Source organism: Schistocerca cancellata, chromosome 4 (assembly GCF_023864275.1).
Source record: "Schistocerca cancellata isolate TAMUIC-IGC-003103 chromosome 4, iqSchCanc2.1, whole genome shotgun sequence".
NCBI lineage: Eukaryota > Metazoa > Arthropoda > Insecta > Orthoptera > Acrididae > Schistocerca > Schistocerca cancellata.
The window spans coordinates 817,024,194-818,177,626 of NC_064629.1; the positions used below are offsets into that span (position 1 = coordinate 817,024,194).

A 1,153,433-nucleotide genomic window follows, 5' to 3' on the forward strand; every position below is an offset into this window, starting at 1 on the left:
GAGGCTATGCCGACGTGCAAAGTATCGGCGCACTACAGAGTTCTTTGGGCTATGCAATGAGCGAGGCCAACATGTGCGAATGTGTTTTAGCAAAATGTTCAAATCTGGGTCAGCTTCCGTGGCCTGTGCAATTTTCCTGTAGTTGAGAGGAAAAGATCGAAGTAATGCAGAATCCTGAGCATCATCTGTATCATGGCCAATCGGAAGACGTGAATGGGCGTACGCATTACCATGTTGAGCTGTCGGACGATACACAATCTCGTACTGGTATTGAGACAGCAACAAAGCCCATCTTTGCAATTTTTGGGCATTTCGGCTTCATCGGATCAAACAAGGACTGCAATGGCTTGTGACCTATTACTAAGAAGAATTTTCTTTCAATACGAATAGTGGTGCAATTTGGTGACACCATACTCAATAGCCAATGCATCTTTCTCAATTTTTGAATACTTACACTGAGCTTTCGACAACACTTTTGATGCGAAAGCAATAGGCCTGTCTTTATCACCAATTCCGTGCGAAAGCACGGCAGTGATTCCTCAAGAGGAAGCGTCAGCTTGCAACACATCCGGTTCGTCGGGATTAAAGTGAACCAAGCACCTATCACTGAGCAATGCATCTTTAAGTTTTTGAAAAGCTCCTTGCCACTCAACTGACCAAACACTCAACTGCGACGCAAGCGATGCAGTGGGGCTGCGATTTGTGCAGCATTCCTATGAACCGAATATAATAGTTCATTTTCCCTAAGACTGACTGCACTTCAGTGGCATTACGAGGAACTGGCGGTTCACGGATGGCTAACAAATGTGAGTTAAGAGGATGTGCACCTTGACTGTTTATGACATGATCAAGATACTGCAACTCAGGTTTCAAAAACTCACACTTGTCCAGTCTACACTTCAGTCCTGCATCAGATAACACACGACACAAAGCGATGTGTTCTTCAGGTGTACGACCTGCTACGACAATATCGTCCAAATAGTTTTAACAGTTTGGTATTTGAGCAGTCATCTGTTCCAAATACCGTTGTAAAATGGCGGGTGCGGAAGCGCTGCCAAAAGGCAAATGCAAATATTTAAACAAGCCCATATGAGTGTTCATTACACACACATTTGAGATTCTTCATCGAGCGGTATTTGAAGATATGCATCGCGCAATTCAATTTTTGAAAAGTAGCGACCAGCGCCTAATCTGTCCATGAGATCCCCTGGGCGTGGCAATGGATAAGTATCAACCACAGTTTGTGGGTTTACTGTAGACTTGAAGTCAACACAGAGATGAATGCGACCTGAAGGTTTAGGGGGCAAAACCAGTGGACTTGCCCACTAACTGGCTTGCATGGGCGCAACATCTCCGCTATCTTGTAATTCTTGAAGTTCAGTGGCCGCTTTGTCCCGTAATGGGAACAGTTCTGGCAAGCAAAATTTCGGCTGAGCATTGTTTCATAGTAAAATGTGCAACAAAATTGTTAGCCTCGCCTAAACCTTCAGAAAAAGAGTTCAGGGAATTCTTTCAGCTACACTGTCTTTGGCACTGAATGCAGTCACTGACAATACATTGTCCTGAATTTGAAAGCCAAACAGTTCAAATGAATCAAGGCCGAATATGTTCTCACAGTCACGTGATTGTAGCACAGTGAAACTCACAATTCGTGTATGCGAGCGATATATGGCAAGCAAAGTACAATTTCTGCGAACGGGAATGTTTTGTCCATTATAAGCCGTCAGGTGTGTACTAGTTTTATACAGTCGTGAGGAGCCAAACAGTTCATATGTGTTACAGTTAAGCAATGTAACAGAAGCACACATATCCAGCCACACGTTTTCCACTTATATGCAAATGAACAAAACGTTTGTTGGACTGGCGTAGCACTGAAGAAACTGTCTGCCTGCTAGATTTGCTAATGCCTGCAGTAGGCTTTGAATACACTGCATTGATTACATGGGTCTTGTAACGAGATTTTTGTGAGTGGGCAGAATTCTTATGTTTGTTCCATTGCAAACATATGGATTGTATGTGACCTTCCTTGACTTAAGCTTAACACTGTGCTTGTCTGGACGGGCAATCTTGGCGTTTGTGGGATGAATAGCACCGAGGGCATGACTTAATTCTGTTCGATTGTTTAGAAAACTTTTTACAAGGCATGAAGAACTGTTTACATGGAGTGGCAAGTGCGTGTTGTTGCTGCCTACTGGGCAGGTCGCGAGCAAATAACGACTCCACCCGACAAATTGGTGGCTGCTCAAATTTATCGGCCGCTACGATACCTGAATCATACTGATCTAGAATTTACACTACGAGCTGGAATGAGGGATCTGACGTTTCAAAATCTGTTCTCTATGTCTGACATCAGTTACATTGTACATAACTGTATCATGCGACATAACATCTGAATATAAAGCACAACAAGCACATTTGAATTTGCATTTCCTCATCATGCTCTGAAAATCTGTTACCCAATCGCGATAAATTTGTGCTGACCTTTTCTTGCAACGACAGGATTGGCACCTAGCAGCCATCACATTCACTTGTTGGTCATAACAGTTAATTAGCGAATCTGCAACCTGATCATAGGAAAGTTCATTCGGAGTGACGTTCGGGAACAATTTCTGAATGAGGCGAAAAACCGCACTTCCTACCATTGACAAAAAGTAATATAATTTCACAGTACCTGATACTTTGTGAGTAATGATGTGGGCTCCATACTGTTGCAACCACTTGAGCCATTCCTCTTCTTTTTCGTTAAATTGGTGAAAAAGCAGTATGGCACTTAGAGCTACAGCTGTTGCTTGTAGCGCTGCACTAGTGGCTTGGTTCGCCAGGAGCGGCTGCACAGTGTTTAGTAGTGTGGCTATCTGCTGCGTCTGAAAACCAAAAATCTGTGTTAGCTGCATTGCTCTATCGCTTGCAGCTGAGGCGACTAAGCAGGGCCTGTGAGAGGTGGGTTTCTCATTTTGGAATAGACAAATGAAATAAACAGACAAAGCAAAGGAGAAAAATAAGCACACAAACAAAGAAAATTTCTGCAACGCCCACCTGAAAAACTCTCAATAGCAAAAAACACTATAAAAGATACTGTTAAAACACGTAAACACGCCCCTGCAAAGAAAATACAAGGTAGAATTAAAGCTCCAGCAAAACACAAAAGCCCACAACAAAACAAAATTGTGGCAGCTAGGCTCTGGGTTTTAAACGCGGGCAGGTTGTCGACTTGGTTCTTCTTACACCTCGTCGCCAAATATGTGGTGTCTAGGAAGCTTTCATACTTGGTTTGCTAGACAAACATTCAGTCAGGCAGCAGTAGCCGGCCGCGACATTCGCAGCAACAGATAAGTAATCCGCTTTTGTGACATTTACGAGTTCCTAACCAGCAGCGAATTTATTATATCTGTGTGCTTTAATAGTTTAGTTTATGGCGTTTCTGCGTGTAAATTTAAAATCTAATAGCCACAGTTCTCACGTTTTCATTTGCGTCAGAAAGTAAACCGATTTTGTGACATATTACAAGTTCCATATCAGGGGCAAATTATTTTGTTTCACCTGAGTGCTTCGGTAGTTAGGTTTTTGAATCTCTGCGTATTACTAGACACAGCTCGTGCGTTTTCGTCAGGCTCTACGGTAGATTTCCGTATCGAGAGTCGATAGTCCGTTTATCTGCATAGTTTAGTTTTCCACGGGTTTTAGTATGGACAGGGACTGCGATTGTTGTGTGCGGATGCGAGCTGAGTTGGTGATACTTCGCTCTCAGCTTCAGGCTGTGATGGCTTCGGTTACATACCTTGAGGCTGCAGTGGATGGGCACCACTGTTGTGGGCCGGCCGTGGGGATCCAACGGACGTCCAGCACGTCAGAGTCCTCCGATCGGTCCTCACCAGTGGCCAGCCCAGTTACTGCTGGCACTGAGGCTGACCCCTCACCTGTGGGAAAGTGGGAGGTTGCCCCAGGGCGAAGCAGGCGGCGAAAGACTACCGAGGCGGCCGCACGTAAGGCCTCCCCTGTTTGTCTGACAAACAGGTTGCAGGTGCTCTCTGTGGCTGACACTGTCGCTGAGCCAGATGCTGTTGCCTGTCCTGCTTCAGACGAAACCACTCAGCCTGCAAGATCTGGGCAATCGCAGAGGGTGGGATTATTGGTAGTTGGGAGTTCCAACGTTAGGCGCGTTATGGGGCACCTTAGGGACTTGACTGACAAGAAGGGTAAGAAAACCAATGTGCACTCCGTGTGCGTACCGGGTGGAATCATTCCAGATGTGAAAAGGGTCCTCCTGGATGCCATGAAGAGCACAGGGTGCAGCCAACTGCAGGTGGTGGCTCATGTCGGTACGAATGATGTGTGTCACTTTGGATCAGAAGAGATTCTATCTGGTTTCGAGCGGCTAACAGAAGTGGTAAAGGCTGCCAGTCTTCCTTGCAAGATGAAAGCAGAGCTGTCCATTTGCAGCATAGTCGACAGGACCGATTGCGGACCTCTGGTACAGAGCCGGGCAGAGGGTCTGAATCAGAGGCTCAGACGGTTCTGCGACCGTGAAGGCTGCAGATTGCTCGACTTGCGCCAAAGGGTGGTTGGGTTTCGGGTTCCGCTGAATAGGTCAGGTGTCCACTATACGCAGGAGGCGGCTACACGGATAGCAGGGGCTGTGTGGCGTGGACTGGGCGGTTTTTTAGGTTAGAGGGTCTCGGGAAAACACGAGAAGGGCTTCAGTCACAAAGGGAGCAGGAAGAACATAGATAAAGGAACCATTGTTATAACAGTTGTAAATTGTCATAGCTGTGTTGGGAAAGTACCAGAGCTCCAAGCGCTAGTAGAAAGCACTGATGCTCAAATCGTTATAGGCACTGAAAGCTGGCTAAAGCGGGGACATAAGCTCAGCAGAAACTTTTGCGAAGAACCTAACGGTGTTCCGAAAGGATAGGCTAAACACGGTTGCCGGGGTGTGTTTGTTGCTGTCAGAAGTAGTTTAACTTGTCGCGAAATTGAAGTAGATACTTCATGTGAGTTAGTATGGGCAGAGGTCATTTTTGGCAACCGGAATAAAATATTAAGTGGGTACTTTTACCGGCCTCCAAATTCAGATGATACAGTTGCTGAAAGGTTCAAAGAAAACTTAAGTTTGATTTCAAACACGTATCCGACTCATACGATAATAGTTAGTTGGTGGTGACTTTAATTTACCCTCGATATGTTGGCGGAAATACACGTTTAATTCCGGAGGTACGCATAAAATATCATCCGAAATTGTGCTAAACGCATTCTCTGAAAACTATTTCGAGCAGTTACTTCATGAGCCCACGCAAATAGTAAACGGTTGTGAAACCACACTTGACCTCTTAGCAACAAATAATCCTGAGTTAGTAACGAGCATCAAAACCGATTCAGGGATTAGTGAACACAGGGTTGTCGTAGCGAGATTGAACACTGTTATCCCCAAATCCTCGAAAAATAAGCGAAAAGTATACGTATTCAAAAAAGCAGATAAAAATTCACTTGACGCCTTCCTGAGAGACAATCTCCCCTCATTCCAAATTAATAATATAAGTGTAGACCAGATGTGGCTTAAATTCAAAGAAATAGTATCGGCAGCAATTGAGAGATTTATACCAAATAAATTAACATACGACGAAGCTGATCCTCTTTGGTACACAAAACAGGTTAGAACACTGTTGCAGAAACAACGAAACAAACATGCCAAATTTTAACAGACGCAAAATCCCCAAGATTGGCGATCTTTCACAGAAGCTTAGCGTAGACTTCAATGCGAGATGCCTATAACATGTTTCCACAATGAAACGTTGTCTCGAAACCTGGCAGAAAATACAAAGAGATTCTGGTCGTATGTGAAGTATGTTAGCTGCAAAAAAAAAAAAAAAAATCAATGCCATCTCTGCACGATAGCAATGGAGATACTATCAAAGACAGTGCTGCAAAGGCAGAGTTACTAAACACAGTCTTCCGAAATGCCTTCACAAAAGAAGACGAAGTAAATACTCCAGAATTCGAATCAAGAACAGCTGCCAACATGAGTAACGTAGAAGTAAATATCCTCGGAGTAGAGAAGAATCTTAAATCACTTAATGAAAGCAAGTCTTCTGGTTCTAACTGTATACCAATTAGGGTCCTTTCGGAGTATGATGATGCATTAGTTCTATACTTAACAATCTTATACAACCGATCGCTCGACGAAAGATCCGTACCCAAAGACTGGAAAGTTGCACAGGTCACACCAATATTCAAGAAAGGTAGTAGGAGTAATCCACTAAATAACACACCTATATCGTTAAATGTGCTGGTACTGCGAACGGCTGAAAGCAAGGGGAAACTACAGCCGTAATTTTTCCCGAGGGTATGGAGCTTTACTCTATGGTTAAAAGATGATGGCGTCCTCTTGGGTAAAATATTCCGGAGGTAAAATAGTCCCCCATTCGGATCTCCGGGCGGGGACTACTCAAGAGGACGTCGTTATCAGGAGAAAGAAAACCGGTGTTCTACGGATCGGAGCGTGGAATGTCAGATCCCTTAATCGGGCAGCTAGGTTAGAAAACTTAAAAAGGGAAATGGATAGGTTAAAGTTACGTATGTTGGGAATTAGTGAAGTTCGGCGGCAGGAGGAACAAGACTTTTGGTCAGGTGAATACAGAGTTATAAATACAAAATCAAATAGGGGTAATGCAGGAGTAGGCTTAATAATGAATAAAAAAATAGGAGTGCTGGTAAGCTATTACAAACACACAGTGAACGCATTATTGTGGCCAAGATAGACACGAAGCCCACACCTACAACAGTAGTACAAGTTTATATGCCAACTAGCTCTGCAGATGATGAAGAAATTGAAGAAATGTATGATGAGATAAAAGAAATTATTCAGGTAGTGAAGGGAGGCGAAAATTTAATAGTCATGGGTGACTGCAATTCGAGAGTAGGAAAAGGGAGAGAAGGAAACATAGTAGGTGAATATGGATTGGGGCTAAGAAATGAAAGAGGAAGCCGCCTGGTAGAATTTTGCGCAGAGCATAACTTAATCATAGCTAACACTTGGTTCAACAATAATGAAAGAAGGTTGTATACATGGAAGAAACCCGGAGATACTAAAAGGTATCAGATAAATTATATAATGGTAAGACAGAGATGTGGGAACCAGGTTTTAAGTTGCAAGACATTTCCAGGGGCAGATGTGGACTCTGACCGCAATCTGAACTGTAGATTAAAACTGAAGAAACTGCAAAAAGGTGGGAATTTAAGGCGATGGGACCTGGACAAACTGATTAAACCAGAGGTTGTACAGAGTTTCAGGAAGAGCATAAGGGAACAATTGTCACAAATGGGGGAAAGAAATACAGTAGAAGAAGAATGGATAGCTCTGAGGGATGAAGTAGTGAAGGCAGCAGAGGATCAAGTAGGTAAAAAGACGAGGGCAAGTAGAAATCCTTGGGTAACAGAAGAAGTATTGAATTTAATTGATGAAAGGAGAAAATATAAATATGCAGTAAATGAAGCAGGCAAAAAGGAATACAAACGTCTCAAAAATGAGATCGACAGGAAGTGCAAAATGGCTAAGCATGGATGGCTAAAGGACAAATGTAAGGATGTAGAGGCTTATCTCACTAGGGGTAAGTTAGATACTGCCTACAGGAAATTTAAAGAGACCTTTGGAGAAAAGAGAACCACTTGTATGCATATCAAGAGCTCAGATGGAAACCCAGTTCTAAGCAAAGAAGGGAAAGCACAAAGGTGGAAGGAGTATATATAGGGTCTATACAAGGGCGACGTACTTGAGGACAATATTCTGGAAATGGAAGAGGATGTAGATGAAGACTAAATGGGAGATACAATACTGCGTGAAGAGTCTGACAGAGCACTGAAAGACCTGAGTCGAAACAAGGCCCCCGGAGTAGACAACATTCCATTAGAACTACTGACGGCCTTGGGAGAACCAGTCCTGACAAAACTCTACCATCTGGTGAGCAAGATGTATGAGACAGCCGAAATACCCTCAGACTTCAAGAAGAATATAATAATTCCAATCCCAAAAAAAGCAGGTGTTGGCAGATGTGAAAATTACCGAACTATCAGTTTAATGAGCCACAGCTGCAAAATACTAACCCGAATTCTTTACAGACGAATGGAAAAACTAGTAGAAGCCGACCTTGGGGAAGATCAGTTTGGATTCCGTAGAAATATTGGAACACGTGAGGCAATACTGACCTTACGACTTATCTTAGAAGAAAGATTAAGGAAAGTCAAACCTACGTTTCTAGCATTTGTAGACTTAGAGAAAGCTTTTGACAATGTTGACTGGAATACTCTCTTTCAAATTCTAAAGGTGGAAGGGGTAAAATACAGGGAGCGAAAGGCTGTTTACAATTTGTACAGAAACCAGATGGCAGTTATAAAAGTCGAGGGACATGAGAGGGAAGCAGTGGTTGGGAAGGGAGTGAGACAGGTTTGTAGCCTCTCCCCGATGTTATTCAATCTGTATATTGAGCAAGCAGTAAAGGAAACAAAAGAAAAATTCGGAGTAGGTATTAAAATCCATGGAGAAGAAATAAAAACTTTGAGGTTCACCGATGACATTGTAATTCTGTCAGAGACAGCAAAGGACTTGAAAGAGCAGTTGAATGGAATGGATTGTGTCTTGAAAGGAGGATATAAGATGAACATGAACAAAAGCAAAACGAGGATAATGGAATGTAGTCGAATTAAGTCGGGTGATGCTGAGGGTGTTAGATTAGGAAATGAGACACTTAAAATAGTAAAGGAGTTTTGCTATTTGGGGAGCAAAATAACTGATGATGGTCGAAGTAGCGTGGATATAAAATGTAGACTGGCAATGGCAAGGAAAGTGTTTCTGAAGAAGAGAAATTTGTTAACATCGAGTATAGATTTAAGTGTCAGGAAGTCGTTTCTGAAAGTGTTTGTATGGAGTGTAGCCATTTATGGAAGTGAAACATAAATAGTTTGGACAAGAAGAGAATAGAAGCTTTCGAAATGTGGTGTTACAGAAGAATGCTGAAGATTAGATGGGTACTTCACATAACTAATGTGGAGGTATTTAATAGAATTGGGGAGAAAAGGAGTTTGTGGCACAACTTGACAAGAAGAAGGGACCGGTTGGTAGGACATGTTCTGAGGCATCAAGGGGTCACAAATTTAGCATTGGAGGGCAACGTGGAGGGTAAAAATCGTAGAGGAAGACCAAGAGATGAATAGACTAAGCAGGTTCAGAAGCACGTAGTTTGCAGTAAGTACTGGGAGATGAAGAAGCTTGCACAGGATAAAGTAGCATGGAGAGCTGCATCAAACCAGTCTCAGGACTGAAGACCACAACAACAACAACATATCGTTAACGTCGATATGTAGCAGGATTTTGGAACATATATTGCGTTCGAACATCATGAATTACCTCGAAGAAAACTGTCTATTGACACACTGTCAACATGGGTTTAGAAAACACATTCCTGTGAAACACAGCTAACTCTTTATTCTCATGAAATGTTGAGTGCTATTGACAAGGGATTTCAGATCGATTCCGTACTTCTGGATTCCCGGAAGGCTTTTGACACTGTACCACACAAGCAGCTCGTATTGAAATTGCGTGCTTATGGAATAGTGTCTCAGTTACGTGACTGGATTTGTGATTTCCTGTCAGGGAGGTCACAGTTCGTAGCAATTGACGGAAAGTCATCGTTTAAAACAGAAGTGATGTCCGGCGTTCCCCTTATGGCCGAGGGGTTCTATGCGCTTTAGTCCGGAACCGCGGGACTCCTACGGTCGCAGGTTCGAATCCTGCCTCGGTAATGGATGTGTGTGATGTCCTTAGGTTAGTTAGGTTTAATTAGTTCTAAGCGATAGGGGACTGATGACCTCAGATGCTAAGTCCCATAGTGCTCAGAGCCATTTGAACCATTTGAACCAAGGTAGTGTTATAGGCCCTTTGCTGTTCCTTATCTATATAAACGATTTGGGAGACAATCTGAACAGCCGTCTTCGTTTGTTTGCAGATGACGCTGTCGTTTATCGACTAATAAAGTCATCAGAAAATCAAAACAAATTGCAAAACGATTTTGAAAAAATATCTGAATGTTGCGAAAAGTGGCAGTTGACCCTGAATAACGAAAAGTGTGAGGCCATCCACATGAGTGCCTAAAGGAACCCATTAAACTTTGGTTAGACGATAAATCAGTCTAATGTAAAAGCCGTAAATTCAACTAAATACCTAGGTATTACAAATACGAACAACTTAAATTGGAAGAAACACATAGAAAATGATATGGGGAAGGCTACCAAAGACTGCGTTTTATTGGCAGAACACTTAGAAAATGTAAGAGACCTACTAAAGAGACTGCCTACACTACGCTTGTCCGTCCTCTTTTAGAATACTGCTGCGCGGTGTGGGATCCTTACCAGATAGGACTGATGGAGTACATCGAAAAAGTACAAAGAAAGGCAGCACGTTTTATATTATCGCGAAATATGGGAGAGAGTCACAGAAATGATACAGGATTTGGGCTGGAAATCGTTAAAAGAAAGGCGTTTTTCTTTGCGACGGAATCATCTAACGAAATTCCAATTACCAACTTTCTCCTCCGAATGCGAAAATATCTTGTTGACACCGACCTACGTAGGGAGGAACGATCACCACGATAAAAAAAAGGGGGAAATAAGAGCTCTTACAGAAAGATATAGGTGTTCATTGTTTCCGCGCGCTATACGAGATTGGAATAACAGAGAACTGTGAGGGTGGTTCGATGAACCCTCTGCCAGGCACTTAAATGTGATTTGCAGAGTATCCATGTAGATGTAGATGTAGAAATCGTATTAATGAGTTTTATTACAATAATAAAATTACAGTACTTACCTTTTGCAATTACAGAGATGTGTCACAAGCCAAGGACGACATGCAAAATAAGAAATCTTCTTCAGTATATACAGTTCCTAGAGCGTACAAGCGAAGTAACTGGAGTTGGTGCTGCTATAGAACTGGCTAATCTTGAAGTTTCTATTCAACTGGGTCGTCACCAGTCGGTCGCAGCGCTTATGTCCTCTTCACATAGGGGCCGCTACTGTCGCGTTGTCGTCCTGGAGAGGTGTCGGTCAGCGCGCGATTGGCTGACGTCTTCTCAGCCATTTCTTCTCTATCGTTCCCGACTGGCGTGCCGGCGTTTGGCTTTACGCCGTAACAAGGGGAGGGAGAGGATGCTCTGATAAGTTGGATTGGGTGGGGTGGACCTATAGGTAGTAGGAGGGGCAAATGTTGGGGCGGAGCTCATGATCTGGGAGGGAGAGATGGTTGGCTCAAATGGCTCTGAGCACTATGGGGCTCAACTGCTGTGGTCATAAGTCCCCTAGAACTTAGAACTACTTAAACCTAACTAACCTAAGGACAGCACACAACACCCAGCCATCACGAGGCAGAGAAAATCCCTGACCCCGCCGGGAATCGAACCCGGGAACCCGGGCGTGGGAAGCGAGAACGCTACCGCACGACCACGAGATGCGGGCGAGATGGTTGAATGTTGTTTGGGAGAGCATGTGTAGGGTCTGGAAGTGGAGGTTGGTGGAATGTGTTGGTAAAAGTGCGGCAGCATACGCGGCTTGGAGAGTATACGGGAAACGATAGGGTTGTTGGGGTCAAGTTCACAGATGGTGAATATTGTTCCGAGGTGTTCTATGTGAATGAGGAGACGGAGGAATGTGATGAGTTGGTAAAGAAGGTATAGGGATGTGGAAAGCGAGGTGCGGTGCATGGCATTCGAGGATCAGGAGGGACTTATAGAACTTAGGAGGGCAGATATCCAAGCAACATTTGCATAGCAAAGGATGGTGTGGATTAGGGATTTGTATGTGAAAAAGGACAGTCGAGGAGTGTAGTTCTCACGTTCGACCAGTTAGTTGTTTTAGTAGTCTGCCATAGCTGGCACAGTTTTCCACTTATATAGGCACGATTTGCAGCCTCTGGCACCAATCAGAGAGGGCCGAAACGACGCTTGCGTGGAAGGTGAGTTGGGCAGGTCAAAGCAGCTCGTGCCCGCCGTGGGACCAAGGCCCATGAGAAACACAGGCCATGGGGCATACGTCACAGCACATGACACTGCAAGTCTTACGAGTACTAGCAGCCGTCTCCGGTGGGGAGTGAGTAACTATTTCAGATGAGTTTAATACACTACTGGCCATTAAAATTGCTACACCAAGCAGAAATGCACAGATGATAAACGGGTATTCATTCGACAAATATATTATATTAGAACTGGCATGTGATTACATTTTCACGCAATTTGGGTGCATAGATCCTGAGAAATTAGTACCCAGAACAACCACCTCTGGCCGTAATAACGGCCTTGATACGCCTGGGCAATGAGTCAAACAGAGCTTGGATGGCGTGTACAGATACAGCTGCCCATGCAGCTTCAACACGATACCACAGTTCATCAAGAGTAGTGACTGGCCTATTGTGACGAGCCAGTTGCTCGGCCACCATTGACCAGACGTTTTCAGTTGGTGAGAGATCTGGAGAATGTGCTGCCCAGGGTAGCAGTCGAACATTTTCTGTATCCAGTAAGTCCCGTACAGGACCTGCAACATGAGGTCGTGCGTTATCCTGCTGAAATGTAGGGTAACACGTCTGAAATGTAACGTCCACTGTTCAAAGTGCCGTCAATGCGAACAAGAGGTGACCGAGACGTGTAACCAGTGGCACCCCATATCATCACGCCGGGTGATACGCCAGTATGGCGATGACGAATACACGCTTCCAACGTGCGTTCACCGCGATGTTGCCAAACACGGATGCGACCATCATGTTGCTGTAAACAGAACCTGGATTCATCCGAAAAAATGACGTTTTGCCATTAGTGCACCCAGGTTCGTCGTTGATTACACCGTCGCAGGCGCTCCTGTCTGTGATGCAGCGTCAAGGGTAACCGCAGCCATGGTCTCCGAGTTGATAGTCCATGCTGCTGCAAACGTCGTCGAACTGTTCGTGCAGATGGTTGTCCTCATCTGTTGACTCAGGGATCGAGACGTGATTGCACGATCCGTGACAGCCATGCGGATAAGACGCCGGTCATCGCGACTGCTAGTGATACGAGGTCGTTGGGATCCAGCATGGCGTCCATATTACCCTCCTGAACCCACCGATTCCATATTCTGCTAACAGTCATTGGATCTCGACCAACGCGAGCAGCAATGTCGCGATACGATAAACCGCAATCGCGATAGGCTACAATCCGACCTTTATTAAAGTCGGAAACGTGATGGTACGCATTTCTCCTCCTTACACGAGGCATCACAACAACGTTTCACCAGGCAACGCCGGTCAACTGCTGTTTGTGTATGAGAAATCAGTGGTAACTTTCTTCATGTCAGCACGTTGTAGGTGTCGCCACCGGCGCCAACCTTGTGTGAATGCTCTGAAAAGCTAATCATTTGCATATCACAGCATCTTCTTCCTGTCGGTTAAATTTCGAGTCTGTAGCACGTCACCTTCGTGGTGTAGCAATTTTAATGGCCACTAGTGTAATTCTTGACTGTGTGTTTAAACGCTTGCAAGATATCGACACCACATGACATAATTAAAACCTTTAGTGGGTACCGTTTCAAATAAATATTGATTTCCCGTGGGCCCTGCACAACGCCGAGCGTTTGCGAAGTGTAGGGGGCAAACCGACTTGTATGACGTCCGTTGCAGGGCCCGTATATACCGTTGGCCCCTTGCGGGACCGAGTGATGTCAGTTGGCAAGAGGGGCCGGTACCATGTGTGAAACTGCCGCTCCCGCCTCCCTAAAAGCGTCAAGCATCCATCTTTTCTTCCTTGTTGTTTGAAGAAAATAAAAACTATGGTAGATAAAAAATCAGACACATTACTTTTCTCTCACTCCTCGTAATACGTACAGTGTATACAGGGTGCCACAAAAAGGTACGGCCAAACTTTCAGGAAACATTCCTCACACACAAAGAAAGAAAAGATGTTATGTGGACATGTGTCCCGAAACGCTTAATTTCCATGTTAGAGCTCATTTTAGTTTCGTCAGTATGTTCTTCCACCTACGCTCAATGGAGCACGTTATCATGATTTAATACGGGATACTCTACCTGTGCTGCTAGAACATGTGCCTTTACAAGTACGACACAACATGTGGTTCATGCACGATGGAGCTCCTGCACATTTCAGTGGAAGTGTTCGTACGCTTCTCAACAACAGATTCGGTGACCGATGGATTGGTAGAGGCGGACCAATTCCACGGCCTCCACGCTCTCCTGACCTCAACCCTCTTTACTTTCATTTATGGGGGCATTTGAAAGCTCTTGTCTACGCAACCCCGGTACCAAATGTAGAGACTCTTCGTGCTCGTATTGTGGACGGCTGTGATACAATACGCCATTCTCCAGGGCTGCATCAGCGCATCAGGGATTCCATGCGACGGAGGGTATATGCATGTATCCTCGCTGACGGAGGACATTTTGAACATTTCCTGTAACAAAGTGTTTGAAGTCACGTTGGTACGTTCTGTTGCTGTGTGTTTCCATTCCATGACTAATGTGATTTGAAGAGAAGTAATAAAATGAGCTCTAACATGGAAAGTAATCGTTTCCGGACGCATGTCCACTTAACATATTTTCTTTCTTTGTGTGTGAGGAATGTTTCCTGAAAGTTTGGCCGTACCTTTTTGTAACACCCTGTATATGGAGTATGCTTAGCGACGACATGTACATGCAGTTTTCTGCGTTACATGATTGACACCTGTTGAAGGGTGATTTAGTAAGTAACGCTCCATGTAGCAGTATTCTGCCTGTTCGATCACGTTAGACCACGGCTTAATAGCTCATTGATTTTGAGCGTGAGCTTTCGCGCCTGCTCACGCTCTTGCTCATGAGCATAGCAGTAGCGGCGTGGTGGAGAGTATACCAAATTTTGCGCGCATTAAGTGGTCGCGACAACAGGGGGAGCGATAGCTGCGAAATAGAGGAAGATCGGTTTTGACAGAGATGCCATCTACTAGCAGCAATGGCGAGTCGGCTTTCTGTAACACGGAACATGTCTTCGCACCTCGATCTGCAGCGCGAAGAATGTTCACATTCTCCATGGAGAGATGGGCTCGCTGAGTACTTCCAGGAAGATGAATTTACTTGTCTCGCGACGTTCGACAATAGGGAAACAGAAAATGTGAAGGACCTGTGAGAGTATAAGAGGTTTTGAAACCTAAAAGAAAGCTCTCTAAACAGGAAGAGGAAGTAAAATGAAGTGAGCCTGCATTTGAATGAGCTAAAAAATGCACTACCGTAAACAAAGGGCTTGTGTTCTTTCACGGATGATAATTTTGTAAAAGAGTGCTTGGTAGTTACAGCAGAATATTTATGTCCACTACATGTAGAATAATTTCGCTTGGCGCAGCTATCAAACATAACAGTCTTGTGTCTCATACGGGTTATGGCAGACTATGTTCAAAGTCAGATTGAAAAGTCTTGGTAAAGAGTCTGTCGCATATTGTTTAGCGCTCTACGAAAGTCGGGATATCGTAGGCACACAGTTTTATGTGACATTCTTAGCAGTGTTGAAAAAAATAAGTTTTTCACAGAATTTATGAGTGTTTGTGTCTACAGACGACGTGCCAGCCGTGTTAAAAAAATTATTCTTAGTGCAATTTGATGGGAAAATGAAAAAAAAAGCTCCCAGGACCCAATTTTCGCTGATTTAGATCTTGAAGTAATTGACCTGTGAATCCGTAAGGAATATGAAGACAGCCTAGATTTCCCTCAGTATCAGTTTCCTTGTTCACACAAGTCTTCACACATGTCTCCTCACCGTATTCTAGTAGTAGATTAAAGGGCTATCTACTCCAATTTTGATATCAAATTGATATGCTACTCAATTAAAATTATCAATTAAACTGCTCTCTCCCCCTCCCCTTAACCTATTGCTCTACCAAAGGGGGTAACTGTTGTTATGGTAATTGATTTATGACCCCCTGGTGATAATCAGTCCTTCTGTGAAACACCCCACCACATCGCCCTCCCAAGCCTCCTGCCCCCTCTGGGAAAAGGGACATTTGTTCAGTTCTGCATCAGTTTTCCCCCTGATGGGAAATCTCCCAACCTTCCCCTCCCTTCCCCCACTTCACCTGACCCCTCCCCAATCTGGACATTGGTGGGAAATGACTCAATCTGTACTGGAGAGGAAGGATCTTACGACATAAAATACAAATCAGTGTCAATAATATATTGCTGCATATCCTTTATTTAATCAGTTTGCAGGAGACAAGGCTCATCCCTGGTGGGAAATAACTCATTTGCAGACCTCCACTCTGATGACATCACCTCATCTCGTACTGGTGGAGACTGGTGCAGTTAGGTCAAAATCCTTACACCATTGATCACATAACCTATTGGTTCCCTGGGCAGGGAACATTAATGTACTTTCAATTGATCGCTACAGCTCATTTGCATATTTGGTGCCAAGTATCTCATCAAAATGACTGACTGTGAGGAATATTGTAATTTGAGGGAAAATCACTTGTCATATATCCTAGGTCTTGTATGCACCCTCCTCCACCACCACAACCCATAACCAGCGAAAATCCGTGATCGCACCTTCACACTGACAGCAGGACAGATATGCTGGGAACCGCACCTGCGCCATCTGCCTCATGTATCCCCACACACACTGGTCTGGAGAGAGTCCTAAACACAGGGCTGGCTAGTGTGGCCCACAGATCGGAAGTTGCGCTAATCCCCAAACAAAGCGTCAGATGACAGCAACCCTCTGTGTTGTTCTGCCGATAGGTGAGACTTGGTAGAAAACCCTAGCTTTCCACTGCCACAAACATCAGACGTGATGTCCTGCTCTGATTACAGTGCTACAGTTTGGTGCTGGCAATAACATATCACAAAACATCAGCGTTAATAAAGACCTACACATTCCACAAAGATCGCCAAATACCGTGCCTATCTCATGTACCGTAAGTAGACTCTGTAAAACACACACATGGTAAAGGCTCCAAGTAGATGCAAGCTTCTAGAAAAATAATTCACTTCCTACAATTTGCTGGCACCATCGTGACAGCGCATCTGATTGCCATACTGTCTGCAAGCCTTCTACCCAGGCGTGCGGAAAACTAGCGAGTGATCCCAGAGCCCCAAGCGACATCGGTGATCACATTTCAAAGAGTGACGTGGTTCATCCCCACATGTATAGACAGACTAAGACAAATCAAGTATTTTAATTTAACACTCACCATATATCAGGGTTCTTGTATACAGAGACATCTGAGAACACAAGCGTCCTCCTCCATGTGTTGCTTGTAACCCACATAATCACAAAGGCAGCAAAACGCATACTGAGCAGTTATTCACTATTCATCCACACAGAGGGCGCCTCGAGAGTCGACACCTGGAGAGTTCAGTGATGACATAGCAGAAGTCAAAGTCATTTGATATTTGTTACTAGGGAAACCACACCCACTCTTTTTCAGATGGCTACTAAGCTGCAGCTTTCAGCTTGGATGTTTAGTGGCAACTGCAGTTTCACCCCTGACGTAGACTCTGCCCAGTTCAAAAAATCCAATTTACCCTATCCAAGACAGGGATGTTGTTGTGCATATACCTGAAACATCTCATGTGAAATACAGATTCCTCCCTTTCATGTGAATCATTTTTGAAGACAACGGAAATTGGGGTGTACACGCATTTTCTCAATGCTAAAGCATCGTTACTTGCTGTGAAAATCCTGTACAACAGTATGGCATAGGGTATATATCCTCTTAAGTATTCTTTCATCAGCTAAAAATAATATCTGTTCTCACCAGCTTAATATCTGTTACATTCCCCATCACAGGACCACAACATTAAACTCATTTTTGGATCATGACGTAGTATTAAGAGCATGCTCTACCTCTGTCACAGGATGCCCTTTGTTTTGGAACTTTCTTAAAGCAACCAAGTGTTTCGTCATGTATGAAGTCTATTAAGCCATAAGCACAGATGAGTTGTAAATATTAGGTTTATTCTACGTATCACTTTATAAATTCGTTAAAGTAGCTGATTTTACTACGATGTTAATCTCTCCCTGTGTAAGTAGGAGATTGAAATTTCGTTAAAAGATACCGCCACAACGAAAAAAACACTTGATTACCACTCCAACTCCAAAATCATATCAGTGATACTCTCGTCCTCGCTTCCAACCACTTGGCGGCATATCATTAATATAAAATTGTTTGACTAATTAATTAATTTGTGCGTGAGAGTCACTTTGAATGGTGAAATTTTTTTTCTGCAGTCAGATTACACTCGCCAGGTAGCTCAAATCGGAATTTGTGGAGGGATGATGATTTTCTTTTTCAGGAAAACTGCTGATAACTGACATTTGAAGTTGACTGCAGATGGTTTCTACTGCCACCTATATTCATTTTGCATAAGGACCACAGGATACAAGAAATCAGTGCTCATATAAAGGCATGTAGATAGCCTTTTTCCCTCGGTCTGTTTGGAAGTGGAGTAGGAAAGGAAATGAGTAGTAATGGTACAGGGTACCCTGAGCCACACTTTGTAGGAAGGCTTGCAAAGAAACCATATAGATGTAATGTAAATTTAGTCTACCTATTAAAGTGTCACTCCATCCACTTATAGGCACACCAAACTTGCAGGCTAATGTTATCTCACATTTATCGATAAAACAAAAGATGTAACTTCTGCTGCTGATTGTCTCTCGCTGAAAAACTTCATATTAGCTCCTAATTTTCTCATTGCAGTCACTTTGCGAGACATATGTGACAGGTTGTAATATATTTGCCCACAATACTTAGAAGAAGCGGTATAGAGCTCACCTCTCAACTCCCCTTTCAGTAGAGTATTGCTTACCTGCCATATTCTCACGAATATTCCAGTATTCGACGTATAGCATTTTAATCCATCTGATTTCGACAAGTAAGTGATGCCTCTGTCAAGCCACACTAATTCTCACGAATTCCCATCATGTTCCGACAGCACCATTCCGTTAGTCAGAATGCTCTTAGTCCTCCACCCACCACTGACTAGGTAGAGAACCAACACAACGAGAAAAATAGAGCGCTAATTACAGGAGGAAATTCACAACCATACGGAGTATATGTTGGCTGCACAGTCTCTTTTATCGTACTCCTGTAATTGCTCCACTAGAAAAATGACAGTGTAATGGAGACAGAGTATTTCCTAACAGCACAGTGTCTCCCTCCCTCTCTCACTCACTCACTCTCTCTCTTTAATCCTTATTTTTATAGCATCCAATGGAGTAAAACTATGAACTATAAAAACTTCAATAAAGTAACATGGTCGAGGATGGGATAACATTTTACATCCATCTCTTCAATATATAGAAAACAAATACCGTCTGCATGTTGACATAGAGCATATGTGGTGATCCCTTTAAATATACATGTATTGGACCAGTGGAGCAAGTGGCCAGTGATCGAAGTAGCTTATATAGAACTGTGTAAAGTTTTCTCGCCTATACTGTAGGAAAACCATATCACTCAGACTATCAATCACAAGAGCGGGTTCCTATGTTGGTCTTTTGTAAGCACTCTGATACATTCTTTTTTTTCCTGTAACACATCCAAGCAGTGTATAACTACAACTTTGTACATGCCATGCATTCTTTTTCTACAATGACTTCGAGGTATGTGTCAGGTGCTAAACTGACATTAACATCCAGAAATTTTACATTAACATGTGTCGATCCGTCGACTCTCACAGAAGGATAGACATTGCATGGTATAAGGTAAGCTACTCCCACAGCATGCATGATGGTTGAAATAAAAACAGAGGCAGTGTTTTTTATTCACAAAAATGTGGAAGACGTCACAACATATGGAACCTGGAAGAGCATGCAGAATTGAGGAGCGTTTCCAAACCAGTCTTCGAAGGTGAAGACCTCAGCATTTAAACTCATGTTCCACAGTGATGCAGTAGCAGATGACTCAGTGTTCCATTTTCCAAGAGACCAAGAGCATTGATTCCTCATATTGGCAGCGAATATTGCACCCCAGTATACGATCACTGCTTTGGTGTCTTAGGTGGTGTCATGACTTTCTAATCTTAGGACACTGTGTCTTTCATTTTTAAGGCTTACAATGCACAACTGTATGCAAAACAAGAGCGTATTGTATAGGACTGAAACAAACAGAGCATGGATAGTATGCACATCAGTTTTCAACTGCTCCAGTGGAGGAATGTACACCCAGGCAAGCATGTAAGAACCCTCTTTCGTTCACAGTTTTGTCATATTTACCTCAGTTACGCATTTTACATGAATTTTCGTAATTTCACCAGGTTTCCCAAAATCCAAATGTACACTCCTGGAAATGGAAAAAAGAACACATTGACACCGGTGTGTCAGACCCACCATACTTGCTCCGGACACTGCGAGAGGGCTGTACAAGCAATGATCACACGCACGGCACAGCGGACACACCAGGAACCGCGGTGTTGGCCGTCGAATGGCGATAGCTGCGCAGCATTTGTGCACCGCCGCCGTCAGTGTCAGCCAGTTTGCCGTGGCATACGGAGCTCCATCGCAGTCTTTAACACTGGTAGCATGCCGCGACAGCGTGGACGTGAACCGTATGTGCAGTTGACGGACTTTGAGCGAGGGCGTATAGTGGGCATGCGGGAGGCCGGGTGGACGTACCGCCGAATTGCTCAACACGTGGGGCGTGAGGTCTCCACAGTACATCGATGTTGTCGCCAGTGGTCGGCGGAAGGTGCACGTGCCCGTCGACCTGGGACCGGACCGCAGCGACGCACGGATGCACGCCAAGACCGTAGGATCCTACGCAGTGCCGTAGGGGACCGCACCGCCACTTCCCAGCAAATTAGGGACACTGTTGCTCCTGGGGTATCGGCGAGGACCATTCGCAACCGTCTCCATGAAGCTGGGCTACGGTCCCGCACACCGTTAGGCCGTCTTCCGCTCACGCCCCAACATCGTGCAGCCCGCCTCCAGTGGTGTCGCGACAGGCGTGAATGGAGGGACGAATGGAGACGTGTCGTCTTCAGCGATGAGAGTCGCTTCTGCCTTGGTGCCAATGATGGTCGTATGCGTGTTTGGCGCCGTGCAGGTGAGCGCCACAATCAGGACTGCATACGACCGAGGCACACAGGGCCAACACCCGGCATCATGGTGTGGGGAGCGATCTCCTACACTGGCCGTACACCACTGGTGATCGTCGAGGGGACACTGAATAGTGCACGGTACATCCAAACCGTCATCGAACCCATCGTTCTACCATTCCTAGACCGGCAAGGGAACTTGCTGTTCCAACAGGACAATGCACGTCCGCATGTATCCCGTGCCACCCAACGTGCTCTAGAAGGTGTAAGTCAACTACCCTGGCCAGCAAGATCTCCGGATCTGTCCCCCATTGAGCATGTTTGGGACTGGATGAAGCGTCGTCTCACACGGTCTGCACGTCCAGCACGAACGCTGGTCCAACTGAGGCGCCAGGTGGAAATGGCATGGCAAGCCGTTCCACAGGACTACATCCAGCATCTCTACGATCGTCTCCATGGGAGAATAGCAGCCTGCATTGCTGCGAAAGGTGGATATACATTGTACTAGTGCCCACATTGTGCATGCTCTGTTGCCTGTGTCTATGTGCCTGTGGTTCTGTCAGTGTGATCATGTGATGTATCTGACCCCAGGAATGTGTCAATAAAGTTTCCCCTTCCTGGGACAATGAATTCACGGTGTTCTTATTTCAATTTCCAGGAGTGTATTTAACCCAATTACTCGAGTTCCAAACCACCACTCTCGATGATTTGTCACGTCAGCAAAATGGCTCATTGCGTCGATCTAGTGACGCTGTCAGCCGGTGACATTGCAGCATGATTTGCAAGTTATGTGTCATTGCTGAACCATCCCTATCAAAAATGGTTCAAATGGTTCTGAGCACTATGCGACTTAAATTCTGAGGTCATCAGTCCCCTAGAACTTAGAACTACTTAAACCTAACTAACCTAAGGTCATCACACACACCCATGCCCGAGGCAGGATTCGAACCTGCGACCATAGCGGTCGCGCGGTTCCAGACTGTAGCGCCTAGAACCGCTCGGCATCTGTACACATCTTGTAACATTTCTTCTATCTTTACCCAAATTTCCCTACAACATTGTCTCTGATTTAATTTGGAACTGACCAGAAGTGGGACCGGACTATACATTTTACATTCGACGTCCTGTGAAGGAACAGAACAAGCCGAGTTCCACGTAATCAATACACTTGGATATCTTGCTTTCTGGAAGACCGTAACAGATGTTTCAAACTGGCACAACCGACTGGCGCTAGTGATATAGGCCGGTTATTCTCATTCCAATACTGTAACTGCCGTTCTGCGAAGACTGTTCTGTTCCAATCTTACACACGTCGCCCATCCAGTTACGGAAAACGTCTGTGGATGCATGTATGCAAGTGATGAATTACCTCAGAAAATTATTCCGTAATACATTATTGAGTGGAAATACGCAAAATACGTCAGGAAGTTGATACATTTGATTCCAAAAAAAGTGGTTCAAATGGCTCTGAGCACTGTGGGACTTAACATCTGAGGTCATCAGTCCCCTAGAACTTAGAACTACTTAAACCTAACTAACCTAAGGACATCACACACATCCATGCCCGAGGCAGGATTCGAACCTGCGACCGTAGCGGTCACGCGGTTCCACACTGAAGCGCGTAGAACCGCACGGCCACACCGGCCGGCCGTTTGATTCAAAGATTAGCAATTATACGAAGAGGAAAGGTAACTTAACTTAATTGTTTGAGAAGCTCAGTAACATGCTTCTTCCAGTTCAAGTTTTCATCAATACGTACATTCAAAAATTTTGAGCAATCGATCCCATTTGCTGATTCAAGAATATGTGCTAGATCAGTCTTTGGTACGACTCTCTTTGTTGTACAGAACTGAATTTAGCATGAATTTTCAAAATTTAGGGAGAGTCAATTTTCAGAAAATTGCTTAATAATTCTTAATAAAATATCATTTACCAACACATGTGTTACTTTCTCTCCAATGGGATTTGTTATAACAGTAATATCAACTGCAAAAAGTTCCAATTTTGCGTGTTCAATGTTAAGTTGAAGGTCATTCACATAAGTAAGGAACACGAGTGGACTCCCTTTGTGATTTTTTTCCCAGTTACTAATATTTTCTATCTTTTTGACAATGTCTGAATTTTTCAGCGCAACCTTTTGCGATCTGTTTGTTAAGTGTGCTTATATGCTAAGTATGATGCAGTACAGTATGTTTCTGATACAGTATTGGGATGCCATTGAGAAGAATAGGTGGCAACTGTTTGCGGAATTCTGAAATGATTAATTTCCTAATGGGATACTAAAATAACTCGGAACTTTCTTGCATTTACACTACTGGGCATTAATATTGCTACACCAAGAAGAAATGCAGAGGATAAACGGGTATTCATTGGACGACTACATTATACTAGAACAGACATGTGATTACATTTTCACGCAATTTGGGTGCATAGATCCTGAGAAATGAGTACCCAGAACAACCACCTCTGGCCATAATAACGGCCTTGATACGCCTGGGCATTGAGTCAAACAGAGCTTGGATGGCGTGTACAGGTACAGCTGCCCATGCAGCTTCAACACGATACCACACTTCATCAAGTGAAGTGACTGGCGTATTGTAACGAGCTAGTTGCTTGGTCACCATTGACCAGACGTTTTCAATTGGTGAGAGATCTGGAGAATGTGTTGGCAAGTGATACGCCAGTATGGCGATGACGAATATACGCTTCCAGTGTGCGTTCACCACGATGTCGCCAAAAACGGATGCGATCAGCATGATGCTGTAGACAGAACCTGGATTCATCCGAAAAAATGACGTTTTGTCATTCGTGCACCCCGGTTTGTCGTTGAGTACACCATCGCAGGCGCTCCTGTCTGTGGTGCAGCGTCAAGGATAACCGCAGCCACGGTCTCCAAGCTGATAGTGCATGGTGCTGAAAACGTCATCGAACTGTTTGTGCAGATGGTTGTTATCCTGCAAACGTCCTCATCTGTTGAATCAGGGATCGAGACGTGGCTGCACGATCAGTTACACCCATGCGGATAAAATACCTGTCATCTCGACTGCTAGTGATACGAGGCCATTGGGATCCAACACGACGTTCCGTATTACCCTCCTGAACCCACCGATTCCATATTCTGCTAACAGTCATTGGATCTCGACCAACGCGATCAGCAATGTCGCGATACGATAAACCGCAATCGCGATTGGCTACACTCATACCTTTATCAAAGTCGGAAACGTGATGGTACGCATTTCTCCTCCTTACACGAGGCAACACAACGTTTCACCAGGCAACGGCGGTCAACTGCTGTTTGTGTATGAGAAATCGGTTGGAAACTTTCCTCATGTCAGCACGTTGTAGATGTCGCCACCGGCGCCAACCTTGTGTAAATGCTCTGAAAAGCTAATCATTTGCATATCACAGCATCTTCTTCCTGTCGGTTAAATTTCGCGTCTGTAGCACGTCGTCTTCGTGGTGTAGCAATTTTAATGGCCAGTAGTGTAGTTTAAGACTCAGATTTTGGTTTCATCTAAACACTGATGACAGATCAAGGCCGGCTCACACTTGATGGAACAAAACGGGAAAGTCGAAATAGCCCACAGCGCATTTCAAATGGTTCACACACGTCGTCAACGGAACGGGATGGGACGCGACAGAGCGTTGCATCGTCACGTTGCTGGGGGGGGGGGGGGGGGGGGGTTGACGTTGTCGTCTGCTAACATGGGAATGTTTATTGCGCTCACTCACAGCTGCGGATTTCATGCAACTGCGTCTTCCTAGCCTTTGCTTTATCATTTTATCACAAACTATTTAATATTCGAACAACCGAAGCTGTTCAAAGGCATGATGTTAGGAAGAACTCCGCTTACAGCTGGTAAAATTGTTGTTTGTTAAAAATACGACCGGTTTCACGGCTTCAAGCCCCATCATCAGATGAACTTACATGGTAAAAAGCAAAGTATAGTGCAGCCCCTTTTTGTGGATATTAAAATTAACAAAGGAATGTCTAAAATATACTCACAACGTTAAACGAGCATACCATCGCTCCTGGTTAAAATTACTATTCAGAGAATATCGTCGATACTATGGCGAGCGAAAGGTAACGAAGGCGTCCTGCATTCTTTAAAATTTGCCTGCATCTAAAAAGGAAAAAAAAATATAGTGAGAGGACGCTAAAATTTTTGAAAAAAAAGAGGGTGGATTGTCGATAAAGAATTGTCCCTGCTAACATGATTAGTCGCGGCACATGCAAATTACTATGTGGAAAGTATCAGTTTCTTACCAGTGTGACAGCAGGGCAGCTCTGTGGAGGGCAAGGCAAAAGCGCGGCCCGTACGAAAGAAAAAGAGAGACCTCCTGGCTGGCGGAACGGAAGCTACACATGTGGACAGTGTGACGTCAGATACTCATGACTAGGAGCGCTGGGTTGCTACCTTTACAAGCGAGAATAATACAGAATTTTACTCTCGCTTCTAAAGCTAGCGACCCAGCGCTCCTAGTCATGAGTGCATGACGTCATACTGTCCACATGGGTAGCTTCCGTTCCGCCATCCAGCTAGTCTCTCATTATCGTCCGTGCTGGCTGCTTTTGCGTTGCCCTGCACTGAGCTGCTCTGCTGTCACACTGGTGAGACACTGATACTTTCTACATAGTAGTTTGCATGTACTGCGACTAATCATGTAAGCAGTAACAATTCTTTATCGATAACGCGGCCTCTTTTTTCAAAAAAAAGTTATCGTCCGTTCACTATAAAATATTTCCTTTTTTTCTTTTAAGATGCAGACAAATTTTAAAGAATGGAGCACGTATTCTTAACTTTCGCTCGCCATAATATTTAAGATACTCTCTGAATAGTAAATTTTGACTAGGAGCGATGAGCATACCTAAAATCTTTTAATGTTGTGAGTGTATTTTAGAAATTCTTTTATTAATCTTAATATCCACAATATACGATGACACTGTACTTTGCCTTTTACTATGCAGGTTCACCTGTTGATGCGACTTGGTTCAAATGGTTCAAATGGCTTTGAGCACTATGGGACTTAACTACTGTGGTCATCAGTCCCCTAGAACTTCGAACTACTTAAACCTAACTAACCTAAGGACATCACACACATCCATGCCCGAGGCAGGATTCGAACCTGCGACCGTAGCGGTCGCTCGGTTCCAGACTGTAGCGCCCAGAACCGCACGGCCACTCCGGCCGGCGATGCGACTTGAAGTCGCGAAACCGGTTGTGCTTTAATAAACAACAATTTTCCCAGCTGTAAGCGAAGTTCTTCCTAACATCATGTTTTATCATTTTGTTTTGTTTACGTGACATATTGCAAAAGTTCTAGGACGACTTGTATACTTCTTCCATTGAGTGTTCTTCTACAAGAAATGGCCGGCCGCGGTGGCCGTGCGGTTCTAGGCGCTCCAGTCCGGAGCCCCGCTGCTGCTACGGTCGCAGGTTCGAATCCTGCCTCGGGCATGGGTGTGTGTGATGTCCTTAGGTTAGTTAGGTTTAAGTAGTTCTAAGTTCTAGGGGACTGATGACCACAGCAGTTGAGTCCCATAGTGCTCAGAGCCTTTTGAACCATCTACAAGCAATGGCAGATATGTCCAAGCAAAAAATAATTTAGGTTTCACAATAAACGTTCAGAGAAAAAGTCTATACTTTGAGTAAATAATAACGTGAATTGATGACGAAAATTTCATCAAGTAACCTTTTTTTAACACTGAAAAAGTCACCTTCGCTGAAGGACAAAAATACAGTTTTTTTACGTTATTTAGTATTTCGAAAAAAAACGCAATGGCTCAAGTAAACAGCCTCTATGCATTGCCTTATAAATATTAGTTGATGTGTTTTATGTATATATATTCGATAAGAAATAAATGTTAATGTTTCTAAATATTTGTAAGACACTTTTCCTGTCGTTTCACTTCTAGGCAGTTTGCTATACACGTTTTATCAAGAAGATCGTTTATGAAGTTTTCTTTTGCTCTTAAACAGCTATATTATAGCCAGTTCGTTTATTCTAGTTCTATATTCTGACTTTTTCCATCACTGATAGTATCTCAGTACCTCACTTTCACCGTTTGGTATTAGGCTAACTCAAGCGACATTGTGGATATCTTTTATGTTTGGCACTTCACAGCTTTTAAGTGTTTTTTAAGACGTCTTGCTGTTCACTATTAACTTCACGTAAAATATTTAGTTACCAACCCTTAGTGGCCATTGAGCCAATCTTCAGTGACAGCTGGGGCACATTTTCGATAAGATAAGTCGTTTGTTTTTGAAAACTTGACTGAAAATTGGTTTCAGGACACAGGAGACTGCAGGATCACGCATTATACATAACTTGGATAACAGTCAGGCATTTGATATGTGAGGAATATACAAAATAAAATAACTTGTAGTGACTGTATGTGATTAGGCACATCGGGAGAAACTTCAAAACGAGGTTTAGAGTACATGTTACTCTTAATGAGTCCAATGCCGCATCAGTTTGTGTTTGCTTAAGAGAGTGCATGCATACTGTTAATGACGTCACTAAAAATCACTATTATTCAGAAGGCTGGAAAAAGTATATTATTGAACTTCCTGGAGAAATTGGAGATATACACTCACATAACGAAACACGCTGACAGTATCTTCAATATATCGCGTTTCATATGTCTTTGCCTTTATGTTGGAAGAGCAGGTTAGCTTCTATGTGATTTTACTGTAATTTCATAATCTGCAAAGTATTAAATACAGTATGTACCGGAGTGGCCGAGCGGTTCTAGGCGCTACAGCCTGGAGCCGTGCGACCGCTACGGTCGCAGGTTCGAATCCTGCCTCGGGCATGGATGTGAGTGATGTCCTTAGGTTAGTTAGGTTTAAGTAGTTCTAATTTCTAGGGGACTGATGACCATAGATGTTAAGTCCCATAGTGCTCAGAGCCATTTGAACCATTTGATCACAACTTGACCACTTTCACGTTCTAAATAAAGTAACAATAATCTCCATTACATAATAAACGTTAAATTCTTTTACATAAATGGCTCTGAGTACTATGGGACTTAACTTCTGAGGTCATCAGTCCCCTATAACTTAGAACTACTTAAACCTAACTAACCTAAGGACAGCACACACATCCATGCCCGAGGCAGGATTCGAACCTGCGACCGTAGCGGTCGCGCGGTTCCAGACTGTAGCGCCTAGAACCGCTCGGCCACCCAGGCCGGCTCTTTTACATAAAACCAATACAATTTCCTTCTTAACTTTGAATGTCACGGCCAGTAGCCTTGCTCCAATGTGCTTTCTGATAAATAAATAAAGAACAAATGTAACTGTTATGCACTAAACTATACAACAAATATTCTACTACCTAATGATTCAATAAGGTGTCATGCTGCCATCGTTCAACGTGTTTCGTGTGGAGGAAATGATGATCAGATGCTTAACTGAAAATACAGATAATTTAAATTTACTATATCTTTCAAACAAATAAAGTTACAGAGTTGATATTTACAACGTTTGTCATTTTTATAATGCACTTCTGTATGAAATGTCGATCCCTAAGATAGACCAAAGCGTTCAGATTCTAGCATTCAGGTCTTTGTTACAAAACTTGTTAATTTCACTTTAACAGTAACTCCTAAACTATTATAGATATGATCAGTATTCAAGTTTTATTGGGATCACCATGAAAATTTATGAAGGGTGACAGATTAAAATTGCTGTGACTTGATTCCCTGCATTACTACAGAATTAAAGTTTTCATATATGTTTCCCTTTATGGCCGATCATAGGTCCGCCATACTCAACACTGCTACGTCTCCTCGGCCACAAACGGATTCTGCTGTGTTTCCCTATGACGTAGGTTCTCGTCTGTCTCACTCGCACACTACAGCGCTTAGTCCTCAATAGACAATAGACGCCTGTGAATTTCCCCATCTCGTGGTGAATCTGCACCCTTTGTGGCACACGGTCCTCGACGACAGGGTTCGTTTCACAATTCCTGTAGGCTGACTCTTTCGGCCATATATTTAAATGAGAGCGCAATGCTCGTTAACTCACATGTTGCAGATATCAGTTGTAAGCCTTTTCTTGTCTGTCCTCTGTATCAGATGCCACTGAAGATGGGCCCTGTTTTCAAATACCAGACTGTAAACTAAATTTTTGAGATGCAGTTAGTGTTGGATAGCGAGGTGTCTTTTAACAAAGTGGGGCTGTACTGATGTTTCATCTAATGGGAACGCACCACCATCTGTAGGTGACATTTCCTGCCGTCATGTTGATGTCTAGTGTGAATTGGCCTTCATTCATTTGGATGAAGGTAGTACTGATATCTACGGGTCTCGCACATAAATAGAGGCCGTCGACAAAGAAGTGATGTTTACTCGATGAAACGAATGAGATGTCACTGACATGCAACGAACAACAACGGAATCGCGACTGATACCTTTGGCACTCCTGACTGAGAGAACATGCTGCCATAACTACTTTGCAGAGGCCATGGCTGGGGCAGAATTTTTGACTTTTCAGTAGTCTCTGACGCGCAACTATAGCTCCAGGCACCCAAATCTAGGACAGGATGAGCCGAAACTGTAAGACACAGCAAACGAAAACACTCATTGCTTAGTGGCTTGATGTGTGAAGTCTTGCAGTGTAAACAGTCTCTTTCGTATGTATCGAGTAAGCTGTTGTCGATGACGTCCCATGAATTTTTTGCAGTGTGGTTAACGTGCAAGGGTATTCTGGTTTTTGAATCAAAACTGAGACCGTATCATCAGCAACACGACGAATAAAGGTAAAAAATACACATTTTCGTGGTACGGAAAAATCTACGATCAACACAAGAATTTTTGAAAAACCTATTACAGGCACAACAAGGAAAGTTAAACGTATCGCTCGACAATGAAGGTTGCAAAATCTGTGTATTTTATGTGGGAAGGTGCTTAACCGGGATCGTAATTTAATGTGCCGCGAAAGAATCGTACTGGCGTCAGAGAAGGGATGTAGTGAAAAAGTTGAATACTCACTGGGCAATCTTCCAGACGTTTCAAAGAAAAAACTGTTTACATCAGTCCGCCGCTCGTGGTCTCGCGGTAGCGTTCTCGCTTCCCGAGCACGGGGTCCCGGGTTCGATTCCCGGCGGGGTCAGGGATTTTCACCTGCCTCGAGATGACTGGGTGTTTGTGTTGTCCTCATCATTTCATCATCATCCAGGAAAGTGGCGAAATTGGACTGAGCAAAGATTGGGTAATTGTACGGGCGCTGATAACCACGCAGTTGAGCGCCCCACAAACCAAACATCATCATCATCATCATCATCATGTTTACATCACTGAAACTTGATGTGTCGACCGTGTCAGAAGAGATGAATTCGAATTATTCTTTAAAATCAGTGACGTGATGCAACAGACTAAAAGAGACATTTTGTTACGTAATGTGAAAATGCGTGGATCGTGTCATCCTTTAGGTAAAGTCACGTGGTAGTTCTTTCTACGTCGGACACTAAGTATTTGAAAGCAGGGGCATACCTGCACCACATGAAAACACAAGGCAGTAACAAAATACAAGATTTCTGGCCTGCTAGCACTCAAGTAACCAAGACTAGGGATGGTAGGTACAAAATCAAACTTGTGTGGGTCATCAGAATGTTATAAGTCATTTCGGCTTGATAGAAACATGATGAAACATCCTAGCTATTGGCATTGCCAACAGAATTCAGTTCCATGCAATACTTAACAAAATAAGGGACAGTTTATCTGAAGCTCGAGCGAATCAATACGGTGATAAAATCATTCAGGGCACATTGAACAATACAGTAAGTCACTTACATGTGTGACGAGACACACAGACGATGGTCCGGTGTAGAAGCGCGAGTTAAATAAATCAACGCCAGCCATAACCTCCGTGTGTCAAGTAACGAGATATAAGCAGCCTACATCTACATGGATATTCTGCAAATCACATTTAAGTGCCTGGCAGAGGGTTCATTGAACCACGTTCAGAATCCTCTATTATTCCAATCTCGTATAGCGCGCGGAAGCAATGAACACCTATATCTTTCCGTACGAGCTCTGATTTCCCGTATTTTATCTTGGTGATCGTTCCTCTCTATGTAGGTCGGTGCCAACAAAATATTTTCGCATTCGGAGGAGAAAGTTGGCAATCGGAATTTCGTGAGAACGTTCCGTCGCAACGAAAAACGCCTTTGTTTTAATGATGTCCAGCCTAAATCCTGTATCATTTCTGTGACACGCTCTCCCATATTTCGCGATAATACAAAACGTGTTGCCATTCTTTGAACTTTTTCGATGTACTCCGTCAGTCCTATCTCGTAAGGATCCCACACCGCGCAGCAGTATTCTAAAAGAGGACGGACAAGCGTAGTGTAGGCAGTCTCTTTAGTAGGTCTCTCACATTTTCTAAGTGTCCTGCCAATAAAACGCAGTCTTTGGTTAGCCTTCCCCACAACATTTTCTATGTGTTCCTTCCAATTTAAGTTGCTCGTAATTGTAATACTTAGGTATTTAGTTGAATTTACGGCTTTTAGATTAGACTGATTATCGTGTATCCGAAGTTTAACGAGTTACTTTTAGCACTCATGTGGATGGCCGCACACTTTTCGTTATTTAGGGTCAACTACCAATTTCCATACTATTCTGATATTTTTTCTAAATCGTTTTGCAGTTTGTTTTGGTCTTCTGATGACTTAATTAGTCGATAAACGACAGCGTCATCTGCAAACAACCGAAGACGGCTGCTCAGATTGTCTCCAAAACCGTTAATATAGATAAGGAACAGCAAAGGGCCTATAATACTACCTTGGGGAACTCCAGAATTCACTTCTGTTTTACTCGATGACTTTCCGTCAATTACTACGAACTGTGACCTCCCTGACAGGAAATCACAACAACAAAAATGGTTCAAATGGCTCTGAACACTATGGGACTTAACACCTGAGGTCATCAGTCCCCTAGAACTTAGAACTACTTAAACCTAACTAACCTAAGGACATCACACACCTCCATGCCCGAGGCAGGATTCGAACCTGCCACCGTAGCGGTCACGCGGTTCCAAACTGAAGCGCATAGAACCGCACAGCCACTACGGCCGGCCAGGAAATCACAAATCCAGTCACATACCTGAGACAATATTCCATAAGCACGCAAGTTCTCTACGAGCCGCTTGTGTGGTACAGTGTCAAAAGCCTTCTGGAAATCCAGAAATACGGAATCGATCTGAAATCCCTTGTCAATAACACTCAACACTTGATGTGAATAAAGAGCTAGTTGTGTTTCACAGGAACGATGTTTTCTAAACCGATGTTGACTGTGTGTCAATAGACCGTTTTCTTCGAGGTAATTCATAATGTTCGAACATAATATATGTTCTAAAATCCTGCTGAATGTCGACGTTAACGATATGGGACTGTAATTTAGTGGATTACTCCTACTACCTTTCTTGAATATTGGTGTGACCTGTGCAACTTTCCAGTCTTTGGGTACGGATCCTTCGTCGAGCGAACGGTTGTATGTGATTGTTAAGTATGGAGCTAATGCATCAGCATACTCCGAAAGGAACCTAATTGGTATAGAGTCTGGACCAGAAGACTTGCTTTTATTAAGTGATTTAAGTTGCCTCACTACTCCGAGGCTATTTACTTCTACGTTACTCATGTTGGCAGCTGTTCTCGATTTTAATTCTGGAATATTTACTTCGTCTTCTTTTGTGAAGGCATTTCGGAAGCTGTGTTTAGTAACTCTGCTTTGGCAGCACTGTCTTCCATAGTATCTCCATTGCTATGGTGCAGAGAAGGCATTGATTGTTTCTCGCCGCTAACATACTTCACATACAACCAGAATCTCTTTGGATTATCTGCCAGATTTCGAGACAAAGTTTCGTTGTGGAAACTGTTGTGTCCGCGCTAGATTTCAAGCTTCTGTAAAAGATCGCCTATCTTCGGGATTTTGCGTCTGTTAAAGTTTGGCATGTTTGTTTCGTTGTTTCTGCAACAGTGTTCTAACCCGTTTTGTGTACCAAGGAGGATTAGCTCCATCGTTTGTCAATTTATTTGGTATAAATCTCTCAATTGCTACCGATACTAATTTCTTTGAATTTAAGCCACATCTGGTCTACACTTATATTATTAATTTGGAATGAGGGGAGATTGTCTCTCAGGAAGGCATCAAGTGAATTTTTATCTGCTTTTTTGAATAGGTATATTTTCGCTTATTTTTCGAGGATTTGGTGATTACAGTATTCAATCTCGCTACGACAACCCTGTGTTCACTAATCCCTGAATCGATTTTGATGCTCGTTATTAACTCAGGATTATTTGTTGCGAAGAGGTCAAGTGTGTTTTAACAACCGTTTACTATTTGCGTGGGCTCATGAACTAACTGCTCGAAATAATTTTGAGAGAATGCGTTTAGCACAATTTCGGATGATATTTTACGCGTACCTCCGGAATTAAACATGTATTTTCGCCAACCTATCGAGGGTAAATTAAAGTCACCACCAACTATTATTGTATGAGTCGGGTACGTGTTTGAAATCAAACTTAAGTTTTCTTTGAACCTCTCAGTAACTGTATCATCTGATTTGGGAGGTCGGTAAAAGGATCCAACTATTATTTTATTCCGGTTGCCAACAGTGACCTCTACCCATACTAACACACAGGAAGTATCTACTTCAATTTCGCGACAAGTTAAACTACTTCTGGCAGCAACAGACACGCCACCGACAACCGTGTTTAGCCTATCCTTTCGGAACACCGTTAGGTTCTTCGCAAAAATTTCGGCTGAGCTTATATCCGGCTTTAGCCAACTTTCATTGCCTATAACGATTTGAGCATCAGTGCTTTCTATTAGCGCTTGGAGCTCTGGTACTTTCCCAACGCAACTACATCAGTTTACAACTGTTATACCAGTGGTTCCTGTATCTACGTTTTTCCTGTGTTCTGCCTGCACCCTTTGTGACTGAAGCCCTTCTTGTGTTTTCCCGAGACCCTCTAACCTAAAAAACCGCCCAGTCCACACCACACAGTCCCTGCTACCCGTGTAGCCGCCTCCTGCGTATAGTGGACACCTGACCTATTTAGCGGAACCCGAAACCCAACCACCTTTTGGCGCAAGTCGAGGAATCTGCAGCCTACACGGTCGCTGAACCGTCTGAGCCTCTGATTCAGACCCTCCACTCGGCTCTGTACTATGTGTCACTTTGGATCAGAAGAGATTCTCTCTGGTTTCGAGCGGCTAACAGAAGTGGTAAAGGCTGCCAGTCTTGCTTGCAAGATGAAACCAGAGCTGTCCATTTGCAGCATAGTCGACAGGACCGATTGCGGACCTCTGTACTGTACACCACCAGCTACAAACAAGAGGATTTCCATGCTCCACCGCCTCAAGCAGATATTCATGGTATGAAGATGATCTGATAAAAAGATCGAAACCGGTCACCATTAAAAAAGTTAAGCGATCAAGACTGCTTTCACTTTATTTACACCTGGCACTGCTAAGAGTATCCAACAACTTCCACATCGCTGGCAACGGATTATACACAGTACTGGTGACTAATTTGAAGGCCAGTAACGCTTTGAAACATGTATCTATTTTGTACGAGCTGTAAATAAATAGTTGCCACTATTAAAGTTCCAACCCTTGTATTTGTATCGATGGGACAAATAGTTGTAGTTTTGAATTAATTGCGGTTATTGTGCTTGACGATACGAGACACTGTTTTCCTTATGTTTTCCTTAGTTCAAACAGATCAGGTGAAGAAGTACCATCTGTGGTGTTACCGCCAGACACCACACTTGCAAGGTGGTAGCCTTTAAATCGGCCGCGGTCCGTTAGTATACACCGGACCCGCGTGTCGCCACTATCAGTGATTGCGGCCTAAGCGCCGCCACACGGCAGGTCTAGAGTGACTTCCTAGCACTCGCCCAGTTGTACAACCGACTTTGCTAGCGATGGTTCACTGACAAAATACGCTCTCATTTGCCGAGACGATAGTTAGCATAGCCTTCAGCTACGTCATCTGCTACGACCTAGCAAGGTGCCATTACCAGTTACTATTGATACTGAGTCATGTACAGTCAAGAGCGACGCTCATCATTAATGGATTAAAGTTAAGTATTCCACCAGCTACGTCCGTTTTTCTAAAGTCTAATTTCCTTGTCCTGTTCCAGACCTCACGCCAGCCTGCGTGAGCTAAAGCGCGTGCCTTTCGGCTTCCTCTAGTATACCGGTGTTGGATCTCCTGCCAACCGACAACACTATCATTGTTTTTTTAATGAAATAAGGACAGAAGAAGGTAAACTACAACCGCAGATGTATAAGTCAGATATAGCTTAATCATTTTACAAAACGTGGCTTTCACAGACAGAATAATGAGTGAAAAGACTATTCTTCATAGTATGGCGACAAGGCATTGAGAAAGAACTTATGCACGAAAGTGAAATCGAAGGAAAAAGAAGTTGAAGTGTACACTGAGATGACAAACGTCATGGGATAGCGATATGCACATATATAGGTGGCGGTAGTATCGAATACACAATGTGTAAAAGGACAGTGCATTGGCAAAGCTGTCATTTTTATTCACGTGATTTATGGGGAAAAATGTACGCAGTGCTTATGCCGCACGACGTAAATTAACAGACTTTGAACGAGAGATGGTGGTTGGAGCTAGAAGCATGGGGCATTTCATTTTGGAAATCATTAGGGAATTAATATTCCGAGATCCACAGCGTCAAAAATGTGCCGAGGATACAAAATTTCAGGCCTCATTTCTCACCATGGACGACGCAGTGGCTGACGGCCTTCATATAACGACCGAGAGCAGCAGCGTTTTCGTACTGTTGTCAGTGTTAATAGACAATCAACAATAACCGCAGAATTCAATGTGGGACGTATGACAAAAGTAACTCTTAGGACAGATTCGAGGGCCTTTGCTAACAGCACGACATTGCTTGCAGCGTCTCCTCTGGGCTCGTGACCAGATCAATTGGGCACTAGACGAGAGGAAAACTATGGCCTGGGCCCTATTTCAGTTGGTAAGAGATATTGGCAGGGTTCGAGTGTGGCGCAGATCCCACGATGCTATGGATCCAAACGGTTAACAAGGCTCTGTGAAAGCTGTTGGTGGAACCATAATGGTGTGTGCTGTGCTTACATAGAATGGACTGGGTCTTCTGGTTATGTTCATCTACTTGGAGGCCATTTGCAGCCATTCATGGACTTCGTGTTCCCAAACAACGATGGAATTTTTATGGATGTCAATGCACCATGTCACTGGGCCAAACTGATTGGTGTGAAGAACATTCTCGAGAATTCGAGCGAATGATTTGGCCACCCAGATCGCCCGACATGAATCCCATCCAACATGCCAGGGACATAATGGACAAATCAGTTCATGCAGAAAATCGTGCACCTGTAACACTTTCGCAATTATGGAGGGCCATACAGGCAACGTGGCTCAATATTTCTGAAGAGGACTTTGAACAACTTGTTGAATCCATGCTACATAGAGTGGCTGCGGTAGGCCAGGCAATTGGAGGTCCGACACATTATGAGGTTCCCATGACTTTTGTCAGCTCAGTGTATAAGACAGTCGAAGTCTGATTAAAGAGTGACAAGTATTTTCAGGCGTAACTGCGGTTTGCTTGCGGCCAACATGCCCCACTAGATCATCAGTTACGCTGCCTGTTCGTTGAAATTTTGCGAAGAGCGTACGAATGGTTTTCGCATCGGGACTTTTGGAACATTAAATCGTGCTTGAAAACTTCGCCTTGTTGCCGTAGGACTCTCTTCTAACCTGTGGTACTCTAGCACAAGAAAAACGCGTTGTTCAATGGAATACATGGTTTTAATCTCTTCCTTCGGTACGCTAACCTTCTTTCACGTTTCAATAGTGGAACTGATCGCTCTGGGCTTCGGATCACTATTTATACTAGGCATTACGTATGGCGATTACAGTGCCATCTGTTAGCAGCTTTTGTAACTATTATTTCAAACTGCTGTGTACACTTCTTACAGCTTTCACGATAAACATACCGTTTACTGCATTCCTCTATCGATCTTTGTTTTCGAGATATTTAATTTTGAAATCAGGTAGTCCTTTTCTGGACACCCTGTATGTCCAGTACGTATTTTGTCGCGACAGCGGGACACTTATGCTAAATAAGGGACGGTCCCGTAAAATACGTGACGTCTGGTTCCCCTATCGTACGTTTCAACGCAGTGCGGCAGTGACGAGACTGTTCTCTGTGACGTCAGAGCTCACAGCCCGCCTCTGCGTGACCCCTACCGGGTATTGTAGGAGCTGTGATCTCTACTGATCTCAGTGTGGACGGGACATCAAACAGTAACCTTCCTTACCGCCTCAGGCTGTCTTCTGTTGCGCGACACGCTAAAAATTCTTATTTCTTCGCTAAGCTCCGCTCGCTACGTAAGACCGGAGCCGTAGTTGCCAGTCAGCGGCTAGGCGCAGGTCAATTTTTGTTTCGTTGCCAGTGCCGGAAGCGTGGGGTGGCGAGCGGCAGACGAGATATGTTTTCGGTGGGGGGGGGGGGGGGGCGGAGGGGAGCGGGGCCCCCACCACTGCCCCCGCCCAGCTGTTTGTGCCACGCACGTTCCAGTATGGCCGCTGCAACGGCGCGGGAGCGCAGTGCCAGAACCATGAGCAGCAGCCGTCTTCTCGCCATCCTGCTCATTCACTTAATCGGTAGCGCAGGGGAGAGTGACGAACAGAAAACGTGTGATCAGTACTTCAAGGCCGGCGTCGAAGCTTACCTGGAGGAGAGGTGGTACGATTGCGTCACGAATCTGGAAAAGGCGTTGTCAGAGTACCGAAATTACAGGCAGACAATCGTAAACTGCCGGACGAGTTGCGACGAGAAGGCCCGTTCTTCTCCGCATATATTCGAGACCGATGTCGAAGATCTGCACTTCTACGAGGAAAAAATAAAGAAAACTCTGTGCCTTATGAAATGTAAGCCGAATTATTTCAGGGATAGATCTTATTTGTCCAAGGAAATTGAAGAAGAGTTTGAAAATCTCAAACCGTACGAATATTTACAGCTGTGTTATTACCAGGTAAGGAATGGCCTGGAATGTCTAGCATGCAGCTTCTGTAGCAACCTGGCTAACAAATTAACACCCCGTACTTGCGAATGCTGTAAAAATATTAACATCTAACGCGAACTCGATTGTAAGTTTTCTGCTTGTTGTTCCTCTGGGAAGTGCATTTTCCTCCAGCAAAAACGACCTTAACGTAAGATAAAATGTTACTTCCGCGTGGCCCGTTCACAAAGGCTGCCTCTCCTTTAACGATAATGTCGACTACAGAAACATTTACGGACATTTGTGATTACATCAGTCTCTTTATTTTCCTCACTCCTCAAAGCACGCCGCTGCAAACCGAAACAAGATAAACCATCTAAAAGAACTTTCTGTGGAAGAATCTTGAGATCGTAGCAATGAAAGTGGCATTGAATTACAGTGAAATTACCTTATCCTTCAGTCGTTTATCTGAAGACTGTATACACGTTTTCCTGTTGTAGAGACACATTCAGTCGACCGTTGCCTTTGATAAAATACTTCGTTTTCTGCATGACCACAGTATTGAGGGCGAAACAATATAGCCTACGTACAAATGTGTAATTTTTTTGATACCGATGTAAGAGGCACGAAGCTACAGAAACCTTTCATGAGTCCTGTACACAATACACCGCCACCAACTTCACTTAATCACTGTATATGATTTATCTGTTTAAAGACACGGCAAATCGCCTCTAAAAATTGGCAATGTACAGCATCCGTATTTGTCTTTACTTCTTTCGACAGATCTTCCATTACAAGCTGTAGTAATTGTTCGACGGAACTGCCAGTTTCATTATTATTGGGAGGCATGACTCATCATCATCATCATTTAAGACTGATTATGCCTTTCAGCGTTCAGTCTGGAGCATAGTCCCCTTATAAAATTTCCTCATGACTGTATAATATAATGAATACTATGTCTTTCCATTTACAGTCACGTCCTTAATGGAAAAAGGAATTTGTAACACAGAATGCTGGTTGTGCAAAACACCGTTTATGAATTGAATCGTACAAATACGGATGTTTGAAAGCATGCTCGCCTGGGAGGCGCAACGTATCAGTGTGAATTTGTAAATTTCCGGGCATTGCATTGACAATATCGAGCAGACAGATATCTACACTAAATACCATTTGTTTGAAACTGGTTGAGAATAAAGGGGTAAACGAATATCGGCGTATAAAATGCTTCATGATGTTGGGTTTACATAAATATGGATTGGATTTATCTAAAAACAGAGTATTATTTTCGCAGTTTCAGTTCACGTAGTTAATTTGCTCTAAAATTTGAAAAGTTTTCCTAAAAACTTTCAATTTAATTTCATAGCAATCCTCTCCTTGAAAGTGAACGCTATTATGCTCTGAATATACGTGACAGCTTTGTAAACTGTTTCATTATAATTATAAACTGCGTCTCACCTAAGAAGTATAGCACAGAAAACTTGTTATCCAGGCATTTTCTTCCGTTTACATCACGCAATTCACTCATCAGGGTTTCCGCCAAGTGATTACATTTCTTGCTTTATCCCGCTACTGTATGGCTGGCATCCGGCACGTCGTTGTTCATATTGGATCTAAGGGAACAGTATAGAGTACATCATCTTTCTGCTTAGCGTATGAAGTCTGTTGCGTGTGGTTGGAAGTTAACTGGCTGTGCGTTGTCTTTCTGAGACGTAGGCAGGAAACCAGCCCGATATTCCTTTCAACGCGTATCGTACACCCCCTGGACACTGCAGCAAGATTGAACTTATTAACTTTTAACGCAGCACATGAATTCGATTTTCGTCTGTGAAGTTAGTTCCCCACATTTTACGTCACACGAACACGTAGCTTTGTTTCTCATACTTCACGCATTATTGGATAAAACTGTTGAGTGTGAGGCTCTGAACTTGTATGGGCGCCTTTAGGTGTCGTACTATGTTCCGTATCCAGTGTAACTGACTAGTGATACGACTGTGACGAATTCATGTTTACTGTGCGTCCATGTGTGTCTGTTAATGATAATAAATATGGAACTGGCAACTAACAGGTTGAACGTTTCCACATGACGGTCGCATAACCAGCAGCTGCAAATATTCTGTGCCCTCGTTCCGTAACACACGGTGGGAAGATTGATAATCTAGACCCTGTCTTCAACTTATGCTACCGGCAGCAAACAGATCGGCACAAGCATCTTGCTAAATGCTGACATGAGTTTTGACAGAATGTTTTTCGCTTTCCAAAGAATGAAGCTGTCAACGAGGCGATTTCTGCTGTTTGTACTTTTCTTTGTATTGTGAACTGATGTTTGAGTTCAGGACTACGAGGTAGCTTTTGAGATTTACTAGATAAACAGTGTTGCGCGAATGCCGATACTGATATGTAATGAAAGAAGACAGTGAGAGGATTTTTTAGCGAAAGATTCAATTGAACAAATACACCCTTTCCTTCGCAACGCGCGAAGTATTCTAATGCCAGCTAACATTGATTTTGTGACCATGTAGTAAACTCCGTGGCGGTATGGTCTTTTTGTAGGACATTGGCCTGCCGGTGGTTGATTGCGTCATCCTCTTCTGCAGTGTCACTGCGCGGCGGCGTTGGAGGGACTGTGATCAACACGTGGCCTCTACATCTGCATCTACATCTGCATCTACATACATAGTCCGGAAGTATCGTACGGTGCGTGGCGGAGGGTACTCTGTAAGACCGCTAGTCATTTCCTTTCCTGTTTCCGTAAATTGAGCGAGGGAAATGCGACTGTCTATACGCCTCTGTATGAGCCCTAATTTCTCGTATTTTAACTTCGTGCCCCTTACGCGTAATGTATGTTGGTGGCAGTAAAATGGTTCTGCAGTCAGCTTCTAATTCCGGCTCTCTAAATTTCCTAAATGGTGTTCCTCGAAAATAATGGCATCTTCCCTTCAGGGATTTCCATTTGAATTCCCAAAGCATCTCAGTAACACTTTTGTGTTGTTGGAGCATACCGGTAACAAATGCAGCAGCCCCCCTTTGAATTGCTTCGATATCTTCGTTTAATCTGACCTGGTTGAACACTTGCCGTTGAGGACAATATAGTGGTCTCTATTTCTTAAGAAGTCCTCGAGCCACTCATAGAAGCTATTCCATATGTTCGTAGCTTCTTTAATAGTCTGCAGTGAGGCACCGTATCAAATGCTTTCCGGAAATCTAGAAATATGGAACCTGACTGTTGCCCGTCATCCATAGTTTGAAGCATATAATGTGAGAAAAGGGTAAGCTGAGTTTCGCACGAGCATTGCTTTCTAAAACTGTCCTGATTCGTGGACGTAAGCTTCTCCGTCTCAAGATATTTTTTTACATTCGAACTGAGAATGTGTTCAAGGATTCTGCAGCAACCCGATGTTACAGATATTGGTGTGAAATTTTGCAGCTCAGTTCTTTTATTCTCCTTATGTAAAGGAGTCACCTGTGCTTGTTTCGTTGCGCGGGATTAGCCGAGCGGTCTAAGATGCTACAGTCATGGACTGTGCGGCTGGTCCCGGTGGAGGTTCGAGTCCTCCCTCGGGCATGGGTGTATGTGTTTGTCCTTAGGATAATTTAGGTTACTTAGTGTATAAGCTTAGGGACTGATGGGCTTAGCAGTTAAGTCCCATAAGATTTCACACACATTTGAACATTTGTGCTTGATTCCAATCGCTAGGGATTTCCGCTGGCCGAGAGATTCGCGATAAATATAAGCTAAGTGAGGTTCCAATGCCGTAAAGTACTCTTCGTAAACCCGAAATGGGACTCCATCCGGACCTGGCGTCTTGTTTGCTTTCAACTCTTTCAGTTGTTTCTTTACGTTAGGGATGCTTATTACTACCTCGTCCATTCGGGATTCTGTTCGATGGTGAAACAACGGTGCGTTTGTATTGTTTCCTACGTGAACGATTTCTTAAACGCGAGAGTTAAAACTTCGGCTTTCGCTTAGCTATCTTCATTAGTTACATCAGTCTGGTCAACGAGTGACTCGCTGGAAGCCTTCTATCCGCTTAGCGGTTGTACGTAGGATCAGAATTCTCTCGGGTTTTCGGAAAGATCTTTTGCCACGGTATGACTTCGGTAGTTGTACGCTTCGCTTATCGATCTTATTACACATGCACGAATTTATACAACTTTTGCCTGACGTCATTTGCGATCGCGATCTTTTTTGTATTGAGAGTGCAGCAGTCTCTGCTTCCTAAGCATTTTCAGAATTTTGTTATTAAACTACGGTGGGTCTTTTCCGACCGTAATCCGCTTACCAGGCATGTTCTTCTCCAGAGCACGATTTACGATCTGTTTAATCTTTGCCCATAATTCCCCTAAGTCTTTTTGTCCTTTTTACTGGAACTAAGTGATTTAAACACATTGTCTAAGTGAGATGCTAAGAACTGCTTATCTTCTTTCTAGCACAAACCACTCTCCTAGACTTCTTGAATGATTTATTATATTTGGTAACCATAGTTGCTATAGTGACATCATGATCACTAATTTCCGTCTCTATACTGACGCTTTCGATAAGTTCTGGCCTGTTTGTAGCTACAAGGTCTAAGGTATATCCACAGAGGGTTGGCTGCTGGACTAGCTGCTCAAGACAGTTTTCAGAAAACTGTTTAAAAGTATTTCGCAAGACTGCCTGTCTTTACCACCTTCCCTGCTCCATCCCTCCTTCGTGAATCCATAGACGTCCCAGTCTATACTCGGGTATGTTAAAGGCCCCTACAACTGGTACTGCATCATCTGGGTATTCACGCGCTACTTTTATATGCAACCGGATAACTTCTCGGTCACATTCAACTTCGACCTCTATTGAGACAATATTTTTGTCAACTGCAACGAACACTCCCCCTCCTAATCTGTCTTTCCGATATACGTTACATGACTCGCTAAATATCTGAGAACTTTCTACTTCAGATTCAGCCAGTTCTCGGTCCCAAGAATATTTGAGCGCGAGAACTTTCATGAAGTGGAGTAAGATCGGGAACATTGTTACGAATACTTCGACAATTTATTGATAAAATTTTGACAGTCGAAGTGTCTTCTCTGAACGCGCTCTGACTTCCCTTTCTGCGGAATGGTATATATACGAGAGGATGCGAGATTTCAAAAGCGCTCTCAACTGTCACATTCTGTTCTCTATTAATCGTAGTTATTCAGTGTATTTGAATGTGACGAGCTCATGTTTACAGTGAATTCTCGCCTCTGCACTATTGACAGCAGAAATGGCACTGATCAAACGCCTTGCAAAGAACGCCAAAGGAATCACCAGGTTGAACGGTCTCAGTAGCTGCAAATGTCTTGTGCCCACTCTCCATAGCACACGGTTTGGAAGCTAGTAATTTAACCTACGTCTTTGCATTTATGCTAGCTGGTGGCAAGTACGAATATTTCGGTACCCCAACAACTGCTGTACCATTCTCATCGAAACTATTACTTTCCTCTCTCTGGAACCAGAGCTGAGAACTTAATGGATTTCCACTGACTGTTATGCATGTTATACATTTGGGACCGTCATCTTCATCACCCTCTTCTTCTTAATAAAATCGATAAGAAGTTTCCACTAATAAGCCGCTCTCGCGTAATTTACAAAATGGTTCAAATGGCTCTGAGCACTATGGGACTCAACTGCTGAGGTCATCAGTCCCCTAGAACTTAGAACTACTTAAACCTAACTAACCTAAGGACATCACACACATCCATGCCCGAGGCAGGATGCCAACCTGAGACCGTAGTGGTCGCTCGGTTCCAGACTGTAGCGCCTAAAACCGCACGGCCACTCCAGCCGGCCGTATTTTACAGTTCCTGATCATATTAAAATAAGAAAAGAAAAGAAGGAAGGAAGATTAGGTTTTAATGTCCAGCTACACAGCGAGACCATCGATGTGGAAACTCAGATAGGTGAAGGGAAGGAAAGGAAGTTGGCTTGGATTTGAACCATGGACCTCCCAAAATATGAATCCAGTGTTTTTTTTTTTTTTTCATTACACCGCCCCACTTTGTTGTCTCTTGCTATTTTGAATATCATAATATACAGCGAATTCTCTTCCATTCGTCATCTATAGACAGCAGTGGTTAAAACATCTTCTGATACATCGACACTTCTGTGAACAAAAAACTAGAACTTAGAACTACTTAAACCTAACTAACCTAAGGACATCACACACATCCATGCCCGAGGCAGGATTCGAACCTGCGACTGTAGCGGTCACGCGGTTCCAGACTGAAGCGCTGTGAACAAAGATTCTGTATTCGTGCAAGAAGTGACTTGCTCTATCGGAGGGCATCGATCCGTCCCTATCCACTCTATCGATGCGGAATGTTGTTCCTCTAATTAGAGTAGAAATGAGCCACATGAAGTGAACAAAACTCTTTATGAAAAGTACGCAACAAGTGCCGGAATTAAAGGTATATCCTCTATGTAAAGAATTAAAAAACTACTGATTTACACCGTTAACAAACAGTAGGCTACGGTATTCCAGAGACTAGGAATTAACGCCACGAAAACGACGAGGTCAACCAGAAGACCATGTTCAGTCCACGGTTCATTCAAGAATATGTGTATTCGACATTGTAGATTCTGTAAAGTTGCATTGGTGAAAATCTGTGGCGGTACCGACAGCCTAGAACAGTGCTAAGGAAGGTATAACTGTTTCGGAGCAAACCATCCATCGAACTCAGCTGCAAATTAGGGCTCCGCAGCTCTCGGTCCCTCCGTATACAATTGTTAACATATTCATGTCGACAGTTAATTAGTTTTGGCTGCACTAGGTACTGAAACATCTTGATTTATCACGAACTAAAGGGAATGAGTTCTCCCGTCAAATTAATTGGTTGATCAGACAGTGTATAAAAGAGCAGGAAATGATTTTTAAAGAGAATGGGTAAAAACGTCTGAAAAGAGCAGCAGATGCATCTAAGGAGAGAAAATAAAAAGCAATATATACATAAGAATTCCATTTCACGGTGTGGTGTTTTTCAAAGATGTTCATCCATTAAAATAGCAATATGTTTGGTAACTTAATACTGAGGAGACAGGGTATACAAGTTATCCTTAAATACTCATCTCATAATGCTATAAAGTAGGGTTGGGATTTTGCTCACTCGAGAATCTCAAGAAAAATTGTTAAATTCTCGAGAATATCGGAAAGCATCTCGAAAAATGTTGAAAGCCGGCCGCTGTAGCCGAGCGGTTCTAGGCGCTTCAGTCCGGAACAGCGCTTCTGCTACACTCGCAGGTTCGAATCCTGCCTCGGGCATGGATGCGTGTGATGTCCTTAGGTTAGTTAGGTTTAAGTAGTTCTAAGTCTAGGGGACTGATGATCTCAGATGTTAAGTCTCATAGTGCTCAGACCCATTTGAACCATTTGTAATGTTGAACTATACTTGACCGGAAGTACAAATCAGTCTTCGTTTAGTTTAAGAACAATAACCTATAAGTCTGGTTATCCAATTGAGCGTAAACCCCTGTATACAGAGCTTTATAGACAGCGTATCGAGAAGTCGCCGCCGTCGTGGTTCCAATTGCGATAGCTACGCGAGCAAGATGAACACTCACTTGCGGCAGTTGAGTCGGTTCGCGGCTTTAAACGACCGCAGTTTTAGTTGATCTGCGGAACATCTGTTTTAAGTTAACAAGGAGTTAACATTTTATTTAAAATAGTCACTCACAAAGCACTAAGCGGTATTTCGATAGTATTACGAAACAAAGGAATTTTATTGCGTACCATTCAATATAGTTGTAATCTCTCTTCCACAGGGTGTTTATAAATGAATATCGGGGTTTTAAAGCTTTATAATACGCTCCTGGAAATTGAAATAAGAACACCGTGAATTCATTGTCCCAGGAAGGGGAAACTTTATTGACACATTCCTGGGGTCAGATACATCACATGATCACACTGACAGAATCACAGGCACATAGACACAGGCAACAGAGCATGCACAATGTCGGCACTAGTACAGTGTATATCCACCTTTCGCAGCAATGCAGGCTGCTATTCTCCCATGGAGACGATCGTAGAGATGCTGGATGTAGTCCTGTGGAACGGCTTGCCATGCCATTTCCACCTGGCGCCTCAGTTGGACCAGCGTTCGTGCTGGACGTGCAGACCGCGTGAGACGACGCTTCATCCAGTCCCAAACATGCTCAATGGGGGACAGATCCGGAGATCTTGCTGGCCAGGGTAGTTGACTTACACCTTCTAGAGCACGTTGGGTGGCACGGGATACATGCGGACGTGCATTGTCCTGTTGGAACAGCAAGTTCCCTTGCCGGTCTAGGAATGGTAGAACGATGGGTTCGATGACGGTTTGGATGTACCGTGCACTATTCAGTGTCCCCTCGACGATCACCAGTGGTGTACGGCCAGTGTAGGAGATCGCTCCCCACACCATGATGCCGGGTGTTGGCCCTGTGTGCCTCGGTCGTATGCAGTCCTGATTGTGGCGCTCACCTGCACGGCGCCAAACACGCATACGACCATCATTGGCACCAAGGCAGAAGCGACTCTCATCGCTGAAGACGACACGTCTCCATTCGTCCCTCCATTCACGCCTGTCGCGACACCACTGGAGGCGGGCTGCACGATGTTGGGGCGTGAGCGGAAGACGGCCTAACGGTGTGCGGGACCGTAGCCCAGCTTCATGGAGACGGTTGCGAATGGTCCTCGCCGATACCCCAGGAGCAACAGTATCCCTAATTTGCTGGGAAGTGGCGGTGCGGTCCCCTACGGCATTGCGTAGGATCCTACGGTCTTGGCGTGCATCCGTGCGTCGCTGCGGTCCGGTCCCAGGTCGACGGGCACGTGCACCTTCCGCCGACCACTGGCGACAACATCGATGTACTGTGGAGACCTCACGCCCCACGTGTTGAGCAATTCGGCGGTACGTCCACCCGGCCTCCCGCATGCCCACTATACGCCCTCGCTCAAAGTCCGTCAAATGCACATACGGTTCACGTCCACGCTGTCGCGGCATGCTACCAGTGTTAAAGACTGCGATGGAGCTCCGTATGCCACGGCAAACTGGCTGACACTGACGGCGGCGGTGCACAAATGCTGCGCAGCTAGCGCCATTCGACGGCCAACACCGCGGTTGCTGGTGTGTCCGCTGTGCCGTGCGTGTGATCATTGCTTGTACAGCCCTCTCGCAGTGTCCGGAGCAAGTATGGTGGGTCTGACACACCGGTGTCAATGTGTTCTTTTTTCCATTTCCAGGAGTGTATTTATTACATTAAACTTACAATTATAAATGATATGTCAAATGAAAGAGCAACTCAAACAGTTTTACCAAGAACCTTATAAATGTTCAATGTGACCACGGCACGCATCAAGAGTTTTTTGTGCCGTATCCCGGTGGAAAATTTATGGGCCTTTCTTTTTTGGTAAACCTACTGTAATTGGCACTTCTTACCTCGATACACTCGAGCAATGGCTCTTCCCTCAGTTGAAAGAAGCCAGAGAACTTCATTTTCCTGCAAGATGGTGCGCCACCTCACCGGCATAGCGAAGTACGCGATTGGTTTAACTTTCCTATACCCAAGCGCCGCAAGGGGCCCAATGACAGGGCTTGCTTTGCGTGGCCTCCACGTTCACGCGACCTAACGCCATGTGATTTTTTCCTTTGGGGCTTCATCAAGGATCGTGTGTATGTGCCTCCGCTACCAGCAGACCTCCCTGAATTAAGAAACCGGACTGAAGCAGCTGTTGCTACAATCACTGAAGACGCACTTATCAACGTTTGGGAAGAACTCGGCTATAGACTTGATGTCTGCCGTGTCACAAATGGTGCTCACATTGAACATTTGTCAAGGTTCTTGGTAAAACTGTTTGAGTTGCTCTTTCATTTGACATATCATTTATAACTGTAAGTTTAATATAATAAATATTACAAAGCGTTAAAACCTCGATATTCATTTATAACACCCTGTATTCTGCAAGGCACCGTACTGGGCATGGTGGAAAGTTGCCCGTACCACTACTAGCCATCTCCTTTCCTTTTTCACGTTTGAACAGGGCCAGGGAAAAACCACTATCTATACGCTTCCGTACCAGTGCTAATTTCTCGTAACTTATATTCGTGGTCCTCGCTCGAAATGTACGTCGGCGGCAGTAGAATTGTTTTGCACACAGTGTCAAATGCCAGTCATTTAAATTTTCTCCGTCGTCTTCCCCCCAGGGATTCCCATTTGTGTTCATGAAGCATCTGTGTGATATTCACGTGTTGATCTAACGTACTGGTAACATATCTAGTAGCACGTCTCGGAATTGCTTCGATGTCTTCCTTTAATCTGACCTGGTGGAGATCCCAAAGAATGGATGGCACTAGTGTTCTATATGCACCTACACTTTGCTAAAACTAAACCAGACTCTGCTATCAGCCTTCCTTACTAGAGTCCTTACGTGCTCGTTCCATTTCGTATCGCTCTGCAACGTTACGCCTAGACATTTAATCTAAGTGACTGTGTCAATCAGCACATTACTAATACTGTATTCGAACTTTATACATTGTTCTACATTTGGAGGAAGCTGCCATTCATCACACCATCTAGAAATTTCGTCTAAATCACTTTGTTCCTTCCTACGCTCACTCAACAACACCTTCCCGTACACCAGAACATAAGCAGGAAACAGCCATAAACTGCTACTCACCCTGTCTGGCAGATCATTCATGTTTGTAAAGAATGAGAGCTGTCCTGTCACACGTCCCTGAGGCACTCCTGACGATACCCTTGTCTCGCTGTAGAGGACAACCAACTGGTCTGTCACCTAAGAAATCTTCGAGCCACTCACATATCTAGGACCATTCAGTATGCCCGTAACTTTATTAACAGTCTGCAGTGAAGTACCGAATCAAACGCTTTTCGGAAATCTAGGAATATGCAGCTTGTTGCCATTCATTCATGGTTCGCAAGATATCATGTAAGAAAACAGCAAGCTGAGTTTCACATGAGCGACGCTTTCTAAATCCGTAACGATTTGCGGACAGCTTTTCCGTCTCAGGGAAATTTATTATATACGAACTGAGAATATGCTCAAGAATGCTGCAGCAAACCTACGTTAAGGATATTTTTCTGTAATTTTGGGAGTCCTTTCATTTGACCTTCCTGTATACGGCAGTCACATGTGCTTTCTTCCAGTCGTTTGGGTTCAAAATGGCTCTGAGCACTATGGGACTTAACATCTGTGGTCATCAGTCTCCTAGAACTTAGAACTACTTAAACCTAACTAACCTAAGGACATCACACACATCCATGCCCGAGGCAGGATTCGAACCTGCGACCGTAGCGGTCGCACGGTTCCAGACTGTAGCGCCTAGAACCGCTCGGCCACCCCGACCGGCGGGGATCAGAAGTTTCTCGGGTTCTCCGTAAGATCTTTTGCCAAGGGATGACCGCAGTAGTTGTACACTTCGCGCATCTTTTTACAGACACATGGATTTCTACTAACTTTTCCCTGTCGTCATTTGCGAGTGCGGTCTTTTTTTAAACAGAGAGTGAAACAGTCTCTACTTCCACAGCATTTTCAGGATTTTGTTATTAAAGCACGATGGGTCTATTCCTTAATCCACTTACTCGGCAGGTTCTTCTCCACACCACGATTTACAGTCTGTTTAATCTCCGCCCATAATGCCTCTATGTGCATCACATTGGAACTAAGTAATGTCCATTCACTGTCCAAGTGGAATGCTCTATTTAATAGAAATACAGTCACTAATCCCTGTCTCTCTACTGATATCATCGATGAGGTCAGGCCTGTTTGTAGCTACAAGGCCTAAAATATTTTCATTGAGTATGTGTTGTCGAAAGAGCTGCTCGAAACAATTTTCGGAAAATGCGTTCATCGGTACTTCATATGACTTGCTGTCCATACCACCCGCAATGAATCCATAGACTTCGCAGCATATGTTTGGGAGTTTAAAGTAGCCTCCAACTAATTTTGCAAGATTTGGGTATTTCCGCGCTACTGGCGTAGACTTTCTTCGCTCTCTCTTTGTTCTAAACTTTACATTCCAGATCATAAGTGCTAAGTCATAAAAACCCTACGAAGATGAACAGAACAGTTTCTGTCACGTGACCAGTAAGAGAGACTATAAGAAGTTTGTTCAGAGGTTAACTGTCGTAATGTATTTTTTCTTTATTAGAGACATTATTTAGTTCGCAGATTTCCTTTGTTTTTGTAATGTCATAATTTGCACATTCAGAGCTACAACTCGAATATGCATAATATTTCAGCAATGAAGTAGAGGGATGCGTCAGTGCTTGCTTGGGGGCTCGTGATAGGTTGCAGGAATCGGATATTTGTATTTGATTGAAGGAATAATGGTCAGCAAGGCGTATTGATATACTGAGTGTAAACATGCGCGAATTCAGAAGATCTAGTTTTCGACTGGAAACAGTAGTTCCAGAAATACCCTCCGAGACATATCGTGTGGTAGCTAACCGAATATCGCAGTAGACGAAAAACATGTTATCTTCGAACAGGACAGTGATATTAAGCACACTGCCACAGATACTATAATGTGCAACACTCCAAAATAGTTGACGACACTCCAGTCTCCTGATTTCCATACGCTGAAAATTTGTGGAATATCCTGGAATTCTACACTAAGAGCAGTCATATTGCAAGTAAAAACAATATGATGAAGCCACATCTATAAGCCTGGGGCAAAATCTCGGCAGTGGAGATATCCAAATAATAAATGTTCCCAAAAAGCACTTGCACAGGAGAAAGAAGGCATCTGTTTGCAATGACGCTTAGGATGCTATAACGTACGCTATGCCCATTTTTTAGTTTTCTGTGCCCAATTTATGTAAATTTAAAATTTTGTATTTTCAGCCTTCTCAATAAGTGAAACCGCCCCAGTAATTCATCCTAACCAAACTATCACCGTCAATTGCCTTCGCACCAGAACACTTTTTTTAAGTTTTCAAATACAGTCAATAAATGTTGGCACAAGAATTTTATCACAGGAATTACAAAAAAAGTCCTAAGTATCCGAATAAAGTCACACTTCTAAAACGGACGGCTGCGTAAATTTTATTTTTGTTCGATGCAATAGTTATCGTCACAAGTAAAATAAACACTACAGTATTTACAGTCTGCGGCGCAAGCTCTTGTAACATAATGACTTCTCTGCTAAGCATGTTCTCAAGCCGAAATATTAAGATGTCCGAAAATAAATTTCACGCAGTGTACGTTACGATAGAACAGACGTACGGAAGTAACGAAGTAATTACATAAGATTACTGCAGAGAAACCCGATTTAACAAACAGTTGCCACATTCGTGGCGAAACCATTGAAACATTTCATCCCTAACGTATATATAAAAATCTTTCACCCCCATAAAATGGGTAAGGTACTGTCGTTACTAGTTATCTCTGCATTAGTAACCTAAAAAGAAGCGAGAGTAGTTAGATTCTTCACTGTCTTTAAAAATTTCCGGTTTCTTCAAACAGCGACTCATGTCCGCTGTATTTTGGCTTTAGAAACCATTATATTTAGTTCAAATACGACGTTGGATTTTATTTTTTGGAACATTCATGAAATATTCTAAAGCCCATTCTCTTAGCTGGCATCAATACGCACTAGAAGTATTGAGTGTGTAGAGCTCTCTTCTGCTCACGGAAACGAATGATGAAGCTCAAATAAAATGTCTAAATTTTCCTCGTGTTTTGTTTGGAGTCGCAGGCCCTCCAAACTGCACATATGCTGTTCCCTTTGAAGAGGTGACACCTCCCTTTACGACTCAGCATATTGGCTCTTTCCGCAAGAGGGCGAGCCTGCTGCTGTTCTCAGATTCTCAGAGTTCACGGAATCGTGGCGTCAGAAGCGTGTTTACATTTATGAGGGTCTTATTATTACACTTTACGAGAAAGGCATCTGAAGTTCTCGAGTGCCTCGAGACATGCGTTCTCATTCCCCAACCCTGTCACAAAGGTCTATGTGTACGTCTTGTGGCACGGCTAATTATGACGAGGAGATTACCTTCAGCTGTTATGTCGGCAACTGAAGTACCAGCTCAGCACAAGCATAGGAAGAACATCCTTGGGAAAGATTAACGACAATGTGCTAGACATCATAAAGGTCCTGTGACGGAAATGGAAAGTACGGGATGTATGGCAATGTTTTGCGAGCTTCCGTTCCGTGCGCCCTGAACTGTCTGCGAGAAGACGCGTGTGTCTCGCACAGCTCCCTGCTTACGCTGTGGCAAAATTGATGTGCAGCAGCTGAGAGCATCCACAAAGAATGTTATCAGTGGTTGTTCACTTTCATCTTGCTCGTTTTCATGGGCATGTATGATTTCACACTGCTTGGATGCAAAAAGCAATATGCCTATATGAAGTTCGTGAGAAAGAAAATGGGTTTTTAAATTCCCGAGGCCATTGTTGGGTCGATCGTTGCCCAAGTTTACATTTTTTCCCTCTTCTTCCGTTTCTTTTAGTCTTTCAATTTACTTTTCTTTCACCTGTAGTGATAAAATGTTAATGTGAAAAATGGTAATTTTTACTGTGGCTTAGAGTTCACGCTTAACAGTAGAACGAAACAGTAGTGAAGCAGTGTGGACTTGAAACCAATCTTTGAGGAAAATTTTACTATTTTTCCTCTCCACCTGAAGAAAACAGGCGGACCAAAATATCCCGCTGTAGGAACTGAAGTACGTGAGAGGAAATAATCTGGTCTAGTAGAAAAACTTAAATTGGCAATCGCTTTAAGCAGTTTAAGGGCGTCATAGAAATTTTCTGTCAGTATACTGAGACTAGAGCTTTAACGCAGCTATTTTGTAACCCAGGTCCGCTGTCTTAAGAGCTGTCAAGCCATCTTGCTAGTATGTGGAGTTTATTGGTTGCTTTACGACCATAATCGTGTTTGGCTCAGTCACTAAGTGGATTACAACTCGCTGCTCCGTATGTATCGAATATCCGTACATATGCTACAAAGGGAAGAAAATCAAGAAACTAGTTTAGTGAAACAGTGAATGTAGTGTTTATCAACAGATCATTTACCTGTCTCTCAGTTGTTTGTTTCGCAATACCTCTCACTAAAAAAGGCCAATTCACGCATGTCTGTAATAATAATTAGTCCTTCCGTAATCTCTAAATATATATCCCGTGCTACTAAATGGGACTGTCGAAGAAAATTTCAGGTTTAACGTCCAGTCCACGCTATCAACGACGAGGTGATTAGGGACGGAGCACAATTTCAGATTCTACAAGGCTGGCTGAAGAAATCGGCCTTGGTCTGTTTAAACCAACCACCAGACCCAATTTCAGGTTCACTGGGTGCGGGGGAACTATCGACAGAATTTTGAACCTGTGCGAACAAATAAATTTTCAGAGAAATATTGAAGAAGTCATGGATCAATTAAACTGAATTTTTCGGTCAAAGTTAAATGTGCTGTGTTAGGTCATGCTGTAAATTTAAATCGGGAGACATACGTGGCCGAATGAAATGAATTTGTCTCGTTGCCTTCTGATGACCTTGTGGCGACAAGTACACAGGTAACTTGTTATAGAGTAAATCACCCAGTTAACGTATCAAACACACCCCGCCAAAGCACATTTCACTCGGGGATGCGGATACCAGTGATTATAGAAATCTTTGTCTTAGGAGTTTTGCCTCAAAGTGGATTTTTATTATTTCTCAGAATGAATTCAAATCTGAGAGGTCGCTCTCTCAGGACCGTGGACAACATCAAGGAACTCGTGGCAGTCCAGCGAAGAACGATTCCATCTCAACGGTTCCATTAATGACAGCATTAATGACAGCGTCTAGCAAATCCATTAGTAAAGGAGTACTAGTTGCAACCTTAGAGGCTACAGGATGAGAGAGGAATTATCCTGGTCTGGCAGAAGAACCTGTCTTGCCATTCACGATCTGTGATTCAGAGTAATCACACAAACAAATAAATAAGGCTATTTAGACGGGAGATATAACCGGCCTCCTTACGAACGCTAGTCCACTTTCTTGGTCACCACACGATCGCGTTTAGTCTCTGATGATTATCTATAGCCTACTGATATTGCATCGTGTTCGGCTCAGTTGTTAAATTCATCACATCTTACGTACGTTTGCGGGCTGCGATCACAGTGTTACTGTAATTGTCAGAGCTGACAATGATTCTTAGATTGCCGGCCGCTGTGGCCGAGCGATTCTAAGCGCTTCAGTCCGGAACCGCGCTGCTGCTACGGTCGCAGGACATTGATGTGTGTTATGTCCTTAGGTTAGTTAGATTTAACTAGTTCCACGTCTAGGGGACTGATGACCTCAGGTGTTAAGTCCCATAGTGCTTTTTGTTTTTTTAATCTCATTTTGTTCGTTTTCGTTCGTTGTATCTGCTCGGGGCGGACGTCGCAAGACACCCGTTTCACTTCGTCGTCGACCCATTAACTCAGACTTTTTTATTAAAGAGAGCAGCTAACCCTCTGACTGAACACGTTGAGTTACCGTGCCGGCGTGCTTAGAGCCATTTGAACCATTCCTAGATTGCCAATAAACCAACTATTACAAAAAAACTATTTCATTATCCACGTCAGATTACATGGAGTTTTGTCCATTTTCGCTATCATCCATCATACAATTTCCTCTATGACAGAAGTAAAGTAGTCAGAGACACATACAGATTGTTACTGACCAACATTGAATAAGAGAGTCGTTAGTTGTATTATGGTCTGTGTATTCGCATTTATAAAACGAAATACATCGCTGCCAACGGTAGTAGGTAATTGACTGACGGTGGCGGTTTTCCGAAAGTAGAAGGACTCAGGGTGTCATGTGAACCTGCATCCCAACGGAGATGAAGCGGTCCATCAATGAGCTGCCAGCAATCAGATTCACGCATGTCGTGCGTTTTGCCCATCTGAACCTCTACTGTCAGGCTGATCTCCTGTAGGTACTATAACGATATTCTAGTCCATTCGTCGAGTGGACAGTGTACCTAAGGCGTTCAGCACGACCGGGTTGCCTCCAAACACGTCTCCGACGATTGTCTGGTTGAAGGCATATGTGACACTCGTCGGTGAAGATAACGTGATGCCAATCCTGAGCGGTCGATTCGGCATGTTGTTGGGCCCATATGTACCGCGCTGCATGGTGTTGTGGTTGCAAGAGTGAAGTTGCGCATCGTGCAGCTTATTGCTCATAGTTTGAGTTGTAACACGACGTCCTGTGGCTGCACGAAAAGCATTATTCAACATGGTGGCGTTGCTGTCAAGGTTCCTCCGAGCCATAATCCATAGGTAGTGGTCATCCACTGCAGTAGTAGTCCTTGGGCGGCCTGAGCGAGGCATGTCATCGAAAGTTCCTGTCTCTCTGTATCTCCTCCATGTCCGAGCAACATCGCTTTGATTCACTCCGAGACGCCTGGACACTTCCCTTGCTGAGAGCCCTTCCTGGTACAAAGTAACAATGTGGACGCGTTGGAACCACGGTATTGACCGTCTAGGTATGGTTGAACTGCAGACAGCACGAGCCGTGTACCTGGTGGACTGACAGGAACTGAACGGGCTGTCGGACCCCTACGCCTAATAGGCACTTCTCATGCATGGTTGTTTACATCTTTGGGCGGGATATATATATATATATATATCCCGCCCAAAGATGTAAACAACCATGCATGAGAAGTGCCTATATATATATATATATATATATATATATATATATATATATATATATTTCAGTTCAATGTATTTAAGAATTATTTCAGTCCTATACAGTGTGCAGTTCAGAACTAGATGAACCGAGCGCTCATGCCACACTCACACAAGCCAATAACTCGAGTATGAAAATAGATATCACTTTACAGTAAACTCTAAATAAAACTTGGATATGTTAGCTATATTCCAAAGCCAATACCGTATGACCTAAAGTAAACAAAAAGTAAACTAGTAGCGACATGAAAAAGTCACTGTAAGTACATCCAGTGGGTTACTTTATTTCAAAGCTGAACAATAAACGTAACAAATTATGAAAAGATGGTCAGTTCATTATCAAGCTAATATATATTGGACTATGAGATGATTAAAGTTTCAATTTTTTATACTGAATAGCTTTCTTGAAGTCAGATGAGAAGAATTTCTGAGAGGCCGTCACTTTTGTTCTTGAGAAGTTCCTACTGTAAAAATATCAGATAGTGAAAAGTTTTTACTGTAGTGTTTCTGTAAATATATTTGAATGAATGCGCACTTTTTGTTTCAATATACACCCTAATCGCTGGTCTGTGGCCTCATTGTCTCCACAGAGAGATCCGCGCAAATGCCCTGTGGCGGGCTGCCGCCCTGGCAGCGGCTATTAAAACAAGAGCGTGTGATGCAGCCCTATGTCTGCTTTACGGAGTGAAAAAAGTTAATCGTCGAAAGGCATCAGTACCAGATGAGGCACCTACAAGATTCTAAATACATTACGCGAAAAAACTTGATCCTCTTCTAGCAGCCGTTTATCGTAGATCGCTGGAGCAACGAAGGTTACTGGAAAATCGACTTTGAAGATTTCCGTAGAACTTGAATTCCGTAAAGATAGGGCGGGTTTCACAACTGCCCACGTGACTCAAACTGAAGCGTTGGAGAATAATACGTGGGTAATCAGTGAATCGTTGGTTCAAATTTTACTGTGGTCTTTGTCTTAGTTTTATTTTTCCTTCCACTTCGAATTCCTAGGTCATTTAAATAAAAAATTAATCAAATTTATACTAATTAATAAAATCAAATATTCAATTTCTATAAAATGCACGTGTTCTTGTTTATAATTACATGCCACTTGAACTGCAAAATAAAAGAAATGGTTCAAAGTGCTCTGAGCACTATGGGACTTAACTGCGGCGGTCATCAGTCCCCTAGAACTTACAACTACCTAAACCTAACTAACCTAAGGACATCACACAGGCCGCGCGGGATTAGCCGAGCGGTCTGAGGCGCTGCAGTCACGGGCTGTGCGGCTGGTCCCGGCGGAGGTTCGAGTCCTCCCTCGGGCATGGGTGTGTGTGTTTGTCCTTAGGATAATTTAGGTTAAGTAGTGTGTAAGCTTACGGACTGATGACCTTAGCAGTTAAGTCCCACAAAATTTCACACACATTTGAACATTTTTTGTCATCACACACATCCATGACCGAGGCAGGATTCGAACCTGCGGCCGTAGTGGTCACGCGGTTCCATACTGTAGCGCCTAGAACCGCTCGGGCACCCCGGCCAGCTGCAAATAAAAATTCTTAGTTATTTACATTCTATAAGAAATCGTTAATAAAAGTTGTTTAAATTAAAAAAACAGTACAACTTTATTAACTTTCTTCTTTAAAATATCAATAATTAAGAATTTATATTTACAATGACATGTGGAATTTTGCGTGTGGTACGTAATTAGAAACAAGAAGACGTGCATTTTTTTTATAAAGAATGATGTTTAGATGTGTGTTACTTAGCATATATTTGATGTCTTTTATATTTAAATGATTTAGATATTCAAACTGAACGAAAAAATGAAACGAAAAAAACGAAGACCATAGCAATTATTTAATTACCACTCTACAACTCTTCTGAGTTGACCACAAGGTCAAGAGTGAAAAAAAGCGTCTTAATTGTTGAAGTTAAACGTCTAAGAAAATCTTCAAAGTCGATTTTCTAGAGAGTTTGAGAGTTACATCGAATTGCTTTAGGTTATTGATATTTGAATTCTGAACTTCACGTACCATAAATATAAAAAATTGAAAATATCCGACTGCCGGGTGGTCGTCTTGTGAGTGAAAGCAAGAATTTGTGTCTTTTTAATTAGAACCTAAAAAATGTAAAAAGGTGTAAAAATAAAAAACTACGAAATTGCAGGAAACATTTAAAACTTAAATATGAAATAAAATCACGTTTACCGCTTTACAAGTGTGTCGAGTTCTGCAATTCATTCGTGATCTGAACCAGTGGTAAGATGAATGCAGTTTGCACCGCTGCCTGATAGAGATTTCAGCGTCGAAGCTGCCGTTGGGCAGGGGTCTTCTCCCTGGATTAACCGAGTGCTGCAGCCGCGAAACTTGAGCGACACTGTTTGCTTTGCTGTGCGACACCGGCATCTGGCGAGAGTTTGATCAGGTATTGCGCGTGCCGGGGTAACCGCCCCAGGCATCAGCGGACGCGCGCCCTTGTTCGTGGCAGGAGTTTCTCCTACGTAGGCATTTCTGCAGCGCGGCTCGTCCGCTCTCTAGGCGCTGCTGCTGCACTAATAACACACAAACGTCTCCGTCTCGGGGTGACAGTAACATCTCCATCCCATTGTGTTAAAACACACTCTGAAACCAATACGCAGGTGGCTCTGTTCACAGTATTCACATTGATTCCCCGTCAGCAACAGCTTCTAATGTCCTTTCTAGTTTTATGTACACTACTGGCCATTAAATTTGTTACACCAAGAAGAAATGCAGATGATAAACGGGTATTCATTGGACAAATACACTATACTAGAACTGACATGTGATTTCATTTTCACGCGATTTAGGTGTATAGATCCTGAGAAATCAGTACCCAGAACAACCACCTCTGGCCGTAATAATGGCTTTGATACACCTGGGCATTGAGTCAAACAGAGCTTGGATGGCGTGTACAGGTACAGCTGCCCATGCAGCTTCAATACGATACCACAGTTCATCAAGAGTAGTGACTGGCGTATTGTGACGAGCCAGTTGCTCGGCCACCATTGACCAGACGTTTTCAATTGGTGAGAGATCTGGAGAATGTGCTGGCCAGGGCAGCAGTCGAACATTTTCTGTATCCAGAAAGGCCCGTACAGGACCTGCAACATGCGGTCGTGTATTATCCTGCTGTATGTAGGGTTTCGCAGGGTTCGAATGATGGGTAGAGCCACGGGTCGTAACACATCTAAAATGTAACGTCCACTGCTCAAAGTGCCGTCAATGCGAACAAGAGGTGACCGAGACGTGTAACCAATGTCACCCCATACCATCACGCCGGGTGATACGCCAGTATGGCGATGACGAATACACGCTTCCAATGTGCGTTCACTGCGATGTCGCCAAACACGGATGTGACCATCACGATGTTGTAAACAGAACCTGAATTCATCCCAAAAAATGACGTTTTGCCATTCGTGCACCCAGGTTCGTCTTTGAGTACACCATCGCAGGTGCTCTTGCCTGTGATGCAGCGTCAAGGGTAACCGCAGCCATGGTCTCCGAGCTGATTGTCCATGATGCTGCAAACGTCGTCGAAGTGTTCGTGCAGATGGTTGTTGTCTTGCAAACGACCCCATCTGTTGTCTCAGGGATCGAGACGTGGCTGCACGATCCGTTACAGCCATGCGGATAAGATGCCTGTCATCTCGACTGCTAGTGATACGAGGCCGTTGGGATCCAACTCGGCGTTCCGTGTTACACTCTTGAACCCACCGATTCCATATTCTGCGAACAGTCATTGGATCTCGACCAACGTGAGCAGCAATGTCGCGATACGATAAACCGTAATCGAGATAGGCAACAATCCGAGCTTTATCAAAGGCGGAAACGTGATTTTACGCATTTCTCCTCCTTACACGAGGCATCACAACAACGTTTTACCAGGCAACGCCGGTCAACTGCTGTTTGTGTATGAGAAATCGGTTGGAAACTTCCCTCATGTCAGCACGTTGTACGTGTCGCCACCGGCGCCAACCTTGTGTGAATGCTCTTAAAAGCTAATCATTTGCATATCACAGTATCTTCTTCCTGTCGGTTAAATTTCGCGTCTGTAGCAGGTCATCTTCGTGGAGTAGCAAATTTTAATGGCCAGTAGTGTATATATGTTATGTATAAGGCACCTTATAATGGGTAGCGTATTAGCCAATAACAGCGACAACTGGTAGCAGCAAAGGCTCGGGAATCACTCCGAAACTGGAATATCGCTCAAGTTCAAATGGCTCTGAGCACTATGGGACTTAACATCTGTGGTCATCAGTCCCCTAGAACTTAGAACTACTTAAACCTTACTAACCTAAGGACATCACACACATCCTTGCCCGAGGCAGGATTCGAACCTGCGACTGTAGCAGTCCCGCGGTTCCGGACTGAGCGCCTAGAACCGCTAGACCACCGCGGCCGGTATCGCTCAAGTGTATGGGGATTTTAAATGTACCATGACGTGCTGAAAAGTAATGCCTCCGAGTTTTGTACGTGATAACTTTAAAAGATCTTTAAATAAAAACAGTCGGATTTGATATTCTGCATCCTTATTCTTCATTTCTACATATTCATTGCCCGGCATAGTTACTATGACGACGAACACGTTTGTAACGAGAGATCATTTTGTTGATATCGTCACTGTAGAATGTTTGCCTTCGTTGGCGGAGCCACAACCTCGCCTCAGCTTACACCGCTTCATCACTATCAAAGTAGAGTCCTCTAAGATGTTCTTTAAGTTTTGGAGACAGATGAAAATCAGGTGGGACCAAGTCGTGACGGTATGGAAAATAATCGATGACAGTGCACCCAAAGCGTCGGTTTTTTGTTAATGCCGCAGCGCGATTGTATGATCTGGCATTGTCATGCTGAAGCAGCGGGTGCTACATGTGTGGACGACCTAGCTACGTCACCTACCGCCATGCTACACGCTACAATTCGGACCCGTCAAGTCGCAGAGGGCTGCAAGTACGTAAATATGAAGAATAAAGATGTAGAATGTTAATGTGTGTTTTATTTTAAATGCTTCAACAGTTTTAAATTCGCAATCATTTATTTTCAGCATGCTTTCGTAAATCATCCCTTTAGAAACGACACTATGTGATCAAAAGTATCCGAACACCTGACTGAAAATGACTTACAAGTTCGTGCTGCCCTTCATCGGTATTTCTGGAATTGAATATGGTGTTCGCCCACCATTAGCCTTGATGTCAGCTTCCACTCTCGCAGGCATACGTTCAATCAGGTGCTGGAAAGTTTATTGGGGAATGGCAGCCCATTCTTCACGGAGTGCTGCACTGAGGAGAGGTATCGATGTCGGTCGGTTAGGCTTGGCTCGAAGTCGGCGTTCCAAAACATCCCAGAGGTGTTCTATAGGATTCAGGTCAGGACTCTGTGCAGGCTAGTGTAACCACTCCGCCACAGGCCGTGCATTACGAACAGGTGCTCGAACGTGTTGAAAGATGCAATCGCCATCCCCGAATTGCTCTTCAACAGTGAGAATCAAGAAGGTGCTCAAAAAATCAGAGTAGGTCTGTGCTGTGACAGTGTCACGCAAAACAACAAGGGGTGTAAGCCCTTTTCGTGAAAAACACGACCACACCGTAACACCACCGCCTCCGAATTTTACTGTTGGCACTACACACGCTGGCAGATAACGTTCAGCCGGCCGCGGTGGCCGAGCGGTTCTAGGCGCTTCATTCCGGAACCACGCGGCTGCTACGGTCGCAGGTTCGAATCCTGCCTCGGGCATGGATGTGTGTGATGTCCTTAGGTTCGTTAGGTTTACGTAGTTCTAAGTCTAGGGGACTGATAACCTCAGATGTTAAGTCCCATAGTACTTAGAGGCATTTGAACCATTTAGATGACGTTCACCGGGCATTCGCCATACCCACAGCCTGCTGTCGGATCGCCACATTGCGTACCATGATTCGTCACTCCACACAACGTTTTTCCACTGTTCAATCGACCAGTGTTAACGCTTCTTACATCAAGCGAGGCGTCGTTCGGCATTTAATGGCGTGATGTGTGGCTTACGAGCAGCCGCTCAACCATGAAATCCAAGTTTACCTCACCTACCACCTAACTGTCATAGTACTTGCGGTGGATCCTGATGGAGTTTGGAATTCTTGTGTGATGGTCTGAATAGATGTCTGCCTATTATACATTACGACCCTCTCCAACCATCGGCGGTCTCTGTCAGTTCAAAATGGTTCAAATGGCTCTGAGCACTATGCGACTCAACTTCTGAGGTTATCAGTTCAAAAAATGGTTCAAATGGCTCTGAGCACTATGGCACTTAACATCTATGGTCATCAGTCCCCTATAACTTAGAACTACTTAAACCTAACTAACCTAAGGACAGCACACAACAACCAGTCATCACGAGGCAGAGAAAATCCCTGACCGCGCCGGGAATCGAACCCGGGAACCCGGGCGTGGGAAGCGAGAACGCTACCGCACGACCACGAGCTGCGGACAGGTCATCAGTCGCCTAGCACTTGGAACTAATTAAACCTAACTAACCTAAGGACATCACACACATCCATACCCGAGGCAGGATTCGAACCTGCGACCGTAGCGGTCGCTCGGCTCCAGACTGTAGCCCCTAGAACCGTACGGCCACTCCGGCCGGCGTCTCTGTCAGTCAAGAGACGAAGTCGGCCTGTACACGTTTGTGCTGTACATGTCTCTTCACGTTTCCACTTCACTGTCACATCGGAAACAGTGGACCTATGGATGTTTAGAGTGTGGAAATCTCGCGTGCAGACGTAAGACACAAGTGACACCCAATCACCTGACCACGTTCGAAGTCCGTGAGTTCCACGGAACGCCCCATTCTGCTCTCCCACGATGTGTAATGACGGCTGAGGTTGCTGATATGAAGTACGTAGCAATAGGTGGCAGCACAATACACCTAACATGAAAAACGTATGTTTTTGGGGGTGTCCGTATACTTTTGATCACATAGCGTATTTACTTCAATATCCTAGTGGATAAAAAAGTTAAAATCTTATCTGAAATGTATAACAATGGTGGGCACTCTTCAACTTGTTCACATGTACTGAACAATCAGTGGAACACGCGTGTCTAAATCATGCGTAACAACTTTTTAAAAAATAGTTTTCATTTTGTAGGTATTTCTGGCCTATTGTTGAGTCAATGTCACTGGTGTCCATAATTAAAACAACAAACCGCTATATCCGCGTCCTGTGTCTAAGCGACGATATAATCATACCAGCTGGCAACAAATGTCCCGTGCCGTCGTGCTCTGCACGGAAGATGGCGTTCCGACCAAAGGACAACTACACCAGCGGTGGTATCAGGGCACCCATCAGATGGCATAATATTTGTCGGGTAGTCCCACATCCACAGTTGCTGTGTACACAGTCACAGACGGTGCAGTATGGCACAGAGAAGACGCCTGCCAGGCTCTCTGCAGTGGAGAGCCGTAAGAAGAATGGAAGCAGGACAGTCGCAAACTGATGTGGCCCGATGGTTTAATGTGAATCGTTCTCTTGTTTGTCGGATGTGGCGACAGATTGTAGAGCCCGAAACTGTACCCCAAAGACCAGGTAGGGCCAGCCAAGTGTGACATCAGAAAGAAAGGACCATTATTTGGCTGTAAGAGCACGACGGTCCCGCATTAGTACTGCACTGCAACTGGCATCTGATCTCGCAGCATCCACTGGACGTGTTGTATTGAGATAAACGATGTAGAGAAGGCTTCGACAAAGTGGCTTTTACTGTTGAAGACTTTCTGTAAGTGTACCTCTGACGTATCTTCTCAGAAGGGAACGTCCAGAGTGGAGTCGTCAACATGCACCTGTATGGTCGATCATTGGGCCAATGTTGTTTTCAGGGATGAGTCCCGTTGTGGTCTGGAGAGTGATTCTCAACGGATTCGCATCTGGAGGGAACGTGGAGCACGATTTCGGGACCCAGACTTTGTGGAAAGACACTGATATCGAGGAAGATGCATCGTGGTGTGGGCAGAGATTATGCTCACCAACCGAACAACTCTTAATGAAATTGTACGGGTGAATCGGTAATGTACAACTGCTGTCAGGCATCGTGACGAGATATTGGAACTTCATCTGTGTTTGTTGTGAGGTGCTGTAGACCTAGACTTTGTGTTGATGGACAATAATGCTCAACCCCACAGAGCACCGTTGGTTGATGTTTTGTTGGAAACGGAAGAAACTGCACGCGTGGCGTGGCTTGCTTGCGCTTACGATTTGAATCCCATAGAGCATGTCTGAGGTGTACTGCGGAGACGGATTTCTTCACGTCAGCATCCACCAACCACTCCCCAAGACTTGCGATCAACTCCGCAGGGAGAATAGGCGTTATTACCTCAACATGATATTGATGACATCATTCATTACATGTCCTGTCGTCGTCAGGCCTGTGTTGCTGCCAGAGGTCGTCACACCCCATACTGAGCACATTAATTAGTTGTCGGAATCTATGTGCAAATAGGTTAAGTTGGAAGAAACGAAGAGCATTTTTGGTCTACTGTTATGCATGTTGTAGTTGTTACGACCTGTACTGTTTAAATGGTTCCTACCTTACTATCACCTGTTTGTACTGTTTTGTGGAAAAATAAACGCAACCTTGCAAAATTTCCGTTTGTTGCTTAAATTCTGGACACCAGTGGGTGTAATGGTAATGGGGAATTGGGAGTTACATTTGGGAATGTTTGGAAATGGATTCCCAGTTCCAATATTTGCTTTCAACCAATGGAAATCTCCCAAAAATCTTGCTTCGAAACAAAAAGACGGGTAGGGGAGGGAGGACATGATAACTGTTTTCAATTTAATTCTGGGAGAATATATCCAGACAAAAAAATAAAAAAGGGCTAGTGTAAGCTAGAATGTATTTATTTGTGTTCATACAAAGCGTAGAGAGACATGGAAATACCGAACAATCTCAACTGGCAGACGCTTTAAGATAGATGTAAATTATTCCCTGAATATCTTAGAAGTAATTGAAACTTTCAATCTTTTAAAAATTCAACCATATACACTTATCATTGATCAAACAAATCTGCAAAACCGAAATTTTCCTGGTAACTTCATCATATTCTACTAACGACCATTCAAACAAGTCTGTACAAAAAATGAAATTTAAAATTTTCTCTTACCTCACTGCCTATTTCAATAGTTTTTATTCTTTATTTCTGTCCTATTATTTTTATTTCTTGCCATTTATTAACTTTCCTCAAATTCACAGATAAACATAATGTCAAAGTTATTTGAAATTATTAGTCCATGCTTAGCTTTACCCCGTATTTAATTTGTTATCTTTGCAAATTTCTCGCATTATTAAAATTTCAATCTATCAAACCAACAAGACAGCATATGCGTTAGCGAAAACTCATAAAACACTTAAAAACGCTGCATTTTAATGCATATGACACCCTTTTCTCCTGCAAGTAACTTTCTTTCTAATAAATTACATTCATTTCATTGCTTTTGTGTTCGTGAAGGTAATGTAATGTGTTCTCTTTTATAGAGAAAATCACTTGAAAGCGCCCGAGAAGGCAAAAATCAGTCATCTACTAATAAAATAAAACAGTAAAATTGGAAAAATACCAGCTTCTTTTATCCCGTGAAAGACTACAAAGTTTCGGTTACCAGTAGGAAGGAATCTAGGAATATACTATAGTCTTCTACGTATCCCTAGCGTACGGCTGAGAAGACCAGGTAAGACTAATTACACGACACGCAGAAACCTTTATGCAGTCATATACCGTGCTCGGTATGAGAAGAAACCCTAATATCAGGTTCAATGGGAAGTCATACACTTCTCTCTGGGTTGCGGAATATGGATATCGATGTAAAAATTTTATCCGAACTGACAACCATCTGTTAGGACAATTAGCCAAAATATGAACGAAATGTCTGCTTTACCAACGTACTTATGTTCTCATTATGACCTATAGGGTACTGGAATGTACGGTGCGTGCTAGTAACAAGCCCTTCTTTTCGCTGTGCGTGACCCATTCTCCGTCACTTAAATGTGCCGTACTTAACAGTTTTAAGGCATTATTATATGGATTAGATGTGGTTGAATACCATAAATCCCTGACTGAAGGGAAAGTACCCAAGCTGTCCCTCTCTACCTGCCGGCCACTGTGGCCGAGCGGTTCTAGGCGCTTCCACTTCAGTCCGGAACCGCACTGCTGCTACGGCCGCAGGTTCGGATCCTGCCTCGGGCATGGATGTGTATCATGTCCTAGGTTAGGTAGGTTTAAGTAGTTGTAAGTCTAGGGAACTGATGACCTCAGATGTTAAGTCCCATAGTGCTTAGACCCATTTCAGCCATCTCTGCCGCTGTATCATGTTCCCCATTCTTTCGGATTCATGCCGAATCTTGTGGTGTAGGTTATCTGAAATTCATAAAATTCGTGGCAGGGATTATATACTTAAAGGAATACTGCACTAAAGAAGCTGCTGTTATATACGTGACCACCTGTTCAAAGCCTGAATAACTATCTTCTGCATCACGGGCCGCTGCAAGACGTACAGGAAGAAAGTCAGTGAGGTTCTGGCAAGTATCGACATGGATTTGGGGCCATGTCAACCCCAGTGCAGTAACCAGCTGTGCTAGGTTCCTCGGGTGAGGGTCCATGGTGTAAACAGTCCAGTCGAGGTGGTCCCGAAGATTCTCGATTGTGTTTGAGCCCAAGGAGTTTGGTGGCCAGGGGAGTATGGAAAACGCATCCTGGTGCTCTCCGAACCACGCAAGTACCTTACACTGCGAGCCGTGTGGCACGTTGCACTGTCCTGCTGGAAGATGCCATCGTGCCGAGGAACACAAACTGCTTGTAGGGCTGTACAGATCCATACTTGTGTTGATCCAGTGTTCCTTCCAGAATGACTAGATCACCCAGGGAATGCCCTCCAGCCTGGACTCTTGCTGTAGCCTATTTGCCTACAGACGTTTCACGCCGTACTCGCCAACGTCTATCTATCCAGTGGAGCATGAAAGAGGTTCACCTGAGAAGACCAGCTTTTGCCACTCAGTGGACATCCAGTTGCGGTACAGGCGTGCAAATTCCAGCCGATGAACAGCAGTCATCGTGGGTGCTTGAGCTGCGTGAACCATACGCCTGCTGCATAGACACATACGCAATAACGTTCGTTGAGGAGACACAAAAACACTTGGTTCACCTGCTCAACAGTTTCGCGTCTATTCACCGGCATACGTTATCCCTGTCATCTACGGCCCGTGGAGTACCATAGTTGCCATGGCGCCGGTGTTGGACAGCGCCATTTTGCCATGCACGATATACTTTAACCACGGAGGCACGCAAGCAGGTTACGAAGTTACCTGTTACGGAAATGCTTCCATCCTTGGCCCGAAAGCCAGTGATATCCTTTTTGATGTCAGATAAATTTCTCTATTTCCGCATTGCGACAACGACTGCACTATGTTCCGCGTGCCCCCGACACACTTTACATACCTTCCACTGCCAGAGCTGCCATCTACCGCCAGTGAGGGGTTATTGAACGTTGACGTCGATCGCAGGCGGTAATCATACTAATGTGACTGGACTGTCTAGATGCCGCAATCCAAGCCCTTCACAGACCATCTTACAGTGACTATCTAGATCCTACAATGAGTACTGTGAAACAGCGCCAGGTAGTAGCCTACTTAAACACAAAAACGAGCAAAATTTATGAGAAAAGGTTTTTGTACAGCGCTTAAAATTAATTATTCCCTCCAAAAATTCGACTTTCAAACGAATCCTATTCTTTCAAAGAGTCGCACTTGCCACGTGGTATTTTCAGTTCATGCTGCAGAACCAACTGCTGATTAAGATCACATTAAAAATTATTTGAAGAAAAAGTGACAAACAAGTGTGGCGATCTAAGAATGAAGAGTCTTGTGGCGGTAACACCGAATAAGAAGTTCTTGGGTATCAAGCCGCGTCAAGCACTCCTTGGCCATTGTCAAGTGGTATGACTACCAGTGGGCTGCTGGTGTGCCTTTATATAAACGTCCGCAGCTCGTGGTCTCGTGGTCGCGTTCTCGCTTCCCGAGCACGGGGTCCCGGGTTCGATTCCCGGCGGGTCAGGGTTTTTCACCTGCCTCGAGATGACTGGGTGTTTGTGCTGTCCTCATCATTTCATCATCAATCATCAAAGTGGCGAGATTGGACTGTGCAAAGGTTGGGAATTTGTACAGGCGCTGATAACCGCGCAGTTGAGCGCCCGGCAAACCAAACGTCACCATCATCATCATCATTTATGTACACTGCCTCCTGGTTGTTGCGTCATTGGTGTTCACGGCCTCGCCGTCCGCCCCCGGTAGCTGAGTGGTCAGCGCGACAGAATGCCAATCCTAAGGGCCCGGTTAAAAAAAATGGTTCAAATGGCTCTGAGCACTATGGGACTTAACTTCTGAGGTCATCAGTCCCCTAGAACTTAGAACTACTTAAACCTAACTAACCTAAGGACATCACATACATCCATGCCCGAGGCAGGATTCGAACCTGCGACCGTAGCGGTCGCGCGGTTCCAGACTGTAGCGCCTAGAACCGCTCGGCCACACCGGCCGGCTAAACTTTGCAGCCATATTTACAAACACACTACGGACGTCAAATAGCTGTAGAGACGCCAGCGTTCCAAGCAGTTACATTTCACATTGCAGTGAACAGAAGACGAACGACTTTTATGATTAAACCTACGGCGAGGCGCTAGATTTGATCATATTTCTTTGATAAAAGGTAAGATTTGACAAAGTTCCCTATTACGCTGTCAAATTTCTTTGACATAAATATTTTACATATCAGCTTTGACGAAGAAGTATGATAGTGTAATACCGGCCTAACCACGATCGTAGGGCGTATCAGACAAGTTTTGTGACTGGTCCCAGCTTTTATTTATAGGGAGGACGTATCATATTAAACTGCTCTACAAAACTTAAGGACTCTATAGAGGAAGTAACATAACATATTAACAACTCGGTGAAAGGAATGAAAGTGAGACTGGATGCTGTCAGAGGCCTCCCAATTGCGCACAGAAAGCTGGACGCCTAATGGCATGAGGTCAACGTCACTAAAGCGCCAAATGGGGCCGGCCTCACAACACGTGGCAGTTGAAGGAACAGGAAAAGACAGTATCCGTGAATAAGCGGACAGTTATGGTGCACTGTAGTGGGTTCTTCATTACAAAATGGCTCGGAGATAACATCTGGATGACTTCACACGCAGAAGGACCATCGGGATACTGGAAAAAAGACGAAATGTGATGAGCGTAGCGCAGGAATTTGGTTTGGCCCACAGCTTTGTTTCACGTGCATTGGGACCATTCCGAACCACAGGCACTGCTGCCTGAACGAGGTTCGAATCCTGCCTCGGGCATGGATGTGTGTGATGTCCTTAGGTTAGCTAGGTTTAAGTAGTTCTAAGTTTAGGGTACTGACGACCTCAGATCTTAAGTCCCATTGTGCTTAGAGCCATTTGAACCATTTGATCATTTTGGTGCCATTTGAACCATTTGATCATTTTGGTGGTCCAGGTGTTATGGTATGACGAGGCAGAATGATCCATGGGTATAGTGACTTCCTAATTTTTTGAACATGATGCATCAGGGGTGAACGTTATAGTGACACTATACACCTTTACCGTCAGGGGTACAGTCGGCCCTGACTTCATTGTTGTGGATGGGAATATGCGACTGCATCGACCAGCACAAGTGGACGATCTCTTGGAATGACAGGATATTCGGTGAACAGACTGGCCTGCCCGTTTCCATGGACTTAAATCCCATCGAGCACGTGTGGGCTGCGTTGGGGGGATGCACTGCAGCACGTCCTCATGCACCAAGGATGTCCAACAGCTGTCAACTGCGCATGGTGGAGGAATGGATCGATCTAACACAACAACTCTTGTCGCCAACATGGGATGACGTTGCAGAGCATGCAGTGCCGTCCGTGGTCATTACACAGCCTATTAAGAACCATATACTATCTTTTGTGAAGTCCAGGGGACCATCACAAATCACGGTATCTTCAATGTAACTATTGTAACACTTTGAATCAAAGTGTCATTTCTGCTCGTCTCATTGCGCATATCTTTCAGGTATCTTCCACACTATACAATACTATACTATAGTATACTTTACTACACTGTAGCATTTCTCTCTATGTATAGTCCAAGTTTCATCGACGTATGTTAGTTGATAGTGACACATCGTACGAACGTTACCTTTGTCCTTAAGTTTTCCACACCAGTGAATCTTGAATGACAGTCATCGATGGACGTAGAAACAAAGAAGTAAGTTCAGGATTGCCGTAGGAAAGGGTTTTGAATCTTTGCTGTCCAGTCAGACATTATTAACAGGAACTTCACACTTTTTGTAGATGATGCAGTTATTTATAATGAAGTACTGTATGAGAATGGCTGCACCAGATCTTGATGTTGCAAGGATTTGGCAACTTGCTTTAAACGATCATATGTGTAAAATTCTGCACCGAAAAATTGTAGTATAGTATGACTGTAATATCAGTGAATCATAAATGGAATCACAAACTCGTACAAATACCTGCATGTAACAGCTCTAATGGATATGAAATGGAATAGACTCCGTCATAAGTAAAACAGGTGACAGACGTCGCTTTTTTGATTAGGTACGGGCAGATGCAGCAAGTCTACAAAGGAGATAACTTACAGAATAGTCGTTCCACCCATCCTAGAGTACTGCTCAACAGCGTTGGTATCGTGCTAAACAGGAATGACAAAAAAAAAAAAAGAAAACAGTCAGTGGGAAGTATCCGCTGTCATGTGCTTCACCGTGGCTGACAGATTACAGATGTAGATAACCTGATATACTGTAATCACTACCTCGATTCTGCGTGGCATCTGGTCTACCAAATGCTGGTGACCTTTCTGTCTGATCACTCGGAACTATGAACTGACGGTGGCCTCTACCAGCTTCACCTTGTTCACCCGACGTCAAACCATAATTTTCAGCATTGACCACTACCTCTCAGTTGTGTTGAGATTAGGATTGTTGCCGGGCCAAGTCAGCACACTAAGGCTATGGTCGGCGAACAATTTCTTATCGATCCTAGTGCTGTGACATGCTGCACTGTGGTGCTGAAAGATTTACAGATCGTTGTTACCTTGAAACAAATCACGGATGGAGGGCAGCAGTTTCAACACTGTTGTTGTTATGGTCTTCAGTCATGAGACTGGTTTGATGCAGCTCTCCATGCTACTCTATCCTGTGCAAGCTTCTTCATCTCCCAGTTCCTACTGCAACCTACATCCTTCTGAATCTGCTTAGTGTATTCATCTCTGGGTCTCCCCCTACGATTATTACCCTCCACGCTGCCCTCCAATACTAAATTGGTGATCCCTTGATGCCTCAGAACATGTCCTACCAACCGATCCCTTCTTCTGGTCAAGTTGTGCCACAAACTTCTCTTCTCCCCAATCCTATTCAATACTTCCTCATTAGTTATGTGATCTACCCATCTAATCTTCAGCATTCTTCTGTAGCACCACATTTCGAAAGCTTCTATTCTCTTCTTGTCCAAACTATTTACCGTCCATGTTTCACTTCCATACATGGCTACACTCCATACAAATACTTTCAGAAATGACTTCCTGACACTTAAATCTATACTCGATGTTAACAAATTTCTCTTCTTGAGAAACGCTTTCCTTGCCATTGCCAGTCTACATTTTATATCCTCTCTACTTCGACCATCATCAGTTATTTTGCTCACCAAATAGCAAAACTCCTTTACTACTTTAAGTGTCTCATTTCCTAATCTAATACCCTCAACATCACCCGACTTAATTCGACTACATTCCATTATTCTCGTTTTGTTTTTGTTGATGTTCATCTTATATCCTCCCTTCAAGACACCATCCATTCCGTTCAACTGCTCTTCCAAGTCCTTTGCTGTCTCTGACAGAATTACAATGTCATCGGCGAACCTCAAAGTTTTTATTTCTTCTCCATGGATTTTAATACCTACCCCAAATTTTTCTTTTGTTTCCTTTACTGCTTGCTCAATATACAGATTTAATAACATCGGGGAGAGGCTACAACCCTGTCTCACTCCATTCCCAACCTCTGCTTCCCTTTCACGCCCCTCGACTCTTATAACTGCCATCTGGTTTCTGTACAAATTGTAAATAGCCTTTCGCTCCCTGTATTTTACCCCTGCCACCTTTAGAATTTGAAAGAGAGTATTCCAGTCAACATTGTCAAAAGCTTTCTCTAAGTCTACAAATGCTAGAAACGTAGGTTTGCGTTTCCTTAATCTTTCTTCTAAGATAAGTCGTAAGGTCAGTATTGCCTCACGTGTTCCAGTATTTCTACGGAATCCAAACTGATCTTCCCCGAGGTCGGCTTCTACTAGTTTTTCCATTCGCCTGTAAAGAATTCGTGTTAGTATTTTGCAGCTGTGGCTTATTAAACTGATTGTTCGGTAATTTTCACATCTGTCAACACCTGCTTTCTTTGGGATTGGAATTATTATATTCTTCTTGAAGTCTGAGGGTATTTCGCCTGTTTCATACATCTTGCTCACCAGATGGTAGAGTTTTGTCAGGACTGGCTCTCCCAAGGCCGTCAGTAGTTCCAATGGAATGTTGTCTACTCCGGGGGCCTTGTTTCGACTCAGGGCTTTCAGTGCTCTGTCAAACTCTTCACGCAGTATCGTATCTCCCATTTCATCTTCATCTACATCCTCTTCCATTTCCATAATATTGTCCTCAAGTGCATCGCCCTTGTATAGACCCTCTATATACTCCTTCCACCTTTCTGCTTTCCCTGCTTTCAACACTATGGCTTCTTTTTGGTACTTCTTGGCGTTAATGTTGCCTGTAACACTTGCAGACGCCCCATACCACGTCTTGCCATATAGCTCAACACCATGACACCATGACACTGACGGGATGCTTCATAGTGGTTGTGGTCCACTCAGGCAGCAAGTCTTCACGTGGTCGACGACGAAGCTTACATAGATGCTGATCTTAGTCCCGTCACTCAAAATGACTCTAGCCCAAGCTCCCTATATCCACCATCTGTGTTCTTAAGCCCAGTGCATACTTTCTGCCTTTACATTTTGTTCAGATTAAGCCTCATACTTCGAGTCCTCACTCGAAATCCATTTTTGCACAGTTTTTCTCTGACCGTTCGATCAGAAACTTCAACTCCTGGCGTCTTCAAGATACCATTTACATCTTTTGCTATACCCCGATGATCTTGCAGGGAAAAACGGTAGATTCTGCGGCTGTCTTTATACGCCAATACTGATTTTCTGCCGTTTCTTGGAGAAGTTTTGCTGTGTCGTTTCCTTCATACTGCTTTCAGACTTCCTTCACACTCGACTTTGTAGCGCGTCCATCCACAATTTTCTATTCCTGCTTAAGTATAACTTTCTTCACGGAATGTTATTGCACTACTCCTTTTACTAGGTGACCAATCGGCACGTTTAGTTACAGAAGATATTTTTTTCAATATTATTAGCCAGACGGGGTGGTCGAGCGGTTCTAGGCGCTATAGTCTGCAGCCGCGAGACCGCTACGGTCGCAGGTTCGAATCCTGCCTCGGGCATGGATGTGTGTGATATCCTTAGGTTAGTTAGGTTTAAGTAGCTCTAAGTTCTAGGGGACTGATGACCTCAGAAGTTAAGTCCCATAGTGCTCAGAGTCATTTGCACCATTTTTCAATATTATTCTCCATCTCATCTTAGCTCACTTTCAAGAAATCTTACACTTCAACAACAATAGCCACGCGGGGTAGCCGCACGGTCTGAGGCGTCTTGTCACGGTCCGTGCGGTTCCCTCCGTCGGAGGTTCGATTCCTCCCTCGGGCATGGGTGTGTGAGTTGTCCTTAGCGTAAGTTAGTTTAAGTTAGATTAAGTTATTCTTAAGCTTAGGGCCTGGTGACCTCAGCAGTTTGGTCCCATAAGACCTTACCACAAATTTCCAAAAAACAACAATAATTTATTGGTGACTACAGTGATCAAAGGCTTTTTCTCACAGGAGAAAGCAATAATATACCCATTTATTGTTTGATTTGAAGTTATAGAACAAGTGAGAAACTTTCTTCGCAGCTGCACAAACTATTAAAAGAGTGAAGTATTTAAATCGTTGTTATTTAAGTCTGTTTATTTATTTTTAATAAAAAATATAACATACCCATTTTTCAAAAAATAATAATTACTTAGCTTACATATTGTAACAAAAAGTATAAGGGTGATTCATTGATTTAGTATACCACAAATTACATACATCTCGTGATTTAAAATGAATGAACATTTCAATAAACTGTCCAGAATTACTGCAACTACTTGCCCGAAAGTTGCCTAGACTTACGAGCCCTGTGAACAACCAGTCAGTATTATAACAACGAAGGTATGAGACACTTCTTTAATCGTACGAAATAACTAACTTTATTATCTGTGTTCCCTCCACCGGAATATCAGTTACATGAGTCCGTTAAGTATCAAATGCAGCGAACTACGCAATGTACGTTGTAAAGAAAATGTAGCGGTTACCTTTTTCAAATACTATTGTGTATACAGACGCATTGACGTTTCCGACTGCTTTTCAAGCATTTAGTTTGTTATCAAGAATGTAGCTGTTGTTCTTAAAACCAAGTGAGACTGACGTAATAGTTAACGTAGGAGTGATAGAAGAGAGAGAGAGAGAGAGAGAGAGAAAATTCGACGAAGAGCGGCGCATTTCTTCACGGGATCATTACGTTGGCGCGGGAACGTTACAGAGATTCTCAGCAAACTGCAATCGCAGACGCTACAAGAGAGACGTTGTGCTGCACAGAGATGTTTACTATTTACATTTTGAGATAGTGCTTTCCGGGAACAGTCGGACAACATATCACTTCCTCCCACATACATCTCGCGAAATAACCACGACGAGAAAATTCGAGAAATTAGAGCTAAAACAGAGGTTTACGGACAATCATTCTTCTCACGCGCCATTCGCGACTGGAACAGGGAAGGGGGATCAGATTATGGTACCAGGAGTACAATCCGCCACACACCGTCAGGTGAAATGTACTGTTTATAAAGTTTATAAGGAAGTTTCAGATCTCATCCATATGGATAAAATTAAGCACAATTTTTTAAACTGGTGGTTCGATAATACGCTGATCGTCATAAAAAGAGTTGCATGCAAAAGGGTCTGACCGATCAATTGCAAATTAGGTGGGTATGTTGCACACCATCAACTTTGCCAATGATTACTTCTGCAGAGTTAGACACACACTCGGGTAGCGTGGGTACAGTCGTTACGTCGTGCTCATTGATCGGAGTAACAGGACCCGTAACACCCATGCTGACCAGTACGACAGTGGGTAGCGTCATTAGAGCATCGCCTGAGTGTGCGCTGCGTCCAGGTGACACGTTCAACAGCAGGTTGCCAGGCTAGACCAGTTCTGGAGGACTGGCATCGTAGGGCTGCAGGAGGATGGGTGGCCATATTGTCGTACTGTGCGCCACGCCGGTTGTACGAACACCACCATTGCCCGTTGTTGGCGGCAGTGGATACAGGAAGACAAGCATGCTGTTCTTAATCGACACAGTATTCTTCCATTTTGTTGATGTTCCTTCTGCCTGACAAAGCTGGATCGAACTGAACAATAATCAGGAATTAATGTTGTTGTGTGAAACACCAATTTATTTTTATTGCTGGTTCTTTCGGCAAGTGCTTTCCTACAGTTTATGTTCTTTTCTTTCTGCAGAAAACTCTCGCATATTATCACTGACAGTGATACCCTACCGAGCGAGGTGGCGCAGTGGTTAGCACACTGGATTCGCATTCGGGAGGACGACGGTTCAATCCCGTCTCCGGCCATCCTCATTTAGGTTTTCCGTGATTTCCCTAAATCGTTTCAGGCAAATGCCGAGATGGGTCCTTTGAAAGGGCACGGCCGATTTCCTTCCACATCCTTCCATAACCCGAGCTCGCGCTCCGTCTCTAATGACCTCGTTGTCGACGGGACGTTAAACACTAATCACCACCACCAGAGATACCCTACGTTGTTATTCTCCCTTCAGGTCTCTCAGAAGCAAAGCACCGTTTGTATTTATCGACTTTTGGTTTAACTGGCTAAGAGCAAATATTTTGTAAAAATGTGTAGTTTCCTGTGCCCCATAACACCAGCAAATATCGGCTTTTGGCAAAACCGTTTCAACAGGTCCTGCACAGCAACAAGCTCGATTTGTAACTAAATAAATGTTAATTTTGATCAACTGGGCGTTTATTGGCTTTTGATAAAGAAACTCCTTAGTTCTAATCCACTCAATGAGATTCTAAGCCGAAAAGGTATCTGGAGACGCCCCGGACAGTGGTGGTAAAACGACCTGACCATTATTGTTGTTGACTTCTCAATTTCTGAAGCTCTTTCCCTTGAATAAATCGTTTTTGAGTGTATGATACATCTGAAACCTGACAGTGCCTTCAAGCTTATAACACAACATTTTTCATTATTATAAAAGAAAATGTTTGTTATTTTCCTTGTTGCCTTCTTCCCGTCTCTCTAGTGGGTTGTCATTGTTATAAATGTGTTCTGGTGGTGTTAGTGGAAACTGGTGGCTGAATGACCTTCCTCATGCCACCACTCCCCCCAGGATGGAATCTACGTACCCAGACTGTCTGCACCTAGTGGGGGTTTCTCGTCAAGTGTCAGACCCTTTCCTAAGTGGTTCAGTGGTGTGTATCTGAGACTGGACGTGGGTACCAGTCCGGAATTCAACTGGCTGGATGAGGGAAACCGTCTAAAAACCACATTCGGGTTGGCCGGCTCACCAGCTCTCGTCGTTAATCCGCGAGGCGAATTCTATCCAGGGCCGGCTCGCTTCCTCGTGTCCCGCAAGCGTAAGCTTGAGCGCTCTCGGCTATGCTAGACAGCTCTTAAAGAAAATGTTTACAATTTTTATATTGTATTCAGTCCAACGCTCTACCAGAAGACTTCCTCTTTGATTTCTTTTGACCAGTTCATGTTCTGTTACTATTTTTCCATTCTTCGTTTTGCTGCTTTCGAATCCAAATTTCCCATCAAGATGGAATTTTCGTCTCCCATAACATATTTAATGATTTATTTTATCTCATTATAGGTACTTTTCAGTCTCTCTTCCCAAATTATGTTGTGGGCTCAAACAACGGAAAGAATATGTTGGGCGTATTTGCCTCACAAACAAGATAGTAGCGCACGTTCTCTAAGGAAGCAAACAGAGTATTGTTCAACAGTGGCAAACACTGAACTATGAGAAGTGAGGGACTCAATGTCTCACACAGCCGTACCGGCACAGGTTTTCCTAAAATAATTCCAGATGAATACAGAGACGATTTCTTCAATGTGGCCGATGTCGATTTTATTAACGGATGCCGTCTTAACACACTTGTTTTCACCACGCTACAGTTATGGCAACGATTTCACAATGTTTGAGAAGTAAGTTACCGTAAATTTTGAATCGTTAATTCTTCTTCTCATAATGCTAATGCCATAAGGTTTGATTGACCGAATTGGTATAATGGTTAACGCACGGGACTCATATTCGGTAAGAGTTGGTTCATACCCTCTTTGAATATCCGGACTTAAGTTTTCCGTTGTATCCCAATACCACATAAGACTAACACTGGATTTGCTCGTATGAAACGGCTGCGACCAATTTCCCCACTCATGTTTGTCCTTCCTGAACTTGCAATTCGCCACTAATGTTTTCGTCGTAGACGGGAAATCAAACTCCTCTTCTTCCTTAAATCCTTACAATAAAGTCACATGGGCCAATGACGAAGAGGTACCGAAAATTCTGTCTGAACCTACGATGATCCGCCAATTATCCTAGAGTGCACTATTCCGTTGTCAGTATTATCAGGATATATTACTAGTCTACAGCCCCTGTTGGAGCCAAGTTAACTAAATCACCAGCTAGCGACTGCCAAAACACTATTACCAGAACAGCGTGTGACACAGCTCATAGACGGTGACAAATTCTCCCATACTCATATCCAAAGACTCACAGCAACACCATCATATCATGAAAAAGCAACACCCAATCTGCAACAGATGTGCTTGACAACGTTTAAAATAACTACTACAGTAGGAAATCATAGTTTACACCTCCGTAACGGAAACGTAAGCCGTAGTTACTACTTGGTAGTTTGATTTGCAAGGTGTGTAAAGCCAATCGCTTTGTAGCATATATCGTGTCACAGAATAATAGTTACAACCGCAGGTCACTGGATACGCCACAAGAAAGTTGCTACTTTTTCTATGAGTGAATCTATTCCAATAGAAACCGTTGTTTTTTGTGGTGGTTTATCTTTGGTGTAGCAATTATTTTGGACGTTTTTGAATGAAGCACATATAACAACTGGTGGCTGCACAAAATAATATGAACGTTACTTAAAACGGTGTGGACTACCTTAGGTATTGTCACAAGCTTGAATTCTTCTCTGGGTCGATGCAAACGTATTCGAGTATTCGATCGACAGGATTTCGTACCATTCCTCGCTAGGAAACTTTTACTATATTTGAAGTATGTTGCTGTCACTTAAGTTTTTCTCTAATACTCACCACAGTGACTCGACGTAGATTTAACCTGATTATCTTACAGGAGGACAAATAATTTCAATTTTATGCTCGTCGTATCAATCTTGGACGTTTCCAACGGGGTGCGGTGCGGAATTATCACTGTGTATGACTCAAAGTCCTGCTGTGGTCGATCGTTGCACCAGCGCAAGAGCATCGTAATCTAAAATGATTTCATAGCATTTGCTATTATCTTAGCTTTATGTGTTAGTTTAAATCTTACCGAAAACCTCGGCATACTCGTCCAAAACAGCATCTTCACGTTGATTCAAAGTTGGAAGTTGACAGACTGGACTGTACATTTCCTTTGGTTTTCTCCTTGCACAAATAGTCCTGATATAGGAATCAGTGTCTTACCACATAACATGTTTCTAGGTTTTATACTATTTGCGCAGTAGAAAACTACCCCTGTGCCTTCACGCAGCTTTTAGTGGTTTGTGCAGGAGTACCTCTGTAGATACTATTCTGTGTACACCATTTCCGGCGCACTTTTTTCGGCAACCTCTGTTCTCTAGACGCTTTGAAACTTATCTGTTATATACGGTGCATGATATTGTCATCACAGGTAACAACGTGTTTAATACCCCTCGCAGCATTATTGATGCACAACCCAAGCAGACATCGACGATTTCCTCTCGTTGTAAGTCTGTATGGTTGACCTACATAAGCATATATCAACACATCACCACAACAGTCATAGATGTATTGGCGGCTGAGAACCTCTCTAGATATATTGGCGTACAAGTGGAAAGAAAGATAACATCAGTGTGTAACAGGCGAGACAGAAAACGTGTCAATTACCCCAGACTCTTCGAATGATTTTTTCCATCTCCCGTACATGAAGTTATCGTACCGTTTTATGCGTATTCCAGATATTGCCATCTATTGGGTATAAATACACTCCTGGAAATGGAAAAAAGAACACATTGACACCGGTGTGTCAGACCCACCATACTTGCTCCGGACACTGCGAGAGGGCTGTACAAGCAATGATCACACGCACGGCACAGCGGACACACCAGGAACCGCGGTGTTGGCCGTCGAATGGCGCTAGCTGCGCAGCATTTGTGCACCGCCGCCGTCAGTGTCAGCCAGTTTGCCGTGGCATACGGAGCTCCATCGCAGTCTTTAACACTGGTAGCATGCCGCGACAGCGTGGACGTGAACCGTATGTGCAGTTGACGGACTTTGAGCGAGGGCGTATAGTGGGCATGCGGGAGGCCGGGTGGACGTACCGCCGAATTGCTCAACACGTGGGGCGTGAGGTCTCCACAGTACATCGATGTTGTCGCCAGTGGTCGGCGGAAGGTGCACGTGCCCGTCGACCTGGGACCGGACCGCAGCGACGCACGGATGCACGCCAAGACCGTAGGATCCTACGCAGTGCCGTAGGGGACCGCACCGCCACTTCCCAGCAAATTAGGGACACTGTTGCTCCTGGGGTATCGGCGAGGACCATTCGCAACCGTCTCCATGAAGCTGGGCTACGGTCCCGCACACCGTTAGGCCGTCTTCCGCTCACGCCCCAACATCGTGCAGCCCGCCTCCAGTGGTGTCGCGACAGGCGTGAATGGAGGGACGAATGGAGACGTGTCGTCTCCAGCGATAAGAGTCGCTTCTGCCTTGGTGCCAATGATGGTCGTATGCGTGTTTGGCGCCGTGCAGGTGAGCGCCACAATCAGGACTGCATACGACCGAGGCACACAGGGCCAACACCCGGCATCATGGTGTGGGGAGCGATCTCCTACACTGGCCGTACACCACTGGTGATCGTCGAGGGGACACTGAATAGTGCACGGTACATCCAAACCGTCATCGAACCCATCGTTCTACCATTCCTAGACCGGCAAGGGAACTTGCTGTTCCAACAGGACAATGCACGTCCGCATGTATCCTGTGCCACCCAACGTGCTCTAGAAGGTGTAAGTCAACTACCCTGGCCAGCAAGATCTCCGGATCTGTCCCCCATTGAGCATGTTTGGGACTGGATGAAGCGTCGTCTCACGCGGTCTGCACGTCCAGCACGAACGCTGGTCCAACTGAGGCGCCAGGTTGAAATGGCATGGCAAGCCGTTCCACAGGACTACATCCAGCATCTCTACGATCGTCTCCATGGGAGAATAGCAGCCTGCATTGCTGCGAAAGGTGGGTATACACTGTACTAGTGCCGACATTGTGCATGCTCTGTTGCCTGTGTCTATGTGCCTGTGGTTTTGTCAGTGTGATCATGTGATGTATCTGACCCCAGGAATGTGTCAATAAAGTTTCCCCTTCCTGGGACAATGAATTCACGGTGTTTTTTATTTCAATTTCCAGGAGTGTACTTATTTGACGAAGGCCACATATTAATTTTAGAACCTAATAGCTCTTGAAATCGACATGTGAAGGCCAAAGAGAACTAAAGTACTAGTGAAAGCATAAATTTAACACAAATGGATTGGTTGCTGATATTCGTCATGTTTCCACATCTCTCTACTGCGCAGCTCAGACCAAAATACGACAGAAGCGTTTTGTGGAGTGATATTTAGCGAAAGAGTTCACTCTGTAATGACCCCGTTATCGAGAAGACATTTAATACGAAAAAAGAGTCTAGGAAGTAGGCAGATAGGCAGACCAGCCCGACCGTAGCGCTGATAATGGACCGGCGCCCTGCTTTTCTCACTTGTCTCCGGAAAATATAGGCCCGTCGCCTCTACGTCTACAGCGACAGGCGGCGATGAACCGATAAGCGATTTTTTCGTTGTCCACAATATCAACTGCAAGTGTGCTACAAATGTCAGTCGTGCTGACCGTTCGATATTGCAGCACTCACGAAAATTTCGTTTCGAGTTTTCAAACCGATATTCTCATAACTTTTTCTTTGTCTTTCTTTTAAGTCACTCTGATACCAACTGTAATTTTTCACTAACATTGGCCAGCCTCAACTTCACAAAGAGATAAATAGAAAAATTTAGAAAAGGGAATCCTGGGAGCAGATGACTTTAGCTTTAAAGGAAAGTTATAACGTAATACCGGTACATCGTCTTCAACACGGTGATTAGAGGTGGGGCACTATGTCAGCACAGTAACGACGCAGAATGGAATCGTTCCTGGTCTGGTCCAAGGAACCATCCCGGCATTCAACATGCATGGTTTAGCAAAACCGTAATAAACATAAATCATGAAAGCCAGCAGTGTTTTGAATCCCTCTCACCTGGAATGACAGTGCAGTGCTTTAACTACTGCGCCACTTATATTGGTAAAAAGCCAAGAGAAGTTTTTGGCAGCCCATTTCAACATTCCAGGCCAGTATAGGAAATTTATCTTTTAAATTCGACGACTGTTTCTGATAATAACAAGGGCTTCGAGCAAGGTGGAAACACCGTAACGAGCTGGAGCTACTGAGATATATGGCCGTTTAAAAATCCTCTTTGAGTAAAATTTTCTGTGTATTGTCATAACTCTACATTAATTACCAAACAAAGCTCTAATAATATGGGAACTGACCGTACATTTAGCAGTACATGACAGTAAAACACAAAGGATGAAGCTAAAAACAGGTGCTCGTAAAGCAGAAAGTAAAACAAATACTTCCCAATTTTCCAGGATAATCGAAGGTTTATAATTCATGTGGACTTCATGGAAGGAAATACAATTACTTAAGGAACACTTGAGAAGCTCTCCTCATTTATTTACCGCGTTGTCAATGCTTTCTGTATCACAAGAAAGAAATATCAGTGTAATGTGATAACAAAAACTCATTTTATTCGTATTACTACGCTAATATCATACATTGATGAGAATCAGACTCAAACTGTCGCTGCGTTTATTTCCCACGGTCTGTTGAAGACTCAAGGAATGAGGTTGAAAGACAAACGATAAACAGAGCCACAAAGAGCGTATTAGGCACCGAGGTCGCAAACGGGAAATGACGTACGTCACTTCACGATAAGCCATTCAGACAAACGATATTTGATCCTAAGTCATCTAGGGACGGAACCAGAATTATTCGCCAGTGAGCAGTATATGCGGCAACGAGACATTGTCGGTAGGTGAAATTCAACCGTACACCACGTGGTTAGATTGTTACTAGATTAAAAAATAGCTGCAGTCTCAAGACAAGAGAAGTATTACTCCTTCAATGACAGTTTCCAAACCTGACATTTCCTCATAAAAGAACCTGGACAATATTTTTGAGCGAAAATACTTTCTATCAAGGCTAGTCAAGGTTGATGTACGATTTCATATACACTGTGTGAGCAAACGTCTCCGGGCAGTACTGCAGTTTACAGCAAATAGAACCGCCATAGTAATCAATAGCAATCCCTTTCCTACTACTACATCGTTTGATCTCAGGGGAAAGGTATTCACTAAGTTCTAGTGCACAGAGGCTACAAATTTCTCCATATTTTATTAACCGTGATGAATAGATGTTGGTGGGTGTTCGGACAAAAGAATCTGTCACACAACGATCCCTCCATTTCACACTGATGCTTCATTTAGTTCAGGTTGGATTTTTTAGCACTCCAGTCCAAAAATTTCGTCTTATTATCTTCGAATTACGATCTGTGCAGAGGAGTATTACTATGCTGATGTATCAAAGTTCCCGTTGCCTCTATTATGAAACCATCCGATTACCTACACTTTTTTCTCATAAGCACTTACAACTTTTCCATTGATTGAAACCCAGAGTAGAGAAAACAGCCCCAGTGATCATATCCACCTAATTTCATTATCGCCACCTCATACTCAAATAAATACCGTTCATCAGGCATTCGCCAAACAGTTGAATGTCAAATCAAGCATTGTGACTTCCATTTCTTTTCTATCGTCAGTCTTCAAGTGATACAAGATCCAATTGCTGGACAGCTTTCCGTCACAACTTTCTGTCGAGCGAATCCTCGGGTTTATGGCCTGTAGCTTCCATATCCTTCTTGACCTCTACAGTCATGGGGCCAATTTCCTCCTAGAATGTAACCTTGGGTGGTTTTTGCTATAGAGTTGCCGTCGATTCTGGTGATGTATTCATCCCATCTGAAACATGTTTCTCTTAATTTTTTCGTGATTGTTGTCACTCAAATCCGATCCCACACACATTTGTTTTCCGTATGGTACATCCTTGTGACACCCACAGCCGGCCGGACTGGCCGAGCGGTTCTAGGCGCTACAGTTGCAGGTTCGAATCCTACCTCGGGCATGGATGTGTGTGATGTCCTTAGGTTAGTTATGTTTAAGTAGTTCTAAGTTCTAGGGGACTGATGACCTCAGAAGTCAAGTCCTATAGTGCTCAGAGCCATTTGAACCATTTTTTGTGACACCCACAAACAAAATCAATATTTTCCTTTCCATTCTCCGAACACTTGTTCTTGTTTTATTGTTTTGCTGACCAATATTCTGAGAGGTACAGAGCCACTGGAAGATGACTGGTTTTTAAACTTTTCCCTTAAGATGGTTGGGTACTTTCTTGTCACATAACACTCCAGTGCTCTGGCACCCTGTCAGCCATAGAGTATTAACTCAGTCTCAGACATCTGGTATCAGATATTATTATAGAGACGAAATATGTGAACGGTGTGCCGGCCAGTGTGGCCACGCGGTTAAAGGCGCTACAGTCTGGAACCGCGCGACCGCTACGGTCGCAGGTTCGAATCCTGCCTCGGGCATGGATGTGTGTGATGTCCTTAGGTTAGTTAGGTTTAAGTAGTTCTAAGTTCTAGGGGACTGATGACCTCAGATGTTAAGTTCCATAGTGCTCAGAGCCATTTGAACCTTTTTTTTTTTGTGAACGGTGTGTTTTTACCTATCGGTTGATTTTCATTGTATATGGTGGTGCTAGACTGAGAGTCACATTCCAGCTAATCAGTTTCCTTGATTTGTTACCTCAGGCCGTTATTGGTTGAACAGTTCCTTTAGCTCGAGGTTAGGTTTTCGATATCTTGGAGGGTCTAGTCAGCGACAAAAACAACATTAACGTACAAAATCGTTCAGTTATTTGTTATCTGAACATCTGCTCAGTGTGTGGAGACACAGACCATTGGTACATATCAAATTTCACTGAAAAGAAGACGAAATTCTAGCTGAGCGTCAAACAGAAATCGTAACGTTAGAATAGGGCAGTGATCGTCAAACTACGGCCCGCCGACCGAATCAAACACACTGAGGTGATAAAAGTCATTGGATACCTCCTAATATCATCTCGGACCTCCTTTGGCCCTGGGTAATGCAGCAATTCGACATGGACATAGACTGAGCAAGTCGCTGGATGTCTCCTGTAGAAATATTAAGCCATGCTGCCACCAAAGCCGACCATAACTGCTGAGATGTTGCCAGTGCAAGATATTGTACACGAATTGATCCATTAATGTTCGATGGAATTCATGTCGGGCGATGTGCGTGCCCAAAGCATTCACTCGAACAGTCCAGAATGTCCTTCAAATAAATCGCTAACAACTGTGGCCCGGTGACAGAGCGCATCCATAAAAATTCCATAGTGGTTTAAGAAAATGAAGTCCATGAATGGCTGCAAATGATCTCCAAGTAGCCGAACATAACCATTTCCAAACAATGATCGGTTCAGTTGGACCAGAGGACCCAGTCCATTCCACGTGAAAACAGCCCACACCATTCTGGAGCCACCACCAGCTTGCACAGAGCCTTGTTGACAACTTGGGGTCATCAATTCAGGGGGTCTGCGCTACACTCGAACCCTACCATCAGTTCTGATCAACTAAAATCGGGAATCACGTGACCAGGCCACGGTTTTCCAGCAGTCTAGGATCCAACCCATATGATCGCGACCCCAGAAGAGGCGCTGCACACGATGTCGTGGTGTTAGCAACGGTAGTCGCGTCGGTCATCTGTTGCCATAACCCATTAACGCCAGATTTCGCCCAACTGTCCAAACGGATATGTTCATCATACTCCCACAACGACTTCTGCGCTTATTTCACACAATGTAGTTTGTGTGACAGCACTGGCAAATCTACGCAAACGCGACTACTCTCGATCGTTAAGTGAAGGCCATCGGGCACTGCGTTGTATGTTGTGAGAGGTAGTGGCTGAAATTTGGTTCTCTCTGCACACTCGTGTGTGTGTTAATATGTGTGTGAATTCCTAAGGGACCAAACTACTGAGGTCATTGGTCCCTAGTCTTACACACTACTTAAACTAACTTATGCTAAGAACAACACACACACCAATGCCCGAGGAAGGATTCGAATCTCCGGCGAGAGGGGCCGCGAAGTCCGTGACATGGCGCCTCAAACCGCGCTTCACCCTCTTGACACTATGGTTAGCGGAATATTGAATTCCCTAACCATTTCCGAAATGGTATGTCCCATGCGTCTAGCTGTAACTACCATTCCGAGTTCAAAGTCTGTTAATTCCCGTCGTGCGGCCATAATCACGCCGGAAAACTATTCACATGAATAATCTGAGTGCAAATGACAGTTCCGCCAATGCACTGCCGTTTTATACCTTGCGTACACGGCACTACCGCAGTCTGTGTATGTGCTTATCGCTTTTCTCACATCAGTGTATTTTTGCGGCCGCGGTCCTAAGCCCTATTGCATAATAATATTAATTTAGCATCTAACACTCGAATCCGAAAACGTCAAACAACGTTAAGGGCTTCTTAAGAGTGTAGTTTCTTGCTCAGTAACAAACAAAAATACACTACTGGCCATTAAAATTGCTACACCAAAAAGAAATGCAGATGATAAACGGGTATTCATTGGACAAATATATTATACTAGAACTGACATGTGATTACATTCTCACGCAATTTGGGTGCATAGATCCTGAGAAATCAGTACCCAGAAAAACCACCTCTGGCCGTAAAAACGGCCTTCATACGCCTGGGCATTGAGTCAAACAGAGCTTCGATGGCGTGTACTGGTACAGGTGCACATGCAGCTTCAACACGATACCACAGTTCATCAAGAGTAGTGACTGGCGTATTGTGACGAGTCAGTTGCTCGGCCACCGTTGACCAGACGTTTTCAGTTGGTGAGAGATCTCGAAAATGTGCTGGCCAGGGCAGCAGGCGAACATTTTCTGTATCCAGAAAGGCCCGCACAGGACCTGCAACATGAGGTCGTGCATTATCCTGCTGAAATGTAGGGTTTCGCAGGGATCGAATGAAGGGTAGAGCCACGGGTCGTAACTCATCTGAAATGTAACGTCCACTGTTCAAAGTGCCGTCAGTGGGAAAAGAGGTGACCGAGACGTGTAACCAATGGCACCCCATATCATCACGCCGGGTGATACGCCAGTATGGCGATGAAGAATACACGCTTCCAATGTGCGTTCACCGCGATGTCGATAAACACGGATGTGACCATCATGATGCTGTAAACAGAACCTGGGTTTGTCCGAAAAAAATGACGTTTTGCCATTCGTGCACCCAGGTTCGGCGTTGAGTACATCATCGCAGGCACTCCTGTCTGTGATATAGCGTCAAGGGTAACCGCAGCCATGGTCTCCGAGCTGATAGTCCATGCTGCTGCAACCGTCGTCGAACTGTTCGTGCAGATGGTTGTATTGCAAACGTCCCCATCTGTTGACTCAGGGATCGAGACGTGCGAATAAGATGCCTGTCATCTCGACTGCTAGCGATACGAGGCCCTTGAGATCCAGCACGGCGTTCCGTATTACCCTTCTGAACTCACCGATTCCATATTCTGCTAACAGTCTTTGAATCTCAACCAACGCGAGCAGCAATGTCGGGATACGATAAACCACAATCGCGATAGGTTACAATCCGACGTTTATGAAAGTCGGAAACGTGATGGTACGCATTTCTCCTCCTTACACGAGGCATCAAAACAACGTTTGACCAGGCAACGCCGGTCAACTGCTGTTTGTGTATGAGAAATCGGTTGGAAACTTTCCTCATGTCAGCACGTTTTAGGTGTCGCCAGCGGCGCCAACCTTGTGTGAATGCTCTGAAAAGCTAATCATTTGCATATCACAGCATCTTCTTTAAATTTCGCGTCTGTAGCAGGTCATCTTCGTGGTGTAACGATTTTAATGACCAGTAGTGTACTTAGAGAGGAAGTAATATCTTAAGACATACTTTATTTTAATTGACGTTGTTGAATTCGGCCGTGAACTAAGTAAAGTTAGTCGCTTATCTCAGGGACAGAGACGTGCGTAGAGCACACACTTCGGAGTTAAAGGATTGAGATTGGGGATGTTTTACTGTTTGTCTTCCAGTACTGACAATTCACGGGCGTGCGCGACTCGATCCGATCAGCTGCATAAATTTTGACACGTACCATAGATTCGTGAACGCGCGTTACAGAAACAGTCATCTTCAAATGCGGTACTTATTTGTAGCAAGGGATATGATATTATATTAAGGCTGTTGTAGTATAAGACAAAGTGTCCCAAAAACACATCGTCAGGTAATTACAAACTGTGGAGTTGCTGAGGGTGGCAGCAATCTGAAACAGTGAACAGTCGACACGAATGTCGCCGACTTTCAACAATTAGAACCTGGTTGTCGTCGGCCAACTAATCGCGCCCTGGTCTACCGGGGGCTCGGAAAATAATTGTTTATGTAGCGTAACAATTAATAATAAGATCGCTATATATGCGGCCCAAGATGCCGTCCCACAGGATCAATATTGGCTCTTGAACAAAAAAGTGTGACGACTACTACAACAGACGGTCTGGATAAATCGCACTGTACTACAATATCAACTGTACCGCAGACGACAGACAGTCACATAAATAACAGTATGTGTTATTAGGAGAACGAAATGAACCCACTGCTCATGTAGAAACTTCACAGGAACATCTTGAGGTAAAAAAGAAGAAAATCGTGTTTGGTCTAGGCAGAATCCTTTTCGAAAACGTATTTATTTGAAACAAAACACGGACGCGAAAAGTTAGCTCTAAGGTCAAGATGAAGTGGTTTCTGGATCTTCATGGTCATGAAGAGCTTTCCAGGTGAGCTCGTAAGGCATCCTGTCATGACCTATCTCGAGGTCTATAAATGCTATGAGTGATGGATGTTGGTTTTGTATCAGCAGGTGGGCTGCATGAACTGTGGCTGTGGGCTCTGGCATACACTGTGACTCGTCACTCTATAAAACATTCTTTGTTATTCTCCACAAGTCAATAGTGCCAATGTTTGTGTCATTTTAAGTGTACATTCTCGTAATCATTGGCTTCCGGGCGACGACCTTAGCCCAATATTCAGCTATTGCCATCTGTATCTGGGCTGCAGAGGAAGCTCTCCGCAGTGAGGTACGAATGGTTCGTTAAGTACGTTTCGGAATTCAGCGGCTTCTGTCAACCGGTTTCTTAGACTAACAGTACGTTGATTGGAGTTCGTGCTTGCCTCGGGTTTCCATTTCAAAACAGCACCGCTAAAAGTGGTCTTATGGTACTTTTAGAAGTGAAGAACATAGAATGTTATTTAATATCTCATTGGTGGCTAGGTCATTAAGACGGAGTTCTTGGGTTGGACAGACACGGGCAGGATAGCGGTTGGGGCCTTTCGAATAAACCACCCCGGACTTCAAATTAAATGAGTGACTCGTTGTTCACTACAAAAATCACTACGATGCACTTGCATCACACAAAGAGAATATATTAGTGTGTACGTATACTTTTGGCTACATTGAGCGTTTTAGTCCGCGGTCACACTGCAGACGAACAATGCAAAGACAACTGAAATGCGATGATGGCCTAAAACATATACAGTATCATATGGAGAATAGAAAATTAGTGTATCACATAATTGATGAGGGTAAAAGTATATCACTGAAGTTTCATCATAAAACGAAGAAATCTCCGCGATAAAATTAACACTTTGTGAAACTACAAGGAGGATGAGATACGCTGCTAGGTCACGATATGGCATCAAACGGGGGCTCCACCTTCAGTTCATGAACGAATTATTGCCAGACTGTTTTGACATGAATCGTTACCTCAATAGTTGACTGTATTCTCGCTTGATTTCTTAATTTTCTGCCCTATTTTTGCTCGTATATTTAGGCAGTCGAGGAAAGCGGGATTGGGGGGTAGGGGCGAAGGGGTTCTACCCTCCCGGTGCAGACTGGTGGGCAGTTGAAAAGAGACCGGACAGCCTAAAAGGGGCCTAACTGACACATTTATTAAACATCCTTGTAACAAGGGCGTTCTGAAAAGAGGCAGGTTTAATTTGTAGAAATTTCAGTTTATGACGATGGTATTACAATCTTCTCTACTCGAAAGTAGTGAGAAAGCGTAATATCCGAACATGGCGCGCAGGTTTCCTTAGTTTGTCAGTCGTTCTCCCTTCCATATTATTGACCTCGCGCTGCTGCATCGCGGAACAAAAGAATTCAGAAGAAAGCCGTTCTTTTGTGTCGCGTCATCTTCCTTTATTGGCTTCTTCGACATATTGTTGTCAAGGTCGCTAGGAGGCGTAGTGAAGTCAAAGGATCCGACGAGATGTGGCCCATTGTCCACCCTGGCATGTATAGTTTCAGGCAGAAGTCGAAGTTTCAGATTCTGTGCAGCAAATGTAGTGTGCCACAGACTCCATTTTAATGTCAGATTGATTATGCGTACTTCTGATGGTAAGGTTCGAGTGTGTCGCAGACACCATGAGTCCATGGGCCAAAGTTGTCAACGAGGCACTGTGCAAGCTGATGGTGGCTCCACAATGGTGAGGGATGTGTTTACATGGAGTTTAGTTGGTCCTCTGGTCCAACTGAACTGATCATTGACTGTAAATGGTAATGTTCGGCTACTTGAGACCGTTTGCAGCTATTCATGGACTTCGTGTTCCCGAACAACGATGGGATTTTTATGGATGACAACGCGTCTTTGTCGCATGGGCGACAATTGCTCATGAATGGTCTGAAGAACATTCTGGACAATCCGAGCGAACGGTTTGGCGGCTCGGATCGCCCGACATAGCTCCCATCGAACATTTATGAGACATCATCCAGGGGTCAGATCGTGTATAAAATCCTGCACCGGCAACATCTTCAAAATTATGGAGCCAGCTAGGCTAAATATTTCTGCAGGGGACTTCCAACGACTGGTTGAGTCCACGTCAAACTGAATTACTGCACTACTCCGGACAAAAGAAGTTCCTAGATGATATTAGGAAGTATCCTATGACTTTTTCACCTCAATGTATTTCTTCACAACAATTCAGAGACCAACTTTAGCCTTTTTCTGTTAGCTGCTAGCAATTTCAATCGCAATTTCTTTATGTCTTTATTTTTCCAACTTACATCAGTAATCGCGACTCACTCTCTCAGACTGAATCAACGATGGAACTTCTATACCACGCCGTAACGTCTGATATCTATTGGAAGATAATAATACGTTATAGTTGTAATTACCCGACACTTTCTTTGTTGCAGGAGGCGATCTTTAAACACAGTTTTGTAGTCACCTGACATTCGTTTGTGTTACAGTCTGTTTTTGGAAAACTTTTTATTTGCTAAGAGCGCAAGGAAGGATACAACGATTACTATTTTCGTCCAGTTAAATAGCCATCTTCAGATCACAGAACAGAAAGCACTTTCTACAGTGGTTATTAAAGAGAGACGCTTCTTCACTTCTGCTTAAATACATACATGCCCATGGAAAGCCAGGCAGGACAATGAAGCATATCTCATCGGGTCCCTTTGACCCGAGTACACCTCCTGGCAACCTTGACACCACTTGTGGTTTGGAATTGTAAACATAATTGTGACAAAGCGTCTCACTTTAAGAACCGATGTAGACACTGCTTTTTGTTATGTGATCCGAAGATGGACATTTAACTGGTCGAAATTAGTAATCGTTGAATGCTTTCTTGCGATGTTGGCAAATAAAAAGTTTTCGAAAAGATGGCCACAACTCCATATTACAACACAGATTATCAGATGAGGATGGCCAGTTAAACTACACATTTAAGTTACATCCTTTTGGCACACCCTTACCGACCTTTGCCGAATACTATAAACAACATATATGTATTCAGCTACGGTATCTTTCCTGTAATGAGAAGGTCAAACAAGAAGAAAATCCCACGAATGAAGAGAGATGCTGGCTCTGGAGCCTTGTTCTAGTCCATCCCCATACATGTAGGTTGACGAACACGGGACCGAACGGGGTAGTGTAGTGCTAACCCCCTGAACCCACAGTCGGGAGAGCGGCTGTTCTAGTCCCCGTCTGACTATCCAGAATTACATTTCCTGTGGTTTTCCTAAATCGTTTAAAGCAAATGTTGAAATGGTTCGCTTGAAAAATGGCATGGCCAGTTTCATTCTTCTTGCAAATGCCGAGATGGTTCCTTTCGAAAGAGCACGGTCGATTTCCTTCCGCATCAGTTCGTAACCCGAGCTTGCGCTCCGTCTGTAAAGATCGAGCTCTGTTCGGGACGTTAAACTCTTATCTTCTTTCCTTTCTCTCTTCATCCTGCTCCCAATCCGAGCTCGCGCTCTAATTATCTCGTAGTCGGCAGAAGGCTAAGCTCTAATCTTCCTTCTTGTCCTTCGGAAACGTGCACTTACGCTGCTAGTCCTCCGAAATTTGTTGGGGACACACCTGGCTCGGGCACAACAGAGCGCTTCTTGAATCTTATCCTACACAGCCTGAGAACCTGCAGTAAGCTGAGATTAAGCAGCTTGTCTTAGATGGGGTAATTCATTCGTTCTAGTTTCTAGGTTCGGCTACCGAGTAGTGCTTGAATGAGATCAAACACAGTTTCCCGTCACGAGAAGTTCGGTAACGGGGGTACAAGAGGAACAAGAGGTCGCCGGGAAATAAATCTTTATTTATTTAACCGGACTGGTTTTCCCTCTGGAATCACCTTGATGTTCACAGGATTTCCAATTCCAACCTTTCAGGAAAATGACGGAAAATCTTCCCCGTTTCATCGCCAATCTACATGATAGCATGCGTTGGCAACGAATGGAAATATTCTGTTTTCCAGAGACGACTGACGTTTGATATCTACAGTAACAAGAACGACTGTCACATGTGAGTCAAAGCTAGGTTTTCTGGGCAGTTTTATTCTATACATATATACTAAACTAAATCTCCACTCCACGTAATCACGAAAGTGGTCTCGGGCACCTGATATATCTACAATGGAATGATATTTCACACTTATTAAGAGAATATTAGACGTTAAAATTCTGCACAATATGTTGGTTACTGGAGTTCCCGTGTGGCCCGTTTCCGGTGGCAAGCGTTACTGACTTCATTATGACGACTCGCGCGACGTTACAGTGAGAATGAGACTAAGGGGGAAAGTGAAACATTTGGCTGATAAATGATTTATTCATTCCAAATAGCACCGACGGGGGCCACCGAAATTAATGCTTCCATCAGAAGTACGGCTAATAATCAAAACTTTCACTTGCCTCGCTTCAAGTGACACTGCAGACGCCTCACATAAAAGTAAATGTAAAATAAATTATATGAAAATGCAATTATGAACTCTCCTGGTACTTACCTGTTATTTACCATGTAGACTCATTGCGTGGAGGAAAACTGAAATGTGAGAACAATTACGCTTCGCTACCGCTGCGACGTATCAGATAAAGCTGGGAACATGTGATTCTGGGTTGATTAGTTCACGTAAAGAAACAACTAAGAAGAAATTTCTTTTGTCTTTGCTTCAATTTGATCACGTACATTATCAAAGTCGCAGACATGCTCTCATATGCATTACTAAATCAGTTTGACTTCGAAACCTTTGACCGCAGTAATATTCCGATAATTGTGCCTCTTTAAATGGCGGCTAATTAATTATGTCGGAACGGCGGAGGTTCAAGTCCTCCCTCGGGCATGGGTATGTGTGTGTTTGTCCATAGGATAATTTAGGTTAAGTAATGTGTAAGCTTAGGGACTGATGACCTTAGCAGTTAAGTCCCATAAGGTTTCACACACATTTGAATATTTTTTGAATTATGTCGCAGCTCATCAGGAAAACATAATTCAATGAACCGCTAGATGGGAACTGATCTCTCTGGCATTGTCTTCGTCTTCATACAGAGAAACACAACTGAATGCCCAAAGAGTAAAAAAAATCATTGTCTTGCGACAGATCGCAGAGGACGACATCTCTAAATTATATGTATGTATGTATGTATGTACTTATGTATGTAGTAAACTTACTATTCTGGAGGCGTAATAATGAAACTGAGATTCGATATACGTTAGGAGCTTTACTCATGTTATTGGTGCCTAGTTTGCTGATCAGGATCTGGCGGCCCCCATCATTTCTCACCTTATAGTACACATGCTCGAGAATGGATCTGTTTTCCAATGCCAGGATTCAAACGGGCTACTTTGGAATCAAGCGCCACTGTTCAATCACATATTAGGCCGTGTCCAAGGTGAGCGACAGAAGTGAGCGACAGCGCGCGACAACTTCAGGCGACAAAACACAACCGTGTCCTACGTGAGCGACATCTGTGTCACTGCCTGTCTCCCGCTGCAACTGGCGACGTTTGAATTCAAGCGTGTTTGGAACATGTCGCTGCAGCACGCGTGACACAGAGCGACAGCCACATGTCTTCTTGGCAAAGCAGTGGAGTGGATGCGATGACACCTATGAATTACGTAACATCCGGTTTTAAGAACACAATTCGGTGAAATAATTTGATTCATCCGCTACCTATAGCTTGATATCCTTAAATGATAAAGATCAGAATTTATTTTCGTTATTCGTCATAGTTGCTGTGCTGCACGAAATTTTTAAGAATTTGAGGAGGTAAAATCACATTGTGTAGACTTTCCGTATAGTTCAATTAAGGCCATATATTATTGCGTATGAAAAGTAACCGATATAATCTAAATTGCATTTAAAGTTGAGACCGGAATGATATCTCTTTTCATTCTTGAGATATTGGTTGTTATGTCCGCGGACGGGTCGCTCGCGGCGCGTCCGAACCTTTTCTGCGCTTCGGGAATCAAGTAGTCATAAAAATCGTCGTATCTCATAAAAGGTTCAAGATATCGAAAAGACGAATTTTGGAAATGACAGCACGCAATAAGGTCTATTTTATCATATGATTAATACTCGATACGTTTTTGTAAACGCGTGAGCAGAGCGAAAATAAGACTCCCTATAACTTACACCATGAGGTTTTTTCCAAATTTTCATATCCAAACAAAGGGAGAGAAATAGGTAAACGGGGTATCAAAGTGACCAGCGTGAGGTCTAGTCTGGCATGAAAATATTTAACTGCTTGAAAGTAATCAGGGTAATGAACGAAAACTTAATTAATAAGGTGACAAAAAATTGAAATACTTCACGAAAAGCTGCTGTAAATGAAATGTCAAAAATGTCATCTGTTCAAGACCTAACTATTTTGCACTTAAAAATATACATTGGTGCGGTATTTAAATGTCAAAAAGGCTTCCTTCGAATCAAGTACGTTAGGAAGGCAAACGAGGAGTCAGTAAGATCATGCTTTCTGAATAAAACTTGAAATTCAAAAATGGAAGAAATTAGTCAAATATTTTATGAAATGATTTGTGTAAAAGAAATAAGTAGATCAGAGAAACGTCCTACGTGCCTTTGAATGATGCTCGAAATCATGAACAGAAAATGAGGTGCACCAAACGTTTCCCTAATATTTTTTATTTCATACTTTTAGACAAATCATTACACAAAAGGTTTGACTTTCTTTTCAAAAATGTTGTAAGCTTTACTTTCACAGACTATTTAGAGCAATTAAAACGCTTGGCCTGAAAACTGACTGCTGATGAATTACGTTCGCAACATCAAATATCTGTAAAATTTCACGGTTCATTGTAATTTATTAGGAATTAAATGTGAGTGATATACTGGGATAGGTTTGAAGATCAAGTTCCTTGGTAAGACCTTAAAAATATACTTAGAGATGCAGTGTAAACAGTATACATAAAACTGAGTATATAGAATTGTAACTGAGTCAGTAAAAATATAAGAACAGGAATCGAAGCCAGTACATTTTCGTAACTCGTATTTATTAACTGCATACGCAACCCCTATACCACCGCTAACTATTGTTCATTGGTATGAATCTGTGCCGTTATGTTGGTATTTAGCGTAGTTAGTCATGTAATACTCATTCGTCCGCATTTATTGGCTGTTAAAAGTTCTTGATCATGTAAAAAAACATTTCTATTTAATTTATTGATGAGATAGTCGAATGCTCCTCAGCTCATTCACGTGTATTCGAAGAACTTGTCTGATGATCTTCTTAGTTGACGATATTTATGAAATTCTCCATGGAGATTCCTCCCATTGTAAATTTCATGCACAGCATTACTTTTCACTTTATTTTCTTAAATAAACCTAATTCTGTAGCCTTACTCTCCAGCTACAGTATTCTACAGGTTAAGGACTCCGTTTTATAGAAACAGCTGGTTGGCTCTAAGCAGCCATCTTTTAGCGCGACATGGTCGCTCGCGTGCAAGACACCCCAAGTTTTCGCCCAGTGTTGCTGCTTGTCGCTGGAGTGTCGCGTATCCTGAAGTCACTCGCTGTCGCTCGCTTCTGTCGCTCACGTAGGACATGGCCTTTAGCCGCATCTGAGGCGGGAAATGTGCTGTTGTAACTGCTATTTATTTTTTAACTGGTGACCATGCTGATTCCAGCAGATCAATGGTTGTAGTATCGTGATTCAGTTTCTATCTGCTCATCGCTGGTCTCAGCAATACGTGTTTAATCTGTGCTACTGTCGGGCACTTGCTGACCGTCTCCAATAAAACTAGTACTTCCACACATTTCATTATTTGCTACATACAGGGCCTACTGTAATCGGATGGAGAAACCTCTGGTTGTATGTAGAATCGCTAAGCGAGTCTAAGGCTTCTATCCAGTTCCGTCTGGTGTGGCAGTTGAAGATAGCAAAACAAAAACCGAAGTTTTAAATTTCACATTCAAGAAATCGTTCACACAGGAGAATCGTACAAACATTGGACAGACTCTCGTATGGACGAAATAGTAATCAGCATTCCTGGCGTAGAGAAGCATCTGAAAGATTTGAAGGCAAATAAATCACGAGCTCCAGATGGAATTCCAGTTCAGTTTTACAAAGAGTACTCTAAGGCATTGGCCCCTTACCTAGCTTGCATTTATCATGAATCTCTCGCCCAGCACAAATTCCCAAGCGACTAGAAAAAAGCGCAGGTGACTTCCGTGTGTAAGGAAGGTAAAAGAACGGACCCTCAAAATTACAGGCCAATATCCCTAACTTCTTCCTGCAGAATTCTTGAACATTTTCCCAGTCCGAATATAATAAGCTTCCTTGAGACATAAGCTTATGTCCACGAATCAGCATGGTTTTAGAAAGCGTCGCTCGTCTGAAATTCAGCTTGCCCTTTTCTCACATGATATACTGAGAACTATGGATGAAGGGCAACAAGCAGACTCCATATTTCTAGATTACCGGAACGCATTTGACACAGTACCCCTCTGCAGGCCGTTAACGAGGGTACGAGTATATGGAATAAGTTCACAGATATGTGAGTGGCTCGAAGACTTCTTAAATAATAGAACCCAGTATGTTGTCCTCGACGGCGAGTGTTCATCAGAGACAAGGGTATCGTCAGGAGTGCCCCATGGAAGTATGATAGGACCGCTGTTGTTCTTTATATACATAAATGATTTGGCGGACAGAGTGGGCAGCAATCTGCGATTGTTTGCTGATGATGCCGTGGTGGACGGTAACGTGTCGAAGTTGAGTGACTGTAGGAAGATACAAGACGACTTAGACAAAATTGCCAGTTGGTGTGATGAATGGCAGTTAACCCTAAATTTGGAAAAATGTGAGTTAGTGCGGATGGATAGGTCGATCAAACCTGTAATGTTCGGATACAGAATTACTAGTATCCTGTTTGACACAGTTACGTCGTTTAAATATCTGGGCGTGACCTTGCAGAGCGATATGAGATGGAACGAGCATGTGAGAACTGTGGTAGGGAGGGCAAGCGGTCGGCTTCGGTTTACTGGGAGGATTGAAGGAAAAAGTGTTTCACCTGTAAAGGAGGCCGCATGTAGGAAGCTGGTGCGACCTATTCTTGAGTACTGCTAGAGTGTCTGGGATCCGTACCAGGTCCGATTGAAGGAAGACATCGAAGCAATTCAGAGGCGGGCTGCACATTTCGAACAACACGTAAGTATTAAGGAGATACTTCAGGAACTCAAACGTGACTCCCTGGAAGAAAGGCGACGTACTATCGAGAAACACTATCGAGAAAAGTTAGAGAACCGGCATTTGAAGCTGACTGCCGAACGATTCTACTGCCGCCAACATACACTAAGCGTAAGGATCACGAAGATAAGTTAATACAAGAAATTGGGGCTCATACGGAGGCGTACGGACAGTCTTTTTTCCCTAACTCTATTTGTGACTGGAACAGGAGGGAAAATGACAAGTGCGCCGGATTAGCCGAGCGGTCTGAGGCGCTGCAGTCATGGGCTAAGCGGCTGGTCCCGGCGGAGGTTCGAGTCCTCCCTCGGGCATGGGTGTCTGTATTTGTCCTTAGGATAATTTAGGTTAAGTAGTGTGTAAGCTTAGGGACTGATGACCTTAGCAGTTAAGTCCCATAAGATTTCACACACATTTGAGCTGTTTTTTTTTTTAAATGACAAGTAATGGTACAGGGTACCCTCTGCCACGCACCGCATTGTGGCTTCCGGACTATCTATGTAGTTGCAGATCTAGAGAATAAAATCGTAAATTGTAAAGTAATTTCACTTATGTCACGCTATTTAACTGCAACGGAAAAGGCTACCACAGTTGTTGTTACCCTGCGTGTAGTTAGTGCATGCAGAATTTCCGTCTGCTCTCAAGAACTGTCGTGAGTTGCTGAACTAATGGCGATTCATTAAACAATAACTCTGCATGTGATCTACCAACTCAGTGTATCAGATATTCTATCGAGTTCGTATAATTCTGTTTCATTCACGTTGTTAATCACGTATACGATAAGATAGGTTGTAACATCAGCCAATTAATACATAAGGAGGATCGTTCACCAGCCGTTTCCGTACATCCCCTTTTTACACTCGAGCGTCGGAAGAACTCCAGATGTCACAGTGTGGTAGTGCATTTCGGTTGACGTTAATCAGTCGTAAGTGCAGGGTGTTGTCCCCTCATACTTTGTAGTTCGTTTGGTGCTGAATCGGCAACGGTAAACTAAAATTGTTCCATGAGCTGAATTTTTTTGATTTTACAAACTTGTCAGTAATTTTAACTTATTTACATTTTCCAATTCTCGGTCTGCACACGATCGATAACAAGCATTATTATTTTTTTTAAGTGCCCTGTTGCTTTTTCTATGAGCTTCAGCTGTCAATTCCAACTTGCGAGAGCAGGCTGAAAGGTAATGCTTCCGAAATTTTTATGTGACAACTCTTAAAGCTTTTTAAATAAAACTAACATTATTAACATTTTATATCCTTATTCTTTTTGTCTACATATTTGTAACCCTCTGCCGTTAGAGGGCTCCAAATTGTAGCGTGCAACATGGTGGGGTGTAACGTAACTATGTCGGTGGGTGAAATACAGCGCGCTGTAATTGAGTTTCGAATTCGAAGAGTTCTTCCACACATGAAGGACCCTCTCTTTCAGCATAACAATTTTCGTCTATTTCCAAAACTTGAAGAACACCTTCGAGGACTTCACTTTGGTGGCTATGAAGCGGTGCAAGCAAAGGTGACGTTGTGGCCCCGTCAACAAAATGAAACATTCTACAGTGACGTTATCAACAAACTGGTCTCTCGTTGGGAGAAATGTTATCATCACCAGGGTGACTATATTGAGAACTAAATAAGTCGACATGAAGAATAAATATGTACAATGTTAACCGTATAACTACCATTGTGTGTGCTTTTTATTATCTTCTCTATTAGTAGCTAAATATTTTATCTTACTGCACTTTTAGGAATTTTCGTAATTTGTCTTATTAGTCATAATTTTAAAAAAACAATTATAAGACTTTACCTATGGCTTTCGTTAAAGTGTTGGTTTACGTTTCCTCCCCTACGGGCCTATAATGTCCATGCGGTTAGAAGCATGTTTTAAACAACTAGTTGTCTATCTGCGTAGTGTCTGTTACGTTATTTGCTATAGTTGACATGCGTTGTTATTCTTTCAGTGTTCAGCAGTCCTCCTCGTGGTAAGCACATGTCTATTTTGGTGCACTATTTCATAACATTAGTCTGTTCTACAGTTTGAAAATGGTGCGGAGAAGAGTACTATCAGATAAGGAGATAAAGAAATTCTTGGAACAGTGATCTGATTCGAAAAAACCACCTAGTGAATTTTAATTCTCCCTTGATGCTGATAATGAGATAGAAATCGCTAAAAACTCATAAAAACACGAAGAACGTGATGACAATAAAGACGCCCTTTGCGAAAAAGGAGAAGAATAATTTAGTGCAAATTATGTTGAGTGTGACTTATTGTTTTATCGTAATGGGAATGATATATGGGCTATAGCCTCTCAGGCTAGAATTGCTGGTAGACGAAGCAAAAATGATGTATTGAAAGATGAGCAGGAACCTACAAGGCATTCGATGAGGAAGTATGGTAATGAAGAGTCTAGAAGTGGCCGTGCGGTTAAAGGCGCTGCAGTCTGGAACCGCAAGACCGCTACGGTCGCAGGTTCGAATCCTGCCTCGGGCATGGATGTTTGTGATGTCCTTAGGTTGGTTAGGTTTAACTAGTTCTAAGTTCTAGGGGACTAATGACCTCAGAAGTTGAGTCCCATAGTGCTCAGAGCCATTTGAATCATTTTGAAGAGTCTAGTTGATGTTGTTCTTTCGTGTACCCCTCAATGAGGAAGTAAGTTTGTGGGCCAAAAGGGGCTGGGTGGAAATAGATATGTATGAAATGAGAAGGTTTGTTGGTGTTTTGGTCCTGACTGGTGTTTACAAATAGAGGAAATAATATATTGGTCAGTTTTGGAAATTGGAAGTTTGTGGTAGGGACTATGGAACCAAAATTCTGAGGTCATCAGTCCCTAGACTTACACACTAATTAAACTAACTTAACCTAGCTTACGCTAAGAACAACACATACACCCATGCCCGAGGGAGGACTCGAACCTCCGACGGGGGGAGCTGCCCGAACCGTGAGAAGACGCCCTAGACCGCGCGGCTACCCCTTGCGGCGGTCAGTTTTGGAGTGTTAAGAATGACCGACCACTGTTCAATGAAATTACGTCTCGCAATTCGAGCGTGTTGCGCTTTGACAATGCACCAGCCCGACGTGAACATAGGTCAGGTGACAAACTGGAATCAATCAGAACAGTTTTTGAGATGTGGAAACAACTCGGAGAGCTGCTCCATCCAGGATGGGTTTTGACCGTGGATCAACAGTTGGTCACATTTCGAAGTTGTTGTCAATTCCAACAACACATGCCATCAAAACCTGGTAGAAACGAAATAAAGTTCTTGGCTGTTTGTGACAGTGAATCAAGCTACTGCTGGGAGATGAAAGTGTATTTGGGGAAGGACGAAGAAACCAGAGACGTACGAGTTGGAGAGAACGTCGTGAAAGTCCTGGTGATTTGAACTTGAAAAGTCTGGACGTAATATCACCTGTGATATTTTTTCCATCTCTAGATTTAGATATGTACACATAGGATGCGGCTACACGGATAGCGTGAGCTATGTGGAGGGAACTGGGCAGTATTTTTATGTTAGAGGGCTCGGGAAACTACAGACCTATATCTCTGACGTCGATCTGTTGTCGAATTTTAGAACATGTTTTTTGCTCGCGCATCATGTCGTTTATGGAAATACAGAATCTACTCTGTAGGAATCAACATGGGTTCAGGAAACAGCGATCGTGTGACACCCAACTCGCTTTATTTGTTCATGAGACCTAGTAGGTAGTGCCGGAAGTTCCATGCGGCTTTTCTCGGATGATGCTGTAGTATACAGAGAAGTTGCAGCATTAGAAAATTGTAGCGAAAAGCAGGAAGATCTGCAGCGGATAGGCACTTGGTGCAAGGAGTGGCAGCTGACCCTGAACATAGACAAATGTGATGTATTGCGAATACATAGAAAGAAGGATCCTTTATTGTATGTTTATATGATAGCGGAACAAACACTGGTAGCAGTTACTTCTGTAAAATATCTGGGAGCATGAGTGCGGAACGATTTGAAGTAGAATGATCATATAAAATTAATTGTTGGTAAGGCGGGTACCAGGTTGAGATTCATTGGGAGAGTCCTCAGAAAGTGTAGTCCATCAACAAAGGAGGTGGCTTACAAAACACTCGTTCGACCTATACTTGAGTATTGCTCATCAATGTGGGATGCGTACCAGATCGGGTTGACGGAGGAGATAGAGAAGATCCAAAGAAGAGCGGCGCGTTCTTCACAGGGTTATTTGGTAAGCTTGATAGCGTTACGGAGATGTTTAGCAAACTCAAGTGGCAGACTGTGTAAGAGAGGCGCTCTGCATCGCGGTTTAGCTTGCTGTCCAGGTTTCGAGAGGGTGCGTTTCTGGATGAGGTATCGAATATATTGCTTCCCCCTACTTATACCTCCCGGGGAGGTCACGAATGTAAAATTAGAGAGATTTCGAGCGCGCACGGAGGCTTTCCGACAGTCGTTCCTCCCGCGAACCATACGCGACTGGAACAGAAAAGGGGGGGTAATGACAGTGGCACTTAAAGTGCCCTCCGCCACACACCGTTGGGTGGTTTGCGGAGTATAAATGTAGATGTAGATGTAGATGTAGATGTAGAAAGGACGTCAGTCTAAAAGGTTGCAGGACAACCACCGGAACGTAAACATAGAAAGAATCGAGATTGTAATTGTAAACTGTCGTGGCTGTGTTGGAAAAGAACCAGAGATCCAACCACTAATAGAGAGCACTGAAGTCCAAATCGTTATAAATACAGAAAGCTGGCTAAAGACGGAAATAAGTTCAGCCGAAATTTTTACAAAGGACCTAAGGGTGTAGAGAAAGGATAGATTAAATACAGTAGTTAGTGGTGGAGTGCTTATTGCTGTCAGAAGTGGTTTACCTTGTAGTGAAATTGAAGTAAATAATTCCTGTGAGATGGTATGGGTAGAGATTATACTTGACAATCGGGATAAATTAATAATTAGTTTCTTTTACCGACCCCTGACTCAGATGATACACTTGCTGAACAGTTCAAGCAAACTTGAGTCTCATTTCAAATAGGTAACCCACTCATACAGTTATAGTGGGTGGTGGCTTCAACCTACCCTCGATATTTTGGCGAAAATACATGTCTGAAGTTGCAGGTAGGCAGATAAAGTCGTCCGAAATCGTTCTGAATGCGTTCTCAGAAAATTATTTTGAACGATTATATCAGGAGCCCACTCGAAGGGTAAATGGTTGCGAAAATATACTTGACCTCTTAGCAACCAATAATCCTGATCAAATAGGGAGCATCATGACACATACAGGTATTAGTGACAACAAGGCAGTTGAAGCGAGACTGAGTACCTTGACACCCAAACCCACCAAAATAAAGTCAAAATACATCTATTTAAAAAAACACATGAAAATTTGCTTGAGGCCTTCCTAAGAGACAATCTCCACTCCTTCCAATTTGAACATGTAAGCGCAGACGAGATATGGTTTAAATTCAAAGAAACAGCATCGACGGCTATTGTAGAGACATATACCAAAGAACTCAATAAGAAATGCCACTGATCCCCATGGTACACCAAGCACGTCAGTATAGTGATGCAGAAGCATCGAAACAAGAATACCAAATTTAAAACAACGCAAAACCCTGAAGATTGGCGAAGTTTTACAAAAAGAAACTCGAAATGTAGCACGAACTTCAACGCGAGATGCTTGTAATGATTTCTACAACTGAATTCTACCTCGAAATGTGGCAGAAAATAAAAAGAGAGTCTGGTCGTACGTAAAGTACACCAGAGGAAAGACGCAATCAATACCTTAACTGCGTGATACCAATGGTGATTTAATTGATGCCAGTGCCACTAAAGGACAGTTGCTAAATATGGTTTTCCGAAATTCCTTCACCAAACAAGATGCAGCAAATATCCCAGAACTCGAACGAAGAACAATTGCCACACGAGTAACTTAGAACTACATATCCTCGGAGCAGCAAAGTAGTTTAAATCACGTAATAAAGGCAAGGCCTCAGGTCCTGATTGTATACCTGTCAGGTTTCTCTCAGAGTGTGCTGATAGAAAAGCTCCATATTTAGCGATCGTATACAACCGATCGCTCGTTGAAAGATCCATACCTAAAGACTGAAAACTTGCAGAAGTCGCACCATTTCCCAAGAAACGCAATAGGAGTAATCCGCTAAATAACATACAGATATCGCTAGCGTCGATTTGCAGTCACTTTGGAACATATACAGTGTTCGAACATTATGAGTTACCTCGAAGAAAACGATTTATTGACAAACAGAAAACACAGATTCAGGTCAAACTTATTCCATATTTTTAGATTTTCAGAAGGGTTTTGATACCGTACCTCACAAGCGACTTCTATTCAAATTGCGTGACTGTGGACAATCGTCTCAGTTGTGCAACGGGATTCTTGATTTCCTGTCAGGAAGATCACAATCTGTGGTAACTGATGGAAAGTCACGGAGTAAAATAGAAGTAATATCTGGCGTTCCCCAATTAAGTGCTATAGACCCTCTGCTGTTTCTTATATAAATTATTTAGAAGAAATATCTGAGTAGCACACTTAGAGCGTTTGCAGATGCTATTATTTATCATCTTCTAAAGTAGTCAGATGATCGAAACAGATTTCGAAACTATGTAGACAAGATATCTGTATGTGCTAAAAGTGGTAATCGACTCTAAATAATGAAACGTGTGAAGTCATCCAAATGAGTATCAAAAGGAATTCGCTAATTTCGGTTACACGATAAATCACACAAATCTAAGGGTTACAAAGCCAACTAAATACTTAGGGATTACAATTACGAATAACTTAATTTGGAACGATCACATAGATAATGTTGTGGGTTAATCAAACCAAAGACTACGATTCATTGGCAGAACATTGCAAAAATGCAACAGATCTGCTAAAGAGACTGCCTACACTGCGCTTGTACGTCCTCTTCTCGAGTATTGCTGTGCGGTGTGGGATCCGCATCAGATAGGATACACGGAGGACATCGAAATAGATCAAAGAAGGGCAATTCGTTTTGTACTATCGTGAAATATCTAAGAGAGCGTCATAGATATGATACGTCAATTGGGGTAGCAATCATTAAAAGAAAGGCGTTTTTCGCTGCGGCAGGATCTTCTCATATAATCACCAGCCTTCTCCTCAGAGTGTGAAAATATTTTTTGTCGCCCAACCGGATAGAGAGGAATGATCGTCTTAGTAAAATAAAAGAAATCAGATCTCGCATAGAGAGATTTAAGTGTTCGTTTTACCCACGCGCTGTTCGAGAGTGTAACGGTAGAGAAATAGCTCGAAGGTGGTTCGATGAACCTTCCACCAGGCACTTAACTGTGAATTGCAGAGTTATCATGTAGACGTAGATGTAGATTACTTGTCAGAATATCTGACACTAGTCGGTTCTATCTGGAAAAACAAGGGTGGACTGCTTGCCGATTTTATTTCACCTAATAGACGTGAAGTAAATTCTACATCACTTGCTTTTCAATCTGATGTGATGACAGCCTCTTATGTTCCTAAGAAGAACAAATTTATTACTGTCTCTTCATGACCAGCCAACGGTATCACCATCTGAGGTAAAGAATCCTGATATTATAATGACATACAGTGCGACAAAAGGGTGCGCTCACACCACGCACCAGAAGACGCGATGCTATAGTGTGAAGAGGAAAACAAGACGCTGCCAATTTGTGATTTTCTTCAAGTGTGATGAATGCTTACACAATTTGGACGATGCTGGCTACCAATAAAAACGAGACTTTAGACTTTCATCATCAATCTGGGGAGGCAATTAGCAGGGGTAAAGAATTCAATAAATTCAATAGTAGCGCCGGATCCTGGAAGGGCAGTGTAACCTCCAGTTAAGAAAAGGAGATGATGTGCATATTGTGTAGACGATAAAAATAGAAACAGTCGAATTACATGTTACAAGTGCACCTGATCAGTATGCTCGGAATATTCTGCAGTTGTGCGTAGACCCTACGCAAGTTTATGGTAGTAAATAGATAATAAAAACACTTGGTGTAGAATAATAATAAACTACACTGAAGAGCCAGAGAAACTGGTACACCTGCCTAATATGGAGTAGGGCTCCCACGAGCGCGCAGAAGTGCCCCAACACGATGTGGCATGGACTCGACTAATATATGGAGTAGTGCTGGAGGGACCTGACACCATGAACCATGAATGCCGCAGGGCTGTCCATAAATCTGTAAGAGTACGATGGGGTGGAGATCTCTTCTGAACAGCACGTTGCAAGGCATTCCCGGTATGATAAATAATATTCATGTCTGGGGAATTTGGTGGTCAGATGAAGTGATTAAATTCAGAAAAGTATTCCTGGAGCCATTCTGTGGCAATTATGGACGTGTGGGGTGTCGCATCGTCCTGCTGGAGTTGCCCAAGTCCGTCGGAATGCACAATGGACATGAATGGATGCAGGTGATCAGAATGGATGTTTACGTACATGTCACCTGTCAGAGTCGTATCTAGACGCATCAGGGGTCCCATATCACTCCAACTGCCCTGTTACCTCCTGGAGTTCGCTTTCGTCGCCTGCTTCAGCAACTTGATTTTACCCTCCCTACGACTTTTCGAGTGGGTGAGAGCCCGACGCCACCTTGGCTCCAGGCTCAGGTTTGCGTTCACCTTGAACTCAGCTCGCTCCCAAAGGAGAGGACCGCGGATTCGATATACCGCTCGGGGTTTGTCGAACTTCGTTCGAGACTAGCTAACAACGTCTTTATTTACACAGATGGCTCCAAGACTACTGCTGGCGTCGGATGTGGATTTGTCGTTGGGGATGATACCTTTCAATACCGGCTCCTTGACCAGCGTTCAAGCTTTACAGCTGAGCTTTTTGCTCTCTATCAGGCTGTTCAGTATATCCGCCGCCATCGCCATTCTCCCTATGCCATCTGCTCTGATTCTTTGAGCGCCCTTCAGAGTCTCCGTGACCCATATTCGGACCACCCACTCGTGCAACGAATTCAACGGTCCCTTCAGTCGCTAGCTGATACCGGCGCTCGTGTCCTTTTTTTGTGGATTCCTGGCCACTTTGGTGTGCCTGACAGCTTCCTTTTGTGTCCCATCAACTGTTGTTAGTGAGGTTCTTTGTCGGCGCGTTTCATCATTGTGGCATGAGGCTTGGTCCTCTCTCCATGAAAATAAGCTTAGGGCCATCAAACCGATCCCGACGGCTTGGACGACCTCCTCACGCCCTTCCCGGCGAGAGGAGGTCATTTTGGCCAGGTTGCGGATTGGGCATTGCCGATTTAGCCACCGCTACCTGTTGTCCCGTGACCCCACCGCACAGTGCCCCTGTGGTCATCAATTGACGGTGCGCCATGTTTTATTGTTCTGTCCCCGTTTTATTCACTCTCGTATTGTCCTATGTCTGCCGTCTACCTTACAGGAACTTCTAGCTGATGACGCTCGAGCAGCCGCTCGTGTCCTTCGTTTTATTACACTGACGGACCTGTCCACAAAGATCTAACTCTTTCATTTTGTTTCTCTGCATCTTTGTAAGTACTTTCTGATGTTGCCCCCTTGCGTTTTTCTAAGCTATTAGTGCACTAACGTTTGTGACTGGGCGCTAATGACCTTAGCAGTTGAGCTCCCTAAACAAAACAACAACAAAAAATCGTCCGACCACGCATCATGTTTCCTGTCATCAACAGCCCAATGTCAGCGTTGACAGGCCCAGGCGAGGCGTAAAGCTTTGTATATATGAAGCTAATATCTGTTCTTTCGGACATGTCCGAAAGAACAAATACCATTTTCATATATACAGTATATATAGTAAGGCTCACCGGCCGTTTGACAATCTTCTTCTGTGCAGATGCACAAACAGTGTCCGAACTTTTAACGGGAATCGGCAGTAAGGCCGCGAGTAATGAGTATATTGGGCAGGGGCACTATGAATATAGTGCGGGATAATAAGTTGCAAATGTGGGTCTCACAAGAGGCGTGCTGCAGTCGCACTATCGTCTGTGTCCTCGGTGGCTCAGAAGGATAGAGTGTCTGCCACGTAAGCAGTAGATTCAGGGTTCGAGTCCTGGTCGGGGCACACATTTTCAACTGTCCCCGTTGACTTATATCAACGCCTGTATGCAGCTAAGGGTATTCGTTTCATTGTAAAGCTTTGTGTCATACAGTCATATCATGGGTACACGAGTTTCGTTGAATGGCTCGCACGCTGACACTTGTTGATGGCCCAGTAATTTGCGAAATTGTTGCACTTCTGTCACGTTGAACGATTCCCTTAAGTCGTCGTTAGTCCCGTTTTTGCAGAATCTTTTTCCGGCCGTAGCGATGTCGGAGATTTGATGTTTTACCGGAGGCCGGCCGGTGTGGCCGAGCGGTAATAGGCGCTTAAGTCTGGAACCGCTCGACCGCTACCGTCGCATGTTCGAATCCTGCCTCGGGCATGGATGTGTGTGATGTCTTTAGGTTAGTTAGCTTTAAGTAGTTCTAAGTTCTAGGGGACTGATGACCTCCGATGTTAAGTCCCATAGTGCTCAGAGCCATTTGAACCATTCCTTTTACCGGATTCCTGATATTCACGGTAAACTCGTGGAATGGTCGTACGGGAAAATCCCCACCTCATCACTAGCTCGGATAGCCTGTGTCCCATCGCTCGTGCGCCGACTATATCGCCACGTTCAGACTCACTTAAATATTGATAACCTGCCATCGCATCAGTAGTAACCGATCTAGCAACTGTGTGAGACACTTGTTGTCTTATATACGCGTTACCGGCCGCAGCGCCGTATTCTGACTGTTTCCATATCTCTGTATTTAGATACGCACGCCTATACCAGTTCCTTTGTCTATATCTACATCCATACTCCGCAAGCCACCTGACGGTGTGTGGCGGAGGGTACCTTGAGTACCTTTGTCGGTTCTCCCTTCTGTTCCAGTCTCGTATTGTTCGTGGGAAGAAAGATTGTCGGTAAGCCTCTGTGTGGGCTCTAATCTCTCATGGTCTCTTCGCGAGACTGGATACTGCTTGACTCATCGGTGAAGGTATGTTCTCGAAACTTCAACGAAAGCCCGTACCGAGCTACTGAGCGTCTCACTTGCAGAGTCTTCCACTGCAGTTTATTTATCATCTCCGTAACGCTTTCGCGATTACTATATGATCCTGTAACGAAGAGCGCTGCTCTCAGTTGAATCTTTATCTATTCTATCAACCCTATCTGGTACGGATCGCACACAGGTGAGCAGTATTCAAGCAGTGGGGGAACAAGTGTACTGTAACCTACTTCCTTTGTTTTTTGACTGCATTTCCTTAGGATTCTTCCAATGAATCTGTCTGGCATCTGTTTTACCGACGATTAATTTTATATGGTTATTCCATTTTAAATCACTCCTAATGCCTATTCCCAGATAATTTATGGAATTAACTGCTTCCAGTTGCTGACCTGCTATATTGTAGCAAAATGATAAAGGATCTTTCTTTCTATGTATTCGGAGCACATTACACTTGTCTACATTGAGATTCAATTGCCATTCCCTGCACCATGCGTCAATTCGTTGCAGATCCTCCTGTATTTCAGTACAATTTTCCATTGGTACAACCTCTCGATATACTATAGCGTCATCCGCTAAAAGCCTCAGTGAACTTCCGATGTCATCCACAAGGTCGTCTATATATACTGTGAATAGCAACGGTCCTACGACACTCCCCTGTGGCACACCTAAAATCACTCTTACTTCGGAAGACTTCTCTCCATTGAGAATGACATGCTGCGTTCTGTTATCTAGGAACTCTTCAATCCAATTACACAACTGGTCAGATAGTCCACATGCTCTTACTTTCTTCATTAAACGACTGTGGGGAACTGTATCGAACGCCTTGCCGAAGTCAAGAAACACGGTATCTACCTGGGAACCCGTGTCTATGGCCCCTTGAGTCTCGCGGACGAGTAGCGCCAGCTGGGTTCACATGATCGTCTTTTTCGAAACCCATGCTGATTCCTACAGAGTAGATTTCTAGTCTCCAGAAAAGTCATTATACTCGAACATAATACGTGCTCCAAAATTCCACAACTGATCGACGTTAGAGATATACGTCTATAGTTCTGCTCATCTGTTCGACGTCCTTTCTTGAAAACGGGGATGATCTGTGCCCTTTTCCAATCTTTTGGAACGCTTCGCTCTTCTAGAGACCTACCGTAAACCGCTGCAAGGAGGGGAGCAAGTTCCTTCGCGTACTCTGTGTAAAATCGAACTGGTATCCCATCAGGTCCAGCGGCCTTTCCTCTTTTGAGCGATTTTAATTGTTTTCCTATCGCTCTGTCATTTGTTTCGATATCTACCATTTTGTCATCTGTGCGACAGTCTAGAGAAGGAACTACTGTGCAGTCTTCCTCTGTGAAACAGCTTTGGAAAAAGACATTTAGTATTTCGGCCTTTAGTCTGTCATCATCTGTTTCAGTACCATTTTGGTCACAGAATGTCTGGACATTTTGTTTTTATCCACCTACCGCGTTGACATAAGACCAAAATTTCCCACTTCAGTGAATATATCCTTAAAAAGTTACCAGCAAATATTTGAAAATTGTGTTTTCTAGAACGTCAACTTCAGTTAAATAAAATTATTTTAAAAGTATTTTTATCTCAAAGGTGGTTCACGTCATAAGTAGTCAAAATAGTGTCAATTTGTGCCAGTTTAAACAACACCGGTCTGAGAGGAGCGACTGCTAGGTAACGTTATACAGATTTTCTTGCAAGCGAAACGTTAATGACGTTTATTTCATTTATAAAGCTTAAAGTGTTATCACATAAAAAATTCGGAAGTATTGCTTTTCAGCACGCCCTCGTAAATTGTCCTCACGGTACAGGAATCTTCGGTGAGTTAAACGCCTGAAGATGCTCATCAAGAATAGCACTCCAGCTTATAGCATGACGCCCTCGCTCCCATCTCTCAATTGGCTCGGTCTTGAATCACACTCATCCATGAGTAGAAGCGAACAGCACGCGGTGTACTGAAATCAGGTTGTGCCTGTTGCGCTGAATGCTAGTTAGTTAGTAGTAACTGGGTTACCGGAGGGCGCCGTCTGCTCCATCCCTTGCCTTGCGCCTTGCCTTGTAATGGTTGCCTGCCGCGACACGTCTTCTCTGAGATTACAGTCCATTTTTTTAATTCTACACTGGCGTCTTTTGTCAGTAAGTCCAACGTTGTGGTCTGTAGAGCCTAGTTTAACTCATTATGTACGAGCTTCTGTTCAATTTCAGTGTAACATTATTCACGCATTAGAGAATACCCTCCCATTTCTGGCGACTACTATTAACAGCTTTATACCGTGGCTACTGAAGTATAGATGAAGATGCACAATAAACGTGACTTACATATACATGTAGCTCTTTTTTAATTTTTGCCCACAAAACAATCAGTATTTTCATTTATATATATACTGAAAATAAACAATGGTGGTTGCCGACAACCGAAGATCGATAATCGTAATCTTAATAGTGAAACAATTTCACATCTAGAGCTATCTAATGGTGAAGCACTTGAACTGTTCTCAAATATTAATTAGCTTACGCATATATTTGAATATAAGTTTACTAACTAATGTTTCCAATACAAAATAAGTCTTCCTTTACTCTTTGAAACAGGTACTATCCACGTGACTATGAAAGTTCCTTCTCCTTCTGTACAGATTATAACCGACATAGGTCGATAGGAGTTTTGTAATACACCCAACAATGCTGTGAGCAATTCAGGCTCCACAGTCAGTATCGAGATACGGTAAAATTGAATGAAGTGATTAAAAATTCCATGAAATACCATGCATGTGTAGTAGGACGAAGATATAATTAATTTATGAGCCAGTGAATTTGTACGATGACTCAGTTGTCTTCTTGAAAGATACCATTACCGTTTGGCATAGATGTAACAGTGTCTGACTTTCGCTGTCCTTAGCGATACCTTGATACTACAAACCAACCGTGCTTTCGTGAGATGTCGCAATGATTAACACACTTGAACCGTACAAGGAAAGAGTTCAAGCCGCTTCATCTCGATTCTTTCTATGTTTACGTTCCGGTGGTTGTCCTGCAATCTTTTAGACTGACGTCCTTTCTATATCTACATCTACATCTACATTTATACTCCGCAAGCCACACAACGGAGTGTGACGGGGGACACTTTACGTGCCACTGTCATTCCCTCCCTTTCCTGTTCCAGTCGCGTACGGTTCGCGGGAAGAACGACTGCCGGAAAGTCACCGTGCGCGCTCGAAATCTCTCTAATTTTACATTCGTTATCTCCTCAGGAGGTATAAGTAGGGGGAAGCAATATATTCGATACCTCATCCAGAAACGAAACCTCTCGAAACCTGGACAGCAAGCTAAACCGCGATGCAGAGCGCCTCTCTTGCAGAGTCTGCCACTTGAGTTTCCTAAACATCTCCGTAACGCTATCACGCTTACCAAATAACCCTGTGATGAAACGCGCCGCTCTTCTTTGGATCTTCTCTATCTCCTCCGTCAACCCGATATGGTACGGATCCCACACTGATGAGCAATACTCAAGTATAGGTCGAACGAGTGTTTTGTAAGCCACCTCCTTTGTTGATGGACTACATTTTCTAAGGACTCTCCTAGTGAATCTCAATCTGGCACCCGCCTTACCAACAATTAATTTTATATGGTCATTCTACACTCCTGGAAATGGAAAAAAGAACACATTGACACCGGTGTGTCAGACCCACCATACTTGCTCCGGACACTGCGAGAGGGCTGTACAAGCAATGATCACACGCACGGCACAGCGGACACACCAGGAACCGCGGTGTTGGCCGTCGAATGGCGCTAGCTGCGCAGCATTTGTGCACCGCCGCCGTCAGTGTCAGCCAGTTTGCCGTGGCATACGGAGCTCCATCGCAGTCTTTAACACTGGTAGCATGCCGCGACAGCGTGGACGTGAACTGTATGTGCAGTTGACGGACTTTGAGCGAGGGCGTATAGTGGGCATGCGGGAGGCCGGGTGGACGTACCGCCGAATTGCTCAACACGTGGGGCGTGAGGTCTCCACAGTACATCGATGTTGTCGCCAGTGGTCGGCGGAAGGTGCACGTGCCCGTCGACCTGGGACCGGACCGCAGCGACGCACGGATGCACGCCAAGACCGTAGGATCCTACGCAGTGCCGTAGGGGACCGCACCGCCACTTCCCAGCAAATTAGGGACACTGTTGCTCCTGGGGTATCGGCGAGGACCATTCGCAACCGTCTCCATGAAGCTGGGCTACGGTCCCGCACACCGTTAGGCCGTCTTCCGCTCACGCCCCAACATCGTGCAGCCCGCCTCCAGTGGTGTCGCGACAGGCGTGAATGGAGGGACGAATGGAGACGTGTCGTCTTCAGCGATGAGAGTCGCTTCTGGCTTGGTGCCAATGATGGTCGTATGCGTGTTTGGCGCCGTGCAGGTGAGCGCCACAATCAGGGCTGCATACGACCGAGGCACACAGGGCCAACACCCGGCATCATGGTGTGGGGAGCGATCTCCTACACTGGCCGTACACCACTCGTGATCGTCGAGGGGACATTGAATAGTGCACGGTACATCCAAACCGTCATCGAACCCATCGTTCTACCATTCCTAGACCGGCAAGGGAACTTGCTGTTCCAACAGGACAATGTACGTCCGCATGTATCCCGTGCCACCCAACGTACTCTAGAAGGTGTAAGTCAACTACCCTGGCCAGCAAGATCTCCGGATCTGTCCCCCATTGAGCATGTTTGGGACTGGATGAAGCGTCGTCTCACGCGGTCTGCACGTCCAGCACGAACGCTGGTCCAACTGAGGCGCCAGGTGGAAATGGCATGGCAAGCCGTTCCACAGGACTACATCCAGCATCTCTATGATCGTCTCCATGGGAGAATAGCAGCCTGCATTGCTGCGAAAGGTGGATATACACTGTACTAGTGCCGACATTGCGCATGCTCTGTTGCCTGTGTCTATGTGCCTGTGGTTCTGTCAGTGTGATCATGTGATGTATCTGACCCCAGGAATGTGTCAATAAAGTTTCCCCTTCCTGGGACAATGAATTCACGGTGTTCTTATTTCAATTTCCAGGAGTGTACTTCAAATCGTTCCGTACGCATGCTCCCAGATATTTTACAGAAGTAACTGCTACCAGAGTTTGTTCCACTATCATATAATAATACAATAAACGATCCTTCTTTCTATGTATTTGCAATACATCACATTTGTCTATGTTAAGGGTCAGTTGCCACTCTCTGCACCAAGTGCTTATACGCTGCAGATCTTCCTGCATTTCGCTGCAATTTTCTAATGCTGCAACTTCTCTGTATACTGCAGCATCATCCGCGAAAAGCCGCATGGAACTTCCGACACTATCTACTAGGTGATTTATATATATTGTGAAAAGCAATGGTCCCATAACACCCACCTGTGGCACGCCAGAGGTTACTTTAACGTGTGTAGACGTCTACCCATTGAGAACAACATGCTTTGTTCTGTTTGCTGAAAAACTCTTCAATCCAGACACACAGCCGGTCTGATATTCCGTAGGCTCTTACTTTGTTTATCAGGCGACAGTGCGGAACTGTATCGAACGCCTTCCGGAAGTCAAGGAAAATGGCATGTACATGGGAGCCTGTATCTAATATTTTCTGGGTCTCATGAACAAATAAGGCGAGTTGGGTCATACACGATCGCTGTTTCCGGAATCCAACTTGATTCCTACAGAGTAGATTCTGGGTTTCCAGAAATGACATGATACGCGAGCAAAAAACATGTTCTAAAATTCTACAACAGATCGATGTCAGAGATATAGGCCTATAGTTTTGCGCATCTGCTCGACGACCCTTCTTGAAAACTGGAACTACCTATGCTCTTTTCCTATCATTTGGAACCTTCCGTTCCTCTAGAAGCTTGCGGTACACGGCTGTTAGAAGGGGGGCAAGTTCTTTCGCGTACTCTGTGTAGAATCGAATTGGTATCCCGTCAGGTCCAGTGGACTTTCCTCTGTTGAGTGATTTCAGTTGCTTTTCTATTCCTCGGACACTTTTTTCGATGTCAGCTATTTTTTCGTTCGTCCGAGGATTTCCTCTGTGAAACAGCTTTGGATTCAAATGGCTCAAATGGCTCTGAGCGCTATGGGACTAAACTTCTGAGGTCATCAGTCCCCTAGAACTTAGAACTACTTAAATCTAACTAACCAAAGTACATTACACACATCCAAGCCCTAGGCAGGATTCGAACCTGCGACCGTAGCGGTCGCGCGGTTCCAGACTGTAGCGCCTATAACCGCTCGGCTACTCCGTCCGGCAAACAGCTTTGGAAAAAGGTGTTTAGTATTTCAGCTTTACGCATGTCATCCTCTGTTTCAATGCCATTATCATGCCAGAGTGTCTGGATATGCTGTTTCGATCCACTTACTGATGTAACGTAAGACCAGAACTTCCTAGGATTTTCTGTCAAGCCAGTACATAGAATTTTACTTTCGAATTCACTGAAAGCTTCACGCATAGCCCTCCTTACGCTAACTTTGACATCGTTTAGCTTCTGTTTGTCTGAGAGATTTTGGCAGCGTTTAAATTTGCAGTGAAGCTCTCTTTGCTTTCGCAGTAGTTTCCTAACTTTGTTGTTGAACCACGGTGGGTTTTCCCGTCCCTCACAGTTTTACTCGGCACATACCTGTCTAAAACGCGTTTTACTATTGTCTTGAACTTTTTCCATAAACACTCAACATTGTCAGTGTCGGAACAGAAATTTTCGTTATGCTAAACAGATAAACCTTCCTCCCTTTTTTTATATCCTATTTACTTCCATATTCAGGGATGCTGCAACGGCCTTATGATCACTGATTCCCTGTTCTGCGCTTACAGAGTCGAAAAGTTGGGGTCTGTTTGTTATCAGTAGGTCAAAGATGTTATCTCCACGAGTCGGTTCTCTGTTTAATTACTCGAGGTAATTTTCGGATAGTGCATCCAGTATAATGTCACTCGATGCTCTGTCTCTACCACCCGTCCTCGCCAACTATATTTAGAAAGGTTCCACAGGCATGATTTCTAGACACAGATCCACAGATGCTGTTCAGAGAAGGCATGTTTGGCGGCTCATATAGCCTATGATTAGATTTTTCGTACGAATCTATAAGGTTATATAGGCGGTCCGCACACTTTACGTCACATACAGTCTGTTAAGTAAGAACGTGGTCAGGTTAATTAGTAGAAAAATGTATTCGTCCATAAACTTAAACATAAATATTTATCGTTTAGGAACAAAAGAAAAATTCATTTACAATTACTAATACGTTCAGTCACCCGCGGCGTCGATAATTGCATGGCTTCTACGAAGCTTGCTTGAAACCAAGTTTTCCTGGTACTTATGCGGAAGAGACCTATAAATGCTTCGAATATACGTTGACAGCTGTTTCAAAGTCTTCTTTTTTCCTTGCAACTTCTTTTTGATGTAAGACTATACATTTTCAGCAGGTTTAGTGTCAGGCGACAGCGAGGCCCAATCCAAAATGTTCAAATGTGTGTGAAATCTTATGGGACTTAACTGCTAAGGCCCTCAGTCCCTAAGCTTACACACTACTTAACCTAAATTATCCTAAGGACACACCCATGCCCGAGGGAGGACTCGAACCTCCGCCGGGATCAGCCGCACAGTCCATGACTGCAGCGGCTTAGACCGCTCGGCTAGAGGCCTAATCCAGTACCTGCTCACCTTTCTCGTGTTTCCAGTCACTGCAAGGCCTGCTGCTCTGCTTCGGATCATTGTCCCCCTGCAGTATCCAGTCTTCATTTTTGTCGCTGAACTAACGTTTGACAGTCGGTATCAAACATCTTTGACAAACGAGACGCGGAAATTTCACTCATGTTTCTTCTTGCGTATCTCATTCAAAATTCAAAGTAAACTAATGCTTTACAGACATTGCACGAAGGACAAAGGTTCTTTCTGTTGTAATGTGAAAGAACCAAGGCGATATCTTTCACCATCTGTGTGTAGTTCCGAGCTTACTTAACAGACTGCAGTTTTTTCACGAATATGAAAACATTTCGTACGAACTTACACGTTTCTCAAAAAAAAAAAAAAAGGAGAGGTTTTTTTCCAGTCCGACATCAATGACCTCTTTGGCGCCATTACCTTACACACTCAGCAAAATAATTAAATATAAAATTTAAGATTCTAGATGATAATAAGAAGAGTATTCATACAACTGTAAGTCTCATTGCGAGCAAGCTATGTTTCAGACCTATCGCGATTTGTTTCTTTAGTAAAGGATACAAAGTAAACACACAGAACTTCTTCACTGTTAACAGAGAGGCTCAGTATGCTGTTTCGCGTTAGACGTTCAAGCAATATTTTCACAAATTCTTCTGTCATTCTGGTATAACTGCAACGTTCGCAAATCTTCTGTAATAAAATGCACATTGAAACTTTAGCTTCCAGAATAATTAATTCGTATAAGTATTACCTTATGCCAAAGGGTTCAGTTGGTTCAATTAAAACATGGTAAAATGTGCATACCATCCTGAAAGAGTTGATGTTAAAAATGTGATACGGAAATATGGGACATCAGACAATGAAATGTAGGTCAGTACATACATTGAACCATTGTAAATAGGCGTAAACTACGCCACAAAATCTTTACAATCGAATGAATGAGAAAAACAAGTATTTCCGACTGCACATATACTGACGGGCCATAACGTTGTGACCAAATGGTTAATAGTGTGTTGGTCCACATCTGGAACATCTGACCTTGGCAGTTTCCAAAGTACGCGAGCATCAGATATCTACGCATAAGTCAGGCATTTTGCGTAAATTACAGACCGAAGGTCTGTGGGCGCGTGGTTAGAGCTGATACGTTTTCCATGATGTTCAAATCAGGTGCTTTGGAGACCTACAATCAACGTAAGTTCACCATATTGCTCCTCAAATCATTGGAGCACGATTCTAGCCTTGTGAATTGGACAGATGGTCTGATGGAAGATGCCATCACCGTAGGGGAGGCATCAAGCGTTAAGAATGCAGGTGGTCTGCAATAATGTTCACTTAGTCCACTGCTGTCACAGTGCCTTCGATTACCAAATGTCCCATGGAACTCCAGGAGAATATCTGCGGTAGCATGATACTGTCCCCACCGGGTTTCGTCCGTGACACGGCGCATATTTCGAGCAACGGTTCGCCTGGATTCAGCGTGTCCGGACACGAGCAGCGATCTAGTGTAACAATAAACGTGAGTAATCCGACCACACGACACATTTCCACTGATCCACTGTCCAGTCTCAATGATCCCGTGCCCACTGCAGTCGTCTGTTGTGGACCCCCATATTAAACAATATGCTCTGAACAGTGTGCTGCGAAACAATTGTGCCTGCATTATTACCCTACTCTGTCATCAAAACTGCCACAGATCATCATAAATCCTGCTTTAAAGAACGAGCAAGCCTCCGTCCTCCACGTTTTATGATGAGGTATGGACGTCCAACACCTTGTTGTCCAACTGCAATTTCTCTGTCCTTCAGTCACTTTCCGTAGATGCTCACGACAGTTGAATGCCAAACAATGATTCCTCAGTCGTGTATGCTGCGCTTATATACTTTTCTTTTCCGCAACGCTATCAGGCCGCATTCAGTTTCTCGACAGGTAGCGGTCATGTTGTGACTCATCAGAGTAGGATAAGATTTTCCCAGGGCGTTTTGCCTACATAACACTACACATACACTCCTGGAAATGGAAAAAAGAACACATTGACACCGGTGTGTCAGACCCACCATACTTGCTCCGGACACTGCGAGAGGGCTGTACAAGCAATGATCACACGCACGGCACAGCGGACACACCAGGAACCGCGGTGTTGGCCGTCGAATGGCGCTAGCTGCGCAGCATTTGTGCACCGCCGCCGTCAGTGTCAGCCAGTTTGCCGTGGCATACGGAGCTCCATCGCAGTCTTTAGCACTGGTAGCATGCCGCGACAGCGTGGACGTGAACCGTATGTGCAGTTGACGGACTTTGAGCGAGGGCGTATAGTGGGCATGTGGGAGGCCGGGTGGACGTACCGCCGAATTGCTCAACACGTGGGGCGTGAGGTCTCCACAGTACATCGATGTTGTCGCCAGTGGTCGGCGGAAGGTGCACGTGCCCGTCGACCTGGGACCGGACCGCAGCGACGCACGGATGCACGCCAAGACCGTAGGATCCTACGCAGTGCCGTAGGGGACCGCACCGCCACTTCCCAGCAAATTAGGGACACTGTTGCTCCTGGGGTATCGGCGAGGACCATTCGCAACCGTCTCCATGAAGCTGGGCTACGGTCCCGCACACCGTTAGGCCGTCTTCCGCTCACGCCCCAACATCGTGCAGCCCGCCTCCAGTGGTGTCGCGACAGGCGTGAATGGAGGGACGAATGGAGACGTGTCGTCTTCAGCGATGAGAGTCGCTTCTGCCTTGGTGCCAATGATGGTCGTATGCGTGTTTGGCGCCGTGCAGGTGAGCGCCACAATCAGGACTGCATACGACCGAGGCACACAGGGCCAACACCCGGCATCATGGTGTGGGGAGCGATCTCCTACACTGGCCGTACACCACTGGTGATCGTCGAGGGGACACTGAATAGTGCACGGTACATCCAAACCGTCATCGAACCCATCGTTCTACCATTCCTAGACCGGCAAGGGAACTTGCTGTTCCAACAGGACAATGCACGTCCGCATGTATCCCGTGCCACCCAACGTGCTCTAGAAGGTGTAAGTCAACTACCCTGGCCAGCAAGATCTCCGGATCTGTCCCCCATTGAGCATGTTTGGGACTGGATGAAGCGTCGTCTCACGCGGTCTGCACGTCCAGCACGAACGCTGGTCCAACTGAGGCGCCAGGTGGAAATGGCATGGCAAGCCGTTCCACAGGACTACATCCAGCATCTCTACGATCGTCTCCATGGGAGAATAGCAGCCTGCACTGCTGCGAAAGGTGGATATACACTGTACTAGTGCCGACATTGTGCATGCTCTGTTGCCTGTGTCTATGTGCCTGTGGTTCTGTCAGTGTGATCATGTGATGTATCTGACCCCAGGAACGTGTCAATAAAGTTTCCCGTTCCTGGGGCAATGAATTCACGGTGTTCTTATTTCAATTTCCAGGAGTATATATGTTATACGGGATTTTAAATTCTCGTCTTTAGTGGGACGAGACTTAAGAAAAATATGACGATTACTGCCTTCCGAAACAGACGATGGCACGCCGAGCAAAGAGGTTAGAGGATCAGTCTTACGCGGCCGTATCATCACGGTGAACTGGATGGCGGCTATTCTTCGCGTCTTTGGCCACATGCGAATTTTGGACCATCTTGCTGACCCACGACTCCGCCAGTAGCATAGAGCGAACAGGCCGGTAATGGCAGACATTGGCCAAGGTAGCACGTCAAAGCAACAGCCGCTAGTGAGGCGTCATGACTCCTTCAGGACTCAAACAGAAAGCACAACAGAACTGTTTCCCAGCATTCTTCCCCAAGTTTCCAACTGTACGACACTATCGCTAAGTGATCTCCTGTCTTTGCCTTTCGTTTATTGTGGATTAATCTCATTTTACGTTCTTCAGTTGGGTGTGTTGTTTCGAACTCCGTGGCTCGGTCTAAATCTTCTTCTTGCCACTTTTTTCACGCTCCAAACAAATTCCCACAGAAACACGTTGCGGTCGTGTTTGGTTGCCATGAGTTTCAGGCCATGGGAAAGTTCTTTCTACGACGGCCAGTTTCCCATCGATTCGCAACTGTCTGGCGGCGTCTTTGGTGTAATTGTGCTGCTCTGCCGCAATCGTTCTCCAGTTACTGAAGTTTTCTGATTTCCAGTGGACAGCCAAGGGCCTACAGAGGTACGCCAAGCAATATTCTGACAAATCTTTAGCGAAGTTTCCAGGAAAGCTTGCTCTTGTAGCCGCGATATACCTTCCTTTTCCATGTACGGCCGTTGTGGAACTGAATTGTATGCAGTACGCTCTACAGTAATTGGAATCAACCCACACATAAATAGAATCACTCGCATTTTTTGTTTATTTCATGGCCTACATTGGACCACTTTAGTCAGTATTATGAACTAGTTCCTTCTGTTTTTTGTTGGGCCAATACTTTTCCATTCTTTCAGATTGTGCCCTTCTCTCCTCATCCGAAATCGCCCTTTCCATTCTCCGTTTGTTAATTTTAATTGATAGTGTGATATGTTTGTCCTGAAGTATCTTGAGTACGTCTGTCTTGCTTTCAAATCCTCCAGCGTAATCTGTAATTTGATCATGTCCTCCTTGATCTCTACGATCCATCTAGTGCTGTTCTTACTATTCCATAACTTCTCAATTATTCTCACGCTAATTCTGTTTTCTGTTGTTCTCGTCAAATGTATAGGAAAGAGATCCGTTTCTTTTTCATTGTACGTGTCAGTGGTTCTATTTCTTTATAAACTGTTTCATTTAAAGCTTTTCCCCAAACTCTGTCTTTTTGGTAATTTTTATTTGCACACGTTCTGGTTATCCTCCTTCCTAGTTTGAGTAATCTGTCTACTGCTACAGTGTTGGTTGTTTTATATATAGTTTCGCTAGCATATGTTATTTGCGGCTGTGTAACTATTTTGTAATGTTTCAGTTTTGTGGCTATTGAGAGGTAATTTTTGTCATACGTGTTCTTCGTAACATTATGTGTTTTAATCTATTTGTTTATTCTACTCTGCCATGATGGTTTCTCATTCAGGCTGTGTTATTATTTCTCCCAAGAATTTAAACTTTTCAGCAATTTTTGTGTCGTGTTCTCCAATTCTAATTTTGTTTGCCAATGGCGGTTCCGCTAGCATTATTTCTGTTTTTTCTAAATATATCTTAAGGCCAATACTCTAGGCTATTTCCTGTAATGATTGCATTTGTTGTTTGGTTTCTTGAGTGTTGTTGGCGAGAAGAGCGAGGTCATTAGCAAATCCTAAACAGTTCAACTTTATGTCGTCTTTTTGTGTTCCAATCTTAATGTTCTTTGGATTGTACTTGTACCATTCTCTCATTGTGTATTCAGTGCCACAATTAAAAAGAAGTGGTGATAGGCTATCTCCTTGCCTCAAACCTGTTTTTACCAAGAATGATTCAGAAAGATCCCCTCTGGACTTAATTTTCGAACTTGTATTTCTTAAGGTAAGCTCTATCAGTTTAATTTTGGGTGGAGTCCGAAATGTCTCAAAGTTTTTAACAGTGAGGGTCTATGGACAGAACCATATGCTTTCTTAAAATGTATATCACTTCACACCTACGTTTATCACAACATAAACATGTTTGTGTCGACGAAGCATGGAATTGCTACAGAACTTACACACTTTCAGTTTTTGTAATAGTCTCGGAAGGGCAGAACGTTCACCCATCACATCTCGGTAACACAAGTAATAATCCAAAAGGAAACCATTAATTTCCTTTCTTTCTAACCAGAAATACTTTTATTTTGGGCTCAGAAGAAAACAGCGTGTTACAACTAGAACCAACATGTGTCCCAAATATAAACCAGTCTATCTACTTTCAAACGAATGTTGAGCATACACTAACCCTGAATCGTATCTCTCTCGACACAAACGTGAATGAATTCAAGTACTAACCACAACCACGATTGATCTCTGTGTATTTTTTGGTTAATATCGACCATTCATTTTCAAGGTGAATGGAAAAAGGACTTCCAAGTGCAACTAAACAATTTTAGCGAACTTGTTGCTGTCATCCTGAGAGCAGGTATGGCTCAGTTTTGTACCGATAGTAGCCCAGAGTTCATACATTTTTATCACGATTACAAAACGATTTACAGTAAGTAATGTACTCCATACTGCAAAAAAGTGACCACATGACAAAATGATATACAGCACGGAAAATCAGAGGAAAACCTTCTGGGTGCCTATAAAATAGGAGCCACAGAAAAAAGTAAGTACAAACATAATAACTTAGAGATAAAGGATAGGGACAAATTAATACATCACCCACAGTAAAGGTCAAATTTTGTTAGTATGTCTTTTTCCACTATTATGCAGGGGTTACGACAAGAATTATCAAAAACATATACAGAGTCTGTATATGATAATGCAGTAAGTGCAGTGATGTTTCCCACCGCATGGTTTGGAGCCAGGAAAAACTGACAAGAACAAAAAAGATGTCGGTTAGTAAAGATGCTTCATTGTCACCATAACAGGTCACTTCAGTAATGTAATAATTACGATTTCAGCTCAGGCAACGTTCCAGACTATTTAAACCAAGTAAGAGCCATACTGCTACTTAATGAAGATAAACGAAAGACATAGAAAATTACGAGTCTCTCTTCTTATTTCCATAATTCTAAAAGAAAATCAATTATGAAAGGTATACTAACGAATTATGTGAATTAATATCACTTCTTGAGTTAAGAACACTGTGATTTTGTACTTAATCGGCACAGCGAAATTATAAAACTTGCGTTCAATGCACTATACAGAAAACTACGACTCTGTCTGGCATACTTTCAGATCTATCCAAGGCTTTTGAAAGAGCTGACTATATAATTCGACTAAAGGAGCTATGATCATTTCCAGTAATAGGAGCCAGTAGCTGTCTTCAATCTTGTGTTGCACAAAAAAATGAGTGATAGGCCTCAGATGCAGTGAAATTTTTAGTGATAAATGTATCAGATCCAAATTACAATCATATAGGAGTTCCTTACAATAGTATCTTAGGGTCAATATTGTTCTTGACATACATGATGAGTTTTCAGTCAGCATTAGATGTAGTAAAAAATTCCTTATGATGATGATACCAAACTGTAATTCCAATACTTCTACAGATCCAACAGACATATTAAGTTAAACGTTAGTGATTATTGTATCATCAGTTGTATCCACGATTATGGAACACGAGTGAGACTTAAAGTTACTTTTATGTAAAAAATGTTTCAAACGACATTATAACATAACATTACAATGAGGTTAAAGTGATACATATCTTAAAAGGCATTTAACACGTACCTCTTCGATGATATATGCTATACATTCAAAGTTTATTTTGCTAACACAGAGAAGAGGTTGGCAGATATCTAAAATGAATTAATAACAGACCTGTCTGTATCATTCCGGAATACACGTTCAGTGTATAAGACATCTTACACATAAGATCTGTACCGCGTAACACTGAGCTCCTTTCATCTTAGTGAGCTAAGTACCTTGTTCATTACGGTTGAGTGCTGATGTAAGCAGCAACCTCTGCATAATCAGTGGTATTCATCGGGCACGGATCCCACAAACACACAATTACACCTCGTCAGCCGCAAAGGCTCCTGCTGTGGTAACTACATAGTGGTGTAGTGGGGTGAGAGATTCTCCACACCACCCTAGGATAGTAGTGAGCTCGTCCGCTAGTTATGACTCTAGCGCTCCATTGGGAAATATTTGTAACAAAATAAAAATTTCAGAAAACCCACGTCAGTAGGTGCAAGGCAATTAATTATTTTCAGAACGAAACAAAATTGACGAATGTATGTTCAGATAACCATGAAAAGGAGTTAATGAAACAGAAAGCATTTCTGCAACCTGTTATCTTATGCTACGTGTCTCAGAGCCCATGTTTTATCTTTAGGTGACGTGCAGGATAGGATTTTACAGTTACATATTCCAAGCAATAGAACATGACTAATAATGGCGTCATTTTTCGTGTCTGAAAATAGATGGATAGCTTCTTTACCGTCAGTCATTTGTTTATTGTTGCCATGTATATAGCTAAAAGGACTGCTTGATTAGAAACATTTTCTGCCGTACTTACATTATTTACATGCAATTCTCAAATTGGACGCGTCAGGTACACTGATTACAACAAACGTCTTAAATTGTTTCTGCAAATGGATGAAAAACAAACGGCTGAGCAATCGGTTTCCAATAAATGATTGCTATCAATCTGTCTAGACAGCCTAGAACGTGGTTCAGTCCAAGATAAGGCACTGGACGTACAAAGGAAGATTAGGATTTAACATCTTGTCGCCGCTAGATCCTTAGAGACAGAGCACAAGTTCGGGCTGTGTCAAGCATAGTGTAGGGAAGCAGCCTACTCACGCTGTAGTAAATTCACATCAGTTTCCATTGTGTGCCAGCCAGTCTGCTGTAACTAGCTCTGACGTCATAAATGTTGCGCAATACCTTAAAATTCAAGCAAATGATCTGAAACTTTTCCAGCATGTAAGGAATAATACTAAATTAATGTGTATTAAATATCAGTTCGATAACTTCAGCCATTTTTGTAATTTGGACGTTTTTCTAAAAAAATAATTGGCGCAACAGAAAGGAGCTAGAGACTTCAAAATTTATATTTAGACTCATCTTTCATAATGATTTAATAAAAACAGTACTTTGGATTTCACAGGTTAAGACTTTAGTGGAAATTCATGATTTTCTGGTTTTCATCTCAAAACTGAAGGAAGCAAGATAGATTAAGTAGGCTAATGAATAAGACTAGGATGTTTAGATTTAAATAGGTTGGAGGTCCGCTATGACTATGAAGATGTGAAAAGTTTCTTTTGAATACCTATAAAATTATAGCGATAGCGGATCTCAAAAGGACCAGTTCAGATCTTCATAGTCATAGCGGACCTCCAACCTATTTAAATCTAAACATCCTAGTCTTATTCATTAGCCTACTTAATCTATCTTGCTTCCTTCAGTTTTGAGATGAAAACCAGAAAATCATGAATTTCCACTAAAGTCTTAACCTGTGAAATCCAAAGTACTGTTTTTATTAAATCATTATGAAAGATGAGTCTAAATATAAATTTTGAAGTCTCTAGCTCCTTTCTGTTGCGCCAATTATTTTTTTAGAAAAACGTCCAAATTACAAAAATGGCTGAAGTTATCGAACTGATATTTAATACACATTAATTTAGTATTATTCCTTACATGCTGGAAAAGTTTCAGATCATTTGCTTGAATTTTAAGGTATTGCGCAACATTTATGACGTCAGAGCTAGTTACAGCAGACTGGCTGGCACACAATGGAAACTGATGTGAATTTACTACAGCGTGAGTAGGCTGCTTCCCTACAATGGGGAAGGAAATTGGCCGCGTTCTTTCAAAGGGATCGTTCCGTCATTTGCCTGGAACGATTTAGATAAATAACGGAAAACTTTCGTCTGTATGGCTGGAGGAGGATTACGGAAAACCTTAATCTGTATGGCTGGACGCGAATTACGCCATTAGAAGCATGCATTACGGCAAGCAACAAACAAAACTACATGTGGTGGTGTAATGCTGATCCAAGAAGAAATGTAAAGCCCAATTTTGAATGTACTATAAATGTTTCAGAACTAAAGATGATGAGATCCATGAAAGATAGAACAGTCATAAAAGAAATAAAAATATTTTGTGGCTTACAAATGACAGATGTACAAAATTCAAAATCAGTTCTGAAACACAGATATAAATACTAGTAACAATAGTTATTAAAATGTTATCTACAAAATTTTGAACGTGTTATGAGTTTTGGACAATTTGTATTCATAGGTAACGCAACGAGACCTCATTTCTTTTTTAACTCACTCAATCCCACCTGCGACTGCCAAGACTTTTTATTATTTCCTATACTATACCACTATATCGTAGCCCACACATCCAGTACGATTCTATGTTTTAGTAATACATTTCATGTTATCTTTGTGACATGCTGACATACTAATGATGCTAACTGTGCAGTTTTAATTACGCACGTGCTACCTGCACTCAGAAGTAAAACACAGTGCATTCAAGATACCAGCGTGACAACATTTGCCATCACAGATGTTGATCATCATACTGTCAACAAATGAATTTAACTTCTTGAAAATAGCCTATGACCAAAAGTAGTACATCTATTTAGCATCTGGCTGACTTTGCACTTAAATCACCTTCAAAAGTGCAAGTGGAGTAGAAGCTGCATAGCAGTACCTTTGATGCAAAAAAATCAAGATGACCGACAGCGGAAATTGAAAAATGCAGGCTGGCGCTTGTGGTAAACTTAAAAATACAAAACGCAAGATGGCAGGAAATTTTAAAAAATCATATTTTTAAAAAATTCAAAAAATTCAAGATGGCATGAGTAGCCCATTTGTAATTTGTACCCCCCCCCCTTCTAATTCCCCCTCCACTTCCAACCAAACTCTGCATAGTAAAAGGAGGCAGCCAAACGCTTGAACTGCACAAAACTGGTTTCATGTTAGTACATGTATAGGGTGTCTCTACTAAGAGTCGCCAGGAGCACTTTTTATGGTGTTTCGGCAGATATTTTCAATTTAGTTTTTGAAATTTGTAGCTGGAGTCAGCCCAAATAAATATTAATCACATAGCCTTTCATGCGACACCCAGTATCGACAGAAAGCGTCAGTCTGTTTCCTGTTACAAACGAAGTGATATTTAAAGCGGAATGTTGTGTGCCCAGTCAATAGAGTGGTCCCAAATTAGTCTAGTGCGATTGCCAGGGCAATGCGCGTGACGCTGCTAGAGTACTAGTTCCTCTTGATGATTAAATGTCCCTGCTAATGCATATCGATAAAACGAATACCGCACTAGACTGATTTGTGACCACTCTATCGACTGGGCATACTCAATTCATTGTGCTTTAAAAATCATTTTACCTCTAATGGGACAAAGTAGACACTTTCTCTTGACAATGATTGTTGTATGGAAGACTTCATGTGTAGTATTTGCTTGGGCTGGCTCTAGCTACTCATTACTACACATTACAAAAACACACATACACACGCATACACTCATACGCTGGCGGGCCGGAGTGGCCGAGCGCTTCTAGGCGCTACAGTCTGGGAGCGTGCGACCGCTACGGTCCCAAGTTCGAATCCTGCTTCGGGCATGGCTGTGTGTGATGTCCTTAGGTTGGTTAGGTTTAAGTAGTTCTAAGTTCTAGGGGACTGATGACCTCAGAAGTTAAGTCCCATAGTGCTCAGAGCCATTTGAACTATTTTTGAACACTCACACGCTGGGAGAGACAGACCTTGTGGAGGCCAGAGTGGGATGAAAAGATAGCTGTTCACATCTCAGCAGACAGAGGTGTCTGATACAACAACCGAACTGGCATGCTAAGAGACATGACACATGCCAAGTCGCTAATGTTCTATCTACCTCTCTTGCATGAAGCACTAACAATACATTACTCATGGAATGTGAGGAAAAAGGACTAAAACAAAAATATTTCAGACATAAAATTTGTTATTGAAAAAATTTTTCATGCCACGTTTTTACCCTCAATGATTTTAATTTTCATACAGTATTTCTACATACAATGTTTCTACGTTCAATATTTTTACATTTCGTATTACCTTTTACAAACACTCTAGCTACAACAGGGGATATGCAGAGCGTTGCCCTATGTGAGCAATTATGATGGGCAATTTTTGGTTACAAACAATAAAGTTTCCGTCAAAAAGTATAAATATTTTTCGTTAAGTTTAATCTAGTCAATCAGAAAGGAGTATTTTCGTATGAGTATGTTAATCTACATTTGTTACAAAGGCGGTGGCGGTAGTGACCTCAAGTTACAATCTACAATTACAATTTGCAATTTACATTTTTCATGCGCACACACACACACACACACACACACACACACATATATATATATATATATATATATATATATATATATATATATATATATATATATATATATATAAAATCATTTTTCAGGTATTTAATAATTTGTATTATTAAGATATATTTAAGGTATTTACATTTTTCAAATATTTATAGTAAAATTAAGCACCATCATTTTCCATGCAGTAATTGTCCCAAGCCAATGTACTTACCATATCCAGAAGTCTCAAACATTTATCGGTCTGTGTAGATAAACCCAAGTTTGTGTTGTCTAATAGTAGAAATAACATGCTATTGCGACTCATTTAAATACTTCCGAGTTGGTTTTACTTCTGAATCCAACACACATTGCCTGTAATCACTGATGGTTAACCAATTAACAGAAAACTTATTTATATCCTTTGCTTTGTGCATTATGCATCCATACTCTGACTCCAGGTCATACATTTTTGCCCGTAGGCCGATAAATTCTAAATTAGGTTCACCATTCAATTTGTCTTTCGTTAATTCAACCACTTTTTTATTTGCCAGCGAAATATTGGATGTGTTGTTTACAGGGATACCTGAAGAACCGATTTTTTTTACAGACGTCGTTACTGACATCCTTTTAAATATTTGGAGTTTTAATGTGATAAATTGAGCCAACTGTGTCTGTGTAACACAGCTTACATGATTTGGTGGTAATATATTTAATATGCATCCATAATCAAAGTCGATAAAAAGGACTTTAGAAATATCCAAATTTATCATTCCTACTGCAATGGGTTTATCAAAGACTACATTAGGCCTGCTCAGTTCACTGGCAACAAAATTTTCGTTAAAAATAACATTCCTTTGACAATTTGGTTTAGTAATTAGTAGAGTTGCTTATAGCTGCTTTTCCAGGACGTCACTAGTCTTACGTCGTGCACCTGTTGAACATCCTTTGCTTGGTTTTTCCAAACACAATATTATCCATCAGTTTGAAAATTTTTTTCTAGATATCACTGCTTGCACTCACGCGTTCTTATGCGTTAATCTCAGTGTGTGGCGTCATCCAGGAAATTTGCCTAAGTGATAATATTCGATTAATCTTTTTTAAAATGTTTATATTTTAAACATTGTTTCGAATTACTGTAATAATTAACGTCTGCTTTCTTATCAAATAAGATCGAAAATAATTCCTTTGGTTTCTTGCTGTCAGATGCTGGTGATAATTTTTTCTTCTATGCGTATAGGGAAATCCACACGAAACCTGTGAATACTCTCAGGATATTCGAGATCCACTCATAAAATGTACCCTATGTTGGAATCGTCTGGTATGTTTCCAACCACAAGAATTTCAGCACTCTCTGGAGAAAGCCATACAAAATTAGACACTGTGAAATACTGCGACGTCGCCCAACTGAGTAGGCTAGTCATGTCAAGATATACCATGAAAGATTCGTCAATTTCATTATTATTATGTATCTCTTGGTGGCAACTGCATGTCTGCAAGAAGAGTGGACAATACCGCATCTAATGCCTCTTTCAACTAACTGGAGCATTTCAATGTCGGTAATAAGCTGCTGTTCCATTTAAGTAATTTTCGGCAGGGCATCCCACTCCAAGTCTCGTGAAGGAATGTAATGTACAGAATCCCAGTTCATTTCTTACGGCTAAGATTTATTAAAGGACAAAATGGAAAGACGACAAACTGAAACTGGTTACTGGGTAACTACTGCACTTAGTCGTCCAGTATGATATCGCAATGTCTGAGAAGGTATTCAGTGCTTCGAGCAACTCAGGTGGCAAACAGAAACTGACAAGCACAAAGCTAGGAAACAACGGGAACTCCTGAAAATAAGCAAGGCTACGCAGCCAGCCCCCACCGGAACAAACGTGTGACAACGTTGTTGAAAAATGTGCAACTCCAGCATTGGCTTCTATCGTTACTTAGGATTCCATAGAAACTAAATCTCGAAGAAGACAATCAGACTCGTCAGCAAGTGATAGCCGATCAAGGCAAAGACCGTAAAAGTTATTGAACATGTCAGCAAGGAGTAGCACATCAATTTTTAAGCATAAATGGAGACAGTCTCCAAGTGTTTTACACTTGAATACATTACATACAATGCAAACTCTGCGACACACACCTTCTGTTATCGTTTTACTTGATAATAAACTTTTAAAGATTCATTTGAGGATAAGTGATCTTCCAGAAAAAAATGGATCATCGCTCACATACCAATAATATGAAAAATTCTCGCCAGATGAACAATCTTAAACCCCCTGACGATGGAAAATTTTTTCTCACTATCTTGAGTTCGCCTAATTTCAGATATGATGTACACTTCACGAGTGAGAATTTCAAAAAAATTTGTGAATTTATAAATTGTCAGTTTATATTACTGTACCACCCTTTTTGCAATACTACAATTCTTTTCGTAAAAGATTTGTATTTTCCATATTAGATGGTGAAAGACAAATGCTATCTGGATTCAGTTTAACTTCTTCATCAATATCAGACATCTTTTGTTTGCATATTTTCGTTATCAACAAATGCTCATCGTAATTGCTCAGATGGTTCACCATTATTGCTAAACCAATAACATTAGTAGGTTAGTCTGAAAGTCGGTGACGATGACAAAGTTCAGCTTACCTCGAGATTTAGTACTTCTTCTCCTCCTTCTTATTTGAGTGCTACAGATTCTTCGCTGCTCGATTTTGGGGGAAGAGGGGTGGGGTTGCTAGACCGCAGATGCGGTGACCTTGAACATAACGCTATTGTACGGAAATACCTCTAAACATGAGAACAATTCAAGTGAAGCTTGGGTAATATTTCCGGAAATGTAGCGTGTCTTCGAACGTGGCGCCACATTTACGCAGGTAAGGTGACTGCCTCATTTTTATACTACACTGAGACTGACTAGCGAGGGGGAGGGTTTTTGGCTCATCATGTGGTGGTGAAGATGAGGATGGTGGTGGTGGTGGTGGTGGTGGTGGTGATTTTGACGTCATTAATAAGAGGATCCAGGGCTTGTCACGTGACGGATAAGGGGCAAGGCTTGTGACATCAGTGGTGGGGGGCGTGTGATGGGCATGTGATAATCTACATGACCTGCAGCAGTCGTTTGAAGGTCAAAGTGAGTCAGGTAGTACGTAGATACACAGGGAGTAAATTTCAAGCTGACAAACCAGAATAACTCGAAAAATAAGCTTCACACGCAAAAATGTGTAGAATCCAAAGTAGATTATTTTCAAGGGAGACATTTGCTGGTGCTAAAATTAGCCCCCAACCCCAGCCCCCTGGGGGTTGGGTGGGAGGCAACTTTAAACTTTCAAACGGGAACCCCCATTTTTTATTACAGAATCAGATTCTACATAAAAACTACGTACATTTTGTCTTAAAAATTTGTTTTGATTCTTGGTAGTTGGCGCTGTAATTCAAGAAAATCCATGTTCTCATTTTTGCGTGGAAAATGGTTACGGATAAATAAAAATACTTATTTACTTCCTAAATTTTAATTCGCTAAAACTAAAACTCTCCCTCTCTCCCCATAGGGTGGGGTTTGAGAGAGAGGAATTAGAGTTTTACAAAATTTTGACCCAAATTTTAATTTTTTCGGCAGATTCGGATAAGTTTTGTTTTTTTCGTGGTCATGAGACCACCCAACTTTTAATTATCAAACAAATCATCTGACTAGGTCACTAACTAACCGAACATCCTACTTACTAACAAGTGAACTCATTAACTAACAGAGCAAACAAAATAAAAGACTAACTGAGGAAAAGACCTACCAACTCGCTAACTAAAGATGAACGTAATCCCGTTTAAGATTTGGTAGTCCTGAAGAGGAACCATTGGTTTCGTTCTATTGTCGATTATTTGCAAATATTTGCAAGTAAATGAATTTCGGGGTGCTTGTTTCCTGTGAGTCCCCTCGCGTCTCACTTTCGGCCTGCTTGTTGTCCGTAAATCCCTTGCATCTCACCGTTTTATGAAATCAAATTTTCAAAGTGATGAGCTCCAACTCGTGCTGTAAATCGCTGCACACATCTTGATAGCATGTCTGGTGTAATTGCAGCGCAAGCATCTCTTATTTTTTGCATCATGTTTTCACGAGTGGTAGGCGTTCCCTGATAAACGATATCTTTCAGATAACCCCATAAGAAAAAATCTGGCGAGGTAAGGTCAGGCGATCTGGCTGGCCAATTCACAGGACCTGCCCTGCCAATCCAGCGACCATGGTTAAGTCGATCTAGTACATCGCGCACTACTAATGAATAATGCGCTGGACAACCATCACGTTGAAACCACATGTTTTGTCGAAGTTCGATGCTCAGATCTTCAAGTAGATCTGGCAATTCATTTTCAAGTAGGTTTCAATATTTGTTGCCATTCAAATTACGTCGACAAAATATGTACCGATCAGTTTATCGCCAATTATACCACACCAAACAATAACTGACCAAGGTCGCTGATGGTTGACTTCGAGAATCCAGTGTGGGTTTTGTTCACTCCAGTAAAACATCTTATGGCGATTAACTTCGCCGTGGTTTGTGAATGTTGCCTCATCGGAGAAAAGTACTCTGGCAAAAAAGTTTTGATTTGTTTGCATCCGCTTAACTGTCCAGTGACAAAACGTTAGAGGGTTTTGGAAGTCATCGCCATGTAGTTCCTGACGCATGGCTACGTGGTATGGATGAAATGTGTGAAGCTTCAGGATTTTCCAGACACTCATGTGTGAAATTCCTGACTGCCTTGATATTTCTCTTGTGCTCGCATGTGGATTATGATCCACGGCAGCTAGGACTGCCACTTTATTGTTTTCTCCACAAACAGTAGCTGCACGATTTCCTGTTTTCTGGTTCACACTACCTTCTGCAGTAAACTGTTTAATAACTCGAACAAAAGAGGACCGTGACCGTACTTGGCCAGGAAAACGCTGCACATAAGGCGCGACTGCATCATCAAAATTTCTCCCACTTTCTCCATAAATGTACACCATCTCAATTTTTTCTTCCACTGAAAGATAATTCATAATGACATATGCTACCTATTAATCTCAAGAGGGGAAAGATAAGGGGCGTCGAGAGAGGCAAGGCTAGAATTTCTATGAGCGAGAAGCGGCTCGCTCGGCCTAATTCCGCCTAGCAATACTAACTCCGCGTAAAACGCGACTGGTAGCGAGCAAAAGCCGCGAATGCAGTCACACAAGGTAATCAAACATACGTCGCCCAAAAGACAATCGTTATAAACGATGTATTGCTGTCTGAATGCTCAGAAGTGTAAAAGATACAGTGCGTTTATTACATTAATACTTATAATTTCTAAAGCCCAGTCTTATTACGAGGAAGGGCGAATTTCTCGTCCCTGCGCTACCTATCGGCGGCATTCCAAAACATTACGCTGCTCATCAGCAAGGGCTGGATAAGAGCATCGATTATCGATCAGGGCTAAGTGGGACATCGATTATCGTATATAATTCTAAAAATGTAAATGACGTAACAGCCGTTATATTCCGAAGTAAAACAAAGGTGTGAACAACGTGATTTAAGTTAATAAATTTATGAATGTCGTTTTCTACGTTTTTCCACACGAAACTAAAAGACTCAAATTAAGCAAGCATCCCAGTAGTGTGACTTCTCGAGAAAGGAGAGTGATTACTCCGAATCTAATAAAAAATTAGGTTAGTGAGTCAGTCAGTTTTTTAGCTAATGAGTTCACTCGTTAGTAAGTAGGATGTTTGGTTAGTTAGTTAGCTAGTCAGTTGATTTGTTTGATAATTAACAGTTGTGTGGCCTCATGACCACGAAACAAATAAAACTTATACGAATCTGCGGAAGAAATTAATATTTAGGTCAACATTTGTAAAACTCTAATTCCTCTCTCTCAAACCCCACCCTATGGGGAGAGAGGGAGAGTTTTAGTTTTAGTGAATCAAAATTTACGAAGAAAATAAGTATTTTTTATTTATCCGTAACCATTTTCCACGCAAAAATGAGAACATATATTTTCTTGAATTAAATCGCCAACTACCAAGAATCAAAACAAATGATTGAGACAAAATGTACATAGTTTTTTTTGTAGAATCTGATTCTGCAGTTAAGAAATGGGGGTTCCCATTTGAAATTTTAAAGTTGCTTCCCGCCCCACTCCCAGGAGATGGGGTGGCGGACTAATTTTAGCACCAGTAGATGTCCCCCTCGAAAATAATCAACTTTGGATTCCTCACACTTTTTCGTGTGAAGTTTATTTTTCGAGTTATTCTGGTTTGTCAACTTAATATTTACACCCTGTACAACTGCCGAAATTATAAGACAATACAGAAAATAAATCAAAAACTGACATTTTCTTCTCCTTCTTCTTCTTGTTTTTCCATGTCAAGGACTGAGTTTTGGCCCAATGTGAAACAAAGGAATTTAACAAAACTGTTGTCACCATATCTTCAATGGCCGTCCTATATCATGTCTTCCAGTTTGGCTGAAATGTAATGCTTGACATGGCAGGTTCTGAGATAGTATGCTTTTGATGTGGTCTTCTTCCATTGTTGTTTTCAGGTCTAGCTGCCGTGTGAGCTTTGACTCGCTCTATGTCTCTTAATGTTATTCTAATTAGTGAACTCAAAAAAAAAAAAAAAAAGTTCAAGTGTGTGTGAAATCTTATGGGACTTAACTGCTAAGGTCATCAGTCCCTAAGCTTACACACTACTTAACCTAAATTATCCTAAGGACAAACACACACACACACCCACGCCCGAGGGAGGACTCGAACCTCCGCCGGGACCAGCCGCACAGTCCATTACTGCAGCGCCTCAGACCGCTCGGCTAATCCCGCGCGGCTAAGTGACCTCAGGAAGTTCATCTCAGTTTCTGCAGTTCTTCGTTCATTTCGTTTTCATAGACTCCAGTCGTCATATACATATGAACAGGCTTAGCCACCACGTAGTATGGTCTTAAGGTTATCTGTTTCCTCATAGTTCTGGCAAGATATACAACCACTTATAGCATTTTTCTATATTTTCAACCGCATCTGAATTAGTTCTGTTTATTAATATGTCCCGACCCATTTAAACGTATTTAACTGTTCTAGTAAGTTATTGTTTATCACTATATTTGCTCACCTTCGGTTTTCCGTTCCATTTCCGTTACTTTATTTTATTTATAGATATAACCGTTTTATAAGTTTGTAAAACGTTGTTCAGTTCAAACACACATTCTTGTAAGGAACTTCCATTGTCTGCTAGAAGAACCAAGTCGTCAGTAAATAAAACAGCGTTGGTAAATTTGTTTCTTCCAGAGCCATCTTCTCGCGGTTGTGGGGTTTCTTCGTCTAGACAGCCGTCCAACATCTTCAGGTGGTGGTAGTTGCTGTTGTCACTGCTACGTGGCGAGACATGATACTCGCTATGTGGCGTTGAAATTTAAGCCAGGGACAGGCAATGAGCGTGCGCGGGAAGACGCTCGCAGTTGGAAGAGACATCGAAAGGTCTTCGCTCCTGAGCAGCGGGTAATGACTTTGCTGCCAGAAGCTCCTGTTGTTAAAAGCTGAATTAAATCTCAGCAGTGCACTGTGTAGAGTCGTGAATCGGAAGTTCTTGTTTCTTCTGTTTTCATTTAATGGCAGGGAATGTTGCATTCCAGGCGGTGCTTAACTGAAAACCCTCATTCCTGTTGATAATATTGTCCGCCGTACGAATATGTAAAGTCACCTTAAAAACACAGAAAACGCAGTCCCAGAGAGATGACACTGAGGATAAAACGTCGATCTTCTCGTAAGCATGCGATTCCCTGTCCAGGCAATGCTCTCCTATTGCTGATTTAACTGGTTGGTCCAGGCGTGTATAACTATTGTGTTCAATACAACATCCTTGGGTACGTCTGCCCAATATAATTCTCGCATTGGCATGGGATTTTATTAACGTCAAGTTTCCTACAGCAAAAATCGTCTTTGACCAAGCACAACAAATTCCCCTCAATTTTTTTGGTGCCCGAAAAGTACACCTGATGTCGTGTCTCTTGACGATTCTTTCTATTCTTGGAGACATGACGCTAAAATACGGCATGAACTGACGTTGAAATGGATACCTCCGCATCTTCTTTTACGTCCCTGCTTTGAACTTGCTGGGAACGGAATGCACGGTGTATCTGTCTATCAGAGTTGCCGTTCTCTTTGAACACCGTTCTTGGGTGTTGTAGCTTACCAGGCAGACTGTCGGTATCTGAGGCCACATGTGCTCTGTGTACCAAAGAACGTAAGACACTACCGCCTCGTGCAGGATGCTAGCAGCCTGTAGCCTGCAAATATAACACCGCGTGAGATGTGGGGACACCACAAACATATAGTCTGCATATCCCCAGAAGCAAGAAGGTTGGAGACTTGCGACTGCAGTGCTTTTTCCTCACGTCTACCATAAAACAGTTGGCAAAAGTCTTGCCATGGCGACACCGTCCACTGGTTCAAAATACTGATTATTGAATGAGAAGTAATTTGACGTAAGCATATGTTTGAATAATGCCAAAATGTCTTTCTTAAACTTGCATCTGATAAGCTCTAATGAGTCCTTTCGTGAATAAAGATACAACGTCAAAACTGAGGAAAAGAACCGATGGTAGTAGCTTAAGCGTCTTCAGTCGTTCTATGAAGTCCTTCGAATTCTAGGTTTATATTATATATCTGTTGAGCAGAAACGACTGCTCTGTAGGACTTGAAAGTAGATAAAGGCCTCGTTACTTTACCTACTGGTAAGGGGTACGCCACCGTCCTTCTCTCGCGAGCTGAATGCAACAAAAGCAAGATAGAGGCGCTGCCCGACGATCCTGCTTATCGCAAGTTAGGAGATGATCTTCTCAAAAAAAGTTCTATTCCAGCTAATATCATTAGGGGCGTGCACCAAAAGGCTGCAGTTCCCTCAAGACTGTACGGTCTACCGAGGACACGCAAGGGTGGACCCCAGCTTCGCCCAATAGAGAACAATGTTAGAGTTCTTATCTATTTCCTCACAAAACATGTTACTTCGCTGTTGGGACCTCTCGTAGGCAAATTTGACGATCATATCCGAAATTCAGAGGAGTTAACAGGACGACTGCAGACGCTTAAGCTACAACTGTCGGATCTTTTGGTTAGCCCCCATGAACCATGGACCTTGCCGCTGGTGGGGAGGCTTGCGTGCCTCAGCGATACAGTTAGCCGCACCGTAGGTGCAACCACAACGGAGGGGTATCTGTTGAGATGCCAGACAAGCGTGTGGTTCCTGATAATGGGCAGCAACCTTTTCAGTAGTTGCAGGGGCAACAGTCTGGATGACTGACTGATTTGGCCTTGTAACACTAACCAAAACGGCCTTGCTGTGCTGGTACTGCGAACGGCTGAAAGCAAGGGGAAACTACAGCCGTAATTTTTCCCGAGGGCATGCAGCTTTACTGTATGGTTAAATGATGATGGCGTCCTCTTGGGTAAAATATTCCGGAGGTAAAATAGTCCCCCATTCGGGTCTCCGGGCGGGAACTACTCAAGAGGACGTCGTTATAAGGAGAAAGAAAACTGGCGATCTACGGATCCGAGCGTGGAATGTCAGATCTCTTAATTGGGCAGGTAGATTAGAAAATTTAAAAAGGGAAATGGATAGGTTAAAGCTAGATATAGAGGGAATTAGTGAAGTTCAGTTTCAGGAGGAACAAGACTTTTGGTCAGGTGAATACAAGGTCATAAATACCAAATCAAATAGGGGTAATGCAGGAGTAGTTTTAATAATGAATAAAAAAATAGGAGTGCGGATAAGCTACTGCAAACAACATAGTGAACGCATTATTGTGGCCAAGATAGATACGAAGCCCATGCCTACTAAAGTAGTACAAGTTTATATGCCAACTAGCTCTGCAGATGATGAAGAAATTGATGAAATGTATGATGAGATAAAAGAAATTATTCAGGTAGTGAAGGGAGACGAAAAGTTAATAGTCATGGGTGACTGGAATTCTAGAGTAGGAAAAGGGAGAGAAGGAAACACAGTAGGTGTATATGGATTGGGGGTAAGAAATGAAAGAGGAAGCCGTCTGGTAGAATTTTGCACAGAGTATAACTTAATCATAGCTAACACTTGGTTCAAGAATCATAAAAGAAGGCTGTATACATGGAAGAATCCTGGAGATACTAGAAGGTATCAGATAGATTATATAATGGTAAGACAGAGATTTAGGAACCAGGTTTTAAATTGTAACACATTTCCAGGGGCAGATGTGGATTCTGACCACAATCTATTGGTTATGAACTCTAGATTAAAACTGAAGAAACTGCAAAAAGGTGGGAATTTAAGCAAATGGGACGTGGATAAACTGAAAGAACCAGAGGTTGTACAGAGTTTCAGCGAGAGCATAAGGGAACAATTGACAGGAATGTGGGAAAGAAATATAGTAGAAGAAGAATGGGTAGCTCTGAGGGATGAAGTAGTGAAGGCAGCAGAGGAACAAGTAGGTAAAAAGACGAGGGCTAGAAGAAATACTTGGGTAACAGAAGAAATATTGAATTTAATTGATGAAAGGAGAAAATATAAAAATGCAGTAAATGAAGCAGACAAAAAGGAATACAAACGTCTCAAAAATGAGGTCGACAGGAAGTGCAAAATGGCTAAGCAGGGATGGCTAGAGGACAAATGTAAGGATGTAGACGCTTATCTCACTAGGGGTAAGATAGATACTGCCTACAGGAAAATTAAAGAGACCTTTGGAGAAAGGAGGACCACTTGTATGAATATCAAGAGCTCAGATGGAAACCCAGTTCTAAGCAAATAAGGGAAAGCAGAAAGGTGGAAGGAGTATATAGAGGGTCTATACAAGGGCGATGTACTTGAGGACAATATTATGGAAATGGAAGAGGGTGTGGATGAAGATGAAATGGGAGATACGATGCTGCGTGAATAGTTTGACAGAGCACTGAAAGACCTGAGTCGAAACAAGGCCCCGGAAGTAGACAACATTCCATTAGAACTACTGACGGCCTTGGCTGAGCCAGCCCTGACGAAACTCGACCATCTGGTGAGCAAGATGTATGAGACAGGCGAAACACCCTCCGACTTCAAGAAGAATATAATAATTCCAATCCCAAAGAAAGCAGGTGTTGACAGATGTGAAAATTACCGAACTATCAGTTTAATAAGTCACAGCTGCAAAATACTAACGCGAATTCTTTACAGACAAATGGAAAAACTGGTAGAAGCCGACCTCGGGGAAGATCAGTCTGGATTCCGTAGTAATGTTGGAACACGTGAGGCAATACTGACCTTACGACTTATCTTGGAAGAAAGATTAAGGAAAGGCAAACCTACGTTTCTAGCATTTGTAGACTTAGAGAAAGCATTTGACAATGTTGACTGGAATACTCTCTTTCAAATTCTAAAGGTGGCAGGGGTAACAGGGAGCGAAAGGCTACTTAAAATTTGTACAGAAACCAGATGGCACTTATAAGAGTCGAGGGACATGAAAGGGGAGCGGTGGTTGGGAAGGGTGTGAGAAAGGGTTGTAGCCTCTCCCCGATGTTATTCAATCTGTATATTGAGCAAGCAGTAAAGGAGACAAAAGAAAAATTCGGAGTTGGTATTAAAATCCATGGAGAAAATATAAAAAGTTTGAGGTTCGCCGATGACATTGTAATTCTGTCAGAGACAGCAAAGTACTTGGAACAGCAGCAGTTACGCGGAATGGACAGTGTCTTGAAAGGAGGATATAAGACGAACATTAGCAAAAGCAAAACGAGGATAATGGAATGTAGTCGATTTAAGTCGGGTGATGCTGAGGGAATTAGATTAGGAAATGAGACACTTAAAGTAGTAAAGGAGTTTTGCTATTTGGGGAGCAAAATATCTGATGATGGTCGTAGTAGAGAGGATATAAAATGTTGACTGGCAGTGGCAAGGAAAGCGTTTCTGAGGAAGAGAAATCTGTTAACATCGAGTATAGATTTAAGTGTCAGGAAGTCGTTTCTGAAAGTATTTGTTTGGAGTGTAGCCATGTATGGAAGTGAAACATGGACGATAAATAGTTTGGACAAGAAGAAAATAGAAGCTTTCGAAATGTGGTGCTACAGAAGAATGGTGAAGATTAGATGGGTATATCACATAACTAATGGGGAGGTATTGAACAGAATTGGGGAGAAGCGGAGTTTGTGGCACAACTTGACAAGAAGAAGGGACCGGTTGGTAGGACATGTTCTGAGGCATCAGGGGATCACAAATTTAGCAGTTGAGAGCAGCGTGGAGGGTAAAAATCGTAGAGGGAGACCAAGAGATGAATACACTAAGCAGATTCAGAGGGATATAGGTTGCAGGAAGTACTGGGAGATGAAGAAGCTTGCACAGGATAGAGTAGCATGGAGAGCTGCATCAAACCAGTCCCGGGACTGAAGACCACAACAACAACTACAACGTTGTATCTTTATTCACGTATATACCTCTTCAGGGCTTATTAGAACTTATAAAAACAAGTTTGAGAAAGATATCTTGGCATTATTCGAACACGTGCTTACCTGAACTTATTTCTTACCCAGTAACCAGTATTTTGGACAAGTGAACGGTGTTACCATGGCAAGACCTCTGTCTGCCATGGTGGCCAAGTATTCTATGGAAGACTTCAAAGAAAAAACACTGCAGTAACAAGTCTCCAATTTTCCTGCTTCTGGCGGTATGTAGACGATATATATCTGATGTGGCCACCAGCTCGCACAGAATTGTATTTGCAGGCTACAAGTTGTCATCCTGCACAACGCGGTAGTGTCTTACGCTCTTTGGTACATAGAACACATGTGACCTCGGATACCGACAGGCTGCCTGGTGAGCTACAACACCTCAGAACTGTGTTCAAAGAGGAAGGCTGTTTTGTTAGACAGATACACCATGATATCCGTTTTAAGCAAGTTCAAAGCAGGGACTTAAACGAAGATGCGCAGGCACCCGTTGCGACGGCTGTTTTTGTCGTATTTAGCGATGTGTCTTCAAGAATAGAACGAATCCTCAAGAGATACGGCATCAAGTGCGTTTTTCGGGCATCAACAAAATTGAGGGGAATTTATTGTGCTCGGTGAAAGACGATATTGGCGTTAGGAAACGTGGCGTATATAAAATGCCATGACAGTGTGGGAAATCTTATACTGGGCAGACATACTGAACGGTGTAAGAACGTTGTTTTGAACACCGTTGTCATACACGCCAGAGCCAACATTATAAATCAGCGGCAGCAGAATATTGTTTGGACATGGGTTATCGCATGTTTTACGAGAAGACGGACGTTTTATACTCGGCGTCATCTTTCTGGGAGTGTGTTTTTAAGAAGCACATAGATATCCGTACGGCGGACAATATTATCAACAGGAATGCAGGATTTAATTTAAGCGCCGCTTCGAATCCAACACTCGCCGCCATTAAATCAAAACAGAAGAAACAAGAACTTCCAATTCATGACTCGACGCAGCCCACTGGTGAGATTTAATTCGGCTTTTAATCACAAGACCGTCTGGCAGTGAAGTCACTGCGTACGGCGCCTTCCCACGGTACCCAGCAGGGGGCAGTATGAGCCCCACTATCTCCAACTGCAAGCGTCTTCCCACCCACGCTTATTGCTTGCTACTCGCCTGACAAATTTCCGACGCCGAGAGCCTATCATCAGTCGCGTCTTGTAGCAGTGACAACAGCAGTTACCACAACCTGAAGATGTCGAACAGTTGTATCGACGGAATATTGTGGGATTTCACAATGCGATCCGACGGCAAACCTGATTTTAGTATTATCGTGCAGTGAATTAGTGGCATTTTGTAGAATTCATAACAGTCTTTGATCGCAGTTTTTTTTTCTTGTTTCCATTACTCTCTCTCTCTCTCTCTCTCTCTCTCTCTCTTCTCTCTCTCGCTATATATATATATATATATATATATATATATATATATATATATATATATATATGGACCATTGCAGTTCATAATGGGAAATAACTCGGTATAGAGGTGATATGCAGCAAAATGTTTCGGATAAAGGTTGTAGGTAGCAAAGAGGGCTACACATTACGACTAATGGCCGTGACTCTGAACGTGATCTTCAATGTGAAAGTGATTTTTTAAAATGGGAACTCTAATATTTGATTTGAGATTTGGTAAGAGCGGAGAATTTTACGTATGAAATTATACATTATTCAAAGTCATGACAAGGTTTAATGAAGGTCAAACAACCAAATGTGTTATTAGTTCTAATACGGACTAACTCGGAACAGAGGAGGGATACAACTATATACAATGTTAGATACAAATTGGTATGTTTTATTCATATAATGGTACTAAAAGAACAGAGTATTCATCACAAGCTACGTAACAAAAGAAAAATATTCAGGTGACAAACCATAAAGATTTTTCATATTAGGACAGAGTATGCATGGCTTTGTTGCCGATGATAGTGCCACTAATGAGGAGTTGCTAATAAAAATGGTTCAAATGGCTCTGAGCACTATGGGACTTAACATCTATGGTCATCAGTCCCCTAGAACTTAGAACTACTTAAACCTAACTAACCTAAGGACATCACACAACACCCAGTCATCACGAGGCAGAGAAAATCTATGACCCCGCCGGGAATCGAACCCGGAGGAGTTACTAAATACGGTTTTTCGACATTCCTTCGCCAAAGAAGAGGAAGTAAATACTCCAGAATTTTGATTAAGATCTGTTGCCGACATGAGTAACTTATAAGTAGATATCCTCTGTGTAACGAAACAAATCACTTAATAAAGGAAAGTCTTCCGGTCGAGACAGTATACCAGTTGGGTGCCTTTCAGAGTATCCTGATGTAATAGCTCTATATTTAGTGATCATATACCACCGATCGCTCGTCGAAAGATCCGTACCAAAAATTACGAAAGTTGCACAGGTCACACCAATAGTCTAGGAAGAGAATAGAAGTGATCCGCTGAATTACCGACCTCTGTCGCGTACGTCGATTTGCAGTACGATTTTGGAACATTAAGAATTATCTCCAACGAATCGTACCATTTCCATGTATACAGACCAGATTCAGTATAATCTTCCTCGTGAGACACAACTAGCTCATGAAGTAATGAGTGCTATAGACAGGGCTCTCAAATTAATTCCATATTTCAGGATTTCTAAAAGGCTCCTCTGCCGTTCCTAATCTATATAAACGATTTAGGAGACAATCTGAGCAGTCTTCGTAGATTGTTTATAGATAGTGCTGTCATTTATGGTCCAGTAAACTCACCAGAATACCAAAACCAATTGCAAAATGATTGAGTCGAAATGTCGGTAAGGTGTGACGATGATGTTTGGTTTTGTGGGGCGCTCAACTGCGTGGTTATCAGCGCCCGTACAATTTCCCAACCTTTGCTCAGTCCAATTTCGCCACTTTCCTGGATGATGATGAAATGATGAGGACAACACAAACACCCAGTCATCTCGAGGCAGGTGAAAATCCCTGACCCCGCCGGGAATCGAACCCGGGACCCCGTGCTCGGGAAGCGAGAACGCTACCGCGAGACCACGAGCGGCGGACAGTCGGTAAGGTGTGAATTGACTCTAAATAAAGAGAAGTGTGAGGTCATGCACATGAGTACCAAATGGCATCGGTTAAATTTCGGTAATATGATAAATCACACAAATCCAAAGGTTGTCAATTCAACTAAGTATCTAGGCGTCAGAGTTACAAGCAATTTTAATTGGAACGATCACATAGATGATGTTGCGAGGAAGGTAAACCAAAGACTACCCTTTATTGGGAGAAGAGGTCTACTAAAGAGACTTCATACACTACGGTTGTTCGTCCTCTGATAGAGTATTACCGTGCGATATGGGTTCCATACCATATAGGATTGACAGAGGACATCGAAAATGTCCAAAGAAGGGAAGCTCTTTCTGTATTATCGCGAAATAGGGGTGCGAGTGTCACGGATATGATACTCGAGTTGGGATGGCAATTATGGCGTTCTTCGTTGCGGCGAGATCTTTTCACATAATTTCGATATTTTCCACCCGATTGCGAAAATGTTTTGTTGGCACCCGCCTACATAGGGAGAAATGACCATCGTAAAAAAAAAAGAGCTCGCCCTCTATGGAAAGAATTAGATGTGCGTCTTTCCCGAGCGCTGTTCAAGGGCGGATAGGCAGAGAAATAGTGTGAAGGTGGTTCGATGAACCCTCTGCCAGGTACTTAAGTGCGAACTGCAGAGCGATCATGTAGATGTAGATATGCAGCATGAAAGAGGGAAAAATAAGTAGAAACGGTGTCATACGCATAACGTAGAGTGTTGTTTAGAGAATTGGTGGCGTTCTTGCTCTTCTTCCGTCAGTAGTATATTTTTGATCATTTGCATGGTGGCGTCGACGCGGCTTGGTCAGTGCCGCAGCATCCCACTGCGGCCCGAGGGACCAGTCGAGCGAGGACTTGCTGAGGAGGTAGGCTGTGACTTAGTGAGCAGGTAGTTTCCAGGTAAATTGGGTGCAAATTTCACAGACTTCTGATTGGCTGCAAATTTCAAATATCGCTATGTGCAGTTTTCATATAGCCGACTCAGGTATACAGCAGCAGGCGACGCTGTCGCTGCGTTCCGTGCGCCTCGCATTGGAAGCAATGGGAAAGAATGATATCGTCTGCCGCCGGTCGGTACAGTTTGCGATTGTGTTCGGAATCACACCTTGAAGCAGCGGTATCGTGGTATTTCATGGGCCCTTCCTGACATTGCGAGGTCCAGCCGGCTGGAGGTTGTACCAAAGCGAATAGTGTTAGTACGCTGCATTGACAGCTTCTCATGTACGAATGGTTACAGCTTGGTTGAAGATCGTTTTTCCACTGCCGTATTTCATTTCGAGAACTACCATCACCAGACTTGATTCCTCATCAGAAGTACTGTGCCAAGTTGCTTCAAACATGTATACGTGTCCGAAAGAACTTTGTGTCGTACTTCTTGTGGTGTCACCGCCAGACACCACACTTGCTAGGTGGTAACTTTAAATCGGCCGCGGTCCATTAGTACATGTCGGACCTGCGTGTCGCCACTGTCAGTCATTGCAGACCGAGCGCCACCACACGGCAGGTCTAGAGAGACGTACGAGCACTCGCCCAGTTGTACGACGACTTTGCTAGCGACTACACTGACGAAGCCTTTCTCTCATTTGCCGAGAGACAGTTAGAATAGCCTTCAGCTAAGTCCATGGCTACGACTTAGCAAGGCGCCATTAGCCTAACAGTGCTTGTAATTAAAGAGTCTCAATTGTATCGTCAAGAGCGATGTACCACAATGATGGAATAAAGTTAAATATTCGAGGAGCTACGTACTTTTCTTTATAGCATTCATTACGTATCCTGTTCCAGACCTCACGCCAGCCGGCGTGTGTGTACGCGTGCCTTTCGGTTACCCGTCACTGTGGACTGGCTGTCTTGTCAGTCCACAACACTTCTGATTAACACAGGTGCTACAGTATCGTATTTATTCGCCGGTACCGGGCAAGCGACTTTCAGTTAAAATGTCTCCCCTGTACGGAATATACATAATCAATGTACGAGTGAAGGTTGTAGATACATGGTTGATGACATGTGGAAGTTTGTGTCTGTCCCTGAGTCATGCTCGGACACCCTTAAGTCGACCGCAAGCGATGAGCAGGAAATCCGTCATTCCATCACACAGCTGATGGTTGTCCACATATTTCATAACGGCTGCAGTCACTGTAGTCACTTGTATGTCCGAAGAAACCTTTCATCGTACTTGTGAACAACACAGGCACTGCAATGTCGTATCGCTTTCGCAATTATGGACGGCTATAGCGGCAGCATGGCTCAATATTTCTGCAGTGGCTTTCAACGACATGTTAAGTCCATGTCACGTCGAGCTGCTGGACAACACCGGGAAAAAGGAGGCCCGACACGACGTTAGGAGATATCCCATGACTTTTGCTACATTCCAAGATGCTACTCCTGGCAGGTAAAATGAATGTGCGCAACGGAAAATAATAAACTCTAAAATGAAGATTTGGCCCTGTCTGACTACCCCCTGAAGCAGGATCTCTTAATGGACTTTAACATATAAATTACAACCTAAACATAAATGAATGATTAAGGCAACTAGTACTACTAAATGATAAACGCTGTTCCTGCTTATATATTTATTGTGGATTAAAAAAACCTTTATATTACAAAGTTTACAGTTCCTAAGTAAAATTACTAATCAATTGCCCAACTCTGCCCCTTATTATGACTGCGCGATCTAATATCAGTAACGCGAAATGACTGACATCATCTACGTACCAAACACTAGAAGACACTACTTTCAAAGATGATCTACGGTGGTGTCGAACCTCAGTGGAAATAAACTAACGCGACCACAGCTGTTTAGCTTTTATGGCACTAATAAGCCGAAGCAATTTGCAACATCACCGTATGTACTGCGTCTGGCGCGTCGAAGTGATGGTTCTCGTACTCGTCTGCGATGATGGAACAACTCCAGCCACAAATAAACTCTTCCAAACACTAGGACGGCAGAAGGCGGTCCTCTGACTAATATACTCTAATACTGTCTTCTCCTCCCTATGTTCTACAGGCGAGAAACGCGAACACCCAGCCACAAGGACGGACTTCAGATAACGTCTCAATGTACGTATAGGCAGAGGAAGTGCTCTCAATTACTGAACGCTGCGTCCTCGACGACGACTTGCAACCCGGAGGTGAAGTCCAGAATAGTATAGGTTCTCAACAGTACAGTGCCTAACTGTTCTAACTATAAACTCTCCTGAGAGAAAAGACAGCAAGTCCGTCCGTACCAAAAAAGCTGATATCGAGCGACCGTCACACACGGGCGCTCACAACGGAAGACCTCGTCTCTCCATCGCTGGCCTCCCAGCAAGGCTCAGCTCCCCACCATCGTAATTCCGAAAACGAACCATATTCCCGAAACCACGCAATATTCTCCCTCTCTACAGATTCTCCCGAACACCGAACAACCATATTTTAGTCTTTTGTCGTCCAGGGCGGAAAGTTTGCGAGGAAATACCTATACTCATACAATGGTACGCTTCTGAGTAAAAATACTTTGAAACAACCCAGCCTGCGTGGCTTCCGAGGTGCCGCTTCTTCGTTCCTCTCACCTGCGTCCAAGATTGGCAAGGTTCGCAAGTATTATCCGGTTATCCTTCCGGTCCTGTGTGAGCCTTCCACCCAGGGCTTGAGTTCCGCCTCCCGTTTCATTTCCACTGTCGTTACAACCTCTACTAATATAGGCAATCATGCATTACGCCATATTTATAATGAAGACACTCCGTCATATTTCATGCAATAAGCGTTAACAATTATTTACAAGACGTACGTGACAATGTCAGTCTCCTTTATATATTCACATATAGGATGTACAACGTATCACATGATACCTAATTGTGTTTGTAGGTCACGGCAAAGTATGTGGATGAGTTCTTGTAAGTTGCGAAATTATAGTCACCTTATAACCTCACTGTATTATTCTTTGGAATGAGATGTGGAAGTGACAGGTTCTCTTTCTAGCTACCTCTGCTACATATTATTTTGAATCAGTTGACTAAATACCATCCATGCTGTACGTCAGTTAGGACAGAGTGCTTTTTCCCTGCACGCTGTTTCAGGTATTCGGCGAATTTTGTTTCATCTCTTCTTTATCCAGAAAATGTTTCTTTTTCAGGTCCGATCTGCTTAATAAGGTTTATGCGCAACATTTTAGTTTTGTTTTTGGTGAAAAACTACCTGACGTTCAATCCCGCGTGAAATGGGAGCGCTGTTGTGGTAGATGTGCTAATTATTTGGTCGCCAAGCACCGGTCGTTATTTTCTTTATTTTCTGTAGTCTCTCTCATAATCGTTAAAGTTTTTAGAGGAAGTAATGCTGCTTAACTGCGATACCTTGTGGAACTAATCTATATGTCGAAAAAAACCAACCAATTTATTTTCACGTTGACTCTCAACTATCTTTCTTCCGGCATGGTGACGAAATTTTTTTCCTCTGGACAAGTTACTGTTCGTTTTCTGGATCATACCGATAGCAGCACTTGAAGTAATTTTTCTCTAATAGCCGACCGCTGTGGCCAAGCGGTTATAGGCGCTTCAGTCCGGAAACGCGCGCGAGTCCTGCCTCGGGCATAGACGTGTGTGATATCCTTAGGTTAGTTAGGTTTAAGTAGTTCTAAGTCTAGGGGACTGATGACCTCAGATGTTAAGTCCAATAGTGCTTAGAACCATTTGATTTTTCTCTAATACTTGCTGTTGTCACACTCGCAACTGTAAAAATCATCCAACACTGTTCACGAAAACCAGCACTTCGCGTTCTAACAGACTATTCCAACGGGTGAGGATTGGACAACTGGTTCTAAACTGCGCGTAAAACGGGCACCTAGCATAACACTTCACTAACGCCCCTCTGCCTATATGAAAGGAGTTAGCTACTTTTGGAACACAGTACATCAAACAGGCACAGGTTTTGAAAAGTGAAAGATGCGTTAGTAAAACTGAGTCAGTACAACTGCCGAGTTTTACTTTCTTGCGATTAATAGTGTACACCAGTACAGTTCTGTTACTGTAAAATAGGAAACCTCCATGCTGAATTTTATAGCAACTCCGGCGCAGTGACGTATTGCCTAAGACGAAAGAAATGGCATATCAATTACAGATTAGTACGGGCCAGAAGTCTTAGTGCGCCTGAAAATAAGATTAAGAATTGACTCGCTAAAGCTCCTTTGTGACAAGGACGATGTGCGTCAGAGCGCCGTTGCGTCGAAGACACGCAGGGACCACCTGGTTTGCCAGCGAGTTATTCACTTCTGATAGCAATGTTCTCGCAACTCGTCGTCAGATATGACGTCTTTCTACTCGTTAGCAAAGTATACAGAGCACTACAGATCTGTGACAAGTGAAAACTGTTTGCCCGACAACGTCGGGAGGGCGTGCTGCCAATTGTGCTATCCATTTATTCGTCAGACTCGAATAGGGAAAATCTCCTTTTGAATACTATGTTCACACCAACTACTCTATTTTTATGTTATTTTAGTTTTTCGCCTTTTATTAGTCAAGCCTTGTACCCGCAATAACGGCTTTCCTCGGCACTAGTCGAAACTAAAGTTAGATAGTTCTCCGAAAGTTTTCTCATTGATTGGTGACGCTGGTGTCATCCCTGGAGCAAGAACAGAAGTAACTCTGTGAAAATAAAGTCTTCTAAGAAGACAAACGGTAATGCCATCTAATACGAGGTGCATTCAAGTTCTAAGGCCTCCGATTTTTTTTCTAATTAACTACTCACCCGGCGTTACTTCTCGACGTTATCGCCCTGCAGAGGTACACATTTTTCACAACGCTGACGCCATGATTCCATGGCAACGGCGAAGGCTTCTTTAGGAGTCTGTTTTGACCACTGCAAAATCGCTGAGGCAATAACAGCACGGCTGGTGAATGTGCGGCCACGGAGAGTGTCTTTCATTGTTGGAAAAAGCCAAAAGTCACTAGGAGCCAGGTCAGGTGAGTAGGGAACATCAGGAATCACATCAAAGTTGTTATCACGAAGAAACTATTGCGTAACGTTAGCTCGACGTGCCGGTGCGTTGTCTTGGTGAAACAGCACACGCGCAGCCCTTCCCCGGACGTTTTTGTTGCAGTGCAGGAAGGAATTTGTTCTTCAAAACATTTTCGTAGGATGCACCTGTTACCGTAGTGCCCTTTGGAACGCAATCTCAGAACATGGACACCATCATCTTTGCAACACTGGCGGTTACCCGAAATTTTTTTGGTTGCGGTGAATCTGTGTGCTTCCATTGAGCTGACTGGCGCTTTGTTTCTGGATTGAAAAATGGCATCCACGTCTCATCCATTGTCACAACCGACGAAAAGAAAGTCCCATTCATGCTGTCGTTGCGCTTCAACATTGCTCGGCAACATGCCACACGGGCAGCCGTGTGGTCGTCCGCCAGCATTTGTGGCACCCACCTGTATGACACTTTTCGCATTTTCAGGTCGTCATGCAGGATTGTGTGCACAGAACCCACAGAAATGCCAACTCTGGAGGCGATCTGTTCAACAGTCATTCGGCGATCCCCCAAAACAATTCTCTCCACTTTCTCGATCGTGTCGTCAGACCGGCTTGTGCGAGCCCGAGGTTGTTTTGGTTTGTTGTCACACGATGTTCTGCCTTCATTAAACTGTCACACCCACGAACGCACTTTCGACACATCCATAACTCCATCACCACATGTCTCCTTCAACTGTCGATGAATTTCAATTGGTTTCACACCACGCAAATTCAGAAAGCGAATGATTGCACGCTGTTCAAGTAAGGAAAACGTCGCCATTTTAAGTATTTAAAACAGTTCTCATTCTCGCCGCTGGCGGTAAAATTCCATCTGCCGTACGGTGCTGCCATCTCTGGGACGTATTGACAATGAACGCGGCCTCCTTTTAAAACAATGCGCATGTTTCTATCTCTTTCCAGTCCGGAGAAAAAAAATCGGAGGCCTTAGAACTTGAACGCACCTCGTAATATGACACAGAAAATGTTGATATGAAATGCATTAGACGTGGTGAAAATAAATGGACGAGCAGCATATATAACAAAGTTTAATAGAACACCCCTTCCCGTTAACACACAATAAAATCCATACATATAATGTATGTATGTGTCTGAGTATAATCCACATCGCCTCCAAACCCACTGTACCTATTGCTATCAAACTTGGTACACATACCCCTTGCTGTCAGGCAGCAATCGCTGTAGGGGTAAGAACCGACTGTGTATCGTAGTTCGGAAGATACAACGTCATAAATAATGATATCCATGGAAAAATGCAGCGTCATGCATGACGTTTTAATTTTTTACTTCTGTGCTACTAATTCTATTTGCAATAAATTTCGCTGACAGTATCCACATATGCCGCTAAATGCATCTAGAAAATCATGGTACCACACATAGTTCAGGAAATATGTCGTCATAAACACAGAGATGAGTGAAAAACTGCCGTATCATGCATTAGGTTTTAATACATTTATTCTTTACTACTAAGAACAACCCTACAGTCGAGTCAACTTAAGGAAATCCCTGACATATAGCAGTCATTTTTACAGCTTTCAACTGCGAAGAGCAAACGGCTGTAGGCGAAAACAAACTACGAAGAGGTCTTGCCATAGAGACGTTTAAAAAAAGAGCGTTGTTGACACGCGAAGTGCCGCGCTCAGCGAACAGAAATGTCCGGCATCATCACACACAGAGTCTACTGTGGGACTGCAAATAAAGTTTCATTTGTAACAGATAATTAGCAAAATCCATAACCAGGAGATGCCGGGTTTGTCAGCTAGTAAAGAAATAAAAGAAATTAACCTCTTGCTTGCCTTTGTTTATAACACATATAATCTCTCGGAGTGAAGCTCACGTAATCATTCTTTTTCCAAACTGCCCCACCATATGGCTGAACCACTTATAGCAGGATTCCGTAACCGCCCTTCATTGAAAGTGAAAGTCCAATTTCTCGTCAGGTGGCTTCACTGCTTATGTGAAGTTTCTGTGGTTATCGTCCTATTTTTATTAGTTTATTAGTCTTGAGAGTGTCATTTCTGTGGCGCCAGCTGACGACTGCCTAAGACTGAGTAATTTTCTATTGGCCTTACGTGGTTCTAATGCCAAATGCTGCCGAATTCCCCGTCATTGTTCCGGCATAATGTCATTGTTATGAGCTGCATTTACATAATAATGAAAATGTCATTCGTCGTTGCTTCTGCTTCGCTTCGTTAGGTTCCAATGGTATAGACGCTAATATCCAAGGTATTCCTATACTTTTGTCCTCCTGAATATCAAAATGCGCCCGCCTGCCAAACTTAAGCCTTATGCCTGGCTCTGAGTAAAAGTGTCCAATCTCACAGCAAGATGCAAACGGAAACGACGCACCGCGAATGAAGTGTTTGAATGGGACGGAAATCCGTAGATGTGATGTATATGCGCATACAAACAAATGATTACAATTTCAGAAAAATTGGATGATTTATTTAAAAGAAACCGATTCACAGATTGAGCAGGCTAATAATGGGGTGGTACACCTATGACCCATAGGCAAACAGTTATTCGGCTTGGCGTACATTGATAGAGCTGCTCGACGTCTTCCTGAGGGATATCACGCTAAATTCTGTCCCACTGACGCATCGGATCGTCAAAATCCCGAGATAGTTGGAGGGCCCTGCCAATAATTCTACAACGGTTCTCAACTGGGGAGAGATCAGGCGACCTTGCTGGTCAAGGCAAGCACGAAGAAAAGCAATAGAAGCTCACGCTGCGTTCGGGCAGACATTCTCTTTTTGAAACGTAAACCCAGGATGGCTTGCCACGGAGGGCAACAAAAGAGGGGTAGAATACCGAAGACGTACCGTTGTGCTGTAAGACCGACGCGTATTACAATCAAAGGTGTCCTATTGTTGTAAGGTGCAATATTTTTGGTTTACTTATTCTAGGATTGAAGACAACTGTGTAAGTTGAAATGACATTTTTAATGTCGCAATATTAGCACAAAAATACACGCTTTTACACCGCTTTCAATGTGACAACAACAAAAAAAAGCAGTTGTCGGGATAATACATCTCGTCAGAATCAAAAAGTGAAATAATCCTAAACACAATAATATTAAATATTAACTCTCAGAAGGTTACATTATCCTAAACACGACAATATTAAATTTTAACTAGAAGTTTCTTTACAAAATTGTTCCTACACTGCCGGCCGGAGTGGCCGAGCGGTTCTAGGCGCTACAGTCTGGAACGGCACGACTGCTACGGTCGCAGGTTCGAATCCTGCCTCGGGCATGGATGTGTGTGATGTCCTTAGGTTGGTTAGGTTTAAGTAGTTCTAAGTTCTAGCGGACTGATGACCTCAGAAGTTAAGTCCCATAGTGCTCGGAGCCATTTGAACCATTTTGTTCCTACACTTACGTTATGATGTTGGTCAGTACCACGAAAATCGTCCGATTCCAGTTCAAAGTTCGGTACTATTTTTAGGATGAGAATCAAGTCTACGGTGGATGGTTAGTTATGTGACAAATTGAGCAAAAGATTACCCAAGGTCACTCGAGTTTACAGTGACACAAGCTGGTGGAGCAAAAAGTTTACGCCTCTGCACGCGGTATTTACCTTAAGCTGTGATGAGCTGTCGTCTGCTAGGCCGCTCTCTTCCGCTGAAATTCCTATAAAACTAATTACACCTTTGAAACTTCCTGGCAGATTAAAACTGTGTGCCTGACCGAGACTCGAACTCGGGACCTTTGCCTTTCGCGGGCAAGTGCTCTACCATCTGAGCTACCGAAGCACGACTCACGCCCGGTACTCACAGCTTTACTTCTGCCAGTACCTCGTCTCGAGTCTCGGTCGGGCACACAGTTTTAATCTGCCAGGAAGTTTCATATCAGCGCACACTCCGCTGCAGAGTGAAAATCTCATTCTAATTACACCTTTGCTGAATTTTCCAGCAGAAACTTTCCCTTTGTTTCTCGTTAGGCGAGAGAAAATGTACTCATCCCTAGTCTTAGAATGTGGCGATATACACGCGCATGGTTGGAGCAGCGTGCGTATTATAATGCCCTCTCAGTTGTCGCAAGAACAGTTAACTAATTGGCTGTTTCATTTCTCCTCAGTCGGGGCTAAACGATGCTACAGATAATTTCTAGCTGGATATCAGCCGCTGTGAACGCAGTGTCCACACAAATTACTCCTCTACGTCGTGCAGAGCGTTATGCGCTCCTTTCTGCATTTGACGCCAGTTCAGAGAACAGTCCCCGAAAATTTCCGACTTGTCTTACTCATAGTTGAACTGGGTTCTTTCGTTCTTCACGTCATGGCTTTTTCCGACCAATACGAGAGTTCCTCATATTTTGTGGAAACTTTCTCTACCAATCGCAAGGTCCCTACCATTAAATTGCGTCGAAACTTTGGCTCTTTTCTCCTTCCTAGCGCGTTTACGCCCAACTCGCAACCCAGAAAATATTAGATACAGGCTCCCAGGTAGATGCTATTTTTCTGGACTTCCGGAAGGCGTTCGATACAGTTCCGCACTGTCGCCTGATAAACAAAGTAAGAGCCTACGGAATATCAGACCAGCTGTGTGACTGGATTGAAGAGTTTTTAGCAAACAGAACACAGCATGTTGTTATCAATGGAGAGACGTCTACAGACGTTAAAGTAACCTCTGGCGTGCCACAGGGGAGTGTTATTGGACCATTGCTTTTCACAATATATATGAATGACCTAGTAGATAGTGTCGGAAGTTCCATGCGGCTTTTCGCGGATGATGCTGTAGTATACAGAGAAGTTGCAGCATTAGAAAATTGTAGCGAAATGCAGGAAGATCTGCAGCGGATAGGCACTTGGTGCAGGGAGTGGCAACTGACCCTTAACATAGACAAAAGTAATGTATTGCGAATACATAGAAAGAAGGATCCTTTATTGTATGATTATATGATAGCGGAACAAACACTGGTAGCAGTTACTTCTGTAAAATATCTGGGAGTATGCGTGCGGAACGATTTGAAGTGGAATGATCGTATAAAATTAATTGTTGGTAAGGCGGGTACCAGGTTGAGATTCATTGGGAGAGTCCTTAGAAAATGTAGTCCATCAACAAAGGAGGTGGCTTACAAAACACTCGTTCGACCTATACTTGAGTATTGCTCATCAGTGTGGGATCCGTACCAGATCGGGTTGACGGAGGAGATAGAGAAGATCCAAAGAAGAGCGGCGCGTTTCGTCACAGGGTTATTTGGTAACCGTGATAGCGTTACGGAGATGTTTAACAAACTCAAGTGGCAGACTGTGCAAGACAGGCGCTCTGCATCGCGGTTTAGCTTGCTGTCCAGGTTTCGAGAGGGTGCGTTTCTGGATGAGGTATCGAATATATTGCTTCCCCCTACTTATACCTCCCGAGGAGATCACGAATGTAAAATTAGAGAGATTTCGAGCGCGCACGGAGGCTTTCCGGCAGTCGTTCTTCCCACGAACCGTACGCGACTGGAACAGGAAAGGGAGGTAATGACAGTGGCACCTAAAGTGTCCCCCGCCACACACCGTTGAGTGGCTTGCGGAGTATAAATGTAGATGTAGATGTAGAATCGGACGTTTTGTCCCATTCCAGACACCTAAATGCGTACATTGACTCTCTCACGTGTGTACCACTCACTGGACACATGATCGAAAATACGTCAAAGCTCTTGTTTTGTACCCATTTGGAGTTCCGAAACGCAGTTTTCTAAAAGCTGTCTTTTCTGTCCTCCCTCAGATGGGCCAATATACTCGCTCTCCCCATCTGAGTCACCTGGTCGGTCGTTGACTTTCCACCTGGGACACCCCGTTAAGTGGTTTCCGTGGTACTCCTTGTAGCGCAGCCTTGCATCTGCGTCGTCCCTCTGAATTCCAAACCAAAATGCCTCTCACTACTTGTTTCACCTTCCACTCAAACATTCATTATAGGAACGGTGTGTTAATTACTGTCGATTGAATGTCATCCCTTTTTGCATTACATACTGCTAGGCAAATTCGCTCATTACCGCCGAATTAAGTTAGGTACCATATTCACCTTCCCGTTGCGATGTATAAAGCTCTCATGTAAGGTGCGAATCTGACCTTCATTTATTCTGCTACCTTACACTGTGAAAAGAAATGGCACCCTAAAACATCACTCCCGGTTGCCAGGCCGTATGGTGCCCGATAGTCTCGTTGGTATCTTACCTCAGTAAGGGGTGTCTCCCGGCACGTCTTCGCTGGTCATTGGAGTTCCATTCGAAGTGGGACACATCAATGAAGGCAATTCTACTTCAGTCAACGAGATGCCAGGCCGAAGAAGACGTGTCTGGAGATGCCCTGAACAGTGATGGGATACAAATCTGACTGTAGTCTGCCATATGGCATGACAACCAGAAGTGAAAGTCTGGGATGCCATTTCATGTCACAGCAGAACCTCTTTGGTTGTTATCCGTGGCACCCTCACAACACGGCGGTACGTCGATAATATTCTATGCCTCATTTTGTTGCCCTGCATGGAAAGCCATCCTGGGCTTACATTTCAGCAGGATAGCGTCCGCCCGCACACGACGTGAATATCTATTACTTGTCTTCGGGCTTGTCGAAGCCTATCTTGGCCTTCAAGGTCGCCGGATCTCTCCCCACCTGAGAACGTTTGGAACATTATGGGTAGGCCACTCCAACCATCACAGGATTTTGCAGATCTAATGCGCCAGTTTGACAGAATTTGGCACGATATCCCTCAGGAGGGCATCCAACAAATCTATCAAATAGTGCCAAGCCGAATAACTACCTACATAAGGACAAGAGTTGTACCAACGCGTTGCTGACATGCTCAGTTTGTGAAGCTCTTTCTCTTGAATAAGTCACCCAATTCTTCTGAAATTGTAATCATTTGTTTTTCTGTACATGTAGATCACAACTATAGATTTTCGCTCCATTCGAATAATTGGATAATTCCTCCATGGCACGTCGATTTTATTTGGTGTGTATTTTTAATTGCACTTTGGTTGCCTGTCATATAGAGACAGTCATCTGAACTAAAACGGTCAATAGGTTGTGCACAAATTTATGGAATATTCCTCTACGTTCTTCTTGATGCTGAATGTGGCGTGTTGCTTACCGCCATCTAACTGACGGTACTCCATTAAGCGTTTACGTTCTACTCCCTGGTGTTGTACGTGGTGGTGTGGAAGGATAGTTTATTGCCATGAGCTTGTGTTATCCGTCTCTCTAATTCTGAATAAGCTGGACTTTTCTGATTTTACTAATAAATTCGCCTTTAGCCCGCCGTATGTGCGCTATGCTGCCCGCTAATCAGCAGATTCGTTGAATATTGACGTAATGCTAAGAAAAAACTCTTGCGATTACCGTTACCAAGTTGCTTCTTTCCTCGCCTATAGTCGTATCCAGAGCTTGAACAAAAATATGGAAACACAGCGAGAAATGCATCCTTGAACATAAATACAGATGCTAACCAAGACCACAGATTAAGCTGTTGTATCTGACCATGAACGCCAACTGTGCAATGTGCTCAGTACGTTGCAAATGTCAGTAGTGATCAGAACTAAGTGAATTCGAACGTGGACAAATTATTGATGCTCGTGTGGTGAATGTTTCCGTAACCATGGTAGCAGAAGTGTTTGGTGTTTTGAGGGACTCAAAATGGTTCAAAATGGCTCTGAGCACTATGGGACTCAACATCTGTGGTCATCAGTCCCCTAGAACTTAGAACTACTTAAACCTAACTAACCTAAGGACATCACACATATCCATGCCCGAGGCAGGATTCGAACCTGCGACCGTAGCGATCACGAGGTTCCAGACTGAAGCGCCTAGAACCGCACGGCCACACCGGCCGGCTCATCTGCACAGGTTAGTCTTGTTTCACACTGTTTCCAAAGTCTGGTCAAATTTACGGCCCAAGAGTGAAACATGGCCGGGGTTCGGTAATGATTTGGGCAGGCGTATCGTGGTATTCCATGAACCCTCCCCCCCCCCCCCCCCCTTGGGTACTCTTCAAGTTCGAATTATTTGCCGTGCGGTTCTAGGCGCTTCAGTCTGGAACTGCGTAACCGCTACGTTCGCGGGTTCGAATTCTGCCTCGGTCATGGATGTGTGTGATGTCCTTAGGTTAGTTAGGTTTAAGTAGTTCTAAGTCCTAGGGGACTGATGATCTCAGATGTTAAGTCCCATAGTGCTCAGAGCCATTTGAACCATTTTTTAATTATTTGCTAGTATTATATGTCCATTCTGGATGATCAAGTCCATCTCATGTTACAATGTTTGTTCCGTAATGGCGATACCGTGTTCCAAGACAACAGCGCTCTATTCGCACACCTCGCATCGTCCAGGACTGATTTGTGAACACGAAGGTGAATTATCACGTTTCATCTGGCCACCATAGTCAGCAGCTCTCAATAATACTGAGCTTTTGTGATCTACTTTGGAGAGAAGGGAGCGTCATCGCTATCCACCCGCATCGTCGTTACCTGACGTTGCCATTATCCCGCAGGAGAATGATGTCGGATTTCCGTGACATCCATAAAGGACCTGAATTTACCCATTTAGAGACGACGAGAAGCTGCGCTGAATGCCAACGGTTTTCGTACGCCATATTAGGCACAGTAAAGTACTGTGTTTCTGGTGTTTCCATAATTTTGTCCATCCCCTGAACATTCTATCAAATCTGGCTAGACTCATTTGATCCATTATAGTAAAATCGAGGTGTATTGTGTGTGCACCATCATCTAGCCTGTGTCATGTCAGCGCTATCTACGATGTCTACTCTATATCTTACAACATATTCCAGTTAAGTGTTTACACTACTTTTCCGTAAAACCTCCTTGTAGAATATCTTCTAAACTTACGTGATACGCCGATGAGTCAGTAAAAGCGGTCGGCCTGAACTCCAATGTGTACACATGGTCAGTTACGAATTGTGAGACATAAACCCTTTCGATAATTGTTGTATTTGTCACAAATGTATTCGTCATCACCTCGAGTATCCTCACTTAAAATGTGCCGTCGCAAAGGTTTAGGGCATTTCATTTCATCTCTGTCACTATCTGGTTTGCTGTTAACCGTACTGAATTTTCCGGTGCGTGGTAATTCACGTTCACATTCTTCATCTGCCGTGGCCCTCACTGTTTCAGTTAATACTTAGGTCTGAGTTCTCTTGGGTCATTGTCATCTTATGAAGATGACAGATTTTCGTGAGTGAGAGGCACTTTTTAGACAGACAAGCGAGATGAAGTTCTTACTGTCGTATCTCCACAATCTTTAGATTCAGGAACCAAAATTTCGGGTGCTTCGCATGGAGTTTCTTCCACTAGTCAGTTCGTCATATCATAGTTATGAACATCGAAGAGGGTGTCCAGCACGAACCTTATAGAAGTCAATCGGAAGGAGTCGTTTTCTGTCATTAGGCTGCCGCGAAACTCGAGGACAAATGTAATGATTTTTCATTGTTAATCCGCCGAATAAAATATGTTTTGTGAAAGAAAACAGTGATCTTCCGTAAGTAATGTATGACTTGTACTGTATGTAGTTTGTAGTAATTAGCTTTTCTGTTTATGCCGTAGTAACTATTTATTGTTTGTTGTGTCATAGCTTTCAGTTGTATAATCTGAATAATGGAGGATGCACACCCTTCGATCAGCTCTGAAATATGTAGTTGCGAGCGCGTCACATACGACGGCAAGCAGGAAGTTACCGACGCTGTGTTTAGGTTTGTAAAAGTGTTGCAAGACCTATGTATTATCAGCACACTACCGGAAGCAGGTAGTTCTGTTTCTAGGTGTTCCAGCTAATAGGGGCGGCTATCATCGAGCGATTTTTGGAGCTGACGAACCAAATGTTGATTCTGAAGAACTATACCATGAAGGCAAAGCAGAAGGTGATTCAGTGGTAGATATCACGACTAGTGAATCGCAAAATGGTCATACCACTTTGGAAATGTCCGCGTCGCAGGCAATCTGTGCTTCAGCTTCATCTGTTCCCTTTGAGTATTACGAACTTGTAACTAAAAGATTGAACTACGGTACGGTACTATATCCCTTGATGTAAAGTAAAGGCGGTAGCGCTAGCCAGGAATCATCCAAACTGGAACCTAAAAACACTGTAAAATAATGGAGCAACAACAGCCCTGAAAAGGAAGAAGGGCCTAAAATTGGGGGAAAATGATACCGTTAAAGGAGGGACAAGACACGACAAATATCAGGCGATAAATAAGTGGATATACGACCGATTTGTGGAATCTTGTCGTCGTAACGAGGACGCAACAACGAGAATACTCCAGGAGTGGACAGCAGGTGCAGTGCTTCAATATACGACCATCAAGGATTTTTTCGATTGCTCCATCATTATCTTCGGCAAGGAATTTCAAATCGTAATATAAAATTCGTCAACGGTACGTAACTAAATACGTCTCCAAAAAGGAGATAGAAAATATAGAAGATATACAGAAAGTGGCGGCTCTTTTCAGCACGCAAACGGCGTCCTTACGACCGGTTTTAATTGTGATTACGTGATCAACACCGATCAAGTAGGATGCGAGTATCGGGTTAACATTCGACGCACGTTATCGCATAAGGGGTAAAAAAGAACCCTTGTCGCAGATGGTAGTAAAAAAACTAACACATTCGTACACGGCGCAATATGCCATCACAGCCCCCGGAAAAGTGTTTCCTAAGGTTCTCCTGTGTTTACAAGAAACGAATGTTACATGTGGTCCTCGGGTTATATAAGAGGTCAATCGCTTAACCGACACATTGAAAAATGTTGACATTACTTGCTCCAAATCCGGGAAATTGACAAATGCGATTTACAGAACATTTCTTGAGAATCTTTTAAAACCATACGTTTCTTATAACAAGTTTTGTCTAATATTGGATTTCTCGGGAGGACAAACTAATACTCTAATGTATGACACCATGTTTATAGATGACGAGGGTCAACCGATGTGCGCGGTAAAAGTAATACCTCCATACTGCACACCTGAATGACAGCCGTGTGATGTTCATTTCTATCGCCAGGTTAAAAACTTTATTTCGAGGCTTCAGAATTGCAGTAGGCTTCTGGAAACCCAGCGGGAATTGCACAACCGCATGAATGCAATGAGCATTCACAGCGTAATTCATAAGAAACTTTCCGCACCGATTTTTCGGGCAATTATATCGTATGCGTGGTACGCATCAAAATTAATTCCCGAAAAAGACATATTTCTAAATGTCAACCAAATTTGTTTTCCGCCGACCCTTCGAAAGGAACAGTGTAGCTGTCGAAAGATTGCATTCATTAGATGTTCTTCGTACCGCGAGTATATTTGTTTCCAATGTTTATATGACAAGTATCATCCATCTAGTTGTTCGAAGAAAGGTGATGACACGTAATAGTGACCGGTTCAAATGGCTCTGAACACTATGGGACTTAACATCTGAGGTCATCGGTCCCCTAGAACTTAGAACTACTTAAACCTAACTAACCTAAGGACATCACACACATCCATGCCCGAGGCAGGATTCGAACCTGCGACCGTAGCGGTAGCGCGGTTCCAGACTGTAGCGCCTAGAACCGCTTGGCCACACCGGCCGGTAATAGTGACTGGATGAGCCATTGTACAATGACCAGGAGTAACATTTTAGTTGTTTACTATCCCAAGAGGTTTGAGAAATTTATTTGTCTACCTTTTTTATCATTGCTTATTGCTTTACTTACCTTATTAACTCTCCTATCCCTCTGAATTGAGATATGGAAAAATACAAACGAGATAAATAACATCAGCTACGTTTCCACGAGATTTGAACCCAGGTTCTCCGCTTCCCAGTTAGCTACCTTGTCCATTGCGCTATCGGCGCGTTTACGATGTGGATACATAAGCGGCATTTCTCGATTTCTCGATTTCTGGAAAAGTAAGCGTTTGCGGACCCCATGCCTGATGATGAAAACTGCTCTATTTACAATTATCTATCGGTCCCGCCAATTTTGAGTCGATTGCTCATCATAACCTTTAGGGATAATTTTCACAAAACGGGACGGTGGAGGGGTGGTGTTGAGCCAAGATATCTTCGTTTTAGGTTTTACACAAGCGCCCTGCCAAATTTGAACCGAATCGGTTGGCCGGGTCTGAGGCCCTCCCCTTGTTAAGACCGTTTTATTCGTGCAAGACTAGTAATGTTCTTCTTGGTCTGATCAAATCTCCAAGCTGTTCCGAATATTTTAAGTGAGATCTCTCACGACGTGGCTACTTTTGTTTCATGCACGGAGTACGTGCTTTTCATTTGTGTAGATATTCAAACGAACTGAAACAGGCCCCGTTGGGTTAGATCAGGGGTAGTCAATCTTATTTACTTACCTTCCACTTCTCTATTGGCGCTAATAGTAAAAACTTTTGAAACTACACACCAGTTCCACGTTAACGGTGATTTATAAAGTACGTAAGTAATTTTGTTATGAATGAGAACATACACAACACTGGTGTAATATTCTACAATATTTATTATATATTTTACAAACCGGTTTTCGGCCGTTACTCTATCATCAGGTTTGTAAATTACACCAGTTCTGTGTATGTTTGAATACATGACATATAAAATATTCTGCCAAGAACAGACTGAACAGCCAATTAGTGCAATTAAATGTATCAACACAGCACAATCATCCGTCATTTACTAACCTGACGATGGGGTAACAGCCGAACACCGGTTTGTGACATAAATACTGAATATTGTAGAATTTTACACGAGTGTTGTGTGTATTTTCATTCATAATGTATAAAATATTCTACCAAGAACCGACGGAAGAGTCAATCAAAGCAAGTAATTTTACATTATAAAATTTATAAAGCAGAGTTATAGCAGTTTAAAAATATAGTAATAATTACTTACGAAATACTTCATGTAAAAATTTTATGAAAACCCAATGAAATTTTTTTAAAACCCCTACTGCCTACGTTAACTTGAAAGCTGGAACGCCCAGTAGTGGGCGCTAGGGACCAGGTTAACTACCACTGAGTTAGACTGCTTTTCTGCATCATTCGTCAACTAAGTTTGCCCCCTTAATCTACGATTCTGAAGAGGAGAAGAAATTATCCTGGTTGATCCACTGTTCTTTCTTAAATTGTGGTTGAAACTATCATGCGCCGCTGACACATCGACAGAGGTAACGACTGCAAACTCTACGTGCTGTGTTAGGTTCACCTGCTGTCATGTGCAAATTTTACCAGGACGAAACCAAGCTCTCTGTTGTATACGTAATGAGTTAATCAGAGGTAGAATTCAGTTCAGAATGAGTCCTTCCAAAATCTTGTGGAGTTGGCGCAAAAGTAATATAACTTGAAATCTTTTGAGTCATTGCCATCTTTTCCAGTATTCAATAGACCAGTATCTCTATCATCTTCGGGATTGGACACCTATTCAGTTACTGAAAAGGTTTAGGATCCATTCTTTGCTCTTTAGTATAGATTCTTAATTTGCTCGTACTGGATGTTTTCCAGGACTCAAATGGCTCTGAGCACTATGGAACTTAACTTCTGAGGTCATCAGTCCCCTAGAACGTAGAACTACTTAAACCTAACTAACCTAAGGACATCACACACATCCATGCCCGAGGCAGGATTCGAACCTTGCGAACCGCTCGGCCGCTTTGGCAGACTTTTCCAGGACTGATGAATACCTTATTGTGGATCCTTAGACGACTTTATCGAAGTAAAACATACTGAAGGATATTGTGCGATTATTTCCTTCTTGGTTGTTTGTTGCTTTGGGCAATCTGCCATCACGGATTTCCTTTCCATTCAAGAGTAAATGATACACCATCTGGTTTTTGCCAGTATTATACTCCAAAGTGATATTTTTGGATCACCGATGAGATGCTTTACTAGTCTCCATTCTTTGTGATAACATCTTTTCATGTCTACACTTTCTGTTGTCCTGATCCAGAGATTTCTTTTGCATAACTTAGGGGTAAGATGAGAAGATTACCAGCTTCCACGTCCTTTTTGCCGTACATGTTGTCATCAAATAGGGCTCCATGTTCCATAAACAGGGCAGCTAGAACGGATGTGACACCTGACATGTATGACGACAGACAGCTACACGGAATAGACATTCTAGAGCATTTTTTCACAGCTGCATTGATGGTATCATACGAGTTTTGTTTTGAGTCTACTACTACTGCAACACACAACACCTTGAAGAACTTGGGCTAGTAACCTTTCTTGAAATTATACATAAATACACGAAAAGATCAAAATATAAAACGCTAACATTCCCAAATAAATTCACGTATTGAATACGATACACACCACTCCCATCTATATGCACTAATGTGTGAGAAGGTTTGTTCGTTTGACTTTCAGGCGCCCCATGTCGAGAATATTAGCGGCAAAATAGTGGAATATATAAAGTTTCTCTCTGTATGTAGACCTAACAGACCTACAGATGAGTAGTGCACATGTATATTAAACGCTGCCCAGCGAAAATATAAAGAGCTATAGAGGACGTTTAATACTGTGTGTCATTGTCTCCCAATGGTAAACGTTACATGACTAGTCGACGACAAAGTTTCGAAGGACCAGCATACGAAAACCTAGTGCGAAGCAAAAGTTCAATAATTTTGTAACAATGGCTTTCGTACAGTCAAAACATATTTTTTATCCCGTTTTAATCTAAAATGACTGGAAACGAAAGTTAGACAAGGCTAGATTATGGAATTTTATGTAGCCGTGATGAAAGCAACAGTCTGGTGTTCCTCTAAGGTTCTTCAGGAAAACTAAGAGAAAAATAAATCAAGATTCCTACAGTTACAACCACGTCGTTATTCTTCCTGGGTTCTAAAGGAAATGTTTGATATCAGAAATTCTCTTTTTCATTGAGAATGTTGTTGGTGGTTCTACGCTCAGGATGGTCGTTGTGAAGCTTCATTCTGTAAGGAAAATACTCTTAGTAAAGCATTGCTCAAACATCTTACAGATTATCGCTCTTCAGAAATGAATAATCGCTTTAAGTAATCTTCCTGTGTACACTGAACACGGCACGATCAAACTGTAAACAGCGCCATACAAACTGACGATTCGTTTTATTGAGAAACAGAATGTGTGATTATGACAGCGATACTTTTATTGTTTCTTTCCCATGTCTTATACCAAATCCTTCTGATAATTTATGAGAGCTGTAACTTTTTTCCTCTGTTCGATAATCAATGTTTGTCTCTTGTAATCCATTGACAAACAGTGACTTTCACATGCTGCCATTATCTCTGTTGTACTTCTGTAGATAATTTCGCTTGACAAAAACGAATCTGATTAGAAAGATTAACTTGTAGAACAGGGATACTTGCAACTGATACTATTTTTGAAGTAAATAATTAGATCAATAAAGAAGACAAACCATTTTTAGAGCAATATTTTTTGTAGGTTTGTGTAGCAGTGCGTCTTAGCGCTGTTGTAATTTTTTCACAGTTTATTCGAAAAATTATATTTCCGTAGAATTTTTTGTATTCCGCTGTGAAACATGGATAATCAGTTAATATTTCGCTGGAATTTTCCCCAAAACATCTATCCACATTTAACTTACAGCTGTTCCAGATATTTCTGGTGTGGTGACTAAAAGCTGAGGAATATCTATAGAAGACAGTGTTTCAAAATTGACAGTTCTTTCACTGTCAGTGAAGTTCTCCAGCACAACCGTTTCCAGTTCTACATTAACTTTTGTGAGTAGCTGCATGACATCAATGAAACAAATCAGATTCATAACAGAAACTATTTAGAAAGTTTATGTCGTCCCCCGGACTACTGTTCAGCACTGCAGTATACGTGGAATGTAGAGTTCCGTCCCATTTTTAAGGCATTTCTAGGTTCTACATCAGTCTATCAGACGTTGAAGTTATGACACGAGCTCTAGGGCTTCGAGCCTTGATTCTCGAATATATTCTCAGTTCGAATATAATGAATTTCCTTGAGACAGAGAAGTTGCTGTCCATGCATCAGCACGGCTTTAGAATGCATCGCTCCTGCGAAACGCAACTCGCCCTCTTTTCACATGATATCTTGCAAACCATGGATGAAGGGTATCAGACGAATGCCATATTCCTTGACCTCCGGAAAGCGTTTGACTCAGTGCTCCACTGCAGACTCCTAACTAAGGTACGAGCATACGGGATTGGTTCCCAAATATGTGAGTGGCTCGAAGACTTCTTAAGTAATAGAATCCAGTACGTTGTCCTCGATGGGGAGTGTTCATCGAAGGTGAGGGTATCATCTGGAGTGCCTCAGGGAAGAGTGGTAGGTCCGCTGTTGTTTTCTATCTACATATATGATCTTTTGGCTAGGGTGGATAGCAATGTGCGGCTGATGATGCTGTGGTGTACGGGAAGGTGTCGTCGTTGAGTCACTGTAGGAGGATACAAGATGACTTGGACAGGGTTTGTGATTGGTTAAAGAATGGCAGCTAACTCTAAATATAGATAAATGTAAATTAATGCAGATGAATAGGAAAAAGAATCCCGTAATGTTTGAACACTCCATTATTAGTGTAGCGCTTGACGCAGTCACGTCGATTAAATATTTGGGCGTAACATTGCAGAGCGATATGAAGTGGGACAAGCATGTAATGGCAGTTGTGGGGAAGGCGTATAGTCGCCTTCCGTTCATTGATAGAATTTTGGGAAGATGTGGTTCATCTGTAAAGGAGACCACTTATAAAACACTAATACGTCCTATTCTTGAGTACTGCTCGAGCGTTTGGGATCCCTATCAGGTCTGATTGAGGGAGGACATAGAAGCAATTCAGAGGCGGGCTGCTAGATTTGTTACTGGTCGGTTCTATCATCACGCGAGTGTTACGGAAATGCTTCAGGAACTCGGGTGGGAGTCTTTGGAGGAAAGGAGGCGTTCTTTTCGTGAATCGCTACTGAGGAAATTTAGAGAACCAGCATTTGAGGCTGACTGCAGTACAATTTTACTGCCGCCAACTTATATTTCGTGGAAAGACCACAAAGATAAGAGGGATTAGGGCTCGTACAGAGGCATACAGGCAGTCATTTTTTCCCTCGTTCTGTTTGGGAGTGCAACAGGGAGAGAAGATGCTAGTTGTGGTACGACGTACCCTCCGCCACGAACCGTATGATGGATTGCGGAGTATGTATGTAGATGTAGCTGTAGATGTAGAGCTCTAGGGTTCAAGAAACTTCAGTTGTTTATGTCAAACTAATCGCAAACAATCGGCTCCGGTCAGAGAGCAAGCCGTTTACTTTACGAAAACTACAGCAAAATCTCTGAAGGATCAGTTTTGCAATCATTATTTAAAAGGTTTATCGCATTCGGTTAGTAAATTAGTTACATGTTCCATAGATCATTTGCGCGGTTTCTATCCAAATTAAGTGGAACGAGTCAGTCTGTTTGTGTGTGTGTGCGGCTGCACACTACCCATTTTCAGGATATTAGAGAGCACAATAGCTTAAATTTAATAAAAATTAACTGATCAGTTTATGTCAGTATGCATGTCACATGGGAAACATAGCTTTAACAAGAAAGTAAACATATATTCCTATCAATGTTACCAATTTCCAATTAAATATTCGTTGCTGGAGCAGAAAAGATTATTCATGAGGAATTATATCAGATTTGATTTAAAAATTGCTTTCAGTAATTTTTATTATTGGTGTAATTATCAAAGTGTTTTATGGCTGCATACTGAACTCTTTTCCTGAGATGTTGATAGCTTTAGTGTAGAGTAACGAGGTTCATTTCTTTTCTTTTAGTGTTACTTTTCTTTTCTATGTTTTAAAAACTGTTATAAAATGAAACGATAGTAGTGGCATGCAGTCCAATCAAATCAGGCGATGGAGTTAGTTAACGGAATGAGACACCAAAGTAGCTGACTAGTTTTGTTGTTCGGGCAGCAAAGTAACTGACGATGGTGAAAGTAGACAGTATATAAAATGCAGGCTGGCGATAGCAAGAAAAGTATTTATGAAAGAAGGACATTTGTTAACATCGAACCATGGACCTTGCCGGTGGTGGGGAGGCTTGCGTACCTCAGCGATACAAATAGCCGCACTGTAGGTGCAACTACAGCGGAGGGGTATCTGTTGAGAGGCCAAACTAACGTGTCGTCCCTGAAGAGGCGCAGCAGCCTTTTCAGTAGTTTCAAGGGCAACTGTCTGGATGATTGACTGATGTGGCCCTGTAACATCAACCAAAACGGTTTTGCTGTGCTGGTACTGCGAACAGCTGAAAGTAAACGGAAACTACAACCGTAATTTTTACCGAGGACGTGCAGCTTTACTGTATGGTTAAATGATGATGGTGTCCTCTTGGGTAAAAAATTCCGGAAGTAAAATAGTCCCCCATTCGGATCTCCGGGCAGAGGCTACTCAGAGGGACGTCGTTGTCAGTGGAAACAAAACCGGACGTTCCACAGATCAGAGCGTGCAATGTCAGATCCCTTAATCGGGCAGGTAGGTTAGAAAATTTAAAAAGGGAAATGGACAGATTAAAGTTAGATATAGCGGATGTTAATGAAGGCATTATTGAAGCCAAGATAGACACGAAGCCCATGCCTACCGCAGTAGTACAAGCTTATATGCCAACTATCTCCGAAGATGATGAAGAGATTGAAGAAATGTATGATGCAATAAAAGAAATTATTCAAATAGTTAAGGGAGACGAAAATGTAATAGTCATGGGCGACTGGAATTCGATAGTAGGAAAAGGAAAATTAGTGGGTGAATATGGACTGGGGGTAAGGAAAGAAAGAGGAAGCCGCATGGTAGACTTTTGCCCAGAGCAGAACTACATCACAGCTAACACTTGGTTTAAGAATCATGAAGAAGGTTGTATACGTGGAAGAGGACTGGAGACACTGGAAGATTTCAGATAGATTATATAATGGTAAAACTGAGATTTAGGAACCAGGTTTTAAATTGTTAGACATTTCCAGGGGCAGATGTCGACTTTGGCCACAATTTATTGGTTATGAACTGTAGACTAAAACTGAAGAAACTGCAAAAAGATAGGAATTGAAATAGGTGGGACCTGGATAAACTGAAAGAACCAGAGGCTGTAGAGAGCTTCAGAGAGAGCATTAGGGAACGATTGAAAAGAACAGGGGAAAGGAACACAGTTCAAGAAGAATGGGTACCTTTTAGAGATGAAATAATGAGGGCAGCAGAGGATCACGTAGGTAAAAAGACAAGAGCGAGTAGAAATCCTTGTGAAACACAAGAGATAGTGAATTTAATCGATGAAAGGAGAAAAGATAAAAGTGTAATAAATGAAACAGGCGAAAGGGAATACAAACGTCTAAAAATGAGATCGACAGGAAGTGTAAAATGGCAAGCAGAAAACTGGAAGAAATATATAGAGGGTCTATACAAGGGAGATGTACTTGAGGGCAGTATTATTGAAATGAAAGGGGACGTAGAAGAAGATGAAATGGGAGAGAAGATACCGCGTGAAGAATTTGACAGATCACTGAAAGACAGTCGAAACAAGGTCACGGGAGTACACAACACACCATTAGATATGCTGATAGCCATGACAAAACTCTTCCGTCTGATGAGCAAGATGTATCAGACAGGCTTAATACCCTCAGACTTCAAGAAGGATATAATAATTCCAATCCCAAGGAAAGCAGGTGTTGGCAAGTGTGAAAATTACCGAACTATCAGTTTAATAGGTCACGGTTGCAAAATACTAATACGAATTCTTTACAGACGAATGGAAAATCTGGTAGAAGCCGACCTCGAGAAAGATCAGTTTGGATTCCGTAGAAGTGTTGGACCCTACAACTTATCTTAGAAGATAGATTAAGGAAAGGCAAACATGCGTTTCTAGCATTTGTGGACTTAGAGGAAGCTTTTGACTATTTTGACTGGAATACTCTCTTTCAAATTCTGAAGGTGGCAGGGGTTAAATACTTGGAGCGAAAGGCTATTTACAATTTGTACAGAAACCAGATGGCAGTTATAAGAGTCGAGGGGCACGGGAGGGAAGCAGTGGTGGACAAGGGAGTGAGACAGGGTTGTACCCTATCTCCGATGTTATTCAATCTATGTAATGAGGATGCAGTAAAGGAAACAATAGAAAAATTTGGAGTAGGAATAAAATCCATGGAGAAGAAATAAAAACTTTGAGGTTTGCCGACGACATTGTAATTCTGTCAGAGACAGCAAAGGACCTGAAAGAGCAGCTTAATGGATTGAACAATGTCCTGAAAGGGGGTTATAATATGAACGTCAACAAAAGCAAGACAAGGATAATAGAATGTTGGCGAATGAAATCGGGTGTCGCTGAGGGAATTAGATTAGGAAATGAGACACTTAATGTAGTAGATGAGTTTTGGTATTTGGGAAGCAAAATAACTGATGATTGTCGAAGTAGGGGGGATATAAAATGTAGACTGGCTATGGCGAAGAAAACGTTCCTGAAGAAGAGAAATTTGCTAACATCGAGTATATATTTATGGGTCAGGAAGTCGTTTCTGAAAGTATTTGTATGGTGTGTAGTCATGCATGGAAGTGAAACATGGACGATAGCTGGTCTAGAAAGGACAGAATAGCAGCTTTTGAAATGTGTTGCTACAGAAGAATGCTGAAGATTAGATCGGTAGATCACGTAACTAATGAGGAGGTACTGAACAGAACTGGGGAGAAGAGGAATTTGTGGCACAACTTGACTACAAGAAGGGACCGGTTCGAGGCATCAAGGGATCACCAGTTTAGTATGGGAGGGAAGCGTATAGGGTGAAAATCGTATAGGGACACCAAGATATGAACACATTGAGAAGATTCAGTGGATTGCACTAGTTATTCGGAGATGAAGAGGCTTCATAGGATAGAATAGCTTGGAGAGCTGCATTAAACCAGTCTCTGGACTGACGACCACAACAACAACACAAATGTAAGTGTTAGGAAGTTTTTTCGAAAGGTTTCTGTCTGGTTTATAACCTAGTACGCAAATGAAACATAAACGATAAACCGTTCATGTGAGAAGAGAACCTTTTCAAATGCGGTGCTACAGGATGAATACTGAAGATCTGAGGTGAGGTACTGAATCGAATTGGAGCAACCAAGAACTATGTGACACAACTTGACCAAAAGGAGGTATCGGTCGATAAGACAGATGCTGAGGCATCAACGAATCGTTAATTTGGTAATGAAAGGAAGTTTGTGGCGGTAAAAATTATAGACGGAAACCAAAGGTGAATAGATGAATACAGTAAGGGGATTTCAAATGAATGAAGGCTGCAGTTGTGATGTAGAGATGAAGATGCTTGCAGAGAATCGACTAATATGCAGAGCTGTATCAAAGCAGACTTCCAAATGAGGGCCACCACAACAACCAGAAGAACAACATTATTTTCAAATTACGATCGGTTATTTGTGAAGCATTTCGTTACCTAACATATACACATTGTGAAGGTGCAGTTAGATTCTCTAATTCTCTAAAAAGACACCTAAAATGTAAGTGAATAAGCGCAAAATACAATACTCACGGGCCGCTTTATCTTCCTAGGTAATGAATCACACCAGAAAATCGCACCATAAGACATTAATGAGTGGAAATTACGAAATATGTTTATACATATACACTGTAAGACAAAAGAAACACGCCTCGTGATGACTGGGTGTTGTGTGATGTCCTTAGGATAGTTAGGTTTAAGTACTTCTAAGTTCTAGGGGACTGATGGCCATAGATGTTAAGTCCCATAGTGCTCAGAGCCATTTGAACCATCTGAACAAAAAACCACACACCACGAAGGAATTATCTATATGGGGCAGAAATCGGTAGATGTGATGTACTTGTACAGGCAAACAGATGATTACAGTTTCCGAAATATTGGATGATTTATTCAGCATAAAGAGCTTCACAAACTGAGCAAGTCAATAACGCGTTAGACCACCTCTGACCCTTATGCAAACAGTTATTCGACTTGGCACTGCTTGATAGAGTTACTGGATGTCCTCCTTAGAGATGTCGTGCGAAATTCTGTCCAATTTGCGCGTTACGTTTTCATAATCCCGATATAGTTGAAGGGCCCTGCGCATAATGCTCCAAACGTTCTCAATGGAGGAGAAATGCGGCGATCTTGCGGGCCAAGGTAGGGTTTGGCAACCAAGGACACAAGCAGTAGAAATTCTCGCCGTGTGCGGATGGGCATTATCTTGTAGAAAGGTAACCCTAGGATGGCTGACCATGAAGAGCAGCTATACCGGGCATAGACTACCGTCGACGTACCTCTGTGTTGTAAAGGTGCTGCGAATGAGAAGCAAAGAGGTAGTGCTGAGAAATAAAATGGCACACCAGGCCATCACTCCAAGCTGTCGGACGATATTGTGGACGAGAGTCAGGTTGGAATCCTACCACTGTCTGGGACTTCTCCAGACACGTCTTCATCGGGGCTCACTTCGAAGCGGGACTCATTGCTGAAGACAATTCTGCTGTAGTCAGTGATACTCCCAGCCATCCTGGGCTTACATTTCAGCAAGATAATGCCCACACGCACACCACGAGTGGTTTTACTGTTTGCCATTGTGCTTGCCAAACACTACCTTGGCCAGCAAAGTCGACGGATATCTCCCCAATTCAGAAAGTTTGGAGCATTATGCGTAGGGTTCTCCAACCAGCTCGGGATCTTGATGATCTAACGCGTCAGTTGGACAGAGTTTGGCATGATATCGACCAGGAGGACGTCCAACAACTTCGTCAATCAATGTCAAGCAGAATAATTGCTTACATCAGGGCCAGAGGAGGACCAACGCATTATTTTCTCAATTGGTGAAGCTCTTTCTCGTCAGTAAATCATCCAACTTTTCTGGAACTGTTATCATTTGTTTGGCTGTACATGTACTTCACATCTACCGATTTCCGTTCCATTGGGATAATTCCTTCGTGGTGGGACTTTCTTTTTTTCTTGTGTGTGTGAGTGTCTGTTTTCTCAAACAGCATATCCAAGGTTTATGAACTTGTTTGTTTGACAAGTTCGACAGTACATTTCTCCCATCTCAACCTCTCATTAGTACGTGCACCCAAAAGTTTGACTCCTGTCGCCCTATCTACATCTACATCGATACTCCGCAAGCCATCGTACGGTGCATGGAGGAGGGTACTCTATACCACTAGTCATTTCCTTTCCGGTTCCACTCGCAAATAGAGCGAGGGAAAAGCGACTCTCTGTGTGCCTCCGAATGAGCCCTAATTTCCCGAATCTTATCTTTGTGATACTTACGCGCATTGTATGTTGGCGGCAGTAGAGTCGTTCGGTAGTCAGCTTCAAATGTCGGTTCTTTACATTTTCTCAATAGTGTTTCTGGAAAAGAACGTCGGCTTCCCTCCAGGGATTCCTATTTGGGTTCCCATAGCATCTCCGCAACTCTTACGTTTTGTTCGAACCTACCGGTAACAAATCTAGCAGCCCGCTTCTGAATTGCTTCGATGTCTTCCTTCAAGCAGACCTTGTACAGATCCCACACACTCGAGCAGTACTCAAGAATAGGTGGCACCAGCGTCCTACGTATATTCGGTCTCCCTTACACGTGAACCACTCTTACCTAAAATTCATCCAATAAAGCCAAGCCGATCATTCGCCTTGCCTACTACAGGGCTTACATGCTCGTTCCTCCTCATATCGCATTGCAACGTTACGCCCAGATATTTAAACGACTTGGCTGTGTCAAGCTGGACTCTAGTAGTGCTATATCCGAACATTACAGGTTTGATCTCATCCGCATTAACTTACATTTTTTTCTCATTTAGGCAAACTGCCATTCAACACACCAACTGGAAATTTTGTCAAGTCATCTTGTATCTTCCTACAGTCACTCAACTTCGACACCTTACCGTACATCACGGCATCACCAGCCAACAACTGCAGATAGCTGCCCATCCTGTCCGTCAAACCATTTATGTACATAGAGAACAACAGCGGTCCTATCACAGTTTCCTGGGGCACTCCTTACTATACCTTCGTCTCTGATTCCTGCTATTGTAGTGTATCAGTTGTTTGTATTATTTCGTTAATTGTACATAACTGAATAAAGTGAGTTATTATGAAACTGAATGAGAGCGCGTTTGCTGAGAACCATTTATTAGTACTTTGTAAAACATTATTAACATAGTCTACTTTTACTTGCACTATCTCCCAGACCGAATTAATTATAACACTTGTAATATTTGCAAAAGTACCAACTATGCTTGATATATTTAAGTGGAAAGTCTTTCACGTATGTAGAGGACAGGTGTAGCCTGAAAGGGGAACTTTGCTACCTGGTACACTCTATTCGTGATTTCTCATTAGTCACTGAGTATTCTTCTCCTTCCAGAATTATTCGACATCGCTCTTTGCATTCTTTTTCTTAATTATTATTCAAATTGGCTGTTTTTTATACCATTAGTTCGATAAAACTCGTGCTTATCTAAAAGAGAGTCGTACTCTACGCATTCAAATGCCTTGTAAAGGTTTCAAAATATGCGAACTGTTGATATTTTGTTATTTACGGATTGAAATATCTGATGAGTAAATGTATAAATGGCATTATATATTGAGCAACCCTTCTCGATCTCGAAATGTGATGTTCTAAGTTTTTTTTTCCTATTTAAGCTTCACACTAGTTTTGAATACATTGTTTTCTATTTCAGAAAAAGACACGGGAAACGAAACTGCGATAATTATCTGAATTTTTTTCCTATTACCTTTGTCGTCTAGAAGTTTAACAATGACGTACTTTAATTAATCTGTAAAAATAATGGGCTACCCATTGTAACTGAGAGTATAATTTACTGAGCTAGAAAATCTCTTCAGAATTTTGTTTGAAATTCCATAAACACCATGAAAACTTTCCTCTTTTCGAACCTTCGTAATTCTGTTAAATTCAGAAAAGGATGTTGTTTCCAATTCAGGTTATCTTAAACGTTTGCGGAAAGGCAATTTCAATGAATTCCTTTGCTTCTTCAACTGAACTATTTTATTTCACTTTTGTTGCTACGTTTAGGAACTGATTATTAAAAATATTTGCAAGGCAAGAACTGTCAATTACAAATAATAAATCAGTTTCGTGATACACGCTTGTGCACTGGCTGGTTGTCCAGGCTATCGTTTCCCAATATCCCACACGGTTTACGTGTATTGTCACTGACGTTGGAATAAACTTTTATTGACGGACTGAAGATTCGGACTGAAATTTCATACTGCGTCTTTGATAAGGCCATGATCGGTTATTACCCTCATCCATCCCCAAATAATGTACTATTTCGTCTTTAGCCTTTCTTTTGTTTAAGTTATGAGCCTTGAACCTGATTTCCATTTTATACCTCTTCTTGATGTCATGTTTCTAGGCTTTAGAACTGGTTGAGACCGGTGCGACCATCGAATGCGAACTTTATGTTCTTTCAGAATCCTTAAGTAAATCTATCCGATGCTGGAGATGAACATACATACACATACTAGAGGCTAATGCATTGTCCACGCATCACTCTCTTCCGTCATTGGCTGTTCGTTTCAGTTCCATGTAACTGTCGCATACTGTCCTCTTCTCGATGTCTTCCGAATACTTTTTCCTAGGCCTCTCTCCTCCTTTCTTTCCCAGCGTTTTTCCTTAAAGAATGTTAGTGATGATGGTGGTGTGTCTGATGACATATCCACTAAATTTTATTTTTCTCTTTTCCATTTCCTTTAATAATGTTCTCTCTTCATTCACTTCCCTTAAAACTTATAGGCTGGATTTTCTTTCTTCTCAACTCGTTCTTGTCATTTTCCGCCATACCCACATTTCAGCAGCTTCAAGTCGATTCCTTTCCATTGTATTCAGAGTCCAACTTTCACTTCCAGAAAGCAGTGTATTCCAAACAAATGATTTTGCCAAGGATTTCCGAAATGCGTAGTCGGAAGAGCAATAAGGTAGTATGGTTTCAGTTATTTGTACATTTCGATTGATATTCATAAGTCACATTCAAATCGAATTAGAAATTCTCGCATTTAAAGCAGTTACAAATTTGTCCGTTTCGAATATGTGAGGGAACCATAACTGTAGTTGCATGAAATAAGCAAAGGACAGTTCCAGTAACAAAGGTTATCGTATTAAACTTCTGATCGAGACACATTTCACACTATTGCAATCAGAGCTACACTTTTCTTCTAGAAAGACATGTCACTGAACAAATGTTGTAAAGTAAATCCACGATATAATGGTCTTTTATGTAACACAAGAGGGTGGCCTTTCACTAACGTCCCTTTCTGTGGCATGGGAACAGTCAACAGAAAGAGCTAAAGTTAAAACTGGCACAATAAAAAACTAAAGGGTAACGATACGGGAACTCGCTTTCTCACACACCTCTCACAAATAATTTAGTTACTGTGTGGGTGTTACACGTGACGTAGCCATTGCTTTTAACGTTTCAGCTGCTTGAAGTCAGCAGGCCATGTGATTCGTTCGACGGTTGCTTTTGTCAGTTCACAACTTTCAATCCAACTTAAAACAGTGGACTTGACGCTGTCTGATCGCAGGTCGCATGTAAGAAATGATCAAATGTGTGTGAAATCTTATGGGACTTAACTGCTAAGGTCATCAGTACCTAAGCTTACACACTACTCAACCTAAATTATCCTAAGGACAAACACACACACCCATGCCCTCCGCATATAAGACCTTAAACCTAAACATCATCAGTATATAATCAGATTTTTAATATTGTGCCTGGGACTTTTATAAATAATGACATTTGTTGTTTATTTCATTTGCTTTACTTTCTCCACAGCATCTTCAAAATTTACGACACGTAGTCCTTACCTGTATATTAAAAATGTATTATTCGACTTTGTTCCGTTCTACAACAGTAACTGAATTTCCGAGTTTTATATCTTTTTTATGGGGTGCAAATTTTCCTTGTTTGCACATTAGTAGTTCTTCGCATTGTCACTACTAAATACGATATTCTTTCGTAATTGGAAACAAATGTTTCAGCAACGTACCAGTTGGGTAGTATAAAACGTCATACAGTTTTTTGTTGACATAATTCCGATCTTTAGCTTTTTCAGTTCCAGTACGGTCACTACCACTATGTACTACTGAGAAAAAGAAGTATGTTCTCCTCAGTTTTAATTTTTTCCCTTTGCTTTAATGTTTGAACTCCAATAATACTCCTATGTACTCAATTGCAGGTAAAGATATTTTTTTAATAAGCGTAACATAATATATTGGAGATATCGTTACCGTGTAACTCTTCTCGATTTCCTTGCAGCACATTCACAGAATTTACAGCCTATATTCAATGTTGCTTCAATTCAATTCGGAGGTAATTTACCTATACCGAATAAGTTGTTTCATAATTACTCAATATTAGTATGCATTCCTTAAAACAGTCTTTTAATCTCATATTTAATAGCCGTGCAATATTAATACTTAAATATTTCGTTACCTGTGTGCCTGGCATCGCCTTGTTGTCAGACGGAAAAAGACGCACGCAAAATATGGCGTTTCCACTCTGTCCAAAAGTGCTTTCTTTATTGCCAAATACGAATAACAAGAGTATTTAGACTGTAGCATGCATCTACATCGACCTACAAGAGATGAAGAATTTCATGACATTTTTTATTTCTTTTCGGCAGTAGTGATTTAGGGAAACTTCGTAATATCTAAATGAATTCATTATATACATACTGAATAACGAACTAGAAATGTGTTTGAATTGGCGGTTTATGTAGTTGTAATATGCATCCAGTAGCTTTTTTTTAAAATTTGATACGGTTTATTGTATCATTAACTAATTTACAAGTCACTGCAGGCTCATCATCAAAAATGGTTCAAATGGCTCTGAGCACTATGGGACTCAACTGCTGTGGTCATAAGTCCCCTAGAACTTAGAACTACTTAAACCTAACTAACCTAAGGACAGCACACAACACCCAGCCATCACGAGGCAGAGAAAATCCCTGACCCCGCGGGGAATCGAACCCGGGAACCCGGGCGTGCTCATCATCAGATGGAAGTGTTACACGAACATTTTATTCCGGACCAAGTCTAGCTACACACTAGAATCGCGGACATTTAGCAAACGAAATGTTTTAGGATATTAAAATTGAACTAAATTTTGATATTCATTATGAAATAACTAAATCTATGAGATACAAGTATTTATATGCTTGTGATCTGGTACCAAGTTGGATACTGAAGCTTTTTGCACCCAACATTAACAGTGTACTTAATTACGCTGAAGAGCCAAAAACACTGGTACACCTGCCTAATATCGTGTAGGGCCCCCGCGAGCACGCAGAAGTGCCGGAACACGTGGCAGACCTGCAGGTCTGTCCATAAGTACGTAAGAGTACGAGAGTGTGGAGATCCCTTCTGAACAGCACATTGCAAAGCGTCCCAGATATGCTCAATAATATTCATATCTGGGGCGTTTGGTGCCCAGCAGAAGTGATTATACACAGAAGGGTGTTCCTGGAGCCATTCTGTAGCAATTCTGTACGTGTGGGGTATTGCATTGTCCTGTTGGAATTGCCCAAGTCCGTCGGAATCCACAATGGACATGAATGGATGCAGGTGATCCGACAGGATGCTTATGTACGTGTCACCTGTCAGAGTCGTATCTAGACGTATCAGTGGTCTCATGTCACTCCAACTGCACACTCCCCGCACCATTACAGAGCCTGCACCAGCTTGAACATTTCTCTGCTGACATGCAGCGTCTATGGATTCAAGAGGTTGTCTCCATTCCTGTACACATTCATCCGCTCGATACAATCCGAAACGAGACTCGTGCGACCAGCCAACATGTTTCCAGGCAACAGTCCTATGTTAGTGTTGACGGGCCCAGGCGAGGCGTAATGCTTTGTGTCGTGCAGTCATCAAGGATACACGAGTGAGCCATCGCTTCCGAAAGCCCTTATCGATGATGATCTGTTGAGTGGTTCGCACGCTGACACTTGTTGATGGCGCAGCACCGAAATCTGCAGCAATCTGCGCCATAGTTGCACTTCTGTCACATTGAACGATTCTCATCAGTCGTTGTTGGTCCCGTTCTTGCAGGATCTTTTTCCGGCCGCAGCGATGTCGAAGATTTTATATTTAACCAGATTCCTCATATTAACGGTACAATCGTGAAATGGTCGTACGGGAAAATCCCCACCTCATCGCTACCTCGGAGATTGTTCAAATTGCTCTGAGCACTATGGGACTTAGCTTCTAAGGTCATCAGTCCCCTGGAACTTAGAACAACTTAAACCTAACTAACCTAAGGACATCACACACATCCATGCCCGAGGCAGGATTCGAACCTGGGACCGCAGCGGTCGCACTGTTCCAGACTGTAGCTCCTAGAACCGCTCGGCCACCCCGGCCGGCTACCTCGGAGATGCTGTAGCCAATCGCTCGTGCGTTGACTATAACACGACGTTCGAACCCACTTAAATCTTGATAACCTGCCATTGTAGCAGCAGTAACCGATCTAAGAACTGTGCCAGACACTTGTTGTCTTTACAGGGTGAGTCACTAACTATTGCCACCTAGAATAACTCTACAAATATGATAGTAGCTGAAAAGTTTTGGGACAAATGTTTCATGGGACAACGGGAGCCATAATATGACATTGGCTTTTTGTTGCTAGAAAGCGTCGCGTCAGAGGTATGAAGGTCAACTTCGTTTTTTTAAATGGGATGCTATAGTGTGGTACATATTTTCTGATAGCGGCTATCGAGACGAATGCAATGACGTGTAACGGCAAGATCTTTGAAGTTCAACGAAGGTCCAAAGGTGGCACGAACGTTCATTTACAGGTGTTCGAGGTGATGACCATTCGTATCAATGCAGTGCTGCAATCTACTTATCGTGGACTGAGTTGTATTCCTTATCATTTCGGCACTTACCGAAGCACATGCTCTGACAATTCTATCTCGTATATCGTGCAAATAGTAAATATTCGCCGAATACGGCAAACCATATAACTTGCCATGGACATGTAAACACCATTCGACGGTTTCGCAATACAACATAATAGGAACGGTAAGACTTGTATCGTCGAATCAAGCGAATGTGAATTATGTGTTCCTTCCAAGAACAAGTCTATACGCTTCTCATTTACTGAGAACGCAACGAAATTCAGTGAGAGCTAGAGAGTTATACCCTGAAAGATATCCTCAACGTACTCACCATACACGTCGTACATTTAAACGTGTGTATGATAAACTGAGAATAAGTGGATCTTTAACGCATCGGATACACATTCGGCAAAGGAAAGTTACCAACGAGGAAACGGAAACTTGTACTCTTGCCACTGTGGTTCGAGATACTTGTGTTAGTTCGCGTCAGATCGCAAGGGAATCTGGCATGAGCCAGAGTAGTGTTGTTCGTGCTCTGCATCGCCATAAATATCATCCTTACCATCTCAGTCTCCACCAAAAATTAACTGGTACGGATTGTATGCGACGCATTGAATTCTGCCGATGGGCTCAACTTCAGATCCAGAAGGATGACACATTTATTAATTTGATTTTGTTTACTGAGGAGGCTACATTCACGAATGATGGAAATGTTAATTTGCATAATATGCATTATTGGGCAACTGAAAATCCATGTTACCTGAGACAAGTTGCACACCAAAAGCCGTGGTTGGTGAATGTATGGTGTGGAATTCTGAGGGACAGAGTTATAGGCCCCCATTTCATCGAAGAAAATCTTAATACACTCCTGGAAATTGGAATAAGAACACCGTGAATTCATTGTCCCAGGAAGGGGAAACTTTATTGACACATTCCTGGGGTCAGATACATCACATGATCACACTGACAGAACCACAGGCACATAGACACAGGCAACAGAGCATGCACAATGTCGGCACTAGTACAGTGTATATCCACCTTTCGCAGCAATGCAGGCTGCTATTCTCCCATGGAGACGATCGTAGAGATGCTGGATGTAGTCCTGTGGAACGGCTTGCCATGCCATTTCCACCTGGCGCCTCAGTTGGACCAGCGTTCGTGCTGGACGTGCAGACCGCGTGAGACGACGCTTCATCCAGTCCCAAACATGCTCAATGGGGGACAGATCCGGAGATCTTGCTGGCCAGGGTAGTTGACTTACACCTTCTAGAGCACGTTGGGTGGCACGGGATACATGCGGACGTGCATTGTCCTGTTGGAACAGCAAGTTCCCTTGCCGGTCTAGGAATGGTAGAACGATGGGTTCGATGACGGTTTGGATGTACCGTGCACTATTCAGTGTCCCCTCGACGATCACCAGTGGTGTACGGCCAGTGTAGGAGATCGCTCCCCACACCATGATGCCGGGTGTTGGCCCTGTGTTCCTCGGTCGTATGCAGTCCTGATTGTGGCGCTCACCTGCACGGCGCCAAACACGCATACGACCATCAATGGCACCAAGGCAGAAGCGACTCTCATCGCTGAAGACGACACGTCTCCATTCGTCCCTCCATTCACGCCTGTCGCGACACCACTGGAGGCGGGCTGCACGATGTTGGGGCGTGAGCGGAAGACGACCTAACGGTGTGCGGGACCGTAGCCCAGCTTCATGGAGACGGTTGCGAATGGTCCTCGCCGATACCCCAGGAGCAACAGTGTCCCTAATTTGCTGGGAAGTGGCGGTGCGGTCCCCTACGGCACTGCGTAGGATCCTACGGTCTTGGCGTGCATCCGTGCGTCGCTGCGGTCCGGTCCCAGGTCGACGGGCACGTGCACCTTCCGCCGACCACTGGCGACAACATCGATGTACTGTGGAGACCTCACGCCCCACGTGTTGAGCAATTCGGCGGTACGTCCACCCGGCCTCCCGCATGCCCACTATACGCCCTCGCTCAAAGTCCGTCAACTGCACATACGGTTCACGTCCACGCTGTCGCGGCATGCTACCAGTGTTAAAGACTGCGATGGAGCTCCGTATGCCACGGCAAACTGGCTGACACTGACGGCGACGGTGCACAAATGCTGCGCAGCTAGCGCCATTCGACGGCCAACACCGCGGTTCCTGGTGTGTCCGCTGTGCTGTGCGTGTGATCATTGCTTGTACAGCCCTCTCGCAGTGTCCGGAGCAAGTATGGTGGGTCTGACACACCGGTGTCAATGTGTTCTTTTTTCCATCTCCAGGAGTGTAGTAGGAAGTACATTATATTCCTGCAAGAAACATTAGGTCTGTTATTGGAATAAATACCTTTAGGAACAAGGAACAGAATGTGGTATCAACACGATGGGTTGGCACTTTGTTGCGAATAGCAGAGGAATCACATAGATGCAGAAGTAGATGGGTTGGCTCTGAGCACTATGGGACTTAACTGCTGAGGTCATCAGTCCCCTAGAACTTAGAACTACTTAAACCTAACTAACCTAAGGACATCACACACATCCATGCCTGAGGCAGGATTCGAACCTGCGACCGTAGCGGTCGCGCGGTTCCAGACTGTAGCGTCTAGAACCGCTCGGCCACTCCGGAGGGCAGAAGTAGATGGGGGTCTGGCACATTTTTCGCTGATGACTGGAAATGAGTTGCAGAGGCAATTCCCAAATAGTTGGATTGGACGCGGAGGAGATGTGTCGGGGCCGGCTCGTTCACCAGACTTGACGCCTCTGGATTATTTCTTTTGGGGATTCGTAAAAGACATTGTTTATAAAGACGTTCCAACTACACCTGAAGATATTCGAGAGAGCATTGTCAGAGCACGTGCTTCGATAAGTGCCGATGTGATAAGAAATACCATTCAATTCATGATAAGAATATTGCAGCATTCCACTGATACCAATGGTCATCACTTCGAACACGTGCTGTAAATGGACGTTTATGCCACCTTTGAGACCTTCATTGACTTTCAGATCTTGCTGTTACACAGCACTGTATTCGTCTCGATAGCCGCTACCAGAAAATGAGTACCGAACTGCGGTATCCCATTTAAAAAAAAAAACAAGTTGACTTTCATATCTTTGAAGCGACCCCACCTAGCAAGAAAAAGCCGACGTCATATGGCCCCCGTTGTCCCATACAACTTTTGTCCCACACACGTTTCAGCTCCTATCATACTTTCGGAGTTATTCTTGGTGGCAACAATTAGGGACTCACCCTGTATGCCGGCCGATGTGGCCGAGCGGTTGTAGGCGCTTCAGGCTGAAACCGCGCTACCGCTACGTTCGCAGGTTCGAATCCAGTCTCGGGCATGGGTGTGTGTGATGTCCTTAGGTTAGTTAGGTTTAAGTAGTTCTAAGTCTAGGGGACTGAAGACCTGAGATGTTAAGTCCCATAGTGCTCAGAGCCATTTGAGCCATTTTTCACCCTGTATAGTCGTTGCCGGCCACAGCGCTGTGTTCTGCCTGTTTACATATCTCTGTAATTGAATAAGCATGCCTATACCAGTTTCTCTGACGCTACAGTGTATTTGTGTAGCAACTTTTCAACTAGATATTTTCAAAACAATGGTTCAAATGGCTCTGACACTATGGGACTTAACGTCTGAGGTCATCAGTCCCCTAGACTTAGAACTATTTAAACCTAACTAACCTAAGTTTATTACACACATCCATGCTCGAGGCAGGATTCGAACCTGCGACCGTAGCGGTCACGCGGTTCCGGACTGAAGCGCCTAGACCACAGCGGCCGGCTAGATATTTTCACAAAATTAAGTAACCAGTGTTGAAGCTCTTACACAACGAAGGAGAAAAACATGATGTCGAGAACTCCAGGCTTACAGGAGCTGCATGAAGACATACAGAGAAATGCATGCTTGAACATAAACGCAGATGCCAGCCAAGCCTGTTGGTTGCGCTGTCGTATTTGATGACAGATGGCACCTAGGCAATGTCAGGCGTCAGATGTAGTCAGAACAGAGTTCTGTTTAGTTGGGAACGCATTATGTCGGAGCTAAGTGAATTCGAACGTAATCAAATCGTTGGTGCTCGTATGGTTGGCTCTTCCGTAATCAAAGGAGCAAAAATGTTTAGTGTTTGAAGAGGCACCGCATCGGAGATTTATACCGCATACAAAGAATGCGAGAAACATCATACGGTAAGTCACAACGCCGACAAAGGGGTGTGTTGAGTGATCGTGGCAGAAGGTCGTTGAAGAGGATTGCGACGGAAAGTAAGAGAACGACAACTGTAAAAATCGCTGCAGAACCGAATGTCGTAGTCGCTGACCCTGTCAGCGCCAAAACCACAAGAAGAGAACTCCATAAGCAGGGAACTGCCGGACGAACCACAGTTCCAAAACGACTCATCATTGATGCAAGTGCCAGTAACAGAAAATGTAGTGCCAGACCCGTAAAACCTGCACTATGGAGCAATGGAAGAAAGGAATTTGGTCGGATGAATCTTGTTGCACTCTATCTCAAACTTCTGGCCGAGTATACGTCCCAAGAGCGAAATATAGTGGAAGTTCGATGATAATTTGGGCAGCCATATCGAGGTACTTTGCAATGTCCCATTCCTGCCAAAGACTATGAGACCATTTTGGCTGACCATGTCCATTCCACGGTTCAGTGTTTGTCCCCCAGTGGTGATACTGTGTTCCAAGACGACTGTGCCCCTGCTCACATAGCTCATATCGGCCAGGACTGGATTTTTGAGAACAAGAATGTACTGTCCCAACTCCCCTGGGCACCACAGCCAACACCCCTCAGTATTACTCAGTCTTTGTCATCAATTTTGAAGAGAAGAATTCGTGATCGCTATCCATCTCGATCGTCGTTAACTCAACTAGCCACTATTTTGCAAGAAGAAAGGTACAAAATTTCCTTGAAAACCACACAGGACCTGTATTTACCATTCAGGTGCGACTGGAAGTTGTTATGAACGCCAACAGATTACCTACAGAGTATTGTAATTGGCAATGTATTGTGTTTTTGTTGTTACCATATTTTTGTCCACTCCCTGTACACGAGTATACGAAGTGCCCCTTATCTTGATCACATAAAATAAGTTTTCGTTCAGAAGCAAAATAAAAAACATATCAAGCAAATGCTGTTTAGCTACTAGGAGGAAATTAACCAGCATGACTATCTTTCTTGCAACTTAGTTCATTACGAAGATGTGAAGAGCAGTACGTCAGTTTTTAAATAGCGCCTCTGTTTTGTATTCGGTAATCCATTTCCTCTACTCATGACCTGTTCAAGACAGTATCAATGTGAAACGTATCACAATTTTACTAGGACGACATCTAGAGTGCATGTGATTGTTGTGCATCAAGTGGTTTTGTGAATCTGGATGATTGATTAACTTACTGGCACAAGTTTAGCGTACACGAAAACAAGAAGCATAAGGACACAGCAACTGTTGCAAATCCTAAAGCACCTGACAGACGGCGTTCAGTGCAGACGGGCTAGTGAATAGACAAAGGATAAAGGGGAGCTTCATGCATCATGTCCCTAGCTGCAGCAACACTCAGAGTGAATAGGTTGTGTTGTGTACACGAAAAGCGTCGTGGTACTCGAACGCAAGAGCTACCTGCACATCAAACCCTTCTTCTGTTCCTCCTCCTTTCTTTCTTTCTTTCTTTCTTTCTCTGTCTCTCTCTCTCTCTCTCTCTCTCTCTCTCTCTCTTTCTATCTATCTATCTCTCTAAAACACACACACACACACACATTCATTCACATACACACACAATCACAGACAGCTTCATAGCTATATCATATTCGGTATTTCGATATAACCAGGAACAGCTTGAAATCAGCGAGCGAAAGGAGGACTAGCAGACCGAATGAAGTACAGAAGAAAAGAAAGAAACTACGTGGAAATAGTGACAGAGTACGGAGAACCCGGGATATTTGATGAAGACCGGGAACAAAGCTAAGGTGGGAGGGGGAAGGAAAGCCATTAGGATAAAACTCTGTGGTTTTTCTATCATGATGATTAAGAGTTGATAGCGTAATTTTGCAACGAGTAAATGGACTTGTGTCTTTGTTGGGCAGGGAATTTTCAGCTGACAGCAGTTATTCGTTCTTTACTGTAGTCACGTTACCAATGATAGTTATTAAACGGCTGGTGGTAGTTTCGAGTTACAATTGCTTTTTATGCGCTCAAAATATTGCTATAATGGACAGAGCTCTCTGACACAAGGATTACTGAAATTTGATCCAGAGTAGGGAAGGGATAGAAGAGTATCAATAGAAGACTTGCTATGGGTGTACTGTACTCTGTAATATCGGTATTAACTTACGGTGATTTCTGGCGATAATAGTAGGAACTTCTGGAAAAAAAGATGAAAAAGCCTATCACTGGCTAGAATTTTTGTTGTTATTTGCACGGTTAGAAAATATTATTCTATATCTACATCTACATGGATACTTTGCAAATTGCACCTAAGTGCCTGGCAGAGGATTCATCGAACTACCTTCTCAATCATTCTCTATTATTCCAGTCTCGAACAGCGCTCGGAACAAACGAACACGTATATCTTTCCGTGCGAGCACAGTTTTCCCTTAGTTTATTATGATAATCGTTTCTTCCTATATAGGTCGGCGTCAACAAAATATTTTCGTATTCGGAGAAGAAAGATGGTGACTGAAATTTCGTGAGAAATTAACCCTTTGAGACTGAAGCCCTATCTGTATTTTCCCGAGATCCTGTAACATAAAAAAATAAAGAACTCAGTTCACACCATACAGCCCCTGCTACCAGTGTAGCCGCCTCCTGCGTGTAGGCGGCTATTAAGCAATATACGAGGGCTATCCACAAAGTACATTACGTTTTCGTTTGTGTCCGTTAGGGGCGGGGCTAGCGCGGCCATCTTCGTGTCATGGCATTACGATGCTCAGTCGGTATCCTGCCGTGCTAGTGAGAGGTTCGTGCTGTACTCCGTTGAGTTACTGTGACAGTTCGAAATGTCAGCGTTAATTGAAAATGCCGCGAAGTGTGAAGTGCGTGCTGTAATAAGGTTTCTGACTGCAAAAAACTGTACACCGATAGAAATCTATCGGCAGCTTTGTGAAGTGTATGGGGACAACATAATCACTGAAGGTGGAGTGCGTCAATGTGTCATAAAATTTAAAAATGGCCGAACTAACGTTCACGACGAAGAGCGAAGTGGAAGACCCAGCATAGTGACTGTCGAAAAAGTCGATGCCGCGGTCCGTGAAAACCGTAATTTCACAATAACGGAACTCACTGAGTTTTCCACAAATTTCACGAAGTTTGTTGCACGAAATCATTACCAATAAGCTTGGTTACCACAAGGTTTGTGCAAGATGGATACCAAAAATCTTGACAGAGATTAACAAAAATCAGCGAATGGCTGCAGCGTTAACGTTTTTGGACGCTTACGAGAAAGATGGCGACTCATTACTCGATCGCATCGTTACTGGTGAAGAAACATGGGTTAAGCATGTGAACTGCGAGACAAAATTGTAGTCAATGCAGTGGGGGCATACAAATTCACCCCAAAAACCCAAGAAATGCATGCAGACAATGTCGGCAAGGAAGGTGATGGCGACTGTCTTTTGGGACAGAAAAGGTGTGATTTTTGTGGATTTCCTGGAAAGAGGCACTACAATAAACTCTCAAAGGTATTGCCTAACTCTGCACAACCTCAGAAGAGCAATACAAAACAAGCGTAGGGGAAAGTTGGGCTCAAAGATCTTGCTGATTCACGACAACGCCCGGGCCCACACGGCAAATGCCACTCGTGAAGTTCTCGAATCTTTTAAGTGGGAATTGTTTCCTCATCCGCCGTACAGTCCCGACCTGGCACCGAGCGACTTCCACTTATTCCCAGCAATGAAGAAGTGGTTGGTTATGCAGCGTTTTGATGACGACGCACAGCTTCAAGAAGAGGTAACCACGTGGTTGAAGGCGCAGGCGGCCGAATTTTACGACGAAGGAATTTCCAAGCTCGTCCATCGCTACGATAAGTGCCTTAATTTAAATGGCAACTATGTAGAAAAGTAGTATTTAAGTGTGGCTTTCATCTGTATATAATAAAAAAGTTTTCCAATACTTTATTAATTTTTAATTCCAAAACGTAATGTACTTTGTGGATAGCCCTCGTACTTACATTTGTTTTGGGCAGATGTGGCAATGAGAAGAGGAGCACCTCATATTAACTTTGTTTCTAGAGGAATTTCTGTAGCTAAAGGCTAAGTTGGCAAAAAATTTCCTTTTTTTTCTTGTATCTCAGGTACAGCTGAGGAGAACGTCGTCATTGTCTTTACGATAAGCTTCAACATACATATACTCAGCACACCAGAGTACAATGCATGAACGAGGGAATTTTCTACCAATATTATTGAATACCTGAGAAGATTTTACCCACTGATTAAAGAGATACCTCTGTAATTGTTACAATGTTTTCTATTTCCATGTTTAAAGAATGGTGTGATTACTGCTTTCGTCCAGTCTGATGGAACTGTCCCGACTCCCACGCCATTTCAATTATCCTGTGTAGCCATTTAAGACCTGACATTCCACTGTATTTGATGAGTTCCGATTTAATTTCATCCACCCCCGCCGCTTTATTGCACTGCAATATATTGACCATTTTCTCCACTTCCTCAAATGTGATCCTATTTCCATCATCATTCCTATCCCACTGTACATCGAAATCTGAAACATTACTCATCGCATTTTCACCTACATTGAGCAACTCTTCAAAATGTTCCCTCCATCTGCCCAAGGCATCAACAGGATTCACCAGCAGTTTTCCTGACCTGTCCATAATACTTGTCATTTCCTTCTTACGTCCCTTTCGAAGACTGCTAATTACACTCCAGAGCGGTTTTCCAGCAGCTTGACCCAAAGTCTCCAACCTGTTTCCAAAGTCTTCCCAAGATTTCTTCTCGGATGCTGCAATTATCTGTTTGGCTTTGTTTCTTTCTTCAACATACCTTTGTCTACCTGAGTTCTAGTATGTAGCCATTTTTGATACGCCATCTTTTTCCTTTTGCAGGCTGCCTTGACTGTGTCATTCCACCAAGCTGTTTGCTTCATCCAACCTTTACACACTACTGTTCCAAGACATTCTTTAGCCACTTCTAGTACTGTGTCCCTGTACCTTGTCCATTTCTTTTCCAATGACTGTAATTGCCTACGTTCAACTAACTGGTACCTTTCTGAGATCACTGTTATGTACTTGTGCCTGATTTCCTTATCCTGAAGTTTCTCCATTCTTATCCTCCTACATACGGACCTGACCTGCTGCACTTTCGGCCTCACAATACCAATTTCACTGCAGATTAAATAATGATCAGTGTCATCAAAGAATCCCCTGAATACATGTGTGTCCCTCACAGCCTTCCTGAATTCCTGATCTGTTATTATATAGTCAGTGACAGATCTGGTTCCCCTGCCTCCCCAAGTATACCGGTGAATGTTCTTATGTTTGAAAAATGAGTTTGTGATTACTAAGCCCATACTGGCACAGAAGTCCAAGAGTTGTTTCCCGTTCCTGTTGGCCTCCATATCCCCTCCAAATTTACCCATAACCTTTACATACCCTTCTATTCGATTTCCAATCCTGGCATTAAAATCATCCATGAGCAGAACACTGTCCTTGTCCTTTACTCTAACAACTATGTCACTGAGTGCATCATAAAAACTATCCATCTTATCTTGACCTGTCCCTTCACAATGCGAATATACTGACACAATCCTAATTTTCTTGTTAGACACTGTCAAATCTATCCACATCAGTCGTTCGTTTACGTATCTTACTGCAACTACGCTGGATTCCATTTCTTCCCTGATGTAAAGCCCTACACCCCATTGTTCTATTCCTGCTTTGACTCCTGACAGGTAAACCTTGTATTCTCCCACTTCCTCTTCTTTCTCACCCCTTACCCGAATGTCACTAACAGCTAAAACGTCCAACCCCATCTTACTTGCAGCCTCTGCCAACTCTACCTTCTTCCCAGAGTAGCCCCCATTGATATTAATAGCTCCCCATCTCGTTACCATTCCTTTGCCGAGTCATATCTTAGGAGTCCCTGGTTTGTCAATTGGAGGTGGGGCTCCGTCACCTCCAAAGGTCCGAGGCATTTTGCTCTGATTGTTGCGAGCATCAGTTTCAGAGCTAGACCAGAAATGTAAGGACTATGGTATGAAGATTAACATCTCCAAACGAAAGTAATGGCAGTGGGAAAGAGATATAAACGGATTGAGTGTCAAATAGGAGGAACAAAGTTAGAACAGGTGGACGGTTTCAAGTACTTGGGATACATATTCTCACAGGATGGCAACATGGTGAAAGAACTGGGAGCGAGGTGTAGCAAAGCTAATGCAGTGAGCGCTCAGCTATGATCTACTCCCTTCTGCAAGAAGGAAGTCAGTACCAAGACTAAGTTATCTGTGCACTGTTCAATCTTTCGACCAACTTTGTTGAATGGGAGCGAAAGCTGGGTGGATTCAGGTTACCTTATTAATAAGGTTGAGGTTACGGATATGAAATTAGCTAGGATGATTGCAGGTACTAGTAGATGGGAACAATGGCAGGAGGGTGTCCACAATGAGGAAATCAAAGAAAAACTGGGAATGAACTCTATAGATGTAGCAGTCAAGGCGAACAGGCTTAGATGGTGGGGTCATGTTACACGCATGGGAGAAGCAAGGTTACTCAAGAGACTCATGGGTTCAGCAGTAGAGGGTAGGAGGAGTCGGGGTAGACCAAGGAGAAGGTACCTGGATTCGGTTAAGAATGATTTTGAAGTAATAGGCTTAACATCAGAAGAGGCATCAATGTTAGCACTGAATAAGGGGTCATGGAGGAATTTTATCAGGGGGACTATGCTCCAGACTGAACGCTGAAGGACATAATCAGTCTCAAATGATGATGATGATGATATTATTGAATTTTTCTCCTAGCCTGTTGTGATCTTCACTCCAGAGACTGATTTGATGCGGCTTTCCATGCTACTCTATCTTGTGCAGGCCTCTTCATCTTCGAGTAACTACTGCAACCTGCATTCCTCTGAGTCTGCTTACTGTGTTCATCTCTTGGCCTTCTTCTGCGGTTTTTACCCCCTCCCCCCCACGCTTCCCTTGAGTACTAAATTGGTGATCCCTTGATGCCTCAGAATGTGTCCTGCCAATCGATCCTTTCTTTTAGTCAGGTTGTGCCACAAACCTCTCTTCTCCCCAAGTCTATACAGTACCTCCTCATTAGTTTCGTAATCTACCCACCTAACTATCAGCATCCTTCTGTAGCACCACATTTCAAAATCTTCTATTCTCTTCTTGTCTAGACTGCTTATCGTCCATGATTTATTTTTAAATACGTAGCTACACCCTGTACAAATACTTTCAGGAAGTCTTTCTGACTCTAAAATCTATACTCGATGTTAACAAATTTCTCTTCTTCAGAAACGCTTTTCAAATGGCTCTGAGCCCTATGGGACTTAACTACTGAGGTCATCAGTTCCCTAGAACTTAGAACTACTTAAACCTAACTAACCTAAGGACATCACACACATCCATGCCCGAGGCAGGATTCGAACCTGCGACCGTAGCGGTCACGCGGTTCCAAACTGACGCGCTTAGAACCGCACGGCCACACCGGCCGGCAAACGCTTTTCTTTCCATTGCCAGTCTACATTTTATATCCTCAAAACTTCGACCATCATCAGTTATTTTGCTTCCCAAATAGCAAAACTCATTTACTACTTTAAGTGTCTCATTTTCTAATCTAATTCCCTCAGCATCACCTGATTTCATTCAACTAAATTCCATTATGCTCGTTTTGCTTTTGTTGATGTTCATCTTATATCCTCCTTTCAAGAGACTGTCCGTTGAGTTCAACTGTTCTTCCAAGTCTTTTGCTGTCTCTGACAGAATTGTAATGTCATCGGCAAACCCCAAAGTTTTTATTTCTTCTCCCTGGACTTAGATTCCTACTCCAAATTTTTCTTTTGTTTCCTTTACTCCTTCCTCAATATACAGATTGAATATCATCGGGGACTGGCTACATCCATGTCTCACTCCCATCTCAACCACTGCCTTTAGTGCCCCTCGACTTATAACTACCATCTGGTTTCTGTACAAATTGTAGATGGCCTGTCGCTCCCTGTATTTTACCCCTGCCACCTTCAGAATTTGAAAGAGATTATTCCAGTCAACATTGTCAAAAGCTTTCTCTAAGTCTACAAATGCTATACACCTAGGTTTGTCTTTCCTTAACCTATCTTCTACGGGAATTCGCAGGGACAGTATTGCCTCGCGTGTTTCTACATTTTTCCGGAATCCAGACTGATCTTTCCCGAGTTCGGCTTCTACCAGTTTTTCAATTCTGCTGCAAAGTATTCGTGGTAATATTTTGCAGCCATTACTTATTAAAACGATAGTCATCAATTTTGACGCCTGATAGCTCCTGCTTTCTTTGGAATTGGGATTTTTGTATTCTTCTTGAAGTCTGAGGCTATCTCGCCTCTCTCATACATCTTGCTCACCCAGATGGAAGAGTTTTGTAATGGCTAGCTCCCAAAAGGCTATCAGTGGCTCTAACGGAATGTTGTCTACTCCCGGGGCCTTGTTTCGACTTAATCCTTTTAGTGCTTCGTCAGCTCCTTGTCGCAGTATCATATCTCCCTTCCCACCTTCATCTACGTCCTCTTCCATTTCCATAATACTGCCCTCAATCACATCTCCCTTGTTTAGACCCTCCATATACTCCTTCCACCTTTCTGCTGTCCTTCTTTGCTTAGGACTGGTTCCCCATCTGAGCTCTTGATATTCATGCAGCTGGTTCTCTTTTCTCCAAAGGTCTCTTTAATTTTCCTGTAGGCAGTGTCTATCTTACCCCTAGTGAGATATGCTTCTACATCTTTGCATTTGTTCTCTAGCTATTCCTGCTTAGCTATTTTGCACTTCCTGTCGATCTCATTTTTAGACGATTGTATTTCCCTTTCACCTGATTCATTTATTACACTTTTACATTTTCTCCTTTCATCGATTAAATTCAATATCTCTTGAGTTACCCAAAGATTTCTACTAGCCCTAGTCTTTCTACCTAGTTGATGCTCTCCTGCCTTCACTATTTCATCTCTCAAAGCTACCCATTCTTCTTCTACTGTAATCCTTTCCCCTGTTCTTGACAACTGTTCCCTAACGGCCCCCCTGAAAGCTTCTACAACCTCTGGTTCTTTCGTTTTATCCAGGTCCCGTGTCCTTAAATTCCTGTCTTTTTGCAGTTTCCTCAGTTCTGTTCTGCAGTTCATAACCAATAAATTGTGGTCAGAGTCCACATCTGACCCCAGATATGTCTTACAATTTAAAACCTGGTTCCCAAATCTCTGTCTTACCATTATGTGATCTATCTGAAACCTTCCAATGTCTCCATGTCTCTTCCACGCATATAATCTTCTCTCATGATTCCTAAATTATTCTCTGTGCAAAATTCTACCAGACGGCTTCCTCTTTCAATACCTTTCCCCCAGTACATATTCACCTACCACTTTTCCTTAGCTTCCTTTACCTCCTATCGAATTCCACTACCACACGACTATTAAATTTTCGTCTCCCTTAATTATTTGAATATTTTCTATTATCTCATCATACATTTCCTCAATCTCCTCCTCATCTGCGCAGCTAGTTGGCATATAAACTTGCACTACTGTGGTGGATATTGGATTCGTGTCTTTCTGTCTTTCTTGGCTACAATAATGCGTTCACTATTCTGTTCATAATAGCTTACCCGCGGTCCTATTTTTTTACTCATTGTTAAACCTCTCCCTGCGTAACTTCTATTTGATTTCGTATTTATAAGCTTGTATTCATCTGACTAGAAGTCCTGTTCTTCCTGCCACCAAACTTCGCTAATTCCCGCTATATCCAACATTAACCTTCTTTTTTTGTTTCGGCCACCTTAGGACCACGTTAATTCGCTTCAGCTTCTTTTCTTCTGGTCTTTCTTCTTTCCTGATATTCTTTCAATTTCATACTTTGCAAACTCCTTCGTTCTTCTGCCCAAGATGATTTTGTTCTGGGTCTCTTTCTGTCCTCGAAAGCTTTAAATGCCTGAATTTTTTATTTAAAAATCACCCTGTTGCATATCTCTGGTTCCTGTATTCTCATTTCTTCTAGATCTCTTTGTATCTCTTGGATCCGTCGTACGTTTGTTTTCTTGTTCATCAGAAATTGTGTGATTCGCCGTGTTAACCTCCGCTGGTCCATTCTGAGGATGTTTCCGAAGAACATGCTCCTTCCTTTGCTGATGACGTCAGAATTTTATTCTATCTTGGTATACAGTTCCTGGTTGGCTGGGTTTCTATATTGACCATCTTCTGTTCTTAGAGGTCCTAATATTCTCCTGAGATTCTTTCGTTGTATAAGTTCTAGCCTCTTGATCACTCCAATTCTTGTTAAGTTGAGAGTTTCTGCTGTGTATAGAGCTTCAGGGCGGATTACTGTTTGGTAATATTTCAGTTTTGCATTTATCGAAATATTCTTCTTATTGTAGTTGCTGATAGTTAATTTATATGCTAAGGTCATTTCGTTTATTCGTGCTCCCATTGCTTCTTTTTCGGTCAGTCCAATGGCTATCTATTCTCCAAGGTATTTGAATCGCTCCACCTTCTAAATTTTCCCTCCTTCTACTGTCATCCATCTAGGAGCTGTCGTGATGTTTCTCATATATTGTATCTTCTCGACAAAGATTTGTAGGCCTGCTTTAGCTGCCCGTCTCTGCAGTTTTGAGGTTTGGTTTACTGCCTCTTCTAGTGATTCGGACAAGATCACAATGACATCTGCCAATGCTAGACAATCTACCCGTACTCCTTTATTCTTCCACCCAGTCCTTTCATTCCTTGTCGCCGCTCTCTGATTCTGATCACTTTATCGAGGATACAATTAAAGAGCAAACGGGAGAGTCCATCTCCCTGTCTCGCACCGGTTTTAATCTTAAAGGCCTCCGACAGCTTATTTCTGAACTTGACCTTGGATGTTGTGTTGCTTAGGGCTTGTTTAACCAGTTCACTGGATTTTCTATCCAAACTCATCTCCCCTAAAATTTGGTACAGTGTGTGTCTGTCTACACAATCATAGGCTTTCTTGAAGTCTATGAATGTAAGCACGAACTTCTTGCTCCTCTGTTTTTGATAGGCGATTATCAGTTTTATATTCAGGATCTGTTCTGCGCATGATCCCTCCTTTCTGAAGCCTTCTTGGTACTCATCAATATGTGCATTTAGTTGTTCTTCCACTCGATTTAGCAGTGCTTCTGAGAATACCTTATAGGTCACAGGTATTAAAGAAATTCCCCTGTAGTTCCCAGGTTCAGTCTTATCGCCTTTCTTGTGTATAAGATGTATTAGTGCCGATGTCCAACCTTCTGGAAGCTGATCTTTTTTCCAGATTTTTCGTATAATTTGTGTTAGTCCTATTGTCACCTCTTCTATAGTTGGTGGTTCCGAGTGGGGATTTGATTCTTTCTCATTGTAATTGAATTTTTGGGGTGGCGCTTCACAACTCAGGAGGTCTTTAAAGTATTTCGCCGAGATCTGACTGTTTTCCATGTCGCCATACACCGTCTTTCCTTTTTTATTCTTAAAGGTGAGGTTTGGAGGATCATATCTACTTAAGTAGGTCTTGAATATTCTATAGAAGTCTCGCTTGTTGCTCCTCCGGAAGTCTTCTTCTATTTGAGTTAAACGTTCTTGCAAATATTTCCTCGAGATTTCTGATAGTTTTAGCAGTGGTTTTCCTTACTTCTTGGGAGTTCTTTAGATTTTTGGTGTTTTATGAGAGCACCAATCACCGCACGCTTTTCGACGCTTTTCGATTGCTGTATCTCATTCTCCCGACCACCATGCATGTTTCTTCCTCCTCTGCAGGTGAACTGTTTCCATTGCGATGACCGAGCGGGGTGGCGCAGTGGTTAGACACTGGACTCGCATTCGGGAGGACGACGGTTCAATCCCGCGTCCGGCCATCCTGATTTAGGTTTTCCGTGATTTCCCTAAATCACTCCAGGCACATGCCGGGATGGTTCCTCTGAAAGGGCACGGCCGCCTTCCTTCCCAATCCTTCCCTAATCCGATGAGACCGATGACCACGCTGTCTGGTCTCCTTCCCCAAACCAACCAACCAACCACTCCATTGCGATGTCAATCAGTGCATCTTTCAACTGTTCCCAAACGTGATATTTCTTCTGATTCAAGCTCTCTGAATCATACTTCACAATATGGGTAGTGTTTTTAGTATTGTGGTCTCTTGGCAGAATTTTGGTTCTTATTTTGGACAGGAAGTGATCTGAGTCTAAATTTGCACCCCTGAGGACTCTGACATTTTGAATTTCCCTCTCTGCATGTCTTGATGTCGCTACATTGACACGTTGAAACTCTCCTAGTAATGGATAGGGAGATACCCATGTTTTCTGTTTCCTTGGAATGCGTTTAAACGCCGTTGATTTCATTATCATTCAAAGGTCTTACTAATTTCCACTAGTCGTTCGCCATTCCGATTAGTCCTATTGTGGCCTGGATAGTTCCCAATTATGTTTCTGAACTTTCTCTCTTTCCATAGTTGAGCATTTAAGTCTCCAAGTAGTTCGATAACATTCTTAGTTGGAATCTTGGATAGTATTTCCTCCAGGTCTTCCCAAAATTCTTCTACTTTCTCTGGGTCGGTTCTATTGGTCACATTTGTGGGAACATGTACATTGACCATGGCGTAAATCTTGTTTGCTTATCTAAAGGTAAATGTGGAAGGTCTACTGTTTTTGGAGCTGAAGTCATTGATGGCTCCCAGGCTTTGTTTATTGATTATGAAGCCTGTGCCCAGAAGAGGTTCGTTCTTCATTACTCTCTTGCCAGGTTTTCCCTTCAGAATGTGATATCCCTCCGATTCAAATGCTGCTTCATCTATATATCTTGTAATGCAGTTAAAATGATTTTTTGCTTGGCCAAAGTATCAGTAAGATGTTTCAGTTTTCCAGTTTTGAGGAGAGAGGCAACATTGAAGGTACCAAAATACGACACTTCCTTACTTTCCAGTCTCTTGCATGCTGGTGTGAGCTCCCCAGAATCTGGTGGCTCACTAACGTTGTCATTGACAACGGTGGATTGTTTACCACCTGAGGTAACTTTAACCTATTCATTTCCCTTTTTAAATTTTCTAACCTACCTGCCCGATTAAGAGATCTGACATTTCACGCTCCGATCCGTAGAACGACAGTTTTGTTTCTCCTGATAACGACGTCCTCCTGAGTATTCCTCTTCCGGAGATCCGAAGGGGCGGGGGGGGGGGGGGGCATTTTACCTCCGCAATATTACACCCATGGGAAAGTAATCATCATTTAAGCATACAGTAGATCTGCATGCCCTCTGGAATAACTACGGCTGTAGTTTCCGCTTGCTTTCTGCCGTACGCAGTACCAGCACAGCAAGGCCGTTTTGGTTGATGTTATAAATACAGATAATTCAATCATCCAGACCGTTGCCCCTGCAACTACCGAAAAGGCTGCTCCCCCACTTCAGGAACCACACGTTTGTCTGGCCTCTCAATATGTACCCCTCCGCTGTGGTTGCACCTATCTGTATCGCTGAGGTACACAAGCCTCCCTGCTAAAGGTCAGGTCCATGAGTCTATATCCTCTTATTTTATTCTCACGGTCTCTATGCGAGAAATACCTTGCTCATAGCAGACCTGTCGCAGAGTCTTTCTCAACTGCCTAGAGCAATGTCGTCTTTCTTCCAAACATTACCATTTAAGTTCCTCCAGCACCTCTGTTATACTTCTATATATGCTATATGGAATCCTACTAACAACAGTGCGTCTCTGGATATATTCGATGTCTGCTGTCATGTCTACGTCATACGGATTGAAAATGCTGAAACATTGTTCTATAATTGATCACACTATCGTCCTGTATGCGATTTCCTTTACATCTGCACTCCATGTTCCCAAAAGTCTTCCACAAATCTAAGTCTTCCACACACCTTTGCTAGTTCTGGTTTTGCGTGTTTGTTTCATTTCGCTTCTTAGTATTATCCCTAAATATTTAAATCTGTGATATGCTTTTTATACTCATGAAGTAATAAGTGCTATCGACAGGGGATGTCAAACTGATTCCATATTTTTAGACTTCCAGAAGGCTTTCGACACCTTTCCTCACAAGTGTCTTCTAACCAAACTGCGTGCCTACGGAGTATCGCCTCAGTTGTGCGACTGGATTCGTGATTTCCTGTCAGAAAGGTCGCAGTTCGTAGTAACAGACGGAAAGTCATCGAGTAAAACAGAAGTAGTATCCAGCGTTCCCCAAGGAAGTGTTATAGGCCCTCTATTGTTCCTGATCTATATTAACAACATAAGAGACAATCTGAGTAGCCTTCTCAGATTGTTTGCAGATGATAATGTCATTTACTGTCTTGTAAAGTCAACAGATGATCAAAACGACTTGCAACATGATTTAGATAAGATATCTGTATGGTAAAAAAGTGGCAATTTACCCTGAATAAAGAAGAGTGTGAAGTTATTCACATGAGTACTAAAAGAAATCAGCTAGATTTCGATTAAGCGATAAGTCACACAAATCTGAGAGCTGTAAATTCAACTAAATACTTAGGGATTACAATTACCAATACCCGCTTACACTACGCTTGTCCGCCCTATTCTGGGGTATTGCTGTGCGGTTTGGGATCCGCATGAGGTGGGACTGATGGATGGCATCGAAAATGTACGAAGAAGGGCAGCTCGTTTTGTATTATTGCGAAATAGGGGAGATAGTGTCACAGACATGATACGTGAATTGGAGTGGCAATCATTAAAACAAAGGCGTTTTTCGTTGCGACGGGATCTTCTCATGAAATTTCAATCACCAGTTTTCTCCTCCGATTGCGAAAACATTCTGTTGGCACCCACCTACATAGGGAGAAATGATTATCACGATAAAAATAAGAGAAATCAGGGCTCGCACAGAAAAATTTAAGTGCTCGTTTTTCCCGCGTGCCGTTCGAGAGTGGAACGGTAGAGAGACAACATGAAGGTGGTTCATTGAACCCTCTGCCAGGCACTTTATTGTGAATAGTAGAGTAATCACGTAGATGTAGATGTAGATGCTCCAGATGTTCGCAGCAGACCTTTTAATCGGACTTCTCTTTGTCTTAGGCATTGTCTTGAATTTAATGCATGGACTTCCATTATTTATTGATGCATCAACAGACGCTATTCACGAGCAAGGGATACGGGGGGCATTACGTACATCCATAAAACACACTAGGTTAATCCACCGGTAGTAACCTCCCTGTCAACGCGACGTTAAACGAAAGGCACCGCCAAACAAAAACTAAACAAAAATTCTCGCAAATGAGGGCAAGCAGTGTATGGAATGGTGTGCCTGTCGAAAGTGATAGTGATGGATCGCTTCCACCCCTTTCACAATGGACGGCAGCCGGCGACAGACGCGTCATGGCGAGGCTGAACGGATGCAAAGCTCGCCCGCATGCTAGCTCACATGCAACAACCCACCTGCGGTTTTACGCGTCTTCTTGCCGATACGGATAACGTTGAGCAGAAGTTGTATAGGACGTGGTTGTAAATTCAAACCTACAGCAGTACATTTGCCAATATAAAAAATAATAATCCCTCTCTTTTACGACCAAAGGAAGGAAAGGAAGAAACGAAATGAAACTCCACGTATTGAGAGGGTATTTAATGTTATTTCAGAGATTACAAAATAGAGTCAAATTTACAAAAAAACTTGGTAGTATGAACTCAGTATGACGTGCAACCCCTCTGGCCTGGGTGCATGCAGAAATTCGGTCAGGCAATCTGGCACACAGCCGTGGTAGTTGGCCGTTGATATCCTAGATATCAACACTGCTGTGGAGTTTACGTCCGAGCTGATCCCACAAACGTTCAACTGGGGACAGATCTGGGGCTCATGCTGGCTACGAGAATACCTCAATATCACGCAGACAGTTCATGGAGAGACGTGCTCTTCCCAGACACGGTACCACTCCAGACACAGCCGTTTGTGTTGTACGATTACCGGCAGCTTACGCATGGGATGGTAATTCCTTAATCCGGACACTGCTAGTCTCCGATGTCACAGAGTGTTACAGGGAGTCCTTTCTCGGATGGCAGTAGTAGATTTGAAGGGCTTACGATGTGCTTGATGCTCAATACAGCTATTCTCCCTTGTGGTGATCACACGTGGTCGACTGGAGCCTTGATGACGAGTATGCTTGCCCTAACGTTCCCATGCAGTCCGACATCGGGCCACTGTCACATCCGAATGCCCCACAAAGCAGGATATTGAAAAATTCGAGCAGCCGTCCAAATGAAGACCAACAATGACATTCTATTCTAATTCAGTCGCTTGCTGATAACGTTGTCTCACAGGAGTACAAGACATTTCTGTGTCCTTCGTAGTGATCAATGAACCTCTGACGCTCTTCACGCCCGTTATATACCTTACCAGGCCTGGTAACAACACTAGACGTGAACAGCCACTACTGCACTCTGGTGGCCATTCTACACTAAAGAGCCAAAGAAACTGGTTAGGCATTCGTATTCAAATACAGGGATATGTGAACAGGCAGACGCTGCGGTCGACAACGCTTATACACTCCTGGAAATGGAAAAAAGAACACATTGACACCGGTGTGTCAGACCCACCATACTTGCTCCGGACACTGTGAGAGGGCTGTACAAGCAATGATCACACGCACGGCACAGCGGACACACCAGGAACCACGGTGTTGGCCGTCGAATGGCGCTAGCTGCGCAGCATTTGTGCACCGCCGCCGTCAGTGTCAGCCAGTTTGCCGTGGCATACGGAGCTCCATCGCAGTCTTTAACACTGGTAGCATGCCGCGACAGCGTGGACGTGAACCGTATGTGCAGTTGACGGATTTTGAGCGAGAGCGTATAGTGGGCATGCGGGAGGCCGGGTGGACGTACCGCCGAATTGCTCAACACGTGGGGCGTGAGGTCTCCACAGTACATCGATGTTGTCGCCAGTGGTCGGCGGAAGGTGCACGTGCCCGTCGACCTGGGACCGGGCCGCAGCGACGCACGGATGCACGCCAAGACCGTAGGATCCTACGCAGTGCCGTAGGGGACCGCACCGCCACTTCCCAGCAGATTAGGGACACTGTTGCTCCTGGGGTATCGGCGAGGACCATTCGCAACCGTCTCCATGAAGCTGGGCTACGGTCCCGCACACCGTTAGGCCGTCTTCCGCTCACGCCCCAACATCGTGCAGCCCGCCTCCAGTGGTGTCGCGACAGGCGTGAATGGAGGGACGAATGGGGATGTGTCGTCTTCAGCGATGAGAGTCGCTTCTGCCTTGGTGCCAATGATGGTCGTATGCGTGTTTGGCGCCGTGCAGGTGAGCGCCACAATCAGGACTGCATACGACCGAGGCACACAGGGCCAACACCCGGCATCATGGTGTGGGGAGCGATCTCCTACACTGGCCGTACACCACTGGTGATCGTCGAGGGGACACTGAATAGTGCACGGTACATCCAAACCGTCATCGAACCCATCGTTCTACCATTCCTAGACCGGCAAGGGAACTTGCTGTTCCAACAGGACAATGCACGTCCGCATGTATTCCGTGCCACCCAACGTGCTCTAGAAGGTGTAAGTCAACTACCCTGGCCAGCAAGATCTCCGGATCTGTCCCCCATTGAGCATGTTTGGGACTGGATGAAGCGTCGTCTCACGCGGTCTGCACGTCCAGCACGAACGCTGGTCCAACTGAGGCGCCAGGTGGAAATGGCATGGCAAGCCATTCCACAGGACTACATCCAGCATCTATACGATCGTCTCCATGGGAGAATAGCAGCCTGCATTGCTGCGAAAGGTGGATATACACTGTACTAGTGCCGACATTGTTAATGCTGTGTTGCCTGTGTCTATGTGCCTGTGGCTCTGTCAGTGTGATCATGTGATGTATCTGACCCCAGGAATGTGTCAATAACGTTTCCCCTTCCTGGGACAATGAATTCACGGTGTTCTTATTTCAATTTCCAGGAGTGTATAAGACATGAAGTATCTGGCGCAGTTCTTAGATCGGTTAATGTTGCTACAATGGCAGGCTATCAACATTTAAGTGAGTTTGAACGTGGTGTTACAGTCGGCTTATGAGCAAAGCGACTCAGCGTCTCCGATGTTGCGATGAAGTAGGTATTTTCCCATACGACGATTTCACGAGTATACCGTGAGTATCAGGAATCCGGCAAAACATCAAATCTCCTACATGGCTGCGGCCCCAAAAAGATCCTGCAAGAACGGGACCAACGACGACTGAAGAGAATTGTTCAACGTGACAAAAGTGCAACCCTTCAAGAAATTGCTGCAGATTCCAATGCTGGGTCATCAACAAGTATCAGCGTGCATCTCATTCAACAAAACATCATCGGTATGGGCTTTCGGAGCCGAAGGCCCAGTCTTGTTCTCTTGATGACTGAACGACACAAAACTTTACGCCTCGTCTTAGTCCGCCAACACCGACATTGGACTGTTGATGAGTGGAAACGTGTTGCCTGGTCGGACGAGCGACGAGTCTTGTTTCAAATTGTATCGAACGGGTGAACGTGTAAGGATATGGAGACAACCTCATGAATCCATGGACCTTGCATGTCAGCAGGGGACTGTTGAGGCACGTGGAGGCTATGTAATGGTGTGGGACCTTTGCAGTTGGAGTGATATGGGACCCCTGGTATTTCTAGATACAAGTCTAACAAGTGAAACGTACATAAGCATTCTGTCTGATCATCTGCATTCATTCATGTCAGTTGTGCATTCCGACGGACTTGGGCAAGTCCAGCAGGACAATGCGACACCCCACACGTCCAGAACTGCTACAGGATGGCTCCAGGAACACTCTTCTGAGCTTAAACACTTTTTCTGTCCACCAAACTCCCCAGACATGAACATTATTGAGCATATCTGGGATGCCTTGTAACGTGCTGTTCAGAAGAGATCTCATCCCCCCCGTACTCTTACGGATTTATGTACAGCCCTGCAGGATTCATGGTGTTAATTCCCTCCAGCACCACTTCAGACATTATTCGAGTGCATGCCACGTCGTGTTGCGGCACTTCTGGACGCGGGGGCCCTGCACGATATCAGGCAGGTGTACCAATTTCTTTGGCCCTTCAGTCTACTTGTCATATAGACTTGCAGCTCTAATAATTTATATTCCAGGCGATGGTAAGAACGTGTACGAAGCTACGTTGACATTCGACCATATCTTCTGGTTGCTTTGCTTTATTGCCAGGCAGTGTAAAATTTTGACAACGACAGCTGTAATTCTTGGTATGACGTGTTTCATCTTTTGTAGATTATAGAGTGCGGCGCACTTGCGAAACATGCCATGTGAAGATTAGGCCGGATCTGGGAACACAGCAGACCTTTGAGCTTTTATCTCAGGTTCGTATAACGCTTTTTATCCAAGAGCTGATTATGCGAGTGGTGGTTTACTTTTACGGAATAACTAAAGAGCCTAGCACCCGACATTTTAGTGGAGATCTTATGATGCTAGTGGATACAGGATCATTCACCTAACAAGTGAGTATGACTAATTCATAAAAACAACCCAGCGAAGAGGAGAATTAGTAAGGCACTTGACTGGCATTCGCTCGGAAGAACCGTGGCTCAGTTCCCCGTCCGGACATTCAGATTTTGCTTTTACATATTTTCTCTAAATCACTTAAGGTGATTTCCGGGACGGTTCCTTTGATAAAGTGATAAAGAGCCAGTTTCCTTACCCATCCTTCGTAATTTCAAGCCTGTATTCCACATCGTCACAGATGGTACGTGTAACTCCAGCGTTTCCACCTTTCTCCATAAACACCGTGATTTTATTCAGAACTATTCTTTTTCAGCATCTGTAGCGTGCTATATATTTCAGAATAAATTTTAGTCATCAGTTCCACGGTTATTTTTACTTTGCTTCTCCAATTTCTACTGATTAATCTGTCGTCTTTAGAAGCCTACAGAACTGGGATAATATAAATCAATATAACTTGTCCGTACATTTATGTAAAGTATAAGAAGTATATTACAAAAAATTACTTAATATTGGTTTAGCACACGTCAGTATCTTCTTTACAAATGCATAATGCCATGACATATCTAAAAATGTGATGAAGCTATTGACAAGTTTTTGTAGTACACTTCTTATACTTTACATAAATGTATGGCCATGTTATTATGATTTATATTATTCCAAGCTTCGAAGGCTTCTTAAGGTGACAGATGAATCTGTCGAAACCGATAAACCAAAATGAAAATAACTATACAACTGATGACTGAATTTTATTGTGAAATATATATTTTATTGTATTAACGATTGCTGATCCTCGACATCTGGCCAGTTAAAAAAGTTAAGACTAATTTGCAGTATTGAAAATGTAACAAATAAAACAGAAATGCTAAACTTTTGTCATTCAAAAAGTGTAGCAAGACTGTAAAACCAAAACAAACGCAAATATTGCTGAGTCTGTTGTTGAGTCAATTTTCAGTCTGTAAAATTTTGTTTTCTAAACCGAAGACGATACTAAAATTGTCTACAATTTTAGTATACGTTATTGTTAGACTCCTGGAATAAGTGGAATGCATTATTGCAGATTATTGAAAGTCTGCTTTCCAAAACCTCGGCTAGTTATTAGTCTTGAGTTGTAACCTGAGAAAAGATTATGCTTATAAATACAGTTTTATGGCTCGCCAATGTCGCATAGCAGGCCGCTTACAGACGTTGTAATTGGGAGAATTCTCAATTATGTACCCTTCTTCAATTCAGGCGATGAAAGTGATGCTAAATGTAATGGCTTCCTCCACTTTGAACGTGAATTTGTGTCTGAAGAGCTCTCTGGACGACTTCTTCAAAGCACTGAAGATAAAATCAACATACAAGCAACGTTTGCTTTGGAAAAAAATTATTTTTGGGAATGGTCTAAAACTTATAAGCCACGTGGCCGAGAACATTATGATCATCCTGGAATGAAAGATTTCCAAGAATGTGTGAAATTCAGAAAGGTGGTTGGCGTTTAAATTGTATTATGTAGTTGAAAATTTGACGAGATATCTTGAAATAACAATTTTTCCCATCTAGGATCGCATTGTGTCTTACGTCTGTGCTATGATTGAGTGTAATTTCTCTCTTAAAGAGGTCTAAAACCTTAATTTTTATTTTTTTACATTTTAAGAGTTTAATCTCGGTTTGTCTTTTTTATGACAGAATCTGATGATGGCTGTCTGCGAAAAGTGTTATAACAGTAGACGTGCAAAAATTAAAGATCACTTAAATCTAGAAACATATCAGTGTGTCACTTACGGAAATAGTACCTGAAACATATTTAGATGGCCGTATCGTCAAACATGGACGATTATGAATCCACGACCGCTCTAGAGTGCAGTAATATCAGGCTTCAACACGGTCTTTTCTATAAAACAAACAAGCCTTATGAAATATGAACAGAAACTGACATAGCGCTACTTCGTTCCCTCAGTAATGTGATCTCTTGAAGTTCTTCCTTCCTTCGAACTAGATGAAGCTGAATAACAACACCAACTTCCACCCGTGAGCAGCGTGAGACTATCGATTTTCAGCAGTGTGTATGCTTCAGAGTTCCGGAGTTTAGCCTGGTGAAATGATCTCCACCCTCCTAAATTAGAAGATGAGACGTAATTGATCTCATTATGTAATCTACTGTTAAATCAAGCTACCTGGCATCTTCCCTTCAGAAGCCGCGTAGTAAGATATAGGTTATCGTTACTGGTAACAAAGTTATGGTGGAAACAAAGTAAAACGTTAGTGATGAACAGGAAAACAAAACTAATTACACGAAAAGGATAAAGCAGTTTACAGCTTGGAAGCTACAGGAACTGAAAATGTAGCTTTGAATCTAGATGCTGCATTACAAAGAGCCAGACGGGTAATTTCTTCATTGCAAATAACTTTTAACTCGGTAAAGACGTTTGTAATCGCGTATCACCTAGACGAATAGTGACTATTGGCTCATAAAACAAAAACCAACTCGGTTTCTGAACTTCATTAATCACCGAGATACAGACTTTAACTTTTTTTTAAATCGAATTACATCTTTTTTCATCGGGAATAAATCAGACAAGAAATTATGGAGTAAAATTACATTGAATATTGAGATTTTCGTGCTGCTGTTACGGCCTGAATTGCTCTCCGACCGGAAGTTTATCCCACTTTTCCGTCGAGAGTGACATAAACGTCACATATCGGTTGTCTCGGTGTTGCTAATTTCAGTGGAGATTGGCGCATACTTCCATTCAAATGGCCTCCGTGAAAGCATAAAGATCCCCATTTTTAATGTACTGTACTCCGTAATGCCTTTGCAGACCTACGAAAGAGATATATTACTAAATACATTTCATATAGAGCTGCTACAGTGTGGTAAGAACATATCATAATTCCATAAAAAAGATTTTGCTTGTACCTCGGTGTGAAAGAAGTAGCTAAAACACGGTGGTCCCACTTTCTTGAATCCATAATCACTACTCACGTAAGAGAAAAGAGTTATTTTAGGTACGCCAGCCTTTGTTATGTCTGACAAAGTAAACGCTAAAGTTTTACGACTGCGGTATAAAAATCCAAATTAAGAATACAGGGTGAACCTGGACTTAGCCGACGAAATTTCGGAGGTTTCTAAGGGATAAAATGGTTCAAATGGCTCTGAGCACTATGGGACTTAACATTTATGGTCATCAGTCCCCTAGAACTTAGAACTACTTAAACCTAACTAACCTAAGGACAGCACACAACACCCAGCCATCACGAGGCTCTAAGGGATATTTTTTGAGTATTTTTATATAACGGACACGTGATCTGCGAAGGATTTTTACACAACAGTTGCATTACGTTTGATTTCGCAACGTTCAAGACATTCGAGTTGGTTTACATTCCGCCTCTGCGCGAGGTATTAACCACACTGGGTACTGAAGATTGTAACTTGTGGTTTGTTCTTGATCACATTCACAATCCATGGCACTTTTGATGAAGCACCGTTTTCTCATGCTGTCCTTGGAGCTTCCCACTCTTGATCGTAACCTGTTCAGCTACTTGGTTACGAGTCGGCTTTCACTGTGTCGAGGCCTTAGTTAAGCGGCTGCTATCTATCGTCCACCCGCCGAGGTTAGGTAGTCTCCTTCCACATTTCCAACCTTACCTTCTCAGATAGTGCGGTAGCTTGTTAGATATTCGCACAATTTTTTTTTTCGGAATCTTAGCCGTTGTTTAGAAGAACCGCCAAGTCACTTTCGGGTTCGATTTGAAGGCTGTCCCGAACAGCAGCCGCTTCTCTACGTTGAAAGGGAGGTCTCCGTAATAGCCATGAAACGTGTCCGTTGTAGCAGGTTTATAGCAAACTACACTCCTGGAAATGGAAAATAGAACACATTGACACCGGTGTGTCAGACCCACCATACTTGCTCCGGACACTGCGAGAGGGCTGTACAAGCAATGATCACACGCACGGCACAGCGGACACACCAGGAACCGCGGTGTTGGCCGTCGAATGGCGCTAGCTGCGCAGCATTTGTGCACCGCCGCCGTCAGTGTCAGCCAGTTTGCCGTGGCATACGGAGCTCCATCGCAGTCTTTAACACTGGTAGCATGCCGCGACAGCGTGGACGTGAACCGTATGTGCAGTTGACGGACTTTGAGCGAGGGCGTATAGTGGGCATGCGGGAGGCCGGGTGGACGTACCGCCGAATTGCTCAACACGTGGGGCGTGAGGTCTCCACAGTACATCGATGTTGTCGCCAGTGGTCGGCGGAAGGTGCACGTGCCCGTCCACCTGGGACCGGACCGCAGCGACGCACGGATGCACGCCAAGACCGTAGGATCCTACGCAGTGCCGTAGGGGACCGCACCGCCACTTCCCAGCAAATTAGGGACACTGTTGCTCCTGGGGTATCGGCGAGGACCATTCGCAACCGTCTCCATGAAGCTGGGCTACGGTCCCGCACACCGTTAGGCCGTCTTCCGCTCACGCCCCAACATCGTGCAGCCCGCCTCCAGTGGTGTCGCGACAGGCGTGAATGGAGGGACGAATGGAGACGTGTCGTCTTCAGCGATGAGAGTCGCTTCTGCCTTGGTGCCAATGATGGTCGTATGCGTGTTTGGCGCCGTGCAGATGAGCGCCACAATCAGGACTGCATACGACCGAGGCACACAGGGCCAACACCCGGCATCATGGTGTGGGGAGCGATCTCCTACACTGGCCGTACACCACTGGTGATCGTCGAGGGGACACTGAATAGTGCACGGTACATCCAAACCGTCATCGAACCCAACGTTCTACCCTTCCTAGACCGGCAAGGGAACTTGCTGTTCCAACAGGACAATGCACGTCCGCATGTATCCCGTGCCACCCAACGTGCTCTAGAAGATGTAAGTCAACTACCCTGGCCAGCAAGATCGCCGGATCTGTCCCCTATTGAGCATGTTTGGGACTGGATGAAGCGTCGTCTCACGCGGTCTGCACGTCCAGCACGAACGCTGGTCCAACTGAGGCGCCAGGTGGAAATGGCATGGCAAGCCGTTCCACAGGACTACATCCAGCATCTCTACGATCGTCTCCATGGGAGAATAGCAGCCTGCATTGCTGCGAAAGGTGGATATACACTGTACTAGTGCCGACATTGTGCATGCTCTGTTGCCTGTGTCTATGTGCCTGTGGTTCTGTCAGTGTGATCATGTGATGTATCTGACCCCAGGAATGTGTCAATAAAGTTTCCCCTTCCTGGGACAATGAATTCACGGTGTTCTTATTTCAATTTCCAGGAGTGTATAATGAACTTGCTAATACGTTTTAGGTAATTGTTCTCATTGGTAACATGAAATTATCTGTACCAGACTGGAAAAGAATATTGAACAATAGTAAATCACTGTCTCATTGCTGAAGCATGGATGTGCACCTGTTACCCTCACTGTTGTTTTTGAACCGTAAGAGTCTAGTCTACCGTTAGTAGAGGGTCAGTTTGAGTAAAAGTAAACATCGTGTGGCGAGAGCCTCCCATCTGGTAGACCGTTCGCCGGGTGAAAGTCTTTCGATTTGACCCCATTTCGGCGACTTGCGCGTCGATGGGGATCAAATGATGAAGATTAGGACAACACAACATCCAGTCCCTGAGTGACCTATTACTCTGTTTTTACGCTGGGAGTGTTTCTCTACTGTATAAGAAAATATGTCTCGGTTTGGAATTAAATTCGACAAAAAAGTAAAGCTTCGTCACCATCAACAGAGTTTCAGCAAAAGGGAAAGATAGAATTGCATGTGTGGAAGATGTGGACAATACAATGGATGTTGAATTACCCACCAAAAAGGTCCTGAGTGGCTGCTTGCTGCCTACAAGCATGTCTCATACTTACTCATGGAAGTGAAACGTCACGCGACAGATGATTGCTCACGATTACTCACACCCACTGACTCTCGAATTGACTGGCTTGGATTATCATAGATCACAGTGTTCAGAAGGTATTTACCAAATCACAGTTGTCTTACGGCGCCTGGTGAATCGCTTATGTCGAAGTGACATTTTTTGAAACTACAGATACATTTTTCAACAAGCAGCCTTAGCTGACTCTAGGGAAAACAGAAACTTAGCGCGAGCTATAAATAAAGCAACCAGACGAGATAGACATAGTTCCAACCAGTGTGCCACAACAGCTACACAATCTCAGCTGAGATTTTTCACCATAGAGGTTTTCCCTCAGTTACAAAGAGAATGCCGGAGTTAAAAGAAAAACAGAAACGTAAGGACGTCATCCTATCCGAAAAAATGTAATAGACTAACACGAATAAAAATGTAAACACAGAACCTATCTGAAAAAAAATCGGAAATGTTCAGTACCTCTGTTCAGACTTTACCTCGTTTACACGCACGGAATTCAAAACGCTACTGCGACTATTATTGGCAGCGATAAATTTATACATCAATCCACTGCACGTATGTAGTAAAAAACAAATATCAGTAATTAGTATTTAATTCTGAATACTTACTTTTGCTGGGTAGGCGTTAATATTCACAAGAAAATCTGCATGTTTCATAAAAGTAGTTGGTTCGTTTTTTTCTTCCTCGCCATTAGCTAACTGCTAGTGTACAGTCTTGCAATCAGCAGCTACATGAGGCTGGTTGAATATGCTTAATGTAAATCACAGTTGTTTAAGCCAGAAAATTGTGGCTGTTTACCACAACAAATTATATTTTAAGCTTAATAGCAATCGGCTGGGGCCTAAAATATGTTGCGACTGTTTGAATGTGCATACAGCATCATGAAATGAGGAGACTGTGAGATAAAGTAACATCTGATTAGTTCTTCATTGCATAATTGTGCTCTTAAAATGTTGTTGTTGTGATCTTCAGCCGGAATACTGGTTTGATGGAGCTCTCCATGCTACTCTATCCTGTGCGCGCTTCCTCATCTCCGAGTAACTACTGCAACCTACATCCTTCTGAATCTGCTTACTGAACTCATCCTCTCTTGCTCTTCCTCCGCGATTTTTACCCTCCTCCCCCATGATTCCCTCCAGTACTAAACTGGTGATCACTTGATGCCTCAGAATGTGCCCTACCAACCGATCTTTTCTTTTAGTCAAGTTGCGCCACAAGTTTCTCTTCTTTCCAATTCCATTCTGTACCTCCTCATTAGTCAAGTGATTTACCAATCTAATCTTCAGCATTCTTCTGTGGCACCACATTTCAAAAGCTTCTATTCTCTTCTCGTCTAAACTATTAATCCTCTATGTTTTACTTCCATACATGGCTACACTCCCGACAAATACACTCAGAAAAGACTTCCTAACACTTAAATCTATATTCGATGTTAACAAATTTCTCTTCTTCAGAAACGCTTTTCTTTCCATTGTCATTCTACTTTTTATATTCTACTTCGGCTGTTATTTTGCTGCCCAAATAGCAAAACACATCTACTACTTCAAGTGTCTCATTTCCTAATCTAATTCCCTTAGCATTATCTGATCTAATTCAGCTACTTTACATTGTCCTTGTTTTGTTTTTGTTGATGTTCATCTTACATCCTCCTTTCAGGACAACGTCCATTCCGTTCAAGTGCTCTTCGAAGTCCTTTGCTGTCTGTGACAGAATTACAATGTAATATGCAAACCTCAAAGATTTTGTTTCTTTTCCATGAACTTTAATTCTTTCTCCAAATTTTTCTTTGGTTTCCTTTATTACTTGCTCGACATACAGACTGAATATCATCGGGGATAGGCTACAAACATGTCTCACGCCCTTCTCAGCCTGTGCTTTCCCTTCAAACCCCTCGACTCTTATAACTGCCGTCTGGTTTCTGTACAAGTTGTAAATAGCCTTTCGCCCCCTGTACTTTACCCCTGCTGCCTTCAGAATTTCAAAGGGAGTATTCCACTCAACATTGTCAAAAGCTTTCTCTAAGTCTATAAATTGTATGAAACTAGATTTGCGTTTCTTTAACCTATCTTCTAAGATAAGTCGTAGAGTCAGTATCGCCTCGCGTATTCCTACATTGCCCCGGAATTCAAACTGATCTTACCCGAGGTCGGATTCTTCAATTTTTTTCATTCTTCCGTAAAGAACTCATGTTAGTATTTTACAACCATGAATTACTGACAGTTCGCTAGTTATCACACCTGCCGGCAACTGATTTCTTTGGAATTGGAATCATTACATTCTTTTTAAAGTCTGAGGGTATTCCGCACGTCTCATGTACCTGAGACGCCAGATGGAAGAGTTTTGTCATGGTTGGCTCTCCCAAGCTAGTAGTAGTTCTGATGGAATATTGTCTACTTCCGGGGCCTTGTTTCGACTTAGATCTGTCAGAGCTGTGTCAGATTCTTCTCGTATTACCATATCTCCATCTCATCTTCGTCTACGTCCACTTCTCTTTTTATAATATTGTTTTCACGTTTATCTCCTTTGTATAGACCCTCCATATACTGCTTCCAACTTTCAGCTTTCCCTTCTTTGTTTAGGACTGGTTTTCCATCTGAGCTCTTGATATTCATATAGCTGCTTCTCTTTTCCCCAAAGGCCTCTTAATTTTCCTGTAGGCAGTATCTATCTTTCCTCTAGTGAAATATGCTTCTGAATCGTTACATTTGTCCTCTAGCCAGCCCTGCTTAGACACTTTGCACTTCGCGTCTGTCTCATTCTTTAAGCGTTTGTATTCCCTTTCGACTGCTTTACTTGCTGCATTTTTATATTTTCTTCTCAATTCAATATTTCTTATGTTTTTCAAACAATTCTACTAGACCTTTTCTTTTTACCTATTTCATCCTCTGCTGCCTTCACTATTTCATCTCTTAAATATGTCCATTCTTCTCCTGTATCCCTTTCTCCCCTTCTAGTTAACCGTTACCTAATGCCCTCTCTTAAAGTCTCAGGAACCTCTCGCTCTTTCAACTTATCCAGGTCCCATCTTCATAAGTTCCTACCCTTTTAACCTGCAGCACATAACCAGCAAATTGTGGTCAGAGTCCATATCCGCCCCTGGAAATGTCTTACAATTTAAATTCTGGTTTCAAAATCTCTGTCTTATCATTATATAATCATTCTGAAACCTTCCGGTGTCTCGAGGTCTCTCTCACACGTACAATCTTTTATTATGATTCTTAACCCAAGTGTTACCGATGGTCAGATTATAGTCTGTGCAAAATCCTACCAGACGGTTTCATTCATTCCTTTCCCCGAGTCCATATTACCCTACTATTTATCATTCTCTTCCTTTTCCTACTATCGAATTCCAGTCCTACATCACAATTAAACAGCCGGCCGCTGTGGCCGAGCGGTTCTAGCGCTTCAGTCCGGAACCGCACTGCTGCTACGGTCGCAGGTTCGAATCCTGACTCGGGCATGGATGTGTGTGATGTCCTTAGGTTAGTTAGGTTTAAATAGTTCTAAGTCTAGGGGACTGATGACCTCAGATTTTAAGTCCTATAGTGCTTAGATTCTGTGTGGCACGGATTCTACAGTTCGTTAGCAGGTTTCCGAAGGATTTTGGCGCCAAATGTCGACGCACAGGTCACACAACTCCCGTAAATTACGGGCCTGTGATTTGTGGGCGCAGAACTGGCGCCTGATATTGTCCCAGATATGTTCCAACAGGATCGGATCAGGCGAATTTGGTGGCCTGCGCATCAACGTGAATTCATTATCACACTGCTGAAGCGCTGTGACATGATTCTGGCCTTATGACACAGGTAGTTATCCTGTTGGAAGGCACCATCGCTGTCGGTGCAGACATAAAGCACGAAGGAATGCAGGTACCCGCAATAAAATTCAAAAAAGCTCGTGGTGCCTTCGATTATTACCACATGTAGTTGTTGTTTTTGAACTCCTGAACGGTCCATTATAATGCTCCGTAGTAGTTAAAAGATGGAGCTGAGGACGGGTACCGAGCGAGGTGGCGCAGTGGTTAGCACACTGGACTCGCATTCGGGAGGACGACGGTCCAATCCCGTCTCCGGCCATCCTGATTTAGGTTTTCCGTGATTTCCCTAAATCGCTTCAGGCAAATGCCGAGATGGTTCCTTTGAAAGGGCACGGCCGATTTCCTTCCCCATCCTTCCCTCACCCGAGCTTGCGCTCCGTCTCTAATGACCTCGTCGTCGACGGGACGTTAAACACTAATCTCCTCCTCCTCCTCCTCCTCTGAGGACGGGTGTAACTCTGACGTGCTTAGTTTCTCACACTTTTTACAAGTCCGCAATGCCATAACGAATAAGCAGACGCAAATAAGTAGCTATTCTGCGGGTTCATCTATCTGGCCCGGAGGGCCGAAAAATTTACGCACCATTTCACTTGCAGCCGTCTGGTTTCTGCGTTCATACATTTCAGTTCAGAGTGTACAGTGCGAGAAGACTCACTGCCATCGCCTTTTATCCATCCAAATAATAAAACATAAAGTAAGGTATTTGATATATACTTCACCTTTATTCTAACAAATGAAAAGCGTGTTCTGCTCACTGCGCACCTTGTCGGACTGAGACACGTGTCTACTCGCTGCGGCATCTCCAAGTTACCTACCATGTTCATTGGCAGTGAAAGCTGGAATCTGCTCGCTAGTACGGTGACTGGACGTCCGGTGAGTGTCGACAGTCGGCCTTTTCAGATGAATGACGTTTTATGTTCCATCGGACAGATGGCCGTTGGCGTGTACGGCCTGAAACGTCTAAAAAATTGGGGGTCCAGGCTGGAGGAGAGAGCGTTATGGCCTGGGGAATGTTTTCGTGGCATTTCCTGGATGATCTCGTATTTCTGGAAGGCATATACGATCAAGACAAGTGTGGGGTCCTGCCCACTCGTCTCGTATATGGTACCCAAAGAATGTTACGTTCTCGGAATGCTATGCGACAATTCAGGCAAATAACATTAGTAGTTTTATTTCAATAAAGCAGATTTGACAACACTTCACTTTGGGATTTACAAGGAGTAGTCGCAAACGGTGGGCAACATGCAAACAGTAATGTTCTTCGCTATAGACAATGTCCAAGTAAGCAATTGATACGGATCGCTACTAACTTCTATCGTAGCACTCTCTCCTAGGCCGTGCTAATACTCTGCGAATACTGTCCACTAATGTACGGACGAGTCTGGTAGGAGTGGCGCTTATATTCACTTCGGCAAGATGCCGCTCCTATCGTGGTGACGTCCTGGTCAGCGCACTATTGGCCGACGTCGTTTCGCCGTCTTCTCTTCTCTTGCGTTCTTCATCTTCTTTCCGGCGCTTGGGGTTACTCCAGAACAACAAGTATGCCTCTATCCTTGGGGATCGTGTTCACCCCTACACGCAGTTTGTTTATCCTTGGCACAATTGCATCTGCCAGCAGGACAATGCAACGCGTCACACAGCTCGCAGTACGTGCGTGGTTGGAGGAGCAGCGGGATGCGTTTACCGCACTCCCCTGGCCACCAAACTCACCGGATTTAAACCCAATCGAGATTCCACCTCCAAGGGCTGTTCGTGCCATGGATCCTCAAACGGGAGACCTAGCGCAGCTGGCGACGGCACAGGAGTCGGCATGGCTCCAAATCCCTGTCGGTAGCTTCCAGAACCTCAATGACTCTCTTCCTGCACGTCTCGCATTGGTCCGCGCTGCAACACTTGGTTATTCACGCCTTTGACTGGTGGTCACATTAATGAGACTCGACAGTATATGACAACCTCAAGCACATTACACGTTAGATGTTACGAGGGGCGTTCAATAAGTAATGCAACACATTTTTTTTGCCTCGTCCAGTTTTGGTGGAAAAATGCGAAATTTGTTGTGTAACATCCTGGAATATTCCCGCTTCAGCCCTTATAGGTTCATGGAGATCTGATAGGTGGTGGTGCTATACGCATCCTTTAAAACGTCGTCTGTAACGGAGTTGCATTCCAAACAGAGAACTGTCACTGCGTTTCTTTCGGCTGAAAACCAGAGCATCGCAGATATTCATAGCCATTTGAAGATTATGTACGGAGACCTGGCAGTGAACAAAAGCACGGTGAGTCGTTGGGCGAGGCGTCTGTCATCATCGGAGTAAGGTCGCACAAACCTGTCCGATCTCCCGCGTCCAGGCCAGCCACACAGCTGTGATTCCAGCAATGTTGGAACGTGCGGGTATTCTCGTTCAAGATAATGACAGATCAGAATCAGACACCTCGTTGCTCAACTGGACGTTTCTGTTGACAGTGCTGAGCTCGTCCACCAGATGGGGCACTCAAAGTTCTGTGCCAGCTGGATTCCTCGTCGCCTAACAGGAGAACATAAGGAACAACAAAGGACCATCTGTACGGAAATGCGTGCGCGTTACGAGCCTGATTGTGACAAATTTTTGTCGAACTTCATCGCAGGCGGTGAAGCATGGATTCATCACTTCGAACCGGGAACAAAAAGGCAGTCAATGTAGTGCGGCCACACCACTTCCCCTCCTCAGAAAAAGTCGGTTAAATCATGGCAACGATCTTTGGGACTCTGAAGGAGTTATTCTGTTTGATGTCCTCCCTCCGAATTACATCTACATCTACATCTACGTGATTACTCTGCTATTCACAATAAAGTGCCTGGCAGAGGTTTTCAATGAACCACCTTCATACTGTCTCTCTACCGTTCCACTTTCGAACGGCGCGCGGGAAAAACGAGCACTTACAGTTTTCTGTTCGAGCCCTGATTTCTCTTATTTTATCGTGATGATCGTTTCTCCCTACGTAGGTGGGTGCCAACAGAATTCACGTATCATGCCTGTGTCACTATCTCCCCTATTTCGCGATAATACAAAACGAGCTGCCCTTCTTTGTACATTTTCGATGTCATCCGTCAGTCCCACCTGATGCGGATCCCACACTGCACAGCAGTACTCCAGAATAGGGCGGACAAGCGTAGTGTAAGCAGTCTCTTTGATAGACCTGTTGCACCTTCTAAGGGTTCTGCCAATCAATCACAGTCTTTGGTTTGCTCTACCCACAATATTATCTATGTGATCGTTCCTATTTAGGTTATTTGTAACTGTAATCCCTAAGTATTTAGTTGAATTTACAGCCCTCAGATTTGTGTAACTTATCGCCTAATCTAAATTTAACTGTCTTGCTGCATCTGTTTGGCCCAATGAAGGAGACACTCTGTGGGGGTAAACCTAATCAACTGAACAATTACGATGAAATGAAGTTCATGATTTTCGATTTACAATTTAATCACGCCCATCACGTCGCAGAACAGATCTTCTCCTGCATATGTACTTCACTTCAATGTCAGCTTCAGAATCCAAAAAAAAGGACAACAGCGATGTTTATTATTAAACAGCTCTACGCTATTTCTTTAATGAAATACTTATTCGTTTCATTAATTTACACTGCATCTGTGAATTGCAACATAGAATTGTTCAAAAAACGGATCTCTCACACCACCTACGGATATCGTTATGCACTTGGATTCCATGAACAAAGCATGTTACCAGTGTTAAAATAGCATCTCACAAACCTCTTTACTGACTCCACTGTACAGTACTTCGCAATCTGGCATTAATCGGCTGCAGTGGGGCGGAGCGTCTGACAACCGATACGAGCACATGTTTGAAAGCTGTACATCCAGGTCAGAATTATGGCCCAAATTTTCGGACGGGATCTGTTGCTGGGGCTGACAACTTGCAGGTGTGCGTTTTTCTCCTTGAAATATGAGGTCAAGCTGGTCGTGTTTCTTTGAGGGTCCCTTTAAACCCTTTCCGCATAACACTAGATATGAAGTAGCACTGTGCTGTTAGCGTTACTCGTCACATTTCGCAATTGTTTTGCGACTAATTCGACTTCTGCAATTGAAGAGGCTCTGTCTTTCAGACAACTGATATCGTTACACAGAAAAAAGGCTCTCTTGCTTCACTACTACAGTAGATAAAAAGTTAGCAAATTTCAGTTGCACAACAAAATACTAGGCTCTTTATGAAACTTCCTGGCAGATTAAAACTGTGTGCCCGACCGAGACTCGAACTCGGGACCTTTGCCTTTCGCGGGCAAGTGCTCTACCATCTGAGCTACCGAAGCACGACTCACGCCCGGTCCTCACAGCTTTACTTCCGCCAGTATCTCGTCTCCTACCTTCCAAACTTTACAGAAGCTCTTCTGGGAACCTTGCAGAACTAGCACTCCTGAAAGAAAGGATACTGCGGAGACTTGGCTTAGCCACAGCCTGGGAGGGGGGGGGGGGGGGGGGAGCTCAGATGGTAGAGCAGTTGCCCGCGAAAGGCAAAGGTCCCGAGTTCGAGTCTCGGTCGGGCACACAGTTTCAATCTGCCAGGAAGTTTCATATCAGCGCACACTCCGCTGCAGAGTGAAAATCTCATTCTGGAAACATCCCCCAGTAAGTATTCGCGAAATAGTAAATCAACTGAAATCTCTCAATAGAGGAAAAACGGTTGAACATGATGTGGTAGTTGTATTATTCGGCATAGATTATGCGAAAGAACTTGTTACCCTTCAAGCAGCAGTTTATCGTAGGTCGTTGGAGGGATGTAGGATGCCAGGTGGTTGGAAAAATACGCAACTCATTCCTTCTGTTAAGAAGGATCACCGGCGATCCGTCAATCCGTTGTAGTATTAGAGAGCATGTTTTATGCTAGTATAATATGTCGTTTCTCGTAACCTAACATTGCCTGTGTGGTAATCAACGTGGATTCTGCAAACAGCGCTCTTGTGAAGCCCAACTCACTCCATCCGTCAGATCCAGACGGCAGCAGATAACGTCGCCTAGGTTAACGCCCTGTTTCTTGACTCCCAGAATACTTTCGAAATATTTCCAAAGTGCAGCCTAGTAAACTACACTACTGGCCATTAAAATTGCTACACCAAGGAGAAATGCACGTGATAACGGGTATTCATTGAACAAATGTATTATACTAGAACTGACATGTGATTACATTTTCACGCAATTTGGGTGCATAGATCCAGAGAAATCAGTACCCAGAACAACCATCTCTGGCCGTAATAACGGCCTTGATACGCCTGGGCATTGAGTCAAACAGAGCTTGGATGACGTGTACAGGTACAGCTGCCCGTGCAGCTTCAACACGATACCACAGTTCATCAAGAGTAGTGACTGGCGTATAGTGACGAGCCAGTTGCTCGGCCACCATTTGCCAGACGTTTTCAATTGGTGAGAGATCTGGAGAATGTGCTGGCCATGGCAGCAGTCGATCATTTTCTGTATCCAGAACGGCCCGTACAGGACCTGCAACATGCGGTCGTGCATTATCCTGCTGAAATGTAGGCTTTCGCAGGGATCGAATGAAGGGTAGAGCCACGGGTCGTAATACATCTGAAATGTAACGTCCACTGTTCAAAGTTCCGTCAATGCGAACACGAGGTGACCGAGACGTGTAACCAATGGCATCCCCATACCAGCACGCAGGGTGATACGCCAGTATGGCGATGACGAATACACGTTTCCAACGTGCGTTCGCTGCGATGTCGCCAAACACGGATGCGACCCTCATGAGGCTGTAAACAGAACCTGGATTCATCCGAAAAAATGACGTTAAGCCATTCGTGGACAAAGGTTCGTCGTTGAGTATACCATCGCAGGCGCTCCTGTCTGTGATGCAGCGTCAAGGGTAACCGCAGCCACGGTCTCCGAGTTGATAGTCCATGGTGCTGCAAACGTCGCCGAACTATTCGTGCAGATGGTTGTTGTCTTGCAAACGTCCCCATCTGTTGACTCAGGGATCGAGACGTGGCTGCACGATTCGTTACAGCCATGCGGATAAGATGCCTGTCATCTCGACTGCTAGTGATACGAGGCCGTTGGGATCCAGCACGCCGTTCCGTATTACTCTCCTGAACCCACCGATTCCATATTGTGCTAACAGTCATTGGATCTCGACCAAAGCGAGCAGCAATGTCGCGATACGATAAACCGCAATCGCGATAGGCTACAATCCGACCTTTATCAAAGTCGGAAACGTGATATTACGCATTTCTCCTCCTTACACGAGGCATCACAACAACGTTTCACCGGGCAACGCCAGTCAACTGCTGTTTGTGTATGAGAAACCGGTTGGAAACTTTCCTCATGTCAGCACGTTGTAGGTGTCGCCACCGGCGCCAACATTGTGTGATTGCTCTGAAAAGTTAATCATTTGCATATCACAGCATCTTCTTCCTGTCGGTTAAATTTCGCGCCTGTAGGACGCCATCTTCGTTGAGTAGCAATTTTAATGGCCAGTAGTGTAACTATGAGTTAACGGAATTTCGGACCAGTTTTACAATTGGATTGAAAGTTTTGTAGCTACAACAGCTCAGCGCGTCTACCTTAACGAGGAGAAATCGTTAGCTGAGAAAATATCTTTGGACGTAGGCTGGGGCACTTGTAAAATTGTTCACAATATACACCAATAAGCGCCGGCCGGGGTAGCCGAGCGGTTCTAGGCGCTACATGGTGGACCCGCGCGACTGCTACGGTCGCAGGTTCGAATCCTACCTCGGGCATGGATGTGTGTGCTGTCCTTAGGTTAGTTAGGTTGAAGTAGTTCTAAGTTCTGGGGGACTGATGATCTTAGAAGTTAAGTCCCATAGGGCTCAGAGCCATTTTGAACACCAATAAGCCAAAACATTATGACCACTGCCCGCCGCGACGTTGGATGCCGTTGCGGCCACGTGACGCGGTAACGAAAGTATGTAAGCGGAGCAGAGATGGACAAGGGATCACCCTAGCGAAGATATGGGTTGATGGGTAAATCCACTGAGGGTAGGATATTATTGTGCAGAGCTTGTGAACGAGTATCTCCAAAACGACGAAGCTGGTCGAATGTTCTCGTGCTACGATCGTGAGCATCTATGGAAAGAGGAAGAAGGTTCGTGGAACTACCACTAGGCGCTAAATAGTTGGACGTACGTAGATTGTTTGGTTCGGAGGCTCCTCTGCTCTGTAAAGTGGGATAGATGGTAATCTGTGGCATTTCTGCAGAAAGAGCAAAATGCTCGTGAACGCACAAGTGTTTCGGAGCACACCGTTCGTAGTGCATTGTTGAACAAGGAGATCCGCAGTAGACCACCCCTGCGTGTTCACATGTTGACCAAACGATATCGTCAGTTACGATTGTAGTGGGTGCGGTATCGTCGGGATTCGACCGTCGATCAATGGAAACGTGTCGGCTCTTCGGTTGAATCACATTTTTGATACATTAGGTCGATGGTCGTCTCCACAGACGCCGTCATCGGGGCCGCTCGAAACGTGCAGCGCGCCACGGACACAGGCTGGTGGGCACAGTATTTTGCTACGGATGACATTCTCCTGCCCTTACATAGGACCTATGGTAACAATCGAAGACACGCTGACAGCTGCGAACAACCTGCATCCCATCATGCTTGATGTCTGCGCCGACGGCGATTTCATCTTTCAGCAGTATAATTTTCCGTATCCTGGAGCCAAAAGCACGCTACAGTGGTTTGAAGAGCTTTGTAGTGAACTCACTTTGATGTCTCAGCGACCATATTCGCCTGATGTAAATCTTTTGGAGCCCATGAGGGTCCCTATCGGGCGCCATCAGCGCGTACGCAGATCAGTAACCCGTTATTTATGCGAATTACATGAACTGTGCGTAGACATCTAATACCACATACCTCCATAAACCTAGCAACAAACTGTCGAATCCCGGACACGCAGAGTCATTGATGTGTTTCGTTCCAGAGACGGACAAACAAGCTATTAAGCAGTTGGTCATAACAGTTTGGCTCGTCATTGCATATAAACGACCTGGTGAACAACGTTTGAAGTTGCATGCGGATATTTCTGGTGTACACAGGCAAGTCACAAGATTAGAAAATTGTAGCTAAATGTAGGAAAATCTGCAAAGAATGACTGGTTTTCAACGTAAACAGACAGGAAGACCAATTATTTAGTTACACGATCGAAGATTAGTCTTCAGAAACCACCATAGCCGTTGAATATCCGGAAGTATGCATCCCAGTCGATGTAAACTGGAACGACCACACAAAAATAATCATAGGAAAGGCAGATGGAAGACTGAGGTTCATTGGAAAACCTTAATGAAATATGGTTTACCTACGAAAATTTTATTATCTGTTCGAGTCAGAAACAAATATAACACATTTTAATTACCTTTAAAAGCAAATGAGAGAAAGAATTATCGAGTTACGCTACCGTTGACTAAAATCTTGCAACTTAAATTGCGATCGGAGTTGCAAGCAGAAAAATCTTCTGTGCGAGGTGACATGGTACAGCTGACACACAGTGAGTGTGCCGTGGTCTGAGCTTCTCCGCAGTTACGGTTGATGGTATCCACAGGGAAGTGACATTTCTGGAGATTACTCCTGGATTTTCCAACTCTAGAACGAAGGCGAATGAACGATCTACACAAGATCTATTTCTGTTCAAGCCCAGGTGACAGAATTTCCGAAAAGAGAGGCCAAGTAGTGCTACTTTCGAGACGCTTAATCCACAATTGTTTCCTTGCTGTAGCTGCTGTTTTTTGCAAGACTGCAAGGATCTTGAGGAAACTTATTCTGAACCTCAATTTTGGGGTGCCGAACGTGTCCATCTAATATATGGTTTCCCTGATGAGCCTAATTTGTTGACTCCGCGTTGTCAGCTAGTTCACAACGAAAATCTTGTGGCATGAGGACTGTGCGAGCTGGTGGAGTTTGACCAGTGGTGTGGATTTCAAACAACTTGTAACAAGCCTACGTCTAGTGCCTTGTCAACTATGTTTACATGGGTAGATTTGTACCGTACTGGACACCCATACTCTGCGACACTGTAAAATATTGCTAGTGCCGTGGTTCCCAGGGTTTGTGGTCGAGAACACCGGCTATACCATGGCTTCCGCGTTTATAGTCTTCTCGCAACACTCCTTGTACATCAGAATACGATAAAATAGCGCCGTTCGAACTATTTACATATATTTGCTCATCAGTCAGGAATACTTACAAGTTTGGATTAACAGAGGAAATACGTAAGATATAAAAAAAATATCTTACGTACGTATTTCCTCTGCGCGATGGTTCATGTAGTAAGACCGACAGCATTATGGAGATACAAGCAGGTGAGAGGTAACTAGGTGAGAGGTCATAACGATTAAGGCGCAGAATGAATTGTGACTGAAAGCTAGAAACTGGGTCGATACCAAGATACCATACGTGGTGTGAGGGACCAATTCAGTAGTGTTCTTCTCGATTCGAAATCGAGTGTAGTGGGATTCTAGTCCGCGTCCAGTCATCCAGACTGTGATTCATGCGATTTCCCTAAATCGATTACGGCGAATGCCAGTAAAGTTCCTTTCAAAAAGACACAGTACTCCCCCATCTTGTTACATCTGTGCTCCGTCGCTAATGAGCTCGTTGTCGACGGAACGTTAGACCCCAATTTTCCTTTTTCTTAACGATGTATTCATCCTACGCTCGTACCAGACGCTAAGAGAAAGGTGATATTCATCACGAAGAGGTTTTTCTGTTAAAATTCCGGGAATATACGTTCCCTAAAAGAGTCAAGTAAGATATTGCTTCCTCCAACATATATCTCGCGAAAAGACGATGATGGTAAAATCAGAGAAATGCGAGCTCTTACGGAGATTTCCGGCAGTCGTTCTCCTCGTGTATCATTCGTGGATGTAAGAGGAAAGGGTAGAAAAGATAGATGTGCACCAACAAGTTTCCACTTCAAGCAGTAAGATGCCTTACAGTGTATAGATGTAAATGTAGTTTCCGTGCTGCTCGTTAAATGTGTGTGCTCTTAAAATATAAAGAGCTACTGATATACGGTTGTGAACACAGCGGTAACTTCACAAACTCTCGACTGAAGCAACCCGGTAATACAGTCACCAAACGAACAAAGTGCACGATCAGCATTGCGGTCATCTGCATAATATGCGGTGGTTAGCAGCATAGGTAGCGGAGAGCCCGGCAAAAAGTCCACGCTAAGGTATTCATATTTTTCTAAGCCGAATAGTAATAGAAGGAAATCAGTGACTGTAATCTGCAACTACTGAAGTTTAATGTTGAATAGTTTCATTACCTTAGTACTACCTGTGTATTACCTATGTACCTATGTACTTTAACCAATGAAATTATTATAAATTAACCACTCATTTTTAAACTCAAAAATAAGGGCTAAAAAACTGCTTTAACAAACAGACAAGTAAATATATTTTATTGTGGAACATAATTCGAATTAAATTATTTACACTTTTCACATATGAAATTCAAACTGGGTTCCTCGAATCCTGTGCAGAGTTCGTGGGCCCAGAGGGAGCACAACAGGCACCATATCCACTGCTCTTCTGGTCGTCAATTTAAAAACTTTTCTTCGCAGTACATGCACTTTCTGTCTTCATAATTGTCGCCAAAGAGAGCTCTTCTAGGGCTGGGTTTCCTGCTCTTTGCACTCGTCTTTTTATTGCCTTCTCATTCGTTTTTTCTTCTTTTTATTTTCTTTTTCTTCTCTTTCTTTATTTTCCACTTCTGGGTCATCGTTATAAGGACTCGCTGTAAGTATCGCCTGGAGCCCATCTTCCGGCCGCTGCTTTAACGTTTTCCCCAACTCAAAGTGGCCAGAAGCCACCGCCAAAATGGCCACTTTGCCCGCATGGACACCTTTACACAAAAGCTGCATACCCTCTCGTAGTAATACAGAATTTTCAATGTCTAAAGTAGGATTATGGAGCCAACATATTACACTTTAAACACTGTTTCATTAAAAAGACGTAAGTCTCATATCATCATCACAATAAATGAATAAACTGACCACTTACGCCGGCCGCGGTGGTCTAGCGGTTCTAGGCGCTCAGTCCGGAACCGCGGGACTGCTACGGTCGCAGGTTCGAATCCGGCCTCGGGCATGGATGTGTGTGATGTCCTTAGGTTAGTTAGGTTTAAGTAGTTCTAAGTTCTAGGGGACTGATGACCACAGATGTTAAGTCCCATAGTGCTCAGAGCGATTTGAACCATTTTTTTGACCACTTACCTTACATCGTGATAACTGAAATCCACAAAAAATTATTATAACTCTGAGGAGCGGCACCGCAAACAGGTTGAACTTCGTGGGGTGACTGGGCCCTCCAGGGAGAATAAGTTGACGCTTATCCCACGTCACGCTAGCATCTCATAGCCCACAGAACCCTAATAGCCACTTTGCCCGCCATGGTCACTTTATACGGCTCTCCCTTGCACTGCACATGACAACCATGCCATCGACTACGCTCTGCATGAACACACTTCCGTTTACACGAGGCCTTTCTATTTTGAATTTGGTCATATTGTCCTACAATGAAATTGAAAATAGTTTTTATCAATAACTTAAGCGACTGCATTATAAAATTTATGAAATAATTCTTCAGTTTCAGTAACATTTTACTAATATTTATGAGCACGAGGCGTTTCGGCAAAATGTAACTATAAAGCACCTGATGATGGTAGCATGCCGCTGAAGCGTAAAAAAATGACTGAAGCAGGACAAATATTTTATAAATTTTATCATTAATATTACGGAATTAATTTGTTGTTAGCTTTCATAATAAGTCACTATTACTCACCGACAATGTTTACAGAACAAACATTTCGATCATTACTATCGAATATCTGAATATAAAACACATACGTTTAGAATTTCGTCAAGTCACTTGAATTACGTGGCTTCCCAGGAATATTTAACAGCCGTTGGGATTTTGAAACAAAGTGTGCTTCACAATTAAATTTCAGAGACTGTTTTGTACGCTGAAAATTTATGTATATTAGTTATTTTATGGTATTTATTTTTTTAACATGTTAGTCTGTTATACTGACTTCTGTCATCCTCCCTTTCAGAGACTCATGCTACAGGAAGCTGCTCAGGCTACGTTTACATTTCTGACAAGAAACCCAGACAATGAGGTTATGAAGGCCAATCTCAAATTCTATTCCACGCTTCCTGAGGTGGAAATGTCAGAAATAACAAATCTCGAAGCAGCGGTAAGTTGCTAAATTCATAAATAATTTTATTTATTTGTCCTGAGAATACAATAAGTAACTGATTAACAATTCTGTGAATACAGAAATCTATTATAGTATTATATTGAGTTGTTTTACGATAATATCCAATTAGCCAGCGAAGAAACGTTTCTTCCACATCAAAGAAGCTTCATATGTTAAAAGAAATTCTTGCAAGGACTATGTACTGTGGTTACGGATTTACTGGCTGTTTCTTTAGTAAATCGCATTGCCATTGGTTGTGCCCCCTCACCTGTTTAGTAGTGCCTCCTAGCAGAAACTCACGCTATCATTATTTATATACTTTCAAAAACGTTGCAAGTAGAATTGTGTAAAACCTATACAATCAAATCAGTTCAGAAACTATTAAAAGAGCTCATTTCTTCCCTTGTGAGCGGTTCCACGGCCGCAGTAAATGTTTTTAGGCTAAAACCATTCTGCCATTTTCAACTATTTAGTTTTTTACGAATTTTTCTTTATTTCATCATTTAGTTGAGCACCACCTGCTGCTTACGGCGTCTGAGCAATATTAAGTGCTACAAAAATCAGACTTCCATCCACACTTCACAGACATTGCATGAGAGTATGAAAATTCTCTATTCCAGTGGCTGTGAAGTGTAAATAGAGCTGTGTTTTTTGAACTGTGTGGTAATGGACACGCGCCGAAATCAGATGATAGTGCGCAATGGAATGCTGTAATAAAGAAATTTTCACTTTAAAAAAATTAAGTAGCTGAAGGTGGTAAAGTGGCTTTAACCTTCAAAAAACCATTTAAGAGTATTCTGTGTGTACTGCGAACCTGTCTCGAGTGCCAAATTATGTCCTGAGTAGTTTAAAACCGTCTCATGTACAAGAGGTATACCAGCAAAGGAGTGTATCCTTGTCTGCTTGCGTAGGCCTAGAGGAAGTATCTTGCACGAAAATCAACTGAACGCCTGCCGCTCGGCTCAGTTTTATACAGTGCAGATACCACTATTCTTCGTCTTCCTGTGGGACGGGAATATCAGCATACGAATAAGTTCAAATTATGGTGAATGTCTGAGTTCCAATAAATCGGTTGTGACATACTGTGACATACTGACTGGCATGGCGCTTGCTGCTACGACATACACGTATATGCAGCAGATAGATGAGAGCTGGACGCCGCGGCAAGCGTGTATTCACGTAATGTAACCACAACACAAAACCACCGCCAATTTATCCATCAGGCCACCTTCAGAGCTGAAACTGGGTGGTACTGTGAAGGAGATAATTTCGGTAACATTGAATATAGAATGCAATGCTGGGTTGTCTTTTCTGAAGATATTTGTCTCTAGCGAAGCCATGCATGGAAGTGAAATATGGACAATAAACAGCTGAGAGAAGGTGAGAATAGACGCTTTTGAAATGTGGTGCTACAGAAGAATGTTGAAGTTTAGCTGGGTAGATCGCGTTAGTAATGAGGAGGTAGCAAGTAAAACTGGAGAGGCATGAAATTTGTGGCACAACTTGACTCAAGGAAGAGATCTGTTAACTAGACATCTTTTGAGACTTCAAGGGATCACCAATTTACTACTGTAGGGAAGTGTGGGGGAGAGGGCGGCGGAGTAAAAATCGTTTAGGGAAACCAACAGATGAATACCGTAAGTAGATTGAGAAGGCTGTAGGTTATAGTAGTTATTCGGAGATGAAGAGGCTTACAGAGGATAGTGTAGCATGGAGAGTTGCATCGAACCAGTCGTGAGACTGAAGACAACACAACAACAACAGCAACAATAACAACAACAACTAACATGACAATCATCCTTAAAAGCAGAGTAATCCTTAATGCACAAGTAAACTTAGTAATGAACAATTATTTATTTTCTGCAATACTCCTACAGCTCAGTAAGAGTCAGTGTGAGAGATAAGGGCAGATTTAGAAATAAAAAGTTTGTTTAAACACGTACCTCAAATTAAAAAACGGAATGGGTGGATGTTATTACACTGCCAGAGAAAAAAGGTAAAGTACTTCGAAATCTACAAGGAAACGAAATGAAACTTTGTGAATTGAGAGGCTCTGTGATGTTGTTGCAGTGATCAGAAAATCAAGTCAAATTTACAGAGAATACTACAACGTTTCAACCCCTCTGGCCTGGATCCATGCTCTGATTCGGTTGGAAAGCGTCTCATAAAGTGCTGTTGTATCCATTCCTGAGGCAGGCTGCCCCACATACGTTGTAACTGGACTTCGATCTCATGGATAATGCCAATGGTATCGAGTTTACGTCCAAGACGGTCGTACACATGTCCTATCGGAGACAGATCTGGGAATCTTGCTGCCCATGGGAATACCCCAATACCATGCAGATAGTTCATGGAGATACGTGCTATATGTGGACTGACATTGTCCGGTTGCGAAATGGTATCACGAAAATGTGACGCCTGAGGACACACATGGGAACATTGTGCATCCGTGCCATACCACTGTACTGTCAAAGTTCCCTCAATCGCTCTCATCTGCGACCTAATGCAATAGGCGATGGCTTGTTACATAATAATCTACATCTACATCTACATCCATACTCCGCAAGCCACCTGACGGTGTGTGGCGGAGGGTACCTTCAGTACCTCCATCGGTTCTCCCTTCTATTCCAGTCTCGTATTGTTCGTGGAAAGAAGGATTGTCGGTATGCCTCTGTGTGGGCTCTAATCTCTCTGATTTTATCCTCATGGTCTCTTCGCGAGATATACGTAGGAGGGAGCAATATACTGCTTGACTCTTCGGTGAAGGTATGTTCTCGAAACTTTGACAAAAGCCCGTACCGAGCTACTGAGCGTCTCTCCTGCAGAGTCTTCCACTGGAGTTTATCTATCATCTCCGTAACGCTTTCGCGATTACTAAATGATCCTGTAACGAAGCGCGCTGCTCTCCGTTGGATCTTCTCTATGTCTTGTATCAACCCTATCTGGTACGGATCCCACACTGCTGAGCAGTATTCAAGCAGTGGGCGAACAAGCGCACTGTAACCTACTTCCTTTGTTTTCGGATTGCATTTCCTTAGGATTCTTCCAATGAATCTCAGTCTGGCATCTGCTTTACCGACAATCAACATTATATGACCATTCCATTTTAAATCACTCCTAATGCGTACTCCCAGATAATTTATGGTATTAACTGCTTCCAGTTGCTGACCTGCTATTTTGTAGCTAAATGATAAAGGATCTATCTTTCTGTGTATTCGCAGCACATTACACTTGTCTACATTGAGATTTAGTTGCCATTCCCTGCACCATGCGTCAATTCGCTGCAGATCCTCCTGCATTTAATGCTAGGAATGAAACGCTAGTCTCTCCAAAACATTGGAAGAATGGGATCTCTCGCCCAGGTCGCTGCCATACTCGCCGAACATGGTCATCCAGGGTAGTGCAGAACCGTGATTCACAGCTGAACACAGTGCGATACCATTCATTACAAGTCCGTGCTTCCAGGTCACGTCACCACTCCAAACGCAGCCATTTCTGTCGTGATGTTAACCCCAACCCATGCATGGGACGATAATTTCATCGTCTGGCTGCTGCTAATCTCTGAGAAATGGTGTGAGCTGACAGAGAGTGTTGCAGGGAGTCCATTACTCGTTCCCGAATGCCAGGCGCAGATGTGACGGGGCGCAACATGGCGATCCTATCTTATCGTGGTCAGACGTGGTCGATCGACCCCTAACGACGAGTATGCTGTCGTCACGTTCCCATGCAGTCATGTTTCTCAAAATGGCCCATAGATCTGGAAATTGCACGATTTGACCAGCCAGCCAAATGGAGACCCACAACCAGACCAGTTTCAAACTCTGGTATGTGCCGGGTACTTTATCTCACACGAGTTCGCAGCTTCTCCGTGTCATTCACAGTGATCACTTAACGTCTGATACTGTTCACGCACCTTATATTTCCCACCATTTTCAGTGTCCGTCCCCGATAGCTGAGTGGTCAGCGCGACAGAATGTCAATCCTAAGATCCCGGGTTCGATTCGCGGCTTGGTCGGAGATTTTCTCCGCTCAGGGACCGAGTGTTGCATTGTCCTGATCATCATCATTTCATCCCCATCGACGCGCAAGTCGCCGAAGTGGCGTCAAATCGAAAGACTTGCACCTGACGAATGGTCTACCCGACGGGAGGCCCTAGTCACAGGACATTTATTTGACCATGTTCAGTAACGACAGGAAACATGCATAACACTAGTGCACTGGGGTGGCTGTCCTACCTATCACAGAGAACTGCAGCTCTAATCATTTACTTACTAGCTAATGGCTGGTGTGCATATGTACGAAGATACATTGACATCTGACGATGTCTTTTGGTTGGTTCACTTTTTAGTCAGACAGTGTATTTTTCTAGAGGAGAAAATAGCTTCTTACTTATAAGTAAAAAATGGAAATGAAGATTTGTTTGAATAATTTGTATATACCTCTCCCAAACGAAACATTGTACATCTGAAACGAGACAGATCGCATAAGGCAAGAATGATGAATTCTATGTTATAACGACAGTAGTATAGCTGTGGAGAACCTGGTTGATTTCGCGCTCAAATGACCTTGAAAATTACTCTATCTTCAAGGTCAGAGACCAAGGATCTTTGACCTTGACCTCGACTTCAACACTTTACACAATTACGACCCTTGTCTCCTTGTTACCGTCTCCTGTCCAGACTGTAGCGCCTAGAACCGCTCGGCCACTACGGTCAACGCATCGACGCATCCTCTTTCCAACCACTCAGAGCGCAGTATTAAAATGAGGCGTAAAATGACACTAAAAAAAGCAGTAAAGAAGTCACGTAACCTCCACTTAAAAGTCAAAGATATTTATATACCTCAGACATAATATTAAAAAGATGCATAAAAAACTGGACAACTGCGAATACAACTTGCGGTCAGGGAGTCCCATACAAATTTAATTTTGTGCAGCGTGGTTAAGTTAAACTTTCGCTGTTTGAGAGTATAGATGGATAACTATGTGTACCCAATTTTATAGCAATGATGTTCTCACTGTTCACTGTAGGATTTGCGTTCTTAGCAGTGTTAGGGTCATGACTTGTCGTTAGGCACCAGTACTGGTACGGCGATTATGATTGTAACAAAAGCACCAGTGTGCATCACAGTTGCAGAGGAATACGGAGAGGTCGACTTCCTGTACTGGGGTAGAAGAACATGATTCGGAAATTCGAATTAACTGATGATTTAGGAGCCGGCCGCTATGACCGAGCGGTTCTAGGCGCTTCAGTCCGGATACGCGCTGCTGCTGTGGTCGCAGGTTCGAATCCTGCCTCAGGCATGGATGTGTGTGATATCCTTAGGTTAGTTAGGCTTAAGTAGTTCTAAGTTCTATGGGACTAATGACCTCAGATGTTAAGTCCCATAGTGCTTAGAGCCATTTGAACCAATTTGCTGATTTGGGAATTGCTCTTGCGGCAGACCGACGGCAAATTGCGCTACAAATTGTTGAAGAAATTGCTGTTGCCATGGCTAAAAATGGTAGACACAATGTGCGATCCATAAGATGAAGATAAGCATAGTGAGAGGGATATTTTGGGCTCTAGTGCGGCTCCAGGCTGTCGTGGACGTAGATGGTCATCACACTGAGCAACGTATGTAATCTGGAACGTAAACATGGTATTTAATTAAAATATGTTACCCTCTCATATGTAAATTAAAATGTGTTTCTTTCAATGGCTTATTCGTTATTTCTCATCCGCATGCCCTTACAAATGTTTCCGCAAAGTTTCATTGTCCTGCGATCACTCGTTTGTCATGGGAGCCCTCTCAAGTAGCGAAAGCTTAGTTATAACCACCCTGTATACAGATAATAATAATAACTTCGTGCAGTTCAGTGGAATGGTGCAAGTCTTTCTATTGGATTTCACTTCCGTGGCTAGCGTGTCCCTAACCTACTCCAGTTATCAAACTGGGGAAAGGGAACCTACAGCTTAAACTGGAATCAGAGCTGTTGTTTCTGGCGACTCGTCACACCGTTGGGAGGACAAGGCTAGGTTTAAACGAAGACTGACAATCTATGGTCTAACCGAAATTCCCTCCCGCGACCTCTCAGTTTCCCGCTAGACCACCAAGCACGACATCTACACAGAAAGTTCATCTGTCGGTTTTTATGAATGAGTTTGCGAGGAGCGAAATATGTGACATATGTGGCCGTATCTTTTGATTGCATTGACTTACAAGCTTAAATTACGTATTTACGCTGACAATAGACGGTAGGCCTAAGCACGTGACAAAAATTTCAACTTGACACCTCTACTCGTTTCTGAGAATTAAAAGGACCTTAGCAGACGGAGAGACAGACAGACAATAAATGGCAGTAAAATATTTTTTATGTGATAAAATTATAAATTAACGATTTTCGGATTTTTTCCTTTACTTATACTGTGAAACCTTGCTTATTGCCAAGTTTTATGATTCTATATCAATCGGAAGTACCCTACAGCTTTTGATGAGTGAGTTTGCGAGTATCAAAATTTGTTGCGTAAATGTCAGCATCTTCTGATTGCACCGACTTAGATGCTTAACATTTTTACACCACCTGTCATAAATTTCAGCTTGATACCTCTACCCGTTCTGAGAAAAAGAGATCTTATCGGTCGCACTGACAGACGGACAACGAAGTGATCCTAACTGGTTCCGTTTTTACAAATTGAGATACGGAATCCAAAAAACTGGCACAGAGTTGCAATATTTTCAACATAAATTTGTGTACAGTTACATATACTCCTCTGTAGTAATAAAATGATGCATAAAAAAGTTTGTCAACGTACATTATTTCCTTGAGAGTTAACGTAAACTTGTGTAAACACCCACTGTATAATGTACGAACTCCCTCCCCTCTCCTCCCCTCTAATAAGAGCCTAATATTTTTGTAGCCATTAAAATGAAATAGCCAGTCACAATGTAGCTTTTCTTGGCGGTGCTCAGAAGTATTCGAACGACCTGAAACATTTTTCAAAACAATTACATTTGTAGTAATTCCAAGTCTAAAATATCTGAATTACATAAAACGACACCAAATATATTATCAATTTGGCGTTCGTTACTGACTTCGAAGACTCGTTTATGGACTGGCTCACCAATCGCAATTGTAAATTACATTAGAAGCTATATATCATTCGCTACGAAATAACAGAACGAGTACAAAACGCACTCTCCATAAACAGTTAAAAACCTACATTTCCTTATACAACGTAATTAATGAATTAGTAATATGTACTTGTCGAATATATGTTTCACCTTAAATATTCTGCCAGATTTCAAAAAACGGACAGAAAATCAGCTGCAGGTTTGTGTCTTTGTTGCTTGACTTCGCCAACAGATGCCAGCGTTCAAAGTTCAATCAATGTCCCACACTTGGTGTCAAATACAACAGACGCTCAAATTAATTGTTTACCACATCTTCTCAAATGTCACAATATTAAAAAATGTCAGAGAAGTATGTCAGCAACACAAAGTGTAATTTTTACGATACAGAAGTATCAAAATATGTAAAGTGTGTTCACTCTGATTATGTGTACCTTATTTTTATCAATCACTTTAGGTGGGGGATGAAGATAATTTATTACCTCATCCTCAATTCAACACATGTGGGACGAGACTAGCACTCTTCAGAGATTGACTGTTAGCTGTTGCGCAGCATCCAGACAGATTCAATGAAGCTGGGTTCCTTTATACTGGAAACGATGATAAATATTTGTGTTCCCATTGTGGTGCAGGCTGGAAACGTTTCCAAGAAATGCACAATCCATGGGTTGAACATGCTCTGTGGTATCTCAATTGTTTGTTCGTCCATATGGTCAAAGGTGAAGATTTTGTAAACACTATATGTGAGGAAAAAGAGGTACTAATTACAGCAGAGGATGTAATTAACATTGAATTTCCTCCAGATCTTCAGGAAGCTGTAATGATTGTTAACCACAAAGCAGTAAGTGTTTCGTCATCTGAACAGCAAGTGACTGAAAGGGCTTTCGACAATGTTCGCCTGTGAAAAATTTGTTTCTGAGAAGAGACTGTAGTGCTTTCCTTCCCATGCACACACATCGCTGTTTGCATTAAATCTGCACCTTCCCTTACCTCGTGTGCTGTCTACCAGAATCTTGTTGTAGCTACAGTAAGAGTATATTTCTCGTAATAAATTCAGTGTCAACAAATAGTTTGACAACGCCTTCTATTCCGTAGAAGAATCTCTATTACTGTAATGTGTAAAATGTGGTGGGTAGGAATTACTAACTCACAATTGTATATGAAGAGCTTATTTCAATAGTGGTACAAGTCCATTACCTCCACTTTTCTGTCTGTAATTCTTCTGACACTAATGGCCCAAAAAGACAAAAAGAAAGGTTCATCTCTAGCAAGAAGCCATATGCCTGAATATTTCTGGTATCTCAGCTGCAGGTTTTTTAGCGCTCATTTAACTTTAGGACTCTGTATCTCGGAATGGACAAAAGTGGACTTGTACCACTATTGAAATAAGCCCTTCATATCTATCATTACGATCTGTTGTGCAAAATGATCCATGTAGCATGTAACTAACTAACTAGCATCAAAAATGTTTTGTTAATATACATATTTGCACATTGTTAACTGTATAAATTACTATCGTGAAAAATGACATTCTTTTCTTATACTACCAGGCTTAGTGTAACTTTTCCTCTTATTTTAGCTCGCCTGCTCCTTTTACCATGAATATATGCATTTTGTAAAGCGTCCACAGAAGAGGTCACAAAAATAGATGGTCTGCAATCAAACTTTCGTCGTTTACAAGAGCTGTTTAGGCTAACACTTTTTATCAGTAGAATCAGTACGGAAGCAGCGTGTGTTTTAACAGGAAATACAGACTATTTAGGTAAATAAGTATTTAATTTGAAATAATCTTGCTTGCGAAGAATGTGCTAGGAATATCGAACTTTCGGCGATTTTTAGACGTGAGACTAATATTTGAGCATTTTAAGACGTAAGTGCAATAGTGTTCATATGTATGTTCGTATGCATGTTCTTACAACTAATTTTTACGTATTTAGGTGAATTCATGCGTGGAACAAAGCTCAAAGTTTTTAGAATACTAACCTACAATTTATTTAAGTTGTGCCGGTAAGCTAGCTGCGTGTATTGTAATAAGTAATACAGACAATTTAGATGCAGAAATATTTAATTTGAAGCTCCATAGAGTTGACAAGTGTCCTAAATTTATCAAACTTTCGTCATGAACGTGTGCAGCTTAAACTAAAACTTTTTAGCAGTCGTCCCAATATGCTACCAGTTTGCATTGTAACAAATAATACAGACAGTTTAAATGTGGTAATACTTAATTTGAATCGTCGTTTTGGTTGCCAAATATGTGAAATCTTACATATAATACAATTTTATTTTGCTTGAATTGTCATAAGAGATCTGTAATTATACTTGCGTAAGTATGGTAAGCAGATTGCATGTGTGTGTGTGTTTTGTTCTTGATAACTGATAAATAACTTTGTTTACATTAGATATATCGACTCTGCAGTTCTCTTTGGTCTTCTCGTGAGTGTATAAACAAGGCATGCCGTCTGCAATTAAGTGATGTGTCGTAACAATCCAACCTCTTTCTTCTAAAATCGTGTTACAGTTTGAGTGATAAAAACACCTTCTTCCTTAAAATCGTGTTGTGTGTGTGTGTGTGTGTGTGTGTGTGTGTGTGTGTGTCTGTGTTATTTTAAATAGATGTTGGTGTTGTTGATTACAGTTTTAGAGACCCTTAGTTCTGCTTGCAGCAGTTTGTTCAACCACTTGTAATACTTGTCATTGATTATATTTTTTCTTGTGCTACGTTATCTTTTCCCTCCTCCTAAACTGAGGATGAAAAACATTACGTCAATACAGTACGGCTTACGTATTTGGATACCGTTGTAACGTAAACATAATACTTTTCGCGTTGCTGACGCACTTTTGCAGACATTTTAGGAACCTGTGGCATTTGAGAGGCATTATAGACGTGATACGTAATTAATTTGGGTCTCTCTGTTATGCCTTCCACTACGGTACAACGTTTTGTACTTAACGTCAACTAGACTCAATCACTCGCAATTTGCAGGTACAAAACGTAGGTGTGACAGTACATATCAACAGGCTGTACACACTTCATATATTTTGATACTGCTGTAACCAGTTGCTGACACATTTTTGCAGACTTTTCACAATAGTATGTCGTTTGACAAGCATCATAGATGTGGTCAATATTTATCTTGAGCGTCTGTTGTGTCTTACACTAAGAATATACATACATCAAGCTCTGAAAGACAAGCAACAAAGACATAAATCGGCAGTTGATTTTATTGTGCACTTTTTGAAGTTATGCAGAAATTTTAAAGTAAAACTCATGTTTGACAGTTAAATATTACTAATTCGTTAGTTATATTGCACAAGCAAATGCTGGTTTTTAAATATTTCTGGAGAGGATGTTTTGTACACGTCTATTATTCCACAATGAATGATATATAGCTTCCAATGAAATTCACAGAATGGACTGGCAAGTCAGTCCGTAAACGATTTTTTGTAGTCAGTAATGAAATCCTAGTTGACACAGGTGTCTTTTTAAGTAACTCAGGTATTTTATATGTGGAAATACTGTAAATGTAATCGTTTTGATAAACATTTCACGTCATTCAGATACTTTTAAGCACAGCCAAGGTGGGGTAACATTGTGATTGGCTGTTTAATTTTAATGGTTGCCAGAATACTAGGTCCTGCTTGGAGGAGGGAAGAGGTGAGGGAAGTCGTACATTATGCAGTGTGTGTTTACGCCATTTTACGTAAATATCACAGAAATAATGTAACATGGCACCATTTTTACGCATTAATTTAATGCTGTGGAGGAAGTATGTTCACATACACAAATTTCGTTTGGAAAGAGTACTACTCAGCGCCATATTTATGTATCATATTAACGTTATACCTTTGACTTTCAAGTGAAGGTTACGTAACTTTTCATTACTGCATTTTTGGCCTCATTTTTAAACCTCATTTTAGTACTATGCACGGACGGCTTGGAAAAGGAGGGGGTTTTAAATTTCGCACTAGCTCAATTAGGCTATTTTCACAATCTTAAATTTTTGATTGGCTGCAAATATGGAAGGGGAGGGAAGAGGAAAGGTTTTTCGTTTCCCATTAACACAACTGGGCTAGTTCACCAATAGATTTTTTGATTGGCTTTTTATTTTTAATACTATACTGTGATATGCTGGAAAGTGGGGAGGGGAAAGGGGAAACTAATGATTAAATTTTTGAAAAATGGTCCACAGTCTAAAAGTATCTACATCTACATCTAAATCTACACGATTACTCTGCAGTTCACAATTAAGTGCTTAGCCGAGGAATTATCAAACCACCTTCAGGCTATTTCTCCACCGTTCCATTCTCGAATAGCTGGCAGAAAAATGGACACTTAAATTTTTCCCTGTGACCTCTGATTTCTCTTCTTTCATTAGAATGATGATTTCTCCGGACGTACGTGTACGCGAGCAAAATACTTTCTCGCTCTCAGGAGAATGTTAGTGATTGAAATTTCACGAGAAAATCCTGCCGCAACGAAATAAGCCTTTGTCTTAAATGATTGCCACCCAAGTTCACGTACTGTATTATTATATACGTGCCACTCTCTACCCTATTTCGCGATGATACAAAACGAGCTATCCTTCTTTGAACTTTTTCCATGTCCTCCGTCGATCTTATCTGATGCGGATCCCATACCATGAAGCAGTACTCCAGAAGAAGGCGGACAAGCATAGTGTAAGCAGCCTCTTTAGTAGACCCGTTGCATTTTCTAGGTGTTCTGCCAATATATCGCAGTCTTTGGTTCGTTTTCCCCACAACATTATCTATGTGATCTTTCCAATGTAAGTTTTTTGCAATTGTAATCCCTAAATATTCAGTTGAATTTACAGCCTTTAGGTTCGTGTGATTAATTGTGTAACCCAAATTTAGCAAATTCCTTTTACTACTCATGTGTGGATGACCTCTCCCTCTCGCTGGAGGTTCGACTCCTCCCTCGGGCATGGATGTGTGTGTTGTCCTTAGCGTACGTTAGCTTAAGTTAGTTTCAGTAGTATGTGAAATCTAGTGACCGATGACCTCATCAGTTTGGGCACTTACGAATTCCCACACATTTGAACATTTTTGATTACCTCAGACTTAGAGTCAATTGCCACTTTTCGCACCATACAGATGCCCTGGCTCATCATTTTTTCAATTGGTTTTGAACATCTGTTAACTTTACAAGACAGTAAATTACAGCATCATCTGCTAACAGTCCAAGAGGACTGCAAAATTGTCTCCTAAATCGTTTATGTAGATCGAGAAGCACTTCCTTGGGGAACGCCAGGTATTACCTCTGTTTTACTCAATAACTTTCCGTCATTTACTGCTTACTGTGGCCTTTCTGACACAAAATCACGAATCCAGTTACACAACCAAGACGATACCTCATAGGCATGGAATTTGAATAGAAGTCGTTTCTGAGGAACGGTGTCAAAAGCCTTGGAAATCTAAACACGTGGAATCAATTTGCCATCCCCTGTCGACGGCACTCATTACTTCGTGAAAATAAAGAGCTATTTGTGTTTCGCAAAAACGATATTTCCAGAATCCGTGTTGGGTATTTGTCAATAAATCGATGTCTGACGCGCCTTGTCACAATCCATGCGCTCCCCCTGTCAGAGGTTCGAGTCCTCCCTCGGGCATGGGTGTGTGTGTTGTCCATAACTTAAGTTAAATTAAATAGTGTGTAGGCTTAGGGACCGATGACCTCAGCAGTTTGGTCCCGTAAGACCTTACCACAAATTTCCAATTCTGTTTTCGTTTTCTTCAAGGTAACTCATAATGTTCGAACACAGTATATGTTCCAAAATCTTACGGCAAATCTACGTTAGCGAAATGGGTCTGAAGTTCGGCAGATTACTGCTATTTCCTGTCTTGGGTACTGGTGTGACTTGTGCAACTTTCCAGTCTTAGGTACAGATATTTCGACGAACTAGTGGTTGTATATTATTGTTAAAATGGAGCTATTGTACGTATCAGCATACTCTGAAAGGTATGCAGTATGGACTGAGGCCTTGCTCTTAATTGGGTGATTTAAGCTACTTCGCTACAACCTAGTTATCTACTTCTAGGTTACTTGTGTTGGCAGTTGTTCTTGATTGGAATTCTGGAATATTTACTTCATTTTCTTTGGTGAAGGGATTTCTGAAAATCGTGTTCAGTAACTCCGGTTTAGTGGTACTGTCATCAAAACGTCGCCATCAGCATCATCTCTTACTGTATACAGAAAAAATTAGTTGAGTGCCAAAATAATTTAGTTTGCAGAGTCATGTCAAGTGGCCTACTCGATTTACTCCGCAAGGGAGGCAAGAAACTAAATATTGACACGCGGTATTCTGTTGCACCATCCGCACAGACCCTTCCTCAAGGGAAGACTAAGTCCGGCTGAAAATGTTTGCAGTGTCAGTCGTTGAAGTTTAGCATCCCACAGACTACAGTCTGCTGTCAGAAATAAGTAGAGTTGACTACAAAGTGAATACAATAACCCAGTTTTAGCTGCAACGCAGATGTGAGAAATTCTTATTCTTCTGTGTACTGACACACGAACTAGAACACTGAATATTAAACGCTAGCACGTAACATCCAGATTTTTTACTGTCGTATTTATTCAGCGTGCTAAGTAAGAACAAAACATTACCACTTTTCACAATCTGGAGCAAATGATCGTTGAGTCTCCCCTCAATGTCGAGGAATTGAATGATCGTTTATACAGCTTAACTTTTGTTTGGACATTCAAATGGCACTAACAACAGAATTGTTTATTTCATATATCTTACGAAACTGTGTTAACTGTCCATTAATTCTCTTTCATTCAACACGTCGCTACGACTCCAACATTTCATTCGTGTCTTCCTAAAGGTTGACGCAATATTCCAACATATCGCCGACAGTAAACGTTCTCTGAAATACGTATGGAAGCCCTTCACCGCGTCTTCTCTGAAAAAAACATAACACTTAATATAATCTTTCAGTTCAAAATTGTTCATTTGTTCCTGTAAACTTGAATAATAGGGTATGTACCAATACAACGATATGAATATGCAGGCAACTACGCTGGAAAGCACTAAGCTAAGAGCGTTCGATCGTGGACATTCCATTTCCGCATCAGTATTTTTAAGCCACAACCCCAAATTTCCTTACTTTGTAGACAGACAGAGACAACTGCGTTCTATCGCCGAGACAGGACTTGATTAATTTTTTGTTTTGTGACTCCTTTAAACATTCGTGCAGTTGATTTCATGTATCACTTCACGAATACTGTAGTACTTAATTCATCAACGAACATATTTTAGACGAGAACAAATCCAACATACATATGAAACGACAGTTTTCCAATACTTATGAACTAAGATGTGAAACATGTCAGAAGGAGTATTTTGAAAGAAGAATAGTTGACATGAGAGACCATTAGCAAGGTCTAACACTACCGAAATACGCTGTTTTAACAGTTAACACGAACGAGGTAACAGCAAATGATCATTAACAGGTGAAGATGACATGAAAACTCAGAAACTTATGAAAGATTTCAGAGAACACACTTTATCTAATAGCACAATGGCCCAAAAACTTGGATTGTTTGCCTTGACACAAAAAAGACTTGTGTCTAAAGATTAGTTCAACAGGTTGCAAGGAATGCTCCAAATTCTCTAACATTCCAATTCACAGACAGCATCGTTGTTTGAGCTAGTCATAGTTTCTATACTGTAAATCTGTACATTTCGTAAACATATATTACAGTAATCAGTACTATTCACAGTTTTTTGGTATCTTGATTAGATTTTTGCTAATATTACATGTTTCGAGGTGAAAAACCATACCATCAAGCAACATTAATCTCAGCTGACTGTACCATTTGGAACACTAAGTTAGTAATCGACGGCTATAATGGCTTCTGTTTTGTCACAAATTTTTTAAACATATTGGAGCGTAGTATTTTCGAGCTCAGAAGAACAGTTGCTGCGCTTGGAACTCTTAAACCGTGCCAGTCAGTAGAGTTTTAAACTGGAAAAATTTACACATTTCATATTCTGTAGGCTCCTTTTCAGACCCTGAAGACGACTATGGCTTAGCAATAAGGGAAGGCCCTTGAATTTCACGTGGTTCTAGTGAGATATGTATAATTCTTAAATATGTAGCCGTTTTATTCAGGTTGGTCGGTTAATCTCCAGACATTGAGTGAACCAATGCTTGCCAGAAAGATACTGATTGATCACCAGTATAAACTGTCACTGTTTCTCCGTATTAGCTGTTCACACAGCCCGTCCACTGTAATCACGTTCTGACACCTAACCCTGTGCGGTAACAAACCCAAAACTTACATTAGTTTTATATTACACTGGTGAATCTACACTATGTGATCAAAAGCATCCGGACACCCCCAAAAACATATGTTTTTCATATTAGGGGCATTGTGCTGCCACCAACTGCCAGGTACTCCATATCAGCGACCTCAGTAGTCATTAGACATCGTGAGAGAGCAGAATAGGGCGCTCCACGGAAATCACGGACTTCGAACGTGGTCAGGTGATTGGGTGTCACTTGTGTCATACGTCTGTATGCGAGATTTACACACTCCTAAACACCCCTAGGTCCACTCTTTCCGATGTGATAGTGAAATGGAAACGTGAAGGGACACGTACAGCGCAAAAGGTACAAGCCGGTCTCGTCTGTTGACTGACAGAGACCGACGACAGTTGAAGAGGGTCGTAATGTGTAATAGACAGACATCTATCCAGACGATCACACAGGAATTCCAAACTGCGTCAGGATCCACTGCAAGTACCATGACAGTTAGGCGGGAGGCGAGAAAACTTGGAGGCTGCTCTTAAGCCACACATCTCGCCGGTAAATGGCAAACGACGCCTCGCTTGGTGTAAGGAGCGTAAACATTGGACAACTGAACAGTGGAAAAACGTAGTGTGAAGTGACGAATCATGGTACGCAATGTGGCGATCCGATGGCAGGGTGTGAGTATGGCGAATGCCCCGTGAACGTCATCTGCCAGCGTGTGTAGTGCCAACAGTAAAATTCGGAGGCAGTGGTGTTATGGTGTGATCGTGTTTTCATGGAGGGGGCTTGCACCCCTTGTTGTTTTGCTTCACACTATCACAGCACAGAGCTACTCTGTTTTAAGCACTTTCTTGCTTACCACTGTTGAAGAGCAATTCGGGGATGGCGACTGCATCTTTCAACACTATCTAGCACTTGTTCATAATGCACGGCCTGTGGAGGGGTGGTTACACGACAATAACATCCCTGTAATGGACTGGCCTGCACAGAGTCCTGACCTGAATCCAAGAGCACATCTGGGATGTTTTGGAACGCCGACTTCGTGCCAGGCCTCACCGACCGACATCTATACCTCTCCTCAGTGCAGCACTCCGTGAAGAATGGGCTGCCATACCCCAAGAAACCTCCGAGCACCTGGTTGAATGAATGCCTGCGAGAGTGGAACCTGTCACCAAGGCTAAAGGTGGGCCAATACCATACTGAATTCCAGCATTACTAATAGAGGGTCCCACGAACTTGTAAGTCTTTTCGGATCGCTATAGGCTTTATAAAATACAGCGTTTGTCAGAATTTGACACAGGATAAGCTAAAAATCATCAAACTATGTTTGAAATACAATGCAAGACTTATGTCGTTCAGTATATGTCGTTAGATAATCGACGCTCGCAGTGACTTACACGTTACCTCGCATCTCGACAACCCTTAGTATACTAGTGGATAGAATTTATCATACAGTGTGTCCCTTTCAGAACCTCCAAATTTCATAGCCACAGTAGATGAGACAATGAATTTGTACCATATGCTGCAGCATCCCAAGTAATTTATATTCTCCTTCAGGCGTGCCAACAAGTGTCGCCAGAGTGCAACATGATCACATGAAGTGAATATGGCGACTCCAAAGATGGCGCAACCAGGCAGTAGTGTGGTCTGCAAAAACAAAATCGCCGATTACTATGCAATGTAATTATCGTAGGTTGTATGGACGTGACTCACCTGATGTGAAAACAAGTAATATCATCATAAGTTTCTGGCAAATGGAAGCTTTCTGAAACATTCTGGTGGTGCATGTCGTAGTGTATTGTAAGAGACGGTGGAGGACTTCAGTAAAGCGTTTCTCAGAAGACCAAGTAAGTCAATTCGGTAGTCATCTAGGCAGATTAATGTACCCCGAGCAACACTGAATTATTCATTTGCGTGCTTAAAAAGTGTAAATTCTGCAACATCTGATAGCCAACGAAAAACCATGCCGACGACAACTTCTACTGACATACATACCAGCTTCCTGGAAATACACGGAAGGAAAAAAGTCGCAACACCGAGAAGGAGTTGTGCGACATAAACGAAAATTGGTAGGCGTGTTTCTACATCTGAATAATTTCTATTCAAATTTCGCGCCATTCGCATAAGGGTGGCTCTAGTACCGCCACTACGATGATGTAAATCAGGTTTGCTTTAAATACAAGCTGTGGCGGTTGTGAGCCTTAGTACCTTTGAGATTGCACGTGGCGAGTTGGTTTGTCAAGAATGCCTTTAAGGCGACAAAGACGCCATTACCGACACCTCACTGAGTTTGAACGATGTCGTGTCTTATATTTCTATGAGAAGCTTGCTGTTCCTTTTGGGATATTGCAGAAAGACTTGGCAGGAATGTAGCCATTGTACATGACTGCTGGCAGCGACGGTCACGAGAATGTACAGTCGCAAGAAGACCTGGTTCCGTACGGCCACGTGGCACTACCGAGAGGGAAGACCGTCGTTTTCGGCGTATGGCTTATAACACTACCGTCTGCTACTGCTGTACCATAACCTCGAAACTGGAGGCAGTTTGCAAACAGAATTATTTTGTTAGAGTGATAATGGTATAAAGCAACAGAGCAGTGTTACCCTCAGAGAGGAATTTTGTTATGTTGACCGTGTTGTACCTAACGGAGGTGGCTTATCGGAAATGAAAGTCAGAATTGCGTAAATATTTGAACAGTAACAAACAAATTTTGCCTATCTGCACTGTTTAACGGATAAAGAAAACGGTCGCCAGCCTAACTAGGCAAGAGAATGATTAACACTCCCGTTCAAGAAAATAGTTATTAGTAATTTTAATGGATAAACACAACCTATACTTTGTCATACGCGAGTGCAGTGAACTCTTGCACATACATATGTTTACGGTAAGATTGAAACTAACAGAGCAGCACAAACTATTTGCAAAATTATAACAGATACCGAAACACACTATTACTTTCAGGGCTTACACAAAGTGAATGGTCTTTATAACATTACTATTAATATGCACTTACAATACACAAGAGAGACAAACACTTAGCAATCATGAACATATAATTTTCTGCTATTGCAGTTTCCCACTTTTACTACAGCGAAACACAATGTTGACAAAATTGCAAGAAACTGACTCACCTTTTAGAATTTACTACAGACAACAATGTGACCATTTACTTTATAAGCCTCAGTCAAGAACTTTTAGTTTTGAAGTTGGCAACAGCACTTTAATAAGCAGTTTTAATAGGAATATTTTCAGCAAACAACATTTACTTTAACTCACTCTCTTGCCACATTAACTTTAACTTTCTTTTTACTATGTTGAAGAGGCATTAATGAGCAAAATACTGGGCTTTAATGTTCTTTTAGTAAGGACACTCGGATATCACTTTAGCTCAAACGGAGAGGAACCTGAGAGGTGTTATGATGAGGAGAAAAATCAGGGTAGGTACATAAATTCAGATATAAATTACCTTATATTTGAGCACACTAACACATCCATTAAGCTGATCCTTCACTGTACATCTTTATAGTATTCCGATGTAATGATTGCGCAATGTGGTGGCAACTGCATGTTGTTAGGTGGAATTGCAGGTAGAATTGCTGGACACTGTCATTTCTTGGTGGCGATGATTGATACCAATCCCAGAATATTTCCAGCTATTTATCCATTCTTCCGAGGCATTGGAAAGCGGCAGGAAAAGCCTCTCTCGGAACCAGCACGATATGCATCTTTTACATGGCAGTGCACAGACTCGTAGCTTGTCCCCGACTCGTAGTTTGTCTCCGACTGACTATCAGTTCCACCTTTTCTACCTAGGCCAACCACAATTTGCGCGCGCTACACAGTTCCGTTCCCGAGGGGAACCACAACAACCATTACATACAGAATAACTAAGAACTCTAAGTGAGGATCAGCAATTTACATAGCAGCAAACAAATACATTAAATAAACAGACCATTTGCACATATTTACATTTCTACCAAAAATTATTCATACAAAATTACAATTATATAATGTAACTTTTGTTCCCTCCAAATGGGACAAAGAATTTAAATGACGGATATATTACATTGCATTGAACCAAACCATGACATCAAAGTTTGTACAAAGAAAGGAGTATACAATTCTGTGTTATCTACTCAATCAAACACATTTACAGGAGCTTAACGATGTAATATTAAATGAAACAAAAGCAAAATAAATCCGTACAGCATAAGAGCTCTGGTGTTACGGGCTCTGGCGCATCGTACTGTACTTGCAGCAGCAATCTGTGCAGCAGTTTGCACCACAGTGACACAACGAACTGTTACAAATTGATTACTTCAAGGACAGCTCCGAGCCAGAAGCCCTATAGCGTGCTTTCCACTGACCTATAACCACCACCATTTCGACTTCAGTGGTGTCAAGTAAGGGCTCATTTGAGGGCAGGTGGAGGTCTGTCGTGTTTTGTAACGAAATCTGGTTCTTCCTCGGTGCCAGTGATGGCCGTGTGTTAGTTAAAAAGAGATCAACTGAGGACCTGCAGCCATCCTGTCTACGTGCTAGACCAGGGGGTAGTGGCTAGACACATTGTCCCTACACCTGGAGGTATGGTCTGGGGTGCGCTTTCGTATGACAGCAGCAGTGCTCTCGTAGTTATCCCACGCACCCTGACTCTAAAATTGTACACCAATTTGGTGATTCGATCTGTTGTGCTGCCATTCATGAACAGTATTCAAAATGGTTCAAATGGCTCTGAGCACTATGGGACTTAACATCTTAGGTCATCAGTCCCCTAGAACTTAGAACTACTTAAACCTAACTAACCTAAGGACATCACACACATCCATGCCCGAGGCAGGATTCGAACCTGCGACCATAGCAGTCCCGCGGTTCCTGACTGCAGCGCCTAGAACCGCACGGCCACCGCGGCCGGCATGAACAGTATTCAAGGGTGTGTTTTCGATACAGGATAACGCTCGCCCACATACCACTGTTGAAACCCAACATGCTCTGCAGAATGTCGACAGGTTGCCTCGGCCTGCTCGATCACCATATCTGTCTCCAATCGTGCACAATAAGAGGCATTATCGGACGAGAAACAGCGATGACCGTCTCTGTATTGTCCGAACAAATGCAACAGGCATGGAATTCCGTTCGACAAACTGATATGCAACTCCTGTACGATACAATGCATGCACCTTCGCATGCTTGCATTCAACATTCTGGCGGTTACAACGGTTATTATTGTCAAACTGCCTATTGGCTTCTGTCTCGGGTTCTTCGGCCGACGTTCATCTAATGATTTTTCTGACGTTTCGCCAGCACGAGTGGCTGGCATTGTCCAGTTCACCACCGGCAATGGAGGGTGAAGCTTTGACAATGCCAGCCACTCGTGCTGGCGAAACGTCAGAAAAATCATTAGATGAACGTCGGCCGAAGAACCCGAGACAGAAGCCAATAGGCAGTTTGTCAACAAGTGACCACGAAAGCCTTAACAATTTGGTTATCATTGTACCAGCATTTCACATCTGCAATGGTTTGTCTCGCGCTCACATTGAACTGTGATCTTGCAGTGTTAATCACTTAAATATGTGAGCTAGACAAATGTATTCCCAGAATTTCGTTACTCAATATTAATTATTTTTTGATGTTGCGATTCTTTTCCGACAGTGAATATAAATTCTCGGATGAGGCAACCTTTCATCTATCGGGAACTATTAATCGGCGTAATGTTGGGATTTGGAATTCGCAACATCCGCACGCTATCACTGAACACTGGACGTGTTTACGATTGTCCTAAACTGAATGTCAGATGTGAGCTAATGCACGATAGTATTGTTGGACCGGTGAAGCAGTTTGTATGCTCTCGGGTACAAGACTTGCAACTCATCATCTTCCAACTAGATGAGCTCTGCTGCACTGACCAGCTGTTCACAAATTCCTGGATACGAGGACCCATTGTCTGGCCACACGTTTCTCCGACACTACCCCGCTGGAATTCTTCTTGTCGGTATTCGGGAAGGACCTCGAGTATGTGACCAAAGTGGATGACCATTCTATGTTAAGATATCGTTATCACAGATACGAAAGCAACAGTGATAGAGGACATGATATGAAGAACACTCCAAGAAACTGAATACAGACTAGATACTCTTCATGCTACAAATGCTTCATATGTAGAGGTGTACTGATGATTATTAAAAAAATTCTGGATTTAAATAAGTTGTCTGAGACGCTCTAGCATATGGTATGATTTCATTAACATAGAAGAAGACGAAGTAAATATTCCAGAATTCGAATCAAGAACAGCTGCCAACATGAGTAGCTTCCATGCAGGTATCCTCGGAGTAGTGAAGCAACTTCATGCAAGTAATAAAAGTAAGTGTTATGGTCCAGACTGTCTACCAATTGGGTTCCTGTCAGAGTATGTTCATGCAATAGCTCCGTGCTTACCAGTCATACACAACCGCTCGCTCGACGAAAGGTCCGAACCCAAAGACTGGAAATTTTCACAGGTCACACCAATATTCAAGAAAGATAGTAGGAGTAATCCACAAAAATACAGACCCATATCATTAACGTCGATCTGTAGAAGGATTTTAGAACATATGTTGTATTCGAACTTTATGAATTACCTCGAAGCGAACGGTCTATTGACATACACTCAACACGGAATCAGAAAACATCGTTCTTGTGAAATACAACTAGCTCTTTTCACACGCCAAGTGCTGAGTGCTATTGACAAGGGGTTTCAAATTGATTCCGTATTTCTAGATTTCCAGAAGGCTTTTGACACTGTACCACACTTGCGGTTGGTAGTGAAATTGAGTGTTTATGAAATATTGTCTGAGTTATGTGACTGGATTCGTTATTTCCTGTCAGAGTGGTCACGGTTCGTAGTAACTGACTGAAAGTCATCGAGTAAAACAGAAGTGATTTCTGCCTTTCCCCAAGGTAGTATTCCTTATCTACATGAACGATATACACTCCTGGAAATTGAAATAAGAACACCGTGAATTCATTGTCCCAGGAAGGGGAAACTTTATTGACACATTCCTGGGGTCAGATACATCACATGATCACACTGACAGAACCACAGGCACATAGACACAGGCAACAGAGCATGCACAATGTCGGCACTAGTACAGTGTATATCCACCTTTCGCAGCAATGCAGGCTGCTATTCTCCCATGGAGACGATCGTAGAGATGCTGGATGTAGTCCTGTGGAACGGCTTGCCATGCCATTTCCACCTGGCGCCTCAGTTGGACCAGCGTTCGTGCTGGACGTGCAGACCGCGTGAGACGACGCTTCATCCAGTCCCAAACATGCTCAATGGGGGACAGATCCGGAGATCTTGCTGGCCAGGGTAGTTGACTTACACCTTCTAGAGCACGTTGGGTGGCACGGGATACATGCGGACGTGCATTGTCCTGTTGGAACAGCAAGTTCCCTTGCCGGTCTAGGAATGGTAGAACGATGCGTTCGATGACGGTTTGGATGTACCGTGCACTATTCAGTGTCCCCTCGACGATCACCAGTGGTGTACGGCCAGTGTAGGAGATCGCTCCCCACACCATGATGCCGGGTGTTGGCCCTGTGTGCCTCGGTCGTATGCAGTCCTGATTGTGGCGCTCACCTGCACGGCGCCAAACACGCATACGACCATCATTGGCACCAAGGCAGAAGCGACTCTCATCGCTGAAGACGACACGTGTCCATTCGTCCCTCCATTCACGCCTGTCGCGACACCACTGGAGGCGGGCTGCACGATGTTGGGGCGTGAGCGGAAGACGGCCTAACGGTGTGCGGGACCGTAGCCCAGCGTCATGGAGACGGTTGCGAATGGTCCTCGCCGATACCCCAGGAGCAACAGTGTCCCTAATTTGCTGGGAAGTGGCGGTGCGGTCCCCTACGGCACTGCGTAGGATCCTACGGTCTTGGCGTGCATCCGTGCGTCGCTGCGGTCCGGTCCCAGGTCGGCGGGCACGTGCACCTTCCGCCGACCACTGGCGGCAACATCGATGTACTGTGGAGACCTCACGCCCCACGTGTTGAGCAATTCGGCGGTACGTCCACCCGGCCTCCCGCATGCACACTATACGCCCTCGCTCAAAGTCCGTCAACTGCACATACGGTTCACGTCCACGCTGTCGAGGCATGCTACCAGTGTTAAAGACTGCGATGGAGCTCCGTATGCCACGGCAAACTGGCTGACACTGACGGTAGCGGTGCACAAATGCTGCGCAGCTAGCGCCATTCGACGGTCAACACCGCGGTTCCTGGTGTGTCCGCTGTGCCGTGCGTGTGATCATTGCTTGTACAGTCCTCTCGCAGTGTCCGGAGCAAGTATGGTGGGTCTGACACACCAGTGTCAATGTGTTCTTTTTTCCATTTCCAGGAGTGTAGATGACAATGTGAGCAGCTGTCTTAGGTTGTTAGCAGATGATGCTGTCGTTTATCGTGTAGTAAAGTCATCAGAAGATCAAGACAAATTGTAAAACGATTTAGGAAAGATATCTGTATGGTGCGGAAATCATAAATAATGAAAAAGTGAGGGCATCCACGTGATTGCTAAAAGGAGTCCGTTAAACTTCGGTTACACGATAAATCAGTCAAAGCTGAAGGTCGTAAATTCAACCAAATACCTAGGAATTAAAATTACTGACAACTTAAATTGGAAAGAACACATACAAAACGTGTGGGGAAGGCAAACCAAAGACTGCGTTTTATTGGCAGAACACTTAGAAAATGTAACAGATCTACTAAACAAACTGCTGAACTACGCTTGTCCGTTCTCTTTTGGAATATTGCTGCGCGGTTTGGGATCCTTACCAAAAAGGATTAACAGAATACGTCGAGGAACTTCAAAGAAGAGGAACACGTTTTGTGTTATCGAGAAATAGAAAAGAGAGTGTCACTGACATTATACAGGATTTGGGGTGGACATCATTAAAAAAAGGCGTTTTTCGCTACGGTGGAATATTCTCATGAAATTTCAATCACCAATTTTCTCTTCCGAATACGAAAATATTTTATTGACGCCGACCTACGTAGGGAGAAACGACTATCATAATAAAATAAGGGGAATAAGAGCTCGCACGAAAAGATATAGGTTTTCGTTTCTTCTGCGTGCTCTTCAAGACTGTAATGGTAGAGAATTATTGTGCACGTGGTTCGATGAATCCTCTGCCAGACACTTTGGTGTGATCTGCAGAGTATCCACGCAGATAACTGCTGTAGGTTTATCTCCCAGCCTTTGAAATTTGGGGAGGTATTACACTGTATTACGCCGGCCATCCCGAATTAGAATGTCCGTAGGTGCCACAGAGGCCACGTCAGACAAATGGTGCGATAATTGCTTAAATAAGGTAAAGGTCGAAATCTAGCTCTTTAAATGTCCATCTAACGTGTCCGCCGCTAAGTCCGCGTACACTCCCAGCGACAAAGTCGCGGGACGCGAGTGGCGGACAAGTTTCAGGACTGTGTTGCCCCATTGTCGCGGAAAAAAGTCGTGAGTCTCAGGTTCAATATAGAAACGGGGAGCAAGCGACGATGTTGCACGACTTTAGCAGTCTGTACGTTTTCCGAGTCAGTTTCTACTTATCTGCCGTGGAGAAAACATTGGAAATACTCTCTAAGAATAAGAAGAAGAAGAAAAGACGGACCACGAAGGAGCTATGCAAATCGGTCACGAACTGATAATCCTACAGGTAATGACGGAAAGTGCAAAATCGTAAACTTTGGCGGCTGACAGATGAATGTGAGACGCTACAGGGCAATTTCACCTCACAGATGGCTGAAATAGAAAACAGGAGTCATGTCGATACTAGGGCATAAATTCTTTGCGAATTTATTTTCGTACACTCAGTTGGACAGTAACTTTACATCGCAGACAGGCGCGTGTATAATATATTCAGATGTCAGCATTTGAGAGATGACATGTAGTTGGGCTCAAAGAAGCCGGTTGGAGTATCGGCGAATCGCTCGAGATTTGAATAGACGCGGTGTCACTATTCGACGATGTTGGCAGGAATGGGGGAACCATGGGCGAACACAGCATCAAGAAGGAAACGGTGGACCTAGAGAGACGCCAGTACGTGAGGTGAGAACCGAGCAATCCTCAGAGAGGTACTCACAGCTCTGGATTCATCATTATCATCGATCCGATATGAAACTGGTGCTTCAGTGGCCACATGGACCATCAATAAGTGGCGCACAGAAAGGGGGCTGAGCACACGTAACCCCTTACGCCTACTATCATTGACCTCTCTACAATAAGAAGCCCGATTGCAGTGGTGTCGGTCACACTGGGACTGCTATCACATTGACTGGAACAGAACTGTCTTCAGTGATGAGTTCCGCTTCGAACTGAGCCACGATGACCAGGGAAGACGTTTCAGGAGATGTCCGGGATAGCAGGGGATACCAACCCGACTGTCGCGTACCATACTGCCCGACAACCAGGAATGGTGGTCTGGGGTAACATTACATTTCGTAGAAGGACCACTTTGGTTGTCATCCGTGGGACTCTTACAGCACAGCGGTAAGGCGGTGATATTTTACGCTCCGTTTTGTTGTTCTTCATGGCAAGCCATCTTGGGCTTAAATTTCAGTAAGATAATGTTCGCTCGCAAAATGCTTATCTTCGTGTTTGTCAAACCCTACCCTGGCCAGCACGGCCGCCGGATCTCTCCATATTCGAGAACGTTTGGAGCATTATGGGCAGCGCCCTCCAACCAACTCGGGAATTTGAGGATCTAACTCGCCAATTGGACAGAATTTGGCACGCTATTCCTCAGGAGTACATCCAACAACTCTGTCAATCAATGCCAAGTCGATTAACTGCTTGTATAATTGCCAGAAGTGAACCAACGCGTTATTGACTTGCTCGGTTTGTGAAGCTTTTTTTATCTTGAATAAATCATCCAATTTATATGAAATTGTAGTCATTTTTTGTCTGTACATGTGCGTAAGATCTATTGATTTCCGTCCCATTCGGATGATTTCTCCGTGGTGCGTCTTTTTTTCTTTTTTTAAGAGTGTAAATGACGATTTTCAGTCCTTCCCATGTCTCTGGGATGTGAGATTACAAGACTATAAAAACAGAAGCAAAAGAAGGGCTACTATGAAGAATTTGACCAAAAACTACGAAATGTCACAATACGGCATGGAAAAAAATGACGCTGTTTAAAATCACGATTCAGGAGAAAACACAAGAAGCTGTGCCACCCAAAAACAGTGTTTCTTCGATAATGTCAAACTGGATTGGTTACTACCCTTTACAAGTGTTACTACAAGACACTGAATCTAGGGGTACTCGACATACAGACTAAAATGAAGGCCATGACTATAGACAGAGTCTCAATGAAGTAAGTTCATTTTACTTTATTTCACAGTTTATATAGTACGGTACACTGACTTTTACCTGTGCCATAATGAGAAATATTAGTTATATATACGGAAGGGTTTCGATATCGCCAGAGCACATTCTTACAAAATTTCTGAAACCCACACTATCTCCTATTCTAATTTTTCGAGAATATTCATAGCACTAATAATTACTCTCTAAAGCAAGAGTTCCCCTCCAATAACATTAACGTTTACTTTTCTTTAATGCTATTAAATTAGTTAGGCACAAATTAAACGCACAAACAGCAATTTCTTGAGGCATCGCGTTCTGATATCTGTGGTGCAACTGACTCCGAAGATGTAGAGGCGCAACTTGGTATCGCGACTGTTGCAATCCAATGTATACAACGTCCCACGACTTTGTCGCCAGATGTGTGCGTGGCTTAATAACATTGGCACTTACTGTACCTTAAACTGTAGCCTCCACTTATCTTTCCTTTATTCAATCTGTCATGGTCTGTCGTGCTGTAGCGGCCGCGGTGACCGAGCGGTTCTAGGCGCTTAAGTCCGGAAACCGCGCGACTACTACGGTCGCAGGTTCGAATCCTGCCTTGGGCATGGATGTGTGTGATGTCCTTAGGTTAGTTAGGTTTAAGTAGTTCTTAGCTCTAGGGCACTGATGACCTCAGATGTTAAGCCCCATAGTGCTCAGAGTCATTTGAACCATTTTGTCATGCTGTGTCTGCCCTTTCCTGAAGTCCTGCTTCACAGTTTTTAGTAAATGATTGGAGTCTAATTTGTTGATCGACCATGCAATTTTATCTCGGTGCCTACAAAAGCTAGTGCAGGAGTTTATTAAACTCACTGGGAGTTAGTAGAACCAGTTTTGGCTACTTGTCCCCAAGGAAAACCGTTCTAAACAAGATTCAAGTGTCATCTTGTGGTATCGGATGTACTGCTTGTGGTCCGCGCCTTCACAACCGATATTTCGACGTCGTAATTCGGCGTCTTCATCAGATGTTTCCTCGAGACACAGTCTCAGAAAACATCTGAAAAGGACGGTGAGCTACGACGTCGAAATAACGTGTTGGGACGACGCGGATCACCGGCAGTACACCCGATTCTACGAGATGACAACGAATCGCTGGGAAAGTCTAAGTCATTATAAGATTTTCAATGCTTCTCGAAAACATTTTCAGAAAATTCCTTTCTCGTCCTTGAACATCCGATCTAGTGATCCAACTCTCCCTTCTTAATACCGTGTCGTCTCACACATGTGAGAATCACTCTGAGGCAAGCAGTGATCTGAGTAGGCAGGATGCTGACTAAACAACCTAATCATTTTGTAGGAACTACTCCAGAGACTATTTATCACTTACGTCTCCTAGTAGAGACGGTAAGAAAAAGCTTAAGTTAATTAATTACGACAGCTACGTAGACATATATGAGGCAAGTCTTTCAGTGATTAGTATACCACGTGTAGAAGTATGAAACCGGAATTTGATTGCAATAATAACACGTCTGTTCTTTGAAATTAATAAACAAATTTTATTCACAGTAATCTCCATTGCTATTTATACATTTCCCCACCTGCCCAGCAGGCTATGAATGCCACACACAAAAAAAGAAAAAAAAACAATTTTTCTTTTGAAGCGAACCAGTCAACGAGCCATTTTTGTACATTTTCATAAGAACTGAAGCGTCGTTGAACAGCAAACAGACGCCAGTCGGAAGGAGCCAAGTCTGTTGAATAAGCCGCATGCTCTAGTATTTCCCAATTGCACGCTTCGATCGTTTCCCTGACCCGTTTTGCTGTGTGTGATGGGGCGTTATCATGGAGCAATATGAGTTTGTGTTGCCTTTTTCCATATTACGGTCATTTTTCATCTAACGCTCGATTTAAATCGATCATATGCTGTTGGTAGCGATCAGTGTTAACGATTTAACCAGATTTTAGCAGCTCATAATAGATGACACCCTTCTGATCCCACCAAACAAAGAGCATTGTATTGCAGTGAAGATCGATGGATTCATCCATGATTTACGACGCTTAGGATTCTCAAAATATATCGATTTTTCATTACCTGTCACTATTCGATGTAGAAACGACTTTGTTTTGTATCTGGCGAGCAGCATTTCGCAAGCAGTCTTTCGAATTTCTTGCTGTCTTTCATTCAGTTCGTGCGGAACCCATTTTCCCACTTTCTGCACTTTTCCCGTAGCTTTCAACCGAAGAGAAACGGCTTCCTGAGTCACATTCAATTGTTCCATGAGTTCCTGCTGAGTTTGAGTATCATCTTTACCCAATAAGGCCTGCAGTTCGTGGCCTCGAACGTTCTCGGTGGTTTCCCGCCCTCGTCGTTTCTCACGTCAAAATCACCATTTTTAAATTTCTTGAACCACTCGAAAGACTGTGTTTTCCCAAGAACACGTTCGCCGAAAGCTTCGACAAGCATTCGATGCGATTCTGCAGCAGTTTTCTTCAAATGATAACAGAAAACCAGTGCTGTCCGCAGATCATAGTTCGTAGCCAAAAAACTCGACATGTTTATGGGTTTCAAACGGATGCTAATGTATCGAACTTGTTACTGTGTGTTGACATTCGTCGTCATCCGTTACAGGAAGCAGATAGCGCTGCAGACGCGGTCTCAAGGGCCCTACACTGACGGCTGGCACCATCTATAGGGAAATTCCGGTTTCATACTTCTACACCTGGTATTTGAAGACACCGTTAAGCACAAGATATTTTTAGCCATTACTTCATTCTGGTTTTGCAGAATGTAGCTGAACATGTAACTGTGGACTGATTTATCTGGCCTTTAATATCATATAACTTCAGAAGAACTACACAGTCCAGTCACATTAATGTGGCCATTGGTCAAAGGCCTAAATAACCATCTTTTGCAGTGTGGACCGCTGCGAGACGTGCAGAAAGGGAGTCATTGAGGTTCTGGAAGGTACTGACAGGGATATGGATCCCTGCTGACTCCAATGCCGTGGCTAGCTGCGGTATGTTTCTCGGGTGAGAATCAATGGCGTGAACAGGCCGATAGTGGTGGTCCAACAGGAGTCTCGATAGGGTTTTATATCCGTGGAGTTTAGCGAACAGGAGAGTACGGTAAATTCACGCTGTGGGATATTTTGCGTTGTCCTGCTGGTATATGCCATCGTGCCGAGGAAGAACAAATTGCGTGTTGGAGTGGACAGGGTCCCCAAGAATAGATGCATACTTGTGCTGACCTATTGTGCCTTGCAGAATTATGAGATCACCCAGGGAATGCCATGGAAACATTCCCCAGAACGTATCGCTCCCTCCCCCGACCTGGATCCTTTGGTTTCAGACGTTTCACTCCGTACACGCCAATGGCCATCTGTCCGATGAAGCATAAAACGTGATCCATCTGCAAAGGCCACCTGTCACCACTCGGCGGACGTACAGTTGCGATATTGGCGTGCAAATTCCAGCCTTCGGCAACGATGAACAGCGTTGAGGAGACACTATTGGCAGCCCTTTGGGTCATCTGGGGGATCAGTTGCTCAACAGTTGCACGTATACTCGTCCGTACACATTTCTGCAGCCGTCGTTTACACTTGTCATCTATGACCCGTGGGACACCACAGATGCATCGGCGTCGGTTTTGGATAGCGCCATTTTGACGCGCACGGTATACTTCAACAACGGTGGCACGCGGACAGTTAACAAACTTAGACGTTTAGATAATTCCGCCACCCTTTGACCAAAAACCAATGACCATGCCCTTTTGTATGTCGAATAAATTGCTCCGTTTCCGCATTACGCAATGACTGCAATGCTTCCCGCGTGTCCCTCCTCCCCCCTCACCATCCCCAATCATCATCATGCCTTATATACCGTCCACTTCTAGTTCTGCCAGCCTGCCATCTCCAGTCTGTAAGTGGTTATTGCACTTTGACGTCGAACATATGCAGTGGTCGCATTAATGTGAATGGACCGTTTACATTCGTGGGACTACACTGATAAAAGGTTCAAATGGCTCTGAGCATTATTGGACTTAACTACTGAGGTCATCAGTCCCCTAGAACTTAGAACTACTTAAACCTAACAAACCTAAGGGCATCACACACATCCATGCCCGAGGCAGGATTCAAACCTGTGACAGTAGCGGTTGCGCGGTTACAGACTTTAGCGCCTAGAACCGCTCGGCCACTTCGGCCGGCCTACACTGATAGTCATTAAAACTGCAATGTAGAAAAGATAACAGATAACCAAAGTTTACTTATTTTGCATATGCAGTGAAGTAGGAAGAATACGTGAGCAAATTTGTAGATGATTTTGGAGTATATAGGTTAAGAAATTTAGCGCACAGGGATGCTACCTCTGGCAACAACAATACCTCCAGCATGGCTTGGCATTGAGTTGAACTAAACCTGAATGGCAGATACAGGTACGTCATTGCATGCTGCTACAGTTCTGAACCAGAGTTCATTAATTGTAGTTGCTAGTGGTCTTTCGTTATCTTGCTGAATCCTCGTTGCCATGGAACCCTCGAACATAAGGCAAGCCATCCATCTTAACACGTCATAAATGTAATGTCTGTGTCCAAATTACTGGCTACGTGGACCAGAGGTGACCATGTTGTACCCAGTGGCACCAAAATCACCACATCACGTGCTAACCACTAGGCCCATGAGATAATGACGAACGCAATCTGGCAGTGTTCATTCTTTTGGAAACTCCACATATGGATGCATCTATCGTGATGCTGTATCGTAGAACTGGGGATCGTCTGAAGAGTGTACCTGTGTCAGTTGTTTGCAGTGGGCAACACGAGTGTCAGCGTACCTCTGTAATGCCGCGTCAACGAAAGCTTCAAAAGTGGTCGCTGTTGAACAGTCTGTTGAGCTCCAGAGGTCGTCGTGCTGCACTGTCCGCATGGACGTTTCGGTAAGAAAGCCCTTTCCCTGACTCAAGGTACATAATGTGCCTGCACTGTCCAGCACTGCCAAACAAACCATATGTCTGCCCTATCGAGCGCTAATAGCGTAGGGCGGTTAAAGTCCTGCACGTATGAATATGGCCCTCGTGGACCCATCGATTCCATATTCGACAGTCGTAGGATCCCGACGAACGTGAGTAACACGGGAGGGCAAACGTTGGCCCGTGGGCAGGATACAGACCGCGATTGTTTACAGTCCGGCCCTTGGAAGAAACTCGTGAAACAGTGAGGCGCTCAGATTGTACTCTGCCCAGGACGCATTTTCAGGTATTCCCGCCATCAGTCAGCGAAAGTATTTTTGGACAAATATTTTAAAAATCCTTGCTAATAGTGTTTGTGGATATTAACACGCTAGATTTCAAGCACCCGAACAACCTACCTGTGGCCAAAAATTGCTAAGTTACTCCTAATTACTTGTCGACTGGTTGCTTGGTTGGTTGATATGGGGTAGGGGACCCAACAGAGAGGTTATCGGTCACACCGGATTAGGGAAAACCTCGCATCTCATTGCCGTGTTTTATTTTCCTATTCTTTCTCGTATTACATTAGTTACTAATCCTTGTCCATTCCGGATGTATTAGAACATTGTAACCGTTGATACTGAAGGTAATTTATAATTAATTAACCCCAGCCAAATGTTTTTATAGGCTTTTATTTTCCCGTGATGACAGTTCAAGATGCCTGGCATCCCATCTCCTGGTTACTACATTTTTCAAGAATATTGTTTCTTTACTGACTGCGTTGCAGAAATTTGCAACGGAAGATTTTAAGACAGTTGCTGTAAAACAGCGCAAGTAAAAAAAAAGGAGTGAATGTAAAATCAATGTACTCTCAAAAACCAGCGTTTTGATGCATAATTTGCTGGCGTGCTGTGCCTGAAAAGGGATGCCATTCACATCGGTGCGTTACCTCATAAACGCTAACATCACCGCCACTATTGTCCTGCCTTTATGCACAAGGAACGCTGATATCGCGTCACGTGACGAGGCTACCCGCGAGCTTAAATAGCTATGTGAATCAGGGCCAAAAATCACCAAAGGTTGCCCATGTCTGCCTCAGAACATGATGAGCCAGAACCTGTTTAATGCCTAAAAATGGTATAACGAATAATGCATGAAATGTATTCGCTGTTGCAAACATGGACTACCATCAACTTCATAATGGACTGACGACAATGAAAATCTGTGCCGGATCGGGACTCAAACCCATAACACGACTCACGGCCAGACCCAAACTTCCATGCGTCGTCTACCATGTGTCTACATACAACTTGCATGCATACATGTCCAAAGGAACATTGCATCATATTTCAGAATAACACAGGCACTGCAATACCGTATTTACTTTCCAACACTGAGCAAGCGACTTTCAAGTAAAATGTCTAGCCTGTACGGGAATGTACATAATGGATGTACGAGTACAGGTTGTAGACATATGGTTGGCGACATACGGAAATTTGGGTCTAGCCATGAGTCGTGCTAGGATAGCCTAATTGCAATCCGCCTTTAGCCGCGGAGCACCTCGGACTTGTTTACGTCCCGGCTGCCGACGTTCGCGGAAGAAGCGGTGTTTACACCGTCGTCACTCGCGTGTGTTACTGTTTGAATCGAACGCAATGGCACACAATTTCCGAAAAACCACGATACAGTTCACATTCTGTAACGAGTACGCAAGACCGAAGGCTTTCGAAATCGAATGTTTCTTGAGGGACGAAGTCCATCTTAAATACACGGAGATTATTGGAATTCATTTATCAATCGTGAACAGCACTCTTTACGTAAAGATGATTGACGACGCAGCATGCGATACGATCATTGAAGCCGCCAAACAGGATTCCAGTTCAGACACTCTGATGGTCATATTGGCGAAGTTTTAGTCGCTCATTTGGGCCTGGGAGTGCGTACGATTCGAGTCTTCGAGCTGCCCTCCGAGGTACCCGAATCATTGGTCAATGAATCACTCCAGCCATATGGCAGAGTTATTAGTCATACGGCCGAACGTTGGGCAAGTTTTAGCACTTATCCAGTGCTCAATGGTGTCCGACAGGTGCGAATTGCCCTTTCGAAACATGTGCCATCATACATAAACATCGGAGGCTGTAGAGCTATTGTCATCTATGATGGACAGCCCCGGACATGCTCCGGGTGTGGTGGTGAAGGACATCTTCGATCTGCGTGTATGCAGAGGAGACTCGTGCAACTCCCCAATGGAGACTTCCCGAATCCGACTACACCAACATCACTGCCGATGACTTACGTGACGGCGCTTCGCGGGGAGTTGACGCCGAGGTCGGAACGCACTATCGAACCGACGCCGCAGTTGATTGAGGCGCCTTCGGACCCCACTGAAGAAGGAATGGCCAACCTCCAATCTCAGACACTACAGGCGGTGCAGAAAGAGGATGACAGCATCACAATAGGCATGGAAGCTGAAGTGGAACGGCCCCAGGGCGTTGTGGCGGCGGCGAGACAGCAGGAGATACAAGATTCGCCAACACCAGAGGCCGAGGTTAGGGCCCGCAAACAACGCTCGCCAAAGCGCCGCAAGAAGCGCCGACTAAACTCTGCGGAGACGCTCCCTTCTCTTCTTGGGAGCCCATATGAGTCTAACTCTATGGACCTGTCTGACTTGGAACCACAAGCTTCGGATGTCGCAGACCATATGAATTCGGACGGTGAAAAGATGTCATGTCGTTCAGACGACGCATCCGCTCAGAAGCCTGATTCCCCTTCTGCGGCGGAGTCTAATGCTGCGAGAGAACAACAGATGTCACACATCAATGCCGCACTGGAAAATTTGGAGCCCCCCAATAATATCAGCTGGCATGAGCAGGACGACGAAATCACCGATGCGGACCATTCTGTTGGTGGAGACTTGCATCAGTCCGCATCTCAAGACACCTAATGCCGCAGGGACACGTCCGTCGGGCGACCCTATGCGGATGTGCAAAGGGACTATCGATACGGTGAAACTATGCCATTTTAACATCATGTGGAGATGACAGCTACTCGACCCCAGGCATACAGAATAGGGACAGTGAATGTAAATACCATTAGATCGCCGGTGAAACAGCAGTTGTTTAGGGCCTTGATATACGCGTCGGATGTGGATATACTGATGGCGCAGGAAATTTACATTCCTGAGTTCCAGGAAGTACATGGATACATCTCCTACACCTCGCCGCACTCGAACAACGACAGTGGAACGGCGATATTGGTCCGGGACGAGATTCCGGTTCGCGACCTGGCTTATCTACCTTCGGCACGAGGACTGGCGATAACTGATAATGGAATTCGCATTCTCAATGTTTATGCCCCTTCCTGCACAGACAACAGACGGGCGCTCTGGCTCTGAGCACTATGCGACTTAACTTCTGAGGTCATCAGTCGCCTATAACTTAGAACTAATTAAACCTAACTAACCTAAGTACATCACACACATCCACGCCCGAGGCAGGATTCGAACCTGCGACCGTAGCGGTCGCTCGGCTCCAGACTGTAGCGCCTAGAACCGCACGGCCACTCCGGCCGGCAACAGACGGGCGCGTGTGAGATATTATTCGGAAGAGATTGTGCCCTTATTTACCGGCAGATTCGATCATTTCATTATATGTGGTGACTTCAATTGTGTTTTAGCCCAAAAAGACCAGACTCCACATTACAATACATGTCGTGAATTGCACGTGCTATGCCGGGATCTGGAGTTAAGCGACACCTGGGACATGATTCATAGGAACCGTGAGGGATATACTTTTTTACCAGTCACTCGGCGAACAGACTCGATCGAATATATGTTTCGTTTGCCTACAGGATAAGGTGGTCGACGCGGAACGATGGCCTGCGGCATTTACTGATCATCTGGCTTGCATTTGTACCATATCACTCCCTAGGCAAAGTGTGTGGAGAAGCCGCGGGACATGGAAGCTCAATTCGTCACTTTTGGCGGACCCCGAATGTCGTCAGAGAGTCGAGGCGGTATGGACCACATGTCAACGCCGTCTACCAACATATACCTCCGTGCATCAATGGTGGCTTGAGTGTACTAAGTCGGCAATAAGAAGAGGTCGGGATAATACGAGATGGCAAAGAGACACTCTTGATTATTATTACACCATACTTCGCGAACTGTCATTCCAGGTGCCGTCTGCAGAACATCATGCGGAAGTTCATCGTGTCAAGGCACAAATCCTATCGATCACGCGACGACGACTGGGTGGCATCCCAATACGGGCAAGATCTCTCGACACCATCACTGGGGAACGTACCTCGATGCACCATGTGTCGCGGGAACGTAAACGTTACCGCCGGGCATTGGTAACAGTGCTCCACGGTTTAGATGGCCGTCAACTGACAACACAACAGGACATTGCAAATGAATTTTTAGAGCATTTCCGCCACCTCTATGCCGGTACACCAACGGACCGTCGGGTGGGGGAAGAGATACTGCAACATCTGCAAACGACACTGACAGATACGGATAAGGCGGCGCTTATGGAGCCACTCACAGAAGACGATATAAAGGTGGTACTCACAAAAGGAGCGGCCCATAAATCACCAGGGCCAGGTGGAATTACGCTAGAGTTTTATCGATAATTAGTGGACATGATGATGCCACAGTTGGTGTCGATGTACAATGAGGCGATGCGTCCGGACATGCGCCTACCGTCGGATTTTGTGACGGGCTTTCTTCTTCCCATCCCGAAGATGGCGGGGAGTCGAAGTGTTAATCAATATCGACCTCTCACTATGCTAAAAACCGACTATAAAATCTTTGCACGACTACTAGCGTCTCGTCTCAAGCTGGCGATATCCAGGACAATATCCCCTGATCAGGCTTGCCTAGGGGTGCGAAGCAACATCTCCTCGGCGTTAAGTGAATACCGTGACGTTATCGCCCTTGCGGAAACGTGTAAAATGCGAGCAGCGATGATATCTGTGGACTTCGATCGTGCGTTCGACAGGATAAACCATGACTTCTTGTCGTCAGTCATGAGTCCACCTGTTTTCATCTCCATCGTTATGAGGCTAATACGAGGGGCTACATCGAAGGTGATTGTAAATGGTCGGGAAGCGGGCTCGATTCCTATTAACAGCTCAGTCCGACAAGGGTGCCCACTCTCCATGATGTGTGTTATGAGGCGCTCACTTACTGGGATAGTGCTTAATGAGAACTCTTTCGTTTGTCGCGCGTGTGCGGACGACCTGATCCTTCTTGTCAGATCAGGGCATGAAGTGCGTCAGGCTGTTGAACATCTAGACTCTTACGGGACGGCGGCTGGCAGTGTCGTTAACATGACGAAATCCAAAATTATGCACATTGGACGGGGCCTGGAAGACGTACCAGGACCGTTTCAGACGGTGGAATCGCTGAGATGTCTGGGGATCTCATTTACCCGTTCACTACGGCGTTCAGCGGCGGCGAGTTATCGGCGGCTTTAGCAGAATGTTCGTCTGGCGATACGCAACAACTCACTGAGAGCCTTTGACATGATCCAACGTGTGGCATACACTAACGTGCACATAGCGTCACGACTGCCCCATTTAGCGCAGATCCTACCAATACCGAGGGGTATTGCAGACCGCCTCATGGCTGCCTTTGGTTACTATGTTAGTACTGGGATGTTATTTAAGATCAAATATGACACGTTAACGCTACAGTTCCGGAACGGTGGCCTCAACCTCACAAACGTGCGAAACAAAGCTCTGGCGCTTTAAATGCGAGCGATGATACGAAGTTGGCAACAACGTAAGCATACCATAACGTCAGCTCTGATAGAAGTACTCGTTCCGCCTTCGTACGAACCCCCTATTGCGGTGAGCAATATTTCGCCTTCTCTTGCACAGATTGCCTCATTTCTTGTTGATTACAGTTATGTTCGTCTGAAAGTACCTTCGACGAGAATACCCACGACTCGGGAGATCTATAGGTGCTTGATGGATCAACATGGCCGCAACAAAATGGAATTAAAATATCCGCCGAGAACGTGGAACCACATTTGGTGTGCAGTGCATACTCCATTACTGTCAACAGCAGCGAGATCGATGTTGCATATTGTTATAAACCGTAAACTTGTGACCAGGAGTCGATTACATACAATTCATATGGTCGATTCTCCTCTTTGCACAAACTGTGGACTGTTAGCAACGGAAGAACATGGTTTAGTGCGAGGGACGTCTGGACGCTGACGCGTCGAATACTGGCCTTCCTTCGGCGCACTAACTACACAGAAATCACATCGGATGTACTTTTTCTACCGGACAAGACCTTTTTTCCCAAACAAAAGACGTATGCGGTCAATTGGATCGCTGGACATGCCACGAAATATTTGTATTCGTACGATATTAAGTCTGTGATGGATTATTGGATATATTTACAAGAACAACACGAGCTCATACGGAGTCATACGAAATACAGGACTTATTTTTCCAATTTTTTAGGAAGTGTTTTTCACAATCCGCCCGACAGCTGGAGTGTCCCAGAACTGAGAAGACCCCTGCAGCAGAACGACTAGAGACAGTACTGTGCGGTTGAATTATTTGGCACATGGCACACTGAGAAGAACACTGGCCCCTACCTCTTGGGGCCAGTTATAACTAGATTATGTTCACGATAAAAAAAAAGAAACACACACACACAACGACGGTAAACACCGAAACCGCGTCCGGTAATGATCCTTCGAATGGTCGACGCAGGAGTAATAAATGCCGCCCACAATGGTAGAAATGGTCAAGATTATATGGTTTTCTGCCAGATTTATGATGCGACACCGCGTGCTGCAGGGATTGTGATGCAGATGATAACTTCATTTTCACTCCCGCCCGTGACTAGGATTGTCATTTACTTTCTTCATGTTACAAAAAAACAAAAAAGAAAAGAAAAAAAAGAGGGCGGCCTTTACGTTGATATTCTGTTTTATGGTTTCCAAATTGTTTTTGCTGTCTCGATACTTTCCTTATCCCTAGGACAGCACAACTGTACCAAAAAAGATTGTTTGTTTACCCTGCCTCAAAAAAAAGTGGTACTCGTAAAAAAAAATTGTAAGGCGACCGCTCGCCATAAGTGGGATATCCGGATTCGAGTCCCGGTCCGGCAAAAATTTTCACTGACGTCATTCCATTAGACAGTTGATGGTAGTCCATATTCGCAACTTCGAATACATTTCATGTATTTCATAACAGCTTTCGAGTCCTCCCTCGAGCATGGGTCTGTGTGTTATACTTAGCGTAAGTTAGTTTAAGTTACACTACTGGCCATTAAAATTGCTACACCACGAAGATGACGTGCTACAGACGCGAAATTTAACCGACAGGAAGAAGATGCTGTGATATGCAAATGATTAGCTTTTCAGAGCATTCACACAAGTTTGGCGCAGGTGGCGACACCTACAACGTGTTGACATGAGGAAAGTTCCCAATCGATTTCTCATACACAAACTGCAGCTGACCGGCGTTGCCTGGTGAAACGTTGTTGTGATGCCTCGTGTAAGGAGGAGAAATGCGTAACATCACGTTTCCGACTTTGATAAAGGTCGGATTGTAGCCTATCGCGATTGCGGTTTATCGTATCGCAACATTGCTGCTCGCGTTGGTCGAGATCCAATGACTGTTAGCACAATATGGAATCGGTGGGTTCAGGAGGGTAATATGGAACGCCGTGCTGGATACCAACGGCCTCGTATCACTAGCAGTCGAGATGACAGGCATCTTATCCGCAGGGCTGTAACAGACCGTGCAGCCACGTCTCGATCCCTGAGTCAAGACAACAACCATCTGCACGAACAGTTTGACGACGTTTGCAGCAGCATGGACTATCAGCTCGGAGACCACGGCTGCGCTTACCCTTGACGCTGCATCACAGACAGGAGCACCTGCGATGGTGTACTCAACGACGAACCTGGGTGCACGAATGGCAAAACGTCATTTTTTCGCATGAATCCAGGTTCTGTTTACAGCATCATGATGATCGCATCCGTGTTTGGCGACATCGCGGTGAACGCACATTGGAAGCGTGTATTCGTCATCGCCATACTGGCGTATCACCCGGCGTGATGGTATGGGGTGCCATTGGTTACACGTCTCGGTCACCTCTTGTTCGCATTGATGGCACTTCGAACAGTGGACGTTACATTTCAGATGTGTTACGACCCGTGGCTCTACCCTTCATTCGATCCCTGCGAAACCTTACATTTCAGCAGGATAATACACGACCGCATGTTTCAGGTCCTGTATGGGCCTTTCTGGATACAGAAAATGTTCGACTACTGCCCTGGCCAGCACATTCTCCAGATCTCTCACCAATTCAAAACGTCTGGTCAATTTTGGCCGGGAAATTGGCTCGTCACAATACGCCAGTCACTACTCTTGATGAACTATGGTATCGTGTTGAAGCTGCATGAGCAGCTGTACCTGTACACGTCATCCAAGCTCTGTTTGACTCAATGCCCAGGCGTATCAATGCCGTTATTACGGCCAGAGGTGGTTCTTCTGGGTACTGATTTCTCAGGATTTATGCACCCAAATTGCGTGAAAATGTACTCACATGTCAGTTCTAGTATAATATATCTGTCCAATGAATACCCGTTTGCCATCTGCATTTCTTCTTGGTGTAGCAATTTTAATGGCCAATAGCGTAGATTAAGAAGTGCGTAAGCCTAGGGACGGATGACCTCAGCAGTTTGGCCCCATAGTCCTCACCACAAATTTCCAATTTCATAATAGCTGTTGTTGCTGCAGTGCCTCTTCCTTCCAGATGCGTGCATGTCCAAATGAACTTTGCATCGTAATTCGGAATAACACAGGCACTACAGTATCGTGCGTATCGTAACGAATAATGGTCTGCTATCTCCATTGAGGTTTTAAGTAAGCTTGCTTATCTGTTTAGCTAGTGCTCAGATAGTTGGTTCTTTTTTACTAAACGGTATATTACGCTGTAAGTGCGGCATTGTAGATGCGTAGAACAAAAGTACCGGCTTTGTATAGGTTCAAACGAGTCTTTGGCTACTCAGATAAGTAAAGGTATTCCCCGACTGCGGCTCACAAAGAGCTCACCGCGATACTACGAGCGAGCTACTGCTAAAGATGGAATGTGGAAACGGGCTGGTGAATGTGCTGCAAGCGCGAACACGGACGCCAGTAGCGAAAGGGAAGAAGAAAAGAATGCGGCAGGTGGGGGAGTCCCGCCGAGCAGCTGCGATTTCGCCAACGCCTCGTGGAAACCCCTTGCCAGCTGCCTGCCGTATCTTGTGACTGAAAGCGACTTCTGCACTCAAGAATTCATTACAGATAACGTGTATCGTTGCTCCTAATGATCAAAAAACTGTTCCGATTTGAGTTTTATGATTTCCCACAATGCAGTATTAAATCAGGAAAAAAGTGGTTCTTATTGCGTTCTTTATCGGCATTTACAATGACCAAAAGATTATCCGAACCTGTATCTCGGCTGTATCATGACATCTACACTCCCAAAAATATTTATGCCAATTAAATCTGATGTGACTGACATTCTTGAATTGCAATGAAAGAAAATGTATCTGGAGACTGGATTTGAGAACAAGAAAAATACAGGGTGGAGGAAAAGTAGTTGATGGTAAGATCAGAGCACGCTAATAGACATCGAATAGAATATAATTTCCCACATAATCATAGGTTTTAAACGTACCATTTAGGGTAGTGGTTCCCAACCTGGTAGTATATTTACTCCCGAGGCGTAAAAACCATAGGATTCGACTGTATTTCGGTCACGAAACTAAATTATTGTTAAAAAATCGTTTCTACTATATGACTGTTTGTCAAGATTGTAATACCGCTTTCATAAGTGATTAATAATTATATTACTTTTTTGAAATGCTAGCAGTAACACATGACACAATATGATATGGGTTAAGGGGCTCCGGAAAGGCTCAAAATCATGAAAAGTTCAATTTTTACTTTTTTGCGTTTTCTGAATCTGTAGACTATTACCTTTTAATAGATATATAATTTATTCATTTCCGAAGACTACAACTATTTTTAAATTTTTTTTGAAATGTGTTCTACATGGGCGTGACCCACTGTGGCGCTGTTAAACTGCTGTCAAATAGTGTTATTATTAACGTCCGTGTTCATCAGGTACATTTTAGTGATGTGAGATAAAGTATATGTTGTGGCTAACCTGTGATGGTTCAATATATATCGCTGTTGAAAAAGTGTATTCACGGAAAAACTCAAAACCCCAATGAAAGTGTAAGTAGTGTTATATGGTCGAGAATTACCCAAGACTGTATTTGTTGGAATAGAAACACTTCACTTTGGTGTGTATGATGCTGTTGCGACTTTCAATGATGGCAACATTGTAAGGTGCAAGGTATTTAGAAATATGGGAATGAAGATAGGTTCTAACATGGTACGAGCGATGTTTGCTTTAGACAAGGAACGCCTTCGGGCTGCAGACAGGGCTGTAAAGAGTCTGCAAATACAAGCAAGAGTAAACAGGAGGAGGAACAAGAGGAAGCTGGAGGAGGAGTTTGCAGAGGATGAAGATAATCCATCCTATGGACCTGGAATGCACTAAAAAGTTAATCCAATCTTTGTCGCTCGATTCCCAAAACTTTTATTTTCTCATACTAATTACATGTTTTCTAAGGATCTTCCAAACATATTTGTTTCAAACTTTCAGTAAATGTTACACAGTACCTTCTGCATAATTTAACACAGCCTTTTTCCAAAAAACTGTATATTTTTGAATATATAAATAAAAAATTGCAAAAAAAATGTTGTGGATTTTCATTACAATTGAAAAAAAAATCATCTTTAATAACTGAACTAAAATTTTGTAAAATCCCTGTGTTAAGTTGTAGCCCATATTCCAATAAATAATCTGTAAAAAGTTCAACTCCCTACCTCAAATACTTTGTGAGGAAAGATGTAATTTATAAGCGTTATTTTAACATTGCAAGTATAGGGCATTCCGGAGCCCCTTAAAGCTTGTGAAACATAGTCCACCCACTACACACATGCTTTTTACCTGGTACCGTGCATTTTGTGGTGTCTGATTTGTTTCCTGCGAGCGGATCAGGAAGAGGGAGCTAGTAGACACTACCCTGGCTGAGGCGGAGTGGGCTCGTCCAGCTCTTAGTTCTGGAGCAGAATCTGTAAAGCTCGAATAACTTTAAACCAGGGAACTCGGTGTGATAGTAAATAAGCTTCTAATGAGGAAGAGAGAGAATTGGAGTAAACATTTCTCAAGCTTACGAGGCACTGACGTATGAACTAAACTGTGGGAGGTGTTTACTACTCTGTGCAACTAAATGCCGCGAGACTCTAACTCCCGCCCTGAGGCAGAGTAGCGCAGTGACGACGTCGGAGGCAGAATACCATCGCAATCCCCGACAGGCTGTTAAGCTGCCGTTTATATAGTCTCCTGTGACGTTACTATGATGCTTGGGGAATCTTCCATCGCTCTGGCTGGCTGTCACGTAGCCGCTCTGAGTGGAAGTTTCCTGTTATCAGGCGCTGCGCCTTTGTGTACTAACCTTGTGTGGAGGCTTTCCATCTGTCGAAGCACGTTAATGCGTATAACAGCGGCTCCTACTGCTATGTCACAGGACCGTAACTTCACAGACAGCTTAACATACGCCTATTCGTAATTTATTCGCGACAATTTGTGATAGTAAAATTGAGACCTATCCATCACGTACGCTTAAATATCTCATGAAATTCGTTCTTCGAATTGAGGTAGTTACTTCAATGGACCGTAAATTGCTTTATTATTAATCAAAATATCCACGGGTGTGCTGCCGGTCTATAGTGTCCAACGGGCATAATATTTCGGCGATCATACATGTCGCCATCATCAGGTGAACTGACGGACTGAGCTCCTGTGAACGTGCCGGCACGGAGATCCGTACGCTATGGCTGCTCAGAGGGAACTGGGTTCGGTCGCGGCGGCGGCCGATTTAAATACCCTCCGCCCGCGGCGCGCTCCCTCCGCCGTCCGCGCCCCGCGCCTCGGTCGCGCGGTGGAACAGATTGCGACGGCGTCTGAGATGACGTCGGTGTGATGGCTCTGTCCGCCGTGGTCGTCACAACTATACGTTTGCTCGATTTGCTCTTGATTAACCCAATCGCTGGTTCCCAAGCCTTGCTAAGTTTATAGCCACAGTCACCGTTTATGAGGTCGTCATTGCTGCGAATTTCGATGGCCTCTCTAACAACGCTGTCCCAGTATCTCGACGTCTGTACCAGAATCCTCGTGCGGTCATACTCCATGGCGTGATTTTCCGACAAACAATGTTCAGCGACCGCCGACTTGCTCGGATACATCAGTCGAGTGTGCCTCTGGTGTTCACGGCATCGATCCTCGACGGTACGCATCGTCTGACCAATATACGACTTGCCACATTGACACGGAATCTGGTACACGCCGGCCTTCCTCAAACCGAGGTCATCTTTATTATTCACTTCGTAACAGGTAAACAAACTAATTGACGCCACAGCCCAACAGTAACTACATCATCAAAAAAAGTTTGCATCACCTCGGTTCCGAGAGTTCCGGAACCTGCACAGGAAATTGGAATAGAGATCAACAGAAACATCATTTCTGCCCTTTTTATTCCTCATGAAAACCACACATTGCATGTTGTACCACCATAAAGTGAGGCCTTCAGAGGTGGTGGTCCAGATTGCTGTACACACCGGTACCTCTAATGCCCAGTAGCACGTCCTCTTGCACTGATGCATGCCTTTATTCGTCGTGGCATACTATCCACAAGTTCATCAAGGCACTGTTGGTCCAGATTGTCCCACTCCTCGACGACGATTCGGCGTAGATCCCTCAGAGTGGTTGGTGAGTCACGTCGTCCATAAACAGCCCTTATCAATCTATCCCAGGAATGTTCGATGGGGTTCATGTCTGGAAAACATGCTGGCCAGTCTAGTCGAGCGATGTCGTTATCCTGAAGGAAGTCATTCACAAGATGTGCACGATGGGCCAGCCTCTGTGGCCAAGCGGTTCTAGGCGCTTCAGTCCGTAACCGCGCGACTGCTACGGTCGCAGGTTCGAATCCTGCCTCGGGCATAGATGTATGTGATGTCTTTAGGTTTAAGTAGTTCTAAGTCTAGGGGACTGATGACCTCAGATGTTAAGTCCCATAGTTCTTAGAGGCATTTGAACCATTTTGTGTGCGATGGGGGCGCGAATTGTCGTCCATGGAGACGAATGCCTCACCAATATGCTGCCGATGTGGTTGTACTACTGATCGGAGGATGGCATTCACGTATCGTACAGCCGTTACAGCGCCTTCCATGACCACCAGCGTCGTACGTCGGCCCCACATAAGGCCACCCCAAAACATCAAGGGACGTCCACCTTACTGCACTCGCTGGACAGTGTGTCTAAGGCGTTCAGCCTGACCGGGTTGCCTCCAAACATGTATCCGACGATTGTCTGGTTGAAGGCATATGCGACAATCATCGGCGAAGAGAACGTGATGCCAATCCTTAGCGGTCCATTCGGCACGTTGTTGGGCCCATCTGTACCGCACTGCATGGTGTCGTAGTTGCAAAGATGGACCTCGCCATGGACGTCGGAAGTGAAATTGCGCATCATGCAGTCTATTTCACGCAGTCTGAATCGTAACACGACGTCCTGTGGCTGCACGAACAGCATTTTTCAACATGGTGGCTTTGCTGCCAGGGTTCTTCCGAGCCATAATCCGTAGGTAGCGGTCATCAACTGCAGTACCCTTGGGCGGCCTGAGCGAGGCGTGTCATCGACAGTTCCTGTCTCTCTGTATCTCCTCCATGTCCGAACAACATCGCTTTGGTTCACTACGAGACGCCTGGACACTTCCTTTGTTGAGAGCCGTTCCTGGCACAAAGTAACAATGCTGACGCGATCGAACCACGGTATTGACCGTGTAGACATGACTGAACTACAGATAACATGAGCCGTGTACCTCCTTCCTGGTGGAATGATTGGAGCTGATCGGCTGTCGGACCCTCTCCGTCTAATAGGCGCTGCTCATGCTTGGTTGTTTACATCTGTGGGCGGATTTAGTAACGTCTCTGAACAGTCAAATGGACTGTGTCTGTGATACAATATCTACGGTCAACGTCTATCTTCAGAAGTTCTGGGAACTGTGGTAATGGAATTTTTTATGTGTATATGTAATGGCTAGCGCAGCGTCGCCTGGCGAGGAATGACTGCTATTCAGACACACCCATGATGTATATAGTATGAGTAATCATGCTGTTCTTGCTATAAATGAGGAAGACGCACTATCTATCTTTTGACCGAGAGTAGATTGTGATGGCCCGTGACCTCTACACGAGCATTCCGGAAACCGCACGATTTGTGTTCGAGGAGTGCTGTAGTGAGTGGCAAAACGAGGATGAAACCACATCCAGACGACGTGGTGTTGGGCGGCCACCCCTTATTACAGATGTCGGACGTCGCAGGCTGGGCAGACTGGTAAAACAGCACAGGCGGCGAGCTGTGGCAGGACTAACATCAGACTTTAATGCTGGGCAGAGTACAAGTGTGTCTAAACACATAGTGCACCGAAAACTCCGAAAGATGGGCCTCCGCAGCCGACGAGCCACGTGTGTGCCAATGTTAAGCCCACGACATCGGCAACTACAGCTGAAATGGGCACGTGACCATCGGCACTGGACGTTGGTGCAATGACTTCCGATACCTTCATTTCCATGCCGATGGGAGGGAGCGAATCCGTCGTCTTCGAGGGGAACAGTTCCTTGACACCTGTACGGAGGAAAGGACACAAGCTGGCGGTGACTCCATTATGCTATGGGGAGCTCGTGCTTGGCACCATGATGCCCAAGGAGTATCACAAACTCCTTGCAGACGCAGTATACCACTTATGACGATCATGTTTCTTGCCACCAATGGCATTTTTCAGCAAGATAATGCGCAATGTCGCGAAGCCGGGAGTGTGATGGTGTGATTCGAGGAACATAGTGGCGAGTTCCAATTGATGTGGTGCCCCCTCCCCCCCCCCACCTGCCCAACAATTCGACAGATCTGAAACTGATCGAACACATCTGGTATGTGATTTAACGTGGCGTCAGCGTTCATCGCCCCTCTCCCCGGAATTTTTGGGAATTGGGTGACTTGTGTGTGCAGATGTGCTGCCATCTCCCTCCAGTGACCTACCAAGGCCTCGTTGCCTTCATGTCATGACGCGTCGCAACTTTTATCCGTGCAGTTAGATAGATGGTCTTGATGTTCTGGCTGATCAGTGTATTTTCAGTGTAGTGTGCTGGTTACTGACCGAAAAAAAAATGCTGAAATTAGTTGTTCAATAAAAATGGCTGTACCAGGGAGAAAAGATACCCATGTTGTAACCCCCCTTTATTTATTATATTAATGTAAGTTCTGTCACTTTCTAGCAGCAGTCAGAGTGAAAGAGGTGACCTTTACACAGCATGCGTAGGCAGCTATTGAATACTACCGTGTGTCTAAAGCGACCTACGCGCGGCTTTTTATGCAGTACTAGAATGACAAAACTGAAATGATGAAAGTCGCTCAACTGTAACACAGTTTACTGAGCCTTGAAACAAGTGTTTGGTTACTAGTCACTCTCACATAGTCACACATCTCTCGTTCTGTCTAGCAACGAAAAAAGATTCACCATGTAATTTATGTCCAGGAAGATTTAATTGCCTGTCTAGCTTCCACGATAAGTTATATGATTTATTTCGGTATCCAGTTATGTCGACAGTCACCTTTACTGTATTCAAATTAACACGTACCAACAAGCGCTGCCACTAATATATTACTTTGTAATCCTGCTTTACTACTTTGTAGCACTGCTACCCTGCTTTTAGTGAGATTTGTAGGAATCTGTAAGGAAGCCGCCGCGAAATGCTGTAATATGTGACAAGCGCAGTGTGGCAACATGTGGATCAGAATAACATATACACAAAAGGATTGCGAGCCAGGCGAGCTGTGCTTGGCAAAACATGAACTACGCAGCAGTAATAGCCAGAGCAGGCAGGACGATGTCACCATGCTAGGGTGACCCCCATGTTCTGAGCTACGTGACCGGGAGCTTGGTAAAAGTACAACAAATGCGCCTCACTGCCGTATAAATATGTGTGAATCTTGAGGCAGATTCATTCGGAGTTCAGCAGCACCACCAGGAAGCCAGGTCCACGCTAGATGGCGGGACGACCAGGCACCGCCAGCTGCAGCAATGGATTCGAGAGTAGGTCGGGCCATGTGTCTCCTGCACTGGGTCTCCTTGTGGAACTTGGTGCCACAGCAGCATTGAACTGTCGTCCATGCCTGCCATCATCAGACGCCAAGGAGCAGTGTGCCACACTCTGCGCATGGCAGTCTTCACCTGCCTCCACTGTGGACGCAAATGGGGCCTGAATGATCAGCTTGCAGCCGTTCTGCATCGGAACGCCGTGGCAGCAGAAGTGGGACAGCGCCGCTCACGTCAAGGCCGTGTCAGGCTGCCAGCTGCTCGTGATCCCGATGTCAGCAATGCAGGGCACCTACGTATGGACCCCCTCACCAGGTCGGAAGTGAGCACCTGCAAGCTGACGCTGGTCAGGGTGACTGCAGCGGTGCGTGTCTGCCTCACATTGCCAACGAAATGATGTGTATTTAGAGTTGAATAAAACATTCCTCTCAACAACCAGATTGTCCATGGGCCTGCTGACCCATCACTCCGCCATCCTTTCACCTCCGGACTGCTCAGTGGTGTGAGAAGTGGGATCTTTGAGCCCTAGACAACGTCATTTTGTGACGATAAACAACGTCTACAACTGCCATCTGTGAGTGAAGAAGATGACTCGATTTCTGGATGGGTACAGCTTTGTCAACACATGGTGGGGTGAGTGCAGTCCTGTGAGTGTCATGGGAAGTCAGTGGATTTTGTAAGAGGTTGAGTTGTGCTTTTAAGAACAGTATGTGACAGGCGAGCACAGACTGTATTTTTGAGGAGGTGTAAATATGAGTATTAGTTTTCACGTGGTTGATACGGGCAATATGGGTGTCATCAGCAAGATGCGTGCCTCATCGTTCAGTAGTTTATATGCTGTTAACCATGAGTACTGATTCAGAATGTGAAGCTAAGTTAAGTCATTGTTTTGGTGTGTAGTGGTAGTGGTAGTTATGAACAGCCTCTCACACGAGAGTATTTAAGTTATAGTAAGAAGTGATTTGATGGTGTTACGGTTAACTGTTCTCGTAAGTTGATTTTGTTCTGTGTGGAGCAAAGAATATGGCTCGTTATTTAACCATGTTAATGTAGTGAGACGCGTTGGGGTGGGTGTTTCCTTTAATCTATGTTTGCATAACTGATAAGAGGTAATCAGGTCGTGGTCAGTACCACAGGGAGCAGATTTTTTGATACCGGATGGAGCTACCACAGAGGATGTGATGATGATGATGATTTTTGAGTGTGGCCCTGAATGGCGTGGTTATCAGCTGGTGTAGAAATTCCCAATCTTTACGCAGTTCGCTCTCGCCATTTTCCTAAATGATGATGAACTGATGAGGACAACACAAACACCCAGTACCTGGGCGGAGAAAATCCCATACACAGAGGGGAATCGAAGCCGGTACCCCGTGATCTAGAGATAGAAACGCTCACCACTAGACCGCTACAGAGAGTCTGTTGAGAATTTTAAGATAAGAACTAGTCAAGATGTGAGCAGAGAACGCAAAGTGGTGTAAGAGATAAGAAGCACTTGATGTTGAGGAGAAGGAAATAGCTTATCACAAATCTCCAGAGTATGGAGGGAAGTTGCAGAGAGAGCATGATGACTGGCAGATAGAAAACGGGCCTCGGGATGTGAGGAATATGTTGATTACGAGGGGAATGGAGAGGAGGGCAAGAGAGGAAGCAAAGAGAAGGGGGGAGGAGGAAGCTGAAAGTGACATGGACAAGCTTGTGGAAAGTTTACCTGCTCCTGCAGGACGTCCGACAGCCGTTAGTCTAGTAAAACATGTCGATTCAATTAAGGGTAGGCAAGAACATCATGGAGGGTTGGACGATATTTTGAGTGAGAACACTGAAGTAATTGTAGAGTCTGTCGTGATACGAATTTCTGGACAGTTATGTGAGGCACTGTGTAATGACGTCGTTGAAGTGATGTAGATGTACCGACTCTGATATCCAATGGAATTGTGGAGTCTGAGGTAGCAGGAATGAGTGTGAACTGTATCGAAGCGATTAAGTGTGGGGAAAGTAACTTGGGTAATTTAAGTGCAGTAGTATCTGCCCCATTGTGTGATAATGGGTATTGCGTTGAGGCCAGAGAGCTTGGTCAACATGCACAGGGAAGTGCATATGCCTGTGTGGATAGGAACTGCAGATGATGATGCTGTTTTAGATACTACAGGGAATGCAAAAGAAGTTGTTGATAGTTGTGTTGCAGATGTTTGGCAGAGCCGGTAGAGGCACATATATTGCCTCAGGAGCAGGGTGAATAGAAGAAGAGAAAGATAAGACAAAATCGTAAAATGGATCATGAAGTCGGCAGGGCTGAATCCGTTGAAGAGTGTGTACCAGGGATTCAGAATACAGCGTAAGCGCAAGTACTGGGTCACAGCCTTGCAGGACAAGCAACTGAAGTGCGCATTGAGCTGTTTACGGCACAGCCAAAGTCTAATGTATGCGACGAGTATGAAATGGGTCAAGGGTGCAATGTGGACCTGGAAATAAACGCTCTTACGGAACATAACGCCGCAATTGACCTTCAGCAACAGAAAGACGTCGTCAGTGTCCATCTGTCGCGAGGAGCACCTGTTGTACAAGGCAATCCAGTTACGACGCTATCAGTGACATTAAGGCGTAATTCACACTGTATAGTGCCAGTAAGCAGAAGGAAGCTGTTTTGAGTGAGCGGGAGTATCAGGAAACCAAACATTTAGAGGGTAATTCAGTCTGTAATGAGCGCTACAGTCGGAGGAATAAGTGAGACTACATGACGAATTATTGTGAATACTAGTAGTGTATGTGGTTTTCTCGTGACAATAGTTCTGATAGTTATTTTGCTGGGAAATGATACGGCGAACTGTTTTCGCAAAGGCTAGTTCCAAAAGTTGTTCCAAAACAAAGGATTAAAAACACGGATAGGCAGACGGGATGCCAGACACAAGAGTTAAACTGAACTATACCATGTATTGTTAAAAGTAAAGCCGTCCGGTGTGGCCGTGCGGTTCTAGGTGCTTCAGTCTGGAACCGCGTGACCGCTACGGTCGCAGGTTCGAATCCTGCCTCGGGCATGGATGTGTGTGATGTCCTTAGGTTAGTTAGGTTTAAGTAGTTCTACGTTCTAGGGGACTGATGACCACAGATGTTAAGTCCCATAGTGCTCAGAGCCATTTGAACCATTTGTTAAAAGTAATATGTGGAGGATAATTTGTTAAGAAAGGAAAAATGTCAGTTCAGTTCGTATGTGTGGAATGGAGAGTTAGAGGTTGTTGGTGCATTAGTATTGCATGAAGCCTAGCAGTGAAATACGTTTCGTAGCATTTGAGATAATGAGCAGGGCAGGGGACCCTTGATAAATGTTGAGAGAGTAAGCAATACAGTGAGAGATTCTGAGGTGGTATAGCCATACTAAGTGATGAGGAATATAGAAGTATAAATATCGGACGAAACTGAATTTGCTAAAGCATAAGAAAGATGGGAAGCAGTCGAAAAAGTTATTGTAGCAAATGACTAGTGTTAAAAACTGCCAGCCTGGTATAATCTTGGGAGTGTGTCACTTATTTTATAAATCGACTGTGGAAGAAGTCACGATGGAGAGTCGGCGCTGAGCAAGACACTAGGGGCCAGGTGTTCCTCATGGATGGAGGTCGTGTAGTATAACTACTCACTTTTACTGAAATTTGCAGGAATTTGCTGCCGCGAAGTGTTGCAGTAGCAACCGTGGACTGGTAAGTGCAGTGTAGCGACATGTGCTTCAGAATGAAAGGACAGAAGGACTGCGAGGCAGGCCAGCCATGTTTGGCGAAACCTGCAGAGTGGGCAAGACGAGGACAAGACCCATGTTGTGAGCTACACGACCGGAGGCTAGGTGATAGCGCAACAAATGCGCCTGACTCGTATAAATAAATGTGAATATTGAGGCAGATTCATTCGGAGTCCAAAAGCATCGCCACGACGCCAGGTCCATACTAGACAAAGAGACAACTGGCACCAGCGACTGCAGCCATGGCTTCGAGACGAGGTCGGGTCAGCTCTCTCCTGCACTGTGTCTCCTTGTAGACTTGGTGCCACAGCACTGCCGACTTGCCATCAGCGCGTACGATCGCCAGAATCCTGCCAGTGGGCAGCAGGTCACGTCCCATGCACTTTCGTCCACAATGGACGCGAGAGGGGCTATGTCGCCAGGCGCCGCCATTCTGCAGCGGAATGCCATCGTAGCAGAAGTAGGAAAGTGTCGCCGACGTCAAAGCTGTGGCCTACTGTCAGGCTGCTGGCCATCGCTCGGCTTGACATCAGCACTGCAGGGCACCTACGCGTGCATCTGGTCACCATGGTAAGATAACTGCCACCAGTAAGGTGATGCCATCCACCCTCCTAGAGTGGGACGTGTCTTCTTCACATTTCGGACAACGTAATGCGTAAATGAACAGAACATTTCTCTCGACTGCCAGTGTGCCACTGGGCCCACCAGCCCCTTACTCCTCCACCGACTCACCTACGGCCTCTTCAACTTATAGCTTTCGATGCTTGCTCTACAAATTCGGCCGGCCGAGGTGGCCGAGCTGTTCTAGGCGCTACAGTTTGGAACCGCGCGACCGCTACGGTCGCAGGTTCGAATCCTGCCTCGGGCACGGATGTGTGTTATGTCCTTAGGTTAGTTAGGTTTAAGTAGTTCTAAGTTCTAGGGGACTGATGACCTCAGAAGTTAAGTCCCACAGTGCTCAGAGCCATTTGAACCATTTTCTACAAATTCACAAAACTTCGTCCATGCGTACATAATCACATCTTCTTTTCACGAAGCTTCACATGATTTCAATCGAACTAATATTTTTTTTTCTCGCTCAGCGACTCATAACTCACTAAACTCCCTCTCTAGCATCTCACAAGCGCGCAATCTAATAGAAGACTTGCCGATCGCTGGCAAGAAACTTACCATCTGGAATGTTCTAGACAGTCAGTGATATAACAGTCACAGAATGTTGTTGGTTGTTAACGATTATTAGTAAAGGTATCTATAAGGGTACAGTTACAGTTGGTGAAACATAGTCTATTACAGATGTTAACATGAATCTATAGACTGCTATAATTCAAAACCCATGTATAAAATATGATCCTCTTCTGTGTAACCAATTAAGGTGCAGTTATTAAAACACTATATCTGTATTTGGAAGACGTTGGATTAAGATAGTCGTCCATTCTTACTATGGTCTCCTGTTGTTTCACCAACTCATTCGTCATGACTGCCAGAGTGATTTTTGTTCAAAAATGGCTCTAAGCACTATGGGACTTAACATCTGTGGTCATCAGTCCCCTAGAACTTAGAACTACTTAAACCTAACTAACCTAAGGACAACACACACATCCATGCCCAAGGCAGGATTCGAACCTGCGACCGTAGAGTGATTTTTGTAAAATGATTGTGGGACATTGCTTCCCAACCCTTGTCCAGTTGCTTCATCTCTTCGAGGAGAGACGCTAAATTATAAGTTTTTATTTTTCTTCAAATTTGTCATTTATGAATCGTTTTTCGTCTCTGTTCTGCTACTGAAAGTTTTTTTTTAGTGATCTAGCTACGCACAAAATAAAATATCAAACCATGTAGCGTTAGGTATTTGATTCATTCTCTTGAGTAAGCAATTTTTTAGGCTCTTGTGATTGCTTTAATTTTCGAAGGTAGGATAACGCGTAATACCTTGGTAGGAACTTGTTACCGAATTTATATGATACTGATAACAGCTGTACAGAGCAATTCTATACACTTACGTCGCAAGCTACCATACGATGTGTGTTGGAGTATCAACTGTCGGCAAGTCTTCGTTTATGACCTAAATTTGCCGTTATGGAAATTCTGCGAAGGTGTGTACAGAAGGAAGTGCCCTTGCAATGTTTTCTTTCATAATTTTAACAGTAAGCCTTTACAAACATATTTTTCGTACAATACCCCACTGCTCTTCGTTCTCTATATTTATGGTGCTCTCGCACTTACTAAACAAGTCTGACAAAAACAGCAACCCTTTCTGCATTTTACCTTTCCACTCCCTTAATTCCACTGGATAAAGATGAAATCCTTATAAGCAATAACCAAGAATCGCTTGGACTAAAGTTTCGTAATTGCCTTAAGTTGTGGAAGCATTGAATATTGTGTCCATAAAGGACGGTACTGTGCGTGCTGTGACTGTTAATAAATACATGTAAAACAGTTTCTTGCGCCAATCACTTATTTATTTCTACGCTTTTCAATGATTCACACTATTATCTTCAGGTGGAGAACTGTTTACTCATATAGCTTACCGAGCGAGGTGGCGCAGTGGTAGCACACTGGACTCGCATTCGGGAGGACGACGGTTCAATCCCGTCTCCAGCCATCCTGATTTAGGTTTTCCGTGATTTCCCTAAATCGTTTCAGGCAAATGCCGGGATGGTTCCTTTGAAAGGGCACGGCCGATTTCCTTCCCAATCCTTCCCTAACCCGAGTTTGCGCTCCGTCTCTAATGACCTCGTTGTCGACGGGACGTTAGACACTAACCTAACCTAATCATATAGCTTGTTTTAGTGAAGAGCACAGAAGCCTATTCACCGCAGCAGACCAAGCGCAATGTGTGTTATGTGGCGTCTTTTGCTCATGATTTTTTTTTTAGAAAAGGCACTTTCGAGGTTAATAAACAGAATTAGTGAAAAACATAATCACTTATGCTTCCTCCTGCCAAACCAGCATGTACAAATTAGCAGCATACCGTTCACTGATGCACAGAGCACTAAAACTCCAACAGAGTGATGAGAACTTCGAGAATTAAATAAAAATCCTAAAACAAAGAGCTGCAGGTAAAAACACACAGTAACAAACAATTTACTTAAAAACCAAAAAGAAAACACATGAACGCCTTCCGATAAAGAACACCACTCAAATCTGCAATAGACTCCCATAATAAATATACTGGACATCCATTCGACAGTGCAGAAAGCAACCTAACGATACTACACGAACTGAACAAAGGACACACTGCCTGTGTATGAAGAATTAAAAGTCTATATTCACAGAAAGAAACGAGGGAAAGATCTACTGCACGAAAATATGGAAACAGGCTAAACCAACGTTTTCAAAAGCTTTTACAAAGTTCTTAAAGCATTCTCACAATTTACAATTTCAATGAACAGCAGTTAATGTAACCACTGCCTTACATTTCGCAATAAGTTCAACCTGCAATATATATGTACAATCAGTTGTAATCTTTTTTAATAAGCATTTAATATAATAGTTAAATTGTGCACATTTCCGTATTCTGTTGCAACTCTTACATATTTTTAAAATACAAGAAAAACATTTATCTATATATAACTACCAAATATAATAAATGAACTGTGTACATGTCCATATCCTGGTGCAGCCCATTTATACTTTTAAAATAAAAGAAAACCACCTAATCTTTTATCTCTGTATCCAATGTAAGCAAGCATATCTTTAACATGTACAATATCTTAGAACTAACAGCGTAAACAGAATGTACAGTCGAGAGGACATACAAGAGGCAGTAGTATGCAGACTTTTTACGACTCTACTACCCCTGTAAGTACAATTTGCTGTAACTGATGTTTTTCCTCCTTAAAAGTGCCTAAAAATTTATCATTAGCAAAAGACGCAATATAACCTACAATGCCCTTGGTCTGCAGCTGAAAAGGCATATGTGCTCTTCACTAACACCAGCTATGTAACTAAACAGTACTCCATCCGAAGGTCATTATGTGAGCCATCGAAACGCATATTGGTAAAATAAATAAGTGACTGACGCAGAAAATTGTTTCATAAATATACAGTGTGTCCCAGGAGGAACGGTTAGTATTCAGTGATATTCCAGGAACGATCATTGGAATCAAAAATGTCTAGTAAACATGCGTTCTAAAATGCAAATCTTAAGAGCTATCAGCACTTCTTGATCTTCGACAGTGTGAAACAAATCTCTTCTGCTGCAAGCTCTTTGCTTCCCATATTTTGGGAGGAGGTAGTATGGACCAAAACAATAAAAAAGCCTAGGAAATATGAGCTCTAAAATCCATGTTCAATAGAAGAGATGTGTTTCACAGTAGCGAAGACGAACAAGTGTTTATAGCTCTTGAGGTATTCCCTAAGAGCCTACGATTACTGGACTTTTTGTTCTTGTGTTGATTCATACTACCACCTCTCAAAATATGGAAACCAAAGTGCTTGCAGTAAAAGTGATTTGTTTCACTGTATCGAAGGTGGAGTGCTCATTGCTCTTAAGGTACGCATTTTAGAACCATTTCTACTAGGCTTTTTACTTCAAATGATGGTTCCTGTCGTATTGAGAATATTGACTGTTCTTCCTGGGACACCCTGAATTAATGTCGGTATTTCACCTCAAAGGTACTCCTTAAAATTTGAGGGTTGTCTGATTAGCGATGATGCTATCGAACAGCAGTAGGTGCTTTCGTATATTTACACGTATTATTGCTTCTGTTGAGGCCATGTGCTCAGAGTTTCTACGTAGCGAGGTGGTGCAGTGGTTAGCACACTGGACTCACATTTGGGAGGACGACGCTTCAAATCACCGTGCAGCCACTCAGATGTAGGATTTCTGTGATTTCCCCAAATCGCTTAAGGTATACACCGGGATGGTTCCTTTACAAGCGCACAGCCAATGTCCTTCGTCTTCCTTCCATAGTTTGAGCTCGTGCTCCACCTCTAATGACCTTATTGTCGACGAAACGTTTCGCAAAAATTTTGTGATGATCCTAGCTCATTTACATCTGTGTAGACGACGTGTGAACATTTAGGTTTTGTGCCCTGCCTGTAATTCAAAATAGGCAATATGTGTATTTGTTTTGAAGCCAATGGCCAAGTTGTTCCAACCACGCGGCCATAGACTGCGTTTAACGACCTGCGGTCTAAGATTCTCATACTTCTAGCGTCTACCAATCACTACGCCTCAGAGGATACCGCCATCTATTGATGTCTCGTGTGCTACCGAGTCTCACCTGGTTCGGTCGCCTCGGTCTCCTGTCTGCCAAACCCTCGTCGGTTGTTTTACTATCACAACAGGACTCAAGCGCACAACTGAGGGTTCCGTACCTCGATAAAAACGGAATCCTCTGTCTGTTTGCCAGTCTGTTTGTCTGCCCGACTATAAAGACCCTCTTTTCTCACGAACGGTTAGAGATATTAAGTTGAAATGTATGTCACATACTAAGGTCTGCGGCCTATTGACGGTATAAAAAAACTTCTAAGCCAATGCAATAAAAAGATAAGTTATTTTCCATACTCGTAAACTCACTCATCAAAACCTATGGGGTACTTCCCTTTGAGGTAAAATCACGAAATTGTGCAAGAAGCAAGGTTTAACAGTATAAAAGTAAACGAGGAAATCCATCCATTGTTAATTTGTAATTGGTGATGATGTTTGGTTTGTGGGGCGCTCAACTGCGTGGTTATCAGCGCCCGTACAATTACCCAATCTTTGCTCAGTCCAATTGCGCCACTTTTCCTGGATGATGATGAAATGATGAGGACATCACAAACACCCAGTCATCTCGAGGCAGGTGAAAATCCCTGACCCCGCCGGGAATCGAACCCGGGACCCCGTGCTCGGGAAGCGAGAACGCTACCGCGAGACCACGAGCGGCGGACTAATTAATTTGTAATTGTATTACATAAAAATATTTTATTGTGATTGGAAACTTACATTTTATTTGTAAACCGTCAAAAACCTGATGAACTGCTGTAGGGATTTCGATTTGATTTTCAGGAATAGGTAGAGTGATTAACGAGGAAGTTTTGTGTGTATAATGAACTGATATTTCGTGGTGACTCGCTGAGCCACGATGAAGTGAAGTCCCCTGCCGCTGTAAAAACGCTGCCTTTGCCATCTAGCGAGAAGAGTCGTAAGGCCTGACTTCCGCGCCAGGCCGGCTCATTCTCCTTACAAACATTCCAAACATTCCGTGACAGTCTATGTGTATGACGCGTACAGTGTACGCAACTTTTCAAACTAAAGAAATACTCGTAACTGATGCAGCACTGCACTTCCAATTTTTGGGATGAGGTTTCAGTATCCCATAAAATATCCACTGCAGTGTTCAGCAGAGCAATTCGACGTTTGCGTAGCAACAGTAGCTCTTTGATCGGGGTAACGTTTTCCTGTCTGGACACTTTTGTCAAACCTTACCAGTTATCGCAAAAGCGAGCACAGGAAACTAAGTCAAAGCATCTGAAATTGTTAGTTAGCAAAGCATGTTAATATAACTCCGAAATTAATAATTAAATGAAAAATTGAAATAGCGAATGCGAAATCACACAAAAAATTTAGCTTAAAACGCAAAATTAATTCCTTCTAGAAAGTCTTGGAATTGCCAGTATTTATTCGATAACAGTGACAAATCGTCGAGATTCTTGATTCTGGTGATGGATGAACTGTCTGTAGACAGTGATAAGCCAAAACATTATGACCAATGTGGTGGTACTGCGGGCACGTGTCGTATAACAAAAGTATGTAAGCTAAGCAGACACGGACGGGGGTTCTCCATAGCGAAGATCTGGGCTGCAAATGGCAAAACCCATTGAGATAAGCGACTTTGACAAAGGGCAGATTATTATTACGCAGAGCCTGTGAACGAGTACCTCGAAAACGGCGAAGCTGGTCGAATGTTCACGTGCTACTGTCGTGAGCATCTATGGAAAGATGCAGAACAGTGAAATTACCATCAGGCGCTAAATGGCTGGACGTTCACGACTGTTCACATAACGTGGGGTGCGGAGGCTTCTCTGCTCTTTAAAGTAGTATAGATAGTGATGTGATGCATCTGTGCCGAAAGAGCACAATGCTCGTGTACACCGTTCATCACCCTACGTTTTCACATGTTGACCAAACGACATCGACAATTAAGATCGCAGTGAGTGTGGGACCATCGGGTTTCAACCGTCGATAAATGGAAACGTATGAGCTCTTCGGTAGAATCACTTCTTTGAAGCACTAGATCGATGGTAGTCTCCACAAACGCCGTCATCGAGGTGAACGGGGGCTCGAAACGTACAGCGCTCCACGGTGGGAGCAGTGTTATGCTATGGAAGACATTCTCCTGCGTTTGCATGGGACCTGTGGCAGTAGCCGAAGGCACGCTGACAGCTGAGAACCACCTGCATCCCTTCATGCTTCATGTCGTCCCCGCCGGCTGCGGTGGCCGAGCGGTTCTAGGCGCTTCAGTCCGGAACCGCGCGACTGCTGCGGTCGCAGGTTCGAATCCTGCCTCGGGCATTGATGTGTGTGATGGCCTTAGGTTAGTTAGGTTTAAGTAGTTCTAAGTTCTAGGGGACTGATTACCTCAGATGTTAAGTCCCATAGTGCTCAGAGCCATTTGAACATTTGATGTCGTCCACGACGGCGATGTCATCTTTCGGTAGTATAATTGTCCGTGTCTCGGGTCCAGAACTATGCTATAGTGGTTTGAGGAGCGTTATAGTGAACATACGTTGATGTCTCGGCGACAAAATTTGCCTGATGTAAATCCTATGTAACCCATTCGGATCGCTATCGGGCGCCATCACCGCGTACGCAAATCAGCGGCCAGTTATTTACGCAAATTACATCACCTGCGCGTGGACTTCTAACGCAGCATACCCAACAAACCTATCAACAGACTGTCGGATCCCTGATACGCAGAATCAGTAATGTATTTCGTTCCAAAGACTGACAAACAAGCTAATAAGTGGTCATAATGTTTTGGCCGATCAGGGTACGTAACTTTTTAAAGTTTCTCGCCACCGTCACCAGTACGTACCGTCTTATTGGTGACCAACTGTGATACTTCGTGAATACGTATATTGTCTTTAGTATTACGGAAGTCCACAAGCACACGAGAACGTTTAATTTGTTATGTTTCTCTTCCTTAGGCTTTCGTCCCTCTGTACATACACGGACTGGACGCCTACAACAGCGAGGACTACGCCATGGTGACCCGCTACATGGAAGAATCTCTCGAGGAATACCTGAGAGCGGACGCGGACTGCAGAGCGTACTGCGAGGGCCCCTTCAACCACGGCTGGTTCCCCGACTTCACCTCCGCCATCTCCAGTGAGTTGCCACGTCGCGCCCTTCGCTTAAACCATTGTTCGGCTTCCTGCTGAAGTTCACGCGGCCTCACGCGTCATATCGCAGATCAAGACACTGATGGATTTGCATGCATGTTCCATGTCCCTCTCGAGGCAAACTGATTTCATTACCGTAGTCGTAAAATTGCATAAATGACACCCACACCAATTGAAACTTACAGTTTATCGACAATTCAATCTCATTGAATGTAAGATACAGAGAACGAGCCAGATGTGCCTCATTTGTGACAGTTTCGTCTTTTTCAGATCATTACACTTACTGCCTAAAATGCAAAAGCAAGTGTACCGACAAAGTGAACACTGTCAATGGCGAAACGCATGACGATCTGCTGCAGAACCATTATCACTACCTCCAGTACGCATATTTCAAAGGTAAGATGAGACTTAACGGCAATGTGACTTAAGATTAGTATATCTTCTAGTATTTCTCTCTTGACTTCTGGTACTTACAAAGAGACCACACGGTAATTGGATTTTTGTAATTTTGTATATTTATGGTACGTGAAGTTCAGAATGAAAATATCAATTACTCAGAGAAGTTCGATGCAATACTCAAAAATCTTGAAAAAATCAACTTTGGCGTATTCCCAGCGTCTTTAATACCCCAAAGTGCAGTTGATTTTTCGACAGGCAGTGTGGCTTTGTTGTAAAATGATCACTTACCAAGAGGGTAGCGTAGATTGAAATCCTGGCGATGCAAAATTTTTAAGTAAAGATGCGTGTTCTGCCAGCAATTCACTGGAACATAAAATGCATAAGGATGGAAAAAAATAAGTAGCGGCCGAGATTAGTAATCGCTGGTTCGAGTATTGTTTCTGGACTTTTTTCGTTTTTTTTTCAGTTCAGTTTTTAATACCTACATGATTTAAATATAAAATTTATTAAATGTATGCTAATTAACACATACACTCCTGGAAATTGAAATAAGAACACCGTGAATTCATTGTCCCAGGAAGGGGAAACTTTATTGACACATTCCTGGGGTCAGATACATCACATGATCACACTGACAGAACCACAGGCACATAGACACAGGCAACAGAGCATGCACAATGTCGGCACTAGTACAGTGTATATCCACCTTTCGCAGCAATGCAGGCTGCTATTCTCCCATGGAGACGATCGTAGAGATGCTGGATGTAGTCCTGTGGAACGGCTTGCCATGCCATTTCCACCTGGCGCCTCAGTTGGACCAGCGTTCGTGCTGGACGTGCAGACCGCGTGAGACGACGCTTCATCCAGTCCCAAACAAGCTCAATGGGGGACAGATCCGGAGATCTTGCTGGCCAGGGTAGTTGACTTACACCTTCTAGAGCACGTTGGGTGGCACGGGATACATGCGGACGTGCATTGTCCTGTTGGAACAGCAAGTTCCCTTGCCGGTCTAGGAATGGTAGAACGATGGGTTCGATGACGGTTTGGATGTACCGTGCACTATACAGTGTCCCCTCGACGATCACCAGTGGTGTACGGCCAGTGTAGGAGATCGCTCCCCACACCATGATGCCGGGTGTTGGCCCTGTGTGCCTCGGTCGTATGCAGTCCTGGTTGTGGCGCTCACCTGCACGGCGCCAAACACGCATACGACCATCATTGGCACCAAGGCACAAGCGACTCTCATCGCTGAAGACGACACGTCTCCATTCGTCCCTCCATTCACGCCTGTCGCGACACCACTGGAGGCGGGCTGCACGATGTTGGGGCGTGAGCGGAAGACGGCCTAACGGTGTGCGGGACCGTAGCCCAGCTTCATGGAGACGGTTGCGAATGGTCCTCGCCGATACCCAAGGAGCAACAGTGTCCCTAATTTGCTGGGAAGTGGCGGTGCGGTCCCCTACGGCACTGCGTAGGATCCTACGGTCTTGGCGTGCATCCGTGCGTCGCTGCGGTCCGGTCCCAGGTCGACGGGCACGTGCACCTTCCGCCGACCACTGGCGACAACATCGATGTACTGTGGAGACCTCACGCCCCACGTGTTGAGCAATTCGGCGGTACGTCCACCCGGCCTCCCACATGCCCACTATACGCCCTCGCTCAAAGTCCGTCAACTGCACATACGGTTCACGTCCACGCTGTCGCGGCATGCTACCAGTGTTAAAGACTGTGATGGAGCTCCGTATGCCACGGCAAACTGGCTGACACTGACGGCGGCGGTGCACAAATGCTGCGCAGCTAGCGCCATTCGACGGCCAACACCGCGGTTCCTGGTGTGTCCGCTGTGCCGTGCGTGTGATCATTGCTTGTACAGCCCTCTCGTAGTGTCCGGAGCAAGTATGGTGTGTCTGACACACCGGTGTCAATGTGTTCTTTTTTCCATACATACAAATGTATGTATCTGAAAAATGCACGTCTTCTCATTTCTAAGGACATATCTCATACTAAATCCAGTTTTTATAGCAAATATAAATTCTTAATTACCGGTCTTTTATAAAAGATTGTTAATAAAAACATTTAAATTAAAAAAAACATTACAAATTGATTTTGTTTCGTTTTTATGTATTTTCCATGCACCTTTGTTTACAAATTGATCACGGTCAGGAATCGAAACTGGGCCACCCACATTTCAGGCAAGCACAGTACTACGTAACCACGCTGCCTATCGAAAAATCAGCCAAATAAGGTGGTAGTGATTGAAACACCGGATGTATATTCGAAAGAAGATGTACTCAGACAGTCTTCCGACCACTCTTACTAAGGTTCACCGCTGTTTCACCAACTCATTTCTCACGAATTCCCGAGTGATTTCTGTAAAAAGGTCGTGGCCGATTTAGGGTACTAAAGACGTTCGGAAAACTTCAAAGTCGATTTTCTCGACAATTTTTTTGAAATACATGGATCTGCTGAGTACGATTGATGTTCGAGCTCTGAACTCTACATACTATAAATACAAAGAATTACAAAAAACCGATTACCTTACGTCCCCTTGTTAATAAAAACAGGCTGTATAATAACTCCTGTGTAATGAATTCCCTGACACACCTCGATCAAGAAAATGAAATTCTTCTTCTCACTGATTTGACGTGGCCGGCCACGATTTACTCTCCTGTAGCAACCTCTTCATTTCAGATGACCTCTTCATTTCAAATAACTTCTCAGTTATTTGTTGAATACATTGAAATATCTGTCTTCCTTCACAGTATTTGCTCTCTGTGGTTCCTTCCAATTATTCCCTGATGTGTTAACATATGTCCTATAGTCCTGTTCCTTCCAATAGTTACCGTTTTTACCACACTATTTTCTCACAGATTCTGCGGAAAACCTCTTTATCTTATCAGCGCACAGCATTCTTCTATAAAAGCACATCTGAAGCACCTCGATACTGTATTTTTCCTATTTTCGCATAGTCTTTAGTTCAATGCTGTGCTGCAGACATACGTCCTCAGCAGTTCCGCGTTGTCTATACTTACTGATAGTAGACTTATTTTGTCAAAAAATGCTCTCTTTGTCTGTTTGCATCTGCTTTGCACGTTCTCTTCGCTTCGTTCGTAATGCATCCTTTTGCTTCCAAAGTTTCATAATTCTTTCACTTTGTTTCCTACGTGCTCCCTAATTTTGATGTTAAATTTGATGACAATGTAATTTCTGTGACTCCTACGTCTCTACCATTCTGCTGTCCGCCCCCGGTAGCTGAATGGCCAGCGCGATAGAATGCCAATCCTGAGGACACGGGTTCGATTCCCTCCTGGGTAGGAGATTTTCTCCGCTCAGGGACTGGGTGTTGCGTTGTCCTACTCATCATCATTTCATCCCCATCGACGCGCAAGTCGCCGAAGTGACGTCACATCGAAAGACTTGCACCCGACGAACGGTCTACCCGACGGGAGACCCTAGCCAAACGACATTTACATTTACCATTCTGCTCCCGAAGAGAGCATGGACTGAATGAACACCTTATTCTTTATTATTTCAGTGCGTTCTCTTGTTTCTTTTATTGTTATCGCAATGGTCATTCCTCTCTGTGCAAGGCGGAGGCAACAAAATATTTTGCCATTCAGAGTTGAAAGTTGTAGAGAGAAATTGAGTGGAAAGATTAATCTTCGCCGCATTGGAAATGACCTAGGGTTTAATGATTGCGATTCTAACTAGCTTACCATATTTGTGACACTCTCTCCCTTACTAAATGATAACACAAAATAAGACACCCGTATTAGAACTTTTTCAGTGTCTTCTAACAATCCTCTGTGGTAAGGTTCCCATACCGCATAGCAGTACTATGGAAGTGGATGGACTGGTGCAGTAGAAGTAGGTTTTTTTAGTGGATTTGTTGCTATTCCTACGAGTCCTGTTAATGAAAGGTAGTCTCTGAGTGTCCTTCCCTACAACATTTTTGATATGATTCTTCCTATTTAAATTGTTCATAACTGCAATCTGTAGATATTCAGTTGAAACAAGAACTTCTAAATTTGTATCTTTTAAATTCTAAATTCGTGTCTTTTATCGCACAGAAGGAAGTCAAAGGAGTCTCTTAATATTCACGTAGAGGATCTCTCATTTTTATTATTCAGGCTCAATTGCAACTTTTCAAACCATTCAGATATCTTGACTAAATCATTTTGTAATTCGTTTCGACTTTTGATAACTTTTCAAGGTGGTAAAAGGCGGGATAATCTTCAAATAATCAAAGAGAGATGCTCATATTCTCTCCTAAACAATTTATATAGATAAATGAGACCCAAATGCCTATCACACTTCTCTGGGGAACGCCAGAGATAACTTCGTTTTCATTACATACTGTGACCTTTACAACAGGAAATTGCTCTTAAATGTCAGTTACTGACACTCTGCTTGTTCACAAAATTGCGAGTCTGTACCTTCACCGTGTAGGTCTTTCTTTCGCCTTACACACGGCTGACATTCACCGCGACAGTGTTGTAATAAACAGCAGTCGCTGGTATCTCCGCTGTGATCAGTGAAGTCTCAGAACTGGTACGGGGAGCAAGTCTTCCGGATCCGTTGTAGTTAGCTCCAAGTTCCAACGATTATTGGTACTTTGTATCGTAATTATGTGAAACGACACAATTTACGGTTTATTAACTTACTTTTTATTTAAATACGGTTTCATACTGGTAATTTACAGATAGTGTCATATAACAGAAAATGATATTTGGTTTACTACTAAATGTAATGTTTAATATTTGTGGACTAAATAAACAACAGGTTTCTAAATAAAAACTCATTTATGGAACACAAGGAAGGAACTTTTTAATTCGCTATGGCATTTGGATTCTCAGGTACTTCCTTTCATGCGGTAAGGGAGCAAATATTTTGGTAGCAGCTTTTTTCGCCCCATTCTGAAATAAAGTCAGTTTAAATGAAGAGTGGTTATGGAGGTTTTTTGTTCTAGTATTGTAATTATTGTTGGCATTATTCCTGCCCAGTTGTAATACCGGATGTTCCAAAATGAATATAGAAGTTTTAAGGCTTTGTACCATTTATTACATTCAACTTACGGTTATAAGTGACACATAAAATGAAAGAGCAACCAAAACAGTTTTCTTACAAGTGTTCAATGCGAGCACCATTCGTCTCACGGCACACGTCGAGTCGGTAGGCGAGTTAATCCCAAAACTTGATCAGTGTGTCTGGAGTAATTGTTACAACAACAGCTTCAGTCCTGCTTCTTCAAATGGCTCTGAGAACTATAGGACTTAACATCTGAGGTCATCAGTCCCCTAGAACTTAGAACTACTTAAACCTAACTAACCTAAGGACATCACACAACACCCAGTCATCACGAGGTAGAGAAAATCCCTGACCCCGCCGGGAATCGAACCCGGGAACCCGGGCGTGGGAAGCGAGAACGCCACCGCACGACCACGATCTGCGGACGGATGTGATGGGGATATCCTGCTTTTACGTCTGAGGTGGGTGATCTATAGATCTCATATAATCAAATTTTCCTTGAGGTATATGAGTAAACTTTACCTACGACAGCTGAAGAAATGAATTAAAATCTTGTCACCCTGGGGACTTGAAGCCACGTCTCCTGGCTTACGAGGCCAGTGTGCCATACCAGTATGCAAAACACAACTGCACAGACCATCCTAGTCCAATCCCTGACATAAATTTCAATTCACATCTTCAGCTTATTTTCCCCTTTTTAAATCTGGTGCTATTCCAATGTTGGAGGGCCTCAACAATAGTGACGATTCTTAAATCTGGTGCTCTTCCAGTACCGGAGAGCCTTCACAATAGTGACGATTTAAGAAGGGGGAAATAAGCTGAAGTTGTGAACTGAAGCTTGGGTTAGGGAAGGATTCGACTAGGGCAGGCCGTGCAACGGTGTTCCGTATAATGGTACGGTGGTGTTACGAGTCATTTCTTCAACTTCTAACATTATTGCAGTTAGAGACTCATATGTCTGAGAAAATTTATTTATAGGAGAGTACAGAATAGACAAATTTACGAAGAACTTGCTAGTTTGAGCCCAATTATTTGTCTGATGTTTCACCCTCTTTGACCGGGATGCATTTGCAGATTCGGTTGCGAACTGTCATCAAGCCTTCGTACTCTCTACTGAGGGAAGCTGGTCCACAGCTGTTGTAACTGGTCTTTATAACCTCAATATTGGGACAGGGATGGAGTTACCGTCCGAGCTTGTCCCACACATCTTGTATTACGGACAGATCTGGGGATGTTGCTAGCCACAGGAGCATGCAGACAGTTTAGAGAGACATGTGACATCTAAGGACGAGTATTGTCATGTTGAAAAATGGTACCACGAAACTGTCGCAGGAGAGGTAACACATGATAATGCAGGATACCCCTGACGTACAGTCGTGCTCAAAAGTATCCGAACACCTGAATTGCATTTCGCCTGATTCGCATGCAAACCACATAACGCAGCTGTCTAGCAGGTCCTCAATCGCTCCTTGGTACAGTCGTTTGACTATTGAAAATGGTTCCAACAACTCACCACTAGAAAAAACTGCTCTGTATCGCAATAACTCAAGATGTAAAGTAATACTACGATACTACAAATATCAGGGAACACCTTATCACAGATAAGACTGTCCTTAAGGCTTGAAAGCTCACATTTATTACAATGAATGACATACCTGAAATGTTACCACTCTCATTATTACGCCAGATAGGTAATGCACGTAGTAAGTTCGTCGAATTCATGATTTCCTCTTCAAAGTAACATACCGTACTTATTATTTAACAGAAAATGACATTAAAAATTTAAGTTATTCACGAGCAGCTAGTTGAGAATATGTATGAACTTCAAATGACACGACGAACCGTCTCGTTCTGCATATGGATTCAAACCCAGGTCATGCATACTAAGCAAAGATTTCGTGACTGACGGAAACTAACAGTCACTCCTGATTAGGCATACAGAGAGTGATATACCTCGATTTTAGACAGTATGAATTAGCTTAATACCAACTTTAAATTACATAACGCAAACATTTTTAACGGACGTGAATTCCTACCCAGCACCTATTGTCCCTGTTAACGAACTACGAGAGATGTTAAATATTGCTTCTTAACAAGTAACTTACCTGAAATGCCGTGAGGTAAACCTTTGTGTTGGACTGGGATTCGAACCCAGTACCTAATAAAATAGATATCGAAGCACAATCAGCTGTGACATATCGCATTTTCTCGGCAGTAGCTACATGTTTTAACTGAAATGACGAGACGGAACATTAATTTTTTCCTTCCCAGGACTCCAACCCGGCACCTATCGCTTTTATATTCTAGAGAAAACGAACGTTAAATATGGTTTGTTGCACCAGCAGCAACATGTGAGCATGTTTGAACTAGAAATAATATGACGAATAGTTCAGTGCTGACTGGGAATAGAGCTCCACACATATCGTTGTTGACTACACACAACAAAGAGACGTCAGCTACCAAATTTTTCTCCACCAGCAGCTCGGAATAACATCTTGAACTTACAGTGATCTCGTAAATAGTTCTGTGTCTCATTGGGAGTCAAAAACGTAAAATATCGTTAGTGTTGACAACGAGTGAAGATACATTAAACATCGAAATTATTATCCACCAGCAGATAGGTGTTCTCATGCTAGATCTTGATAATACATAATGAAATCTTTAGTGCCGGGCCAGGATTCGAACCCATTCTCTATCATAACGCCATTGTACCACACTGGCTGAGAATTCTGACACACGGGCTCCCTGTATCAATTTGCAGCATGTTCAACAAATTCATTTACTTGGTTGACCGAACCACCATGAACTAGATGCCTCGGCTGCCCAGTGCATACATTCAACTTTATTTTGTAATCACCTAAATAAAATCACGTAACTATCACCTACACAGAACTGCCAACAGTGTAGGATGCAGAAATTTAAATGGAAAGTGTTCCTTTCCACTTGAGCTACTCTATTGCGCTATCTGTTTGTTGAAAATGTCGTGCAGTGCAAAAGAAAAGGTATAACTGTTTGTCTCTCATAAGTATTGACCTGGCCAGATGCATTACCCGACTGCCCTGTGGAATGCAGAAGTTATGGAGGAATTCTTTTTGACGTCTGGAGCTGTTATAGCTACGTGTCAGCTAGTAGCATAATACTAAGTATCGCACGCGGTACATAAGATGTCTTGGGTTCAAGTACATGCACTGCTATATGTTTTTAAAACGCAATTCTGCTGTCTGCTAAAGTTATCAGTCTAATGGAACTTGTAACATAATTCTCTTCACTTTTAACCCCCAAATAGTCGCATGTGGGAAAAGGGCTAACTTCTGCGACATTTTATTCTTTTCAGTTTTAACAGACAACCAGGCAGCAGACGCATCTCGAAACTTTTGTATTATGTATGGGGAAAGCGAATCGTGCCAAAATACGTCGGAAAAGTGTTTTTTACATTAGCTGTCGTGGGGTAGCGGCATTTCATTCTTCTTCAAATCTTGTTTGACAGCTTTAACTCAGAACAAGTTTCCTACACGCACGTAATCAATAAACTGCATGTGCATTTTCAGACTGTTATAGATAACACCAGAGAATTCGCATATATCCTTGATGATTAATTTCTCTCTCATGTTTACTATTGTTTTAACAACACTAAAGGAAACCTTACGAAAATTGTGAGCTGTATTATAAGAAATGTAATAAAACTACCCACAATAAACTTACGACGAAAGTCTGGTTTAATAAAACCGAGTATCTGTACACGAGCGTGCCTCTATCGACACGAATTGGTAAAATACTACTCACTTAGATTTTGATTGGGTCTGTGTTTGATTGGTTTGCTGTGTCATACTCAAGAGGTATGCAAATGTGGCATTTTATAAATAAAGTTATGTAATCCTAGAAACCCAAAATTTGCTTGTCAGCAGCGGAAAGAGGTATTACCTGTTGTGCAGCATTGTAAGTTTTTCACTATGAGCCGAAAGTATTTTCTTGAGATTTCCTTAGCGATGTTTGATCTGACTGCTTGTAGCTCTTTCACAGAAGGGATAAAAACGCTACACTCAGTGAGACTGGAACTGCGAACCACAGCAGACGCTTTTGCATAGGTCAGCACGTTACCCCAGAGCCGGTGGAGAGGTATGTGTTTTAGTTTCCTCTTACGAGACCAATAGGGGCTAGAACTCGTAAACCGCTATTTGAAGGACGAGATTAGTTGCGATTTCCACGTGCAACGACTTTCCTGGACTGAAAACCGTAAATTTACAATATTTTCTTACACCTCAAGCGATAAAAACTCAGATTATTCAATGGAAATTACAGGTAAAATCAAGTGAACTTTGAGGCTTAATTCCGTGCACAACAGGAAGTAACTCGTCGATCACAGAGTTGCCAAACATACATTGCCTTGTTGCCAAATCTCAGTTACAATACCAGCAGGAAGAATACGAACCGATGTGATCTTATAGCGGGCTGGGAAGTGACCATAGCTGGTGTCTTAAAGTCGTGGCTGTTACGGCCTGGAATACGTAATGCGTCTGATTCGCATTTTTGTAAGTAGGTTTAGGGACTGGAGCGTAGTTACTAATAATACTCAGGACTGACTGCAAACTAAGCATCATAAATCAGTAACTCTCATAGTTGTTCTTATATTTCTTTCGTAAGTGCACTCAAAACTAAGAAACTCATTCACAGACGTTTTCGTGATTCGCCGATAGTCGATCACAACAAACAAATAAAAATTGAAAAGAATGTGTGTGTCTGTGTGTGTGTGTGTGTGTGTGTGTGTGTGTGTACTATGGATACTTCGAACACTATAGTTAACGTTGCTCTCATAAACTACTTTTGTTTTTTAATTCTTCTGGGTCTTCAGCGTGCAATATGTGTTGTAGATACAGTCTTAGAACAAAAAATTGACCAGCGAGTCGTTCACGTAAGGTGGGCAATACAGTCGTGGTCCTCTCAGAATCCTATGTCCGTCAATATGCTCGATCTGGCAACATTGTAGACTGCGGCACTTCCCAGAGGAAGCCTTGACTTCAGTCTTGGTACTTTATTCTTGACTACGACTGTAGTCTTGAGGTAAAACGCGAGACTAGCTAATACAATGTGTGGTAACTAAAAGCACATGTCGACAAAGTTTTTATCACCCCTTTCCTGTCAGTGCTGAAGCTATGAGTGTAATTCAAGCTAATCTACAATAGATTTCGCTTTCTGTCACACTGGTAATTACAGTTTGGTCCAACAATGTTTCAGCGAAAGATTTCTTTGCCGACCATCTGCCTCTGAACACCGCATGCGCCTGAGTTCTCTGGGACCCATTTGCTGCCTACCGGCAGGGGCGAAGGCACTGCGCTCTCTCGCCTTCTGCCGACAACGTCTGCTCCACTCCGCACTCTCGAACATGTAAAATGCTGTAATGGTGTTGAGTGGGGACCCATAAAATCTGTCTACGATTTGTGTTTCACTCTTGATAGCAAAGGAGGCACAAAACCGTTTTTATTTGGTGATTATTTTATTACACTAGAATACAATACATCAATGTGGCACAGAATTGATTTCATTGTTTCTGATCCAGTGCACTATAATTAAAGTGTCACATTCTGTTCTTTTTCCTTTCACGGGAGGTTCCTCAAATAATTTATTTTTGTCATGGATTCATATGTGTTAGTCAAGGCACAGAGATTAAATGCAATGTAATGTGTTTGATTTCTTTCTTTGATTCTCTATGGTAAATCGATGCAAAAGATTGTGTCAATAGCTACCAGAACCTGCTCTATAGCAACTCAGGCAAATTGCTTGTTTTGAGGCCTATACCTTAATTAATGGACAAGTGAACGATGTTCACAAATGATATTTAAAATATTCAATTGGATTTAAGGCGACAAAATTGCCCATATTTGAAGCTACCCAGAGAAAATGTAAGTTGCTAGCGCCGCTGTTAGCAAATGTCTGCAAGGAGTTCATAATTGCTACTGTGGAAATTTAGCATAGAGGCCCTATAGTAATCAAGAGGTTCCTTTCCTTCATACTTATCACCCGGGTATGTGAGTCTTAAGTGAAGAACAATATTGAAATTCGTGTCGGTGATGGCCGACTCGAATTTCTTCAGAGGCGCTGGTATTGCGAAGCAGCTTGGCAGTCAGAAAGCCAAGATCTATGACCATTAACACAACTTACTGAGTCGAGCTACAAAGAGGATTTGATGTGTAAACGTCTTCTTCCGATTCCGATACAGAACTTTTTCTGGAAATTCGCAGCTCCATAAAATATATCAGAAAAAAAAGCTCGCATACGCTGGCCCCTACCATGGTTAGAACTGACGACTGATTGAGCCGTTCTGACCCAAGACACGGGTGGTACAACCTGGCTACGGACACACTGCTGCTGTGCACCACTCTCATCATGGTATTTCTCTCTCTGCCTCATAACGCATCGTGAAAGATAATAAAAGTTGTCACTTATGTGTAGAATAGCATTTCTTTAGGCAAAAAATTGAATTTTCTGTCTCAGTGTCTTAGTTTATATGAGGATTATATAGCACGAGTCATTCAAATGGAAAGGGAATATCAAGTGAATTCAGCGAGTCAGTTCAGTACCATATGCGGAAGTGATTGCACTGTCACAGTGTTGCCTAATGTTTGTGACGATGTTGCCAATTCTCAGCTGTGCTAGGAACAGCTCTGTATCGGTATACGAGGAGAATCCCGTGCTCGTGTCATTGGAGGATATGGAGAGGAGGCGCGGGGTTTGATTAATAAGGAGCGTTTTCTCCTACCAGTTGTGTCACACATTCAGGTGTATAATCTTCCATCACGATTCCAGTTTCCTACAAAATATATACGAATAAAACACTTACCTTGTTACTTTGTGACAAAAGATTATTTCAGTACAATAAAAAGTCTTTGGAAATCACTTATGCCCACCTGTCACAAAAGTAAGATAACAAACACTTTGCACCTCGAAATCGATTGCACCTATGTGCAATCTTGTGACGTTTAAATAAGTTGTCTTAACGGCACGAGATCGTGGTTTGTGAATCATCTACCGGCCGTACTCTGCTGCATTTCGCTGGTTGGAAGGCAAAAAGCTTACTGACAAATTTCACAGAAGACAGGGAAAGAACCTGTTCCTGGGAAACTACTTCTATAGTGAGCAAAAGGCATCCAATGATCTTCAAGTATAGTGTTCCAGCAGCGGTATGAAGAAAATGATAGTAATAATGACGGTAGTAATCGAATTATCCGGTATCTTCACACTTCCCAGTGAATTTTCTCGAACTAAGAAATTTGCTGAATATGTGAAAATTTCAAAATGGCTTCACATAGAGCCTATGATGCCTAGAAGAGTTTTTACATCCTGCTGACATGAGAGTAGCATAATCTCCGATTCAGAAGCTTGATTCTACTTAACCATTTAATAGACTAGCTTTTTTTTCGACCGTGACTAATTTTGTAAGCTAAGCACATCATCTGTTATAGCACACTCCTGGGGCTGGGAAATGTGGCCGCAATGGTCTGGCGGAACGAACTATCACAGGAGCAATGCGTAGGTTCAGGCATTGACTTTTAAGAGGCACAGGCAGATTTACTTTACCCTCGGTAACATCAAGAGAAAGACGTTATAATCCAGAATCCGCATTAAACATCACGTTCCTTCATTACCAACCGGGCAGAGCCGGTTTACGTTGGGAAAATACATAGCGGAAGTCATGGTAAACAGAAATACAGTCGCCAGTAAACTTACTTAAATAGAAAATTTTATTTTATTTGATGAACCGATAGCCATTTAAAGGAACAGGGCTCTTACTTTACTTGTAATTGATTGATCTAGAGACGTTGAAAAATTTGGTGCTGGACTGTGATACGAATTCGTATCTCCTCTTTCGAGGACCTGAATCTCTCGGAACAGTATAGTTCAATCATTTCGCTCCTTTTCTCAAGACTGCAATCTTCTCTAGGTCTCCTCCAAAGGTAAGTATGTGGGTCCGAATGCTGATCCAGTACAAAAATATTCATAATTTCATTTCTAGCCCTATCACGTGCACACCGGCCTGTTAGTGAAAATTAACGTACGTTTTTAATGTCTGTTCATGTGTTGCCAACAATCGAAATAGGTGTCGTTATTTCTGGTCAAACATGCACACATCTTACTATTGGTGAATAAGCAACTGATACTTAAGCTATATTCGTGGATGCACGGTAGGTGTGCAGTTCGATTGTCGCTTAGGCACAAAAGTTTGTATCCTTATCATAGATTCAAACACCTAGCAGCTGGTAAGAAAAACCGATACGGAACATTTGATTTTACTTAGTTAACAATCCGATTACGTGTTAGGTTAGTATCTCCGTCACAGAACTTCGCATCATGCACTTCATCTTTAACCGAATGCACACTTTGTTACTTCAGAATAGAGGTATATCAGACATCTTTCGTGGTCAGTTAACAAGGACGAAAGGGTCTTGATAGAAGTCCCGGTTTATTACAAAAACTGTCGTCTTTATTTTCAAGTTTAGATTTGGTTACTGGTATTAGCAAAAATTTCGGTAATTCATGACTCTTCATGGTTAGTCATCAATATGATATGATTAGATTAGATTACATTAGATTAATTCTTGTTTCATAGATCATGAACACGATATTTCGAAATGATGTGGAACGTGTCATTTTAATGAACGATTTCTTTACATACCATGATTCAATTTCTTTACAACTTTTTACTCTCTCTCTCTCTCTCTCTCTCTCTCTCTCTCTCTCTCTCTCCGCGCACACACACACACACACACACACACACACACACACATTCTTTTCAATTTTTATTTGTTTGTTGTGCTCGACTATCGGAGAGGCACGAAAACGTCTGTGAATGAGTTTCTTAGTTTTGAGTACACTTACGAAAGAAATATAAATACAACTATGAGAGTTACTGATTTATGATGCTTAGTTTGCAGTCTGTTCTGAGTATTATTAGTAACTACGCTCCAGTCCCTAAACCTACTTACAAAAATGCGAATCAGACGCATTACGTATTCCAGACCGTAACAGCCACGACTTTTGAGACACCAGCTATGGTCACTTCCCAGCCCGCTATAAGATCACATCGGTCCGTCTTCTTCCTGCTGGTACTGTAACTGAGATTTGGCAACAAGGCAATGTATGTATGGCAACTCTGTGATCGACGAGTTACTTCCTGGTGTGCACGGAATTAAGCCTCAAAGTTCACTTGATTTTTACCTGTAATTTCCATTGAATAATCTGAGCTATTATCGCTTGAGGTGTAAGAAAAGATTGTAAATTTACGGTTTTCAGCCCAGGAAAGTCGTTGCTTGTGGAAATCGCAACTAATGTCGTCCTTCAAATAGCAGTTTACGAGTTCTAGCCACTATTGGTCTCGTAAGAGGAAGCTAAGACACATACTTCTCCACCGACTCTGGGGTAACGTGCTGACCTAGGAAAAAGCGTCTGTTGTGGTTCGCAGATCCAGTCTCACTGAGTGTAGCGTTTTTATCCCTTCTGTGAAAGAGCTACAAGCAGTCAGATCAAACATCGCTAAGGAAATCTCAAGAAAATACTTTCGGCTCATGGTGAAAAACTTACAATGCTGCACAACAGGTAACACCTCTTTCCGCTGCTGACAAGCAAATTTTGGGTTTGTAGGAATACATAACTTTATTTATAAAATGCCACGTTTGCATAGCTCTTGAGCATGACACAGCAAACCAATCAAACACAGACCCAATCAAAATCTAAGTGAGTAGTATTTTACCAATTCGTGTCGACAGAGGCACGCTCGTGTACAGATACTCGGTTTTATTAAAACAGACTTTCGTCGTAAGTTTATTGTGGGTAGTTTTATTACATTTCTTATAATACAGCTCACAATTTTCGTAAGGTTTCCTTTAGTGTTGTTAAAACAATAGTAAACATGAGAGAGAAATTAATCATCAACGATATATGCGAATACTCTGATGTTATCAATAACAGTCTGAAAATGCACATGCAATTTATTGATTACGTGCGTGTAGGAAACTTGTTCTGAGTTAAAGCTGTCAAACAAGGTTTGAAGAAGAATAAAATGCCGCTACCTCACGACAGCTAATGTAAAAAATACTTTTCCGACGTATTTTGGCACGATTCGCTTTCCCCATACATAATACAAAAGTTTCGAGATGCGTCTGCTGCCTCGTTGTCTGCTATAACTGAAAAGAATAAAATGTCGCAGAAGTTAGCCCTTTTCCCACATGCGACTATTTGGGGGTGAGAAGTGAAGAGAATTATGTTACAAGTTCCATTAGACTGATAACTTTGGCAGACAGCAGAATTGCGTTTTAAAAACATATAGCAGCGCTTGTACTTGAACCCAAAACATCTTACGTACCGCGTGCGGTACTTAGCATTATGCTACTAGCTGACACATAGCTATAACAGCTCCAGACGTCAACAAGAATTCCTCCATAACTTCTGCATTCCACAGCGCAGTCGGGTAATGCATCTGGCCAGATCAATACTTATGAGAGATAAACAGTTATACCTTTTCTTTTGCACTGCACGACGTTTTCGACAAACAGATAGCGCAATAGAGTAGCTCAAGTGGAAAGAAACACTTTATATTTAAATTTCTGCATCCTACACTGTTGGCAGTTCTGTGTAGGTGGCAGTTACGTGATTTTATTTAGGTGATTACAAAATAAAGTTGAATGTATGCACTGGGCAGCCGAGGCATCTAGTTCATGGTGGTTCGGTCAACCAAGTAAATGAATTTACTGAACATGCTGCAAATTGATACAGGGAGCCCGTGTGTCAGAATTCTCAGCCAGTGTGGCACAACGGCGTTATGATAGAGAAATGAGCCAGTGAGAAGAGTATTTGGTGGTCTGTTGGGCTGATGATAGGTTCATATAACTTTGGTCTGGGTTCGATTCCAACTTCGGTCAGTGATTTTAGATAGGGACAGACAGATCCCATTCTCTTCTGGATACATCAGGTGAAGAAGATATAATGGCATTGTGGTCTGAAATTCACTTTAAAAATGATATTCCTTGTCTACCAAGTAGACGTTAGGTTGAGCCACAATAAAGTCTGGAGTGGCGACATGCAGAAACTCTATCACCAGTAACCTTTCTTATACTAGTTATTTATTTCTAGTGACGAAACAAACGCTATGTAGGCTCACAGACACTTATTCCATCTTTTATCTGAACTTCTGTATGTCGATAAAATTGGTTCTGAACTGGGAATGCAACTCAGACCGCCCTTAACACGAAATTTTTTCCGTTCGTGAAAATACAGCTCGGCTACAATTTGTCGTTTGTTCAAAACTGCAGATTCCTCAACATCTCCACATATTGCGCGTGAATGGGTTCGAATCCTGGCCCGGCACTAAAGATTTCATTATGTATTATCAAGATCTAGCATGAGAACACCTATCTGCTGGTGGATAATAATTTCGATGTTTAATGTATCTTCACCCGTTGTCAACACTAACGATATTTTACGTTTTTGACTCCCAATGAGACACAGAACTATTTACGAGATCACTGTAAGTTCAAGATGTTATTCCGAGCTGTTGGTGGAGAAAAATTTGGTAGCTGACGTCTCTTTGTTGCGTGTATTCAACAACGATATGTGTGGAGCTCTATTCCCAATCAGCACTAAACTCTTCGTCATATTATTTCTACTTCAAACATGCTCACATGTCGCTGCTGGTGCAACAAACCATATTTAACGTTCGTTTTCTCTAGAATATAACAGCGATAGGTGCCGGGTTGGAGTCCTGGGAAGGAAAAAATTAATGTTTCGTCTCGTCATTTCAGTTAAAACATGTAGCTACTGCTGCGAAAATGCGATATGTCACAGTTGATTGTGCTTCGATATCTATCTTATTAGGTTCTGCGTTCGAATCCCTGTCCGACACAAAGGTTTACCTCACGGCATTTCAAGTAAGTTACTTGTTAAGAAGCAATATTTAACATCTCTCGTAGTTCGTTAACTACGAACGAACGAAAGGAATTCACGTCCGTTAAAAATGTTTGCGTTATGTAATTTAAAGTTGGTATTTGCTAATTGATACTGTCTAAAATCGAGGTATATCACTCTCTGTATGCCTAATCAGGAATGACTGTTAGTTTCCGTCAGTCACGAAATCTTTGCTTAGTCTGCATGACCTGGGTTTGAATCCATATGCAGAACGAGACGGTTCGTCGTGTCATTTGAAGATCATACATATTCTCAACTAGCTGCTCGTGAATAACTTAAATTTTTAATGTCATTGTGTGTTAAATAATAAGTACGGTATGTTACTTTGAACAGGAAATCATGAATTCGACGAACTTACTACGTGCATTACCTATCTGGCGTAATAATGAGAGTGGTAACATTTCTGATATGTCATTCATTGTAATAAATGTGAGCTTACAAGCCTTAAGGACAGCCTTATCTGTGATAAGGTGTTCCCTGATATTTGTAGTATCGTAGTATTACTTTACATCTTGATTTATTGCGATACCGAGCAGTGTTTTCTAGTGGTGAGTTGCTGGAACCATTTTTAATAGTCAAACGACTGTACCAAGGAGCGATTAGAGGACCTGCTAGATAGCTGCGTTATGTGCGTTGCATGCGAATCAGGCGAAATGCAATTCAGGTCGTTCGGATACTTTTGAGCACGACTGTACATAGTGCAGTCAGAGTTCCCTCAATCACAACCAGCCCTGCCCTCAAGTCAGACCCGATGCCTCACCATACCTTGACGCCAGGAGTAACACCGACGTGCCTCTTCTAAACAACAGAAAAATGGGAAATCTCCCACTGTTGACGCCATACTCGCCTACGATATTCTTTCGGGGAAGTCCGGCTGCTGCTAGTGTTCGAAAAATGATGCAGCATAACATAGAATGTTGGATTACTTGTTCTCAGATGGTAGGAGCAGGTGTGAACACATTACGATGTGCTTGGCGTACAGGACGTCGATTCTCCCTTGTGGTGGTCATGCAGTTCAACATGGTGCATCTGTCACATGCGAATGCCTCACAAATTTGGATATTGCACAATCTGGCCAACCAGTCAAATTGGTGGAAAGAGAATAGAATGTATAAGACTTGCTGATGACATGGTATTAGTGGCAGAAAGTGAGCGGACAGTGAATAACATGCTGAAAGATCTGAATGAAGCTTGTGTGGAATATGGGATGCAAATAAACACAGCAAAAACAAAGAGCATGGTCATCAGTACAAGACGCAGACTGTCCAATATTAAAATAGGACAATCTGCCATTAACCAAGTAAGTGCATTTAAATATCTTGGAAGCACAATAACTGACGACGTGATATGTCACCAGGAGGTGAGAACTCGAATTGCCATAGCGAAGGAGGCATTCAACAGAAAGAGAAGACTCTTATGTGACAAATTAGATACAGAACTAAGGAAAAGGCTTGGCAAATGTTTTGCCTGGCATGTGGCACTACACGGGGCAGAAACATGGACGCTGAGACGAGGGGATGAAAAAAGGTTAGAAAGATGTGGATGTGGAGGAGAATGGAGAGAATAAGCTGGATGGAAAGAGTGAATAATATAAAAGTATTGGAAAGGGTTGGTGAGAGAAGATGTCTGCTGAGGGTTGTAAGAGAAACGATAAAGAACTCGTTGGGACATTCATTGAGAAGGGAGTGCTTGCTAGCAGATGCTTTGGAAGGATTGGTTTGTGGGAGAAGACTGAGACGAAGAAGGAGATACAAGATGATAGACAACATAAAGGGAAGAGGAAATTATGCAGACCTGAAGAGGATGGCAGAAGATCGGACAGCCTGGAGAACTACCATGTGAAAACCTGCCTTTTGGCAGAACACTGATGATGATGATGACTCAAATTGTGACCCACAATGAGGCACCTTCCAAACTCTGTGAGATGTTAACAGCGCTGTTTAGTGTGAGTACATGTCGTCTCCACGTCATTCACAGAGATCAATCAACATCGAAGTTGTTTACGGCCCTTATACACTCCTGGAAATTGAAATAAGAACACCGTGAATTCATTGTCCCAGGAAGGGGAAACTTCATTGACACATTCCTGGGGTCAGATACATCACATGATCACACTGACAGAACCACAGACACATAGACACAGGCAACAGAGCATGTACAATGTCGGCACTAGTACAGTGTATATCCACCTTTCGCAGCAATGCAGGCTGCTATTCTCCCATGGAGACGATCGTAAAGATGCTGGATGTAGTCCTGTGGAACGGCTTGCCATGCCATTTCCACCTGGCGCCTCAGTTGGACCAGCGTTCGTGCTGGACGTGCAGACCGCGTGAGACGACGCTTCATCCAGTCCCAAACATGCTCAATGGGGGACACATCCGGAGATCTTGCTGGCCAGGGTAGTTGACTTATACCTTCTAGAGCACGTTGGGTGGCACGGGATACATGCGGACGTGCATTGTCCTGTTGGAACAGCAAGTTCCCTTGCCGGTCTAGAAATGGTAGAACGATGGGTTCGATGACGGTTTGGATGTACCGTGCACTATTCAGTGTCCCCTTGACGATCACCAGTGGTGTACGGCCAGTGTAGGAGATCGCTCCCCACACCATGATGCCGGGTGTTGGCCCTGTGTGCCTCGGTCGTATGCAGTCCTGATTGTGGCGCTCACCTGCACGGCGCCAAACACGCATACGACCATCATTGGCACCAAGGCAGAAGCGACTCTCCTCGCTGAAGACGACACGTCTCCATTCGTCCCTCCATTCACGCCTGTCGCGACACCACTGGAGGCGGGCTGCACGATGTTGGGGCGTGAGCGGAAGACGGCCTAACGGTGTGCGGGACCGTAGCCCAGCTTCATGGAGACGGTTGCGAATGGTCCTCGCCGATACCCCAGGAGCAACAGTGTCCCTAATTTGCTGGGAAGTGGCGGTGCGGTCCCCTACGGCACTGCGTAGGATCCTACGGTCTTGGCGTGCATCCGTGCGTCGCTGCGGTCCGGTCCCAGGTCGACGGGCACCTGCACCTTCCGCCGACCACTGGCGACAACATCGATGTACTGTGGAGACCTCACGCCCCACGTGTTGAGCAATTCGGCGGTACGTCCACCCGGCCTCCCGCATGCCCACTATACGCCCTCGCTCAAAGTCCGTCAACTGCACATACGGTTCACGTCCACGCTGTCGCGGCATGCTACCAGTGTTAAAGACTGCGATGGAGCTCCGTATGCCACGGCAAACTGGCTGACACTGACGGCGGCGGTGCACAAATGCTGCGCAGCTAGCGCCATTCAACGGCCAACACCGCGGTTCCTGGTGTGTCCGCTGTGCCCTGCGTGTGATCATTGCTTGTACGGCCCTCTCGCAGTGTCCGGAGCAAGTATGGTGGGTCTGACACACCGGTGTCAATGTGTTCTTTTTTCCATTTCCAGGAGTGTATATCCTACCAGGCCTCGAACAACACTAAACACTGACAACAGTAATGCAGTGTAGTAGCCATTCTACGTGTGACAGCATACTGCATAATCATTTATTGCCGGCCGGTGTGGCCGAGCGGTTCTAGGCGCTTCAATCTGGAACCGCGCGACCACTACGGTCGTAGGTTTGAATCCTGCCTCGGGCATGGATGTGTGTGATGTCCTTAGGTTAGTTAGGTTTAAGTAGTTCTACGTTCTAGGGGACTGATGACCTCAGATGTAAAGCCCCATAGTGCACAGAGCCATTTGAACCCAATAATGATTTATATACCCGCCGATGGTGTGTATGTATACAAAGTTACATTGACGTCCAACCCTGTCTTGTGGGTGCTCCACTTTGTTTTGGTAGGCAATGTATTTAATTCTTTGAACAGTTATCTAAAAGACGATCTCACTGGGTACCAAACACTTCACTGTCAGGCCTCAGTGCAATGAAAACTTTGGTTCTTGCAGATGAATTTCGACAGATTATAAGTCCATATGCCACTATTGAATCAAAGAAAGCACGTTAACTCACTGATTTGCTTCTCTAAAAGGCTTATAATGACAAGAGGTGGAAAAACAGCTGATATTTACTGTTTAAGGGATTCCGTAATATGTTTTCTCCAACTTAAATGTTCAACAGTTTGAAAATTCTGTCTCACTTGCTGACTCTTGCCCATACCCTAAATCTGTCCATGGCGCTACACATTTTGATGTGCGTTATTGAATATCCTGCATTTTTTTTAATTAAAAAAGATGTCATTTGCAAAAATACAGTCAATAATTATTTCAAACGTTATTTACGATTTCCCCTATTCCCGGAAGCCCATTGTCGTTGATAATAATACTTTTCTCATCTAAAAAAGAGCTAACTCTACCTGATGTGTTTTATGTGGAAGGTTTTTACATACAGTGATGAGCCAAAACATTATGACCACAGCCCACCGAAAGACAGAATGCTGCCTGGTGCCTTTGCAGCACGTGGCGCGGTAAGCGGAGAAGATGCTTGCCTGATCGCGTACTGCTGTCGTGCGCATTTATGGAATGTGGTTGAAGGACGGTGAAATCAGTTGTGGGTGACAAGGTGTCGGGCGCCCACGCCTCATCACAGTACGTGGAGGTCGGAAGCTTGTCCTTTATGTAAAACTGGATATGTTGGAACGTTATATATCTGACGACAGAGTACATTTGGAGCTTATCGTTTGGGCTTCACTGTCTAACATTGGGCTTGGAAACAGTTAACCCCTACGTGTTCCCATTTTGACCCAACGACACAGTCAGTTACGATTGTAGTCTAGGAGATCATCGCAAATGGACCGGGGATCAATGGAAATTATAGTGTAGCCGGATGAGTCACGTTCTTGTTACAATAGACCGACTGGCGTGTCCGGATACGCCGTCATCCAGGCAAACGACTGCTCGAAACATGCACCGCACCATGGACACAGGCCGGTGAAGGGAGTATTATGCGATGGGGAACATGCACATGGGGTCCCACTGAAGTTGCACTATTAATTAAAGACACGATGATAGTTGTGGATTAGGTGAACATTACTGAGAATCACCTGCATCCCTTCATGTTTCATGTTTTCCCCACTGATGATAGTACACTACTGGCCATTAAAATTGCTACACAACGAAGATGACGTGCTACAGACGCGAAATTTAACCGACAGGAAGAAAATGCTGCGATGTGCAAATGATTAGCTTTTCAAAGTATTCACACAAGGTTGGTGCCGGTGGCAACACCTACGACGTGCTGACATGAGGAAAGTTTCCAACCGATTTCTCAGACACAAACAGCAGCTGACCGGTCTTATCTGGTGAAACGTTGTTGTGATGCCTCGTGTAAGGAGGTGAAATGCGTACCATCACGTTTCCGACTTTGATAAAGGTCGGATTATAGCCTATCGCGAATGCGGTTTATCGTATCGCGACATTGCTGCTCGCGTTGGTCGAGATCCAATGACTGTTAGCAGAATATGGAATCGGTGGGTTCAGGAGGGTAGAACGGAACGCTGTACTGGATCCCAACGGCCTCGAATCACTAGCAGTCGAGATGACAGGCATCTTATCCTCATGGCTGTAACGGATCGTGCAACCACGTCTCGATCCCTGAGTCAACAGATGGGGACGTTTGCAAGACAACAACCATCTGCACGAACAGTTCGATGACGTTTGCAGCAGCATGGACTATCAGCTCGGAGACCATGGCTGCGGTTACCCTTGACGCTGCATCACAGACAGGAGCGCCTGCGACGGTGTACTCAACGACGAACCTGGGTGCACTAATGGCAAAACGTCATTTTTTCGGATGAATCCAGTTTCTGTTTACAGCATCATGGTGGTCGCATCCGTGTTTGGCGACATCGAGGTGAACGCACATTGGAAGCGTGTATTCGTCATCGCCATCCTGGCGTATCACCCGGCGTGATGGTATGGGGTGCCATTGGTTACATGTCTCGGTCACCTCTTGTTCGCATTGACGGCACTTTGAACAGTGGACGTTACATTTCAGATGTGTTACGACCCGTGGCTCTACTCTTCATTCGATCCCTGCGAAACCCTACATTTCAGCAAGATAATGCACGACCGCATGTTGCAGGTCCTGTACGGCCCTTTGTGGGTACAGAAAATGTTCGACTGCTGCCCTGGCCAGCACATTCTCCAGATCTCTCACCAATTGAAAACGTCTGGTCAATGGTGGCCGAGGAACTGGCTCGTCACAATGCGCCAGTCACTACTCTTGATGAACTGTGGTATCGTGTTGAAGCTGCATGGGCAGCTGTACCTGTACACGCCATCCAAGCTCTGTTTGACTGAATACCCAGGCCTATCAAGGCTGTTATTACGGCCAGAGGTGGTTGTTCTGGGTACTGATTTCTCAGGATCTATGCACCCAAATTGCGTGAAAATGTAATCACATGTCAGTTCTAGTACAATATATTTGTCCAGTGAATACTCCTTTATCATATGCATTTCTTCTTGGTGTAGCAATTTTTATGGCCAGTAGTGTATCTTCTAGCAGGGTTTTTGTTTGTGTCAAAAGGCCAGCATCGTACTAAAGTGATTTTAGAAGCGCGATAGAGAGCTCATGTTGGCGTCTTCACTACTCAATTTGCGCGACTGGAATCTGACCTAACTCCTCTGGGCCGCAATCGGGATTCCAGCTCCATGTCCACAAACTATCGGCCTATAATTTACGGGAACTGCATGACCTGTACGTAGACATCTAGTGTCTCATACCTCCAGAAAAATATCAAGAAATTGTCGACTCCATGCCACCCACAATTACAGCTGAATTGCATACCAATGACGGATTAGCACGTTACTACGCAGGTGACCGTAATATTTTGGCTCATCAGTAACAACAGTGGACCTAATATCGCTACCCCAAGCGAGAAAAATACCCTCTGTATACACTTATTGGTTCAAATGGCTCTGAGCACTATGGGACTCAACTGCTGAGGTCATCAGTCCCCTAGAACTTAGAACTACTTAAACCTAACTAACCTAAGGACATCACACACATCCATGCCGGAGGCAGGATTCGAACCTGCGACTGTAGCGGTCTCGCGGTTCCAGACTGTAGCGCCTAGAACCGCATGGCCACTCCGGCCGGCTATACTTATTGGATGAGGTAAGACAACGTACTGCATTTTTTCAATTCGAATATCACTTTTACTAAAAGTACCTTTAATTCTATAAAACCTCAGTTTTTCTAACAAAATGCTGTGATTTACAAGCTCAAATGCTTTCGACAGATCACGGAAAATACCAACTGGTGCTGTTTTGTTATTAAATTCTGACATTGCCTTCTCCTACATATTAGTATATAATATTGCATAAGTACAGTGATCGGCCAAAACATTACACTGCCCACTGCGACGTTGGATGCCACCCCGTGGCGTTGCAGGCACGTGACGTGGTAACAAAAGTATATAAGCGAAGCAGACACGGATTGGGGATCACTCTTTCAACGATATGGGCTACAAATGGCGATATCCATTGAGATAAGTGACTTTTTACAAAGGGCAGATTATTATCAAGCAGAGCCCGTGAACGAGTATCTCTAAAACGGCGAAGCTGGTTGAGTGATAACGTGTTTTTACCGTGATCATCTACTGAAAGATGTAGAAGAAGCAGACAACCCCAACGTGTTCACATGTTGACCCACCAAAATCGTCAATTACGACTGCAATGGGCACCGGACCATCGGGATTCGGCCGTCGATCAATGAAAACGTGTCGGCCCTTCGGACGAATCACATTTCTGCTACACTAGGTCGGTGGTTATCTCCACAAACGCCGTCATCGAGGTGAACAGCGGCTCGAAACGTGCAGCGCGCCGTGGATGTAAGCTAGTGGGAGCAGTATTATGCTGTGGGAGACATTCTCCTGCGCTTGCATGAAACCCGTGGTAGTAATCGAAGACACGCTGACAGCTGCAAACCACCGGCATCACTTCATGCTTGGTGTCTTCCCACGGAGGTGTGTGTGTGAAATTTTATGGGACTTAACTGCTAAGGTCATCAGTCCCTAAGCTTGCACACTACCCTAAGGACCAACACACAACCGGCCGCGGTGGCCGTGCGGTTCTGGCGCTGCAGTCCGGAACCGCGAGGCTGCTACGGTCGCAGGTTCGAATCCTGCCTCGGGCATGGGTGTGTGTGATGTTCTTAGGTTAGTTAGGTTTAAGTAGTTCTAAGTTCTAGGGGACTTATGACCTAAGATGTTGAGTCCCATTGTGCTCAGAGCCATTTTTGACAAACACACACACCCAAGCCCGAGGGAGGACTCGAGCCTCCGCCGGGACCAGCCGCACAGTCCACGACTGCAGCGCCCTCGACCGCTCGGCTAATCCCGCGCGGCTTCCCACGGAGGTTCAAATGGTTCAAATGGCTCTGAGCACTATGGGACTTATCATCTGTGGTCATCAGTCCCCTAGAACTTAGAACTACTTAAACCTAACTAACCTAAGAACATCACACACATCCATGCCCGAGGCAGGATTCGAACCTGCGACCGTAGCAGTCGCGCGGTTCCGGACTGCGCGCCTAGAACCGCTAGACCACCGCGGCCGGCTCCCACGGAGGCGATGAGATCTTTCAGCAGTATAATTGTCCGCGCCTCGGAGCCAGAACCGTGCTAAAGTGGTTTGAGAAACATTATAGTGAACTCACTTTGAACTCTCGGCGACCCAATTCGCCTGACGTAAATCCTATAGAACCCATCTTGGTTGCTATCGGGCGCCATCACGGCGTACGCAAATCAACGGCCAGTTATTTACGCGAATTACTTAACCTGTGCGTAGACATCTAATACCATATACCTCCAAAAGCCTACCAACAAACTGCTGTATCCATGGTACGCAGAATCATTGACGTATTTCGTTCCAAAGACGGAAAAAAAGCTGTTAAGCAGGTGCTCATAATGTTTTGGCTTATCAGTGTATTTCTTTTCATCACACAGGGACTCTTCCCATGTGGTGGATTAATGTCTGTGCTGTTCATTTCCTAATTCCTAGAATGGCTTGTCGAACCAATATATGAACTTCTTCACCTGATTTTCTCGGGGAAGTCTCCGAGTTCAGCCACCCGAGCTCCCCTCATGGTCTGAATCCAAGCATCAACTTGTTATTGGCTAGATGCCATGTTTTGCAAACTACACACTGACATTCAACGATACCGAGGTGATAACTACGTCGGAAGTGTAGATATAGAGGGGAGTTTGACTCCATCATATCCTAAGAGCTAAAATTTTGTCTCTTATAGGAGTATATTATGAGCTGAAAAACGAAACAGTCACTTCGTGATGGATGATTTGATGTCCCACTGCACACTAAATGCTGAAGTAAAGTTCCCAGCCCCGATGCGGCACGCAATGACTAACTCGCGACAATCTCCGCCAGAAGCAAATGAATTTCATTCCGATTTCAGCCGTGTGGCTGAGTAAGACACTACATCCTCCTAGCGGTGCTAGTCTGCAGTGTGGTGGGAAACTTCTAAGGAGTTCAGTAAGAGCGGAGGTCGGCAGTTGAGAAGCGCTCACATGACAAGAACTCTATACGTGAAAGGCTGTCGATATGTTTCGAGTTCCAGTCAGTCACAGAGCTCTAATTTGCCAAGAAGTTTCAAAATATAACACACTGCGCAGAAATATGACAATTCAAATTGCTATTACAGATGTATTTTATTTTGCGCTCCTTAACACGCCATACTTCGTGTCTGTAGGTGAAAAGACTCTGCGTTTATCAAGTGCAGAAATACTTATTTTCATTTTGGATTTCCAGGGTCTCCTTACAAGTGATATACAGCAAGTCGCGCCCGTCATAACCCTGATGGGGTAGTAAAGAACTCACGGAACTCTCTCTCTCTCTTCGTCGCTAAATATGTCGTATTAGAATAGATATGTTTAGCACCATGGGAGGAAGGTTTTTCTGCAAGGCGCACACTCACTATATCGGTAAGGTTGAAGATATGGCCTTGTGGAGCATGGATTTATCTCTGTGAAAATTTGAAAATAAATAATCTGTGGTGTACTGACGGACAATATATGCAGAAACCGTCATTAGCGAAATTTATTTTAAAACAAAGGTAAAGTCGCATTCCGTCCGGAATAAGTTTCCATCTCGAATGATGACCATAAATGTCATAATTAATTTCACATATAGGTGAAATTGTATTTTTCACTAGATTCTAAAGGACTACCTAAAATTTCAGAAAGTGACGGGAAGACGAAAAGTATTTCACATTGGGTCCTCACTCACGAATACCCTCATATAATAAGCCTATCGATTATTCACTAATAAAAACTTTTCAAAGGTGTGGTTTAATCACCATAACCTACGAAACCTACTTAGTGTTCTAAAGTCGTCAGTTCGAGGTTGATTTAATCAACAACGTGTATCTAGATATATATTAACGGAGATGAATGTCATCAAAATAACATTGAATTAAAGGTAATCTGTGAAAGTCAGGGTTTATTCAGGCTGGCTCCCGAGCGCCTGAATACTGGAATGCTTTTACATTTCAAACGTTGCGGGGGCGAAACGGCTTCATCACTCTTCCGCGCAAATGCCATCCATTCCGTAGCTCCAAACTGACCTTACGCCTTTCCATTTCCTCTTCGCTGGCTCTCATCGCAGCTTGTCTTGTTTCTTGAAAATTTTCGGTGACTCTTGTAAGTGCAACCCTCTTTTGTATATTTGTACCTGCCGCATTTCGTTTTTTTTTTTTTTTTTTTTTTTTTTTTTTTTTTTTTTTTTTTTTTTTGCGAGATACATTTTAATTTTCCGTGTCTCGTAAAGTCCTCTCAGAAGCATGCTTCATCATATAATGCTAAGATTCTGGCTGTATATCGTACTATTGTAAATCATCATTTTACCTAAGTTTCAGACACTAAACTATCCGTATTACGAAAATAGCTTTTGTCCACGTTTCATGCATTGCAAACGTACCAGGAGAAGCACCCTCGTTCAGATTACACGATTTATCTTTATGTCATCTGTATTGTGTCAGATAAAACATTTTACCTGATTCGAATAAACAATAATAGACATGGCTTTTCTGAGTGAGTGATGAACTGAATCTGTAAGAGGCAGTCAAATGAAAACGAAACAGAGGGGAAAAAATTAAGTGAATTGTTTATTAATTCAAAAGTATTCGCCGTAACTTTAAAAACATTTACCCCACCGTAAGATAAGACAGTCCATGCCCTCATGGAAAAATTTTTGCAGCTGCCTACGCAACCATGATTGTGCCCAGGAGTGCAACTCCTTGTCCGAAGCAAATCGACATACACGAATGCCTCTCTTCAGTACCCCAAAAATATGAAAATCGTTTGAGGAGAGACAGAGATTGTGTGGAAGATGTGTAAGGACTTCTCAGCAAAAGTTATGCAGAATATTTCTTCAGTTTCAACGTTTTGTTAACAAGGAAGCAGCAACTTTATTAAAGTGTTTATTAACGATTCTGCAGCTGTTGACAGAATCGTAATGGATGGTTTGATGTCCCACAGCACACTAAATGCTGAAGTCAGGTTTCCAGCCCCGTTGCTGCAACTGTTGACAGAATCGTTAACAAATGCTTTAATGAATTCTGCAGAATAGTCGAAACAACCTTGACAACATGTGCGTGGGGGACAGAGTTAATGTTACCTCACTCGTTGGTAATTAATATTCGCTATGGATACCTTCTGACATTTTGCAAAAATTTCAGCGCGCCATCAGTGTCCAGGAATGTTGACAGGCCATTGTCATGCTGTTGCAGGATAACGCCCCCCACATGTTGCCAAGTTGTTTCGACTACGATGCAGAAGTTTCGGTCAGAAACCCTTACACATCCTCCATACATTCCCAGTTTCTCCCCATGCGACTTCCATATTTTTTGAGTGTTGAAGTAAGACGTCCGTGGCCATTGTTTTCTTCTGGCGAAGAGGTACACGCCTGGACATAATCATGTTTCCGTAGACAACCGTAAACGTTTTTCCGTGATGGCACTGACAGCCTTGTCGCACAGTGGGATAAATGTGTTAAGAGTTATGACGATTACTGTTGAAATAATAAACAGTTTACTTACTTCTTTTCTCTCTGTCTCGTTTTCATTTGGCTGCCCCTTGTAGATCATGGCTTGTCATCTAGAGTGTTTGCAAATTTGTGTCTTTCGTGCATTTGATTTCGGGAAGTACACGTTCAAAAAAGTGATATGCTTAGTTGGGGTGGTTGCCAAGTAAGTGCTCGAAAAACCAAGAATCGGATACAGTAAAACGACTACGCTACGTATCAAGAAAATCTCGAGAAAATTTTTTTCCGGGAGTAGTGACTTAACATGTTATGACTTTCCTCATATACAAGGATCATTCTGAAAGTAAAGAACGTTTCTTTTTCCAGACATTTTTATTCAAGATAATGGAAGAAAACTTATGTTAGAACATATTATGATATCTTAGCTATTCTTCTACGTGGATGTCGTTCAGATTTAAACATTGTTCGTAGCGCTCCAAAAGCTTTCCTATGCGTTGTGCATGCGTAGTTTCTGACAAGTTGTTGAAGCAGTCACTAAAGTCCTCTTTCAGGTTTTTATTATTTCCACACTGTTTTCGGCCACAAAATTCTTCACTTTAGGAAAAAGACGGTTATTACTCTAGGCCAAGTCCGGGCAATAGGTCGGATGTTCAGAATCTTCCCACTTAAACTGCTGAAGCGAATCCTTCACCTTACTTCTGAACTGTTACGGGAAATCCAGTTCTCGTCACCAGTTAGATGAGGTTAAAAACCTCCTCACCATCCATGTCGTAGCCGGCCGGAGTGGCCGAGCGGTTCCAGGCGCTACAGTCTGGAACCGCGCGACCGCTACGGTCGCAGGTTCGAATCCTGCCTCGGGCATGGATGTGTGTGATGTCCTTAGGTTAGTTAGGTTTAAGTAGTTCTAAGTTCTAGGGGACTGATGACCGCAGCAGTTAAGTCCCATAGTGCTCAGAGCCAACCATCCATGTCGTACCGAATAAGAAAAGTCAGTTCAGATCCTAGTCTTGTTTTTTGTATTCATCTGTCAAAAGCTGAGGAAACCACCTGACCACTAACCATAATTTGATAAACAGCTAGTCTTGAAATGTCAGGAAAGCAGAAGCTCATCCATTAATTTTGAAACGCCTATCCTGTTGAATTTTTTCCGCAACCCTTGATTTTGAGTTCGTCAGTCACAACTGAAGCACAGACTGATCGTTCTGCATCACGCTTTTAAACATTGTACATCATTTTCGAGCTGAAGATTTGTTCATCGCATTTCCATATACTTCAGTTATCTATCAGTAAATGACAGTATTACACCACGAGCCTTGTAGCGGTTCCTACCCACTGCCTAGCTGATGAAGATAAGATACGGAATGTTCTTGCCGTGACACATTACTGCGTTCTAACAGCGTTAGTTGTTCTTATCGAACTGTTGCACGTGAAGAGCTACGTTGAGTATTTCGCGAGAAAACACTCCAGAATTTTCTCCAGATCGCCTACTAGCGTGACTTGGGAGAAGTATGCTTGCCTCGTGTCTTCTGTAGCTGTCTCGTCGTTCCCACTGGCTTTTTCTCCGTCGGCCGCAGGTCCTAACATACATGCATTGAACGGAGAATCTTTCAAGTAACACGTGGAAATATTTCGACAATACGATAATGAAAGTTCAAAATTCTAGGATGTCACTGATCTTTTATTACTTAAATCTTAAATCAATAAATGATATGTTATAATGAAAATTTTCTAAGAGCCTGTATAGTATTAAGGTTTACATCTTAGATCGCGGAATCAAACGATCGCTTATCGACCACCATAATAAAATCTAGCAACTGTCATCACACGAGTTTGCTGACGCATGAAAACTGCACATAAATCTTCCCAAGGCAATAATTAACAAATCACTTTTGCTAAATAATATAACATCCTCCGCATACAAGTGTTGCCTCTTGGAAAGTTAATCGCAAACTTTTTAGTAAGCTAAACTGCCGTTTCACGTCTGTCGCTCAGGCGCACTCATGATTGGTCGGTTCAGCCCACCAATCGTATATAACATTAAGCGAAATCTTTAACTAAGCTTTGAGTGTGAAAGTAGAATTAGTAAAATCATAATTAGAAAGCTGTCAGTGTGAATAATGTCATCAGCATAGTTGTAATTGTGCACAAACTTTTAAACAGTAAATATAAATAATTAAAGCTATGAACTTGGCGCCAATGCTAACAAGTGATCTACAGATTTCTACGCTCACTTCAGACCGACTCAGCTTTGTTCCCACCCTCTCTGGGCACCGTTCTGTGGGTAGGGTATGCTACTATCTTACCTGTTCACTAACGTGCAGCAGCGTGAGCCTTCATACACTTGATAGTAAAATATGTTAAACATGGGCTGAAATGGGACCTAAATGCCACATGTCCACTACCAAAATGATTTTTAACATTTTCTGTTTTATGAAAAATGGAAAATTTATTAAATATAGAAAGCTCCAACCGTACTGGAACTTTATCCACATTGTTACAGTTTAGTATTCCTGCTATTTTGATTTATCACCTTTTCATAATTCCATTTTTGTTTTTATTCCAATGGTACGACTGTTGGATAGCATTAATATCTATTAAATACGATTAATTTAGTGATCTATCCTTCATATTTCATTCTACAGTTAAAAATAAATTTAATCACGATAGTAACACGTGAACATCGAAAATTGAAGTATCAGTTTTTGATACTAATTATACAGTGCGACCGTGAATCTAAAATAATTCGAAAGGTACTTTGCCGTAGATGTGCACAAAAAAAATCATGTGTACGTAGCTGTTAACAGACGTAAAAGGAAGCAGACTTACACACTTGAGAAGAGTTTCCCTCTGTCTTTCATGCTGCTACCAACATCTACCCCACGTCCCAATCAGCTGGTATGCTACCATGATACACGAAAGTAGCAATGTTTTTGACATTGAATTCCGGGGGAAGTTCGTCTTCAAATGTTGCAGATGGTTTATTTACAGTAACACACGTATACTGGGTGACTACAGTGCCGCAGCTGCTAGGTCGGTGGCGGCAGCAGTGGAAACAGAGCATCGTAGTAACGAAGCCTTCGGGGCAACACAGACAGTACTTCACGTTGTTTATTGGTGTCATTTTTCCACTTACTTTTCTCAAAGAGTAAACGGAATTAACTTAGTGTTCATTTGCCGCCGTTGCCATAAAATCTGAAGTAAGTTCCTAATTTTCAGTTTCTTCATTCTGAATAGCAGCGACTTATACGGAAACTATATTCGTTTCAGGCTATGGCTCGAAGGAGGTCAGTAATGGTCCGGTAGACAAAGTAACAAGAATAATGTGGGCGCTGAGATACTTACAAATGTGCATTGAACGTAATTCCAAAAAATCGTTTTTAGAATTATAGCTGCATTTTGATGCATTTACACCGTACATTTTGTAATGCAAAACATTTCGCGACTGACTGAGGTTACTTTACGCGAATAACGACATTCACATTGTATTGTCCTAGCGGAAAAGTTAATTTGCAACCATTAACACAAAATTTACTTTTCAACGCTCTATATCAAAGATTCACTTCAAATGATCAAACAATTAAAGAGAAATCTAAGAATTATTTCAATAATATTTGTAGATACTTGCTGTGGTCAGTTCTGAGGTTAAAATTTCTGACACAGTTTTACATGGAGTGTATCACTTTAAGATAGATGACGTTTTTCATCATACATCAAGTCCAATGATGTCAACGTACGGTTGTTGACCATGTTATGTGCAGTTATATTTTCATAATTGAATTTTGGTCACAGGTGATACTAGTAATCATAGTTTTACATACGTAATATGAGAAGTTTGCTTGGTTACAATCACAATGCAGCCACATCCACTGTTCATTTGCTTGTTGGTTGTTGTAATTGCGGAATGAGCTACCAGTCAACAGGTTGGCCATGGTGTTCAGGTTTTTTGTAGCATCCCGTTTCCAGCCATCACAACACCACAATACACGCAACATACATTAAACAATATACATTAGATGTAAGAACTAGTGTAATTTCCTGAAATCAAAATCACAGTAAAGCTATTCACATTAATATTCAATAGCATAGACAAAATAGCTATACTATAAATCACACATTATTCATTCCGATATTTGAAAAAAAAGCGAATAGTGGCTTGTTTTGACAAACGAAACAAGAACTCTTATGTCGCCTTGACGCATATCAGTAGGCAGTGAGTCATCTGTGCGAGTCATCTGTGCTAAACAGTCATGTGTTGCGTCATTGACCGCAGACCTACTGGCTCGCAGCCTCAACCGATCCATGTCATCAACCCGTCCGCCATACCATTGTCAGCTTCCAGCTGATCTGACAGACCTTGCACTGTGAATGCATCCTGCGTTCTCTTTTTTCTTAACCCTCATGTACAGCAAAACAACATTCGTAGCCATTGCCACACAACATTAGTGAGAAATAACATTACTTTACAACACACTACTACAAAATTTACGCATTTAGTCATTATCATCACCAATGTTCTGTCGTTGGGAAGATCTTCACATTTAATAATACAGACAAATACTGACTGCTATTACCTGCAGCTTCTTGCATGGCCAGAAGCCATCGTTTGAAAGGACTGCGATTCCGTATGTCAAACCAGCAAGCTTTTAGTCTTCCTCATAACATATACTTCAGAAAATATTTTCTGATGCATTCTCAAAAGTTTCACCAATGCTTTGTTTTCACAATAACCTAGTATCTGGCATGTTTTATCAGTAATTACATCATAAATATTTGCTTTTGACCCAATAAAGTTACACACTATTTGGCAGATCTTAAAGTCACTATTTTGGATTATCATGTCGCAAACAAGATCGCCTCATTAGCTGAGCGGTCAACATAAATGACTGTCACACGGAGGACCCGGTTTCGATTCCCAGTATTGCCAAAGATTTTTCCTTGGTGGGTAGAATGGTACTGGGTGCACTCAGCTTAGTGATGATGTCAACTGAGGAGCTGTCTGATTGAGAAGCAGCGGCTACTAGGTGTGGTAAGTCGCCAAGACGGCTGGGAGAATAGTGTGCTGGCCACATGCCTACCCCCTCCCCCCCCCCCCCCAAGGCCGAATGACAGAGGATGATGTGATGACTAGTCGACATCCCTTGGGTCATCAGTGTCTGGCCGATGAGCTAGTTTCTTATGTCAAAAACAGTATTATCTTTCCCACAAATCGGTTTACTTATTTACTCCTCATCTATGTTATCTGCACTTGTCAGACTCTTATTAGTACCCACACCTATACGACAATTAACTTCATCCTCCATCCTGAACATTACTCGGTCCCCCCCTTTACAACACATCTTCCACACATTCCACTTCTGTTTTTCATTTGCCTATTTTCATTTCCATACTGTCACTTATAGCATCTACATCTGACATTAATTCATAATTCAAATGGTTCAAGTAGCTCTGAGCACTATGGGACTTAACATCTGAGGTCATCAGTCCCCTAGAATTTAGAATTACTTAAACCTAACTAACCTAAGGACATCACACACATCCATGCCCGAGGCAGGATTCGAACCAGCGACCGTAGCGGTTGCGCGGTTCCAGACTGAAGCGCCCAGAACCGCTCGGCCACTCCGGCCGCAATTCATAATTCTGAAACATATTTTCCCATTTCGTCGTCGTATTATCGTAATCTGTTTGATTACTACTATCCCTCCTACCATATCATTTTCATTGTGTATTTTCAGTATCTGCATTCCTAGCAATTAACATAGTTTTCCATTCCATCAATTCAGAGTTCCAGCCATTTCAATTTTAATTTCCTTATATATGTCTTCAAAAAAGTTAATCAACAGGTCAAGTCGCTCAATAGTTGCATTGTTATTTTTTTTCAAAAATCCTCAATGGATTGATCAATGCTGTGATTAATTTGTTCAATTTTCGTTCCCAAATTGTCATTAATTTGTTCAATCTTACAAATTTTCCTCTGAAAACCTTTTGACGTATGTCTCATTTCAACTAATAAGTCCTTAAGACTAATATTTTCTTCTGTTCTAACTCTCATTAACCTCCTCTTCCCCATTACATCAACAGTATCGTCGCATGCTACATTACAAGATTCACTAGAAGGAAGCAAAGAGCCACTCTCATTGGAAAGTAGTTCAGTAATATTACCCTCATTATTGTCAACACTTTCTTGTGTGACAATATCGTCACCTGCAGTTTCATTAACACAACTAATCTTGCCTGTTGTACAATAGCAAATATTTACAATTCCCAAGTATTATAAATCCTAAAACTGCATGATGAATGTGTTCTGATATTACGAAAAAACAGTCTTTGTTCGGTAACATCGAATTTACAACTTACATTAATCACTGTGAAGTCAAGTGCTGCCTCCATGCTGTCGTGAAGTTGAATTTGAACATAAAACTGTTTAACCAGCCAGACCCCCGCCAGTTGCCGGTAATGTGCCCCTGCTGTTCGCTGTGCTCAAATTCATTTGCGCCATCAAGCAGCGCATGTCGTTACTGCCGCCGATTTGGAAGCGAAGTGCTCCAAAAAGCGTTGCCGGCTGGCCTCCAGTCATCGCACTAGTAGTTGTAAGGTACCCCTTAAGTTTGCAGATAAGAGAGCATTTTACTTTATTCCAGTTTTACTATTTCACAGACGTACGTGAAGTATCAGCGCTGCACTACCTACAGAGTAAGTAGCGAGCTGTGAAGTTCCCACGCTGGCTAGCAGAGGCGGTTGGCCATCTGGCGCTTTCAGAGCCAGAGGGATGAGGTGCCAATGCAGAAATAGCTCGTGACGTCAGCAAAGAGAGAACGTAGGGAAAGTACATTTATTCTGGCGTGAATCAAGTAATTGTTATTAATAAATATTTGCTAACGAAAGTTGCCTTGTGTGACTTAGACATTAGGAGGAGCCTATGGGACATAATAGCATATTTCAGTAATTTTACAATGCCAAGAAACGTTGATATTAATAAATAAATGAATAACTTTGCCATCACCCAAAAGGCCCGATCTTATACGAACTATACCGGTTGTGCGCTCAAGTGACAGACTGTGAGATAGTCGGCCGCTGTCGATGGGATGCCTTTCGATCTAGACATTCGGTGGAGTATGCTCTTGTACCATTAACAGTAAGCTTATAATCAGTGTTAACAAGTTCATTTTACGGTGTTTCGTAAATAAACGCACCATGATGGCATCCAATGGAAAAATTATTTGCACAAAAAAACTTCTTCCCCTTCGTTACGTAAAACATAGACAGTTGTATTGAACTTTTAGAATCCAACGTCACTGCTACGGCGCTGCAAGGGGACATAAAACTACGAGAGCATATCCACGTAACGGGTAGGAAGAATTCCTATGCGGCGTCTCATTGTCACATCAGCAGCGTGAGAATTAATGGCCACTCGCAGATCATCATAAGTTTTCATACATGCATTTAGCACCGGATCTTTTAGGTAATATTTCGACACTACGATGATGAAAGTTCAAAATACTGGAATTTCACCTAATTTTTTATAGCTGCAGTCACAAAATTATTTGCTATAATGGACATTTTCGAAGTGCCAGTCTAGTATCAAGGTTTGCATCACAAATCGCAGAACCTAATTATCTCATATCGAGAACCATAATAATTAGAACAAATGTCATCACACGAAGTTGTTGACATATACAGACTGCACATCAATGTTACCAATGCAATTACTAACAACTCCCTTTCACGGAAAATAACATAACACCCTCAGCACACTCGTATTGCCTCTCGGAAAACTAGTCGCAGACTTTGTAGTGAAGTAGCCTAGTTTCACGCCTGCCCACTCAGGTTGGTCGGTTCAGTCCATCAATCATATATAACATTAAATTAAATCTTAACTACTCTTCAAGTGTGAAATGAGAGTTATCGAAATCATAATCAGAAGCCATCCGTGGGAATAATGTCATCGCTATAGCTGGAACTCTGCAAAACTTTTAAAACAGTAAACATAAATCATCAAAGTTATGAGCTTGACGCCAGGTGAGTTGCAACTTCCTGCGCACACTTCTGCACGACTCAGCTTCTCTCTCTCTCTCTCTCTCTCTCTCTCTCTCTCTCTCTCTCTCTGGGCACTTTTCGCTGGTGAGGTAACACCACAAATACTCTCTCGTGTTCGCAAGGAAGGGGCCAAAGTGCGCGGAGGAGGAACTCCCTTTCCGACCAGGCGGCTGAACCCATCCTCTGGGATTTCCCAGCCAGCAACACCACACATTTAATTTAATTTGACGTTTGGGAAGGTCTATGATACGGCGGTGGAAGTGGCTGGCTCTGAGCACCATGGGACTTAACATCTGTGGTCATCAGTCCCCTAGAACTTAGAACTACTTAAACCTAACTAACCTAAGGACATCACACACATCCATGCCCGAGGCAGGATTCGAACCTGCGACCGTAGCAGTCGCGCGGTTCCGGACTGAGCGCCTAGAACCGCTAGAACACCGCGGCCGGCAAGGCGGTGGAAGTGGGACGGAGGTGAAACTGCGCGGCTCGCTTACTTGTAGACCGACCTTCGTATATCGCCTCGGGAATAATCATCATGATCAGTCATTTAATGCCTCCTCAAGACTCCTTCATGCATTCCGGTCTTCAGCCATACGCATCCATGGTGCTGCACGTTTTCTTTAATCCACCCAACTGCTATCGAGTCCTCGTCTCAGTATTTTATTACCTCCTGGAGTACTGTAAAGAATTCTCGACGTTCCTCTATAAACCAGTCACCCTGAGTGCGTGTCTCACCCTCTTCCAATTCATTTTCGCTTCAGTTATAATTACTTCTTCTTCTCGTGACCCATTTGTTCCTTTTCTTGTCTCTGCTCGTAATTTCTGAAATCCACCTCTCCCTTGCTCGCTGAACAATCCTTGGTTTTTGAATGGATTTGGCTTTTAAAGCACATGCCTCACTGCCATAAGTTAAGACTGGCGATACAGCTGTATCTACGTGGCCCTTTCGTGATGTATGGGTAAGAGGAAGCAATATGTTGTTTGACTTTTCTTGGAACTTACGCTCCCGGAGCTTTAACAAACCACCACACCGTGATACAGGACGGAGTTGGTTGAGCATTTCCGTGACGCTTTTGCGCTTACTAAATGCACCTCTGACGAAACGCGCTGCTCTTCTTTGTACCTTCCGTTCTTCCTTTATCAATTCCGTATAGAGCGGATCCCGGAGTGACGAGCAATATTCGTATGTTTGTCCAACGAGTATCGTGTGAGCTACCTCCTTTGTGGGTGTGCTATATTTCCTGAGGATTCTTCCAGTGCATCCCTCTTGCATCTGCTGTCGATCACTTTACATAAACACTCGCCAGTCGATACGCATATAGGGAAATCAGACAGCGTTCACAGTAAAGACACTTCGACTGTAAAAATTTTATCAGTAAATTGTTGAAGTTTCTTAATAAGGTTCCAGAATTTACTGCCCTCCAGGAAAGTTCTCAACTTCAAATTGTTCTTGGGACTGAGAGGCGGCTAAAACCCGAAGTAGAAAGGCCTAAGGTATATAGCGAGTTTTGGAATGTTTATCGGAAAGACAGATCTGATGCCGCAGGAGGGGGGGAGGGGGTGTTCGTTGCAGTCGACAAAAATATTGTCTCTACTGAGGTTGAATTTGAGTGGGATAGTGAAGTTATTTGGTCGCACGCAGAAGGTTCAGGTGAAATGAAGTTAGCTGTTGGATATTTTTATCGACCATCCGACTCCGCAGTGAGAGTTCTAGAGTCACTCAAATAAAATCTATGGTCAGTCGTGCATAAATACCCAGATCATGCAATGATAACTGGTGGTGACATTAACCTACCGAGTATAGGCTGGGACGTGTATGGATTCAATATAGGGGGTACAAACAGACAATCTTGTGAAGTACCTTTGAACACGTTTTGCGAGAACTGTCTTGAGTATCTAGTTCGGCAACCCACACGCAATGGAAGTATCATGGACGTTGTAGCACCGAACAGGCCGGACTTTACCGATGGCGTTAGTATAGAGATGTGGAGTAGCGATCATGATGTCATCATAACGGCCGGCCGGGGTGGCCGAGCGGTTTTAGGTGCTACAGTCAGGAACCGCGCGACCGCTATGGTCGCAGGTTCGAATCCTGCCTCGGGCATGGGTGTGTGTGATGTCCTTAGGTTAGTTAGGTTTAAGTAGTTCTAAGTTCTACGGGACTGATGACCTCAGAAGTTAAGTCCCATAGTGCTCAGAGCCATTTGAACCATTTGTCATCATAACGACTATGTTACGAAAGTTAATGAACCAGTCAAGAGGGCTAGGAGAGTGTTTCTGCTACAAAGAACAGATAAGCAGTTGTCAATATATCATTTAGACAATGAACTGCAATCATTCAGTTCCAGAATGATAGCCATAGTGGAATTATGGGCAAAGTTTAAACAGCTTGTAAAGAAATAACGGCCGGCCGCGGTGGTCTAGCGGTTCAGGCGCTCAGTCCGGAACCGCGCGACTGCTACGGTCGCAGGTTCGAATCCTGCCTCGGGCATGGATGTGTGTGATGTCCTTAGGTTAGTTAGGTTTAAGTAGTTCTAAGTTCTAAGGGACTGATGACCACAGAAGTTAAGTCCCATAGTGCTCAGAGCCATTTGAACCAAAGAAATAACGGCGGAAAAGACCCACCGTGGTTTAATAACGCAATTCGGAAAATTCTGAGGAAGGAAAGGCTGTTGCACTCTCGGTTCAAAAGAGGACGTGCAAATGACGACAGGCAAAGTGTTGTGGATTGCAAAGAGAGCCAACCCACTATCAGAGGAAGCCGAAAGGCACGCGTTTTAGCTCACGCAGGCTGGCGTGAGGTCTGGAACAGGACAAGGAAGTTAGACTTTAGCAAAAAAGGACGTAGCTGTTGGAATGGTTCAAATGGCTCTAAGCACTATGCGACTTAACTTCTGAGGTCATCAGTCGCCTAGAACTTAGAACTAGTTAAACCTAACTAACCTAAGGACATCACACACATCCATGCCCGAGGCAGGATTCGAACCTGCGACCGTAGCGGTCTCGCGGTTATAGACTGCAGCGCCTAGAACCGCACGGCCACTTCGGCCGGCTCCATTCAGTCATTCATTGACCAGTCTGGTTTGGAAATTGGAAATTTGTGGTAAGGTTTTATGGGACCAAACTGCTGAGGTCATCGGTCCCTAAGCCTACACATTACATAATCTAACTTAAACTAACTTACGCTATGGACAACACACCCACCCATACCCGAGGGAGGACTCGAACCTCCGATGGGGGTAGCCGCACGGACCCAGCCTGGTTTGTCAGTAGAGGACAGCAAAAGGAAGGCGAAAGCTTTAAATTCCACATTTAAAAAATCGTTCACGCAGTAGAATCGTACGAACGTACCGTCGTTTGACCATCGCACCGAGTCCCGTACGGATGACATAGCAATAATCATCCCTGGCGTAGAGAAACAACTGAAAGAGTTGAAAACAAATAAGTCGCCAGGTCCGGATGGAATCCCGATTCGATTTTACAAAGAGTACTCTACGTCCTTGTCCCCGTACTTCGTTTTCATTTACCGCGAATCTCTAGACCAGCGCCACGTTCAAAGCTACTGGAAAAAATCACAGGTGACTCCTGTGTATGAGAAGGGTAAAAGAACGGTCCCCCCAAAATTGCAGACTAATATCTTTAACATTGGTTTGCTGCAGAATTCTAGAGCATATCCTGAGTTCGAATACAATAAATTTCCTAGAGACCTAAAAGCTCACGTCCACGAGGCAACATGGCTTTAGAAAGTATCTCTCGTGCGAAACCCAGCTTGCTCTTTTCTCACATGATATACTGCGAACTATGGATGAAGGGCAACAGGCAGATTCCATATTTCCAGATTTACGAAAAGCATTCGACACGGTACCCCACTGCAGACTGTTAACGAAGGTACGAGCATACGGAATAAGCTCCCAGGCATGTGACTGGCTCGAAGGTTTGGTTCAAATGGCTCTGAGCACTATGGGACTTAACTTCTGAGGTCATCAGTCCCCTAGAACTTAGAACTACTTAAACCTAACTAACCTAAGGACATCACACACATCCATGCCCGAGGCAGGATTCGAACCTGCGACCGTAGCGGTCACGCTGTTCCAGACTGAAGCGTCTAGAACCGCACGGCCACACCGGCCGGCGGCTCGAAGGTTTCTTAAGTAATAAAATCCAGTGTGTTGTCCTCGACGGCGAGTGTTCATCGGAGACAAGGGGAATATCAGGAGTGCCCCAAGGTAGTGATAGGATCGTTGCTATTTTTATATACATAAACGATATGGCAGGCAGGGTGCGCAGGAATCTGCGGTTTTTCGTTGATGATGCTGCGGTTTACAGGAAGGTATCGAAGATAAGTGACTGTAGATTGATACAGGATAAGTTAGACAAAATTTCTAGTTGGTGTTATGAATGGCAGTTGTCTCTTAATGTAACAAAATTTACGCTAATGCGGATGAGTAGGAAAAGCAAACCCGTAATGTTCGGATACAGTTTTAGTACCGTTCTACTTGAGACACTCACGTCATTTAAATATCTGGGCGTAACGTTGAGAAGTGATATGAAATGGAACGAGCGTGTGAGGATTGCGGTAGGGAAGGCGAACGGTCGATTTCCGTTTATTGGGAGAATTTTAGGAAAGTGTAATTCATCTGTAAAGGAGAAAGCACATAGGACGCTAGTGCTACCTGTTCTTGAGTACTGCTCGAGTGTTTGGGATCCGTGCCAAGTCAGATTGAAAGAAGACATCGAAGCAATTCAGAGGCGAGCTGCTAGATTTGTTACTAGTAGTTTCGATCAGCATGTAAGAGTTACGGATATGCTTCGGAAGTTCAAGTGGGAATTCTTGGAGGGAAGATGGCTTTCATTTCGAAGAACACTACTGAGAAAGTTTAGAGAACCGGAATTTGAAGCTGACCGCAGAAAGATCCTACTGCCGTAGGATCACGGAGATAATATACGAGAAATTAGGGCTCATACGGAGGCATATAGAAAGTCGTTTTTCCATCGTTCTATCTGCGAGTGGAACAGAAAGGGAAACGACTAGCTATTGTGTGTAGGTATATGTAGACATCATCTGTAGGTACACTCCCGGAAATTGAAATAAGAACACCGCGAATTCATTGTCCCAGGAAGGGGAAACTTTATTGACACATTCCTGGGGTCAGATACATCACATGATCACACTGACAGAACCACAGGCACATAGACACAGGCAACAGAGCATGCACAATGTCGGCACTAGTACAGTGTATATCCACCTTTCGCAGCAATGCAGGCTGCTATTCTCCCATGGAGACGATCGTAGAGATGCTGGATGTAGTCCTGTGGAACGGCTTGCCATGCCATTTCCACCTGGCGCCTCAGTTGGACCAGCGTTCGTGCTGGACGTACAGACCGCGTGAGACGACGCTCCATCCAGTCCCAAACATGCTCAATGGGGGACAGATCCGGAGATCTTGCTGGCCAGGGTAGTTGACTTACACCTTCTAGAGCACGTTGGGTGGCACGGGATACATGCGGACGTGCATTGTCCTGTTGGAACAGCAAGTTCCCTTGCCGGTCTAGGAATGGTAGAACGATGGGTTCGATGACGGTTTTGATGTACCGTGCACTATTCAGTGTCCCCTCGACGATCACCAGTGGTGTACGGCCAGTGTAGGAGATCGCTCCCCACACCATGATGCCGGGTGTTGGCCCTGTGTGCCTCGGTCGCATGCAGTCCTGATTGTGGCGCTCACCTGCACGGCGCCAAACACGCATACGACCATCATTGGCACCAAGGCAGAAGCGACTCTCATCGCTGAAGACGACACGTCTCCATTCGTCCCTCCATTCACGCCTGTCGCGACACCACTGGAGGCGGGCTGCACGATGTTGGGGCGTGAGCGGAAGACGGCCTAACGGTGTGCGGGACCGTAGCCCAGCTTCATGGAGACGGTTGCGAATGGTCCTCGCCGATACCCCAGGAGCAACAGTGTCCCTAATTTGCTGGGAAGTGGCGGTGCGGTCCCCTACGGCACTGCGTAGGATCCTACGGTCTTGGCGTGCATCCGTGCGTCGCTGCGGTCCGGTCCCAGGTCGACGGGCACGTGCACCTTCCGCCGACCACTGGCGACAACATCGATGTACTGTGGAGACCTCACGCCCCACGTGTTGAGCAATTCGGCGGTACGTCCACCCGGCCTCCCGCATGCCCACTATACGCCCTCGCTCAAAGTCCGTCAACTGCACATACGGTTCACGTCCACGCTGTCGCGGCATGCTACCAGTGTTAAAGACTGCGATGGAGCTCCGTATGCCACGGCAAACTGGCTGACACTGACGGCGGCGGTGCACAAATGCTGCGCAGCTAGCGCCATTCGACGGCCAACACCGTGGTTCCTGGTGTGTCCGCTGTGCCGTGCGTGTGATCATTGCTTGTACAGCCCTCTCGCAGTGTCCGGAGCAAGTATGGTGGGTCTGACACACCGGTGTCAATGTGTTCCATTTCCAGGAGTGTATATGTAGACATTGTTCGATATTTTACGGATGCGACTGCTTCTAGTGATTGTTCTGAAAACATGTAACCATAGAATAACATGTCTTTCTGCCTATTTAGGCGCAGTACGTTACACTACGTGATCAAAAGTATCCGGACACCTCCAAAAACATACGTTTTACATATTAGGTGCATTGTGGTGCCACCTAAAGCCAGGTACCCCATACCAGCGACCTCAGTAGTCATTAGACATCGTGAGAGCGCAGAATGGGGCGCTCCGCGGAACTCACGGTCTTCGAACGTGGTCTGGTGATTAGGTGTCACTTGAATCATCCGTCTGTACGCGAGATTTCCACACTCCTTAACATCCCTAGACACACTGTTCCGATGTGATACTGAAGTGGAAACGTGAAGGGACACGTACAGCACAAAAGCGTACAGGCCGACCTCCTCTGTTGACTGACAGAGACCGCCGACAGTTGAAGAGGGTCGTAACGTGTAATAGGCAGACATCTATGCAGACCATCACACAGGAATTCCAGACTAAATCAGGATCCACTGCAAGTACCATGACAGTTAGGCGGGAGGTGAGAAAACTTGGATTTCATGGTCGAGCGGCTGCTCACAAGCCACACATCACGCCGGTAAATGCCAAACGACGCCTCGCTTGGTGTAATGGGCGTAAACATTGGACGATTGAACAGTAGAAAAACGTTGCGAGGAGTGACGAATCACGGTACACAATGTGGCGGTCCGATGGCGGGGTGTGGGTATGGCGAACACCCGGTGAACGTCATCTGCCAGCGTGTGTTGTGGTTCAAAATGGTTCAAATGGCTCTGAGCACTATGGGACTTAACATCTATGGTCATCAGTCCCCTAGAACTCAGAATTACTTAAACCTAACTAACCTAAGGACAGCACACAACACCCAGCCATCACGAGGCAGAGAAAATCCCTGACCCCGCCGGGAATCGAACCCGGGCGTGGGAAGCGGGAACGCTACCGCACGACCACGAGATGCGGGCGTGTGTTGTGCCAACAGTTAAATTCTGAGGCGGTGGTATTGTGATGTGGTCGTGTTTTTCATGGAGGGGGCTCGCACCCCTTGTTGTTTTGCATGGCACTATCGCAGCAGAGGCCTACATTGACGTTTTAAGCACCTTCTTGCTTCCCATTGTTGAAGAGCAATTTGGGGATGGCGGTTGTCTCTTTCCACACGCCTGAGCACCTGTTCATAATGCACGGCCTGTGGCGGAGTGGTTACACGACAATAACATCCCTGTAATGGACTGGCCTGTACACAGTCCTAACCTGAATTCTATAGAACACCTTTGGGATGTTTTGGATCGCCGACTTCGTGCCAGGCCTCACCGAACGACATCGATACCTCTCCTCAGTGCAGCACACCGTGAAGAATGGACTGCCATTCCCCAAGAAACCTTCTGGCACCTGATTGAACGTATCCTGCGAGATTGGAAGCTGTTATCAAGGCCAAGGGTGGGCCAGCACCATACTGAATTCTAACATTACCGATTGAGGGCGCCACGAACTTGTAAGTCATTTTCGGCCAGGTGTCCGGATACTTTTGATCAGGCAGTGTACTTGTTTTTATGCCAAAGGTCAATTGCCAATCCCTGCACCAAGCGTAAATCCTCTGCAAATCTTCCTACATTTCACTATAGTTTTCTAGAATTGATACTTCTCTGAATACGACAGAATCATCCGTGGAATTTATGACGTTATTCACTAGGTAGATCAATACACATGATGGAAAGTAATGGTCCCATAACAATCCCTTTGGGCCTCCCAAAGTTACTTTTACGTCTGAAGATTTGTCTCCATTGAGAAAGACTTGCTATATTTTGTTTCATAAATTTCTATCAGTGGGATATTGGCAACTGATATGTTCATAATTGAAATTTCTGCTACAGATGTACTGCTATACCGGAAGCTTCAGTGAAGAGCAATGTATTATTTTTGTTAGAAACTCTTCTATCCAGCCATACAGTTGATCTGACATTCCATACGCAGGTATTTTAACATGTTTTTGTTACATCGATTGCATATCTATCTGTTTGGTACAAATTTTGCAGTTTAGTATAATCTATTTTCCCAATAAGCCAGAGACTTTAAACATAGCTCAGAGCTCGATGACAATGCAATAGTATCTCGCATTCTTGACGGTCTGTTCGGTAGAGGTGGGTGGGTGGGATGAATAAGTTTGACATCTCGACTTTCCTGCAGGACAGTGTGTTGTGCTGACAGTATCAGAATCTTTTTCCAGGCAGTATGGGAGCAGATGGGCATGGCTGAGCAGAGAGGGGGGGACGGCGTTAGGGGATGTGGGGGGGGGGGGGGGGGGAGGAGATCACTCACAGAACGAAAGGACGAAGAGATGTGTGCTATATACAATAATGGAAAAAAATCGCAACACCGAAAATAATTAATTTAAACCATGAAATTTCGGGAATGCGTTTGTCTAGGTAACATATGTAAGTGATTAACATTGCAAGATAACAGATAAATGTAAATGTGAAGTTATCCAGTGAAGTATAAAATGCCGGTAGATTAATAACCATTGTAACTGCCAGTATGTTGAATGCAAGCATGCAAACGTGCGTGCATTGTGTTGTACAGGTGTTAGATATCAGTTTGTGGACTGGATTTCCATGCCTGTTGCAGTTGATCGGTAAATACAGGGACGGTTAATGCTTGTTGTGCATGACACTGGAGCTGTCGTCCAGTGATGTTCAAAATGTGTTCTGTTGGAGAGAGATATGGTGATCGACCAGGGCAACATGTCGACAATCTGTAGTGCATATTGGAATACAGCAGTGGTATGTGGTGAGCGTTATCCTGTTGGAAAACAAACCATGGACTACTGTCCCTGAATGGCAGCACAATAGGTCTAATCACCAGACTGACGAACAAATTTGTAGTCAGGGGCGTGGGGTAACTGCAATAGCGCTCCTGCTGTCATACAAAATCCCACCCCAAACCATAACTCTAGATGTACGTCCAGCGTGTCTAGCAGGCAGACAGATTGGGTGCAGGGCCTCGGCTGGTGTCTTTCTAACCAACACACGGGCATCACTGGCACCAAGGCAGAAACAGCTTTCATTAGAAAACAAAATGGTTCAAATGGTTCAAAATGGTTCAAATGGCTCTGAGCACTGTGGGACTTAACTTCTGAGGTTATCAGTCCCATAGAACTTAGAACTACTTAAACCTAACTAACCTAAGGACATCGTACACATCCATGCCCGAGGCAGGATTCGAACCTGCGACCGTAGCGGTCGCGCGGTTCCAGACTGTAGCGCCTAGAACCGCTCGGCGACTCCGGCCGGCCCATTAGAAAACACAACAGACCTCCACCCTGCCTTCCAATGAGCTCTCGCTTGACACCACTGAAGTCGCAAACGGTGATGGTTAGGCGTCAGTGGAATGCACGCTACAGGACATCTGGCTCGGAACTGCCCTTGAAGAAACCAATTTGTAACAGTTCGTTGTGTCACTGTGGTGCCAACTGCAGATGCAGTAAAATGGAGCAGAGCCATACGCCCAATACGATGGTCTTCCCTCTAAATAATGCCACGTGACCGTCCAGACGCCCGTCTTCTTGCGACCGTGCATTCCTGTGACCACCGCTGCTAGCCATCATGTACAGTGGCTACATTCATACCAAGTCTTCCTGCAATATAGCAGAAGGAACGTCCAACGTCTCGTAACCCTATTAACACAACCTCGTTCAAACTCAGTGAGGTGTTGGTAACGGCATCTTTGTCGCCTTAATGGCATTCTTTACTAACATCAACTCTCCACATCCAATCGATAAGGCCGGTATTACACTATCAAATTTCTTTGTCAAAAATTTGATCAAAGATGTGATCAAATATTCCGTCAAATATATTTGACAAAGATCTTTGACGTAGCGCTCGAAGGGTTATTACACTGTCATCAAATTTTTCGTCAGAGTTCAAGATGGCTTACAACAACATGTTATTAACCGAAGCAGTTGCACGTACCGCAATTGCATCGTGTGCACATGCGGAAAAGAAGTGGGGGAAAAAAGGAACCATACATACGAGGTTGACAGTCTTAAATTCCTGGGATTACAACTTGATAGTAAATTCAGTTCGGAGGAGCACACCACAGAACTGCAGAAACGCCTTAACAAATCTGTGTTTGCAATTCGAGTGTTAACAGACATAGGCAAAAAAATAAGGTTCAAATGGCTTTGAGCACCATGGGACTTAACAGCGGAGGTCATCAGTCCCCTAGAACTTAGAACTACTTAAACCTAACTAACCTAAGGACATCACACACATCCATGCCCGAGGCAGGATTCGAACCTGCGACCGCATAGGCAACATAAAAATGAAAAAGCTAACATACTTTGCCAACTTTCATTCTATAATGTCATATGGTATAATATTTTGGGGTAAATCTTCAAATCAAACAAAAGTTTTCAGAGTCCGAAAGCGTGTAATACGTATTATTTGTGGAGTAAATTCACGGACGTCCTGCAGAAACCTCTTCAAAGAACTGGGTATACTAATTACTGGCTCTCAGTATATTTACTCCTTAATGAAATTTGTCCTAAATAATATGTCTATTTTTCCAACAAACAACTCAGTTCGTACATACAATACCAGGAACAAAAATGATCTGCACAAGGACTTAAAAGCACTTACTTTAGTTCAAAAAGGGATACACTACTCAGGAACACTCATCTTCAATAATTTGCCAGCAAACATAAAAAAATTAGTTACAAATAATGATCAGTTTAAAATAAGCCTGAAAGACTTACTAGTGGCCAATTCCTTCTACTCCATTGACGAAATTTTTAATAGAAACAAATGATGTATTGTATTTATTCATACTATTAGTATTGTTATTTCAGCTTAAAAAAATTGACATGTTCCACATCCACCACAATCTCCTCAGCACGGATCCATGGAACGAAAAACTAATCTAATCTGGGTGAAGCCGTGAGTTTTACGACGACACGATAAAAGTATTCAACAAAACTTCTTACGTGAGCTTACAGTGGAAGACGTCAAGTCGTACATCAATTATTTAAGAATGGATGAGCATACATTTCTGTATGTGCTCAGTGAAGTGTATCCTCATATCACAAAGCACAGTATTCACTTAAGAACTGCTACATCTTCAGAAGACAGGCTCACGGTGACACTCCGATTCCTTGCTACAGGAGAGGGTTATGTTATGTTAGGTTAGGTTAGGTCAGGTCAGGTCAGGTCTCCAATCTTCATCTATTTTTGTATTCAGGGTGCCTCACGTTGTAAAGCGCCTCTTCAGCTTCATACATCTCTAATAAGTCTGTAGTTGTCGGCACACACCAATTGTATTTACCGGCAAAGTTTATATAAACACTACAGACGACAGAACGCTGCAGCGATGCTAGCGCTCCATGTGGTAACATGTCACATTGAAGTGAACAGAAGACAAGCGATTTCTTTGATCAGATCTACAGCGAGGCCCTAGATTTGATCAAATATTGGACGACATTTGACAAAGTTCCTATTACACCATCAAATATCTTTGACAAAGATTTTTGGCAAAGATATTTGACAAAGAAATTTGATAGTGTAATACCAGTCTAAGGTCCCTAGCGCTCACGACCGTTACAGAGTGTGTTTAAAGCAAACCTGGAAATTTTAATAGGCATCATCTTTCAGATTTACAAACACGCCTACTAATTTTTGTTTATGTCGCAAAACTCCTACATATATAATGTTATAGGAAGAAAGCTAATATATGGAGGGAGGCACATTTAACGTTTCAGCATAATATCTTTGGAACAACAATAGATATTGAAACACGACTTTCACTGCTATGAATGTAAGGCAGGGGCTAATGAAAATAAATATTATGGGACATTCTGAAACGTAAGCAAATATTAGTGTCAACAGAAACTTATGCTTTTTTTTAATGGACAATCATTATTTCTTGTGCAATCAGTAATATGAAAAATCACAAAAATAACTGGGTTGATTGCATCACAATACGTCAATTATATCCCGAAAAATTGGAAAACTAAGTTGGCGCTTGAAATACACCAAATCCACTGGTTTCGAACGTCCCCAATTGCAAGTGTGAACCTCACATTACTCGTAATCGCGATGTGATTGACGTACTACGATGCAATAAACGCTGTACTTATTGTTACTTACGCTGCTATGAAGTGGATTGTAAACAGTACAGATGTCCTGCCACACACAATAAAAAGTAAGGAAAATGTTTGCGCGTTCGTGCTTTATTCATATTTGCTACAATACTAGAATGGACATAATGGTAACGAAATACCGAATATCACCACCCAGGGTAAACATAATTAATGGCTGACCAAGGCTCTAATAGTGGCGCAAACACTAGTTGTACATCAATTACATAATGGTACATGACACGTACAGGACATGTCATTGAACATTTTTGATGACTACGCTACAAACTAACTTCTGAACTTGGTGAAATGACCACTTAAACGTACTACAATACCCGAAAACGAACATCTCCTCAGAAACACACAAAATGTACGCCGGTATGCAATCACATTTCTCAGAAACGCTACAACGTGTTTGATGACTGACATTCTTAGGGATGAATCTTTAGGAGTTTGGATGGGTAAGTGTTTCATCCTCCCCCTTTTTACGATTTTTACCTCTGTATATTTCCGAATGTCTCAAAATTCTCCTTATTTATGGCGCTCATTGAATACACCCATTTACTATGGTACTAAACAATTGTTTTAAAATATTTAGCATTTCGGCAGGAATACCGTCCGGATCTGGTGCTTTATTATTTTTCAATATGCTGTGGTTCTGCAGGACCTCTTGAATGTCAGCTAGATTAACCGCCAGATTATTCTCGTAGTCTTGAGTCACCTATTACCAGATCGTCTGACGACTGTCTGTTTCTTGCTTGTCACTTTCCAATAATACTCTCAACAGCAGTTCGGCTGTCCACTCCAACTGATAGTCTGCTGACCGTTACTACCAACGTCGAGAAAACCAATGATGACCTGGTTATATGGGTAGGCACCTTACAGATGTGCACCATGAATTGATCTGTAATTGCATACTCTCATCTAATTTTTCTTAATTTTTATAAATTTGATTCAAAATGTATACCTGAGTTCTCTAGAGTTGGTAATTAATATTGCAGTACTAACTGGAAAGAGATCTCTTTGCAAGGCTCTACGAATTCTTTGCTTCATCTGAGGGAACTGTGCGCTTTGTGCCTACAGCTATTATGAAAGTAACAAGTCTCACAGACTTGTCATTGTTAGGAGGGATAGACGTACTTGCAAAGGGCAAACGGAGAATCATTAACTGTGTGTCGGTATTTTTAAGAGAACTGCAAGAACAGTAAAGTTAAAAACTTGTTTCTCATCCCTATAGTCGTTTTTCCTCAGGCCAATAAAAATATTCTACGTTATCTAGTAGCTCTAATTTAGGTGTCTACAGTTTCCCTTAGACTAATTAATGCAGTTATGCATGAAATAAATAAGAAATCTTTGTGCATCAACAAAAATACTTATTCAATTTGTGGTATGTTTCTGTGGGACCAAACGTCACATTCCAAGGACATCCTGAAAGCACTCTGACGAAGGAAAATATGAAGCTTGTGGGACATTAATGACTGTAATAACGGAAGGACAGAACAACTGCTGTGCAAGTGACTGAAACCCCATTCTTAGCTCGGTAACTGTAACAGATTGCTGAAACACACATAATCCAAAAAGCCAACACGCGCTCTCTACACATGCAACTGTAAAGGTCATGGCTGAAAGTGGATCTGGTGTTTCCTGAAGTTTATTAACGCACTGTCCCACGTTACAGAAAATACCTTCAGGCATGAAATCCTGCTAGATTCGCAAATGTATAAAACAGCTGTTGACTAGCAGAACACATCAGATAACTCTAGATGGTGATTCATCAATTCAAACTTTAAATAATTTCGAGTTCGTCCCAGGATATTGTGACAGAAGCACTACTCTTCATTTCATACATTAATTTCTTGATAGATAGTATTAATCACATTATCCGTTATTTCGCAGAGGACGTGACAACCTATTAGAAAGTGAAACTGCACATATGTGTAGCTGGCTCTAGATAGGACTTCTACATCTACATCTACATTTATACTCCGCAAGCCACCCAGCGGTGTTTGGCGGAGGGCACTTTACGTGCCACTGTCATTACCTCCCTTTCCTGTTCCAGTCGCGTATGGTTCGCGGGAAGAACGACTGTCTGAAAGCCTCTGTGCGCGCTCTAATCTCTCTAATTTTACATTCGTGATCTCCTCGGGAGGTATAAGTAGGGGGAAGCAATATATTCGATACCTCATCCAGAAACGCACCCTCTCGAAACCTGGCGAGCAAGCTACACCGCGATGCAGAGCGCCTCTCTTGCAGAGTCTGCCAGTTGAGTTCGTTAAACATCTCCGTAACGCTATCACGGTTACCAAATAACCCTGTGACGAAACGCGCCGCTCTTCTTTGGATCTTCTCTATCTCCTCCGTCAACCCGATCTGGTACGGATCCCACACTGATGAGCAATACTCAAGTATAGGTCGAACGAGTGTTTTGTAAGCCACCTCCTTTGTTGACGGACCACATTTTCTAAGGACTCTCCCAATGAATCTCAACCTGGTACCCGCCTTACCAACAATTAATTTTATATGATCATTCCACTTCAAATCGTTCCGCACGCATACTCCCAGATATTTTAGAGAAGTAACTGCTACCAGTGTTTGTTCCGCTATCATATAATCATACAATAAAGGATCCTTCTTTCTATGTATTCGCAATACATTACATTTGTCTATGTTAAGGGTCAGTTGCCACTCCCTGCACCAAGTGCCTATCCGCTGCAGATCTTCCTGCATTTCGCTACAATTTTCTAATGCTGCAACTTCTCTGTATACTACAGCATCATCCGCGAAAAGCCGCATGGAACTTCCGACACTATCTACTAGGTCATTTATATATATTGTGAGGACTTGAGGCCGGCCGGGGTGGCCGAGCGGTTCTAGGCGCTACAGTCTGGAACCGCGCGATCGCTACGGTCGCAGGTTCGAATCCTACCTCGGGCATGGATGTATGTGATGTCCTTAGGTTAGTTAGGTTTAAGTAGTTCTAAGTTCTAGTGGACCCATGACCTCAGAAGTTAAGTCCCATAGTGCTCAGAGCCATTTGAACCATTTTTGATAAGACTTGAATATGATACAAAGCTTGCCAGGCGGCTCAAAGGAAATGAAAAGCTTCACTATTAACAGAAAAGCGCTAATAGCTCACATTTTGAGTTCCCCAAGCCCAGTAAGAAATCCATCTTCACACAAAATTATAATTAATGATACACAACTTAGGTTAATAATATCATACAACAGCTTGAAAGTATAGATACACAGGGATATAATGTGAAAGCCTGTCATAAGTTGAATAATGGGTTCACTAAATGGCAGCGTTTCAGTCTGCCACATACAGTACAATTAATTTCAGAGCACAAACATAGGTGCGCGCAGGCAGACTTAAGGGATGCCATCCCCTTGATAGTGGCTCTACTAACCATAACCAAATACGAAAAGGGAAGAATACCACACAGCACTGAAAATCAACCTGAAATTCTACATGTACGTTTGTAGCCCATGTGCCGTGTGGCGGAGAGAAAAAGATGTGGCATTTAATTCAGTTCCCACAGTTATAATACTAGCCATCGATGGACGACACGAACTGTTGCCTGTACGCATTTGTATTTGTTCTAAATCATATGATTTCATTGTATTAGCCAACATTGATAGGTTTCTGTATTTATGGTAGTTGAATCTGGGGGGACAGCAGAAGGATTTAAGCAGAAGAGTAAAATTGGTAAACAGAATAGAGTTTTCAAAACGAAGTTTCCATTGTCTCTGAAAAGGAAATTTTACAATAACTGTATACAAGTGAAGTCACTGGATCTAATAGGATGTCAGTACGTTTCTACATTGAGAATACGGAAGAACTTTTTCCTCTTATAAGAACAGCGTAGCGTAGGTCTCTGAAGGGGTGAAGAGTTCTTAATTATTGGAAAAAAGCGTAGCTAATTTCCTTGGTTGTCGAACAGAAGCTCAAAATTGCAGTCGTATATCTCTGAAGTCGCTGTTGTAGAATTTTTTATGACCGCGTATTATAACATTGCCGGAGACTCAGAATCTTCTGTTCGTTCACGGGAGGAAGAGAGCAGTAGATACTGAGGTCCAGGTTAATGCCGTGTTCCTTGATTTCCGGAAGGCCTTCGATACATTAGCGCACTGCGATCTAATGAACAAATTAGTTTGTAATACACCACGTATAAAATAATTTCTCCTAGCCCCATACAGTTTCCTAACCCAATGCAGAGAGTCCTGAAAATCTGTGTTCGTGCATTTTTAATAGCTATCACAGTACTTGCATGATTTATGATGAGATACGTGGGGCGCATGCAGTAAATAATTGATGCATGAATAGTTCACCTCCCAACTACTATGTGTTGCATGCGCCCGACATTTTTCGTTATAAATGGTACAAGTGTTGTCATAGGTGTTAAAAATTCACAGACGCAAATTTTGAGGACTATCTGCATGGGGTTAAGAAACTGTTTGGCATTTGGAGAGATGATTTTATATTTTTACTCCAATTTAAAAAGTGTTACCTTAAAAAATTTAAAATTTATTTTTATTGAAATCATTATTTCTGTTTTTAGACTTGTGCGCGAAATTTCTCGATGTATTTTTAATTTTAGATCAGATCTTTTTCTAAGTAATAATGTATACACAGGGTGGCCCACTGAAACGTTTCAGCTTAAATGTATCTAGAGCAACAACAGATATTGCAAAACGACGTTCACGCGTATGAATGTAAGGCAGGGGCTCATGAAGTACCGTATTGTTTCTTATGCAATCAGTAACATTAAAAATCACGTAAAAATAGCGTTGGTTGCATCGCAGTACATCAGTTACATTCCGAGAAATCGCAAAACGAAGTTGGCTCTTGAAATAAACCAAATGCGCTGCTGTTGCACGTCCCGAGAAGCGAGGGTGAATCCCAAGTCGCTCATAATCGCGATGTGATTGACGTCCGTAATCTTGTTTTCGCTCCTATCACGAGGGCCGAAAGGCCAAAAGTAATAATGGGCTTTCCTGCCACAAATAATGATATGTACGTAACGGTTTCCCTCTTGCCTGTTTTATTTATCTACGAGCACAATACAGAATAGTACCAGCTAACGTACGCCGAACCATTGCACTACTCGGTACAACCTCTCACATCTGCAGTCGTGTACTGGAACGGACCCCTTCGGCGCTATGTTTGGGAACAGCGCCTACGAAACAGGTTGATCTGTGTGTAGATACGCACAGGTAAATGGAAATGGTATCAGTGTTGTAAAAGTGATATTAATTTACCTGTCCATCCGTTCTAGGCATTCAACATGGTTTTCACGAATGAAGAAATGACTGATGTGTTATTATTTTAAAGAGAATGTCATAGAAATGGCACACGAGAGGCGCAACTGTATGCCCAGAGTTGCCCTGATAGACATCATCCGACCCTCTAACTTCAGGAATATTGTTAGAAGGCTTTGCGCGAAGGACGCATGTCTCCATGAACGCGGATCGGGAGCAAAAGAATTATACACGAAGCAGTAGAAGTAGCTGTTCTGACGGCGGTGCAATAAACCCTCATGCCATTTCTAGTGAAATGGAGAAACTGGTGGGAATTCCTCGAACAAACGTACTGCACATTCTGAACAGGCGTAAATATTACTTGTAGCACATGTTGCTACATCAAGGGCTTCATAGAAATGACTTTGAAATTCGTCTTGAATACTGTCAGTGGGTTCTGCGGCAAGCCTATGACTTCATGCGCAGGGTACTGTTTATCGATAAAGCCATGTTTACAATCCACTGGAACGACAACTTACACAGTACGCGCTACTGGTCACTGGAAAACCCACATCAACGCTGTGGAGTGTCAACGTATGGTGTTGTATTGTAGGACAACACATCATTGGCCCGTATTTCATTGATGGCACACTTAGCGGTGACAGTACGGGCGGTTCTTGAGATGTACCTTACCTGAACTGATGGAAGACCTACCTCTTCATTTGCATCATGTGATGTTGTATCTGCAGCACGGATGCCCTGCACATAATGCTATGGCAAGAAATGCGTTAAACCAAAAATTCCCAAATCGATGGACAGTACGGGGCAGACCTGTTCAGAAATTTCTAGCTCGGTCATCGGCTCCCATAACCATGGTCTTTTTTGTCATGGGAAATGTGAAAAATGTGGCGTATCAGGAGGCTACAAGAACAATGGACAACACGAAAGCCCGTATTGCTGTTGCAAGTGCTGCAATAGCAGCAGAAACACTGACACCTACGAGCTGATCGATAATGGAATATTGGATTTCTTATGACATGTCCGAAAGAACAGACACCATATCCATATAAGTATATAGTTCTGGCAATGCCGGGCGTGACCTTCTTCTTCTGGGCGGATGCACACACATTCCCCGGACTCTTTCGGGATTTGGAAAGAATATCTTCCACGAGTAATGAGTGTGTTGGGGTGGGACACTACGAATGTAGTATGTGGATGTACAAGGTGGGAATGTGAGTCTCACGGGAGGCGTGCGCAAGATAGTCGCTGCAGCTGCACTATCCTCTGTGCCCTCGGTGGTTCAGATGGATCGAGCGTTTGCCATGTAAGCAGGAGATCCCGGGTTCGAGTCCCGGTCGGGGCACAGATTTTCACCCGTCCCCGTTGATATATATCAACGCCCGTCAACAGCTGAAGGTAATAATATAATTCTAACAAACACTTTGGTCTGTGGATGTTACTGGAGAACCTGGACAATCTTCTTACTAACAATGGAAACATAAATTACACCGAAAATGGTCTGCTCCTTAGCAATAAGAAATTAAATGTGCTTAGGCCTATTACAGAACTGTTTAGCAAATTCATTACGGTAGTTAAAAATCTGTGTTCAAGTGGACTTTCTAAAACAATTATAGAAGGGACCGTCTGTACTGTTCAAGAAGGAACTATGTGGGCCATTTAACTATTATCTTCATAGTAAATTTCCCAACTTCGTCACTGCGAGACATGGTGTGAAGGCAAAGCTATCTTTTCTCCTGCATGCAAACGACAGTGTGACAGCAAGACTATTTCGAACAAATATATGAATACTATGCCTATACCATCTAAAGTGGAAGTAGCCGATGTTAAAATGTGTGTTCTAATGAACGAGCTGCCTGGAATATTGCAGCAGTTGTGTGTAGACGACTATTACCTTTTGGACTTAGAGATACGGCAAGATTGTGCTGGAATTTTTAATAAAGTGGACATGTGCGACTACATTATGTCAAACGACGACTTCTGCATGGAACGAGACCGCTACGAAAACAGCAATGTGATTGTGGACAATGCTATGACGTTATTTGAATGGGCACTGTCTGTTCCTTCGAAAGAACCGATACCACGCGATCAAAAATGGTTCAAATGGCTCTGAGCACTATGGGACTCAACTGCTGTGGTCATAAGTCCCCTAGAACTTAGAACTACTTAAACCTAAGTAACCTAAGGACATCACACACATCCATGCCCGAGGCAGGATTCGAACCTGCGACCGTAGCGGTCGTGCGGTTCCAGACTGTAGCGCCTTTAACCGCTCGGCCACTTCGGCCGGCCCACGCAGATCCAGCAGCTGTGAAACACTATATGTCAATTGAAGGGGAATCACTGCTATCAGCTGCAGCTGGACCTTAAGCGCAATCAGCGACGAACAACGAAAATGTGTACCGGACCGGGATTCGACCCGGGATCTCCTGCTTAGTAGGCAGGTGTGGTAACCACTGCGGCATCCGGACACAGCATTATCGCAACTGCACGGACTATCTCGGTACGCCTCACGACCGATCTACACTCCCGTCGAGCGCCACCTATCCACAGTACCTCAACAGGGAGGTTTACATGTGGCTTTAAACACAGTATATGGAGAAATCTGGCTACAGATGAGGAATACAAGATATTAGCATTTACTGGAAACGACAGTGGTAAGTGGCCATATGTTGGAGTCTTTGCTGAAAATGATGGATTGGAGCATGTGTAGTATGTTAAAGGTGATATGAAAGATCCGTTTATAAAACTCAATTCCCACATGGATCTGCTTAAAAGGGATGGTTACAATGTTGCATTACATATTTTGTACAAGAATACTTGTATTCGTATTTTCTACCCTGCCAAAAATCCTAAAGAAGTCTCCTTTCTACGATGATCAACATATATGGGAAGTGGATAGTTAGGAGACCTTGAAAAAGTAGTCGAAACTAGGCTGTTGACAGTTTAGTAACCCTCTTTTCTTACCTATATGATCAGTTTATCGATAACTGTAAATATATAGGTTTTGGTATAATGAATAATGTTATTATCACAGACCCTAAATACAGTGTTCAAAAATGGCTCTGAGCACTATGGGACTTAACATCTGAGGTCATCAGTCCCCTAGAACTTAGAACTACTTAAACCTAACTAACCTAAGGACGACACACACATCCATGCCCGAGGCAGGATTGGAACCTGCGACCGCAGTGGTCGCGCGGTTCCAGACTGAAGCACCTAGAAACGCTCGGCCACTCGGGTCGGCTAAATACAGTGTTCATTGTTATCCTAGCCGCGAGGGTATTTTCGAGAGGTTAAACCTTCTCACACGAAATTATACAATTCCATTGCTGCTCTAGGCAACCTGTGCTCGCAGTGAAGTGCTACGTCTGCATGCTTGCACCTCGTCAGAAGGCACAGCTGCGAAGAAGCGCGTCACTTAGCGCGAAGCAGCACACAGCTGTCACACGACTAGCAATAGCCTCTTTGTGTTGCCAAGACAAAGTAGCGAGCAATGAGCTCACATCGCGACCTATGTGCCATGTACGCATGTTGTAGTGGTGGTGTCTTTGCCAGTGTAAAATATTACCCAGCCAAACTTCCTGGCAGATTGAAACTGTGTGCCGGACCGAGACTCTAATTTGGGACCTTTGCCTTTGTTGGTAGAGCACTTGCCTGCGAAAGGCAAAGGTCCTGAGTTCGAGTCTCGATCCGACACACTGTTTTAATCTGCCAGGAAGTTTCATATTAGCGCACACTCCGCTGCAGAGTGAAAATCTCATTCTGGAATTATCCAGCCAGCATAAAATTTTACACTGGTGTAACGTCATTGTATATGTTGTGATTATTCCAAGTGTGTTTGTGTTGATAAGGTTGAAAATAAAACACAAACGGATGAAATTCTCACTTATAGGTATTTTCAGCACAGCTCACAACTAGTTCTTGAATAGTGCATGACTGGATATAAATTTTTAAAAAAGTATGCAATTCCAGCAAATGCAACACATTGTGTTGGCGGTCCCAATCAGGCAATGCACCGTATCCCATTCTGTTACATAGTCATTATTGTTGAGCAATGTTTCACCTGTCTACAGTTATATGCTCCTCCATTTCATGTCTTTCCATTCTTGATGCAGAAAGATGTCAGCACATTTCTCTGATACATCTTTACAAAAATTACAGTTGTTTGTTCAATGCTGGTGTCTCATTGGTTGAAGAGATCAGGCATAGATGGATATAAAGACAGCAGAGAAATGATAGCGCTTGTGCAACCCAACTATAAAAATTAAATTTGCTCGAAGGATGTGGGTCCGAGCTTCTACGCCATTGGTGCCCCAGGGCTCCTCCGCATAATGCCGGTGCCCATAGGGGGAAGGGGGAAGGGGGAAGGGGGAGAGAATTCTGGGAATAATGTGACTGCTGGAGGGCGAGATCCTGACATCACCAATTCCAGGAAATAAGTTGATGCTGATATCATTAATTCCAGGAATGCTGATGCTGACATCAGTGATCTAGCCCAGAACCCACAGTGCCCCTCTTACATTAATGATGTCTTATGAAGTCAACACACAGAGGCTCAACCCCCATCAGGACACCCTGATTAGATTATCCATGATTTACTTATATTAGTTAAGGCAAATGCTGTTCTTTCCTTACTCTCCCATTCTTTCCAACGTGGGATTCTGCTTTTTTTCTAATGATCTCACTGCGTACGGCCAATTAACTCTAATCTTCTTCCTTTCTTTCTTCCCAACATAGCCCACTGCATGCAAGTGTCGCAAGAAGGTTAAACAGTTGTAGTTCATCACATCTGCCAATAACTAGGAACTTTTATTATGGGTAACATTCGCTGCTGCAGCAGCACATCGAAACACACCGTTAAGTACTCTGTTTTGTTTGTAAGTTGCAGCAATGTCTCATAAGAAGCAACTTATTGTGAATTTCGTCTGCGTTCTTTAGTTTAACCTCCTAAATTTCGTATTTACCAGTCACAGTTCCGCATTTAGCAACTGCCTAGAGTATATTTCCGCCGTTTTTAGTATGGATAGGAACTGTGATTGCTATATTCAGATGCGACCCGAGTTGATCACCCTTTGCTTCCAGTTCCAGGCAATGGTGGGTTCAGTCACGCAGCTTGAGGTTGTTGCCAATTGATATCACGGTAAGGGACCACACATTGTGATCTGAGGAACATCTCACACATCCCATCTGTCCCCCAACTGGTCCGATATTATGGCTGTCCCGGGTACCGCCTGCACTGAGGTTGAGCCCTCACCTGTGGTCAAGTGGGAGGTCGTTCCAAGATACGGCAGACAGCAAAAGATTTTCTGGGGGCCGATCGGAGGGCCTCCCCAGTTCATCTAACGAACAGGTTACAGACGCTGGCTATGTCTGATAAACATCCTGAGGCAGATGCAATCAGTTGTCCTATTTCAGGGGAAGTGTCTCGGCCTGCGAGTCCTGCCCAGTCACAGATGGTGGGATTGCTGCTAGTTGGAAGATCCTACGTTAGGCGCGTAATCGGGCCCTTAGAGATATGGCTGCCAAGTTGGCATCCAACGTGCACCCCATGACTCCTAGAGGAGTCATTCCAGATATGAAACAGGTGCTTCTGGATTCCATCAAGAGCGAAGGGTCCAGCCAACTGTAGGTGGGGGCTTTGAATTGGAAGAGATTCTCTCTGGTTTCAAGTGGTTAGCTGAAGTGGTAAAGAGTGACAGTCTTGCTTGCGAGATGAAGGCTGAACTCACCATCTGTAGCACCAGCGACAGGTTCGAGTGTGGAACTTTGGTACAGAGCCGAGTGAAGGGTATGTATCAGAGGCTCAGATGGCTCTGCGAACGTATAGGCTGCAGATTTCTCGACTTGCGCCATATGGTTGTGGGTTTTTGGAACCCCGCTTAATAGATGAAGGATCGATTACACGCAGGCAGCAGCTACAGGGGAAAGCAGGGGCTGTAGGCAAGGGACTGTGTTTCCTTTTTAGGTTAGAGGGTATCGGGATACTACAGAAAGGTTGTCAGTCCAGAAGGGTGCAAGCCAATCACAGGACAAGTATATACCTAGCAACACTCGTTATTGTTGTTTTAAATTGTTGTAGATGTGTGGGGACAGAACCAGAACTCCAAACGCTAATAGAGAGACTGATCCTCCAATCGTTATAGGCACGTAAAGATGTCTAAAGCCACAGATACCTTGGAAATTTTTAGAGACGACCTAACTATTTTCAGAAATAACAGATTAAATACAGCTGGTGGTGTTTATTGCTATCAGAAGTAGCTAACCTTGTAGTGAAATTGTAGTAGATAGTTCCTACGAGTTAATATGGCTAGAGTTATACTTGATAACTGATGTATATTAATAATTGGTTCCTTTTACTGTCCCACCGACTATGATGGTACAATTGCTGAACAGTTCAAAGAAAATTTTAATCTCGTTACAAATAGATACCACACTCATACAATTACAGTTGGTGGTGACTTCCATCTACCCTCGATATTTCGGCGAAAATACATGTTTAAGGTCAGTGGTAGGTATGAAACGTCGTCCGAAATTATACTGAATGCTTCCTGAGAAAATTATTTTGAACAATTAGTTCAGGAGCCCGTTCGAAGTGTAAATGGTAGTGAAAACATACATGACCTTTTAGTACCAAGTAATCCTGAGCAAATAGAGAGCAGCATAATAGTTGAATTAGTGACACCAATGTCGTTGCAGTAAGACTGAATATTCTAAGATCCAAATTCACCAAAAATAAATGCAAAATATATCTATTTAAAAAAACTAATACAAATTCGCTTGACGCATTACCACCAAACAATCTCAACTCCTTCCAGTCTGACTATGTAAGCGCAGACCAAATATGGTTTAAATTCAAAGAAATAATATCGACTTCAGCTGAGAGGTATATACCAAATAAATTATAATAAGAGATGGATCTGATCCCCGAGGGCACACAAAACAGGTCAGAACACTGTGCAGAAGCAACGGAAAAAGCATGCCAAATTTAAAAGAACGCAAAATTCATAAGATTTACGAAGTTTTGGAGGAGCTCGAAATTTAGCACTGTCGTCAGTGCGAGATGTTTTACTAGTTTGCACGTCGAAACTCTGTCTCGAAATCTGGCAGAAAATCTAAAAAGATTCTGGACGTACGTAAAGTACAACAACAGCAAGACACGATCAATACCTTAACTGCGTGGTAGCAATGGTAATGTTCCCACTGAGTGTGCCGCTAAACCAGAGTTAGTAAACACGGTTTTCCGAAATTACTTCTCCAAAGAAGACGAAGTAAATATCCCAGAATCTGAATCAAGAACAGCTGCCAACATGAGTAACTTAGAGGCAGACATCCTCATTGTACCGACAGAGCTTAAACCATTTCATACACCAGATTTTACACCAGTTGGGATCCTGTCAGAGCATGCTGACTCAATAGCTCCATACTTCGCAATCATTTTCAACCGTTCGCTCGGAGAAAAATCCATATCTAAAGAAAGGCAGTACGAGTAATCAGCTGAATTACAGGCCCATATCTCTAATGTAGATTTGCTGTGGAACGTATTCTGTGTTGGAACTTTATGAATTACCTCGAAGAAACGATCTATGGACAATTAGCCAACTCAGATACAGACAATATCATTATTGTGAAACACAACTAGGTCTTTATTCACCAAAGCAATGAGTGCTATCGTTAGAAGATATTAAGCAGATTCGATATTTATAGATTTCCAGTAGGATTAGACACCGTTCCTCAAAAGCGACTTCTAAACACAGTGCGTGCCTGCTGACCATCGTCTCAGTTGTGCGACTGGGTTCAGGATATGTTGTCAGAAAGGTCACAGTTCGTAGTAACTGACGGAACGTCATCGAGTAAATCAGAAGTGATATATGGCGTTCCCCAACGAAGTGTTGTAGGCCTTTTGTTGTTCCTGATCTACATAAACGATTTAAGAGACAACCTGAGCAGCCCTCTTTGATTGTTTGCAATGATGCTGTCATTTACAGTTTTGTAAAGTTTTCATATGGTCAGAACTAATTGCAAAATTATTTAGAAAATATATCTGTATGGTCCGAAAAGTGGCAATTGACTCCAAATAATGAGAAGTGTGAGGTCATCTACATGAGTGCTAAACGGAGGCCACAAATCTAAAGGCTGTGAATTCAAATAAATACCGAAGGATTACAATTACGAATAACATAACTGGAACGATTACGTAGAGATATTGTGGGAAAAGCGAACCAAAGACGACGACTTGTAGGTAGAGCACTTAGAAAATACAACAGGTCCACTGAAGAGACTGCCTACACAACGCTTGTCCGTCCTCTTCAGGAGTATTGCTGTGCCGTATGGGATCCGCATGAGATAGGATTGACGCAGGATATCAAATAAGTTCAAAGAAGGGCAGCTGGTTTTGCGCTATGTCTCGATAGGAGAGAGAGGACCACGGAGATAAAAAGCCGAATTAGGGTGGCAATAATTGAAACAAAGGCATTTTTCGCTGCTGTAGGATCTTCTCATTAAATTTTAATCACCTCTTTTTTCCTCCGAATGCGAAAATATTTTGTTGGCGCCCACCTAAATGGGGAGAAATTATCGTCATAATAAAATAAGAGCTCGCACGGAAAGATTTAAGTGTTCGTTTTCCTTGCGCGCCGTTCGAGAGTGGATTTCTCATCTGTTACATCGCTAAGTTGGTTTTGTTTGCACATGATACAACCATTGCGAAAAGTAGCAAATCAAGTACAGATTTAGCAATAGCTGCTAATCAAATTTTCACTGACATTAGCCGGCCGTGGTGGCCAAGCGGTTAACGGCGCTACAGTCTGGAACCGCGCGGCCGCTACGGTCGCAGGTTCGAATCCTGCCTCGGGCATGGATGTGTGTGATGTCCTTAGGTTAGTTAGGTTTAAGTAGTTCTAAGTTCTAGGGGACTGATGACCTTAGAAGTTAAGTCCCATAGTGCTCAGAGCCATTTGAACCATTTTTGAACTGACATTAATAAGTGGTTTGCTGGCCGGTGTGGCCGAGCGGTTCTAGGCGCTTCAGTCTGGAACCGCGCGACCGCTACGGTCGCAGGTTCGAATCCTACCTCGGGCATGGATGTGTGTGATGTCCTTAGGTTAGTTAGGTTTAAGTAGTTCTAAGTTCTAGGGGACTGATGACCTTAGATGTTATGTCCCATAGTTCTCAGAGCCATTAATAAGTGGTTTAAAGCTAATTCACTGTCATTAAACTTTGAGAAGACTCTCTATATGCAGTTCAGAACCTGTAAGAGATTTCCTTCTAGCACGTGTATAACATATGAAGACATACAGAGCGAAGAGGTTGAGAGTGTTAAATTTCTGGGATTACAACTCGATAATAACCTCAGTTGGGAAGGGCATACCACAGAATTGCTTAAGCGCCTAACCAAGTCTGTATTTGCTGTGAAAATGATGACAGATGTAGGAGATATAAATATAAAAAAATTGCATACTTACCTTACTTTCATTCTGTTATGTTATATAGGATCATATTGTGGGCAACTCATCAAACCGAGCAAAAGTTTGCCGGGTGCAAAAGCGTGTAATAACAATCATTTGTGGTGTAAATTCAAGAACATCATGCAGAAACCTGTTCAAGGAACTTTGTAGTCTAACCACTGCTTCTCAGTATATTTATTCCTTAATGAAATTTGTTGCAAGTAATATATCTCTATTTCCAACCAATAGCTCAAACATAGTATTAATACGAGGAATAAGAACAATCTACATGAAGTCCTAAAATCACTTACATTGGTCCGAAAAGGGGTCCAATATACAGTAACACACATTTTCAATAAATTTCCAGCAACCATTAAAAACTTGGTTTCAGATAAAGCATGGTTTAAACAGTGTTTGGAAGACTTTGATAGGCAACTCCTTCTACTCTAAAGATGAATACCTTAGCAGAAACTGTTAAGCCAGCTTAAGCAAAAATATCTATTAAATTTCAGTTTTGACAGCACTTCGTCACAACATTCAAGATTAGGTATATTCTGTATGATAAATTTATTAATAGTGCTTAACAATGTTTCATTCTGACAGGGTGTTAATTCTGTAAATATTACCTGTTCCAGTTTACCACATTGTATTCACCTATTTCGACAATCTCATGACAATTGATCAGGATAGTAAGTATTATATTCAAATTTTTTATGTTTTTGTGTTATACTTTCTGACATGTTCCACACCCACGAGAATCATCTCATGTTTTGGGTCCTTGGAACGAAAACCAATCTAATCTAATCTAACGGCAGGGAAATAGCTGATACGTTGTACGGTGATCCCCATGACAGGTACATGATTATGAGTTGCAGATAAATCATATACATAGATTTATTTGTAGACCCTGACGTGGACCATAATGCTAAACCGTAAAGACTTTCTTCATCACCGCCCACTGTTCTTTCTGAATGTGGCACATAATTCACATCAAGACGATCCTATTTGAAATGAAAAAAAACTATTTATTGACGCTATTTCTTAGACATCAATCACCTCACACACGTCACAAATGTTCGAAGTGCCTGACTCCACTTTCTTTACCAACCTATGTAATTCAAAAAGAACAAAAGAACTCTACTCATAACCTTCAACGTTCAAGATGTCATTCTAAGAATAAATAAAAATGGCAGTTGTGCTCAAAAGTTTCCTAACAATCTGAATTATTTGTCAAAACATACATCTCACACATCATTCTCCTCTGTCCTCCAAACGTAGCCTAGTATGAAAATGAAAGATCCAACTACAATGTAGCCCCATCTGGACGGGGCCCGAAAGTATTTGAAGGACCTGAATTACTTATTAAAATGTTCACACGCCTTCCTCTTCTCCTATCTGAGCTTACTATTACTATTACAGCTATCCCCATGTGAGGTGTGCTCAAACGTATCAAATAATACATCAAAGTAACTGACTTGCGCAAAAATGACGAGCTATGTTTTCGTTTCTGACTCAAAAAATTGTTTATGTACTGGTTCACCAGTAACATTGAATCTATATATCATTTGCTATGGAATATTGGAACGAGTATATAATATAATCCCTACAAATAATTAAAAGGCAACATGTGCTTATAAAATATATAGATAATGAATTAGGAATATATTGTTGTAAAAAACGTATTTTTTACCTTACACACTATGTCATAAACCTCGCAAACGCGAAGTAAAATAAACTGCTGTTTTATATCCCAGTTACTTGTGTCACCAACAGATATCTCCACTGTTAAAAAGCATCAAATGTTCTATCTCTGTACCATGAGTTGCTTTCACTGTCTTTTCATCTCTGTAACACGAGTTGCTTACAGCCAGGTGTCTACACTGATAAAAACATTCAAAATTTGAGCTATGAACCACACTTTGTTTACATCACATCTATGATACTTTTCAAATGTCACAATATTCTAAAATGTCTGCAGGATACATTTTAAGTGCAGAAAATATGATGTTTATGTTGACTGTTTTCCACACACGTCCGTCTATAGAACGTGATTCTGAACTCTAATGTTTGAGTCAGGGGAAGGGAGAGAGAACATAATGTACCACTAGAAAAATATAATCGATAACAGTTACTGCAAACGTTGGGACCTAGTTGGGGTTACATACAGAACGCTGTAAGGCTCAAATTACATTATTTCATCTATGCTGTTTGTCAAATGCCACAACATCGTACAGGTAAAATTCGTCAGTAATGCAAGACAATGTAGTATTTACGTGGCAATGGTATCTAAATACTTGACGTGTTTTCTATCTGATAACGTGTACTATCATCACAGTCTTCTTTTTTTTAACGGCAATTTAGAAGGGGAGCAAATATAATGCATCACAAGAAAAAATACAATCGATTACAAGTATTACACAAACAGCTACCGCATTCGGTGGTATAACTTGCTAAAACCCTGCAGTCAACTACCCCAACATCTAATAAAAGTATCACCACACGCACAACACAATTTTTAGAAAAGGAAGGAACGTAGGAAGAACGTGTTCGAGTTTAGGAGGGAATAAGGTATTTGATTATGACATATCACTTAACTGCAAAACGATATGCATTGTTTGTACACACACTCACAAGAGTCGACGAAAAATGGTAACAGTGGGAGATGTAACATCTCCATTGACAACGACAGGGCTGACACCTCCAAAATAAATAACATTATTTATCATTTATGATATATGAGCGATTTCTTACACTTAACACCGCATCTAAATTGTCTGTATTACTTATTCAGATACTTGCAGCATGCGTATTGGCATTACTGACAAAAACCATAGATTAAGCAGCACTTGTAAGAGTCACACAAGTGTGTTATACCTACATCTGCTAGTACAAAAAAAAGATATTGTTCTTACAATAGTGATTTAATTTTTAGACTTAACAAAATTGTGTATTAACAATCGATTTTATATGTCCAAACTGTTTGTTGATACAGAATTTATTACGACAAATAGGCTCAAACTTTAGCTAAACTAGGAGTCTGCCACACTGTACGTGAGGAGAGGAAAAACACATGTTTAGTGCATATAGCAGTGTGTCTGCAGGGAAAGAGTAGCACTCCCATCTCTTATTGGAAACTAATCTTACACAGATGACTGTTGTCAAAAGCTCTCAACATTTTATGTTAAAAATTGCAATACTAATTGCGCTACCTGTTTATTCCGGTTGATATCGACTAATGATTTATTGGAAACTAGATGAGAAACCCGGCGTGGCCCGGGTATTTATTTGTAGGAAGATTGGATTTAAGTCCAGTCGCCATTGAGATCATTACAGTATTTATTTACAGCTGTGCTCTAGTTTTCGTACATGTGCAACTTATCTTTTTTACTTACAAAGCTTCTTTGTATACAATGTCTTAAGTAGTATGACTGGAGACAAGAACAAAGAGCTTATTTGCTTCACTAGCGCGGGAGTGATCCACGTAGAGATGGCTGTGCGAAAAGCAACTGACACTAAGGTCCACACCCGCAACACACACTGTCTGGCCTTGTGCTTTGTTTATGATCATGGCATTTCATAAACTTACTGGGAACAGTATACATTTAAAGGGAAATTGTAAACTGCTAGGAATAAGCGGGATTCAGGGTGTAAATTTTCACTCGCCTGAACCACTTACCTTCAAAATTTCTGCTTCTGTGATGTTACATTGGAGAGAACTAACTTCAATCCTCTGTGAGTGAAGAGTTCCGAGGAGGGAGATAATGCGCCACGCCTCGCTTGCAGATGGAGTTTATGAAGAGCGAGTCAAAGCCTCATGTTTTCAAGTAGCAGCAAGACTCGCCTCATGATCTTCATTGGATCCTTGAGACCACATAGTCCTCAGTCTTTTAGCCATACTGGTGCAGTCAGAAAGATTCTACAGTTTTCTAGGCATTTTTCTCGTAAATAAAACGAAATCAAAATGTAATGAGAAGCATCTAACCACAAACCAAACTTAATAAATTTGTTTTCCCTAGCAATGATTATAAATAAAACCTATCGAAAGAAGCAAAGCAATGTCGTTAAGTTATTAATACACAAAGCGAAATTAGTAAAACCATATAACCTAGCCAAGTAAGTTTTCTGTTAGTTTGCGTACATAAAGATAAGATCGTGACACTTAATACTGCTACTGATGTCACTGAGTAAAAAACTAATAGCGCCATCTACTGGTTCTCTGGTGTACTATGCCGCGATGATTAAACATTTTCACTACTAAACTGAACAGACATGTTTAGAGAAAACTTCAAATTACGATATCTTTTCCGCCATATTCCGATTTTGATGAAATAAGGGCGGTCTGTTGCCCCAACCTACACTTAAGTGGTCTGTGAGAAACCCACGTAAATTCGTCCAGTAGTTTTCGAGATTAGCGTGTTCAAACAAACACACAGACATTACGAGTTTAGGTGAAAATTAAATTACGACATCTTTTTTCTCAGTGATCCGGTTTTGATGAAATAAAACCTCTACCTTGCCCCAAGATTTTCTCAAGTTACCTGTGAAAACACCATGAAAATTGGCCATGTAGTCTTCGAGATTAGTGTGTTCAAAGAGACAGACACGACAGTTTTATTATTAGTATACATCGTCTTCCAGCCGCGAATTCCTCTTCTTCTTCTTCTTCTTTACCTCCTTCATTGTAATCATTATCATTTCCGTCCTTGTAATCACAATCATCGTCTTATTCTTCTGTAAGTTCTGCTTTCATAAATACAGTGTTTTCAGTGTCTTGGCCTTTCATCTTTTGGTATAGTTGTCCCAGTCTCTGAGAATCAGGGCTCATTGGAAGTGAAGTATGCTCTTCTTGAACCACATATTCATCTCTTCTGCCAAAATTTGACGCGATTTTTGATATCCAATACTGGGCAAGGATGGATAATGATCTAAAACACAGAATAATGTCTCATTAATATCTCTGTTAAGTAGCAATAAGAAACTATAATCATAAATATTGTTATTTTATATTTTTTCTCAATGAGTCGGATGGGAAATTGTTTCTTTAAACATACTGTAACGTCAGGTGTGTTACTATGGTGTGCACATTTCCTTCCTAATCTCGAGTCTGATTCATTTCCACTGCTTAATTTGATTCGCAATGTGCTACGAGGTATTTTAAAATTTTCAGCAGTATTTCTGTTCGATAAACCTTCAGCAACAGCGTGTTTTGCCATTTTCAAATCTGCTGCAATCCAGTTAACTTGTCTGTCTCATTTCTACACAAGGGGCCTCCAGAAAAAAAAACTTATTTATTCACGTTTTAAGTCTAATATTTAGTTTCATTTTTCAAAACACTGTTTAAATTCATCTTTACTGATGCTTGACAGTGTCTTCGTCGTTTTTTTTTCTCACCTCAGCAACATCAACAAACCGCTTTCCTTTCATGTCTCTTTTCGTTCCAGGAAACAAAAAAAAAGTCGCACAGGGCAAGATCGGACGATTATGGGGTGTGAGGAACGGGGATCATACCATTTCTGGTCAGAAATTGTCGTACAGACAGAGCTGTGTGAGCAGAGGTGTTGTTATGATGGAAAAACCAGTCACATGACTGCCACAAATCAGGCCGCTTCCGCCTCACACTGTTGCGCAATTTTTTCAAAGTTCCAAGCATAAAGCATGGTTAACTGTCTGCCTCCGGGGAACAATTCTGAATGGACTACTCTTCTCATATCGAAAAACCAAATCTGCATTGTTTTAATGTTTGACTTAAACTGACGAACTTTCTTGGGACGAGGCGAATTTGAAGTCTTCTACTGTCTTGGGTGTTGCTTTGATTCAGTATCGTAAGCATAACACCAAGGGTAGTAAGTAACCTCTGATAATATTCGAAAAAAGTTTGGATCATTTCGGGACTCTTCTTTCAAATCACAGCATGCTCCCATGTGACCTTGTTTTTGTTCAGCAGTCAGCAGTCGTGGGTCGAATTTGGCAGCCACCTTTTCATTCCCAAATCTTCTGTGATGATTCGCTGAAATGAACTCCATGTCACTCTCGGCACCTCCATAATTTCCGTTCTCGATCTTCGTCCATGATTTCAACTTTTTCATGTGTCAGGGCCATGGAAGGACGACCAGAACGAGGTTTGTCAGCAACTGACATTTCAGAATTTTTGAAACGGGAAAACCGTTTAAACACTTGAGCTTTCACGATAGCATCGTCCTAGTACACCGTTTTTAACATTTCAAGAGTTTCTGTTCCACTTCTTCACCACCGCACGCTGTTATGGAAAATCAGTCATTGCGAAAACCACAATCACAGAAAACAGTTGTGACTGTAAACTATGCCGAAAGTAGTCCTGGCCTTCTTTAGCAAAGTCATTCGGCTTGCCGGCCGCAGTGGCCGAGCGGTTCTAGGCGCTTCAGTCCGCAACCGCGCGACTGCCTCGGGCATGGATGTGTGTGATGTCCTTAGGTTAGTTAGGTTTAAGTAGTTCCAATTTCTATGGGACTGATGACCTCAGATGTTAAGTCCCATAGTGCTCAGAGCCATTTGAACCATTTGTCATTCGGCTTACTGACTGGAATGTTCGCGCTATGCGCTCCTAGCGTTAAAACGCGCTATTACAAAAGCACTGCCCACCAAAAAACTATTGTACTCTACCAGTCTCAAAGAAAACTGATCCTTTAAAGACAATGACGTCATTTTAGAGGGTGCTCACCATTCCCCTTTGTGTGGTCATCATTCCCCCACTATCCCCTACTAGGTGTCCCCATTACCCTAGATGGCGACCATTTCCTTTTGGTTGGCTACCCTCCCCCTAGGTGGTGGCCACCATTCCCATGGGTGGCCACCATTCCCCCTTCGTGTGGCTGCCACTCCCCTGCATACTAATGAGTAGATTAGTTTATAGGGTGACCGCTATTACTCTATATGTTTATAATCGTTCATAAACAACTGTGTGATACGAAATCGGACTTACTTTAACGCTGTGGAATCAATAACATGAGGCAATTGGTTGTGAACTGTTCTAACGCTGTTACTCACTTGACGTCCAAACAATTGACATGATGAAGCGATACTACACCTCTTAAAAACAGTAGATCGCTGCGCTCACCATCGTAAATAGCAGCAGTAGTGTACAGTGGCTACATTTCTGAGAAGTCTTCCTGCATTATAACAGAAACTACATCCAGCTTCTTGTAGCCCTATTACACGACATCCTTCAAACTCAGTGACTTTGTCGCCTTAAAGGCATTCTTGACTAACGTCAGCTCATCATGCCCAGTTTCAAAGGTCACTAACGCTCACGACCGTTACAGCGTGTATGTAAAGCAAATTTGATTTGCATCATTATAGCAGCGTCACTCTTATGCGACAGGCTCGAAGTTTGAATAGACATGATTTTCACATGTAGAAACGCGCCTGCCAACTTTCGTTTATGTCGCACAACTCGTCCTTGGTGTTCCGATTTTTTTCCCATTAATGTATGAGGCGAGACTACTGTCTTTCAGTGGTTCTTCATTAGATACTAAGCTGCTTCCAGACAAACTCAATGAAGCTGACTTCCGTTTATGTTGGTGGCCAAGATCAAACAGTGTTTTTCCATTGCTGTTGAAGGCTTGAAACGATGAGAAGAATCGGACGATCCATGGATTGAACGCGCTCAGTCGTTTCCCAAGTGTTTGCATGCATTTCTTGTAAAGTATAAAGATTTTGTAGGTACTGAATGTCAGAATAAGACGTGTTAATTACAATGAAGGATACACTGACCTTCCTGCAAATCCTCAAGAAGCTGTAACAGCTGATAACCCGAAAGCAACAAGTCCTTCGTCATCTGAACAACAGGTGATTGCAAGGGCGTTTGACAGACTCGTCTGTGTAAAGTTTGTTTCCAGGAAGAGATGGAAGAGCTACTCTTGCCGCGGACAGACTGCTGTTTGCCTTTAAGTGGACATCTATCCTTTTCCTCGTGTACAGTATGCCAGAATCCTGTTTTAGCTACTGTAAGAGCACATATGTCGTAATGGATTCAGTATCAATGAAAAGGTTCGACATGTAAAATCCACTGTTCATATACATTTTTTTAAATTCTTAACTCCGAAAAAAATCATTATTGTTAAAATAGAGTTGTTCTTTTTCTGTACTGGCAGAATTAGGTATACCAACACTTACGTATGTATTACGAGTGCTGCTTAGCCAAATAGTTTTCATCAGTATTGCCAATATGCGTGGTATAACTATTTTAATAAGTAATATAGACAGTTATAATGCAATGAAAAGTGTGAGAGAGCACATATATAGTACCATAAATGATAAATAATTTCATTTACTTTGGTGATACCAGATCAGTCATTGTCTTTAGAGATTTTACATCTCTCATAGTTACCATCTGAAACTCTCTCTCATGATGTGTGTATAAACAATGCATCAATGCACGTCGTTCTGCAGTTAAGTAATACGGCGTAATAAAACACCTTTTCCTTCCTAAAATCGAATACATTCTTCCTTCCTTACCCTAAAAATCATGTTGTGCGTGTCGTGGTGCGTCTACGTGATGCAGTTCCCTTCTACTATTCTAAATTTATGATGAAAAGAGCGTTAGGTGATGAGAGCACACGTCCTCAGATAGAATACACTTTATGCACTTAGATACTGTTGCAATGTAAACATTACATTTTCCTGCAGTACTGACGAATTTCAGAATATTGTGGCGTTTGACAAGCATCAGAGATGAGCTAAAGTAATTAATTTGAGCCTTACAACGTTTTGTGCTTAGCCTCAACTAGGTTCCAACATCTGCAACAAATTGTTATCGATCATATTTTTCTAGTGATACATTATCTTCACTTTCTCCTCCCCGTGACGCATACGTTAGAGTTCTCCATCGTGTTTTATAGACGGATGTGTGTGGAAAACAACTTGATGAAAACATAGAGATAATCAACATAAAAATTACACTTTTTGTATCAAGAATGCTGGCATTTTAGAATGGTGTGACATTTGACAAGTATCATACATATGGGAAACAATTAATTTGAATGTTCTTTGGTGATGTAAACCAAGTGTGCTCCATGGATCGAACTTCGAATGCTTTTACCAATGTTGACACCAGTTGGTGATAAGGAGAGCAATTCATGGTACAGTGATCCAACATTTGACGCTTTTTAACATTAAGAAACTGGGATACAAAACAGCAGTTGATTTTGTTTTGCATTTTTAGGATTTACAAGATGGTATTTAAGGAAAACTCATTTTTTGCAACTGTGTATTCCTAATTCATTATTTATATTTTATAAGCAGATGTTGTTATTTTAAATTATTTATGGATAATGTTTCATATACTCATTTCTATATTCCATGGTGAATGCTATAAAGCTTCAAATGAAATTTACCGATTTGAGTGGGAGCTAGCGCGTTCTCGCTTTCTTGGAAGTCAGAAATGAAAACATAGTTCGTCAGTTTTTATGCAATTCAGTTACTATGACATATTTTTGACAATTATTTCAGATAACAGTAATAGTAGACTCTGACTAGCGGAAAGGAAGGTATGTGACATACTTTTTAACATGTAATTCAGGATACTCTTCAGCACAGCTCATATCGGACTACGTTGTTATTGGATCTTTCATTTTTAATAGTAGGCTCTGATTGGAGGAGAGGGGAGACAGAGGTGTGGGATGTTTTTTTCATAAATAATTCAGATAATTCACATGGAGCTATATTATAACTGGCTCTATCATTTTGATACTAGCCTCTGATTTGGGAAGAGAAGAGGGAGGTGGAACACTATGCCGTTTTTGTGCACCTTTTTAAGTAAATAATACATATCTTTGATTTTGAAGTTGACGTTACATAATCTTTTCCTGCATAGCTGGCACCATTTTCCAAATCCACAATCTGATTGGTTGGAAAGAGCACTCTTGGTCTGTTTCCATCTTCTTGGATATTTTTGTTGGCTGGATATAAGAGGGCTGGAAGGAAGGGGCATACTTGATGCGTATGTCAGAAATAGTGTAATTTAACTCCATTTTAACCATCAGTTTAATATCACACTTTCACTCCTTGGGGTTTCAGATTCCACCATATTAGATTTTTAAAAATGCCTTGTAATAAGCTGCGGACGAGGAGTAGTGAAGTGGAAGTGTGTTTTCAATTCCCCGCTAAGAAAATAGGGTTAGTTCTACTGTCCTGGTATTTTTAATGCCGCCCTATTATTGGCTCTAGATAAGATGGGGGATGGGGCATGACTCGATGTGTACGTCGGAAATAATGTAATCTGATGCGATTTTTACGCGTCATTTTAATACATTTGACTGGTTGGACACAGAGAGGAAGGGGTAGAGTATGAGCCAGAGTTAATCATTTCCAACAACTTGGATTTTTAATACCGTGCTATGATTGACTGGAAATGGGGGCGGGGTGGGGAAGGGAAGAGGAAGTTTTAACTTCCCATTACCATAATTGAGCTATTTCTGCCATCTTGGATTTTTCATTTTTAATCCTGCGCAATGATTGGGTGGACATAAGGAGTGCCGCACCGTGATTCTATATCTACATCTACATCCACACTCTGCAAGCCACCTGACGGTGTGTGGCGGAGGGCACCTTGAGAATCTCTATCGGTTCTCCATTCTATTCCAGTCTCATATTGTTCGTAGAATGAAAGATTGTCCGTATTCCTCTGTGTGGGCTCTAATCTCTCTGATTTGATCCTCATGGTCTCTTCGCGAGATATACGTAGGAGGGAGCAATATACTACTTGACTCCTCAGTGAAGGTATGTTCTCGAAACTTCAACAAAAGCCCGTACCGAGCTACTGAGCGTCTCTCCTGCAGTCTTCCACTGGAGATCTATCATCTCCGTAACGCTTTCGCGATTACTAAATTATTCTGTAACGAAGCGCGCTGCTCTCCGTTGGATCTTCTCTATCTCTTCTATTGGAGATTGGAGGAGGAAGGAAAGAGGAACAGGAGGAGGAAGACATGGCTTTTAATTTGTCACTAACACAATTGGGCTTTTCCGGCTATCTTGGATGTTTCGTTGGTAGTTCCGTTATAATACTCTACTGTAACTGGCTGCAGATAATAAGAGAGGAGGGGAGGTAGGAGGGGAGTGGCTTACCATTGATAAGGGTGATATCACCAGTAAGAGCGATGACGTCACTGATAAGAGTGATGATTTCATTGGATTCCCATGATGCAGACGTAGACGACGAAAAATGGTCCAGAACATACATACTAACAGCATAAATTTTTATTTGTGGAACATTCACAACTGTTCTGCAACAATTCATGGAAAACAAGTCCGCCAAATTTGTAAAATTCTTTATTGACCGAAGTCTTGTACGACAGAAGTCGCTATACACTACCACGGTTTCGGAGTTTCAGCCCCATCGTCAGATAAATCTGAAATCTAGCATACATAGTAATCCTACTCAGACTGTCTGAATGCGAAAGGTTGCCCTACATCGTTGTATGTGGATGTTCATTTCATTATTTCCTACTCCTGCAAGTTATGGCTCTGTAGGAATGATTGTTTCATTTTACATCTTCACTGAAACCCTCCTTATCTGTGTAGGTCATCGATCTCGAGATGTTATATGTCTTTCTTCACGTTTTTGTCAGTGTAGATTTTGCAGAACGTTTATGGCATTATTTATGTTCTTTGTAACCTAGTGAATCCAACTTGACGTAGGTCCCCTGCAAGCGGTCTCTGTTTTAGAGAAATTTCGGTTTTTCGTTATCCTACCACTGAATAGTAACTGCCCTTTATCGTGTCTACAGTTGAGCCTATGTGATAGTAACTTGTAACAGACACGATGAAGAAACATTTACTGTATGTTTTCTACTGGGTCATTATTGACTCCTCTTTGTCACTGTTCGTATAAGGCCGGCCGTTGTGGCCGAACGGTTCTAGGCGCTTCAGTCTGGAACCGCGCGACCGCTACGGTCGCAGGTTCGAATCCTGCTTCGGGCATGGATGCGTGTGATGTCCTTAAGCTAGTTAGGTTTAAGTAGTTCTAAGTTCTAGGCAACTGATGACCTCAGATGTTAAGTCTCATAGTGCTCAGAGCCACTTGAACCATTTGCTCGTATAAAAGAGTTTAAATCGGCTTCGTATAATATTTAGGGAAAAATGCGCTCCGTTATCGGTGGGTTACTTACTGTTGTTAATACATTGTCTAAGAATAGCCATATGATATCCGATATTTAATTTTATCATCACTTTCAGTTTTTCCGCTACTGTCATTTGACTATATTGCTCATAGATTCAATCTTCTTGACCGATTTTTTTTATTCTGACCCAGTAAACCAACCTCTGGATTTTTTAATAAGTTTTCTTTTTATATTTTATTAGTTTTTATTGCCTGCAGCTACAACACGGTCGTTACTATTTTTAAATGTTATATGAAGTTATCGCTCCCTGTATTAACAGATTTAATCCATTTATGGTGCACTACATACATTGTACAAGTTATCTGTGGTTAGGTTATTAGGGAAACTATTTTAAGATACTAAAACACATTGAACACGAAATACGAGATGTGTTCAAAAAGCATCGAATTGTATTCTTTCCCTCGTAACTCATCGAAGCGTGGGAGACTTACCTCAATGGAGATACGTTGGGGAACATTCATGCGCAATCGTGAATTTTTTTCCCGCCAGCAGAAAGTGGCAGTCGCTTGCAACTGTTCTATATGTGAGGACGTGTGGCGAGCGCTCTTCGTATTCCAGTAAGTTGTAAAACGATGAAACAAATTGTGGAGCGATATCCAGGTGAAAACCATTCGCAAGACTCACCAGCCCTGCGGGGACGATGCTATGAGCAACTCACGGATAAAAATGGCCTCACATCAGTGGACAGCGAACCGCATTCAGTCAAACCCACAACTATCCAACATGACAGGGTCAACGTCTACATATACATAGACATCTACAACTACACTCCTGGAAATTGAAATAAGAACACCGTGAATTCATTGTCCCAGGAAGGGGAAACTTTATTGACACATTCCTGGGGTCAGATACATCACATGATCACACTGACAGAACCACAGGCACATAGACACAGGCAACAGAGCATGCACAATGTCGGCACTAGTACAGTGTATATCCACCTTTCGCAGCAATGCAGGCTGTTATTCTCCCATGGAGACGATCGTAGAGATGCTGGATGTAGTCCTGTGGAACGGCTTGCCATGCCATTTCCACCTGGCGCCTCAGTTGGACCAGCGTTCGTGCTGGACGTGCAGACCGCGTGAGACGACGCTTCATCCAGTCCCAAACATGCACAATGGGGGACAGATCCGGAGATCTTGCTGGCCAGGGTAGTTGACGTACACCTTCTAGAGCACGTTGGGTGGCACGGGATACATGCGGACGTGCATTGTCCTGTTGGAACAGCAAGTTTCCTTGCCGGTAGAACGATGGGTTCGATGACGGTTTGGATGTACCGTGCACTGTTCAGTGTCCCCTCGACGATCACCAGTGGTGTACGGCCAGTGTAGGAGATCGCTCCCCACACCATGATGCCGGGTGTTGGCCCTGTGTGCCTCGGTCGTATGCAGTCCTGATTGTGGCGCTCACCTGCACGGCGCCAAACACGCATACGACCATCATTGGCACCAAGGCAGAAGCGACTCTCATCGCTGAAGACGACACGTCTCCATTCGTCCCTCCATTCACGCCTGTCGCGACACCACTGGAGGCGGGCTGCACGATGTTGGGGCGTGAGCGGAAGACGGCCTAACGGTGTGCGGGACCGTAGCCCAGCTTCATGGAGACGGTTGCGAATGGTCCTCGCCGATACCCCAGGAGCAACAGTGTCCCTAATTTGCTGGGAAGTGGCGGTGCGGTCCCCTACGGCACTGCGTAGGATCCTACGGTCTTGGCGTGCATCCGTGCGTCGCTGCGGTCCGGTCCCAGGTCGACGGGCACGTGCACCTTCCGCCGACCACTGGCGACAACATCGGAGACCTCACGCCCCACGTGTTGAGCAATTCGGCGGTACGTCCACCCGGCCTCCCGCATGCCCACTATACGCCCTCGCTCAAAGTCCGTCAACTGCACATACGGTTCACGTCCACGCTGTCGCGGCATGCTACCAGTGTTAAAGACTGCGATGGAGCTCCGTATGCCACGGCAAACTGGCTGACACTGACGGCGGCGGTGCACAAATGCTGCGCAGCTAGCGCCATTCGCCGGCCAACACCGCGGTTCCTGGTGTGTCCGCTGTGCCGTGCGTGTGATCATTGCTTGTACAGCCCTCTCGCAGTGTCCGGAGCAAGTATGGTGGGTCTGACACGCCGGTGTCAATGTGTTCTTTTTTCCATTTCCAGGAGTGTACATCCACGTACATACTCCGCAAGTCACCGTATGGTGCATGTCTGAGGATATCTCGCACCACTACTAGTCCTTTCCTTTCTTATTCCACTCGCAAACAGAGCGAGGGCAACGGCCGTCCGTGTGCCTCAGCACGAGCCCTAATATCCCTAGACTTATATTCATGGATAATGGAATGTAGACGAATTAAATCGGATGATGCTGAGGAATTAGATTAGGAAATGAGACGCTTAAAGTGGTAAACGAGTTTTGCTGTTTGGGGAGCAAAATAACTAATGGTGGTTGAAGTAGAGAGGATATAAAATGTAGACTGGCAAATGGCAAAGAAAGCGTGTCTGAAGAAGAGAAATTTGTTAACATCGAGTATAGGCTTAAGTATCAGGAAGTCGTTTCTGAAAGTATTTGTATGGAGTGTAGCCATGTATGGAAGTGAAACGTGGACGATAAATAGTTTAGACAAAAGGAGAATAGAAGCTTTCGAAATGTGGTGCTGCAGAAGAATGCTGAAGATTAGATGGGTAGATCACAGAACTAATGAGGAGGTATTGAACAGAATTGGGGAGAAGAGACATTTGTGGCACAACTTGACAAGAAGAAGGGATCGCTTGGTAGGACATATTCTGAGGCATCAAGGGATCACCAATTTAGTATTGGAGGGCAGCGTGGAGGGTAAAAATCGTAGAGGGAGACCAAGAGATGAATACACTAAGCAGATTCAGAAGGATGTAGGTTGCAGTAGGTACTGGGAGATGAAGAAGCTTGCACAGGATAGAGTAGCATGGAAAGCTGCATCAAACCAGTCTCTGGACTGAAGACCACAACAACAACATATTCTTGGTCCTTACGCAAACATCGTATCACAATACAAGAACTTGCGAATGAGACAGTGATAAGTACTGGATCGGTACATTTGGATCTGTGGACAGCAGAAACTTGACATCTCCATCATGATAATGCATCCGCCCATAATCTATTTGCTTCAATATGGCTCATTTTGAACTCTATATTTGTGCATGAGATTTTAAGTTTTATTAGAAATGTTGCAAAACTGTGTTTCGTTACGATTTTTTAAATTTGCTGCTTAAACAAGGACAGATTTCTCTATTAACTCTGAACCACTTTAAGAACATGAATTTCACGCATAATTAAAAATGAAAATATACAAACGTTAAAAGTAACGTCACTTCTGTACTGAGTAAGAAGTTATGAGTCTCCCAAGTATCAGTTCAGAATTTCTCTTATTACATATTTTATAAGTAGTTTTATCTTCTTTCTTAAGCGTGAATTTTAATGTTTGATCTTGTTTCTAGTTGGTGATATGAAGAAAGCATGCGAGGCAGTTGCTACCTATCTGCTCTTCAGTCCCGCAGACGAGACTATGTTGCAAAATAAGAAATATTATCTCAGTCTGCCAAAAGTGGAAAAAGAATTTTTTAAACCACGGGAGGTAAGTTTTACATAATGTATCTATAGAATAATTTTCCACAAAAGAATTCAAATTTCTGTGCGATCCTCAAAAACTTTAAAATGTAGATTTTCAGATTTCCAAAACTTTATTGTGATTAATTTGCAATGCCGCTTAGGTGTAGAATGAATCATTTCAGATACTGATATACGCTGATAAGTCAAAACATTACGACCACAGCCTATTGGTGGCGTTGCGGGCACGTGCCGCGGTAACAGAAGTATGTAAACGGAGCAGACACGGACGAGGGATCACCCTAGCGACGATATGGGCTGCAAATGGCTAAATACGTGGAGATATTCGACTTTGACAAAGGATAGATTATTATTGCGCACAGTCTGTGAACGAGTATCTCGAAAACGGCGTAGATGGTCGAATGTTGACGTGCTACTGTTGTGAGCATCTACGGAAAGGTTTAGGAGGACGGCGAAACTACCACTATGCGCTAAATGGTTGGACATCCAAAACTCTGCACAGACGTCGGCTTCGGAGACTTGTCTGCTCTGGAAAGTAGCACAGATGGTGATCTGTGGTATCCCTGCCGAAAGAACACAAGAGTTTCGGAACACACCGTTCATCGTACATTGTTGAACATGGAGCTCCGCAGCACAACACCCCAACCTGTTCACATGTTGACCCGACGCTATCGCCATTTACGATTAGAGTGGGCGGGGGATCATCGGGATTCGACCGTCGATCAATGGAAACGTGTCTTCGGGTGAATGACATTTTTGCTACATTAGGCCGCTGGTCGTCTCCACAAACGCCGTTATCGAGGTGAACGACGGCTCGAAAGGTGCAGCCCGCCACGGACTCAGGCTAGTGGGAGCAGTATTATGCTATGGCAGACATTCTCCTGCACTTGCAGGGCACCTGTGGTAGTAATCAAAGACATGCTGACAGCTGCAAACCACCTGCATCCATTCAAGCTTGATGTCTTCCCCGAGCCGTCCGTGGTGGCCGAGCGATTCTAGGCCCTTTAGTCCGGAAGCACGCCCCTGCTAAGGTCGCAGGTTCGAATCCTGCCTCGGGCATGGATGTGTGTGATGTCCTTAGGTTAGTTAGTGAAACGTCCCCTTTGAACATTTATACACGACTGCGCTTAAACTGACACACAATGTTTTTAGCGCAACGCAATCTGACTATCGAAGATCCCTGCAAAAGAATGGCCCTGACTAACATTAAACTATACCTTTCAGAAATCACTTACCTCACAAAAATCTTCATTACTCGAACTACTGCAATACAGCGAGCGCCACTACTGCCAGCTAAATAAAAGATTCAAACTACTGAAGGCACTAACTACTGATAGGGATAGTTAGCAAATGAAATATTCTAATAGAGAACAAACACTGTATTTACCTTAATATCATCAAAAGTCGTAATATATGTAATTTCAAAACTCCGCAATTTCCTTCCACACATCCACCACTGCTGGCTGCTCACCTCTAACTGCGCAACGCTACGCGCTGTTCACATCCAGCTGCCGCTGCCCAGCACTACAATGGCAGACAACAATGCAAACTAGCCACAGACTGCACACAGCACAGCCAGTGGTTTTCGTACAGAGCGCTACGTACCGTTGCCAATATAAAAATCTAAACAGCCTACTTACATAGCCCCCATGCTCCCCACAAAAAATTTTACAAATTTTTTTGGCCAGTGGCCAATAATGATTTGATAAAATTTTTTATAATTACACTAACAAAGATATCCAATACACACACTTATTGATACAATGTTGGTCAAAAGCTAAAATTTTCTCACAGTCCATAAAGACAGTCCAGATTGTTCATCACAGTAAAATTTTAGTGTTTTTTTTTTCTAAGTCTGAGCAGTAAAAGACAATGCACACGGAAGTAGTGGATTTCCATGCAGTCGTGAAGAAGTAGTGTTGTCATTCCAACGGAAAGACAGTGCTGACTCTTGACATGCAGACAGGTAATGGGCCACAACAGAGCAAACCCACAGCAGAGTCATTCGACGTTTTGAAGAAGATTGGTAGGTAGGTCATCACAGAGTAGACCCACTGTAGTCCTGGTAGAGATTGCGGTATTGATGGGTCATCAGAGATGCAGACCCACTGTAGTCCTTGTAGAAATAATGGTCTTGGTGAGTCAGCAAAGGTGTAGACCCACTGTACTCCTTGTAGAAATAATGGTATTGGTGAGTCAGCAAAGGTGTAGACCCACTGCAGTCCTTGTAGAGATGGCCAGCAACCATTTGTTGTGACTGGGCGGGTGCACAATCACCATTGAAGAGTCTTGCAGTTCTATGTAAGTAGGATGTTTATGTTTTCTTTATGTAAGTAGGCTGTTTAGGTTCTTATATTGGTAACGCCGCCGCCATGTAGCGCTCTCTGTATGAAAATCACTGGCTGTGCTGTGTGCAGCCTGTGGCTAGTTTGCATTGTTGTCTGCCATTGTAGTGTTAGGCAGCGGCAGCTGGATGTGAACAGCGCGTAGCGTTGCGCAGTTGGAGGTGAGCCACCAGCAGTGGTGGATGTGGGGAGAGAGATGGCGGAGTTTTATAATTTGTCATGAACTGCTATATATATTATGACTATTAAGGTAAATACATTGTTTGTTCTCTATTAATATCTTTCATTTGCTAACTATCCCTATCAGTAGTTAGTGCCTTCCGTAGTTTGAATCTTTTATTTAGCTGGCAGTAGTGGCGCTCGCTGTATTGCAGTAGTTCGAGTAACGAAGATTTTTGTGAGGTAAGTGATTTCTGAAAGGTATAGTTTAATGTTACTCAGGGCCATTCTTTTGCAGGGATCTTTGATAGTCAGATTGCGTTGCGCTAAATAATATTGTGTGTCAGGTTAAGCACAGTCGTGTATAAATTTTTCTAAGGGGACGTTTCATATGGCGCCACAGACTGCACACAGCATAGCCAGTGATTTTCATACAGAGCGCTACGTACCGTTGCCAATATAAAAATCTAAACAGCCTACTTACATTAGGTTTAGGATGTTCTAAGTCTAGGGGACTGATTACCTCAGATGTTAAGTCCCATAGTACTCAGAGCCAACGATTTGTCTTCCCCGACAACGTCCAGCAGTATAATTGTCCACATATCGGAGCCAGAACCCTGCTACAATGGTTTGAGGAATACAGCAGGCGACCAAATTCGTTTGCTGCTTTCTTATGGAACCCATTTGGGTCGCTATCGGGCACCATCACCACGTACGCAGATCAGTGGCCCGTTATTTACGCGAATTACATGACCTAATGGTACATACCATCACAAACCTACCCACAAACTGCCGTATCCTCGATACGCAGAATCAGATATGTATTTCGTTCCAAAGACAGAGAAACAAGCAATTAAGGAGGTGGTCACAATGTTTTGGCTCACCAGTGTAATTTACACTCATCATTTTCAGTCGAAAAATAAGTATTTATTATAAAACAATGAAAAATTTCAGACGCTAGAAAGAATAGACAGATAGTCACGTTGACAAACACAAACAAATCGAGAGCTATAAAACAACACAGCAACATATTTTCACTCCATACAGATACTTGACAATTATGAGGACTGAGAACCATGGGCGGAAGACAGAATAAGTATTATCCGTAAGCGTTAGTTAACACACATTGTCCCTGAAGCTCAATATTGATCAAACAATTTTACAGAATCTCATACTTAAGTACCATAAGTTCTGTGACGGATAATCTCTTCCCATATTACACGTACGCACAGTTTATATATCAGTTAATTACTGGAATTATCACGTCCTTACATATCACAGCTTCTCCATCTTTACTGATCGGTGAGAACGATGTGGCCATTCACATGCCGCAAAACATATGTATTTCGTCGTATACGTGTTCTGGAAGTTTTTGGTGCGTGACTGCGTGTATATTTCACTATATAGTACTACGTGGGTCTCGCACTCCGTATTATAATGCTTCCCACAAGGTAGCGGCGAAAATTTTGAAGTCCATCAGTAAAATAAACCTTTGCTACGGGTCTGCACATTTAGATCTGCACATTTAGATCCACTTATCAATAAAAATCGTTAAATATTTCAGATGATTTTAATTTTATTCTTCATGTCTATGACATTAGTGTCATTGTTAAGGGTATGGAAAATACAGGGTGTTACAAAAAGGTACGGCCAAACTTTCAGGAAACATTCCTCACACACAAATAAAGAAAAGATGTTATGTGAACATGTGTCGGGAAATGCTTACTTTCCATGTTAGAGCTCATTTTAGTTTCGTCAGTATGTACTGTACTTCCTCGATTCACCGCCAGTTGGCCCAATTGAAGGAAGGTAATGTTGACTTCGGTGCTTGTGTTGACATGCGACTCATTGCTCTACAGTACTAGCATCAAGCACATCAGTACGTAGCATCAACAGGTTAGTGTTCATCACGAACGTGGTTTTGCCGTCAGTGCAATGTTTACAAATGCGGAGTTGGCAGATGCCCATTTGATGTATGGATTAGCACGGGGCAATAGCCGTGGCGCGGTACGTTTGTATCGAGACAGATTTCCAGAACGAAGGTTCCCCACAGGAAGACGTTCGAAGCAATTGATCGGCGTCTTAGGGAGCACGGAACATTCGAGCCAGACTCGCGACTGGGGAAGACCTAGAACGACGAGGACACCTGCAATAGACGAGACAATTCTTCGTGCAGTTGACGATAACCCTAATGTCAGCGTCAGAGAAGTTGCTGCTGTACAAGGTAACGTTGACCACGTCACTGTATGGAGAGTGCTACGGGAGAAACAGTTGTTTCCGTACCATGTACATCGTGTGCAGGCACTGTCAGCAGCTGATTGGCCTCCACGGGTACACTTCTGCGAATGGTTCATCCAACAATGTGTTAATCCTCAATCCTCATTTCAGTGCAGATGTTCTCTTTACGGATGAGGCTTCATTCCAACGTGATCAAATAGTAAATTTCCACAATCAACATGTGTGGGCTGACGAGAATCCGCACGCAATTGTGCAATCACGTCATCAACACAGATTTTCTGTGAACGTTTGGGCAGGCATTGTTGGTGATGTCTTGATTGGACCCCATGTTCTTCCACCTACTCTCAATGGAGCACGTTATCATGATTTCATACGGGATACTCTACCTGTGCTGCTAGAACATGTGCCTTTACAAGTAAGACACAACATGTGGTTCATGCACGATGGAGCTCCTGCACATTTCAGTCGAAGTGTTCGTACGCTTCTCAACAACAGATTCGGTGACCGATGGATTGGAAGAGGCGGACCAATTCCATGGCCTCCACGCTCTCCTGACCTCACCCCTCTTGACTTTCATTTATGGGGGCATTTGAAACCTCTTGTCTACGCAACCCCGGCACCAAATGTAGAGACTCTTCGTGCTCGTATTGTGGACGGCTGTGATACAATACGCCATTCTCCAGGGCTGCATCAGGGATTCCATGCGATGGATGGTGGATGCATGTATCCTCGCTAACGGGGGACATTTTGAACATTTCCTGTAACAAAGTGTTTGAAGTGACGCTGGTACGTTCTGTTGCTGTGTGTTTCCATTCCATGATTAATGTGATTTGAAGAGAAGTAATAAAATGGACTCTAACATGGAAAGTAAGCGTTTCCGGACACATGTCCACATAACATATTTTCTTTCTTTGTGTGTGAGGAATGTTTCCTGAAAGTTTGGCCGTACCTTTTTGTAACACCCTGTATAAATGACTTACCATCAGCTAGCTGCTGACAGGGAACAGAATTTCACTTTATTCCGGGTAAAAGACAGTGCAAACAGATTTTTAACAGATGCAATTAATTATGAACCCACTGTAATTTAGTAGACAGAAAAATGCAAAATTTTAAATACAATTAACAGACACTGATTAAGCAGCTACAGTTAGCCAAAATTCTCTGATCATATTTTTAGGAAAAGACCTATAAACAGCTACCATTAATTTTGAACTCGCGGTCATTCAGCAAACAGCCAAATAGAGAATTTACAAAAAGTTAACGGTCACTATCACGAAGCAGCTACAGTTAACCATAATTCACTGATCAGATTTTAAGCAAATGACGTTTGAACAACTGCTATTAATTATGAGTGTTGGGTCCATAAACCCCAGCGGTAGGGGAGAGTGAAGAGCGAGAGGTAAGGACATACACGGAAATTGCTTAACTTGGTCAGGATGGCCACCATCCTTCCAATCCTTAAGCCTGCAAGAGACCGGACAACCTTCACTAGCATCGAACTGGCCAAATAAACTCCAAGTCGCTGATGTGTTTTCCAAAATATCATGCCCACTCACGGAAAGCAGTTCGCAGGGCAGGCGATAACGGGCACTCAAAACTAGGCTCAGCGCCTTCGTAGGAGTCAATTCGTTCTCTCGTATACCATCCAGAACTCCAAACCTCTCGCGCCCCGGGCTAACTCACTCTCCACACCACAAATTCTCTCCCCAAAACCTTCCAGCTTCGCAGTTTTGTGCCCACTGACGGCTCCATCAGTTTACCTTCAAAGTTATCCAGACAAAGATCGTCAACGAGGGGCGAAATTCATAGAAGGCTGAGCCCACATGGCTCACCCTCTGCCACTGAAACTCAAAGACACCCCGCTGCAGTTTGGCACCAAGGTCAGAAGGTAAATGTGGGACCCTCCTTAACCTGACTAAAATGTGAAATTACAATGAAATCAGACCTTTAGCTGCTTACAGGCGTTGATAAATATCAACGGGGACAGTTGAAAAATGTGTGCACCGACAGAAAATAGTGCGCCTGCAGGGACTCACCTCTGGAACGCTCCCCGTGAGACCCACACTTTCCAGCTTTCTGTCCACACACTATATTTGTAGTACCCCTGCCCACCATCCCACCATACTCATTACTCGCGGCAGTCAACCTACCGATTCCCACAAGAGTTCGGCCAAATCTGAGTGCATCCGCACTGAAGAAGATCATTGTGCGGTAAGCCTTATCTATATAAAGCTGGTATCTGTACAGATACCATAGGTGATCTTGCTGTTCTCGAAGAATGAAATTACAATGAAATCAGACCTTTAGCTGCTTACGGGCGTTGAAATGGAAACGCCGTGTGGCTAGGGCCTCCCGTCAGGTAGACCGTTCGCCTGGTGCAATTCTTCCGGGTTGACACCACTTCGACGACTTGCGTGTCGATGGGGATGAAAGGATGATGATAAGGACAACACAACACCCAGTCCCTGGGTGGAGAAAATCGCCGACCCAGCCGGGAATCGAACCCGGGCCGTTAGGGATGACATTCCGTCGCGCTGACCACTCAGCTACCAGGGGCGGACCTTACAGGCGTTGATGAAGATCAGCGGGGAGTGTTCCAGAGATAAGTTCCTGCAGTCGCACTATTCTCTGTGTCCGCGGTGACTCAGTTGGATAGAGCGTCTGTCATGTAAGTAGGAGGGCCCGCGTTCGAGTCCCAGTCGGGGCACACATTTTTCAACTGTCCCCGTTGATATTTATCAACGCCTGTAAGCAGCTAAGCCTCTGATTTCACTGTAATTTCATTGTTCGAGAGCTACAAGATCACCAATGGTAACTGTGCAGATATCAGCTTCATATTCATGTATGACTAAAATGTGTATCTAGAGATCTTCCCGTCAATTCATTATGGATCAAGATATTAACTGGACTAGGGAATCTAAAAAATTTTCAGGGGCCTATAAAACGGTGTGCCAGATTATTAGAAAGGGTTGCTCAGGCCTTGGCTCCGACGTGAAACCTACGCACAAACACGCGGTCTCTGACCTTCCCTTGTACTCGCGCCTCCCACAATTGTATCTACGCGCCTGACGCCTATGCGTGAGCTGTATATTGCGCCTTGCTGTCTCTCAGGTATATAGGATAGTCTGGAAGGTGACACGCTGAACAATGGTCCAAAGATTACTCACGGAAAATTTAATCGGATAGGCCAGGATTAATGAGGCCGGAGTGACTTTGATGATCTCTTGCTGAGCAGTATTAAAAACAAGATTTAACCACTGGACAGAAAGTTCCCAGCATTTTTGGAACCTAGTATGAAATGCTGCACAGATGTGAAAATTACCGAACAATCAGTTTAATAAGCCACAGCTGCAAAATACTAACACGAATTCTTTACAGACGAATGGAAAAACTAGTAGAAGCCGACCTCGGGGAAGATCAGTTTGGATTCCGTAGAAATACTGGAACACGTGAGGCAATACTGACCTTACGACTTATCTTAGAAGAAAGATTAAGGAAAGGCTAACCTACGTTTCTAGCATTTGTAGACTTAGAGAAAGCTTTTGACAATGTTGACTAGAATACTCTCTTTCAAATTCTAAAGGTGGCAGGGGCAAAATACAGGGAGCGAAAGGCTATTTACAATTTGTACAGAAACTAGATGGCAGTTATAAGAGTCGAGGGACATGAGAAGGAAGCGGTGGTTGGGAAGGGAGTGAGACAGGGTTGTAGCCTCTCCCCGATGTTATTCAATCTGTATATTGAGCAAGCAGTAAAGGAAACAAAAGAAAAATTCGGAGTAGGTATTAAAATCCATGGAGAAGAAATAAAAACCTTGAGGTTTGCCGATGACATTGTAATTCTGTCAGAGACAGCAAAGGACCTGGAAGAGCAGTTGAACGGAATGGACAGTGTCTTGAAAGGAGGATATAAGATGAACATCAACAAAAGCAAAACGAGGATAATGGAATGTAGTCGAAGTAAGTCAGGTGATGCTGAGGGAATTAGATTAGGAAATAAGACACTTAAAGTAGTAAAGGAGTTTTGCTATTTGGGGAGCAAAATAACTGATAATGGTCGAAGTAGAGAGGATATAAAATGTAGACTGGCAATGGCAAGGAAAGCGTTTCTGAAGAAGAGAAATTTATTAACATCGAGTATAGATTTAAGTGACAGGAAGTCATTTCTGAAAGTATTTGTATGGAGTGTAGCCATGTATGGAAGTGAAACATGGACGGTAAATAGTTTGGACAAGAAGAGAATAGAAGCTTTCGAAATGTGGTGCTACAGAAGAATGCTGAAGATTAGATGGGTAGATCACATAACTAATGAGGAGGTATTGAATAGGATTGGGGAGAAGAGAAGTTTGTGGCACAACTGGACCAGAAGAAGGGATCGCTTGGTAGGACATGTTCTGAGGCATCAAGGGATCACCAATTTAATATTGGAGGGCAGCGTGGAGGGTAAAAATCGTAGGGGGAGACCAAGAGATGAATACACTAAGCAGATTCAGAAGGATGTAGGTTGCAGTAGGTACTGGGAGATGAAGAAGCTTGCACAGGATAGAGTAGCATGGAGAGCTGCATCAAACCAGTCTCAGGACTGAAGACCACAACAACAACAGTATGAAATATTATCGACGCAGTCATGCCTCATACCATGATCGACACAAATCCCAAGATGTCCATAGATGTAAATGCCGGAGCTTTATCACTTACCAGGGTGCTCAGTGGTCCAAAGACAGCAAAGATTTTGGTAAGATGTAGTGCAGATTGGCCACTAGTGACCCTATAACTAGGAATTAACCAGCTATAACGGGAAAACAGGACTACCACCAAAATATAACGGTCCGCTCCCCCCCCCCCCCCATGTTGTGTGGACCCCTGATACAATGAACTTTGAAACGAAACGCGGTAATGAGGACTGCCTAACAAGCAACCCTACCCGTTTTTCTGGGGTGGGCCGATACCCAAATCAACGCCTGATTATCAGTCTAGAGCACAAATTCCCCTATGCTCTAGGTAGAATTAAAATTCCTCCAAGACGAAGAGAACTGGTAAAGCATACCACTCATACACTGAATATTTTAATTCAGCTGGAGGTAAGCAGCTCGATGCGTAGGCGATGGGATGTCACTCCCACTGATGTAGTTGGAGGAGTACCGCCGCCACCCCAGAACGGGATGCATCGGTCTGGACCGTAAACGGCTTGCCGAAATCCGTGATAACTAACAAAGGAGGGTTGCTACAGGTGGCTTTAATTGCCTCAGAGGAATCCCCCAAAGGAAGGGCTCGCCTTTCTTGCGCAAGTTATTCAAGGGCGCCGACAACTGGGTGAAATTAGGAACAAACTTCCGAAAGAAATTTGCCATTTCAATAAATCTGGTCACTCCTTTTTGCTCTTAGGAAGGGGAGGGGGAGGAGTGGAGGAGTCACGCAAGGAACGTGTCCGCTCCTGATCAATGTTGACTCCTTGAGCCGAAACCAAGATATACAAGGGAGAGCCAAGGTAATTTTAGAAGGCTTGACCCTACCGTTGCCCGACCGCCTATGGAACGTCTCTTTTCCAGTCGTCCCAGGGCAACGAGGCCATTTGGGATTCGTGCCAAGCATTTGCTTGAGTCCCTTGGTGAGGAGCGTGTGGCCCCCCAACGACAAGGTTTTACTCGCCTGCCTCCCTGGTTGCTCCAGAGGCCCAGCGTCCTTTTAGACTTGTCGGAGTACCGGAGGAGTTGCACTCCTGCGTTTGTTTTTATCTCCTTATTTTATGATATTTTAAACCAGCATCCCGACCATGTACCAGTATTTACTGATGGCTCTAAAAAGGGGGACTCTGTTGGTTGTGCTGTTGTTTTCCCTGATCGAGTCGTCAAGTTACGGCTTCCTGCGGCGTTTACCATCTTTGATGCCGAATTGTTTGCGATCTTGCGTGCATTGGAGCAGATGAGGTGTGTTCCCAGTCTTAAGTTCCTCATCTGTTCTGACTCCCTGAGTGCCCTTCAGACCATGCAACACTTGTACCCAGCGGATACGGTCGTCCAGAACATCCATGATGCCCTCCTCCACCTGCAACGGCAGGGGAAGGAGGTGTCCTTCTGCTGGGTGCCGGGGCACGTGGGTATTAGGGGAAACGAACTGGCGGATGTGGTTGCCAAAGATGCATGTTCCCTCCCTCACGTTGTTGAATGTGCCGTCCCCCTCCATGCGGTTACCTCCCTCCTGCGTTTTCGTGTTATGCGTCAGTGGGAAGAGGAGTGGCTGGCAGTCGGTGAAAATAAGCTGCGTCTGGTCAAGGCTACCACGCGGCCATGGCGTACGTCCTACCAGTCATGCAGGCGGGATGAGGTTCTCCTCACTCGCCTCCGCATCGGGCACAGTCCCTTAACGCATGGTTTTTTACTCCGGCGGGAGGACCCCCCAATCTGCAGTTCTTGTAGCGTCCAGATTACTGTCCGCCACATTTTACTTGACTGTCTTTTATTCTCTGACCAGAGGGCGGTGGTATCCTTGCCACCGTATTTGCCCTCTATTTTACAAGATGACGCAACGACTGTAGTTAAGGTCTTACGGTTTTGTGTCCTGTCCAATTTGTTGCCTCGGATTTTAGGGAGAGGGTTTTAATGTGCTGCTGGGTGACTGGCTCACCCATGTTTTAGGTAAGAGGTCAGCCAGTCACGATTATCTCCTTGTTTCACTTCGGTTTCTGTTCTCTTTTCCTTGTGTTTCCTTTCCTTTTTAGTGTGTCCCTTCTCCTCTCGTTTTGCCTCTGTGTGTGAGGATTTGGCACTGCGTCAGGTCTGTGTGTTTTAGCTGTTCTCCTTGTTCGCTGTTTGTGTTAGTCCCTTTACTGCATGTGTTCCTGTTTTTATGCGTTTGGGCGCTGATGACCACGCTGTTTAGCGCCCGTAAACTTCAAACACACACACACACACACACACACACACACACACACACACACACACACACACACACGCTTGACAATCAGCCCGGCCTCCCTAGGACGTAATAAGTGAAAGTGGTCCAAATGTTCCCCAAACGTGACACTCTAAACCACCACATCATCAAGATAGTTACTCGTATAAACAGATTTGAACTTAAGATGTCCCAAAACATTGCCCAAATGACGAGACAACGCGGCTGTGCCCGTACAGAGTCCGAAGGAAACCCAGTTAAACACATAAAGGCTTCAATCAATACAAAAGGCAGTTACTGGTTTGGAATCTTCGGTCAATGGTACTGTACCTAATGAGGACCAGTACAGAGAACCAACGGGCACCCGTGAACCAGGTGACGCAATTGTGAAGGTCTGCGGAACTGATTCTAAGACGACTATCTGGATGAGAACTCTATAATCGACGATAGGCCGATAATAGCCACTCTGTGCTTGAAGAACAAGAAAAATTGGTGAAGCTTAGGGAGGAGTCGAAGGTCTAATGACACCATCCCGGAGCATGTTATTAATTAGCCTGCGCAAAATCTTAATCTTGAGTGTGGATAATATACAAGTCGCCTGACCAACAAGAATATCGTCATCCAAGCGAATCTTACATCGGATCCAATTAGTGACGCCTAATTTATTAGTGGCGACATCAGGAAATCGGGGTAACACGCTCAACAGTTGCCTAACCTCGCCACGTTCCAAATAATGAGTCTCAAACTCAGACGACCCCGACTGCACATTACTAATCCGTTGAGAACGGCGACACGAACACAGTGGTATCCATTTATTTGGTCACAATTTGAAATAAAAGGCACGAACTTGATAATCAAGAACCAGACGAGTACGCTCAATGAAATCACAGCCCAGTGTCAAGTTAAATGACAAATTCTTAGCAGCGACGAAGCTGACGGGCCATGTAAAATTCGATATGCCTAATTTGCCCCGAAACTCTCCTAGCAGAAGTAACTCTTGTCCATTAACCACACGACATATCGGTGATGGGGGGTACAGGGGAGGCATTCTACATAAATTACCAAATTAAAGGTACCAATTATAATCGAGTAGTGAAACAGAACTCCCAGAATCCAAAAAGAGAGCATACATGCTCATTGTTCAATTGGCACACACATTAGGCAACATCATATTTCGCACTGCTCTAATGTGAGAGCAGTTCTTAAAAATGAGACGGGTACCTTTCTCGCCGCTGCCTTATGACGTGAGATGTTCGGACGTGGGCCGTGCTTCACCGGACATGACAGCACCAAATGTCTACTATCACCGCACCTGAAACAGATCTGGTGTTTCTGGTGTTTAACCTTACCGAGCATAAAGCCCGCGGCCTCCTGCTGGTTCCCCTGAGATGGGGTAACTAGGCGACCGCGCGCCTCACGTTGCTCATCAACAAACCTTAACCCTTCCACCTCGGTAACCAAGGTATCTAATTCCACGAAGGTGGTACGTTTTCTAGAAAAAGCCACACTTAACCGGTGCTCAGGCTTCATGCCTTCTAATATGATCTTAATCACACATTCTACTACTTGCAGCCGGCCGCGGTGGCCAAGCGGTTCTAGGCGCTTCAGTCCGGAACCGCGCGACTGCTAAGGTCGCAGGTTCGAATCCTGCCTTGGGCATGGATGTGTGTGATGTCCTTAGGTTAGTTAGGCTTAAGTAGTTCTAAGTTCTAGGGGACTGATGACCTCAGATGTTAAATCCCATAGTGCCCAGAGCCATTTGAACCATTTTTTATACTACTTGCAACCCCAGAGCTAGCACAGCAGTACGGATCTCATCAGTGTATTTAGGCAAGATCCCGTGCTGGTATTGCACACGCCAAATATGCTTGTGTTGCAACTCATGCCTAACCCGGTGTGACAACTTCAGTTGAATAACGCGCTGTCTCAAATCACGGAGGAATCCTTCTCTCTGCGTAATTTCAGAGAAAATTTTGCTTAAAACTCTGCGGGATAACGGATAAGGAAGTTGAAGAACGATGACATATGAAATTCACAACTCATCAGCATGAAATTAAAAAAAAAATAATGTTGAGATGTGTGTGAAATCTTATGGGACTTAACTGCTAAGGTTATCAGTCCCTAAGCTTACACACTACTTAACCTAAATTATCCTAAGGGCAAACACACACACCCATGCCCGAGGGAGGACTCGAACCTCCACCGGGATCAGCCGCACAGTCCATGACTACAGCGCCTTAGAGCATGAAATTCAAACCGAACCGTTAACTACAACACAAATTCAACCTGCTCAACCTGCTCCATAGAAAGCTCGTTAATCCCTTGTAGTAGATGCAAAACGGGATTTGGCAACCTAGCGAAAGCATTAGAGAAGATTACATTTACTGGTCCCTCGGTTTCCTGTCCACTCTCCGCACGGCGAGGATTATCACCTACACCGTCCCTCTAGCTTACACTAGTTAAGTCATCTAACGCGACAAGACTCAGCTCTACCTGTAGCTCCCTAAGTTGAGTGATTAAGCTATCAAAGGCAGCGCATTCATCGGGCTTCATGGCTGCCTGCCTTAAGCTGCCAAGAAGATTCGCCCAGTGTGTGGTATGGGCTCGGGTCCCAAACGCTTGTTTGAGCGTAGGCTGACTATCTCATAAGAAGTTCACATTTTCCCGCAGTCCTGCCAACACTGCCGAACCATCACTGAGCACATTTCTCTCGTGTGCCATCCAGATGTCCAAACCTATCGCGTCCCCGGCCAACTCGCTCCGCACACCACACACTCCCTCCCCAAAACCTTCCAGCTTCGAGGCTTTTGTCCTCACCGTTGGCGCCACCGCTGTACCTACAAAGTTATCCAGACAAAGATCTTCAACTAGGGGCGAAATCAATAGAAGGCTGAACCCGCACGGCTCCCAGTGTTTACGTCTGTGTGGATCTCAACATCGACGATAGCAACAGATGTAGTTACCACACATAGCAGCTGCTCTCCAATAACTGTGATGATAGAGTCTGCTCAGACATTTTAGGCCATTACCTCGGCTCTTGAACCATACGTACAGCTGACGACGCTTTGCCTGAAATACAAGGCGTCCGCTCGATCGCTAGCAAAAATTTCATCTGTAAAGAAAAAAATATTCATAGAGGTGAGGTTTCTCTCTATATTATACGAGGGCTGTCCAGAAAGTAAGTTACGATTGATCACGAAATGAAAATCACAGTGAAAATCAGAAATGTTTCATTTGTAACGGTTAGCTACACCTTTCAGCTACTTCTCTACGTAGACGCCGTTCTGACTCAGACATTCGCCGTAGCGTTGTACCAACTCTCCAATACCCTCATCATAGAATGCAGCCGCCAGTGCTTATCGCCAATTCTCTACGCTGGCCTAAAGTTCGTTGTCTGTGCCAAAATGTTGTCTTCATAGCCGGCGGTTCGTTTGAGCAGAGATGAAACTCAGTGGGAGACAGTTACGGGCTGTATTGTGGGTAACCAAACATTTCCAATTGAAACGATGCAGGAACATCTCCATTGCCCCTGCAGAATGAGGCTGAGAATTGTCTTGAAGAAGAAACCGCACGACAGATATGAAATGTTGGTTGCATAGCTCCAGGGGAAAATTCTCACCAGGCCCTCGTACTTGGCGGGAGACACTATTTTCTATAACATCTTTACGCGCTCACTAAGACCTCAGGAATGAAAAGATCGACATAATTCTACCTAGAGTCATACTACAGACACTGCCCAACACATCTTTGCAAAGCTTTATCGGATTTTCATAGTCGTTTCCATTTCGCGACCGATCGTAACTTACTTTCTGGACAGCCCCCGTATAATGTGACGCAGCGAATCTGAACTAAAGTATAACATGACGTGGTGGAAAGGGTAGGTTACTAGAGAGTGGCGATGTTTTGAAGACTCAGATAAAAAATCCATAAACGACTAAAATGTCATCTGCAAACAAGACATGTGACCAGTATTCTGAATCAACTTCATTCAGTTGCAATTCATACATTATGTCTGCAAAGTGAAGACTGGAGGCTATGGGTTTCTTGTGCCAAAATATGCAGACGATATCCCTGATCAGTCCCAAGCTTCACAATGCAGCTGCGGCTGGCAAACAGTGCTTCGTTCATTCCGGCTATAAATGCCAACGACCCCTGTCCATTGCAACAGTTTGTTGTCAAATTAGATAACACGGGGACATTTTTCGCACTCCTTCAAATTAGCACCATCTAGCATCCAGTACGTCGGTAATATTCTTTTCGAAGAACACTACTGAGAAAATTTAGAGAACCAGCATTTGAAGCTGACTGCCGACCGATTCTACTGTCACCAACATACAATGCGTGTAAGGACCACGAAGATAAGGTACGAGAAATTAGGGCTCATACGGAGACATACAGGCAGTCGTTTTTCCCTCTCTCTATTTGCGGGTGGAACAGGAAAGGAAATGACTAGCAGTGGTAGAGGTATCCTCCGCCGCGCACTCTACGGTGACTTGCGGGATATCTGTGTAGGTATAGATGTACAACCTGCTTCCTTTGCGTGCGCACCCAGAATACGTTCGTCAACAGGAAAAACTGGAGATCAAATGGTTCAAATGGCTCTGAGCACTATGGGACTTAACTGCTGAGGTCATCAGTCCTCTAGAATTTAGAACTACTTAAACCTAATTAACCAAGGACATCACACTCATCCATGCCCGAGGCAGGATTCGAACCTGCGATCGTAGCGGTCGCGCGGTTCCAGACTGTAGCGCTTAGAACCGCTCGGCCACTCCGTCCGGCTCGACATTTAAGTAAATGTAAGTTAGTACGTATTAAAAGAAAGACTTCTAAATCCACTAAAGCTGCTGTTATGTTATAATAATAAATAAAATAAAATTTAAAAAGTAAAATAAACATTATTAGCAGCTTTGGTGGATTTCAGATATCTTTTTTGCACGATGTTGTTGGTCCATTACGCTTGAGGCTGAGAAGGACTAGTTGTATTTCTTTCTTTTCGCCATATCGTCGTTTGAGACACGCGTTACGCTGCAAATTCCGACGAGTCTAGTAATTTCCCAGTAGTTCAAATGGTTCAAATGGCTCTGAGCACTATGGGACTTAACATCTGAGGTCATCAGTCCCCTAGAACTTAGAACTACTTAAACCTAACTAACCTAAGGACATCACACACATCCATGCCCGAGGTAGGATTCGAACCTGCGACCGTAGCAGTCGCGCAGTTCCTGACTGAGCGCCTAGAACCGCTAGACCACCGCGGCCGGCATTTCCCAGTAGTCAGGTGATTGAAACGGAGCTATTATTCCTTAGGAAATATGACTTCCACATGCTTTAATCCGTTAGGCACACTAAGGGAAAAATGTCTCTAATTTTTCTTTGTTTCTCTTCGTGTTTACGATGTTAATAAATAACTTCAAAATGCTGCATTCATTTCTCTTAAACCCAAGAGAAACAGAGTTGCACTATCTGATCAAAAGCATCCGGACATCTATTAGTGGACACTAACGTACATCTACATACTCTGCAAGCCACGGTATGGTGCATGGCAAAGGATATCTTGTATCCCCACGACTTATTTCCTTCCTGTTTCACTCACAAATAGAGCAAGGGAAAAACGACAGTCTGTAGGCCTCCGTTCAAGCCCTAATTTTGCTGATCTTCCTGTTCTTACACGAAGTGTACGTTGTCAGCAGTAGAATCTTTCTGCTGCCATCTTCAAATACCAATTCTCTACGTTTACTCAACAGTGTTTCACGAAAAGAACGTGATTTTGCCTCAAGAGTGTGACGTTACCCAACGGCTATTATGCTAAGTAATAGTTTCTCTAACTAGTATTCCATGCGAGCAAACCAGTTGCGACTTTACGTGATGTTGCTCTCACCTTAACTAATTGGGCTGTGCACAGCTCCGTTTAAAAAGAATACCAGGATAATGCACGGTCGAGCAACACACATCTTTCATGCCCAACAGCTAACTCGCTGCAAATAGTAGCCTGTAGCTGCGATCCTGCAGTCAAATAGTGTGTGCATTGGCTTGAAGTGCGAATTAATGAAATAAACAGAAACATTAAATAAAAGAAATTGATGTTGAATAATGTTTATTCCCCCCCCCCCCCCCCCCCCCCCCCATGAACCATGGACCTTGCCGTTGGTGGGGAGGCTTGCGTGCCTCAGCGATACAGATGGCCGTACCGTAGGTGCAACCACAACGGAGGGGTATCTGTTGAGAGGCCAGACAAACATGTGGTTCCTGAAGAGGGGCAGCAGCCTTTCCAGTAGTTGCAGGGGCAACAGTCTGGATGATTGACTGATCTGGCCTTGTAACATTAACCAAAACGGCCTTGCTGTGCTGGTACTGCGAACGGCTGAAAGCAAGGGGAAACTACGGCCGTAATTTTTCCCGAGGGCATGCAGCTCTACTGTATGATTAAATGATGATGGCGTCCTCTTGGGTAAAATATTCCGGAGGTAAAATAGTCCCCCATTCGGATCTCCGGGCGGGGACTACTCAGGAGGACGTCGTTATCAGGAGAAAGAAAACTGGCGTTCTACGGATCGGAGCGTGGAATGTCAGATCCCTTAATCGGGCAGGTAGGTTAGAAAATTTAAAAAGGGAAATGGATAGGTTAAAGTTAGATATTGTGGGAATTAGTGAAGTTCGGTGGCAGGAGGAACAAGACTTTTGGTCAGGTGATTACAGGGTTATAAATACAAAATCAAATAGGGGTAATGCAGGAGTAGGTTTAATAATGAATAAAAAATAGGAGTGCGGGTTAGCTACTACAAACAGCATAGTGAACGCATTATTGTGGCCAAGATAGACACAAAGCCCATGCCTACTACAGTAGTACAAGTTTATATGCCAACTACCTCTGCAGATGATGAAGAAATAGATGAAATGTATGACGAGATAAAAGAAATTATTCAGGTAGTGAAGGGAGACGAAAATTTAATAGTCATGGGTGACTGGAATTCGTCAGTAGGAAAAGGGAGAGAAGGAAACATAGTAGGTGAATATGGATTGGGGGGAAGGAATGAAAGAGGAAGCCGCCTTGTAGAATTTTGCACAGAGCATAACTTAATCATAGCTAACACTTGGTTCAAGAATCATAAAAGAAGGTTGTATACCTGGAAGAATCCTGGAGATACTAAAAGGTATCAGATAGATTATATAATGGTAAGACAGAGATTTAGGAACCAGGTTTTAAATTGTAAGACATTTCCTGGGGCAGATGTGGATTCTGACCACAATCTATTGGTTATGAACTGCAGATTGAAGCTGAAGAAACTGCAAAAAGGTGGGAATTGAAGGAGATGGGACCTGGATAAACTGAAAGAACCAGACGTTGTAGAGAGTTTCAGGGAGAGCATAAGGGAAGGATTGACAGGAATGGGGGAAAGAAATACAGTAGAAGAAGAATGGGTAGCTCTGAGGGATGAAGTAGTGAAGGCAGCAGAGGATCAAGTAGGTAAAAAGACGAGGGCTAATAGAAATCCTTGGGTAACAGAAGAAATATTGAATTTAATTGATGAAAGGAGAAAATATAAAAATGCAGTAAATGAAGCAGGCAAAAAGGAATACAAACGTCTCAAAAATGATATCGACAGGAAGTGCAAAATGGCTAAGCAGGGATGGCTAGAGGACAAATGTAAGGATGTAGAGGATTGTCTCACTAGGGGTAAGATAGATACTGCCTACAGGAAAATTAAAGAGACCTTTGGAGAGAAGAGAACCACTTGTATGAATATCAAGAGCTCAGATGGCAACCCAGTTCTAAGCAAAGAAGGGAAGGCAGAAAGGTGGAAGGAGTATATAGAGGGTTTATACAAGGGCGATGTACTTGAGGACAATATTATGGAAATGGAAGAGGATGTAGATGAAGACGAAATGGGAGATAAGATACTGCGTGAAGAGTTTGACAGAGCACTGAAAGACCTGAGTCGAAACAAGGCCCCGGGAGTAGACAACATTCCATTTGAACTACTGATGGCCTCGGGAGAGCCAGTCATGAAAAAACTCTACCATCTGGTGAGCACGATGTATGAGACAGGCGAAATACCCTCAGACTTCAAGAAGAATATAATAATTCCAATCCCAAAGAAAGCAGGTGTTGACAGATGTGAAAATTACCGAACTATCAGTTTAATAAGTCACAGCTGCAAAATACTAACGCGAATACTTTACAGACGAATGGAAAAAGTGGTAGAAGCCGACCTCGGGGAAGATCAGTTTGGATTCCGTAGAAATGTTGGAACACGTGAGGCAATACTGACCTTACGACTTATCTTAGAAGAAAGATTAAGAAAAGGCAAACCTACGTTTCTAGCATTTGTAGACTTAGAGAAAGCTTTTGACTATGTTAACTGGAATACTCTCTTTCAAATTCTTAAGGTGGCAGGGGTAAAATACAGGGAGCGAAAGGCTATTTACAGTTTGTACAGAAACCAGATGGCAGTTATAAGAGTCGAGGGGCATGAAAGGGAAGCAGTGGTTGGGAAAGGAGTAAGACAGGGTTGTAGCCTATCCCCGATGTTATACAATCTGTATATTGAGCAAGCAGTAAAGGAAACAAAAGAAAAATTCGGAGTAGGTATTAAAATTCATGGAGAAGAAGTAAAAACTTTGAGGTTCGCCGATGACATTGTAATTCTGTCAGAGACAGCAAAGGACTTGGAAGAGCAGTTGAACGGAATGGACAGTGTCTCGAAAGGAGGATATAAGATGAACATCAACAAAAGCAAAACAAGGATAATGGAATGTAGTCAAATTAAGTCGGGTGATGCTGAGGGAATTAGATTAGGAAATGAGACACTTAAAGTAGTAAAGGAGTTTTGCTATTTAGGGAGTAAAATAACCGATGATGGTCGAAGTAGAGAGGATATAAAATGTAGACTGGCAATGGCAAGGAAAGTGTTTCTCAAGAAGAGGAATTTGTTAACATCGAGTATAGATTTAAGTGTCAGGAAGTCGTTTCTGAAAGTATTTGTATGGAGTGTAGCCATGTATGGAAGTGAAACATGGACGATAACTAGTTTGGACAAGAAGAGAATAGAAGCTTTCGAAATGTGGTGCTACAGAAGAATGCTGAAGATAAGGTGGGTAGATCACGTAACTAATGAGGAGGTATTGAATAGGATTGGGGAGAAGAGAAGTTTGTGGCACAACTTGACTAGAAGAAGGGATCGGTTGGTAGGACATGTTTTGAGGCATCAAGGGATCACAAATTTAGCATTGGAGGGCAGTGTGGAGGGTAAAAATCGTAGAGGGAGACCAAGAGATGAATACACTAAGCAGATTCAGAAGGATGTAGGTTGCAGTAGATACTGGGAGATGAAGAAGCTTGCACAGGATAGGGTGGCATGGAGAGCTGCATCAGACCAGTCTCACGACTGAAGACCACAACAACAACAACAACAACAATGTTTATTCAAGAAAATAAATCACGGATAAACAGAAAGTGGTCCTACGATAACCACTTATATCACAGGCAGATGCAATAAAATTGCATAGAGAGCGTTATGAGAATGGTAGCAGAATCCTCACGCTAAATAGTCATCCAAGTGCGAAAACTCAGTCCATTTCGTGATCAAAATACACGAAAAGAATCGTCAGCTCAAAATAATTCAGAGTTCAGCATGACAGTTTACCCATCAACACACGAGAGATTACGAGTAGGAAATCATATTCTGTCTACTCTCAATTCCGAAATGCAAGCGGAAAAGTTCAAGTCCTGCACTGGAGCATATTCAGACCTTGCGAAAGTTAGTCCCTTCAAGAGTTAACGTCTTGTAGCGGTCGTTCACCGCCCAGATTCTACCACCTACACGACCGAATATCGCACTTCACCACAGGCAGGTCTGCCTTCTTCGAGAACTCGTGTAAAAATGTAGAATCGCTTCCTCGAGCGTATCACTTCACTCCAGCAGTGCTCACCACCGTGTAACTCACTATTTAAATAAAGAAATGTTACAGACATTCTATCACACACAGGGTGTGTACAATAAATACAAATAAAGATTTGCTTATAAATAAATAAGCTAGTCTCATTGTGCTGGTATGCTCACGTTGAAAGACAATAAAATTTCGTTAAATATTGTTTAAACAGTAATTTATGTCTGCTTGATAGAAGCGTCTTTTCACACTCTTTTCTGTAACGGTGTCAGCTAACACATGCGACCGATCACTTCATAAATTACAACTGTTTTTAATATCAATTGTAATCAACATTTAAATAAAATAGTAACATATTCCTTAAATAACAACACAAGTATGACAAGATATCTCGTGCTGCATTCAGTTGCTGTGTTATTATGGAGGATACGACGTTCTGACAAACATTTGCATAAAGAAAAGACATAAACGTACTAAATCAATAAGTGAAACAGATTCAAATTCAGAGTTTTCAGGAATAATAGCTATAGTGCAATGCTATCTCCTAAGACATCGTTTGTTAGAATCGCATAAACCATTTAAAAGTTGTTAATTCTAAGGTTCTTGTGAAAATATTTACCACTGTAAAATATTAACTTCTGAAGTTTTTAAGTTATTGAAGATACTACTTTTTCATTGGATTCGTCTCATTTTTCTTAGATCGCAGATGTATTCAGATTTACTTTATTATTTAACTGCGATTTATTGTAGAAGTTCCAAGAGCTGTAAGTAGCCACCTTTCAGACTGTCTTACACTCCGCCATTGTAGGAGAATCATCTGTTCTGTGGCTAAGCTAGCAACCGCCGTCCAAGTTCCCTATTCTAGGTTTTACTCATTCCCAATCACGCTGACTGCCTTTGCTCCTGGCAGGGCTACACCATTGCTGTAATGGACCGGCCCCGGCACTCCCTTGGCCCGTCGATCAGTGTTCAGCCATATAAACAAATTTTCCTTACCTTCTACCAATTCTAGGCAACCAAATAACTCGCTTCTATACAAATAACGCTATAAAAGATTCCCAGTTGAGTTCACAATGTATGTGCGTAATTCTCAAATGTTGATCGAACCTACCGGTAGCAAATTTAACAGTTCAAATGGCTCTGAGCACTATGCGACTTAACTTCTGAGGTCATCAGTCGCCTAGAACTTAGAACTAATTAAACCTAACTAACCTAAGGACATCACACACATCCATGCTCGAGGCAGGATTCGAACCTGCGACCGTAGCGGTCACGCGGTTCCAGACTGAAGCGCCTAGAAACGCACGGCCACACCGGCCGGCAAATTTAACAGTATGGCTCTGAATCGTTTCGATGTCTTACATTAATCCAACCTGTTGGGGATCCCAAACACTCGAGCAGTGCTCAAGAAAGGGTCGCACTAGTGTTCTATACAAGATCTGCTTTGTAGATGTGCGATACTTTACTAAAATTCTCTCATTAAACCTGAATCGAAAATTCGCCTTCTCTACTACCATCCTTATGTGCTCGTTCCACTTCATATCACTTTTCAATGCTACATCTAGATACGAGGGGTGGAACTATAATAGTGGCAACTATTTATTTACTGCTAATACAAAATAGGTAAGTGTTTAAAAGTTTTAATGATCTTCAAAGTAGTCGCCAGCATTGTGTATAACCCGTTGCCAGCGATGTGGAAGTCGTAGGATACTCTTAGCAGTGCCAGTTGTGTTGACAGTTCGAGCGGCGCGGTCTACTGCCCGATGAATTTGTAGCAGTTCTGAAGCGAATGCAGTGAAGTGTTTCCTTCAGTTTAGAAATCGAGTTGAACTTACGAGGGCTTAAGTCAGGGGAGTGCAGTAGGTGGTACAGCACTTAGAAACACCACCAGTCAAACAAATCAGTAACAACTTGTACGGTACGAGCTTGAGCATTGTCCTGCAAAATGATGGTCAGGCCTTGCAGAAAGTGTCATCACTTCTGTCTCTATGCTGTTCATTTTTGGAACACAACCTACGACCAGCTTAGAGACCTACAACCATTATTGTGCAGGACAATGCTCAAGTATGTACAGTGCAAGCTGTTACTGATTTGTTTGACTAATGGGGCTGCTAAGTGCTATGCCATCTGCTGCACTCCCCTGAATTAAGCCCTCGTGAGTTCAACTAGATTTCTAAACCGAAGGAAACACTTCACGGCATTCGCTTCAGAACTGCTAAAAATTCGTCGGGCAATAGACCACGCCGCTCGAACTGTCAACACAACGGGCACTGCTAAAAGTATCCTACGACTTCCATATCGCTGGCAACGGGTTATACACAATGCTGGTACTACTTTGAAGGTCAGTAAAACTTTGAAACACGTATCTTATTTGTACGAGCTCTAAATAAATCGTTGCCACTATTAAAGTTCCAACCCTCGTATTTAACTTTCTGACTACCAATCCCGTCAATTGACGGGACGCGAACATTTCGGCAGAGTGCCGATCCCGTCATTTGGCACGATACGATTTCTCCCTCTTTTAATGTGAAATCACGTGTATTCACCGGCTCTATTGGTATTCTTTTTGGCTAGTCATCTTAATGAGTACTGAAAAGCCACAAAAATGGCTGGTATTCTAAGAAGCGGTATAATTTACGTGGTCACCATGTAACCTCCCCCTCACTTGTCGACCTTAATAACAGTGAAAAATTAAACCGCGTGTACCTAATGGAAATTTGGGAAAAGCAATCGTCACCGAAGTTAATTTGTCGGTAAAGAGGGAGGAAAGGGTTACATCTCAATGAAAGGAAAAATGCTAATGAAACTGGTGGAAATTAATTTTGAAAAGGGGTAAAGTTAATAAAGAAAGTAAATGTGCGGCCGTTACGTTAACAATTAACGAGCGGTAATTAGATATTTGAGATTTGGGGGAAATTACAGTCGCCAGTGCTAAGGACAATTACTATAGTAACTGAAAAAGAAAGGTTATTACACATATAATTAGCACTAGAAGCGTGGTAACTGAAGGTTGACACGTGTAGTGTGAAAACTGAAAGTTTGTCAGAAGTAATAAATTTCGCTACACTCTGACTTAATTTAGCAAAAGAATTAATAAAACCGGAAAATCGAAAGTTAATTTAGTGACTGAAGTTAGAAGTGAGCTTTCTTTCTGAGGCACATCGAAATTCAGTAAAATACGGTTAGTCTTGGACTACCTCAACAATCATTTCAAAAGCTACTTGAATCTACGCAATTTAGAAATAAGAGATTTAACTTTAAACTTGAATTAAATGATTCTGAACAATTAACAATAGTAAAATTTAGTACGTACCAAGCTGAGCTGCAGTCACAGGTAAGCTAAAATACGGTAACAAAACTCGCACTCTTAATTTGTGCTTGTGTAATCTAAATATTGTAGCCGGTTATGAATGCCTTAACTGAACTTTCAAATTAAAGCAGTGAAATCGAATTATATTACCTTAAAGCTGGCGTTTGAATTTCAACGACACTCAGGTTCATTTCGGAAAAGGAAGGGACCCTGCTTGGCAATGCAATTGGGACAATGAGCAACAAAGGTTCATGCTAAGTTGCTGTAATTTTGTGATGCAACAATTTTAAAAGTTTGAAAAGCTGAGGTCTGCCATACAGTTCTAAAGCTTTACGTGCTTCCAGTCTTCCTTGTTGGTTGATTGAAGGTTTGAAGCCGTCGATCGAGGAGGTGGCGACAGTCACTCATTGTCGGCCGTCGCTGTTGCAGAAGCTGGATGTTGGCGCGCCTTCTTCTCGACACGGTCACCAGACGAAACGGGCTCTTGATGTGCGCCAGCTAATGCTTCCCGTCCGCGACACCATGTCAGAAACTATCATCGCAAGTCGAGCGCAATTACATGCTGCCAAACCCCGAAAGCGCGGCAACTCGCGGGAGCTTCACACAACACACCTGCTCCACTCGCTACTCCAGCCAGACTCCCCTTCTGCCCGCGCTCCACGCGACAGAGTTAACACTACCAAAGATCCTAAACACTTTGGTTCTCCACACGACCTATCGATGTGTTCGTTCGATACCATAATTTTCCCTAGGCCAGACCCAGCGTATAAATACAAAACAAACCAATTATACATCGACATAAATGCATATATATACACATAGTAAAACAATTACAATATACAAAGACACAGAAATGTTATATGTTGAGGTAACAAAAAAAGGGAAAAAAATTATAGTACAATAGATGGAAATAGGAGGATATGCATTTCCGGCGTTACAACCAGTCGAAATGTTAAAGGCGTAACAGCATCAAGCAACATACTACTAATAATGTATTCGAACATTATAGGATTGTTTTTCCTACTCATATGCTTCAACTTGAAGTTTTCCACACTTAGAACAAGCTGCCATTGATCGCACCAACTTGAACTTTTGTCTAAGTCATCTTGTATCCTCCTACAGTCATTCAAATAAATATCTAGGTGTAACGTTGAAAAGTGATATGAAGTGAAACGAGCACATAAGGATGGAACAGAGAATGCGATGGTCTTCTCCGGTTTATTGGGAGTATTTTAGGAAATTGTTGCCCGTCCGTAAAGGAGACCGTGTATAGAACACTAGTGTGACCCCTTCTTGAGCACTGCTTGAGAGTTTTGGATACCCATCAGGTTGGATTCATGTAAGACGTCGAAGCAGTTCAGAGAGATGCTGTTAAATTTGTTATCGATAGTTTCGATCAACACGCAAGTGTTACAGAGATACATCGTGAACTCAAATGGGAATCTTTTGTAACGTTATGTGTGTACATGGTGAGTCACTAACTATTGCCACCTAGAATAACTCCGAAAATATGATAGGATCTGGAAAGTTTGTGGGACAAAAGTTGCATGGGACTACGGGGGCCATAATATGATGTTGGTGTTTTGCTGCGTCAGAGATATGAAGGTCAACTTTGTTTTTTTTTTTTAATGGGATGCTATACTTTAGTACTTATTTTCTGATAGAGGCTATCGAGACAAATCCCATTATGTGGAACAGCAAGGTCTTTGAAGGTCAACGAAGATCAAATAGGTGGCATGAATGTCCATTTACAGAAGGTGTTCGAAATGATGACCATTGGTATCAGTGCAATGCTGCAATCTTCTTATCATGGATTGAGTGGTATTCCTTATCACTTCGGCACTTACCGAACCACATGTTCTGATATTTCTCTCTCGCTTATCTTCAGGTCTTGTTGGAACGCCTTTATAAACAAGGTCTTTTACGAATCCCCACAAGAAAAAATCCAGGGGCGTCAAGTCTGGCGAACGAGCCGGCCACGACACATCTCCACCACGTCCAGTTCGATTTGGGAATTGTCTCTGAAACTCATTTCTAGCCATCAGCGAAAAATGTTGTTCAAATGGCTCTGAGTACTATTGGACTTAACTTCTGAGGGCATCAGTCCTCTAGAACTTAGAACTACTTAAACCTAACTAACCTAAGGACATCACAAACATCCATGCCCGAGGCAGGATTCAAACCTGCAACCGTAGCGGTCACGCGGTTCCAGACTGTAGCGCCTAGAACCGCTGGGCCACTGCGGCCGGCCGAAAAATGTGCCGGGCACCCGTTGGGTTGATACCAAATTCTTTTCCTTGTTCCTAAAGGTATTTATTCCAATAACAGACCTGATGTTTCTTGCAGGAGTGTGGTATACTTCCTACCATTAAGATTATCTTCGATGAAAAAGGGACCTATAATTCTGTCCTCCAGAATCCCACACCATACATTCACCGACCACGGTTTTTGGTGTGCAACTTGCCCGAGCCAACATGGATTTTCAGTTGCCCAATAATGCAAGTTATGCAAATTAACATTTCCATGGTTTGTGAATGTAGCCTCGTCAGTAAATAAAATCAAAATAACAAATGTGTCATCCTTCTGAATCTGAAGTTCTGCCCATCGGCAGAATTCAATGCGACGCATACAATCCGTACCAGTTAATTCTTGGAGGAGACTGATATGGGAAGGATGATATTTATTGCGATGCAGAACACAAACAACACCACTTTGGATCATGCCAGATACTCTTGCAACTTGACGCGAAATAACAGAAGATCTCGAACGATAGTGACAACAGTACCAATTTCCGTTTCCTCGTTAGTAACTTTCCTTTGCCGGATACCTTTCCGATGCGTTAAAGATGCAGTTGTTCTCAATTTATCAGACATATTTAAAAGTACGACGAGTAGGGTGAGTACGTTGAGGACATCTTTCAGCCTATAAGTCTCTAACTCTCACTGAATTTCGTTGGCATTCTCCGTAAATGAGATGCATATCGACTTGTTTTTCAAAGGAATACATCATTCACATTCGCTTGATTCGACAATACTAGTCTTACCGTTCTTATCAGTGCTGTATTGCGAAACCGTCGAATGGTGTTTACATGTCAATGGCACGTTAGGTGGATACGCCGTATTCGGCGAATATTTACTATTTGCATGATATACGAGAGAGAATTGTCAGAGTATGTGCTTCGATAAGTGCCGAGGTGATAAGGAACACCATTAAATCCATGATAATAAGATTGCATCACTGCATTGATACCAATGGTCATCACTTCGAACACCTTCTGTAAATGGACGTTCATGCCACCTTTTTTATCTTCGTTGACCTTCAAAACCTTGCTGTTACACATAACTGGATTTGTCTCGATAGCCGCTGTCAGAGAATAAGAACCAAACTATAGCATCCCATTTAAAAGTTGACCTTCATATCTCTGACGCGACCACACCTAGCAACAAAAAACCAACGTCATATTGTGGCCCCAGTTGTTCCATGAAACATTTGTCCCACAAACTTTTCAGCTACTATCATACTTTCGGAGTTATTCTAGGTGGCAATAGTTAGTCACTCACCCTGCATGGGCGAATCACCTGGTTGCCTAAAATTGGTACAAGGTAAGGAAAATTTGTTTGTACAGCTAAACGAAAATCGGTGGTCCAAGGAAGTGCCGGGTCAGTCCAGCAAAGCAGTAGTATAGCCCTGCCAGGAACAAAGGCTGCCAGCGTGACTGGAAATGGGTAAAACCTAGAATGGGGAATTTGGACGGTGATTGCTAACTTAGCTGAATAACAGATGATACGCCAACAACGGCGGACTGTAAGACAGTCTGTAAGATAGTACTTACACCTCTTAGAAATTCTATAATAAATCACAGTTAAACAATAAAGCAAATCTGAATACACCTACAATCTCAGAACAATGAGTCGAATCCAGTGGAAGAATAATAGTTTCAATAACTTGAAAACTGCAGAAGTTAATATTTTACAGTGGCTAACTATTTTCGCAATGAACCTTAGAATTAACTACTTTGAAATGGTTCATGCGATTTCAACAAACGATCTGTCAGAAGATAGTATTGCACTATAGCGATCATTCCCCAAAGCGACATTTTCCCGTACACCATAGCGTCATCAGAAAACAGCTGCAGATTGCTGCTCACCCTATCCGTCAGATAATTTATACAGGGTAGGGCAAATAAAAGTGGCCCGGACGATTGGACGTGAATGTACGCATGTAACCACACCCCGTAGCGCACACACCGTGTGTAGACTCGCCACGTGATCCACAACAGTTCCGTGAAGCACATTTACACAATCTTCATGCCTGACAGAGTGATATCACAGGTTAGTCCGGTCGTGGTCCCAGCTCGCCACCCAAGTCACCTGATCTGCCAGTGTGCGATTATTTTGTGTGGGGAGCCCTCAAGTATAAGGTGTATCGCAACAACCCTCATAGTCTTCAAGAACTAAAACAGAACATTCGTATAAGATTACCGAAATTCCAGTCCAGCTATGATCCGCCTTCAGCAATTTTCTGACCGCAAGAGATGAATGGTGATCACTTTCAACTTGTGCTATCGTTAGATTAGTACTGTATTTCTTTTCCTCTGCTGTGTTTCTTTATAACTAGGAATATGTTCTCTGGGCCACTATTATTTGCCTCACCCTGTATATATAGACAATAAGAGCGGTCTCATTACATTTCGCGGGGCACTCCTTACGGTACTCTTGTCTCTGACGAACCGTTGAGGACAACTTACAGGGTTCTATTACTTAAGAAGTCTTCGAGGCACTAAAATATCTGGGAACCTAATCCATATTCTCAGACCTTTTTTAACAGTCTGCAGTGAGACACCTCATTAAATGCTTTCTGGAAATGTAGAAATAAGAAATCTGCCTGTTGTCCGTCATCCATTGTTCGCAAGATACCACGTGAGAAAAGGACAAGCTGAGCTTCGCATGATCGATGGTTTCTAAATCTGTGCTGACTTGTGGACAGAAGTTTTTCCGTATCAGGAAATTTGTTAGTTCCGAACTCATATTATGTTCAAGAATTCTACAGAGAACCAATGTTATTGATATTTGTCTGTAATTTTGTGAGCCCGTTCTTTTACCCTTCTTATACACACAAGCCATTTCTGCTTTTTTCCGGTCGCTTGAACTTTGCGCTGGGCAAGAGATTCGCGATAAATATAAGTTACGTAAGAGAATAATACCGTAGAGTACCTTTTGTAAAACCGAATTGGGATTCCATCCGGACCTAGTGACTTATTTGTTTACACTTCTTTCGGCTGCTTCTCTGTGCCAGAGATGCCTATTACTATGTCCTCCATAAGGGAGTCTGCGTGACGGTCAAATGACGGTATGTTCGTACCACCCTCTTGCATGAATGATGTCTTAAACGAAAAAATTTGAAACTTCAGCTTTCCTTTTGCTGTATTTATTGCCACACCACAGCGGAAAAAACGGAAAGGACCCCTATAAAACTCTCCAATTCAGCAACACCCTTGCTGCCGCCCACGCATCTTTGTTGAGCATGTGGATACACGTGCCGTGCTGTCAGTGCTCACTGCACAGTGCGCATTTCCGCTAAATTTTAAACGGAAAGTAGGCGGGAGTGCAGTGGGACGGAACGTGTATTTTTTAAAAGTACACAAGGTTAAAATATAGCCACACGATTATTTATTTATCCGCAAACTAAAAGCTCTTGAAAACTACTTATAAAATTCTTTAGTAGTCTGTTTATTATAAAAAAATGTTCTAATGTCTGTGAAATCTTATGGGACTTAACTGCTAAGGTCATCAGTCCCTACACTACTTAACCTAAATTATCCTAAGGACAAACACACACACCCATGCCCGAGGGAGGACTCGAACCTCCGCCGGGACCAGCCGCACGGTCTATGACTGCAGCGCCCTAGACCGCTCGGCTAATCCCCCGCGACGACTTATTACATTTCGGATCCATGTTCGTAGAGTTTTTAGTTCCACCAGTCACAGTACAAAATTAAGTTCCAGACAGAAATTCAAACCATTGACACACGTTTCAACATCCAATCTTCATAGGACTCAAGAAACAGTTTTGATTTAAGTGAGCAATACGACCGAGCGCCGACATATGTGGAAGCCGAAATGAAAACCCTGTGAGTCCGGAAAGCGAGGAAGCGCGGCGCACGTGTTTGCTAGGCGCGGACGAGAATCAGGTAATAATTTACAGAACAAAATTATATAGCCAGACGCCGAATTTACTGTTCCCAGTATCGGAGGGAGGGGCCTACAATGACAAGCTGTGTGAGTTGAAAGAGGCAGCTGTACATTCGAGCCATGCCAGCGGGTACGCAACTGGTCCTGCTTGGTAAACGAGGGACTGCAAGTTATTTGCGAAATGCGATGCAAGGCCGACTCACCGAAATATGTCCATGTACTGCCGTCGGGAAGCCATCGGGCAGCAGCAATAAGGAGTGTTTGTGCACCGCCCGGGTCCTCATTAAAAACACTACACATTCAGTGAAATATCAAACGACACACTCTTGAAGCCACTGTTACTACCGATCAACGCACAAACATATATACACGAGAATGGCGTCGTCTACAGCTAGGGAAATGAAGAAAGTCCGGGTGCGGCTGTGCTAATACAGTCATCTGCTAGGGCAAACTGTGGGGATCTCGAAATGTGGAATATAGAGGCGCCACAAGCACTTTAAAAATGTATCTGTCGGAAACGACATCAATTTGTACTTATACGGATGTCTGTCCGAAAGAACAGAAAGAACAGACACCATATCTATATATGTATATAGTTCTGGCAATACCGGCCATGACCTTCTTCTTCTGTGCGGATGCACACATATTCCCCGAACTCTTACGGGACTTGGTAAGAATGTCTTCCACGAGTAATGAGTGCGTTGGGGTGGGACACTACGAATGTAGTGTGTGGTCATACAAGGTGAGAATGTAGGTCTCGCGGGAGACGTGCGCGAGATAGATCCTGCAGTCGCTCTATCTACTGAGCCCTCGGTGGCTCAGATGAAGAGAACGTCTGCCATATAAGCAAGTTCTAGTCCCGGTCGGGGCACACATTTTCATCCGTCCCCGTTGATCTATATCAAAGCCCGTCAGCAGCTGACGGTATTAATATAATTCTAATTTCGTTTTAGATTCACAATAGTTCTCTATCATTCTAATCTCGAACAGCGAGCAGGAAAAACGAATACCTATATCTTTCCTAGCGAGCTCTAATTTCACTTATTTAATTATGATAATCGTTTCTCACTATGTAGGTAGGCGTCGACAAAATATTTTCGCATTCGGAGGAGAAAGCTGGTGATTGAAATTTCGTGAGAAGATACCGCTGCAACGAGAAATGCCTTTGTTTTAAAGATGTCATCTTGATAATACAAAACGTGCTGCTCTTCTTTGAACTTTCTCGACGTACTCCGTTAATCTTATCTGGTAGGCATACCACACCGCGCAGCAATACTCCAAAAGAGGATGGACAAGCGTAGTGTAAGCAGTCTCTTTAGTAGATCTATTGCATCTTCCAAGAGTTCTGCCAATCTACATCTACATCTACGTGACTACTCTGCTGTTCACAATAAAATGCCTGGCAAAGGGTTCAATGAACCACCTTCAAACTGTCTCTCTACCGTTCCACTCCTGAGCGGCGCGCGGGAAAAACGAGCACATAAATTTTTCTGTGCGAGCCCTGATTTCTCTTATTTTATGGTGATGGTCATTTCTCCCTATGTAGGTGGATGCCAACAGAATGTTTTCGCAATCGGAGGAGAAAACTGGTGACCGAAATTTCGTGAGAAGACCCCGTCGCAACGAAAAACGCATTTGTTTTAATGATTGCCACTCCAGTTCACATATCATGTCTGTGATACTATCTCCCCTACTTCGCGATAATACCGAACGAGCTGCAGTTCTTCGTACTTTTCGATGTCATCAGTCAGTCCCATCTAATGCGGACCCCACACCGCACAGAAATACTCCACAATAGGGCGCACAAGCGTGGCGTAAGCAGTCTCTTTAGTAGACCTGTTGCACCTTCTAATTGTTCTGCCAATGAATCGTAGTCTTTGTTTGGCTCTACCCACAACTTTATCCATGTGATCGTTCCAATTTAGGGTATTTGTAATTGTAATCCCCAAGTATTTAGTTGAATTGACAGCCTTCCTATTTGTGTGATTTATCGTGTAATCGAAATTAAGCGGGTTTCTTTTAGTACTCATGTGAATAACTTCACACTTTTCTTTATTCAGTGTCAATTTCCACTTTTCGCACCATACAGATATCTCATCTAAATCATTTGTAATTCGTTTTGGTCTTCTGATGACTTTACAAGACTGTAAATGACAGCATCATCTGCAAACAACCTAAGACGGCTACTCAGATTGTCTCCTATGTCGTTAATATATATCAGGAACAATAGAGGGTCTATAACACTTCCTTGGGGAACGCCGGATATTATTTCTGTTTTACTCGATGACTTTCCGTCTATTACTACGAACTGTGACCTTTCTGGCAGGAAATCACGAATCCAGTCGCACAACTGAGGCGATATTCCATAGGCACACAGTTTGGTTAGAAAACGCTTGAGGAACGGTGTCGAAAGCCTTCTGGAAATCTAAAAATATGGAATCAATTTAACATCCCCTGTCGATAGCACTCCTTACTTCATGAGTATAAAGTGGTAGTTGTGTTTCACAAGAACAATATTTTCTGAATCCGTGCTGACTACGTGCCAATAAATCGTTTTTTTTTTTCGAGGTTCTTCACAATGTTCGAATACAGTATATGTTCCAAAACCCTACTGTAAATCGACGTTAGTGATATGGGCCTGTAATTCAGCGGATTACTCCTATTTCCCTGTTTGGGTATTAGTGTGAATTGAGCAATTTTCCAGTGTTTAGGTACGGATCTATCTGTGAGCGTATGGTTGTAGATAATTGCTAAATATGGAGCTATTGTATCAGCATACTCTGAGAGGAACCTGAGTGGTATACAATCTGGGCCGGAAGCCTTGCTTTTATTAAGTGATTTAAACTGCTTTGGGACACCTAGGATATCTATTTCCATGTTTCTCATCTTGGTAGTTGTTCTTGATTGGAATTCAGGAATATTTACAATTTCTTCTTTGGTGAAGGAGTTTCGGAAAATCGTGTTTAATAACTCTGGTTTAGTGGCACTGTCATCAATGACTTCACCGTTGTTATCGCGAATTGAATGTATTGATTGCGTCTTGCCACTTGCGTCATTGTTTCATCTTCCCCAAGACGTTTTCTATGTGTTCTTTCCCATTTTAGCTGTTCGTAGTTTTAAGTTATAGGTATTTGGTTGAACATATGGCATTTATATTTGACGGATCTATCGTATACCCGAAGTTTAACGAATTCCTTTTAGCACTCATGAGGATGACCTCACACTTTTCTTTATTTAGGGTGAATTTACAGTTTTCGCACCATACAGATATTTTTCTAAATCGTTGTGAATTTGTGTTGATCTTCTGATGACTTTACTAGACGATGAACGACAGCATCATCCGCAAACAACCTAAGACGGCTGCTCAGCTTGTCTCTCTCTCTCTCTCTCTCTCTCTCTCTCTCACACACACACACACACACACACACACAGGAATAGCAGAAGGCCTATAACGATACCTTGGGGAAACGCTAAAAATTATTTCTGTTTTACTCAATGACTTTCTGTCAGTTACTACGAACTGTGACTCTCCGACAGGAAATCACGAATCCAGTCGCATAACTGAGACGTTGCTTTGGAATTTTAGGAACTAATAGTTTAGTGATGATTTGACAGACTTATTAGCTATAATCTTTATTATGCCTAAAATATTCTCTCAGCCTTATATGTCAGTATTATGCTCCAAGAAGGGGGCGCCTCCGCTTCCTCTAAACAGCAATGTTGTAGTATTATGCTTAACTTCTATACCTGTAACGTTACTCATATTTCGACCAAGCGAGCGTTGCGTAGCGGCTAAGGTTCACTGCTATCACACTGATGGTACTCGGGTTCACATGTTCCAATTTACGGTACACCTCCGTGATTTAAGGAATTTCGCACTCATCAACACTAACAGGGGAATCATCAGACATGTTAATCATGAATTTTTATGAGTCTTAGGTACGTCGTAGAGTGTCGTGTACTGAGTATCTGGCCAGCAGCTTTTTTCTATAAACACGCGATTTGACAACAAGCCGCTTGTGAGGTACAGTGTCAAAAGCCTTCTGGAAATCTAGAAATACGAATCAATTTGAAATCCCTTGTCAATAGCACTCAGCACTTGTTGTGAGTGAAGAGCTGGTTGTGATTCACAAGAATGATGTTTCCTAAATCCGTGTTGACTGTGTATCAGTAGGTCGTTCTCTTCTAGGTACTTCATAATGATCGAACACAATGCATGTTCCAAAATCTCTGCAGTTGTGCACTCACTGTGCTGGGGTGGCGTAGTGGTTAGCACATCTGCCTAGTGAGTAGGAGACTCCGGTTCGAATCTCGGCAGTGGTACAAGTTTTCATTTTACGCTTCAGTTTGCATATATACATAGGTGTTTTAGAGTCGAAAACGGTCCGTGGAACCATATAGTTTCGTTTCTAATTAAAGTGTTCATAATCTTTGCAGTACATTGTTAGTACACAGGAGGACTGAGTGGTTGCATCATAGTTCACAGTATTTGTTTTGTCAGTTTTTGTAAGGATAATCCGTAGCATACGTATATCAGAATACTGTTACCTCAGAACGTGTCCGCCACCTGATACGAGTACCATATCGTGTGATAAGGCCCGCTAAGCGTGTGAAATACATCGCATGTCGAGGAAGTACACTGCCATTTAGTAACTTTAGACTGCTGTTGGTTATTTCATGTCGAATATAGAAAGGCGTACATTGTGTGTTATTCTACATTTATTTATCGCTCTTCTATTAACCAACCGTTCTGCAACTGTTGAGTGGACAGGATATGTGCTACGTTGCTTTGGAATTTTAGGAACTAATAGTTTAGTGATGCTTTGACACACATATCAGCTATAATCTTTATTATGTCTAAAATATTCCCTCAGCCTTATATGTCAGTATTATGCCCCCAGAAGGGACCGCCTCCGCTTCCTCTAAACAGCTCTCCTTCATCTCCAATTTACGGCACACCTCAGTGATATAAGGAATTTCGCACTCATCAACCATAACAGGGGAACCATTAGACATGGTAATCACGGATTTTTATGAGTCTTAGGTGCGTCGTAGAGGGTCGTGTACTGAGTATCTGGCCAGCAGCTTTTCATGTGACGACTCCTAGCTTCCGAAGAAATCGATGTTGTAGTATTATGCTTAACTTCTATACCTGTAACGTTACTCATGTTTCGACCAAGCGAGCGTTGCGTAGCGGCTAAGGTTCACGGCTATCACACTGATGGTACTCGGGTTCACATGCTGACCGTACACTTACTTCTTTTGTTTTAAGTTTCATCGTCCAGAAGTTAATTAGTATATATCATCCAAAATTATTCAGAAGTCCTCATTTACACCATAGTAATTTCATTAATATACTAGTCACTACAGCACATTTTCTTCACATGTGTATTCCGTTTGTGGTTTCTGGTTAAAATTCCAAATATTTGGACAGTTACAAAGAGTTCGCAAAGATGAGTGAAGTATTAACAGCAGAATCCCAGATACAGATGAAAGCAGACATCCCTAATTTTGACTTCAATTATCTAATTAATATCGACCAAAACGGCTGCCAGAACCGCTTGACGTACAGTACTCGTAGATTCCTACCAGGATAAGGCGCGAGAAACGTCCCTGTGCAGATAGGAAAGATTAGTTATTCCTTCAAAGCACAGTTTACTGTACTGCGTCAGGAAACATGTCCACATATGTTTCCTTATGTATGCACGAACTATCCAGGAAATATGGGCAGTCTGTTCAAAAGAGATTTGACACATAAATTGAAAAATGTAATTGTGATCTGCAAGAAATAATGGAATTTCACGAAAGTGCTATACGAACAGTTTTTAAAATCTGTCATTCTTCCGTACGTGGGATAAGAAAAATTTCTTTACATCACTGATTCGTGGGGTGGGGAGGAAGGTAGACAGATAATACAGTTTATGATCAATTCTTTATATACTACTGGCGATTAAAATTGCTACACCACGAAGATGGCGTGCTACAGACGGAAGTTTAACCGACAGGAAGAAGATGCTGTGATATGCAAATGATTAGCTTTTCAGAGCATTCACACAAGGTTGGCGCCGGTGGCGACACCTACAACGTGCTGACATGAGAAAAGTTTCCATACGATTTCTCATACACAAACAGCAGTTGACCGGCGTTGCCTGGTGAAACGTTGTTGTGATGCCTCGTGTAAGGAGGAGAAATGCGTACCATCACGTTTCCGACTTTGATAAAGGTCGGATTGTAGCATATCGCGATTGCGGTTTATCGTATCGCGACATTGCTGCTAGCGTTGGTCGAGATCCAATGACTGTTAGCAGAATATGGAATCGGTGGGTTCAGGAGGGTAATACGGAACGCCGTGCTGGATCCCTACGGCCTCGTATCATTAGCAGTCGAGATGACAGGCATTGTATCCGCATGTCTGTAACGAATCGTGCAGCCACGTCTCGATCCCTGAGTCAACAGATGGGGACGTTTGCAAAACAACAACCATCTGCACAAACAGTTCGACGACGTTTGCAGCAGCATGGACTATCAGCTCGGAGACCATGGCTGCGGTCACCCTTGACGCTGCATCACAGACAGGAGCACCTGCAACGGTATACTCAACGACGAACCTGGGTGCACGAATGGCAAAACGTCATTTTTTCGGATGCATCCAGGTTCTGTTTACAGCATCATGATGGTCTCATCCGTGTTTGGCAACATCGCGGTGAATGTACATTGGAAGCGTGTTTTCGTCATCGCCATACTGGCGTATCACCCGGCGTGATGATATGAGGTGCCATTGGTTACACGTCTCGGTCACCTCTTGCTAACACTGACGGTACTTTGAACAGTGGACGTTACATTTCAGATGTGATACCACCCGTGGCTCTACCCTTCATTCGATCCCTGTGAAACCCTATATTTCAGCAGGATAATGCACGATCGCATGTTGCAGGTCCTGTACGGGCCTTTCTGGATACAGAAAATGTTCGACTGCTGCCCTGGCCAGCACATTCTCCAGATCTCTCACCAATTGAAAACGTGTGTCAATGTTGGCCGAGCAACTGGCTCGTCACAATACGCCAGTCACTACTCTTGATGAACAGTGGTATCGTGTTGAAGCTGCATGGGCAGCTGTACCTGCACACGCCATCCAAGCTTCGTTTGACTCAATGCCCAGGCGTATCAAGGCTGTTATTACGGCCAGAGGTGGTTGTTCTGGGTACTGGCTTCTCAGGATCTATGGACCAAAATTGCGTGAAAATGTAATCACATGTCAGTTCTAGTATAATATATTTGTCCAATGAATACCCGTTTATCATCTGCATCTCTTCTTGGTGTAGCAATTTTAATGGCCAGTAGTGTAGATGAAAGAAAAGCATACACCTGCGCCGTACAAATTATCCCAACTACACTCCTGGAAATTGAAATAAGAACACCGTGAATTCATTGTCCCAGGAAGGGGAAACTTTATTGACACATTCCTGGGGTCAGATACATCACATGATCACACTGACAGAACCACAGGCACATAGACACAGGCAACAGAGCATGCACAATGTCGGCACTAGTACAGTGTATATCCACCTTTCGCAGCAATGCAGGCTGCTATTCTCCCATGGAGACGATCGTAGAGATGCTGGATGTAGTCCTGTGGAACGGCTTGCCATGCCATTTCCACCTGGCGCCTCAGTTGGACCAGCGTTCGTGCTGGACGTGCAGACCGCGTGAGACGACGCTTCATCCAGTCCCAAACATGCTCAATGGGGGACAGATCCGGAGATCTTGCTGGCCAGGGTAGTTGACTTACACCTTCTAGAGCACGTTGGGTGGCACGGGATACATGCGGACGTGCACTGTCCTGTTGGAACAGCAAGTTCCCTTGCCGGTCTAGGAATGGTAGAACGATGGGTTCGATGACGGTTTGGATGTACCGTGCACTAGTCAGTGTCCCCTCGACGATCACCAGTGGTGTACGGCCAGTGTAGGAGATCGCTCCCCACACCATGATGCCGGGTGTTGGCCCTGTGTGCCTCGGTCGTATGCAGTCCTGATTGTGGCGCTCACCTGCACGTCGCCAAACACGCATACGACCATCATTGGCACCAAGGCAGAAGCGACTCTCATCGCTGAAGACGACACGTCTCCATTCGTCCCTCCATTCACGCCTGTCGCGACACCACTGGAGGCGGGCTGCACGATGTTGGGGCGTGAGCGGAAGACGGCCTAACGGTGTGCGGGACCGTAGCCCAGCTTCATGGAGACGGTTGCGAATGGTCCTCGCCGATACCCCAGGAGCAACAGTGTCCCTAATGTGCTGGGAAGTGGCGGTGCGGTCCCCTACGGCACTGCGTAGGATCCTACGGTCTTGGCGTGCATCCGTGCGTCGCTGCGGTCCGGTCCCAGGTCGACGGGCACGTGCACCTTCCGCCGACCACTGGCGACAACATCGATGTACTGTGGAGACCTCACGCCCCACGTGTTGAGCAATTCGGCGGTACGTCCACCCGGCCTCCCGCATGCCCACTATACGCCCTCGCTCAAAGTCCGTCAACTGCACATACGGTTCACGACCACGCTGTCGCGGCATGCTACCAGTGTTAAAGACTGCGATGGAGCTCCGTATGCCACGGCAAACTGGCTGACACTGACGGCGGCGGTGCACAAATGCTGCGCAGCTAGCGCCATTCGACGGCCAACACCGCGGTTCCTGGTGTGTCCGCTGTGCCGTGCGTGTGATCATTGCTTGTACAGCCCTCTCGCAGTGTCCGGAGCAAGTATGGTGGGTCTGACACACCGGTGTCAATGTGTTCTTTTTTCCATTTCCAGGAGTGTATATGTACTCCACTTTGATAACCCTGTCATGTTTATTTTTAAAGGCAGGTTAAAGGTCTCAAGAAAAAAATTCAAAATGCCCCCCGACTTCATAATAACTAATAGAGAAAACGCTTCGAGAGAAGATTCCATAAACATACATGCTATAATTCTGCATCAAATTAGTGCATCTACTTTCACGAGGATTAACAACTACACTTGGTTCGCATTGATGAAAGAACAATCATTTTGAGATTCTGAAAATTCGTGTGTCTGGAAGGCTGTAGCTTGCGTTAAATGTCCGTGGTGCTCTAAGAATTCGTGTTTCGGCTGCTTCTACGACAAATACCATCCAGATTTCTAGTCTAGCACAGCAAGTGGTAGCAATACGGATCTGTAATCTATTCTGTAACAAACGGAATATGTATTTGAAGAAACTTTGCTGTAGTGATTGATTTATTAACGAAATAACTGTGGAGAGAATGACTATTTTTCAGTCCGCAGCTCGTGGTCGTGCGTTAGCGTTCTCGCTTCCCACGCCCCGGTTCCCGGGTTCGATTCCCGGCGGGATCAGGGATTTTCTCTGCCTCCTGATGGCTGGGTGTTGTGTGCTGTCCTTAGGTTAGTTAGGTTTAAGTAGTTCTAAGTTCTAGGGGACTGATGACCATAGATGTTAAGTCCCATAGTGGTCAGAGCCATTTGAGCCAACTATTTTTCAATCATATTGTATGAGATTTACCGTTCAAGGATATTCTGTGCGATGAAATTTAACGAGAAAAGAAAGTACACCTGCAGCATTTGAACCAATACAGCCAATGTGGTAGTCGGTAACTTCAGCCGCTGCGGTGCGCTCGCTTGGTTGAAACAGTAGTTAACGATGCGGCTATAGGAGGTACGCGTTAAACTTCAACATCGATTTTCTCGGAAACTAGGGGCCGTCATATTACAAGCTCCTACTCAGGTACGATACTCAGGAAAGCTCCCTCTGCAACAGTGGTTTCCAAACGGGAGGTAATTACTCTGAGGGGTAAAATGAAATTTTATAAGAGGTCAAACTAAACGATTCGGATCTGTTCCAGTCACGAAACTAAATTATTTTCAAAAGATCATCACTATTGTCAAAATTTTGTAAGACTTTGATACTGATTATATAAGTTAACAATAATTACTTTTTACCGATTGGTAGCATTAATGCGGTGGAGGTTACAGTTTCCTAACATTTCCTAACATAGTCCACCGACTACACACATATGTTGTGCTTTGTCCTGTACATGGCTGATGATAAAAGTGTGACATATACGTAACAAATGCTAAATATCTCAGAAAAATGTCTTCTTCAAGTTGTAGATAGTACCTGCAGTAGTCCAGAAAATACTTCATTTCTCACTTCGAAACAGGTAAAATAATAACTTGACAGTACGACACAGCAGTAACTACATAAAGGCTACTACAGTGTTGTACACAGTATTATTATTATTACTATTACTATTACTATTGTTATTACTATTAGTGGCTGTGGTCAGACACAAAGCATTAACAGCCTGAAGTCCTCAAATTTCTGTCAGTAAGGAGTGCCGCAATCAAATGGTTTACGAGCAGTAAGTATAGTGCACACATTTTAACTCGGTTGATTTCTGATTTTAAATGGGGCTGAGAAGGAGTTGTGAGTGGAACTTGCGATCCACCTCGAATTTCTTCGTCATTCATTCTAACACACACACACACACACACACACACACACACACACACACACACAAGTAAATATCATTCATCTTTCGTCATTTTAAAAATAAAAGTGTTCCAAGAAAAGTCTTTCATTCTACAGTTTAGTTAGGTGCTAAAGTCGGTGATAATGAGGGGGAGGGCAGGGCGGTGGGGGGGGGGGGGGGATTGCAACAGACGGAAGGGGGGGCGGAGGGAAGGGAGGGCGGAGCTCCTAGCACATATCTAAGGATCATCAAAATCCGTGGTGAACAGATTTGGTAGGCCCCCTGTAATACACATTTTATGGAGACCGTGCGCAAGCTGTTCCTTGGCGCATCCAGTAGGCTATTTGTCTTTGTGAGGGTTTATAAATAGTATTATCTTTCTGTTCGCATAGCTCTGTGGTCATCCTTGGCGCTGTGTCAACAACGATCAATTTTACGTTTCTTTTGTCAGTTATTTACGCGATACCTGGGCATCGTCAGCGGCGCATCTTTTTTCCTGCTCCGATAATCGCTGATCCAGAACGTTTCGTACTGGTGACAAAGTGTCGCTGCTAAGCTCTCCTTATCACACGGACGAAAGTGAGATTTGAGCGTCTCGTAAACATAGATGTTATTACATGAGGAACGCAGCTGGACAGTGAATTAACTCAGTATTCTTCTGAATCAGAATAACCAGACGGAAATTTAAACCCTGCTCCTCTCGTTGGTTGCTACACAACATTTCTCGGTCCACTGTAATTGGATGCTCAATGCACAGTAATCGAAACTGACATGATAACCGGACACTACAATAGAGAGACCGAGCGCGGGGGCGCAGTGGCTAGCATTCTAGACTCGCATTCGGGAGGACGACGGTTCAATTCCGCGTCCGGCCATCCTGATTTCGGTTTTCCGTGGTTTTCCTAAATCACTCCAGGCAAATGCCGGGACGGTTCCTTTGAAAGGGCACGGCCGACTTCCTTCCCCGTCCTTCCCTAATCCGAAGAGACCGATGACCTCGCTGTCTGGTCTCCTTCCCCAAACAATCCAACCAACCAACTACAATAGATAGGATTAGTCTACAAAGCGTTTAAGTGTTTGGGGGACACATTGTCACAAATAGCAAAAATATACGAGGGTTGTAACTGTAATAGTGGCATCTATTTGTTTACAGCTCGTACAAAACAGATACGTGTTTCAAGGTTTTACTGACCTTCAAAGTAGTCACCAGCATTGTGTATAACCCGTTGCCAGCGATGTGGAAGTTCATTTTTAGAACACAACCTATGACCAGCTGAGAGACAGAAGTGATGACACTTTCTGCAGGACCTGACCCTTATTTTGCAGAACAATGCTCAAGCACGCACAGTGTAAGCTGTTACTGATCTGTTTGATGGGGCTGCTAAGTGCTATACCACCTACTGCACTCCCCTGACTTATGCCCTCGTAAGTTCAACTCGATTTCTAAACTGCAGGAAACACTTCACGGCATTCGCTTCAGAACTGCTACAAATTCGTCGGACAATAGACCGCGCCGCTCGGACTGTTAAAACAACTGCCACTGCTAAGAGTATCCTACAACTTCCACATCGGGTTATACACAATGCTATTGACCACTTTGAAGGTCAGAAAACTATGAAACACGTATCTATTTTGTACGAGCTGTAAATAGATAGTTGCCACTATTAAAGTTCCAACCCTCGTATATGACATAAAGAGGATCGCTTAAAGGAAATATGGATTACGTCAACTAAACTCTATCCTTGGTAGCACGTATATAACGAGAAATACCGAACATATTACCATCTACAAGAGAGTAGTTGAGAGTTAGAGCAGAGACTTCGGAACTGAAGAAGAGCCAACGTAAAAGATTACTTGTGCAAGAAATGAACGTCTCCATCCGAAACAATGTATTTCGATTGTGGATTATGTGTGAATCAACGCCGTAGGAAAATATAAACGAGAGTGGAGGCGATAGTAATAGAAAAGATCGAAAGGAAACGTCCATTCTAGTGCGTGCGCCTCAGAGGATGAATCAAAGTAGATGGTCGAAAAGAGTATGTGTCGTCCTCCTCGTCCCCCCACCCTCAGAGAAAAAGAAGCGGGAGGCGCGAACGTCTACATATAAACTGGGATAAAGATGTTTGTGATATGGAGTCCGCAAAAGGAGAGCAGGAAGGAGACTCGTAAGATAATAGCAAGTCGGGGAACTAGAAGCGGCTACGGCCATAGGACATTCGCACGATGAAGATAAAGAGGAAGAGGAGGAACGAATCACTGGCAGACTACAGTGTCGGAGGCTTTGATAGCTTATATGATAAAGCATTCATTGCCACAGTGAGAGGTCCTATGTTCCAGTCTCAGACCGCCAGAAAATTTTTATCATTTATGAAAAATAATTTCAACTCACATTGTGTCGCAGAATGGAAAAGTGTCATTTTATATCGAAAACAGTTACCTATCTCTAACTCAGTAACGACGAGGCGTTAAATCTGAAGACACAAGCATAAAACCATAATCGCGTGATTGTCACTCCCCGAAATGCCACGCATTCACTACGTTCGTGATAAAGCTGGACGACGTTTATACAAACTTCTATTGTTCGCATGTCAAGTTGTTTTTTGCGTTTCATTTTCCGTTATCACTTCAGCTTACAACTCCACTCTACTTGTGCAGTTATTGCTGCCTAGTCTTTCGACTCACCTCTGCGACTAATAGTGCTCTATTTTCTTTCCGGTATGCTATCTCGCAACTGCTGGATAATCAGATACAGAGGAAAGAGCTCCACGGTCATCGAGGTTATGGATATACCTATGTAAACAGATTACTCATTATTTAAATCATAATTATTGTGTCATAATGAGGTTGCCTTTCCACTTAAGCGCCCAAGAGAAAGAAATTTAAAGTCTTAACAAAGCGCAAGAAGCGACGTGATTCCTTTAAGAAGCAAGGTGGTGTAGCAGTTCAGACACAAGAGACGTAATCGGGAGACTTAGGGTTCTGATCCGTGTTCGACCGTAGTGATGTAGATTTTACGTTTCTAATGACCTAAGCTACGGTGAAACGTGAGGCTAACCTTCCTCACTCTTTGCATTATTACGGACTTGCATATCTCAAATTTTACTTGCTTTTTGCCTAATTAGTCTCCTTTAAAAGTAAGAGTCGCCTGTCGTTGGTCCAATCAATATTCTAAAAGTATATGGTTACTACATGGTGTTTCAAGATTCAGATACTCAGTGAGGTATGACTGTTCACATGCACATCATTTTCTTGCCGGGAAAAGTACACATTTACCCTGTCGTGTAAGAGCTGTGTGCACGATTGAAAGGCTCTGAAAATAGCAAAAAAATGGCTCTGAGCACTATGGGACTCAACTGCTGAGGTCATTAGTCCCCTAGAACTTAGAACTAGTTAAACCGAACTAACCTAAGGACATCACAAACAGCCATGCCCGAGGCAGGATTCGAACCTGCGACCGTAGCGGTCTTGCGGTTCCAGACTGCAGCGCCTTTAACCGCACGGCCACTTCGGCCGGCTGAAAATAGCACATAAGGCACACAAAGCAAATTTTGTAGTTGTTCTGGCTCTAAGCTTCCAGTGTGTTCTACCAGTTGTTGTTATGAACTACCTCAAATAAAACGATATATTGAGAAACATCCGACATACACTCCTGGAAATGGAAAAAAGAACACATTGACACCGGTGTGTCAGACCCACCATACTTGCTCCGGACACTGCGAGAGGGCTGTACAAGCAATGATCACACGCACGGCACAGCGGACACACCAGGAACCGCGGTGTTGGCCGTCGAATGGCGCTAGCTGCGCAGCATTTGTGCACCGCCGCCGTCAGTGTCAGCCAGTTTGCCGTGGCATACGGAGCTCCATCGCAGTCTTTAACACTGGTAGCATGCCGCGACAGCGTGGACGTGAACCGTATGTGCAGTTGACGGACTTTGAGCGAGGCCGTATAGTGGGCATGCGGGAGGCCGGGTGGACGTACCGCCGAATTGCTCAACACGTGGGGCGTGAGGTCTCCACAGTACATCGATGTTGTCGCCAGTGGTCGGCGGAAGATGCACGTGCCCGTCGACCTGGGACCGGACCGCAGCGACGCACGGATGCACGCCAAGACCGTAGGATCCTACGCAGTGCCGTAGGGGACCGCACCGCCACTTCCCAGCACATTAGGGACACTGTTGCTCCTGGGGTATCGGCGAGGACCATTCGCAACCGTCTCCATGAAGCTGGGCTACGGTCCCGCACACCGTTAGGCCGTCTTCCGCTCACGCCCCAACATCGTGCAGCCCGCCTCCAGTGGTGTCGCGACAGGCGTGAATGGAGGGACGAATGGAGACGTGTCGTCTTCAGCGATGAGAGTCGCTTCTGCCTTGGTGCCAATGATGGTCGTATGCGTGTTTGGCGACGTGCAGGTGAGCGCCACAATCAGGACTGCATACGACCGAGGCACACAGGGCCAACACCCGGCATCATGGTGTGGGGAGCGATCTCCTACACTGGCCGTACACCACTGGTGATCGTCGAGGGGACACTGAATAGTGCACGGTACATCCAAACCGTCATCGAACCCATCGTTCTACCATTCCTAGACCGGCAAGGGAACTTGCTGTTCCAACAGGACAATGCACGTCCGCATGTATCCCGTGCCACCCAACGTGCTCTAGAAGGTGCAAGTCAACTACCCTGGCCAGCAAGATCTCCGGATCTGTCCCCCATTGAGCATGTTTGGGACTGGATGAAGCGTCGTCTCACGCGGTCTGCACGTCCAGCACGAACAATGGTCCAACTGAGGCGCCAGGTGGAAATGGCATGGCAAGCCGTTTCACAGGACTACATCCAGCATCTCTACGATCGTCTCCATGGGAGAATAGCAGCCTGCATAGCTGCGAAAGGTGGATATACACTGTACTAGTGCCGACATTGTGCATGCTCTGTTGCCTGTGTCTATGTGCCTGTGGTTCTGTCAGTGTGATCATGTGATGTATCTGACCCCAGGAATGTGTCAATAAAGTTTCCCCTTCCTGGGACAATGAATTCACGGTGTTCTTATTTCAATTTCCAGGAGTGTAGATTCAAAAAATACCGTTCTTGTGGAACACAACTAACTCTCTAGTCTCCTGAAGTAATGAGTGCAATCGACGGGTGATGTCAAATTGATTCCACATTTTTCGATTTCCAGAAGGCTTTTGACACCATTCTTCACAAGCGACTTCTAATCAAATTGCGTGCCTATGGGGTATCGTCTGAGATGTTAGACTAGATTCGTGATTTCCTGTCAGAAAGGTCACAGTACGTAGTAATCACCGAAATATCATTGAGTAAAGCAGAAGTGATATACGTTGTTCCCTGAGGAAGTGTTACAGGCCCTCTGCTGTTCCTGAGTTTCGTAAGCGATTTAAAGGCAATCTGAGCAGCCCTCCTAGATTGTTTGCAGATGATGCTATCATTTATCACCTTATGTAGTCATCGTGGTCCGCCACGATAGCTGCACGGTCAGTGCGGTGGATTACTAGTTGAAGGGATCCTGGTTCGATTCCGAGCCGGGTCGAAAATTTTCTCCGCTCAGGGACTGGGTGTTGTGTTGTCCTTACGTTCGTATCTTCATATTTGACTTTCCACTGTTGAGATGGCTGTTTGTGAACTTACTTAAACCCAATAAAAATTACAAAAATGTCCTCAGATGACCATAACAAAGTGCAATACGCTTTAGACAAGATATCTGTATCGTGCGAAAGTGACAATTGACTCTAAATAATGGAAAGTGTGAAGTTATCCACATGAGTACTAAAATGAATCTGTTAAATTTCGGTTACTGCATAAAAGATACAAATCTGAAGACTGTAAATTCAATTAAATACTTAGAGATTACAGTTACGAACACTCGTAATTTAAATTGGAACGATCACATGGATAATGTTGTGGTAAAGCAAACGAAAGACTGCGATATATTGGCAGAACATTTAACAAAGCACAACAGGTCTACTAAAGAGACTGCTTAAACTACGTTTGTCCGCCCTCTTCTAGACTACTGCTGTGCAGCGTGTAATCCGCATCAGAAAGGATTGACGGAGGGCATCGGAAAAGTTCAAAGAACGGCAGCTCATTTTGTATTATTGAGAAATAGAGGAGAAAGTGACACGTATATGATAGGCGAGTTAGTGTGGCATTCATTAAAGTAAAGGCGATTTTCGTTGCGACAGGATCTTCCTATGTAATTTCAGTCACCAACTTTGTCACAGTAAAGTAAGAGAAATCAGAACTCGCACGGAAAGATTTAAATGTTTGTTTTTCCTGCGCGCAGTTCGAGAGTGGAACAGTAGAGAAGTAGCTTGAAGGTGGTTCAGTGAATCCTCTGCTAGGCACTTAATCCTGGATTGCAGGGTAATCACATAGGTGTAGATGTAGATGTAGAGAAATTTCTCATGATGATATTCAGCGGCTGTTTGCTTCCATGTCACAACGAATTCAATAGTGTAGCCGTGGTAGTTGGGATCAAACCTTATTCTAATGGTGATGATGAACATCAGCTCCGAACACAATGAAAATTGAATCATTTAAAAATCGTTAAGTGGTGAGTATCTCCGCAATGTTCGATAAATATGGGACTGGTGCTCCGTTGTTAAAATATTTCCATTTCCTTCAATGTAGAACCTCCCTACACTCGACAGAGTTGGACGCTCGTTGCTGCGAAGACATTTAACAGTATTAATAAAACTTGAGGGGCCTACTTGAACACCTGTTATTTCCTCGCACATGTCACTGATAAAAAGTAATTTCCGTGCAGTTGTTATTCGTTCTACGAAATCTATGGACAGCTCATACGCGTAAGGCATAACCGACGAGCTACGAAGAATATAAATCTAAGTAAAAAATAAAAAGAACCTCTGAATATGCTCTACGATTCTTCAAAATTTGTCAGTAAAGTTGCGAATCACCTTGTATAGAAAGAACAATTTTACGATATCTCTATAGTAAATTGTTTGTTGGTAGTGGGTACTTGCATCTCGATCGCGCTTATTAACTATTTATCAAAGCGCAATACTACTGTTTGTTGCTTCTCATTAGCGTCCGTGTTCTATTTCGGTAGCTTCTGTATGATACGTGTGTTGTTAATACAGTGTGACTACGAGATATTCATTCAAAGCACATGGTTCCTATAAGTATTAAACATAAATGCTGTTTCTCTCAGCCCACAGTCGAAAAACTAACGTCAACAGAAAATATACGTATTTAGTGAAGTGAGGAGTGAAGGTAAGTTAGAGTTACACTCCTCATTGACATCTAAGTCGTCAGAGACGGAGCAGCTGCTTATTCGAAGAAGCGTGGAGGAAAGAACCCATCATGCTGTCTAAAGGAACCATTCAGACAATCATTTAAAGCGATTTAGGGAAACCACGAAAATTCCAAATCGTGATGGCCGAACGTGAATTCGAACCCAGCTCTTTCAGGATACGAGTCCTGTGTTTCAAGCAGTGCGCACCCTCGCTCGGTGGTAGAGGAGTATGAATTTAACTGGATTTCAGCGCTGTTCAAAATTCAGGCACTATATAAAGAGCGAAAATAATGTGGAAAGATCATAAGATAAGAAACACACACTTTCTCTGTGGGTCTCTTGCATTCCTCTTGTCTTTTACCAGTCTAACAGTGATTGCCAAAAATAGATCAAATATTTTTCCGGCAAAGAAACTTTCAATTTTTTCTTATTAGCTCCATACGATTCCTTTCTAGATATTTACATGATCTTCTCTGACACTAATAGGGTGTTTGAATATCTGTCTAGAAACAATACAAAAATTCTGATCTACCCTGAGGTGACATAAGTCAAGGAATAGCGATGTGCACATATGCAGATGGTGGTAACATGACGTACGCAAGGTACAAAAGGGCAATGAATTAAAGGAGCTGCCGTATGTACTCAGATGATTCATGTGAAAAGGTTTCCCTCGGAAACGATACATGACCTGTATTTTTAGATTCCGAGACTACTGGAATCTGTTTCGAATGCCAATGGTATACCTAAATCGTATTAGGCACGGTAATGTGTTTTGTCTCTGGTGTTTCTATACTTTTTTCCACACGCTGTACGTGTTTTGCTAATTTTATATCTTACAAATCACATTGTTACAAAACTGTATATAATCGAAAACAGATGAAGTCAGATATGGTTCAGCGCATAAAAACTCGTTGGATTAGGCTGTTACCTAACAAAAAATAATCAAATATTTATTTTCTTTCGACTATGTAAGCTGACATTGTCGTTTACTGAGAACAAGATCATGTACGCTGGTGACCAAAATATTAGGACGAAAGTGACTCGTGCATGATGTGTCATTGCCAAGTAACATACACTCCTGGAAATTGAAATAAGAACACCGTGAATTCCTTGTCCCAGGAAGGGGAAACTTTATTGACACATTCCTGGGGTCAGATACATCACATGATCACACTGACAGAACCACAGGCACATAGACACAGGCAACAGAGCATGCACAATGTCGGCACTAGTACAGTGTATATCCACCTTTCGCAGCAATGCAGGCTGCTATTCTCCCATGGAGACGATCGTAGAGATGCTGGATGTAGTCCTGTGGAACGGCTTGCCATGCCATTTCCATCTGGCGCCTCAGTTGGACCAGCGTTCGTGCTGGACGTGCAGACCGCGTGAGACGACGCTTCATCCAGTATCAAACATGCTCAATGGGGGACAGATCCGGAGATCTTGCTGGCCAGGGTAGTTGACTTACACCTTCTAGAGCACGTTGGGTGGCACGGGATACATGCGGACGTGCATTGTCCTGTTGGAACAGCAAGTTCCCTTGCCGGTCTAGGAATGGTAGAACGATGGGTTCGATGACGGTTTGGATGTACCGTGCACTATTCAGTGTCCCCTCGACGATCACCAGTGGTGTACGGCCAGTGTAGAAGATCGCTCCCCACACCATGATGCCGGGTGTTGGCCCTGTGTGCCTCACTCGTATGCAGTCCTGATTGTGGCGCTCACCTGCACGGCGCCAAACACGCATACGACCATCATTGGCACCAAGGCAGAAGCGACTCTCATCGCTGAAGACGACACGTCTCCATTCGTCCCTCCATTCACGCCTGTCGCGACACCACTGGAGGCGGGCTGCACGATGTTGGGGCGTGAGCGGAAGACGGCCTAACGGTGTGCGGGACCGTAGCCCAGCTTCATGGAGACGGTTGCGAATGGTCCTCGCCGATACCCCAGGAGCAACAGTGTCCCTAATGTGCTGGGAAGTGGCGGTGCGGTCCCCTACGGCACTGCGTAGGATCCTACGGTCTTGGCGTGCATCCGTGCGTCGCTGCGGTCCGGTCCCAGGTCGACGGGCACGTGCACCTTCCGCCGACCACTGGCGACAACATCGATGTACTGTGGAGACCTCACGCCCCACGTGTTGAGCAATTCGGCGGTACGTCCACCCGGCCTCCCGCATGCCCACTATACGCCCTCGCTCAAAGTCCGTCAACTGCACATACGGTTCACGTCCACGCTGTCGCGGCATGCTACCAGTGTTAAAGACTGCGATGGAGCTCCGTATGCCACGGCAAACTGGCTGACACTGACGGCGGCGGTGCACAAATGCTGCGCAGCTAGCGCCATTCGACGGCCAACACCGCGGTTCCTGGTGTGTCCGCTGTGCCGTGCGTGTGATCATTGCTTGTACAGCCCTCTCGCAGTGTCCGGAGAAAGTATGGTGGGTCTGACACACCTCAATGTGTTCTTTTTTCCATTTCCAGGAGTGTAGCTCGACGAGTCTTGGACCGTGTATAGGAAAAATTGCTACATCATAGCACCGAAGGAAAATGAAAGAAATACGCAACGAGACGAACAGAAATGACACTTTTATTCACATACGATAATTACACTGAAGTCACCACGAATCCCGATGGTGCCCGGGACATAATAAACTAGGACATGGTTGTTAATAGGGTTTGGAATCACCGCGGACGGCAGTGCGTGCTCTGGAACGTGATCCTATGCTGACTACAATGTTGGTAAGACATTCCATTCTTTCACAGCGCGGATGACAGCTGCTGGATGGTCACTGGTGCGTGTGGACGTGCTGAAACATGTCTTCAACATATCATCCCACACGTGCTCGATGGTATTTAAGTCTGGGAAACGGCAGGCCAGTTCATTTGCCGAATATCCTCTCGTGTAAGGACGTCCTCCACCTGCGCTGTTCGATGCGGCCGCAAATTGTCATCCGTAAAAATGAAATCAGGGCCGGATGCAGTCCTGAAAAGATGTACATGTGGAAGGAGTACAGAATCATAATGACGTTGCCGGGTAAGTACACCGTGTTCAAAGATTTGGAGTTCAGAAAACCCATGTAACATTACACCGACCCACACTTTTGTATCCCGCCTGGAAGGCGGCGCGTACTGAAGGGTAGGCCGAATGTAGAAAGTGAGTAGGAGCAGGAAAAGGCGAAAATCTGTCGGTACTGCTCTTAGAAATGGTTTTACTAGGTGCATTCAAGTTCTGAGGCCTCCGATTTTTTTGCTCCGCACTGGAAAGAGATAGAAACATGCGCATTGTTTTAAAATGAGGCCGCGTTCATTGTCAATACGTCCCAGAGATGGCAGCACCGTACAGCAGATGGAATTTTACCGCCAGTGGCAAGAATGAGAACTGTTTTAAATACTTAAAATGGCGACGTTTTCCTTACTTGAACAGCGTGCAATCATTCATTTTCTGTATTTGCGTGGTGTGAAACCAATTGAAATTCATCGACAGTTGAAGGAGACATGTGGTGATGGAGTTATGGATGTGTCGAAAGTGCGTTCGTGGGTGCGACAGTTTAATGAAGGCAGAACATTGTATGACAACAAACCGAAACAACCTCGGGCTTGCACAAGCCGGTCTGACGACATGATCGAGAAAGTGGAGAGAATTGTTTTGGGGGATCGCCAAATGACTGTTGAACAGATCACCTCCAGAGTAGGCATTTCTGTGGGTTCTGTGCACACAATCCTGCATGACGACCTGAAAATGCGAAAAGTGTCATCCAGGTGGGTGCCACGAATGCTGATGGACGACCACATGGCTGCCCGTGTGGCATGTTGCCAAGCAATGTTGACGCACAACGACAGCACGAATGGGACTTTCTTTTCGTCGGTTGTGACAATGGTTGAGACGTGGATGCCATTTTTCAACCCAGAAACAAAGCGCCAGTCAGCTCAATGGAAGCACACAGATTCACCGCCACCAAAAAAATTTCGGGTAACTGCCAGTGCTGAAAAAATGATGGTGTCCATATTCTGGGACAGCGAGGGCGTAATCCTTACCCATTGCGTTCTAAAGGGCACTACGGTAACAGGTGCATCCTACGAAAATGTTTTGAAGAACAAATTCATTACTGCACGGCAACAAAAACGTCTGGGAAGGGCTGCGCGCGTGCTGTTTCACCAAGACAACGCACCCGCACATCGAGCTAACGTTACACAACAGTTTCTTTGTGATAACAACTTTGAAGTGATTCCTCATGCTCCCTACTCACCTGACCTGGCTCCTAGTGACTTTTGGCTTTTACCAACAATGAAAGACACTCTCCGTGGCCGCACATTCACCAGCCGTGCTGCTATTGCCTCAGCGACTTTCCAGTGGTCAAAACAGACTCCTAAAGAAGCCTTCGCCGCTGCCATGGAATCATGGCGTCAGCGTTGTGAAACATGTGTACATCTGCAGGGCGATTACGTCGAGAAGTAACGCCAGTTTCATCGATTTCGGGTGAGTAGTTAATTAGAAAAAAATCGGAGGCCTTAGAACTTGAATGCACCTCGTACTATATCACAATAGTAACTGAATACATAACTTTGTACGTAGGTGCGAAGCCTTAGACCTGTCGTGGTAGTACATAGTTTCAATAGCAAGCCAACAACCTCTGAGGTTGAAGTAAAGTTTCTAGGCCGTCTGCTCTTGATCAAATGGGCTGAATCTGCAGCGGAGCTCTTAGATCTTAACAGCGCCTGCTAGAGGGCGCTGTCGTCGGTGTCGGTGTTGTAGTGCCAACCTGTGAACTTGCTCCTACGCCGTGGCATCGTAGCTATCGATACCACACACACTATAACACCTGGACCGCCCAGACGACCTTCACATGGCGAGTTGCGGAAGCACGTAATGCACCCAGGGAAACTGCCGAGCATTCTCACTTGGGCGGTCAAGGTGTTATGGTGTGGGGAGACATGGTGCTGCATGGGCGTAGTGACCTCACCTCCAAATCTTTGAACACGCTACACTCACCGTTCGACGTTATTGTGATACTGTACTCCTTCCCCATATGCATCTTTTCATAAATGAATGCATTTTTATGAATGACGATACGCTACCGCATCGAATAACGCAGGTGAGGAGCTCTCGAAACGAGAGGATATTCGCCAAATATACTGGTCTGCGATTTAAATCTCATCGGACACGTGTGGGATCCGAAGGGCAGTTCGTTTCGTGTTATCGCGCAATAGGGGTGAGAGTGTCACTGTTCTGATACGCGAGTTGGGGTGGCAGTCACTGAAACAAAGGCGGTTTTCTTTGCGGCGAGATCCATTTACGAAATTTCAGTCACCAGCTTTCTCATCCGAATGCGAAAATATTTTGTTGACACCCACCTACGTAGAGAGAAATGATCATCATAATAAAATAAAATAAACGGAAAGATTTAGGTGTTCCTTTTTCCCACGCGCCATTCGAGAGTGGAATGGTAGAGAAGTAGCATGAAAATGGTTCGATGAAACCTCTGCCAGGCACTGAAGTGTTAATTGCAGAGTAACCATGTAGATGCAGATGTAGATGTAGAGACGTACTGCAGCACGTCCACATGCACCAGCAGCCATCCAGCAGTTGTCATCCGCGCTGGTGTAGGAATGGGACGCCTTACCACAATATCCTCTTACCAACCTTGATACCAGCATGAGAGCACGTCGCAGAGCGTGCATTGCCACTCGTGGTGATCACAGACCTTATTAAGGAAGATGCCCACATTTTTTAATGTGCGGGGAACCATCATAAACCGCAGTAACTTGGGTGTGGTTATTGTCTTTGAATAAATGTGTCATTTCTGTTGGTCTCATTGCTTATTTCTTTCGGTTACCTTCTGTACTATTTTTCAACAGCTCTTTCTGTGTATAGTCCGAGTTTCATTGAGCTATGTTAGTGCACTGAAGACCACACCGTTTAGCACGCTAAAACACCAAACATCGTCATAATCATCATCATTGCTATGTTACCTAACAGTGACGCATCATGCGAATGTTAGTTTCCTCTTTAATTTTTGTACATCTGTGTAGAACTGTGGTTGTAGATACCTTGAGTCTCGTGGTAGTAATCTCTTTTAGATGTAATAGGCTGCTGAAGTTTGATGCGTGAATTGCGAAGTGACTCGAGAGTGCAGAGTACATGATGTGCATTTCAGTAGGAATAATTATATCCCTCTTTCAGTTTAGTATTCGTTTGGTTATGTTAAACTGTATTTCTTACTGTTAATTACTATGTTTCTAATCACACAAGTACTGGTGATGTGAAATATGTTAAGTATATACAGGTATGGCCTGTTTACGTTTTCTGCAGGGTAGAGCGAGCGTAAAGTGTAATGTAAGTAAAAGAGCTGCCACCAGCAACCACATCTCCAAACAGTGTTCGTTCCCAGATAAGAAGACTACTAGAAAATCGTTGCAACAGAGCTACAATTACATCGCTACTTTCGTATCATGTCCATCACACTCCGCCCGCCTATTCACTCTTCTAAGCCATCGAATGATTTATACCAAGTCTCCTCTCGGAACTGACCATAGTAAAAGATGCTAGCACCTGCATGAGCTCCACAGCCGTAGAAACTGTCCGCCATTTAAGCTGAAATTTCACTTTTGTAAATAAGTCAAAGCATTATAGTCTGTGTAGTCGGATAACAGGTGGCATTCTGAAGAACTTTGAAGGCCAATGTGGTCAAATAGCTATTACTGTATTTTTTCAGTGTACTTGTGTATAGTCGTAGTGAAAGAATAAAACATACGATTACGATGTTGGTCTATTGTTTTAAAGACCTTTGCGTCCTGAGAGGAGCTTTTCCCCGTATTTCTATTATGAAAGCGAGAAATAAAACTGTTTTCGAGAGCCTAAGATCTAAAATCGTACAAAATCTTCACACAAACCTTGGCATGTTATATTCCTGAGTATGTGCTCTATACAGCATTGTTGGTTAAAAATTTAAAATTCATAACTACAGCATAAAACAGTTAGGGGACACATATGCAGGGCTGTCATTACGTCGCCTATTCTTTGTAGCAGAAAAAACAGCATTCATAAAATACTAAACTGAGAGTTCACGTCAGTTACAAAATTAAACGCCAACTTTTTCCCACAAAAATGACAATTGTCGAACTTGCTATATAAGATTAATCAAAAATAGCTGCCTATAAATTTCTTCATGCCGGTAGTAACAGTTTGAACAACCAATACGAAGATTGTCAAATTTTGGAATTCCGGGTATTTACATAGAACTATAAACGAAATTACGAAGTATTTTTTGTTTGAAACTAGCAGGCAATTACACGTTACAATGAGCTTCGTGTTCTGGTGTTTTGGTTTCCATGTTAAGGAGAGTTATTCTTTTAGAAGTAAGAATACTGGAAATCTCAATGTAAATAGCAGATAAAGATGTGTGCGTGAAATCTTATGGGACTCAACTGCTAAGGTCATCAGTCCCTAAGCTTACACATTACTTAACCTAAATTATCCTAAGGACAAACACACACACCCATGCCCGAGGGAGGACTCGAAGCAGATAAAGAGATTGCGTGCTGTGCTTGACGATTATTAAAATAGCTGCGTAATGCAGACAACCGGTTATTACAATAAATGTAAACAATAACCGGGTATTTATTCAAGTTGAGTTATTTCTAGCCGCTTCTGGTTTGTAACGTATTTTGAAGTGTCTCCTTCTCCGCAAGTACATTGTTACTTTGTCCTCTGCCGATGACAACACTGATATATTTTTAATCAACAGTCCATATCTCAGACATGAGACTATAATTACTCCACATAACATACGATAATAGGAAATATAATTGTCTGTTCTCTTATTGTTTCAGGAAGCAGTAAAATACATCCTGAGAAAAGAATATGAAGCTAAGCTGTTAAACTTCATCGAAACTGACTTCACATTTGACAAGAAAGATGAAATTGAAACATCGGAGAATGAAATAGAGGTAATACCAAAACAACATGTTTCGATCATTTTCAGATCTGATTACCTTTTAAGCTTAAGAAATACGTGTATTCACTGTTCTGAGTTATTGACTTATTCAAAAATACTACACTGACGCAAAAAAATCACAGCACAAAGAGTGAACTGTGCGACATAAACGAAAGTTGGTAGGGATGTTTCTATATGTGAAAGATGACTACTCAAATTTCGCGCCAGTCGCGTGAGAGTGGCGCTAATAGCATACTATGAGGATACAAATCGGGTTTGCTTTGAATAAACGCTATAACGGTCGTGAGCGTTAGTTACCCTTGAGATCGGACTTGGTAATTTGATGTCAGTCAAGAATGCCATTAAGACAACGACGCCATTATCAAAACCTCACTCAGTTTGACCGAGGTCGGGTAATAGGGCTGCTAGAATCTAGATATTCCTTCTGCGATGTTGCAGAAAGACTTTGCAGGAATGTAGCCATTGTACACGGTTGCTGGCAGCGGTGGTCACAAGAATGTACGGTCCAAGAAGGCCGGCCGCGGTGGCCGTGCGGTTCTAGGCGCTCCAGTCCGGAGCCGCGCTGTTGCTACGGTCGCAGGTTCGAATCCTGCCTCGGGCATGGGTGTATGTGATGTTCTTAGGTTAGTTAGGTTTAAGTAGTTCTAAGTTCTAGGGGACTGATGACCACAGCAGTTGAGTCCCATAGTGCTCAGAGCCATTTGGTCCAAGAAGATCGGGCTCTGGACGGCCAAGTGGCACTACCGACCATCGTGTTCGACGTATGGCTCTGGCGCATCGTACTGCATCTGCAGCAGCAATCTGAGCAGCATTTGGCAGCATAGTGACACAACGAGCTGTTACAAGTCTGTCACGTCAAGGTTAGCTCAGAGTCAACATCCCATAGCGTGCATTCCACTGACCCCAAACCTACGCCAAACGCGACTTCAGTGGTGTCAAGCGAGAGCTCATTGGAAGGCTGCGTGAAGGTCTGTTGTCTTTTCTGATCGTTGCAGAATCGGAAGACTTGGAAACTGAAGGAACTGAAGTGGAAGACTCTTGGAGATAGACGTAAATTATCCCGATAAAGTCTATTAACAGTTTCAAGAACCGGCTTTAAATGGTGTCTCTAAGAATATGCTACAGTCCCCTACGTATCGCTCGCAAAGGAATCGTGAGAATAAAATTAAGTTAATTACTGAACGCACGAGATATTCAAACAATTATTCTTCCTGCGCTCCATACGTGAATGGAATGGTACGATGGGATACACCCTCTGCCACTCTGCCACGCTCCTTGTGGTGGCTTGCAGCATATACACTCCTGGAAATGGAAAAAAGAACACATTGACACTGGTGTGTCAGACCCACCATACTTGCTCCGGACACTGCGAGAGGGCTGTACAAGCAATGATCACACGCACGGCACAGCGGACACACCAGGAACCGCGGTGTTGGCCGTCGAATGGCGCTAGCTGCGCAGCATTTGTGCACCGCCGCCGTCAGTGTCAGCCAGTTTGCCGTGGCAATGATGGTCGTATGCGTGTTTGGCGCCGTGCAGGTGAGCGCCACAATCAGGACTGCATACGACCGAGGCACACAGGGCCAACACCCGGCATCATGGTGTGGGGAGCGATCTCCTACACTGGCCGTACACCACTGGTGATCGTCGAGTGGACACTGAATAGTGCACGGTACATCCAAACCGTCATCGAACCCATCGTTCTACCATTCCTAGACCGGCAAGGGAACTTGCTGTTCCAACAGGACAATGCACGTCCGCATGTATCCTGTGCCACCCAACGTGCTCTAGAAGGTGTAAGTCAACTACCCTGGCCAGCAAGATCTCCGGATCTGTCCCCCATTGAGCATGTTTGGGACTGGATGAAGCGTCGTCTCACGCGGTCTTCACGTCCAGCACGAACGCTGGTCCAACTGAGGCGCCAGGTGGAAATGGCATGGCAAGCCGTTCCACAGGACTACATCCAGCATCTCTACGATCGTCTCCATGGGAGAATAGCAGCCTGCATTGCTGCGAAAGGTGGATATACACTGTACTAGTGCCGACATTGTGCATGCTCTGTTGCCAGTGTCTATGTGCCTGTGGTTCTGTCAGTGTGATCATGTGATGTATCTGACCCCAGGAATGTGTCAATAAAGTTTCCCCTTCCTGGGACAATGAATTCACGGTGTTCTTATTTCAATTTCCAGGAGTGTAGATGAAATAAAATCGATTTAGTCAACAGCCCTCACTGACAGGAAAAAAAACAAGTGACTTCCAGAATAAGGCAACATATAACGTGCAATATACTCTTGTTTACGAAACAAGAACATCGGAATATTCATTTTACGGGCGATATGCAAGTATGGGTTACTTTATTATACTGGCACTTCTTGTGTATGAATTACTTCAACACAGAGTGGGTGAGTGGAGAGACGTAATGGGAAGGCAAAAAATATATTTCTAAGGATTTTTCAGTACAAATCTATGAGCATAGAAGAATTGCTTGTATTTTTGGGACTTTCATTGCATTTGGGTAACGTGAACCTCGTCTGATTACAAGACTGATAAGAGACTGATCCATTGTTTTCAAATACAAGAATAGCGATCAGCATGGATAAAGGAAACTGTAAGATCGCCCTAGGCTCTTTACATCTTTTTCAAATTCCAGCGGTGCGACACCGAGAACCAGATGATCGAGAACACAATGTATGGCCCATTCTAAACTGTTCCAGTAGAAGGATGTGTGACGTGTGATAAGCACGTAGAGACTCATCTTTAGAGGAACCAATGATGCTCTGGAAAGTGGACTGTGATTTAGGAGACATATACGAATCAAAAAGCCTAACTATGGTATCAATATCCCATAGTGAGCAATCTGAATGGTTCTTGAAGCTTCACGATGTGGGAGGAGCAGGAAGAAAAGAAAATCGACTAAGCTTTAACTTCTTGTCGACCTTTAGGTCTTTAGAGACTAAACACAAGCTTTCATAAGAGAAGGATAGAGAATAAAATCGGACGAGCCCTTTCAAAGGGACCATCCCCACGTTTGCATTAAGCAATCTTGGGAGACTACGGAAAACCTAAATCTGAATGGCCGGACAGGGATTTGACTGCCACCTCACTGTGTAGGGAGCGGGCTGGAGGGGGATAAGGTGGGGTGGGGGAGGGGGGAGGATTGCCATGCTGAAAACGTCATTATGCATTTGATGCAGGAAAGCTTCTTGCTGGCCGCCTTCATGACCACACATTTTATAAAATTGTATGTATGTATGCTCCACATCTCCTCCTAAACCACTCGACCGATTTCAGCCAAACTTCGTACACATACCACTTACTGCCTGCAAAGAATCGCGGTGGAGAGGTAAGAATCACCCACGTATCAAAGGCGTGGGAATTGGGGTGAGAAAGCTGTTTAGGCCCCAGCACGCGAATACCCAGGTTTTCCCCCCTGCGGGTCCGGGGATTAGAATAGGCCCGAGGTATTCCTGCCTGTCGTAAGAGGCGACTAAAAGGAGTCCATCCCCCTCACGGGGGTAGTTAGCGCCTGCGTCCGGAGACGGACGGTTCCACGACCTATAATTGTGGTCTTTTTGGTTTTTCACTTCTCGTTTCTTCCTTCCTTTGGTTGCTTCCTTTCTTTGCTCTTCTCCACCTCACTGTCTTCCTTACTCTTTCCCTTGACTTCTCCTTGCCTTCTCATTGCCTTCTTCTCCTTGCCTTCTCATTGCCTTCTTCTCCTTGCCTTCTTCTCCTTGCCTTCTCATTGCCTTCTTCTCCTTGCCTTCTCATTGCCTTCTTCTCCTTGCCTTCTCATTGCCTTCTTCTCCTTGCCTTCTCATTGCCTTCTTCTCCTTGCCTTCTCTGGTCTCCGCCTCGGCGTTTGAGACAGTCTGTCCTCTTTTTCCCTCTCTCTCTTCTTTTTCCTCTTCTTCCTTCCTCCCTGTGCGTGCCTGAAGGCCGACCCACGCGTTCGCACGCGTAGCCGGTGACGGGGTAACGCGTAATTCCCCGCCCTGGGTAGACATGTAAGGCACGCGCGTACCCCCTGGTAAAGGCCAGGCCCGGGGAGGGGTGATTGCCTGAGCTGATACCTTCTGACCATGCCAATTGGTCCCTCCGTCTGTTTCTCGGGAGGTGTGACCTGAGGTGTAAACATTCCCCTAAGGCGGGAGTGCCCTCTGAGAGGGTCCCCACAAGGAAGGAGCGCGCCATCGGAGACGCTGGCAATCATGGGGGATTCCTCCGCAATGGATTCCACTCCATCTCTCTCGACTTCTGCCCAAAAACGGAAACGTGACCAGCCACCAGTGACAAAAGTACTACCGCCTGCCCCACAGTTCCTCGTCGTTTCTCGATCTGAGGACGGAAAGGATTTTTCCTCTGTCAACCCTTTCGTTATCCAGAAGGGCGTAGATGCCATAGCCGGATCTGTCAAATCTTGTACCAGGTTGCGTAACGGTACCTTATTACTAGAAACTGAGAGTGCCTTTCAGGCACAAAAACTGCTTCGGGCCACACTCCTGTACACGTTCCCTGTCCGGGTGGAGGCCCACCGAACTTTGAATTCGTCTCGTGGTGTAGTCTATATTAGCTCCCTCGACGGATTGACTGACGAGGAGATTCAATCTTTCCTCGCTGAGCAGGGCGTGACGGCTGTCCATAGGGTCATGAAAAAGGGCAACAATGACCTTGTACCGACCCGGACACTTTTCTTGACCTTCGATAGTGTTAAGCTGCCATCGCGCATCAAGGCGGGCTACGAGGTTATTTCTGTTCGCCCCTATGTCCCGACACCTACGCGCTGCTACCAGTGTCAGCGTTTCAATCACACTCGACAGTCTTGTTCCAATGCGGCTAAATGTGTCACTTGTGGCAGGGATGCCCATGAGGGTGACTGTCCACCTCCGTCTCCTCGTTGTGTGAACTGTCAGGGTGACCATGCCGCATCCTCCCGCGACTGTCCTGTCTATAAGGAAGAACGCTGTATCCAAGAAATTCGGGTCAAAGAGAAAGTGTCCACCTCGGCTGCTCGCAAGCTATTGGCTAGTAGGAAGCCCGCGCTGCTCCCAGCGGGGAAATACAGTACTGTCCTCGCCTCTCCTCGGACTACCAGGGAGGTGGCAACCCAGACTTGCGATCTGACCTTCAGCACCACGGTCGTCCGTTCGGCCAGTGCTAAGATCGCGCGGTCGACGTCTCCTCTTCCTCCCATCACCCCACAGACACCAGCCCCTTCATCAGCTTCTGCTAAGACGAAGACCCCGAAGTCAGATGCACGGGCCTTCAAGAAGGAACCATCCCGTGCAGACTTCCTACGTACCTCGACCTCCCAGCCTTCGACCGGTACTTCCACCAAACGTCCTTCCAAGAAGGCTCATAGGAAGCACAGTTCTCCTTCTCCGCCACGGCGCATTTCTTCTCCTGCGCCACCCAGCGGTTGCCGCCCCAGGCCGTCATCCGTTTCGCCTGGCCGCACCGCTGGTAGCCGAACATCTGGCCGTTCACCGGCGGAGGAAGCTCCCCCTCCCGGCCATCCTCCCAAGATGGCCGATGAACCTATAGACCCAATGGACGATGACTGTCCGCCTACTGATAGCGGCGGCAGTGCTCGCTCGAAGCCAGGCCCTCAGCGGCCTTCGAGGTGACCCCTTCTCTCATCTTCCTTTTCTTACGATGGCACTTATTCACTGGAATATTCGCAGCATTCGCTCCAACCGAGAGGACTTGAAGTTGCTGCTCCGCTTGCACCGTCCGCTCGTCGTAGCCCTCCAGGAAACGAAGCTACGCCTATGCGATCAAATTGCCTTGGCACACTACACCTCTGTGCGTTTTGACCTACCCCCTGTGGTAGGTATCCCAGCTCATGGATGGGTTATGTTGCTGGTCCGGGATGATATTTACTACGATCCCATCACGTTGCACACCGGCCTGCAGGCAGTTGCCATCCGCATTACTCTCCCCACTTTTACATTTTCCATTTGTACCGTTTACACTCCATCGTCGTCTGCCGTTACCAGGGCAGGCATGATGCAACTTATTGCTCAGCTCCCTGCACCATTTCTGTTAACTGGAGACTTCAATGCCCACCATCCCCTTTGGGGCTCTCCAGCATCCTGCCCGAGGGGCTCCTTGTTAGCAGACCTTTTCAACCAGCTCAATCTTGTCTGCCTCAATACTGGCGCCCCTACTTTTCTTTCGGACACGTCTCACACCTATTCCCATTTAGACCTCTCTATATGTACTCCCCAACTTGCACGCCGGTTTGAGTGGTATGCACTTTCTGATACATATTCGAGCGACCACTTCCCGTGTGTTATCCATCTCCTGCAGCATACCCCCTCTCCGTGCTCCTCTAGTTGGACCATCTCCAAGGCAGACTGGGGGCTCTTCTCTTCCAGGGCGACCTTTCAGGATCAAACCTTCCCAAGCTGTGATCGTCAGGTCGCACACCTCACGGAAGTCATTCTCGCTGCTGCTGAATATTCCATCCCTCACCCTACTTCTTCTCCACGTCGCGTACCGGCCCCCTGGTGGTCCGCAGCATGTAGAGACGCTTTACGTGCTCGTCGACGTGCTTTACGCACCTTTAAACGCCACCCTACAGTGGCAAATTGTATCAATTATAAACGATTACGTGCTCAGTGTCGTCGTCTTCTTAAAGAAAGCAAGAAAGCCAGCTGGGCTGCTTTCACAAGCACCTTCAACAGTTTTACTCCTTCTTCTGTTGTCTGGGGTAGCCTGCGCCGGCTATCTGGCACTAAGGTCCACTCACCAGTTTCTGGCTTGACGGTCGCGAATGACGTCCTTGTGGCCCCTGAGGATGTCTCCAATGCCTTCGGCCGCTTTTTCGCAGAGGTTTCGAGCTCCGCTCATTACCACCCTGCCTTCCTCTCCCGCAAACAGGCAGAGGAGGCTAGGCCACCTAACTTCCGCTCCTCGAATCGTGAAAGTTATAATGCCCCATTCACCATGCGGGAACTCGAAAACGCACTTGGCCGATCACGGTCCTCCGCTCCAGGGCCTGATTCTATTCATATTCAGATGCTGAAGAACCTTTCTCCTGCGGGTAAAGGTTTTCTTCTTCGTACATACAATCGCATCTGGATTGAGGGACTTGTTCCCGCATGCTGGCGCGAGTCTATTGTTGTCCCGATTCCTAAGCCGGGGAAGGACAAGCACTTGCCTTCCAGTTATCGACCTATCTCGCTTACCAGCTGTGTCTGTAAAGTGATGGAGCGAATGGTTAACTCTCGATTGGTTTGGCTGCTCGAGTCTCGACGCCTACTTACCAATGTACAATGTGGATTTCGTAGGCGCCGCTCTGCTGTTGACCATCTGGTTACCTTGTCGACCTTCATTATGAATAACTTCTTGCTGAAGCGCCCGACCGCGGCTGTGTTCTTTGATTTGGAAAAGGCTTACGACACCTGTTGGAGGGCGGGCATTCTCCGCACCATGTATACATGGGGCCTTCGCGGTCGCCTCCCTCTTTTTATTAGTTCCTTTTTAATGGATCGACAGTTCAGGGTACGTGTGGGTTCTGTCCTGTCAGACACCTTTCGCCAGGAGAATGGGGTGCCACAGGGCTCAGTTTTGAGCGTCGCTCTCTTCGCCATCGCGATCAATCCAATAATGGATTGCCTCCCAGCTGATGTATCAGGCTCCCTTTTCGTGGACGATTTTACCATCTATTGCAGCGCGCAGTGTACACGTGTCCTGGAGCGCTGTCTTCAGCGTTCTCTTGACCGTCTTTACTCCTGGAGTGTCGCCAATGGCTTCCGTTTTTCTGCCGAGAAGACGGTCTGTATTAACTTCTGGCGCTACAAAGAGTTTCTCCCACCGTCCTTACGACTCGGTCCCGTTGCTCTCCCAATCGTGGAGACAACCAAATTTTTAGGCCTTACATTTGACAGGAAACTTAGCTGGTCTCCACATGTCATATTTGGCCGCCCGTTGTACCCGTTCTTTAAATGTCCTCCGTGTTCTCAGTGGTATGTCGTGGGGAGCGGATCGAACCGTCCTACTTCGTCTATATCGGTCGATCGTCCGCTCCAAGCTGGATTATGGGAGCTTCGTATACTCCTCTGCACGGCCATCCATCTTACGCCGCCTCAAGTCCATACAACATCGGGGTTTACGACTTGCGATCGGAGCATTTTATACTAGTCCCGTAGAGAGTCTTCATGCTGACGCTGGCGAATTGCCACTCACCTACCGGCGCGATATACTGCTTTGTCGGTATGCCTGTCGGCTACTGTCAATGCCCGACCATCCGTCTTATCGTTCCTTTTTTGACGACTCTCTCGACCGTCAATACGGGTTGTATGTCTCTGCCCTGCTACCCCCTGGAGTTCGCTTTCGTCGCCTCCTTCAACACCTTAATTTTTCACTCCCTGCAACCTTTCGAGTGGGCGAGAGCCACACGCCACCTTGGCTCCAGGCTCAGGTCCGCGTTCACCTTGACCTCAGCTCGCTCCCAAAAGAGGTTACCCCCGGTTCGGTCTACCACTCCCGTTTTGTGGAACTTCGTTCGAAGTTTATCAATATGACTTTCATTTATACAGATGGCTCTAAGACCAATGACGGGGTCGGGTGTTCTTTTATTGTCGGGGCACAAAGTTTCAAATACCGGCTCCATGGTCATTGTTCGGTCTTCACAGCTGAGCTCTTTGCCCTCTACCAGGCTGTTCTTTACATCTGCCGCCACCGACATTCTGCTTATGTCATCTGCTCCGATTCCCTGAGCGCCATCCAGAGCCTCAGTGATCCGTATTCGGTTCACCCTTTCGTGCACCGGATCCAACACACTCTTCGGCAGCTGGTGGACGTCGGTTCTCCGGTTAGCTTTATGTGGGTCCCTGGCCATGTCGGTATCCCTGGGAACGAAGCTGCAGATGCCGCGGCCAAGGCTGCGGTCCTCCAGCCTCGGACAGCTTCTTGTTGTGTCCCTTCGTCAGATTTTAGCAGGGTTATTTGTCGGCGCATTTTATCGCTGTGGCATGCCGATTGGGCTGCCCTTACAGCCAACAAGCTTCGGGCCTTGAAACCTCTTCCCGTGGCTTGGACGTCCTCCTCACGCCCTTCTCGGCGGGAGGAGGTAGTTTTGGCCCGGTTAAGAATTGGACACTGCCGGTTCAGCCATCGCCATCTGCTGACGGCTGCGCCGGCGCCGTTCTGCCCATGTGGGCAATTGCTGACGGTCCGCCACATTTTAATGTCCTGTCCGGATTTTAACGCACTGCGTCTCGATCTTAACCTGCCATGTACTTTAGATGCCGTTTTAGCGGATGACCCACGAGCAGCTGCTCGTGTTCTTCGTTTTATCAATTTGACAAACCTCACTAAGGATATTTGATGATGCTGTTTTTTAATCCGATGCCTGTCAGTCTGTCTTTTATCGTGTTTTCCCTTTTAGTTGTTGTTTTAAACTTGTGCCTCGCGGTGCATTCTTAACGTCGTCAGGGCGCTAATGACCATTGAAGTTGTGCGCCCTAAAACCACAAAAAAAAGAAAAAAAAATACCCAGATTTTATTCATCCAGTATTTGAGAATGGAAGCACTTAGAGACTTGCAACCAATTTTACACATAATTTCAAACATTTAAGAAATTTTTTCTCGCTGTCAACCCTACAAAATGATGAAAGGAAAAAAATCCCTTATTACGTTTTCGCTTTTCATGCAGTACCACTGCCGCATCGCGCATCAGGCATGACGTCTTAATTTATTACTTCTTTGCTACTAACTCTACTTGCAATATATTTCGCATTCAGTATCTACATATGTCGTTGAATGCCCTACAATATTATGTCACTGCACGACATATACGTCTGGACGACGCCCACGGGACGGCCGCTGTGGCCGAGTGGTTCTGCTACGGTCGCAGGTTCGAATCCTGCCTAGAGCATGGATGTGTGTGATGTCCTTTAAGTAATTCTAAGTCTAGGGGACTCATGACCTCAGATGTTAAGTCCCATAGTACTTAGGGCCATTTGAACATTTCGAAGCCCACGGTCTTCCTTGTCGGCCTCGCGTCAGGAGATATGACGTCATAAACATTGAGATATGTGAAAACGAAACTACAAGGCGAAATTCGCTAGACATACAGGTGAACTGCCTGAAATATGTTAAATATATGTGAAATACATATGAAATGTGCGTACATGGGCGCATCCCCTGGTAGAAAGCTCCTCTTAAACTCCTGGATCGGTTTCAACCAAACTTGGTAGACATGCTAGTTGCTATTTGGAAACAAATGCGATGGGGGCATGAACCGGCAACCTCTTATTAGGGTACGGGTGATAACGGGGAAGGGAATGGGGTAGAAGGAGACGGAGAGACAGAGAGGGGAAGAAGGAGATGGACAAATAAGGAGGAGGGAGAAGTGGACAGAAAAGGAAGAGGAAGAGAGAGACAGAGAGAAGGAGGAGGAAATGGACTGGGAAAGGGAAGGGGAGGAGAAGGACACTGGGAGGAGGAAGGAGGCCATGGACTAATAGAATAATGTAATAAATATACTATGTGATAAAAAGTATCCGGACACCTGGCTGAAAATGACTTAAAAGTTTGTGGCGCCCTCCATCGGTAATTCTGGAATTCAATATGGTGTTGGCCCACCCTTAGCCTTGATGACAGCTTCCACTCTTGCAGGCATACGTTCAATCAGGTGCTGGAAGGTTTCTTGGGGAATGGCAGCCCATTGATCACGGAGTGCTGCACAGAGGAGAGGTATCAATGTCATTCGGTGAGGCCTGGCACGAAGTCGGGGTTCCAAAAATCCCATAGCTGTTCTGTAGGATTCAGGTCAGGATTGTGGGTAGACCAGTCCATTACATGGATGTTATTGTCGTCTAACCACTCCGCCACAGGCCGTGCATTATGAACAGGTGCTCGATCGTGTTGAAAGATGCAATCGCCATCTCCAAATTGCTCTTCAACAGTGGGAAGGAAGAAGGAGCTTAAAACATCAATGTAGGCCTGTGCTGTGATAGTGTCACGCAAAACAGCATGAAAAACACCACACCATAACACCACCGCCTCCGAAATTTACTGTTGTCACTACACACACTGGCAGATGACGTTCACCGGGCATTCCCGTGTGATGGTCTGGATAGATGTCTGCCTATTACACATTACGACCCTCTTCAACTGTCGGCGATGTCTGTCAGTCAACAGACGAGGTCGGCCTGTACGCTTTTGTGCTGTACGTGTCCCTTCAAGTTTCCGCTTCACTATCACATCGGAAACAGTGGACATAGAGACGTTTACGAGTGTGGAAATCTAGCGTACAGCCGTATGACGCAAGTGACACCCAATCACCTGACCACGTTAGGAGCCGGCCGGAGTGGCCGTGCGGTTCTAGACGCTACGGTCTGGAACCGCGTGACCACTACGGTCGCAGGTTCGAATCCTGCCTCGGGCATGGATGTGTGTGATGTCCTTACGTTAGTTAGGTTTAAGTAGTTCTACGTTCTAGGGGACTGATGACCACAGCAGTTAAGTCCCATAGTGCTCAGAGCCATTTGAACCATTTGAATCACGAAACTGTGTGCCCGACCGAGACTCGAACTCGGGACCTTTGCCTTTCGCGGGCAAGTGCTCTACCATCTGAGCTACCGAAGCACGACTCACGCCCGGTACTCACAGCTTTACTTCTGCCAGTATCTCGTCTCCTACCTTCCAAACTTTACAGAAGCTCTCCTGCGAACCTTGCAGAACTAGCACTCCTGAAAGAAAGGATATAGCGGAGACATGGCTTAGCCACAGCCTGGGGGATGTTTCCAGAATGAGATTTTCACTCTGCAGCGCACACTCCGCTGCAGAGTGTAAATCTCATTCTGGCATTTGAATCACGTTCGGAGTCCGTGAGTTCCGATCTCTCATGATGTCTAATGACTACTGAAGTCGCTGATATGGAGTACCTGGCAGTAGGTGGCAGCACAGTGCACCTAATATGAAAAACGTATGTTTCTGGGGGTGTCCGGATGCTTTTGATTACATAATGTATGTACATGGGCAATCCCGGGTGCTCAGCTAGATTACGTGAATAATGGTTACAATAACTTCGATACGAAAACAAAATTCTATTGCTCACTATTTTTATGCCCTGAGAATCTGTTACTGGAAGAATTGACGAGAGGCTCAATCAGAATTTATGTATCTGTATGTAAGAGTATCCAACAGGCGACATTAAGCCACCTCGAAAGGACTGCCGATCGTAGGTATGCTTGTTTGGGACGGATAAGCAGGTCAGTATTAAACGTATTACGTGAACGACAGACGATCTACTTGCCTGAAATTGTAATCCTTCACGTAATTCACAAGATAGTTTTGAAATGACATTACTGTGGCAACAAACACTCGCATAGCAAAATGATGGTGTATGTAGGCAGAATAAAAACGCACCGCTTCCGGCAATTGAAGAGTCCAAGAGCTATGAGAAAGAGAGCTCATAAGCAAACAGACGTTGAGCAAAAGCGGAATTATCCGACAGAAAACAACAAAGAAAGGAAAACAAATAATGAGAAAGATATGTAAAACCCTCTAAGGAGCACTGTAAGCTTTCCGACTCTATGTCGGAATGTAGAGATCGCCCAAATAAAACTGGATTCTGTTTTAACTGCTGTACATTTACGCACATGCAGCAAACATCTGGAAACTTTTCGCGATTATAAACGTATTCCTCATATTTGTGCACAAAACTGTATTCTTTCGTATGTACAATATCTGATTTTATTTCTTTCGGTAAATAACCGATGTTTGTTGAGCTGTTTTCGTAACCTGTATTTATACTTTGCCAGTGATGCGAATGTTTCTCTTGTTTGCATTCCATTTTGTTTGTATTAGCAATAAATTTGTTGAATCCGGGGGTTTTTCGAAACTGTTTTAAGTAACGCATATGATACTTATAGTCGGCAGACAGCATGCAGCCTTCATCAGATGACCCAATTTTATTTTCTGCATCTGGCTTCATATCGTCTTTAGAAATTACACAGGGCATCTGAAAAAGATTTAGAATCTCTATATCTTCGACAAGAACGAAGATACAAACTTGGGCTGAATTTTACCTTACAAATACTACTAGAAAGCTTTTACTTTCAAAAGGGCCATACGGTTAAAAAAGGTACATCTTTTAGATGCTTACGCATAAAACCTTGGGGTACTTCTTCCAATTAGGTTTAGGACCAATACTTTTATTTTCCATTCTCTAATATTCAATAGCCCTCCTTCGAACCTATGACAAACATCGGGCCGATGGTCAAATTTTCCCATATTTTTGAGCATGTCTGGATTCAATGCTACTGTTATGTGGCGTCGCATTTCATCCAAAGTTGTTGCAAGAGAAAACATGTAGACTGAGTTCTCCACAAAACACAACAAAAAATTACATACTTTGAGTTCAGGTGGCCTTGGAGGCCAATGGCACAACTAAAGACCCCTTCGCCTCTTCCGGAAGATCCGACATTGACGCAACTGACTGCTGAGAAACGACCTTACATGCAGTTGCTGCTCCGTTCGTTTGAAAAATGAAATTTTCGGCATGTCCTCCCAACTGAGGAAAAAGTCAGCTCTCCAGCATATCCATGAGTCCCGTAACCGGTACGTAAATCTTTTTCTCGGGAAATTGCGCAAAACACATAAAACTTTGGAGACACTCTTTCGTGGCTGACCATGGTAGTGGTTGCTATATTCCCCACATTCTTACGTTGAGGCGGATCACTTTACCGCTTAATCCTTTAAGTGCCAAAATGACCTAGACAGCACAACAATGAAATGCATGTCAGTACGTACTCTTTGCAAATATTGATCAGTAAAATTTCACAATTTATAATGTATTTTCCAGTCCATCATGAGTTATGGAGTAGTAAATATTCATACTAATGATTCAGGAGCGCAAAAATATACATGGTAGTTTCACTGGTAAGTTTTCCTCATCGACGCGCAAGTCGCCCAAGTGGCGTCAAATCGAAAGACTTGCACCTGGCGAACGGTCTAACCGACGGGAGGCCCTAGTCACACGGCATTTACATTTACTGGTAAGTTTGAAAACACATGTAGGAAATGATCACTGTCAACTTCTGTTAGCAGGCCGTCAGGAGAAAGACATATCCCAAAGGAAAGCGGTTCACAACAGACTTTAGGCCATGCACATAAATCCACGTTTTCAGCTTCTTGAGTATCAGACCCAGTATCACTACTTCCATAAATGCTTCTTCAAGCATAGGCAAAGACATTTCACGGGTAGGCTCACTTGACACTGAGTTACCCAAACTACCCTCAGTTGCTGTAGTAGTGTTTGTAAAGGTAGAGATAGTAGCTACAACATCTGGATCAGAGTCTGCGTGCTCTTCTGTAACCTCTTCCCAGCAGTTCACTATACGATCAGCCAGAACGTCATCTGCCATCGACTTAATCCCACCTCCATGACGCCAACGAGACCTACGGGCCCTGTGCCGTCCGTCACAGAACATGACACTACCGGTTCAAATGGTTCAAATGGCTCTGAGCACTATGGGACTTAACATCTGTGGTCATAGGTCCCCTAGAACTTAAAACTACTTAAACCGAACTAACCTAAGGACATCACACACATCCATGCCCGAGGCAGGATTCGAACCTGCGACCGTAGCAGTCGCGCGGTTCCGGACTAAGCGCCTAGGACACTACCGGTCTGCGCACCTTCGGCACGGGCAATAGCGGCAACGCGTCGTGGCATGGAAATCCTTGGTAGGTCGTTGAATGGAGTTGGCACCATATCTGCATACACAAGTCACCTAATTGCCGTAAATTTCAAAATTTCAGAGGGGCGGGGGGGAAGCGGTGGCGGCATGAACTCTGATGCCACGTTCAGTTACATCCTAGATGTGTTCGATCGGTTTCAGATCATCTTCCGAGTTGGGGGGGGGGGGGGGGGGCAGCACGTCAATTAGAACTCGCCACTGTTTTCCTCGAACCACTCCATTATACACCTGGCCTTGTGACATGGTGCATTATCGTGTCATGAAGGGTAGTACGTGGTCTACAACCAGTGTACAATACTCCTTACCCGTCATGGTGCCACTGGACACACTGATGCCCACGTGAATGTTCCCCAGAGCATAATGGAACCGCCGCCAGCTTGTCTCCGTCCCGTAGTATAAGTGTCAAGGAACTGTTCCCTGGAAGACGATGGATTCGCGCCCACCCATCAGCATGATGAAGAAGATATCGGGATTCATCAGATGCAACGCTCTGCCACTGCGCCAACGTCCAGTGCTAACGGTCACGTGCCCATTTCAGTCGTAGTTGCCGATGTCGTGGTATTGCCACATGCATTGGTCGTCGACTGCAAAGGCCCATCGTTAGAAGTGTTTGGTGCACTGTGTGTTCAGACACACTTGTGCTCTGTCCAGCATTAAAGCCTGATGTTAGCTGCCACAGTTCGCCGCCTGTCCTCTTTTACCAGTCTGCCCAGCCGAAGACGTCCGACTTCTATGATGAGGGGTGGCCGCCCAACCCCACGACGTCTGGACTTGTTTTCACCTTGGTTTCGCCACGTGTTGGAGACACTCGACACAGTAGCCTTCGAACACCCGACTAGTCGTGCTGTTTCCGAAATGCTCGTGCCGAGCCTACGTTCCATCGCAATCTGCCCTCGATCAAACTCAGATAGATCGCGCTTCTTCCTCGTTCCACACACGGACAGCAAGCTCAGTGGTGCTATACGCACAGTGCGTGTGTCTGACTAGCAGTCGTTCCTCGCCAGGCGGGTTTATATCGATAGTACGTCGGTGATCACAATGTTCTGGCTGATCAGTATATGTCGGGCAAGGCGACTTGTGTGACGTCATAAGTTCGTTACGGCACACACATGTTCCGTGGGCCCCATATAGATCTAAAAGGAACATTCACAAATGTCAGCATGTTCCCTCTATAAAAACAGCCAAATATCAGTTAATACTATTTCTGTTACATTCGAATATGTACATAAACACTTTTCGTTATGTTACATTATTTCAGTAATGTGCACCGTCAGAGGAAATATTGTATATTATCTCAGCGGCTAATACTTTCGAGATAATTTGTGAAACAATATTACCTGCAATGTTCATTCTTAATTAAAAGCAGCATTTCACAGCATATAATAAGCACAGTTGCATGTAACTAGGAACTGAATTCACGATAATATGTTTCCTTCAGTGTATGGCACGGAATAGAAACTAGCTTTAAATATGCTCACACACGACTCCCGCATTCATTTTATACTTTTTAATATAGGAAATGTTACTGTGAATTACGCGTAGCAGGGTTTATATCAGGAGATGTCAAGAGAGTAAGTTCACAGGCGATAAATGCTAGCTGAACACAAGACCAGCGGTGAAGACGGGTGCGCCGGCCGCTATGACCGAGCGGTTCTAGGCGCTTCAGACCAGAACCGCGCTGCTGCTACGGTCGGAGGTTCGAATCCTGCCTCGGGCATGGATGTGTGTGATGTCCTTAGGTTAGTTAGGTTCAATTAGTTCTAAGTTCTAGGCGACTGATGACCTCAGAAGTTAAGTCGCATATTGCTCAGAGCCATTTGAACCATTTTTGATCTTCGAAATGCAGAAATGGTGTTCATATGTATCAGTGAAACTATTGTGAACTTGTAAATACCAATCAAACCCGAGTCTCGTACATACGAGGTGCATTCAAGTTCTAAGGCCTCCGATATTTTTTCTCCGGACTGGAAAGATATATAAACATGCCCATTGTTTTAAAATGAGGCCGCGTTTATTGTCAATACGTCCCAGAGATGGCAGCACCGTACGGCAGATGGAATTTTACCGCCAGCGTCGAGAGTAAGAACTGTTTTAAACACTTAAAATGGCGACGTTTTCCTTACTTGAACAGTGTGCAATCATTCGTTTTCTGAATTTGCGTGGTGTGAAACCAATTAAAATTCATCGACAGTTGAAGGAGACATGTGGTGATGCAGTTATGGATGTGTCTAAAGTGCGTTCGTGGGTGCGACAGTTTAATGAAGGCAGAACATCGTGTGACAACAAACCGAAACAACCTCGGGCTCGCACAAGCCAGTCTGACGACATGATCGAGAAAGTGGAGAGAATTGTTTTGGGGGATCGCCAAATGACTGTTGAACAGATCGCCTCCAGAGTTGGCATTTCTGTGGGTTCTGTGCACACAATCCTGCATGACGACCTGAAAATGCGAAAAGTGTCATCCAGGTGGGTGCCACGAATGCTGACGGACGACCACACGGCTGCCCGTGTGGCATGTTGCCAAGCAATGTTGACGCGCAACTACAGCATGAATGGGACTTTCTTTTCGTCGGTTGTGACAATGGATGAGACGTGGATGCCATTTTTCAATCCAGAAACAAAGCGCCAGTCAGCTCAATGGAAGCACACAGATTCACCGCCACCAAAAAAATTTCGGGTAGCCGCCAGTGCTGGAAAAATGATGGTGTCCATGTTCTGGGACAGCGAGGGCGTAATCCTTACCCATTGCGTTCCAAATGGCACTACGGTAACAGATGCATCCTACGAAAATGTTTTGAAGAACAAATTGCTTCCTGCACTGCAACAAAAACGTCCGGGAAGGACTGCGCGTGTGCTGTTTCACCAAGACAACGCACCCGCACATCGAGCTAACGTTACGCAACAGTTTCTTCGTGATAACAACTTTGAAGTGATTCCTCATGCTCCCTACTCACCTGACCTGGCTCCTAGTGACTTTTGGCTTTTTCCAACAATGAAAGACACTCTCCGTGGCCGCACATTCACCAGCCGTGCTGCTATTGCCTCAGCGATTTTCCAGTGGTCAAAACAGACTCCTAAAGAAGCCTTCGCCGCTGCCATGGAATCATGGCGTCAGCGTTGTGAAAAATGTGTACGTCTGTAGGGCGATTACGTCGAGAAGTAACGCCAGTTTCATCGATTTCGGGTGAGTAGTTAATTAGAAAAAAAATCGGAGGCCTTAGAATTTGAATGCACCTCGTACTAGGCAGGTGCTTTAGCCACTAACCCACCTTGGCACAGCAGTTCTCACAACTGACAGATTACACTGGCACGCTTCCCTGCTCCATTTACACAAAATCTTATCTGTATGAGGTTCAAATGGCTGTGAGCACTATGGGACTTAACATCTATGGTCATCAGTCCCCTAGAACTTAGAACTACTTAAACCTAACTAACCTAAGGACATCACACACATCCATGCCCGAAGCAGCATTCGAACCTGCGACCGTAGCAGTCGCTCGGTTCCGGACTGAACGCCTAGAACAGCGAGACCACCGCGGCCGGCTATCTGTATGAGACAAGTAAAGACTCTGTGTCTGTGTCACTTCATTTGTATAAGTACCTGCTCGTGGGTTTCAGATTGGATCCTCCATTTACGTTCGAAGCTGAGGTGCTATTCCAGAACATGGAGGGCCTCGACAATTCTGTTTGTGTGTTAGGGGGAATTTAAAGTACATTGGGGTGGCAGTGAGAATCTGGATCGAGAAGGAAGGCGTGTTAGAGCAATCCGTGCAGGTGTGAGAGTCGCTGTGCCGAGGTGGCTTAGTGGCAGTCAGCCTTTAGAGGCGCAGCGGTTCGGATGGTTTTTACGTCCCTGCCGAACGTGTGCGGGAGAGGTGTTCATGTTTAAGTGTGTAGCGATGTGCCGCAGTAATACACAGAACGAATCATTGCCTTGTCGTTCCGCAAATCGACACTGAAATTTAGTTTTGTTAACGAATATGCTCGACCGAAAGCTTAGGAGATAGAACGTTATTTACAGGACGAGGTAAAAATCGAACCTGAAGTTCTAGTTCTACAGGTACATCTACATATATCTACATATATACTCCGCTAGCCACCAAGCGGTGTGTGGCGGAGGGCACAATTCGCGCCAAAGTTATATTTCTCACCCTCTGTTCCACTCGCGGATCGCCCGAGGGAAAAACGACTGTCTGAACGCCTCAGTACGAGCTCTGATTTCCCTTATCTCTGAATGGTGATCATTGTGCAATTTGAAAGTTAGTGGTAATAATATATGCTCTGCATCCTCGGCGAAGATCGGATTTCGGATTTTAGTGAGCAGCCCCTTCCGTTTAGAGCGTCGTCTGTCTGCAAGTGTGTCCCACTTCAAACTTTCTATGAGATTTGTAACGCTCTCGCGATGGCTAAGTGTACCAGTCACGAATCTTGCCGCTCTTCTTTGGACCTTCTCAATCTCTTGAATCAGACCCAACTGGTAAGGGTCCCACACAGATGAACAGTACTCTAAGACTGGATGAACTAACGTATTGTAAGCAATTTCCTTTGTTGAATGACTGCATCGCTTCAGGATTCTACCAATAAACCGCAATCTAGAGTTCGCCTTGCCCGTCACTTGTGTAATCTGATCATTACATTTGAGATCATTTAAAATAGTCACACCCAGATACATGACAGATGTTACCGCTTCCAAAGACTGCGCATTTATTTTGTATTCGTACATTAATGGGAATTTTCGCCTTTTTATACGCAGTAAGTTACACTTATTAATATTGAGAGATAACTGCCAGTCATTACACCACGCCTTTCTTTTCTGCAAATCCCCATTGATTTGCTAACAACTTTCGTGTGATACTACTTTCCTGTAGACTACAGCATCATCTGCAAACAGTCTAATGCCGCTGTCAATGCCGTCAACCAGATCGTTTAAGTAAATCGTAAAAAGCAGCGGACCTATTACGCTGCCCTGGGGCATACCTGAAATTACGCTTGTTTCTGTTGAAGTCATCCCATTCAGGACGACATACTGCTCTCTGTCTGTTAGAAAACTTTCTACCCAACCGCATATGTCATCGGATAGACTGTAAGCGCGCAATTTTTGGAGCAAGCGACAGTGCGGAACCAAGTCGAACGCCTTTCGAAAGTCGAGAAATGTGGCATCAACCTGGAAGCCGGTACCTAGAGCCTGTTGTATATCATGCACAAAGAGGGTCAGCTGTGTCTCGCATGACCGCTGTTTCTTAAAACCTTGCTGGTTTCTGCAGATGAGCTTCTCAGAGTGTAAAACGGTCATTATGTCTGAACACAAAATATGTTCCATGATTCTACAACAAATCGAAGTCAGTGAAATTGGCCGGTAATTATGTGCATCCGATTTCCTACCCTTTCTATAGATTGCTATGACCCGGCCATTTTTCCAGTCCCGTGGAACTTTCGGCTGTTCTAATGATCTCTGATAGATGACGGATAAGAATGGTGCTATATTTGTAGCGAAGTCAACATATAATCTTACGGGGATACCGTGTGGACTAGATGCCTTCCTGGCGTCTAAGGATCTTAACTGTTTTACAATTTCAGATACACTAAACACTATGTGAGCCATCCTTTCGTTTGTTCGATAATTGAAAGGGGGAATGGTGCTGCAGTCCTCTACCGTAAACGAGTTTTTGAAAGCTAGGTTTAGAATTTCGGCCTTCTGTTTATCATCATCCGTTGCATTACACGCACTGTCAGTAAGTGAAGGAACTGAATTATTTCTAGTTGGAATACACTTATCTATAGTCATCAGAGTGGTCACTCTCAGCAGTGAAGAGGCATCTGACGAACTAATACTCCGACACCGACAAGGACTTCGTTTCTGTCATTCGGACGGGAATGTTGGAGCGGTTACAGTTGAACACGCCGGGATGGGACTACGAACGATCCGCGTCTTTGAACTTCCATTCGAAGCGTCAGAATAATTGGTGACAGACACCCTGCGTCATTACGGAACGGTCCTATCCCATGAGGCTGAAAAATGGGCGAGTTTCAAAACATATTCTGTTGTGGGTTGGCAGGAGAGCCAACACCGGGTTACTAGAGGAAGCCGAAAGGCACGCGTTTTAGCTCACACAGGCTGGCGTGAGGTCTGGAACAGGTGTAGGAAATTAGAATTTAGAAAAACGGACGTAGCTGGTGGAATACTTAACTTTAATCCATTAATGATGAGCGTCGCTCTTGACTGTACATGATTCATAATATCAATAGTAACTACACATGGCGCCTTGCTAGGTCGTAGCAAATGACGTAGCCGAAGGCTATGCTAACTATCGGCTCGGCAAATGAGAGCGTATTTTGTCAGGGAACCATCGCTAGCAAAGCCGGTTGTACAACTGGGGCGAGTGCTAGGAAGTCTCTCTAGACCTGCCGTGTGGCGGCGCTCGGTCTGCAATCACTGACAGTGGCGACACGCGGGTTCGACGTATACTAACGGACCGCGGCCGATTTAAAGGCTACCACCTAGCAAGTGTGGTGTCTGGCGGTGACACCACATATTCTGTCTTCAATGGCGTCAGACAAATACGGATCGTACTCTGAAAACATGTTCCGTCGTACTTGTACATTGCTGGTTGTAGGGCGATTGTCATCTACGGCGGACAATCAAGGATGTGCTGTGGGTGTGGGAAGGAGGAGTGCACTCAGCGAGGGTTGTTACAGCTGCCACAGGATGATCCACCACTCACACCGCATCCGACTATGCTCCCCATGACCTATGTCGCCGCATTACGCGATGACGTAGGCGGCGCGACAGAAACGTACTGGCAGAGGCAGATCGTGGCGAGTCACGGAAGGACAACGTTGCGCTGGACCGCCTGCATCAGTCACAGGACACCCGCTCTTCGGTGCCGCTGGCGGCCCCCGACGTCGCACGATTTCGATTTCCCCCACGAACATCCAGAGGCCATGCTGACCTCTGATTCCGAGGCTCGACAACGAAAACAGCGATCACCAAACCGCCGGAAGAAGGGCCGCCTCACGGTGGACAACGACCAGCCAGATCCAGCAGGCAATGCTGAGGCGTTTTCGGGTATAGAGCAGACGACCACGGATACAGAAAAACTGCCTAGCGTGGATGCACTGGTGGCCAGCGGGACGGTGACACTACCTTCTGATGACGATGCTCCAGAAACAGCGGAGGAGTTCGATCAACAGCAACAGGCTACTGAGGAGGCTACAGTGCCTGCAACGCACGACAACGATGGGACGCCAGGGGACTGGTCAGAAGACCCACCCACGTAGGGAACAGATGATGAGAACAGATTTATACATAGCGCTGTTACAGGAAGTTCAGGTGCTTCCCCCTCGGACTTTCACGGTTACGATATTTACTGTTCCCCGTGTGACGAGAGAGACGTTGCTACTGCGATACTATTGAAGTAAGGGATACGTGCAGACGACCAGCCTTCTGCCCGTGGTACGGCCGTGACCATAGGTGGTGATCAATATATACGCACCGTCAGGCTCGGATAGAAGAAGGAACAGAGCAGATTTTTACGCCCATAAGGTTACACCGTTGTTCCGGGGACGATACAATGCTTGCATAATCGGCGGAGATTTTAATTGTTTGCTCGACAGAAAGGACTAACATCCTAACTATACTCCTACCAAACAACTTCGGGAGCTGGTCAACGGGATGGAATTAGTCGATATATGGGACCTGAAGTATCGCAACCAACCTGGATATACATTTTTTATAAGCCACTCCGCGAGCCGTTTGGATCGGATCTACGTTTCAGGGCATTAGCGATGTTGACAGTGGACGCAGAAATCTGACAGGCCGCGTTTACAGACCATGAGGCATATATTTGTGCGGTTACCCTTTCTAGACAGCAGATATGGAGACGGAGGGATAATTGGAAGATGAACGTCTCCCACCTGCGTGATGCAGAATGCTGACGCATGTTGGAGGACGCGTGGCATGGCTGCCTCCGTCCACGAAATTCTTACGGTTCTGTCCTACAGTGGTGGCTCGAGTGAGCGAAGCCACTTTACGGAGGACTTGATTAGGTTATGGGTAGGAGGTTTCTCGATGGCAGCGCACGACCACTGAGTTTTACTTTACGGCCCTCCAGGAACTGTTCGCTCAACCACCTACACCAGAACGCCAGACGGTCGTCCACCGAGTTAAGGCGAAGCTGGTACAACTTGCGACGCTAAGGATGGAGGATACGATGATACGCGCGAGGTTGCAGAATTGTCTGCCCACCGAAATACCCTCGGTGCATTATGTGATAAAGGAAAGAAGAAGAAGACGAAGGACGTTAGTTCATGAGATCGATCTCGGCGATGGCCGTCGTTTGTCAACGCAAAGGGGCATAGCACAGGCGTTCACGTTTTATTTTAGCAGATTCTATACGAGCGACGGGGAGGGCCAGAGGGAGCTGGAGAACGTCCTGGAAGAGACCCCAGACGCGACGCGTGTGAACGGGGAAGCGGACGTGTTATCTGAAATAACGGGTGAGGAGCTGGAGGAAGCGATTACACGAGGTGCCTCCAACAAGTCTCCAGGTCCAGACGGATTCCCGTTGGAATTTTACTGCACCTTTGTGAGCATTATGACACCGATGTGGTTATGCATGTTTAATGAGCTTCTGCGGCAAGAAGTACCGGTTCCCATAAAATTTGCAGAAGAATTCATAACCCGGATACCCAAGGCTCGTGGTGGCAACCGACCTTGTGATTATAGCCCCTTGACCCTCCTTAATAGTGACTACAAGATCTTTATGCACATATTGGGCAGCCCTATCAAAACGTCACTGGCGAATCAAATACTAGCCGATCAGACTTGACTTGGCGGTATAAGTAATATCCACACAGCCTTGGAAGACTATCGTGACGTCGTCGCCCTCGCGGCTGCATGCCGCCTCCGAGGGGCACTGCTTGCTGTAGATTTCGATCATGCTTTTGATCGAGTGGATCTTGTGTATCTCGCTGCGGTGATGAATAGGATGAATGTCTCACCACTATTGACCACTGATGTGATGCGGCTGTTGCACGGTGCCAGATCGGCGATGGTGATCAACGGAGGGAGAACAGAGTATTTAAGATCAAGATCAGACAGACAGTGTTGCCCCTTGTCGATCCTCCTACGTGCGATCGCCTTTGAACCGTGCCTCGCAGGTCTTCACCGCCGTCTTAACGGGATCTCCCTGCGCCATCTATCATTAAAATGGTGAGCATACGCGGATGACATTGTGTTCCTCGTCCGGAATGAGAGGGAGACTTGATTAGCACTGGATTACCTACAGACGTATTGGATGGCAGCTGACAGCGAGGTCAACTTCTGAAAATCACAATTCATGCATGTGGGGCGTGGACTAGAACCAGGAACCTGTGGTGCAAATCCTCTGATGTTTGGGTATAACTTTTCACAAGGAGACGGCGGGAACGGCTGCGGGCAACTACAGACGGCTGTTGCTCAGAGTCCACACGTCAGTACGACTCAACGCCCAGCGGTCGATGGATATGCTGCAGCGAGTGTCACTCGTCAACCTTTATCTCGCTCCCATAATGTGCCACCTGACACACTTTCTCCCCTTGACGCGCACAATAACTATGAGGATTCAGGCGGATCTTGGGTACTACGTAAGCCTGGGACAGCTCTATAAGGTACAGTACAACACACTTCCCTCCCAACGCCAGAAGGGAGCGTTGGTTTAGTGAACGTACACGAGAGGGTGCGTGCCATATGTATTAATACACTACTGGCCATTAAAATTGCTACACCACGAAGATGACGTGCTACAGACGCGAAATTTAACCGACACGAAGAAGATGCTGTGATATGCAAATAATTAGCTTTTCAGAGCATTCACACAACGTTGGCGCCGGTGGCGACACCTACAACGTGCTGACATGAGGAGAGTTTCCAACCGATTTCTCATACACACACAGCAGTTGATCGGCGTTGCCTGGTGAAACGTTGTTGTGATGCCTCGTGTAAGGAGTAGAAATGCGTACCATCACGTTTCCGACTTTGATAAAGGTCGGATTGTAGCCTATCGCGATTGCGGTTTATCGTATCGCGACATTGTTGCTCGCTTTGGTCGAGATCCAATGACCGTTAGCAGAATATGGAATCGGTGGGTTCAGGAGGGTAATACGGAACGCCGTGCAGGATCCCAACGGCCTAGTATCACTAGCAGTCGAGATAACAGGCGTCTTATCCGCATGGCTGTAACGGATCGTGCAGCCTCGTCTCGATCCCTGACTCAACGGATCGGTTTGCAAGACAACAACCATCTACACGAATAGTTCGACGACGTTTGCAGCAGCGTGGACTATCAGCTCGGAGACCATGGCTGCGGTTACCCTTGACGCTGCATCACACTCAGGAGCGCCTGCGATGGTGTACTCAACGACGAAGCTGGGTGCACGAATGGCAAATCGTCATTTTGTAGGATGAATCCAGGTTCTGTTTACAGGATCAAGATGGTCACATCCGTGTTTGGTGACATCGCGGTGAACGCACATTGGAAGCGTGTATTCGTCATCGCCTTACTGGCGTATCACCCGGCGTGACTGTATGGAGTGGCATTGGTTACACGTCTCGGTCACCTCTTGTTCGCATTGACGGCACTTTGAACAGTGGACGTTACATATCAGATGTTTTGCGACCCGTGGCTCTACCGTCCATTCGATCCCTGCGAAAACCCACATTTCAGCAGGATAATGCACGACCGTATGTTGCAGGTCCTGTACGGGCCTTTCTGGATACATGAAATATTCGACTGCTGCCCTGGCCAGCACATTCTCCAGATCTTTCACCAATTGAAAACGTCTGGTCAATGTTGGCCGATCAACTGGCTCGTCACAATACGCCATTCACTACTCTTGATGAACTGTGGTATCGTGTTGAAGTTGAATAGGCAGCTATACCTGTACACGCCATCCAAGCTCTGTTTGACTCAATGCCCAGGCGTATAAAGACCGTTATTACGGTCAGAGGTGGTTCTAATGGGTACTGATTTCTCAGGATCTATGCACCCAAATTGCGTGAAAATGTAATCACATGTTAGTTCTAGTATAATATATTTGTCCAATGAATACCCGTTTATCATCTGCATTTCTTCTTGGTGTGGCAATTTTAATGGCCAGTAGTGTACTATGCTAAAACGGTGGCGCAACAGGAATCACTCGCTTACGGGGACGATCATCGAAGAACTAGTACCACATCACATCTTACCCCGGTCAGTGTCGGCCATATATCGCCTCCGTTAATGTATGTGCACACGTTCATTGATGAACGCAGTTACGTTCGAGAGTGTTAACCGACGTCCCGACAGTCGACACTGAAGGACGTGTACCATCTTCTTCTTGGAGAGATCGCCCGAAGGGTGGAACGGAAAAATCCAGCCGATAATTGGCACGTGGTGTGGCGCACGGTACTCCACCCCCCCCCCCCCCCACCTGCCTAAAACAGCTGGTTCAACATGGTTCATTGTAGTGAACCGGAAATACCCAACGAATGACAAAAAGTACGCAGTACATTTGGCGGATTCGCCCATGTGTCAGCAATGCAGCATGCCGGATACTGACGACCACCGGCTGGCCTGCGGCGAGGCATTGGCTGTCTGGACTCTAGCAAGGAAGATAACAGCGTTCATGCGCACACTATATATACAGCAATATCTACCGACATAGTATTTTTTCCAGAGGAAACGCATTTTCCGTATCATAAGACGGACGCAGTGGCGTGGGTCCATTACAAATATAGACACACACGTCTGAACGTACTGAAGGTACTGGATTACTGGCAATACTTGCAAGATGGCCACACAAAACTGTTAGGGCTACGAAAGTACAAGGACTGGTACGCAAATTTCCTAGAAACGGCTTTTGCGGACCCACCATATACTTGGGGTGAGCCGGGTGCGTAAAGATGTGCGGCGGTGCTGTCGTTGTGGAAGCGACCAAGTAAAGTGATCAGCTAAGGAAAACTACGCGAGTATGCGACCGAGGAAGAACAAGCACTTGCACTATTAGCACCGGAACATTTCTCTGAATTTTGTTTTAATATCTATAAATACTTGTTTTAAGGGTGCCGGAGGTGGCCCCACTTTCTTGTTATTTCATGCTGCGTGTTAGGATGGCAGCGAAGTTCCTTCCACGACAGTTATAATGTATAAGGACGTACCGTGGCTTAGTGAATAATACAGGTTTCTGTTTCTCCTACCTTCCTTAAACACAAAATTAAAAGAAAAGTCGGTAGAGCAGTCGCTTGCGAAAGGCAAAGGTCTCGAGTTCGAGTAAATAAATAAATAAAAGTGGCTAACGAATTTGCGTAATATGCAGGAGACCCGGGTTCGATTTCCGGCCTGGGCACAAATTTTCACTCGCTTTATCAGTCTATACATATAAAATCGATTCTCTGTAGTAAATAATGGAATAAAAAGCATTTAAGACCAATAGTATACAGAATGATTCGATGATAACGTTATACAAACTTTCAGGGATGATATAAGGGACCCTGCTCTCCGAAACGACCGATTCGAAAATTATAAACGAAAATTGTTCTCATACCTCTGACAGTGGAGTAGATGTACCGGTGCTGCTGTTGTTAAGATTGTTGGGTAGTCATCTTTCAGAGGTGGTAATATGGACCAAAACAAGAAAACTGTAAGACAAACGTGAGCTCTGAATTGCATACCTTAAGAACTACGAGCACTTCTTCATTTTAGTTACTGTGAAATACATCTCTTCTGGGGCCGGGTTATAGTGGCCGAGCGGTTCTAGGCGCTACAGTCTGGAACCGCGCCACCGCTACGGTCGCAGGTTCGAATCCTGCTACGGGCATGGATGTGTGTGATGTCCTTAGGTTAGTTAGGTTTAAGTAGTTCTAAGTTCTAGGGGACTGATGACCTCAGCAGTTAAGTCCCATAGTGCTCAGAACCATCTGAACCATCTCTTCTGCTGAACAAGTTCCCAAAACTCATAAGGTATGAATTTTAGAGCCCATATTTACTAGACTTTTTTCTTGTTTTGGTCCATATAACCATCTTTGAAAGTTGCCTATCCTACAATCTTAACAACAACAGTATCGGTATATGTATTCGACTGTCAGAGGTATCAGAACGAGTTTTGCTTATAACTTCCGACTCAGTAGTTTCTGGAACAGTGTCGCTCGCCTCAGATTGATACATTTACCCTTCTCCATCATCTCTGAAAGTTTGCAACATTGTCAAGGAATCACCCCGAATATATTTACTGAGGAGGAACAATTAAACCGAGAGAGGTGGCGCATAGTTTAGCCCACTGGACTCGAATTCGGGAGGATGACGGTTCAAACCCTTGTCCGGTCATCCAGATTTATGTATTTCGAGGTTTCTCTAAAACGCTCGAGGCAGATGCCGGGATGGTTCGTATGAAAAGGCACGGCCGATTTCCTTCCGGTTCCTAGACATCTACATGTTTCTGCTTACAATCATCAGGAATGGTTTGTAGCAACTGAACCCTTCTTGGTTTAAAGCACAAACATAGCTGCAAAACAGGCCAGACAAACACATAAAGATAGGCTACTCTTATCTGGCGTAATGAATAGACTTCTATGGATTATATGCAAAATTCTGTTGATTGCGTTCTGCATCCTGAACGAGCACTTGGGATGAGATGTGTATTTCCCCTTACTCAAACAACCAGTATATTGAAACTGTTGCCGCCATAGTCCAATGCTTTGAGCTGCCGTATTCTCAACGCAGATCACGACGCACAGCCGAAATCTGAACTGCACATGCCGAAATGCAGAATGCGACCCGTGTTTTGTTGCTGAATTATCGCCATCGCGACGCCCGTGCGTGATGAGCGAGCGAACTAGCTTAAGGCTCTCCAGAGCTAGTGGCACGGTAACCTGACGTACCAGCAACGGACATCTGGCGTCAAAGTGAAGCTTTAGTTTCAATGAGTACATTAAAATTTACCTCAAAACTATGTCTTAATTCATATAAAAGATACAATAAAGTGTAGGTGAAACCCTTCTTGTTGTCAGTGAGTTAGACAGCAGAGTTTCTACATCACTTTTTAGTGAAAACTTTTCCGATTTCCAGTCGTCAGCAACAGCCTGAAAAGATTGTAAGGGTATTGCAGCGTAGATTCTGCTGTAAATAATTATTAAGAAAAAAAATCGATATGTTGCGCTGTTTCAGGTTAATTACCATCGTATTTAGCCACTCTGGCCGTTGAGCGCGCAAATTCAAGCTACCACTCATATACAATTAATGTCAGTTGTTCTCATAACGAGACTGCTCAGCTTTTGGCTCGGGTTCAGTTCTTACTACCGACCCATGTCCAACTATTGTATCAATCTCTTATTAGGCTATAGGAAACCAAACGAAGAACACGTTCGGTGGCACCGTCTCTGGCAGACTGTTTGAACTTGCGCAAGCAACCTCCTGGTGCTAATTAACTCGGAAACAGCGCAACATGTCGATTTTTTTTCTGAACAACTATTTCTCAACACAAGATTAGATTTAGATTAGATTTACTTTCATTCCAATTGATCCGTAGTGAGGAGGTCCTCCAGGATGTAGAACATGTCAGAAACCAACAATACAAGACAAATATTTAAAACTCAGACAAATAAGCTAATGTACCATCCCACAGGTCCCAAGTGGAATGATCGTCATTTTTTAATGAACACAATATGAAAGAATCATTTTACAAATACCAATGCACTGAATTTAAAATAAAAAAGTTTTTTTATTTATTTATAAGGTAATAAACGTGTAATACAACTGCTATAATACTTATTTACAAAGAACACATTACTGCACTGAAATGGTGAAGAAGTTAGATTGTACTTACATACACACACACACACACACACACACACACACACACACACACACACACACACACACATACACACTTATTTACAATGAACACCTTACTTCACTGAATATATGTAATAAATCCTTGTGAAGATCATTCTTATTTTTAGTACTGATTCCATGAATTGAGCTGTTGGTATGAAAAAGTGATATATTTTTAATGACAAATTTCATTAAAGAATTAATATATTGGGAAGCTGTAGTTAGTATCCCTAGTTCCCTAAACAGGCTTCTGCAGGATGTTCTTGAGTTCATACCACATATAACTCTTACTGCACGTTTTTGTGCCCGGAAAACTTTAGCTTGTCTTGATGAATTACCCCAAAAAATAATCCCATACGACATTATGGAATGAAAGTAAGCATAATATACCAGCTTTTTCATTTTTGTATCACCTATGTCTGACACAGTTCGCATTGCAAACAGAGATTTGTTAAGACGCTTCAGCAGTTCTGTGGTGTGCTTTTCCCAGTTAAATTTATTATCAAGCCGTAATCCCAAGAATTTAACACTGTCCACTTCTTCTATCTGCTTGTCATCATATGTTAGGCATATACTCGTGGGACACCCCTTACAAGTTCTGAACTGCATGTAGTGTGTTTTTTCAAAGTTAAGTGACGAGGAATTGGCTAGGAACCAGTGTTTAATGTCCACAAATATTTTATTAGGTGATCTTTCTAAGACTACACTTGATTTGCTATTTATTGCAATTTTTGTATCATCGGAAAACAAAACGAACTTGGCATCTGGTAGTGTTACTGATGAAACGTCATTGATATACACAAGAAAAAGTAAGGGCCCTAAAGTGGAACCTTGTGGGACCCCACATGTAATTAGTTCCCAGTTGGATGATGCCTGATAGCTTGATATATGTCTCTTTCCTAATAACACCCTTTGTTTCCTGCCAGAGACATAAGATTTGAACCATTTTGCAGCATTTCCTGTTACACTATAATATTCTAATTTACTTAAAAGGAAATTGTGATTTACACAGTCAAATGCCTTTGACAGATTACAAAATATACCAGTTGCCTGCAATTTTTTATATAATGGATTAAGCACATTTTCACTGTAAGTGTAGATAGCCTTCTCAATATCAGAACCCTTTAGAGATCCGAACTGCGACTTTGACAGCGTGTTATTTGGGATAAGATGGTTATAAAGCCGATTGTACATTACTTTTTCTAAAATTTTTGAGAATGCTGGCAAAACTGAAATTGGACGGAAATTTGATGTTATTTCTTTATCTCCCTTCTTAAATCTAACCTGCAACTTCCTTACCACCTTTTCAGACTGTTTCAAACTTGACTTCATAATGTCATCTCCGGACGTTTTTCTTCTTCGCTGCCCAAAAACTCTTCATCCTCTCAGAATGCTCCTTCTTCCGTTCTTCTGTCCATTTTCTACCAGGCCGGCGCGATGTTATTCCCTCAATCTTCACACTTGCGATTTTATTCCGACACTCGGTGCGGTCTTCCTGATTTTTTATGTTGATCTACTGCAGATTCCTCTGGAGTTCTTTTAGCCATTCTGTGCCGCATTTACTCTTTGTTATAACACTGAAAAGTTTTCTTGCTGTTTTGGAGTCTTCCATCCAACAGATGTGTGTATAAAATTTGGCTCTGCGTTTCCTGATTTCGTCTGTTACTGTGTTGGTCTTTCTATAGAGCTCAGTTTGTGGTTTCTTCAGATGCCGTTTTTGTTGATTGCCCCGTAAATATTACTGAGAATGTTTCTTTCCTGCTTTCCTATTTCCCTAATTTTTGAATGACCATAAATCACAACTGTTTCTGCTGCGTAGATTGCTTTTGGAAGAATCACTGTTCTATAGAGCCTTAATGTTGCTTCTGTCGAAATGCAGTTCTTGTTGTAATGTGTCCATGTTAGCTTGTAGGCCGTCTGGAGCTTGGTGATTCTTTGTTCATTGTCGATTCGGTTTAATCCTGAGGACTGCATAGGTTCTCCAAGGCATTTAAGTTTCATAGGGCGTCAGTAGGACTGTGGTCGCGCGAAGCGTACACACGCCACGATCTGCGCAAGACGTACTATAGAGGTTAGACGCAGGCACATCCACAAGCATCCACGCTTCGGCAGACGCAATTCAGAACTCCCACTCAGCAGTTTGGAGGGTGCTGCGTGAGAAGAGGAGGCATCCATTCCATATTCAGACGATACAGGCGCTGTTGGCCTACGATTGTGCTCCACATGTGGAGTTTGCTGCGCCAGCCAGCCGTATTACGCTGCGTGTGTGTTGTTCACGTGCCAAAAAAAAAAAAAAAAACAACCAAAGAAATTCATTGCCAAAACTGAAATCCTTTTACAAAAGAGGAGAGAAATGAAAATCCAAACCGATCGTAACATGGTAGCGTATTCCGAGCTATGTAAGGCAGTGCGAAGGGAAATGAAAACTGACATACAGAAATTCACTGAAGACACCTTACGAGCAAGCTTGGAGAACAAGACAAGTTTAAAGCCAGCCAAACGCAAATTCACAATCGGTAAAAAGCTGATTATCGCACTCGATGGAAATGACAGTCGAATCACTGAAAAGGAGGAGGTTTTGAAGTTCATCAGAGACTTTTATAGCAATTTGTATAGCAATCCAAGGGAAAATTTGAGTGTATCTAAATTAAATGATGTACCTAGTGTTCCAGATATACTCCCATCGGAAGTCAAGTGTGCTCTAGATAGCATGAAGAAGGTAACAGTGCCGGGTGATGATGAGCTCAGTGTTGACATCCTCAAACTGGCACGAGAGGTGACAATAAATAACTTGGCAAAAGTATTTACTTCCTGCCTGCGCTATGCTTCAATCCCACTATCGTGCAACAAGGCTAAGATTATTTTGATACACAAGAAAGGAAGTATTCCAATATTAAAAACTACCGTCCTATCAGCTTGCTCTCAATTTTGTACAAAATGTTCACAAAGATCTTGTTAAACCGAATTAGTTCCACCCTAGACTCAGCCCAACCTATAGAACAAGCAGGATTCCGAAGCAATTTTAGCACTATTGACCACATTCTGACCGTTAGTGAACTGATAAGCAGAACGAATGAATACCCACTGCCTCTCTGCATTGCCTTTGTTGACTTTGAAAAGGCATTTGACTCCGTTAGCCATGCAGCTGTCCTCCAAGCTTTGAGTGAGCAAGGAGTGGGAGCAGCATACATTGAAGTGCTCAGGAAAATCTACGAGAATTCTTCAGCTTATGTTAACATCGGCGAATCAACTCACGAATTCCGCATCATGAGCGGTGTCAAGCAAGGCGATCCCATCTCCCCAAAACTGTTCTCTGCTGTATTGGAAATGGCTATGTCAAAGCTGAGCTGCCGGCCGGTGTGGCCGTGCGGTTCTAGGCGCTTCAGTCTGGAACCGTGTAACCGCTACGGTCGCAGGTTCGAATCCTGCCCTGGGCATGGATGTGTGTGATGTCTTTAGGTTAGTTAGGTTTAAGTAGTTCTAAGTTCTAGGGGACTGATGACCACAGATGTTAAGTCCCATAGTGCTCAGAGCCATTTGAACCAAAGCTGAGCTGGGAAGGTAAGAGAATTAGAATTAATGGAAGAAGGCTTACCAACTTGAGATTTGCTGATGATATTGCCTTACTGGCCAAAGACTTCGCAGAGCTCCAAAACTTAGTTACAGATCTTGCATCGGAGTGTCATCTGGTTGGCTTGAACATGAACCTTTCCAAAACAAAAGTAATGCCCAACAAATGGGTCCCAGCTGGAGATGTGAAAGTCAAGGACAATCTATTAGAAGAGGTCAGTGAATATGTCTACCTTGGCCAGATTATAAATATGAAGGGAGACATAAGGCCAGAAATCTATCGACGCATCAAGCTTGGCTGGCAAGCATTTTGGAAGAATTCAACAGTATTCAGATCAAAAATGCCAGTAAATCTGAAGAAAGCAGTATTTGATCAATGTATTCTTCCTGTGATGACGTATGGCTGCGAGAAATGACACTGAACTCATTTACAAAAGGGAAACGTAGGACAGCACAGAGAGCCATGGAGGGATCAATGCTGGGCTATACAAGAAAGGATTAAGAAAAGGGCAGATGACATCCGGTCTGTGACGAAGGTTAACGACATCTTAGAGACAGTAGGTTCCTTGAAATGGCAGTGGGCTGGCCACGTCGCAAGAAGAAAAGATAACAGACGGACGAAGCAAGTACTGGAGTGGAGTCCGAGAGAGCACCGGAGGCCTAGAGGAAGACCACCAGACAGATGGGACAAAGACATCAAGAAGATCGCTGGTAACACCTGGCAGAGAACTGCCCAAGACCGTCCCACTTGGAGAAGACTGCTGAAAACCTACCTGAATCCACGACTCGAAGAGGTCACATCATTTAATGATTGAATTGGCTGATGATGATGATGATGATGATGTGTTGTTCACAGACGAGGTGTCCTTCACCTGTGAGGGTGTGTTCAACGCCAACAACTGCCGCCTACGAACGACGTCATGAAGCAAAGTTCACCATTAATATAGGGGCTCACATGATCTACAATTACTTAATTGGCCCCTACATCCTTCCCCTTGACTCACAGGCGACAACTACTCAACGTTCGTCCTGGAAGTTCTGCTGGAATTACTGGGGGAGGTGCAACTTGCAATCTGTCGACATATGTGATCCCACGACGATGGCACACCCACGCACTTCACTCGAGATGCAAGAACCCAGATCAGACGGATGTTTGGGGATCGCTGGATCGGTCGAAGTTGCCCTGCAACGTGGCCGACTCAGTCGCCTGAACTCACCACATTGGACTTTTTCCCGGGGGCCATCTGAAGAATGTGGTATATGAAATCCCGTTGGAGTCAGCTACATGCATTGTTTGAGGCAGTTCGTAGCATGCGTACCACTCTTTGAGTGAGTGCGGCAGTCAATGATACGCATGTGTCAGGCATACTGCTACGCTGGAAACAGGCATTTTCAGTACTATAATTTTACTACCATAATTTTATTTGACTCGTAAAACGTGAAAGCATTGCTGTGTGGAGTACCAGTAATCAGATAAACTACACTACTGGCCATTAAAATTGCTACACCACAAAGATGACGTGCTACAGACGAGAAATTTAAACGACAGGAAGAAGATGCCGTGATATGCAAATAATTAGCTTTTCAGAGCATTCACACAACCTTGGCGCCGGTGGCGACAACTACAACGTGCTGACATGAGGAAAGTTTCCAACCGATTTCTTATACATAAACAGCAGTTGATCGGCGTTGCCTGGTGAAACGTTGTTGTGATGCCGCGTTTAAGGAGGAGAAATTCGTACCATCACGTTTCCGACTTTGATAAAGGTCGGATTGTAGCCTATCGCGATTGCGGTTTATCGTATCGCGACATTGCTGCTCGCGTTGGTCGAGATCCAATGACTGTTAGCAGAATATGGAATCGGTGGGTTCAGGAGGGTAATACGGAACGCCGTGCTGGATCCCAATGCCCTCGTATCACTAGCAGTCGAGATGACAGGCATCTTACCTGCATGGCTGTAACAGATCGTGCAGCCACGTCTCGATCCATGAGTCAACAGATGGGAATGTTTCCAAGACAACAACCATCTGCACGCACAGTTCGACGACGTCTGCAGCAGCATGGACGATCAGCTAGGACACTATGCCTGCGATTACACTTGACGCTGCATCACCGACAGGAGCGCCTGCGATGGTGTACTCAACGACGAATCTGGGTGTGCGACTGGCAAAACGTCATTTTTTCGGATGAATCCAAGTTGATCGTCGCATCCGTGTTTGGCATCATCGCGGTGAACGCACATTGGAAGCGTGTATTCGTCATCGTCATACTGGTGTATCACCCAGTGTGATGGTATGGGGTGACATTGGTTACACGTCTCGGTCACCTCTTGTTAGCACTGACGGCACTTTGAACAGTGGACGTTACATTTCAGATGTGTTACGACCCGTGGCTCTACCCTCCTTTCGATCCCTGCGAAACCCTACATTTCAGCAGGATAATGCACGACCACATGTTGCAGATCCTGTACGGGCCTTTCAGGACACAGAAAATGTTCGACTGCTGCTGTGGCCAGCACATTCTCCAGATCTCTCACCAACTGGAAACGTCTGGTCAATGGTGGCCGAGTAACTGGCTCGTCACAATACACCAGTCACTGCTCTTGATGAACTGTGATATCGTGTTGAAGCTGCATGGGCAGCTGTACCTGTACGCGCCATCCAAGCTCTATTTAACTCAATGCCCATGCGTATCAAGCCGTTATTACGGCCAGAGGTGGTTGTTCTGGGTACTGATTTCTCAGGATCTATGCACCCAAATTTCGTGAAAATGTAATCACATGTGAGTTCTAGTATAATATATTTGTCCAATCATTAACCGTTTATCATCTGTATTTCTTCTTGGTGTAGAAATTTTAATGGCCAGTAGCGTAATTTAAAAAAAAAACTGAAGAATACAGTGTCGATCACAACGGAACATTTTGTTTTTAACCTTTGTTTTACATGCTGTTTACTTTGTACAATGTAAAATCCTTGGGTCCTGCCAAAGTTTCCAGACATATTGTTCCTCCCAGTTTCCTCGCATTCGTGGTTCCTGTCCTTTAAATTCAATAAAGGCGCCGAAATCTCGGAATGTCTGCCGTTATTCGTGTAATGCGGCCGGTTGCCGCAAACTCCACCGCAGAAGACAGCAATGGATGCTGCGTGGGCAGACTTCACCCCGTAATTTCGACGCGGTCGTTCTTTGTCTGTTACATCCTGTATACTGTACTGCAAAACACCGGAGTTTGTGTGGAGGGTTCTGAGAAAGAATACACTGCGGATAGCAGCACTTGTTACCCCCCACGGCAACAGAGCATCGCATTCAGAGCAGAAAAGGCCAGTCTACGCAGCAGCTAACTCCGTCTGCTCCACCTGTGACCCCGGTAATCAGTTGCGGTCACCGAATATCAAAAACCACAGGTCATACGACCTACCCGCAGGCTATTCGCGTTCGAGGTCACGCCTGCTGCCCGGGAGAAGGGCTAGAGACAGACGCCGGCGCCAATAACTTCGACGCTCTGTAACGCCGTTGAATGATGCTTCCGGACACGCGTTGCTATCCTCATTTTTTTCCTCAAGTCACCCTCTACATTCTCTCGACAATTGTCATTGTAACAACATATACACTACTGGCCATTAAAATTGCTACACCACGAAGATGACGTGCTACAGACGCGAAATTTAACCGACACGAAGAAGATGCTGTGATATGCAAACGATTTGCTTTTCAGAGTATTCACACAAGGTTGGCGCCGGTGGCGACACCTACAACGTGCTGACATGTGGAAAGTTTCCATCCGATTTCTCATACGCAAACAGCAGCTGACCGGCGTTGCCTGGTAAAACGTTGTTGTGATGCCTCGTGTAAGGAGGAGAAATGCGTACCATCACGTTTCCGACTTTGATAAAGGTCGGATTGTAGCCTATCGCGATTGCGGTTTATCGTATGGCGAACTTGCTGCTAGCGTTGGTCGAGATCCAATGACTGTTAGCAGAATATGGAATCGGTGGGTTCAGGAGAGTAATACGGAACGCCGTGCTGGATCCCAAGGGCCTCGTATCACTAGCAGTCGAGATAACAGGCATCTTATCCGCATGACTGTAAAGGATCGTGCAGCCACGTCTCGATCCCTGAGCCAACAGATGGGGACGTTTGCAAGACAACAACTGCACCAACAGTTCGACGACGTTTGTAGCAGCATGCACTATCAGCTCGGAGACCGTGGCTGCGGTTACCCTTGACGCTGCATCACAGACAGGAGCGCCTGCGCTGGTGTACTCAACGACGAAGCTGGGTTCACGAATGGCAAATCGTCATTTTTTCGGATGAATCCAGGTTCTGTTTACAGCATAATGATGGTCGCATCCGTGTTTGGCGACATCGCGGTGAACGCACATTGGAAGCGCGCATTCGTCATCGCCATACTGGCGTATCACCCGGCGTGATGGTATGAGGTGCCATTGGTTACACGTCTCGGTCACCTCTTGTTAGCACTGACGGCACTTTGAACAGTGAACGTTACATTTCAGATGTGTTACGACCCGTGGCTCTACCCTCCATTCGATCCCTGCGAAACCCTACATTTCAGCAGGATAATACACGACCGCATGTTGCAGGTCCTGTACGGGCCTTTCTGGATTCAGAAAATGTTCGACTGCTGCCCTGGACAGCACATTCTCCAGATATTTCACCAATTGAAAACGTCTGCTCATTGGTGGCCGAGCAACTGGCTCGTCACAATACGCCAGTCACTGCTCTTGATGAACTGTGGTATCGTGTTGCTAGCTGCATGGGCAGCTGTACCTGTACACGCCATCCAAGCTTTGTTTGACTCAGTGCCCAGGCGTATCAAGGCCGTTATTATGACCAGAGGTGGTTGTTCTGGGTACTGATTTCTCAGGATCTATGTACCCAAATTGCGTGAAAATATAAGCACATGTCAGTTCTAGTATAATATATTTGTACAATGAATACCTGTTTATCATCTGCATTTCTTCTTGGTGTAGCAATTTTAATGGCCAGTAGTGTAATTAAAAAAACTGAAGAATACACTGTCGATCACAACGGAACATTTTGTTTTTAACGTTTGTTTCACATGCTGTTTACTTCGTACAATGTATTGAATTTCCTGTGCCAACAGAATAAATGCTAATGTAAAATCCTTGTATCCTGCCAAAGATTCCAGACATATGGTTTCTCCCAGTTTCCTCGCTTTTGTATTTCCTGTCCTTTAAATTCAATAAAGACGCCGAAATCTCGGAATGTCTGCCGTTATTCGTGTAATGCGGCCGGTTGCCGCTAACTCCACCGGACCAGACGGCGATGGCTGCTGCGTAGGCCGACGTTCGCCCCCGTAATTTCGACGCCGTCGTTCTCTGTCTGTTGCATCCTGTATACTATACTGCAAAACACCGGAGTTTGTGTAGAGGGTTCTGAGAGACAATACACTGCAGATAGCAGCCCCTGTCCGACTCCGTCATCCCCCACGGCAACAGAGCATCGCATTCAGAGCAGACAAGGCCTATCTATGCAGCAGCTAACTCCGACTGCTCCACCTGCAACCGCGGCAATCAGTCGCGGTCACCGAATATCAAAAACCGCAGGTCATACGGCCTGCCCGCAGGCTATTCGCGTTCAAGGTCACGCCTGCTGGGGGAGGAGGGCTAACGACAGACGCCGGCGCCAATAACTTCGACGCTCTGTAGCGCCGTTGAATGACGCTTTCGGACACGCGTTCCTATCCTCATTTGTTTCCTCAAGACACCACCTACATTCTGTCGACAATTGTCGTTGTAAATGTATATACATGATAATTCAGCTGCCCCTACAGCTTTAGTTGTATGCAACCCGCAACGTTATAATTGCCCTTCAAAAATCACACGCTATTTTCGTATTCTCTCGCTAGTTACGCGGAAATTTTTTGTGGAAAAGTTAATTTAGTTAAATTTTTTACCGGGACACGTGTTCTCTGTAGGCTGTAGTCTTCGACTTCTTCACGAAGAACGTGCAAAAGTGATCTGTAAACGCCACTTCACCCCCCCCCCCCCCCAGCCCGCATCTCGTGGTCGTGCGGTAGCGTTCTCGCTTCCCACGCCCGGGTTCCCGAGTTCGATTCCCGGCGGGGTCAGGGATTTTCTCTGCCTCGTGATGGCTGGGTGTTGTGTGCTGTCCTTAGGTTAGTTAGGTTTAAGCAGTTCTAAGTTCTAGGGGACTGATGACCATAGATGTTAAGTCCCATAGTGCTCAGAGCCATTTGAACCATTTGAACCCCCCCCCCCCCCTCCCACACTCAGTCCCCACACCGGTCAGGATTTCTAGTCTGTTGTTCATGGCACTCTCTCCTGCCACTGTCCAAAAATTTATGACTGCACTAATTATTTCCCACATGCGATCTTTTTTGGTCTTCATTGACTGACCTTACTACGCCACCAGCTTAGTCAAACATTGACAAATTGTAAAATTGACGTTTCTGTAAATTTCACCCAGCAGTTTTGTGAATTTTAACAGCATAAAATAAACAAAAGGGTTAAATTTGGATCGAATTGTCGACGTAACTAGTTTTAGCGTAAGTGTTACAAAAGTAGTTTTTGTTTCTTTTCTCTCAGTGGTACGTTTAGATTAATAATGCTAACGAAATAGTCGACTATACTGGTGGAGTAATGACTCAGTCATTACAGACCGCCGGCCGGTGTGGCCGAGCGGTTCTAGGAGCTACAGTCTGGAACAGCGTGTCAGCTACGGTCGCAGGTTCGAATCCTGCCTCGGGCATGGATGTGTGTGATGCCCTTAGGTTAGTTAGGTTTACGTAGTTCTAAGTTCTAGGGGCCTGATGACCTTAGAAGTTAAGTCCCATAGTGCTCAGAGCCATTTGAACCAACCATTACAGACCAAAATAGGTCGAATATCGGGAATACTTTGTGTAGTGGCAAATCTTTGTACGGTGGTAGGAGGTAACATACTAGAAATCGTGACTGGTGAGGGATGAGTGTGGCCGGTGGAGATCCGTTTGAACCTCACGTCCTTACGTTTTTCCTGTACAACTTAGAAACTACAGCCTCTATCGAAAACGTATCCCGGTACAAAATTTAACTACATTACATTTTCTACGAAAAAAGGTTCTGTTCATTTTTCCTGCAGGGCCAATAGTTTGCGCGGTTAAGTGTATTGATTTTCTGCCTGCATGTATTTCGTGTAGTCATCAGTGGGTCCATACCGATTTCTCTGAGGTCATTTCGGGTGCCCACCAGCAAACGTGTTTAGGATTTTCGGATTACATTGATGATGTGAAAGATGTACTTCGTCAAGCAAGAGTCGCCCATTCGACCGAGCGGGATAGCGCAGTGGTTAGCACAAGGGATTCGCATTCGGGAGGACAATGGCTCAAAGCTGCGTCCGGCCATCCTGATTTAGATTTTCCGTGTTTTCCCTAAATAGCTTAAGGCAAATGCTGGGATGGTTCCTTCGAAAGGGCACAGCCGGTTTCCTTCTCCATCCTTCCGTAACTCAAGTTTGTACTCCGTCTCTTATAATTTCGTTGTCTACGGGACGTTAAACACTAATCTGCCCCTCCTAATCTCGCCCATTCGTGCTACACTGACTAGAATTTCATACATCTTTTCTGTGCCAGTGAGGTGAACCACTCAGCCAGCGAATATACACCCCTGGAAATTGAAATAAGAACACCGTGAATTCATTGTCCCAGGAAGGGGAAACTTTATTGACACATTCCTGCGGTCAGATACATCACATGATCACACTGACAGAACCACAGGCACATAGACACAGGCAACAGAGCATGCACAATGTCGGCACTAGTACAGTGTATACCCATCTTTCGCAGCACTGCAGACTGCTATTCTCCCATGGAGACGATCGTAGAGATGCTGGATGTAGTCCTGTGGAACGGCTTGCCATGCCATTTCCACCTGGCGCCTCAGTTGGACCAGCGTTCGTGCTGGACGTGCAGACCGCGTGAGACGACGCTTCATCCAGTCCCAAACATGCTCAATGGGGGACAGATCCGGAGATCTTGCTGGCCAGGGTAGTTGACTTACACCTTCTAGAGCACGTTGGGTGGCACGGGATACATGCGGACGTGCATTGTCCTGTTGGAACAGCAAGTTCCCTTGCCGGTCTAGGAATGGTAGAACGATGGGTTCGATGACGGTTTGGATGCACCGTGCACTATTCAGTGTCCCCTCGACGATCACCAGTGGTGTACGGCCAGTGTAGGAGATCGCTCCCCACACCATGATGCCGGGTGTTGGCCCTGTGTGCCTCGGTCGTATGCAGTCCTGATTGTGGCGCTCACCTGCACGGCGCCAAACACGCATACGACCATCATTGGCACCAAGGCAGAAGCGACTCTCATCGCTGAAGACGACACGTCTCCATTCGTCCCTCCATTCACGCCTGTCGCGACACCACTGGAGGCAGGCTGCACGATGTTGGGGCGTGAGCGGAAGACGGCCTAACGGTGTGCGGGACCGTAGCCCAGCTTCATGGAGACGGTTGCGAATGGTCCTCGCCGATACCCCAGGAGCAACAGTGTCCCTAATTTGCTGGGAAGTGGCGGTGCGGTCCCCTACGGCACTGCGTAGGATCCTACGGTCTTGGCGTGCATCCGTGCGTCGCTGCGGTCCGGTCCCAGGTCGACGGGCACGTGCACCTTCCGCCGACCACTGGCGACAACATCGATGTACTGTGGAGACCTCACGCCCCACGTGTTGAGCAACTCGGCGGTACATCCACCCGGCCTCCCGCATGCCCACTATACGCCCTCGCTCAAAGTCCGTCAACTGCACATACGGTTCACGTCCACGCTGTCGCGGCATGCTACCAGTGTTAAAGACTGCGATGGAGCTCCGTATGCCACGGCAAACTGGCTGACACTGACGGTGGCGGTGCACAAATGCTGCGCAGCTAGCGCCATTCGACGGCCAACACCGCGGTTCCTGGTGTGTCCGCTGTGCCGTGCGTGTGATCATTGCTTGTACAGCCCTCTCGTAGTGTCCGGAGCAAGTATGGTGGGTCTGACACACCGGTGTCAATGTGTTCTTTTTTCCATTTCCAGGAGTGTAGTTCTTGTGAGCCTTTGCGCATCCAGATAACATCTACAAGTTTGGGTCCAAATATTTTTCTGAGTATTGTCTTTCAATTTTCTCGATGTCTTTGGCGTTGATAGTTAATGACGACGTCTCTATAGCGTAGAGTGCCTCTGCAAGAATAACTGGGTGATAGTGACAAGTTCGATCTTGATGGACAGAGATTTTGTGCTGTACATATCCTAGATAATCGTATAGGTTTTACAGTTTTTCTGCACGATTTTTGCTAACTAATCTTTCGTTGCTTGTTTCCAATAATTTATTTACATGCTTGCAATTTTCAACTTGTGTGATGTTGCCATAACTGGCTGCGAGTGATAGCAGGTTTAGGCTCTTGTGATCTGTGTATTGTGTTTTTTCGCAAGAGATTTGGGGGTCGGTCCTAATGGCGGTCTCATGAAACTTCCCAGCGGCGTGGCTGGCTTCCTCGGGTATCTGGATAATTATTGCTATGTTGTCAGCAAAAGCACGGCACTTAATGTTGATACGTTTATCTTTCCTACCCATAGTTATTCTAGGTAATTTTTTCTCACATGTTTTGATGATCTTATCGACTGCTAAGCTGAACAGCAGTGGCGACAGTCCATCACATAGTCTTACTCCAGTTCTAATTTGAATAGGTTCCGAGATGTTGGCCATAAATTTTACTTTAGTGAATGTGTCTGTGAAAGTCTGTTCGATTACCATAGTTGTTTTACTATCCACAACGTATTCACGAAGTATATTAAACAGGTTTGTGCGGTCGATCGAGTCTTAGGCTTCTTTGAAATCAAGAAAGTTACAACTTGTACGGTTTGACTTTCGGTGTTGCAGTATCACCTTGAGGTTACAGATCTGTTCTGCAAAAAAATGGCTCTGAGCACTATGGGACTCAACTGCTGTGGTCAGAAGTCCCCTAGAACTTAGAACTACTTAAACCTAACTAACCTAAGGACATCACACACATCCATGCCCGAGGCAGGATTCGAACCTGCGACCGTAGCGGTCGTGCGGTTCCAGACTGTAGCGCCTTTAACCGCTCGGCCACTCCGGCCGGCATCTGTTCTGCACATGATCGTCCCGGTCAGAACTCTGCCTGGTACTCACATACCTTTTGCTCCAGTCTGGTAAGTAGGTCACGTGAGAAAGTTTTGTAGGCAACTAGTAGAAGTGAAATGCATCAGTAATTGTTTTGATCAGTCTTATCCTCTTTTTGTGTAACTGTTATTTATATTAGCAATATCAATGCTTAAATAACGTCTGATGGTTTATAAATGTAGTTCCTTGTTGTATCTCTCAACGCCGACATGGTATTCGATCGGTAAAAGTGGGTGCTCTACTAGCTTTTGAGAGACAGTACTCACCTGCCCAGAAGTTCTGTACTTCCTGCCGCTGCGCAACACCAATTCCCACTATATCTAACTTCAGTCTATCTTACTTTTTAAATTCTCTAAGCCACCTCCCCATTTAAGTAATTTAACAGTCCACGCTCCGACCCATAGAGCACCAATTTCTTTCTGCTAATGACAACATCCTCTGGAGTAGTCCCCACCCGGAGATCTGAATGGGGTGTTATTTCATCTCAGGAATATTTAACCCAAGAGGATGCCATCATTATTAAACAATACAGTAGCGTTTTGTACTCGAAAAACGTAACGCCTGTAGTTTTCCTTGCTTTCAGCCGTTTACATTACCAACATAGCAAGGGCATGTTGGCTAAGGTTACAAGACGTGATCAATCAATGATCCAGACTTTTGCCCTACAACAACTGAAAAGACTGCTGCCCCTTTTCAAGAACCTTCACGGAAATCCCTCCGATGTGTTTGCATCTACGGTGCGGCTGTCTGTATCGTAGAGCCATGTAAGCCGTAACGCCACCTCGGCGAGATATATGGTTCTGGGTCTGAGGGTGAGAGTAGGGACATAATGCTTATTGAACTTTGGAGTCAATGAGGTACGTAAATATTATAAATGTCTTAACAAGAAAGAGGAAACACTATGACACAACGATTATGGGTTCCACCCTTGGCAACAACAGTGACTAAATTTAAATACACTGTGGCAACGGACAGCGTTGTAACCAAAGAATAAGACAAAGGAAAGGCAGCCAGTCTGTAAAGCACTCGTACTGGCAAAACGTCGCGAAGGCGAAATATTAATGGACGGCGACCAATATGCTCGGTAATCAACCACCAGCAAAAAAATGGTTCAAATGGCTCTGAGCACTATGGGACTCAACATCTTAGGTCATAAGTCCCCTAGAACTTAGAACTACTTAAACCTAACTAACCTAAGGACATCACACACAACCATGCCCGAGGCAGGATTCGAACCTGCGACCGTAACAGTCCCGCGGTTCCGGACTGCAGCGCCAGAACCGCACGGCCACCGCGGCCGGCCAACCACCAGCCAAATTCTACGAACGATAAGAGTTTATACAACTAGGTTTTTACTACAATGATGATACAACGAATTAAAATTAGTCCTGTGAAACCATGTTGAATTTGCAGCTCAAACATTACAGTATCACAATGAAATATCTTGAATATACACTATTTCCTCAGTAGCCTTTGTGGCAACGTGATTATCACCACTATATTAATGTACATAATGAATGATTCTGGCTTGCCCTGCCATCTCCGTATACCGCATGACTGAATTAAATACACTGAAAGAAAAATAAATGGAATTAATTACGTGTAATTACATGAAATGCGTTCATAAAAACTGGATTTCGCAGCTATTAATATGTACAGCTATATTAATTTTATTTGATGATAATAAATTTAATTCAGCTAATGTAGATTCATGTTGCAGAGTAATTTATGGTCCTCAATTATATCTGTTCCCCTGGTGGTGTTACTTCTGAATGAAAAATCTCTGGTTGTTTTTCAGGAAAAGAGTAGGAAACCCTAAGTGATAGTGAAAGTTTGAGTCTGTGATGGAGTCAAGCTGGGATGGCCTAATTAGTTAAGGCAACAGCTCACAAATAGCGGGAAATTTGGATCCTAATCGTTCTTTGGGACGGATTTTCGTCTGTCATTACATGTTAATTATATTGCAGGTTCATAACATCTGGGCAGACATCACTGATGTCATTTCTTTGCCTTGCATTTTATTGGTTACATCCACATTAATTCCAATCATTTCACCTGAAGATATTTAATTACCTCTGTAAATATTTCATTATCATTATGAGTTGTGAGCTTCACTGTTGGCAGTAAAATTTTAGCTATTTCACAAACTCTCACAATACACAATTCGTTAATATGAAGCACAGTATACATTACGTTTTGATTACTACTTACATGTACAAAGCAGTCCTCATAACATTGATTAGGCTTCCAATAATTAGTACTTAAATTAAAACTTATTGTCAAACACAGTTTTACGAAATGGTAACATAATTTGAAACCATATGTTCACAGGCAGAGAAAACTTCCGTACGTATGGAGAGAAATAAACCACAACAATTATGTGCTGTACGTAATTGTTGACACGTTCTAGTTACCTGTACATTCACATTGCAAAGTGATGAAAACTGGAATTTCAAATTCTCCACATTAAAAGAGAGCACTTGGAGTAAGAAACATTATTAGGAGAAGCAAGTCGTGTTGTTGAAAGATGAGCCATTTACTTGTATGCCATATGGAATATTTTGTAGAGTGCTAGCTTATGGCACAGGCAGATTAATCCAGTACAGCTCGTATCTGCACACCCGGAAAGTGATTTGTGATCTAGTATACCAATCACGTCTCATGTAGCTTTTAGGTGGTTCTGCATGCACAGCTTCCCCATTTACATTTCAGTTACTCAATGAAGTTTGCGGAGCTGGGAAAACAAGATACCCAAATTTGTAGTGTAAATGACTTTTGCATCTCCCTCCGTCTATATGAGTTAGGTTAGGCAATGCTGAAAGGAAGAGCCTCTATCTACAGTTACAAACAGCGCTTTCTGTTACCCAAAACTGAAGCATTCAGTTCCATTACAGAGATCAGCTAGTGAACACATAGTAATAAAAGGACACATGAATTTATTTGCTAACTTTGTAGTGTAAGACATCCAACAGGGTAACAGAGTGCCATTTCTAATTCTAATATTTATGCGAACACTAACTGATCTAAGTCCATTTGAATACAACAGGAACAAGATTGCGATGATGGAAAAATCAAATATTGCCAAAACCGATTATCCAGTCTGAAGTGTTTTATTGATTTAGTACTCATGGATAAATCCAAAATTGCTTTAATGACAACTTAGAGTGAAAAGATCTTTGGATACTTGGGAATTCGATATAGGAAACTTGTTTTCTCCATTTCAATGCCCAACCACTTCATTAAAAATTACACAAATTATCTGCCATACTAAATGAAGATGCCATTGAGTTAATTATTTTTTTTATCAAATTGAATGCTTTACTTTACTCTTTCCTTGATAGTTTGATGTGAAACTCAAGCAACTTAAGATGCTGATGACTGAAGTGCAAAATATCTGCTGTTGAAATAACTTACGGGAATGTAGCTGGGTGACGTTTTCGATAACCGCCAATATTTCAACAGGTGCAGACTGTGTCGTTTTCAAGACGCAAAATACAAGTGGGCTCTGTTCAAAGATCTTTAAAACGTCGGTATACAAGACATATGCCGAAAACACACACACACACACACACACACACACACAAGATTTAATGTCTTCCATATCTGTTTTAGTTTCGTTCGAACCAGAAGCTGGTGTCACAATATTGTGTCCCTGATTATGACTTTTGTGTGTGTAATACACACTTTTAACTGCCTTGTGAATATGTTGCTCGTATTCTGCTTGCTTTTTTCTCGCATCCATAGTGTTGTGAGGTTTAAATGATTCCATATTTGTTTTTATTTCATGTAAAAGAGAAGTTGGTTTCGTAGCTTAGTATTCTGTGGGTTCATTTACTTATGTTCCTGTTTACGAATCCGTATGTGAACAACTCGATTTAAATGCATTGTAAGTATATTGTTCGTATTCTACTTTATTTTAGTTTGCATCTTTTTTTTTTTTTTTTTTTTTTTTTGCACTTTCACGTTAGGAGCTTCTCACAGAATTGGTATACAGCTTTATTACATCCCGTCACGAAATGAGTATGTATTTCTGCTTTGAATGGTGTTGCTTCTGACTTTCAGTGTGCTTCGTAGTATTAGTGTCAGAGTATGTATTACTCGCGCAAAGTTGAAACTCGGCGCGGTGGCTGATGGGAGCGACTGTAAATAGGAAATGTCTTTACGGTCGCTCCCATCAGCCATCGCGCCGAGTGTCAACTTTGTTTGCACGTGTAATAGTTATTGTGCCAGGTACAATTATGCAGCAAAAATATTCTGCATCGATATGCATATTTGTACATGGGTTTGTGCGGTGTAGAGTGAACGAACTTCCACCGTACTGAATGCAACTGTATTTAGCAAACTCTAATTATAAAGAATTCACTAATAGATCCAATGATGATAACATGAGAATGTATATTATTTGTATTTATGAAGATAGTAACTGTTCTCTGAAGAACAGATACCAGATACAGTAACAGATGCAAACATGTAACTCTTTTGTATCGGTTGTGAATAAATAGTTGCCACTGTTTAAGTTCCAACCCTCGCAGTATCAATGCATATTAGTTCCCTGTTGTTCGGGCGTCTGTCACAGTTCTTTCAATAACGCCAGAACAACAGGGAACTGACATGCATTGATACTATGAAACAGTGCATAGATAATAGCTAGGCACTAGCTGAAATCTAGATTTGCAAAATAAAACCTGCATTTCAGTTCCCTGTTGCTCGGGCGTTCTTGAAAGAACTGTGACAGACGCCCGAACAACAGGGAACTGACTTGCATTGATGCCATGAAATAGTGCTTTGATAACAGCTAGGCACTAGTGGAAATCTAGATTTACCAAATAAAACCTGCAAAAATGGACGACTGATTGCTGTGCTCAATCATTTGCAAATCATATCACAGTCGCCGAGTGCACCCACGTTCCTAATGGAAGGGAACCTGATGACAAGCCAGTTTGTTGATACCGTCGTTGTAGAATTTTTTAATTTTTTTGACGGAGCCACAACCTCACTTACGCTTGCACCGCTTCATCATTATCAAAGTGAAGTTCTCGAAGGTCTTCCTTAAGTTTTCGAAGCAGTCAAGTTGGTACTGCATGGAGGATAATCAATGACAGTGAACCCAATACGTAGGACTGTTGCAGATGCAGCGCTTGTGTTTGGTCTGGTATGTCATACAGAAGGAGAGGGTGCTCCCTTTGTGGACGAGCTATTCGAATTCGTAACTGGATTGTAGTATGCTCTTTTCACGCACCGACATAGTTACGTTGAACACCACCGAGTTACATGCTACAATTCAGAGCCCTCTAGTCACAGAGGGCTAAAGATACAGGGTCTTTGCTTAAGAGAGTGCAAAAATTTAACAGGACGTACAGGATGCTGCACTGAACAATTTGAGGTAGGAAACCTGGGATCGGAGGAGCCAGCTTAAGGAGATAATAGGAATAAAATCACACTACTGTGTACTTTTTTATTTACATTAGTTAACTGCAAATACCATAATTGACACAATGAAAGTACCATTTCTACTGTACCTTGCAAAATGTGCTGAAACTGATGCCCATCAATCTCAATGCAAGTATGACATCGGTGAACTGATTCTGACACATCCTGAGAAATATACCTGGTGTGTTTCGAATCACATCATAGGCAGCTACAATTCTGGCAACTAATTCTACACTATTGTCCATTAAAATTGCTACACCACGAAGATGACGTGCTACAGACGCGAAATTTAACCGACACGAAGAAGATGATGTGATATGCAAATGATTAGCTTTTCAGAGCATTCATACAAGGTTGGCACCGGTGGCGACACCTACAACGTGCTGACATGAGGAAAGTTTCCAACCGATTTCTCATACACAAACAGCAGTTGACCGGCGTTGCCTGGTGAAACGTTGTTGTGATGCCTCGTGTAAGGAGGAGAAATGCGTACCATCACGTTTCCGACTATCGCGATTGCGGTTTATCGTATCGCGACATTGCTGCTCGTGTTGATCGAGATCCAGTGACTGTTAGTAGAATATGGAATCGGTGGGCTCAGGAGGGTAATACGGAACGCCGTGCTGGATCCCAAGGGCCTCGTATCACTAGCAGTCGAAATGACAGGCATCTTATCCGCATGGCTGTAACGGATCGTGCAGCCACGTCTCGATCCCTGAATCATCAGAAGGGGACGTTTGCAAGACAACAACCATCAGCACGAACAGTTCGACGACGTTTGCAGCAACGTGGACTATCAGCTCGGAGACCATGGCTGCGGTTACCCTTGACGCTGCATCACAGACAGGAGCGTCTGCGATGGTGTACTCAACGCCGAACCTGGGTGCGCGAATGGCAAAACGTCATTTTTTCGGATGAATCCAGTTTCTGTTTATAGCATAATGATGGTCGCATCCGTGTTTGGCGACATCGAGGTGAACGCACATTGGAAGCGTGTATTCGTCATCGCCATACTGGCGTATTACCCGGCGTGATGGTATGAGGTGCCATTGGTTACACGTCTCGGTCACCTCTTGTTCGCATTGACGGCACTTTGAACAGTGGACGTTAGTTACATTTCAGATGTGTTACGACCCGTGGCTCTACCCTCCTTTCGATCCCTGTGAAACCGTACATTTCAGCAGGATAATGCACGACCGCATGTTGCAGGTCCTGTATGGGCCTTCCTGGATACAGAAAATGTTCGACTGCTGCCCTGGCCATCACGTTCTCCAGGTCTCTCACCAACTGAAAACGTCGGGTCAATGGTGGCCGAGCAACTGGCTCGTCACAATACACCAGTCACTACTCTTGATGAACTGTGGTATCGCGTTGAAGCTGCATGGGCAGCTGTACCTTCACACGCCATCCAAGCTCTGCAAACAGGCGTATCAAGGCCGTTATTACGGCGAGAGGTGGTTGTTCTGGGTACTGATTTCTCAGGATCTATGCATCCAGATTGCGTGAAAATGTAATCACATGTCAGTTCTAGTATAATATATTTGTCGAATGAATACCCGTTTATCATCTGCATTTCTTCTTGGTGTAGCAATTTTAATGGCCAGTAGTGTAGGAATAAAATCACATTACTGTGTACTCTTTAATTTAAATTAGTTAACTGGAAATACCATAATTGCCCTAATGAACGTACCATTTGTACTGTACCTTACAAAATGTGCTGAAACTGACGGCCATCAATCTCAATGCAAGCATGACATCGGTGAACAACATTCTGCCGTATCCTGAGAAATATACCTGGTGTGTTTCTAATCACATCGTAGGCAGCTACAATTCTGGCAACTCATTCTATTTCCGTATGCTCTGGGGTCTCATACAAAAGTTACTTTAGATATCCCCATAGGAAGTAATCAATGAGATTCAGGTCAGGTAACCTCGCAGGCCATGGAATAGGACCTCCCCTTCCATTCCAGCGACCAGGAAATAGTGAACCGGTACTGCTCCATCGTATTGTACTGTACGTTTCTGAATAGCATTGAGTAATAAATGGGTCTGTCGTTGATTCATAGCACGTTCTGTCATGGGACAATGCAAATACGATACAACAGAGTCACCTTATGTACAAGCAAAATAAACGACACCTGCATCATTACTTCCTAGTAATCAGGCTCGTCCTCCTTGTTTCTTTGCAGGAAATAAAGAATGTACATGTAAATAAACAGCACAGCACGTGTAAACTAGTACGCATATTAGTTGTAAATAAGCTGGAAAACAGTAATGCTAGAAAAAGCGGTAGGCAAATTTACTTCCACGTTTCTTTAAGCTGGCTTCTCCGACCCCAGGTTCCGTACCTCAAAAATTGTTCAGTACAGCATGCTCTTAGGCCCGTTTCACACTGGGACGCTGGTGACGGTCGCCAGTGATGGCCACCGGTTAGTGTGGTGAACACTCCTTGATCACTGGTGTCCGAAGCCACAGGCATTGTCAACTGATTAATTAGTGAAGTGGTCTACTACAGGGGTACCAACTAAATTTCGCTAGAGTTTTATGGTCCGAAAAATAAGGTACTAAATTTGAAAAAAGAACATACAACTTACCAATTTCGTTTTATTCATCCATGCTCTTCTCACTGAAATCAGGCACAAACTTCGTTACAATTTCTTGCCACTCATTCGTTTTCATCACTTTGTTGCTATAGTCATCGCTTTTCACACCGCAAATAGCAGGACGACTTTCTACTTCACTTATAAAAATCTTCCGTATTAATCAAATCTAAACTCGTGGCTACAGTGTGTACAGTATAATGTACGATGAATGTTTCGTGTTACTGTCTCAGAAATGACTGCCTGTCGGTTGGCAAATCTGCAGCGCTGTGTCTGTGATCTGTGTCCCAGTTCGATCATCCCAATTGAGACTAATGCATGTATGGCGGTGTCTGCTGTGAACACAGTGACCGTGTCCGTCAGATGTGGCGAGGGTGAGCCACTGCTGGGTCACAGTGGCTCGGTGAGGCAGTGTAATGTCCCGCTGTGAATGCTCCAGTTCAAACGAATGTGTCTCTTTGGGTGACCGTCGCTGGTGACCGTCACCAGTGTCCAGTGTGAAGTGGGCCTTACGGAAACACCCTGTATGTAGACATGAAGAACAAAGATGTATAATGTTATCAAAATTTGTTTTATTTATAAAGTTTTAAGAGTTTTCACACAAAAAATTCAGAGGCTAACTTTCAGCACGCACCGGTATATGGGGAACTAATGTAGAATATACAAAATTGCTAGGCATGCTGTTGGGCAACGGCCTTGCCGCAGTGGATACACCGGTTCCCGTGAGATCACCAAAGTTAAGCGGTGTCGGGCGTGGCCGGCACTTGGATGGGTCACCATCCAGGCCGGCATGTGCTGTTGCCATTTTTCGGGGTGCACTCAGCCTCGTGATGCCAATTGAGGAGCTACTCGACCGAATAGTAGCGGCTCCGGTCAAAGAAAACCATCATAACGACCGGGAGAGCGGTGTGCTGACCACATGCCCCTCCCATCCGCATTCTCAACCGAGGATGACACGGCGGTCGGATGGTCCCGATGGGCCGCTTGTGGTCTGAAGACGGAGTGCTTTAGGCATGCTGTTCACTTAGATAACATGGTTTATATCGGGCTACTCGTAAGTACCTCCAGGGTTTCAGATAACGACTGTGCAAAAACTATAAGACATAGGGGAAAAAAAGGTCACACATCAGTGGATAGAGGATCTCTCAAAGTTTCGATTCAGTCAAGTTGGTCCACCTCTGACACATGCAAGCACTTATTCGGCTAGACATTGATTCATAGAGTTGTTTGATGTCCTCGTGAGGGATTTCATGCCAAATTAGCGCGTTAGATCGTCAGAATCCCGAGACGGATGGAGAGCCCTGCCCGCAATGCTCCAAACGTTCTCAGTTCGGGAGGGATTCGGGGAACTTGCTAGCCTTATCAACCGCAACCGGACGCGACGGGGCCAAGGCTCTGCGTAGGCAACCCGTTAAGAAGCCTCGTTACGTCATTGCATCTCTGTGTTGCGCTTTCGCGTACGTAAGCCGCGTGGAGCTACTGGTCATCGAGGCACAGTTCGGAGCATGAGTCATCACTGAAGACAGTTCTGTTCAAGTCAGTGAGATTGGAGGCTGAAGACGTGTCTGTAGACTCCCCTGGGAATTCCAATATGAATGTCCCAACAACCAGGAGTACCATTTCTTTTCATAGCAGTGCCCAATCCTGGAGATACTAGAAGATAGAGTATATAATGGTAAGAGCCGGCTGGAGTGGCCGAGCGGTTCTAGGCACGTCCACGATATTCTGCAAGGATGGCAAACCATCCTCAGCTTAAATTTCAGAAAGATAATGCCTACCTGCACATGGCGAGAGTTTCTATTGTTGTCTTCGTGCTTACCAAACCCTACCTTGGCCAGCAAGGTCACCGAATCTCTCCCCAATTGAGAGCGTCTGGAGTATTGTGGGCAGGGTCCTCCAACTAGCTCGGGATTTTGAGGATCTAGCACGCCAATTGGACAGAATTTGGCACGATATCCCTCAAGAGGATATCCAACAAGTCTTATCAATCAATGCCAAGCGCGTAACATCTTGCATAAGAGACAGACGTGGACCAAAGCGTTTTTATGAATTTGTGAAGCTCTTTCACTTCAATAAATCATCCAGTTATTCTCTGAGTTAAAAATTTTGGGAAGCTTACTGTCAACAGCCGTTAAGTATTGTATAACATGCATCTTTGAACCATCAGCTGGTTTTATTTTACACCAAAACATCTACTGGTTTCGATCTTGGACCATCTTCATGGATGAAGGATTAAAATGGTTTAAGCCACCACATTGCATTAGTCATTACTTAAAGTGTGTAGTGCGTGCCATGAATGTAAATAGCCGGCCACTGTGACCGAGCGGTTCTAGGCGCTTCAGTCCGGAACCGCGCTGCTGCTACCGTCGCAGGTTCGAATCCTGCCTCGGACATGGATGTGTGTGATGTCCTTAGGTTAGTTAGGTTTAAGTAGTTCTAAGTTCTAGGGGACTGATGACCTGAGAAGTTAAGCCCCATAGTGCTCAGAGCCATTTGAACCATTTTTGAAGACTGAAGTATAGGGTGTACGTAAAGTCCGGGAACACTTTCAATTATTTATTGCACAAGAACCAAACATTGTACAGATACCATATATATGTCATTTTGAAGAGAAACCCTGAAAGTTTTTCTCATGTATACCACCACAGCGTAGTTTGGTAATTTGCCGATAGTCAGCGCTAGTCGCAAACATGGCGAGTTCAGGTGCAGAGTGGGCTTTCTGTGTGTTGGAGTTCGACAAAAACAAGTGTGTTACAGCTGTTCAACGGATGTTTAGAACCAAGTACGGTAAGAAACCACCAACAAGGAAGGCCATTTACCACCGGCACGACAAATTCGTTACGACAGGTTGCTTGCGCCCGGCAAAGAGAAGAGGACGTCCCAGTGTGAGTGAAGCGAATGTGGAGCGCGTACGAGAGACATTAAGGAGTCGAAAGAAATCGGTGCGTCGTGCATCCTGTGAACTCGAAATGGCTCCAAAGACGGTGTGAAAAGTCCTGCGACAAAAGCTATCTATGAAACCATTCAAATTGGAGCTAGTGCAGATGCTCATTGACGACGACAAAGACAAGCGTTTTGAGTTTTTTGTTAGCAGTTGCAACAATTGAATGAAGATGGGGATGGCATTGTTGATCGCTTAATTTTTAGCGAGAAAGCCACTTTTCGCACTAATGGGAAAGTGAACAGGCATAATTGTCGAATCTGAGGTACAAAGCATCCAGACGAATGCACTGAATTTGAGTGTGATTCCCCAAAAGTAAATGTTTTTTGTGCCTTGTCACGTCGAAAACTGTACGGGCCGTTATTCTCCGCCGAGAGCACTGTCACTGGGTATACCTACTTGGATATGTTGCAGCAATGGCTGATGCCTTAAATGCAGTCTGTTTCTCCATTCACCTTTCAGCAGGATGGGCCCCCACCCCATTTTCATCGTGAAGTTCGTGGGTACGTGAACACGGAGCTGCTGCATCGGTGGATCGGCCGTGCTACAGAAGGGGACAGCTCTTTCATGAAACGGCCTCCCCGATCACCAGGTCTCACTCTGTGTGACTTTTTTCTGTGGGACACGTTAAAGATCTGGAGTATGTACCGCCTCTACCACGTGATGTAGCAGAGCTCCGGAAGAGAATACTGGAAGCGACTGCCACAGTCGACGATGCCGTGCTGGGACGGGTATGGCAAGAAATCAAAAAAATAAAAAATAAAAAAATGGCTTCAAGCACTATGGCACTAAACATCTGAGGGTATCTGTCCCCTTGACTTAGAACTACTTAAAGCTAACTAACCTAAGGACATCACATACGTCCATACCCGAGGCAGGATTCGAACCTACGACCGTAGCAGCAGCGCCGTTCCGGACTGAAGCTCCTAGAACCGCTGGGTCACAGCGGCCGGCGGCAAGAATTCGATTACCGTATTGACGTCTGCTGGGCCACGAGTGGTTCGCATATCGAATGTTCGCAAAAAAAACTTTCAGAGTTTCTCTTCAAAATGCAGTATGTATGACATCTGTACAGTGCTTAGTTCTTGTGCAATAAATACTTGAAAGTGTTCCTGGACTTCATGTACACCCTGCTCTTGTATTCACTCTATCGTCACCGTTGAAATTAATCTAAAACAATGTTAGTGCATAAGTTCGTAGCTTATTTTTTCTTATTTTCTTTTGAGTGTATGGACGCAGATTCCTATGAGTCTGTGAACTGTCATTTCTTATTTCAAGTTATAGTATTGGTCTTGAAGTTACATGTGAAATTTTCCGTGTTTTCAGGCTACAACTGTTGTTTAAGAGCTCTACACTGGAGTGTAGGGTAGTAAAAGTCCTAGATCTGCGACATATCATTCACTTTGTGTTCTATAGTGCAACGAAGGAAACAGAGACACCTCTCGACACCTGCACCACGTATGGGCAATCTTTTACAGGTTCTCGAAATTTAGCATGGATTTCAACGTGAGATGCTTACAATAGTTTTACAATGAACGTTTTTCTCGAAACCTGTCAGAAAATCCAAAGAGATTCTGGTCGTACGTTAAGTATACTAGCGGCAAGACGCAATCAATGCTTTCTCTGCGCAATATCAACGGAAATACTATCGATGACAGAGCTGCTAAGGCATAGTTACTAAATACAGCTTTCTGAAATTCCTTCACCAAGGAAGTCGAAGTAAATATTCCAGAATTCGAATGAAGAACAGCTGCCAACACGAGTAACTTAGACGTAGATGTCCTCAGAGTAGTGAAGCAACTGAAATCACTTAATAAAAGCAAGTCTTCCGGTTCTGACTGCATACCAATTAGGTTCCTTTCACAGTATGCCGGTGCAATAGCTCCATACTTAACAGTCATATACAACCGTTCGTTCGACGAAAGACCCGTACCCAAAGGCTGGAAAGTTGCACAAGTGACACCAGTATTCAAGAAAAGCAATAGGAGTAATCCACTAAATTGCAGGCGCAAAACATTAACGTCGATATGCAGCAGGATTTTGGAACATATATTGTGTTCGAACATTATGAATTACCTCGAAGAGAAACGGTCTGTTGACACAGACAACACGGATTTAGAAAACATCATTCTTGTGAAACAAAACTAGCTCTTTACCCACACGAAGTGTTGAATGCTATTAACAAAAGATCTCAAATTGATTCCGTACACTGTACCTCACGAGCTGCTTGTAATCAAATTGCGTGCTTATGGAATACCGTCTCAGTTTTGCGTCTGGATTCGTGATATCCTGTCAGAGAGGTCGTAGTTCGTAGTATTATAGGCCCTCTGCTTTTCCTTATCTATATAAACGACTTAGGAGACAATCTGAGCAGCCGTCTTAGGTTGTTTGCAGATGATACTGTCGTTTATCGTCTAGTAAAGTCATCAGAAGATAAAAACAAATTGCAAAACGACTTGGAGAAGATATCAGTATGGAACGAAAATTGGGAATAGTAGGTCATCCACATGAGCGCTAAAAGTAATCCGTTAAACTTCGGTTGCTCGATAAATCGGTCAAATCTAAAGGCCGTAAATTCAACTAAATACAATCACGAACAACTTAAATTCTAATGTTGTGGAGAAGGCGAACCAAAGACAGCGTTTTATTGACAGAACACTTAGCAGATGTAACAGATCTACTAAAGAGTGTACCTACAATACGTTTGTCCGTCCTCTTTTGGAGTACTGTTGCGCGGTGTGGAATCCTTACCAGATAGGACTAACGGAGTACACCGAGAAAGTTCAAAGAAGAGCAGTACGTTTTATACTATCGAGAAATAGGGCAGCAAGTGTTACGGATATGATACAAGATTTGGGCTGGACATCATTAAAACAAAGGCGTCTGTTTCTCTTCGATGGAGATCTTCACACGAAATTTCAATCACCAACTTACTCCTCCGAATGCAAAAATATTTTGTTTACGCCGACCTACATAGGGAGAAAGGATCGTAATTAAAAAATAAGGAAAATCAGAGCTCGCACTGCTCTTTCTCTTTCTCTTTAGTAAATCATCTAACTTTTCTGAAATTGTAAACATTTATTTGTCTTTACATCTACATCACATCTAAGGATTTCCGTCCTATTCAGATAACTTCTTCGTGGTTCTCGTTTGTGTGTGTGTGTGTGTGTGTGTGTATTTTGGTGCGCCCAGGGTTGTTTGCCAGGCTCCATCCGGTCACTGGAAAACCGAGAGATGACGTGTCACAACTGTAAGTCACTGCGAAACTGAAGTTCGCAAAGGATTTAGGACAGAAACACGTTGTAGCTAGCTAGGAGCCGGTGCTAGTGACAGAACGTCTGGCCCGGAGCCGAATCTCTTCGACGGCGACCAGCAGTCAACAGGTGAATCCCCTCCCGCAATCCCTATTGGCTATGCACAGCTTGCGCATAGAGCGAAACTGTCAGCAGTTCATGTTTAACAAGAACAAACAATCTCTGCTGATGCAGCAGTCTTCCGTGGTACGTTGTCCACAGTGAATTATGCTTGAACATTACAAGGAAGTACTTAATACAACTCTCTAAATGTGCATCAGTATGGATGGGCAGTCTGTATACGACGAAACCCCTTCTCTGAAGTGGTTTCCCCAATTGCACTCGCCCCATAAACGCCACAGATTTTTCTAGCTGCCTCTGCTACCTTCATCCCTCCATTGAACCCAAAGGGGACAATACGTCACAAATGTTAGACTTCCTTCACTTGATACTCCACTTTCTAAAGCTTAGTCAGTAATCGTAACATCCAAATACGCAAAATTCAATACATAATTGAAAAAAAATGCCGTAACTTGAAATAAAAAATAGCAATTAGTAAATACGCTCATAGCAACCAGCGCACAAAAACGCAAAAAACCGATAAAACAGTTTTTTCATGTTCAAATGGTTCAAATGGCTCTGAGCACTATGGGACTTAACATCTATGGTCATCAGTCCCCTAGAACTTAGAACTACTTAAACCTAACTAACCTAAGGACATCACACAACACCCAGTCATCACGAGGCAGAGAAAATCCCTGACCCCGTCGGGAATCGAACCCGGGAACCCGGGTTTCTCATGTTAATTTTAACTGTAATGGTAGATTACATACACTGGTGCACAGAACGTAAGAACGAAAGTAACTTTCGCCTGATGTGTCACTGCCAAGAAACATAGCTCGATGAAACTTGGACCATAAATAGGAAAATACTTCTACTCTAAAGTGTACACGGTAACTGGAAGAGGTTCACAATGAGATGAACAGAAATGACATTTTAGTACAAAGACAATAATTGCACTCATGTCACCGTGATTCATGATGATAGGCTATCCTGAACATTAAAAAAATGACAACCGCCGGATGGTCGTCACTGCATTTGGACGTGTTGCAATACATCTCTCCAACGCATCCGATACGTGCTTGATGGGATTAAGTAGGGGGAACGGGCAGGTCAGTCCATTCTCCGAATATATTTTCGTTCCAAGAACTCCTCCACCTCTGCTCTTTGATGCGGTCCGTGTTGTCATCCACAAAAATGAAGTCGGGACCGAATGAATCCCTGAAAAACTATACTACACTACTGACCATTTAAATTAATACGCCAAGAAGAAATGCTGATGATAAACGGGTATTCATTGGACAAATATATATGATACTTGAACTGACATGTGATTACATTTTCACGCAATTTGGGCGCATAGATCCTGAGAAATCAGTACTCAGAATAACCACCTCTGGCCGTAATAACGGCCTTCATACGCCTGGGCATTGAGTCAAACGAAGCTTGGATGGCGTGTACAGGTACAGCTGCCCATGCAGCTTCAACGCGATACCACAGTTCATCAACAGTAGTGACTGGTGTATTGTGACGAGCCAGTTGCTCGGCCACCATTGACCAGACGTTTTCAGTTGGTGAGAGATCTGGAGAATGTGCTGGCCAGGGCAGCAGTAGAATATTTTCTGTATCCAGAAAGGCCCGTACGGGACCTGCAACATGCGGTCGTGCATTATCCTGCTGAAATGTAGGGTTTCGCAGGGATCGAATGAAGGGTAGAACCACGGGTCGTAACACGTTTGAAATGTAACATCCACTTTTCAAAGCGCCGTCAATGCGAACAAGAGGTTACCGAGACGTGTAACCAATGTCACCCCATACCATCACGCCGTGTGATACGCCAGTATGGCGATGACGAAAACACGCTTCCAATGTGCGTTCACCGTGATGTCGCCAAACAGGGATGCGACCATCATGATGCTGTAAACATAATCTGGATTCATTCGAAAAAATGACGTTTTCTCATTCGTACACCCAGGTTCGTCGTTGAGTACACCATCGCAGGCGCTCCTGTGTGTGATGTAGCGTCAAGGGTAACCGCAGCCATGGTCTCCGAGCTGATAGTCCAGGCAGCTGCAAACGTCGTCGAACTGTTCGTGCAGATGGCTGTTGTCTTGTAAACGTCCCCGTCTGTTGACTCAGGGATCAAGACGTGGCTGCACGATCCGTTACAGTCATGCAGATAAGATGCCTGTCATCTCGACTGCTAGTGATACGAGGCCATTGGGATCCAGCACAGCGTTCCGTATTACCCTCCTGAACCCACCGATTCCATATTCTGTTAAGTCATTGGATCTCGACCTACGCGACCAGCAATGTCGCGATACGATAAACCGCAATCGCGATAGGCTACAATCCGACCTTTATCAAAGTCGGAAACGTGATGGTACGCATTTCTCCTCCTTACACGAGGCATCACAACAACGTTTCACCAAGCAACGCCGGTCAACTGCTGTTTGTGTATGAGAAATCGATTGGAAACTTTCCTCATGTCAGCACGTTGTAGGTGTCGACACCGGCGCCAACCTTGTGCGAATGCTCTGAAAAGCTAATCATTTGCATATAACGGCATCTTCTTCCTGTCGGTTAAATTTCGCGTCTGTAGCACGTCATCTTCGTGGTTTAGCAATTTTGATGGCCAGTAGTGTATATTTGTCAGAGGTACTCTATGCAGACATTCACACTACAGTAAAACATAATTTCATGCTTGCCAAAGCAAATGAAACAACATGTGTTTTAGATCATACAGGGTGTTTCAAAAATGACCGGTATATTTGAAACGGCAATAAAAACTAAACGAGCAGCGATAGAAATACACCGTTTGTTGCAATATGCTTGGGACAACAGTACATTTTCAGGCGGACAAACTTTCGAAATTACAGTAGTTACAATTTTCAACAACAGATGGCGCTGCAAGTGATGTGAAAGATACAGAAGACAACGCAGTCTGTGGGTGCGCCATTCTGTACGTCGTCTTTCTGCTGTAAGCATGTGCTGTTCACAACGTGCAAGTGTGCTGTAGACAACATGGTTTATTCCTTAGAACAGAGGATTTTTCTGGTGTTGGAATTCCACCGCCTAGAACACAGTGTTGTTGCAACAAGACGAAGTTTTCAACGGAGGTTTAATGTAACCAAAGGACCGAAAAGCGATACAATAAAGGATCTGTTTGAAAAATTTCAACGGACTGGGAACGTGACGGATGAACGTGCTGGAAAGGTAGGGCGACCGCGTACAGCAACCACAGAGGGCAACGCGCAGCTATTGCAGCAGGTGATCCAACAGTGGCCTCAGGTTTCCGTTCGCCGTGTTGCAGCTGCAGTCCAAATGACGCCAACGTCCACGTATCGTCTCATGCGCCAGAGTTTACACCTCTATCCATACAAAATTCAAACGCGGCAACCCCTCAGCGCCGCTACCATTGCTGCACGAGAGACATTCGCTAACGATATAGTGCACAGGATTGATGACGGCGATATGCATGTGGGCAGCATTTGGTTTACTGACGAAGCTTATTTTTACCTGGACGGCTTCGTCAATAAACAGAACTGGCGCATATGGGGAACCGAAAAGCCCCATGTTGCAGTCCCATCGTCCCTGCATCCTCAAAAAGTACTGGTCTGGGCCGCCATTTCTTCCAAAGGAATCATTGGCCCATTTTTCAGATCCGAAACGATTACTGCAGCACGCTATCTGGACATTCTTCGTGAATTTGTGGCGGTACAAACTGCCTTAGACGACACTGCGAACACCTCGTGGTTTATGCAAGATGGTGCCCGGCCACATCGCACGGCTGACGTCTTTAATTTCCTGAATGAATATTTCGATGATCGTGTGATTGCTTTGGGCTATCCGAAACAAACAGGAGGCGGCGTGGATTGGCCTCCCTATTCGCCAGACATGAACCCCTGTGACTTCTTTCTGTGGGGACACTTGAAAGACCAGGTGTACCGCCAGAATCCAGAAACAATTGAACAGCTGAAGCAGTACATCTCATCTGCATGTGAAGCCATTCCGCCAGACACGTTGTCAAAGGTTTCGGGTAATTTCATTCAGAGACTACGCCATATTATTGCTACGCATGGTGGATATGTGGAAAATATCGTACTATAGAGTTTCCCAGACCGCAGCGCCATCTGTTGTTGAAAATTGTAACTACTGTAATTTCGAAAGTTTGTCTGCCTGAAAATGTACTGTTGTCCCAAGCATATTGCAACAAACGGTGTATTTCTATCGCTGCTCGTTTAGTTTTTATTGCCGTTTCAAATATACCGGTCATTTTAGAAACACCCTGTAGGTACAAGTTGCAATGTGTTGTGGCCACCTCGACAGACCTGGTTCCCTTCAATTAGAGTCAAAATGCTGGCAGTGGCTGACAGCCTGTATCCAATGTAATGATGACAGTCTCTCGGCAGAACATGTTTTGAAGTCATGTAAAACAGTTCGTGTGAAACAATTTTGAATACGTGAAAATCATTCTTACTGAACCTTCAGTAATATCTTACCAGTAGGAAAAATGAAACTAGCATAGACCTTACAAATAGGTCATGATCTGTGCCATGATCCTCTGATATTTGAGTGTGTAGATTTGCATATGCTAACAGCTGTTTTCATGCCACAAATCTTGGATATTGTAAAAGAACTCAGTTTATCATCCTGGTAAATTAATGTAATTTAGTATTGATGGACTGAGGGAAAGCCAGAATGGAAGAGAATTGACGCATTTAAGATGTGGTGCTCCCGAAGAAAGTGAAAATTAGGTGGGCTGATATGATCAGGAATGAGAAGGGTCTCAACAGAATCACTGAAGAAAGGGTTATATGGAAAAAATTGACAAGAAGAAGGGATAGGATGATATGACATCTGCTAAAATGTCAGGCTATAATTTCCATGGTACTAAAAGGAGCTGTAGAGGGTAAAAACTGAAGGGGAAGAAAGAGATTGGAATTCATCCAACAAATAATTGAGGACATAGGTTACAAGTGCTACTCTGAAATGGAAAGGTTGTCACAGGAAAGGAATTGTCACAGAAGGGGAGTAATTCATGGCAGGCCACATAAAACCAATCAGATGACTGATGACAAAAAGAGATAGAGAGAGATAATTATGGCCTGGCAATTGATCAAAGTGAAATATATCACTTACAAATTTTAACTGACTCTTCTTTCCATTTCATTAATTATATCTAAATTTCAGTGGAAGTATGATCTATTGTGGAACTTGTTGTAACTGCCATTTTAATAATGCTTCCACATGTTAAATCAACTGTTTACTTTCATAAATAATGAGACAATACTTTTAAGATTTGATTCTGCTTCTCAACTGACACCTCTGAAAGTTTTTGATGATAACTTTCTCACCATATTTTTATCAACTACAAAACCTCTAATGAGGAACCTAAGTGTGAAATAATTAAGGATGCTGATCAGTATACAACTGCATTTTGATCTTATCCATCATAATTTTAGCTGTTAATGCTTGCAAAAGAAGGGAAAAATGAGTAACTGTGGACACTAATATATGACTTACAGAGGACCTATTGCTAACACACTTATGAAGACTAAATTATTACACATGTATTTTGACTAAAGTTCAGTCTTGATCACACCATGTATGTTTCAATGTCATCAGTTGACTTGGTAGCAGCTGAGGAAAGCTCCACATACCATCCTAAGGGAGCCATGGGTCTGATGATGGTTGTGTAAAAATAACCGAAACCGGTTACCTATGTCATTGAAACATAAATGGTGTGATCAAGACTGAACTTTAGTCAAAATATAATAATATATTGATCACTGTATTCCAAAAATGTTTACCAAAATATTACACATGTAATAGTGCATATTCCGTACCTGCAGAAACAATCTTTAAGACACATGTTTTCAAAAATGTATACAACATTATGTTATGCTTTTCATTTATAATTCAAGAGAGATGTTGCCAAGTCAATAAATCAGATGCCTCTATTACATGAACATCAAGTGAGAGAATTAAACAGTTAATACTCCTCTAAGTGTTGGAAACTAATTCTTAATTTCCACAGTGTTATCATGAACTATAATTATTGTGAAATGTGTTTTTGTACATCAGTATTTGGTTTTCTTTTACAGGATGAATCTTCCTGACTATTACAGCTTACCATTGTGAGAAGGATATGACCTGGATCACAATGTAACCAGTGTAGTGAATGACTTTCAGAACTGAGAATGTTCATTACATTCTGTATTGCTAAGAACATTTGTTGTTAATCAGTGTAGTGCAATGACACCTGACGTCTCATATTGGTTTTGGGATGATGCTTGTAACACACTCCTATATTGACAGTTCACAAATCGATCATGACGTACCAACTTTGGATATTTTGTGAAGAAATAGTTTTATTTAACTTATGCAGCTACTGATATATGCATCCACTTCCTTAGATTAAACTCAATATCTCTAAGTCAATAACAATAATGACAACTACTGTCATATTAATACTTTCATCCATTAAGAAATTTTTAAGCTACATGTTAAGTTTAGGACCAAAATATCTACCTTTGTTTGCAGTGTGCAATGTGTTTGTGATATTTTAAGAATCAGTCACAGCTATTTCTTAACAATTTTGCAGCTTTCATACGTAATTCATGGTAACAAACGTTCCAAGAATGTTGTGAACCTAAATGAACAGGAAATGTAACATAATTTTAGAAGATTAAATCTGTGTTCTGAAGTATAACTTGAAATAATATTTCATTATTTAATTGCTATAACTGAACAGTGGTCTACAGTAATGTGTTTGGGATCACATATACCTGGATTATAACCATTGCCTACCATTTAACTGTGGTAACTAATCAAATTAAAGTTAATCTGTTGACTAAAGCTATTGATAATTGATTTAATGTTACACAAAGCTTACAGATTTTAAGCAAAACTGTTTCAAATCCCTGATTCCTGCAGTACTTCTGTGGCTGGGTAATTTAGGATGAAGTAACCTTCAGATTAACTGTCAGTGTGAAATTACAGTGGACTTCATGAATACAGTTTGCTTTTGTTTTAAGGGTTGGATTAAGACTTTTACCACATGTTTTGAACTATGGTTCACAGGCTAGCTAAAAGTCAAATTCAAATAAAAAGAACTTTAAATGGTTTTAACTTAAATATTGGCATATAATTACAAAATAGAATAAATGTATTAGACTACAACAATGGGCTTTCAACTATTAATTTACAACTTAATTTGTGTAACTTCTTGTTCTGTTATATTATACTTACATTTATGGTAATCTGTTTCTGTATGCAATAAATGCACTTATATTGTATTTATTACTTATTAATTTGTAATACATTTTGTACAGAGAAGTTATTCATGTAGTAAACCAGAAAAATAATGTGATATAGTTTTTTGAATAAGTTAATTAACTCCATACATAAATGTAATCCATGGGTGCCACTATTATATGCAATTTCAGTACAAAGGTGGTTAAACTTGCAACTATAAAAGAAAACACAGCAACATTTTTGAAGGCATTAATTTTTTCTTAGAATCAGTATTTCTTTGTTTAGGCGAACTTTCAGAGTTCAATACCTCTTGCTGTAGGCAGTCTTCAGTCCAACTGGATGAGGCTTTAACATGAAAGAAGCAATGTGTTAAAAGGAGGTCTTAATCTAAAATACCATTTTCCAGAAAACTTACTACTAGCAAATGGGTAGCACATCCAGCAGTGTGAAGATGGTCTTTGTTTCACTTCTCTGTGGTAGAGTATGGCCTGTATACAACGGCTCAGCTCACACAAATCAGATGACTGCACCTCTCAAATAAATCTGCAGCGTGGTCACTGTGTTGTTAAAGGCAACAACCACTGTAGAATCTTCCTTACTTCTTAGTTTTGCAACCCAGGCCCTAGGTACATGATGAAGGATGTTTGCAAAGTATGGGGGGATAAAAGTACATCCCAATAGAACTTACCTGCTGCTTGAATGTAAACTTCACAGACAAGACTTAATTCCATGAATATTTTGTATGTCTCCTATACAACTGAAAACAGTACATATAGACCAGTATCATGGTCTGTCAAAGAGCAAATAGTGTCTTATTAATCTCTGTCCACCAGATGTAATATGGAACTTGATGGAACATTACAGCATTAGTGTTCATAAATTCAAACACAGTTCAAGTAATCATCTTATCTTGAAAACTAATCCCATGATTGTGACTGCAGGGAGCCACAAACCAACCACCTGTATTTCAGTATCAGTTTTGTCCTGTCAAATGCTGTTAAAGAATTCACTTTAGATGCTGAAAGAGAGAACTGCTTTTGCACAGTGTTTATAATGACAAGGTCACAAAAATTGTAAGAATTAAAAATTATCTTGTTTCTGGTATCCCAGAAAGTGTCTATAGATCTAAGTGTACTGCAACTCTGTTTACCATAATCCCCGCAACTGCAGATTATATCTCTTCTTGTGCCATATAGTTTGTGTGTGTATATTCTGTATTTTTTATGTAATTAATGAACGTCTCATTCCACTCGCAAGAAATCTGCAGCTATTTAACCACTCACATTTATTTTATTTTTATCCTAATCAAAGTGAATCTGTTTTCACTTTTTCAATACATGTGATTGCATGGTTTCAATGCCCATATTATTCCACATATTAAAAGTTCATAGGCCTACTTCTATTAAAAATACTTCTCAGCTGTGTATCAATGTTTGCATTAATACACTGTTGTGTGAAACTTAAGAATGAAAGTATCTTTCACATGATGTGTCACTGCCAAGTACCATAGCTCAGTGAAACCTGGACCACACATAGAAAGAATTGTTTTTACAATATAGTGCAGAAGATAAATGAAAGAAATAGATAATGTAATGAACAGAAATGACACTTTTATTCAAAGACAATAATTATACAGAAGTCATTAGGATTTATGATGTTCCTCTGGACCACAACATTACAGAAGGTATGACATCATTATTAATAGGATGTGTAATCACCATGGTTGGTAATGTATGCTCTACAATGTGCTCCTTTGCTGGCCATAATGTCAGTAAGGAATTCTTGTGGTAGGGCATTCCATTCCGCCACCCGTGCAGTTGACAACTGCTGGGTGATCATTAATGCATGTGGACATGCTGCAGTATGTCTTCCAAGTGCCTCTCATGTCTTCAATGCAATTTAAGTCACTGAATATCCTCTTGTTGCAACAGGTCCTCCACCTGCACAGCTCAATGTTGACATGCACTGTCATCCATTAAAATGAAATCGGGGCCAAATTAAACCCTGAAATGAAGATCATGGGGAAGGAGTACAGTGTCACAGTAATTTTGACCAGTAAGAAAAACCATAGTACTCTACAGATACCTCAGTTTAGAGCATAGCTATATGTTTATGTGCTATTAATCTTCAAAGAAGCTCTCTGAAAGAATTCCTCACATAGAAGTCAGGTACAATATGTATCACTAGAGGAGGCTTAAGTAAGCATTCTACAGATTAATCCTCTTCCGTGTGCAAATGTCAGAGTCAAAGTCCTTCTCTAATTAAGTTACTTCATTTATTTTTTTACTTTTGAGGTGATGGGAGCAAGATGAAAAAAGAATGACCATGATGCCCATGGTGACAGGTTATAGTCACCTTCCAAACTGTATCTCAAGTTTTCTTATCACAAAATTATTCCTTTGGAAGCAATGAATAGAAAGAAGTGGCACTGAGAATGACTGTAAGAGGGCAGTTTAAGTATAGCCTAAACGTAGAAGTACTGGTATATAATAACCAAGTGAGAGCAGGTTTTCAACAACATAAAACAGCATGTCACGGTTTGTACTTTGTTCCTCTTCACACCATATATGCCTAATTTTCTTAACTTTCTTCCTTTGTATCATCTTTGTTGCTCTCAAACAACAAACCTGTTTACTCTGAAGTAAAGATATCTGGTGCTTCCAAGATCTATACACTTAAATATATACTTGTAGTCATGCATAAAGAATTCAGTGCTGCTAAACAAAGCTGAATGCAGCTCTACAACAACTGTGGTAGGCAAATGCTGGGAAGGGTCACAAAAAGATGAGGCAAAACAACAAAAATGTAACAGCACTTCAATCCTGCATTGATGATCACTAGTTAGAATGAACTATTATGTAAACAGGATAAAGAATAGAAAAATTAAACAACAAATACTGCTACAGAGATATGTATGCATCAGCAAACTACCTTCAAAATCTTCTCATACAATGAGTGAACCATACACACAAGTCAAAAAATGTTGTGCATCACCTCAGTTCCAAGATTTTCGGAACCTGTACAGAAAACTGAAATAGAGATCAACATAAACATCATTTCCACCCTTTTTATTGCTCATGAAAACCACACATTGCATGTTGTACCACCATACACCGAGACCGTCAGAGGTGGTGGTCCAGATTGCTCTACACACTGGTACCTCTAGTACACAGTAGCACATCCTCTTGCATTGATGCATGCCTGTATTTGTCATGGCGTACTATCTATAAGTTCATCAAGACACTGTTGGTCCAGATTGACCCACTCCTCAACAGCGATTTGGCGTAGATCCCTCAGAGTGTTTGGTGGGTCAGGTTGCCCATAAAGAGCCCTTTTCAATCAATCCCAGACATGTTCAATAGGGTTCATGTCTGGAGAACATGCTGGCCACTCTAATCTAGTGATGTCATTTTCCTGAAGGAAATCATTCACACAAGTTGTGCACGATGGGGGTGCGAATTGTCTAAGGCATTCAGCCTCACTGGGGTGCCTCCAAACATATCTCCGGCAATTGTCTGGTTGAAGGCATATGCGACACTCATTGCTGAAGAGAAGATGATGCCAATCCTGAGAGGTCCATTCAGCATGTTTTTTGGCCCATCTGTGTCATGCTGCATGGTGTCGTGGTTGCTAAGATAGACCTCACCATGGACGTCGGGAGTGAAGTTGCGCATCATGCAGCCTCTTGCACACAGTTTCAGTCGTAACACGACGTCCTGTGGGTGCACAAAAAGCATTATTCAACATGGTGGCGTTGCTGTCAGGGTTCCTCTGAGCCATAATCTGTAGGCAGCAGTTATCCACTGCAGTAGTAGCCCTTGGGCAGTCTGAGCAAGGCATGACATCGACAGTTCCTTTCTCTCTGTGTCTCCTCCATGTCTGAACAACATCCCTTTGGTTCACTGTGAGATGCCTGGACACTTTCCTTGTTCAGAGCCCTTCCTGGCACAAAGTAACAATCCGGATGTGATCAAACCGCAGCATTGACTATCTAGGCATGATTGAACTACAGACAACATGAGCCGTGTACCTCCTTCTTGGTGGAATGACTGGAACTGATCGGCTGTTGGACGCCCTCCATCTAATAGGTGCTGTTCATGCATGGTTGTTTATATCTTTGGGCAGATTTAGTGACATCTCTGAACAGTCAAAGGGACTGTGTCTGTGGTACAATATCCACAGTCAACATCTATCTTCAAGAGTTCTGGGAACCGAGATGATGCCAAAGCTTTTTTGATGTGTGTAATAGTGCTGTAACAAGTGATTAAAAATAATTACTTAAATAATAGCCAGTTTAATGTTTCAGACACATTGTGTTAAATTACAAGTAATGTGAGTAAAATGTATGGATGAAAGTAAATTTGACGTCATGGGTCTCTGCCAAGTAAGGTAATTTGATGAACCTTGGACAGGACTTCTCCAGTATAGGACAGACTGTAACTTAAAGAAATATGCAATGAGATAAACAGAAACAACACTTTTATTCAAAGCCAATAATTAGACTGAAGGAAGTGTGATTTATGGACATTAGGAAAAGCTTGACATTGTTCTTCATATGGTGTGCGATAATTACAGATGGCAACGCATGATCTGCAATGTGCTTCCATGCTAGCCACAAGGTTGGTAAGAGGTTTTTGTCATAGGGCATTGCTCATTGTTGCAAGTGGACATGCAGCAATACATCTCCCCAATGCAACCCACAAACCTTCAATGCGGTTTAGGTTGGGGGAATGGAGAGGCAAGTACATTCACTAAATATCCTCTTGCTCCAAGAGCACCACTACCAATGTTGTTCATTGTGGTTATGCATCGTCATCCATAAAAGTGAAGTCATTAAAAATGAACCACTGAAAAGCTCCACATGGGGAAGGATATATATATTACATTTGTTCCAGACTATTTAAATTTTCAAAGAGAAACTGTAGTCCTCTACCAATATCCCAGTTTAGAGCGTAGAATCTTACCTTCTAGAATTGACACCATGCTAACTATAAAATCACTTCTCAAGAAAGACATCAAATTATTCTTTGTGAAGATTTCAGTATTAAATTTTGACTGGTTCTCCTGGATAAAAAACATTACTCAAGCTACACAAATCCTTCAAAATGATGCTAATTGTGTGCTTTCCATTTAGGGTATTATGAAGTAATAGCTCTTTCATAAATGTCTGGATAGATTATTCTTTGGTTGAGGGAACAATTTGAGAAACATAAGCAACATCAGATTACGACTCACAAATATTAACACAGGAGGAAATAACATAGAGCAACATTACAAGATGATGAATGGAATGTATGCATATTCTGTTGTGATGTAAATATTTGAAGATGTGTGGCAAGATGTTTACAACACAAACATCCTGAATGACCAATGTAACATTTCTAAAAAATGTCATCACATTTGTTAATAGTAAGGTACTATATGCATGAGGTTAATAATAATAGGTGACCAGTTTGGATAACTGATGGTTTTGGAATGCCATAAGCAAGGAAACAGTAACTGTATCCTGATATGGAGGAAACTCATAGTTCAGTTACAGAATATCACTACAGAAAATACTTCAAGTACTGAAGAGTGTCATCAAATAGACTAAAACCATGCAGTATGCTAAAAATTGAGGAACTGTCACAAATATTTACAATTATATAAATGTTTCTAAAAGAAACATCAAGGCAGAAGGTGAGTACAAAGCATGTCACACCTATTCTGTGGGAGAATTAAACTGTTTTCACAGTTGCATGATGTTTCTAATAATCACTTTTCATCAGTAGCTGCTAATTTTTTTAAAAAATTATTGTTCTTAGCAAGTATGCAACACTTTCTCACATTAGTGTTTCAAGATAGTTCTCACATTACACCAAGAAACTGGGAATTCACACCAGTTCAGAAGAAAATTAAAATCATACCTTGTTATCCACTCTTTCTGCAAATTATCCAAATACCTAGACTCAAAGATTGAAAATTTTTACTTATGTGCCATTTAGCAGTGTTCATGGTCATGCTGCAGAAACAGTAAATGTGAAATGTGTTTTATTCATCTCATAACGTACACAATTTTAGGACATATGTCTGATGTACAGGAGACATGTCAAGGTTACAATTTGCTTATTTAAAATTTTGTCACACTTACAATAATACTTTGTGGAGTGTTTACTTACTTGCAATTTGTCAAACTTATAGTATTTACATCTACTACAACTATCATGGATTTTTATTCCATTTTAGGGATCCAGTTCAAAGTGTGACTTCGTCCTTCATGAAATCGTCCACAGAGTAGTAGCATCGTTCAATTAGAAAATCATGTAACTTGCTTTTTAAAATCTTTATCTTCATATTCATTATGTCTCACCCTTTTATTGTGTTGTGAATTTTCATGGCTATGTACTGAAGAGTCTGAGCACGTAGTTTTAAGCGATGAGAGGCGAGCATGAAGTTCTCTTTATGTCTTGTGTCATATGAGTGTTCAAAATTATTTTCTTGTAATAGACCAGCTCTGCTGTGTAGGAAAAGAACCACCTCAATGATATATGAAGAGGTGACAGTTAATATTTTTAGGTCTTTAAATAATGGTCAACAAGATGCCCTCAGCTGTGCAGAGCACATGTTGTGAATGGTTCTTTTTTTGCGACTAAAATTCGTGCAACATTTCTTGAGTTTCCCCAAAAAATTATTCCATATCGAATAAATGATTCAAAGTAGCTATAATACACTATTTTTCTGGTGGCAACATCAGTGGCACAGTCTAAAATTTCCATTGCAAATACAAGGCTGTTTAATTTATTTGCTAGATATTCTGTATGAGAATTCCAACTCAAAGCTCTGTCTAAGTTTATTCCCAGGAACCTGAATGAGTCAGGTTCTCCCATTTTTTGATTGTTGTGAGTGACACTGATTTCTTCAGTTTTTGAATGATTGGTTTTAAGACTCATCATGTGAGTTTTTGAAATTCAGTGGTATATTGTCAGACTTTTCATTTTCAATCAGGGCAAAAGTATCATCTGCAAACAAAGTTAAATGATTATACGTATTGAGAGACAAGTCATTTACATACAACAGGAATAAAATGGGTCCAGGGATTGAGCCTTGAGGAACACCTTGTGTGACAGTTTTCCACTCGGAGAAGTGATCTGCTCCATTTGATGTGATTACTAACCTCTGTTTCCTCTCCAAGAAATATGATTCAAACCATTTCAAAGCAACCTCCCTTATTCCATACCTGTTGAGTTTGAAAAGCATCAGGGCATGGTTTACAGAGTCGAATGCTTTTGTAAGGTCACAGTATATTCCTGCGACCTTAGCTTTCCTATCTAGTGATGAAGTAATTTTTCCGATAAACTCATTTATCACACCTACTGTGTTTTTGCCTTGTTGGAAGCCAAATTGGTTATGTGAAATGACGTTGATCTATGTGATGAAGCTTTGTATCTGTAAAGCAGCAAGTTTTTCAAATTTTTTTTTAATGACAGGGAGTATAGAGATGGGGTGATAATTTCCCATATCATCTTTTGAATCTTTTTTAACCAATGGTTTTAGTTCCACATATTTCAAGAGATCAGGGAAGTAACCTCCTTCAAAGGATTTGTTTATTATGAGAGTGAGAGAAAGATGATCAGATATTATGTTGTAAACTTATTTTTAATATTTTGGTAGGTATCCCATTCCAGCCAACAGAGTTTTTGTCTTTTAAGGAGAGTATGACATTTTCAACAAATTTTGCTGAGACTGTGTTGAATTTTTTGAGACATTCACTGGTATTGCCTTTTAACCCAAAACTATTTACTTTCTGCTCGTAATTTGCTATATCTAAATCAGATTTTGCTACATTTATGAAGTACTCATTGAAGCACTCAGATATTTGAGCTGGATTTACAACCAATTTTTCCTCATATTTGATTTCTAAAATGTCTTGTTTATGATTTCTGACACCTAATTCAGACTTAACTACAGACCATACTGCCTTTGTTGTATTTATCTACCCTAGAATGAATTTGTTATTTTCCATTTGTTTTGAAGCTTTCACAACTTTTTTAAAAACAGTTTTATTGTTTCTAACATATTTTACAAAATCAGGATCTTTGTTGTACTTCAGTTGATTGCGTAGCTTCCTTTACCTCTCACTCAATATTTTTATTCCTGGAGTGATCTATCTTATCTTATTTGATTTTTGTTGCAATATGATCTTGGTGGGAAAGCTTCATTAAATACTTCAATAAAACTGTTTAAGAATGTACTAAAGTTTTCATTTGTTGAATCACCATCCCAAAAACACCACTTAACTTTACTTAGTTTCTCATAGAACCTTTCAGTATTCATTTTATTGAAACTTCTTTTGATATATGTTTTTCTTATATTATGTTTATCAGTTTTTGGCAGTGAGACAAGTAAGGCTGAGTGATCAGAAAGTCCTAAGTCTAGACAGAAATTATGTACATTATCAATGTAGTAATTTATTACAATGATGTCGATGCTTGTTGCTGAGTGAATATTTTCTCTGGTAAACTCCAAAACATTTAGTTTAAAACCAGACTTTTTAATTGAATCAATAAATGTTGTTGATTCTTTAATGTCATTTGCAGTATTTATATTAAAATCTGCTGCCATTACAATTTTTCTTCTTTTTTTTTTCTTTAGATTATCTAGTGAATGGAAACCTGTATACTGTTTACCTGGAAAGATACCAGCATACTCAAGTGAATATTAAGCTACCAATAGGTGATAAAAGTACACATTGAATGTAAATGTGGAAACAGCAGACTTTTTTCAGAGTAGCATCTTTCGTACTTTTAGGTTAAATTTAGCTGGCATAAGAATGAAGAGCCTTAGGAGTACAATGATAGTTCACAGTTAATGGTGTCTACATCTTAAGTTACTATGATTTGCTGTCTTCTGTCATTTATCAATGTATGCCTTGACTCTCTCCACATCCTTGTAGATTCTCCTTCTTAATTGAATCTGCTGAATATGATGGACATCCCATTTGAGGAAGTAAGGACTGATGAAGATTAAAAGCTCACATGAGTGTAACGAAATATCACATACGTTTATGAACATCAGTGTGCAGTAACTAGTACTGTTCTCAATAACCTGCACACTCTGCATTTCAGGTGTGGCAAGTTTCCATGTAGATTAAAATATTTAGTCATTAAATAGCTTCATAAATTGGGACTGAAAGTTAATGGGCACAGTTACACATGAATTTCCTAATTACTATCAAATGCTTCTGAGAAGGTCATGTATAAAGAAATAGGCACATAAATTGTCAGATTTGTAGTTTGGCTTTTGGAAAGGAAAACAAAAAGAAAGCTTAGTATTATCTTTCATGTGTGAAACATTGCAGCACTAAAACTTATGCTGGGGCAATGGATGTCTTCTATAATCAACAAAAACATTCATTTGTGTGAACTACACTATACTTTGGTACAAGTTAAAAATGAGATTTTTTACCACTGGTTCCTTTCAAATTTAGCAAATATATTGTAAAAGAAACGATAAAAGAGTTACAGTTCTCTGTGATAGGTAGAACAGTCACCAGAGTGCATTAGTGTTATTTGAGGTTGTTGTTGTTGTTACCAGGCCTGGTCAGCTATGTAAAGGTCTGAACAGTATTAGATTCTGAGTGATCAATGTGAAGGACACAGAAGAGACACCATTATCAACAACCAACAGTGTCTGAAAGTGGCCTCATTGTAGGTCTCCATTTGACAGGCTGCTCAAATCATGTAGTATCCAAATTTATGAAGCCTTCAGATGTGACAGTATCCCAATGTCAGGTTGCATGGGAACTTCAGGACCAGGTATATTAGTTATCAAGTTTCCAGTCAATTACACCTAACCACAACAAGGAAAGATCACTGTACTATGCATCACGCACATCTCTGCAAGCTGACAACAAGTAATGGACTCTCTACAACTTCCTGTTTCATCACACACCATTGGTCAGAGTCTAGCAGCATCCATACTAGGGACTTACTTTCATATATTGCCATTAAAACCACAATGCAAACCACTGCATTTTGAAGTGGTCCCATGACTGGGAACATGGACTGCTGATGAAATGAATCATATTGTGTTCAGCAATAAATCACAGTTCTGTTCTACTCTGGATGACCATCATCACTGACTATGGTGGTGATCTGGGTAGAAATTCTATTCTTCCAACATTTTTCTCATAGTTTTATGGTGTGGGGAGCCATCAGGTATGAATACAGCTGGTAGTTATTTAGTGGACTCTTGTGGCACAATGGTACATCACAGTCATCCAGCAAACTCATGTGTTGCCTTTCATGTAAAATATCATGACACTATTTTTCATCAGGATAATTTTTATCTTGTTACATGTCTCTATGAACTGTCTTTGTGAAACTGATGTAATCCCATAGGCAGAAAGATCCCCATATAAGTCCCTAACAGAACACATGTGGGACCAGCTCGAATGTCACCTACACTGTGAGCCAGTAATCAGAATATCGAAGACCCCTTCCCAACCGAATCAGTGCATACGTACAGGCCAGAGAGAGTGCAATGTCATACTGATAAATGGACTCATCCTGCCAAGTTCTTTATAAATTTGACTCGATACTGAACTCACTGAAATAACATCATATATCCTATCAAATTGCGAAGCTGCATTTCATTTTCTTCTCCTGTCTTGGTGCTTGACCTTTTTTGTCAGGCAGTGCATTAAGATCAGATTTGCAAGAATGATAAGGGCCTAGAGGATGACACTATAGTCTTTTCACTAGATGGTGCTGTCACCTGCAAAACAGAGGGGAAAACACTTTCTTAAATAATAATGTCTGTTTTTAACTGCATGTTCATGTTATATGATTAAGAATTAACTTGGAAATTGTTTACACTAGGGCCATGGACAAAACAGTTTCTTAATAGAACTAATTTGCTTTATGAGCCTGCTTTGTATTATAAATAAACATTTTATATTGTTTTATGCAACATCACAAAAAATTTCATTATATACTTGCAGCACACCATGATCCAGACAAAAGTGTGAAAAAAACACTGTGTGTGCAGGTTGCCCTTTTGACATTCTACATACTGAACTCCACATCTGCAGCTGTTGTATCCATACACACCATAAATGTGTTGTACAAAGTGGTCAACATGAAACTGGCTTGCAAAATATTTTATGCACCTTAAGAAAGGTAACCCAACTAATATCAAATGCCTACTTGTCAAGGATTCCAGGGATACAACATTACTTCCTCATCAATACCTGCAAATGCATTTGTAATACCTTCAGTCATATATGTAAAAGTCATATGGCATTTCTTCATGCATTTTTCCTTTAAGAAGTCCCAGGGAAAGAAATCTTGAGATGTTTGATGTGGTGGTCTAGCAGGCTAATTTATTGTACTACCACTTTCTATCCAGCAAATATTGTAGCTGTGGGCTAATGCCTCCTGTGTTTTTTGTGTGGAACATGCTGGCCAGCCATCACACTGGAACCATATAACTTGACATCTTTAAGTGTTAATAGTAAGTGTTCCTCCAGAAAGTTTAGACATGTTTGTCAATACAAAATGCCTGCATAGAAATAAAAATCAACAGATGTTCCAGTCATTATTCTACACTGAATGTCAACTGTTCAAGGATGCTGTTGTTCAACTTCATACATCCACTAATGCATGTTGCATCAACTGAAGTGATTCCAGAAGACAGTTTCTCTGAAATTTTTTCCATCTTTCTCATCAAATATGAATAGTAAATTTAAAAAAATATCACTTCTATTACCAAGTAGGGTTACTAATAAGCTATATTAGTATTGTGCAACTTGTGTATATCAAAAGTAGGTAAAGCTGTCATCAGTCTCAAGGTTGGTTTGAACATCTCAGTGCTTTTTTAGGCATTAGCCTATTGGAGGTTGTATGCCATTACCTTCCTCTGACCTTTGAAACCTTGCAAGTTATAGTGATAACCACTTTACTTGTACAGGAGGTTATAGATCTCTGTTTTCATTTTCTTCCTTCATTTCTTATCAGCATTTATAGATCTCTGTTTTCATTTTCTTCCTTCATTTCTTATCAGCATTTATAGATCTCTGTTTTCATTTTCTTCCTTCATTTCTTATCAGCATTTTGTGGATTCTTGAGTCAGCAATATGTTTCATGATTAAGTAGTATAGCCCTAGATACACACACAAAATATGGTAAAAAATCCAGTGCTATATTCTTCAGTGAAAAATTGAATTATAAATGAATTTTGAGTACTGTAAACAAAACAGGAAATATGCTGTCTTTCCTTCTGCTTTTTTAATAACTCTTAATCACTTTTAAGAATCAGTTATCAATGTTCTAAGAATCCTAAGACCTTCGTCAGAAAGGGATTTGTCTTGTCATGTGTATATCTTGTCACACAACCAGAATTTGGCCTTATCTCTGAATTTTATCAATTGTCTCAGAGCAATAAATGTTCATAGCTTAATCCTAAAGAAATATAACTTGATATCATTGCTTAGTCTTGTTTATCCAAAAATCTTTAATGCTTTTATTACTTCAGATTTGGTACACCAGTGTATATAAACAGATTTTCAATTCTGCTCTTGATCAGTTATCTTTGCTGACATGGAGCTGAACAAAATTCTTCTATTTGCTGTCACTATTGTAGGTGTTTTAGCCAGTGAGTACTGCAATCACCATACATTCTTATTTATTTTGAACTATTTTTCATGCAACTTATTAGTCTCATAAAAATGTTCCATAATTCTTAAAGAACTTTCTCACAGATACATAACACACAACTTCATGCAAGATAAATTAAATGTATGCTGATATGTTTCGGTTTAATATTCCATTAACAGAAGCTAATTCATTTATAGAAGTTAGCTCATGACTGTAACAATGGTAGTTACGAAATTATTGCCATATGTCATTTTGTGTGGGTTATATGTATTAGTAAACTTCCACATGTTTGTGAGGTTTTGTAGGTCTTGTCAGACAATCTAGAATTTGTAGTATGCTACTGCTAAAGAAAGTCCCAATAATAGGTTCAGTATGATTCTGTGAAAAAGAATGATTCATTCCAGCAACTTATATAATATTTTATTAGGAAACATGCTGAAACATGGGTATGATGATCTTGCTTCGTTTTTTTAATGAACTCGTGTTTCACACCCAGTTGCTGAATCTGAGTGGCAACACACATACTTTTCATTGTCCTGCTCTCTGTGAATTCGTTAGAGACTTTCTGTCATGATATTACTGAAGCTATTTTCATCAGTTTTGGTACATTGTTTATAAGGTGCAACCATACAACACTGATAGTGGTAATATCTGTAGCACAATGATTATAATGTTATTAATGAGAAATATGAAAGGTATTATTCATGGAAATAATAAACATGGCTGCCAATTAAAACACAATCATATGCTAGACAAATTACTATTGTGCATTTTCTCTCACTGAAAGGACATGAAACATGGATTCTGATTTCATTCAGAATACTTGCACACAATTATTTGAAAGGAAAAATTGTCACTGATCCTATATTGGTTCCTTTTCTATTATTAGCATTCAAGTTCATTATTGATAAATTGAGCACCAATTTTACATATAATTGCCTGACCTCAATCATGGTGGTATTTCAAATAATTTAATCATTTCATCTACAACATAAATAGTTAATGCATGGTTCCTGATAGCTTGTATTTACATATGAGACATATTATAAAACATTTATGATTTCTTAAATGAACAATGTTGCATATAAAATGTGTAGCTATTTATTAAATTGCATTTTTTAAAAGTTTCCCATTACTCAAGTTTCAGTGATTTTATCAGAGGAATAATAAACACAATGCTGTTTCTACCACAGAAGAATGTCAGTTTCAGTTTAAACAGTTGAACTCAGTACACCAGATACTTCATTCTTTTTTGTGCCAAAATTGCATTCCCTTTAGGAAATACCAGCCATTTTACAAAATCTCGGCTTCAAAATACAAAAACATCTTCTATTGTGATATCAGAATCCTTTGATGACTAAACTCATAAAAATATAGAATGGCCCTAAGAGTACAATTTTCATTTCATAGGTTTACAGAGTTTCTTCAGTGATCTCACAGTTTCCATAAATAGACAACTAAAGTTTGTGTTGCAAATCCATGTTGAAAAATTGTGAACTAATAATAAAGTAGATTTACTGTAAACTAAAGTCCATCCAAACTGGCCTCTGAAGGCCCAATAGTACGGACCAGCTGCCATATTGTCCTCAGCCTATAAGTATCATGCGATATGCATATGGAGGGACATGTGGTCAGCACACCAGTCTCTCCTGGCTGTTGTCAGTTTACATGACCGGAGCCACTACTTCGCACTGAAATAGCTCCTCAGTTGACCTCACTAGGGCTGTGTGCACCCCACTTGCCAACAGTGCTGAGCAGACTCAGACAGTGACCCAACCAAGTGCTAGCCAAGCCCGACAGCACTTAACTTCAGTGATATGACGGGAACTGGTGTTACCACTAGGGCAAGAATATTGAAAAAGTAGATTTACATGTCATTAAAATTGTTTAAAATGTTCGAAATTGTATCTTGCACCATTACAGTCCATAACTGAAGATTAATATTCAGTAATTTAATGGAGTCCAAAGTGTGTAAATGGATAGTCAATTAAGCTGAAGTGGGCGCACTGATAATTGTCCATCCAGAGAGATTACCCCATATCATTGAATAGTGAATAAGAATTTTTGTAACACTTGGCATACTTTCAGTTTCTGTAGAGACTGGGAATATATACTGCAGAAAGTCTGTTAGAAGGTAAAGGGCTTACATGGTAGGCTTAGTTAGTTAGTTTTAGAGTACTCTATAGTGAGATAATTAGTGCCCATGTTATGCTTTGTCAGAAGCAGGAACTGTGAAGTATATAACTCTGATTACTTGGTTCCCCCTGGAGTGAGGAGTTTTGTTGGATTAAATAAGTGAGATTAGCAAAGAGGAGGACTGGAGATGGGAGTGGAAAGGGAATGAAGACACGGCTGAGAGGAAGAGGCAGGAAGGGGATAGCATGAGAGCTACACAGGTGAACCCCCTCCATGACACACTATGGAAAACTGGTACTGGCACTTGAAGTGGATGAGGGGGTGGGAAGTAGGAATAAGGGGGGAGGGGGGGGGATAAATCAGAGGAAGTGTGAGACCACAGAGTAAAATATAATGTAAGTATAGAGTAATGGAGGAAGTTGCAGGCATGGGGACGGAGATGGACGTGTATGTGGGGCTGGGGCTAATGAAGATTTAGGCCAGGGGGATTGTAGGATCAAAAATGTGTTGGCAGGCCAGTTCCGATCTATATAATTCAGAGAATCTGGTATTTGGGGTGGGGGATAGGTTGGTTTGGTGAAGTAGCCATTGAAGTTAACCATCTTGCACTCAGCAGAACATTTTGCTACTGGGTAGTCATTTTGGGCTTTGACCACAGTTTCGCAGTGACCATTCATTGTTTAGGCAGTTTTTTGCTGGTTGTGCCCATATATAAGGCTTTGCAGAAGTCACATTGAAATTTTTCCAGTTTAGTGTGATAAGGAGAAAAGACATAGTGTAGTCTTTTTCTGGAGGTTACTGAGATGGTTGGAGAATTAGGGGCAAGTTTGGCAAATACCTTAATAAGCCCTACTGTATACCGAACAAGGAATTGCTTGTCACTGTAGGGGTGATGACGATAGATAATCTGACACTTGATGCAGTCTATCCAACCATTGCTGGCAAATGACACAGACTTGCTAATAATGGTAACTATATGAAAGATTTTGGTGTTGTGTGTAAGTGATAGAAGCTATAGAAGTGTAGGTACTGTCAATGATTGGTGAGCTGGATGAGGACAGAAGTTTATGGTGCTATGAGAGAGATGGAAATATAGGTCCGGGAAGGTAACATGCTGGGCTCAAGAGGACCAGGTGAAATGGATAAAAATGATGTTGAAGTGGTGGAGAAGTGGAAATTAATTGTCTTGGATCTGGATCCAGATAATGACAGTATCTCCAATGAACCTGAATTAGACACTGGGTTTAGAATCGTGAGTGGCTAAGAAGGATCCTCTAGATCTCCTCCAAAAAATTGGCATTTTCATATCCCATAAAAGTGTTATGGTCATGTTATGGATTTGTTGCACATGTTACCCTCTCTGATTCTGTGGCACCACTTCAGTTGACTGCATCAGTGGTTGTATTGTGTGGAACTACAGTAACACAGCCATCTCTAATAATTTGTGTACTGTGGCAGTAACATCATATTTTTTTCCTGCTGGGAAAAATCCTAAAGGAAATATTTAACCACCACAAAAATAACAGTTTTCCAAGTTTATTCAATTAGTTTGGCCTTTCATACAAGCAATGGAACTTCATCATAACTGACAGTTAATCCAGAAATTTTCTAAACCATGAGAGTTAATAGAAAAATGCCATCTAAGCTATTATAACTCCAGTGGCTTTAAGACTGATGCAGAATTACAAATTCATAAAATTGTGCATATTTTATTTGAGGAAGGCATATAATTGCTGTTTTTGAAAGGACAAAGTGACACAACATGGGCCCTGGACCATAAAAATGATTTAACACAACATGCAGTTCTGGAAATACCCCAACAGTGCTGCTAATATTTCATTGTGACTGCTACAAAATGATCATCTACATCTCTTTAAGTGCAATTAACCCATTACTTGTTCACATTTGGTTTTCATACTCTTAAGAATACTACCTGTGTATCAGTTAGCAATGTGTCATGTAGCTAATTAAAGCTTCTACAACATTGGAACATTCTGGATGGAACACAGTCAGTTAAATAATAAACGATAACAACTATCCACTTCGTAATAGCGTTGAGAAGTCGGCCTACATAGGCAAATAAAAAATGGCTGGAACAAGGTAACTCATATCAGTATACACACACACACACACACACACACACACACACACACACACACACACACACATTCTCTGTCAGAGAGAGAGAGAGAGACAGCTACATTGTGCAAGAACTGTTACTTGACTATAGTGACTGACAATGTAGCTGTGTGTGTGTGAAGAAGAACACAGTTACATAAATTGACCTAGTGTGTTTATGTGCCTATCTGCTAATCAGTGTCTCCACTATATATGAGTCATCATCTTCACTTATTCAATTGTCTAATGAGAGCTTGTCTTAAAACATTTCACAGTTTCTAGCATAGTTCTGAAATTCTGAGCTATCTTTTTTTGTCTCATCACTAATAGTAACTCCCTTTCATCACAACAGACCAATAACTAGAGGAAATGGTAATTGGCGTTGAAGTTATTTCTATATGAATGACAAAAAGTATTAATTGGCATTATTTATAAACACTGTATGGTAACAATAATGGTGTAAAATGCAGGCAGGCACAAAAGAGAGAAAGACAAAGTTACTGATCATATTTGCTGATCAATAAGAGAGGAACAGGAAGACCGATTTAAAAAATAAGTCAGTACTGATAACTCTGAAATATTATTTTGCTGCATGAACTGAACATTAAAATAATTACTGAATGAAATGAATAATCTCCTATCTGAATAATCAATCACTGGGATGAACAATCTACAACCTGCCAAACACTGAGTATGGGAAAATATTAAAAAGTGAAACAAAGTTTATTATCTGACAATTAAAATTACTCACAGGTGAACAGATGACAACAATATATGAGCACGCATAGCACAGAGGTATTTTCTACTATTGATGTATTCTGGCATCAAACATTGATGTGGATTTTTAGAAAAGCTTGGAATCCTGTAAGCAAGACTGAAGGGTTATCAGGAAACCAATAAATAAGGTTGAAAATGTTATGTTTATGTCACAAATTAAATTTGCTCCAAACAGTGACATAACAAGACTTTCAGTTACAACAAATGAGAGAAACATCTTGGAAGAATTTCATTTGAAGCAGAATGAAGTTACCATTCAACTCTTAAAACATCCAGTATTTGGCTTAAACATTATCAGTTAGCTTTAAATCATGTTAAAATGTAAATATAACGTTTTACCTTACATAATTAAGATGCTGGTTGTATATTCATACACTGACCTCTAAATTAACAAGGAATTATAACACAAATTTTACATGTACTTAATTATCAATAGTCATATACTTATCAAATAAATAGCTTGTGTGTGTGAGTGAAAATATGTTTCTTAGCTCCTATTGTGCTTTTTTGTACATAAAAATCACATTTTATGATGTTTTGGGGTAGTTCTTTAGACTTGTAAAAGATTTTTATGTAGCAGAAGAAGGCTGTTAAATGTGTTGCAAGTGCCTTAAAACCCCTTTGCAAAGAATTAAGAGTGATGATAGTTTTCTCATTATTTATAATGGCATGACAAACACAAAACAGTGAAATGTAGTTTTGAATACACTGTATTCACATTTTGTTCTTAAGGCTCTCATGTATATCACACCACATTGATGCAAAAGAAGGGATTTCATACAACTGAGAAATTCATACAGATGAAGTCCTCATGTTTTTACAGTTGCTGTCTATGAATTTATATGTTTTCATTATTACCTTTCAACAGCATTTTGTTTGCATTATTCAATCTATGATGAAATTAATAGCATGTATAATGCTTGAAGATGACTAAGCGCTTATGTTAGAGACCAAGCACTGATAAAGCACATTTTAAATAGATACAAGATTCTAATATTGTCATCTAAATTGTTAATAATGTTGCCTATAACAGATTTTGCAGACATGGATGGATTACCAGATGGTTAAAAGAATATGACTGAACGCTACATTGCAACAGTTAGAATGATTTTCCCATAAAAACTAATTCTTTGTAGACTAAATAGAGATCAGGGAAATAGAAGATGTAATCATTTACATGATTCTGCGATCTATTCACTTCTGTTGCTTATTTGAAGTTGTATTGTTACGTTTCCCATTGAATCAAAAGCCTGGAACATAAACACTAGCCCAGGTCTTTTGATTGAGATGATAGTAATATTTTGAGCCCATAAAAAGTAAAAATATGTTTATTAATTTTACCAAAAATAATATATCAGGTCTCATTTTTGACAGTTTATAGTTCCACCAGCAGCTGATTCAATCATCCATTACAAGTATTCTATACTCTTATTTTTAAATTTACGTTTTATATTTAAGAACAGTAACACTTACTCTGTAATTTTTTTTGGACATGTAATGGTACACAACTTGAAGGCACTTAAGAGCAAGTGATATAATGCACAGAATATTAAGCTACAACTTCAAAAGAAATAGGTTGAATGATACATTTTATAGACTTACTAAAAAATCCATTGGTGAAGTGATTATATTATGTACTAATGTAGCTACTGTCTTTCATGTAATTCACCTAAAATCGAATAAAAATATTTTTTTTTAAGAACTCATTTGACTTACATTGGTTCCTTTCAAGCAGAAATTATTAATTATCACCAACCTCTATTTCCACAATAGTTTCATTATTCATGATCCAGATATTGTAATAAACAAAGCAATCACACCACAGAAGTAAGTTAGTTCTAGGATATTAATGTGCCTCAACTTCAGTCTGGTGTTGGTGTTTTCTAAGATTTCTATTAACTGTTAATGATGTTCCTGCTCTTTGGTCAGTTCTCTGAAATCACGATGCTCTAATGGCGTGTTGATGCATGACAGGTAATCTGCAGTCACATTGCCCATCCCATTCTCCTTATAAATGTCAGTGGTGAACTGTCCAGTATAGTCCAAGCATCTGAAGCAACACAGCATAGTGTTCACAATCAGATTACATATTGTGTGAACTAAAGGGTGATGTCTGGTAATAACTGTAAGGGGACATCCTTGATATCCTCTCTAAAATGTTTCACTGCTTCACACAGGGCCAAAGTTCATGGTCATAGTTTGACCACAACTGCGGCACCTTTGTCAGCTTACATGAAAAGAAATGCAAGGTATGTTGGTGACTGTCAACAGTCTGTTGCAAAACTGTACCAGTAGCTGTCTCACATGTGTGAGCTATTGGTAATAGCTGTAATGGGCTGATGGGGAATAACGAGCTAAGGTGATGGTACTTTGTAAGCACTCTTTGATAATGTTGTGTTTCAGTGAATGGTACACTGTGATACATTTTTGAATTGGTCTTTAGAAGAGGAAATGAATTACTGAATAATAAATACAGGGTGTCATTTAAAAAAGTCATAGCACTGTTCATATCTTTGTAAAAAAACAAAGCTACAACGAAGTCAATCATGCTGATTGGTGTCCCCCTGATGGTTAAAGAACATTTGCTTCAAACATTTTGTAATTTGCATCTGGACAAACACTGATTTAGGATGGTCAAGATAAATGGGACACCCTGTATACAGTAAATAATAGCTGTTCTATCACACTTAACCTGGAGCACCTCTGATGATACCTTGGTCGCTAATGAGTACTCACCATTGATGACAACATACTGGGTTCTATTACTTAAGACATTTTTGAGTCACTCACCTATCTGGAGAACATATACTGTGTGTGTGTGTACCTTTGTTAACAGCCAACAGTGGGGAACAGTGTCAAATTCTTTCCATAAAACTTAGTTAACCTCACAATAATAATACTAAAAAGTGTAGGACTACTTGTTTGATATCATTATTCAAATATGATGTATTTTTGTACAAGTTCCCATAGGCATGCTGTAAATATGGTTAGTGGACAGCATGAGAAGCCAAGGATGATATACAAAAGCATCGAGTATTTCATCTCTGTAGATGTAAGTAGTCACTGTTCTGTATAGATACAAAAACAGAGGTGTGCTTTCACTGAAGGACATACGAATCAGATGTAGAAGCTCAATACTTTTCATGGTTGTAGGTTGTAACTTCTAGTCAAATTAAAATGCATCTTTTGCAAACTGGAGCAGATCTTTACTATCAAAACTAGATATGATTGTCTTATTGGGATTGCCGCAATTGTTCTTTGAATCAAAATATGGCATTTCAGTCTTTGACCGCTCTTTTCAGACATGAGTGGCAAGCCTACTGCAAATATTCCCATTTGTGATATTCAGTGATCAGTTCACACCTGGCTGGTTACCTGACATACATACTATATAGTATTCAATGGTGTAACCATAGCACTGGCTGCACCAAGAGAAAAAGATATATTGTTGAAATCCTCTTTATAAATAATTATCATTAAAATTTAATATAGCTGATGGTCATCCTTGGCTAAACCTTCTAGATGCCAAACATGTGACTATAAATTTTTATCACTGTCTGTGAACTACATGGGAATGACCATTTAAGAAGCACTTCTACCAGAATGTCTGAGTCTGTGCTGCTTCCAATTTGGCTGAGTCCCTACATCACATTTAATCCCATTAATGTCTCAATGCCATTCAAGGAAATCGGCTAACTCAGTTGTCATGTCTCTCTCAGTACTTACTGCCATCTTACTATCAAATATGGAATTGTTTTCTGTGAGCACTATCTGTAAAGTAATAGACAATTTGGTCTATCATGGTAGTGGGCAAGGTTACAGCCACCATCATGATGCCATAATGTTCCTACACTCAGTATGCATCCAGTGGTGGTAGAGTGTGGTCTGTGTCTCTGCTTCTTTGTTTTCTGCGATGTGTCAAAATGTGCACTACAGCAGAAAATCCCTCCACTTGTGAGGTGCATTCTGTGAATAGGTTTTTGTTGCCAAAAATTTCAGAGAGGTATTGTCAACAACTGATGAAGTTAAGAGTGGTGACACAAAACAAGCTTCAGGGAAAACTTAGTGTAAAAGTTTTGTTTTTTCACGACAATGCACGTCCACACACAGCCAATTGTACCAAAGAGCTCTTATGGGGTTTTCGATGTGTAGTGTTTGATTATCCACCATATAGCCCCAATTTGGTGCCAAGTGACTGTACAATACACTACATGAGACTGGCTGTTTATATGGAGCAAGGAAAGCAGGCTGGACAGTGCTATCAACAGAGAAGGGGGAGTGTGTGTAAGAATCATTCATCAAAAGCCTGCAGAAATCAGTGACACATGACATATAGGACCAGAGGAAAGCAGATATCGCAGGCAACAGTAATGAAGACATGACTTGTTAGACAGTGCTTTGTTATTGACACTGAATTACTCACTGGTATTTACCAGTGATTGCAGTTGTAGGCAGCAGATTTCTACAGAAAACCATATTGAAAAACTTGTGGCACAGTATGATAAGTGCCTCAATTGGATTAGTGATTATCTAGAAAAATGGTTTAAGAGTGTATTTTTAAAATGTATTTAATAAAATTTAATTTTTCCATATTGTTCATTTTTATTTCAAAATGTCTGTGACTTTCTGGATAGCCCTTGAATATATAGATGATTGAAGAAATTTGCTGAACCACAAGTGTAATGTTGGTAAATACAGGATTATTTGTAAGTACTTCCAGGGTTTCATAAGACAACTATGTAAAAACTACAAGTAAAACAGGAAAATGACACATATCAGTGGATAGAGTTTCTCTTTAAGTTTCAAAGTAACCTGTGCATGGCATAGGTGCAGTGCACACTGCTAGGTAACATGCTTGTCAGAACACAGCCCATAATGGAGTAATGTGTGTCTTTTATGTCCTTGAATTCATTAAATGTGAGTCAACTGTGAAGGTTCCACAATAATTTTGTAATAAATAGCAGGTAAAAGCTGCAACAGACAAAGCAATTTATGGACTGTATAACACATTACATGAGACTGGCTGTTTATATGGAGCAAAGAAAGCAGGCTGGACAGTGCTATCAACAGAGAAGGAGGAATGTGTGTAAGAATCATTCATCAGGAGCCTGGATAAATCAGTGACACATGACATATAGGATCAGAGAACAGCAGATATCGCAGGCAAACTGGTTGCTGCATTCTGCGTAGAGATCTGTGTGTAAAATCACACTAACTCCAGTTGTTATGTGCACTGATTACTCAGAACAATGAGCTTTGTTCTGACTTTTGCAATGACTTCAAGCTGCTACTGGAGAAATACAGTTTTTCACATAAGTTGATTTTCAGTGATGAAGGCATGTTTCATGAGTCTGGAGAGATGAAGCATCATACTGTATGTGTTTGTGACACAGAACACCCACCCAAGATTGAGTAACATGTCCATGATTCAGCTGAAGTTACTGTCTTTTGTGTCATATTCTCCCCAAAAGTTATGGACCACATTTGTTTGTGGAGAAATCTGTGACTTGTTTCATGTACCTGAACATGTTGCAGCAATGTCTTGTGCTGCAATTACAGCAAGACAGTGGATTCTTCATTTTACAACAAGGTTGTGCCCCACCACCATTTCTTTCAGATGTTCATGGTTACCTCAAAACTGATCTGCCACAGTGTTGGATTGGATGTGTGTCTGATAATGACTTTCCTTTTCTTTAGTGATCCCCATGGTTACCTGACTTAAGTCTATGTGATTTCATCTTATGGAGTTACGGCAATAACTGTGAATTCCTGTCTCCACTGCCTCTTAATCTGCATAGATTGCAAGGAAGTGTGTCAGTAGACCATTCTCTTAGATGTAATTCATTATGTTCAAAAACAATATACACTCCAAAATCCTGCTACATATCAACATTAATGATATGGGCCTGTAATTCAGTGGATTACTACCACTGCCTTCCTTGAATATTGGTGTGACTTGTGCAACTTTCCAGTCTTTGGGTATGGATCTTTCATCAAACGAGTGGTTGTGTATGATTGTTAAGTATGGAGTTATTGCATTGCAGTGCTTTGAAAAGAACCTAATTGGTATACAGTCTAGACCACAAGACTTGCATTTATTGAGTGATTTAAGTTGCTTCACTACTCTGAGAATATCTACTTCTATCTTACTCATGTTGGCAGCTGTTCTTAATTCAAATTTTAGAATATTTACTTTGTCTTCTCTTGTGAAGGAGTTTTGATAGGCTGTGTTTAGTTAGTATCACTAGCAGTAGCACAGGCATACTTTACAGATAACCAGAATCTCTTTAGATTTTCTGCCAGATTTAAAGACAAGTTTTGTTTCGGGAACTATTACAAGCATCTCGCATTGAAGTCCATGCTAAATTGTAAGCTTCTGTAAAAGATCACCAATTTTGGGGATTTTGTGTTCATGTAAATTTGGCATGCATTTTTTGTTGTTTCTGCAACTGTGTTCTGACCCTTTTGTGTACCAAGGGGGATCAGCTCCATCGTTTGTTAATTTATTTTGTATAAATGTCTCAATTGCTGTTGGTACTATTTCTCTGAACTGAAGCCACATATGGTCAACATTTACACTGCTAATTTGGAAGCAGTGGAGATTGTTTCTCAGGAATGTGTCAAGAGAATTTTTATCTGATTTTTTGAATAGGTATATTGTTTTCTTAATTTTTGGGGTATTTGGGAGTTACAATATTCAATCTCACTACGATGACCCTGTGTTCACTAATCCCTGTATCCATTTTGATGGTTGTTATGATCTCAGGATTAATTGTTACTAAGAGGTCAAGTGTGTTTTCATAAGCATTTACATTTTGAGTGTATTCATGAACTAACTGCTCAAAATAATTTTCAGGGAATGCTTTTAGCATAGTTTCAGATAATGTTTTATGTGTACCTCCAGACTTAAACATGTGTTTTCGCCAACATATCAAGGGTAAATTGAAGTAAGTACTATGTAGGTTCGAACTTAAATAGTGGCAACACTGCTGTGGAGACACTATGCAATGGAATCTACTATTGCTGCTGATAGCAGACATAGTTGACATACTTATCTTACCTCCGAGCAGATGGTCTCGCCTGCCCCATGTCACCAGCATGCGCAAAACTGAGGGAAACACAGTCACTTTTGAGCGAGCAGCCTAACATAACGGTGTCACTATATTTTCGAAACAGGAACAATGGATTTGGATCAAGATTGAATGTCCCAGAGGTCGTAAAGCATGACAGGTCTTCGAGAGGGGTGCGGTGAATTGGCATTGCCATACAAAACAGTGGCACATTGGGTAAAAACCTTCAACAAAGGTCAGCAAACTGTGGCAGACATGCATTGGGCAGGTCATCCTAGCTTCTCTGAAGAAGAAGTGCATACTGTTGCCGCATTAGTGGACAGTGATCGACACCATACGATTTGTGAGCTCACCCATGAAGCACACACAGCTGTGCTTTGCATCCTGAAGCAATGCCTGGGCATGCGAAAAATTGCATCATGATGGGTTCCACATAACTTGATGGAAATGCAGAAATGGCTGCGTTATGGTGCTACTCAGACACATTTTGAGTGCTATGGGCGCAAAGGAGAGGCTTTCTTATGCCATATCATAACACTGGATGAGACATGGGCCACATCGTATGAGCCAAAACTGAAATGCCAATCCAACAGATGGCATCATTAAGGGTTTCTGTGAAAGTTGAAAGTGCATCAGAGCCCCAGTATGGTGAAAGTTATTCTGATTCTCGTGTATGACTGTGATGGTGTTATACTAATGCAGTACATTCCTCCATGGCAGACTGTCAGTGCACAGTATTACTTTTCGTTTTTGGAGCATCACCTGTGACCAGCTTTGTGAAAGAAGTGGTGACACTTCCTGTGCAACACACCCATCACTTTGCACGACAATGCACAGGCGCATACAGCGCAAGCTGTGGCTGCTCTGTTTGGTCGATGGGACTGGGAAGTACTGTACCATCCACCATACTCCCTAGACTTAAGTCCTTGTAACCTTGATTTGATTACAAAGATGAAGGAACCACTTCATGGCATTTGCTTCAGAACTGTTCCAGAGATTCAACAGGCAGTAGACAACTCCATTCACACCATCAACAGAACAGGATCTGCTGATGGTATACTACACCTTCCACATCACTGGTAATGGGTTCTATACAATGCTGGTGACTACTTTTAAGGATAGTCACAGGTGCAAACATGTAACTCTTTTGAATCGATTGTGAATAAATACTTGCCACTATTTAAGTTCCAAACCTCGTATAACTGTATGACTCAGGTGCATGTTTGAAATTAGACTCAAATTTTCTTTGAACCTTTCAGCTATTGTATCATCTGAGTTGGGAGGTTGGTAAAAAGGATCCAATTATTATATATTCTGGTTGCCAAAAATGGCGTTGGAGATCTGGTACTTTCCCAACACAGCTATGACAAATTACAACTGTTGTGCTGATGGTTCCTAGATATATGTTTTTCCTGCATCCTTTGAGACTGAAGCCCTCTTTTTGTCTCCCTGAGACCCTCCAACCTAAAAACAAAAAAAAAAAGCCTCACTGTCCATGCCACACAGCCCCTGCTACCCATGCAGCCGGCTCCTGCTTGTAATGGACTCCTGACCTATTTAGCTTAATGTCAAACACCAACATCCTATGGCAGAAGTCGAGGTATCTGCAGAACCATCTGAGCCTCTGATTCAGATCTTGCACATGGCTCTGTACCAGAGGTCTGCAGTCAGTTCTGTCAACTATGGTGCAGATGGTGAGCTCTGCTTTCATCTTGCAAGTAAGACTGATAGCCTTGACCACTTCCGAAACCCACTTGAAACCACAGAGAATCTCTTCGGATCCAAAGTGACACACATCATTGGCACCAATGTGAGCCACCACCTGCAGTTAGCTGCACCATGTGCCCTTCATGGCAACCAGAAGGACCCTTCAACATTTGGAATGATTCCACCCAGTATGCACACAGAGTGTTCATTGGCTTTCTTCCTCTCCTTGGCCATTATGTCCCTAAGGGCCCCCATAATGTACCTAATGTTGGAGCTCCCAACTATGAATATTCTCACCCTCTGTAATTGCCTGGATCTTGCAGGAGAAAACAGGAAAAGTGACTGCATGTGTCTGAGGGACAGTGTCAGCTGGCACCTGTTTGTCGGACTCACCAGGGAGACCTTACATTCGACCCATAAGAAGTCTTTCACCACCTTCCATGCCCCGAGGTGACCTCCTACTAGACCACAGGTGATGGATTAACTTCAGTGCGAACCGCAACTGGGCTGGCCACCAGTTCACACCTATCAGTGGACTCATTAGTCATCCTGCACATTCACTGGATCCCTATGGCCGGTCCACAACAATGATTCCAATCTACTGCAGCCTGAAGCTGTATAACCAAAGCCATCACAGCCTGGAGCTGACACCAAAGCGTCACCAATTTGACACGCATCCACACACAGCAATCGCAATCCCTGTCCATACTAAAAACCATTGAAAAATACACTATACAGACAGACGAGCTATCAACATGTACTACTGAACTATACTGTACACAGCCATGAAAATGCATGAACTGTGTCTAATAAATTAGATCAACACACAGAGATTCAAAACCTATACTACCAAAACACTCAGATGAGACTAAATAATTTGCTCCTTATTAGGAACTTGTAATAGTCACAAAATTGGTTTACTCTCTAACACAAAGAAAAAGAGAGAACTGTGTCTATTAAATATTAAATTAACATGCAGAAATTCAAGAAACTAAACTAACAAAGCTCACAGATGAAATTATATAATTTGTTCCTTGTTAGGAATCTGCAAAATGTCACAAAATCAGTTATTTCCTTGTACTGCTTGTGTCTCGGCCAGCTGCTGCTGCCTGACTGTAGTAGGTAAAGTACAAGTGAGTGAAAGTTCTCAGAGCTGACTAAACATTTAAATTGTATGGCTTTGTCACTGTCTACAGAATAAAGATGTCAAAATTTGAACAATAAAATAAAAATGACCTACATAGTGGTGTTTCTGTCAGACATTTAATACCGCATGCAATACAGCTTGGTCAATTATCAGCATCAGTTGCCATATTCAAAAGATGGAATAAGTTTACCTGCGGTAAAAACTGTTCTGAAATGAGAACAATGATTATGTTCAAATAAAGTAAATGTGACATTGCAGATGACATTAAAACACCTCTGTAAGATTTGAGCAATAGTAGGAAAGACAAGGAAAACTTTTCAGCAACGAATCTGGGCAACATTTCACAAATATGTAGCAGCTCATGATATCGAATAGGAGAAACTACAATACTTCAAACTCATGTATTAGTTAATGTTTATACATTATTTGTAGAATGATGAGATAATTCTTTATAAATATTACTAACATATTTCCACACTGACTTATTAATGTTTTGATACATTTTTTCAGCACCTGATGAAAGAAGGTTGATTGCAGTTGAACAAGAAACATATATTTATCAAGGGCACAAATACACATTCCATCGTGAGCGTGTAACATGGGAGGAAGCTGCACAAATTTGCTCAGATGAAGGAGGATATCTTGCAGTCTTGGAAGACATGGCTGAAACTGAATTCATTGCTGAAGCTATGGCTGGCGGACTGTGTTTCTTTCACCGTAAGAATTATTTTCTGATATTACAGTATTCTTAATGAAGAGTTATTACAGTGATTTATGTAACTATAATCTATTTGAAAATTATATTAAATATGAAAATCTGGCAATAATCTTCAAGCGTTGTGATTTTAGACTGTCCTACCATAAGATGACTTCAAACTGCTCTCAAGTATTCCGTCAGGTAGCATTCCCATGATTTTGCATTGTTTTGGCAAACTGAAATACCAGAAAATCTGACAATCTGAGAGCTGTTCAAACTCAAGACCTTGCAGCCTGTTTACAGAATACAACGAAAGTATGATTGGATTTACGTCCTTAATGCAAGAAAGGTTTTATGAATTTTTATATCTACTATAACTACATGCAACTTGAGAGTAAGGGACAGGTAATTCATGAGAAAGAATAAAAAAAACCTTCTGTAAAATAATCACACCATTGTCCATTTTGCTTTATTCACTGCAGTACATTACATATCATATTTCACACTAGTGATGAGGAAGTGCGATGGCATAAAGGCCTTCTTTCTTAAAGTATCTAATCACTCATCAGACTACACAACTGGTGGGGATATTTAATTACTTATTCACAGTAATCCACTATCACATGACAGCAAACAGCATTAGATTAATGATAAGCTAAAAGTCAACAAGCCCAACAGATCAACTGAAACCAGTATATGACACTGAACTAATGAAATGCTCATACAATCAATTAAATCTAATTTTTGAAGTCTACATTGTACTCTTAAAGATTAAAACTGCGTATTACTGGAAGGATAGACACATACACAGATGGTTCTTTGTGTAAATTAGAACCTTCATCAGTATGATATGATCACAGAACAGGTATTATTCTGCAACTATTTTATTCTGACATCAAAGGACTTATACAATAGCTTCAACTGCAAATTTATATATAACAAACAGCTTGTTTAATTAGACAAATGTGCTACTACAGCACCCTAAGCAGTCGGGAATTTAAGATAAGACATAAAAGTTTTTGTTTATTAAGCTGTCCATATTAGGACTTTTGAAACAATATAATCTATGAAAAAATATTGCTTTCTACCTCTCACTAATTTAAAAACAACATATAATCATTTTATGCATCTTTTCAGCTTACCAGAACATTTGGATAGGTGGGCGATATGTTGATGGGAATTGGATGTGGATTCCCACTGGATTAGAAATTCCAAGTAAAATAGGAAGTGATGGATATCCTCCATGGTCTATCAATGTCCGACGAGCCAATTTATGTTTAGCAATAAGCAGATTATTTATTACTCGTCCAGTTTTATCAGACCTCAACTGTGATCGGAGGAGGAATTTTGTATGCGAACATGGTAAGTTACACACTACCATCCATTTAAGAAGTTATTTAAAGAAAGTTTGTGGCTCTTCAAGAACTATTATCTTTCTGCAGTTGCTATTGCAAATTAATGCAGGAGCTGATATAATATTGCAAGTTCAAAGTAATTAATGTTTTTAAACAGCACTAATGTTTTGACTGAGTAACCCTGATCAGCAAATGGGAATTCTTATATAATATAATACCCTTCCCTTATAACACTCTTGCTTGGTATCGTAAGTTGCAGTGTATCAGATGTGACAGTTTATGCAATAATTACATATATTTATGAATGTTGAAAGCATAAAGAAACTGTAATTTGCATCTGCCAATGAAGTTTAAGCATTTTAAGACAAAATTTAATATTCCATGTGCCTTGTGTCAGCACTCATTCTGTTGAATATAATTAGATTTGGTGCAGTCTGTACAGAAATGTGTCAGATTTGTCAGCATATAATGATGGTTTATGAATGCAAATGAGCTATTTGCAACCTGCTTTGCCCTTATTTGTCCCCTCCCCCTTTGTCTGAGAATGAAAACGTTGTTCTTAAAATTAAATTTAATGTGAATACATACTCATTTCAGAAGCACCTTTGTTTAGAGATTAATTTGGGTAGAATAAATTGAAAATATTCCACATAAATTGATGTACTTACTAATTCAAATTTTGGTGTGTTATCATAAAATTATAACAGTGAACATTGCAGATGATTCATCAATTATTGTATGTCCTAGGTTGTGCTCAGCTGAAGGACAGTGATCGTCAATCCTGGAATCCTCCTTTGTGTTCTGAGACTTTCAGTGAGATAGGAGATGAATGTAGCCTTGTTTGCAAAGATGGATATGAACTTACTGGAAGTGCTACAGTCTCATGCACTGCTGATGGCTGGAATGGCACCGGTGGTTTGAACAAAATACCTATATGCAAAAGTAAGCGTGACAATTATTACAGCTATATCTCAAAGTAGAAAATTTCCTCTACTTTTTGCTTTGTGTAATTGTAATACTGACTGTTAGTGATTTTACTTTTTCAAAAATTGCTATGATATACTCATGACATTAAACAATTTCAGTTCCAGCAAAGCTGAAACTGAAACATCCTGCAAAGCTGATAGAGAGAATTCTAAAAAGAGACCTCTGAAAATGGAATTTGTAAACATTTCCCTCATGAGGAGAGGATAAAAGCTAGGAAACCAAAAAAAGACATAATAAACTATGTCATTGTTGGTTGAAAGGCTGAGTTGGCCCTAAGTCCTCCACATGTCATTTACAAATAAATTTCTTGGGGTCACAGAAATGGTGAACTTGTTATTTGGTACTGGTTTATGAATAATGATCCTGCATACATGGGAACTTGTGTTTTAGTTTTTTGGGAGATGTCAGCTCTTTATCTGTCATTCCATCTCAGAACATTCCATTTCTCAAAATCCTCAGTGATGACATTCACTTACCTGATGAAGAACTTTAAACATTTAATTGTACTAACATGCCACCAAACAGCAGTATCTTCATTTGAGTAGTAACGAATCCTTGCAAATTAAGCATTCTGCTCTATACTGCCTTCATCTGATTCAAATTTGGGTCATAATCATTGAAATTCCTTCACTGAATAATCCAAAACATTATGAATAGGTTTCCATTTCAAAACTATCAAAAGAAAGTTGTGTGCAAACTGATCTTTCATATTATTCTTTCTAGGTACCACACTCTGAATGATGCCCCTCCAAGAAAGGAATGTAGTATATGATTTATTGCTGATTATCCTGCATTATTGATTAATTTACTTTATTTACTGCTAATACCCAGTTATCCACATATTAAAATTTTCTGTGCTACCACTACATACTTCTGCCTATTGTATTATTAATAATGTTTTCAGATTTCTATTTATGATGGAATAATTTCCACTACTCTACTGACCCATACATCCAATTAGTGTCTCATATTCTGAAGTCTATCTGTCCCACAATGAGGTGCTCTCCTACTACGTGATCCTAATACATCCTGGCCAACATTGCATGTACCCTGACACAAATAGTATAACTAAAATTACAGTCTAATATATGAGCACACAGTTATTTATAAAATAATAAAGCTGTGACAGGAAATGTGGGAGACAAGCATTCATCCAGAATCTTCAAGACTTATCTTATATGGGTTTTACGATAGCTGTGACTTCATATCTTGTTTGCGCTGATACACTTGCAGTACCACCCTAGTGGAGAATACACAGTTTTCCTCATCTTCCTGCTTCCCATTTGCTTAACATGCTTAATAAATTCCAAGTTCTACATCTACATCTATACTATGCAAACAACTGTGAAATGCATGGTAGAGAGTATGTCCCATTTTATGAGCTATTAGGGCTTTTTCCTGTTCCATTCATGTATGGAGCATGGGAAGAATGGTTGTTTAAATGCCTCTCTTCAGTCTACAATTAAACTAATCTTGTTCTCTTGATTCCTATGGGATTGATATGTACTGGGTTCTAATATAATTCTAGAGTCATAACTTGAAGCTGGTTCTTGTAACTTTATTAGTACATTTTCTTGGGATAGTTTCCATCTACCTTCACATTCCAGATATGGAAAGGGTCCTTCCGGATGCCATGAAGGGTACAGGGTGCACCCATCTGCAGGTGGTCGCTCATGTTGGCACCAATGATGTGTGTCGCTATGGATCGGAGGAAATCCTCTCTGGCTTCCGGCGGCTATCTGATTTGGTGAAGACTGCCAGTCTCGCTAGCGGGATGAAAGCAGAGCTCACCATCTGCAGCATCGTCGACAGGACTGACTGCGGACCTTTGGTACAGAGCCGAGTGGAGGGTCTGAATCAGAGGCTGAGACGGTTCTGCGACCGTGTGGGCTGCAGATTCCTCGACTTGCGCCATAGAGTGGTGGGGTTTTGGGTTCCGCTGGATAGGTCAGGAGTCCACTACACGCAACAAGTGGCTACATGGGTAGCAGGGGTTGTGTGGCGTGGGCTGGGCGGTTTTTTAGGTTAGATGGCCTTGGGCAAGTACAGAAAGGGCAACAGCCTCAACAGGAGCGGGGCAAAGTCAGGACATGCGGGGATCAAGCAGCAATCGGTATTGTAATTGTAAACTGTCGAAGCTGCGTTGGTAAAGTACCGGAACTTCAAGCGCTGATAGAAAGCACCAAAGCTGAAATCGTTATAGGTACAGAAAGCTGGCTGAAGCCAGAGATAAATTCTGCCGAAATTTTTACAAAGGTACAGACGGTGTTTAGAAAGGATAGATTGCATGCAACCAGTGGTGGAGTGTTCGTCGCTGTTAGTAGTAGTTTATCCTGTAGTGAAGTAGAAGTGGATAGTTCCTGTGAATTATTATGGGTGGAGGTTACACTCAACAACCGAGCTAGGTTAATAATTGGCTCCTTTTACCGACCTCCCGACTCAGCAGCATTAGTGGCAGATCAACTGAGAGAAAATTTGGAATACATTTCACATAAATTTTCTCAGCATGTTATAGTCTTAGGTGGAGATTTCAATTTACCAGATATAGACTGGGACACTCAGATGTTAAGGACGGGTAGTAGGGACAGGGCATCGAGTGACATTATACTGAGTGCTCTATCCAAAAATTACCTCGAGCAATTAAACAGAGAACCGACTCGTAGAGATAACATCTTGGACCTACTGATAACAAACAGACCCGAACTTTTTGACTCTGTAAGCGCAGAACAGGGAATCAGTGATCATAAGGCTGTTGCAGCATCCCTGAATATGGAAGTAAATAGGAATATAAAAAAAGGGAGGAAGGTTTATCTGTTTAGCAAGAGTAATAGAAGGCAGGTTTCAGACTACCTAACAGATCAAAACGAAAATTTCTGTTCCGACACTGACAATGTTGAGTGTTTATGGAAAACGTTCAAGGCAAATGTAAAATGCGTTTTAGGCAGGTACGTACCGAGTAAAACTGTGAGGGACGGGAAAAACCCACCTTGGTACAACAACAAAGTTAGGAAACTACTACGAAAGCAAAGAGAGCTTCACTCAAAGTTTAAACGCAGCCAAAACCTCTCAGACAAACAGAAGCTAAACGATGTCAAAGTTAGCGTAAGGAGGGCTATGCGTGAAGCGTTCAGTGAATTCGAAAGTAAAATTCTATGTACCGACTTGACAGAAAATCCTAGGAAGTTCTGGTCTTACGTTAAATCAGTAAGTGGATCGAAACAGCATATCCAGACACTCCGGGATGATGAAGGCATTGAAACAGAGGATGACACGCGTAAAGCTGAAATACTAAACACCTTTTTCCAAAGCTGTTTCACAGAGGAAGACCGCACTACAGTTCCTTCTCTAAATCCTCGCACAAACAAAAAATGGCTGACATCGAAAAAAGTGTCCAAGGAATAGAAAAGCAACTGGAATCACTCAACAGAGGAAAGTCCACTGGACCTGATGGGATACCAATTCGATTCTACACAGAGTACGCGAAAGAACTTGCCCCTTTTCTAACAGCCGTGTACCGCAAGTCTCTAGAGGAACGGAAGGTTCCAAAAGATTGGAAAAGAGCACAGGTAGTCCCAGTCTTCAAGAAGTGTCGTCGAGCAGATGCGCAAAACTATAGACCTATATCTCTGATGTCGATCTGTTGTAGAATTTTAGAACATGTTTTTTGCTCGAGTATCATGTCGTTTTTGGAAACCCAGAATCTACTATGTAGGAATCAACATGGATTCCGGAAACAGCGATCGTGTGAGACCCAACTCGCTTTATTTGTTCATGAGACCCAGAAAATATTAGATACAGGTTCCCAGGTAGATGCTATTTTCCTTGACTTCCGGAAGGCGTTCGATACAGTTCCGCACTGTCACCTGATAAACAAAGTAAGAGCCTACGGAATATCAGACCAGCTGTGTGGCTGGATTGAAGAGTTTTTAGCAAACAGAATACAGCATGTTGTTATCAATGGAGAGACGTCTACAGACGTTAAAGTAACCTCTGGCGTGCCACAGGGGAGTGTTATGGGACCATTGCTTTTCACAATATATATAAATGACCTAGTAGATAGTGTCGGAAGTTCCATGCGGCTTTTCGCGGATGATGCTGTAATATACAGAGAAGTTGCAGCATTAGAAAATTGTAGCGAAATGCAGGAAGATCTGCAGCGGATAGGCACTTGGTGCAGGGAGTGGCAACTGACCCTTAACATGGACAAATGTAATGTATTGCGAATACATAGAAAGAAGGATCCTTTATTGTATGATTATATGATAGCAGAACAAACACTGGTAGCAGTTACTTCTGTAAAATATCTGGGAGTATGCGTGCGGAATGATTTGAAGTGGAATGATCATATAAAATTAATTGTTGGTAAGGTGGGTACCAGGTTGAGATTCATTGGGAGAGTCCTTAGAAAATGTAGTCCATCAACGAAGGAGGTGGCTTACAAAACACTCGTTCGACCTATACTTGAGTATTGCTCATCAGTGTGGGATCCGTACCAGATCGGGTTGACGGAGGAGATAGAGGAGATCCAAAGAAGAGCGGCGCATTTCGTCACAGGGTTATTTGGTAACCGTGATAGCGTTATGGAGATGTTTAGCAAACTCAAGTGGCAGACTCTGCAAGAGAGGTGCTCTGCATTGCGGTGTAGCTTGCTCGCCAGGTTTCGAGAGGGTGCGTTTCTGGATGAGGTATCGAATATATTGCTTCCCCCTACTTATACCTCCCGAGGACATCACAAATGCAAAATTAGAGAGATTAGAGCACGCACGGAGGCTTTCAGACAGTCGTTCTTCCGCGAACCATACGCGACTGGAACAGGAAAGGGAGGTAATGACAGTGGCATGTAAAGTGCCCTCCGCCACACACCGTTGGGTGGCTTGCGGAGTATAAATGTAGATGTAGATGTAGATAAACAGCCATTCAATTCAGTTCTTTCAACATCTGTGCGACACTCTCCCATGGGTCAAATAAACCAGTGACTATTAGCACTGCTATTCTCTGTATATGTTCAATGAATGGCTCCCACACACTTGAGAAATATTGTAGGATGGGTTGTACAAGTGTTTTGTAAGCAATCTTCTTTTGTAGACTGATGGGTTTTTCCTAGTAAACTACCAATAAAATGAAGTCTGCTACCCATGACTCAGGCTATGTGATCATTTCCTTTTATGTTCCTAGTAAGCATTACACCCAAGAATTTGTAAGAGTTAACAGTTTCCACCGATTCCAACTGTGAGTTCTGATGTTACATTTGTGAACATTTAAAGCTAGTTGCCAATCTTTGCACCGGTTTTAAATCTTATCAAGGTCTCATCGAATATTTGTACAGCTTCATTCAGACCATACATTGCTGTAGATAACAAAATTGTGTAAAAAAAATTCTGAAGCTACTATTAATATTGTCCACAGGTTCATTAACATACAACATGAACAGCAAGGTAACCAACACACTTCCCTGGGGTACACCCAAAGTTATTTCTAAATCCGTCAATGACTCTCCATCCAAGGTAATATGCTGTGCCCTCCCTACCAATAAATCCTCAACTCAACCCAGTCACATCCTGAGAATTTTGACATAAACAGCAAAAGGCAGTCTTAATTTTGAAAAGGTAAATCCACAATCATAGCTCCATTCTTATGCATAATTGATACACTGGAATCCTTAGACAGAAATACTACCTTTGCAAACTACTCCAGTCCTCTTCTGATTGTTGACCAAAAACTGTTGTCAGGATTCAAGCATTAATTACCTGCCATTAATTCTGAGTAAAACATACTACATAAAGTTCTATTCTGATCAAAGTATTCCCCAATATATTCCTGCTCTATGCAAAATACAGTAAATACAGAAAGTATACTTCTAACAATTCTTAAGCATTCCTGGAGATATAAGGTTTACCAGGGAACATAATGTCCTCCATATCTTGAGCACCATAATTCTCAGCTGCTCTTCACCACTGGGGCAATTACATGTATGACGAACATCAGGTTCAGAAATCTCCTTAAGTCAAATGCTTCAACTACATAATTCCTACTGAATTGCATTTTGAAGCACTTAAAATAAAATAAGAGAGTTTACCTTTGAAAAACAGTTTCCTAAATTATGTACAAGGTGTCCAGTACAGTAGCATCAGATTTAGGCAATAATGAGGCATTATTTCAAAATAAAATACATATGCATGTACTTGGTAAGAGTTTTTTTTGTTTTTTAGGTGAATTTTGTTAAGGGGAGGCAGATACCAGGCCATTGCTTCTTCTGTAGGTGTGATGCTTGTATTGTCAACAGTAGATTATAGTTCTTCTACTATTCTCATATTTATGATTTTTGTTTGTGTATTTTTCTAATTTTATGTTTTGTTACTATTTTCAGTAGCATCCACTAATTTAATTTTATTGTTCCTGGTTTTCACTGAAATGTTCCTTCGTTACTGTTTCTGTGTAACTTATATCTTTACTCATCTCATATCCTAGTGTCACATATACGCAAATTGATCACTGAAATATACTCACTCAATTCAAAAAGTTTTGAGACTCGATTAATACAAAATAGAAAAAAGTTAAGATGGAGGTTTTAATGCTTCAGGTGGTTTATGTAGGCTTCCCCACCTGAGTACAATGGACCAAACATTCATAAAAGCATGTAAAAGTGTCACAAAATGCCCTTTTTTGAGATGTTGCTGAATTTGCACAACACATTCACAATTTCTTCAGTATTGGCATACCATCCGAGAATTGTTCTGCATTTTTGTCATTTTATTGTAGGTTCATAATGGTTAACACCAAACCTTGTCACCCACAATAATTTTTTTTTTCAGAAAAGAACTGTCCACACTTCTCATTTCAATCAAGTCGTGACATATGTGAACACATTGTTGATTTTGTTTGGGGATCAGGGTGTGTGGGATGAACTTTGCAGGCACATTTCTCTTCTTTAAAACATTCTGAAAATGTCTTGTACACTTGGGTTACAGATGTTCATTTCATTGCTTCTCTGTGATTTGTCACACAACAATGTTGTTACATTTCCATTTCTTAATGCTGCCTGCTTGCCACTGATTGATCAAATGCACATCTGTTGATTACAGTCCTTGGTACAAGCTGTCATCATAGTCACTGCACTGATGTCACTTATATGCTATGAATAAAATCAGTCCAAACTTTTTGGGCAGATGATGTATATACAAATAAATAAAATACAGTTGCAATTATTTCAATATAATGCCATCATTTATACTTTTAGCATGTTGCAAAAACAGTGAGTTATGTTATTCTGGGATTAATGCACCTGCATTATAAATTTTGGTCCACTCCATAAATGAGTTGTCTTGTGTCAGACTGGGATGCAGGTGACCTTGCTTCAACTCCTGGCAAAGCCTGGGATTTTTACTTGGTGAGAGTAATGGGACTGCATCCAATCATCTCCATTGTGTCAGCTGAGGAGCCACATGAATGAAAGGCAGGGAACTCCATGATCTGGAATGACAACAATGACCAGGATAGCATTGTGTTGATCCCATGCCCCTCTGTACCTCATCTGAATTATGTTAGATGGCAGCCAGTCACCATCATGTGGTTCTCTGAGCCTGATCGCAGAGTTTGTTTCTCACTTTACTATAAATTATGAGATATTTTAATGACTAGATAATATCACTTCAGTTACATCAGTCATCTGATCCATTCTCCACATTTCAGTATATTAGAATAAAGCCTTTATTACTGTTCACTAGTAACAGATTAAGCTTACACGTTATGGATATTTCAGACATGCTGCTGTGTTATACTGAAATATAAATACAGATAACTGCAACCAATCACTTATGAAATATTCATTTATTTCAATAAACCAGTTTTTGAACCTTTTAGGGCTCATCCTCAGCTGGAGCTTGGAAAAGGTACATGTTTATTTCTGTAGCATGATTCTGCATCTGGCTCTATGAAAAAATGTAGGAAACACCCAAAATCTTACCTTATATCACTCACTGCACTGCATTAAGTGCTCACAATCTTCTTATCACAGAGCCAGTACTCAGCAACATGCTGTGAAAATCAACATGTAATTCTGTATGCTTCATCTGACAATGAGCCTGAAAAGGCCTGAAAACTAGTTTATGCAAAGAAACAAATGTATCACAAGTGACTTCTCACAGTTATTTGTATTTATATTCCATGTTCACTAGTAGCTGATTTTTGTGTGCTTATTGCAGTGTTCTGTCATTCCAAATGAAGCAGCATGTTTATGTATTAATGTAAGGTCCCAGTACGTTTATGTACATAATGAGAAATTCAAGGCTTTGGACAATGAAAGGTTTTGTATTTGATGTTTTTGATGTTTTAAAATGTGTGTGTGAGTGTTTTGTAGACTCTCTGTATTATTGTTACAAATATTTTTTGTTGTGCTTATTAGACATCCTAAGTAATCCAAGGGATATAAAGGATAAAGAATTCATCATATCATTTAATAGTTAGCAAATTTCCTCTTCATGAAATTTGGCTGCCTGAGTACCAGCCCATTTACAGCACCTCTCCTGTCATTATCAACATTCATACATCCCACTTAAAGAAGTGACAACACTGACACACGACACCTACACAGCATACTGCAAAAAATTGTGATGACTGTCAGCATATTGGGGATTTTTTCACATTAAATCTTGTCTTAGAGAACATATTTAACATTTGGCAAGGTTTTTATTGGAATGCCACAATGAACAGCTATTGTAGGAAATTATGAAGAGGTGCATATTTCCCACTACCACAGTTCTAAATATCATGGTTTACAATTACTTTTCATGCTGCGTGAAAATAGAGACTACTTTTTGGTTAGCCTTTTTATATTCTCATGTAAGCTGCATCAATCTGCAAATTTTCAGATGCTAATTAAAGAATGTTAATGCTACACTAAGTCTTCATAAATAATTAATACACTATTTTAGATTTTCCATACCAATAATAAATGTAGCAGATGAAATACAAGTAATACAGATAACCTTTCTGTTTGTGTCTCATCAATCTATCAACATGATTTAGCTTCCCTAGAGGCAAAGGATTTTTCTTGTGATCTCCAGAACTCATATAATGTGTATTTTTATAACACACTTAACTTAACCGGGCAAAACTGAGGAAGAATGCTGTTCACAACTAAAAGTGGCGATCAAGAAGTTTGTCTTTGAGAGCATTGCCGCAGCATATTCTCATTGTAACATGACTGTGATGTGGGTATACAAGCATCAACATTTAGGCATGGGATTAGTGTGGCATTTATCTCCTTCTTATGTGCATGCTGTAAATGCTGGAATGTTAACTGTGGTGATCTTGTTACAAAATGCACCCAAACAGGATCAACATGCTGTTTTCTTTTCTTCATTGCCAAAGGACAAACTTCATCACAGTATGAAGAGTGTGTATGGGGCAGCATGTCTGCTAAAAACCATCACTATAGAATGTTGCACCAAGCTCCTTGGCACCGGCCGCGGTGGCCGTGCGGTTCTGGCGCTGCAGTCCGGAACCGCGGGACTGCTACGGTCGCAGGTTCGAATCCTGCCTCGGACATGGTTGTGTGTGATGTCCTTAGGTTAGTCAGGTTTAAGTAGTTCTAAGTTCTAGGGGACTTATGACCTAAGATGTTGAGTCCCATAGTGCTCAGAGCCATTTGAACCATTTGAACCAAGCTCCTTGCTGGTCATGATTCGACACAAGATGCTTGTCAATCTGGGAGGCCAGCGTCATTGACTACAGTCAACGGCAAGTGGGAGATACTCAGGCACCTGCCCTGTAGTCCTGACCTCTCTCCATGTGATTATCATGCCTCCAGTCCCTTAGAAAAGGCCTGGAATGATTGATGAGTCCTGTCAGATGAGGATGTGCTACAAATAGTTATAGACTTCTTCACACAGCAGGACATAGTGTTTTACCAAATGGGTATCGTCAACCTGGTGCATTGGTGGACTGATTGCCTTAATTGCCAAAGCAATTTTTTCTGATGGGCATACTAATTCTGGACTGTATGGCCTACGAACAGAAACCTTTTTGTTGCCCCTTATATCACTGTTGCTTAACTGTACTCTTTCTTCTGCTATTCAGTTTGCCCCCAAATTTTACTTGACACCATTGTAATAGCAGTAGTAATAGTATTCATTCATTGATCCTTTTTACAAGGGTATCAGACATGTCATGGAATTCCACGACAAAAGAAAAGAAATCGTATATACAGTAATTTACCTATTTACACATCTAGTTTGTCTAGGGTGGAATAGGTCACCAGCTGTCACTTTATAGTAGGAGCCATTCCTATATTTACCTGAATCAATTTAGGGAAAAAACAGAGAATCTAAATCAGGCTGTCCAAATTACAATCTCCAGCTTCCCAAATACACGGCTAGCCTGTTTAAAGTAATGTAATAGTGCAACGTCATTTAGTTATTCCTAGTGTACAATACTGTGTTATTTATTCATTCCTGCAAAGAAGTTATTCCATAATGTAGTAAAAAGCTAGTGCTTCACTGTTCAACCATTTATCAACACCAAACACTGTATATACTATATAAGTTACACATTATTTCTTAATGTAAAAAGTTGGTGCTATACTGTTCATTTATTTGTTAACACTGACCACTGCATGCACTACACACACACTGTTGGCCTGTACATAAAAATGTGATAATGAAGTTTGGTATTCAGTTTCTGTATAGCAAGTTTCAATTTGCTTGCTTGAAAAACTGAGTCAGAATCCCTCCAGAATGAGTGAGATGTTGAGCTAAAAAAAATAATGCAAAAGCACGTTGTGGAATTGTGAAATGAGAGTTTTTTCATTATTAATCACTTGTTTTGCACATTTGCAAAACCCCTACTTTGTGTTTCCTAAGTAAAATGTAATTGTATATAGTTCATAATACATGGTGCTCATCAGGTACATTGTAATACCCTGTTTAAGTAAGTATCTTTCACAAATCTTTTCAAAATTGTCAGCTGCACTTTTTATTCTATTCAGTCCATTCATCTATTCTTCTTGAACCAGGCAGCAAGGTACACCAGAACCAGTTGTTTAAATGAAAATAATTAATCAATAAACAAAATGGTTAAATTTTGGGATTTCTCTGCTAGTTGTTGGAAATTCCTTGCTTTCCTTTTTGTTAATTTTTAATTCAAATGTGCTTTGTAATTATCTCTTAAGGGTACAAATTTTGGTTTTCTCTGTTCAGAAACCTTCCTGTCTTCTTACAGAATCTACAGTTTGAGTGAGAAGCCTTTATTATTCACAATTCTCCCTACTACCTCCCTCCCCCCTTCCTATTGCCTTTCCTATAAAACCAAAGTCAGCTTTCATCAGCTGACATTACAAGCACATTAAACAACAGTATCACCACTACATTGTGATACAGTATACACAATAAAATATTAAATAAATAATGTTACCAAAATCAAACTTCATATCTGACATTTATTACAAATGTGGTACAAATTTTAAAGCATATAGCAATGAGTAAACAAAATAAGTAAAATGTTCTGGAATGTTTTGTAATACAAGTGTCCATGCGTAAAAGTTATTGTAAACTCATTCTTGTATACATGGCAACAAAAATGTGTTTTTCCTATTTCAGCACCTGAAGAAGTAGGTGAAGATTTTGTGAATAAAATAAACAGTACTTTGAATGGAATTGCAGCAAATATGCTATTCTTACTTGATGAATCAGTAAGTGTCTCACCACAACAATTTGAAATGGAGAAATACTTCGTTAAATCAGTGGCCCAGGCATTTCCGTAAGTAGATGAACAATATGTTGTACAGCTTTGAATTCGTGAAGAAATTAAAATGAACCATTTTCATCTGTCACTAGGACTGTAATGAACTATTCAATACATTTTTATAACTTTTAATTAACATGACTGTAAGAATTACAATTACAGAAATACCAGACAGACTCAATAGTTCCACACATTTTCAATATTTATGCTAAAGATTTAGTGCATCACTTTCTGTGGTCTATTTTGTTACTAATAAATAAAATAATTATATTCCCTGATAAAGGGATACATTATGGAGAGAGAATATTCCACAAAAGTTGATACAAACTTACAATTTTTGGAAAGAAAACATTACCCAGATAAATACCCAAGAATTATTCAAACTTAGTTGTTTATTAATAATAGGTCTAATGGCCATATTTAGAGAAACAGATGACTTTCCCCTTTACAGTCTGGCTTTTGTAATGAATGTTTAACATTTATTTATTTATTTATTATTTATCCATCTGTAGACAATCAGAATTGTATGGATGTTGTCAACATAAGTATATACAATAGGTACACAAATTTATAATTATCACAATCAGAACTTATGAATATTGTAACATAAAGATACATTGTTAAACCACTTAATAACACAGTTGATAATTTTTACATATATCTATATTTTTACATCATTCCAAGTAATCCTTGACAGTGTAAAAACACTTTTTGAAGAGATATTTTTTAGCAATTTCCTTAAATTATGTCTTTGATCTCTTGTGGAAGATTGTTGTGCCATATAATTCCATTATATAACATTCTATTTTGAGTTTTTGATTTGTTGATTGAGCTACACTCCCCATAGACACCTTCAAAAGAGACTTGTTATCACTTAAATCTATATTCAGTCTTAAAAAATTCCTCTTTGTCAAAAAAGCTTTCTATGCTATAGCCAGTGTTCATTTTATGTCCTTTCAACTTTGGCCATTGTTTGTTGTTTTGCTACCACAAGAGCAAGAGTCATTTACTATATTTAGTGTCTCATTTCCTAATCAGTGTCATCTGATCTTTTTTTACTATTTTCCATTACCTCATTTTATTCTTATTGATGATCGTCTTATAACCTCTTTTCCAGACACTGTCCATTCTGTTCAATTGCTCTTCCAAGTTCTTTGCTGCCTCTGACAGAATTACAAGATCATCTGCAAATTTAAAATTTGTTATCTCTTCTCCCTGAACTTAAATATCTTTTCTAGATTTTTCTTTGGTTTCCTTACTGTTTGCCAGTCGTACAGGTTGAATAAAATTGAAGATAGGTTGCACTTCTGTCTCACTCCCTTCTCAACTACTATTTCCCTTGACTGTCCTTCAACTCTCATAACTGCAGTCCAGTTTCTGTACAAGCTGTAATAGCCACTTGCTCCAAGTAGTTTATCCCTGCTACTTCCAGAATTTCAAAGGGCGTGTTCCTGTCAACACTGTCAAAACCTTTTTTTAAGTTTGGAAATGCTACAAAGATAGGTTTGCTTTTCTTCAACCTATCTTCTAAAGCATGTCTACTGTGTAATCTAATGTCAATGAGATAAAAGTGTATAAAATCTGTTACAACTGAATACCATTAACTTTAAGACCACTCTGCTCTATTTATTGAAATAATTAATGCAAATGAAACAAGCACTAGAAAAACCTATAGCAAAGGGATTTTACTACTGAAAATTTAAAACTGTTCTGTTTTAAAATTAGAGGAGATGGCATGGCAACTGCAAGATAATATTCCAATCTCTGTGTATTTTAAAATATTTTTTAAAAAATTGTTTTACATATATTTCATGAAATATTTCCACTTAGAGTGAGCCTCAAAAAATATCAAATAAGCTAAATTGGGTCACTGCTGGAATAAAAATATTAAGTAGCGAAAATAAGACAGCTGCACAAAGAACTGAAATACAACAAAGATCCTGTTTTCATTAACTATGTCAAACGATATAAAAGCATATTCAAAAGGGTAGTGAAAACAGCAAAAAAATCATTAATAATAATTACATCTTGGCTCATGGACACAAATCATAGGCAGTGTGGTCTGTTGTAACATCAGAACTGGGAATTAGAACTGACAGCCAAAGATATTTTCAAAATCAAGATGAGAAATAAAATTGTAAAGAAATCCTGCTCAAATATAAGACTCTCTTTTTTTCAAATGTATCAAAATTAGATGTAGATGTACATGCTTGTACAGAAAAAGTACTTTAAGTCAGAAGACAGAAGAACACTTTAATAAATTTGAGAAAATTTCAGCCTAAGATGCAGTGAAAACTATATTACCATTAAAAAACAAAAATTCTGCCAGGTGGGATGGCATAACTACCAAAGTAGTTAAAGCAGCTCTTAAGATAACAGCTCACTCCCTTTTCTCAATAATTAACAAATCACTTGAAGGTCACTTTCCAGATGCTCTAATGTATGCAGAGGTTAAACCTTTGTTTAAAAAAGGCCCAAGGAAAGATATCGGGAACTGTGTCCCAATCTCTGTTCTTTTAATTTTTCAAAAATCTTTGAAAAATTGGTGGTAGTGCAAATTAAAAAAATTATAGAAAGAGTAAACATTATTTCAGATAATCAATATGGCTCTCAAAAAGGCAAAAGCACAACAGAGGCCATTAATGAGTTGTGGAAAAAAATCAGTTTTGTTTTAGACAGGTCAAGAAAAGTTGCAGGATATTCTGTGATCTCACAAAAACGTTTGGTTGTGTAAAACATCACTTGTTCCTGTGTAAAATGGAATTGTAAATTATGGCCTAGAGTTGTTTAGGTCATCTACCACAAACAGAAAGCTAAGGGTAGTTGTATCATTAGGCAAGGGAAATTCCTTCTATGAATGGATGATTGTTTCACAAGGTTCACTTCCAGGTCCAGTTTTTATATATATATATATATATATATATAAAAAAATAGAGGGAAACATTCCACGTGGGAAAAATATATCTAAAAAGAAAGATGATGAGACTTACCAAACAAAAGTGCTGGCAGGTCGATAGACACACAAACAAGCACAAACACACACACAAAATTCAAGCTTTCGCAACCAATGGTTGCCTCATCAGGAAAGAGGGAAGGAGAGGGAAAGATGAAAGGATTTGGGTTTTAAGGGAGAGGGTAAGGAGTCATTCCAATCCCGGGAGCGGAAAGACTTACCTTAGGGGGAAAAAAGGACAGGTATACACTCGCACACACACACATATCCATCCGCATAGACACAGACACAAGCAGACATTTTATGACATATCCATCCATGTGTGTGTGTGCGAGTGTATACCCGTCCCTTTTTCCCCCTAAGGTAAGTCTTTCCGCTCCCGGGACTGGAATGACTCCTTACCCTCTCCCTTAAAACCCACATCCTTTCGTTTTTCCCTCTCCTTCCCTCTTTCCTGATGAGGCAACAGTTTGTTGCGAAAGCTTGAATTTTGTGTGTATGTTTGTGTTCGTTTGTGTGTCTGTCGACCTGCCAGCACTTTCATTTGGTAAGTCACATCATCTTTGTTTTTATATACGACTTGCTCCTTAAGTTAAATTCACACTCAGTTTTATCCACTGATGATATTTCTGCCCTAGTCAAAAGCAATGATATGGAATACTATACTCAACTATCAGATATCTACTAGACAGTTTATAAAACTTGTCCCAACTAAGTGGATTGGAATGGAATATTGGAGAAACACGTTTACTGCAACTTAAAACTAAATATTCTAAGGTAAATGAAACCCACAGTAATCATAAAAACCAAGAACTGAAAGAAGCAGGCTATGTTAAGTTTTAGGAATGCATCTGGGCCAAATTTTATTCTGGTCTTCACATGTAAAGTACTTATCAAATAAAATAAACCTCTTGATCTTTGCCATGAGGGTTCTGTCATATTCAACTAGCATGGAGACAAGGAAAGTAGTTTGCCACAGTTACTTTGAATCAGTTCTAAGGTATGGCATTATTTTTTGGGGTATCACAAGCAAAATTATTAGAATATTAAAATTTCAAAAATCAGTTGCTAGAAATATGTGTAATGCAAAACCAAAAGAATCCTCTCATCCATTGTTAACAAATTTAAAAATATTAAGTGTACATTTATGAAACGATTATTTTTGCAGACAGTAACCCCAAGTTACTTATAGACAATTATGTTAAACGTCAATACAGCACCAGTAATGAGGGAATTTCATGCGTCCCACTCATAGATTAAAGCTATATGCACAAATCCGAGAATACATGGGCATGAAAATTTACAATATTCTAAAAAAGAAACAAATCCACAGCATGGAGCTAGAGCAACTGAAACAAAAGCTATGAGAGTCATTAGTACAGAAATACTACTATTCCTTAGAAGAATTTGTGAATGATAATGTGAAAATCGGGACAACAAAGTAAATTGTTGTTAATTAAGCTTAGCAGTAAACAACTGTAATAATTATGTTTTTTGTTAATGCTGTTGTTGTATATTGTTTCTGTAATACATTTGAATCGTAATTTTAGTGTTTATGAGCCCCCTGTACATTAAATCTATGATTTAACTCTGTATGTTAGACGACAATAAAAATTCTGATTCTGATTGTCATTCTGTTTCTTCAGGCTCTCTGTAAATCGAACAGCAGGCTTGATAACTTTCAGTCATGTTGCTGATGTAGACATCCCGCTGACTCAAACAGATACATGTGTGTTTGTTGACTCTGTTGGTAACGTAGTTTACACAGAGGGTGGAACAAGTATACTAGTTGCATTAAATCTGGCAATTGATGAAATAGAGAAGAATGCAGTTCATAATACAACACTTGTTTGTAAGTACCTACAGTATTATACCAAAAAATGTGAATGCACATAGGTTTTCAATTTATTTTTCTTTATTAATCATTTTGTTGAGAATTTGGAAGAAAAATAATGAAGAGAACACAACCCCATGGTGCATCAGAGAACACTTTATATTCTTTCTTGTGTTGTAATATTCCTAACTTAAACTTCTTCTGTCACTGAACTTTTGAAGTATTAGTTTTTAACTAATATAGCTATGAAATATTGTTATGAAACCTTAAGCCTTTAAAAAACTGTTATAAATCCCTCTCCAATGAATGGATGGAATAAAGCTTCCTGGTAGATTAAATCTGTGTGCCCGATCGAGACTCGAACTCGGGAACTTTGCCTTTCGCGGGCCAGTGCTCTACCATCTAAGCTACCGAAGCACAACTCACGCCTGGTCCTCACAGCTTTACTTCTGCCAGTATCTCGTCTCCTACCTTCCAAACTTTACAGAAGCTCTCCTGCAAACCTTCACAGGAGAGCTTCTGTAAAGTTTGGAAGGTAGGAGACGAGATACTGGCAGAAGTAAAGCTGTGAGGACCGGGCGTGAGTCATGCTTCAGTAGCTCAGATGGTAGAGCACTTGCCCGCGAAAGGCAAAGGTCCCAAATTCGAGTCTCGGTCGGGCACACAGTTTTAATCTGCCAGGAAGTTTCATATCAGCGCACACTCCGCAGAGTGAAAATCTCATTCTGGAATGGATGCAATGTTTGTCACATTATTTGAGAACTGTAAAGTTTGGAAACAATTTCTACTTCACACTGCTCTATGATTTTTGTTAGCCAGCGACAGGTTATGATAGTTTTTAGTGTAACTAATAGTTTCCTACATAAAAGAAAGTAAATTTATGGATACCCATACGTTTCAGCTATGGTACTTTTATTCTACATGGCACATTGTTTTTGTAGTTCCTACTGTGCTTGTTTCATGACAAGGAGACTTTTTCAGTAATTATCTTTGTGGGTCTATTTTAGGAACAAAAGCACAAAGAAGTACACATTTATGAGTTTCACCTGTCTGATAAAGACAAATGACAAAGTTGGCTGATCAGCTCCCTACTGCCCAGTCAGTAGAAACTGATAGATGTTGGAAGGCTTCAGACAGCAGTTACTTGCTTTTGTATGCAAGCAACATTAGCTGGCTGACAGTACTGTGAGTGGTAATCATTGTTGACTGCTGTGTTACAGTGTTTTACTTCACTATATTTTTTACTATTTGTTTTCCTGGTGATAAGCATACATAACTGTTGCAGTTAGGACCTTTATTAAACATGTCAATACATAAGACACTTTTGGTTCTGATTACAAGCCCCACTTAAGTGATCTTTACCTCTGTGCATAGCTTCTGCTGTCACAGAAGCATGAACCAGAGGTGAAGGTGCCTACACTGCGTGAGAAGCTGGCAGAGCTTGTTTCCTCACCACCCTCCCCCGCGTGGCTCCTCACACTTTGGCATTCTATGTGGGGCCAGGCTTAGTTCCCTTCCTCTGCTCTTTGCAATCTCTCTCTGGATACATACATACAGTAGTGAAATGCAGTGATATATCTGGAATCTTAGTAGGGCTGCTTCATTACACAATACTGACTCCATAAGTGGAATTTTAGGTACATACTAATTCAGAATATCAGTTCGATTCCTAAACTATAATGACAGTTTCTGCAAAAAACATTGCAAAAAATTTAAACACATATAGTGTTAAAGAACAAAAATAACATTTTGTGATAAAAAGTATGACATTAAAGGATGTCAACTGCAGGACACAAATGACAGTAAAATATTATTTACAAAATGTGGATGGAGGATGTTTCATAAGTAATATATAATAATGGAACTGTGGTAAAAGGCATTAATTAGGGCCTATTTTAGTAGCATAAATAATGTATAGTACATAATAATAGTCATTAAAATTCTATTGACTCTTTTACGCATATATATAATTGAGATAGTGTAACAGTACAAGCAGTGGAAACAATTAATAAATATTTAATTAGTACATCATTCTATTAAGTCCCTAAAATACATTTAGCTGAAATTTCAGAGAATAGACATTAGAGGTCTGCATCTGTCATTTGTGTTCACTCAAATTGCTTGGTACATGTAGTTACAGAAAATTCCAGCAGATGTCAATGTGGCTGCTTTCGACATGGGGAGCAACTGCATTGGACTTTCTCCACGCTTGGTCAAATGTGTGATGCTTGAATGTCTCAACTGCATACTCTTACCCAGTTGCCACTATCACACTCGCCAGCCACAGGTTCATGTCACGTGACTGTGAAACAAAGGAGACTGTAAGATGGAAGCTTCATTTGAAAGAATACATTCTGATTGCAAAAGCAGGTGGTCATAGCAATGTTTGGGAGAGATTTCCAATAGTAACAGAATAAGGATAGAAATCATGTTGGTTATGTGTAGTGTGGCAGGTGCTTTGTTCCCCTGTCTTACAGATCTATTATGACACAACTGAAGACACATTTGTGCAGAACACAACAAAGTGGAAGTTCTGAAGCATTACCAGTTTCAGTGAAATATTCTGTAACTAAAAAGTGCAATGAAATGTGTGCTGGGGACATTCATCCTTTAGATTAATGTCTTGTAGAGGATTTCACTGTATATGTCAGGACCTTGTAAATATTGGTTCTAAATTTGGACAGACTTCTTCAGTCTGCAACATTTTGCCTCATCATACAGTGGTGGCACAAAATACTGAAAGACAAGCCAATGAAATAGGGCGCGAAGATGCCAAACATTGTCTAGGCCATAACTGTGACTGTGTGTGCATGTACAGTGAATTTGTGGACCAATCCATATTGGAAAAGGTGATTACTGCATACTTTGTTGATCAAGATTGGACACTCAAAAATATGGAGTTGACAACTCACTTTTCTGAGAGAAAAGAAACTGGTGAATTTATTAAGAGACTGAGGAAACAGTATTTAATTGAGTAAATCCCCAGCATCTTAATAAGATTTTTGTCACCTATTGAGGAGCTAATATGTGGAAGGCACTGCAACTCTTTATGCATTATGCATGTATTGCACATATTTTGCATATCATCCTATAGCACATATTCGATCATGATTATTTGAAAAATGAGATTCGCCTAGATCTGACATGTCACCACCCAAGTATCCAAAGGTGTTAAGTTGTTCAATAGTTTTGCATGCCAACTAATTCTATATCTAATACTCTGTTCCAGGAGCTCTTCGGATTTTACAGCTCTGTGTGGCCTCTTGAGGTTCTTTAAAACCAGTTCCATCTATTTTTGAAAGACATCAGTTGATTCCTTCTACTTCCCGATTTTCCTCTTCTGATTTTTAAAGAACTGTTTTTCATTTGGTATAGTATTAAATAATCTATTACTGATCTACAATTTGTCAATCTCTATATGCTGGGGAAAGCTATTTTCTATTTGCAATGAATTTAAGTTAACAAAATTTCATAATATTTATCCATTCTGATTAACTGCTGATTCTCCATTTATTCCAATTAGGTCCTTACTGGCTGTTTTCCTACTCTAGCATTCACATTTCCATCCCCCTATGACATTATAGCCTTTCTTATCTATGTAATCAAGGACACTTCACAAGCTTTTGTAAAATGTATCAGATATACTCTTCCTTCTTCTGAAGAATATACTGATATAATGCTCATACATCCTGTAGCTATTATAAATTTGCACATTATAATTCCTTTAATTTACACAACTGTAAGATGTTATCTTGTTCATTCTGTTTTTGTAATACTTGTGATATATTTATTTAGGGCCATCTATAGAACATTATCAGTGCTCACCAGCCAAAAAAATCAAGTCCATGTTTTCAGAATGGCTGGGCAGTGGATCACTTGATTCTCAGTTCACCGATGAGGCTGAATGGGTGGTGGTGATGACAATGATCTGCTAGAGTGGAGAAAACATACCAATTGTCTTTATTCCAGGCTAGCTATTTTAGCAAAAAGAGTGTTTTGTGTACCAGCCTCAAATGCAGTTAGTAAAAGAAATTTCAGCGCTGCAGGGAATCTCATATCAGACAGATGAAGCATACTTGATCCAAAACAAGTCTATGGTGTTCTAGCAGTTCATTGCAATTACAATGTTAACAAAAAATAGTTATGAGAGAATTTTATTTTTTAGATCTCTAATGTTTAGTTGTAACATTCATCATATGTAAATTTGAACTGAGAAAGCAGATGATGTTATGAAAGACAGTAATGCATTTCCTTCACTCCAAGACTGACCATAATTACAAAAATTGTTAGTTCCTTAGCTTTTAATTGGAATTTTTAACTGTTTCCAATTTTTTTAATCTAAACTAAACTTTCATCTCTCTTGTGGGTCACAATGATGATGTGATTAGATGCTACCATGCAGGAAGATACATGTACAGCATAACTAAATTGATCTTAGTGTATTTACATCAGCTGGGAGGAGTTAAACCAGCCTACATCTACACAGAGCTACATGTTCATAACAGCAAAGGATCAAGTGCACCATAACCAGCAGCCTCTGCCCTCCATTCCCCTCAATGTCATGTTCGACCACAACCAGCCCATTCCAAGCTTTCATACTCGCGCACAACATGGCCAACCAAGGTATACGAAAGTGACTATGAGTGAGCAAAACCCCTCATTTGCAGACCTCTAATAGTTATGCCATTGAGATAAAAATAATAATGCCAAGTGTGTACTATTTTCAATTATGACTACTTTAAAAATGTAAGAGACTGATATCATTTCACATACATTTTCTGCTTCCAGTTCTAGTAACAGATGGTATCAGTACAACTGATCCTGCTCCGGCTGCAGACACTCTGAAAGCAAATGGAGATATAGTGTTCACAATTGGTATTGCTGATTATCAGCGTGATCAGCTTGAACCCCTGGCTACTGTTGCTTCAGATGGAACTCCAAATTTCTTTGGAGTTTCGAGCTTTGAAGTATTCCTGAGGATTGCACAGTACTTGAACACAAGTAAGTTTCATTGTACATCAATATATCATGTCTACTTCTACAAACTATTCTTATTTCTAATATAAGAAACATTATTTTTTCAGTACTGATATTTATCATCAGGTGTCATACAATGGACATAAATGCAATCTCACTAACTCACTTAATTTCATTGGAATCCTAACATTAATGGTCCTTCATAGCCGTCAGTCCCACCTTCACTTCACACAATATGCATGCATTCATACCAGGATGATAAGATATATTTGTTCCATTATTGACATTATGTTAAATATATATAAATTTTATAAGGCAATGGAAAATCCAGGATGGATTGTAAAAATAACAGAGAAGGAAAGTTGCTACTCACCATATAGCGGAGATGCTGAGTCACAACAGGCACAAGAAAGATTCACACAATTATAGCTTTTGGCCATTAAGGCCTTTGTCAGCAGTAGACACACACACACACACACACACACACACACACACACACACACACACACACACGCAAATGCAACTTGCACACATGTCTGCAGTCTCGGAGAACTGAAACCACACTAGCATCTCCACTATATGCTGACTTGCACACATGTCTGCAGTCTCAGAGAACTGAAACCACACTGGCATCTCTGCTATATGGTGAGTAGCAACTTTCCTTCTCTCGTATTGTTATAAATTTTATAAGGGCAGACTTGTTGTCTATGAGCAATAAAGTGACTGTGATTATGCTAAAACTGATTATTTATTCAGTTGCAGCAAGAAAATGTCACTCTGTAACTGAAATAAATAATCAGTTTTAATGCAGAACTTCACCAAAGAATACTTTCATTTTGTTCATTGCTATTGATGTAGTAGTTCTGATTTATGACACTAATATTTTTTATGAAATAATAGAAGGAAATAATGATGGCAATTTTCATTTTATATATTATGTAGGTAAGTAGAATTAAAGTTTTGATTTACTGATCTGTGCTATAATAAAGACAGCCATTTCCACTGTCTCTTTCATTAACATTCACATATTTAGGAAGAGGAATTTTCATGTATCACTGTCACTGGGTATGAATCATCACCAGTTGCCATATATTTTAATTGAACAGTGCTTCATAGTATAATTTTCACAACATACTCTGAAGTAATATGTGTGAGATATTACAATTCTTCTTTTATAACTTTCTATGTGACCAGGATCAGAGCCTTAAAATATTTGAAAGTTTATGTGATATAGTAGTGAATGTATCAATGATTGAAACTACAGTACATAACAATTCCTATTTACATTGTAAAATAAAATTGTACTTTTTACTATATGGTTAGATATGTTATGCTTCAAACCAACGAAAATAGTAAAATGGGATAGTGATTACTACACTCAACATTTATTTAATTCCCTGCAGTTTACCTAAACAAATTCAGAGAAACATTAAGGTGCCTTCTAGAACATGGCCATATGGCAGCCCTCTCCTCGTTTTTGTCACTCTGAGGTGGCCAACTGTCTGTAACAACCTTAAAGTTCACGTGATGGTCGACTCTCATTTTCCTTTCGCTACTGCCCCCCCCTCCCCCCCCCCTCTCTCTCTCTCTCTCTTGCAGACACACACACACACACACACACACACACACACACACACACACACACACACACACACACGCACACACAAACACAAACACACACACACACGGACAGTCCTTGAGTAAAATTTAAGTGTCACACTGTTAGCTTTCAGACCTTGATTTATTAGTTTTTGCTTTTTCCCATTATACAAAACATTTTATTGATTGGCGACTCCATGTTGTCTTGTGCACTACGACCAGGTAACAGGTATACTTGAAAAAAGAGACAGCATTGGTCGTATATTTTTCTATTGCAAAATCGATTTTCTGTCACTGAGTGACCATCTTCAGTGCTATATTGTATAACAAATTGGGATGCACTGTTGTTACTAAGCTTACGGCAACAACAGTGCATCCCAATTTGTTATACAATATAGCACTGAAGATGGTCACTCAGTGACAGAAAATCGATTTTGCAATAGAAAAATATACGACCAATGCTGTCTCTTTTTTCAAGTATACAAAACATTTTGCTCAGATAACGCAATAAAAATCAGTGTTCAATTAAAATATATGGTAACTGGTGATGAGTCATACTCAGTGACAGTGATACATGAAAATTCCTCTTCCTAAATATGTAAATGTTAATGAAAGAGACAGTAGAAATTTGTTGTTTAGAAGTCAACACAGCATTATTTTAGCCAAAATGGTTGGGGATGACAGTTACCTTACTTGTGATAATTACTTATGAAGGAACAGACACAACTGCAAAATATAATTTCTTTAAAATGACCACTTTTGGCACATATACTAGGCCATCTTCAGATTGATTGCACTATTTACTGGAGGTATCAATGTGCTGAGCAGCTGCGTGTTGTCAAACTAATAACTGCACTTACCACCTTGAAAACACACAGCTGTTCAGCATGTCACCAGCTCCAGCAAATTGTGCAGTCAGTCTGAAGATGGACTACTGTATGTGCCAAAACTGGCCATTTTGAATAAATGATATTTTGCAATCATGACTGTTACTTCATAAGTAATTAGTCAACACAGCAACTGAAGATGACTTGTTTTTCCTTAGATGATGTTTGCCATCTGAAATACAGTAACATATTTATACTGTTAAGATGATACTAGAACCTATCCTAAAGTAAACTGCAGATTTCAGAACTAATTACAAACTTTTTATTAAATAAAATAGAAAAAAATAAATGTGATGTAAATGTGTGTGTTTCTCCATAAATGGAAAGTTGCTTACAGTTCTATATGTAGAGACCTGCCTGTCATTTGTTTCTTTGAATTGGATATTTAACTGTAAATGCTTCTTAGTGTTAACTAGATAATTAATGTGTCATAGAATAGGGATGCCCAATCACACTTTATAACATTGAAATATAATCTCTTTTCAGCTTACATTGATGAAAACCACATAAACTGTGACTAATTCAAAAGTCAGCATTCCTATTTTGCTTGCAATCACATGTAAGTAACTTTATGTTATAAATATGAATTTGATTATGGATATTTGACCTTCCCAAGTTATTTTTATTTGTAAATCTACAATAATGAATATTCCTCCATTACTTGATGAAACCAATATTTTTCATGTACCCGTATATGAACTGTAGCCAGAGAAAGTTAGTGATGTAAAAATAGTTTCTAGTATGTTAGTAACTTTTGATCTCATCGTACGTAAATCACCACAGCTGCTATATTCAGGATGATTCACTCCAAAACAAATTACTTCCTACTTATGCTTCTGGGTATCTGGATATAAGTCGTACAAGCAAGACACTGCCACTAATTTTCAGATGTAGACCATGCTGTGTGTGGTGAGACTGTGAGCTGTGATGCACCAGTCACACACATATGTGGTTTCCCTACCATATGGAGCAACTGTTAGGGCTCTGCATTTACACATTTGAGAAAACACTTAGCCCTGGGCTTCTCATATTGCTCAAAAAGTGACAGTCTCCACATTATTTGCTATATTTATGAGCTATCATAATATAAACTATTTTCTTCATTATAGTTCAGTGACATTCACATCATTCAATACAACTCAGCTTTAAACATGATTACATCCCACTCAGTTACAGATGAGAACATAAATTATTTAAACACATTGAGTTCATTAAGAATGTTATTATTTTATGCTCTATACACTAAGTGACTCTCCCAGAACCATTATGAGTTGCTGATTGCCTACCTAACGGCTTCAAGGAACAAAAAATAATAATTTTCTGTATTTTATGTAATTATTAATTGAATTTAAAAAATTATAATACTGGCATAATCTGCTGTTTAAGAGGTACAAAATTATGTTAAAAGTTTGACACAATAAGACACATATTATGCTTAGAAACTGTATTTGTCTTGACGCAGTGTAATAGATGGCATGCAAACACCTGGACTTAATTCATCCAGCATTTTAGAATGAGAGCACTTCAAAACTTCCAACAACTTTTATACATAATTTCAAACTTGTATCAAATTTTTTGTCACTGACACTCACCACAAAATGATAAAAGGAAAAGAAGTTTTTCACTTAATACCTTTTCACTGTTCATGCAATAAAACATCAGCATCATACATGATGTTTTAATTTATTACTTCTTTGCTACCAGCTATTCACAACACAGTTTGCAGACAGTATCCATATATAGGGCCTGCCACTGAATGTATCTGCAAATTATTATCAGTGTATGACACACAATTCATCAGATATGACGTCACAGACATTTAGATGCATGAAAAACTAGCTTCCATTTAAAATGGCACACAGAAAACCTTCAACATCAGACATGATGTTTTAATTTATTACATCTATACTGCTAACTGTATTTGCATTATACTTTGCACACTGCGTCTACATATGTCACTGACTGGTTCTGTAAAATTCTATCACTGTATGACACATGCTTCAGGAGATATGACATCAAAAACTTGGAGATGCTTAAAAAACTACCTTTTGATTAAAATTGAGCACAAATTACCCAGACTGCATTCGTATGGTATTTGATAATGACACTCAGTAACTTTCAACAAATTTGAAGCATAATTTCAAACCTTTTCTAAATACTTTCTTGCTTACATGTTTAATGACAAGCATTTAACACACTAACTCATTTGTAAAGTAATCAGACATGTGAAGCAGATTCATTAAATAATCAGGGTTTTACTATTATGTGCTATTAAAGAATCTTGGTCACTTATACTGGTCAGGTTGTCTCCCACACTTGTTCTCAATCTCCATCACAATAAACATGATTCACAAACAGTTAAAATACACAAAATAACTTTAAAAAATTCACAGAATTATAGTTCACACAAGCTTCCTCTCTTACGTTAACTGCTAACTGTGGTGGTGGGAAGTTTATGCAGCCATAAAAATTAAAATGGTTGCCAAATACTGAAGTAAAAAAGAGAACCTTGTGACCATAGTAAAATGCTTGGAAACAGATACAACAAATAATAAATAGTAATGACAAAATTCAGTTTTGTTATAATATGTAGCATACAACACACATATGTGAGGAATGTAATACACAGCTATGTCTTTCAGGGGTCAAGCTCCCGTCATCTGGGAGTAATTATAATGATTATCTTCACAACTGCTACTCCAGTCCTTAAGATGAATAACACTAGAAAAAATTCAAGTTGTTGGTTAATAAATAAAAATTTATACTTATTTTGTTTGTACAAAATTAAGTAGCATGACATTTTTGTAGTCATGTGTTATAAGAAATGTTGTCAACCAGTCCCTTCAAGAAGGTTATTTTCCAGACACACTGAAGTACGCAGTTAGTTAAGCCATTTCTCAAAAAGGCACAAACGAACATATAGGAAACTATCATCTAGTCTCTCTTCCTCCATCACCATAAAAAAAATACTTGAGGAGAAAGTCACCATACAGATTCAAAATTTCATAGAAAAATTTAAAATAATCTCAAAAAAACAGTATGGATTTCAGAAAGGCAAAACCACAATATCTGCCATAAATAATTTTGTTGATAAAATTAGCTCATCTCTAGACAACTCACTGCAAGTCACAGTAATTTTTTGTGACCTATCACACACCTTTGATAGTGTGAATCACTCCTTGCTACTCTGTAAACTGGAAAAGTATGGAATTAGGGGCACAGTACTAGAATGATTTAAATCCTATCTAATCAACCAATGAGAAAGAGTAGTTATAACAGCAGAGAGACAAACTTACACTTCAAAATGGAAAACCATTTCACATGGAGGACCCCAAGGTTCTATCTTAGGTCCCATTCTGTTTTTGTTGTACATAAATGATCTGCCATTTAATATTGAGTGTCACTCAGTTTCATTTGCAGATGACACGTCTTGAATAATCATTGAAAGTAACAGTACTGATCAAATTCTACAAACTGTATTGAAAAATGAAATGTCGTGTGGCTAGGGCCTCCCTTCGGGTAGACCGCTCGCCTGGTGCAGGTCTTTCGAGTTGACGCCACTTCGGCGACCTGCGCGTCGATGGGGATGAAATGATGATGATTAAGACAACACAACACCCAGTCCCTGAGCAGAGAAAATCTCCGACCCAGCCGGGAATCGAACCCGGGCCCTTAGGATTGACATTCTGTCACGCTGACCACTCAGCTACTGGGGGCAGACACAAACTGTATTAAATACTTTAGAAAAATTAGATACATGGTTTGATTTAAATGGGTTAAAATTAAACATGGAAAAGACTCAGCTACTGCAGTTTAAGGCAAAACAAGCAAAATTAAATGATATTCAGGTCAGTCACAGAAACCAGGATTTGCAGGAAGCTAGCTGTGTGAAATTCCTAGGAATGCAACTAGATAAAAATCTATCATGGGCACCACATATACAGTACCTTGCAAATAAATTAAATAGCCCAGCATTTTTGATGAGAATATTGTACAGTGCTACCAGTATTGGCAATGGCAAGGCAATGGCAATGGCAAGGAAAGCATTTCTGAAGAAGAGAAATTTGTTAACATCGAGTATAGGTTTAAGTGTCAGGAAGTCGTTTCTGAAAGTATTTGTATGGAGTGTAACCATGTATGGAAGTGAAACAGGGACGATAAATAGTTTTGACAAGAAGAGAATATAAGCTTTCAAAATGTGGTGCTACACAAGAATGCTAAAGATTAGATGGGTAAATTATATAACTAATGAGGAGGTATTGAATAGGATTGGGGAGAAGAGAAGTTTGTGGCACAACTTGACTAGAAGAAGGGATCGGTTGGTAGGACATGTTCTGAGGCATCAAGGGATCACCAGTTTAGTATTGGAGGGCAGCGTGGAGGGTAAAAATCGAAGAGGGAGACCAAGAGATGAATACACTAAGCAGATTCAGAAGGATGTATGTTGCAGTAGGTACTGGGAGATGAAGAAGCTAGCACAGGATAGAATAGCATGGAGAGCTGCATCTAACCAGTCTCAGGACTGAAGACCACAACAACAACCAGTATTGGCGTAAGAAAAGTAGTATATCACAACTACTTTGAGTCAGTAATAAGGTATGGAATTGTATTTTGTGGTAGCTCAAACCATGTGTCGAATACTGAAACTTCAGAAAACCATCATTAGAAATATGCACTATGTAACGCGAAGAAAATCATGTCCCCCACTCCTAAAAAATTTAAGTATACTAAGTGTTCCCTCACTATACATATATGAGCTGATTATCTTTGTACACAGTAACCCTGATTAATTTGTAGCAAATCATTTTCAACGTGATTACAACACCAGAAATCAAAATAATTTTATGCTGCCCACCCACCGTTTAAAACTTTATACTCAAACTCCACATTATATGAGTACAAAATTTTATAACAAAGTGAAAGGAAGAGAATTGCTCAGCATAAATTTAGAAACACTGAAAAAATCCTTATATGAGAAACTAGTGCAGAAAGGCTACTATTCAGTAGAAGAATTCATAAATGACAACCTAAAAATTTGAGCAGGAGAGAGCAAGTACTTAGTACTGTTAATCTTTAAGGTTTGTTACTTTTGAAGAAAAATTAGTAATTGCTTAATTAAGTAATTTTTCAGTACTGTATATTATATTACTGGTGTTATACGAAAAGTTGTAAACCAGTTTTTGTGTTTTGACGAGTCTCCTGTAATTTAAGTCAATGGCTTGAAATTGTATGTTACGGGACAATAAACTTCTGCTTCTACTTCTACTACTGCTAACTTGTGCCTGTGTCAAAACTTCAGCATATTTTTATATCTCTTCACAAAATCATGAATGGAACTGACTGGGTGTCACGTTTTCTTTTCAGATAACACAAAAGCACATTGCCAAATGGGCATTGATAAACACAGTTTAATTGGTTTATTTAATTTAACTGAAATGTCAGCATGATATGCATACTATGATAACACTGATTTTGTAATGAAATAGAAAATGCACATTATTACAATAGTTTAAATTTCAACATAAAACTGACAAAAATATATCATTAACTATATGTATATCATGGTTTATTTCCTTTATTTTTTTTCTGTTTGTTTCAGGTTAAAAAATGAAATGGTTCTCTGTGCCCATTACTTTCAGGTGGCTACAGTGTCCTATGATATAATCTACTTTCTAGGTGTGTCTTCAGAGTACAGAGGAACAAATTTATTTGATTATGGAACATCTTGTGTGTATGTAGTTACTTACTTTGTAACTAACATTGTAAATGGAATATTTGTTACAAGAATGAAGATGAATTGTTATCTACATTTATCAATGTATAACTGTTTCTTTAATTAAAGGTACAACATTATTTTGTACACCACAAAAAGTTTTCTTTTTTGTGTCCCCCACCCCAACACACACGCACACACACACACACACACACACACACATTTCATGAACTTCAGAATGGAGAACTCTTTGAAATGTAAACTGATCTAAAAAATCAAATGAATAAAACAGTGAGTTTCATTACCCTTACCTTCTGTTATCCATATACCTCACAGATCCCCTTTAACTTTTGGGCTGACTGACCTGGAACCCCCACCCATCTTTCCCATTTCCTATCTCACACAAGTTTTTTCTCTGCCCTTACTCTAAAAAAGAAATGTGTTTATAAAATATAGTCCTATATTTCATGCTGTTCAGTACATTTCTATCAATTGTATTATGAACTGCATCTCCTAAAGGCAGGTGCTGGTCATACTGTCTCCTTTTACGAAAATAGTGAATACACACATTGCACAACATCCACTCAACAATGGCAAAATAAAACACTTATGAAAAATACCATAATCATGACGGTAGTTTCAAAACACTGTGAACAAAGTGATAAATAGTATTATGGTGAACCTGTTGGGTTTAGTTTCTTTAACAATGAATATATGTTTCCATTAAAGGCTATATCATAATCTATTTGATCTCTTGGGACACTTTCATATATGATATTCCATTAAATTCAGTCCATAACCTTAGTTCTAGGTTTAACAAGCAACTTTTTCAACTTCTGGATTACAGGCATTTACCATTTTTAAAATTTGAAATATTCACTTTGAATAGATTACATGTGTGATAAAACTTCCTCACAGATTACAGTTGTATACGAGACTGGGACTCAAACAAATAAGCTTACCTTCCATGGGCAATGCTCTTAATGACTGAGCTACAAGGCATGCCTCATTACCTCCCCTCACAGCCCCTTTCTATCGTATCTCTCTCCTACCTTCCAAACTTTACAAAAGCTCTCCTGCATACCTTATGTCCTAGCCTTGCTACGACTTCACTTTGAGTGGGATATTTGTTTGTAATTTCTTTTTTAATATTTAGTCAGACACTCTATACAACACTCTAGTAGTTCACTTCATTGAATTGACATTTGAATAAATATAGCTACATTCCTGAAAAACACCATTCTGTACCATAAGACAGAATAAACAGATATGCGCTAAATGAATGAAAGTCACCTCAACAGAGGTTTTTCAATATGTAAGATGTGCAAAACTAATTTTTGTACATTTGCAAATATACTGATTCCATCTGAGTTTATTCTGTGTGAATCCTGATTTTGCACCAGTGTCCTAAATTAAATTCCAAATCTCTCTGCAGCATATAAAATAAGATATGTGAAATTGTTGAATGTGTTGTGTTCATTGGATCAGGATGTTAAGTCCAGAAATATGCTTGGTGCTATTTGAGAGGAGGATGCTATGTGCTGGTGCTGCGTATCATCCTCTCCCAGGTCTTATCATCAGACCACACAAACAAGACACACTCTACATACACCCGTCACAGTCACCTACATTTAAGCCACAAACCTTATGCAGCACAGCAAAGATGTTGTTGTACATAAAGGAGAAAACCCTTATTGATTAGGAGGCCAAAAATTCCCTGATAGGTCTCCAACCAGTAATAAGATATGCATCTTTCTTTGTTAACTGTGTGAACTGAGTAACCTTAATGACAAGTTCCACAAAGTTTCTGTCTATCTATTCCAAGTTTTAGAATTGTGATTTTATTCAGTAAACTCAGAGTTAAGGTTATCAACAGTAGTAAGGAAATTGAAATACCAAAACAGTTGTGACCTAATTTGTGGCATGATTTACCTTGATGCAATAACACCTCCACATCCCAGTTCCCCACTCTCCATACCACCGTTATCCCTGACCTCTTCTCTGAAAAAAAAATTCAAAGTGACAGATGTAGCTCATGTTACATCACATCTATCATTGTACCCTTGTTGGTTTGAGTCTTGGAGAGTGCAGTTTTCATAAATTTTCATTATTTCAAACCATTTTCTTTTTCTGTCATCAAGATGACAGCAAGGACACTTCAAAGGCTCTCACCCTTTGGCTACCACAACCACCACACATAAGACCTTTGTGTTGTTTTTTGTTTACACACAGCCAATCTCGCATCCTTAACAAATTTGAAACATTATTTAAATTTGACTACTTTTTCGAAACTGACTGTGAGTGAGAAATGTGGGAGCTGTTGCCAATCTTGTAGGAAATATTTTTACTGGTGGGGGGGGGGGGGGGGGAGGGGATGCAGTGGGGAGAATGTTGGGATAACAGAAGAGGCTCTCTCTTGGAACTGCAGAGTATGCAGTAGGAACATTTTGATTGGGGAACAGGAAAGGAAAATCTGTGCCCTTGAGGGACAGTTGGAGGAAGCAAGGAAGGCACTCATGAGGATCTAGGGAGATAGGGGGGAGGAGGGTGGTTGGGAACTGGCAGCTAGTAGGAGGATAGGGTGAAAGAGAATGCAATCTGACAGTTTTATCATCAACACCACAAACAGGCATCTACCGCTGCCAGAGTTAAGTGGAGAAGAGCCTCAGGTAGAACGAGGAGCAGGAAATGTGCAGCACATTTCAACCGAGGCCAAGAAGCCTAGAAATGTACAAAGTCTTAGGAAGAAGAAAGTGCTGCTGCTAGGTAGTAGTTATGGGTGATGTGTAGGCCCTCAGTTACATGAAAGTTTAGGGGCAGCATACCAGGCCACCAGTATCTTCAAGCCATATGCACGGCTAAGTCATGTGGCAGAGGACCTACGGTCTTTATGTAAGGACTTTACAAAAGAGGACCAAGTAGTGATAGTGGGTCAGGTGGGAAACAGTTTGGGCAGGGATGGGGCATAAGACATAGGTGGTGACCTGGAGAAGATAGCTTCCCTGACTCATGGCACCAATGTACACTTCGTTGAGCTGTTCCAGTGTCATGATCAACCACACTTTGATGGAGCTGTGAGGCGAATCACTGTGGGGTTAGGGATGGCTCTGAGGACAACCAACTTTGCTCATGTTTCCCTGGTGCCCATCGGGACTATCAACAGATGGGGTTTCACTAGGCATGGCCTACACTTAAACAGGACTGGGAAGGGAAAATTGGTACAGCTGATTCATGAAAGAATAGGGGGTGGATCTCGGGCCACACATGGTCAAACACCCTTTTGTCATAGGTGGGAAAAGTATGTCTTTTTTAGGATACATCCAGACAACAGGTTCTCCTGCCTAGAGGGTATCTCCAGCACTTTAAAAAATACTGAAACAATCACTCACAAGACTTAACAATCCTCCATCAAAAATGTTATGAATAAAAAATGAAATACAACTATTAGAAGTTGAACTCCAATCTTTGAACTGTACAGTAGTTTGTACTACTGAGCACTGGTGTAGAGACACAGAAATCCAACATGTAGTATTATCACCGTATGAAAGGCAAACTCTTACTGCAGAACTACTTCAAGGGGTGGAGTATCATGCATTTATATCAGAAAAGGAACACAGTTCAAATCAAGACATGACCTCAGTACAGTAAGTGAAGACAAACACATTCAAGTATCAGCTATTGAATAAACAGGACTTTATATCACCAAGAAATTAATCATTTTGTGTGTGTATATGTTACAGTCAAAACCCATTTTTAGTTAGAACATGTTCTTACTAGTTAAAACTAGTTTATACTGAGCCACTTCATCAAAACATGTTTTGCCTAGTTAAAACTAGTTTTAACTAACTTTCGCTTTTGACCAGCAGTAAATTCTAGTTGTAACTAAGGCTATCAGTACCAACTAGTTTTAACTAGTAAGAACGCATTCTAACTAAACTAGACAGAACTAGTTTTCACTAAATTTATTTAGGGGCAAATATTAAAATTAAGAGCAACTACGTGTTGACTGAAATTTAAAAAAAACAGCATTTTTGTATTGTGCAATGCAATATTTATTGATAATATTGATCACACATCTAAGTCATTAATATTAACTACAGCAAACCAAAAATAACCATACACTGAAGAAACATATTAAGGAACATTACAGAGCCATATTAACAGTATTAGTTACAAAACTCAGAACAAAATGATCATACAGTAAAAGTATATTAATTACTCATACATTTGACAAAAGTTGCTACAGTCTTAATAAAAGAGAAACATACCAAAAAATATAATAATTAAATTTTGATTATTTGTTATTGCAAGGCAAACTGTCATGACATTTTGAGTTACAAAGGTTTCCTTTTTTCCTACAAAAGCACCTTCTTGAAATACATACCTTCTTACACACACAGCAAACAAATCCTTGTCCTGATCGTAAGGCTGCCATCTTGGCAGCAGTTCTTAATGATACCTTTGTCTCTGGCACGTCTTCTAGCAGCAAGAATTTCTCTTTGGACACCTCGAATTCCAATGTGGAAGGGAACTTTTAATTAGCTTGTTTGAAAGGTGATTAGGTACTTAATTCATATTACAAGATATATTACAATGTAATTATTAAAAGTTAAAATATTAATTAATTACTTGAATAGTTAGCAACCACTTCAGAGTATTAAATCAATGAAGTAATGAATATGTCTGACATTTGTCCTTAATTATTGAATTCAGTTCAGAAATACATACCTGCAATACAATTTGTTTAGTATCCCATATTTTGTTCCAATCTTGTGCAAGCCCTGTTCATCTTTCTGAAGAACAACTCCAACAATATTGGGGAGATCTGCTTTTGCTCTGTCGATAACAGGAATCGGTATAATTATATTGTCACTGATTCCTACAGTGGTGTGTATTAAATCTGAAGCCATCTTCATTCTTGTGGCCTGTTTCGTCAGGTTTTCATGAGCATTTTCTCTAACTGCTCGTATTTAAGGTTGTCGTTTCACAATAGCTTCAGCTTCTGGATCTTTGTGACAAGCTGGAGTCATTTGAGGCTCTTCACTCAACTCATACTAGCTATGGCTTCTGGATCCTCTTCATTGACTGCTGCTGTTGCTTGTACTGGGCAAAGCTTCTGCATATTCTTGCCTGGCTGCAGCTGTAATCTGTCCATTGCTACTAGCCGTAACCGCTATCTCCTCTGAGTCGTGTGATAGTTCCAGTTCATCAGGTGTCTCATTTACTGCATCTACCACATTAAATTTATTCAAAGCCTGTTTAAGATCATCTTAATCTTGTATCTCCTTAATAACATCTAGAGGCAAACTCGAAGTCATAAGCCCTACTCGTGGTTCTGTGCCAAACATAGCTTTGTAAGGTGTTTGCTTGATCCAGAATGATATGCCCAATTTTTCATAAACTGTACAAAGTGAAGACCACTTGAACAGCTGGTGGTAATGTTGTCTTGCATCCATGAAGCCAATATTTTTTCAACATCTTGGTTGGTGTGTTCAACAGAACTTGGGCTTTGGCTGTTCCTCGGTTTTCCGTGAACCAGTTTACACTCATGTCAGAATACAGCCAGCTCGTTTGTGAGAGAATTAACAAATTCTCTGCTGTTGTCAGAGTATAAAATACAATGAGCACCAAATGTCAAAAATATATCTGCTAAATGATGTGCCACTTCCTCTGCCTTGTTGCTTTGCAGTGCACATAACAAAACAAATTTTGTCAAGTGGTCCTGATACACCATTATATACTTTAATCCATGATCTTATTGAGTTTGCATGTCAATTAGATCAACCTGGTAATGACTGTTCATTTCTGAATGAAGTATAGGTTTCGAAACATGCCCTCTTTTCTTAATGCTCCTTTTGTGCTGAGAAGTTTCGCACATAGACAGATAAGTGTTTATCATCTCCACTGTTATGTTTGCATATTTTCTTGAAGTTTCAACCTTTAATCTGTCTTGATCTCCATGACTAATGGCCTGCTGAGCTGCTTCAATAATGTCGAAATTTCTTCAACATATAAGTAGTACTTCACAGGCTCTTATCTTGTCACTAACTTCCTGGTCCCACAAATATTAATAACCTTGAATCGATTTAATCTTCTGTACTGCTTCTGTGTCTTTTCTCAGCTGATTGTGCTTCTTCAATTTTGTCCACTAATTAATCGTATAATTCTTTTGTCATAACATTGTAGTTGTTTTCTCTTTTTTCGTGTTCTTCAATCTGCAACATCCTTCTCTCAAATTCTTCTTTCCCTTGCCTTTCTCGATTTAGATCTGCTATGATAAATATGTACAAGCTGATCTGCATGTGCTTAACCCCTCAACCGTGTTGTTTGTTGTGGCAAAAAGCACCCAGTGATGGGTTATTGTCAACTGCTGCAGCACTGCTCAGGCGCTTAGAACTGTTCCCATACATTTAATTCTTTCTGCACCTCTAGCACTTATTGTAGTGACACATATTTGACACACTTAAGTGCGATTTTTGTGGGGACAAATGATTATTTAACAACTGAATACCCAATAATTCGAAGGTTTTCACAGTAGTAACGCTGTTGCAGAATTAAAAATTATTTATTATTAATTTTTGTATAATGAGGGTTTTAGTGGTAGATCTAAAGGAAACACAGTTTCTTGAAGAACATTTATTAGAAATGACACTTTGTGTGGTATAGCTCAAAGCACGGTATTGCACACAATCCAACTTCGCACTCTTCACAATACACATGCATTTCTCTTCTTATATTTTTCTCGTTGTCATCCAGTTTGCAGCAACACTCATCATTTTCGTGTTGGTGCCTTCTTGTTTTCACTATCTGGAATGTGTTTGGATGTATCATCAATATTTCAATAAATATTGCATTGCACAATACAAAAATGCTGTTTTTTATTTAAATCAGTCTTAATATTTGCCCATAAAAAAATTAGTGAAAACTAGTTCTGTCTAGTTTAGTTCGAATGTGTTCTTACTACTGACAGCCTTAGTTATGACTAGAATTTTCTGCTTATCAAAAGCGAAAGTCAGTTAAAACTAGTTTTAGCTAGGCAAAATGCTTTTTGATGAAGTGGCTCAGTAAAAACTAGTTTTAACTAGTACGAACGCATTATAACTAAAAATGGGTTTTGACTATAACACATACAGGGTGGTCCAATGATCGTGACCGGGCCAAATATCTCACGAAATAAGTGTCAAACAAAAAAACTACAAAGAACGAAACTTGTCTAGCTTGAAGGGGGAAATCAGATGGTGCTATGGTTGGCCCGCTAGATGGCGCTGCCATAGGTCAAACAGATATCAAAAGCATTTTTTTTTAAATAGGAACCCCCATTTTTTATTGCATATTCATGTAGTACGTAAAGAAATATTAATACTTTAGTTGGACCATTTTTTTCGCTTTGTGATAGATGGTGCTGTAATAGTCACAAACATATGGCTCACTATTTTAGACAAACAGTTGGTAACAAGTAGGTTTTTTAAATTAAAATACAAAACAGAGGTATGTTTGAACATTCTATTTCGGTTGTTCCAATGTGATACATGTACCTTTGTGAACTTATCATTTCTGAGAACACATGCTGTTCCAGTGTGATTATCTGTAAATACCACATTAATGCAATAAATGCTCAAAGTGGTGTCCGTCAACCTCAATGCATTTGGCAATACGTGTAAGGACATTCCTCTCAACAGTGAGTAGTTCGCCTTCCATAATGTTCGCACATGCATTGACAATGCGCTGACGCATGTTATCGGGAGATGTCGGTGGATCACGATAGCAAATATCCTTCAACTTTCCCCACAGAAAGAAATCCGGGTATGTCTGATCTGGTGAACGTGCGGGCCATGGTATGGTGCTTCGACGATCAATCCACCTGTCATGAAATATGCTATTCAAAACCGCTTCAACCGCACACGAGCTATGTGCCAGACATCCATCATGTTTGAAGTACATCGCCACTCTGTCATGCAGTGAAACATCTTGTAGTAACATTGGTAGAACATTATGTAGGAAATCAGTATACATTGTACCATTTAGATTGCCATCGATAAAATGGGGGACAATTATCCATCCTACAATAATGCCGCACCATACATTAACCCGCTAAGGTCACTGATGTTCCACTTGTCACAGCCATCATGGATTTTCCGTTGCCCAATAGTGCATATTATGCTGGTTTACGTTACCGCTGTTGGTGAATGACACTTCCTCGCTAAATAGAATGCATGCAAAAAATCTTATTGACCTGTAATTTCTCTTGTGCCCAGTGGCAGAACAGTACACGACATTCAAAGTCATCACCATGCAATTCCTGGTGCATAGAAATATGGCGCGGGTGCAATCGATGTTGATGTAGCATTCTCAACACTGGCGTTTTTGAGATTACCGATTCTCACGCAATTTGTTTGCTACTGATGTGCAGATTAGCTGCGACAGCAGCTAAAACACCTACCTGGGCATCATAATTTGATGCAGGTTGTGGTTGACATTTCACATGTGGCTGAACACTTCTTGTTTCCTTAAATAATGTAACTATCCGGTGAATGGTCCGGACACTTGGATGATGTTGTCCAGGATACCGAGCAGCATACATAGCACACGCTTGTTGGGCATTTTGATCACAATAGCCATACATCAACACGATAATGACCTTTTCCACAATTGGTAAACGATCCATTTTAACATGGGTACTGTATCACAAAGCAAATACCGTCCACACTGGTGGAATGTTACGTGATACCACATACTTATACGTTTGTGACTATTACAGTGCCATCTATCACAAAGTGAAAAAAGTGGTCCAAACAAAACATTCATATTTCTTTACGTACTACACAAATATGTAATAAAAAATGGGGGTTCCTATTTTTAAAAAATGCAGTTGATATCTATTTGACCTATGGCAGTGCCATCTAGCAGGCCAACTATAGCGCCATCTGGTTTCCCCCTTCAAGCTATACGAGTTTCGTTCTTTGTAGGTTTTTCATTTGATGCTTATTTCGTGAGATATTTGGCCTGGTCACTATTAATGTACCACCCTGTACATCTCCCAGTGGTAGTGTGGGCGCTTTTTTCAATAAGTTAACAGAAGTTCTAGATAAGTCTCAAGTACAAAGCTCAACATAATTCTCTGTGGGGACATTAACATCCACACTAATATCATAAATGAATCCAGCAGCATTCAAACATCATTCAAAGTTTTGGCATGTCCCTGTTAGTCAATAGTGCAAAAAGGGTTACTACAATAATTTCATCAGTAATTGACCATTTGGCCACAAATATGGACAGGGAAAAATGTGATGTAGCTGTAAAAGATTTCGGACTATCGGACCATCTCTGCCAAATAACAACAGTACAATGAGACATCGAATCATTCCCTAAACTACAAGCCTACAAACGAAATCCATCAGAAATCAAAATAAAAGATGTTTCAAAAGAAACTGGAAAAACAAAGCTGGAATGAAGTGTATAAGGAAACCAATGTAAATATCAAATTCTCTACATTCTCCACATTGTTTAAATTGAACTTTGAGAAGGCCTATCCAAAAGTATGCATGTCTGTATCAACATCTCACAAAAAAAGATGGATAACAGCAGGTATTAAGAACTCCTCTCAAACACTTAAACACCTGTTCTATGAAAAAGATTCGCAATGATCCAGAATTCTTAAATTTCTATCACAGATACAAAAAAATCTATAGTAAGATGCTGATTGCTGCCAAAAAAGTCATTTAACGACAAAATAATATATAATGCAGAGAATAAAAACCAAGCAATCTGGGATGTTATAAAAAAGAAAACGGGGAGAGGCAAAGAAACACAGAATAACATACTGCTAAGGGAGGTGGATAACGTAATATATGATCCACAACACTTAGAAAACTATGTAAATGAGCATTTTTCAAGTATTGCAGAGATGTTACAGTAAAAATTCCCCCAAACAAATATAACACCTGTAAATAATGTAGCACTAAATACAATGATGTTACTTTCAACCACAGAGAATGAAGTCAATAAAACTGTTAAAAAACTAAAAAATAAAATGTCAGTAGGCTTAGATGAAGTAACAATGTGTGTCCTGAAAAAATGCATAGGGATTATACAAGGCCCCTTAACAAATATAATAAATGAATCCTTCACATCAGGGACAGTTAAAACAGGCAAGAGTTCTACCTTTGCTTGAGAAAGGTAATGCAGAAGACATAGAAAATTACCAGCCCATTTCCTGCTGTCACCATTCTCAAAAATATACAATCTTTTGAGTGAATCACAGTTCGGTTTCCGAAGTGGCAAAAATATGGAGTCAGCTATAGTAGAATTCACAAAAGTTGTACTTGATGTTCTTCATAAAGATGACTGTGTCATGGGCATATTTTTGGATCTTTCTAAGGCATTTGATACTGTCGACCACAAGATTCTATTAAATAAATTAGAAGCATTAGGAATTAGAGGGGTAGCTAATGATTGGTTTCGGTCATACCTAATAGATTGGGTACAAAGAGAAGAGATAACACATACTTCAAATAGATCTCAACATTTAGTAAAATACTTATCAGAACCAAAATACATTAATATAGGGGTTTGCAGGGTAGTGTATTAGGACCAATACTGTTCCTGATGTACATCAATGACTTTTCCTGTAGTGTTACTCATGGTGAAAAAATTCTCTTCACTGATGACAGCAGTATTATGGTTATTGAGAACACAAGAGAACTCCTTGCCAAGAAAGCAAATGAAACTCTCAAGGATGATTATGATTGGTCAATAAGCAATAAAGTGACATTGAACATAAAGAAAATTAATGCCATGAATTTCAGTTTGAAGAGGAAAAATGACAATGTTAAATTAAATGTAGATGACACCTCTACAGACTGTGTAACAAATGCAAAATTTCTAGGAATGAATACTTATTCTCAGTTGAAGTGGTGTGAACACACAAAGGTACTTGCAAACAGAATGTCATCAGCATGTTATGTCCTTAGAATCCTATCTTTGGTGTGTAACATGCAGTGTCTTTTAGTTACATATTATTCATATGTACATTCAGTTCTTAGATATGGCATTCTTTTTTGGGGAACAAATACACAAAACATGAACAAAATTTTCAAACTCCAGAAAAGAGCCATAAAAATAATAACCAAAAATACTAGTCAAGCTCATTGTAAAGATGTGTTCAAAACACTGGGGATTTTAACTGCTGCATGTGAATACATTTACTAGTCAGTTGTACACATCAAAAATAACATTGGTAATTACTGCACAAACAGATCTGTCCATGACCATGCAACAAGAGATAGACTCAACTTATATTTACCAAGAAAAAATAAACATAAAACTCAAAACAGCATTTTCTACCAAGGAGTAAAACTGTACAATAAATTACTAAACGAGATTAAAGAAATTGCAAAAATACACTTATTTAAAAAGGCAGCTAAAAAGTACCTGTTATGCAATACATTTTATACATTGTATTGTATTGTATTGTATTGTATTTATTGGTCCAGTAAATCTTACATGTACAGTACAGCACATCAGATATTGGACAGGTCAAAGTATATCTTACAATTAAAACACTTTAGAAACTAGAAAATTATGTTCACAAAATTTTACAGCACTTCATATACTGGGCAAGTCAATGTGTAAGTTATAATTAAACCACATTAGAAACTTGAAGTTTACAACTGAATACATGTATAAGCCAGTATTAACGATTATTGAAGGATTACTTAGCTAAAACTGAGTAGGGGTTTGATAAAAGAATGTTATACAAATAAATAATAATAATAATAATGATTATAATTGCTAGTTGCTAGTTGTTGGGCTTGAACTGGCTGCAGCAGCCCATTACAAACAGTATTGTAAGGTGCTTAAAATATTATTAGGAAGGCAAAGAGTATGCAGTATGCAAATAGAATAGCTAATTCACAGGATAAAATTAAAACCTTGTGCTAAGTTGTGAAGGAAGCGTCTGGTCAGCAGCACAAGGTTGACGTTATAAAGTCAGTTCATAGTAAAAATATTTCTGTTACTGATAAATCAGATATATGTATAGTATTTAACAATCATTTTTTGAGCATTGCTGGTGAATTAAATAAAAATTTAGCTTCTACAGGGAATCATATAACTCTCTTGGCGAATGCCTTTCCGAGATTGATATCTGAAATACTCCTCTGTGATACAGACAAGGGGGAGATTGAGTAAATAATTAAATCACTGAAGACTAACGACTCTCATGGTCATGATGCAATGCCTAGCAGAATACTAAAGTACTGTGCTGCACATTTTAGCCCTGTATTTAGTCATATTTGTAATTTTTCCTTTAGGAATGGTCAGTGTCCTGAACAATTAAAGTACTCAGTAGTAAAGCCGCTTTAAGAAAGGGAGAAAGGAATAATGTAGACAAATTTAGACCTATTTATATGCCATCAGTGTTTGCTAAAGTTATTGAAAAGGCTGTGTATGTAAGGATAACTGATCATTTGATACCACATGATTTGCTATCAAATGTACAGTTGGGCTTTAGAAGTAGCTTAACAACTGAAAATGTTGTATTCTCTTTTCTCTGTGAGGTCCTGGATGGGTTAAACAAAAGGTTTTGAATGCTAGGCATATTTTTTTTTTTATTTAACTAAGTCATTTGATTGCATTGGTCACAAAATATTGCTCCAAAAGTTGTACCATTACAGAATACTGGGAGTAGCTCACAATTGGTTCACCTCTTACTTTAGCAACAGACAGCAAAAGGTCATGATTCACAATGTTGAGAATGGCTGTGATGTGGGGTCTGAGTGGGGTACTGTCAAGTGGGGGGTGCCCCAGGAATCAGTGTTGGGGCCACCCCTGTTCCTTATTTATATAAATGATATGCCCTCTAATATTACAGATAACTCTAAAATATTTCCATTTGTTGATGATGCTAGCTTGGTAGTAAAGGATGTTGTGTGCAGCATTGGCTCGGTTTTAAATAGAGCAGTTCATGACCTAAGTTCATGGGTTGTAGAAAATAATCGAATGCTAAATCACAGTAAAACTCAGTTTTTACAGTTTCTAACACACATTTCCACAAACCCTGACGTTTTAATTTCACAGAATGGGCACATGATTAGTGAAACTGAACAGATCAAATTTCTAGGTGTTCAATAGATAGCAAACTATTATGGAAAGCCCATCTTCAGGATCGTGTTCAAAGACCTAATGCTGCCATTTTTACTATTCGAACAGTATCTGAAGTGAGTGATCGTTTGACATGAAAATGAGTCTACTTTGCTTATTTTCATTCACTTATATCGTATGGTATTATATTCTTGGATAACACTTCCGATTCTAAAAGGATATTTTTGGCTCAGAAATGGGCAGCAAGGTGTGAAGTATACTGCTGCAGCCATTTTCAATAAGCTATCACTCGAATTCAAAAATCTTAGCAGTAATCCACCTGCTTACAAATCAAAATGGAAGAGTTTCCTCATGGGTCCCTCCTTCTATTCTGTCAAGGAGTTCCTTGAAAAAGTAAGCTATTCTTGTTGTATTGTTGATTGCATTTACTCAAACTTATGGACTGACTTTTTTTGGGTTAATAAACATTTTATTTTTATCTGTTATTACTTTTATGTTCTAACTTCATGTACTGACACATTCCATGACCTTGGAGATTTGATCCTCAGTTTGTGGCACAGCTTATGATGCTGCTCCCACTCCTGGAGAAACAGTGACCCACTGTTTCAGAAGTTCTCATTGGAGCCAACTATAGCACCTTGGATATAGATCTTGTCAATGATCCTCTGAATGGGATTGCTGGTGTCACCTAACATCCGGGATACATTGCTACATCCTCTTCACTATGGTGAACAGTAAATTTACCCTCTACTGCCAACACTGGGTAATCATCAAGTGGATCTTTAGTTTCCTGGAACCTCTCATCATCAATTTGCACTTCTGCATTGTAGTAGAGCTTCATGTGGAGGAAATGGAAACTGTCTCTTCTTTTGTCTTCTTAATGAAGGATCAGAATCCTCAACTTCATGTTCCAATGACCAAAAGTAGCACTTCAGTAATTTTTCTGAGAGTCCCACTTTTGGCCCAGGTGTAAAAATCCATACCAAGTCTTCTGGCCTATATCTCACTGGCTGATGCTTGGCATTATAATGCCCACAGTTTCTCTCCCATGTGTCAAAGTCCATACATGAGCCAGCTGCCATGTTTCTTTAGCCCTGATGGTGGGATGTTTTATATAATCATCCTGAGTATTGCCTGGATGAAATGGGAACATTGTACCTATTGTATTTCCAGCATTGCATCTGTGAAGATGAAAGAATGGTGTGAAGCCTGTAGTGTCTTGTTTTGATGTCTTGTATGTGAATGTCATGACAAGCAGCAATGTACCACAGTCTCTCTGTTCAACATCAGAATACATCAAGAGCATATCTGTCAAAATTTTATTAAAGTATCCTGCAAGATCATTCATCAGAAGAGCATATCAGAAGAGCATATCTGTCAAAATTTTATTAAGTATTCTGCAAGATCATTCATCAGAATGGTAGGCAGTCGTTATCCTGTAAAGGAAACGGTTGATGTTGCAATGATAAATTATCTCTTATGTTAATCTCAACTGGAAAACTCCCCACATTCAGAGATCATCACACAGGGTGCTCCATGCTTCAAAATTACATTTTCTACAAGGAACTTTGCAATTTCTTTGAGCTTCAGCAGTAAGCACAGCTGTGGTGACAGCATGATTGGTGAAATAGTTTGAAATAGTTAGTGCACACTACTACCCATGAATTGCCATTTGTCAATTTTGAGGACCTCCCAAAGAGGTCGATTCCGATTCAGTGGGCTAGTGGTACTGCAGGTGGGATGGTACCATGTACCCCAGAGATAACTTCGGCACATGCTTCTGTCATTGATGATCCTTACAGTGGCTCACATAGTATCTAGCTGATTGGTACAGCCCTGGCCAGTGATATCTGTGATTGACTCTGCCTGGAATCTTCATGAATTCCAGGTGACCTGATGTCAGAGCATCATGGAAATCCTTCAGGATAACTGTCTGCAGTTGAGGTAGAATGATGAGCAACCATTTCTGCCCCATCACATCATAGTTCCTCTTACCAATTAGGATCACGTTAACAACTTCAGTTCCTCTTCTTCCGTAGTTGTTGTTTCCTATTTTTCCAGTATTCCCTCATTTTCTCCCAATGAAGTCTCTTCCTTTCTCCTGTCCATGTTGTTCATGATTGTTTATTTCTTCTGCGTTGAAAGACTTCCAAATCTAGTATTTTATTTTTAAAACAGTTTCTTTCTGCTATTTCTGATTCTTTGATGTTGTTTCATTCTAGATCTTTCCTTACTTCTGTAATCCATGCTATTGTTGATCTCTTCTTCGAGAAATATAGAAGTATTTGTTTTGTTAGTCTATTTCAATCCATTCGGTAGAGGTGTCTGAAAAAGGTTAATCTTCATTCGGCTATTACTTCAGATATTTAATCTATATTTTTGTAGGTCTCCTCATTACTTCTTATTTTCCAACCATCTGCAGTTTTTGGTGCACCCATTATTTTTCTTATACTCCTTCTTTTCCAGTACCTCTAGTTTATCCATATTACAGTTCATCATTGGGCATTCAGATCCATATAAACATTCTGGTCATACCACTGTGGTGTAGTGTTTTAGTTTTGTTTTTCTAGATATACATTTCTTGTTGTAAATGTTTCTGGTCAAACCATACGTTCTTTCCATTTTAGTAATTCTTACATTTAATGCAGATTTTTCTAGTCCATTCTGTTGTATAGTTTCTCCAAGATTTTTAAATTTATTTACTAGCTCTATTTTATCTATTTGTGTTTCTATGAATTTTGGCGCATTTTTTTATATTTGTCATGAATTTTGTTTTTTCAGCTGAAATTTTGAGACCAGTTCTGTTTGCTGCTTTTTCCAGAAGGTTCATCTGAATAACTGCTTCTGTCAGGTTTTCTGAAAGTATTTCAAAATAATCTGTAAAGACAAGTAGTTTATCGTAGTCCCATTTGTTTTCATTTCCCAGAGTTATTGGTTCAATTTTGTGATATTTTAGCTCCAAATTCTAGATCCTTACAATTTTTTCTAGAACACAACTAAACAGTAAAGGTGATAAACTATCACCTTGTCTGACACCAGTTTTTATTTAAAATGGCTGAGACACTTCTTCCATAAGTTTGACTTTAGATATTGTGCTTGTTTGTGTTTCAAAAATTAGATTTGCTAATTTTGACTTAACACCAAATTCTCTAATGACCTTATCTATTGTTTCTTTGCCTGTACAATCAAATGCTTTCTGGAAATCAATAAATGACACTAGTATTGGTTTGCTGGTTAACATTCTATGGCACATTATTGACTTTAAGTTAAAAATTTGTTCTGCAAAGGATCTTCTCTTTTGAAAATCATCCTGACATTCTCCCAGTTGTTTGTCTAAAGTATCTACCACTCTGTTTAGGAGAATATTTGATAATATGCCACTGGCAGAAGTGACACTCCTTTGTTATTATTGACATTTTGTTTGTCTTCCTTTTTATATTGCGGGTGGATTCCATTCAACTGGAATCTTTTCAGTTTCCCAATGTTGTCAAAAAGCAGCTGAAGACCCTTTTGGTTCTGACCACTTCAATAATTCTGCTGTAATGGAGTCTTCACCACTTTCTTTATTGTTTTTGTGTGTTTTGATGGCTTCACAAATTTCTAACTCTTTTGGTGGGAAATCTTCCACTAGGTTTTGAGGCGTCGCTGGAAATTCTAATTTATCCGTTTGAACTGGACAGTTTAACAGCTTTTCAAAAAAAAAATTGCTAAAATTTCACAATTTTCTTTCTTATTTAATCCCATTTTGTCATTTTCATCTTTGAAACAAATACTTCATGCCTGATATCCTTTAAGTATGTGTTTAAAAGTTTGGTAAAAATTTCTAGTATTATTTTTGGTGAAATTTTCTTGTTCTGTTTATTAACTGGAATTCTTCTGTGGTTGATTCCTCCTCTTTTGAGGCTTCTATGATTTTCAGCAGTGCTGGATCTTCCCTCCATTCAGCAGCATTGACAATATCTCAGTCAGTGCCACATTAAAGGACACTGATGCCTGATTCCATGAAAGGCAGTCAGTGTCCTCATGTTTGTGTCCATTATTAGGAATTGTGACATAATACTTCTGAAGATTCATTGCCACATTGCCAGCCAATCCAGTGGATCCTTTACAAAAGTCATATAGCATAGATAATGGTGATATGTCACAATGGTGAATGGTTTGTCTAATAAATATATCTGGAACATGTTGATGGTCCAATCAACTGCAAGTTGCCCTTTCTGAGATTTAAAGTAGTTCATCTCCAACTTGGCAAGTACTTTGGAAGCATAACCTAACACATTTCCAGTATCTTCCTGAATTTGAATGAGAACTATCCCTCTCCAAAAACCACCAGCATTAGTGTGATGTTCTGTCTCTGCATTCTCATCATTCAATGCTAGAACTGCAGAAATTCTTAGCAATTCCTTAACGACAGTGAAAGTTCTTTCTTGCATCTCATTGCAGGAAAATTTGGCATCTCCCTGCAGTAGTTCCTGCGAGGGCCATGCCATGGTACAGAAGTTCTTTATGAATATAGTGTAAGCACAATCCGAGAAAACTTCTGACTTGATGAATGTGTCAAAGAGTCAGAAAATATATGACTGCTTTTATTTTCTCTGGGTTGGGATGGACTCCATCACCATTCTCTAGGTACCTAAAGATTTTTATTTCTTGCATGACAAAGAATCACAGACCTGCAGTCTGAACACGCTTGAACATAGGTGCCAGTTGGCTTAAATATTCTTCAAATGTTTTTGAAAAAATGACAATGTCTTCCAGATATCAAACACACAATGTACATTTAAAGTGCCAAAGCAAGTAGTTCACCATATGTTCAAAGATCGATGCAGTGTTATGCAGTCCAAACAGAATAACTTTGAATCACAGAGGACATCAGGAGAAAGGAAGGCAGTCTTTTCCCACTCAGTGCTGTCAACCTCAATTTATCAGTAATATATCTGCAGCTCCATGATTGATAAATACTTTGCTCATTGCAAATGAGCAATATGTACTGCATTTAGGGATGAGTTGCAGCTGCTCCTGACAATTATTGATTCAAAGTTCTGCCTAACCACTTACAATGCTTATGATTGTTGCTGGTGTGTCGATTTCTTTTGTGAGCCTGAGTGGCTTTTTACAGCTGACAAAAGTTCCACAGTTTAGCTGTGCATTTTAAGTTATACTAAAATTTCTTTCATTGGCTGCATTTGTTTGCTGTATATTTTTACGAACTACAAATGGGAGTGACTGCAGTAATAGATAGGAGATGTGATTGCTGTGTACAGATGCGAGCTGAGTTGGTGACCCTTCAGTCACAGCTCCAGGCTGTGCTGGCTTCTGTCACACAGCTTGAGGCTGCTGCCAAGGAGCATCACTGTGGGGGTCAGACGTGGGGATGCGAGAGACATCGAGCTCATCCCACGTGTCCCCTGTTTGGTCCACTGCTGTGGCCGCCCCGGGCATTGCCTGCACTGAGGTTGACCCCTCAGCCGTGGTCGAGTGGGAGATCATTCCAAAGTCTGGCAGGCAGTGAAAAACTTTCCAAGGGGCCAATCGTAGGGCCTCCCTGGTTCATTTGACAAGCAGGTTTCAGGCGTTATCTGTGGCTGACAATGTCTCTGAGCCAGATGCATTTGTCCACCCTGTTCCAGAGGAAACTTCTCAGCCTGCAAGATCTGGGAATTCACAGAGGGTGGGTTTGCTGGTTGTTGGGAGCTCCAACATTAGACTCATACTGGGTCCCCTTAGGAACATGGCTGCCAAGGAGGGAAATGAAGCCAGTGTGCACTACGTGGGGAGTGGAGGGTCTGAATCAGAGGCTCAGGCGGTTCTGTGACCATGTAGGCTGCTGATTCCTGGACTTGAGGCATCGGGTGGTGGGTTTCCAGGGTCCACTTAATAGGGCAGGAGTCCACTACACACAGGAAGTAGCTAGACGGGTAGTGGGGACTGTGTTGAAGGGACTGGGCAATTGTTTAGGTTAGAGGGCCTCAGAGAACCACAGAAAGAGCATCCATCTAAAAGGGGGCAGGTAAAACACAGTAAGTTAGTTGTAGACTGATTGGTATTGTAGTTGTAAATTGTCGTAGCTGTGTTGGGAAAGAACCAGAGCTCCAAGCCCTAATACAAAGCACTGAAGCTCAAATAGTTATAGGTACAGAAAGCTGGCTAAAGCTGGAAATAAGCTCAGTAGAAATTTTTTCTAACAATCTAACAGTGTTCAGAAAGGATAGATTAAATACAGTTGGTGGTGGTGTATTTATTGCTGTCAGAAGTAGTTTGCCTTGTAGTGAAATTGAAGTAGATAGTTCCTGCAAAATAGTTTGGGTAGAGGTCATACTGACAATTGGACTAAACTATTAATTGGTTCATTTTACTGACCCTCTGACTCAGAAGATATAGTTTCTGAACAGTTCAAAGAAAACTTGATTCTCATTTCAAACAGGTACCCCACTCATACAATTTTAGTCAGTGTTGACTTTAATCTACACTCGATGTACTGGAAAAATGATATGTTTAAAGCTGGTGACAGGCACTAAACTTCATTTGAAATTGTGCTGAATGCTTTCTCAGAAAATTATTTTCAACAATTAGTTCATGAGCCCACTTGAAGTGTAAATGGTTGCGAAAGCATACTTAACCTCTTAGCAACAAATAATCCTGGACAAATAGTGAGCATCGTGACAAATACAGGGATTAGTGACCACAAGGCAGTAGCTGCTAGGCTGAATACCATAACTCATACAACCATCAAAAAGAAATGTAAAGTGTATCTATTTACAAAAGCTGATAAAAATGCCCTTAATGCCTTTTTAAGAGATAGTCTCCACTCCTTCCGCTCTGATCATGTAAGCATAGAAAAGTGTGGAATGATTTCAAAGAGATAGTATTGACAGCTGTTGAGTGATATATACCACATAAATTAATAAGTGATGGTACAGACCCCCCATGGTACACAAAATGGATCAGATCGCTGTTGCAGAAGCAGTGAAAAAAGCATGCCAAATTTAAAAGAATGCAAAATCCCCATCACTGGCAAAGTTTTGCAGAAGTTCAAAATATAGCACACACTTCAATGCGAGATGCTTTCAATAATTTCTGTCTCGAAATCTGGCAGAAACCCCAAAGAGATTCTGGTCATTCATAAAGCACACCAGTGGCAAGACGCAATCAATACCTGCACTGCGCAATAACAACGGTGAAGTCACTGATGACAGTACCACTAGAGCAGAGTTATTAAACTCGATTTTCTGAAATTCCTTCACCAAAGAAGAGAAAATAAATATTCCTGAATTCCAATCAAGAACAACTGCCAAGATGAGAAACATAGAAATAAATATCCTCGGTGTTGCAAAGCAGCTTAAATCACCTAACAAAAGCAAGGCTTCCTGTCCAGATTGTATACCTGTCAGGTTCCTCTCAGATTATGCTGATACAACAGCTCCATATTTAGCAATTATATACAACTGCTTGCTCACAGATCCACACCTAAATAATGGAAAATTACTCAAGTCACACCAATACCGAAAAGGGAAGTAGGAGTAATCCATTGATTTACAGGCCCATATCACTAACATCGATCGGCAGTAGGGTTTTGGAACAAATGCTGTATTCAAACATTATGAAGTACCTCAAAGAAAACAATTTATTGACACGTAGTAAGCACAGATTCAGTAAATATCATTCTTGTGAAACACAACTAGCTCTTTATACTCATGAAGTAATGAGTGCTATCGACAGGTTGACTGGGTTCATGATTTCCTGTAGGAAGGTCACAGTTCATAGTAATAGATGGAAAGTCATCGAGTAAAACAGAAATAATATGTGGCGTTCCCCAAGGAAGTGTTATGGGCCCTCTATTGTTGCCGGCCGCTGTGGTCGAGTGGTTCTAGGTGCTTCAATCTGGAACCGCACTGCTGCTACGGTTGCAGGTTCGAATTCTGCCTCGGGCATGGACATGTGTGATGCCCTTAGGTTAGTTAGGTTTAAGTAGTTTTAAGTAGTTCTAAGCCTAGAGGACTGATGACCTCAGATGTTAAGTCCCATAGTTCTTAGAGCCATTTGAACCATTTTTGAACCTTTATTGTTCCTAATCTATATTAACAACACAGGAGACAATCTCAGTAGCTGTCTTAGTTTGTTTGCAGATGTTGCTGTCATTTACCATCCTGTGAAGTCATCAGATGACCAAAATGAATTGCAAAATGATGTAGATAAGATATCTGTATGGTGTTAAAAGTGGCAATTGACCCTGAATAAAGAAACGTGTGAAGTGATTTACATCAGTACTAAAAGATATCTGCTAAATTTCAATTATGTGATACATCACATAAGTCTGAAGGCTGTAAATTCAACAAGATACTTAGGGATCACGATTACAAATACCCTAAATTGGAACTATCACATAGATAATGTTGTGGGTAGAGCCAACCAGAGACTGCAATTCATTGGCAGAACAATTAGAAGGTGCAACAGGTCTACTAAAGAGACTGCTTACAACACACTTGTCTGTCCTATTCTGGAGTATTTCTGTGCATTGTGGGATCCATATCAGATGGGACTGACAGATGACACAAAAAAAGTACGAAGAAGGGCAGCTCATTTTGTATTACCGCAAAATAGGGGAGCCACAGACATGATACGTGAATTGGACTGGCAATCATTAAAACAAAGGCATTCTTCATTGCGTTGGGATCTTCTCATGAAATTTAAATCACCAGTTTTCTCTTCTGATTGCGAAAACATTCTGTTGGCACCCACCTACATAGGGAAAAATGATCATCACGATAAAATAAAAGAAATCAGGGTGTGCACAGATAAATTTAAGTGCTCATTTTTCCCACACACCGTCCAAGAGTGGAACGGTAGAGAGACAGTTTGAAGGTGGTTCATTGAACCCTCTGCCAGGCACTTTATTGCGAATAGCAGAGTAGACATGTAGACGTAGATGTTTAGCTGGCGATGACAATGATTCAACATTACAGAAAAAGAAGCCCCAGTCCAATAGTGTATGGACTGCTTGGGCATTGATGATGGCTTCAGTGAGATTTCCTGTACCTTGATAACTGCTGCCCATGGATGATTTTTATTTGTAGTGGCCTCACCTCCATAGATGGTTGCCTCATTTCTGTTTTCTGAATTTGGTGGCTAGGCAAGCCACTAGTACCTTTATAAGGTGATTGGGAATGGCTCTGGCATGTTGGGGAGTGACCATGTCCAGAGAATGGTGACAAGCTTCATCTGATACATTGACTATAATCATCTGCTGTTGACATCTTGTGACAATAGTCACTGAATATTCATCTTCTTTCTCTGCATTAGTGCACATGTCCATAGTGGGAACAGACTGTCCTCCAATCTACAAGTATCTGTTTTTCTGTGGGGCATTTTACTTGGTGGTCAAGTTGGTTGTACCTATATTGGTAGACTGTTGGGTTGTCATATGACAGTGATAGCTTAAGTCTAAGTTGGCTGAGTCAGTTGTTCGATGGAGATTGGTGCCAAAGATTGATACTCCTCTTCTTCAACATCCCCTATTTCCTCCTGATGTAAGTGATCAATCTTCATGGCTCAATCTCTTGAGTACTTGGTCCCACAGCTCTGACTGCCATAAAATACTTTATCTCTTCTCTTACAACCTGATGTATGAGAGAATCAAGGTCATGGTGCGTCTTCAAAAACTGCCATAAGAACAACATTTGGGAGTCAATCATACCACTTTCATCTGACTTTCTCTGCTGGATTTCCTCAATTTGCTGTAACTACTTGACAAATTTTGCTGTTGTGAGGTCCTTTACCAGAAGAGCTTGGTACTTGTTTTCTGTGATGCCTTTCATCAAATGTGAGATTTTGTCAGTTTCTGTCATTTTCACATTCATAATGTTTTAAATGGCCAAAACATTCTATATGTACGACTATGTCTTGCCGTGACATTGGGCTTTGTTCTAATGTTCTTCTGCTAAGTGGATTTTCTGTTGATTGTCACTGAAGATTTTCTCCATTTCAGTCTGATGTTTGTCCCAGCTATTGAGCTTCTCATCATTGTTCTTGAACCACTGTTGAGTTGTTCCCCGCAAATAAACGTATACATTTGCCAAACACATCATGGCACCCAACCTGTTGCATCTGGTGACCCAGTGAAACGCTTTCAATCATTTCAGGTGGAGGCACTGGAGACCATGGGTTCCTTATACAAATAGGCTCATAAGGTATCCATGAACAACCTCTGTCAGTAGAGTTCAGGTTGACTCTGTATATCACAAACTTACTTGCAGATACCTAATTAGCTGCCGCACAATAACAAAGACCTCATAGTCACATTAAAACAATATAATATTAATTTAAAACACATTTATCAATGACATGTAGGAACTTAGGAACTGCTATGATGAACAGACTATTGAAATCACAACCCGTATGGATTTTTGATGACTAATAACACACAATTAATATAGATGTGCTTTTAACAAATCCCTCAGAACACACACACACACAAACATGTAACTTAATGTAAATGAGATATGCAGACAAAGTGAAAAGCTAGCTTGAAAGGTAAGCCATTTGATTCATGTTTTATCAGCCACCAAATCTGGAGCTGACACTACATATTTGCCAGATACAACACAACAGGAGACACGGTTATAGGGCACACTCACACAAGTGGTGGAGGGGGCTGAAAATACTCCAAACAACATGTGACACTGCAGCAGAGACATGTAACATCCTCCTCCCAGACACGCTCCTGACAAAATTATTAAGGGAACAACTCCAATGATATGATCATGGGACACACACACTGCTCCTATTTTCTGAAATTCAGGCATATTTGTTTTCATGTATATTATTACCAATATTCTATAACAATTACATCATTACACCATGAGCAAGATTGGGTGCATGATGCATCCTCAGTCATACAGAGCTCCATAACATAGAGAAAATGTTTTCAGGTATGTTATATAAAAATGAGACCACACAGGTTACGTTAATGAATATGCTTATTGAGCTGTGTGAAGTTGTTAAATGAGTTGACACAAAACATAAAAAAAACACTGAGAAATTATAGAATGCTATAAAAGTATGCTAAATAGTTTTGAACATGATAATTTTTTTTAAGTCATCTTGACCTGATAGTTCAACAGCCCACATGCAATGAAAACATCTTAGATGTTGTAGTTACAATCAGGCTGGACCTTATTGATGGGATCAGTAAAGAGATGGGAATTAGTGATCATGTCATCACAGTAGCTATGGTAATTAAAGTTAATAAATTTGTGAGGAACGAGTGTTTCTGCTAGAAAGAGCAGGTAAGCAGTTGTTGGGATCTCACTTAGACAATGAAATGACACCATTAAGTTCCATTATGACGGCAATAGAGGAATTATGGGTAAAGTGCCCAACATTGATGCCGGCATTCTGTGATGATGTGATACATCAATCTCCCTTTATGGTTCAGCCTTGTGAGGGCTGTGATCCATGTTTTTATGTGATTCACTGCTTGCTGACTTGCAGGTGAGTGCACCATTGTAGAACAACCATGCACAATAATGTAGTAAAAAGCTGGTGAGTGCCACCTCCAGCAGCGACCTTTCTGCTGTGACCAAACAATGCCTTCCTAAGAGCTGCAAAGGCAACTAGCAGCCACCAAGAGAGTGCAGTCGGCTAAGTCCCTTGCCAATGGGTGCACGATGTCCACATTGCCTCCACGACCTGCTGGTATTTGGGCGAATGTAGGTGTGTCACGCTGAATTTCCAGGGGGCCACACAAGTGCCATACCATCTGGCAGTGCAAGGTGACTGTGCCTATATAGGTCCCATGGTTGGAGAAAATAATTGGCCATATTTCAGCTGCCTCTGCACTCCTAACAATGGAGATTGAGAGATAGACATGGTCTATACAGCTGGAGGTGTGGATGGTATAGTGTTGAAACCCTCCCTGTCAACATGTACACACTTCCATCTGTACACAAGTCGAGGTTGGTTGTGATGTTAGGGAGCACTGGGCATGGAGTGTAGTGGGGCAGTTGGTCCTTTGGCACCTGGATGGAATAAAATCCCCACCAAAGATTACAGCATCCTGGAATCCCATAAAGAGTGCCGAAACAGCATCTGTGAAGAAAGCGGACTATTCAAGGTGTCATCCCATTTCGGAGGGCACATACATATTAACGATTCTGATGTCACGGGGAGTGAGCCCGAGACATCTCGCGTCACGGAGGAAAGCGATGTCTTCGGCAATGAGGCCATCGTGGAGAAGGATTGCCATGCCATTGCCAATGGCAGACACATGGGAGACATGAGTGGTGTATCTGAAGGAGCCGACGAAATCCTCAACACAGACCTCCTGGAAGAGGACAATGTCTATATCCACCACAGTCTGCATGTCTTGTAACATCTTCAGTTTATGGTGCACACGGATGGTATAGATGTTAAGAGTCGCCATTTGGTACTGATGAGTCTCCACGTCCATCAGGAGGGTGGCATCCACTCTGGTGACAGCCTCCAGGGGCGGACCACCTGCAGCATCCATCAAATTTTCATTCACTATTACGCAGCTGTCCTGACACCTCCATGCGGACATGCACTTCCGCATCACCAGGCAGTAGCACATTGTCATCTTCAGTGTCATCAGCCCAGGAACTCGACAGTAGAGTTGTGGTGCCCCTCAACATGTTGCCTGCTGTGCACGCAAGTGGATTTGGTACAGCATGAGGGATGCCACACAGGGCACTTGCGGGAGGGTTCAGCACCACTGTGTCAGTACGACATAAAGCGATCTTGGGGTGAGGTGGCAGAACATTACTGTCCGGCATCTGCGTGTCAGAGGACTTTGCGTCACCAGACATGTTGCCGTCATTTGTGGCCCCATTCTTTGAAGAGAATCATCTGAGGGCACACGGTGCCACATCCAGCGTGTGACCAATCCTCACGATCTTAATTTTAATCTATAATTGACCAAATGCTGCAATCTAAATGTCTGTCTGGTCAGTCTATTAAATTTGGACAATTATTTAAAACTGTTCCCCTTATCATTTGCGTAATAGCTGTCACTTCTCTTTGAAACACTTCAGAATATGTTCCTTCGTTAAAGAACTTTGCTTTGTAGTCTGTGTTCAGCGTGTGACACCGCTAAGAGCGTTTCCATGCCGTGCTGTACATTGGGTCGTCCCGTATCTCGACCCCCCACGCGCGCAAACACACAAAAAACGTACGGCACTGCGCCGATAGCCCCCAGCGGCCTCTAGGTGCTATCACTTTCACAATTCTATGACTGTTCCCTTTTCTTGCTCACTGGAGTATCATGTCTATTCAGTTTTCAAGCTATTACACCTATGTAATATAAAATGATTGACTTTTGTTTGACCACTGTATTACCTATTATTTCGGATAAGACCTAGTTTATTCTTTACCCAAGCAGTGAATTGATGTAGGGGGTTTGATACTCTACCAAACATTCCCTCTTACAGTTCACTTATCACAAGTATCACTGCCTACCTTGGACTGTATCCATCAATCAAACAGCAAACTATTTCTCAGCTGGACGTTCTGCGATAGAACTCACCTTAATTACCCTTCTGAAATAAATCTTTTGTGCTATTTTTTGTGGTCGCCAAGCTCTAAATGAGCTAATTACTTTAATTGCTTTATTGAAATATTATCTGCTTTTTAGCAATTAATTTTGAATTATTTGTTACTGGTATTTTTCTGTAGCCGTTTTGAAAAAAATATGGCGAAGATTTCAGTCAGCAAACTTAAAAAACATTACGAAACTTTACTGAAATTGCGCTTTTACTTAATAGTGAAATTTGGAAAAATGGAATTGAAATTTGTGTGTGTGTGTGTGTGTGTGTGTGTGTGTGTGTTGGGGCTTATGGGCGCTCAACATCAAGGTCATCAGCGCCCGAATTGAAATTTACGTGAATTTAATTAAAATTTCAAGTAACTTTGATAATTACGCTTCTAGCCAAAGCTACCAATGCATTTAAAGACAGTTAACTATTTACATCACATTATTTCAACACTGATATTTGCAAAGACGCCAATGTTTTCTTTAACTTCTATTTTTAGCTTTACCATTTATGCTTAGTTGTTACTTTGTAGAACTTTTGACACTAGGAACTGTTCATGGAGTAGGTAAATAAATCGTTAGTTAGTTGAAATTCTCTGTATTAAAAGTTCATCCAAAAAACATATTGATGCGCTATTCCACTACAATTGACTTTACACAAAATTAAATTCAGATTCTTGTCTGTTGTTGTGCAGTGCTGTTCGTTGTTAGATGTTCAGTGTGGTTAAATCCAGTGTAGCACCGGTTCCTAACGTCTCCCTGCGTGTATATGGCGTGCTTCCAAAATACGCCACATATTGCACCATTGCTGTTACGGCATACATTACAACCTTAACCAAAAACAGCCGTTTAGTAGTAAATTCTTGCATCAGCGACCTCATACTTTACCAACTTTCCACAGTGCACATAGACGACACCACACACCACAGTGAATTAGAGCACTTATTGTACAATATTAATGTTCACCTCCGCAGCCATGAGCAACAGGACCGCTCGCATCAAGGCTCAAAAGTTACATACCTCAGCCTTCCCGCTCGGGTTGCCCCCGTCACCAATAGACGCAACCCTCCTCGTTCAATCAGAACTCGTCCTCAGATTCTCTACAGTTTTGATTATAATTTTGTTAATTTTAAAAGCTTGGAGTAGCTCATCGGTCATTACATTCAATAATAAAATAAACTACTCTTTTACTTTACAAAATATTACCTCTTTACCATTTACATTCAAACTTCTTATACTCGATTCGAAAGTAGTGCAGATAAACCCAATCTTACAGAGTAACTGGCAACACATCGTCCATCACACGTTTTAAGTCAAACGAATCAAACAAATCAAGACCAATTGCATTTGCACAGTTCTGTGATGCGCAAAACCTGAAATGTCAATCTTTTGCAAATTCTGGTATACGGCAGGAAGACTGCAAGAACTGGGAACTCTAATGTCTTTTACACTATTTTCTCTAGGTGTTGTGTGTGATTTCTACAGCTTGGGCTTGCCAAGAAGATAATAAGTATTGCAATTGAGCAACGAAACTGAGGCAGCCGTACCTAGTTGCAACTGAGTTGTTTGGTCAGCTATCACAAGGTCTACAAAGAATTTGGAGTTGCTCCGAAGAAGAGGTTACAGGTTTCTTGAATTGCAGGCTAGCACAATTTTTCTCCACACTAGAAGCTCTGTTTGAGTCAGAATGGACAACATCTGCAGCAGAGCTTGATTTCTGTGGGCGTAAATTAGGAAAATGGCTCTGAGCACTATGGGACTTAACAGCTGAGGTCATCAGTCCCCTAGAACTTAGAACTACCTAAACCTGACTAACTTAAGGACATCACACACATCCATGCCCGAGGCATCATTCGAACCTGCGACCGTAGCAGTCGCGTGGTTCCGGAGTAAATTACGAGAGGGAGCCTTCTTTTTCTGTTAGCATACCTCTTGAACATGTCATTCCTTGCCACAGGAAAAACAAGTTGTGTTTGTTGACGGGCATCAGCGATGCTTATGCACTGAGAAGTGACACGCACAGTACTCCACGCCGGTACCTTGCTAGCCCGGCTGTTTACCTGTCTGGCTGCGCTGAGGAAGCCCGAGTGGACTGCTGTGCGCTCGACTTGGAAGCGCTCTGTTCACGCATCCCTCTTGGCTCTCCTTTCCCCCATCTGCTCCTATTCCTCAAACATATCCACATCCTCTACACCTCCCGCCGTCTCACCCCCTGGTTGCTCCTCTCCTCTCCCTTCCCCGCCCCCTGCCACGTCTTCACCGTTGTGTCCCCCCTACCCTCCATCTCTACACCCTACATCTCCTTTCTCAAGGTGGCTTCCATCAACTCCCCCTCCCGGACGATGCCCTCTCTCCCTCCATTTATCCCTCCTATCAACTCTGATCCTCACTCCCCCTCCTTTCCTCTGTCCTTTCCCTGGGCTCCCTCTTCCCCCCCTTCCGTCCTGTTTTCTCCCCACTAACCTCTCCCTACCTCCCTTCTCCCCCCCCCAAGTCCTTTTGTATTCCCCTCCTCTGCCTACCCCACTCCCTGTCGCGTCAGCCCCCCACCCCTCTTATGGGTCCTCATCCTCCATCAGCTCCTTTCCCGGTTCCCCCCCCCCCTTCGCTTTTACTCTCCTTTCCCCCCTTTTTTGTTTTCCCATCATCTATCCAGTTTCCCCCCCCCACCTGCTCTCGACTGTGGTATGTCACATTTGCCAACTTTTTAGTGCAGTGTTCCAGTGACTATTCAGTGTTGTTCGTCTTTCTCGTGTTGCGAACAGAAACCATGCTGTCGCTATGTGTGAATTTTATGTCTTTTGCGAACAGAATCCAGACTGTCGCCGTGTTTTTTTAATTGTCTGTCTATTGTTTTACCTGTCTGCTTCGTATGTATTTTATTAGCATCATCATCCCTCTGTTCTTTGTTTTAAGTTCCACGATTTCTTTTCGGCATGTTACTCTTTAAGTCTCCGATTTTATCGCTTGTTTTTTATTATTTATTCTCTTGATCTTTCTCACAAAGTCTGTAGGCTGAAGAGCAGCATACTACGCTGCTGCCAGCCCGCCCCCTTCGGGGGGAATTGAGATTCAATAAAGGGAAAAAAAAATTCTTGGCTCTCCCGAATTCCTCTCCTCCAAACATCCGTCCACATAAACACCCTCTTACGAACTACCCCAACTGCTAAATTCCCATGATACCATTCTTTCTGGCAGTCTAGGCTCACTCATTGCTTGACTCATCTATGTATCTATTTTAATCAGTCAACACACTGGCTTCTTACTTTTTGGAAATATGTGGTAAGGATCTGTAGGACCAAACTGCTGAGTTCATCGGTCCCTAGGCTCACACACTAATTAAACTAACTTACGCTAAGGACAACACACACACCTATGACCGAGGGAGGGCTCGAACCTCCGACGGGGGAAGCCGCATGAACCGTGACAAGACGCGGGAAGACCGCGTGGCTACACCGCGCGGCGCTTCTTACTTTTTAACTTACGCAACTGTCCCTCTGACTTCTAGATTTTGTGAAACATACATTTGCCATTTCTTCTGTGTCAATTTTTTAAAATTAATCAGCAAATCTATCTTTTATATTTTAAATTATGCAATTGAATCTATTATGTTACTTAAAATCCGTTTTGATTGCAAATTTTTTTATTCATATGACCGGTTTCGGTTCATTCAGAACCATCTTCAGATCTGTAAAAATAATAATACTAATTTACTATTTCACGGAAGCAAATCTTTTTCATCCTATCTAATCAACATCAAATGTACCAGAACGTACCCGATATTTCAGTTACAGGAGTAACCTGTCCAAACCCAGCAACTTTCACATGCTACGTCACATAAAATTGGTTGGCAGAGTGCACGTCATTTATATTAATTATAACACTATTACCGACAGGTGGCGTCTGGTACATTTGTTACATTCCATTTGCACATACTGTATTCAGTAGATCTTTTGTATATTAAATATACTTAATTAAAATATGTAGATATCAAGGTTAAAATCTGTACTTGTCAGAATTAAAAAACAGTAAAATTATCATTTTTATACGATCTAAAAAAATTGAATCTATGTCTTTTTATTATGTCAAACATTCATTTTGTCGCCGCCGGAGAGGCTGAGCGGTCCTAGGGGCTACAGTCCGGAACCGTGTGACCGCTACGGTCGCAGGTTCGAATCCTGCCTCGAGCATGGATGTGTGTGATGTCCTTAGGTTAGTTACGTTTAAGTAGTTCTAAGTTCTAGGGGACTGATGACCTCAGAAGTTAAGTCCCATAGTGCTCAGAGCTATTTGAACCATTTATTTTGTCAACTGCCGTGTCCAGTTTCAAAACACGTTTTAAACTTTTTACTCTCTTATGGTTGAAGAGCGGTGACTTGAATCCGCTGACAGCGCAGCCCCCACCCACATGGGAAGAGGGGAATGAGATGACAATAAAAAATATACGAGTAAATAAATAAAAGACGGCTACTCAATACTATTGTTAGGCGCTGCAGCACAAATGATGACCGACTGAAAACTGTCTAAGACACTGTCACAAGATTCTTGATAGTCAATAACTTACAAAACTTGCTGCAAGGAAGGGTCGGGATATTTGAGAATCTGTTCCTTTACTCTATTATCGGCCGCGTTCTGACAAGGGAACCTCCCCATCGCACCCCCCTCAGATTTAGTTATAAGTTGGCACAGTGGATAGGCCTTGAAAAACTGAACACAGATCAATCGAGAAAACAGGAAGAAGTTGGCTGGAGCTATGAAAAAATAAGCAAAATATACAAACCGAGTAGTCGATGCGCAAGATTGGCAACAACAAGGAGAGTGTGAGTTTAGGAGCGCCGTGGTCCCGTGGGTAGCGTGAGCAGCTGCCAAAAGAGAGGTCTTTGGTTCAAGTCTTCCCTCGAGTGAAAAGTTTAATTTTTTATTTGCAGACAATTATTATCTGTCCGTCCGTCCGATGCGACATAACTGCGCCGTAGTATGGGGACGTTACACCTAAACAAACATCGAAACACACGACGTCAGTCGACTACAGCGCACGGAAGAGAGAGTATTTCTGCTAACGAGGCTCCCTGGCTGGCAGTTGACTGTTCGCTACTTTGGACGAGAGTGCATTAAATAAGTGAGATGAATTCCGTGGGCAATATGAATCCAGCAAATATAGCTCGCACGGTTTTGCGGTGCGGTCGCAAAACACAGACAATTATTGCAGCGAACAGAGACGTCAATGAACGAACGGACAGATCATAACTTTGTGAAAATAAAGAAAGTAAATTTTTCACCTGAGGTAAGATTTGAACCAAGGACCTTTAGTTCCACAGCTACTCACGGTAACCACGGCGTTCCTCAGCCCACGCTTTCCTTGACATTGCCTATCTTGCGCATGGACTACTCAGTTTGTATATTTTGCTTATTTTTTTCATAGTTCTACCCAACTTCTTCCTATTTTCTCGATTGATCTGTGTTCAGTTTTTCAAGGCCTATCCACTGTGCCAACTTATAACTAAATCTGAGCGGGGTGCGATGGGGAGTTTCCCTTGTGAGTAGTGGCGTCACGTATGAAGGTCGTTACAATTCTTGCTACACTCACATTTAAACTTACACTGCCTAGTAATGCCTTGTAAGTCTGGTATCCAGTGTCTATAAGTTTCTCCTGACTGCTTCTTTAGTCTGAAAATTTTAAACTTGGAAACCACAATATGGACCAACAAGCAAAAATATTGGAACTTTAAGACTAGTGCCCAGGCGCCCGCCACTCGTAAAAACGTCATGGCGGTCTTCATCGGTCGGCGACCTGGATGTTCTTCATTAGTGGCGATGTTCAAAGCGCTGCTTGTGGCACCTGCAGGGATCTCCGGCACTGTCGATAGGCTACAATGATACACGTATCATTTCTTTCACATCAGGGAATCTTTATTAACGTGTAAATACAAAGTTGCCCCGTAGTTTAAGGCACTCCATCATCAGGCCACAAGTGGCCCATCGGACCATCCGACCGCCGTGTCATCCTCAGCTGAGGATGCGGGTAGGAGGGGCGTGTGGTCAGCACACCACTCTCCCAGCCGTTACGATGGGCTTCTTAGACCGGAGCCGCTACTATTCGGTCGAGTAGCTCCTTAATTGACATCACGAGGCTGAGTGCACCCAGAAAAATGGCAACAGCGCATGGTGGCCTGGATGGTCACCCATCCGAGTGCCAGCCACGCCCAACAGCGCTTAACTTCGGTGATCTGAAAGGAACCGGTGTATCCACTGCGTCAAGGCCATTGCCGACAGCGTAGTTTAGAGTACATGTTAAACTAAATGTCCCACTACAACATCCAGTTCCAGAAAGATGGTTATCTCAAATCTCTTTTAGGTTTTTCAGATTTACAATATATAAAGCCTGACTCTGATAAATTTTTGAATCAGATGTTCCAGTGAAGATAATATGTCATTACAATTTAAATTGCGCACAGGCTGAGTAAGTCATTCCAAGGTTGGAGGAAGGCAATGGTGTACCACGTGCAATACGATCAATCCTAGTAAATTACTGTGGTGTTCAGACAACCATTACATTGACAACAGCTTTACCTAACAGCTCAGACATTAAATAAATTTTGGTTGAATACTGTAGATCAAGACAGGAATATTTGCAACTTTTACAGCGAAGATTTTATTACAAGACTGTACTTGGTTTAACAACATCAACAATTATTATTATTTTATTCTCACATGAGCATTACACATTTCCTCATGAATAACTGGTACATAGCATGTAGATGAACAGGAAGAGTACAACAAGGTGAAATATGCCTAAAAAGATAAATTTATAATTACAAAAATAAATACAAATGCAATGGAGAGCCAAAGAAACAGGTACACCTGCCTAATATAAAGCAGGGCCACAGCGAGCACGTGGAAGTGCCACAACAAGACGTAGTATGGATTCGACTAACGTCTGAAGTAGTGCTGGAGGGAACTGACACCATGAATCCTGCAGGGATGTCCATAAATCCATAAGAGTACGAGGGGGTGGAGATCTCTTCTGAAGAGCACGTTCCAAGGCATCCCAGATATGCTCAGTAATGTTCATGTCTGGGGAGTTTGGTGGCCAGCGGGAGTGTTTAAACACAGAAGAGTGTTCCTGGAGCCACTCTGTAGCAATTCTGGACGTATGGGGGTGTCGCATTGTCCTGCTAGAATTGCCCAGGTCCATCGGTATTTACAATGGACATGAACAGATGCAGGTGATCAGACAGGATGCTTATGTACGTGTCACCTGTCGGAGTCGTATCTAGACGTATTGTAAGTAGGCTGTTTATGTTTTCTTATTGGCAACGTTACTTAGCGCTCTGTATGAAAATCACTGGCTGTGCTGTGTGCAGTCTGTGTCCAGTTTGCATTGTTGTCAGCCATTGTAGTGTTGGGCAGCTGGATGTGAACAGCGCGTAGCATTGCGCAGTTGGAGGCGAGCCGCCAGCAGTGGTGGATGTGGGGAGAGAGATGGCGGAGTTTTGAAATTTGTTACACTGGATATTATGAACTGCTATATATATTATGACTATTAAGGTAAATACATTGTTTGTTCTCTATTAAAATCTTTCATTTGCTAACTATGCCTATCAGTAGTTAGTGCCTTCCGTAGTTTGAATCTTTTATTTAACTGGCAGTAGTGGCGCTCGCCGTATTGCAGTAGGTCGAGTAACGAAGATTTTTGGTGAGGTAAGTGATTTGTGAAAGGTACAGGTTAATGTTAGTCAGGGCCGTTCCTTTGTAGGGATTTCTGAAAGTCAGATTGCGTTGCGCTAAAAAATATTGGGTGTCAGTTTAAGCACAGTAATTCTATAATGTTTCTAAGGGGACGTTTCATATGGCGACCCTGCCAGGATACCTCACTGGAATCTTCTGACTCTTTTCTTGTAGTTTGTGTATTTAGAGTAGCCTTTGTTTATTGCTAGCGCGTAGTTATAGAGAGAATTTCCTTTGTAGTTGCAGTTTTTCATTGTTGTACAGTAAAACAGTTGTGGCATGCATGTAGATTTGCACCAAGTATTTCGCAGCTGCGCTTGCAATTAACTAGATATTATTTTCAGTGCTATGTTAATGTGTTCTCTTATTGTTGCTCTTCAAATTGTGTTTTTCTGTGTTGTCGTGTGAAATATTGTGACAATAATGGCGTGTGAAAAACGTAATACTAGGCTCCAAAGTAAACTGAGAAATGACAGTGAAGACGAAAGCAGTGTGTTAGCGCCACCGAGTAATGAATTAACTAATGTTCAAAGTAGTAATTTGGTAATTGTGCATAGGGAAATGGAGCGGGCGGCAAACAATGGCGTAGGCAGTGAAACAATTAGTGAACAGGGAAGCATTATCGATCGATCGGTCGGCAACAGCTCGCCTCAGGAATTGGGAATGACAGAACACAATATTTCAAATACTGTAGATTCAGGTTTTGCGTCCTCACCATTTTCTCAAATAAGTCAAGACACATTTTCTGCTTGTCAAAATGTGAATGTTGCTGGTGCAAATGCACTGCCGAAAAGCGTAGAGGAACAGATTCCAGACACTAATGCATTATTATTACAATTAATGCAACAAATGGGACAAAATCTTCAAAAGTTAGACACAATGGAACAAAATCAGAGACAAACACAACAAAAGCTTCAAAAGTTAGACACAATGGAACAAAACCAGAGACAAACACAGCAACAGTTACACACAATGGAACAAAATCAGAGACAAACACAGCAAAAGCTTCAAAAGTTAGACTCATTGGTACAAACTCTCGAACAAACACGTGAAGATTTAACTGCTGAGTTACATAACATTGAATCGAAATGTCAGAAAGTCTGTAATGACGTAAAAACACAAATTTGTGAGCATTTCCAACCTATTTTTTCGCGTCATGAAAATGCACTACAGAATCATGAAGCAGCCATAAAAGAACTGCAAACTATTGTTCATGAAAATCACGACACCTTGCAAGCTAAAATTGACTCAGTTGCATCTACCGATTCGGTTACGCAACTTGCAAAAACTCAAGAAAACTTAAAGGACACAGTAGATACGATTTCAACACAAATGGACACTCTGAAACTTGGTTCAGAAAAACACACTGAGGAAATAAGTACACTATCGGAGAAAGTAGCCGAACTTTCGGATCGGTTCACTAACTTATCTGCAAAGGTAGATGATGATCTGAATGACACAAGACCTGTAGCCATCACTGACACAGAAGAGTGCGAACAAATTAGGAAATTCAAACAAAATCAGAATAAAATTGATACGCAACACCAAAGAGAAATCCGGGAAGTACAAGATCAGCTGACACAGGTAATACAAGAATTACGTATTTCAGAGGCCACTCGCGCTCCAATACGGGAAGAGGGACATAGAACTACGGAACAGCCACAAAATAATAACTCAGGGCACTTCGGAAATTATGAAAGAAATTGGCAAGGTACACCGAATTTTGAGATGGAAGCGCCGACACGACGTAACAATGACCGCACTCAAACTGCACCCGCCCCACACCATTACATAGCCTCCACCAGCTTGAACAGTCCCCTGCTGACATGCAGGGTCTGTGGGATCCTGAGGTTGTCTCCATACCCACACAGCTCCATCCAAAAATGGCTCTGAGCACTATGGGACTTAACACCTAAGGTCATCAGTCCCCTAGAACTTAGAACTAGTTAAACCTAACTAATCTAATGACATCACACACATCCATGCCCGAGGCAGGATTCGAACCTGCGACCGTAGCGGTCGCGCGGTTCCAGACTGAAGCGTCTAGAACCGCTCGGCCACTTCGGCCGGCACATCTCCATCCGCTCGATACTAATTGAAACGAGACTAGTCAGACCAGGCATGTTTCCAGTCATCAACAGTCCAGTGTCGGAGTTGACGGGCCCAGGCGAGTTGTAAAGCTTTGTGTCGTGCAGTCATCAAGGGTACACCAGTGGGACCTCGGTTCCGAAAGTCCATATCAATGATGTTTCGTTGAATGGTTCGCACGATGACACTTGTTGATGGGCTAACATTGAAATGTGCAGCAATTTGTGGAAGGGTTGCACTTCTGTTCTCTTCAGTCGTCGTTGGTCCCGTTCTTGCAGGAGCTTTTTGCGGCCGCATCTGTGTTGGAGATGTGATGTTTTACCGGATTCTTGATATTCACGGTAGACTCGTGAAATGGTCGTACGGAAAAATCCCCACTTCATCCCTACCTCGGAGATGCTGCATCCCATCATCGCTCGTGCATCTACTATAACACCATGATCAAAGTCACCTGAATCTTGATAACCTGCCAATGTAGCAGCAGTAACCGATCTAACAACTGCGCCAGACACTTGTCTTATATAGGCGTTGCCGACCGCAGCACTGAATTCTGCCTGCTTTCATATCTATGTATTTTAATACGCATGCCTTACCAGTTTCTTTAGCGCTTCAGAGTATATCACAAACATAGGTTTTTCAGCCAATCCAATGCTGCAGGCAGTGTTTTCACACATTTTGCACGACTAGTTTTCGATCATTCCCCATTGAAACAGTACTTTACTGCATATTCCCTGTCCAGTGCGGATTCTGTTGAGGTTACACCATACCCTTCAACTAAGGTTGAAACCAGTCACTTTGATTGTTGGGTCCTTCATGAGTTTACAGTTTCTGGCTTCTTGTCTCCATTGTGATTGCCAATGTTTGTCTGTAGTGGTAGTAGTGGTAAGTTCCTATGGGACCAAACGGCGGAGGTCATTGGTTCCTAGATTTACACACTACTTTATCTAACTTAACGCGATGGACAACACACACACCCATGCCCGAGGGAGGACTCGAATCTCTAACGGGGGAAGCAGCGCGAAATGTGACAAGGCGCCTCAACCGCGCGTCGTCTGTAGTAGAGTTGGGAAGTTGTGTTGCTGTTTTCACTAGGGGATTTCAGTCCTAATTCCATGCGTTCACTGCTAAGATGGACAGAATCGGTATGAATATGCAACGCTGATTTATCAGAAAGAAGCCTGGTCTGGGGCAGTCCTATACTGCTCACACCAGGTCGTCATTGGGTGGGGTTTGACCTGACTGTTTCTCTAACCACACACCAGGTCGTCATTGGGTGGGGTTTGACCTGACTGTTTCTCTAACCACACACCAGGTCGTCATTGGGTGGGGTTTGACCTGACTGTTTCTCTAACCAATCTCAGTGCTTGGTTGAGTTGGAGGTCAACAAGATTTGTGTGGTTTCTATTAATCCAAACAAGGGCACAATACTCAGCTGCAAAGTAGACCACAGAGACAATGCTCGTTCTCAAGGTGTTGGCGTCAGCACCACAAGATGTATTTCTTAATACAGAGTTATTACAAATGATTGAAGCGATTTCACAGCTCTACAATAACTTTATTATTTTAGATATTTTCAAAATGCTTTGCACACACATACAAAAACTCAAAAAGTTTTTTTAGGCATTCACTAATGTTCGATATGTGCCCCTTTAGTGATTCGGCAGACATCAAGCCGATAATCAAGTTCCTCCCACACTCGGCGCAGCATGTCCCCATCAATGAGTTCGAAAGCATCGTTGATGCCAGCTCGCAGTTCTGGCACGTTTCTTGGTAGAGCAGGTTTAAGCACTGAATCTTTCACATAACCCCACAGAAAGAAATCGCATGGGGTTAAGTCGGGAGAGCGTGGAGGCCATGACATGAATTGCTGATCATGATCTCCACCACGACCGATCCATCGGTTTTCCAATCTCCTGTTTAAGAAATGCCGAACATCATGATGGAAGTGCGGTGGAGCACCATCCTGTTGAAAGATGAAGTCGCCGCTGTCGGTCTCCAGTTGTGGCATGAGCCAATTTTCCGCGGACTACGCGTGAAACTTGCCCGCACGCGTTCAACCGTTTCTTCGCTCACTGCAGGCCGACCCGTTGATTTCCCCTTACAGAGGCATCCAGAAGCTTTAAACTGCGCATACCATCGCCGAATGGAGTTAGCAGTTGGTGGATCTTTGTTGAACTTCGTCCTGAAGTGTCGTTACACTGTTATGACTGACTGATGTGAGTGCATTTCAAGCACGACATACGCTTTCTCGGCTCCTGTCGCCATTTTGTCTCACTGCGCTCTCGAGCGCTCTGACGGCAGGATCCTGAAGTGCGGCTTCAGCCGAACAAAACTTTATGAGTTTTTCTACGTATCTGTAGTGTGTCGTGACCATATGTCAATGAATGGAGCTACAGTGAATTTATGAAATCGCTTCAATCATTTGTAATAGCCCTGTATTTGGATTATGTTTGTTCTGGATTTTACTGTACTGAGACATTTTCGAGATTATGTTTGTAGGACAAAGTTTAATCAAGCGTTACTCCCAGACATTTAGCATACAGATTGTGTCTTAAGATGGTTCCTTTGGTGTGTATTCTCACTTGAAAGTTGGCCTGTCTGTTATTTAGATGGAAGGTTGAAACTTCTGTTTTATTCAGATTTGACTTAGGTCCTCATTTTCTAAAATAGTCATTTACTACTTGCAGATCTTGAATGAGTGTGCCTCTGTTTGGGTTAAGTTCATGCTCTATGTGGCTATTGCTATGTCATCTCCATACCTGAACTTTCGAGACGTTCTGGTAGGGATTCTGACATACAGATGTAGGACATAAGTGTGGCCAGAATGGGGCTCTGAGGTAGGCCATTCTGCAGGCTTCGGAGTCCGCTTTTCTTCCATTTAACAGTACTTGCAAGGTTCTGTTGCTGAGTTTTTGAGTCATAGGCTGAAAAAAAGCATTGCAGGGAAATAAGTTGTAGAGTTTTACCAGTAGGTCCTCCTTCCAGACCATGTCGTAGGCACAGCTGTCTTCAGCTTTTTCTGAAAACCGTTTTCGATATGAGTTGCCAGGGATAGTACTTGACCATAGCAATTTCTCCGTGGCATAAAGCTGGCTTGTTCGGTGGGTATGCACTTCTCAACGACAGGGAAGAGTCTCTTGACGACAGGGAAGAGTCTCTTGCAGATTATTCATTCCAGCACATTGCAGCATTCACTCAGGAGAGCAATTGGTCTGTAGCTTTCAGGGAGTGCTACATCCCTTCCTGGTTTGGCAGTACCTACAATTGTGCCCTAAAACAAAATTTTAAAAAAACTGGAGCTGTAAGTTTTTGTGTCCTTGTAGAAACTAACAAGCCACTGGCGAGTTTGGGGCCACTATTCCTATTCCTAAGGAACTCTGGGAATATGTTTCTTATACCAGTTGCTTTCCTACACATCACCTCTTCAGAGCATCGGCCAATTCTCTGCTTTTGGTAGGGCCCATAATTGGTAGGACCTGTTGGTGGCTTCATGGTGTTTCATTGAGTTCGTAAGTGCCGTGCCTTTCGTGCTTGTTTTCGATTGTTGGCTTTGAGAGGTATTTCAGTCATTTGGCTATGGCTTCCAGCTTGGGAGTGCATTCCTAATTTGTCTCTGCTGTACTTCCCTAATCTAATTTTCTCAGTAAGCTCCAAGCTGCACGGCTGCTGGACATGAAATTCAAATTACCAAGTGTTTCCTTCCATCTGGATATTCTGCTGTTGCTTAATATCTCAAAGAGTTATTTGGCAGTATTTGGGTCTACAGTTCTTTCATATTCACGCTCCAGCGTGATGTGTAAGATTTTCTAACACCATGGGACACATGTTATTTTGCTGTACTAGTGTCTAGTGCAGCAAACCTGGAATAGTTTTTGACTTCTGGTTCTGTATGAATGATATTATTTACTAAACATGTTTTGAACTCTTGCCATCTGACTTTCATCAAATTACATCTGGAGAGATTACGGTAAGCATTTGGATCTTAGGAGCAGTTGTACCTATTGTAATACCACGACCAATTCTTTGGTCAGAAAATTATTAGTCATCAACAAAAGTAAGGAGAAATAGCATGGAAGCACCACAGGGCCACCATAGAGCATTGTGCTAACAGCAGTGGATTGGTAGCCTCCAGTGTAGCGACATGTCAGTTACATAACAGACACGCCAGTGGATTGCGCAGAAAGGACAGACGAGCTCAGCAGTAAATGGTGCTTTATAGCCATAACCACGTAGCAAGTGGGGTAGTGTCACCACGCTAGGGAAAATCAATTTTTTTGCAGTGAAACAAATAGCCACTGGAGGCATATAAAAAACCTGGATTTTAAGGCAGGGATCACTTGTCTTCGCTGGAAGACAGCAGTATCACCAGGACGCCAGAGCGACGTCGGATAGTGAGACAACTGGGCTCTGTCAGTTGCAGCCATGCGTTCGAGAGCAAGTTGCACCTGCCATCTGCATTAGGTCCTTCCTGGGACTTGGTGTCTCAGTCCTGCCAATCTGACATCCACGCCTGCCGACTTCAAAAAAATGGTTCAAATGGCTCTGAGCACTATGGGACTTAACAGCTGTGGTCATCAGTCCCCTAGAACTTAGAACTACTTAAACCTAACTAACCTAAAGACATGACACACATCCATGCCCGAGGCAGGATTCGAACCTGCGACCATAGCAGTCGCGCGGTTCCGGACTGCGCGCCTAGAACCGCGAGACCACCACGGTCGGCTGCCGACTTCAGCACTGATTTCTGAACTTCTATGTCATGATAGGAGAAGAGCTCAGACTACACCTCCTCCTCCATGGCATCCAGGTTGACCTCTTTGATCATGGTGGTGAAGGTGGCAAGCCAGTGAGGAGGTCGGGATTGCTTGCTCTGGATAGTTGTGCGAAAGAGTGCTAGGTTTTCATGGGGGCTGAAAGTGATATACACTCCTGGAAATGGAAAAAAGAACACATTGACACCGGTGTGTCAGACCCACCATACTTGCTCCGGACACTGCGAGAGGGCTGTACAAGCAATGATCACACGCACGGCACAGCGGACACACCAGGAACCGCGGTGTTGGCCGTCGAATGGCGCTAGCTGCGCAGCATTTGTGCACCGCCGCCGTCAGTGTCAGCCAGTTTGCCGTGGCATACGGAGCTCCATCGCAGTCTTTAACACTGGTAGCATGCCGCGACAGCGTGGACGTGAACCGTATGTGCAGTTGACGGACTTTGAGCGAGGGCGTATAGTGGGCATGCGGGAGGCCGGGTGGACGTACCGCCGAATTGCTCAACACGTGGGGCGTGAGGTCTCCACAGTATATCGATTTTATCGCCAGTGGTCGGCGGAAGGTGCACGTGCCCGTCGACCTGGGACCGGACCGCAGCGACGCACGGATGCACGCCAAGACCGTAGAATCCTACGCAGTGCCGTAGGGGACCGCACCGCCACTTCCCAGCAAATTAGGGACACTGTTGCTCCTGGGGTATCGGCGAGGACCATTCGCAACCGTCTCCATGAAGCTGGGCTACGGTCCCGCACACCGTTAGGCCGTCTTCCGCTCACGCCCCAACATCGTGCAGCCCGCCTCCAGTGGTGTCGCGACAGGCGTGAATGGAGGGACGAATGGAGACGTGTCGTCTTCAGCGATGAGAGTCGCTTCTGCCTTGGTGCCAATGATGGTCGTATGCGTGTTTGGCGCCGTGCAGGTGAGCGCCACAATCAGGACTGCATACGACCGAGGCACACAGGGCCAACACCCGGCATCATGGTGTGGGGAGCGATCTCCTACTACACTGGCCGTACACCACTGGTGATCGTCGAGGGGACACTGAATAGTGCACGGTACATCCAAACCGTCATCGAACCCATCGTTCTACCATTCCTAGACCGGCAAGGGAACTTGCTGTTCCAACAGGACAATGCACGTCCGCATGTATCCCGTGCCACCCAACGTGCTCTAGAAGGTGTAAGTCAACTACCCTGGCCAGCAAGATCTCCGGATCTGTCCCCCATTGAGCATGTTTGGGACTGGATGAAGCGTCGTCTCACGCGGTCTGCACGTCCAGCACGAACGCTGGTCCAACTGAGGCGCCAGGTGGAAATGGCATGGCAAGCCGTTCCACAGGACTACATCCAGCATCTCTACGATCGTCTCCATGGGAGAATAGCAGCCTGCATTGCTGCGAAAGGTGGATATACACTGTACTAGTGCCGACATTGTGCATGCTCTGTTGCCTGTGTCTATGTGCCTGTGGTTCTGTCAGTGTGATCATGTGATGTATCTGACCCCAGGAATGTGTCAATAAAGTTTCCCCTTCCTGGGACAATGAATTCACGGTGTTCTTATTTCAATTTCCAGGAGTGTAGAAGATCTTCTGAAAGAATTTGGTGCAGAAGTCTGGATTAGGGGATTTGAGTTGAGCAGAGCCTTTTCTGGGTAAGATCCGAATGATGGTGAAGAAGGAGATATATTTTAGGATTTTGAGGAAGAGAGTTTTAGAATGGAGGAAGCTGGGGTCCAGATGAGAGAGAAGGAAGGTATGAAGTTCTGTGGCGGTGGTTTCAGATCTGATAGCCTGGCAGTCCATAAAGTCTGGGCTTTCTGTATGTCTGGGTTTTCTTTTCTTTTTCTTTTTGTATCAGGGGTGGGATTGGTGTCAGTGGTAAGGCGTCTTGTTGTCATCATAATGGGTATAGGCAATCAGGTAGTGATGGGCACAACAGGAGTAATAGGTGATGGGATTGTTTGGAACAGGGGTTGTACAAAGAGGGTACCACAGTCCACGAACCAGTTGCAGAAACATCTACCTGAGTTAGTGATGATGGCCTAGGTGGATCGACGTATGGAGACAATTTTGGTATTGGTGCTGGACCTTGTGGTGGAGGCGCTGCATCTGATGTCGGTGGTGCTGAGGGTGGCTTGCTCATAAGGAGAGGACTGGGAGAGAAGGATAGGCCTGGTGAGATGTGGAAGTTCCCCATGCGATGGTTGTAGTGGATTGTGTTCCGGCGTATCAACAAGTGCCGGCATAAAACTGACGAACGCAGGAGTAGAGAAGGTTGTGAGACGATGTCAGCCCGCTAGGACCGCACCACGACAGGAGGGGCCTCTACAAGAAGAGAATATAACCGCCGCTCCTGCCAGCCTTGGCACTCGCAGAGCAGATATTAGTGATCCACCTCCATTGCTTGTATGGACATTGTCTATCGCGAAAGACATTGACTGTTTGCATGTCGCCTATCTTTTGTGACACAGTTGTAAATTCAGACTTAAGTATTGCCCATCTTCTTTACTGTAATAAAAACTATTAATGTGATTTGCTTGAATTGTTGCATAGCTATGCGAGAAAGCAGCATCCTTTAGGCACCCTATAAGCGACGAGTGGCAGGACCCCACATTGATGACGAGGACTTACAAACAAACCCCGCGACCACGGAATTTTCTGTTTTTTTGCTGGCGACTTATTTTTCTCTTGTCTTTACTTTGCAGGGGCGCTTACTTGCTTTAACAGTTTCTTGCCGTTTTTGCTAATCAGAATTTTCAGGTGGGAGTTACAGAAATTTTCTTTGTATTTATTTTGCTTGCTTGCCTTGACTGTTGCATGCGTGTTTTCTAACATGCGCACCCCACCGCTGGACTCGCATTCGGGAGGACAACGGTTCAGTCCAGCGTCCGGCCATCCTGATTAAGGTTTTCCGTGATTTCCCTAAATCGCTCCAGGCAAATGCCGGGTTGGTTCCTTTGAAAGGGCACGGCCGACTTCCTTCTCCGTCCTTCCCTAATCCGATGAGACCGATGACCTCGCTGTTTGGGCTGTTTGGTCTCTTCCCCCAAACAACCCAACCCAACCCCATGCGCACCCCCCCCCCCCTATCCCACCCCTACTCAGGCGCCACAGCCGCAAGCGTTAGAAGCCACACAGCTAATGGAGATGTTTCAGTTCCAGATGCAACAGATTTCTCCACTACTCAACACGGTGCAGCAGCTACTGGTGGCACTGCGCGCCCGATGGAACAAGCACCAGCTACAGCAACACCTAATGCTACATCACCTTTTCGACGATTTCGTGAACAAGAAGAGAAATGGCTCGAGTTGTTGTCCCAGTTTGAGGCCCATAGACTAAATCACAACGTACCAGGTTATGTGAAACTTCCATATCTATTATCAACGGTAGAAAGTGCAGTGTCCTGCCTAACCACAAAACTTCTTCCTAACGCCATTCCAGATTCAGAAGGATGTAGGTTGCAGTAGGTACTGGGAGATGAAGAAGCTTGCACAGGATAGAGTAGCATGGAGAGCTGCATCAAACCAGTCTCAGGACTGAAGACCACAACAACAACAACAACGCCATTCCGAGGTAACTTGTTTACGACCAAGTGGTCGACTCGCTAACAAACTATTAAGACCAACAAGTGGATATGGTAGCAGCTCAGTATAAATTCTTTAATTGCAAAAAATGGTCAGAACAAACTTATCGCGAGTGGGTAACAGATTTGCAGGGTATGACAAGGAAATACAAATTCAAATGTGCTTGTTGTGCTTTATGTACGGATGTTATGTTGCATGATGCGATTGTGTACAATGTACCTGAAGTCAAACTCAGAGAACAGATTTTGAGTCCGCAGCTCGTGATCGTGCGGTAGCGTTCTCGCTTCCCACGCCCGGGTTCCCGGGTTCGATTCCCGGCGGGGTCAGGGATTTTCTCTGCCTCGTGATGACTGGGTGTCGTGTGATGTCCTTAGGTTGTTTAAGTAGTTCTGAGTTCTAGGGGACTGATGACCATATCTACATCTACATCTACATCCATACTCCGCAAGCCACCTGACGGTGTGTGGCGGAGGGTACCTTCAGTACCTCTATCGGTTCTCCCTTCTATTCCAGTCTCGTATTGTTCGTGGAAAGAAGGATTGTCGGTATGCCTCTGTGTGGGCTCTAATCTCTCTGATTTTATCCTCATGGTCTCTTCGCGAGATATACGTAGGAGGGAGCAATATACTGCTTGACTCTTCGGTGAAGGTATGTTCTCGAAACTTTGACAAAAGCCCGTACCGAGCTACTGAGCGTCTCTCCTGCAGAGTCTTCCACTGGAGCTTATCTATCATCTCCGTAACGCTTTCGCGATTTCTAAATGATCCTGTAACGAAGCGCGCTGCTCTCCGTTGGATCTTCTCTATGTCTTGTATCAACCCTATCTGGTACGGATCCCACACTGCTGAGCAGTATTCAAGCAGTGGGCGAACAAGCGTACTGTAACCTACTTCCTTTGTTTTCGGATTGCATTTCCTTAGGATTCTTCCAATGAATCTCAGTCTGGCATCTGCTTTACCGACAATCAACATTATATGATCATTCCATTTTAAATCACTCCTAATGCGTACTCCCAGATAATTTATGGTATTAACTGCTTCCAGTTGCTGACCTGCTATTTTGTAGCTAAATGATAAAGGATCTATCTTTCTGTGTATTCGCAGCACATTACACTTGTCTACATTGAGATTCAGTTGCCATTCCCTGCACCATGCGTCAATTCGCTGCAGATCCTCCTGCATTTCAGTACAATTTTCCATTGTTACAACCTCTCGATACACCACAGCATCATCTGCAAAAAGCCTCAGTGAACTTCCGATGTCGTCCACCAGGTCATTTATGTATATTGTGAATAGCAACGGTCCTATGACACTCCCCTGCGGCACACCTGAAATTACTCTTACTTCGGAAGACTTCTCTCCATTGAGAATAACATGCTGCGTCCTGTTATCTAGGAACTCCTAAATCCAATCACACAATTGGTCTGATAGTCCATATGCTCTTACTTTGTTCAATAAACGACTGTGGGGAACTGTATCGAACGCCTTGCGGAAGTCAAGAAACACGGCATCTACCTGTGAACCCGTGTCTATGGCTGAGTCTCGTGGACGAATAGCGCGAGCTGGGTTTCACATGACCGTCTTTTTCGAAACCCATGCTGATTCCTACAGAGTAGATTTCTAGTCTCCAGAAAAGTCATTATACTCGAACACAATACGTGTTCCAAAATTCTACAACTGATCGACGTTAGAGATATAGGTCTATAGTTCTGCACATCTGTTCGACGTCCCTTCTTGAAAACGGGGATGACCTGTGCCCTTTTCCAATCCTTTGGAACGCTACGCTCTTCTAGAGACCTACGGTACACCGCTGCAAGAAGGGGGGCAAGTTCCTTCGCGTACTCTGTGTAAAATTGAACTGGTATCCCATCAGGTCCAGAGGCCTTTCCTCTTTTGAGCGATTTTAATTGTTTCTCTATCCCTCTGTCGTCTATTTCGATATCTACCATTTTGTCATCTGTGCGATGATGTTAAGTCCCATAGTGCTCAGAGCCATTTGAACAGATTTTGAAACAGTTTGATCCATCATTTCAGCAGGTAGTGCAAATATTAGATCAGCACGATTCCGATGCCTTGTCAGCTCATACATTTGAGCAGCCAGTTATTTATCGGGGTGGGTCCCATGTTTCCGATCGACCCATTCGGCGGCGGTAGCAGCTCGTCAACTCGAGTAAACAACCTTCCACACCGTGTAAGTGGTTCGCTAAACAGGCGGCTGCACAGGCGAACAGAATTAAGTCTTACCCACGGTGTTACTCACGGCACAAACGCCAAGAATGCCCCTCCCGACAAGCTGAATGTTGTATCGCTCGCATACGCGAACAGTGACTTTTTTGGTGGTACAATCACGCGAGTGTGAGAACATATTTGATCTTGATTCTTTTGATTTGTTTGGCTTTAACATTCAGAACAGTATGTTGTCAGTGTCTGCATTCATTGCAAAAGACAGTGTAGCTAGCTTCCTAAAAGAATTCCCAGAACTCTTTCCTGAAGGTTTAGGCAAGGCTAACAGTTTTGTTACACATATTACTCTGAAAGACAATGCTCAGCCCAAATTTTGCCGGGCCAGAACTGTTCCCATTGCATTACGGGACAAAGTCGCGGCTGAACTTAAAGAATTGCAAGGTAACCGAGTTATTGCGCCCATATCACCCAGTCAACGGACAAGTCCACCGGTTTTGCTTCCAAAACCTTCAGGTCGCATTCGCCTCTGTGTTGACTTTAAGTCTATAGTCAACCCACAAATTGTCATTGATGCGCATCCATTGCCACGCCCAGAGGATCTCATGGACAGATTAAGCGCTGGACGCTACTTTTCAAAACTTGATTTCGCGACGCATATCTTCAAATACCGCTCGATGAAGAATCTCAAAAAGTGTGTGTAGTAAATAGTCATTTGGGCTTGTTTAAATAATTGCGTTTGTCTTTTGCCAGTGCTTCCGCACCCGCCATTTTCCAGCGGTATTTGGAGCAGCTGCCTGCACAAGTGCCAAACTGTTCAAACTATTTGGACGACATTGTAGCAGGTCGTAAAACTGAAGACCATATTGCAAATTTGCGTGTTTTGTTTCGTGTGTTATTTGATGCTGAACTAAAGTGTAGACTGGACAAGTGTGATTTTTTTCAAACCTGAGTTGCAGTATCTTGGTCATGTGACTAACAGTCAAGGTGTACATCCTCTTCAGTCACATTTGTTAGCTATACGAGACTTGCCAGATCCTCGCAATATCACAGAATTGCTGTCAGTTTTAGGGAAAATGAACTATTATATTCGGTTCATACCGAATGCTGCACAAATTGCAGTTCCATTGCATCACCTGCGTGGCAAGAATGTCCCCTTCATTTGGACAGATGAGTGCTAACAAGGGAACCTCCCCATCGCAGCCCCCTCAGATTTATCTATAATTTGGAACGGTGGATAGGCCTTGAAAAACTGAACACAGATCAATCGAGAAAACAGGAAGAATTTGTGTGGAACTATGAAAAAAATTAGCAAAATATACGAACTGAGTAGTCCACGTGTAACATATGCAACTTCAAGAGGGATGTGCAGTGAGGAGCGCCGTGGTCCTGTGGTTAGCGTGAGCAGCTGCGGAATGAGAGGTCCATGGTTCAAGTCCTCTCCCGAGTGAAAAATTTACTTCCTTTGTTTTCGCAAAGTTATGATCTGTCCGTTCGTTCATTGACGTCTCTGTTCACTGTGTTTTGCGACCGCACCGCAAAACCGTGCGATTAGTAGACGAAAGGACGTGCCTCTCCAATGGGGACTGAAAACATTTCATCGCAAGGTCATAGGTCAACCGATTCCTCCACAGGAAAACACGTCTGATATATTCTATACGATACTGTTGACGGCATGTGCGACACATGACAGTAATATGTTGTCGACCCACCTAACTTGTACACTTGGCGAATGGGTAAAAAGATTCTTCTACCTTGCCCGATTTAGGTTTTCTTGTGGATGTGATTATCACTCCCAAAAAAGTGATCGCACCGGACGGACAGTCGGACAGATAATAATCGTCTCAGCTGCTCACGCTGACCACAGGACCACGGCCCTCCTGACTGAACATCACCCTTGAAGTTGCATATGTTGCACGTGGACTACTCAGTTCGTATATTTAGATAATTTTTTTCATAGTTCCACACAACTTCTTCCTGTTTTCTCGATTGATCTGTGTTCAGCTTTTCAAGGCCTATCCACTCTGCCAACTTATAACTAAATCTGAGGGGGGTGCGATGGGGAGGTTCCCTTGTAAGTATCTTTTCAAAAACTTATTGATACATTGCTCAGTGATCGATGCTTAGTTCACTTTGATTCTGACAAGCCAGTTGTATTGCAAGTTGACGCTTCCTCTTACGGAATCGGTGCAGTGCTTTCAAATGGTTCAAATGGCTCTGAGCACTTGGGACTTAACATCTGAGGTCATCAATCCCCTAGAACTTAGAACTACTTAAACCTAACTAACCTAAGGACATCACACACATCCATGCTCGAGGCAGGATTCGAACCTGCGGCCGTAGCAGCCGCGTGGTTCCGGACTGAAGCGCCTAGAGCCGCTCGGTCACAGCGGCCGGTGCACAGTGCTTTCGCACAGAATTGGTGATAAAGACAGGCCCACTGTTTTCGCACCAGAAGTATTGTCCAAAGCCCAGAGCAACTATTCACAAATTGAGAAAGAGGCTTCGGCTATTGTGTATGGCGTCACCAAATTCCACCACAATATGTATGGAAGAAAATTCTACTTAGTAACGGATGACAAGCCTTTGCAGTCTTTGTTTCATCCGACGAAACCGGTTCCAGTACGAATTGCCCAAAAATTGCAAAGATGGGCTTTGTTGTTGTCTCAATAGCAGTACGAGATTGTGTATCGTCCGACAGCTCAACATGGTAATGCGGACACACTTTTACGTTTTCTGATTGGCCCTGATACAGAATTTGACCCTTCTGCTGCATCTTGTTGCTAGGATTATGAATTGCTTCAGTCTGTTCCACTGAACTATAAGAAAATTGCACAGGCCACGGAAGCTGATCCAGATTTGAACATTTTGCTAAAATATATTCGCACAACTTGGCCTCCTTCCTTGCATAGTATAAAGAACTCTGCAGTGCGCCCATACTTTGCACGTCGGCATAGCCTTGCTGTGCAGATAGGTGTGGTTTTTGTTCGAAATGACAGTGCACAGTCACGCGTGTTGATCCCTAAAGCTTTGCAAAAAGAAATGTTGCATTTACTTCACCAAGGACACTGGAAGGTTGTTCGTACCAAACAGTTAGCGCATCGACACTGTACTTGGCGGGGTAGGGACGCCCAAATAGAACAGATGACGTCACAGTTCACGCATGTGCGGAACATTAGTCCGCTCCGCCACAAAAATTCTCTGCTTGGCCTAAGTCGCAGTTGCCATGGCAACATGTGCACATAGACTTTGCGGGACCTTTTTGGAACACTTGTTGGTTGATTGTGGTTGACTCATATAGCAAGTTTCCTTTTGCTGTGCCAATGAACTCGACAAAATCACGTAGCACAATTCAGGTGTTGTCCTCTATTTTTTGCGTAGAAGGTTTATCTGAAGTAATAGTGTCAGGCAACGAACCTCAGTTCACGTCAAATGTATCTGAAACATTCTGAGAACACAATGACATACAGCATCTAACTAATGCATCGTTCCAGCCACAGTCAAACGGCGAAGCGAAACGTTTTGTCAGAACCTTCAAGCAGCAGATGACCAAACTTTGCTCTGCACACACCAGGGATCAAGCATTGCAGCTGTTTCTCGCCTCCTATCGTTCGCACCCACGAGATGGACCATCGCCGGCGGAATTGCTTCACGACCGCTGCCGTCGAACATTGCTCCACCTGCTCCACCCTCCTCAGCATCCGGCGCCGAAGGAAGGCTGCAATTATCGCTTCGCGCAGCACGATATTGTCTTTTACAGGGTTTTTAGCGGCAGCAGACGGTGAGCGCGATGCGAGAGAGTCCGTCAACTTGGTGCTTGCATGTATCTTATTTCGGGACCAGATGGCTTGCAGCGCCGACATCAAAATCAGCATCGCCTCTGTCATGTGCACGATGATCTTGCAGTGTCTCCTCCCCCAGATTCACAGGTCACGACACCGCGGGGCAACCCCATGGTGACGCAGCCTTCGCATCCTCCGCCTCCTCTCACCCAACCGATGGAGCTGAACCCGTCCACACCGCAGCAGTCGCCACCTTCTGCGTCTGGTTCCTGGCATCAGGAGATGGACACGATCCTTCTGGTCGTTTTCTGGGGGACGTTTCCTCCAGATCGCAGGCTGGATGGTGGGGTACGACCAGACGCTAGACGTCCCCTGCAGTCCCAGCTTCTGGTCCCGCGGGGCGCCTTCCCCGCCGCAGTCGCACTCCCTACACTACGACGGTCCGTACCTTGGGGATGGGGGGAGGAGTGTTCTAGCGTATCGACAAGCGCCAGCATGAAGATGACGAACGCAAGAGTAGAGAAGGCTGTGAGACGACATCAGCCAATAGCCCGCTGACTAGGACCGTACCACAACAGGAGTGGCCTCTACAAGAAGAGAATATAAGCGCCATTTCTGCCAGCCTCGGCCACGCAGTAGTAGACCAGCACTCGCAGAGCAGTTATTAGTGATCCATATCCATTGTTTGTATGGACATTGTCTATAGCGAGAGCTGGCCGGAGTGGCCGAGCGGTTCTAGGCACTATAGTCTGGAACCGCGTGACTGCTATGGTCACAGGTTCGAATCCTGCCTCGGGCATGGATATGTGTGATGTCCTTAGGTTAGTTAGGTTTAAGTAGTTCTAAGTTCTAGGGGACTGATGACCTTAGAAGTTAATTCCCATAGTGCTCAGAGGCATATACAGGGTTATTACAAATGATTGAAGCGATTTCACAGCTCTACAATAACTTTATTATTTGAGATATTTTCAAAATGCTTTGCACACACATACAAAAACTCAAAATGTTTTTTTAGGCGCTCACAAATGTTCGATATGTGCCCCTTTAGTGATTCGGCAGACATCAAGCCGATAATCAAGTTCCTCCCACACTCGGCGCAGCATGTCCCCATCACTGAGTTCGAAAGCATCGTTGATGCGAGTTCGCAGTTCTGGCACGTTTCTTGGTAGAGGAGGTTTAAACACTGAATCTTTCACATAACCCCACAGAAAGAAATCGCATGGGGTTAAGTCGGGAGAGCGTGGAGGCCATGACATGAATTGCTGATCATGATCTCCACCACGACCGTTCCATCGGTTTTCCAATCTCCTGTTTAAGAAATGCCGATCATCATGATGGAAGTGCGGTGGAGCACCATCCTGTTGAAAGATGAAGTCGGCGCTGTCGGTCTCCAGTTGTGGCATGAGCCAATTTTCCGCGGGCTACGCGTGAAACTTGCCCGCACGCGTTCAACCGTTTCTTCGCTCACTGCAGGCCGACCCGTTGATTTCCCCTTACAGAAGCATCCACAAGCTTTAAACTGCGCATACCATCGCCGAATGGAGTTGGCAGTTGGTGGATCTTTGTTGAACTTCATCCTGAAGTGTCGTTGCACTGTTATGACTGACTGATGTGAGTGCATTTCAAGCACGACATACGCTTTCTCGGCTCCTGTCGCCATTTTGTCTCACTGCGCTCTCGAGCGCTCTGACGGCAGAAACCTGAAGTGCGGCTTCAGCCGAACAAAACTTTATGAGTTTTTCTACGTATCTGTAGTGTGTCGTGACCATATGTCAATGAATGGAGCTACAGTGAATTTATGAAATCGCTTCAATCATTTGTAATAGCCCTGTATATCTATAGCGAGAGACACTGACTGTTTGCATGTCGCCTATCACATGCGACGCTGTTGTAAATTTAAAGTTACGTATTGCCCATCTTCTTTATTGTAATAAAAACTATTAATGTGATTTGCTGGAATTGTTGCGTAGCTATCTGAGAAAGCAGCGTCCTTTAGGCACCTTATAAGTGACGAGTGGGCAGGACCTCACAAACTGAGATGTCAATGACAGTGGCAGTGGCAAGATGGAGAGGTGCCAGTGATGATGATGCACAAAATTAGGTAACGGTGAACACTCACACAAGCAGACAGAAGTAATCTCGAAGACACAGTAAACTACTCAGATGAACAAATACAGATATAAAGCATAGGGTGGGATGCTCCTACTACTCTATGTGGAAATGTGAGCATCAACAAGCGAATCTAGTACTAGACAGTACCCTAACCAAACTAGTCAGATGATGCTGGTGAAGAATCGCATTCCTAACAGTTCTCCTCTTCGTATGGAATTACTTGGAAAATCACAATGTATGATAAAAAAAATTTTCTACTTGTGGTTGTTGTTTATCTTCCAATTTTTCGCGTTGTCTCGCGTGTTAACGTTTTTAGCGTCAATTACACCCATTATATGCAGTTAATATGTTAGTAGTTAGGATATAACACAATTAGTATACATGATTTCTTCTTGACAGCTAAGGCACTGGAATTCAAACGATATTTTTACGTTAATTAAGCTCGGCACATTATGTTAACAGATGGCAATGTAATAATAATTATTGAGTGTGACTGGTTACTCTAGATCTTTATCAATGTATAATTTTATAAAGATGCTTTTACAGTATTTTAAAGTTTTTCCACATTTGTACAGTGGTTAATTTTCCACAAACTAAATGTTGTGGAATTTTTTAACATGTAATTTGGTTTATGTCAAAATCGTTAATTTTAAAGTAGGTCACTCGTTTTAGTTTTTCAAATTTAATATCAAACTTATGAAAAGATCGTACTGATTATTTTGAGTCGATGTTAGTGGTGTAGAGGGCATTGCTCTACAGATATGATATACAGCGAAGGTGCTTGTACTGATCTGTAAACAACAGCCTCAGTTAGAATCTGGAAATGTACATCTTAGCGTCGTTCAGCAACATGCGTGGTCGAAAGCTTCACGAGTCTATATTGGAAATGAAGTCCCATGCTTCTTGACAGAGTGTAGGGGAACGATACGAGAAACCCACACCGCCGTACTAGGCAAGGTCCTAATGGAGATGGTTTGCCCTTGCCTTCTCCAAGCGTAATGGGAATGAATGATAATGATGAAGACGACACAGAAACACGCAGTCATCTCGGGGAAGGTGAAAATCCCTAACCTCGCCGAGAATCGAACCCGGGACCTTGTGCACGGGAGGTGAGAACGCTACCGCGAGACCACGAGCTGTGGGCCGAACCTTTACTACTTGACCTAAATGGTAGGTTAGTTAACATTGTTGATACTTTTGCCCAATGAGATTTTAATTTACAACTTTTAAGTACTGGTTCTTGTATAATTTCGTGTTATTTCTTAGACTGAATATTACTACTAAATAACTGAGATCTAGCTCCACTAAATTACAGGCCCATATCGTTAACGTCGATATGCAGCATGATTTTAGAACATACATTGTGTTCGAACATTATGAATTACCTCGAAGAAAACGGTCTATTGACACACAGTCAACATGGGTTTAGAAAACATCGTTCCTGTGAAACACAACTAGCTCTTTATTCACACGAAGTGCTGAGTGCTATTGACAAGGGATTTCACATCGATTCCGTATTCCTGGATTTCCGGAAGGCTTTTGACACTGTACCACACAAGCAGCTCGTAGTAAAATTGAGTGATAATGGAATATCGTCTCAGTTATGTGACTGGATTTGCGATTTCCTGTCAGAGAGGTCACAGTTCGTAGTAATTGACGGAAAGTCATCGAGTAAAACAGAAGTGATTTCAGGCGTTCCCCAAGGTAGTGTTATAGGCCCTTTGCTATTCCTTATCTATATAAACGATTTGGGAGACAATCTGAGCAGCCGTCTTCGGTTGTTTGCAGATGACGTTGTCGCTTATCGACTAATAAAGGCATCAGAATATCGAAAGAAACTCCAAAACGATTTAGAAAAAATATCTGAATGGTGCGAAAAGTGGCAGCTGACCCTAAATAACGAAAAGTATGAGGGCTTCCACATGAGTGCTAAAATAAACTTGTTAAACTTCGGTTACACGATAAATCACTCTAATCTAAAAGCCCTAAATTCAACTAAATACCTAGGTATTACAATTACGAACAACTTAAATTGGAAAGAACACACAGAAAATGTTGTGGGAAAGGCTAACCGAAGGCTGCGTTTGTATTGGCAGGACACTTAGAAAATGTAACAGACCTACTAAGGAGACTGCCTACACTACGCTTGTCCGTCCTCTTTTTAGAATACTGCTGCGCGGTGTGGGATCCTTAGCAGGTAGGACTGACGGAGTACATAGAAAAAGTTCAAAGAAAGGCAGCACGTTTTGTATTATCGCGAAATATGGAAGAGTGTGTCACAGAAATGATACAGGATTTGGGCTGGAAATCATTAAAAGAAAGGCGTTTTTCGTTGTGACAGAATCCTCTCACAAAATTCCAATCACCAACGGTCTCCTCCAAATGCGAAAATATTTTGTTGACACCGACCTACATAGGGAGGAACGATCACCACGATAAAATAAGGGAAATCAGAGCTCGTACGGTAAGATCAGCTTCACATGACAGGGTCCTTTAATCTCCTGCCTCGTCTTTCCGCGCGCTATACGAGATTGGAATAATAGAGAATTGTGAAGGTGGTTCGATGAGCGCACTGCCAGACACTTAAATATGATTTGCAGAGTATCCATGTAGATGTAGATGTAGCTGTCCAATAAAAATACAGATTGGATTTTCGACTTATTGCTGAATTCTTTTTCCTTTTCTGGGGTTTTTGCAGGATACTGTACACCATAGTTTGGTTTGCCAAATTCTTTACTTTAGCCTTCTGACATGACTACCAGGGACACAGGACCATTCTGATGCATCATGCAATGTGGGGAAATTGACAACTATGCTTCACATGTTTAAATCACTCTTTCAGTCTGTAAGAGAATAACTCAAATAAATATGCCAAAAGACTTTATTTATTGCTTCTTCCTGTTAACAAACTCGTCATCCTAGTGGCACTTTTTGTACCCTCGTAAATAGCACATCACTCCTTATAAGGAATGTTGCCATATTTCTTGCTCCTTGTCAGCTTATTTGGAAATCATTTGATGTAGGCAGGGCTTTTTCCTCTGTTCCTTTGACTTATTCTCAGCTGTATTAATTTGGCATAGAAAACTTTTAAATGGCACCAGCTTCAGCAACAGTATTCTGACTTCTTTCTCTTACACCTTTACTCAAGGGATGTTCTCTCTTCCTACTGTTAAGTGAGATAGCACATAGCTATTACGTTTTCTTTGTCTGCTGGGTACTTGATCACAAAATCAAATTCTTGCAATACCAAAATCCATATCACGAGCCTACTACATGTGAGTCTGACACTGAACAGAAATTCCAGAGCTTTGTGGCTAGTCCACGCAACAGTTTCCCTTACAAACAACAAACGACAAAAATACTGAAATGCCCAAACAACTACCAACCACCAGCACCAATATAATTCTGCTCCCATTTCATAAGTAGTCCACTGAAAAAAGCTACTGTTCTTCGAATCATTGCACTTTCATACTCCACCATCTAAAATAATTCCGCCCCACTTCCAAAAATTGAGCAGTCTGTCAATAGCTGAAACTGTCATCTAAGGTCTGGATAATATAGTACTGAGACATTACAAATTTACAGTTTAATCCTTCTGAACTACTATTGACACTTCCACATAGAATTGTGACTTGTGAGGGCTAACAGGTGCAGAGTACTGAGAGCTTGATACCTCATGAATTTTCTGTAGACATCAGCCATTCTCATAAAAGCCCACACTTGTTATGTGTTGTTATGTGGTCTTCAGCTCAGTCACTTCAAGTATATCCTCGAGTTTAGCGAAGTCTGGCAATATCCCAACATGACTGATTACACCTTCTGAAAACTTAATGTTCCTCTCAGCAAACATAGACTTCTTCAGATCTACAGACACGCTGTTGTTGGAGATGGCCTGCAACACTCTTGCTAAGGTTGTATTGTATCCCTTCCAGCATTTCGTAGCTATTAGAATGTCGTTAATATAGATGATCGCCTACTTTGTTAATTCAGATCCCAGCACTTGACTAAGAGCTCTTACGAAGGCTGACAATGATACACAAAGAGTCGAGTCATTTGGAATGTTCTTCCACTGGCAGCTTACTGTCGACAATGGTGGTTAGTCTCATCTTCCATCACCCTGTTGTAAGATCCAGTTTAGTCGTAGTTTGCACACCATCAAACTTCTGGAGCAATTCATCCATTAATTTGGGTCAGTTTCTTTCCTCTACAATAATATTATTTAATATTCTGCTTGTCAGTGCCAGTTGTATTAAGCCATCGTTTTCAGGCTCAGCAACTATAAGGCTGCTGTAGTGACTAATAGGTGGTTCTGCCACACCATCTGGCAACATTCTGTCCAGTTCTCTTTGTACTGTGTCACACTTAGGTAATGGGCTCTGGCATGGTTTGATGTAATAGAGTCCCTGCAGCTTCATTTGGAGCTCACAGGTAAATCCCTTTGTCTTCCCTCGGTAAAATGAAAAAATCGCTTTATGCTTGCTTAGAAGATTTGTTAATTTTTGCTGGTCATTTTCAGGAATTTCTACTATCTCAGCCATGTTAGCCTCTATGACTTCGTTCTGACTGGTACTGTGGCATTGTGCAGACGGTGGATCATTTATCTCTCTGTTAACACTGTATTCTGTTAATTCCGAACCTAGCTAGTAGGTTGCAGTGTGTAAAAATAGCAATTTTGGTGCGCGACCTTCACTATGTATTGATCAGACTCGTAAGGGTACAACCACTTTGTTAGGTTCAGGTCCTAATTCGCACTGCCCGTTTAATAAGTGTAATTGCCCTTGGTTTCAGACCATCCATCCTCGTCCTAGGGTGATGAGTACAGAAATGAGGTACAGTACTTTTAGAACACCGCACAAACATCCACTAACCTAACTGAAATTCAACCCACGGTTAAACTTGACAGGCTCACTTCCCAGAATATTAACTCCTTGTGGCAGCAATAACGGTATTGGACCTTTCTTCTGTACATCTTCCACAGCTCATTCCGCAGTTCCCAGTAACTGACCACCTGAGTTCAAAATTAGAACTGATCTTATACGACCCATTTCTACTTCCGCCACTGGTTGACAGTTTGTCTTTCGTCCCAGCACGTTTCACTCTAAAAGTGCTACTGTCTTCTCGTGCCATATCACATCAGCTTCACATGACAGGGTCCTTTAATCTCCTGCCTCGTCATAGTAGCCTAATTGTTTCCTCATGTGCCCGGCTGTGCATGCAGATCTGCACCTCATGTGTCGCTTATACATATATACTATGTCTCGTCATCTTTCTGTGTCTCACTCGTCCTTTCTGTGAGGCTGCCGCACTATTTGTTCATCTCGTCATTCATTGTATCTGCTTGAGCTGTGTTTGCGCCTCGAGCGGCTGTTTTTGCCTCCATGGCCTATCCCTGTTCCCATTATTTTGATGGTGCTGTCCTGACCACCTCTCCAAAATTCTGTGAATTTTGCGAGATGTGGTGAACCACCTGAGCATATCTAACTGTTCGAATGCACTTACCAGTACTTCTTTACCAACTTCTGTGGTGGGTATTAGTCATTCACTAACTTCTTCTGGCGGCTTGGGTATGGTTACTGTTTCTAAATCTTCGGGCTTAAAGAGGTCTTTGAGATGCTGATTCAGTTCCCGTATTTAAGGAAGAAGTCTTTCAAATCCTTTCAAACCCTTGTCGATCTATACCCTCGCAACATCTCGAAGTGAATGCCATTCCATGTGGAAGCAGTCCTAAAGCTTTCCCAAAATTTCCTCTCAAGTTCCTTTAGTCAGTGGCATAAATCTGCCACCTTCAGAAACCATGAGAGTATGCCTTCGCGTAATCTACTGACTACACAATTAATTTTTCTTCTATCATCCCACTAACATGGCACCAATCCATTGGACCTTCTGAAGAAAGCCATCAGGTGCATTTTTCCCAATGGACGATGTGGATGGAGGGTGCACAAGGACAAGAATGTTACTGAACTCTTAGCGTCTTCATATTTGCAACCCTGTACATTACTAATTACGTGGGAAAACGGCACTTCGCTAGTATGGTCATCACACGCTATTGGTCTGAGGCAGTCAGTTATCGTCCGAAACTTCTCCTCTATTTGATCTTTTATCTCGTTAAATTGTCTCCCTTGGAGTTTCATCACTTACTATCGCTTCTTCAAGTTTCTGAACTTTTTCCGGTTACTTATGAGTAGCTTGCAACTCAAATTAGCTACTGCGACTACGAGGTGCATTCAAGTTCTAAGGCCTCCGATTTTTTTTCTCCGGACTGGAAAGACATAGAAACATGCGCATTGTTTTAAAATGAGGCCGCGTTCATTGTCAATACGTCCCAGATATGGCAGCACCGTATGGCAGATGGAATTTTACCGCCAGCGGCAGGAATGAGAACTGTTTTAAATACTTAAAATTGCGACGTTTTCCTTACTTGAACAGCGTGCAATCATTCGTTTTCTGAATTTGCGTGGTGTGAAACCAATTGAAATTCATCGAAAGTTGAAGGAGACATGTGGTGATGGAGTTATGGATGTGTCGAAAGTGCGTTCGTGGGTGCGACAGTTTAATGAAGGCAGAACATTGTGTGACAACAAATCGAAACAAACTCGGGCTCGCACAAGCCGGTCTGACGACATGATCGAGAAAGTGGAGAGAATTGTTTTGGGGGATCGCCGAATGACTGTTGAACAGATCGCCTTCAGAGTTGGCATTTCTGTTGGTTCTGTGCACACAATCCTGCATGACGACCTGCAAAAAGTGTCATCCAGGTGGGTCCCACGAATGCTGACGGACGACCACATGGCTGCCCATGTGGCATGTTGCCAAGCAATGTTGACGCGCAACGACAGCATGAATGGGACTTTCTTTTCGTCGGTTGTGACAATGAATGAGACAGGGATACCATTTTTCAATCCAGAAACAAAGCGCCAGTCAGCTCAATGGAAGCACACAGATTCACCGCCACCAAAAAATTTCGGGTAACCGTCAGTGCTGAAAACATGATGGTGTCCATGTTCTGGGACAGTGAGGGCGTAATCCTTACCCATTGCGTTCCAAAGGGCACTACGGTAACAGGTGCATCCTACGAAAATCTTTGAAGAACAAATTCCTTCCTGCACTGCAACAAAAACGTCCTGGAAGGGCTGCGCGTGTGCTGTTTCACCAAGACAACGCACCCGCATATATGATTATAACGCACTGCTCTCAACCTATACTTTCACCTCTGTGTCCTGTCGCACGACGGATACACTCTACATACACTGATGGGCCAAAACAATATGACCACCGGCTTAATAATTTGTTTATCCGCCTTTGGAACGAAATATGTCACTGACTCAGCATATCAGGGATCCGACTGGTTGTTGGTAGGTTTGTGGAGGTACAACTCACAGATAATGCAATTCGCGTAAATAACGAGCCAGTGATTTGCGTTCGCAGTGATAGCGCCCTATAGTGACCCATATGGATCTACATCAGGCAAATTTGGTCGCCGAGACATCAACGAGAGTTCATTCTAATGCTCCTTAAACCACTGTAACACGGCTCTGGCTCCTAGACACGGACCATTATACTGTTGAAATATGCTGTGCGGCTGATCCCGGCGGAGGTTCGAGTCCTCCCTCAGGCATGGGTGTGCGTGTTTGTTCTTAGGATAATTTAGATTAAGTAGCGTGTAAGCTTAGGGACTGATGACCTTAGCAGTTACATCCCATAAGATTTCAGACACATTTTTTTGTTAAAGATGACGTCACTGTCCGGGAGGACATCAAGCATGAAGGGATGCAGGTGGTTCACAGCTGTCCCATAACATTATACTGCTCCCACCAACATGCATCCATGGCTCGATGCACATTTCGAGTCGCCATTCACTTCAGTGATAGCGTTTGTGGAGACGACTATCGATCCAGTAAAGCAAAAATGTGATTAACCCGAAGAGCCGACGCATTTCCTTTGTAGACGTTCGAATCCCAATAGACCTGTGACCATTGCAATCGTAATTGATGATGTCGCTGGGTCAACATGTGAACACGTAGGAGTGGTCTGCTATGGGGCTCCATGTTCAACAATGTACGATGAACAGCGTGCTCTGAAACACTTATGCATGCACCAGTATAGTGCTCTTTCGGCAGAGATGCCACAGATCAAAATCTGTCCTACTTTACAGAGCAGACAAGCCTCCAAACTTCACATTCTGTGAAGAGTCGTGGATGTCCAATAATGTAGCACCTAGTGGTAATTTCACTGTTCTTCTACCTCTTTCCATAGATACTCACGACAGTAGCACGTGAACATTCGACCAGCTTCGCCTTTTTCGAGATACTCGTTCACAAGCCCCACGTAATAATGATCTACCCTTTGTCGGAGTCGCTTATCTCAATGGATTTCTCCAGTTGCAGTCTATCTCTTCGCGAGGGTGATACCCCCCCCCCCCCATTTCGTGTCTGCTCCGCTTACATACTTTTGTTACTGTATCACGTGCCTGCAACGTCACTATGCGGCGTCCAACATCGCGGTGGGCAGTGGTCATAATGGTTTGACTGATCAATGTATAGGAGGTGCACAACATCAGTAAGGATTATTAAAACTCCAACATCGCCACCTGATACCAACTCGAAAATAAGTAAATTAAAGTTAAAATAACTTGTTCTTTTTCTTGCCCTTTGCCCTGCATCGACACAGAGTCGGCATTTTTATTATCGGATTTGGCATGGTTAATTTAAGGGGTGGCCAGATGCCCTTCCTGTTGTAGGGGAGCAGCCTACTCATGCCGTATAAAATTCTCATCAGTCTTTCCATTGTGTGCCAGCCAAGTCCGCTGTAACTAGCTCTGACGTCATAAATGTTGCGCAATACTTTTAAAATCAAGTAAATAACCTGAAACGGTTCTAGCATGTCAGGAGTAATTCTAAATCAACATGTGTTGAATGTCAGTTCAATAACTTTAACCATTTTCGAAATTTGGATGTTTTTCTGTAAAAACCATTGGCGCAACAGAAAAGAGCTAGAGACTTAAAAATTTATATTTAGATTCCTTTTTCATAATAATTTAGTAGAAACAGTCTTCTGGATCTCACAAATTAAGATTTTAGTTGAAATTCATGATTTTCTGGTTTTTGTCTTAAAAATTAAGGAAGCAAGATAGATTAAGTAGGCTAATAAATAAGGCTAGGATGTTTAAATTTAAGTAGAATGGAGATCCGCTATAATCATAAAGATGTGAGAAGTTTCAACTGAATAACTATATAACTATAGCGATAGCGTATCTCCAAAGGGCAAGTTCAGAGATCGTCTACTGCGTGTAGTTTAATTAAATTAATTCTGTCGCCCAAAATAATAGACTTAGCCACGTCAGACGTTTATTGTGATTACTTACCTGTGTGCTGAATGCACATTTAAATTAAGTGCTTCATCGGCCATCAGCAAAGGAAGCAATGATTTATTTAATAACTTAATGTGGTGCATTACTAGCCCAGCGGCTAGTCGGGAGAGCGGAATTGATCAGGCGCACCGCGGCTTTATACATACGAACGCTGCGCGAGAAAGCAAGGCCACAGTTCTCTCCAGACGTTGAATAGCACACCATCTGTGTCGGGAGTCGCGTCGCGTCGGTATCATTGCTATAAACAGCCTCGGATGCCGTATTAAGTTACTCGGGATACGCGTAACCATGTAATCATTTTCGAGTGAAGTTTTAATTCTGGGATGACTTTGATGATCTATTTGCGTATGTCGTATTTTCACGTGCCGCCGTGGGACAAACATTCTACCATTATTTAGCGTGGCGTTTGATGAACATTATCATCAAATTATGGCGAGCATTCACTTAAACATTTAATTTGGACAGTTATAGTTGCATCAGCGCATTAGACTCTGAACTGCTCTGTTAGTCAGATTGTGTGGATTCTTTTTTTTTTTTTTTTCATCTGTGACTTTCAGAATATAGCGAACGTTTTTTCACGATCGTTTTTGATTATGATTCCCAGACAATCTCCTAATTCCTCAGAGCTATAAGCTGTAGCTATAAGTGTATTTCTCAGATGAAGTGGGCACTAGGAATTCTAATTACAGGCTTCACGTTTTGCTAATCACTTTCTGGTTGCCAATATTGTAGTTAGAGAGCCAGTGTTGAGAACGGCAAAAGACAGCATAAATAATAGGAACATTTATATAACTACATTAATTCCACCCGCCGCCCCACATATGGTTAATCGGCCGGGAAATGCATTCTTTATTACGTTACAAATCTACATTTATATAATAAACAACTAAATTCCACCCGCCGCCCCACACTGTGGCCCCATGTTTTGATGGGAGATAGAGCCTCTTTGCCTATATGTATCGAGTAAAATATTTTTTCTTTGTAGTAAAAGGAGATATACAATAAATTATGTGCTGTAATTCGACAATTTTGTATCTGTACCATTACTATATTTTTGAGTGGAAAGGAACAATGATACATTGACAGTTTTTTAAGTGCCACAGGACGTCTCCGGCCCTCACCGACTGCAGAAAGTTGCCTGCTTTTCGACTTTTACAAATGCCTATTGCCTCCTCTCACCTGCATCCAGTTTGGTGGTCATTTCCAACCGCCTACGACCACATACATATCTGGCAATTTCTCATCACTTGACCTTAAGCTGTCTGTCTCTTTATTCACTTACTTCGTTACATTGCAACAATCAGGGAATGTTGACGAAATGCACTCGTGGAAACAAATTTCATAGAAATATTCGGATTGTTTCAAAGACAGTACATTTTAGTCTTGGGACGATATGTAATAGTCCACCACTTCACGCCAGAAACGCAATGCCAAACAAAGCAATGAATGGAAACTGGTTGCTCTGTACAAAGAAGATGAAGTCTGTACACCAGAAGAAGACCATAAGAGACCATTTCAGTTTGTATTAGAAACTTGTTTAGTTACCCGCCGGACATATTGAGGTGTGGCGCCTTTACATTGCTCCTGTCTGGAGCCTGCGTATCTGGAGAAAGACAGCAGAGTGACACATGGTCTGAAGCGGGTTCAGTCGAGAACATAGTTCTAATTTTCGTCCACCAGAATACAGTAGGGGACAGAGACATTCAAGAAAACAGGCCAAGAGAATGGTTTTGTGAAGCGTTCTGTCTATTTATTGAAGGCTTTTTTGTTTATTTATGTTTTTACAGTTTTGTATATGTTTTTAGTCGCGTGAGTGATGCGTGAATTTGGTCTAAAGTAAATATGTTGATCATTGTTATTCTGCAAACGCTGCACGAACAAGCATGAGAAAATTTTAAGACAGTGTGAATGCAGACGACGGGGAATTTTGTATCATAATATGTTAAGTAAGTTTATGGCAAAAGAAATACTAATTCGAGTACAAATAAAAATAGGTAATAACATAAAATATAAATAAAAAACAGAATGTTAAATATTTACTTCGGGAAAACATACAATTCGAAAGTGTGTTATTTGTTGATTGGTGAGTCATGAAAAGCGTGAGTAACCCGGGAGAATAATATTTTTCTATTGGCCTGAAATAAAACTGACCAATCCAAAAGGAGTACTCTTCGCGCGTCTTTTGTCTTGGAGGAGAGAATGCTTTCAGGAGTCTGAAGAGTTGAAGCCCATTCTTTTTATGGTACGGTCATGTTTAGTATGAGCTCCGAAGGAAGTTATAGTTTGCCGGTTTTAGTTGTGCTACATGCCTCAAAAGTGCTTTAAAGTGAAGGCATATTCATTCTGGTGTTTCTTTCTATTCTCAGAAAGTACGAATTTTTTTAAGTAATTTTGTGTATGAGAAACGACAGTAATTCCGCGTGGCACATTGAGCAGATTGGTGACTAAAATCTCGAGTGCTTTAAACATTGATAAACGTAATAGTACGGCGAACGTTGTCATTTAAGAACAGCCTGTGCTTAGTAGCTGTTCAGATTTCGAGAAATGCGCTACCATAAACGTGCTAACGTGAATAAAAAGGTTTCTGCATGACTCTGTTAGGATTAGCACGGGTTTGGGAGTGGATTTGTAATTCTCGACTTCAGAATATACCGAAATTTCGCCAGTATTTTCACCTTTCATTCAACATTAAGACCTTTTCCCGATTTTTGGAATAGTTACGTTGTATGCAGCCTGGTGCGAGTCGCAGTATGGTACGTTTCTGCTCGGCTTTCCTACCGGCGATCTGCTGCGACGAGTTCACAGGTAGGTGCTGGTAAAAACCCAGAAAGGAACCGTGCCGCCGCACATGGGTCATCTGTGCCGGGAAAGCAGTTAAAAAGCCGAAGTATATTGAATCTGTGGTTGAGAGAAATTTTGTGAAAGACTGTAGTGAACGATAATGAAAATTTTAGTAAATCGGTGCATGCGGCATTTTGAATGGAAACCGTTTCGAGTCGCCGGAGAGACTTACAAGAAGTAAGAAGATGTTAAATAGTTACTACAACAACGAGGGTGCATCGAAGAAGCAGACGACGTCATAGTGGTATCAACGAGCAGCGGTATGGCAGGGCAGCGCTGCCAACTTACACGACGAGCGGGGACCCTGAAACTGGTACGGCAGACGAAGGAGGTCACACTCGCAGTTTCAGCACGCTGAGGCTGCAGGATTCAACGAAAGATGGGTTAAGTTCGTTACATTTGTTGTGTGTGTGTGCTGAAGGACTGAGTAACATGGAAAGTGATAAAGATTTTGTAAATACGAATAAAGAGGAAGGACCCTCGTTCAGTGTAAGTGCTTCATAAACTAGCACAACTGAACAGAGAGTAGGAGTAGACCTCCAATCTCCTGTAGACATCTCCCGAACTGCTGCCTTCTTCCACCGGACTTTGTCTGACGCCATCGCCACCCAAATCCCTAGCAAAGCCATCCACCCCCACCTACTGGGAGCCTCCGTCCTTATCCTTCGTGAATCCTGTCGCCTCTACCGATCCTTCCTCCGCATTTGTGACCAGGACATACTCACCCGCCACCGACAATTGCAACGACCCATCCGCAACCTGCTTACTGTGAAAAAACGCCATGCCTGGCGACAGACATGCACACAACTCAACGCCACGCTCCCATTAAACTCTTCCAAATATTTGTCTGCTTTTCACCGCCTTACTGGGAGCCGCTCTACCCCACAGTACCCTCTACTCCTTGATGACCACCCCTTTCCTGATAACCTCGCTAAGGCCAACCACTTTGCCTCCCTCCTATCCAATGTATTTTCCATTCCAGATGATCCCCAATTTGATTATCCGCTCTTCTCCGACATCATCAAACGTACGGATTCCTCCACTCTTCCTCTTGCTCATAGCTTCCAGTACCTGGGCCACACACCACCATCAGGATTTAACACTTCCATCACTACACAGGACATCAGCCTTACCCTCCACAATAAACACAACACCTCTCCAAGCCACGAACGCATTACCTACCACGATCTCACACACTGCCCTCCCTCCTTCCTTGCAGTCCTTGGCCCCCTCTACAACGTCATCCTTGCCTCTGGCTTCTACCCTGACCTGCGAAAAACCTCCCACATTCCGATGTTCACCAAACCCAACAAGCCTCCATCTGATGCCTCTTCCCATCGCCCTGTATGTCTCACCCCGGTGTTCAGCAAGCTCTTGGGATCCATCCTTACCCGGCGCATCCATCAGCTCCTCCCCAACACCCAATGTGGCTTTCGACTTTCCTTCTCTGCCTATGACCAACTCCTCCATCTCACTCATCTCCTCTCCCTCCAGCTTAACTCCCATCACTCTGCCATTTTTGTCTCCCTAGACCTCTAAAAGGACTATGACTATGTATGTCATCCAGATCTCCTGTTCAAACTCCAGACCTAGGCCCTTCCTATCAACTATGTCCACCTGATTGCCTCCTTCCTCTCCTGCCGCCCCTCCTGTGTTACCAGCCATAACGCCGATTCCCGCACCTTCTACCCATCTGCGGGTGTACCCCAGAGCTCTGTCGTCTCCCTTCTCCTCTACCTCCTGTACATGGCAGGTATACCCCAACCCCCCCCCCCCTCCGGTCCACCTCCTGCAGTATGCCAATGACACTGCCTTCCTTGCCCTCGCTCCTACCCTTCAACAGTCCCAACGCCTTCTCCAGCATCACCTTGGCCTTTTTGCCACATGGTGTAACCAGTGGCTACTCAAAATCAATTCTTCCAAGTCCCAGGCAATCAGTATAGGTCATACCACTCACTCCTTCCAGCTGATGACCGGCACCTTACCCTTACCAATATTCTACCCCACCAACTTAACTCCTGGCACTCTGCTATCTTTGTTTCCCTCAACCTCCAGAATGATTACAACCATGTCTGGCATCCCGGGCTCCTATTCAAACTCCAGACCTATGCTCTCCCTATCAATTTCGTCTGTCTTGTTGCTTCCTTCCTCTCCCATGGTCCATCCTATGTCACTATCCACAATTCCAACTTCTGTACCTCCTATCCCTCTGGTGGCGTGCCCCAAGGCTCCATCCTTCCCCCTCTCCTCTATCTTCTGTATAATGCTGATATGTCCAAACCTCTGCTGCCTGTTCATCTCCTCCAATTTGCTGATGACACTGCCTTCCTAGCCCTTTATTCTACTCTTCAATGGCCCCAACATACCCTCTAAACCCACCTTGACCAGTTCACCACTTGTTTCAACCAGTGGTTCCTTCATATCAACCCCTCCAAGACCCAGGCAATCATCATAGGCTGCACTACCCACTCCTTCAGTCTCCATGATTTCTATGTAGCCATTTATAGTCATCCTATCCACCTCCCTCCTACCCTAAAATACCTTGGCCTCATCCTTGACTGCTACCTCACCTGGACTCCCCACCTCCTTATGATGCAACACAAAGCCCATAACAGACTCTGCCTCCTGAAACTCCTGTCCAGCCGGACATGGGGGATTGCATCCTTCCACCATCCTTCACACCTAAAAATCCTTGATCCTACCCATCCTTTGTTATGCCAGTGTCGCCTTGATTTCCATCCCTCCCAGATTTCATGAAGCCCTCCTAATCCTAGAACGCCATGCACTCTGCCTCACCTTCTGTATACGCTTTCCATCCCCCACACACATCCTCTATGTCTATGACCTCATCCCCATCCCCCACCTTCTTCTTTTCCTTGAACTCATCCATACCCTGTATATCATCCATCAACTCGATCCCTCCATCCCCTGGTGTCCCCCTTCCTCTCTACCCCCAGCCCATTGCTGCACCTTTCCCATTGTGTCCCACCCTCTCTCCATCTCACACCCTCCACCTCCTTTCCAAACGCAACTTCCAGCACTTACCCCTCCTGGATGATGAGCTTTGCCCTGACATCTACCCCTCCTACCAACTCTAACCCCACCTTCCTCCCCCCTACTCCTCAAGGCTCCCTCTCCTTCCCTTCCCTTCACCTGAGCGGTTTTCTCCCTCCTACACACCCTCCCTCTCCTGTGCTCCCTTTCTGTGTCTCTGCACTCCTTCTTGCCCTGTCTTCCCTCTTCATCTCCCACCACGCCTATCTCCTGCCTCTTGGTGTGCCTCCTGCCCCTCTTTTTCCTCTTCCTCCCTCCCCCACCCACTTCCCACCACATCTTCCTCCCCTCTTTTTCGCCCCTCCCCATCCTCCAGTCCCATGGCAGGTCCCACCCAGTGGTTTTTATTCCTCATGAGTGTTCTGTCGTTTCCAGTGTTTTTTTAAGTATCTGGCTCTGAGTGATTTTTATACTGTGGCCAACTTTTAACTTGTGTTTTACTCCAGTGATTTTAAGTGTACAACGAATTGCCAGCTGTGTTGTTTTAACTTTATGTTGACGTTTTAACTGTCCCCAGTACATGTCCCAGTATTAATGTATATTTTAACTCCCATCATCTCCATTTACTGTGTTTTTTATGTCCTCCTTTTATACACCCATTTTTATGTTGGAGTTCCCCTTTCATGTATTTTTGTAAAGCCATTTGGCTGAAGAGCGGTGGACTGTGCCGCTGCCAGCCCTCCTCTGCCCATATGGGGCAGGGGCATGAAATTACAATAAAGAAAAAAAAGAGGGGTAGATGCTAAAGTAAAAGAGGAGGTTTTTGAAGATTTTTCTTTGTTATTTATGGACAGTGGAGTAGAATCTGCTTCAAGTATGTCAGTTAATGTAAATAGTGGCGTAAATTAAATCATGAAAGTGACATTAGGCGTGAAATCGGTAACAATCAATTGTGTGATGACCGTGTGGGTAGGGTTACTGAAACAAATGTGTCAAATGTGGATACCAAATTTGGTATAGTACTGGTGGAACCAGGTAAACAGGAAACAGTGATGCAGAAAACAGAACATGAAAGTATGGAAGGAATGTTTGAAGCATTAATGGGTACTATGAAAGATGGACATACTAATTTGGCTGAAACAGTTGGTCAGAAAATTGAAAAGCAAACTAGTGATTTTAATGAAAAAAATGAAAAGCAAACTAGTGATTTTTATGGAAAAATTGAAAAGCAAACTAGTAATTTTATTGAAAAACTTGAAAAGCAGACTGCAGTTTTAAAAGAAATGTGGAGAAGTGATATGAAGTTGTTAGAAAGTAAAGTGGATGGCAAACTTTTTCAAATTGAGAATAACTGCCAATAATTCATTAAAACTGTAAAAAGTTAATTAACAGATGCTTTGAAAAAAGTTGCTGTTGGAAACAAACAAAGGGTAGATTTGATAAAAGAAAGTGTGCAGAAAATAGAGATCAAAATAGCGGAGTAGAATCCATATGTGTAAATGATTACAAATTGTTAGACAGTAAAATCAGTTCTGAATATGCCACATGTATGAATGAAGAAAAAAGTGTGTCTGACTGAGTGGGTATGTCTCAAAAAATGTTTTTCAGCTAACTAACCAGGTAGAAGAGGTTGAAAATAAGTTGGATGAGCATAGCAGTAGATTATGTCAAGTTGAAACTAACTTCAGACATCGAACTAATAGTAGTTGTAGTTTTGTAGCGGAATCGTCTCAAATATCATATGTCGCTAGCTGGCAGTTTTTACGTTTTGATCCAACAGGAAATGTACATCCAAAAGAATTCTGGAATGACTTTGAAGGTGTTCTACCTAGTTTGTGGTCAGACAGACAAAAATTAGGGTTCATTACGTCTAAATTCTTGAGAGAGGCTACAGTTTGGGGTTTATAGCTACTGAACAGTACGATACTCTAGATAAATTTAAGGGGACTTTTTAAAAGAATACTGGGCAAGCAAAAACAAATGGAGTTGCTAAATAGCTTCTGAGCTGGGGAAAAGTTTAATCCCAGAAAGGAAAGCGTAAGAAAGTTTGCGTTAAAGTGGATGACAAATTTGTCATATTTAAACAATAAAGCCAAGCCAGGACAAATTATTATGGGCCTGGAAGGTAAACTGCCCATGCAGCTCCGAGGGATGATGTTCTTAAGTTCATTACTTGTTTGGTGAGAGCTGAGAAGTTGTTGCATGAGGAGGAGCATGCAAATCGTAATGTCAGACCACCAAATAATGCAGAACCGCGTCAGAATGTAAACATTAACAGATTTGGCGTGTACCGTGGAAATAGCAGGAGCAAAGACGCCGGGAGGTGGTGCTATCCAGCAAGGGATAGGCGAAGTAATGGGGAACAGGTGCACAATTATCGATCGTATTCTTTGGTTGCGCCAAGGCTACTGCAAATGGGGGTAAATGTAAGAAATGGTACAGAAACCCAGAATCCGTGAAACTAAATGCCCTCTGTGAAAGGACTAGCGTTTACAAGGTGGGAAATAGTAATCTTAATCCGCTAGCAAAACCCTTTGTACATATTAGCAGTAAACACACAGGAATTATAAGTGAGGAGCAGAAGAAGGTAGTAACAACAGACGAAACGAGCTACATAAAAATCTGTTCGTTTAACGGAGGTTTGGGGAGTTTTTGCACAGACATAAGCAAAATAAGCACTGTACTGCAGACGAAATTGGTGATGTATTAGCGGAAAATGTGACAGAACCTGATTGCCAGGAAGTCTTTAGCAACCAAGTTGAAGTCGAGTCATGTTCTGGGGAAGGAGAAAGTACAGAAGCTGCAGAATTACAGGAGATAAGTGATGTCAGTGTAGAAGAAATACATCAATAAATGATGACGTTTATGAGTCTATAAGGGAGAGGAAGGAAAATGGTGACCAAAATGGAGATCAGCCAACTACTTGTGGAAAACAGGAAGTCAGAGAGAGGAAAGGGAGAACGGCGACACGGCGGAAAAAATTTTTGAGCTTTTATTAGTGGACAGAATAGTTAGTATGGGGGAGAAAAGTGATGAGTGTAATTCTGCAAAAATCTGTGTAATTTCTGGAAATAGGAAGGTTTCGATAGAAGGGAGGTTGTGAACGATTTGTGGGAGAAGGGTTCTGACGCTAGCAATGAAAGGAAAGTGTTGTGTCAGCCAGTAATTAGTCTGCAAGTGTGCAACAAAGAAGTACAGTGTTTAGCAGATAGTGGCAGTGATTTATGCGCTGTCAGTAAAAGTTGGTTAGAATCGTTGCCAAATACAAATGAACTTGTAATAATGCCAGCAAGAGGATGCAGATAATTGTAGCTACAGGAAAAGTTAAAAAACCTGTTAAACACGAACTTCTGTTGCCAGTAAATGTAAATGGTGTGCAAGTACTCCATAACTCCTTTATAATCCCGGATTTATGTATAAAAATACTAATTGGCGTAGATTTCTTTAACCAGTACAAAGGGAGATTAAATTTTAATGAAAATTGAGTGATTTTTGAAATAAATGAGAAAGATGTGGTTGTGCCATTTTTTCAGAAAAATAATTTGACCAAAGAAGAAGCATCCTGTATACCAATTAGGTACTGTAAAAGGATGGAAGATTTAGAAAACTACAATGAGTATGGGGATGATGTGCAGGTGGAACCTAAGGAAACGAAGGTGATGATCGATTGGAAAAGACACATTAGTGCAGGGCTAAATGTGGGCTAAGCTTGGAGGCCTCAGAGGGCATTGTAACCTATGCAATGCTAGGTGTTTGATAAACACCAGGTGCTCGAGTTATTGACAATGCTACCTCAGTTTCTTTTCGTATTGTCTGTCTTCCTCTTCTGTCATTCTGAGCTGAATCTATCGTCTTCTCTTCTCTTATCTAAAGTGTTTGAGAGGCTCAGAGGGCGTTATGACGTTTTATGACGAAATAAGTTTTATGACGAAATAAGTTTTATGGTGAGAGATATGATGGTCAAATTATAATGGAGTTAAGTGATGACATAAGTATTTGAATGTAGGGAAACGAAATTAACTGGATGTGAGAAGTGCAGTTAATAAAGGAAATTTTGATGATGAACACTAAAGTGTAGTGGTCAGGAGAAGGCGTGTTGTAATGATGAAAAGGGATATCCAGTGGCCACATAGGTAAGGGAAGTTTAGCAAATATGAGGACAAATATACCTGGATAAAGCTGAAGAACATTTATTATGAAAGGAGAACTCGGGGCAGAACGGGATAGCGGGGCACAATCGGAAATTGCTCTTTTCTAGACTGGACAGTGTTGCAACCTGTTGTATGGGCATGTAGCTATTTCTACGAATGTAAGGGAAGTGAGGGCAGCCATTCTGATTTAGTTTGAAGTGCGAGATCTAAGTGAATTGTTGTCCGTCACGTTACCGCTTGCATTGTTCTAACGTTTGGTGAATTTCAACGCCAGGTAAGCTGTTAATTGTTAATTGTATACCCTAAAATGACACATTCCTTTAAAGTGCATGGCATTTGTTATACTTTAGTTATTTAATGCGTTTAAATACGTCAGTTATTACACTCCATAAAAGTTGTTAACATCAAAAGTGCTCTTGGGGCGGAACGGGATGGGGCAGAATGGGATAGTATCCCGTTCTACCCCGTCATATTTTGATGCTAGTAGAAAGCAAACCCAGCCTGGATGCTCATGGTTGCCAGACTCTCCCAACCAGCTATGTTCGCCGAACAACTCAGCTTTCCAGATATCGCCCGAGGCTGTCATACCAATCCCACTAATCTGTAAAAATACTCGGCGGACTACAAGACAGAAAGGAAAAACCGTCGTATCAACAGATTCTCCTTGTAAGAAGGAACTGCAGATTGCTGTCGCACGTAAAGTAGGCCTACAGAAAGGAGGAGGGTGCACAAATATAAACAATGTCTGGACAGAGACGTCAGGTGCAATGCAACTTAAGGCAAAAATATCAAACTGCACACCCAAAAAAACCAAAACAGAGGACATCAAAGACCTTAAGAAAAATAAAAGGAAGAAGATGATGTAGAAGAGAGAATCAGAGAGAGAGAGAGAGGATGCTGAGTGTGCCTACTGTGGGGACTTCCACTCCGTTTCTAATGAGGGGTGGGTCGCATGCCAGAGTGGGCACACAATTCATGTGCTGGCATAGACAGTGAAGATGAAGAGGAAATACTCATTTGTGACTATTGTCGAAAGGGCTAGTAGTTAGTGGTTTGGTGGTTATTAAGCAGTGTACATTTTTCAAAATGACATTAAAATATTTTCTTATTTTGAAGAATGACTTTTTAACTGTTTAATTTACACATTCCTTAGTCTGAATTGCCTGTTATACAACATTTTGTCATAGTTTAATACGATATTCATAATTCAAATTCAACGTTTGTGCAATAATTTAACAAAAAATACCCTTATCTCATTCTGCCTCGTGGGTAGGGCGGAACGGGAAATATGCAAGACTTTCTTTAAAAAATTGTAAAAAATGCAAAATATATTGTTTTAAGTGATTTTAAAATAAGGTACATTAGGTTACACTACAAGGTGTTTTTTTATCACTTTGTGAAGTGTTTCCTTGTGTTCCCTTATATTATAGAAACTGTTAAACATTAAGTATCCCGTTCCGCCCAGAGTTCCCCTAAATAAAACTTTTTTGTGTCTGTTCAATAATGGTAAAATATATGAAGAAGAAATGATGCAAAGAGACACTGCATAAAAGTGGTAAGTATGTACGAGGGTTGTCCAGAAAGTAGGTTCTGATCAATTATGACATGGAAACCACTGGGAAAATCCGGTAAAGCTTTGCACAGATGTGTTGGACAGTGTCTTTAGTATGCCGGTCGATCATGTCACGTCGTTCTTTTCAGTTTTGAGTGAACAGTGAACACACAAAGATGCGCAGGGAATAGCGTCTGCCGCCAAGAATGAGGGCCTGGTTATAGATTTCGTCTGTGTCATGCAGCCCACATAACACAACTGTCAAACAGCTCCTTCTTCATGTCAGTTCTCGGCCACACACTGCAGGGGCAATGAAGACGCTCCTGCAGCGTCTCTGATGAGAAGTATTTGATCACCCACAATACAGTCCGTAACTGGCTTCCCCTGAGTCTCATCTTTTCTCACAAGAACCTCTGGCTACGAAGACAAAATTTTTCCACAGACAACGAGCTGCAGACCAGTGCAGATAACTGGCCGAAAGCACAGGTGGCTGCTTCCTGTCGCGAGGATATTGGAAAGTTGATACAACACTATGACAACACTTGAAGTTGGAGTGGCGACTATGTAGAGAAGATGGTGTTCCAAGTAAAACGTTTCTGGTTTTCACTGTGGTTTCCATTTCGTGACCAATTGGAACTTATTTTCTGGACAACTCTCGTATTATACAATGTTTGTAAATAATTGCTTTGTGTGAAATGTGTTTTTCACAATTACATTTTCTTCAGTTGAGTTAAAGTAAAGAAAAAGTTTAAGTTTTGCTTTCAGTAGCAAACAGTCTTTTTTAAAAAAAATCATTAAGTCTTCTAAAGGAAATAAATTCTTGGAAAAAATTCTAGTAGATTTGATCTTGCTGATTTAAAAAAAAGCAATACTCTGTTAATTTAAATTCATTTGAAATCACGTTGAACAAAATATAAAATTTGTAAATAACTTCTTGCAATAATAAGTGATTGTGTATTAGGATGTATGAAAAGAAAGTAGTCTTAGACGGAAGCATGGTTTCACGGACAACGTTGCATGTAAACTCTGGAAGGACAGATGCATGGAGAATGGAGGAATGTTATTAACGTTACATTGCAAAGGTGCCATAATCAAAAACCTGGGAAAAGTTTGTGATAACTGCACTGATGTGCTTGTGCTAAGGTAGGATAAAATACCATTATTAAATGGAAGGACACAAATCACAGTGCCTTTAAATAAAAAATAACGAAGAAAATGGTAACTTCAATAGACTTTCATGTAAAAGTTATTAAAATGTTGAAAATTTGTATCAAATTTATCGAGTAGGAAATGATTTTTCATAAAGAAATTAAAATATTAGGCTAGGTTAGTTGTAGACTGCCAAAACAGAATAAGAATTTTGTAATCTGAGTTTAAAAGAATTAGAATTTTTTGAAAGATTTAAAATTTTGAAGCCAGCGTCGATAATTCTGTATAATTCTAAATTTTTTTGAAAAAAAAACTTTATAATCATAGGGGGTGTGAGGCATGGCGCCTTTAAATCGCTCCAGGCTGGAGCCTGTGTATCAGGAGAATGACTCATGCGTGCACAGTGACAGATGGTCTGAAGCGGGTTTAGTCGAATACGTAGTTCTAATTTTCATCCACCAGAGAACAGTAAGGGATAGAGACATTCAAGAAAACAGGTCAAGAGAATGGTTTTGTAAATTGTTCTGTTTATTTCTTGAAGGCTATGTTTTTACAGTTTTGTATATGTTTTTAGTAGTGTGAATGATGCGTGAATGTAGTCTAAAGTAAATATGTAGATTATTGTTATACTGACAAACGCTGCACGAACAAGCATGAGAAATTTAAAAGACAGTGTGAATGCAGACGATGGGGAATTTTGTATCATAATACGTTAAGTAAGTTTATGGTAAAATGAATGCTAATTCGAGTGCAATTGAAAATAGGTAATAACGTAAAATATAAATAAAAAATCAGAATGTTAAATATTTATTTCGGGAAAACGTACAATTCGAAAGTGTGTTATTTGTTGATTGGTGAGTCATGAAAAGCGTGAGTAACCCGGGAGAATAATATTTTTCTATTGGCCTGAAATAAAACTGACCAATCCAAAAGGAGTACTCTTCGCGCGTCTTTTCTCTTGGAAGAGAGAATGCTTTCAGGAGTCTGAAGAGTTGGAGCCCATCCTTTTTATGGTACGGTCATGTTTAGTATGAGCTCCGAAGGAAGTTATAGTTTGCCGGTTTTAGTTGTGCTACATGCCTCAAAAGTGCTTTAAAGTGAAGGCACATTCATTCTGGTGTTTCTTTCTATTCTTAGAAAGTACGAATTTTTTAAGTAATTTTGTGTATGAGAAACGACAGTAATTCCGCGTGGCATATTGAGCAGATTGGTGACTAAAATCTCGAGTGCTTTAAACACTGATAAACGTAATAGTATGGCGAACATTGTCATTTAAGAACAACCTGTGCTTAGTAGCTGTTCAGATTTCGAGAAATGCGTTACCATAAACGTGCTAACGTGAATAAAAAGGTTTCTGCATGACTCTGTTAGGACTAGCACGGGTTTGGGAGTGAATTTGTAATTCTCGACTTCAGAATATACCGAAATTTCGCCAGTATTTTCACCTTTCATTCAAAATTAAGACTATTTCCCGATTTTTGGAATAGCTGCGTTGTATGCAGCCTGGTGCGAGTTGCAGTACGATAGGTTTCTGCTCGGCTTTCCTACCGGCGATCTGCTGCGACGAGTTCAAAGGTAGGTGCTGGTAAAAACCTAGAAATTAGCCGCGCCGCCGCAATATCATGTTATAGGGTAGATGATAAGTTATTTTTTGTTGTTCAATATTACTCACTTTTCTGAGCTAACGATATATTTACTGATGAGTAACGAAAGTTGGTTTCCGTTTAATGCTGTAGCCCCTAGTAATTACTATTCTTTTCAAATTCTGATAGAGTAATTACGACAAATTTCATAAGGCAATATATGTCTTTTGTACATTTATTTAGTATGTCAGCTTTTGTATACATGTGTCGTAGGTACTGTAAGAGACCGCCAGCTATTAACCCTAATACTTTCTTTTGTGCATAAAATACTTTCCGTATAAATAATTAACTACCTCATAAAATTTCACCATAAGACATTATTGGACGGAAACATGCAAATTGGTGTATTCATGTATATGTTTAGGGCAGTAGAAAAGATGCAAAGAGTAAAATTTTCTGAACTTAGCTGTCTGAGATACGGGATAGCTGTTTCTTCCAGATCGAAATTTCATGAATATGTGCACCCAAAAATTGGAAAACCCTACCCTATTCATTGACATTTTTTCATGTAGCACATCTGTCATTTGTGGTATTCCATACATTGCACAGAACTGAATATACTGTGTTTCCTCAAAATTAAGAGATAATCCATTTGCAAAAATAGCAACTTACTAATTTTTTGAAAAATAACGCTGACTGTTGCTACCGTTTCTTTTTTTTTTTTTGACAAAATTAATTATAGTACTTGTGTCATCTAGAAGAAGTACCAACAGTTTCTGAGTTATATTGAGTGGAATGTCATTCACGTAAATAAGAGAAAAGTGGACTCAAACTGAACCCCGTGGGACTCCATATGCTTTTGCTGCTAAATCAATAAACTTTTCTTTGCTTCGTTCAGTATGATTTTCCGCATTATTTAGTTACGTATGATTGAAACTGAGGGGTTGTAGTTCCATTAAAGCAGAAAAAAGTACTTTTATCAGTATCATGACCCAAATAATGAAATGCTTTAGACACATCATAAAAAATTTCTATTAAATAAAAATTTTGAACTTAACTTTTTTTAATATTTGGCAAATAAATGTATGGTTGCCATTCCAGTCGAATAACTTTTGTGGACCTTCATCTGTGAGGTACTAATATGTACAGAAATTTCCAAACGCTCTGAATTGATGACAACATGAAACCTATTCAACTCAAACGACATTGTATGGTGGGTTTTCCAAGCATTAGGTTGTGTAGTTGGGTGACTATAGACGTTTCATACCACAAGAGACCATCAAGGAACGCTCTTCCGTATGACAATAGAGACAGATGTAAATTAATATCATAAGATTGCAAATATGGACTAATACAAGGGTAACACAATCTATTTTACGGTGCTCTTGATGGTACGTGGATCTATGTCCAATTCGAAAGTCTCATACTGCCTCTGTTATCTAGCACAAGCTTAAATGTCTAATGTATCCATCATCAGCAAGTGCTACACATATCTCAACTTCAAATATCTCGACGAAATGTTTTGTTTTGTACCTGCATTCAGACCTGCCACCATAAGTCATTAGTAACTCATTATCGAGTTTGCGCCTGTTTTAAGTTTGCAAATAAGACGTGACAAAAGCTTTCCCACCTGACAAAGATTCGAATACAGCAACTACTGTCGTTAGTGATCAACAATAAAGAGAAGTGAAATACGGAAGTTTTTAGTAGTATGGAACTCTCAACAAGTCTGAACCTTTAAGTTAAATAACGAAAATTTTTAGATTGGGCCACAATTCGAACCCACGTACGCGCCTTTCGAGGAGACCTTGGGTTTGGAATCTTGAGGAAAACAACGGAACTTCAAAAAATTTCAATATCTCAAGTTGAAATAAAATAACTAAGTGCCCTTGAACGTAATATGACGATTGGTTAAAAGGTAAAAAATAAATGCTTGTGCAAACAAAACACTGTTGCGGACAGTTTCAGTTTACCACAACTTCCACCATTGTCATGGCCTAACCTAAACCCTCTCTGCAGCAGTCGGCAGTGGCGGCTCATCGTTCTTTATGCAGATTCCGAAGCACTGAGTAGCTTGTCCTTCTTCGCTTTGTGTTACCAGGGATGGATGTGGTCTATTCGTGCCTGTTGCAATCGGTCGTCTGGGATGAGAATCAAACCCCCACACCTTTGGTATGCTAGGTAAACGTGAGCCCACCAATCCTTTTTTTCCCTCCCTTTATAGGCGCTGCCTAACGCTCTCCATGATTACCATTCCGGCCTAGCTTTTACGCCAATACAATGTAACTGAAAATAATCTTCTTCTACATCAACAAGTTCTTACTGTAATTTAAAGAAATTTTTCGTGGCCAAGATAACATTCAAAACTTTTTTACCGGCCGGTTTCGACAGATAAGGCTATCATATTTATATCTTTAACAACTTTTTTCGTTGTACGTCATTTTCCATCGTATGTTCATTACTCATGCCATGTTATCATTTTACTGGAGAGTATATTGCACATTCCACACGGGTCTATCAAAAATAAAATTACAAACAAGTTTGCCACACGTAAAAATACATACAGTTACAGTAAACCGTGTGAAATTTGGAACGTCTACATATGTAGCGCCCTTTTTATGCTTGCCAGTTGTTAAAATCAACAATACATAGTAAAAGTGCACATTTATGCCAATGTTTGGTATGAGTGATGAAAGTACAACGGAACATGACGTACAATGAAAAAAGTTTTTAAAGATCTGAAGAAGACAGTCTTACCCGTCGAAATCGGTAATTAAAAAGTACCTGCTGATGGTTCAAATGGCTCTGAGCACTATGGGACTTAACAGCTGAGGTCATCAGTCCCCTAGAACTTAGAACTACTTAAACCTAACTAACCGAAGGGCATCACACACATCCATGCCCGAGGCAGGATTCGAACCTGCGACCGTAGCGGTCGGACGGTTCCAGACTGAAGCGCCTAGAACCGCTCGGCCACTACGGCCGACGTACCTGCAGACCTTTCCTTCTTATTTCTCCTTATGAGAAACTTCAATGACGTTCTTATTGTGTGCTAATCGGGAAGTAATGAACCGTAGTGCGAGCTAATTTTTTTTTTTTTTTCTGAAACTAAAACCTGAATTAAATTTTTGTTGAGATCTGATAGCCTTCAAAATTAATCTATAAGGTAAAAGCGTACTCTTCGGAAGGCTGCGGAGAGCAAAGATAAGAGGAAAAAATAATAAAACGTCACTTTAAATAAACCTCTTCTCGAGATAAGACCAACGCAAGAGGTCACTTTTTGAGGTGGGTCATCTTGAGATAATGAAACATATACTTACTATCTCCGGTACCGCGGTCACTTTTAATTATCTGATGCACTTCTGCCAGATACAAAAGATAATCTTCTATCTGTAATGTGTGATGTGTCATGATATATTACACGGTACGCAGTGACCGCTAAGCCAAGCAAAGCTGTTGTTTTTCGTTATAGGACATAGCTTCCAATCAGGCATTATGAGATTTTCGATGTTTATCGTTGCCTCAGACGTTCTGCTGATTAAATTCAACTTTTCCCCCGTCAATTTTTACATCTATGCGAGTGTTGTGCAATTCACACTTACGTGTCTGGAAGAGGATTCATCGAACCACCTTCAGACAGCCCACGGGAAAAGTAAACAGATATATTTTTCTGTACGAACTCTGATTTCTCTTATTTTATTACGATGCTCATTTGTTACTGCCTTGGTTAGCGTCAATAAAATATTTTCGCATGCGAGGGACAAAGTTGGTGATTGAAATTTCGTGAAAAGATCTCGCCGCCACGCAAAACGCCTTTGTTTTAATGATTGCAGCCCCAACTCGTTCATCACGTCTCTGAGACTCTCTCCACTATTTCGCGATAATACAAAACGAGCTACCGTTCTTTAAACTTTTTCGATGTCCTCCGTCAACAGTATCTGGTAAGGATTCCGTACCACACAGCAATGCTCCAGCAGACGACGGACAAACGTAGCGTCGACAATCTAGATCTGATGCATCTCGTAAGTGTTCTGCCAACAAAACGCAGTCTTTGGTTTGTCTTACTAACAATATTATCAATGAGATCGTTCCAATTTAAGTTGTTCGTAACTGTAATTCCCAGGTATTTACTTGAACTGATAGCCTTTAGATTTGTATGGCTTATCGTGTAACCTAAATTAACGGATTCCCGTAAGTGCTCATGTTGATTACCTCAGACTGTTCATTATTTAGAATCAATTACCACTTTTCGCACCACACAGATACCGCGTTTAACCCTTCATTACACACTTTTTTTTTTGAAGTTACAATTTTTTTTTTTTGTATTTCTAATTGTTCAAGGATGTCAGCAAAAACGTTGAAAAAATAAAATGTTTTTAATTCAGAAAAAAATTATTTTTATTCAGTTTGCATTAATGCAAAACTGTGGGAAACTTATCATATACACTCATAAGTTACACTTTGCATATATGCAAAACCGTGTGAAGTTTTTCACACAAAAAGGTTATTAACTGTAAAAAATATTTTTTTTTCATGTCAAATTAACAGCAGATATGAAAGAATTAATGACATATTCGAAAATTAATGAAAGACACATTAACTTGAACACTATGGAATGCAAGAAAGCAGTTTTGTCAGTGAAACTTTGCACATATGCAAAAGCTTGTGGTGCCTGTGCATCAGCAACAGCTTCATTCTCATCATCCTTCAAACAATAATTATTTGAATTATGTGTATTAACTACAGTAGCCTCAGGCTCGCTATCACTATCTGCAGATTCCAGATAATTTACGTTTATTGTCGGGTCTTCATCTGAATCGTCAAAATCTAACTCACCTTCACTGCCAGAAGGGCATTCTAGGGCCATGAATTCTTCATATGTCATCACTTTACGTCGTCCATTGTCGAAATACGAGAATGGCTCCATTACAGCACTCGAACTATCACGATAAACTAGAAAAAAGCACAAAGAAGGAAACGCTACTTTCTCATCGTTCGATTGTGGATAGAAGTATTATTACGCACTACTGCACATATGCAAACGAAATTGATTTGTACACTGCTCACATATTTATTAGCAGAAATACAAGATGAACGGAGCAGAATACTCTCAAAGGGTTGTAGAAGCACTACAAATTTTCTGCATTCACGTGTTCTTCCATTCAACTACTGTCAATCACCGCCGAAAGAGAGCAATGTCAGCCTGACTTAGAATGCTACTCACAGCAACGCACATTGTCGCGTCATACACTCAGTACCGCATTCTAGTGGCTGTGGCAGAATCTTATCGGTTACCGTCATAATACAACATAGCAGGTCAGCAAAGCAGTTTCAAGCGTTAAACTTCAAGAACAACGGCGAAAAGAGAGTTAAGTCATTCTCAATCGATTATAACCTTCTTAATGACTTTACTAGGGAGTAAATGACGACATCATCTGCAAATAGTCGAAGAGGGCTGCTCAGATTGTCTCCTAAATCGCTTAAGAACAGCAGAGGGCCTATAACACTTCCCTAGGGAATGCCAGATATCACTTTTGTTTTACCCGATGTCTTTCCGTCCGCTACTACGTACTGTGACCTCTCTGGTAGCTAATCACGAATGAGCACGCAATTTGATTAGATCACTTGTGAGGAACTGTGTCAAAAGCCACCTGGAAATCTAGAAACATGGAATCAGTATGAGATCCTCTCTCGACAGCACTCATTACTTCCCGCGAATTAAGAGCTACTTGTGTTTCACAAGAATGTTATTTTCTGAGTCCGCACTGACTATATGTCAATAGATCGTTACCTTTGAGGTAATTAATAATTTTCGAACACAGTGTTCAGAATGAGTCAGGAGGAAATGTACATGCTTTGAGAGGTGATAATATTGGTGATACCGAAAACAAAACTTCAAATGAACATATGCCTTTTTCTTAACACTATCCTGCATACAGTTGTTTGAAAACCCGTCTTAATGAAATACGGTATATTGATTGTCTTCAAATTGTGTCACCAGACTAGTTCGAGGGTATTCTTTTGGAAAAACGACGTCAAATAAGCTTTCAGTACGGCGGGTCTCCTGCACATTCCGTGTGGCCGGTGACACAATATCTCACTGGAACGTATCCTGGGAGCTGGATCGGTTCCCGTGGAATCACTTCTTGGCCACCAAAGTCCCCCGACCTCACTCCATTAGATTACTGTTTGTGAGGTTGGCTTAAGAGCGAAGTCTACAAGCGCAGAGTAGACACAAAGGAGGAACTTCTCGCTCTTCTTTTACGTGCGTAAAGGACCGTTCGGATGAGCCCAGATCAGCAACACAGCTGCTGCCTACAGGAGCTGCAAAATGCACTGCAGTTGACGGTGGACTTTTTGAACATCTTTCGGAGGAAATGTACGCTTTTAAACAAAACATTAGATCACAATGTTTCATTAACTATCACCTGCAATAGTCCTTTTCAGTATTGTTTTTATCAGTTTCCTCGGAAGTGTTAAAGAGTAGGACAAACGTTCACATGACGTTTATTGTTCAGAATGACTAATACTGTCACCTCTCCCCCAACTCACGCTGTATGTTCCAAGATCCAACTGCAAATCGATGTCAGTGATATGGGTCCTTCGAATTTCTTGAGTGTTGGTGTGATCTGTACAACTTTAGAATCTTTAGGTACAGATCCTTCCTCAAGCGAGCAGTTGTGTATGATGGAGAAATATGGGGCTATCGTATCAGCACACTCTGAAAGAAACCTAACTAATATACTATCTGGACCAGGAGACTTGCCTTTATTAAGTGCTTTAAGCTGCTTCGCTGCACTAAGGATATCTACTTCTAAGTTACTCCTGTTGGCAACTGCTCGTGATTCGAATTCTGGAACATCTACTTCGTCTTGTTCTGTGAAGAAATTAAGGAAAACTGTGTTTAGTAACTCCGCTTTAGTGGCACTGTCATCAGTAATATTAACAGTGGTAGCGTGCAGTGAAGGTATTGATTGTGACAATGGTTCTTGCAGGCCATGGAGAAGGAGTAAGTTGCAGCATCATCATGTCCCGCCTACTTTCAATTGGCCAGAGGTCTCATGATCTCGGTGACCAGGGCAGTTTTTGTACAATACGAAGAGCACGTTGCGTCGTAGCAGCCGTACGTGGATGTGCACTGTCCTGCTGAAAAAGCACATCAGCTTCTGCTGAAGGAATGGTAATAGCATAGGGATAACAGCTGGTCACTTTACCCTGTAGAAATACCAAATGTGGCCGCGAGTTGTAACAGATGACCCAGTCACACCGTGAAGCACAGGATGGGACCTTCATGTCGTGGGCGAATGCACTCTGGAATAGGCAGCTCACCAGTTCTACGCTGTACACGTGTACCTACATCACTCACATACAGATACAACCTACTCTCACCACTGAACACAACAGAGGACCATTCCACTACCCAGTCAACTCTTTCACGACATCAGAGTAGACATACTTGGTGGTGTTGTGGTGTCAGTATTAGCCTGGCCAGACGCACAAATCGTCTTAATCCTGTTGCTAGCAGACAGTTCCCTATAGTCCCTGAGGACACAGTAGGTGCAATACGTCCCCGTATTTCATCCCTTGATGATGTTCGGTCAGCCACCATTGTTTTCATGATGCATCGATCTGGACGTGTGTATGTATTACGTGTAAGTCCACAACCTGGTCTGCAGGTGTAGGAATGTACCACAGACTCTAACTGAAAGCAGAGACACACCACAGACACATTATGCCTAACACGTGCATCAGTTCATCACTACATCCATCCAGCTTCCTGCTGGCACACAATGCGAATCCGTTTAAATGGCTGAAGCTGGTCAAATGGGTTATATGCTCGTCGGCAGGACATAGTTGTTCCCTAGAATGAACGTTGCAAACTACACCCTGCACAGTTACTGCATGTTGAGTCAAAACAGAGAGCGCATAGACAGGTCTCCTGAGTACCATTTCATTCCTGATAACACTGGAACCCCTCGGTATGATCATATACTGTCCAGTCACATTAATCAAAAGGCTGAACAAACATCTTTTGCAGTGCAGACCGCTACAAGACATGCAAGAAGATACCCAGTGAGGTCCTAAAAAGAACTGACAGGGATGTAGAACAATTTCCACTCCATATTGAGGATCCATGGCATCTAAAACCTGATCAAGGTGGCCCCACAGATTCTCTATTGTGTTTAAATTGGGGGAGTTTGGTGACCAGAGTAGTATGGTAAACTCATCCTGCTACTCTTCAAATCACGCACATCACTGCAAGCTGTGTCACACGTTGAATCGCCCTGCTGGTAGATGCATGCCATTGTGTCGAGGAAAAACAAACTCAAATTATTCTTGGGACTGATGATGTTTCGTTTGTGGGGCGCCCAACTATGCAGTCTTCAGCGCACGTACAAAGTCCAAATTTATTTACAGTCCAATTTTTTACAGTCCATTCTAGCCAGTGTCACGAATGATGAGGATGATGATTAGGAATTTTTGAGGGCAACACAAACACCCAGTCCCCGGGCAGAGAAAAATCCCCAACCTGGCCAGGAATCGAACCCGAGACCCCGTGATCCAGAGGTAGCAACGGTCGCCACTGTACCACGAGCTGCTGACATTCTTGGGTCTGAGATCTGGCTAAAAACTGAATTAAAATGCTCTGAGATATTTAACGAGTCTTGGAATTTTTATTGGGAAGATAAATTAGACGTCATAGGAGGTGGAGTGTTCATTGTAGTCGTCTCTACTGAGGTTCAAATTGATAGTGATAGTGAAGTTACCTGGTGGAACATAACAGGTCTAAGTGAAACCAAGTCAACTGCTGGATGCTGTAGCGACCACCTGACTTCTCTGTGACACATCTAGAGTTATTCAAAAAAAGTCGATGGTCAGTTGTGCGTAAATACCCAGATCATGCAATACTAGTTGGTGGAAACTTTAACCTCACGAGTATAGAGTGGACCGTGTATGGATTCATTGGAGGGGGTACAAGGAGACAGTCTTGTGAAGTGCTTTTGAATACGTTTTTTTAAAACTGACTTGAGCAGCTAGTTCGGTGGAAGTGTCTTGGAGCTTGTAGCTACAAACAGGCCGGACCTTATCGATTGTGTCAGATAGAGACGGGGATTAGTGATCATGATGTCATCATTACGAAAGTAATAAACCAGTCAACAGGGCTAGGAGAGTATTTCCGCTACAAAGAACAGTTAAGCAGTTGTAAACATCACTTAGAAAATGAACTGCAATCATTTAGTTCCAGAATGATGGACATAGAGGAATTGTGGGCGAGTTTAAACAGATTGTAAATCGTGCTCTGGACAAGTATGTGCCTAGTAAGTGAGTGGCTTACGAACGGAAAAGACCGTGGTTAAATAACGAAATTCGGAAAATGCAGAGAAAGCAAAGGCTGCTGTACTCTCAGCTCAAAAGAGGACGCACAAATGACGACAGCCAAAGATTAGTAGGGATCCATGCGTCTGTGGAGCATACTGCAGCTACCACCGTCAACCTTGGCTAAAGATCTGGTGGAGAACCCAAAAAAAAATTGGTCCTATGTGAAATCGCTAAGCGGGTCTAAGGCCTCCATTTGGCAGTTGAAGATAGCGAAAGGAAGGCCGAAGTTTTAAATTCCACGTTTAAGAAATCGATCACGCAGGAGAATCGTACAAACGTACCGTCGTTTGACCATGGAACAGAGTCTTGCATGGATGGCAGAGTAATAAGCATCCATGGTGTAGAGAAACAACTGAAAGAGTTTGAAACAAATAAGTCGCCAGATCCGGGTGGAATGCCGATTCGGTTTTACAAAGAGTACTCTACGTCATTGGCCCCTTAGCATTTTTCGCTAATCTCTCGACCAGCGCAGAGTTCGAAGCGACTGAAAAGAAGCGCAGGTGACTCCTGTATGTAAGAAGGGTAAAATAACGGACCCGCAAAATTACAGACCAATATCCCTAACATCGATTTTCTGCAGAATTCTAGGGCACATTCTGAGTTCGAATATAATAAATTTCCTACAGACAGAAAAGCTCATGTCTACGAATCAGCACGGCTTTAAAAGCATCGCTAATGCGAAATCCAGCTCCCTCTTTTCTCACATGATATACTGCAAACTACAGATGAAGGGCAACAGGCAGATTCAATATATCTAGATTTCCGAAAAGCATTCGATACGGTACATCTCTGCAGCCTGTTAACGAAGGTACGTACGCACGGAATATGCTCCCGGATGTTGGACTGGCTCGAAGACTTCTTAAGTGTAGAACCCAGTATGTTGTCCTCGATACGACCGTTGCTATCTTCTATATACGTAAATGATGTGACAGACGACGTGGGCAGCAATCTGTGGTTGTTCGCTGGTGATGCTGTGGTGTACAGGAAGGTGTCGAAGGTATGTGGCTGTAGCTTGATACAAGGTGACCTAGACAACATTTGTAGTTGGTGTGAAGAATGGTAGATGGCTCTTAATGGAGAGAAATATAAGTTAATGCGGTTGAGTAGGAAAAACAAACCTATAATTTTCGGATAAGGCATTAGTAGTTTTCTGCTTTATACAGTCATGTCGTTTAAATATCTGGACGTAACGTTGCGAAGTGATATGAAATGGAATGAGCATGTGAGGATTGTGGTAGGAAAAGCGAATGGTCGAGTTCGGTTTATTGGAAGAACTTTGGGAAAGTGTAGTTCATCTGTAAAGGAAACCGCATATAGGACGCTAGTGCGAGCTATTCTTGAGTACTGCTCGAGTGTTTGGGATCCGCACCAGGTCGAATTGAAAGAAGACATCGAAGCAATTCAGAGGCGAACTGCTTGATTTTGGTACCGGTGGGTTCGATCAGTATGCAAGTGTTACAGATCTGCTTTGGGAGGGGAGCACAAGGGGGAATCGTTGAGGGTAATAAAACATTCATTTCGAAAAACGCAACTGAGAAAGTTTAGAAGACCAGCATTTTAAGCTGGCTGTAGAACGATCCTACTGCCGTCAACGTACATTTCGCGTAGGGACCACGAAGATAAGATACGAGAAATTAGGGCTCATACGGAGGCATATAAATAGTCGTTTTTCCTTCGCTCTATCAGCGAGTGGCCGGCCGGAGTGGCCGAGCGGTTCTAGGCGCAACAGTCTGGAACCGCGCGACCGCTACGGTCGCAGGTTCGAATCCTGCCTCGGGTATGGATGTGTGTGATGTCCTTAGGTTGGCTAGGTATAAGCAGTTCTAAGTTCTAGGGGACTGTTGACCTCAGCAGTTAAGTTCCATAGTGCTCAGAGCCATTTGAACCATTATCAGCGAGTGGAACAGGAAAGGAAACGACTAACTGTGGTACAGGGTACCCTCCGCCACCCACCGTACGATGGCTTGCGGAACATGTATGTAGATGTGGATTTAGATGTAGATGTAGGGATGGACATGCTCCCCAACGGATGCATATTTGTGCTGATCCATTGTGCCTTCCAGAATGACGAGATAATCCAGAGAATGTCACGAAATGATTCCCCTGGTCACAACGCTCCTTCCTCCATCCTGGACCATTCCAGCGATTGTTGCAGGGCCATACACTCCGATGTACATGAGTTTGATGGAGCTTAAAGCGTGATTCATCCGAGAAGGCCCCCTGTCAGTACTCAGTGGATGTCCAGTTGTGGCACTGACGTGCAAATTCCAGACTTCGTCGCCAATGAACAGCGGTCAGCACGGGTGCATGAAACAGGCGCCTACTGCAAAGGCTGATCAGCAGCAACGTTCTCTGAACAGTCGTTGAAGAGACATTGTTGGTAGCCCCTTACTCCATCTCGGCTGTCAGTTGCTAAACAGTTGCACGTCTATTCACCTGAACATACCTCCGTATCCATCATTCACTCCTGTCATCTACACCCTGTGGTGAACCACAGTTGCCTCGGCGCCAGATTTGGATAACTCCATTTGTCATGCACGGTATACTTTAACCACGGCAGCAGCCGAATAGCGTCGTAAAAGCTTCCACCCTTGGTCCAAAAGCCAACCATGACAATCTTTTGGATGCCATATAAATCGCTCTGTTTCCACATTATGACAATGACTGCCCTGTTTCCCGCTCCCTTTCCTGCCCCCTTCCTTTATATGGGGTGGTCCATTGTGAGTGGCCGGGCCAAATACCTCACGAAATAAGCATCAAACGAAAAAAAACTACAAAGAACGAAACTTGTCTAGCTTGAAGAGGGAAACCAGATGGCGCTATGGTTGGCCCGCTAGATGGCGCTGCCATAGGTCAAACGGATATAAACTGCTTTTTTTAAAAATAGGAACCCCCATTTTTATTAGATATTCGTGTAGTACGTAAAGAAATATGAATGTTTTAGTTGGACCACTTTTTTCGCTTTGTGATAGATGGCGCTGTAATAGTCACAAATATGACGCATGTTGTCAGGTGCTGTCGGTGGATCACGATAGCAAATACCCTTCAACTTCCCTCACAGAAAGAAATCCGGGGACGTCAGATCCGGCGAACGTGCGGGCCATGGTATGGCGCTTCGACGACCATTCCACCTGTCAGGAAATATGCTATTCAATAACGCTTCAACCGCACGCGAGCTGTGTGCTGGACATCCATCATGTTGGAAGTACATCGCCAATCTGTCATGCAGTGAAACATCTTGTAGTAATAGCGGTAGAACATTACGTAGTAAATCAGCATATATTGCACCATTTAGATTGTCATCGATAAAATGGCCTTCATCCCATAATGCCACACCATACATTAGCCCGCCAAGGTCGCTGATGTTCCACTTGTCGCAGCCATCGTGGATTTTTCGTTACCCAATACTGCATATTATGCCGGTTTACGTTACCGCTGTTGGTGAATGACGCTTCGTCGCAAAATAGAACGCGTGCAAAAAATCTGTCATCGTCCCGTAATTTCTCTTGTGCCCAGTGGTAGAACTGTACACGACGTTCAAAGTCGTCGCCATGCAATTCCTGGTGCGTGGAAATATGGTACGGGTGCAATCGATATTGATGTAGCATTCTCAACACCGCCGTTCCCGATTCTCGCACGCTTTGTCTGCTACTGATGTGCGGATTAGCCGCGACAGCAGCTAAAACACCTACTTGGGCATCATCATTTGTGGCAGGTCGTGGTTGACATTTCACATGTGGCTGAACACTTTCTGTTTCCTTAAATAACGTGACTATCCGGCGAACGGTTCGGACACTTGGATGATGTCGTCCAGGATACCGAGCAGCATACACAGCACACGCCCGTTGGGCATTTTGATCACAATAGCCATACGTCAACACGATATCAACCTTTTCCGCAATTGGTAAACGGTCCATTTTAACACGGGTAATGTATCACGAAGCAAATACCGTCCGCACTGGCGGAATGTTACGTGATACCACGTACTTATCCGTTTGTGACTATTACAGCGCCATCTATCACAAAGCGAAAAAAGTGGTTCAACTAAAACATTCATATTTCTTTACGTACTACACGAATACGTAATAAAAACTGGTGGTTCCTACACTCCTGGAAATGGAAAAAAGAACACATTGACACCGCTGTGTCAGACCCACCATACTTGCTCCGGACACTGCGAGAGGGCTGTACAAGCAATGATCACACGCACGGCACAGCGGACACACCAGGAACCGCGGTGTTGGCCGTCGAATGGCGCTAGCTGCGCAGCATTTGTGCACCGCCGCCGTCAGTGTCAGCCAGTTTGCCGTGGCATACGGAGCTCCATCGCAGTCTATAACACTGGTAGCATGCCGCGACAGCGTGGACGTGAACCGTATGTGCAGTTGACGGACTTTAAGCGAGGGCGTATAGTGGGCATGCGGGAGGCCGGGTGGACGTACCGCCGAATTGCTCAACACGTGGGGCGTGAGGTCTCCACAGTACATCGATGTTGTCGCCAGTGGTCGGCGGAAGGTGCACGTGCCCGTCGACCTGGGACCGGACCGCAGCGACGCACGGATGCACGCCAAGACCGTAGGATCCTACGCAGTGCCGTAGGGGACCGCACCGCCACTTCCCAGCAAATTAGGGACACTGTTGCTCCTGGGGTATCGGCGAGGACCATTCGCAACCGTCTCCATGAAGCTGGGCTACGGTCCCGCACACCGTTAGGCCGTCTTCCGCTCACGCCCCAACATCGTGCAGCCCGCCTCCAGTGGTGTCGCGACAGGCGTGAATGGAGGGACGAATAGAGACGTGTCGTCTTCAGCGATGAGAGTCGCTTCTGCCTTGGTGCCAATGATGGTCGTATGCGTGTTTGGCGCCGTGCAGGTGAGCGCCACAATCAGGACTGCATACGACCGAGGCACACAGGGCCAACACCCGGCATCATGGTGTGGGGAGCGATCTCCTACTACACTGGCCGTACACCACTGGTGATCGTCGAGGGGACACTGAATAGTGCACGGTACATCCAAACCGTCATCGAACCCATCGTTCTACCATTCCTAGACCGGCAAGGGAACTTGCTGTTCCAACAGGACAATGCACGTCCGCATGTATCCCGTGCCACCCAACGTGCTCTAGAAGGTGTAAGTCAACTACCCTGGCCAGCAAGATCTCCGGATCTGTCCCCCATTGAGCATGTTTGGGACTGGATGAAGCGTCGTCTCACGCGGCCTGCACGTCCAGCAAGAACGCTGGTCCAACTGAGGCGCCAGGTGGAAATGGCATGGCAAGCCGTTCCACAGGACTACATCCAGCATCTCTACGATCGTCTCCATGGGAGAATAGCAGCCTGCATTGCTGCGAAAGGTGGATATACACTGTACTAGTGCCGACATTGTGCATGCTCTGTTGCCTGTGTCTATGTGCCTGTGGTTCTGTCAGTGTGATCATGTGATGTATCTGACACCAGGAATGTGTCAATAAAGTTTCCCCTTCCTGGGACAATGAATTCACGGTGGTCTTATTTCAATTTCCAGGAGTGCATTTTAGAAAACGCAGTTGTTATGCGTTTGACCTATGGTAGCGCCATATAGCGGGCCAACTATAGCGCCATCTGGTTTCCCCCTTCAAGCTAGACGAGTTTCGTTCTTTGTAGTTTTTTCGTTTGATGCTTATTTCGTGAGATATTTGGCCTGGTCACTATCAATGGACCACCCTGTATACCTTCCACGGCTAGTGGTGCTACCTGCCATCTGTGAGTGGTTATTGGTGCAGGTTGATGTCAAACACAGATAGTAATTATATTAATGTGTCTGGACTGTGTATTATACCCCTATGCCACTGAACACAGTGCCTGAGGCTGTTGCGTTTTTTTCTGGCTGTGTACAGTCTACGACAGTCGTCAGCAGTCGTTGTCATCAACACGTTGTTGCAGTTGACTCTGTCGGCAGTGGTTTTCCCGAATCGAGGTACACATAGAACATACTTCACACAGAGACTCGTGAAAAGCTCACTGCCAACCCATCTTGGGAGACGGAGTGTCCAATGTGTAGACATCCACGATCTGGGCATTATAAAACGTGGTGATATAGCGCTTCTTGCCTATTCTCCGTTCTACCGCTACACTGGCCGGTGATGTAAGTCTGAGCACATGCCAGACACGTTATCTTCGAACTATTTAATTAACCGTAGGGTCAGGGACATGCTCTCTGTTATACAGATCCAGTTTTCGTTAGTATAAGGGAAATGAATGCAGCGTCTTGGAGGGGTTTGGTTATATTGCAAACATGAAGAGGAACTAAAAATTCAAATTTGAAAAATATAGCCGCGAATGTTCTTAATGGATTAAGATATTGTTGTTGTTGTGGTCTTCAGTCCTGAGACTGATATGATGCAGCTCTCCATGCTACTCTATCCTGTGCAAGCTTCTTCATCTCCCAGTACCTACTGCATCCTACATCCTTCTGAATCTGCTTAGTGTATTCATCTCTTGGTCTCCCCCTACGCTGCCCTCCAATACTAAATTGGTGATCCCTTGATGCCTCAGAACATGTCCTACCAACCGATCCCTTCTTCTGGTCAAGTTGTGCCACAAACTTCTCTTCTCCCCAATCCTATTCAATACTTCCTCATTAGTTACGTGATCTACCCATCTAATCTTCAGCATTCTTCTGTAGCACCACATTTCGAAAGCTTCTATTCTCTTCTTGTCCAAACTATTTATCGTCCATGTTTCGCTTCCATACATGGCTACACTCCATACAAATCCTGACACTTAAATCTATACTCGATGTTAACAAATTTCTCTTCTTCAGAAACGCTTTCCTTGCCATTGCCAGTCTACATTTTATATCCTCTCTACTTCGACCATCATCAGTTATTTTGCTCCCCAAATAGCAATTAAGATATATGACAGTCATATTTTCAAAGGCGCAGTGGTGTCCATTTTAATTACACGGCTACTGATATACTTCTAAGCTCAACCGATTTTTCAGCGTAACGCGGGTCTCAGACGACGATATGGTGCCATATTTCGCCACTTCAAACCAGGTCACACAAAGAAGATCCTTTGGAGACGTCGGACTACAATCGGTGACTTATATCAAGGAGACAGCACATATGTGACAAGCCAGACGGGTAGGCTGTTAAGAAAGGAAGGAGCGCGAGAAGAATGATTACCTAAACGACTCTGTGCTTGCTGTAATTAGTCTAATTTTGTCTTCACGATCCCTACGGGAGTGACACGTTGTTGTAGTACACTCCTCGATTCCTCACTTAATGTTGGCTCTGGAAACTTTCTAAGTAGGCTTTCACGCCATAGTTTGGGTCTATCTATAAGTGTCTACCAGTTCAGTTATTTCAGCATATACATCTACGTCTACATCTACACCTACATCTACAAAGATACTCCGCAAGCCACTGCACGGTGCGTGGCGGAGGGTACCCTGTACCACAACTAGTCATTTCCTTTCCTGTTCCCTCGCTCTTTTAGTGAGTGGACCAGGAAAGGACTTGTGAAGGTAGAGTGGTATCCGTATGAGCCCTAATTTCTCGTATCTTATCTTAGTAGCCCTTACGTGTGGTGTATGTTGGTGGTAGTAGAATCGTTTGGCAGTCAGCTTCAAATACCGGTTCTCTAAATATTCTCAACGGTGTTTCTCGAAAAGAACGTCGCCTTCGCATCAGCGATTCCCATTTAAGTTCGCGAAGCATCTCCGTAACACTTATGTGTTGTTCGAACCTACCGGTAACAAATCTAGCAGCCCATTTCTGAATTGCTTCTGTCTTCCTTCAACTCGACCTGGTACTGATCCCAAACACTCGAGCAGTTCTCAAGAATAGGTCACACCAGTGTCCTATATGTGGTCTCCTTTACAGGTGAACCACTCTTTCCTAAAATTCTCCCGACAAAATCGAAGTCGACCATTCGCTTTCCCTTTCACAGTTCTCATACACTCGTTCCATTTCATATCGCTTTGCAACGTTGCGCCCAAATATATAAACGACTTGACTGTCAAGCAGGACATTAGTAATACTGTATCCGAGGCCGCCCGGTTGTCCGTGCGGTTTAACGCACGGCTTTCCGGAATGGGAAGGAGCGCCTGGTCCCTAGCACGAATCCGCCCGGCGGACTTGTCGAGGTCCGGTGAGCCGGCCAGTCTGTGGATGGTTTTTAGGCGGTTTTCCATCTGCCACAGTGAGTGCGGGTTTGTTACCCTTATTCCGCCTCAGCTACACTATGTTGGCGATTGCTGCGCAAACAAGTTCTCCACGTACGTGTACACCACCATTACTCTACCACGCAAACATAGGGGTTACACTCGTCTGGTGTGAGACGTTCCCTTTGGGGGGGGGGGGGGGGTGGTCCACCGGGGGCCGAACCGCACAATAACCCTGGGTTCGGCGTGGGGCGGCGGAGGGGTGAAGTGGACTGCGGTAGCCGTCGTGGGGTTGTGGACCACTGCGGCTGCGGCGGGGACGGAGCCTCTCCGTCGTTTCTAGGCCCCGGATAAACAAACAATACAATGCAATACAATGAATACCCGTGTTAGTCCTATTCGATACGGGTTCCATACACTTGAACAATTTTCCACGATGTGTTGCATGAACGTAGTATACGTAATCTGAAATGCAGTCTGGCAGCTGTATGACTAAGGCTATGTGCTCGATGGTTTTCATATCGCTACAAATATTCGTATCACTTGATCGATTCCAACTGTGACTCACTGATACTGCAGTCATAGGATACTACGCATTTTAATTTAGTGAAGTGCACAATTTTACATTTACGTACATTTACAGCAAGTTGCCAATCTTTGCACCACTTTGAAATCTTATTAAGATCCGATTGAATATATGTCCAGCTTTTTCAGAACGTACTTCATTACACAATGTGTTTCCCCTAAGAGCGTGCTCCACCGAACAATTTGAGGTAGGAAACCTGGGATCGTAGAAGCCAGCTTAAGGAGATAATAGGAATGAAACCACATTACTGTGTACTTATTTATTTACATTAGTTAACTGCAGATACCATCATTGACACAATTAAAGTACCATTTGTTCTGTATCTTACAAAATGTACTGAAACTGACGGCCATCAACCTCAATGCAAGCATGACTTGGGTGACCAAGATTCTGACGCAACCTGCAAATATCCCTGGTGTGTTTCGAATCACATCACAGGCAGCTACAGTTCTGGCAACTAATTCTATCTCCATATTCTAGATATCCCCATAGAAAATAATCAAGAGGATTTAGGTCAGGTGGCCGGCCAGTGTGGCCGAGCGGTTCTAGGCGCTTCAGTCTGGAACCGCGCGACCGCTACGGTCGCAGGTTCGAATCCTGCCTCGTGCATGGATGTGTGTGATGTCCTTAGGTTAGTTAGGTTTAAGTAGTTCTGAGTTCTAGGGGACTGATGACCTCAGATGTGAAGTCCCATAGTGCTCAGAGCCATTTGAACCATTTTGAGGCGGCATTAGGTCCATGGCAGATGACGTTCTGGCCGATCGTATAGTGAACTGCTGGGAAGAGGTTACAGAAGAGCACGCAGACTCTGATGCAGATGTTGTAGCTACTATCTCTGCCTTTACAAACACTACTACAGCACCTGAGGGTAGTCTGGGTAAATCAGTGTCAAGTGCACCTCAAATCTATCCACTAAAAAGCATAATTCCTTTCCAATTTCGAGAGCCTTGGTATTCATGCTGCATTATTTTCCAATCGTTAGTTAAAAAGTTTGGATATGTAATACATGAAAAAGTATAGGCTGAATTGTTTTAGCAAATTGTCCTTTGAAGGCGTCATGACCGCCACGAACAACTCGCACCTGGGTAGATGGCGGTATTGCGTGTGGGTCTTCTTGCTTTCATTCTTCTTTAATTAGTAGTTCAAACTGTAACTGCGGAGTGAGGTACCAGTAGTTTATTAGATGCATTGACACTTGTTTCATTACTCCGTTTATTACTACGCAAATAATCCTTCACCGCCGGCCGAAGTGGCCGCGCGGTTCTGGCGCTGCAGTCTGGAACCGCGAGACCGCTACGGTCGCAGGTTCGAATCCTGCCTCGGGCATGGATGTGTGTGATGTCCTTAGGATAGTTAGGTTTAACTAGTTCTAAGTTCTAGGGGACTAATGACCTCAGCAGTTGAGTCCCATAGTGCTCAGAGCCATTTGAACCAATCCTTCACCTTAATGTGGTATTGTTTCCCCACAATGGAGTCCCCTTCCAGTCCAGCGACCAGGAAATGCTATACCCGGTACTGCTCCATCGTGTTGTACTGTACGTCTCTGAATAGCACTGAGTAATGTGTGGGTTTGTCGTTGATTTATAGCACGTTCTGTCATGGGCAATGCAAATACGATACAACAGAGTCACCTTATGGACAAGCAAAATAAACGACACCTGCATCATGACTTCCTGGTAATCAGGCTCGTCCTCCTTGTTTCCTTCTAGGAAATAAAGAATGTAAATGTAAATAAACAACGCAGTATGTGTAAACTTGTACGCATGTTAGTTGTAAATAAGTTGGAAAACTGTAATGCTAGACAAAGCAGTAGACGAATATTTACTTCCATTTCTCCTTGAGCTGACTTCTCCGACCCCAGGTTTCCTATCTCAAATTGTTCAATGGAGGATCCTTCATGTCCTTTTACATTTTTGCACGCTCTTACAGAAGCATCCTGTAGGTAACTGCGTTATCTGCTAGAATTCTGAGGTTACTATTGGTGTTGTCTGAAAGACCATTAACACGAAACCTGAACAGTAAGGGTCCCGACAAACTTCCCTGGGGCACACCCGACGTTACTTCTGCATCTGTGGATGACTTGGCTTCCTGTGGTTTGTGGCTTCGGCCTGTGGACTCAGGAAGAGTTGGGTTTGTTTTTGTGGTTATTTTGTGAATATGCGTCTTTATCTAGCTGGGATGTCCTCTGCAAGCGGCCTATCCACGTTGAGGAGCCCCTCAGACAAGCAACTGGAAAGCCTCCGAATTTTTTATTCTCTTGTCACTAGCGGTTGAGGTATTACATATCACGCATATTACTCGGCCGGCTTGCCAGATTCTCTGACGCAGGTTGCAAATATCTGCGAAGAATTGTAGCTTGTAGCACGGCAGTGTGTAACGTAATAATGTCGGTGTGTGAGAAACAGAGTGCTGTAATCTGATTTATAACTGCCGTAGAGTTCGTCCACACATGGAACAATCTCTCCTTCAGCATGATTGTGCCTGACCACTCACGATCAGTGCGACCGATGCCTTGGGTTCATTCTCACCGATTATCCTTCATACAGGTCCATCTTGGCCGCTTCCGATTTTTATCCGTTTCCTAAACTTAAAGAACAGCATCGAGGACTTACCTTTGACAGTGATGAAGCGGTGTAAGCAGAGGTGAGGTTGTCACTCTGTCAACAAAGTCAAACATTCTACGGTGAAGGTGTCAACAAACTGGCCTACTGGTCTCTCGTTGGTAGAAATACGAGGTGTGAGTCAAATGAAAACCTTAAATTTGTAATAACAAATAGAAATCTCGCGCCGTTATCCTGTAAGTTGGTAAGCGTGCTACAAACAGGGTGCAGAATGGCCTGTAGGTAGCAGCATAGTGCAAATGCACACATACTGTCGCAGTATCAGTATAAATATGGCTGCCACACTTGCGACTTGCACCAGGGAAGAACTGCGTTGTGTTATTCGGTTTTTGCGTAGTGAAGGTGTGAAACCTATTGAAATTCATCGACGAATGAAGGTTCAGTACGGTGATGCATGTTTGTCACAGCAGCAAGTCTATGACTGAAGTAGGAAGTTCGCAAATGGTGTGATTTCAGTGGAAGATGGTCCTCGTCCAGGTCAGGCACAACGATTTGTGACTCCACAGAACATTGCAGCAGTTGAAGCCATAGTGAAGGAAAACAGCCGAGTGACACTGAATGACACTGCAGCATGTTTACAGATTAGTCATGGGTCAGCACACCACATTGTGCACGATGTGCTTAGTTTCACAAAGTGTTTGCAATATGGGTGCCACGGCAGCTGACTCCTGAAATGAGAGAACAACGTGCTGATGCTTGTGAACAACTTCTTCGGCGCTTTGAACGAGAAGGTGATGGATTCCTTGCAAGAATCGTTACTGGGGACAAAACCTGGGTTCACGTCTACCGACGGGAAACGAAGAGAGCGAGCAAGGAATGGCGCCATTCCTCATCACCAAAACCAAATAAGTTACGAACAGAACCATCAGCAGGGAAGGTTATGCTGACTCTCTTTTGGAACGAAAAAGGCGTCATTTTGGAGCATTACTTGCCTAGAGAGATCACTGTCACCAGTGCATCATACACAGATCTAAAAAAGTCATCTGCGGCCTGCAATCAAATCAAAGCGACGTGGATTGCTGTCAGCAGGTGTCCTTTTGCAACATGACAATGCAAGGCTCCACACTGCCCGTACAACAATTGCAACAATCACAGACCTGCATTTTGAGTGTCTTCCTCATCCACCATATTCACCAGACGTTGCCCCAAGTGATTTCCATATGTTTGGACCACTCAAAGGCGCAATGGGAGGAAAGAAGTTCCGTTCTGGTGAAGAGGTACGCCACGAGGTGCATGAGTGGTTGCGCGAACTACCAAAAGAATTCTTTTCTAAATGAATTTATGCGCTGGAGGAATTTATGCGCTGGAGGACTTGCATTGAGCGTGGGGGATATTATGTTGAAAAGTGATACAGCTTTGTACCACTTCTGCACAATAAATAATTTTAAAAAAATATTTAAGGTTTTCATTTGACTCACCCTCGTATGTTCGTCCCCAATGTTGAGAAATAAATATGAAGACATGAAAAATAAAGAGTTCTCACATAACAAGTTCGGGGCATTACTTTTCAACAGGCCCTCTTACACAGTAAAGTGTATACATACAATCAAATCAGTACACCGTGAATCCCACTGTACCGACAAAGTAGGTGTGTATTCTCACATGTAAACTATTATAAAGGTGCCGAATGGCATCCTGCGATAAGGTGTTGGTTGTTTTTGGGGAAGGAGACCAGAGAGCGAGGTCATCGGTCTCATCGGATTAGGGAAGGACGGGGAAGGAAGTCGGCCCTGCCCTTTGAAAGGAAACCATCCTGGCATTTCCCTGGAGCGATTTAGGGAAATAACGGAAAACCTAAATCAGGATGGCCGGACGCGTGCGATAAGGTGTGTCTCTGTGAACTGTTTGCGTGATGCCGAGGTACTTCTGTTTTCGATTTATTGTAGTCGCCCGCATCTCGTGGTCGTGCGGTAGCGTTCTCGCTTCCCACGCCCGGGTTCTATTCCCGGCGGGGTCAGGGATTTTCTCTGCCTCGTGATGGCTGGGTGTTGTGTGCTGTCCTTAGGTTAGTTAGGTTTAAGTAGTTCTAAGTTCTAGGGGACTTATGACCACAGCAGTTGAGTCCCATAGTGCTCAGAGCCATTTGCACCATTTTTTAGCCATTTATTGTAGTCCACAATACGTTCTGTGATATCAGTCTCTTGAAACGATAATCCATAACATACACACCTTGCAACTGTCTCATCTCAAAAACTGGACACCATCTATCACACTACCTTATCGTTCGACAAGGCATTCTAAGCCTATCAATGACAATGCGTAGTAAACGAGCACATTTTCGTTTAGTAACTGTAGACTGCTGGGGTTTCTTTTATAGTGAACTTAGAGTAGGTGGATAGACGCAGGCATTGATCCAGTGTTCGATTCTGGCGAGGGTTATAGTCTGTTGGAGGCAGAGGGGATGCCAGTGATGTCTACAGCCCCTTCAAAGTTTTCGTTGTTATTTAATATGCGGTCTACTTTCACCTAATTATCCATGTTCACAGTGATGAGAGTCATCCCTTCCCGTCTAAAAATATAATTTGCCATCACCCCCAGTTTTAACATGCCGTAGCTATATACTATTTTAGTTACACCAATAGAAACAATAAAATACATAAAACATTTTAATACAGTGGCAGTAACTCTATAATTTATTTGCCGGCCGTTGTGGCCGAGCGGTTCCAGGCGCTTTAGTCCGGAACCACGCTGCTGCTATGGTCGCAGGTTCGAATCCTGCCTCGGATATGGATGTGTGTGCTATCCTTAGGTTAGTTAGGTTTAAGTAGTTCTAAGTCTAGGGGACCGATGACCTCAGATGTTAAGTCCCGTAGTGCTCAGAGCCATTTGAACCACCTATAAATTGTTTACGTCGTTGTTTAGTACATCGTTGTAGCATGACTTCAGAACAGCAGCAATACAGAGACATAGTGAGTATCAAAGTAAGTGGTCCCAAATTTTGTGAGTTGTGATTGATAACAACAACAAATCCCCCATCTTTAACAATGTCATAACTTGTTGTTGTGGTCTTCAGTACAGAGAATGGTTTGATGCAGCTCTCCATGCTACTCTATCCTGTGCAAGCTTCTTCATCTCCCAGCAACTACTGCAACCTACATCCTTCTGAATCTGTTTAGTGTATTCATCTCTTGGTCTCCCTCTACGATTTTTACCCTCCACGCTGCCCTCCAATACTAAATTGGTGATCCCTTGATGCCTCAGAATATGCCCTACCAACCGATCCCGTCTTCTAGTCAAGTTGTGCCAGAAATTTCTCTTCTCTCCAATTCTATTCAATACCTCCTCATTAGTTATGTAATCTGATGTGTTGGCAAATGTGCCAACACCTTGTAGATAGAGGAGGGCTAAATGCACGCTATAATCTAACGCAGACGGGCGTGAGGTCTGGAACAGGATACTTAATGAATGCTATAAAGAAAAGTACGTAGCTGCGGTTATACTTAACTTTTAATCCATCATTTGTATACAGCGTTCTTGATGATACAAGTGAAACTCTCTATAGAAATGGTTAATGGCGCCTTGCTAGGTCGTAGCCATGGACTTAGCTGAAGGCTATCCTAACTATCTCTCGGCAAATGAGAGAAAGGCTTCGTCAGTGTAGTCGCTAGCAAAGTCGTCGTATAACTGGGGCGAGTGCTAGTACGTCACTCTAGACCTGCCGTGCGGTGGCGCTTGGTCTGCAATTACTGACAGTGGCGACACGCGGGTCCGACATGTACTAATGGACCGCGGCCGATTTAAAGCTACCACCTAGCAAGTGTGGTGTCTGGCGGTGACACCACATGATCTACCCATCTAATCTTCAGCATTCATCTGCAGCACCATATTTCGAAAGCTTCTATCCTCTTCTTGTCTAAATTATTTATCGTCCACGTTTCACTTCCATACATGGCTACATTCCATACAAATACTTTCAGAAACGACTTCCTGACACTTACATCTATACACGATGTTAACAAATTTCTCTTCGTCAGAAACGCTTTTCTTGCCATTGCCAATCTACATTTTATATCCTCTCTACTTCGACCATCATCAGTTGTTTTGCTCCCAAATGTCATAATTTACTCGACATAAAATCTAAGTGTGCACTCACCATTACCACTGTTTCACTTAGAATATAATTGTGAACAAAGGTCTGCGGACTATGGCTCTGTAAGCATGTGCATGGGGCGTAGTGCTGTTTGTTTCAGTCATTTCGACTAATTTTGGGAAAGGTCCATTTTCTTTTATCTTTTTCACAAGGGAAGGTATTCCCCTTCCTGTATTGCCTTACTCAACATTGTTAGACTCACGAACATGTCCATTTTGTAGACGGCAGCAGGTATGCTCAGTCTCTGAACAGGAGAAATTAGTCGGGTGGAATTTTTTCCAGTGAGGCCTCAAATCAATCCACTAAAAAGCATAATTCCTTTCCAATTTCGAGAGCCTTGGTATTCATGCTGCATTATTTTCCAATCGTTAGCTAAAAAGTTTGGATATGTAATACATGAAAAAGTATAGGCTGAATTGTTTTAGCAAATTGTCCTTTGAAGGCGTCATGAGCGCCACGAACAACTCGCACCTGGGTAGATGGCGGTATTGCGTGTGGGTCTTCTTGCTTTCATCCTTCTTTAATTAGTAGTTCAAACTGTATCTGCGGAGTGAGGTACCAGTAGTTTACTAGATGCATTGACACTTGTTTCATTACTCCGTTTATTACTACGCTAATAATCCTTCACCTTAATGTGGTATTGTTTCCCCACAATGGAGTGCGGCCGATCCCACCAAACTGCGCACCGTCAGCCCCGATTCGACCTCCGAGCGCTTCATAAACTTGTGATATGCTCTGAGAGGGTAGGGATTTGCTTTACACAACACCCTTATCTAAGCTGCTTCCAACAGGCTGTTTGTCGTTGTGAGAGTAAAGAAAATACAATTAATCTTCTGTTTGCATTACTCTTTGATAATTCTCTTGGTTGTGTCAACACAGAGCAATTGTATGTGCCCCTTAGTGGTACACGTGAAATCGGCTTGTCGTCATTGGCGACTCCGTTTTCCTGCTCAGATAATAGTTAATCCTAACCGTTTGGTGTTGTTGTCGAAGCTTCGCTGTTAAGCTCTCTTTATCACAAAGAATAAAGTTAGCTCTGGATTTGAGTGTCTCGTACGCAGAGAGGTCATTATAGACGGATTGCAAACTCGCTTGGCAATGAATGAACCAACGGGACATTCGTCTGAATGAGGATGGCCAGGCGAGGATTTGCATCCTACTCCTCCCCGTTTTTTACGGCCTGTAGAAATGTATTTGGGGGAACCCGCCTTAGGTCGCTCTCTTATACAGACGAAACTTGTAATGGTGACAATAAAACGACATCTGTTTCGGCGTAGGTGCCAACAGTCAAGAGTTTTCGAGAAAATGACAGTAAAACTTTCGACGCCACTTCATCAGTCCACTCGCGGACAATAAAACCAAGGGAATTGATAGTACAGTGGCTAAAAGCACAGTTTCGAAATTTCGAACCCTTTGTTCAAATCCATTCATGCGTTTTGTTTTTCTTTTGTTGTCGGGGAAACATGTCACATCAATATTTTTTGTGGCATCGTAAAATAAGATGGAAATATTAATTAAAGGAAAAAGTATTCAAATCTCGTTAAGAATTGTGTGTCTCATCACAAATGTTACAATCATAATTTAATATAATCAACAGCAACTGAAAATTAACGACACAAAATTCTAGTATTACGATTTTGGCTTTGATTTTTGCTTTCATGCATCAAGTGAACCTGTAAGAAGTTCGGAATTTCAGCATGTCTTTCAAATAAAGCATAATTTCGTCATTTCTTAAGAGCAGTGCATTACCGGAATGGTATGGAAACATTGACAATCTGGATACTAACAGTGGTACAAGAAGAGCTAAAATATATGATGAATCTAAAAAAACAAAACGGTAACGATGCTGACAACAAAGAGAAAGGCAGTGATCCTTCGGGACTCAAAACTGTGAGGAGTCTTAAGGTAGGAATGGGAGTACTAGCAAGCGTGAAATTATAGTGACAAATTGTGTCGTTGCATCATCACGTTTCGATAACTGGCAAAAGACTAAGTCATGGCTGCCTGTAAATGACAAAAATTTGGTAGCATGCACATTGTATTCAGGAGTTCGTGAACTTAGCGTGGAAAGCATGGAAGGTGGACATATCGATGACGCGTTTTTAGCTGGTGTTTCTGCTAATAACACAAAAAAAACTGATCATAAAAGCGGTGATCATGAAAAGTGCAGCTACACATGAAATGCGTTGAAGTCATATGCAGCAAAGGAAAGCAAAGTATAGAAAAATACTAGTGAAAGTGAAAGTTATGGGGAAAGCTACATCAAGAAACAATAATCACAACTGTTTAGCTGTTGAGATCTGCATAGCTAATAGCTATATAGAAACAAATCACAACTGTTTAGCTGTTGAGATCTGCATAGGTAATAGCTATACAGAAACAGTTTTTCAGACCATATCGTGCAGTAATCGAACTAAAAAAGTTTAAGGGTTCGTCAGTCGGTAATATGCTTCATTCTGAGCATGAATGCCGAAGTATCGTGATACTTATAAGAGAAGAAATGAAAAACAGTCTTGTTCACTTCCTTATAGAATAGGGTACAAACTGTAGTATCAGGATGGACAAAAGTACAACGATTTCCAATAAAACCTGTTTAATTATACATGTACGTTTGTCGTTTGAGGGAGTTGCTTTCAGTTATTTTTTCGATATTGTTTAGTTACAAAGACGGACAGGAGATCACACCGTTAGCAGCTCTTGAAAAGTAGGACATTAAATACGATGTACTAAAAAGACATATTGTGGGCATCACAGCAGATGGTGCAGCAACACCTTACAAAGGCGTAGCATCTCTACTCCGTAATCATTTGTATAAGGACTTAATTTTTGTGCACTGTATGAACCACAAAATGGAACTATTTGTCCGAGAAGTTATGAATGATGTGGCAGATGTGTACCATATACAGACTTTTTTGATTCAATTATATTTTGTTTTTTTCTCAAAGTCCCAAAAACAGAGACTATAATACTATAGTATGTTTTACAATAATTGTCCTCTCAGCTATTAAAAATAGGTCGTGCCTTGCGTTGCTCAGTCATTTAATGCTGTTCGATCTCTTCTTGAAAGTCACAGTTCTCTTGTCTATCTTTTTAAAAAATTGGGTTATGATGATTCCCGATTAACTCGTGAGAGATCTAAACTTGCAGGGTTGCTAAAATATTTCACAAATTGGTAGATTATAATGGAATTAGTTGTGCTTTATGAGGCTCTAGAAGTTATGAAAGTACACTCTAAGGGGAAAAAAACCGACTCACCACGAAGGAATTATACGAATGGGGAGGAAATCAGTAGATGTGAAGTATATGTACAGACAAACAAATATTTACAATTCCAGAAGAAGTGGATGGTTAATTCAAGAGAAAGGGTTTCACAAATTGAGCAACTCAATAACGCGTTGGTCCACCTCTGGCCCTTATACAAGCAGTTATTCGGCTTGGCATTGATTGATAGAGTTGTTGGATTGTTCTCCTGAGCGGTAGCATACCAGACTCTGTCCAATTGGCGAGTTGTATAGTCACAATCACGAACTGGTTGGATTGGAGGGCACTGCTCATAATGCTCCACACGTTCTTAATTGGGGAGACATTCGACGACCTTGATGGCTAAGGTAGAGTTTGGCAAGCACGAAGACAGACAGTAGAAATTCTCACCATATGCGGGCGGCCGTCTACTTCTTGAAGCTATGTTCGGCCGTGATTCACTCATTCCTGACAACATTGCCGATAGTGGCATCGCTCCTGTTCAAACGTCGATCGATTTGCTCCAACTGGCTTCTTTGGGCCCAACTTGTACTACCACAACCCATTAGGGAACCTGTATCCTATTCCAGTCTCATATGCACTCTCCTGAAGAGGGTATGCATATAATATATAATTTACACAAATTTAAATTATTGTTTTGACATTGTTTACATTGGGCCTCACCAGTATATAGAATGAAGGAAACATATTGGATTAAAAACTAATGTACCATTATAATTTACACACAATACAAACTTCAGGCACTTGGTAGGAATAATTTTGCTATTGTAATTATGGAGTAATTAACGATTAAAGTTCCAATATTTCCAAGTCATCGAGAGACAGATATTTTTATGTTTTTAAGCGAGAAATTGTTTGTATCCCTAATAAAAATATGATGTTATGATTTTTCAGTCAGATTTAAGCATAATCATGTTTTAATTGGTGTTAGTTAATAGAACTATAATTAAGACCATAAGAAATGCAAAATTTTACTCATGCAAAATTTAATTTATTGAATCTATGTCTTTCATTCAATAAAACTAACCACTCTGTTGTCACCTGAACATGATAGCATGATTTTTCTTTAAGTTAGTAAAGTAGTATATGTGAATTAACAAAATATATTGTTGCAATGATAAAACATGTAATTCATAGTCTTAATAGAAACAGATTCTTTTCTGTCTTTGTATGAAATTATTCGCTTTTATTCCGTGTAAATTTCTATGTAATTTGGGAAGATGTATGTAAAATCTTTACTTGTATAAATCCAAAATTCAATATATAACAATGACAGTAATTGTTTAAAATCACATAAATAGAGGCGATTTTTACGCCTCCATACTTCAGTCTTAGACCAAATATTGTAGCAGCAGCATGTAGTCTGACTTTGTAAGTTTTACGTTCGCCACCGAACATCTAGTGCGCGAAATAAAATCTATATCAACATGAAGCACTGAAACTTAGTCAAACTATTACATAAATTCCATGTGACGATGCAGAAAACTCAAAATGAACCTACAGCAGCATCACAGAGCAGCAGCCTGGATTACACAAGATATGTACGGTACATATTTAGTGGAAAGTATGTGCATTAAGATGTGGTATACTGACTATTGTTTTTCTTGTCATAAACAACTATACACATCCAAAATTTCACCATAAAAACATTTTCGCCAAGTTTTATTACAGTGGGGTAAAAGGAACTGGGATGTGTATAAAACTGCATCGTATGCTAATGGTTATTAAGTTTCAAATGAAATAATTGTTTACAATATACTGTGCACTTACCATTACTGGGTCGTGAATTGAAACAAGGACCTGTATGGAAAAAAGTGGGTGTGGGAATCAATGGACCAACACCAACAGCCAGCAGCATGTATTGTCAGATGAGTAGCAAATACATTATTTACGTAACAGAGTAGTAAAACAGTTAACTGATAGGAAGTGAAATTGCACGATAACACCAATCAGGGAAAAATAACTGTGTGTGACATACTTTGAAAATATTATAGGAAGGATAGTTCACGGAAGTTTTTTTTTATAATCCCATCAAGTTGTGCAAAATTAGTTAAAATGAGTAGAAGCAATATATTTTCTGTACATGGCCAAGACAGAACATGCATTGACGCCGAATCTAAACATTGAAAGCCATGAGAATTCATCAAGTAGTATAATTTCCCCTTTTTCGGATTTCAACAACCGGAAAACCTATTAGACCAACTTTTTAAGTTACTAGATGGTAAACTGACGGAGCAAAACAAAAAAAATAGAGATGATGCCAAAAATAATTTTAGAAAAATATACAATATTATCGAAAAAATGGACCACAAATTAGAATCAATTAGGGAAGATGTTCATTAATAAATAGACAAATAAACAGTGTAAATCAAAGAGTAGGATATGTAGAATCTGAAGTGGATTGATTGTTTGAACTACTTTGCTGTTACTTACAGCTAGTCAACAAACGTGTTGACATAGTCGACGAGCGAGTAAAAACAACAGATAAAAATTTACATTCTCGACAGACGAAAATCAAAGTTGCATAACATACAGACATATTGAAACCGAAAATAATTTCTTTGACCAGAAACTAAAATTAAATTCTGTACTTGTTTCAGAACAAACTGCTTCAATAAAAAAAAATGAGTGAAGTATCAAATAATCTTCAAACATTTCACTCTAAAGTTGGAAATTTAGAGAGTAATATGTTTAGTGGTATATATAATCGTAATAAAATATTTCAAAACAACTGCAGTACCATTATTACGAAAATTTTTCCAGGTGATTTTAAACTACACCCAGTCGATCACTTGTACCAGTGCAAGGACACTCAGAACAAATGAAAGTGAAATTTGCTAAATGATTTTTAGATGTAAAAGCTTTATCCTGGGCTAACCAGCATGTTAAACCAGAAATGACATTTGCAGAGTTTGAAAAATTATTTTTAAACAAATTTTGGTTAGAAAGTAAGCAGGTGCGAATAAAATCAGAATTCTTGAATGGAAGTATATTTTGCGAAGGAGATATGAGAATACAAGAATTTTGTGAAAAACATGTTAGGACTTTAGCACATTCAGGTAAACCACTTGATGAATTAATCCAAATTGATGCGCTGAAGTTACAATTACCTGGCCATGTTCTGTGGAGTCTTGTTTACGGACCAGATGACAGTATTGAGGAATTTCTGAAATACGTCGTTAAATTAGATCATGCTTGAGAGAACAATTTTCAGAATGGGGAGCCACCACAACACCACCAGAACAACCACAATAATAGTTACAGAAATCAGGGTAGAGGCAGGAGAGGAAGGCATAATTCAGGTCACAGACACAACAATAGACACAGTAACTACCAGATAAACAGAGATGATTGTGATAAAGCGTTTTGGGACTTCATGCTGATGGAAACGAGTGAAGATACTAGTAAAGTAGAAAATAAATTTAATCTTAGTACAGATGATCCAACTAACTTATTTGATGAGAGTTGTGTGGTTAGTAATAGTAACATTTATGATTACGTTGATGAGTATGGTTTGGTTACCTTATTTTGTGATGATGAATTTTCTATATTGTCTGGAAAAAATGTGGAGGAAAGTAAAGATGATATATCTAAGTTAAATTATGTTTATGTGCCTGCTGACACAAATTCTGGTGGTTTTGATAGTGAGTGTGTTGTGGAGCAATGTAATGTATAGTTGAAGTTGATATTCAAGTAGGTGCAGAATGCACATGATGTTGCTAATGTGTATTTTGAGACTATTGATTCAGACGCTGTGTGCACTCCTGGAAATTGAAATAAGAACACCGTGAATTCATTGTCCCAGGAAGGGGAAACTTTATTGACACATTCCTGGGGTCAGATACATCACATGACCACATTGACAGAACCACAGGCACATAGACACAGGCAACAGAGCATGCACAATGTCGGCACTAGTACAGTGTATATCCACCTTTCGCAGCAATGCAGGCTGCTATTCTCCCATGGAGACGATCATAGAGATGCTGGATGTAGTCCTGTGGAACGGCTTGCCATGCCATTTCCACCTGGCTCCTCAGTTGGACCAGCGTTCGTGCTGGACGTGCAGACCGCGTGAGACGACGCTTCATCCAGTCCCAAACATGCTCAATGGGGGACAGATCCGGAGATCTTGCTGGCCAGGGTAGTTGACTTACACCTTCTAGAGCACGTTGGGTGGCACGGGATACATGCGGACGTGCATTGTCCTGTTGGAACAGCAAGTTCCCTTGCCGGTCTAGGAATGGTAGAACGATGGGTTCGATGACGGTTTGGATGTACCGTGCACTATTCAGTGTCCCATCGACGATCACCAGTGGTGTACGGCCAGTGTAGGAGATCGCTCCCCACACCATGATGCCGGGTGTTGGCCCTGTGTGCCTCGGTCGTATGCAGTCCTGATTGTGGCGCTCACCTGCACGGCACCAAACACGCATACGACCATCATTGGCACCAAGGCAGAAGCGACTCTCATCGCTGAAGACGACACGTCTCCATTCGTCCCTCCATTCACGCCTGTCGCGACACCACTGGAGGCGGGCTGCACGATGTTGGGGCGTGAGCGGAAGATGGCCTAACGGTGTGCGGGACCGTAGCCCAGCTTCATGGAGACGGTTGCGAATGGTCCTCGCCGATACCCCAGGAGCAACAGTGTCCCTAATTTGCTGGGAAGTGGCGGTGCGGTCCCCTACGGCACTGCGTAGGATCCTACGGTCTTGGCGTGCATCCGTGCGTCGCTGCGGTCCGGTCCCAGGTCGACGGGCACGTGCACCTTCCGCCGACCACTGGCGACAACATCAATGTACTGTGGAGACCTCACGCCCCACGTGTTGAGCAATTCGGCGGTACGTCCACCCGGCCTCCCGCATGCCCACTATATGGCCTCGCTCAAAGTCCGTCAACTGCACATACGGTTCACGTCCACGCTGTCGCGGCATGCTACCAGTGTTAAAGACTGCGATGGAGCTCCGTATGCCACGGCAAACTGGCTGACACTGACGGCGGCGGTGCACAAATGCTGCGCAGCTAGCGCCATTCGACGGCCAACACCGCGGTTCCTGGTGTGTCCGCTGTGCCGTGCGTGTGATCATTGCTTGTACAGCCCTCTCGCAGTGTCCGGAGCAAGTATGGTGGGTCTGACACACCGGTGTCAATGTGATCTTTTTTCCATTTCCAGGAGTGTATTTTATGATGAATTAGATGGTATAGTTTATATGGCGGTACTAGACAATGATATGAGTAATAGAATGGTATGATAGGATGATTTGGAATGGAAGAAACAGGTACACGAAAATCAGTTGATACCCATTGAGATCAGTGAGATATTACATAGTTGTTACTGTAAAGAGGATCAAGATAAGCTAATTAGTGATAAGATACTGAAAGTACTGCAAGAGAATGAGGAGTCTGTAGGAAAAGGTGATTACTGTGATTATATTAAACACACACACTCTAGTTGTAAGCTACCTTTAAGTACTTTACAACCTAAGTTAGGAAATGAGTTTCAAGTAAATGCTGATTTAAATTGTAGGGATGTTGAAGATGATTTATTGGCTGAAGAGGATGGAAGTAATAAGCATGATATACTTGGTGGTCCATATATTGAAATATCAAAAGGCAACTGGAAGGGAGTTTGTCTATTGGACACTGGTAGCCCAGTAAGTGGTGTGTCTGGTAAATAAGATATAGATTAAGGAATACTGAACAGTATACTGAATTTCCAATTACTGGTGTTAAAATAAAAGAAGCCACTGTCAATCACAGTACTATTTAATGTACTTAAATTAATCTGTAGGCAAGCATTGTCATACATGATGTTTGATGAAAATTGTAGGAATAACTTAAGGGGAGTAGAAGTATTTAATGACAGAAATTATTTAGATGAAGATGATGAGTATTTTTATAACCAGGTGGTTAGTGAGGATTTTTCTCAATTAGTATTGGATAAAGTTAACTCAGCAGACAATTTAAGTAGTGATGGGAAAGGTGACTTGGAGGGATTCCTGTGGGAATGTAACAGCATTTTCAATGACAAACCATGTAGAGTAAGAGATTACATGCGTAAGTTAAAATTGAGACCACATGAAGCATTTTTCATTAAGCCTTATGGAGTACCTATTTTTAAGAGTAAGGTTGTTGAGAAGGGATTGGAGAATTTGCAGACTTGGGGGATGATAGAATAATCAACCCTTAGGGACATACACTTTCTGTGCGTACCATGTGTCTGGCAAGCAAAAGAGCCCAAGCTAATATAGTAGCTGCTTTAACACCATTGTACACTTGTACTCTATTCGCACATGTTTATACACATTTCTATTCTTTGGATTTATGCTGACTTTGATTATCTATTTTGATTCATGATATTGGTGCTTGATGATATGAGGTACAATAATTTGCTCGATACACTCTGCTTTGATGATGTTTTCTAAGGTTCAATTTGATCAACCCTCAGGGGGTACACTCTCAGTATGTACCATGTGTCTGGCAAGCACAAGGGCCCCAGTTAATGTAGTATCTGTTTCAACATCTTTATAGTCCAGTACTACATTCCTTATTTATACCATTTACATTTAGTTTACAGCCACAAGTCTAAATCAATTCTTGGTACACGAAATGCTTCAATGATTTGATAATACACTCCTGGAAATTGAAATAAGAACACCGTGAATTCATTGTCCCAGGAAGGGGAAACTTTATTGACACATTCCTGGGGTCAGATACATCACATGATCACACTGACAGAACCACAGGCACATAGATACAGGCAACAGAGCATGCACAATGTCGGCACTACTACAGTGTATATCCACCTTTTGCAGCAATGCAGGCTGCTATTCTCCCATGGAGACGATCGTAGAGATGCTGGATGTAGTCCTGTGGAACGGCTTGCCATGCCATTTCCACCTGGCGCCTCAGTTGGACCGGCGTTCGTGCTGGACGTGCAGACCGCGTGAGACGACGCTTCATCCAGTCCCAAACATGCTCAATGGGGGACAGATCCGGAGATCTTGCTGGCCAGGGTAGTTGACTTACACCTTCTAGAGCACGTTGGGTGGCACGGGATACATGCGGACGTGCATTGTCCTGTTGGAACAGCAAGTTCCCTTGCCGGTCTAGGAATGGTAGAACGATGGGTTCGATGACGGTTTGGATGTACCGTGCACTATTCAGTGTCCCCTCGACGATCACCAGTGGTGTACGGCCAGTGTAGGAGATCGCTCCCCACACCATGATGCCGGGTGTTGGCCCTGTGTGCCTCGGTCGTATGCAGTCCTGATTGTGGCGCTCACCTGCACGGCGCCAAACACGCATACGACCATCATTGGCACCAAGGCAGAAGCGACTCTCATCGCTGAAGACGACACGTCTCCATTCGTCCCTCCATTCACACCTGTCGCACCACTGGAGGCGGGCTGCACGATGTTGGGGCGTGAGCGGAAGACGGCCTAACGGTGTGCGGGACCGTAGCCCAGCTTCATGGAGACGGTTGCGAATGGTCCTCGCCGATACCCCAGGAGCAACAGTGTCCCTAATTTGCTGGGAAGTGGCGGTGAGGTCCCCTACGGCACTGCATAGGATCCTACGGTCTTGGCGTGCATCCGTGCGTCGCTGCGGTCCGGTCCCAGGTCGACGGGCACGTGCACCTTCCGCCGACCACTGGTGACAACATCGATGTACTGTGGAGACCTCACGCCCCACGTGTTGAGCAATTCGGCGGTACGTCCCCCCGGCCTCCCGCATGCCCACTATACGCCCTCGCTCAAAGTCCGTCAACTGCACATACGGTTCACGTCCACGCTGTCGCGGCATGCTACCAGTGTTAAAGACTGCGATGGAGCTCCGTATGCCACGGCAAACTGGCTGACACTGACGGCGGCGGTGCACAAATGCTGCGCAGCTAGCGCCATTCGACGGCCAACACCGTGGTTCGTGGTGTGTCCGCTGTGCCGTGCGTGTGATCATTGCTTGTACAGCCCTCTCGCAGTGTCTGGAGCAAGTATGGTGGGTCTGACACACCGGTGTCAATGTGTTCTTTTTTCCATTTCCAGGAGTGTAGTATCTTATCTCATCTTTACCCACAGGAACTAACAACAATACGAATTTTGAAGACAAGTGTAGCTAACTGGATCACACCCATACATTTGTTTAATTACACTCTTGTTGATCAGCAGGAATTATGGTATAATCTGGGTCACTTGTATAACAGTTGTATTATTTCACATCTTTATGATTTCTACGATTATTCAACATCACGTGAATCTGAAATACTTTGTACATACATGATTGAATGCTCAGAACGATTGTTATGGCGACATTTAGCATCAACTGACATAATTTAGATTTCATAAACTTAGCCTGCTGTATGAAGTTTACACATGACACATATTCTACGGATTTCAATGATTTACTTATTATTTAGATTATCTTGACTATAATGAATCCTATTGCTCTGCAGCAAATCTTGTATTGTCTTTGAAAGCTCTTGATTAACATGATTTAGGAGTAGTTGCTTCCAGGGCTCTCAGGCGTCCAGCCAGATGCGATCACTGAAGTCCCACGATATTTCAGCAAATAACCTTTCTGCCATCATCAGTTGGTTCTGATGGGATGGTCTGTCTCTCTCTCTCTCTGTCTTCTCACCTTTTACTTTCCCTTCTTGGGGAAGTGCATAGAGGAGTTTGTAGCCTGTTGGCTTTTACTCCACAATGTGTGTTGTGAGTGTGTGATTGTCATTGACTGTTTTGGCTGTCTGTGCATTGTGGTGGTTCTGGTGGTGTCTAGTACTTGACTGAGGTTGGCGAGATGTTGAGTATATAAAGGATTAAGGATTGGCATTAGGATTTGGAGATGTCATACTGACCTAAGGAGTGGATGAGGTTATTTCCAGATCTGGAAGAGCTCTCATAGAAAGCCCTTGCCAGATCTTGGAATCTTTCTTTGAGGAGTGGGATTTTGGCAGTGGTGTGCAGATTGTCAGTGGGGAATCCCATGGATCGATGCAGTGCCCTTCTGAAGTCATGGTTCTGCAGCCTCTGGAGTTTGTCCAGATGCTGCTTTCCTGCGTATCCCCAGACAGGGCATGCATACTCCATTACTGGCTGTATGAGGGCCTGATAGACGTTTAGTCCTACAGAGCAGGGAAGGGAGCTGATTGTGTTGAAGACTGGGTATAGGATGGACATTCTGGCGCAGACCTTCCTGTGGATCTCGTCTATATGCTATTTCCATGTCAGTCTCTAGTCTAAGGTTACGCCAGATCTGCGCCAGGGGAGTCGGGATCCATGTAGGTGCAGGTGAAAAGGGGGGGGGGGGGGGGCATTGAGGGGGTTCGCATCTACTGAATCTCCAGTTGATTAGGATAGCCTGTGTCTTTTCAGGATTGGTGGTGATGCGCCAGTGATGAGCCCAGGTTTCTGTGTTATCTAAAACCCTTTGTAACCTACGAATGACGAAAAACACCCATGTTATGAGTGTAAAAGGCGGTGTCATCAGCTTACTGTGTGGTGTGCACCAGGGGGTCTGTGGAAGTGTCTACAGTGTACAGACTGTACAAAACGGGCCCCAGGACCGATCCCTGTGGCATCCCAGCACGAATACGCCTTTTGGTGGAGGTGGCTGTTTCTACCTTGACAGAGAAGATTCTGTTCATGAGATAGCTTTGGATTAACATGACTATGCTCCCGGGTAACCCCTGTGTGTATAACTTGTATAGTAGCCCTTTATGCCATACTGAGTCGAAGGCTTCGGCTACATCAAGTAGCACTATCCCGCAGTAACCTCTGTGGTTGAAACCCTCTGTGGCTGCTTCCACCAGTCTCATGATCTGTTGTGGTAGTTTCACTGTCCTTCTACCTCTTTCCATAGATGCTCACGTCAATAGCATGTGAACATTTAATGAACATCACCATTTTCAAGATACACATTCACAAGCTTTGTGTAATAATAACCTGCCCTGTGTCAGAGTCACTTATTTCAGTGGATTTCCCCATCTGCAGCCCGTATCTTCACTAGAGTGATCTCCCATCCATGTCTGCTCCACTCACCTAGTTTCTTTACCATGTCACATGCCTGCAACACATCAACCTACATCCAATGTCACAGAGGGCAGTTGGTTCATCATCGTATATCAGAATACTCAATACTTTACAAACAATGAGTCAGACACACTGGGTAACTGGAGGTGGAATTCCTTATTAGCACAGTGTTCATATATTTCTGAGAAGGTTACATAGAAAGTAGTAACATATTGCAGTACACATATTTTGTTTTCAGACCCACAATTTGATCTTGGGAAAGGATCACAAAATAAGCAACCACATGCATGCTTCATTCTACACTCCTGGAAATGGAAAAAAGAACACATTGACACCGGTGTGTCAGACCCACCATACTTGCTCCGGACACTGCGAGAGGGCTGTACAAGCAATGATCACACGCACGGCACAGCGGACACACCAGGAACCGCGGTGTTGGCCGTCGAATGGCGCTAGCTGCGCAGCATTTGTGCACCGCCGCCGTCAGTGTCAGCCAGTTTGTCGTGGCATACGGAGCTCCATCGCAGTCTTTAACACTGGTAGCATGCCGCGACAGCGTGGACGTGAACCATATGTGCAGTTGACGGACTTTGAGCGAGGGCGTATAGTGGGCATGCGGGAGGCCGGGTGGATGTACTGCCTAATTGCTCAACACGTGGGGCGTGAGGTCTCCACAGTACATCGATGTTGTCGCCAGTGGTCGGCGGAAGGTGCACGTGCCCGTCGACCTGGGACCGGACCGCAGCGACGCACGGATGCACGCCAAGACCGTAGGATCCTACGCAGTGCCGTAGGGGACCGCACCACCACTTCCCAGCAAATTAGGGACACTGTTGCTCCTGGGATATCGGCGAGGACCATTCACAACCGTCTCCATGAAGCTGGGCTACGGTCCCGCACACCGTTAGGCCGTCTTCCGCTCACGCCCCAACATCGTGCAGCCCGCCTCCAGTGGTGTCGCGACAGGCGTGAATGGAGGGACGAATGGAGACGTGTCGTCTTCAGCGATGAGAGTCGCTTCTGCCTTGGTGCCAATGATGGTCGTATGCGTGTTTGGCGCCGTGCAGGTGAGCGCCACAATCAGGACTGCATACGACCGAGGCACACAGGGCCAACACCTGGCATCATGGTGTGGGGAGCGATCTCCTACACTGGCCGTACACCACTGGTGATCGTCGAGGGGACACTGAATAGTGCACGGTACATCCAAACCGTCATCGAACCCATCATTCTACCATTCCTAGACCGGCAAGGGAACTTGCTGTTCCAACAGGACAATGCATGTCCGCATGTATCCCGTGCCACCCAACGTGCTCTAGAAGGTGTAAGTCAACTACCCTGGCCAGCAAGATCTCCGGATCTGTCCCCCATTGAGCATGTTTGGGACTGGATGAAGCGTCATCTCACGCGGTCTGCACGTCCAGCACGAACGCTGGTCCAACTGAGGCGCCAGGTGGAAATGGCATGGCAAGCCGTTCCACAGGACTACATCCAGCATCTCTACGATCGTCTCCATGGGAGAATAGCAGCCTGCATTGCTGCAAAAGGTGGATATACACTGTAGTAGTGCCGACATTGTGCATGCTCTGTTGCCTGTGTCTATGTGCCTGTGGTTCTGTCAGTGTGATCATGTGATGTATCTGACCCCAGGAATGTGTCAATAAAGTTTCCCCTTCCTGGGACAATGAATTCACGGTGTTCTTATTTCAATTTCAAGGAGTGTATATGTTGTAAAAGTTGGAGATAATATGTGGTTGGAGAAAAAATTTGCACAGCCTTTTACAGGCTTCCAATTCAATCAAGACTTATTGTTTAAACAGTGCATATGGAGTACATAAAATAATTACATTTACAGATCAAAAGCACAAGTGGTTCTGAAGTACCAGGTATCAATCCATACACACCCATATTATGTAGTATACAGAGAATTTGCAGCATTAGAAAATTGTAGCAAAATGCAGGAAGATCTGCAGTGGATAGGCACTTGGTGCCTATATGATAGCGGAACAAACACTGGTAGCAGTTACTTCTGTAAAATATCTGGGAGTATGTGTGTGGAACGATTTGAGGTGGAATGATCATATAAAATTAATTGTTGGTGAGGCGGGTGCCAGGTTGAGATTCATTGGGAGAGTCCTTAGAAGATGTAGTCCATCAACAAAGGAGGTGGCTTACAAAACACTCGTTCGACCTGTACTTGAGCATTGCTCATCAGTGTGGGATCCGTACCAGATCGGGTTGACGGAGGAGATAGAGAAGATCCAAAGAAGAGCGGTGCGTTTCGTCACAGGGTTATTTGATAACCGTGATAGCGTTACGGAGATGTTTAGAAAAATCAAGTGGCAGACTCTGCAAGAGAGGCGCTCTGCATCGCGGTGTAACTTGCTCGCCATGTTTCGAGAGGGTACGTTTCTGGATGAGGTATCGAATATATTGCTTCCCCCTACTTATACCTCCCGAGGAGATCACGAATGTAAAATTAGAGAGTTTTGAGTGTGTACGGAGGGTTTCAGACAGTTGTTCTTCCCACGAACCATATGCGACTGGAACAGAAAAGGGAGGTAATGACCGCAGCACGTAAAGTGCCCTCCGCCACACACCATTGGGTGGCTTGTGGAGTATAAATGTAGATGTAGATGTAGATGTAGATGTAGATTGCTACACTGACTCTGGATCTAGTCTATCATAAAGATGACAAACACTGTCCTAGGGTATGTTATGCCATGCCTGCTTGACCTGTTCACATAGTTCTGTAAGAGCTGTTGGTTGACAAGTTGCATGAGAGAGATTGTGCTGGCTACGGAAGTGGTTGCATGTCTTGCAGAGCATGTTGTGTTTCATGGGCAGTGTGTGGGCAAGCAGTATCTTGTAGGAACAACACATCACCTTCCTGTTGCAAGAACAGCAAAAAATGGGTCTAAGAACATTGTGCACATACCAAGTGCTGGTTGGTGTTCCCTCCATTGTCTCAGACAAATGCACTCTACAAGACAATGCTCACCAGGTCTATACTGTATCTGCAAACTACCAGTACTTGTGTGGAGGCAGAATTTGCTTCCACCACTGAAGACCACAGCACACCACTCCGTCTTCCAATTGATCCTCCGATGGCACCACTCAAGCTGTGCACATTGATGCTATGGTGTGAGTGAGAGACAAGATAGTGTTGTACGTGCCTGTAGCCCCAGTGCTAATCATCAGTTTGCAATAGCTCATGTTGACACGTGTGGGCTCATAAGACTTCTTATCTGTGATGTGGTAGCTGTACAATCTGTCACTACTGCCCTTATAATACAGTGATCCAGGTGGGCATTAGTGCTGTGTGGATCTCCAGAATCCCATCTATGGGTGTGAGAATGCTCATGTGACCACTGATACCAGCAATGTTGCAGAACTGATGCAGCATGTCTATGTTGCGTGGCAATTCTCTGAAAGGATTGTTCCACCACTTGAGAGGCCACAATTTGACAGCTTTGCTGTAGGTAACACAAGTGCCTGCATGGTTGCCTACTTGCTTCATGTGTTTGCATTACACTGTGTCTTATGGCTATGAGAAATCCCTGGTAAAGGGTAGACACAAATGGCGCTCTGGTGGCTATGCTCCTATGCAGTCTGTTGGTGGACAATCCATCATCAATACACCTACTATCCCCCAGTTGCCATATGTTGTCATCGGATCAAAATTGATGTCGCCTTTCCAGCTGTACTAATTTTTTCCAGCTGTGCAATATTCACACACATACTGTCGGTCATTAGAATTGCAGCACCAGGAGGGACATTAAATAATGCAATTTTACTTATTTTGCTCACACAGTACAGGAAGACGGACACATGATTAAACTTGTGGTGTTTTTGGAGTGGCTCTAACCCAGTTGGGCAATGAATGGAACTGAACTTGAATCATTCCATGCTGCTCCAGCTCTGCATCAGAGGTCATCAGTCGTAGTGGTTGTTGAGTGATGGTGTGCCAGCATCTGAGTGATCCATGACCAGATGTTTTCAATGGGTGAAATATTTAGAGAGCATACTGAGCAGGGCAAAAGTCAAACTCCCTCCAAATCAAAATTGGTCAAGACATATTTGGAAACATGTGATCTTGTATTTTCTTGTTGAAAGATTATTTCTTGGAAACACCAAAGAATGGGCATAGCCACCAGCCTAAAAATGTCAGAAATATAATGTCTTTTGTCCTCATTACTGTCTATGCAAACTAAGGGTGATTTTGTTCTGTGCAAAGTGGCAGCCCGTACCAGCATGCCATGTGCTGGACTTGTATGATGTTGACTAATGCAGTCTACAAATGTTTATTCTATGCAGAGGCTCCATACACACATATACAGCCATGATGATGCTGTATGCATTATCAGGGCTCATTTGAAAAGATAATGTTGTGTCACTCCTGTGTTGATTGTTGTAATAGGCACATCACTGTTGGTACAGCTCTCTCTCCTGCCACATCTAGGGAAATGAAAGTAATGGTCGATGTGTTGACAGATCCTGGTGCTCCAGACATCATTGCACCATCTGTATGGATACTTATCTTGTGGTAAACATCTCATTTCCATACACATGGTAAAGTGCATGGCTGTATGATCCTGCATGTCTTAACAAATAATGCCTTGGACACTAGTCATGTGGAGTCATTGTGTTCCTGCATGGCACTGACTATGGCCTTCCTGTACCCACCAATTTCATATTTGTGCAGTAGTTATGGAATCCCAGCCATTGTGAGCAGTAGTATTGTGGAACGATAAACTGTAGTTTTGATAGACAATGATTCTATCACTGTCAATTTCTGACGTGCAGGTAGACATTTCTCCTTCTTACACAAACATAGCATGGTCCTCTAGGATACTTAGCCAATAACAGTTTCAGTTTAAAAAGGGCTATTCTACTGAGTCAGCTATTTGTACATTAACTGAGAACATAATAAAATATTTAAATTATAAAATATTGTCAACTGACATCTTCTCTGATTTACTAAAAGTATTTGATTGTGGCAATCGTGATATTCTGTTAACAAAGTAAGTTTCTATGATATATGTAATTCAGCTTGTGCATGTTGTAGTTCTTATTTAAGAAACAAAATGGAGAAATTTACCCTAACCTGTCTGAATAGCACGAAGAAGAATACCACACCATTTTCATGGGGAGAAAATAGAATGGGAGTCTCATTGGGTTTGATCATTGAGCCACTACTGTTCTTGCTTTATGCTAATGATCTCCCATTTGATTTGAATCAGGAGGCATAATTAGTTGTGTCTAAAGACAATACAAGCATTTTTGTCAAGCTGGCCAAAGAAACATAAACAGAGGAAATAGCAAATGAAGTTTTGTGAAACTTACTGGGTGGTTTTGCTCAAATGGTCTAGCATTAAACTTTAAAAAAGTAAGTTTCATCCAGTTTTGTATTCTCAGAAATATTTATTGGTGCCCCTGTGATAATATTCTGGGGTAACTGCTTGCATAGGTGAAAGCGTTCACTGCACAAATGGTAATTAGAATTATGTGTGGTGTTCACTCCTGTTCATCTTGCAGGTATCTGTTTAAACAGCTGGAAATATAAACCACAGCCTCAGAACTCATTTATTCTCTTATGAAAATTGTTGTCAACAATTCATCTGAGTTTCAGATTAACAGAGATATTCACAAGTCCGATTCTGGAAGGAAAAATGAATCTAACCTTGTCACAGGAAGAGGAAAAATATGCAGCTATAACACTCTTTTACAATCTATCCATCAAAATAAAATGTCTGAAAAGTAACAGAAGTGTTTTCAAATACAAATGAAAGATTTTTCTCCTTAACAACTCATTCTATACCATAGAGAAATTCTTGAGTAGAAATAATCATTTTTTTAAAGGGAAAACTGTAAATGGTAAGAATGCAGTCATAGAATTCTATGACTGCATTCTCACCATTTACAGTTTTCCCTTAAAAAAAATTATATATATATATATATATATATATATATATATATATATATATATATATATATATATATATATATAGACACACACACACACACACTCCTGGAAATGGAAAAAAGAACACATTGACACCGGTGTGTCAGACCCACCATACTTGCTCCGGACACAGCGAGAGGGCTGTACAAGCAATGATCACACGCACGGCACAGCGGACACACCAGTAACCGCGGTGTTGGCCGTCGAATGGCGCTAGCTGTGCAGCATTTGTGCACCGCCACCGTCAGTGTCAGCCAGTTTGCCGTGGCATACGGACCTCCATCGCAGTCTTTAACACTGGTAGCATGCCGCGACAGCGTGGACGTGAACCGTATGTGCAGTTGACGGACTTTGAGCGAGGGCGTATAGTGGGCATGCGGGAGGCCGGGTGGATGTACCGCCGAATTGCTCAACACGTGGGGCGTGAGGTCTCCACAGTACATCGATGTTGTCGCCAGTGGTCAGCGGAAGGTGCATGTGCCCGTCGACCTGGGACCGGACCGCAGCGACGCACGGATGCACGCCAAGACCGTAGGATCCTACGCAGTGCCGTAGGGGACCGCACTGCCACTTCCCAGCAAATTAGGGACACTGTTGCTCCTGGGGTATCGGCGAGGACCATTCGCAACCGTCTCCATGAAGCTGGGCTATGGTCCCGCACACCGTTAGGCTGTCTTCCGCTCACGCCCCAACATCGTGCAGCCCGCCTCCAGTGGTGTCGCGACATGCGTGAATGGAGGGATGAATGGAGACGTGTCGTCTTCAGCGATGAGAGTCGCTTCTGCCTTGGTGCCAGTGATGGTCGTATGCGTGTTTGGCGCCGTGCAGGTGAGCGCCACAATCAGGACTGCATACGACCGAGGCACAAAGGGCCAACACCCGGCATCATGATCTGGGGAGCGATCTCCTACACTGGCCGTACACCACTGGTGATCATCGAGGGGACACTGAATAGTGCACGGTACATCCAAACCATCATCGAACCCATCGTTCTACCATTCCTAGACCAGCAAGTGAACTTGCTGTTCCAACAGCACAATACACGTCCGCATGTATCCCGTGCCCCCCAATGTGCTCTAGAAGGTGTAAGTCAACTACCCTGGCCAGCAAGATCTCCGGATCTGTCCCCCATTGAGCATGTTTGGGACTGGATGAAGCGTCGTCTCACGCGGTCTGCACATCCAGCACGAACGCTGGTCCAACTGAGGCGCCAGGTGGAAATGGCATGGCAAGCCGTTCCACAGGACTACATCCAGCATCTCTGCGATCGTCTCCATGGGAGAATAGCAGCCTGCATTGCTGCGAAAGGTGGATATACACTGTACTAGTGCCGACATTGTGCATGCTCTGTTGCCTGTGTCTATGTGCCTGTGGTTCTGTCAGTGTGATCATGTGATGTATCTGGCCCCAGGAATGTCTCAATAAAGTTTCCCCTTCCTGGGACAATGAATTCACGGTGTTCTTATTTCAATTTCCAGGAATGTATATATATATAATAACAAAGATGATGTGACTTACCAAATGAAAGTGCTGGCAGGTCGACAGACACACAAACGAACACAAACATACACACAAAATTCAAGCTTTCGCAACAAACTGTTGCCTCATCAGGAAAGAGGGAAGGAGGGAAGGAGAGGGAAAGACGAAAGGATGTGGGTTTTAAGGGAGAGGGTAAGGAGTCATTCCAGTCCCGGGAGCGGAAAGACTTACCTTAGGGGGAAAAAAGGACGGGTACACACTCGCACACACACACATATCCATCCACACATATACAGACACAAGCACTGCTCCCGGGACTGGAATGACTCCTTACCCTCTCCCTTAAAACCCACATCCTTTCGTCTTTCCCTCTCCTTCCCTCCTTCCCTCTTTCCTGATGAGGCAACAGTTTGTTGCGAAAGCTTGAATTTTTTGTGTATGTTTGTGTTCGTTTGTGTGTCTGTCGACCTGCCAGCACTTTCATTTGGTAAGTCACATCATCTTTGTTATTAGATATATTTTTCCTTCATGGAATGTTTCCTTCTATTATAACCATATCATATATATATATATATATATATATATATATATATATATATATATATATATATATATATATATATATATAATGTGTGTGTGTTTTCTATGATTGTTCTGTTGACCCAATTCACAGCAGACAGTTCATTGTGTATGTGATCTATGGAACAAGTAATTAATATCTACATCTAAATCATACTCTGTAAGCCACCTAATAGTGTATGGAGATGGGTACTTTTCATACCACTAACTGATGCCTCCCTACCCTGTTTCACTTGAGAATGGCATATGGGAAGAATAATTGTAAGTAAGGATTTGTATTGGCTCCAATTTCTTGAGTTTTCTTGTCATGGTCATTACATGAGATGTATGTGGGAGGAAGTGATCTCTTGTCTGACTCTTCCCTGTGCTCTCTCAAAATTCCAGTCATAAACTTCTCTGTGAAGCACAACACCTTTCTCATAATGTCTGCAAATAAACTTTGTGGACCATCTGAGTAAAGCTCTCACACTGAATAAATGATCCCATAAGAAATGCACTGCTCTTCATTGCATCTTCTCTCTATCTCTTCTGTCAGTCCTACATGGTTAGTATCCCATACTGATGAACAATACTCAAGAACTGGCTGAACAAGCACCTTGTAAGCCACTTGATTTTTGGATGAGCTACATTTCCTTAAGATTCTTCCTGTGAATCTCAGTCTGGCATCTGCTTTTCCTATTATTTGTTTTTTGTGGACTTAAGCTCACTCCAGACAGTTACTCCTTGATATTTTATGGTAGATACTCTTTACTTCAGTTATTCATCAATAGTGTAGTTGTGCAGTGGTGGCTTTCTTTTCCTGAGTATGCACAATATGTTACATTTATTTATGTTCAGGAGCAACTGCCAGAGCCTGCACTATTCACCAATTCTCTGAAGGTCATTCTGCAAATCAGTACTATCTATTGGCATTGCTACTTTTTTATAGGCAACTGCATCATCTGTGAACAGTCTTAAGGAGCATCTGATGGTTTCTAATAGATCATTTACATATATTGTAAACATTAATGGACCTATCACACTTCCTTGGGGTACTCCAGAAATTACCTCTACATCTGTCTATTTTGCTCCATTAAGGTTGAAATGTTGAGTTCTGTCTACAAGGGAATCCTGAGTACAGTCACAAATCTGCTCTGATGCTCAATAAGCTCATACTGTTTCACTAAACGTCAGTGTGAGATGATGTCAAATGCCTTCCTGAAGCCCAGGAATGGGCATCAGCCTGAGCCCCATTGACTACAATGCTGTGGACTCATGGAGGAACAGAGGGAGCTGAATTTCACATGATTTCTGTTTTCACAACCCATGTTGATTTTTATAGAGGAGATTTTCATGCTCCAAAAACATCATAAATGTTGATCATAAAATGTGTTCCATAGTTCTACAATAGATTGACATGAATGACATAGGTCTATAGTTGTGTGCATCTGTACTGCAGCCCTTCATGAAAATGGGAATAACTTGTGCTTTTTTCCAGTCACTAGGTACCCTTCATTGCTGAAGCAATGCTAGAAGGGGAGCAAGTTCTTTTACACACTCTTTGTATAATCTTGTAGGTATACACAAATATAGTTCACTTCTTTGCAGAAGTATGTGAAACAAGATAAACTAAACAAAATTGCTCTTTTATCTGAAAATTGCCGCTGCTGCAGCTAATGCTACTGGCATATCAACTTGCCTCGACATCTGCTGCTGTACTAAGCAACCAACTAACTAAAGCTTCTCACAAAAAGTCAAGTTTCAAATGTGATTTGTGGATGAGAAACCTGCTTATAATCTCATCTTTTTAATACAGAATGTAGATGGTGCCACTACTGCATACTTTGTGCAGTTGTGCTGAAATGCTAATTATTTCATGTCAAAGTGTCTAGTATACTTCATGCCATTTTCAGTTTGACACATGCTGTGTTCATGTTGTTACAGTGTTAATGTCTAGCAGTATATATATAAAAGAGAAAGTGTATCAGTGTCATCACATTGTGTAAATATGTGTATAGGATATTAGATGAGTTTTGGGTAGTATGGAGGTAGGAGGTTGGGTCAGGGGCAAATGAGATACATAAATCCAATCAAAAGAACTCTGTATTTCTTGCAGTGACATGGTTCAGAGTGGTACCCTCCAAGAAAAATGAAATTAAGCAAAATTTCAGTCAAAATGCAAAAGGGACTGGTTGCAAATGTTACAGATATTACAAAGAAATAGTGACATTTCTAGGGTGAAAGCAGAGTGATCAGAGGTACACAATGAGTCTGCTCTGTAACATAATCTAACTACAAGAGCCAAGCAGAGGTAAAATATAAGAGAGACACATAAGTAGCTGCTCTAAATCTGTTAACACATTTCTTCATGGAAGAAAAAAATTAAAAAAATTGTGTTACTATAGAAGTACCTGAAACACTCAGGACATGGAACACATATCAGAAGTTTGGTAGCTTCATGTAGAATCTGCACCAACTGTCAGTGGCACTCAAAAACAGTTAACCTTACACTTATTAGAGTTGCACTGGTATGGTGCGAATTCACGATGCCAGGCATTAAGGGGGTTGAAACACAAAAGAGAGCTACAACAAATTGTCTGGCCTATATGTTCTACAGTTGAATTAAAATACAAGAGTACTTCTGTGCAAGTAGATTCTGGAGGCAGTTTCATGGCCTGTGCCTTATACCTCCTTCCTGGTTATTGGAAAGAATCTTGGCTCTGCCTCACCTTTCTATGGATTTTTTAGTGCACTTCACCTTTAGCCCATCTATTCACCAACCGTGTCGTAACACATATACCTGGCTAGAATGAATGGCCACAAAATGTAAAACTTTAACAAAGGAAACAACTAACTCCTATGGGTCCATCTTGAGACCGACAACTAGGGTAGTACATACTGAATCTATAACAAATGACTGCACAGATATTAAAAAGGAAATACAAGGGTAAGTCAATTATCATCCACAAAGCAGTTATAAAATTTTATTGTAACAAATAGGAAACTTACAAGAACATCATTTTTTGACATAGTCTCCTTGTATTTCAACACACTTGGTCCATCATTGTACAAGCTTCTTGTTGCCCTCATAAAAGAAGGTTCTCAGTTGAGCTGCAAGCCAGGAATGCACTGCTTTGTCTGAGGCAAATCAATGGCCCCTTAATGCCTGTTGGACTGGACCAAACAAGTGATAGTCTGAAGGGTGAAGATCGGGACTATATGGAGGATGATCCAATAGGTCTACTTAAAATTTGAGTTTCTGTAGTGTTTCAGCATTGTGGGCAGCAGTATGCGTATGGGCATTGTCGTGCAACAGCACAACACGTTTTGACAGCAATCCTTGGCATTTGCTTCAAACTGCAGGCTTTAGCCTGGCAGTAAGCATCTCACTGTAATGTACACTGTTTATTGTTGTGCCCCTTTCCCCATAATGTTCCAGTACTGGACCTTGTGTGTCCTAAAAAACCGTAAGCATCAGTTTTCCTGTGGACGGTTGGGTCTTGAATTTTTTCTTGCACTGCGAATTTGGATGTTTCCATTCCATTCTCTATGCTTTACTCTCCAGCTCTTAATGATGGATCCATATTTTGTCACCAGGAATGATCCTGTCAAAGAAGATGTCCCCTTTGTTACCATAGAGATCCAAATGTTTTTTGCAGATGTCCAAGTTTGTTTGTTTATGCTACTGTATGAGTTGTTTTGGGACCCATCTTGCACAAACTTTATGAAACGCAAGTCTGTTGTGGATGATTTTGTAGGCAGAAGTGTGACTAATTTGCAGATGATGTGCCACTTCGTCAATAGTTAATCGTCTGTCCAAGAGAATCATTTCACGTGAACGCTCAATGGTTTCTTCATTTGTGGCAATAAATGGTGCTCTGGCCACTTCATCATGTGTATGGCTTGTGCCACCATTTTGGGATTTTTCAATCCATTCATAGACACTCCATTGTGGCAAAACACTGTACCCGTACTGTACCGACAGTCTTCGATGAATTTTGGTCCCTGATATACCCTCTGACCACAAAAAATGGATCACTGAACATTGATCTTTGGTGCAAATAGACAGCAGAGCACCCATGATTAACAGCATGGCAGCAATAATGATACTAAACCTAGCAGCTTGAAAATTGCAAAGATATAGCAACAAATAAACAAAGCACACAACATCAATGTAAAATGAGAGTACTACCTAAATAACAAAAATATAACTAAACTGCAGATAATAATTGTCTTACCCTTGTACTATTGTATTTAAGGACATACTTTATGAGTAACATCAATGAATTTATTGAGTTTGAAGATCATCATTTGGGATGAGTACTAATGTAATTTAATTTTTGGTTATTATTTCAAGTCATATAAAAGGGAGTTCTTATCAAAAAGATAGAATAAAAGGAAAAAATGTTTCAGGACAAAGTTAATAACTGAACCACTGATTCATCACCAAACACACACAAAGTGGAATGAAAACTTTGCTGCCTTCTGACGAGATGCTTCGGTGAGATCTTCTGAAAACTAGCAAAGTTTTCATTCTATTTTGTGTGTGACTGTTCATGACTCAATGTTTCAGTTGTTCAGTGAGGGATCTCCTTTCATCCAAGTTAGTTACATTCTGCCTAAATGTTACTTACTATTTTCAGGACAAAGTTATTCATTTTTCTCATCGAACATGAATATGCAAGTGAAAATTTGTGTTCTCATTAAACCTTTCTACTGAAATATTTTCATACATTAAGAACTAATTTCTCACAAGACTTGAAAAAATTGTCTCAAAATTAATTATTGTTTCTCCAGTACATCTCTGAGCTGATGGCTTACAACACTGCATATTTGGTGTTATCTGTGCAGACTTCCTGACTATGCAGTAAAACTCTCTGCAAGCATTTGAAGTACATTCAGTCATATATTTACATGTTTATGGTAGTTCATTGTATAGTTTAACTTTTAACAAACACTAGAGGAAGAAATCTTGTAATTTAATATCTGGTGATCTGGCAGGCTAATTTATTGTAACCACCTTTATTGACCCAGAAAACTCTAGAAATCATGATTTCTTTCACTTCTTGTGAGCAACATGCTGGACAGTTGTCTCACTGGAACCACACAATTAGTGACAATTATGGTCTTTAAGCAATAACACTATTTCATCCTGCAGAATGTTTGGGTGTGTTTCTCCATCCAGTATCACCCAAACCAATAAGCATCAACAATTTCTCCATCCAGTATTCTACATCAAATGTCAAGTGATCCAGGACACTGTTGTTCCTCTTGATGAAAGTAACATGAGTTGACAAGGCCCCAGTAATGTATATTGTGTCTGTTCATCTCATTATGATTTGTAAGGAGTGAGTCAGCTCAATGGTATCTGATTTTTCTCAAGCAATATGAATATGTGTTTAAAAATAGGGGTTCTAATTTAAAAACATGTAGTTGCCCTCTGTTTGGAAAGCGTCACCTTGCTGACCCCTATCATTCATCTCTACTGTCTCATTATAGGATGCTTGACGTATTTTGATCTCTTAACTTAAGTGACTGCCCCAATATATAGCATTTGGTCAATCAACATTGTGTACTTGGATAACATTTCTTTAACAATTGTACAGGAAATTCTATATCATTCTGATGGTTCATTTTCAGTAGTCTTTTAGCAGGCCTTAGAAATATTAGTAATAAACTCCACATATTAAAATTTTAGTTGAAAAACTGTATTTTGTGCTTGAGTTTCACATAACAGTTTAAGTTCTGTCACTGTATTGTATAGCTTATTTGTGTATGGGCTCAAAAATCTCTGTTTTTTTGTTTTCTTTCTTTATTTTTTTAGCAGCATTTTGTGTGTCATGTATACAGTGATGTGTATCTTGATTCAGTAGTTCTGGTTCAAATGGACCCATGGAATGAAAAGCAAATAAATAAGTACAGTAATATACTCTTCACTGAAAAATTTTATTCTAAATGTAACCATTTAAAACACTGCACACAGTATGAGGAAAATGCTTTCTTTCTTGGAAACTTTTAATCATTTTGAAGAGAATCGGTTACGAAAATTCTAAGAAGCATAAGTACTTCACAAGAAAGGGATTTGTCTTCAGATGTGTAAACATCTGTAAACAATCAGAATTTGACTTTATCTCTGAAGTTTATCAATTATCACAGAGCAATAATTCACATAGCTTAATCCCAAAGAAGTATAGCTTGATATCATCACTCAGTCTTCTTTATCTAAAAATATTTAATGCTTTTATTACTTCAGATTTGGCACACCAGTGTATATAAACAGAACTTTAGTTCTGCTCTTGACTACTCATTGTGGCTGCCATGGAGCTGAAAATAATTATAGTGTTTACGATCACTATAGCAGGTGTCTTAGCCAGTGAGTATTGCATTCACTGCCCTCTGATTTATCTACACTACCTTACATGCATTTTGTCATACACAACAATATATTTGCCAAACAACATCACACAAACACATAATCCATAATGTGATATAAGACAAATTAATCTTGATTTGTTGTTTTGTAATTGATTTTTCCAGTAACAAATACAGATACATTCTTAAAAGTTAGCTCTTCATCCAGTATTAATTGAGGCATTGTCACTTATAAAATTAATGCCATATATGATATTGTGTGATATATGTGTTTAGTATGTTTCTATATGTTAGGAAGATTGTTACACAAGTTGAAATTTCTAGTGGGGCACTCATGGAGAAGATCACAATGGTAGTTCCAAACTTTTGTTTTGTTGAAGATTGAACACTCTATCACCTCATAAAATTTTAGATAGTACCAAGACATTGCATCTGATGCTCTTGCTGATCATTTTTATTAATATTATTGTGTTAACAGGATCATATTTAGTACTCAGTTTCTGAATTTATGTGACAACACAAAAATCCTGCATAGAATTGCTGCCAGAGAATACATTGGAAGCTCTTTATTGTAACACTGCTGAAATTGTTTCATCTTTCCTGTCACCAGTCTTTTACATTGTAACTAACATGGAGCAATACAGAACTGAGGTTGTTACATTATAACTGCAGCATATTAATTATGTTGTTACGAATGAGAAATAGGAAATATACTACATCTGGAAAGAATCAATGTGACTACAAATTCAAAAACATTAATATGTTAGTCAGTCACCATTATTTGTCTTCTTTCTCTCACTGAGTAGGACACAGAAGTAGCTGTTGATTTAGCTATGAATACTTGTACAGAATCATCTGTAATGGAACACTATCACTATATGTGTTGGTTGTGTTTTCTGTCAATGACAGTCATGCTAATTAATGGTAACTATGCCTATAATTTATAGGCTCAGTGAAGGTGGCTGGTCAAATAATTTAACTGAATATTTCTTGTGGAGGTGTCAGGTCAAATAATTTAATTGGAACTTTCATGTCAGAAACAGCTAATGAATGTCTCCTGATAGCTGGCACTTCCTGATAAAACATACTTTGAAACCTTACAGTTTCTAAACTGAACAAAGTTACAAATATTTATTAAATCTCATAGTTAAACAGTTTCCCATTACATAGGTCCTTATGATTATGCCAATATTTGAAATAAATAAAATGCTATTTCCTTCAGAAAATAATTCCATTTTGCAGCTTAAACTAACAGTTGACTCCACTACTCAGTATAGCAATGTTTTTCTCAAATTATTTTCACTTTGGAGTGCAAACACCACTTTCTGAATATGTTCATTTGAGTATTGCATATTCATACTACTAAAATGAATGCTCACTGTAAATAAGGCTCCATTCATAGAAAATGTACGCAGCTGTTATCTTAGAGCAGTTATTAGTGTTCTCATATTAAAGTTACACAATTAGTAGAAGATAATCAGCAATTAAATAGAATAACTTGAAACTTTCTTCAGACAAGTTACTTTCCCATTGATTAAATAAAAACAGAAATAGGAATCCACTAAAAATTATGTAGGCTCTATTCAAAATTCTCACTAAAATAAATCTAATATACTTGCTTTGTGATTAAATGCCATACATTTTAGATTCATTTTAGTGAAAATCTATACTTTTTTATGGCTGTATGTTGCTTTAGTGCAGTCATTGACTAACTGCATATTTAAGTTTTCGTTTGATGGCAGCATACGCTCTGTGACAATATGAAGGTCCTTGTTGCAACACTCAGTGCTATTTAATTGTTATTACTTTGTTTTTTATTTGGGCCCTTTAAATGGCTGTTTGTTGCTTTGAGCATTAGCCAAGCTATCCCTATCATTTTAACTATTAGATATTTTAATTTTGTAATAGACAGTACTAGTTCCAAACAGTGAACACCCAAATCGTTCATTACCGAGTACACAGGAAGTAAATATCCAAATTATCCATTAGTTATAATCTAGCATCCATTGACTGGGAAAATTACACATTTACCACAGGGGGCAGAAGCAAAGATTCATGTGAAGTTATTCTAGGAGCATTCTCAACATACAACCTTAGCAATTGGTTAGAAAACCAACTCGAGATGAGAACATATTAGATATCTTGGCGACAAACAGACCTGATCTTTTTGAGGAAGTTAATCTAGAAGAAGGTATTAGCGACCATAATGTCGTTGTGGCTTCTGTGTCAGTGGATAAAAAAAAACATAGAAACAGCATAGAGTTTTCTTGTTTGGGAAATTAAATAAAAGTGTCATTAATGAATATCTTCATAGTCAGCTCCAAGCATTCACCGTGGGACACAAAGATATTGAGCATCTTTGGTCAGAATTTAAAGGTATTGTCCACCATGTGCTAGTGACGTATGTGCCTAGCGAAAGTATAGGGGAGGGAAAGGTTCCACCTTGGTACAACAAACATATTAGGAAGTTGCTGAGAAAGCAGAGAATTTTGCACAGTCGTTTTAAATGTAGTCACTGCCCCGCTGACAAGCAGAAATTATGTGAAATGAAAGCAGCTGTCAGAAGGACAATGAGATACCCTTTTAACGAATTTGAAAGCAATATTTTATCTGCAGATTCTAAAAATAACCCCAAAAATTTTTGGTCATACGTAAAATCTATGAACACTACAAATAATTCAATACCTTCTCTTGCTGACAATATGGGTAATGTAACTGATGATGATAAACAGAAGGCCAAAATTCTAAACCTACCTTTCAAAAACTCGTTTATGATAGAGGACTGCAGCACCATTCCCCCTTTCAATTATCGAACAAATGAAAGGATGGCTGACATAGTGTTTACTGTATCTGGGACTGTAAAACAGTTAAGATCCTTAGACGCCAGAAAGGCATCTGGCCCAGACAGTATCCCCGTAAGATTTTATGTTGACTATGCTACAAATATAGCACCATTCTTATCCATCATCTATCGGAGATCTATGAAATGGCAGAAAGTTCCACAGGACTGGAAGAAGGCCCAGGTCATAGCAGTCTATAAAAAGGGTAGAAAATCGGATGCACATAATTACCGGCCAATTTCACTGACATCAATTTGCTGTAGAATTGTGGAACATATTTTGTATTCAGACATTATGACCTTTCTAGATTCTGAGAAGCTCATCTGCAGAAACCAGCACGGTTTCAGGAAACAGCGGACATGCGAGACACAGCTAGCCCTATTTGTGCATGATATACAACATGCTCTAGGTACCGGCTCCCAGGTTGATGCCATATTTCTCGACTTTCTAAAGGCGTTTGACTCAGTTCCACACTGTCGCTTGCTACAAAAGGTGCGCGCTTACAGTCTATCCAATGACATACGCAGTTGGATAGAAAGTTTCCTCACAGACAGGTAACAGTATGTCGTCCTAAACGGGGTAACTTCAACAGAAACAAGAGTAACTTCAGGTGTGCCCCAGGGCAGTGTAATAGGTCCTCTGCTTTTTACGATTTACATAAATGATCTGGTTGATGGTATTGACAGTGGCCTTAGACTGTTTGCTGATGATGCTGCAGTCTACAGGAAAGTAGTATCACATGAAAGTTGTGAACAAATCAATGAGGATTTGCAGAATATAAATGTGTGGTGTAATGACTGGCAGTTATCTCTCAATATTAGTAAGTTTAACCTACTGCATATAACAAGGCAAAAATCTCCATTAATGTATGAGTACAAAATAAATTATCAGTCTTTGGAAGCGGTAACATCAGTCAAGTACCTGGGTGTGACTATTCGAAATGATCTCAAATGGAATGATCAGATTACACAAGAAACAGGTAAGGCAAAGTCTAGATTGCGGTTTATTGCTAGAATCTGGAAGCGATGCAGTCCTTCAACAAAGGAAATAGCTTACAATACATTAGTTCATTCAGTGTTAGAGTATTGCTGTGTATGGGACCCTTACCAGTTGGGTCTGTTTCAAGAGATTGAGGAGGTCCAAAGAAGAGTGGCAAGATTCGTGACTGGTACATTTAGCCATTGCAGGAGCATGAAGAAAGTTCATACAAAGTTTGAAGTGGGACACACTTGCAGATAGACGACGCGCTAAACAGAAGGGGCTGCTCACTAAATTCCGAATTCCAGTCTTCATCGAGGATGTAGAGCATATATTATTACCACCAACTTTCAAATCGCATAATGATCATCATTCAAAGATAAGGGAAATAAGGGCTCGTACTGAGGCATTCAGACAGTCGTTTTTCCCTCCCCTGATCCACGAGTGGAACAGCCCTACTGCCTGTATTTTCTACTGGAAACATATAACATAAAAGCCACCATAGACTCTCTTACAAGAGTTACACCAGCAACTAGCTCAGCAATTGATCAGATATTAATAAACACAAATGTAAATCACAATTTCTGTGCTGAAAATCTTAATACTGGCTTCAGTGATCACTATGCAGAGTTTATTGCTTTGCACACCCCAAGTGAAACAACTGAGAAAGAGGAACTTGTAAAAGAAGTAAGGAAATTCAATAACAAACAAATAAACCTTTTTGTACAGAGACTAAGTGAAGAAACTTGGTATGAAGTGTATACTTGTGAAAATACTAACAAAAAGTTTGAAAAATTCATGGAAATCTTCATGTCATACTTTGAAGCTGCATTTCCATTAAAAAAGCAAAAATATCAACCTAACTTCAAAAAGAACAAATGGATTACAACAGGTATTAGAATATCTTGTGCAGAGAAAAGAAGATTACACGCTATAGCAAAGACAGAACATGTCTCATGAATTTCATTTGTACCTGAAGAATTACAAGAGGATCCTCAAAAATGTTGTAAGGAAAGCTAAAACAATGGCAAATGACAAATACATTGAAAATTCAAAAAACAAATCTAAAGCTATATGGGAAGTTATAAAAAATCAAACAAGTGAAACTAAACAATATAAAAATATGAACTTATGTTATGAAGGACAAATGATTTCTTGCCCAACAGAAATTGCATTGAATATTTGCAAACGTAAGTGTAAGTTGGTGAGTGGACTGGAAGAACACAACAAAATATCACCTCCATCATGCAATAGTGTGAGAAATGTGTCTACATCTTTGTTCCTTTCACCCACAAATTCTGAAGAAATTTTATTGGTTATAAAAACCTTGAAAACAGGGTACTCATGTGGAATTGATGGAATACCAGATGCAATTATTAAAAAATTCTGTCTTGCCTTAGCTGAACCCTTGACACATTTGCGCAACAGCTCATTGGCATCAGGAACCTTCCCTTCATGCTTAAAAACAGCAAAGCTGAAACCACTGTTCAAAAAATGAAATCCAGAATGTGTTTCAAATTATAGACCAATGGCAATTCTCGAAAACAATCTGCAAACCTGTGATCAATGATGATTTGGTCTTCACCTTTTACATAACTAGTCCTCATATTTCCACTCCTTGCTTTGCTAATTTGTCTTGGGATCTTAGTGTCACCCAACACTCAACCATGGTGATTATCTGGCTAAAGAAGTCATTTGTATTGACCTGACACAGCTGAAGCATATCTGCTGCTGTTTGAGTTTAATCAGCTCTTTGAATGGGTGTGAGTAATTATGGAATCAAGCAAGAAACAACCATGACCAAAGTGAAATTCAAAGGACCCAGTTGGTGCAGGCAAGGTAGAAGCTTATTAACCAAAGTGTAAGAATAGGTAGAGGAAGGGGCATGGGAAGGAGGGGTGGAAGGATCTAAATTACATGGATTGGGGATGCTGCAATTGAAGTCAACCATGTTAGCTGTTCTTCCAGTGTGGGCAGTCTTGCCTTTGGTCAGTGGCCACAGATTCAGGTGGATTGCTGGTTGGTGGTCATCCCACATAATATGGGAGCATTCTGTTTTATAAATGACAAATGACATGGAATTTTAAAATGTATTTACACTTTCTTTTCAAAATGTCAATGTTACACATATGTGAACACGTACACAAAGTGTAATGCCAATCTGAGGATGACAGCATGATTCTGTCAAAGCTAGTAACTGGAATAAAGGTCTTTAAATCAAGTGATGTTGGCGTTCTTAAAAAATATATATAAACATAAATCACTCCAGAAATATGCGTAAGTTATATAGGAATTGATTACAATGTGCTGGATATATGTATGAAATGGGTGTCTCACTGAGGCTTTCACATTTATGGGCTCATGTAATGAGGGCTCAATAGCAATAGTAGTGAAAGGATAAATGGAGGCATTTTTTAGATTGTACAGGTGATGGAACATCACTTTGGGATAAATGGAAATTCGTTAAATTAAAAACAAATATTTCTGAAGTAAAGGTTTTGGGAATGAATTCAGATATCAAGGAGAAACTTCAGACTACACACTGATCAAATAAGTACATGTACCAACTACAATCAACAATTAAATAATAGTGTTACTAATATGTAGCACTTTGCTGAGCTACTGATGATTCATATGTAACACATATCAATATACTCATTACGGAAGTGAAGTACACAGGGACAAAAGTGGAAAGAATAATGGAGAGAACACCAAACTACATCAATAACAGAAGAATAGTCATTCCACACTTCTTGTTTTAATTTTGATTGTTACTGCACCATATATGAGAAAAGCAAGTTTTGTAATTTCTGTAAATTCATAATTCATTGTAAATATTTTTTTCACCATAATACAGAAATTTACTTTGAATGTTTCACCTGGTTTCAAAATGTAGGTGCATTACACTTCTCACTTTTTTCATTAGATTCAGGTTCACTGCCTCACAGTTTCTCCAGTACCCGCACATAACAGAATATTATTTCTGGCAGAATGTAAATAATTTAGAAGTAAAGGAGGCCACTCTCCAAATAACAGAAGCATTGTTATTGACAGGCACACAAAACAAAACTTTATTAGCTTTCAGATGAATCCTTTGATGAGCTGGCATACATTTACGTAAACCTCCCCACCTCTTAGGGACTGATAACCCTGTAGTTTGGACCCTTTACTCTTCAAACCAACCAACTCCCCCATCCCCCCCCCTCCCCCCCCCTTGCCACCCACCCACCCACCACCCACCCACACACCACCACACACATTTGTGCAGCTACATTGTACTAGCTGTGCCCACAGTATTTGTGCTGCAGTTTGGCAAGAGGGCTCACATGCCTGCAAGTCCAGTTGTGTGATACCTCTTGTTTCCTGTTCTTTGGGTCTATTTTGCAAACATGAACACATGTGTTAGTGTCAGTATCTTAGTAATCAGTGTAAATATTTTCATGTCAGAGAAACCACTTGGAAATTGATAGCTTAGGATGTGAGATAGAGGAACACTAACAACTGTATCACAGGAGAAGCAGACAAAACATGATAACTGATTAGTACATCTCATATGGTTAAAACTAAGCTGAAGAAAGAATTACAAATATTTCACCAGAACATTCAACACACACATATCAAAACAGAACTATTTGAGAAAATATGCATTGATACAAACCAAATATATCAGTAGTTGATTTACATTTTCAGATTTCTAGCTTATTTGATGATTCTATTTTGCACACAATATTTCAACAACTAACCTAGTCATCGTATTCAGATGCCTGAAGTTATAGTCATTCATGTGCTCACTGACTGAACTGTAACCGTATCGTGAGGAATTGCGGGTGTCATTGTCTGTATTCATTGCCAAGTTTTACTCGCAGCATCTAACACACCCTCTGACGCACACTTTTTTTTTTCTATTCCCAAACTTTAGTCCAAGAAATGCACATCTACTTAATGTCTTGTGGTTCCAGTGGGTGAGCTGACTAGTGATACTTCAATACATTGAATGCTGGATCTCAGTCCATGCTTAAATCTAAACGTAAAGCCATAAGAGTAACATGGGGCTTTTCAGAGTCCACAGTATCACTGGTCTGCTGTGAAATGAGAATATATTTGTAGCCATCATCATCAAGGGCAACTGCCATGATTATTGGTGTGTGGAGCACAAGGATTATGTTGCCTCACTTGCATTGTAAAAGCAAAAAGTTGATGACAGGTCAGTAGACAATTCACCAATCCAGTGCTGGGTAACAATAAAATACACTCCTGGAAATTGAAATAAGAACACCGTGAATTCATTGTCCCAGGAAGGGGAAACTTTATTGACACATTCCTGGGGTCAGATACATCACATGATCACACTGACAGAACCACAGGCACATAGACACAGGCAACAGAGCATGCACAATGTCGGCACTAGTACAGTGTATATCCACCTTTCGCAGCAATGCAGGCTGCTACTCTCCCATGGAGACGATCGTAGAGATGCTGGATGTAGTCCTGTGGAACGGCTTGCCATGCCATTTCCACCTGGCGCCTCAGTTGGACCAGTGTTCGTGCTGGACGTGCAGACCGCGTGAGACGACGCTTCATCCAGTCCCAAACATGCTCAATGGGGGACAGATCCGGAGATCTTGCTGGCCAGGGTAGTTGACTTACACCTTCTAGAGCACGTTGGGTGGCACGGGATACATGCGGACGTGCATTGTCCTGTTGGAACAGCAAGTTCCCTTGCCGGTCTAGGAATGGTAGAACGATGGGTTCGATGACGGTTTGGATGTACCGTGCACTATTCAGTGTCCCCTCGACGATCACCAGTGGTGTATGGCCAGTGTAGGAGATCGCTCCCCACACCATGATGCCGGGTGTTGGCCCTGTGTGCCTCGGTCGTATGCAGTCCTGATTGTGGCACTCACCTGCACGGCGCCAAACACGCATACGACCATCATTGGCACCAAGGCAGAAGCGACTCTCATCGCTGAAGACGACACGTATCCATTCGTCCCTCCATTCACGCCTGTCGCGACACCAGTGGAGGCGGGCTGCACGATGTTGGGGCGTGAGCGGAAGACGGCCTAACGGTGTGCGGGACCGTAGCCCAGCTTCATGGAGACGGTTGCGAAAGGTCCTCGCCGATACCCCAGGAGCAACAGTGTCCCTAATTTGCTGGGAAGTGGCGGTGCGGTCCCCTACGGCACTGCATAGGATCCTACGGTCTTGGCGTGCATCCGTGCGTCACTGCGGTCCGGTCCCAGGTCGACGGGCACGTGCACCTTCCGCCGACCACTGGCGACAACATCGATGTACTGTGGAGACCTCAAGCCCCACGTGTTGAGCAATTCGGCGGTACGTCCACCAGGCCTCCCGCATGCCCACTATACGCCCTTGCTCAAAGTCCGTCAACTGCACATACGGTTCACGTCCACGCTGTCGCGGCATGCTACCAGTGTTAAAGACTGCGATGGAGCTCCGTATGCCACGGCAAACTGGCTGACACTGACGGCGGCGGTGCACAAATGCTGCGCAGCTAGCACCATTCGACGGCCAACACCGCAGTTCCTGGTGTGTCCGCTGTGCCGTGCGTGTGATCATTGCTTGTACAGCTTTCTCACAGTGTCCGGAGCAAGTATGGTGGGTCTGACACACCGGTGTCAATGTGTTCTTTTTTCCATTTCCAGGAGTGTATGTGCAGACAAAATTTTCAGAAGCATCTTCTAGCAGTTGGAAATGTGAGCCACTACCCAACAAGAATATATTGGTCTATGTAAGAAACACTGCAATTTTATGTATGTTACACACTTATATACACTGATCAAACAGTTTATTGATGAAAAGTTAATGCATGGGTGGGTACATATTTGCTCTCAAAGATACTTGCCGTCAATCGAGTTGAGTTAATAGCAGATGCTATACAGATAATGATAAATGATTACATGATTTATCCTATTGATCAACACTCAAAATGTGATGGCATCAGTTATGTATGAACTTTTGTATCATGTAAATAATGAAGTTTTAAACAGGTATAACTACAATTGTTCACAAGCAGATGCAACTATTGCATGATGGAATTTAAGTGTAAGAAGCAAGAAGCCATTTCTGAAATATGTAACATAATAAATTATAATTCACACTGTAATGTGACTAATGTATCATGCATTAAAGATCCCACAGATAAATGTTTGTAGTAGCCACTATTGTGTAGAAGCCACCGTGGCATCGAATTTGCTTATAATGATTATCTAAATGTGTTTGGCACAGATAATATTTGCTATTACTTTCTGTGGGGAATGTTTCTTGGCAATAACTGACTTCATCAAAGAATGAAGATACCAAAAAAGATAGTATAACAATGAAAACAATCAAATTTTGACAAAATAATTTAATTGGATAGATAAAAACTTTACTCACGAAGCAACGGCAGAACACACACACAAAAGACGGTTGTAATTAGGCAAGCTTTTGGAGCCAGTAGCTCCTTCTTCAGGCAGAGGGTTTGAAGGGGAAGGAAGGGGGGTGAAGGAAAAGGACTGGAGAGGTATAGGAAAAGGAGTAGATCTTGGAAAAGTCACCCAGAATTGTTGGTAAGGGGACTGCTTCTCATCCCGTGAGGTCTCTCCTAATCCATGGTTCTGGGTGACTTTCCTGAAATCTACCCCATTTCCTACATTTCCTAGACCTGTCCAATCCTTTTCCTTCATCCCTCTTCTTTCTCCTTTAACCCCTCTGCCTGAAGAAGGAGCTACTGGCTCCGAAATCTCGCCTAATTACAACCATCTTTTGTGTGTGTGTTCTACTGCCGCTTGGTGAGTAGATTTTTAATCTATATAAAAAAAGACAGTGTTAGTTATGCTCATAAACCTGTCAGAAAATAATTTATGTAGGATGAAACTATTAGAACAAAAGTTTCTGTGAAAGTCTGACATCAGGAAACATGTACTACTTTACTAACAGTGTACATACACCAGAATTCCAGAATTATAGCCCTCATTATTCATTGGTTTTAAACTCTTTCATTAATCATCTGAAATAAAATTTAAATTAAACCTTAAAAGTATGTGATGAGATTCTTCAGTTTTTCCCAGCATATTACTTGATTGAACAGACACAAATGTGCTGCCAGTTTATAGTGTCCAGTGGGCACAATATATTGGTGATCAAACATGTCGCCATCATCAGGTGCACTATCGAACTGTCCTGGGGGCATACAGCTGATTTATATACCCTCCCACTATAGGCTGCTCCATATGCATTTAGTGTGCAAGGGTGCTTGACAGAGGCCTAAGATGTGAGTGTGTCAGCAGCTGTGGGCAGAAATGCACGGCTAGATCCTATGGATGTGACAGGACGGATGTAGGCATGCCATTCTCCCTGGCAATGGGCTGGTAGTGTTTGCTGAGCTCATAGTTTTTGCTGACTGTCTTCTTTATTAAGCCCAATTACTGGTTCCTAAGACTAAGACAAACATGTGGTTCCTGAAGAGGGGCAGCAGCCTTTTCAGTAGTTGCAGGGGCAACAGTCTGGATGATTGACTGATCTGGCCTTGTAACATTAACCAAAACGGCCTTGCTGTGCTGGTACTGCGAACGGCTGAAAGCAAGGGGAAACAACAGCCGCAATTTTTCCCGAGGACATGCAGCTCTCCTGTATGATTAAATGATGATGGTGTCCTCTTGGGTAAAATATTCCGGAGGTAAAATAGTCCCCCATTCGGATCTCCGGGCGGGGACTACTCAGGAGGACGTCGTTATCAGGAGGAAGAAAACTGGCGTTCTACGGATCGGAGTGTGGAATGTCAGATCCCTTAATCGGGCAGGTAGGTTAGAAAATTTAAAAAGGGAAATGGATAGGTTAAAGTTAGATATAGTGGGAATTAGTGAAGTTCGGTGGCAGGAGGAACAAGACTTTTGGTCAGGTGATTACAGGGTTATAAATACAAAATCAAATAGGGGTAATGCAGGAGTAGGTTTAATAATGAATAAAAAAATAGGAGTGCGGGTTAGCTACTACAAACAGCATAGTGAACGCATTATTGTGGCCAAGATAGACACAAAGCCCATGCCTACTACAGTAGTATAAGTTTATATGCCAACTACCTCTGCAGATGATGAAGAAATAGATGAAATGTATGACGAGATAAAAGAAATTATTCAGGTAGTGAAGGGAGACGAAAATTTAATAGTCATGGGTGACTGGAATTCATCAGTAGGAAAAGGGAGAGAAGGAAACATAGTAGGTGAATATGGATTGGGGGGAAGGAATGAAAGAGGAAGCCGCCTTGTAGAATTTTGCACAGAGCATAACTTAATCATAGCCAACACTTGGTTCAAGAATCATAAAAGAAGGTTGTATACCTGGAAGAATCCTGGAGATACTAAAAGGTATCAGATAGATTATATAATGGTAAGACAGAGATTTAGGAACCAGGTTTTAAATTGTAAGACATCTCCTGGGGCAGATGTGGATTCTGACCACAATCTATTCGTTATGAACTGCAGATTGAAACTGAAGAAACTGCAAAAAGGTGGGAATTTAAGGAGATGGGACCTGGATAAACTGAAAGAACCAGAGGTTGTAGAGAGTTTCAGGGAGAGCATAAGGGAACAATTGACAGGAATGGGGGAAAGAAATACAGTAGAAGAAGAATGGGTAGCTCTGAGGGATGAAGTAGTGAAGGCAGCAGAGGATCAAGTAGGTAAAAAGACGAGGGCTAATAGAAATCCTTGGGTAACAGAAGAAATATTGAATTTAATTGATGAAAGGAGAAAATATAAAAATGCAGTAAATGAAGCAGGCAAAAAGGAATACAAACGTCTCAAAAATGATATCGACAGGAAGTGCAAAATGGCTAAGCAGGGATGGCTAGTGGACAAATGTAAGGATGTAGAGGCTTGTCTCACTAGGGGTAAAATAGATACTGCCTACAGGAAAATTAAAGAGACCTTTGGTGAGAAGAGAACCACTTGTATGAATATCAAGAGCTCAGATGGCAACCCAGTTCTAAGCAAAGAAGGGAAAGCAGAAAGGTGGAAGGAGTATATAGAGGGTTTATACAAGGGCGATGTACTTGAGGACAATATTATGGAAATGGAAGAGGATGTAGATGAAGACGAAACGGGAGATAAGATACTGTGTGAAGAGTTTGACAGAGCACTGAAAGACCTGAGTCGAAACAAGGCCCCGGGAGTAGACAACATTCCATTTGAACTACTGATGGCCTCGGGAGAGCCAGTCATGACAAAACTCTACCATCTGGTGAGCACGATGTATGAGACAGGCGAAATACCCTCAGACTTCAAGAAGAATACAATAATTCCAATCCCAAAGAAAGCAGGTGTTGACAGATGTGAAAATTACCGAACTATCAGTTTAATAAGTCACAGCTGCAAAATACTAACGCGAATTCTTTACAGACGAATGGAAAAACTGGTAGAAGCCGACCTCGGGGAAGATCAGTTTGGATTCCGTAGAAATGTTGGAACACGTGAGGCAATACTGACCTTACGACTTATCTTAGAAGAAAGATTAAGAAAAGGCAAACCTACATTTCTAGCATTTGTAGACTTAGAGAAAGCTTTTGACAATGTTAACTGGAATACTCTCTTTCAAATTCTGAAGGTGGCAGGGGTAAAATACAGGGAGCAAAAGGCTATTTACAGTTTGTACAGTTACCAGATGGCAGTTATAAGAGTCGAGGGGTATGAAAGGGAAGCAGTGGTTGGGAAAGGAGTAAGACAGGGTTGTAGCCTCTCCCCGATGTTATTCAATCTGTATATTGAGCAAGCAGTAAAGGAAACAAAAGAAAAATTCGGAGTAGGTATTAAAATTCATGGAGAAGAAGTAAAAACTTTGAGGTTCGCCGATGACATTGTAATTCTGTCAGAGACAGCAAAGGACTTGGAAGAGCAGTTGAACGGAATGGACAGTGTCTTGCAAGGAGGATATAAGATGAACATCAACAAAAGCAAAACGAGGATAATGGAATGTACTCGAATTAAGTCGGGTGATGCTGAGGGAATTAGATTAGGAAATGAGACACTTAAAGTAGTAAAGGAGTTTTGCTATTTAGGGAGTAAAATAACCGATGATGGTCGAAGTAGAGAGGATATAAAATGTAGACTGGCAATGGCAATGAAAGCGTTTCTCAAGAAGAGGAATTTGTTAACATCGAGTATAGATTTAAGTGTCAGGAAGTCGTTTTTGAAAGTATTTGTATGGAGTGTAGCCATGTATGGAAGTGAAACATGGACGATAACTAGTTTGGACAAGAAGAGAATAGAAGCTGTCAAAATGTGGTGCTACAGAAGAATGCTGAAGATAAGGTGGGTAGATCACGTAACTAATGAGGAGGTATTGAATAGGATTGGGGAGAAGAGAAGTTTGTGGCACAACTTGACTAGAAGAAGGGATCGGTTGGTAGGACATGTTTTGAGGCATCAAGGCATCACAAATTTAGCATTGGAGGGCAGTGTGGAGGGTAAAAATCGTAGAGGGAGACCAAGAGATGAATACACTAAGCAGATTCAGAAGGATGTAGGTTGCAGTAGATACTGGAAGATGAAGAAGCTTGCACAGGATAGAGTAGCATGGAGAGCTGCATCAAACCAGTCTCAGGACTGAAGACCACAACAACAACAAAGACTTTCTGAGACTATGGCCACAGTCCTGGTTGATACAGTTGTTCCTGATTTGAATTTCAATAGAATGACACTGCCCCTGTCTTTCAACATTTGTGGTAAAATCCTGGTGCATCTGTATTCTATTATGTGAGACAAACAGTGCACTGTAATCACTGAATTGTTAAGATATATCAATTGAGAGGGACTCTAATAGCTGGAGCCTGGGGAACCACCACTCAGGAGCTATTTAACCCACATTCAAAAGTGGCCTACTATTTTAATTCCTGAATTCCTGAACCTGGGGGTAGTTGGATGGTGTCATGTGGGCAGCAGCCGATTTGACTCATAAGAAGGCCATATAATGTCAAGAATTAAAATTTATTCATCTCACAGACAACTATCACTAGCAGACCCCAGCAAATTTGTCACCATTCTTACAATAATACAGCCAAGAGATGATGTAGTTTCAGGTTTGGACAGGGGACTTAACTTTGCTCCCACAACCAAACCTACAAAGCCAAACATCACCAGCAGAGAGGTGGAAGCTATCTGTGACATGAGAGAGCACCCTGATCTTCTTGTCTTACCTATGGACAAAGGTAACACAATGATGTCCAAACTCACAAGGACTACACTGGGAAGATTCAGAGCATACTAGATAATGACTCCTATTGGAAGATCAATACTGGCCCTGCCAAGAAGGTGGGGATCAAGACCAGGATACTTCTCAAGGACTCAGATTTATCCACTATTGCTCTGTGCAGGGTGGTGACAGCTGTCTGCGTTTATGTACAATTCTACATCCACATCTACATACAGGGTGTTTCAAAAATGACCGGTATATTTGAAACGGCAATAAAAACTAAACGAGCAGCGATAGAAATACACCGTTTGTTGCAATATGCTTGGGACAACAGTACATTTTCAGGTGGACAAACTTTCGAAATTACAGTAGTTACGATTTTCAACAACAGATGGCGCTGCAAGTGATGTGAACGATATAGAAGACAACGCAGTCTGTGGGTGCGCCATTCTGTACGTCGTCTTTCTGCTGTAAGCGTGTGCTGTTCACAATGTGCAAGTGTGCTGTAGACAACATGGTTTATTCCTTAGAACAGAGGATTTTTCTGGTGTTGGAATTCCACCGCCTAGAACACAGTGTTGTTGCAACAAGATGAAGTTTTCAATGGAGGTTTAATGTAACCAAAGGACCGAAAAGCGATACAATAAAGGATCCGTTTGAAAAATTTCAACGGACTGGGAACGTGACGGATGAATGTGCTGGAAAGGTAGGACGACCGCGTACGGCAACCACAGAGGGCAACGCGCAGCTAGTGCAGCAGGTGATCCAACAGCGGCCTCGGGTTTCCGTTCGCCGTGTTGCAGCTGCAGTCCAAATGACGCCAACGTCCACGTATCATCTCATGCGCCAGAGTTTACACCTCTATCCATACAAAATTCAAACGCGGCAACCCCTCAGTGCCGCTACCATTGCTGCACGTGAGATATTCGCTAACGATATAGTGCACAGGATTGATGACGGCGATATGCATGTGGGCAGCATTTGGTTTACTAACGAAGCTTATTTTTACCTGGACGGCTTCGTCAATAAACAGAACTGGCGCATATGGGGAACCGAAAAGCCCCATGTTGCAGTCCCATCGTCCCTGCATCCTCAAAAGTACTAGTCTGGGCCGCCATTTCTTCCAAAGGAATCATTGGCCCATTTTTCAGATCCGAAACAATTACTGCATCACGCTATCTGGACATTCTTCGTGAATTTGTGGCGGTACAAACTGCCTTAGATGACACTGCGAACACCTCGTGGTTTATGCAAGATGGTGCCCGGCCACATCGCACGGCCGACGTCTTTAATTTCCTGAATGAATATTTCGATGATCGTGTGATTGCTTTGGGCTATCCGAAACATACAGGAGGCGGCGTGGATTGGCCTCCCTATTTGCCAGACATGAACCCCTGTGACTTCTTTCTGTGGGGACACTTGAAAGACCAGGTGTACCGCCAGAATCCAGAAACAATTGAACAGCTGAAGCAGTACATCTCATCTGCATGTGAAGCCATTCTGCCAGACACGTTGTCAAAGGTTTCGGGTAATTTCATTCAGAGACTACGCCATATTATTGCTACGCTTGGTGGATATGTGGAAAATATCGTACTATAGAGTTTCCCAGCGCCATCTGTTGTTGAAAATTGTAACTACTGTAATTTCGAAAGTTTGTCTGCCTGAAAATGTACTGTTGTCCCAAGCATATTGCAACAAACGGTGTATTTCTATCACTGCTCGTTTAGTTTTTATTGCCGTTTCAAATATACCGGTCATTTTTGAAACACCCTGTAGATACAGTGCATGACAGAGGGTACCCTGTACCACTACTAGTCATTTCCTTTCCTGTTCCCCTAGCAAATAGAGAGTGGGAAAATGTCTATCTGTATGCTTCCATATGAGCTCTAATTTATTGCTTCGTGTCTTTGTAGTCCTTACGCACAATATTTGTTGTCAGCAGTAGATTCATTTGGCACTCAGCTTCAAATGACAGATGTCTAAATTTTCTCAATAGTGTTTCTCAAAAGGAACATTGCCTTCCATCCAGGGATTCCCATTTAAGTTCCCAAAGCATCTTCATAACACATGTTGTTCAAACCTACTGGTAACAGATATAGCAGACTGTCTCTGAATTGCTTCAATGTATTCCTTCAGTCCAACCTGGTACAGATCCAAAACACTTGAGAAGTACTACAAGAATAGGTTGCACCAATGTCCTGTATGAAGTCTCCTTTACAGGTGAACAACTTTTTCCTAAAATTCTCCCAATAGTCTGAAGTCAACCATTCATCTTCCCTACTACAGTTCTCACATACTCATTCCATTTTATATCGCTTTGCAACGTTTTGCCTAGATATTCAAACAACTTGACTGTGTCATGGACACTAGCAATATTGTATCTGAACATTAGAGGTTTGTTCTTCCTATTTAGCCTACATTTTACCACATTTAGAGCTAATGGCCATTCGTCACACAAACTGGAAATTTTATCTAAGTAATCTTGTATCTTCCTACATTCACTCAACTTCAATACCTTACCATACACCACAACATCATTGACAAACAGCTACAGATTGGTGCCCACCTGTCCATCAAGTCATTTATGTATACAGAGAACAACAGCAGTCATTTTCTTTCCTGTCCCACTTCTGCTGATATCCTTGTCCCAATGAAAAATTTGATTTTCACTTTCACACTGTGGCCATGGTGCCATCTGATCTCGTAACTGTGATATTTAGGAAAGGTAGTCTTCCCTCTGCCTTGGTCTCCACAATGAATTTGATGTTGGGATGTATGGAATTTCAATGTGCAAGTAAGTCATGGAGTCTGTCTCTTCCATTGGGACATATGAAAAACATGTCATCCACATACTGAAAAAAGGAAATAAATTTTCATTTGGATGAGTGTTCAACATACAGATTGGCAACCAGAGTCAAGAGTGGGCTGTAGATTGTGCCCCCCTCCATCTGTTCACAGTAGTATCCATTAAAAAGAAAATATGTCAAGGTCAGCCAATGCCTGTAAAGGACGATACACTAACTAATGAGTGCTACTGATATTCTTAGAGGCACCCTGTTGAATATCAAAATAATGTCATAAGCTCATCAGGATGTCTGAATCCTTCAGCCCAAAGTTGTTGAGGCATTTCATAAAATCCGCAGAATTGCAAGAGTTATTTGGGCATTTACTCATGTACGCAGTGAATGTGTCTTTCAGCTATTTTACGAGCAAATATGTGGGAGCTCTGATGTCTCTGATAATAGGGTGTAATGGTATACCTTCTTTGTGGATCTTAGGGCATCCATAAAATCTTGGTGGTACAGATACTTATGGTAACAACTGATAATCCTTGGGGGTAAATCTGAGTCCATGAGAAGTGTCCTGGTCTTTCTCTCCACCTTGATCAGATTTGCATTGATCTTCCTATAAGATTCATCATCTAATAGGCCCTGAATCTTCTCAGTGTAGCTGCTGTGACTTAGGACAGCCATTAACATGCATTTCTGGTCACTCCACATATGCATCACATTCATGAAGACAAATGTGCACCATATTCAATTTTGTAACCCTATCAATGGCTGCAGCATGATTATGGATATGGTTACCACTTATTCATAAATATTGATAATCAGCTCTTCAATGCACTTGGATAGACATTCTGTACATCAAACCTGTGGTTATGAATTATTGCCTCTGCCTATGAACAACAAGAGGATGATCATTGAACCACTTCACCTCGTGTAGCTGAGTTTGGGTTGCTACAAGTTTGCCTATGTCTATCCATTGCAGTTTATCCAATTAATATCTCTATGCCATTCAAGCAAATTATGTAACTCAGTCATCTTCTGACCCCTCACACAGCACTTACTGACATGCCACTCTCAAATGTGCAATTGTTCACTATATACATAGGTTGCAAGCAGTTTTTAGAGACATAAGTGTGATGCTGGTCAGCGTAAAAAAACAAAGGTTCTCACTACCTGAAAAACATGGGAAGCTCCTTCTGCATCCAAAGAATGTATAAACATTCCTACTGATCAATTATTAACTCTGTAGGATGAAATAACTATCATGAAAAGAAACACACAAAATTTAAATGGATAATATAAAATAAAATAACGGTTCTCAGTTAAACTACATGACTGTCTTTGACAATAGTACTGAGTAACCAAAATTTAAACAATAAGTCTTAAAAAACGAAAGAAGTGTAGAACTATCTTTCTATCAGATGCTTAATACAGCATTTAAGACAGAATAGTTAGGGAACAGCATGTTCAAAAAAATGTAAAAAGAGTCTTCGCAGTGGTAAATGTACTGAAATGTGGGCAATGGTATTGGTCAAAGTAAGTGATTATGACATTGCAAGTAACATTAAGACACACCTCTAAGTTTTGAACAACAAAATTTAAAAACAAGGAAAAACTATAAACACTGGATTTATGTCATATTAATTTAAGAGAATAAATCTTCACGTAATAGAGGCACCTCATTTTGTAGAATAAGACAAACTACATTATTTTAAAATAAAGTACCAGTTCAATCTTAATATATTATTTACGGAACATTGAAAAATTCTTTACATCTTTCCACATTAACTGGTTAATTTTCACTATATTCTTTTCAGCACCTGATGATAGAAGATTGGTTGCTGTTGACAGAGAGACATATATTTATAAAGGGCACAAATATACATTCCATCGTGAGCGTGTGACATGGGAGGAAGCTGCACAAATCTGCTCAAATGAAGGGGGATATCTTGCAATCTTGGAAGACATGGCTGAAACTCAATTCATTGCTGAAGCTATGGCTGGTGGATTGTGTTTCTTTCACCGTAAGTTATTTCATCATATTACAGTATTTTCAGTTATGAGTATTTATACATATGATATTTTTGAAATAACTGCACTTCATTTAAAATGAAGTTCTATGTCCAATCTGTCTTTGAACTTGAAGCTTTATGATTTTAGAGTAACAAATAATTATTTTTAACTGGTCTTCAGTATTCTGTAAAGTAGCACTCTCCAGATTTTGTAGTCTTTTGACAAGTAGACATTTTACTATTCTCAGGATTGCTGAAGATTTCAGAAGCCTGGACAATGACATTACATGAAAAAATATTTGACAGCAGTTTAATTATAAATATGTTCAATCACATTTCAGAGTATGACCAAAGTTTATGTAGATTTGTGTCCTTAATGAATGGGAAGTGTCAAACTTTTATATTTAACTGCAACTTGAAGATAAAGAAGTTTAATTCACAGGAAAGAACAAAATAAACTCCTCTAAATCATGACACCAGTGTATAAATTTTTCTCTCTCACTATCGAACAGTACTTATTTTATATTAATGATGAGGTATCATTCCAGCATTATGTCCTCTCAAAGGCAAACTGCAATAGAATGAAGGAAAAATATAAGTTGTTTGCCCAATATATCAACTGAAAATACTGCATAACTATGAACTTAATAATTACTTGTACAACCAGTCAGATACAGCTTTTGAAATCTGCTTTGGACTTCAAACATGACCTCTTACTGAAAGTACAGACACACAGACATTTGTATAATAAACTGTGGTGCCTAGAGTAAATCATAATCCTCAGAGGAATAAAATGATCATTTAATTCATATTGTTCCACAATGTATATATTCTCATTTTGTGTAAATATGTCAAATGGCTGATATGATGACTTACAATATAAATATAAGATGCCAATAGTACAATACCTTGAGCAATAAATGTAAGACATGGAAAGCTTTGTTCTTTGACTGTGTATTTTATGACCCTTGAAACAATATCAATATGGGGAATATTTTATTTCCAGTTCTCATAGATTTTGAAGACAATGTAAAACTAAATTATTTATCTTTTCAGCTTACCAGAATATTTGGATAGGTGGACGATATGTTGAAGGAAACTGGATGTGGGTTCCAACTGAGGTAAAAATACCAAGTGATATAGGAAGTGATGGCTATCCTCCATGGTCTGTTGATATTAGCACGAACAATTTATGTTTAACAATAAACAGAAGATTCATTACTCGACCAATTTTATCAGATCTCAACTGTGAATGGAAGAGGAATTTTGTCTGTGAACATGGTAAATTATCCTACATTTAACACAATTTCCTTTGTCTTCATGAATTCTTTTCCTGTAGTTATTATTGTTATTTTCAACAAATAAAAATGGAGGTTAATATAATATTGTACTTACCAAAATTTATTCTGAACATTAACCCTCCAGTGACATAACTTATTTCTTTATTTTTATTTCGAGAGTGCAAAAATTAAGGTATTATAATTCCCTTGACATATTAATTCAATTTTTTATGTACTATCATGAAACAGTTACTGTAAGCACATCAAATAATTCATCAATTATATTTCAGGTTGTGCTCAGTTGAAGGATGGTGAACGACAATACTGGGATCCTCCTTTGTGTTCTCAGACTTTCAGTGAAATTGGAGATGAATGTAGCCTTATTTGCAAAGATGGATATGAACTTAGTGGAAGTGCTACAATCACATGCACTCTTGATGGCTGGAATGGCACTGCTGGTTTGAATAAAATACCTGAATGCAAAAGTGAGTGCAGTAACTATTACAAATTTACCTCTGAAAAGAACATTAATCTGCTTCTTTCTGTATTTAAATGGAATACTAGTTGTTAGTAATTTAAATTTTTCAGAAAATGCTTATAATCCATACATTTAAATAGTAACAACTCAAGGAAAGCTGGTAGAGGTGATTATAGAAACAGAATACTAAATTTTGGAACTAAATTCTCCTTCATCAGGAGAACAATAAAGGTAGAAAAAGGAAGAGTAACCTGTTAATTACAGTAAAAAACTGTAAACAGTTACACACAACCTCTAAAGATGGAAAAAAACCAAGGTGAACAGGAGATAGCTGTGGTGAACAGTTCAAAATACCTGGGCTTACGTATTAAAAGCAAATTAAACTAGTCAAACCACACTCTCAATCTGTGCAAAAGACTGAATTCTGCAATTATGCTTTGTGCATTGTTTACTCTTATAGGAACATTATTTTTCTATAATAAATTTTCAGTAATATTTATTTTCTATAATATTTTTTTTTCTGTAGTATTTAATTATCTGTAAATTCATTTTTCTGTAATAGAACTTAAGTTGTAGATAGTTTAATGTGACACTGACATGTTCCATATCCTGTGATATATTTAGAATGTGGATCACCAGAACACAAAATAAATAAATCGGAAATTAATAATTATAGTTGCTGGTTGGAAATGTAAGTTACTCCTAAGCTGTTATAATGTACCAGGCTGAGGCTTGCATATCGTGCAATACAATAGACATAGCTAATGCTGTATATCTCACAGTGAATGTGAATGATGTGTTAGTTTGATAAAAAATGATGGACAACCCAATACATCAGGAGAAATATTAACATAAGATTGTACCATTTACCGCCCGAAAAGCTATTTTACTTTAACTTGCCAATAACCCCTTTATATTTGTGGTACAATCCAATATGTGAAATAATGTCTTAATTTATGTAATAAATGTGAGCAGGAACATTACATTGTCCAAGGGTCACCTACAGACGTATTTATATAAGTTACAGAAATGTCTAAATTGACTTTGGTGTAGAAACACAGATTTTTTTTTTTTTACTATGGGATTGTAAAACTTATTTTTAAGACTTTCCTAAAATTAAATTTAATGTTAATAAGTATTCATTTTATATTAATCTGGGATATGTCTTCATTTAGCTGTAATAAATTGAAAATGCTACCAACAAATTTTGTAATAATCTTGACATATTAATTCAAATTTTGTTCTGTCATCATACAATAATAAATGTGACCATCACTGATAATTTATCAATTTTATTTCAGGTTGTGCTCTATTGAAGGATGGTAAAGGACAATACTGGGACCCTCCATTGTGTTCTCAGACACACAGTGAAATAGGAGATGAATGTAGCCTTGTTTGCAAAGATGGATATGAACTTAGTGGAAGTGCTACAGTTACATGCACTGCTGATGGCTGGGATGGCACAGATGGTTTGAATAATCTTCCTGAATGCAAGAGTAAGTACAGTAATTATTTCAGACATACCTCAAAACAGAACATTTTATCCACTAATGAATTCATGTAATACCAGCTATTAGTAATTTTTATTATTTATTGAGACTTTCCTCAATATAGAAGTTTCTCTCCAAAATAACAATACATCCAGTTCTTATTAAAATGAGCATTACTTAAGTACTGTTAGTAATTTAATTTTTTTCAAAAACCAAATAGGAATCTAGATAAGGGGAAAGTTAACTGGCTAGCTGCTGGTTAGGAGGATAAACTGCTCCTAAGATCTCCAAGGGTCATCTCAAAACATTTGTTTGGATCACAGAAATGACAAACTCTGATTTGGTATAAACACATGGACATTGTTTCCGCTCAGTGTTCTCATGGAGAATATGGGCTTCTTAATACAAGGTGATATCCAAAATTTTTGGGAATGGTGCTGCCATCTGTTGAAAACCTTACCTTTGGACTAATGGTCACCATCACCCTTGAAGTAGCTCCCATCCGCATATACACACTGGTCCCAGCCCTTCTGCCACTGGTCAAACATTTTCTGAAAGTTGTTCTTTGAGGGTGTTTATCACCACCAGTGATGCTTCTAGAATCCTCTGTAGAGTGTCGAACCAATGCCTTTCAACTTGAGTTTGAGTTTTGGGAATAGCACAAAGTTGCAAGGTGCCAAATCTGGTGAGTATGGTGGGTGGGGTACAACCGCCATGTTCTTTTTTGCCAAAAAGGTCCTGGTGAGCTAGTATGTATGGCAGGGCGCATTGTCGTGATGCAGCAGCCAGTTCCCTTGACGCCAAAGTTCAGGCTGTCATCACCACAAGTTTTCACAGAGCCATCACAAAACATCACAGTAGTGTGCAGAATTCACTGTTTGGTTGGGTGGGATGAATTCTTTGTGCATAATTACCTTGGTATCAAAGAAAATGATGATCATGCTCTTCATTTTGCTCTTCACCTGTCTTGATTTTGGGTCTTGTAGAGCCCGGGCTATTCCACTGGGACGATTGCTGCTTTGTCTCTGGGTCATAAGCATAAATCCAGCTCTTGTCGCCAGTGATGACCCATGACAAGAAGGTTGGATCATCAGATGCGGTCTGACGAAGATCCGTGCACACTTCAACGTGCTGTGCCTTCTGATTGGCAGTCAAGATCCTTGGCACAAATTTTGCAGTGACACAATGCATGCCCAATTCGTCAGTCAACATTCGTTGACACGTTCCATAACCAATACCCATTTCATCCACAAAGTCTTAAATGGTTCGATGTCGATCCACATGAACCATTTGTTTTGAAGCTAGCCAACAATGTCTGGCGTTGTGCGGCTAATGGGCCTTCCAGTGTGAGCATCATCTTCAGCATCTACATGGCCAGCCCTGAACTGAATGCCACTCAAACACACATGTAAGGCTCAAGCTCTGCCCCCCAAACACTTGTTGAATCACTGAAAGGGTCTCCGTAGCACTTTTCCCGATATTTGCACAGAATTTGATGCACACGTGCTGTTCTGTTCTGGATCCATTGTAAAATCACCACACACTAAGCACAGAGTATTATGGAAAACACTGTGGACATGCAACACGACCTTGCAGCTGAATGCCACTCCACACACTGACTCATCAGATATGCAGCTCTTGCCACCTAGCGGCGCAAAGATCTGCTAATCTTACTTTCCAGATGGCAGCACCAGTCCTGAAAATTTTGAATTCCACCTCATAATCCTATCAGTCCAAAAAGTTTTGAAACTGGATTAATAAAAAAAGGGGAAAGATTGAGATGGTGATTTTAATGCTTTGTCTGTGATACATAGTCTCCCCTTACTTGAGTACAATGCATAGAATATTCATACAACTACATGAAACTGTCAGAAAAGTCCTCCTTTGGGATGTTCATCTCAAGCACCACATTGGCTTGAATGTTGATTCCATCATCAAAGTGTTGACCTTTTATGTGAATTTCTGCATTTTATTGTTCTGTAGTAGCTTTGTGTTGATAACATGAAGTCTTGTCACCTGTGATCATTTTTTCCTGAAAAGAATTATCCATATTTTTTGTTTCAATGAAATCATGGTAGAAATGCACATATAATTGGTTCTTTTTGGTGAGCCAATGTGTACAAGGCAAACTATGCATGCACTTTTCTCATCTTCAAAACATTCTGGAGAGTGTCTTGAACACATTATTTGAAGATGTTGCTCGACTGTGATTTGCCACACAACAATTTCAGCATATTATGGTTGCACATTCACTACATAACCCTGGCTGCTTACCACTGACTGGTCAAATGCACAGCTGTTGTTTACAGTTATAGTTCAAGCTGCTACCATAGACACTGCAGACTGCACTGACATTTCTTGTACACCAGGAACACGATCAGTCTTGGAACTTTTTGGGCAGATGGTGTACATTGACTTCCCTGCCAGGCATTTATAGTGACCCCCATCTTTTATGATTAAGGCCATGCTAGACATATGTCTCACACTGCAACTTTTGCAAGGAGTAATAAATCCCAACCATCGTTCTTTGTAAATGAGACAGATGATACATACAGGGTGTACATAAAGTCTGGGAACACTTGCAATTATTTATCGCACAAAAAACCAAACATTGTACACATATCATACATATGTCATTTTGAAGAAAAATCTTGAAAGTTTTTACTTTCATGCATACTGTCACAGCATATGTAATAACACGGTTCACGTTTTCCGTCGCACTTCATATGGTGTAGACCGGGAACTGTCTCCTCGGCATGCCCAATGTGAACTGACTGGCCACGCCCATGCTGCCTGAGTTGTTGTTGTTGTTGTTGTTGTTCCACCGGCAGAGGTCGCGGCTGAATTCGTGCGTGCCGTCTGGTGGACGGGACTCTACTTGTGGCAACTACCGTCCGTGACGCGCCGTGCCGATGCGCGCCTCCCTCGATCTTTCTGGTGGCTACTGCACTCCTCCTCCTTTGGGGGGTGAAGCCCCTGTGATCCAGTGTGTCGGAAGGTGGAGCATCGTGCAGGAGTGATGACCTCCACATCCATCGGAAGGCTGGAGTTGAGGGGATCTGCCAACCCTGGAGCCAGAACCTTGGAAGTGACCCACACGAAGAGGCCTCCGTCGTCCCACCACCGGAGCCCGGGACAGAACGGGAGACAAACCGTCGAACTCCGGATTCTGGCCCACCTTGGGAGGGACAAGACCCAGTGGTGGGGACAATGGGAAAGGGACGACCACAGGTGAACCAGCCTCCTGAGAAACTGGGCCTGCGAGGGGGGCCGGCTCTCGCTGGGGCATCTCTAACGATGGCGATGCTGGTGCTGGAGCTACTGGAGGCTGCCAAGGCTGAGAACCATCGCAGTGCAGTGGAGTCACAGGGGGGAGGGGCGGTAGCATCCCCTGAGAAACCAACACGGGTGCTGACAATGGGGAAGCCTGGGGAAGCCGGTGCCCGAGGGGTCAGAGGGTGGGTGCCCAAATGAGGACGTAGCTGATTTTGGTGACGACATACCTCCCGGTCCCTCGCCTGCAAGGTATAGAGCCAGCAGCCATTTCAGTGCAGGACCACCACCGGTATCCAACGTGGATTGCAACCAAACCCACGTGCCCAGACCGACATACCTGGTGGAAAGCTGGGTACTCCATTTTGCGAAGACTGGCAAGGACCAGGCCGAAGGAGGTGCAGCAGAGCTCTAGGTTGGCGCCCATGGAGGAGCTCTGCGGGGCTGCGTTCTCCCATTGGTGTGGTCCGGTATGCCGTCAGGAAAAATGGCAACACCTCCTCCGCAGGAAATTCGTGCACATACTTTTTCATCTGCGTCAAATGTGTGCACCGTGCGCTCGGCTTCCCCATTCGATTGTGGATGAAAGGGGGGAGAGCAAACGTGCTGAATACCGAAGTGCCTACAAAAATCCTGGAAGGTCTGTGAAATAAACTGAGGTCCATTGTCCGAGACCAGGGTGACTGGCAGACCTTCCACAGAAAAGATTTTTGCTAGTGCCTGGATTGCAACTTCTGAAGTAGTTGAGGAGCAGCGAACCACATATGGGAATCAGGAATAAGCATCAATGACAATGAGCCAAAAGCCATTGAGAAACAGGCCTGCAAAATCAATGTGAACACGTTCCCATGCCTGGGTTGCAGATGGCCATGAAGAGAACGCTGACCTGGGAAATGCCTGTTGGCTCACACACTGGGAACAGGCAGCCGCCAAGTGCTCAATTTCTGTCAATACCAAGGCAGTACAGATGTCTGCGAGCCAAGGTTTTAGTATGGGAAACACCCCAGTGCCCCTCATGTAATAACGTGAGGACTTCCCTTCACAAACTTGCAGGAACAACCACGCGAGGAGCTGTATTATTGGTAGCCAGAAGAAGAACTCCTTCCAAAAGATGGAGAGGCGGTCTCATAGGACCAAATAATTATGAAGGGGGTCCGAGGTCGGGATGACCACCCCTGCTGAATGAGGTGAACTACTTGCTGGAGAACCGGGTCAGCTGCCATTTCCCTGGCGACTCTAGAACTAGTGATCGGGAAGCCATCAACCGCTTGGCGGGACACACATCCAAATGAAAACACAATCTCCTCTCGATCGAACTTAGGATCCGGGCCCACCAGAAGATGGGAAAGAGCGTCTGCATTGGCATGCTGTCCGGTAGGGCGAAAATGAATGTCATAATGGTACTTAGAGAGGAACAAGGCCCAGCGCTGTAATCTGTGGGCCACCCTATCCGGAATCTGAGAGGTGGGGCCAAATAAGGATATTAACGGCTTATGGTCAGTGATTAACTGAAACTTCGTGCCATACAAGAAAGGGTGAAACTTGGTAATAGCGTAGACAATGGCCAAAGCCTCTTTTTCCACCTGGGAGTAATGGGCCTGTGTGGGACTAAGAGTTTTAGACGCAAACGCCAGTGGCTGCTCTGAACCATCCACATTGCGATGGGCCAGGACCGCCCCCACCCCATACTGCGAAGCATCTGTAGCCAGGACCAACGGCTTATGGGGGTCAAAAGTAGCCAAACAAGGCACTGACATGAGGAGGCCCTTCAACGAGGTGAACACTCGCTCGCATGCAGGCGACCAATCGAAAGGAACACACTTGCACAGAAGGCAGTACAGGGTTTGGGCTATGGTGGAAGCCCTGGGAATGAACCGGTGGTAATAGGCAATCTTGCCTAAAAAAGCTTGTAACTCCTTCAGCGAAGAAGGCCGTGGAATGTCGACGATACCTTGGACCAAACTTCCTAGCTGCTGGACGCCGTGCCGAGAGATGGTGTAGCCCACATACTCAATGGACGGTTGGAAGAAGTTTGACTTATGCAGGTTGCAACACAAGCCCACGGACCTGAATTTGAGAAAGAGTGATGCGAAGGTTGTGCAAGTGTTCCTTGATGCTGCAGCCTGTGACAATTATGTCATCCAGTTAATTAATACAACGAGGGATTGTCGACGTGACGTGCTCAAGATAACGCTGGAATATCGCCGGGGCACTGGATATTCCGAAGGTCAACTACTGGTATTGGTAAAGGCCAAACGGGGTGTTGACGACCGCCAGCCATTTGGAGTCCTCGTCAAGTGGTATCTGATGATAAGCCTCCGAAAGATCGATTTTCGAAAAATATTGGCCTCCTGCCATGGCGGAGAACAATTCATCAGCACGAGGCAAAGAATAGGTGTCCACCACCAATTGGGAATTAATGGTAGCCTTGAAATCGCCACAAAGACGTAATTTTCCCGAGGGTTTCCTGACAATAACGAGGGGCGAAGCCCACTCACTAGAAGAAATGGGAAGAACGACCCCTAGGGCTGTCATCCGGTCTAGCTCTTCTTTTACCTGAGGGCAGAGAGCCAAGGGGGTCTGCCTCGCGCGTAGAAAACGCGGGCGAGCCGACGCCTTCAACGTTAAGTGAGCTTCAAAGTCTGAAACACGCCCCAGGCTCTCCTCAAAGATATCCAGAAAGTCCGATATCAAAGATTCCAATGATTGATAGGGAACGTCTGCGGAGACCAACTGTATGGTGTCAGCAATAGAAAAACTGAAAGCTTGAAAGGCATCCAAGCCAAAAAGGTTAGCGGACCTCGCATCACTGACAACAATAAAAGTAATAGGCCGAGTGACTGATTTGTAAGTCATGTCGGTAGTAAATTGACCCAGTAGGGGAATGAACTGTTTACCATAACCGTGTAGACGCCGGTAAGCTGGCGCCAACGGGGGTGACCCAAGGTCGGAGTAAGTTTGTGCATTCAACAAAGAAACTGCCGCACCCGTATCTACTTGCAGCTGTAATCAGCGCGACCGAACCGACACCTCGATAAAGAGTTTGTGTGCCGATGCATTGGGAGCCTGGCCCGATGAAACTTCCTGAATGTCAACGTCCATGTCCTCTGTACCTGCTTCCTTCGATTCTTTTGAGGCTGGGCGGCAAACTTTAGCAATGTGTCCTTTTTTATTACATTTGCGACAAACGGCCCAACGCTGGGGGCATTCTGACCGATCGTGATGTATATAGCACAACGCACAGGACGGTACAGGGGCCGGCGGCCAGAACTCTGTTTACGCGCTGTGCAGGAGTGGCCGTAACGGCCGGATTGTAGCGCTCGCACGTCGTCCACCCCGAACGCAGTGGACGTGGCCGCGCAACCCTGAACCGCCGCATCATCGCACCACGCATCCAACTGTCGACCTGCAGCGTGAGAGACTTCATATGATTGAGCAACTTCCTCAAGGGAAGGGTCTTTTAACTGCAGGGCCCGTTGCTGGACCTCCCTATCAGGGGCCAAACGAACAATGACGTCGCGCACCATAACATGGGCATACGACTCTCGCGACTGCTCCGTGACAAAATGACACTTGCGACTAAGACTGTGCAGGGTAGCAGCCCACGCCCGGTAAGACTCATGGGGCTGCTTCTCGCATTGATAGAACTTGACCCTATCCGCCACAACATGCGTGCGGCGGCAATAATATGGAGACAGCAATGAACACAATGCGTCAAAAGACAAGGACGAGGGTTCCTGCAACGGCGCTAGCTGCCGCGAAACTTGATACAGTGAGGGAGATATCCAAGACAAGAAAAGAGCATGACATACCTCTGCATCGGCAACATGAAACGCCTGGAAATGCTGCCGAAGGTGATGTTCATATGCATCCCAATCGTCCGCCGTCTCGTCATACGGGGGACAGGGAGGAGGGAACGGCGCTGGAGCAGACTGCGTGGAGGGCAACGCCGGAAGCACTTGTTTCATAGTGGCCATGAGCTCCGTCTGCTGCTCAACCAAAACCCGCACTAAATCCTCCATGCCTTGGATAAGCTGTGAAACTGGAACAACGACGCAACAAGTGAAAGAACGACCCTACTCGTCGCCAATTGTGTAGTAACACGGTTCACGTTTTCCGTCACACTTCACATAGCATAGACCAGGAACTGTCTCCTAAGCATGCCCGATGTGAACTGACTGGGCACGGCCTGTGCTGCCTGAGTTGTTGTTGTTGTTGTTGTTCCACTGGCAGAGGTCACTGCGAATTCTCACGTGCCCTCTGGTGGACGGGACTCTACTTGCGGCAACCACCGTCCGTGACGCGCCGTGCCGATGTGCGCCTCCCGCGATCTTTCTGGTGGTGGCTACTGCAGCATAGTTTGATAATTTGCTGATAGTCAGCGCTAGTTGCGAACACGGCAAGTTCAGGTGTGGAGTGAGCTTTCTGTGTTGGAGTTCGACAAACACAAGTGTGCTACAGCTGTTCAACGGATGTTAAGAACCAAGTACAGCAAGAAGCCACCAACAAGGAAGGCCATTTACCACTGGCACAACAAATTCGTTATGACAGGTTGCTTGTCCCCAGCAAAAAGAAACGGATGTCCCAGTGTGAGTGAAGTGAATGTGGAGAACGTACGAGAGACATTCATACGGAGTCCAAAGAAATCGGTGTGTTGTGCATCCCGTGAACTCAAAATGGCTCCAATGACAGTATGGAAAGTGCTGCAACAGAGGCTGTATATGAAACCATTCAAATTGGAGCTTGTGCAGAAGCTCAATGACAACAACAAAGGCAAGCGTTTTGAATTTTGTTTGCAGTTACAACACTTGAATGTGGATGGAGATGGCATTGTTGATCACTTAATTTTTAGTGACAAAGCCAATTTTTACACTAGTGGGAAAGTGAACAGGCATAATTGTTGAATCTGTGGTACAAAGCATTACCCAAAGGTAAATGTTTTTTGTGCCTTGTCACGTCGGAAACTGTATGGGCCATTCTTCTTTGCCGAGAGCACTGTCACTGGATATTCCTACTTGGAGATGTTGGAGCAATGGCTGATGCCTCAAATGCAATCAGACTCTCCATTCATCTTTTAGCAGAATGGAGCTCCACTGCATCTTCATCGTGAATTTCGTGGGTACCCAAACATGGAGCTGCTGCATCAGCGGATCAGCCATGCTACAGAAGGGGACAGCTGTTTCATGAAATGGCCTCGCTGATCACCAAAACTCACTCCATGTGGCTTTCTTCTGTAGGGACACATTAAAGATCTGGTGTATGTACTGGCTCTACCACATGATGTCACAGTGCTCTGGGCATGAATTCGGGAAGTGACTGCCACAGTCAACAATGCCATGTTGCGATTGGTATGGCAAGAATTCAATTACCATATTGATGTTTGCCGGTCACTCATGGTTTGCATATCGAATGTTTGTAAAAAAAGACTTTCAGAGTTTCTCTTCAAAATGCAATATGTATGAATCATTACAATGTTTAGTTCTTGTGCAATAAATAATTGAAAGTGTTCCCAGGCTTTATGTACCCCCTGTATTTTTAGTTGCAAAATGGAAAAAATATTCTTCAAGAATTTCTTAAAATCAGATTCAGTGTAAATAAGTATTCAGTTTAGAAGAGCCTGGCAGTTTGTCATAAGTTAGATGTAATGAATTTAATATTCAACAATAAATTTTATAATGATCTTTACATGTTAATTCAAATTTTGATGTTTTAACCTATAATAATTAATGTTTACATCTCAAATAAATCATCCAATCTATTTTAGGTTGTGGGCTGTTGAAAGACAGTGATCGACAATACTGGGATCCTCCTTCTTGTACTGAGACTTTCAAAGAAATGGGAGATGAGTGCAACCTTGTTTGCAGAGATGGATATACCCTTAATGGAACTGCTACAGTCACCTGCACTGATGATGGCTGGAGTGGTGCTGGTGGATTGAATGTATTTCCTGAATGCAAAGGTAACCCCAATGATTGTTACTATCAGAACACAAAACATAACATATTCAGTACTTTGTGTTTCATGTTGCTGTAATATCAGCTGTTAGTAATTTAACTTTTTCATTAAATATGATGATAAAATCATATATTTAACCAATGACAACTCAAGCAGGGCTGACAGGTACAATTTTAAAAACAAGTTCCTAACTTTGAAATTTTTAAGCATTCCTTCATTAGGGAAACAATAAAGATCTAGGAATAGACAGAGAAAGAATCAATTGTACAACTATTAGTTGAAGGATTAGTTGCTCCTCAGCTTTCCAGTGGTCATCTATAAACACAATTCATTGAGTCACATAGATGGCAACCTTTGATATAGAATCATGGGCAATGTTACTGTTGCCTGCATTCATGCAGAACCTGTGATTATTAACACATCAACTGTTATACCAGCTGTATATACTGACACCGCCCTGTTGCAAGACATAGCAGATCCCCTTTTCTCCTATGGAAGTGGGAGATGCAATATCTATTTTTTAGTCTCACAATGAAAAAAAAATATTATCCAAAAATTTTCTGTAGTTAAGGTTAGTGTGAATAAGTATTCATTTTACATGAATGAGGGCTTCATCATGTTTAAGGTAAAAGAAATATTTTAGTGTGACTCATTTATTCACATTTTAATATATAACAACAAAAAATTAATATCAAGATATGATTAATAATTCAGCAATTGAATTTCAGGCTGTGCTCACTTGCAGGACAGTGAACGAGAATACTGGGATCCTCCATCATGTTCTCAGAGCTACAGTGAAGTAGGAGATCAGTGCAGCCTCATTTGCAATGATGGATATGAACTTAGTGGAAGTGCTATTGTCACATGCACACCTGATGGGTGGAATGGCACTGGTGGTTTTGATAAAATTCCTCACTGCAAAAGTAAGTGCAATAATTATAAGAGCTGCTGCTTAAAATATAACGTTTTCCCTATTTTTTCCATGGAAATGTAATACTAGTTTTTGTAATTTTAAATTTTCAGAAAACATCATGATCACAATCAAACACTTACATAATAATTACTCAAGCAAAGTGAATAAATATAGTATCAAAAATAGACCTCTAAATATTGAAACTTGTAAGCATATTCATGACCAAAGAGCAAAAAAGCTAGAAACCTAAATAAAGCAAAAGCAAACTTGATACCTGATGAATGGGTTCATAAGTTGGGTCACCTGTAGACATGTTTCTTTGGGTCACAGTAGTGAAAAACTCTGATTTAATATAGATACATTGATATTGTTATGCTGTCTGTCTCTTTGGTAACTTGAGCTTCTTCACACATATGCTGGCACATCAATCCTATACAAACTCTACCATTCTGGGCATATCAGTCACATGTATCTGAAACTGCAGCTTTTACAAACAAGAAAAAATCCAGTTTTATCTCTACAAATTTGAAATGAAAGTAAGTAACATCTTAAAACATGAAGAGCATTTATTTATTGCTAAAAATATATAATTGTAATGACACTGCAGATATTAATTTCCTGTGAAATTTCTGAATGCACACCAAGGAAATAAAAGGTAGAGGAGGACATATTTTCCTTTAGTTCATTTTATCAGTGCATAGCAGATGGTACACAGCCTTCAATTTATTTTCCATGCCCAGTGGCTGTTATGTTTTGTTTTCACAAAATCAGAATGTATGTAAAATCATAATCTAGAAATTTTCTTTTTTAAGTTATGATTTCATTTGTGTTTTGGTTTATTCATTGTATACCACATACCCAATTACAGCAGATGTGCCTTGAAGATATCAGTATTCCACTCTCAAGGTTGTTTATCATTTTACCACTTTGAAAACTGTTGTTGTATGAGTAGAAATCTGGTCAGAGCAATTGATTCTAGCTTTTAGTTTGTTAAAAATCTGGACAGTTTCCATTTTAACAGTACACATCTATGTTTCTTATTTGTGGGAGGTTGATCATTCTTTTCATGTCCTGGATCTTTCTCTCGTGGGGGAATGTGTATAAGAAACCTAGTTCACATCAAAAGGGTTATTCCTTAGCAACAACAATACCATTTTTATCATAGCAGATTCTCCTGTTAGTGTAGTATAGTAATTTGGTGGTCTTTTTTCATTGTTTAATGTACATATGTACAGTATGACAAGTCAAGTGATATTATATGATAGATACAAGTTCTCTGATGACTTAATGGATACATTTTTAGAATAGCAAAAATCAAACAGTTTTATAAGTGTTACACAGATATAATCCTAACAGTTTTAGTATGAACAGAATATTCTTTTAATTGAGTAGATACTTGAATGTTAGCACTTTACAGCCTACAGACAGGAGAATGTTTATACTTTTTCTAACAATTAATTAAGAAATATAGACAAAGTGTTAAAATAACAAGATAAATAGCAACTGGAAGGCCTTCTACACACAGTGCTTTACATAATTAAAAATTCATCTAGAGTGTCCTTGGACTTGTTTAGAAGGTATGATTTAAGAGTTGCTTTGAAATGTCTGATAAATATTACTAGTTTAATAGGGTCAGACAGGAGCATGACTTATCTTGTCCATCTGCAGCAGTTCTGCAGGCCCTCCAAAGCACAGGCATCTAAATGAAACAAAGTACCAAAATAAAGAAAATTATAACTGAATGGAAAATTTGAAAAATTTAAAACACAAAATGCATCAATGTATGTTCACAAATGTCCATACTCTGTTGGTGCTCAGCAGCAATATTCCAGAATCAGTGCTTTGAATGCAACGTAAATGGATTTTGTTTGTCCACATGTCTTCATATCTTCATGTTTCCAATGTGGTCACTGGCTGTATGGCCTCACCTATTAACCCTGTGCCCTGTGATTTGACATGTGTTAGCTGCTTCAGCGGGTTCCAAGCAGGCACATGTTGGCACATGTGTGTGTGTGTGTGTGGGGGGGGGGGGGGGGGGCTACTAGTTACCAGGAACTCCAATGTTACGCATGTTATGGGGCCCCTTAGACAGATAGTGAGTGTTCAGCACTTGTAAGAAAGCCAATGGGCACTCAGTATGTCTGCTGGGGGGCCTCATCCGAGATGTGGAGGTTGCCCTGCCTGTGACTATCAAGCATAAAATGTTCACTCATCCACAGGTTGTGGCTCACATCAGCACCAACAACATCTGTTGCATGGGCTCTGAGGCCATTCTCGATTCATACAGTTGGGTGGTGGAGGTGGTGATGGATGCTGGTTGAAATCTGAAGTGGAAATATCTGAGATATTTGGTGAGTCATGGAAGGTACATTGGAAAGAGAGATTAGGGGCCATAGGAGCGGGAGTATTCATTGCAGTTGACAAAAATATCGTCTCTAGTGAGGTTGAAGTTGAGTGCAACAGTGAAATTATCAGGTTGTGTATAAGGTGAAAGTAAGTTAATTGTTGGTTATTTTTACCAGACACCTGATTCTGTTGTGACAGTTCTTGAGTCATTCAAAAAAAGTCTATCATCAGTAGCATGTAAATACTCAGATCATGCAGTACTAGTTAAAGGTGAATTAAACCTACCGAGTATAGACTGGGATGTTTATAGATGTACTGCAGGGGGTACAGACAAACAGTCATGTGCAGTACTTTTGAACACATTTTTTGAAAACTGTCCTTAGCAACTTGTTCAGGAACCCACACACAATGCATTCTCCAAAAAGGCTGGATCTTGTCGACAATGCAACATAGAAATGATGATTAGTGATCATGATGTCATTATAGCAACTATAGTTATGAAAAATAATAAATCAGTCAAGAAGACTAGGAGATTGTTTCTGCTAGAAAGAGCAAATGAGAAGTTGTTAGCATCTCACTTAGACAGTGCAATGACATCACTTAGTTCCAGTAAGATGGATGTAGAGGAATTATGTGCAGAGTTTAAGCAGATTGTAAATTGTGGTCTGGAGAGTTATGTGCCTAGTAAGTGGATTAAGAATGGAAAACACCCACCATGGTTCAATAACAAAATTCACAAAAATGCTGAGGAAGCAGAGGTGGTTGCTCTCTTGGTTCAAAAGAGAACACACAAACGATGACAAACAAAGATCAGTAGAGATGTGTGCATCTGTGAAAAGATCTACATGCAAAGCATACAGCAACTACAACTCTCATACCTTAGAAAAAAATCTGACAAAGAACCCAGAAAAACTCTATTCCTGTGTAAAATTGCTAAGCAGGTCTAAGACTTCCATCCAGTGCCTTGTTGACCAGTATGGTGCAGCAAAACGAAAGCCAGAGTTTCAAATTTTGCATTCAAGAAACTGGTCATGTATGGGAATCATAGAAACATACAACCATTTGTCCATCAGACAGGCTTTCATATGGACAGCATAGTAATGCGCATTTCTGGCATAGAGTAAGAATCCCAATTCATCTTGGGTTGTCGGGTGTTCTGCCGGATATCAGCGTCGTACTTGCACGATATTTCGGTCACGTAGCTCGTAACCTTCATCAGGTGCCATAGGCATAAATACTGGACCAGGTCCACTCGAGGAGCAGTCTCAGGTCGCACCTGATAAAGGTTACGAGCTATGTGACCGAAATATCGTGCAAGTATGACGCTGATATCCGGCAGAACACCCAACAACCCAAGATGTCATTAGATCACTGGGAAAGCCTGAAGAGTTAAATCCCAATTCAGTTTTCCAGTGAGTATTCTACAGCCTTGACTCCTTACCTTATTTGCATTTATTGGAAATCTCTCATGCAGCACAAAGTCCCAAATGACTGAAAAAAGTGCGTGTGACTTCTGCATGTAAGAAGGGTAAAAGAATTGACTCACAAAATTACAGACCAATATCCCTAACTTTGGTTTGCTACAGAATCTTTAAATATGTTGTATATTATCTGTTTGAATATAATAAATTTTCTTGAGACCGAGAAGCATATGCCCATGAATCAGCATTGTTTTACAAAGCACTGCTCATGCAAAACTGAACTTGCCCTTTTCTCACACAATATACTGTGAACCATGGATGAAGTGCAACAGGCAGATTCCATATTTCTAGATATCCAGAAAGCATTTGATACAGTGCCCCATTGTAGGCTGTTAATGAAGGTATGAGCATATCAAATAAGTTCACAGATACATGAGTGGCTTGAAGACTTTTTAAGTTATAGAGCCCAGCATGTTGTCCTCAATGGTGAGTGTTCATCAGAGATAAGGGCATACTGAGGAGTATCCCAGGGAAGTGTGATAGGACTGCTGTTGTTCACTACATATGTAAATGATTTGGCAGACAGGGTGGGCAGCAATCTGTGGTTATTTGCGGATGATGCTAAGATGTATTGTACAGTATCAAAGTCAAGCGACTGTAGTAGGATACAAGATGTCTTAGACAAAATTACTAGTTGGTGTGACAAATGGCAGCTAGCTCTAAATGTGGAAAAAATGTAAGTCAATCTACGAGAGTAGGAAAACCAAACCCATATCTTCATATAGCTTTAGTAGTGTTCTGCTTGACACAGTTACATCATTTAAATATCTGGACATAATATTGGAAACTGATATGAAATGGAACAAGCATGTGAGGACAGTGATAAGGAAGGTGAATGGTTGTCTTTGGTTTGTTGGAAGAATTTTAGAAAAGTGTGGCTCATCTTTAAAGGAGGCTGCATTTACAGGGTGACAATTATTGAACTATATAAAATAAAATCACCATAACTTCTGAACAGTTTCCATTAGGATGTTCAAATTGCACTGTTGGCCATAGGGCATAATGGGAATTAGTATGTGCATGGTTTGGTTTAGCTCACTTTCATCTGGAGGGGTTCATCAATAAGCAAAATTGGCGGATTTGACTGTCGGAGAATTTTCATTTAATGATTGAGAAATCTCTTCACTCTCAATGGGTGTGATGTGGAATGTCCAGTCACACAATAATTGGCATGATATTCCTTGATGGCAAGGTGATAGTAAATGGTACATTAAGGTTTTGGAAGATGATTTCATCCCCATTATCCAATGTGACCCTGATTTTTGACAACATGTGGTTCGTGAAAGATGGAGCTCTAACTCATCAAAGCAGGAGAGCATTTTATGTCCTGGGGAACACTTTGGAGACTGCTTTCTGGCTCTGGGGTATCCAGATCTGAACACATGTGACTCCTTTTTGTGGGGCTATATTAAAGACAAAGTGTACAGCAATAATTCCAAAACCATTGCTGAGCTGAAAACAGCCATTCAGTAGGTCATTGACAGCATCAATGTTCCATCACTTCAATGGGTCATGCGGAATTTAACTATTCATCAGTGCCACATCATCTCCAATGATGGCAGGAATATTGAACATCTCATAACCTAAATCTGAATATCTTTAGTGGCGTTTACATGTTGAATAAAGGGCGTGCACGCCATAGTTTGTAACCAATTTATATTTTGTTTCATACAGTTCAATAATTGTCACACTGTTGCTGGTGCAACCTATTCTTGAGTACTGCTCGAATGTTTGGCATCTGAACCAGGTTGGATTAAAGGCATACATCAAAACAATTCAGAGGTGGGCTGCTAGATTCGTCACCAATAGTTTCAAACTACATGTAAGTGTTACATGTAGTGGGGAAGGCGGATAGTCGTCTTTGGTTCATTGGTAGAATTTTGGGAAGATGTGGTTCATCTGTAAAGGAGACTGCTCATAAAACACTAATACGACCTATTCTTGAGTACTGCTCGAGTGTTTGGGATCCCTATCAGGTCGGATTGAGGGAGGATATAGAAGCAATTCAGAGGCGGGCTGCTAGATTTGTTACTGGTAGGTTTGATCATTACGAAGTGTTACAGAAATGCTTCAGGAACTCTGGGTGGGAGCCTCTAGAGGAAAGGAGGCACTCTTTTCGTGAATTGCTACTGAGGAAATTTAGAGAACCAGCATTTGAGGCTGACTGTAGTACAATTTTACTGCCACCAACTTACATTTTGTGGAAAGACCACAAAGATAAGATAAGAAAGATTAGGGCTCATACAGAGGCATATAAGCAGTCATTTTTCCCTCGTTCTGTTTGGGAGTAGAACAGGGAGAGAAGATGCTAGTTGTGGTACGAGGTACCCTCTGCCATGCACCGTATGGAGGATTGCGGAGTATGTATGTAGATGTAGATGTAGATGTACGCAGATGCTTTGGGAACTCAAATGGGAATCCCTGGAGAGAAGGCAATATTCTATTCAAGAAACACTGTTGAGAAAATTTAGAGAACTGGCATTTGAAGCTGCCTGCTAAATGATTCTCCTGCCACAAAAATACATTACATGTAAGGGCCACAAAGATAGGATATGAGAAATTGTGGCTCATACAGAAGCATATAGACAGTTCTTCCCCCTTGGTCTATTTACAAGTGGAACTGGAAAGGAAATGACTAGTAGCAGTACAGGGTACTCTCTGCCATGCACTGTGCAGTGGCTTGCAGAGTGCCTACGTAGATGTAATTTTTTCATTTAGCTCACTGACAGCTGTCTGGTATGTGATAGGGTCCTGAATTCTGCCAGTATGGCAGTCCAGGTGAAAATAGGCACTATGGTTTGTGGAAGGAAATGGGCAGATGAATGTGGAGCACTATAAATTTAAGTCATCTGCCTCACAAGAAAGTGTGAGCTTATGACAAAAGCAATTTTATGCTAAGCAGAGAGATAAAAGATGAACAAGCTTCAAGAGATGAATTATCAAATGAACATAAATTCTCTGCCTGCACACTTCATAGTCAGTACCATTTGTAACAGAAGTCATTTATCAAATGAAGGTGGCATTTTTACCATTAAGTCAAAAAAATGTCACCTTTGTTCAGTAAATTCATAGCTGTGGTGTCCACATGAGCAACAAGACATTCCATATGTTTATTGCTATCTCCAAGATAAAAATGAAAGTAATAAACTATCCGAACAAACACATCTGGACACGATTATGTATTGTGGAGTTGCCCACTAGACATCATGAGAAGTGTAAAATGAGGTGGATTGCATTGTGTTGCCAATAGAAAAGCAGAAACACCAGAGTAGGTTGGTCAGGACAGCTCAGTGACTTTGAAGGTGGACTAAGTCATTGGACGTCACCTGAGCAACAAATCCATCAGAGATATTTCAGCCATGCTAAAGCTTCCCAAGTTGACTATTGACAATGTGATTGTAAAGGAGAAACATGATGGAAGAATCACATCTAAACAAAGATCAGGCAGACGTCATGTACTGGTGGACAGGGACCATTCAGCATTGCAGGTGGCGGTTGTAAAAAATCACATGAAATCAGCAGGAGGAACTGCTCATGAGTTCCAAAGTGTTACCAGCACACCAGCTAGCTCAATGAGTGTGTGTAACAAGTTTAAAGACAGGGGTACAGTGTGTGAGTGGCCCCTTCTAACCCACACACTTCTGTAGTCAGTTCAAAGCATCATTTCAGCTGGTGTAAACAGCAATGCACTGAACAGTGGGTGATTCAAAACAAGTGATTTTGAACACTAAATCTTGCAATATCCTATGAGAACCTGATGGAAGAGACTGGGTTTGGCGAATGCCTCAAGAACATTACCTGTCATCATGTGTAGTGCCCATAGTGAACTGTTAAGGACATGGTGTTATGGCATGGGAGTGTTTTCTGTGTTTAAGGTGTGGCTTATTGTGCTTAATAACATACTAATTTCAGAAGGATATGCTCTGTATACTGCATACAATAGAAAGACAGTTGAGAGATTATGATTGTATCAGAATGACAATGCACCCCGACATAAAGCAGCACCTGTGAGGCAATGTTTTGTGAGCAATAACATTCCTAAATGGTCTGTCCTTCCCAGAGTAACAACTTGAACTGAATGGAATAGCTTTGGCATGAGTCAGAAAGTCAACTTCACTGCAGACCTAGTGTTTCTGCTTTTGAGATAGAATGGGCTGTAATTTCTGCACAGACATTCAGAAATCTCATTGAAAGTGTCCCCTGCAGATGGCAAGTCAACATAAAGGTAAAGGGTGGACATAAGTAAGTGTCAGGATACTTTTGATCAGCTGGTTTATTTTGACTCCATTATAATACACTTTGATTAAACTGCATTATGACTTCACATACTTCATAGTTTGTACTAGTATTTTATGAAATTTGTGGTATGTGTGAGACAATGGAAAAGTAATTTGAGCTCTATTGTAAAAGTGAGGCCATTGCCTTTATTCTCTCTGTTGGAGTTTCAAGTCCAATCACTGTCTTGTGTTGCAAACATGTCAGAATTATGCAAATGATAATGTGTTTAAGAGCTGTGAATGAATTTATTAGTGTGCCTGACAACAATGCACAATAATTATCATCATCTGTCAAAACCAGAACTAATCCTGATGATATTCCAGTGCCAGAATTTCATTTGTCTTGATCTCAAGATACAGTCTTAATTATTGGTAGTGATATTGATTTCTAAACCATCATCTTCAGATTAAGAAATTACAACAAATTAAAACTGTTCAGTCATAAATACACCAAATATGAAAGAATAAAGACTGAACATACCACTGACTTACCTGAATATTTGAGTGTGCTAATGCACCTCTTCTGGGACACAGGGAGGCAATCCAGCCCTGAATCAAATCCACCTCATGGACTAATGATGAGGGATGGTGAGCTGGCTAGCCTGAAGCTGGTTTTCAGGTGGTTCTCCACATCCATGCCAAAACCCACATTCAATGTCAGTTACACTTTACACAAACACTTGTCAGGAAGTGCATGCAACCACAAACTGCCACTAGCATTGCTGATCCTATAGTGAAACAGGATAAAGACAAAGAAGAAGGAAAGCAAACACACCATTTAAATCTTACTTCTTTTACACTCTGTGTATTTATGTTAGATTATGAAAAGAACATTTCTTCCTACTTTAGATCTGAAGATGATATTTCAGCAATCAAAACTGATTATAAGAAATTTATTTTGTGATGAAGACAAATAAAATTAATTTTGAACATTCAGTTGGAGGCATGTACATCCTGTGACAAATTTATCATGCCTCTTCCTTGATGAGAGCTCCAGTTGAAATGATGGTCCTGGATTGCCTCTACATAGTTTGACATTTATGTTGGTCTCAAGCATTCCAAAGCCTGTACTTAATGTTTGGATGCTGCAGTCTAAAATAATCAGTTCACTATTGAATTAGTTCCAATTTTTTCTGCAAATTGTAACTTTTATCATGTTTCAACATGGCTGTACAGTTTGAGATATTTTTCATTTTCGTGAGTGTGATATTTTACCTTAATTATTACACAGTTTAAAGCATATGCGTTAGTTTTGGATGAGTAGCATGTCATCTGCAAAAACATGGTAATTCTGAAAAATGGGTGAAACACCTGCCTGAAGTTAATAACTGATGCTTTGCACCTCAGCGCAGAATCTTAATGCCATACTCTACCTTTCATTTCAGTTTAATGTGCAGTCTGAGCACAGCCCTACAAAATACTTAAGAATGCAGAGGAAAGCAAGGTTAGGTTTCAGAATATTACAGAACTGAAATATAATGCAGTAGGTCTTCTTGTCTTGAAAATTTAGACAAATTTATATAACAACAGGTAACAAGCACAAAAACGTTGAAATAAGTAGATTTTGTAGTGATTATCATACAGAAGTGTGTGCTGGTGAATTAACACTGAAAAATATCAACAATGTAGGAAAAGACAGATTGCTATTTACCATAAAGAAGACCTGATGTCTTCATTGCAGAAAATACCAATCTATCTTTCCTACATTGTTGCTATTCCTACCTGGGGTTTCCATAGTTTGAACACCAAAAAACAATTCACTTTTTATTGTAACTGTATGCAGATCTGCATTGGTAAATTTTGAACAGTTTATAAGGCATATGGTGTTTGGCTGCTGTGTGGAGGACCTGATTTCAATTCCCTGTTCTGTCAGAGTTTTTTCCTTGATGGAAAGGCTGGTGCTATGTGCACTCAGTCTTGTGCAACAAAATGAGCAGCCACTTTAGCAATCTGCTGACCCCATGCCCCTCCATACTGTGTCCAGTGATGCCATTAGCAGAGGATGACATGGCAGTCAGTCGGTCCCGAGTGGCCCACCAGAATCAGAATGTAGAGCATTGCAGTTTGTTTATGAAGTCTACAGATTCCTTACTATGCTATCTTTCAGACAGCAGCAAGCAGTTAATAATTGGTGTGATTAGAATGTAGGTTTCCTAAAGGCATCTGATAGGAAAAATTACCTGGAAATCTTACTTGGTTCCTACAATTTTATCCCAGCAATTAAATTTCCAACATAGGTGGATAAAGCAGTAGGGCTCTAATTGATAATAAGCAAGAAAATAATAACTGTAACAACCAGTAACAAATGCTCTCTCTCATCCTGATGCACAACTAGTTAGGATAAATAAGCTAGTGCCTACTCCCCAGTGAAAATCATTTGTAATAATTAATAATTCCAGAACGAAATTTTAAGAATAGCTTAGAAGTGATGAACTCCCCAGTGAAAATCATTTGTAATAATTAATAATTCCAGAACCAAATTTTAAGAATAGCTTATAAGTGATGAGCTGGTATGAAATTTAAAAGGAACCAAATGCCGACATTAATTGTACTGTGTTCCACAATAAATTCATACAATTACTTGAAAATATCTTTCTACTTAAAAGTTACAGTACCAAGTGGGTAGTTTATACCAATATTTTCACTTTTGAAAATATTGTAAACTAGTCATGTACTGTATAAACTGGTAATGTACTTTATATTTTAAAATTCTGAAAAAAATTGTTTTTTTTTTAAAGAATGCTTGTACCAGACTTTTGTATTTGTCTTAAATTTTGCAGTATAATTTAACCCAAAATTATAAGTCTTGTTATTGAATGTGACAAACAACAAATTTTATACAGACATTTCCAGGTTCAGGATGCTTCTACATATCCTTGAAAAGTATGTAGTAGATAAAAGTCAACAAAAATTAATTATATTTGTATTTTTAAAAATTTTCTGTGGTGGTCATAAAGTACCCCTCCATTGATGTAATAACAGAAAATGTGTTGGTATTGTTAAGATTGTGCTAAAGGATATTTCTAGGACCTAGACCCTACTTATACACCAGCACCAATTATAAACTATGTTCTTAATAAAAGTTAAAATAATTAATTAATTTCTTTTTGTAATGGACATTAGGTACTCTTACCCCTTCATTGGTATGTTAAATTAAGGAAAACACATTGGTATTACTAGCGACAAGCCTATGGCCATGGAAAACATTGTATTTGTGACATAACTGGTATTTAGCCAGCAGTATTTGAATATCTATTTTTTCCAGCACCAATGCTCTCTAGCAATGCACTTGATATGAACTATGCCCCAATTTCGTTGATGTAGCATCTGTAAAACCTTAGATTTAAGCACTGCAGGAACAACCACTCATATCTTGCCTGATTCTGAATGCACCAAAACAAAAACTTTTTACACTGTCATAGCATGCCTTATATTCCACTAAAAAGGAGCCGATGTGAGAGCTACAATGAAACCATTAAATTTCAGTTACACCAATAATTAATGAAATGTAAAGGGCATAAATTCATCTGAATACCTAGGAATTGCAATTACAAACAACTTAAATTGTAAAGGACACATAGAAAACGTTCTTCGGAAAGTGAATCAAAGATTGTGTTTTATTGGCTGAACACTTGGAAGATACTACAGATCTACTGAAGGGACTGCCTATATCATGATCCACTTTTGGAGTACTGCTGCTTGTTGTAGGAAGGTTACTAGATACAATTAATAGAGTGTATAAGGAAAGTTCAAAGAGGGGCATTACATTTTATATTATCAAGAAATAGAGGAGAGAGTATCACGGAACATGATACAGGATTCGGAGTGGATATCATTAAAACAAAGATGTTTCTTATGTACGCTATCTGAGTGTGGAATAAAAGAGAATTATTGTGAAGGTGGTTTGTTGAGCCCTCTGCCAGAACTTAATGTGACTGGCAAATAGCCATTTAGATACAGATGTGGATCAACCATCTGAGTGTGATTTCACAACTTCAGTCCTTAGTAAGGCTAACTTAATGTGAATGGCCTATTATTAAATAATAAATAGACCCAGAATATTTGGTTCAGTCTATCAAAGACTGTAAAAATAGAGAATCAAATTGCAAAATTTTTAGGTATCATGTGTGATAATAAACTGACATGGAACACTTATGTTGAACAAATAATGGCTAGACTGTCAAGAGTTATATATCAACTGAAGAAACTGACATGCTATGTGTCATTTGAATGTGCAAGGACAGTATACTTAGCTTTTTTTCAATCTGTTGTAAGGTGTGGGTTAATACTCCGGGGAAACAGAAAAAAATAAGTGAAATTCTGGTGATCCAGAAAAAAGCAAATGGAGTAATGGTAAATAAAAATTATTTAGGAATACAGGAGATGACTCATTGAAAGGCAGAAGCACTGTGTCTTCGACAGGTACACAAACGAAAGGAGCAGACCTTTGCTAGCTTTCAGAATGAATTCCTTTTTTAATCTTGTAGGCGAAATATGCACACAAAAACACACACACTCGCTCACATGCATATGATGGTCTCCCTAAATTGTGCTCAGTTGACTGCCAGCTCTTTCCTGGCCCACAGTGATTGTACTGAGGTGAGGTGGGGTTACAGAGTGGGGTGAGATGAGGGAAGGAGAGAGGCAAGGATGGGGTTGGGGGTAAGTGTCTAATGGCTTGTGGGAGAGTAGGGAGCCATCTGTGGGCTAGCTATGGGTGCAGGTAGAGGGGGCATGTGGCAGATGGATGGGGACGCAATTTTTTTGGCAACAGATTGGCCGTTCATTCGGGTTGACAGCTGGTTGGTTGTCATACCAATGTAAAACGTTGTGCAGTGGTTGCAGGAGAGCTGGTATATAAAATGGTTGTTTTTGCAGGTGACCTGGCCTCTGATGGGGTTGGATAAGCCTGTGACAGGACTGGAGTAGGAGGAGCTGGGTGGATGGATTCGGCAAGTCTTGCCTCTGGCTTTTCCACAAGGATATGATCCCTGAGGCAGGGCATTGGCGGTGGGAGTGGCATAGGGATGGTCTAGGATGTTGTGGAGGGGTTGGGTCAGAGGAAGAACACCACTTTGGGAGGGGATGGAAGTACCTTGGGTAGAATGTCCCTCATTTTAGGGCATGATGATAGATAATCAAAGCCCTGATGAAGGACATGGTTCAGTCATTCCACACCCGGGTGGTATTGAGTGACAAGGGGGGGCACTTCTTTGTAGTTGGTTCTTGGGATGGATGTGAGTGTCAGGTATGTGTGGGGATATGGCACAGGAGATCTGCTTGTGTATTGGGTCTGGTGTGTATTGCCTGTCTACAAAGGCCTTTGTGTAGCCTTCAGCATACTGGCTGAAGGAGTTCTCATCACAGCAGATGCATCTGCTTTCAGTGGCCAGGCTGTATGAGAGGGATTTTCTGGTGTGGAAGGGATGGCAGCTGTTGGTGATTGGTGAGTTTTATGTGGACCGAGGTGTGGATGGAGCCATCTGAGAGGAGGAGAAGGGGTTATGATGGATGAGGAGGACCAGGTGAACTGGATGGGAGAGAAGATGTTGATATTGTGGAGGAATGAGGATAAAGTGTCCTGGCCTTGAGTCCAGATTATAAAGATGTCATCAATAAACCTGAACCTGAGCAGTGGTTTGGGGTTTCGGGAAGTGAGGAATGTTTCCTCTAGGTGGCCCATGAGGAGGTTGGCATAGGGGGATGCCATATGGGTGCCCATGGCTGTGCCAAGTATTTGGTTGTATACCTTTCCTTTGAAGGTGAAGTAGTTATAGGTTAGCATGTAGTTTGTTAGGTGCACAAGGAAGGAAGTGGTGTGTTTGGAATCTGCAGGCCATTGGGAGAGGTAGTGTTCAGTGGCAAAGGTAGATAATAGGACACTTCATAAACTATTGTTCATTAGATATAGAATATTAATAGTTATTGATATATATAATGTTAAAAAAACAAATTTAGGTGTAACAGATCAAAGGCATGACTACAATACAAGAATCTGTACTTCCCTACGCTTGCCACGAAATAGGTTAGCAAAAACTAACTATAGTCAAAAGTACATGGCAATTAAAACATACAACAAATTGGCTAAACATGCCTCAAGTGTGTCTATCGAAGTGTTTATGGAAAATTTACACAACTTCTTGTTAACTAACCCATTCTATTCACTAGAAGAATTTTTAGAAACGCCCAATATCAACTTAAATATGTAAAAATATATTTTATAATGAATTAGGAGGTTAAGTTAACTGATGAAGTGTAATGCATGCAATAGTGCTGAATGGCTAATAAAGAATCTGAATCTGAATCTTGACAGTGTTGTGTTAAAATTTATAACAGGAAAAATATTAGCTGCTAATGACTCACCATGTGCTCAGGAGGGGGACAGAAAATGAGTGTCTGGGAGGTGCCAGGATAAACCTTTTATGGGGTGTATGTATTACAATTCACAAAGTGGACATCATTGACATTTGAGACATGTTCAAAACGAACCATTAACTTACACTATCACCACCAAATGAAAAATGTTGTGCCACAGTAATCACAAAGGGTCACACCATCAAGACCAAAGGTAAACTTTGGGAGTTACAAACCATGCATGACATTCAGCTAGATATCTGCTCTTGAAGAATGCATATACAATCATAATGGCACAAGGGGTATGATAACTGATGGAATGTGATGGCATACAACAAAATGTGAAACATTTCAATGTCAAAAAAACTTCACCAACAGCCACATACTTTAAGAAATTTCATTTTATTCTGAAAGCAACCAGTTTTGGCAGTTTATTTTGCCATCTTTAGACCACTGCATAATAAAAACGTATATATGTATTACATAAGGGTGTAAAAATCAAGCTTACAGAAAGTGACAGGTAATCATAATACTGCTTAATCTTGAAAATGAAAGTAGTGGCGTTAAAACAAATCTTTGTGTACATCCAAGACAATAGACTAAAATATGTGTGCATATTTGTTAGACATAAAACTATTGAACATCACCGATTCACAAGGGAGCATGTAAATACATTAAAAAGATCAGCACTAGACAGGGTCTCCCCGCCTCACCAGAGTAAAATCACTGTGGGTCAGGAAAGAGCTGGCAGTCAACTGTGCACAATGTAGGGAAACAGTTGTGTGCATGTGTGTGAGAGTGTGTTTTTGTGTACACGTTTTGCCTACAAGCTTGATAAAGGAAGTTCATTCTGAAAGCTAGCAAAGTGCCGTACCTTTTGTTTGTGTACCTGCCTTTTAATGAGTCATTGGGTATTGACCCACATCTTACAACAGATTGAAAAAAAGCAAAGTACACTTTCTTATCGAATTCAAATGGCACATAGCACATCAGTTTCTTCATTTGATATGTAACCCTTGACAGCCTAACCACTTTGTGTTCAGCGTAAGAGTTCCACATTAGTTTATTGTCAAGTGTGACACGTAAAAATTTTGCAATTTCTTTTTCTATTTTTACAGTCCCTGAGTAGATCCTGCCGCAATGAGAAACATTTATCCACCCCAAATCCTGTATCATGTTCATGACACTCTCTCCTCTATTTCTTGATAATATAAAATGTGCTGCCCTTCTTTGAACTTTCGTGATATATTCTATTAATCCTATCTAGTAACCTTCCTGCAACATGCAACAGTACTACAAAAGAGGATCATGGTGTGGGCAGTTTCTTTAGTAGATCTGTTGCATCTTCTAAGTGATCTGCCAATTAAACACAGTCTTTTGTTCAGTTTCCCCATAACATTTTCTATGTGTTCTTTCGAATTTAATTTGTTTGTAATTGCAATTCCTAGGTATTCAGATGAATTTATGCCCTTTACATTTGATTAATTATTGGTGTAATTAAAATTTACTGGACTCCTTGTAGCACCCACATTTGTTCCTTTTTAGTGGAATATAAGGCATGCTATGACAGTGCAAAAAGTTTTTGTTTTGGTGCATTCAGAATCAGGCAAGTCATGAGTGGTTGTTCCTGCAGTGCTTAAATCTAAGGTTCTACAGATGCTACATCAATGTCATTGGTGCATAATTCATATCAAGTGCATTGTCAGAGAGCATTGCTGCTGGAAAAAAATTATAGCAAAGATATTGTAATGATACTTTCTGGCAGATTAAAACTGTGTGCCAGACCAAGACTTGAACTCTGGACTGTTGCCTTTTGCAGGCAAGTGCTGTTCCAACTGAGCTATCCAAGCAGTCCTCAGGACCCATCCTCACAGCTTTACTTCTGCTAGTACTTCTCTCATACCTTCCTTTTTTCCAGGGGTGCTAGTACTGCAAGTTTTGCAGGAGACATTCTGTGAAGTAGGACACTTTCCCACGAAAGGCAAAGGTCCCAAATTCGAGTCTCTGTCTGGCACACAGTTTTAATCTGCCAGGAAGTTTCATAACAGAGCACACTCCACTGCAGAGTGAAAACTTCATTCTGGATATTGAAATGATGCTAGCTAAATACCAGTTATGTCACAAATAAAGTATTTTCCATGGCCACAGGCTTGTCGATAACAACACCAATGTGTATTCCTTAAAGTAACCTAACAATGAAGGGAACCTCATGTCCATTAAAAAAAATCATTAATTGTTGTTAACTTCTATTAACAACATATTTTTAAATAGGTACTGATGTATAAGTAGTAACAGAGTAAAATTTATGCCAGCATTTGGTTCCTTATAAATTTCATACCAGGTCAGCACTTCTAAGCTATTCTTAAAATTTGGTTCTGGAATTATTAATTATTACAAATGATTTTCACTGGGGAGTAGGCACTAGCTTATTTATCCTAACTAGCTGTGCATCAGGATGAGAGAGAGCATTTGTTACTGGTTGTTACAGTTATTATTTTCTTGCTTATTATCAATTAGAGCCCTACTGCTTTATCCACCTATGTTGGAAATTTAATTGCTGGGATAAAATTGTAGGAACTAAATAAGATATACAGGTAATTTTTCCTATCAGAATCATTTAGAAAGCCCACATTCTAATCCCACTATAGTGGTTCCACCTGTTTTATTTCTTCTTCATTTGTTCTCCTCAGTGTCAACATATTGTGTTGCTACACTGGCTGAAAAATGGGGTTGTAATTTGGACACCGACTACTGTAAATAATGTAGCCGACAGATGCACAGTTGTGTTTCACTGTCTATTACTTTCACTTTTCACAACCCCACATATACACATTTATATGGCCAGTGCACTGTTGTTTAACTTTCCATAAGCCTCAACATACTACTACAATAGTTTAGTATTGAACATCTACGAGCAGTAAAAACCTAACCACAAAGTTCACAGTTCTTGAAGAGTAGAAAGGTGCATATGGAGCAGACACTGTCACTGTTTTAACACAAGATCTAATTTTTAACACTTATGTACACTGTTCCAACCAGTACAACCACAAAGTTCACAGTTCTTGAAGAGTAGAAAGGTACATATGGAGCAGACACTGTCACTGTTTTAACACAAGACCTAATTTTTAACACTTATGTACACTGTTCCAACCAATACAGGTTCCTCGTCTGAAACTCGGTGGTGTCCTGTGACCAAAACCAGGGCCGTTATAAATCATCTCAATATCTCAATAATAGCTACTGAAACTACACATCATTTAAAATAAATTTACAGAAATTACTATTAAAACTTAACTCATTAAATTAACTGAACACATCAAAACAGTTGTTCTTTTTAAGAGTTTCTTCTACTGTAAGAGTTACACTGAATTATTTGTTTAAATCTTGAAATTAACAAATCTAAGTATGCAAACAATACTTTGGACAAAACTGTTAATTACTTTGGAATTAATTAAGGTCTGGCTTTGCTAACATGTCTTTGAATAGAGCCAAATAAATACTTTAAGAATACTGTTAGTTGTTCCTCCAAATGTTTGTTACTAGTACAGAATTTATATTTGTTTATTCATCAATAACAGAATGTAAGTTATGAAACAATTACTGATTTCAACCTATAAAGAAAGATCCTAACTACAAAATTAGATCTGGTGTTATATTCTTTAAAGCTGAGGGCAACCTTTCTCTTTTAAGAAAATACAGATTATACTCATGTATGTTAATGGTACCGGTACTTAATTCAAAAATGAAAAAACGAATTTAAGGAGGCAGATGGCAAAACAAGAGAGGCATTATCCCTACTTTCTTTGTCACAACACCAGCTATTAATGGCTTGCTGCTGTCTGAAAGATAGCATAGTAAGGAATCCGTGGACATCATAAACAAAGTGCAATGTTCTACATTCTGATTCTGGTGGGCCAATTGGGACTGACTGACTACCATGTCATCCTCTGCTGATGGCATCACTGGACACAGTATGGAGGGCCAGGAGGACAGCAGATTGCTAAAGTGGCTGCTCAGTTTGTTGCACAAGACTGAGTGCAAATTGTACCAGTCCTTCCATCCTGACGGCACATGGAATTGAAATCAGGTCCTCTGCACAGCAGCTAGACACCATTCACCTTATAAACTGTTCAAAATTTCCCAATGGAGATCTGTATACAGTTACAATAGAAAGTGAATTCTTTTTCAGTATTCAAACTATGGAAAGTCCAGGTAGGAATATCAACAATGTAGGAAAGACAGATTGCTATTTACTGTAAGGAAGACAAGTCAAGTCTTCTCTATGGTAAGCACCAATCTTTGTAGTAAATAGAATCTGTCTTTCCCTACATTTTTGATATTTTTCAGTGTTAATTCACAAGCACACACTTCTGTGTGATGATCACTACAAAATCTACTTATTTCAACATTTTTGTGCTTGTGTCCTGTTGTAACATATAGTCCTCTAAATTTTCCAGACAATAAGACCTACTGCATTGTAATTCAGTCCTATTATATTCTGATGAAAAAGCTAACCTCACATTCCTGTATTTTATGGGGCTGTGCTCAGACTGCACATTAAACTAAAATGAAAGGAAGAGTGTGGCATTGAGTTTCTGGGCTGAGGTGCAAAGCATCAATTATGAACTTTAGGCAGTTGTGAGCCCATTGTGTTACCCATTTTTAAGAATTATCATGTTCTTGCAGATGACGTGCTACTCATCCAAAACTAATGCATATGTTGTAAACTGTATAGTAACTCAGGTAAAAAATCTCACTCATAAAAATGAAAAATATCTCAAACTGTACAGCCATGCTGAGACATGCATGGATGAAGAAATCAAGATAAAACTTCTGATTTGCAAAAACAATTGGAAGTAATTCACATAGTGAATTGATTATTTTACAATGCAGTAATTGTAAAAACACAGACAAAAGAATATACCATCAAAAGCAAATGCATTAGGCTTCATTAGACAGGCACTGTGTACTCCACTACCAGCAAATAAGCTGTTAAACAGATCACTGAAAGTATTAGCTAACTGAAAAACAGTAGCTCTTTTGGTTATGACAGTATTTCAAACTGCTACATCTTGTGCTGATTTGGCAGCACCTACTTGATTTACTTTTGCAATGGGACAATCAGTCACACTGTATTTCCTGAAAGGCTGGTGCAAGTGGTAGTAACAGACATGTATAAAATTGGCGATAAGCAAGTGACCTCTAATTACAGACCACTCTCCCTCTTTTTCATTTTTCTTTAATTTTTTGAGAAAGTTGCTAACACAGAATATCTTACAATCTTCCTTAAAACAATTCAGTATTTCTTCCACAAAGGTATCTCTACAGCAAAAGATATCCATGGTCTCAAAAATCATTTGTGGGAGAGCTAAATAGGATAAATTACTCTGTTGGCATTTTGTGTAATTTTGCCAAAGACTTCATTTGTGTGGATCATAAATTTCTCTTGGTGAAATCAAAGTAGTGTAACTTTAAAAGCATTCACATTGTGAGAATGGATGCATACCTTAACAATATAAAACAGAGGATTACACTATGAAATGATAATACAGGAGTAAGACTGAATGTGTGGCAGGGAATCATTGAGTAAGGTGTGCTCCAAAGTTTGGCATTTGGTCCACTCTTGTTCTTCATACCAATAATAATGAATAAATTCTAAAATCACACCATCATAATTCAAATATCTATATCTCAAAGGTATTTTAATTTCATTTGTATGTAACTCACAACAATTATTTATATCTCTATTGCATTTCAGCACCTGAAGAACTAGGTGAAGATTTTTTCCAGAAAATAAACCTCACAATGAATGGAGTTGCAACAAGCATGTTATTCCTATTAGATGAATCAGGAAGTGTCTCAAGAGATCAGTTTGACATGGAGAAATTCTTTGTTCAGTCAGTGGCCCAGTCATTCCCGTAAGTAGATGAACAATACACAGTATAATGTTGAGGTATACAGAAATTTAAATGAAAACTTCAGCCATTCTGAACTGTAACTTGTTAAGGCCACTTAAACCTGCTACAATAATTACTTTGTTTTTCCATTCTACATCTACTGACACTCTTTTAGAAACTAAAATAGTAAATCTCTCATTATAAGAAACATACACAAAACTGAATGAACATATAAGAATATTAGTCCAGTGATTAATAATTTTGAAGTGGCTTTTCATGTGGGTTTTGGTGGTGTTATCAAAAAACTTTACAAATATCACACCACATTTGAATTACATTACAATTGCCATTTCAGTGAAAAGCTCATTTTGGCATGAAATTGATCTTGTCTACTATCTTTTTATATATTAAAATGGGTTATGTATGCTTGCATCATGCTGTCATTTTTACATGCAGACATGTCTCAATTATGGTATTCCAGCACAATTTGCATATTCTTTACTTTTAATTTGTGCTGTAGCATCTGAACCAGTTAAAACAGTGGCACAATATTTTGACCATGCTGGTAGTGGCTATAGTTCAACATAGTGCACATCTACTTCTGCATCTACATTTACATCTATACCCTGAAACCCATCATGAGTGCATAGCAGAGGGTATGTTCCACTGTACCAGGTACTAGAGTTTCTTTCCATTCCATTCACATATGGAGTACAGGAAGAATGATTGTTTGAATGTCTCTGTGCATGCAGCAATTATTCTAATCTTGTACTCACAATCCCTATTTTAGCAATACACAGGGGATTGTTGTATGTTCCTAGAGTCATTATGTAAAGCCAGTTTATGAAACTTTGTTAATAGACTTTCTTGGGATAGATTACATCTATATTCAAGAGTCTTCCAGTTCAGTTCCTTCAGTATCTCTGTGATGCTCTCCCACAGATCAAACAAACCTGCGACCATTCATGCTGTTCTTTTCTGCATATGTTCAATATCTTCTGTTAGTCCTATTTGGTATGGGTCCCACACACTTGAGCAGTATTCTACAACCGGTCATTCAAGTGATTTGTAAGCAATCTCCTTCGTAGGCTGATTGAACTTTCCCAGTATTCTACCAATAAACCAAAGTCTATCACCTGCTTTACCCATGACCGAATGTATGTGATCGTTCAATTTCATATTCCTACAAACTATTACATCCAGGTATTTGTATCTGTTGACCCATTCCAACAGTCACTCATTGAGTTTATAGTCATAGGAATTTTATTTTATTTTATTTATTTTGTTTTCATTTTGTGAAGTACACAATTTTACATTTCTGAAGATTTAAAGCAAGCTGCCAATCTTTCCATGACTTTGAAATACACTACTGGCCATAAAAATTGCTACACCAAGAAGAAATGCAGATGATAAACAGGTATTCATTGAACAAATATATTATACTATAACTGAAATGTGATTAGGTTTTCATGCAAAAAATTGAAAACTGCTTCCCCAAGAAAATAGTTAAATATACTCGTAAGAAACCTTGTAACAAACCATGGCTTACTAAGGGTATAAAAATATCTTGTAACGGGAAAAGGGAAATGTATCTGACAGCAAGAAAGAGTAGTGACCCAGAAACTATCAAACATTATAAAAACTACTGTGTTATATTAAGAAAAGTTATTAAAAAATCCAGAAGTATGTGTATCATGTCTGAAATCAGCAACTCTGATAATAAAATTAAAACAATTTGGAATATTATTAAAAGAGAAACAGGTCAACCAAGAGCACAGGAAGACATCAAATTGAATGAAAACTTTACGAACAAAAAGTCAGAAGTTGAAAATATTTTTAATAATCATTTTCTAAATGTTGTGGATATAGTAGGATCCAGGAGTTCATTAGAAGGTGCTAGGCTGTTAATGGAAGAGGCCATACCTATGCAATTTGATACAATTGAAATCTCACCCACTTCTCCCTCTGAAATTAGGAAAATAATAAACTTGCTTAAAAGCAAAAACTCACATGGAATTGACGGCATTTCCAGCAAAATACTAAAAGCTTGTTCTCAACAGATAAGTAAGATTCTCAGCCACCTGTGTAATAGCTCTCCGGAACAGGGCATTTTCCCTGATAGACTGAAATATGCTATTGTTATACCTTTGCATAAAAAGGGGGATAGATCTGATGTCAACAATTACCGTCCAATCTCCCTTCTAACAGCTTTATCCAAAATTTTTGAGAAAGTAATGTATTCAAGAGTAGCTTCACATATCTGTAACAAACAAGTACTAACAAAATGTCAGTTTGGTTTCCAGAAAGGTTTTTCAACAGAAAATGCCATATATGCTTTCACCAATCAAATTTTGAATGATCTGAATAACCGAACACCACCCATTGGGATTTTTTGTGATCTCTCAAAGGCTTTTGATTGTGTAAATCATGAAATTCTGCTAGACAAGCTCAAGTACTGTGGCATGAGTGGGACAGTGCACAAATGGTTTAATTCGTACCTAACTGGAAGAGTGCAGAAAGTTGAAATAAGTAGTTCTCATGATATGCAAAGATCAGCACATTCCTCAAACTGGGGAACTATCAAGAATGGGGTTCCACAAGGGTCAGTCTTGGGTCCTTTGCTGTTCTTAATATATATTAATGACTTGCCATTCTATATTCATGAAGAGGCAAAGTTAGTTCTCTTTGCTGATGATACAAGTATAGTAATCACACCTGACAAACAAGAATTAACTGATGAAATTGTCAATACTGTCTTTCAGAAAATTACTAAGTGGTTCCTTGTAAACGGACTCTCACTGAATTTTGATAAGACACAGTACATACAGTTCCATACAGTGAATGGTATGACGCCATTAATAAATATAGACCTTAATCAGAAGCATATAGCTAAGGTAGAATCTTCCAAATTTTTAGGTGTGTCCATTGATGAGAGATTGAATTGGAAGAAACACATTGATGATCTGCTGAAACGTTTGAGTTCAGCTACTTATGCAATAAGGATCATTGCAAATTTTGGTGGTAAACATCTTAGTAAATTAGCTTACTACGCCTATTTTCACTCGTTGCTTTCATATGGCATCATATTTTGGGGTAATTCATCACTGAGGAATAAAGTATTTATTGCACAAAAGCGTGTAATCAGAATAATAGCTGGAGTCCATCCAAGATCATCCTGCAGACATTTATTTAAGGATCTAGGGATATTCACAGTAGCTTCTCAATATATATAATCTCTTATGAAATTTGTTATTAACAACCAAACCCAATTCAAAAGTAATAGCAGTGTGCATAACTACAATACTAGGAGAAAGGATGATCTTCACTATTCAAGATTAAATCTAACTTTGGCACAGAAAGGGGTGAATTATACTGGCACAAAAGTCTTTGGTCACTTACCAAATAGTATCAAAAGTCTGACAGATAACCAACAAGTATTTAAGAAGAAATTAAAAGAATTTCTGAATGACAACTCCTTCTACTCCATAGAGGAATTTTTAAATATAAATTAAAAAAAAATAATAAAAAAATAAAAAATAAAAAAAATAAAAATAAAAAAAACAAAAAATGAAAAAGTTGTTATATTAACTTAAGTATGTTGTTAAATTAACTTAATTATGTCTTGTATTGGAAAATTTGACTCGTTCCACATCATTACGAAATATCGTATTCATGATCTATGGAACTAGTATTAATCTAATCTAATCTAATCTAATCTAATCTAATGCAATATGGGTGCATAGATCCTGAGAAATCAGTACCCAGAACAACCACCTCTGGCCGTAATAACGGCCTTCATACGCCTGGGCATTGAGTCAAACAGAGCTTGGATGGTGTGTACAGCTACAGCTGCCCATGCAGCTTCAACACGATACCACAGTTCATCAAGAGTAGTGACTGGCGTATTGTGATGAGCCAGTTGCTCAGCCACCATTGACCAGACATTTTCAGTTGGTAAGAGATCTGGAGAATGTACTGGCCAGGGCAGCAGTCGAACATTTTCTGTATCCAGAAAGGCCCATACAGGACCTGCAACATGCGGTCGTGCATTAACCTGCTGAAATGTAGGGTTTCGCAGGGATTGAATGAAGGGTAGAGCCACAGGTCGTAACACATCTGAAATGTAACGTCCACTGTTCAAAGTGCCGTCACTGTGAACAAGAGGTGACTGAGACGTGTAACCAATGGCACGCCATACCATCACGCTGGGTGATACGCCAGTATGGCAATGACGAATACACACTTCCAATGTGCGTTCACCACGATGTCGCCAAACACGGATGTGACCATCATGATGCTGTAAACGGAACCTGGATTCATCCGAAAAAATGACGTCTTGCCATTCGTGCACCCAGGTTCGTCGTTGAGTACACCATCGCAGGGGCTCCTGTCTCTGATGCAGCATCAAGGGTAACCGCAGCCATGGTCTCTGAGCTGATAGTCCATGCTGCTACAAACGTTGTCGAACTGTTTGTGCAGATGGTTATTGTCTTGCAAACATCCCCATCTGTTGACTCAGGGATCAAGATGTGGCTGCATGATCCATTACAGCCATGCGGATAAGATGCCTGTCATCTCTACTGCTAGTGATACGAGGCCGTTGGGACCCACAACGGTGTTCTGTATTACCCCCCTGAACCCACCGATTCCATATTCTGCTAACAGTCATTGGATCTCGACCAATGCAAGCAGCAATGTCACGATAAGATAAACCACAATCACGATAGGCTACAATCCGACCTTTACCAAAGTCGGAAATGTGATGGTACGCATTTCTCCTCCTTACACGAGGCATCACAACAACGTTTCACCAGGCAACTCCGGTCAATTGTTGTTTGTGTATGAGAAATTGGTTGGAAACTTTCCTCATGTCAGCACATTGTAGGTGTCTCCACCGGTGCCAACCTTGTGTGAATGCTCTGAAAAGCTAATCATTTGCGTATCACAGCATCTTCTTCCTGTTGGTTAAATTTCGCATCTGTAGCATGTCATCCTCGTGGTGTAGCAATTTTAATGGCCAGTAGTGTATGATCAGTATCTGACTGAATATTTATGGAGCTTCCTTCAGAATCTACTTCATTAAAGATAACTGGATCATGTGCAAAAACTCTGAGGTTATTATTAATATTGTGTGCAAAATCATTAATATACAACATGAACAGCAAGTGACCCAACACATTTCCCTGGGACATACCTAAAGTTACTTCTACATCTGATGATGAACCTATATCCAAGATGACATGCTGTGTTCTCTCTACCAAAAAGTCCTCAATCCAGTCACAAATTTCACTTGATACCTCATATGATTGTTCTTTTGTTAATAAGAGTAGGTTTGGTACTGAGTTAAATGCATTTTGGAAGTCAAGAAATACTGCATCTACCTGACTGCCTGGATCCAAAGTGTTCAGTATATCATGCAACAAAAGTGAGAAATGGGTTTCACACGATCAATGTTTTTGGAATCCATGCTGGTTGCCACTGAGCAGGTCATTCTGTTCAAGATACCTCATTATATATGAGCTCAGAATATGTTCTAAGATTCTTCAACAAATCAATCTCAGAGATACTGGGTGGTAGTTTTATGGATCACATCTACTGCGTTTTTGTAGACTGGTGTGACCTGTCCCTTTTTATGAGAACTGGGTATGTTTTTCTGTTTGAAGGGTCTATGATAGATTATAGTTAGAAGAGGGGCTAACTCAGCTGCAAATTCACTATAGAATGTGACAGGGATTTCATCAGGTCTTGGAGCTTTCTTTAGTTTTAATGATTTCGCCTGTTTCTCAACATCACTGATTCCCCTGGGTCTTTATTTGTAAAGCATCAGTTGACAGTGTAGTTAAACACTCAAGCTTTTGCTTTGTTACCTTCAATTTCAGGTCCTGTCTCATTCGTTAAGGTCTGAACACCAACTTTGCTGCCACTAACAGCTTATCCATATAACCAGAATTTCTTTGGTTTTGTGGAAGATCATTTGACAATTTTCTGCTATGGAAGTCATTGAAGACATCACACATAGGTTTCTTGACAGCCAAATATCATCTCTCTATCTATAGCCCTAAGTTTTGTTTTACCCCCATTATGCAGTAATCTCGGTTTCCTTAAAAGTTTCCATTCAATGACTGTATACCACTGAGGTTTCCTCCCATTATGAACTGTTCTACTGGATACATATTTATCCAGTGCATGGTCAACTATTATTTTAAACTTGAGTCATAGTTCCTCTACATGCTCCTGCCCTGTGCTAGTAGTTTCAAGTTCCTGGTTGAGATATGACCTACTGATCTTTTATCTAGCTTACTGAACATATATATCCTCCTGTTTTATTTGCCCTTTGTACTTTGGTAATCACTGTTGCCACAACTGCATCATGGTCACTGATATCAATTTTGATGTGGACATCTTCAAAGAGGTCAGGTCTTTTTGTTGCCATTAGATCCAATATAAGAACCTTCAACATTGCAGCGTGTCAGCAATCGTTGGTTAATATATTAAAAAACTAAAAACCCGCCTCGATTGCAAAAAAAGCACCTAGTGTTAAATGTTAACCCAGGTTTTGGTGTAGATAACTACACCTTCTTCAGAACAACAATAAAACCCACAAGTGCCTTAGAAGACCTTTGTCAATGATTAAAAGAAGACCATAGCTATACATAAACAGGTGGCAACGATATCTATCCCTTACATAGGCAATATAAGTTATAAATTGGGGCGTATAGTCAGAGCCCATAATTTCAGAGTCGCCTATTCTACTAATAATGGTTTACATACGAATTTAATTCACTCCTTGCAGAGTAAGAACGATAAACTTTCCCAATCAGGAGTATATAAAATTACATGCGGGGATTGTCCAAAATTTTACGTCAGGCAAACGGGGCGAGCTCTGGGTCTCAGGTATAAAGAACATATTCCTACTAGAAGCGATGACAGTACTAAGGGCTCTACTTATGCGGAACACCTTGTGCAAATGGCTCATGCACCGAGCCCTCCAATTAATATCGAGTTACTTCATGCCGAGGTTAAGGGCTTAAAACTGGATGTTTTGGAAGAAATGCAGATCTTTAAGCATCTGCAACATGTTAAAGACAATATCCTCAATGACCAACTCCTACTAAGAAATATAAAATTTTTTGATGGTTTCCCACCTTTACTTTGTTCTTCATACCTGTAAGTCTGATGATCTGGGGATTATCATATGTGTGCGCTGATTGGAGAGTGCAGTTGGTCAAGCTGTTCATCTTCTTTCTTTTTATCCTCATTTTCCTTTTATGATGAAGGTGATTTTAGGCCATTGAACACCTCACATTTTATCCCTATATCTTTATTACCACGTACCACGACGTCTTTAGATTACGTCCCCTCTCAGCCGCCGCCCCCCCCCCCCCCCCCCCAGGCTAACTACTGGCTTAAGGTATAGTTTTTAAGAGTTCGTCCTGTTGTCATAGGTAGCTTCATATATAAGTTTCTTTATTAGCATAAGCAACCATGTGTGGTTATTTTTAGGTTTCTTCTCCTATTTAGCTCGTCTCTTGTTCTATCCATTTCATTTTTTGATATACGTTGTTCAACAGTTGGGAATATATGGGCTATTTAGCCCCGACGTATATATAAACTTTCTCATATTCGTATGCGCATGCGCATTCAAGTAACTTCCCTTGTCTTGTGCATGTGCATAGATAGCGGGTCAGGCTTGTAAGTGAGCGACCGTTTGTAGCTGCAGTTTATGGTGGGTCATGGCCCATCGAACATAGGCTGGTGTGAGGTGGAGCGTACACCATTAAGTTAAGTAGTGGTTTTGACTTTGTACATATGTACTGTCTGTGTTTTCCTTTTCTTTTTCATTTATAAATGTATAGCTATGGTGTTCTTTTAATCATTGACAAAGGTCTTCTCAGGCACTTGTGGGTTTTATTGTTGTTCTGAAAAAGGTGTAGTTATCTATGCCAAAACCTGGGTTAACATTTAACATTAGGTGCTTTTTTTGCAATCGAGGAGGGTTTTTAGTTTTTTAATAGATCCAGTATATTTCAATCATGAGTCAGGTTCGTAACTATCTGCTGTATGTAGTATTTGGAGAAGACATTTAATAATGTTTCACAGGATGTCTTACCACACCCATCACTAACAAAACTGTAATTTTCCAGTTAATTGTTGGGTGATTTAAGTCTCCATTGATGATAACAGAATGATTGGAGAACTGAGTTCACTTTTATCTAAAGTTTTTGATCACATCAGGAGATGAGTCCAGTGAGCTATCAGAAGGGTCCAATTATCATTTTATGTTCTCCTGTGATACTGAGTCTTGCCAAAACAACCTCACATGAAACTTCAGTTTCTACCTTGGTGGATTTGAGTTTCTTGTCTACTGTGATAAACGCACCACCTCCATTTCCTATTTGCCTATCCTTTTGATAAACACATAAATTTTCCCCATAAGTCTCAATGCTACCAATGTCAGGTTTTGGCCAGCTTTCTGTACTTGCTTCTGTGCTTCACTGCTTTTTATGAGTACTTCAAACTCTGGCACTTTGTTGTGAATGCTTAGGCAGTTTACCATTAGAATTTTAATATTCTCACCTGTGGGAGGTATTTCTTTTGATCTTACACTGATACTTCTGGGTTTCTATAGCTATCATTATCTGGATTTGGTGGAGACTTACATAATCCAAAAAACCTTTGTGTGCACTCCACACACAGTCAGCTACCTGAGTAGCTGCCTCTGATGTGTAGTGCACATTGGACCCATTTATGTGGACACTACAGCTCTCAACCCTATAGTGCAAGTCCAGGAAGTTGCAGCTTAACTTGTCACAGAACCTTTGAAGTCTCTGGTTCAGTTCTTACACTTGACTCAGAACCAAAGGGCGATGATCAATTCTGGGGTAAATGCTGAAAATTGTGATTTTCATTGAAACTCCATGCACAAGGCTGGTCTTCTCAACCTAATGTGCCAGTCGCTGGGATGACCCAAGTATGACCTCAGAGCCCAGATGACAGGCATCGTTTGTTCCAATGTGCATCACAGTCTGCAGCTGGTTGCACCCTGTTCCCTCAGTGGCTGCTGGAATAGCCTCTTCAACAAGTTGAATGAGGCCACCAGGCATACAAACTGAATGCATCCACTGTCCTTTCCTGTCTCTTTCTGCCATTTCCCTAAGGGGTACCATCATTCGCCATATGTTTAAACTGCCAATGATTAATAGACTTTTACCCTTTTGTGTCTGCCTCCTCTTGACACCGGACAAGACAGGTGTCCACAAAACACGTGAAGTGAGTCCTGCTGGCTCAGTTTCTGTTTCAGTGAAAGACAGCACCTCAAACTAGTTGGTTAGGGGGATCAATACAACACCCTGAGTCCTCTCTACTCCCTGCCCATCTTTCATAGGATGCCTAGATCTACCATTGACATGTCACTTGCAGTCAAGTGAATGATCCCGTACTTTCTGCAGAGGAGATAGGATTCACAGGACAGGATAGAACTTGAGGTACCGCTGGTACCAGTATCACAGGTGCATGACTCTCAGGAGCTCTTCCAACTCACTGATTCACAGCAGCAGCTAGTTGTTTGACAGTAGCCAGGGTGATTCCCAGCTGCTTATGAGCATCAACCATCTCATCTCTGTCTTTGCATGGACATAACAGAAATTAAAGTTTTACTCATTAGTCTAATATTACATTTAGTTTATTCACCACAACTTTGCCAATTTCCCTAGTACAGACTCTTGTGAAATGTTGTTGAGCTCATTTAATTGCCATGTATCAAGATGTGTGTTCATAGTTTCCATTGGATTTATGAATCATCTGTAACATGATTCCTGCTGTATGCAATGGCCAGCGCTCTCAGAGACTGCAGCTACTAATGGTCAAATTGTCAAATTGTCCATGCATACCAAACCCCACCTTCTTCTCCCAGATAGCCCTCCTTGGCATAAAAATATCAAACCTGCACTCTAGTAATCTCCCTTCATTTAACTAAGCTCCATCTTTCACCCCTTTGTGCAGACCTCCTGCTGCCAATTCAGTGTACACCTTTTCTGACACCACACGTTTCTTGGCTGAAGCTGCTCCTTTACTTGCAATTCTTACCATCACATCACACATCACTACTTAACATTGCAGTTTCAATGGTAAGAAGTACCACAGTCAGCATCTGTACAACTTGTTACCTTGCTTTTTACCCTCATAGGGATACCATCGTTCACCATACATTCATGGAGAACTTTACACTATCATGAGTTCTACATCTAAACTCTATTTCTCTGTCTTTCACAGAATAGCCTGAAAAACTTAAGAAGCTAACATGACAGTGCATCCAAATTAAGATACGTTATCACACTAAGAAGAAAAATGTATCCATAAGTCGCCAATTTGAATTGAAGTAAAAGTTGCTTACATCTAATGTACTAAGAAATCTCTGAAGTATATGTTCCCCACACATCAACTGCAGCTTATTTCTGAAAGAAAAATATCCCTTCCTCTCATTCAGTGCCCCTCAAAACACATATACCATCGTCAGTCTTTTGAGCATTATTCACATATCTGTCCTCTGGAATAGTACCATTACCACCTTATTCTACACACTAATTAAATAAGATTAATGTACTCACAAATTATACACAAAAAAACTCCAAGTAAATAAAAATTTGCATGCTCCCACTGAACCATTATAACATTAAAACACAAAGGGCCACATTATAAGGTGCTCTTTTCTCACTTAACACATTTTTGAATTGCACTCTCAGGTGCTCTCTCTCTCTCTCTCGATCTCTCTGTCAGGTTGTAGGCAACATCTTTACAGTTAATAACTTCCTTAAATTTTGTTAGGAAATCAATTCCTAAAATACATCCTTAATCAGTCCACAAATTACTGTACAATCTACATGTAACACAGAGTTCAAAAATGGCTCTGAGCACTACGGGACTTAACTTCCCCTAGAACTTAGAACTACTTAAACCTAACTAACCTAAAGACATCACACACATCCATGCCCGAGGCAGGACTTGAACCTGCGACCATAGCAGTCGCGTGGTTCCAGACTGTAACACCTAGAACCACTCGGCCACCCCGGCTGGCAACACAGAGGTCTCATAATAAAAATGCAACATGATCTTTTTCTTCAGTGGCTAACTAAAATCCCCAGTCTTCATTTCATTTTGACTTCCATCAAAGGTAACTTTATAATCTTTGCTTACTTCAGTCAAGAAATGCTTCAGCTGGAGTCAATATAAAACTTCCAGAACCCCACATTCACATTAATCACAGATTGCTTCGCTCGTTCGTTCTCCTTCTCCTAATAAATACTACCCTATCTCTCAACATTTGCTGACAGCTTTTGTTATGTAAATGTAAATTTCTGAAAGTGCTTCCTCAGCTGGAAGTTCCTAAGACATTCTCACTGCTCCTTTTCACATATTAAGCTATCAGTCTCCTGACACATTTTAAATTTATTGTATTTCCACCAAAAAAGTTGGAGGAAACCATGCGGTTATGCTTAAGCACTCCAGTCTGGCAAACTGAAATGACTTTCCTTCATTACCAACCATTCTAAATTAACATCCGCATCCAATCACCTGCTAATCACCCTTCACAGAAACAAATGTGCTGATCCAATATCCTAGTGCAATGACCTCAGTAGTTTTTATCTCATTTACTACCTTTACTTCCATCAATTCTTCTGCTGCATTATTCTCAACACTCTCACTATAAGTCAACTTAAATTCATGATCTGCACCTAACAGTACCCCACTTCTTAATGAATCTCCATGATTCATATTAATATAATTAACTTTGGCAGAAATCTATAACATGTCACTCATTTCATCACTTACCAATACAACTCCTTTGTTCTTCCTACTGTTATATAGGTTACTGCCATTGCTATCGTTGTCAGATTTCACAACATAACCACTTCTCATTTCAGTTAGTTCTGTGTCACTCTCTGCCTCAAAACCATTTATTATCATAAGCTTGATTTACACAATCTTCTTCATTTGTTGCTTCCTTGAATAAGTCACTGATATCAGTCATCTCCTTGTCTGACTCACATGTACAGCTTGTTTTCCACCATGTGTTAGTGCACATCCTCCAGCTATCCCAAAACTCATTGTTGTTCAAGACTGCATAAGTCATAAATATCTTAAGTGTCTTAAGGTTATTTATTTTCTTTTTGCTATTGTACACATAGAACTCATCACCTGATTTATCACCACGTTTTGTGTCTCTGGGCATCAGATGTGATGCATCTTATTTTCCCATATTTAGATTATTTTGAGGTCTTTTGTTTCTAAGTCTCTCAAGTTGTTGCAGTTGCTCCCATCCATGGACATGATTATTGCCATCTGTATTATATTTATTACCAAACTATTTTTGGCTCTTTCGACATCCCTCCTCATGCCAGTTCTCTATATTCATTTTCATTGTCTGTCATTATTTTGTCTACATCCACAATCTGTTCTCCCTGCAATATACCATGTGACTTGTAATGCCTGGCATCATCAAGGTTTTCCAAGGAGCCCAAAAATTAATTCAGTGTATTAATTGGGCTGGTACTTAGTCCCAGTCTAAACTCTTAGGTTGCCTTCTATTCTGATATGGTATCTCCACAAGTGCCTATCAGAATTATTTAATTTATACTGTTTATGCACGAAAAAGTCTTTAATCATGTGATCATGTGCTGTCCTGGACTATACATAAGATCATTAAAAATCATTTTGCAGCTTAGTTTGTCACATTATCCGTCAGCATTTACTTAAAAAGCATGTTCAGTTGCTGCAAAACTCATAAGTTTCAATATTTTAATTCTCGCTTGATGTGATAGACTGACCAACTGTCTTTTGATGTATTGGACTTTAGGAGTATGTGATATTCTTGGCAGAAAATTGCTGTTACAGGTTGCTAAGAAGTCAACAGTGTGATTCCATCTCTCCCCTATAAAACATTTTCCACTAACATATACATACTCACTCACACCTGCAAACTTAACAACTTGTCCTGTTAATAATGATTCAGGGGTAGTTTTCAATTCCAAAAGGTGCTGTTCAGGGAGTGCAGCTACCCCATTCTGCTTTAAATGGCACCTATGATTTTTCAGTTCCATAGTAGGACTATCCTGCTTTGCATATGAGCATATAGAAAGCAACAGAAGACTGATTTTTGAGAGTTGTTTGCCGTTGCACACTTGTCTCTACCTTTAGCTCTGAATCTTGTCCCACATTTGTTAATTGAGCCAGTAAAATCTCTCTGACATCATCAATCTTAGTATGACTTCTTTTTCACTGTAACTTATCCACCTATTTCATTTTTTAACCCAGTTAGTTTCTTCAATCATTTCCCTCTTACACATTCACATTTTTTTCTCCATTGCCTTAATTTGTCTTAACAGAGATATTACTGATTGTATTAGCATTATTACTGCATAAATTGCTTCATTTTATTTCTCTGAGTTTGGGCTACTCAGTGTATCTGACGAACACATACTAGATGACTGCGTAATGCCTTATACAACTACTCTGGTTTCAAAAAGCAGAACAGCTGTACAGTACCAGCATTGGTGCATATATGATTGTACATCATTTTCTCCACCATCTGTGTCGATAATGTCAACTGGTTGTTGCTGCTGCCACTGTTGCTGGATGCTGTAGTGTTGGCATCAGCTGCACACTTGCATTTCTGTAGTCTATAAGCCATGCAATATTATGCTCTTCTCTAATTTAAAGCTAAAATTTTGACACTTGAACCCCCCCCCTCCCCCCCTCCCTCCCCCCTCCTTCCCCCCTGAACTACTGATCAAAATCCTACACAGGCCTGCAACCTGTATGATCGTCCTTTAGTCTTCTGGGTTATCATGTGTGATTCTCGACTTAATACCGATGGTGCATCACTGATGTCCATTACTTTCATCATTTTTCTTAACGATAGATCTGTGTGGTCTGTAATTTTATGGAGTAGGAAAGTATTTTGTTTACACACTGATTAATATAGAATGCTCAAGAAGTACATCATGGTCTTGGGTCTACTACCTGCAGCGTTGAGAATCTTATAAATAAACAGGGCAAGTTGGTTTTCACACTACTGTTGTTTGTAGAATTAATATGTCCATCAGATACAGTTGTTTATCTCACACACATACATGAGCACAAAATATGTTCTACTACTTATAAATTCATTCATTATTCAAAAAAAAATCTTTCCAGATTGTGGGTTACAGCACACACACACACACACACACACACACACACACACACACACACACACACACACACACAGATATATATATATATATATATATATATATATATATATATAAAGAAAGATGATGAGACTTACCAAACAAAAGCGCTGGCAGGTCGATAGACACACAAACAAACACAAACAAGGTGTCTTGTATGTGTGGATGGATATGTGTGTGTGTGCGAGTGTATACCTGGCCTTTTTTCCCCCTAAGGTAAGTCTTTCCGCTCCCGGGATTGGAATGACTCCTTACCCTCTCCCTTAAAACCCATATCCTTTTGTCTTTCCTTCTCCTTCCCTCTTTCCTGACGAGGCAACCGTTGGTTGCGAAAGCTAGATTTTGTGTGTATGTTTGTGTTTGTTTGTGTGTCTATCGACCTGCCAGCGCTTTTGTTTGGTAAGTCTCATCATCTTTCTTTTTAAATATATTCTTCCCACGTGGAATGTTTCCCTCTATTTTATATATATATATATATATATATATATATATATATATATATATATATATATATATATATATATATATATTAAGTACAAAATCAGTATTATTTCACTAAGCTTTATCCCTAAGAGGGCTTGCACTACTTGCAGTAGCTGCACTGTCTTGTTCCAAGTCTTTTGTATCTCAAACGTCCTAAAAATTTTGATGCTGAACAGAAGCAATGATCTAATAAGGATGTCCGCTGTTTAAAAAAATTGTGAGAATTCTGATATTATTTTTACCTTATGTGGAAGACTAATGTAAATTTGCATAGTACTATTTATAATGGAAGTTTTATAAGCTGATGTCCTTCTGACTTGACATGAATCTTTTCCTTTTGTCTTGTGTCATGCTCACGGTTAATAAAATTTTTATTTCTATCTTATTAATTCTTTTAACATATTTGCATATTTATACTATATATTACCTATTTAATTAACCTATTATACATTACTTTTCCTTTGATTTTACTAAAGCCTGATAATAAGGTGATTGGACAATAGTTGTCTATATTTCATTTGTCTCCTTTCTTATTAACAGGAATTACTTTAGCAATTTTTATTCAGACAATAAATGATCCTGTCAGAAAAGATGAGTTGATTATATTTGTAAGAGGCAGTGAATTGCTTGTAACACATTGCTTTATGACGTAATCTGGAATACCATCACTTCCTGACAACATTTGTTTAGGAGTTGATGCAACACAGATGATACAATAAATTAGTATCGGTGTGAACTGTTGCTAGAAGAAGGGCCAGTTATTCTGCGTACTTCATGTAGAATGAAGTTAATGTTGCATCTAGATCAATTCCTTTTTCTCTATCAAGTATCTTCAATTGTTTTCCAGTTGTGTTCAAAATGGCTCTGAGCACTATGGGACTTAACTGCTGTGGTCATCAGTCCCCTAGAACTTAGAACTACTTAAACCTGACTAACCTAAGCACATCACATACATCCACAGGATTCGAACCTGCGACCGTAGCAGTCGTGCCATTCCAGACTGTAGCGCCTAGAACCGCTCGGCCACTCTGGCCAGCTCCAGTTGTGTGATAATTTATTTCTATATCTGTCATTTGTGTATTCTTCTAATAATCAAGAATAGGAACTTTGTTCTGATCCTCTTCAGTAAGGCAATTTTAAAAGATGGGACTTAGTATTGCAGTTTTCACATCAGGCCTAACCATCTTTTGGTGCAACCATTATCTGTGAGAATATTTACAAATAACTTTCACTAATTAGCTGATATTATGCAGATGCAAAATTTCTTGCCTTGTTCTGACAACTCATCAGTTAATAAGTAACATTGTACATTACTGATTAGCTATCCTTACAATGGTTTTTGGCTTCCTACAGCCTTTGTCTGCTGTCAAGGATTTGGTTTCATTTTGATCTCCCTTGAAGTAGTCATGTCTCCCGTATGGTAGGCATGCCATTTGATATCATATACCACAAAAAGCCACCACCACAGCCTGAGCACCTCACTTCACATTCATCACACATTATGCTGCTCACTCACTATCCACTGGACTGCCCTACTGACAACAACCCATGTGCCACCTTGTTCCTGTTATTGGAACTTATATGGATTGACTGTGAGCTTTCTATTGACATTTTGCTGTGAACTGGTTTACAGAGAGTCATTTTCTCCTGCCAACTGTACTGTCTCTTTACATGTGTTACATGTATTACTGACTACAGTGACTTTCATGTGTTTTAGAGAAATCATGACTTAAGGGCAATATTTATTTTGCTGTTTAGCATGAACAGATTTTGCAAAATTGTGGGAAACCTAGAAAAGGATAGCCAGACATGAATCAGAATTCTGTACTTTCTGAACTTGTAGACACTAGTAGTTTGTGTGCATTCCACAATGAGTGCATGCATTGTGTACCAGCATGCATCGGGAACAACTGTGCTCGATTTCAGCTCTGTAGCTAACCTGTATGGTTCTGTCCTGTGCTTTCATAATGTTTAAGACTATCAACTCACCTGCTGCGTGTGAGGTTTGCTCAGTGATATGGTTTTTGTCACCAAAGAAACTGTCTGCTGCAGAAATTGATCAACAGATTTGCGAAGTGTATAGTGATAATATTATGAGTGAAAGCAAAGTGCGTAAGTGGGTACGAGAATTTAAAGATGGCCGTGACAACGTCCATGACGAGGACCGCTCCAGTTGCCCCTCTTTGATTATAGACAATTTGGTGGCGTCAGTTGAAGCAAGGATTCATGAGAACAGGTGCTTCACAATAACAGGTCTCTCAAACGAATTTCCTGACGTGCCAAGATCAATGCTTTACAACATCGTTTCTGAACACCTAAAGTTTAGGGAACTGTGTGTCCATTAGGTCCTAAAACTCTTAACAGACAACCAAAAAAACCAAAGATTTGAGCGAGCGATGAAGTTTTTGACTCGCTATCACGAAAAAGGTGACAGCTTCTTGAATTAGATCATACCTGGAGACAAAACATGTGTTTTGCATATCATGCCCGAATTGAAGCAACAAAGCATGGAATGGAGACACACACACTCACCTATAAAGGTGAAGGCCAAACAGACTCTGTCCCAATGCAAAATCATGGCTTTGGTGTTTTGGGATAGGCATGGTGTTTTGTTGGTAGACTTCATGCAATGAAGAACCATTATCAGGGCAGAAGCATACAGCCAAACCCTGAGAAAGCTATGCAGAGTGATTCGAAACAAAAGATGTGGCATGCTGACATAGGGAATTGTCCTTCTCCATGACAATGCAAGACCTCACACTGCAGGTCAGACCTGTGATTTATTGGACAGTTTTGGCTGGGAAGTTTTAGACCAGCCACCCTGCAGTCCTGATCTTGTGCCAAGTGATTACCATCTGTTCCTCCACCTCAAACAACACCTCAGTGGCAACCGTTACAATGATGACAACAATTAAATAGGGTATTTTAAAATTGGTTGAGAAGTATGATACGTGTTTCAACAAACTTGGCAACTATGTTGAAAAATAGGATGAAGTATGTACTTTCTGAAAATAAATTTACTTTTTTGAAATAACCTTCGTTGTGTACTTATGTTCAAACATACCTTACTTTAAAAAAAAACACACCTTGTATAAACTACTTGGCCCAATTTTTTTTTTAAATTCCAGACAATTGCACAAAGTTTTCAACAGAAGTTTTGGAGAATTTAATTTTGGAAAAATGATGGTAGTAAGGTTAACTGAAACTGTATAGATGTGTCAGATAATTTGCTTTTATTTATACCATAGCACATGTTAATTCACATTAAACCAGGAAAATCAAAGCTCAGTGTTAAGGAAGCTGTACAGTGTACATACAGTTTCACAATACATTCCCAATAAATGTTCAGAAATGTCTCCACCAAGTTCAATGCATTTAGCTGCATGTGTATGAACAGATTTTGTTGCTTGATTCAGTTTCATGGGGATGCTGTTAATTTCATCTTTCACATTCATAATACGAGCAAGAAATGCGCCACATGTATTGGCTTTGTCCTCATGAACTATGTCTTTCATCCATCACCACACACAAAAATCAATTGGTGTTAAATCAGGCAATTTGGGTGGCCACAGACGTGTAGCACAATGACCAATTCATTTCTGGGGAAAATATTCATTTAAATGTGTAGTAATGGAGTTGGTGAAATGTGGAGGCATGACATCATGTTGAAAATACTTTTGCAGTTGCATGGAAAGTGGAACATCCATGAGCAAGCAGGGCATTTCATCTTTAAAGAATTGTAAGTTTGTGTCACCAGTTAGATGTCCTGGGAAAATGAATGGTCCAATAAAGTGTGTGTTGATTATACCACACCACATATTTATGCTAAATCACTGCTGGAAATTATGTTGCACTGTTGCATGTGGGTTTGCTTCAGACCACACATGCTTGTTATGCAAATTGTTTATAGCATCTCTGTGCCTCATCAGTAAATAAAATATATTTGTGTAACTGCCAATTAGTATTTAACCAGTTACACAACCCCAAATGAAGGGCAGGATCTCCTGGATGAAATTGATGCACCACTTGTTCATAGTAAGGATACAGACTATTGTACTTCAGTGAATGCCATACCTTATATTGTGAAATGCTTAATCGTTGAGAGATATATCACGTACTGGTACCCAGGCTATGTTGAACAGTGAATTCTAGGGAGAGAACCTGTCTCCCATAACATTCGAAATACTCTACTAATGGTTCATGCATTTGGAATGCTCTGAGTTGGATAATGTACGTGATATTTATTAACTGCAGCCATAGCATTACCATCACATTTGCCATAAGTAAAGACTATATAGGTGTGTTCTTCTGTCATAAATTTGAAAGGCATCCCTGTTTCATAAATAATCTACAAACTAAAACAGTTACTATGTGGTTTCACATAAATACACTGTTGTTTTTATGTTCTTTCACTGAACAATGCAGAAAACTAACTCATTTCAAGGTTAGAAAACGACTGAAACAACTCACTAATGGTTGCCAACAATGACATAAACGTTTCTACATTATTCATAACTCAAAATAAAAACAAATACTTAATCAATGGCATTTCTTACAGTGTAAAATGTTAAGAACATCCAGTGCAATTTGTAACATAAAGTTGGTGCTTGAAACCTCAGACATCCAGTCACATGATGTAACAAAGAAGATCTGCAGGTGTATGTTTATGAAAACTATGATGTTTACAAGTGTGGCTGCCTCAGTTTCTGCATGTATTACTTGCTGAACTAGTCCTTGTACTCAGAATAACTGTAGTACACTGTGCTACCAGACATCTGTGATAGTGCACTGTACTCAAGTAAGAACACAAGTATCCATAGTAGGAATGTGAGAAGGTCGCAAGTACAATGGTGTGCACAATGTCATAAGCACTGTGAAAGTGGTTTATTCTAACTCTGTAAAGGCAGAGATGACACTCATGTTTGATGGGTGTATACAAAATGCAGCTGCAGCCTGCAGGTTGTGTGCAGAAAGGTTCCTGGACAGAGATCATCCAATGAGCCACACATTTAAAAATATCTACAAACAATTGTATGCAACAGGTATGGTCGTAACATGTGAAGGCATCCATAACAAACCCACCACAGGAGAAGCAGGCGCTGTTGGTGTGTTAGCTGCTGTTGCTGTTAACACACACATGAGTTCACATGAAATTGCTAGATGCAGTGCAATGAGTCAAAGTAGTGTAATGTGCATACTTCATCATCACAAATTATAACCATATCATGTGCTGCAGCATCAGGAATTACATGGAGATGACTTTAATAATCAACTGAATTTCTGTCAGTGGGCATTAACAGAGAATGCATTGCAGTTCTACCAGTTTACCGATGATGCAGGTTTCACATATCATGGTGCAGTGAATTTACAAAACATGCATTGCTGGTTCGTGGACAGTCCTTGCTGGCTTCAACAGATAGAGTGGCAGTGACCATGGAATGTAAATGTATGGTGTGGAGTAATTGGTGACCAACTCATTGGTCCTCACTTCATTGAAGGCACCTAAACAGCTGCAAAATACACTCCTGGAAATTGAAATAAGAACACCGTGAATTCATTGTCCCAGGAAGGGGAAACTTTATTGACACATTCCTGGGGTCAGTACATCACATGATCACACTGACAGAACCACAGGCACATAGACACAGGCAACAGAGCATGCACAATGTCGGCACTAGTACAGTGTATATCCACCTTTTGCAGCAATGCAGGCTGCTATTCTCCCATGGAGATGATCATAGAGATGCTGGATGTAGTCCTGTGGAACGGCTTGCCATGCCATTTCCACCTGGCGCCTCAGTTGGACCAGCGTTCGTGCTGGACGTGCAGACCGCGTGAGACGACGCTTCATCCAGTCCCAAACATGCTCAATGGGGGACAGATCCGGAGATCTTGCTGGCCAGGGTAGTTGACTTACACCTTCTAGAGCATGTTGGGTGGCACGGGATACATGCGGACGTGCATTGTCCTGTTGGAACAGCAAGTTCCCTTGCCGGTCTAGGAATGGTAGAACGATGGGTTCGATGACGGTTTGGATGTACCGTGCACTATTCAGTGTCCCCTCGACGATCACCAGTGGTGTACGGCCAGTGTAGGAGATCGCTCCCCACACCATGATGACGGGTGTTGGCCCTGTGTGCCTCGGTCGTATGCAGTCCTGATTGTGGCGCTCACCTGCACGGTGCCAAACATGCATACAACCATCATTGGCACCAAGGCAGAAGCGACTCTCATCGCTGAAGACGACACGTCTCCATTCGTCCCTCCATTCACGCCTGTCGCGACACCACTGGAGGCAGGCTGCACGATGTTGGGGCGTGAGCAGAAGACGGCCTAACGGTGTGCGGGACCGTAGCCCAGCTTCATGGAGACGGTTGCGAATGGTCCTCGCCGATACCCCAGGAGCAACAGTGTCCCTAATTTGCTGGGAAGTGGCGGTGCGGTCCCCTACGGCACTGCGTAGGATCCTACGGTCTTGGCGCGCATCCGTGCGTCGCTGCGGTCCGGTCTCAGGTTGACGGGCACGTGCACCTTCCGCCGACCACTGGCGACAACATTGATGTACTGTGGAGACCTCACTCCCCACGTGTTGAGCAATTCGGCGGTACGTCCACCCGGCCTCCCGCATGCCCACTATACGCCCTCGCTCAAAGTCCGTCAACTGCACATACGGTTCACGTCCACGCTGTCGCGGCATGCTACCAGTGTTAAAGACTGCGATAGAGCTCCGTATGCCACGGCAAACTGGCTGACACTGACGGCGGCGGTGCACAAATGCTGCGCAGCTAGCGCCATTCGACGGCCAACACAGCGGTTCCTGGTGTGTCCGCTGTGCCGTGCGTGTGATCATTGCTTGTACAGCCCTCTTGCAGTGTCCGGAGCAAGTATGGTGGGTCTGACACACTGGTGTCAATGTGTTCTTTTTTCCATTTCCAGGAGTGTATGTCAAGTTTCTACAAAATGATCTGTCAACACTGCTAGAAAATTTCCCACTGGAAATGTATAGACATATGTGGTATCAACATGATGGTGCTCCTGCACATTCTGCATTGAACAGTAGGCTGACCCTTGACAGAATGTTTGATAGGCATTTCGTAGGACATGGTGGATGCATAAATTGGCCAGCCCATTGTCCTGCTCTTACACCTTTAGACTTCTTTCTGTGGGGTATGTTAAAGGAGAACGTGTATTGTGATGTGCCTGCAGCACCAGAGGATATGAAACATCATATTGAGGCAGCCTGTGGCATCATTACATCAGATGTATTGTGTCATGTAACACATTTATTACACGGTAGACTGCAAATGTGTGCAGCAAATGATGGGCACTAATTTGAACATTTATTGGCCTGAAATGTCAAGACACACTCTTTTACATTCTGTAATTGAAAACAAAAACAAATTTGTAAGTTTAACTACATTCTAATCTTAATGTACAATTTCTTCTAACAAAAAAAGTGCCATACAGTATTCTTCAGAGATAGAGACTAATAAGAATGTTAGCATGTGGATGTAACATGCTGTTCATGTCTCTTCTGTACCTACATTACATCACCGGTCTTTTTGTATCCCTAATTAATTCGGTTCTCTCCGATACACGTGATTGAACTGCTGAAAAGTTACTCAAGTGCCAAATTCATGTTACAAATTACTCTGGATGTTATTAACATTTTACAGTGTAACAAACAACATTGATGAAGTATTTGTTTCTATTTTCAGTTATGCTAAAAATAATAACAGGTTTCCATTTAAAAAAAACATAAGTATGTGTTAAAAATCATGCTTCCACGCATTTTTCAATGGTTTGTATTAACCAATTACACCAGCCCCTCTTCTCACTTTCTGTCTACAGAATTGGTTATTCAGTGTTTGTTGTTTGAGAGGTGTTTCCAGTGGTAATGTTAGGTGACGCACCCCCTGTATCTACACTCCTGGAAATTGAAATAAGAACACCGTGAATTCATTGTCCCAGGAAGGGGAAACTTTATTGACACATTCCTGGGGTCAGATACATCACATGATCACACTGACAGAACCACAGGCACATAGACACAGGCAACAGAGCATGCACAATGTCGGCACTAGTACAGAGTATATCCACCTTTCGCAGCAATACAGGCTGCTGTTCTCCCATGGAGACGATCGTAGAGATGCTGGATGTAGTCCTGTGGAACGGCTTGCCATGCCATTTCCACCTGGTGCCTCAGTTGGACCAGCGTTCGTGCTGGACGTGCAGACCGTGTGAGACGACGCTTCATCCAGTCCCAAACATGCTCAATGGGGGACAGATCCGGAGATCTTGCTGGCCAGGGTAGTTGACTTACACCTTCTAGAGCACGTTGGGTGGCACGGGATACATGCGGACGTGCATTGTCCTGTTGGAACAGCAAGTTCCCTTGCCGGTCTAGGAATGGTAGAACGATGGGTTCGATGACGGTTTGGATGTACCGTGCACTATTCAGCGTCCCCTCGACGATCACCAGTGGTGTACGGCCAGTGTAGGAGATCGCTCCCCACACCATGATGCCGGGTGTTGGCCCTATGTGCCTCGGTCGTATGCAGTCCTGATTGTGGCACTCACCTGCACGGCGCCAAACACGCATACGACCATCATTGGCACCAAGGCAGAAGCGACTCTCATCGCTGAAGACGACACGTCTCCATTCGTCCCTCCATTCACGCCTGTCGCGACACCACTGGAGGTGGGCTGCACGATGTTGGGGCGTGAGCGGAAGACGGCCTAACGGTGTGCGGAACCGTAGCCCAGCTTCATGGAGACGGTTGCGAATGGTCCTCGCCGATACGCCAGGAGCAACAGTGTCCCTAATTTGCTGGGAAGTGGCGGTGCGGTCCCCTACGGCACTGCATAGGATCCTACGGTCTTAGCGTGCATTCGTGCGTCGCTGCGGTCCGGTCCCAGGTCGACGGGCACGTGCACCTTCCGCCGACCACTGGCGACAACATCGATGTACTGTGGAGACCTCACGCCCCACGTGTTGAGCAATTCGGCGGTACGTCCACCCGGCCTCCCGCATGCCCACTATACGCCCTCGCTCAAAGTCCGTCAACTGCACATACGGTTCACGTCCACGCTGTCGCGGCATGCTACCAGTGTTAAAGACTGCGATGGAGCTCCGTATGCCACTGCAAACTAGCTGACACTGACGGCGGCGGTGCACAAATGCTGCGCAGCTAGCGCCATTCGACGGCCAACACCGCGGTTCCTGGTGTGTCCGCTGTGCCGTGCGTGTGATCATTGCTTGTACAGCCCTCTCGCAGTGTCCGGAGCAAGTATGGTGGGTCTGACACACCGGTGTCAATGTGTTCTTTTTTCCATTTCCAGGAGTGTATATACATAGGTGTGTGTGTGTGTGTGTGTGTGTGTGTGTGTGCGTGTGCATGTGCGTGTGTGTGTGCGTGTGTGTGTGTGCGTGTGTGCGTGTGAGCATGTAGTTTAGCACCTACAGTTGCATGAAGTTATGATGGGTATACTTCAAAATGGCATCTGCAGTGGAGATGAGTTCCAAGCATAGAGCTGTCATTCAGTTTTATTTTTGCAGAAAACCAGGGCATCACATATATTACTAGGCACTTACAGAATGTCTACAGAGAACTGGCAGTGAACAAGAGCATGGTGAGTCATTGGGTGAGGCACCTGTCATCATTGCAACAAGATCACACAAACCTATCCAATCTCCCGCATGCTGGCCATCCACACACAGCTGTGACTCCTGCAATGTTGGAACATGCAGACACTCTAATTCAAAGTGATTGATGCATCACAATTGAACAGCTCACTACAAAATTGGATGCATCTGTTGGTAGTACTGACGGACTTGCCTACCAGTTGGGGGACTCAAAGGTGTGTGCCTGTTGAGTTCCTCACCGGCCAACAGAAGACCATAAAGAGCAATGGACGACCATTTGTGCAGAGCTGGTTGTGCATACAAGGTTAAACATTGCAGGTTTTTGTTGTAAATTGTCACAGGCAATGAAACATGAGTTTGTCACTTCAAACTGGAAACAAAACAGCAGCCCCTGGAGTGGCACCACACCACCACTCCTCCAAAGAAAAAGCTCAAAGCTACACTCTCAGCTAGTAAAGTCATGGTGACGGTCTTCTGGGACTCCAAAAGGGTTTTCCGTTTGATGTCCTCCCCCGTGGTGAAACTATCAACTCTGAAGTGTATAGTGCTATCCTCAGGAAATTGAAGAAATGACTTCAGCACATTCACCGCCACCAAAATTCAAATGATATTCTCCTTCCCCAAGTCAACATAGGGCCTCACACAAACCTGTACACTGATGAGGAGCTCACAAAACTTCATATGGACTGTTCTTCCTCATCCATACTACAGCCTTGGTCTCCTGCTTTCTACTTCTTGTTTGACCTAATGACTGATCCACCCCATAGGAAGCAGTTATGCATGATAAGTAGGTTACTGATACAGTAAGACATTGGCTCTGATGTTAACCAGTAGAGTTGTATTGTGCAAGAGCTTCAAAAATCAAGCAAATCAGTAACATGTTGGTCCACCTCTGGCTCTTATGCAACCAGTTATTCTGCTTGATATTGATTGAAATAGTTGTTGAAAGTCCACCTGAGGGATATCATAGCAAATTCTGTCTAGTCGGCATGTCTGAGTTCCAAAATCCCGAGCTGGTCATCGGGGCTCAATTTGAGGTGGGGCTCACCACTGTCAATGAGATTGATATGTCTGGAGATGCCCCAGGCAGTGGCGGGATACCGTCCTGACAGTTGCTGCCGTACAGCCTGACAACCAGGTGTGATGGTCTGAGGTGCTATTTCATTTCATAGCAAGGCTCCTTTGGTTGTCATCCACAGTGCCCTCACAGTGCAGCAGTATGTCAACAATATTCTATGTCTCATTTTGTTGCCCTTCATGGTAAGCTATCCTGGGCTTACATTTCAGCAAGATAATGCCCACTTACACATGGTGAGAGTTTCTCTTTATTCTTCATGAATATGTATTTATTTCTCAAGGTAGTCACCCTAGCAACAAACATATTTTTTCCAATGAGAGACCAGTTTGTTGATACCATCACTGTTGAATGTTTCACTTTGTTGATGGAGCCACAACCCCATCTCTGCTTGCAATGCTTCATCACTATCAAAGTGAAGTCCTCGAAGGTGTTCTTTAAGTTTTGGAAACAGATGAAAATTGGCTGAGGCCAAGTTAGGACTGTACAGACATGACTTTGCCTGCTGATGGCATGGTCTTGATCATTTTCTAGTGTCTGTGATGCTTTGTGGTAGAAATCCATTGATGCTCTCTTGTCTTTGGGGTAAATGTGGTGAACTGAGCATTCATCACCTGTTAGAATTGTTAAGAAACACATTAGCACCACACTCAAAACTCAAAATAAATTGTTGACAGATACCGAATCTCCTCTGTTTTGTGTCACAAGTGAGCACAGTTTTCTGGCTGCTCTTCTGCAACAATGGCTTGTGTGCTCTTTTGTCATACACCACATTTACCTAAGAGCTGTGTCCATGTTATCAAATGATTCTCTCTGATGAGATCATCACCCTGATTCTGATGAGTCTTGTCAATAGCCATACAGTCATCCAGTCCAAGCTCTGTCTCACATGTTGAGGTCAGCACCACCATTTTCTTCATTACTCGCAAGAACAACCGAATGCTGCATATTACTAATGTTGATACAATCATCACCATACACAGATTTCATTCTTCTGTGGATTTTAATTAGAGACACATTCTCCACAGTTAGAAACTTGGATACAGCACACCATTTCTCACACACTGACATAGCTTCATTAGATACTGTCATGTTACACACTAGACTTCAGAGAACTCTATGGCTGAGTGTTGCAACTTGTATTAGTGAAGTGGGAAATTTGAACGAGTAATGTGCATGACATGTAATACCTCAACCAATACGGAGAACAAAATAAAAATTCAGATGTGTTACTTTTCAGCATGCCCACACACACACACACACACACACACACACACACACACACACACACACACACACACTCTCTCTCTCTCTCTCTCTCTCTCTCTCTGTGTGTGTATATGTATGACTGGCATCTCCTCCTGAACCACTACATCAGTTTCAACTAAATTTGGTACACATACTGCTTGCTAGATGGGAATCAGCACTGTGGGGTTAGAACCTTCTAGCTCTGACAGCAGCAAAGATATGGGCATTGAAGTGTTTTCTGTGCCTGACATTTAAGCTGCCTTTAATGATAGGCATGTTGTGCAGGTAGTGTTGGTATGTCTCTTAGGGGCTGCACATTTGCATAGGCACGGATGAGCAGAGAGAAAAAGGGGAGGGGGGGGAGAGGGGTAGTGGGAGAGGGAGGAGTACGAGTTGGTCAGAGAAAGTGGGGAGGAGGACATGGTCAAACAGAGAGGAGGAGGAAGTAATGAACAGAGAGAGAGGTGGGAAGATGATATGGACAGAAAGAGTGGAGAAGAGGAAATGGATTCAGAGACAGGGGATGAGGAGATGGACAGTGAGAGAGGGGGGAGGACATAGATAGAGAGGGAGGAGGAAATAGACAGAGTGAGGGAAGAGGAGGAAATGGATGGAGATATGTGTAGGAGGAGATGGAAACAGAGAGCTGATGGAAGAAGGAGAGGAAAAGTGATAGGAAGGTGGAGGTGACAGACAGAGAGAGGGAAAGCAGGAGATATGTGCAGTATAAGTGCCATATGCATATGCAGGAGACTCCACAAGTAAAGGGCTAGTATAAATAACAAGTGCCTCTAATATGAAAATTAGTTTTTGGCCTGATTTGCTCATGCAAGCAAATACACTTGAAATTGAGGCTAATAAGGAAGATATATGCAGTGTCATTCATTAATGAATGCAGACAGTACCTGTTTTATCCACTGCCAGTCAAGTGTTATCTTCACTACATATCAATTTTGATCATTTGATAATGTTATATTGTTCTGTCCATTTAATAACTCTGTAACATTTTGTTGGTGACTTTGTATTGAGCCTGTTTCCAGCATCTGATTGCTTTTGTTTATTTTTCCTTCATTCATTTCTCATTTCTGATTGTGCTCATTTCTCCTGAGAGCTGCAGAACATGATGAATGAACTAATCAAATGAACTTAAAAACTCAGCCAAAAGGATGAAAATGAATTTGGTCCAGCAGACAGTGATGATCATCTACATTAGTATCAGACCATTTACTTCATCACAAGGGTAAATTTGCTACTGGCTAACTTCTGTGTTTAAGGCAACAGGCATTAAATAATTCTGACTCAGTTCATATAGTCATGAACAGTACACAATGTTAATGCATAACATATGTGTACATCCAATGTCTAGACTATACTATGGGCAAAGTTTGTCTTTAACTTCACGTGACTGACATACAACATACATTGAATAATGCACGTATCTTCAACTGTCAGTACTGTATAGCACTGTTTATCATTGAAAATAATTGACTTTTTTTCAGGCTATCAGTAAATCGAACAGCAGGCTTGATTACATTCAGTAATGTTGCCGCAGTAGACATCCCACTACTCCAAACAGACACCTGTGTATTTGTTGACTCTGTTGGTCAGCTCATTTATGGAGGGGGTGGTACAAGTATCCTAGTGGCATTAAATCTGGCAATTGATGAAATACAAAGAAATGCAGCTAATGGTGCAACACTTGTATGTAAGTAGTTATGGTATTGTAAAAGAAAGTATATTAATGCACAAACATTCTTCATTTATTTTCCTCCTATATTAGTCTTATGTAAGATTTACAGAAACATTTTATTTTGGTGCTTGAGGTATAATTCTCCTAAATTGTACCTCATCAGTTACTGCACTTCTAAATTATGTGATGAATATAGCTATTAAGTCACATGATATGACATACAAAATCTTGATTAACCACATTAGTCTCTTCCCACTTTATCTCCAAAAGGTTTCTTATATTACTTGATAACAACAAAGTCTGAAAACAAGTCCTCTTTCACCTTGCTATATCTATTTTGTTAAACACTAGAAGCTGCCCATCTTTTTACTTTCTTGTATAGTTTTAAATGTAAGATAAAGTAAATTTTAAGTATACCAGTTGTGCCAGTTAAGTTATTTTTATTTTTCTTTGCATGGCAATGTTTTCTGTGATAGTTTCATAATAAAGAGGTATTATTCAGTGAAATCAACTGAACCACTTCAGTTAATTTCTTAGCATTCTATGTTCGATATTCCCTTCAGTACTAGTCTTCCTAGTTATCCTTATTAAAATCTAAATTTTCTGTAGGTCAGATGACAGACCTAGAAAACTATGTCTGACAGATGTTTAGTGTGGTAACAAGGTTACTGAAAACGTAAACATATAGTGTCAAAACACAAAAAAGATTATTGATTCAATCTAAAAATATAACAATAAACGTTTTATAAAATGAATGGATTTTTAGACTTATAATGCATCTTTTTGTATGTCATTAGGATAAAAATACGAACTCTCAGGATAAAATTTGGTGTTTAATTTGAATCATGATGATAAAATGTAAATTTATTTATTTGTATATGTCATCAGGATATATATGTGTAATTTAATTTACAGTTTTAACCATTTCCTTAAACTTATGTGATTAAACTGCAGATTTTAATTTTATAAACAACCAATTGTTCTTATAAAATAAGTAAAACAGTAATTATGTGATATTCAGTGTGTTCTTTTTAAATGAAGATATTGAAATATTTCAAAAACTATACATCAGATCAAAAAAAGTTATAATTTCAATTTTATTGTCTTGGAGGGGGAATCCAATGATACCACACTCAACCCCCCCCCCCCCCCCCCATGCATAGGTGACAGGGGGCAACACTGAAATCTTCAATAGGAAGCCCCATGTTTTATTTGCAGATTATGATTCTATGTCAAAATCTACATACATTTAGTCTGAAGTATTTTCTTCATTTCACAACAGATGGCACTGTAATTAAATCAATAGAAATGGGTACACAATCATAATTTACTATATGCTATTCAGTGGCCATTTAATATCCAACCTCCATGCTGTGAGGGTAGGAAGGCCAGTACTTCATAGCTTTTAATTGGAAACCCCATTCATAACATTGCATTACTTGAACATATCAAACAGGGGACTACTCAACACACCACTATGGCCGTGGCTCAAGGCAAACGCTGCTCTACTTTTCCAGTTAGAGTAAGAGGTCAAAAGTGGTATCACCTACTTCAGTATGCTTTGTGATCTGCTTTTCAAATGACCATACACAGTAAAGAAGCATATATGAAGGTATGGTCAGCGCAGGTGTTTCTGATGTGTTGACTACATCTGCATGGCCTGTTGGCGCTTGGTGGTACACCTTCTCTGTTAAATATTCCCAGAGAAAGAAATTTGGCGATATCAAACCTAGTTGCATAGTGAGCCAATTAATAGGGTAACCTCTGCTGATCTACTGACCAGTGAAAACACAATCTAATACCTACTGTGCTTCAATTACATAAGGCTCTGGGCAACCATCATGCTGAAACCACATACATTGTCAAATGTCAAGGGCAACATCCTGCAGCAGTACCGGTAGTTTCTGTTCAAAAAATGATCAATATTTGTGTCCATTCAGTGTGCCATTGATAAAATATGGACCAATGAGTTTGTTTCCCATGATGCCACACCATACATTAACCAACCAAGAACATTGATGGTCAACTTGCCATAACCAGTGAGGATCCTCTATGCTCCAGTAACGCATGTTATGCTGGTTAACACTACCAGGGTTTGTGAAGGTAGACTCATCAAAAATAGTACCTTGGCAAAGCGCATGGGGGTCATTTGCATTTGTCGACATCCTCATTCACAAACCACTACCCGGTTATGGAAATCAGTGCAATGAAGTTCTTGATGCAGTGATACATGGTATGGATGATGCTTAACGACAATTCTGTACTGTGACAATACCAAGTACAGACATACCAGAATCACACTGAAATAGCCGGGTGTTTGTCTGGATTGTGGTGCATGCCACTAGTAAAGCTATTTCATTAGCTTCTCCTGTAACACAGTTGCTTCATTTCCTTTTGCTGGTCTTTACTCTGCCATCATATATAAATGTACTCAAAATCTTGTAAGAGAATAAATCAGAGTCAGCTTTCTCTAGAAAATGGTCAGCACACATTCAGCAGGAGCCTCAACATTTCTCCTAAATTCTCCATAAATCAGGATCATTTCAGTCTTTTCTTCTGTGGTTGCAACATTCATTATCCACTTGCAAGTCTGTTCTCCATATGATAGGTAGGTGTGCGGGCGATAAACAATGTGCAAGTATTGTTATGTTTAGAGGCATTGTCTGTTCTCTGTCTGCATGATATGTGAGCTCCAGTGACAGTGTACTGCCTGTTATGGTATGTCGTAGTTCGCTACTACATCGCCATAGTGGCACATCCATACTCCGCATACGGCATGTGGCGGAGGGTACTTTGAGTACTCTATTGGTTCTCCCTTCTATTCCATTCTCATATCGTTTGTGGGAAGAAAGATTGTTAGTATGCCTCTGTGTGAGCTCTAATCTCTCTGATTTTATGCTCATGGTCTCTTCGCAAGATATATATAGGAGGAAGCAATATACTGCTTGACTCCTCGGTGAAGGTATGTTCTTGAAGCTTCAACAAAAGCCCGTACCGAGCTACTGAGCATCTCTCCTGCAGAGTCGTCCACTGGAGTTTATCTATCATCTCCGTAATGCTTTCACGATTACTAAATGATCCTGTAACAAAGCGCGTAGTTGCCTCTTCAATATGTTGGAGGAAAACAATGTTGTGAATAGGGTTTCCAATTAGAAGCTATGTAATACTGGCCTATCCTACCCTCACAGCATGGAGGAGGGGCCCACATGCCATTGGAGATATTCAGGGGCCATTGAGTAGTATGTCATAAATTATGACTGTGTGCCCATGTATATCCCTCAGATTAGTGCCGTCTGTGGCAAAAAGATGAAAATGCTTGATACAAAATGTATGTAGATTTTGCCTTAGAATCATAACCTGCAATATAAAATAGAGGTTCCCATTGAAGATTTAAAAGTTGCCTCCTGCCACGCATGCATGGGATGGGATGGGACGTTGGGTCGAGTGTGGTATCATTGGATGTCCTCCACCGAGAATTGTAATTATAACTTTCTTTGATCCAATCTGTAGTTTTTGAGATATTTCAATGTGTTCAGTCAAAATGAACACCCTGTTTAAAATATTCAAATAATACTGTATTGCTTCACTTTATTTGTCCAATATACTAGTACACTACTTGTACAATATGTAATCAGCAGGACCAAATAAAATAAAATAAAGCTAGAAAAGATAAATGTACAGTGAGTATTAGAAAGGTAACATGTAACATAGGAAGAATTGAGCTGTGTCAAAAAGCATTAATGATTTTAATCATTTAAAAACAATATTGCACACAAAAATTGTTATTAAATGTATAGTAGCACATATTAGTAATTTATCAAATAGATTAGTGTAATAGTATATGATATTACTTACTAACATGTTATGGAGGAAGCTAATAAACATTTCATTAATTCTAGCATTCCATTAAGCTCCCTAAAATTAGTTTATCAGAAAATTCAGAGAAAAGTAATATCCTAGAGAATAGATTAGTGGTATGAATTGTTTACAATATTTAATTTTGACTTGTTTAAAAATATGAGACAGATATAATTCTATCTACTTTTTCTGCCTCCAGTTCTAATAACAGATGGCATCAGTACAACTGACCCAACCCCAGCTGCTAACACACTGAAAGATAATGGAGAAATTGTGTTTACAATTGGGATTGCTTCTTATGATCGTAGCCAACTTGAACCATTGGCTAGTCATGATTCAGAAGGAGTTCCTAATTTCTTTGGAGTTTCAAGCTTTGAAGCATTCATGAAGATTGCAGAGTACCTGAACACAAGTATGTAACATTATTTCTCAAAATATCATTTTCATTTATAGAAATTTTTTCACTTATAATTTTGAGAAATATCCTTCAATGAGAGTACACTGGAAAGTACTTACAAGACAAAAAAATGAGGACAGAATTAAATGTTTTTCAGTCTTATGTGCTGATGTTTAGTATAAGATATCATTTTATGTAGAAAAATGCATTCTCACTTAATTTTACTTGTTATTACGGCTGTTCTTCTTCCTCTATTTCCGATAATTTTTCATTTATTGACATAATGACTAACATACATACTGCTGGAAAAAAATAGTACACCTGGAAAGATGACTTTGATTTTGGTCTGATGATGGCTTGTTTCATGTGGGGGATAGTAGATGTACTGATAATGGTTTCAACATTGTCTGCCAACAGATAGCATAGTGACATAGCTACCAGAGTGCCATCTGTGTCTACCCTTTAATAGGGAATGTTCAAAGCCAGCATGTTCAGTGTTGTGCAAACATGTGAAGCAGACAGGCAACCATGCCATGGAGACCCACTCGTACTTTCTGCTTCTAAATGAGTGAGTTTCAAAGGGGTAAAATTGTGGCCTTCCAAGTATTGGGATGGTCCTTGTGGAGAATTGTCACACAAGTTAGATGTGCTGCGTCAGTTGTGCAACAGTGATGGTATCAGTGGTCACACAAACAGTCTCACACCCATAGATGAGGTTCCGGACACAGCACAGATGATTGACAGGATCATCATCCTGTAACGCCAGCATTGGCAGATTGTACAGCTACCACAGCACAGATAAGAGGACCTGTGAGCTCATGTGCGTCATCACAAACTGTTACAAACCAGTTATTAGCAGTGGGCACACACATCTCTAGCCTGTCTTCCACTCACACCACAACATCAACATGCATGCCTCAGCAGGTGCCACTGAGGATCACTTGGAAAGTGGTCTTCAACATGAAAGCAGATTCTGCCTGAAAACAGGTGATGGTCGTTTGCATGTTTGACATAGACCCAGTGAGTGCTGTCTCATGGAGTGCATTCATCCAAGACACACGGGCCCCACTCCAAGCCTTACAGTCTGGGGTGCAATAACCTACAACTCTTATTCACCTTCGATATTTCTGGAGGGACGTCTGGTTGACCAGCACTTGGTGTATGCAGAACGTTGTTAGACCCATTCTTTTGTGGTCCTTGCAACATGAAGGTGATGCAGTGTTCCAGTTGGATAATGCCAGCCCACACATTGCCCATGAAACTCAATGTGCTCTTCAAAATATGCAGAAACTTCCCTGGCCAGCATGATCTCCAAACTTGTCTCCAATCAAGCACAAGTGGGATATTATGAGATGAGAAGTGACTTGTGTGACTTGCCAATAAACATCTCTTACAGAACTATGTGAGTAGGTTGAGCATAACATATTCCAGAACAGTATTCACCATCTGTTTGATCGACTGTATGCAGAAAACAGTGCCTGAATTGCCACCCGTGGAGGCTACACCACGTCTTAATATAGGTGTTGCAGTATGAGTCAATACCTGGTACCACAAATCTGCTTGTACTATTTATCTGTAAATTTCATGCATTCCATATGCACTGTTGCAACAATAAGTCTTGAGTGAAATGGAAACCTCTGAAAGGTCCACTATTTTTTTCTGGCAATGTGTAACTGATAATATTATGAAAAGGATAGAGTTCTACTCTCTTTATAGTAGAAATGTTGAGTCGCAGGGAGGCACAACAGCAGGACTGCTAAACAACTAAGCTTTCAGCTGAAAGGCCTTCTTCTGGAGTAGACAGAAAACACACACACATTCATGCAAACACAACTCACATGAGTGTGTGTGTGTTTTGTCTAATTCATAAGGAGGGCTTTTGGCTTAAATCTTGCATGTTTAACAGACTTTTTGTTGTGCCTATTTACAAGTCAAGATCTTTACTAAATGGTGAGCAGCGATCTATTGTTTTCATAATATTAACTGTTAATCCACAATGACTGATTATTTATTTCAGTCACAACTATTAAGTTTCTAACAATGTCTGAAATAAATAATCAGTTTTAAAGTAAATCACCACCAAAAATAATTTCATTTCATTAATTGTTACTGATGCATTATTTCGGAATTATGATACTTTCTAATATTTTTTTTTTATAAAATAATGAAAATAAGGTTCATGACACTTTTGTCTTTACCCTTTTGGATAAGCTGGATTTAATTTTATGATTTATGGAACTGAATATTAGCATTATCTATAGTATTTCATTCTACTAGTCATTTTACAGACACATTAGACATGATATTCTATAGTATGAAATATTTCCTACTAAAACATTTGTTTTATATTGTGCTATGTTGACATGGTCAGTGGGTCAACACATTTGAAAGTTTGTGTGATCCAATAACATTAATGTAGTGAAAGATGACTAATAATTTTACTGTAAAGTAAAATGGTACTTTTTTATAATATTGATATGTAACATATGCTGAAAGTCAAACATCCTTTCTAAAAGTACAAACTGAGGTAGAGTTTAATACTTTTAACATGAATTTATGAGAGACAGGATTTAAACAAAGCTCCATTCAGTTACCCTCATACTTGAGGAATATCAAGACTCTTCCTTCAATGTGACCGCAGTCTCCAAATGATGATAAACAATTAATTTTCATACCCTCTTCCATGCTTGTGCTTAAAATACATGAAACAAACATGCCTTCATTGGCATGCAAGTTTCAAACAATGTAGTGTTTCTCCTGCAATTCTGTATTCACTCATTTTCATAATTTTTACATAATATGAAATATTTTGTTTTGACAGAAACATAAGCAATAGGCTATAACTCTATCCCATTCGTTTCTCAACTACAGTTTCCCTTTCATGTCATTTGCCTTATATAACTATGTTCCAGATTATGTACATGTTGAGAGTTTAAAAGAGAATATAAGCTAAAGATTAACTAAAATGAAAAAAGGAATAAAATAGAAGGAAATGGGATGGCTTTTAGAGATGAAATAGTCAATGTAGCAGAAGATCAAAAAGGCAAGAAGATAAGACTTGGCAAGAAATTAAGGAGATGGAACCTGAATAAACTGAAAGAAACAGAGGCTGCTGAGAGTTTGAGAAATAGGATTGAGTAATGACTGAGCGAAACAGAGGAAATGAATAAAATGGAAGATGAATGAGTAATATTGGGAGATAAAATAGTGAAGGCAACAGAGGATCAAATAGACAAAATGACAGATCACAGTAGAAACCATTGGATAACACAGTGGATACCAAATTTAACTGATGAAAAGGGAAATTATAAAAATGGAGCAAATGAACCAGGTAAAATGTTGTACAGATATGTACAATGTGAGACTGACAAAGACTGCAGAATATCTAAGCAAGAATGCTTAGAGGAAAAATGCAAAACTGTAGAAGCAGATGTGGCTAGGGGAGCGATAGATGCAACCTGAGACAGAATTAAAGAGATATCTGGAGGTAAGAGAAGGAGCAGAATTAATATCTAGACCTCAGGTTGCAAACAAGTACAAAGGAAAGAATGGAAAGCTGAAAAGCAGAAGAAATATGTAGAATGACTATACTAAGAAAATGAACTTGAAGGAAATTTTATAGAATAGTAAGAGGAACTAAATTAAGATCTCACAGAATACTCTGCATTTCTTATACTGTAGTTAAACTTCAGTCAAATACTAACACAAATTTATTTTATTAATGTTATTAATTAGCATTAGTCCAGTTTAAAAAACATTTAAGATAAAATAGCTAGTTTGTGTAGACTACATAATTAATTACTCATAGAATATGGATGCTTAATCATATTTCATGAAACAAAATGAATTTTCTTTGCAGCCTACATCAATCAAACCCAGATAGACTGCAACTAATCCAGCAGTCGCCATTATATTTTTGCTTATATAACAGGTAAGTAACTTTTTTGGAAAATATAAATTTGAGTATAATTCTCCATACTTTCAAATGGTGTTCATCAGTAATTTTACAGTAACAAGTTATTCATCTGATACATGGATCAGAAAGTATTTTTCTGTGCACATCTACTGTACCCTGAAAAAATGATGTGTTATGCTTTTTTACAAATAAGTACCGGTAACCCTTTTATCGTATCTAACTTAAATCACCACAGTACGTTTATTTAGAGTTATACAACCCAAAATGAACTATTTCCTGCTAATTAGTTGTGTTACAAGTTCAACAACACGTGGTAACTTCTACTTACAAGGGAACATTCCCAAATGTAAATAAATAAGTTCGAACAAACTTAGCAGGAATGTAGAGGGGTCTAAATAATGTTATATATATTTTTCATTATTGTCCAATTTCACTTTTAAGGGGTAGAACACTCCCCAAAAGGTATGAGTAATTAACAATATTGGGGTTAGAGGGAATATCTTTGAAAGCATGATATATAAAAAATGTGTTTCATATGAAAGTTGAAATGTAATTAATGGTCTTGAAAGCTCTTTAATCAACTTTTGTAATAATTTGATGTTTGGGAAAAAGCCCACTACCATTTTGAAAAATGAAATTCTTTGTAACAATATAAATTGAAGAAGCTTTTTTCCCACATAGATCCATGTGTAATAAAGCTGGTTTCTGAAATACCGTTTTAGGAAAATAAGCTGCACACAGTGTGCTGTAAGGGTATTTTCAACAAAACCCCTTAAAATATCTAAATCTTCATTACTATTGTAATTATTTATTTTTCTTTTGTTTTATGTTTTGAATTGTTATTTCATGTTTTGCATTCACGTGCTTTTTCTATTTTCTTTTCTCTCTCCCTCTTTTTTCTTTTTTTTATATATGTGTATTTTGTCAATTGAAAATAATAAGTAACTCATTATTATAATACAAAACCATCCAATAATGATGCCCTGTAAAGAAATGCCTAAAATATAATGTTTTTTACACCATGCATATGAAGGACAATGCATTATCAAACATAATTCAACAGAATTCTCAAATGATGGTGAGTGATACTCTAAATATCCGGTTTTGTGTCAGGCATATTTCAGTACATTGGAAAACCTTGGAAAAGGTAATTGATTATGTACTAATGCCTGCAGACTGATTATATTGTTTCTCAAGCAGAGATTGACATCATAATCATTCAGCAGAAATAGATCTGAAGATCTTCACAAAAAGTTCTTCCAACACTGAATGCCATATATGACCAATCCACCTGTAGCACCAAGACTTTTGGGATCACCAGATGAACAATTTCTTTGCCCTCAGGTATGATGTTTAAAATGATTCTTTCATAATAACCACCCCAAGAATCTAACAATAATGCAGACTTTTCTCCCATACTGGGATGGACAACTAATTTCAAATATATTTTGAGCTGATTGGGCATTAGTTTACCAGATTTTTATACTGTCACAAGAACATTTGTGGCTGCAAAAAGAGATTCTCGAATTCTTAATTTTCTTTTTAAAATATCAGAAATGGAGGCTGGTCAGTGTGGATAAACCATTTAGAGCATCGTACCTGAGGACAAAGATTTTGTTCATCTAGTGATCCCAAAACACTCAATGGGACAGTTACTTCCATTGGTAATATATGACATTTAATGTTGGAAGAACTTTTTGAGAAGGTTTCAGATCTAGTACTGCTGAAATATGTCTGATATGTAACAGGATATTGAGAGGATCATACATTACAATTTGAGAATGCTGCTGAATTTTGTTTCATATTGTATGGTATTGTCCATCATGTGTATTACCTGAAAAAAAAAATTGTTTATTTTATGTGCATGGTGTAAAAAATATTATATTTTAATCAATTCTTTACAGATTATCATTATTTTAGTGATTTTTGTGTCATAATATTGATTTAATTATTATTTTCAATTAAGAAACACGTGTGTGAAACAATAAAAAAAGACATGTGAATGTAAAACATAAAATAATAATTTAAAACACAAAACAAAAGTAAAATAAGTAATTATGATAGTAATGAAGGTTTATATATGTTACTGGGTATGTTGAAACTACTATGACAGCACATTGTGTACAGCTTATTTTCTGAAAATGATATTTCAGAAACCATCTGTATTATGCATGGATGTATGTGATGTAAAAGCTTCTTTAATTTATGTTGTAACAAACAGTTTCATTTTGCAAAATTAATTAATGGTGAAGGGGTATTTTCCAAAAATTCAAATTATTACAAACGTTGAGGATACTGTTTTCAAGGACATTAATTACATTTCAACTTTATGAGAAACACATTTTTTATATATCATGGTTTTGAAAATATTCCCTCTAAACCTAATATGCCAAATTGTCTTTTGGAGTGTGTTGACCAACTTAAAAGTGAAATTGGGCAAGAAAATGTGTTTCTCACATTATTTTGACACCTCTACATACCCACCGAGTTTTGTAAATATCATTTATTTACACCTGGGAATGTTCCCTTGTCAGTTAGCAATACGATTCACTTCTTAACTAAAGCTGATCGATGTACATCCTTTATTGCTGCCATTTGACAATCACTGTGAAAGAAACCATTTATTACATGGTTCACTTCTATTTCACAAAAGATAACTTGATTTGGAAATTAATGATCAACTGCTGTTGCAATGTGATCTTCTATTCTTTTCCAAAATGCTACTGTAGGGAATAAACCAAAGTTGTACATCAACAATGCTAAGTATCTTCAGTCAGAACTATCCAACATGAAATCAATTTTAGAACATCTACACACAGTTATTTCTCACACATTTGTGGTAAGCCACATTAGTACCCTTAACTAACTGCTTCATGGAGTTGGAAATATTTTCTATATGTTGTCAAAACTGTCATTTTATATATTTTCAGATCTTTTACTGAAACAGAGCACTCAGAACTGATCAGTGCAGTTCTCATTTAGATGTACAGCCTAGGACTTTATTCCACATTTTGTTTATATACTAAGAATGAATTACATTAACTTGTGCCATTCTTGGTGTCTCTATATAATTTCTGTGACTTCAAAACGTTGTTCTGTTACATGTAGTACATCTGTAAAACCTTTAGATTTTTCAGTTTCCTGTAGTGATATGAGAAGCTCACCTTTATTATGATTTGTTAGAAGCGTCTAAACACCCTTCATTTCTCCACTGATTTGTACAACAGTTTTAGTACTTATTTGGCAGCTATACTTTTCAGAAACATTTACACTTAAAAAATGATCAATGTAAATAACACAAGAAATTATAATAAGGGCATATGGCATTTAGTCATGCAAATAACCTCTTAACAGAAAGTTTCAGACATAGAGCATGCTACATGTAGTGTGATCATGTGAGAGGTGAAGCATCAGTCACATCCATGAGTCATTGCCTTACCAAGTAGAGTGAGTCTTGTATATTTATACATTTGACAGAACACTTTGTACAGGGATTGTCATATTACTCAAAAAAAAAAAAAAAAAAAAAAAAAAAAAAAAAAAAAAAAAAAAAAAAAAAAAAAAAAAAATCTTCACATTTTCTCAGTCTTTATAAGGTACTGTAATGAGATGTATTGTGTTCAGGTGCAATAAATCTGTATTAACTAAAATATAATTCAGTGTAAGTCATTCAACATAATTCAGCAATAAATATTGTTATGTCATGCTGAGTGACACATGAGCATTCCAGATATTATTTTGCTCTATATGTGCCCTGCTATTAACTACTGTTGATCCATTACTCCAGCCAGTCTAAGGAATGTTTATAGAAGACTTTCTGCACTTTCCAAACAAATGAGCTGATTCACAATCTCCATCTCAGATAAGCATGATTCAGGAACAGGTAAAATATGATACCCAAGTTTACACAGTTTGCAGAATGATGGCCCAAATAACTTTATTCTCTTATGTTCAGGACCAGTTCAAGAACATATTTCCATACAGGTGACTTATCATTTGGTGGCTCCCTCCTCACTCACTACCCTTCCCTTTCACACTTTCATCCATGTCAGTTTTGGCTACTAATTGTGATACACTGTGTACACAAATCTTGCACTTGGGTGGCCCTGGTGCAACTCTCAGCTTGGCACCCCAATTGGACACTACTAAGTGTGAAATGTCCGGTACAGGTATCTTAGAATAGTGCTGCTTCTGGTGGCTAAGTGATGGTTTGTGTCACTTAGGCTTTAAACAGGCCCTTCTTGTGTTAACTGAAGATAGTAGTAGAAGGAACTGAATCCAGCAGCAAAATTTATAATACATTATTGCCAAATGATATAACAAGTAATGAAAAATTAATGCGTAATTACAAGTGTGCTCAAGATATAAATGCTGTCTCCTAACAAAATCTTACCTGTTGGTTAATGGGTAAAACCATATGCAGAGGATGAGCTGATAGGTGGTTAGAGTACTTTTAAATAAAGTCAGCATTGCTGAAGTTATATTTTAGTTAATACACATTTATTGCACCTGAACACAATTTTATGATGACCAGTTTGTCAATAAGAATTCAATATCATCACAAAGTAGGTCATGAATTCAGTGTGGACTGATAGTGTCACTGTCCACTGTGCTTATTTGAAGACTGGGTTAAGCTGGTTTTTAATATTAAAATGCAGAGTAATTAGATATTCAATAACAATATAAAACACAATAACAATACTCAATGTTAATACAAATCTGACAGCAAAGTTATTTCATGTAGATATTAAATGCATATTCTTACAGTGGTATTAGTAGTAGGTTCTACTTTCTGGAACCAATTTTTAAGTGTGGACATTTCTTCCTAGATTCTAATAAAGCCCACCAAGAATTTCTAGAATTCCAACTTTTGTACTGAAGACTTTTTGTTTTTATTTATTTATTTAGCATCCGTGTCATCATACAAATGATTTTGGACTTGTCATAGATAGAAATTAATTTCTTGGTTTTCTTAACACTAGGGCTTCAAGATGTTAGTATTGGATTTTCAAAAGTTTTGCACTCCAAATTTTGAATTATAGTCTAATAACACTTCTGAGAAGTAACTTTTTCATTAATTATAAAATTTAGAAAAGATCTTTACTTAAATGAGAACCAGGCTGTGAAAAATGGCTACACCAACCCTATAAAAACTGTTGTTATTGGGGTCAGAGTTTTAAGTACATATGGCTTTCCTGACTCAAATTTTGAATATTTCTTTAAAGGAAATGTTTTTTTCAGAAAGTACATATAAATATTACAAAAATAAAGCTTCCAACCTACTCTTTTGAAATTGGATAAAAGTATTTCAAATTGTTCAGCAAATGTTAATGGTGAACACTGATGTGATCTGTATAAATAATTCTCTATATCTTGGGAACTTACAAAATAGTGGTCTTTATTTCTGTGCAGCACCATAACTCACATACATTGTAGAAATATTTACTCTTCTTTGTAGTTTTCTTCGTGTCTTTCATTGGCATTGTAAACGGAAAACTTGGTTTACTGTTTGAGAGGAGAGATCCATGATTGTAAATTTGGTTAGGCATGAACATTAAAATGATTTGTTGTGAAGCTGTTTCTCTTGATTTTCTCCATCATTTAATGCTTTGTTTTAAACAGCACATCATATACCACACAAAATATTGCATTACAAGAAACCTTGCTATAAAAATGTCTGTCTTAACACCAAACAAGCAGTCAACATATCCTTCTCAACAATAACTGCTAAAATGCATCAAAAATACAAAGAGATTAATAATGTGTGACTTCTCATGCTTTCCCGACGGATCTGTTGCAAATATGCTTCTCGGGTTTGCCGCCGGATTGTATTGTGTAAATTGCACAATATTTCTTCGATGCAACTGCTCGACATCATCAGGTGGTGGTAGCTGCTGCTGTCACTGCTGCAAGGCGCGACTTGCAGCAGTGACAGCAGCAGCTACCACCACCTGATGATGTCGAGCAGTTGCATCGAAGAAATATTGTGCAATTTACACAATACAATCCGGCGGCAAACCCGAGAAGCGTATTTGCAGATTAATAATGTATTTTGGTATACAAAGATACTTAAGCTGATATATGACCAAAGACAATTTTATATATAATTAATGCTTGTAATAATTGACAAAATCTAAATTTTGTGTTGTGCAAGAAATATTATTGGATAGGGTGGTGATGTAGTTGAGTTTATTGAGCTGCATAGTAAAAATAGAAGTTTTTACTAATACACTTATAACAGTTTCTCAATATTTATACACATATTATACTCAGATAATTTAAGTAAAAAAAACTAGTGTTTATATTAACAATAGTGTCAAAAATGAAGTAAAGCTATTCCATCTTGCAACATTTCAGTGTGCTGAAAGAAGTGTTATTGAATGTGCACAAACTGTCCTCATGTATTTTTATGTCTCTTCACAAAACTATGAGTGAAACAGACTATGCTTTTTTTTCTCCAAATATCAAGAAAATGCAATGCAGTCCACTTAATAGCTAATTTTAATTGATTACACCAATTTAATTGCAGCTTCAACAGGGAAAGAATATCAATATTACATTGACTGTGTAGTGAAATAAATACTCCACTTTATTGTAATAGTTCAAATTTCAATGTAAAATTTACCAAAATGAAATAGCTACAAGTTTGTCTCACACATTATTTGTTTTTTTCTTTTAGGTTAGAAGATGAAATGGTAACTCTGCAGAAACTACTTGCAGCAGATTATTCTATGAAGAATCTTACTTTCTAGGTGTGTTATTGTATAAAAGAACAGATCAAACTGATTACTACTTGAATACATGTAATTCATTCATTTCTAACCAATATTTGAAATGTTTGTTTCTTAGACAAAATGAAGATGAATTAACATTTACATTCATCAGTGTATAACTTACTCTGTAATTAAAGCCACCACTTTATTTTATGTGTCACAAAGTGTTTTCCTTTTTCACACCTACACACACACACACACACACACACACACACACACACACACACCACATTTCGTTAACTTCAGAATGGAGAACTTTTAGTGATGATAACTCAACTGAGTAATTAACAAAGTCAAAAAGAGATTTTTGTTAAACAAAACATCTGCCCTCCATGAACTCAGGGTTCCCTTTTAACCTATATTCTGTGTGACTTTCTTAACTCCCTTCCACCCCATTTCTTATCTCATATACGTTTTTGCTCTTATCTCTCTCTGGAATGAAACCTGTAGTTTGGTATATTTCTGTTTGCTGTGTTGGGAGCTGCAGACCTTAAAAGCAAGTACTGTTCAATCTTCCTTTATACAAACAGTGAATACACACATTATAGAGCAATGGAAAAACAAAAACACTTATAGAAAATTAGAAAATCATGATGAAAGTTTTGTGAGGCTATGAGCAAAGTGAGAGTAGCATTTATAATCAAACATATTGAGTTTAACAATAATGGAAATTTCTAATTAGCCTTGTCATGGCCACTGGAGTGTACAATCTGGTGTCCATATGGTTGTGTGTGTGAATATGTGTACTACTGCTGGAAAAACAACTAGCACTCAAAAGCTAGCATGAATGCTGTTTTTTGTTATGTCTCCCTGAGTGCCATGCATTGATCTACTATAGGTGAGTGGTTGCCTTTCCCTTATTTTACATATTGAGTTTAGTTTCTTGAGAAACAAATGGATGTACTCATTAAGCCTGTATCATTATCTACTGGTACTGATACTGAATACTTAGAACAACTTCATGTGTGATTTTTTTGAAAGTATTAGACCCCTAACCCAATTTTTTATGCTTTAAAAGCCACTCTCATCTTCATATTACACAATTTACTGTATAAAATATTTGCTATGAACACATTATTAGTATGATCCTTAATAAACTCATCGTCATATTTATATGGCAAGTAAATTAATATTCTTTTAAAATTGATGTTTGCTACCCATTTGTATTCCGGGAAGATAACTGATGTAACAGAAGTCCAGCCAAGAAATTCAAGAGGGACCTCATGTCCAAAGTTATATACTGTAGCCTTCAAAATATGTTGTAGGCTAATCCTGATAGAATACCGATAGCGCATCCATGATTTTGTTGCTTTCCCTGCTTTAACAGCATGTACTGTTAGTATCTTTTCAAAAACTTGAGTAAGAATGACTAATAACATATGCCTTTACTAGACTTTTTTATGGATGAGCATCTTAGAACACTTAAGCAACAACTCCACTTAAAACAACTTTGGAGCACACCATTTGTGACTCAGCATTATCCTGGTCAGGAATGTGTTACTCAGCTACTTCAACAGGGCTATCACTTCCTAAAATCATGCCCAGAAATGAGATCCATTCTGTCTGAAATTTTGCCTACCTCACCTAGAATAGCTTTCCGTCACCCTCCCGATCTCCACAATATTCTTGTCAGACCCCACGCTCCTTCTGCAACCATCTACCTACCCCTGTGATGATTCCTGCTGCAAGACTTGCCCTATCTACAATCAAAGGGAGAGCCACCTGCGCAATGACTCATGTATACCAGCTATTATGTAAACACTGTTCAGCCTTCTACAGCATCATTTTTTTTTTCATCATGACTACCACCAAATTATCAATTAGGATGAATGGGCACAGGCAGATGGTGTATACTGGCAACTTGCAATATCCTGTTGCAGGGCATGTTCTACAGAATGACATTTGTGACCTTGGTGCTTGTTTCACCACACGCATCTTCTGGCTTCTTCCCCCAGACACCAGTTTCTCAGAACTCCACAGGTGGGAACTAGTAGCACTACAACATGTGCTTGGTTCTCACCACCCATCTGGCCTTAATTTATGTTAATTTCTTCCATCTCAGCATTTATTCACTGTAACTGCTCTTTGTTTCAGTCTGTTTTAGTTTTCTATCCCTTTCACTGCCTTTCCCATCTATTTTCACCGATCCCTCCCACCTCTGTTATGTACAATGCACTTAGCTTTTCAATCTTATTAACGTATGCACGGTGTTTAAGCAGTAATCTCTGTCTGCATATTACCCTATCTTCCACCTTTAAGCTCTCAGCTTTTCAAATCTTGTCCGATGCAGTCCCCAACCATAAGTCTTTCCTTCTCATCCCGTATGGTAAGTCCCTCCCAAGTCATGGTTCTCAGTGACTTTCCCAAAATCCACCCCTTTTCCTAGACCTCTTCAGTCCTTTTCCTTCATACTCATTCCTGCCCCTTCAACCCTTATGCTTGAAGAAGGAGCCACTGGCTCTGGAAGCTTGCCAATTAGAACTGTCTTTTATGTGTGTGTTTTACCACCACTTGGTGAGTAGATTTTTTATCTAACCAATGAAATAAAAAAGTTGTACTTAGTAATTCAAGCAATATAGTCCAGTGACATAATTCTGACAGGGGAAAAAAGATGTATGGGGTTCCCCAAGGTTCCATCTTAGGTTCACTACTGTTCGTCATATATGTAATCGATCTTCCATGTAATATACAACAAGCAGTCTTAGGTCCTTTTGCAGATGACACTAGTATCATGATCAATACAAGCACATGTACAGAAACAGAAGAAATGGTAAACAAAGTTCTTTAAAGTATCATTGGCTGGTTTTCTGTGAATGGTGCTACCCTCAATTTTAAAAAGACAAATTTGCAAGTGGAGATGCAGAGCCATGACAAGAGGTTCAGGAGATCAAATCTAAGGGCACTATGGATAACCCGTGCACCACATAAGGCATCCTTCCCCATATGGCCTGCACTTCTGTAGAATTTGAAAAGTGTCAGGTCAAACCATAAAATGGGACCTGATCTTACAGGGCTGAAAAGTAGGAGACTCCTTTTAGTCGCCTCTTATGACAGGCAGGAATACCTCAGGCCTATTCTAATCCCTGGACCTGCAGGGGGGTTTTGACTGTGTAAACCACTCTCTACTGTTAAATAAATCGGAAAGAAATGGAATAAATGGTAGTGCTTCAAAAGGGCTTAACCCATATTTAATAGATAGAAAGCAAAAGGTGGCTTTAACTTCAAGTACAAGGTAACTTATTCTCAGAATGGAAAATTATTTTACACAGATTCCCACAAGTATCCATTTTAGGACCAATCCTGTTTATATTTTATGTGAAAGATTTGCCTCTAAATATAACATCCCACTCAGTTTTATTTGCAGATGACACAACTGTATTCATGAGATCACAGAACAAATTCTCCAAATAGTAATTGACACCCTGAATGGTTGGGAACATTATTTTGATGTAGACAGATTGAAATTAAACATGAAAAATAAACTGACACAGTTTAAAACCAAGCAGTCAAGGTCACTCAAATATCAAATATCTCATAAAAATCAGTAATTTAATTTAGTGAAGCAAGTTCTGTGAAATTCCTTGGGATATTCCTAAAAATAAAAAAAAAAAAAAATAAAATAAAATAAACACATCCTGCTTTTCTCATATAAGATACCTGGCAAACAAGTTGAACAATGAAAATATTGACACTAAAAATGTTGTTTACCTTAGCAATTTTGAATCTATTCTAAGATATAGAATAATGTTTTGGTAGGATACCAGCAATGTAAATAGAATATTATTACTATTATTAGGAATATTTGTAATATTAAACCTAGAGATCCATACTGACCTTCATTCAGTAATCTAAAAATTTTGACTGTTCGATGTACACTGTAAAACAAACAACTTGATGCCACAAATCCTCAATATACGCCTATGAAAATTTATAATGAATTAAAAGAGAAAACATTCTCAGTATGGAACTAGGTTTACTAAAGATAAAATTATATGCCATCCTAGTGCAAAAATATTATTATTTACTAAAGGAATTTTTAAATAATGATGAAGATTTATTTGTAATTACATAAATTTGCAATTATTTTCGTAAATTAAGTTCAATTTTAGTTGCATTTGGCACACTGTACATATCTCAGTTACGTGATTTTTACCAATTAGTCTCCTGTAACTTAAACAAATGATTTATGTATGTATGTAATGAGACAATAAAATTCTGATTCTGATAAATGAAATAGTCAAAAACATTACTGACTCGAACTTCAAACAGCCTGAATGATTTACCAGTTACCTTAGAGGAAATATAGTTTGTTCAATTTTGTACTGATCAAGATAAATCATCAACAACAACAACACAACATGGGGGAAAGGAAATGTGTGAAATTGATTGTTCAAATTTCGTGGGTGCAAATACTAATCAGAATTTTAATGAAAGTTCACATATTATAGATCTTCTGAAACACTTTAGTTCAGCAACATTTACTCTGCAAGTAATTTCTGACTTTGGTGATGAAAGCATTAGATCTTAACCTATGTTGGACACTTTTATTCATTTATATCACATGGAATAATATTTTGGGGCAATTCCATATAGGTAAACAAAATACTCATTGCAAAAAGCATATTGTATGGATTATATTTGATTTACACCTTTAAACTTAATGTAGGTAACTTTTTAAAAATCTAGGCACATTATCAACAGCCTCATGATACATTTAGTTTCTTGTGAAGCCTCTTGTGAATAATACAACACATTTTTAAAATAAATGTAAATGTACACATAAACTCCATTGTCAGGTCCTGGTGGGCCCATTTCTACCGACTGACCACTATGTCATCTTCTGCCAATGGCACCATTGGATTCAGTAAAATAATAATCATAATAATTTTTAATTAAGCTTCACAAAATGCTGGCCATGAAGCAAGAAACATTTGGTTCTAATGGTTTTTTGGGAGGGCATATTGTCACTGGGATGGCAGAGCTAGTGAGTGTGTAATAAAGAGTGAAACAGGTACTGCACCATCTGACAATGTTTTAATGATATAAATGTAACACCCATAACTGTTAATGAAATAAAAAAAATAATTCACTCATTGAAAAGTAAAGGATCTTCAGGTATAGATAACATCTCTAATAAACTGTTGAAAGCCTGCAGTAATGATGTAAGTGTAGTACTTGCTCACATTTGCAACACGTCTCTTTATGAGGGAGTTGATCCAGAGAGAATGAAATATGCCATTGTGAGACCTCTTTTCAAGTCTGGCGATGCTACAGATGTAAAAAATTATCGTCCTGTCTCTCTCTTAACAACATTTTCAAAGGTTCTTGAAAAGACAGTGTATAACAGGATTGTGGCACATCTTGATAAACTTAATATTATTAACCACAGACAGTTTGGTTTTCAAAAAGGGGTTTCCACAGAGCGTGCCATATATTCACTCACAAATGATGTCTTGGAGTCTATTAATAGTAAGAAGTCACCAGTTGGTGTCTTCTGTGATATTTTCAAGGCCTTTGATTGTGTAAACCACAAGATACTCTTGGAGAAGGCCTATCATTACGGAATCAAAGGGCCTATAGGTAACTGGCTAAAATCATATCCTGAAGACAGGAAACAAAAGGTGGTTCTAAATGGCTGCAACAAAGGATCTCCTAATCTAATGGATTCTGAATGGGGCAAAATTCAGCATGGAGTTCCCCAGGGATCTGTCCTTGGACCCTTGCTGTTTTTAATATACACTCCTGGAAATTGAAATAAGAACACCGTGAATTCATTGTCCCAGGAAGGGGAAACTTTATTGACACATTCCTGGGGTCAGATACATCACATGATCACACTGACAGAGCCACAGGCACATAGACACAGGCAACAGAGCATGCACAATGTCGGCACTAGTACAGTGTATATCCACCTTTCGCAGCAATGCAGGCTGCTATTCTCCCATGGAGACGATCGTAGAGATGCTGGATGTAGTGTTGTGGAACGGCTTGCCATGCCATTTCCACCTGGTGCCTCAGTTGGACCAGCGTTCGTGCTGGACATGCAGACCGCGTGAGACGACGCTTCATCCAGTCCCAAACATGCTCAATGGGGGACAGATCCGGAGATCTTGCTGGCCAGGGTAGTTGACTTACACCTTCTAGAGCACATTGGGTGGCACGGGATACATGCGGACGTGCATTGTCCTGTTGGAACAGCAAGTTCCCTTGCCGGTCTAGGAATGGTAGAACGATGGGTTCGATGACGGTTTGGATGTACCGTGCACTATTCAGTGTCCCCTCGACAATCACCAGTGGTGTATGGCCAGTGTAGGAGATCGCTCCCCACACCATGATGCCGGGTGTTGGCCCAGTGTGCCTCGGTCATATGCAGTCCTGATTGTGGCGCTCACCTGCACGGCGCCAAACACGCATACGACCATCATTGGCACCAAGGCAGAAGCGACTCTCATCGCTGAAGACGACACGTCTCCATTCGTCCCTCCATTCACGCCTGTCGCGACACCACTGGAGGCGGGCTGCACGATGTTGGGGCGTGAGCGGAAGACGGCCTAACGGTGTGCGGGACCGTAGCCCAGCTTCATGGAGACGGTTGCGAATGGTCCCTGCCGATACCCCAGGAGCAACAGTGTCCCTAATTTGCTGGGAAGTGGCGGTGTGGTCCCCTACGGCACTGCGTAGGATCCTACGGTCTTGGCGTGCATCCGTGCGTCGCTGCGGTCCGGTCCCAGGTCGACGGGCACGTGCACCTTCCGCCGACCACTGGCGACAACATCGATGTACTGTGGAGACCTCACGCCCCACGTGTTGAGCAATTCGGCGGTACGTCCACCCGGCCTCCCGCATGCCCACTATACGCCCTCGCTCAAAGTCCGTCAACTGCACATACGGTTCACGTCCACGCTGTCGCGGCATGCTACCAGTGTTAAAGACTGCGATGGAGCTCCGTATGCCACGGCAAACTGGCTGACACTGACGGCGGCGGTGCACAAATGCTGCGCAGCTAGCGCCATTCGACGGCCAACACCGCGGTTCCTGGTGTGTCCGCTGTGCCGTGCGTGTGATCATTGCTTGTACAGCCCTCTCGCAGTGTCCGGAGCAAGTATGGTGGGTCTGACACACCGGTGTCAATGTGTTCTTTTTTCCATTTCCAGGAGTGTATGTTAATGATTTACCCCTGTCCATTAGTAAAACTTGTGAATTCACAATGTTTGCTGATGATACAAGCATTGTCGTAGATGGTAAGTCTACTGCTGATCTGGAGACTGATGTTAATGATATACTCAGAGAAGTTACAGCTTGGTTTTCAATTAATTCTCTTTCAGTTAATATTAAAAAAAACTAGTTTTATACAGTTCCACACAAAAAATAAAACTCTAGAAAATATAGTAATTGCTCATGACAACCAGGAACTAGAACAGGTGCAATCCACTAAATTCCTGAGGGTTCACATCGACAGTAGGCTCAACTGGGAACAGCATGTGTCCCTTACTCTAAAAAGGCTTTAATCAGCAACTTTTGCTCTAAGAATAATTACTCATTTTGGGGACATCAACATTTTAAAATCATCTTACTTTGGGTACTTTCACTCATTAATGAGCTACGGAATAATATTCTGGGGTAATTCACCAGCCTCAAAAAAAATCTTAACTGCTCAGAAGAGAGCAGTCAGAATCATGTGTGGGGTTCCTCCACGAACCTCATGTAGAAAACTTTTTACACAGTTAGGTATTCTGACCACAACATGTCAGCACATATACTCTCTGATGAATGTAGTTAATAAAGACTATGCTCAGTATGAAACAAATTGTTCATACCATAACTACAATACTAGAGGTAAAGATGATCTACATGTTGAACTAAAAAATGTAACACTTGTACAGAAGGGAGTAAAGTATGCTGCTATAAAGACTTTTAATGCATTGCCTAATTATATTAAATGTACAATAGAAAATGAAATGCTGTTCAAAGGTATGTTAAAAAAATACCTGCTCGACCATCCACTGTACTCGTTAGATGAATTCTTTTGCAGAAGTAATGCCCTCCCTTAATAAAAGATGTATTTAGTCTCTTAGTTATTAGATGGATGATACAATATAATGTTAATGGTATAGTGTTAATGTTATAGTTATAATGTTATATTGAGAATTGCTATACTAGTTTAATGACAGCTTGTAAATGAGAAAAAGTGATACTTATAATATCTGTATCATTGTATTATATTACTATTCTGTAGCATTAATTGTATTTGTACAATTGTATTGACACGTTCCACATCCAAGCAAATCACTCGCATGTATGGATCTATGGAATACGCATACCAAATAAAAAAATAAATAAATAAAAAATAAATCCATGGTAATCACAGGTATCCTGCTCTACGTATCTTTTCTTAGCTGTTTGTATGGCCTAGGCTACATTCTTTCACAAGACAGACATGATGCAATAGTTTCATCTTATGCACACAGAGGACAGTCTCATTATATATAGCTGCTATTGATTGCCTTTTAAGTTTTTAATAACCATCTAAATTTTTTAAATATATTTGTCGATTTTAACTAATGTTGTATTATGTTTGCATATAAAGTATGAGACTTTAATAACTGTACACACACTATTCGTGTATCTTATTGTTTGCTGTGATGCATGGATTAGTGGGCAAAGCTTATTCTTTATAGCTCCTAGCATCTGCATGCCAGCTAGCAGTTGCAGACTGTTGTTGGCCTACTTTGCTAATTTCAGATTTATGTAGTGGCCTGAAGTTGGTCTTTCTATTATTGAATCTCATTACCAGAGAAATGAATACCTGTTGTGACCTAGACTGAGTGTTTTTTGTTTGATTACAAAAGAAGATCACCATTTTTCCAATTATGAAAGAAAATATCATTCCAGTTTGATAACTTCTACTACTCAATAGATGAATTTCTGGATATACAGTATGTATGTGTTTTGTTGTAGGTAAACTATTTTTATTTTTAAAAAGTAAAGAAAAATCCATGTTTTCCGAAGGGCAATGTACCTTATTTGTAAACCTACAGAAATGTTTCACATCCTAATGAGATGTCATGAACATAAGACAGGGGATAATAACAAATCTAAACTAAACTGAGCAAGACAATGCAGTTGTCTAGGCATTGTAGTTGGATTTTGTAGGGCAAATCAATACTCACATCTGATCATTTGGTTTCCCTAAATCACTTAAGACAGATGCCAACATAGTTCCCTTTAAAAAGGCCAATTTCAGTTTCTGTCTATATGTTCATCCAGTTCAAGTCTGTTCTTCATACCTAATGGACACACTGTTGGCAGTGTTGTTAGGTTTTAAGATTTGTTTCATATTCACCTTCATCTACAAACTATACACCATATTCTCACAGTTCATTTCTGTTCAATGAATATTTGAACAAACTCAACAATGTTCCTTGGTAATATCATTCTGTAAGACAGAATAAAGCAAAAGTTTGTTCAGTTTCATTAATCTTGTATGCATGATGACTCAGCAACCCTCCTGACAGATTAAAACTGTGTGCTGGACCCAGACTCAAACTAAGCACCTGTGCCTTTCACAGGTAAGTGCCCTACTGCCTGTGCTACCTATCCTCACAGCTTTACTTCCACCTGTGAGGCTTAGAAGGTAGGAGATGAAGTACTGGTGGAAGTAAAACTGTGAGGACAGGATCTGAGTTATGCTTGGGTAACCCTGTCGGTATAGCACTTTCCCATTAAATGCAAAGGTCCCAAGTTCAAGTCTTGGTCAGGCAGACAGTTTTTATCTCCCAAGAACCTTCATATCAGCACACAGTCTGCTGCAGAGTGAAAAATTCATTCTAGAAACATCCTCCAGGCTGTGGCTAAGTCATATTTCTGCAGTATCCTTTCTTCTATGAGTGCTAATGAGACTGACAGAAGTAAAGTTGTGAGGACAGGTCATGAATAGCTCAGTCAGCAGAAAACTTGCCTGTGAAAGGTAAAGATCCTGAGTTTGAGTCTCAGTCTGACACCCAGTTTTAATCCTCCAGGAAGCTTAATATGCCACTTGTTAAAAGATGTACCATGACAGCAAGTGGTACCCTGTAACTGCAGAGCCATCTTATTATGATGAGGCATCTCGAGATCTTTTTCTGTTTCATCCTGCACTAGATGTCTGGTGCTGGGGGCACTCCCTCCTGTCCAGAACAATACAGTACTCTAAAGAAAGAGGAATGTGTCAGAATAACTCTAATAGTGACCTGTCTTCTTTCCAAATTTTAACTGCCTCTTCTTTATCCCAACCACTCTCCTTCTCCCTTCTCAAAGTGCTGTAACATGAAGGGGCAGTGTCTCTGGGATTCATTTAAAAGGACAGATATGACTTACAGAACTACAATGGCATGAGCTGGAAACTACTGCGAAAGCAAAGAGAGCTTTACTGCAAGTTTAAACGCAGCCAAAACCTCTCAGACAAACAGAACCTAAATGATGTCAAAGTTAGTGTAAGGATGGCTATGCTTGAAGCGTTCAGTGAATTCGAAAGTAAAATTCTATGTACCGACTTGACAGAAAATCCTAGGAAGTTCTGGTCTTACGTTAAATCAGTAAGTGGATCGAAACAGCATATCCAGACACTCCGGGATGATGAAGGCATTGAAACAGAGGATGACACGCGTAAAGCTGAAATACTAAACACCTTTTTGCAAAGCTGTTTCACAGAGGAAGACCGCACTGCAGTTCCTTCTCTAAATCCTCGCACAAACAAAAAAATGGCTGACATCGAAATAAGTGTCCAAGGAAAAGAAAAGCAACTGGAATCACTCAACAGAGGAAAGTCCACTGGACCTGACGGGATACCAATTCGATTCTACACAGAGTACGCGAAAGAACTTGCCCCCCTTCTAACAGCCGTGTACCGCAAGTCTCTAGAGGAACGGAAGGTTCCAAATGATTGGAAAAGAGCACAGGTAGTCCCAGTCTTCAAGAAGGGTCATCGAGCAGATGCACAAAACTATAGACCTATATCTCTGACGTCGATCTGTTGTAGAATTTTAGAACATGTTTTTTGCTCGAGTATCATGTCATTTTTGGAAACCCAGAATCTACTCTGTAGGAATCAACATGGATTCTGGAAACAGCGATCGTGTGAGACCCAACTCGCTTTATTTGTTCATGAGACCCAGAAAATATTAGATACAGGCTCCCAGGTAGATGCTATTTTTCTTGACTTCCGGAAGGCGTTCGATACAGTTCCGCACTGTCGCCTGATAAACAAAGTAAGAGCCTACGGAATATCAGACCAGCTGTGTGGCTGGATTGAAGAGTTTTTAGCAAACAGAACACAGCATGTTGTTCTCAATGGAGAGACGTCTACAGACGTTAAAGTAACCTCTGGCGTGCCACAGGGGAGTGTTATGGGACCATTGCTTTTCACAATATATATAAATGACCTAGTAGATAGTGTCGGAAGTTCCATGCGGCTTTTCGTGGATGATGCTGTAATATACAGAGAAGTTGCAGCATTAGAAAATTGTAGCGAAATGCAGGAAGATCTGCAGCGGATAGGCACTTGGTGCAGGGAGTGGCAACTGACCCTTAACATAGACAAATGTAATGTATTGCGAATACATAGAAAGAAGGATTCTTTATTGTATGATTATATGATAGCAGAACAAACACTGGTAGCAGTTACTTCTGTAAAATATCTGGGAGTATGCGTGCGGAACGATTTGAAGTGGAATGATCATATAAAATTAATTGTTGGTAAGGCGGGTACCAGGATGAGATTCATTGGGAGAGTCTTTAGAAACGGTAGTCCATCAACAAAGGAGGTGGCTTACAAAACACTCGTTCGACCTATACTTGAGTATTGTGCATCAGTGTGGGATCCGTACCAGATCGGGTTGATGGAGGAGATAGAGAAGATCCAAAGAAGAGTGGCGTGTTTCGTCACAGGGTTATTTGGTAACCATGATAGTGTTACGGAGATGTTTAACAAACTCAAGTGGCAGACTCTGCAAGAGAGGCGCTCTGCATCGCGGTGTAGTTTGCTGTCCAGGTTTCGAGAGGGTGCTTTTCTGGATGAGGTATCGAATATATTGCTTCCCCCTACCTATACCTCCTGAGGAGATCACGAATATAAAATTAGAGAGATTAGAGCGTGCACGGAGGCTTTCAGACAGTCGTTCTTCCCGCGAACCATACGCGACTGGAACAGGAAAGGGAGGTAATGACAATGGCACGTAAAGTGCCCTCCGCCACACACTGTTGGGTGGCTTGCTGAGTATAAATGTAGATGTAGAAACTTCAACTTACAGGGTGATAATTATTGAACTATATGAAATAAAATCATTATAACTTCTGAACAGTTTGCATTACAATATTCAAACTGCACAGTTGGCCATGGGGCATGATAAGAATTTGTATGCACATGTCTACGTGCCTTGTTGTTGTCAGCCACTTGCATGTGAAAACGTCATGGTATAGTGTGCCTGAGCATATAGCACTTCTGAAGGCCTACTATGCAAGCAGTAATAGCCCAACTGCAGTTCAAAGGAAGTTTGTAACCAAGTTCAAGCTGAAGACAACCAGTCCAAGTGTGTTAACAATCAAGAATTTTATCTGCAAGTCTGAGAGAATGGGTAGTGTTCATGGTGACAGTGTTGGCAATTTGTCAGTCATCAAAAAGAGTGAAAACGCCTCAAAACATCAAGAAGACACATGCTATATTTGAAACCAGCACCAGGAAATTGATCAGATGGGCTGCACAACAGATGGGAGTGAACCGCGAGACTCGCACCAAATTTTTGTTGTAGACCTGCATCTCTTCCCACACAACCCATCAGCCATTAAGCCCCAGAGCCACAGAACAGCAGTTGTGTTTTGCCAACACTATTGTCCACAGAATTGACAAACAGGACTTTAATGTGAATATGGTTTGGTTTAGCAATGAAGCCCACTTTCATTTGGATGGTTTCATCAATAAGCAAAACTGGCACATCTGGGGGCTGAGAATCTTCATTTCATGATCAAGAAGTCTCTTCATCCTTAACAGGTGACTGTGTGGTGTGCAATGTCCAGTCACAGAATAAGTGGGGTGAAATTCCTTGATGGCATGTTGACTACTGAATGGTGCATGAAAGTTTTCAAAGATGATTTCATCCCCATTATCCAAAGTGACCCTAATTTCAACAAGATGTGGTTCAAGCAAGATGGAGCTCGACCCACATTGAAGCAGGAGAGTGTTTGATGTCCTGGGGTCTGCATTCTTCCTCTGGGGTACCCAGAGGCCACTGGCATGGGCATCGATTGGCTGCCATATTCTCTGGATCTGAACACTTGCAACTCCTTTTTGTGGGGCTTTGTTAATGACAAGGTGTACAGCAATAACCCCAAAACCATTTCTGAGCTGAAAACAGCCATTCAAAATGTCATCTACAGTACTGATGTCCCAACATTTCAGCGGGTCATGCAGAACTTCCCTCCCCCCATGAACCATGGACCTTGCCGTTGGTGGGGAGGCTTGTGTGCATCAGCGATACAGATGGCTGTACCATAGGTGCAACCACAATGGAGGGGTATCTGTTGAGAGGCCAGACAAACGTGTGGTTCCTGAAAAGAGGCAGCAGCCTTTTCAGTAGTTGGAGGGGCAACAGTCTGGATGATTGACTGATCTGGCCTTGTAACACTAACCAAAATGGGCTTGCTGTGCTGGTACTGTGAACAGCTGAAAGAAAGGGGAAAATACAGCCATAATTTTTCCTGAGGGCATGCAGCTTTACTGTATGGTTAAACGCTGATGGTGTCCTCTTGGGTAAAATATTCCGCAGGTAAAATAGTCCCCCATTTGGATCTCCGAGCGGGGACTACTCAAGAGGACACCGTTATCAGGAGAAAGAAAACTGGCATTCTACGGATCGGAGTGTGGAATGTCAGATCCCTCAATCAGGCACGTAGGTTAGAAAAATTTAAAAAGGGAAATGGATAGGTTAAAGTTAGATATAGTGGGAATTAGTGAAGTTCGGTGGCGGGAGGAAGAAGACTTTTGGTCAGGTGAATATAGGGTTATAAATACAAAATCAAATAGGGGTAATGCAGGAGTAGGTTTAATAATTAATAAAAAAATAGAAGTGTGGTAAGCTACTACAAACAGCATAGTGAATGCATTATTGTGACCAAGATAGACATGAAGCCTATGTGTACTACAGTAGTACAAGTGTATATGCCAACTAGCTCTGCAGATGATGGAGAAATTGATGAAATTTATGATGAGATAAAAGAAATTATTCAGGTAGTGAAGGGAGACGAAAATTTGACAGTCATGGGTGACTGGAATTTAAGAGTAGGAAAAGGGAGAGAAGGAAACATAGTAGGTCAATATGGATAGGGGGTAAGAAATGAAAGAGGAAGCCGTCAGTAAGAATTCTGCACAGAGCATAACTTAATCATAGCTAACACTTGGTTCAAGAATCATAAAAGAAGGTTGTATACATGGAAGAGGCCTGGAGATACTGGAAGGTTTCAGATAGATTATATAATGGTAAGCCAGAGATTTATGAACCAGGTTTTAAATTGTAGGACATTTCCAGGGACAGATGAGGACTCTGACCACAATCTCTTGGTTATGAACTGTAGATTAAAACTGAAGAAACTGCAAAAAGTTGGGAATTTAAGAATATGGGGCCTGGATAAACTGACAGAACCAGAGGTTGTAGAGTGTTTCAGGGAGAGTGTTAGGGAACGATTGGCAGGAATGGGGGAAAGAAATACAGTAGAAGAGGAATGGGTAGCTTTGAGGGATGAAGTAGTGAAGGCAGCAGAGGATCAAGTAGGTAAAAAGACGAGGGCTAGTAGAAATCTTTGGTAACAGAAGAAATATTGAATTTAACTGATGAAAGGAGAAAATATAAAAACGCAGTAAATGAAGCAAGCAAAAAGGAATACAAATGTCTCAAAAATGAGATCGACAGGAAGTGCAAAATGGCTAAGCAGGGATGGCTAGAGGACATATGTAAGGATGTAGATGCTTATCTCACTAGGGGTAAGATAGATACTGCATGCAGGAAAATTAACGAGACCTTTCGAGAAAAGAGAGCCACTTGTCTGAATATCAAGAGCTCAGATGGAAACCCAGTTCTAAGCAAAGAAGGGAAAGCAGAAAGATGGAAGCAGTATATAGAGGGTCTATACAAGGGTGATGTACTTGAGGACAATATTATGGAAATGGAAGAGGATGTAGATGAAGATGAAATGGGAGATACAATACTGTGTGAAGAGTTTGACAGAGCACTGAAAGACCTGAGTCGTAACAAGGCCCCGGGAGTAGACAACATTCCATTTGAACTACTGATGGCCTCGGGAGAGCCAGTCCTGACAAAACTCTACCATCTGGTGAGCACGATGTATGAGATAGGCGAAATACCCTCAGACTTCAAGAATAATATAATAATTCCAATCCCAAAGAAAGCAGGTGTTGACAGATGTGAAAATTAACGAACTATCAGTTTAATAAGTCACAGCTGCAAAATACTAATGCGAATTCTTTACAGACGAATGGAAAAACTGGTAGAAGCCGACCTCGGGGAAGATCAGTTTGGATTCCGTAGAAATGTTGGAACACGTGAGGCTATACTGACCTTACGACTTATCTTAGAAGCTAGATTAAGGAAAGGCAAACCTACGTTTTTAGCATTTGTAGTCTTAGAGACAGCTTTTGACAATGTTGCCTGGAATACTCTCTTTCAAATTCAGAAGGTGGCAGGGGCAAAATACAGGGAATGAAATGCTATTTACAATTTGTGCAGAAACCAGATGGCAGTTATAAGAGCCGAGGGGCATGAAAGGGAAGCAGTGGTTGGGAAGGGAGTGAGACAGGGTTATAGTCTATCCCCGATGTTATTCAATCTGTATATTGAGCAAGCAGTAAAGGAAACAAAAGAAAAATTTGGAGTAGGTATCAAAAATCCATGGAGAAGAAATAAAATCTTTGAGGTTCGCCGATGACATTGTAATTCTGTCAGAGACAGCAAAGGACTTAGAAGAGCAGTTGAATGGAATGGATAGTGTCATCAAGATGAACATCAACAAAAGCAAAACGAGGATAATGGAATGTAGTCAAATTAAGTCAGGTGATGCTGAGGGAATTTGATTAAGGAAATGAGACACTTAAAGTAGTAAAAGAGTTTTGCTGTTTGGGGAGCAAAATAACTGATGATGGCCGAAGTAGAGAGGATATAAAATGCAGACTGGGAATGGCAAGGAAAGCGTTTCTGAAGAATAGAAATTCGTTAACATCGTGTATAGATTTAAGTTTCAGGAAGTCGTTTCTGAAAGTATTTATATGGAGTGTAGCCATGTATGGAAGTGAAACATGAACGATAAATAATTTGGACAAGAAGAGAATAGAAGCTTTCGAAATGTGGTGTTACAGAAGAATGGGGTAGATCACATAAGTAATGAGGAGGTATTGAATAGAATTGGGGAGAAGCGAAGTTTGTGGCATGACTTGACAAGAAGAAGGGACCGATTGGTAGGACATGTTCTGAGGCATCAAGAGATCACAAATTTAGTGTTGGAGAGCAGCGTGGAGGGTAAAAATCTTGGAGGGAGACTAAGAGATGAATACACTAAGCAGATTCAGAGGGATGTAGGTTGCAGTAAGTACATCTACATCTACATCTACATTTATACTCTGCAAGCCACCCAACAGTGTGTGGCAGAGGGCACTTTACGTGCCACTGTCATTACCTCCCTTTCCTGTTCCAGTCGCGTATGATTCGCGGGAAGAATGACTGTCTGAAGGCCTCTGTGCGCGCTCTAATCTCTCTAATTTTACTTTCGTGATCGCCTCGGGAGGTGTAAGTAGGGGGAAGAAATATATTCGATACCTCATCCAGAAAAGCACCCTCTTGAAATCTGGACAGCAAGCTACACCGCGATGCAGAGCGCCTCTCTTGCAGAAGTAACTGCTACCAGTGTTGGTTCTGCTATCATATAATCATACAATAAAGGATCCTTCTTTCTATGTATTCGCAATACATTACATTTGTCTATGTTAAGGGTCAGTTGCCACTCCCTGCACCAAGTGCCTATCCGCTGCAGATCTTCCTGCATTTCGCTACAATTTTCTAATGCTGCAACTTCTCTGTATACTACAGCATCATCCGCGAAAAGCCGCATGGAACTTCCGACACTATCTACTAGGTCATTTATATATATTGTGAAAAGCAATGGTCCCATAACACTCCCCTGTGGCACACCAGAGGTTACTTTAACGTCTGTAGACGTCTCTCCGTTGATAATAACATGCTGTGTTCTGTTTGCTAAAAACTCTTCAATCCAGCCACACAGCTGGTCTGATATTCCGTAGGCTCTTACTTTGTTTATCAGGCGACAGTGCGGAACTGTATCGAACGCCTTCCGGAAGTCAAGAAAAATAGCATCTACCTGGGAGCCTGTATCTAATATTTTCTGGGTCTCATGAACAAATAAAGCGAGTTGGGTCTCACACGATCGCTGTTTCCGGAATCCATGTTGATTCCTACATAGTAGATTCTGAGTTTCCAAAAACGACATGATATTCGAGCAAAAAACATGTTCTAAAATTCTACAACAGATCGACGTCAGAGATATAGGTCTATAGTTTTGCGCGTCTGCTCGACGACCCTTCTCGAAGACTGGGACTACCTGTGCTCTTTTCCAATCATTTGGAACCTTCCGTTCCTCTAGAGACTTGCGGTACACGGCTGTTAGAAGGGGGGCAAGTTCTTTCGCGTACTCTGTGTAGAATCGAATTGGTATCCCGTCAGGTCCAGTGGACTTTCCTCTGTTGAGTGATTCCAGTTGCTTTTCTATTCCTTGGACACTTATTTCGATGTCAGCCATTTTTTTGTTTGTGCGAGGATTTAGAGAAGGAACTGCAGTGCGGTCTTCCTCTGTGAAACAGCTTTGGAAAAAGGTGTTTAGTATTTCAGCTTTACGCTTGTCATCCTCTGTTTCAATGCCATCATCATCCCGGAGTGTCTGGATATGCTGTTTCGAGCCACTTACTGATTTAACGGAAGACCAGAACTTCCTAGGATTTTCTGTCAAGTCGGTACATAGAATTTTACTTTCGAATTCACTGAATGCTTCACGCATAGCCCTCCTTACGCTAACTTTGACATTGTTTAGCTTCTGTTTGTCTGAGAGGTTTTGGCTGCGTTTAAACTTGCAGTGAAGCTCTCTTTGCTTTCGCAGTAGTTTCCTAACTTTGTTGTTGTATCATGGTGGGTTTTTCCCATCCCTCACATTTTTACTCGGCACGTACCTGTCTAAAACGCATTATACGATTGCCTTGAACTTTTTCCATAAACATTCAACATTGTCAGTGTCAGAACAGAAGTTTTCGTTTTGATCTGTTAGGTAGTCTGAAATCTGCCTTCTATTACTCTTGCTAAACAGATAAACCTTCCGCCCTTTTTTTATATTCCTATTAACTTCCATATTCAGGGATGCTGCAACGGCCTTATGGTCACTGATTCCCTGTTGTGCACTTACAGAGTCGAAAAGTTCGGGTCTGTTTGTTGCCAGTAGGTCCAAGATGTTATCTCCATGAGTCGGTTCTCTGTTTAATTGCTCGAGGTAACTTTCGGATAGTGCACTCAGTATAATGTCACTCGATGCTCTGTCCCTACCACCCGTCCTAAACATCTGAGTGTCCCAGTCTATATCTGGTAAATTGAAATCTCCACCTAAGACTATAACATGCTGAGAAAATTTATGTGAAATGTATTCCAAATTTTCTCTCAGTTGTTCTGCCACTAATGCTGCTGAGTCGGGGGGTCGGTAAAAGAAGCCAATTATTAACCTAGCTCGGTTGTTGAGTGTAACCTCCACCCATAATAATTCACAGGAACTATCCACTTCTACTTCACTACAGGATAAACTACTACTAACAGCGACGAACACTCCACCACCGGTTGCATGCAATCTATCCTTTCTAAACACCGTCTGTACCTTTGTAAAAATTTCGGCAGAATTTATCTCTGGCTTCAGCCAGCTTTCTGTACCTATAACGATTTCAGCTTCAGTGCTTTCTATCAGCGCTTGAAGTTCCGGTACTTTACCAACGCAGCTTCAACAGTTTACAATTACAATACCGATTGCTGCTTGGTCCCTGCATGTTCTGACTTTGCCCTTTCTGTACTTGCCCGAGGCCATCAACCTAAAAAAACACCCAGCCCACGCCACACAACCTCTGCTACCCGTGTAGCCGCTTGTTGCGTGTAGTGGACACCTGACCTATCCAGCGGAACCCGAAACCCCACCACCCTATGGCGCAAGTCGAGGAATCTGCAGCCCACACGGTCGCAGAACCGTCTCACCCTCTGATTCAGACCCTCCACTCGGCTCTGTACCAAAGGTCCGCAGTCAGTCCTGTCGACGATGCTGCAGATGGTGAGCTCTGCTTTCATCCCGCTAGCGAGACTGGCAGTCTTCACCAAATCAGATAGCCGCCGGAAGCCAGAGAGGATTTCCTCCGATCCATAGCGACACACATCATTGGTGCCGACATGAGCAACCACCTGCAGATGGGTGCACCCTGTACCCTTCATGGCATCCGTTAGGACCCTTTCCACATCTGGAATGACTCCCCCCGGTATGCACACGGAGTGCACTTTGGTCTTCTTCCCCTCCCTTGCTGCCATATCCCTAAGAGATCAAGAAGCTTGCACAGTATAGAGGCATGAAGAGCTGCATCAAACCAGTCTCAGACTGAAGACCACAACAACAACAACATGCAGAACTTCACTATTCATTTGTGCCATATCATCACCAATTAAGTCAGGGACATAAAACATGTCATAACCTAAATCCAAATATCTGTAGTGATGTTTACATATAGAATAAAGTGTGTGCACACTGTAGTTTGCAACTAAGTTATGTTGTCTTTCATATATTCAGTAACTGTCATCCTGCAACACTAACAGTTGATATCTCTTCAATCACCTGAAATGATATCGGATAATGCATCATAAATTCTTTTATCTTTCCTTTTGGTACAAAGAGGCTGGTTAAGATAATCCATTGTCCTACATGATACCACTTTATTATTGTGAGTTCTTTCTTATTGTTTTAAAGCTTTGGTATCCATCTTCTTCAACTGGTGCCAAACTGTTTCCAATCTTTTAGAGAAATTTTTTACTGACGGTGTGTCCTTTTCTGGGGAAGGGGTGGGGAGGACTTGCAAAGCTCAGAAGGAGACGACATATTCTGGTCAAGAACAATGTAGCACAAGGATAACCCTGTGCTCTCATGAATTGTTTAGTTTATGTTCCCATATAAAAGTAGTGTGGACCAGTCATTGTGATGAGAGTTAATATAGTAAGTTCACAGTTTTGCAATCATTCAGTGGACTCTCTCAGTGCAACATTTTGACTTTGGGAGCAAGCAATGTGGCACAGCACACTGAACTCACATTCAGGAGGATGACAGTTAAAAACTGCATCTGGTCATACTGATTTGTGTTTTCCGTGATTTCCCTAAATCACTCCAGGCTAATGCCAGGAGAGTGCCTTTGAAATGGAATGGCCAATTTCATTCCCCATCCTTGAACCTATCCGAGCTTGTACTCTGTCTCTAATTACCTCAGTGTCAACAGGACATTAAATCCTACTTCTTCCTTTTACTCTGCTTTCCTTCCTTTGTTTGCCTGTGGATGTAATGCACAGGTCATAAGTTTGCTAATGAACAATAACCAGCATAACTGCTTTATTAAACTGGATATAAAATTCATTCCTTGCTCTATTATTACTATTTCTGGTGTTCTGAACTTAAGTATCCAATTGTTGGCTATCACATCTGCCACTGTTTCTGCGTGCTGGTTGAGTATGGTTGTTATGGAAACAAACTGTGTAAAACGGTCAATTATTGTTAGTACATAACATTTTACTGCTGGTGTTTGGGAATGTAGCCCCAGTTCATAAATGTCAATCATTTGAAATTGTTTACTTGTCTCTGGTAACATTTAAAACATAATTTTTTAATTACTGAGTTCTGACCTTGGAGCACACAGAACACAGTTCTTGGAAAAACAATCAACATCCTGTTTTCATGTAATCCACCAGTAATTTTGCACTACTCTGTGTTCCATTGCTCTGCGACCATTGTATTCAGCTCAGCTGTCCATCTGAACACAGCTGGACCACTGAGTCCAGCTGTTTACTTGTCATCCACAAGTAATTTTGGACTACTCTGTGTTCAATTGCTCTGTGACCACTGTGCCCAGCTAAAATTGAATCATGGGTCTGACTCAACACATCATTTCATAATTTTGCTGGTGCATAATATACACCTTGTCTTTCTGTACAGCATCTCATCCTCCATGCTCAATTGAGGCTGCCTGGCAAACTGCTGGCATTCTCGGTCATTGCTTTGCACTTCCAATCTTCCGTGTCCACACTGGCACATTCCATGCTGCATATTTTGCAACTCAGACTACTTGCGTTTGAGTGTGACCTGCCTTTACAATGTATTACCTCAAAATTGAACTCACTTAGATGTACCACTCATATAGTTTCCCTACTAGTTGGATCTTTAAGTCCTAATAACAACTGGATTGCTGCATGATCAGTTGTTACTTTGAACCTCACCCATTCAAATAAAATTGGAAATTAGTTAGTCAATAACTATCACTAGCATTTCTTTCCCAGTTATCAAATATTTTTTCTCCTTTATTAAGCTCCCTGGACACATAAGCTATAAGATGTCTTACTCCACCAATTTCACACCTTAAAATGCAATCGTCAGTAAAATTACTAGCATTACACCACAGCATAAATTGTTTATGGTAATCTGAAAAGGCGAGTTCTGATGTTTTACAAATGATGTTTCAGAGCCTCAGATATACTGAACTATTTTTGCAATAATTCTATGAGAGATCCACAATCTCAGCAAATTTTGGAATGAATTTTTGATAAAAATTGGCAAGGCCAAAGCATGACAACATTTCCATTACTGTAGTTGGTGACAGAAAACTTTTGACAAGATCAGCAACTTGCAGATCAGCACATACACTGTTTTGACTGCTAATGTGGCCAAAGTAACAAACTTCTTGCAAAACAAAATGGCACCTTCCCAGCCTAAGGGTTAACTGTGCTGCACACAGGTGAATAAAAGCTTCATTTAAACATACTATATGTTCCCATTTAAACTTGCTCCAGGTTTTAAATACGCCATTTAATAGTTGCTGGAAAGTTTTTCAGCCCAACAGGTATGTTGTGATATTGATAATGACCAGAAGGTGCTGAGAATGCTGTTTTTGGATGATCTTCAGGTGCTATCTCTAACAGCACTCACATAGGTCCATAGTTGTGTAATGAGAACCCTGGCTCTGATTATCTGTAGTTTCTGCTATATTCAGCAGAGGGGGCATCTGAAATTGTCTTCTGGTTTAAATAACAGTAGTCACAATAGATTTGCTAACATTAGGTGATGACAACTGGTGAAGACCAGGGCCTATTACTTGTTTCTATGCTCCTGTCTTGAAGCTACAATTTATAAGTTCTTCCCTGACAGACTGTAAATGTTGTGGGACACAAGCAATAATGTTAGATGCTAATCTAAGTCATGTAGATAAAAATGCACACTATCCCTGTCGTCCACAGAGCCCTTTTCATCCTCTATCAGCAAACTTCTCATGATTCCATCTACTGTGATGCCAGTATGTGATCCATATGCATAGTTCTAAATTGCATCCAAATATTTGAACAATTCCAGATGTATACAATTTTTAACTCACACGTATTGGGGGAGAAACCACAGCATTCTGAATAAAATAACATTACCGTGTCTTCATGCACACAGAAGTAGTAGGAATATGACAATGTTGTCTCATGTCATCATCTCTCACACTCTCTCTCACTCTTTCTCTCTCTCTCATGCACTTTCATTCCACTACTATTAATGCATATGTGGTATCATACCATCTCTTGTCTCTGCTTGATACAGCAACTCTCCATCAATTATCCCATCTCTATAACAAAATCTTGCTCTCTACACATGTATTTTGTAGCACTGTGTTAATTCTTATATACACGTAATATTTGAGGTGGAAAGCATCAGAATTTTGCTACAGCATCACTCAATCTGGTAATACACTCCTGGAAATGGAAAAAAGAACACATTGACATCGGTGTGTCAGACCCACCATACTTGCTCCGGACACTGCGAGAGGGCTGTACAAGCAATGATCACACGCACGGCACAGCGGACACACCAGGAACCGCGGTGTTGGCCGTCGAATGGCGCTAGCTGCGCAGCATTTGTGCACCGCCGCCGTCAGTGTCAGCCAGTTTGCCGTGGCATACGGAGCTCCATCGCAGTCTTTAACACTGGTAGCATGCCGCGACAGCGTGGACGTGAACCGTATGTGCAGTTGACGGACTTTGAGCGAGGGCGTATAGTGGGCATGCGGGAGGCCGGGTGGACGTACCACCGAATTGCTCAACACGTGGGGCGTGAGGTCTCCACAGTACATCAATGTTGTCGCCAGTGGTCGGCGGAAGGTGCACGTGCCCGTTGACCTGGGACCGGACCGCAGCAACGCACGGATGCACGCAAAGACCGTAGGATCCTACGCAGTGCCGTAGGGGACCGCACCGCCACTTCCCAGCAAATTAGGGACACTGTTGCTCCTGGGGTATTGGCGAGGACCATTCGCAACCGTCTCCATGAAGCTGGGCTACGGTCCCGCACACCGTTAGGCCGTCTTCCGCTCACGCCCCAACATCGTGCAGCCTGCCTCCAGTGGTGTCGCGACAGGCGTGAATGGAGGGACGAATGGAGACGTGTCATCTTCAGCGATGAGAGTCGCTTCTGCCTTGGTGCCAATGATGGTCGTATGCGTGTTTGGCACCATGCAGGTGAGCGCCACAATCAGGACTGCATACGACCGAGGCACACAGGGCCAACACCCGTCATCATGGTGTGGGGAGCGATCTCCTACACTGGCCGTACACCACTGGTGATTGTCGAGGGGACACTGAATAGTGCACGGTACATCCAAACCATCATCGAACCCATCGTTCTACCATTCCTAGACCGGCAAGGGAACTTGCTGTTCCAACAGGACAATGCACATCCGCATGTATCCCGTGCCACCCAACGTGCTGTAGAAGGTGTAAGTCAACTACCCTGGCCAGCAAGATCTCCGGATCTGTCCCCCATTGAGCATGTTTGGGACTGGATGAAGCGTCGTCTCACACGGTCTGCACGTCCAGCACGAACGCTGGTCCAACTGAGGCGCCAGGTGGAAATGGCATGGCAAGCCGTTCCACAACACTACATCCAGCATCTCTACGATCGTCTCCATGGGAGAATAGCAGCCTGCATTGCTGCGAAAGGTGGATGTACACTGTACTAGTGCCGACATTGTGCATGCTCTGTTGCCTGTGTCTATGTGCCTGTGGTTCTGTCAGTGTGATCATGTGATGTATCTGACTCCAGGAATGTGTCAATAAAGTTTCCCCTTCCTGGGACAATGAATTCACAGTGTTCTTATTTCAATTTCCAGGAGTGTATAATGGTGACTTAGCAGGGGTTTATCATGGTGTGGAGTTTCCCATACATGCTGTATCTTTTGCTGGAAACTGGTAAACCTGTAGTGCTTACAGAATGGTTGTGAGGCCCATGCTGCGCTGTGACTGGCTGAGAGCATCATGATGTAGACATGATGATGTGACATCAAGAGCAGTGGGATGGAACTCTCGTAATTTGCTAAAATGTGTAAATTTCTGGAAAGACACAAAAAATGTAGAGAAATAATGTAAAATTGTCAAAAAGACAGAAAGACACAGAAATGGATGAAAACTACATAAAACGGGGGGAAATTAGAATACTTACATATCTGCCAGGGTGTTGTCTCCACTAGTGCCTTGAATGACAAAAATTGCATAATATTAAATTGCTATTAAAAAATAGACCTCAAGTGAGATGACTTAATATAATTCCAACAATTTTTTAATAACAAAGAGACACAGCTTGATCCTCTCACTATGCTGCCCAGCTCGTGAGTGAACCCTATCCACTCCAGTGCCCCAGTTATAAAAGGTGGAGATGGGGTGTGTGTGCTTCAATCCCATTGATTCAGGGGGGTGGGAGAGGAGAGGGAGAGGATGATTAGTTATTATCAGTGTTTTAGGGCGCACAACAGCGAGGAGAGGGAGAGGAGGAGGAGGACTGAGGAGGATTGGGGTTCCCATGGGTGACCTCGATCAATTTCTGGTGCTTTCTCAGAGAGGAGGGGAGTGAGGGATTGACCATAAATGTAAGTTGCCCAGATGTGTAACCTGACATGTGATGTGTAACCTGATACCCCCATATCTTAACAGTGATCTTTAGATAAGATCAATATCTTGGCTTGAAAGCCCACTTCTGTCCTACTGTCATCTAATTCTACAATATTTGCAGTTGCAACCTGGTCACTTAGTTCATTTCTAACAGCAAGGATTTGATTACATAGTTCTTGCATGGATGTCAGAATTGAATTCCCTAACTTCAATTTAATAGCATCACAGTTTTAAAAAATTTTATTCCTTAACTCACTTTTGATCAGATCATTATTTTGTGCTAAATCATTTTGACTCATGTTTTAAAGCATTACTGTCTTATAAAACTCGGTTGTTTGTCTCATAAATTTGCTTCACTAGAACTTTACTATTTTGAAGGAATCAGTTACTTCTTTTGGAAATATTTTTCCCTACAACATCACTTTATGTTATTTTAGTTATTTATTTATTTATTTTGCAATTTGATATCCCAGATAATTTCCAACTAATTCTTTCCAGATTCACTGCTTTCATAAATTAGATAACCGGAATTTGTTTTAGTCAAATAACTTTTGATATTAACTTTTACCTTTGTCATGCCCTTTGTAAGCTGTTCTAATGAGAATTATTTACTGAGTCTGTAAAATTTTCCATACTCTGATTTAATCCTAAAACTGAATAGTTCCCTCCAAATAGGTCCTGAACTGTGAACTTTTCTCTATTGTTCACAACATTTTCAAAGTTTCAGCAGTAATGAAAGTTTAAAAAACTGCTTCACACACCAAAGGAGAGACACAACTAACAATTTCTGTGTCTGTTTTCAACTCTGATGAAATAATTAAGTAGTAAAACTGAAACTGTTTACTTAGCTTTCAATGTTGTGCATCCTGTTATGTCCAGTTTGTTATCTAGTACTGACATTTACAAATAGTATTCAGTATTAATAACAATATTAATGTTCTTGGGTCTGGAAGTTGTATTGTGCTCAAACAAAGGACATGTAACCTGTTACCAACAAATGAATGGGCAGAGTGAATATCACCAAAAAAATGGTCTGGAGCATGTGAAGTTAAATGTAATTTTAAATAGTGCAGTGCATTTAATTTTTTTCTCATGTGAAGTACAAAAAGAGTGAAAATGACTATTAAAGGAATCAAGATAGAAGTAGAAGTGGTTAAAGGCGTTTGGACAAGGGAGATTTAAACAAAATAATTTAATGAGAAAAGCAGAAGTGGATGAAGGTGTATTGGACATGTGATATTCAAGCAAAACAATTAAATGAGAGGAAGAAGTGGTTTTACTGGTAGAACTGAATAATTTAAATGTGAAACTAATATTTTTAAAAAGTAAGACAGTCAACTGAACATTCCACATTAGAAAGTAAAGAGTATTCAAAAGGTATGGAACCATCAGTTATAACCATTAACTGGTCAGTTTCAAAACTTGAACAGTCTATATACAAGAATGTTTCAAATCATGAGTAACAAATGATTGAAAATAAAGACAAATGCAGTCAGGCATCAGCTATAATTATTACTCAGTCAGTTTGGAAACTTGAACAGTCTAAGGACAAGAAAGTTTCAGATCTTGAACAATTTGAGAGAATATTGTCTAAAGGTATTCATTGTATTTGGAGAAGGCGTACTGTGATGCAGCTAAGTATTGTCTGTAAAAACAAGAGTGAGGGAAGTAAACCTAATTTGAGCAGAGAAATTAAACAAGTAAAGGCTGAATTAGTTGCTGATAGGGAGAAAGATACAGTTGCTGTTGAAAGTGTGTATGCTCAAACTAACATGTAGACAAAAACTTAAATAGTTATATCAGTAATGTTAAAGCTGATGTTGAAACACACCTAACAATTGCTCAAACTAATTTTGATGAAAAGGTTAAAAGTAGTTAGACAGTAAATTAAAATGAAGTGGGAAGTAGAAATAATGTGTCATATTTTGAAAATACTATTTCTGTGCTTGCTAGGAAAGTTGAATATTTATATAGTGATCTAATTAATTAAAATCTTTTTACCAACTCTTATACCACATGATCTAATATTCCAGATGGGGGTAATTAACCTTCTGTCATATTGTTATGACATTGTAGAGAAGTATTTGTCTCCAATATAAGTAACAGTATGAAAATCAAGTTTGTTAGTATTGTTTTAGAAGTGAAAGCATTGTCATAGGCCAATCAAAATTGCTATGTGGACATGTCACATCCAGAATTTGGGAAAGGTTTTTAAGTAAGTTATGATCAGAAACTGATCAAACCAGGATACAAAGAAAATTTCTGAATAGACCAAATTATAGGGAAAGACGTGGTAGCATGAAACAGCTTTGGAAAACTCAGATAAAGAAAACAGCTAACTTAATCAAACAATTTGATGAGTTGATACAGATAGATCCTTTGGAAACAAGATTACCAACTGAGATTCAGTGGGATCTAGTGAATGGGCCAAATGACACCACGGATGAATTTTTGATATATGGGGACAAAATAAACAGAATTAATTGTGTTTTACATTGTGTAGGCTTCCCTCATTTTTCTCTATATTTACTATGAATGTTTGGGAATGAGAAGCACACTGGATCTGTGACAGGGAAGACAGTGGTCGATATAATGAAAAAAGCAGGCCCTGGCATTGGCGAAGGTAGGCAGCCTCTGGTGTTTGCTCCATGAAAGTTCCCATGCCAGCCCAGCCTAGGTGGGCATCAACTATTGTATGCTTATGACTGAGCCCTGCCCTGTGTCTGAGCTGAGGCCAGGGAAGGTACTTTGGCAGTAGAAGGATGGCACTTTCTTGTGTTCTGAAGTGTGCCTTCAGGAGATAACAATCTTGTGCTTCTCTAAAGAAACACAGCTTATGGAAAAGTGAGAGCATAGACTCAGGCTCAGATTTTTACTTTCATAGGGCCTATTATGCAAGCCTAGTTGCTGGGCATGAAAATGCATGATCAGTAAAAATGTTTGTGATGTCACAGAGATGGAGGAGAAACAGCAGCTTTATGGAAGAAGGACAAATCGAGTCATTGGCATTTTATCGTGATGCATTTTCCTTGGTGGGATTTTTCTGCATGAAGGAACCTCGCTATTGGCTGGCTGAGTGTTCATATTTTGTGAATGGCAAGCATGTCCTGTTTTGTGGGAAAGAATAGCAGGCTGTATGGTTCAGCTAAAAAACCTGGGAGCTCACTTCGAGATGGGAAGGTGTGTGCATCAGAGTTCATATCAACAGAAGTTTGACCCTCATCCTGTACTGCAGATGCATGATGATGGTGTTCTGTATGTTTCTTGCTGATGAATTACAGGGAGCATAACTAGAAACACCAGCATCATAGGGCAGGTCTTGGTCTCCATTTGCTCAAGTTGATGATGAACTGTCCTTCTGAGAAATCCCCAGATCCTCCCCCTCCCCCTCCCCCTACCACTCCCAATCCCCCTCCCCCTCCCCCACTCTACTGGTAAATCCCCAACGCATCCTCCTACCCCTTGCCGGTACAAGCACACCTTTGATATCAAATTAATTGACTTATTAATTAAATTTATCAATTAATTACCCCCTCACCATCCTGAGCAAACCCCCAGCCCTCTTTTCCCTCCCCCACTTCCACCCCAGAAGAAAACTGGCAGGAAAATTGCTCACTCTGTGCAGAGCTGTTGGTGTGGAAGGTGCAGGTATTATGCTGCCCAGCAACTGCATGTCCTATTTGCATAATTACACAGCTGCAAATTGAAGGTGTTGCCTAGCTGGGAAATTTTCACATGTGTGTTCACCTTGAAGTGCAGGGACCAACTGAGCTAGTGCACACTGCCACCACCAGAGGAGATTCCACTCATCACCCCCTTGCTACCAACCCCTCCCAGAAAAAATTGGGGGGAAAAATCACTGAGCTGGTGGACTGGAAGGATCCCACAACAGGAAATTCAGCTAAAATGTAGAGGGTATAACAATATAATATGTATTTATAAAATTCATTTTGCAGGGGTTGGATCTCTCTTTTACTTGGCAGGAAAATCTCACCATTCTCTGCTGTTTTGGGAAATGCAGGTCTTGTAAAATATATTGAAAAGAAGTAATTAACTATGTAAATACATGGTTTTTTCTGATTGCACAGGGAATACCATTACGAAATTGACATCAAAGTAACTCACCTCATGTAATAACATCGTTCAACATCTTTAAATCACATCTTCACACTGACCACCAGGCAGACATGCTGGAGGCCATGCTGTCTGGGACACTGTGTGTTGTGCTTGCATGCCCAGAGCTGCCAACCAGGGCAGGACTGGAGGTCCACATGTGTGTCTACACCTCTCAAGTGGCTACTTCTGGATGCAAGTGACCCTGGAGCAGAAGTCGGCTTCCTATGATATTTGATGACTGGGAAGCCACCTCCATTTTCTCTAAAGTTCCTGTTTGTGTGAACTAACGTATCCACACAATTGACAGGAATGGGGGAAAGAAATACAGTAGAAGAAGAATGGGTAGCTTTGAGGGATGAAGTAGTGAAGGCAGCAGAGGATCAAGTAAGTAAAAAGACGAGGGCTAGTAGAAATCCTTGGGTAACAGAAGAAATATTGAATTTAATTGATGAAAGGAGAAAATATAAAAATGCAGTAAATGAAACAGGCAAAAAGGAATACAAATGTCTCAAAAATGAGATCAACAGGAAGTGCAAAATGGCTAAGCAGGCATGGCTAGAGGACAAATGTAAGGATGTAGATGCTTATCTCACTAGGGGTAAGATAGATACTGCCTACAGGAAAATTAAGGAGACCTTTGGAGAAAAGAGAACCACTTTTATGAATATCAAGAGCTCAGATGGAAACCCAGTTCTAAGCAAAGAAGGGAAAGCAGAAAGATGGAAGCAGTATATAGAGGGTCTATACAAGGGTGATGTACTTGAGGACAATATTCTGGAAATGGAAGAGGATGTAGATGAAGATGAAATGGGAGATATGATACTGCATGAAGAGTTTGATAAAGCACTGAAAGACCTAATTCAAAACAAGGCCGCGAGAGTAGACAACATTCCATTAGAACTACTGACGGCCTTGGGAGAGCCAGGCCTAACAAAACTCTACCATCTGGTGAGCAAAATGTATGAGACAGGTGAAATATCTTCAGACTTCAAGAAGAATATAATAATTCCAATCCCAAAGAAAGCAGGCGTTGACAGATGTGAAAATTACCGAACTATCAGTTTAATAAGTCACGGCTGTAAAATACTAATGCGAATTCCTTACAGGTGAATGGAAAAACTGGTAGAAGCTGACCTCGGGGAAGATCAGTTGGGGTTCCGTAGAAATATGGGAACACGTGAAGCAATACTGACTCTATGACTTATTTTAGAAGCTAGATTAAGAAAAGGCAAACCTACGTTTCTAGCATTTGTAGACTTAGAGAAGGCTTTTGACAATGTTGCCTGGAATACTCTCTTTCAAATTCTGAAGGTGGCAGGGATAAAATACAGGGAGCGAAAGGCTATTTACAATTTGTACAGAAACCAGATGGCAGTTATAAGGGTCGAGGGACATGAAAGGGAAGCAGTGGTTGGGAAGGGAGTGAGACAGGGCTGTAGCCTCTCCCCAATGTTATTCAATTTGTATATTGAACAAGCAGTAAAGAAAACAAAAGAAAAATTCTCAGTAGGTATTGAAATCCATGGAGAAGAAATAAAAACTTTAAGGTTCACCTGTGACATTGTAATTCTGTCAGAGACAGCAAAGGACTTAGAAAAGCAGTTGAACGGAATGGACAGTGTCTTGAAAGGAGGATATAAGATGAACATCAACAAAAGCAAAACGAGGATAATGGAATGTAGTCGAAGTAAATCAGGGGATGCTGAGGGAATTGGATTAGGAAATGAGACACTTAAAATGGTAAAGGAGTTTTGCTATTTGGGGAGCAAAATAACTGATGACGGTAGAAGTAGAGAGGATATAAAATGCTGACTGGCAATGGCAAGGAAAGCATTTCTGAAGAAGAGAAATTTGTTCACATCGAGTATAGATTTAAGTGTCAGGAAGTCGTTTCTATTTGTATGGAGCGTGGCCATGTATGGAAGTGAAACATGGACGATAAATAGTTGGGACGAGAAGAGAATAGAAGCTTTCGAAATGTGGTGCTACAGAAGAATGCTGAAGATTAGATGCGTGGATCACATAACTAATAGGGAGGTACTGGATAGGATTGGGGAGAAGAGGAGTTTGTGGAACAACGTGACTAGAAGAAGGGATCGGTTGGTAGGACATGTTCTGAGGCGTCAAGGGATCCCCAATTTAGTATTGGAGGGCAGCGTGGAGGGTAAAAATCGTAGAGGGAGACCAAGAGATGAATACACTAAGCAGATTCAGAAGGATGTAGGCTGCAGTAGGTACTGGGAGATGCAGAAGCTTGCACAGGATAGAGTAGCATGGAGAGCTGCATCAAACCAGTCTCAGGACTGAAGACCACAACAACAACACTACATCAGAAGACAATTTTGTGATATGAGAGAGAAATTTGAGGGGCGAACACATGGAAATAGTCTTAAGTTATCCCCTTTAAAAATAAATATTTGTGTGACACTGAAAGACGTGACACTGTAGGCACCGAATATATATATATATACGTCACATGCCCCTGGTCCATGGTCAGTGGTAGGGGGCAACTGAATCTAGCCACCAATGCCGAAATATACGCGCAAGCGACTGTCTCAGCTGTAATGTCCACTATGGGTGCCGCCTCAACCCGTCGGGTGATGTGGTCGATCATGGAAAGGATGTATTTGTATCCCTCAGAAGGGGGGAGAGGACTGACCACGTCACTGTGGATGTGGTGCAGGCAGCCCCTTGGGATGTCGAACTGTCGTGAAGGAGGCTGCATATGTCTGCTCACTTTGCTCCGTTGACAAGAAACGCAAGTGCATGACCACGAGCGGCAATCGTGCCGCACGCCCAGCCAGATGAAGCGTTCAGTTACGAGGCGTGTTGTTGCCCACATTCTGGGGTGAGTAACATTATGTAACGCATCGAAAATCCCGTGCCGAAGGCGGGAAGGCACCAAGGGGCGGGGCAAACCAGTAGAAACGTCATAGATGATAGGAACTGATGACCCGTGCAAGGCAATGGGTTGATGATGAACGAAGAACCATCGTCCGAGAGCAGACGTTGTGTGTCCGCGTCTTTGGCCTGAAGCCACGCCAGTTCCTTTAGGTTCAACGGGGCAGAGATCATTGAAATGCAGGAGAGTTGGTCGGCATCTATGTTTTCCGCAGTGCGGATGTAACAAGTGTCCAAGGAATGTCGGCAAATAAAGTCCATGAGCCAGAAGCAGTGTGGTGGGAGATCTTTCGCCGGGTTGCAGATCGCGTCAACAAGAGGTTTATGATCAGAATAGGTGGTGAAAGCTCGTCCTTCGACGTCGCTCCTGAAATGTTTGACTGCCTCATAAATTGTGAGGAGCTCGCGGTCGAAGGCCGACCATTTACACTGACTCCTCCTAAGCTTTTTTGAGAAGAAATGCAGTGGCTGCGTTGAGTCTGCAGTGTGCCGTTGGAGGACAGCACCTACTGCCACCTCGTTAGCGTTGGTAGTGACAGAAATCCGTGCCTCAGGTTCGGGGTGCACGAGAGTGATAGCCTGCGTGATGGCCGATTTCAAATTGTCGAAAGCATCCAGCATGGACCTAGTCCAGTCCAGTTTAATCTTTCCAGTTGTATTATTATCACAGAGGGCGTTGGTTAGAGCCGACTGGACGGAGGCGGCCCGAGGTATATGTCGCCGATAAAAGTTCACCGTCCCTAGGAAACGGCGTAGTTGTGCGTACTCCTCGGGGAGAGGCAGAGCAAGGATGTCCGCGATTCGTAACTGAGTAGAGCGGAGGCCGTCGGCCGAGACCGTATAGCCAAGGAAAGTAACAGATGTGGAACAGAGCTGCGATTTTTTGTCGTTAATAACCACGCTGTTGGCCACAAGAGCCGCAAGAACTGGATCAAGGTGAAATTTGTGTTCCTCCACAGACGAGTGAAAGATAAGTATGTCATCCAAATACGTAAAAGCGGAAGGAAGTGGTAGCAAAATCGAATGAATGAAATGTTGCCACATTTGTGCAGCGATTTTTAAACCATATGGCATGAAGCAGTATTCGAAAAGGCTGAAAGGAGTAATGATTGCCGTTTTCGGAATGCCCAGCGCGAGTATCGGAATTTGGTGATATGCCTTCACACAGACCAATACAGAAAAGAGCTTCGAGCCAAGCAGTAACAGCGTGAAATCTTGTTAATGAGGAATCGGATAGTTGTCTATTATAGTTCTAGCATTAAGGGACCTGTAGTCGCTGCACATGCAGAGCGAACCGTATTTCTTAGGCACCAGGTGAATGAGGAAGGACCAGTTGCTGTCAGAAGGTCAGAGCCCACCCTAAGCTAGTAAATCCTGAACTATCTCAGTAGCTTGCGACAATTTCGTAGCGTTAAGACATTGAGCTTTGTGATGTATGGGCGGACCGTCCGTGGTGCGAATTTGGTGGGGCAAGTGACGTTGCTGATTGCTGAGACCCGCGAAGGGAGGTATGCATGCTGGGGCGATAGGGGGAGGGGGGGGGGCACGAGCGACGAAGGTTGACTGACCTTGGAGTGCCGGGATGGTGTATATGAAGCGTCGGCACTAGGCGAGGGCTGAGCATGTGGTGCGGTAGCCACGGAAAGCGAGCGATCCCATGAAGCGGGGACATGGACATCTGAGCCAGGCCAAAGTGATGTGGGTAGAGCCTCGGCGGGAGATGGCGACGGTGGGCGTGGCATGATGGTCACACAATGCGAAGGATCCCGCAAAGTGGGTCTAGGTGCGTCCTGTAGGTCCAACTGCACCTGTGCGGAACCAGCAACAGGAAAGGTGCAGTTCGACACAGGAGTGGGGCAGAGCAAATACACTGTAGGAGATGGAGGCTGTGTAGACAGGAGTGGCTCTGCAGAGAGGCAGCGTAAGATAATCCGTGCATGACAGTACAGAAGAGGCAGTAGCAGTGCGTGAGCATAACTCCAGATTGTGAGTGCATAGTCCGTCGATTTGCTTGCGGACGTCCAATAAATCAAAGAGGCGAGCCGTAATATCTTCGAGCAGAGAAACACATGTGGAAAGCATGGCCAAGGATGTGGAGAGCGAGGACGTGCTGCACCCGTTCGAGTATGGAAAGGTTGAACGCAACGTGGGGTGGAGCATAGCAGCCTGTAGGTCTAGCGAAAGCTCGTAATGGTGTAGAAAGTCCAACCCAATCGCAGGTTCGTCCACGTCGGCGACATGAAAGGTCCAAGGAAATGTCGCGCCCAGGGACAGACGGAGCAACATCTTGATGGAGCCGAGGACTGCAATATGAGAGTGATTCACAGCAACCAGTGCAAGGCTAGCAGGAGGAAGGGTGTTTCCCCCATGCTTAGCTGGGATAACACTGACATCAGCGCTCGTGTCGACGAGAAAGCGAGGGCCCAATGACAAGTCTGTGACGTAAAGGTGCCGTGTCATTGGTACAAGTGGCGCAACGTCAGAAGGTAGGCGCCATTGATGATCATGGTGGGACGTGGTGCTGAAACATGCCCACCAAAGTTGTTTGGGTACACACAAGGCTCGTAGCAGTTGTGAGTGGCATCCCTGTAGATTGCGTCGTACCAGCAAAGCAGGTAGGCTTGGAGGCGAGGTATTGCGGGGTGAGTGGGGGATGCAGCTGGCTATGACGAAGCTTGAGAATGCTTGGGCTGCTGCTCGGGTGAGGTCGGCTGCTGTCAGGAGTGCGCAAGGAGTACCTCCTGTAGGCCGCAAGGAGGCAGCTCCTGGCAGGTTGCTGAGCTGCTGAGGCGTGCACGCTGTAGTGATGGGGAGCTCGTGAATGAGTCGTTCAAATGAACGCTTCACTCCTGTGAAGTGTGAACTAACCACTCAATTTCAATGAACTGGTACTTCAAACTCTTCACAGATGGCACACTCCACACTTTTTTCTAGTTCACTCACTCTCTTCCCCTCTCCCTCACCCACGTCACCCATCCTCCCTTCACTTCAGTCCTCCCTGTGCTGCCTGTCGACGAATCGCGCAGTGTTTGTGGGGAACGATAGGTTTGGGATGGGCGGGGGTGGTGAGGGGCGAGGAGAAGACAGCGTCAGCTGCTACCTGCAGTGCTGACATCATTACCCGTGACTGTTTGTGCATTTAAACTTCGCGTCTACGGGTAGCCTACCGTTGGCAGCGCTTGAAGACATATGAATATTAAAGATGGAAACGAAGAGGCTTAACTGTGTGAGCACGCACAGCCAACATGAAAATAAAAGGTTTGTTAATAACACTGAAAGAGGGATTTTACCTGAAATCGTACCAATGACTACAGGTGACAGTTTACGTTTTGAATATAGTGGGTTATTATTGTCAACAAAAATAAAATCTACAGGAAAACTTCTGAATAATTACTTAACGTAGGTATATAGACTTTGTGACAGTGTTAAACATCCTTATTCTATTTTGGATTAAATTTTAAAAGGAATATAAAATTGGACTGCATTTCGTTGGTAGCCCTATTTTTCAGTCCATGAATACAAGAAATAATGTTTCATTTGGCAGATAAAGACTTTTTTGGGCGCTTCACGAGAAAATGTCGAGCAAGATTAAATGTAGTACCTTCTTTATATGTGACAGCCTTCTCTGTTTATCTTTCCTTTGTCCCCTTCGACCATGCTCTATTTAAGATAACTCAGACGCTGTAAGAGCGTAAAACGTTGCGTGCACGTTACTCCATAGTTCCGCCATCTGTTGGTAAAATTGTGAAGTATTACGAAGCTTTATTGTACGAGCGAGGCGAAGCGAGCGTAGCAGCGGCTGAGCGGCGAACTGGGCAACTTCGCTAGGCTTCCGTACTTCACGAATGAACTACTTCATTTGAACGCTTCACGGCAAAGAGTGAAATGAATGAAGTAGTTCACGGGAATGAACGAGTTCGACCCATCTCTAGCACGCTGACCTCTACCGGCGGCGCGTGGAACCGGCGAAGCAGGAGTGTCAACAGAAGGTGAAGGCGAAGTCGCCCTTGACAGGCGGTCTCAGTGACGAATGATTGCTTAGTCCCGATTGGCCATGCATAGATGGACCTTAAGAGGGTCGGCGACTTATGATATCAGGTGGAGCTGTAGGTCTGACGGTAGTTTGATCATCCACAGAGTCCACAGTGCGGTGTCAGGTAGTGCTTGGTCATCAATCAATGTACGAAGGTGCCGCCAGAGCTGCTAAGGTGTGTGGTCGTCGAGATGATCGTCGTGGATGATGTGGTGGATGGCCTGGGCCGGAGGGAAAGAAAGGGGTTCAATTGGTTACTGTTGATGCTTCATGGTTCTTCTACTGACTGACTGTGACTGAGAGCATGTTCATCCTTTATCCCCTGATGCCACACCACATGACAGGATGTAGTGTTCCCACATCCCCATTTTCTCCCATCAATTTTCAGGTGGGGGAGCGAGTGAATTCTGTGCTCCTATTGGTTCCCAAGGAAGCAGTGGGGGAGGAGAAACCTTTTTCAAGTGTCCTCTGTGGCACTTTTGTGAACTAGCTCAGTCGAGGCCCTTACATCAAGATGAGTACCTCTGGTTCATTCTGTCTGGGGTAGTGGAACAGGACGAAGTTGTCTCCTGCACTGCAGACCACTCTCCTGACCTATGCACGTGGGAATACACTAGGTCAACAGTGCAGCTGCAGCTCCTGGTACGTTTGTCCTGGGGTCAGTGAGAAGACGCAATTGGAAGGTTTTAGCAGCGTGATTACGTGCAGTGAGTTATTTTGACGTCAATTTCGTGACAGTGTCATTTGTATGATCAGAAAAAATCTGATCTATTTATGTATTTAATTACTTCTTTTTCATGTATTTTGCAAGACCTGCATCTTCCAAAACATCAGAGAATGATGAGCATTTCCCACCAAATAAAAGAGAGGTCCAACCCCTGAAAATTGAAATTCATAAATAAACAATATATCATTATACCCTGTGCAATGTAGTTGAATTTCTTGTCGTGGGATCCTTACAGTCCATCAGCTTAGCCATTTTTCCCCAAATTTTCTCTGGGAGTCGTGGGGAGGGTGGGAGCGATGGGTGGGTTATCCTCTGCTGGTGGCATTTTGCACTAGCTCAGTCGATCTCTGCATATGAAGGGGAGCAAACACGTGAAACTTTTCCAACAAAACAACACCTCCAATCTTCAGCGGTGTAATTACGTAATTAGGACGTGTAGTTGCTGGACAGGATAATATTTGCACCTTCCACACCAACAGTTCTGCACGTACTCAGCTTTTTTCCACCAGTTTTTTCGGGGTGGGGAGGAGGAAGTGGGGGAGGGGAGAGGAGGGCTGAGGGCTTACCCAGAAGGGTGAAAGGTAACAAATTGATCAATTAAATTAATTACTTAGTTAATTTGATATCAAAAGTGTGCTTGTATCAGTGAGGGTAGCAGGGCTGGTTGGGGCTTTCACAGAAAGATGGGGAGGACGGGGAGCGGGAGGGTAGGAGGGTTTCTCAGAAGGACAGTTCATACCCATGGGGTCATTAAGGAACCCTCATGGGGTCATAAATCAATTAGCCTAAAAATCGGTTTGTCCCTGAATGTATGTTTGCACCTGAATGTATGCAACCCACAAAAACAAAATGCCGTCATTCTCTCTTTACCCTATTACTATAACTACCATGCTAATAGTCACTTTCTTATTTGAATAAAAGTTTGAGAGTACTTTTCAAGTCATTAGCTGCATATAAGGGAAATGTTTTTGTTCATTCAAGTGTAGCTGAGACCCAGTAGTTTCAGTTCGTAGAATTCACATAGGACACATTTGAACAGGCAATTGATAACCTCTCACAGTCAGATCCATTTAATATGTGTTTTAATTGATTGAATAAATATCTTAATCCAAACCTTGTTTCTGTTACCACCTGCCATTCGTATCAAATTTATGTCTCACTAATTCTCCACTTCAGGATTCATAGCTAGAGCTATAAATTCTTTCCAGTATCCATTCCATTGTGCACAATAATTACAGCTTAGGTCATAAAGGCGTTTTTGGCTCTTAACTAACTTCCTATGTCAGGGTAAACAGTTTTACATGAAAGGAGTTTTGCACACTAGGACTGAACAAATCCGTGAATCTTATTGACAGAATTACTGTAATTCAGCTATCTTTTACTTTTAGCCCTTTGACGGTTGGAAGCGCACCGTCTGTTTGGCGTGCTGAGGCGCCACGGCCTGCTGCGTAATCTGGCTACTTGCATTGCATGCCTGCCCCTTGGACCCGTCACCGGGACCGTATCGGCCAGCGCTGCCCAACCCGCCCTGTGCTGAATATTTCTAGGCCGTTTACGACTCATGCAGAGCCAGCGTGAATTTTTGGCGGCTTTGAGCTGTAATATCTCAGGCAATAGTTTTTCTAAAGAAATCAGATTAGGTCATCTTGTGCAACTTTATGCGTTCTCTTAAGAATAATAATGAAAAGAGCCGGACGGAGCAGCCGAACTGTTCTAGGCGCTACAGTCTGGAACCGCACGACCGCTACGCTCGCAGGTTCGAATCCTGCCTTGGGCATGGATGTGTGTGATGTCTTTAGGTTAGTTAGGTGTAAGTAGTTCTAAGTTCTAGGGTACCGATGACCTCAGATGTTAAGTCCCATACTGCTCAGAGCCATTTGAACCAACCGATAATGAAAAGAATTTTACTGCCCATATTGAGCCAGAAAATTGTAAGTAAATCGGACAAAAAAATAGACACCCGAAAATATTTCGAAGTTTGGCTTCTTGCATCTCCTGAACTAATGCTATGACGAAAGTGAAACTTGGCATGTAGTAACCTAACATCACAAGGTTCTTAAATATAATGTTTCAATTCCATAGCACTTTTCAGTACTGAATGAATTAAGTACAAAATTGAAGATTTTGTAAAAACTTCAAAAATGCGGTATTTTCGCTCTGATTTTGCTAAAAAAAACGATGCTCTGTAAAACATACCAAGCTTTATGACTAAAATGAAAGTTGGGCGTGAAAATCACGCCCAAAAACAATGTAAACTTCGGATTCGCATATCTAGGAGAGGGAACGCATGATGAAAATGAATGTGGCGGCCACACCGTTAAAACGCGCGAAGGGCTGAACTACTTCACAGCGACGCCCAGCATTCACGAGTGCAGCTATACTGTTAGGTCGAATTTTGGCAACAGTGTATCACGCACATGACTGCATGGGACAAAGCAGGCGGACAGTACAAGCTGGTGAACGAGACGTTACACACGTCTCCGACTTCTCCCGCCGCTGACCACGTGCATTGAAATAGTGCGACTCCCCCGTAAGCGCGCACACGTCTTAAACGCAGTCGCCCATTTTGCTGTGTGCACTCCTTCCGTTCGGCAGTGCCTTTCTCTCTTTCGCGAACATCACGGAGCCTCCAGTCGCGCCAGGAGCCGAACATTCAGCTTTTGTCTCACTCGGTCCACGCGGGCGCACTACGGCTCATCACTGGAGTGTATACCCTCTGGGATTGGTGATCAAGCCATACCACCAGCGCAACGTGCCAGTACAAAAGGGCATTAGTGATAAATTGTATTTGTAACTTAGTGTAAGAAATGGCTCTGAGCACTATGGGACTTAACTTCTGAGCACATCAGTCCCCTAGAACTTAGAACTACTTAAACCTAAGGACATCACACACATTCATGCCCTAGGCAGGATTCGAACCTGCGACCGTAGCGGTCGCGCGACTCCAGACTGCAGCACCTAGAACAGCTGGGCCACCCCGGCCGGCTGACTTAGTGTAAGACTTGTGAGGAACAAATGCGTTACAACCAAAACTGCTCTAGTCGTTTCACTCACCATCCCGTCCCTTGAACATGGTGCGTGGGCACGGCAATAAAGCTGGTTCACTGCACGTTAATGACTGTAAGCGGTGAAACCACATGTCTCTGCTTCACTCATGACCCTAATGTGATCCGACGCTAAGAACACATGTTGATGAGAATTCATCAGTATGAGTGATGTGGATCCGCGAGAAGGCTGGTGCATACACTCCCACGCTTGAACAGTGCTACGTAGTGATAAACTATTTTTTTAACGAACTCTCTCTGTTGTATTGGTTTTGTGAGCGTACGTTTCATTCACGAACTGACTAGTGTTATTATTTTTTGTGTGTTTTTCTTTGTTGTGTTATTTTTATTGTGTGCTTCCCCTTCTGCAAGAACTCGACTGTAAGTTAAGATGGCGACATTAGAAGAGTTTCAAAAGACTGTTGCAAACCTATTCGCATGAACAAGGAGCTGGAGAGTGAGCTCCAAACACGGACTACACGCGCGGACGCCACGCAGCCACAGACAGCCCAGGACAATTATGGGGTGCAAATCCCCACCACACCAATGCCTCCCACAATCGCCAGAGCGCCCGCAAGCATTGGACGGGTATTGATCAGGCTGCCTCCCTTTCGGCCCAACGACCCTGTAACGTGGTTCAGCCAAGTGGAGGTGATCTTTATGAGCAGCCATGTAACATGCGACCTGGAAAAATTTCGACACGTAGTGAGCCAGCTCGACCAGAACTACGCAGCCAAAGTGCGGGATATAATCACCCCACTGTCGATGCAGTCATCCTACAAACGGCTCGAGGAAGACCTGATCCAGCAGATCTCATCATACAAAGAACAACGAGTGCACCAACTGCTGCGGGAAGAGGAATGCCACGACCGGACACCCTCACAGTTTCTGCGCCACTTGCGGAGCCTTGTGCAGTCCGGCAAGGTGAAAGATTCCCTGTTATGCAATATCTTGGTGCACAGCCTCCCAGCTCAGGTGCAGGCAGTGATAGCAGCACAGACGGAGATGCATTTGGATGTCATACGTAACTTGGCCAAACGGGTGCACGAGGCACTGACAATGGCACCTAGCACTGCGGCCGCGGCATGTTACGACACTGTCTCCCGACCTCCATGGCGGCACACACCTTTCGCACCTGCATTGGACGCCTACCTGCACCAACTAGTGCAAAACTTTGCTACACAGGTCGCAGCTCCCTCCATGCAAGTTGACCGGTTGGCGCACTCGCAGCAAGAGGGCAGCACGCATCACGGTGGAGCAGACTAGGCTACAGGCGGCACGGCTCTTGCAGCTGGCAACGCAGCAACAGCTGCTCCAACAGTTTCCTGCAGACGTCAGAGCATGCACAAAGTAGCTACTGCTGGTACCATGCCCGTTTCGGTGACGAAGCAACCAGGTGCTGTGCTCCTTTCTCGCACTCAAATGCCAGCAGCGACTGGACCTAGGTACACCCATCTATTAAAACTAATGGCCGCAATTTAGATCTACTCTACACCGCACATTCTTGTGGACTTTTACTGTGGCCGACGTCAATGAGCCGATCCTGGGCGTGGACTTTCTCAGCCACTACGAGCTGCTAGCTGACATCGCAAACGGCCAGCTCATCAATGCAACAATAAATTTAAAGATAGCGGGACAGTGTCGGCAGGCCGCATTCTACAGTGTTCAACATGTGACGTTCCCAGGACCTTACACTGACATCATTGAAAAATTCCCCGACCACACCTGACCAGTCGGCGCACCATGAGACATTAAACATTCGACGGTGCACCTCATAATAACCACACCCGGACTCCCCACATCGTGTTGCCACATTGACTCGCACCTGATAGACTTGCACAGTTTGAGGCCATACCACGACAAGGCATTGTTCGACCATCGAGCAGCCCATGGTCATCGGCGTTACATTTAGTACCAAAAAAAGACAATTTGTGACGCCTGTGTGAGGACTATTGTGCCCTCAATTCATGAACAGTACTGGACCGATACCCAGTCCCACACCTTCATGACTTCAGTTATGTTTTGGGGGGCTCTGGGGTGTTCAGCAAGGTAGATCGCGCAAAGGTGCACACCTAAATTCCAAGGTGCCCGAAGACATTGAAAAAACAGCTATCGTAACGCTCTTTGAACTTTTCGAAAGCCTGTTTACGACTTTCGGTCTTCGGAATGCTGCCCAGACTTGGAAGTGGTTCCTGGATGGCGTCTTGCAAGGTTTGCCATTTTGTTTCACGTACCTCGACGACGTCCTGGTGTATTCCAAGTGGCCTGAGCTCCACCGCCGCCACCTAACGACCGTCTTTCAGCGCCTAAGTGAAGCCAACATCGTTATTAATCCAGCAAAAAGCGAATTCGGTGTGGCGGAAATCGAGTTCCCTGGCCATTTAATTACCCCCACCAGATCGACGCCACTACCAGAGAAAGTGCAAGTAATACCGAACATGCCGCGTCTGCAGACACACAAAGAATTACGCCGTTACCTCAGCATGTGGAACTTTTATCGCCTACACCTGCCCAATGCTGCCGCCGTTCGAGAGCCATTGACTAAGGCATTACACGGTCCTGTCTCAAAGGAAAAGACCCCTGTACATTGGGCAGACGCAATGGAGGAGAGCTCCACGGACTCAAAACGGAATCTCGCAGAAGTGACACTGCTCGTGCACCTGTTACATGACATGGACTTAGCTGTAGTCGTGGACGCCAGCCAGGCCGCCATCGGTGCGGCGTTACAACAGCGCATTGGCAGCAGCTGGCAGCCTCTCGGTTTTTTCTCTAAGAAGCTATCCAAATTGCAACGCACTTGGAGGGCTTATGATCGAGAGTTGCTTGCAGTGTATGCGGCGGTGAAATACTTCCGATCGTCCATAGAAGCCCGACAATTTGTCATTTTCACCGACCGCAAACCGATTACTTACGCGTTCCAGAACAGTCACACAAAGTGTTCACCGCGCCAACTCCAGCAATTAGAGTAGGTGTCAATTCACGACAGACATCCTACACATTTCAGGGATAGACAATATCGTCGCCGATTGTTTGTCCCAAGCGTGTTCCATTATCTCAGACCCTGTGAACTTTGAGGACGTCGCCCGAGTACAGAAGAGTGGTGAAGAACTGCACCACTTCCGTCACGACACTTCCAGTGGCCTGCTACTGGAGCTGGTGCCTGTCCCCAGCTCTGCCTGGAAGATTTGGTGTGACATCTCAACTGGCGCACACCAACTGTTCCTTCCGGAGAAATTCTGACACAGTGCCTTCGACCGTACCCACAGACTGTCACACCTTGGCACCAACACCACTGTGGTGTTCGTGGCTCCACGTTTCATCTGGCCTGGGCTTCAGAAGGACTGCTGCGAATGGGCGCATACTTGCACAGCATGTCAGTGCGCCAAAGTCGGGAGGCACATCCATGCACCCATGGGCACTTTACCTGACACGCCAATTTGCACACTTTCACATGGACCTTGTCAGCCTGCTTCCTCTCTCTCAAGGCAAGTGGTATCTCGTAACTATGGTGGACCACTTCACTCACTGGCCAGAAGCAATGCCAGTCATGGACATCAGTGCCAAGACCGTCGCCACCGCATTTGTAGACACCTGGTTGGCACGCTTCGGATGTCCCAGTCATGTGACAACTGTCCTGGCTGCCAGTTTGACTGTGGGTTGTTCATGCATGTCACCAGACTGTGTGGCATCCGGTTATACAGGACAAGAAGCTACCATCCGGCGTCGAATGGCATGATCGAACGGTTCCACAGGACTCTGAAAGCTGCCCTAACTTTCCGTGACACCTTATGGCCCGAGGCACTCCCATTGGTGCTGCTCAGCCTGCCGAAGGAGTAGATCGGTGTGTCACCTGCTGACCTTGTTTACGGACAAGATCTGACACTCCCAGGCGATTTTGTCCAAGAGGTACCACTCCCACACAACGCCGTGGCACCCACTCTGGCAGAACGTCTGCGCACTCACATGGCCAGCCTCCGAGCACACACACGAACGCAGCACAGCACCGGGAAGGTATTCATGCACATCAACCTGCAGCACTGCACTCACGTCATGTTGCGTACCGACGCAGTACAGCCACCTCTCCGGACGCCCTACTGCGGACCGCACCACACGATTGCCCGAGGAGACAAAACGCTGGTCATTGAGTGCAAGAGGAAGCTGTCTACAGTGTAAATCCACAGTGTCAAGCCAGCTTACGTCTTGCCTGCTCCAGCAGCCCCACATTTCTTCGACCCAGCGAAAGATCTGATTACAGATGACACTCCCTCTGCCAACAGTCAGACATAGCCCGCACCCATAGCTGCCAGTGACGCACAGCTGCAGGCTGCTGTCATCGCGCTGCCACGTGCACCTCCCAGCAGCTGGCATGGCTGCCCAGACCACGCCCATCACAGTCGCACCAGTCAACCGCACCACAGCAGCCAGCGGACTATGTCACGTGCGCCAGCCACCGTGTCTCACTGAAATGGCTGCGCTGCTTCGCCAATGTGCCATGCCACCCAAAACAGCAAACACGCGACCAAGCCGCCGAACGCCGTCAGAATTCGGCGTCCACGAGCCGCCGTCCGCTGTAGAGACCCGGCCTCAAGTTGCCCAGGCCTTTGGCCTATAGCTCCAGTCGTTGCCACTCTCGACACCACTCTGAACAATGTAAATTTGTGAATACTCGGCGTTGTTATTAAGATGTCAGTGCCTTCGAGATGTCAAACCAAAAGACCTGCATCGCGCGCCTTCGGACAGTTGTAGCCAGTGCCTGCAACCGCTGTCACTAGCCGACCGCACGAGGACGTGCCCATCGCACGCTCGCTGGTCCGGCTCGTGGACGGCACGGGCTGCCACCCTTCCAACGCTGACCAGCCCCCGCCAATGCTGCAGCACTGTCATCATGCAGCGCGCGAACTTTAAACACACGCGTGCAACAGAATGATCACAGCTACAGAGCTCCGCTCTCCAAGGGGGGATCTGTGTGGTGGCCACACCATTCAAACGCACGAAGGGCTGAACTATGGCACAGCCGACACATGTAAGTGACATTCGGCATTCATGAGTGCAGCTATACCGTTACGCCGAACTTTGGCAAAGGTGCATTGCGCACCGGACGGCACGGGACAAAGCAGGAAGACAGTGGGAGCTGGTCAACGTGACGCGACACACGGCTCCGATTTCTCCCGCCACTGACCACGTGCGGTGGTTAACGCGACTCCCCTGTAAATGCGCACACACAGTCTTAAACGCAGTCGCCCGTTTCGCGGTGTGCACCCTCCCGTTCGGCAGTGCCTTTCTCTCCTTTGCGGACATCACGGCCCCTCCGGTTGCGCCAAGAGCTGAACATTCGGTGACGCGGCTTTTGCCTCGCTCAGTCCACGCAGTTGCGCCACGGCGCACTCCAGGATCGGTGATCGGGCCGTACCGCCAGTGCAATGCACCTGTATGGACTGGCATTAGTGATAAATTGTATTTCTAACTTAGTTTAAGACTTGTGAGGAATAAATGTATCACGACCAAAACTGCTCTAGTCATTTCCGTCAGCAAGCCTGTTCCTTGAACATAGTGCGTAGGCACAGTAATAAACCCGGTTAACTGCACGTTAATGACTGTAAGCAGTGATACCACACGTCTCCAGTTCAAAGAGGTGAAAGGAGGCTATATTCGATACTTCATTTACAAGTACCGTTTTCTATTAATGCTTCAAAGCCAGTCTCATTCGAACAACAAATTTTAAGCCGTCCTCCCTCTCCAGAACAATGAGTTGAATTTACAATGTTGGCTAGCAACAGAGGCAAAGTAGCAGAGAAAATCGTACTGAGAATGAAGTTTTAACTTTGACATGTCTTTTCTCGTTAATCAAAGGTGTTGTGACTTGGCAAGACAGCCAAGCCACTATGATTGGTAGCCGAAAGGCACGCGTTAAGCTCACGCAGGCTGGCGTGAGGTCTGGAATAGTTAAAGGAGTTAAGTCTAGTAAAAAAAAGTACGGAGCTTCTGGAATACTTAACTTTAATCCATAATTGGTGAACATCGGTCTGACGGTACATGCATCACAAGATAAATAGCAAATGATAATGGCGCCTTGCTAGGTCGTAGCAAATGACGTAGCTGAAGGCTATGCTAACTATCGTCTCGGCAAATGAGAGCGTAATTTGTCAGTGAACCATCTCTAGCAAAGTCGGCTGTACAACTGGGGCGAGTGCTAGGAAGTGTCTCTAGACCTGCTGTGTGGCGGCGCTCGGTCTGCAATCACTGATAGTGGCGACACGCGGGTCCGACGTATGCTAGCGGACCGCGGCCGATTTAAAGGTTACCACCTAGCAAGTGTGGTGTCTGGCGGTGACACCACAAAAGACGTTTAAATAGTTATGGAAAACACGTTTTGTACAAGTAGACCGAATGTGATCTATATTTGTACTAAGGATAAAAGAATATAACTGTTCATGTTACGTGTTAATAATTTAAACATATCGTACGTATATTAATATATGGGTTTTGTTATACTGGAGCAATGTACTCAGCGTAATTACATTTCCCACAGTACAGATATTGCGCCATCTCAATCACCAAGTCCGTTCATTTGCCAGTAACCTGCTACATATGAAGAAGTCAGGCTTCGTTTGAATAATTTTACACCTGTTGTATCTATTTATCATCCTTCTTTTCGAGCTGGGCTTTGGATCGCACTGGCGAAGCTAGAAATAGATTTAATTTTTTTTTACATTTTTGCCTTTTTTTTAGTAATTCATTCAGAAGTGTCAAATTTTCTCAGATTTAGTTCCCAATGATTAGTAATGCTTCTTTGTATGATAAGTCTCAAAGCAAGGCACAACACATAATGGAACGTTGCAATTTTGCATTGGTTTCTAGTTTCCCGGCCCATTTTCTGTTTCGTGCAAATCACGCATCTGCGCATTAGCGTACTTTTCTGCGAATGCTCACTCACGATAACAGCCGGAAAATGTCTCCCTGTGAATCGTAGAGGATTTTCTTCCTCATAGCGCCTTCCCTTACCAGCTTTTTTCCGTTCTGTAGCACATTTTTCTGCAGTCTCCTTTACGAGAGAAAGGTGAAACTCTGCGAGTGCCAGTTTTCGCCCTATTACCGACCGGTGGAGGGCATGAGGACTTGGAATGCACAAATCCCGAATGTCAAAAAAATATTTCTTGTACCATTTCACAATCTTACGCACTGATCCCACTGAAAAAAAGTGTGTGAAATCTTATGGGACTTAACTGCTAAGGTTATCAGTCCCTAAGCTTACACACTACTTAACCTAAATTAACCTAAGGACAAACACACAAACACCCATGCCGGAGGGAGGACTCGAACCTCCGCCGGGACCGATCCCACGGAGCTCAGTAACATGTCACAACGGTCAACTGCACCCATACTCGAATTGTTATCTACAATACATTGCAGTTTCTTTATTTTTTGGCCAGTATTTCTGTAAGTCTTCTCTGTTTCAGCCATTTGTGTTCTACTTGGTAGCAAGGATCTTGTCTGTGGACTTAAATTCAGCTTCTCGTCGTTTTAATTTCTTTTGCACTTTGGCACGTTGCACCTATTCTTACGAACAGTGCCACATGCGGCTGTTCCATGGTTGTGACGCCAGAGGAGCAGATCCGGGCTGGAGTACCAATTATCGACATATAGAATATGACCTTGTGCCGAATACGGTCCCATAAAAGTTGCCACTACGTCGCCACTTTTTCCCAAATTGTGGAACTCAATTTCTGTTGTTGCTCCTGTACATACAATAAAATCCAGAGCATACCCACTTTGACAGTCACTCAGTACAAATGTTTTTATTTCGAATCTGCTTCACTTGTTTGGAATAAATTGCTTTAAAGATAATGGTCCTTTGAAAAGCAAGAGACTATCATGTATACAAAGCTTGTGATGTGGGCAAAATAAATTACAAAACTTCTTACGAACTTTGTCAACAATCGTCCTAATTTTAAATAGCCTGTCGCCTCCAGTACTCGCAGAGTTATCACTGAAGAGTATCATTGTCAGAAGTAAACAAAAACGATCTCGGGACATAATATTGCTGAAAACTGGTGTGTTCAAAAGTGTATCTCTGGACCAACTACCACTTAATTTTAACTTCTTAACCTGCGCCATTAGATGGCAAAAAGCAACAAAACAACACATTTTCGCAAATCCAGTGTCTTTCCACTGTGACATTCGAGAATTCACAGATCCTGTAGTATTTTCTCTGGTGTAAAAGTAAAAACGATTTGTTTCGTCTGCAATAAATTGCAACAGTACTTGAGACATAAAATGAAAGAATGCTTGTGTCAGAATCTAAATGACATTTGTGTCCTGAACTCGAGTCATCGAAGTAATGGTTTAATTGTTGGAAATCGGCTTCTTTCCAGTCAAATGTGTCACTTAACGGCGCTCTTTTCCGAACCATTTAACTGTACTTTCTGATTCCTCGGATTCAGAGGAACTGCTGACTGTAATTCTTGCTCTCCCCTCTGGTGTAAAGGGCTGAGGACTACAGCTTCGAGATTCTGTTGAAGGCTCATCACTGCTAGCAATGTCGGATAATCCACACTCACTGTCGCTCTTAGTGAGCATACCCAGGATTTCTTTATCTGTGCAACCACTGTAAGGTGACATTTCTCACGTAGAAAACAAGAAAACTGGCGAAAACACAGGAATCGAAGTCGAATTATGCAAAGAGGGAACACAGACACAAACATATATGCACTCTCGAACTATACAGTCAGACCACTGATCAGCTACTGGAAGAGCAGGGCCGAAAGACAGCTGCGCGTGTTTACTCGTCTGTAGCACTCAGGTAGCTCTGACTTAGCGTGCCTAAACTCGTCCCTAGTGGTGGAAAGGCCAGTGGCGCGGTATGCATCAATACATCCCTTGCGCTGTAGGGAAGACCCAAGACCCACGCTTATATACATCAGGTGCGCCAGGGGAACAGCGAGGCATGACGAGTTAACACGTCCTCAGCAGTCAAAGGTGAGGGGAGAGGAGGGCTGTGGGCTTGCCCAGAAGGGTGATGGGAAACAAACTGATCAATTAAATTAGTTAGTTAATTTGACATCAAAGTGTGCTCGTATCAGTGAAGAGTAGGAGGGCTGGTTGGGGATTTCCCAGAGGGATGGAAAGGATGGGGAGGGGGAGGCTTGGGGGGTGTCTCACAAGGACAGTTCATCCTCATGGGATGTGCTCCAGAGAGGGGTGCCACTTAAGCCGCTGTGGAGCTCGCCAACGCTCCTTAATTGCCTCAGAGACTTCTGGCGACCACCAAGCGACCACCTTTCGCCAGGGCCACCTAAAGAGCGAGGCATCGCGTTTTCTGTCGCAATAACGATTGTGGTAGTCACCTGTTCAACCATCACATCGATGTTATCATGTGGGGGAGAGTCAACAGTGACATAAGAGGTAAAAGTTTTCCAGTTTGCCTTGTTTAAAGCCCATGTGGACAGGCGTCTGTGGGCCTGACGCCGGGGCAGTGGCAGGAGGATGGGGAAGTGGTCACTACCACACAGGTCGCCATGTGCTCTCAAATGGATAGATGGGAGAATTCCTGGGCTGCAAATGGATAAATCAATGGTCGAGTAACTACCATGAGCGACACTGAAATGTGTGGTGGCCCCAGTATTTAAGAGGCAGAGGTCGAACTAAGACAGTAAAGTTTCAACATCTCTGCCTCGGCCAGTAAGCACGGTGCCACCACACAAGGGGTTATGGGAATTAAAATCTCCCAGAAGGAGGAAAGGTTTAGGGAGCTGATCAATCAGTGCAGCTAATACATTCAGAGGTACTGCACCATTTGGAGGAAGATATACATTGCAGGCAGTTATTTTCTGCATCGTCCTTATTCTAACAGCCACAGCTTCAAGAGGCCTTTTAAGGGGCACAGTTTCACTACAGACTGAGTTTAGGACATAAACGCAAACTCCAACTGATACTCGATTATAGTCGCTATGGCTCCTGTAACATCCTGTAACATCCCAGAGGGCAGGGGTCCGCATTTCCGAGAACCAGGTTTCCTGGAAGGCAATGCAGTAAGCATGTGTAAAGCTTAACTGTTGCCGTAGCTCAGCCAGGCAGTGGAAAAAACCACCACAGTTCCACTGGACGATGATGTCATCGTGAGACTGGGAAGGCATGGAACATTCAATGAGGCAGTTTACACCTCAGGGTCATCTGCTGCCACTGACGTATTGCCTGAGGAGTATATATCCATTGTGTCTGAGGGTCCGGCGAGATCTGGGTCCTCAACAGACACCAGAATCTCCACCTTATCCCCAGACGCAGAGCTTGTAGGTAGCAGTGGTGTGGGTGCCACCGCAATTTCCTTGGCCTTAGGGGTCTTCTTTTTGGACTTTTCTCGCTGATACTTGGGGTCGTCTTGCTGGGAGGGCTTGACTGATTCAGTTTCTGGGACTGAGAATCACCATGAAGCCCTACGACCAACTGCTTTTGGCACTTCAGCCACTGTCAGGTGTCATCTTTTCCATTAGTAGAAACCTCAGAAGGGAGTGACTCAAGGGATCCCTTCCTGGCGAGAGGAGCCGAAGAAAGCTTACACTTCTGCAGCTGAGAAGTAGGGACTGGTGTCCCCAACGGTTGGGGGAGGGGGGGGGTAGTGTTCCCAAGGTAGGTGGTGCGGGAGCAACAGGTGGGGAAGTGCCCCCGCCCTCCCCCCCACCCCACCACCACCACCATCAGGGGGTCAGGTGTAGCCTTCTGGTTCTGAGAGCCGACTGAAATTCGTGGAACTGATGAGGCTACAACTGTTCTCGTAGCAGCAGCGTATGAGAAGGTCATAGCCACAGGGTGTAGGCGCTCATATTTTCTGTTAGCCTCAGTGTAAGTCAGTCGGTCCAAGGTCTTGTATTCCATGATTTTCCTCTCTTTCTGTAAAATGCTGCAGTCTGGCGAGCGAGGTGAATGATGCTCTCTGCAGTTGACACAGATGGGACATGGGGCACATGGATTATTGGGATGTGATGGACGCCCACAATCTCAACATGTGACGCTGGAAGTACAGTGGGAAGACATATGGACAAACTTCCGGTACTTAAAGCACCGCATCGGGGGAGGGATATGAGGCTTGACATTACAGCGGTAGACATTCACCTTGACCTTCTTGGGTAAGATGTCACCCTCAAAGGCCAAGATGAAGCCACCGGTATCAACTTGATTATCCCTCGGACCCCGAATGACGCGCCACGTGAAATGAACACCTCGCCACTCTAAATTGGTGCGCTGTTCGTCGTCAGACTGTAAAAGAAGGTCCCTGTGGCGGATAATACCCTGGACCAGATTGAAGCTCTTACGTGGCGTGGTGGTAACAGAAATATCCCCCAACTCGTTACAAGCAAGTAATGTCTGTGACTGGGCAGATAATGCCCTCCACTTCCCCAAATTTGTTCTCTAAATGCTCTACAAAAAACTGTGGCTTCAACAAAAAAAAGGAGTCTCCATCAGCTCTCGTACATACAAGGTACCATGGTGAATAAGGTTCGCTGCCATCCTTAGCCTGGCGTTCCTCCCATGGTGTGGCCAGGGAGGGGAATGATTTAGGGTTGTACTTTCTTGCATTGCACTGAGACTTCGAATGCTTAGAGACTGCTGGAGTTTGATCACCAACAAGTGATGACGTGATACGCTTCAACGCGCATCATCCGCCCTGATGCCACCCACTCTGACCAGGGGGCCTCCCCAAGGGCGCCACCCAGCTGCAGCAAAGGCCACCTGGCAGGATGGCCATTGCTGGGAGTCCCGATGCCCCAGGATGACGGGCATCTACTCCTAGGCATAGGTGGGTAGTTAATGGCGCAGGCATCAGCAGAGCAATCCCTTTGTTGTCAGGGGGCTACAACCAACTGAGTACATGGCGGCCCCACCACAGTGCTGGATACGAGGTGCAAAGAAGTCCATGGTTGTCGGCGGCGCAAAAAGCGACACAGCATAGTGCATGGCGGAAAATGCACCCAGGAAGGTGTCCTCGCCCAAGAGATGGACAATAAGCTGGACTGCATTACGACAACAAGAAAGTGGGCTAAAGATCTCAAGGCATGATGGACACGATGCACCATGTAAGGCGCCCTTCCCCAATTGGCTCGCTCTTAGAAAACATTTGAAAAAATCGAGGTCAAACCCTACAGGGAACCATCACATAAAGGCCAAAACCTGTGAGGCTCCTTTTAGTCGCCTCTTACGACAGGCAGGAATACCTCAGGCCTATTCTAATCCCTGGAGCCGTAGGGGGGAAAGAGCCACGATGGCAGCACATAATCATCCCAGTTCCGCTATTTTGTGTGCTAGATGCCTGTTGGCAGGATGGAGACAGTTCTTCGTGAGTATTATTCTTGTGTACAGTACAGAACAGCACATTAGTCGGACAGTATAGTACTGTACTCGAATGCACCCAGTGACTCAAAACCATATATTCTACAAATGAAGTGCATTTGCTCTATTTTTCTGTATGTCTAAGTCTATGCGAGTTTCATGGATGACCGTCGTAAACCTCTGCAATGCTGAACACCCAATAGACATATTTCCGCATATAATGAGCGCTGGATCCACTAGCGTGAGGACTGGGTCGGATTTATTGGAGCCATCTGCAACACCGTCTAAAATGTGATAAGTCCACAGGCACCTGTGGTACCTCAAACCGAAACCATAAATTCCTATGCGCCTCAGTCCTGTCCAGTATGGCCATACAGCGCAAAAAAGCCATCAAAAATATAAAGCCCATTCACCAAACTCGTTCTGTTGAGACTTCAAGCCAGAGCTAATGATTGTCACAGCTCGGGCGTCCTCTCGATGAATGGCAGCAACTAACGTTGCGGTAGAGTCTTGTGGTGTTCAATGGAATTGATGGCGGACCTCTAGCAAGACATCCCTGACTGATTTAGAACATTCATGTTTGGTACAGAGGTGTGGTCGCCGCTGCAGTGGAGGCCATTGGCCCTGGGATGATATAGTAAGCTATAGAAGTTCAGTAAGCATCTGTCACCAAGACCGCCTGGGCAACATTGTGCTTAGACAGCCTCACCCACTGACGTTAACAGGTCGGCAATAGCTGGCAGTAGCCACCCTCTGTGGCCTACGATGATGTTCAGTGACAAGTTGGTCCACGAGGACTGGAGTGCAGCGAAATGGTAGCCACGCAGCTACCAGTCAGGCGTCGAACACACATCCCGCCAGAAAACTGGACGCCTTCGGGATGTAGCCACCTAGTGGGTGACTCGGTGGTGTGAAGACGCCAGGTAGCCTGCATACAACCTTCTGCTCAAGCGGATGGTTGGTTGTTTCGGGGAAGGAGACCAGACAGCGAGGTCATATGTCTCATCGGATTAGGGAAGGACGGGGAAGGAAGTCGGCCGTGCCCTTTGAAAGGAACCATCCCGGCATTTGCCTGGAGCGATTTAGGGAAAAAACGGAAAACCTAAATCAGGATGGCCGGACGCGGGATTGAACCGTCGTCCTCCCGAATGCGAGTCCAGTGTCTAACCACTGCGCCACCTCGCTCGGTCTCAAGCGGATGCCTGTAGCTTCTGGAACCTAATGACTGACTGCATCATCGAGTAGTGAGAAGGGTCTCCGTCTCGAATTTAGAGGCTGGCACTGGCGGCATACCTCGGCATTGCGTGCACACTTGGGTAGTATCTGATAACATTTGGGCACATTGTGAGGCAGGATATGATTCAAGTATTATTCATGTGAACCAGGGCAGTTAGTGTTTTCCTATCGCCAGAACTCTATCCCGAAAACCAAAAAAGTTAGCGCCCTCACTCACCACCATTAAGCAATAGTGACTATATTTTGCTGCTTTTCAGCTGGTGAAGAAATGCTCTTTGCAGGTCCAAGTTCATTGCATGAATACTTCAAAAAGTGCAGATTAACAACAAATCCAGCGAAGATCGAAGTTAGCTGTTTCATTGCAATAACAGGTTGCCCAGTGCAAAACTACATGTTACCTTTAATGGTCAAGTCCTTCACTACTAAGACTTCCCTAAATATCTATGAGTGACTATTGATAGAACCTTGTTCAAGAAACACAGAAAACACCGTAGCAAAGTTGAAATAGAGCAATAACGTCATACAGAAGCTGAGAGGTTCCTATGGAGTGCAAGAGCTACAACGCTACGACGTCCATCCTTAGGATTCGCCGGCCGGAGTGGACGAGCGGTTCTAGGCGCTACAGTCTGGAACCGAGCGACTGCTACGGTCGCAGGTTCGAATCCTGCCTCGTGCATGAATGTGTGTGATGTCCTTGGGTTAGTTAGGTTTAAGTAGTTCTAAGTTCTAGGGAACTGATGTCCTCAGCAGTTAAGTCCCATAGTGCTCAGAGCCATTTGAACCATTTTGAGCCTTAGGATTCGTTAACTCTGCTACCGAATACACTGCTTCAATGTGGCTTAGTAGTTCACATGTGAGAAAAATCGATGTTCAGCTAAATGCAGCAATGAGGGCAATATCAATTTCCATCACATCTCCCTCTCTTCACTGGTAACCACCACCACTAAGCCTCAATGCACCACCAGGTCTTCAAAGACATAATGGCCTTCTCAAGGGATATGAAAAATAAATGAAAATTGCTCAGCTTCCAATCTACTGTGACGTTCCTGCACTTAAAATAAGCCGATTAAAATCCAGGCATTCACCTAACATATTGGCAGAATCGCTACAAGCAGTGGACTTCAAAATGAGCAGGAAGTGCTCAGTAGGGTGGAATAATATTGCCCATGAGGAATATTTGATCCTCCATAAGACCTGGCACAAGACCAGCTGGAACTACACTCCTGGAAATTGAAATAAGAACACCGTGAATTCATTGTCCCAGGAAGGGGAAACTTTATTGACACATTCCTGGGGTCAGATACATCACATGATCACACTGACAGAACCACAGGCACATAGACACAGGCAACAGAGCATGCACAATGTCGGCACTAGTACAGTGTATATCCACCTTTCGCAGCAATGCAGGCTGCTATTCTCCCATGGAGACGATCGTAGAGATGCTGGATGTAGTCCTGTGGAACGGCTTGCCATGCCATTTCCACCTGGCGCCTCAGTTGGACCAGCGTTCGTGCTGGACGTGCAGACCGCGTGAGACGACGCTTCATCCAGTCCCAAACATGCTCAATGGGGGACAGATCCGGAGATCTTGCTGGCCAGGGTAGTTGACTTACACCTTCTAGAGCACGTTGGGTGGCACGGGTTACATGCGGACGTGCATTGTCCTGTTGGAACAGCAAGTTCCCTTGCCGGTCTAGGAATGGTAGAACGATGGGTTCGATGACGGTTTGGATGTACCGTGCACTATTCAGTGTCCCCTCGACGATCACCAGTGGTGTACGGCCAGTGTAGGAGATCGCTCCCCACACCATGATGCCGGGTGTTGGCCCTGTGTGCCTCGGTCGTATGCAGTCCTGATTGTGGCGCTCACCTGCACGGCGCCAAACACGCATACGACCATCATTGGCACCAAGGCAGAAGCGACTCTCATCGCTGAAGACGACACGTCTCCATTCGTCCCTCCATTCACGCCTGTCGCGACACCACTGGACACTACTTGTGGTGTGCAATTGAAGAAAGCCCTCAGATGGCTATCCGTCATGTGTGTTCTATGTTTCCATTCGCAAAGCTTTCTTTAACGCTGAGGAAAGTTGTTCACACAAACAAGCAGAACCAAACATGCATATTGTAGCTGCTGCTTTCGCATGTAGTTGAGGAAATCTGTCCCGTTGGAGGCAAGAATAGAAGTGAACGATGTTATTCGCCATTCTAAACTTCTCCTTCATGAAACGATCACATTGCAGATCTATCAGTTTTAATTGCACCTCTGCAGACAATCCTGACGTCCACCAAGCATGGTGACTTGAAGATGTCAAAATCTGGCTCAAGTGACCTCCGATCCTCAAATCGTTTTGCGAATGCTGCATCCAGATTATCGGAAGACTGAACAAATGACGCAACAAGGTCTTTATTAATGTTAGTTGTGAATCACGTCACATTCGGTAAATGCGTGAAATTATGGTCCTGGAAATGACCACTCCATATGGCCAATTTCATTTGCATTGCGGGAATTTTATAAAGTAGAGATACAATTAACTGACATTTTCCAAGTGAAGAAGCATTGAGACTATTCAAATGTCTCGTTATGTCGGTAACAAATGGTAGGTTAACAACCCACTGAGGATCAGAAGGTTCAGGAACCATCATTCCATTCATATACATAAAAAGATTTACCTGTTCAAGCAAATGAAGGAAATCTTCAAGGGTTTTAACCCCTACTCAGCCATCTTACGAGGTGCATTCAAGTTCTAAAGCCTCCGATTTTTTTTCTCTGGACTGGAAAGGGATAGAAACATGCGCATTGTTTTAAAATGAGGCCACATTCATTGTCAATATGTCCCAGAGATGGCAGCACCGTACGGAAGATGGAATTTTACAGCCAGCGGCGAGAATGAGAACTGTTTTAAATACTTAAAATGGCGACGTTTTCTTTACTTGGACAGCGTGCAATCATTCGTTTTCTGATTTTGCGTGGTGTGAAACCAATTGAAATTCATCGACAGTTGAAGGAGACATGTGGTGATGGAGTTATGGATGTGTCGAAAGTGCGTTCGTGGGTGAGACAGTTTAATGAAGGCAGAACATCGTGTGACAACAAACCGAAACAACCTCGGGCTCGCACAAGCCAGTCTGATGACATGATCGAGAAAGTGGAGAGAATTGTTTTGAGGGATCGCCGAATGACTGTTGGACAGATTGCCTCCAGAGTTGGCATTTCTGTGGGTTCTGTGCACACAATCCTGCATGACGACCTGAAAATGCGAAAAGTGTCATCCAAGTGGGTGCCACGAATGCTGACGGACGACCACACGGCTGCCCGTGTGGCATGTTGCCAAGCAATGTTGACGCGCAACGACAGCACGAATGGGACTTTCTTTTCGTCGGTTGTGACAATGGATGAGACGTGGATGCCATTTTTCAATCCAGAAACAAAGCGCCAGTCAGCTCAATGGAAGCACACAGATTCACCGCCACCAAAAAAATTTCGGGTAACCGCCAGTGCTGAAAAAATGATGGTGCCCATGTTCTGGGACAGCGAGGGCGTAATCCTTACCCATTGCGTTCCAAAGGTCACTACGGTAACGGGTGCATCCTACGAAAATGTTTTGAAGAACAAATTCCTTCCTGCACTGCAACAAAAACGTCCGGGAAGGGCTGCGCTTGTGCTGTTTCACCAAGACGACGCACCCGCACATCGAGCTAACGTTACGCAACAGTTTCTTCGTGATAACAACTTTGAAGTGATTCCTCATGCTCCCTACTCATCTGACCTGGCTCCTAGTGACTTTTGGCTTTTTCCAACAATGAAAGACACTCTCCGTGGCCGCACGTTCACCAGCCGTGCTGCTATTGCCTCAGCGATTTTCCAGTGGTCAAAACAGACTCCTAAAGAAGCCTTCGCCGCTGCCATGGAATCATGGCGTCAGCGTTGTGAAAAATGTGTACGTCTGCAGTGCGATTACGTCGAGAAGTAACGCCAGTTTCATCGATTTCGGGTGAGTAGTTAATTAGAAAAAAAATCGGAGGCCTTAGAACTTGAATGCACCTCGTACATAACACAAATAGGGTATATCATTGAAGTAAGATTCCAGTGAATCCATTAACTCTCGAAACTGTCTGTGAGTCAGTCTTCCAGAAAGTATGAAATTTAAGGTCCAAACAACGACATTCATAACCACGTCAAACTGTCATAACAATGTTGAACATCATTTGCTTTGGGCCTTTGTTCGTCTTCAGTGCGGGGTCGGCCGAGTTACTATGGATTTGCCCGCATCTCGTGGGCGTGAGGTAGAGTTCTCGCTTCCCACGCCCGGGTTCCCGGGTTCGATTCCCGGCGGGGTCAGGGATTTTCTCTGCCTCGTGATGGCTGGGTGTTGTGTGCTGTCCTTAGGTTAGTTAGGTTTAAGTAGTTCTAAGTTCTAGGAGACTGATGACCATGGATGTTAAGTCCCATAGTGCTCAGAGCCATTTGAACCATTTTTGAACTATGGATTTAGCGATGTTAGTGTCAGAGGGTGGCTGGATGCCCTTCCTGTCGCCACCCCATGCCCCACGAGATGGAATTAGTGTACTCCAGCTGTCGGCGTCTAGTGTAAGCCATGAAATAGTGTGAACGTTTGTGCAAATGTCTGCGAATCGTGTAACTGAGGCGGGTCGTGGGGACTAGCCCAGTATTCACCTACTGGGATCTGGAAAAACCACCTAAAAACCACATCCAGGCTGCCCAGCACCACGGCCCTCGTCGTTAATCCGCTGGGCGGATTCGATCCAGGGTCAGCGCGCCTACCCGAGTCCAGGAAGCAGCGCATTAGCGCCCTCGGCTAACCTGGTATAACAGCATGTTGAACAGTGTCACCTTCCCTTTACTTCCTCCTATCTTTTATTGACTCACACATGTTATTACGATATCTCGTGATTTGACATTAGGCATTATTCTACAATTTATTTAGGCCCGATTTGAGTATTGTATCAGATTTGTTACAGTCTCTTACACTACTCAGATTATTGTTTCAATGCAATGGATAAGGCTAGCCTATTATCAACGAGCTCCATTACAGCCGACGCAGAGGGAGGTTCACGTATGAATTCGTCCACGATATGCTTTATTCATTAACTCAGATACTATGCAGCAGTACAGTTCAAAAATGTTAACTCTATCTATCCTTTTACCACAATGAATTTTGAGGTGTCGCGTAGGAAACTGTTATCTAATCAACACGAGATCTGGCTCTGTAGCAAAATTAGGTTTTATTATATCAAAGTTCAATGTCACATGGTCATTCTAATATTATGTTGGGTAAGCAAGCTATTAAAAAAGTATCTTTCACTAATCAAATTGAATAGAAATCATAATAATAAATAAAAACTGATAATGACACCATAAAGTATATCAGCAACCTTACTTTGGTCTTCTACGTTAATAAAATGGTTGCCACACTGTTAGGACTGAAAGGGTGAGCTTATTTAATGAAGAATGGGTGCCACGCATACTGAGCACATTTACGTCTCTACACTACATACACTGAATGCAAATGCTAAGCTTTGCTGAGTAATAAAGACATGGGATAGGCTGTGCAACAAGAGAGTCGGAATGGCTATGCGAGTTACAATAATGTCTGCCCTAACTTTCGCAAATTTCAACAACATGACCCTCAGAACCACTGTTGCATTTCCGCATCATACAGAAGGTAATGATCACTAAACGTCATATTAGCTCTTCTGCAAACTACCGCATGCAAAGTCCGCAGCTCGTGGTCGTGCGGTAGCGTTCTCGCTTCCCGCGCCCGGGTTCCCGGGTTCGATTCCCGGCGGGGTCAGGGATTTTCTCTGCCTCGTGATGACTGGGTGTTGTGTGCTGTCCTTAGGTTAGTTAGGTTTAAGTAGTTCTAAGTTCTACGGGACTGATGACCATAGATGTTAAGTCTCATAGTGCTCAGAGCCATTTTTGAACCGCATGCAACATCAACACACTTAGCAATCAAAATTCTCCTACGCCACATGTCACAAGCCATACACAATGTTCTCATATTTTTATGCTAAAGTTTACCTGAGCACTACGATGTCCCAATGAATCAACCCCTCAGCACTGAATGAGAACCCATCCCTTAAAATGATTTGGCGCAAAGCACATGGCTCCACCAGACACCCAAGGACACATACGAAAGTACGTAATTTAGCAGAACAGTGAAAACACCATCACACACACTGACTAAAAGCATTTTTGTTTACTAGTTCGTATTGACGTAACTAAGCACTGAAGATGCCTTTCGCCACGCATCTGCTCGACACTCTACCCACATTGGCGCGAAAATCTGCAGTCACCCACAAGGAAAAATTCCTCTAAATTCGAAAGATATTCTCAAAACACATGTCAAACTGAAATATTTGATGTAAACTATTAATTTAACAAAGGCAAATAACTGAAATACCAAAAGTTATAGTCCTATGTTTAAGGCAAATGACGTCTGTTATAAGTGAAAGCTGGCAACCGCAGTTATTTCAATATCTCAAAATAATTAACATTATCGAATCTCTCTATGTGTGCTGTCCAACCTCTACTTGAAAGGCAACATTCTGCGTAACTTCCAACACAATATAAGTCATTTTAACCAGGTTTTCTCACCATTTCTGCCGGTGCTTCTGGGACACGTCCTCACCCTAGGTCTCCCCGTTGCAGATTGCCAAACATGGCGGAAAGCTACCCCAACGACCACCGGTTACAATGAAACGGGGAAGATGCCGCTCATTGGCTGTTTCCTGCCTCGTCCTCCAGAACAAGGTGAAACTCGAGCAAGCCACTGCCAGCTCTACTCTTGCACCACCTGACTCAAAGATTTGCTAATTCAGTACCTCCACCACTTACTTATCTTTGGTTAATGATCCATACTTTTACTCCCAAAATAATTACTTTCCGTCACTCATATCCATACAGCAAGGGTGAAGTACTAAAGGAAGTGTGACAGAAAAATAAAAATAAAATTCGAATGACAACTTTCCATATCCAGCTGTCTAGAAGGGTAACTGGACATCAGGCACATTAATTTGTAAAATAATTTGCCTCAAAGGCTCAAATGGAGCGTAGTACAGTACCGCTTCAACAGCACCAAATATATCTTCGCCGGTAATGTGTTTCTCATGCGGAGTAAATCAAGAAGCCCTTCTGTGATATTTAAATCTCTATCCATCCCTCGGATGAATATAGACAATTGTGCTGTGCCGATAACATCGGTACTTTCATCAAGGCACAGAGGCTATGCAAAGATTTGTTGCCCTCTCACCGTTGTCCGTCTTTCAACAGCTGCACTAAGGTCTTCCATGTGGCGCGCAATTGTGTGTCCAGAGAGACAAATTGCATGAAATTGTGCTGTACTTAGAGGACACTAGCAGTGTCGAGGCATTCTTTCACGAACGCCGCTGTGTACAATGGTAGAAGGTCCCGAACAATTAAATGGGCAATTCTAAATCTCGCCTTCACTGCACCTTCATTTGTAGCTTCAAATTCCTGGACATAAAAGTGTAAATCCAATCCTAATATAACTAGAATAATACGCACATCAAAAAAAGTTTTGCATCACCTCGTTTCGGATAGTTCCGGAACCTGTACAGAAAATTGGAATAGAGATCAACACAAACATCATTTCCACCCTTTTTGTTGCTCACGAAAACCACACGTTGCATAAGCGAGACCTTCAGAGGTGGTGGTCCAGATTGCTGTACACACCGGTACCTCTAATACCCAGTAGCACGCCCTCTTGCATTGATGCATGCCAGTATTCGTCGTGGCATACTATCCACAAGTTCATCAAGGCACTGTTGGTCCAGATTGTCCCACTCCTCAACGGCGATTCGGCGTAGATCCCTCGGAGTGGTTGGTGGGTCGCGTCGTCCATAAACAGACCTTTTCAATCTATCCCAGGTATGTCCGATAGGGTTCACGTCTGGAGAACATGCAGGCCACTCTAGTTGAGCGATGTTATCCTGAAGAAAGTCATTCACAAGATGTGCATGATGGGAGCTCGAATTGTCGTCCATGAAGACGAATGCCTCGACAATATGCTGCCGATATGGTTGCACTATCTGTCGGAGGATGGCATCCACGTATCGTACAGTCGTTACGGTGCCTTCCATGACCACCAGCGGCGTATTTCGACCCCACATAATGCCACCCCAAAACAGCAGGGAGCCTCCATCTTGCAGCACTCGGTGGACAGTGTGTCTAAAGCGTTCAGCCTGAACGGGTTTCCTCCAAACACGTCTCCGACGATTGTGTGGTTGAAGGCATACGCGACACTGATCGGTGAAGAGAACGTGATGCCAATCCTGAGCGGTACATTCTGCATGTTGTTGGGCCCATCATTACCGCGCTGCATGGTGTCGTGGTTGCAAAGTTGGACCTCGCCGTGGACGTAGGGAGTGAAGTTGCGCATCATGCAGCCTATTGCGCAGAGTTAGAGTCGTAACACGATGTCCTGTGGCTGCACGAAAAGCATTATCCAACATAGTGGTGTTGCTGTCAGGGTTCCTCCGAGCCATAATCCGTAGATAGCGGTCATTCATTGCAGTAGTAGCCCTATGGCAGCCTGAGCGAGACATGTCATCGGCAGTTCCTGTCTCTCTGTATCTCCTCCATGTAAGAACAGCATCTCTTTGGTTCACTGAGAGACGCCTGGACACTTCCCTTGTCGAGAGCCCTTCCTGGAACAAAGTAACGATGCGGACGCGACCGGATGGCGGTATTGACCGTCTAGGCATGGTTGAACTACAGACAACACGAGCCGTGTACCTCCTTCCTGATGGAATGAGTGGAACTGGTCGGCTGTCGGACCCCCTCCGTGTCATAGGCGCTGCTCATGCATGGTTGTTTACATCTTTGGGCTGTTTTAGTGACATCTCTGAACAGTCAAAGGAACTGTGTCTGTGATACAATATCCAGAGTCAACGTCTATCTTCAGGGGTTCTGGGAACTGGAGTGATGCAAAACCTTTTTTGATGCAATAGAACTTGGCCTCTTCTCACGTCAGTTGAATTCATATTCATAGCAGCAAAAATGGTTCAAATGGCTCTAAGCGCTATGGGGCTTAACATCTGAGGTCATCAGCCCTCTAGACTTAGAACTACTTAAACCTAACTAACCTAAGGACATCACACACATCCATGCCCGAGGCTGGATTCGAACCTGTGATCGTAGCAGCAGCGCGGTTCCTGACTGAAGCGCCTAGAACCGCTCGGTCACAGCGGCCGGCTTCATAGCAGCAACTGTCACCGCAGCGAGCCAATAGGTTTGTTTACGCAGCGAAGATTGACAACAACAGGTGACTACCTTGCCCGCCCACCGCCCGTGTACCAAGCGGGAGCCCTCTAGCCAGAATGTCCGGTGTGAACAAGCCTGGTCTACAGCCGTTGGACAGATCGTTCTCAGAAACACCAAAACAGCTACAATTAAGAGGCATCTTCGTGGCTACATTCAGATCCTGGCAGTGCTATAAAACAAGCTAACATTGCAGAACTCCTGGATAATGGGTACCCAGATAAGTTTTTATGGATACTGTTTTAAGACAAAAAGCCTGCGGCCTTGTGACAGAAACTTCGTGGAATAAGAGGACTTATTAGCTACTACTGTGAATGTCGTTGATCACTCAGACCATGAATCGGTGGATGGAACTGAAGCAACAATGAGAAAATCTGGAATGTCGCCTAATGTTGCAACACCACTCAATGATCAGTCTGGACCATCTACAATGTCTCAAGAATGTGGACCCGAAAACAATAGCGCGACAGTTGCCAAAATTTAACGGTCAACAAATGAAGTCTCCCTTGAATACTTTATCCCCCATCCCGTGTATAACAACAGTTATCATGAAAAATATGAAACGACCCAAGCCAACAATGGATTTAACATCAAGTCCTTACAAAAAGGAAATAGAAGCCAAAGAAAACGCAAATAAAAAGAAGAAACCCGTGCATAAAACAAAGAATGAGATAGATGAAAAATTTAACAAGAATAAAAAAATTGGGACGGAATGAACCGTTTATGTTAACTGTATAAGGAAGATCGAGAAGAAGACATGATTCATTGTATGAAATGTAAAATTTAGGTACATGACCTATGCACTGGCGTGGAAAGTAAGATTAAGAAATATATCTTGATATCTGTGTCAAAAACAACTGATTATCGATAAGCCAATTTAAACAATTTCATTTGTTATGAAATTATATTTGGTTACCTATATGTAATTTTATCACGTGTAAATATGGAAGTAATGTTATGTTTATAGTTTGTAATTTATTATTGCGACATTTTTTTTACATTTCTCCGTGGATTTACTGTGTCGTCGCGGACTGCTTATCCTATGTACGACTTAGGCTATAGGGGGTGCTGATTAGGAAACCAGGCGCCTTAATAGTGTCGAACATACAAATTTGAAAAAGGTTGCTAACTCGTTTTGAGAAAATATTTTTGTATTTTGTTGACGCTGGTTGATAGCTAAAAGAATAAAGATTCAGTGAATATGAAACAAATTGTGTTGTTTAAGTTATCCTACCAAATACAGTAGTTCTTCGTCAAGGGGTATGACTTGAGCAACTTTTTCCCATTCTACAACCATCTTGAGGCTGTGTATCCTTTTCAACTTCAAAGATTTGTCACTTATGAGATTGTCCACTACGTAAAAATAATGTTAATTAAAACAGTTGGTGACACTCGCTGGACCCTCCGTTTTTTCTCTGCCTTGTCCTGCATTACATCACAAAAATCTGTTTTATCAGAACCTTCTATGTTTACCTTTATGTGGAAGTACATAGACTTCAGATTATTGTTCAAGACTGCAAATTCTTTTTGGTACTAGCTCGATTTCCATTTCCTTATTATTTTTCTTCTATGCTGCCTTCTTACCTCTTAACTTTCTGAAATGTACTGGGTTTTGTTAATCCGATAGTTTTCATGTGCCACTTTTAGTGCTTTTATTGACTTGTCGTGACCCACTTCTTAGTGTTCTTTGTTTGTACATTTATGTGTACACTGGGGTAAGCATCATTCATGTATCAAGCTACTATTTAGCAGCAGTCTTTTCATCTCTTCTCTGTGTTTCCAGCGAAGTGAACTTCTCTACAACCTTCTGACTTTAGTAGAATTCGAAATTATTTACGTATTCTGGTTTTGTATACAGTTATATCTATACAGTGTATGAACATTTGGGCCTACTTTCTTCGTATACTGGTGTGCTCGATGTCCCCTGGTAGTCTGAACTGATATGAATTTCATACTCTTCAGCCGTATTCCAGTATGGATTATCAGTTGTTTTGTATGCAATATCTTTTGCAGACAAGCTTTATTTTCCCATTATCCTACTAATGAATAATAGTCTGCCATTTACTTGATCTACAACTGAGCCTATTTGATCATTACCCTTGACATCGCTACTCTCGAGTATCTAGTTGTGACTAATCCTGCAGGAAACGCTACTACACTTTTATGTTACACAAAAGCGACTAGGAGCTGTTTATGTATCGACTGTATTGAGTAGTGCTCTTCAATTTTCCAACTGCTTGCATGTTTTGTCAGTATTAATGTAACATTACGTGACTTTGGAATGCTGTAAAAAAATAATTGGTGTTCCTGCCTGTGACGAGTGAGGTATAGCCAGAGGCAGTGTTGTAACAATTCTTCAGCTGTATTTAGCAACTGCTTGGGTGTTGGGTGTTGTATAGTTGATCGCTGATAAAGATGAGTGGGACGTGCGGTCTGAGGCGTCTTGTCACGGTTCGCGCGGCTCCCCCACCCCCTCCCCCCACCCCCGTCGGAAGTTAGAGTCCTCCCTCGGGCAAGGGTGTGTGTGTTGTCCTTAGTGTAAGCTACTTTAGGTTAGATTAAGTAGTCCGTAAGCTTAGGGACAAATGGCCTCAGCAATTTGGTCCCATAGTCCTTACCACAAATTTCCAAATTTCCAATAAAGATGAGTGGGGACTGTGTCTGTTATGTAAGGATGCAGGAGGGATTGGCCACACCGCAGAAAGAATTGGAAGCTGCGCTGGCAGTGGTCGGCAGACTTCATGCTGTTGCCCTGGGTTGTGGTGACACGGACGCACTTGCCTCAAACAGTGGTTTCGTCACTATAATATTACTGAATTCGAGTGTCAATAGGAATATACTGCCTGACAAAACAAGTGAAGCACCCGGAAGAGGAGGAGGAAATGAAATGCAAGTTCAGAGGGCTTGTGATGTTACTCCAGTATTCTAATATCGAGTCAGATTTACAAAAAATTTGTCAGTGTGGGCCCAATTATCACTACGATTTTGCACACATTCTGACCTGTATGCATGTGTTATGGTGGAAGTGAATGGTTATGAACGGTAAATCTTCCATATTGCATGTATACCATCACTGCAATGATCACTGAAAGCTTGCTATAAACTGAAAAAAATCACATCCACTAGTGAGGGTGTAGACTCACTGGCCCGGGTTGGTGGATGTGTGCAGTAGTAGATTATTAACGGTGCGTCCAACAATGGTACCAGGAATCGACCTGAACGAATTGTCGTCATTTTGTTATTGTTATGTTATACAGCAGTGTAGCTATAGTTGACAGCAGTGCAGCTATGGTTGACTCAGTAAAGTTCAACGAACATCTTAGAGTGGAAAGGGGAAACCCCAATTATAACTGTGTCTTTACGGACAGAGGAAAGTATGAGTCACTTATGAGCCAGGTCCGATCACTAACATCTGGGTGAAAGAGAGACGGCAACGATTACAAGTTTTTGAAGAGATGTGAAGTGCTCGTGGTGAATAGAATAACGAAATTAATACAATCTGTTACTGAAAAAGGCAAGCTTAAGCACTATGTTTGTGATGACGAACTGAGTGATATTGTACATGATGCTTATGAAACGACTTTACGGACAGAGGAAAGTATGAGTCACTTATGAGCCAGGTCCAATCACTAACATCTGGGTGAAAGAGGGACGGCAACGATTACAAGTTTTTGAAGAGATGTGAAGTGCTCGTGGTGAATAGAATAACGAAATTAATACAATCTGTTACTGAAAAAGGCAAGCTTAAGCACTATGTTTGTGATGACGAACTGAGTGATATTGTACATGATGCTTATGAAACGACTGGCTACGGTGGACGTGACCGAATGATAAAATGCTTAAAGTCGAAGCACCATAATATACCATACAGAGATGTCGATATTTATCTTAGAATATGTAAGCCTTGTTTACAAAAAGGAAACATTCAGAAGAAAGGAAGAGTAGTGAAGCCCATGCTGTTCAAAGAGTTAAATTCCAGACGTCAATGTGATGTCATCGACTTCCAATCACAGCCGTATGGAGGTCATAAATTCGTAATGGTTTTTCAGGACCATCTCACTAAATTCGTTGTTCTCATGCCACTCCAAAACATATGAGGAGGTATGTGATAACATTATTGGTATTTCTATGCTTTTAGGCGTTATCTTAGTGTTGCAGTCAGGCAATAGTCGAGAGTTCGTTAGCAAAATAGTGTGCAGCTTAACTGAAGTATGGGCCAGTTTTGAAACTGTGCACAGTAAAGCTAGACATAGCCATAGCTAAAGCAGCGTAGAGCGAGCAAATCAAGGCATGCAAAATATGCTATCTACATAGATGCAGAACACAGTACTGCAGAGTGGAGCCGTACATTGAGATTTAAGTAGTTAATGAAGAACAGCGCTGCACATTTTGGAATTAAAAGATCCCCAAACGAAGCCATGTTTGAATTCCCTCCTAAATATGGTTGATCTTCATCAAGTTTACCTCCTGAAGCACTGTCGAACGTTCACTCTGAGGACGACTTGAAAATAAAATTTATCAAGTGAGTGCTAGCAGTGAGATAGGAACCGAAACGTTGCAGGATAATGATCATAGAAGATCTCCAGTGCAAGAGGCTAACAAACCAACAAGAACAGAGGTTGAGAACAGAGAGAAAGAATGTGTTCCAGACACTACAGTGTGAGTTCCAGTTCCCGACTTCGATTGAGGAAGAGGAGATGCAAGGCCTATCTTAGGTGTCATCTTAGAGACAACGGCTGATGGCTTCTACCGAATCGGGTGTGCTGAGCCATATTTACGTGAGGTAATAAATTGATTATTTTTAAATCTTTCGGGAAGGGTCTTCACGATATGCAACTGTGACTACGACTGCGACAACATTTTGTTTCAGGTCACAGTTCAGTACTTACCCTCTTAGAATAATCTCAGAGGAGGAAGTTCCAGCAGAGAAAGCTGTTGCCCTAAGAACACTTGCGACGTTTCAGTCGACGCGAAGCGACCATGGAGCCTTCAAATGCAACTGCCAGCACAAATGTCAGACTCAGAGATGCGTTTGCAAAAAGAAAAATGCGCTGTGCAACTCTAAGTACCATGGTGCACGTCTTCGCTACAGTAGATTTAATTTTATATAATATGACCATGTTTTGAAATTTCAGTTCATAAAACGCAACTTTCGAAATACGATTATGTTTTGTTACTGGAGCCATAGTTCACATTCCTTACCTCTTGGCAGTGAAGGTATACCTTCATTAGCGATGGTGCACTATTCCTAGTGATTGTACATTTTTTGACAAAACTGGAATCAATAATCCACCTTTACTAAAGGGCTCAGTGACAGCGCACCGCCGGCCGCTGGTGACCGAGCGGTTCTAGGCGCTTCAGTCTGGAACCGCGTGACCGCTACGGTCGCAGGTTCGAATCCTGCCTCGGACATGGATGTGTGTGATGTTAGTTAGGTTTAAGTAGTTCTAAGTTCTAGGGGACTGATGACCTGAGATGGTAAGTCCCATAGTGCTTAGAGCCATTTGACAGCGCACCATCACCAGTGACAGTATACCCTCCGTGAAACTTTCTTTTCCAGTACAACAAATGCACTGATTCAGTCGGGAAGGGTGTCATAAAGCCGTTCTGTCCTCTCCTGAAGCACGTTGGCCGACAGCTGTTGTAATTGATCCTTGATATCATGCATACTGACAATGGGATGGAGTTGACATGTAAGTTGGTTCCATATATGTTCTACTGAGGTCAGGTCTAGGGCTCTTTCTGGCCACGTGAGTACCTCGACATTATGCAAACATTCCAAAGAAACACATGTTATGTTTGGACGAGCATTATCCTCTTGAAAAATGACACCATGATACTGTCACAAGGGAGAACACATTGGAACGTAGGATGCCCCTGATGTACCTTTGTGCCGTCAGAATTCCCTCAATCACTACCACCTGTGACCTGTTCCCTACACCATAACGCCAGGAGTAACACAGCTGTGCATTTTCCATAACAATGGAAAGATGAGACCCGTCCCTAGGTCGCCTCCACACTCGCCGACAGTTGTTTCAGGGACAGTGCAAAACCGCGATTCATCGTCGAACACAATGTGACGCCATTCATCAACAGTCCATGCTCTCAACTAACGGTACCATTCCAAGCGCAGCCGTCTGTGTTGTGTTAATGGCAGCCTACGCATGCTACAGTAATTCATTACGCCACCTTCTGTTAGTCTCCGACCAATAGTGCGTGCTGACACAGAATATTGGAGTGAGTCCATTATTTATTGTCGGATGACAGGCGCAGGTGTGGAGGAGCTGGGATGTGCTTGGTGCACAATGCGAGATCTTCCCTTGTGGTGGTCTTACTTGGTCGACCAGAACCATGACGGCGAGTATGCCTGCCCTCACTTTACCATGCAGTGCAATAACGGCTCACCCGAATGTCCAATAAATCTGGATAAGGCACGATTCGACCAGCTGGCCAAATGGAGCACCACGTTGAGGTCCCCATCAAACTCTCTCACGTGCTGTTTGTGGTGTCACCGCCAGACACCACACTTGCTAGGTGGTAGCCTTTAAATCGGCCGCGGTCCGTTAGTATACGTCGGACCCGCGTGTCGCCACTGTCAGTGATTGCAGACCGAGCGCCGCCACACGGCAGGTCTAGAGAGACTTCCTAGCACTCGCCCCAGTTGTACAGACGACTTTGCTAGCGATGCTATACTGACAAACTCCGCTCTCATTTGCCGAGACGATAGTTAGCGTAGCCTTCAGCTACGTCATTTGCTACGACCTAGCAAGGCGCCATTACCAGTTTATATTGAGCTTGTTATTAATGTACCGTCAAGAGCGATGTACACCAATTATGGATTAAAGTTAAGTATTCCAGCAGCAACGTACCTTATTGGCTATATTAATTACATTGTCCTGTTCCAGACCTCACGCCAGTCTGCGTGAGCGTAAGCGCGTGCATTTTGGCCTCCTCTAGCAACACGGTGTTGGCTATTCTGCCAACACATCACTGTTAACACTCTCTCACATGGGTACGTAACATTTCTGTGTCCTTCACAGTGATCACTCATCATCTTATACTGTTCACACCCCTCGTATAACCTACAAGGCTTCCTAACAACTCTAAACATGAACAACACTAACGCACTCTGGTGGCTGTTCTACCTGTCACAGAGAATTGTAACTCTAATTATTTACATATCCACCTCTGGCATGTACGTGTACGGAGTAACACTGACATCCGACTATGTCTTCTGGGTGCTTCACATTTTTCGTCAGGCAGCATATCAATAAAGATACAAACATATTTCTGATTAGTAAGTTCGATAAGAAACAGGTTGCATATTACGTCAGCTGTCAACATCAAACATTCATCTCTGAGATTGTATAAATGGGGGAAGTTTAAGGATTTTGTTTGACACTATTACGTATGCTCCGTGCAATGTTGTGAAAGATAGGAAATGGTTCAAATGGCTCTGAGCACTATGCGACTTAGCTTCTGAGGTCATTAGTCGCCTAGAACTTGGAACTAATTAAACCTAACTAACCTAAGGACATCACACACATCCATGCCCGAGGCAGGATTCGAACCTGCGACCGTAGCGGTCGCTCAGTTCCAGACTGTAGCGCCTAGAACCGCACGGCCAGAAAGATAGGAAATACCCAACGTAGTTCAACAGCTCTTTTGGAAAGTTTCTGCGAAAACAAAGAGTATCACCACGGACTCAAAAGCAGCCAAAACCTGGTTGACAAAAATCGAACGAAGCTAAACTGAGCGTTACGAGAGCCATGTGTGAAGCGTTCAACGAATTAGGGTATTAAATTCTATCTACCGATCTGACCAAAAGAAAAACAAAAGTTTTTGTCTTGCGCTAAGCCAGTAAACGGATTAATACTTCCCTCCATCCACTCAGTGCAAACAGTGTGTTACAGATAGAAGGGCGAAATATCTAATTTCCTTTTTAGAAATAGTGCCACAAAGGACGCTTGCACTGCGGTTCCTCCTTTCAATTGACTGCCGTACAGAAATTCAACTAAAATCACTTAACAGAAGAAAGGCGACTGCAATTGAGTCGATACTTTCACGTGTCCTCATACAAAGAACGTGATCATCTGCTAGCACAGTCCGTCGTATACGGGGTGGGTATAATTATTGCAACACCAGAAACACAACTCATAACCATGCCTAATACGGTGTAGGAAAACGGTTGACATTCGAAACAGCTTCCAGTAGTTTCAAAATGATACACTACTGGCCACTAAAATTGCTACACCACGAAGATGGCGTGCTACAGACGCGAAATTTAACCGACAGGAAGAAGATGCTCTGATATGCAAATGATTAGCTTTTCAGAGCATTCACACAAGGTTGGCGCCGGTGGCGACACCTACAACGTGCTGACATGAGGAAAGTTTACAACCGATTTCTCATACACAAGCCGCAGTTGACCGGCGTTGCCTGGTGAAACGTTGTTGTGATGCCCCATGTAACGAGGAGAAATGCGTACCATCACGTTTCCGACTTTGATAAAGGTCGGATTGTAGCCTATCGCGATTGCGATTTATCGTATCGCCACATTGCTGCTCGCGTTGGTCGAGATCCAATGACTGTTAGCAGAATATGGAATCGGTGGGTTCAGGAGGGTAATACGGAACGCCGTGCTGGATCCCAACGGCCTCGTATCACTAGCAGTCGAGATGACTGCCATCTCATTCGCATGGCTGTAACGGATCGTGCAGCCACGTCTCGATCCCTGTGTCAACAGATGAGGACGTTTGCAAGACAGGAACCATCTGCACGAACAGTTCGACGACGTTTGCAGCAGCATGGACTATCAGCTCGGAGACCACGGCTGCGGTTACCCTTGACGCTGCATCACACACAGGAGCGCCTACGATGGTGTACTAAACGATGAACCTGGGTGCACGAATGGTAAAACGTCATTTTTTAGGATGAATCCAGGTTTTGTTTACAGAATCATGATGGTCGCATCCGTGTTTGGTGACATCGCGGTGAACGCACATGGGAAGCGTGTATACGTCATCGCCATACTGGCTTATCACCCGGCGTGATTGTATGGGGCGCCATTGGTTACACGTCTCGGTCACCTCTTGTTCACATTGACAGCACTGTCAACAGTGGACGTTACATTTCAGATGTTTTACGACCCGTGGCCCTACCCTTAATTCGATCCCTGCGAAACCCTACATTTCAGCAGGATAATGCACGACCGCATGTTGCAGGTCCTGTACGGGCCTTTCTGGATACAGAAAATGTTCGACTGCTGCCCTGGCCGGCACATTCTCCAGATCTCTCACCAACTGAAAACGTCTCGTCAATGGTGGCCGAGCAACTGGCTCGTCACAATACGCCAGTCACTACTCTTGATGAACTGTGGTATCGTGTTGAACTGCATGGACAGCTGTACCTGTACACGCCATCCAAGCTCTGTTTGACTCAATGCCCAGGCATATCAAGGCCGTTATTACGGTCAGAGGTGGTTGTCCTGGGTACTGATTTCTCAGGATCTATGCACCCAAACTGCGTGAAAATGTAATCACATGTCAGTTCTAGTTTAGTATATTTGTCCAATTAATACCCGCTTATCATCTGCATTTCTTCTTGGAGTAGCAATTTTAATGGCCAGTAGTGTAAATACAGGCCCTGAATGGTTTTAAAGCGAAACTCATAGCATTCTTCCTGCAAAATAGAGGCAGGTCCAGGCAACGATGTAGGAAGTGAGTGGCGATCTCGCAGTCTTCTATCCAAAGTAGACCACAAACGCTCAATTAATATAGAGATTTGGTGACTGTGTTGGCCAGAGGCGAAGTGGAAATTCACCCCCGTAATCGCAGAATCAGTCCTGGATAATGCGAGCTGTCTGAACAGGGTCCCTGTCGTCTTCGAACACAGCATCACCATTGTGGGACAAACTTAGTACCATGGGCTGGACCTACCAGCAAAATGGTCACATAATCCTTGGCAGTAGTTCGATCTTGCAGCGTAACCATGGGACCTTGGCTACCCAAATCATCACTGAACCCCCACCATATTTCACTCTTAGGATGTAAACACAGCCTGAAGTTGGAAACAGTGTGAAATAAGACTCATCCGACCAAATAACTATCTCCCATTGCTTCATAGTCCAGGTTGTATGGCTTTGGCACCACATTTTCCTATTTCAGGCATTTGTATCACCGATGAGTGGATTTGGAATTCCAGCTCGCTCTGCAATTCCCTGCTTGTGGAGGTCCCTTCTGGTTTTTTTGGTGCTAACAGGGTTCGGGAGTGCGACATTCAGTTCTACAGTACCTTTCACAGTTGTCATCCTCTTTTTTTTGTCACAATTCTCTTCAATGACCGTCCGTGACGACCACTCAGCACACACTTTCATCCGCGTTTTGTCTCATCAGTTGATGTTTTCCCGTTTTCCCTGTGTGTGGTATAAATGTGCGATACTGTACTTCTTGAAACACCAAGCACTTCAGATACCTTGGTTATGGAAGCACTCACCATACGAGCACCAACAATTTGGTCACGTTCGCATTCGATTAACTTCGACGTAATGTACTCACAGCTATACAGAACACTGTTCTACCGAGCGAGGTGGCGCAGTGGTTAGCACACTGGACTCGCATTCAGGAGGACGACGGTTCAATCCCGCGTCCGGCCATCCTGATTTAGATTTCCCTAAATCGCTCCAGGCAAATGCCAGGATGGTTCCTTTGAAATGACATGGCCGACTTCCTTCCCCATCCTTCCCTAATCCGATGAGACGGATGACCACGCTATCTGATCTCTTCCCCAAAAACAAGCAACCAACACTGTTCTGACCACGGATGACCCTTGCAACCTAGTGAGGACATCAAACTGGTGCTGTTCGTGGTCAAATATAACAGTGCAAGATGCACCTTCATGTATATTCAAGCATACATTTCTCGCAGTGTTTCCATATTTTTATCCAATCCCTGTATGTTGCTGTAGGAATCATGCGTTCCAAATGACTGGAAAAATGCGTACCAGTACTTCATTCTCATTTTTAGGGAGTTTCACCAAATATATATCCACTATTAGATGCCTATGTTGCTGATGTAACTCTGTTATAGAATTAAGGAACACATTTTACGCTTGCTTTTAGAGAACTTTCAGCTCCTTTTCAGGAATCAACATGGATTCCACAAACACCGTCGTTGTAAAACCAAGTTTTTCCTGTACATCAGCTCCAGTGTCATGGCGTGCTCATTGATATTCAGGATGGCTATCGCCTAATGAACAAAACATGAGCGTAAGGGAACCAGCTTCGTAATTGGACTGAAGGACTGCTCTCGAACAGAATATAGCACATCGTTCTTAACGGAGAGAAATAGTCAGATGTAGCTCCGGGCATACCCCAAAGTAGTGTATTAGGACAAAATTACTGAATCTTCCCGCTAGATGAAAACTGTGTGGCACCTGTTCAGGAATCAACATGGATTCCACAAACAACGTCGTTGCGAAACCCAGTTTTTCCTGTACATCAACGATACCCACAAGGCAGTTAATACAGGCTCCAGTGTCATAGAGTGCTCATTGACTTTCGAAATACATTCAGGATGGCTATCGCCTAATGAACAAAACAAGAGCGTAAGGGAACCAGCTTTGTAATTGGACTGAAGGACTGCTAGCAAACAGAATATAGCACATCGTTCTTAACGGAGAGAAATAGTCAGATGTGTAGCTCGGGGCATACACAAAAGGAGTGTATTGGGACAAAATTACTGAATCTTCCTGGTAGATGAAAACTGTGTGGCAGATCGAGAATCGAACTCAGGACCTTTGCCTTTCGCGTGCTAGCACACTTCGATGCGGAGTAAAAAAATTATTCAGGACAATTACTGTTCACAATACAAACTGGTCAAAACAATTTTCCACAACTTGAGTATCTAAAACTTGAGTGGCCTGGGCGTCTAGGGAAGAAGGGAAATAAAAAAATCACATGAACGTTATACGGCATGTGATTAAATTTAAAATTGTTTAAATTTGTTGATATATTCAGTGAACATACCCTGTGGCCATAGTGTTGAAAGCTAAGACTGGTAGCGAGCGGAGACAAGTGAATACCAGTGTGAAGTCACACACTGTCTCTCGACTTCTATTGAAACTGCCATTGCCGTTAGCCATTGCTCCAAGAGTCTTGTAGAGCTCACGATCAATACTTTTTGTGTTAGATCAATGGTGTAAGAGGTCATACACAAACGATCTTTACTGCTACAAACTACTTCTCACCAAAATGAAATACAACAATAAACAACCAGTGAAAAAATGGTCCTATTGGTGCACAAGAGCTGCGAATATATTCTTCTTTATTTAAAAGACCCTGGCTGGAAAGTGAGGTACTAGCTGCCACATTCTATCTGTCTCAGCATCTACAAAAACCTTCTCAAAAATATTGGCTTACGAACATATTTGAACTTTTTTTTTAACATGTAGCTCACCTCAAACGGCCGCCAAGCTCTCTTAACCGTAACTCACTCTCACTCACTAACACATAGCTGTAAGTCGCTCATACTCATCTACTCCCAGTTGCCCTTCCTCACTCACTCGTTCAGCCCATCTCATTACCACTACCTTTTTGTATCACTCTGTCATTGTCTCCTATCGTACAGCCTCAGTCCCCTTCGTTCCATCCTACTACTACAGCCTCCTTTCACTGTCACTGTCTCCTTCTTGCTCTCTCTAACTGCTTATATCCATTTCCTTACGTCCTACTGCTAATGCTGTTCTCACTGTCGCTATGTCTCTATTCCTCGTTGTCACTGTCACATGCTATGTCTCTCATTATTACTGGCTCTCACGCAGTTTCATTTTCTCTTCCTATTTACTCGTTCCCTCTTGGCACTGTCTCTTTCACTCTCTTCCTAGCACTGTTTTATTACTGTCAACTTCGCTCTTTCTATAGCACAACCACTGTCTACAATCTTCCAGTATTTATTACTTTCCGCCTCATTGCCACCGCCACTGTGATTTTCTCTCTCAGCATAAAATAACGCGAATATGTTCGTACATCAAAATTTTTGGGAAAATTTTTAAAAGTGCTGAGGTAGGTAATATGAGGCAGTTTGTAAACCACTTTTCAGTCAGACTCTTAAATAAACAAGAATATATTCGCATTTTTTGCCTTCGACAGGAGCATTTTTTCGCTGCTTCCCTTCTTTTCATGTAACTCATATGAAAAGAAATGTATTGGTCAGTTAAATTTAGATAGTTTACTTATGTGAAACTGAAATAACGCAAAACTAATTTTACATCTCAAAACGTATTTTACGTGCAAAAAAACTTTGCTTGTGTTCGGTACATGGTGGTCCCAGATGATAACGAAGACACTTTACAGCATATTTATCCGTGCTACGTCACTTAATAAACTGTCTTTTCGCCTCGCACAGGGTTATACGTGCATATTTTACTTGTGCAAGCAGGTTAACTTTGAATCTCTGTACCTTGGAAACGGATAAAAATATGAAGTAAATTTTCAAAGTTGTCTGAAACTGGGATCTTAGGAATACATCGTCAAAATTACGTCTGGAATCAGCGGCTGGACTTGAGTACCCAAGAAGAAAAAGGTTTTGGGACGAAACTTCCTGGCAGATTAAAACTGTGTGCCCGACCGAGACTCGAACTCGGGACCTTTGCCTTTCACGGGCAAGGGCTCTACCAACTGAGCTACCGAAGCACGACTCACGTCCGGTACTCACAGCATATTTATCCGTGCTACGTCACTTAATAAACTGTCTTTTCGCCTCGCACAGGGTTATACGTGCATATTTTACTTGTGCAAGCAGGTTAACTTTGGATCTCTGTACCTTGGAAACGGATAAAAATATGAAGTAAATTTTCAAAGTTGTCTGAAACTGGGATCTTAGGAATACATCGTCAAAATTACGTCTGGAATCAGCGGCTGGACTTGAGTACCCAAGAAGAAAAAGGTTTTGGGACGAAACTTCCTGGCAGATTAAAACCGTGTGCCCGACCGAGACTCGAACTCGGGACCTTTGCCTTTCGCGGGCAAGTGCTCTACCAACTGAGCTACCGAAGCACGACTCAGGTCCGGTACTCACAGCTTTACTTCTGCCAGTACCTCGCCTCCTACCTTCCAAACTTTGCAGAAGCTCTCCTGCGAAACTTGCAGAACTAGCACTCCTTTCTTTCAGGGACGTTTCTCGATAACTGATAAAGATGTTTGAAAACAGGGAGACAGCTCTTCTAGATAAATGCCTGTACAATATACCATCAAAATTTGAGTAAATTTTTCTGTTATTTATTATTTAAATTTGTCTTCATACCGGATTTTACGTGTAGAAGTAGGCCAAGTTTTAACCTCTGTATCTTCGAAACAGATAAAGATATCAAGAAAATTTTCAAAGCTGTTCGAGATTGAGAGCTTAGGGATAAATCGTAAAAAGTTCAGCCATTTGCTGTCCATAGTCGTCTTGGAATCCTCAGCTGGATTTTGCTCCGCTGGTGACGGCGAAAATATAGTAAAAAAACCGTTTTTGTGGGGTTTTTCCGGGTAACCGCCCATGAACTAATAGTGCCTCCATAAGTCCCATCAAGCCCACAGTAGATGACATCAAATTAAAAAAAAGAAAGAAAAAAACCGTCAGATTATCTCCATTTACCTAAGCAGGAGGATGTGTGTGATTTTCATACTTTGGGCCCGTACTATGGGATGGTGACACTAACACGATCATTCTGTTCGATATACAAATGGCCCTATCTTTTTATCACCAGCGGAATCCGAGGTATGAGCACCGGAAAATCCTGTTTTTATACACGGCGTTTTGGAACGTGTTAGGTACACATGCTCCCGCATTCACACTGATGACTATAGTGTCAGGTTCACTGCGTTCAGTATCATATGGTCGGCAAAGTTAGCAGCGAGTAGAATCAACATATCAGCAGCTAAAATTCGAGTGACCTCTACTGATTCAGTATCAGGAAGACAAGAGCAAAAAATAAATAAAAAAAATAAAAAAAATAAAACAAATAAAAAACAAATAAAAAATAAAAAAAATAAAAAAAATAAAAAAGTAGTGCGCACTGCACTATCATTTAGGTTACGAATTGCACTGGTGCAAAAATGAAAGCTGAGCCACCATGTTCACAAGCTTGACTTGCCGAATATGAACGAATACAGAGATAACATGGCACGGAAACTTTGAATGAGAATGTATAATTTGTAGTGCTCCAGTTTTCCTGTAATTGCAAGAATTATAAAATTCATATTTCTCCAATAAAGATTGCTTCATACTAACATTAATAAACAGTCTGGATGACTGGTTTGCAAAATCAAATTACTCTTAACGTAACTGCAGTGTCGAAGACCTCCATATTCATTACAGTACATACAGGACATGCCTGTGAGAATTTATGTTGTTCGTCCACTGAAAGTGTCATCGATGTGACGTCTGATCTTTGGGTACCACCTACTGGTCGAACTCAGATGCTCGTTGTCCGTTTACCTTCCGCCTACCACCGTTGGTCTGTGTTCTTACTGCATTTCACTTTTTCCTGAAGTTTTTAATGAACGGGTGCAGATACATTCACGTTGCTCGCCATTCGACTGGTCTCAGTTTGATGCTAAGGGATGATGTGGGAACCTCTGTGAGAGTGCTTCACGCTGTGGTATGTTATTTGTTGTAAAAGAATGTGCAGAAAATAATCACGGCATAATTATGGAAGCCATCCTGCAATAACAGCAAGGGTGTAGCCAGGCTGGGGTGACCGGGGAGATAATCCCGAAGATAAAGTACCTGAAGGAAGTGGGAAGGATAAGAGGACGAATGAGTAAAATCTGTCGGTCAGGACAATTTATCCACTTGGTAAAATAATGAAAGGTTATTTTGGAAATCACTCCATCGTAAAGAGATGCGAATAATTTACCATTTTACCCAGTTAGAATATCAGTTAGCATTAGGACACGAACTTAACTGAATATCTTGAACGAAATGTGCTATAAGTGAGAAAGTATTACAGTCAAGGTTATAACGGCGCATTTGTCTTCAGTGGTGTATAGGATGTTGCATAAAAAAGAATGAAGGCACAATTTAAATTTTGTTCTTAAAGGCGCTACAGAAGATAAGAGGCAAGTCCAGAAATAGCCTTATATTTCGAAACAGATGGGAATATATGTAAATTTTTTGGCCGTAGCTGGTATAGTGGTAAGGTTTAAAGACTTCTTCTGTGAGTTTTTGCAAAGTGACACTAGAGACACCAAATCCATCGCGTTGGGCTGGCAGATAAGAAATCATCTATAGATTTATAGATAGATTTATTGACGTTCTTAAGACTCTGATAAAGATAATGCCTAAGAACAAGAAATGTAACGATAGAAAATGTATCAGAAGGTCTTAAAGCCATAATCTTATCCTTATTTGATTGAATATAAAGCACTGAAAAGAAATAATAAAGCCTGCAGCCTGAGCGTATGGATGCTGCAGATGCATATGACGTCTTTGGAACGTCGCTGTAAGAACTAAAGATGGAAGATTAAGATTTAGCTCGTTTATCCTGTGGGCGCAGCGAGCAACTACGGGATCACGTGAGAAGGTGAGCTAATGGCGTACAGGTGCAATCTGCACTTTTGCCAGATTTCCGATGATTACACCATGCAACGTGGTCAGATTTCCACCTCCCCCCAGACGTCAAAGGCCATTTACCCTAAGTATGAAATACTGGAAACTCGAAAAAATCCAAAATAGCCCAATTGTGCTGCTGGCCTTCCCCATTCCTTCTGACATGATGGATCACTTGCCCTATGTATAAGCTAGTGAGGAATTGAAAAATCCACGGTGACAGACCTAACAAAATTACCCTAAATACAAAATACAAGTTCGCCACTGGGTTTATCCCAGGCCTATGACAGCAGAATTCAAGATGACTGACTTTGGGATACAGCTGCAGCCTGCATGGTTGCCAGGACATTCGTGTTAAGTACAGAATCCAAGATGGTGGTCCTAGGAATGCGGGTGCAGCCTGAATGGTTGTAATATTTCATGTGATCTAAATTTTGAGTCCAAGGTGGTCTTTCAATTTTCCCCAGTCCTAAGATGTTAGAATTCAAGGTGGTGCACTTAGTGATACAGATAAAGACTGTGTGGTTGTCTGGTTACTTCCGCTAAGTATAGAATGCGATATGGTGGACCTGAGGATACAGGTGCAGTCTACATGGTAGTCAGATTTAATGTCGGCCTAACAACGGGAATCCAACATACGTCGCTCTCTGACACAGTCGAAGCTTTAGAGGGAGAAAGACGGGTGAGAATAGAGGACTCCTATTTTGGCATAAGTGTCAACACTCAATAGTTTCCAAAATAACATCAGTCAAAGTTTTGACGCCCCTTCATCATTTCGTTCATGCAACGTAAAACCAAGCAAGTTGGTACAATAGTGGCAATGGGCACAGTTTTGAATTTTTACGCCCCTTGTTCACATCCAATATAATTTGGTTTTTTATTTTTATTTTGTTGTCATACAATTACGTGAAACCAGCATTTTTAAAATCTATTCCACTCCATTAGTTGGCTGGTACAGCAAGTGTTACGAATTATCTCAAAAATAAAAGCCTTGGTTGCAATTACACGAATATTTAATAACGCATTTAACCATTTTGGGTGGTCATCAGATTATCTACAAAAACATGGAAAGTGCGTGCACCTATACAATGAGTAAATAATTTTAAAAAGCCATAAGGCACTTAAATAGTATTCTGCAAATAAGCATTCGTCAAAATTTAGGGCGTGAACCTATGAGGAAAATGTAGCGATAAGAAGTTTTGAAAGTAATTGGCAAAAGGGGACAAAAAGCGCAAAGAAACCACACCGGAAACCACAAACTTCACACTAAATACACAAGCATCTACAGAAGCTGCACTTCTATGTATGCAGATGCTGGTGTGTTTAAGGTAAGTTTGTGATTTCAGCCCTGGCTTATTTGCACTTTTGTCTCCTTTTGCCGACTACTTTCAAAACTTCTTACCGCTTTATTTGCCTCATAGGTTCATGTCGTATATCACACGTCTCTTAGGTACGCCTATTTCCAAATTTTATCTAAGTCTTCCTTACGAATTTTTTAAATTACGTATTTACTCGTAATAGAGGTGCGTGATAGAACCATGACCCTTATCGCATTAATATTTTTATTTTTTCCCTGTCTTTGAAGATAACCTGATGATGCCCCAAAAAGGTAAAACACGTTACTTAATAACGGTTATTTTGCAACCAAGACTTTTCTTTTTCAAAACTGATATTTTTGTTACATTGAGAAATACAATGCAATTAGTGAGAGACGATATAAGCATTTCATTTTTATCAAAAATAGATATTATCGTCGCAAATCTTATGTTGTTAACAATAACTGGAAATGAAAAACATATGAATTCCAGTATTTTAGTATTTCAATTTTTGGTTTACTCTAAGAGAGCAAATGCATTCCCCAGGAAGATACCTATGACAGAAAGAAAGCATAAAAATCCGGAGCACTACGACCAACCTATGAAGCCACATATACCACAGTCACATATTTTGTTGTGAATATCATTAAGAAAAGCGACACCGTTAATATTGCTAAATACCTCGCGATCTGGCGATAATTTCGTGGCAAACCATACATATCAAAGCGATTTCTCGACAGTCAGAGCCTGCAGCAGTGGCGGATACACCTGGGGAGCGCGCGTGGGGCGTGCGGCCCTCTTGCGAGGCCGCCCGCATTGCCACCCACGCCGCCCGCGCCAGTCAGCCAGCACGCTATTCGTTTGTTTCTTTCGTCTGTCGACTCGACTGAATGGAGTTATCGAGTAGTTGTACTTTCCTATGTAGCACGCGCGTCCGCGTCATCGTATTTTATACGTTTCTGTCTGGCGCATAGATAACTAACACATACCTACGAGAAAAGTCGCGGCCGTTCTAGTGATGTCGATACATTATTCTGTGTGGCATCTGTTCAAGAAAAGTCATGAAGAGATTCTTCAATACGAGCAAACGATCATAAACGCCCTTAATGATCGTGATTCTGTTATGCAAGTGTGTCTGTTTGTCCTAGATCTGACTATCTTACTTTGCACACACTGTACAAAATATTTGCTTGTCTACCTGCATCTGTTGCTATTGTAGAAAAAAGTTTTTTTTTTAACATTGCGGCGTACAAACACACGACTGAGGTCGACAATGAAGGAGGATCGACTTAATGGCTTAGCTCCGTTGAACACTCACCCTGACATTGACGATGTAATTAACCAATTTTCCAGGAAGAATAGTCGCATAGAATTCATCATTTAAGGAAGAGAACCACAATTGTAACTTTTTTGTATCATAAGATGGCACTGTCTTCTATATGTGTATAATCAGTTGAAATAAAACTTTCTTAAACTTTGCATGTGGCTTGATTATTTTTTATTACGCTAAAAGTAAAGGTAGTTCAAGATATCTTTAGCGCCCCCTCCTTGAGGTTTTTCTGTATCCGCCACTGGCCTGATTATGGATCAAGGCACGTATTTTAATAACACTGCTTCTGCTTGTGATTCCCCTTTGGTGTGCGATGCCAATAAGGCACTTCTGTAGTCAGCCAATGTAATTTTTTGCCTTTCACTAAATGCATACCCCTCCTGCAGAGTTGACAGAGCGGCATAGACTTCGGCAGAATTACTTTTAATAAATATTCCGTTCTCACTGACAAACTGTTCATCGTATGAGGTGAGCTCGCTTTGCCCACGCAACGAGTGAATAATGTACAGAAACTGTTTAACGTTTACGTAAAGTCACAAACTTTTAGCCAAAAATTGACGATATGTTTCTTTTGTGAGTTTTCCTTCTTTTGTAGCTGTCTTATTGGACTCGAAACCAAATATACCAATGATTTCTTGGAGACACATAAAACCTATTGATAACGGATCTCTAGAAAGTGTCACCTGTTGCAGTAGACAAGTGCGCAAGCTTACAGTTACCGAGTGGGGTGGCACACTGGACTCAAATTCGGGAGGACGACTGTTCAATCCCGCGTCCGGCCATCCTAATTTAGATTTCCCTAAATCGTGTCAGGCAAATGCCAGGATGGTTCCTTTGACAGGGCAATGCCGATTTCCTACCCCATCCTTCCCAAATTTGATGAGACAGATGCCCTCGCTGTTTGGTTTCCTCCCCCAAATCAACCCAACGAAACAGTTATCACGATTGGGGAAGCCGACTGATATGGTTGACTGACCACTACTGCCTAGTGAAACTACACCACTTTCTTTGTGAGGCTATGGTTTTGCCTATTCTGTTTATAGCTAACACAAACATGTTTTCCCCCTACAGGCTGAAACTTGCGTGGGCATGCCTAAACCAAACTTCGTAGGATCGCTTTTTAAAGTTTATCCACTGTGCCTGATATGAAAATGAACTTCGCATTGTGAGAACACCAGTGCTATTAAAATTCCAACCCCTGAGCTACTTTCCCCAATACTAGCCTATTTCGAAATAACATAGAAGTGCGCAAACATGTTGTTCACTCACTAGGAATGTGAAGACTATATATATAGGTTATTATAAATGATTGAAGCGATTTCACAAATTCATTACAGCTCTATTAATTGACATATTGTCACAAAACTCAACATTCATATAGCAAACCTCAAAAAGTTTTGTATTGTTGCAGCCACACATCAGACTTCTGGCATGAGATTACAGCAGTGAGCAGTTAGGCAAGATGGTGAGAAAGCTTATGTTGTGCCTGAAATGTGTTCACCCCATTAGCCTACGATAACAGTGCAAAGTATACCAATCAGGAAAACAGGGAATCCCCATCTATCGTGCAGCACATTCGAGACTCACCAAACATTAACTTGTCCTTTGCAGCCTCACAGTTTAAAGTTTACAGTCTCTTTCTCTTCTACAAAAGACCATTACAGGACACATATACCTGGACAGGCTGGAAACTTGACTCATACCACAACTGGAGACTGACAGGGTGGGCTTCTTCTACAAATAGGATGCTGTTCCACCCCACCCCCCCTCCCTTCCATCATGATGTCTGTGAGTTCTTAAACAGGAAATTGAGAAACAGCCAGATAGGTCATGGTGGGACTGCACGGATTGACCTCCACGCTTGCGACATTTCTGTGTAGCGTTTTGTGAAATATTCAGTGTTTATACACCTTCAACCCACAAACCTACCAGAACAGCGACCTTGCAGTAACAGTGTTTTTGAACGTACTGATAAGGGCATGATGTACCAAATGTTGATTATCGACTTCATATCTGCAGAGTCAATAGGAGAGTACATATTGAGCACTTATAGTATGTCAAAAAAAACTTTTTGAATTTTTATATGTGTGTGCAAAACCCTGTGACAATGTGTCAAATAACATAGCTCAAGCAAATCTGTGTAATTACTCCAATCATTTATGATAATCCTGTGTATAGTGCTTCAAGTTACACAGTGGTTAAGTTTTGAGGAAATCGTCTCAAGAAAATTCGCCAAATGACAAATGAATCTGAATGCTTTGAAGGTCGGAAAACTTCCGGTCGTGCCAACAGAAGAATATTTTGATTAAAACAGATGAAACTTAATGGGTGAATAAAACATCTTGAAAATGATAATTGTGTATTAATAGCCTTCCTATTAGATCATCACCCACCTAAAGGTTCATAACGACGTGTAGTTGGAGTGGTGCAGTTGGTAGAGTAGTAACTCTAGTAACAGTAGGCCCATTCCATAGATCCAGATAAGAGTTCCCGCAACTAGCTGTACCACATCGACCACACCCATTTTTTTCAGACATTAACCACTCTACAACACGAAAATATATACAGGAAATAGAGACTGATTTCAATAGATTGGGCTCTCAAGGAGCTACTAACACCATCACCATGAACTGTTCTGCATCAAAACAGTCGCCATCATGTATGTACTGTCAATGTGCTTGTGTATATGTGTGCAGCGTGTTTGTATGGTTCATGGTATATCCTCGAAAGGAGCTATCACCATCGCCATGAACTGTTCTGCATCAAAACAGTCGGTATATGTATGTATTGCCAATGTACTTCCGTATATGTGTGCAGTGTGTTTGCATGGTTTATTGTACATCCTCGAATAGCCTTTTCCCAGTGAACACGTCAGCCAAACACGAGATAAACGATGAAGACACAAGGCAGGAACGCCGCCAGTAGATGGGACTCAAACCTACGTCGGAGTCATGCAACAGGGCTGACCAAATGACGGACCCGATACAAGAGCAAGTTAATAGCAACCTATGTAACAAAAAAGTGCAACGAACTTTCGACACAACGCTGCCAGCAGGTCAAGTAAAAGTCACAGTCCAACTCGAGACCAAGTCGTTCAAATCGAGACCAAGTCGTCGACGAGTAGCCAGTAGTACGGTAAAGATAATAACAAACGCTATCACATGAAGAACATGACTGACTGAGCGGTCGAGGTGCGGCGGTATTTGTGCTGGCCGCGATGGACACTAATGGCCAGTGTGGCAAGACAGTGGAGCATTGCGCAACTGCAGTGCTGCGGCGACACTGCCCTCTATCGACTATCAAGGTCCATTTCCTCTGGCGGGCATTCAGCTTCCGCACAGCCCAATACCAGATCCCTCCCCTCCTCCCCCCCCCCCCCCCCAAACCAGTGCATATGGGTGGAAACGCCGAGGACAGTGCCATGGAAGGTGGAAGGTGTAGTCTCGTCGACTGTATGCTGCAGGGAGGAAGTACAGTCAGCATTGTCCATCAGTACAGCGCTGTAGATGGGCATGTCAGGGAGAGCCAGAGTGGAGGGCCGGGGCAACAATGGGACATCTGTGATAGCTACCTGGGGTTCTGTCCATTGTGTCACATTGGCACTAGAAGAGCAGGCTGTTGAAGGGATGCTTGTGTCTGAGGCCGAAGCTGATTGTGGTGATGGCGCTCAAGCCCCTTCTGCGTTTGGACCAATGTAACTTGTCACCCTTGGATGGACACTACCACTTCTGGTGTCCAAGCCTCAACACTCCCATAGGAGCGTGCCCACACTGCCGTGCCAGGGGTGTAATGCTGGAAGGGTCATGAGCAAATTTCCGATGGCATGGTGTCAGCAGCCGGCCGCGGTGGTCTAACGGTTCTAGGCGCTCAGTCCGGAACCGCGCGACTGCTACGGTCGCAGGTTCGAATCCTGCCTCGGGCATGGATGTGAGTGATGTCCTTAGGTTAGTTAGGTTTAAGTAGTTCTAAGTTCTAGGGGACTGATGACCACAGATGTTAAGTCCCATAGTGCTCAGAGCCATTTGAACCATTTTTTTTTTGGTGTCAGCAGAAGAAGCGAGGTCCGAGGCTGTCGACCATTGACGAGAACTATAGGGCTATGATTGTTAAATAGTGTGGTGCGATAAGTGCTCAAAATCAAAGTAAGGGCTGCTGTAGTGACAGGGAATTCGAGGGACTTCTTCATCTGCTGCTTAAAAGTCTGGGCCAGATGTTCAGTTTCACCATTGGAAGAAGGGTGAAATGGAGAGCTACAGATGTATTTGATGCCATTGGTGGCACAGAAGTCCCTGAAGGCAGAGGCTGTGAATTGTGAACCATTGTCAGAGGCCAATCTGTGAGGCAACACTTTGATGGCCAAAACTTGGATTAAGCCGTGCTAGGTGCCATGCATACAACATAGGGGTACTTTGAATAAGCATCCACAATGAGCACTACCCAAGAATGGGCCTGCAAAATCTAGATGGATGCAGTCTCAAGGGAGATGAGAAGTAGGCCAGTGAGCATAGGACTGAGGGGGTACCATCTGGCGCTGTGTGCATTATGCACAACTACAGACCATCTTTGATGCAGAATCTGTAGTATAAATAAGCTGATAGAGGAGCAGGAACGTAAGACATGTGCCCTTCACGTGCAGTTACAAGGTACAAAGGAGGATCTCGGTAGGTTGAGGAGAGGGAAGGGTACTGGGGAATGGGAACTGGCAGTTGGTAAGACTGCAGCTAGGAGGAGGAGATATTAAGACAGAGGTGAGTGGAGAGGAGCCTCTTGTAGATGTAGATATAGGAAACATGCAGCGGTCCTCAGCAGTTAGGAAGCCTAAGTCAGTTGCAAATTCTAACAGAAAGGAGAAGGTTCTGCTGGTGGGTAGTTCGCACGGTAGAGGTGTCAGCCAGCAGTTGCAGAAAGTGCTGGGGAGTGAGTACCAGGTCACCAGCATTGTGAAGCCTAGTGGAGGATTAGCTCAGGTGACTGACAGCATAGGGGAGTTACTTACGAATTTTACGCAAGAGGATCAGGTAGTGATTGTAGGTGGAGCAGGGAATAGTCTTGATAGGGATGGGGAATATGATGTAGGTGATGACCTGATAAAAGTAACTACTCAAACTGGTGGCACTAATGTACACTTCATGCAACTGTTTCTGTTGGGTCCTGCCTACTCGTCAAATATGGGGTACCTACGAAACCTGCTTTCTCGGATCGCTCGACAACAATTCAAGCAAATCATATTAATGAATTTTTATTAAAGTAAGATAAACGACAATACTTAACTTTGACCGAGCGAGGTGGCTCAGTGGCTAGCACACTGGACTCGCATTCGGGAGGACGACGGTTCAATCCCGCGTCCGGCCATCCTGATTTAGGATTTCCGTGAGTTCCCTAAATCGCTGCAGGCAAATGCCGGGATGGTTCCTTTGAAAGGGCACGGCCGACTTCCTCCCTCGCCCTACCCTAATCCGATGAGACCGATGCCCTCGCTGTCTGGTCTCCTTCCCCAAACAACCCAACCCCAACCCAACCTAACTTTGAGAATTTACAGTGGTGTGTCGCAAGCAATGGGCGACAGACAAAAGAAGAAAATCTCTTCAGTATACACAACTCCTCATACAAGTACAACAATACAGTTCTTAAGTCGCTGCTGTAGAGCTCGTAAAACGGCTAGTCTTTAACTGGGCCGTGGCCAGGCGGCGCGGTTCAAATGGTTCAAATAGCTCTGAGCAATGTAGGACTTAACATCTATGGTCATCAGTCCCCTTAGAACTTAGAACTACTTAAACCTAACTAACCTAAGGACATCACACACACCCATGCCCGAGGCAGGATTCGAACCTGCGACCGTAGCGGTCACGCGGTTCCAGACTGAAGCGCCTAGAACCGCACGGCCACATCGGCCGGCGGCGGCGCGGTGCTTATGTTCTCTTCGCCTAGAGGCCGCTGCTGTCTCGGTGTCGTCCTAGAGAGGGGTCTGTCAGTGTACTATGGGCTGATTTCTTCTTCACAGCCCTCTCTGCTCTGCCGTTCTTGACCGTCGTGCTGCGCTTCACTTTTACGCCGGAACATTCCTCCTTCCCCCCCCCCACCCCCACCCCAAAGTGACAGAGTTCGACAACGACGGGGGGGGGGGGGGGGAAGAGTGTGAAGAGTGTGGATGCTGCGCTGGACTGGAAGCTGTGGCTGTAGGGGACGTCAAGCTTCCGGTCGTTCTCCACCATCTGGCCTTCACTCTGGAGGAAACGTCCTCCGGAAAACGACCAGTAGGGTACGTGTCAACCTCCTGATGCCCATAACCAGATGTACAAGGCGCTGGCTGCTGCGGTGAGGAAGGGATCCAGCTCCATCGGTAGGACTAGAGAAGGCGGAGGCGGCGAAGGCTCTGTCTCCATGAGGTCCCCCGCCACGTCGTGGTGATGTCACCCCCTGGCGGCTGCTGTGGCCTCGCTGTCCTCGAAATCCGCGAATCCGGACACACACACACACACACACATACACAAACACACACTCACACACACACACACACACACACACACACACACACACACACACACACACAGAAGGATCGGAAGGATCACCGTGCACACAATACCATGAGGCGCGAAGCGATACTTGGGGCCTTCCTTCGGCACAGGGTGCTGAGGAGGGTGGAGCAGGTGGAGCAGTGTCCGACGGCGGTGGCCGTGAAGCAATTCCGTCGGTGATGGTCCATCTCTTAGATGCGAACGATAGGAGGCGAGAATCAGTTGCAAAGATTGATCCCTGCTGTGTGCGGAGCGAAGTTTGGCCATGTTGCTTGAATGTTCTGTCGAAACGTTCCGTTTCGCCGTTTGACTATGGATGGAACGGCGCACTAGTTAGATGCTGGATACCATTGCGTTCACAGAATATTTCAGATTCATTTGCCCTGAACTGAGGGCCGTTGTCAGACATTATGACTTCAGATAAACTTTCGAGGCAAAAATTAGTGGACAACACCTGAATTGCGCTATGTGACGTTGTCGAGTTCCTTGGCACAGCGAAAGGAAACTTGCTATATGAGTCAACCACAATCAACCAAGGAGTGTTGCTAAAAGGTCCTTCAAAGTCCACGTATACACGTTGCCATAGTGATTGCGACTTAGGCCAGGCAGAGAATGTTTGTGGCGGAGCAGACTGATTTTCCGCACATGCATGATACTGTGACGTCATCTGTTCTATTTGGGACAGGCTCCCGATGCCGGTGTGGTAGGCGTCAGAAGAAACACCTCTGACACCACTTTTGCAGCAGGCGACTATTGGGAGGTGTGGCAGATGGATAGTATGTCAGGAGATACTGTCCCAGTTCACCACTTGCCGGTTCCTCAGGGAAGAGGAGGTGGTTGTAACCCTGTGTACGCCGGTGCCCGCAGCAAAAGAAGAATGACTTTTAACCATTTATTTCTGCAAATACATCTCTCCTTTGCGATGCTACGGCGGTCCTCTGCCGCTGCTTCTCTGGCTGCAGTGCAAGCACCCGGCAGCTACTCAGGAAGTGGATGCTGCGTCCCACCCTCCGCACTCGAAGAAGGTGGCGTATGTGTATGTGGCTTACACCCGCCGGCCTAGGCGGTCCTCTATCCCCTCCCATAACTGTGGATCATCTCTGCTCTCTGAACCGCGATGATGGTTGCCGTGTGGTCGAGAAGTGCGCCTACTCTGTAGGAATCATCATGGGTTTCGAAAAAGACGATCGTGTGAAACCCAGCTCGCGCTATTCGACCACGACACTCAGAGGGCCATAGACACGGGTTCCCAGGTAGATGCCGTGTTTCTTGACTACCACAAGGCGTTCGATACAGTTCCCCACAGTCGTTTAATGAACAAAGTAAGAGCATATGGACTATCAGACCAATTATGTAATTGGATTGAAGAGTTCCTAGATAACAGAACGCAGCGTGTCATTCTCAATGGAGAGAAGTCTTCCGAAGTAAGAGTGATTTCACGTGTGCCGCAGGGGAGTGTCGTAGGACGGTTGCTATTCACAATATACATAAATGACCTTGTAGATGACGTCGGAAGTCCACTGAGGCTTTTTGCGGATGATGCTGTGGTGTATCGAGAGGTTGTAACAATGGAAAATTGTACTGAAATGCAGGAGGATCTGCAGCGAATTGACGCATGGTGTAGGGAATGGCAATTGAATCTCAATGTAGACAAGTGTAATGTGCTGCGAATACACAGAAAGAAAGATCCCATATCATTTAGCTACAATATAGCAGGTCAGCAACTGGAAGCAGTTAATTCCATAAATTATCTGGGAGTACGCATTAGGAGTGATTTAAAATGGAATGATCGTATAAAGTTGATCGTCGGTAAATCAGATGCCAGACTGAGATTCATTGGAAGAATCCTAAGGAAATGCAATCCGAAAACAAAGGAAGTAGGTTACAGTACGCTTGTTCGCCCACTGCTTGAATACTGCTCAGCAGTGTGGGATCCGTACCAGATAGGGTTGATAGAAGAGGTAGAGAAGATCCAACGGAGAGAAGCGCGCTTCGTTACAGGATCAGTAGCTCGGTACGGGCTTTTGTTGAAGTTTCGAGAACATACCTTCACCGAGGAGTCAAGCAGTATATTGCTCCCTCTTACGTATATCTCTCGAAGAGACCATGAGGATAAAACCAGAGAGATTAGAGCTCACACAGAGGCATACCGACAATCCTTCTTTCCACGAACAATACGAGACTGGACTAGAAGGGAGAACCGATAGAGGTACTCAAGGTACCCTCCGCCACACACCGTCAGGTGGCTTGCGGAGTATGGATGTAGATGTAGATGTAGATGTAGACTCTGGCCTGCAGCGCAGGTAGGCCCCGTGGCTCCGCTGAAGTGTCAGGAACGCTGGTGTCCTGTCCCAAGTCGACACGGAAGACCCCCAGGCCTTCCCAGCTGCGTTGGAAGCTGTCAGTAGTGCCGAACTCGTGACTGGTGCTTACGGAGGGGTAGACATCTCTCCAGAGGCTGTTGGCGGTGCTGAGTACGAGCAGGAAATCTACAACAGACGTATACCCAGCGTTAAATACTTCATCAGGGTATCGAGTATGGGCGTCCTGTACCCTATCGATCCTTCTGACCAACTGCCTTCAGACCTCAAATGATAGAGTATTTATAGTGTGAAATATCGGCTGGTGTTGACCCAACATCACTTGTAATGACCACATAGGCTTTCCTAATACAAATGTATCAGCGATTCATATCGCGCCCTACTTGCTTAACACATTTTTACACCAACAGACTGGTCCATAATAATATTCAGTACGCCTGCTTGCCATAGCGATGCGACTTCTTACTTCACGTAACAAAGTGACATGATACTTCTCAGTCGTATTGCTTTACTAAGCTCCTGCTGATGCTAGCTACCCAGTTCGCACAAAGGGCTGATGTCCTGCTATCGTTATGAAACGCTGCGGTTTTCGTTTCGCACTCGTTCACACTCCCGAACGAGGTCTCGCAATTATGAAATTCTGCAGCCAGCTGCCTGATACAGAGTTGATATGTAACAATACATTTGTCTCAACGAGTGATCAATAAGAAGCTTAAATAATTCGCTCACCCAAAACTGGCAGTCTTGCCTAAAGTTTTGAGTCTTCAGCAATCAGGAACATTGCTACAACAAGCTGCCTCAACTATTGGTCCGCCGGCCGGTGTGCCCATGCTGTTCTAGGAGCTTCAGTCTGGAGCCGCGTGACCGCTACGGTCGCAGGTTCCAATCCTGCCTCGGGCATGGTTGTGTGTGATGTCCTTAGGTTAGTTAGGTTTAAGTAGTTCTAAGTTCTAGGGGACTGATGACCACAAATGTTAAGTCCCATAGTGCTCAGAGCCATTTGAACCTTTTTTGAACTATTGGTCCACGTTGCTCAAAGGCTGAGTGTACCTATTTTGGATACGCATGTTAAATTCCTCATGGCAGTGCTCGCCTGGGTGCTATTTAAAACGGCTCAAAAAATTCTAACTGTGTATTTTTCTGCAGTTTTGAAGATCCATTCTGGCAATTGAACTTGCGTCTCTTAAGAGCCATCTTCATCTTGCAGGTGTTCCCCTCCATGGCAAAGCGTTCAAGGTTCTACAAAGATTTGATTTTAACGTAAGCTCAACGGACAAAAAATTAGTGTACCTTAGAGATATTATTACATCTATAATTTAATACCGTGTAACTCCGTCCCTGGACTTGATAATCACCTGAATTCGGTTATGAAGTGAGTCCACAAGGTGGTGCAAGTACGTCGCATCGAGCTTAAATTACTCGCTGAGGACTTGATCGTGCTACTCCATCAAATTGCAGGGATGCTGGTGTCGGCGTATTACTGCTGTCCCAACATGTCCCACAGATTTACTGTAGGTTTTTCGTCAGGTGATTTTGCGGGCCAATCGAGATGTAACAGGGTGGGGATGTATTCAGAAAACTAGTCATCTATTCCAGATGAGCTTCGGTGTTGTCATCTTGAAAAGTAGGGCAGCAGTGACGTCTTGTACGGTGATCGATTCTAAATATTTATTGCGTGCGTTTCCGTCTCAATGTTCTCTCGCTAACAATTTGGGATGGACCTTCATTCACTGCCTGCAGCAGTTCCTGTCGGACTTGGAAGCGATTTTGATTCACAACCCGTTAAATGTGTCTCCGATCCCTCTCAGTCAGGATATTTTTCCAACTACAATATTCTGACGTGTTTCTTAGGCATGTATGTTACACCACTGCTTGTAGACACCCTGGACAGTCCAGCATCTTCACATACCATATGGCCTCAACACAGGCCAACACAATTGTCTCTTTCTGCATTTCTGTCACGTCCTTACATTTGTCTATGTTTACGTACAATGCTCACATCAAACATAAATGTCTCACTCATCGCTACTGCCTTATGCTCATGCAGGGACAGTGAGTACACAATTGAGCATGTGACTCGATCATTGTGCCATCTGTACAGACCTAACAAGTAATCTGTGTGTGCACACTGGGGTGACCAATTTTTTGTCCAGTGCGTTTACAATCACCGTCTTGGTGATAACTAGTAAATTTTTAATACAACTAAGTACGAAAAAATCCATGGAGAAATACCACTATAGGCATGTATCATCATCTAGTTCTCGTTCTCTGTGTCCTCCTCAGCTGTGGCGCAAGAGTGGAACAGTGTAACACATACTACACTATCAGGGGTGACAGTCCGTCGCCATTTATTACAGCACGGGGTATGTGTGCATCGTCCACTTCTCTGCCTACCTTTGACGAATGCGCAGAAATATTCTAAACGGCAATGGTGTATGGAACGACGTCATTGGGAACAGGCATGGCATCAGACGAATCCAGGTTCAGTTTGTTTAAAAATGATGGCCGCATTTTGTTTAACCGCGGACACCGGGAGCGGCATCACAGTGATTTCTTTCGCACAAGACATACAGTGCCAGCTCAAGGCCTTATGTTGTGGGGTGCTATTGGGTACAACCACAAATCAAAGTTGTTGCGTGTCCAGGGCACTATGACCAGCGTGACCTATGTGAATGACATCCTGCGACCTGTAGCCATACCCATTCTGCACAACACCCCAAATGCCATTTTTCAGCAATACGATAGACAGCCACATGTTGCTGCACGAACACGTGCGCTCTTGATGTCTAACCCGCCATATCATCAGACCTGTCGCCAATCGAAAATGTGCGAGGTATGATGAAACGGCGGGCCCATTGCTGTGATCCAATGCCACTTACCACAGATGAACTCAGGAACCAAGTGAATGCAGCATGGATGGCTATCCCACAGGACGCCATTCGCTCCTTATACGCTTCGATGCCATCAAACATGGAACAAGTTATCAGGGCCTATCCCAGACATTGTGCCTGCTAGGCAACAGGATACATGCTGAATCGAGATGACTGAAACGCTTATCATTTCTGCATAACATATTAATGTACATGTCCTGTGTATATGTTCGTACTGTCTCTAGTCGTTCAAGGTGTTCTGTTTTTATTTCTGAACATGAGTGTAGCTCACTCTTTTGAGAAACCATCGAAGCTATTGAGCGCAATACTCCTTCTGCTCTTCGTGAAACAGAAAAAAAGCTTAAACTATAATCGCGACACCTATACCACTGTTTTGCGCGCTATTGTTATCCGATTACTCTCAGAAACACTCCAGGTCCGGCCCGAGCAGGATGGTGCAATACAGCAAGGCGGTAGTCAATAGCAGTCCGGAACCGCGGGACTGCTACGGTCGCAGGTTCGAATCCTGCCTCGGGCATGGATGTGTGTGATGTCCTTAGGTTAGTTAGGTTTAAGTAGTTCTAAGTTCTAGGGGACTGATGATCACGGAAGTTAAGTCCCATAGTGCTCAGAGCCATTTGAACCATTTGGTAGTCAATCGAACGCCTGTTTTCTTATATGCACTTCTTTCGTAGAAAAAGTTCATTTCCGTAAGATTCTTCCTTGCTTCTGCTTGTCCTGCAACTATATTCACGGTTTCATTGCCTTTTAGGCGACTGAAAGCAACGAGAGTGAATCAGGTAATTGCTAACACCATACTTTCAACAGAAATAGTAAAGTTGATTTCCAATTAGATAAACTTAGCCTAGCTTGCTGTCTTTACAAAATAATCATCCAGCTTGCTATAAGATCTACAGCAACACAGGATGATTGCCAAAACCATAAGACTAACCTTCGGAACTTTTTGCCTTCTCTCAGCAACCTGTAGGACGCCAGCCTATACTTCGCGCTTTGCAGCGGTTCACAACCGACTCCTCGAATTTTGCAAGCCATAGAAATTCCAAGAAATTCTTCAACATTCGGTATTTCAAACAGTTAGTAATTGCAGTTTCAAGCTGATTGTCTGCTACCTTAGTAAGTGCCATTCCCACTGGTTCAGCAACTTTTCTGCTTGGTTCTCCTTTCTAACAGGACTACTCTCCCACGTTAGTTAAATCCTAAGTTTTAGAAACTCTCTGACATTTAGGCCGGTCTTTTAAGAGTCCACTTATTTGCTTGTGGGTGGGTCTATAGGCGCATAAACTTCTTGAAATATTTTGCCAGCTTAGGCTATTTAAATTTCTCAATATGTCCGTTTATTTATTTCACAATTCACCTTTGCGCTATCAAGTGAACTTAGTGATTCGCCTCATAAAGTGGAGTAATCACAGCTCTATCGGCACATTCCAGCAAAGGGAAAACCATGGAAGAGTAAACAAAATCCTCCACTTCCGTGCTATTCCAATGAAGTGCAGATGGGGCTTTGATTTTTGAAGCACTTGATAATGACCACACGCCGAAATCAGAGAAATAAAGAAATACTTGTTTGAACAAAATTAATCACCTGAAGTTGGAAAAATGGCCTTAACTCTCAAAGGATAATTTATAAGTACTCTGTGAGCACTGGAAACCTCTATCGATACTCAAATTATACACAGAGTAGGGAACCATCTCATCCGCAAGCAATATGCCAGCAAAGAGGAGCATTCCTGTCCGTTTGGGTACTGCATCTACATTTCCATCTACGAGGCTACTCTGCAAATCACATTTAAGCGCCTGGCACAGGGTCATCGAACCACCTTCGCGATATATCTCTATTATTCCAATCTCATACGGCGTGCGGAAAAACGAAAACCTATATACACTCCTGGAAATGGAAAAAAGAACACATTGACACCGGTGTGTCAGACCCACCATACTTGCTCCGGACACTGCGAGAGGACTGTACAAGCAATGATCACACGCACGGCACAGCGGACACACCAGGAACCGCGGTGTTGGCCGTCGAATGGCGCTAGCTGCGCAGCATTTGTGCACCGCCGCCGTCAGTGTCAGCCAGTTTGCCGTGGCATACGGAGCTCCATCGCAGTCTTTAACACTGGTAGCATGCAGCGACAGCGTGGACGTGAACCGTATGTGCAGTTGACGGACTTTGAGCGAGGGCGTATAGTGGGCATGCGGGAGGCCGGGTGGACGTACCGCCGAATTGCTCAACACGTGGGGCGTGAGGTCTCCACAGTACATCGATGTTGTCGCCAGTGGTCGGCGGAAGGTGCACGTGCCCGTCGACCTGGGACCGGACCGCAGCGACGCACGGATGCACGCCAAGACCGTAGGATCCTACGCAATGCCGTAGGGGACCGCACCGCCACTTCCCAGCAAATTAGGGACACTGTTGCTCCTGGGGTATCGGCGAGGACCATTCGCAACCGTCTCCATGAAGCTGGGCTACTGTCCCGCACACCGTTAGGCCGTCTTCCGCTCACGCCCCAACATCGTGCAGCCCGCCTCCAGTGGTGTCGCGACAGGCGTGAATGGAGGGACGAATGGAGACGTGTCGTCTTCAGCGATGAGAGTCGCTTCTGCCTTGGTGCCAATGATGGTCGTATGCGTGTTTGGCGCCGTGCAGGTGAGCGCCACAATCAGGACTGCATACGACCGAGGCACACAGGGCCAACACCCGGCATCATGGTGTGGGGAGCGATCTCCTACACTGGCCATACACCACTGGTGATCGTCGAGGGGACACTGAATAGTGCACGGTACATCCAAACCGTCATCGAACCCATCGTTCTACCATTCCTAGACCGGCAAGGGAACTTGCTGTTCCAACAGGACAATGCACGTCCGCATGTATCCCGTGCCACCCAACGTGCTCTAGAAGGTGTAAGTCAACTACCCTGGCCAGCAAGATCTCCGGATCTGTCCCCCATTGAGCATGTTTGGGACTGGATGAAGCGTCGTCTCACGTGGTCTGCACGTCCAGCACGAACGCTGGTCCAACTGAGGCGCCAGGTGGAAATGGCATGGCAAGCCGTTCCACAGGACTACATCCAGCATCTCTACGATCGTCTCCATGGGAGAATAGCAGCCTGCATTGCTGCGAAAGGTGGATATACACTGTACTAGTGCCGACATTGTGCATGCTGTGTTGCCTGTGTCTATGTGCCTGTGGTTCTGTCAGTGTGATCATGTGATGTATCTGACCCCAGGAATGTGTCAATAAAGTTTCCCCTTCCTGGGACAATGAATTCACGGTGTTCTTATTTCAATTTCCAGGAGTGTATTTCCGTGCGAGCTCTGATTTCACTTATTATCATGGTGATCGTTTCTCCATATGTAGGTCGACGTCAACGAAATATTTTCGTATCAGGAGGAGAAAGTTGGTGGTTGAAATTTTGTGAGAAGATTTCGCCACAACGAAAAACGTCTTTGTTTTAATTATTTCCATCCCAGATCCTGTATCATGTCAGTGACAGTCTCTCCCCTATTTCGCGATAATACAAAACGTGCTGCCCTTCTTTGATCTTTCTCAATGTCCTCCGTCAATCCTATCTGCTAAGGACCCCACACCGCGCAACAGTATTCTAAAAGTGGACAGACAGGCGTAGTATAGGCAGTCTCTTTAGTAGCGTTACGTTTTCTAAGTGTCCTGCCAGTATAAGGCGGTCGTTGGTTACCCTTCCCAACAACATTTTTAAGTGCTCTTTCTAATTTAAGTTGTACGTAATTGTAATTCCTAGGTATTTACTTGAATTTACATCCTTTAGTTTTGACCGATTTATCGTGTAACCGAAGTTTAATGCATTTCTTTTAGCACTCCAATGGATGAGCTCACACTTTTCGTTATTTAGGGTCAATTGCCAATTCTTGTACCACACAGATGTCTTTTCTGAATCGTTTTGCAATTTCTTTTGATCTTCTGATGAATTTACTAGTCGTTAAACGACAGCGTCATCTGCAAACAACCGAAGACGGCTGCTCAGATTGTGTCCAAAATCGTTTATATAGATAAGGAACAGCAAAGGGCCTATAACACTACCTTGGGAAACGCCAGAAATCACTTCTGTTTTACTCGATGACTTCCCGTCAATTGCTACGATCTGTGACCTCTCTGACAGGAAATCACGAATCCAGTCACGTAACTGAGACGATTTTCCGTAAGCACGCTATTTCATTACAAGCCGCATGTATGGTGTAAGTAGGCTGTTTAGGTTTTTTTACTGATAACGCCACGTAGCGCTCTATATGAAAATCACTGACTGTGCTGTGTGCAGTCTGTGGCTGGTTTGCATTGTTGTTTGCTATAGTAGTTTTGTTGGGCAGCTGGATGTTAACAGCGCGTAGTGTTGCGCAGTTGGAGGTGAGCCGCCAGCAGTGGTGGATGTGGGGAGAGAGATGGCGGAGTTTTGAGAGCGGATGATCTGGACGTGTGTCTATCAGAGACAGTAAATTTGTAAGACTGGATGTCATGAACTAATATATATATATTATGACTTTTGAACACTATTAAGGTAAATACATTGTTTGTTCTCTATCAAAATCTTTCATTTGCTAACTATGCCTATCAGTAGTTAGTGCCTTCAGTAGTTAGAATATTTTATTTAGCTGGCAGTATTGGCGCTCTCTGTACTGCAGTAGTTCGAGTAACGAAGATTTTTGTGAGGTAAGTGATTCATGAAACGTATAGGTTATTGTCAGTCAGGGCCATTCTTTTGTAGGGATTATTGAAAGTCAGATTGCGTTGCGCAAAAAATATTGTGTGTCAGTTTAGTGATGATCAGAAGTAAAGAGAGTAATGTCTGAGTACGTTCAGTTTTGCTCAGCAGTTTGAAAAGCAAATAACGTAAGAGGTGTTCCAGCACAGTAATTCATTAATTTTTCTAAGGGGACGTTTCATATGTCGACCCTTAGCCGAGGATACCTCACTGGAATCTTCTGTTTTGTTCTTGTAGTTTGTGTAATTAGTGTAGCTATTGTTTATTGCTAGTGTGTAATTAGAGAGAGTTTCCTTTGTAGTTCTAGTTTTTCATTGTTGTACTGTAAAACAGTTGTGGCATGCATGTAGATTTGCACTAAGTATTTCGCAGCTGTGCTTGCAGTTAACGGGATATTATCTTCAGTGCTATGCTAATGTGTTTTCTTATTTTGCTCTTCAAATTCTGCTTTTCTGTGTTATCATGTGAAATATTGTGACAATAATGGCGTGTGAAAATCGTAATACTAGGCTCCAAAGTAAACTGAGAAATGACAGTGAAGACGAGAGTAGTGTGTTAGCGCCACTGTGTAATGAATTAACAAATATTCAGAACAGTAATTTGGTAACTGTGCATAGGGAAATGGACAAGGCAACAAATAATGGTGTAAACAGTGAAACAATTAGTGAACAGTGAGGAATTATCGATCAATCGGATGGCAACAGCTTACCTCAGGAATCCGAAATGACAGGACACAATCTTGCAAATACTGTAGATTCAGGTTTTGCGTCCTCACCGTTTTCTCAAGTAAGTCAAGACACATTGTCTGCTTTTCAAACTGCGAATATTGCCGGTTCAAATGCACTGCCGAATAGCACTGAGGAACATGTTTCAGACACTAGTGCATTGTTATTACAGTTAATGCAACAAATGGGACAAAGGCTACAAAAGTTAGACACAACGCTTGAACAATATCAGAAACAAACGGAACAAAATCAAAAACAGTCACAGCAACAAATGGAACAAAATCAGAAACAAATTAAAGAAACACTTCAACAAACACGTGAAGATTTAACTACTGAGTTACATTACATCGAATTGAAATGTCAAAAAGTCTGTAATGACGTAAAAACACAAATTTGTGAGCATTTTCAACCTATTTTTTCGCGGCATGAAAATGCATTACAGAATCACGAAGCAGCCATTCAAGAACTGCAAACTATTGTTCATGAAAATCACGAGACCTTGCGGGCTAAAATTGACTCAGTTGCATCTACCGATTCGTTTACGCTACTTGCAAAAACTCAGGAAAACTTAAACGACACAGTAGATACCCTGAAAATTGGTTCAGAAAGACCATGGAGGAAATTAATTCATTATCAGAGAAAGTAGTCGAACTTTCGGATCAGCTAAATAATTTATCTACAAAGGTAGATGATACTCTAAATGACACAAGACCGGTAGTCTTTAATGGCACAGAAGAGTATGAACAAATTAGAAAATTCAAACAAAATCACAATCAAATCAATACACAGTACAAAAGAGAAATCTGGGAAGTACAAGATCAGTTAGCACAAGTAATACAAGAATTACATATTTCAGAGGACACTCGCGCTCCAATACGGGAAGAGGGACATAGAAATACGGAACAGCCACAAAATAATAACACAGGGCACTTCGGAAATTATGAAAGAAATTGGCAAGGTACACCGAAATTTGAGATGGAACCGCCGACACAAAGTAACAATGACCGATACGCGACTCGCCGACATGATGATTTTGACTATAAGCTGTTCATTACTACACGTAAATTCAAAACATTTAAGAATTCTGGCAACGACATTCATCCACAAGCGTGGCTTCATCAATTCTCTCATTGTTTTCCTCCCAACTGGTCATTAGAGCACAGATTAGAATTTATGTGTGGCTATTTAGAGAATGAACTAGCTGTAAGAATGCGATCGGTCATTCACGATTGTCACAGTGAAGGAGAATTTTATCATGCCTTCCTCTCAGCATATTGGTCTCAAGCTACACAAGACCAAGTAAAACATAGCATCATAATGATGTATCATTTCGGAGAATCTGAATTTTCCAGTCTTGTCAAATATTTCGAAGACATGTTACATAAGAGTCAGTATCTTTCAAACCCATACAGCCCCTCAGAACTCATCCGCATTTGCTTAATCAAATTGCCTGAACATTTACGATACATTATTTTGGCAGGTCGTTGCAAAGACGACATTGAAGCTTTTCAGGGACTCTTACAAGAATTGGAAATTGACACTGACAATCGTGGAACGCGAAAACAGGAGCACAACAATTACAGGTCACATCCGTCACAATTCCGCGATGACAGAAATAATAACTGGACATGACAAGGCTATTCTTACAACGTAAATCGTGACCAAAACAGACACCACCCATATGACAACCGTTGGCAGAGTAGAAATAATTACAGGGAAAGATCACTTCTCCGTGGTAATGATTATCACAGAGACAATCAGAGAAACAGACAATATGGGAACCAAAACAATTATTATCAGGGGAGACAGAATAACTTCAGACGCAACAGTTCAGCATGCAATTAGGATTCTGGGAGAAATTCTCCACCACATGACCGACAAAAGAGAAAGTATGGAACCTACCGACATGATGACAGACGATATAATCGTAACGACAGACCTGAATTTCATCAAATCTGGCGGGATTCAAACAGGGCAGGGCCTTCTCGTTAAGGTGAATTTATAGCAGTTAGGTCTCCTAATCCCAATAACGACGCGCTCCAACAAAGAGACAGATAATGACTCGGACCGCGGGCAGCCACGTGCGCCGGCTGGCTCAGAGATAAATAACTTAGACGCTAACCTTGAGAAAAATTCCAGCGTACGTATACCACATGATAATTGCGTTGAAGTTGAAACTCTGCGTACTAGGTAGCGTAAAGGTTTACACATTTCACATGTAAAACCGTTTCTTGAAAGATAATCTGCTTTTTAACTAAGTCTTTGCCATAAAATTTTTCACTTCACACTATTAGTACACTTTGTCACACTTAGAAACTGTTAACATGCAACAATGTTTTGAAGTTAACTATCCAGTCTAGAACCTAGGGAACATATTTAGACAGTAATTACGAATGCATTGTTATAGTGAACAGACGACACTGTGTTGTTATATGTACATTCTTGCTTGTTAGTTACACGATTACGTAACGAATATATGGCTTACATACTTAGAACATATACTGCTAACGAGATATTAATGCAACATTTTGGTTTACTTGAAAATATATTCTTTATTTGATGTACATTCTGTCAGATTAAAGATGACTTAGCATTTGGTTTCTTTGACAGCTACACAATTATATCACGACACTACTAATATGTGACACAATTTACAGTGTTGCTTTTGCGGTGTGTCTGTTTTATACCTGCACAGTTTTTCTGAATTCTTCTGGAAAGGAAAACATGTTTTAGTAGTAACTTTTGTGGTCTAGCTACAATGAGACAGCATTTTTGGTAGCACAACAATACGTTACAGTATGATACTTTCTTGATCACGGTAATGTACATAATACATTTCATTCCATTGCCGTAATCTGTAACACCTGAGGGTATAATTACATTAATCCTCAGGGGGGTACACGCTTACTTTGTGTACCATGTGTTTGGCAAGCACAAGGAGCCCTAGCTAATATGGTATTTGCATATACAACTTTACACATCGGTACCATATTTCTGTAACACAGAATTACACAGCTATCTGATAATTTAACTGAGAGAGACAAACATTTTTTTACTACATCAGTGACAGATGTTTACGTAATTACACAGTTGGATAACTTCACACTTATGAAATTGTATTTTGTCTGTACTTCGTGAACTGTTCATATTTTTTTCGGAACCATTGTGATACTATGAGAGCTTTGAATGTCGTATTTGGTAAAGGAGCATGATTTTTAAAGTACATTTGAGGTAGATGACACTATTGAAATGAGCAGAGAATTTTTTTTCGGTTTTGAAATTATTGCAGAAAGCAACGACGTTTTTGAGATTTGACTGAGGTGTTATGATGTTATTATTACGACGACTATGTGTATTATGCTGTTGAGGTATGTTTATGATCAATAAGCTGATGCTACCGTATATGAGGAATGTGATTACGTGTTTATATGTATATGAATAATAAATAGAAGTTAGGGTCTCTGGTTTGTGAAAAAGGATGTTGGAAACCAAGAATCGTACTTTAAGAGTTATGACTTGTGTGTCCATGCGTGAATGTATCACAACACTGCTATTCATAAGATTTCGTTTCTACGCATTTCTACTGTAATTTTTCGATCTGTGAAATTTTTTTATATGAGACTGTCACTGTAGCGCAAACTGCTGTCGTAAATATTTCGGTAAGAAAGCTAAGTGACCTTGACGTAATGCGTTGTGCACGCAGCTGTGCCAGTCGCCTGGAGGAAAAGCCACTAGGTGGGAAAAAAGAGGCCATTAACCTTGCTATTGACATTCCTTTACAGAAAGCATCGCAAATACGACACGCTCATTACTTGGAAAGATACTTACATATGCACGCCTGATTATGACAAGTGTCTTTCTATGAGAGTTGAGAGAATTTCTACTAACTTATGAAATGCCACATGACTATTGAATGATATTTTTATGCTTTGCTTTACATAGTTGCTTATTTCGTTTGATATGTGGTTTCTAGCTGTGTTGCAGCATTGGTTTTATAAAATAAAATTAAATGCATTTGCTAATGTGAACACTTTCTGTCAACAGACCTATTAAATAATAATTTTATGATCCACATTCTTCGAAAAAGGAGCACTTGGAAAGGAAAGAACAATAAGAAGGGACTAATAACAGTAACTGCATACATAATTTTTTTTTCAAGTACTTCTTAATTTTTTTGTAGCATAAGTTGTGGTGCACCACTTTAATTACATAGACATTAAGATGTGAATAGACATTTCCCTTATCTGCATTGTTGTCTTTAGTGTACTATTTTTTCTGCTTGAGCTTTGTCATATTTAGATATAAGTTATAGCATTTGCTGCTGCTGCTGTTTGCCAGGCATAGTGCTACTGAATTTCACTTTGTATTACTCTGTTAAGCCAGTTTTACTACTAATTTATTTTCTTGTTTGCTGCACAGTGCCTTATATTAGTTGTAATATTGCAATTGCTTTGCTAATTTAGATATACTGCTGCTTGCTTTGCCAATTTGCATTTTTTGTCGTTGCTGTTTGTGTTAATTGTTTTGTACTGCTGCATTGCCTCGTCCCTTAGAACATATATCTGAGCTCAGTAGATTTAAGTTAGCTTAATAGGAGGTAGACTATATAAGAAAGTAACTATAAAGTATACGGAAAGAATGCATTGAGAAGTTATATGAAGAATATTTGGGCAAAAATGAGTATTGTACAATGAGAAAAATTTATTTAGAAAGAGGATATGAACAAAACAGTAGGGTTTAGGGACAACAGGTATAGATAGGATTTTTGGGAATAATGATGAATGAAGGGAGATCTCCAAGAAGTAAAGAAAGTTTTGCTTGCAAAATACTGCAATAAAATAAACCCTGAACTTTCCCTTTGTGTTATTCTGCTAGGTGTTTGTGTACCCTTGTGTCTTTGTATTTCTCCTGTCTTTATGTGTTTAGCTAATAAGATTTATGTTGTAGAATTTTTCTAGTACTAAGGTACATTCACTATGATGAGGAATACTATTATCCTCAAATATAATTTGCATTAATAATGTGTTATTTTCTTTGTAAAGAAGTTTATAGACATGATTAATTCTGTTCTGTTTCAATGCTCATATGTGAAATTAATGTTTCGAAAACTATTCTCATTGTTTTATGTATTTACTTATGTCATAATTCCTGTAACACTGATGTATATATTATTTCGATTCTTTTGTAAAGCCTGCATTACCACAAATGTTATCTGTATTGTTATGTTCTTTAATGATGTATTTTGTACCTTTGTAATTGTATTCTTATGTTGTAAATTTATAATCGTATAGACACCAGTTCTTCAAATTAAGTTACATTTCACTGCACACGTTTCGGTTGGTCATAGTATATGCACAATATGTGAGAAGTTGGGACTGTTAGTGTTTGCACGTGTGTTGATTATTTAGGAAGGGACTGCTTAACAGCTTTGCTGGTTCTAAGGACGATTCCAAAAACTTTGTGAGCGCACAAGTGGTGGTTTATGGACTTGCTATATTGTCCGCAAGACTCTTCGATGGTGATTGTTCAACTGCACAGTCGCAACAGATGGCTGCTGGCCGTCTCTACAAGGACTGCAGTGGGTCTGCACCTTTGGTGGCCCAGCAGTACCGTAATCTCTACCAGGACTGCAGTGGGTTTGCTCTGTGATGACCTACCTACCAATATTCTTCAAAACTTCGACTGATTCTGCTGTGGGTTTGCTCCGTTGTGGCCCATTACCTGTCTGCATGTCAAGAGTCAGCATTGTCTTTCCATTGGAAGGGCAACACTACTTCTTCAAGACTGCATGGAAATCCACTACTTCCATGTACATTTTCTTTTACTAATGAGACTTTGTGAAAAAAAACTGTAATTACTACTGTGATGAATGATCAGGACTGTCTTTACGGACTGTGAGAAAATTTTAGGTGTGCATTTGATATCTTTGTTATTGTAATTATGAAAAATTTTATCAAATCATTATTGGTAGCCGGCCGAAGTGGCCGTGCGGTTAAAGGCGCTGCAGTCTGGAACCGCAAGACCGCTACGGTCGCAGGTTCGAATCCTGCCTCGGGCATGGATGTTTGTGATGTCCTTAGGTTAGTTAGGTTTATCTAGTTCTAAGTTCTAGGGGACTAATGACCTCAGCAGTTGAGTCCCATAGTGCTCAGAGCCATTTGAACCATTTCATTATTGGCCACTGCCGAAAACAATTTGTGAAATTTTTTGTGGGGAGCATGGGGGCTATGTAAGTAGGCTGTTTAGGTTTTTTTATTGGTAACGCCACGTAGCGCTCTGTATGAAAATCACTGGCTGGCAAATAACGTAAGAGGTTTTCCAGCACAGTAATTCATTAATTTTTCTCCGGGGACGTTTCAGTGGTACAGTGTCAAAAGCCTTCTGGAAGTCTAGAAATACGGAATCAATTTGAAATCCCTTGTCAATAGCACTCGACGCATCGAGTAAGAAAAGAGCTAGTTGTGTTTCACACGAACGATGTTTTCTAAATCGCTGTTGACTTTGTGTCAGTAGAGCGTTCTCTTTGAGGTCACGCATAATGTTCGAGCACAATATATGTTCCAAAATCCTGCTGCATATCGACGATAATGGTATGGGCCTGTAATTTAGTGGCTTACTCCTACTACCTTTCTTTAATATTGGTGTGACCTGTGCAACTTTTCAGTCTTTGGGTACGGATCTTTCGTCGATCGAACGATTGTATATGATTATTAAGTGTTGAGCTATTGTATTAGCATACTCTGAAGGGAACGTAACTGGTATACAGTCTGGACCGGAAGACTTGCTTTTGTTAAGTGACTCAAGTTGCTTCACTACTCCGAGGATATCTACTTCTACGCTACTTATGTTGGCAGCTGTTCTTGATTCGAATTCTGGAATATTTACATCGTCTTCTTTAGCGAACAAAATTCGGAAGCAGACTGGAAGCATACTGAGCGAAAAGCAAATGAAAATTGGTGCTCGTCTCAGTTTCATGTTTTGCCAGTGTACGTGAAGCCACGCTCTGAATTAAAAATGGACGATTTACAAATAAGACCGATCATCTACATAAACTTGGGTATATGTATTACAAATGGAAACAAACGTGGGATTCGGAGAGAGACAAAAATTATATTTTTGTTAGATTGGATGTATGACTATAAAGGTACTTGGAATACAAACATATGTACAGTTTGAGGTATGCTAAGCCTATCAAATAACGAAATACACACATGTGCATGTAGGAGCTAGGAAGCTGCTGTTTCCGAATATGGACATAGAAGGGGACAATCTGTATAGTCAAATGTCTGCCGACTCAAGAAAGCATTCTAGTTCTTAAAATGAGAGTGTTTCTTGATAGACAAGTAAAATTAGTAATGAACTAGTAAACCGTTCCGGATTCGCACAGTTGGCAGATAACTTTTATGGCGTAGCGGTAATACATTGTACAAACAAATTTTCCTCGTAAATCAGTCTTTCTATTAGTGAATTTCCCAACATGTTCTCGAAAAGTGTGTTACGATTACATCTTGATTCTGTTTCAAATATTTTGCGCGTTCACTATTGTAGTCGTATGTTTATTTAATTTCTTTGCCATCTGCATCATTAGTTGGGATGTACACTTGTATGATTACAGCAACTGTTGGGCATCTATCCAACTGGACCACCAATGTATCAAAATGCCTACAATAGTTCCTTAGAATAGGCTTCACATACAACAGAAAAACTGGTGCAGGACTAATTTAGTAACAGGTATAGATAATTATTTGTGTACCAAAATACACCTACATTACCCTTTCTCAATTTTTATCTCATGACTTCTTGCCTCCATCCATTCTTCTTCAGCTCTCCTACCTTTCCAGATAATTTCACTTCCGAGAGAACTTTACTGTTGATGTCCATTGTCAACATTTTTACTTGCTTGCTGTTTGTTTATTGACTCTACTATTTCCGCTTATCCATGGTTGCCTCTTTCTGCCTTTTTCAATTCTAGTACTTTTTCAGCTGTGCTTACGACACTTTTTTTACGACTTCTTACAGTACTTAACTTGACTTCTGAAGCTTTTTTGCCAATATATAATGTACTTGGCATCTTTTTCAATCCCTTGGCAGCGCCCACGTATATTTATTTCTCAAGAGGTTCTCGAAAAGTGTATTCGCAGTGTCTAATGAGTATCCACCACAGAATCCTGCCAGTCTTCCCCCCTCATTTCACTTGCCGAGACCAAACTCATCCTGTTTTCATCTTCCCTTCATCTGTCACTACCACTTGAAAGTTCCCCTTTTGATGTAAAAAAAGACTGTGCTGGTAAACATCTACGTTATTTGATAAAGAAACAGCTAAGTAAAACTGAACGTACTCAGACAGTTTTCTCTTTACTTATTCTGAGCATTTCTAAACTGACACACATATTTTAGCACAACGCAGTCTGACTTTTAATAATCCCTACAAAAGAATAGCCCTGACTAACAATAACCTATACCTTCATGAATCACTTACCTCACAAAAATCTTCGTTACTCGAACTACTGCAATACAGCGAGCGCCAATAATGCCAGCTAAATAAAAGATTCTAACTACTGAAGGCACTAACTACTGATAGGCATATAGTTAGCAAATGAAAGATTTTGGTAGTAAACAAACAATGTATTTACCTTAATAGTGTTCAACAGTCATAATATATATACACTCCTGGAAATGGAAAAAAAGAACACATTGACACCGGTGTGTCAGACCCACCATACTTGCTCCGGACACTGCGAGAGGGCTGTACAAGCAATGATCACACGCACGGCACAGCGGACACACCAGGAACCGCGGTGTTGGCCGTCGAATGGCGCTAGCTGCGCAGCATTTGTGCACCGCCGCCGTCAGTGTCAGCCAGTTTGCCGTGGCATACGGAGCTCCATCGCAGTCTTTAACACTGGTAGCATGCCGCGACAGCGTGGACGTGAACCGTATGTGCAGTTGACGGACTTTGAGCGAGGGCGTATAGTGGGCCTGCGGGAGGCCGGGTGGACGTACCGCCGAATTGCTCAACACGTGGGGCGTGAGGTCTCCACAGTACATCGATGTTGTCGCCAGTGGTCGGCGGAAGGTGCACGTGCCCGTCGACCTGGGACCGGACCGCAGCGACGCACGGATGCACGCCAAGACCGTAGGATCCTACGCAGTGCCGTAGGGGACCGCACCGCCACTTCCCAGCAAATTAGGGACACTGTTGCTCCTGGGGTATCGGCGAGGACCATTCGCAACCGCCTCCATGAAGCTGGGCTACGGTCCCGCACACCGTTAGGCCGTCTTCCGCTCACGCCCCAACATCGTGCAGCCCGCCTCCAGTGGTGTCGCGACAGGCGTGAATGGAGGGACGAATGGAGACGTGTCGTCTTCAGCGATGAGAGTCGCTTCTGCCTTGGTGCCAATGATGGTCGTATGCGTGTTTGGCGCCGTGCAGGTGAGCGCCACAATCAGGACTGCATACGACCGAGGCACACAGGGCCAACACCCGGCATCATGGTGTGGGGAACGATCTCCTACACTGGCCATACACCACTGGTGATCGTCGAGGGGACACTGAATAGTGCACGGTACATCCAAACCGTCATCGAACCCATCGTTCTACCATTCCTAGACCGGCAAGGGAACTTGCTGTTCCAACAGGACAATGCACGTCCGCATGTATCCCGTGCCACCCAACGTGCTCTAGAAGGTGTAAGTCAACTACCCTGGCCAGCAAGATCTCCGGATCTGTCCCCCATTGAGCATGTTTGGGACTGGATGAAGCGTCATCTCACGCGGTCTGCACGTCCAGCACGAACGCTGGTCCAACTGAGGCGCCAGGTGGAAATGGCATGGCAAGCCGTTCCACAGGACTACATCCAGCATCTCTACGATCGTCTCCATGGGAGAATAGCAGCCTGCATTGCTGCGAAAGGTGGATATACACTGTACTAGTGCCGACATTGTGCATGCTCTGTTGCCTGTGTCTATGTGCCTGTGGTTCTGTCAGTGTGATCATGTGATGTATCTGACCCCAGGAATGTGTCAATAAAGTTTCCCCTTCCTGGGACAATGAATTCACAGTGTTCTTATTTCAATTTCCAGGAGTGTATTTAAATTCTTGACACCTCTTTTGACAAATTTCCTATTTCTGGCGGACACACGTCCAGATCGTCCGCTCATATTAACATCTCAAAACTCTGACGTCTCTCTCCCCTCTCATCACTCCTGGCGGCTCACCTCCAACTGCCCAATGCTACGGGATGTTCACATCTAACTGCTCAACACTACACTAGCGAATAATCCAACAATGAGTCCAACCAGCCACAGGCTGCACACAGCGCAGTCAGCGAATTTAATACAGAGCACTAAATGGAGTCACCAACATAAAAACCTAAACAGCCTACTTACACACTTTATCGTTACAATTATATTTTGATCGTCTTTGATATATTTCGCGCGTTCATTATTGTAGTCGTATGTTTATTTAGTCTCTTTGTCGGCTGCATCAGTAGTTGTGATGTATACTAGTGTGATTACAATAACTGTTGGACATGTATTCAATTAGACCACCAATGTTCTTTCGATTTCCAACTCCCCTATTAAATATTATTCCTATTCGCATTCTACCATCATCTGACGTAGTATGAATAATCGAATGGTCTCCACTAAAAAATTTCCCCTGTTTCGGCCATCGCATCTATCTGATGCCTAAAATACACTACTGGCCATTAAAATTGCTACACCACGAAGATGACATGCTACAGACGCGAAATTTAACCGACAGGAAGAAGATGCTGTGTTATGCAAATGATTAGCTTTTCAGAGCATTCACACAACGTTGGCGCCGGTGGCGACACCTACAACGTGCCGACATGAGGAAAGTTTCCAACCGATTTCTCATACACAAACAGCAGTAGACCGGCGTTGCCTGGTGAAACGTTATTGTGATGCCTCGTATAGGGAGGAGAAATGCGTACCATCACGTTTCCGACTTTGATAAAGGTTGGATTGTAGCCTATCGCGATTGCTGTTTATCGTAGCGCGACAATACTGCTCGTGTTGGTCGAGATCCAATGACTGTTAGCAGAATATGGAAACGGTGGGTTCAGGAGGGTAATACGGAACGCGGTGCTGGATCCCAACAGCCTCGTATCACTAGCAATCGAGATGACAGGCATCTTATCCACATGGCTGTAACGGATCGTGCAGCCACGTCACGATGCCTGAGTCAACAGATGGGGACGTTTGCAAGACAGCAACCATCTGCACGAACAGTTCAACGACGTTTGCAGCAGCATGGACTATCAGCTCGGAGACCATGGCTGCGGTTACCCTTGACGCTGTATCACAGACAGGAGCACCTTCGGTGGTGTACTCAACGACGAACCTGGGTGCACGAATGGCAAAACGTCATTTTTTCGGATGAATACAGGTTCTATTTACAGCATCATGATGGTCGCATCCGTGTTTGGCGACATCGCGGTGAACGCACATTGGAAGTGTGTATTCGTCATCGCCATACTGGCGTATCGCCCGGCGTGATGGTATGGGGATGCCATTGGTTACACGTCTCGGTCACCTCTTGTTCGCATTGACGGCACTTTGAACAGTGGACGTTACATTTCAGATGTGTTACGACCCGTGGCTCTACCCTTAATTTGATCCCTGCGAAACCCTACATTTCAGCAGGATAATGCGCGACCGCATGTTGCAGGTACTGACGGGCTTTTCTGGATACAGAAAATGTTCGTCTGCTGCCCTGGCCAGCACGTTCTCCAGATCTCTCACCAATTGAAAACGTCTGGTCAATGGTGGCCGAGCAACTGGTTCGTCACAATACGCCAGTCACTACTCTTGATGAACTGTGGTATCGTGTTGAAGTTGCATGGGCGGCTGTACCTGTACACGCCATCCAAGCTCTGTTTGACCCAATGCCCAGGCGTATCAAGGCCGTTATTACGGCCAGAAGTGGTTGTTTCTCAGGATCTATGCACCCAAATTGCGTGAAAATGTAATCGCATGTCAGTTCTAGTATAATATATTTGTCCAATGAATATACGTTTATCATCTGCATTTCTTTTTGGTGTAGCAATTTTAATGGCCAGTAGTGTATATATCTACATCATTTTCATTTCTACCTTTAGATTTCCTTTTCTCCCACAATTCATTACTGTTCTATTATTCCAAGTACCCATCCTAATCATTATGATGTTGTTGTTATTGTTGTGGTCTTTGGTCTGAAGACTACATACAGTTCGCGGAAGGCTTTCACGCTAGCATATCGTGTGCTAGTCCTTTCATATCTTCATAATTACTACAACCAACATCCGCTTGCACCTGTTTCTACTCCCGACCATTCCTTATTCCTTCGTGCTTCAAAATGTTTCGTATCGGTGAGTAAGTAACCTTCCATTCAATGAATTTAGGCAGCTGTGGTTCGTTTTATATTCAGTCTAAGAAGACAGACAGGTGCAGATCGTGTGTGAGTCTGCACCTCCTCATAGATCTGCAATTAATCATCCACCCTGTAAATGTGGAGTGAATCGGATGGGTTCTGTCCTGGCTCTTTAATAAATGATTTGACACTCCTTTCAGTTACTCCCTTTCTGACGCACTATTGTTGCTGTTGTGGTCTTCAGTCCGAAGACTGGTTTGATGAAGCTGCCTATACCACTCTATCCTATGCGAGCCTCGTCACCTCTGGATATCTACTGCAACCTACATCCTTCTGAATCTGCTGACTGTATTCATCTCTGGGTCTTCCTCTACGATTATTACCGCAAACGCTTCCCTCCAGCACTAAACTAGTGATCCCCTGATATATCAGAATGCGTCCTACAGCCGATCCCTTCTTTTAGTCAGGTTGTGCCACAAATTTCTTTTCTCTCCAGTTCTATTCAGTACCTCCTCAATTATTACTTGATCTACCCATCTAATCTTCAGCATTTTTCTGTAGCACCACATTTCAAAAGCTTCTGTAGTCTCAACTGTTTATCATCCATGGTCCGCTCCACACATGGCACCGAGCGAGGTGGCACAGTGGTTAGCACATTGGACTCCCATTCAGGAGACGACGGTTCAAATCCGCGTGTGACTATTCTGTTTTAATCCAAATATCCACGGGTGTGCTGCCGGTCTATAGTGTCCAACGGGCACAATATTTCGACGATCATACATGTCGCCATCATCAGGTGAACTGACGGACTGAGCTCCTGTGAACGTGCCGGCACGGAGATCCGTACGCTATGGCTGCTCAGAGGGAACTGGGTTCGGTCGCGGCGGCGGACGATTTAAATACCCTCCGCCCGCGGCGCGCTCCCTCCGCCGTCCGCGCCCCGCGCCACGGTCGCGCGGTGGAACAGATTGCGACGGCGTCTGAGATGACGTCGGTGTGATGGCTTTGTCCACCGTGGTCGTCACAACTATACGTTTTCTAGATTTACTCTTGATTAACCCAATCGCCGGTTCCCAAGCCTTGCTAAGATTATAGCCACAGTCACGGTTTATGAGGTCGTCATTGGTGCGAATTTCGATGGCCTCTCTAACAACGCTGTCCCAGTATCTCGACGTTTGTACCAGAATCCTCGTGCGGTCATACTCCATGGCGTGATTTTCCGACAAACAATGTTCAGCGACCGCCGACTTGCTCGGATACATCAGTCGAGTGTGCCTCTGGTGTTCACGGCATCGATCCTCGACGGTACGCATCGTCTGACCAATATACGACTTGCCACATTGACACGGAATCTGGTACACGCCGGCCTTCCTCAAACCGAGGTCACCTTTGGCGCCCCCCACCAGTGCACGAGTTTTATTTGGAGGACAAAACACAGTTCCGACCTGGTGTTTCTTCAGAATGCGGGCGATTTTCCCCGAGAGTGCGCCTGTGTATGGAATAAAAGCAGTGCCTACCTCCTCCCTCGTGACTTCATCCATCTCAACAGGTTGTGCTGCAGTGGTTGGGCGGAGAGCACGTTGAATCTGCCACTCTGAGTACCCATTTTTTCGAAATACAGTTCTCAGGTGTTCCAATTCCTGGGGTAGACTCTCTGCGTCAGAGATAGTGCGCGCCCTATGTACTAGAGTTTTAAGTACCCCGTTCCTCTGTGAAGGGTGGTGGCAGCTGTCTGCGTGCAAATACAGATCAGTGTGCGTTGTCTTCCGATACACCCCATGACCTAGGGTGCCGTCAGCCCTTCTCTTGACCAAGACGTCAAGGAAAGGTAATTTACCCTCCGTTTCAGTCTCCATAGTGAATTTGATGTTGGGGTTTGATTATCAAATACGCCGGGAGAAACTCAAGAATCACATCATATTCTGTTTTAGGTTTTCCGTGATTCCCCTAAATCACTTCAGGCAAACGCCGGGACGGTTCCTGTGAAAGAGCATGACCGACTTCCTTCCCCACCCTTCCCTGATGGGACAGATGACCAAATCAACCAGTCAACCATTCATGGCTACGCTCTATAGAAATACTTTTAGCAAAGACTTCCTGACATTTTAATCTATACTTGATGTTAACAAATTTCTCTTCTTCAGAAACTTTTTCTTTCCATTGCCAGTATACATTTTATATAGTCTCTACTTGACCAACATCAGTTATTTTGCTTCCCAAATAGCAAAATTCATCTGCCACTTTAAGTATCTCATTTTCTATTCTAATTCGCTCAGCATCAAGTGATTTAATTCGAGTAAATTCCATTATCATCGTTTTGCTTTTGTTGATGTTCACCATACATCCTCCTTTTAAGACACTGTCCATATCGTTCAACTGCTCTTCCAAGTACTTTGGTGTCTGATAGAATTACAATGTCATCGGAAAACCTCAAAGTTTTTATTTCTTATCCCTGGGCTTTAAGTCCTACTCCAAATTTTTCTTTTTTTTTTTTTTTTTCCTTTCCTGCTTGTTCAATACACAGATTGAATAACATGGGGGATAGGCTACAACGCTGTCTCACTAACTTCTCAACCACTGCTTCCCTTAAATCCCCCATAGTCTATTATAACTGCCATCTGATTTCCGTACAAATGGTAACTAGCCTTTCAAAATGGTTCAAATCGCTTTAAGCACTATGGGACTTAACATCTGAGGTCATCGGTCCCCTAGACTTAGAATTACTTAAACCTAAATAACCTAAGAACATCACACACAGCCATGCCTTAGGCAGGATTTGAACCTGCGACCGTAGCAGCAGCGCGGTTCCGGACTGAAGCGCCTAGAACCGCTCGGTCACAGTGGCCGGCTACGTAGCCTTTCACTCTCTGTATTTTTTCCTTGCCACTTTTAGAATTTGAAAGAGAGTATTCCAGTCATCATTGTCAAAGGCTTTCTGTATGTCTACAAATACTAGATACGTAGGTTCGCCTTTCCTTAACCTATCTTCTTTGACAAGTCGTAGGGTCAGTATTACCTCGGATTTTTCTACATTTCTCGGGAATCTTCCACAAGATCGGCTTCTGCTAGTTTTTCCGTTCTATGGTACTACTATCTGCTGTGACCGACCCCTTCATACATCGTAGCGCCTACTGCATCGGCACCCCACTTCACGTCCTGCATCACAGGGCGTATATTCACCAGGAAAACCTACGTCGTCTGTGTTGTCAACACAAATATTTACCGGCGGCCACAACACAACACAACAAAAAAATGGTTCAAATGGCTCTGAGCGCTATGGGACTCAACTGCTGAGGTCATTAGTCCCCTAGAACTTAGAACTAGTTAAACCTAACTAACCTAAGGACATCACACACATCCATGCCCGAGGTAGGACTCGAACCTGCGACCGTAGCGGTCTCGCGGTTCCAGACTGCAGCGTCAGAACCGCGCGGCCACTTCGGCCGGCACAACACAGCACCAGGTCTCCACTAACGGCCCCCAGGGACCGCTACCCATTTGCGAAGCCTGCAGAACAGCTTCACAAGAGATCGCAGCTAGCCCAGGGACTACTTTGATACGCCAGGCATGTAATCCCAAATAGTTCCGGCAGATACATCCGCTAAGCCGGCCGGGGTGGCTAAGCGGTTCTAGGCGCTACAGTCTGGAACCGCGCGACCGCTACGGTCGCAGGTTCGAATCCTGCCTCGGGCATGGATGTGTGATGTCCTTAGGTTAGTTAGGTTTAAGTAGTTCTAAGTTCTGGGGGACTGATGACCTTAGAAGTTAAGTCCCATAGTGCTCAGAGCCATTTGAACCATTTTACATCCGCCAAACGGGCTTTATAGGGCGGCGCGCTGCCGGTAAAGGGCACGTTAGCCATCTACGCGGAAGACACAGCCATCCTTGAGCAAGACTGGAAACCGTCAACATTAATTCACAAATACAGACGGCATTCAGAACTGCCTCTCAGAACTGCCGAGCCTTGGTTTGAACGATGGCGTATTAAAGTAAACGTCGACAAGTGCGAAGCAATTCTGTTTACACGCAGACCGAAACTACTGCGCGAACATCAACACAATAGACAGATAACTTTACATGCACGCCCAATACGTTTCCGAGAGTAAGTCAGATATCTCGGTGTCTGGCTGGCCCGGACCACATCGAATACGTTGCCAACGGAGTGCACGCGAGGCTCAAACAACTCTACCCAATGCTCAACAGGGAAAGCACACTGAATAGGGGGGTGTAGAGGTCCATATACACGACACTGATTAGACCTCTGATGACGTACGTAGCTTCTGTCTGGGGATATGCAGCTCCTACACGCCTGCGCCGCCTACGAATCATTAGCAACGCTACACACGCACATGGACCTTCACAATGAATACCGCCTTGAAATCCTCAAGGAAATATTCAAGAAACACACCACACGACTATACAGGAACTCGAGACACTCGAACAATCCTTTCATCCTTACTCTGGGAAACTATGATTACAACCATAGGTCGAAGCATAAGCGGCCAAAGACACTACCAGCTGGAGCATAACCACCTGTGGCAAGCTAACATACACCAACAATCGACAAACGTCGGAAAGCTCCTACATATCAGCAACGTTGACTGGATACACCAGCTGCTATTAAAGCCGACCAACAGGCTACATGGTCTAGCGGTCCTGGCGCTGCAGTCCGGAACCGCGGGACTGCTACGGTCGCAGGTTCGAATCCTGCCTCGGGCATGGGTGTGTGTGATGTCCTTAGGTTAGTTAGGTTTAAGTAATTCTAAGTTCTAGGGGACTTATGACCTAAGCTGTTGAGTCCCATAGTACTCAGAGCCATTTGAACCAACAGGCTACAGCAGGAAAACCGACGAGCTCGCCCACTGATGCACAAACAAATCGCCAACATCACCCTACACTGTGCATTTGATATATGACCTATGTTGATGAACCTAACTGTTACAGGCTTGCTGACTCTGACCAAGAGCTCAATACCGGCACCCAGCGGCAGCCGCCGAGTAACAGCACAATGTCAAAGGTATCGACATGCGTGATACCCACTACTAACGAAACCTATCCTTGCACGACCTGTCGCAGGCAGCAAGACATCCACTACTGCTCTTACTAGCCGACATAACTATCGCAGAAGTTTTCTCCCTTGGCTCTTGCCTTGGCACTTTTTTTCCTCTGCCCCTCAAACCGCTACCCTTTGTTGGACTTTCGACCCAATCTATCTCCAGATGAGCGGGTATTAATGGTTAACCTTAATCAGACGTACGCAAACATCGCAGTACCCACATCCTGCGACACCTCACTTTAGTGAAAACTAACCCTTATGCAGAGATGGCAGAGTTAGCCATTATGCCGGTGTTGGCGTGGAGGGGCTCCAACTCTCGAAAAACAAAAGGCAAACGACAGTTCGACGCACTGTTTGAAAGTATGCAGAGCTGCCAACCCCGGCCGCCATGGACAGACGCCTCTTCTAACTGGCCGATCACTTGCAGGTGGACTTGGTATAGTCGACAAACATCTTGACGTCGTAGAATTGTTTTACTGTGATCTCTCCCCGTGAAGAAACGGGTCTTTTCTATTATTATTTGTTATTTTATATTTGTAACGAACTGCAGTTGGGATCGAGTCTGTTGTTCTTTTGTAGAGTGTATTATTGTTTCGTTTTGGTGAGTCCAATAAATTGTTTCGGACTTGTGTTTTCCACATTTCTATTCTGCTAGCGCAGATACTTCATCATCCACCCAGAATTAGGTAGTCCGCTTCCACGTAATTATTTGTCAGTGCCGTCTTGTCTTTCGAGCATGCCATAAACTGGGCATACGCTCTTAGGGCGTAACAATATGCAGTACACATCACACTGACGTAAACAGATCGCATTTGCCAAGATTAAGAAACATCCTAGGGAGACAACGCCCAAGGCGCGGTTTATTGTGTCCAGTCGGCTGTTTGTCTTTGTGAGGTTCTATGAAATGGTATCAATTTTCTTGTTGACGTAACTCTTTGATCGTTTTCACCGCTGTGTCAACAAATAGCAGTTCCGCTTGTCGCTTCTCAATAATTTACGAGAAACCTGGGCGTCGGCAACAGCGGCTCTACGTTTCCGCGCCGATAATCGCTGACCCAGAATGTTTCGTATTGGCAAAGTTACTTCACTGCTAAGCTCTCCTTATCACAAGGAATGAAATTATTTCTGAGCATCTCGTACACGTAGAGGTTGTTACAACGAAACACAGGCTCACTTGAGCAAAGAATGAGTCAACACGACATTCGTAAATAAGGATGACCCGAATCTCACTGCACTCTAAGTACACTAATAGCACGGTATCAGTGAACCCTTGTAATAAAGCAAACATGACTCGCACCGCCAGCTGTGCTCATACAACCTGCTAGTAGACAGAAACAGGGAAACCGAACACACGAAACACATACAAATTCCACACGACTCTACACAGCGTGCGGCCGATTTTATAATCAAATTGACCTCTCTTATGTCGACTTTGCCGTGTTACAGGTACGCTGACGCTGTAGCTGGCCTAGAAGATGTCTTCAGAGCTCAGCTACAATGGTAACACTTTTCTAGTGACGTTTTCTAACACCACATGAGCATCCGTACTGGCAGATACCCGCCAGTAGCCTAAAATCCGCCTAGACCGTCGCAGGTTTTTTTTCTTACGGCGCTTGTTGTGGTACTTTTTTCCCTTCTGCCCTAAAAATCGCTATCCTTCAATCGCTTTATGTCAACTATCTCCTCGATCGGACCGCATTAGCAGTGATCGCACCCAGACGTGCGGTAACATCATAGACCCGCAGCCCGCGACTCCCTGATTAGCGTACTAACCTTTTAGCAGAAGTGAATTAAGAACTTTTTGTGTTGGTCGCCATGCTAGTGCAGACATGGACGGGCTCCACTTATGTCTAGGTGAAAGAGGAGTAACGATGTAATGTGAAATTGCTAATGTGAATCAGTCCGTAATGCGCCGCTTAGATAGCTCATATGACAGAGAACTGGTTATGGCAGACGAAGGTCCTGTGTTCCAGTCTCGAACCAACAGATACTTTTTATCATCCATTTAAATTCACTGCAAAACGCACTGTACTGCAGTGGGCGAATTAAAACTACTGCTCCATCTGTACTAAACTCACTGTCGACGAGACGCCAAATCTGAGCAAATCAAGTCAAAACTAAAGATACATGACTGTCATTCTCCGAAATTCCACGCATTCAACACAGTACCCAAGTGTGGACAGATTTAAATCACTGAGTAATCATGAAGGCGGGGCACCAGCAGCAGTGCATAGGGAGCAGTTGTTGGTGACAGAATCATATCGCCATACACTTTACAAAACAGTTTAATAGGTGCTGGTTATCACCGACTTCTGGGTACTGAATTTCCATCGCTATCGTAATATGATGCCCTTGCAGAAAGACAACGACTGTGGTTTATGCATGAAGAGGCACCAGCTCATTATTTACGGGTCGTGTGACAGTACCTCACAGCAAAGTTTCATGGGCGATGGGTTGGTCCGGTAGCATGACCTTCCCGATCACCAGACCTTAATCCGTTGGATTTCTGGATATGGGGACATTTAAAGGCATTGATATATGTCCAGTCCATCGAGAATGTGCAGACATTACAAGGCTGTGTGTCCAATGCATGTGATACAACTCGAATGGGGCCAGATGTATTTGAAAGAGAGAGTGATACACTGTGAAGAAGGGCTGAAAGATGTATCAGGGTGCTTGGTAATCAAATGCAGCACTGCCTATAACGTGTACTTCTACGTAACAGGCAGATGGGAATGAGAGGACAGATTGGCTCGTATCTCAGCAGGTATTGGTTTCTGAATATATCATTATAAGAACTTTTCTTCTATTTTTGACCAATACTACCTCCTGAACGAATATATATAACTTTTTTCAAACACGCTGTATGTGGCATAAGATTTTTGAGGCATGTATGTTACCTGATGATGAGATTATAAAGTATTATGTGTACCAAAAGCCAAAATGTAATACAGTTCTATAGGAAAATAGACATAATTACTGGAATAAATTAAGCAACTGGAAAAATTCAATGTGGAGGTCCTTCCCAAAATAGTCTCTTAGCTAAAGATTATAACTTGTCTCAAGAGCCTCACATTGTAAAATTTTACTATTAATAAATCATTATTTTGCGACATCAGTTATCATAAACAAAGTTAGTTCGAGATTTCAGATACTTTTGACAGTTGTGAAAAACTTTTAGTTACCTCTGCCGTGAGTGGCTGATAAAGAAGAAACTGAACAGATATATCGGATTTCATCGTTCTGAGGGAAATGTCCATTGTTTGCGTGATTTTCATGTGGACATTATTTTATATTGGAATGTGGTACAATTAAGTCAGGTGATGCTGATGAAATTATATTAGGAAATGAGACATAAACAGCTTTTTAACTGAATTTATTGGCCTTTAGCTTACACCATACAACCAACTCATCCTTCTAAACGGTCCAGTCACATTAATGTGATCACCGCGCATGTTAGACTTCAACGTGCAGATGGCATCACTAGCAGTTGAGGATACGTAAAGCATGTCGGGGGGGGGGGGGGGGGGGCAGAGCAGTCGTTGTCGCACTGTGGAGGCAGAGCAATTTATCTCACATCTAAAATGGCCATTGGCTTTCGGGACGAGGGTGGAAGCAATTCAGAAACGGCTAAGTTTGTAAACTGCTAATGTGTCGCCGTGGTTAAAGTATACGGGGCATGGCAAAATGGTGCTATCCAGACCAGGTGCCGAGGCAAGCGTGGTGCACCATGGGCCATAGATGTCAGGGATGAACAATGGCAGCGGAGATGTGTACGGGCGAACAGAACTGCAATTGATGAGCAACTGACCGCCCAGATATACCAAGGGTCCAAAAAAAAAAAAAAAAAAAAATTGTTTAAATGGCTCTGAGCCGGCCGGTGTGGCCGTGCGGTTCTAAGCGCGTCAGTTTGGAACCACGTGACCGCTACGGTCGCAGGTTCGAATCCTGCCTCGGGCATGGAGGTGTGTGATGTCTTTAGGTTAGTTAGGTTTAAGTAGTTCTAAGTTCTAAGGGACTGATGACCTCAGTAGTTAAGTCCCATAGTGCTCAGAGTCATTTGAACCATTTTTTGTTCAAATGGCTCTGAGCACTATGGGACTTAACTACTGAGGTCATCAGTCCCTTAGAACTTAGAACTACTTAAACCTAACTAACCTAAAGACATCACACACCTCCATGCCCGAGGCAGGATTCGAACCTGCGACCGTGGCAGTCGCGCGGTTCCGGACTGCGCGCCTAGAACCGTGAGACCACAACGGCCGGCCCAAGGGTCCACCAACGACCGTTCAGTGAACGTTGCATCTATAGGCCTCCAGAGCAGACGCATCGTTGATTCACCCATGCTGACTGCTGTTCATCGACGACGAAGGCCGGAATTTACACTCCAGTACCACAAATGGATTTCCATTGTGTGGCGACAGGTGGCCTTTTCAGATAACTCACGATTTACTGACAAGGGATTTCAGATCGATTCCGTATTTCTAGATTTCCAGAAGGATTTTGACACTGTACCACACAAGCGGCTCGAAGTGAAATTGTGTGCTTATGGAATATCGTCTCAGTTATGTGACTGGATCTCTGATTTCCTGTCAGAGAGAATCAGTTCGTTGTAATTGACGGAAAGTCATCGAGTGAAACAGAAGTGATTTCTAGCGTTCCCCAAGGTAGTGTTATAGGCCCTTTGCTGTTCCTTATCTATATAAACGATTTGGGAGACAATTTGAGCAGCCGTCTTCGGTTGTTTGTAGATGACGCTGTCGTTTATCGACTAATAAAGTCATCAGAAGATCAAAACAAACTACAAAACGATTTAGAAGAAATATCAGAATGGTGCGAAAGGTGGCAGTTGACCTTAAATTACGAAATGTGTGAGGTCATCCACATGAGTGCTAAAGGGAACGCGTTAAACATCGGTTACACGATAAATCAGTCTAATCTAAAAGCCGTAAATTCAACTAAATACCTAGGTATTACAATTACGAACAATTTAAATTGGAAGGAACACACAGAAAATGTTGTGGGGAAGGCTAACCAAAGACTGCGTTTCATTGGCAGGACACTTAGAAAATGTAACAGACCTACTAAGGAGACTGCCTACACTACGCTTGTCCGTCCTCTTTTAGAATACTGTTGTGCGGTGTGGGATCCTTACCAGATAGGACTGACTGAGTACATCGAAAAATTCAAAGAAAGGCAGCACGTTTTGCATTATCGCGAAATATGGGAGAGAGTATCACAGAAATTATACAGGATTTGGGATGGACATCATTAAAAGAAAGGCGTTTTTCGTTGCGACGGAATCTTCTCACGAAATTCCAATCACCAACCTTCTCCTCCGAATACGAAAATATTTTGTTGACACCGACTTAGATAGGGAGGAACGATCACAAAGCTAAAATAAGGGAAATCAGAGCTCGTACGGAAAGATATAGGTGTTCATTCTTTCCGCGCGCTGTACGAGATTGGAATAATAGAGATTTGTGAAGGTGGTTCGATGAACCCTCTGCCAGGTACTTAAATGTGATTTTCAGAGTATCCATGTAGATGTAGATATGCTCAATCGGACAGATGACCGTTGGCGCGTACGACCCTACATCAATCGTCGGAAGGGTCCAAGTCAGAGGAGAGAGTGTTATGGTCTACGATATGCTTTCGTGGCATTCCTGGGTGATCTTGTCATTATGAAAGGCACAGTGGATGAACACAAGTACGTATCTATCCTTGGGGACCATGTCCACCCCTATTTGCGTCTTTTTTCCCCCTCAGTATGATGGCATCTATCAGTAGGACAATGGGATATTTCGCACAGCTCGTAGTGTACGTGCGTTTCAAAGAGCACCAAACTGAATTTACCGTACTCCCCTGGCCACCAAACTCCCCGGATTTAAACTCAATCGAGAATCTGTGAGACCACTTCGATCGGGCTCTTCACATCATGGATCCTGAAACAAAAATCCTATCGAAGCTAGCCACAGCACTGGAGCCGGCCGGTGTGGCCGAGCGGTTCTAGGCGCTTCAGTCTGGAACTGCGCGACCGCTACGGTCGCAGGTTCGAATCCTGCCTCGGGCATGGATGTGTGTAATGTCCTTAAGTTAGTTAGGTTTAAGTAGTTCTAAGTTCTAGGGGACTGATGACCTCAGATGTTAAGTCTCATAGTACTCAGAGCCATTTGAACCACAGCACTGGAGAAGGCATGGCTCTACAGGGTGTTACAAAAAGGTACGGCCAAACTATCAGGAAACATTCCTCAGACACAAAGAAAGAAAATATGTTATGTGGACATGTGTGCGGAAACGCTTACTTTCCATGTTAGAGCTCATTTTATTACTTCATTAATCATGGAATGGAAACACACAGCAACAGAACGTACCAGCGTGACTTCAAACACTTTGTTACAGGAAATGTTCAAAATGTCCTCCGTTAGCGAAGATACATGCATCCACCTTCCGTCGCATGGAATCTCTGATGCGCTGATGCAGCCCTGGAGAATGGCGTATTGTATCACAGCCGTCCACAATACGAGCACAAAGAGTCTCTGCATTTGGTACCGGGGTTGCGTAGACAAGAGCTTTCAAATGCCCCCATAAATGAAAGTCAGGAGGGTTGAGGTCAGGAGAGCGTGGAGTCCATGGAATTGGTCCGCCTCTACCAATCCATCGGTCACCGAATCTGTTGTTGAGAAGCGTACGACCACTTCGACTGACATGTGCAGGAACTCCATCGTGCATGAACCACATGTTGTGGCGTACTTGTAAAGGCACATGTTCTAGCAGCACAGGTAGAGTATCCCGTATGAAATCATGGCGGTGAATCGAGGAAGTACAATACATACTGACGAAACTGAAATGACCTCTAACATGGAAATTAAGCGTTTCCGGACACACGTCCACATAACATCTTTTCTTTGTTTGGGTGTGAGGAATGTTTCCTGAAAGTTTGGCCGTACCTTTTTGTAACACCCTGTATATCCCTGTCGGTACTTTCCAGAACCTCAGTGACTATCTTTCTGAAAGTCTGCACTGCAAAAGGTGGTTATTCCGGCTTTTGATAGGTGGGGACATTAATGTTACCGGTCTGTGTATAAAATACACAGGTACTGATAAAAAATAAGTTTGTTTGCACTCACAAACGCGTTGTAGACAGAGTATCTTTGTAAAATCAAATGTTATAGATTACTTTTGTGCACGCCATTGTCAGTGACATGTTGATCTTAGATGTAGATACCTGAAACAACAGTGTATCTGTTCCATTACATGTTAAAACTGTATATTTCTGTGTTGCTGACAAAGCCGCCACGCTAGCTGTCAGCGGATGACTAAGCTTCACAGGTTCTAGCAAAACAATTGTATTACTACCATGTGGTCTGGGGCACCCAAGGAAAAGGTGATCTGCACCCTCTTCTCTACAAGAGCAGGAAGGTGTAGTTATGATGGCCAGCCTGTGAAGATGTTTACGGAAACATTCATGGTTCAATTTGAGTCTGGCTATTAGAGAGTCGCGGTGCCTGGGCATTAATTTCAGGCAGCAAGATAGCTGATGATGGCCGAATTATAAAGATTATAAATATCAGACAGACAAAATCAAGAAAAAACATTTCTAAAAAAGAGAAATTTATTAACATTTAACATAAATTTATGTATCAGGAAGTTTTTCTGAAACAATAAGCAGTACAATAAAGACGAGAACAGAAGCGTTTGAAGTAGGGTGCTCCACAAAAATCCTGAAGATTAAATGGGTACATCGAATAAATAATGAATGGGTACTGGATCTAAATGGGGAGCAAATAAATTTATGGCACAGCTTGACTTAAAGAAGGGATCGGTTGATGGGACACGTACTGACGCATCAGAAGATAGCTAATTTCGAGATGGCGGGGCGTTTGGAGTGTAAAAATGATTGAGGAGGACCACGACTTGACTACAGTTAGCAGTTCCTAGTGGATATAGGTTACCATAGTTATGCCTGAATGAAGAGTTTTATATACGATAGATTAGGATGGGGAAATGCATCAAACCAGGCTTTGTATCGAAGACCAGAACAACAATAATAATTTGCGGGCAACGAAAACATTTGTCCCTGGTCGCCAGTCTATTAAAGAGTTATCAAAGACGCACCCTTTTGACGAGTTCGTACAATAAGAAGGCGAAAGGAGAAGGTATATCGCCGCTGAAAAGCGTCCCTATTACAATATCTTATCACAGAATACATCATTATTACAGTGATAATACTGTATATCACTATGTCGTATTCTTTGGAGTATTATAAAATATAATTACGGGGAAACAAAATATTTTTTGTATTATTTTTTCAGGTAGCAGTCAAATACGTACTGAGAAGAAATGGGAAGCTAATATATATATATAAAAAATTTCATTTTGACAAGAAATTTTGGAAGTGATACATTGAATATGTAACAGAGTAACATAAAAAAGTTTCTCGTTGCTTTTCACATCCTCTATCTTTTTTTGCCTAATCAATAAGTGTATGTATTATTTGCAGTTATTAACTTATCCAAAAATACAAAAAACAATGTTCCTCGAAATTCAAAGTCAAGGTCAGTTACACACTCGTCAGTGAGCGTTGGGTGGAATGAGAGCCCCCTACTGCTGGCGTAAGAGAAGTCCAAGTAATAGTAGTTTGCCGTCGTCTTCCTCCAACGTGCTACGAGATACTTCTCTGAATTTGTGTCAAAACGGATGAGTACTTGTGTACCGAAGTGCTGACTTTTTAAGGATGAATATGGAACGGAAGAAAAGGAGGATATAAAACCCATTGTCGGCACAGAACGAACGACGTTCCACCGCGTATAACAATGCCACCCAGTGCCACATGCCGTCACATCGTTAGACGCTGAGGAGAAGAAAGTTTAGAATTCCATTACCCGTCGCCTACAACCTAACTGCGGAGAGGTTCGGGAATTATCCAGGACACTGTTGTCCACTTTAATTACTGTGTACACCACGACGTCTTCTCCCCTTGTCAGCAAAATACTGGTAAAAATTTATTTTACCGCTTGACTTCGAACCAGTTACGTCTGTCCGAACACCACCGCACAAGTGTGCCAGAAGCAAATATTTTGAACCTCTGAGTAAATTAACGCAAAAAGCAACCTATTTTGAGCAATAGGGAATATCATTAAGTAGTTTAAGCTTAGGTGCGCTTTGATCGAATGATATCACATGTATCTGCGTTGTTTTATTCACTTTTATGTTTGTTTTTAATGTATTTAATTATGTTCTCGTCTCTTAGAAACTAAACAATCCCAACATGAATGACAAAAACGTAAAATTTTAGCGAATTTTCTATACAATACATTTCCCTACTGTGAATGACTGTCATCCGCAATACGTTCACCTCTGTGTTTAACTACAAACTGTTTTACGACCAATGACTGCTCGTCCCTTTCCGCTGATACATAAGAGATAAATCCATTCAAAATATTTGGTTCTACATCTACGTGGATACTCTGCACATCACACTTAAGTACGTGGCAGAGGGTTCATCGAACCACGTTCAGAATAATTCTCTATTATTCCAATCTCGAACATCGCGCGGAAAAAAAGAGCACCTATATCTTTCCGTGTGAGCTCTGATTTCCCGTGTTTTATTGCTCCTCCCTGCGTAGATCGGCGTCATCAAAGTATGTTCGCATTCGGAGAAGAAGTTGGTAAATGAAATTTCGTGAGAAGATTCCACCGCAACTAAAAACACCTTTGTTTTAATGCGTCCACCCAAAATCCTGTACCAGGTCAGTGACACTCTATCCCCTATTTCTCGATAGTACAAAACGTGCTGCTCTTCTTAGAACTTTCTCGATGTACTCCGTCAATCGTATCTGGTAAGGATCTCACACCGCGCAACAGTACTCCAAAAGAGGACGGACAAGCACAGTGTAGGCAGTCTCTTTAGTAGATCTGTTGCATTTTCTAAGTGTTTCGCCAATAAAACTCAGCTTTTGGTTCACCTTACGCACAACACTTTCTGTGTGTTCTTTCCAATTTAAATTGTTCGTAATTGTAATTTCTCGGTATTTAGTCGAATTTACGGCCTTTAGATTTCACTGATTTATCGTGTAACACAAGTTTATCGGATTCCTTTTAGCACACATGTTGATGATCTCACACTTTTAATTATTTACGGTCAATGGCCAATTTTCGCAAGACACAGATACCTTTTCTCAACCGTTTTGCAATTTGTTTTTATCTTCTGATGACTTTACAAACGATAAACGACAGCATCTTCTGCAAACAATCTAAGACGGCTGCTGAGATTGTCTCCTAAATCGTTTATATAGATAAGGAACAGCAGAGGACCGATAACACTACCTTGGGGAACGCCAGAAATCACTTCTGCTTTGCTCGATGACTTTCCGTCAGTTGCTACGAACTGTGACCTTTCTGACAGGAAATCACGAATCCAGTCACATAACTGAGATGCTGTTCCATAAACACGCAATTCGACTACAAACTGCTTTTGAGGTACGGTCTCTTCTGGCGCTGCAGTCCGGAACCGCGGGACTGCTACGGTCGCAGGTTCGAATCCTGCCTCGGGCATGGGTGTGTGTGATGTCCTTAGGTTAGTTAGGTTTAAGTAGTTCTAAGTTCTAGGGGACTTATGACCTAAGATGTTGAGTCCCATAGTGCTCAGAGCCATTTGAACCATTTTTAGGTACGGTCTCAGAAGCCTTCTGGAAGTCTAGAAATACGGAATCAATTTGAAATCCCTTGCCAATAGCACTCAACACTTCGTGTGAGTAAAGAGGTAGTTGCGTTTCACAAGAGCGATGATTTCTAAATCCGTGTAGACTATGTGTCAATAGACCTTTCTCTTCGAGGCAATGCATAATGTTCGAGCACAATATATGTTCCAAAATCCTGCTGCATATCGACGTCAATGATATGGGCCTGAATTTTGGGGGTTACTCCTACTACCTTTTCTGAATATTGGTGTGACCTGTGCAACTTTCCAGTCTTTGGGTACGGATCTTTCATCGAGTGAGCGGCTGTATATTATTGTTAAGTATGGAGCTGTTGCATCAGCATACCCTGAAAGGAACCCAACTGGTATACAGTCTGGACAGGAAGTTGCTTCACTATTCCAAGGATATCTACTTCTAAGTTACTTATGTTGGCAGCTGTTTGTCATTCGAATTCTGGAGTATTTGTTACGTCTTCTTTGGTGAAGTAATCTCGGAAGGTTGTGTTTAGTAACTCTGCTTTGGCAGCACTGTTATCGATAGTATTTCCATTGTTATCGCGTAGAGATGGCACTGATTGTGCCTTGCCGCTAGCATTCTTTACGTAGAACCAGAATATCTTTGGATTTTCTACCAGGGTTTGAAACAGTTTCGTTGTGGAAACTATTATAAGCATCTCGCATTGAAATCCGCACTAAATCTGGAGCTTCTGTAAATGATCGCCAATCTTGAGGATATCTCGTTCTTTTGAATTTGACGTGGTGTTTTCGTTGTTTCTGCAACAGTGTTCTGACCCATTTTGTGTGCCAAGGAGGATCAGCTCCGTCGCTTGTTAATTTATTTGGTATAAATCTCTCGAGACCAAGAGATGAATACACTAAGCAGCTTCAGAAGGATGTTGGGTGCAGTAGTTACTTGGAGATGAAGAAGCTTGCACAGGACAGAATAGCATGGAGAGCTGCATCAAAAAAGTCTCTGGACTGAAGACTTCAACAACAACAACAACAACAAATCCCCCAGGGGGCTCGCCACTCTTTGACGGGTTCGTGCTTGGCTACCATGGGGCCGCAGCCTTTACACCACTTTTTCCCTTCCGTGCTGTATGTCTTTCCTCTTGCTATTCTTTTTTCCCTCCCTTGGGGAACATGTCTGGTTCAAATGGCTCTGAGCACTATGCGACCTAACTTCTGAGGTCATCAGTCGCCTAGAACTTAGAACTAATTAAACCTAACTAACCTAAGGACATCACACACATCCATGCCCGTGGCAGGATTCGAACCTGCGACCGTAGTGGTCGCCCGGTTCCAGACTGTAGCGCCTAGAACCGCACGGCCACTCTGGCCGGCAACATGTCTGGGATATTAGGAATGTTCCGCATTCTGTAGCTGACCTGTGAACAGTCTCAATTTCTTTTTTGCTTCCATTTCCTTTCTTTGTTTCCCTTCTGTTCTCGTTCCGCCGCTTCAGCGTTTGAGGATCCTCTTTTTTCTTCTTCCACCCTGTGCGCTCCTGAAAACCAGCCCACGCATCTGACATGTAGAAGGTGACTGGATGACGCGTATTTCCAAGCCCTGGGTCGAACGGTAGGGTTTGCACATACCCCCTGTTACAGGCCAGGCACAGGAAGGGGTGATTGCCTGAGCTGTAACCTTCCCAAACTGCCAATTGCTCCCTCCATCAGGTGTTCAGGAGGTGTGACCTGAGGTGTGATCAATCACCTAAGGTGGGTGCGCCCCCTTGTGAAGGGGGCCCCCAGTCAGAAGGAGCGCGCCATCGGAGACGCTGGATTTCATGGGAGATTTCCTCGCGATGAGTCAATCATCCTCTCCATCGACATCGACGAAACGTAAACATAATGAGGCTACTGATTCAAAGACACTTCACACTGCACGACAGTTCCTTGTGGTATCACGTACTGAAGACGGTCAGTCCTTCGCCACTGTCAGTCCGTTTATTATTTAGAAAGTTGTTGATGCCATTGCTGGCCCTGTGAAATCCTGCTCTCGTTTACGGAATGGCACTTTGCTTTTGGAGATGGCATCTGATTCTCAAGCAGAACAACTACTTGCTGCTCGCTTCTCCATGGCCGCCCTGTTCGTGTCAAGGCACATCGAACTTTGAATTCTTCCCGTGGTGTAATTTACCCCAGGCTGCTTGATGGTCTAACCGAGGCTGAAATACACTCTTACCTCTCTGATCAGGGTGTCATTGCCATCCATCACGTAATGAAAAAGGTCGATTCCTCCTTAGTGCCCACCCGCACTCTTTTCTTCACCTTTGATAGGGTGGTGCTGCCATCCAAGATTAAAGCAGGCTATGAAATAATCACAGTCCAGCCGTATATTCCGAATCCGATGCGCTACTACCAGTGTCATTGGTTCAATCACACTAGAACGTCTTGTCGACACCACTGACGTCGCCTCCTCCTGGGATTGTCCCGTGTATGTAGATGAGCAGGCTGTTCCAGAGGTTTGGGTAAAGGAAAAAGTGCCTTACCCAGTAGCGACTCTGCACCGGGTGTCACTCAGCGGCTGCCGAGTTAACACCCCTATATCTCTTCCTCCTCATGACTGTCCTCCAGTGGAACGTTCACGGCCTTAGGTCCCACAAAGAGTATTTACGGCTGCTTCTAGCATCGCAGCATCCCCTTGTACTCTGCCTTCAGGAAACGAAATTGCGCCCTCAAGACCACTTTGAGCTTCCACATTACTTACTGATTCGTTTTGACCTTCCCCCTGAGGTCGGCATCCCATCTCATGTGGTCGTCATGCTGCTCATATGGGATGACCTTCATAGTCAACCCATCTCCCTGACTACCCGTCTTCAAGCTGTTGCCGTTCTCCTTTTCCTTCCCCACCTGACGTTCTCCCTTGGGGAGCTACCTCCCCCATTTTTGCTACTCGGTAACTTTAATGCACATCATCCCCTTTGGGGTTCTCCCAGGACCTGCCAGAGAGGTGCCCTCTTGGCTGACCTTCTTAACCAGCTCAACCTCTTCTGCCTTAACACTGGAGCACCCAATTTCCTTTCTGACTCCTCGCACACCTATTCCCATTTGGACTTATCCGTTTTCACTGCCCAGCCTGTCCATCGTCTTGAGTGATCCGTTCTTTCTGACGCCTACTCGAGCGACCATTTCCCATGTGCTCTCCATCTGTTGACTCCTACCCCATCCACATGCATGCCCAAATGGCAGCTTACTAAAGCTGACTGGCAGCTTTACTCCTCCCTGGTGACCTTCGAAGAACAAGATTTCCCCAGTTGTGAAGACCAGGTGGACTATCTCACCAACGTTATCCTTATTACTGCAGAACGTTCCATTCCTCACACTTCCTCTTTACTACACTTTGTCCCAGTCCGTTTGTGACTGAGTCATGCCACTATGCAATTCGCACATAGAGACGTGCTCACACTGGAAAACTGCGTTAATTATAAACAGATGCATGCAAAGTGTCATCGAGGTCTTCAGGATAGCAAAAGAGCTAGCTGGATTTCAATCACTTGTTCTTTTAACAGTTCCACACCTTCCACTGTCGTGTGGGCCAATCTCCGATGGCTCTCTGGAACTAAGATCCATTCCGCTTTTCCGGTCTGATAGCAGGTGTCGATGTCATTGTGGATCCTTTTGCTATCTCAAACACCTTTGGCCGCCATTTTCCGGCAGTTTCTATCCCTTCCCACTATCACCCTGCCTTCCTCCATCGGTAACAAGTGGAGGAGGCTCGGGCGATACCCTTCTCTTCTCCGAATCGTGAGTATTACAATGCCGCCTTCACTATGAGGGTGCTAGATCGTGTTCTCAGTTCATCCCGGTCCTCTGCCCCAGGGCTAGACGCTATCCACATTCCGATGTTACAGCACCTCTCTTTTGAGGACAAGCACTTTCTGATTAACACATACAACCGCATCTGGGCTGAGGGCACATTTCCTGGACGCTGGAGTGAAGCCACTGTCATACCGATACCTAAGCCCAGTAAAGACAAAAACCTTCCTTCTAGCTACCGTCCCATCTCTCTTACTAGTTGCGTTTGCTAGATGATGGAACATATGATTCATGCCCAGCTGGTGTGGTGGCTCGAGTCTCGCCATTTACTCACGAATGAACAGTGTGGATTTTGAGTGCGGCGTTCTGCAGTTGACCACCTCGTTATTTTGTCCACCCATGTCATGAATGGTTTTCTGCGGAAATCCCAGAGTGGCCGTGTTTTTCGATTTGAAGAAGGCCTAAGACACCTGCTGGAGAACTGGTATCCTCTGCACTCTTTACACGTGTGGCTTCTGTGGGCGCCTGTCCTATTTCCTTCGGGCATTTTTACAAGACCGAGTTTTCAAGGCATGTGGGTTCTGCCTTGTCGGCCACCTTTATTCAGGAAAATAGTGTACCTCATTTTGCCATCTATTGCAGTTCTCCATGCTCCACGGACCTGTCTCACTGAGGGGTGTCTTCAGCGCTGTCTTGGTCGTCTTCACTCCTGGAGCATCGCCAATGGCTTTCGCTTTTCCACTGACAAAACCGTCTGTATGAATTTCTGGCGGCGCAAATGGTTTCTCCCACCATCTCTACATCTTGGGCCTGTTGCCCTTCCGTTCGTTGATACTACAAAATTCCTGGAGCTCATGCTCGATAGGAAACTTTCTTGGTCCTCTCATGTCTCATACCTGGCAGCCCACTGGACGCAGTCGCTCAATGTCATACGTGTCCTCAATGGTACTTCTTGGGGTGACGATCGAACCTCCCTCCTTCGTTTGTACCAGACCCTTGTCCGTTCGAAACTGGAATATGGGTGCTTTGTTTATGCATCTGCACGCCCATCCCTTTACGCCGTCTCAACACTACCAATCATCGTGGCATCCATGTTGCCAGGGGCGTCTTTTACACCAGCCCAGTTGAGAGTCTGTATGCTGAAGCTGCTGAACTACCACTGTCCTACCGCAGTGACTTTCTCCTCTGCAGATATGCATGCCGTTTGTCTGCCATGTGTGGCCACCCCTCCTATGCCTCCTTCTTTGATGCTTCCTTAGATCGTCAGTATGGGGCTCATCCCTCTTCTCTGTTACCTCCTGGAGTCCACTTCTACCACTTGCTGCGGTGGCTTACCTTCACGCTACCTGCAACTTTCCCAATGAGTGTGAACCCTTCACCACCTTGGCTTCGTGAAGTGACCCATGTTAACCTTGGCCTTCATTCGCTTCCTAAGGACACTACTCAGGCCTTGGTCTATCGCCTTCAGTTTCACGACCTTCACATGGAACATAGAGATAGTACCTTTGTACACACTGACAGCTCTCGGACTGACCGTAGGGTCGGGTGTGCCTTCGTCATTGGCACCCGTGTCTTTCGATATCAGCTTCCGGCACACTCCTCAGTATTTACAGCCGAGCTTTTCGCCTTGTGCTGGCCGCTGTGGCCGAGCGGTTCTAGGCGCTTCAGTCCGAAACCGCGCTGCTGCAATGGTCGCAGGTTCGAATCCTGCCTCAGGCATCGATGTGTTTTAGGTTAGCTAGGTTTTAGTAGTTCTAAGTCTATGGGACTGATGACCTCAGATGTGAAGTCCCATAGTGCTCAGAGCCATTTGAACCATTTTTTTTTCGCCTTATGTCAGGCCACGGAGTACATCTGGTGACACAGCCTTCCCAATTGTGTCCTCTGCTCAGACTCATTCAGCACCCTCCAAAGTCTCTGTGCACTGTACACTGCTCATCCCTTAGTGCAGCATGTCCAAGAAAACTGTCACTTGCTCACTCTTGGTGGAGTCAAATTCAAGTTTCGGTGGGTTTCTGGTCATGTCGATCTGCCAGGAAACGAGGCTGCTGAGGCTTCTGCCAAGGCTGCAGTCCTCGTATCTCAGCCCACGAGTACTTTTCTTCCCTCCAATGATCTCTGCATTGCCGTCTGTCTGGAGGTGGTGTCCCTTTGGCATCGCCAATGGTCCTCCCTTCACGGGAATAAGCTTCAGCTAATTAAGCCTCTCCCAGCGCCTTGGACGGCCTCCGCTCAGCCCTCCCATCGAGAGGAGATTATTTTAACTCGGCTACGTATTGGGCACTGCCTTTTTATCCAGCGTCATTTGCTCAGTGGCGCTACCCCACCACTTTGTACGCATTGCACCCAAATTTAACTGTCCGGCACTTCCTACTGGAATGCCCTTTTTTAAGCACTTTACGTTCCAGCTTGGGTCTGCCATGTGATTTATCAGCCGTTTTAGCGAATGACACGCAGGCTGCCGACCGCGTTTTACTTTTTATCCGCCCATGCAATATGGGGAAGGTCATTTAATTTTTAATTTGCGGCCTCCATTTTTGTATAGTGTTTTTTTACCCCTATTTCCACGTGCCATTTTTAGCTGTCTCCTATTCTGTCCACTGGGACTGACATCTAGTCGTTTCCATCGTCTCTGTGTTTGGTTAAAAAAAATGGCTCTGAGCACTATGGGACTTAACTGCTGTGGTCATCAGTCCCCTAGAACTTAAAACTACTTAAACCTAACTAACCTAAGGACATCACACACATCCATGCCCGATGCAGGATTCGAACCTGCGACCGTAGCGGTCACGTGGTTCCAGACTGTAGCGCCTAGAACCGCTCGGCCACTCCGGCCGGCGCTGGGTTTGTGTTCTATAGTTTTGACTTGGGCGCGTATGACCTCAGTTGTTTTTTGCGTCCTAAAACAAAACAAAACAAACAACAACAAATCTCTCAACTGTTACAGATACTAGTTCTCTAAATTCAAGCCACATCTGGTCTACAGTTACACTGCTAGTTTTGAAGTAGTGGATAGCGCGTCTCAGGATGGCGTCAAGTGAATTTTTGTCTGCTTTTTTTTAGTTTATTTTTAGAGGATTTGGGAGTTACAATATTCAGTCTCGCTCCGACAACCCTGTGCTCACTAATCCCTGTATCGGTTTTGATGGTCGTTATTAGTTAAGGATCATCTGTTGCTAAGAGGTCAAGTGTGTTTTCACAACCGTTTACTATTCTAGAGGGCTCATGAACTTAGACTCCTGGTCTACTAAAACACCACAACTTTCCTTGTACAGAATTGTGGATTACAGACATTACTTCACTGTGAATTTCTTCTTTATCTTACAGCAGTGTTCATTTAGTAGACATGATACCTTGTCTCTGCACAACTGGTAAGCCAGTCATGAAAGTGGCCAATCGTCCAGCTGAGTTACATCGAGGTGTTTCCAAGAGGAGACTGCACGCCTGAACTACCACAGCAAAACTTCAAGCAAAGTGACACATAAATTTGAATAGACTGCCTACGATGTCAATTACTTGGGTTAGTAAGACGTACACGACTCGACAAGGCGACAGCGATAGAGGTCGAAATGGATATTAATACTTTCGCTGTGGCTGAACATTACTATGAGCTCTACTCCCCTCCTCCCAGTGCGCTATGAACCGTGGATCTCGCATAGGTGAGGTGGCTAGCATGCTTCAATGATACAGATAACGGTACAGTAATTGCAGCCACAATGCGCAAAGGAGGGTAACTGCAGAAAGGCCACAAAAACTTATTGTTGCTGCAGAGGGGTAGCAGCCTCTTCAGTAGTTGCAAGGGTTACAGACTGGATGATTGCCTGATCTGGCTTTGTAACATTTAGCCAACATTGCCCTGCTGTGTTGGTACTGCGATCTACTAAAGCAAGAGGAAACTAAAGGCGTAATCGTTCTCAAACGCATGCAGCTCTACTGCATCGTTAAATGATGATGTCATCCTCTTGGGTAAAATATTCCGGAGGTCTGGTGGTCATCCATTTGGATCTCCAGGCTGGTGCTACTCGGTAGGATGTCATCATCAGGAAAAACAAAATGGCGTCTTATGGTTCGGAGCATGGACTGTAGATCCCTTAACTGGGTAGGTAGGTTAGAAAACTTAAAACTGGAAATTGATAGGTTGAAGTTAGATATAGTGGGAATCAGTGAAGTGCCATGGCAGGAACAACAGGACTTCTGAAAAGGTCAGTACAGGGTTATGAACACAAAATAAAAATAGGAGTAATGCAGGATTAGGTCTAATAATGAATAAGAAAATAGGAATGTGGGTGAGCTACTATTAACAGCGTAGCGAATGCATTATAGTAGCCAAGACAGATACGAAGCCAGTACTCACCACAGTAGCACAAGTTTATATGCCAACTAGTGACGCAGACGACGAAGAGACTGAAAGATAGTTTGATGAGATAAAAAGAAATATTCAGATAGTTGAGGGAGACAAATATTTAATTGTAATAGAGAAATGGAATTCGATGACAGGAAGAGGCCAACAAGAAAAAACTGTAAGAGAGCATGGATTGGAAGAAAGGAAGAAATGGGAAACCACTTCATAGAATTTTGCACAGGGCATAATTTAATCATCTCTAACACTTAGTTTCAGAATCATGTAAGAAGGCTGCATTCATGAAAGACACCTGGAGACACTAGAAGCTTTCAGATTGATTGTATAATGTTAAGATAGAGATTTCAAAAGCAGATTTTAAACTGTAAGAGATTCCAGGGGCAGATGTAGCCTCTGACCATAGTTCATTGGCTATGAACTGCAGATTAAAACGGCAGAAATTTCAATAAGTTAGGAAATGAAGGAAATCTGGATGAACTGAAAGAACCAGAGATTGATGAGTATTTCAGAAGGAACATTGGGCCACGACTGACTAAATTAGGGCACAGGGATACGATAGAAGATGAATGGGTTGCTTTGTGAGATGAAATACGAGTAGTATAGGGTGAAGAGGATCACATAGGCGTAGTAAAAATCCTTGGATGCTGTGGGAGATATTTATTGACTGTAATCGACAAAAGGTGGAAGTACAAAAATGCTGCAAGTGAAACAGGCAAAAGGGAATACAGACGCCTAAAAAATGAGATTGACAGAAAGTGCAATATGGCTAAGCAGGAATGACAAGAGGATAAATTTAATGCTGTGGAAGGAGCATGAATACGTAGGGGAAAGATAGATGCTGTCTTACAGAGACATTGGGAGAAAAGAGAAATAGCTTTATGAGTTTCAAGAGCTCAGATAGCAAACCATTTCTAAGCGCAGAAGGGAAAGGTTCACTAAGAAAGAAGTATATCTATAAAAGGGAAAAGAACTTGTAGACGACATTGGAGAAAGAGAAGAGGAAGTACATTAGGACAAGACCCAAATTCACACGGCACTGAAAGACATACGTCTAAAAAAAGAGCCACTGAGAACCTTAGGAGCGCCAGCCATGACGAAACTCTTCCACCTGTTGTGCAAGATATATAAGAAAGACGAAATGTCCTCAGACATAAGTAAAAATTTAATGATTCCTATCGCAAAGAGGACAGGTGCTAACAAGTGTGAGTATTACCGAACTATCGGCTTAATAAATCATCCTTTCAAAATACTGGCAGGGATTAATATAGAAGAATGGAAAAGCTGGTAGGAACTGACGTGAAGAAAGATCAGTTTGAGTTCTGGAGAAATGTAGGATTAGGCGAGGCCATACTGACCCTTCGTTGTATCTTAGAACAGTGGTTCTCAAACCCCCGACGGGGGAGGGGAGGGGGGCGCGAACAAACGACATGCCGCTGATCTGGTTTGAATTTCAGCCGACGTCGGTGTTAATGCCAGACGTGGAGGACTAATATGAAACCGCTGTCACATTTTCAGCATTGTTCGAAATGATCGCTCGAGCTGCGCGACTTCTTTCACCCGCGAGATTAGTTGGCTTTCTTTCTAGGTGGCATTGCTTCCTTCGATAGTCGGCGGAGTACCCTTTGTCGCCTGTGCCATTACTGTTTCCGTAACGATTTTAGCTGCTGATAGCATGAAACCTAACAAGTTAGAGACATACTGAAACCAAATATCCAGAATTAACCGGAAAATCAAAAGATTTCTTTGTCTGGAAACTAAATGTTTAATTATCTACCCAGAAGAACTTTGCTAGATCTACGAATGTGACGTCTAAGGCCCTTTTAGACTGTTATCAGATTTCTCATAGAATTGCTAAATGCAAGAAACCACACACAGTTACAGAAACTCTTGTTTTACCGGCAGCGACTGATATAGTATCAACAATGTTTGCCGACTCATTTGCTCAACCGTTGAAAAGTATCCCTGTCCCTGATGACACAGTGCGTAGAAGAATTTTAGACATTTCTGACGATTTACTCGAGCAGTTAACCGATAAATTGCGCAATAACTATTTTGCACTTCAAGTGGACGAAGCAACTGACATTCATAAAGATGCTCATTTGATTGCTTAATGTACTTTTCGTTGATAAATGTAATATTCGTGAGGAATTTCTTTTCTGTGAGCCGATAATGAAAACAGCTACAGCTGAAAGCCTTTTTAACATGCTCAATGCTTTTTTTAATCAAAACGGTATGTCATGGAGTAGATGCATTGGAGTATGCATAGACAGAGCTCGCTCAATGTCTAGAATTCATGGCCGTCCGCAAGCGAAAGTTCTGTAGCTCCTGATGCTGTATGGACTCACTGCATGATACATCGGGAGGCTCTGGCCACTAAAGAACCCCTTCATGAAGTTCTACAAACGGCTATACAAACAGTTAATATTACGAGGGTCAGTCAAAAAGTAATGCCTCCTATTTTTTTTTCTACGTTTAATTGTCAGGAAATTTAAATGCAATTACATAGGTTGAAAACCACAACATTGAGGATCATTTTGTCATTTTTCAATGTAATCTCCGCCCATCTCTACAGTTTTGGTCCATCTTTGAACAAGGGCATGTATCCCAGCACGGTAAAAATCACAGCTCTGCTTCCTAAGCCATTGACGCACGGATGTTTTGACGGCCTCCTCATCTTCAAAATGAATCCCACGATGAGCTTCTTTTAGTGGCCCGAACAGATGGAAGTCTGATGGTGCCAGGTCAGGGCTGTATGGGGGATGAGGCAAAACTTCCCATCCAATTTTGACAATCTCGTCAGAGGTGTGACGGCTGGTGTGTGGTCTTGCATTGTCATGCAAAAGAAGAACATCTGCCATTGATTTTGTTGGGCGAACTCGCTGAAGACGTGCTTTAAGTTTGTTGAGGGTTGTGACGTATTGAACAGAATTTATTGTGCATCCCTGCTCCAAAAAATCAACCAGAATCACACCCTCTGTATCCCAGAAAACTGTTGCCATAACTTTCCCTGCCGATCGCACAGTTTTGAATTTTTTCTTCCTCGGCGAGCTTGTGTGACGCCACTCCATTGACTGCCTCTTTGATTCGGGTTCAAAAAAATGCACCCATGTTTCGTCCCCGGTCACAATTTTTTTCAGAAACTCATCTCCCTCCAAACGGAAGCGCTGCAAGTGTTGGGAGGCTATTGTTTTCCTTGCCTCTTTATTCTGATCGGTTAACATTCTTGGAACCCACCGTGCACAAACTTTTGAGTACCCCAATTGTTTAATAATCGTGATCACACTGCCTTTACTAAGAGAAATAATGCGACACACTTCATCTGCAATCACCCGACGGTCACCACGAATGATGTCATCAACTTGCTGAATGTTGTGTGGAGTCACTGCACTCACCGGCCTGCCGCTCCGCTGTTCGTCAGTCAACGGTGTTTGCCCTTCAGCTTCCTTACAACGACGAACCCATCGTCAAACAGTGCTGACATCCACTGTCACAACACCATACACCTTCTTCAGTCTTTCATGAATGCGTATGGGCGTTTCACCTTCTGCATTCAAGAATTCAATCACACAACGCTGTCTCAAACGAACATCGATGTCGGCCATCTTACAAACTTCTGCTGTGCTGCCACCTGTTGACACAGAAAGTTACTACTGCAGTGGATTGCAGAAGAAGGTTTGAGGAATGGCGCCAAATTCAAATTTTTCACTTAACTTAATTTCTTTAAGTAGAAAAAAAATGGGAGGCATTACTTTTTGACCGACCCTCGTATTAAGGCAAAATCTATAAATTCAAGGCTTTTACAAGTACTATGTGAGGAGATGGGTGCTGAACACACTCAGCTGCTCTTTTTCAGTAATGCTCGATGGCTTTCAAGGGGTAAAGTATTGAAAAGAATGATTGAACTGAGGAATGAGGTACTCTGCTTTTTAAAGGCGAGAAGTCACTCTTTGGCAGACTGTTTGAACAACGGAGATTTGTCATTTAAAATGGCTTACCTCACAGACATTTTTGAGAAACAAAATATTTTGAGCGTATCACTTCAAGGTAATCGGGCAACTGTACTATCTTGGAATGAAAAGGTGAAGGCGTTCATAAAAAAATTAGACCTGTGGCAGAACCGAATGGAGAGTGGCATACTAGATACGTTCCCTACTATAGTGTCACTGTTACCGTATACAGATAATCCGGTACTTTCAATGGCAATAAAAGATTGCTTTCTTCATCATTGTGCAATATTAAAAGTTCACATCTTGAAATATTTCAGCAACGATTTTGATACATTTAATTGGATTAAAATCCATTCATAAATGCTCCTGGACCATCATTTCTAAATATAGAAGAGCATGAACAACTTATTGAAATCACTTGTGATACTTCACTGAAGAGTAAATTTAATTAAGTGTCTTTGTTGGAGTTTTGGATAGATATTAGCAAGAACTTCTCAACACTAAACCAAAATGCAATGAAGATCCTGATTCCTTTTGCAACAACATATTTGTATGAGACTGGATTTTCAGCTTTGTCAGTTATGAAGTCGAACTACCGTTCAAAGTTAAATGTAAACAAAAAACTTCGAGTGGCTCTTTCTGCTATTCCTCCACGTCTTGAGAAACCTTGCTCTTAAAAGCAAGCCCATCCATCACACTGAACTTTTTAATCTAAATTTTTATTGCACTTGTAATTCTTGTTTGCTGAATTGTAAATAATGCTCATTTCATGTTTTTGAATAAATGAAAAAGTGATAAAGACAAAAAATTTGTACCGTATTCTCGTTATAATAAGTCATGTTATTTTTTGTTTCTGCGGCGTAAAATCCTTTTAAATTGAGTTCGGTAAACATAATATGGAAAAAATATAAAATATGATTATTTTCATTAATAACAATAGGCTGAGGGGCCTGATACTCCTTTTCTTAGTGTAGCGGGGGGGAGGGGGGGGGCGAGGAAAATAGTTTGAGAACCACTGTATTAGAAGACAGATTATGGAAAGGCAAACCTTGTATTAGAAGACAGATTATGGAAAGGCAAACCTACATTTGTAAGTTGTATATTTATAGAAAACTTTTGACATTGTTATCAGGAACACACTCTTTGTATTTCTGAAGGAGCGAAACACTATTTACAATCTGTACAAAAACCAGAAGCAGTTGTATGAGTCGAAGGACACAAAAGAGAGCAGTGGTTGAGAAGGGAGTGAGAAAGGGCTGTAGCTTACCTCCGATGTTATTCAATTTGTATGTAGAACAAGCCGTTAGGCAACTAAGGAGAAATTTGAAATGATTAATATTTTACGTAACCTTGTATTGGGTGTGGTGCCCTCTACTGAAATTATGAGCAAATCATACCAAATGTGGTTCTATACGACGTTATTGTAAAAGGAATGTCTTGTACTATTATACTGTTTTCAAAATTGATGTTCTTGCAAATGGGTGCTCATTGAGCTTCTATTATTTCATACTGACAATTCTGTTTTACACATCATAAAAAATGCTGTCCTCTACCGATACGAGCTTATGTTATGGCTCTGTTATGCTGTAAATGTAGTCACCTACTGGTGAGGTCTACTTCTTGGACACGATAGCACGTTTTGTTTGACATCTGTAATTACATAACTCAACATCCTTGTCAATGCATATAATGATCTTAGATGGTAAGAACTTACGTTCTTCAAAATTGTACACGATTAATTTCATTTTAGCTTTATACAAATGGCTCTTAGCACTATGGGACTTAACTTCTGAGGTCATCAGTCCCCTAGAACTTAGAACTACTTAAACCTAACTAACCTAAGGACATCACACACATCCATGCCCGAGGCAAGATTCGAACCTGCGACCGTAGCGGTCGCGCGGTTCCAGACTGTAGCGCCTAGAACCGCTCGGCCTCATCTTTATATAACCTCATTTCATTGGTAAAGCTGTATTTTATGATATTATTATTTGCACTTCTCTTTATTATATTTTACGAGGTCACCTGCTGATGGGCAATGCCCGACTCGGATCATGAGCACAATAAAGGAGAGGATTCAATGTCAACTGGATCTGTATTACTTACGCGACTTACCAACATTTTTCAGTTCACTTTCATAGTTACTGTTATTATGGGCACACACCTTGTAAGTAGGCTGTTTAGGTTTTCTTATTGGTAACGCCACGTAGCGCTCTGTATGAAAAATGACTGGCTGTGCTGTGTGCAGTCTGTGGCTAGTTTGCATTGTTGTCTGCCATTGTAGTGTTGGGCAGCTGGATGTGAACAGCGCGTAGCGTCGCGCAGTTGGAGGTGAGCCGCCAGCAGTGGTGGATGTGGGGAGAGAGATGGCGGAGTTTTGAAATTTGTAAGACTGGATGTCATGAACTGCTATATATATTATGACTATTAAGGTAAATACATTGTTTGTTCTCTATTAAAATCTTTCATTTGCTAACTATGCCTATTAGTAGTTAGTGCCTTCAGTAGTTTGAATCTTTTATTTAGCTGGCAGTAGTGGCGCTCGCTGTATTGCAGTAGTTCGAGTAACGAAGATTTTTGTGAGGTAAGTGATGTGTGAAAGGTATAGGTTAATGTTAGTCAGGGCCATTCTTTTGTAGGGATTTTTGAAAGTCAGATTGCGTTGCGCTAAAAATATTGTGTACCAGTTTAAGCTCAGTCCTTGTATAATTTTTCTAAGGGGACGTTTCATAACCTCTACCAGGACATCAGGTCCGGTTTACAATAATGAAGAGGTACTAGTACTGGATCGAATTGGGGGGAAACGAAATGTATGGCACAACTTAACTAAAATAAGGGCTCAGTTGATACGACACATCCTGAGACAGAAGGAAATAGTCAATTTCGTAATGGAGGGAGTGTGGTGAATAAAAGCCCTAGTGGGAGGTCAAGGAATGAATACAGTAAGCAGGTTCAGATGGCTTTAGGCCGCAGTAGTTGCGCAGAGATTAACAGGCTTCATGAGTGGAAAGCTGCAGCAAGCCAGTCTTTTGACGGAATGCAATAACGACAATCAGTTTCAAGAGAGAATGATAAAGTTTTAATTGTTATCTCAACAAAACAATGTTACATCATTAATGTTTTATTTCTTTACAGCGACGTTTGCAGTAGTGGTACAAACTGAAATCTCCATTCCAAAATTATGTAGTACGCTGCTAGATGAGCCAAAACGAAATAACGTAGCTCATCTCCACTTACTAAACTAATAGTTCTGTGATAAGCATACCTGTGAGCTTTTGACTTCTTTGGAATTGGGAATAACGAATTATATACTATATTCTTCTTGAAGTCTGTGGGTAATTTATCTGTGTCATACATCTGTATTCCAGGTGTGTTTTGTCACTGTATGTTCTCCCAAGGATCTTAGTAATTCTGAGGGAATATCGTCTATTTCCGGTGCCTTGCTTTGATTTCGGATCTTCAGTGTTCACCAAATTTTTCATATTGTACTATTTGTGTAAACAGTCAATGAAAACTGGGGTATTTACAGGTAGACTAAAGCATCTGATAGTGATGCCAGTCCACAAAAGTTGATCGAGGAACGTAATATCCAACTATTCGCCCGTCTCTCTGCTGTCAGTCGATCTACAGGTATTTCAGATAATAATGTGTGATAAGATGTCTAGCCAAATTATACAAAACGGCTTACTGACTCTTATGCAGTTTGGATTTCCTAAGGGATTTTTCTCAGAGAGAGCTATATTTAGCCTAACAGATGAAATTCCAGGTGAACTAAATTTCGGAAGGTATCCAATGGCGAGCTTCCAGTCTGTGCTCTACTGTGGTATATTCTTCTGGGGAAATGCTACAGGAGTTGAAAAAGTTTTCAAACTTCAGCAAGGAACAGTGAGCTAATGTATGTGGTCTCTAGTAGAACAATCTGCTGCGATCTTTTCAAGTCACTCAGGGTATTTACTATTCCAGGTCAATATGATGATGTTTGTAACCAACAACAAAGAATTATTTCAGAACTTCACAACCACGACACAAGACAAGTGAAAAATTTCCACCAAGGCTCTGCAACTCTCACGAAAGTACATAGGGGAGTTACTTAGTCAGGTGTAAAGTATACAACAAGCTTCTCATCAATACAAAAATGGAAATTAGTAATGTACAGGTATTCAAAAGGAAATTAAAAGTTTTAGTGTAACAGTAGATTCAACTGCTTAGGTAAAAACTCACTCTTAAAACCGAAAAGTCATTCATATGTTAAGAAGACAAAATTTTGTATTTTAAATCAATTTATAATGATAAAATGTAAATTTTTTTGTGTCACTAGGAAACGATATGTACTTTCAGGAAAAATTTTTGTTTTAATTTAAATCATAGTGATAAACCGTACATTTATTTATTTATGTATCTCATTAGGATAAAAATGTGTACTTTCATCTACTTTACTCTTTTAATCAGTCACTTAAGCTTATGCCAGTAAACTGTGGGTTTGAATATCATAAGCAACCAATTGTTCACAGAAAAGAAATGAAATAGTATATTTGTGATGTATAAAATATTCATGTAATACTGTATTATTTTCTTGACTTGTGGTATATTACTAGTACACTACTTGTACAATATGTAATCAACAGCATAAAATAAAAAAATCAAATTTCGCAACTGTGACAACTCCCATCTCATCTTCCTCTACTTCCTCTTCTCTTTCCCTTCTACTGTCTTAGGAGTTTCTTCTCTTTGTGCAATATAATCCGTTAGCAAAATAAAGAACATTAGTATATTCATCCTAATGTCAATATATATATTAGTTACTGTAGGATAGCTGTACTGTCCACAGATGAATTACTTTAGCATATTGTTAATAAGAGGAATGGAAAGACAAATAATGTGCACAGTTATTCAGAAAGATGGACACAGCTCAATTAAATTTTTCTCTCGTTCATTACAAATGGAGTTTGAATAATTTATACATCAAGAAAAAAAGAGAATCTAAATACAATTTTGATTACAGCTCCTAGAGTACTGATAGTTGAGTGGTTGTCCCCTAGACTGTTCTTGCCTTCAGACAGCCAACTTGCGTCAGTTTTGAGTAACTATCATGCCCTGCAACATAAGATTCTATGTGTTCTTAAGTTCAAAAGAAGTGTGTCGGCAATTTCAGTGCAGAGAACAGTTCGTCTCCAATTAAACAATGACTCTCAGTTAGAAACAGCATAAGCCTTTGATTTAACCAATTTCAACAAACTGATTGTCTTATTTTTGATGTGTGGGAAAAGTTTGGCTACCACTTATATGTTATCCATGCAGCAGGATGAGTGCAGCACAATCACCCTAGCCAGTCTCGCCATGTGTCTGGATGCATAGATATGCATTTGTGCGATGTCTCTAACAAAGAAAGACAGCCTTAATTTTTATTTATTTATTTATTTATGCATTTATTTTACCTGGCAAGATTAGGGCCTTCAGGCCCTCTCTTACACCTAACCAGGCATACTTAGATTCAACAAATTTCAGTTTCTACAGAACATTAAGGACATATAACATGTTATACAGTATTAATGTTCTTCTAATAATTAATGTTACAGAAAAAAATTAGAGATTATAAAAGTAGTACAATGATAATTATACCAATCATAAAATAATTATAACAATCAAGAATAATAATAATAGTAATGACTATGTATAGGAAAGTAAACATATTTTTTCTTTTATGAATGTCAGTCCTATTGCTAGTTGGGAATTTTCTCGTTATATTCTTGCAGCTTGTGAGTTATTCTCATCAAGCAGAGACATAAGACGATAGAATGGGGTGAAAGAGATATAGAAGAGGTAGATAGGTTAGAGGAAGAGAAATAGAATGGTAAAATTCGAAGCTATGATGGAGAGGAGAAAGAAAAAGATGAGAGGGGCACGACAATGGTGGCTATACCGTCCCTAATATGTAAGTCTTGAGTTCCCTCTTGAATGTTTAAGTGGTTCTGGATAAGACGCAGATCACAGGGGAGCGCGTTCCATAGTCGTATGGCTGAGATGGAGAATGACACAGAGAAAGATTTTGTGTTATGTAAAGGTACAGCCAAGATGCTAGATGTATCCGATCTGGTATTGCGGTTGTGGAATGATGATAGGTGTTTAATTAATATTTTACATATATCATTGTAAATTACTGACGCATACTTACTACTAATTCACTATAATTTTTTTATTCGTTATCAATTTTATTTCGAGGTTCCCTAACCTTTCAATGCAAATTAGCCCCTTATCAAAAATTAAGAGAGATGCAGACCACAATAGACAGATTCCTGACCTACCAGTAACAGTGTACCATACTCTGATTTCGGGTGCGGCCATTTTGAGAGTGTTTAGACATTTGTCGATATGGTGGCAATCGTTAAATTAAGATGAATATTCAAAAGACTCCTTGCTTCTTCCTCAAGAAGAAGCAGTGATACAAAAATGACAGTTGAAGCCAAAGCGGGATGTGAAACTTTCCTCAAAAGCCTCAGCAGCTAGCCCTTGCCCATTGATTCTCACAGCAGTTGGAAGTAGGCCTATTTTTTGAGATCAGAAGCTCACAATAGAGAAGGATATTCAATGGTTATGAAACCCCAGAGCTTCGGCATATCAGCCTCACTTTTTGACATTTTCAAATCAGAGCAACAGCTACAACCACACGTCTCACATGAACACATTCTACTCTTGGAACTTGCTGCTTTGGGTCACATTAGTGTTTATCTTTTAATTTCCTTGAGCAGAATACAGTAATGTTGCACTCTTACAGGCGTCACTGTTTTCACTTGGCGTGCAGAGAATTTTTGAAGGGAAATACAGGAAAACGCAAATCAATCCAGCGTATGCATCGAAATAAATGCCAGTTCTTCTGGGACTTTCAGGGAAAATCAATTGTTGCTTTGTTATTTATGGAATGAGCGACAATCTGCTTGCCTGAAAAACCAACTCTTTCATGTAATTCACATGATAGTTTTGTGTTGCCCCAGTAAAAAATACTCGATTAGTAAAATGGTGCTGCATACAGACTGAAATAATAATAAAGAACCATTTAACAGGAGTCTAGCTTCTAAGAGAGTTGAATATCTATGTATGTTTCGGCGCACAGTTCAAGTTCCCACTGCTAGTCGACGCTGCAGTCGCCCAAACCCCAAGATGGCACTGGTGGCAAATTTAAAACTACAAGATAGCAATCGCAGGAAATTTAAATAAATTGCAAGATGGCGGTGGCTGAAAATTAAGAATGCAAGATGGCGGTTGTGAGAAATTTAAAAAATACAAGATGGTGAAACTAGCCCATTTCCACATTTTCCCTCTATCCCTCCTCCCCCTTTCACCCTTCCATATCCAATTCTCCAGCCAAACCCACTGTAGTATTTTAGTAGGCATTAAAATGAATGAGCCATTCTCAATGTAGCAGTTAAGTGAGCATTATGATGAGGCCGACATTCATTCGAACTGCATAAAATGGCATCATGTTCAATTTAGTTTGAATGACACATACACACACACACACACACACACGAGAAATATGTTATGGATTTCAGTGCAACTACTGGCTGGATGGGCAAGACAAGCAGAGAGACCTTGGACTTAGTGGGTGTGAGAGAGAGAGATAGCTGATCACGCCAGCAGTGGAGGTGTCTGATAACACTCCCAGCTGGCTGATAACAGGCAACGAATGTCAATGCTGCTAAGCTTTATGTCATATTCCATCTCTCTCTCTCTCACACACACTCTCTGTGTAACGCTTACTTAGATGAATCAGAAGCATTTGTGGGCTTGCCAGAAACAGTTCAGGAACTATTTGCAAATGATCAACATTTAAAAATCAAGCTGAGATTTTGTATACGATTCGGTTACAAACACCAAATTTGGAATGAGGGGTTGATTATACATTATTTTCATATGCTTAGTGTCATAGTGTGTAGTTTTAGTGTTAATAAACTATCATTTTGAATTGCATCAAGTGAAAAATATAAAATATGTCATACTCTGTACCTATCATCAACTTGGTGCTCTCTCTCTCTCTCTCTCTCTCTCTCTCTCTCTCTCACACACACACACACACACACACACAGCATTACATCATACTGGTTTAACGTACAGGATTTCCAACAATAAAATACGTAAGCTCCTAAAATTCTCTCTCTCTAATGGACGAAAAAACCCTCAAAAAGCACTCTAGGTGAAAAATTTTATTACAAAAAGATTATATTAATCCAAAGCAAATATTCTTTCTGATACTTGAGTGCTTGTTATATACTTTCACTAATGAATTCATCAGTTTCATCTTCATCAACATCATCATCTTCTATAAGATCAAGAACTGTAAAGAAGAACAATCATGAAGCAAAGTATTTTCTAATCACAGTCATACTAATTAAAAATTGTTGACATTTATAAATTTCACCTTCAATGTCCCCACTCTCACAAAAACACATATTTCTTCTCTGTCTCCTCCACCTCATCCTCCTCTCCCATCTTTTCCTTATCAGTTATTAGATCGACACTGCAAAGAAAGAAAAATAATAACATAATACATTTTCCTATAGAAAATGAGAATAAAAGCTTTTGAAATGCAGTATTCCAGAAGAATAGTTAATAGTTAGGTAGATCAGGTAACTAATGAAGTGGTACAGCATCAACTTGCACATAAAAGAGCATACGGCATAATGTAACTGAATGAATGGGGAGACGTCAAGAAATAACAAATTTGGTTCTGGAATGAACTGTGGACGGAAAAAAATTTGTAAATGGCGACCGATGCGTGAATATAGTAACCAGGTACAAATGAATGAAGGTTTTAGTAATCATACGGAGATAATGTGATGTGTACTGGATAGGCTAGTGTGGAAAACTGTATCAAACCCATCGCTGAAAGACTGAAACGACACTAGCGCTTGTAAACAACTAGAATACTTTAAATAACCTAGCGTCTGTTGCTTTTAATAACAGAATCTAAGAAGAAATAATTAAATATTTATCAACATCACTGCAGTGGCTTACTGACTGTGATGTTATTAATTTTTCATCTTCTTGCACCAGTAGGGGAAATGTGGTTCTTGTTAGGGTCATTAAATCTGTATGCTCTTTTCAGTCATGATAGGCACTCACAGGATTCTGTTGTCAACTGTCGTAACATACTAATCCACTAAATTACATGCAGTGGTTACCGCAAGGTTAAGGCAGAGCTTCTAATCTACATTTACACTCACTAATTTGTGGAGAAATTTGAGTGCATGCATAACCATAAACGTTTCAGGGAGAAGAAGAAGAATCAGTAGGTGAAAGATTTCAGACTTACACATTTTTGGAGAGAGTTTTCATACTTGGTGAACTGTTCATTGTAATATATATGTGTGAAGCCTACGTATTTTCGTTGCACATGTCTCCTTGACAGAAAAAAAGTGTTGAACAACAACAACGATTATGATGGCATGACAACAGTACCCTGCCTCCAGGGGAAATCAAACTTTTATAAGCCACGTCCATGGTAAGGCAGCTAAATAATACCGAATACTTTCAATCCTTTACGCTGCTTCGGTATTAGTGGTATGGGGAAAGTGTTTGTGGACGCTGATTCATCAAAACTCTTATCTAATGTGAAATGCCCAATCAACCAGTTCCGGTAGTTTCCAAACATGTTCCAACGGGCAAAAAAAGTTCTGTGGTGTTAACATAAGCATCATATTTACCTTCCACATTTCAAGCAACAGGAAACAGATATGCAGATTCATCAACCAAAAGTAGTTGTTGCCTCTTTGCTTCGTTACATTGGCTGGCTTTTTAGCAAGAACAATAATTTCATAGTTACATTAACTTTGAGTCTCTATTTCTCACTAGTGCATGAGCAAAACTCACGGGCTCCAACAACAATGTATTATCACGCTCGACTGGTTGTCAGCGTTACACCAGCCAGCACCCACCCACGGCTATCTCTGAGCCATCACAGAAGGCATGACGCTATATGCGGAAAATTTTGTTACAGAAAACTAATGCAGAGTAAATCGTGGTAAAATAGATCTAACCAATTAAAAATCTTGAAGTTGAACAATAGGCGAAACCCACGAGTTTCAAAACATCAAGATTTATTTGATTCAGAAAATGTATTATATACAAACCACAGTTTACCACGAAAGCACAAAAACCTTACCTACAACATGAGTGAGTGCAACAAAAATATGTCAACATCAATTTAAAACGATTTTCGCCAGAAACTTTGATGTAAGTGTGAAAGAAATGCATTTTGCTAAACTTTTTTTGACTTTCTGATCCAGACCGTTTTTTGACAGTCTGTGGGTATACATTCATTGTGGAATTTTTTTGATACTTTCTTTTTTTAAATCCTTAAGTATGAAACAAATTCTGTAGCGGAACCGCCGGTATAAAAATGAGGTTGGCAGTGTTGTGCTCTCAGGGGAGAAGGAGTAACAGTAGAATGGCTGAGTCAGGAGAGCTCATTGGCTTGGAAAGTGGACTATTCATTGGATATTAAATGTGTAACGAAACCATCAGGGACATTCAAACATTCTAAATCTGCCAAAGTCGACTGTTGGCGATATTTGTGCAGAAGATCCAGTTGAGGATGCTTACAGTCGAATTATTGGAACAGAAATGGTGCAATATATGTGGTCATCCATAACGTGATGGATAATCGGCGTTAGATTGAGGAGGCGGTTAAGTGGCAGAGACAGCAATGTTGTGGTCACAGATGTAGCCTGTTCCGTTGGCAGATGCTGAAACTGTGGATGTTGCTATGCAACTGTGATAGTGAGGGTTCCACACGCTTGAAGCTGAGAAGTGGCAGTGTCTGCATAGGTATCCTGTTGGAGTCTGTAGTTGGTAGAGAATATTCCGAGGCGTGTCCCTTCATTGGCCAGCCATTACCTGTGCTGTCCTTTCACAATGAGAAGGTCGTTGACCAGTTTAACTGAGTTCTCTTTGGACCAAAATTGTTGCATGTCTACTTGCACTATGAATACGTCATCATCCAGAGTGTTGTGAGTACTATCATCTGTGCAGACGGTGCTATTGTCAGTCATGTTAGATGTATCCTGTAGAATGCACTCACACTTTAGTCTGTTGACAGTACAAGTAGTCGAATTTCCGTGAAATAAGGTGTGAAACGTGTTTTTACCTCGCCTAATCACTCTGTGTGGGCCTGAGTATGGCAGCTGCAAGGCTGGATGGACAGTGCAATCTCTCAGATTTACATAATCTATTTCCTTTAGAGCTTGACACACGTAGAATTTGTATGAACTGTGTGCTTGCAGAGGTAATATCTTAAGATGAACAATGACTGCTTCACCTTGCAGATGAGTGCGGTACGTTCTTTATCTGTTGGTGGGCTAAGATGGCTCTGTGAAGTCTGCTGGTTGAAATAGTAGTTCCTCATAAAGGAGTTCTGCTGGGGATGTATGGAGGTCTTCTGTACATGTTGCATGTACATCAAAATGTACTCATGGTAGGGTCTCCATTCCCCTTCGGGGCACTTGAAAATGGTTCAAATGGCTCTGAGCACTATGGGACTTAACATCTGTGGTCATCAGTCCCCTAGAACTTAGAACTACTTAAACCTAACTAACCTAAGGACATCACACAACACCCGGTCATCACGAGGCAGAGAAAATCCCTAACCCCGCCGGGAATCAAACCCGGGAGGGGCACTTGAGGGCTGTTTTGAGTGTGCAGTGCCAATGCCCTATAAAGCCATTGCTTTGAGAGTTGTATGTTGTGATGTGGAAGTGCTGAACACCACATAAGTAACAGAGTTCAGTTAAAAGTGCTGATTCAAATTGTTTGCATTCATCAGTCAACACAGAGGAAAAGCAGCCAAAACAGGAGAACCATAAATGGAGAAATGCCTTCGCTGTGATTACTGTAATGATGTGAGATGTTGGTATAGGCTCCACTAGCGAGTTACTTTGTCAGTTACTTAAAAGATGTAACGAAAACCACCTGATTTACAGAGAACCTTAACAAGGTGTAGGTGGAAATGTTGAAAGTAGCCCTTAGTGATTGAATAATGGCCATGTTGTGGTTGTGCATGCCATCCTATCATAGAGCGTTTAGAGACAGCATATGCTTGGGTACAAGTTTTGCAATCTCTTTTTATATTTGGTCACACGAAGTGGTCTGTGACAAGTCATGAATAGTGGGGCACCAGCACTGCCAGTGCATTTTGTTAGTACAGGTTGCCTACATCAGGGGCAGGTATGCACTCAGGGGCAAACCTAATGTTCTCCTTTGATTGACAGGTCATTAACCTATTGTTCTGCTAAAAGGATCCTTCCTTTTGATTGACAGGTCCTTAACCTATTTTCCTCCACACTCTCCCACACCCCTCCCCCCACCAATCAGGAAACCTCCAAGCCACCCCCTTCCCCCACTCATACAGGTAAACTTTCAGGTCTGAGTTACTGGAATAGCCCCTCTCACTCTTATCACTTTGAACGACTACCTAATTACATTGATCTATTAATTAACTCTGCCCCCTGCAGTAAACCCCCTACCACCATCCCAGAAACTGTCGGAAAAAAGTTTCAGTTGATCAGTCATTTGGATGGAATTTGATTGTATTGTATGGAATATTGTTTAAAGAATTTAGGCAATGTATGGAATATTATTTAATTATTTATGGAAGTTTATGTAATATAGTTTATTTATCTAGTTAAAGAATTTGTCAGGAAATCGATTGCAGTGTATGGAATATTGTTTAAACAATTTAGATAATGTGTGGAATATAGTTTATTTATGTATTTAAAGAATTTTTCTGGAAATCTATCCCCACCACCCCATCACCCCACCCCCACCCTCTCCCCTCTTCCTATCCCCTCCCCTGTCTGGAAATTGGTGGCTCGGCTCTGGAGAGGAAGGATCTCACAAAGGGAAATTCAAGGGTATATTGTTTATTTACAAAAAATTCAGTTAGCGGGGGTTAGATTTCTCTTGCTCATCATTCTCTGCTGTTTGGAAAGACGGATGCAGGTCTTGTAAGAAGTAATTAAATCGATCGCCTTTCTTTTTATTCCGATTGCTCAGGGAATACCATCATGAAATACACATAACACGTAATAACACAGTTAAAAATATTAATATCACAAAGCATGCACCACCCGCCGTGCCCTGTCCACTGGACCACACAGAATGCCAGCGCGCATGCTACCAGGAGTTGGGGTGCACTGCTGGGGCCCGCAAAGTGACGACGCGGCAATCAGCTGCCTAGCCACCTGCAGGTGTCCGTTTGTGTCCCACAAGCATGACGTGGCGGCATCCCTTTCATACTTGACACCTGAGAAATTCCCGTTGAAACAATTGTTTAAATAGCCACCATGGATAAAGCATAGCCTTTGTAACTGCAGTTCAGCGAGATGTTTGCATAGCGGCTCACTCTCATAGGTGCAGCTAAAAGGTTGTCAGTGTTACTCTGATGTCACATGTATATGTAAATAACAGCCAAGTCTCTCTCTGGATGCGCTATAGAAATCTTTTGCAATGCTCCCCAGAATAACACAGGATGCATTCTTCCTAGTGATCCTAATGGGACAACCCATCCATCAGGCCCTTCCCGGAAATTGTAAAGTGTCGGTGAAATATTTAACAGTTGCTTTTGTTGTTTTAGGAGCTTTCATGATGTCTCAGCTTGTCTGGATGGAAATTCTTGTCCTAACAGGACCTGCTTACGAAAATAACCGAGAATAGCACCGACTGCATTCTTCCTGATGATGCTAACGAGGCATCACGTGTTCCCTTCCTTGAAATCGTGACATCCTGCTTTCAGCATATGTCTCAGAAACGGTAAACGTTCTCACCGCTAAAAGCCTTAATATAGGTAAGGAAATGGGGTCGTTACACTTGCAGCTATCTAGTTTAAACTACTTTTCAAGGTTATCCATCCATCCACTTCCACATCCGAAATACATGCACATAGATCATTGTATATAGGAAATGTCTTAGGATTTTTGGTAGGTTAGCGAATGAGACAGGTAAATAATCTCGTACAAAATATTTATTATTTTTTGCGCATACATTTACAAACAGAAAATAACTCTTTCCTTATTTTTGTTAGGTGTAGTTTTAATAATGTCCAACTTAATTTTTAGCTTATAAGTTGAATCCACATCTGAATCATCTATTTCTTTCTCCAACCAGTAATTTGACAAATACAGAGAAGGTATATTCTCGAAGTCCAATACATATCTAATTTTCGAGAATATACCTTCTCTGCACTTGTCAAATTACTGGTTGGAGAAAGAAACAGATGATTCAGATGTGGATTTGAGCGTGAGCTGATATGTATACATCTCGCTGGACTGCAGGTACAATGGCTATGCATTAGCCACAGTGACTATGTAAACATATGTTTCAATGGCAATTTCTCAGGTGTCAAGTATGAAAGGGATGCTCCCAGCTCATGCTTGCATGACCTGAATGGACACCTGCGCATGGCTCGGCAGCTGATGGCTGCGTCTTTGCTTTGTGGAGCCCAGCAGTGCACCCCGACTCCTGGCAGTGTATGCGGTGCATTCTGTGCAGTCCAGTGGACAAAGGATGGCGGATGGTGTGTGCTTCACAATCCTAAGATTTTTATCTGTGTAATTTCGTATGATGTGTGTTTCATTATGGTATTCCTTGCGCAAACAGAATAAAAAAGGTCTATCAATTTAATTACTTCTTACAAGAATGGCATCTTTCCGAACAGCAGAGAATGATGAGCAAGAGAAATCCAACCCCAGCTAACTGAATTTTTTGTAAATAAACAATATACCATTGAATTTCCCTTTGTGGGACCCTTCCTCTCCACCACAGAGCCACCAATTTCCAGGCAGGGGAGGGGATAGGAAGAGGGGAGAGGGAGAGGGTGGGGGGGGGGGGTTATGGGGTGGTTGGGATAGATTTCCAGAAAAATTCTTTAAATAAATAAACTATATTCCACACTAAAATCGATTTCCTGACAAATTCTTTAACTACATAAATAAACTATATTACATAAACTTCCATAAATAATTAAATAATATTCCATACATTGTCTAAATTCTTTGAACAATATTCCATACACTACAATCGAATTCTCTCCAAATGACCAGTCAACTGAGTCTTTTTCCCACCAATTTATGGGAGGGAGGGGATGGGGTTTACCAGAGGTGGAGGGGATACTTAAATGATCTATTTAGTCAAGTAGTCAATCGAATTGATATGAGTGAGAGGGAATATTCCAGTAACTCAGACCTGAAAGTGTACCTGTATCAGCGAAGGGGGGGGAGGGGTTCGGAGGTTTCCTGATTGGTGGGGTAGGGGGGTGGGAGAGTGTGGAGGAACAATAGGTTAAGGACCTGTCATTCAAAAGGAAGGATCCTTTTAGCAGAACAATAGGTTAATGACCTGTCAATCGAAGGAGAACAATAGGTTTGCCCCTGAGTGCATACCTGCCCCAGTATAGGCCACCCGCACTACCAAAATGCACCAGCAGTGCTGGTGTGCCACTACTGTCCTGCTGTTGGATGGATTCATGGATGGGACAGCATGTGTAATTTCTGAAAGACGACTCTCCTTAATTTTGATGGGTACAAGAGGTTGAAGGTGAATCCCTGGAATATCACAAAGTACTTGTGTTGACAAGTGAGGAATGGAGAAGCATTCTATGTGCAAACCCGCTGTGCTGCCTTCTGGGAGTTCCCATAATTGTGTATCATGTAGTTGCGCTTCTGCTAGTTTGTCATAATCAGTATCCACTGCGAGTGTGTTGATCCAAGAGAGATAGTCTGCCACAACATTGTCTGCAACATGGAGATGTCGAGCATAGGTTGTGAATTGCGCAATATACTGCAAATAGCGAAAACGTCATGGGCAGCAATCTGTTGATGGATTGCAGGTGGAATCCGCCCAGGGCCAACCTTCTGTGTAAATGGTCAGAGGCTTTCTCTCAGCATCATCTTTGAAATGACGTAATGCTTCATACACCACCAATAATTCCCTGTTGTACACTGACCACTTAAGTTGGTCAACCTCCTCAAAAAGAACAGAGGTGGTTGCTGTATTCCTGTTAGCCACTGTTGGAGGATTGTTCTAATTGTGGAACTCCTTATGTCAGAAGCGATCGTAAGGTATGGAGGTGTGTGAGTGTGTCAAAATCGTAGCCTGACAAAGATAGTTTTCAATTTGCTCAGATACCTGTTGCATTTTCGGGGTCCATTCAATATCTCACTCGTCTGTCATGTGCTTGCATGTTAACACATTTATCGGGATGCCTGGATGGCAGCTGCATGAGGTAGGTGTCTGTGTTAAAAATTTACCATCCCAAAAAGTTGTCGTAGTTCTTGAAAGTTCCAGAACCATGGTAGTTTACTCTTAAACACATACCATTGTGTTGTAGGCCATATGCCATCACTGCTAATCGGATGGCGAAAGAACATAACTTCTGATTGTTTCAGCTGACATTTATCTTTATTGACTATTATACTGACACCATTTAGGACACAAAAGCTAGTTTGAGATACTGTTCATGTTCATGTTGAGAAAAAGAGGAGACTAAAGTATCATGTAAGTAATGGTACAAAAAGGAAAACTTGAAAAGATTATTGTCTATGAACCTTTGGTTAGTCTGTGCAGCATTTCTGAGTCCATATGTTGTGTAAAGGAATTCATAAACCCATGTTCATGGTTCAAGGTGTGGTACTGTATACTACAATATGTGAATCGTTTGCTGCTCTCCTGCTCTCACTTGGATGGCAGATAAATTTCTTCCCACGGTGGTTACTTACAGGCTGGGTGCTCAGGTGTCATACCAAGTTAGTGAGGAAATATTGGTTGCAGATATGACCTAGGACGTAGAGTCTACCACTTTTGCATACAGATGCTGTGCTTCTGACAAGGCTCACATGTTGAGGAGATAGGCGACTTGTACTGGTGTAGCCACGGCCGGCCTTAGCCATCCAGGTGCCCCGGGCGAGTCGTCCAGTTGGCGCCCTTTATTGTATAAATAGCGAACCTGGCAGTGCTTTGCAACACGGTATTTGACTGTTTTCTAGAAATCGTCTTAAGTGGTTAATGGCGTCATCTTATGATCATAACATGGTGTTTTCCATCGGAAATTTGAATATATTATTTTTTTAAATGGAAATGAAATCCAAATAATCTGAAAGCCCGCTAAGACGCTCCATGTGAGTCTTGTGTAGCCTGTGATGTCAGTCCAGCATGCTGCTGTCGCTGCCGTAACAGTCAGTATAGCAGTGATATATTGTTTGGGCATTCACGTTTTGGGAAATTGTCTAAAAATATTGCGTAGTACTGCACTGTACATCTACAAAAACTCCAGAAAATTGTTTTTGCGTGTTCCAAACAAAGAAAAGATGCGTAAAATGTGGTTGAAACAGGCTCGTATATCCCAAATATTTCTTTTCTTTTCTGAAGCACCCCTGTACTAAAGCGAACAAAACAAAACAAAAATTATTCAAATTGGTCAAGTCATTTCTTTGTTTTGGTGAGACTAACACACAACAATTGATTTTTATATATAGGAGGTAATATGTATAACGAAAAAACACTAATTTTGAATTGGGTACCATATTTTTATTGAATTTAATATAACTGTAAGCCATAAACCTATATTTTCTGTCAGTCATCTGAACACAAAACATATTACGCCTAATGAAAAACAATTATAAACAACTAAAATTTTACTTTTCTCGCTTTTCTGTCGGCAAAGTCTCTGATCAGATTAGCAAAGTCCAGGTTTTCTGCAACTTCATTTTCAATGGACAGTGAGGCCAAACTGGTTAGTCTTGTTTGAGACATTGTAGACCGCAAGTACGTTTTTATCAACTTCAGTTTGGAAAAACTGCGTTCGCCGCTTGGAGACAGTCACTGGTATTGTTAGCAAAATACGTAACGTTATCCAGATGTTGGGATATAACTCTTGAAGATTATGCTTTTTTATGAAGTTTAAGGCTTCAATAGGCGTTGGCTGGCTGTCTTCGAGATAGTGTTGCAGGCCTAAAATTTCGTCGCACAGCAAATTTCCATCAATATCTGACTTCATGTTGACAGTTAACTTTTCTTGTAATTTAGAACAGCATTGTATTAGTTCTTCTTTATTTTGATTTTTTTTATGCCAAACAAGAAACTCCACGTCGCAGAAAATTCTTGCATCTGTTCAAATCTTTCTTTCATGGATATGTGCACGGTGTCCAACAGTGCATTGAAAAACTCTACTTTAAACTTCTTTTTTGGGTCAGTTATTTGATCATCAACAGCCTCTTCACCCTGCCTGCGTTTAATACGTCTTAATCGCATTTGTGGTTTAAATGATGGCTGCGTATCAAGATCCGAAGCCGGTTCAGTTGCTGTTACAATAGCTTGTTCGAAACCTGTTTGTCTATATGTATCCAAATAAGAGCAACATTTGTCAAGGATTCCCATAAACTCGACAAAGTTGAATGTGGGTGACTGACTTGCTTTACTCACAACGTTAATTTGAAACAGAACATCATACCATGTCACGAGAGAAACAATGAAGCTGAAGTCTTTTAATTGTCCTCCTAGTGTTGTCGCTTCGTGTGACACCGCAGCATCGCTTTGTTCAGTAGCATCGGCCAAGGAAACCAAAGCGTCATGCATTTCGCATAATTGATAACGGACCGCTTTGACGCAATCAATTCGAGCTTCCCAGCATGTGTCACTTACATTTTTCAGGGTGTATATCTTCAAATGGTCGGTCAAAACTTTCCATCTATTTACCGATCCAGCAAATAGATTAAACCTTTTTTGTAACATTCCGAACAGTGTCACTAATTTTACTGATGATTTTGCAGCATCACACAATACCAAATTATAACTGTTGTGTCTAGACAAGACAGTCTAGACACAGGGTGAGGTTACCGAAAGGGCACGCGTCAACTCACGCCGACCGGCGTGGAGTCTGGAACAGGATAAGTTGTGAATGCTATGGAGAAAAGTATGCAGCTTAGGTTATACTTAACTTTTATTCCATCATTGTGGTACATCGCTATTGACGATACAAATTAGACTCTCTCCAGATAGGGTTAATGGCGCCTTGCTAGGTCGTAGTCATGGACTTAGCTGAAGGCTATTCTAACTGTCTCTCGGCAAGTGAGAGAAAGGCTTCGTCAGTGTAGTCGCTAGCAAAGTCGTCGTACAACTGGGGCGAGTGCTAGTCCTTCTTTCTAGACCTGCCATGTGGTGGCGCTAGGTCTGCAAGTACTGACAGTGGCGACACGCGGGTCCGACATGTACTAATGGACCGCGGCCGATTTAAAGCTACCACCTAGCAAGTGTGGTGTCTGGTGGTGACACCACAATAACTATGGCATCCACATGGCACAAAAAAAGCTAGTGGATTTAACTTCTTAATTCTGTTCTGGACGCCTTTATTTTTCCCCTTCATGTTCGCGCCGTTATCGTAGCCCTGTCCTCTATAGTCATTAATGTTAAGGTCAAGATCACTCAATGTTTTTAAAATGCTTTCTGTGAGACCTTCACCGATTGTATCATCTATTTGCAGAAATGAGATGAAATGTTCTTTTACACTTGCGCCATCCTCTGTTATGTCGGCGCATCTTAAAGTTATCGAAAGTTGTTCTTTGTGGCTTATATCTGGAGTACAGTCAGCTATGATTGCATAATACTTTGAACCCTTTATGCGGGATACGATTGTAGACATAACGTGTGATGCCATGAGTTCTATTAATTCATTTTGTATATTTTTGCCGCAATAATGGTCAGCCAAATCACCACTCAATGCCAGTCTGACGTGCTCTTCCATGATTGGATCAAACTTTCCCAATAACTGTACAAGACCTAAGAATTTTCCATTATTTGGGGTAAATAATTTATCTGATAACCCTCTGAATGCCGTATTATTTTCAGCCAAATACAAAGTAATGTGCATCAATCTTTGAAGCACATTGCTCCATCGTAAAATTTCTTTAAAAATTAGCTTTTGTTCTTCCTTGTCAATAGTTAATCCAGCTTTAAACCTGATTTCAGCTTCAGTCCATTGAGTAAATGCTTTTTTGTGGTTAGGACTATTTTCATGCAGTTTCAGAGCTTCACTTAAATGTTTCCAATTTCTGAAACCCACAGTGGCAGTCAAATTAGTAGTTGATTTTAAATCAAACAGTCGACAACAAAAGCAAAAGACACTGTCGTTTGATACAGAATAAACTAGCCACCGTCGTCTGATAGTTTCTTCGTTTGATAGTTTTCTTCTGTAATGAGTTGAAGAGAAATGACGCCCATTTTCATCTTTTGGAAAGTTATTTAGACATACTTGTGAGGGTCCACATATTATAATGCGATCTATATCTCTAGCATTAAGTACTTTTGGCCACGTACCTACATCAGAAACATTGTATTCTTTTATTACAAGAACGTTGATACTTTCATCGACCACAGATGTCATGTGTTGATTTTGACTTGGAGAAATATCAGAGGATTCATGCAAAGATGTACTGCGCTGGTCAATTTGATCACCTTCAATAGGTGATTGTATATTTTTTGTGTATAATTGTTCACAGTCTGAAGAAATATTTGCTGATACGTGGACTTTTGATTCAATATCTGAAGTATTTGCCTTAGAATTTCCTTTAAGGTACTTATAAATATTCATGTGCTTTTTAGTTTCTTCAAGAACTTTTTCTTTTTCAGCTTTTCTTTTCCGATTTTCTGAACCAGAAAGCTTTTTTTTAATCATTTCCTTCTCTTCTGGCATGATTTAATAATTTGACAAATTATTGCTTGGACACTGCTCTATTTTGCGACCACAATATTCGATCTACCTATCAGTAGACGTAACTAGAAAAAAACCTGAACTGAAAGATAAAAAATTTTTTCGCACTTACCAGAAAATTAAAATGTTGACACAGTCACGACACTCGTTTCACTCACAATTATTCAGCCACGAAAACATGACCGCTGCCTCCGACTCTTACTGACAATTACTGACATGCGGGTGCAAATCGTAGCGCTGCCAACATATGCAGTCTAACAAACATTGTGTGGCGCTGTATTATTTCAGTACGTTAGGGGAGAATTCTCTATGAATGCAGTGCACGCATTGCATGATCTATTAATTAACGTACATGAGTCATTAAGTCACAAATATTCGATATAAATACATTCGTATCAATTAAATCATAATGTAATGTATATTTCACAGTCTGTATTTTCTTTTATTTGGAGCGACCGGTAGTTTCTGTTGTGAACGAGAGATGGTGCGGCTGCATGGGCTCTTCCTTGTTGCAGTTCTTGAAACAAATAAGAGAGGCGCTTTGGTAGAGCCCGTGCTAGCCCGCGTCAAACATGGATGGTTGCAGACAATACGAAGATTGCATTCAGCATGATTTCTCTTCTGCTACCCCGAATTCATCGCGCATTCGTGAGATTAGTGACGTATGTTGAATGAGACTGAATAATATTTTAGTTTCGCGAAATGGGTGATTGTAAATTGTAATTTTTTTTTTTTTTACATGCGTTTAGTACGTGGCGCCCCTTGGGCCCCGGCGCCCTGGGCGACCGCCCGGGTCGCCCCACCCTAAAGCCGGCGCTGGGTGTAGCGATCTGGTGCACGTATTCTGGATCATTTTTCCCATTTGGGTGTTCAGAAAGTGCCATACAGTTGAGTGCTTTATAGCTGAAATGCACCTGAAACCAAAGAAGTCGTGACTGCCTCTTCTTGTTCGAGCACAGAATGTTCCTCTTCTCACTGGTTAGAGATTATTTCATGAGATTTCAGACATCGAACGACATGCTTTGGATCTTCAGAACAGATTGTGAGGAATCGTATTCGATTTCAGAGGATAACTGAAAACAGGCCAAATTACAGCGCAAATTTGCGTTCCCACCTGGGCACTTAACAGAATGGGACATGTAAGGTAGCACTCAAGTGGGCATCTGTCTTATCCAGGTGACCACTGGTAAGTATTTTGACATGTAAGATATTCTGGCTTGGCATATCACATATGACTTAAACAGCGGTAGTTAATTTCTTTTTTTCTTTCTTTCTTTCTTTTTTTTTACTGGAAAATTGTGGTTGGCTGATGTAATCCACGCAGCATAGAGCTGCAGAGAGGCAACAACACCAGCATTTAAGTTCCTTAAATGCTCATAACTGTTTTGTTTCCTTTTGTTTTAAATTCAAACTTACAACACACACATTTGAAACTGAGTTTCCCTGATTATGTGCATCTCGAAGCACGCGTACCATCTTATGCGTGCCCATCGATTTTGTCCAGGATTTGGGCTGGAAATCATTAAAAGAAAGGCGTTTTTCATTGTGACGGAATCTTCTCGCAAAAGTCAAATCACCAACCTTCTCCTCCAAATGCGAAAATATTTTGTTGACACCTACATAGGGAGGAACGATCAACATGATAAAATAAGGGAAATCAGAGCTCATACGGAAAGATATAGTTGTTCATTCTTTGCACGTGCTATACGAGATTGGAATAATAGAGAATTGTGAAGGTGATTCGATGAAGCCTCTGCCAGGTACTTGAATGTGATTTGCAGAGTATCCATGTAGATGTAGCTATAGATGTAGATTGAGACAGGTAAATGTTTTTAAATGTGGTTCCAGGCCAGAGGGCGTGAGCTGTGACAGTGAGTATAAAGTTCAAAGTGAGATACCATTCCTCGAGGCCATCGTGTCGGTTGTTCTACATCTACATCTATCCATATTCTGCTATTCATAATAAAGTGTCTGGCAGAGGGTTCAATGAACCACCTTCATGCTGTCTCTTCCGTTCTACTCTCGAACAGCACACGGGAAAAACGAGCACTTAAATTTTTCTGTGCGAGCCCTGTTTTCTCTTATTTTATCGTGATGATCATTTCTCCCTATGTAGGGAGAATGTTTTCGCAATCGGAGGAGAAAACTGGTGATTGAAATTTCATGAGAAGATCACGTCGCAACGAAAAACCACTTTGTTTTAATGATTGCCACTCCAATTCACATATCATGTCTGTGATACTATCTCCACTATTTCGCGATAATACAAAACGAGCTGCCCTTCTTTGTACTTCTTCGATGTCATCCGTCAGTCCTACCTGATGCGGATCCCACACCGTGCAGCAACACTCCAGAATATGGCGGACAAGCGTAATGTAAGCAGTCTCTTTGGTAAACCTGTTGCACCTTCTAAGTGTTCTGCCATTGAATCGCAGTCTTTGGTTTGCTCTACCCTCAATATTATCTATGTGATCGTTCCAATTTAGGTTATTTGTAATTGTAATCACTAAGTATTTAGTTGAATTTACAGCTCTCAGATTTGTGTGACTTATCGCATAATCGAAATTTAGCTGATTTCTTTTAGTTGGAGTTAAAGTCGATCAGTCATGGACCAGTGCAATTCATAGGTTTAGTGTACCATGAAATAAAAAAATATGTCGCCTGTTTTATTGGGATGGCGATTTTTTTCACATATTTGTATGTAACTTTGTGGGGCTAGTGGCACTGTTAAATTAGTTGCGGCGGTAGGGCGCGATAGTCGTGTGGGGTGAGAGCCAGCAATCCGCTTTTGAATCTTTAAACAGTGCACACAGTACTGGGTCAGTGCTAGGGGTACCTGATTTCAACCTCCCTTTCATAGTGCAGACCGATGGATCATGTTCCAAGATTTCAACGGTCCTATTGTAGGAGCAAGGGGGTATGCATAGACCATTAGCGTATGCAGCAACTGCCTTGGCTAGAACTGATTTGGACTACTTGATACATAGCCTAAACTAGAGGCCATGACAGTGCTATTCATTCGAGAAAGTTGCAGGTTTTACTTATAAAACAGAAAATTCGTTTGGGAATGGATAATAAAGCCCTGAATTGGGTATTGGGCCACTCGTGTAGGATCAGCTGAATAGCGTGGTGGGCTGTGCACATTATGGCTTTTCAATTCCATGTGGTGCATATCAGGGGAAGAGAGAACCAAGTAACCAACACTCTGAATAGGATGTTCTGGCAGGATGAAGAAGAAGAAAAAGAGGGAAATTGGAGGGAGTGTGATCAGGAGCATCGGCATCTGTTGATATTGCAGAGGTGACTGGTCCTGATGTAGTACCAGCTGTGTGACTGAGATGCCAGCCTTATTCTACAATTTAGAGGAAGAACAAGAGACGGATGAGGAGTTGAGCAGAATTCGTTAGCAGATAACAGAAGGGCGTCCAGTCAGTGGATATTCCACGGAGAAAGGGGTGCTCTACTACCAAACCAGCAATAATTGGAAGGTAAAAGGTCTGTCTGCCGTGTAGTTTGGTGCCAGCCAGGTTTTCTTACCTTCATCACTCCTTATGTGGCAAGAATCTTGGTGTTTACAAGATACACATCAAGGTTGGTGAGCAGGTGGTGTGAAAGGGTACGAAGGGTGATATTCGGGATTTGGCAGAGAGATGTGAAGAGTGTAAGACGGGAAAACCTGACAGCAACCATAGACTGGTTTTCCGACAGTCCACACATGAATTTCATCGATTGTATAAAAATTTTATTGATTATCTGGGACCACCTGTGCATTCCGACAGTTCAATTTCGCGTCCGGACATCTTGATTTGTAGTTGTGGGCGCATTTGTGCCCTTCATTTGTTTATCCCTGAGTTGGGGCACTGCTGGAGTTATTACCATTCGGAATTTGCCCTCTATCTTTGCGAGTTTTGGGCCGCTGAAGAAAACAGTAAGCAACAACACCCCAGAGTTTATGTCCCATGAGGTTTCGTTGCAGTCACAAAATCGGACACATTACCACCACCTTCCATTACCTCCATTCCTTGTTTTCTGAGCAAATCAACTGGAATTTTCAAAACTCATCATTTATCACTCAAGTTCACAAAAAGATGCAACAAATCGTTTGGGTGACTCCATCTGGCGTTCAGCGCTGCTTGACACGGATCCTACAAAAGCAATCTGGCCCATCTGATGCTCTCCTACAAAGTGAGTTCTCTCTTGAGCAACCTGTGATCACTAAACGACTTTTTCCAGAGCGAGTGAATCCTGATGAACTCAAGGTCAAGTGGGAGATGGTGAGGTGAAATGTCTTCCTCGCCCACCAGAGGGAATCTTGGGTCTACAATTGTGGAAGACGGTTGCAGCGGTTGGGACAGGGGATACAGTTTAACTCAGGAATGTCTGGGGGCAGAGAAAGAGGGGACAGAGGCCTAACCCAGAAGATGCCGCTGAGGTATGTGGACTTACAAGTTTCCTAAGTTCTTGTCCCAAGTCAGCTTCCTGGTCGGAAATGGAAAGACCAGCAGAAGGACCCATGCCCATCTAAGCCTTCACAAACTGGGTGCTATAGAGGCAGAGCACAGCTACCTGATGGTCCCCTTTTCTTTCACCTTGCTTTCCCCCATCCCTGCCAGCCCCCCTTTTTTTGGGCACAAAATGTAAGTATGACATATACTAAATACTACTTCTACTACCGAGCGAGGTGGCGTAGTGGTTAGACACTGGACTCGCATTCGGGAGGATGACGGTTCAATCTCACGTCTGGACATCCTGATTTAGGTTTTCTGTGATTTCCCTAAATCGCTCCAGGCAAATGCTGGGATGGTTCCTTTCAAAGGGCACGGACGACTTCCTTCCCCATCCTTCCCTAATTCGATGAGACCAATGACCTCGCTGTCTGGTTTCCTTCCCCAAAACAACTCCAACCCAACTACTTCTACTAATAATATTTATATATTTTGCTTATCACTTGTTGTGATACAGGAAAGCAGGTCTCATTGCCCTTGCAGGCTGCAGAACTTGAAGTATCTGGACAAGGACGGAAGCACAATATGCACTGAAAGACTGTCACTGATGGAAAAGAGTCAGCATGAGGGGAGTCTAGTTTCATCATACTGTTGATTTCCTTTTGTATTGATAATTTTGTTTTATGGCAATAATGAAATATATGAAGCAATACCTGGGTGGCATCTGATTCTAAAGGGATAAGAACAAGGACGTACCCAGGATCTGAACTGGGGGGGGCGGGGGGGGGCAGGTCATACTAGTCTCAGGAAACAAGGACTTGAGACAACATACAGCACTACTTATTAAATAAAACTGTAAACCAGCGAAAAACTGCTTTTAATAAACATTTTAAATACAAGAATGCACTTGTACAATCCGAAAAAACATGCAGCATTTCTTATTAAATAAAACAGTAAACTAGTAGAAAACTGCAAATATCTTCTGGGGGGGGGCAGCTGTGTCCTCCCCCCCCCCCCCCCCCCCCTGCCTCTCGCTGGGTACGCCCATGGATAAGAAGAAAGTTGACACCTTTTTAGATGAAATGAAATGATCATATGGCATTAATAACTGGGATTCCCTACCTGGGGAAGTTTGGCCACTGTGTTGCAAGTCTTTTCAGTTAATGCCACGTTTGGTGACTTCCATGTCAATGATGATGAAATTCTGATGAGAACAACATAACACCCAACCCTGAGTAGAGAAAATCTCTGACCCGGCTGAGAATAGAATCCAGGCCCACTGCATGTCAGTCACATGCGCTGACCACTCAGCTAAGGTGGTGGAATGCTTTTTAGATTATAGGACTTTTGTGGAATGTTTTATACTTATGTCTTGGCATGACACAGGGAAGACTCACTTCCAAAATATGTTCTTAAATGGGCCTTTATATGAGAGGGGAGATGGCATTATGAAAGAATTTTGTTTGAAAGAGTTTAAATGGCCTGAGCAGTCCACCAGGCATCCTAGCAGAAATAATAATATGAACAGATGACTAGATGATAATCTGCAATGGCATCATTGCGTTCTGGTCTTCTGGAAATAACAGTCACGTGCGTGTCTGGTGTGCTTGTGTGAATGAATGTGTGTGTATCTCCTTTTCTAACATGTATTATGGTTTTGAGGTTCCAGATCTGTTCAATACAGTACCTCCTTTTGTGGCTCAAGGTGTTTCAGTTAAGGATTTGAGAGAATTTTGTAAGTTACTGGAAGAAGTGAGATTTCCCTGTAATTGTTCAGCTCAGTTTTGTCACCTTTCTTGAGAAGTAGGTGTATCAAGACACTCTTCCATTCTTTTGAGATATTACTGGCTCTCTTATCTGTAACAACAGGAGTACACTTCTTTTCATTTGAGATGCAATTACATACATAATATGATGACAATAACAGTTTCGTTCACAAATTTACACTTGTGATATACAGACTTTGAAGTTGGCCAAGACCAATGATGGTCATTATCACTTTATAAACATGGTTGCATCTGAAATAATCCGTGCTCTTTTTTCTTTTTTAAATAATTCTTTATCATTTTGTAAGAAACAGTTATCTATGTTATGAGAACACTATGGTCTTCAAGAGAAAGGGATTTGTCATCTGACGTATATACCTCTGCACGTAACCAGAATTTGGCCTTATCTCTGAAGTTTATCAATTGTCACAGGGCAATAAAAGTTTAGAGCTTAATCCTAAAGAAATACAGCTTGGTATCATTGATTAATCTTATTTATCCAAAAATCTTTAATGCTTTTATTACTTCAAATTTGGCACACCAATGTATATAAATAGAACTCTAGTTCTCCTCGTCTTCACTTTTCTCTTCTAACATGGAGCTGAATCAGATCCTTGTATTGGCTATCACTATTGCAGGTGTTGTATCTGGTGAGTATTGCTATCATTGTACTCTCTCATTATTTGCTCTATTTTACATGCATATTGTTGTAGATATAAAAGTGTTTCATATTTCCCAAAAAACATTCACATTTACACATATTACACAGTTTCAAACAAGAAAAACTGAGTTCACTCTGAGCAGATCAATTAATATTGAATTCATGATCTACTTACCCATAAAGTCTTGACTTGTCATGGTGGGATTTTAAATTATTTGTCTGGGTCTGCCATGCCAGAAATAGTTAATGCACGTGTGCTGAAACCTTATATTTACAGTCAACAGATTCTATGAAACATGCTTGATTTCTTAAACAAACAAAGTTGGATATAAAATGTGCATGTATTTATTAAATCTCATATTTTAAAATTTATGAATTCTCACATTTCTGTGAATTTGCCGTAGTTTATGATAAATATAGTGTAGTTCAGACCAGAAAATAATGCCAGTTGCAGCTTAAAGAGTTGAATTCTATAGCATTTTTTTTTTTATATTTGCCAAAAATTGTTTTCACTTTCAGAAGCACATTCCACATTATTGAAGTACTAGAACAAAATTTAAAACCTCAAAATATTTTTCAAAGGTCATTTTCTAGCACAATAATTGCATGTCATTTCTTTTTTAAACACTACTAATTTCAGTCAGACAGTTTATTCTTAGACATATACCTCTTTTCTCATATATCTTAGGATTGCCTGTTGTTTGACCAAAGCTAGAGTCTTTCAAAAAAATAAGTGCCAAATTATGATTTTTGTAAAGTATTTACAAACTATAACTCGTTGCCTTCTCAGAATAATGTGTCACAAATGTTTGCTGCTAAACTGGCAGTCAAAACTCCCAGAGGCTTTTTAAAAATTTGTCTATAACCAGTTTCAGCAATATACACCCATTCTAGACATCTTTGTTTCTTTTTCATATACACAAATAAATTTTGTTATGTCTTTTTGCATAATGAGTGCATATATCACAGGCAAGTATTGTTTGGGGAGAGAGCCATATGCAGATACATTTATATCATGTAAAAAAAGGGATCTGAATATATATGGCACATATTTCTGAAACTAGTAAATTGAAATAGGTGTAAACTGGTCCTTGTCTCTCTAAACAAGATAATATAAGCATTTGACAGTTAAATGTGTGTCTTATTATCCATTATTTTTAAGAATTATTAGTTTATCTATACTTTAGGATTTTTCATACCTATTAGTAGTATGATACATTCTGAGAATATGTAGGCAACTGTTATCTTAAAACAGTTCTCAGATTCCCATATTAATGTTATACAAAAAGAAGAATAATTTGAATAGTTACAACTTCTTTCAGAGAAACAGTCTTTCTGCTTACTGAATTTTATATTTATTTGCATGATTTTCAACACAGACTGGTCATATCAGTGTGTCTTCAGTTGCTAACAGAGTCTACATAAGATGTTTCTTATAATGCACTTATCAACTACTTCTGCATCTCTTACAATTTTCCTTCATCACTTCACCTATGGAACTAAAGCATGAAGATTCATATTGCAGCAGTTAGTGCAGTGTCATTTGTTATTGTTTGGTTCCTTATTTACATTTGTAACAGCTGTTTGTTGCTACAGTTACTTATACCAGGCAGTCCATTCATTTTAATTACTAGACCATTTGTCCACATTCCTATTTATTTACTTATTTATATATTTAGCTCACTGATCATATACAGTACAGTGCACAAGGTGATATTGGAGTTAACTTAAATTTATCATTTGCAAAGAAAAATAATAAGGCTTACATTTTGGCCTACATATTACAAGTCGCAAAAGTTATAAATTAAATACATTTAAATTTATGTATTTGCTTACTGAATAGAAACAGTGTTAGGGCCTATTGCAGATGTCGTCTAACACATATTATAAATGCATTTGTACACTGAGGTGACAAAAGTCATTACACAGTGATAATTGCATATACAGGTGGTGATAGTATTGCATATACAGGGTACAGAATGGCTTTGTATTGGTGGAGCAGTCATTTGTACTCAGGTGACTCATGTGAAAAGATTTCTGAGATGCTTATGGCTACAAGACAAGAATTAACAGACATTAAATGTGGATTAGTAGTTGGAGCTAGATATATGGGACATTCCATTTTGGAAATCATTAGGGAATTCAAAATTCTGAGATCCACAGGGTCAAAGAGTGTGTCAAGAATATCAAATTTCATGCAGTACATCCCACCAAGGACAATGCAGTGGCCCATGGCCATCACTCAATGACCGAGAGCAGTGTTATTTGTATAGAGCGGTCAGTGCTAACAGACAAGCAACACTGTATAAAATAACTGCAGAAATCAGTGTTAGATGTACAATAAACGTATCTATTAGGACAATGCAGTGCAACTCGGCATTAATGGGCTATAGCAGCAGCAGACAGATGTGAGCGCCTTTGCTAACAGCATGAAATCACCTCTGTGCCTCTCCTGGGCTCATGACCATATTGGTATAACCCTTGATGACTATAAAACTGAGGCCTGATCAGGTGAGTTCTGATTTAGTTGGTAAGAGCTGATGGTAGACTTTGAGTGAGGCACAGACCCCAAAAAACCATCAACCAAAGTTGTGAACAAGGCACTGTGCAAGCTGGTGGTGGCCCCAGAATGGTGTGGGCTATGTTTACACAGAATCGACTGGGTCCTCTGCTCCAACTGAACCAGTCATTGACTGGAAATGGCTATATTCGGCTACTTAGAGATCATTTGCGGCCATTCATTGACTTCATTTTCCCAAAAAGTTATGGAATTTTTATGGACGATAATGTGCCATGTCGCCAGGCCACAAGTGATCATGACTGGTTTGAAGAACATTCAGGATAACTTGAGTGAATGATATGGCCATGCAGATCACCCATCAAGAATCCCATCAAACATTTATGGAACATAATCGAGAGGCCAGTTCGTGCACAAAATTCTGCACCAGCAACACTTTCACAATTATGGCTAGCTTTAGAGGCAGCACAGCTCAACACTTCTGCAGGGGACTTCCAGCAGCTTGATGAGTCCATGCTGAGTCGAGTTGCTGCACTACACTGGGTAAAATGAGGTCCAACACAGTATTAGGAGGTATTGCAAGACTTTTGTCACATCAGTGTATGTAGTGTCATATAAATTTTAAATCATTTAAATCACGAATTTATTGAACCATTTTATCCTCATAAATCATGTACATACCTGACACAGATTTGTATTATCTGGGATTTTCTTAAGGTTTTTTTAGTACTGTGCCTCTAAATTACATTTTTTTCTTATTCTGCTATGATTGCCAATTACATTTTGTTAATAAACATTAGTGTATCCATAATATAATGCATCATAATGGTAGTTTTGTCAGGGTTTCAAATAATGAATTACATAATTCTCTAGCTCTGCTACATGTAATAATCCTAATGGCTCTCTTATGACTGTGAAGGTCTCCAGATCTGCTATGAAATTTACCCAGAATATGAGGCCAAATTTCAGATGTGCATTAAAATATGCACAATAAGTTCTCAGTAGTGTCCGCTCATTTGTTTGTCCCTTTTAGGCCCTTAAAAGACAACAGAGTGTACTCATCTTGGAACTGATTTGTTTAATATGTTTCTCCCATTTAGGTCACTATGTATCCAAATACAAAGAAATTTTGATGTCTCTTTATTTAAAATTGGTTGACGCAATGGTGGATTATTTTGACACTTATGGGAATTTAATGATGCCATTTTCCTGAGATTTATTTTCAGCTGACTTATTGTTGACAATTTACTTATCTGACTTACAGTAGAGTTTACTGCATTTGGAGTTGCTTTCAAAAACAGAATTGTTTTATGTGACTCAACATGCACGTCCAGATCATTGATATAAATAATTGACAGTTGAGATACTCCATAGGTGTTAATGTCCTTCTGACAAATAACCTGAGATTATTTGTGATTTTTACATCTACATGTCATATGCTTACTTTTTGCTTGATTCTCTATAAGGCACACTAATTTCCAACAGAATAAAAATTGCCGGTATGCTTTCTAGGTCAGTATTTCTAACATAGAAATTTTCTTTTTGTGTGTTTGTGTGCTTTATAGGGTCCCTTTCATCATTTTTTCTCCAAAATGTCGAAGTCAGTTTCTTGTGAAATAATGTTAAAGCCAGGACAACTGCATATGAGAGAAAATAGTTAGGAATTTCTGTGATTAGTATACAGTGTGCCAAAAAGAAGTAACTTTGCTAGGAAAGACAGATGGTAGAAATTAAGCAGTAAAAATCAGCAGCAAGAAGCATTATAAAATCACAGTTTGTGTAATTAAAAGTATATAATAATTATATATCAATATTTAAATTCTAAGGCACAAGACAAAGTATATATGGGACAGTATTATCAATAATGGAGCAAATGTAAAATCAATATAAGTAATGATGTATCATTCCTTTACCTGGAATAATTTAAAATAGGTACCCACAACATGAAATTAAGTTTTCCTTATTGTGACTGAAATTTTGGAATAATCTGGTCCATATACAGTATACAATTTCTCAGAATAATTGAGATTAGCAAAGCCCATTCCAGGCAGACAACAGGCAAGTGTTGGCCTGTTTTCTTCTGATAGATGTTTTCAAAAGTGAATTTTGTAGTCGTGAATTGATAGCCACACTATAAACATATCTTCCTCATTCCTTCACATTCTTGCTTTTATAAAGAAGACTGTGTGTTAGAATGTTAGTATGTTAGAATGTCATCATATATAGCCCCGTCAAAGTTATTTCCTGGTTAAACTAAACAATATATAGTGCTACCTCAAGGATGTAATCCTTACACCATTGCTTTATAAATTTTTATCAGTGACCATTCACTTACAATAAATAAACAACTAAAGATTGTGATGTATGTCCCTTGGTAAACATAATGAATTAATAATAATGCAGAGCTACATATACTGCATATTTTATTGTTTAAAGTTTTCACAATGACATTGCACACTGTTATAGAGCATTAAAGTAGATCAATAGACCTTCTCAGGAACTAAACTCTCGAGGAGCTCCAGCTTAGTTACTAGTTGGAGATTGGTGCATGAGGACTGTGATCTGCAGTTTTACTGAGGTAATGTAGTGAGACAAAAGAAGGGATTCCAAGAGAGCACTACTTCTATACTTGGTTTGCAACCATATAATTATATCTTTAATTGTTCTATTGGTTTTCAGGCATGCAGTGTTACTTCTAATTGTTCTATTTTACTATGTGTGTATTGAATTTTCTCGCAAAACATGTGTAATACAGTCTTTATGTTGTTTTAAACCCTGTGAGATGTACCAACCAATTTTCAAGCTTTATCTACTTCTAAACTGAGACACTGTAGTTTTCCTGTCTTCAGCTTATGTCATGGTTAGTGTTGTTTAACGTCCCGTCGACAACGAGGTCATTAGAGACGGAGCGCTAGCTCGGGTTAGGGAAGGATGGGGAAGGAAATCGGCCGTGCCCTTTGAAAGGAACCATCCCGGCATTTGCCTGAAACGATTTAGGGAAATCACGGAAAACCTAAATCAGGATGGCTGGAGATGGGATTGAACCGTCGTCCTCCCGAATGCGAGTCCAGTGTGCTAACCACTGCGCCACCTCGCTCGGTACTCAGCTTATGTCATGAGCAATTACTTGTTGAGGTAGTTTAATTACCATGACAATTTGCACACTAGAACTAGAATGAGTGCCGTTTACCTGCCTGGTCATGTATGTGAAATGCATATATAAAGAAATGAAAATAATTGAATGGCTCTGAGCACTATGCGACTCAACTTCTGAGGTCATCAGTCACCTAGAACTTAGAACTAATTAAACCTAACTAACCTAAGGACATCACACACATACATGCCCGAGACAGGATTCGAACCTGCGACCGTAGCGGTCACGCGGTTCCAGACTGAAGCGCCTTTAACCGCACGGCCACACCGGCCGGCAAAATAATTGAAGGCCACCCAAATACACTTCCTCTCATGAGACACATTTGTAATATGTAGGTACATTGAGTGTTAAGAATCATCTATTTCTATGTGCTCATGTTACCATGTCAGAGGACAGAGAAGCAGTTATAATCATTTTAAAAGAAAAGACTGTGTTCAAGTGATGTTTAGTGGTAAGGCTTTGTACTGTGGCCTGATCCTTGCATAATATTTTCACAAAAGTACAAATGCAATAGGCAGCCACCAGTAAATTTTTGAGAGGATGGATCAAAATTTGAATACAAAGTAATAAATGTGTGTTTCACACAGATTTTTTTAACAAGATTAAATTTTCAGAATAAATATCTGTATTATGTTTCAAAATTCTTAACAGTGTTCCCATTATCATAAGCTACAAAGAAAGAGCCTCTGTGAAGACTCTTGAAATCTGCACCTCCAAAATACTGGCTATTGCCAGTGGTTAGTCCTTTTACAACAGGCAAATGTTATAAATGGGAGAAGTCAAATGAACCAAATGAACTGAAGATGAATAACATGAATAAACTAAAAAACCCCATTTCAAAATGCATAATGATTTCCGTTAACATTTAGGGACTATCTAGTAATAAGCAGATTGACAGCTTGCTCTGCTCAGCTTCAAGTGACAAATCGACAGCTCCAGCTCAGTCACAGTGAATGTATTTTTAAGAAAATGGTTTTCACTTACCAGATCCCATGCTAGGCACATTTTATTCCACCTGTTGTTAGTTTTGCCAATCAGCAGCTGTTGACTTGCATTTGTTTGCTGTTACTTCAGTGAAGTTGTTCACAGGGCCTTCAGGATCTCCTTTGAGATTCCTCAGAAGATTCGAAGCTCACCTGCTGTTCACTTTCATGCTGTCTTTCAACCAGGCTGTTCCACTCTTTCAATAATGGGCTGCATTCACTTGTTCACTGCTTGTATAATCTTTTGAGTGAAGGAGTAAATCAATTAGGGGTTTGGCAGTATCAGGAAGTCCTGTGATATATTCTAACCTACACCTGTTCCAGACAAATACTTCCAGAAAAGGTGTCCAACATTTAATTTTATATCTGAAGTTAACAAATTTCTCTTTTTCAGACATGGTTTTTTGCTATTCAGTGTGTGCATGTGTATCCTTCCTACATCATCCATGGTCAGTTATTTTGCTGCCATAACAGCAAGACTCATCTGCTAATTTTAGTGTATCACTTGCTATTCTAAATCCCTAACATCACCTGATGTGAGTCAGATACATTCCATTAGCATTTTTTTACTTACGTTGATATTCATTTTACAATTTCTTTGCAAGATACTATCCATTCTGTTCAACTGCCCTTTCTTGTCCTTTACTATCTCTGACACACTTACAGTGTCATAAGCAAACGTTCATGTTTCTATTTCTTCTCCCTGAACTTTAACTACCTTCTCAAATTTTACCCTGGTTTCTTTTACTGCTTTTAAATGTACAGAATGCATGATGTCAGGTTCATCTAATTGCTGTCTGGTGCTCTGTGCAAGTTGTAGATAGTCTTTGTCTTGCCAGTTTCTATCCCTGGTATCTACACAATTTTGAAGAGACAGCCACAGTGGAAAAATATTTCTCAGAATCAACAAATGATATAAAATTGGTTTGACTACTTGTAACCATTAATATAAGGTGGAAGGTGAACATTCCTTCATCTTGTCCTCCTTTCTATGGGACTTTACCAGATCTTCCCCAGGTTTACCTTCTACCAATTTTTCCATTCTTTTGTAAATAATTTGTGTTAGTTATCTGCAATCATGACTTATTGAAGTGGTGGTTTACTAATATTCATATCTATCAACATCTGGAAGTGGAATTATTACATTCTACTTGACGTCTGATGGTATCTGATCTGTCTCATGTATGTTGCACACCAGGTAGAATATTTTTGTCATGACATGTTCTGCCAAGGACCTCATTAATTTTGAGAGACTGTTGTTCATTCAAAAGGTCTTGTTTTGACATAGGCCTTTCAGCACTCTGTAAAATTCTTTTCACTGTATCATACCTGCTAACTCATTGTTATCTGCTTCCTCTTCCCTTTCTATAATATTGTCTCCAAGGTCATTTCCCTTGTATAGCCCTTCTATATATTCCTTCCACATTTCAACTTTCCATTCTGTGCTTAGTACTGCCTTGACATCTGAGCTCTTGATATTCATAAAGCTGCTTCATTCCCCCTATCTATGCACCCTTCTGCAGCCTTGAATTTATCTACTAGTCATTCCTGCTTAGCTATGGTGCACTTTCTCTCAGGCCCTTTTCTAGACATCTATATTCTCTTTCACCTGCCTCATTTGTAGTATTTTTATATTGTCAAGTTTCATCAATCACATTCAATATCTTCCATGTTCTACAATGATATCTACTAGGTCTTATCATCATATCTATGCTCTATCCTCTACTGTGTTCCCTAGTTCATCTCTCAAAGCTTCCCAGTCCTCTTCTATTATATTCCTGCCCCATGATTCAGTGAATTGTTGCCTAATGATACCTTGAAAACCTGTAGCAACTACTGGTTCTTTTAATGTTTACTGATTCTATCTCCTTTATTTCCAATCTTTCTTCAATTTTTAAGTTTTAATTTTCAATTTGTAATCAGTAAATTATGGTCAGAGACCAAAACTGCCACTGTAAATGTTTCACAGTTTAAAATATAGTTTCAAAATCTCTTTCTTGCAATTATAAATCCTATATGAAACTTATGAGTGTCTCCACCTCCCTTCTAGGTGTACAACCTTCTTTCAAAGACTTAAAACTAAGTGTTAACAAAGACTAAATTATGATAAGTACAAAATTCTACCAGACAGCTCCCCCTTTCATTCATGTTGTTCTCAATGGAGAGACGTCTATAGACATTAAAGTAACCTCTGGTGTGCCACAGAGAGTGTTATGGAACCATTGCTTTTCACAATATATATAAATGACCTAGTAGATAGTGTCAGAAGTTCCATGCAGCTTTTTGCGGATGATGCTGTAGTACACAGAGAAGTTGCAGCATTAGAAAATTGCAGCGAAATGCAGGAAGATCTGTAGCGGATAGACACTTGGTGCAGGGAGTGGCAACTGACCATTAACATAGACAAATGGAATGTATTGTGAATACATAGAAAGAAGAATCCTTTATTGTATGATTATATCATAGCAGAACAAACACTGGTAGCAGTTACTTCTGTGAAATATTGGGAGTATGTGTACAGAACGATTTGAAGTGGAATGATCATATAAAATTAATTGTTGGTAAGGTGGGTGCCAGGTTGAGATTCATTGGGAGAGTCCTTAGAAAATGTAGTCCATAAACAAAGCAGGTGGCTTACAAAACACTCATTCAACCTATACTTGAGCATTGCTCATCAGTGTGGGATCTGTACCAGGTCGGGTTGACAGAGGAGATAGAGAAGATCAAAAGAAGAGCGGCGCATTTCGTCGCAGGGTTATTTGGTAAGCGTGATAGCGTTATGGAGATATTTAGTAAACTCAAGTGGCAGACTCTGCAAGAGAGGTGCTCTGCATCGTGGTGTAGCTCGCTGTCCAGGTTTTGAGAGGGTGTGTTTCTGGATGAGGTATCGAGTATATTGCTTCCCCCTACTTATACCTCCTGAGATCACGAATGTAAAATTAGAGAGATTCGAGCGTGCACAGAGGCTTTCTGGCAGTCATTCTTCCCACAAACCATACGCGACTGGAACAGGAAAAGGAGGTCATGACAGTGGCACATAAAGTGCTCTCCGCCACACACCGTTGGGTGGCTTGCGGAGTATAAATGTAGATGTAGGTGTAGATGTAGATGTAGATGTTTCCCCCATCTATATTTTCCTACTATTTAACCTTCTCTTCCTTTTCTTATTATCAGATTTCAGTCTCCCATCACAATTAAATTTTTGTTTCTGTTAATGATCTGAAGAAATTTTTTGTCTCATCATACATTTTTTCATTACCTTCATCACCTGTGGCATTAGAAGCTATGAAAAGTACTCTTGCTGTGGTAGGTGTTTGTTTCGTGTCTCTGTTGCCCATGGCAGTGAATTCACTATGTTGTCTTAGTAACTCTCCCACATTATTATATTTTTAAAGAAGCTTTTGTATTTCTCAGGATTTAGTGGTATAAAGATATCTCAGTGTTCAGGTCCTTATAGCTTTTCTTTTTTAGCTCGTACCTCCTCTGAAAGGATACACGCCCTTGTGTTACCACAGTGCTGACAACACACAAGGTGGTTATGTATTTATTTAAGGAATCACCTCAATTATGTTTTGCTTTAATTGGGCACATTGGGCTTTGATCCAAGAGGAGAGAATGATGTTGTCAGGCTTGTATCCTCTTTTCCACCTGCCACTTTTAAAAGAGAATAGCAGTTTATTTGATCACCTGAAGTTCATGTACCTCTGCCCATGTCCCAATCACAGCTTCTCTGTCATTGATCTTCTGGTAGCCCCATCTTATACTATGGCAGTTAAAATAACCCAGTATAAAGTTCACCTCACCATAGCTGAAACTGACTAGTTTCCAGAAGGTGTTTATCTCCTCTGGTGGCTTTTACATGGAGATGAAGCAGTACTGTGGTGTGTGCATTGTAAATGTCTCTATGTTATTTCTATCTGACAGTGGGGCTGGGATGATGTTGGGACCCCGTCTGCCACAACCATGCTACTGCACAGGTTATGTGGTCTAGGATAACATCTATGGCAGGGATGTTGGGTTGCAACCTCAAAGGTTTCCTGTGGGTCTCCTGCACTAAACAGGTTATCACATTCAGATTCCTCATATGTCTCAGCTATTAAAATTTCACTATTGGATAGATTGGCAGGAGAACACACATATAAAAAAGGTTTGATGTATGCGAGCTTTTGGATTGATTGATTGGTTGATTGATTCAGCTGAGGGGACCAAGCAGCGAGGTCATTGGTCCCATCAGATTAGGGAAGGATGGGGAAGGAAGTTGGCCATTCCCTTTTACAGGAACCATCCTGGCATTTACCTGAAGCAATTTAGGGAAACCACAGAAAACCTAAATCTGGGTGTCCAGACTTGAGTGTGAACTGTCATCCTCCCGAATGTGAGTCCAGTGTGCTAACTACTGCACCACCTCGCTCAGTCAAGTTTTTGGAGCCAGTGGCTCCTTCTTCTGGCAGATGAGATGAAGGGTAAGGAAGAAGGATGAAGAAAAAGGACTGGAGAGGTTTAGGAAAAGGAGTAGAGTTCGGAAAAGTCACCCAGAAGCCTAGATCAGGGGAGATTTATCAGACAGGATGAGAAGGCTTTCTCATCCTGTCTGGTAAGTCTCCCCTAACCTGGAGTTCTGGGTGACTTTTCCAAACTCTACCCCTTTTCCTAACCTCTCCAGTCCTTTTCCTTCACCCCTCTTCCTTCCCTTCAAACCTTCTGCCAGAATAAGTTGTCACTGTCTCCGAAAGCTTGCGTATGTATAACCTTTGTTTATACGTGTGTTCTCCTGCCACTTGTTGGTGAGTAGATCTTTTATCTATCCAATTGCATTATATTGTCAAAAACTGATTATGTTCACTGTTATAAAATTTTCTTATTACTAGATATCAATAGTCCCTAAATGTTACAGGATATCATGATAAGTCTTGAACAAAGGTCTTTCAATTTATTCATTTTATTGATCTTCAGTTTGTTTGGCTTATTTATCTTCTTCAGTTTATATGTTTGCCTGTTGTAGGACTATGCACTCTGAGGGTATAAATCTCAATAATCTTCATGGAGGCTGCTTCTTTGTAGCTTATTATGATGGAGATATTGTAAAAATACAATATATACAAATATTTACTCTGAAAATTTGATCTGGTTGATTAAATTTGTGTAAAATACACATTTATTATTTTGTGTTCAGATTGTCATCCACCTACTCAAAATTTCGCTAGTGGCTGCCTTCTTCATTTATACTCTTGCCAAATATTATCCAAGGATCATAAAACATACAAAACCTTATATTAAACCTCTTCTTTGCACACTCTTTCCTTTTAAAATAATTTTAATTGTTTATCTGTTCTCCAACATGGTAACATGGGCATATAGAAATAAATCATGTCATTCTTAACACTCAAGTTACCTACATGTTACAGAATATTTCTCATGACTGGAAATGCATTTGGGTGGCCTTCAGCTATTTTCATTTATTTTGCAAAAACAGACATAATGTCTGATGGGATAACAGCAATCAGTGATTTTATAATGTTACTTATAATCCGTCTTGATTGCAAATTTATTTATTTATTTATTTATTTTTTTCCCAATCAAGACGGATTATAAGTAACATTATATTTTCATTTATCTACATATACATTTCACATAGGTGACCTGGCAGGTAAATGTCACCAGTTACCAGGGTAAAAATTATCAACCTCAACAAGTAATTGCTCATGATACAAGTCAGAGACAGGAAAGCTACAGTGTTTCAAGGTAGAAGTAGATATAACTAGAAAACTGGTAAGTACACCTCACATGGATGAAACTGAGCTAAAAGCAGTATTACTTCTATTTCAATATAAAATTCAATACACACATAGTAAAATAGAACAATTAGAAGTAACACTGCACACCTGAAAACCAAGCATCCAAGAAGATGGTAGTATGCTTCCAGGTTTCTAGCTAATTAGATTATGCACTTTTGCAAATAATATTTCAATGGTTGAGTTAGTTCTCTGCTTCAGATGCTTTGAGGAATTGTCTTATAAATACTCTTTGTGTGGATTTCAACTACACTATGAGGAATTGTTCATGTTATGTCACTAATAATAGTTTGATTTCCAGCATACAATATAATCTTTGATCTACATTTTTTCTGTGGTTGAAGCATTAGTGCATGCAGTGTATATCCCCTTCATGATTTATGGCTGTATGGAATGAGATGACTGGTGCTACTTTAATAAATTGAGTCCTTTTCCAGAGCTTTGCTAAAATGTAGACATTCATCCCTATATATAAATCTGACACAAGGTTTTTCACAGACCATAATATCAATGGTCTACAGTGAAATGCAAATTTTGGTATATCCATCAACAGCAGGGTCAGACAGCTGCCATAATAAACAATGGATAATTTATGTTGTCTAGCTCTGATTGTAAAAACAAACAAATGGGTCATAGGAGAGTGCACAAATCACCAGTGCATTGCAGACAACAGTATGAGAGTGGCCACAATTTTTAGAACATAAATATCTCTGTAAGCTGCAGGTTTTAACCCCCCCCCCCAAAAAAAAAACTTACAATTACTCCTAAAAGTGTGTCATTATCACAAGCATTGTAGACTGTCTCTCTACTTGTGTTGGCATAATTAACTGTTTCATCATTAGTTAGTTTCAAGGCCAGGTCAACTCTAAAATTAATTTTGCATTAAGAATATTAATTGGCTCTAATTTCTTAACTTATGAATTTCAATGTCTTCTTTGTTGTTGTTTGGGATCTATTAAGGTTGACTCCATGCATGCTAGAGGTAAGGTTCTCATTTTTTAAGATATGCACTCTGAAATGATCAGTTACAGGTGTTTGCTCTTCAAAAACAGTAACTTTTATTCTCTCAGCTTTTTGTCACAAATTAAGTCCTCACAACAACTACTTCCATCTAAGGGATTTATTCCACATGAATGTTTCACTGTGCAGCAGAATGAATTCTGTTTTGAAACTTCCTGAAAAATTCAAATTGTGTAGCTAAGTCATTTCTTTGAAATATCCTTTCTTTCATGAAGTATAGCCCAGCAAGGTACATAACAGGGTTTTGGTGAAATTTGAATAGTGGGAGAGAGATACTGGAAGAAGTGAAATTGTGAGGATGGGCCTATAATTGTGTGTAAATGGTTCAGTCAGTAATAGCAGTACCCACAAAAGACAAAGTTCTGGTTTTGTATTCCTGCCTAGCATCCTGTTTTAATATTGATGGTATGACAAACACACTATGAGTGTATGTACCTGACCCTCAAAGATAACTGGGTTCAGACATGTTAAGCTAATATCAGATAACAGTACAAGTGATTAAATAATTGATGATATGGTGAAACAATAATAAATTGATAGTGGTTGAAAACAAAATCATCACATCTCTAGAATAATGCACTGCAAATGCATCTGGTGTTTATGAACTGTGGCACCTTTGAAATAATATAATTTCAATTAGATGAACAATAATGTAATATGTAGCATTTCATGTATATATGTAATTGCCTGAGATGTGAGGCTATTTCTCAAATCTGCAGCATAACAAGCTGTAATTAAAATTATATTGTGACTAGTGAACTAGTCATTAAAATCACACAGATAAATAGTAGCTACACCAATAAAGAAGCCATTTTGTCACCAAATTTGTTAAGAATAATTATTAAAAATGAAACTGGAATATACATCACTTGCTATTTCTGTGTCTGGGAAGTGTTTCATGGCAGTAACTGACTTTCCAAGTAACACTATGCACAATCAGAGAATGAAGATGTAAATTTCTGCAAAGGGCTAAAATCTCAACATATTTAACTGATGTTCACAGTATTAAAGATTCAGAATGGCTACAGAGTAGATCAATTTTTATTTTATTTTGAATGGAACTGCCTTCAGAAATTTTTTTTAATTTTATGTACAAAGAGAAAAATTTCCTGGATGTTCTGACAATTTGTTCTTTTCAGCTGGAATGTTTGCCAAAGATTATGCTAGATCTTTTACTGTTTTTGGATAGCATAACTGGATACACTCCATGAGTATAGTAGGAACTGCTTCATAAACAAAAATGTTCACTGTTCAAGTTTTGTTGTGATATGATGTTGGCCTATGATGTCTTAGTATTAAGTTTATCACTAAAATTTGTGCCAATCATGATACTGAACAAATGTTGTCATTTATACATAATACAGCAATAGCAGTGTTCTTAGGACTGGGTGTAATATAATTAATATATGTAAAGGAAAACAGCATACCAAAGACTGAACTACTTCCTCCCCCTCCCTATGGACTTCTGTGAACATGTTTCCACTATGACTTCTCCTATGCATGAGCAACTCAATATATGTTTTTAAGATAGCTGTCAAACTACAGTAATACACTGTTTGATGTTTCAGCTGTTTTATTCTTAACAAAAGCCTTGATTAATTCAAGAAATTAGAAAATGTTCACTTCAAACCTGTACAAGTTGTCAGTCACTTTGATTAATGTAGTTTCTTACGTATTTCTGGAAGCCTGATTCAATTTTGTTGTAGATGTTATAAGTTTAAATATAGCCCATCGGCTGTTCATGAACAATATACTCCATGGCATTAGATGGTACTGTAAGTAATATGCTGGATGGCCTTTAGTCACTTGGTAATTTTCAGTACCTGTATTGTGCTCAGATATTGACCAAATTAAACTTTGTTTCCGCTCACTGTGATATATACCACTAACAAGCAAGAAACTGAGGATGTCTGCGAGAACTGAAATAACAATATTAGTAAAATTTTTAAACATACATATATTCACTGTATCACTAACTGTTGCCTCAGAGGAGATTTACCTGATTTGCTTTCCATACTGTGCATGTAGAGATGTTTTAAGAAAATCATATCTGTTTTGAGGCTGACGATCTGTCACAACTTAAGAAGTGACTGTGGTTGATGTAGCAACAATTCATTGATTTTGTCTTATTCAAGATGCTGAATTACTATGCTAACTTAGACAATACTTCAATATTTTACTAGTCAATCAAGGATCATGAAATACACCTGCAACAAGTCCAGGCAGCTTTGCTAAATAATGGTTTGTCAATCAATCATGACAAATCTCAATTAAACTGTGAATCCCTCACCTTCCTTGGACATAGTGTAGATGCCAATGGTATTTGACCACCAGTCGATCAAATAGACTTAATTCATGACCTTCCTCCCCCCTCTACTTTACAGGAATTGTGCCAATTCTCCAGCACCATTACTTTCTACTGATGACATCTTCCCAAGGCCACCATCATCCAGGTGCCCCTCACAGATGTAATGGCTGGGAAGCCAACATCTGGTAAACATCGGGTACAATAGTCGGACAACATGATCCAATTATTTGAGGCAATGAAAGTTACATTAGTTAATGCCATCACACTCATGTACCCTGTTGTGGATCTGCATATCTCCATCACCAAGGATGCAAGTGATTACTCAATAGATGCTGTCCTCCAACAACATGAAGGTGATTCCATTCCACCACCATGCTTCTTTTTCAAAAAACTTTGATGTCCACAATGAAAGTGGTCTGCATATGATCATGAACTTCTCACAGTTTGTGAGGCAGTTAAATACTTCTGTTATGACACAGAGGGTCATGAAGTCACCATATTTATTGACTATCAACCCCTGGCAGATGTGATTTACAACTCCACACTGGATCTGCCTCCAAGATGCTTTTGAAGCATGGACCTGATTAACCAATACACAACAGACATGCGAAACATTAGGGGAGTGAGCAATGCAGTTACGGACTGCCTGTTGAGAGTGGCAGCAATTACTTCTCCTTTTTTGAAGAGTTAACTCTACTGCAGGAGGAAGACGTTATGATCCTCACAGTGGTTTCCCGCCATCTACTCGCCTCCACTAACCTGATCTTGTGCGACATCTCCATGGGTAGTTTGTGTCCAGTTGTACCAGTTGTCCTCCAGTGGAAGGCGTTTACAGTCAGAGATGACCTCAAGCATCCCAGTATTAAGACATCTGCGCACCTCATGACTGAACGCTTCATATGGCCAAAGATAAAGAAAGACTGCCAGACACGGAACCATGTTTGCATTCTTTGTCAACAGACCAAGGCCAGCCATTGTAACCAGCTCCAATAGGCAGATTTGAAATACCAAGAAGGCAACTGTGTCATGTCCACCTCAACATCATAGGCTCCCTCCCAATCATCTGAGGTACATCATTATGTACTTTTGATCTTCAATAAAGGTGCCCCTGGTTGGTTGTAAGCAAATAGGGGCAGCTGTATCACGCAATCCCTATAATGATAAATGTGTCTGTTATGGTATAAGCAGTAATGTTCATGAGTGGTATATCTCTGACCCAACATAGCCAGCTTTTTTTGAAACTGAGCACCCTGTGCAGCATTGCCAAGTTCCACACCACCGCTTACCACCCCTAGAGCAACAGCCTCATCGAATGTTGGTAGTGCACTTTCAAATTGGCCCTCATGTGTCATGAAGAATCCTGCACTGAGGCATTACCCTACATCTTGGTCAGCATTCGTTCAGCATACAAAGAAGATTTAAAGGCTCTACTCACAGGTGTGCTGTACAGTGAACCTCTTATACTGCTTGCTGAGTTCATGAAAGATTCCATGCTTACACATCCAGGTGAGCTTTCTGCCCTGGTACAGCATATTAGATTACACATTGCCAAGTTGTGCACCCTTCCCCCTCAGCAATGTTCAACACCCCAAGTTTTTGTTCAGAATGAGCTGGCTCACTGCATGTTTATAAGGCTGCATGATGACACACTCTGAGCAGTACTGCAGCCTCTTTACTCAGGCCCTCACTAGGTGTTTGCCAGGGTAAACAATACTATGGACATTTTACTGAACAGTAAATAACAGACCATCTCTGTCAATTAGGTCAAGCCTGCTTGGACTTTGGACAATGAGCCACCTGCAGATGTGTCCCCAAACCATACAGTGTCATATGAAACATCTGTAGTATCATGGGAGGTTCCATTTCCTCAGTGTTCAGTCCTACTTCTGTCGAGGTTGACTCTGGCCCAGCTCCTGCCCCCCCTACCCCATCATGATGTTGGTGTTCCACTTGATCGACCGGCTCTCACTTCTTCACCACCCAACATGCACATGATATTCCCTGTGGACATATCTGACTATCACTTTGATGACCTTACCATCAACCTGTGCATCAATACCATCTTCATCTTGGCACGTCATCCTTCTGTGTGTGATGCGGTTACCACATTGTATGTGACACTTCTACTTTCATTCTAGATTCCCTCAGATGCAGACAGAGAACACAACATTGCTACAACTGAATGATGGCAGTAGGCTTTCCACTATCACTATGTCTGTTTTTGCAGTCTGTCCCACAATTCCACTCTTTCATGCAGGCTGTTACCTTCAGCTCCCTGAATGGCTACATGACTATATTTCCTCTGGAGTCCACACTCACCAAAATCCCTCCTTTGGGACCTGTCATGACATGGTCGGTCATGCAAGCTTACACCCACAGCTCCAACATGCAGTGGCACCACTGATGACACCCTTCCATCATGCTCCACACTACTAGGTGTTCAGGCTCTGTGGTGACCAACAGGAGTAATACTGTAGGTGTCACTGAGATACACCTCTAAGGTTGAAACAATGAATTTCCAAACAAAGTAAGTAAAGTAAGTATGGTAACAAATTTATGACAGCTGATCATAATATATGAGATGCAGCTCTTGATATACAATGATGTAAAGTAAACTATTTTCAGTAAGTGTACCCCTGAAGTGTTTGCATATTATTTGTAGTATGATGAATTATTGGTTGTACTTATTATTTGCATACTTCAACATTGTCATGCTAATGTTTTTCAAATAAAATTTTCAGTACCTGACAACAGAAGGTTGGTTGCAGTTGACAAAGAAACATATATTTATCAAGGGCACAAATATACATTTCATCGTGAGCGTGTGACATGGGAAGAAGCTGCACAAATCTGCTCAGATGAAGGAGGGTATCTTGCAGTGTTGGAAGACATGGCTGAAACAGAATTCATTGCTGAAGCTATGGCTGGAGGATTATGTTTCTTTCACCGTAAGAGTTACTTCATTATAGTTTTCTTCTTGAAAAGTATTTATGGATAAGAATTTTTTTATGTCTGCACTCCATTTAAAAATGATTTAAATGTGAAAATGTGTTATTAATCTTATGCTCTTTTATTTTAGATCAAACCAAATTCACTGGATGCAAATAACTTGGCATCAGATTTATTAGGTGCAGATGTTCTACCTATTGGTGATATATGAAAAATTGTGGTGGACTGTCACTCAAACCCATATTTCCAACTTATCACATGTGGTCAACATACCATTAGGCTATCCATGCAAACCTCCCAGACCAACCCAAGCTTCCATATGTCACACACTGTCCACATCTCTGTATTATAGTTTCCTACTTTCGTCACTCAGTGCTTGCAGAATTAAGCTACAAGCATTCAGTAATGAGAGAAAGAAACTAGCTGTAGGGTTGTAGATGGCATGAAATATGGAATATGGAAGTTTTGGTTGGTCCATGAGGCATGTACAGATAGCCTATTGGTAAGGTGACCACTCACAATAGGCAGGAAACCCAGGTTCAAGTCACTAGCTTGCTGCAAATTTTCAGTGACACCAATAGGTAGAACATATGTACACAATATATTTTGAATGGCTGTCAGACATTATTCCCCATAACCTTATTCTCACTTATATGAAAATATAGAATTAAGTTGCAAATATTCAGTGATGAAAGTAAGAGACTATGGTTTAGTGATGCAGTCAATGTGACATACAGAAGTTTAGGTTGATCTGGGAGGTGTGCACGGATAGCCTAATCATAAGGTTATCACTTGTGAAAAGCAAAATCTGGGTTCAACCACAGTCTGGCACAAATTTTCCTGTCACCAATAGGTAGAACATCTGTACCTAACACAGCTGATGCCAAGTTATTTGTATTCAGCAAATTTATTTTTATCTAATTTTGATCTACTGTCAATCCTCATCAATGTAAAAATTAAACAACTTTTATTTTGGTTTTTCTCTACGATTAATGACTTTGAAGTGCTCTCAGGTAATCTTTCATCTAGAATCATCCAGAGTTTGCAATATTTTGGTAACCTGAAGTATCACAAAATTGAAACAGTAACATTACGTAGTAGAATATCTGTGCACAGTTTATAATCAAGATTTATAAGTTATTTTCAGACTAAAACAAATGTGTGTATGTGCAAGTGGCACTTGATTGCAATAAACATTTATATTTATTAGAATTTCAGCATCCAGTCATCTTAATGTGTCCACCTGTCAAATGCCTGAATAACTACTTTTCAACAAGGACTGCCACAAGATGTGTAGGGATGTAGTCAGTGAGGTTCTGGAAGGTACCAACAGTAATGTGAAACCATACCAATTCCAGTGCCATGGTCAGATTTGTCAGCTGAGGGTCTATGGTGCGAACAGCTCAATAGAGTTCATCCCACAAATCTTAGGTTGGGTTTAAATCCAGGGAGTGTGGTGGCCATTGGAGTAGACCTACTGATGCTCTTCAAACCATGCAGGTACACTGCAGGCTGTGTGATGCGTTGTATTGTCCTGCTGGTAGATACCATCATGCTGAGGAAAAACAAAATGCATGTAGGAGTGGATGTGGTCATCAAGGATAGATGTATATTTGTCTTGAGCTATTGTGCTTGTGCCCTTAGAATGATGAGATCACCCAGTAAATGCCACAAAAACATTCCTGAGACCATAACACTACCTCTTGGTCACAGGATGTTTGCTTTCAGATGTTTCATGCCATGCACGTAATAATCATCTATCCACTGGAGAATAAAATGTGATTCATCTGGAAAGGCCAACCATCACCAAACAGTGGATGTCCAATTACAGTATTAGCATGCAAATTCCAGCATTTATTGGCAATGAACAACAGTCACAATGAGTGCATGAACACTGTCACCTAAAGAAAAGGCCACAGTGTGCTCAGTGTGATGTCACACAGAGCAGGCCAGGACTGATGAGGCACTGCACAGGGTCAAGGCACATGGCCTGCAATATTTCTCAAATGATTTTACAGAACCTATTTGGTAAAAAAAAATTGATTTCAGTGTTACTTGGAGCTTTGTATGTCAGCTTCATGGTGAAGTGTCACTCATTTAATTAATGGTCATAGTTATTCTGACATTTCACATATACATAACAAATTTGAAAACACTGTGACGAAAAATAGGGGTTGCTATTAATTTCCATTTGGTGAATGTTATATCTGATGTTGCTGTTTATGAAATTTTTAGTTTTTCTTTAGACTTGGGAGGGTATCTCTAGAAAATGGATTTTATGTAGCACATTCACTTCCAACTGCATGAGTGTGGGATGAAATATTCATAACATCCCTCATACCTTGTAATCTGGTTGAGATATCAAAATTAGATTGTGGCAAATGCTAGCACACAAAGAGTAGGATGTTCTGCCATATGATTAACAGACAGAACTTTATCTAAATAGCATACCCTCTTTCCATTCCTATCCTTTTACAGACTGAGGGAGTGAATCTACTTACTACAAATATCTGTTAATTCATCATTGAAAGTGTCTTTGATGAATGGTTGGCAAGATTGTGCAAGTTGTCAGTTTCTTCACAGCTTCAGAATTACAAAAGAGTTTTACTGGGTCAGTTTTAGTCTGTACAAAAATGCAGAATTGTTCTATTTGAAATGACAAACTTGATGCCTATTTATTTGTGATTAACAAGGTTATGAAGACATCAAATCATTATTTTATTAACTGCTTGACACAATTCATTATAGATTATAATTATGTGCATATAATTTATCCTTAATGCATCAAATGTAATTAAGGTGAAGAAGTTCACACCTCTCTCTCAATGGGGATAGGAATAAATAGATGGTACACTATTTGCTGCAAAATATTTTCATATTGCTCAGCTGAAGATTGGGAAAAAAATCCTTTGGTAAGTTTCAGTCCCAGCTATTCACTATTAGAAATATAATGGGATGTTATGAATATTTCATTTCTGGATGCATGCAATCAAAAATGAACACTGCTACATGGAAACCATATCCTTAAGACTGGAAGCATATATGATCCTGTGCCAAATTTAAAGAAAATATCAAAATATTAGTTATATTTCATGCACAGCAACATATGGTCCAAAATGCATCATATGAAAATTTATAGTGCTCCTATTTTTCATTTCAAAGTTTTTGAATTTGTTACTTATATGTGAAATAACAGGATAACTCAGTGAAATCATGTGCACTTCACCATGAAGCTGACATATAATTCTACAATGATGCCATACCAACTGCGCTCCAGTCTTCTACTTAGGTGGTAGTGGTATGAACCAAGCACTAGCTACAGTTGCCCACACATAGCAATATTCGCTGAACTGTCATTGTGGAGACACTGTTGATAGCCCCTTGGTTCATCTGAGTAGATAGTTGTTCAACAGTTGTATATCTGTTCACCTGTACACATCTCTGCAGCCATCATTACCATGTCATCCATGGTCCATGTCGCACCACAGCTGCCTCAGTGCCAGTTTTGGATAGTGCTATCTTGCCATGCCTGGTATACTTTAAACACAGGGCTGCATGAACAAACTTAGCCATATTGGAACTGCTTCCACCCTTGCCCTGAAAGCCAATGATCATGACTTTTGGACATCAGATAAATCACTCCATTTTTGCATTACAACAGTGACTGCACTATTTTCTGCTTTCGCCCCTGCCCTCCCCCCCCCCCCCCCCCAACCCCTGGCCAAACACTCTTTATATTCCTTCCACTGCTAGTGCTGCCACCTGCTGTCTATGAGTGGTTATTGCTCATTGATGCTGAACATAGGTAGTGGTCACATTAATGTGACTAGACTGTGTATACGAACATGAGGATCAGAGAAAAGAAATCACTGGGAGTGACGAAAATAATATTTTCTAAATCCATGACAAAATTGCCTATTTTGTCTTATTCTCTGCAGTACACTACATATTTCACATTAGAGATCAGGGATTGTGGCAGTGTTATGTGCACTTGAGATTAACAATCTAATACCTTTCCCAAATACACAGCTAGAGAGAAAACTTAATTCCTTATTCATCATAATCAAATGCTACAAAACAGTAAACAATAGAATGATGGGAAAATTGAAGTTGCTTGGCTAAACATATCACAATAACATTTGTTTATTATGACTGCTTTTGGCTTATGTTAAAACCATCCAAAGATTTTTTGGACCCACTGTGGCTGGTGCTGGTGGCTCCTCTGTTTTTGGTGTGGTACCACAATCATACACAGTGTACTACCATGGTATCACATGAAAAACTGAGGAGCTGCCAGTGCCAGACATAGGGGTTGTACGGTAACAGGGAATAATATAGAGCTCTTTCAAGTAGTTCATAATTTGAATTTAAAGCACAGCAGCAGAGATAATATGCTGGGCAAAATAGACCGAAAAATACTTGTTTGTGTTTTGATGGGTGTTGCAGTTCTGTTGCATAGTGTTTTGGTTTTCTTTTAATTCCAATGAATTATAAAAGTGTGGTGATAAATGTGTAAAATTATATAATGTATTTAGATTTAAGTATTTAAATATTATAAAATATTGTAAACAAATTGTGGCCATGTTTAGGGATTATTTTGACTAATGTGGTGTCATGCGACCCAAGTCAGGACTGTGGATATGAGTGGGAAAATCGGCTCTTTTGTCATTGTCCGTTGTGATGGCAGGTTGGGAGCGGCAAAGCGCCACGAGTGCAAGCATGGATGCCAGTGTATGTGAAGGAACAATGTGAACGTGTGGAGCTGCGAAACAATAAACAGTGTACGAATTGCACCGATTATTATTTGTACAGATTGGATTTATTTGTGAACTTAAAAATGCATGAACACAAAGTTAAAGTGTTTCTTTTGAATAAATAAGTTTCAATCTGAACGTGTATAGTTCAATTCACTGCTGTTGAAAAGCTAGCCAATATATGACTCAATAGTAGGGGCAGAAATGGAACCGTTTACTACCAACCCCTTTGCAGATGAGGCACATGAAAAATAGGTAGTGAACGAGCCCGAGTTCAGTTGCAGGGTCCAAAAAATTTGTGGATGGCTTTAACATAAGCCAAAACTGGTCTTAGTAAACAAATGTTATTGTGATCTCCATTGTCGTTTTAACCAAAGTATAGCATCAGATCACTGTACTCCACAGACAGTGTTGTCTAAATTTATAAACATATCAGCTTCAAGAACTCCATAACCTTAAACTTATCAACTTCTTATACATTAAATTCTATTTAACTTTTGAAATCTGCTTTTTTAATGAAATACAGGAGTTGCATATTACTGAAAGCAGAATCACACAGATATATGCATAAAAATGTTATGGTTCTTAAAACTAAACTCTGCCCCAACAGGCCATGAAGGCCCAGTGGTACCAACCGGCCACCATGTCATCCTCAGCCCACAGGCATCACCGGATGTGGATATGGAGGGGCATGTGGCTAGTGGAGGGTCTGAATCAGAGGCTGAGACCGTTTTGCGACCATGTGGGCTGCAGATTCCTCGACTTGCGCCATAGGGTGATGGGGTTTTGGGTTCCGCTGGATAGGTCCGGAGTCCACTACACGCAGCAAGTGGCTACACGGGTAGCAGGGGTTGTGTGGTGTGGACTGGGCGTTTTTTTAGGTTAGATGGCCTCGGGCAAGTACAGAAAGGGCAACAGCCTCAAAGGGTGCGCGGCAAGCAGCAATCGGTATTGTAATTGTAAACTGTCGAAGCTGCATTGGTAAAGTACCGGAACTTCAAGCGCTGATAGAAAGCACCGAAGCTGAAATCGTTATAGGTCAGAAAGCTGGCTGAAGCCAGAGATAAATCATGCCGAAATTTTTACAAAGGCACAGACGGTGTTTGGAAAGGATGGATTGCATGCAACCGGTGGTGGCGTGTTTGTTGCTGTTAGCAGTAGTTTATTCTGTAGTGAAGTAGAAGTGGATAGTTCCTGTGAATTATTATGGGTGGAGGTTACACTCAACAACTGAGCTAGGTTAATAATTGGCTCCTTTTACCGACCTCCTGACTCAGCAGCATTAGTGGCAGAAAAACTAAGAGAAAATTTGGAATACATTTCACATAAATTTTCTCAGGATGTTATAGTCTTACGTGGAGATTTCAATTTACCAGATATAGACTGGGACACTCAGATGTTTAGGATGGGTGGTAGGGACAGAGTATCGAGCGACATTATACTGAGTGCACTATCCAAAAATTACCTCGAGCAATTATACAGAGAACCGACTCGTGGAGATAACATCTTGGACCTACTGATAACAAACAGACCCGAACTTTTCGACTCTGTAAGTGCAGAACAGGGAATCAGTGATCATAAAGCCGTTTCAGCATCCCTGGATATGGAAGTAAATAGGAATATAAAAAAAGGGAGGAAGGTTTATCTGTGTAACAAGAGTAACAGGAGGCTGATTTCAGACTACCTAACAGATCAAAATTAAAATTTCTGTTCCAACACTGACAATATTGAGTGTTTATGGAAAAAGTTCAAGGCAATTCTAATATGCATTTTAGAGAGGTATGTGCCAAGTAAAACTGAGAGGGACGGGAAAAACCCACCGTGGCTCAATAACAAAGTTAGGAATCTACTGCGAAAGCAAAGAGAGCTTCAATCCAAGTTTAAAAGCAGCCAAAACCTCTCAGACAAACAGAAGCTAAACGATATCAAAGTTAACGTAAGGAGGGCTATGCGTGAAGCGTTCAGTGAATTCGAAAGTAAAATTCTATGTACCGACTTGACAGAAAATCCTAGGAAGTTCTGGTCTTACGTTAAATCAGTAAGTGGCTCGAAACAGCATATCCAGACACTCCGGGATGATGATGGCATTGAAACAGAGGATGACACGCGTAAAGCTGAAATACTAAACACCTTTTTCCAAAGCTGTTTCACAGAGGAAGACCGCACTGCAGTTCCTTCTCTAAATCCTCGCACAAACGAAAAAATGGCTGACATCGAAATAAGTGTCCAAGGAATAGAAAAGCAACTGGAACCACTCAACAGAGGAAAGTCCACTGGACCTGATGGGATACCAATTCGATTCTACACAGAATACCCGAAAGAACTTGCCCCCTTCTAACAGCCGTGTACTGCACGTCTCTAGAGGAATGGAAGGTTCCAAACAATTGGAAAAGAGCACAGGTAGTCCCAGTCTTCAAGAAGGGTCATTGAGTAGATGCACAAAACTGTAGACCTATATCTCTGACGTCGATCTGTTGTAGAATTTTAGAACATGTTTTTTGCTCGAGTATCATGTCGTTTTTGGAAACCCAGAATCTACTCTGTAGGAATCAACATCGATTCCGGAAACACTGATTGTGTGAAACCCAACTCGCTTTATTTGTTCATGAGACCCAGAAAATATTAGATACAGGCTACCAGGTAGATGCTATTTTCCTTAACTTCCAGAAGGCGTTCGATACAGTTCCACACTGTCGCCTGATAAACAAAGTAAGAGCCTACGGAATATCAGACCAGCTGTGTGGCTGGATTGAAGAGTTTTTAGCAAACAGAACACAGCATGTGGTTATCAATGGAGAGACGTCTACAGACATTAAAGTAACCTCTGGCGCGCCATAGGGGAGTGTTATGGGACCATTGCTTTTCACAATATATATAAATATATATATAAATATATATATAAATATAGATAGTGTCAGAAGTTCCATGCAGCTTTTCGTGGATGATGCTGTAGTATACAGAGAAGTTACAGCATTAGAAAATTGTGGCGAAATGCAGGAAGATCTGCAGCGGATAGGCACTTGGTGCAGGGAGTGGCAACTGACCCTTAACATAGACAAATGTAATGTATTGCGAATACATAGAAAGAAGGATCCTTTATTGTATGATTATATGATAGCGGAACAAACACTGGTAGCAGTTACTTCTGTAAAATATCTGGGAGTATGCGTGCGGAACGATTTGAAGTGGAATGATCATATAAAATTAATTGTTGGTAAGGCGGGTACCAGGTTGAGATTCATTGGGAGAGTCCTTAGAAAATGTAGTCCATCAACAAAGGAGGTGGCTTACAAAACACTCGTTCGACCTATACTTGAGTATTGCTCATCAGTGTGGGATCCGTACCAGATCGGGTTGACGGAGGAGATAGAGAAGATCCAAAGAAGAGCAGCGCGTTTCGTCACAGGGTTATTTGGTAACCGTGATAGCATTACGGAGATGTTTAGCAAACTCAAGTGGTAGACTCTGCAAGAGAGGCGCTCTGCATCACGGTGTAGCTTGCTCGCCAGGTTTCGAGAGGGTGCGTTTCTGGATGAGGTATCGAATATATTGCTTCCCCCTACTTATACCTCCCAAGGAGATCACGAATGTGAAATTAGAGAGATTCGAGTGCGCACGGAGGCTTTCAGACAGTCGTTCTTCCCGTGAACCATACGCGACTGGAACAGAAAAGGAGGTAATGACAATGGCACGTAAAGTGCCCTCCGCCACACACCGTTGGGTGGCTTGCGGAGTATAGATGTAGATGTAGATGTAGATGTAGCACACCACTCTCCCAGCCGTATGTCAGTTTCCCAGACCAGAGCCGCTATTTCTCAATCAAGTAGCTCCTCAGTTTGCTTCACAAGGGCCGAGTGCACCCCACTTGCCAACAGCACTTGGCAGACCAGATAGCCACCCAACCAGGTGCTAGCCCAGCCTGACAGTGCTTAACTGTAGTGGTTCTTAGGGTACCATACATCAGAATACTCACAGGTGTACAGTAGTTGCTGAACGCATATTGTTCTGTAGCTGTTTCATTCTGATTTTGTATACATACATCAAATGAGTCATAGAATGATGTTCTTCTAAAGTACATGTCTAATAAACATCCTGTTCTGTTAGAGCAGAATGCCACTAGTGCACCTTGAGCAATAAAGGATAAGACATGAATTCTTTTGTTCATAATACTATTTATATTAGAACTTTTGAAACTATGTCAGTAATCTTCCCACCTCACATCAGTTTTAAGAACAACATAAAATAATTTTGTTTATCTTTCAGCTTATCAGAACATTTGGATAGGTGGAAGATATGTTGATGGAAACTGGATGTGGGTTCCAACTGGAATAGAAATACCAAGTAAAATAGGAAGTGATGGCTATCCTCCATGGGCTATCAATATTAGAAGAGCCAATTTATGTCTAACAATGAACAGATTATTTATTACTCGCCCAGTCTTATCAGATCTCAACTGTGATCGGAAGAGGAATTTTGTGTGTGAACATGGTAAATTATGCACTACTGTCTATTTAAGAAATTATTTAAAGTAGTTTCATGAATCTTCAGGCATTCTTACCCAATACAGATATTAATGTTATTTTTAACAAATTAATGTAGATGCTGATTTAATAGTTAGTTAGTTTCATGTTCCACGTATCATTGGTATCATAAATTATAATGGTGCTGAAAGAGTCATTTTATTTTCAAAAAACAAATTAATTCATAAATATGGCAGTCTGATAACTCTTTTTAAATATAGTGATTTGACTTAGTAAGTCCTTCCCCCTGCTTTTACATGTTTCAATAATAGAAATTCTTCTATGGAATAGAAGGAGTTGTCAAGTAGCAACATTTTCAGTTTGTTTTCAAGTTTTACTTTGCTGTAAGTCAGATATTTTATAAGGGAACATATATACTCTGAATCAGTAATCAAAATGCTTAATTCCTCAAACACATGTCTACAGGATGACCACAGATAAGTGTAACATATTATTCTTACAGCATGTTTTTGAACAATGGAGATTTCCTTCTTACAGATGTGTTACACCAGAACATTATTCCATACGGCATTTTCCAATCAAAATATGCAAAATATGTTAGCTCACTGATTTGACTCTCCTTGAGATTTTCAATGATTTGAATTTAAAATGTGGCGGAACTGTGTTGTTTTAGAGTTCCAAAATAAGTTTTTCCCTATTTAAATTCTTATCAAGTTGGACATCTAAAATTTTTGAAGTTTCTTTGCTATTTATTATTTCTTCGCTATGTGTTACGCTTATCATTTGTGTAGTAGCTCAAGGTGTACAGAACTGAGTATTTTGCAAATTTCTGATATTGAGAATGAGACCGTTCACAGAAAATTGGTGAATGATACTTTTAACAACATTGTTTATGATTTTTCTGTTGCTGTACGTATGTATGCTTGGATTGATTACGGTAGTAGTATCACCCACAAAAAGAACTAATTCTGCTTGTTTTATGTTATAACACACACACACACACACACACACACACATATATATATATATATATATATATATATATATATATATATATATATATATATATATATATATATATATATATATATATAAAGAAAGATGATGAGACTTACCCAACAAAAGCGCTGGCAGGTCGATAGACACACAAATAAACACAAACATACACACAAAACTCTAGCTTTCGCAACCAACGGTTGCCTCGTCAGGAAAGAGGGAAGGAGAAGGAAAGACAAAAGGATTGGGTTTTAAGGGAGAGGGTAAGGAGTCATTCCAATCCCGGGAGCGGAAAGACTTACCTTAGGGGGAAAAAAGGACAGGTTTACACTCGCACACACACACATATCCATCCACACATACACAGACACAAGCAGACATGTGTCTAAGTGCCTGTGGTTCTGTCAGTGTGATCATGTGATGTATCTGACCCCAGGAATGTGTCATTGTCCCAGGAAGGGGAAACTTTATTGACACATTCCTGGGGTCAGATACATCACATGATCACACTGACAGAACCACAGGCACATAGACACAGGCAACAGAGCATGCACAATGTCGGCACTAGTACAGTGTATATCCACCTTTCGCAGCAATGCAGGCTGCTATTCTCCCATGGAGACGATCGTAGAGATGCTGGATGTAGTCCTGTGGAACGGCTTGCCATGCCATTTCCACCTGGCGCCTAAGTTGGACCAGCGTTCGTGCTGGACGTGCAGACCGCGTGAGACGACGCTTCATCCAGTCCCAAACATGCTCAATGGGGGACAGATCCGGAGATCTTGCTGGCCAGGGTAGTTGACTTACACCTTCTAGAGCACGTTGGGTGGCACGGGATACATGCGGACGTGCATTGTCCTGTTGGAACAGCAAGTTCCCTTGCCGGTCTAGGAATGGTAGAACGATGGGTTCGATGACGGTTTGGATGTACCGTGCACTATTCAGTGTCCCCTCGACGATCACCAGAGGTGTACGGCCAGTGTAGGAGATCGCTCCCCACACCATGATGCCAGGTGTTGGCCCTGTGTGCCTCAGTCGTATGCAGTCCTGATTGTGGCGCTCACCTGCACGGCGCCAAACACGCATACGACCATCATTGGCACCAAGGCAGAAGCGACTCTCATCGCTGAAGACGACACGTCTCCATTCGTCCCTCCCTTCACGCCTGTTGCGACAGCACTGGAGGCGGTGGTCCTTGCCGATACCCCAGGAGCAACAGTGTCCCTAATTTGCTGGGAAGTGGCGGTGCGGTCCCCTACGGCACTGCGTAGGATCCTACGGTCTTGGCGTGCATCCGTGCGTCGCTGCGGTCCGGTCCCAGGTCGACGGGCACGTGCACCTTCCGCCGACCACTGGCGACAACATCGATGTACTGTGGAGACCTCACGCCCCACGTGTTGAGCAATTCGGCGGTACGTCCACCTGGCCTCCCGCATGCCCACTATATGCCCTCGCTCAAAGTCCGTCAACTGCACATACGGTTCACGTCCACGCTGTCGCGGCATGCTACCAGTGTTAAAGACTGCGATGGAGCTCCGTATGCCACGGCAAACTGGCTGACACTGACGGCGCCGGTGCACAAATGCTGCGCAGCTAGCGCCATTCGACGGCCAACACCGCAGTTCCTGGTGTGTCCGCTGTGCCGTGCGTGTGATCATTGGTTGTACAGCCCTCTCGCAGTGTCCGGAGCAAGTATGGTGGGTCTGACACACCGGTGTCAATGTGTTCTTTTTACCATTTCCAGGAGTGTATATATATATATATATATATATATATATATATATATATATATATATAAAATAGAGGGAAACATTCCACGTGGGAAAAATATATTTAAAAACAAAGATGATGTGACTTACCATACGAAAGCGCTGGCAGGTCGATAGAAACACAAACAGACACATACATACACACAAAATTCAAGCTTCCATCCACACATATCATATGTGTGGATGGATATGTGCATGTGCGCGAGTGTATACCCGTCCTTTTTTCCCCCTAAGGTAAGTCTTTCTGCTCCCGGGATTGGAATGACTCCTTACCCTCTCCCTTAAGACCCACCTCCTTTTGTCTTTCCCTCCTTCCCTCTTTCCTGATGAGGCAACAGTTTGTTGCGAAAGCTTGAATTTTGTGTGTATGTATGTGTCTGTTTGTGTTTCTATCGACCTGCGAATGCTTTCGTATGGTAAGTCACATCATCTTTGTTTATATATATATATATAGTTATAATAGAAGGAAACATTCCACGAAGGAAAAATATATCTAAAAACAAAGATGATGTGACTTACCAAATGAAAGTGCTGGCAGGTCGACAGATACACAAACGAACACAAACATACACACAAAATTCAAGCTTTCGCAACAAACTGTTGCCTCATCAAGAAAGAGGGAAGGAGAGGGAAAGACGAAAGGATGTGAGTTTTAAGGGAGAGGGTAAGGAGTCATTCCAGTCCCGGGAGCGGAAAGGCTTACCTTAAGGGGAAAAAAGGACGGGTACACACTCGCACACACACACATATCCATCCACACATATACCGTAGCCCAGCTTCATGGAGACGGTTGCGAATGGTCCTCGCCGATACCCCAGGTATAAGTGTGGATGGATATGTGTGGGTGTGCGAGTGTGTACCCGTCCTTTTTTCCCGCTAAGGTAAGTCTTTCCGCTCCCGGGATTGGAATGACTCCTTACCCTCTCCCTTAAAACCCATATCCTTTTGTCTTTCCTTCTCCTTCCCTCTTTCCTGACGAGGCAACCGTTGGTTGCGAAAGCTAGAATTTTATGTGTATGTTTGTGTTTGTTTGTGTGTCTATCGACCTGCCAGCGCTTTTGTTTGGTAAGTCTCATCATCTTTCTTTTTAAATATATATATATACTCCTGGAAATTGAAATAAGAACACCATGAATTCATTGTCCCAGGAAGGGGAAACTTTATTGACACATTCTTGGGGTCAGATACATCACATGATCACACTGACAGAACCACAGGCACATAGACACAGGCAACAGAGCATGCACAATGTCGGCACTAGTACAGTGTATATCCACCTTTCGCAGCAATGCAGGCTGCTATTCTCCCATGGAGACGATCGTAGAGATGCTGAATGTAGTCCTGTGGAACGGCTTGCCATGCCATTTCCACCTGGCGCCTCAGTTGGACCAGCGTTCGTGCTGGACGTGCAGACCGCGTGAGACGACGCTTCATCCAGTCCCAAACATGCTCAATGGGGGACAGATCCGGAGATCTTGCTGGCCAGGATAGTTGACTTACACCTTCTAGAGCACGTTGGGTGGCACGGGATACATGCGGACGTGCATTGTCCTGTTGGAACAGCAAGTTCCCTTGCCGGTCTAGGAATGGTAGAACGATGGGTTCGATGACGGTTTGGATGTACCGTGCACTATTCAGTGTCCCCTCGACGATCACCAGAGGTGTACGGCCAGTGTAGGAGATCGCTCCCCACACCATGATGCCAGGTGTTGGCCCTGTGTGCCTCAGTCGTATGCAGTCCTGATTGTGGCGCTCACCTGCACGGCGCCAAACACGCATACAACCATCATTGGCACCAAGGCAGAAGCGACTCTCATCGCTGAAGACGACACGTCTCCATTCGTCCCTCCATTCACGCCTGTCGCGACACCACTGGAGGCGGGCTGCACAATGTTGGGGCGTGAGCGGAAGACGGCCAAACGGTGTGCGGGACCATAGTCCAGCTTCATGGAGACGGTTGCGAATGGTCCTCGTCGATACCCCAGGAGCAACAGTGTCCCTAATTTGCTGGGAAGTGGCGGTGCGGTCCCCTACGGCACTGCGTAGGATCCTACGGTCTTGGCGTGCATCCGTGCGTCGCTGCGGTCCGGTCCCAGGTCGACGGGCACGTGCACCTTCCGCCGACCACTGGCGACAACATCGATGTACTGTGGAGACCTCACGCCCCACGTGTTGAGCAATTCGGCGGTACGTCCACCCGGCCTCCCGCATGCCCACTATACGCCCTCGCTCAAAGTCCGTCAACTGCACATACGGTTCACGTCCACGCTGTCGCGGCATGCTACCAGTGTTAAAGACTGCGATGGAGCTCCGTATGCCACGGCAAACTGGCTGACACTGACGGCGGCGGTGCACAAATGCTGCGCAGCTGGTGCCATTCGACGGCCAACACCGCGGTTCCTGGTGTGTCCGCTGTGCCGTGCGTGTGATCATTGCTTGTACAGCCCTCTCGCAGTGTCCGGAGCAAGTATGGTGGGTCTGACACACCAGTGTCAATGTGTTCTTTTTTCTATTTCCAGGAGTGTATATATATATATATATATATATATATATATATATATATATATATATATATATATATATATATATATATATATTGAACAACCTAGTACTGAGCCTTGTGGAACCCCATAACATAATTTCTCCCTTCTCAGAAGAATGTCTCCTGCTTATATTGGTTGAATTATTAAGTATAACTTTGTGCATCTTTTAGTTACATATAACATTATCCATTGTTTAGCTATACCATCAGTTCCATAAAACCTCAGTTTATCCATGAGAATCTTGTGATTCACATAGTCAGATGTCTTACACAGGTCACATAAAGTACCAACTGATGCTATTTTGTTATTCAGTGCTTGTAAAATTTGGTGAGAAAATGACCAAATGGCATTCTCAATTGAGCAACTCTTCTGAAATCCAAATCATGATTTACTGAGGATATTATTGTTCCTCTGGTAGGATATTATTCTAGAACACATCACCTTCTCAAAAATTTTGGAAAATAGTGTCTGTAATGAAACAAGTCATTAGTTATTAACATCTCTCCTAACACCTTTCTTATAAAGGAGTTTAAGAACTTATTCTTCAGTCTCTCTGGAAAAAAATACCTTGAGTTAGTGAATCATTACATATTTAAAATAATACAGGGCTTAGAACATGTGTAGAAGTATGTAGTTCTCTGTTGAGAATACCATCAAATCCAAATGTGCTTTTAGATTTGAGAGAACATATAATTCTCTTAATTTTAGAAGGAGAAGTTGGTGATACAATCATACCATTTGATTTTATGAGAGTTGCTCTCTCTGCATACTACTATGATTCTTCTCCTGAACTGTTTGCCCTTATATTTTCTATCACATTTAGGAAATGATGAAATTAAATGCTTAACATAACTCGTATTGTTACTGATGTTTTGACAATGGTTGATAGTAATTTGATCAGCAAAATGGAAATTCTTGCAAAATATTATTTTCCTGGGAACATTCTTTCTAGATATCATGAGTTGCTACATACTAAATTTGGCAGTTAAGACTATAGCCATTTATTTTTAATAATCAGAATGTTGTAAGCATAAAACAAAACGATTTGAAACCTGTGTCTGTCAGGGGCTACTGAACTCTTAAAGATGTAGATGTAACTTCTTTAGATTTCAGGAAGGCATTTAAGTGTGTTCATAGGGGCCTCTAGACAAACTAACCTGAGAATTTGGTGTTAAAATTAAACTAGCAAATATAGCCCATGAAATATTTACAGACGCGGTGTCAAAAGTAAGAATCAGAGATATTTCGAAGTCCTACAAGATAAATAGATTTGTAAGGAAACATGATGGCTTATCTCCTGTGCTCTTCAACTGATTATTAGAGAAAAATTAATAAGAATTTGGAACAAAAAATTAAAGGTATATCACCAAAGCACTGCTAAGAAAGAAACATTATCTTGAAGTAAAAATTCTGGTACCATACTTTAAAACAAGTTTGCTCTATGCTCAAAAAATTTGTCAGATGAAAAAATACAAGTCAGTCTCTAAGGAACAAACAGTCAGCAGAGCAGGCTTAAACACTTACAATGAAAACCAAATTTCTCACTGACATAATAAATGCTCTACAAATTTTAGATGTCCATTGGTTAAATAGAAAAGATCAAAAAGCTCAAGTATCTAGGACAGATAGTTCAAAAAACCAGGCTAGAAAATTTTGCCATACATGTGACATAACTAAAAATGAAATTGACGTATAGAATAAAAAACGTTTTCAGTAAAAAGTGCATGCAACAATAATGCAATACAACATGGTAGTGAATTGCGGGACCCTTCTAGTAATAATAGTAATTTAGTACTTTTTCATCAAATTTTTGGACAATGAAATATTTGAAGTAATGTATATGTTTAATCAATTTTTATGTTGAATACAAATGATAAAACTTCAATGTCCTTGCAGGAGGTGATTGAGATACCGATTCTTTATTCAAACTTATTCATTTGTCTTCATTTTCCTGTATCTAATTTTCAAAAAGTTTAAAAGTCATTAGAATATTTAACCCCAAGTGCATTGCGTTTACACAAAACAACTGACATACATGAACTAATGAGAGCTTACATGAGCTTGCAAGAATAATCACTGGCACATGTTTTTACTTATTTATAACCATTCATTCCATCTGCAAAATTTTGAGAAGGGAAAACTTCTCAAATTACGAAGAGTTTTCTAAACAAAAGTGAATTGCACTGATTATGACATTTCAAAATTACTATTTAAATTTGGAAAAGTATATTTCTATGTTTTTAGTTAAATTCTCATTAAACTGACATTATTTTTACATAATAACTTTTATTATTTTTCTTTAAATGAAAAGTTTTGAATCAAATAGACTATATTGTTGTACTTAGTGAAGTGAACATAAACTGATGAATAATGAATTATAGTCTGCAACCTTTTAAATAACGTTTTGAGTACAGACAAGAAATATGTGCATTTAGAAGAAAGTGTACAAGAAGCCTCATTACTAAACACACAATCACATACTATTTTGTCTTTTTACTGTGTTTGTTTATCCCTCAAGTAATCTGGGATGATGAATTTTGCTTGAAAAATACTATGTTTACGTAGCGTACAAAATGACAACAGAAAAGATTGCCCACATTAATTGCTGACAAGTTAAGATAAAGTTAGTTTTTCACTAGCCCAAATGTATTAAATAGTTCATCTGTAAACATGTATTGCTAATTACTAACCAAAAATTCTATTATATGATACAATTTATGTTTGATATAATTTCTTTTACATTAGGAATCTAGCCTAGTTCCATTGTACTTTACAAAATGAATATTAGCACTGAATTATAAATTACACAAAATAGAAATATTAATGCAAAGAATAATGAGAGAAATTTTAGATCCAATAAAAAGCAAAGAAGCCTGGAAACCAAGAAGCAGTGATGAAATGTATCAAAATATGGAAGAAATGAGTGACAATAAGGAAAATAATACTGATATTTTATGGACATCTAAATAAACACACACATTTTAAGCAAAATTTAAACAGAATGCATGAATAGACTGGCAAAACAGATCTTCAGGTATCTAGGGAAAAAGAAATCAACAACAAACTGGATCCAACAAACTGAAATATATTTAAAAATACACAAGAGATATGGTGAAAAGATGAAAGAATATTGCCGGAAAAGAAAAGAGCAAAAAAGATGGAACCGAGAGTGTCACATGTTCCCTTGGTGACCATAACTGAAAGAAAAATTAGTTTTTTAATTTTCCATCTGCCAATGAAATCTGAGGCATTACAGGAAAAAATTATGTTCCCATCCTTTGTGTTAGCGATTGTTCTGCTGATGGCAGTTAGCTTTAAAGTAATATATGACAAAACTTTTAGACATTTTCCGTAACAGCAAATCCTGGTATTTTATTACTCAGTTACTTGTAGCTTTCTACACCTGTATTATTTTTTATTTTAGTTATGGAATGGAAATATTTTTTTTTAAATTTCTTAAAATTACATTTAATGTGCGTAAGTATTCAGTTTGGAAGAACCTTGGGATACATCTTAATTTGGGAGTAATAAACTAAAAACTCTATGTTTAAATTTTGTAATTACTCTGCCATATGAATTTTGGTGTATTATCATGAAAAAATTAAAAAGAATTCATCAATTATGTTTCAGGCTGTGCTCAGTTGAAGAATAATGAAAGGCAGACTTGGGATCCTCCTTTGTGTTCTGAGACTTTCAGTGAATTAGGGGATGAATGCAGCCTTGTTTGCAAAAATGGATATGAACTTGCTGGAAGTGCTACAGTCACATGCACTGCTGATGGCTGGAATGGTACTGGTGGTTTGAATAAAATACCTGCATGTAAAAGTAAGTGCAATAATTTTTACAACTGCATCTCAAAATACATTTTATTTGCTTATTCCTTTGTGTAATTGCAATATTAGCTGTTATTAGTTTGACTTTTTCAGAAAATACTATGTTGTATTTGTGAAGGGTACATATTGACATACTGTCAGTACCAGAAATTTGTGTGCGCAGTTTATGTTTTCAGTTTCTCTTTGTGCATATTGTAGGCCAGTGCGTGAGTAGTCATTCATTGAAGAAAATGACTTATTGATACATAACCAACACGGATTCAGAAAATATCGTTGTGCAACACGGCTAGCTCTATATTCCCATGAAGTAATGGGTGCTGTCAACAAGGGATCTCAGATCGATTCCATATTCCTAGATTTCCAGAAGGCTTTTTATACCATTCCTCACAAACAACTATTAATCAAATTGCATGCATATGGAGTATGGTCTCAGTTGTGTGACTGGATTCATGATTTCCTCTCAGAGAGGTCACAGTTCATAGTGATAGACGGTAAATCATTGAGTAGAACAAAAGTGATATCTGGTGTTCCGCAAGGTAGTGTCATAGGCCCTCTGCTGTTCCTGATTTATATAAATGATCTAGGTGATAATCTGAGCAGCCTCTTGAGATTGTTTTCAGATGATGCTGTAATTTACTGTATAGTAAAATCATCAGACGATCAATTTCAATCACAAAATGATCTAGAGAGATCATCCACATGGGTACTAAAAGCAATCTGCTAAATTTTGGGTATACGATAAATCGCACAAATCTAAGGGTTTTCAATTCAACTAAATACCTAGGAATTACAATTACAAGCAACTTCAATTGGAAAGACCACATAGATAATATTGTGGGGAAGGCGAAACAAAAACTGCGCTTTGTTGGCAGAATACTTAGAAGATGCGACAAACCCACTAAAGAGACAGCCTACATTACATTTGTCCGTCCTCTGCTGGAATATTGCTGCACGGTATGGGTTCCTTACCAGGTAAGATTGAAGGAGGACATCAAAAAAGCACAAAGAAGGGCAGCTTGTTTCATATCACACAATAGGGGTGAGAGTGTCACTGATATGATTCGCGAGTTGGGGTGGCAGTCACTGAAACAAAGGCGGTTTTCTTTGCGGTGAGATATATTTATGAAATTACAATCACCAACTTTCTCTTCCACATACAAAAATATTTTGTAGACACCCAACTACATAGGGATAAATGAACATCATAATAAAATAAGAGAAATCAGAGCTCAAACGGAAAGATTTAGGTGTTCCTTTTTCCCACGCGCCATTTGAGAGTGGAATGGTAGAGAAATAGCACAAAATGGTTCAATGAACCTTCTGCCAGGCACTTAAGTGTGAATTGCAGAGTAACCATGTAGATGTAGATGTTTATCACTTTTTGATGGTAGGTGGAGAATTCACTATGGCATTACTTTCTTTATAAATTTGAAAGTATAGTGTTTTGTTGTTGAACTACACAGCAGTTGGAAAAATTTCTGCTTCTAAAGGAAAACTTTGTGTTTGTGTTTCAGAAATCTGTCAATAGTGTTTTGGTTCAGTAAAACAGAAAACAAATAAAGTATACTAACATAACATACTTAATTCAGTCAGGCAAAGCCAATGAAGAAAGTGCTTAGAAACTATTATTGTTGCTCAACAAAACTATTTCTCTCCTGTTTAGTTTTCCCAAGATCTTTCTAACATCATTGGTAATGATCTACTGTGATATCCTTTCTACTCAATCCACATACAGTTAGTCCCTTCTTGAATCAGACAACAATACAAAACTGTTGTTTAAACAAAAATTACAAAACCAATCCTTAGATGTGAGATTTATTATAAAGGTGTTACAGAATTGACAGATGATAGCAATAACTTAACTAAATCTGTAATACATAAAGTTCCATAAGGCAAGTATCTATAACTAAAGATTTTTAATTCATATTTGTGTATTTCACAAGAAAAATTTATGTCTCCTTTGTATTTCAGCACCTGAAGAAGTAGGTGAAGATTTTGTGAATAAAATAAACAGTACTTTGAATGGAATTGCAGCAAATATGTTATTCTTACTAGATGAGTCAGTAAGTGTCTCACCACAACAATTTGAAATGGAAAAATACTTTGTTAAATCAGTGGCTCAGGCATTCCCGTAAGTAGATGAACAATATGCTGTACAGTTTTTAAATTACAAAGAAATTCATATGAAATCCTCAGTGACCTGGATTGTATCTACAAATTTAGTGATTTACTCGATACAATCTTTTATAACTGTTAATTAATGTGATTGCAAGAATCACAGATTCAGAAATACTGATATCGGTGCAGACAGTCCAGACACTGATAATTTCACACATTTTCTACACAAATTATTGAGATTTAGTGCAAGATACAGTGGGCTCTATCTTTGCCATGAATTAATAAATGAGTCTATATTTCCTAATAATATGATACATTAAAGAGTGCTGATAATCCATTCAAACTGATACTAGGATGTAAGATCTAACTATAAATGAGACTTTGTAAAATTACTAACCTGGTTGGAGACTGATGTTTCTTGGTAGCTCCTTAACTTTGTAGCCTCATGCTGAAAACAGTTTGGATTTGTAACTAAATGATTAATAACAGCTTGAGTTAAGGTTCGCTCATTTACACACACATTCTGATTAAACCACATTTGAGTTATTACCATTTTTCCCTCTCTTTCTCATGTACTCAGCAGTTCATTGTTGAGAATTTCATTAATAATTCTCATCAGATATCCATTCTCCTTCAAGATTACCAAATTGCTAACCTTACTTACAAATACCAGACAGTGACAGAGTAATTCATCAATAATCTTTTAACAATTCATTACGGCTGTTTCTCTTCACCATACTTCCACTCAGCACTGATTGACTTTCTAATTGGGTCCACACATAAAATATATGCATATATTCACTCATAGATATTTTTGAGCTAGTGGCTAGACATGTAATGATTTTCTCAGGAAAAAGTTAACAAGAAAGACACAACACAGTGGAATAATTTTGAATGTAGAAATTTGCATGTTCAGAACTAATCCCAGACTTTTAATATGAATGAAATGGAGTGATTCTTGAAAAATAATTCTGCCAGTGGGCTTCAACATTGAGGTATTAATTGGTTCATAGCTAGGAATGGACTGAGGACTCAATCTCAGTTGATGGTATGTGGAGGTTCATGTATAATTTCTGAAATTGGGAATTATATTTTACTATACAACAATGTAAAGGTTACAACTAGTGCTGGTGTCATACTGTTGTTCACATAATTATTTTGTTTAATTGGATATGAGATATTTATTAAAGTATTAAGGTTCTAGTTACTATTTGATGGATACACTGTCTACCCATGTGGTGGATTTACAAGTTTCATGTAAAATTTCCAGGTTCATAATTTCTCTTATTTATTAAACTTCTTGATTACTGGTTTATTTGAATGATGATCATGGTTAAGAGGAATTAGGAAAACAAAAGTATGATGTCAAATCTTGGAAATAAACAAGCTTAAAAGTTCAAAGAACGGAAGTATTTTTGGCTGTGTCCAAACAACAATTATGAATAATTTCTAAGCAGTTAATGAATTTTTAGAGAAAGTAAACTGGTTATTGGAAAGTGCAAAATTTGGGTATTTCTAATGAGCCTGATCTTCTGTGAATAAACAGTCATTAACTCATGCTATTTTTACAATCATTTGATGTGAGAACAATTTCAGTTACCAGTTTGCCTCAAATGAAAATGTTATATGGAAAAATAACTATACCATTGCAATCAGCAGATTGTAGATTGTAAAGTGAATAATAAGACTGTCAAAAATTCTGCATGAAAAGTAACTTGTCAGTTTTGTGTACACATCCATCAATACGCATTACATGTACGATTGGAAACAGTTGAAAGGCAGGGAAAAATTGTTATCTAAAGGAGTAAATTGGAAGCAAATGGAGTTTTCCATTTTGCTGTGTTTCAATTTCTGGTTCCGTAGTTTATGAAAAAATAAATGCAGACATTTGATAGTTATTACATTAATGGCTACATTACGAAAATGAGATGCCTTTGCCCATCACAGTGTCTCTTTTGTAAGGAATATTTAATGGAACTATCTGCATTTAATATTACTAGTTTATCTAGTTATGGAAACTCTGTAAAAGTATCTGGTGGGAATACGCTGCATTCCCAAGAAAATTTGGACTTGATAAAACACAAAATACTGTATCATTCAACTTATTGATCCATGACATGCTGGCGAGTAAGGCTGTTATGTTTCTAAATAGCAGGAAAGGAAGTCAAACAAAAAGAAATGTCAGCATAACAAAAAATTCTGAATGTAAAAACTTTGTTTACAAAGAAGATATGTGGGAATGTAGCCAAGTTGGTGAATTTATTTTTGTGATGAAATCATCATTAGTGAAGGTAGAGGAAACATGTTCACAATCTGACTGGATTACATTTCCCATTTGGACAAATTCACTATAATTTACTGTTACCATCTGCATTTCTCAAGCCGGATGGTGTGGCCGAGCAGTTCTAGGTGCTTCAGTCTGGAACCGCGTGACTGCTACAATCGCAGGTTCAAATCCTGCCTCGGGCATGAATGTGTGTTCTGTCCTTAGGTTAGTTAGGTTTAAGTAGTTCTAAGTTCTAGGGAACTGATGACCTCAGATGTTAAGTCCCATAGTGCTCAGAGCCATTTGAACCTTGAATTTGCATTTCTCCATGCATTCCATAAGTTCAAATAAATTTTCACATTTACATCTCTCCTCAAAAGCATACACACAATATCTTTTGACGAGTATTAGCCTACTTAGTACAAGGTTGTGATTGTTTCATTCACAAAAATTAGCTTCAAATTGCATCATAGTTGTACATAAAAATCTTCACAAGAAAAACCACTTGAGCCACTTAAAGCTGTAACATACGTCCCCACAGTAGACTACAATGATAATGACTTGAGCTGGCTGAAACATACGAAGTTCCCTTTTGCACCACAGGATATTCCTGAAAGGTGGTAAAATGTTGAGACCTGATGCCAGATTAGTCCCTTAGATAAAGTACCCAGCAATTGAATCTCATTGTGACAATGCTCCTTCTTACTGTTTGGATGAAAAATGATGACTCAAGGGCTGCTACGTAAAACTACTCCCTCTCACCTTATCCCAGCTTGATGCAGTTGCCATTATATATGTCCATCTGCTAGTATGGCATAAAAGGAATAATGGTCATTAGCGGAGATGCATAGAAGTGAATGTTATAATTGTGATTCGTCTAAAAGAAGCATTAAGAAAAGTCAGCAAACTAATAATGGTATCAGACAACGCATGGCCTCCATACACAGTTAAGCAATGCCATAAGTTTTGCTTACCACGAATGGAATATCACTCTTAAAACTGTGAAGCCTACATTATTAGCGAAACTGATGTTGCATGACACAGTTCAACTGTTAAACATTGGGAAATAAATCTCACACTAGTTCAAACAGAAAATTACAATCTACAGGTGGAGAACTTTGCACAATAATACTAAAGTCCAGCATATTCCTAGCCATTCAAAAGGACAACAATTTAATTTACAATGAGCATATTGATAAGCTTTTCAAGATGTAGCAATTCATTTCAAGTGATTTCCAACTCTAGAGTAAATTAAATGTCATATTTGGCATTTCTCTAATTATTGCCAGTGGGAATACAGAATATATTTTGGAGAAAATACTACATATGTGGTATGAGGAAATAGTCTTTGGAGTCAGTAGCTCAATGTCCTGATGGGCCTCTTTGATATTCCTGTGATGTATGTCAAAATAAGTGTACACTGAAGCACCAAAGAAACTCGTGTAGACATGTGTATTCAAATACAGAGATATCTAAACAGGCGGAATGCAGCACTGTGGTCGGCAACACATATATGAGACAACAAGTGTCAGGCACAGTTGTTAGATTGGTTATTGCTGCTACAATGGCAGATTATCAAGATTTAAGTGAGTTTGAACATGGTGTTATAGTTAGCATGTGAGCGATGGGACACAACATCTCTTAGGTAGCAATGAAGAGGGGATTTTCCCATATGACCATTTCAAGAGCAACCGTGAATATTACAAATCCAGTAAAACATCAAATCTTCAACATCGCTGCTGCTGGAAAAATATCCTACAAGAATTGGACCAAAGATAACTGAAGAGAATAATTCAGAGTGACAGTAGTGCAACCCTTCTGCAAATTGCTCCAGATTTCAAAGCTGTGCCATTAACTGTCATCGTAACTGCCATCTGCTTCACGTCTGTTGTGCAGCAAGCTACCTTAATTTAAGTATTAACTGTATTTTTCTTACTTGTCACTTCTTCTTCCGTGTTTATTTGCTTTTAGGAAGCTTTAATTGTCAGGTGCTATTAATAGTGTTCCATAGATTTCGTGTTTGTTTTGAATACAGTCAAAGAGAGTCGCTTTAGTCAGCCATAGTGCCAGTAGTGTCAGTGTCGTCGTAACTGCCGTCTGCTTCACATCTGCTGTGCAGCGAGCTACCTTAATTTAAGTATTAACTGTATTTTTCTTACTTGTCACTTCTTCTTCCGTGTGTTTTTGCTTTTAGGAAGCTTTAATTGTCGAGTGCTATTAATAGTTCCATAGATTTCGTGTTTGTTTTGAATACAGTCAAAGTCCCTTTAGTTAACCATAGTGCCAGTAGTGCTAGTGTTTACTTTCAATACAGTCCAGAGACAGGTAGTGCTATTTTCATTGTTTTCTACAAGAAGTGGCTAGCAACCACAGTTTATTGACTAAACAGCCGCCTTTAGTGAATTAGCAGTCTAGTTAAAGGTTGATTAACTCTCTTCAGTAAGTTGATTCCTTAGGATGGATAGGATGTGTGACTGCTGTGTACGGACGCAGGAGGAGCTCGCCACTGTTCGTGAACAGCTGAGCGTGTTGATGGCCACGGTCAGCCGTCTTCAGGCTGCTGCCTCGGAGTGTAGCGGCAGTGGGGAGTCTGGTGTGTCGCAAGGTACACCCCAGGTGTTACATGCTTCACCCACTGTCCCTGCTGTCGAGACATCTTCGTGGTTACCGGGCGCGGTTGGGCCACCCTCTCCCCAAGGGGAGTGACAGGTTCAGCGGCATTTGCGGTGCACGAGGCGGAGGGTCAATGTGGAGGCTGGCTGTGTGGTATCGCCCGCTCTGCCTGTGAGTGGACATGTGGCTGCTCCTTCAGCAAGGTCCGAGCAGGCACATGGGGGGAGGGGTTTATTAGTTATTGGGAGCTCCAACGTTAGGCGGGTGATGGAGCCCCTTAGGGAAATAGTGGGAAGGTTGGGGAAGAAGGCCAGTGTTCACTCTGTCTGCTTGCCGGGGGGTCTCATCCGAGATGTGGAGGAGGCCCTACCAGCGGCGATAGAGAGCACTGGGTGCACCAGACTGCAAATTGTTGCTCATGTCAGCACCAATGACTGCTGCCCTCTGGGTTCAGAGGTCATCCTCAGTTTGTACAGGCGGTTGGCGGAATTGGTGAAGGCGGAAAGCCTCGCTCGCAGGGTGGAATCAGAGCTAACTATTTGTAGTATCGTTCCCAGAACCGATCGCGGTCCTCTGGTTTGGAGCCGAGTGGAAGGCTTAAACCAGAGGCTCAGACGATTCTGCGGAGATCTGGGGTGCAAATTTCTCGACCCCCGCTATCGGGTGGAGAAATGTAGGGTCCCCCGAATAGGTCAGGCGTGCGCTACACGCCGGAAGCGGCTACAAGGGTAGCGGAGTACGTGTGGAGTGCACATGGGGGATTTTTAGGTTAGAGAATTCCCTCCCTAGGCCCGATAAAATGCCTCCTGAGACGCAGCAAGGTAGGAGTAGGCAAAATGCAACAGGGAATAACAGTATTAATGTACTGATAGTAAACTGCAGGAGCGTCTATAGAAAGGTCCCAGAACTGCTCTCATTAATAAACGGTCACAATGCCCATATAGTACTAGGGACAGAAAGTTGGCTGAAACCAGACGTAAACAGTAATGAAATCCTAAACTCAGATTGGAATGTATACTGCAGAGACAGGCTGGACAGTGAAGGGGGAGGCGTGTTTATAGCGATAAGAAGTGCAATAGTATTGAAGGAAATTGACAGAGATCCGAAATGTGAAATGATTTGGGTGAAGGTCATGGTTAAAGCAGGCTCAGACATGGTAATTGGATGTCTCTATAGGCCCCCTGGCTCAGCAGCTGTTGTGGCTGAGCACCTGAAGGATAATTTGGAAAATATTTCGAGTAGATTTCCCCACCATGTTGTAGTTCTGGGTGGAGATTTTAATTTGCCGGATATAGACTGGGAGACTCAAACGTTCATAATGGGTGGCAGGGACAAAGAATCCAGTGCTTTATCTCAAAACTACCTTGAGCAGTTAAACAGAGAACCAACTTGTGGCGATAACATATTAGACCTTTTGGTGACAAACAGACCCGAACTATTTGAAAAAGTTAATGCAGAACAGGGAATCAGCGATCATAAAGCGGTTATGGCATCAATGATTTCAGACGTAAATAGAGATATTAAAAAGGGTAGGAAGATTTTTCTGTTTAGAAAAAGTGACAAAAAGCAGATTTCAGAGTACCTGTTGGCTCAACACAAAAGTTTTGTCTCAAGTACAGATAGTGTTGAGGATCAGTGGACAAAGTTTAAAACCATCGTACATTGTGCGTTAGATGAGTATGTGCCAAGCAAGATCATAAGAGATGGAAAAGAGCCACCGTGGTACAACAACCGAGTTAGAAAACTGCTGCGGAAGCAAAGGGAACTTCACAGCAAACATAAACATAGCCAAAGCCTTGCAGACAAACAAAAATTACGCGAAGCGAAATGTACTGTGAGGAGGGCTATGCGAGAGGCATTCAATTAATTCGAAAGTAAAGTTCTATGTACTGACTTGGCAGAAAATCCTAAGAAATTTTGGTCTTATGTCAAAGCGGTAGGTGGATCAAAACAAAATGTTCAGACACTCTGTGACCAAAATGGTACTGAAACAGAGGATGACAGACTAAAGGCCAAAATACTAAATGTCTTTTTCCAAAGTTGTTTCACAGAGGAAGACTGCACTGTAGTTCCTTCTCTAGATTGTCACACAGATGACAAAATGGTAGATATCAAAATAGATGACAGAGGGATAGAGAAACAATTAAAATCACTCAAAAGAGCAAAGGCCTCTGGACCTGATGGGATACCAGTTCGATTTTACACAGAGTACGCGAAGGAACTTGCCCCCCTTCTTGCAGCGGTGTACCGTAGGTCTCTAGAAGAGCGTAGCGTTCCAAAGGATTGGAAAAGGGCACAGGCCATCCCCGTTTTTAAGAAGGGACATCGAACAGATGTGCAGAACTATAGACCTATATCTCTAACGTCGATCAGTTGCAGAATTTTGGAACACGTATTGTGTTCGAGTATAATGACTTTTCTGGAGACTAGAAATCTACTCTGTAGGAATCAGCATGGGTTTCGAAAAAGACGGTCATGTGAAACCCAGCTCGCGCTTTTCATCCACGAGACTCAGAGGGCCATAGGCACGGGTTCACAGGTAGATGCCGTGTTTCTTGACTTCCGCAAGGTGTTCGATACAGTTCCCCACAGTCGTTTAATGAACAAAGTAAGAGCATATGGACTATCAGACCAATTGTGTGACTGGATTGAGGAGTTCCTAGATAAAAGGACGCAGCATGTCATTCTCGATGGAGAGAAGTCTTCCGAAGTAAGAGTGATTTCAGGTGTGCCGCAGGGGAGTGTCATAGGACCGTTGCTATTCACAATATACATAAATGACCTGGTGGATGACATCGGAAGTTCACTGAGGGTTTTTGCAGATGATGCTGTGGTGTATTGAGAGGTTGTAACAATGGAAAATCGTACTGAAATGCAGGAGGATCTGCAGCGAATTGACGCATGGTGCAGGGAATGGCAACTGAATCTCAATATAGACAAGTGTAATGTGCTGCGAATACACAGAAAGATAGATCCTTTATCATTTAGCTACAAAATAGCAGGTCAGCAACTGGAAGCGGTTAATACCATAAATTATCTTGGAGTACGCATTAGGAGTGATTTAAAATGGAATGATCATATAATGTTGATCGTCGGTAAAGCAGATGCCAGACTGAGATTCATTGGAAGAATCCTAAGGAAATGCAATCCAAAAACAAAGGAAGTAGGTTACAGTACGCTTGTTCACCCACTGCTTGAATACTGCTCAGCAGTGTGGGATCCGTACCAGATAGGGTTGATAGAAGATATAGAGAAGATCCAACGGAGAGCAGCGCGCTTCGTTACAGGATCATTTAGTAATCGCGAAAGTGTTACGGAGATGATAGATAAACTCCAGTGGAAGACTCTGCAGGAGAGACGCTCAGTAGCTCGGTACGGGCTTTTGTCAAAGTTTCGAGAACATATCTTCACTGAAGAGTCAAGCAGTATATTGCTCCCTCCTACATATATCTCGCAAAGAGACCATGAGGATAAAATCAGGGAGATTAGAGCCCACACAGAGGCATACTGACAATCCTTCTTTCCACGAACAATACGAGACTGGAATAGAAGGGAGAACCGATAGAGGAACTCAAGGTACCCTCCACCACACACCGTCAGGTGGCTTGTGGAGTATGGATGTAGATGTAGATGTAGAACAAGTGTCAGCGTGTGAACCATTCAGTGAAACATCATCAATATGGGCTTTCAGAGCTGAAGGCCCACTCTTGTACCCTTGATGACTGCATGACACAAAGTTTTATGCCTCGCATGTGTCCGTCAACACTGAAATTGGAGTGTTGATGACTGGAAACATATTGGCTGGTCAGACAAGTCTCATTTCAAATTTTAGTGAGCGCATGGACACGTACAGGTATGAAGATAACCTCATGAATTCATGGACCCTGAATGTCAGTGAGGGATTGTTGAAGCTGATGGAGGCTCTGTAATGGTGTGGTGTGTGTAAATACTTCCACTGGCCACCAAACTCCCCAGACATGAACATTATTAAGCATATCTGGGATGATTTGCAATGTGCTGTTCAGAAGACATCTCCACCCCCTCATACTCTTATGGATTTATGGACAGCCAGCCCTGCAGGATTCATGGTGTCAATACCCTCCAGCACTACTTCAGATATTAGTCAAGTCCATACCACATCGTGTTGTGGCACTTACGTGTGCTTGTGGGGGCCCAACACAATATTAGGCAAGTGTAGCAGTTTCTTTGCCTCTTCAGTGTAAACGCGTTAATTATAAGGGACAGTCAAATGTAAATGAAACATCTGCCACAGTGGGACCATGGAATGGTTCCATTCAAAAATAATCACCACTCATGTTAAAACATTTATCCCACTGGGAGATGACATGATCAGTTCGTGTTTTCTAGGTAGCAGTTGTCCACTGATGAATCCACAATCGCATGCACTCTTGCATTTCCTCATCAGACTGAAACTGACATCCACACGTGTCTTTCATCATATTGCCAAAGATGTTAAAATCACATGGTGAAAGTTCCAGGCTGTACAGAGGATGTTGCAGTGTTTCCCATCCAAATTACTGAAGCTTAACCTTTGTCCGATTGGCTGTGTGGTGGTGGGCATTATTGTGCAACAGTGTGAGTCTGCTCGACACCATTCCTGGATGTTTCGACTTTATGACACATCACAGTTTCTGTAAAGTGACTTTATAGCACTGTGCATTAATGGTGGTGCTACACTTGAAGAACTCTATGAACAGAGAGCCCCTGGAGTCGAAGAAGGACGTCATCATGACATTACCAGAACTTCTCTGAACAACTTTTGATTTCTTGTGCAGGGTATATGTGGGATGTTTCTCCTGTTGGGTTTTTCATTTGCCCTCAGGCTGTCTGATGGAATTGTCCTGTTGCACAATAATGCCCACCCTCATACTGCCAATATGATGAAGGCTACACTTCAGCGATTTGGTTGGGAAACACTGCAACATACTCAATGCAACCCAGATCTTTCACCTGGTCATTTTCACATCTTTGGTGATCTGAAGAAAACCTTCATATGTACAGCATACATACCTAAGCAAGTAGCTTCTTCTTGACTGTGGCAAAAATTTTCCATGTTGATGGGGATCTTAAAATTATCCAACCTGTAAGAACTCAAGAAAACTGCACTCAAGATCATCACAGACCTGATGGAACATCAGGCTTTAGACTTCTGCTTAGCATCTGACCAGAGGACCACAACTTGTATGTGGGATGACACAACAAATTACAGAAGTTTTACCCCAGAGTTGATGCCTAGGTAGTCATTATCACTATTTCTGCCTAATTCCAAAAGAGTAAAGGATGGCTTCTGAATCGAGGCAACTGGAATTATCAGGGATCATATGAGCCATGACTTGTAACTCAGTGAATTTAACATTCAATAGCTGGTGGCAGAGCTTTTTCCATGTATGAAACAAGACCTCCTGGCAAATTTGCTTACTGGATTTATTCCCTAGCCAGACTATTAATTCCTGAGGGACTTCATCATCAGTCTAAAACAGGAACTTCTAACAACAATCAGTAACTCCCATTTTGAAAGTCTGAGGCTTGCAAGAACGGCGCCAGTCTCAACAGATGAGAACATTTTTAGACAGGTCATTTATTGTTCTGTAGATTAAATAATGTCTTTGTATCACAGTAATAGATTTATACAGCATTTTAATGATAACCTGTTATTAATACTGCTTCCAGTTGTTGTTAATGTTTACCTTTACTCATTCCAAATAAAAGGTTTTCTTTATAGTGTAATCTTGCAAGACATGAGTGATGTCGCAATCACTCAGTGTGAAAAGTCAACAAAATGAGTGAAAATGAATCTAGAATACCAGCAAATCTCAAACAATTAACACCAGAAACAATGGTATCATTTCATTTCCATCTCACAAGGCCAAATCTGCTATTCATTCACTTCATAGTATAAGGAAGAAAAGGCAACAGAATATTATATCTTCAGCTATTACTGTCTTGTAGATAATATAAAGTTGATTCAGAAGCAATATGAGTGTTTGTCCAATTTCTATAGTCATTGCAATGCTACAAGTGGTTGTCATGCATTGAACATTTTTACATGTGCCCAAGTATTAGTACCTCCAAAAGTACATATAATATCTTGTAACTGAAAATGATTAACTCTTGTTTCAGGCTCTCCATAAATCGAACAGCAGGTTTGATAACATTCAGTCATGTTGCTGATATAGACATTCCACTGACTCAGACAGACACGTGTGCATTTGTTGACTCTGTTGGTGAACTTGTTTACACAAAGGGTGGAACAAGTATCCTAGTTGCATTAAATTTGGCAGTTGATGAAATAAAGAAAAATGCCATTCATAATACAACACTTGTATGTAAGTAGCTATGGAATTACAACATAAAAAATGTGGATGAATATTGGTACTTAATTAATTTATTTATTGATCTAATTTTTTGTTAAGGGTTTTGTTGAGAATTAACAAAAAAAATGATGGGAACACAAAATTTACTCTATTAGACAAGACTTCATATTTCTTCCTGAATTAGAATATTGCTTATTTTTGCCTCCTCAGCCATTTAACTTCTAAAGTGGTTAATGAGTGTAAGTATTAAAAGTTGTGATACAACTTAAAAAATGTTATAAACATTAATCACTCTCCAGCAAACCCTTAGAATGTTTCTCATGTTATTTTGGTACTAGGAAGTTTGTAAGCAAACCTTGTTTCACAATACTATGAAAGTAAATTTATTCAGACCTGTGGGTTTCAGTTATGGTATTTCTTACTTTTTATTACACATTTTGGACAACTCTTGCTGTGTTTGTTTCATAATAATCAAATTTATTCAGTGATACACATTGTATAATTTTTATGACTATCACACATCTGATCAAGGGCAGTATAGTGAATAACAATATGTCTGATATCTTATTAGTTTTGGTTTGTTGGTGATGTTAGTACTGTTGGTAGTGGCAGTGATTAGGTGGATGACTCCTGCAGATGCCTTACCAACTATACTTAGCAATGATATGCCTTAGTAAGTATTGCAGTCATTTCTTTAAAAATCTTTGAATTCTGCATACCCAGTGGGACATAAACTTCTTCCCCGCTGGTTGTGAGAAGTGAGTATGGGTGTTTCAGAAGGACAGAGTTGTTGAACTTAACAACCGCATCAGGTATCCCATCTTCACCTGGAGTCTCTCCATTAGCAAGGATATCTTTTTCTCTACTGAGTTATTCATAGTAGGCATTGCATCTAGTTTTTCCATGTAATGTGATTACAAATCCTAGCTTCCAGAATCTCAATTTGGTTTCAGGCCTGACCAATCAGCTGTGGATATGATCTCTGTGTGACAACTGCTAGAGAAGTGCTGTGAGCATAAGAGGTCACTTTATATCGCTTTTATTGACCTTGTTAAAGCATTTGATTTATTAAGCAGAAATGGACCCTTCAAATTGCTGCAGAAGATTGGATGCCCACCTAAACTGCGATAAATAACTGTCTCTTTCTGTGATAAAATGCAAGCAACAGTTTACTTCAACCGTAGGACATTGGAAGTATTCCTTGTCAATAGTAGTGTAAAGCAGGGGTGTGTGCTAGCTCATACTCCCTTTTCTTTCTGCTGAGATTTACCTTTGAACACTGTGCAGAGGGAGTGTATTTACATACTAGGCCTAATGGAAATCTTTTCAACATTGCCTACCTCAAGGCCTAGGCCAAAGTGAATACAGTTGTTATTCATGAGTTGTTATATGCAGATGATGCAGCACTAGTAGCAAACACAGAAGATGAGCTGTAGTATCTAATTAACAAATTATCACAAGCATGTGAAAAATTTTGTCTTACCATCAGCCTGCAAAAGACTAAGATCATGGCACATGGCACCAACAGCTTTCCATTCACCAGCATTGGCAACAATTCTCTGCAGGTAGCTGATGACTTTACCTACCTGTACAATATCTAACAACTTGTCTGTGGACACTGAGATTACTAATTGAGTCACAAAAGTATCATCTATCATGGCTAGATTGAAAAACAGAGTATGGAACATACATAACATACATACATACATAATAAACATACATACATACATAATAAAAACTAAATTAGAAGTATACAACCCTTGTGTTACCAGTACCCTTCTCTATAGGTGTGAGACATGCACAACTCTTGCTAAGCACAAATCTCAACTGAACAGCTTCCATCTCCGCTGTCTCTGGAAGATCCTTCAAATTTCTTGGAGTGGTAGAGTACCCAACATCAAAGTATTACAGCTTGCAAGCACACCCAGCATTCATGCACTCCTGTGCCACTGTAGTTTAAAGTGGCTGGGACATGTCAGGCACATGGATCCTGAGTGAATACTGAAAAAACTGCTGCATGGAGAATTTCAGGAAGGTGTGAGGCCCAGTGGGAAGACCACATCTTCACTCCAAGGATGCCTGAAAGAGAGACCTGACCAAGGCCAATATTAATCTAAATCAATGGGCAAGTACTGCTGATGACTGTTTCAAGTGGCAACTAAGTGTGTGAAATGGGGTCCCACTTGCAGAGGACAAATGTACACAAGAACAAATCAGGAAGAGGACAAGACAGAAAGGGAGAAGTGGCTTCTGTTTGAAGTCCTTCACGTTTCACTTCCCCAAACTGTAGTAGGACTGCCACCCTCAAGTGAGACTTTTGAGCCACAGCAGACATTGCAGACTCTGAACCAAGTATGCTAAATCATCATCCTTTGAGGATGGATGGATGGCAAGGCAAGGATTAGATGGAATGATATACACTTATGGTTACCACAAAATTGAACCAATCTATTTTATACAAATGATGATATAACTTGACAGACATGTGTTAAGACAGGCAGTATGGAATGAATTGGTTTAAGAATACATCAAAACAAAAGATGTTGCACACATTGGTCTCGATTTCATTCTCTTTATCAACCTCTGCAAGTTGTTGTCACCATAGAGCCCACTTTTCCAGTGCAGAGCACAGAAGACTGGGTGGATGGTGATATCACTGTTTCCCAAAGTATTCATGCAGGAACAGAGAGGTTCATAGTTCTTGGCCGTACTGGGAATTGGGAGCTGCTTTGATGAAGTCTTGAAGTGATGGAATTGGTACATTGTATTCCTGATTGAAGGAGGAAGAGCTGGGGCACAGGCTCTTGTTGGGTGAAACAGAAGTACATGTTGAATCTTCTTGTTGATGTACTAGGCTGCAGTCATCCTCCTGAGCCAGCATTATCCAAGCTAGCTTAAGGTGCTGACCATAGATGGTCATAAGTTTGCTGATGAGCCAAATAGAAAATTCTTCTAATAATTTCCGGGTATGCAGCCGGATCCCGTCGACATTCTGCCACGATATTTCGGCCCAGAGACGTCCGGCCATCATCAGGTGAGTACACAACTACAATATCGTGGCAGAATGTCGACGGGATCCGGCTGCATACCCGGAAATTATTAGAAGAAGAAATACGCCGGGAAAATTTCAGAAGTCACATCAAATAGAAAATGTTTGAGCCCATGCTGTAACACCTTGTGAAGGTTGCAATACAGTTGTTGCAGGGCTGCCCATGTGAGATCATCATTGAGCATCATATGATTACAGTCATTCAGAGACTTATTTACAAAAATCTCCTGTACTCCATGTTCTTGTATGGCTGGTGTGTTGCTTGACCCTAGTTACAAGAACTGGTAACTCAGGAGGCCACCAAATGTGGTGATTTTGGGGCAGTGGCACTGTCTGTTATGAGACACTGAAAACTAGTTTTGTAATTAGCCAGTAAGCGATGGAGAACATACTGACCATAGTCCACATTCTTCTTTCATTCACTGAAATGCTTCTACTCTCAATTTACTCTGCAGGATCAGGCACTATGATTATATGTGAAAGTTTTGAGTTCTAATTGATCAATATAATTGATAAACTTTTGCACACACAACATAGTGAGACAATAATAATAATAATAGTAATAATGTCTCTATCATAAACAGCACTATGAGTAGTTCAGAGACAACCTCTATGTTAAGTTCCCATTAAATGGTCTTTTGCCCTGACTTCTCATAATCAAAGTTAATTGCTCACCACAAAAGTGTAAAATAATGTCACCACTTGCCACGTAGTATTGGTAACATCACGGGCGGCACACAGACAGTTACTTCCGCTAAATCTAAGTGATCCAGGATGGTATACAGTCCTCACAAGTTCACTTCCTATTTGTACCCAAAACATGTGTTTAGTTGCAGTCTGGCTGTGACGTCACTGGAGGCAGTACGTAAGCTGGTGTTTGACTGCCGCGGATGGTAGGTGGGTGTGAAGTGAAGTCAAGTCACTGCCTCTCAGGCTGTATTTATTTATATATGAGTGTAGTGGATGGATGGGTAAAGGGAATACCTGCCGTCATCCACTCTGTCCACAGGAAGCAGTAGCTAAATGGCCTCTTCCTCAGATATATATCATTTTATAACACTGTTGTGTATCAATTTACAATCTTCATAATTTTTTATATGAATGAAGTAATGCTGGCTTATATACAGGAAAAGTTTTAGCTTACCTGCATTTAAACTTTGGTGTCTAAAATTTGTAGAACAGAACTGACAGTAGAACATGACCTCTGAACTACATCTTTAAGAGATCTTGTATTGATTGATATTTACATCAAAGTCTTGAAACTTATTATAGCTCTATTATTTAATGGGTTTCATGAGGTGCTGTAATCGAAACTTTCTATAATTAATACAAATGATACTTAATCTATTACAAGTAAGGGCGTTTTTGTTCCTAATTTATTTTTCAGTAAATTACTCAAAAACTATTAGAGGTAGCTTAATGAGGTCCCATAGTTAATGTTTTTATATTAAACAAGAGCTTCATACAAGTTTTCATTCTAAGTCTAATATTTAGATCCTTCAATTTTTAGTAAAAACTCTGACTTTGACCAAAATAGTGTTCTGATCAGGTTGAGACTTGTTATAGTTGGACATACATTTGCACGCACTGAACAATTTTTGGTTTTGTAGCTTTTTTATTTAGCACCACTTCTTTTTTTCTTAAAACAATGTATTTAGGGAAAGATATTCAGCAGATCACTCTGAGATTTACAATCTAAACATTAATATACTGCAGTGTATGCTGACAAATTTTGGAAAAGTAACTTTAATTTTTAATTTCATCCTTAGATTATGGTGCAATAGTATGCTGCACACAGATGCACTATGATGATGTGGCGCTAGTAACAGTGAACTGGGGTACATCCCATCACACCCGCTTGCCTCTGTAACTCTCAAAATGATACAGCGCTTGTTTTGCCACATGATGGTGGTAGAAAGTTAGAGGGAAAAGTTAAGCATTCATCATACAGTATTCCATCCAAAGTTGACTGTAAATTGTCCTTATATGCTGTGTGAACTCCCAACAAAATCCATGGCATTTCTTCAGTCCACAGTGAATCATGGTACATCAGGGTGGCTTTAAGCGTACAGTGTTATCTTTCAACTAATCCATTGCTTTGTGGCTGGTACACTGTAGTGTACGAACATTATATGCCACACAATGTACACAATTCCTCAAAAAGATGCAATTCGAATTGGTGTCCATAGTCAGTAGTTATTGAAGATGGACAGCAGAAGTGAGCTTTCCCCATGTGACCAAAGGACAGAGCAGTAGATTCTGCAGTCATGTCTTTTAGAAGCACAGCTTCAACCCAGCTTGCTGTCTAAGCAGTGGTGGATAACATGTACCAGAACACATTCAATTCAGGCACAGGGTCAATGAGGTCCAAGTGAACATGCTGTAACCTCCCTTTTGGAATGTCAAATTTTCCTTGTCTCAAAAATGCATGGCAACCTATCTTGCTGTGTTGGCAGTCTAGACAAGCGTGGATCCACCACATATTGTCAACTGTGCTGATTGGTGTGTCACTTCCAGGGAGGGGAAGGATGAGCCAAGGTGATGGTGTTTTCTAAGCTTCAAATGTGTGTTGCATCTCTGGTGTACAGTGCAAGGACTGTTGTCCTTTAGTATTTCTGCCTGCCAGAGCATTTAAGGGATCCTGGATTTTTGCAGCATACAGGATATGCCACCTGTGAAAACTGATTATCTCTAGAAACCCACAGAGTTCGTGGAATGTGATAGGAGGTAGAATCTGCCTGATGATTTCAATTCTCTCTTCCATACATCTGATACTGGCCACCATCATTGAATATCCCAATAATGCAACCATGCTTTTGCATTTATCTTTGTTCACTGCAATACCAAATTGCACAAAAGTCAGACCTGGTGAAGATGCTGCTTGCATTCTTATGGTGAAGAAAAAAAAATGGAATATCATCCAGGTTTGGGAAACAGACAGCAAGGTTGCTGAGGGCCAAATCAGTGAAATGCTGCCAGGTTTCCTCAGTGTTTTTTAGGCCTAAAGACATTTACAAGAACTTGAAACAAACCAAAAGGAGTAATGATGACAGTCTTTAAAATGTCCTCCTGGTACCTCAAGATATACTTTTTTTCAGGCAACCACAATAATGACTGAAGCACCAGTCATTGGGTGGGTGAAGTCCCAAATATTTCAGATGGGATACCTGTCTGGTATTGTGCATGTGTTTACTGTCATTACTCAATGCATATCCTATATGTACCACCATTTTTCATTATTAAGTGGATGCAGGATGCTCAAGCACTATATCAAGGTTTCACAATACCCTTTTTTAATAATTCGTTGATAACTGTTTTTGTGATATCTAATTTAGATGGAGCAAGTCTCCATGCTTTATGGAAGACTGTTTATTCTGTTGTCCCTAATGCCATAGTGGATGTGGGTTGTAGAAGCACTAGTAAAACTAGAGTGGGGAGAACTATCACTGACCTGTAGGTGCTCCATCATTCCTGGTTGAAGGCCATTGTTAGAAAGAGTTGGTGCATCCACTGAAGATTCCAGTTGGTCATTGCATTTCTGGATGTTGCATACTGCCTCTTTATACAACCCTTTCATGTCCTTGTCACCTTCAGTATTCACTGCATCCAGTTTTAGTAGGTTTCAAGTAAGCATCTCATCCAGATCTTTGAATTCTATATCATCCTCGGCACTGCCTTTATAGTTGCTTATCATACACTTAAAGTTCTCCACAGCTCATAATATCTCATGGATATTGGAATCGGGAGATGAAGTATGTCTGGTGTTTGTAACTGTGGTAATCCTTAACAAAGACAGCTACTGCCAGGCCTCTGCCAGTTTGCTGCTTCTCTCATGCAAAGTTACATTTTAATTTCAAATTTTCATCCTGTAATGTAATATCATCCCTTTCATGTAACTATATAATGTCTCTATCATAGCCAGCTGCTCAGTTAGTGGGCACCTTCATTTTTGAACCCCATTTACCAGAGACACAAGGAACTCTGCTTACCAAGAAGAAGTAGGAATAGGAGGTTTGCCAAAAACTTCCTGGCATAGAATCATTATTTCTGTTGTAAAGTACCATCTCTGTTAAATCAGGGCACAAGTGATAATTTCACAGAAAATTAGTGCCTAACAGAGGTTTGTTTATGCTAGGCAGCATAAACATGTGTGTAAACAGTGTGCTGAGACCTAAGTCAACAGTGCAGGTAGTGCTATCGTGTGCCTAAATAGGGGAATCATGTGCTGGTTGAAGCAGTAGCAGAGACCTTGAAGTGCGAGAACTGACAGTTATTCTTGGCATCATGCTGACCACTAGAAGATGTTGGTTTACATCCCTGTCAAGAACATACAGACAACTGTTATGCCTGGAAGCATGAGGCAAGCTGGTTGGGTTCACATGAAAAATGTGTATGTATACTTTCCTATTTTTGCAATCTGTGATGCCTACAGGAGAATATGAACAGCATTAGCTGCATGTACAGTATAGTGCATTTGAGAGCAGTGGTGCTAAACCATGAGTGAAATCATTATGTGCTCTGCTGTCTGTTGCTGGAACACTGAATGGCATCTGACAGTAGCTGGTCTGCTGTAAGCAGATGATGACACAGAATCCTCGAAGCAGCAGGTGTTGACTCCTAGTTGGCATGTGTTGGGGAGCAATGTGGCTGCTGCTGTTGTGACATGCTGGTGGCTTGTGGGTAGTAATAGTATTCATCTTGTAGTACAAGTACAGAGTTGGTGATCTGTATTTTGATATGACATATGAGTCCTTCATTAGTAATCAAAGGAACTTGGATGTAATGAGGCTGTTTTCTCACTCTTACTATCCACAATGTACCATCTGGCATTATATTAGGATCCAGCAAGACTCCTAGGTGGTGCGAGAGCTGTGAAGGTGTTCTGCCACTTAACTGTCCTGAATAAATTTCTTGACAATCTTATAGTTCAGGTTATTTGCACGTCCATTGCAGTGAGGCCACCTTCTCAGTTTTTAAGTTGCAGGTAGCTAGAGGTGACAGAATGACATCAATGACAACAGATGAATGGTCTCCAATATGACACAACTAGGAAAAATATTTCACAGCATCATGAATGATGTTATGCAACAAAAATGCATATTCTACAGCAATGAACCAAGTTCAGGCAGAACAGTTTAAGTAACACATACTGTACTGTAGGAACATTTGATCAGGGGATGTTGTAGTACATAATGCAACTAATTGTGTGCAGTGTGGTTGGTAAATTGGACACCTTCATGTGTGACCCGGGTGGCCGAGGAAGAAACAGGTTCATCAGCTCAAAAACCAGAGTGGGAATGCAATTGGAATCATATGTTGAGTGGTCTTAATCATGCTCTATAACATGAAAATATGATTCTGGTCCATGTACACATGTTTGTAACAGTGTATTTCGATCCCACTCTGTAATGAACTCAACAAGGTCTGAGGGATGTGTCACATTAATTTGATGCACATACTACATGTGGTCTTGCACATGAGTGGGATGGGAAGTATAACTGTTCTCACTAATTGCCTTATAAATAAAGTGTTCCATATTGTTTGTTATGCCTGTTAGAATTTCATTGTGGTAACAATGTGACAGAAAATGTAAATACATAGTATGGAAAAATGAAAACAGATATAATTTATTGTGTAAATAAAGGGAAGAAGTTACAGAATGTAATTATGGGAAAACAAATAACAAGGAAATGTAATTTAGGAAAGAGAAAATATGGATGGAGATCTAAGTAGGTAACAATATTTTAGTAAAATAGTACAGCATAAATGGAACTGTGACATGATCCATTAATGATCTCAGTAACTCAAAAAAAGTATAGTGCAAAAATATAAGCATTATAGGTCTAGTGACTCATATTATTTGCTTGAACAAAGTTGATTAACATTTACAACAATAACAGAAATTCCAGGCTGGAAAAATTTGTAAAATAAGGGAAAGGCAACAACTTACCTGTTGATTTGTGTGTGGCACACAGAAACATGCAATAGGAAACAGTTAACACTAGCTTTTGAGCTCTTCCTCTTTTTCTAGTAGCAGTACACACATTAACACACATGTGTGTACTCCAACTATAAAAAGAGCAAGAGCTCAAAAGCTAATGTTAACTGTTCTCTGTTACATGTTTCTGTGCACCATGCACCAATTCTCTATAAATAAACATATACTTAGTTCTTGCATTCCATTAATCCTCTTAAAATACGTTTAGCAGAAATTTCAGTGAGTGATCATATCCTACAAATAAGTACAATTATAATTATGATTTCCTTAGAAACATAAGTGATAGACATCATTTCATCCAATTTTTCTGCCTCCAGTTCTAGTAACAGATGGCATCAGCACAACTGATCCAACTCCAGCTGCTGACACATTGAAAGCAAATGGAGATGTTGTGTTTACAATTGGTATTGCTGATTATCAGCGAGATCAGCTTGAACCACTGGCTACAGTTTCTTCAGATGGAACTCCCAATTTCTTTGGAGTTTCAAGCTTTGAAGTGTTCCTGAAGATTGCACAGTACCTTAACACAAGTACGTTTTATTGCACTTCAATATAGCATATCCATTTTTACAACTTATTTATTTTTTCTAATTTAAGTCACATCCATAAATGAAAGTGTAATGGGAGGCTCTTAAGATACAAAAATGCGAACAGCATAAAGTTTTCACAGCATTATACATTGCTATTCATCATCAAGTGTCACTTAATAGACATAAATGAAGTCTTAATAGATTTTCTTGAAACTTTGAATGTTAGATGCCTCTTTTTACCTGCTTTTCCTGTCTTTAGTTCTCATAATGTTCATGTGTTCATACAAGGATGCAGCATAATTCACATCCACTGCATTCATTATGTTATGTGTACATAAATTTTATAGAGGCAGTCTCTGTTAAAACTGATTATCATTGGCAAATTTCAAGCTATGATTAAAACAAGTCAATCTTAATACAAATCATCTCCAAAAATATTTTCATTTCATTCATTGTTATTCCTGCCATAATGCTGAACTACAGCGGTCGCTAATGTTTTTGATAAAATCATGGAAAGAAGTACTGATGACAATTTTCACTTTGTACTTGTAGGTAAGTAGTTTTCTTGTTTATAGAGTTGAGCATTAATAAAGATAACAATGCTCTATAGAGTGTCACTCTACAAATTAATTCACAGTAGGAGTTTCACATCATACTGTAAAGTAGGGGTGACAAACCTTTTAGCTTACCTGGGCAACGTTGGAAGAAGATGAGTGTTTTTGTGCTGCAGATAATACACTTAACACTATTAACTATAACCACTAAGAAAAAAGAAGTGCCTGGGTTGAAGGACTGATTTTTTCCCCCAGTCATGTGATAGATACTCACTTCTTGGGCTGCAATGATACTTGCTATGGGCTGCATGTGGCCCATCAGTTAGACATCACTGCTATAAAGGAAGATGTGTTGCCTATTGGAATCTTCCTTTCATACTTTTGTATTTCATCATGATCATAGGTTCAAAATACTTCAAAATTTGAATCATGTACTACCATTAGTGTCAATGACTGATATTACAGTGCAAGATGATTTATATTTCTATCAAAAATCAGAGGGCACTTTTTAGAATATAGATGTTCACAATTTGCTTAAATTCAATAAAACAACTTTTTCGGAAAGAGAAAAGTGGAATTGTGGTTAATATATTCAGCATTCATTTTGGTGAAGCGGTATTGAAACAAATTATTCTAACAGTGCCAATCTGAAAGGTATCACCGTATGAATAATGTTAAGAATATGCTAGATACTGTCTGAAGGTGAACTCCAGATTTTAGAACTGATTATGGCCATAGTTGAATATCTTTGTAAAGGAAACATCACCTGCAGTCAACATAGTTAAATTACGATCAAATACTACCACTAATTTATTTCATTAATTATCACCTGTTCACTTAAAAGTTGTCCACCTTTCAGTAGTATAACAAGGTATTCATTTCTTTGAAATGGATATTTTAAAAAAAATGTTTTATTGAAGATTAAATAATTAATGTTTCTTAGACTATGGATGCCCTATTACACTTTATGCAACTGAAATGAATTTTCTTTGCAGCTTACATTGATCAAAGCCAGATAAACTGCAACTAATCCAACAGTTAACACTGCTATTTTCCTTGAACTTACACGTAAGTAGATATTTTTGCAGATACAAGTTTGATTACGATTATTTGTACTTTAATACGTGTTTTTATCAGTAATGTTACAGTAACGAGCTGTTCACTTATTCTTGGATAAAACAGTATTTCTCTGTGTCCATTACTTGTAGCCAAGAAACTGTGATGTATTAGGATTTCTTGGTACCAGTACATAAGAAACATTTTCACCTCATCTTACTTAACACCATAGGTATGTTTATTTTTGGTGGTACTCTCCAAAAGAAATTACTGTCTGCTAATTAGTGCCATAATTTGCCCATGATTGTCTGTTATCACAAATGGAAGCACACATGATACCTTCAATTTCATGGTTACGACTTAATATGACATACACACAAGTTCATTTCACTTTGTATTAATTCCAAAATTACGCAATAAACTTTCTGTCAAAAAAGAGAAGAGAAAAGAAAGAAACAGAGAGACAACACCAACTCTTTACACTGTTACTAAGATTTTTCTGGCAGTTACATGCATAAATTATATAGCTTAACTGAAACAGTGTAGGATCATTATTAAATCTGAATGTTAGTCAACATCTATGTAATTGTGGCACAGAAAAATGACTTAAGTTTGACACCCAATATTTATTTATTGAGACTTTAATGAGCTGCACTCTATGCTTCTGCATACCTTGGCTGTGATACTGTGATTTACTGATTGACTAATTTATTTTTATTTTGTACCTTTTGTTAAATTACATACTAAATTTGTGCTTGTAATATAGGACAGACTAACTTAACCTATTATTGTAAAATATTTAGCCTACATTTACAACATAAGACAACATACTGTACTGTAAGTTATTTATGTACATCATACTACAGTATTTTCAATCAATTACAGTACATACATACAAGTAATAATAGGATTACTCATTATTTATATATGTATTCCTCTACATTATAAAATTCTTTTTCCATTAAGTAATCCTTTAGAAGTTTCATGAGTGTTCTTTCACTCATACTGTATTGTAGACTCGTGGAAAGATGCTTTATCAGTTGTACACCTGTGTATTGAGGTCCTTTTTCAATAGCTCTCAGTGCGAGAGATATACTTGTCAGCTATCTTTATTACCTGTGCCATATGAATGAACATCTATTTTGTTTCTAGTAATGTATTGCCTTTGATTAATGAAATTGTTGTTTTATATATATAAATGAATGGAAAAGTTAATATTTTTACAGTATGCAAGGCATTTCTGCATGAATGTGTTTGTTTTTTAATTCAAAATGGTCCTCGTGGCCTTTTTTTGCAATACAAAAATTCTCTTCATGTTATTGCTTTAGGAGTTTCTCCTAACACTAATAGCATATTAGTAAGTACGGTATGGTTCAAATAGAGCATGGCACATTACCTTCATCCAGGAAATGCAAGCTAAACTACACTCTCACCAGATTTAGCACCTGATGACTTTTATGTGCAGAGAAAATTAAAACAAGAAGTCTAGAAAGAAGTACAAATGACTTCTAAAGACTTTAAATGTCATCTAATAGGTGCTGTGCTGTGATAGATAGAAATGAAATTCAAATGCATGACTTTATTTACTTATCTACAAAATCAAGTTTGTCATATGGAACACATGTTCCTTCAGTTCTGGAAGCAACACACAACATTCTGTTACAATATTTTTTTATGTACATGCACTGTAAAGGACATAATATACATACCTATTTGTCAAAATAGTTTTTAAATATCTGTGTACTGTAGAGGATATATTATATCTATCAGTGTAAGAATTAATTGTAACCATAACATTCAAGATTATTTCATTGTTGACAAAATTTAATTTGACATAAATTGGCCTCCATAAATTCAGTAACAGAGCTAAAACAATGATGGGACGTTATAGTGGTTACATTCTTCCTGAATCGTTTCCTATTATTTTTGGTTGAGCAAGGAAATTTATTATAAAGTGTGCTGTCTATGTGCCTCATACTGTCATGGAATTTACTTAGTGCCTAGATTGTTAGATGAATGTTACCAATACCATGGGTGTGGTGATCATGCAAATTATTATCTTCACTAAATCCCACCTCCTTTATACCATGATCTCTTCCCATCCCTTCCCCCACTACTTGGCCACACAATGCGTTGAGTGGAGTGGTGGGGGGCTGGCATCACCGAATGCTGGGCATGAACCCCAGTCTCTCCATGCTTTTGTTGCCCCTGTCAGTGTGGAATTGGCTCTTGGTCAATGCTGTGATTTTAGCTGGCTGAGCACTGGGTTCCAAGCTTTGCTTATCGTATAGCCACTGTCTCTGTTGATCAGCCCGTCGACCACTTGTATTTCAATAGCGTTCTCCAGAACACAGTTCCAAAATGACAAAGGTTGTCTTAAAACTTCTGTTTTGTAATACTTCACAGAGTCCCCTGTAGCTGTGCAATGTTCTACAACCACAGCTTTTGTTGGTTGCTGATGTTCAGTGTGCTCCTTGCATCTTTCTGTGACTGTCTGCCTAATTTGCCAAATGTAATATTTACTGTGTTTAAGTGGAATTAATTCAACACCCAGTTTAGGGATACCCAAGTCATCTTTCACCATACCTAATAGTGCATGCGTTTTCAGGGGTGGACAGAAAATCCGTTTAATGTTACATTAAGCCAGAATTCTACCAATTTTATTTCATACCTTTCCAACATATACCAGATATGCCAGTGTCCTATCCTTCTCATTGTGTTCTACTTTCTGGGCCTGTACCTTCTGCCTGAATGCATGTTGGATTTGTCTGAAGGAGGCTATTGAAATTCAAGTGGCCGACAGGCTGATCAACTGAGACAGGGGCTACACCCTAAGCAAAGCTTGGGACTCAGCACTTAGCCAACTAAAGTCACAGTGTTGACTGAGAGCCACTTTCACGCACAACAGGGGCTACAGAAGCACTGAGAGACCGGGTTTCACATCCAGCCTTCAGTGGTGCCATCCCACCACCACTCCACCCAACATGTCATGTGACTGGGTAGTGGGGGAAAGGGTTGGGAGAGATCACAGTATAAAAGAGGTGGGATGTAGGAAAGACACTAATTCTACAGGTATCACCTGAAGCTGACGGCAAGGTATGTTGTCGAAATATTGTGTTCTGAAGGTGACTGCACTCAGCTAGGCACCTGAGGACAGTAAAAACAGGCAATTAACGGGGAAAGCTTAAGGTCACACACCATATTCCTCTATGGTTAGGGGATATATCAGAGACTTAAGAAACCCGATAAGCTTCATGACAGGAAAGGTATCTACTCAGCTCTTTCACCTTCCTGATGAGGTGTTGTGAACATAGCATAATAATTGCCCATTATAAAAAAACTGCACCTTGCGGTGGGGCGGGGTCGGTCATCTGCGTTTTTTCTTTCTTTTTTTTTTTTTTATGCTATCGTTCAGTCCACCTACCTCAATAGAATTCGTGCCAATGTCCCTTCACTCTGTGGTAGCAGATACGTGCTGGGCAGTGTAAAGCAGCACTGATGAAACCACCACCTAATACCTACCACACAGAGGCTGTGTAACTCCAGTTGAAAGTCAGTTCCTGAAAGTTCATGATTAAGAAATCGGCCATTCGGGATCTTCAGTCTACTGCAGAAAAGCGTTTAAAATTAGATTAACTCTGCTTTTTATTCATACTGAAAAACGTGAAATGGCTATCAACTCCGTATTTAATATTGTAAAAAGTTATCATTCAAAGTTCACTGTCTGTGTAACAAATATTCACTCAAAAAGCAGCCAGAATTTTAGTAAGTCCAACCTGACTAATTTTCATGTTCTATAAGTCACAGACCCACAACTATTTGCGAGTTGAACATTCAGTCATTTCAGTGGTCTTCTTCGTAAGAGATGCTTGCCTAAATATTCCATACTGAGCATGAAACATGCCATGTAGAGTTGTTACTACGACCAGAAAGTTCACACGCTTATATCTCTCAAACTATTTAATTTAGAAACACCAAACCTTCATTAAAATGTTCGTAACTCCAGTTGCTTGAGTCACAATATGTTTGAACTGAAATTAGCTCGCTATTTCCTTATTTTCCAGAGTATTTTTAAGGAGCAATGTGACATTGTGTTATCCGTAGCCCGGCTAGCAAGCGACTCTTCTTGAGGTACTCTCCTATATGCCCACTCCTCTTTTCCCACAAGAACAGTTTAATTCTGATTGTCTGTTGATCTAAAGGACCAATCAGAATGTTGCTTCCAGATCATTCTCATGGCAAATCTTACCTTATCCAATCACTAATTTGATAGTAATTAATGTCAGCAAAACTTCAAATTCTTGTATTTTGTTTAATCAAAATAAATGAAGAGCAAAATATTCCTCAAATTGATAAATAAACTTATTTTGCCTCTAATTTCCATTCTGGCTACTTTTCTACAAAAGCATGCACACACCGACATACATCACCTGAATTGTGGTTGCAACATAACTTTCCCATGGTTTATTTGTACAAGGTTTTACATAAAATGAAATAATAAATTGTAACATACGTCCCACATACACTCTCTCAACAATTCTCATGCACTCACACAGCAAAATATAATCAAATAATAACTTTGACTGATTTTTGTATTATGTAATGCACAGTGCCTAAAGTTTTAAAAAGAAAATTCTAATTAATTGATTTTTATGCAATGATAACTTTGTAATTGCTTCAAATGATAATGAAAGTCAATCTGTTATTGTTTCTAACTTGGTTTTGAAAAACAAGCGTAGGTTTTAGGAGTTTTAGGTAATTCTCTTTATCTCTAAAACTATAACAAATAAAAATCTGGAATTTTGACAGCAGCATTCCATTAATAACAAAAGGCTGTGCACCAAATTTCAACAAAATAGGATAATAACTAATATAGATTATTTACATTCGTAGAGGGTATGAATCTTCATATCTATTGAATGTTGCGCTATGCAGTTCTCTTGGCAGGCAGCGTCAGCTGTGCTGTGAGCAAAGCGGAAAAAACATAGCCATCCTGCAGCCACCATACTAGATGACTGCGTGCCTTGCTGCAACAAATGTCATCTCGTGATAACTTGCTGCGTTAAAATCTGCCCACTGGATCACAAGAAGAGCTAGTCTGGCTCTAGTAAGGGAGAAGATCAGGTACACAAGTCAGTAACTGGACACAACATCTAAGGAATTGCTCGCACACCACTTATATATGGCTCGTATAATCCAGATTCTTGGGAGTGGGTTGAGCCATTTCTTGGGTTCATACAGATAATTCTCAATGCAATGCTACTACCAAACAAGTCTCCATGTTTGAACATCTGGATGCAAGATAGCAACAGCAACACCAAGAGCAATGACAAACTGTAATCTACATCATAGGGATAGAGGTTGAAGACACGGCAAAATCAGTTCTGGAAAAGAAACTCAATTCCACACCAAAACCAATTGCTATATCTGTTGCAGGTGTTATCAGTGGTGTAGAACTAGTAATTTTTACCCTCCTCAGTGATGATGCAGAAGAAACATGTTGGGAAACATGCCATATGCCGACCTGGCATTTATCTTAATCAAAAATGAACTAGTGAAACTCACACTGACTATATATTCAAGAAGTTTGCCTGAGTCGCCTAACTGATATTCTGAAAGCAGTGAAACATATTTTTTTCATTTCTAACAAAGAGCCAAACTTAAATTTTCATATATTTAATTTTGAAAGTGCTTTCATAATGGAATAATTTCATAAAATTTTCATCCCATATCTCACACTCTTGCATTTCCAAAAACACAGAAACATGTATTATTTTTTTATTTCTAACTGAAAAGTCACATACCAATTTATCACAGATGTAGCTTTCAAAATGCTTTAATAGTTCCTTTATTAATTACCAGTATTTATTTTCAGAAAAACTTTCACCCACTATTTTAACTTCCTCAGTTGTTGAATTTTCAAAAATTCAGAATCATGGTTTTTTTTTATTTCTGGATAAGTAACCAAATACCAGTTTTTGCAGTTCTAGCTTCAAAATTGCCTTAATACTGATATATTTTCAAAAATCCTGCACTATTTCACCACCTTAGGAGTGTAATTTTGGACAATACCTTCTTGAATGATGCCTGAACTATCAATTCCACACTCTCTCCACATTTCAAGCACCTATCCTTACTGGTCTGCGCTGAGCAATGATGAGTCAGTGAGTCAGTACCACCCCCTTAGGGGATGAATTCCCAAAAAACAGTGAAACACATATTTCTTCTTTTCTAAGTGAGAAGCCAAACACTAATTTTCTAAAGTTTAGATTCAAAAAATGCTTTCACAGTAAAAAATTTTTCATAAAAGTCTCATCTCTTATTTCACCCCCTAAGAACCCAAATCTCCAAAAGCTGTAAAATGCATATTCTTTTTATTTCTAACAGAGAAGTCAAATAAATATTTTCAAAGATTCAGCTTCAAAAATGATTGTATAATGAAATATTTCCATAAAAATTTTCGTCCCCTATTTTACCCTGTTATGAGTTGAACTTCTAAAAACAGTAAAACACTTTTTTTTTATTTTTATCTGAGATGCCAAACTCTAATTTTCATAGGTTTAGCTTTAAAAATGCTTTCATAAGGAAATATTTTCATAAAACATGTCATCCCCTATTTCACCCCCTTAGGGACTTAATTTCCAAAAACTCTGTATCACCAATTTTTTTTTATTTTTAACTTTGAAGTCAAATACCTATTTTCATAGATGTAGCTTTACAGATACTCAAATAGGTCTTTAATAGTGATTTATTTTTAATAAAAATTTCACCTGCTATTTCAACCCCATAGTGATTACATTTCTGGAAATGCTGAAATACATATTTCTTTATTTCCAACCAAGAAACCAAACACCAATTTTTCTAGGTCTAACTTGAAAATGCCCATAAAAGTAACATTTTTCGAAAAATATTTCATCCTCTATTTGATCCCCTTAAGGGTGAAAATTCGAAAAATCCCTTCTTCAATGATGCCTACAGTATAAGATCAGCACCTTCTTCAGATCTGTAATTTCTATCCTTAGCAATTTGTGCTGGGTGATGATGAGTCCGTGAGTGAGTCAGTCAGTTGGGAGATTTCATTTTATATATAGAGACAAGACTCTCTTTTTAGGTGATTTTCCATATTTGTTTGACACAAATTTTGGGCTGGTTCCCAACCTTCATGTCAAATAACTTTATTGCAGTTTTCTGATTCTTTTAATCATTAATTTGTTGGACAATTCACAACACCATGAAGATCACGTGCTAAGGACGCAAAATTTAACCGACAGGAAGAAGATACTGTGAATTTGCAAATGATTAGCTTTTCAGAGCATTCACACAAGGTTGGCACCAATGGCAACATTTCTCATACACAAACAGCAGTTGACCGGCATTGCCTGGTGAAACGTTGTTGAGATGCCTCGTGTAAGGAGGAGAAATGCATACCATCACGTTTCTGACTTTGATAAAGGTCAGATTGTAGCCTATCGCAATTGCGGTTTATCGTATTGCGACATTGCTGCTCACGTTGGTCGAGATCCAATGACTGTTACCAGAATATGGAATCGGTGGGTTCAGGAGGGTAATACGGAAAGCAGTGCTGGATCCCAATGGCCTCGTATCACTAGCAGTTGAGATGACAGGCATCTTATCCGCATGACTGTAACGGATCGTGCAGCCACGTCTCGATACCTGAGTCAACCGATGGGGACGTTTGCAAGACAACAACCACCTGCACCAACAGTTCAACGACGTTTACAGTAGCATGGACTATCAGCTATGAGACAATGGTTGCAGTTACCCTTGACACTGCATCACAGACAGGAGCCCCTGCGATGGTGTACTCAATGACGAAGCTGGGTGCACGAATGGAGAAACGTAATTTTTTCGGATGAATCCAGGTTCTGTTCACAGCATAATGATGGTCACATCCGTGTTTGGCAACATCATGGTGAACGCACATTGGAAGCGTGTATTCGTCATCGCCATACTGGCATATCACCCGGCGTGATGGTATGGGGTGCCATTGGTTACACGTATCGGTCACCTCTTGTTTGCATTGACGGCACTTTGAGCAGTGGACGTTACATTTCAGATATGTTATGACCCGTGGCTCTACCCTTCCTTTGATCCCTGTGAAACCCTACATTTCAGCAGGTTAATGCACGACCACATGTTGCAGGACCTGTATGGGCCTTTCTGGATACAGAAAATGTTCGATTGCTGCCCTGGCCAGCACATTCCCCAGATCTCTCACCAACTGAAAACGTCTGGTCAATGGTGGCCGAGCAAGTGGCTCGTCACAATACGCCAGTCACTACTCTTGATGAACTGTGGTATCGTGTTGAAGCTCCATGGGCAGCTGTAACTGTACACGCCATCCAAGCTCTGTTTGACTCAATGCCCAGGCGTATGAAGGCCGTTATTACAGCCAGAGGTGGCTGTTCTGGGTACTGATTTCTCAGGATCTATGCACCGAAATTGCGTGAAAATGTAATCACATGTCAGTTCTAGTATAATATATTTGTCCAATGAATACGCGTTTATCATCTGCATTTCTTCTTGGTGTAGCAATTTTGATGGCCAGTAGTGTGTATAAGCATGGCAGTAAAAGAGTGCAGAACTTCTTAAATACAGGCTTTCATGATCTTATGGTAGCAACAAGTTATGACTTCATGTAGCTCTTGCAATCCTCTTTCGTGATATGAAACGAAGGTTGGCGGCAAATCAGATTCCCCAGAAAATTACTCCATATCAAAATAACGATTCTGCAATGGAAATGTACACATTTTTTATTGTATTTTTTATTGGCAGCTAGAAATAATTTTTATTGCTTATTTTTTATATACACTCCTGGAAATTGAAATAAGAACACCGTGAATTCATTGTCCCAGGAAGGAGAAACTTTATTGACACATTCCTGGGGTCAGATACATCACATGATCACACTGACAGAACCACAGGCACATAGACACAGGCAACAGAGCATGCACAATGTCGGCACTAGTACAGTGTATATCCACCTTTCGCAGCAAAGCAGGCTGCTATTCTCCCATGGAGACGATCGTAGAGATGCTGGATGTAGTCCTGTGGAACGGCTTGCCATGCCATTTCCACCTGGCGCCTCAGTTGGACCAGCGTTCGTGCTGGACGTGCAGACCGCGTGAGACGACGCTTCATCCAGTCCCAAACATGCTCAATGGGGGACAGATCCGGAGATCTTGCTGGCCAGGGTAGTTGACTTACACCTTCTAGAGCACGTTGGGTGGCACAGGATACATGCGGACGTGCATTGTCCTGTTGGAACAGCAAGTTCCCTGGCCGGTCTAGGAATGGTAGAACGATGGGTTCGATGACGGTTTGGATGTACCGTGCACTATTCAGTGTCCCCTCGACGATCACCAGTGGTGTACGGCCAGTGTAGGAGATCGCTCTCCACACCATGATGCCGGGTGTTGGCCCTGTGTGCCTCGGTCGTATGCAGTCCTGATTGTGGCGCTCACCTGCACGGTGCCAAACATGCATACGACCATCATTGGCACCAAGGCAGAAGCGAGTCTCATCGCTGAAGACGATACGTCTCCATTCGTCCCTCCATTCACGCCTGTCGCGACACCACTGGAGGCGGGCTGCACGATGTTGGGGCGTGAACGGAAGACGGCCTAACAGTGTGCGGGACCGTAGCCCAGCTTCATGGAGACGGTTGCGAATGGTCCTCGCCGATACCCCAGGCGCAACAGTGTCCCTAATTTGCTGGGAAGTGGCGGTGCGGTCCCCTACGGCACTGCGTAGGATCCTACGGTCTTGGCGTGCATCCGTGCGTCGCTGCGGTCCGGTCCCAGGTCGACGGGCACGTGCACCTTCCGCCGATCACTGGCGACAACATCGATGTACTGTGGAGACCTCACGCCCCACGTGTTGAGCAATTCGGCGGTACGTCCACCTGGCCTCCCGCATGCCCACTATACGCCCTCGCTCAAAGCCCGTCAACTGCACATACGGTTCACGTCCACGCTGTCGTGGCATGCTACCAGTGTTAAAGACTGTGATGGAGCTCCGTATGCCACGGCAAACTGGCTGACACTGACGGCGGCGGTGCACAAATGCTGCGTAGCTAGCGCCATTCGACGGCCAACACCGCGGTTCCTGGTGTGTCCGCTGTGCCGTGCGTGTGATCATTGCTTGTACAGCCCTCTCGCAGTGTCCGGAGCAAGTATGGTGGGTCTGACACACCGGTGTCAATGTGTTCTTTTTTCCATTTCCAGGAGTGTATTATGCATCCTTACTTCAAGGGGCAACTATATCAGGCCTATAAATATTCCCGAAATCTTCACCATTGCCAATTTGTCTCATAAACCCCATGCTCTGTTATACACAATAATGAGGTATTTTTTAAGTCATCATTTAAGAGAAGTTGAATTTCAGTTACTGGTTCTGTTCACTTCACAGACAGACAGTCCTAGCAGATTTCCTCCCTTATGTTGACTGATGAATGTTGTGCTAAGAAAATTATCCAACTATAACATTTAAGACAATTGCCAAATGATGAAATAAAAAAATGAATCCTGTGATAATAAGAAAATTTTAGGAAGCAGAAGAAGAGAAAGAAGTCCCAACAAAAATCAAATAATAATCTGTAGTAAAAGGAGTTAAAACTCAAATAGCTGTTTAGCATATAAAACCTTATAAGCATTGTACTTACAGAAAAATATGGTAGTACTAGTAAATTTCTATTGTTATGTGATGTAAGAAACATTTTTATTTGCTCACCTCCTGAAACATCTTTCTAAATTTATAGCCCTATCTACAAAACCATGAGTGAAACTGAATGAATAATTATTGTTTTTTTTTCAAATATCAGGAAATTACAATACAAGACTTGCATTGAAAAATTTGATTTAATTCAATTGAAATTTCAAAATGAGTGAAACAGGAAATGCATCAGTTTACAGTACTCTGATTTCAATTTAAAAGTGACCAAAATTTAATAACTATATGTCTGTCTTACAGTTTATATATCTTATGTTTTTCGTTACAGATTAGAAGCTGAACTGGTTCCTCTACACTGGATACTTCCATGAGATCTAATCTAACTTTCTTGATGTATAATTCATTGGATAGAATAACATCGGTTTGATTATGCCTTGCGTTTATGTAATCCATTGATTTATGGCTGATATTCTGAATGGTCTGTTTGCTTCATGAAATAAAGATGAATTTTTACTGTTATTTAAGATAAAACTATGTTTCATAATTCACAAAACGTTATCCTTTTTGTCACACACTCATATTATTTTATAAATTTTACAGTGGGGGACTGTTAAGGTTGCTAACTAGCTGAATTAAATAGACAACTGCACCCAACAGACATTCCTTTGCCTCATCCTTGGTCCTCTTAACCACTTCATGGTTGTCATTTGTTTTCAGACTAACATTCTTCCCTATTTCCTACATCACAGAAGCTATCTCTGTTCTTTCTCTGAAAAAGAAATCTGTTTTCACAGTTCATACTTAATTCGTTCTTGGTATTATTAATCATAAACATGGTTAGGGAGTAAATGTATTACCATCTAAGTGTAAGTACCCCAAGGTCAATGAAGAGATTTTTGCAAGATGTTTAGCAATCCAATTTACAATTTATACTTACCACACATTTCTCTAGAATAAATACTATTTCGACCCTACCTGTTTTGGCACAAAAGACTGTGCCACAAGACAATATTGAGTGAAAGCATCCAATGTATGATAGCAGGTCATCACAATAACAGAGATTTTTAAGTGACAGCAGGCTGAACTGAACTTTTTGATTAACTTATCCAAATGCTGGTGCCACATTAGATTACTATACTGATGTCTAGAAACTTCACACATGGTGCTTATCCAGTGTTATCCCATAGATATCTACTTCTACTAATAGGTTACTGACTATTAAAATTTCAAAAGTATGAAGGCAGCATGCAACAACATCAAACTGGCATGAAGTATACATTCCTGGATATGTAACTGGTTAGCATTTCGAAGAAAAGATATTTTTATATGTTTAACACCAATGCTGCCAATTATTTATTGGCTGATTAGTTCTAGGCTTTGTTTATTTACACAAGCCACATATTTTGTATTTAGCATACAGTTCATTTAACTTTCAGCATCATTTAAGAGAAAACATTATTTCATTCGTATTTCAGTGGAATCTGCATATGAGACTATTGTTATGCTGTTATAATTTTCAGCAAATAGTCCATAATCACGTATGTGGTGAGCAATTAAAGTGGGATGGACTATTCATATGCTGATTAAGGTGCAATTGGAGATATGTATGAATAATCTGTAATTGTGTCTTTGGTGATTAACACAGGATGGAGAGCATTTCATGTACCAATTAAGGTGCTATGGAAATTTTCTATGATTTTTTTCTATGTAATTCTGTTTTAAAAGTTCTGCCTGTCTGTCCAATGTAGGCTGTATTACATTCGCTACATGCTCTTTTGTTAACACCGGAATGACTGTATAGTTGTGTTTTATCTATTTTGAGAACATATTTGCTATTTTGAGATCTGCTTTTCTTAGTGTGTATTTTATTCTGTCTGATACATGTCTCCAGTATAAAAGTAATACAAATTTATATTTATTGTCGTTTCAATCTTTTGTTTTTAATGATTTTCCGTCAGCGTTTAATTTCCCTTTATACAGCTGAGTTCGTTGATAGGGCGTCAGAAGACAATAAACAACACAAAAATTCAGTAGTAAACCTCTCCGTGAGGTGCAACGTCTCTCTTGCAGCATCTCCTACTGGTGTTTATTGAGCATCTGCAATGCTGTCACGCCCACTAAATGATACCGTGACGAAACGTGCAGCTCTTCATTGGATCTTCTCTATCTCTTTTATCATTCCTGCCAAGTAAGGGTCGCAGGTAGATGACAAATACTCAAGAATCGGTCGAACAAGTGCCTTGTAAGCCACTTATTTAGCAAATGGATCGTATGAAACTGAGATTGGCATTAGCTATTCCTATTATTTGTCTTACGTGGTCATTCCGTTTAGTGTCACTCTGGATAGATACTCTCACTTATTTTACAGCACCGGTGGTTACCGTACTGTTTCCAGCGATTAGTCATCAATATTATAGAGTATGGCAGTGGGTTTCTTGTCCTACGTATGTGCAATATATTACATTTATTTACATTCAATGTCGACTGCCAGTCCCCACCCTTTTCATCAATTCTCTTAACTGCATCATCTGCAAACACCTTAAAGAGCTAACGAAGCATTCTACTGGATCATTTATATACACTGAAAATAATAACGCTCCTTCACACTTCTTTGGGGTACACCCGAAATTATTTTTACATCTCTCGATTTTTTTCCGTTAAGAGCGCCGTGTTGAGTTCAGGCTGCAAGAAAGTCTTGACTCCAATAGCAAATCAGGCCCGATACTCAGTAAGCTCGTATCCTTTACACTAAACGGCACTGTGAGACAGTGTTAAATATCTTCCTGAAGACGAGGAACACGGCATCGATCTGAACAATGTCTTCAGCGCTACAGATCTCATGGAGAGACAGTGCGAGCCGAGTTACACAAGATCTCTGTTTGCGGAATCCATGTTGATTTTTATAGAGGGGACTTCCGTACTCCAAAAATGTCATAACACACGAACATAAAACATGCTACATAACTCTACAATTTTGTGCATATCCTACAACCCTTCTTGAAAGTGGGAATGACCTGCGCTTTTTCCAATCATTGTTCCAGCGGCCTACGATAAACTGCTCCTAGAAGGGGAGTAAGTTCTTTTGCATAATGTCTGTAGAATCTAATAGCCTTTCCACCACAAAGCGATTGTAGCTGTTATTATGTTCCGCTGTCAGTTACCTCAATTAGCTATCTGAGACATTTCGAGGTTCATATAATGGTTGAAAGGAGGGCATGTATTACGACCTTCTGCGGCGAAACAGTGTCTGAAGACCAAATCCAATATTGCAGCTCTCTGTCATTTTCCTTTTTGGCTCCATTATGATCACTGAGTGAATGAACAAGTGATTTCGAACTGCTTACTGAATTCATGTAACACCAAAATGTCTGACAGTTTTTAGTCAGAACGATTGACTTTCAAAGTCATTCATCGCTTCTGCCATTACTCTCCTTACGTTCATTTTCATTTCGTTATCCTTTTGTTTGTCAGCTAAGTTTTGATTACTCTTGAATCTGTGATGAAGCTCTCTTTCTTTATGTAGCAGTTTTCTAAAATGGCTATTAAACTGTCGTGGGTCTTTCACATCCTTTAAAACCTTGCTCGGAACATACTTTTTTAAGGCTTATTGAACAATGCTTTTGAACAGTTTTCATTTGTGCTCCACATCTTCATCCCAAGTACTGAAATTTTGATGTTGACTGTTCACATACTCCGATTTGTATCGTGCCACTCTCGCTAAGCAAAAATATTTCCTACCGCTCTTAAAATTCCTTGTAATGCCGGTAGTGAGTGATTCTATCAAAGCCTTTTGGTCACTTATGCCCTCCTAGACGCTAACTGATTGGAGAAGTTCAAGTCTGTTTGCAGCTAGGAGGCAGTGGCTGGTGCCTGATGCATACACCTGCATCACTTGCTACCGTAGATAGAAGTTTTTCAACATTGCTGTGTACAAAGACATGGCTGAAGTCGACAGTGAAGGAGGATCGACTTAATGGCTTAGCGCTGTTGAACACTCACCCTGACATTGATTGTCCTATTGACGATGTAATTAACCAATTTGCCAGGAAGAATAGGTGCATAGAATTCATCATTTAAGGAAGAGAACCACAACTTTTTTGTATAATAAGATGGCATTGTCTTGTATATGTGTATAATCAGTTTAAATAATTTTTATTACGGTAAAAGTAAAGGTAGCTCAAGATATCTTTAGCGCCCCCTCCTTGAGTTTTTTTCTGTATCCGCCACCTCTAGAAGGGCTTGGATTTACCTCACAAGTTGTTTCTCTGGCTATCTGCTGGAAGTACGAAGGTTATTCGTTTATTAAGGTCCGATCGGTCACAAAATGAAAATCACGGTGAACATACCATGAAACTTTTCACAGATGTGTTAGGCAGCGGCCCTAGTATGCCAGTCGATGACGTGACGTCGCTCTTTTCAGTTTGGAGCGTACAGTGAGCATTTAGAGACGCATAGAAAATAGTACCTCCCACCAAATATGAGTGCCTGCTGAGAGATTTCGCCAGATTTCATGCAGCCCATAAATCGAACGTAACTGTCATATATTTCCTTCTTCATAACAGCTATCGGTCACACACTACAGGACTACAGGGACAATGAAGATGCTCTTGCAGCGTTTTCGATGGGAAGAGTTTGATTACCCATCAGTCACTACGTTTACAGGCGACACATCTTCCGAAAGACGAAAACAGAATTTGGGAAACCGATTTTCGTGTACTATTTACATGTCAAGATCTGTAGCGGATTTTCTAGCCCAGTTAAATATGGGGCATGGTTTCTGATTTAGTCAGCACAATCGCTATTTCTCTTCAAGTACATGAGATGTTGACAGCTTCAGTCTAATATTTCTATTTATGTTTAACTGTACACAGAGCCACTTCGTCCATACTAGCCGAAAAATCTTAAAAACAAGACGAAACCTAACAGCCCAAGCAAGTTTCAAAACCGGTTGCGTTAACATGGAAGCGAAAATCGATTGCGGGATTGGAAAACCGGCAACTAGAAGCAGATTTTCGGAGTCGATTTCGAAGAGTTTACATGACCACCAGAAGCGGTATTGGGAAATCGATTTACGAAATCCGGTTTTAGTAGCCCCATGTAAATGCGATGATACAGCCCAAACTTGGTTCGTTCTGTGTTTCATCTCTGCTCACATACATACATACATATATACATTAATCCTTGTTCCATAGATCATGAATACGATATTTTGTAATGATGTGAAACATGTCACTTTAACATAAGTCTTCTTTACATAAAATAATTAATTAATTTTTTTTACAGTTGCTACTTCATATCTAAAAATTCATCTATTGAGTAGAAGGTGTTGCCATTCATAAATTCTTTTAAATTGCTTTTAAATGTTGGTTGGCTGTCCGTCAGACTTTTAATGCTATTTGGTAAATGACCAAAGACTATTGTGGCAGCATAACTCAACCCTTTCTGTGCCAAAGTGTTGTAGCTATGCACTTCGCTCTTATTTTTGAATTGGTTGATGATGATGATGATGATGTTTGGTTTGTGGGGCGCTCAACTGCGTGGTTATCAGCGCCCGTACAATTACCCAATCTTTGCTCAATCCAATTTCGCCACTTTCCTGGATGATGATGAAATGATGAGGACAACACAAACACCCAGTCATCTCGAGGCAGGTGAAAATTCCTGACCCCGCCGGGAATCGAACCCGGGCCCCCGTTTTTGAATTGGGATGAGTCATTAATAACAAATTTCATAAGTAAATATCTGTATTGCGAAGGTACTGTGAATATCCTGAGTTCCTTAAATAAATATCTGCAAGGTGATCTTGGGTGGGCTCCAGCTATTATTCTGATCACACACTCTTTGCAATGAATACTTTCTCTCTTAATGATGAATTGCCCCAAAACATGATGTCATATGAAAGCAGTGAATGAAAATAGGCATAGTAGGCTAATTAACTAATATGTTTATCACCAAAATTTGCAGTAACCCTAATAGCATAAGTAGCTGAACCTAACCGTTTCAGCAGATCATCGATGTGTTTCTTCCAATTCAATTTCTCCTCAATGCACACACTCAGAAATATTGAATATTCTGCCTTAGCAACAAACTTCTGTTCATAGTCCATATTTATCAATGATGTTATGCCATTTACTGTACAGAATTGTATAAATGGTGTTTTCTCAAAATTTAGTGAGAGTCCACTTGCTGAAAAACACTTAATAATTTTCTGAAAGACGTTATTTACAATCTCCTCAGCTGGTTCTTGCTTGTTGGGTGTGATTACTATACTTGTATCAACAGCAAAAAGAACTAGCTTTGCATCTTTATCAATATAGAGTGGCAAGACATTAATATATATTAAGAACAATAAGGGAACCAAAACCAAAACCTGTGGTACACCATTCTTGATTCCTCCCCAGTTAGAGGACTCTGCTGATTTTTGCAGATTATCTCTACTGTTAATTTCAACCTTCTGCATTCTTCCAGTTAACTATGAATTAAATCATTTGTGCACTGTCCCACTCATACCACAATATTTGAGCTTATGTGGAAGAGTTTCATGATTCACACAATCAAAAGCCTTTGAGAGATCACAAAATATCTCAGTGGGTGATGTGTGGTTATTCAATGCATTTAATATTTGATCAGTGAAAGCATATATAGCATTTTCTGTTGAAAAGCCTTTCTGAAAACCAAATTGACATTTCGTTCTTCATTTTTACAAATATGTGGTACTGCTCTTGAATACATTACTTTTCAAGAATTTTGGATAAAGCTGTCAGAAGTGCTATTGGGCTGTAGTTGTTAGCATCAGACCTATCCCCTTTTTTATGCAATGATTTAACAGTAGTGTATTTCAGTCTATCTGGAAGAATGCCCTGTTTCAGTGAGCTACTACATATGTGGCTGAGAATCCCACTTATACGTTGGGAACAAGCTTTTAGTACTCTGTCCATCAGTCCCATGTGAGCTTTTACTTTTGAGTGAATTTATTATTTTCCTAATTTTAGTAGGACAGGTGAGTTGAATTTCAGTTTTATCAAATTGCATAGGTATTGCCTCTTGCATATACTGCCTTGCATTTTCTAATGAATAGCTGGATCCTATTTTTTCTACAACACTTAAAAAATTATTAAACATTTTTTCTACTTTTGACTTCTTGTTAACAAACTTTTCACTTCATTTGATAGAAATACAGTCTTCCTGTGCTCTCGGTCACCCTGTTTCCCTTTTAACAATATTCCAAATTGTTTTCATTTTATTATCAGATGTGCTAATCTCAGACATATGGCACATACTTCTCGACTTTTTAATAACTTTTCTTAATACAGTGCAGTAGTTTTTGTAATGTTTCACTGTTTCAGAGTCATTACTCGTCCTAGCTATAAGATACATTTCCCTTCTCTATTTACAAGATATTTTTATCCCTTCAGTAAGCCATGGCTTTTTACATGGTTTCATACAATTGTATTTCACTGTTTTCTTGGGGAAACTGTTTTTAAATATACTCACAAAGGTATCATGAAATAGGTTAAATTTTAAATTAACGTCAGGTCCTCTTTACACCTCATCTCAGCCTAACTGGTGCAAACTTTTGTTAAAATTTTCAGTTGTTAAATATTTAATTGCACGCACTATTTTGGAGGACTGTTTTGCATTACCGTATGGAGCTATATCATATACTAATCTATTGTCTATGAAGACAACATTTTGGCAAAGACAACAAGATGCAGACCAGCATAGAGAATCAGTGGAAAGTAGATGTGCCTACTTTTATTACTAAGGTTTTGGAAAGTTGGTACCATGCTATGACAAATGTCTAAGTCGCAGCGTCGACTATGTAGAGAAGTAGCTGGAATTTGTAACAAACTGTTACAAACAAAACATTTTTTATTTTCGATGTGGTTTCCATTTCGTGACTGATCGGACCTTAATAAACAATGTCACATGAATTGCTGTCTCTGGCACCAGTTTTGATAGCATGACTCTCCAAATCTACACCTGTCAAGTTGAAGTGTGACCAGGAAACTTATTCATGATTTTCTGCAAGTTGTCTCTGAAGCGCTTTACCACTAGACATAATGGAATTCTTTACTGCAATAAATACACCATCACAATTGGCGACTAACCTATCTTTACAGTAAATATTCCAATCTGAATCTAGGCTTTCGTTACTATTCACTTCTTCAACCAACTTTCTGTTCCTAACACTATCTGGGTGCTATAAGCCTCAATATATGAAACTAATTCTGGGACCTTACCGTGAATGTTCCTACAGTTTAGTAATATCATATTGATCTTTTCTATTTCCGATCTGCAGGAACGAGAATTTCTCTGAGAATAAAGTGACTAATGAATCTTCGATTTCAACAAGCAGTTCATCTCTGATTCTAAGGGGGATGGGGGATCACCTAACTTAAAAAAAATTCCATGCACTCACCATACGTACTCCGCTACCCAAGTAGCCGCTTCCTGCGTGTAATGTACACCTGATTTATTAAGGGGGACCCTATAACTCTCCATCCGGAAGAGGAGGTCCAGAAATTCACATTCAATACTATCGCAGAATCGTCTGAGCCTCTGCTCTTCGACTCACTGAGGTGACAAGTCTTGGAATAACGATAAGCACATATACAGATCGGAAAATTTGGAAATTTGTGGTAAGGTCTTTTAGGACCAAACTGCTGAGGTCATTGGTCCTTAAGCTTACGCACTACTTAATTTAACTTAAACTAACTTACGCTAAGGACAACACACACATCCATGCCCAAGGGAGGACTCGAAACTCCGACAGGGGGAACTGTGCAGACCATGACAAGACCCCTCAGACCGCATGGCTACCGTGCGCTACTATATACAGCTCGCAATAGTATCGTCTACACAAGGTATAAAAGGGCAGTACATTATGTGAAGCTCTCATTTATACTCAGGTGATTCATGTGAAAAGGTTTCCAACATGATAATAGCCGCATGACAGGGATTAACATTCATTGAGTGTGGAATAGTAGTTAGGGCTACATGCAAGGGACATTCCATTTCGGAAATCGGCATGGAATTCAATATTCCGTTAACAGAGTGCTGAGAATACCAAATTTTCGGGCATTACCTCTCACCACAGATAATGCAGTGGCTAATGGCCTACACTTAATGACTGACAGTAGAAACGGCTGTGTAGAGTTGTTAATGCTAACAGACAAGCTACACTGCGTGAAAATCAATGTGGGGTGTACGACAAATGTATCCTTCAGGACAGTGTGGAGAAATTTGACAGTAATGGGCTATGGCAGCAGACAACCGACGCGAGTGCCTTTGCTAGCAGCACATCAGCTGCAGCGCCTTTCCTGGGCTCATGACCATATAGGTTGGACCCTAGACGACTGGAAAACCAAACCATGGCCTGATAAAATGAGCACGATTTCAATTAGTAAGAGCTGATGCTAGGATTTGAGTGCGGTGCAGGCCCCATAATGCCATGGACCCAAGTTGTCAATAAGACACTGTGCAAGCTGGTTGTGGATTGATAATGGTGTGGGCTGTGTTTACATGGAATGGACTGCGTCCTCTGGTCCAGCTGAACAGATGATTGTCTGGAAATGGTAATGTTCGGCTACTCAGAGACCATCTGCAGCCATTCATGGACGTCAAGTTGCCAGGCGATGACGGAACTTTTATGAATGACAATGTTCCATGTCACCGGGTTGCAGCTGTTCGCAGTTCGTTTGTAGAATATTCTGGACAGTTCGAGCGAATGATTTGGTCATTCAGATTGCAAGACATGAATTCCATGGGACATTTATGGGACTTAATCGAGAAGTCAATTCGTGCCCAAAATCCTGCACGAACAACACTTTTTCGCAATTATGGATGGCTATAGAGACAACACGGCTCAATATTTCTCTGGGGGACTTCCAGCGACTTGTTGAGTCCATTCCATGTTGATATGCTGCACTACGCTGAGCAGAAGGAGGTCCGACACGATATTAGGATGTATCCCATGACTTTTGTCACGTCAGTGTAGATCTTCCACTCTGCTCAAATCCAGAGTAACGCGGTTTACCATGGGTAAGGTGCTATAATAGGAGCTTAGTCTGCACCTTGTGTGTGATGCTAGCTATCTTCATTAAATCAGCCATAAAATTGCCTCAGAACCGAACCAGCAGGCGTCATTCCTGACGACATGAGCCACGACTTGAAGCCAGTTGCACCTAGTGCACTCGATAGCTGGCGGCAGGGTCTTCTCCACATCTCAGACGAGACTCCTTGGTAAACATACTGGGTGCACGATGGGATTCTTTCCTGCCTTGAATGCTATTTTCAGAGGGACTCCATTACCCACTTAACGTTAGAATTACTAAACTAAGTAATTCTGGAGAAAAATTGTTTCATATTTTTCAATTGATTTTTCTATAAATTTGAAGAAAGTTTATCAAGCGAAGAAGCCATAAATCCAAATTTATCAACAAACATTATTAATTTCAATATACATCTACTAAAATTAAAGTATTTATTTTCATTAGATGATGTTAGTTCTATTTCTTCTTTATCATAACCAAGTTGTTTCACAAAAAGATGTGAATCACAAACAGATAAATTATGTAAATAAGTTAGAACAAAATTAGGTTGTTGTAGTTGTAAATTACAATTATAGCACAATGGAGCAATGTATTTACCAGTTAGATGATCATGATGACGAACCTTTTTATTACTTTACGTATAATGATATTAACACAATGTACAAACTTTAGTTATTATATATTCTATATTCTTCAGATATAAGTGGCGTCATTTCATCAATTTCAGAATAAATTCTTCCAATTGCTTCAACTTCTTGTTTTATAGATTCTATAAATTTTTTATGACAATTTGGTCCACTGTAAACAACTGGATATTTATAATTTCCATACATGTATTTGGTGTAATAGCAGAAACCACTTTGTTCATGTTTTCGATATTTCATTGTATATGGTGTTTCTGGATTTGGTTCACAATTATCCATTTTTAAAAGTAAACTTTCGAAATTGGCAAAAGTAAAAAATGGAATCATTTGTGTAAATTGATAATTTTTAAAATCTACATATTTTCATTTATTTGGCATTTCAACTTTTAATGGTTTTTAGTTTAACAATGTGGTGTATGATTAATTTTTATTTACTATTAAAATGTAGTGAACATAAATCACAACTAAATTTTACTTTTTCAAGATTGGTGATTTCACTTGATACAAGTCTAGATAAACCTTCTATATAAGAATTGTGTGAATTACCATCTTTCTTGAAATAAAGTAAATTAACATATTTTCCCTTTTTACATTTTGTTATTTTTAAAGGATACCCTTTACATTTTTCATCTCCATCAAATGAATAAACGTTATAAGATAGATTAATTATATTTTCCATTTTTTGAATATGATATACTAATACAGAAAATTCAATATTTTCAGGTTTTTCATCAAGATCAAGACCAACATCTTTATATTTTGTTATTCTTTGTGCATTTTTATCTACAGGATACTAATCCGCTTTTATAGAACGTAGAAAACAAATTTGATCATTATTTTTTATATTTATAAAGCTTTTTAGTTTTATATTACAACAGGTAAATCAATATAAGATAATCCTTTTGGTGGAACATACTAATTAATTGCTAGTTGTAAACCAATAATTCTATTTAATGACCATCATGATCATTGTGCCTGAAAATTAGATATTGTTTACGATATATTTATTTTACCTTGATTAAATTTTTTACTAAAGACTTTTTCTGTTAAAATAGTATAGTTTGCTGTTTGTTTTATATTCACACTATAAATTAAAGTTTATCTTTACACCAAAATGTACTTTCAAATAGTCATTAACAGATTTAAAAGTTTTTGATTTTTCTGCAGTTAAGAAATGATTAGGATCAAGTACATATATATTAGTTTCTAAATTTATTTTTGTAATCTGTCTGCAAATGCTTTTTCAACTAAGTAATCTTTAATTATATTTCTGTCTCCCATTTACTGTTTTACAAATGTATTAGTAAAAAATGGAATTTTATTTGCAAATGGTTTATCTTCTTTAGATAGAAAAACTTCATAAATATAATATGGTAACTTTTTCCAAAAATTTTCACTTGCTTCAGATTAATTTTTAATAATATTAGATTGATTTTCAGTTATATAAATCTTAACAGTACTTTTATAATTTTTACTTCCTTCAGTTATATAATTTTTAAAATTTCCTCTTATTTCAGTCGTATTATTTTAAACAATATTCGTACCATTTTCACTTAATTCAGTAGCAGCAATAGTAGACTCAGAACTGTGTTCAGATGTCTTATTTTCACTACAGGTGTATTATTTCCAACAATATTTGAATGATGTCTGATAATAATTGAACTATCACTAATAATAAATGTAATTAAATTAGCAACATGTAAATTTGAATATCATCTTAAATCAATTGTTTTACACAACTCACGAAGTCTAGCAACAGTGAATTGTTCTCGTCGAGCATAAATGTAACTTTCTATTTTGCTCTTTTATTTATTACAAATAATTCATTAGAATTGTAAAAAATATTTTTAATGAAGTGTTTATTATTTAATAGATGGATATGGATTATTATTTTACAGGCCATTTATCAAAAAGTGAATAAGTTTGTTTATTATTTAGTTTAACAAACAATTCGTTTACTAATTAGTTTAACACTCATTAGTTTTAATAATTTATTTAATTAACAAAAAGGATTAGTATTTAATAGATAATTAATCATAAAGCTCAAGATTCTTCTCCCGCTTTAGCTTTTTTATTCTTAATATATTCTAAAGTACATTTATTACATTTATTGTTATGTTTATCTTTATGTGAACGATTTGTATAAAACAATTTAAATCTTTTTTTTCATGTCAACTTTCACATTTCTTTGTAGATGTAGATGTTACTTCTGTTACAACTTCTTCATTATTCATTGTAGATGTATATTTTTCTTCATTATCCATTGTTAATAATATTTTTGATTGTTCTTCTCTTGGATTTCGTCCTAGATGTTCTTTGAAATAATATTTAGCAAAACTTTTTCCACATACACAAGGAATTCGATTTTATTGTAATTTTTACATGACATTTATTTAAACATGGTCTACATATAGTTGTCTAACAATGTTTAGTGTACTTCTGTAAAGTAAAATTTTAGTTGATTGTCCTGTATTACAACATTTACGAAATTTAGATTTCACAAAAGGCTCTTGTTGAACTTGGTTTACAACTAGCAATTAATAAATATGTTCCACTAAAAGCATCAGCTTATTTGATTTGTGAAAAAGTAAATTTTTATATTTTATAATTTTTATAATTTTTACAATTTAAATATATAATTAATCACTATTATAACCATATAATGCTGATTCAACATAAATTGCTGCCTCGTCTTGAGCATCAAACAAAGCATCGATATCAATTATTTTAAGTGTTTCTGGTTCTTTATTTTTAATAATAGTTCTTTTTCCTTTAATCACTTGTCAATACATCCTTTAAGAAAAATATGCTTGCAGCTTGTTTTCAGAAATATATTATTTTTTTCATTACTTAAACAGGACAATCAATGTCTTCATCAGCTTCTTCAATTAGTTCATAAGTATCTTTTGCTTTAGCTGGCACTTCTTTTAGGTTTTCCATTTTTAAGAAATAATTTTTATTGGATTTATAAAAATCAAAAATAATTATTTTCTATGAATTATTTAGCTATAAGTTCGAACTCTGAATATTTAAACACTAGGTATGGAGACCAACTTTTGTCTAGAACTCAATAATGATTTTAAGATTACTTTACCATATAGATTTTGAATATTGATTGATTATTTTGATTAGGAAATAATAAAAAAACAAATGAAATTAAAATATAAAGGAATGAATTAACTTAAAAACAGAAATAATGAATTTCATGATATAGTGTTCACAATGTTAAATGGTTAAAATAACTTACTTTTATTAACTTATACATTTTATTTATTTACTTATGTTCACAATGTAAAATTTATAAAATATTATTTTTCTCATTAATTTTATTTTCTTTAAATGGACAATACTAAGTTACAGTTAAAACAGTGTAGTCAATGTATGATTAAGGAAAGCATAGAGGAATTTTATAAAGATAAATATCGAACAGGTGGACATTGTTATGTATGTAAAGAATGCTCGAAAAACCGTCAGAAATTTTAAAGTTACTTGTGAATGTGGTAGAATTGTATTAAAGAGATCACTCAAAAACATTTACAAACAACAAATGGCTGCTAAAGCAGAAAGTAAATTTTATATATTTAATTTATTTATATATTATTATTTATTATATTTAATTTATTACATTCACCTATAGGAATTGTATGTAAAATACATGATTTTTTAGTACTTTATTAAAATTATTCTACTTAAAGAGGCCTTTATTAAAGGTTCTACTTAGTAAATAAAGTGGATTGTTTTAGTAGGTTCTGGGTAATTAGATCAATTTATGGAAAATAAATTGTGTCTTAACGGGAAATTTTTTATTTTTATAAAATTGAGCTAGTGAGCGAGAACCTACAAAAATAATCTACTCATATGTTGAGTGAAAAATAGTTTTATTACGATTTACCTTACTGTATCATGAGTTTCTACAGCTATGGAAACTAGTGTCAACGATAAAGCAAAACAGCACTGGCAGTTACCAAAATGTAAAAGGTGTCACATCTTTCCCATCCATATATCACGCAGGAAAGGGTTAAGAAGAAAACAAATATTCAATATATTCACAACAAAGAAGCCAGAGTACAATAAAATTTTAAAAAATCCAAGTTCTCTGATCTTTCTACAGACGATGTAAAACTATAGGTTCCAATGTTGTGTTGTTTACATGAAATGTCATTAGAGGACCAAGCAGAAGACTATAAATTTTAGAATACTTGTGTCTTCTTTTTCGATGTGAGGGCGAAGCAGCTCTAAACTATTTATTAAAAGTATCACTGCCCATTCGCAGAACATTGATGCAAACACCAGGTTTCGTGTGTAACATTTCCTTTAACAAGTTCTCATGTGTATATTTCTCTCTCATTTTAAACAATTTCCTGTTAGCGTGCCATGCGCACGGTTTAGGGTGCCTTGCCTCCATCAAAGGTTTGAGCCCTCCCTCGGGCATGGGTGTGTGTGTTGTCCTCAGTGTAAGTTATTTCATGTTGGATTAAGTAGTTTGTAAGCCTAGGGAGCGATGGCCTCAGCAGTTTGTTCCCATAGGAACTTACCACAAATTTCCAAATTTCCACTTAGCCTATTGCCCTGGTCAGCACTTTCTCCAAATGGCTCACACATTGAAAATATCTCTTAATGGGCTGCAATGAGACTAGCATACCGCCACTCACTAGCCACCATGATCAATGAACTGTGTTATAAAGTTGAAGCAGCATGATATGACATACAAATATTATTGTTCAAGCTCAATTCAACTTGACTTCCTGTCAGGCTACAGGCGTTGTTGCCGCCAGCTCTGTGTACGAAATTTCACACCGTGAATACACCTGAATTACCGATAAATTTCATCAAGTATTCTTACTAGCATACTGCATATGCACATTAAATAAAATTTGGTTATCAGACGTTCTTCCTGCTGTTGCAATTTTAATGACCAGTAGTGTATTGCACATGGCCTATTAGTGTGTCACTGTTTTGTGGCCTTGAACTGTGCCCTACACTGTGACAGGTTTCACCACAATCTAGCTACTCAGAAGAAGAGGACAAGGAATTTGAGCTCCATCATTTGTTGTCTGAAGTACTACACAAAAGTAACGAGACTGGCGCTGCAAATCCGTGTACTTACTGAATATATTTAGTTTGTGGCAGTCGTTTTCAAAGTGAGACCCATGTGGGAGCTCAGATGTCTGCATGCATCCCTGCCACTACTCAAAACGTTTCTGCATCTTATTTCCCGTTATCCTATGTGAGAGTTCTGCTTTTCTGCCTTCCAGTGGAGCACAAAAGTGCGTCTCTAACAAACATCTCTTCCACTTCCACTGAGATGGTCGATTTTTATGAAACTTGTGACAATTAAGGAGCCAATCCAAAAATCGAAAAACATTCATTCACTAATACTATATCAAAAAGAGTTCCTTAGCAATGCGTGATGTCTCCTCTATGTCAAAGCAGTATGCTTACTTCCTGGAAGTTCACATATCTCACAGTAATATAAAAGCCTGCAACTACAGATCAGCTTCGCAAATAGAATATTACACTATGATTCCACATGGTTCCGTGCTCAAGCCAGCCCGGCTGCTCAGACAATACGATACCGACAGCTAAAAGGAGTACATTTACTAGGCCAGAGTTTTCCACACTGTGTTCCGACAAGCTATGGTGCCATGTAGTAGCATCAAGGATATTGCGAGAATTGTAAATTCAGAACACAAAACCAATGAAGAACTTGCCCTTCTCTTCTTTCAGTGTAACGATATATCACGTATTAAACGAGTGATGAGCATGTTGAATTTCACATTTTGTGCATTCAACTTCCAATCATGGCTCTAACTATCTCTCTACTACTGCTATACGTTGGCGCTCTCTACCAGTTCATGTCTTAATAAGCTCTTTAATTTGTGATAGAGGGAGACTGTACACTTTTAGTTGTCTGTTTCTTTGTTTTGTTCGTGACAACTCATTATTTTACTTCTTTGAAAGAGATACAATTTACAGAAGTCATCATAAATGAATAAATTATTGCCGGAAAAAAATATTTGGCAGTTTATGAAACGACAAGTGTGAAACGACAAGTGTGAAACGACAAGTGTGAAACGACAAGTGTGAAACGACAAGTGTGAAACGACAAGTGTGAAACAACAAGTGTGAAACAACAGTCAAGCATGTGGCAAACTTAAGTAGACACAGAACAGCAATCAAATAGTGCATCTCAGACCTCTGATTGTTCCAAGCCACCATGCAGCAGCAAGTGGAACACGAAAGTTCAGCAGCATAATGAAGAATACATAACAATTGATTTTATGCTGTGTCGAGATGAAGGATGTCCAACGCCACAGTTTGTGACACTTGGAGAAAAACTTTCCAGTGCAATCATGGTACCAAATAAATTACTATGCAATATTTCGAAATAAACATTTATATGGCAAAGAACTTCGAAGACAGACAAATTAGCAGAGTTCATTGCTTACCAAGAACTTTAAGGTATTTGATAAAGCTCAAGAAGGTACTGATCTTGCAGCCGAGATTATTGCTTAAAATATGGTTCATCATACAGTTCAGGGAAAGCCATCAGTCCAGCTCGCTGTGTTATAGTGAAAACAATGTTTCACTCTGAATATGAATGATATGTGTAGTACGTCTATGCCAGTTCTGAACCAAGTGCATATTTATTTTAATTCTAAGATTTAAAACCAAGTTTTTTGTTTCACTGTTCCCCTATTTAAAAATGATCTATAACCACAAAATGAATTTTAATTTAATTAAAAAATATGTTTATGCAAATAAAACTTAGTCTTCAAAGAACTAAATTTTAAAAAAATTCTAAAATTTATGGAAATTTAAGAACATGAATTGAGCTACCTTTATTTTGTGTTTTACCTCAATAAATAAATATTAATCTGACATTTTTTCTAATTTGTCAGCATCTTATAAAAATATTTTAGTATATTTTAGTATATTTTATAATCTGGAAGATTAATTTTAAATTTGTTATCTAAAAGTAATAACTTTTTTCCCTTAGTTACCAAAATTTCAGCTTTTGAATTGTAAGGTTTAGTTTATTTCTGTTCTGATAGTTCAGTGAACACTTCTGCATAACCATTACTATAACTGTTAACTTCATTTAATAGATAATTTGCGAAGTTGTTCATGGTTATTTTATTTTGCTTTGATTTCTTTAGAAAAAAATTAGTTTATCAAATTTTTTGAAATTAAAAATTTGAGTTTTTGAAATTAAAAGTTTTAAAATTTAAGAATTTAGATTTCGAAAACACGAAAAAAACAATTGAACACTGGTTTTAATTCTTAAAAGAATTAGGTTTATAATACTTTATTCATTTATGCAATTAAAAATTTTCAGTTACAATTCTGTGCTGTGGATCATAAGTGAATCTTTTTATCACACCTAATTATATATGCATCTGGGGGATTAAGATTCCATAATACTTGAGGAAAAACTTCATTTTTTTCTTGTTTTACATAAACATCTGGTAATTTAACATGAAGTCGTAAAGAATCATTTAACTGATCATTTTTCGATTAGTTTGGCAAACCTGAAAAAAAGTATGGCATATAAAATTCAGCAGAACTATAATAAATAGTGATATATAGTTAAATATTTCTTTTACCATTTAATCCTGCAAATTCAGTTATTTGTAGTTCAAAGAATGAAACCGAAATGTTCGGAATTTTCAGTCTGTCTTGTTCTAGCTCAAGTGAATATTCTGGTTCAAATTTAACAACAGAAAAATTAATTTCCATACTTTTACTACAGTTTTACCTTGTTTTTAAAGTGTACTGTTATTATTAGTAGTCCATGGAAGAAAGAATCTTCTTACTCTTTTCTTGAACTCCAAGTAAAAAATATTGATGAGCCACCTTCCCAAATTTATTAATTAAATTCCTCTAAAAAAATAAACCAAGTAGTTCTAACACACAAAGTTGATTTGTTTTTTATTTCATCATTGTTCACAATATGTCCTTCCATATTTCATTTGATAGAGATGAAATTAATTGAATAAAAGTTGATTAAGAAATAAATGGATGTTCTATACTGGATAAGACATTGTATTGTTTCGTTTTTTGACTTAATACCTTAAAACCATTTTAACACATAATTATCAATTATTCAAATATTCCATTTAGCATAATATGCTGAAAAACCCATTCCATTTGTGTGAATAACATCAAAGGGCATATAAAGTTGTGACATAAGTGTGAATCCAACCATCACCAATATTAATATTAATTTCTGTTTCCTATCAGGAACATTGAAAATATTTTTTTTCTCATTAACAGGAAATGAGTAAAAGTGATAAATCCCCATTTTGATCATGATTTATGAAAGAAGATATTTATTAGTTCAATTTTATAATTTCTGTTACACAAGCACCATTGAACTCAATCAAATTAGCATTTTCGTCAGTGAAAGTAAGTATTAAACTTTAAATAGTATGAAAAATAGGAATATTTATATGATAATTTGGTTGATAAATTATTGGTCTTTCAAATTCAAACATTTGGTTTAAATGAAGAAATAATATTTATTTCTCTGCAGAAATGGTCATTACGTCTAACAAATTTTACATCAACTAGATTAAAATTAATATTTATTAATACTAATTCAATAATTTTAGTAACATTATTAGTAATTGCTGTTTCATTAGCTTAAGTAATTTGATTATTTAATACTAGAGTTTGACAATACAATCATCAATATCCATAAACAATTTTACATCACTTTTATCTTGTTTAATGGTATATTAGCTTTTCCTGATTGAATAAATTTATCCAAATTTTTCAAACTATATTGACCAACAGGAATTCCTATCATTTTTTCGTTAGTGTATAATTTATTATTATTCGTTGTAATATTTGGAGTTTGGTTGGTATTTATTCAGCTTTTTTCAGTTGAATAAGGAACAAAGGGTGAAATACTTCTATAAATTTCTCTTATTGGAACAGTTGATCTTTTTCAGAACACAAATTATCATTCAGTTGAAACAATCTCCTCATTTATATTAAAAAATTATGTCAATGAACGACAGAATGGGAAAGAAAAGAATCCACAAAAAATTAAAAAAATAAACATGGTAAACTTTTACCATAGTCTATTTTATGTTCAGTAATAGGACCAAGTGATTGTGAAAAAACAAACTTAATTATTGATAACCATATACAAGCTCCACAATGGTTAAATTGGAATCAAACTAATAATTTGTACATTTATTCATTCAAAAAAATGGTATTATTATGTAAACTGGATGTGAAGATAAGTTCTAGTTTGATGACTTCATACTTCAAAATCCAGAAATATTTAAAGAATATTTTACTAGAGGTAAACATAAAGGAATAAATTGTTTTTCCCGAGTTCAAATTTTAAAAGAGTCAAAACTATTGGTTAGCAATAACCTTAATTTTTTATATATTTTCACACAAAATGTTACAAATTTAATTCAAAGTTAATGAATTTCTTGGTGGAGATGTAACATTTGACGATTTTAAATAATCGTGTAGTAAATGTTTGGAATAAATTTGAATTTTGTTTTGGATTTGTAGGTATGTCAAGAAAAATTAATGATGGTAAATACAGAGAAAACATCACGATTTTTTAGACATTTGACATTAAACAAAAATGTTAAACACAAAACCGTTAAACACAAAAACGCTGAACATAAAACATTGAACATAATAGTCAAACAAAGATGTGAAAGATAAAAAATGGAAATTAAAATAAAATAATTATTGTATATTATCCTTAATTAATGTTTACAAAATATGTCCAAGAAATTGTTAAAAAGCTTAAGGAAATTCAAAAGTAATACAGCAATTGAAAGAAGAGTTTAAAAAGTCCAAAAAAGAAATAAGAACAGAATATGGAGAAATTAAAACTGAAGATCAACAAGTTATTCATGTAATTGATTAAGTTAAACAATGAATCGAAAGATTGTCTGATACTGCACTAAAAGATATTAAGGAAACAGCGAACTTGTAAAGCAAATGATTCCATAATGTCATTATACAGAAAATATTGGAGTTATACCAGTAGTTAATCGTTTGAATGTCATCACTGTGATAATACATTAAGTGAATGAGAAATACAGGATGTTTTGGGGAAGTATGAAGAAGAGATTAAAGTAAAAACAAGACAGGTACTGTCAAAAAAATAATGGCTAATGATGCTAAAAAAAGAAATGTTAGTGAAAGAATGTTGAAGTATAGAAATCATAGTAAAGTATGTAACTCAAAGTTTTTCTAACGAGTCCTGAGAGTATATTAAAATATGATGGTAAATTAAAAGTTGATTTCAGTGGAGATTAATTGATTACTGGTGGAATGGAATATAAAGGGGCAGATGGATTAATGAATATTTTAAATGAAAAAAGTTGTTCGTGTTGATTTATCAAATTATGCAGATATATCAATATGAAGGATTATATTCTGAGAGCAATCGAAAAAAATCGAGTAACAGTTAATAAATATAAATATTTCATTAAACAATTGTTGATGACTATTTCCGAAACTTAAGAAGAACAATTAGAGATTCTTCAGATTTTTTCAGATTATTCAGAAATAAGTTCACTTGAGAAAAGGGGTGAAAGCTTAGTAACGAAGTGTATAGAAAAAAACAATTGACTATATATAGGTGATTGATATTCCTCAATTAACTGATAGAATAAAAAATATCCATGGTGAAGAATTATCTGGAAGTAAAAATAATTATGATGAAAGAGTTGGAATACCAAAATGTTTACTAAAAGTATTTATTGAAATTATAATTAACGATACAAAAGGAACTGCATGTTTTATTGGAATAGAGATTAATGTACCACACATATTTTGGAAAAGCTTCTGGTAACGATGCAATTAAAAATTTACCGTTTGAAATGCATTTGCCTGGTTATAATTGGTGTGGCCCTGGGACCATAGTGAACGAAAGATTAGCGCATGATCATCGAGGAGTATTTAAATTAGATGAAGCACATAAACAACAATACACAGCCTATCGCCCTCTTGAAGATCTAGTGTCTAGGCCTTTAACTTTTACAGACCTTTAGTTAGTTGCAAAAGAAAGAATGTATGCTGCAACTACTCCAGTTGGTGAAAAATTAGCTGTTACTGCACTTAGAGATATAATACATGGAAAACAAATATTAAGACTTAGATTAAAGTTTGATGTCAAAGGATAGGAATTTTAAGAATATTCGTTATTAATTTTTAACATATGTAAACGAACAACATTAATATTGTTCATATTTAACTCTCAAATAGCAAAATAAAACCAAAATCCATTAAATTTAAACTGAATAATGAAGAATGGAATAGTACTGCATAAAAAAAGAAGAGAGGCAAAACACTGGTGGAAATTTAATTATTACAATTTATATTGCAGCTGTGAAAAAATTATTGAATATTTAATGAACAAAAAAAACAGAAAATGGAGGTGAATTTTTACCATTATCATTAGCTGCAGCACTATTTGTACCAACTATTAGTTCTATAGCTGGTATATCTGCAATAATTTTAAATGCAGTTACAAAGAAGGAAAGGCTGATAAAGAATTAGAAGAACAAAAAAAGACCTAATTTAGTAATCGAAAATAAAGGAAATGAATGGGGAAAAAATTTCAAATACATAATTAAAAATTTAATAACCCTTTATCTAATATTAATGTAGAAGAATACGTTAAACAATTAAAAATTAAATATTTTTTGGTGAATTACCTCATTAACCAAACAGGTTATAACGTGGAACAGTAAAGTTAGATACATCTGGTCACGTTGGTATTCAGTGAATTAGTTATTATAAGAGTGAAGATACAAAACACATTTATGATTTACTTTTTGTAACGTACCAACACAGTAAGTAAACCATTTAGCAAGAAAAATGACTCATATTAGAGCACCAAATGGATACAACATTTTGATAATGTTAAATGTGGTTATTAAAGTTGGTTTGTTTTAAAACGATTGTTTTGAATTATATGTTTAATCATATTTTAAATTTAATAAATTAGAATTTTTGGAAACAGCTATATGCTAAACTCAATAACGATTTAGAAAATATAAAAGATTTCGACTAATTAAAACAAAAATTAAATTATTAATTAATTTCAAAATTTGAAGATTTTCAGTCAAAATTCAAGAATTTTCTATCAACATTTAAACTATTTAATCAACAATAGATAAAAAATAACAAAGAATTGCCATCAAAAGTAAACAGTAATACCCTGATTTCAGTTGTTAGAAACAAAATTTTATAATATTCAAGCATCCATTGACTAAAACATCATTAATGCAATTAAATAATATCAGAAACAATTAAATGATCTTTTTAAAGTAACTAGAGACTTATATTAGTTTTCAACGCTGGAGAATCGTAAGTATAAATGATCCAACTGATGTGAAAGACACAGTGAACAAACAATATTTAGTTAATAAATTAAAGGATTTTGTTACTAAATATACGAGTATTTTAAAGCAGTTGAATAATTATGTTAGTAAAACAGATTTTAATCAACTTAGTAAAACTAATCTAACTAATTACTTTAAAAATAAGGAAATAGAAAAGGTTTTACGATTATTTCTCAACAACAGGTTTAACTCTGTGCTCAAACGATTACCTTCAAAAAATCTTAAAGATAAAGTATGTGATAAACAGATAAATAGTTTTCGGTATACAGGGTGTTACAAAAAGGTACGGCCAAACTTTCAGGAAACATTCCTCACACACAAATAAAGAAAAGATGTTATGTGGGCATGTGTTCGGAAAAGCTTTATTTGCATGTTAGAGCTCATTTTAGTTTCGTCAGTATGTACTGTACTTCCTCGATTCACCACCAGTTGGCCCAATTGAAGGAAGGTAATGTTGACTTCGGTGCTTGTGTTAACATGCGCCTCATTGCTCTACAGTACTAGCATCAAGCACATCCGTATGTAGCATCAACAGGTTAGTGTTCATCACGAACATGGTTTTGCAGTCAGTGCAATGTTTACAAATGCGGAGTGGGCAGATGCCCATTTGATGTATGGATTAGCACGGGGCAATAGCTGTGGCGCGGTACGTTTGTATCGAGACATATTTCCAGAACGAAGGTGTCCCGACAGGAAGACGTTCGAAGCAATTGATCGGCGTCTTAGGGAGCACAGAACATTCCAGCCTATGACTCGCGACTGTGGAAGACCTAGAACGACGAGGGCACCTGCAATGGACGAGGTAATTCTTCATGCAGTTGACGACAACCTTAATGTCAGCGATAGAGAAGTTGCTGCTGTACAAGGTAACGTTGACAACGTCACTGTATGGGGAGTGCTATGGGAGAACCAGATGTTTCCGTACCATGTACAGCGTGTGCAGGCACTATCAGCAGCTGATTGGCCTCCGCGGGTACACTTCTATGAATGGTTCATCCAGCAATGTGTCAATCCTCATTTCAGTGCAAATGTTCTCTTTACGGATGAGGCTTCATTCCGACGTGAATAAATTGTAAATTTTCACAATCAACATGTGTGGGCTGACGAGAATCCGCACGCAATTGTGCAATCACGTCATCAACACAGATTTTCTGTGAACGTTTGGGCAGGCATTGTTGGTGATGTCTTGATTGGGCCCCATGTTCTTCCACCTACGCTCAATGGAGCACGTTATCATGATTTCATACGGGATACTCTACCTGTGCTGCTAGAACATGTGCCTTTACAAGCACGACACAACATGTGGTTCATGCACGATGGAGCTCCTGCACATTTCAGTCAAAGTGTTCGTACACTTCTCAACAACAGATTCGGTGACTAATGGATTGGTAGAGGCGGACAAATTCCATGGCCTCCATTCTCTCCTGACCTCAACCCTCTTGACTTTCATTTATGGGGGCATTTGAAACCTCTTGTCTATGCAACCCCGGTACCAAATGCAGAGACTCTTCGTGCTCGTATTGTGGACAGCTGTGATACAATATGCCATTCTCCAGGGCTGCATCAGTGCATCAGTGCATCAGGGATTCCATGCGACGGAGGGTGGTTGTATGTATCCTCGCTAACGGATGACATTTTGAACATTTCCAGTAACATATTTTCTTTCTTTGTGTGAGAGGAATGTTTCCTGAAACTTTGGCCGTACCTTTTTGTAACACCTTGCATATATAAACAGAAATTTTACGATTAATGATTCTGATCTTTCAATGAGTATTTTTGACAAATTTAACAAAATACCTCCAGTCCTCCAACAAAAGGAGGACATAAATCAAAATTTCTAAATATAAGGTAGAGAGATTCAATTAACACTGTTCCACACTATGTAAAATTCATTGTATTTGGTGAATTAATTTAATTATCCTCTATTCCATATAAATGAAGAATCATAATCACATTGAATTTAGAAATGTGTAAAGCTTATTGAAACACAATCCTAATAGAATAAGAACTAAAAACAAAACAAAAAATTGAAAGTCTTTGTTCAATTTGTAGATTCAAAAAAAAGCAAATCTGTTTTAAAAAATTGTAAGTAATGGATTAAATGTCGTGAATAAATTATTAATTTATTTCATAAACTAACCAGAACAAATTTTAAAAGACAAAATGTAATTTCTTTCAAAAATACGTGATTTATGGCAAGCTGATATTCTCAAAATGGATTCTGAAAAATTTAATAACTTCATAAACAAATAAAGGAATTTTAATATTTATTAACTGTTATAGATGTTTTTAAAAATTTTCTTAGGTTATTCCAGTTAAACAGAAAATGTGTAAAGACGTAGTTGAATCTTGTGAAAATAATTCGAGTGGGAAAACCAATGCATTTGCGAACATATAATGCTAAAGAAGTTTATAATAACGAGTTTCAATAATTAATGAAAATATTTAATATTAATCATTATCCATGTTTTATTGAATTAAAAGGCATATGTTCTATTGAAGATTAAAATAAACAGTGTGGAAACAATTTTACTTACAAGAAAATTAGAAATGAGTTGAACTAGTTTTGGAATTAGTTGACGAAAATTAAACAGAAAGATGTAAGCAAAGAAAATGAAATATTTTACTGAAAACTGTTTATCTATCAAATTTGTTAGATACAAATGTCAAATAGAAATTAGGTAATGAAGTAAGAGAAAATAAATGAAAAGTAATTTTCGAAACAGTATATATAAAAAAATTGGTCTACAGAAGTTTTTGAAATTGAAGATGTTATTCATTCTAGTCCATAACATATAATTGAAAGATTTAAATGGTGAAGAAATAAAAACAATTTTGACTAACAAGAACTATTCAAAACAAATTTTCCAGATGTTTACCTTGTTGTAAGAGCTTTAATTAATAGATGTAATGAAGTGTGTGTTAAACGGTTAGATTTTGATAATTCAGAAACAGTTGGGTAAATAAATATAATGTAACTTTTTAAAATGTTAATAAAATGTTTAATATAACTGGACTTAGTTGTTGAAAATTTAAACATGATGAATATTATAGTAATACCAATTATACTTTTTGTTTTATTAAAGTAGATAGAGTATATTTTGATTTTCAAATAAAGGTCAACAATGATGATTCAAAGTCAGAATTGTCTGAAATTTTAAATTTGAAGTAATGGGATCAGATGGTATTTACGAAATTTGTTTATTAGATGTATATAAAATCTCTATGAATGTCATTCAAAATTTATAGTCATAGATAAAAAAGCTGGAGATTTGTTTTATTTTAAAAGAAAATTACTAAGATGAATTACATCATAATGCAATTGTTCTTATGAATGTATGTCAAAAATATTGAAATACTTTCCATGACATATAATATTTAATCTTCCTTTAATTATCTGGAATCAATTTACAGAATTTGATACATACTTAATTCTTAAAAATTCTTCACAAATTGGATATCTACTTCATATAAGTTATTTGTCTGTTTATCAAAATTTTTTAATTTGGTTCTAATAACGTAATAATCATAATTACAATTATTATGACATTTTCTTAAAATAAAGGTATGACTCAATTTATCATCATCTGTTCGAGGAACAATTTGTGATAATAAATTATGTAGTCCATTTCTTCATGAATTGTGATTCTCCAACAGAAAGGGGTTCCTACTCAATGGTCTGAAGATGACCACAGTAGTGGTCGAAACCGGTCACCTTGTTAAATAAATCGTGATCAAGACTGTTTTTAATAGTAATTAATAAAATAATTCTTTAAATTATTCCACCTGATTTCTTATATAAATATCCTTAATTTTATTTTAATATTTTAAATTAGTTATTTGGCTTTTGCAGAGCTGTTTCTGATTAATTTTTATTTTATATTCATCATATTGTCGAATTAATGGTAAAACTTCTGCAGAAAACGAATCTTTAAAATTTTCTGCAAATGGTATTAGCAGATCATAATTAAAGTATATAAACCATATTTATGAATAAATTAAGTATAAAGATGAATATTTTTGCGTAGCAACATTTCATTGCTATTGAAAATTTCAAATTATTACATTATTTTTCTTTAACATGTTGTTTTACAGCACTTTCAGAACGTTTATAGAAACTTGATTTGTATAAAACCATGGATTATTTTTTATAAATCATTATTACAATTTTTATCTATATATGTAAGTTTCATATTTTCTATATCTAAAGAGAACTCCATTTACATATAATAAATTTAGAAAACAGTAATCTTTTAATTCTAATAAATTTTCTCTTTATAAATATAAAGTAAAAAAATGATTTTTTCATTTTGCAGACAAGTAAAAGATATTAGTAAGAACTAAACTATTACAAATACGGATACACCATCAAATACACGTTATACTCATTGTATAAATAGAAACAAAAAGTGTATAGTGAAGATAAATATGACTATATAAAAGGACTTATTAATAATGTGAATAAAATATTGTGAAAATTGTAAAAAAAATTTGAAATCTCTTCTAAATATATTTATAACTGCGACTATAATCTATCAAAAAAGAGGAAATACCTTTCAATTATCAAAAAGAGAAAGAATGATATCAAGAAGTTGAATGGTTTAATGGAAAATTAGTTTGCACAGTATATCTGAACACACATCAAAGTTACCACACCATGAAAAAATATTAAAAACTGCTTAACATTTCATTTCATTATTTGTTTTAGTTTATCTTGTAATGCAACTGTTTAGTTCATGTATGAAATCATTGTTATAATCTATTATTGTACTTGAGTTTAATTTATACTGTCCAAATGTAAATTATTAATTCCATCTTATAGTAAATATGCTCAGAAATTAAAACAACTTTATTACAATCTATGGTATACAATCTATTTTTAAATGATCTAACTAAATGCATTTCTCTGTATTGTTTTATTTTGTTTCTTTTTTCCACTTCTTACAAAAGTTTTTTACTTCCCCTTGGATATTTTATCTTCATAAATAACCAACTTATAGCATATATTTTCGATATTAAACTAATGTGCACTCTCATAATTTTTTCCAAAATTTTCATCTTTTGTTCTCCTTAAAATTTCTTATTTACTTGTAGAATTCCATAAAATGTTAACTTTTGAATAATCACTTGTGTCAAATTAATTTATCATCGATTTCATATCTTTATAAAAGTCCTAAGTTCTTATGTTATAAATAAAAGAATCATATAACATTAGTCAACTTTTACACCATTTTTGACTTCATAACATTGTAATGAAAATCATACACTCTGCTTTTGAAATACCTAGAATACTCAGTCCAATACAAATTGAATTTCATTACTGTTCTTTTTATAAACAGCAACTAGATTTTCTCAAAATATTGTAGTATGTTCATAATTTGGGTTTGAAATGTACTTCATGTGTGTTTCTGGGTCCCTTATTTTTTTAGTATTTTGTCTATATCTGATATTTTCCATTGTCTTATCAAATACTGAATTATTCATCAATTTGTAAAAATCCTTCTGCAAAATCATTTTTGGCTTTTGTTCTCAGTTCTGTACTAAAATCAATATACTGTTTTCACCAATCTGATTGTTCAAATGATAAGATTCTATGAATTTTCGTCAATTTAAACCAAGATCCAATAATTTATGATTTCTGTAATGTAAAACATTTTCTTTTATTATTTTATTCGCTAATAAATTATTTACCAATGGTAAATCATTGTGTAAATCATGTAGTTTTTTTGGTTATTCTAAAACCACATCTAAAATACAACCATATTTATTGTTATCTGGTAGTGTAAGTATTTTTTCAGAACTATAACATTCTGGATTTGCCCAACTAAAATCGCTATATGGTAAAAATAAAAAAATAGCCTAATGATATAAATTTTTTGCACCTGAACATGCAGTATAATTTGACTTTTTCTGCTTTAAAAGTTTTCATATATTTATTATTTGATTTAGTATCTCTCTTAATACTTTGAGAAATTCCACCTCAAATTCTTTTTCAAGAAATAAAATAATCGTTTAATAAATTTAATTTAATTTAATTTTTGTCGTTTTTAGCATAGAATTCCAAGATAAAAAAATACTAAGATCGATATAGATTGTAAGATTTAATATATACACCTTAATATTTTCGAAAATATCTGTTAACATTAAATGTTTGCTTTATTATATAGCCTTGTATATTGATATTAATTTTTTATATAAGATTTTTTTACAAACTTTTGGCACAATTATGATCATCAGAAATATTTTCTTTATTAAGTTGGAAATAAAGACATTCTTTAAGTAATTTTATTTCTTGTAATTTTTCTTCAGAATGCAAATATTCGTCCATATATCTGTAAGTGTATACTCAATTTTTTATTATTAAATCTAACTGTTCACATTTAAAATGTTTTGCTGTTTCTCTAAACTGTTCTTTTGAAATATTACAGGATAATTTATCAATACTTGAAACCATAAATTAAATGTATTCTAAAATCTTAATGTTAATATGTCTTCAATCCTTTTACTAAAAGAAATATATTTTCGTTCATTACTTGGAATAGCATTACTATCTTGATTATCTATTGCTAATTCTTTTAAAAACACATGAACATCGTAATTCACTAAATTATGTATGTAAACTGGAATAAAATAAGTATTATGATAATTAAGACTACAGTCTTCATGTGTAGCCCCTCAATATTTTCCTTTTACTTTTTTCTCCATTAGTAAATCGCTTTACACAGATAACACTTTTTGGAATTTATAAAATTTATTTTATCTTCAATTCTCACTTTCATTGAAATATTTCAGTCATATATTTTAGAAATTTGTCTAGATTCTTGTTTTAACATGTTAATGATTTTTTTAAATTTAAATATATTTGAAGAATATGCTCTTTCGTCCAGAATCGGCATACACATACTTCTGTTATGCAAAAATTCCCTGACAGTTGGAAAATGTATTATGGCTATGTATGAAAACATTGATCTTTCTCTCAAAATTTGAGTTGGTGAAAGAAATTTCATGTTTACAATTCAACTCGATTAATCTACCAATGCGATTGGCGTAGCTCAGCTCGTTTCTTTTATTCGTTTCACTGATGAAGGAGACATAGCTGAACAGAACCATTTCTGTTGTGCCCTAGCCATCGCTTTCACCCACCAGGTGACATGTCACTGATACCAGTTGATAGGCTAACTAATTAAACTGATCATGAGAGAGACTTTGCATGGCGAGTAGTTTTTCTGTTTTGACAGTCGGATTACACTCACCAGGTAGTTCAAATGGGAATCCCTGGAAGGAAGATGATCTTTTCGAAGACCACTATTGAGAACCGACATTTGAAGCTGATGACAGGATTCTGCTGCTGGATACATACATTTCTCTTAAGGACCACGCTATTAAAATTATGATCACAACAACTATGTTACTGTGACCCTGCATAAAAAGCAGCCTTGGTTCAACAGGAACAAACAAGAGTCGCTAATAGCGTTACACTTTCTGACAGAAATGTTATCTGTGATTTGGAATCAAGTCTGTCCATTCAACCTCACACTTGCATTGAATCCTATGGAGACGTCTATTAATGATTAAAGCCACTGGTGAACAAAATTCGTGCCATTTTCTTATCTTGAAGTGACTCACCTTTTTCGAACCTATCTGATACAGCAAAAACCCTAGCATAGTTTTTAGACAGTCCCTCTGCATCTTGTAACTACTCCTCAGTCTCTGCAAATTTGTTCATGTGATCATCCCAGTTTAAGTCGGAACTGAGCGGAAGTTGGAGAGCGCTATATCTAAGATCTTCTGCATCCTATGGAGAAACAGAGTGAGCTGAGCTAATGTGACAGGCTCATGGTTTGGCCACTCGGTGGAAATGCGAATGTGTTATTGTAGCTCCAACAACCATGCACAATGTGTAAGGCAAGCACCAAACGAAAGTTTCACTCCACTGCAATGCAAGGCAGTAGGAAAGACGGTGTGAACAGTTATAGGAACTGGAAGAAAGAAGAAGATCTTTCTACCACATTGTGCTGCATCTACGAACTGCATACAGGTACTGCAGTCCAAAGGAGATCCGCATCGCTAAGGATGCATTCATGTCTGTCACCCAAACATTCTATCCCTCCTTGTTATGTTGTACTATCGAACAGAGCAAAACTACGAACTATGAAAACTCCGCTAATGGCACCTGGTAGAGAAGTCGATAAGATCCAGAATGAGATTTTCACTCTGCAGCAGAGTGTGCACTGATATGAAACTCCCTGTCAGATTAAAACTGTGTGCCGGACTGAGACTCAAACTAGGGCCCTTTGCCTTTTGCAGGCAATTGCTTTACCATCTGAGCTACCCAAGCCCCACTCACGTCCCATCTTCACAGCTTTACATCTGCCAGTACCTCGCCTTCTACTTTCCAAACTTCACAGAAGCTCTCCTGCGAACCTTGCAGAACTAGCACTCGTGGAAGAAAGGATATTGCGGAGACATGGCTTGGCCACAGCCTGGTGAACCTATTAAACACATAGGTATTGGCTCATGATCAAACTCACCTTCACATACCAGTGTAAAGTTTCATCACCTGTACTGTAGGAGGACCATATCCCACAGACTAACAGTCGCAATACAGGGTCCATGTGGTGTTGTTTGATACATTGTTTTTTTCTGCTGCAACACGTTCCAAGCAGTGTATGACTACAGCTACACACACCGCCACGTATTTTGTTTTTTCCGCCATGACTTCGAGGTCTGTGTCAGGTTCTAAACTGACTAACATGTCTCGATCCTTTGGCTCTCACAAAAAACTGGACATCACATGGTGTAAATTATGCTGCTGCTTCCACAACACATACAGGATGATTGAAAAATGGTTCAAATGGCTCTGAGCACTATGGGACTTAACTTCTGAGGTCATCAGTCCCCTAGAACTTAGAACTAGTTAAAATTAACTAACCCAAGGACATCACACACATCCATGCCAGAGGCAGGATTCGAACCTGCGACCGCAGCGGTCGCGGGGTTCCAGACTGCAGCGCCTAGAACCGCTCGGCCACTCCGGCCGGCCAGGATGATTGAAATAAAAGAAAGAGGTGGTGTTTCTTATTTACAAAAAATGCAGAAGACATCGTGATATATGGAAACTGGAAGAGCTTTGCAGCGTTATGGAGTCTTTCCAAACAGCTGTCCAAGGTAGATTAATGACCTCTGCATTTAAAGTCACCTTTCACAGTGGTGTGGTGGAAAATGTCCAGGTGTTACATTTCGATTTATCCCTCATAGTTGAGTTATGTAAGCGATCACTGTTTTGTTACAGGTCATCCCCAGAGGGTGTTGCTTCTACAAAGACTCACTCTCCATCTTCAACTAGCAACGTCAGTCATTATGTGGTAATCAACAGTTTACCAGTGGATGGATGAGATGGAAAAGACACTGTCAATGTACTGTAATAAGCACCACAGTTGATACAGCAATCAATTTTAGCAATTTTACCAGTTTTTTCCTGTAATTTCAATGTCAGCCAATGATATGGCAGCATGCTTCCCAGTTTCTGTATCAGCTAGAAACGCGCCTCCTCTACTTTGCGAGAACCATTGCGAATGTAGATAGATGACAGTGCAATACGTCACTTCTTTGTTAATTCCTGAACATATACACAAAAGTATACCAGACAGCGATCTACATGTTTCTTGTACTTCGGTCATTGCCCATCTTTACCTATATGGATGGGAGTCACAGAGCATTATCGCATTCTAAGGATAAAGTTAGAGATTGGAAGATCCCCTTGCGTTATCTTCGAACAACCCTCCATGCAACACTGTCACCGATTTAATCTGAAGCTGACCAGAAGTAGACTGCCACATTCCACATCTCGTGAAGGAGCAGAACGAGCCAAATCCGTAACTGCTGTTCCGCACCAATCCTACTCACATCGCCCATCGAAGTCCACAAGATTTTTCAAATGTACGCATGTGGAGGAGCTTAGCACCCCTTATCGGTGTATAGTAGATATGAAAGTGTTGTGATGCAATTATGGTTGGTTAAGAAGAAGAAGAAACGTGTAGTTTTTACGGCTGATGGAACTCCAGACAGATGGAGTTTGAAGCATTTTACGTAAATCAACTGCGCTATCAATTCTAAAATATTGTTCTAGTGTCTGGGGGTCAGTACCAAGAAGGTATTGGTAAGAGAGACCATAAACACATGCATTCCTAAGGCTACATGGTTCTGCACTTAAAACACGCAATAACGCTAGACCAGTGCAGCTTACAACTTATTAGTCATGCGGAATGCAGCGCTGTTAGTATTCAAATGTAAAAAATATATCCCCAGCGCATGACACATTATGCATGCAAGTTTCTCTACGATAAACTATGGTGACAAACTGTAAAGCGATGAAACTGCTACCTTGCACACGAAAGAAAACATCGCTTCTTTGTAACACAAACACTACATAGGTTTCCAAAGCTGTTTACGAAGTTCATTCCCCAATAAGGGTTCGGAAATTAAGATATGTTCACAACAGCCCTATAAAATGATCGTCAACAGCCGAAAATGCATACGAAGAAACAGTGACATCTTAGGAGCAAATAAACACTGCGATCAGTAGCCAGACGAGATTTAACAGTCTAATCGCAGCTTACCACCGCCCCTGGTAACCTTCCTCTTGCACACAGAAGTCATGGTCCGATGTTTGCCTGTATTGATCATGTGCGGGATAATATTGCCATTTCGCCTTCACTTCACATCTCTAGAATGCCTCCACTCTCCAATATTAAGATGTGAATATGTAGCATCCATATACTCTCCTCCACCAGAACACGCAGTTTTATTGATTTTACTTAATACTCTTTTCATGGTATTTGTCTCTAATTTTACGTATTCTCAGAAAATTTCCATAATTTTACTGTTTTCGCGATTTTACATATTTCATGGTATTTCCCTCAATGTTTGCGTAACTCACATCAATTTTTCGGGATTATTCCAGATTCTCTCCCCCTCCCCCCTAAACCATGAACCATAGATCTTGCCGTTGGTGGGGAGGCTTGCGTGCCTCAGTGATACAGATAGCCGTACCGTAGGTGAAACCACAACGGAGGGATATCTGTTGAGAGACCAGACAAACGTATGGTTCCTGAAGAGGGGCAGCAGCCTTTTCAGTAGTTGCAGGAGCAACAGTCTGGATGTTTGGCTGATCTGGCCTTTTAACACTAACCAAAACGGCCTTGCTGTGCTGGTACTGCGAACGGCTGAAAGCAAGGGGAAACTACAGCTGTAATTTTTCCCGAGGGCATGCAGCTTTACTGTATAGTTAAATGATGATGGCGTCCTCTTGGGTATAATATTCCGGAGGTAAAATAGTCCCCCATTTCGGATCTCCGGGCAGGGACTACTCAAGAGGACGTCGTTATCAGGAGAAAGAAAACTGGCGTTCTACGGATCGGAGCGTGGAACGTCAGATCCCTTAATCGGGCAGGTAGGTTAGAAAATTTAAAAAGGGAAATGGGTAGGTTAGAGTTAGATATAGTGGGAATTAGTGAAGTTCGGTGGCGGGAGGAACAAGACTTCTGGTCAGGGGAATACAGGGTTATAAATACAAAATCAAATAGGGGTAATGCAGGAGCAGGTTTAATAATGAATAAAAAAATAGGAGTGCGGGTAAGCTACTACAAACAGCATAGTGAACGCCTTATTGTGGTCAAGATAGACACGAAGCCCACGCCTACTACAGTAGCACAAGTTTATAGGCCAACTAGCTCTGCAGATGACGAAGAAATTGAGGAAAGGTATGATGAGATAAAAGAAATTTTTCAGATAGTGAAGGGAGATGAAAATTTAATAGTCATGGGTGACTGGAATTTGATAGTAGGAAAAGGAAAAGAAGGAAGCGAAGTAGGTGAATATGGATTGGGGATAAGAAATGAAAGAGGAAGCCGCCTGGTAGAATTTTGCACAGAGAAAAACTTAATCATAGCTAACACTTGGTTCAAGAATCATAAAAGAAGGTTGTATACATAAAAGAAGCCTGGAGATACTGACAGGTTTCAGATAGATTATGTAATGGTAAGACACGGATTTAGGAACCAGGTTTTAAATTTTAGGACATTTCCAGGGGCAGATGTGGATTCTGACCACAATCTATTGGTTATGAACTGTAGATTAAAACTGAAGAAATTGCAAAAAGGCGGAAATTTAAGGAGATGGGACCTAGATAAACTGACTAAACCACAGGTTGCACAGAGTTTCAGGGAGAGCATAAGGGAACAATTGACAGGAATTGGGGAAAGAAATACTGTAGACGAAGAATGGGTAGCTTTGAGGGATGACGTAGTGAAGGCAGCAGAGGATCAAGTAGGTAAAAAGACGAGTGCTAGTAGAAATCCTTGGGTAACAGAAGAAATATTTAATTTAATTGATGAAAGGAGAAAATATAAAAATGCAGTAAATGCAGCAGGCAAAAAGAAATACAAGCGTCTCAAAAATGAGATCGACAGGAAGTGCAAACTGACTAAGCAGGCATGGCTAGAGGACAAATGTAAGGATGTAGAGGCTTATGTCACTAGGGGTAAGATAGATACTGCCTACAGGAAAATTAGAGAGACGTTTGGAGAAAAGAGAACCACTTGTATGAATATCAAGAGCTCAGATTGAAACCCAGTACTAAGCAAAGAAGGGAAAGCAGAAAGGCTGGCCGGTGTGGCCATGCGGTTCTAGGAGCTTCAGTCTGGAACTGCGTGACCGCTACGGTCGCAGGTTCGAATCCTGCCTCCGGTATGGATGTGTGTGATGCCCTTACGTTATTTAGGTTTAAGTAGTTCTAAGTTCTAGGGGACTGATGACCTCAGATGTTAAGTCCCATAGTGCTCAGAGCCATTTGAACTATTTGAAAGCAGAAAGGTGGAAGGAGTATATAGATGGTCTATAAAAGGGAGATGTACTTGAGGGAAATATTATGGAAATGGAAGAGGGTGTAGAAGAAGATGAAATGGGAGATATGATACTGCGTGAAGAGTTTGACAGACCCGAAAGACCTAAGTCGAAAGAAGGGCCCGGGAGTAGACAACATTCCATTAGAACTACTGATAGCCTTGGGAGAGGCAGACCTGACAAAACTCTACCATCTGGTGAGCAAAATGTATGAGACAGGCGAAATACTCTCAGACTTCAAGAAGAATATAATAATTCAAATCCCAAAGAAAGCAGGCGTTGACAAATGTGAAAATTACCGAACTATCAGTTTAATAAGTCATGGCTGCAAAATACTAACGTGAATTCTTCACAGACGAATGGAAAAACTGGTAGAAGGCGACCTCGTGGAAGATCAATTTGGATTCCGTAGAAACGTTGGAACACGTGAGGCAATACTGACCCTACAGCTTACCTTAGTAGATAGATTAAGAAAAGGCAAACCTATGTTTTTAGCATATGTAGACTTAGAGAAAGCTTTTGACAATGTTGACTGGAATACTCTCTTTCAAATTCTGAAGGTGGCAGGGGTAAAATACAAGGAGCGAAAGGCTATTTACAATTTGTACAGAAACCAGATGGCAGTTATACGAGTCGAGGGACATGAAAGGGAAGCAGTGGTTGGGAAGGGAGTGAGACAGGGTTGTCGTCTCTCCCCAATGTTATTCAATCTGTATATTGAGCACAGTAAAGGAAACAAAAGAAAAATTCGGAGTAGGTATTAAAATCCATGGAGAAGAAATATAAACTTTGAGGTTCGCCGATGACATTGTAATTCTGACAGAGACAGCAAAGGACTTGGAAGAGCAGTTGAACAAAACGGACAGTGTCTTGAGAGGATATAAGATGAACGTCAACAAAATCAAAACGAGGATAATGGAATGTTGTCGAATTAAGTCAGGTGATGCTGAGGGAATTAGATTAGGAAATGAGACACTTAAAGTAGTAAAGGAGTTCTGCTATTTGGGGAGCAAAATAACTGATGATGGTCAAAGTAGGGAGGATATAAAATGTAGACTGGTAATGGCAAGGAAAGCGTTTCTGAAGAAGAGAAATCTGTTAACATCTAGTATAGATTTAAGTGTCGGGAAGTCGTTTCTGAAAGTATTTGTATGGAGTGTAGCCATGTATGGAAGTGAAACATGGACGATAAATAGTTTGGACAAGAGAGAATAGAAGCTTTCGTAATGTGGTGCTACAGAAGAATGCTGAAGATTAGATGGGTAGATAACATAATTAATGAGGAGGTATTGAATAGAATTGGGAAGAAGAGGAGTTTGTGGCAGAACTTGACTAGAAAAAGGGATCGGTCGGTAGGACATGTTCTGAGGCATCAAGGGATCACCAATTTAGTATTGGAGGGCAGCGTGGAGGGTAAAAATCGTAGAGGGAGACCAAGAGATGAATACACTAAGCAGATTCAGAAGGATGTAGGCTGCAGTACGTACTGGGAGATGAAGCAGCTTGCACAGGGTAGAGTAGCATGTAGAGCTGCATCAAACCAGTCGCAGTACTGAAGACAACAACAACAACAACAACCAGGTTCTCCTCGAATTTTACCGGCCTTATGTCATCTCTCATATTTCACCAAAGTTTTCAATGTGTATATGGTCATACCACGATATTCCTAAGTACTGTTTAATTTTCTAAGAGAAAATTTGTGCATCTTATAAACCAACCTACGAAAACATCCTAAGATTTATCCTCTCCCCAATGATCCACTTGCACATATTAACGATAGCACGCATATGGAACATACAGTAACAGTCGCTTTGTAAATATTTGAAGGGGCCACAGCAGAAGCGTCCACGTGGCGGCCCTGGCAAGACTACTTTTAGTCCTGCTGATTCTGCTACCACCAAGCCATTACAAGAAAGAACAAAATGCATGACGACTCTCATAATCGGTCCTTCTTAAGACCACGTTTGGCTATCATCTCCATAAATGTGGAGGGATTATCACCTGCCAAACAGGATATACTGGCTGATTTGTGCAGATCGAACGAATGTCTCGTCCTATGCCTACAGGAAATGCACCAAGGCCCAAACAGCAATAGACCTAAAATTGCGGGCATGAAACTGGCAATCAAACGGCCTGACGATCAATACGGAAGTGCAATTTTCATACGAGAGGGAGTAGCCTACGACGGGTTTCAACTGTAAGTAGGCTGTTTATGTTTTCTTATTGGCAACGTTATGTTGCATTGTTGTCAGCCATTGTAGTGTTGCGCAGCTGGATGTTAACAGCGCGTAGCGTTGTGCAGTTGGAGGTGAGCCGCCAGCAGTGGTGGATGTGGGGAGAGAAATGGCGGAGACTTGAAATTTGTAAGACTGGATGGCATATATATTATGATTATTAAGGTAAACACATTGTTTGTTCTCTATTAAAATCTTTCATTTGCTAACTATGCCTATCCGTAGTTAGTGCCTTCAGTAGTTTGAATCTTTTATTTAGCTGGCAGTAGTGGCACTCGCTGTATTGCAGTAGTTCGAGTAATGAAGATTTTTGGTGAGGTAAGTGATTTGTGAAAAGTACAGATTAATGTTAGTCAGGGCCATTCCTTTGTAGGGATTTCTGAAAGTCAGATTGCGTTGCGCTAAAAAATATTGTTTGTCAGTTTAAGCACAGTCTTGTATAAATGTTCAAAAGGGGACGTTTCATATGGCGACCCTGCCAGGATACCTCACTGGAATCTTCTGATTTTTTCTTTTAGTTTGTGTAATTAGTGTAGATTTTGTTTATTGCTATTGTGTAATTGTAGAGAGAATCTCCTTTGTAGCTGCAGTCTTTCATTGTTGTACAGTAAAACAGTTGTGGCATGCATGTAGATTTGCACCAAGTATTTTGCAGCTGCGCTTGCAATTAACTAGATATTATTTTCAGTGCTATGTTAATGTGTTCCCCTATTTTTGCTCTTCAAATTGTGTTTTTCTGTGTTGTCGTGTGAAATATTGTGACAATAATGGTGTGTGAAAAACGTAACACTATGCTCCAAAGTAAACTGAGAAATCACAGTGAAGACGAAAGCAGTGTCTTAGCGCCACCATGTAATGAATTAACTAATATTCAAAGTAGTAATTTGGTAACTGTGCATAGGGAAATGGAGCGGGCGTCAAATAATGGTGTAGACAGTGAAACAGGTAGTGAACAGGGAAGCATTATCGATCGATCGGTCGGCAACAGCTCGCCTCAGGAATCGGGAATGACAGAACACAATATTGCAAATACTGTAGACTCAGGTTTTGGGTTCTCACCGTTTTCTCAAATGAGTCACGACACATTTTCTGCTTGTCAAAATGTGAATGTTGCCGGTGCAAATTCAGTGCCGAAAAGCACTGAGGAACATGTTTCAGACACCAGTGCATTGTTATTACAATTAATGCAACAAATGGGACAAAAGCTTCAAAAGTTAGACACAATGGAACAAAAGCTTCAAAAGTTAGACTCAGTGGAACATAAGCTTGAACAAACACATGAAGATTTAACCACTGAGTTACATAACATTGAATCGAAATGTCAAAAAGTCTGTAATGATGTAAAAACACAAATTTGTGAGCATTTTAAACCTATTTATTCATGGCATGAAAATGCATTACAGAATCACGAAGCAGCCATAAAAGAACTCCAAACTATTGTTCATGAAAATCACGACACCTTGCAAGCTAAAATTGACTCAGTTGCATCTGCCGATTCGGTTACGCAACTTGCAAAAACTCAAGAAAACAAAGGACACAGTATACGATTTCAACACAAATGGACACTCTGAAACTTGGTTCAGAAAAACACACTGAGGAAATTAGTACACTATCGGAGAAAGTAGCCGAACTTTCGGATCAGTTCACTAACTTATCTGCAAAGGTAGATGATCTGAATGACAAGACCTGTAGCCATCACTGACACAGAAGAGTGCGAACAAGTTAGGAAATTCAAACAAAGTCAGAATCAAATTAATACGCAACACAAGAGAGAAATCCGGGAAGTACAAGATCAGCTGACAAAGGTAATACAAGAATTACGTATTTCAGAGGCCACTCGCGCTCCAATACGGGAAGAGGGACATAGAAATACGGAACAGCCACAAAATAATAACTCAGGGCACTTCGGAAATTATGAAAGAAATTGGCATGGTACACCGAATTTTGAGATGGAACCGCCGAAACGACGTAACAATGACCGACATGTGACTCGCCGACATGATGATTTTGACTATAAGCTGTTCTTTACTACACGTAAATTCAAAACGTTTAAGAATTCTGCCAACGACATTCATCCACAAGCGTGGCTCCATCAATTCTCTCATTGTTTTACTCCCAACTGGTCATTGGAGCACAGGTTAGAATTTATGTGTGGCTACTTGGAGAATGAACCAGCTGTAAGAATGCAATCGGTCATTCACGATTGTCACAGTGAAGGAGAATTTTACCATGCGTTCCTCTCAGCATATTGGTCTCAAGCTACACAAGACCGAGTAAAACATAGCATCATAATGATGAAACATTTCGAACAATCTTTATTTTCCAGTCTTGTGAAATATTTTGAAGACATGTTGTACAAGAATCAGTACCTGTCAAACCCATACAGCCCCTCAGAACTCATATGCATTTGCTTAATCAAATTACCTGAACATTTACGACATATTATTTTGGAAGGACGTTGCAAAGACGACATTGAAGCTTTTCAGGGACTGTTACAAGAACTGGAAATTGACACTGACAATCGCAGAAATCGCGGAACGCGAAAACAGGAACACAACAATTACAGGTCACATCCATCACAATTCCGCGACAAAAGAAATAATAAATGGACACGACAAGGCTATTCTTACAACGTAAATCGTGACCAAAACAGACACCACCCATATGACAACCACTGGCAGAGTAATGGTTACAGAGAAAGATCGCATTTCCGTAGTAATGAATATAACATCAACAATCATAGAAACAGACAATATGGCAACCAGAACTATTATTATCACGGGAAACAGAATAACTTAAGACGCAACGGTCCAGCGCGCAGTTACGACTCAGGGAGAAATTCTCCACCACGTGACCGACAAGAAAGAAACTATGGAATCTACCGACATGACTACAGACGATATGATCGTAACAACAGACCTGAACTGCATCAGAACTGGCGGGATTTAAACAGTGCAGTGCCCTTTTGTCACGGTGAATTTGTAGAAGTTAGGTCTCCAAATCCCAATAACGACGAGCGCCAACAAAGAAACAGACAATGACTCGCACCGCAGGCAGCCACTTGCGCCCGCTGGCTCATGGAAAAATAACATTGACGCTAACCTTGAGCAAAATTCCAGTATTCTTTACGGACGAATACCGCATGATAATTGCATTCACGTTGAAACTCTACGTACTGAGAAGAGCAAAGGGTTACACCACATCTCACATGTAAAACCGTTTATTGAGAGATAAACTGTTTTTTAATTTAGTCTTTGCTATAAAATTTTTCACTTCACGTTACCAGTATACTTTGTCAGACTTAGAATCTGTTGACATGCAACAATGTTTGAAGTTAAATATCCAGTCAAGAACCAAGAGAACTTATTTAAACAGAAATTACGAATGCATTGTTATTGTGAACAGACAACACAGTGTTGTTGTGTGTGTACATTCTTGCTTGTTAGTTGCACGATTACGTAACGACTATAAGGCTCACATACTTAGAACATTTACCAGTACTGCTAATGAGATTTTAATGCCACATTTTGGTTTACTTGAAAATACATTCTGAATTAAAGTACTTTCTGAGAGATACCAGATGACACAGTGGTTAGTTTATGTGACAGCTACACGATTATATAACGACGTTACTAATGAGTGACAATTTACAATGTTGCTTTTGCGGTGTATCTGTTTTATATCTGCACAGTTTTTTCTGAATCCTTCTGTAAAGTGAGACATGTTTTAGTGGTGACTTTTGTGCTATGGCTACAAGGAGACAGCCTTTTCCGTAGCACAACAAACGTTACAGCACAGTACTTTCATCATCACAACAATAAGCGTAATAACTAAGATACCTATACGCAAAGCATTTCACTTTTGTTTATCATGAGGTAAGTACATTGGCTTCTGCAGAACTTAGCTTTCGGAGGAAAATAACTACGACACTTCCACAGAGATTGTCTTACAACAAGATGCACATTTAGCGCTACAGGACACGCATTTCAGTGATTAATTTTGTACTTAAAACTTTTATTTTTAAAGATTTTTGAATTACAAAGAAAGTTTTCCATGATACATTTCATTCCATTGCTGTAATCTGTAACACCTGAGGGTATAATTACATTAATCCTCAGGGGGGTACACGCTTACTTTGTGTACCATGTGTGTGGCAAGCACAAGGAGCCCTAGCTAATATGGTATTTGCTTATACAACTTTACACATCGGTACCATATTTCTCCAACACAGAATTACACAGCTACCTGATTATTTAACAGAGAAACAAACATTTTTTATTTACTACATCAGTGACAGATGTTTACGCAATTACACAGTTGGATAACTTCACACTTATGAAATTGTATTTTGTCTGTACTTTGTGAACTGTTCATATTTTTTCGGACCAATTGTGATATTATGAGAGCTTTGAATGATATATTTGGTATGGGATCACGAGTTTTAAAGTACGTTTGCGGCAGATGCCACTTTTGACATGAGCAGAGAATTTTTTTAGGTTTTGAAATTATTGGAGGAAGCTACGACGATTTTGAGAGTTGACTGAGGTGTTATGATGATATTATTACGATGACTATGTGTATTATGCTGTTGTGGTATGTTTATGATCAATAAGCTGATGCTATATGAGGAATTGGATTATGCTACGTATTTATTATGATGAAATATTGAAGAAGTGTCCACAAATATGGTAAGGAATAATGAGTAGTGGTTAGGGACTCTGATTTGTGGAAAAGGATGTTGGAAACCAAGAATCGTACTTTAAGAGTTATGAAATGTGTGTAGATGCGTGAATGTATCACAATGTCGGCGAAAATTTTTTGGACACTGTTATATTCATAAGATTTTGTTTCTACACATTTGCAATGCAAATTCTCAACCCATGAAATTTTGTATATGAGACTGTCACTGTAGCGGAAAAATGTCAAATATTTCCGTAAGAAAGTTAAGTGACCACCTGCACGTAATGCGTCATGGGCACCCAGCTGCGTCAGACGCCTGGAGAAAAAGCCATTAGTGTGTGCATTTTCAGAGGCACAGGTAGAAAAAAAAAAAAAGGGAGGCCCTTATTCTCGCTATTGACATTCCTTTGTAGAAAGCATCGCAAATACGACATGCTCATTACTTGGAAACATAATTTATCATACTTTGTGCTACTTACTGAAATGCTTATGAATTGATGGGAAATATTCTTACATCTGCAAACCTGATTATGACAAGTGTCTTTCTACGAGAGATTTTTCTACTAACTTATGAAATGCCTCATGACTACTGAATGATGTACTTATGCTTTACTTTGTACATAGTTGCTTATTTCATTTGATATCTGGTTTCCAGCTGTCTTGCAGCATTGGTTTCATAAAATAAAATTGAATGCATTTGCTAATGTGAACACTTTCTGTCAACAGATCTATTAATTAATTATTTTATGATCCACATTCTTCGAAAAAGGAGCTTTTGGAATGGAAAGAACAATAAGAAGGGACTAATAACAGTAACTGCATGTATAATTTTCTTTTCAAGTACTTGGTAATTTCTTTTGTAGAAATAGTTGTGGTGCACCACTTTAATTACATAGACATTAAGATGTGAATATACATTTCCCTTGTCTGCATTATTGTCTTTAGTGTAATGCTTTTTTCTGCTTGAGCTATGTCATATTTTGTTTGCCAGACATAGTGTTACTGAATTTGACTTTGTATTACTCTGTTAAGCCAGTTTTACTACGGATTTATTTTTCTTGTTTGCTGCACAGTGCCTTATATTAGTTGTAATATTGCAATTGCTTTGCCAATTTGAATTTTCTGTCATTGATGTTTGTGTTAATTGTTTTGTGCTGCTGCATTGCCTCGTCCCTTAGTTTAACATCTGAGCTCAGTAGATTTAAGTTAGTTTAAGAGGGGGTAGCCTATAAGAGAATGAGTTGTGAGGAATTTGAAGAAATGCACTGAGAGGTTATGCGAGAAAAATACAGAAAGCATGCTTGGATAGGATTTTTTTTTTTTGTGGAAGCAAAGGTTGAAATAAGATGAAAGATCTATGGAATGAAGTTTTGGGTTGGACTGCAGTACCAAATGTTACACTGAAAACGAACCCTGTCCTTTCCTTTTGTGTTATCCCACTATGTGTTTGTGTACCCTTGTGTATTTGTTTTCTTCCTGTCTCTGTGTAGTTTCATTGAATTTTTTTTTCTTCTAATACTAATCTACATTCACTATGATGAGAAATACGGTTATCCTCAAATATAATTGGCAATAATAATATGTTATTTACCTTGTAAATATGCTTAGACATTATTTATTCTGTTTTGTTTTAATGCTCATGTGTAAAGTTGATGTTTCAAAAGTTATTCTGATCTTTAAGTATTTACTTATGTCATAATTCCTGTAACACTGATGTATATGTTATTTCGATTCTTTTGTAAAGCATGTACTACAAAAGTTGTGTGTATTGTTATGTTCTTTAATGATGTATTTTGTACCTTTGTAATTGTATTCTTATGTTATAAAATTGTAATTGACAACAGTTCATCAAATTATTAACTTGTGTGTTCCATTTCACTGCACACATTTCTGTTGGTCATAGTAATGCACAATATGTGAGAAGTTGGGACTGTTAGTGTTTGCACGTGTGTTACTAATTCAGCAAGGGACTGGATAACAGCATTGCTGGTTCTAAGGACAATTCCAAAAACTTTGTGCATGCACAAGTCGTGGTTTATGGACTTGCTATCTTCTCTGCAAGACTCTTCGATGGTGATTGTGCACCTGCACAGTCGCAGAAGATGGCTGCTGGCCATCTCTACAAGGACTACAGTGGGTCTACACCTTAGATGACCCACCAATACCATTATTTCTACAAGGACTACAGTGGGTCTACCCCTTTGCTGACTCACCAGTACCATTATTTCTACAAGGACTGCAGTGGGTCTACACCTCTGGTGGCCCACCAATACCGTAATCTCTACCAGGACTACAGTGGGTCTACTCTGTGATGACCTACCTACCAATATTCTTCAAAACTTCGACTGACTGCTGTGGGTTTGCTCTGTTGTGGCCCATTACCTGTCTGCATGTCAAGAGTCAGCACTGACTTTCCGTTGGAAGGACAACACTACTTCTTCAAGACTGCATGGAAATCCACTACTTCTGTGTGCAATTTCTTTTACTAATGAGACTTTGTGAAAAAAAACTGTAATTCCTATTATGATGAATGATCAGGACTATATGGACTGTGAGAAAATTTTAGCTTTTGACCAACATTGTATCAATAAGTGTGTGCATTTGATTTCTTTGTTATTGTAATTATGAAAAATTTTATCAAATCATTATTGGCCACTGCCCAAAACAATTTGTAAAATTTTTTGTGGGGAGCATGGGGGCTATGTAAGTAGGCTGTTTATGTTTTCTTATTGGCAACGTTACGTTGCATTGTTGTCAGCCATTGTAGTGTTGGGCAGCTGGATGTTAACAGCGCGTAGCGTTGTGCAGTTGGAAGTGAGCCGCCAGCAGTGGTGAATGTGGGGAGAGAAATGGCGGAGACTTGAAATTTGTAAGACTGGATGATTATTAAGGTAAATACATTGTTTGTTCTCTATTAAAATCTTTCATTTGCTAACTATGCCTATCAGTAGTTAGTGCCTTCAGTAGTTTGAATCTTTTATTTAGCTGGCAGTAGTGGCGCTCGCTGTATTGCAGTAGTTCGAGTAACGAAGATTTTTGGTGAGGTAAGTGGTTTGTGAAAGGTACAGGTTAATGTTAGTCAGGGCCATTCCTTTGTAGGGATTTCTGAAAGTCAGATTGCGTTGCGCAATATTCCCCTTCCCAAGGGCAGTATTGTAATGGGTGACTTCAATAGTCACCATACACGCTGGGGATTCAATGAATCTAATGAAGACAGACTCAAGGTGGAGACATGGGCAGATGCTGAATCACTCTGTCCCACACACGACGCCAAACTCCCCCCACCTTTTAACAGCGACAGGTGGCAAAGGGGATACAACCCTGACCTCGTCTTCGTCAGCCAGAACTTGGTAACTGAGTGCGTGAAATATGTCCTGGGTCCTATTCCACACTCCCAACATAGACCCATCAAACTCACAGTTACTTCAGCAGTGGTGCCAGTGTGGGTTCCATTTCGACCAAGATTTAATTTCAAGAGGGCAAACTGGGAAGTTTTCGCAATTGGAATCGACAAAAAGCTGCAAACTTTAGAACCATCACCCGGCAACTACGATAAGTTCATAGAAATCGTCCAGAATGTATCAAGAAAGTCTATCCCTAGGGGCTGCAGAACGGAGTTTGTACCGGGCCTAACGAAAGATATCCGGCAACTATACGATGCATATAAGGAAAAGTATGAGGAGAACCCATTCTCTGAAGAAACTCTTGAACTTGCAAATGCACTTACCGACCAGCTAATCGAGAAGTGCCGAGAAGAATGGCAACATCTAATTGAAAGTGTATACATGAAACATTGTAGCCGGATTGCCTGGAAGACAATTCTACATCTACATTTATACTCCGCAAGCCACCCAACGGTGTGTGGCGGAGGGCACTTTACGTGCCACTGTCATTACCTCCCTTTCCTGTTCCAGTCGCGTAAGGTTCGCGGGAAGAACGACTGCCAGAAAGCCTCTGTGCGCGCTCGAATCTCTCTAATTATACTTATACCTCTGTGGGAGGTATAAGTAGGAGGAAGCAATATATTCGATACCTCATCCAGAAACGCACCCTCTCGAAACCTGGCGAGCAAGGTACACCGCGATGCAAAGCGCCTCTCTTGCAGAGTCTGCCACTTTTTTTTTTAAACATCTCCGTAACGCTATCACGCTTACCAAATAACCCTGTGACGAAACGCGCCGCTCTTCTTTGTATCTTCTCTATCTCCTCCGTCAACCCGATCTGGTACGGATCCCACACTTGATGAGCAATACTCAAGTATAGGTCGAACGAGTGTTTTGTAAGCCACCTCCTTTGTTGATGGACTACATTTTCTAAGGACTCTCCCAATGAATCTCAACCTGGTACCCGCCTTACCAACAATTAATTTTATATGATCATTCCACTTCAAATCGTTCCGCACACATACTCCCAGATATTTTACAGAAGTAACTGCTACCAGTGTTTGTTCCGCTATCATATAATCATACAATAAAGGATCCTTCTTTCTATGTATTCGCAATACAATACGTTTGTCTATGGTAAGGGTCAGTTGCCACTCCCTGCACCAAGTGCCTATCCACTGCAGATCTTCCTGCATTTCGCTGCAATTTTCTAATGCTGCAACTTCTCTGTATACTACAGCATCATCCGCGAAAAGCCGCATGGAACTTCCGACACTATCTACTAGGTCATTTATATATATTGTGAAAAGCAATGGTCCCATAACACTCCCCTGTGGCACGCCAGAGGTTACTTTAACGTCTGTAGACGTCTCTCCATTGATAACAACATGCTGTGCTCTGTTTGCTAAAAACTCTTCAATCCAGCCACACAGCTGGTCTGATATTCCGTAGGTTCTTACTTTGTTTATCAGGCGACAGTGCGGAACTGTATCGAATGCCTTCCTGAAGTCAAGGAAAATAGCATCTACCTGGGAGCCTGTACCTAATATTTTCTGGGTCTCATGAACAAATAAAGCGAGTTGGGTCTCTCACGATCGCTGTTTCCGGAATCCATGTTGATTCCTACATAGTAGATTCTGAGTTTCCAAAAACGACATGATACTAGAGCAAAAACATGTTCTAAAATTCTATAACAGATCGACGTCAGAGATATAGGTCTATTGTTTTGCGCATCTGCTCGACGACCCTTCTTGAAGACTGGGACTACCTGTGCTCTTTTCCAATCATTTGGAACCTTCCGTTCCTCTAGAGACTTGCGGTACACGGCTGTTAGAAGGGGGGGGGGGCAAGTTCTTTCGCGTACTCTGTGTAGAATCGAATTGGTATCCCGTCAGGTCCAGTGGACTTTCCTCTGTTGAGTGATTCCAGTTGCTTTTCTATTCCTTGGACACTTATTTCGATGTCAGCCATTTTCTCGTTTGTGTGAGGATTTAGAGAAGGAACTGCAGTGCGGTCTTCCTCTGTGAAACAGCTTTGGAAAAAGGTGTTTAGTATTTCAGCTTTACGCGTGTCATCCTCTGTTTCAGTGCCTTCATCATCCCGGAGTGTCTGGATATGCTGTTTCGATCCACTTACTGATTTAACGTAAGACCAGAACTTCTTAGGATTTTCTGTCGAGTCGGTACATAGAATTTTACTTTCGAATTCACTGAACGCTTCACGCATAGCCCTCCTTACGCTAACTTTGACATTGTTTAGCTTCTGATTGTCTCAGAGGTTTTGGCTGCGTTTAAACTTGGAATGAAGCTCTCTTTGTTTTCGCAGTAGTTTCCTAACTTTGTTGTTGTACCACGGTGGGTTTTTCCCGTCCCTCACAGTTTTACTCGGCACGTACCTGTCTAAAACGCATTTTACGATTGCCTTGAACTTTTTCCATAAACACTCAACATTGTCAGTGTCGGAACAGAAATTTTCGTTTTGATCTGTTAGGTAGTCTGAAATCTGCCTTCTATTACTCTTGCTAAACAGATAAACCTTCCTCCCTTTTTTTATATTCCTATTAACTTCCATATTCAGGGAGGCTGCAACGGCCTTATGATCACTGATTCCCTGTTCTGCACATATAGAGTCGAAAAGTTCGGGTCTGTTTGTTATCAGTAGGTCCAAGATGTTATCTCCACGAGTCGGTTCTCTGTTTAATTGCTCGAGGTAATTTTCGGATGTGCACTCAGTATAATGTCACTTGATGCTCTGTCCCTACCACCCGTCCTAAACATCTGAGTGTCCCAGTCTATATCTGGTAAATTGAAATCTCCATCTAAGACTATAACATGCTGAGAAAATTTATGTGAAATGTATTCCAAATTTTCTCTCAGTTGTTCTGCCACTAATGCTGCTGAGTCGGGAGGTCGGTAAAAGGAGCCAATTATTAACCTATCTCGGTTGTTGAGTGTAACCTCCACCCATAATAATTCACAGGAACAGGAACTATCCACTTCTACTTCACTACATGATAAACTACTACTAACAGCGACGAACACTCCACCACCGGTTGCATGCAATCTATCCTTTCTAAACATCATCTGTACCTTTGTAAAAATTTTGGCAGAATTTATCTCTGGCTTCAGCCAGCTTTCTGTACCTATAACGATTTCAGCTTCTGTGCTTTCTATCAGCGCTTGAAGTTCCGGTACTTTACCAACGCAGCTTCGGCAGTTTACAATTACAATACCGATTGCTGCTTGGTCCCCGCATGTCCTGACTTTGCCCCACACCCGTTGAGGCTGTTGCCCTTTCTGTACTTGCCCATGGCCATCTAACCTAAAAAACCGCCCAGCCCACGCCACACAACCCCTGCTACCCGTGTAGCCGCTCGTTGCGTGTAGTGGACTCCTGACCTATCCAGCGGAACCCGAAACCCCACCACCCTATGGCGCAAGTCGAATCTGCAGCCCACACGGTCGCAGAACCGTCTCAGCCTCTGATTCAGACCCTCCACTCGGCTCTGTACCAAAGGTCCGCAGTCAGTCCTGTCGACGATGCTGCAGATGGTGAGCTCTGCTTTCATCCCGCTAGCGAGACTGGCAGTCTTCATCAAATCAGATAGCCGCCGGAAGCCAGAGAGGATTTCCTCCGATCCATAGCGACACACATCATTGGTACCGACATGAGCGACCACCTGCAGATGGGTGCACCCTGTACCCTTCATGGCATCCGGAAGGACCCTTTCCACATCTGGAATGACTCCCCCCGGTATGCACACGGAGTGCACATTGGTTTTCTTCCCCTCTCTTGTTGCCATATCCCTAAGGGGCCCCATTACGCGCCTGACGTTGGAGTTCCCAACTACCAGTAAGCCCACCCTCTGCGACCGCCCGGATCTTGCAGACTGAGGGGCAACCTCTGGAACAGGACAAGCAGCCATGTCAGGCCGAAGATCAGTATCAGCCTGAGACAGAGCCTGAAACCGGTTCGTCAGACAAACTGGAGAGGCCTTCTGTTCAGCCCTCCGGAATGTCTTTCGCCCCCTGCCACACCTTGAGACGACCTCCCACTCTACCACAGGTGAGGGATCAGCCTCAATGCGGGCAGTATCCCAGCAACCACAGCACAATTAAGAAGCTAAATAATGACCCTAAGCAGCGAACGGAAGCGCCAAGAGTAACAGCCAACCAAATAGCGCACCAACTCGTTCTTAATGGGAAAACGAAGACTCCAGCAAAAACCATCCCAATAAGAAGTGGCGAAAGTGACACGAACTACTACAGCCGTTCATTTACCATCGAAGAACTAGAGTCCGCACTTAAATCTCTGAAACCTGGCAAAGCAGCAGGGCTAGATGACCTTAGGAATGAACAGATCCTTAAATTTGGCGAGTACACGAAAAACTGGCTGCTCCTACTTTTCAATACCTGTATCCGGCTAAACAACATCCCGAAAATCTGGAGAAAGGGCAAGGTCATAGCCATTCCAAAACCCGGCAAACCATTGGACGAGCCAAAAAATTTCAGACCGCTAACATTACTTTGCTGCTTGTACAAGGTGTTCGAGCGCATGCTGCTGAACCGACTTGTGCCTAATATTTATCATCAGATAATTCCGGAACAGGCGGGGTTTCGCCCTGGGAAAACTTGCACTGGACAGGTCTTGAATCTTACCCAGTTTATAGAGCATGGGTAAGAGAACCGTCTAATTACTGGAGCCGTACTTGTCGACCTCTCATCCGCATTCGACACTGTAAATCACAAACTGCTGCTCACTAAAATATACGCTATGACTAATGATTTCGGGCTGATACAAATTATATCAACTCTTCTCACAAGGGAACATCCCCATCGCACCCCCCTCAGATTTAGTTATAAGTTGGCACAGTGGATAGGCCTTGAAAAACTGAACACAGATCGATCGAGAAAACAGGAAGAAGTTGTGTGGAACTATGAAAAAATAAGCAAAATATACAAACTGGGTCGTCCATGTGTAAGATAGGCAATATTAAGAGCACTAGAAGGCGAGGAGCTCCGTGGTCCCGTGGTTAGCGTGAACAGCTGCGGAACGAGAGGTCCTTGGTTCAAGTCTTCCCTCGACCGAAAATTTTAACTTTTTATTTTCAGTTTATGTGAAAAACTCTTGTTTTCATCACTTTTTTTGGAGTGATTATTACATCCACAAGAAAACCTAAATCGGGCAAGGTAGAAGAAACTTTTCACCCATTCGCCAAGTGTACTAGTTAGGTGGGTCGACAACATATTCCTGTAATGTGACGCACATGCTGTCACCAGTGTCGTATACAAAATATCAGACGTGTTTTCCTGTGGAGGAATCGGTTGACCTATGACCTTGCGATCAAATGTTTTCGGTTCCCATTGGAGGGGCACGTCCTTTCGTCAACTAATCACACGATTTTGCGGTGCGGTCGCAAAACACAGACATTAAACTTATTACAGTGAACAGAGACGTCAATGAACAAACGGACAGATCATAACTTTGCGAAAATAAAGGAAGCAAAATTTTCAGTGGAGGGCAGATTTGAACCAAGGACTTCTCGTTCCGCAGCTGTTCACACTAACCACGTGACCACGTCGCTCCTCGCCTCACAGTGCCCTTAATATTGCCTATGTTACGCATGGACGACCCAGTTTGTATATTTTGCTTATTTTTTCATAGTTCCACACAACTTCTTCCTGTTTTCTCGATTGATCTGTGTTCAGTTTTTCAAGGCCTATCCATTGTGCCAACTTATAACTAAATCTGAGGGGGGTGCGATGGGGATGTTCCCTTGTCAGCAACAGACGGTTCATCGTAAACCTAGGAGGGAAGCGAAGCCGATGGCGTATCCAGAAAAATGGACTACCCCAAGGCAGTGTCCTCGCACCCACTCTTTTCAACATATATGTGAATGATCAACCAGTTGCACCAGGGACTAGGAGCTTTGCTTACGCGGATGATCTTGCAATAGCCGTGCAGGGTCGGAACTTTAACGACATAGAAATTAGCCTTACGAATGCCCTCAACGGTCTAATGCCATACTACGAAGCCAACTGCCTACGCCCGAACGCAGCAAAAACATTATCCTGCCTATTCCATCTTCGAAACCGAGACGCTAAACATACCCTAAACACGTGGAACAACCAACGGATCGCGTTCAGCAGCACTCCTTGTTATTTAGGCGTCACCCTTGATCGCACACTTACTTACAGACATCATGTAGACAAGATCAGGGGAAAACTATCAACAAGAAACAACCTCCTGAGTAAGCTCACCTCCACAAAATGGGGTACCGACCCACATACTTTACGTACGTCGGCACTTGCACTCTGCTGCTCGGTTGCTGAATATGCTGCCCCAGTTTGGGAAAGATCAGCGCATGCGAAACGAGTGGATCCTCTGCTGAACGATACCTGTCGCGTAATCACGGGATGCCTAAGACCCACCCCGGTTAGCCAACTTTATTTGCTTAGTGGCATAGCTCCACCCAACATCAGACGAGCTATAGCAAGCGAAGCAGAGTGCCTCAAGCAGCTGCGCGACCAGCGCCATCCTCTCTTCGGACAAAACCCTCCACACACACGTCTAAAAACAAGACGGAGTTTCCTCACCTCAGTTCAACCGCTCGAAACCTCTAAACAAAAGGCAGATTGTCAAAATGGCAAGCAACACTTTTTTTTTGTTATGGTTTTAGGGCGCAAAACTGCTAAAGTCATTAGCGCCCGGTCTGTGACTTAGGAAACAGTAAAAAAACGAAAACGGAAACTAGCAGCAATGGGAACGAAAGTCATAAAATTGGAGAAACTAAAAGCAGAAGGAAGGCTTAAAAATTCGCTACAGAAGGGTGTTGGTTGTCCCAAAAAAAAAACTTCAACGTCTGACGACATTTCACTGGCACGAATGAACTCTAGAACGCGATCGGCCGAGCGCGTGTCATCTGCAAAAATTGACGATATATCAGGCGACAGCTGTAGACGGGCGCGTAACGGAGTAAAATAGGGGCACTCAATTAAAAGGTGTCTTACCGTCCACAACTGAGAGCAGTGGGGACAGTGTGGGAGGATCGCCGCTTAAAAGATGTCTATGGCTAAGAAGACAGTGCCCTATCCGGAGTCTAGTTAAAATTACCTCCTCCCGACGACGCGTTCGGGAGGAAGAGGTCCAAGCACAAGGAAGAGCTTTCATGTCCCGCAATTTATTTTGGGGAAGTGTCGACCAGTGCGCGTGCCATAAATGAACAACACGACGACATAAAACGCTCCGTAGATCGGCGACGGGAATCGATGGAATAGCTGGCCGAAGAAGAGAGACTGCAGCCTTGGCTGCAATATCGGCCGCCTCATTTCCGCAGATACCAACGTGTCCCGGGAGCCAGAGGAACGCCACCGAGACGCCCCCCAGGTGGAGCAAGCGCAGACAGTCCTGAATCCGGTGGACCAGAGGGTGCACAGGGTAAAGAGCTTGGAGACTGAGGAGAGAGCTGAGAGAATCTGAGCAGATAACGTACTGTATCTGCCGATGGCGGCGGATGTAGTGGACAGCCTGGAGAACAGCGTAAAGCTCCGCAGTATAGACCGAACACTGGTCGGGAAGCCGAAAGTGATTTGGGGTGTCGCCAACAACATAGGCACTCCCTACACCTAACGATGTTTTCGAGCCATCGGTGTAAATAAATGTGGCTTCCGTCATTTGTGCACATAGAGCAGCAAATGCCCGACGATAAACAAGTGAAGGGGTACCATCCTTGGGAAATCGACAAAGGTCACGGAGCAGGCAGATCCGGGGACGGAGCCAAGGCGGTGCTGTACCCCAAGTTGTCAAGAAGGTTTTTGGAAAGCGGAAGGAAAGAGAATGGAGCAGTTGACAGAAGCGGACTCCCGGTGGTAGTAGGGAGGAGGGGCGGCCTGCATACCCTACATCAAAGGAGGCGTCGAAAAATATGTCATGGGCTGGATTAGCAGGCATGGAAGACAGATGGCTGGCATAACGGCTCAGAAGGACTGCTCGCCGATTGGGCAGCGGAGGTTCAGCAGTCTCAGCGTAAAGGCTTTCCACAGGGCTGGTGTAAAAAGCTCCAGACACTAAACGTAATCCACGGTGGTGGATAGAGTCGAGACGCCAAAGAATAGACGGCCGAGCAGAGGAGTAGACTATGCTTCCATTGTCCAATTTCGAGCGCACTAAGGCGCGATAGAGGTGGAGAACGACCACTCGGTCCGCTCCCCAGGAGGTACCATTCAGGACACGGAGGGTGTTGAGGGATCGTAGACAGCGAGCCGAAAGATATGAAATGTGGGAGGACCAGCATAGTTTTCTGTCAAACATAAGACCCAAGAATTTAGCGACGTCTGAAGACGGAAGGTTGACAGGTTCTAGATGTAAGGAGGGTGGAAGAAACTCCTTACGTCGCCAAAAATTAACACAAACGGTCTTACTGGGAGAAAACCGGAAGCCGGTTTCGATGCTCCAAGAGTGGAGGCGATCGAGACATCCTTGAAGACGTCGTTCAAGAAGGCTGGTCCGTTGAGATCTGTAGTAGATCGCAAAATCGTCCACAAAGAGGGAGGCCGAGACATCAGGAAGGAGACAATCCATAATTGGATTGATGGCAATGGCAAATAGTACAACACTCAGCACGGAGCCCTGGGGTACCCCGTTTTCTTGGGAGAGAGTACGGGAGAGAGTAGTGTTCACCCGCACCCTAAATGTGCGCTCTGCCATAAATTCGCGAAGAAAAAGGGGCAGCCGACCTCGAAAGCCCCAAGAGAACAGTGTGCGGAGGATACCTGTCCTCCAACAGGTATCGTATGCTCTCTCCAGATCAAAAAATATTGCTACTGTTAGGCGTTTCCGGAGAAAATTATTCATGATGTAAGTGGAGAGAGCAACAAGATGGTCAACGGCAGAACGATGCTTTCGGAATCCGCATTGGGCAGGTGTTAAAAGACTGCGGGACTCCAGCCACCACGCTAGACGGTAATTCACCATACGCTCCAAGACCTTACAGACACTATTCGTGAGAGAAATGGGGCGATAGCTAGAGGGGACATGTTTGTCCTTTCCAGGTTTCGGAACGGGAACGAAGATAGCTTCCCGCCATCGTCTGGGAAAAGTACTGTCGGTCCAAATTCGATTATAAAGGCGAAGGAGGTAATGCAGACTATGGGTTGATAAATGCAGCAACATTTGGACGTGGATACCATCCGGTCCTGGGGCGGAGGAGCGAGAAGAAGAGAGTGCATGTTGGAGTTCCCGCATGGAGAAAACAGTATTATAGCTTTCGCGATTTTGAGAGGAGAAAGCAAGAGGTCGCACTTCCGCTGCACGTTTCTTTGGGAGAAACGCTGGCGGGTAATTGGAAGAGCTCGAAGTCTCAGCAAAGTGCAGACCCAACGAGTTAGAAATTGCGACGGGGTCCACGAATGTATCATGCGCGACAGTGAGCCCAGAGACCGGGGAGAAACTAGGCGCGCCTGAGAACCATCGAAGCCGACTCCAAACTTCCGAGGAGGGAGTGAAGGTGTTAAATGAGCTAATAAAGAATTTCCAGCTTGCCTTCTTGCTATCGCGGATGACGCGACGGCATCGCGCACGGAACTGCTTATAGCGGATACAGTTGGCCAAGGTAGGATGGTGGCGGAAAACGCGGAGAGCACGTCGCCGCTCACGTATTGCATCACGGCATGCCTCGTTCCACCAAGGAACTGGGGGGCGCCGGGGCAATTCGGAGGTGCGTAGTATTGAATGTTCCGCAGCCGTAAGAATAACGTCGGTAATATGTGTGACCTCATCGTCGACGCTGGGAAAGTGACGGTCATCGAATGTCGCTAGAGACGAGAAAAGTGTCCAATCGGCTTGGGCAAACTTCCAGCGTCGCGGGCGCATATATGGCATTTGAGGCTGCAGTCTAAGGACACATGGAAAGTAATCACACGAGTGTGTATCATCAAGGGCGAACCATTCGAAGCGCCGAGCTAGCTGAATAGTACCGACCGCAAGGTCCAAATTAGATAAATTTGTCGTGGAGGCAGCCAAAAATGTGGGGACCCCAGTGTTGAGGCAAACTAGATCCGCTTGGTGGAAGACGTCTAGCAATAGTGAGCCACGTGGACAAGGATGTGGAGATCCCCAAAGCGGGTGGTGGGCATTGAAGTCCCCAACCAGCAAATAGGGGGGTGGAAGCTGACCAAGAAGATGAAGGAGATCAGCTCGTGCCATTGGTGTGGATGATGGAATGTATACAGTACAAAGAGAGAACGTGTATCCAGAAAGGGAAAGACGGATGGCGACAGCTTGGAAGGAACTGTTTAAGGGGATTGGGTGATAATGGAGAGTATCATGGAGAAGAATCATGAGTCCTCCATGAGCTGGAGTGCCTTCAACAGAGGGAGATCATATCGGACGGACTGAAAATGAGGGAGAACAAAGCGGTCATGGGGACGCAGCTTTGTTACCTGAAGACAGAAGATGACCGGCGAGTAGGATCGTAAGAGGATCGACAATTCATCCCTATTGGCTCGAATGCCGCGGATATTCCAGTGGATAATGGACCTGGGGTGAACAGAAAATGGAGGAATGTGACCAAAGTTGCTGTCAACTCAAAGACTGCTTGGAGCTAGCGACCGACAGCATGGAATGGCATTCAGCTGAAGGCAGAAGATCCTGATCCATAGGTTGGTCAGGAGCAGCTCCTGCCACCAGCGATCGGCCGGTTGACCGGCCACCAGCAGTGCGCCTCGGCGACACAGAAGATGGCCGAGGGCGATTTCCGCCAGGTGGTGCTGTAGATGGGACACGCCTTGGCGGAGAAGGAGAGGAACTGGGTTTCTTTGTAGCCTTCTTAGAAGTATGATGTTTAGATGAAGGAGGAACCGATGGTTGGGAAGTTGCGGTACGTAAAAACTCTTCACGAGTATGCTCTTTTTTGGAAGGCTTGGTGTCTGACTTTTGGGCTCGAGATTTAGCAGAACCCGATGAAGGGTGAGCCATAGAGTGGGCAGGCGAAAGTGGTGAGGTTGAACGGGCGATCTTTGCGCTGGCCGATCTGACGACCATGGCACTAAAGGTGAGGTCGCAAGTCTGCGCGGCCGCCTCCTTTGTTGGCCGAGGAGAAGCAAGGACAGTGCTGTATTTTCCTGTCTGAGGCACGGTGGGCTGGCGACTGGCAAATAATTTTCGAGCAGCAAAGGTCGACACCTTTTCCTTCACTCTTATTTCCTGGATGAGCTTTTCGTCCTTAAAAACGGGGCAATCTCGAGAGGAAGCAGCGTGGTCACCCATACAGTTGATGCAGCGAGGGGATGGAGGTGGACAAGCACCCTCATGGGCATCCTTGCCACACGTAACACATTTGGCCGGATTGGAACAGGACTGGCTGGTGTGATTGAACCGCTGACACCGATAGCAACGCGTAGGGTTTGGGGCATAAGGGCGAACGGAAATTATCTCATAGCCTGCTTTAATTTTGGATGGGAGTTAAACTTTGTCAAATGTCAAGAAGACAGTGCGGGTTGGAATGATGTTCATGTCAACCCTTTTCATAACTCTATGAACAGCCGTTACGCCCTGGTGAGACAGGTAGTGCTGAATTTCTTCGTCAGACAATCCATCGAGGGAGCGTGTATAAACGACCCCATGCGAGGAATTTAAGGTACGGTGCGGTTCCACCCGGACAGGGAAGGTGTGGAGCAGAGAAGTACGCAGCAATTTTTGTGCCTGGAGGGCACTGACTGTTTCTAACAACAGGGTGCCATTCCGTAATCTGGAACAAGACTTTACAGGACCTGCAATTGCGTCGACACCTTTCTGAATAATGAAAGGGTTGACCGTGGAGAAGTCGTGACCTTCGTCAGACCGAGAAACAACAAGGAACTGTGGCAACAATGGAAGAACTGTCTGTGGCTGAGACTCAGTGAACTTACGTTTGTGAGCAGACATAGTGGAAGGTGAGGAAACCATTGCAGAAGAATCCCCCATGATTACCAGCGTCTCCGATGGCGCGCTCCTCCCTTGTGGGGGCCCTCACTGAGGGCACACCCGCCTTAGGTGATTGTTCACACCTCAGGTCACACCTCCCGACAAACGGACGGAGGGACCAATCGGCACTTTCGGAAGGTATCAGCTCAGGTAATCACCCCTCCCTGGGCCTGGCCGTTACCAGGGGGTACGTACGTGTCCTACCTGTCTACCCGGGGCGGGGAATTACGCGTTACCCCGTCACCGGCTACGCATGGAAGTGCGTGGGTCGGCCTTCAGACACGCACAGGGAGGAAAAAAGAGAAAGGGAAAGGAAAGAAGAGGGGTCTCAAACGCCGCAGCGGAGAAAAGTGCAGAGAGAAGCGGGAAGGAAAAGAGAAGGACAGAGGAAGGACGAAGACTTGCAAGTATAGAAAGCTAGGAATTTGTAACAGTTTAGAGCGTCCGTCTCCGGACGTAGGCACAAACCATACTCCCAGAGGGGGAGAAAGGGAAGGAAAGAGCCAGAGGTGAGGGGGGGGGCGAAGAGGGGGGAGGGGGAAGGATGAGGAAAGGGAAGGTATGCAGCCCGGAAAGGAAGGAGGGCCACATTAGCTCGGGGTCCCGTGCTCGCTACGCAAGTGTCCACAAAAGAGTTGTGAAACCCCTGGGGGGGGGGGGCAAGCAACACTGCCTACGGGAGACCAGGCACCTCTAATCTCACCCAATGAACAATTGGCCTCTGGAAATGAACTAAAATTGCCATTATGGAAAACCCTCAACCGCCTACGAAGGGAAAGTGTGCAGAAAGAAGATCTGGCAAACGCTACGGCAGTGGTAGTGGCAGTTGAATGCGCTGAATTTTGGCGGGACGTGATATGATATATATACTATGTTTGTCTTCATATTGTAATGTGACTCCCCATTTTGGGTTTGTTTTACTTATACATATGTGTATTGTATTTGTGTGTATATATAATATGTGGGTTGTCTATGGCTTGGACACGATTAAATAAAATAAAACTATTTGAAACTGTAGACACGATTTATGTCCGAGATGTGGAAAAGAAATGGGCTACTTTACATACATCTTCATTTGTCTAGAGGAGGGTACCGAAACAGCCTTTCCGTCGATGGACATGTTTCATCATTCATGAGTTGGAAGTCCTCCGATTACGGTGTGGTGAGATTTGCTGTTAGCGATCGCAGGTAGATAGTGCTCTAAGTCATACACAGAACATTCAATTGTATACGAGTCTATTGCGGATTTTACCGCACATCTAATACGAGTACACCTCGACAGATCAACGAAAAAAATGATCAAATGCGTGATAAATGAACTGCAGCAACATCTCCCTCTCTCCCTCTCAACCGATCACTGCATCTATTTTCTCTCGTCCTTTAATACAGATCCATTGTAAGTTTAGAGGCAGATGGTTCTCTTTTTTTCAAGGAAAGCTTCAAAGACAGCAGTCAACTTGTATACACCAATTTTACCTCAATAGACATACAGTAGAATATTGTGAAAAAACCATACAGAAACTGTTTGTTAGCTGACACCACAAGGTTGTGATTGGTGGAGAGTACAGAGAAGCAAATTGTAAATACTGTTTGTTAGGGTTTAAAACACCTAAACAGTCATGTGCAGGGTCAAAAACGCTATCCATTCTGTAACTGTGTACTGCAGTCACTCCAGCTGGTAATACAACGTTCTTTAGCTGAGGACACTTCATAAAAAATTATAAGGGGATTGCCGATAACTTTGGGGTCACACCTGGGCTTGTGATCCGACATATATAAATTTATTACTCTTCATTTGGTGATCATTCTCGTTAAACATTCTATTCCAATCGTCTTATCGCTGTCGACGAAAAATGACCGTTCCCCTGGTTTCTGGTTCCTCCATGTAAACTTTTGCTCGTATTCCTCTTGCTGTGGTATACTCGTTCCATGTACAAGAACTATCCTGCGCCAAGCAGAAGACGTGCTAGTACTCCCGCATTTCGGCGCATTTTCCCTCAATTTATCCCTATTTTCCGTTATTTTTTGTAATTTTAGCGATTTATGTCACTTCTTCCCATGTGATCGCGATATCACTTATCGCTCCGTATTCTAAAAATGCTTGTAAATTTAGTACAGTTGCCAACACCTAGCGCAAGTACACAATTTTTCTGGTGGGACGGCACAATATAGCACTGTACTTGAATGCATCCAGTCTACTCTGGGTCATGAGAGCCGTCTGCGACACATACACGGATACAGACATACAGAAAACAAAGCAAAGCCACTGCAACTGTAGAATATGTGATTGGAGGTGACTGGAATCATCCTGTGATAGTGGTAGATCTTAGCACTCCACCATGAACCAAAAATGAGTTTAATATTCTAGTCCTGTGATGCTTACGTAACAGGTAAGAAAATATTTTTTTCTATCTGATGAGAAAATATTTACAGGAAATGTAACCTATGCCATACTGTTAGAGGATTTTCACAACGATTAACGACACTTCAGCGACGTGAAACGTTTGTGTGCATCGACTACTTCTGTCTTCGAAAATGACTTGTATGAAACGGGGAAATTACATTTTATGTAATAAATTCGAGATATATGGTCAACAACATCGCTGCCCCGGATTGGAGAAAGTGAATAAAGTGGATTTTTTGAATTTTATTTATTTATTTATTTATTTGTTTTATTTATTTATTGCCAAATTATAGACCTGTTACCTAATGTTTAAAACAGGGCGTACATCTTACAATTTTCGTTTTTCATTTTTTGAATTGGTGGGTCTATGTCGGTGTGGAATTGTTTAGAAATACTGTATACGTCCAAGCAGCAGCTGCTTGTTTCGCAGTTTACCGTGGCTGGCTACAGCAGCAGTCACGAGGAGTCGACAACCGAAAGCAACGAATTAGCTCAGCCTGTGATGGGTAAAACAATGCGCTGACCTCTCTGATCTTGTTCACGGCACTGAGAGCTGGCGAAGTGACCAGTATACTGGGTGAGTGCGACAGAAGCGGATATGTGCGTGTTGCATGAGGGGATTCAAAATGAAGGGTGTTCGTGCTAGACGTAATGATAACATCCGAATTTCTACAACTCAATCCCCCTCTCCCGTCGGAGGTTCCAGTCCTCCCTAAGGCATGGGTGTGTGTCTTGTCCTTAGTGTATGTTAGTTTAAGTTAAATTAAGTAGTGTGTAAGCTTAGGGACCGATGACCTTAGCAGTTTGGTCACATAAGATCTTACCGCAAATTTCCAAATTTCCAATCACTCTCGGACGCTCTCCATGGCCGGGGGTGGTGCACTCTGGCAATTATGCACGTCCACGACTGAGGCTGCAGTCGCGGCGGCAGTTTTCACCGACCTCTGAACGTCGGGCTGGTGGTGTATGAGAGACAGGCGCGCAACATGTGGACATCTAGGAGGTGAGTGCGCTGGATGTACGAGTGTTTTCAGCGATCTCCAACACATCTGAGATAGCTAAGTATCTCTGATCTTTCCTCCACATCGATTCTCAGGCTGGGAGGGGAGTCTGAATCGCTGCTAGACACTAAATGTAACTCTCTTTACTCGGCACTTATGGTTGGAAATGGCCCACCCTGTGCTGGCTTTGTCGAGGAAGAGAGGAGAGGGGTGCTGGAAACGTTCCTTTCTGGGGTACTGCTTAGTCCTTCCTGTAGGGAGTCGGTGCCAGCCACAGTTCACATTTGGACAACGGTTTGTCCTCGATGGACACCTCAATCCAAGAATGCCCAGCTTCCACTGATTGGTGAGGCGGTTTCTATTGTTGGTGGGAGCTACAAGTGGCTTAGAGGACGGAAGAGGTTCCATCTCTATCAGCTCCCATTGCTGGTCATTCTCGACCCTTTGTTGGTGGCTAAAGTGGGGTCGGAGGTTTTTTTTACGATAAAAGACAGACTGACAGGCATAGGATTAAAAAACAGCATCATAAAATGTCCTTAGAGAGGTTTGTCAAATTGATAAAACGAAGAACACGAGCAGCTGCTCGTGGGTCATCCGCTAAAATGGCATCGAAAGTACTTGGCAAGTTGAGATCTAGACGCAGTGTGTTAAAATCTGGACAGGACATTAAAATGTGTCGAACCGTCAGCAAGTGCCCACATGGGCAGAACGGCGCCGGCGCAGCCGTCAGCAGATGGCGATGGCTGAACCGGCAGTGTCCAATTCTTAACCGGGCCAACACTACCTCCTCCCGCCGAGAAGGGCGTGAGGAGGACGTCCAAGCCACGGGAAGAGGTTTTAAGGCCCGAAGCTTGTTGTCTGTAAGTGCAGCCCAATCGGCATGCCACAGCGATAAAATGCGCCGACAAATGACCCTGCTAAAATCGGACGAAGGGACACAACAAGAAGCTGTCCGAGGCTGGAGGACCGCAGCCTTGGCCGCGGCATCTGCAGCTTCGTTCCCAGGGATACCGACATGGCCAGGAACCCACATAAAGCTAACCGGAGAACCGACGTCCACCAGCTGCTGAAGAGAGCGTTGGATCCGGTGTACGAAAGGGTGAACCGGGTACGGATCACTGAGGCTCTGGATGGCGCTCAGGGAGTCGGAGCAGATGACATAAGCAGAATGTCGGTGGCGGCAGATATAAAGAACAGCCTGGTAGAGGGCAAAGAGCTCAGCTGTGAAGACCGAACAATGGCCATGGAGCCGGTATTTGAAACTTTGTGCCCCGACAATAAAAGAACACCCGACCCCGTCATTGGTCTTAGAGCCAATTGTATAAATGAAAGTCATGTTGATGAACTTTGAACGAAGTTCCAAAAAACGGGAGTGGTAGACCGAACCGGGGGTAACCTCTTTTGGGAGCGAGATGAGGTCAAGGTGAACGCGGACCTGAGCCTGGAGCCAAGGTGGCTTGTGGCTCTCGCCCACTCGAAAGGTTGCAGGGAGTGAAAAATTAAGGTGTTGAAGGAGGCGACGAAAGCGAACTCCAGGGGGTAGCAGGGCAGAGACATACAACCCGTATTGACGGTCGAGAGAGTCGTCAAAAAAGGAACGATAAGACGGATGGTCGGGCATTGACAGTAGCCGACAGGCATACCGACAAAGCAGTATATTGCGCCGGTAGGTGAGTGGCAATTCGCCAGCGTCAGCATGAAGACTCTCTACGGGACTAGTATAAAATGCTCCGATCGCAAGTCGTAAACCCCGATGTTGTATGGAGTTGAGGCGGCGTAAGATGGATGGCCGTGCAGAGGAGTATACGAAGCTCCCATAATCCAGCTTGGAGCGGACGATCGACCTTTATAGACGAAGTAGGACGGTTCGATCCGCTCCCCACGACATACCACTGAGAACACGGAGGACATTTAAAGAACGGGTACAACGGGCGGCCAAATATGACACATGTGGAGACCAGCTAAGTTTCCTGTCAAATGTAAGGCCTAAAAATTTGGTTGTCTCCACGATTGGGAGAGCAATGGGACCGAGTCGTAAGGACGGTGGGAGAAACTCTTTGTAGCGCCAGAAGTTAATACAGACCGTCTTCTCGGCAGAAAAACGGAAGCCATTGGCGACACTCCAGGAGTAAAGACGGTCAAGAGAACGCTGAAGACAGCGCTCCAGGACACGTGTACACTGCGCGCTGCAATAGATGGTAAAATCGTCCACAAAAAGGGAGCCTGATACATCAGCTGGGAGGCAATCCATTATTGGATTGATCGCGATGGCGAAGAGAGCGACGCTCAAAACTGAGCCCTGTGGCACCCCATTCTCCTGGTGAAAGGTGTCGGACAGGACAGATCCCACACGTACCCTGAACTGTCGATCCATTAAAAAGGAACGAATAAAAAGAGGGAGGCGACCGCGAAGGCCCCATGTATGCATGGTGCGGAGAATGCCCGCCCTCCAACAGGTGTCGTAAGAGTTCTCCAAATCAAAGAACACAGCCGCGGTCGGGCGCTTCCGCAAGGAGTTATTCATAATGAAGGTCGACAAGGTAACCAGATGGTCAACAGCAGAGCAGCACCTACGAAATCCACATTGTACATTGGTAAGTAGGCGTCGAGACTCGAGCAGCCAAACCAATCTAGAGTTAAACATTCGCTCCATCACTTTACAGACACAGCTGGTAAGCGAGATAGGTCGATAACTGGAAGGCAAGTGCTTGTCCTTCCCCGGCTTAGGAATCGGGACAACAATAGACTCGCGCCAGCATGCGGGAACATGTCCCTCAATCCAGATGCGATTGTATGTACGAAGAAGAAAACCTTTACCCGCAGGAGAAAGGTTCTTCAGCATCTGAATATGAATAGAATCAGGCCCTGGAGCTGAGGACCGTGATCGGCCAAGTGCGTTTTCGAGTTCCCGCATGGTGAATGGGGCATTATAACTTTCACAATTCGAGGAGCGGAAGTTAGGTGGCCTAGCCTCCTCTGCCTGTTTGCGGGGGAGGAAGGCAGGGTGGTAATGAGCGGAGCTCGAAACCTCTGCGAAAAAGCGGCCGAAGGCATTGGAGACAGCCTCAGGGGCCACAAGAACGTCATTCGCGACCTTCAAGCCAAAAACTGGTGAGTGGACCTTAGTGCCAGATAGCCGGCGCAGGCTACCCCAGACAACAGAAGAAGGAGTAAAACTGTTGAAGGTGCTTGTGAAAGCAGCCCGGCTGGCTTTCTTGCTTTCTTTGATAATACGACGACACTGAGCACGTAATCGTTTATAATTGATACAATTCGCCACTGTAGGGTGGCGTTTAAATGTGCGTAAAGCACGTCGACGAGCACGTAAAGCGTCTCTACATGCTGCGGTCCACCAGGGGACCGGTACGCGACGTGGAGAAGAAGTAGGGTGAGGGATGGAATATTCAGCAGCAGCGAGAATGACTTCCGTGAGGTGTGCGACCTGACGATCGCAGCTTGGGAAGGTTTGATCCTGAACGGTCACCCTGGAAGAGAAGAGCCCCCAGTCTGCCTTGGAGATGGTCCAACTAGAGGAGCACGGAGAGGGGGTATGCTGCAGGAGATGGATAACACACGGGAAGTGGTCGCTCGAATATGTATCAGAAAGTGCATACCACTCACTCAAACCGGCGTGCAAGTTGGGGAGTACATATAGAGAGGTCTAAATGGGAATAGGTGTGAGATGTGTCCGAAAGAAAAGTAGGGGCGCCAGTATTGAGGCAGACAAGATTGAGCAGGTTGAAAAGGTCTGCTAACAAGGAGCCCCTCGGGCAGGATGCTGGAGAGCCCCAAAGGGGATGGTGGGCATTGAAGTCTCCAGTTAACAAAAATGGTGCAGGTAGCTGAGCAATAAGTTGCATCATGTCTGCCCTGGTAACGGCAGATGACGATGGAGTGTAAACGGTACAAAAGGAAAACGTAAAAGTGGGGAGAGTAATTCGGATGGCAACTGCCTGCAGGCCGGTGTGCAACGTGATGGGATCGTAGTAAATATCATCCCGGACCAGCAACATAACCCCTCCATGAGCTGGGATACCTACCACAGGGGGTAGGTCAAAACGCACAGAGGTGTAGTGTGCCAAGGCAATTTGATCGCATGGGCGTAGCTTCGTTTCCTGGAGGGCTACGACGAGCGGACGGTGCAAGCGGAGCAGCAACTTCAAGTCCTCTCGGTTGGAGCGAATGCTGCGAATATTCCAGTGAATAAGTGCCATCGTAAGAAAAGGAAGATGAAAGAAGGGGTCACCTCGAAGGCCGCTGAGGGCCTGGCTTCGAGCGAGCACTGCCGCCGCTAGCAGTAGGCGGACAGTCATCGTCCATTGGGTCTATAGGTTCATCGGCCATCTCGGGAGGATGGCCGGGAGGGGGAGCTTCCTCCGCCGGCGAACGGCCAGATGTACGGCTACCAGCGGTGCGGCCAGGCGAAACAGATGACGGCCTGGGGCGGCAACCGCTGGGTGGCGCAGGAGAAGAAATGCGCCGTGGCGGAAAAGGAGAACTGTGCTTCCTATGAGCCTTTTTGGAAGGACGTTTGGTGGAAGTACCGGTCGAAGGCTGGGAGGTCGAGGTACGTAGGAAGTCTGCACGGGATGGTTCCTTCTTGAAGGCCCGTGCATCTGATTTCGGGGTCTTCGTCATAGCAGAAGCTGATGAAGGGGCTGGTGTCTGTGGGGTGATAGGAGGAAGAGGAGACGTCGACCGCGCGATCTTAGCACTGGCCGAACGGACGACCGTGGTGCTGAAGGTCAGATCGCATGTCTGGGTTGCCACCTCCCTGGTAGTCCGAGGAGAGGCGAGGACAGTACTGTATTTCCCCGCTGGGAGCAGCGTGGGCTTCCTACTAGCCAACAGCTTGCGAGCAGCCGAGGTGGACACTTTCTCTTTGACCCGAATTTCTTGGATACAGCGTTCTTCCTTATAGACAGGACAGTCGCGGGAGGATGCGGCATGGTCACCCTGACAGTTCACACAACGAGGAGACGGAGGTGGACAGTCACCCTCATGGGCATCCCTGCCACAAGTGACACATTTAGCCGCATTGGAACAAGACTGTCGAGTGTGATTGAAACGCTGACACTGGTAGCAGCGCGTAGGTGTCGGGACATAGGGGCGAACAGAAATAACCTCGTAGCCCGCCTTGATGCGCGATGGCAGCTTAACACTATCGAAGGTCAAGAAAAGTGTCCGGGTCGGTACAAGGTCATTGTTGACCTTTTTCATGACCCTATGGACAGCCGTCACGCCCTGCTCAGCGAGGAAAGATTGAATCTCCTCGTCAGTCAATCCGTCGAGGGAGCTAGTATAGACTACACCACGAGACGAATTCATAGTTCGGTGGGCCTCCACCCGGACAGGGAACGTGTACAGGAGTGTGGCCCGAAGCAGTTTTTGTGCCTGAAAGGCACTCTCAGTTTCTAGTAATAAGGTACCGTTACGCAACCTGGTACAAGATTTGACAGATCCGGCTATGGCATCTACGCCCTTCTGGATAACGAAAGGGTTGACAGAGGAAAAATCCTTTCCGTCCTCAGATCGAGAAACGACGAGGAACTGTGGGGCAGGCGGTAGTACTTTTGTCACTGGTGGCTGGTCACGTTTCCGTTTTTGGGCAAAAGTCGAAAGAGATGGAGTAGAATCCATTGCGGAGGAATCCCCCATGATTGCCAGCGTCTCCGATGGCGCGCTCCTTCCTTGTGGGGACCCTCTCAGAGGGCACTCCCGCCTTAGGTGAATGTTTACACCTCAGGTCACACCTCCCGAGAAACAGACGGAGGGACCAATCGGCATGGTCAGAAGGTATCAGCTCAGGCAATCACCCCTCCCCGGGCCTGGCCTTTACCAGGGGGTACGCGCGTGCCTTACATGTCTACCCAGGGCGGGGAATTACGCGTTACCCCGTCACCGGCTACGCATGCGAACGAGTGGGTCGGCCTTCAGGCACGCACAGGGAGGAAGGAAGAAGAGGAAAAAGAAGAGAGAGAGGGAGAAAGAGGACAGACTGTCTCAAACGCCGAGGCGAAGACCAGAGAAGGCAAGGAGAAGAAGGCAATGAGAAGGCAAGGAGAAGAAGGCAATGAGAAGGCAAGGAGAAGAAGGCAATGAGAAGGCAAGGAGAAGAAGGCAATGAGAAGCAAGGAGAAGAAGGCAATGAGAAGGCAAGGAGAAGTCTAGGGAAAGAGTAAGGAAGACAGTGAGGTGGAGAAGAGCAAAGAAAGGAACCAACAAAAGGAAGGAAGAAACGAGAAGTGAAAAACCAAAAAGACCACAATTATAGGTCGTGGAACCGTCCGTCTCCGGACGCAGGCGCTAACTACCCCCGTGAGGGGGATGGACTCCTTTTAGTCGCCTCTTACGACGCGCAGGAATACCTCGGGCCTATTCTAATCCCCGGACCCGCAGGGGTGGTCGGAGGTTGTGTTTGTGATAGGCAGTCCTTTTGACAGGTTTTCCTGGGCGTGGTTTTGTGTCTGTTGGTAAGGGAGAGAGAGGGAACTACGTCTCGTTACGGCCGGAACTGATTTCGATGCCTGACTGTTGTTCTGGTCAGCCGCAACCTAAAATATTTGCCACTCTATTGCTAACGATGATGTCTTGGATCCACTCGGTGTTCTGGCCGAAAGTACGAGCCCATATGTGAGAGCTCCTGTGGTAATAAGGCTGTGTGTGGGCGGTAGGCTCACTGAGTCGATTGCAGGTAGTCGAAGAGAGTGCATGGTCTGTGGCCATGTAAAATTTCGGCCGGCTTACGTCTGTTTACAAAAGTGGACCAGTAGATTGCGAGGAAGCTGGTGATTGTTTCTCCGGTGGTCTGTCGTAATTATCAATGCATACGTGTTTTGAAGGTCGTAATCATCCACTCGGCTTCAGAACTGGACACTAGATGGAATGCAGTGATGGGCGGGTGCTCAGCACTTGTGTTTACAACTATCCTGAAACACAGATACCCTGAATTTAGGATCATTTTTAGAAACCAGGGTGAAAGGTGCACCCTCTATTGTGAATGTGACGATGAAGGCACGGATGGTAGTTGCGGTGATCGTGGTAGCCGTTTTTGTCACATATGGAATATTAAAGGGGGCGTCAATATCTAGCAACCACAGTGCTTCTCGGAATGGTCCGGCCATATCAACATGCTCCCTTTGCCAGTGGTGGTCAGAGGGGGACCAAGGGTTGTAACGTTTACGCGAGGTTGGTTGTAGCTGCAGGCTTGGCAGTTCCAGGCCGTATGTTATTTGGCAGCATAACACCGGGCCCGTACACACGGCGTGGCGCTGCTATATTCATTCTGCACTTTTCCCAAAGCGTTGTATGGAGGAGCTTCAGTGTGTGGGGACAGAGTAAGGGCAGAATTAGTACACGGCATTCAGATTTATCTGTGGCTAACAATAAGACACTATCAGTTGCATTAAGGTGGTACCGTAACGAAAAGTATCTGCGCCATGCCGGGTCATTGAGCTTAGGCAAGTACTCGAGCAAAGAACACCTGGGGAACAGCAGATCATAGCATGTTTTTGATGCTACTTCATACACCGTAATTGGGAATTCACAGAGGGTGTGCCACTGATTGGTATCTAAGGCAAAACAAAGCGCCTTGTGCCTGTTAAACTCCGCATCTGGGCAACATGGCAAGCGCGAAAGTGTATCCACATTTGAGTGCTACATGGTGGACCTGTAAGGTATCTCGTAGTTATAGTTACTAAGGAACAACATCCACCACAGTAGCCAACGCTACTAGCAAAAGTTTCGAATGGGGACCGAGGGGCGAAATGTGGTGCTTGTGATCAGCGATCAGGTAAAACTTAGTATCATAGAGATACACCTGTACATGGACTTCTTGACACCGTGCATGACAGCCAACGCCTCTCTCAACTTGCGAGTAATTTCTTTGTGTCGCATTTAATGTTTCAGACACAAACGCAAAGGGCTGTTCTGTGCCACCGGTATACCTGTTGGACAGCACTGCACAGATGAAGCAATTTGATACTTCGGAAGCTAGTGCTAAGCATTTGCCTGGGTTGAACGTTGCTAAACGGGGGACGCTCTAAAGCACCTTTTAAGTGGCAAGAAAACTTTCTGGTAAGTCTCTGATCACACAGATTCAACTCTTTTTTACACATTTAGTTAAGTAGGTTGTAAATTTGGATCACGTTAGGAATGAATTTCGCGTAATAATTAACTCTGCCCGGGAATGACTGCAGTTCTTTGAGTTTCTTAGGAGCTGGTAGGTTGCTGATTGCATCCACATGACCACGTGTGGGCGTGCGTCCTTCGTTACTTGATATGTGTCGTAGGTACTTTACACTTGGCTCAAAGAAACTAAATTTGTCAAGGCCACAACACGGACCGTGGGATTAAACCAGATCAAACAACATCTGTAGGTTCTGCAGATACTGTTGCTGCGTGGCCTCAGTAATTATCGTGTCATCTAACAAATAACACAATTAGTTATACCTTGCATTAGTTGTGCAAGGCACCCCTGAAGTATTGTGTGACCAGTTGCAACCCCAAATGGCAATTTATTATAACGATATATGTCAAATGGCTATTAATCACTAAAAACTTTTTTTTTCTGACCACCTACACAAAGTTCCCTCTACAACATACCGTAAGGCGGCTTGTTGGGATAGATGTAGATATAGGTGAAACTAAAACTAGGTTTCAGTGAGATCTGTTTTTAAAAAATAATGGCTGCCAACCAATTTTTCCAACAATTTATCTGGCCTTGGAATTGTATACAGACATTTGTAAGCTTGAGCATTAATGGTAGACTTAAAATCACCGCAAATTCTAATTGATTCATTTGACTTCTTCACTACTACTATGTGTGTTGCCCACTGACTAGATGATACTGGGTATTTTACTCCCCTATCTTTGCAGTGTATCTTTTTCCGCTTTAACGATCGTACATGCGAAAGGCACTGGAGATGCTCTACGGCACTTAAGCACTCTAATTGCTTTCTACATCTACATTTATACTCCGCAAGCCACCCAACGGTGTGTGGTGGAGGGCACTTTACGTGCCACTGTCATTACCTCCCTTTCCTGTTCCAGTCGCGTACGGGTCGCGGGAAGAACGACTGCCGGAAGGCCTCCGTGCGCGCTCGAATCTCGCTAATTTTACATTCGTGATCTCCTCGGGAGGTGTAAGTAGGGGGAAGCAATATATTCGATACCTCATCCAGAAACACACCCTCTCGAAACCTGGACAGCAAGCTACAGCGCGATGCATAGCGCCTCTCTTGCAGAGTCTGCCACCAATGTAGATTCAAATAGTTGCTTATATTCCACACAAAGTATCAAGTTCTTTGAATAGAATCGTGATTGAAACTAAATTTATTTGGGCTTACATTTGGAACCAAAAGGCGCAAAAGCATCTAAGCCAAAAATTTCAATTGTCGTCCAACAGTTTACTACCAGCAGGATTAGTTGCCGAGCTACGTTTTTATTCTAAGGACGTCTCGTCTCCTGCTGCTACTGGCACCGGCAAGATAGCGAGCAGCACGCTGCGCTGTTGCTGTTGTCAGCCAGCCAAGGCAAACACTTGCTAGACGCCCACTTCGCGGCATGCAAAACAGGTGACGTCAGGGAATGGGCGTCGTTGGAAATGATTTGGCTGTACTAACTCTTCCGAGACTTTTAGACAACGACGTGGAGGATACTTCTGAATGAGCTTCCGCTCGCCTTGGGACAGGCAGACGGCTGACAAAACACTTTTGTTTGTGCACTAATGGCGAGAACGGTGGATCTCTAACTAAAGCTCTGACTATTGAATCCCACGTCGACAGACTCCTGGACTATCGGCTACTCGGTAAATCGGATGATGACGTTGATTGGTTATCTCACTTATCGCAGGACACAACAGAGACGACTACTGCTACTAAGAAATTCGACGCCAGAAGTATCAAACATAGCTTGCGCTGATGCTGTTACACGTGAGCTTTGGGGGTTAGATAAGATGATCCCATAGCCTTCGCACTAACTTCCCTATCAGGAGCTAGACACGTAGTAACATCACGGAATAACGATTTCTCATACGATGCGCCTCAAAGTTTACAGGAAAAATCACTTGTGTGCAAAGTCTTGTACGCCAGCATCCCATGCGGCGTATGTTGGGTTACACCGTGATTAAATTTGAACCTAGTAGCAACTACGTGGATTTGATGACCGCAATAGTCAGTCAGAAAACCACAAACATTAGAAAACGTCTAACTACTGGGGTAGAGAGTGCACACAGTTTTTGCATCAATTCGTACAATTTATTATTAGAAGATATCAATAAGGCACTCTGATGTTCAAGGTCAGAGGTATGACTAGCCTTGCGATGAAGAAAAAGACGACGTAAATGGACGTCCCAACTTTCGTTTGTCTTAGCAAAGCAAGCGGATGGCTAATGAAGATGTGACGTCGCTGCAGCTGCAGATTGTTGTTGGTCTTACAGTTGTTGCACCAGCAACATCTGATGTTACTGTTGGAATTTCCATTGTTTTTCGTGTAGTTGCTGTTGTTGCAGCTGCTACAACTATATCCATACTCGGGATTCGTGCTTCACATTGAATAGTTGCACAGCGGGAAAGTCCTCGTCATCGCTTTTCTATCGTACTCTTCGTAGACAGAACACAGTTTATTATCATTGTGTTCGACGATGGCGGAGCCAAAGTCCAGAGCAAAGCGAGAGTTGTCGTAGGCACGCACATAACGGTCCAGGAAGTGACTGGAATCGAAAACGTAAACGCAGGCAAGGTCACTCTAATATTAAATGGCGTACACAGAGGGCTTCATAGAATAGAGTGAACTGCCGGAAAAGTGCGGGCTGTGATATTTACGGTCACTCTCGTATATGTGGAAGGGGCCACGTAACATGCCTGACGTTGTAGTGCCCTCCGCTCGGAGCCTACTAAGTCCGAGTATCTGGTCTTTCCCTCATATCGGTACTCAGGCTGGGAATCCGAATCACTCTTCGATATTAAATACATAACGGAACATTTCTTGCACAGTCCCAGTAAGAATTTCTCAGAAAGTGAATATCAATCTTATTTTCCGTAATTCCTTTTCGTTTATACATTTGACGATTATCTGGAGAAGGTGCTGCTCTAGGTACAGTCTGATGTTACCGACTGTCTTACGTCTGGTTTTTCTCACGAATCTCGATACTCACTTATGTCCAATCACTGTGTCCGCTCCGATGTTTGAGTGGTTGCCGGCACGGTAGCTCAGCGTGTTCGGTTAGAGGGCTAGCTGCCCTCTGTAACAAAAAAACTGAGTTAATGGATCAACAACGAACTTACACGGATGTCTTACGACGTCCGCCCCGAGCAGATGCAACGAACAAAAGCGAACAAAATGAGATTAAAAAAAAAAGTGGTCAGCGTGACGGATTGCCGTCCTAAGGACCCGGGTTCGATTCCCGGCTGAGTCGGGAATTTTCTCCGCTCAGGAACTGGATGTATTGTTTTCTTCATCATTATTTCATCCCCAACCGGCGCGCAGGTCGCCCAATGTGGCGTCAAATGTAACAGGACTTGCACCAAGGCGGCCGGACCTCCCCCGCTCGTTTAAATGCATGTAAGCTCTCTGTCGCACACGAGAAATGTAAGACCTTTAGTGGGTAACTTTTCGATTACATATTTGTTCCCCGTGGACCCTCACGGAGCCGAGCGTTTGCGAAGAATAGCGAACAAGCCAACTAGTGTGACGTCACAAGCTCGTTGCAGGGCCCTTATATCTCGTTGGTTCCGACAGAGTTACTAGCATCTTCGATTTACTGGCTTTTGGTGTGTTCTTCAGTCCCTGTACAGCGACAAATTCTCGAACCGGAGTGTTGTATTACCTCCTATTTATCCATTAAGACGGTTTAACAAATTATTTTTTGGATTTCTTCAATTTGCCTTATAACTGCGAAATGTAGAATTGAATTATTTACAGAACATGCCAAGCATAAGATTTTGTTTGGTCAATAACATGTGTCTGGTACAAATAAAGTGTGAGAGGGACAGGTCAGAGGAATTGAGCTGAATATCAGCGGGGTAGTTTAAATATGAATAAGTTGAGTAGAATCTGCTTTCACGAGAACCACACAACAGCACTTCAGGGTAAGCACTGACCATACACAAACCTTGAGCTAGTGTTGATCACTATGATGGAACAGAGTTGTTAATGTCAGGAAGCAGGTAGTTCACCACACTAGGTGGGGTACAAGTGGAGCGGCGGCCGATTGTCTGGATGCAGTCCGACATAACACGCAAAAATCAGTGATTAAACATTCATTTTATTAGTGATGGAAATAAACAGTCTCAGCAACTCTCGATGGTGAGAACACGCCGTGAGCGTGTGCTGTAGACGGCTTGTGCAGTGGTACTGAAACAAGTAAGCTGTCGGCTGTCCCTGACAAGTTGAAGTGTCGCGTGTCCAGAAAACCGATGACGTCAGTGACTCAAAGGCGCTGACGTGAGGTGCGGCGGCCTGGACCGCGTGTGCACTGAGTGGACACAGCTTCACAGCTCCGAACAGGACGCGCCAGAAGGTGCGAAATCCCGCCGTGGATTCCGTAGAGGAAGGTAGCTCTCAGCAGTAGTGCCTGCCCTTACAAGCAGAGGCTGGCAGTGACAGTACGCCCACACAGGTAAAGTGCCTAAGCGGATGACCGGCACCAGTCTCGAACATTAGTCCTCCAGGGAAGGATACTGGCAGCGACTGGAGTAGGCCCGGTGATTGGAAGGCATTAAATCCACAACATAGAACTCAGAGTCAACAGTAAGTCTGCAGATAGAGAACGCGACGTCTCATGGTGGCAGATGTGAACATACACCAGCGTAGATCTCCCCAGCTAGCGGCTGTCTCCGTCTCTCTAAAAAATTAGGGGTATTTATACGGGCTTGGTGCATCTTTGTTTAGCTAAGACATCTATTCCCATCACTTAAGCCTCAACAGAGGCCACGCCTCTGACGTGAAACTATCGGGTTACCAACGCCACTCTGTCTCTCTGCTGTGTCGAGGATGTTACAGTTACGGTCCCTCTGCTGGCCCGCTGATGAGGTAATTGCCAGCGTCGTAGTGGCAATCTTGTTTTATCAGCAGTAGTCGCTGATGTAACAGCGTCTGGTCGGCTCAGATCTCAGCCGCTTCCACGGCCCCTTGCGTCAGCTGCAGCAACGGAGTGTACTGGTGGTGGTGGTGGTTAGTGTTTAACGTCCCGTCGACAACGAGGTCATTAGAGACGGAGCGCAAGCTCGGGTTAGGGAAGGATTGGGAAGGAAATCGGCCGTGCCCTTTCAAAGGAACCATCCCGGCATTTGCCTGAAACGATTTAGGGAAATCACGGAAAACCTAAATCAGGATGGCCGGAGACGGGATTGAACCGTCGTCCTCCCGAATGCGAGTCCAGTGTGCTAACCACTGCGCCACCTCGCTCGGTAGGAGTGTACTCAGCCATGCCTAAAATATAGTGTCGGTGCTTCGGCACTACAGCGGGATGTTCATTTCCTCTGTAAATAACTTTGTTGCCATCCATAAGTATCCGCATTTGTAAAATTTTTCGTCTGTTGTATTGTGTTCTCTTGGGTGACTGTAGAATAAGCAGTGTTCGGTCTCATTTCAATTTATGTACATTTAGTAAAAGGGAGGCCAAACAACTGAGTGATGATCTGGATTACTCTACCCAGCCAAACCTAGATTAAAACCTACCGTGCCTGTAACTAGAGGGCCGCTCCACCAAAACTACAGTTCCGTAGTTTTGGTACGGTGCATAAATGACATAGTAAATTATAGGATTACCGGTAGTATTCAAATGGTTCAAATGGCTCTGAGCACTATGTGACTTAACACCTGAGGTCATCAGTTCCCTAGAACTTAGAACTACTTAAACCTAACTAACCTAAGGGCATCACACACAACCATGCCCGAGGCAGGATTCGAACCTGCGACGGCAGCGGTCGCGCGGGTCCAGACCGAAGCGCCTACAACCGCTCGGCCACAACAGCCAGCCACCGGTAGTATTGATAGCATTGATAAGGAAAGAAGGAAAGAAAGAAAGAAAGAAAGAAAGAAAGAAAGAAACGAATATGTGAGAGAAACTGGGAGCCGACGGCTTCTTTTTGTTTTTATTTGTTTGTTTGTTTTGCGCATAATTAGAACCACATATCTTTCAGTGTTAGTCCACTGAGCATTTTATATACTTACAAAATACCAACTGCATTTTATAAATAATAAAAATCTGTTGATCACGGAACTTCTGCGCTTTTTGTAACCAAAGAAATTACTTCCGACGCAAGCACAGTCTACATGCACAATTTTTTTTCAATTTTACTTTTGTTTAGGAAATTGCGTTTCCTAGCGCTGCATAATAAATCCGTATTTTTTTATTGTCACTACTACAACATACCTCTGTTTCACGTTAAATATCAACCGTTTGCGAATAAAACCAGAATTAAACATTGATAAATTCAATTTTACTATAAATATTGTTTGTTTTTAAGTAACAAACAGGACGATAACTTTGTAGAAGAAAAATATTCCGCAAGTTACGCTGCCCCTTATACATCCTCACTCAGTTTCTGGACGGCTCACCGCTTCCGGTTTCTAGGGAACCTAGCATGAGACTGATCGCATACGCAAACAAAACGATCGAAATGAGTTAACTCCCGATAACACCTAATGTACAGGTAATGCAATTACAATTTTAACTCACTAAAGCTACAAGGAAAACTACCGTGGTCTATACTTACTTATGGTGGTCTACAGTAGCCTACGGCAGTTTTACAAATCTACTTGTAACCACTGCAAATACTGTAGCAGAGAAGAAAGGATGATGAATGCGAGAGAAACAGTAAAGCAGGAGGACGGAAAGCCTAAATCACGCGGGTTTGAACCGTCGTCCTCTCGAGTCCGAGTGCTAACCACTGCGCCACCCCACTTCGTTAGACTGCAGAATAAGCAGATGTGAGAAGAAGCGAAACATGACTAACAATGGAAAAGGAAACTTTTTGTAGCAAAAATAAAAATGCAGGTCCTCGTATAAGCAACTAAGGAGCAGATTAATGATATTTTGTGTGTGGAATGGTCGCTTGTATGATGCTAAAATCAGAAAGATGTGAAACCTTTGGAATCCTTAGTAATACGGGACTAGAGGAAGATAGCAGGTGTACTTTGGAAAGGCGAAATAATGAAGGAAGAGGTACAGAAAATGGTTAATGAGGAAAAGTAACTAGTATGGACAGTGAAGGCAAATTTGTTAATGCACTCAATGAGAACAGATTGCAAAATAAAAGATGGACAGGTGAAAGGTCAAAGGATGGAGAAGATATCAGCTAATAGACAACAGAGTAAATTCATCAAAATTCATCACATCGCATAACTGAAAGGATGTCTGCGAAGAGTTAAGAACGGAGAATTTTGTATTGGCATTGAAAGAACTGCCTCCAACGCAATGCATGTATTGATGATAATGGATACAGAGAAAATGAACAGTGGCCTAAAGTTAGTATTGTGCCACAGCAAACTGAGGAGACTATAATGAATGTAATCGCAGAAAGATAAATTAGTTTCTTATAAGAACTACAGAAAAAACTATAGTGCCATAATCAGAAATTTAAGAAATAGTTACACAGGCAAAAAGAACAGCACGACGATCATGAACGTTTGTAAGCAAAGTTGCAAAAATAGTTCTTCATCGACAGAAACATAAACCAGTCAACAATAAGCAAAGTTCTAACAAAATATATGATAAAATCAAATTCGAAAACACACATGTTCTCCGAACGAACATTAAAAAGGTAAGTTCCATTAACGTCAGACCCAAATTTAGTCATTCTTCCAGAAACTATTCAGTATTCAAAATTTGTAGCAGATGAAATTATATACAAAAAATGCGGGAATATACAAGCATAAACTCCAACAATCAACAATAATTTTGATGGTCTGAAGGCGCTGGCATTGTGGGGTCTCCTGCTCATCATAAAAAGCCTTTTAACTTCCTTAACAGTATCCTTCTTTCATTGGAATTGTTCCAGTTTTTGTGTGATTAACATACTTGCCGGTTCAGATATTTGTGTGTTATTCGAAGCATTTTAGTGAAGCAATTATTTCGAATATGGAGAGAAAGTCACTTAGTTCTAAGCTGACTGTCGGCTATGTTTCAGATGTGTTTGATTCGATAGATATCAAATTGCAATTCTTGATCATATTCCTCAGACCGCTACAACTATATTATGTCCTTGCATGGACAATTGTTCTGATGGAATGTCCTGTGTGTGATGGGGAAGACAATAGCAATAAAACGTTGCGTACTTGCTTCATAGCACTAAATGAACATTCATGCTGCATATAGACTGATTAGACAGGACATTATGACCACCTACCTAATAGCCGGTATGGTCACCTTTGACGTGGATAATAGCGAGGAAGCGCCGTGGCATGGAAGCAACGAGAGAGAGAGAGAGAGAGAGAGAGAGAGAGAGAGAGAGAGTGTTGGCGTCACATCTGCGCACACAAGTCACACAGTTCCTGTAAATTCCAGGGGTAGGGGGGGGGGGGAGGATACCTTACTCGTATTTACTTTTAAGTCGTAGCATGGTTCCTACGTTTGTTGCCGTTTTTTTCTGCATATTTTCTGTGTTTTGTTGACGTCTCTTCGTCATACAGCATGTCATCTGCAACTGTGTGAGCGGCTGTTATTAACAAATATGAGAAAGTGAAGTGTTATACTACTGGGAATGGTGATAGTGTTATGGAAACAATTTTGGTGTGCTGTAGGATGTTACGTAATATGTCATATACTCAACGTTCGCTGGTCGTCTTGTTGTCGCTTTTGACACACGGAAAAAGATAAATTTTACCACTTGGTCGTATTTCAAAACATTACGCCATCTTGCTGTTCGTGTGAGTCGCGAGAATGTATCGTAATTTTCGACTACTTCTGTTCTTTTTTTATGTGTATATGCTTGCTGAGAAGGGGTGTGTGTGTGTGTGTGTGTGTGTGTGTGTGTGTGTGTGCGCGCGCGCTATTCCTGTTCTGTGTCAATTCTCTTAAATACGTAAAGAGTGTATCGTTGTAAAGTGTTGAGTGTCCTGTGTCAGTTCTCTTAAAATCGTGAAGTGTGTGTTGTTGCAAAGTGTTGTGTTTTCATTTATTAAGTTTTGCATTCCACTATAGCCGTTTTATGCAAGGATGGACCAATGGAAGAATTTCAATTCTCAATAATCATCTACATATACATCTATACTCCGCAAGTCACCGTTTTGTGTGTGGCGATAGACACTTCTGGCACCTCTATAATTTTTCCCGCTTCATTGTTCCGTTCATGAAGGAACGTATAAGGAACGAGTGTCGATAAACCACCGTATGCACTCCAATTTCTCTGATTCTCTCGTCATGGTCATTCACGAGACGTATGTGGGAAGAAATAATTTGCTGCGCGACTCTACTTGGAACGTGCTCTCTCGGAATCCCAACAATAAACCTCTCCGTAATGGACAACGCCTAACGCCTCTCTTGTAGCGTCTGCCGCTGGAGTTTGTTAGAAAGTGAGTCCACAAGGCAGGTACGTCGCATCCATGTTAAGCTACAAGCTGTTCCACCAAATTACAGGGATGCTGATGGCGTTTTTCCCACTGTTCCAACATGTCCCACAGATTTTGCACGGTGCTCTCTCTAGTCAGGTGATTTTGCAGGCCAGTTGAGATGTAATAGGATGGCGGAATGTCCAGAAAACCAGTCATATATTCTTCCAGCCCGATGAACTTTGCTGTTGTCGCCTTGGTAAATAACGGTATCAATAGCATACTCGTTATGAAGATGTTACTGAAAGGCAACATCTGATCATTCAGAATATTTGATTAGACATACTGGTTGATGATAGTGGTCGCCTCAGTAAGCAGGTCCAATTAATGATAAGAAAATACCCCCCAAAACATCACAGCCCCACGTCTGGAATGAACCTCTCTTGCACACATTTGCGATGAAATGCTTCATTTGGTCTTCGGAGCACTCGACGACGTATGTCATTTGAATATATGCAAAAACGTAATTCTTAATCTGGTATCTGGGCCTGACGAGCACGAAAGCACGCCAGAGCGAGTGGACATAGACGACAGCCACTAGGTAGCGCTCCTAATGCACACACCAAAAAAAGTTTTGCATCACCTCGGTTCCAAGAGTTCCGGAACCTGTACAGAAAACTCGAACAGAGATCAACATAAACATCATTTCCGCCCTTTTTATTGTTCATGAGAACCACACATTGAATGTTGTACCACCATACATCGGGACCTTCAAAGGTGGTGGTCCGGACTGCTGTACACACCAGTACCTCTATTACCCAGCAGCACGTCCTCTTGCACTGATGCATGCCTGTAATCGTCGTGGCATACCATCCACAAGTTCATCAAGGCACTGTTGGTCCAGATTGTCCCACTCCCCAACGGCGATTCGGAGTAGATCCCTCTGGGTGGCTGATGGGTCACGTCGTCCATAAACAGACCTTTTCAATCTATCCCAGGCATGTTCGATAGGATTAATGTCTGGAGAGCATGCTGACCACTCTAGTCGAGCGATGTCATCCTGAAGGAAGTCATTCACAATATATGTACCATGGGGACGCCAATTGTCGTCCACGAAGACGAATGCCTCGCTAATATGCTGCCGATATGGTTGCACTATCGGTCGGAGGATGGCATTCACGTATCGTACAGCCTTAGGTACCGTTACGGCGCCTTCCATGACCACCAGCGGCGTACGTCGGCCCCACATAATGCCACTCCAAAACAGCAGGGAACCTCCAAAAATGGCTCTGAGCACTATGGGACTTAACTTCTGAGGTCATATGTCCCCTAGAACTTAGAACTACTTAAACCTAACTAACCTAAGGACACCACACACACGCATGCCCAAGGCAGGATTCGAACCTGCGACCGTAGCGGTCGCGCGGTTCCAGACTGTAGCGCCTAGAACCGCTCGGCCACTCCGGGCGGCAGGGAACCTCCACCCTGCTGCACTCGCCGGACAGTGTGTCTCGATCAGCCTGACCGGGTTGCCTCCAGACACGTCTCCGACGATTGTCTGGTTGAAAGCATATGCGACACTCATCGGTAAAGAGAACGTGATGGCAATCCTGAGCGGTCCATTCGGCATGTTGTTGGGCCCATATCTACCGCGCTGCATGGTGTCTTAGTTGCACAGATGGACCACGCCATGGACGTCGGGAGTGAAGTTGCGCAACATGCAGCCTACTGCACACAGTTTGAGTCTTAATACGACGTACTGTGGCGGCACGAAAAGCATTATTCAACATGGTCGCCTTGCTGTCAGGGTTCCTCAGAGTCATAATCCTTAGGTAGCGGTAAACATTGAAATGCCGTGTGCCTGGGGCCTCCCGTCGGGTAGACCGTTCGCATGGTGCAAGCCTTTCGAGTTGACGCCACTGCGGCAACTTGCGTGTCGATGGGGATGCAATTATGATAAGGACATCACAACACCCAGCTCCTGAGCGGAGAAAATCTCCGACCTATCCGGGAATCGAACCCGCGCAGTTAGGCCGGTTGCACACACGGCGGATTTTTTCCGCCACGGTCAATTGACCGTCGCCGCCGTCCCCGCAGTGGTGCAGAAGAGTAAGCCAGAGCTTGCACATTAAGCGGAAGAAAAAACGAGCGGCAAATTTGCCGTCGGCGGTAGCTGTGGGACCGCCGGCTGCCACTGGCGCCGACAGCAAATTCTACCGCCACGGCTAAAGTAGTGGCGCACTTGACCAAATGCACGCTTACACACGTAGCGGTTTTTCTACCGTCGGCAGCTGTTTTGTTCAGTGTGAATAGAGTCGAGTCGTGGTGTTCACAGTTGCTAACTGGTTTCTTCTTTCAGACATGTATAATCTAGACAGATAATGAAATTTTAATTTCATTAATTCAAGAAAGTCCTGTTCTGTGGGACAAAACCCTTGACATATACAAAGTGCGACATGCTACCAGAAACGCTTGGCATGAAGTTTGCAAGGGAATTTGTAGCGACTTTGATGTGTTGGACGAAAGGGAGACGAATAATTTTGGCAAGTACATGCTTTTTCACATATATGTACTAGAAGAAACTCGATTTATAGATTCTGGAAGTGCATTGCTTTGATTCTCTGCGAGACACCTGGACACTTCCATTGTTAAGAGCCCTTCCTGGCACAAAGTGACAATGCAGACGCTGTCGAACCGCGGTATTGACAGTCTAGGCATGGTTGATGGTTGGTTGGTTGTTTGAGGTTTAAGGGACCAAACAGCAAGGTCATCAGTCCCTTGTTTCAAATATGCTCCATTCCGCTAATGGGACATCTCAGTAAAGTCAGAACAATAAAACGGAAAAAGGTAAAAACGTAAAAGGGCAGTCATGTTATCATTGGTAAAAAACAAAATGAGGGAAGTCGGCAAGAGAACGAACCCAACACTATGCTGAAGCAGCATAGGCAAGACCACCTGTGACGTAAAAGGTACAACTGCTAGAATGTAGAAAGTACGTATGGGAATAGAAAGACTAACCAAGGCTTAAAAAAAAGGGGTAAAAACAGAGTAAAAGGGGAAGAAAAGAGGATTTCGGTCAGGGAGGGGAATCGGGAATCTCTCAACACTGCTTACAGTGGGAGACAACAAACCACTTTCAAGGAGGAAACCGAGAACCAGAGAGACCATCCGGGAATCGTCAGCCAACATCAAAGGTAAAGTGTTGGGGTGCCTATACTTAGCACGCAGAGCCAAGAGAAGGGGGGCATTCAACCAAAATGTGGGCTACTGACTGGAAGGCTCCACAACCACATAGTGGGGGTGGCTCATCACGCAAAAGAAAACCATGGGTCAGCCTGGTATGGCCAATGCGGAGACGACACAGTGTGGTCGAGTCCTTTCGGGAGAGGCGAAAGGAAGAACGCCACGGGCCTGGTGTCACCTTAATTGCACGAAGTTTATTAGACAGGGGAGTAGCCTCCCAAGAAGTGGCCCATGACTGTGCGAAGTGGGATTTGATGTGAAGCCGTAAATCCGCTGCAGGAGGGGTTACAGAAAACGGGGGTAAGTGACTGCTCCCCCAGCCAAACGATCAGCGAGCTCATTACCCAGGATACCCACATGGCCAGGGACCCAAAGGAAGTCAATGGAACAAGCAGCACGGTGAATATCAGCGAGATGGTCATGGATGGCAGAGACCAAAGGATGGCGCGAAAAACACCGGTCAATAGCAAGAAGGCCACTCATCGAGTCCGTACATAACAAAACGCGGTTGTGTTGGGACTGTTTAATAAAGGTAAGGGCCTGGGAAATTGCCATCAATTCCGCAGTAAACACCCCACATGTAGGTGGCAGCTGATGATTTTCCGTTCCGACAGAGGACGTGAAGGCATACCCCACATGATCAGCAGATTTAGAGCCATCAGTGTAGAAAACAACAGCATCCCGAAACTCCCATAAAATTTGGCGGAAAAAGGATCGGAACACCACCGGGGGGATGGAATCTTTCGGACCTCGGCGGAGATCCATCCGAATTCGAGGCCGAGGAACTAACCAAGGAGGGGTAGAGGGCAGGGAGCGAGGAAGACAGGACAAAGAAGGAAGCTGAAAATCACAGCAAAGAGACGCAAGGCGCAGCCCAACTGGTAAACCCGCCCGAGGGCGGGAGTCGGGTGGGCGACGCCCATGGTCTGGGAACAGGATAGAATAGGAAGGATGAGTGGGAGAGGAACGGATAGTGAGTGCATAAGACACCAGAAGCTGGGACCGCCGAACAGAAAGGGGGTGGGGGGATCTCAGCTTCAACCAGGAGACTATCAACATGGCTAGTAGGGAAGGCACCGGTGGCCAAACGGATACCACGATGGTGGACTGGATCCAGCACGTGCAGTGTGGAAGGAGCAGCTGAACCATAAACTTGACAACCATAGTCCAAGCGAGACAGAACTAGAGCACGATAAAGACGGAGGAGGAGGGAACGGTCCGCACCCCAAGAGGAGTGGGCAAGGAAGCGAAGGACATTGAGTTTACGGAAACATCCTACCTTCAGGAGTCTGATATGGGGCAGCGAAGTGAGCTTGTTGTCGAAAAGAAGACCCAAGAAACGATACTGTGAGACCACAGGCAATCTTTGTGCAGCGAGATAGAGCTCTGGATCAGGATGGATCGTAGTACGGCGACAGAAGTGGACCACTCGCGATTTTAAAGGAGAGAATTGAAACCCGTGTGAGAGGGTCCATGCAGAGGCACGCCGTATAGCTACCTGGAGCTGCCGTTCTGCAGATGCCATCGAGGAGGAACTAACCCAAATGCAGAAATCATCCACATACAGGGCAGGGGCGACCAAGGGACCGACAGAAGCCACAAGTCCATCGATAGCAATGAGGAAAAGAAGGACACTCAAGACAGAACCCTGTGGGATGCCCGTCTCCTGGGTCCGTGGAGAACTAAAAGCAGTACCAACTCGGACTCTGAATGACCGATGGATCAGGAACTGGCGGATAAAAATCGGGAGTGGGCCCCGAAGACCCCACTGATGAAATGTAAGTAAGATGTGATGGCGCCAGGCCGTGTCATAGGCTTCGCGAAGGTCAAAAAACAGTGCAACCAAATGGCGGCGCTGGGAAAAAGCCTGCCGGACTGCGGATTCCAAGCGGAGTAAATGATCGATTTGAGACCTTCCCTCTCGAAAGCCACACTGGTAAGGGGACAATAGATCCCGAGATTCGAGGACCCAATTGAGCCGACGGGCTACCATCCGTTCAAGTAACTTACAAACAACATTGGTCAAACTACTCGGCCGATAGCTGTGAACAGATAGGGGGTTCTTACCAGGCTTCAGGACAGGAACCACAATGCTATCCCTCCACTGAGAAAGGAAGTCACCCTGGAGCCAGATACGGTTAAACACCCAAAGAAGATGTTGCCGTTGTGGAGCAATGAGATGTTGAAGCAGTTGGTTATGAATTAAATCTGGGCCAGGGGCCGTATCATGAGAAGATAGAGCAGAAAGAAATTCCCATTCAGTAAAAGGTTCGTTGTAAGATTCTGACTCACAAGGGGTGAAACATACGGTGGAAGCTTCAGCCCTCTGTTTTTGATGAAGGAAAGCAGCTGGATAGGAGGCTGTCGCTGATGCCACTGCAAAATGGGTCGCAAGATGTGAAACGTCCCCTTTGAAAAATTTATACATGACTGTGCTTTAACTGACACACAATATTTTTTTAGCGCAACGCAATCTGACTTTCAAAAATCCCTGCAAAAGAATGGCCCTGACTAACATTAATCTATACCTTTCACAAATCACTTACCTCACAAAAATCCTCATTACTCGAACTACTGCAATACAGCGAGCGCCACTACTGCCAGCTAAATAAAAGATTCAAACTACTGAAGGCACTAACTACTAGTAGGCATAGTTAGCAAATGAAAGATTTTAATAGAGAACAAACAATGTATTTACCTTAACAGTCATAATGTATACAGCAGTTCATGACATCCATTTTTACAAATATCAAACCTCCGCCATTTCTCTCCCCACATCCACCACTGCTGGCGGCTCACCTCCAACTGCGCAACGCTACGCGCTGTTCACATCCAGCTGCCGCTGCCCAACACTACAATGGCAGACAACAATGCAAACTAGCCACAGAATGCACACAGCACAGCCAGTGATTTTCATACAGAGAGCGCTACGTGGCGGCGGCGTTACCAACATAAGAACCTAAACAGCCTACTTACAGATGTTCTGCAAGAACTAATGGGTCCGTACAAATGCCATCTGGGAGGTGAAGGCCTGGGAGGGTGGACTGCCGATGGCAACCTTGGAGAGAGCGAAGTGTAGCCCATACCCGTGACAGAGGGACAGTAGAACCAAGGGAAGAAACGAATCGTTCCCAACATATCCGCTTGCTCTGTTTGATTAAATAACGGGCTTTAGCGCGAAGGTGTTTAAAGGTAGTAAGGCTGGCTCTTAAAGTGTTGCAAAGCTCGACGGCGATCACGGATGGCAATGGCAATAGCCGTACTCCACCACGGGACTTGCCGGCGATGAAATGGTCCAGATGAGCGCGGGACAGCAAGGCTAGCAGCGCGAACAATCGCGTCAGACACGTCACGTAGGACGTCATCAATACAACCCGACAAAGAGGGAGAAAACGCGGCCTGTGCAGTGTATAGAGGCCAATCGGCGCGTTGGAAAGACCAACGAGGCAACCTGTCCATCGGGGAGCGGGAAGGGAGCGTGATAATCAACGGGAAATGGTCACTATCACAAAGGTCATCGTGTGGCGACCAGTGTAATGAAGGGAGGAGAGAGGGAGAAGAAAGAGAAAGATCAATGGCAGAAAAGGTACCATGACCGGCACTGAAATGAGTAGGCACAGGTCGTGGTCTGCAATAAATTGGTCTATAAGAAGACCTCGTCTAGATGGAAAGGCACTGCCCCACAAGGGATGATGAGCATTAAAATCCCCAAGGAGGAGGAAGTTGCTGAAGAAGGGCAGTTAAGGCAGCAGGTGTAAGAGTCCTGTCAGGAGGGAGATAAAGATTGCAAACTGTGACCGCAGAGTCTAAGTGGACCCTAACAGCAACCGCTTCCAATGTACACTCCTGGAAATTGAAATAAGAACACCGTGAATTCATTGTCCCAGGAAGGGGAAACTTTATTGACACATTCCTGGGGTCAGATACATCACATGATCACACTGACAGAACCACAGGCACATAGACACAGGCAACAGAGCATGCACAATGTCGACACTAGTACAGTGTATATCCACCTTTCGCAGCAATGCACGCTGCTATTCTCCCATGGAGACGATCGTAGAGATGCTGGATGTAGTCCTGTGGAACGGCTTGCCATGCCATTTCCACCTGGCGCCTCAGTTGGACCAGCGTTCGTTCTGGACGTGCAGACCGCGTGAGACGACGCTTCATCCAGTCCCAAACATGCTCAATGGGGGACAGATCCGGAGATCTTGCTGGCCAGGGTAGCTGACTTACACCTTCTAGAGCACGTTGGGTGGCACGGGATACATGCGGACGTGCATTGTCCTGTTGGAACAGCAAGTTCCCTTGCCGGTCTAGGAATGGTAGAACGATGGGTTCGATGACGGTTTGGATGTACCGTGCACTATTCAGTGTCCCCTCGACGATCACCAGTGGTGTACGGCCAGTGTAGGAGATCGCTCCCCACACCATGATGCCGGGTGTTGGCCCTGTGTGCCTCGGTCGTATGCAGTCCTTATTGTGGCGCTCACCTGCACGGCGCCAAACACGCATACGACCATCATTGGCACCAAGGCAGAAGCGACTCTCATCGCTGAAGACGACACGTCTCCATTCGTCCCTCCATTCACGCCTGTCGCGACACCACTGGAGGCGGGCTGCACGGTGTTGGGGCGTGAGCGGAAGACGGCCTAACGGTGTGCGGGACCGTAGCCCAGCTTCATGGAGACGGTTGCGAATGGTCCTCGCCGATACCCCAGGAGCAACAGTGTCCCTAATTTGCTGGGAAGTGGCGGTGCGGTCCCCTACGGCACTGCGTAGGATCCTACGGTCTTGGCGTGCATCCGTGCGTCGCTGCGGTCCGGTCCCAGGTCGACGGGCACGTGCACCTTCCGCCGACCACTGGCGACAACATCGATGTACTGTGGAGACCTCTCGCCCCACGTGTTGAGCAATTCGGCGGTACGTCCACCCGGCCTCCCGCATGCCCACTATACGCCCTCGCTCAAAGTCCGTCAACTGCACATACGGTTCACGTCCACGCTGTCGCGGCATGCTACCAGTGTTAAAGACTGCGATGGAGCTCCGTATGCCACGGCAAACTGGCTGACACTGACGGCGGCGGTGCACAAATGCTGCGCAGCTAGCGCCATTCGACGGCCAACACCGCGGTTCCTGGTGTGTCCGCTGTGCCGTGCGTGTGATCATTGCTTGTACAGCCCTCTCGCAGTGTCCGGAGCAAGTATGGTGGGTCTGACACACCGGTGTCAATGTGTTCTTTTTTTCCATTTCCAGGAGTGTAGTTTGAAGAGGAATCCACATGCTAGCAATGTCTGTACAGACCAACGTACAAACGCCACCAGAAGCCCGCAGGGGTCCGACCCGATTTCGACAGAAAACACGGAAACCACGGAGGGTCGGTGAGTGAGCATCAGTAAAATGAGATTCCTGGAGAACCACACAAGCTGCAGAGTAGGACGAAAGAAGGGATTTCAATTCCGGAAAATGACGATAGTATCCATTACAATTCCATTGGAGAACCACAGAACGATGGTTTAAATGAGGGCTGAACACTTTAAATCCAGTCATACCGCCGGGTCCCCACCCGTCACCGACAAGGAGGGGGCGACATCCATGAACGACAGGTCAGAATCCGGTTGTGAAGTCGGGGAAGGGACCTCCAGTGACACCAGAGGCTCTTTGTCCCGGGACTTATGTTTCTTCTTCTTTTCAGGCTGAGATCGAGGAGGGCTGTGTGGCATGAGGGAGCCAGCTGCAGCAAGATCAGGAACAGAAAGAGACCGGGCGACCTGGGGGCCGACAGACCGCGGCTCTCGCTGTCGTCACGCGGCAGCAGACCTTTGGCCTGGAAGGTGCCGGGAAGGGGCATCCCGGGAGAGGCGCCCTTGACCGGCAGACGCCGAAGGACTGGGACACTTCTCCGGCTGGGGAGGGGGAGCAGCGCCCATAGGGAAAGGTGTGGGAGCCGCAGGGTGGGGGGGAGGAGAGGGGTTCGGGATGGGGGTAAGGAAGGGGGAGGAAGGGGTGAAGATGTAACCAAGGCGTAACTAGATGTCATGGACACAGGGTGGAGTACTGCATATTTCTTACGGGCCTCTGTGTAGGTTAAACGATCGAGGGACTTATACTGCTGTATCTTTTTTTCCTTCTTATATACTGGCCAATCTGGTGAACGTGGAGAATGACTACCATGACAATTTACACAGACAGGAGGGGGAACACAGGGACTCCCCTCATGGAGTGGACGTCCACAGTCACCACAGAGAGGGGCCTGTGAACAGCGGGAAGACATGTGTCCAAAACGCAAGCACTTAAAACACCTCATCGGAGGTGGGATGTACGGCTTCACATCACATTGATAGACCATAATCTTAACTTTCTCAGGGAGGGTATCCCCTTCAAAGGCCAGGATAAAGGTACCAGTATCAATACGATTGTCTTTAGGACCCTTCTGAACACGCCGAACAAAGTGAACACCCCGCCGTCCGAGATTGTCCCGAAGTTCCTCATCAGTTTGAAGGATGAGGTCCCTGTGAAAAATCACACCTTGTACCATATTTAGAGACTGGTGGGGGGTAATGGACACAGGAATTGTGCCAAGATGGGTACAGGCACGAAGGGCCGCAGATTGGGCAGCTGAAGCAGTTTTTATCAGCAACGAACCTGACCGCATCTTGCTCAGGGAGTCCACTTCGCCAAACTTGTCTTCGATGTGTTCCACAAAGAATAAAGGTTTGGTATTGGTGAAAGTATCTCCATCAGTCCTGGTGCAAACTAGATAACGGGGGAAAGGTTTTGCCCCTAGCCAACGGGCCTGACCCTCTTCCCAGGGGGTAGCCATGGAAGGGAAGGCCGAAGGGGCAAGAGAAGCAGCACTTGAGGAGTCAGTTCCACGCAGAGAGACGGCCGCAGAAGAACGGCCAGAGTTCGGGACCCGTATGCATTTCATTTGCATAGCGCCCGCCCTGATACCACCCACTTTGATCAGGGGCTCTCCTCACGGGCGCCACCCAGCCACAGCAAGGGCCGTCTGGCACGGCGGCCATTGCCAGCAGTTCCGATGCTCCAGTATGACGAGCAACCACTCCAAGGCATGCATGAGGAGGTCACACAGCTCAGGTATCAGAAGTTTGATCCCTGTGTGTTCAGGGGGCTCAACCAAAAGGGTACATAGCGACCCCATCACACGGGCTGGCTACCGTGCTGACTATGCACCCTAGTATCAGACAACGACGTGAAAGAAAAGGTGGAATGTACTAGGAGGGCGCACGTCGGAGACACTAGGTAAGGTGCTCTTCCCCAAATGTCTCACACTACGGAGGAGACATTTTGTAACGGAGGTCAAACCCCAGAGGGGGACCAAGGAATGCCAAAAGGAGGAGATGATTATGCAACAAAGCCGAATCGGAAACCAACAGAACCAGGAGGATAGTGGGGCCAACATAAGCAAGGACACCAAGAGAGGGAGAGGAGAGGGCGAGGGGAAAGGAGCAAGGAGGGGAAAGGAGGGGAAGGGAAAGGAAATGCAGCCCTGGAGAGAAAGAAGGCTGCAATGGCTCGGGGCCCCGTGCTCGCCACGCACGTATCCACAAAAGAGTTGTGGACCCCCTGGGGGAGGCATGGTTTTTTTTTTGTTGGGTTTAAGGGCGCTCAACTGCTGAGGTCATTAGCGCCCAGTCACTGTTGTTAGATCACATGGAATCTGGTAAAACTCAAGGGGATGGAGGGGACACCAGAAGGACCTGACAAGGATGCAGATAAAATAAGTAAAAAGATTAAATGTATTTGGACAAGCCAGTTAAAGTTATAAAACGCAGAATACGAGCAGCTGCTCGAGCGTCATCAGCTAAAACAGCCGGTAAAGTAGATGGCAGGGACAGGACAACACGAAATTGACTAAAACGGGGACACGACAATAAAACATGGCGCACTGTTAATGCCTGACCACAAGGGCACTGCGGGGCTGGGTCACCGGAGAGCAGGTAGCGGTGGCTAAACCGGCAATGCCCAATCCGCAACCTGATCAGAAGGACCTCCTCGCGCCGAGATGGTCGGGAGGATGATTTCCAAGCAGTTGGGAGCGGTTTTACTGCCCGGAGCTTGTTTCCTTGGAGGGATGACCAAGTATCCCACCACAACGACACAAGCCTCTTACATACATCCCCACGAATGTCAGATGATGGGACACAATGGGAGGCTGGCCGAGGCAGGAGGACTGCAGCCTTGGCTGCAGCATCCGCAGCCTCATTCCCAGGCACTCCTACATGTCCGGGAACCCACAGAAAGCTGACAGAACCACCATTATCAGCGAAAGAATGGAGGGACTGCTGTACCCGTTGAATCAAGGGAAGGACCGGATACGGAGCTCCAAGGCTCTGAAGAGCACTGAGTGAGTCAGAGCAGAGTACATATGATGAATGGCGGTGGCGGTGGGCATACTGAACGGCCTGATGGAGAGCAAAAAGCTCGGCCGTAAAGCTGGAACATTGGTCGAGGAGCCGGTATTTAAAGGTGGCGGCCCCGACGACAAAGGCACAGCCGACACCATCGTCAGTTTTGGAGCCATCGGTGTAAATAAAGGCGTGACCGGCAAGTCGAGCAAGAAGTTCGACAAACCGTGAGCAATACACTGCAGCCGGAGTACCCTCCTTCGGGAGTGAGCTGAGGTCGAGACAAATATGAATCGGAGCCTGGAGCCAAGGTGGTGTCGGGCTCTCACCCTCTCTGAAGGTGGTAGGGAGGGCAAAATCCAATTGTCGAAGCAGGCGACGGAAGCGGACTCCGGGGGGCAGCAGGGCAGACACATATAACCCGTACTGACGGTCGAGAGAATCGGCGGAGGAGGCATGGTTGAACTACAGACAACACGAGCCGTGTACCTCCTTCCTGGAACTGATGGGCTGTCGGCCCCCTCCGTCTAATAGGCGCTGCTCATGCATGGTTCTTTACATCTTTGAGCGGGTTTAGTGACATCTCTGAACAGTCAAAGGGACTATGTCTCTGATACAATACCCACAATCAACGTCTATCATCAGGAGTTCTGGGAAATGGGGTGATCCAAACTTTTTTTTATGTGTGCATTTGCGAGCGCTACTGTCACAGCCTTACACGGAGATCCCATACAACAGGCTGAATCGTCGACTGTGTTCTCTCCAACTCTACGGATTCGGCAATATTTACCTTGTGGGTGGTTAACCTATTCAGGCACCGATCTGCAGCATTTTTTATAAAATATTACATGTTGTTTGTTGTTGTGGTCTTCAGTCCTGAGACTGGTTTGATGCAGCTCTCCATGCTACTCTATCCTGTGCAACCTTCATCTCCCAGAACCTATTGCAACCTACATCCTTCTGAATCTGTTTAGTGTATTCATCTCTTGGTCTCCCTCTACGATTTTTACCCTCCACGCTGCCCTCCAATACTAAATTGGTGATCCCTTGATGCCTCAGAACATGTCCTACCAACCGATCCATTCTTCTAGTCAAGTTGTGTCGCAAACTTCTCTTCTCCCCAATCCTATCAATACCTCCTCATTAGTTATGTGATCTACCCATCTAATCTTCAGCATTCTTCTGTAGCACATTTCGAAAGCTTCTATTCTCTTCTTGTCCAAAATAGTTATTGTCCATGTTTCACTTCCATACATGGCTACGTTCCATACAAATACTTTCAGAAACGACTTCCTCACAAATCTATACTCGGTGTTAACAAATTTCTCTTCTTCAGCAACGCTTCCCTTGCCACTGCCAGTCTACATTTTATATCCTCTACTTCGACCATCAGTTATTTTGCTCTCCAAATAGCAAAACTCCTTTACTACTTTACGTCTCTCATTTCCTAATCTAATTCTCTCAGCATCACCCGACTTAATTCGACTACATTCCATTATCCTCGTTTTGCTTTTGTTGATGTTCATCTTATACCCTCCTTTAAAGACACTGTCCATTTCGTTCAACTGCTCTTTCAAGTCATTTGCTGTCTCTGACAGAATTACAATGTCATCGGCAAACCTCAAAGTTTTTATTTCTTCTCCATGGATTTTAATACCTACTCCGAATTTTTCTTTTGTTTCCTTTATTGCTTGCTCAATATACAGATTGAATAACATCGGGGACAGGCTACAACCCTGTCCCTCCCTTCCCAACCACTGCTTCCCTTTCATACCCCTGGACTCGTATAACTGCCATCTGGTTTCTGTACAAATTGTAAATAGCCTTTCGCTCCCTGTATTTTACCCCGCCACCTTCAGAATTTGAAAGAGAGTATTCCAGTCAACATTGTCAGAAGCTTTCTGTAAGTCTACAAATGCTAGAAACGTAGGTTTGCCTTTCCTTAATCTAGCTTCTAAGGTAAGTCGTAGGGTCAGTATTGCCTCACGTGTTCCAATATTTCTACGGAATCCAAACTGATCTTCCCCGAGGTCGGCTTCTACTAGTTATTCCATTCGTCTGTAGAGAATTCGCGTTAGTATTTTGCATCCGTGACTTATTAAACTGATTGTTCGGCAATTTTCACATCTGTCAGCGCCTGTCTCATACATCTAGTTCACCAGATGGCAGAGTTTTGTCAGGACTGGCTCTCCCAAGGCCGTCAGTAGTTCCAATGGAATGTTGTCTACTCCGGGGGCCTTGTTTCGACTCAGTTCTTTCAGTGCTCTGTCAAACTCTTCACGCAGTATCGTATCTCCCATTTCATCTACATCCTCTTCCATTTCCATAATATTGTCCTCACGTACATCGCCCTTGTATAGACCCTCTATATACTCCTTCCACCTTTCTGCTTTCCCTTCTTTGCTTAGAAGTGGGTTTCCATCTGATCTCTTGATATTCATACAAGTGGTTCTCTTTTCTCCAAAGGTCTCTAATTTTCCTGTGGCAGTATCTATCTTACCCCTAGTGAGACAAGCCTCTACATCCTTACATTTGTCCTCTAGCCATGCCTGCTTAGCCAGTTTGCACTTCCTGTCGATCTCATTTTTGAGACGTTTGTATTTCTTTTTGCCTGCTTCATTTACTGCATTTTTATATTTTCTCCTTTCATCAATTAAATTCAATATTTCTTCTGTCACACAAGGATTTCTACTAGCCCTCGTCTTTTTACCTACTTGATCCTCTGCTGCCTTCACTACTTCATCCCTCAAAGCTACCCATTCTTCTTCTACTGTATTTCTTTCCCCCATCCCTGTCAATTGTTCCCGTATGCTCTCCCTGAAACTCTGTACAACCTCTGGTTTAGTCAGTTTATCCAGGTCCCATCTCCTTAAATTCCCACCTTTTTGTAGTTTCTTGAGTTAAAAAATATTTCATATTGCATGTATAAAGTGGTTCCGAACAGTGATTAATGTGTGGATTGGTATGCCCTTTTCATGTAACAGAAAAACTGATATGTATTTCACAGCTATAGAACTGTAGCCTCGGGATTTGCGTGGTACTATGTAAATAGTAAATGTAATAAGGTAAAAACTCGGTACCAATGTCTTCAAATATGAGTGTTATGCAGTTACAACCTGCGCCTGCTTATCAGAGCTGCGCGGAGTGGCCGCGTGGTTTGAGGCGCCATATCTAGGATAGCGCGGCCACTCCCGCTGAAGGTTCGATTCCTCCCTCGGGCATGTGTGTGTTATTCTTAGCATAAGTTAGTTTAAGCATTGTGGAAGTCTAGGGACCGATGACTTCTGCAGTTTGGTCCCTTAGGACTTCACACATTTTGTGGTGTCACCGCCAGACACCACACTTGCTAGGTGGTAGCTTAAATCGGCCGCGGTCCATCAGTACGTGTCGGACCCGCGTGTCGCCACTGTCAGTACTTGCAGACCTAGCGCCACCACATGGCAGGTCTAGAAAGACGGACTAGCACTCGCCCAGTTGTACGACGACTTTGCTAGCGACTACACTGACGAAGCCTTACTCTCATTTGCCGAGAGACAGTTAGAATAGCCTTCAGCTAAGTCCATGGCTACGACCTAGTAAGGCGCCATTGGCCTTACATAGCATTTGATAATTATCGTCTAAAGCATGTCTCAACAAGAACGATGTATACCAAAAGGATGGATTAAAGTTAAGTAAACAGACATTACGTTCTTTTCTTATTAGCATTCATTGAGCGTCCTGTTTCAGACTTCACGATATTCTGGGTGAGCTTATAGCGTGCATATCGGCCCCCTCAAAATAACACTGTGTCGGCTCTTCTGTCGACACATCACACATTTGAACATTTTTCTGTTTATTAGTTTCTACCCATATATAGGCACTTGCAAAAGTCATGTTTATTTTTTCATTATAAGTAGGTACCGTAAGAAATGCGGCTCTTTCATGGTACAGACGGAGATAAAATACAATTTCATGTTACAGTGAAACGAATTTTTAATAGTAGCATTTTTATTATTAGTATAATTTAGCCAATATTCATTTCGCGTATGCATAATTGGTTATGTTAAAAGTGGAGGTTCCCTCACAATGATCAATTAACCATAAACAAATGTTAATTATCATTCTTCCTACTGTACCTTTATAAGAAATGGTGTCAAGTATTACTCAGTTTGTGTATGTATGTTTATGATAATGAAGTATGAATGTATCACAAACTCCTCTGCACGTTACCAGCTGCGAAAGTATCTCAGGAATCGAAAAATTTTGATATGAACTACTTCAGTATAGTTTTCGACTGGGAGAAGAAAGGCAATTTTATACAACAGGTTTCATATTTATTACTCTTATTAACACATACCTACAATACACAATTGAGCGCCAGGTCCTGATTTCTAGTTGTCTCTGAAGCAATTTATGGCCGATCTTTTTTCGTCCGAGTCACTTGGAAATCTAAATATGCAAAAACCATTTTTCCAACGGTTAGTCCTGTTCACAGTTGAGCAGCCACCCACATTATTGACAAATTCTTCACTACATTTTGCCCGCATCTCGTGGTCGTGCGGTAGCGTTCTCGCTTCCCACGCCCGGGTTCCCGGGTTCGATTCCCGGCGGGGTCAGGGATTTTCTCTGCCTCGTGATGGCTGGGTGTTGTGTGCTGTCCTTAGGTTAGTTAGGTTTAAGTAGTTCTAAGTTCTAGGGGACTGATGACCATAGATGTTAAGTCCCATAGTGCTCAGAGCCATTTGAACCATTTTTTCACTACATTTAATCAGAAATCTCCACTAGTATCACGACTCATATGTAAACAACAACTATGAACTTTGGGGGAAAACATGGCACAGACAGTTCAGCTCAGGTTACGGGAGTCTTAGCCTTATGCCAGGCCACACACAACACGGTATGCGACCTTGAGCCGCGGAGGGTGCGTGTTATTGAATCGTGTCGGTCACACAAAGTGTGGTAATACTGCCGCGGCCACAGACCAGCCGTCTGCCACAAACTACAGATCCACCGCCGCAGTCGGCGGCCATGAATGCCGGCAGCCCAACTTTTGCCTTGTTCTCACACTGACGGCTGAGCCAACAGCGACGGGAGGCAGTTCTGTCGCAAGGGTGAGCGTGCAGTGCACTCAATGGAACTCAAAAAACTTATCAAATAGGTAAGGAAATACAGCTTCTTGTATGACACAGGCGATCCAAATTATACGAACATTTTGAAGAAGGCCGTAGCATGGAAGGATATACACTACTGGCCATTAAAATTGCTACACCATAAGAAATGCATATGATAAACGGGTATTCATTGGACAAATATATTATACTAGAACTGACATGTGATTACATTTTCACGCAATTTGGGTGTATAGATCCTGAGAAATCAGTACCCAGAACAACCACCTCTGGCCCTAATAACGGCCTTCATACGCCTGGGCATTGAGTCAAACAGAGCTCGGATGCCGTGTACAGGTACAGCTGCCCATGCAGCTTCAACACGATACCACAGTTCATCACGAGTGGTGACTGGCGTATTGTGACGAGACAGTTGCTCGACCACCATTGACCAGACATTTTCAATTGGTGAGAGATCTGGAGAATGTGCTGGTCAGGGCAGCAGTCGAACATTTTCTGTATCCAGAAAGGCCCGTACAGAACCTGCAACATGCGGTCGTGCATTATCCTGCTAATATGTAGGGTTCCGTTGGGATCGAATGAAGGATAGAGCCACGGGTCGTAACATCTCAAATGTAACGTCCACTGTTCAAAGTGCAACCAATGCCAACAAGAGGTGACCGAGACGTGTAACCAATGGCACCCCAAACCATCACGCCGGGTGATACGCCAGTATGGCGATGATGAATACACGCTTCCAACGTGCATTCACCGCGATATCGCCAAACACGGACGCGACCATCATGATGCTGTGAACAGAACCTGGATTCATCTGAAAAAATGACGTTTTGCCATTCGTGCACCCACGTTCGTCGTTGAGTACACCATCGCAGGCGCTCCTGTCTGTGATGCAGCGTCAAGGGTAACCGCAGCCATGGTCTCCGAGCTCATAGTCCATGCTGCTGCAAACGACGTCGAACTGTTCGTGCAGATGGTTGTCGTCTTGCAAACGTCCCCATCTGTTGACTCAGGGATCGAGACGTGGCTGCACGATCCGTTACAACCATGCGGATAAGATACCTGTCATTTCGACTGCTAGTGATACGAGGCCGTTGGGATCCAGCACGGCGTTCCGTATTACCCTCCTGAATCCACCGATTCCATATTCTGCTAACAGTCATTGGATCTCGACCAACGCGAGCAGCAATGTCGCGATACGGAAAACCGCAATCGCGATAGGCTACAATCCGACCTTTATCAAAGTCGGAAACCTGATGGTACGCATTTCTCCTCCCTGCACGAGGCATCACAACAACGTTTCGCCAGACAACGCTGGTCAACTGCTGTTTGTGTATGAGAAATCGGTTGGAAACTTTCCTTATGTCAGCACGTTGTAGGTGTCGCCACCGGCGCCAACCTTGTGTGAATGCTCTGAAAATCTAATCGTTTGCATATCTCAGCATTTTCCTCCCGTCGGTTAAATTTCGCGTCTGTAGCACGTCCTCTTCGTGGTGTAGCAGTTTTAATGGCCAGTAGTGTAGCTACTTAAATGGTTCATAATTGTAAATATTTTGCAAAAAATTTTATTTTCACGCATGCGATATGATACATAAAACGAAATACAGTACAATATTAAGTACTGGAAATCGGTTAGTGTATATTACATCTGAAAGTATCCTAAAGATATTAACAGCAAGTACGTAAGCAACCATGTTTTCAAAACGGAAAGCAACACACAGAATTTCGAACTTCATATAAGCCAATTATGAGGCTCATTCAAATGAACATTAATTGTCTAGCCCCACATGGTATTCCTGATGTCAAAAAGAATTATTTCCATGCTTTTTCTAACACTAACAACCGAAGATGTTATTCCATACACTTGTTTTACAATGCAATTTAAAGCAATACCTCCTATCTTATGAGAAATTGTGTGCTTCACATTGGCAGTTAGTAAAAAGTTTGCCAACTCGTTAACGCTGAACAAAGCCCCAGGGCCCAACGGAATCCCTATTAAATTTTGTCCTGCAGCTGAGTTAGCCCCGCTGTTAACTATAATCTGTCGTAGAGCCCTCGAACAAAAAGTAGTGCCCAGTAGTTGGAAGAAACCATAAGTCACATGCATCAACATGAAGGGCAGCAGAAGCGATCTACAAAACTACCGAACAATATACTTCATATAAATTTGTTTCAGTTTATTAGAACATATTCGGAGTTCAAACATAATGATGTATCTCGAAGACAATGACCTCCTCCATGCCAACCAGCAGGGATTTCGAAAGCATCGCTCATGTGAAACCTAACTTGCACTTTTCTCACATGACATTCTGAAAGGCTGTCAGTAAAACTTATTTCTAGCTTTTCGAAAAGCTTTTGACTCAGTACCACAACTATGCTTATTATGAAAAGTACGATCAAGTGAAATTGTGACTGGACTGAGCAGTTTTTATTAGCAAGGGTGCAGCAAGCTATCTTAGATGGAGAGTCATCAACAGATGTTGACGTAACGTCTGGTGTACACCAGAGTGTGTTGAGACCCTTGTTGATCATATTGTGTATTTATGACTTTACGAACAATATTAATAGGGACCTGCCATTCTTGCAGATAATGCAATTATCTGTTGTGAAGTATAGCCTGAAAGAAGCTGCATACATCTTCATTCAGATAATGCTAAGATTTCAATGTGGTGCACACATTGGCATCCTGCTTTAGATGTTCAGGAATGTGAAATTGTGTCTTCACAAAACGGAAACACGTAGTGTCCTGTAACTGCAATATCAACGAGTCATAACTGGAATCAGCCAACTCTTACGATTACCTAATTGTAAAACTTTGTAGAGATATGAAATTGAACGATCACATAGGCCCAGTTACGTGCAGGGCAGAGCAGACAACGAACTTCTGTTTGTTGGTAGAATACTGGTGAAATAAAATCTGTCTACAAAGGCAGTTGCTTACAAATCACTCATCTGACCTATCCCAGATTATTGCTCAAGTGTGTAGGACCCATACCAAGCAGGACTAACAGGGAATGTTGAACGCAGGCAGAGATTGGCAGCACGAATCGTCACAGCTTTGTTTGAGCCTCTTGAGAGTAGTGTCACTGAAAGAACTGAACTGGCAGATACTTGAAGATAGATGTAAACTAGCCCGAGAAAGCCTACTTACAAAGTTTTAAGAACCGACTTTAAATGATGACTCTAGGAATATACTACAACCCCCTACGTATCGCTCCCATCTGGTTCGTGTGGACAGGGTTAGACTAATTACAGCACCCACAGAGGCATTTAAACAATCATTCCTCCCGCGCTCCATACGTGAATGGAACGGGGAAAAGTCCTAATATCTAGTTCAGTACGACATACCCACTGCCACATACTTCGCAGCGGTTTGCAGAGTATATCTGTGTATACAGAATTACGTCTGGATACACAAAAAACGAAATTAGATCTTACATACAGTTCCGCAGAGGTGTCGGTTTTTTTTTTTTTTGTGGTTTTAGGGCGCACAACTTCAATGGTCATTAGCGCCCGGACTACTCTAAGAATGCACCGCGAGGCACAAGTTGACAACAACTAAAAGGGAAAACACGATAAAAGACAGACTGACAGGCATAGGATTAAAAAACAGCATCATCAAATGTCCTTAGAGAGGTTTGTCAAATTGATAAAACGAAGAACACGAGCAGCTGCTCGTGGGTCATCCGCTAAAATGGCATCGAAAGTCCTTCTCAGGTTAAGATCTAGGCGCAGTGTGTTAAAATCTGGACAGGACATTAAAATGTGTCGAACCGTCAGCAAGTGCCCACATGGGCAGAACGGCGCCGGCGCAGCCGTCAGCAGATGGCGATGGCTGAACCGGCAGTGCCCAATTCTTAACCGGGCTAAAACGACCTCCTCCCGCCGAGAAGGGCGTGAGGAGGACGTCCAAGCCACGGGAAGAGGTTTTAAGGCCCGAAGCTTGTTGTCTGTAAGTGCAGCCCAATCGGCATGCCACAGCGATAAAATGCGCCGACAAATGACCCTGCTAAAATCGGACGAAGGGACAGAACAAGAAGCTGTCCGAGGCTGGAGGACCGCAGCCTTGGCCGCGGCATCTGCAGCTTCGTTCCCAGGGATACCGACATGGCCAGGAACCCACATCAAGCTAACCGGAGAACCGACGTCCACCAGCTGCTGAAGAGAGCGTTGGATCCGGTGTACGAAAGGGTGAACCGGGTACGGATCACTGAGGCTCTGGATGGCGCTCAGGGAATCGGAGCAGATGACATAAGCAGAATGTCGGTGGCGGCAGATGTAAAGAACAGCCTGGTAGAGGGCAAAGAGCTCAGCTGTGAAGACCGAACAATGGCCATGGAGCCGGTATTTGAAACTTTGTGCCCCGACAATAAAGGAACACCCGACCCCGTCATTGGTCTTAGAGCCATCTGTATAAATGAAAGTCATGTTGATGAACTTCGAACGAAGTTCCAAAAAACGGGAGTGGTAGACCGAACCGGGGGTGATCTCTTTTGGGAGCGAGCTGAGGTCAAGGTGAACGCGGACCTGAGCCTGGAGCCAAGGTGGCGTGCGGCTCTCGCCCACTCGAAAGGTTGCAGGGAGTGAAAAATTAAGGTGTTGAAGGAGGCGACGAAAGCGAACGCCAGGGGGTAGCAGGACAGAGACATACAACCCGTATTGACGGTCAAGAGAGTCGTCAAAAAAGGAACGATAAGACGGATGGTCGGGCATTGACAGTAGCCGACAGGCATACCGACAAAGCAGTATATCGCGCCGGTAGGTGAGTGGCAATTCGCCAGCGTCAGCATGAAGACTCTCTACGGGACTGGTATAAAATGCTCCGATCGCAAGTCGTAAACCCCGATGTTGTATGGAGTTGAGGCGGCGTAAGATGGATGGCCGTGCAGAGGAGTATACGAAGCTCCCATAATCCAGCTTGGAGCGGACGATCGACCTTTATAGACGAAGTAGGACGGTTCGATCCGCTCCCCACGACATACCACTGAGAACACGGAGGACATTTAAAGAACGGGTACAACGGGCGGCCAAATATGACATGTGGAGACCAGCTAAGTTTCCTGTCAAATGTAAGGCCTAAAAATTTGGTAGTCTCCACGATTGGGAGAGCAACGGGACCGAGTCGTAAGGACGGTGGGAGAAACTCTTTGTAGCGCCAGAAGTTAATACAGACCGTCTTCTCGGCAGAAAAACGGAAGCCATTGGCGACACTCCAGGAGTAAAGACGGTCAAGAGAACGCTGAAGACAGCGCTCCAGGACACGTGTACACTGCGCGCTACAATAGATGGTAAAATCGTCTACGAAAAGGGAGCCTGATACATCAGCTGGTAGGCAATCCATTATTGGATTGATCGCGATGGCGAAGAGAGCGACGCTCAAAACGGAGCCCTGTGGCACCCCATTCTCCTGGCGAAAGGTGTCGGACAGGACAGAACCCACACGTACCCTGAACTGTCGATCCATTAAAAAGGAACGAATAAAAAGAGGGAGGCGACCGCGAAGGCCCCATGTATGCATGGTGCGGAGAATGCCCGCCCTCCAACAGGTGTCGTAAGCCTTCTCCAAATCAAAGAACACAGCCGCGGTCGGGCGCTTCCGCAAGAAGTTATTCATAATGAAGGTCGACAAGGTAACCAGATGGTCAACAGCAGAGCGGCGCCTACGAAATCCACATTGTACATTGGTAAGTAGGCGTCGAGATTCGAGCAGCCAAACCAAACGAGAGTTAACCATTCGCTCCATCACTTTACAGACACAGCTGGTAAGCGAGATAGGTCGATAACTGGAAGGCAAGTGCTTGTCCTTCCCCGGCTTAGGAATCGGGACAGCAATAGACTCGCGCCAGCATGCGGGAACATGTCCCTCAATCCAGATGCGATTGTATGTACGAAGAAGAAAACCATTACCCGCAGGAGAAAGGTTCTTCAGCATCTGAATATGAATAGAATCAGGCCCTGGAGCAGAGGACCGTGATCGGCCAAGTGCGTTTTCGAGTTCCCGCATGGTGAATGGGGCATTATAACTTTCACAATTCGAGGAGCGGAAGTTAGGTGGCCTAGCCTCCTCTGCCTGTTTGCGGGGGAGGAAGGCAGGGTGGTAATGAGCGGAGCTCGAAATCTCTGCGAAAAAGCGGCCGAAGGCATTGGAGACAGCCTCAGGGGCCACAAGGATGTCATTCGCGACCTTCAAGCCAGAAACTGGTGAGTGGACCTTAGTGCCACATAGCCGGCGCAGGCTACCCCAGACAACAGAAGAAGGAGTAAAACTGTTGAAGGTGCTTGTGAAAGCAGCCCAGCTGGCTTTCTTGCTTTCTTTAATAATACGACGACACTGAGCACGTAATCGTTTATAATTGATACAATTCGCCACTGTAGAGTGGCGTTTAAATGTGCGTAAAGCACGTCGACGAGCACGTAAAGCGTCTCTACATGCTGCGGTCCACCAGGGGACCGGTACGCGACGTGGAGAAGAAGTAGGGTGAGGGATGGAATATTCAGCAGCAGCGAGAATGACTTCCGTGAGGTGTGCGACCTGACGATCGCAGCTTGTGAAGGTTTGATCCTGAAAGGTCGCCCTGGAAGAGAAGAGCCCCCAGTCTGCCTTGGAGATGGTCCAACTAGAGGAGCACGGAGAGGGGGTATGCTGCAGGAGATGGATAACACACGGGAAGTGGTCGCTCGAATATGTATCAGAAAGTGCATACCACTCAAACCGGCGTGCAAGTTGGGGAGTACATATAGAGAGGTCTAAATGGGAATAGGTATGAGATGTGTCCGAAAGAAAAGTAGCAACATAACCCCTCCATGAGCTGGGATACCTACCACAGGGGGTAGGTCAAAACGCACAGAGGTGTAGCGTGCCAAGGCAATTTGATCGCATGGGCGTAGCTTCGTTTCCTGGAGGGCTACGACGAGCGGACGGTGCAAGCGGAGCAGCAACTTCAAGTCCTCTCGGTTGGAGCGAATGCTGCGAATATTCCAGTGAATAAGTGCCATCGTAAGAAAAGGAAGATGAAAGAAGGGGTCACCTCGAAGGCCGCTTAGGGCCTGGCTTCGAGCGAGCACTGCCGCCGCTATCAGTAGGCGGACAGTCATCGTCCATTGGGTCTATAGGTTCATCGGCCATCTCGGGAGGATGGCCGGGAGGGGGAGCTTCCTCCGCCGGTGAACGGCCAGATGTACGGCTACCAGCGGTGCGGCCAGGCGAAACGGATGACGGCCTGGGGCGGCAACCGCTGGGTGGCGCAGGAGAATAAATGCGCCGTGGCGGAGAAGGAGAACTGTGCTTCCTATGAGCCTTCTTGGAAGGACGTTTGGTGGAAGTACCGGTCGAAGGCTGGGAGGTCGAGGTACGTAGGAAGTCTGCACGGGATGGTTCCTTCTTGAAGGCCCGTGCATCTGACTTCGGGGTCTTCGTCTTAGCAGAAGCTGATGAAGGGGCTGGTGTCTGTGGGGTGATGGGAGGAAGAGGAGACGTCGACCGCGCGATCTTAGCACTGGCCGAACGGACGACCGTGGTGCTGAAGGTCAGATCGCATGTCTGGGTTGCTACCTCCCTGGTAGTCCGAGGAGAGGCGAGGACAGTACTGTATTTCCCCGCTGGGAGCAGCGCGGGCTTCCTACTAGCCAATAGCTTGCGAGCAGCCGAGGTGGACACTTTCTCTTTGACCCGAATTTCTTGGATACAGCGTTCTTCCTTATAGACAGGACAGTCGCGGGAGGATGCGGCATGGTCACCCTGACAGTTCACACAACGAGGAGACGGAGGTGGACAGTCACCCTCATGGGCATCCCTGCCACAAGTGACACATTTAGCCGCATTGGAACAAGACTGTCGAGTGTGATTGAAACGCTGACACTGGTAGCAGCGCGTAGGTGTCGGGACATAGGGGCGAACAGAAATAACCTCGTAGCCCGCCTTGATGCGCGATGGCAGCTTAACACTATCGAAGGTCAAGAAAAGTGTCCGGGTCAGTACAAGGTCATCGTTGACCTTTTTCATGACCCTATGGACAGCCGTCACGCCCTGCTCAGCGAGGAAAGATTGAAGCTCCTCGTCAGTCAATCCGTCGAGGGAGCTAGTATAGACTACACCACGAGACGAATTCAAAGTTCGGTGGGCCTCCACCCGGACAGGGAACGTGTACAGGAGTGTGGCCCGAAGCAGTTTTTGTGCCTGAAAGGCACTCTCAGTTTCTAGTAATAAGGTACCGTTACGCAACCTGGTACAAGATTTGACAGATCCGGCTATGGCATTTACACCCTTCTGGATAACGAAAGGGTTGACAGAGGAAAAATCCTTTCCGTCCTCAGATCGAGAAACGACGAGGAACTGTGGGGCAGGCGGTAGTACTTTTGTCACTGGTGGCTGGTCACGTTTCCGTTTTTGGGCAGAAGTCGAAAGAGATGGAGTAGAATCCATTGCGGAGGAATCCCCCATGATTGCCAGCGTCTCCGATGGCGCGCTCCTTCCTTGTGGGGACCCTCTCAGAGGGCACTCCCGCCTTAGGTGAATGTTTACACCTCAGGTCACACCTCCCGAGAAACAGACGGAGGGACCAATCGGCATGGTCAGAAGGTATCAGCTCAGGCAATCACCCCTCCCCGGGCCTGGCCTTTACCAGGGGGTACGCGCGTGCCTTACATGTCTACCCAGGGCGGGGAATTACGCGTTACCCCATCACCGGCTACGTGTGCGAACGCGTGGGTCGGCCTTCAGGCACGCACAGGGAGGAAGGAAGAAGAGGAAAAAGAAGAGAGAGAGGGAGAAAGAGGACAGACTGTCTCAAACGCCGAGGCGGAGACCAGAGAAGGCAAGGAGAAGAAGGCAATGAGAAGGCAAGGAGAAGAAGGCAATGAGAAGGCAAGGAGAAGAAGGCAATGAGAAGGCAAGGAGAAGAAGGCAATGAGAAGGCAAGGAGAAGAAGGCAATGAGAAGGCAAGGAGAAGAAGGCAATGAGAAAGCAAGGAGAAGTCAAGGGAAAGTCAAGGGGAAGAGTAAGGGAGACAGTGAGGTGGAGAAGAGCAAAGAAAGCAACCAACAAAAGGAAGGAAGAAACGAGAAGTGAAAAACCAAAAAGACCACAATTATAGGTCGTGGAACCGTCCGTCTCCGGACGCAGGCGCTAACTACCCCCGTGAGGGGGATGGACTCCTTTTAGTCGCCTCTTACGACAGGCAGGAATACCTCGGGCCTATTCTAATCCCCGGAACCGCAGGGGGGGTGTCGGTTGTTCTTTGGCGCTTGAGTGTAGGCCTATGTCCCAGGCAAGATATTTTCCTCGTTATCATTTCCACCAGATTCCTTTGATCTTCTCTTCGTAACAGTGTATCTTCATACATCATTCCTTACGTCCATTTCACTATAAGCATTTTTCTCCACAAACACATTTCAAAGCTAATCGAGTATTTTTCCCCATTGATCTTCAAAAAATGGCTCTGAGCACTATGGGACTTAACTTCTGCGGTCATGAGTCCCCTAGAACTTAGAACTACTTAAACCTAACTAACCTAAGGACATCACACACATCCATGCACGAGGCAGGATTCGAACCTGCGACCGTAGCAGTCGCGCGGTTCCGGACTGAGCGCCTAGAACCGCTAGACCACCGCGGCCGGCCCCATTGATCTTGACTGACCCATATGATAATACACTGTAGGCAAACCACTCGGCGAATATCTTTTTTTTGTTCTATCTGAATTCTTTTCGATGACAACAAACTTTTATCTTTTCAAAAGTTCTCTTATCCGCAGACACTCTTATTACCCTCACACTGTTTTCAGTTTTTGTCACCAACCTTGCTAAGTAGTTAGACGATTGTGTGTGTTCCGGAATCTTTTTTTCCTACTGATATCTTGCCGATTCTCGTTATTTCTGTCTTTCCTACATTTATTCTCCGTACACACCCTTTCCTTTTTACAACCATAGCCATCATAAACTGCAGTTCTTCCTTTAATTCAGCCAACATTGCTTGGCCACCTGCATATTTGAAGGTCATTTTTTAGCAGGTACACTGAAAAGCAATAGTGCCAAATAAAACAAATCCTTGTCGAATCGTTCTTCCAATACCCATCTGATCTATTTCATAATCCCTAAGCCTTACTATTACCTTTTTATCATTATTCTGTCCTTTCCGTCTACACCAACACCTTTTAACGTCTTCAGGAGGATTATAAAATCAGCTCTGTCAAAAACCTTTTCCCAGTCAGCAAAACATGCATGCAATGGGAGAATTATTTATTGTATCACCAATTATTACTCCATACCAGTCCGTTGTTAAATCGTCGGTAACATATCTTTATTGTTTCACTTCTTGTCACATTTTTTCCAACTCCTTACTGTCACTATTGTCATTTACAATCAAGGTGTGTTCATGCAGTCATCTTGCGTTGACACAGTACTAATGTCGTGTGACTAGGGCCTCCCGTCGGGTAGACCGTTCGCCGGTGCAAGTCTTTCAATTTGACGCTACTTCGGCGACTTGCGCGTCAATGGGGATGAAATGATGGTGATTAGGACAACACCCAATTCCTGAGCGGAGAAAATCTCCGAACCAGCCGGGAATCGAACCCGAGCCCTTAGGATTGACATTCTGTCGCGCTGACCACGCAGCTACCGGGGGCGGACGTTTTTTTTTTTTTTTTTGTGGTTTTAGGGCGCAAAACTTCTATGGTCATTAGCGCCCAGCCCGTGACTTAAGACAGTAAAAAATCGAAATTGAAAACCAGCAGCAATGGAAACAAACCCATAAAATTGGAGAAACTAAAAGTAGAAAGAATGCTTAAAAATCCAGTACAGACAGGGGGTGGTTGTCCCCAAAAAAAAACTTCAAATGACTGACGTCATTTCACTGTCACTAATAAACTGGAGAACGCGGTCGGCTGAGCGCGTGTCATCTGCTAAAATCGACGATAGATCAGGCGATAGCTGTAGACGGGAACGTAACGGATTAAAATAGGGGCATTCAATTAAAAGGTGTCTGACCGTCCACGGCTGAGAGCAGTGGGGACAGAGTGGAGGAGGATCACCGCTTAAAAGATGTCTATGGCTAAAAAGACAGTGCCCTATCCGGAGTCGAGCTAAAATTACCTCCTCCCGACGACGCGTTCGGGAGGAAGAAGTCCAAGCGCAAGGAAGGGCTTTCACTTCCCGCAATTTATTACGGGGAAGTGTTGACCAATGCGCATGCCATAAATGAGCAAGTAGATCGGTGAAGGGAAGCGACTGAATAGCTGGCCGAGGAAGAGAGACTGCAGCCTTGGCCGCTATATCGGCCGCCTCATTCCCACAGATACCAGCGTGTCCCGGGAGCCAGAGGAACGCCACCGAGACGCCCCCCAGGTGGAGCAAGCGCAGACAGTCCTGAATCCGGTGGACCAGAGGGTGCACAGGGTAAAGAGCTTGGAGACTGAGGAGAGAGCTGAGAGAATCTGAGCAGATAACGTACTGTATCCGCTGATGGCGGCGGATGTAGTGGACAGCCTGGAGAACAGCGTAAAGCTCCGCAGGATAAACCGAACACTGGTCGGGAAGTCGAAAGCGATTTGGGGTGTCGCCAGCAATATAGGCACTCCCTACACCTAATGATGTTTTCGAGCCGTCGGTGTAAATAAACGTGGCGTCCGTCATTTGTGCACAGAGAGCAGCAAATGCCCGACGATAAACAAGTGTAGGGGTACCATCCTTGGGAAATTGACAAAGGTCACGGAGCAGGCAGATCCGGGGACGGAGCCAAGGCGGTGCTGTACCCCAAGTTGTCAAAAAGGTTTTCGGAAAGCGGCAGGAAAGAGAATCGAGCAATTGACGGAAGCGGACTCCCGGGGGTAGTAGGGAGGAGGAGCGGCCTGCATACCCTACATCAAAGGAGGCGTCGAAAAAAAGGTCATGGGCTGGATTAGCAGGCATGGAAGACAGATGGCTAGCATAACGACTCAGGAGGACTGCTCGCCGATTGGACAGCGGAGGTTCAGCAGTCTCAGCATAAAGGCTTTCCACAGGGCTAGTGTAAAAAGCTCCAGACACTAAACGTAATCCACGGTGGTGGATAGAGTCGAGACGCCGAAGAATAGACGGCCGAGCAGAGGAGTAGACTATGCTTCCGTAATCCAATTTTGAGCGCACTAAGGCGCGATAGAGGCGGAGAAGGACCACTCGGTCCGCTCCCCAGGAGGTACCATTCAGGACACGGAGGGTGTTAAGCGATCGCAGACAGCGAGCCGAAAGATAGAAGACGTGGGAGGACCAGCACAGTTTTCTGTCAAACATAAGACCCAAGAATTTAGCGACGTCTGAAAACGGAAGGTTGACAGGACCTAGATGTAAGGAGGGCGGAAGAAACTCCTTACGTCGCCAAAAATTGACACAAACGGTCTTACTGGGTGAGAAACGGAAGCCGGTTTCGATGCTCCACGAGTGGAGGCGATCGAGACATCCTTGAGGACGTCGTTCAAGAAGGCTGGTCCGTTGAGAGCTGTAGTAGATCGCAAAATCGTCCACAAAGAGGGAGCCCGAGACATCAGGAAGGAGACAATCCATAATTGGATTTATGGCGATGGCAAACAGTACAACACTCAGCACGGATCCCTGGGGTACCCCGTTTTCTTGGGAGAAAGTACGGGAGAGAGTAGTGTTCACCCGCACCCTAAAAGTGCGCTCTGCCATAAATTCGCGAAGAAAAAGGGGCAGCCGGCCTCGAAAGCCCCAAGAGAACAGTGTGCGGAGGATGCCTGTCCTCCAACAGGTATCGTATGCTCTCTCCAGATCGAAAAATATTGCTACCGTTTGGCGTTTCCGGAGAAAATTGTTCATGATATAAGTGGAGAGAGCAACAAGATGGTCAACTGCAGAACGATGCTTCCGGAATCCGCATTGGGCTGGTGTTAAAAGACTGCGGGATTCCAGCCACCAAGCTAAACGGTAATTCACCATACGCTCCAAAACCTTACAGACACTACTTGTGAGAGAAATGGGGCGATAGCTAGAGGGGAGATGTTTGTCCTTTCCAGGTTTCGGAACAGGAACGACAATAGCTTCCCGCCACCGTTTGGGAAAGGTACTGTCGGTCCAAATTCGATTATAAAGGCGAAGGAGGTAACGCAGACTAGGGGTTGATAAATGCAGCAACATTTGGACATGGATACCATCCGGTCCCGGGGCGGAGGAGCGAGAAGATGAGAGGGCATGTTGGAGTTCCCGCATGGAGAAAACAGTATTGTAGCTTTCGTGATTTTGAGAGGAGAAAGCAAGAGGTCGCACTTCCGCTGCACGTTTCTTCGGGAGAAACGCTGGCGGGTAATTTGAAGAGCTCGAAATCTCAGCAAAGTGCTGACCCAACGTGTTAGAAATTGCGACGGGGTCCACTAAGGTATCATGCGCAACAGTGAGCCCAGAGACCGGGGAGAAGCTAGGCGCGCCTGAGAACCGTCGAAGCCGACTCCAAACTTCCGAGGAGGGAGTGAAGGTGTTAAATGAGCTAATAAAGAATTTCCAGCTTGCCTTCTTGCTATCGCGGATGACGCGACGGCATCGCGCACGGAGCTGCTTATAGCGGATACAGTTGGCCAAAGTAGGATGGTGACGGAAAATGCGAAGAGCACGTCGCCGCTCACGTATTGCATCACGGCATGCCTCGTTCCACCAAGGAACTGGGGGGCGCCGGGGCAATTCGGAGGTGCGTGGTATTGAACGTTCCGCAGCTGTAAGGATAACGTCGGTAATATGTGTGACCTCATCGTCGACGCTGGGAAAGCGACGGTCATCGAATGTCGCGAGAGACGAAAAAAGTGTCCAATCGGCGTGGGCAAACTTCCAGCGTCGCGGGCGCATATATGGCAGTTGAGGCTGCAGTCTGAGGACACATGGAAAGTGGTCACTCGAGTGTGTATCATCAAGGGCGAACCATTCGAAGCGCCGAGCTAGCGGAACTGTACCGACCACAAGGTCCAAATGAGATAAGGTTGTCGTGGAGGCAGACAAAAATGTGGGGACCCCAGTGTTGAGGCAAACGAGATCCGCTTGGTGGAAGACGTCTAGCAATATGGAGCCACGTGGACAAGGATGTGGAGATCCCCAAAGCGGGTGGTGGGCATTGAAGTCCCCAACCAGCAAATAGGGGGGTGGAAGCTGACCAAGAAGATGAAGGAGATCAGCTCGTGCCATTGGTGTGGACGATGGAATGTATACAGTACAAAGAGAGAGCGTGTATCCGGAAAGGGAAAGACGGACGGCGACAGCTTGGAAGGAACTGTTTAAGGGGATTGGGTGATAATGGAGAGTATCATGGAGAAGAATCATGAGTCCTCCATGGGATGGAGAGCCTTCAACAGAGGGGAGATCATATCGGACGGACTGAAAATGAGGGAGAACAAAGCGGTCATGGGGACGCAGCTTCGTTTCCTGAAGACAGAAGATGACCGGCGAGTAGGATCTTAAGAGTATCGACAATTCATCCCTATTGGCTCGAATGCCGCGGATATTCCAGTGGATAATGGACATGGGGTGAACAGAAATTGGAGGACTGTGACCAAAGTTGCTGTCAACTCAAGGACTGCTCGGAGCTAGCGACCGACAGCATGGAATGGCAGTCAGCCGAAGGCAGAAGATCCTGATCCATTGGTTGGTCAGGAGCAGCTCCTGCCACCAGCGATCGGCCGGTTGACCGGCCACCAGCAGTGCGCCTCGGCGACACAGAAGATGGCCGAGGGCGATTTCTGCCAAGTGGTGCTGTAGAGGGGGCACGCCTTGGCGGAGGAGAGGAACTGGGTTTCTTTGTAGCCTTCTTGGAAGAATGTGGTTTAGATGAAGAAGGAACCGATGGTTGTGAAGTTGCGGTACGTAAAAACTCTTCACGAGTATGCTCTTTTTTCGAAGACTTGGCGTCCGACTTTTGGGCTCGAGATGTAGCAGAACCCGACGAAGGGTGAGCCATAGAGTGGGCAGGCGAAAGTGGTGAGGTTGATCGAGCGATCTTTGCGCTGGCCGATCTGACGACCGTGGTACTAAAGGTGAGGTCGCAAGTCTGCGTGGCCGCCTCCTTTGTTGGCCGAGGAGAAGCAAGGACAGCGCTGTATTTTCCTGTCTGAGGCACGGTGCGCTTGCGACTCGCGAATAATTTTCAAGCAGCAAAGGTCGACACCTTTTCCTTCACTCTTATTTCCTGGATGAGCTTCTCGTCCTTAAAAACGGGGCAATCTCGAGAGGAAGCTGCGTGGTCACCCATACAGTTGATGCAGCGAGGGGATGGAGGTGGACAAGCACCCTCATGGGCATCCTTGCCACACGTTACACATTTGGCTGGATTGGAACAGGACTGGCTGGTGTGATTGAACCGCTGACATCGATAGCAACGCGTAGAGTTTGGGACGTAAGGGCGAACGGAAATTATCTCATAGCCTGCCTTGATTTTCGATGGGAGTTGAACTGTGTCAAATGTCAAGAAGACAGTGCGGGTTGGAATGATGTTCGTGTCAACCCGTTTCATTACTCTATGAACTGCCGTTACGCCCTGGTCAGACAGATAGTGCTGAATTTCTTCGTCAGACAATCCATCGAGGGAGCGTGCATAAACGACTCCACGCGAGGAATTTAAGGTACGGTGCGGTTCCACCCGGACAGGGAAGGTGTGGAGCAGAGAAGTACGCAGCAATTTTTGTGCCTGGAGGGCACTGTGTGTTTCTAACAACAGGGTGCCATTCCGTAATCTGGAACAAGACTTTACAGGACCTGCTATTGCGTCGACACCTTTCTGAATAATGAAAGGGTTGACCGTGGAGAAGTCGTGACCTTCATCAGACCGAGAAACAACAAGGAACTGTGGCAACGATGGAAGAATCGTCTATGGCTGAGACTCAGTATACTTACGTTTGTGAGCAGACTTAGTGGAAGGTGAGGAAACCATTGCGGAAGAATCCCCCATGATTACCAGCGTCTCCGATGGCGCGCTCCTCCCTTGTGGGGGCCCTCTCTGAGGGCACTCCCGCCTTAGGTGATTGTTCACACCTCAGGTCACACCTCCCGACAAACGGACGGAGGGACCAATCGGCATTTTCGGAAGGTATCAGCTCGGGTAATCACCCCTCCCTGGGCCTGGCCGTTACCAGGGGGTACGTACGTGTCCTACCTGTCTACCCGGGGCGGGGAATTACGCGTTACCCCGTCACCGGCTACGCACGAAGGGCGTGGGTCGGCCTTCAGACACGCACAGGGAGGAAGAAAGAGAAAGGGAAAGGAAGGAAGAGAGGTCTCAAACGCCGCAGCGGAGAAAAGGGAAAGAGAAGAGGTAAGGAAAAAAGAAGGACAGAGGAAGGAAGAAGACAGAGAAGGACAAAGGAAGGAAGAAGACATAAAAGCAAGGAAGGCAAAAAATGCAGTACATTTACGAGCGTCCGTCTCCGGACGTAGGCACAAACCATACTCCCAGATGGGGAGAAAGGGAAGGAAAGAGCCAGAGGTGAGGGGAGGAGGGGCGAAGATAGGGATGGGGAAGGATGCGGAATGGGAAGGTATGCAGCCCGGAAAGGAAGGAAGGCCACATTAGCTCGGGGTCCCGTGCTCGCTACGCACGTATCCACAAAAGAGTTGTGGACCCCCTGGGGGGGGGGGGGGGCGGACGTTGACACAGTGAAGTGAAAAGATGGACAGATCAGAGGAATTAGCGCCAAAGAAGAAAGCTGCTACACTCGTTTATGCGTCATTTAGTCTCAGCACAAGAGATATCCTCTGAAATAGGTACTCATCAGTTTACAATTTCCAATTTACTGAATGTAGAAGTAGGGCATCTAATGTCAAAGAAGATAGGATACTGAAAAGACTTTCTCTCGTGGAGTGTCACCTGTCATCAACTGAATTAAAGCGAGGCGGGGAAGAAATTTGTGACGTCTCGGTAACCAGTAAAGCTGTTAGAAACAGACTGCTGGAAGCTAGATTGCCCTAGACCTAGAAAGAAGCCTTTATTGACAAAAACAACGTGACAACACCGGCTAAAATGGGATAATGTACATTGGTTTCCAAAATTATAGCAACAGACGGAAATTTTGCAAGGTTGCATTTATTTTGCCAGAAAACGGTATAAATAGGTGATAGTCACTGTTGTTAGAGCACATGGAATCTGGTAAAACTCAAGGGGATGGGGGGGACACCAGCGAGCAGCTGCTCGAGCGTCATCAGCTAAAACATCCGGTAAAGTAGATGGCAGGGACAGGACAACACGAAATTGACTAAAACGGGGACACGACAATAAAACATGGTGCACTGTTAATGCCTGACCACAAGGGCACTGCGGGGCTGGGTCACCGGAGAGCAGGTAGCGGTGGCTAAACCGGCAATGCCCAATCCGCAACCTGGTCAGAAGGACCTCCTCGCGCCGAGATGGTCGGGAGGATGATGTCCAAGCAGTTGGGAGCGGTTTTACTGCCCGGAGCTTGTTTCCTTGGAGGGATGACCAAGCATCCCACCACAACGACACAAGCCTCTTACATACATCCCCACTAACGTCAGATGACGGGACACGATGGGAGGCTGGCCGAGGCAGGAGGACTGCAGCCTTGGCTGCAGCATCCGCAGCCTCATTCCCAGGCACTCCTACATGTCCGGGAACCCACAGAAAGCTGACAGAACCACCATTATCAGCGAAAGAATGGAGGGACTGCTGTATCCGTTGAATCAAGGGATGGACCGGATAGGGAGCTCCAAGGCTCTGAAGAGCACTGAGTGAGTCAGAGCAGAGTACATATGATGAATGGCGGTGGCGGCGGGCATACTGAACGGCCTGATGGAGAGCAAAAAGCTCGGCCGTAAAGCTGGAACATTGGTCGAGGAGCCGGTATTTAAAGGTGGCGGCCCCGACGACAAAGGCACAGCCGACACCATCGTCAGTTTTGGAGCCATCGGTGTAAATAAAGGCGTGACCGGCAAGTCGAGCACGAAGTTCGACAAACCGTGAGCAATACACTGCAGCCGGAGTACCCTCCTTCGGGAGTGAGCTGAGGTCGAGATAAATATGAGCCGGAGCCTGGAGCCAAGGTGGTGTCGGGCTCTCACTCTCCATGAAGGTGGTAGGGAGGGCAAAATCCAATTGTCGAAGCAGGCGACGGAAGCGGACTCCGGGGGGCAGCAGGGCAGACACATACAACCCGTACTGACGGTCGAGAGAATTGGCGAAGAAGGACTTGTAAGAGGGGTGGTCGAGCATAGACGACAGCCGGCAGGCATACCGACACAGCAGTACGTCGCGCCGGTAGGTCAATGGTAACTCGGCAGCTTCAGCATAAAGACTCTCGACAGGACTAGTGTAGAAGGCTCCGGTCGCAAGACGTATCCCCCGATGGTGGATGGAGTTGAGCCGGCGTAAGAGGGATGGCCGAGCGGACGAGTAGACGAAGCTCCCATAATCCAGCTTCGATCGGACTATGGACCGATACAAGCGAAGCAGGACAGTGCGATCCGCTCCCCAAGATGAACCGCTAAGAACTCTGAGGACATTAAGGGAACGTGTACAACGGGCCGCCAAATAAGAGACATGTGGAGACCAACACAGTTTCCTGTCCAATGTGAGCCCTAGAAACTTAGTTGTGTCCACGAATGGGAGAACAACGGGACCGAGATGTAAGGATGGCGGAAGGAACGCTTTATATCGCCAAAAGTTGATACAAACCGTCTTTTCTTCAGAGAACTGGAAGCCATTTCCCACGCTCCATGAGTAGAGGCTGTCTAGACAACGCTGAAGGCAGCGCTCCAGGAGGCATGTTCTCTGGGCACTGCAGTAGATCGCGAAGTCATCGACAAAGAGAGAGCCGGAGACATTAGGTGGAATGCAATCCATAATTGGATTGATCGCGATGGCAAAAAGGGCTACGCTCAAGACGGAGCCCTGAGGCACTCCGTTCTCCTGGAGGAAGACGTCGGACAATACGGAACCCACACGTACCCTAAACTTTCGATCCGTTAAAAAGGAATCAATAAAAAGGGGCAGGCGACCGCGTAGGCCCCACCTGTGCATAGTGCGGAGGATACCTCCTCTCCAACAGGTGTCATAAGCCTTCTCCAAGTCGAAGAACACGGCTACCGTTTGGCGCCTTCGCAAAAAGTTGTTCATGATGCATGTCGACCAGGTCACAAGGTGGTCAACAGCGGAGCGGCGGCGACGAAAGCCGCACTGGACATTAGTAAGTAGCCGTCGAGATTCAAGAATCCAGACTAACCGAGCATTAACCATGCGCTCCATCACCTTACAGACACAGCTTGTAAGAGAAATGGGGCGGTAACTAGAAGGAAGGTGTCTATCCTTCCCGGGTTTGGGTATAGGAACAACAACGGCGTCACGCCAACGCATGGGGACTTGACCTTCGGTCCAGACGCGATTGTAGGTACGAAGAAGGAAGCTTTTGCCCGCCGGAGAAAGGTGTGCCAGCATCTGAACGTGAATGGCATCTGGCCCCGGAGCAGAGGACCGGGACAGGGCAAGTGCACGTTCGAGTTCCCGCACAGTAAAGGGGGCATTATAAGTTTCCAGATTCAGCGAGTGGAAGGAAGGTCGCCGAGCCTCTTCTGCCTCTTTCCTGGGAAGGAAGGCAGGATGGTAATGGGCGGAGCTTGAAACCTCCGCGAAAAAGCGGCCAAAGGCGTTGGAGACAGCCACAGGATCAACAAGGACCGCATTACCTGAGGTCAGGCCAGGTACCGAGGAGTGGGCCTGAATGCCAGACAGCCGGCGCAGGCTACCCCAAACGACGGAAGAGGGAGTAAAACCGTTAAAGGAGCTGGTGAAAGAGGCCCAACAAGCTTTTTTGCTGTCTTTGATGACTCTACGGCATTGCGCTCGGAGTCGTTTGTATTCAATACAATTCGCCAACGTAGGATGCGGCGAAAGGTGCGTAAAGCACGTCGTCGAGCACGGATAGCGTCCCTACAAGCCTCGTTCCACCAGGGGACGGAAACGCGACGTGAAGAAGAAGTAGTACGAGGAATGGAACGTTCGGCAGCATTGATGATAACAGCCGTGAGGTATTCGACCTGACTGTCACAACTGGGAAAATCGTGGTCCGGAAAGGTCGCCAGGGAGGAGTAAAGTCCCCAGTCAGCTTTCAGTATGTTCCAGCTCGAAGGACGTGGGGATGGGGTGTGGTGCAGGAGACGAACGACACAGGGGAAGTGGTCGCTCGAATAGGTGTCAGAAAGGACATACCACTCGAACCGACGGGCAAGAGTGGTAGAACAGATCGAGAGGTCCAAGTGGGAGTAGGTATGAGTAGAGTCCGAGAGGAAAGTCGGGGCGCCGGTATTGAGGCAGACAAGATTGAGATGGTTGAAGACATCCGCCAAGAGTGAGCCTCTTTGACAGGATGCAGGAGAGCCCCAAAGGGGATGATGGGCATTGAAGTCGCCAAACAATAAAAACGGCGGGGGAAGCTGAACGATCTGGTGCATCATGTCAGCCCGACTAACAGCAGACGACGGTGGAGTGTAGATGGTACAAACTGAAAAAGTAAAAGCAGAAAGAGTAATGCGGACAGCTATTGCTTGGAGTGAGGTGGTCAATGGGATGGGATGGTAATAGACATCGTCCCGAACGAGCAACATGACCCCACCATGAGCTGGGATACCGTCCACAGGGGTGAGGTCATACCGCTCTGAGGTATAGTGGGTAAAGGAAATACGGTCAGTCGGGCGCAACTTGGTTTCCTGGAGTCCAAGGACGAGCGGACAGTGCAGGCGGAGGAGCAGTTGTAATTCCTCCCGATTAGATCGAATACCTCTTATGTTCCAATGAAACAACGCCATCGCTAGTCAAAAAGTTGGGGGAACGAGACGGGGGAAGCGCGGGTCACCTCGACGGCCGCAGAGGGCCAGGTTGCGAGGGAACAACGCTACAACCGACGGGAGGTGGATCCGGTTCCATCGACTCGTCGCCAGCTGCGGCCGCTGTCCCTGGTGGTGTAGGAGGGGCAGCATCATTTGCCGACGAAAGGCCAGCTGAGCGCCTGGCAGCAGAGCGTCCCGGCGAAACTGAGGACGGCCGGGAGCAGCGACTCACGGATGGAGCGTCAGACGAAACGCGCCGGGGTGGAGAGGGGGATAGAGACTTCTTCTTTGAGGCCTTCTTGGAAGGCCGAGGAGGCACAGGGATGGTGGGCTGGACCCGAATAAGGTCCTCACGCGCGGGGTCCGTTTTGGAACGCCGGACCTCGGAAGCTGGGGTCCGGAACGTTTCCCCGATGGACGCCTGAGAAGAGGATCGCTTCTCAGGTGGCGTGGGGGGAGAAGGAGGAGGAAGGGTGGGGCAGAGGGGGTGGGGGCCATGGGGGAGGAGGATTTGGAAGGGAAGGATTTGGGAGGCGGAGGCAGAGCCCCCTGATGGGTGGAGGAGGCAGAGGGGGGACAGGATAGGGGTGAGGATACCGCGGAAGGAGTGGACACAACTGAGGCAAACGAAGTGGTCAATGGCACGGGATGGAGGCGGTCATACTTCTTCCTGGCCTCAGAATAAGAGAGCCGATCCAAAGTTTTGATTTCTTGTACCTTCTTCTCCTTCTGATATGCGGGGCAGTCTGAGGATCTAGGCGAGTGGACGCCAGGACAATTAATGCACCGAGGTGGTGGGGTGCATGTATGTTCCTCACGAAGAGGACGTCCACAATCGCCACAAAGGGGCTCAGCCTCACACCGTGATGACATGTGCCCAAAGCGCAGACACCTAAAACAGCGCATAGGAGGCGGGACGTAAGGCCGCACGTCACACCGGTAGCACATCACCTTTACCTTCTCCGGGAGAACGTCCCCCTCGAAGGCGAGGATAAAGGCCCCGGTGTCGATGCGACGGTCTTTGGGGCCGCGCTGGACTCGCCGGACGAAATGCACGCCTCGGCGCTCCAGGTTGGCCCTGAGCTCCTCATCAGATTGTAGCAGGAGGTCACGATGAAAAATAACCCCCTGCGTCCTATTTAGTGCCAGATGTGGGACAATGGATACTGGGATGTTCCCTAGGCGGTCGCACGCCTGGAGCGCCGCCGACTGTGTGGCGGAGGTGGTCTTGATAAGAACGGACCCTAAACGCATCTTGCTGAGAGCCTCAAGTTCCCCGAAGATGTCCTCAATGTGCTGAACAAAGAACATGGGCTTGGAGGTGGCGAATGTCCCCCCATCGGTTCGAGAACAGACCAAATAGCGGGGGAAGTACTTCGCCCCAAGCCGGCGGGCCTGTCCCTCCTCCCATGGAGTGGCCAAGGGGGAAAGGGCAGGAGAACCAGAACTAGAAACGGTACCTTTTCTTTTGAAAGACTCGGCCGCAGAGCGACCTGATATGTGTTGACGTTTCATCTGCGAAACGTCCACCCCGATACCACCCACTCCGACCAGGGCCTCTCCCCACGGGCGCCACCCAGCCACAGCAAGGGCCACCTGGCAGGATGACCATTGCCGGGAGTCCTGATGCCCCAAGGAGACGGGCATCTACTCCTTGGCCGACGTGGGGAGGGTGCAGCTCAGGTATCGGCAGTACGATCCCTGTGTTGTCAGGGGGCTACAACCTAGAGGGTACATGACGACCCCACCACAACGGGCTGGCTACCGTGCTGGATTTCTGGTGCCATGGAAAGTCCATCATGATCGCTGGTGCAGATGGAGACGCACTATGGGCGTAACTTGGACAACCCATCAGGCGTTTAGGCCCAATTTGAGGAATAGTGGGTATGGTTACAACGCCGGTGCAATGCTGAGTGCCATGGTCTTAGTGCACTTAGGACCAGTGGTACACCACGTAAGGTGTCCTTCCCCAAAAGGCTCGTACTTCTGTAGAATTTTGAAAAATGGAGGTCAAACCCCAAGGGGGACCATACATGGAAGGCCGAAACGGTTGAAACTCCTTTTAGTCGCCTCGTACGACAGGCAGGAATACCTCGGGCCTATTCTTACCCCGGACCCGCAGGGGGGAGGTGATAGTAAAGTGGAAACAATGTCATAAATAAAGAACGTAAACTGCAACAAGCACGCAACAAATAGACAAAAATGTTCGTTTTTTTTTCAATTTAAGGGATGTGCGCACACATTTCGACAGCTAGTTAACGTGCTCAGTATGCGTGTGACGACCTCTGGCAGAAATACAGGCCTGACAACGACTAGCATGCTATGAATGATGTCCTCAATCTTATGATGAAGAAATAACACCCATTTTTCTTGCAGAGCTGCTCGCAAGTCTTGTAGAGTGGTTGGTGATGCTGACATGATGCTGCCCGTCTCCCTACTGCATCCCAGACATTCTCTATGGGGTATAAATCGGGAAGACGAGCAGGCCACGCCACGTGTGCAATATATTCTGTTGCCAAGAAAACATCAAGCACACGTGTTCTGTGAGGTCGAGCATTATCGTCCATCAGTACGAAGTCTGGGTCCACAGCACCTCGTAACATCCGCGCATGAGGCCGCATAAACCTTGCCGTTTCATCTGTACAATTTCATGAAGTGTTAGAGTGGTCAACATAATCCCTCCTTACACCATTAGGGATCTTTCTCTTTCTCGATATCAATCCCTTTCCACTATGTTTGGGTCCCGAAATCGGGTTCCACGTTCCCACCACATGCAATCCGTCGAGAATCACTCTCCAGAGCAAATCAGGACTCATCTGTGGAAAGAACATTGGCCCACTGTTAGACCACCCATGTGGTATGTTGACGACTCCACTCTGGACGCTCCCTTCTGTGAAGACGTGTTAGAGGTACATATACAGCAGATCTCTGACAATAAAGACCACTCTGCCAAAGCTTTCTGTACACCTTTTCATCAATACAACACGTCCAGTGGATGCTGCGAGGTCAGATGCCAGTTGCCATAGGGTACTAAGGCGGTACTGTTATGCCCTTACAGCCAAATAACAGTCCTCTCTTTCTGATGTCTCACGTGGTCGGCCCTGCCCTCATTTCTGGACACAGTTTCGTTCCCTATAAACTGTCGCCACATCCGAGAATCGACAGAAAGCTTCACGTTAAGCCGTGGGGCCACATCAGTTTGCGACTGTCCTGCTTCAGTTCTTCCTATGTCCCTACACCGCAGAGAGTCTGATAGGTGTCTTCTCTGTGTCGTACTGCACCGTCCGTGACCGTGCTCACAGCGATTCCGGATGTGGGACTGCGCGAGAACGCTACCCCATTTGATCGGTGCCCTAACATCGTTGGCATGGTTTCCATTTGACCAGAATACCGTCTTCCGTGCACAACACTATTGGACAGGCCGGCCGGAGTGGCCGTGCGGTTCTAGGCGCTTCAGTCTGGAACCGAGCGACCGCTCCGGTCGCAGCTTCGAATCCTGCCTCGGGCATGGATGTGTGTGATGTCCTTAGGTTAGTTAGGTTTAATTAGTTCTACGTTCTAGGGGACTGATGACTTCAGATGTTAAGTCCCATAGTGCTCAGAGCCATTTGAACCATTTTGAACTATTGGACGGACATCTGTTGACAGTTTGTATGATTATACTGTAAATTAGACAAAAGACGGGGAAATAGTGGTTTGTTGCTTTAATTTTGGACACCAGTGTACATGCTACGCAGACGCCGGCAACGGCGCCCATACGATGGTCTGTGGGGAGAAGCGAGGTGAGGGTGGGTAGGGGGGGGGGGGTTGGGGTTGACCTGGAGGTATGGAGTACTTTTAATATTTTGGAAGACGAATGGCGACTTGTAGGGATCCATAAAAAAGCATTCCAGTTCCCATCCTGTTGAAAGCCTATGTAATACCGACTTTTAAAGCATTTTCTTGAAAGAAAAATAACTAGTAACACTATCTACCATCTTGGTAGAGCACTTGCCATCGAAAGGCAAAGGTCCCGAGTTCGAGTCTCGGTCGGGCACACAGTTTTAATCTGCCAGGAAGTTTCATATCAGCGTACACTCCGCTGCAGAGTGAAAATCTCATTCTGGATATATTCTTACCTTTCACTGAGAGCTAGGTGGGGAGGGGCGGGGGCGTGGCCCGCCCCCTTTTCCTCGAGTATGGGCACCCTTGCATATACGTACCTATAGGGTGTGGGAAAATATAGAAACACCAAACCTAAAACACATTACAATGCCTAATACGACGTAGGAAAATCGTTGGCATTCAAGAAAGCTTTCACTCGTGTTGGAATGGATAAACACTGGTCCTGTGTGGCTTTCAAGAGAGTCTTACACCATTATTTCTGCAAAATAGTGGCAAGCGCAAGTAACTATGATGGATGTGTATAGCAATCACACGCCACTCTCTAAAAAGTAAACTACAGAGAGTAAACAATACCGATATCTGCTGACTGGTGAACAGGGGAGATGCGACAGTTCATCCTCGTGTTGAAAAAACGATTCCTGGACGATGCGAGCCATGTGAACAGGGACCCTGTCGTTCTAGAACACAGCTACTGATCAGCTAGAGTATCATGTCACCGACCTACTGTCGATATAAACCCGTTGAAACGATAGCAGCATCGCCTGACGAGGAATGACTGCTAGTCAGACACACGCACGGTGCATGTAGTATCACTGAGCGTGCTGTCCTTGCGTAGAATGGGAAACACGCGATGTGAGTTTAACCGAGGGCAAACTGTGATGGCCCAGAGGCTCGGCACGACTTGCCGGGTGTTCGAGGAGTGCTGTGGTATCTTCAACACGTGGCGAAACCAAGGTGAAACCAGACGTCGTGGGGTTGGGCGGCCACCTCTCTTTACAGATGTCGGACGTCGTAGGCTGGGCAGACTGGAAAAACAGAACCGGCGGCGAACTGGGGCGGAGCTAACATCAGACTTTAATATTGGGCAGAGTACAAGTGTGGCCGAACACACAGTGAACTGAACACTCCTAACAATGGGTCTCAGCAGCTAATGACCCATGCATGTGCCAGTGTTAACACCACGACATCGGCAGCTACGACTGAAATGGGCACATGACCATTGGTACTGGACGTTTCCATAGTGGCAGAGCGTTGCATGATCACCCAAATCCCGCTACCTTCTTCATCATGCCGACGGAGACAAGCTGACGGCGGCTCCATTATGCTCCGGAAACATTCACATTGGCGTCCATGGGTCCAGAGTAGCTCGTACAAGGTACCATGACAGCCGAAGTGTATCGTACACTGGTTGCAGACCACGTACACACCTTCATGATGATCATCTTGAGGAAGCTCACATCCGTCTGGGGAGCAAGTCCTCCCTTCCTGAGAGTTTAGGCTCTTGCTTTGTGTGTGTCCGCTGCAGAGTATGCTTCACCTGTGTGGAGTGCATAAATTCACACCAAACAGGTTGATATTGCAATCAATGGGACCGTCCGAATCTTGTCAGGATGTATGAAGCCAAATCCAGTCGATAAAATCTACCCGATTGTTGGAATAGGTCCCCCCACTATTAAAAGGGCTGTTATTGCTGATGTAGAGAGGGATAAGCGAACTTATGATCCCCGACATCCACTGCATGATAATCAGGCTGTAGTCCGTCGACTGAAGTCGAGAAAGAGCTTCATCGCCAGGACTCAACCACCAGAGGGAACACCAGAGGGAACACCAGAGGGAACACCAGAGGGAACACCAGAGGGAACACCAGAGGGAACACCAGAGGGAACACCAGAGGGAACACCAGAGTCTAACCGCATCACCAGGTGGAAGAGCAAGCTACCACCCAATATCCCTGTAAAGGAAGAGCTAGCTCCAGGAAACGACTTGCCCTACCCTATTTGGAGATTGCTCAATCGTCTTAGGGTGGACGTTCTTCTATGCAAGAGCAACATGCGAAAATGGGTCATTCTTCCAGCTGATGGAGATACATCCTGCGACTGCAGAACAACACAAGACCCGGCCCATCTGCTAATACGTCCGCACCTTGAACAACCCTGCACAACACAGGACCTGATCGAGGGAACCAACAAGGCCATCGGAGTTGCTATCTTCTGGAAATGCTGACCGGACACATGAATGAATGAATGCTTCCCGATGGTATTGGCATTTTTCAACAAGATAATGCGCCATGTCACAAGGCCAGGAGTGTGATAGCGTGGTTCGAGGAACACAGTGGCGAGTTTCAACTGATGTGCTGCCCGTTCCCACCCCCCCCCCCCCTCTGATAAGGTCATCGTCCGTCCCTAGACTTAAAGACTTACGCACTACTTAAACTGACTTATGCTAAGAACAACACACGCATCCATGCCCACAGGGAGGACTCGAACCTCCGGCGGTAGGGGCCGCGCAGTCAACTGAACCCGATCGAACACATCTGGGATGTGACTGAACGTGGCGTCAGAGCTCATCGCTCCCCGCCCAACCCCCTCCCAAAATTTACGGGAATCAGGTGACTTGCGTGTGCAGATGTGGTGGCAACTCCCTCCAGCGACCTACCACAGAGATGGACATTCCGGCTATTGGGTAGGCTGTCATTCTGTTCTGTTCTGGCTAATCAGTGTATATGTTCAAGCATACATTTCTCGCTGTGTTTTCAAATTTTTGTGAACTCTTGTACATACCATAAGAGTAAACATAATTTTATCGGTTCATCTGTCAATTTTTAAGTGCGTGTCCAGAATACTGCAGAGACAAGGAAAACACAAGGTACTGATAAAAGTCTAGAAAAATTTTGAATTTTCAAGAAGGATAAGCCTGTTACGAACACTTCTAACGAAACGATCACAAAATTTCTGTTATGTGTAAGATTATTTGTACTTATAGCAAGCTGAATCGTGTTTCAAATTAAGAGACGAATGTGTCGGTTGCATTCCACTCGCTGGACTACCCACAAGCACAAGTAGATAATTAGGAGTTTGAAAAATTCGATTATTCCAGTCACAGAAGACTCGATTAAGGCAAAATGACTGCAAGGAGAAAACGACAAGGTTTGCTGAAAATAATCGTCTGGTGACATTCTGGTAACTCCTAAGTCTAAAAGGAAAGGTTTCTAGAATTATGTACGTCACATTTATAAAGTACGAAGATGTTGCAAATGTAATAAATACGGCAATTTGTCAGAACTGTTGGAGCAAAATCAATACTTAAGGTATCGGTGTAAGCAACGGTAGATGTGAAGTTCTTCATGGCACCAGCATCCGGTAAGCCATTAAATAAGACTGGCACATAAGACTCCGAGGCATTCACACGTCTGTGTGAATTAAATTTGTCCAAGGCAGTGGTGAGTTCACAAGTTATTGTAGCCAATAACGGAAACGTACCTGTAGAAGAAGTCAGCTGCACATACATGTTCTTGCGGTACTAAGAGAAGAATTAAAGAAGGATGTATTCTATATTCGAAGGTTAACTAAAACTTCCGTTTACACTAAGCAAAATAATAAACAGGCCTTTGACAAAAGAGGCTGTCGTATTTATGAGGCAGCGGAGATACTACTTTGGCACAGCACCTCTTATCAACAGGGTGTTCAGTTATATCGACCAGCTGAGGCAAAGATGGCATTGTAATCAAATGATGCTAATCTATGGCACAAGAAGCGGGGATGTTCATATTCTGATTTAATGGAAGCACTATGTAAAAGTTTGGTCAAAAGTATTGCAAATATGGGACCCTTCAACAGTCCCTGCGTAATAAGTTTAGAACGTAAGCAGACCAGACTACCTTTCCAGCATTCTACTTCTCGAGTTAAAAGAAATATCGAATTAGTTCTTTGAGATTTGTGTGAAAGAAAGCATTCGATTCGTCGAAAACAAGTGAATACGAGGGTAGCATTCGTCGAAAACAAGTGAATACGAGGGTAGCATCAAGAACATTGATACAGAGTATCATTTTTGTTCGCAAGAAAATTGACACGGGCGAAATAACTGTGAAACATAGCTCAACAAAACGTATGACATGATGACAAATGCACCGGTGCGTCATTATCAACAGATCGACGAGTTTGGACTACAAGTTCTGACTGGCACTACTTCTAGTGGGAATGCTGCAAGTCAGAATATGTTTATGGCTCTATGCCTACGTTTGTCGAGTTGACAGTGTTGTAGCGCTTAGTTCTGTATTTCGTTCTATGTTTCGAATATTCACTTGTGTGTTCACTGCACAAAGTATCAATAAATTAATATTTACCTAGCTGAAGCCACTCAACCCATAAAACACGTGGGTTTCATTTAACAGATCACTGGCTTCAAAATCTTTCATTTCCTCTAACAAATACCACAAATCCAGCACTCCTCCAGGATACCTCCCAACTTATAAAATTCGGTGAATGGTTTTGAATTTTCTTTAAGAAAGTCATAGTTATTTTGACTTGTGTAGTTAACGTAACTTGGTCGAAGTTAAAGATGGTGATATAGTCTTCGGAGAATTGAAAAGTTAATAACGGCACAAGCGAGTCAAAGTACGGCGTAACCAGCAAACACCTGTAGCATTATCATAATCTAATGGTGGATTGCTCCTGTGCTGTTGCTATGCGCAAACATTTCTGGTTTCAATGCACTTAGTCGTGCCTCTTGAAGCAATTCCTCAGTGAATCGGTTTGCGACTTACAGCCTTCCCTGAGTGTTAGAATACTGTTAATATGCTCTCCTGTCTTGATCTTTATTTTCAGTGTGTTAGCCACTGGTTGCGATACTGTCGAATACTTCGGCATACCAAAAGGAAGGAAGATTCCTTAACGCCCATCAATATCGAGGTCATTAGCGACGGAGCACATACTTTGAATGTTTCGAAGGATGGGGAGATAAATCGGCCGTGCTCTTTCAAAGAAACAGTATCGGCATTTGTCTTGAGCGATTTAGGGAAATCAAGGATAACATAAATCTGGAAGGCCTGACGCGAATTTGAACTGTTGTCCTCCCAAATCCGAGTCCAGGGTGCTAACCACTATGCCACCACTCCCAATCGGCACAACGAAGGAAGATTTGCTAATCACGGAATGCAGCTGGTATTCTGATTTTCTCGAAGCACAATTTCCCTCAACAGATAGTATTTCGTGATTTCGCACGTTGGGAAAAATTTTGTGAGCATAGTCGAATGATATTACAGTTTTCGGACCACCTAGTTCACAGGCAGTAGATTCCCTGTACAATTTTATAGTATTTCTGATTTCCCGTACATTTCTAATTATTTTATGGCTCGTGCAACAGGAACATGACGCTTCAGTAGCAAGGGCGCTTATATAATAGTTTGTAGGAGGGGGATGGATGGGGATATGGAATATTTAATATTTTCGAAGACGCCGAGATAGCTACAAAAAATTACAGTTCCGAACCCGTTAAAAACTTGCGCGATACCGACGATTAAATCATTTACTTGAAAGATGAACACCTGACTACACTATATTTTTGCATTTCCCTGAGAACTAGGGAGTGGGGGGGGTGTTACCATTGCCAGCGGATATAGGCGCCCTTGGACGCCGGAGAAGTGAAACCAAGAAATATTTTCAGATGAGCCTAAATTTCATCTACTGTGTTCTAATTTCAAAGTGTTCGTGCATCGCAGTGTAGGTGAAGAATTTTTGTCTTCGTGTATAACACAAACAGTCAAATATCCAGCAGGACAGACGATGTGGGGATGTATTTCTACCCATGAAATAGGTCGTCTGGACTTCATAAATGGCACATTCAATGCAAATATGTACATCAGCATCCTTGAAAAAAAGCTTATGATCACAATGAGAGACCAGTTTGGAGATATTTTTATTTGCATTTTCCAGGATGATTCTGCTTCTTGCCACAGATCTTTGAAGGTAAATCCTATGTTTAATGTTCATATCAGCCATGAAGCACTTGTTATAACTTAATTGTTCAGCATTTCTACATTTCGGGTAAAAACCTTCCTTAGACAAAATTGTCATTAGAATGGCCTAGAAATGGCCCGATCTCTGTCCTACTGACAACTGTTGGAAGATTATGGGAAATGCTGTAGCAAAAAAGAAGCCACAGAATAGACAGGAACTGTTAGTGACACTTGCGCATGTCTGGATGACTACACGATGCAAAGCGATGATTACGGCACGCGGAGGACCAACCAAGTATTAAACGGCAGTAGTGGATTCAGATGAAGTAACTGTCATGTAAAATTACTAAAAACTATCAGCGTTATAAGGTAAAATTAATATTCCATGTTTCTTCCGAGATTAACATTTATAGTTTATAAGAGTGAACAGATCAGACGACATATGCACTTCCACCAGGTTCCTTAAGAAAGTGTCGAAATATAAATAACAGCTCATTTTATAGAAACAAATAAAGATAATACAATAAAATTAATACAAATTATTGTGTATATTTGCTTCCTGTAGAAACAAGGGGAAATCAAGTCAATTTACCTAAGATATTCAACAGTTATAACAAAAGTATTGAATTGTAGAAGATGATGGAATAAATAATTCCACTACTTGCAGACGTCCATCGTAATGTAATATTTACATTCTTTGGGGCTGTGTTTCTTCGGTAAAGGGATTAAAAAGGTTTTCACTAACTCTTCCGGTCAAATTCCGTCGTTAAGTATCCTACTTTTATGATTTTTTCAGTCTGGATATTACTCAGTTACCTAAGGCTTTCAATGTCTTAGCTGGTATTTTTCACAGCCCATTATTTTCCTCTTTCTGAGAATCCGAATTGCCCTCACCACTTCGTATCTCAATATCTTTGCTCTATTTCGTTACATTCCATTTCAAGCTCCAGTCTTATTCATGTACGATCTTCCTGTACTCCATATAATTTATCAGTTAACTTCTTCGATATCTGTTTGTTCTCTTCTACATATGCTGTAACCTTTCCATTTTTATAGAATATACCTCGTTCGCCTCACTGGGTAGCTACAGGAGGGTTTGACTCCCACTTGGTATTGTATGCAGTAATACCGTAGTGGACACAGACTTAAAAGTTTCCAGCAGAAATGCTCTCAATCAATATATGTGTAGCCCAGGATATAGTTGCACGGTCTGGTGATAAAGAACTGGCCGCTGTCGCCACCTCTTCTCGTGTCTGCCAAACTGTGGCAATGAAAATTTCTTCCAGCAACAGCACTCGAACCAGCTATCTCCGGTTCGTACTAGCGCGTGTTTTATCGATATGGAGCACAGAGGTGGAGTCAGTCTTTGGGGCGGATTCAGTTCGCTTGTTAGAATGCCTGGAACGCAAGGGAATAGCGATCCTGCAACGCTCAGACTAAGTCTCAAACACTGATTTGCAGTCACTGTCGGTCTGCCGACGTTAACAATATGCTGCAAATACAAAAACGTTTACTCGTGACCGTGTCGATAAGGTTCACAAGAAACATTGCTTGTGAACAGCTTCAGCACCATCACTGTAGTGCCGTTAGTGTCACCTCGCGGTTTTGGTGTTTTCTCTTGTATTTCGAGATTTTGTATTTGCTCGTTGTGTTGTGCTTGGAAGGAAACAGTGAACTCTGTCTTTCTGTGTGAGGCAGGGATGTGTCTCTTAATATAGGAAGCATTCCCTGCAAAAACATTACTCATTCCGGAAAATATTCCCATGTGCTGTTTTCGGCACCAGTAACACAGACATTCAGAGGAAACAGGTTACTTCGGACACAGCGCCATAGAAACAACCGCACAGCAAATGAGATCAAAAGGTCGAACAGTGGTTATGAATGAGTTTACACGCTGTTTCTGGCGCTTGCAGTAGGTAAGAAAGACTGAGGAAAGGTATATAGTATGCTCGATGTGTAAGATTAACACAGTACAGTGTGGACTTCAATGTAATTTGCGTAACTGAATTATCATTATGAAATCGTTGAAGTCTATGCTATATTGATTAATCATCAACATCGAGAGTACTATGTACCATTCTCCAGTCTTTCTCCGCCATTACTGTGGCCCATTATCTTCAAACCGACAAGGAACTGTACCGTTGAAAAATAATTACGATGAAGTTTGTTATACACTATAGAATATATGCACTGTGTTTCATAATTCCTATCACAAGCTTCTAGAGATTACAGAGGGGACTTATTAGATAAAGGCTTAACAAAGGGCCCCGTGTCCGGAAATATATTGTTTGGGTGTGAAATGAGTTTGAAGGTGGGATCGCTTTCAAATCTCCCGCATCACATTAAGCACATAGCCAAACAATACGCTTTGGCCTGTGTGTTCTTGTGGCAAGGTCAACGTTTCGAGAAATTCTCGTCGGGTTCTCTTCTACGTGACGAAGGACGTCTTGAGTACGGCACGTCCGCGAAGCATCACCTCCTACTACCGAACGCACCAGTCTCTCGCAGCCGTTGTTGTAGTCGGATGAAAATTGTATGTGGTGCTGTAGTTGAGCCGCTGAGAGCCGAAGTGGTATAACTCATTTTTTCCTACTTCTGAGGAATGAAAGGTTTTGCGTTTCATTTCATGTAAATTCATGCGTTACAATAATTCGTGATTCATTTGGTAAAATGCACAAATGAAATAGTATACTTACGTTTACTACAGACATTTATGTTATTTGTACCTTAAATTCCTTTTTATAGTCACTAAAAGTTGGGGTACCTCTTTTTCCCTCAGAAATTTACTCATAGTGAAAGGTATAGTGGTATAAATCAAGATTTGTACCACTCTTCCTATAAACGTTTTGGTGAAGTTGAATACCTGAGAAGGAATACGCTGTCTTTTAATCTCTCTAATTGCAATTTATTTATGAAACAAACAATGTGGTACAGTAAATGTCAGTCTGCACTTATTGTTCCCATTATGCACTTTTCTCTCACAAACTGTGTTAAAATATTTCGAGAGGCTTTATAATCGAGCATTTCTGTTAACTGCATTTCACCGTCCACATCATCCTCTGCCAAAAGGTCAACATGTCCAGGTCCAGGTTCCTGAGACGAACTTCCAGTTATTTGGTTGAAGAAACCGTGGTGCACCGGAGGCATGTATGGGGAAAGTGTCATGTCTTTCCTTTTTGCCTTGGCGACAGGTCGCGCGGCATTGTAGAGAGGAATGAGTTTTATGGTGTATGTATGTAATGTGAGACATCATTGCTTGATTCGTGTAGGCTTTAACCTAGACAACACGGAGTGCAAACTTTCCTTATAAAGACAATTTCTACTGTAATAACATCTGGATATTACAAATCTAAAGAAACAAAATAATGCTAATACTTACTAGCACTGTTACAATTTTAGAGCGTTAGTAAACACACAAAACAATACAGAACAGCAAGACAACGTAGCCTTGCCGCTTGACTTATTGCTGCTCCCGCCAACGCACCTCACTAGTGTGAGAGGAGGAATGCATTTGGAGCTCTCAAATAGCTTCGGTGGAGAGTTATTATACCACTTCTCCACAACAAATTTCCGTGAATTGTGGAGTAAACTGAGTGCTATAACTCAAAAAAATTGTGTGAATTCCCAAGGGACCAAACTGCTGAGGTCATAGATCCCTGGACTTACTACACTACACTACTGGCCATTAAAATTGCTACACCAAGAAGAAATGCAGATAAAGGGGTATTCATTGGACAAATATATTATACTAGAACTGACATGTGATTACATTTTCACGCCATTTGGGTGTGTAGATCCTGAGAAATCAGTACCGAGAACAACCACCTCTGGCCCTAATAACGGCCTTGATACTCCTGGGCATTGAGTCAAACAGAGCTTGGATGGCGTGTACAGGTACAGCTGCACATGCAGCTTCAACACGATACCACAGTTCATCAAGAGTAGTGGCTGGCGTATTGTGACGAGACAGTTGCTCGGCCACCATTGACCAGAAGTTTTCAATTGGTGAGAGATCTGGAGAATGTGCTGGCCAGTGCAGCCGTCGAACATTTTCTGTATACAGAAAGGCCCGTACAGAACCTGCAACATGCGGTCGTGCATTATCCTGCTGAAATGTAGGGTTTCGCAGGGATCGAATGAAGGGTAGAGCCACAGGTCGTAACACATCTGAAATGTAACGCACCCTGTTCAAAGTTCCGTCAATGCGAACAAGAGGTGACCGAGACGTGTAACCAATGGCACCCCAAACCATCACGCCGGGAGATACGTCAGTATGGAGATGACGAATACACGCTTCCAATGTGCGTTCACCACGATGTCGCCAAACACGGATGCGACCATCATGCTGCTGTAAACAGAACCTGGATTCATCTGAAAAAATAACGTTTTGCCATTCGTGCACCCAGGTTCGTCGTTGAGTACACCATCGCAGGCGCTCCTGTCTGTGATGCAGCGTCAAGGGTAACCGCAGCCATGGTCTCCGAGCTCATAGTCCACGTTGCTGCAAACGTCGTCGAACTATTCGTGCTGATGGTTGTTATCTTGCAAACGTCCCCATCTGTTGACTCAGGCATCGTGACGTGGCTGCACGATCCGTTACAGCCATGTGGATAAGATGCCTGTCATTTCGACTGCTAGTGATACGAGGCCGTTGGGATCCAGCACGGCGTTCCGTATTACCCTCCTGAATCCACCGATTCCATATTCTGCTAACAGTCATTGGATCTCGACCAACGCGAGCAGCAATGTCGCGATACGAAAAACCACAAACGCGATAGGCTACAATCCGACCTTTATCAAAGTCGGAAATGTGATGGTACGCATTTCTCCTCCTTACACGAGGCATCACAACGTTTCACCAGGCAACGCTGGTCAAATGCTGTTTGTGTATGAGAAATCGGTTGGCAACTTTCCTCATGTCAGCATGTTGTAGGTGTCGCCACCGGCGCCAACCTTGTGTGAATGCTCTGAAAAGCTAATCATTTGCATATCAGAGCATCTTCTTCCTGTCGGTTAAATTTCGCGTCTGTAGAACGTCATCTTCGTGGTGTAGCAATTTTAATGGCCAGTAGCGTAACTTATGGTAAGAACAACACAAACACACACACACACACACACACACACACACACACACGTCCGAGGGAGGACTCGAACCTCCGGCGGGAGGCGATAACTCAACAACTAAAACTTTCTTACTCAGACCACTTTGGTTCTCAGGGGCTGTTACAACAGGCAAGATCTATATAGGTGAGTTCAGATCATGCTCCCATGGTGCTTTGCGCTGATAACCATGTTAGAACTTTGACTATAGCAGGCAGTGTTTGTTTATAGTTTTCGTCAGTGAGTAAATTTCTGGTTTCTAAATGGGATGCTGGGCTGCACTGAACGGCAAAAGAGATCAGGCTATTTAGGTTTCCTACAGAAAAGAGTCGGAGAGCAAAATGGTTACAAAACTGGAGGCGAGAGGAATGGAAACCAAATATACATTCCAAGTTGTGTGAGCTAAGTAATTAATCTGGTAAAGCATTTACAGCAGTTGTTTATGCTCGATTTTGAGGACTCAAGGTGACTAAAGCTAACAGAAGGGAGCTGCTAGACTGGAATGAAAATCCTGTAGAATTCAACATTCCAAGTCCACCGTGCACTTCTAATCGGAAACATCCAAAAGCAAGGACAGTGACCGATGCAGACATTACTGAGGTGAGCTATTCATCTGCATTTTCGAGTTTTATACATCTATGTTTGCAATAGGGAAGATGATGCTTATTCAGTTCTATTGTGATATGTGTAAACTACTAACAACTGCAGTCTATTGTTAGTTCATTAGCATAAGGCATCGTTAGTTTGTGGTTGTACCAAATTAACGAGTAGCGAAGCAAGCACTGATTAAAATTTTAGACACTCATTAATTTGTATACATTCCTAGTGCTCAAAGGTTATTTCAGTCGTAAGAAGATGTTTAACAGTACGAGGTGCAGAACCACCGAGATTTTATGGTATTCCTAAAGTTCACAGGATGGGTAAGGATGAGCGTCTAGAGGACTTGTCTGTTGTTGTGGTCTTCAGTCCTGAGACTGGTTTGATGCAGCTCTCCATGGTACTCTAAACTGTGCAAGCTTCTTCATCTCCAAGTACCTACTGTAACCTACATCCTTCTGAATCTGTTTAGTGTACTCATCCCTTGGTCTCCCTCTACGATTTTTACCCTCCACGCTGCCCTCCAATACTAATTTGGTGATCCCTTGATGCTTCAGAACATGTCCTACCAACCGATCCCTCCTAGTCAAGTTGTGCCACAAACTTCTCTTCTCCCCAATTCTATTCAATACCTCATTAGTTATGTGATCTACCCATCTAACTTCAGCATTCTTCTGTAGCACCACATTTCGAAAGCTTCTATTCTCTTCTTGTCCAAACTAGTTATCGTCCATGTTTCACTTCCATACATGGCTACGCTCCATACAAATACTTTCAGAAACGACTTCCTGACAAATCTATACTCTGTGTTAACAAATTTCTCTTCTTCAGAAACGCTTTCCTTCCCATTTTCAGTCTACATTTTATATCCTCTCTACTTCGACCATCATCAGTTATTTTGCTCCCCAAATAGCAAACCTCCTTCACCACTTCAAGTGTCTCATTTCCTAATCTAATTCCCTCAGCATCACCTGACTTAATTCGACTACATTCCATTATCCTCGTTTTGGTTTTGTTGATGTTCATCTTATATCCTCCTTTAAAGACACTATCCATTCCGTTCAACTGCTCTTCCAAGTCCTTTGCTGTCTGACAGAATTACAATTTCATCGGCAAACCTCAGTTTTTATTTCTCCATGGATTTTAATTCCTACTCCAAATTTTTCTTTTGTTTCCTTTACTGCTTGCTCAATATACAGATTGAATAATACTGGGGAAAGGCTACAACCCTGTCTCACTCCCTTCCCAACCACTGCTTCCCTTTCATGTCCCTTATACTCGAATAACTGCCATCTGGTTTCTGTACAAATTGTAAATAGCCTTTCGTTCCTTGTATTTTACCCCTGCCACCTTCAGAATTTGAAAGAGTATTCCAGTCAACATTGTCAAAAGCTTTCTCGAAGTCTACAAATGCTAGAAACGTAGGTTTTCCTTTTCTTAATGTAGCTTCTAAGATACGTCGTAGGGTCAGTATTGCCTCACGTGTTCCAATATTTCTACGGAATCCAAACTGATTTTCCCCAAGGTCGGCTTCTACTACTTTTTCCATTCGTCTCTAAAGAATTCGTGTTAGTATTTTGCAGCTGCAGCATACAAGTGGTTCTCTTTTCTCCAAAGGTCTCTCTAATTTTCCTGTAAGCAGTATCTATCTTACCCCTAGTGAGATAAGCCTCTACATCCTTACATTTGTTTATTTATTTAAATGTCAAGTTCCGTAGGACCAAATCGAGGACCAAATCTCCAAGGTCATGGAACGTGTCAGTACATGAACTTACAACATAAAAAGTAATAACAGATAAAAATAAATGTTCATGAACCTGAAAGAAAATCAGTCCATAAGTTTAAGCAAACGCTATCAGCAATACAATGAGAATCATCTTAATTTTTCAAGGAACTGCTCGACAGAATAGGAGTGACCCATGAGGAAACACTTCAGTTTCGATTTGAGAGCGCGTGGATTACTGCTAGGATTTTTTAATTCGAGTGGCAGCTTATTGAAAATGGATGCAGCAGTATACTGCACACCTTTTTGCAAAGGGTTAAGGAAGTCCGATCCAAATGGAGGTTGATTTCTGCCGAGTATTAACCGAGTGAAAGCTGCTAATTGTTGGAAATAAACTAATATTGGTAACAAGAAACGACAATAAGGAATATACATATTGGGAAGAGTTACCCCAAAACATACCATACGACATAAGTGAATGAAAATAAGCAAAGTAGACTAATTTACGTGTCGAAATATCACTCACTTTCGATACCGTTCGAATAGTGAAAATGGCAGTATTAAGTCTTAACGAGATCCTGAACGTGGGCTTTCCACGACAGCTTACTATCTATCTGAACACCTAGGAATTTGAACTGTTCAGTTTCACTAATCATATGCCAGTTCTGTGAGATTAAAACGTCAGGTTTTGTTGAATTGTGTGTTAGGAACTGTAAAAACTGAGTCTTACTGTGATTTAACGTTAGTTTATTTTCTACAAGCCATGAACTGAGGTCATGTACTGCTCTACTTGAAACCGAGTCAATGTTGCACAACATCCTTTACTATCAAGTTAGTGTCATCAGCAAACAGAAATATTTTAGAGTTACCCATAATACTAGAGGGCATATGTATATAAATAAGGAACAGGAGCGGTCCCAACACTGACCCCTGGGGCACCCCCCACTTGACAGTACCCCACTCAGATCCCACATCACAGCCGTTATCAACATTGTGAATAATGACCTTTTGCTGCCTGTTGCTGAAGTAAGAGGTGAACCAGTTGTGAGCTACTCCCCTTATTCCATAATGGCCCAACTTCTGGAGCAATATTGTGTGATCAACACAGTCAAATGCCTTTGTTAAATCAAAAAATACGCCAAGCGTTCGAAACTGTTTGTTTAGCCCATCCAGTACCTCACAGAGAAAAGAGAATATAGCATTTTCAGTTGTCAAACGACTTCTAAAGCCGAAGTGTACATTTGATAGAAAATCGTGTGATATAAAATGATCAAGTAATCTTACATACACAGCCTTTTCGATAACTTTTGCAAACACTGATATCATAGAAATAGGTCCAAAATTATCTACATTATCCCTTTCTCCCTTTTTATAAAGCGGCTTTACTACTGAGTAATCGCTCAGGAAACTGACCATTCCTAAAGGAAAAATTACAAATATGGCTAAATACAGGGCTAACATGTGCAGCACAGTACTTTAATATTCTACTAGACACTCCATAACCATGAGAGTCCTTAGTCTTCAGTGATTTGATTATTGTCTCAGTCTCCCTCTTGTATTTCAGACGTCAATCTCGGAAAGGCATTTGCTAAGAAATATGATTTCCTGTAGATACTAAATTTTTATTTAATTCACCAGCAATGCTCAGAAAATGGTTGTTAAATACTGTACATATATCTGATTTATCAGTAACAGAAATATTACTGCAAACTGACTTTATATCGTCAACCTTGTGCTGTTCACCAGACACTTCCTTCACAACTGACCATATGGCTTTAATTTGTCCTGTGAATTAGCTATTCTATTTGCATACCACATACTTTTGCCTTGCTAATAACATTTTAAGCACCTTACAATACTGTTTGTTATGGGCTACTGTAGCTTGATTGTGACTACTAACATTTTGATATAATTCCCGCTTTGTTCTACATGATATCCTTATCCCACTAATCAGCCAACCGGGCTGTCCATTACTGCTAGTACCCGGTTTAGAATGTTCTAATGGAAAGCAACTCTCAAGGAGCATGAGAAATGTGTTATGGAAAGCATTGTATTTATCATCTATATTATCGGCACTATAAATATCTTGCCACTCTTGTTGCTTGACAAGTTTTGAAAAACTCTATTGCTGTTGGATTAACTTTCCTACGTAGTTTGTAATTAAATACGACATTGGTTAGAGTACAAAAACCTTTTAGTGTTAAAATTTGTGCATCATGGTCTGAAAGGCCATTCACCCTTTTACTAACAGAATGCCCATCTAGTAATGAAGAATGAATAAAAATATTGTCTATGACTGTGCTACTGTTCCCCTGCACCTTAGTTGGAAAAAACAGTTTGCATCAGATCATATGAATTTAGGAGATCTACCAACATCCTTTTTCTTGCACAATCATGTGCAAAATTAATATTGAAGTCACCACATAGAACGACTTTCTGGTACTTCCTACAAAGTGAATCAAGAACCCTCTCTAGCTTAAGCAAAAATGCTCTTAAGTCTGAGTTAGGGGACCTATAAACAACAGCAATTAGAAGTTTAGTTTCACTAAATTCAACTAATGCTGCACAACTTTCAAATATCTGTTCAGTGCAGTGTCGTGATACGCCTATGGACTCAAATGAAATACTGTTTTTTACGTACAGAGCCACTCCCCCACCCCGCAAGGAACTCCTTGAGAAACAGCCAGCTAATCTATAGCCTGGTAAAGGAAGCCTCTGAATTATCAAATTAAGTGGTGCTCTGATATACCAATAATTTCAGAGTTAACATCTATTAGCAGTTCACTAACTTTAATACCTCTTATACACTCCTGTAAACTGAAATAAGAACACCGTGAATTCATTGTCCCAGGAAGGGGAAACTTTATTGACACATTCCTGGGGTCAGATACATCACATGATCACACTGACAGAACCACAGGCACATAGACACAGGCAACAGAGCATGCACAATGTCGGCACTAGTACAGTGTATATCCACCTTTCGCAGCAATGCAGGCTGCTATTCTCCCATGGAGACGATCGTAGAGATGCTGGATGTAGCCCTGTGGAACGGCTTGCCATGCCATTTCCACCTGGCGCCTCAGTTGGACCAGCGTTCGTTCTGGACGTGCAGACCGCGTGAGACGACGCTTCATCCAGTCCCAAACATGCTCAATGGGGGACAGATCCGGAGATCTTGCTGGCCAGGGTAGTTGACTTACACCTTCTAGAGCACGTTGGGTGGCACGGGATACATGCGGACGTGCATTATCCTGTTGGAACAGCAAGTTCCCTTGCCGGTCTAGGAATGGTAGAACGATGGGTTCAAATGGTTCAAATGGCTCTGAGCACTATGGGACTCAACATCTTAGGTCATAAGTCCCCTAGAACTTAGAACTACTTAAACCTAACTAACCTAAGGACATCACACACATCCATGCCCGAGGCAGGATTCGAACCTGCGACCGTAGCAGTCCCGCGGTTCCGGACTGCAGCGCCTGAACCGCTAGACCACCGCGGCCGGCTAGAACGATGGGTTCGATGACGGTTTGGATGTACGGTGCACTATTCAGTGTCCCCTCGACGATCACCAGTGGTGTACGGCCAGTGTAGGAGATCGCTCCCCACACCATGATGCCGGGTGTTGGCCCTGTGTGCCTCGGTCGTATGCAGTCCTGATTGTGGCGCTCACCTGCACGGCGCCAAACACGCATACGACCATCATTGGCACCAAGGCAGAAGGGACTCTCATCGCTGAAGACGACACGTCTCCATTCGTCCCTCCATTCACGCCTGTCGCGACACCACTGGAGGCGGGCTGCACGATGTTGGGGCGTGAGCGGAAGACGGCCTAACGGTGTGCGGGACCGTAGCCCAGCTTCATGGAGACGGTTGCGAATGGTCCTCGCCGATACCCCAGGAGCAACAGTGTCCCTAATTTGCTGAGAAGTGGCGGTGCGGTCCCCTACGGCACTGCGTAGGATCCTACGGTCTTGGCGTGCATCCGTGCGTCGCTGCGGTCCGGTCCCAGGTCGACGGGCACGTGCACCTTCCGCCGACCACTGGCGACAACATCGATGTACTGTGGAGACCCCACGCCCCACGTGTTGAGCAATTCGGCGGTACGTCCACCCGGCCTCCCGCATGCCCACTATACGCCCTCGCTCAAAGTCCGTCAACTGCACATACGGTTCACGTCCACGCTGTCGCGGCATGCTACCAGTGTTAAAGACTGCGATGGAGCTCCGTATGCCACGGCAAACTGGCTGACACTGACGGCGGCGGTGCACAAATGCTGCGCAGCTAGCGCCATTCGACGGCCAACACCGCGGTTCCTGGTGTGTCCGCTGTGCCGTGCGTGTGATCATTGCTTGTACAGCCCTCTCGTAGTGTCCGGAGCAAGTATGGTGGGTCTGACACACCGGTGTCAATGTGTTCTTTTTTCCATTTCCAGGAGTGTATTTTGATGAAATATGCTAATTCCTTGTCTACTTGGAAACATTACATCCTCTGGAGGTGAGCCCTTAGTTAGAGGCACTTCCTTTAAGCAGGTATACCTATCAGCTGACTTCAGTCTAGAAAAGGTGCGGCTCTAACACCAACTACTATAGGAATTTTTCCACGAGTGATACCACGACCACCACCCACTACACTGTCACCTATAAGCTTAGCCAGCCTCCCCTTCCCATACCTATTGAGGTGCAGGCCATGCCTAGTGAAACCCCATCTAGATAGACCCAACTGGCCACCACTGAGATGTGATCCATGCCCTCCGCTATCAGTGCCCTCCCCAGCCCCACATTAACGCGCCTAACAGCCGCATTAAGGTGCTGACGCTGAAACAGCTGCACGAAATGCACATTAGTATCACCAGTTTGAGTAGCTATCTTAACCATGTCACCACTGACGACATATTCCCCGTCCCTATCGAGACTGTTCCCTGCTCCACCCACTATCACTACCTGATCATCTTTCGTAAAATTCTTACATAACTCCCCTATGCTTTCAGGCACCTGAGCCAACCCTGCACTAGGCTTCACACTGCTGGTGACCTGGTACTCACTCCCCAACAGTTCCTGCAACTGCTGGCCCACACATCTACCGTGGGAACTACCTAGCAGCAGAACCTTCTTTCTTCTAGACTTTGCAACTAACCTAGGCCTCCTAATTGCTAAGGACTGCTGCAAGTTACCTACATCTACGGCTACACGAGGCTCCTCTCCACTCAACTCGGACAGTTGGTCGTATCTATTGCATGTATGCAAAGTAAAACTGTCTGAGTACCTCCTCTTCCTAGCTACCTTCTTGCCACCTGCCAGTTCCCATTCCCCACCACCCTTCACCCTCCTCAACCTATCTAGTTCCTCCTCTGCGCATTGTAACTTCACCTTAAGGGCACAGATGTTATGCTCCTGCTCCTCTATTAACTTGTTTCTACTACAGATTCTACATTCCCAGGAGAGGATCTCCCTAAAATGACCACTGGCTTCCCCACTACATTCCCCCCAATAAAATATTTTGAACAAATCCCACACCGTAATCCACTACTCACAAACCTACGACAGAGCCCACACTTTTCATTCATAGTAAATTTTACAGTTACTGAAACAAAACAAAAAAAACTATACGTCTACGTTACCAAAGTTCAGTTACACCCGTAGAACTATTTAAGAACTAACAATAATGCTCTCGAAATTCTCTCCCTACTAAGAAAGCAGCTACTTGTATTAATACTACTACAACACAGCCGATACCAATACCAGCAAAACTTCACAAAATTATTAGCTACAACCAAAAAATTAAAACTACCACTGTAACACTAAGCGAAGTTAAAACACTATATGAAAATTTTACTGAAATATTTCACTAGAAAGAATAATAAACGTCAGTTGAAAACTAAAGCATGAAAATTACTAACGACTTCAACACACTGAAAACTCTCTAAAACACAGCCATCGAACGATTACAAAAGTTTATTAAGTCGTTATTTCGCCACAAACGGCAAGCAACACCGCTGAAATCTATTAAATTTAATAACTGTATTACAGAGCACAAATAAGTTAGTCAGCACTTAGCTTATAACCGCTACAGCTGCAGTGCACGCCGCAAAATGTAAACACACCACTGAGGCGCGAGGCTTACAAGGAGAGGCCGCCAATTGTGAAATTCAGATTCGATTCAGACTGCGCATAATAAAAGCTCATGGCCAGAGGTGTAATGTGGCAAAGCACCAAGATGCACTTCTCAGCAGTTGTCGAGAAAATCGACAGTTAAAATAATCCGTTGCGGTGAAATACTCTCTAAGACTAATAATTTTCTACAGCGTCGTGGCGCTGCGGTAAGCGCTCGGGTTCGTAATCCGAAGGTCGGCGGATCGAATATCGCGCCGTGCAACGATTTTTCTTTTTAGTATTTGTTTTATGTAATTCCAATGTGTGTATAAACACACACACACACACACACACACACACATATATATATATATATATATATATATATATATATATATATATATATATATATATATATATATATATAATTCCCGGCAATCAGTTGCAACAATTATGCATATAATAAGTTGTTGAAAGTCGTTTGTCGTGGAAAAACTGGCGGCTTCGAACATCATTAGGTTTTCCGCAAACAAAGTTGTATTTCACAAATGTTATTAATTGTCTTCATAATGTTAAGCACGTATAGTTAACGGAAGACGTAGAAACGATATTCCGAAAAGAATACGTATAGCGTAAGTCAAACGTTCGAATTAGAATAGAAACCCCACGAACACAAATTT

At 42.4% G+C, this 1,153,433-nt stretch overlaps 3 protein-coding genes, 2 non-coding genes and 1 pseudogene across 5 annotated transcripts; 4 read left to right on the forward strand and 2 right to left on the reverse strand.

Moving 5' to 3' along the window:
• The first annotated feature begins 17,743 nt into the window (after positions 1-17,743).
• LOC126186531 (U2 spliceosomal RNA) lies at positions 17,744-17,936 on the forward strand. Its single transcript, XR_007537616.1, has one exon. It is a non-coding gene; the product is annotated as a U2 spliceosomal RNA (small nuclear RNA).
• A 19,743-nt stretch (positions 17,937-37,679) lies between these two features.
• LOC126184829 (prolyl 3-hydroxylase 1-like) lies at positions 37,680-488,163 on the forward strand. Its single transcript, XM_049927417.1, has 7 exons — positions 37,680-38,135; positions 224,711-224,854; positions 284,617-284,797; positions 285,082-285,207; positions 365,196-365,332; positions 421,959-422,075; positions 485,815-488,163. The coding sequence occupies exons 1-7, from the start codon at positions 37,680-37,682 to the stop codon at positions 485,827-485,829; spliced, it is 1,176 nt and encodes a 391-aa protein (XP_049783374.1). The 3' UTR covers positions 485,830-488,163.
• An 11,300-nt stretch (positions 488,164-499,463) lies between these two features.
• Positions 499,464-547,372, forward strand: LOC126184652 (uncharacterized). The gene is made up of 9 exons (XM_049927131.1): positions 499,464-499,600; positions 515,068-515,274; positions 516,392-516,616; positions 517,357-517,551; positions 529,191-529,350; positions 533,935-534,140; positions 538,911-539,123; positions 542,072-542,144; positions 547,185-547,372. Exons 1-8 carry the CDS (start codon positions 499,546-499,548, stop codon positions 542,104-542,106), a joined length of 1,296 nt encoding a protein of 431 aa, XP_049783088.1. The 5' UTR covers positions 499,464-499,545; the 3' UTR covers positions 542,107-542,144; positions 547,185-547,372.
• Positions 547,373-580,095: 32,723 nt separating this feature from the next.
• LOC126186112 (5S ribosomal RNA) lies at positions 580,096-580,213 on the reverse strand (annotated as a pseudogene).
• Positions 580,214-676,266: 96,053 nt separating this feature from the next.
• LOC126184651 (P-selectin-like) lies at positions 676,267-773,202 on the forward strand. Its single transcript, XM_049927130.1, has 12 exons — positions 676,267-676,321; positions 695,935-696,141; positions 697,186-697,410; positions 697,700-697,894; positions 699,189-699,383; positions 708,415-708,609; positions 709,334-709,528; positions 729,735-729,894; positions 758,053-758,258; positions 762,301-762,513; positions 766,358-766,429; positions 773,094-773,202. Exons 1-11 carry the CDS (start codon positions 676,267-676,269, stop codon positions 766,390-766,392), a joined length of 1,881 nt encoding a protein of 626 aa, XP_049783087.1. The 3' UTR covers positions 766,393-766,429; positions 773,094-773,202.
• Positions 773,203-1,044,778: 271,576 nt separating this feature from the next.
• Positions 1,044,779-1,044,862, reverse strand: Trnas-gga (transfer RNA serine (anticodon GGA)). Its single transcript is given in 2 exon segments — positions 1,044,779-1,044,813; positions 1,044,823-1,044,862. It is a non-coding gene; the product is annotated as a tRNA-Ser (tRNA).
• Positions 1,044,863-1,153,433: the final 108,571 nt, after the last annotated feature.

Bases quoted from the DNA above. Each gene is read 5' to 3' on its own strand.
- LOC126184829 (XM_049927417.1), top strand. From the start codon at position 37,680: ATGGCCGCTGCAACGGCGCGGGAGCGCAGTGCCAGAACCATGAGCAGC. The intron at 38,136-224,710 runs GTAAGGAATGGC...CCTCCCTTTCAG, and splicing joins TACAGCTGTGTTATTACCAG to AGACTCATGCTACAGGAAGC. The intron at 365,333-421,958 runs GTAAGTTTTACA...TTATTGTTTCAG, and splicing joins AATTTTTTAAACCACGGGAG to GAAGCAGTAAAATACATCCT.
- LOC126184652 (XM_049927131.1), top strand. From the start codon at position 499,546: ATGGAGCTGAACAAAATTCTTCTATTTGCTGTCACTATTGTAGGTGTT. The intron at 529,351-533,934 runs GTAAGTAGATGA...CTGTTTCTTCAG, and splicing joins TCAGTGGCCCAGGCATTTCC to GCTCTCTGTAAATCGAACAG. The intron at 539,124-542,071 runs GTAAGTTTCATT...ATCTCTTTTCAG, and splicing joins TGCACAGTACTTGAACACAA to CTTACATTGATGAAAACCAC.
- LOC126184651 (XM_049927130.1), top strand. From the start codon at position 676,267: ATGGAGCTGAAAATAATTATAGTGTTTACGATCACTATAGCAGGTGTC. The intron at 696,142-697,185 runs GTAAGTTATTTC...TTATCTTTTCAG, and splicing joins TGGATTGTGTTTCTTTCACC to CTTACCAGAATATTTGGATA. The intron at 697,411-697,699 runs GTAAATTATCCT...ATTATATTTCAG, and splicing joins GAATTTTGTCTGTGAACATG to GTTGTGCTCAGTTGAAGGAT.